General features: G+C 42.7%; 12 protein-coding genes across 22 annotated transcripts; 4 read left to right on the top strand and 8 right to left on the bottom strand.

Moving 5' to 3' along the window:
- Positions 1 to 10,510: 10,510 nt before the first annotated feature.
- LOC129327285 (bromodomain-containing protein 4-like) lies at positions 10,511 to 121,661 on the bottom strand. 5 transcript variants are annotated; one of them, XM_054975791.1, is made up of 21 exons: positions 121,490 to 121,661; positions 83,485 to 83,569; positions 70,167 to 70,485; positions 69,000 to 69,137; positions 68,244 to 68,379; positions 65,292 to 65,566; positions 62,543 to 62,905; positions 58,678 to 58,806; positions 51,492 to 51,701; positions 48,879 to 49,078; positions 41,437 to 41,738; positions 40,123 to 40,233; positions 26,949 to 27,001; positions 25,712 to 26,018; positions 24,749 to 25,300; positions 21,313 to 21,425; positions 20,952 to 21,108; positions 20,682 to 20,809; positions 13,949 to 14,160; positions 12,843 to 13,098; positions 10,511 to 11,909 (listed from the first exon to the last, which is right to left on the bottom strand). In XM_054975791.1, exons 3-21 carry the CDS (start codon positions 70,449 to 70,451, stop codon positions 11,841 to 11,843), a joined length of 3,996 nt encoding a protein of 1,331 aa, XP_054831766.1. In that variant the 5' UTR covers positions 70,452 to 70,485; positions 83,485 to 83,569; positions 121,490 to 121,661; the 3' UTR covers positions 10,511 to 11,840. The 5 variants fall into 5 exon arrangements, with proteins under 5 accessions (XP_054831766.1, XP_054831770.1, XP_054831767.1 ...); XM_054975795.1 differs by having other exon boundaries at positions 41,437 to 41,735; XM_054975792.1 differs by lacking the exon at positions 121,490 to 121,661 and adding an exon at positions 120,625 to 120,813.
- Positions 121,662 to 134,007: 12,346 nt separating this feature from the next.
- On the bottom strand, positions 134,008 to 167,660 carry LOC129327407 (A-kinase anchor protein 8-like). Of its 2 annotated transcripts, XR_008596818.1 has the most exons (14): positions 167,579 to 167,660; positions 164,557 to 164,595; positions 153,133 to 153,165; positions 150,615 to 150,903; positions 149,447 to 149,981; positions 148,866 to 149,010; positions 148,414 to 148,458; positions 144,934 to 145,027; positions 143,161 to 143,302; positions 142,670 to 142,763; positions 140,280 to 140,410; positions 138,569 to 138,664; positions 137,063 to 137,256; positions 135,412 to 135,590 (listed from the first exon to the last, which is right to left on the bottom strand). XR_008596818.1 is itself a non-coding variant. In XM_054976037.1 (13 exons), exons 1-13 carry the CDS (start codon positions 167,592 to 167,594, stop codon positions 135,159 to 135,161), a joined length of 2,091 nt encoding a protein of 696 aa, XP_054832012.1. In that variant the 5' UTR covers positions 167,595 to 167,660; the 3' UTR covers positions 134,008 to 135,158. The 2 variants fall into 2 exon arrangements, 1 of the variants encoding a protein (XP_054832012.1); XM_054976037.1 differs by lacking the exon at positions 137,063 to 137,256 and having other exon boundaries at positions 134,008 to 135,590.
- A 5,815-nt stretch (positions 167,661 to 173,475) lies between these two features.
- On the bottom strand, positions 173,476 to 205,756 carry LOC129328537 (A-kinase anchor protein 8-like). 4 transcript variants are annotated; one of them, XM_054977660.1, is made up of 13 exons: positions 205,653 to 205,756; positions 194,077 to 194,109; positions 191,593 to 191,833; positions 188,754 to 189,213; positions 187,804 to 187,921; positions 187,616 to 187,659; positions 186,761 to 186,815; positions 180,263 to 180,371; positions 179,600 to 179,744; positions 179,063 to 179,168; positions 178,240 to 178,370; positions 175,255 to 175,350; positions 173,476 to 174,645 (listed from the first exon to the last, which is right to left on the bottom strand). In XM_054977660.1, the coding sequence occupies exons 1-13, from the start codon at positions 205,663 to 205,665 to the stop codon at positions 174,295 to 174,297; spliced, it is 1,902 nt and encodes a 633-aa protein (XP_054833635.1). In that variant the 5' UTR covers positions 205,666 to 205,756; the 3' UTR covers positions 173,476 to 174,294. The 4 variants fall into 4 exon arrangements, with proteins under 4 accessions (XP_054833635.1, XP_054833636.1, XP_054833637.1 ...); XM_054977661.1 differs by having other exon boundaries at positions 179,600 to 179,741; XM_054977662.1 differs by having other exon boundaries at positions 191,776 to 191,833.
- A 13,029-nt stretch (positions 205,757 to 218,785) lies between these two features.
- LOC129328123 (protein Wiz-like) lies at positions 218,786 to 295,660 on the bottom strand. Of its 3 annotated transcripts, none has more exons than XM_054976915.1 (13): positions 295,628 to 295,660; positions 288,737 to 289,196; positions 251,613 to 251,673; positions 244,507 to 247,037; positions 243,893 to 244,258; positions 231,292 to 231,459; positions 229,674 to 230,180; positions 226,597 to 227,079; positions 224,579 to 225,109; positions 223,013 to 223,522; positions 221,169 to 221,603; positions 220,502 to 220,694; positions 218,786 to 220,235 (listed from the first exon to the last, which is right to left on the bottom strand). In XM_054976915.1, exons 2-13 carry the CDS (start codon positions 289,113 to 289,115, stop codon positions 220,079 to 220,081), a joined length of 6,321 nt encoding a protein of 2,106 aa, XP_054832890.1. In that variant the 5' UTR covers positions 289,116 to 289,196; positions 295,628 to 295,660; the 3' UTR covers positions 218,786 to 220,078. The 3 variants fall into 3 exon arrangements, with proteins under 3 accessions (XP_054832890.1, XP_054832889.1, XP_054832891.1); XM_054976914.1 differs by lacking the exon at positions 295,628 to 295,660 and adding an exon at positions 295,480 to 295,515; XM_054976916.1 differs by lacking the exons at positions 243,893 to 244,258; positions 244,507 to 247,037; positions 251,613 to 251,673; positions 288,737 to 289,196; positions 295,628 to 295,660 and adding an exon at positions 233,641 to 233,778.
- Positions 295,661 to 326,626: 30,966 nt separating this feature from the next.
- Positions 326,627 to 365,597, top strand: LOC129328989 (forkhead box protein K2-like). Its single transcript, XM_054978354.1, has 9 exons — positions 326,627 to 327,075; positions 344,668 to 344,862; positions 353,582 to 353,729; positions 353,954 to 354,100; positions 355,316 to 355,509; positions 357,643 to 357,818; positions 360,007 to 360,303; positions 360,478 to 360,687; positions 363,490 to 365,597. The coding sequence occupies exons 1-9, from the start codon at positions 326,669 to 326,671 to the stop codon at positions 363,684 to 363,686; spliced, it is 1,971 nt and encodes a 656-aa protein (XP_054834329.1). The 5' UTR covers positions 326,627 to 326,668; the 3' UTR covers positions 363,687 to 365,597.
- A 4,435-nt stretch (positions 365,598 to 370,032) lies between these two features.
- On the bottom strand, positions 370,033 to 385,410 carry LOC129328999 (WD repeat domain phosphoinositide-interacting protein 3). Its single transcript, XM_054978370.1, has 10 exons — positions 385,237 to 385,410; positions 381,192 to 381,266; positions 380,630 to 380,731; positions 378,522 to 378,609; positions 377,786 to 377,880; positions 377,037 to 377,227; positions 375,751 to 375,836; positions 374,531 to 374,632; positions 371,126 to 371,247; positions 370,033 to 370,595 (listed from the first exon to the last, which is right to left on the bottom strand). Exons 1-10 carry the CDS (start codon positions 385,301 to 385,303, stop codon positions 370,489 to 370,491), a joined length of 1,035 nt encoding a protein of 344 aa, XP_054834345.1. The 5' UTR covers positions 385,304 to 385,410; the 3' UTR covers positions 370,033 to 370,488.
- Positions 385,411 to 389,728: 4,318 nt separating this feature from the next.
- LOC129329056 (ras-related protein Rab-40B) lies at positions 389,729 to 415,920 on the bottom strand. Its single transcript, XM_054978455.1, has 6 exons — positions 415,142 to 415,920; positions 397,754 to 397,814; positions 393,789 to 393,849; positions 393,342 to 393,419; positions 392,174 to 392,396; positions 389,729 to 390,814 (listed from the first exon to the last, which is right to left on the bottom strand). The coding sequence occupies exons 1-6, from the start codon at positions 415,281 to 415,283 to the stop codon at positions 390,543 to 390,545; spliced, it is 837 nt and encodes a 278-aa protein (XP_054834430.1). The 5' UTR covers positions 415,284 to 415,920; the 3' UTR covers positions 389,729 to 390,542.
- A 14,254-nt stretch (positions 415,921 to 430,174) lies between these two features.
- Positions 430,175 to 442,471, top strand: LOC129329271 (ketosamine-3-kinase-like). The gene is made up of 6 exons (XM_054978758.1): positions 430,175 to 430,399; positions 432,478 to 432,629; positions 433,941 to 434,032; positions 435,761 to 435,843; positions 437,039 to 437,161; positions 440,698 to 442,471. The coding sequence occupies exons 1-6, from the start codon at positions 430,259 to 430,261 to the stop codon at positions 441,034 to 441,036; spliced, it is 930 nt and encodes a 309-aa protein (XP_054834733.1). The 5' UTR covers positions 430,175 to 430,258; the 3' UTR covers positions 441,037 to 442,471.
- A 3,730-nt stretch (positions 442,472 to 446,201) lies between these two features.
- LOC129329064 (zinc phosphodiesterase ELAC protein 2-like) lies at positions 446,202 to 468,323 on the top strand. Its single transcript, XM_054978468.1, has 24 exons — positions 446,202 to 446,540; positions 447,780 to 447,830; positions 447,915 to 447,985; positions 448,714 to 448,778; positions 449,474 to 449,531; positions 449,846 to 449,914; positions 450,840 to 450,998; positions 451,458 to 451,516; positions 452,127 to 452,185; positions 452,278 to 452,350; positions 453,758 to 453,870; positions 454,713 to 454,811; positions 455,530 to 455,668; positions 455,757 to 455,842; positions 456,690 to 456,808; positions 458,325 to 458,421; positions 459,026 to 459,164; positions 460,852 to 460,890; positions 461,052 to 461,161; positions 462,477 to 462,576; positions 462,659 to 462,779; positions 463,056 to 463,134; positions 465,393 to 465,537; positions 467,527 to 468,323. The coding sequence occupies exons 1-24, from the start codon at positions 446,302 to 446,304 to the stop codon at positions 467,767 to 467,769; spliced, it is 2,532 nt and encodes an 843-aa protein (XP_054834443.1). The 5' UTR covers positions 446,202 to 446,301; the 3' UTR covers positions 467,770 to 468,323.
- A 2,279-nt stretch (positions 468,324 to 470,602) lies between these two features.
- On the top strand, positions 470,603 to 733,156 carry LOC129327573 (dynein axonemal heavy chain 9-like). Its single transcript, XM_054976327.1, has 69 exons — positions 470,603 to 470,995; positions 477,152 to 477,348; positions 479,961 to 480,119; positions 480,759 to 480,889; positions 483,293 to 483,504; positions 485,000 to 485,233; positions 490,321 to 490,488; positions 491,054 to 491,170; positions 493,285 to 493,435; positions 494,528 to 494,642; positions 496,846 to 496,914; positions 499,017 to 499,143; positions 499,830 to 500,085; positions 503,697 to 503,938; positions 506,720 to 506,855; positions 507,177 to 507,373; positions 507,465 to 507,889; positions 513,626 to 513,848; positions 516,088 to 516,254; positions 517,524 to 518,394; positions 519,754 to 519,884; positions 523,752 to 523,878; positions 526,492 to 526,644; positions 529,930 to 530,055; positions 533,740 to 533,979; positions 534,190 to 534,350; positions 534,998 to 535,154; positions 536,611 to 536,715; positions 547,125 to 547,282; positions 549,075 to 549,213; positions 550,425 to 550,712; positions 553,571 to 553,781; positions 554,986 to 555,113; positions 557,690 to 557,798; positions 559,374 to 559,521; positions 561,393 to 561,567; positions 571,916 to 572,089; positions 575,774 to 575,981; positions 586,058 to 586,223; positions 587,379 to 587,481; positions 587,835 to 588,074; positions 600,033 to 600,194; positions 603,490 to 603,686; positions 607,710 to 607,872; positions 608,997 to 609,120; positions 611,196 to 611,338; positions 611,779 to 611,940; positions 615,644 to 615,877; positions 622,735 to 622,995; positions 631,352 to 631,777; positions 635,824 to 635,943; positions 642,239 to 642,427; positions 647,507 to 647,742; positions 651,705 to 651,827; positions 655,190 to 655,394; positions 659,785 to 659,949; positions 662,225 to 662,365; positions 670,156 to 670,326; positions 672,639 to 672,761; positions 685,216 to 685,409; positions 689,994 to 690,142; positions 695,034 to 695,161; positions 709,339 to 709,566; positions 711,803 to 711,994; positions 712,570 to 712,761; positions 714,310 to 714,480; positions 719,103 to 719,285; positions 721,962 to 722,351; positions 732,519 to 733,156. The coding sequence occupies exons 1-69, from the start codon at positions 470,603 to 470,605 to the stop codon at positions 732,744 to 732,746; spliced, it is 13,437 nt and encodes a 4,478-aa protein (XP_054832302.1). The 3' UTR covers positions 732,747 to 733,156.
- A 50,539-nt stretch (positions 733,157 to 783,695) lies between these two features.
- On the bottom strand, positions 783,696 to 1,151,003 carry LOC129326872 (protein shisa-6-like). The gene is made up of 6 exons (XM_054975176.1): positions 1,150,330 to 1,151,003; positions 1,129,948 to 1,130,108; positions 1,078,053 to 1,078,148; positions 809,261 to 809,323; positions 786,594 to 786,746; positions 783,696 to 784,246 (listed from the first exon to the last, which is right to left on the bottom strand). The coding sequence occupies exons 1-6, from the start codon at positions 1,151,001 to 1,151,003 to the stop codon at positions 783,696 to 783,698; spliced, it is 1,698 nt and encodes a 565-aa protein (XP_054831151.1).
- On the bottom strand, positions 1,125,577 to 1,125,860 carry LOC129326873 (40S ribosomal protein S27-like). Its single transcript, XM_054975177.1, has one exon. It carries the CDS (start codon positions 1,125,858 to 1,125,860, stop codon positions 1,125,606 to 1,125,608), a length of 255 nt encoding a protein of 84 aa, XP_054831152.1. The 3' UTR covers positions 1,125,577 to 1,125,605.
- Positions 1,151,004 to 1,153,433: the final 2,430 nt, after the last annotated feature.

Raw genomic sequence — 1,153,433 nt, 5'->3', positions numbered from 1 at the left:
CTAATTTTATTTCTGGCAGATAATTGTATAATGGAGAAATTATATAACTAAAATAGAATGAATATAAGACAGAAGGAAGTAAAGAGCAACATACAGAGTACAAGTTAAATTGATTGACTTATAGTGAATGTATACAATGCTTATAGAAGTACTTAAAGTTATGTAGAATAAGGGACAAATTGTTTGTCCCATATTGACGAGACAAGAATGAATAAGATAGAATATAGAGTACAAAAATTAGACAAACGATTGTTATTATTAAAGAATATATGCCAGGAATGTAATATTTAGTTGATAAGTTAAGTGGGAAAGGGAATAGAGATAGCACTGTGTTATAATAGAGAAGCTTAGAAGAGAGTGAAAGTATATGTTTAATAGAATAAAATATGTTTGAAATGAGTAGGGGGGGAAAACGGATAAGGGGTTGGAAAACTGTTGGAAGTCAACAAAAGGGGGGGGAAGGAGGGGGTTAGAACTGGAATATTTAAAGGAAATTGATTGTAATGGATATTATAGTGATTTCTAATCCAATAAAAAATTTTTTTTTAAAAAATGAAAAACTATGGATGGTTTTAAAAGAAATGGATGTGCCACATCATCTGTTTGTTTTGATGCGCAATCTGTACTCTGGACAACAGGCTACTGTCAGGACAGAATACGTGGAAACAGAATGGTTTCCAGTTGGCAAAAATATCAGTCAAGGAAGATGACCATGGAAGATATGTTGGTGTGGAGGTTGATTTTTATGATACCTAATCGTTTGTCTTGGGAATCTAGGCCCCAAATGATGATATATTTAGATTTTACCAAAAATGTACAGAATCCTTGACAAATCTGTCCTACTAAAGTTGATGTCTGATAGGGTATTGGAATGGAGTGATAGAGCCAAACATCGACAGGAGCTCTGAGAAACATATTAAACTGCCTCAGGGCAAGTTACTAAAGACTTTTTTCAATTTGATTGACAATCTGGGGCTGATAGATCTGTGGAGACAGAAAAATGGGGATGCCAGAGATTATACTTATTTTTCAGAAAGGCATAGATCCCTTTCAAGAATACACATAATTTTGATAACGAGAGATCTAGTTATCAATATTTCTAAGACTTTACCAATATTTTACCTAAGACTTTTCAGATCATAATCTTGTGACTATGATTTATAAGAAGAAAGGGAGTACCTATAATTGTTAAAGACTTTAAAACAGGATTTTTTTGAAATTAATATGAATAAGAGTATGGATATAAGAGTGGTTTAGGATGCAATTAAAGCTTTTATTAGAGGTTAACTTATTTAATACAACATAACACTCAATTGAAGAAAAAGAAACAGGAGCTCAAACAAAAGATTTTGGTTGAGATAAAAAGTAAAGAAGAAGAATTAAAGAAATCCTCATTAAGTATAAATATTGTGCAACACGTTAAGATTTTGCAGTAATGGTTATTGATGTTAACTTTAAAATACATGGAAATAAAATTGGACTATGCTAAGCAAAGATATTTTGAACTAGCAAATAAAACGGGTAATGGTTGGCATATAAAGTGAGAAAAGAGAGAAAAGAAAATGATATTGAAAATCCATGAAGGAGATGCGGTTTTAACAAATATCCAAGATATACAGAAAGTATTTCATTACTATTATTTTAATTTGTATAAGAGCTGTGATATATCAGATGAATATATTAGAAAAGAAAGCTTACCCAGGATTACAGAACAACAAAGACAAATTTTGAATGGCCCTATAACAATAAGAGAAGTGGTGGATAGTATAAAAAAGATTAAGGGGTGCAGGGAAAGCGAATAGGAACCGAACTAAGGTTTGTGACAGAGGAACTGGCTCCTACGTGCACATAAATGGCCTTCCGTTGGCAGTGGCACAAGGCGCAGCACCGCTGGCGGGCTGGCACCACCACAAGCAAGAGGTGGCCAGGTGGAGGTGGAGAAGCGGCATAGAGCTCTGCGTTGGCACAGAAGGGGGCGGGGAGGAGGGCGGGACCAGAATTAGTCTGCTCCCTAAGCCCTTCCAGAAGCGGGAACGCCCACAGCGTCGCAAAAGAGCTACGCCACGAAAGAACAAGACGTAGCCCATAGGCGCCCATGGAATGGCAAAAACTTGGCCCCCTCTCCAAGCGCCCAGCCCTGCCCGCGTGGCCCGAAGGAGCATAGGATGGGAACTATCAAGGGGACCAATCAGCGTGCACTCCCAGCGTGGACAAGCCCTCCTCCCCGCACCCAATTACCCGCGAATGCACCCTATAAAACATCCGGCCAGCGCGGTCCCTGCTCTTCTGGTAGGTGAGCACATGGCTGGAAGCTCTGCCCGTTTGCTGTGTGCCGTGGGCACTCTGAACATGAGGCGGGAGAGAGGGTGCCCACGGTGGCTGGCACTGGGTGCACTTTGGGGACTTTGTGAGGAAAGCAGGAGGACTGTACACTCACAGAAGGGAAGAAGGGTAAAGTCCAGAATGTCTGGCTAACTAACAACAGCCACTCCTGTTTCCTTGCAGGTGTCCTGACTCTGAAGTTCCAGCTCATTACGGGGCAAGGGATCACTGACAGGTAAGGAGGAGATGGGGCAATGACTAACCCGTCTCGCTGATTAGTGCTAACTGCCCCATCACCTGAACTCACCTGACCACTAGCCTCTTCAGGTGAGGCCCAGCAGGGGGGGAGGGGGGATGGTGGCAGCCCCTGCCTGCTCCAGAGGCAGTTGCCCAGAAAACTCCCCCTGACCAAGTGTTTGTAACTACCTGCCCATTTCCTCCCTTAAAGGTAAAAGCACCCCAAGGCAGAGTGCATCCTTGCCAGATGGTCTTGCATCAGCTGGTCACTGCTGCCGCCGCCGCCGCTCTCTACTATGTGCACCTTCTCAGATGTTGGAGTGTGGGCTTTGCCTCAGCCGTGGACCGAGGCAAAGCCCACATGTGTGTCTTTCTCTCGCAGGCATGTCGTGACCCATCTGGGAGATGACTGACCAAGCATGTCTGCTTCCTCCCCCCCCCCCCCCGTAATCCTCTGTGAGTGACATTCAGATCCAGCCCAGGAAGCAATATCTCACAGCAGTCCGCATCTCAGCCTCTCCCCTGGGAGCAAGAAAGAGGGCTGTGCGAAATGCCTTGGCTCCCTTTCCAGCCTAGAAACAATGGCACTTTTTCCAGTTTAATAAAATGAGTTGAAAAACAACTAACTTCTGTGTTTGCATGTCTGACTGACATTGTCAGTAGCCTCTCCCTAAACACCGTCACACATTTCCACCCACACATTGCCACACATATATCAAGCAGCACCCCGTTCAGCCTCCCCTCCCCCTTCCTCCCCCCAATGTAACGTCAGGCAGAGGGGTGGGAATTGAACTGTGGTCCATGAATGTCTGCAGGGAGGGGGGAGGCACTGAGGACTTTCATTCTCTGGTAGGCTGAGCGGCTGGCATCAGATAAGCCAGGAAGACGGGTTGCAGGTGGAAAGCTGCTGCCAGGGGGTGGGGGTTGTGTTTGCGGAAGCAGGGATGGGCTCGGCATGGGGAGGGTCTCTCAGTTCACTTGGGGGGGGCATCTCCCCAGTACTGGGACATGGCTGTCAAGGTCCAGCCCCTGCTCTCACTTTGTAGAGATGCAGTGATGTGTTCACGTTGCACGGCAGCAAGTCTGAGCACACTTTTCATTCCCCTCATTCCAAACAGCCTCCCAGCCTCCCACGTGGTTCCCAATGGGCGTTCTTGTCACTCATTGCCAGCCCCACCTCCCCCCCCCCACCTGCTCCTCCGGAACCTGGAGACTAATTAGGGTTGCCGGTCTCTGGGTGGTAGCTGGAGAACCTTTTTCCTTGGGGGGGGGGTAGTGGAAGCAGCTATGTGCAGGCGCACTGAGCGCCTCATCAGCATTGGGGGCTGGACGGGCAAGGGAGGTGTTCGATCTGGACCTACACTGTCACGTCTTCCCCCCTCCCTGGCAGGGATGCCTGCCTTCTTATTGGGGCCTATTGGAGGCAGCGGCAGCGGGGATCATGGCCTCCCCATTGGCTGCGCCGCTGCTGTTCCCTCGCCTAGATGTGAGGGGAGGGGTGTGGCCATTGGCTGGTGTGCGTGGGGTTGTCATGGGAATGGTGGGCGGGACCTCCCAGGGGCCACTGCATTTTGCCTTGCCACGCTCGGGCGCTGGTGGGACTATCCTGCAAAAGTCAATAGGGTACCATCCAGCGCCGCCCCATTTACACCAGCGCATGAGCGATGGTGCTGCCTGGGGGGTTAGGATTGCACTGTAAGAACGGGATGTCTCCAGGACCTGATGGACTTCCAGGTAGTTATTATAAGTGTTTTGAGGATGAACTGTTACAACCCTTACGAAATACAATGAACTCTATTTTAGAGGGAAGTAAAATGCCTGAGATGTGGAAGGAGGCGAATATAATATTAATACTAAAAGAGAGTTAAGATCAGACATACAAACTATAGGCCAATATCATTACTAAGTAATGACTATAAGTTGTTTACTATGATTCTAGCTGGATGACTTAAAACAATTCTTCTGGATGTTATTCACAAACACCAAAGTGGATTTTTGCTTAAAAGACAGTTGAGAAGAACATTAGAACAGTATTGAAAATTCTGGAGTATCTGGAAAAATATAATGAGAAACAAGCAGCTTTGTGTTTTTTTAGATGCTGAGAAGGCCTTTGACAACTTAAATTGGAATTTTATGTTCAAAGTCTTGGAGGATATGGATTTTGGAGAAAATTTTATAAATTGGGTAAAATCGATTTATACATCTCAAACAGCTCAAATAATTGTAAACGGTCAGTTGACCAAACCGTGTGGAATATAAAAAAGGTACAAGACAAGGTTGCCCACTGTGACCATTGTGGTTTATACTTGTTCTGGAATTTTTGAATAGAGATATAAGACAAGATGAAAGAATTCAAGGAATAAAAGTTAAAAAGGAGACTTACAAATTAAGAGCCTTTGCTGATGATTTGGTGTTGGCTTTGGAGGACTCTCTTAAGGGTATTGAAACAATGGTAAAATTAAAAGAATTTGGTACAGTAGTGGGTTTTAAGGATAACAAACAGAAGACTAAAATGTATTGTCGAAGGCTTTCACGGCCGGAGAACGATGGTTGTTGTGGGTTTTCCGGGCTGTATTGCCGTGGTCTTGGCATTGTAGTTCCTGACGTTTCGCCAGCAGCTGTGGCTGGCATCTTCAGAGGTGTAGCACCAAAAGACAGAGTCAGACTGCACAGGGAAGCCATTGAAATTCACAAGCATAAGCAAAACTTCAACAGGAAAGAAGAAACCTTAAGAATGAACAGAGCATGGTTTCCAGTTCTGAAAAACACCAGGCTAACAAAACATTCTATCCCCGACAATAGCCCTGCAGAGAAGATTAGCACATCAAGTACCAATCCATACGCAAAAGAACCTCCTCAGGATACAGTGAAGCCTCCCGCCATTAGCATTCCACACCCGGGGAAACTCTTACAGGATGACTCAGCTCAACCCCACCCCTCCTGAGTAGATACAAATGACCTACATCTTTTCCACACTGTGACACTGAGAGATCTCTGTCTTTTGGTGCTACACCTCTGAAGATGCCAGCCACAGCTGCTGGCGAAACGTCAGGAACTACAATGCCAAGACAACGGCAATACAGCCCGGAAAACCCACAACAACCAGAAGACTAAAATGTTAACAAAAATATGAAATTGAAATTGAAAAACAAAATAGGTTATAAAATTGAGAAAAAAGTTAAATATCTGAGTATTGTTTTAACAAATCTGAATTGTATGTTGTATCAAAATAATTATATTAAGAACTGGAATGAAATTATAAGAGATCTAGCAGGATGGGAGAAAATCCAATTGTCATTTCTGGGAAGAACAGCCGCAATCAAATTGAATGTTTTACCTAGAATGCTATTTTTATTCCAAACAATTCCAGTTTTGACAATGGAGGCACAATTAAAACAATGGCAAAATGATCTATCTAGATTCATATGGCAAGAGAAAAAAACAAGGGTTAAATTTAAGATTTTGAAAAATGCAAAGGAAAGAAGGGGATTGCTGAAAAACAGATGATTACTGGATTTAGATGTCTGGACTTGATGTCTCTGGGGCAGAGTTCAAGATGCAGGTTTGGGCAACAAAGCTGGCGACAACTTGTGCCTCCCTATCAGTCACTTTGTGGTCTTGAATTTCAGCCGGATAGCACTGGCTTTAGATCTCCGTGTGCAAGTTTTAAACATAGGGTCTCACCACACGAGACAAAATACATTCGAATTACATGGGTAATTCGAGTGTATTTGAGTGTAATTCAAGTGTATTTTGTCTCGTGTAGTTTGACCCAGAAAGAGCACGTAGAGTGGGGTTCTTGGTGGCAGCTCTGCAAGTGGAAAGCTCCCTTACCTTGGAGATTGAACAGAGTTTTCAGAAGTGTTGTAAATTAAGCTTTTTTATTTGGACTGGCTTTAAGGAGTCATAGTTAAGTTGGTAAACTGATGAGTTTTAGGTAGGTTAGGGGTTTTATGGACTCACTGCAGGTAGTCCAAAGTGCACCAAACACCTGATTGCATCCTTTGATATTAGCTGTAGAGATTACACCCTACTCGTTTTATGTTAATTAATTCTTTAACAGGTGGTAACGGAGTTATCACTTGGTAATGAGTAGCTGTTGACATCAGCATCCTGTTTTTGGCACTCTTTGGAGAATGTACATTTTGGTTGTTTGACTCTAATTGACAGCGTCTTGCATGGAGCAAAATTGAAAAGGGGGGCAGAAGCGTGTTAAGAACTTTTGCTGAAGCAAAAGGAATTAACAACAGTTGGGGAGATGGACTTTGGAACTGCATTAAGTATTTTTAAGACAGTGCCATTCTAAGCAGCGTTACACCCTTCTAGATCTACTGAAAATCAATGGCCTTGGAAGGGCAAAACTCTGCTTGGGAATGTACTGTAAATGTGGAAGGGAGGAGGGAAAGCAACCCCATTGATGGGTTGGGACACCATAATTTAACTGAGCCCTAGCCATGCCTCCCTGCATAAGAGTGAAAGACTAAACAAAAAATAAGGTTACTTCATATATTCAGTACAAATGTTTATTTTTGCAATGAGAACTGCACAAAAAAACCTTTAGTATATAAGTGAAAACTCTATGAATTCCCTTCTACAAATGTCTAAAGTGTTTAATACAAGTTTCAAATTCACTGACATAATTATTTGCCAAGCGTTCCGTGCATTAAGTACAGTGGGATTGTACATTTCTCTTATTTGTACAGGACTGAAGAAAGGGAAAAAATAACCAAGATTACATATCATTTAGGCGAGACTCCTACATCTAATGTCTGTAATTGTTAAAAATCATACATGGGGGGAAAGGAAAATTTAAATATGTCTCAGTCTGATTAACAACCAAATTATAAACACAGAAACATTTTGTAAAAACAGAAAAATAAAACACAAGAATAGCAAAAAGGAAAAAAAAACCTTTGGCAGACCCCCCCCCCCAACAAATCATTTCTCCAGCTAACAATACCACTCTATGTTCATCATTCAGAAATGCATAAAAATAAAAGTCCAAGTACAGCTTAACAACAACAAAAAACCCTATATAGGTGCAAGCTTGTAAACATTTTAAGAAGTTTGCAAAAGATAAAAGTGAGCAGAAGAGGGGATTGGCGAAGAGGAACAGGACAGTTATGTAAGCCACCAATCTAAAAAACTCTACCGCTACGTGGAACTCTCAACTACTGACAAGAAATGTTTGGCAAATGGCAAATGCAAAGAGCACTAAACGTTTTAAAAAAAGGACTAACCACACTAGTGTCCAGATACAAGGGGGAATTGTTCTTTGCATACATATAAATTATATTTTATTTTTAAATTGTACAACCGAGGGTGCTCTCTTGGTAGAAGTTCCAGCATCTCCATTTTGTTATGCCTTTATTTTTTGCCAGTGTGGTGGTTTTTATTATGTACAATTGTGATGAATTCATGTGTGATCAACTCGTACAGCGGATATGCACTTAAAGTACCCCAAAAACCCTGAGCTTAAAATTAAAGGAGGGAGATGATCATCCAAAGTGCTTCATAAAAGGGGGCGGGGGCTCTAGGAGTAAGGAATACTGAGAGAAAGGATTGGTGATGGAACTGGATGGATCAGAACGTGTTCAGAGAAACCAAAGTGTTTATTTCCCCATAACGGGTCTGCACAGAAACCGAGAAGATTAAGGCCAGTTTATGAACCTGTGGCAAAGAGGATGTGCTGGCGACACAGGGAAAAGAAGGGGGTGCAAAGGGCTCTTTCCACTTAGGTCTGAGCTACAGCCATGAGGATATGTGAGCCCCTTTTTTCTTAGGAGCCCCCTTTTTCTTAGTCTTCCTGGGAGACTATTTAAAAGCAAAGGCTAGTCCATCAACTAAGCCTGCCACAAAGAACCTGTGTGAACTGGAGAGCCAATATTCCAAGCATTCTGGGGGTGATAAGGCCACACACCAGCACTTAAAGGGTGGAAGCCATTTTTATATACAGGTGATCTTATGGTAGCTACCTATTCATTGGTCCTAAAAGAGCTGCTACATGTTCCTACGTGTACAGTGTCCCAAGGCCTGAGTGCCACCTTCAGGAATCCAACATCCTTCAGACCACACCACTGTATTTTAAACCTAATGGCAGTTATTGGCCTCAGCCAGCCAACAATTCTATGCCCTTCCTGATACAAATATATCAGACTTGGAAATGAAGCCAGGAAGAATATGAAAGCACAGCAAGATTTGATTAGTTTCAGTAATTCATAGCAGTAGAAAGAAAGCCTCATTAACATTAGCATACACTTCAATTTTTTTTGGGCCAGGTAACAATCAAGCTATCCTGGGTTCATCACACCTCCTTCCATTCCTTCACTCACTCAAACTACCCACCAATCTGGTTCTCTGTGTAAAAATACAGAGATTTTTTCTAATGATGCAGAGCTAAAAAGGCACCTTAAGGTAAAATTTTAATACAAAGACCAGCTGCTCACAAAAATGCTAAAAACTCTTGACCCCAAAATTTAATTTCTTTCTTGTCAGTGCATGGCTAGTGCACTGAGTTATCAATAGTGGTATATGAGCCTGCAGCTCTGACAAGGGCATAAATATCTGAATGCGCAATTAAAAGCTGAATCAGATTCAAAAGGTGGTCTGCCACACTGACTGGCAATGGCAGTCTATAAGTCTGGTCTTGGTACTAAGCAGCAAGCCCAATTACATACTTGCTGCAAAAGACCTGAAAATAATGCAAAGACAACTGAAAAATACAAGGATATACTACTGACAGGTAGTAGAGAACTAACTCCATGTTTCCCCTTTTCCATAGCTCTCAGGCCACAAAGGGTATGAACGTAAGGAATGGGAAGAGTATATTTTCCCCAAAGCTTGGAGATTTGAAGGTAGCCTGGCACAAACTGCATCTATTTAGGCTACATGGGGCCCTGCCACTTTCATAACATACACCCTGTAATACTTTACGTGGCTCAGTTGATCTACAAATTGTGCCAACCATAATCTGTTGGGAGGACAGATTCTTCTAGTCTCAAGTGAGCAAAGAGAAGAGATGATAGTAGGCTGTGAGTGGTCTTTCCAAAATTTGGTAACAGAGAAAATAGGGCTTTTGTTGGCCGAACCTGCACAAGCGTAGATGGCTGAGATGTTCACATGTAGAGTGACAGCATCCTCTCCGGCAGCTAGTCGGGGAAGTCTGAGCCAACAGGAACAAGCACATTGAATAACAGTGTTCACGTGATATAGCCCAGCCCACCGACTCAGCCAAGGGCAGTATCCACTAAAAATGGCAACACAAATGTAATTTTGCAAGTCTGCATTTGTCAAATCCTGTGGCTCACAGTTCCTGCAACACCTCTTGTTGGGCAAAATGCATAGAAAGGTGATGTGCATATCCATTTCTTCCTTTGCTTTTATAGATTCCTTATAGGGACAGCTACAGCCTATCCAAATACCACTACTCTAGTACTTCTCAGGCAGCCATTTTTTTAAAAAAAGCTTTTGCTACCAACATGGTGGATCACAATTCACTAGGTGTAGGGCAAATCTTTCCTTTTTCTCACTCCAGAAATAAACCAGTTTTTGCTTTTAGAAGCAGCATTGTACTCTCTCTGAAACATGTGCTCTGCAGGAAAGTCACTGAGAAAAGTCACTGTGTGCTCTTCCCTAACTTTTGGTTTAGAGCTGCAGTTAAACCAGCCATGATGGAAGTCCCCTCTGGGCCAGTCTTTGCTGAGAAGGAACCAACTGTTGGATACTTGGTCTCAGTACAGGTTCTATGGAATTCTGTTGCTCTTATATTGCTGCTTCCAGGGTGAACCTCCCCTAGGTTGGTGACAAGTTGGAAACCCCATGGCTGAAGATTTCCTCTCTTCCCTACTGGAATAAGATAGGTGAGAGGGAACAAGCTGTTCTCTGAATTCTTGCTCCCCTTTTTAACACAAGCAGGATTTAAAAGAAATGTCAGTATGACACCAGCTTTAAAAAAAAAGAGATGAGTTTATTCCATGATCAGTACAGACCAAATGCATATTCACCGTATTAAAGTAAAACCAATTAATTACTCCAGAGCTTGGCCAATACTGACACACCAGTATTGTACTGTATAGTGGGTATTTATGGCACATAAACTTGGAACAATTCAAAGAGTAAAATGAAAAGAACACACTAAAGGTGCTGGGAAACTGATCACTGCTAAGTGTGAGAGAGAAGGCTCAACCGAAGGCAACAGCAGCAGGGCTTCCTTCCTCCTGACCCAAGTCCACTCCCACCACCTGCCCTCCTGTGAGCTGCTCCTTTGCTGTATAAAAACTAACCTTAACAGACGTCATGACATTTAAAAACCCAAAATGTAGCTTTCTGGTATTACAGTTAAAAATATAGACTAAAAGTCTGGAACTGAGCAAAATATAAGCAGTGTCTTTACAGAGTTTGGTGGGCTCACCAGTTAGAACTCAAACAAATATATGCCAACTATATTCACTATACAATACAGCCACAGTCAAAACACTATTGACAGGGTGGGAGCTTCCCCTGGTGCTAATGTTTTCCCCACTCCACTCCACTCCGTAATGAAGAGACAAGAATACCCACTCAAGAGTTGAGCAGTGCCAATTCGTCTGGAGGAAAATAAACAGATTGAAAGAAACCGACTTTGGTTGGTAGTCTAGCTCAGATTCCTGGACCTCCACACAATGCTAAAACAAAAAAACCTCACTCAAATGGCCAGTTACACTTGACACCTCCACTAAATTATTCCCTTTTTCACAAGCGAACACTTACAGAGAATGGCTCCCAGCTAAAGGCTTGTGGGAAGTTTAGTTAAAGGCAAAGCCAGTGACGAAAGGACCAAAAACAGCTTGTGTGTCTTCCCTGCTGAAGCCCAGGCAGGGTCTTCGTGTACACAGCCTCTTAATGCAGAGTGTCTTGTGCACTGTAGGGTCACAGACATTCTGCAACTCAAGAATTCTTATGAATAGAAAAGGGGTGAACAGCATAAAGTCCTGGATATACTGCAAGTAAGTTTGGCATAGAGAATATCAAGTGATCAGGGGCATCCTTCCCAGCTACTGCATGTCCACCGACTCAAACCTAGTACAGAGTTAGCTTGTGTCTTGGTCTCTCTTTCTTCAGTGAGGTGGGGGGGTGGGGAAGAAAGTCAAATTGTAAGGCAGACTCTGCTGATTCTTCTGAGGCCGCAACTGTCATACATGCAGAAGGCTGCAGGAATGCACTCCTCCCAGCCGCCAACAACACTATGGAGAGTCAAAGATTTGCCGGGAAATTAAGAGTCAGGAGAAGAAAACCAGGTGCTATTAGAAAAGATTCTCTTCAAATATTGCCAACAAATCACTCTGGAAATTCATGTCAATAGTAGCTGCCATCTAGAGGGGAGAAGAGAAAAAAGAGATCAGTCATTTGAATTAAAAAAAAAGGGCTATATATTCTTTTAACTTATAGCTAGAAAACAGGAGGCTGCCACTGTATTTCCCATCCTGGCCTGGCAGGATCAACCACTGGCTTTCTAGGCTGGGTTCACTGTCTCTTCCACAAGAGGGCAGGATGCATTCTCAAGTGAATCACAGGATCAATTGCGGACTCTGTTAAGGAAATCAAAGCAGTCTAATGTCTTCTAGGATTCTAAGGTACAAGACTCTCTCATTGTCTTAATACTCTCAGAGGACAGGGGCAGAAGGGGAAAGGGACCTGGGAAGCCATGGGATGCTGAAGTGAGCGTGCAGACAGAGAGAAGTGGAAGGAGAGATAAAGGAGGGAGGTAAGAGTGGCTCACGCCACAAGACTGGATAGCTGGCCATGTTTGGATGAGACCGTGCTAATGTGGGAGGATCAGTTAATAGGGTAGGGCAGAAGGATTTTCTTAAACTTCAGTGGTTGTGTTAAGAATGTTTCTATGCACTTGCAGAAAACAGACTTTTGGTATTTACATGCAAAGAATAAAAGAAGAAGGAAGAAATGGAGGGAGAAAAGAGAAGACAGATTGAGAGAGGAAAAAGCCAGAGAGTTAGAAAAGCAGAAGCAGCAGCAGAAGAAAACTCTTTCTGTGACTTGGCCACTGTACAACTATTTCTAGGAAGGCTCTCTCAGTGCTGTGTGACGGGGCTTCACAGTGGTGGCTCTTCCCTTGTTCAAGAATTGGCTGTGTCTCATTTATACTTGGGGAAACTAAAATCCTTCTCAAATTCAAGTGATACTTTGACATGACCCATCTGCCAGCGCAAGTAAGCTTCTGTTGCTTACTCCGTGGCACCACTTCCTTGTCCTCCACACCCTAGAAACAGCTTTGCCCCTTCACTTACTGCCTCCCTGCGCCTTCGTTCCTGCTCTCGTTTTCTGGCCATCTCTCTCTGTTGGTCCAGCATGGACTGAGAAGACTGCGGCTGAGAGCTCTGTGCTTGTGGAGCAGAAGCTGCAGCTGGCACCGGTGGAGGTGGTTGCTGCTGTGGCTGCTGCTGAGGCTGTTGATGCTGCTGCTGCTGCTGCTGCTCCTGGCGCCGCCGGACCTCTTCATGAACTCGGCGAGCTTGCTCCAGCGCATCCTCATCTTCACGACTCCTTTCCACCAAGACAAGAAGCACCATTAGAATAATGTGGTTCTTTGCATCCCTTTGATAGCACATCAGGGAAACTACCAACATCACATCCAGAAATGGTGCTAATTTGGAAACCGTGTTGCTTATTATATTCTAGGGTCAGCATTCTAATAATGAAAATACCAAAAAAAAGAGGACTTTTGGAAAAAGAGGACTTTTCCTCCTGTACTTCCACTTCTCATATAGCTTAGAGCAGATCTGCACTGACTACCCCACCCAGAAAGTTAATCATTCTCTGTGCCCTATTAAGTATGTTACTGGATCGCAATTGCTGGGCCAACAAACACACTGTGCTTCTGCAAGTATGTAACTTTGGAATGGAACTTTCTAGTATTACCAATCGTAGTTTCCCAATGTCACGTTGCAGAGCCAGTGAATTCTGAAAATCACATTAAAAATAATGGATTGTTCTTTGGCTCCCTACTGCCACTTTCCTTGCCCTACCTCCCCGAAAGCTGCTGCAGATGAAAAAGAGGTCCAAACTGATGGCTAGATACTCCTTCCTCACAGAAGCGCCATCTCTTCAGATCTCTTACTATCACATGGGCTTTAAGCAAGAAGTCACGTGAGCAAATGCTCAGTTCAGCAATGTTCTAGAGCAGCTATAGCATGGGCATGCTCCTTACTTCCAGGTGAATAGGTTAGCTGCAGATCTTCTAGGGAAGAGCATCTCCAAGCAAGAAGAAGACACTGACTTTTATCCTGCTGTTTTAACATCTCCCCTTAAAATAGCAAGAGAGTCTCCATCCACGAAAGAAGCAAAGTATCATGCAAGCACAGCAGGGCCTCCCAGGTAGGCAGAAGCCTCTCACCTCATTCTCTCTTGCTCCCGCCTCTGCCGCTCCTTCTCCTTCTCTGCTTGTTCTGCCTGAGCTTTCAAGGCCTTCTCACGCTCTTCCTTTTCCCGGGCTGCCCTCTTGAACTGCTCAAAGCTGTCACTACTAGACTTTACAGTAGAAGACGGTGTGGTGGGATGCTTCTGCACTAAGCTTGCCCAGGAGCCCATGTTCTTTATTTTTAGATCCTGTGAGGAGGGGAAAAAATATCAGTTAGCAAAACACAGGAGAGAAGTCTCTGCACTCGCTAAGGAAATTGGGAGTAGTCAGCCTATAGCACTGTTTTATGTGAATAGGATTATTTTTTGTGTGGACTGTTCAGGTTTCTCTTGAGAAAAAAGTATGGCCTCAGCACGGAATGTGTAAACACAGTTTACATAAGAAGTCAAAACTGCACACATAGAAAGTTTTACTCCATGCAGGCCATAGGATTTAGAATAAGGTTGCAAAGAGGGAACTGTCAGCAAACTCTTATTTAGTTAAGGCTGGAAACAGCTACGATCCATTGCTACCATCCAAGTCAAATATTTGTGGTATTTTGAGGCCTGTGTGTTGCCTCAAATGGCCTAAGGCAGGGGTCCCCAATCTCTCTAAGCCTGCAAACAAGTCTAGGATTTTGACAAAGGGTAGTGGATACCACTATAAAACGGCTGCCACAAGGTAGGGCCAATCGGCAAAAGACTGTAAGGAGGAAAAAAGCCAATCACCAAATGGTGGGACGGTCTATAAAACATAGACAGGTTCAAAGTCAAGTGTTTTCCTATAACACAGGCAGCTATTTCCAAAGGGGGGGCGGCTGCAGTTGCAAAGGCAATCAGTCCTGGACTCTTTTATAGAACTTAAGCAGCCACAAAAAGAAGCTGCAAAGCTTAGATATGTAAGAAAGTGTAAGGCTGAAGATGCAAGTCTCTAATACCTCTGCCTGAGATGAGCTCAGCACTCCGCTTGTCAGTCAGCTTAAAGAGAGCCTCCCGAAGATCCATTTTTTTTGTCCCATTCAAAGCCTGAAGGCTCAAGGAGTAAGCAGACCCTGAAGAAAATGTTCACAGAGGCCATGGACCTTTAAGTGCCAGGCTGAGGATCACTGGCTTTGAGAAAGTCTGTAGCGCATAAGAGTTTCTTTTCCAAAGAACATTTGAGATACCTTATGAGTGCTAGGTACAGGAGCGCTAACTGCTGTCCATCTACAGGAGGAATCTATGGGACAGGATATCCAACAGCTTCTCATACACAGAAACTATACTCATTTAAAAACTGAGGCTGGACTCAGAAGGAGTCATGAGAGCCAGTTAAATGTAGTAGTTAATAGGGGTCACGCTTCGGGTTTCTGATTCGGGTTTTTAACCCGAATCAGGCCTGATTTGGAAAGATTCGGAATTCCTGAATCAGCCTCAGCATTGCTGAGCCAATTCAGGATTTCTGAAGCAAGGCTTCCAGAAGCTATTCGTATAGCTTCGGGAAGCTTTGGGCACAGAGCAATACTTTTATTGCCATTTGCAAGTGGCAAGAAAAGTGTTGCTTTCAAATGCCTGCTGCTTTTCAGATGATGGGAGGGGGATCCCCGCCCCTCAGCTGAAGAAAGCTGTTGGCGTTTGAAAGCAGCAACAGTTTTCTTGCCGGGCAAGAGAAGTGTTGCTGCTTTCAATCACCAGCTGCTTTTTTCAGCTTAGGGAAGGGGGAGGAGGGACCCTTCCCCGTCCCCTCAGCTGAAAAAAGCCACAGGCATTTGAAAGCAGCAACACTTTTCTTGCTGTGTAGAGTTTGAAAGCTTTCAAACATGCAGATTTTTAAGCTGAGGGGAGGGGATCCCATCCCTTCAGCTGAAAAAAAGCTGCTTTCAAACCTGGCAGATTTTTTCAGCTGAGGGGAGGGGGAGGAGGGACCCCCCTTTTCTTTCATGCAAGAAAAGTGTTGCTGCCTTCAAATGCCCACTGCTTTTTTCAGCTGATGAGGGATCCCTGTGCATCAGCTGTAAAGCAGCCAGGATTTGAATACAACGTTTTTCTTGCTGTTTGCAAACGGCGAGAAAACTGCTGCTTTAAGCTTCAGTGTGATCTGTAAAGATTCCCAAATCTTTACAGAGCATACTGAAGCTTTTAAACACCTAAATTATTTTCTTGCTTTGGGCAAACCCAAAGTAGGAAACCTGAATATTTTTCGGGTGCACATCTTCATAGTGCTGCAACTAGGATCTGGAAGACCCAAGGTCAAATCTCTACATTCCTATATTGTTTTTGTGATGATTAAAAGAGGAAGGGTGAATTATGTATGCCACCCTGTGCTCCTCAGAGAAAAAACCATAAGAAAAAAAGTACTAGAATTAAAAAGAGCAACTGCTCTTGTTTCCTAAAGGAGACGCTGGGCACAGATGTATTCTGTGTTCCACTTTGGAAGGTGATTAGTATCTTACCTAGACGATTACTGTAGGTTAGTACTAAGATGACTCTGATGTCCGTGCAGTACTGAAAGCATCCGGGAACTACATTAAGAATAGAAACCCTTTAAAGCTGACTTCAACTTAACAGTAGAATGAAAAAGGTGAGCAATGAAAAAAACATCCACTGAACCAGTGATTCTTACTCAGTGGTTCAGGAGCCTCATGTGGCTCTTTGACATGTCACTTGTGGCTTTTCTAAGCACTGCTCCCAATGTGGTGACTGCCCCATGTTTTAAAAATGTGGGCAAGGTCCTTGCCTGGTGGGCCTTGCGGTTGGCAGATGGTCTCTACCTTGAAACAGCTGCCATTAAAGGAATGGGTCAGCTGCAAACTACCCTAGGGTACAAGCCTCATGCTGGGGATGGAAGTACATGTGGCTCTTTTGGCTGACAGTGATTGTGAATGTGGCTCTCTGCAAGCTGGAGAGGGAGTAACACTGCATTAAACCATGCCGTTACTTTTATAAACATGAAGAGGAGACTAAGCTTTGGTCTATGTTTACGCCTGACCCTGCATTCCCTGCTTTTGTTTTCTTCCAATCCCTGTTGCGCAAAAGGTATTCATGAAATAATCAGGTGAGGTTAGTTTCTACTAGGTTTGTAGTAGGCTCCCAATCTAGGAATTTGCGGCATGGGAGCAAATGCAGCGATTTAAACAAAAAGTTGTACCTAGCAGGGGTGTCAAATCTCTTCCAGGTATCACAGAGCAAACCATAATTCTGAGACATTTATGTGCTACAGAAAATATAATCTAGGTAAGATTCTGGGGCACCTAAATACCTTTGCTTAAAGCAAAGGTGGTAGGAAACAATGAGATCTGCATTAGAATAAAATAAGTTGACATGTAGTGCAGACAAACTTCAGGAACACTACAGCTGCCAACAAATGGATAGGAGAGATTAAATAATGGGTACTATCCTGGATTCAAAAGATAAGCCTTGGGCCTTCATATCTACACAACTGTTTCTTTCCCTATGCTCCGCTATGCTCATCTGAGCAGGGCCTTCTGTAGGTGTCACCCTGCAAATGGGCAAAATCACTATTTGCCCATATGGGTGGATGCTCTATGGCAGCCCCCACCTTATGGAATGGCCTGCCCAAAGAGGTCAGGAAACCTGTCACTCTTCTGGCTTGCTGCAAAATATGCAAAACTGAATTATTCAGGAGGGCTTTCTTACGCAGGTAGGAGGGCTATACTGTATCAAAATGGTTCCAAGAGAAGCTTTGGAAAGGGGATAGGGACTGCAGACTATACTACTGTGTACTGCTTGTTGCAACAAGGTGCTCCTACTGGGTAGTTTCTAAGTTAATATGTCTTGTTAAATTTCTTACGTTTTGTTTTAGCATTGTTTCAGCTGTGTATCAGATTTCTGCTTGTTTTCAAATTTCTGCAATCCATACCCCATTGTATTGTTTACTGAATGTCCCAGCCATTGAATGAATTGATTTACATTGTAAAATCCACTTTGAGCCTCGGTGACAAAAGCGGACTATAAGTAACATAAATAAAATATAAAGCCACTATGGATTGCTACTTTAGTTTACTCAGTTAAAGTAGAAGATGCACAGACTAGCTTGGCTTCACCAGAAATTTCTGCTGACAGGAGTTCCACCAGTGGGTACAATCTTCTCATTTCTCCCTTCAGACAACAGCCCCCCAAATCCCCCCCCGATGATGCTCTTGGAGACAGAGGACCCACCAAGAACAGCATGAGGAGGCGATTCAGAGGTTTGCAGTGGGAAGGAGGAATAGGCAAAAATCACCTCCTTTTCTATCCATACAAGTCCTCTATGGGACCCAAGCCACTGACTAGTAGTTTATTTTCTTTCTGCTCTCATCAGGTCCACCATGGCAGCTAACAAGTTAAACACATACATAATAAAATCATGTCTTACAAACCATTAAAACCAACAATGAAAAACACACACTTATTAAAACAATCAAAACCAAAACTAAAATATACATATAAAAACAATTAAAACATAGGGCAGGAATGAGAGATCACTGTGGGAATGCCAAATGAAACAATACAATCTTCACCTACTGGTGGAAGATGGCAACAGAAGGAACAGATGAGACTCCCTGATGAGAGAGTCCCAGAGTTTTAGTGCTATCACTGAGAAGGCCTCCCATCTCAGAAGGTAGAGGAATCCGAAGCACGGCCCCTGCAGATGACTGCAGTGGTCAGGTAGGTTTATAAGGGATTACACAGTCCTTCAGATATGCTAGTCCTAAGTCATTATAGGGCTTTACAGATCAACACCAGCACCTTCAATTGTGCCCAGAAACAGAATGGGAGCCAGCACAGACAAGAGTTGGCCCCTAGGACCCACTGTAATGATTTCAAGAAACGAGGGCATGCGTCTTTAAATGTTTGGTGAGATAGGTGAAGAGTGGGGGTGAAAGAGAGAGATGAGTGAGTGATATGATTGGTTGATGACAGAGTGGGCGGAGTGAAGGCGGTTTTCAATTATTGAGGGAGAGAAAAAAGATTCAGTTAGGGCAAGAGAGGCGAGCTGTGTGCAGCCTGAGTGTGTTCATGTATTTGTGAGGGAAAGGCAACCTGAGTGGAAGCCTGAACTGAATGTGTCTGTGAGACTATATATTCATTCTATTTGAAGCAGGCAAACTGTGTGTGCGCCTGAGAAAGAATTGAGAGTGAAAAGAAAACAGGCTAGCTGTGTGCTGTCTGAGGAGTTCTCTGTGAGAGAAATATAGAGCCTAGAGAAAGAGGCTAACTGTGTGTGAAGCTTTACAAGAGATCTGTGTGAATGAGTTTGGATGAAGCAACTAGAAGAACTAAGAACTACTTTTATGTAACCAATACGCTTCTTAAAAAAATAAACTTTTATTTTGTTTTGTTATATCCCAGAGTAGCAGTCATTGGAATCTCCCATTCCTATCCTCAGGGCCACATAGAACCATGAAGGAGCCTGACGCATAAACACGTTACCAAAGGGAAAACTTAAATAAAATATATTGGAATTTAATATTCCTGGTGGCAGCTAACTACCCAGAGGGTGTGAAGGGAAAGATTAAAGCAAAATCCACCCTAAAGAAAGTGAAGATCATAACACCCACGCTAGTCAACGTCCTGGCTGCAGCTAAAGTTTCTGAATACTTTTCAAGGGCAGCCCCATGTAAAATACAGTGCAGTAATCAAATCTAGATGTAACCACAGCACACAGTGCAATAGTGGCTAGATCTTTTCTGCCCATGAAAGGCCATAGCTGGCTAACTTGCTAAAGCTGGTAAAAGACACTCTTTGCCACAGCAGACACCTGCTTATCCAGAAGTAGGTCGGGGTCAAAAAGTCCCAAATGAAGATCTCAAGGAATACGCAACCCTGTCCAGAACAGGTGACTCCTCAAATCCTGGGTCAGACCATCTGCTCACCAATAGCACTTCTGTCTTATCAAGATTAAGCTTCAATTTATTCAATTAATCCAATTTAACTCACATATATTCCAAAACTGCCTCCAAGTTCTGGTTCAAAGTATCTACACCCTTCCTGGAATCAGCCAGAAGTACAAGATAGCGCGGTGACAACCCAGCCCAATTTTCCGGATAACCTCAGCCAGCAGTTTCACATAGATGTTGAAGAAGACAAGATGGAGCCTTGCAGGACCCCACAGTTCAAAGGCCAACAGGCTCAGCAGCAATCTCCCAGCACCACATTCTGAAACCTACCCTTCAGGTAGGACTAGAACCACTGCAAAATGGTGCCTCTCAGCTCCATTCCGGAAAGACAGTCCATAAAGTTATCATGATAGGTGGTACTGAAAGATACCGAGAGGTCCAGGAGCATCAACAGAGTTACACTCCCTCCGTCCATCTCCCAGAACAAGTCATCCACAACCAAGGCTGTTTCAGTCACATGACCAGGCCTGAAACCAGATTAGAAGGGACCTAAACAATCTGCTTCATCCAGGAATGCCTGAAGAGGTCCAATCACCATCTATTCAGTCTGGTACAGCCTGGTACTGACCACTGTATTTCAGAAACCATGCCAAAATTTAATATTCCAGTAATCTGCAAGATATAGCATTGAGGCACTTGCTATAATGTAATATTAGAGAATCTGGTAAAACATATTCCCAGAATGGGCTGCTGAACATATGCAATCCTTAAGAAAGCAAAGAACACAAACTTAGATATCACAGAGTTCAACTTCCTCTGGTTTTCATTGCCACTGGAAATATTACATAGTGGGAGTGACATAATTCAGCACTAAAACTGCCTTTCCAATGGCTGGCTATAGTGGACTGTTACCTTTTTAGGGGCAACTGGTGTTTTTGGTTCCTGCTTTTGTCTTTCTTTGTCCTGAACTCCAGGTGGTGCATTTTGCTCAGGGGGTCTTATAACAGGCCGTCCACTGTCCACTGGCTTCATCTCTGTTCCTGAAACAACAGATATTACTGTAAGACTATCTTCCTGTAGTCCAGAACTGTGGAAACTGATCAATGGGTATGATATGCCTTTCACCCATTTCTGCAGACAAATCTACACATCCTTGGCCAACACTGCTCAGTTGCCACTCACGTTGTTGGATATGTGCAGGTGGCTTGATGCTTTCTGGGTGTTTGGGAGGGTCCTGCCGCAAGGCTGGGTTGAAAGCCTCATTTCGGATGACTGGGGATTGCATCTTGTCCTCTTTCACCATAGGCTGTGACTGAACCACAGACGCTGCTCTCAGTTCCTGTGAGGGAAGGCCATCAAAAACAAGTCAGTTATCGTTTCCTTGAGTAAGCCCAGCCCTCCTCCACATGGCCCAGGCCCAGGCCCTCCGCAAGCATCCAGTAAAGAATGGCTTTTCATTACACAAGTGGAGAATGATGGCTGCCCTTTCAAAGGTGCTTGGGCAAGCTGGGAACTCTTTTACACATTCACAGTGTACCTTTACCTGTTTTTTTGGCTGGACATTTGGTTGTGGTGGAGAGTGGTGTGGCAGCCCCTGGAACTGTGGCATCTGTGGGGAATGCATCATGAGAGGGGAAGGTGCTTCTCTCAAGTGACCTGCAACAATTTAGCATCGGTCAATAGCTGTTCATCATATTTTGTTCAGAAGCATTAACCAAAAAAATTGCAAAAATAATTCAGAGGATTAGCCAAGTTAGTCTATTTTAGCAAAACAAAGCTGAAGTCCAACGGCACCTTAAAGGCTAACACTTATTCCAGCATGAGCTTTCATGAATCAGAACTCCCACTCCATCTGCAGAAGTGGACTCTGACTCACTGAAAGCTCATGCAGGAATAAAAATTGTTAGTCTCCAGTTTTGTTTTGAGAGAATAAGTCTGTGATCTGTAGCTGATATTTTATCATGCTATAATGGGGAGTGGGGGTGATTTAACTGCATTTGTTCAAAAGTTCTCCACTGTTTGCTACCCAGTATGCTAGTTTAAAAGCTTCTTTGGATTTTAAGTTCTTCAGGTCCATTAGGTCACACATCGAATGAATGAAGAAGAAAAACATTTTGCTTCAAACCCTGCTTCGAATTCAGCCCAATGAAGCAATGAAACGACCAGAGGTCAGGACAAACACACAGTCTAAATTAAGACATTGCCTTGTTTGCATGCCACACTATGTGGCCTAGCTACAGCCTACGGGTCTGGATCTCAGCTGCGTCCCACAACAGCTTCAACGGCCCAGTCTCTACTTTTCAAGTACTTCTCTCTCCCTCCTTCCCCTGTGTACTCCTATTTTCGTGTTGAGCATACACTTTCTACCATGCTCCTACATATGTATTGAGCAGCATCCCTTAATCCATCTGGTGGTCTTGTTTCCTTCAAATTCTTTGTCAAAATTCATTTCTTTAATAAAGCCTCCCCAAACAATTTCAAACTCAGTTTACTTATTCCTACACTGCCATGCTACTCTGCACTACTCTATATAATACTTACATGGAGTGATGAATGAATCCCACCCTCTGATCCAAAAATGACTGCTGCTTTTTTGAAAGTACCACTGTCAAGGAAAAAGCTGGAGAGCCTTTGCAAGTCACAAAAAACACACCTCTCCAACACAAATGGCTCCCTTGTCAGTACCACCTCCCTCCTCAAACAACAAATGTTACCTTAGCCTCAGAAAGAGGAAATTAAATGAAAATTATTCTCTGTATTCCCCAGTCATCATTTTATGACAGGATTGATGAGAATTTTAGTACTCTTTGCCTTCCAACCTGAATTGGGAAGGGGGGGGAATGCTACTCTTCCCATAAACCCCAGCTATCATTTCCTGGTGAATACTGGGGGGAGGGAGAGACTGGCAAGAGGGGAGGGCAGGGTGGTTGAGGGGAGGAGATTGGCAAGGAGGGCAGGGTGGTGGAGATTTGAGCCCCATTTTTAACCAGAGTCTAGATTTAAAAGACTTGGACTTGTTTTTTAAAAAATGGATAATGTGGGATTTGTTTTATAAGCACCATTTCATTTGTATCATTATTTATGCCCATGACTTTCTACTGTCCCATCTTTGTTTTGTTTGTCTATTACATACTGTAAGGTCTTTAAGCAGATGCCCTCAGTGGCTGTTGCTAAGCAACCATAATAGTTTAGCCAGTGTAACAGTTTAGCCAGGCTTGGTTACTGTCAGTAAATGGCAGGGCTCTTTCCAGGGATGTTCTGGCCTTTGAAAGGATTCATTGGGGCTAGCACAGAATCACTTGGCCATTGGATACAACATGCCTCACCTAGGCCTGCCTGTTTGCTACTGTTAAACAGCAGCAACCCCCTCCAAAAAAAGTTAGCACAGTATTTAGAGTTTCTGAGCAAGATCTGGGAGTCCCAGGTTCAAATCACTGCTCTGCTGTGGAAGGTCGCTGAGTAAATTTCATCCAGTCATACATACGCAGCCTAACCTCACACTCAGTCTACTATGGAGGCAAGAAGAATGATGTAAGCTGCTTTGGGTCCCCATTGTGGAGAAAGGCAGTATATAAATGAAGTAAATCAAGAAACACAGGTGAAGTTGAGGGGCAGATAAAAGGTAAGTTTAGTGGGTTTGAAGGAAAGGAAGTATGGAAAGATGAGCACATGGAAGCTGCAAAGAGGACTGAAAGAGGAAATTGTGTGGGGGAGGGGGCACAAGGAAAAGTGAAGTACCCACTGCACATCCTTTCAGGTTCCCGACCATATAACTGGGCACAACTCAACTACCACCATGCAAAGGGGCCATAGGAGAGAGGCTGCTGGGAGGTGAGGGTGGAAAGTGAAGACAAGAGGGCAGACAAAGATGGATGAGGAGAGATGGAAGCAGGAAAGGGGAAAGTGGCTATGTGGGGCAAGGAAGGGAAAGAGGACCATGGTGGGGGAGGAAAAAATGAGATGCCCCCCGCAAGTTCTTGTGGGTCCCCACTTATAATACTATTTAGCATGTATAGAGTACTTTCAATATAGAAGTGCTTTTAACAGAATCACAATAAGCCTTATAGTAGCTCTATAAGGTGGGCCAATATTAACCTCATTTTTTAGATGGGAAGGTTGAGACTGAGAGAGAATGGCTTGCCTAAGGCCCAGCAGTGACTGACATTTTAACTGGTCCACTGCTTACAGTGTAATCCTAGGCAAAGTTACATTCTTCACTGAAATTAGAAGGGTGTAAGTATAAATATGATCACCATGTTTGGCCCTCCATGCTATACCACAAATATGACATAACAGGCTGCTTCGCTGACTGGAAATGCCCTCCTCCATCATTTATGGAGAAGGGACACAAAGATGACATTGTTGGCAGTCCCTGAGGCACATGTGGTATTATTTTCAGTTGTTTTGTTGTTAAGCAAAACAAAGTAAATCTACACACTGGGACAGACAAGGCATGGAAGCGCCTTCTGCTGCTCTATAAAAACGACTGGATGCACATGGCTCACGTGGATTTTGAAAGCAAGGACAGGGAGGGCTCATGGAGACAGTGAATGAGCAACAACAGGAGGCTAACTGGCTGTACAGATGTCAGCAGACACTTAGAAGCTTCACAGCCAACTGGAGGTTCAATTACTCAACCGTGTGAACTTTTCTTTTATTGATGATATTTTTGTAACTATGCAATGTTAGCATAATGCTATCAACCTGAAAAAAATCAGAGGGGAACCTAAACAGGAATACTATTAGAAAAGCCTTTCCCCCCCATGCACCACCTTAAATTACCTTCTGTTTGCCAAGCACAATTCAAAACCTCAAAAGGTTTTCGTAAGACTTACAGCAGTGTAGCCTCCAAAGGTCAGATGTTGTTATCCCACTCATTTGGTGTTCATTTGCAGTGGTAGAGTTTAGAAGTACCCAGAGAGGCAGTCTGTCTCTCTACCACTTATAAGCTTAAAGTTAGCTCATGCTAGGCTACTCACCGGCTGAATACGGGTCTGGCTTGTGATGCCGCGGTGATGGGTGGTGTTGGATGACTTGCTGGGGCTTTGACGGCTGCTGGGGTGGTGGCTGCTGCTGCTGCTGCTGCTGCTGCTGCGGGGGTAGGTGCTGCTGTGGAGGCGCCTGAGGTTGAGGGATATGGGAAGGGTACTGCATGGGCTGCATATGTACTGGCCTCTGCTGTGGCTGATGCTGCAACTGTTGCACTGGAGGATGAGCGGGAGGCTGTAGGGGTGGCTGAGGCTGCGACTGGACCTTCACTGAAGGGAGGAGAGACGTTGGTGGCTGCGCTTTCTGCAGCTGCTGTAGGTATAGCTGCATCTGGCTGTTGCTCAGGGGCAGGTTGTGGTGAGGGGCAGGAGGTTCTTCATCCTCCAGAAGAACCTGGGGAGGCTGGGGGAGCGCAGGCTGGGGAAGCATGGGTTGCTGGTTAAGAACTGGCGACACTGCTGGAGGCCGAGAGGGTTTGGGGGGGAGGGCGGCAGCTCGATTGCTGGGTCGGGAGGGCTGCTGAGGCAGAGCGTTGTGCAAAGCTGAGGAAGAAAAACAGCAATGCCTGGCATCAGAGACTACAGCACAGATATAGAGACCAAAAACAAGTGGTGGCCGAGTGCCCTCATATAGACAGACATTTGTCTAATACAACTTTGTCCTTTTAACATCAAAGGGAAAAAAACACAACACCCCCCCCCCCCAGAACACAGCTATGCAACCAAAGCCAACAAGCCAATAAAAGAAGCTCGTGCATATCAGGGCATATGTTTTGCATTCCAATTCCTGACCCTGCATAGACAACACCTCTTCATCCTTTTACCATCCTGCCACACCACTATGTTTTATCTTAGGTGAAACTGATGCTTCAACTCCCCACCAAGCTCTACCAAGGGCACAGCAGCTCAAACAACCCTTAAGGCCAAAAAGCAAGTGACTTGAGGCACGCTCACCTGGAGGGGACACCACTGTATGCTGATTCAAGTGAGGAGGAGTGCTGTGCTCAGGCTGCTGTGGGAGATGGGGAGGCATCTCTGGTTGAGGAAGATGCATAATCGGCTGAGTGAAATGTGAGATAGTGTCAAACATGTTCCCTGGGAGTGGATGCTCCATAACTGGGATCTGCGCTGGAACAAAAGCTGGAGGCGAGGACTTGACTGGAGGGGCTACTTGTTGAGGGACAGGTGGTGGGGGCGGTGGCAGCTGCTGGGGTTGCAATTGCTGCTGCTGCTGCACCTGTGGATGGTGGTGATGGTGATGCTGTGGGAAAGAAACAGATCACAAAAGTCAACAGAACAGTTCTGGGGCCATCTTTCATAGCCCAGGTCACACACAAACTCTCACAAACAAAATCATCTTTGGAGGAGGAATTTTTGTGCAGAGAAGCAGAGAAGGTAAAGTGTCATGACACCGTTTCCCCACCCAGTATGCTGTGCCAGTTCTTGCCTTCAGCTATTGCTCATCCCCAGGTGACAACTGCCTTTTTGCAAAGCTGAACACCCAACTGGATCTTCACAGCTGTTTGGGGTGTAATGAAGGAAAAACGGTGAATGGAGAACAGGTTACGTGCCCCTTTTCTCCCATGGCTTGGCTTCTCTCCTAAAGTGCTTTTGATTATAAACAATTTAGCTACTGGGGCTTCATTATACATGCGAGCACATAGTTTCCCCCTTAACAAGAATATCACCGATCACTGAACCTTGGGCTTGGGAAAACATGGGGGAGAAAAAAACAGTGTTGGTCCTCCAAATAATCAATGCCAGTTTCAGCAGAGTTGCAAATGTAGATGAGCATTCTTTCAGGCAACAGTCGTACAGAGCAAAGGGAAGGCACAGTGTGCGGCTCAGCTTTCACCCCCTGCTAGTAGTAACTGCACAACTAAACTAGCTGAAGGATTTTATGACCTTACAGCAGGAGGATTTCGAAGGCCAACTAAGAGAGGGAAAATCTCTGGTTAGCGACAGCCTCTTTTGTTTGAATGATACTTCTTTATTTTCCATCACTTTCACATGGGAAGAATATTATCTAGGATACCAATTAAATCATGCTTCTCCATGGCCAGGAATTCAGTCCAACCTCTCAAGATGAGAAGAGCAAAGAGTCTCTTGGACTCTTTGTTGGAAGATCTACCTAATGCTAAAGAGATATCTATCACATGGAAGGTCTCATTTCCAAAAATGAAGACCTTACCTTCTTCTGTTCACGTCCAGAATGTCCTTTTTTCTTAAGTTTTGGGGGCATTTCTGTGGGAAAAGAACAAACAATTATTATGTGGGAACTCCTTTACAATGATGGCGTTCAAATCAACGTTGATTGTTCTGATGACACTAAGAATCTTGGCTCGGTATAACTCAGTTTTTATGTATACACAGTCAACTCTCTTCATTGCAACTTAAGATGAAACGCCCCAGCACAGAGAACACATTTTTCTTGCTTTGTGCACACAGAGACACACCAACCAGAAACTCTAAATACTTAGAATATGACTGTAAGTAATAGCTCCAAATCAATGAGCTACTGCAAGCTGTTTAGCTAACATCTCAGAGAAAGAAAGCAAAACTTGTGCTCGCCTTTATGGGCAGTTTTCCTCCAACCAGCATGGTAGCCAGCATAATTTACCAAACCTTCCCTCCATATTTTCTTTGAACACTGCTAAACAATGTAATAAAAATGACAGCAACTGGTTTGTTTTGAATTAGGAGCTCTAAATACCTCCCCTACGCAGGCTGCTGGATTACCACCAGACGTCCAGAATTCCATCTATACAGCAACAGTACAGGCAGGCTTCCTACAATGTTTGCTTAAGCTTTGTATGGTGCAGCAAAATGCCCCAGAAATGCCTTCACATCACCATGCTTTCCTGAGACTGATGGATTTCTGGTACTAGAAGAGTTTACTGGACATTTCTATGTCCATTGAAGTCATTAAGTATAACTCTGCTTAGGATTGCGCTGTTAATTTTACATTATAAAAACTATTCTTTTTTGAGCAAATTGGGAAGCTGTGATAATCAAGCCGTATCAAGCTGGATGTGAGCAGGAAGGACTATCATTGAACAATTCATCATTTGCGTAATGCTGTCTGGCTACCGTTGTTCTTATGGTTCACTTTAACAAGGCAGCCTACTTAAAGCACAGACCAAAGGAAAAGTTTTTCTTTTCCAGAAAGGAAAATTCAATCTGATTCTAACAGGTATTTGTTGTAAAGAAAAAGGAACCTTTCTTCACAAAGAGTAGAACAAAATCTTTGGATAGCTTATTTTTAATGGTACCATTTAAAATACTGGCATGTACAGAAATGAAATCACATGGGATTTCCATAGGCCAAAAGACGTTTGAACACAAAAGGATTTCCCTAACAGACGATGCCAACATTTACAGATGGGAGTCTGCCCAACTGGGCAACAGTTTCAAACTCTTGCCAGGCCCACATCTACAACTCCTCCCTGCCTTACGCACAATGCCAAATAGTATGGATCTATGCAAGTCTTTGAATATGCTGCTAAAATAACTCTTCAAGTTTCTACTTTTAAGTTGCTTCTTCCAGAATAAATGTCCTTTTTGCCCAGCATGAAAAACAAATAGGGAATTGTCCAACCCAAGTCTGGATTTCGTAAGATCAGATCTTTCCGCAACTAAAGTTGGTGCAACTCAAACCCAGATTTATTTCTCCTCAATTTCAGATATGTCAACTCAAGGGCTTTTCAGTGACCGTCTGATAAGGACAGCATATAAAGAATCTCTTGCAGTGTCACACAAAATTTAAAACTGAAATGGGAGAATAATTTGTTACTAATAATTTGTTACTATTATTTCCAATAGTAATTATAGAAGGCTAACAATTTAGCACCTGCACATTATTTTCTTGGGAAAATGCAAGCAAAAGAGCTCTATCAGCTTCCATGGCCTGTTTTAAAGATCCCCAAGGTTTCTTAGTATCAAGACCTGTAACTAGAGGAAGTGGTTTATAGTGCCAACTAGTGATACCTTAATTCTATTCAACTTCAACTTCTAGGAAACAACATGTCATAAAAGGAGGACTGAATCCAACAACTCATTTACGCAAAGGAAAGAGTCTTGCACCAGCAGAACAAATACTTTAACCTCCAAAGCAGGATTTCTTGTTATGCAGAAGTGAGTTATAAGATCCAGCCCACAGAAGAGTTCCTTTTAATTATTTATTTTACTGCAATATAGAATGCACCTTTTACTGATCAATTTGTTGCTGAGACAGTGAGCTTGGAAGTGTGCAGATGTTCAGTAGTCAGAATGTGAACAGATTAGAAAACAAGCAGGCACCAGCCACAGAAGACATTACATAGGTCAGCTACACAAAGTCACTATTATTGCTCCTAGTTAAACTTTCTTTAGGAAACTTTTAAGATCGTAGCTTGATAAGATCTTAACTATGTCAGTTTCCAAGTAGCCAGTTATTGCTCAGTAGTCTACCTATCATAATTACATTAAAATACTACACAAAATATCTATATGGACCATAAGGAATGACAGGTTAATAATACAAGATGCAGGTCCACACAAACGTGTGTGGTATGTTGTTACGTACAAGCCTAGTATCCCTTTTAGTAACATTACATTCATTTCCAAGGAGAAAAAAAACTACACACAAAAAAGCAATGCTGTAATTTCATTTTACGACTGGGGAACTAAGCAGATTAAAAAGAGGCAAAACAGTTATGGCTGAAATCCCAAAGTTTTGAGGCTGTGCTTTTGCTTAGATCTGTCTCTACCACTGTTCCACAAGTACTGTCTTCCAGGCTCACTCAAAGAAACCAAACAACGTTTAAAATTTCTCCTTAGTATGCATGCTATGCTGGGAAATGCTGCCAGGAGGTTCTATGGGGAAAGCATGCATATTTGTGCTAAGTGTGCAACTGCAGCCCATAGCAAGTACAAAGACTTCCCAGTCCTTAATTTGAAGAGCCAGGCCTTTCAAATTCAACTTGAGAATCCAATCAGATCAATACTTTTGATATTTGCATCACAAAGCCTCAAAGAAAATAACATGCAGTCCAGCTGTTACTAGGCTACCAAATGGCACTAACTCTCTCCATCCTCTTAGAAATCACAGGGACATGGGTGCAGTCTTTCATCTGAATCCAAACCTAAAATCCTTGTTTGTGGCAGCCATAGAACTTGGCTTGCAAAAGTGTGCAGTGTTAAACATTCCTCAGGAAGGTTCTCCATCCTAGTTTAGTTATAAATGTTACAGCTAACGGCCAATTAAAATGGAGACTCCACTGAACGCTTGTGCGCACGAGTATGTGTACACTCAGCTACCTATATATATTAAGAACCTGAAAAAGTGTTTGCAGCAATGTCTAATTCTTCTCTTTTATCATTTGTTTCACTAAGATGAAGTAATGAAACAGATTTGTTACTACAATCTCCCTTTTAGATTGCTCAAAATCTTAGTAACAGAATTTGCAGATATCAACAGTTCTCACTCTTAAATGCACTCTGTTACTCTAAGAATAAGCTAACCTACCTTTACCATATTTGCATCATGCTTTCCCAGTCTAGAGTCACCAAGTTGTACTGTTGGAAAAGGAAAGCAAACTTCAGAAAGAACATATGCTGTTCTGTTTTACTGGGACAGGGCCAAACAAAACAAAACAATGGAAAGCCAGAAAAGGCTTTTAGCATCATGGCAAAGAAAATAAGTTCTCAAAATATCAAAACACTTTTGTAGGGCATTTCTAAGGCCCGACACAATTTAGAGTACAGATGCTGCTGAAAAAGACTTCTGCATGGTTGGACTTGCATAATGCTGTAGAGGCATCTTCCCATATGGGGGGGGGGGGGCACCAGATTATGAAATTAGCACCTGCCCTAGGCAAGTGCAGCACTAATATGGTACTTGCTATGTAGGCAATCCATTCCAGCTGTTGTCATAGCTGCATGGAGCACCAACTAGAGTGAAGAAATTTTAGCAATTCCTGAAGTAACTTTTGAATTGGGCCTAACTGGTTGCAGTCTAAAAATATGCCCAGAGGCTTCTGACAAAATTCAGACAGGTTGCAGCTTATCCAACTAAAAACTACTGTAATTCAGCTAGTATCATTTCTGCCAGTGTGGAACACAGGAACTGTTTGGAAGACCTCGCTCAGTTTGACATCAAAGATGCAAATATATCAGCTATATGCTCTTGAGTTTTTTAAAAATGTTTATTAGCCCCTTTTTTCTAAGTCCCATAGGTGATCTCTGTAAATAAAATAAACATTTTTAGAAGATCTTAATATTTTAAACAGGTAAACATTATCCCTGAATAATAGTAAACTTCTCTTTTGGTAAAACTCATCTTCTATTATTGCTATTTGGCTCTAGCTCACTGCTTTTACATGTGTAGATGCCCAAGCCTACATAACTCTGCAGTACTATACCTACCCCCTAATTAGATCCTCTCCCTGAAAGAAAGCACCTCTTGCCAGTATTTCATGTAGTGGTTTATTTTTAGAAATCCTCATTCCAAATTAAACGAATATTATAACCTAGTGAAAAAATGAATATCCAGACAAGATATGATCATATTGCAAAGGACCCTGCAGTCTGTCACCAAGCACTACCACCCATGCTTTTAAATGAAGATTTTCTAGGTTTGTTTCATCAAGCAAAAACTATTAAGTATTTTGACAACAGTATATTAACCTAAGTTAGAAAGTCTTGAGCCTTCCAGAAATACTAAAACATTTAAAGAACTCACAGTTCTTATGTGTACAAAATCTGATTCACTCTCACTAAAAATATTGACTATAAAGGGGGTTTTCTACTCCCCCCTTTTTGTACTTTTTTAGACGGCACAGGGGCTGCAGTTGTGGGTGGGGAGAAATTGGGAGCGATCATTGCCCTGTGCATGCAAGGAAATGCTTCTTGTTCATGCTGGGGGGGGGGGTGTTTTTATTTTAGTCCTGTAGAATGAAAATGATCAGAATTCACTGAGAAGATTCTAGTTTGATTATTAGAGCCTAAGAGGTTTCAGTAAAAGAAACTGGTTTGTAAGAAAATTTTTTATTTGCCAGTTGATCATACAAGACTACTCAAAGCACATTAGGAACAAACAGTGCTTTCTCAGAAATATTAGGGACTACGTAGTTTATGTGACATCTTTCTTTATATTGCTAAAAACTGATTTCCTTTGGAGAAGTAATCACTGTAATTGGTAATAATATAATATATACAAATAGTGTAATAGTATACAAAAAAATAATTTACCCCATTCTGAAATGTGTTAAAACTACAGTTTTAGTTTTTATACAACAGGTACATTTTTGTAGCAAACCAAATTCTTTATTTTTATTATTTTAGAACAAAAATAAACTATACAATTTGCTTCTAAAAGTATTGTGATTACATCACTGTTAAATCATTAGCATGCACATAAAATATAAAAAGATTATATAAATTATTTGTAAACGTAAAATAACTGAAGTGCTTTATAAACAGCTGAATAAAAATGACAGCAGACAGTCAATTCATTGGCAAATGCATTTTGAATAGTTCACACATTCGAGTAAGAGAGTGCAGAATTACAGCTTTGCTAAAACATGCAGTTATACATTCCAGCAAAAAAGTCAAGTCCTTATCCCATCCCTTCACAGAAAGTAAAAACAAACAACAGGAACAAAATGAAGAAAACAATTTAACAATGCTAATATTAACAGTATGTTTTTAAAAATCCTGAATATAGTATTTTGATTTAACTTTCACTTTGTAAGAGAAACTCTTCATACTATGCTGATGTGGGGATCCACAGTATGAAGTTTTGATGTGTTGAGTGGCTTGCTTATGTGATACTGTTCTTTTCATGTTTTAATGGAAGGCTTTGGATCTGTTTCCCTTCCTATGCATGGTCTTTTTTATTGTGTTAGGTATGTAGTACACCTTTCCCAAAAACATAAAGTAGATCAACTGATAGTTATGTACAATGATGCTGCTCTGTATTATTAATCTAAACACATCTTAACATTTAGATCTTAAGTTTGTATTGTCACGCTCTGTACTTAGCATTACAGAGAAAGGAGTAACCATGTTTAAAATGTACTTCTAAGACAGCTGTTGGTGGTATATAGCTTTCAAGAAAATTAAAATATCTCACTGGAGGAATATAGATTTAAAAGTATGAATAATCTCTGCTAAAATAAAATAAACAATAATAATTTAATGCTATTCAGTGATCTTGCAAGCATTGTGGTTGCTAACCACAGCTCCAAAATGGCAAGGGCTTTCCCAGTTATTTCAACATGGCTGCACTTTGCCACTGGGGCAGGGCTGTACCCTATATTGAGCTTTACAAAGAAAGCCCTTCCTCACGTGGAAACTAGGTAACTTTCCAAGGCTTGCAAAGCTTAACATTAGGCTACATATAATACACTGACATTACTCTCTATTGTTTAAGATAGATCTAAGCCTGAAACACAAATCTTCCAAGCATACACACGACTGCACGGGCATGCACACACACACTGAGTAGGCTGTAACAGGAGAAAAGGTGGTCTACTTTTCTGCAACTAGAAAGAAGGAAATTATTAAAATGAGGCAGTATATAATGAAATCAGGCAGGGTCAACTGTAAATGGTTACTTCCCATAAACATCCATATAGAGAAGTGGGCCATCAGTTGCCTGGAGAAGATACGCTACCTTCTGACATATTAAAGGATCACACCTCAATCATGGAACTTTGTGTATATGAGTGTCTTTACATCTTCACTAGTTTTCAAGACAAACCACTGAATGGCTTTTTAAACTAAAAGAATAAGTTAGAGGTTCAGGGGGACAAGCCATTCAAAGAGAAACTAAGAAGCAGGTGCTCACATAGCTATCATTGCTATCACAAAGAAAGTAGTCTACTCAGAAAATTCTCATGTAGCAAATTTTTTTAATAAAAATGTGTAAGTTTTTATAGCCAAAGCCAAAGGGAACATCATTTTCTGTAAAATTTTTCATTAGCCTAGATAACTCTTAATGAACTGAGTCTGAAGGGTTTTTTTTATAAAAGGAAAAGGATTGAAAGGAGGAAAAAGGAAAGGATTTAAAAGCTACATGCGGTCCGATAAAGGGCAGTCCAAATCAAAAGAAATCCACTGAGAAAGGGTACAACTACTGTACAGAGTAAAGTTGCCCCATATGCTGAGATCTAGCCAGCTACACTGTTTGGCACTGGGTATTTAGCCATTGTTTCAAAGCCTGCATTATAAGAAAGAAAAAAGTGTTCTCTTTTCTTAACTAGCACCTAAATATATGTTTACTGAAAATGCTCCCAAATCAGAGCACTATGCTGAGCTGCAGCACAAGGACCAAGACAGGCAAAATGCTGGCAGTTCTAGATATGAGCTCGCAAGCATGTGAGAATTTGACCTGGATCAGGACCATGGCTTGGGGGTGTTGCAGATCCTCTATTATACCTTGTCGAAGTGAGTTCTACAAGCAAATTCTGTTATATCTGAAGTGATTGGTTTTGTTTGATCTGAATCAATTTCACTGGGTAACTTCTAAGTTTTAGTATTATGGGAGGAGAAAAATTTATCTGTACCTATTTTGTACGTAACTTACAATTGGATAAACCTCTACAATATCCCTCCTATTTTTTTCTAAATTAAAAAAGCTACTATTTTAGCCTTCCCTTGTGGGGAAGGCACTCCCACCTCTTGATTTTCTGCAACATTTACAGCTCTATGCTACTGTTTATGAGCTGGGGTCACTAAAACTATACATAGCATTCCAAATGCAACTACATCATAAGCATTATATAAATTATTATTACATTGCCTGTATCATATTCAATCCTTTTCCCCAGTGTGTAACCTGCCTTTTACACCGCAACCAGAAATGATTTCTTGCTTTCATTGAACTATATCACTACTGGCTGCAGCAGTGGTGAAAATGGCAAAATCTATATTAAGGATTCAGAAAAGGACTGAAAATTGAAGGTACTGTAACAGTATAAATCTATGGTATGGGCTCATTTTGCTACTCTCGTGGATTCAGACTGCTGCTCTTCTGGTAGGATGTTTGCAATTTACATTGCACATTAGTCTTAGATATTAAAAGCCAAGTGGTCCGTATCTGAGGATACTTAAATCTGGAGATTGGAGCCATGAACTGACAAGACAGATCTTCTTACACACCTGAAAAATGCCCCATGTTTGCTGAAAAATCTGAAATCTTAAAAAAAAATGAGGAGTTAAAAAAGACCATAAATTACAAAGGAACACCTGCAGCTTTAACCAAATCCCCTCAGTGGCTATTGCTAGGCAACGGTAACAGTTTAGCTAGTATTCCAGGCTTGGTTTGTCAATAAAATGCAGGACTCCTTTCAGGGCTGTTTTGGCTTTTGAGGGAGGACTCATCATGGTCAGACCCAGAAGCATCCCCAAGCGACTTGCTACCATGCAACTGGCATGACTAACCCAGGCCTGGCTGTTTGCTATTGTTCAACAGCAATGCCCCTCACTCCAAAAAACAGTGTACTGTAGGGGTTAGAGTTGCACTGGGGAAACCCAGGTTCAAATCACCACTGTGCTGTGGAAGCTTACCAGGAGACTGATACAGTTACACACACTTAGTCTAGCCTACCTCTTAGGTTAATACTTCTCAGGATAATATAATATGTTGTGAGGTTAACAGAAAGGCAAGGAGAATGATGTAAACTGTTTTGGGTCTCTATTGTAGGAAAAGATGGTATATAAATGAAGTAAATAAATAATAAAAGGTGGGTTGTCTGGTGGGTGGGAAGGACAGAAGGAAAGGTGAGCATATAGAGGCTGCCAGGACGATGGAAAGAGGAAACCGTGTGGCAAAGGAGATACAGGGAAAAGTTTATTACCCCCCACAAGTCCTTGCAGGTTCTCCGCCATGTAACTGGGCCCAGCTCAGCCAGCCCCATGCAACTGGGCCACAGGGGACAGGCTGCTGGAGGGGGTAAGGGAGAAAGGTGAACACAGGGAGGCAGACAAAGGTAGGTGGGAAGAAAAGAAAGTTGGGAAAGGGGGAGAGGCTATGGGGGCAGGGCAGGGAAAGCAGACATGGTGGGGGGAGGGGGAAATGAGGTTCTCTCTCCCCTGCAAACCCTTGGAAGTTCCCCTCTTGTATTGTTCTGAACCTACTGAAGTCAACAGTCTTAGAAGAGAGCAGTAGTTCTACTTAAAATTACAATGTAATTATCCTAACTGACACTCAATCAACTGTAGACTGAACAATCTCTGAGGAAATATATTCTTCTGCTTGAATTAGATCATACCTGCAGAGTACACTTTCAACATCATTTTCAGGAAAAGCAGTCAAGAAAATCTGGGTATGAACTTCCAGTAAATCTGACAGTGCCCTATATATACAGCAGATGACCTATTTTTTATCTTTACTATCTGAGACTGCTGATAGGGGCTCACATGTATACAACCCTCTCCATCACTTCTGGCACATAAAAACTAGTATGTCACACAGGGTTAACCCTTCTCGCTGACATGCTAGTCCTTTATGTGCTGGCAATGTTTTTTTTTATGGAAGTTCCTTCAATCCTGTGAACTTCCACCAGCGACCTCAAGTAGCACAAGCTGAGAAACAGTTTTAGCCCCTCATCCATTATTCTTTACAACTAAATCTATGTCATAAAAACTGAATGGAATAATCCACATCCCATGCAAGTGAATGGCAAAAACCTTAACTCTCATTAATTTGAATGGAACTGAAATGCAGCCTAAACGTGTCCAAGGAAAAAGATCAAGTTAAAAAAAATCTAGCCTCATATCATAAATCAGCTCTATTTATAACAGCTCTTATTCTCCCATTCAATAGCTCTATTGATACAACTCTGATACGACCTACACCCTTGACATACATAATTTAAATGGGCAAAATATCTCATGTTATGTTTTCACTGTTACTACTGTATTCACTCAAATGCAAGACTAGGTCCCCCCACCAGGTACTGCCATCCCCCCAAAAAGTGATCATTTTAAATTTGGATACAATTTACATTTACGTCTAGTAAAGTTTTGTATATAACTTTTTTAGGGTGGGTCATCTTACATTCAGTGTTGTCTTTCTTTTGAGTAATTACATGTAGTATAACCATCAAATGAGTGTATTCCTCTGTACAAATAATGGCTGAACAATTCCTTTAAATGAAAATTTTATTAATGGCTTACTCTTTTTTCTGGGTCTAACACTTTATTCTGTTCCATCTTAGCGACATATGCAAATGTTTTAGCTAGGTTCTAAAAAAGGAAGATACATGAAAAAACTAACTGCACATATTGATGATTTATGCACCTGGTTTCTCAGGCACAATTTCCACTACTTTTCCCTCAGGCAATTTTTAGCACAATGTATATTGTCTCTTCAGGGTTTGGAATTGTCAATAGGGAAATGAGAAAGCAAAGCTCTGAACTGTGGGCAGGTCACTCCTGCATATACATCCCTCTTCTATGGATCCCAAAACCTTACCATTTAACACCCTAACCTAAGAAAAAAGTCAAAAGCCAAAGATCTAAAGCAGTTTTATGAGGAGTTGGAAGTAGATAAAGGTTCGCTAGCATTTTAAATACTGTTCTAGTCCTAGATACAGAGTGCTCTGTTGGTTTGTGTGACAACAGGAAAACTGGAGCTCAATCCAAAGGAGGGTAAGCAGAATTTCATCACCACATCAGGATTTCTCTGCCTTTCCCTTTCTGTTGCAGCCCCCAGCTGTTTCTCAGGGTTGGAGCATGGGATGTGGTGGTAGGGGCTGCAACTGGAAGGAGTCATCTGAGGGAAGTCAGGGCCTCTCTTCCATTACGGGAAAACCACTTGTTGGATTCAAACCACTTAAGTTACAGTTTTTATATTCAATATATGATATCTTATGACCAAATATATATACAAACTAAGAGCATTTGAAGGTGATAATGAATATTTGAAAACTTGCCTTAAATATTTTGAAGTGGTTATTTCCCCCGCCCTGCCCCGCCCCAAAATCAGATGCTATGCCTGAAACACATGCCTGTCCTTGCATTAAAACACAAGCACCATTTACAGACTTCATTCACATGAAATTGCTGGTTTTATAAATTGCAAAAAGAGTACAAGAGCTTGGCCATGCTTAGGACTACAACTATCTCTGAGAGTAAGTGCAGAAGTATGACACGATAAAACTGAGACAATAATGTAGCAGCATCCTGGAGCTCTCTCAACCCCAACTACCTCAAAGGGTGATTGTTGTGGAGATAATAACATACTTTGCAAACTGCTCTGAGCGTTAAGTTGTCCTGAAGGGCAGTATATAAATTGAATGTTATTATTATTATTTCCTCTGAAATACTCTCCTCCCATCAACCCCAAATATTTAAAAATAGCAGTATAAGCAACACCTTTATTGTGGCCAATTAAAAGCTGATAATGATGATCCTATTTTATTAGAACTCACATGAGTTTTCTGTGATCTTTCAGTAAACCCTAATGAAGGTACTTCTGGATTTTTTCTGATGAATCCCCAACGCTACTACAATTTTAAATTCAGAAGAGTTTGTAAAATATTTTGAGCATTCTTTGGTTTTAACTAGTGAGAGAAAATCTCTTTCTTGAAAAATTCAGGTATACATGTATCCCTCTGTATTGTACCCTCTGAATGTATTATGCTCATTAGGCAGCTGGATGTATATGACAGCTATTTATACTTGGTAAAGTAACATACTTTGGTCTATATTCATTGCTAGCAAGAGCTGTGACCTTGCAGTAATGTGGAGATCAAGTTTTCCTGCTAAATGTGTACAAAATTCATACAGTTTAAATAAACGTTTTGGAGAAAACCATCTTTTTACTCCTGTCTCTCTATTAAGAATTACAATTATATTCAGTCCAATGTAATAGGGAAAAAACCACAAACTACAGAATAAGATTTTTTTCTTCTGCCAATCAGAGATTTCTGTCTCAAGGATTGCCCAATAGCCAGAGACCATTCCATAAGACTAATACCCTATCAGTACTAATAACAAGATTCAGAACTGCTGTTTCTGTACTGAACAGCAACAGAAAGAGGGCTTCACAAAAACTCTTATTTAAAATACTTGCTTCACATATGTAGAGAGCTAGAACATTAAACAGTTTTCCAGATACAACTGCCAAATGAAAGAAATACTATTGAAATTCCTTCCAACAGGCAGTAAAAGAACAAAGCTTAAAAAAACCCCACCAACTCAACCGTGAGCTTGAGAAACAATTTTAAATCTACAAGTAGTTTTGAACTACAGCTGCACAGCTAAATTCTTTTTACCTTAGCCATACAGATAAAATCTACTTTCCCTTCTCTAGGCCTAAGCAATTTATGGAGCCCTTTTGCATAGCTAACTAGGAAGGAGGGTTCTTTGCTGCCAATATGACATTTCTTTTTGTGATGTAGGAAAGTACACCTTACCATTTCATACACAACTCCTAATTACTGCTTGCATGAATTTGATTAAACTTTGAAATGTGTTAAGTTTTAAGATGCCATTCCCAACTTGCTAAAGTGCAAGTCAATTTTGAAACTGATTTAATGAATAAAACTTCTACAAGTTGGCCAGTTTCTGAACTGCTTACATTTGTAAAATGCTTACAGTGGTATATACATGAGAACTGTAAAACTAATAGGGCAGCAAGGCAGAATTCTTTTTATGGTATATTTTATAAGACACAGTTAATTTTAAAAATGTTTCTTTCTTTAAAAATACACCATTAAAAATACACTACTTCTGGGTCCCATATAACCAACCACAAAAGCTAGTTTGACCTGGAAAAATGCTTATGTACAAAGATAGGGGTACAACATTATTATTAAAAAAGTAATACCATTTGTGAATCATGTGAAACCTGCAAAAGCTCTCAGATTAATAGCTAAAACAACTCTGATGTGGTATACAGGAAGATGTTTCAGAACATTTCTGCCCAGAGTTCAGTCTATTTCCCCACAAAATCTTCTTAGTCCATTTTTTTATCAGACACAATCAACACATCACTGGATTTCACTGACAATATTCCCAAATAAAGGTGCTTTTTACTCACAGTAATATTAGAAGACAGTTAAGGAAAGGACTGTTTTCTAAAGCTGTGACTCTATATAATTAGACACCTAAAGTTGCATCTTGGCACATATTACAGAAGTGTCCCCTACATCCTAAATTAATACAGCATTTTAAATGTACCTTGCAACAATAAAAACACCTTCATTATACTGCTGGGTCCAAAGTTCGTAAGCTCCACATACAGAATCTATACCATATATAGACTGTTTTATTACAAAGACAAAAAAAATTAAAGACCAAGCCAGTACTAAAAACATATTTATTTATACAGGAAACAGGTATAGGACCGAGTCTTTAAATAATCTGCGTCTAACCTGTTTCTGAATCTTCACTGTCGGAGGAGCTGGACTCACTGGTGCTCTCAGACTCTGAGGAGGAGAACCCCTTCATTTTAGAGGAACCAGCAATTACATCCACTTTCTCTGCTGCAACAAGATAATAGCACAATATTGTCAGTGGATGAGAATATAATCCAAAACTCATTCTTGTGCTATGCAGTACTCCCACTAGATACAGAAAGTCAGTCATGTTTTCCTCATGGAAAATTTCTTATGCTGGCATGTATTCTATGACTTTATTCCGCTCATGCTGCTCTCTGGTAAGCTCTCACTTACACTTTTGCATGTGTAAGGGGGGCTCCATGAAAAACACTGGTCCTGCACAAGTGGAAGTGCTAGAACAGGAAGAAGGGAGCACCACAGCAGAGGAAAGTTTCCCCAGCAGCTGGAGAGAAGGGTAATGATGACATAGGATCTAAATCCATGAAATGTTGTTTGGATTAAACAAAGCACTCCTTCAAAGGGGCAGTAAAACTGCACTACGCTGCTATCATTTTCTTCCATAGGTTTCAAGGAAGGCAAGTGGAAGAGAATTTGCCTTACTGTAAAAATACAACAGAATTAAAAATTCTGTAGCATTATACTGAAAAATAGTGTAAAATACTGTAGCATTATACTGAAAAAAGTTACTAAAGCTGCCAAATAGGTATTTGTCAAATAGCTCAGCATCCCTTAATTGCAACACCAAATTGGAAATCTTTACTGCTGCCCTGCACCTCTCTTTAAAAGCTGTCTCCTTTCTTTGAATATTTATGAGAAACAAACACAATATAAACGTAACACTATTAATAGTTTTAAAAATGTGGAAAAATATCATAAGGTATGATACCATACAGTTCTGTCTTACTCTTATACCCCAAAAATTCTTTGTCTGGGCATGGGGGCGGGGCGGGGCTTGCAACACAAAGTAAACAGTTTTGAATAGAAAATGTATAAATTTGAGAAAGCAGTGAAAACTAACTCTAACAGTGTATTATGTTCCAGTGAAACAATGTGATGTGTTTTTATTCTTGAAGAAAATACTTGCAACTGTAGTCTTACATACAGGAACACTAAAATCCAATAGCCTGTACCAGAGGCCATCAAGATGAAGTCCAGCGTAACATCTAACACATCTGCTCCTGTTATTAATCTAATCCATCATTTGTTGGAAAGGCTGCAGCTCCGGAGTGAGGGCCTTTTTCCTTACATGAGTTTAGAATGCCTGAATACTAGTATCTCTACACAGCGGTAGGAGATTTAAAATACAACGCCGAAAGGTGAAGCAACTGCTCTGAGCTTGAAAGGTACCTTGAGGTTTCCTCTTCTTCCGTAAACAAGATGTTACATATCTCTCCAGCTCCCGTAACGTGGATGGCTTTAATGTCTCAAAGTCAATTTCAATCTCATCAGGATTGGAGTTTTTGAGTGAGGGTTCTCTTGACTGGATGATATGGACAACCCGACCTAGTTTTTCACCAGGGAGTTTATTAATGTCCAGGCTCAATTGTCTTTTCTCCTCATAAGACATTGGCTTACATTTGTCCTCCTCCTCAGATTCATAAGCAGGAGGTGGCTTGGTGTTCTTCACAGTCACAGGCTCCTTCTTACTACTTAAAGAACAAGCATAATGCATTATTATAAGAAACAAAATGATTCCATGTTTTTAAATAAAAATCACTATACCATTCTAAAATATGCCATTAATTACATTTAAAGTTTACTATCACAGAACTGGATCCAGCATAAGGACCTTCTGAAAATCACTCAATGATCCCCAATCTTCCTGACTCTCTCTTTTCCCAGCAATATTTTCAACCCCAGCAAAGTATAATCCCAGGGCCATGGGACCCATGTGTAGTAATAACCATGTAGGCTGGGAGGCTGCTGTGGGGAGGGGGTAGAATCGCTGCCTTCTGTCTCTTAACCACAGGAATAAACTGGTTGCTGGGGGGAGACAAGAGCTAGGAAGACCCATGGCTGTCACATGATCTGATCCATAGTCTAGGGCATTCTGAGAGCAGGCATAAGCTTAGAAAGTGTACAATTCAAACGTTATCTCATTCTTAAGTTCATTAGGTAGACAAACTTTCATCTCACTCTCTCAACACCCATCCACAACACAGGAATAACAACTGTGCTAACCAAAGTCACAAAAGTGAGATTCAGGATTACTTGGGATAACATATGTGAAGCATTTTGAATTTTCAAAGATCTTATACAAATATAAAGTCTTATTATTTCATCTTATTAACAGTACAACCAGACTGACAAGTAGATACATGGCTCAGAAAGATACTCTGGTAAAGGGATAGGAACTGCAGACTATAATACTGCATATTGTCTGTTTGTGGCTGTAAGTATGCTCCTACTTGGTAATTTCTGCACTGTTTAACATGCCATGTTTTAATTGTTTATGCTTTGTTTCAGCATTGTTTCAGTTCTGTATCAGATTTCTGTTTGTTTTCAGATATCATGTTTACTGGCATTGTGTAATCCAATCTACCTTGAGTCTTGGTGAGAAAGGCCAACTATAAATAAGTAAATATAAATAGGAGAGGCTAATGGATGAACATTTGCAGCAATGTTAAACAGTGCAAGTGCAAGCAACAGATGCTATGAAAAGAAGGTAAAGAAAAAATACCAGAGATAAATGTTTGCATAATAGAATATACCATTAAAAGGACTGAAGCAAATTATTCATTTGATTTACCCTGACGGTATGGAAATAAGGCCACCCCTGAGCAAGTTTGAAACAGTGACCACAATCCAGTAAGCCTTATTACTCATATGCTAGGCAGGGAGAACCCATGTGCAGCACTATGCTTCCAGTGTTTCCAAAGAGCAGCCTCTTTATGCCATACTAAAATTAAATTAAACAGTTGGTGTACACTGTAAGAATCTGATCCACCAAAAGTTACAGTATTTACACTATTTTCTTTTCAAATTTCATTAACAATTGGTGTACACTGTAAGAATCTGATCCACCAAAAGTTATAGCATTTACACTATTTTTTTTCTTTTCCACAGGCACAGAACATTCATAACCGCAAAGACGCTTATATGCAGCAAATGATGTTTCTAGCTGCCGGGTTGCTCCCCCAGGAGGCTCCCAGAGGGAGGATGGCAACGGGTATGCCGGCCTCGATGGTACCCCCATTTCGCTGTGCCTTGCTTCTTCACAAGCCTTTATAATGTGCAGTGTAAAGGTTCAATTTTCCAATTCAAAAGTCAATGCATCATTCCCAGCTTGTTTCAACTTGTGAAGAAGCGAGGTACAGCGAAACGGGGGTACCATCGAGGCCGGCATACCCGTTGCCATCCTCCCTCTGGGAGCCTCCTGGGGGAGCAACCCGGTGGCTAGAAACATCATTTGCCGCATGTAAGCGTCTTTGCGGTTATGAATGTTCTGTGCCTGTGGAAAAGAAAAAAGAAAATAGTGTAAATGCTATAACTTTTGGTGGATCAGATTCTTAAAGTGTACACCAACTTTGTATGAAATTTGTATGACTCTGAAATTCGTATGACTCTGAAAAATAAGTACTATACGGTCTTTTTGGGTTGTCCTTTCTTGGTATTGTTAATTCAAGACCATTCCCTCATATAATTGTTCATACTAAAATTAAAGACAGCTTTTAAACTCAATGATTTTTTTTTAAAAGAATGATACAGGATACAAATGTGCCAAGAGTTCTACAAAACTCTTCATCAGGTGGGATATTATCAAACAAAACAAAAAAGGGGTAACAGCTTGCAGTCACAATCTGGGTGTTTTCTGCTGCAGACTTCCAATTTGCCCCTTGTGCCATTCCGAAGGATCCCGTTGCCCAGGAGCAATATTTTAGGGAGATCAATGGGCAGCAGCAGGAAGGGGTAGGCAGGAAAGCTCTGTTCAGGCGACTGAACTGCCTTCTGTGAGTGGAAAATTTAGTCTGAAGCCAGCTCATGGGTTCTACACCTGATCAAAACCAACTGCAGGAACATTCTACAGTGCTGGCCAGGAAGCAGGCTGCTTTGCAGTACAGGGAAAGTGACAGCAGTGGAAGGGAAGGAGAGGAAGTAGTAAAACCACAGAGATAACTATCTGAAGAGTATCAGTTATAGTCTCCGTGGAGCTCCACATGGATGAATAAACCATGAAAATCTGCTCTACCAAAAGCTGTACCTGCTTTCACTCTGTTCATTCAAGACACAATGTTGCACAAGCACAGCAAAGTGGGGGCTGCTTTACGCAAGTCAGTTATAGAAACATACTGGAGAAAGCTGAAAATGCAGCTTTACCCTGGGTTAGATTACTTTTCATGCTAACAGGAAGCTGCTGTTTGTTTTGACAGTTCAAAGGAAATGGTAAATCACTAGAAATTTGTCTGGGGTATCCTATTGAGGTTTAGCATAACAAGTGAAGAGACTGCAGTCCTTTCTCAAGGATGCTATCCTATGCAGATAGAAGTGAATGCGAACCTAAGGGACCACAAATGTGGTTGTACTTCAAGTCCAAGAAACCAATGGATATGACAAGCTGACAGTTATGACGCGGGTGGAAATTGCGTACACACAGCCCCATGAAAGATATTCTAGCCCAGGAACAGAATCAAGGACTCCGAAGATATTGAATCTGAGTAAGCAACAGATGATAATTCTCTTGACTGACACAGAGACTGAGGAATTCTTGGAAGTTAGACATACCACCGGTTTGTATGATCCTTTCCTCTCCTGGTTGCTTAAATCTGCTGGGGGGGGGAGACACTGGTATATTGGGTCTGGGAGATAGAGAGGGGGTAGTTAATCCATCCACAAAACATGCAGTGGTGCACTGACTCCTACAGAAATCTACTCTAAAAGATTTAAATAAACCCTGTCCAGTCTAAAACATACCATTCTTGAACAAGGTGATTGAACGAGGTAGCTGGACAAGTTCAAGGATCATCTCCCAAGGTGCCTGCTCTGCATTGCCTCCCAGTTTGCTTTCTGGCCTAATTCAAGATGCTGGTATTGACCTATAAAGCCCTATTTGGCTTGTGGCCAACAGACCTTAAGGACCATCTGCTCCCATATCAATGTACCCGACCATTAGTTATTTTGGGGGACTCTACTTTGGGTATCCCCATCATCTGAGGCAAAATGAGTAGCAGCCCAAGAAATGACTGTCTCAGTTATGGCACCAAAACTGTGGAATTCTCTCCCCAGGGTGATTCATCTGTGACTATCATTATATTCCAAAGACCTTTTTGTTCTTTTGTTTGGCATTTCCTTACTGACCTTCCTTCCCATTTATAATTGGTATTTTATATACATACATATTTTTTAAAAGTTGATTTTAATGTCTTTTTAACTGCTTGCTGACTTAAGGGCCCTAATAGGATGGAAAGGAAAGACAGAAATGTTAGCCCACTATCTCCCTTTCAGCTCATCTAATAAGCTCCAACATACAATCAGGTTAACTGCCACTTAAGGTCCCAGGATGGAAGTCTCAGGAACTGGAGGCACTACTTCTTCCTCACCCACTTCTCTAACTGCCATCTGGCTAAGCAGCCTATTTATGTAAAAACATCTGTGGGTGTGTAAAGTTAGCATATAGCCACTAGGGGGCAGAGAGCTTTCATTAATGTCTTCCTTTTAAGCTGTTTCTTGGAGAGCACTGGTGGTCCCTTTTTCTCCACTACTCTTAAAGGGGGCGGGCAGGAAGAAAGGGGAGAATGCTAAGACTCTGAGCCAGGTTAGTGGGCTCTACTCTGATGGCTTCTCAGAGATGAGAACACGGGGATAAGAGAGGACTGGCTCTAGTGCCCAGCAAAGTGAGCATAAAGTGACATATCTCCTTAAAATGGGTGACTTGGAAATAATAATAATAACATTCGATTTATATACCGCCCTTCAGGATGACTTAACACCTACTCAGAGCGGTTTACAAAGTATGTTACTATTATCCCCACAACAAAACACCCTGTGAGGTAGGTGAGGCTGAGAGAGCTCCAGAGAACTGTGACTAGCCCAAGGTCACCCAGCTGGCTTCAAGTGGAGGAGTGGGAAATCAAACCCGGTTCTCCAGATTAGAGTCCCGCACTCTTAACCACTACACCAAACTGGCCTAGGCACTATTATCCTTCACCCATATGGTCTCCTATGCCACCCCTCCCTTCTGTGTCCTCTGTGTTGTGTTCTCATCGTGCTATGGAACCCGTATACACATGCAGATTGGGGACAGGAGGCTAACGCCAGGGTTTGTAGTTTTGAGCTCTTTTAAGTCTTAGAAGAACTCTCCTGCCTGGCTACAACAGGAAGCACTGCCTTCTCCTTGGGAGAAGTGACAGTAAAAGCTGAGTGGGGTTCAGCTAGTAAATGCTTCCCTAATGGCAGACCCAACCAGCCTCATCTGAAACTGACTGGGGAGGAGAAAAAGAAGAGAAACTTTGCCTGACTGCCTAAACCTGGCCAAAAACACGGGTTGCTTGAGCTCAGTTCTGCTAGCCAAACACAACTGGAACTGTAGGGAAGCCCCCTCCCCCTCAGGGTCTATTCTGCAAGAGTCTTGTCTGCTGACCAAGATGCTGAAGATGGACTGCAATTACCATGATATATTTGGTAAAGACACCCAGTGTTCTGGAAAAGCCAAAAATGTAACACAATATTGGAAGCAACAGTTTCACATAGTTAAGAAAACAGGCACCTGAAGACTAGCTGTGAAGTAAACTCTAGGATGGAGAGGGAAGAGTATGTAACAGCAAGACCATATGTAATTTATTGAGATTTATGGATACCTGCACATCAAGGAAAGGTTAAAGAGGAAGAAACATGTGGCTATGAGGTGGTATTCTCGATACCATCCTCCAAAAAAAAAAATTGTAACCACTTGGGACTTCTGAGGCAATAATATATCCAACAGATGCCACCATGTGAAATGTTACAATCGTTCCCATCTTCTAGTACAGATTTACTACAGCTAAAGTTGAGGTAGGAGTATACGGGAAAGGTGGATAGAGACTGAATAGTTAGTGTCAGGGCCTAATCAGGATTTAGTATGGCATTTTTTCTTGTTCCTATTGAGTATCTGCAGCTGCACTTTCTAACCTGATTTTTAGGCCACTTAGGAAGCTATTTCAAAGAATGCTCAGAAGCAAGGCTTACACTGTGGTCACTGGTGGAAACCTGAGCCATCAAACACAACTGAATTTGAGATGGAATTTCTGCAGAAGTCACTGATGGAGAAATAGAGACAAGAACAGAGATTGTTCTCCAAACTAATGACCTGAAGCACCAGCACATAAAGATGCTCAAGGCCTTGAAGAGTGTGTGGACTAGTAATGTGCCTGCTAAGAAGTGTGAGTGGGAATCCCTCACCAACACAAAATAAATTCTTATCATGCAAACCCAGTGATATGGACCTCTCTTTAGAAACCAAGGAACTTTTTAAAGGATGTTTGCCTATGACGTATAGAAAATGGAAAGAGGGGGCTGAAAGAGGAAAAAAGAAATGCTCAATTAAGTAAGAAAAAGAGAACCCTTGTGTAAAGAAGAAGAAATATTGTTAAAAGATCACAGGAAAGAAGACACCACTGAAAATGTTACTTGATTTGCTGCTGTGGTGTTAACCACAAGTTTATCCTTCAATACCAAAAACAAAACAAAACCATCTCAGGGAGATAAAAAAAATGCCAGCAAAAAATGCCAGCATCCTTGATAAGAGTTCTAGAATATTCCCAAAGGTGGCTCTGCACAAGCACACAGAACTCTACATGTGGAACTCCTGAAGGGACAGATTTTAGCTTATGCTTACATAGTCCCTACTCATATCTCCATCTTGTCCTCATCATTAGTTCTCTGCAGCACCACAAGTGAATCTTCTTGGAAGCTAGTATTTGGATCCTAAACATTTGCTCTGCTAACCGTGGAGCTTTCCCCTGCCACAAAAAGTTTTCCCCTGGCAGAAAAGACATGGTTTGCTGGTCTGAGGCTTCTTGCACTGAACAAAGACTCTGCTGTTACTGGAACAGATTCACAGGATCTAAAATTCAAATGTTCAATGTTCAAAAGATTTAATTTAAACCAACTACAACTGTTTGTCTCAGCTATACTTTCAAGTAGCTAAAGATTCCTGCATTACTTAGCAAAACAGCCTTTATGATCAAACACATACTGATATTTGCTGTTGGAAGAGGTCTGATTGATACTGAGATTTTCTGACAATGCAAGAAGCCATTCACTGTCTCAGAATCTATGGCACAAACTGGTGTCCGCTGTAGGATCTGCAAAGGAACTGCTGCTTAATGCAAGAAATGTGCTAGTACTGAAACAGTGGCAATAATTATTCAAACAGCCTAGAAGGTGTCTAAAAAGTTTGAATTCTAAGTTCAAACAAACAGCAGTACTGCTTAACTACAGTTACACTATCATAATAGTGGTGGTGGAAAGTGCCATCAAGTCATAGCTGACCTATGGTGACCCCCCCCCTCCCTTTCCTGGAATTTTCAAAGTAAGACACTAACAGAGCTGGTTTGTCTTTAACTGGTTCTGCAAACCTGGTCTTCTTTGAAGATCTCCCATCCAATTACTGACCAAGGCTGACCCTTCTTAGCTTCCAAGATGGGGCTTGCCTGGGCTATCTAAGCCAGGGTATCATAATACTACGAATTCAAAATTCTATTACTTCAACTAGATGCTTCAAGTACTTGAGGCAATCTTGATTACACTCTAAATGTTTCTTATTCTATACTTATCAAGTAAAAACTACAGAATGGCACACACAGAAGGCTAACCTTGAGTTACTGCTGCTGCTGTTACTTTTCTTGGCCTTCTTAGGTGGAGGATCCTTGGTTTTATTTTTCTTATTCTCTTCCACTTCTTCTTTCTTTTTGTGCTTCTCTTTCTTCTTTTCTTTCTTATCTTTTTCTTTCTTCTTTGGTTTGTTCTGTTGGGGCTGGGACAAGGCAGCCAACTGCTCATGTACTGCTTTAAGCTAAAAAGACAAAGATTGAGACTTATTTTGCTGACTTTCTTCTCTCACTGATTCATTCTTAATTATTAAAGGTCAAATTAAATGACACACCTACTGCTAAGGGTTTTTTTAAAAACAGCTGGACTATGCCTTCAAAGCATTTAATATCATCGGCACCATCCTGCATTAGTGCTTGGTACCGAGATCATAAATCATCCTTCACCAGTAATTGGGCTAAGTTGGCATAGAGCTGTGGAGTCCATTTAAGCTTTCTTTTACCAGGCTGACACCCTTCTAGTGGATCTGAGACAGGGTTAAGATGTTCTCCCTAAAACTAAACAAAAGTCTTAATGGGCAGTGGACACATTCTCTTTTATTACCAACCTCAAAGCCCAAAGTATGACCTAAAAGCGAAGATGAAATTGCTATAGAGTTGATTGTACTGGCCCCGAGTGGAAACGTATCACCAGAGTGGTCAAACCCAGTGCCATGAAGAATATGCAGCTGATGGGAAGACAGCAGTTCTAATAGTCTTAAACCTGATTTGTTCAGGGTGGGGTCCTGCGAGGACCAGTCCAAGTAACAGGCTTGCTCAGCAACCTGATTATTAACATTGGCCAAAGATACAGAAATGCCAGGACCTATTCTAGAATTGAAGTCTCCGCACAGGATGAGATGGAAGTTTGGAAAACGGAGAGTTAAGGTTTCAAGAGTGACAGAGAAGAGATCCCATATGTTCTCCACACTTTGCACTTTTAGGAGGAATACAGATGTTAACACAAGTAAGAAAAACAATGCATTGACCTTGAATCAAAAGGACCTGAATATAGTTCTGGGATCCACCTTCCAGGAAATGGACATCTATGTTTAGGTCAACAGAAACAAAAACTACCAGACTCCCACCACAATGACCTTTTGAATAGGTTTTAACTGCTGGTATTGCATAGGCACAAAAGCCCTGAAAGACAGGAGTACCAAACTCCTGAGTCCACGTTTCCTGTAAACATAATAAATTGAACCGTCACAGGAACCAAAAAAATTCAAAATCATGCAGCTTATTCCCCCACCCCATCAGATTCCAAGACAATAAATTTAATTGTCAATTAAATTACTCTCTTGTTTTTAACCCTTCCTCAAAATCCATAAAAATACACCCATTGTTGAGAGGGGCCATTCGATTTGGAACAGGAGAATTATCAGGTTGGTTCTATGCGAGGGGCCACATGTTCCCAGCTCAAAGTCCTCAAGGTAATGGCATGAGATTTTGTCCTTGCCTTCTCTTACTTTAACAGGGTGGTGAGTAGAGATGTATTCCTTGGACAAGAGGAATTCATGATCTGCCAGGGGGGAGGGGCTAGATGCAGTGGGGAGGGATAACGTTGGAGGAGGCTCAGCTGGAACCACCTCTACGTTAATCATGACATGGGGGGGAACCTGAGACAAAGGTGTAGAGCTGCCCTCCTGTGTTTCCAAAAGTCTAGATCTCAATAACCACTGTCTGTCAGAAATTTCCACCTGCTCCAAGACTGGCAGGGCTGTAAAAGCACTGATCAAGTCCTCCTCTAAGGTATCTTCAGGAAGGAGACACTCAGCATTACCTGTAATGGGGACAGATGAGTCAACCCAGATTAAATCTTGCTGGGAAGCACTAACTAAATTTCCTTTAAGAGAATTAATCACAGCTGCTGAACCAGAGAAGTGAGAGTCTTTCACTATGGCTGCTGCGGCTGCGGGCTCCTGCAGCAGAAAGGAGGAAGATTAACTATTTCCCCCATTTCTGAGATCTCTATAGTTCTGGAGCTATATGTCCTGCTGGGGAAGATGTACAATTACCCTTTCAATTGCCTGTGTGTTTTCCCTAATGGAGCATATAGGAGTCACATCAGCAAAGGAGAAAGATAAGAGACCACAACAATGGCATTGGAAGAAAGCGCTCATATATTCTTCTTCCTACCACACCGTAGCCCAATCTGAATCATGTGCACACATACATACCTATTTATCAGTAAAAACATGAAAAACATCCATTTACAGGTTTCCCAGCATTTTGCCTACTTTGACCCTTAGTTGAAGCAAGGGTGGCAAACATATTGGTCTCATCCTTGTATTGTGACAAAGCATGATGACAAAAATAAAAGTAATTATTTGTTGCTTTGGGGCTAAAATATTGCCAATCTGACCACTGACTTAGGCTACCAGATACCAAGTTACATGATTTCATATTTCTTCAACCCCTCCCCTCCTCTGTTAAGCACTACATTGACCGCTCTTAATAATTATGACTAACACAAGGATGAAAATGAGCCCCAGAATTTGGGTTCTGAGCACCTCCAGGTTAGTGTATATGACATTAAATAAAAGACAGGAAGCTAAAATTAAGCAAATAACTGACCCTGTATCCTTCAGGTTCACAGTAGCACAATAAACATTTTACCTGTTCCTGAAGTTCTGCTAGCCGCTGTGCTCGCTCCTCCTCGGAATCATCTGATGAACTGTCACTATCAGAAGAGCTATCACTGCTGCTATCACTGGACGAAGGTGGGGGCATTTTGGGAGGGGGCTGCACCACTACTGGGGAGGAAGCTGGTATCACGGGTTCTTCAGGTTCATCTGGCATTTTAGCAAAGCGCATCTCAAAAACATCCTGAGGAAAACACGATAACTATATGTAAGAGACTATTCCAATGTTACATTCTACTGCGATCAAGAAACTATGCAAACTGCTCAGTGGTTCCCATTACATTCTGCAGAACTAAGTAAATTGGTCACAAACTGCACAGTTATTACCATCAAAATCTTTCCTTCACTCTAGATACTGTAATAATCACCAAAGGAAAGTTTATCATGAAACCAAACAAAGTTCCAAGTATATTCTTTCACAAAACAATGGCTGTTCACGCCCATGGTGAAAAAGTAAAAAGCTTCAACTTCTCCTACTTGCACAGAAATTCCTGGCTCACTTTCTACATATACCCTTACCCATAGAAATGATAGGTGTGTTTTCAGCCTTGTCTTGATAAGGTATCTGAAAGCATAATGGTGACACAGCTCTGTGTGCTTTTGGTAGGGTTGCCAGCCCCCCACTGGAAGTCAGGGTTCCCCTGTCCTCAGCCCGCACTTCCTGCAACTGCTCATCTGGCTAGCAGACTTTCAGGTCTCAGTGAGAAAGGTGGATGCTAAATAAGTAAAATAAATAAATAAATGTGCTGACATCACTTCCTTTATGCCCAGAAATGATGTTGCTCAATGAAGCCCTGGTATTTGGGTGAAAACCATAGTTTTTTCCAAATACAAAAGCACTTCCGGCAGGCTTGCCATGTGATGATGTTATTTCCAGAAATGACACAGGGTATTGCTGGCTAGTGTGCCCTGCAGCCTTGTCTTAATAAGGTAAGTCCTCCCTTCCCTCTGTGGTTGTCTCCCAGCTGTCTGTTACGAAGGGAGACCTGGCTCTTGACAGTATTTTTAAAATATCTGTATCAGTTCGTGTTCAGAGAAAATTGAGTGATTGTAACTTTAGTTATGCTGGTGGATGATTAGGATTTAGACAGTTGGCTAATTTTTCCAAAGCCTCTCAACAGCATTTGATACAATTTCTCAGTAATTCTGTTTGAATCAACTATGCCTGTTGAGAACTGCAGGCACTACTTTATATTGGTTCTACTCTTACCTTGCAGGTCCTTTATCAAGTGGGTGACTGTAGAGCTAAGCGAAGGTTAACAAATTGAAATTTATTCAAAGATGACAGGTTTTCATTAGACTTGTATGTTTCTTTCATAATTAATTACACTAATTATTAAAATGCAGTTTTAAAAATTATTGTAATTAATGTGAAAATGAAACAGATTCCAATATAAACAGCCTATATAAAAATCCCTTGGTTTTATTTAATTTTGTTTTCTTTCTTTTGTTATTGCAGACTCGTCTCTCTCTGACTCTATCGGTTTTACTTTTACAAGCAGCCAGAAATTTTCCTAATAAGGGAAGCTACTGTGTTCCTTAAGGAGGGGAGAAAGACTCTAGACTTTCTTGATTTACCAGTGCTCATATTCATTATCTCGGACGTAATTTCATCCATATGATCAACAAGTAGCTGTTGCTGTCCCATATCTAAATATGGAAAATCAAGGTGAGAGAAAACATTTCCAAGTCTTCTCTTGATAGTTCTTTGCCCTTAATATACAATTTAAAGTAAACCTTTTAAAACTGCATTTTTTTTTCAGTAGTGGTAGTATGCATTAGATTCTCCTCATCCTCAATCACAGGAATATAATTCTTATTCTTTGTTGCCTTAAACGATGGACCAATAATCTGCCAGCTTGCTTTCTTCTTTCCCAGTATGGCCGGTACAAGCACATCAAAGCATCTTCTGCTTTCATTGAGAATATATTATTTATCTCATATTTAACTTTTTGCAACTCCCAACAGAGATCGGGATTGGGAAATGTAGCAAATCGAGTTAATGAATGTTTCAACTTATTTTTCATGTTCGTTTCTTCCCATTCTCTAAGCTTCTTCTTATAAGACACATATGCGATAATCCTTCCTTTGATATAAGCTTTACAAGTTTCCTGTTCAACAGTACAAATGTTCATAGTTCCTAGGTTAATATTAAAATACTCTGCAAGCTGAGCTATCATCTGTATTTTAATAATAATAATAACATTTGATTTATATACTGCCCTTCAGGATGACTTAACACTCAGAGCGGTTAACAAAGTATATTATTATCCCCACAACAATAATTACCCTGTGAGGTGGGTGGGGCTGACAGAGCTCCTAGAAGCTGTGACTGACCCAAGGTCACCCAGCTGACTTCAAGTGGCAGGAGTGGGGAATCAAACTCGGTTCTCCAGATTAGAGTCCTGCACCCTCAACTACTACACCACACTGGCTCTCAGTTTCATCATTAGTTTCATTAGAAGTTTCATCATTGATCAGAGAAATGTTAAGACACTATAAGCTTGGTGGTCTAACCCTATTAGGAAATTCGAGAACTAATGAAATACAGGCATGATCAGAAAGAACAATTATATTTATATCAAATGCTTTAATTTGAAACATCAACACAGCTGAAACAAGGAAATAATCTAATAAAAAAAGTTACGATGTAAAGAAGAAATAAAGGTATAGTGTCTGTCCTGTGGGTGAAACAGAGGCCAAGGATAAATCAAACTTAGTTCAGCCATATAGTTTTAAAGTGCAGATCTCACCAATGAAAGTTCCTTATGTGGGGGTGTGCTTCAATCTAAAAATGTATTTAGCATTTCATTAAATTCTCCCCCCACTAACAAATAATCATATCTAAGATCTACCAAGTTACTAAAACACTGATGAAACATATATGGAGATTCTACATTTGGACTCTATACATTAATCATAACCGTAACAGAATCAACGTTTTTCACTACCAAAATAATAAAACAACCATTTGGGTCTGTTATCACTTCTTGAACCTGAAAAGAGACATGTTTATGTATTAATATAGCCATACCTTATATACATCTCCAACCCAGTCTCTACATAACTTGTTTTTACCATTTGCCATTATATGAGTTTCTTGTAAAAAAAAAGCCATGTCAGTATTAAGATTTTTCAATTTGGAGATTGGACATAGTTATGTCCAAAGTTTTTACTTTGGACATAACTGTAACTTGTATGCTAATTTAAGATGAGCCCCTCTTTTTTGATGGCATACCAGGGGGGAAATATAAATACCTGATTAAATACTGCAGTATTAATGGCCAAATTAATCTGTTACAGCTGGAAAATTAACATGCTTTAGTGCTGACAAATTTATTGAGAAGGGTATCTTTTGTAATTTTCTGGAATATTTAATACATTCCAGGAGCCTATTCAGCCCTATATAGTAACAGAAAAGTGTTTTTATTGTTATATACATATATTATTAAGATTCTTCTGTGACAGAGATGGGAAGGGCTGAAGACTAGCATTAATTTTTTTTCTCCCAGATTCAACCCTCCCCCAAGGATTTTTTTTCTAAACAGAAAAACTGAAATTTAGGGGAGTACTAGAAAAAAAATCCCCTATGAAGCATTTTTTATTGAATGAGTGAGATGCTTTAAGACAAGGTGTTACTCACTCCAAACTCATAGTATGAAGATTTTTATTTAAGATAATCTACAGCATTAGCTAATGACAAGTGGGCTCTGGGACTTAAGGGGGGCATCTCATTACCCCCCACCATGTCCTCTTTCCCTTCTTTGTCCCCCACAGCCTCTCCTTCTTTTCCTGCTTCCTTTTCTTTCCCAACTACCGTTGCCTGTCCCCCATCTTCACCCCACAGCAGCCTCTCCCCTATGATCCAGCTGCACGGTGCCAGCTGAGCCAGGCCCAGTAGCATAATGGAGGACTTGCAGGGGATACTTCACTTTTCCCTGAATCCCTTCCCCTACATTATTTCCTCTTTCCCTCCTCCTGGCAGCATCCATATGCTCACCTTTCCCTATGTCTCTCTCTCCTTCAAACCCATTTAATAATGTACCTTCTATTTGCGCTACATCTTCACGTATATTTCTTAATTTACTTCATTTATATACTGCCTTTCTCCACAATGGGGACTCAAAGCAGTTACATCATTCTCTGTGCCTCCATGACTGGATCAAAGTCACCCAAGGGAGGTTTCACAGCAGAGTGGTGATTTGAACCTGGGTCTTCTACATCCTACTCTGAAACTCTAACCACTACACTAAACTGGCTTGGGTAGGGGGTTGCTGCTGCTGAACAGTGGCAAGTAGCTAGCCCTTGGTGAATCATACAAGTCATGTATCAAGTTACCCAGCGGTTCCTTCTATGCTTGGCATCCATGAGGCCTCCTGCAAAGGCCAACGCATCCTGAGAAAGGTCCTTTCCCCCCTCCCCCTGCCTTTTACTGACCAAAACCAAGCATGGAACACTAGCTAAATTGTTATAGCTGCCTAACAACAGCCACCGAGGGCAACTGGTTAAAGCTACAGGCACTCCTTTTATCATTTTGTTGTTTTTTTAAAAAAAAAACAATGCATTTTTTTAGATTTCAGATTTTTCTGCAAACCTGGGGCATTTTTCAGGTGCATAGAACGATCTGTCTTGTCCATTCATGACTTTGATCTCTGGATTTAAGTATCCTCAGATTTTGCCACTTGGCTATTAGTATATAAGCTAATTTTTGTGTATATAGCATATTTTCATAGATATATTCATTGTTTAAATGCAAGCATTTTTGTCCACAAACAATATGCTATGAAACATAATACGCTATTGAAGAGTTTAGTGTTTCCGATATTATGAAGGTTATTGATATCCAAATACAAGGTAGTCCTATTGCAGCTAAGAGGCTGTTTCTGTCCAACTAACAGACATGTTTGTTTACTACAAAAGCCGTTTTTATTTTCAACTTTTTTTTCCTTACCTCTCAGATAACAGAACACGTGCCAAAGTAGCCTAGGGTGAAGCAGTCTGCAGCTTTCTCTCTTACGTATTGAGTACATTTGCAAATTTGTTCACAGAAAATTATGCCATTTATACTCCTAGATTCCACAAATATGCCAGATAGTACAATTACGTATACAAGCTGTTAAAGCAGTAAAATAAGCTTAGGTTTGATAGGAAAAAGCACTGCATGTATTTAAATGTCTCCCAAGTTTCTATTTTAAAAAGGGAAGGGCTGTTTTTTCCCCAATGGTTTCAAAATGCCAAGAAACTTTATATCTATGTGTGTTTCTTTTGCTCTCTTTGAACGTGTTTTTTAAACACTGCTTTTCTTAAACAACAAAATGCCCTCCTGCTTAACGAAAGCAAGAAAATAAAAAGGGTAGATCTGAACAACACTTTGCCTTATATAGAGAAGATGTGTGCTAATCAATGCTATTTTAAAACACTGGCTCAAAATTCATGGGGCTGTCTAATAACAGGTTTTAATCTACCTTAACTGCTCTTGTCAATTTCACCTAATAGCCTGGGCTGTCAAAATGACTAACTTAAAGCAGTAGTTAATTGATAAAAAACAGACAAATAAAATGAGTTCAAAAAGCAGTACAGTCACAGAAAAATGCAGGCCCAAAACAACTGTTTAGACAAATCAAGTGCTCTATCAGACGCACTAATACACTCCATCTCAGTTATGCATGCTGGAATCCAAAAGGGCAGCAATCCATATAAACACTGGCTTTCAATCACCTCCATGCACAAAAGTAAGATGCAAGCACACTACAAGAAGTAACTGCATGAGGGGAGGGAGAGATAGTGGCATACATCTATGTGCACATGAAAGTGCTTTCTGTGTGTATCTTCGAAGCTCAGCTATATTACCTGTCAAGAGCTCACATACTGAATTATAGTATTAATATGAATAAAACTTGAAGTCTTATGATGCCTTAAAAATTAGCAGAATTTTATTCCAGCGTAAGTGTTTGAGGACCAGAGTCCACTTCTATGAAAATTTACGCTGAAATAAAATTCTGTTAGTTTATGAAGTGCTCCAAGATTCCTGTTTATTTTTCCCCGCTATAGACTAACACAGCTGCACCTCCATACTAACAAGTAAATATATCCTCTAGCTACCAGCTAAAATTTTTCAGGAAGCTACACAATACACTAGAACAGTTTTTCCCTAACAATCCAGACTTTACTTTAGCCATCTTCTAAAAATACTTCCAGGCTCCATCTCAGCAATCTATTTGGTGTGTGCACATTTGGAAACTCTCATACGCAACTATATGCAACACCAATGATGGCTTAAGAACTAAGCGGATTGATATAAAAAGCTATTACAGGTAATTTTAGAAGGGGTGCTATACCCTTCTGCCTGGCTCCAGACCTACTCATTGAACTACTGAAGTCAAAATTACACAGCAGGCAGATGACTGAACTCTGTGAAGATGGGATCAAGTAAAAAGAATAAGAAAGTGGTAACTGAGCTCCACCTGGCTGTTCTAAGCACTGACCCAAAGGGTAGGAGTTGAGTAGCTCCTTTCTCCAAGTGCTGCTTCAACAGTTTCTTTTTGTGCTTCAAAGAAAGGGAACAGTTTTCTAGAAGTGTGTGAACTCCCTGCCATTATTTGTGTTCTGGTACCAGAGGATCATCAAGAATCCCTGAACCTGTGACACTCTTGCAGATGCCAGACACTACCAGCCTTCCAGAGGAACCTAGGCTCTAAAACAATAGAGTGCAAGGATCATCGATCTTTCACTTGCTGCCCCCTCCCTGCACTCCAGCAACAGTTTCTGAACCTGGGAAAGTTGACTCCTAGAGTTGAGGGACCTATAGGAACTAATAGCCATGCACATCAAGAGGACTGCAACTGAGTGAGGAGAAAGAAGGTAAAATCACCCTCTCCTCCTCCTTCCATCAACACCAAAGTGCTAGGGAGAGGGGAATACAGGAAAAATCCACATTCATCAGCACTTTCTGCTGAGGGATCACTGGATTCAACCCACTGAAGATTCCCAGACAAAAATAAAGCACTATTAAGGTTTTCCTAAGCACAACAGCTGAAACTCTAAAATTCCAAATGTATAATGTTTTAAATAGTTTGCTTTCAGAACTATGCTGCAGATTGATCTTTTTAGAAGAATGAATTTCAAGCAGGAAATTATTCTGAATAAATCTTTTTCTTTACCTGCAATTTCCGTGCCATAGCAACCACCTCGTGATCAGGAGGATTATACTTGTAGCAATTGGAAAACATCAATCGGACATCAGCTGCAAATTCCTGAGCATCTCTATAATCCCGGTTCTCCAGTTTGGACTGGAAATGTAAAAATTCTACCATTAATATTGCAAAAACCACAAGTGGAAAATGTGACAAAATTAGACCACTACACTTTGGGCATCAATCACATCCCAATGTATGCAGATGTGTATACCACAGCCACTATAAAATTTACTACAGGAAGTGGCTCAAATTCAGGGATATCTGCAGTATCCTTGTGGCAAAGTATACCCTAGAGTGTTTTACAATAGTCTGGAAAATTCATTGTAGGACTATGTAAATTACTCTTCCTATAGTAAACCTCACAGCAAACTCCTGGCAACTGCCTGATGAGTATGTAAAGGAGTCCAGAATTTAGTTTACACTAAAATCTTGGGCTACTTGCGAATAATACAGATTCCCACCCCAGCTTCATTTGCTGAATAGCAGGGAAAAGCACTGTGAGAAATCTGACTAGGCCAGTTATGCTATGGGAACAGGTATCCCATTCAGCAAGGGCAAGATGTAGACAACATCTCCCATAAACAAAGATCAGTAACTTTGGTGATCAATCCCTGAACTCATCACGGAGGTGAGTACATGGACTTAGGTAGTCATTTCCATTCAAAGGCAGTGCAGATATCCTATTTAGGGGTGTGCGATTCGGGTTTCGGATTCAGATAAAGTACCCGAATCAGACCCGATTCACAATGATTGGAAAACCCTGAAACAAATCCTCCTGAAGCTATTCGTATTGCTTCAGGAAGCTTCTGGTTGAGGGGTTTAAATGCCCCTTTCCGTGCAACTTTGCAGCAGCAGGGAAAGCGGTATTTAAACCTGTGGATCAGTTGTTTGGTGGGGAGATCCCCGCCAAGCAACTGATCCAGCCGGCTGGTGTTTAAAAACCCCTTTTTTGTGCCATTGCGAAGCAGCACAGAAAGGGATATTTAAACCTGCGGATCAGCTGTTTGGTGGGGGGATCCCCACCAAACAACTGATCTAGTTGGTTGGGTGTAAATGCCCCTTTTTCTGCCACTGCGATACAGTACGGAAAGGAGCATTTAAACACGCGGTTCAGCTGTTTGGCAAGGCGATCCCTGCCAAGCAGCTGATCCAGGGCGTCTCCACCTGCTGTGGAGGCGGCGGCGGTGTGGACCCCACAGGAGCCATCTCCACACTTCCTCACTGCCTAGCCGGCCGCTGCACAGCACCGGCCCTTCCTGCCCCTCAAATGGCCACCGCTGCCCTCAACTGGCCCCAGTGGACAGTCACTGTCCACTGGGGCAGAAAGGGCCAGAGAAAGCATCTCCGGCCTTCTCTGCCACCCAGCTGGCTGCTGTGGTGGTGGAGGAGCCAGCTCCAGCCCTTGCCGCCCCTAAAATGGCCACTGCAGTGGCAGAGGAGGTGGAGGAGGCACTTCCTGCCCCTCAAATGGCCGCTGCAGCGGACATTTGAGGGGCATGAAGGGCTGGAGGAGGCAGCTCCAGCCTTCTCCGCTGCCCTGTTGGCTACTGTGGTGGCACGGGCCCCACAGGAGCTGGCTCCACACTTCTCCGCCGCCCAGCTGGCCACTGCAGTGGCGGAGGAGGTGGCATGGGCCCCGCAGGAGCTGGCTCCGCCCTTCTCCGCTGCCCAGCTGCGGCAGAGGAGGTGGCGAGGGCCCCACAGGAACTGGCTCTGCGCTTCTCCACCACCCAGCTGGGGGCTGTGGAGGCAGTGCGGGCCCTGCAGGAGCCAGCTCTGGCTTTCCCCACCACCCAGCTGGTCTTCCTAGCTCCAGGTAAGTGGGGTGGGGGTGCAAAGGAGAGGAGAGTAATTGGGGGCTGAGGGGGGCTAGGAGACAGGCAGCTTCCCCTTTATTTCAGTATGCTCTGAATCTTTACGTAGCATACCGAACCAATTTAAATACCTGAAGCCGAAGCAGCTTGCTGCTTCAGCTTTTGGGCTATTACAGATCATTTTCCCGCTTCAAGTAAACATGAAGCAGGAAAACCGAATTTTTTCCAGGTGCACGCCCCTAATCCTATTCTGTTCAACACAAAAGTGAGAGCACCAGGAAACATAGCTGCAGCAACAGAGAAGAGGACCTCATCCTTTTGACTGACTTGGGTATTCTCTTTCTCTCAGCAACCACGTCAAACTGAAGAGAACCAGTGGCTAGAAGAGTTGCATACTGTGCTCATCTTATACAAGAAGCACAGCTAATTTAATTAAAAGGAATATCCCATCAGGAATCCATGCTGGAGTGAGCAGGACTAGGACTGTAAGGTTAGATCTTAGAACCTGTGATAATGCATAATGCTGTATAAAATTATCAGATATGATCCCTACTATTTTCTCTTGCAGTTAAGCTTGTGGATTTTAGCTTGTTTTGGATGGCTACGCATTGAAAATGGCCACCACAATGTTGGTGATTGTAATTCTTCTGCAAATCTGTGTTTTCAACAACACAGTAGTCAAGACCTCAGAACTGATTTACGTTGCAATTCTATGGACAGTTACTTTAATTTAAGCTCATTGATTTCAGTGAGCTGAGACTGGAATAACTTTGCATATGTCTGCATTGTAAATGTGGCTTTCCTATGTGGTAAGGTGGTGACCTCTTACTTTTGTCACAGTTCCCTGGTTACTGTAACTGGCAGTACAATCCTATGCAGTGTGACACAATTCTAAGTACAGTGAAGTCAACAGATTTAGAAAGGTGTAACTGTGCTCAGGACTGCACTGTGAATATTGCTTTCAGTCCTCTGGGATCCAGTTCATAAAGTTCAGAAAGATGTTAGCCAAGAGGAAGGGAAGAGACACTAGTAACTGATTCCTATCAGAGCTCTAGAAACATCTGCATTACAGTTTGCACAGCCACAGATCCACATTTTAATGCACAAAGACCAAAAAGCAGGACTATTATGATACAGTGCTAAATACTGTAAATGTAGTGTCAGAGTGCAGCCTTATATCCTAATAACCCTCCCTCTCAACTACTTTATGAGCTAAGTCATTATTATTTACATGTTTCCAGTTGGAGATACAGTGATGGCTGTCCAATGAACTTATGTTTTAAAATAAAAAACAGTTTGCATTTGCAGGCATGAACTGCTATGCTAGGCAAATCCTTCCCCATAGATAACGACTGTAAATATTCCATCAAAGTTTTTATTACACAAAGCACGCCTTCCCCCTGGATTCCCTTGTACAATACAGATAGCATTTTAAACTTCAGTTTATAAAGTGACTTATGAAGATTCCCCCCCACCACAGAAATTCAATCAGATAGAATTGGATGTAAGGAAAAAACAGATTACTTCTCTAGACTACTGAAGCCTAGAAATGTGAAGGCTTAGGGAAATACTGGGAATAAAATAAATGGGGAAAACACACCAGCCTTCTCATCTCTAGCAGAACTACAATATTTGCATAAAAATGAAGCTGGCAGATTACCACAGCTTCCCCGTGCATAAAATGTATTATAAACACACAACATTCCTTACATTCTTAAGGAGGAAGAGAAAGGCCAAACATTTTCAAGTGAACAGGTTTTTTTTTAGAGGAAACTCATTTCTGTTTTTTAAAAAATCCTGCTCTGATATTCTTCTAAAATGTCATCTTATATACGAAGTTGATCAGGAAGACCAAAATAAATATACAACTGTTGCGATTGGGAGAAGTATAAGCTGAATTAGAAAATAAATATATGCATGAACACACATGTAGAAACCCAGTTCCAGCCCTTGATAAATTCAGTTGCATACATTTTTTTTGCAAGACGGCATGTTTGTTATAAAATTGCACTTACTTTAATTGTGCTCAGATCCATGGGATGCTTTATGATATCACAATAGTCATGAAGTCCCAGTGCTTCCACATCCACAGGTTTGTAGAAGGGCCATGCATAAGCAGCATGCTTTTTAGCAAACATCTCTTTTATAATGCCACTACAATACTTTAATTGCTCTGACACTTTGTTACTGTTACTCTTCTCTACCACGTGCTGCTGAGAGTCTGGAACATCTTTCTTTGGAGGCTTCACAGGTCGAGTTTCCCTTCGTGGACCCGTCTTGGCAGACTTGGGTTCAGTGGGCAGTGATGAGGATTCATGAACTGGGTCTATTGTTGTTGGAGTTGTAGTGTCTGCTTTCCTCTTTACACCCTTTTTTGTCTGCAAAAAAGAAGAACTGTGATTTACTTATCTGAAATATCTAGACTCTGTATTAACAAATGCCCTCCAGCTCACAACAAAAACAACAAATAAAATCTGAACACATTTACCAATAAGACTGTTTCCCCAAAATGTCACATTTTTGCATGTTTTATAGGTTATCTTATGCAAATATCTAAGATCTTTTTCATGTGATAGCATAGATAAACTATGATTGCTTTGATGCTTAAATATTCGTGTTTTCTATTGTATAATCTTCTCAGCCAAAAAATGATGTTACATCCAACTTGCACGACAAAACTATAAATCTGTGAAAAATGACAGAAAGAGTTAAATTGGTAGATCACCACTGGTCTATTCTCTGATAGAAGAACATTAATCTAGATAGAGTCCACTATTTTTAATTAGCTATCAAACATGAAAGCACACCTTTAGTCACCTAACATTCTGGGAAAAAAACACAGACTGTTCAAGCAAAGTTTAGAAGTTCACCTGGAATACTAGTGTATTGCTTTATACTGCTTATAACTCAGGAACACAATCCTAAAGACATTTTTTGAGAATAATTCCCAGTGAGCTGAAGGATTCTGAGTAGACCTATGTAGGACTGCAGTATCAATCACTCAGTGCCATTCATAGCATGTCGACTTAGAATCCTATTCAGGTTTATTTGGTGGGGCTTACTTCAAGGAAGTTTTCTTAGGATTGCACTATACACCACACTAGTTAAACTGCCAAAGTTAGACATTACTGAGATTAGATTACAAACTTAACCAATTGGAAGCAAGCAGTACAAGCTATGAGTTCTTCTCCAGCTCAATTTGTAATCCAAGCTGAAGAATTCCTGTCTTCTGCTAAATAAAAAAATAAAAGCGAGGTATTGCTGCAGCATTAATTTTGGCTGTATTAACAGCCATCCTACGGAGGAAGGTCCAAGTAGCATTCGATTGGAAGGAAATAAGACACCCAGGTATTTAAAGTGCTTCAGTATTTAAACAGACACCCAGTATTTAAATAGACACCCAGGTAGTTAAAGTGACCAGTAATGTTAGAACCTGTCTTAAATGTGATTTTGTTTGATTATTTTGAAATAACTGTAAGCTGCTTTAGGTTTCTACAGGGAAGAAAAATGGGGTAACAAGCTACCTAAATAAGTTCCTTCAGTACTGTTACTACAAGATAAGAAGGCCTGGGGTCCATGTGCAAGCAACTGAGAACTCTGCTGTACTCTGGACTAATGGGGGTAGGGGTGGTAGCTTTTCTAAGCCTTACCCCAAACTGAGTTGGGAGAAATTAACTAGTTCTCACTTGAACTTTACTACCAGGATCTCAGATAAAATATTTTCCAATGCACCTGTTTAAGGTCCTTTAAATTAGAGGTGCGAAGGATAGAACATGAGGCATTATAAAGCACAGCATCTGCATACAGCTCTACACATTACCTCAGACTGGCAAAATGAAGGGAATTGTATTTTAAATAGTTGGGATTTTAAATAAAAGTTAGAGCCTCACCAAAAAAGTGAGTGACCATTAGCAGAGAGATGCTGTCATGATCCTAGGCCTGCAGGCCTCAAGGAAGCCTGAAGCCTTATAGCAAATTTTCTAGTAGGTTCGACTGCCATTTCCCAAGAGCCTTCCCAGCTTTAGGATAGGATTAAGGAAAAATGGAGGGAAAAGGAAGGCCAGTCAGCATCAGGAAAGCTGTGCCATGGGGAAAATAATATAAAGCCTCCCATGAAGGGGGAAAGTATTCTTCTCTCAGCTGTGAGGCAAAGCAGCTGCCAGCAAGAAATGATCCCTCACCCAGCGAGAGTGTGTTGGACCTAGGAAGGTTAGGTATTGTAGGGACCATTCAGGTAGCTACATTAGGAAGCTTTATTGTTTTCTTGCTGATCTTTTACATATATATTAACCTTGCCTTGCTTCCTGAAAAGTATCCCATTAAAACTGCTGCTCACAAGTGTTCTTTTTTGCCCTATTTGTTTGGTGATTACCAATCTTGTTAAATAAAACAATTTGTTTTATTCTGTCTGGGTTCTCATGTCTCAAGCCCAATCAGTCATCTGGCAACACCCTCACCAGTAGAGGAGTGGCTGCTTGGAAGGGTGAAGGAAGGGGGGGTACTCTGGACCCTTCTTGGGAGAACTCCCAGACCAGAGTGGTAGCATCAAGACAGGCCCTTGCCTGTTTCAGGGTTGAAGAAGGCAGAAGGCTCCTGGAAGGAGATGCCTTAAATTGAACAGACTAGGCCTCCCAACCCATGACAGATGCCCCAGGTTTGTATTTGATTATACCTCTGCATTATTTTTGTTCAGTTATTTTACCAGATATTTTCTCCACAGAGAGCTACTGTCCACTAAATAAATCAGAGTGTTCACTTACTTACCTTCATGGGCTGTGCAGTTGTTGGGATAATTGGTGGGTGTGTTTGAATGGGCTGGGGGGCTGAAGCTGGAGGTGCAGGAGGTGGCGGTGGGGCAGGAGGCTGGGGAGGCACCACAGTCATTACAGGCGTCTGAACAATAAGGTCAGCAGGGGTCACAGGAGGAAAGGAATGAGTTGTTTGCACCGGCTGAGGATTCTGCTGTGGAGCTTGTGTCTGAGCTGGGGATGATGTCTGCGTTGTATTCTGTATCGTTGATGCTCCTGCCTTGGATGTAACTGTCAAAAAGTGAAACAAAATCACGTTACACGTCAAATCTCTTATGCTTAAATACACAAAAATATAATTACATAACATCATTATATAACCTTAAATAACCTAAAATAAAAAGATTCTCCTTCTCTGGTATCCATATTTAATCTTTTAAAAAATGCAACACAGTGATTCTGATCAACCTATCCACTACTGAGTGCACTGAAATGTTATTACAGTCATTATATCTAATTCTGTACATGACTTCAATGCAGATCAATAAACCCAGAAAATGGGGCCAGATACAAACAAGAGCCATGTTTCTACAGAAAAATCTCAAAAGTTTTAAAAATGGGAGGGGGGGAAACAAACAAAACTCCCCTTTAATAATAATGATGATGATGATGATGATGATGATTTATATACCGCCCTTCAGGACAACTTAATGCCCACTCAGAGCGGTTTACAAAGTATGTTATTATTATCCCCACAACAAAACACCCTGGGAGGTGGGCGGGGCTGAGAGAGTTCCAGAGAGCTGTGACTAGCCCAAGGTCACCCAGCTGGCTTCAAGTGGAGGAGTCGGGAATCAAACCTGGCTCTCCAGATTAGAGTCCCACGCTCTTAACCACTACACCAAACTGGCTTCAAAGGGGAACACTGTCCATGCCTACACAGGGAACACCAAGGAAAGATGTGGAACAATTAGCAATAGTGGGGGGAATGGGGGTGGATAGGGAGGAGAAGATGGGCAGGAAAGTGGTGGTTGTTGATAGGGTAGATGGATGACAGCGCCATTGCCAAAGGGGAAAGTAAAGGGAGGAAGCTGGGCTGGACAAGCAACAAAGCAGCAGCACCTTCTTTCCTTCTCAAGCTGCCCCCCATGCCCAGAAGAGAAGGCAGAGGAGCATCTCTTTGTTTTTTTTCCCCTTTCTCCTGCTTCCTTGCCTGGGAAAGAAAATGATGAAGCAGTAGAGATAGCGGCCAGAGGGAGAATGCTGTGGCAGCTGTCCTCCTCTCTTCTACAATTTTCTCAGAAGTACTGGGTGGAGGTGACAGAGAGGTGGTGGTGGGAAGGGTGGGTGAGCAAGGCAGGTAGAGTCAGGAGCACTGAAAGCTACTGAGGAGCCTGCAAGTATGAAGCAGTGGCAAGGGAGGCAGTGAGGAGGGCAAGACAGGAACCAGGGGATGAGACCAGCAGGAGGAGGGGAGGGGCGAGCAGGAAGACAGAAAAAGGGGAGGGGAAAAGGGGAGGGAGGCAAAGCAAGATAAAAGGCTGGACCCTCCCATAAAGGAGTCTCATGGGTCCCTGCTTGAATCTAATAAAATGAAAAATATCTATTTTGAAACAGGTATACTTTCTGTCTCCATTCTCTTCATCTTCGCCATTACAGCCAGGTCTCTTATATTTCTTATTTAAAATGACAGTGGAAGTATAATTGTAATCTTTCACAGGCTGTATTCATAACAAACTTCTGCTTGTTTATGATGGACACCAAGACACTTTGTTGCAGTACTTGTACACTGTCCTCCCTCCTCGTCTGTCCTTTCATGCACACGGCAAGACTGAAAGCTTACCAACTTAGTAAGCTTTCAGTCAGGCTTCAGTTTCCCTGACATCCAAATACAGGTGCCCAGGAAAACTGCTGTTTGCTTCCTCCCTATACATCAAGATTCTAAACCAGGATTAAAAGATGGTTTCCAGTTTGTGGAGAGGAACTAACTCAGATTTGCCAGGGTGCTTGCATTCAGAAGCTTTTTCAAATCAGTGTGACCGAAAATTTACAGAATCTGCATTCATGCATGCCAGAAACAAGACAGATGTTTGTTGTGCTGTGAATGTATCCAAAAATATGAACTAGTTTTTGCAGTTAACAACTACTGAGAGCAACAGGACTCTAATCTGGAGAACTGGGTTTGATTCCCCACTCCTCTGCTTGAAGCCGACTGGGTGACCTTGGGTCAGTCACAGCTCTCCGGAGCTCTCTCAGCCCCATCCACCTCCCAGGGTGATTGTTGTGGGGATAATAAGGGCATACTTTGTAAACTGCTCTGAGTGGGTGTTAAGTTGTCCTGAAGGGCAGTATATAAATTGAATGTTATTATTATTATTAAATTCCTCTTGACATTTCTTTGAAAGTGTTATCCTAGGATATTAGTTAAGTTACCGTAATTTTTAATTTTTTAAATGCAGAGATTAGACAGGAAAACACATTTTTACCTTGCAATTTTTTAACCACAATTAGGTTACTTCTACTATTACAGGAGACAACGTCTTAATGATACAATTTCCTTTGTGCTGTTATTACATGTTATACCAATGTCATTTTTAAATTTAAAAATATAATTTTGTCAACATTTTATGATGTTGTCCGAGTGATACCATGTATTGCTTTTCTGGGTGTAATACTACGCCCACGCTTTCTCACCCTCCTGAACATAGTTCTCATTCTGAAGCAATGCTAACTCAGAAGTCCCAAATGTTTGAAGGATCACACATTTAGGTGGTCACAAAGTACAGAAAGCGATTCAACTGAATGAAATGAATAGTGAACCTCATGACCACAGAGTCCCCTGCTTTAAAAAAAGCAGAAGCTTATCAGTTTATGATAGCACTAAGTCTTACTGCATAGTTTAGCAGAAACAGTTGAGGTAAGAAATAAGGAAAACTGAACACATGAACAGTAGATAACACATTTGTACCTGGTTCCTTTCTACCACGTCCTCTTCCTTTTGCCTGGACTATAACAATTTCAGTTTCTTCCTGGGGCATTTCAGAGATTTTCTGGAGAAAAAGCTTTTCTAAAGCTTCTGCCATTAAAACTATATCATCCCCTGGCTGAAAAAACAACAAATGCAAAAATAACATCCACTTCTGGAGATAAAGACATCAGGAGAGAATGTACAATTGTTTAGTACTCTATATAGAGCATGATAAGGACAGCTAAATGAGCTTAACTGAGATCAATGCTAATACCTGCCTATCATTTTCATGAACATATTAGATGTGCAAGCCATAATTATGTTACTGCTTACTTCAAGTTTCTCCACATGAGGTTTAAAATTATTCCAAGCTTTTAACATGCATTGCCATACACACCTAAAAATTGGATTTCTAACAAAATTCTTGGGCCTCAGATTGTCCTTCACTTCCTATGCTATGTCTAATGCAGTTACTTACATATTCTCCAATTCAGTCTCTCCAGCCCAAATTTACACACATTATGAGCATAGGAAGTAAAACCATTTTAATACAGCAATGTTGACAAGCAAAGAATCCTTGCAAATTACATAAAGAGCACGCCAAATTTTAAGAATAATGCTGTTTAGCTAAATGCATAATTTTAGACTGAAAAGATGATGAAACTATGTAATACTACACTGGCCAATTTAGATGTGAAGTGGGCAATGACTGACGGAGGTATCGTTTAAAAGCCCAAATCCATTCGGTCAACACACCTTATTGTAGATATAACAATTTGTAAACATTGTATTGAAGTCCTGGATACATTCTTGAGCATTCCAGTAGAAGTTATTCTCCAAACGTCTCTTTATTGTTCCCATGTCCATAGGAGTTTTAATAATTTTATAATAATCCTGTTAGAAAGAAGATAATTAAATATAACAACTAAAAATTCCATCAATACTGCTAACATGTTTTTCAAGTAAAAAACTTAAGATACAGCACTGGACGCAAATCTTTTTTGCAGACAGAAGGGCACTTCTGCTAATGAAGGGGGGGCATTTCTTTGGATTCCACCCTTCCACTGCAAGCTCCCCCACATCATATCCAGTTTCCTCTTTTCTCACTCATGCTCAACACAGAGCAGTAACTTTCAACTGAAAAGAGCAGACACAGAGAGGAAGAGCTGAAGCCTTCTTTGAACATTTCTAATCAACTGATATCAATGCAAACAACAATTTGTCCTACATATTAATACACTGAAACCAAATGAAGAGAATAACGTGAAATGTGAATAAGCAAAAAAAAGTATTGCCAAAATAATAATTTGCAAAATCCCTCTATAGGCTAAAGCTGTAGTTAATACTAAATATCTATTTAATTCCAATAATGTGCTCTGTGGTAGTAAGTGCTCAGAATAAAACAGCTATTAGTCAGCAGATCTGCAATCCACATTAAACAACAAGGCTGACTGAAGGTTAGGGACTAGCCATGAGGAGTGGAAACAAATGTCAAATGGTATCCTCAACCTACCTCCGCAGTCTAACAACCTACCTACTCTTCCATGATCTCCGTATCACTGATCCGCATTATCTGTTATTCTTTCTTTACTCTTCACTCATTTTCTTGACCTTACTATCTCTGTTCTAATAGATACTAGCCACATGTTCTAATAGATACTAGTCACCCTACTGTGGATACATCTGTTGCCTCTCCTCCTGTGGTCCTTCAATCACTACCATGCTTTCTCTGCTCTCACTGTCAGTATGTCAGTAACACTTTTGAAGATTGTGTTGACTTTCTCTTTAAACCCCATTCTCTTCATTGACAGAAGCTTTTCATGCTCTTTTCTATCTTTGACTTTCTTCTCAGATCTTCCCTTTCACCATATTCTATCTGTCCCTCAGCACTGCTGCTCTTTTCACTTTGCAATCTATACTTACAGGGAGGTTTAGTTTGACAGCGTCCACAGGCTGCTGGAAAGGCCATGAAAACTGGTGTTTCCATAGTGTCTTAAGCACCACTTTGAGCAGATACTGTAGCTGGTTGGTCATACGCTTGGGTCTGTTAGGATTTGCAGTTTCTGGTGGAGGTGGGTTAATGGCTACAGTATTGCCTTGTTGGGGTTGGGCCTGTGCCTGTGTTGTAGACATTTGTGTAGCTTCTAGTCCATCCCCCATTACTGGTAAATTTCTCAGTCTTGTCCCAGGGCCACTTTCCGCAGACATGCTATTGATCCCATTGCATTCTCCACCAGGCACCCTGTATAGCAAATAAAACAACGTTAAACATGAGTAAAATGTAGTTGACTACATATCTGTGTACTGAATATAAAGAAAATCCATGCATGCTTTAATGGATACAAAGATGTGCCCATGTAAATAGCATGCAGCTTAGCTTACTTTTGTTTTTTATAAGCACAGACAAATCAATGACTTGTTTATTTGCATATTTAGTTATTTATTTATTCATTTAGACATCAATGGTATCTCAGCAATCAGGCTTAAATTCAGATGACACAAATCTCAGTTTGCTTATTATAGCTAAGAACATGGTCACTTATCATACGCACAGACGTTCTCACTCACTGCTTCCCCAATTGTGGCATGCCAAGAAAGTCTTCAACTAATTAACTGTAATGTCTGAAGATGGGTGCCAGTGCCTTCATTAACAAAGTTTAATTTCCTTCCATGTAAATGGGATTAAACAATGATTAAGAAAATCAGTTACTTCAATAACTGAAGTTAACAATTTATCCTCATTTAAAGGAAAAACAAAATGCTTTCATGCACAATTAAAACAATCTAGTAACATAAATAACTACTCTTTGAGAGCAAAAAAAACCCTTCATATCTCCAACAATCATTGAGTAAAGCCTAACTCAGCATATAGTTGCAGTGTGACAACATAATATTGCCATAAAGCAGTCTTTGGCAGCACCATCCTAAGGAGTTTTACCCTTGATTTCTGAAGGCTGTTTTGGGTGGCACCGTGGGTAACTCCAGGACCATTGCAGCCTTTTCACACTTTAATATAATGTTCTCCTCAATAAATATGTTACATAATCTTTATTCATTGTTAGCAGTAGCCATAATCATTGCTACATGTGTTAAATTCACTTGTATTTGCAACAAATGTTAAGATAACATGAATATCTTTAGATATTTCCTATACAAAATTTGATGCAGGAAATTCCAGAGCGTATAGAGCAATCATATGTTTTTCCTGTGGTCACTTTTCACTGAATCTGGAAAAAGTTTTTTCAACAAAATGGAAATAAAATTAAGCAAAAATTTCTTAGCATTCTCATGAACAGTCTGATTTTGTTCTATACGTTCTCAGGCCTTCTTGATCACATTAAAAATGGCTACATACGTTCAGAAACTTGATGACAGTAAAGAGCTAGTAGCTGCATTCAGATGTAACAACATGACATTACAAGAATGAGCCTTAGAAGTCCTCAGGCTCCCCAGGGAAGCGAATTGGGCCCAAATCTGAGCCGAATTGGCCACTGCAGAGAACGTCTGTGCTCCTGTGCAACACAGAGGCCCGATTCAGCCTGAATCAGGGCCAAATTGGGCCACTGCAGAGCATGGTAGAGCTTCCGTGCAACACAGCAGCCTGATTCAGCCCAAACTGGGCTGCTGCAGCACGCAAGGGTATGCTGTGCTGCCCAGGAACGCACCGCGCTGCCTGGGGCGTGCTCCGAGTGGTGCGTTCCACCCCACTGGCCAGGTAAGCAGGGGTGGGAGTGGAGGGTGGGAGATGGGGAACCTGCCCCCAGTGGAGGACTGGTATCCCTAGCAGTGCAGTATTGCCTTCAAACCCCAGAGCCAGTTTGGTGTAGTGGTTAAGAGCACGGGACTCTAATCTGGAGAGCCAGGTTTGATTCCCCACTCCTCCACTTGAAACCAGCTGGGTGACCTTGGGCTAGTCACAGCTCTCTGGAGCTCTCTCAGCCCCACCCACCTCCCAGGGTGTTTTGTTGTGGGGATAATAGTAGCATACTTTGTAAACCGCTCTGAGTGGGTGTTAAGTCGTCCTAAATTAACTTTCTGTATAAAGCCTCATTTTTAACCTCCTATTCTCACTTGTAAAATAAGGAAATAACTTTCCAGGAGTTATTTATGATAGCAAAATCTATTTTCTTTCTTCAGTGAAAGTAACACTGGACAGAACCCATGCTAAAGTGTGGGTGAAGAATAGACATTTTCCCCTCCCACTTTCAACCCATTTTTGCCTTTTGTTCTTATTTAACACACATGCACTGGAATGTTTTTGGTCACACTACTGGAAAAATACCTACTTCACAGCTGAGAAACAGAATAATCAATGATGGGTGGGAATCAGTGGGAGAGGGGACGTTTTCCAAGTCTTGTTTTTTATTACAAATGGGCTTGAACTGCAAGCTTGGTCCTGTGATAGTTAACAAGTTCAATCCAATTCTCTGGCACATAAAAAGCAGGAACCAAGTATCAAGCCCAGAACATGTATTGCTTCACTAAATTCCATCTGGTCAAAATGTTCCAAGCTCTTCGCATATTTATCACGAAAACTGTTACAGTGACCTTGTAATATAGTTCAATATAATTAACATTGTAATGCAGATTGAAATAGTAGGGAAAATCAAAGGATAAAAAATATTGGTTTGCCTAAAACCAAGTAAGTTAATAGACTCAGATGAAATCTGAACTGGGGACTTCAGAAATCACCATTCACATACTTAGCTACCACATTACATCAGAAACATTAGTGCCAAAAGAAAAACTGGTAAGAAATCAATACTGAAAAGAATGAACTTAGATCAGTTATGCTCTTTTGATCTATGAATCTTTCTAGAATTTGGCCCCATTCTTCACATCCCATGCTATAATATGCTTTGATTTGATAAAGTGACCACACTGTAATGGACTGTCTTATCTGCACCTTACTAAACATCCAACTATCTCAAAACAAAGATTTATCTTTGACTCTTGGGTAGCTTTCAGAAATTAGTAAGGCCTGTCAAACAGGACTGATCTTTGAACAAACCTGCTTATCAGTACATTATTTTTAGGGTCCTTTTTGCTTTGCCCTTCCCATCAAAGTACACAGACACCTTTCCAGAGCTTATTTCCTTTATTGAAATTACACCCTAATTTCTTTATGAAGCATGTTATCAAAATATATATGGTTATTAATATAAATCCTACAAAAACAGAACACAGAAAGGCAGTAAGAATTAGGTTTGCTAACATTTCCTAATTAATTCTAAGTTTAAAACAATCAAAGTTTCTATGAAATGCATTAAGATTTCCATAGCATACAATGCAAAAATAAAATCCTCACCTAGATTCTCATGAGATTTCTTTCAATCAGAACTCTAACATGCTATCTGACTTTGCATATTTTATAGATTATCTTATGCAAATATCTAAGATCTTTTCATGTGATAGTACAAACAAACTGATTGGTTTGATGCTTCATTAGATATTCATAATTTCTATTGTATAACCTTCTAATTAGCCAAAAATGAAATTATATTCAACCTACAAAACAAAACTATAAATCTGTGAGAAATGACAGAAAGAGTTAAGTTGGCAGATCACCATTGGTTCATTTTCTGATAGAAGAACATTAATCTAGATAGAGTCTGCTATTTTTAATTAGCTGTCAAAGATTAAAAGGACACCTGTTTTGGTTATCTAACATGCTGAAAAAAACACACAGACAGTTCATGCAAAGTTGAGAAGTTCACCCAGAATACTCGTGTATTGCTTTAAAACTGCTTACTGCAATATGCTTTAATCTATATTACTGCAACAACACTGTTCTGCTATAAGGATAACCCATTATCCTCAGCAAAAATTTTAATACAACTCTCTATGATCTAACTGCAGATCAACTGCGTACAATTTTATGCAGCATGAAAGGAACCCTTGAGGTACCATTTTTGAGGCTGTTCCCTTACTCAATATCTTATACACTAATATGAGCAAATTCATCAGAGCTTCTGCAGAAAACACTCTCTCCACCTTGAGTAACTTCAGTAACTAAAAGTTTGTTATGGCCTAAAATCCTCCTGTACTTTTCTATGTCTCCTAACACACATCTTCAAAAGATTACACTGTCATGTATGACGATAACACAAATATATCATCAGAGTCAATATCAACACAAAACATTTGATGTTGTAACTATGCATTTACCAATGGGCTGTACCCAGTGCAAGGACGTTGTGAGATCCTTGCATGAATCCCCACTCTTCCTGGCTTTCTGCCATTAGCTATTTCTGATCCCAAGGAAGTTTACTGCCAGGGGTTGAGGGACCTATAGGAAATAATAGCCATATGGTTAAGGAGGCTGCAGTAGAGATGGGAACAGAGATGAAATCACTGTGTTCTGCAGGACATGAGTTCCACAACCCCAGGAATAAATGTTCCCAAGGTTGAAGAAGGCTACTGGGGGAAAGGAGAGTTTGGAAGATACAGGAAGACCCATAGCCATTAGCACTTTCTCCTAATGGATTGCAGGATCCAAGCCAGTAGTTTATACCATGTATTATCCTAATAATTTGTGAGGTGATGAGGCACATACTGATGTTCATACCAATACTATGTTATAAGTTGTTTCTCTTGCTGTGTGAGATAAATAATAACTTAAATGTATGTGATACTCAAGTATTCCAATATTGGAACCCACATCTAAAACCCAAAGGCAGTCCCACAAACATGGTCCGTAACAAGCCACTAGTTAAGTCTAAAAATATACTAACAATTACCAGAATATCTTCACTACCCACACTGCCTTCACATCAAACGATCACCATCTTCATCATAGACAGTGAGTTCAGGCATTGAGCTGAACAGAGCCCCCAGAACCTGACTCATCTTGCTAAGAAAATAAATTGCCTGTTACTTAAGCTCTATCATGGAATACTACTAAGCGCGATACAACTTCAAAATCCCACTGCTACCACCATGTAGGGTTCAAGGCCCTTTACATCCTACTTCAGGCACTGAAAAAAGTCACACTGCCAGTCAGGCAGAAGAGAAGCTTTACCAAGTTTTGCCTTCACCGAGGCCCTGACTCTCCAACCCCTGGATTTGTCTTTAGGGTGTACTCATATCTGTCAATAAATTCAGGCAATGCTTGAATAAAATATATTCTATTAAGTTTAAAGAGTGCTGCAAAGCAAGAAAGCACTCAAACAAAACAGGCAACAGATATAAAACACATAGAACAGGGTTTCACTCACCTGTAACTGCTGTTCATCAAGTGTTCTTCTGTGCAGGCACACATGAGAACTGTGGAACTGCACAGAAGACATGACAATGAACCTTTACTGTTTTATGTAAAACTTTGAAAGCTAATTAACTTAAGTTTCTCTGGCTTGCATCCAATAGCTGTTCATCTTACTTATCTGGTAGCACATAGTCCCTCTCCATACTGAGTTGGTACAGCACAGAGGCTTGCCAGGTGAAGGAAGAATGGTAGGTGTGGAAAAAAACTATACTGAAAGGGCTCTCTTTTCTAGCTCTCAGTGTATCACAAGGGAACTCAGGAGCTAATCAGGGCAAAGCAACTAACTGGCTTTTCTGCTATGAGAACATTCAGGCAGGATAGCTGATGGGACTCTGAGCCTGGTCTTCAAGGTTGGAGAAGGCTAGAAGGCTCTATTCACTAAAGACTCCAAAGACTGCTTGCAGGTGCTGTTGATTAGCAAAGGCACCATGTTTCAGCTAGGTCTGGGCCTGCAAACACTACATTGAACCACACTGAACCAATGTTCAGCCATGCTTGCTAGAATCCTATACATTAGGTCAACTTTCCAGACATATACTTCCTTTGATAACGTAAATACAAGTATCTTGGCTATGTACAAATCATAAACAATGCTTTATTTATCAGAAATGCGTAAGGATTACAACTGGCCTCCTGAAAGCAGAATATAATCAATAGAATGATACTAGCAAGTCAAGTCTGATGATGCTAAGGAATTCTGGTTGTTCTGCCAGCAACACTGCCACCACAATAGTCACTTTGATATAGCAGAAACGGCATTTCTTTCCCGCTAGATGAGATGAAGAGAAGGAAGAAAACAGAAGAAATAATTTATGCTGTTGTTAGACACTGAGAAAAGAGCAAATGAGTCAAGCAAGATAGGTCGATTACAGTGGGCTTAAAAACAAGTATTTTTTACTGCACGTACTTGGCAACAGACAGAGGTGAGTATGTGTTAAGCAAGTTGCTTGCATGGTGACATCTGCTTTGTATGAAGGTTGTGGATATCATGAACAATGAATGAAGAATTTTAGATACTGCAAGGGAAGAGGCAGCAGGTATGATAAATATTAGCTCCAAGATCACTGGGAAATGAACTCCCCAGCTGACAGAAGAAAATTTTAGTTCACTATGCAGGATGTTGATATTAGATGGAAGAATCAAGAGAAGAGTCATTTTGTCCCCTTCTAATCTTCATTCAGCCAACTGATCTCTCTGGCCCCTTAACAATGAGTAATCTCTTTTTCCCTAATAGCCCTGGGCTGTAGCTGGGTGAGGGGAGGTACATACATCCCTACATCAACAGACAGTACCCTGTAGAATAGTCAACAGTCCCAGTCCCTTCACCAAAGCATCTCTCTGAGCCATTTCTTACAGGACAGTCCTATTACTTGAGTAAAAACGCCCTCCTGAATAATTCAGTTTTGCATAGTTTGTGGAAAGCCAGGAGAGTGGGAGCTTTCTTGACCTCCTCAGATAGGCCGTTTCATAAGGTGGGGGCTAGCACAGAGAAAATGCATGTGTGCAGGGAGCTGTAGATTTTGATATCTGCAGGAAACAAAGCTGCTGTGGCAGAGCATACAGGGAGAGGTAGTCCTCCAGATATGAGGGTCCAAGGCCATGAAAGGGTTTCTATGGGATAGTCAGCCATTACAGAAACCATCCCCAATTCGCTTCTAATGACACCTTAGGGAGCTGATCCTGAGTGCAGGTGCTGCCAGTGCTGGGTCCCGCCACCTTTCTGGTCTCACTTTTCAAGGAGGGGAGCATGTTTCTCAGGGGAGGGGGTTGCAAGCTAGTGGTGCTTCAGCCACAAGCTTGGCCCTTGTAGGAAATGGGGGTTGTGCAAGCAGGTGCCCTGTCTAGACCTTCAGTGTTGCCCCCCCTCACTGGGCAGGGCTTCTCTTGAGCAAGCACCTCTGTTGGGGTGAAGTAAGCCCAATAGCAGGGCTCTTTCTGCACTCTGCACCCACTATCTGCAGAGTGGGGGAGTAGCCATGGCAGTTAGGTAACAAGTTGAGTGACATGCTCCTGATAATAAATGAGCTGCGGTGTTCTGCACCAGGTGGAGTCTTCAAGTTGACTTTGAGAGGAAAGCTATGTAGGTTTCATGAAGTTGGATTCTTATGCTCTCCCTCCCAAACCCATTCCCTTATTTTACTTAGATTAAAACGTAAGGAAGTTATGCAGCAATTGTCACCATACATTAAAGTGGTAGAAATGATAGGAATGTGTCAGAAATTAAAACCAAATTCCACTACCTATGAGTAATCTTCAATTTTATGCTCAAGAATACTTCGGTCAACCAGAGACCTAGAATAACAACAACGGTAAATTTACTATTAATTTCTCCAAATGCAATTACAGGGACAAAAGATTGATAGCACTACTGCTAGTCCTCTACAAAAAAGCAATGAAAAAGTGTCAACTTCAGTCTTAAACAATACTCAAGGCCCATGTAAAATAAAAACCCATCTGCTTCTTATTTACTGTTTGGAATTACACTGAGCAGTGCTCTTCCAATATTGTACAAGACAAGAAGACAGACAGAAGAGGGTGCTGAAAGATTTGAACATATATCAGAGAGCATACTGTAAAGGCCAAATTAGAGAGGACTGATTATGTCTCCCACCATTTCTTTAAAGAACAAGTTAACTCATAGAGTTGTTCTGAGGACTGAAAAGGGGTTTAGTTTAATGCTTTCCTTCATTGTTTTCCCCATCCTCAATTGCAATTAGCTCTGCAGGAGAAAAAAGGCAGGTACAGCACCTCTACCTGTCTGCTCCACATCTGATTGCAGCTTCATGAGCATAATTTACAAGAGGAACTAGGAAAGAAAGGTTAACCCCTCCCCCAAGACCAATTACTCAATCTTCAAGACAAACATACAGGGCTGCTAATTAATTTTAATATGTCTAATATGAACCTGAGTGCTGATAATTTCTGGTGGATATCTTATCTTTTGGAAGGATTGCCGTTCTATCTCCATGTGGTTAGTGACAGGTGTGGGTGCCATATGGGTCCTTGATGAAGAAGGTATGGCTGTAGTGGAAGTTGTAGTGGAGGTCTGATGGTCATCTATTGTACTGTGGAGAACCAAGGTCTTCTCGGCCACCACGGGGCTATGAGTATAATGTCCACCCTCTGTTCTGATATTCTCCGTAGGAGTTTGGGTATTACTGGTAGAGTAGGAAATGCATACAGTAGCCCTCTAGGCCACTGGGCTGTCAGGGCATCTGTGCCCTCCACTTTCAGATGGTAGTATCTTGAAAAGAACTGCGGTACCTGGTGATTGGTGTGTGAGAAGACTAAGTCCTGAGATGGCGTCCTGAAGTGAGTTGCAATCTGTAAGAGTATCTCCCCCTTGAGTGTCCATTCTCCTGAGTGGAAGGACTCTCTGCTGAGCCAGTCCACCTGGGTGTTGTTCATACCCTGGATGTGCTCGGCTTGAATTGACAGCAGTTGATTTTCCGCCCCGGTGATTAATCTGTTCATTTTTTGCTGTAGCTGGAAGGACCTGGAGCTTCCCTACTTGTTGATGTAGGTCTTGGCAGCTACATTGTCTGTGCGTATTAGGACATGTTTGCACTTTATTTGGTTGCTGAAGTGCAGTAATGCCAAGTATATGGCTCTCATCTCTGGGATGTTGATAGGTAGAGAGGTTTCCTTCTTGGACCACAGGTCCTGAGTAGGTATCTTGTTCAGAGTTGCTCCCTAACCTGTCTGGCTGCATCTGTGAAGATCTGTTGGAGCTGTGGAGTTAGGAAGCTCTTGCCCTGTAGTAGGTTGCAGTTGTGGGCCCATCATTGGAGGCTTTTCTTGACTTTGAAGGGAACATGTACCCTCATGACCGTCTTTTGTGCGATCCGATGTTGTAGTGGGTCTCAAGAGCGCTTGGAGTGGTCATACGTGAAAATGTCCCCAATATATGGCCTCTGTGTTGGCTACCATGAGGCCCATCAGTTTGGTCAGATCCATGCGTTGTGAGCTTGGACTCTTGATGACTGATATGGCTATGGGATGAAAATGGCCCTGGTGGCCCTCTGACCTTTGTTTAAATGTAGATGAAGGCAATGCCTCTCTGCTACTCTTACTAGACTTATCAGCAGCCTTTGATACAGTGGAGAGACCTTAAAAGACTATGCAGAAACTACAACTGGTACAGAATGCCACAGATCAATTACTATCAGGCATCAAGCAAAATCTGTGTATCGACCCTTGAAGACCTTTCCTTGCCTACAGACAGCCCCCCAACCTTAAACGACTTCTCACTCACAACTATGAATCAGCCAGCATAGTCACCAGCACAGGTACCAGGCCCTGCAACAGACCCAGATGCCAGCTCTGCCCCTATATCTACCCAGGGAATACAATTACAGGACCCAATGGCATCAACTACACGGTCCCTGGCTCTTACAGCTGCTCATCCTCCAATCTGATATATGCCATGTGCCAACAATGTCCTTCTGCTCTGTACATTGGACAAACCAGCCAACCTCTACGCAAAAGAATAAATGGACACAAATCTGACATTCGAAATGGAAACGTCCAGAAACCAGTGGGAGAATACTTCAATCTACCAGGACATTCCATCAAAGACTTAAAGGTCGCTGTAGTTCAACAGAAACCTTTCAAAAACAAAATCCAACAGGAGGCTGCTGAACTGGAATTCATATGCAAATCTGACTCTGTCAAGCTGGGACTGAATAGGGACTATGAACGGGTATCACATTATCACAGGTAACAGATTTCCTTTACAGAGGCGGGGTCTGGGGGAGCTCAGTGGCACCTGGCGTGGGCTTTCGGGGACCACAGATCTCTTGGTCAGATGCATCTGGCAGGAAGAGCTGTGGTTATCGAAGGCTCATACTGCATTGGAATTGGATGGTCTAGCTGTTTGGCTGCTACAAACTAACAGGGCAAACTCCTTTGAAGCCAACTGATCCACACACCAAAAGGAGATGTTTACATATACTAGCAAAGGAATGTTTTGGTTGCTCCCTCCCCCTCCCCCCCTAATTGCCTCTTCTCTCTCCTCCTCTTCTCCTCCCTCCTCTTCTGTATTTGACCAGTCTCTGTATCATGCATCTGACGAAGAGAACTTGATTCTCGAAAGCTTATGCTACAATAAAATTGGTTAGTCTTAAAGGTGCTACTGGACTCTTTTTGATTTTGCTACCACAGACTAACACGGCTAACTCCTCTGCATCTATGACCCTTGTATGAAATGCAGACCACTAGGAGCTAGAAAGTATTATCTTCTGACTATTGAAATTACCCCTTAGACCAGTTCAGCTTTTTCTTAGTTCTAGCAAAAACTGCTAACATGGTTCCAGGCATTCCCCAAACCCGTTTAGTTATGTAAAGTAGACGATATTTAAAACTTCCTATTCAAGCCATAATCTTGGAGATTTGCAGAGTCCTTTGGTAATTTTTCTTATCTCCTCATGCAGCAAAATAAAATGTAATTCTTTGTTTCAAAATGTGAAAACACAAAATTCTTATTTTGTTACTTCTTATTGCCATTCTGCAGTCACTCCCTCCAAGGTCTGGGCTATCACATATGAAGCCCTTCACGGCCTTGGTCCCATATCTACATGACTGCCTCTCTTCCTATGTCCTGCCATGGCAGCTTAATTCATCTGAACAAGGCCTTATGCTGGTGGCCCCCACCTTATGGAACAGGCTGTCTAGGAGGTTAGGAAAGCTCCCACTCTTCTGGCCTTCTGCAAACTATGCAGAACTGAATTATACAGTAGGGCTTTTTATACAGGAAATAGGACTGTGCTGTAAGGAAATGAAGTCCTGGGGGCTACTTAATTCTCCTCACAATAGACCTGCTCCCGCAATTGTTTTTGCCATACAAATCAACCCCTTCACAGTTATAAACCCTCTTGATCCATAATAAGTAACACCATCTATTGAGAAAAGTTCTATAGTTAACAGTACATGCACTTAATCACAATACAGAAAAAATTCAACAGAAAAAGTAATATTAACATTTTGTTTTCCTTACAGTTAAATTAAACAGTTTCTCATACCTTGATTAACTGATTAAGCTGAGTAAAACTTAAATCCTCTCAACACCTGTAGTATTTTATCAAGATGTCACATTCCATTTTGTTATGTTATATAAACAAAAGTCACTCTGGACACAATATGGATAAGCATGCACAGTTTGGGATTTCCAATCCCCTCCATCTGGCCACACAGTATTCTGTAGCACATAAAATACTTTATTTGGTTTTCAGTATGTGACTGAAATATCAATCTGTACTTTTTCACCCAAGTTAATTGATGCAGTCCTATCAACCCTGTGGATTATCAGCATTTAAAAGATGTTTCCAGTGTGTTAAAGGGGCTGTGTTACCTCAACAGCAAATTAAAACTTAATATTGGGGGATTACTAGGCTCTTAATTTTAGTTTATCACATAAAAAGCATCAGCTTCTATACAACTAACCTATTTTCCCTGTATGTTTTAGGATGTTGAGCAAATTACTTGTCAAATTATCACTAACTATTTTCAATGATTTTCCATTTTTTTCAACAAAAGTTAAATTTAATACATGGTGCTTTGACCTCCACCCCCCAACTCACCCCTTCTTAAAGAAAGGAAAGTTGGAATTCTTTAGCAACCCAAATCCCAGAAACAACATTATACAAAATGAATGTACATTTATGTAATTTATGCTCATTGTGGAGTTTTGAGGTCCTTTGTTGCAAGATTTGAATTTTACCAATTTCCCATATAGAATGCATGCTCATGGCAAAAATTAAAGAAAAGCTAAAGCAGTAATTAGTCAGCGGAGTTAAGTTTAAAAATGAGGTGTTTATGGGGAAAGAAATAAAAGAATAAGCAGCCTGAAAGTTACAGGATGTATTCCATACAGAATGACAGTATTTGACCATACAGTATTTGACCAGTTCGGATCAGGCATCTGATGAAGAGAACTTGATTCTCGAAAGCTTATGCTACAATAAAATAAAATTGGTTAGTCTTAAAGGTGCTACTGGACTCTTCTTGATTTTGATACAGAATGACAGACAGTAAGATTTAAGGTGACAGAGATAAAGGAGAAAATTCAGTGGATGTGTGATAAATCAGAACAATTCTTGAGTGACTGCAGCTCAATGAAGGAATTTCGTTCAATGTGCTCTGTCTGTGATGAAGACTAAACTTCTGAAGCTTGGTTATGCCAATTCATTTTTCAAAGCAAATCATCACCACCAACAGCTTTTGGAATCTGACTGAGACAAGATATATTTTGGCCTCCTAGAGTCTGGCTAAATGCTTTAACTTAAACTGGATTGGAGCTGTGCCAGTTCAAAGGTTGTTTGGTCCACCCACAGGCACTCAAGGTTCTGGATTAAAACTAGAAATTCTTCCCTTCCTTTATCATTAACCAATTATTCTAACCCCATTGGGAGAGGTGCATAGCTTTAAGCCACAGCTTCTAACCGTAATCAATGGCAGCACCATCTGAATAGGACAACCTATTTATTCTGTCTTTGCAAAGACAACCTTCTAGTTAAGGATCTGAATAAAGAGCCCGCAGCAAAGTCAAAAGCCTGGTGTGCCAAAACAGTGATAATATACGCAGAAGCAGCCAGCAGCTAGTACAGATGGGTATAGATCCCTCAGGCTGAAATGAACTAAGGCACTGAAAAGATGCATTGCAACTCTTATTCGTGTTTAGATCATCAAATGAAAAAACTTTAAAATGGAAAGATAGCAAAACCTATCACTACTCTTCAGCCACAGATTCTTGTACTACAACAAAGTCACATGTTTAATGTAAGAAATACAATTAATTTAGCATCATGTTAGCAGTGGTCAACAGTTGGATTTCTTCACAATTTTATTAAAATGGTAACAGTTTTACTTTCCTATGACCCACAAGAAACCCTGCAAGACAAACACTCAAAATCAGAAAAAGAAAACCACAGCAATGTTAAATAACATATCCTCATGTACACAAAATGAATTGACACATACCTTAATCCAGAGTTTGTCCTTCTCTATTTTCTTCCAGTTATTATCCTTTAACTTCCATTTTGACACTTCACTTTGAAGTGTAACTCTGTAAAAGAATACATTATATCAGTATAAAAATATCTAGATAAATAAAACACATTCCCAATATTCCACTTTTTTCAAAAAAAACCCCTTATTTCTAAACACAAAAACGCCTTCCTGGGTTTAACTAAAAGCAAAACCTGCTTCCAACAATAGCTAGCCAATACTTTTAGGAAGTTCACAAACAAGACATGGTATTCTCAATTTTTATCTCCCTATCTGGTAAAGCATTGTTCCAAAAGATTACACCTCTACAGAAATTTCACTTAGCTATGAGGAGTAATAAGTGAAGACAAAGCTAAACTCCATGAAGCCCTCCAAGGACCCATGTACACTACTGCATTGACCATCCTTATCATTTGCTAAGTTACTGGTTAACATGCCTACATACTTCTACTTCTAAATTTATCTGAAGAAGGGAGCTTTGACTCTCAAAAACTCATTCCTTGGAAATGTAGTTGGTCTTTAAGATGCTATTGGACCTTGTTCTTCTACTGCAGATCAACATGGCTACCAACCTGAAACTATGGTCTACATCTGTAGCTGGAAAGTTCTCCATTCTGAATGCTGCAGCTACCAAGGATAGCAGGATTTAATTAATCATCTTTCCCTCAAAAAACAGCCCCTAAATCAGGGATGGAGGAAATATCTCAAACAAGAGGAAATCCTAGCATTTCCTTTTTTCTGTATCCAATGTACAGAGTACAGCGGTGGAGGGAGGAGAGGCAAGGAAAGACAAATTTGTGTGCCCTAGATACTATTCTTTCCTTTAGAATATCTTAAATGGAAATCAGATGTAACTCTCCTGCTACATTTCTTCTCTCACCATTGTGCCTCTATTCGTGTTTATGCCTCATTGTGTCACTGATTTACATTAACAGCTGCTTCTCATAGCACGTGCACCAGACACCAACTAAGTCACAGCACATTCCAAGGACCTTGCTCTACTATATAGGATGCAAGCATGTTGCCTATACTGTCATGCACTGGATCCTACAAACCATAAATGAAAGGGCACTCACAATCATTGATCTTTGTAGCTTCTTCCTTTCCCAGCAGTCCCCAAGATCTCCAAAAAGCTGATACCGGGGGTCTCAAGAGTCTTGTAGACAAAATGTCATGAAGGGGATTACCACAAGATGGGGGAAATGATCTTTATGCTTCCACCAGTGGATTTTCCAATGCTACTAGAGTCCTCATAGAAGAGAATAGGGGTAATTTCATTCAGTGTTCTCTGTTGCAGGCCCCCCCCATGCTATTTTGTCCACAAGACTCCATGACTCCCAGTCTCAGGAGAGCTACTGGGGAACAGGGAGGTGAAAAGATATGAATGCCTTACAACAGTTATACTCAGTGGCTCTTCAGCATGCCACCTGTGGCTCTTCTGAGCACAATCTCCCAGTTTAGCAACCCCACCCCACAGGAAAGTGGGCAAGGACTGGTAGGCTTGTGATTAGCATATTGTTCCCACCTGGAAACAGTGCCAGGAGAGGATGAGTAAGTGTAAGCCACCCTGAGGTGCTTGTCTTGTGCCCAAGATGGAATCTGAGCACTTGTCCTCTCCATTCCCATTCCCATTCCATCCACACACACACACACACACACACACACACACATCCCATTATCCAGGCAGTTGTCAAGAGAAAAACAAGCTGGCCACAGATGAGAGTAAAAGCACTACCACAGCAGACATCCAGGAAAAAAGAGCATGCTAGCCACATGCATGGTTTTCCTCCCCTTTCTTCACAACCAACTTGCTATGCTCCAGGCAGCTTGGCAATATGACTTGCCAGAGCTGCTGTACCTCTTGCTTGTGATACAGCAAGAAGGCAATGAGAGAAGTAAAGGTGCACAGGCTTCTTGTGAAGAAAGGCTTCGTAACGCTGCTGGCTGGCTCAGAGCAGACTCCTGCAACAGGACGCCACTGTACTCTTTATTTCCTATGCTGCCTGATGTCTTCTTGTTCCAAGGCTACTCTACCTTTGTCATGAAAAGAGCAGAGAAGTGTGGTAGTTTGGAACCACCCTCTGGAATGCTCATGGCATGACCCAAGCAGGCACCTGCAGTAGAATGCATGAGCAGCTTTTATTTCTATTTCTTCCTTCTTACTTTTTTTCTTGCACTCCACAAATGCAAGAGCTGGCTAAGGTACAATAGTGGTGGAGAGATACAACCCTACACACTTATAACTATTTAATAATAGTTCTATCTTATTTAATATTTTTGTGGAGCATGGTACAAAGGAAATGCAATAGTCAAGTGGATCTTTTGGTTGATAGTAATTCTAAGTTTGTAACTTTACAATCCATGAAATAAGCACCACTAACTTACACTTGGTGTGTAGGAACCAACTAAATCTGAATTGTTCCTCACACTTTAAACATAACTGAGCCATATGGAAGCTTTGGGCTTGATCACATCTTTCCTCTTAATTGCAAAGGAACATTTGTAGTTAAACATTTAAAAAATACTAGCTAGCTGGAGTAACAGTAGAGGAGGGTTACTGCCTTCTTTCCAGCAGATTCTGATTGGTGATTATGGTGAAACAGGATACTGAATTGGACATTGTGTCTCTCAGCTAGCAGAGATTTTATGTTTTAACTTTGTCATTAAATTCTGCTTTCTGCTCTGTTAATAGGCAATCATGGGGAGGGGAGACCAATCCACTCATCTGTCATATGGATGTTACACAAAATTGCAAACAGGGCTTTTTTGAGGGAGAACGCTCCAGAATGGTGTTCCAACAGCTCTAGAATCTGTCCACGCGATTCTTTCCTCGCAGAGGAGGCTAAGCAGCTTTGAATTCATTCTGCTTTCTTTTCATCCCTTTGTGAGAGTGAGAGAGAGAGCGCAAGCTGGGGCCTGGCGCGGGCTCTGCAGAGGAGGTGTAAGCTGCTTTGAGTTCATTCTGCTTTTTCATTCAGGGGTTTCTGTGTATGTGTGTGCCGCTTTGAGTTTATTCCGTTTTATTTTCATTGGGGGAGTGGGTGGGTGGGGCTGTGTGTTATGTGTGCTGCTTTGAGTTCATTCCGCTTTCTTTTCATGGGGGTGGGTGGGGCTGTGCGTGTGTGTGTGTGTTATTTTCATTCTTTTGTTGACTGAAGTTGACACTGTTACGGTTCCCACCGCTTTTGAATGCAGATTGGTTCTGTGTTAGTTAAATATATCAGTTATAGTTATTCCAGTTTTATGCTAGGAATGGATAGCTGTGTCCAAGTCACAGACGGCTTTCATCAATATATTCATCAGCATATAAGTGTTCTTATGTCTTAATAGCTGTAACTCAAATGGTTCTCCCCACCCTCAGCTGATTAACATCACTGAAATAGCAGTGGACATATGGATGTTAAGGAAGTTTTTATGAATATTGTTTGTCTGGGACACTGGAATATTTATGAGCATTTCACAATGTCACAACAGTTTAGCCACTGGTAAGGTAGAGTTGGCAGGCAACAAAAAAAAAAAGCCATTTTAAACTAAGTATAAATCTAATGCAGCTAAATTTGAGTGTCTAATTTTGATTTGCTCTAGTAAAGCAAAACCCTCCCTGAAGATTTGAAAATTCAATATTCATTAGATTAGGAATTTCAGACTCTGTGGAATTTTGAGAACGAACTTTGGATTTTTTTTTCTACGCTGACAGAGGGAACCTGTTAGAATTTAGATTTGTGAGATGGGTTTTGGATTTTTAGAGGCCCCCTCCTTCTTGCATATTTTAAAATATGATTCCAAATATGATTCCTTTATGAAGAGGGTTGGGATGCAAGGAATATTAAAGTGTCCAAAAAAAAGATGGAAACCATATCCTAGGTAAACTTTTTTATTATTGGGGTGGCAGGAAAGGAAGCTGTTTGTATTTAATTACTTATTTATGTTATGTATAGTCCACCTTTCTTACTGAGACTCAAGGAGGATTACACAGTGTCCGTCAATGTTATCAACTGCTGGGACATTCAATAAACTATGCAATACAGTATGGACTGCAGACATGTGAAAACAATCCTAAATCACTTTTAAAGGGAGACATAATACGAGACCAAGATCTCAGTCACTACTTTTTGGTGCTAGCCATCAGCACTCAAGATTTGGAAAGATTTAATTTAATTTTAATTTAATTTATTGGATTTATACGCCACCCTCCCCACATCAGCGGGCTCAGGGTGGATCACAATACAACTTAAAACACATTACATGATTCAACAACCATTAAAATTATAAAATACTACATACTATCATTAAAATTACATCTATACACACACACACACAAAACAGGGAGACATAGCAGCACATAATTTAGACGCTCCATAAATCAGTTTTTCCCAGAACAGCATGGGAGAGATGGAAGGTGACATTGGATAGGAGGGCATATGATTTATCCCCCCCCCCCGACTGGGGGGGGGCACCACCTAGCATCAACCATATGCCTGGCGGAACAGTTCCATCTTACAGGCCCGGCGAAATGCTAGCAAGTCTTGCCCGGCCCTGGTCTCATGAGACACAGCGTTCCACCAGGCTGGGGCCAGGACCGATTAAGCCCTGGCCCTGGTCAATGCCAGGCAGGCATCCTTAGGGCCAGGGATCTTTAATAGATGTTTATCGCATGAGCGAAGAGTCCTCTGGGGCTCATATGGGGAGAGATGGTCCCACAGATACGTCGGTCCCAGTCCGCACAGGGTTTTATAAGTTAGTACCAAAACCTTTGAACCTGATTCGGTACTCCACCGGCACTGTAGTCAAGTCATGGGACGATAGATAGGGGGCAAGTTGCCTGGCTTGTCGAAGATAATAGAAGGAAGACCTGGCAACCACAGTGATCTGATCCTCCATCTTCAGGGAGGAATCAAGAATCACCCCCAGGCTCCTAACTCTTGGAGCCAGTGTAAGCACTGCCCCATTGAGTGTAGGAAGCCAGGGTCCCAAAACCATACCTCCATGACTCAAGTAAATGATCTCCGTCTTCATTGGGTTCAGTTTCAGCCAACTTTGTCTCAACCATCCAGCCACGGCTTCAAAAGCACACTCCAGGACACCCGGGGCCGATCCAGGCCGTCCGTCCAACAACAGATAAAGCTGAGTGTCATCCACATATTAGTGACACCCAAGCCCAAACCTCCACACCAACTGGGCAAGGGGGCGCATATAGATATTAAATAATAATGGGTAGAGTATCGCTCCCTGTGGCACACCACATACTAGTGGCCTATGGGACGATAACCTTTCCCCTAGCCCCACCCTCTGTCCCCGATCATGGAAAAAGGAGACTAGCCACTGCAACGCTGTCCCTTGTATCCCCACATCAGCGAGACGGTGAGTCAGAAGATCAACCGCATCCAACGCTGCCGACAGATCTAACAAAATCAGCAGCGCCGATCCACCCCAATCCAGAAGCAACTCAGTTAAGCCACTGCTAACCAGTAGTGTGTTCAACACTCCATGCATAAAAACTGGCAAACTGAGACAGCAAATCAATTCATTCAAGTGTTCCTTGATCCATGAGCATTCATTACTCCAATATGACAGTAAATTAGTACTCAAAACAAAGTCCAACAATGGTCCCAAAACCAAACTTATCAGTCTAGTCTATGCTGAAGTGGTCAATTCCTGAGCCACACCACTGAATACAGACAGAACTTGTTCCCACAGGGTTGCCTCAAGGCTGGTGGCAGCAGCATGAAGATCTTATCTAGTGAATAGAGATGCAAAGGTCCAGAAGAGTTTGGAACACGTTTTCTGCCCCCTGGACTTTTTTTTTTAAAAATGGAAAGCACTTTCAGGCAACACTGAACTATCTGTGTGACATACTCTTTTTGGGAATGAGTCAAGCATAGGGTACAGCAATTTGCACCTCTCGTTTCAGTACTGGGTGTATTTGCAATTTTGCTTGTAGAAAAGTAAGGCACGTATAATTTTAAATCCCATAAGTATGTTAACTAATACAATTCTATATGCTCAGCAATAAATGACGCATTTCATGTTGTTCAAGCAGCAGAGTATGTTTAAGTCTGATAGGAAAGTATGTATTGTAGATATTACAATTTCACCCCAAATTTCCATGTTTTCCATGGCTTGAAAATTTTCAGAAATTTTACTTTTCCCCAGTGAATAGCTGTTAATACATGCAGAATTCAACTACCTTATATCTGCACCCAAACTGAGGAGCAAAGATTGTGCTAAGTAAGAGCAAGGCAATATACTACAGTAATGAAGCTACTTTTAACCCAACCCATGCATCACATATATATGCAGTCTACTACTGATTGTAAAGGAGAGGGAAAGTATAGTAGGGAGTAAAATAAGAAATTTCATTTTAAAGAGAATGCTTAGCTCCCAAAGTGATAGTGAGAGTTCTCAGTGATGCAGCTCAAGCAGTTGGAGAAAAACTGAGTAGCAAGGTGCAGCTGCCCCTCCAAGCAGGCTTGTCAATACTCCCTTAAGTACAGCAAAACTACCACCAAAATTTTAATTTAGGCTAGAAGACTCCACAGGAATTCAAACATCCAGAGCCTTCAGTTGTGCAAAGATATCCTATGCTTCCATTAAAATGATAAAATATGAACGTTAAATTGCCATAGATAACTAAGAGAGCAGCCTTTCACTTCTAAGTAATCATCACAAGATTTAAGTTGTTACCACCAGTTTAAAATGCAAGATAAAAATTGCTTACCAATGAAAGCAAGTCATCCATATCTTTATTCCACAAAGATGGACGATTCAGAAGTGAAAGGTTACTGAATCATAAGGGGCAAGAGTTACATCTGACTCCAGGTTAAGAAATCCTTGATATCTATTGATAGCTTTCCAATTAGTAAATCATCTGCATGGTTTACAAGTAGTTAGTGGAAGTGATTTTACAGTAGACAGCAGCACTGGAAGACAAATAGTTTCTTGCAATTTGTATTTATATTGCTTATCAGCTGTTACATTAGTAGCAGAGTCAGCATTGCACTACTTGTTTTCCATACTAATACTATTGCTGTACATTTCATCATCTCAATACCAATCCTTTGCTGCAGTGATGAACATGGGGTGGGGGGGTGGGGCTGAGAATCCCCAGCTGAACTACTGCACAATGGAAATGGAAAATTAAAAATAAATCATACCCAATTTTTAAACTTTAAAAACAGAGAGCAAGATACCCCTCCCTGCATGGGTACAGCACTCATGCCAGAAGTACACCCCCCACATCAGCCATTACAAGGAATGAGAGCCTATATGCATGAACCACACCTCTGACCAGCTAGCAATCATTTAACCTGTATTTACTGACCCAGAAGGGTGTAGGGGCTGCGTAGGGATCCAGGAGAAGTGCAAAGCCTCACACTGCGGTCTCTGTTTAAATTCAAGGGTCTGAAGAGAATGGAGGCTTTAAGGGCTCACTGAATCCCATCCATACAGAGGCACTGCATATGCATGGGGGAATGATCATTACCAATGTATTTAAACAAGACTTCACTGCCATTTGATACCCACACCCAAAAAATTAAACACCCTACCCATTTTACAGTAGAGTGCAAGAGTCCAATAGCATCTATAAGACTAACAAAATTTGTGGTAGGGTATAAGCTTTCATGAGCCACAACTCACTTCTTCAGATACCTGAAAAATACCTGAATATCCTTCAGATACCTGAAGAAGTGAGCTCATAGCCTACCACAAATGTTGTTATAGGTGCTACTGGACTCTTGCTCTTTTCTACTACTATAGACAGATTAACACGGTTACCATCTTGATCTATACCCATTTTACAGAATGTGTCACTAGTATGTTCCTCTGCAACAGATTTTTATCTGCGTCTAATTAAGGCTTCCGCTGTCTCCAACTAAAGATTTATTTTTACTCCTGGACAATTCTCAGCACTTAGTCAAGACCTGCAAAACAGAACTTGCTTTTTATACAAGGCTGCTTAGCAGCACAAAATTATTTATCAGGTTCTTCTTGCAAAACTTTTCCCCATCAAAACATACAGAGTCCTTCTAGAGTTTGTTTCTTTTTATTGAAATACATTCTAGTCTTTTTAAAGAAGATATCAAAACATATTATGATTATTAATATAAATCCTACAAATATGGGACACAGAATTAGGTTTGCTAACATTTCCTAATTAAGTCTTAAGTTTAAAACAATCAAAGTTTCTATGAAATGCATTAAGATTTCCATAGCATACAATACAATGGTAAGATTCTCACCTAGATCCTCATGAGATTTCTTTCAGTCAAAACTCTGACATACTATCTGAGTTGGAACTTTTATAGGTTACCTTATACAAAAATCTAAGATCTTTTTCATGTGATAGTATAGATAAAACTATGATCGGTTTAAGGCTTTATTAAATATTCTTATATTGTATAATGTTCTAATTAGCCAAGAAGTGACGTTATAGCCAACTTGCAAAATAAAACTATAAATCTGTGAAAAATGACAGAACAGTTAAGTGAGTAGATTAGCACTGGTCCATTCTATGATTGGAGGACATCCATCTAGATACTGTCCACTACTTTTAATCAGCTGTCAAAGATGAAAAGCACATCTGTGTTATTCAACAAGTTAAAAAAAACTGCAGCAGAGTTCATACAGAGTTCATAAAGGTCACTAGAATACATGTCTATTACTTAGTATAAGATGCTATAATCCTTATATCTGTGACACCTCCCAATGTAAAACTCATCCTTACCTTGTGTTGGTGCACTGTATGATTTACAAGAACGTTACAAGCTTAATGAAATACAACCTTGGGCCTTGAAATGAAACTATCTTCAGATGTATTCCTATCAAAGGAGTCTGAATGTTATTTGGGCTTTAAGCTTTTGGATGACAGCTAGATGAAAGGGAGACACAAAGTCACACAATCAAGTGCCTTACCTGCTTTGATATTCTGGGGATTATGCCTAATTTGGGAAGGTAAGTTTTATTTCAATAACTGCAAAATCAGTATCATTGATTCAAAATGCAGCTCAAGGTATTCAGTGCAGTAACTGATGGAAGTGAGAGGAAAGAGTAGGAAGAATACTTCATTTACTTACTATATTACAAATGCAAGAAATACAAATTATTCTCTGCAGAAAAGAAACTAGTTGGGATCGGACCTTTGGATACTTACCGTGAAGGGTCCTTCTCCTCTGAGGACAGGAGTACATCTTGGGTGTTTCCCTTCGCCCAATCAGGGAGGCAGGAAGTAGAAAAAAAAATTTCTTCCTCTTCCTATTGGCGTCTGGAACACCGCACTCTCCAGTTCGGGTGACTCCAACAGCAGTAAAGAATTCACGGAAAAACTCAGCCCTTGTAGCATAAGAGGGGAAAAAACAGATCCCTAAAACATGGGGACATCAGAAACTAGAACAACGTGAGAACACGGAGAATAAACATACAACTTCAAGGGTACAGGACAACAGTACTGTCAGACATGGAGAACAGAGTGATGCAGATAGGCAAACAGAGGCAGAGGAATTAAGAGAACCCTGGGAGGGCAAGATGTTCTCCTGTCCTCAGAGGAGAAGGACCCTTCACGGTAAGTGTCCAAAGGTCCGTTCTCCCTCTGAGGCGGAGGACATCTTGGGTGCTCCCAAAGCAGTTAATATCCATTGGGTTGGTCAGGGTTCTCATCCCGCATCACATGTTGCAAGACCCTTCTGCCGAATGCGGCGTCCGCAGAGTCGTATAGGTTCAGCTTGTAATGTCTGACGAAGGTGGAGATAGTGGACCATGTGGCCGCTCTGCAAATTTCTTCCACTGAAGCGTTGTTATGTAATGCTGCGTTGGTTGCCGCACTTCTGATCGAGTGCGCCGTAATTCCTTGAGGGACATCTCGCTTGCAGGCTTTGTAGGCCTCGGTGATGCAGGTCCGAATGCTCCTGCCAATGGTAGACTTGGACATTCTCTTGCCTACGTTCGGTGGAGAGGTATTGACGAATAGGAAATCCGATTTCCTTATCGGTTCAGTCCTGGTCAGATAAATCTTAATGGTGCGCTTCACATCTAAGTTGTGCCATTCTTTCTCCTTTGGATGAGAAGGATTGGGACAAGATGAAGGCAGGTTGATCTCCTGAGATCTGTGGAATGAGGAAATATTCTTGGGCAGGAAGGTGGGGTCTGTGCGCAAGACCACCTTGTCCCTATGAAATTCGCAATGTCCAGGTTTGATAGAGAGAGCCCCTAGTTCGGAAATCCGTCTGGCGGATGTGATGGCCACTAGAAAAATCGCCTTAAGCTTCAGCCATTTCATTGGGACTTCTCGCAGAGGTTCGAAGGGTGCCTTGGTCAGTGCTGACAGAACTATGTGCAGCCTCCACGTAGGAAAACGGTGTACCGTAGGAGGACTTAACAGAGCAGCTCTGCGCAGGAAGCGGTGAATGTGCGGGTGTCGAGCCAGACTAAGCCCGTCCTGTGAGGACAGTACTGACGATAACGCTGCCACCTGCCTGCGCAAGGTGGCCGGTTTCAGTCAAGTCCCTCCTGTAGAAAGGCCAGCACGAAGTTCAGTTGAGGATGCATGTAGTCCACCTTTTTCCTCTTTGCCCACCTGACGAAGGCCTTCCAGACGGTGTTATAGAGTCTCATGGTCGACTTCTTCCTGGAAGACAGCATAGTTTGAACCACTTGTGTGGAATATCCTAATTTGGAAAGCAATTGCCTCTCAATTTCCAGGCGGTCAGACACATCCAATCCGGATTGGGATGGAGAATCGGTCCCTGGTGTAGCAAGTCTGGAGCAGTAGGCAGTCGAAAAGGTGGTGACACTGCTAGGGACTGTAGGGACGAAAACCAAGGTCTCCTCGGCCACCATGGGGCGATTATTATCACTTCCGCGTCTGACTCTGCTATCCTCTGGAGTAGTCTTGAGATAACCAGAAGAGGAGGGAAGGCACAGAGGAGACCCTCTGGCCAGTAAGCTGAGAGGGCGTCGGTTCCCTCTGCCAGCGGGTGAAGGTACCTCGACAGGAAGCGGGGAGTCTGACAATTCAGATGTGTCGCGAACAGGTCCATGATGGGTTCCCCGAGTCTGTCCGTGACCAGGCAGAACGTCTCCTGTTTTAAGGACCACTCCCCTGGGAGGATGGACTGTCGGCTCAGCCAGTCTGCCTGGAGGTTGGCTGTCCCTTTGATGTGTTCCGCTTGGATGGAAAGTAGATTCGACTCTGCCCACGAGATGATTTCCATCACTTCCTTGTGCATCCTGGAGGACCTGGTACCCCCTTGCCTGTTTATGTATGATTTGGCAGAGATGTTGTCCGTCCTTATCAAGATGTGCTTTCCCTGTATTGAGTTGGAGAAGTGAGTTAGAGCCAGGCGGATCGCTCTGATCTCCAGGAAGTTGATGGGTAAACGCGACTCCTCTTTGGACCACAAACCTTGTGCTGCGTGTTCGTCCAAGGTTGCTCCCCAGCCCGATATGCTCGCGTCCGTGAACAGTTGTTTCGACTGGTGGTTCAGGAAAGACTTTCCCTGAAGTAGATTCGAGTCCCTGGTCAACCACCTGAGGCTCTCCTTGACCTCCCAGGGGACTATCACCGGGCAGTCGAGCTTGGACATGATCCGAAATTGGAAGGGACGTAGGAAGTTGAGTAGAATCCGGGAGTGGAAGCGACCCCAATAGATGGCCTCGCACGCGGCTACAAGGGTGCCCATCACTTTAGCCAGCTTTAGTAAAGGCGTGGATCTGTCCTGAATCACTGATCTGATCAAGTCCTTGGTTTTGAGAATCTTCTCCTGCGGCAGGAGGATGAGACCCCTCTTGGTGTCTATTATCATCCCTAAATGTTGGAGCCTTTGTGATGGAACAATGGAGCACTTTTTCATGTTGATCAGGAAACCATGGGCCTGGAGGCAGTGAACAACCGTCCATGTGTCCTGGGATGCCTTCTCTCTCGAATGTGCCCGTAGAAGGATGTCGTCCAGGTAGGAATGGACGTGAATCCCGGACTCCCGAAGCTGAACAATAGGATTGATCAAGACCTCTGAGAACACCCTGGGCGCCGTGGCCAGACCGAAGGGGAGCGCTCTGAACTGAAAGTAATGTCCCCCAACGCAGAACCTCAGAAAGCGTCTGTGGGAAGGATGAATGGGAATGTGCAGGTAAGCTTCGGTCAGATCTATCGAGGTCATGAAGTCCCCCTGCCTGAGAGCCTCGGAGATGGAGTGCAACGTTTCCATTCTGAAATGTTTCAGCTGGATGAATTGGTTCACGAACTTTAAATCCAGGATTGCCCTCCAATCTCCGTTTTTCTTTGGGACCGTGAAAAAGATGGAATAGACCCCCAGGCCTGTCTCGTGGTGTGCCACTGGCTCTATTGCTTCGATGTCCAGGAGATGCTGTATCGCCTTCATGGTGATTTGTTTTCTTTGCAGGTTCTTGCGAAGAGGTGACTTGAGGAAACAATCCGGTGGTAGGGATTTGAACTCGATGACATACCCTTGGGAGACTACCTTGGTGGTCCACTCATCCGAGTGAGTCTCTTGCCATACATGACGGAAGTACTGTAGTCTCCTCCCCACCGGAATCTGCTCCGAGTCAGGACTTTGGAGCTTTGCGCCCGAAACCTTGTCGGTCCCCTCTGTACTGAGACACTTTGTAGGCTTTGGAACCGAAGGATCCTTTCCTTTGAGTGGGCTTGGGGGAGCTCCAGGATGGTCATTTGTCGTCTTGACGAAACCTGGGTAGCACATGCTGTGACCGAAAGGACTGGGAGGGGTAACTGCGTTTATCTGACCTTCTGAGTGTCTTAGGGAGCACCCTTTTCTTATCTCTGGTCTCGACCAGGACCTTGTCCAGGGGCTCTCCGAACAGTTTGTCACCTTGGAAAGGGTAAGCCATGAGAATAAACTTTGAGTGTAGGTCCGCAGGCCAAGCTCTCAGCCAAAGTAGTCTCCTGGCAGCGGTCGCAGAAGCTATCACCCTGGAAGAGAAAGTCAAAGCGTCCAGAGTGGCATCGGCGGTAAAGGTGTTGGCTTTTAGGACTCTGTTGGCTCCCTCTAGCAGACGTCTGCGGTTACCTGGCAGGAGCTGGATAAGTTTACGTATCCATACGATCGCCGCCCTGGACACGATGGAAGCAGATGATGCCGCTCGGATGGCCATAGCTGACGCCTTGTGCGCCCGTCTGAGTGCAGTCTCCACCTTCCGATCCAAATTATCTCTAACCACTCCTTGACCGTCTTCAGTCAGCAGGCCGGAGGACTGGAGTGCCGCTACGGGTGCGTTGATCTTAGGTACCTGCAGGAACTCATTGATGAAAGAAGGTAAGGCATAAAGTTTTTTAACAGAGCTGTGGTATTGTTTGGGGGCTGCTGGTTTGAACCACTCTGCCCTCAATTGCCTTTCAAAGTACTCGGGGAAAGGAAAAACCCTTTCTGGGGTACTATCTCTAGGGAAGAATTCTCTACAGCCTTTGGGCCTTGAAGACCCCTTGACACCTTTGGGGTCCTCCTCCCCCTTTTCCGGAGACTCCTGGAGTTCTAAGGCAGCCAGGGTCTTGGATAGTAAATATTGGTAGTCCTCAGCCTTGAAGAGCCTATTAATCTGTTCTGGGATAGACATCTCTTCTTCCTCTTCCTCAGAAAGGAAGTCCCCTTGTTCCCCTTCCTCGCTATCGGAGGACGATGCATCCCCCCAGAAGCACCCGCTGTCCCTGGCGTACGTTGGGGCAGACTTTTGGGCGGCTTTAGTTGGCCAGTGAACCTCAGTTCGTCTCTGCTTGCTAGGAGGGGAGGCAGAGGTAAGGGGCCGATTGCTAAGGGACCTGGAGACAGGCTGGTGAAGCTTTCCAACCTCCTCCCTTATCATTTGTCTCAGGAGTGAAATGAAGTCCCCAGCTGGGGGCTCTCCATGGGCCTGCGGCTGCCCGAAAGCGATGGGTACAGTACCTGCTGCTTCAGCATTTTCAGTAGTCAAGGCAGGTGAGGCAGGCCTGGAGTCGTTTTCTGCCAAATCTCCCGACGGGAGGATGGCAAGCACGTTGTTCTCAGCCGCACGGGTAAAATCGCAAACGCTGCCGCTTTTTCCCCGCCTTTTCCGCGGCTGCCTTTTCCGCGCCTTTTTCTTCTTCCCGGTGAGCGCGCGATGTCCGTTTCGGGTCCTGAGCTATTCTGGGTTGTTTCTTTGAAGAGATACATGGCTGGCTAGCCAGAAAGGTGCCGGGATTCCGTTCCAGCCCGAGGGACAGGACAGTACCGGGAAGATCGCTCAGGGTCTCGGATGGGATCGCCGCTGCCGAGTTCTCCTCCTCGGCGTCCGTGAAGCTCCCGTCGGAGTCCCTGGATTCCATCTCAGGGGGACTCAGTAAGGTTGGAGCAAAGAGAAGGAAAGGAGCACGACACAGAGGGGAGGCTAATGAGAGAGATGAGTAAAGAGAATAGAAAGCAAGGGCTTAAAGAGAAAGTGAAAGTGAAAGCAAAAGTAGCAGATAAAGAAGATAGGCAGAGAGAACTGCCTAGGCAACTGCTCTCCCTGGAGGCAGGAAAGAAATGGAGAGTGGAGTGTTCCAGACGCCAATAGGAAGAGGAAGAATTTTTTTTCTACTTCCTGCCTCCCTGATTGGGCGAAGGGAAACACCCAAGATGTCCTCCGCCTCAGAGGGAGAACCAGTGTCTCCATGTAACACACCAGGGGAAAGAAAAACATCAAGGAACAAGTAACAACGTGACTTGTTCAGGTTCCTCTCACTACTGCATGCCAACTGCTGGAATTGGCAAGGATGAATAAGGATACTACCTACCTTGCCACTACCCTCCATTTTAATCTAGGAAATTCCATCTTCTTAATACTACAACATTCATCAAGTCAATGCACAAGGCAGGTTGGATAAAAATCATGATTAAAAATACTTTATGACTGAATCTTCCTGACTAGTGAGTTAAATCAAATCCACCTTGGCACATGGTTTCTGCCCCCACACTGTTTTATCTCAACTACTATCCTATGAGGTAGGTTAGGTTGAGAATCTATGACAAGCCCAAGAATACACAACGAGCTTGATGGCCAAGTCATGGTTTCAATTCAGCGACTTCAGTTCAACAAACTGTAAACTACACCATACTGGCTTTCCTTCTGAAATGCAGCAACTGATATTTTGCTCCAGTCACAGAGACAGCTGGGAGTACTATAAATGTGTTTTCTCAACAGGGGTAGATGCCACATGCACAAAAGATGACAAGGTCACAAGGCTGAATCTAGCAGTAATTTCTGCTGAGAGAAGGGATTTCCATGAGTGGATCAAGGTCTTCTTGTCCTCCCCCAAAACATCCCACTGCAGCTTGAAATATTCCCTGAAATGCTGTTCCTGTAAGACAGGGTTCCACAGGAATAACATGAGGGATGATTCAGAAGTCTGCAATGGACAGAATAAATCATTTTTTAAAAAACACCTTAGCAGCTGGGAAATCTACTGTAGAAAAGTTTTTCTGCTGATATTTCTGCATCTCTCAGCAACTTGTGACATAATATATTCTGACAATCTGTGTCATGCCGTTTGCTCAGTTTGGCAGAAGTATCACAGTTGCACGAAAGATCTATTTCTTCCTTATCCATTAGATCACAGGTCACACTGTACAATTATCCCAGTGATCCCCAGGATTTTTGTTTGAAAATGTTACACAGGGCTTGATTCAGTTTCCTCTCCCACTGCTGAGACAATATGGAAGGAACACATTTCATAAATATTTTCCATGCACTTAAAGCACTCAAACACCTTCTCTATCAACTTTCTACACACATTTCAGAAAGGGTGTGAAGCCATTTACAGGCCAGCAGGCAACAGGGAGAAAAGGTAATACAGCCTCATCATCAAAGCAATGAGGCCCAAGCATCTTGTCTGGTCTAGATGTGCAGAGCTAAGAACAAAGTATGGACAAAACATAGCTGTCCTTGGCAACCTCTTCTGCTTTCTTTTTGATGCTGTAAGCTCAACTAGAATAAGACAGAGGCTAGAATGAACATGGGAGAGCACACTGCACCAGTATAAATTGAAGCCCATTCTGTTCTTGCTTTTTGTTTTCTGGCAGGTAACAACTGAGAGGGTTTTTTTTAAACTGAAACCAAATTTGCTACTGCTATCTACTAAGAATATTTTACAAAGCTAAAGACTTCCAGTGATGTTCAATCTGATCATATACATATGTATGCAGAACTAATGGGGGTTACTCCCAGGCAAGCACCCAAACTTACAAAACTGACTTCAACCAAATCAGTCAGCCCAGCACCATCTACACTGAAGAGCAGCAGGTCTGAGGCTCTTATCAAGAGATTATTCCTCACCATGCTAACAAAGATAATTTTACCTGGAGATGCAAGCACCTGAAATTTGGATGCTTCTGCATGCAAACCATGTGCTCTGTTATTAAGCTATTCCTCCCTCCCTCATTTAATCTAGAAAGCCTATTATCTGGAAAGTGGGTTCTATATGAATCCTTGATACTGAAATGTGCTACTGTTTAAAGTGCCCCGGATCTTGTTCTTAAGACATTTGTCAATCCTCTTCATTTCCATAATCAGTTCGTTTGAACAAGAATATAAACTGAATATTATGTAGCTCAAATACTATACACAGGCTCGGACTCGGCAATGCACAAGCAGAAACATAAATGAACAGCACGAGATCTTGTGCAACACCTAGAGTTCTCCTTCCCACATATTTTAGAATGCCCAGAAATTAGATGCACAAGATCTTTCAGAAATGAAAACATAAATGAGAATACAAGCAGTTTAATTTAGTGCAAGCTGCCATAGCGTTTTGGCCAGAATGTTCCAATGGATACTGACTGTAAAGGGTCCTTCTCCTCTGAAGAAAGGAGGACATCTTGATGGGCGATTCCCACCCTCCATTCAGGGAGGCAGGAACAAGTTTTCTACTTCCTGTTTTTCTAGTGGGAGTCACCCTTTCTTTCAGTTTTGGCAAATCTGAAAGCAGTTATAGCATCATAATTATGAATATGACACTCTAGAACTGAGTAACAAGGAGAAACGTGAGAACAAACATGTTAAGGACAGGAAGTAAATCTGTCAAGCAGAAGAGAGTGAATAGACAATGACTTCAGGAGGGGCAAGATGTCCTCCTTTCCTCAGAAGAGTAGGACACTTCACGGTGAGTATTCAATGGTCTGTTCTCCCTCTGAGGCGGAGGACATCTTGATGGGACCTCCCAGACCAGTGTCCTTATTTTCTGGGTGGGTCATTCTCATCTGGTCATAAGATATGTTGTAATACTCTTCTGCCAAACGCTGCAGCCACTGAGACATAAGTGTTCGGCTTATAGTGTTCAACAAAGGTAGATACAGATGACCAAGTAGCTGCCTTGCAAATCTCTTAACTGTAGCATGTCTGGCAAATGCTGCGTTGGTGCAACACTTCATATTGAGCGCGTAGTAATCCTAGCTGGTATGTCTAGTTTTTGAATTTTGTGTGCTTCGATGATGCATGCCTTGAGGTTACTGCTAATGGCATATTTATTCAGTGAGGATATAGAGATAAATAAGGAAGCAGTTTTCCAGATTTGCATTGTTCTATAAAGAAATGCTTTTCTGAGTAAGTCTTACGTCCAGAGTATGCCACATTTCTTCTTCGGGATGAAAAGTATTTGGTTAACTGATAGTAGACATAATTCCAGTAATCTGTGGGAGAGATCACTTTTGGTATGAAGGACCACTTTGTCCTTGTGTGAGATACATAGCTTAGGGTACCCGACTCTGATACCCTTCTTGCAGATGTATCTGCGGTAAGGAACAAAATCCTCAGCCACTTAAGAGGAATTTCCTTGATAGGCTCTCAAAGGGGTGTCTGGTAACAGCAGACAGAACTGTATTCAATTTCCAAGTCAGAAATTGGTGAACCTGTGGCAGATCCTTCAGAGTAGCACATTAGAGGGAGCCACATATGAGGTGTCTGGACAGTCTCAGACCTTAGTAGTGTGGCAGCAATGTTGTTAAGACTGTGACCCAACATCTAATGTTGAGACTCTGAGACTGCTTGCATGACCGACCTGTAGGAAGTATAGAACGGATCTGGTTTTGGGTTTCATGACATTAACTCCTTTTTCTTTTGCATCTCCTGTGAAGGCTTTCTATATATTCTGTTACTGGACTGTCTCCTAAAGGCCAGTAGCATGTTGGTTACTGCTTGAGAATAGCCTAGCCAAGAGAGGGTGTCTTGCTCACTCTCCATACGGTTAAATGTAGCTATTCCAGGTGTAGATGTGGAACTTGGCATCACTGGAGTATATCCAGAGATATTGGAGAAGTTAGTGGTGGAAGCACTGACAGCTGTTGAAGAGCAGAGAGCCATGGGAGCTGGAGCCAGTAGGGTGCTACCACTATGATTTCTGCTTTTTTGTTTGTTTTTGTTCTCTTATCTTCCTGATTAGGAAGATAAGAGAACAATTCAGCAGCATCAGAGCAGCTGGAAGGCAAACAGCAGAATGCATGGTCACTGTGATGTCAACGCATCGGTTACTTTGGCCCCAGGATGGAAGCACCTGGTGAAATATCTGTCCACTTAATTGGTTGACATGCTGTCTGTTCTGATTAGAATGTGTTCGTCTAGTATTCGTGGTCTGAAGTATAGTAGGGCTAGATAAATTGCCGGAAGCTCCAACAGGTTGACAGAGGGCCTCATCTCACTGCTGGACTATTGACTTTGCACTGGTGGATCTTCTAGTACTGCTCCCCTTCTGGACAGACTGGTGTCCGTGGAACCTGTTCCATTACTGGAATGCAGTGTTACTTCCCTTGCAGAAGGCTGGTCATAGTTGTCCACCATACGAGGCTTTTTAAAATATATATATTATTTTATTTATTTTTATTGTGAGGGGGAACCGAATGGAAAGACCTTTCTTGCTCATAATTTGTAGTTGGAATGGTCTCAGAAGTTTGTAAGGGTCTGGTATGCAGTCGACCTCACTAGATGGCTTCAATACTCAGAATCAGTAGACCTATCAGTTTCACAAATGTCATCAATAAATATCTGGCCTTGATGATCACTTCTGACATCTCCTTTCTCTTCTTTACCACCGCTTCAGTTAGGAAGAAACAATTGCACGTTGTATCTGATCGGGCTTCCAGATGTTCTAGTCACTGTTTCAATTATAAAGAACTTCTCTGAAAGTTGATCAGGAACTGTAAGCTTGTAGGCATGCAGAGCTTAACCTGATCAGCAAGTTGTCCAGGTAAGTGTGTAGATGAATGCTTTTTCTCCCTTAGCTTTACACTGGGTTGATCAAATTCTTTGTGAAGGCCTTTGGTGCCGTAGAGAGGCCAAATGGAAGTACTCTGAATTGTAGATGAGCTGCTGCTCGGACAAGAATAGAATGTGGAGATATGCTTCATTAGCTCTAGAACAGTAAGGTAATTCTTTGGTGTAGGTTGGCCCTGAGATCCATGAACAACAGATGCCAGGGGCTGAACCTGAGACCTTCTGTATGAAAGGCAGGTCATCTGTCACTGAGCTATGGGCCCTCCATTAGTAGGGATTCTGTGATGGATCTCATCGTCTCCAATCTGAGATGCCTAAGTTTTATGAACTTGTTGAATATTTTAAGTCTAGTATCACCTTCCAATCTCCATTCTTTTTGGCACTGTGAAGAATACAGTGTACACTCCTTTTCCCCTTGTCCTGGGGGAGGGGAGGCATGAGAAAGGAGGGATGCACTTACCTGTAACAAGAGCGCTGTCTATTTGGACTGAAGAATTCAGAGTCTCTGTGAAGTCACAGCAAGTCACTATGAAATACACAGATATCTGAAAAAGTAAACTGAATTCACAAAAACACATAGCAAATAAACGTTAGTTCTTAGGGAGCCACTGGGCTTTTATTTTTCCTACAAGGATGCAATCTACTATTAGAGATGATCAATGGACTCAATTCATAGCACTTTGGCCCATACCTTTTATGCCCTAGGATAGGGTTACTTAAACATGTTTCATACTCCCTTCAAGGGGATGGCAGAGCGGTCATAATGACCTGTTCATCAGTAGCTTAAAGGAAAAATTGCAACAGAGAATTCTGGTTCTCACATAGACTAACAGTTTATAGCATTTCCTGTCTTCAGAGAGTGGAATAGAGATGAGGTGCTATTTAACCTGTAGATCCTCAACAACAATAATTATGACCACTGGAACAAAGAATATATTTGCTAAGGGTTACAGCAGAGGCCCTGCCAGTAGCCAATTCAATGAAAGTTTGTGCATCAAGGGCTTCTTGCCCCTGGGCACCCTTTCTGAGTAGAAAGATGGTTGTGTTTATCTAAACCCCAGCTTTTGGCCCCAGTGGGGGCTCCAAGTTGTATACAGAATTTCATACCTTTCCATTCTAGCCACACAACAAACCCGCAAGGCTGGTCAGGCCTAGAGAATGCAATGGGCCCAAGGCCACAGGTAGGCTTCCCAGGAAGAATGACATGAGAATCTGGATCTCCCAGATCCCAGCCCAACACTCCAGCCACTACACCAAACTGTCTCTTGTTAAAAATGGTGTCATACAGGAAAGATTCCAGAGACAGGATGAACACAATTGCAGCAAGAACTCTCAGCATAGGCAATTGTAATGCTGTGGAATCCGTTTCATGTTTTTTGTTGGTCTCAGGGTACTAAAAACTGGAGCAGTTCCACTCCAGCCCAGGGTTTACTCATGTCTACATGAGCTGGCTGAAGGCCTGCTAGGCCTCTGAAGGCCTGCTAGGCCTTGTGCTCTTTTCTTTGTTTCTACAGAATAAAGTTACTCTGTGCCAGGGTGGATAAAAATCAATGATTTTTTTAAAAAATGAAAAAAATCAGATTTTTTAATTTAAATAGGATTTTTTTGATTTAAATCGGATTTTTTTAAATAAAATGCTTTTTGAGGAAAATATATTACCATCCAAAGGTTACTCCATCATGAAATAAAGATTAATTTTTAATTATGTAGAATAAGGCTGTATATGTTTAATTTTTTTGGTAAATAAATTCCATTAATCCATTCACAATGTCATGCTCTTCCAGAGGTTTTTGTAAGATTATTGGTCAGTTTCTCTGCCTACAAGATATTATCACAGATGCTTGGTTTTGCAGTTTTCAAAACTGAATTTGTGTCAGCTCAGCAGAGATCACATGCCTCTTCTTCACAGCAAAAATGTTATAACATGAACAGAGTTGAGAAAAAGACCTTAATCCTATTGTTCTACAAACCTATGAAGACAGAATCAACCCCTCCAGTGCTAAGTTTCAAGAAGTTCAGTGAATAGAAACAATATTTTTCTGATTGTTTGGAGTGGAATAGATCTGCATAAGAAGAAACTAAGTGTGAGGAGGGAGGGGCAAGCAGTACAAAATGAAAGTGAAACTTTTTGAGCACAATACTGCACAAGTCTTTGGATCTTTTGTGTGTATGACCTGAGTTTTATCACATTCTTTCCTTGGAGGAAAAAAACCTATAATGGCAGCAGGCCATAAAAGAGACCCAGTTTGGGAATACTTTAATGAAGTTCCTTTACCTATCGGTAAGGCAGGCATCTACTTGCATATTAAAGTTATACCAGCAAGAATTAGTCTTTATGTAGAAAACTATGATTTAAATCAAGCCTTAATGACTAGTGATTTAAATCGTGATTTAAATCAGTTTGATTTAAATCACATCCACCCTGCTCTGTGCTGATTAAGAGACTGAGAATCCTGGGGAGAGCAGGCCCCATTCCCTGGAGGAAAAAAGGGGCATGTTTCAGTTTCTTTCATTTTCTCTGTTTCCTTTCTAGCTGCCTCAAGAGGGCTGGCTAGAATTCCCTTTGTAAGAAATTGCCTCTTCCACAGTTCCCTGTTTGAGGGTATGGGAGACCTGTACGAAGAACCAGAGGGAGGCCTGTCTCTTTCCTCAGACAAAAAATTGGCAGTCTCAGTTTATGTAATCAAGTTTAGGAAATCTGGGAATAGCATCACAGTGCCTGACCCAATTGCATTACTCACAAGTAGACCATCAGCAGCACTGGACCCTGGGGCCATTGCTATTTGGTGATCTCGCTGGGTCTGTGCCAATTGCTTTGGATGTGGGAAACCACTCTACAGCCACCTCCCGGTCTGTTGGCAAGGTTGCCAGCTTTGGCAAGGCCAGAAATGGGTGCCGTAGCTTTCTGAGGTGAGATAGGCTAGTGCTTTTTTATTATTATTAAAATAGTGTGTCTAATGACATTTAGGAATTTCTGGGGTACTACCACAGGTCCCAATCCCATCACATTACTCACGAGTAGCCCTCCTTCATTCTCCATGGGCTCTGGAGGCACAAATGATTGTTAGGAGTTAGCCGTGTTAGTCTGTAGTAGCAAAATAGAAAAGAGTCCAGTAGCACCTTTAAGACTAACCCACAATGTCCATCTGCTCTGTAGATTGGACAAACCAGCCTTTGCGCAGAAGAATAAATGGACACAAATCTGACATTAAAAATGGCAATATCCAGAAACCAGTGGGAGAACACTTCAAACTATCAGGACATTCCACCAAGGACTTAAAGGTCACTATAGTTCAACAGAAACCTTTCAAAAACAGAATCCAATGGGAAGCTGCTGAATTGGAATTCATATGTAAATCTGACTCAGTCAGGCTTGGATTGAATAGGGACTATGAATGGTTATCTCATTATCAGAAGCTACTGACTGCATGTACTCCCCCCTCCCCTCTCCACCTATATATCTGACCAGTTTCTTCTTACCCTACATGCATCTGACGAAAAGAACTGTGATTCTCGAAAGCTTATGCTACAGTAAAGTTGGTTAGTCTTAAAGGTGCTACTGGACTCTTTTCTACAAATGATTGTTGAATCTCAGACCGGCTTGGCTGCCCTGCACTGGGTCTTATGCCACTAGACTGGCTTAAGGATGAGGAGAAATCCACTCCATAGCTGCGACCCAGCTAGTTGGCAATGTTGTCCTCATTGGCAAGGCCAGAAATGGCTGCCCTTTTTCCTTTGCTCAGAGAGGAATAGTGCCTTTTGCACTTCTGGTCTCTTCACAATATGAGCGGCCACAGCTGCGGCTTCCTCGTGGTTTGCCCCCCTGTCTCTTGAGGCTGTTGTTAGGAAGCGACGGTGAGGGGGGCTTCCAACTCTCCTTCAGAGAGCAATCTATTGTGTTCCCCGTGATTTCCATCCTATCATGATGGAAGAGCACGTTCTACTGGTCCACAGTTCTGTCTTGCCATGAAATGGCTGCCACGGCCGAAGGAAGGAAGGAAGGAGAAAGCTTCCCCTGCAAGCTTTCTAGCAGGCGCACAGGGAGAAAGAATAGCAAGGAGGTACAGTAGAAAGGAGCAAACAAGGCAAGAATCAGGTTCTGGGAAGTAGAAGGGAAGGGAAGGAAGAAAAACAGTTGAAAGGCAAGGCAGCGCTCAGATGAAGCTGCTCTCCCTGTCGAGGCAGGAATAAAACTGAAAGGGTGACTCCCACTAGGAAGACAGGAAGTAGAAAACTTGTTCCTGCCTCCCTGAATGGAGGGTGGGAATCACCCATCAAGATGTCCTCCGCCTCAGAGGGAGAAGGTAGCATCTTCTACCTCTCCATTATCTTCAGTTATCAAGAATAAAAAAAAAATCCTATCTGACCATGACCCCAATGCCTTCAAACACTGGGAATGCTCTAGATGTGCCAGGTACCATATACTATTAGCAAATGATAAAGTTATGCCCTTTGAAGCTGTGCTGGAAATTGAAAGCAGTTTTTTTTTAAAAAAAAGATAGTATTTACAGATTAAAAGCATTCTTGTCTCATAACCAAGGAGGGGAACTCTCTTGAGCAGACTAAAAAAATTGAACTGTCACTGAACTCTCTGCTGGATGTTTTCTGTGTGTGATATATAAAAGTAAAAAGAAACAGTAAAAAACAATCTTAGTACAAACAGCTATTGCAATTTTTTTCTTGCATTTCCACTTGTGCTAGAACTCTAGTACAAGTGAATATTTTGTGTTGGATCCAACCCAACTGCATATTTCGGGATAAAAACAAAATGTAAATAAATGTTTGATCTTGGGTAAAAGATATACTGAGAAAAATATTAAGAATCTGAAAGGACAAAACCAAAGCTACACAACTTAAAAAGTTGAGTATCAAGCCCACCCACAAGTTCTGGACTCCTGCTGTACTATTTATCTTATTTCATTTTGCTGCTATAGAAAAATCTCTCTGTTCAAGAGAAAATACTACCTTAGTCTGACCCTTTAGACTCTTCAATAAGAGTCCAATGTAGTTAAATGTCCAGCCATCTCCTTTACCAATTTTATCTGCTTCTAAAATACTTCTATTAAAGGATGCTTCGGGAAAAAATGGATGAATAATGTAAATAATACGGGATTAACAACTGTTGTACATCATGTTTCATTTGTGTTTATCTGTAAGAGGTCAGAAACAGTTGAAACTAAACTTTAAGAACAAAATAATTAGGTTGAGCATGCCATATTTGCCTTCATTCATGTTCAGAAACAACATGTTCCTACATCTTTTGTAATGAGAATATGGATTAGAGCACATTAAACCTTAGTGATACACATGTATTCTAGTGAACTTTGCGTGAACTTTAACAGGTTGTATAACTACACAGATGTTCTTTTTGTCTTTGACATCCAATTAAAAATAGTGGACAGTAGCAGATAAATGGCGCTCTAGCTCTTGGAATGGAACAATGATGATCTGCTCATAACTTTTCCAGTCATCTTTAATGATTTATATAGCTTACCTTGCAGCTGGACATGGCATCACTTTCTGGCTAGGAGAATGTCAGATGATTGAAAATCAGAGTAATCAGTTAAATCTTAAGCCAATCATAATTTGATATTGCTATCACATGTAAATGATCTTAGATTTCTTTGCAGATATCATATATCAACTTACAAAAGATGCTAACCCAGATAACAGATTATAGTCTTGCTGAAAGAAATCTCATGAAGATTAGGTGAGAAAACTTTACTTGCCTGGGTGCTTACTGAAAATTTATAGCATTTCATAGTAAACTTGAGTTTGAATCAATCTTAGATTTGAAAGATTTAATTAATCTTTGTTGATCATATTTGTTCCATTCTTTTTGTTTCTATTTTAATGGTCCTTTATATTTTGATATCTTACTATATTAAAAAAATTAGTTTATTTCAATAAAAAATAAACATAAGACTAATGAGAAGTCTCTGTGTGTCTTGGTTGGGAGAGTAAAGTGAGAAGAACCTATATAAATTATTTGTACTAATTGACAGGCTCCAAAAGAGAGAGCTCTGTTTTTAGGTTTCAAAACTAAGGCCTTGAAGCTTCTCAGTTAGGATATAAATCTTGACACTGGACAGTTAGAAAGCCTAATGAGACAGGGATAAGCATTCCATTACAGTGTTTCCTACATACCTTGCATATTATTTATATCCAGAAACAGGGAATCTTCAAAGAACTGTTTTATATTTTCTGCCATTATAAATGATTCAAATTCAACTTGATGTCATCTGAAAAGATCTTTTCAGAAGTACTTTTTGTAGCAGTAATGTGCACTCCTCCCCCCTTTCCTCTTGGTGAAGAACATACTGGAATGAAAGAAAGCAGAAAGGGACCTCAAAGAGCCAGAATTATTTTGAGGCACAGAATAGTCTTGGCTAAAAACAAAAGTAAAATCACCGCAGGCCTAGAGCTACGCGGCTCTTAAAGAAACGATGCAAAAGATCACTTTGCTTTAAAAGGCAGTTAGCAGGAAGGAGCACTTCCTGACCACGGACAATCTACACAGTACTTTGTAGAACACTGGCTCCACCTATCTTAGATTGGAATATTCAATTGCATTTAAGTGTAAGATTAACACACATTGTAAGAGCCCATGAACATCCTTAAGTCTTCTGTTTCTCAAACTGGGAGGTTAATCAGGGCAAGTAATAGATGAGAAACAAGCCATAATTAAAGAGACTGTTAGATAAATTACACAGCTGGAGCAGTTACAGGCAGTAAAACGAAAGTTAAAACTTGATATACTCAGAGGTTCACTCACCAAGGAAAGTTCTCTATGATATTTCAATATTGTTTATTGTATTAGCTGTAAGTGAGTTTGGAAAAGGATAAATTTTTATTGTCATCCACACAAATTAAGTGATCTGAAAGCTTGTTTTTAACAATCTAAAAATATTCTGATATATCAAGTCAAATACACAGTTGTTCCCAACCCTGCAAATAGCTTAATTTATTTATTTATAACATGGTTAAGCAACTGGGAGCGTGCCATAACATTAGGCACTGTTGTGAGCCCTCACCAACAAGTAGGTTAAGCAGAGTGGGGATTTGAACCTGGGTCTTCCAGATCTTACTCCAACACTCTAACCACGACACAAGTCAGGTCTACACTTCTCTACAAAGTCTGAATTTCTCCTAAAAATCTGAAAACAGCAATAAATGTATAAGGTTTAAAAATGATAGAAACAACTGAGACCAAGATGTTCTGGTGCATTTCTGCTAGGTGGTCACCATAGCTTTACCCCGTGTCCCTGAACCTCCATGCTCCAGCAGCCAATTCCATGTGTGCTGTATCCCACCCTACAAGCTCTGTGTTCCAAAGGGGAACCTCATTATGTTCTGTTCATCAGCAAAGATCAGTGTTTTTGATCACAGACACAAGAAGGTTCATCAAGCTGCATGAAGGATGGACAGTGCCTTACAGTTCAAGCACCATTGCCACCCCAAAAGGGAGTCACATACACCAACCAGTAGCAGTAGCCTCCAACACAGTGCAACTGCATAAACTCTCCCTAGCTGGCAACCCTATCTGACCCTCCCTTTCAGACTCTGAGTCTGGGAAGAAGTCACTACCTCCCAGCTAAGGCTAAAGTGTTGTCATAAACACAGCATATGCAAAATTTCAGTCAGATCCAGTGGGTCCCACACTTTCCTGGCTTCGCCCATGAAATATCAGGTGTCTCACGACAGTTGCCAAGATACTGTAGTTCTGTGGTGACTGCAACACTTTAGCCTCAGATAGAAAGCAGTGATTTCTGTGAGGCCAGGTGCCCTCCTCCTCCAGTCTCACAGGAATGAGTAGATATACTACGGTGCCACAGCAGCCAGGCATTTACATTTGTCAAGCCCTGTCTTACCTGTGAGCAGCCTCAAACAGATCAGTAGGGATACATACTGTATATATTTTCTAAGTATATAAATCCCACCTCCATACTTGAACCAAGAAACAAAGTGTGCTCAGATTCACTAAAGCATGTGCCAAAATGTAGTATTAGTCTTCAAGGTGTCACAAGACCACTTTGGCTGAAGCTAGGGATGTGCAGGGCCAGGAAGCTTCGGGTTTACCTGAAGCGGGGGGGGAAATCCAGAAATATCTTAATTCCGGCACAGCGGCAGAGGAGCCGGAGCCACTGCTGCTGCCGACAAGGTAACTGGGGCTGGGGATGATGTTTAAAGGGCCCTGCTGCTGCTTGCAAGCAGCGGCAGGGCCATTTAAACTCAGCCCCAAAGCATTCCGAATGCTTCGGAAAGCTCTGATTAGGGATTTCTGTCCCCTGTGCTTGTTTCCTTTTAAACGTATTTTTCACAGAATCGACTTTAGGTAATTCTCCTCCTGATATACATGCATTATAAACACCTCGTTTGTAGAGTTTGACAGTGTTCAATGTAAATGTGTTCCATGCCAGAGAACAGAGAAACAAGCCAAAAACATGACAGCAAAACAAACTTCTCGTCAAAAACTTAATCAGAACAGCATCTTTATTCTATAATATTTTTCACTAGGAGTTTGCCATGCCGTGTCATTCCCTTGGAGTGTCTAATGCAAACAATACATGCTGTGATATGATCACTCTCTGTGTCTCCTTGCTGTCACCTCAGATCAGTGAATGGCAGGAGAAAATGCACGGTCATGATACATTGCTGGCACCAGCCATTACAAGGAAAAGGGAAACCTACAGTGGTTGACAGTGTTGCTTATTTTTATAGTATGTTTTCTTTTATCTTATATAGTAATGCACTCTTTGATTCCCTGAATGGCAAGAAGCTGTAGGAGCAACGCTGGCAAGTTTAGTTTTGTTTGTATGTATGAGAGAGCACTAGGGAGTTATGCTGTTTTATAAAGTTGGACAAATAGTGGCTCCCTGGGGTGATTTCAGGTCAGAAAAATGCCATAGGTAAGAAGGCTTAAATCCCCATACGCCATGAGCCCAATCCAAGTTGGGACCATGCACACCTGGAAGGCAAAAAAGTGATAGTTATTCATTCAAGACCAAGCTATTCTTTTTAAAACCTTCTCAAAGGGGAGTCGGCAGTGGTGGCAGCTCTGACCTTCCCCACTGCCCCATAGGCTCAGGCAGCGGTGTGGCGGCGCAGCAGCAGAGGAGCCGAACCGGCTGGCTCCAGGCCGTTGCAGCCTTGTGCTGCCGCGGCGGCCCACTGCCCAGCTGTCAAAGACCCTCCACGCCAGGTAAGTAGCTGGGGGGGGAGGGGTTGCCCCGGGGGGGGGAGGTTGGGGGGGAGCTTTCCCCCCTCACTTCAGCATGCTGGCCCCGATTTGGATAATTTACTCGAATCAGAAACCTGAAGCGCACACCCCTAGCTGCAGCAGATAAGGCTTTTGCTTTGGAAAAAACACTGAGTAGTACTACATCAGCCAAATGTGTATATGCATTCTGTATCTAAGTTTTCCTTCTAGTGGGTTGGGAGGATGCACAAGCTGGCCCTGGAAGAGAACAGGAAGGAATTCCTGCATGCCAAAAGGTCTTCCAAGCATCCAGGGAAATAATAGTTTGAAGATCCCCTCTCAAACTCAGAGCTCTCTAGCCCTCAGCCAGATGAGCTGAACACTACAGTGAAAAGAAACAAGTATCTTGCTGCTTGCTTCCCTTCAAGTTGAGGACTACATGAAGAGAAGAGACTGGGGTCAGGGGATACACGCTAAACAAAGCATGTTCTTCAAGCCCAATCCATCTCCTGCATAGAGACTGTGGGCGGGGGATGCAGGGAATAGAATTTGCCTGCCCCTCCCCCCAAGGCTTTGGGAAAAATTGTGAAAGCACTAAAACACTTCACATGAAATATTCTTTTAGAATGAGTAAATGGACATTCATACTCAGAATGCACAGCATGAAAAGTCTGGATTTTTTTCAATTTTTCCAATGGAAAAATTGGGGAATGTTGGGAACACTGACAAAATCTCATATACTGTAGACATACACAATATTTTCAAGGTGTTTTTTTTTAATGTAAATAATTTTTGCCATGATCTATATGCTACAGTGTTTAATGATAAATTATTACTAAAGTTCAGATTTCAATATTATAAAAGTGTGGTACAATATCCAAATATGACAGTCTCACCAATTGTGATTGAGTTTCTGTCTAAATGAACCTTCATTTACTACAGAATTTGTTTTCTACCTTTTATTTTTTCCTAGCTTTCAGATGGCAAAAAATTAAAGATAGATGTGCTAAGGTAGCATAGAATGCAGCTGTTTGCAACTTTTTTCAAGTATTGGGTATACTTGCAATTTTTCTTATTAAAAATTTAGATATTTATACCTGTAAATTCCATAAATATGCCAAATAGTACCATTGTATAAGTTAAGTTATAAATGATGTGTTTTATTGTTCAATGAATAGAAGTAGTTTAGGTGTGACAGAAAAGTACTGCATGCATTTCAAATTTCCCTCCCCCACCCCCTGAAACCTGTGTTTTTAACATGGCTTCAAAATTTTTGGAAATTTTATATCCAAAATTTTTTACAGACCCTTTCAGCATCCTGTCCATGATCCAGTGAAGGAAGTCTATGCTATCAGATGCAGCAAGAGACAACCAGGAAGGCCCCTGGTCAATGAATGAAAAGAAGTGATAAAGACCCTGAATGCTCTCTATCCCACCCATGTTTGCCAGTGTCATATGCCTTTATAAACAAGGAAGTGGGAGGTTTCTCAACTTTTTTGCTACCCTGAAAATATACCCTCCTGGGAATACATCATTTCTTGGTGTATAGGAAATGGGAATGTTTTTTCTACTCTTTTCTCAGATATGCCATACTATGCAACATGTGCAAACAGCTGACTTGAAGTTTAGAATACTGAAGATTACCATTTCCTTTGAACAGCAATATGCAGAAAGAAAAGTGATGTAAGGAAAGCCTGCATAAAGTAACATTGAGATAGGAGCAGCTAGATAATTGGAAATCTAAAACCGAAACTTTTTACCACCACCACAGGTTTCATGAAATACAAACAGCTGAAGACTGAACTAAAAACTAATTAAAGGGGGAAAGGATTAACAAAACAGATTCTTCACAAGAAAAGGAGAGAGAACAAAACTCCTTCCCCCAGCTTGCTGACTTCTTCTCCCTGATGGAAGGAGAAATGGTATGGTACATTTTTCCGTCCCAGTTTTACCAATTTTGTATGTGACCCATCTGAGTTTCTCTTTTGAAGATGACAGAACATAAATAAAACTCAGGTAAGTCACAATACAAAAATCCCAATGGAGGCAGAAACCATAGGATAGTAAGAAGAGAGCAAAAAGAGGAGAATAATCCTGGTCTTTATTGTTGCTATTAATTCTCATGTCTGCAAGCAAATCTGCCTGGTTCAACTAAAGAAAGCCAGTTTGGTGTAGTGGTTAAGAGTGTGGGACTCTAATCTGGAGAACCAGGTTTGATTCCCCACTCCTCCATTTTAAGCCAGCTGGGTGACCTTGGGTCAGTCACAGCTTCTAGCTCTTTCAGCCTCACCCACCTCACAGGTTGTTTTGTTGTGGGGATAATAATGACATACTTTGTAAAGGGCTCTGAGTGGGTATTAAGTCTTCCTGAAGGGCAGTATATAAATAAAATGTTTTTGTTGTTGTTGCTGTTGTTACATCATGTAACTAGTGCAGGACAGATCTTGCTGCAAACTTGAGAAGAACAACATACTGTTATCTGAGGAATGACTGACCATCCAAGAGAAAGTCCCCCCAAAAGTTCCTCTGCCAGGAACTGCTTAAGTGAAGAAACATGGCAAGGCACCCTGAGCAGCAACTCTTCAGAGCTTTTGTGATAAGAACTACTACCCCCCAATTCCCTGCCTTACCTCAAACTTATCTGAATGCAGTTTGCATTCCTTTTAACTTAGTAGTATAGTTGCTTGGTAACCAGCTCATCCTGCCTTCAAACTAAGAAAAAAAGCGAAGAGTGCCAAGCTAAGCCTAAAACAAACCTGAAAACAAAAAGAACCTATATTGTAATATTTCGCGTTTAAATAATTTGGATTTTATTGCTGCGTTTTAATGTGGGGTTTTAAATATTTGCTACTGTGGGTTTAAATGCAGGCCTCTGAGGAAAAAAGGAGAGCTGCTGGATAGGTTAATGGAATCTGTTCAGACTGGACAGTAGCTGTACTTTCAGGGCGGGGGAGGGGTGTGTGAACAGCAGTTTTAGTCCAAAGATCAAAAATGTTTATTGCGATACATAAATAGCACAATAACAACCTAAATGAATCTATAAAGTACATAAAAGAATAGCGTCAGTATCAAAGTGCTATCAAAGAGAGCTTAAAATGAACATAAAAGAGATTGGCTATAAACATTTTTGGTTTCACGCTGTGATGAATCGACTCAGGTGGATTTACTGGAATAAATATAAAAATATAAATATAAAAACAATATAAAATTTAAAAATTAAAAAAAAATAAAAGTCAAACTCAGAGAAACAAGTAAAAAATGGAGGACTCTAGTATTATGTGTCCAATGCCTTCTGTAATTGATCCTTGAAGCAGTTTTAGTCAGAGACCTGACAGAAGAGGCTTTCAGTCAGTCAGTGGGCATCTCAGAGAAAGGATTCTGGCTAAATCAGGCAAACTGCATGGAAAGGCCTGGATGCATCTACATCTGTGTGGATGAGAGTTTATTCAGTTAGTGAAGACCTGTGTGGAAAGTTAGTTTGTGTGACTGAGTCTGAGAATATACCTTTAAGAGATAATTATGTGTGAAACTACCAAGAATAAGAACTAGTCTGAAACTAATACACTTATCAAAACTTTGCAACCATCACACTTATAAATAAATCCTACTTTTGTTTAAGAAAACCTCACATCCACCCTCATGCACTGACTGTTCAATCAAACTACTGTCTATAACAAGCCTTCCTATATTACTAGTTAAACCAAGAAGGTCTAAGGCAAAAGCCTTTGGTGGCAGTAAAAACCTTTTAAGGGAGTTGGGGAAACAGCAATATAAAGGTCACAAACACAAAAAGGAGTGTTCTTGAGGTAAAAGCCTAGGGAAAGTAGAGAACACCTGAAGCTCTGGGTCAGTGGAAATAAAAAGTGTTGGCTTTGACCAGAGCCCTCCTGAACTATAAGTTTAAGGTAATGTAAAGAGGTGATGAATTGAAGGTCCAACACAAACGGTTTAAAAATAAACGGCAAATCATTACATATATACTTGGACAATCACTAACGTACATTCTCTCTGGACGCACTTCCTGTAGGAACTGGAAAGCAAGGAGTCTTTAATGGTTTGGGGGAAACAAAAATATCTTATCCTCACCATTTCATTATATGCCTGTAACATAGTCCTATTATTTTACTTAACTGACATGTCAAGAAGAGAGATTACAACAAAATAAACGAAAAAAGAAACAGCACCATAAACCCCAAGGAAGGATGTAAATGAGGTAGCTGACAGAAAACGGGGCAAGTAACAGAACAGTGGGGCAAAGAAAATTGAAAAGTAAGTTGAAACTGGTATTTGATGGCCTATCCAGCTACCAACTCGTTTCCACACCCAATTCAACATTTATCCAGCAATGCATACATTTTCATTTATGTTCCATGTCTCTCAAGTGTCAGTCATGCTTCAGAAAAACAAACTGAGATCAGTGTAAAAAAACCAAAAGACAAGCAGACAAACAACTACTGTGATTTATAGCTACTATATATTGTAATCAATAAAGTTCCATATAGTCCTTGTATAAATGTCAGAAAATTACAAAAATAAATATGATCCTATATCACAAATCTGAAACCGTCCCATCCTTGAGCAGAGATAGGCCTGCTATAACAAATTATGTGAGATCGTCTACATGGGGACTTGCCACACAGATCTCCCGATTTATTGTACCAGACCCCTCTCCTGAATTTCTTCTATCCCTCTACCATTCTGTAATTTTCCTGTAAAAACGAACAAAATGGTTCTTTCTTTTCCTTGTATCTAAGAAGCTGAGCTGACTCACAAAAGCTCATACTGGAATGAGTGCCACTGGACTTATGAATTGTTACACTAGAACAGATTAACAAGGCTACCCCACAAGAATTACTTTCAACCCTCAATGAATCAGCTTGATCAATCTTTCCTGAAGTGATAGCTTAAAGATGCTCACTCCAGACCCCACCGACTGCGTCACAAAGCTAGTAGTGAAGAACAGGTAGGCTACATTGTTAAGGAACTGCAGACCTGCAAAATAAGGAAACATTAAGTATTTCTTCCAAACATACCTCCAGTCGCTGACTGGAAAAGAGTGGAGGAAACAGTGCTTATAAGCTGTTATCTCACTTGATCAGTCTAATTTGAGAGCCATGCAAAATCACAGCACCCCTGCCATTTCACACTGCTTATATGAGCACATTTTAAGCACATTAGCTATATATCTGATAGAACTGCCTTGGAGAAATGCTGTAGCTGGTGCATCTATTAGAACTGTACATGTACTAATAGATGCCATTCTCTTCATCCCAGAATGTACAAGAGAACTAGACAGTCACTGAGGAATGATAATCTGTATGTTTTACCAGATGCCTACTGGATAGATGTACTTAACTTATTTCTCACCATACTGATGAAGACATTTCTTGACTTATCTATAAGTCTGGCCTGGAAAAATCCCAGGTCCCTTGTCTAGTCCCTACCCCCCAATGCCTTAGAAGTTGAAATAATACTAATAAGAGTAAGAATGCTCCATTGATGTAGGAAGAGGAAGAAAATGGAGAGGACACTGTAAAAATATGCCTAGAATACCTCTGTATCACTAAGAGAGACAGACTATTAATTTATTTAAATAAAAATAAAATTAACACCCTACAATTCTCCCCAATGGAGGTCCAAAGTATCTTACACTGTTTTCCTCACAAAAGCCATTAGGTCGGTTAAGCTGAGAGTATGTGACTGGCTCAAGCTTTCCATGACAGAGTAGGGATTTGAACTAGGGTCTTCCAGTTCCTAGATGGATATTCTAACTACTATGAAATACTGGTTTCCTGTTAGGAAAATCCACCTAGAGACAAAACTCTGAATAAAAGCAATACCTTCAGCGAGCACGGAATCTGATAAATGGAATGAGACCAAGATCTAAATAATTTAACATCAAGTTTTTGCAAACATTTGCATAGTTGTTATTGGTAGGAAATAAAGACAGATTTTACTTAGTATTATAAAACATTTCTGTAGGCCTATGGTTTTTAAAATTCCTAAAGATCTGGCTGCACATGCTTCTGTAGTAAAAAGCACAACTGGTAAGGAAAGATCTGCTGCCATCTTTACACTGAACAGAGTACAGCATTAGAAGCTATATGCATGTGAAAAAATGAACCTGTTTTTCCCCTTAATCAACAAAAAACTGCAAGATGTTCTAGGAACTGTTAATCAGTGACCTTACAGATTTAATGGCAACATCTCTACAATAAAGAAAGCCATACCACCATGAACTATGTAACTTCCTGTCTCTTGCAGGAGACTAGCATGCCAAATAAAAACCTCATGAATATCAGTGGTCAATGTTAGGTAGTCAAAATAAAATAAAGAGTGAAGAGTAGCTGTAGAAGGCGAAATTACAGATCTGAAAAACATTGCATATTTGATGGCAAGACTTACTAGTTTTATCAGTTTGATTTCACACAAAAATTTTCCTACATTAGGAGTGTGGTAAAACACTGTCATAAAGTCACAAGAGTACTTTGCTACATGTAGGAGTTTAGATACCACAACTTGCAGCAATTCTAAACAAATGTATACAATGTAAATCATTCTGTTTTCATGAACAGCACACTTTCCCCTCTATAGTTATATAGGGAAATGTCACTCAGTGAGCAGACTTTAGTTGAACTACAATGAAGGCTAAAACAATACCACAATTTGTACAAATCTGAAGTAAACATGGAAAATTACATGTTAAGATACCAGGCTTGTGTCCATAAAATGGTGTTTTTCAAACTGTGGGTCAAGACCCAAAAGCAAGTGTCAGCTTTCTTCTAGACAGGTCATAAGGTCAGGAGGAAGGAGAAAGAATATAGTGAGCAAAAGTAGGTGGCTCTGGGAGGCCATATGGCAAATCTGGGTTTGCCTCTACACATAATAAGCAAAACTGCTCAATAATAGCATATGTAAAAGTACTAAAAACAAAAATATGAGATCTTTGTATTTTATACTAGAGAGGGCAGAAGTAGCACAGAGTTTGCACTTGGATCCCAAAATAATGTTTGCAAGTGGACCCCACTTCTGAAAGTTTAAGAATCACTGCTTTAAGATGTTCCTCCTTAGTACTCACACGTATCATGAAAGTCTAGATAAAACTGTTTCAAACGTCTATTAAAGAAAGACATTGGTCTATCCAGACATTAAATATGGAATAGCATTGTTCATGGAAGCAGGAACAATGCTTCCTTCTTCCATTATGTGATCTAGGGAGCAAGAATTTTTTCACAGCAAGTGGTACCACTACAATCAATTCCACTCTAATGCTGCGCAAGGCTTGGCACTTGCCACTAGCACCAGTGACTCACCAATTTGATTTCCCCGTTAACATTAATACATCCCTTCTAATACAACAAACCCTGCCAGGGACAGGGGCTGAAAGGAAAAGCTAGAAAGTATTGCACACCAGCTGGGAAGCCCTATACAGAAACAGATGCTTTTTTCAAGAACACATCTGAACTCAACTTCCTTCAAAGTGGAATTTGTGGCAGCTGCTGACTGGAGGGCATCCACAGAGTTCCAGGGCACAAGCTGCTCTTATCCAGCTCCAACTAGCAGCAGAGTATCAGATACCTCCTCAAAACAAAATCCCCTACTTATTATAAATCAGGAAAGCATATGACTTGTTATAAAAATTGCACAACATGGATGCAAGACTAACAGATTAAAACCATTAGCCTTCATAACTGGTTGCACTTTATATCCAGACTAGTTTTTAATAGACTGTACAGAATTTTCAAGTTTCATTTTCTTAACACTTAAGCAACTGCATAAATTGCATGTTTTAACATCTGCCCCAGGCAACATGATAAAAGTGAAACACGGACAGTTTCACTAGTTTTGTTGTAACACAGCAAACACTATATTTATGCATACTATAAACATAGCATCACTTCATATTATGTCTATTAAATCTTGATTTATACAGCTACTAGCATTGTCTATTGACTTGTTAAATTAGGTGATTACAATTTACTTCCAGGAATGCCATCACCAAACACACTCCATATTCCCCTGTGCTACAGCTCACATAAATCATCTTCAGTGAAACCATTTCAAGATTTTTTCTAGTTCTAGGAAGCAGTGGAAGAAAGTATCAGTACTCAGGTAAGCAAGAATATCAGCTTCTGTTTAACATCACACATCCTGGAAATGCTGCCCTTAAACACTTATTCAGGCACACTGTTTTTAGTTGAACCCACTTCTAAAGACACTTGAACTATAATCCCTATTCATATTTAGGTCTCCCTCACGCATAGGAACGTCTTCAGGCCTCCTAAGTGATTTGAAAACTGCAGGCTAAGGATGGGAAAGCCAGTGGTTGAGAGAGCTGTAGAAAACATATTTGGCATTTAAGGGGGACAAATGGCAAGATATTATGGTACGAGACATCTTTAGAGTTCAAGATGTTCAGCCTAAGGGGACAACTCCAGGCAATGCTCAGGATTTGGCCAACAGCAAACGGGTCGCTGCTTTTTATGCACCCACTGACTTCGGCCTTGGCAGGCAGGCCTAACACAAGGATCCGGGGGAGGTCGTTTGGCTCGCTCCCGTCAGCCTTTCGTGTCGGGCTACAAACACAAGAACCGGTGGAAGCCTGCAAGGGCCAGAGCCGAAGCGAAGACGCCACCGGGCCAGGCCTCCACTCGCGGGCTTCACCAAGAGCCAAGGCGCACACAGACCTGCTCCTGGAACACCAGGTGGAGGCGGCGCTAAGGCACGACTAGCGGTCGGGCTAGGCCTACGGGGCTCGCCGGCGGGGCAGGGCACGGCGCGGAGAGGCGGAGCCGCCCTGCGTGTCACTTCGGGGCGTCAGTCTATCGGCCACTCGCCCCCCGACTGACGCCCGCCCTCCACACCGGAGCCGCGGCTGCTCCCACCGCCGCTTCCCCCTCCTGCTCGATAACAAAATGGCGGCGGCAGGAAGTACGATCGGCGGCCGCCCCGCCCAGGCTCGCTCACTGCGCAACCCGCGCACACCGGACCCGGACCCCTTTACGCAGAGCCCGAGAGCGCCTTCCAAGTGCCCGCGTTCCCCTCACGATTCCGGTCCCGAGGCGCGAGAAAGGCACGGCGGGGTGGGCGCCCACGGCCTCGACCGCTCTTAGCGGTGCGCGCGGAGGGCACAGGCACGCTTACGACAATCACGTACCCTACAGGGATCGGCGAAGACTCTCGTACGCAAACTCCGCAGCCACCATAAGCCTTGCACACCGCCTACCGCAATCCGCGTAGCTGTGCAAAAGAACGAGCCACATCCTACGCAATAAACCGGCGTAGAACTTAACCGCGAAATGTGCGTAACGCTAAAAGGAGAAAGATAAACCCGTTCACCAGGCGCGGGAGAACAAGAGATTCCCTTCAATAGACAACGCAAATTTAGAAGGTTGGCGTAAGACCTTTGCGCAATAGGCCTCCGCGCAAAATGCGTAATCCGCCTGACGCAACGGTCATATTACGCAATGCGGGTTACGCCGGCAGGACCGCGTAACTGAATAAGGAGAATACCAACCCCCGCAGCCTCTCCCGGCCCGGCCCTGCTCTTACCTGACGCCAAACGATGAGCCGGAGCAGGCCGTGGTATCGCCAGCCTCCTACCAGGCCAAATCCTACAAAGCCCCACGTGAAGAGAAAGCACCGCACTCCGCAGGGAGGGGTGGGGACCACACCAAACCGACCAGGGTAGACAGAGCGACGGGCAGCGGGACCAGCAACGGCGGCGCTGCGCTGACCTCACCGCGCAACGCGTTACGTCATCACGTAACAAACCCCGCCTCGCGTAAAACATGGCTGGGAAAGCAAGGTTCTCACACCTCGCAGCCACGCCCCCTTAAGTAAGAAACTGGAGCGGATTGTTTTTCGGGGTCGCGAATGAGAGAGCGCGCTGCGGGGAGTGAGCCGAGCTCGGGCAGCTTCAGGAGCGGAAGGCCGGGATTTCTGCTTCCTTCGGTGCTGCTTGTTTGCTCTTGAGGGCACGCAGGCGCTCCTGCAATCATACACCAAAGATACTTTCAGGTGGGTAGTCGTGCTGGTGTGCAGCAGCAACTTAAAGACGAATTACATTTCCAGGGTATAAGCTTTCAAGAGTTAGAGCTCCGTTCTTCAGAGACACATAGAAGTGGAGATCCTTTACATCCTGCCTCCCGTCCCACCTCCGGACTGGGATATAAAGGCTCAGGGATCTCAATTTCTCCCTGTATCTGAAGAAGGGAGCCTGGACTCCCGAACGCTCATACACTGAGCTGCTACCACGAGTTTCAAAATCTGCTGTATAAACCAAAGACATTATCCCGCCTTTTAAAAAGTCTCCAAAAATGTGACAAAGCAAACACACACTGAGAGCCCGTTTAGTGTAGCGGTTAAGAGCAGGGACTCTAATCTGGAGAACCGGATTTGATTCCTCACTCCTCCACTTAAAGCCAGCTGGGTGACCTTGGGTCAGTCATCCTGAACGGAGGTGTATAAATAGAATATTATTATTAAAGTGCAGTCCTAAGGATGATCCCCCAACATGTTTCTGAGTTAGGGTTGCCAGCCTCCAGGTAGTGGCTGGAGAGCTCCCGGAATTACAACTGGTCTCCAGGCCACAGAGATCAGTTCACCTGGAGAAAATGGCTACTTTGGGGGGTGGACTCCATGGAATTATGCCATGCCAAGGTCCTTTCCCCTCCCCAAACCCCACTTTCTCCAGGTCCCCCCCCCCAAATCTCCAGGAATTTCCCAACTTGGGAGCTGGCAACCCTAACCCACTCAGGGTTGCCCTGAGGCTCTACTCACAAAGCCTGTACAATTTCTGAGGGAATTTCTTATTTGAACAACCAATTGATTTATCTAACGAAGCCGGCCGTGGCTCCCAAAAGTTTAAGGTGAGCTCAGTGTTAAGGTGCCCCCGACTCCTGTGCTTGTCAGAACCCTGAGTAGTCGAATTCTTGCCGTGGCTGGAATTCAGATCCCACACCCCACCCCTGACGATGAAGCGTACGGGTGCGTTTCGGCTACAACCCCAATCCATAGTTAATGCCTGCTGAGCGCCAAGCGCGCCGCCGATGCGCAGCTAATCAGAGCTAATCACTGCGCAGGGCCGGGTGCCTCGCCGCGCTTCGCTTTCCACAGCAGCTGCCGCCTTCAAGCAGACCTGCGACACCCGGGTCTAGCCCTTGCAAAAGGCACGCGTGATGCTGCCGCTTCAGGACCGGGCCAAGGCGGGCAAGGGCAGAGAGGCGGGAGGCACTTTCTCCGCCTCTCCCTGCCAGGGAAGCGAGAGTGCCGCTGTCAGCTCCCCGGGGCTTCTTGCCTTCTACGCTCGGCAATCGGCCTGCCTTCATTTTTCATGGGAAGGAAGGCCGGGAGAAGGAGTCTTCTCTCCGTGGACCTACAGAATGACCCCTACAGAAAGCCTCCATGCCCTCAGGCGCCTCGGCTCATTCGACTCCCGTGAGGCCATGAAAACTTCCTTCCGCTGGCTTTCTCTTTTAAGGGGGTGGGGGCGCCGGGAAACAAAACGAAATACAGGTCCTAGCTGTAGTAGCGGGATGCTACAACTCTGCTTCTGAGCCCAGCCCTCTCCAGAGGTAAACACGCTGCTCCCTGTTCTTCTAATCCCGTTTTTATTCACAGATACTGCACCTGGGCTACTTTCCAGAAGACTGCGGTGTGATGTTTCTGCAAATATTTGGTGTTTGTAATGTTCACAATTACAACATAACTTGATTAAGGTCACTTTTTTAATGTGGCAAAGGAGGGAAGTATCATGCCAACAATACCTGAGCAACCTAATGCTGTTGGCACTACCCACAAAGCCTGTACAATTTCTGAGAGAATTTCTTATTTGAGCAACCAGTTGATTTATCTTTCATAGCTCTTCCTTGTGTCAGTCTTCTACAATTTGCCCTGTACCTTTGATTAGTGCAGCTGAGTTTACTTCACAACACCCTCTGTATTAATTATGCACTGTAAAATTGACTCGATTTTACTGTGACAGAGTACAGAGCTTTATGCACCTTTTCATTGGGACTGAAGCACAGCTGAGACCCAGAGCCAGTTTTCTATTCCAGAAGTCCATCCTAGAACCCATAAAAGAATAATAAATCAGTAATTCAATGTGCACAAACCTTAAATAACTGCAGCAAGTCCTCATACAAGGAGAAGTAGCATGACTTCTAGGCAAAACTGAAGCTCTGCACTTCAAGTTTCTAACCCATTGTCTTTAAACAGTAAGTAATGTGTTTGTCATAATCTTACTGAATTTCTTTGTAAACTGAAGAACTCAACTGCACAATCACCAAGTCGATCACCAAGTTTGTGTTCATGTTTGCGTGTGACCTGTGACTCACTAGCTTCCCTGATAGAAAATATGTCCATATCCCTGAAGGCTCTACATAGAGTCTGTTGTCCAGATTTTCACTCTTACCCCTCTCCCCTATATCTCCTCCATATAGTGAAAGAAAACTACTCATAACAGATTCACAAGATACCATACAAAATGCCTAAGAAGCAATTGGACCCTATCACAACAGAGTAAGACGCACATTATTTTCACCAGTAGGGGGAACCTATTAATAAACAAATGTTCTTGCTCCACACTTGCTGCTGGTAGGTGCCATCAAGACACAGCTGGATTATGGTAACCTCTGCTGGGGGTTTCAAGGCAAGATACTAACAGAGATGGTTTGCCATTGCCTGCCTCTGTAACCCTGGTCTTTGGGTCATCCATCACAGCTGACCCTGCTTAGATTCCAAGATCTGACAAAATCAGGTTTGTCTGGACTATCTAGTTACGAATTACTTTAAAATGTCAAAAGAACTTACAGTTGCCCATCACACACAGGGAAAGCAATGAGGGGAAAAAGAGCTGACTTCAGCTCTTTCAGTTCAGGAAATATATAGCACCAACAGTGTCAAATTCTGCTATTGTATTTAGTGAAAATTGTCCCACGCTTGCCAAGAGTGTGTATATAAAAGTTAGGTTAGTTTGTGGCAGGAACTTAGAATCATAGAATCATAGAGTTGGAAGGGATCTCTAGGGTCATCTAGTCCAACCCACTGCACAATGCAGGAAATTCACAACTCCCCCCAAACTTGTCTGTATTTATTTAGGTAAATAACACATTTAACAAGTGGTTGGGAGAGGTAATTATGAAAAGTAGCTTCACTGAGGATGAGATAGGAGTGTTCCACGTTTGCTCCCAGTCTAGTAATAGAAGCCTTGATCCATAGCCCATACTGTTCAAACTGTAATGCCTTTAGTCCACTTCAAATTAAACATGAATTTTTTCAGACATCACCTCTGTAAAGACTTGTGTTTTTCATTCAAATATAGCCCCCTCCCCCCACCATTCTGTAGATCTTTGTCAGAAAGACTGTTTCCTAGGACACCAAGCTATACCACTAAAGGAATGTTCTCAATTCTTACATATCACTGTATCTTATAGAAAGCTAGATGGCACCCACGTGAGTGGCAAAAGCCACAAATGTAGGCTACCCACAGATAATGTGAAGGCCTTTACCTACTCAAGGGATTTCCCAGGTATACAGGAAAAAATTACTTTGTAAATTAAAAAAAACTTTAAAAACATTCCAAGGTATGATTTTAATTTTATGGGATGTCATAACACAGGCTGAATGAATATAGTTTTATGTTGAATCAGGGTATTTGTGATTCTTGTCTAAGGCTATGTCACCCTCTTGGTACCAACTGGCCACTTCTATGTAGAGATTACTACTTGTTACATTAGGTTGATGTTGCTCCTGTTACATGCCTACTGCCCTCATCTGATGTAGGTAATGTTTTTGATTGACTGAGGCTGCAAGCCTAAGGACACTTTCCTAGGAGTAAGCCCCATTGAATTACATGGAACTTCTTATTACAACATTCAAAAAGGGGTAAGAATTAATAGCAAACCAGAACATACTTGACACCTCTTCTATAAGGCCTACCCTGTCCAATAGGAGAGGAAAAGCCCCTCAAAAGATTTTTTTTTAAAATCTGGAGGGGAGAGGTTCTAGTGCCACCCCAGTGAATGTGGTGGAGCTTTGGTTGCTTTGCTTGATGGCACTCTCCACTGATCGTTAGCATATTTTTAAGCAAAATTAAGCTCAAATAGAGAGCTGTTCTGGTTCTTTCAGTTCATCAGAATGAGCACGGTAGAGCAATAGATTCCATAGTCATCATCTTATGCCATCTTGTAGCTGGAACAATTACTGGGGAACTGGTGTTATTCTAGTTTGTATGGGAAAGATGTGAAGCAGCAAAATAAATAACTCTCACATTTAAAATGGTTAAAGGCAAAATAAAGCACGGATGAAGTGATGTTTCAGTAAGTTTAAAGATTAAAGTGAACATGGGAGAAAAACAGGTTTTACTTACCATAACTGTTGTTCATCTAGGTCTTCCGTGCAGGCACACATGGGACTGCGCACGCGCAGGCCTGCCGATACCGGAGATTTTAATAGCTAAACACCACCAGGGGGCGCTCCCGCCTCTCAGCGCGCATGCGCGGCCGCTTTCCCGCCGAAACGGACCTTAAGAGGCGGAGCGCCCCTCACATACCCTCAGTTCCTCTTTCGCCGCCCCCTGCAAGGTAAGTACCAAGAGAGTTAGCGGGGAAGGAGGGAGGGCATGTGTGCCTGCACGGAAGACCTAGATGAACAACAGTTATGGTAAGTAAAACCTGTTTTTCATCTACGGTCTTCCTGTGCAGTCCCACATGGGAAGATTCCAAAGCTAAATACCTGGGTGGAGGTGACGCCAAAGCATCACTCAAAGATGGAGTGCAGAACTGCTGTGCCCACCGCTGTCTCCTTTCTATCTAGGATGTCCAGCGCATAATGCTTCACAAAGGTATCCGCCGAGGCCCACGTCGCCGCCCTGCAGATGTCCTGGAGTGGAACACCTCTGAAGAGAGCCGCTGACGACGCCTGGGACCTGGTGGAGTGGGCATGCACTTGCAAAGGACAAGGTAAGTTAGCAGCAGAATAACAGGTCAGTATAGCCTGGACCACCCATCTAGAGATAGTCTGAGCCGAAGCCCGGTTACCCTTCTTCGGTCCAGCAAAACAAATAAACAAATTAGAGTCAATCCTAAATGGTTTTACCCTATCTAAATAAAATAAAATGGCCCTGCGAACATCCAAAGAATGAAGGGCCGCCTCTGCCTCAGAAGCCGGAGTCGGAAAGAAAACCGGCAGAACCAATTCCTGAGATAAATGAAAACGGGATACTACTTTAGGTAAAAACTCAACCTTTGTACGAAGAACGACCTTCTCAGGGTGAAATTTCAAATAAGGGGGCTCGCAAGATAACGCTGCTAGCTCCCCAACCCTCCTGGCTGAAGTAGCCGCAACCAAAAAGGCCACTTTCATGGACAAAAAACGAAGTGGACAGGAAGCCAAGGGTTCAAACGGCTTAGACATCAAACGAGTCAGAACCAGGGGCAACGACCACTGAGGGACCAAAGCCCGCACAGGGGGAAACAAATTATTCAATCCCCTCAAAAATAATTTGGCAGAATAGTGGGAAAAAACAGACTTTCTATCCACTGGAGGGTGAAAAGCAGAGATGGCTGCCAGATAAACCTTGACTGAGGAGTTGGCCAAACCCTCCTGTTTTACCTCCCACAAAAAGTCCAAAATCTCAGAAAGGGTGGACTCAAAAGGATCCAAACCCCTGCGACTACACCACACAGAAAATTTGTCCCACTTAAGGGCATAAGACTGCCTGGTAGACAAACGTCTAGCATTTAAGAGAACATTAGTCACAGCCTCGGAGAAGGCAGCCCCGGCCTGATCAACCACACTGTGAGTTTGAGTCTCCTGATGTCGTGGTGAAGAACCCCCCCGCAGGTCAGGAGATCGGGAACCACCGGGAGACGGATCGATTGAGTCTGTAGACTCAGAAGGGAGTGAAACCATGGTTGCCTCGGCCAATACGGGGTCACCAGGATGACGGACGCTCTGTCCCTCTGGATCTTGCTGAGGACCCGTGCCAGAAGCGGGAACGGAGGGAAGGCATAGCACAGGGGACCTGACCAACTTAACTGAAACGCGTCCCCACTTGATTCTGGGCCTACTCCTCCTCTGGAACAATAAGCTAGGACCTTGCGATTTTCCACAGTCGCAAACAGGTCCAACTCCGGAGTCCCCCATTCCGAGAAGATAGGGGCGAGATACTTGTCCTGGAGGGACCACTCGTAGTTTTCCCTGTGGAGCCTGCTCAGGTGGTCCGCCATGGAATTCTGCACCCCCGGGATGTGAACTGCATGCAGCCAGACAGCATGATCTATGGCCCACTTCCAGAGTCTCATCGCCTCTGTGCAGAGAGCCACAGACGCCGTGCCACCTTGCTTGTTGATGTAAAACATCGCCGTCGTGTTGTCGGTCAGGACCTGAACGGACTTGTTCCGCACGACATCTGTAAAGGAGATCAATGCATATAAAATTGCCCGTAACTCAAGAACATTAATATGTTCCTCACGTTCAGATTCAGACCATAACCCATGGGCATAAAGGCCAGCACAGTGAGCCCCCCAACCGAAAAGGGAAGCATCGGAAGTAACTGACAGATGAGTTTGGTGAAAACCAAACTCCATCCCTTTAAATAAATTAGCATCATCCAGCCACCACTCCAGGGAGGACAGCACCCCCCTAGGGACGGAAAGTCTCCTATTTTGAGAATCACGGGCCGGTGAGAATACTGAATTGAACCACAACTGGAAGGGTCGCATGAATAACCTGGCCAGCGGAACCACAGCCGTAGTAGAAGCCATGCAACCCAAAAGGGTCTGGATAAAGCGAACAGATTGGAAACGACACCTCTGAAGGGTCGAAATAAGCCTCTTAATTTTTGCAGCACGCTCTGAAGGCAAGAAGCCTGCATCCCGAACACCATCCAAAACCACTCCAATAAATTGGATGGAGCGCACCGGGGTCAACTTGGACTTCTTCTGATTAACAAAAAGACCCAGGCGTAAACATAAATTTAAGGTGAGATACACCTGATTGGACACAGAGTCAGCAGAATCACCAACCAAGAGCCAGTCATCCAGATAAGGAAAGATCTGGCAGCCCTGGAGGCGTAAATGAGCCACCACTACTGCCACACACTTGGTGAACACCCTAGGTGCAGTGGCCAACCCAAAGGGTAAAACATTGTATTGAAAGACACGTTGCCCATAGACAAAACGTAAAAACTTCCTGTGTTCAGGGAAAATTGAAATATGAAAATACGCATCCTTCAGATCCAGGACTGCAAACCACGACTGTTGGGGCAACAAGGTCAAAACCATCTGTAAAGTAACCATTTTGAATTTACGAACTCGTATAAATTTATTCAAACCCCTAAGATCCAGGATAGGCCGAAGCCCACCATCCTTCTTCTCCACTAAAAACAGGTTGGAATAGAACCCCAAACCAGCTGAAGCAACCGGAATCTCCTCTATAGCCCCTTTCTGCAATAGGGCTGAGAGCTCCCCCAGGATCTCTGAACGAGGGGGGTCAGAAGAAAACACAGGGAGACGTAGGTAAGGTAAACCAAGAAATTCAACTTTATAACCAAACTGGATAATAGACAAAACCCAAACATCGGAACAAATTGAACACCAGGCATCCAAAAAAGCATTAAGCCTGTCCCCAAATGTGGGGTCAGGTCCCTGTGATTGTCAGAATTGCTTATGCAATTGGTCCTGGTCCTTGGCCTGATGCTGTTGGGAACCAGGCTTGGGACGTTGGCCCTGCCTTCGTCTGGGAAAGGCAGATTGCGGGCTCTGGTAGCTCCTGCGCTGCTGGTAAGCATACCCTTGATAGGGCTGATAGCGGTGTTGTCTGCCACGCTGGAAGGAGCGATAGTATGGGCGAGAAGGCTGCTGCGACGGCTGGTGTAGAACCCCATACGAGCGGGCTGTCAAACGGTCAGTCCTCTTCTTAGAGAGGAACTCGTCAGTTTTCTCTGAAAACAGAGTGGTGCCCTCGAACGGCAGGTCCTCAACCCTGTTCCTTGTCTCAACTGGCAGGGCGGTCGTGCGAAGCCATGCGTACCTGCGCAGTACCACCGAGGAGAGAAGTGATCGAGACGCAGTGTCAGCCATACTTCTCCCAACATTAATTTGGTGTCTGGATAGACGAACAGCCTCCTCCTGAATGACCCGAAGCAGAGTGCGCTGATCTTCGGGAAGCTTAGGAAGAAAAGACGCCACCTTCTTCCATAAAAACAGCTGATAAGCCGCCATCATTGCGGCATAATTCGCCACTTTGATGCCAAACGTAGCCGAAGTATACAACTTCCTACCCAAGGCATCGATCTTTCTACTATCCTTGTCAGTTGGAGCCGATAGCGAGCCCTGGCGAGGCCGAGCTTGCATCTCCTCGGTGACAAGTGAGGATGGAGGAGGGTGAACGGCCAGGAACGGATGAGCATCGTCCTTGGTTCTGTACAAGCTCTCCACTTTTCGATTAGTGGCGGTAGCAGACGCAGGTCGAGACTGCAGCTTCTTCCATAGATCAGCAAACCCCTCAATAAGGGGAAAGGCAATCGAGGGAGTAGAACCCGAATAGATATGTTGCAATATCTTATCAGTAAATTTAGATTCAGTGGAAGTCACTTCAAGGTCCAGGACTTTCGCCATTCTTTGGAGCAACTCGTTGTAGGCCCGAAAATCATCAGTGGGCGAGGCCTCATCAGATGGCCCAATCTCCTTTTCAGGTGACTCCGACAGAGGAGAAACACTGTAACGGGCCCGGGGTCGTGGAGAGACCCGATCCGACGGGAGGCGGGACGGGTCATAGCCAACATCGGAACCGACTCGAAATGAGGGAGACAACGAAGCACCTCTATAATGCCGGTCCGAGTAGTATGAACTCTCCCTACTAAAGTAACGAGGGACAGGATCATCTCGACGTCGACTCTCCCTGGATCGGCTCCGATAGGACCGTGGGGTCCGACAGCTAGAGCGACGGGCAGACCGACTCCGTCGACTCCGAGCCGACTGAATAGAGTCCGATTCGTACGAGGCCGATCGAGCCCGACCGGAAGGGGTAAGAGGCTTCTCGAGGAGAATGACATCGTCCTCCTGAGCCACCCGGTCCGGAGGAGTCTTGGACTGCGGACGATCACTCGCCTCTGCCTGCTGCTCCACTTGGACGGGAGCGGAGTCGACCGGAACCGACGGGGAAGAGGTGAGTAAGCCTTCCAACACTGCCTTATCATGCTTACTGGAATGCTTATGCTTCTTCTTTATCTTTTCAGGAACGGCCTTCGATCTCACAGAAGGATCCGAAGTCATCGGAACCGTAGAGGTGGTCTGAGTTGGCGGAGTCGACCTCGGAACCGACGGAGTCGAACTTCTATGGGCGCCACGAGCAGGTGAAGCCGAGACAGCCGACGAGATCGAAGGAGGTCGACTTGCTAGATGTCTCGGAACCGAAGCGGTCGGTTCCGACAAACTCCGACCCGAAGGGATCCTCTCGGACCTCGACTCCGAGCGACTCGGAGACGGCTGAGAACGAGGAGTCTTGGAACCCGAAGGTACAGGAGGACGAGAGGACGCAGACGGAGCAGACGAAGACTTCGGTGGAGGGTCCTCGACCGACATCGCACGCTGCCAGAGAAAGGCATGCAAACGATCCGTCCGTTCCGCCCTGGCCTTAGAGGTAAACGCGCGGCAGTGCTTGCACGCCTGAGTGTTGTGAGTTTCCCCAAGGCAATATAAACAAATGGAATGGCCATCCGACCTTGTCATCTTACGATTGCAGGTCTCGCAACGCTTAAACAAGGCCTTCTCAGACATCGCGAACGAAGAAAGCTGTAAACCTCAACGATCGGCGGCGAAAGAGAAACTGAGGGTATGTGAGGGGCGCTCCGCCTCTTAAGGTCCGTTTCGGCGGGAAAGCGGCCGCGCATGCGCGCTGAGAGGCGGGAGCGCCCCCTGGTGGTGTTTAGCTATTAAAATCTCCGGTATCGGCAGGCCTGCGCGTGCGCAGTCCCATGTGGGACTGCACAGGAAGACCGTAGATGAACTACTTGATTTTAGATAAATTCACTAAAAAATTAGAGATCAGACTCAGAAAAATGGATGAACCGATACTGTTGATACAATTCATTTATACATATAAAGCCCCTCCAAACTTTATATAATTATGTGTAAACACCTAGAATGAAACAAGCTATCAGGTAAACCATTTAACTTCTATAGAGCTTGGCTTCTCAAGACCCTTTCCCCCAGTTAGACTGGATGCACAGACTATTAGGTAATGTGACTGCTATAGATAAAGCTTTAACCAGAAAATACATCTTTTAAAAAGGAGTGGGGGTTGTTTAATGTGCATTACATTTATCCAGCCAACATCTTCATTCAACGGGTACTTCTTTGAGATTTTCCCCCTCCTCTTCACCCCACTTTCAAACTAGCTGAGACTTTTCTGCTTTGTTTGGCATTCCCTATATTTGAATTTTTTAAAAAGAAAATTTGATTGTTTGCCAACTTGGGGCTCCCAAGCTGGGTGAAAAGGGAGCATAAATATGTTTGAAATAAAGTAAGTTTTCTTCAAGAGAGGGGTGGTACTCTTCTTGACATAAAGTGTGTGTTCAAGCCGTGTAAACATCCTTGTAAGCTTGCTGTTCCAGGTGGGTGCAATCAGATACTCAACTGCTTCTCAGAATGAGATAGTTCAGGTGTGCACTTCAATGAGTGCTGGCGTTCCCATGCAAAGCAATTTCTTGTCGTGTTTCTTGTGTTTCTCTCTAGCCAGAACTTTTACTGGTACAAAGTTTTTGGCTCAATTACTTAAGAACATCTTGAAAAGGGAGAGTTATCATTTTGTGACTAAGTTTGCCTTTCTAGTATGGTCTTTACCAGCTTTGATTGTGGAACAGTTTAAACATGATCGTTGTGGGAGGCTACTTCTAGTGGGCCATTCAAGGAGGAGATCATAATGTTCAGGCCATTCCAAGTTGTTTTGAGTATAGAAGGCCCATGGAAAGGTTCTGGCTACTGCACATCTCTAATTCTATTTTAGCCCATGGTGAACAAGTTTTTTCTCTAGAAGGTATCAGCAACTGCTTTGCTGTGATCTTTGCTGTTGGGATACTCTCACATCTGCTTCCTCCACCCTGGCAATATCTTTTTGCACTGCTGCCCTGGTTTCTGCCATCTCTGCCTATAGAATTTTCAGCTTCTTTAAAACTCAAGTGTCCTTTGCTGCCTTCCTCAGTATACGTATACTGATGATCTCGAACATTCAGGGTCTAGCTCAGCTGCCGTGACTGCAGGTTCTGGGCTTACAGGTTACCATGGAAGATGATGAAGAGGCTTACTGTGTGAACAAGGAAAGGCTGTTCACACAGGCTGTTAAGACTTTTGCTGTCTCCTGTTTTGCTTTCTAACACAGGATTGCGCTTTCTCGTAGAGCAAGGTAGTCACTTGCTAGAAAACAGGAAGGGGTACACTATGTACTTTTCTCCCTTCTGTTTGGCCAATACCCCAAGGGTTGCTTTTCTCTCCTAACAGGCTTGAACCTAACTCAACAGCTGGACTGTTAACTTACCTGCAAATGCAGGATTCTAAAGTTGCCTACCTAGTTCTTGTGGGGTGTGTGCAGATGAATTATCTTTATTGTGGCGGTTCCTTTGATTGGCTTACACACCCTGTGGCCTCAATATGGATGTTTTGGGGGGGGGGGAATCCTCAATAGTATTTAAACAACCACCTACTGTACACAATGAGGAGAAGAGAAATCTAATTACCTGCCCCCTCTTGCTGCTACCATTGCAGCAAGGCTTAGTTTACTTTCTTCATTTTTCCTGTTGTGACCTGCCTATCACCTACTTATTGTTGCTTGGCTTCAGGCTAGAAAGTGGGGGGCGGGGGGGGGGGTGCATAAATCTGATCTTTACTGTGGCAAGCTTATTTTGTCTGGAATTTTTTTGAGGTGGGGGGGGAGATTATCTTTCTCATGTGTGGGAGCTCAGCTAGATGCGGCCAGCATTCCCAAAAGTCTTAGCAAAAGTCAAATACCAGAATTAAAAAAAACCACACATTTAAAACAAAATCAACCTGTAAAAAACACACACATAATATGGAAAGATAAAGCAACTTTAATATCAATCTGTCTGGTCATTCCCCCTACCCCCAAATGTTTTCTCTATAGCACAAGATTCTAGCATTTGTAGGGTGAGAAAGATGGAAAAGAGCATGTATCCCAAACTCCAGATAGCGGAGTGTTCTTTTTGTTCAACTAAGTTATCATATAATTGCATACTTAAATGATTTAAAGACAACTAAATTACAAGTAGATACTAGTTCTGAGTTTCACAAATTTATTTCAAAGCTGAGACAAAGAACTTTGAATTTATTGAGGACAAAGCAAGAGTGTGCATTCCACCTAAAACTTTGTAAGACAATTGTCATTCATAACAAATCAATTCCTATTATGCTGGTCTTGGTAATGCTTCAGTATTCTTAGAGCAGTTTTTGGCAATCTCCTCTGTGAATGATATTTCTGTGATTTTTACTAAAATGCGTGAGAAGGGAGGAAGGGTTTCAACAGTAGTATAACTTTGCTCCTTCAAACTAAGCCTCTTTACCAGTATAATATACAAGATGCATCTTGCTATCCAGAGTATCTGTAGTAGTACACAATATAAATGATGGTCCAAGTGTGACACACAATCAATTTATTATTTTAAGCCTATATTGTTAGGGGTGCTATTTTTCATGCAATACTGCAATCTGGATAAATGAAGTTAACAGCCCTCATGACAGCAAGTCCTTTCTCAAGGAACTTGAATGAGCAAATAATTTCACAGGAAATAATAAACACATTGATTTACTAAGCTACTCCCTCATTAACAAGAGGATCGATTTTGTTTCCAAATGAAGCTATACTACTTTTGTACTGAAAATCTAAAACAGGAACTAAATGATCAAAAATTGTTTTCAAATACTGCTGTTCATTCTAAAACGCAAGACTATCAAGTGTTTCTTGGGAAATGTAGAGCATCCTGAGCTCTCCAACCTAAAAATGAAACACACTGGATGATTTTCACTTGACAAAATCGCAAAGCACAGGACTGCTTCTGTAATAGTACTGAATCCCTTTCTTCAAAATAAGAACAAAATTGGCAGCAATCCAGCACCTCACAATCATGTACTACACTGACATAAAGACAGGAAAAAAATTATACAGCTATGCAGGACAAATTGCCTTCACAGAAACATTCACATGGTCATTCTTGCAGCAGCTCTGCACTTTCTACAACTGTTTCCTTCTTGGCATCATTTTCAGCCACTGATGTTTCAGTGGAGTTCTCTCCCATCTCAACATGTTGCTCCTTCCCTTGGCTTTCTACCGATCTCTCTTCTAGACTTCCTTGAGGAGGAAAAAATGGTTCTTCTGTTCCTGCTGCCTCTGTTCTCTTTTCTTCCTCTTGCTGCTCTTCTACAGATTCATCTTTAGAAAAAGTCTCAGTGGAGCAGCTTCTCTCATTGCTTCCTGGTTTGTCAGTTTCACTGTCTTCAACAGCTTCAATCCCATCTCCAGCATGTTCTTTTTTCTCTGCTGCAGAACTTTCTGTAGCCCTTTCACCTTCAGGCCCCTCTAAAGCTTCTGATTCGTCAACATCTTGGTCAACGTTTTCATCTGTAAATGGGTCATCGCCCTGACAAAGGAGGACACACTATGTTATCACATGGTGGCAAATTTTCTTAATTTCTCCTATAAGGAACCTCAGACCTAAAATGCAGAAGGTTGCCATTAAGACTGAAGTGTGGGTGCTGAGTTAAGTCAAAGCAGGTAATGGCAACCCCCCATTTGTCTCAAAACTACTTGCAACAGAGAGTATATTTTTACTACAATTATGCATATATGCCTTCTGGAGCCCTAATCCTATGGCACTATCTGAATGCTGGCAAAGTCGCAACCTCACAGGAATAAGAAAGGAATGCAGTTTGCTGTAGGAAGTTCACCATGGCATCAGCAATGGATGAAATCTTCACCAGAATTAAATGCCTGTGGCCTCATAAAATAGCTTTAAAGTTACTATTTGAGAACTCAACAAAGTGATAGATTCTGCTGCCTTCAGGAAATTGCCAATTATCTTGGCAGATAAGATGTAGTTAGCTTTCTCCCTAATCTATTTCATTATTAGAAAGACCCGGTGTTGGTATATGGCTACAAGCTAATGATGGGTGCTAACATGTTTTGGGAATCTCATTAAGTTGTGCACTCTTCGTGTTCAAAAACAGTGAGGACTATATTGGGAACTGCTCATATACAAATTATGCTAACTTTATTCAGAGGATAAGGCTTTCTACTGCACACATTGTGGATGGTGCTCTGTGGTGTTTTGCTTTGGCTGGGGTTTCTTTGCTTTAATAAAATAAACACTAGAACTCAGCAGACTGACACATCTGTGCTGTGCTGTGCTGCTGGATTTCAAAATTCTTGCTTGTCATTTGCCATCATCCAGCAATGCCTAAGCCCTTTTTATTGCCTTCTCACAGATCATTTTCATGTGAAATTGACCTGCAACACGTTTATGAAAGGAGGCAGCGTGACAGAGGCAGAAATCTTGCAATAAACTGATTAAATGCAAGTGACAGGTTCTGAAGTCTTATACTCACAATGCACAGGAAGATTAGAGTCCTGCTCCTCCATCTGTGCCCATGGTCCTCCACCCACAAGAGCAAAGCTGAATACTAGTCAAGGATTTCTGCACCCAGCAATTAAGTATTTCTATTTTATGACCCCGCTGGATCAGATCCAGACCATACTAGCTGCCTCCAGGAAAGAAGATCCATGCAGGTGAAATATAAGAGGTAGTATCTTCTTTGGCTGATTTACAGCCAACTAACCATATTCTGGAGTTTTAGAGAACTCCAAACTATACCCTGCGATTTGGACTTGTCCATTATCGCTAGTGAAAAAAGGAGGGGAATTCAGAGCCCCCAATTGTTGGAGACTGTCACAGACTCCCTCAGGAAGGGCCAAGTGCCAGCATCCTTAGTGGAGGAAGCGTTATGCCCATGTTCAAGAATCAACTCTTGATGATGACAGTCTCACCCTGCCTCCAACCTTCCTTTCTTGGGGAAGGTGCTGAGAAGACCTTTGATGGGGCAGCTCTGTCATTACCTGGAATCCTCAGATTTCCTTCACCCCTTTCAGCTTGGTTTTGCACCTGGGTATGGTACGGAGACTGTGCTGGGTGGGTCGAAGATCTCCTCCTGCTGATGGACAAAGGTCAGGTGTCCATGCTGATTCTGTTAGACCTGTCGGCAGCCTTTGATACCGTTGATCATGAGGTGTTGCTGAGGCACCTGCGGACCCTAGCAGGGGTAGACGGAGTTGCGCTTGAGTGGTTCCATTTTTTCCTCCGAGAGATCCCAGAGGGTGGCACTGGGCAACTGCTCATCTGCCCCAAGGGCTCTCTTGGGAGAGCTACCGCAGGGTTTATTCTGTCACCCCTCTTGTTCAACGTGTATGAGGCGCCGCTAGGGGAAGACAGCCTCAGTATATAGGCCACCAGTGCCAAAAACCGGCTGATGTTTTCAGCTCAAAGTCTCTTTCTCTGGACCCAGAGAACGGAGTCTCAGTTTTGCTAGTGCTTGCCTAGCAGAGACCAGGTCTTTCTTAATTGGCAGAAGCTCACTCAGAGGGGCAGGGGGGGACACTTAAAGGAGATGGCAGATGCAAGACCTGCTCCCCCATTAGTCATGATTTCCACAAGAGGGTCCTGTTGAATCTTGGGTTGCTCCTGGATTCCCAGGGCAAAGTAGCAGCCAAACGAGTTTCTTTTCATCTTCACCTGGTCAGAAGGTTGCAGTCTTTCCTCTTGGAAGCAGAATATACCTATTACCCATGGCCACATGTTCTACATGAGCAAACCCTTGACAGGCACACAGGAGTGTCTCCATGTGCTGCAAATTCCCATGCAGGCGGGCATGGTTACCTGTAAGAGCTCAGCAAACCCCTACTTTGGAGACTGTGCACTATTTCCAATTCTCACCAGGTTAAAGCTCTGGTTTTAATCTACAGGGCCAAACCAAAATATTTTCAAGGCCCTGCTCTATATCATGAAATGGTCTCCCCACAAGAGATTTTTAGGAAGAACATAGGGACTAACAATAGACTTGAGGTTAATTTTTTTTGAAGTCCCAACTACCAACTTGCTTGGATATATGAATGCACAGCCTACCTTTTATTCAAGAGACTATCTACCCATACTGTGAGCAAGAAATGCAGTGAATGTAACTAATAACTTTGCCCATCAAGCAGTGCTTACACTGGGCGCAGTCCTCAACGCAGGATTTTACACAATCTTTGTCAGAGGGCTACCTTGAAGACATCTTTTTTTTCCATTTTGTTAATTTGTCAGATTTTAATCTGAGTGCTTTTCACCACTAGCTAAAAGCTGGTAGATATTTGTTATAAACCACCTGCTAGTGAGAGTATCCAGCACTTCTGACGGGAAAAAATGGCATACTGCTCAACACACACACACTTCTCTAGGCTCAGACAATGCATAGAAAAACAAAGCAGTAACTCTCCTTCTCTCCAATTTATGTGAAAGTCACATGCAGCAATACTAGTCCAATGCTCAGTCAAGGCCAAGCTGGAGCTCATGCCCTGCTTACTTACCTTGAGGTACTTTTCTAGCATTTTCACAATGTGTTTGCTATTTAGGACACTCTTAGCTACATGGAAACTAGCTTTCTTGAAATGTTCAGCCGCCATCTGGAAAGAGCAGATATACAAGTAATTATGATGATTAAATACAAAATAAGCATGGATTGGATGCAGGATACAGTATTCCTGGTTCTCTCTATTCCTATTTCAAGACATCAGTCCACTACCATTATAGACCTATGTCTCTACAAAGAAATAAATAAAAACTTTCAGACTGTGGCCAGTAAAGTCTCTTCCTGTAGACTTCTATTGCAAGGCTTTCATCCAGGAACCATTTATCCAGAATCTTCAACTTACATGGTCATCAAAGCAAAGAGATTTATGGAAGGTAAGAATCTTACTACAAGCAAGAAACTGAAATAGACTTGTGTGAAAAAAACAGATAATTAATGCTTCTCTACTACCCAAAGTTAGTTATTGAGCTAACTATGGACAGGAAATATAATTGATAAAATATTTCTACTGTACTTTTCTTGCATTGTTTGTATCTGATATTTCATGTTCTTCTGACTACTCACACAAAAAAGCATCAAAAGCTACAGGATACAAACACAGATGCCGCAAATTCTCTTTGTACACAACAGAGAAAAGTAAGACCCAGTCAGGATTAAAACAGTTTATGTTACAACTATAATGGTAAGACAAAAGTACATATTTGTCACTAAAAGTATGAAATGTGCAACTATTCAAGCACCAAGAAAGGCAATATGCAATCTTCCTAACATATGTATTAATGTATTCTATCATTTCTGAAAAATTATTCCTGGCCTACAACAGGTGAGCAGACTATTATCTTAAGGTATCTCAAGGAGAGAAAGATCATGATCTACAATAAGCTTCAGGAAACTCATATCACACTACTCTCTCCTCATGCCTTTTCACAAAACTGGAACAAGAATAAATATCCACAAATTAAGAAGTGGGGTAAAAATGAGTAAGTAGGAAAAATGGATAAAATGTTTACATTTTCTAATTTATATTTCTATACTACCAGAAGTAGACTTTTTTTCTTTGCTGCCGGTGTCACGCACAATACCCCCCGCCCATTTTTAAAACTGTAGTGTCAGTTCAACCCATACACTAGATCAGAAAATTACATTTTTTGTATGTGTGAGGGATTTATGGACTGTACTTAGGGCTGCAATAGGACTCTGCTAAGCTATCCAACAAGACATTTCTATAGATTTTAATTTTTTTTTTAATGGAAAAGGTTAGTTGAACTGACAGCCATCTTTCACCCAGAAAGCAAACAAAATCAGAACATACATATCTGTCATTTTGGAGCAACAAATAACTCCCCTATTGATTTTCTTACTATTCATTACCAGAGATGTAGCAATCGTTAGAAATCTGAAAGCATGTTAGTGGTTTCTTCAAACAAGTGCTCTCAACTATAAAAACTACAAAAATCTAAAATTGGTTTCCCTTATATTAACCCTGAATACAATCCAAAAAGTCTGAAGTAACCTGTTCAATTCTCCTAGGAGGTATCAGAATCACCTAAAAGATACTAGGATTTATTTATTTTATTATTTATGTCATTCATAGTCCGTTTTTCTGATGGAGACTCAAGGTGGATTACACAGTGTGAGATTTGTACTGTCAATATCAAGAACATTTCCAATAAACAATGCCATAGGGCAAATAAATACAAGTTACTTACCCTACGGTTCCTGTTATGATCAACAGACCGGAGGTGTCTCTGAAGAAGATGCTGTTGGGCAGGAATTAGCATATCACAAGCCAAGCAATGAGCGGCTTCTATCTTCTTAAAAAAATGTTCCTGGCCAATTCCTAAAATGGTACATGCTTGAGTTAGGTATTAGCCACAATAGCTGAAGTTAAATCATTAACTTGGTCTGGTATGAGATGAGATGGTATGAGATTTCACAAACAACTATCCCATCAGGAACTGGATCTCTATCCTACCATGTGGCCACGTGAATCGTTCTAAGCGCATATTTTTATAGCCTTAAAGTGTCCCACAAATGTTACATCAGTAATTCCTAGGGCAACTTGACCCAGATACACAAAGTTAATCACAGCAATGGCTATAATCTGAAATTCACATCTAAACATTGCTGTGAAGCCACATCAACAAAGCTTTGCTCCATTTACTGAGCACTTATGCCCTAGCTACAAGTCTTAACAGGACACCAGGAAAAAAGTCTACTTCTTGGTGTTATTAATGGCTTAAATCATCCACACAGGTTTCAAACCTTACATCATTCATCATCAGTAGTTAAAAACCCCTGCATTTTTCAAGACTAATCTTAGGATGTCAGTGATCTTATTATCAAGGGTGTCTGCAAATTCTGGAAGAACGAATCCCAAATTCCGATCAGAATATCATAAAAGTTTGCCGGTCTGCTTTATTTGCATAATTTCAACACAATACAGAATTTCTGACAGAAACTGAATAAAGCAAGTGCGATGGAGGTTGTGGTGAGCCTCAAAGAGATGTTAGATTTAGCAGTAAGGGGACACAACCTGAAGTTGCAGTTAATTCCTGCCCATTTTCACCTATGAAATCTACATCTTTTTATTATTATTTATTTTATTCAACTTATATTCCACTCTCCCTACAAGAGGACTCAGAGCAGATCACAGGCGGTAATAAATACAATAAAAACAGAACAATAAAGTCTAAAATGGACAGTCGCGCCCATATTGTCTGGTTCTAATGTTACATTCTTTCAACTGCACCTTACTCGGTTGCCTTCATGGCCTGCTTTTGGGTTTCTAAGAAGCACCTAGTTAATCACATTTATGAATGGGATACTATATTAGATGGATTTTTAGTCTGATCTAGCAGGGCTGTTATGTACAGACCTAGATGATGAAAAACAGTAACAAGGAATCATGCAGAGCTTTTCAAAGGGGTTTACAAGATTAATAACTATTCCAACCCAAGGAAGATTGCCTTTTTGACCAAGTTCTCTACTTGTTTCTTTATATGAAACTGCATGTTACTGCATGTACTCATGTCCTAATGTCAGAACTGGCTTCACAACAGTAACATGCAGTTCCATAGCATGCTTTCCTCCTGGTGTATGGACTAAGAGACTCTCCCTGCCTCAGTTTCAACTTAAACTGTGTGTCCTTATATCTGTACAAATGAGTCTTGAAGAAGCACAAATATCAATACATAGTAGTTAAATAAGTAAACTTTCAGCATATCTTTCTAGTGTTTTATAATCCTAAACAATGTTTAAGAGGTTAAATTTAGATATTTTACTATCCAGTAATGATTATTAACAGAAAGACACACTGCATGCTAGCAACTGTTTGATTAAGGAAACCTGTCTCAATTAAATGCAACTACAAATATTTTCTGCAATCAGCAGCTAGTATTTCTGATATAGTTCTCAGTACTAAACATGCTAATCCCTAATTTAAGTATTATATGAGGCTATAATGGGACTCTCTTGAGGAAAGTCATCAGTGGCTCAATTTATTTTTGATGGGGCACACTCCCAGGAAGTACTCCCTTATCAATGGGACACACTCTGTACCTTCAGTTCTACCAATTATGAGTCCCAGCCTCTGAGCATTCGGCCAAGCCCCAACAGATGTTGCAGTATTTGATTAATTTTTTTCATATGATTCTCAACAGCTGGCTTTAATTAGAAATCATGATGGCTTTTAATTGTAAACTGTGTTGGAAGGATAATATAGCTGAAAAGTGGAGTATACATTAAACAAAAAAAGCATAATCCGTACTGTGTGCCCTGCTCTGATCCTATAAAATGCAGACATTGACTGAAATAGTCCATGTACTTTATTTCAAAATAACAAGCACACAGTTTTAACCATGTTACTAAGTCCAGGGATTATGGAAAGCAGAAAGCTCTTCTTTAAAAAAAAATTCAATTCTACTGCCATTTTTTAAGGAGTACCTGCTTCTCATGGTACAAGCTGCACCAACATTACACCCAGAAATTCAAGAATATTGCAGTTCATGAGCTAATGATGGCCTTCCAGTGCCATCCTAGGCAGATGCACCCTTCTAAGCCCAAATGGACTTAGGAGGTTATAATTATGTTAACTTACCCTTGAAAGGGTCTGGTTTTGGCTTGGTGCCTTCTTTCTCCGTCAATTCTTGACGGCGTTTCCCAATTTTCTTATTTCTGTTCACAATATACTTCTGGAAATTGGGGGAAGAGAGAGTCTACATAAATATATAACCCATTGCCCTCCAACTAATAAAAGTAACAATAGAAGGAGACAAATTTATACAATAAGGTACTTATTCCCTTGCTCTCTGGGTGAGCTTATACCACAGAGAATAGATCCAATGCAGTAATATCTTTCCTTTAAACTTCTGAGTGAGACTTTTCAAATAAAGGCACTAATAATCAGTTACAAAAAACAACAAGCAGAAACAGTCAGTACTACTCAGAACCATGGGCGTGCCAGACAAATGCTGCACTAACAACTCAACAAACATAGTTTAGACAGACTTGCAAGGAAGATCTACAACGGGCAATTACTGGTCGAGTGGACAGCAACAGTTACCCTCTTCAGATCTGAAGGTCACATACCTGCAAAAACTCTACCGTTTTGTCAGGAAGTTTTGTTCCAATGTATCGCAACACCTCTTTGTGAAATTTGCTCTGCAGATGTTTCTCAATTTCTTCATCCTCAAAGCTTCGGAATTTACACACAGAACAAGCAAACTGGATTCTGAATGAAGACAATGAGTTTGATTTCTTTTCCACCCTGCCCAAAGTACTTCTGAAAGTAGTTAGGAAATTTAGCTCTTTACAAAAAAAAAAGACAACTTACTCTGCCATCCTGGCAAAACACACACACACACACACACACCACCACAGCCCCATTGTCTTTCTACTTATTCCTATGCTACTTCGTGTACTGCTATGCTGTTTGCTGTACTATACTACAGAGCATGACCCAAAATTGTACCTTTATTCTATTCTGGAGATCAGTCAGATTTTTAAATTATTTTTTTATTGCTCTGGGGGAAAAGGTATAAATACACCACAAAGCTTAAAAATATGCCAAATTTTAATTATATTCTGCCAGCGTGTAGCAAATGTTAGGTTTTCCATCAGGAATTCTGCCCATAATAATAAAGCCTATTTATAGAAGGTGGGCATAATCAAACGTTTCTCTATCATGTCCGCTGCTTAATACATGCATCATTCTTCTACCCCTCCTGCCCAAAATACAGAAAAAAGGGAAACGACTATAATAACTTAAACCATAAAAAATGTTGTTGGTTTTGTGCTCTGGCTGGTTTTTAATTGCTAGTTATGCTGTTTTCTGTTCTTACTGTGTTTGCAAGATGCCTCAAGCCGATTCCCTAGAGATGTGGCATAGATATTTTCTAAATAAATAAACAAACCTGTTACAGTAAATAAAGTTTTAAATTTCACAATCTGAAAAGTCTCTTTTAGATATAATAGCCACTGCAGTGCATCCTAGATAAATAACAATAGTTATTGCTGGAATAGGGTCCAAGAGACCCAAGTCTGAATCTCCATTCTGCCGTGGAAGCTCACCTTGAGCCATTCCCAGACTCTCAGCCTAACCTACCTCAGAAAATTGTTGAGAGGATAAAATGGAGAAGGATGTAAGCAGTTTTGGGTCCTCACTGAGGAGAATGGTGGGGTATAATAAAGTATTTTTAAAATAATTTAAAAAAATAGTCGAAATGCAAAGGCTAGGCTAAACTGAGCACGCAAGGAAACATTTCTTAATCAGCTTTGAAGCTGACTCCTTCCACAAGGAAGTGAGGGTTAGCTTGAGAAGCTTCTGCAATGAAGCAGGGGCCTCTCAGGAGGCACTCTGTGTTTCCCATTGGTAACAGATAGATGGAGAAAAGCCAAATGAAATTATGACGAGGGCTAGGCTTACAAGCCATTAATCTGCTACCAATAGTCTATGCAATCATTGTTTAAGTTTAAAAAAAATACACTTTCCAAATTTTGTGGTCCAAAGCATTTCACGATAGTAACACAGTTGTCAATCAACATGTATATCAACAGTTTATTTCCTTACATCTGTGATAACAGATACGGCTGAGACATGTAAATGAAAAGGAACTGCTTAATGGGTGCAAAATTTGTCCTAATATATAGAACAGGATTAATGAGACACCCCAGATAAATTTAAATTTGAGTTAACAATACTTTAAAGCAACAGATGTTCCACACCCTCTGCTATGTATTCAAAGACTAGGTAAGATGTTAAACCTAATCTTATCCATGAAAGAACAATGGAAGAAATCCAAAAATGTGTTTAACTTGAAAAAGTTTTTATAGAAACAAATGGGTTTTATTTTGTTTGCTTACCTGTCCATAGCACGGTCCCGCATTCGATCCCGGCGCTTCTGTTTCTCTTTTCTTTGCTTGGTCTCTTCATCATCATCACAGCCATCACCAGATGCTACAGAGTTATATTTAAAGCAGCTCTTTAAGAACCAGCTTTTTACATTTGCTTTAGGCTGTCTCCTCATCCCTTGATTTGCTTTACTTAGACCAGTTATAGACCTGCAGTGCTCCATGTGGCAATCTTTTCATCACCACGTAAGTGTGTATCATCTATCCACCATTATGGCCACCGTTCAGGTTATTCAATGCCAGAGTGCAGGCTAGCACATTATGTAAGCATTATACCCACCATGTGAATAATGACATGGGAATATAATTTCCAGAAGCACTTCCCACTTATTTGTGGGAGCTGTAACTTTTAAATCACTTCTAAGAGCAGCTGTAAGACGTGGGGAATAGTGGCTAGATTCTGCTGGGCCTGGGATGGGGGAGTAAATTATGAAAATCACTGGGCAGCCTGAGACCGTCTTATCTCACAGGGTTGATCAGAGGCCAGTGTTCCACTCTGAGCAACTGGCAGGAAAGACAGGCTATAAAGAATGCTGTTTTAATTAGTGGCACTTAGGTTTTATTTCATTATGCTGTTAAGCTTTTTAATTGGAAGCTGCCTTGAAAGCATAATAGAATTCTTTAAACTTTTTAATAAAACTGAATACAAATTGTAATAGATAAATTTATACAGAAAACCAAACACTGGAGTCCAGAACTTTTCATCTCAAAGAAAATAAGTTAGATGCTAAAAAATGAGATATAACCTACATATTCAACTCATCCTTACTTTTTCAGTTTTTCATTAGAATGTTTAAAGAGTTTAACAGTGCAATATTAAGCAGTTAGACCCAGGTCTTTTTTTTCTGCTGGAACACGCCCAAACGCCATTCCAACAGCTCTGCAAAGAAGTAACATGTTCAAGTGACTCTGACTAGCTTGTGAGGGAAAGGAGCTCTTTAACCCCCACTCTTCAGAAGGTTGGGGAAGTCCCCCCCCCACACCAGATGAAGAGTAGGGGTTAAAAGAGCTCCTTTCTGCTTGGCAAAGCTGTGGGAAAGGAGCTCTTTAATCCCTGCTCTTCAGCTGGTCGGTGGAAGCCACAAATGGCCTTTAAACTTCAGCTGAGAGGGCGTCTTTCTTTCTCTTCCTTCCTCCCTTTCTCTTTCCTTGTCTTTCCTTCTTTCCCTTCCTTCCTTCCTTCCTTTCATGTCTTTCCTTCCCTTTCCCTCTCTTTCTTTCTCTTTTTTTGGGGGGGGGCCGGCAGCAGCCACACCGCGCACAATGACATCACTTCCTGGAAGTGATGTCATCACACAGTCCCAGGAGCGCCCGCCTACTTTACACGAGTAGTGACAGGGGTGCCACCTCCTGCAGGGAGTTGCTCCAGGTGAGTTTCCCCACCTCTTTCCCCAGAAAAAAAACCCTGTAGACCCTTCTAACCTGACTGACTTCAAAGTATATGCCTCTGGTTGGGATTGCACTGGAAGAGATACCAGTTGATTAGCAGGGAAATGAGTGAATGACAGAAAAGCAAATGAATTCAATAGCAGAACTCAGGCTTTGCAGGCAAAAAGCTTCATGTTCAGCTCTGACTTCTGTTAAAGATGACTTCAGGTAGCAACACATATGCTTGAGACCCAAGAAAGGCATTGTTAATCAGAACTCACATTGGGGTCAAAGTAGGAAGTTCCCAGAATTCAATTCCTTGCACCTATTACATTAAAATACTGACTGAAAGTTACAAGAATCAGAACATTATACAACTCTACAGTGGCGGCCACATTTAAAACACACCATTTTAACTACCTGTCTCAAAATTGGTATCAGCAAAAAAGGTACAAAAATTGTCAAGTGTGAGCACGCTGTCTGAGTATCTTCTATACAAGTTAAAGAGTTTGGGGCTTTTTAATGAAAAGAAATGGGACAATTAAAAGGGGCAGAGTCTGTGCACATGAACATTATTTTATATATATACAAAAATCCCCCTCTTTAATTGTCCTATTTTTCTTCACTAAAAAGACTCAGACTATAATGATGTGTAGACAGCAGAGATCAGAATAGAAGTATTTTGATGGGAGGCCACCAAGGAAGACTGTGGTTACTATGCCGAAAAAGGCAATAGCAAACCACGTCTGCTCATCTCTTACCTTGAAAATCCCATCGTTTTGGGGTCACCAGGAGTCACTTGCAACTTGACAGCACACAATTATTATTAAGAGAGCAGACACACATCTCTCTCTCAGTCCTAGAACTCAGGCCAATGAAACTGAACTAGACTAAAAGAAAGGACTTCACATTATGCATAAATGCAACAAATTAACTACTATCTTAAGTGGATTGCTACATGGACAATTAGCCTAGCCAACTAAAGGGAAATAGCCTTTTCAGATGAATTATCTCCAAGTACCAGAAGCTAAGGACAAGCAACAGCAACAAAAAACTAGGAGACAGCCATCATACTGTGTCTTATTTGTAAGCTTTCAGTGGCATCTGCATGGACAGTATTAGCATTCTAGACTAAATAGACTGCAGGCTGGTCCAGGAATGTGATTTTGATTTTTCTCTCACACTAATTAGCACCTCAATTTGAGTTCTAGTGACAGATACTTCAGCTGTTTGTTCAACCCAGGGACAAGCACACTACCATTTTTATCAATACTCTGCCTTTAAAAGAAGAGCATGCAATTATAGCCCAGAAATCAAAAAATACCACTTCTACATGTTATATGGTTTTGATTCAAAATTTAAACTAAAATTCAACAATGTAAAAGGGAGGAAATATAGTAGATATGCCTGTTGAATGGTGAACTTCACCCTACCTTTACAGCTTTAAAACCTCCATAATGCTCCTTTAAAGGGGAGACAGAAAGAAAACCATTAATACTACATATTATTTCAAAATGTCATACGTTATGTTGTGTTTTGATAACACATAATAAGCATGTTTAACTAATTTACAAATCCATATCTAAAAACAAAAATTGTAGCACTATTTTCCATCAAGAAATTCAGACATACTTCAGATTTTCTAGACTCTTTAAAGATACCTACATAATACTCTGCACCCTTAAAATGTAATTTTTCCTTCTGAATGAAAGCAAAAGCTCCTATTTTGGTAGCAAACAGTTACCATGGTAACAGCAAGAGAGTGTTTAAGGCTCATGTGAGCCTTGTTCCTATCTATTTTATTATGTTCTGTCCAGCCTATATTGCATTTATGTTAGGCCAGATCTTTCTGATATCACAATTTAGTCTCTAGGATGAAACAGAAATGAAAGGATTGAAGGACCAAGAAGTTCATATAGATTATGGTTTGGATCAACATTATGTTGTGTGTGTACAGAAAGTACATATATTTAAGCCTGTGACTTGCTTTCTTCACTGCAATACAGCCACTGAAACATCAAGAGATACTTTTTTCAGTGTAAATTCACACAAAATTACTTACACCTTTATCTCCTTCATCCCCTGATTTGTCATCTCCTTCACCATCATCTGTCAAATATACAAAGTATAATTTACCCACTGTGGGAAACAACACTCCTTCTTTTCATAAACCAGTAACAGCTCTTTGTAAGAATTTCTTAAACTAGGAAATTCGTTCTTAGCCTCTGATTACAGACAATTACTTGCTGGTATGTCTTCTCCTTTTTCATCTCTGCTTCTAATTCTTCTTCATCTTAATTAAGAGATTCTAAATACCAATTTCTAAGGTAAAACTACCACACTGACAGTTTAGTCCAAGTCTAAAGGGTACTGAATTTCACAGCAGCACTTTAGTAAAGTAAAATTCTATCATAACATGTTATAAAGTGGTTATATATTTAGAAATCAGGCGTGATTAAGAGCATGTTACCCCCCCACCCCAGCTGGGTAATACATCTCAAAAATAAAATCCTTACCATTATCAGAGTCCTCGCCTTCACTGTCTGTCTTTGCTTGTTTGCTTTCTGGTTCATCCCCACTTTGGGACTGCTTCCGCTTACGTAAGCCACCTTCGTTATCTGAACGTCCACCTGGACGACCACGGAAAGCTCTCCTCTTGGGCTAGAAATACAATTGAGCAAAACATGCTTGGTCAAATTATCTGCAAGAACCCACACTTTTAAAACTTCATCCTGTGTTCTCTTCCACTAAGTCTTCATGACCACGTCTCCAGCCAACATGTCCCACATGGTATCCATGAGTCCTTGCTTCCCAAATAGGCAATTGCTAAAGCAATTATTTTTAGTCCAACTGCTTCAATTATTTTTAATCCAACTGGACCTCTGAAATGGTTGGAGAACACTGCCTTATCTGTCAAGATGGCTTCCTAGTTATTGTAATGAATAGTAAAAGTTGCTTTTAACAATAACCTACGTAAGTGTTGTAAGAGTTCATCTCCTTTTTCCATTAACACTTTTGGAAGCAACCTGAATACTTACAAAGAGCAACAGAAACAGTTAAAACATAGCAGTTTCTGATCATAGCCTTCTGAACTTACTCTGCTTCGTGATCTGCCGTAGCCATAGGGCATGTTCCCAGGAAACCTTCCCCTTCCTTGCATTCCCATCATGTTGTAATCATAATCGCCATAGCTGCCATAATCTCCACAGTCACCATAATCTCTGTACTCCGGGACGAGTGCTTGGGAAAAGAGTGATGGAAGCCTGTTTGGTCCAGGTCCTGGTCCTGGTCCCGGTCCCGGTCCCGGCCCAGGCCCTCCCATATTTCTCCCACCCATATAATTCAGCTCATTCCATCGTGCAGACAGCCGTTCTGTACTAGATGGCATGAAGCGGTCACGATTAAAAGTGTTTAGACGCCCTCGATTCTGGACTCTCCCTCTAGCAAAGCCATAGTTGTTTCCTCTGTTGTGGGGCTGATCTCTGCGGTTACCAGCAACATCATAGTGGCTTCCAAAAGAATCATTTTGGTCAGATCCAACTTCACTATAGTCATAACTGGGTCTGTACAGGTCTCGGTCAGGCACTGAGGCTCTAGAGTCATAAGACTCAAAAGACTCAAATCTGAAAGAGCTGAATCACAAACAAAGAATGTAGTCAGTAGCTAGCAGAGGCCTTGATAGCAGTTTACCATACTAGAGGCTTCCTAGGGTGGTTATTTGCTTCTCTAACAAAGAGGGGCCTTATGTCAATGATGGGATACATGCTTTGCATGAAACAGATCCAAAGTTAAAAACTAGCATCTCCAGTTCAAAGGATTTCAAGTAAAGGGTTGGACTCTGCCAGAGACCCTTGAGAATTGCAGTTAATTAATACAGCATCAGACCAATGCCTTGATTTAGTTATATAAACAAGCTTTTTACAGAGTTTCTTGCAATATTAAACAAGAATAAGAAATGCCTAGTTTAGACAGTAAGGCAAAGAGATGCGCTGATATGAAAACCTGCTTGAAACATTTCAGATGGCATTCATTACTGATAACAGGTGCTGATAAAAAGTATAAGCAACAAACATTCCCTTTAACAGGCTGCCTTTTTATGAAAGATAACAATAACTGAGAAAATATATTCAGCTTAACAAGATGACTACATTTTGAGCTATTCTGTATATCTTATGGAACAAATATTATCCTATCATAGTTCAAGAATTTAAGCAGAATCTAAAGCCAAAAACTGGGTTTTAAGAAGAGGAGAAACTTCAAATCACCTTCCCTGTTCTTCTATTCCTTCTCCAGTACCACCACTGCTTTCCTTTGACAGCATATCCAGACGCTGGTTTATCTTTGCTATAATGGAGTCAGAGTTCTCAGTGCACATTGCTCCAGCACTGTAACTTGCAACTGGCATAGTGGTGCCAATGTTAGCATTCATTGTCATGTCAGCAGCTTTAGTGGTGTCCCAGGTAGCGGCGCTGACAGCAGCAGTGTCATAGTTGTATGTGGCAGCTGCAGTAGAGTTGTTTGTTTGGGCACTGTAATAGTCATAGCCTTCATAGCCTGACAAAATGGAAAAATACAAGTTGCAGATACTTCCACAGCGACAAGATTGGTGGAGAGTTGTCATTTCAATACTGTATCCTCTCTGGTTACACTGATGTAACCTGATGTAAGAGGCATACATTTTAAGTACCCTGTGTATTATTATTAGGGGTGCACGGTTCAGTTTGGAATTTGGATTAACATACCAAATTTTGGCTGATTTGCTAAAGTCCAGGAATTTTGAATCAAAAATCAGGTATCTTGAATTTTTACTGGATTTTCCAAAGGAAAAAAATTGGTAAAATTTGGGCATTGTTTTCTATGGGAAAATCACTCCTGGAGCTATTCTGTGGACTGGAGGGGTCATTTTTCAACCAAACTTCATCAAATTTGATGGGAACCTACTCCTGACTGTCTTCTAAATATCATTCAAGTTTCACAAGATTGGACCCCGAGGGCCAATTTTATGGCCCCCCAAAGAAGATGCTCCCACCCATTCTCCATTATTTTCTATGGGGGGGAAATATCTGGGGGCTGACTGGGGGAGCCATTTTTCATGTAAACTCCAGCAAATTTTCAGGGGACCTACTCCTGACTGTCCTCTAGAGACTCCCCACCATATTTCTGAAAGATTGGACCCCAGGAGCCAATTCTATAAGCCCCTGACCAAGGTGCCCCCAGCCACTCCTTTGTTTCCTATGAGAAAAGAGGCAAAGCTGACTCCCATTGCAGAAAAACACTGTGGCAAAGCTACCATGGCCAAGGCCCAAATGCAAGCTGAGTTAATCCCAGAGAAAGCCCAATAGAACCAAACTGAAGCACAGGAACAGAATCGCCCCCCGGAAGCAAAGTGAAGGGGACCAGCACTACATCAGAGAATCACATCCATTCCACCCAAACCAAACTGAAGCAAGGGACACTGTTGCAAACAATGGCAGTCAGCTTTTTTCCCCCCTTAGGAACCAATGGAGAGGCTGAGGACACTTTGTTCAGGGGCTCATAGAATTGATCCCCGGGGTACAATTTTTCAGAAACCTGGGGGGTCATTAGAGGACAGTCAGGAATAGGTCCCCTGAAAATTAGGTGGAGTTTGCATGAAAAATGCCACCCCCATCCCCTCCAGATAGCCCCCGATATTTTTCCCCATAGGGAATAATGGAGAGTTGGTAGGGGCACCTTCTTTGGGTTCAATCTTCTTGAAACTTGGGGGATATTTAGAAGGCAGTAAGGAGTAGGTTGCCTCCAAATATGGTGAAGTTTGGTGGAAAAATGACCCCTCCAGCCTGTTATGTTTGACTGTACCCATTCATCCACGCCAATATTTCTTTTGTCAAGTATATGCTCAATTGCCATAACTCTGTATGCTTAATTGCCTGGTATAATTCAATTTCCTGTTGCCAGCGTTCTAGTGGGTTCTCACACGTTCCCAGGTGGCTGTTGTCTGTTTACAACTTCAAACCTTTCTTCCAGACTATGATGTGTCTTCTCTCTTTGTAACATGATAGCACAAATATGCACAATGTTCTCACACAGAAAGAACAACAATGAATTGTTTGGAAATTAGGAGGGGGAAGGAAAGTCGGATAGAAAAGGGATGTGTGTTTCCTATGCTGCCATTCTGGTCAAATTTCTACTAGCACTACTTAGCTACTTACTCCTAAGTAGACCTTTGGATCTGAGTATGGAAATAACTAATTTCTGAATAAAAGTCATTTAACCAAGGACCTGCGTCTTGCTATAATGAACCAGGGATTTGTCTGCTGTATTCTGTCATCCAGAGCCTGACACAGCCCACCGGATACCTCTCAGAGTGATTTTCCCATAGAAAACAATGGCTGAATTTTTTGGAAATACCCGAACCGTATTAGATAATCAATTCAGCATTTGGGGGATTCCAATTTTTTTCTCAGATTCGGTAAAAATAATTCAGATTTACCGCAAATTTTTGTGGGTGCACACCCCTAATTATTATATCATCAATACTGGCTCAAGGAGCATGACTCCATAAAAGCAAACTTACCTGACCCTGAACACCTTATAAGGTGGGCATGATACAAAGAATGAACTACCTCATCTATATCATTTAGTTATAATGGATACTATATGAAATACTTACTAACACCTCCAAAGTGCCCCCACTGATTCTTCCCATTAGTCCCAAAAGATCTGGCAAAATATTCAACAGAATATTTTTTTAAGTGAAAAGCAAATCCACAGAAACAGCAAGCATTCTTCAAAATGACATACCTTGCCAACTTGCTGGATTTGTAGCATATGCACCTTGATGGGATAAAAGGACAAAGGTTGATTACTACATTAAATGCATCAATCAAGGCAATATTATTGAATTGCACCAGAAGAAATGATCATTCATCCTAAGTTATATCATTTACACTCTCATACTCAAAAACCTTCTTTAAACAAATAACAATTTGCATGTATAATTTAAATTCTCCCATAACAACACAATAAAACATGTACAATATGTTAAGTGCTTGAAGTACAATTGCCAAAAAATACATAATGCTGAATGGCATACTGGTCACTTGTTGTGAAGGTTCCTTTGATCTGGAACTTGAGAGCATTATTTTGATAGCAGGGGGAATTTCTCATTATCCTTTTGAGTTAGGAATAAAATTGCAATCCCTCATCTCCTTCTCCTTTTACGCCCGCTCCAACTCAGTTCTGCAACTTCCAGCACCCCGAGAGAACTTACTATTATACACAATGCAACACTGATAACATAGCACTAACAGGTGATCAACTGTTCAGATGAGAAGCCACTGAGAAGGCCACTAAAACACAGTAACAGACAAAGTCTAATGGGAAGTTAGGTATTAGCTCTCCACAGGGGTCATTTCGTAGAAAAGAGCTGGAGGAACTCATTAACATAATTCATTAGCATATGCCATACCCCTTGACATCACCAGAAGTGTGTCATTGGCATAGCTGATTTGCGTATGCCACACCCCCTGACATCACCTATCCTGGCTGTTTTGGACTCAATCTTGGCCATTCATGGCTGAAATTGGGCCCAAAATGGCAAAAAAGGGGCTGAAAATGGCCAAGAGGGGCCCAAAACGGTCAGGATTGGACTGCTGCTGAGTGGGAGAGTGATCCACCACCCATCTCCGATCTGGGCCATTTTGGCCCCAATCCAGGCTGAAATGGGCCCAAAATGGCTGAGTCAGGTGGGCGGGGCTACCTGACATGTGACCTCTTTGGGGAACTGCCGGAACTGTGCTCCTGCATGTTCCCCCTCGAAATGAGCCCTGGCTCTCCATGTCAAGGGAAAAAAACAACAAACCCAGAATATCTCCAGACAAGGAATTTTCACATTGACTAATGTTCAATTCTCATCTGGAACTGACAGCATAATTTTGATAGTTGGGATGTCCAACAGCTACACAGGAAATCTGGGGTGGGACTTATAAGAAAACAGCCATATATCACAATGCAGTCTGTAGAATCCTCAACTCCAAAACTGTCACTTGCGGCTATGGTATCCAGCTTACAGTGCCTTATGAATGTAGACACAGAGGCCCATGTTTCCACTCTACAAATGTCTTCCACTGGGGCTTTTGTGTAAAAGGCAACGGATGTTGCTGCACTATGTAGTGAGTGTACCATGATGCCCATGGGTGGAGGTAGACCTTTTGCTTCATAGGCTACCACTATACACGATGCAGCAATCTGCTAAGTGATGTTATGGACACTCTCTTACCAAGGTGAAATTTGTGGAATGCTATAAATAGAGTCTGAATTTCTTAATAGAGAAAGTCCTCCTGATACATATTCTCAGGACCCTCCTTAAGTTCAAAGTATAACATTTCTATTCCTGTGTGAGAAGGACTGGGACAAAAGGGTAAGTCTCCTGACTCCTATGAAAGGACTCCTTTAGAATGCAAGTTGGGTGTGTATATAAGAACATAGATGCAGAGGAGTTAGCCGTGTTAGTCTGTGGTAGCAAAATCAAAAAGAGTCCAGTAGCACCTTTAAGACTAACCAATTTTATTGTAGCATAAGCTTTCGAGAATCAAGTTCTCTTCGTCAGATGCATGATACAGAGACTGGTCAAATACAGAAGAGGAGGAGAGAGAAGAGGCAATTAGGGGGAGGAAGGGGGAGGGAGCAATCAAAACATTCCTTTGCTAGTATATGTAAACATCTCCTTTTAGTGTGTGTATCAGTTGGCTTCAAAGGAGTTTGCCCTGTTAGTTTGTAGAAGCCAAACAGCTAGACCATCCAATTCCAATGCAGTATGGGCCTTCGATAACCACAGCTCTCCCTGCCAGATGCATCTGACAAAGAGATCTGTGGTTCCCGAAAGCCCACGCCAGGTGCCACTGAGCTCCCCCAGACCCCACCTCTGTAAAGGAAATCTGTTACCTGTGGTAATGTGATAACCATTCATAGTCCCTATTCAGTCCCAGCTTGACAGAGTCAAATTTGCATATGAATTCCAGTTCAGCAGCCTCCTGTTGGATTTTGTTTTTGAAAGGTTTCTGTTGAACGACAGTGACCTTTAAGTCTTTGATGGAATGTCCTGGTAGATTGAAGTGTTCTCCCACTGGTTTCTGGACATTTCCATTTCTAATGTCAGTTTTGTGTCCATTTATTCTTTTGCGTAGAGGTTGGCTGGTTTGTCCAATGTACAGAGCAGAAGGACATTGTTGGCACATGAGGGCATATATCAGATTGGAGGATGAGCAGCTGTAAGAGCCAGAGACAGTGTAGTTGATGCCATTGGGTCCTGTAATTGTATTCCCTGGGTAGATATAAGGGCAGAGCTGGCATCTGGGTCTGTTGCAGGGCCTGGTACCTGTGCTGGTGACTCTGCTGGCCGATTCATGGTTGTGAGTGAGAAGTCGTTTAAGGTTGAGGGGGCTGTTTGTAGGCAAGGAAAGGTCTTCCACCCAGGGCTTCTGAGAGGTATCATTTTCCAGGATGGGTTGTAGCTCACTGATGATACATTGGATGGGTTTGAGCTGGGAGCTATAGGTGACAACCAGTGGTGTTCTGTTGTTAGTTCCTTTAGGTTTGTCCTGGAGTAGACTGTTTCTGGGTACTAGTCTGGCCCTGTTGATTTGTTTCTTCACTTCATGCCCATACTGCATTGGAATTGGATGGTCTAGCTGTTTGGCTTCTACAAACTAACAGGGCAAACTCCTTTGAAGCCAACTGATACACACACTAAAAGGAGATGTTTACATATACTAGCAAAGGAATGTTTTGATTGCTCCCTCCCCCTTCCTCCCCCTAATTGCCTCTTCTCTCTCCTCCTCTTCTGTATTTGACCAGTCTCTGTATCAGGCATCTGACGAAGAGAACTTGATTCTCGAAAGCTTATGCTACAATAAAATTGGTTAGTCTTAAAGGTGCTACTGGACTCTTTTTGATTATATAAGAACATGTTGTCTTTGTGGAATACACGCAAGTCTTGATGAATGGAGAGTGAGTTTGAGTTCCAAGACCCTTCTGGCTAAGGTAATGGCTACCAGGAATAAGACATTAAAGACCCAAAACGGAGAGTATTCTGCTCAATCTCCACACATGAATTAGAGCCCCCCTCCAAGGTCCACTTGATATGTGGGACTCTTGAGATGGGAGATGTTTCCCCAACAGTAGGAACCAAGGACACCGAAGAGACAGTCTCACTAGAGTTGAGAACCAGGGACATCTTGGCCAATAGAGCATGACACAGATCACCACAGCCACCTCTTGAATGATTTTTTCAAGAATTTGAGGGATCGTTGGTAATAGGGGAAGGCACACAGAAGACCTTTCAGCCACGCAGAGGTGATGGCATCTACTTGCTCCCTGTCAATGAAAAAATGGAGGTCTACATGTTCTCCTGTGAGGCAAAGAGATTGACTAGTGATAGCCCAGCTGGTTGCAGATATGTCTGAATACCCGAGGGCGTAGGTGTCATCCACCTGGCAATACCTGCCATCTGCTAAGCCAATTCACTTTCAGGTTGTCCACCCCTCAATATGGTACACCTGCAGGCTAAGGATCTATTCTTCTGCCTAGGAAGACGCCCTTTTGTGTTTCCACATCCAGGATGCTGGCTCTTGTTCCTCCTTACCTGTATGGGTTCTTTGGTTGTTGTGTTTTCAGTGAGAATCCTCACATTCCTGTGCAGCAGTTGGTCCTAGAAATGAAGGCGTGCTAGTCTAATAATTCTAAGCCCTAGAAGATTTATGCTGAGTGTGGATTACTTCTGTGACTATGATCCTTGTATCTAGCCCTAGCTGCAGTGGTCTCCCCAACCAGACAGGCTTGCATCTGTGATGATGGTGAATTCAATGTTTGGCTGGAAGCTTCTATCCCTTGACAAGTTTAGTGGTTTCATCCACCATATTGATCAGAAGTTGTGGGTCTATCAGGATTCAAAGGCAATGTCTGGGGGCTATGGCCTTTGAAAATACAAGTGATTTCCACTGTAGTGATCTAGAGAGAGAGCTTGCCCATGACACTGTTTATATGGTATCTATCATTTGGCCCTAAAGTCGGGCCCATGTCATCAGGTCTATTGACTATGCCTCACAAACAAGGTGTGCCACTTGAGTCAATTTCTGTAACCTGTCTAATGGGAGGAACACTGTCTCCTGAACAGTGTCTATCACAACTCTCAGTAGAAGCAGGGACCATAAGACAGTTAAGTGGCTTTTGAACCCAGGCAGCCATAGAAAGGACAGAACTTAAGTGATGTGTTGGGGGACTTTTTGAAGCGATGAGGATTTGATGAGTAGGTCATCCAGATATGGTTAAATGCTAATCCCTTCACAGTGGAGGCTGGCTACCAACAATGCCCTAAGTTTTGTGAACACTCTTGGGGTTGACAATAGGCCAAAGGGCATCCCTTTGAAATGAAAATGCTGGTTTTGATTGTAAACCTTAGAAAGCGATGAAGGCTTGGAAAGACTGACACATGCAGGCATGCTTCTGTGAGATCTGTCGAGGCCAGACTGTCCCTGGGTTGCAGTGCTTCTGCTATAGCCTTTAGGTTTTCCATCTGGCACTTCCTATACTGAATGAAATGATTTATAAATGTTAAGTCCAGAATAGCCCTCCAGCCCTTAATCTTTCTGGGGACCATAGAAAAGACTGAATATATGCTATTCCCCATTTGTGACAGAGGAGCAGCTTCTATAGTTTCTGTGACTAGCAGGTATTGTAGTGCCTGAAGTGTTTCTACCCTGTTGACTGAACATTTTGACAGGGGGGAGAAAATCATCCTATTAGGTGAAATGCAAAGGCTCTCCATAAAGTATCCCTAAGGTTATTGTGTTTGGAACCTGTAAATTCCATGAGGCCTCTGTCCCCGCTTGTGCAAAGACTTGTAGATACTCTCCTACTGGAATCCCACTGCTGTCATCGGGTCTGTTTGTTGCTGGACTTATTGCCCTTAAAGTCAGTTGCTAAATTGGTTGTGTCCAATGTTGCCTGTGCCCTGTCTAACATTTCCCTGGTTTCTGTACCAGGAAGACTCGTTTTGGTTTGATCTGAAACGGGGTAGCATTTGATGAGACTGAAAGGAGAAAGAAGAGTTCCTGAAGCTCTTGTCCTCCTTTTTAGATGAGTAGAGCATTGCTTTCTTTTTGTCCTTGGTCTCTTACAATGACATCTTCCAATTCTTCCCACCAAAATTTACCACCAGCCTAAGGGGCTATTGCTAGGGTAGTTTTGGTGGTTTGGGCACGCTCCCCACTATGTTCGACCAGGCTTGAGATCACTGCTCTAGAGAAGGGGTCAAAACTTGTGTCAGCCATAAACTCTGTGGCTCTTTCCAACTTCAAGAGGAAGTCAGCCACCTTTCTACTCTCAGTGGGTGAGCCCGTGATTAGAGTCCTAGTCCAGGCCAGTGATATTCAAGCTATCAGGGAGATGTAGCTGCTGCTTTCAACACAAGTCCAGTAGCCTCATGGCTTCACTTGAGAGCCGTTTCAGTCTTTTTTCTGGAGACTCCTTCAGTGAGCCTTTGCCACTGTGATGAAGAAGTACTCCTAAAATAGTAGCTGCAATTGTAGCTTTAAGTAGCGGGGTGTGAAATATGTTATCGTTTTTCTTTGAGAAGTTATAGAGGCCCTTGAGTCTACCTGTCCTGAATCTAGGAGGAAGGAGTTTTCCACTGTTCTTTGATATTTTCCTAAAAGAACTTGGGAAAAGTAAACATGCAAGGCATGTATTTAAAACTTTAAAAAAAAATTCCTTACATCCTAAGGATCCTTGATCCACTCTCTCTTTGAGGGCTTTTCCATTTTGCATGTTGAGTTCTAGAACCTTCGTTGCATTGAGAAGGTGGGGGGATTATTTGGGGCAAATAGGCAGAAAAAGTACTGAGTAAGAGTGGCTACCAAGGGAGAAGAAGCTGGTGGATTTCAACTTGTTCCTGCCTCAAAGGATTATGGCTGAGTCCCTCAGACTATTGAAATGATGCCCTCAGTTTCAGATGAGAAGTAGATATTTCATAAATATAAACAAGTCAATTTATTACAAAGCATAACACAATACAGTCATTATTGAGATTTTAAAAAGCATCATAGGTCTTAAATATTCTAATTGCCACCACAGTCTAATATAGTCGTATTCACAATATGTCAAATTCTAGCCATTAACATAGAAAATTGGGGCATTTTTAGGGTTGCATTAAAGGCGGGATTACAATTTTTTCACTTTTATTTACAATATGAAAGTTGCCACAGGGTTCTGTTTTCTCATCCATCCTCTTCACTGTCTCTATGAGGCTGCTAAATGAGAGTATCTGGAGCTTCAGGGCTGAGTATCATCAATATGTTGATGACACTCAGCTCTGCATTTCATTATCCGGAACCAAGCCTCCCAATGCATTCACCTTGGCTCTGAACCCGTGTTTTTAGGCTGTGGTCACATGGCTAAGGTAGAAAACACTGAAGCTGAATCCAGATAAGACAGAAGAGGTACTGGTCAGGAAGGCTTATGTTTTAAAGAGACTGGATCCACTTGTCTTGCAAGGAATGGAGCTGGCATTTGCAGAGCTTGTTAAGAGCCTGGGGGTGCTCATGGGCCCAGCCTTGCTGTTTGTTAATCAGGTTGCTGTACTGGCTAAAAGCGCCTTCTATCAGCTGCATCCGTTTGCCAACTCCTAGCCCTTAGACTCGGCTGATCTGGCCACACTGATCCATGCTTCTGTAACCTTACATTTGGGGTACTGTAATGCTCTCTGTGTTGGTGCCCTTCAACAGAATAAAGAAACTGCAGCTGGTTCAACTTTCAGCAACATGATTATCATCAGGGGCTGGCTGAAGGGGACCATCTTAAAACAGCTACACTGGCTGCTAGTTAGTTTCCAAGACCAATTCAAAGGGCTGGTTACAACCTTTAAAGCCTTTCACAGCCTAGAACCCACATATCAAATGGACTGTCACCTCCCTCGTGTCTCCATGTGCCAACTACAGTCTACAGGCTGTTATGTACTGGCTGCCCTCTTCAGCTGCATCCGTTTGCGTAGGTGTCATCCACCTGGCAATACCTGCCATCTGCTAAGCCAATTCACTTTCAGGTTGTCCACCCCTCAATATGGTACACCTGCAGGCTAAGGATCTATTCTTCTGCCTAGGAAGACGCCCTTTTGTGTTTCCACATCCAGGATGCTGGCTCTTGTTCCTCCTTACCTGTATGGGTTCTTTGGTTGTTGTGTTTTCAGTGAGAATCCTCACATTCCTGTGCAGCAGTTGGTCCTAGAAATGAAGGCGTGCTAGTCTAATAATTCTAAGCCCTAGAAGATTTATGCTGAGTGTGGATTACTTCTGTGACTATGATCCTTGTATCTAGCCCTAGCTGCAGTGGTCTCCCCAACCAGACAGGCTTGCATCTGTGATGATGGTGAATTCAATGTTTGGCTGGAAGCTTCTATCCCTTGACAAGTTTAGTGGTTTCATCCACCATATTGATCAGAAGTTGTGGGTCTATCAGGATTCAAAGGCAATGTCTGGGGGCTATGGCCTTTGAAAATACAAGTGATTTCCACTGTAGTGATCTAGAGAGAGAGCTTGCCCATGACACTGTTTATATGGTATCTATCATTTGGCCCTAAAGTCGGGCCCATGTCATCAGGTCTATTGACTATGCCTCACAAACAAGGTGTGCCACTTGAGTCAATTTCTGTAACCTGTCTAATGGGAGGAACACTGTCTCCTGAACAGTGTCTATCACAACTCTCAGTAGAAGCAGGGACCATAAGACAGTTAAGTGGCTTTTGAACCCAGGCAGCCATAGAAAGGACAGAACTTAAGTGATGTGTTGGGGGACTTTTTGAAGCGATGAGGATTTGATGAGTAGGTCATCCAGATATGGTTAAATGCTAATCCCTTCACAGTGGAGGCTGGCTACCAACAATGCCCTAAGTTTTGTGAACACTCTTGGGGTTGACAATAGGCCAAAGGGCATCCCTTTGAAATGAAAATGCTGGTTTTGATTGTAAACCTTAGAAAGCGATGAAGGCTTGGAAAGACTGACACATGCAGGCATGCTTCTGTGAGATCTGTCGAGGCCAGACTGTCCCTGGGTTGCAGTGCTTCTGCTATAGCCTTTAGGTTTTCCATCTGGCACTTCCTATACTGAATGAAATGATTTATAAATGTTAAGTCCAGAATAGCCCTCCAGCCCTTAATCTTTCTGGGGACCATAGAAAAGACTGAATATATGCTATTCCCCATTTGTGACAGAGGAGCAGCTTCTATAGTTTCTGTGACTAGCAGGTATTGTAGTGCCTGAAGTGTTTCTACCCTGTTGACTGAACATTTTGACAGGGGGGAGAAAATCATCCTATTAGGTGAAATGCAAAGGCTCTCCATAAAGTATCCCTAAGGTTATTGTGTTTGGAACCTGTAAATTCCATGAGGCCTCTGTCCCCGCTTGTGCAAAGACTTGTAGATACTCTCCTACTGGAATCCCACTGCTGTCATCGGGTCTGTTTGTTGCTGGACTTATTGCCCTTAAAGTCAGTTGCTAAATTGGTTGTGTCCAATGTTGCCTGTGCCCTGTCTAACATTTCCCTGGTTTCTGTACCAGGAAGACTCGTTTTGGTTTGATCTGAAACGGGGTAGCATTTGATGAGACTGAAAGGAGAAAGAAGAGTTCCTGAAGCTCTTGTCCTCCTTTTTAGATGAGTAGAGCATTGCTTTCTTTTTGTCCTTGGTCTCTTACAATGACATCTTCCAATTCTTCCCACCAAAATTTACCACCAGCCTAAGGGGCTATTGCTAGGGTAGTTTTGGTGGTTTGGGCACGCTCCCCACTATGTTCGACCAGGCTTGAGATCACTGCTCTAGAGAAGGGGTCAAAACTTGTGTCAGCCATAAACTCTGTGGCTCTTTCCAACTTCAAGAGGAAGTCAGCCACCTTTCTACTCTCAGTGGGTGAGCCCGTGATTAGAGTCCTAGTCCAGGCCAGTGATATTCAAGCTATCAGGGAGATGTAGCTGCTGCTTTCAACACAAGTCCAGTAGCCTCATGGCTTCACTTGAGAGCCGTTTCAGTCTTTTTTCTGGAGACTCCTTCAGTGAGCCTTTGCCACTGTGATGAAGAAGTACTCCTAAAATAGTAGCTGCAATTGTAGCTTTAAGTAGCGGGGTGTGAAATATGTTATCGTTTTTCTTTGAGAAGTTATAGAGGCCCTTGAGTCTACCTGTCCTGAATCTAGGAGGAAGGAGTTTTCCACTGTTCTTTGATATTTTCCTAAAAGAACTTGGGAAAAGTAAACATGCAAGGCATGTATTTAAAACTTTAAAAAAAAAATTCCTTACATCCTAAGGATCCTTGATCCACTCTCTCTTTGAGGGCTTTTCCATTTTGCATGTTGAGTTCTAGAACCTTCGTTGCATTGAGAAGGTGGGGGGATTATTTGGGGCAAATAGGCAGAAAAAGTACTGAGTAAGAGTGGCTACCAAGGGAGAAGAAGCTGGTGGATTTCAACTTGTTCCTGCCTCAAAGGATTATGGCTGAGTCCCTCAGACTATTGAAATGATGCCCTCAGTTTCAGATGAGAAGTAGATATTTCATAAATATAAACAAGTCAATTTATTACAAAGCATAACACAATACAGTCATTATTGAGATTTTAAAAAGCATCATAGGTCTTAAATATTCTAATTGCCACCACAGTCTAATATAGTCGTATTCACAATATGTCAAATTCTAGCCATTAACATAGAAAATTGGGGCATTTTTAGGGTTGCATTAAAGGCGGGATTACAATTTTTTCACTTTTATTTACAATATGAAAGTTGCCACAGGGTTCTGTTTTCTCATCCATCCTCTTCACTGTCTCTATGAGGCTGCTAAATGAGAGTATCTGGAGCTTCAGGGCTGAGTATCATCAATATGTTGATGACACTCAGCTCTGCATTTCATTATCCGGAACCAAGCCTCCCAATGCATTCACCTTGGCTCTGAACCCGTGTTTTTAGGCTGTGGTCACATGGCTAAGGTAGAAAACACTGAAGCTGAATCCAGATAAGACAGAAGAGGTACTGGTCAGGAAGGCTTATGTTTTAAAGAGACTGGATCCACTTGTCTTGCAAGGAATGGAGCTGGCATTTGCAGAGCTTGTTAAGAGCCTGGGGGTGCTCATGGGCCCAGCCTTGCTGTTTGTTAATCAGGTTGCTGTACTGGCTAAAAGCGCCTTCTATCAGCTGCATCCGTTTGCCAACTCCTAGCCCTTAGACTCGGCTGATCTGGCCACACTGATCCATGCTTCTGTAACCTTACATTTGGGGTACTGTAATGCTCTCTGTGTTGGTGCCCTTCAACAGAATAAAGAAACTGCAGCTGGTTCAACTTTCAGCAACATGATTATCATCAGGGGCTGGCTGAAGGGGACCATCTTAAAACAGCTACACTGGCTGCTAGTTAGTTTCCAAGACCAATTCAAAGGGCTGGTTACAACCTTTAAAGCCTTTCACAGCCTAGAACCCACATATCAAATGGACTGTCACCTCCCTCGTGTCTCCATGTGCCAACTACAGTCTACAGGCTGTTATGTACTGGCTGCCCTCTGTTTAAGATGACCCATTTGGCATCAACCACAGCCATTCCTTTTCCATTGTAGCTCCCTGTCTGTAGAACCACCTCTCTGAGAAGGTGAGGGGAGCACCATTGTTAGAAATCTTCAGGGGGTGCCTGGGGGGAGTTAGAAATCTTCAGGGGGTACCAGACCTCTTTTCTGCCTGGGATTTTAATGACTTATAAATTGTAGGCATCCTTGGGGGCAGTATCTGGGGTTCTAACCTATTCATTTTAAACTGTAATGTTTTAACTGTGATGACTTAGCCACCATGAAACCGCAAGGGATGAGTTAGCCACCATGAGCCACAAGGGAAGGTGGTAAATATAACTTATAGGATATAAGATGCCAGAAGAGGGAACATTACAGAAATATAACCACCTAGATATTCAAGACTCAGGCTGCATTCAGACAGCAAACTACATTTTGTTTATGATAAATGAGTCTGAAATCCTCATGAGCAATTCTGCATTGTTCCCTTTGCACAAAGAGCCTCAGTGTAATGTACTGTAACATATGAATTTGGACACTTAACAAATTAGGATTTGTTTCTTTCCCCCAAAACAGGATTGGTTTAGAACCCATTTCTTTTCTAAACTTCACTTAAGTACCATTATCACTTACCTTGAGTACTAGTTGCATCAGTACCCCAGGTACCATAACCTGTAAGGTAAATTAAGTAGCTCATTAGCTTAAGCTAAATCTTCACAATTCACTTTTCTTTAGTCCTCTAGATCTGTTCTATTTCTCCTCTCAAACACATCAAAAGGCAATGAATTTTGATTCAATTTCTGTAACTGTTCAAGTCAGTTCTTGTAACTATTGCTATAACTGTAACTTTGGTCACTGTCGGTAACAGCTGATTTTCCCACATTCTGAATGTAATGGGTAGTACATACATAATAAATTCATCTTTGAATTAACTTTAAGATGCCACAAAATTCTTTGCTATTTAGACATTCTGAAGAGTTTTTGTTCTGCCTTTTCTTCTTCAGTCACACTACCAATTAACTACAAATCTTAATGTTGCACAGAAGCAGAGTTAACAAAAGCATAGCTGTGCTGTGAAAGCCTCAGATTACCCAGGAGCAGAGTTCTCACTGTAGCTGAAAGTAGCAAGACATTCATTCTATGTTGTAAAAGAAGCAGGAAATAAAGAAATGTGAATCAACGTGATTTTGCTTTCCCTCTATTATGTAAAACTTGACTTTGTTCTTGAACATTTTGTTGTGCTTATGTGATTTTATACATACTTACTCGGATCCTGCAAAACACCAGGAGAAAGCACTGACAGTCTGGGACTTCTGTATACTAAAAGTTACACTGATCTGGCAGCTATAGTGACGAGGAGGAAAGGAATGAGACTGCCTTTTTTTACCTCTTGCATGGATGGAGTGCCATTTTTGGAAGAGAAAAAACATACAGCCATCCAACTGGTATAAATATTAGTACACTATTAGTCCCTTAGCTCTAGGAATAAATTATTCCAGGATGGAAATAGTTCCAAAGGAGAGAGCAGGGAACATTGTGGGAGCCTTGTGCCCACAGATCGCAGGTTCCACTTCCAACCTATCAGATGGTGACTTTGGCAAGATCTCTCTCTCACACATTGTTTCTTGCTCTATATAGGAGCTAAATGAACCTGGAGACAGCTGACAGGACTTTTTACACCTGCAACTATCTATGTTAACAAACATAATCTAGTTCTGAGTGTAAAGCAATACTGAAGCACTTATAGAAAAACTATGGGCCAGGAACACTGGAGCAGTAAAGCATCCACAAAAACTTCTGAAGCGCCAAGAGTTGTCAGAACACACTAATATTGTATTGCAAGATGTCCTATGCAAAATCAATAGCATGTTTAACATTGCATCAACACAACTGTGCAGTATGGGGGTATGCATGGGCTCATCCCTGCTTCTGCACAGGCCATTAGTGGTATAAACCATATGTACCACTACACCTGCATCTTTCCTAGAAGCTTAGTGATCATTCAGATTTTTCAGCTACATAGCCTTTGGATGCCAGGTCTGCTGCAGTGGATTTTAAAGTTTAAAGGTCTGCAGCATTGCCACAATCCAGTAGGGAGCTCTCTCTCACCTGCCCTGGCATGCCTGTGGATGTGTGTGTGTGTGTGTGGGGGGGAGCTAGTTCACGTGCATCGAGTTCTTTATTGTGAGTGAAATATCAAAATATCATACTAGGTACTGCTGATTTAATATCAAAATATCATACTACCAGGTACTGCTGATTTAGTATCAGAAATATCGGGCAATGTATCAGGTTGGCAATATCCAATTACATCCCTTTAATTATTGCAGTACCTTCCCTCCTCTTCCCTTTAGTCAGTAGGTTGGCTAAGTCATTCTGCTTTAGCAGAAACATCTGGACTATCTTCAGGGATTGTCCTATATAGAGTGCCTATTGCAGTGATCCTAGATCACTAAACTTCTAGAAAAGGACAGTCACTGATATTAGGTGTAACTGATAAACTGAGACCTGCACACTCCCTCAAGCACTCCCTTCCTCACCACTCCTGATGCCTCTGGAGGAGTAGCTGGTCCACAGTACGTTGGCTCCTTTAAATTTAAAGGGCCATTATTTTAAGTGGTGGTATTTGGAGGTCTTTCATTCAGAAGGTTGCCATAATTAAGAAGCAACTTGATGGCACATACACACAGAAACGTGGCCTTTGGGGAGTGTGGAGGCGGGTCTAATGCCTGTTTAAACAGTGTCCCTTTACACTTTAAACGGCTTTTAAAGAGCCAATGCTCTGAAGACGCAGGTTTAGGAGTGCTTTCATTCCCTCACTTTTCCTGCAGCCTCTGGGGGGCAATGCAGGCTAAAAAATAGTTTTCATTTTATTTGGTAATTTGAGTAAACGGAAGGTTATCCAGTTACTCTCAAAGCCTGAGCATACTGGATCTTTGTTAATATAAAAGAGGTGGTGCAAGAGCTACCTCTCAAAATAGTTAGTTTGTTTACATTATTTATAGTCCACCTTTTTCACTGAGACTCAAGGCATGCAGCTTAACAACCTCTTAGTGGGCTCTCAGGTCTCCTGCCTTTAACAGCAAACAGGTGAAACGGTCCCTGATTGACGTCATCTATGGGCCAGAATAAGCTTCACCTACTGCAACCGAAACTGTCAAAACACACAGGAGCCCTGCCAGAAGCCGAAGAAAGACCCTTCCGCTTTAAACAGGAAAGAGCACGCTGAGGAAGGAGGTCGACAAGGCCCCTTCACAACTCAGCTGAAAGGCGCAATCTTCCGCGGACGGGGTCGCCCGGTGTAAAACCGACCGGAGCGGGAAGACGCAAAGGGAAGACGCCATTTTGTGTCGTCTTTGGAAATATGCCGCAATCCCGCCTTCCTCCGCAGAACAGGAGGATTAAACCCTCTGCCGCGCACACCAAGCCCTCACCAATCACTAGGAGAAAATCCCTGAAAGACAAAACCAATGGCCAATCAACGTTACTGCTGCGGAGCAGAGACGGGGAGGCCGTCAGAGGCCTGCTCAGCGGCCGGGTAAATCCTAGTCGCGATAAAACGAACGGCGCTTCCCGCCAGAATTCTTTAAAAGAGTGCGCGCGCGCGTTCTTTCGCGCTCCCGTTGCCCAGCACGGCTATAAGAGCAACACTCACCGTATCCCTGATCCATGGCTTCCCCCGCGTCAACCTACGGCCACGCAAGACAATTCTAGACCTTAACGGTGCGGTCACCACTGGCTACTAGTGATTGGCTACCGCTGTGGTCTCAACGGATTTTTATTGGTTGCAATCCCCCAAAGCCCTCCCAGCTGAATGCTCACGAATGGCTGTTTCTCCCGCCTGCCATTCTCAAATACACTCACATTGGTCCACCTGCCTTCTTCTCCGAGCTTTGGAGCAGCTCAAAATCCACAATCTTAATGGTTTGCTACAGGAGTTTCCAGTCCCCTGTTTCTTCTGTGTACACGCTCAAAACGGGCAGAACTGCATGGGGATATCATACCCCCATAAAGCAGTCTGGGGTCGAGTATCTCTGTCGCTGCGATGCCGTGAAATAAGCATGACTTCCTTAAAGATAAAATAAGAGCAGGACGGACTAAAATTCCAAAAAGGGTTACTGTTAAAGCAAAATAAACAAGTCCAGGGGGCAATTTAAACATTAACCAAATTTATTGCAGCATGAACGATAGCAAGAGCTCGCTTCCTCAGACGCATCAAGTGTACTTCCATAGCAGATGTATTAAAACTTTGAAGCAGCTTGAGGAAGTGAGCTTTGACTCAGGAAGTTTACACTGGAATGAATTTGGTTAGTCTTTAAGATGCCCTTGGACTTCAAGACAAAGAAAGTACTTTACACAATGTTTATTTCTTTATACAATAGTGAACAACAGGACATTCAGTAAAAGAGAGACAGTAGGACATGGTAGCAGAAATTTTTAAAAAGCATAAAGCCGAGCACAGAGATGAAATCTTTTCTGAAACAAAGCATAATTTACAATGAACAAGCTGAACTCAGTGCTGAGTTCATGTAAAGGATACAGTGCTGCTTCTTTACCTTAGAGGGCTTTAAAGGGGATGGAGGAAAGAGTATTAGTTGGGCGTTAGTTATGCTGGCCAAAATAGAACTCTCCTGTTCCAGTAACTTTCCGAATACCAGTGCTCCCTAGCAATAACAGAAAGAGGCCTTGACCTGTGGCTATCCTGACAAAGGATGCTGGATGAGACGGGGCTATTCTGTCGATACAGAAAGGGCTCTTTTTCTGTTATGTTCTTAAACTATAAAAGGATAACATTTTTTTCCGACAGAGTAGAGATGGAGATTCACTAGAGGCACTTCACCTGTTGAATTTCCACCTGTCAGTCAGGTTTTAAGGCAAAAGAACTTTAAGAACTCAACAGGCGTCGTTTTGTTAGATGAATAAATGGACTCCTTCTTTTATGTTATGTGTAGATTATTGTGCACGCAATGTAAACTAAATTTCAACCACACACTACTTATTCATGCGTTCCTGTGAGGATTTCTAGGTCAGTATTGCTGAAAATGAGTGCTTGTATGCGACCTGTAATCCAAACTATAGTATTCCTTATTACTATGTATGGATGTGAAAGTTGGACAGTGAAGAAAGCTAACAGAAAGAAAATTGATTCATTTGAAATGTGGTGCTGGAGGAGAGTTTTGTGGATACCATAGACAGCCAAAAAGACAAATAAGTGGGTACAAGATCAAATCAAGCCTGAATTCTCCCTAGAAGCTAAAATGACAAAACAGACTATCATACTTTGGTTGCATCATGAGAAGACACGATTCTCTGGAAAAGTCAATAATGCTAGGAAAAGTAGAAGGCTGTAGGAAAAAAGGAAGACCTAAACCGAGATGACTTGACTCAATAAAAGAAGCCACATCCTCCAGTTTGCAGGATCTGAGCAAATCTGTTAAGGATAGGACATTTTGGAGGTCTTTCATTCATAGGGTCGCCATAGGTCGGAGGCGACTTGACGGCACATAATAGGACCTGTAGTTGCAGGATGCGAACTCCTGTTTCTTGATGAACGGATCATGCCACGTTACTAGTTCTCTTTTTAAAAAATCAGGTTTTTCTAGGCTGAGGAAAAGCTGTCCTCATAATCCCCACTCCAGCCACTGGAGGAAATGCTTTTGCAAGTTAGGAACCGACCCAATCCCCCCACAAGGGTTTAAAATGGAAACTACTGGCGGGCACACCCCGCCCCCTCCAACTGTATCTAATAGGCGCAAACATCCCTCGCCCTTTCATGAAAGGGGCGGGCGTGTCTCAGGCTCCTTCCCCCACCACCCTCCGCCTGTCTTAAAAGCATGTACGCTCCAGTCCACAGACTGCTGCTGCGGGTGAAATGCCAACGATAGAACAATTTCCGTGCCTTTGTTCAGCGGTGCCGCAGAAAACAGCTCCAAAAACTGATCTTTTGGAGCGGAATGACATAGTAAAGGTGCCAGGGGTGAGGGTTCAAATGGGGAGTTTCGCACTCTCTCAAAATCATACAGAGATTCACATACTTTCAAGCTGCGGTAGTTGCAGGGTTGCAGTAGTTTCACTGCTGCAAGACAGAGGTTTGTGTAGGTTCTCTCCCACCTTTTTTAGGAGAGTAGTTGTTGCAGAAAAAACAAATAGCAGTTAAAATGCCAACCGTCAAATGGATCCTGGAGCTCTCCTGGAATTACAACCGATTTCCAGTTCTCCTGAAGAGAATGGCTGCGTTGGAGGGTGGATTTTATGACATTCAGCAAATAGTATTTCCACTCTATTCTCTCCTTTTCCTAAGACAGTGTATTAATAGCTTTGCACCCCATCACTTTTGGGTTTTAAAAATATGCTCGTTTTTGAAATGTGACTGCAAAGTCTTTGTGTGCATGCATCATACACTCAACAGCAAATGCAGTTTTGCTTTGGCACAATTTGTAAAGTGGCTGAGATAAATAACTTGTACATAGGTCTTCCTAAAGCAGCTTGTTGACCTTTCAAGTTTACAAATCTCTCTGTATATGTCTTCTACAAATTTTGTGGTACAAGTTCCTTCACCATAATCAACATTTTAGATTTTCAGGAATATCCTTTAGGAAACCAAAATTTCAGTTTTTCATACCAGAAGCTTTCATGTCATGCAAGAAAAGTTTTAAGGCCAGGGGATGGATGAGAGAAGTAGCATACTGCTAGCTGGTAATTTCTAATCAGGAGTAGAAATGTGCTGGGATTTGCAGTATGGAGAAGTTACTACAGTATTTAAGTTACGTTTTTAAACATGTGAAACATTGCCAGGCTGCATTTTTTTACTGGCATATTTTGAACTTCAGAGTTCGGTATACTAGTTTAAAACCAAAAGATAAACCAAAAAATAAAATAGGCAAGTAATAAGCAAGATAGAAAATTCATTTTGAAGATGGAAAAATAGTGAACTTTTAATATTTTCTTGAATAATAATTAGGCAAATGGTTCTGTCTGGTAAAGAGAGGCTAGAAAACCAGTAAGGATAATAAGGTGTGTGTGCAGGGATATTGCCCATCTTCCCTGCAGTTTACCAAGAAAAGACTACACTCTGAAAGAAGCTCCAAGTCACTGCTTTTAGACTCTACAGAATCTGTACAAAATTACACACACATGGCCAAATCTGTAAATGTAACAAATTGCTCTGACAGTTTTTAGAATCACTGCTGGAAAAAATCACATCTTGAGTTAAATCAGTTTTAAAGACACATACCTCTGACAAAGGATAACAAAACCAAAATAGAAAACATATGTAGCATAACACAGAGATGGCATATAAGCAGGTGATTACTTTGTCATTTGAAGGAGGCAGAATGTACAGAGATCGTGAACTACATTAATGAAGATAAATTGAGGCTACCAAGATTTCAGAAAATGCCTTTTAAAAACTGCATAGAAATTTTTACATTTAATACTTGCTGTTTCCTTTCGAGACCTACGATGATCTGTCTACCCAATCATCAAACTCCCCATCTACATTGCTTGAATAGACAGGTTCGTCTCACTTGATGTTTACTAATCACAAAGAGTACGATAAATAGATGAGATGAAGAAAGCATGAAGGTTTTGGAGAATCACCAAGTTCAATCTGAAAAGGGTATAAGCCTATTCCTCAGATTTATCCCAACATGAACCACTCTGCCTGCAGAACAGAACACCAGCCACCCTCCTTCACTGACTTTTGCTCTTCTGCTTGCTACTGGTTGCAAACAATGGAGGTAGTAGCAGGATCATCTATTGGTTGCAGACGACGGAGGTAGTAGCAGGATCGTCTAGTATCTTGAACCACTGGCATGCCTATCACACCTTTAGCTGTCTCCAATTTCACAGCTTTGAAATAAAATATAGGAACCACTATTTCAGCCATCCACTGCAGCAATTAATTGTAGAAACCTCACTCTCACCTTAGAGCTGCCAATTCCATTCTTAAGAAGCCTCCGGTAAATTAAAGAGTGTAAAGGAGAATTTTATTCAGTGCAGCCTTTCCCATCAAATTGACAAGAAAAGCTGCATCTGTATGAATTTTTAATTAGTTTTTAAAGGTAGCAAAACTTATAGACGATGGATTTGGAAGTATATTCACATTTCCAAAATACAGACACAATAACGAGCATGGAACGACAGAATATTAAATTAAGATTTATGTACACAAGTTCTATGGTTTTTGAGGTTCTCATCCATAATGGTTCCAAAGGAGCTCTCAGTTGCAGGGCAGAAGTCTGGAAGTAGAAATGTGAGACCAGGCAGGTCCAAACTAACCACACAGCTGGGTAACACCTCTGATACTTTCTCTCCCCTGCTAATGTCCCCCCCACCCCACCCCACCCCACCCACCATCAACATCAAGGCAAACACAAGTGTGGGAATCCTTTTCTGCTTTGCAGTGTGTAGTTTCACCCTTATAGTGCAGTATAAGCAGACTCGCTCAGAAATAAATCCACTGAATTCCACGCAGAGCTATTCCAAAGTAAGCCCATCAACAGCAACGGACTTAAACAGCAATTCTAGATAGGATTGTGCTGTCAGTGTAACAAAGACTTTGTGATTAGCGCAGTTTTTTAAGATTGTATTTAAGCCTTATAATGACCACACATGAGCTGGTATACACACTAAGTTACGGAAAATGGGTGCTAAAATGTAACACCTTTCTGCAACCCACACCATTTATTGGTATCAGTACTATGAGCTGCAGAAAGATAGTAAATCCTAGAGGTAATTAGCATATTACTTACATCTTGAAACACAGAGTTTATGCAGCACTTTGACTATGTAAGTACTAGCAATCCATCATCATTGGTTACTGCCATAATAATCAGCTAAGTAATGTTCCCAAGTACATAAAAGTTGTCCTAGAACTCTTCTTTCATACTGCTAATACACTCTCCACCCCCGGTTCCCATTCAGATTTCTAGATAGGGAGCACTGTACTGCAGTTTTTCATTATTCCCAAGATACACACAGTTTATTTTCAGGGACATCTACAAGTTGTTCATGCAAGATATAGCTACTGTTATGAAAACAAATTAGACATTGGGGTTTGCTGTATTTAAACTGTTAAAAACTTCTCATTTGATTTAACACACTTGCCTTTTCCATTTTACTCACAATATTTTCTCACACTGATCATCAGATGCTTAAGGGGTTAACGCAGCAGGAGCGCATATGGCTGCAAAGCCCCCACCCCAGTTCTTCAATGGTATTACTGTTACCTTTCTGTTTAGTCTGATGCAGCTAATTGTCACAAAACAGAATCATAAATCTTTTCCAGTTCCACTGCTTGATGCCCACTACAGGCAGAGTGAATGTTCATAAAGAGAAAGACAGGGTAATCAATGGAGCATGAAGAGGACTAGCTACATGATTTGCTTTGCGAGCAATTTGGGGTGGGGGGAGAAGGGCTGAAGTCGGTAGGTAGTATTGATGCCTTGGTGGAGGTGGGAGTGGTTCTATTAGAAACTATAATACAACAATAAAAGAGAATAGAGGAATGAGCTACTGTTAAGATTCAGAATAAGACAACTGCCAAAGAGCTCCGTTGGTAAGGGAATATTTAATGTTTCTGCAACACTCTTCATCAATAGATTTCGTATAGACCACCATAGCCTTCATTTACAGTATAGCAACCTTTGTTCCCCTGAACAAAGTCAGGTCGAACTTAAAAAGGAGCAATGCCTTTTAAGAGCGTACCAGGCTGCAGAGCTCCCTCCTACACATCCAACACCTTGCTGCTGCTTTCAGAACCCCACATACGTAAGTAGTCCTGGAATAGTGCTTTCTCTCTATCCACTAGAAGTATTCACTCTTAAACAAAAAGCACTGCAGAACTACTGTGCTGACCCCAGGTATTCCTGTTGTATACTAAAAGTAAAAAGGTAGAAGAGAAGAATGCTACAGTTGCATGGAAGTTACTCCAATTGTGCAGAATTTAAAACTCAGAATTCCGCTTCTGACATTTCTAGGCAAAAAAGGTACAGGGAACAAGAACGTTTTCAACTATATACAAAATCTGGGCTGGGGGTTAGAGGATACTTACTTCCCAAGGTTGTAGCATGGAACAAGCAGATTAACACAATTTGGTTTTGAGTATTTACTCAAAGGGGGGGGGTATTTTCCTAGTACAAAGCCATCTAGAAATTGTACTGCACAAAACCTAGCTAATACAATGAAGATTTGATTAAAAAAGCTATTTCCAAAACACTTTACAGATAAAGGCTTTTAAGTGCTGTAACTAGGTGAAGATGTAGTCAATGAAAACCAAAAGCCGCGTGCCATGTAGTGTCACAAATACAGTTATGGTTTTTAAAAGTTTTAAATGCAGAGTCTCCAGATGGGTCAACCTTCTTTGGAAGTTCACTCATCAGGTGGTTCCAGCTCCTCTGAAGGTATAATTCCTTTTCTTTCTTCCTCAGATTCCTGCTCCTGCTCAGCAGCAAAGGATTCCTGGGACGTGTTCAAGTTCCAGTCCTCCCCCTGTCCTGGTTCTTTCCCTTCCCCTTCCCCTTCTTCTTCTTCACCCTTATTTTCTGTGCCACTTTCTTCAACTGGGTTTTCTTCATCCAGATTGTCTCCACCTTTGGTTTCCTCATCATCCTTGCTTCCTTCACCTTCAGGCACTCCTTCCTCTATGTTCCCACTAGTTCCTGCCTCACCTTCCTCATGTTCCTCTTTCTCTTCAGGGTCATCTGTGAAAGGATTCTCCCCCTGCAATGCAAGACAGAACCACAGATCAGCTAGCGTTAGGAGACATTAACTCCTCACATCACAGAGGGCAATGCAAGTGGATGGCTGAGAGAACAATGGCTAGAATGATGCCACAGCATATGAAAGTAATTAAGTCCTGAGTGTTGTGGCAAGTGGAGTTAGAATGGGATACAGATAGGGAACTATGAGGTGGGGAGGAGAAGAGAAAAAATGGGGGGTGGGGTGGATAGAGAAATCTGCACTGCAGACAGAAGATAACTTGTACTTTGGGATGCAATGAGAGCTCATGAACTAGAGAGAGTAGGAATTGATAGAGAGGAATTAGAGTGGTACCAAAAAGGAGGCTAACTAATCAGAACAGACCATGCAGTTAGTACATAATAGATAAACCAGCCATAGTTTGAAATTCTGGGTTGATACCAGCAAACAAACCCATTTGTTATTATCTTACTGATGCCACATCTAACAATGGTCTGATTAAACCATGGTTTGTGCCATCTGAATGCTGCCACAGCAGTGCAACCCCCCTGAGTTAGTAATATCATGCAGGGCCCTCAGATGAATTAGAATTATGTACCAAAATGTAGCCTCAAAATGGCACTGCATTACCTTGAGATACCGCTCCAGTTTCTTGCTGATAAGCTTATTGTTAAGAATACTTCTTGCAACTACTAATGATGATTTCTTGGACTGTTCCATCATAGCCTAGAAGCAAAATATGCAGAGACATCACAACCTGTGCCATTCTTACTTGTATATATTAATGAAATGTTATTATCTTTAAGAACTGGCTCATCTCAAGGGGGTAAACATAACAGTTATAGAAGCTTTGAAACCATGGTAAAAATAATGTTTCTCCCCCAAGAAATAAAGGGAATTTCAAGAAAATTGAAATATGTGCTGAGCTAGCTTATCTTCACTTCAATTATCTAACAAAATAAAATAGGATAAATAAAATAGCTCAAAGAAATAAAAATAGCTCCCCTTCAGGTAAATCAGCTCTGATTAGGCACCAATTAAACAATAATAAAAAGTAAACCAATACAAATACCATTAATTAAACTACTAGGAAAGCAAAAGTCAAAGTGAAAGCAAAATAAGAACAAAGTCACCTTCTAACATCCTAAGAAGCCTCTGAATTTTTAAAAAATACATATTTCGTTTCTACTCCCACTCCATCGCTTTCCTCATAGAGATAAGCGGGTGGAAGAGACTGGATCTACATAGTTACACAGCTACATTGAAATGATAAGAGCTACAAAACATAAAGACAAGGAAACTCAGCAGAAAATAGGGAGAAAGAGGAAAAACAAAGGTTTAAAAGTCTCTAGTAGTTAAAACTGGAAGCTACAAGCTTCCTTCACTATCAAACTGGAATCAGAACACAATACTCTGGGTTTCTTTTCAATCATACAAATCTTTCACCTTTTACTAAAGAACTTGTTTATTAAAGAAACTTAACCTAATGCTTTAAGATAAAATGCACTGTGCAGAACCCAGCTCATGTCATTCTACTGTTTGGCATATTTAGGAGAGTTAAAGACAAATGAGGGTTTTCATCAAGTAAAATAGTGAATATACACAATACAAGAGAGAGCAAGAGGCCAAACCCTATGCCACATCAGCACAGCTCATATTAGTTTTTGCCATCTGAGAAGTTGGATTAAAAAAAATAACGGGGTTCAATCCAGCTTGAGGACCACAGATATTCCTGGCTTTATTCCCAGGGTCACAGGTTACAGTGGAACATTAGCCACACAGGTCAAGAGGAAAAAAAGGTCAAAACTGCTCCCTTCTTAACTCTTCCATTAGCAGAACTCCATACATGGAAGAGGTAGGAGGGAACTACTTTTGTATCTTCCTCTCTCTCTCCACTCAGCTGCCTGACCTACAGGGCTACTACTTCATTCAACTCCAGGAATAAACTTCCATGGGGTCAAGGGAAAAGTTGGGAAGATCTGATATTGTCAGCACTTTCTGCTGATGTATCATGAGATCCAACCTAAATTTTCTAAAAAAGAGAAAAAAAACAGCCCCAAGTACTATGCAATCAGAGCAGAACTTGCCACGTGGCTGGATACTGAATTAAAATGTGTAACAAGAACATTCAGTTCTTCAAACGTTTATATACAGTTCTTCAAATTATCATACACATTATAAGGTATCAATTGTGGACAAAGTCAGATTTAAACCATACTTCTGAAAGTGTTTTATGCATCTTCAGTATACAAAGCAATTCTAATTTCAACAGTTATCAATGCCTGCTCTGTGCAGAACAAAAAATCCACAAGGCAGGCTAGGGTAGTTTTCTACAAATTTGGGGCAATCCCCTGGTATATGCAAAACACAATGCAAAAACACTAAAAGGCAGCAGATTTCAGAGGTAACCCTCCATAACCCAGTAACTGCAAGGTTTGTGTGTTCACAGACATCACGGGCAAAAAGGAGTTTGTCTGGCATATTGTTTGGGAAAACCAAGATGCCATGAGAAATTTTGGCAAAATACAGGGAGTAACATGGTAAGAAACTTACAAAAGCAGAGAAAATCCCGTGTAAACTTACTAATAAAAATTAACATATCAATCAAGGTACAAATATAAGATATTTAATCATAATCGACAACAACTTAGGTCCACAGTGGAGCTTCTTAATACACAACAACAACCTTATAAGAACTCAGACCCACAGTTGGAGCAATAATTCATACAAATATCTTTTATCTGTACCTTGATTGATATATTAATTTTATTAGTAAGTTTACACGGGATTTTCTCTGCTTTTATGAGAAATTGTGGCTGCAATAGCCACGTCAAGCAGGAGATGGGAAGGCTTGAGTTGGCTGCAACTTGCCTCCTCCAACAGCCTGCTTCTCTACCCCTCTTACAGTGAGAGAAGCAAGACTGGAGCGGTCAACAAAAATGCAAGAAAGGACAAAGGAAACCCCCTGGCAGGTAGGAAGAGTGGACAGATGAGGAGAGACCAGGCAGATGGGAAAACCAGAAACAGGTTTTTCCCTTAATTTTTAGGTTCAGATGTGTTTGCTGCACATACACTGTAAAGTTCCTAGAAACAGTTGACTGCATGAAGGAAAGAGGCCTATCTATCCATGCAGGGGCACATAACAAATAGCAGCAACTGGCCATGGCTTCCTAAAAAATATCTCCCATGTGTTTCAAGCCATACATCTCCCTTTCACATCTTACAATGTTCAGTACAACAAACAAATCTGCCATGTGAAGTGTGTATTGATCCTGGTTTCCAGTACTTAAAACATTAGCTTAACACTGAATTTAAGTGAACAGATCTTTTTACAAAACCAAAAGGAAAAAAAGATACTGGAGCTGCTGCAGCAAAGGACTGCTGAAAATATGGGGTGCCATTAGTAGCAATGTTTCTGCTTCATGCAAGCTCTTTACATTGTCCTCACACACATTAAATAAAAGCACTAATAAGCACATTATCTCATCAAATTATTTTAGCGCATATCTGTGTTTGCTTTCAAACTAAGACAGGAAAAGTTCAAACAGGCAGCAAGTGACCACCCCTACACAATGAGCTATCTGCTAGTGCTCAGTTCAGCAAATACATACTTACTCTGCGGTTGTGGTTATGGTCAGGAGACTTCAGATGTTTCTGGATAATTCCATACTGCATTGGGATGAAGAGGTCACATGCAGCACAGTGAGCAGCCTCCACTTTTTTGACGAAGTGCTCCATACCTATATCTGAAGAACGGTCAGGAAATCATACTGCTGTAGAATGTGCACTCTATTATAACCACCAATATTTCCCAAATCTGTCAAGTGATCCATTCTAAAGAGAGTGGAGGTACTCAGTATCTGGGATTCCCTGCATCACCAAAAACTTGGCTACAACTGTATGGATTGAACAGAAAAATAAAAACAGAAAAACAAAAATGGAAAGCTACCAGTGCTTCCTACTGTCTCTTCCTGTAGTTAAAAAGCATGTAGAGTTCTACCCTTGGGGACTGAGAGCAAAGAGCAGTTCTCACACAGACTCAAGAACTACTACTTCCTAAAACAAATTGTATTTCTGATCCACTGTATTTCCTATGACTATATATATGTATCTACGCCCAGCTCCTTCCCCCCACCCACATTAAAATCACACCACTCATTTAGTCATAAAGAGGTGCAACTGTTTCCAAGGTGCCAGAAAAGGTCGTTGGGCATGCATATTAATGGGCAGCACAGACAACGTAAGGCCATCTTGCCTTTCCCATAGAAGACAGTAAAATGTAGATTTCCAGCATCTTTTGCAGCTCTGCAGGCATGCTCTCATGCAAGAAACATGAACAGGTACTCTAAGCAGAAAGTTAATTCAAATAACTCACTGCTGAACTTTTAAGACAGCTTTCACATACTAAACTATACATTAGTTGCAGGGTAATACATACCCTGGGTAAGATCTTGGTCTTTGTAGATCTGTTGTATGACTGCATTAATATCTTCAATTGCTTTACGGCGTTCTTCTGTTTTTTTTGTTTTGTTTGCTACATATTCCTGCATTGTAGAAGAACTTACTATGAACAGTCAAGATAACACTGAGGAAATACAAGATACCTTACTGGTCAAATGCCAAGCCTGCAATGAGTACCCCATAATCAAGGCTGTGACCCCTTTCCCATTCCTTTTCATTCCAAGCAATGTATTTTTATGCATAATAACTTATTTACCAGTCTCATTTCTTCCAAAAAATTAAAAGCAAGACTATTGTGTGGATGGGTAGCATAAAGAAAGATGCAGGCCAGGGCAGGGTCAAACAACTATGAAGACAGGATTGTTGAAGTCTGACACTACCAATATTCATCCCCCAAACTGTTTCCAATTCACACAAAATACTTCCGAACTAAGTGACACAGACATATTGGAAAAGAAAGAGCCTCAGCTGGCTCAGGCAAAACAGAAGACAACTCTGCTCAAAAAAGGCACACCTGGAGGAAGTCAGCTGTCTGCTGGGGCAACTTGGTTCCAACAAATTTAAAGTGTTCCTTGTGAAACTTGCTCTCCAAATGATTGGTCATCTCATCCTCATAGAACGTACGATATTTGCACAACGAGCACACAAACTGAATCCTGCTTAAGGCACACAGAATGAAAAAAGCTTTAATATGAAGGTTTACTACAGGACCTGTTTTTGTAGAACATTTTTTAAAACATCTGCTTTACATATACACAGCTTCACTCAAAATCAACTACAATATATATGTGGCAATAATATAGTCTTGGGCTCACTGTTTACTCATGTAGATCAGCTATTCCACAAACTGTTAATTAATAAGACTATCATACGCCCTTCCTTAGAAATCATCAGTCAAACTACACAAGACTTCTATAAACAATTCTGCGGTGATATTTAGAGTTGTAATGACACTGGTCTAAATACTTCGCACTTAAAATGCCTCTAAAACTCTAGAAACTACAATAAATAAAATTCGACCTTCAATAGCCTGCCAAAGCTTGGAAATGGCATGTTATATAGGAAGACATGTTAAAATAGTGAACTTTACCTTGTCCTACACAAGAGGATACCACATTATCCTAATCCTATGCTGTAACCACTAGCATACTTCCAGTCTTCTGGAGAAGATGCCTACCTTTCTACCATGCGATCACGGTACCTCTTTTTCTGCCTCTCCTGAGTTTTCTTGCCAGCTTGCAATTTCCGCTTGATTTGACTGATTTCTTCTTGAATAGTCAGTGCTCCTACATGTAATACAAGTCAGTCTTTATTTTCAGTATACTTATTTACAGATCCTACTGAAATAAAAAAGTCCTATATAAACTAGGGTCCAAGTTCCCAATCGTGCTTTTCCGGCCGGACAGGAAAGAACTAACAGACTGTACTAAAGCTTCCTGGAGATTAATCAGAGCTGAAACTGTAACTGTGTCACCTAACAAGCATCTCAGGCTTTAACAAACAGAACGTTTGTAGAGAGGGTTCTTCCTATATAAGTCTGTTTTTCTACAGATGTAGTGCCCTTAAAATTATGAGATGAAGAGCAAAACCTCAATTATAGTTTGACTTTGGACTTGATCCCACCATCCAAGATCGTTATACCAATCCTCAGAAATGCTAAACAGTAGTGCTGATTATATGCAGTATGGTTGTTGTGGATTTTCCGGGCTGTATCGCCGTGGTCTTGGCATTGTAGTTCCTGACGTTTCGCCAGCAGCTGTGACTGGCATCTTCAGAGGCGTAGCACCGAAAGACAAAGATCTCTCAGTGTCAAACTGTGAAATCGCTGTCTTTCGGTGCTACACCTCTGAAGATGCCAGTCACAGCTGCTGGCGAAACGTCAGGAACTACAATGCCAAGACCATGGCGATACAGCCCGGAAAATCCACAACAACCATCGTTCTCCGGCCATGAAAGCCTTCGACAATATATATGCAGTATAATCCATTGGCCCATGTTCTGCTTCTAAGAACTGGTAACGTAGAATAGTTCCATGGGCTGAAAGTGATGTTACCACACCTGCTAGAGATAAAGATTGCCCCACTGGTACAAAGAACTGATAACTCAAAGCAGCCAGCACTCATTCCATCAAAGAAAGAATAAAATGTCTAATAATAGCTAGAATGGTCATTTCTCTCTCAAGGGGGAGAAGGACATTCTGATATGCTTGGGTTCCTTTTCCAACAATACCTGGAGGCAGGAAACTGATTACACTGATTGTCTCCAGGGGGAGGAGGAGCCCGCCACCATTTTCCTGCCTCTACCTGCAACAGAAATGGATTTAGAGAGTTCCTGAGGTTCTCCTGCTGGGAGCTCTTTGGTTCACCTTTTTCTTTCCCACTTGTGTGCCATAGTGTGCCCTTCCCTTCTTTTTAAAAAGAAACCATTTGCTTGTCCTTCCATCTTTCATCTTCCCTGAGGCTACCTTTTCTTACTTGCTGCTTCAGATGTGGAATGCCCTTGCCTGGACTGGCAGCTGAGACCTCTAACCATGGGGCCTCCTCTAAGGGGGAGCTGGGGAAAGGTATCCCCAGGCAGCAGAGTAGGAGGACTCTGCAATCCCGCTGGCCTAGACATCCCACTGCAGCAGAGTTCCTGGAGAGAGCCGTTGATCGTGACACATCCGGCTCAGAGTACAAAGTTCTCAGCGTACGAGTTCTCTTTTTTGGCCCCAAAACTGCACCTCCTACTGACCAGCCAGCACAGTTGATATCAGCCTATCAACCCTGTTCTACATAGCTTTCAGGAGCCAAACTGTGAGTCAATAGAAGCTCCCTATCATGCAGGAAGCCAGGGTGGGGAGCTCTTTGTTGGCCCACCAGCCTTTCAGGACTGACTATAACAGTTTGTCTCCAACCAGTTACTGAAGAGAAAAAGAACCTCTTTACTCTCAAGGAGAGGGTAAAGTGAGACCTCTCATTCACCTCACCCCTAACTCATTCAAAGAAACTAGCCACTTCAGAGACATTTCACAGAGAAAAAGTCTGGGCTCTTCCTGCTCCACCAAGGTAGCTTGTAAACGCTCTCTTCCCATTAGGAGCACTTATTCAAATCAGATGACAGGGATTCCCTCTTAGAGTCTGATGGTCCTGATGCAGATTTAGATAAAGATAGATGCCAGCTGTCTGATGAGGAAGTCCCTCAACAGAGCAAGCCGCCTCACTGCCTTTTTTTCTCATGAGCAGCTCCTTTCTTTGCTACAAACAGCATTTAAAATCCTACTTTCCCTTTCCATCCTTTTTTAAAACTGAGATTAAAGAGGAACTTGCATATCCTACCAAAACCCGCTTGCATTCTGTACAGGCTAAAATAATGTACTTTTCCTCCTATCAGGTAGCCAGTTTACTGAAGGTCCTGGTGGTGGATGCTCCTCCATCTAGTTTGGCAGCAGTGATGACTATTCCAAAGGAGGGAGAGGCCATACTTAAAGACCCTAATGATCAAAAAAGCAACACAGCTCACTGCAGGGCTTACGCTGCCTTTTCCATTAAAGTTTCTGCTGCCGCTTCTCTGATGGCAAGAGCCTCATACATGTGGCTCAGAAAACTGTCCCAGGAATAACCAGATTTAAATCAGCACCTAATCAGTTACATGCAGAAGTTGGAGTGGGTGGCAGTCTTCATGTCAAATGCAAGCCTCAACACAATTAAGTTCTCAGGAAGAGAAATGGCGTCCACAGCGGTAATCAGAAGACATCTTTGGCTCAAGTCCAGGAATGCAGACTCCCTTTCTAAGTCTCATGTGGCATCCTGGCCTTTCCCAGGTGGTAAATTATTTGCAGACAGCCTATAGGACACCTTAATTGAGACCAAAGACAAGAAGATAATGCCATTCACCTATAAAAGGGAAGACAGATGGCAGGAGATTTATGGTTCTAAATTCTTTTTCTCCAACAGAATGCTTCCATGATTTAGACTAAACTCCAAATGACAGAAATGGTTCAAATCCAGGCAAAACTTCAAAGCCACAAATCAATACAACAACTCAGACCAAGTGCCTGCCTCTGCGAAGGGAGGAAAATGACACCAACGACAGAAGTGATGGCAGGTTAGCTTCTGCGGAATGACAGCTTCAAAAATTCCATTAAGCCTAGAAGTTATCAGTTATCCACCAAAAAATAAAGGAAACCATAACTTATGGCTATTCAAGAGAATCTGTCACCCCACATCACAACAGATGTCTACAACAGAGACACCTACTGGAGATTGCCACCATGAAATGCTTTTATCTGATGTAATCCACACTGTGCCTGCTCTCAGGGAGGGTGGAATAAAAGTTTTAAATAAATAAATAAAGAATGATGTGTCATCATCTCAAAGTTCTTAGGCATCTATTCTATTTTTTTTCCTCCACAGTCCCCCAAAAGAACAGGATTGCAGGGCTATCATAGATCTCAAATTCCTGAGCAGGTTCATGATGTACAGACAGTTCAAAATGGGGACCCTGAAGACCATCGGGGAGGCCTTCATAGATTTGCCCGAGGCATATCTTCATATGCCCAAAATTCCTCGGTACAGATAGTTCCTGAGGTTCACTTTGGTCAAAAACACTTCCAGTCAGGGCCGTTTCATTCAGGTTGGCATCAGCCTCCCAGATATTCATAAAGCTGATAATCTCCCTTGTGGCAAGCCTGCATCGCCAAGGAATTCATACCAATATGTATCTTGATGCTCTGCTTATAAAGTCACCCTCCCAAGATCAGGCAGTCAGGCATATTCAGAACACTATTCAGTGCCTTTCCAATCATGGTTTTCTAATCAACTTCCAGACGAGCAAACTGACTGTGGTCCAAGTTATTGTGCAACTGGGGGCAGTGACAGATTCAATGCAGGGACAACTCTTTCTTCTCCTAGACAGAGCAGAGAATATTCTCCAGGCTGTGAAACAAATTTCCTCTGCTAAGTCAATGGACTTGACGTTCCTAGTACATCTGCTAGGTTACAAGATTGCAGCAATCAAGACAGTCCCTCAGGCCTGGGCACATTCTCAGGTACTTCAGTGGACACTGTTGCCATATTAGCTCTCAGAAAACACATCAGAGTCAACATTAGTCACTATCTCAGGATGGACCTCCTTTGGTGGGTGACTAAGAAACACTTGTGGGAAACCCTTTCAAGTGAGCACAGGCTTCCCAATCACAGAAGATGCAAGACTGTTAGGGCAGGGAGCCCACCGCACACTGGGTCATGTACAGGGGACTTGGCCCCACCAAGAAGCTGCTCTTAGCATCTATCTTTTAGAACTGAGTGCAATTTGTCTGGCACTTCTTCATTTCCAAAACCGTATGTCTCAAACATAGGGATACAGACAACCCCAGTGCCAAATCACATGTGAATCGTCAGGAAGGCACCAACAGCAGGAAGCTACAGCAGGGAACAACTACCCTTATGTCCTGGGCAGAACGGCATCTAGCTTTTCTCAGGGCAGAATCCTAAGTACCATAGCAAATGTTCAAGCAATTTGGCTCAACTGCTCCAGACAGAATCAGGAAGAGTGGTCCCTCAGCCAGGAAACATTTCAGTCCCTGATTGATAACTATCACCTAGCTTGTGTGGACCTCTTTGCCTCCCTAGTCAATGCCAAGACACCCAGGGTCTTCTTGATGCATCAGTGTCAACAAGTAGAGCAAGAGAATGCTCTGATGTCCCCATGACCATCGAGTCTTCTACATGCCCCCTCCCAATACCTTTGATTTCAAAGGTTCTGAAATAGGAGAAGGAAGAGTTGATTTGCCCGGCCCCATATTGGCCCAGGAGACACAGATTTCCAGCCTGATGAAGTCATCACTTCAACCTCCATGGGAACTTCCAGCATCCACCAGCATGCTAACTCAGGACCCCATCTCTCATCCAGACCCACCCTGGCTTCGTCTGACAGGCAGGAGATTAAGTAACAACCACTGACTGCACAGAGTTTCTCTGATGAGGCTGTCCACACTATGATGGCAACCAAGGGAAGTTCAACTTCCAAAATTCACAATTCTTGGAAGGACTTTGTCAGATGGTGCAAGAGGAAACACTTGCAACCAGGCACCTTAGATGTTCCTCAGATACTGTCTTTCCTACAGGATGGGGTTTCTCAAAGTCTAAGAACCAATGCTCTTTTTTGCTGCCTTGAGCTCTGTAATTCCATCAGTGGTGTGTCACTTTCCAGGCACACAGCAGTAAAGAGACTTCTGAAGGAAGGTGCAATGCCTCAGCCTCTAACTGTGCACGTTTCCTTCTTGAAGACTTTATGTTGTACTTCAGGCTCTGACTAATCCTCCATTTGAGCCTCTGTGGGAAGTTTCCCTGAAGTTCTTTACTCTGAAGGAACTTTTCCTGGTAGCAGTTACATGAGCAAGGTGAGTGCTCTTTTCATCAGAAAAGGTTTATGTATCTTCCACAAGGACATGGTGTGGTGTGCACAGATCCCAACTTCATAGTCAAGATCTGCACACTTTTCACTCCTCACAGAATAAATATTTGCCATCCTTCTGCGCAAAATCTTCTCATTTTAGAGAGAACTGACACTCACGAGACCTTTGTAGAGCACTTCATTTTTATATCAGGAGTAAGCCATTTAGAAAGTCTGATTTCTCTTTTAGGGCTTTTCATCCAACAGTCAAGGGAAAAAGGGTTTCTAAGAATATACTGAACAGGTGACTAAAGGATTGCATCTCTCTGGCATATGAATCCCAGGGCCTTCAAGCTGCAGAGGGGATCACGGTTCATTCAACAAGAAGTGCCTCCATGTCAGCAGCGTTCAACACAAATACATCCACTTCAGATATATGCAAGGCTGCTACCTGGGCCCCGGTGTCAACATTTGTCATGATGGACTCTTAATGCAAGAGCTGAGGCAGCATTAATGCAGAGTCCTAAAGCAAACAGTTTAGTCTGACATCTTTGTGATTGTTAAGCACGCCTTCCCTCCTTGAATCAGATGAGCTTTTAACATCCAAGTGCATCAGAGTATCCTCCAGCTCTCAAGAGAGGATAATACATCGGACTAATCATGATGGTTCCTTCTTCTCAAGGGCAAGAACACTTTGGACCCACCCTAGCTGGAGGGTCTCTTTTCAACAATTTACTCTTAAAGGGTGACTGACTGCAGCCCCAATGTTTATTGTTTTTTCTCTGTTCTTACAGTTTACCTTTGCCTGAATAGTTTGTTCTTAGAGGGCTCTGTAGACCTTGTTTGTCTGTTTGGCACGCATTATGGATCGTTTTCGGCTGCAGACTGATGAGCATCAGACTCCAGACTGAAGAGCAGACTTCTCTTCCCCGGGAGATGGAATGTGCAATCAATTTCCTGCCTCCAGGGATTGTGGGAGGAACCCGAGAGCATCAGAGTGTCTCCCTCACCCTTGAGAAGGCGCCTTCACTGTAAGTTCAATGTTCTATTCTCCAGAAATAATTAAGCTGCCAACTCTTATCTCACAGACCTATTACATCAGAGTTAAATTCAACAATATAAGCTACAAGTTTATAGGAAAACTTGTTAGGTCAGTCCCTAAACAACATATAACACGAGAATCTTGGCTCCTGTAATCTTGCATACTAGAGCCATCTATGGACACATGTTATTATTTCAACTGCACCTGAGAAAACTGTCATCATTAAGAGTTCCCTTATACATGCTCATTTAGGCTTGCCTTTCTCAGAATCTCCTTTTCTTTCTTCATCTTCACCACCTTCTCCCTCTCCTTCCTAAAATGCAATTAAAGATACTGAAGCATAATACTGCAATTATTTTCAGCAAAGGTCAAAGAACATGTGGAAATTAGTTTCTCATCAGGTGATCAGAAGTGTTGCTAACTACCAAGATGATCTTATATGAGCCCCAGAAACAGAAAATACTCATACAAAAATGCCACTTAGTAGATGCAGAAATATAAATTGCCTTGTAATCTCTTATCTTTCAACTATCAGTAATATGAGCTTTTCTATGTCAATGAAGTATAAAAAATTAATCTTTAAAGCTGCAGAATTCTAACCTCATGATTTACAGTGCTAAGAAACTTTTTAAAAACACAGTTACGACCTGTGAACGGTTACTAAACGTTTGGATAAACAGTAGGATTTTGTTCAGATGGGAAAATTATTATTCTCTTCTATACTGAGCAAGCCCTATGACCTCATTAGTCAAACACAGATGACGCAGAACATGTATGCTGGGACTGCTTGGTTGGACCCATTTGGCACCCATGTATAGAACAACACACTCAATATGGTGATAGCATGATTTATACTACTTGAAATTTGGGGTAAGTATTCCATCTTTTTTTAACCTAAATGTAAAAAAGGACCCAAATTCAGTGAGAGCAGTAGTAACATGCAATGTATTTAATTTTAAGTTGCTGCCCCAACCCCCAGGAGCTATTATCTCAGATACGGGGTGAGAAAATCAGTAGCTTGCCAGCCCTGACTTCTGAACATTCTTCTGTAGCCTACTCACATGAGTTCTGCTAGTTAACTGTAAAACTGTACAGTAAGAAATTCAGACTCACAGCTTTAGAACCTTTCTCAGCAGCTTCTCCTTCAGGTCCCTCCTCTGAAAGATACAATACAATGACAGAAAAGTTTAGTGAACAATATTGTTTTAACACTAACAAATGTAAGATGTAGTCAAAGTGAAAAGGCTTAGATACAAAAGGTCCTATCTCTGTCTAGGCAGGTTTTACTGATAGACTCTTACCATTATCAGAGTCTGAATTGTCAGAGCCATCGGTTTTTGCAGCTTTGCTGTCAGGCTCATCAGAACTGTTAGCTTGTTTCCGTTTATTAGACGCCGGCTCAGTCTTTATTCTTTTTTTCTATGGGTTGAAAGACAAAAGTATTTTCATCCATGTGCACACTCTAACAACTGCCTTACCACCAACCAAATCACATTCAACCTTATTTTGAGTACTCTATGTACAATAAAACATGCTTCACCAAGTACATTCCACATGGGCCAAATCTTAGGACAACAGATTTCAAACAGAATTAATCCTAGATCACACTCTCTAGCTATTACTGTAAGATTCAGAAGTTAAACTAACAGAGTAATCCTATGAAGAGTTACTCCAGTCTAAGCCCATCAGTATCAACTGACTTAGACTGGAGTAATGCAGCATAGGATTGTACTGTAAGGCTACATACTGAATACAGTATGATATTCCTAGAACAGCAGTTGTCAAACTTTTCTTTAATAAGAGCTACTTCTGAGTAATGAAGAATATCCCAGCCTACTCCTCCCTTGCTCTCTAGCAAGTTTTGTTCTGTCCTAAAAACAGAGCATGGACTAGAAGAGCAACAGAAATGAAGCTAACAGCTTTTCTACAAAAAATTTAAACTTAGAGCAGAGCTTTCTGCAGTCTTTCCTGGGTCTTCTACAGGATGCACAAGCTACTCTGCAGCAGCTGGTGATCCACCAGGAGTTGATGAGCTAGCTGTAGGAGGCCCCTGTCCTAGAACAACTGTCCAAGATAACATTCAAGTACCAAGCAAGTGGGATAGGCAGAGAAGAAAAACAGCTGTTATAATAAGGCAATCTAAATCACAATGCAGACACCTTTGCACTTGACCCTAGGCAGTATTGCTTGCTAGGCGATGCCCTTTAGAACTTGTAGAAAACAGGTGGGAGAAGACTGCATAGGTACTTACTTTAAAATCTGCATCCCACATTTTCCAGTTTCTCCTCATGCGTTGTTTCATGCCGCCTCCTCCAAAGCGCATGTTGCCAGAGAAACCTCGCATTCCCTGGAACATATTGTATTCAGGGAAAAGTTTGTGGGAGAAAAGGGATGGGGGCCTATTGGGGCCATGGCCCCGCCCTCCCATTGGTGCTGGGGGGTCATTCCATTGTCCACCCATGCGCCCAGAATATGGAGCTGCCATGGATCTGTTATTTCGCCCGTCTCTGGGCCAGTTTTGACCCCGATGGCCAAAGTTGTCACGTGCTCTGTTGTGGTACTGGTCCCTGCGGTTCCCATAGGAGTTGTCATAGTGGCCTTCATAGGCATTGTCGGTGTCATGTTCAGCCTCACTGTAATCGTAGCCGGATCTGTACAGATCACGGTCGTTCAGTGAAGGCCTTGAGTCGTAGGACTCATATGTATCATACCTGCAAGAGTTGCACAGCAAGCAAGGAATCTAGTCAGTAGCATATAAAGCACCATGTTAAAGAGTCTGCCAAGAAATGGCAAAAGAAAAGTTATATTTTTAAAAAACTGAAACCAAACACAAACCACCCCAGAACTGTTCTAGTTTCATTTACGTCAAAACAAAGCTCAGTGTTTTAACTCAACGTAAGCCTCTCCCCTGTGAAATACATTACTGGGATAAGGCCATTAATGAAAGGGCCACACAGAAATTGTATAAATCACAGAAAAAGCAAAGCACTTGGATCAGAGCAACACAAATATGCCTTCAGTTATGACTAATTTTTAGTTTTGCCTGTTACTGGGTCACACACACCAGTCCCTTCAGGGGTCAACTCTGCTAGAAAGCTGAAATTCCTGGGTACAACTGCTCATGGTCAGCTCCCACCTATTCAGCTATTCTGAGTTGAAGCAGAGAAAGTGCTTTAGGGGAAAAAAAGCAGAGATAATTAGCTATACATTAAGAGGTGCTTCATACATGACATTTTGCCTGATTATCACAGTGCAGAAAAAACACTGCATGAGTAGACTTAATCACATCTCCTAAGCCCACTATAATGGCTAGGCACACTAGTATTTTTCTATAAATGGGAATTCTGAACCACCATAATTTCATGAGATTATTCCAAAAGCTACAGAGGTGTTTAACGTTGTAAATTCTGCACACTGTCACTTAAAAACAATTGCAACAGAGCTTGTATGCTGATTAATATGCACAGATGACAGCAGTCAAGGCCAAAGTGCACATTATTCCCAATTGCTTGCTGTTTTGACTTCCCTAACAGAACAAAAGTCAGGCTGCATGTAATAAACCAGCACTGGACACAAGTACATAAATCAACAGTTATGCTTTATATCAAAAATCTACAAGCAAGGACATTGAAAGGAAACAATGGCTGAGGAGGAGACTTTAAAAAACTAACTAAGAACAGAAAGTGTCACTCTGAAAAAGCATCAGGGCAAGCTAAATAATTCCATGTATTCCATTGTTGCAGCTGAGCCTTCACTGCTGCAGTGAGCCTCCTGCAATGTTTTCTGAGTAACTCATTGCAGCATCCTGCAACTTTCCATCTTCAATGCTCACTTGAACTCACTACATTTAATTCATGTTAAGGTGAACAATGCTGAGTTACCCAATATCCACCCAGTATACAGAACTGAAAAATGGGAGAACAGTAAGGTCACAACCCAATCCTAGGCACCTTCTCTCAGATGTAAAGCCCTCTGACTTCAAAGTGTGCACAGTGGCATGCCTTTTAACCTGGTTCTGCACCTTCCAATTATTTAGAGTACCTTAATCTTTATGCTTAAAAACGCCTCTAGCATATGAGAACTAAAGACCAAAAAGCAAAAGTATCATTTCATCATAATGTGGCTCAACTATTTGCAACAATTCCTTTCCCAAGACAAGAGATGCTATTTGAATAAATGCAAAGGAAGTACACCACCAGAAAGAGATTCAATGCAAAGTAATACCGTAAGTGTTCTATAGTCTACTCTGTCTTCTACTTGTTATGAAAATTATCTAATGGAATGAATCTGTGACAACAGTTACAGGCAACTAATAACCAAGAAGTTGTTTTCAATAAAAAATGCATTAAATACCCTGTGATAGTGGTCTTTAAAACTGCTCAAAGAAACTCATATATAAACAATGCCAATATAACAAGAAAACAATGCAGAACAGTATGTATAATTTAGCCACTGAAGTACTACTAAAGTATGCAAAATTAAGTAATCAACTTTAACACTATGTTTCTTCTAATTTTTTCCAGCAATGTTTCTATACTACTCCAATGAAAACCTATACTTTCCTACATATGAGCAACAGTTTAACTAAACAGTATTATAGATATACACGTGCACATCAATAAATGGCTAAAAAGATTCTTAAAAATCCCCATTTTTCATCCTGATAGTTTACAGCAAAATCCAGAGAAAATTATATTGGCCAGCTAATAGTACTGCAACTGCACTCACTGAATCAAGCTCCTATAGTTACAGAAATTTACTACAGCACATTCTTATTTTGCAGCATTATATTAAAACTCACCTATCAGCTATTAGAGCATTAACAAGCTTTTCTCACTCCAAAGCATAACTAAGCACCTTATTTTCAAAGCTCAAGCCAAAAATGGGAAAAATACAACTTAGCTAATTCTATTTTTCCAACAGCTTCCTTGTAAGCAAGAGAATGGATATGAAGCAAAGAACAAAGTTAGAGAGCAAGAGGAGCAGCTCAAAGGCAACAGCACAATATTTCATCAGCCCACCCTTCAGAAACAGACTAGCCTAATCTATGACTATTACTGAACCTTTTTCACCTTCATTTCTACACTCACCTGTCTCCACCTGAGCCATAATGTCCTCCTTGCATCATGTCAGTTTCTAGATGAGACACCATATCTAAGCGCTGGTTAAATTTTGCTATTACATCATCAGCACTGGTACCAGTAGAAGCGTTAAGGTTCATGTCTGTATCTGAACTAGGCATTTCCCAAGAGTTTGAAGTGGCCATACCATACCCATAATTGCCAGAGTTATCCTGACTGTATCCATATCCATAACTATAGTCTTCATAACCTGAAATAAGAAGCAGCCATTGAGTTTTCCAGCAAGTAAAGATTGCCATATATAAGCACCTAATACAAGATAAATAGCATCTCTCAGATATAGTAGTAATACCACAGGCTTAGAACAGACATTTCTATACTTCCTGCCAAATTTAAGGAGTAAGTGCTAATAATAATAAAAAATAAATTTGTACAGTGCTTTAAAGTGTAATTATCTTATTGTAACCCTTTGAAAACCTTCTGTGATGTAGGCCAGTATTATCATCTTTGCATTGGAGATGGACAGCTGAAGCTTAGATGAGGGTGACTTGCCTAAAGGTCATTAACAAGCAAGGTCATGACTGAGGTGAAATTTAAACTTCTTAATCTAAAACCCAATCTTTTAAATTACTACATTCCACCAACTGACTTTTCTACATGCCAAATCCAACCCTTACTTTTACCTCCACACAGTGATGTGGGATGGAAAATATTAAGCTGTTATATTTTTCTGTGGAAAAATTTCCACATCACATGGGTAAACATTGTTTGTAGTTGTCAAGGTTGTCTGCTGCAAATCATGTTAGATAGGCTAATGTAAGAAATGAAGCATGGACAACACCTAGTTCTTATAAACAGTATATTAGCCTTCTTTCACTAACATTTAAGGAATATTTCCCCCAACAACTGACATCACTGCCGTCACACAGAAAAAAGGTTGTACTAACAGAGCACCTGCTTTCAACCACCTCTTCCCAATCACATCTCTCTGCCACCGTGCAATTGGGTTCCAGTGTTAAGACAAGGCCACAGGTTTATTAATCACAGCATTACCTTCAGGTCTGCCCAAGTCAGAAATGCCCAAGCTGGCAGCACACATTGCCTCATGTAATGACATTGTCAGGCATTTGGAAAATGAAGCTCAGAGGGCTGGTAGTTCACTTCTCTTCAGAAATATTCCAGGAGAGGCAATCAGCATTGCCTACACTCTGCCTATTCAGCTTTTTAGTATGTAAATAGGTAACTGCAAGCTCCCAAGAAAATCATCTCAAATGGACTCTGGTACATAGTCTAGGATCATATATACGAGCAGAATAGAACACAAGATACTGGCCTGTAAACAACCATGCAGTTCTGAAGAGTTAAAGGAATTTAAGTTTTCTTAGGCTCCACTTTCTGTTTATTCCCACTCTTCTACTGCAAACCTCCCACTTTGCCCCCTTTGCTGTTCCCGAGGCTCTGCTATAAAAAGAAGTCAGGGAGGGTCAGTTGGCTGTAGTAGGAAGGGGAACTCAGAAGAGACTGACAGGGCTCTTAAGCCAACAGAAGCACCCTTAAGTCTCTGAAACTGCATGGCTGGACACAGGCCAATATATTTAAGTTTAACATGATGACCACTATACGCAAGGGCACTTGTTCATTAAAAACAATGAAGCCAGGATTTTCTGTGGGTCAAATATTGGTTTTACAAATTAGTCCCAGTTTAAGTAAACTACGGTTTTGCATCTGAAGCGGCCCATAGTGAGGAGGGGCAAATTCATCACAATTAGTAATATTTTAAAAGCATGCAAGATAAAAACTCTAATCACTGAATTGCAAAATATTCCAAGGGTCCATCTAATCTGAACCGCAAAATATAACCATCTCCAAATAAATGCAGACCTGGATCACCTACATGCCTTCCACATGACTAACTACTTGTTTTTGATCCTGTACTTCTCTGGGAGACAGTCAAGTATGATCTAACTGGATCACAGCATAATTACAAGATGACAAGTCTGAATGCATGCCAACAGTGATCCATAGAGTGCATGGTGCTTTATTACCGTATGTATAACTCTACAAGCAGAGTGCAAGCAGAATTTGTTTGCAGTCCTGCAGATGCTTTCTTTTAAGTTTCATCAAAACTAGTGGGATGCTACTGAACAGCCACACACAGGATTGGTCTGTTAGTATTACAGTGCCTTGCCGCTGTCATCTGATAGACAGCACAGGAGACATGGAAAGAGATTAAATGCTGCTATCTAAATTAAACAATCATATTATTGAAGGTGAACCATAGGCAACTATTTTGCACAGCTTTATTTATAGCAGCAGGCATTGGCACAATAAACTTGGTTTTAGCAATGACCATAAATAAAGGTTTGTACCACTGACAAAAGCAGACATTCACTGGTAAGGAACACAAAAGAAGTTCCTGAACTGTGGGATTTAAGCATTACTTTCTCACTAGCTAAGTTATAATTAACATTATACATGCACCATTGTACTTGCCTCTGTTTGTGCCAGAGTTCCAGTTTCCATAACCTAGAGGAAAGATACACCCAATTATTACATAGCTGTTCTATGTATAGCATATATATATATATATATATATTTTCATTCAAAGGTACAATTTAAGCAGATCCCCCCATGAACATCCTCTGAGTAAGTCTAAAAATAACCTTAAAATTTAATTAAAGGAAAAACAAGTTTTTGCTAACCAGCAACATTTTCATGATGCTTTTAGCTCCCTCTTAATTACCATGGTTCACAATGTTACTCTGAGCATTGCCTGGAAGTCAGGAGTCAATAGCAGTGGCAAGGTCCATCTTCTCACAAGAAAGGTCACAGCATCATACCCTCAAAGCGCATGCCTCCTATGCCAATCATGTAAACAGTGCAAAACAGCAATGCCCAAGAAAAAAATGAGTTGTATGTATACCAGGGATAACACCCAGGCAAGCAGAGAAATACCTGCTTCACTTTTTACCACTTAAAATTGGGCAAAATTGCCCTAGAATCAAGAAAGATAAGGTAGCTCAGCTTTGAATTTAGGCACATACACTATTCCTTGACTAGGATTAGTGAATTAGGCAGAAGGCTGCCTGACTAAGGAAAGGGAGAGGAGATAAGATTCTTCCAATTTAAGAGATGGGTAGGAAAAGCTGGGATCTCTACAAAGAGCTTCCAAAAGCAGCAAGGTATCTATTGCCATGCTTTCCGAATCTCTCAGATTCAGCCCCAAAAGCAGAAATTCCCCATCCTTTCTCCAGATCAGAAACCTCCTCTACTGTGTAGTAAAAAGGACTCAGATCCAGCCCCAAAACTGCAAGGGTGGCAAGTGTTCAACTCCCCTCCCCCACACTTAAAACAGGTTAGGGGTAACCAGCTCCCAATCTGCACGTTATCACTATCTGAGGTGGGTCCAGACAGTGGGAAAGAAAAAACGGTATCATCTTTACTTCTGTCCCTTTTGACCCCTCTCTCCTCTTCAAGCCCAATCAAGAGAAATCTATACAATTCAATTATTCCAGTCTGACTAGGGTGATCAACAACCATAATTCTACTGTTGCAGGATCCCTTTTGTTTTGTACTAGTATCTCCTGAAAAAGTAGGAGCATATGAAGATTTTAGACAAAGGATATTAAGGAATCCAAAAGTACTCTGGGTTCTTAAAGCAAATTTGGCACATAATTATTAGGTCACCCAACATCCTACTAGCCAGACTCATTTTTCCTCTCATCCCTTTTAAAAAATACCAACACGTCAATAAAAAATTGTCTGAAACTGTTTCATAGCTGCTTTGTCTCAACTGTACTCTTAATCTCCGAACCACCACCTCCCCACAATTTTATATACTAACAGCCAATGTATTTATTTTCTTTGGATTTCTATTCCACCCTCCCCACGAAGGGCTCAGGGCAGATTACAACATTTTAAAACACATTAAAATTAATTTATAAAATTAAAACCATAAATAGATTTTTAAAAAACATTCACACGTGAAAATATACACTCAGATATAGTGTGGCCTCGATTTGTGGATTCTTAAATCTGAGAAGAGGCACCACATGGCTACAAAGCAAACAGATGATTCTGTAAACTTGGAAGAACTCCCAAGTTTGCAGAAAAATCTGACAACCGCTGAAACTTACACGGCAGGGCTTAAATTCCCATCAAGAAAAATGTTTTCTGAGCAAGCACAGAAACACAGCTCACTCTTACTCCATGTGCACCAGCAGCAACAAAGGCTGGGAGACATACCAGAGCATTCTTCGTTAAAACAATGGACTATATTATAAACCTTTAACCTTTATTATAAACCTTTATTAACCATCTAATCACATACCTGCAATCCATGTACATGCAAGCTCTCAACTTGACAACACACATACAAACCAAACTTTCTTTTGGTCCAATGAAAGTGAGGTTCAGACAGAAATATATATCCCATTCAGATACGCACCTGCCTACACGCTGGAGAGTTCTATACAGATAGAAATAAGCTGCATGATGATACGATTCCATCTTAATAGCGTTAAGTGCCACAACCAGTAAAGTCTCTGTACAGTACTACTCTGACCGAGACTCAAAAGAGTTCATATAGCACCACAGTAAGTCTTCATTAATTCTTGCAACAGAATATTAGATATTGAACAATCATTGTAGGTCAGTGCAGTCATAATACACAACTACCCTGCATAGCACAGGAGCAGTCTACTTGGTCCCTGTTCTTTCCCTCTCATACTGTAATTTCTATCTCGACTCTGATCCAGCAGAGTGTGCAATCGTTGCTATCCCTGGTTAAAGACAATACTAAACTTGATTGTTTAGGAAACTGTTCATCAGGGTTACCAAAAGTGGCAAATCACTGAACCACAATGGAGGGCCAACAGAGAATTACTACACAAGACGCAAGTGTTTATGCAACCTTATCTCCAAAACAATGGTCTGCACTGGCCTTAAAGGACAACAGTAACAGAACAGACCATTGGATACTCACCGTGAAGGGTCCTTCTCCTCTGAGGAAAGGAGGACATCTTGATGGGTGATTCCCACCCTCTAGTCAGGGAGGCAAGAACAAATTTTCGACTTCCTGTCTTCCTAGAGGGAGTCACCCTTTCTTTCAGTTTTGGCAACTCCGAAAGCAGTTTATAGTTTCATAATTATGAATACGACACTCTAGAATTGAGTAACAAGGAGAAAGGTGAGAACAAACATGTTAAGGACAGGAAGTAAATCTGTCAGGCAGAAGAGAGTGAAAGACAATGACTTTGGGAGGGGCAAGATGTCCTCCTTTCCTCAGAGGAGAAGGACCCTTCACGGTGAGTATTCAATGGTTTGTTCTCCCTCTGAGGAGGAGGAGATCATGATGGGACCTCCCAGAGCAGTGTCTCTATTTTCTCGGTGGGTCATTGTCATCTGGTCATAAAATATGTTGTAATACTCTTCTGCCAAACGCTGCATCAGCTGAGTCGTAAGTGTTCAGCTGATAGTGTTTAACAAAGGTAGATACAGACGACCAAGTAGCTGCCTTGCAAATCTCTTAACTATAGCATGTCTGGCAAATGCTGCGTTGGTGCAACACTTCATATTGAGCGCGTAGTAATCCTAGCTGGTATGTCTAGTTTTTGAATTTTGTATGCTTCGATGATGCATGCCTTGAGGTTACTGATAATGGCAGATTTAAACATCCTCATTCCTTTATACGGTGAGGATACAGAGATAAATAAGGAAGCTGTTTTCCAGATTTGCTCTGTTCTATAAAGAAGTGCTTTTAGAATAAGTGTTATGTCCAAAGTATGCCACATTTCTTCCTTGGGATGAAAAGTATTTGATCAACTGATAGACATAATTCCAGTAATCTGTGGCAGAGATCATTTTTGGTATGAAGGTAAGATCTGTTCTCAGGATCACTTTGTCCTTGTGTAAGATACATAGCTCAAGCTAACAGGGCACCCAGTTCCGATACCCTTCTTGCAGATGTAACTGCATTAAGGAACAAAATCCTCAGTCACTTAAGAGGAATTTCCTTGACAGGCTCTCAAAGGGGTGTCTGATAACAGCAGACAGAACTGTATGCAATTTCCAAGTCAGAAATTGGTGAACCTGTGGCAGATCCTTCAGAGTATCACACTTGAGGGAGCTACATATGTGAGGCATCTGGACAGACTCGGACCCTAGTACTGTGGCAGTACCATTGTTAAGACTGTGACCTGACATCTTAAGACTGAGGCTCTGAGACCGCTTGCATGAGCCATGTGTAGGAAGTACAGAATGGATCTTGTTTTGGGTTTCATGACATTAACCTCTTTTTCTATTGCATCTCCTGTGAAGGCTTTTTATGATGGATTATATATCCTGTTAGTGAACTGTCTCCTAGAGGCCAGTAGCATGTTGGTTACTTCTTGAGAATAACCTAGCCGAGAGAGTTTCGCTCACTCTCCATGCAGTTAGATGTAGCTATTCCAGGTGTGGATGTGGAACCTGGCATCACTGGAGCATATCGAGAGATATTGGAGAAGTCAGTGGTGGAAGTGTTGACAGCTGTTGAAGAGCAGAGAGCTGTGGGAGCTGAGGCCAGTAGGGTGCTACCAATATGATTTCTGCTTTTTTGTTTGTTTGTTTTTGTTGTCTTATCTTCCTGATTAGCTTCAGGAGAATCAGAGCGGTTGGAAGGCAAACAGCAGAATGCATGGCCACTGTGATGTCAATGCATCGGTTACTTTGGCCTCGGGATGGAAGCACCTGGTGAAATCTGTCCACTTAATTGGTCGACATGCTGTCTGTTTGGATTAGAACATGTTAATCTAGTATTTGTGGTCTGAAGTGTAGTAGGGCTAGATAAATTGCCCAAAAGTCCAGTAGGTTGACAAAGGGTCTCATCTCACTGCTGGACTATCGACCTTGCACTGGTGGATCTTCTAGTGCTGCTCCACTTCCGGACAGACTGGTGTCCGTGGAACCTGTTCCATTACTGGAATGCAGTGTTACTTCCCTTGCAGGAGGCCTGTCATAGCTGACCACCGCATACGAGGCTTTTAAAAAAAATGTATTATTTTATTTATTTTTATTGTAAGGGGGAACTGAATGGAAAGACCTTTCTTGTTCATAATTTGTAGTTGGAAGGGTCTCAGAAGTCTGTAAGTCTTGTATGTAGTTGACCTCACTGGATGGCGTCGAAACTCGAAATCGGTAGACCCATCAGTTTTGCAAATGTCATTAATAAATACCTGACCTTGATGATCCCTTGTGACATTTCCTTTCTCTTCTTTGCAACTGCTTCAATTAGAAACAAACAATTGTGTGTCGTTCTAATAGGGCTTCCAGATGTTCTAGTCACTCTCTGGATTATAAAGAACTTCTCTGTAAATTGATCAGGAACTGTAAGCTTATAGGCATGCAGAGCTTAACCTGATCAGCAAGTCCTCCAGGTAAGTGTGTAGATGAATGCTTTTCCTCCCTTAACTTTACACTGGGTTGATCAAATTCTTTATGAAGGCCCTTGGTGCCCTAGAGAGGCCAAATGGAAGTACTCTGAACTGTAGCTGGAGCCCCATTGCACAGAAATGGAGGAGTCTTCGGTGCCTGGACAAGATCGGAATGAGGAGATATGCTTCCATTAGATCTAGTACAGTAAGGTACTCTTTTGGTGTAGGTTGGCCCTGAGATCCATGAACAACTGACACCAGGGGCTGAACCTGAGACCTTCTATATGCAAGGCAGGTGATCTGCCACTGAGCTTTGGACCCTCCATTAGTAGGGATTCTGTGATGGATCTCATTGTCTCCAAACTGAGATACCTAAGTTTTATGAACTTGTTGAATATTTAAGACTAGTATCACCCTCCAATCTCCGTTCTTTTTGACACTGTGAAGAATATGGTGTACACTCCTTTTCCCCTTCTTCTGGGGGAGTGGAGGCATGAGAAAGGAGGGATGCACTTACCTGTAACAAGAGCGCTGTCTATTTGGACTGAAGAATTCAGAGTCTCTGTGAAGTCACAGCAAGTCACTATGAAACACACAGATATCTGAAAAAGTAAACTGAACTCACAAAAAAACATAGCAAATAAACGTTAGTTCTTAGGGAGCCACTGGGCTTTTATTTTTCCTACAAGGATGCGATCTACTATTAGAGATGATCAACGGCCTCAATTCATAACACTTAGGCCCATACCTTTTATGCCCTAGGATAGGGTTACTTAAACACGTTTCATACTCCCTTCAAGGGGATGGCAGAGCGGTCATAATGACCTGTTCATCAGTAGTGTAAAGGAAAAATTGCAACGGAGAATTTTGGTTCTCACATAGACTAACAGTTTATAGCATTTCCTGTCTTCAGAGAGTGGAATAGAGATGAGGTGCAATTTAATCTGTAGATCCTCAACAGCAATAATAATGACCACTGGAACAAAGAATATATTTGCTAAGAGTTACAGCAGAAGCCCTGCCAGTAGCCAATTCAATGAAAGTTTGTTCATCAAGGGCTTCTTGCCCCTGGGCACCCTTTCTGAGTAGAAAGATGGTTGTGTTTATCTAAACCCCAGCTTTCGGCCCCAGTGGGGGCTACAAGGTGTATCCAGCATTTCATATCTTTCCATTCTAGCCACACAACAAACCCACAAGGCTAGTCAGGCCTAGAGAACGCAACAGGCCCAAGGCAACAGGCAGGTCTCCCAGGGAGAATGGCATGAGCATCTGGATCTCCCAGATCCCAGCCCAACACTCCAGCCACTACACCAAACTGTCTCTTGTTAAAAATGGTGTCATACAGGAAAGATTCCAGAGACAGGATGAACACAATTGCAGCAAGAACTCTCAGCATAGGCAATTGTAATGCTGTGGAGTCCGTTTCATGTTTTTTGTTGGTCTCAGGGTACTAAAAACTGGAGCAGTTCCACTCCATCCCAGGGTTTACTCATGTCTACATGAGCTGGCTGAAGGCCTGCTAGGCCTTGTGCTCTTTTCTTTGTTTCTTACAGAATAAAGTTACTCTGTGCTGATTAAGAGACTGAGAACCCTGGGGAGAGCAGGCCCCATTCCCTGGAGGGGAAAAAAAGGGCATGTAGGCATATATGGAACCAACAAGGAGAAAAAACTTCACTATCTGCCTAAGTTTCAGTTTCCCTTTCATTTTCTGGTATAGGTTTCCTTTCTAGCTGCCTCAGAGGGCCTGCTAGGATTCCCTTTGTATGAAATGGCCCCTTCCACAGTTCCCTGTTTGCAGGGTAGGAGGCCTAGAGGAAGGACTAGAGGGAGGCCTGTCTCTTCCCTCAGCACTCTGACAAAAATTGGCAGTCTCGGTTTATGTAATCAAGTTTAGGAAACCTGGGGATAGCATTGCAGTGCCTGACCCAACTGCATTACTCACAAGTAGACCACCACCAGCACTGGACCCTGGGGCCATTGCTATTTGGTGCTCTCGCTGGGTCCTGCGCCTATTGATTGCTTTAGATGTGGGAAACCACTCTGCAGCTGCCTCCTGGTCTGTTGTAAGAAAAGGAGAACACCCTTAGAAGTAAACTGCAAGAACCTGGGTGGATAACCACGTCTAAGGGAACAAACAACATATACCATTAAAGACTCTCTTCAAAATTATATTATGTGAAATATTCTTAAAGTGTCGCAGTGCATATAAGACAATAAATATTTTTACAATTTTATACTTAATTCACACCAATTTACAGTGACTATAAGACACAAAGTCCGACCAATAATGGGAGTAGGATTGGCTCCCACAAAGTGCTGAAAGTTCAACAGGGGATTGCCAACCAAGTCCACGCTGAAATGTGCAAATAGTTGCTGTTTGATTGTAGATATTTATGTTGTAGTTTTCATATTTCTTGACAGATGGAACAAGGAGATGACACAACTTGAAGGACTAAGGACCCGACAAGGTCCTTAGTCCTTCGAGGGTCCATTGCATTACTCACAAGTAGCCCTCCTTCGTTCGCCATGGGCTCTGGAGGCACAAATGATTGTTGAATCTCAGACCGGCTTGGCTGCCCTGCCCTGGGTCTTACACCATTAGCCTGGCTTAAGGATGTGGACAAATCCACTCCATAGCCACCTCCCAGCTGGTTGGCAATGTTGTGCTCATTTGCAAGGCCAGAAATGGCTGCCACATTTCCTTTGCGCAGGGAGGAATACTGCCTTTTGCGCTTCTGGTCTCTTCATATGAGTGACTGCAGCTGCGGCTTCCTCACAGTTTGCCCCATTGTCTCTGGGGTTGTTGCCAGGAAGCAGCGGTGAGGGGGGCTTCCAACTCTCCTTCAGAGAGGAATCCTATTGTGATGGAAGAGCATGTTCGGCTGGTCCATGATTCTGTCTTGCCATGAAATGGCCGCCACAGTCAAAGGAAGGAAGGAGAAAGCTTCCCCTGCAAGCCTTCTAGCAGGCGCGCAGGGAGAAAGAGAATAGCAAGGAGGTAGAGTAGAAAGGAGTAAATAAGGCAAGGATCAGGTTCTGGAAAGTAGAAGCGAAGGAGAGGAAGAAAAACAGTTGAAAGGCAAGGCAGCGCACGGATGAAGCTGCTCTCCCTGTTGAAGCAGGAATGAAACTGAAAGAAAGTGTGACTCCGACTAGGAAGAGAGGAAGTAGAAATCTTGTTCCTGCCTCCCTGACTAGAGGGAGGGAATCATCCATCAAAATGTCCTCTGCCTCAGAAGGAGAACAAACCAGTGTTCCATCTCATCAGCCTACTTCTCCAGACCCTACAACAGGGGTGAGGAACCTTTTTCCTGCAAAGGGCCAGCTTTATGTTGTCCTGCGCAGGGAGGGCCCTTTCTTCCATGTGTGTGACATTGCTCCCAGAAACGACGTCATCACGCGTCACTTCTGGGAGCGACGTCACACACGCGGGAGAAAGGGTGCTTGTGTCCCCTCTCTCCCTGCTGCCACCGCTGCAGCCCGCTTGTGGGAGTGGCAGCGGCAGCTCTGTCACCAGTGCCAGAACCCCCCTGCTGTCGCCACCGCCGCCACTTGCTCTTGCTGCAGCGGCACAGGCCACTTTCACCAGCGCTTCAGGTTGCTCTTGGCAGCAGTGGCAGCAATAGCAGGTGGCACTGGGAACAGGAGGCAGCACACCTGCTCTTGCGGTGTGGGAGTGTGCTCCCCCCGGGAGGGGGCGCCCCAAGGAGCGTGCTTCCCCGCCAAGTGGGTAAGTGGGAGTTGGGGGGAGGGGTGCAGGGGGGTTGCCTGCAGCTCCGCCGCTCTCGGTGGGCCAGTCCAAATGACTTCATGGGCTGTATATGGCCTGCGGGCCAGACATTCCCCACCCCTGCCCTACAATAACCAACTACATATTACCAGAAGGCCTGCAAGCACGGCAGAGGCTCCTAGGCATTGGCTGAGCTCGTCCTTGTTTAATAATACAAATGACAATCCTAAGTAATGCAACTAGTATAAAACTGAAAAGCCTTTCCAACAAGATTTAATATATTTATACCAGGCCACTATTTTTTTGGCACTAGGAGCTTGCCCCCAAATTTAGAAAGCAGCCTCACTTTAGACTTTATGGTTTTGTACTTTAATTACCATTTTTATTATTGCTATCACAAAACTTAATCCTAAACGCTTCACAGTTTTTCACAATTTTATTAATGCTATGACAAAAGTGTTGCATATATTTTATTTATAAATTTGTATCTCAATTTTTTTCTCCAATGGGGGCTCAAAATAGCTTAACAATGAAATAAAAAAATATAAGAGAAACAAACAGGAAAAGGGAGTAGAAGATTTCTGGGTGCTAATCAGACTGTCTCGCTACACTAAACAATTTTCTGCTCAGTTCAATGGTGCAGTCCTCAAGCTAAGAACCAAAGGACAAGAGCTATTTGCCCGGTGCCATTCAGCTCTTATCAAAGTGTTCTTATCTCTAGGCACATCCAGGCTTTATATATGTATGTTCACACTGCGAGATGTTATTCAGCTGCTACTAGCTAACAGGATCTTAAAATAAATGAATAAAATATGTTGTAATCTTGGTAGTCATCAAAACAAAAAGCTATCCTCAATCCCTAATTTAACTTCTCCCCAATTTCTCATCATTTCATTCTTGCTTTAAAAAGCTCCATTTTACTAAATATTGGAGCCATAATAAAGTAACTGGTACATCGCTGAATAGTGTAAAATTAACATTATAAACAAAGAATTATAGAAGCTTTATGCATGTGCATTTTTATTCTATATAACAAACTATATTCTGATGTGAAGCGATTAGGTAATAAGTAAACTTTGTACTTTGCAGATTGACAGATGGCTGAACAATAAAATCTACAACTAAAAATATTTTACACCACAATGAAATTTCTAGGTACCATTGTGACCTGGCTCCTGGGATTTGCTGAGCCCTAATTTATAGTACTCTGCCAAGTAACTCATACGGTTCTTGAGATATCTGAGCTGTAGATCTTGCAGAGAGCCTAGATTAAAAAGGACTGAAACTGTTTCAGCAGTTGCTGTGCAAAATGAAAAATATTTCAGTTGACAAAATAAGAAATTTCCTATATTCTTTATCATGTAGTCAAATTCAAAATAAATCGTGGACACTCGATTTCTTTTCACAGGGCCATTGAGTTTAACTGCTAGATTTAACAGTGTCAGTTTCAAGCCTATTTAAAAGTCACATTTTTTATACTCTGCTCCTTAATCCCAGATATACCAGATTATTGTAGTTATTCAATACTATTCTGTTGATGCTCAGAGGCACTCTCCATATTACAACACACATTTGGACTCCCAATCTTAAAAAATGCTCTTAAGGGTTGAGATCTGGCAAGAGTTGATTCAAATTAAGTGCACCAATGGACTCACTAAATAGAGTTATTTGCCATTTAATCAGTTTAATCCATCTGGAATCTAGCAGAAGTCATTGTTTTCTAAGCAGCCATCAAATTAAGACACAATATTGCCACTGCAAAAAAAAATTTTTTTAGAATGCTGATAATAATGGGTCAAAACCACAATATACTTCTCATATCCCAGTTTCTCAAACATTCAGAGCCAAAGCATGAACAGATTAAGAAAATGGGTCACATTTTGCAGTGCACATGCACTGAATGACAGGCATGCAGGACTGCTACTCTAAAAGAATGTGTGTCATTTCTGCAGTTAACCAAAAATCAAACTGCTTTCTTTGAAATTTTCAGGTAGACTAAGCAATCATCCGTCAAGGATCTCTCTGGGCTCATGCTTTTTTCATGCTTTAGGGCACAGCACACTGGACTCCTTAACGCGCCAATATCAGTAGCCTGACAATAGCCCTTACAACAATAAAGAAACTGGCTCAATAAATGCAGCAATAAACGGCAACACGCTAGGCATCCCGAACCCGAGTATCTTAAGAGAACAGAAGGGTCATGGACTCCACTACACTCTAAAATCTTAGCCGAACAAGCTTCAAATATACGCTTCAGAGAACCAACCCTGAGCAAGAGGACATACCCTCCATTGCTTCCCCCCTCCCCACCCCCCGACACACGCGCATACACAAACACACAAAATGGCAACACTCCTTTGGTAGATCCCAAGCAGAACAGCGGGGCAGGAGTGAAACGTGACCATGCCAGTTATTTCAAAGAGAAGCTACGGTCGATCTGGCCCAGGAAAGGGGCTTCTGCGCCAGCTTCCCACACCCACTCCTATCAGAATCCCTCATCGCCCAAACCAGCGGTGCGCGTGTGCAGACGGCAGGTACACCGACAGACCCTCCCCGCTCCCTCCCGCTGTGGTGAATGCAGAACAGCAACTATAGCCTTATTCGCCCCCTCGATCTGGAACTCAACTGGCGGGGGTCGGGCGTAAGGAGCAGCTGGAAGGCAGGGCAGAGAACTCGGATCCGTCGACCGAAGGCCCTCCCCTTTGCCTTCATAGGACCCGGAGCCACGAGGAGATGACACTGGCCGGGCCCTCAGCCCAGAGCCGCGGGGGGTGGCGACAGCGGGGCCGGGGGGGCTCGGCGATACCTCCCCCCCCATATCCCCGCCCCACACCGATCCCTGCCTTTCGTCCCCACCCCCACCCCCGGCGGGAGCGCGGCCGCTCCTCGCCTCTTGAGAGGACCTTATTGCTTTGCAGGAGACTCACCTGAATAGCTCATGATGGCGACAGCGTCGAAGGCGCACGACAGCCCCGCTCCTCTCACCCGTTACCTCCTGCGCCAGACGGCAACGGTACCCGACAAACCCCGCCTCCCGACACTGTTGGCCGCGCTCGCTCACCAGCCCGTCAGCTATTGGTGGCCGCGGCCGTTAATTCCTCCCCTCTGACGCTGTATTGGCCGCCAGGCCTAAAGCCTCGGCAGTTTATTAGGCACCGCGGAAATCTATCAAACATGCTCTTATGAACCTGTAGAAAATTACGGATGTCAGTCAAGTCCTCCTAGCAAATGATGATTCCCAGTATGAGTTTCTTAAGAGGTCATTGGACCCCACTACTTATCAATCATTAACGAGAGGCTGGACGGCGGACCCTTCATCTGTACACATTGTCTCGGAGAATGCCGCAGGCCCACCCTCTTGTCTAGTTGGTCTTTCCAAAGGAGGGAACGCCGGCTTCTGTTATTGGTCAAAAAGGGCGAAATTGATCCCGCCTCCCTCGGGGCGGCTATCTACGACGAACTATATAACGGGAAGAGATTGAAGTGGTTCCGAGTGTCCTGGGCTACGGCGGCTGAGCTGGTGGATTGAGTAGCTGTTTAGAGGCTCTCGCAGTTTTAATAACGCCTTCTACGTATGTCTCTTACTTTACGCAAAGTGTCATGATGGCGCCAGATCAGAATGTAGACACTGCAGAGCATAACGGAAGAAACTGGAGGGAGAGGGAAAGAAATACACAGCGCTTTAATTTTAAATGGTGGGCGTGACAGAAGTCTCATCCGCCTAAAATAAGATTTGTAGAGATCAATTCAACGTCTTAGCACAGAACAGGAGGAGCGTGCACAGGTGGAATCCCCTTTCTCCACTATAACATTTATTTGATGTAGGTGGAGAAGCCGTCAATATTGGCTGGAACTGGATCTGCCTGACAGTCATGGACACCGAGATAGCCCCACCCATACTATCAGCTCACAAGACAACCTCAGACATTCCCAGCCTGATTTTAGATTTAGAGGCTCTTAAAGGTCAGCATGCATTTGTGTATCAGCTACCAATCACTGTATATTTAACATTGCCCTGCAACTTTTGACATGGAAAATGTACATCTAAATGGTCTTCAGTCGTGAGATAACAGCAGTCTGACATCCCCCTTAGGTTAAAGTGCTGGTAGCTGCAGGACAAGACCCCAGATTACAGTATTATTCTCTATAAATGAAACAATCCAAAAGGATAGAAGCCCTGGTAAACCTGATTCAAACTGGGAAGTGGCATAAGGTAGTGGTGAGCTGTGAATCCATGGATCCCATTCAGATACCACCTCAGCTTTTATAACCCCCACCTTCAGCTCACATTTGCCATAAAGATGATTCTGACTTATGGCTAAAGGGTTCAACGCACTGATCTTACCACACCAACTCTTAATTATTTGAATCACAGCAAGAAGACCAGCAAGCAGTACTTTAATAGGCATCAACTCTAGGCAAGATCTCCTTTGACTTTTGTCGTGTTGAATTAGTTCTCTTAAGATTTTAGAAAATTCTGCAGTGGAATCAGGGCGCCCTCATCTCTGTGCCTAGTAAACTTCTACACCTGCCAGCCAATTCATGTTATTTGGAAGTTTTACTTTGTTTTTGTTTTTTTATAAAAAATTTTATTGGATTAGACACATATAAAATTTATTACAATCACATTCCCTTAAATTTTCCAATTCTAACCCCCTCCCTTTCCCCCCCCCCTTTTGTAGACTTCCAACAGTTTTCCAACCCCTTGTCTATTCTCCCTCTACTCATTTCAAACTTATTGTACTTATTATAATATACTTTCAAACTCTTCTAAGCTTTTCTATAGTAACATAGTGCTATCTCTAATTTCCTTCCCAAATGGGTAAAAGTATAACAATCTTAACTTATCTTTTTCAATAATAGTAATAATAATCATTTTGGTATTCTGTACTCTATCTTACTCTTTCTAAGTACTTCAAAATGGGACAAACAATTTGTCCCTCTTTATGCATAACTTCACATACTTCTATAAACATTGCATACATTTATTATAAATCAATCAACTTGACTTGTACTCTATGTGTTACTCTTTACTTTCTTTTACATGTCTTGTCCTTTTTGATTAACTAATTTCTCCATTGTAAAACTACACAACAAACAATTCATGTACACATTCAACAAAGGTCTATCAATTAGACCTATATTATGTATGCTAATGTATATTAATTCTCCATTGTACAGTTATCTGCTTACTTAAAAAAAATTAATTAAATTCTATCCTTATAATCCTTATAATAGTAACACTATTGATACCCAACTATTCATACTAATCAAATAAAATAATTGCTTAGAATTTTTTCCACTTTACTCTCTCCCCCCGGTATAGTCACTCCCCTCTCCTTTTGTTATATTTCAGTAATTATCAAACTGCCACAGTCCTCCCACCTCCCATTTTTTCACCAGATATCGTTTCAGCCTCTCCCAGTCCGTGTTAAACTGTCCCAGGTCAAGGTCTTTCAATTTTCTTGTCATTTTATCCATCTCCGCCATGTACAGCAATTTGTAAATCCAGTCCTCAATAGTTGGCACTTCTTGTACTTTCCATTTCTGCGCATATAAGAGTCTAGCTGCTGCTGTCATGTAAAATAGCAATGTCCTGTGTTGTGCTGGAATATCTTCCATTCCCAAGTTCAGTAGCAGGAGTTCTGGGTTCTTATTAACTTGAAATTGTAAAATCTCACTCATTACTCTTATTATTGCCCCCCAGTACTGCCTAGCTACCTCACAAGTCCACCACGTGATACAGAGATCCCTCATGCTTTTTACATTTCCAGCATTTATTAGATGTATTCGAGTTCCCTAGCGCAATTTTCTTTGGTGTCAAATACCAACGATAAATCATTTTGTAGAGATTCTCTTTAATACTGGTACATGTCGTAATCTTCAATGTATTTTTCCACAAATATTCCCACGCCTCCATTGTTACTTCTTTATTAAAATTTATAGCCCACTTCATCATTTGCACTTTAACTACTTCATCTTCCGTATACCATTTTAACAGTACTTTATATATCTTAGAGATTTCCTTTTTTTCATCTTGTAGAATTGCTTTCTCTAAATCTGAGTTCTCCATTCTTATCCCTCTCTTCGCACAGTCCGAATAGTAAAGATCTCTAACTTGTCTATATTGAAACCAGTCATAATTTGGAGACAACTCTTGTTGCGTCCTTATTCTTATTTTAGCAAGTTCTATTCGCGTTATCTCCTTGTACGTTAAGCACTGTTGTTCATTATCAACCGTTCTCGGATCTATTACTTCATATGGAACCACCCAGGAGGGGATTCCTTCTTGCAGGTAGTCTTTGTACTTCTTCCAAGTTAAGAAGAGGCTTCTCCGAATATAATGGTGCAAAAACATAGAATCTGCTTTTACTTTGTCATACCATAAGTATGCATGCCATCCAAATAATTTTTTATATCCCTCTAAGGCCAGCAGTTTGCGATTTTTCAGCTTCATCCAATCTTTCAACCATACCAAACAAATTGCATCGTAATAAAGTCTCAAATTGGGCAATTGCATTCCACCTCTTTCCTTTGCATCCTGTAATACTTTCATTTTCACTCGAGGCTTCCTGCCTGCCCACACAAACTCCGATATTTTCCTCTGCCATTTGTCAAAGTGCTTAGAGTCCCTAATGATTGGTATTGTCTGTAACAGAAACATCACTCTTGGCAACACATTCATCTTAACTACTGCAATTCTTCCCAACCATGACAAGTTCAGTCTATTCCATTTAATCAAATCCTGCTCTATTTGAGTCCATAATTTCTCATAATTATTCTTGAATAGATCTATATTTTTGCAGTCAGTTCAACTCCCAGATATTTCACCTTATTTGTTACTTCACAATCTATTAGTTCCATCAATTGCTGCTGTTTTAACTTAGTCATATTTTTGCATAATATCTTTGATTTCTTTTTGTTTACATAAAAACCTGCCAAGTCTCCAAATTCTTTAATTTTTTCTATTACCTTAGGCATGTTTTCAATTGGATCTTCCACAATTAACATTATATCATCTGCAAATGCTCTGACCTTGTAGGAAAAGTCTTTTATCTTTATTCCACGGATTGCATTGTCTTCTCGAATCTGTATCATTAAAATTTCCAAAACCAAAATAAACAACAGTGGAGACAACGGGCAACCTTGTCTAGTACCTTTACCAATAGTCAGTTTTTTAGTCAACTCGTCATTCACCACAATTGCTGCACTCTGGTTTCTGTAAATTTCTTTCACTGCTCTTATGAATCTTTCTCCCATTTGTAGCTGTTCCATAGTGGCAAACATAAAGTCCCAGTTCAAATTATCAAATGCTTTTTCAGCATCTACAAAGAAGAAACCAACCTCCTTATCACAATGCCTATCATAGTATTCAATAGCATTTATAACTGTCCTTAGGTTGTCTCTGATTTGTCTGTTTGGTAAAAAACCTGCTTTTCTTCCCCAATAACTTCGGAAAGCCATCCCTTTAGTCTCTCTGCCAAGACCTTCGCAAAGATCTTGTAGTCATTGTTAAGTAAGGAAATAGGTCTATAGTTTTTAACATTAGTCAAGTCCTGTCCTTCTTTAGGGATCAATGATATATTAGCTTCACTCCAGGTATCTGGAATTCTTTGATCTCTCAAAACACCATTGATCACTTCTTTTAGAAATGATGCCAGCTCATTAACCATTACCTTGTAAAATTTAGCTGTAAGTCCGTCAGGTCCCGGCGCCTTCCCCAAATTTGTTGACTGTATTGCTTTCCTTATCTCTTCCTCTGTTACTTCACTGTTCAATTTAGCTCTCCAATCGTCCGAAATTACTGGAAGCTTAATTTTCCCCAAATATGTCGCTATTGAATCTTTATTCACTTCTTTTTTGTCATACAATTTAGCATAAAATTTATAGAAAGCTCTACTTATAGCAGTCTGTTCCAGATGCACTTTATTGTCCTCACATATTTTATTAATTGTCTTTTTCTCCTTTCTCTTCTTCAATTGCCATGCCAGGTATTTCCCAGGTTTATTTGCACCTTCAAACGACTTTTGATTCATTCTTTTAAGATTCCATTCCAATTCTTTATTATTCATTGCCGTCAGCTGCTCTTGAAGGATTTTAATATCTTGATAGATTTTCTTTTTCCCTGGTCTTTTCTTTAATTGTATTTCTTTTGCTTTTATTTTTTCCATAATCTCCTGTCTCTTCTCCTCTCTTTTCTTTCGAGCTCTTCCATTTAATTCCATTAGTATGCCTCTAATTACTGCTTTATATGTATCCCATACCTTGTTGGTTGGTACTTCTCGATTCATGTTATACTGTATGAAGAATTTAGTTTCCCTTCTCAACATCTCCATATTTTCTCCTTCTTGTAACAAGTCCTCATTTATTCTCCATCCTTTCCTCTTAATTCTTTTTCCAAACTTCCACATTACTGGGTTATGATCTGAGCCTACCATGGGCATTATTTCTACATCCTTAGTCCAAAGCGCTAAGTCCTTTGAGGCCCAGATCATATCGATTCGTGATAGGGTAGAATGCCTTGCGGAGAAAAATGTATAATGTCTACCTGTGGGATTCTGCATTCTCCACACATCTTCCAGAGTTTCCTGTTGCATTAATGCAAAAAAAGTCTTTGGTAGACTTCCGGTTTGGGAGACTTCTGGTTTGGGATCCATGGAGGTCTAACGCAGCTCTAAGTGCAGAGCTGACCGGGCTGCCGTTTCAGCGGCCGGAGGGGCACAAATAGCCCCCGGCCACCTGCTCTCAGGCGGAGAACAGGCAAAGAACGCTCAAAGACCTCAGGGCGCGTCGATCTCGGGCGAGGGGGGGTTCTGCGCTAAGGATTCTCTCTCGTCCCTTGAGGTCCCACCCTAAGACAGGTCGGCTAAAATCTCTGCGGCAGAACTGGGGCCAGTGCGGCTGGCATAAGACCTACATGCCCAAGCTTCAACAGGGGAAAAGTAGGTGGAAAAGAAATTGAGATCGAAGCAGTAATTACAACCCAGAAAGACGCTTGAAAAGGTAAAGATCACTATCTCTCGAATTGGGATGGATTGCTTAAAGTAACGAACTTTTAAAGTGAAACTTTAAACTGCAACAGACGGAATATAATGAGGGGAAGACTCGGCAAGAAATAGTTTAGAAAAAGGACTAAGTTAAATGAAGCTATTAAAGAAACTGGACAATTGTTTTTCATACCTGTGGTCAGAGAGTGATAGCAGGCTGTGAGAAAATTTCTATCATCGCGAGAGCTGCAGTGGAGAGACGGGAAACAGGAAGTGCGTCACAGTGATAGAGCTGCTGGAGAGAGACGACCCTTATTGGAGACAGGAAGAAGGGAATCGCCATTTTTGAAAAGGGAAGGACTTTGACTTCAACAGGAGAGGAAGTAGGACATCTTGGATTGCAAAAAGACTACAGAAAAACCATAGAGAAAAGACGCCCGACATTTTGGACTTCTTGAAACATCCTTTGCTTTTTTTAAGAATCGGGACAGTCAAATTAATTTAGAGGGACATAAATTTAAACGCCACGGAGCTAAGGAAACGTGCAGACTCGTGGGAGCGAGGTAAACCAAGCCCCACGATGTCGAAAAAAGAGTGGCAAACGGCTATTGAGAACCTGGATAAAAAATTTCTGGAAATGTTAAAGGAATTGAAGGAGACAAAACAGGAGTTGGTGAGGGAAGTCAAAGATGTTAAAGAGACAGTAAAAAATGAATTGGCAGAAGTAAAGAAGGGAATGGAAACAATACAAAATGACTTGCAAGCAGCGCAGCAAAAAGTCAATGTAGTCGAGAAGGTGGTGGAGAATCTTACAGAGACGCAACGAATGGATATGAGAGCGATGAGGGGAAGGATGGCAGTGGCGGAGAGTAAGTACATGGAGAAGCAGCTGAGGTTTCGAGGTTTGCCGGAAATAGATGGAAAGACAGCACAAGAACAGGTTACAGAGGTGTTAGCTGAATACCTGGGAAAGGAGGAGGAGGAGGTTGTGGCTATCCTTGATGTGGTGTATCGAATAAATTCCAGATTGGCGACCCAGAGGAAACTACCAAGGGATGTGATTGTGCAATTTACGACAAGGAATTCAAGAGAAATGATAGTGAGTAAGCAGTTTCAAGATCCATTGATAGTTGATGGCAAGACGGTTATCATCATGAAAGAGTTACCCAGATCGGTGCTGCTTGATCGGAAAAAATACAAAGTCTTAGTTCAGAATTTGAAGGACATGAAAGTAAGATACAGATGGGAATTACCGGAGGGGATATCCTTCGAATTCGGAGGAGTGAAAAAGCGCATCAGATCTGAATTTGAGATGGAAAAGTTTATGAGAGACAATGAAAAAGACTTACCAACAACAAGGCTATGAATATGGAGTGTAAAGTACTATCTTGGAATGTAAATGGACTTAATTCACCTAATAAGAGAAAAAGTATTTTCCACTGGCTATTAAAACAAAAATGTGATATTGTGTGCTTGCAAGAGACCCATATTAGAAATCAGGATGTAAAATATCTTAAATTGGGCAAGTTGGGCAATGAGTTTGTAGCGGCCTCAAAAAAGAAAAAAAGGGGAGTGGTATTATACATAAGAGAGGAGCTACAGCCAAAGCTAATGATTAGAGATGTGGAAGCCAGATTTATAGCAGTGGAATGTACATGGAATTTAAAGAAAGTGTTGGTGATTGGAATTTATGCACCAAATGGAGCAAAAGAGAGCTTCTTTGAGGATTTAAGGAAGCATTTAGGATTTAAGGAAGCATTTAGATGAACTCAGATAATCAGATAACTCAGATAATCAGAACTCAGATGATCAGATAATCCTTGCAGGAGACTTCAATGGAGTTACAAATTTAGAACAAGATAAAAAATCAGTAACTGCACAAAAGAAAAGTGGAAGTTTTACTTTGTACGCTTAAAAAATGTGCATTGGAAAGTACCACAGAGTTGATGTTAAATTGGTGCAATGGATGCTTTTCCATTGTGTCATTTTATTAAAAGTTGTTACATCCAAAAGAAATTCTTAGGCCACCCTTCGTTATCATCAGGTTTGATAAACAAGGACCATGCAATCAAACTTAAGAGCAGCTGAAATATGTTACAGATTTTTACTAATGTAAAAATGTGCTGTTCCTGTCCTTTTTTGTATGTTAGATCTGTGCAACAGAGGAAAGGTAAAATGCACCCTATTCCGTAAGCAGCAGTACTGTTATATCTTTTATTAGAAGCAACTAAATTATCACAGTTTATGGCTTTTTAGTTGGTTAGGATTTTGGCAATTCTAATTTCTCCCTATCCAGCCCACTTGCACTATCCTGTGTTTTCAATATTTCACAAGTGAGGGAGCATCTAATTTTCCCCTTCTCCACCATGTCTTCCCTTCGTCGCCCCCATAATCTCTCCCCCTTTTCTTACTTTCTTGTCTCCTACCCCCACCTTTGCCTGTTCCCCCATCCTCACTTTTCCCTCTCCCCGCCAGCAGCCTATTCCCTATGGCCCAGTTGTATGATGCTGACTGATCCAGGCCTAGTTGCATGGTGGGTAGGGTTGCCATGTCCTCTTACCCTCCTGATGGGAATAGGGGAGGAACCTGGAACTTTCTTGGCGATGGGCATGTGCTCGGCTTCACAAGAGCCGGGCACGATGACATCACTTCCAGTAGTAACATCATTGCGCCCAGCGGGCACACACCTACTTCATTATGTACTGTCTTGGGGGCCCAAATTAGCTTACATCATTCTCTTTGCCTCCCTATTATTCTCACAACCACCCTGAGAGGTAGGTTAGGCTGAGAGCATGTGACTGGCTCAAAACCACCCAGTGAGTTTTCACAGTAGAATGGTGAATCAGACCTGAGTTTCCTGGATCCGGCTCTGAAACTCTAGCTACTACATTACACTGGCTTGGGGGAGGGGGATAGAACAATAGCAAACAGTTGGGCACGGGTGAGTCATGCAAGTCTTGTGATACTAAGTGGCCTAGTTGTTGCTTCTGGGCCTGGCCCCAGTAAGTCCTCTCTGAAAGGCCAAAACAGCACTGGAAAGGGCCCTGCCCTCCCCTGTCTCGTCCCCCTGCATTTAACTGACAGAAACCTGGAATACTGGGTAAACTTTTATAGTTGCCTAGCAACCGCCACTGAGAGCATCTGGTTAAAGCTTCAAGCTCTCCTTTTATTTTGGGTGAGTTTTTGTTTTTTTTTAAAAACCCTCTATGTATTTCTTTTAGATTTCAGATTTTTCTGCAAACCTGGAGCATTTTTCAGGTGTGTAGGAAGATCTTGTCTACTCATGGCTACAGTTTCTGAATTTAATTATCCACAGATCTGGGCCACTTAGCTTAGTATGTAAGATATTCTGAGACATTGCACTTTAAGATTAGGCATTAATGATTTGTACTCTTTTCTGGAGATAATTTGATTATAGGTTGAATGCAAGGCCTTGTGGGAGAACCCAGGATGTAAAAGGACATCCTGCTGTAATAATTATCAAAAATAATCTAATAGGTTTTTCCCATTGCAACACAGATCATGTTAGTGAGATAGGCTTTCTCCAGGGAAGGCAAAAAATGCAGGAAAGAGGAGCAAGAAACAAGCAAAAGAGTACAAATAGAGGCATAAACAGTCTTTTGCTGAGTTATAGGAGCCTAGCTGAACAACTATCAAAAACCTGCTTTCCCTGACAAGGAAGGAAATGAACTGAAGAAATAGGTGACTCCCAGCAGGAGACAGGAAGTCTAGAAGAACTTTAGTCCTGCCTCTATTGACAGATGGGGATCACCAATGTCAAGATGCCTTTCCCCTCAAAACTGTGTAAATAAATAAAGATGATTTCTGGAACATTTCAGACATGCATTTCATCTGTTTCTTATGGGTGAAGGTAAGTACCTTCCACTTCCTATGGGTTAGGTCAAAACATCCAGACTTCATTGAACAATTGCCTCTAATGAGCAGATAAAAGGATACTTTGGAAATATAGCATTAGTTTGCATATTATCAGGGCAAATCGGCAGATTTATGAACAGTCAAAATACCAGCTAAGCAAACTGGCTCGGATTCGACTGTACGCGTCTTGGATGGGATAAATTGAGAACTTTGTTTCTCTTAAGGAGCTGCTTGATTAGGAGCCAATGCTATGGTCTTCTCTCTGGCTAAAATAAAACTTTTTCCTTTCCAATAATAAGAATTGTAATGATTTTCCATTGTCCTTTCAATATATGGTTATAGTATGTCTAGAATTGGAGGTTGGAGGTCTTTAATATGACAAAAATTATTGGGAAAAATCTTGGTCACCACTAGTTAAGGGGTGACTCCCCCATCCCTTTTCCTGCATTAGAATTCTGGGAGCCCTATCCATCATTAGTAACACTGAGCTGCCTTGAAATGAGAGAATCCTAGGAAAGTATATGGATTGGGGGGAGGGGGGGAATAATGAATTGTATCCTTGTAGAAGAATCAACTTCTTTGAACAAAGAAGCAGCTTGAGAACATGGCTATCCCGGGAGGAGGAAAAGAAGCACCTGTGAAATCTCAATAGGGTAGTGGTAAGATGGCACCCCCTCCCCCCAATAAGGAGGTATGCATGAAAATCTCTGGCCCTTGTTTTGAGCCTGGAATTCCGAGTGGCAGTATCCAAGGTCTTTTAAAAATAGAAGCCCTGTTTCTGTGCTCCACCAAAAAAATCTGAGTTCCTTTTAGAAAAAAAGATAAGTATAAACAAATGAACAGGCAGTAACAGCCAAGTAAGGCTAACTTAAACTTCTAAGCAACAGCATAAGTGTTGCCCATTGAAGAACAGTTAATAATATCTCTTTGTAATAGAGATGGGTACAAAATGAACTACGGAACAAAATTCCGTATGGAACGGGTGGTTCGTAGTCAAAGAACCACGTGTTCCGTGGGACTGCGTTTTTCCGAACCAAACAAACTTTTCTTACCATTCCGTTGCCAGTTCGGACACTTTTGGCACCAAATGCTCCCTTGCCCTGGCAACAGTGGCAGTCTTTAGTTTGCCCCCAATCTGAGGCCTACAGGCTTGATTGGCAGCTGTCCCTGCCAACTAGAGAGCTCCCACTCTGGCCTATCCAGCCAGGAAAAGCAGGGGAGAGGGTTAGAATCTCCAAGACAATTGAGGAGATGGGCCTTCAGCAACCATAACAACACCAATCTCTTCCTTCCAAAACCATGTTAGGCAGGTTTTTCTGCCAACCAGCGTGCTCCTGTGTTGTTCAATCTCTTGGCTTTTTCCATAAATAGGGGAAGCCGTGTGATTCCTGGTTTCAGTTTCTCTAGAGTGGGAGAGGAAGGAGAGCTTGGTGGCTAGCTGTGGTGTTGGGATTGGAACTTGGATCTTTGGCCTGCACTTCTGGCTGCTGGAAAAGGGGCTGAAAAGCCTCTTTTCTCTTGCTTTCTTGTTTTTCTTACTGACTGGGGAGGTGTTTGGGAAAAGGGTGCTTTTTTCCTTTCTTCCTCCCCCCAGGGCCAGATAGAGGGGGGTAGGGGGGGTAGTCTGCCTCCAGTGCCACCAGGGAGGGGGCGCCGGGAGCAGCTGCCAGCTGCCAGAGGGCGCAGGCAGCCTCATAGCCCCCCGCGCTGCCTTTCGCCTGCCCTGCAGGACGGGGCGGCTGGCTTGCCGTGCACCCCATCCTTCAGGGCAGGCAAAAGGCAGCGCAGGGGGCTGCAGGGCCGCCCGCACCATTCGCCTGCCCCACAGGATGGGGCAGCCGGCCGCCCCGTCCTGCAGGGCAGGCGAATGGCGCGGGTGGCCACGCTGCCTTTTGCCTGCCCTGCAGGGCAGGGGGTGCCTGGCAAGCTGGCCGCCCCGTCCTGCGGGGCAGGCGAAAGCAGCATGGGGGGCTGTGAGGTCGCCCGCGCCACTCGCCTGCAGGGAGGCGAATGGCGCAGGTGGCTTCCCAGCCCCGCACACTGCCGCCGTTCCGCCCTGCATGATGACCGAAGTGACGTCATCACACAGCGCGGGGAGCACGTGCACGCTGTATGCACGCGTGAGGTGGCCAGCCGAGGGTTGCCCCAGGCGCGGGCAACCCTAGATCTGACACTGCCCCCCCCCATCTTAGTCTTAGCTTTTCACACACACACCCAGACTTTGCTGGAGGCACCAGCTTTGGTGCTCTATAACTCGAAGATCCGCACTGCAATCTTCATGAAACTTGGAGGGTGGCTGGCGGAGAGCCTATTGAAAATTCCCTGCGAGTTTGGGCTCTCTGAGCATGAAGGGGGGTGTCCTGCCCCCCACCCCAAACCGGTTCAGAAATTGGGTGAGTTCATTAAGTTCGTGTTCCATGGAAATTAACGAACCACAAACTGAGCAGTTCATGTTGTTTTTTGTTCCATGCCCATCTCTGCTTTGTAATGATTGGGGTTTAGTATGCTACTGAAGAGTCTTGTAAGATTTGCTTGACAATCCTGTGTATAGGATTAAGTCCTGATTTGTGTAATGGAAAACCATTGCAGATTGTAACAGTGTAGTGAGGATATTTCTTCTAAGTACAGCATTCTGTGCTGGGAGATTTGCACATACCTTTTGTTATATGCCTGAATTGAAACCAAAGTTTAGAACACTGCTACCTTCGAATCCTGTGCAGCATATACCGATATTAGTTCTGTTTTATCCATCAACTTTCTTCTGCACTGTATGTTGTTGTGAAAAAACAATTTTGGTATATTGATTTTGATTATGTATTGTGCTGCTCAGCCTTCTTTGCAATGTTGTTCTGTGAGTGTGTGTGCGCGCGCGTGCATGCGTCTCTCTGTCTGTCTGTCTGTCTAAAGGAGAACCTGAAAATCAGAATCAGAGGACAAGGTTGCACAGAGCAAAACAGAAGGCAAAATCTCTACAGGTGCAGCCTTCACAATCACACACGATTAGATGTGCTTTAAAAGGAAGCAATACAACTATTTTGAAGGCACAGTGGGTGACAGAGCGTTAGACTTCTTGAAAGAACAGCTTCCATATCACTAGTAAGGCTCTGGACTACCCTTCTATGGAAACTAGAACACATTTTCATTCTCTCCCACATTTATAGGGTATCAAAAAAGAACACAGGATTCTCCATTTTGTTTCCAGAACAGGTTTAATCTAATATACATATTCCTAGGTACAGTAATAACCAGAATATGCCCATTGAAAAAGTTAAAAGGTAATTTCCTTCCAGACTCTGCTCAGCCTGGGTTCCAAATAAAAATGAATGTTATTTCTACACAAAACTAGATTTTAAAAAGTTGAGGTTCTATGAAGAGAGAGAGAGGACAGCAACAGTGAGCAAGGATAGGAAAGCAGAAATTCTGGCAAGACCTACTGTTGCTGGTTTGGGAACTGCACCAAGTGCCTGCTAGAAAGGAGAAGCACAGAACTGCTGAGAAGTCCACAAAGACCATGTTGCTCTAAGCCCTTAAGGTACTCTTGGACAGGACTTGCTTATCCAGAGCTGGCCAGAAGGGTACACCGTCCCTGATTTCAGGCAGAGGTCACATATAGCCTATCATTACTCATTCTGCAGCCCAAGTCTAAGCAATAGGGAAGAACCACACCTTTCTGCCAATACTTGATTACCATGACATGGCAGAAATGGGTTCTCTCCGACGTCCCACATGAAATGGAAAAGGATGATCAAATAACATCTGGAACTGAGGGAAAGGGAAAATGGATATGGGTCAAGGAATTCATGGTTTCCCCTTTAATGTAGGTGGGACGGTAATCCCCAGTACAAAGCTAGGGGACATGAACATGCACAACAGGATCCAACGGCTACAGAAACTAAAGACTTGTCACCTAAGGAGCCAAACATACATTAATTCTAGGGTCACACAGAATCAACAGCTTTCCCCACAGAGCAAAATGGCTCTGCTTCCACCCTCCCAACTTGCCTATGTTTGACCTCAAACAGATCTTCATGTTCACAATTTTCACTAGAACCTCATATTCACAAATCTCACCATGACATCTCCCACAACTTCGTCTGCAACAGAGCAAGTACATGCTTCCTCCTTGCAATGCGAGACAGTCTTTGGCGAAATTTGCATTCATTGGAAGGACTAGGAAATCCCCATTTTACCTTGTTCCACACCTTCCCTCCGTGCAGACAGAATGCACACAAGCAAACTCCAGCCTGGATTACCACTGCTGTCAGTAAGGAGCATCTCCACAAAAACAGCATGGTTTATTTAGTGCTCAAACTCTAGGATCCTTCCCCCTGCCCCAAGTCCAAGTAGGTCAGCAGAAACCTGGCCTACAGGGAAGCAGGGGAGCCCAGAAGTTAAATACTGCTTTATCCTCATTTGTTAACCATTGATTTTGTTCATTCAGAAAGGTAAGGGAGAAACCCTTGGAATGCAGGTGCTTCTTAAGAACTCTGCTACTGGGCCTCAGCTACAGGTGGTGCCACAGGCACATCAGTCCCACTTCGCAAAGCATCTGCCTTGGAGAAGTTGGTTTCCAAGATGTGGCGCTGAAGGTGCCGCACCCACTCTTCTTGGATGGAGAGGGGCCCTTGGAACTCCACTTCACAAAATCTGCAAAACAGAACACAATGTTAACTGGAGGCAATTTGGAGCATTACTCATGTCAAAGCAGACAGTGAAACTAAGCTCCCTAAAAGTACATGTGAGAAGGGGAATTGAGGTTCTGTTCATCTCATGTCCTGCCCTTGAGAGCCTTGTAGCAAGAAGGGCTGTCGTCTAATGGGTCTGAGATGACATCAAGGCTGGTATTAGCTACCAATACTACCCGCTATTCCAATTTCACTGCAGACAAGGGAATAGGCAAGATAGGGGAATACCTGCACTTCAGTGTGTAGATGTTACCCACAAACTTCACCAAGGAAGTCTGTGGTGGCCTAGGAACCAAGGATGGCACTGGTCTCACTCGGGGGGGTGGCTGGCGGACTTCTTCAGCCTTCTGTTGCATGTCGTTGGCTTCCTCTTCTCGAGGTGCAGGAGTCTCAAAAGGCTTGGCCTGCCTCCGTTCAAATTCTAAGGAACAGAAGGGAAATCTCTTTTCAGAACAGGATGGAGGGATGCAGCAAGCACACCGCAGTGGAAGATTTGGGGTGAAAAGCCATTTTTGAAAATTATATTTTTACTTACAACAAAGGCCAGGAGTGAAAAAAAAACCCACAACCTCAAAAAGCAGGTCTTAAAACCATGCACCATTTTCTGAACAACTCTGTCTAAGCCACTGTAGAGAGTTATCACTGACTAGGAATGTCCCTCTATGGCTAAGATCTTAACATATTAATCTATTAAATAAGTTTGCTGGAACTCGCCAAATTGTTTGATTCTGCTGGCAGAGCCAGTGAAAGATCAGATTTGTGCCTTCCTGATGGGCTCTCTGAGGCAGCTAGTGCCTCTTCTACAAACAGGCTTTCTCTGAGAGTCCAGAAAGCTTTGTGATGGGCCCTGTCCTCTACGTGAACCTGTGCTGGCAAATTGGGAGCAATGACTCACTGTTGATGTTATGTTGGTGATGCTCCTCCATCTTTACCAGCGATAGAGGCGAAGTGACTGCAGGTCTTTCGTTGCTTGTATCCACAGCTTTGCTGGGCTCGCTGGGCACCATCTCCCCACCTAGACTTCTGCTCAGCAGTGAAGGGCTGCCTGCCTGCAGGCTCAGGGGAGCTCTCTTCCCAGAGGCATCACTGTCACGTGCATGAGAGGCATTGCGAAACTTCTTGGTAAAGGGCCGCCCACCTTGGATGTAGCTGCGATATGCTCCAGCTTTCTGGGGGCGATGCTTGATCCACTCACTCAGAGTCTCAATTGGAGAGCCGTTCACACACCATTCAGTCACTCCAAACTGTCTGAGGTGGGCACGAGCATGGCTGGCTAGCGCCTTCCGGTTCTCAAAGTAGAGGCCACACAGTTCACAGCAGGCTTCACTGGCTGGGAACAGAAATGGCAAGCAGCTATACTAAGCAAAGTTCTCAGCGAAGTATTTAAAAAGCAACTGTTCAAGAGTAGGGCACCACATTATTCATTCTGCGTCACTACTTCTACTCCTAAAACAATTCTTTGAAACTGAGGTGGACAGTCAGAGGCCACACAGTTCACAGCAGGCTTCACTGGCTGGGAACAGAAATGGCAAGCAGCTATACTAAGCAAAGTTCTCAGCGAAGTATTTAAAAAGCAACTGTTCAAGAGTAGGGCACCACATTATTCATTCTGCGTCACTACTTCTACTCCTAAAACAATTCTTTGAAACTGAGGTGGACAGTCAGAGGCCACACAGTTCACAGCAGGCTTCACTGGCTGGGAACAGAAATGGCAAGCAGCTATACTAAGCAAAGTTCTCAGCGAAGTATTTAAAAAGCAACTGTTCAAGAGTAGGGCACCACATTATTCATTCTGCGTCACTACTTCTACTCCTAAAACAATTCTTTGAAACTGAGGTGGACAGTCTGGAAAAAAAACCACGGAATGTCTTGAAATGTTGCGTTCAACCCCCTTCATCCACAGCTCACAAGCCAAGTAAACAAAACCCCACAATCTTTCACACACATATAGGCTAGATGTCTATCTTCGATTAGTGTATCACTAACTGGTTGGAAGGCATGATTCCTGGATCTGCAATGATCAGGGCCGGCACCACCATTGAGGCAGTGAGGTAGGCACCGTGGGGGGCGCTGGAGGGGGCACCGGGGACGAGGGCGCATGCCACGGAGCTGGCATGCCTGGCCCGCAGCTGCTGCAGCTGGCCAACTTTGCACCACCGCTACCACACACCCCCAGCCGGGCGCAGCAGCCACAGGCAGGCGGCTGGGATGGCATGCGAAGCGTGGGCAGCCTCCGTGTGCCGCCCCAGCGACCCACTGGCCAATGGGCCCGGCTTTGCTAAGTGATGACGTCATCACGTGGTGATGTCATCACGCAGTCTGGGGGCGCACACGCGTGCAGGAGGGTGGCCACAGGCGCCAGAGACCCTGGTGCCGGCGGTGGCAATGATAATGAAATAAATGATCAACCAGAGGCCATATGGAACTTAACAACACAAAGCAGGAGGAGGACAGTCAACATGTTAGCCAGTTGCTAGCTAAGCACACCCTCAGAGGAGTGTTGTTAAGGCCTGTATCAATCAAGATGTTGACCAGTATCAAAGGTCTTCTCTGAAGACTACAACACACTACTGGCTCTTTGAAGTCCCTATGCATACTGATGGATCTTCCATCCCACTTCATACCCACCTCTGGCACACTAGTAAGCTTAAGTTCCCAAGACAAGGTCCCACAACAGAATACTAAGGCAGCTTTCTAGATCCCAACCATATCCCTCCCCCCTCTAGGGGAGGCACTTACATGTATGAGTGGGCTTTTCATGCACATGCTTGGCTTTGAATGGCAACTCAGTCTGGATGTAGGTTTTCTGCTTCATTTCACTGGAGCCAGTCAGCCTCTCATCTGACAGCGGGCGCTTAGTGGAGAGTGATGCCAAGAAGCCCTCCTGTGACTTGAGTGGAGATAAGGAAATCTCCCGACCAAGGTTTGGTTTTCCTGTCCTCCCGCCCAGCGGGGACAAAGACATGGACTGCAGCATTTTCCCAGGGGACTTTGGAGCAGCTCCATCCTCCCCCATGGGCTTTGGAAGCTCAATGCTCATTGTGGTCGGCTCCTTCTTTATCAAGCACGGCTTGTTCTTTTTCTTTATAATTTCTCGGAGTGTATCAATGGGGGAGCCATTGACTGACCATTCAGTTACTCCCATCTGGCGCAAGTGAGATCTGGCATGGCTGGAAAGCCCCTTTCGGTTCTCAAAAAACTCACCACAAAACTCACAACGAATATCCCGCACAGGATCAGCACGAGAGGCTACAAGGGACAGATAAAAGAGCACAGAGACTGGCTCAAGAGCAAGAAATTAACAGCAAGCCAGGTACCTTTCAAAATACCCTTATTCACTTCAACATTTTCCAATGCAGACAAAATTATGAAGCATTTATTTCATTTAGATCTGACATAATGTCTTTTCTAAAACCTCCCATCTAGCGTCAGGGCTGAGTAGGTTTCTGAATCCGTATTTTCCATGTCTGCATTCTGTTCAACACCCCACTAGCTGAAGAACAACTGGGCACTTGAAGATGACTGCACCTAAATACTTGTGTTTATTTTGGCAACTAAGAAACTAGGGTTTCTTACTAGGAAGATGTCAAATACTTAAGATTTTGTTTCTGTCCATTTCACAAGCAACCAGTTTAGCAAAGTGACAAGGCCCCCATCTCTCAAGCACAGAATGGGTTGCACAAACACAAGACGATGTTAAAATGATACTCAGCTGACCTGACTACCAGCCACCAGGCATCACCTCTAGAAACATGAAATTTGGGGAGGACATTCCTTTCATGATGTAAATACCCAGTAAGAAGAGATTTTAAGAAATTTGCCCTCTAAGGTAAAAAGGGGTAAAATGTGTTTTCCCAAAGGGACACAGCTCCTCTGTGTGGCTGGAAGGCTGCTGCCAGCTTGTGCCCCCGCCCACTGCCAGCTTGGCCACTCTTCCCTGATTGAGCCAGCCTTTCAAGGTCATTTGCATATGCGGGCTGATTGGGGTTCACAACATTCCACACCTCATCCCACCCCCAGAGACAGTTGGAACACATTTGCATATATGTCCTGATTGGTCCTCACCCAGCACATTCTAAACAGTATTCAGCTGCTATTGGGAGTCATTGAATGTGTCCTGAGGTAAAATGCACCTCCCAGTGTTCCCCTAAAAGTTCACTAGTTAAATACCGTAGCAAAGCATGGGTATCAAGCTAGTAACTGATAAAAATCCCATGGATCTGTCTCCCAGTTTCTCACTTGTTCACTTTTCATTTCTGCCTATCTCCAATTTTTATGTACAAAGATTTCATGACTAACACTTACAGAGATTGAGTGGGGACATCTCCTCTCGTGGTGACCAAGGTCTGTCTGATAGATGCGACTCGTTGTGAAGTCCCCCAGACATCATTTCCCTCTTGATTTCCATTCGCAAATGGTCTTGCTTCAGTTTCTTGTGCAAAGAGGGAGAGGGAAGCGCAGAGAAAATTTTTCTAGCAGTTGGGGGAGGGGAAGAGGTAGAAGACTGCCCCATAGGACTCCCTGGCTGATGTGCCTTTTTAGGGATGGCAGGCACATGACTCTCCCCTGGGCCACATGGTTCTAGAGAGCCTCCAAGAACAGATGGGGCAATGGGTTTCTGACCCTGTGATGGGGAGCCAGAGGTACTGGTCCGAGGCTGAGCCCGTCGTTTCAGGATTTCTCGGAGTGTGTCAATGGGGGAGCCATTCACATACCACTCAGTTACCCCCATCTGACGTAGATGTGACCTGGCATGGCTGGACAGCCCCTTCCGGTTCTCAAAATATTCACCACAGAACTCACACCTGATGTCTCGCACAGGTTCTGCTCCAGAGGCTGGGAAGGAAAAGATGACATTTAGTTTCAGTGCCCTACAGAAGGAACAGACACAGAACTGAACTCAACCTGGACACCAGCTAGATTGCTCCCCTGCAAGGCAGTATGAAGTAGGCACTTAACATAAGCATTTTACACAAGACAAAGCTGATCCCTCAACAAGCTTGGCCAAAAGAAATAAACCACCAATAATTCCTATCAAGCATGAAAAATTGGGTGGATGTGGTCAAAGCAGGGGATGCTGGAAACATGGACAAGAGGCAGAGAAAGCAGGCATTGCCAAATGGCTGCCCTTAAGACATGATATTTTATTTTTGGCGATGAGGAAGAAGAGAATCTCTGAGATTGCTGCCACCCGCCACCCACTCCCAATCCTGTTTATGAAGCAAGCAGTCCAGGTGTGTGCAAAGGAATCTGGCATGAAAACTAATCTTCTATTTAACAAATATCCTCAATAGCACTTTTCAAAACACAGGACAATACATCTGACTGAAGTGCATGTGCTGTCTAATAAACATCTAAATACTCAGACCTACAATGAGAAATACTGAATGCCTTTCCTGCAGAAGAATTCAATGGCTGGTTCATTCTCACTCTGAGGGTGGTCAGAAGGAATCTCACATCCCAGTGCATGGTTGGGGAAAGAACCAAAGACCAAGTGCTCTGTTTTTGCCATCCTAAGCCTGAGCCACGCAGCCTTCCTTAGGTAACGCAGAACAGCCAGTGCACAAGGATAAAATACACTTGATACACGGTGCCAGTAACTTTAAACCACCTGTACCCAAACAAACCCTTCTATATATTCTCCCTGCATTGTGTGAGAGAAATGGCTGAAATCCCACCACTGAGAACAACTGTTTCCTCCATCACTAGAATGAGATGTAGCCCCGGTGGGACAAGAGGGAATCTTCTTCCTGGCTCAATGACTGCTAGGACATTAAATGCCAAAGAAAAAAACACTTCTGAGCATTCTGCTGACATTGAGTGAAGTCACTGAGTGCTCTAAAAATCTCAGCAATCAGAGTCCAACCAATGGCCCCAAAGGGTTCTGAATCAGCTTGTATACTCTCCTTTCAAATAGTACAGTCACAGTTCCCCCTTCATCAGCAAGCAAAGCAGCTTGGACTTCATTTGTCTTGTGATAGTCCTAATTATACAGCAGGTAAGCATACAGCCTTGCTCCATCTGGAACAGGAAGATGTCTTTCCTTTGGAGCAAGGCAAAAACATAGAGTGAATCCCCAAACAGAGAAGGGATAATTTCAGCACACATAGAGGCCAGCTGGGAAAACTGCACCAGAATGTTCAGGAAAAAAGCTTGCAGGGAAAGGGCAATGGGGAGCATGTGGGCCAAAGAACTTGCTTCCCCACCCTTTTGCTGCTTATCAGAAACTGGGGCAGGAAATGGATTTTAGGTGCACAGCTCCATGTCACATAAACAAGACTGGGAAGGGAAGGGGGGCAGGACCCAGCGCTGATAGAACCTACAGAGATTGAGTGGAGCCATCTCAGCATCTGATGCCCAGTACGCGCTGGAAGAAAGACCCTGTTTCCTTTGCAGAGAGGCCACAGCTGTCAGTCTGTGGCCATGTGGCTTCAGTTTCTTGGATGGTGGAGGGGTGTGAGGTGAGAGTACAGATGGCTGTTTGCCCAAAGACTTTGGTGAATGTGCTTGTTTCATGCCTGTGGCAGGCGCTGCTGTAGCGGTGATCTTTGGGCTGGGTCCATCAGAACTCCCAGTCTCCCCTAACGATTCTCTCTCACTAGGGAGGAGAGAAGAAAGACGGCCTTTGAAGTCTTCACTTTTGATGAGATCATTTAAAACATCAATAGGAGATCCTTTAGCATCTGGATCGCTCACTCCCAGGTGTCTCAGGTGGGCTCTAGCGTGACTTGACAGCCCTTTTCTGGTTTCAAACCAGGCACCACATAACTGGCAGTCAATTTCTCTGCCCGAGTCACTATCTACAGCTGCGGAAAGAAAACACATTGATCACAATCGTCTCAAGCACCTGTTACAACTTGAAAAGGACTTTGTTGGATCCATTATTCCACAAATGGCATGATACAATGGCTTCTCAAGAGAATTTAACAAGGAGGCCCAAACAGATGGTGAGTTATTCCATATATATCACTGCTACTGTCTTAGCAATTGAGCAAAAAATTCCTATGGAAGACCTGAAATTAAATCAGATTCCCTATACACTAGCTCAGGTCAAGTTTTCAAACATTCTTGCTTCTGAAAACATGACACTGAAGCCCTTTCCACTTCAGCTTAAACTAGCAGACATTTTTAATGGCAACTTCAAACACTAGCTGTTCAGAATAAGATGGCACTTTTCCTAAATTCAATAGTTTCCAACTAATAACTGATGAATTCTTGCCTGAAAAGCAAGATTCCAGAACAGAGTTGTTTCTTTTTTTAAAAAAAGAACAGAAACTCCTACTTTGAGGCACAATGCATATGAGGGGCTTTCCCCCCAAGCATTCCACACCTCCAGACTGAAGAATCTCATTTAAACAGTCATCCATGACAGTGGCACAGACCTCAATAGAATACTTTCTAAAACATTACAGTTCTCCATTCCTGCAAGCTCCTAGAAATATCTTTGATCCAGAATTAAACATTTAATTTCAAAATAGATTACAAAGGGTCCTGCAGTTCTTCAGTGCTACACATCCTACAATCTATTAACTTACTATGCGATCCATTAACAAGAACTGAGTTGACAGCAAGATTGACTGCTGTTGTTACTGAATGTGTGTAGAACTGTTACTTAAAGAGCTTATTTAGTTCATGCAGATTTATGCCAAAAGTTCAAAGTATCCATGAATATTTAAAGAAGCAATGTAAGACCTAGAAGGGACAAGATGTTTTTTTGTAAACTTCCACTTGGATACATGACTGGTTAAATGGAACACAGCTTAACACAGCTCTCCCAGCAGTCTCTCGAATGTGAAGTGCAAATATACATGCCGGAAGTAAAAAGGAACAGATAGGGATGGACTACAGCTCAAAATGGAAGCAGCTGTACAAAGACTCTTTTTCCCCAGCAGCAATTTTCAGTTGCATAATCAAGACAGAACAACAGATCTGAGGACTCCAGTGTTCAGTTTTAACTACACTTCTGCACTATAACAAGAGTCACTTGCCCCTAATAACTTAAGGGTTCTAACAGCAGCAAACGGGTTTTTTAAAAAATTAAAGATACCCAGATGAAACAAGGATTCATTGTTAAAGGTAGATCTCTCAGAATGTACACTGACAATATAGCAGTCATACTGTAGACTTGGCTGCTGGAAGGACAATAAAATCTTATATGTAAGATGGCCTTGGCACTCTCAGATAAGCCTAACCTGATTGGCCCACCAAAAGGTTCCCCTCTGCTCCTGCCCAGCCTCTAAAAGACACATATGCCCCTGACTAGTCACAGCAATAATAAAAAATCACTGCTCTCTCACCAGCAACATCTGCAAAGAAGCTCTGAATCATTATTATAGGCATGGTTTCCCTGCAGTGCAAAAAGAAAAACTGCACAAAACCAATACAAGTGGTACTGAGTAACTCATGCTGTTTCTGGCAGCTTTTCATAGAAAACATTTCCATCACCAACACTACTGAAGAGACCTATCCCTGAATACTAGAGTCCCCAGGAAGCATGCCTATGCTAATTTTCAAGCATCACCTTTTCAAGCAAATAATGAATCACCAGCATTAGCAGCAAATCCATCCAATCTTACCGTTGGCCCTGATAAGGAGGGCACATGAATAACATTCAGGCTTGCTGTGCAGAAGGTCAAAAACAGTGTGGCTTAAAAGCAGTAGAAATTGCCTCCAGGTGGGAAATCTGTGGTACTAACAGCACTACACTCCTCACTCGTTGTTCTGAGATAGACTTTTGTTTTTAACTGAATATCTATAATCAGGATCTTAACAGAGTACCTTGGCCTTTTCTTCAGGTGAGTAGCTTTGCTCAGGGCTTGGGCAGGAAGCAGATGGTGTTTACTGCTGCTGTCCCTCTGAGAATGACTTAATAATAAGGACCCCCAAGCACAAATTGAAAGGACATATGGGAAAGCTTTGTGGCATGTACACAGAGTAATATAAACAGGACTGCCCCTCCCAGAAGCAAATTGGGAAAGGAACCTGTTGAGTTAGAGGGAAGGGCCTCCTTTGGAAAGAACACCCTGGTAGGCAGGTATGTAGCAATACCATATAAGCAGCTCTCGTTGTACAAATCTGAGAGGGAGTACCCTCAGACTAACAGCAAAGAACCAATATTCATCTAAAAGCAATAACTCTAGAAATCAGAAAGGAACATTTTGCAGATTGACACATTCAATTTACCTCCCAGGCCCTTTCTTTTCTGCTGTGTACACAAGAGATAATATGTGTGATTGCAGCAGCTTCTGCAGCCAATGGATGTCAAACGTGTCTGGTGGGGAGGGCAGGTGGGGAGGGCCTCAACTGGTTCACACCCACAGGGTAATGCCACACACAAAAGCTCTCTGCCAACTCTCCAGTGTTACGCACAGCAAGAAGCATCAGCATCAAATAGACTCACTTAGATTTAAGGGGCCTTCTTCCTCCGGTTGTGGCCACTGTGCGTTAGGAGAGCTCTGCAGGGGGCTCAGCGGTAGCTTAGGGCTCTTGTCTTCAGGGTTCTTTGGTGGAGGAGAACCAGGCAGAGCAGGTGTCACTTTCTTGAGTATGGGAGATCCTGGCTGGGCAACATTCTTGGAGCTGAAACCTGGAGGGGATTTGATTGCTTTGTTTACAGGAGGCTCTTGAGGCCGTTCTGTAGCTTTAGAGGGGGGCAACAGTGTTGGCCGTGAGGACCCTGCAGTCCCTTCTTTGGGAGAAGCAGATTTTTTGCTAAGACTTGGAGAGACGGGGCCGCTGTCCTGTTTGCCCTTCTGTTTCATCAGTTCATACAGTAAGTCGATGGGGGCTCCGCTGCTTTCGGACTCAGCCACACCAAGCTGACGCAAGTGAGAACGAGCATGGCTGGACAGGCCCTTGCGAGTTTCAAAGCAGGCGCCACAGACCTCGCACGTCGTGAGGTTTGGTGCTGGAAAGAGGAGAGTGACTTATTGAGACAAGGTTAAGCTTAACCTCACACTCTCTTTGCTACTTGTCAGCAGACCACCTGTGCACACTGCAGTCTTGAGTTTGAGTCCCTCTTCATAAGTCAGTCTCTCAGATATCACAAACCCCAGTTTGGCCAAACACATTGGCACCAGCAATCTATTTTGTGATGAATGAATTTAGTAAGTAATGGTATTTTTTGGGTGACAAGGCTCCCTCTGAAAAATTCATTTGCAAAACTTAATCACTATGTCCACATGCAACCACTGCTTTGATCTATGTGGGCTTAGCTGACACATCAAATTAGTCCCAGATGCTTCATGCACCATATCAAGTACCCCTTAGTCTCCCACTGACACACAGCTGTAATTCTTATTTTGAACACCTTTCAATCATTATGAACTACTTAATACTGTTACCCAAGTACAGCCAAGAATGGTTAAGTGTACTGGTAATGACTTGCTTCTTGTAATTATCCTAAAGCTGAACTCATATGTGCAAACCTTTTCTCCACTTCAGGAACAAATACAACCAACTCAGAAAATTAGAAGCTTCTTCGGAATGAAGATAAATTGCAACAACGGAGCTTCACTGTGCAGTTTACAAGATGGAAAACCCCTCCACCGATGGAGCGTTAATCAGACAGGCTGTGATTCAATGCTGTTGTTCATCAATGTACTTTGTATAAGTTATTGAATGATTTTTTAAAATGAACAATCCTATGGGGAAAAATGTAGAGTTGTACTGCTACTTCTTCAACAATACACACAAGATATCAAGAAGGCAATGCATTTACTGGCCAAACTCCATTTTTATAGCAAGAATGCAAGTTCTTGATGTGTATAGTTTCTTCCGCAATCTGTTTAACATGAACAGCAATTTTGTTAGTCCTGAAAGTTGAACATTCTTTCACTAACACAAAGAAGCAAACTAAATGCCGTTACAATAGTTTTCCTTTCTAAAACAGTTTGTAAGAGAAGGGTTTAGATCAACATTGTAAGCCAGATGAGAAAGGAACTCTTATTGTTGCAGATATCATGCACAATACTCCACAGAAACCACAACAACAACAACAACAACAACAAGAGACTCACTTTTAGAATCCTGGGAGTCTGCCTTGTTGCTGGAAGGCTCTGGAGACAGGGAGTTCCCTAGTCTGTTTGGAATTTGGTCTAATGATCCAGCTAGAGAACTCTTCTTCTGAAGTGTTGGTGATCCCATTTCTGCTGTAACCATATCATCTTCCTCTTCAGATGCCATGACTATCAAAGAAAGAAGGGAGTATGGAGCTTGAGCTGGAAACTGCATAGCTAACAATATTAGATAGTTAATCCATGCCATACACAAATACCTTACAAATTATTCACGTGCCTCATAAGTGCCACTTAATGTAACAAAAATATTGTGAAACTTACTCAAAAATGTGAAATAAATGTTACTGAAGATATTGCAACAACTGAGCCTTTACTATTGCTTAAGCATAAAAATGTGTGGAACCATTGAGCAATAAAGAAAATATCCACTACAAGTTTAAATAAATAATAATCAGAAACTGTGTCATGAAAACACCAAAGCCTAAGAAACTGAGAGCCAGTTTGGTGTAGTGGTAAAGAGCACAGGACTCTAATCTGGAGAACCGGGTTTGATTCCCCGCTCCTCCACTTGAAGCCAGCTGGGTGACCTTGGGCTAGTCACAGTTTCTAGGAGCTCTCTCAGCCCCACCCACCTCACAGGGTGATTATTGTTGAGGGGATAATAACAACATACTTTGTAAACCGCTCTGAGTGGGCGTTAAGTTTATATACTGAAGTTTATATCCTGAAGGGCAGTATATAAATCGAATGTTATTATTATGTTATTATTGATATGCATAACTACCATTAGCAGAAACAGTAAAAATATGTAGGAAGATACATGACACTAAAAATTACCATACTGGTTATGAGACCAGATTTTAGTGCTAGAAGACACAATGATGCCATCTGTCTTCCTGGAGAAGAGGCCATCAAAAATTGTTATAGGACTATTAAATGAACTAAAGCGATTCCTTAAAAGGAAAAAAAATAAACAAAATAATAACTGATTCCATCATTTAGTTAATCTAATAAAGATGCTATATTTCAACTTGTATTCAGCAGATTATTACTTTCTATTCTGATTCCTTACAACACAAAATATCATGCTCAGCGGCATTTGTAGTACAGTTATGTACACAAAAACACAGTGAAGATACAGAGGGGAAAGTATACTGATGTGTACTCTTCATAGGAGCAGCAATTACAAAAAAATACATCATGGATGTCAGTGTTTTTACTATAGTGCAGCAACAGAGGAAACAACTTGACTAGAGCATAAAGTGGCAAAATGTTGTGCAAAACTGTTTCCAACAAGAAACCAAGCAGTGGCTTGTCAGCTACAAGCCACAGAAAGATAAAGCAAGAGTAGCATTATGCAGAGCCCAATCCTATGCACACTTACCTGACAGTAACTCCCACTGCACACAGTGGGATTTACTTTAATGGAAATATATGCAAGATCAGTCTGCGAATATGACATGACATGGGTGCCAGTAACAGCCTAAATAGAGAATCTTCATTTAAATATGAATAAATACAATTCATTCTGTTTTAATTGAAAAATTCATAATAATAATATCTAAGATCGTTACATACATGGAGGAAAATAAACACCACTCTTGAAAATACCGTAACTATATTTAATGGTTACAAAGGTAATAAAATGTAACAGGAAGCTAGGCAATGGTAAAATCCCCATGCTGTCTACCACTGGGGAATTCAGGCAAGACTACAACCATCTCAAGGATAACCAAGCAAACACTGCAATAACACACGCTTCTTGCAGTCCACTTGCACTGGCAAAGTTTATTGATATTTTTCGCACGGTTATTTGTCATGTTTTGGGCTTTAAAGTAGATCACAGTCAATAACTAGAAATTTTTTACACTTCAGAAACCTGCTTTTAAAGACTAACTGTGCTGTTTGGAAGCAGCGCGATTAGAAAGACGGCACAGCCCAGAACCGTGTTTCAACACGAATCAGTTTTCACAACTGCCAAATCAACTAACTGCTTGCGCTACGAGAAACAGCGGAGAGGCGCTGGCCAGGCACTCCGGGTGCTGCACGGCTTCAAAGGGGACTAAAGTGATGCTGCCCAGTGCGGGAGCTATTTGGGAAGCTACTCGGCTATGGCGGTGACAGAAAAGGTGCAGTGACCTATGCTCAAGGGATCGCAGAGAAAGAGGGCGCCGCTTCCTGTCATTCAACCCAATCCCTCCCCACTGCCAGAAAAGCAAAGGCGCCGCGCTCTCTTAAAGAGTAGCTCGGCTTGCCCCGAGGGTCAGGAGGGAAACTCGGGAAGGGGAAGCAGCACTCCGCCATGCTCTTCAGGGCGCGTCTTCTCTGGCCCCCCTGCCAGGCTCTTACCGGCCTCGGGCGGCGCCCCTGCCCCCGCCTCGTCGTCTCGAGGCCGCGGCGCTGCCACCGCTTTTGTCGCTTTGGGCTGCGAGGGGGTGGAGGCCGCCATCTTGGGTCCGGCACATGCGGGGCAGCAGTCAGGAGGGATGGCGGAGCGTCGAAACTCCAGCTGAGCCTGATCAGGTGAAGCAGTCGAGCGCCGAGTCAACCCAGTGAAGCCACCCCCGGCCGAACTAGGGGAAATCCACAGGCCCGGAGCGAGTCAGGAGAGACCGAAACCACCCAGGCACATCTCCAGACAGAACAACTCCATCACCGAATTACCGCTCAACTGCGCGCCCGCTTCGCAGAGCCACTCAGCTTAATACTCCAGCAGACCAGAGCAAAAGAGTGCCTAACTCTCCAGAACACAGCCTGAGGCCTGCAGTATGGAGGAATCTGGGCAAAGGAAAGCAAGAGGAAGAGAGAGAGAGAGAAACCGGCCGCTTTAGCTGAAGGGAGGATGGAAAAGCAGCCTGAGATTTCTAGGTACCCTTAGAATGCTAGAATAATAACAAGTATCCTGTTTTCAACTGCCATCAGTCCAATCACCTTTATGACAAAGGAACTGTCCAAAACTGATAGTCTAACCATACGTGTGTCTATGATCAGTCATTACAAACAAGAAACCTATCATATATAACTTTCTACATTTTTGTTTTTGCATTTAGCATTTTTGCATTTAGCATTTAGAATTTAGCATTTTTTCTCTTTTAGGCTCCACATTTTAAATACTTATTTTTGTATCTACAAAAACAGGTAAACATTCAGTTTCTGGCCCCAAATTGCAAAATTATTCAAGTGCATTGGAATGGAAAACATATTTGAAGTTGCCATATATTACAAAATATAGATTATACAAATAGTAATTTCCATTCTCTGCAGATGCTAGTCAAGCTAGTAGATTAAACTGTCAATATATTTTAGCATCTGTCAGAGGTACACACAAGTTGTGGCTTACTAAAAGGCTGTTTTTCATCATGGGAAATAAGAAACTGCAAGTGGGTATTAAAATGCAAATAAATCCATGACGGAGACACTTCTCTATAAAACCCCACTCAAATAAGGATTTTTGGTACATACTGTGACCCCCTTCCTATACTGAGCAGGTAAAAAAAGCCTGAGAAGAGTCTGTCAACTGCACCCTGATTTAAGATTTCCTGCATCAATCATACCTAATAAAATTAAAAAGCCGTGTCAGTCTTTTCATATTAAAGTTAAGAAATATGTGTCAATTTTAATAAAATAAAAATATGTTCAGCAACACCTAAAAGACAGCCACCTTCCCATACGCTTGAAGTCAATGACTAAAGCATTTCATTTCTGCGCTATCCTTCACTTTCAAATGCACTAGGATTTCCTGCCTCAGCACTCCTTTCCAAGTTTCGTGTTCCCATATTTGCTTTTCCCTTCCCTATAATTCCATATATTTTTTCACCTCTTAAAGATGCCTGAGGACTGCACCTATGTTAAATAAAAGAAAGTATTTGAGCCTGCAGGTAGTACTTGTCTCTCTCACCAGCATTGGGTGAACAAGGAGCAACTGAGTTGAGAAACTTTAGGAAGGGGACATCTTTGTCCTAGCCTTCAAAATCCAGGTAATTGGCACCGTTATTGCATTCTTACCAAAAAATATGAGCCATCTTTACTTAAAGTGATTCACTGCAGAGATTTCCAGAATCAAGCCATGCCAGCAATGCAGGGGTTCTAATGACCATTCTAACTGAAACTGTGCATAAAAGTAGATGACAGATGTCTTTATTTATGGCAATCTACTCTATGTTTGAAGTCTCCATCTAAGAGATCTTTGATCAGAATACTGAAGTTCAGCATTAGTATTCTGAGAGCCAAGAAGCTCAGAAAACTGTTCAAGTGGTTTTTCCCTTAAGCACTTGATAGCTATTACATGATCTCACCCCTTCGAACAGGCCCCTGCTAAAACTTCAAACCCCTCACCAAGATAGGTGTCTGACAGTGCCATCCTAAGCACAGTTTACACCCTTCTACGTCCTCTGGCTTCAATGGACTTAGAATGGTGTAACTCTGCTTAGGATGCGGCTGTGGGTCTCCAGGTATGTAGGCAGCAAGCAAATATTTAACAGACAGTCCCCCAAAAACATTCTTAAAGGAATGTGGAGCATAGGAATGAAATTCTATTGCCGATGGCTTCCTCCACAGCCTACTGCTTGGCAAAAATTACAGAAACAGATAGGGACAGAATAAAATCAATTCGTGTTTCTGCCCGTAGAAAAGCATGAGGAAGAGGGCTGGCCATAGTCATAAAATCCTCTGTTTCATCAAAGGTACAGAATTAACCTCCTTGCCCCTATGAGCAATTAACTTACAAAAAAGAACCAATACGCCTTGTTAAAAGATTAAAATTCATTTCTATTGATAAGAAGAACCTCAATAAAACATTTTAAAGGGTTGAGTGGAGCTGAAATCATTAACTGACTGATCAAAGATCTGTACTGTGAGAACAAGATAAATCAGTGGAAGAGAAAATTATAATTGGTTGAGCCACAGGTTAACAACATTAATTTTTTTCAGCCAGGAAGTAAAGATGACAATACTTAACAATAATATGTTAAGGGATTTCAGGCCTAGTGACTTTAGTAGTGGTATTCAAGCCAGAAACTTTGGTTCGTCCCAAAGCATGATGGGATGAGTCTTGGCTGATTCCCTCCCTGTGTCCTTTCTTTCACCTACATTATAATGGCATTGCAGACTCTGCATGTTAGCTAGTTTTAGTGAGAGATGAAGACATTGTGGATAACCAGATAAACGGGGTTTCTAGGGGTCTCCTCACTTAAAACAAATTTTCTTCATTAAAACTGTACATTCTTTAATCTTTCCTTAAAGGTCTAAAACTGTACTGAAATGAAATCCAGCCTTCAAGTCAGGGTTGAGTTGTGGTGACCCCTGGTGGGCTTTTCATGGCAAGAGACTAACAGAGGTGGTTTGCCATTGCCTGCCTCTGCAACCTTGGTCTTCGTTGCAGGTCTCCCATCCAATTAGTAACCAAGGCTGACCCTGCTTAGCTTCTGAGATCTGATGAGATCAGGCTCTCCTGGCCTAAGGTTTAAGATGTACACACATTTTCATAACTGATTAAACAGGTCAAAGACATAATTGTGTTTATTTGAGAACTAAACGTTCTTTAATCATTTAAGTAATACTATTTTTCGCCCAGATAATTTACCAAAGTTCTTTATTTTCAATGACTCAGAGGTTGGATCAACACATATATTTTGTAAGAAAAATTAAAATACTGATCTCAAATTTCCAGGATTTCTCACTTAATAAACATGTACCAGGATTTAAATAATTAACTGAACAAACCCCAAAAGGAGATTGTATAAAAATTATAGCAGTGGCATCCTAAGCAAAGTTACATCTTCCCAAGTCCAGTGAAGTCAGCGGATTAGAAGAGTTGCTCTGCTTAGGATGGCACCACTGCCAGCAGTGTAGTCCACTAACTCTAATTTATTGAAAAAAGTCACCATTTGCTTGTTTGTTGTTCAGTTGGTAGACCTAGATAATGAAAATGCTGAAATGTCTATATTTAAACTACAGATAAACGAAACAGTGTAAAGGCTAACGGAGCTCTACACACAAACATAGCAAGGAGATTTTAAGGATTTTCCATATTGCTTTTTCTACTTTCACCCAGCCACTGGTTTCAGAGAAACTCAACTTGCATTTTGAATGCAGTTTTTCTTTCTAAGTGTTCATTTACTACTGCCCCCCCAAAGACAATGTCCTTGTATTTTGAATGCAATTTAGAAACACCACAAAAGAAAAGGTAAATATGTTCGCTAATGGCATCAAATATCTCTCAAGAGAGAAAAAGACAAAATATGTTCCCCCTTAGCAACAATAGGTTCCCATTTTATTTGTGTACTATTAAAAATTTCCTTTCCAAAAATTCTGTAAATACGATTTTGTCTTGTGCAGTTAGCCATGCTAAGGAAGCTTCTGCGTAGGCTGTTTGCCTACAGGGCTGTAGAAATATCAGTGCTTGATGCTCTCATATGCCTCATATGCTCTTAGAGGGTCAAATTCCATACCAGCACCTAACACAGAAACCTGAAGCACAGGAAGATCCTGTAAATGGGCAATCTCAGCACCTGAGTGATAGTTTTTTAATTCTGATTGCATTTAACGTTTGTCTCAGAGCAGAAATACATGGTACAAGAGACCAGGAGCTGCTGCCTTCTTCAGCCATGTGTCTCTCTCTTCCTCATAATGTATACTTTAACACAACAAGCTATGCAAAATCTCATAATTGGCTGTTAGGAGCAGGGTAATAAATAATGCAATCATGTGTAGCGTTTAACTAGATGGAAGAGAGAGAACACAAACACAAAGTGGCAACTCCATGCATCTCAAAGCCTAGTTCCATCTTGAAAGTAAACCTTTGATTTCTACTAGAGGAAACACTGGTTGGTACCTGCTAATTATATGTTAATTTTAAAATGGGAACTACAGTCATGCTTATTATTTTGGCTGGATGACAGAAGTTTGGATAACTTGTGATAATGAAGAATTTGAAGAGCGAAGATCTGACACTACTTTTTACAAAGCCAAGCAGCCAGGGTGTTCACTGCTCTTACGTGAACACCTTACCACCCTTTCCAATCTTCATGAATTGAACTGGAGCGATAAGGAATGTCAGCTACTGGATTGGGCACAATCCTCTTTTGGTTGGTTGGATGGATACTCTTACCTGCAGAAGTGTATTTTCATAAAACCCACCCATTTCTGAAAATCATCCCAACTGTGAACATTGAGGAGCTCAAATGCAGCATTCAGAACATTCCCAGATATTGCTCAAAATCAGTAAAATTTATATTTATGCCTCAGCTTTCACAATCTGCAGATCCGTACACTATCATCTAAATCAACACCCATGCATTATTGTGATTTGGGTACAACTGTTCTGCCCACCTTTGAGATGTATGCTCACATTTACATCCCAGCACAATGGCTTTGCAAGTCAATGCCATTCTCAGCAGATACCCAACACAATTACTGCACTGAGCATGGCTTCAACTTCAGTTAATTGACAATTCTTCAAAACCTTGTAAAAGTAGTTACCTATAAAAGATGTTCATCACCAAGCAGCAGTATATAGAGCTTGCATCCATATCATATTTGTAATTTTATAGACACTCTATTTATCCATTATGTGTTCCTTAGTAATCAGTGCAGTCAGAATAACTAGTTTCTTCAGTACTGGCTTACCACACATTTGATTTGGTTTAGCATGCAGCTAGCTTGCAGCATTGTCACTGAAATATCTGGTGTATTGGGTATAGGAGGACAATATTTACAATGTGCTTTAGAAAAGGGGTAGACATTCCTGCTCTGTTTTAGGATGAAGATGATATAGATAGCTTGATTTGTATTATGACTGCTGTAGATTTGTACAATTTTGGACATTGCTTCTTGGACTTTTTTGGCCAAGTGTGTGTGTAGTACCCTCTTAGGCAGACATACAAACTTCCAATCTGGATTGACTTATGGAGCTAAGTGGTTCTTCCTGTTTTCAGGAAAAGCTGGCTGGCCTGTGTTGATAGACTTGCCTCTGTAACAATAACAAAACCACTCCTCTTCTTCCTCCTCTCTCTACTCCTGATAGTAGTATTTCAGACACCATATAAATATTTGAAGCAAGCCAAAAGCTTACCAGATGCATAGTGGTGGTAGAAAGTGCTGTCAAGTTGTAGCAAATTTACAACAACCCCTGCTAGGGTTATCAAGACAAGAGTTCAACAGAGATGATTTGCCATTTCCTGCCTCTGCATAGTGACCATGGTCTTCCCTAGTTCATAGGAGAGTAGCATAAATCCATTGCTACAGTTGGAGCCAGTTGGAAAAGTTGAGGGCAGAGGGAAGCAGAGCTCACCCTGCTGCAGAAAAAAACCACATACCTTGAAGGAAATATGTTTGCCTTCCTCCTTCCAGTGATATAAAAATCATGTATATACTAAATCCTGACACATTCCACATTAGTTTTACTCCTTCAGATGAGGCACTTCTTCAGACTCTAAGTGCAAGTTGACATGATTAGATGTTCAATTAAAAAAACCAAACACAACTCATAGAAAACTTCCATGGCAGGGAGACAAGTAGGCTACAGTTCTTCCTCTGGTATCTAGCTTTCCATAATAAAGAGAACCTTTTTTTATCGGAATATTCAATCTTGTGTATCCCTCTAAAGCAATATAAACCTGCTACCCATCAGTGATACGTGAGAACCAGGCCTTGGACAACATGGTTATAGCACATAGGAAGAGGTCTCCATTCTGTCTACACTGCTAATAATTTTATTAAAATGTATATATTCTCTATATTATTAACCTCTAACATGTCCTTCTTCAGTTATCTTTTTAATTGTTAGGTTGTGAATCAGCATTCTAGTGGTCCAAGTCCCACGACTGCCATGAGCTCAGCAGGTGGCCTTGGCTAAGCCACTCCTCTCAGCTTCAGTTCCCCAGCTGTATTATGGGAATAATAACAACACTGACTTTGTTCACCATTCTGAGTGGGGCACTAACTTGTCTAGAAAGTCAGTATATAAGCACAGTTGTTGTTGTTGTTGTTGTTGTTGTTATTCAAGTTACACGCAACACAATCATTGATTGGCCTTGCTATGCTAATACAAGTTTCCACCAGAGACCTAAGTATCAGCCAGGTATCGGTGTAACAACAACAACAACATGTTGTTGTTGTTGTTGTTGTTATTTAACTTGTTCTACAAATAGGTTAGGTGGTAGGATGACCTGAATTGTGTACCATGTTCCAGATGTGGCCATACTGTAGATTTAAGTAATGACACTATGACATTTGCTGTTTTATTTCAGTTTCTTTCCTAATAAATGTCCAGTGGTTCCAATCTCAAGAATGCTTTCCTGGCAACAAAAACTCCAGCTTCTAACTTTGTGTCCAGATATGGATCACTTTGCCTGTGATTTTCACTGAATCTCATTTCTGTCATTATTTTTGCAGTCACCCAGTTTGGATCCTTGGAGAGATTTTTAGTTTCTTTGCAATTTTGCCTTCCTGAAAACTCTAGCATCATCCATAGATTTGTCACCTGACTTTAACCTGACTCCAAATAATCTATGAATTGTAATAAACAGAGCATGACTTCATACTGATCCTTAGGGGATCTATTTACTTCTCTCTACAGCAAAAACTGCTCAAACCCTCCAATTACTATATTTCCATTAATTTTTGATATTCAAAAATTATACACAGCAACAACATATTTAACAGCACTTTTCAACTTCATAGAAGTGATTAATATAAGAAATAATAAAATAAATGCAACTCAGGATTACTCCAAGAAATATTTTCATGACCTTTATGGAGATGCTTTCCTTCAAAGTACCAAGTCGAGGAAATATTAATGAATGGGAATCAGTGGGCAAACGCTCTGGAGATTGCCCACCACTGTCAAGCAACCCGGGAAAGTGCGCACCAGGCATGCTCCCAGTGGGGCACAATGACATCCCTTCCGGAAGTGATGTTGTTCTCGCCAGCCAGAGGCATGCTCCCGCGCTTCGCTGGGGCCAATTTTAGCCCCCCAATGGTCTGAATTTGCCATGTGCAAAGCGTGAGAGCATGCCTGTGGCCAGCGTAATGATGTCACTTCCCAGATGTGACATCATCACGGAAGCACCAGGAGTGCGCGCACAAAAAAGTACTAGCCCCGCCCCCTCCTGCCAAGAGGATATACAGACCTGGCAACCCTACTCATCATGTGCTAGAACTTCTGTAACTGTGGACTGAGCAAGATTATGTTTCAGGCAATCACTCACTGACTGAGTTTCATCAGTGGAGAGTTGCAGTTGCAGCCCTTGGAAATTTGCTTACTTTGGTGGGCAGATAAAGGAGGGGTAATTCTGGAAAGAATAAAATTTTGGAAAGAATGATCTAGGAAACTGAAAATTGCACTGCCAGGCAACTGGGGCTAATGCGGGAGAGGAGCAGGAGGGAGTGAAGGAAAGAAAATGAAATAATACAGACACAGCATGCAGGTTTTTCTCCCAAGCCATTTAATAGCATGGGAGCGGAGGGTGGGGGGCAACAGTGGTACTTTGTGTCCTCAGCAGGCACCTCCTTCCAGAACACCATCACACTCCTCCCCTCTGTTAGATATTCATTAAAGTCAACTGTGAAGACTCCATTAATACAACATCTCACCACAGCATAATTTTCATTTGATTCTCCATGACAATTTACCTAAGGGTGGACTTTTTAAAATATGCAGATGTTTGTGCTTCTACAAAGAAAAGTCTGTCTCATACATACACACATATTAATTAATAGCACTAATAAGCATGTGTAAATTGATGATAGCACAACACTTAGGTTTTATACAGTAGCACGTATCTTTAGGCTGATTTTCTGGTTATACCACTTCGCAAAACCAGCCATAGATTTTTCACAGTTCTGAGCACAGATGGCCTTTTTACATCCCTTTCTCTCACTTTAAATTGCCTTTTTGTCAGAAATCCCCATCTCCTCACAGAAATGTCCACACTGTCAGTTTGCATGTAATGAGTGATGTACTTTTTGCAGCTCAATTTGCAACTAATAACACTTATATGGTGTGCTTCCTCCAAGGAGCCTGGGAAGGTTTCCCAAGCAGTCTTTCACTTAAAAAGCCTATAGGTCAGACCTGCTGAGCTTTGGCTCTGGAAGTACATAATTTGCCTCCAGAAATTGTCTGATCCAATCATGTAATATTTCCAGAATTTAGATGATGTAGCCATGCTTGCAAACGTCCTCTTTAATCTGATACTTGTGTTTAGCACCCTTTGTACTTGCTGTGGGATATTTGACAGACAAAGAGATTCATACCAACTTGTTCATAATACCAAGGCATCATGAGGCACCTTCTTCTGTAGGATACAGCAGGCTGTATTGAAAAGAGGGCTGGCAGCATTAACAGAACAGCTCTTATGACAAGAGATTTTTCACTCTCTAGAGAAGTACTTCCAACTAGTTACACTTACGTCTGTTTGCTATGCCATTTTAAAGTGCACCACACATAATCCATGGAGGACTTCTCACTGACTTGAGTACCACTTTGTGGTCCAGAACGTTAACAATTTCTTCATTTGTCATACAAATCTCTAATAGAATGTATTATTCTTTTATGTATTACTTTTTATGTATTGTTGACTTGTTTATAGCATAAGGCTGTTGGCCAGGTACTGTAAGATGAATAAGATGCTCAAATGAACATGGTTAACCTGAAGCAGTCACTAATTTAGAAAAACTGCATATTGTATCAAAATGCAAAATCAAGTACTTGCGTATACTCTGCATTCGTTTGTTTATACTCTTATGCTCACTTGACTGCATAATCAAGTACGTATTTAAGTTACATATGAAACTTCATATGTTGGCCATATAAGAGGGAACAATTTAATGTTGCTCCCAGGCAAGGCATTCTGTCAGCAATGGGAATAGGTAGTAAAATGCATGAGCAGGCAAAAGATTAAAGCTGTATATAGACTGGGTAAAAAAATGCATGCCAAAGCCCATGGGCACATGCACAATTTTTCAATTCTTAATTAAAATTGGAGATAGAAATGTGTGGCTTTTGTAATGCATTGTAGCATAAATGTCAAGAGGAATTGTTTCTATAGTCCCATCCTGTCATTCAGATAAAGCCCATGTGTGTGCATGCACACATGCGCGCGCACACAAACGCGCGTGCGTGCACACACACTCATAGCAGCAGTACAAGAACGGTTTCAACTTTGGCTTTACCAACTCAATAGCACCCCATCAGTTCAACTCAGTCAACAAGATTCAGATTGTTGGAAGTAAATGGCTTCTTTATATTGCTAATGTATAATTTAACATATTTAAACATCCCTATATAGTACAACATTTATTCCCGCAACAGGAGTGGAATGAAGCAACTGTTCCTGATTCAGTGTATGTCTGAGTACATACAGTATTTTATCAATAAAAAGTTAAATGGAATCACATATAGATCCTTTCTTTCACTGATACACATCTCCATCTCCTCTTCCAATGGGCTCCTAGAAAATCTGGCTGGGTCTTAGGTTTTGCAAAATCACCACTGTTTGCTATAAACAATATCATTGCCTGCATATAGTTAAGAATAATAAATGAGGCAGAATGCATACTTATATTAATGATTTAAAGAATCAAGCAAAGTTTAACTGCTTACCATCTCTGAAGGACTGCATGGGTTCTTCTCCCCAGGATGAAGGGAATGGGGAGAAAGGTGACTGTGAAATGCTGGATTCAGATAGGGGGGTTGTGCTTTTGCAGGAACCAAACCCAAGCATCTCTCTCTCTTGGTGTGGGGACGAAGGATCTGTTCCTAATGCAGTCTGAAGCATAGGATGTTCTGAAGAATTTGCTAGCAGCTCCTTCAAGATGTTAATTGGTGAAATGGTGAGCTCCCAGTTGGTGATCCCAAAATCCCTCAGGTGGGCCCTGGCATGGCTGGACAAGCCTGCACGTGTGTCAAAACCAGCCCCACAAAATTCACATCGCATTAAACTGAAAGTACTTGGATCGAAGTTTGCAACTGTGGAAAAAGAAAAAACGATCAGTTTTACTGATCAGTATCAGCTAAACTAAGAATAACTTAAAGCAACTCCCATTAGGACACATGATCTAAAAACAAGTGCACCACCACCACAACTAGGCATTGTAAGGATGCTGTAATATAACATTTCCTGTTGAGAAAGAATATAGTGGAGCATACATACCCATCTTCGAGGGAATAAAAAATATTAGAAAAAATGGAAAAATTATAAACTGAATACATACTACCTTTTTTCTTCTTCTTTTGGAAGGAAAATTTTTGCTCAATAGCTTTCACTTCTTCTGCAGAGATGAAGTGACGGACATTGTAGCTGACCCCCACCCTGTTCAGGTGGCCCCGCACGTGATTGGCTAGGCCAATCCCATTGTGGAACCTGTCAGGACAGTATGGGCATTTCCTCTCCTCATTCTTCAGCATTGCTGAATCTGCATCCAGAAGATCATCCAGTTCTAGAGAGCCTTCTAGAGGGGAATCTAACAAGAAGACACCTAAGGGAAAGGAGTCATCCATTCCAAACTCTTGGGACGGAGGTAACACCTTTTTCTTTAAAATCTTCATCTTGGGTTGCTTCATCTTTCTGGGATAAAAGTTAAGGTCCTCAAGAAGAACAACAGGAACCATCTGACGTAACTGATGCTGCTGCCCCGCTGATGCTATGGAATAGTCTGTTGCTTTCAAAATGCCCCTAAAAGTCCTTTTGAGGTCCAAGGCAGACTGAGGAATAGCAACAGACCTGAAGTATCTATTTTCTGCTAATTCTATTTGTGTAGCTAAGGGGAATTCTTCTTCCATGCTTATATCATTTCTGGGTAGCCATTTGTGCTGGAGTTCTTCCAGCCCACCCGGGTGGCTTTTAACCTTGTCTCTCTCAGTCTCAATGGGCCACGCTGTGCTTTTCTTCCTCATTTGTTTCCGGGCATACGGAGTTTTTGCTGAGGTAAGAGTGGACATTCCCAAAATCTTATGTGAAGAGCTATAAGGAGCTCGTTTCCTAGCCCGAAATCCAGGCATTGGGATGTCTTTTTTATTAGTGCCATTGCTTTTATCAAGTTTCTGGTGGCCCACTGTAAAGCCATGGAGAGATTCATAGTGAGTCACGGTTTCAGTGCGGGGTTGGGGAAAGAGCCTTTCGGCTTTACTCACATAATCAATTTCTGAATACTGACCTGACCTGGCAGGGCTGTAGGCATCCCTACTAGTTCCAGGCTGATTCATGACTGTGTCAGAAATCTCTGTGTTCCAAGGTGAGTGGGAATGAGCATATTTCATATGTTCTTTTAAAACATTTTCATTTGGGGCAGGGAAGCTGCAAAGCTTGCAGGTGCTAAGACCTTTGTTGCTAGTGTCTGCATGTATTGTTTGAGGTACATGCTCATTAGGCCTGAAGTGTCTATCTACGTTGTGCACAGAGCTGTCCCGTGGATCACCAGAACTTGCAAACAAGCTTGCATTCTTCAGCCCTTGATCTTTCCTTTCCCTGACATGCATCTTTGCATGCTGGACAAACACCTTAGAGGAGTTGGTTCCAAACACACATTTTGGGCATTGTAGCCTGGCTTCACGACCTTCATCTGGGAACTCATTAAGCTTCTGAATTTCCTCTATGATTTTCTCTCTTGACTCCTGATGGAGTCTCCTGTGCTGCTCTAGAGAACCAGTGTCCCCAAAAGCCCATCCACACTCATTACAGGTGAACTGACACTGACCTCCCGTGTCCTCTCTGCCTTGATCCTTCCCTAATCCCCTGTTGTGCTGAATCATGTGATCCATCAAATGTTCTTTCTTTTTAAAATAGATGCTGCATTCAATGCAAGTGTATACAGTAGAGTCCTCTTCCCGGGCCTGGTCATCTTTTCCCTGCTCATCCAACAAAGCATTGCACATGTAGGACCTTGTCACATCATAGGTGCTACAGGAAGGAGGTTCCACAGACCTCAGAGGAACATGGCCCCTGGAGTCTCTCACATTAGTCCAAGTATGTTTGCGGACAGCATGGTCCATGGCTGTCTGAAGCTCTGATTTCTGTAATGTCCATTCAGCAGCATTAAGAGAACTTACATCACCTAAATCAGAGTCCACTGCTTGTCCCTTCTTGGGGGAAAGTGCATCTTCTGCGGTCTTTATTTTGCTTAAGTGAGGATTTAACATTTTTCTAAATACTGGCAGAGCCAACAAAGAAGCTTCTCGTGCAGACTGTCCCCTAAGAGAAAAGTTTGTAGCTACATCTACTGGCTTATTTCTGTTTCTGTAGAGAGGCTTAAACCCCTCATTGTGCTCAGGAAGCCAGTCAGGCCTCTGAATGCCCTTCTTTTCCAATTCTTGCCTTTTTTTTAAGTGCTCTTTGCTGAAGTCTTCTAGCTGCTTTGGTTCATTGCTGTGGCATCTTTCTTCCCCTATAACAGTCTGTGCTCCAGCATGTGGTGGAGAAGTTTCCACTGCTGCCTTGCTAGGGTCTAAGTGCTTGAGATCCCCTTCCAGCGCATCAGTATTCATTTGCACAGTTTTTACAATGGTAGAGTCTACTGCTGAATCAGTTTCCTTTGAGTAGGAAGGATTTTTCCACAGTTCTTCCTTAGAGCTTTTGGAATCCTTCAAACCAGAGAGTCTTTCTAAAGTGCTTTCTTCTTTGGAGACACTACCCATTGTCTCCCGCGTAGAGCAGTCCCACAAGACCGTCATACTTCTTTGATCTGCCAGTCTTCTACAATCTGCTTTGAAACACCCTTTCTTGAATTTTAAATGGTCTTCTGTCTTGATACTGAAAAAAAAATCAATACATATTGGCTAAAGATTATACATGGACTTCTTGCTTTACAGATATTTATAATCATGGACTATGTAGATACCCTATTGCTCTAAGTCACAGATGTGGTTGTGCATCTTACTCAATCCTTTTTTTGCTGCCATATGGAAAATTGTTGTGCCTGCCATTTCAAACAAAACAACTTGGTGGAGAAACCACACTGGAGGTAAAGAAGTACAAATTATGGTCATTAATTAATAAGTACATTAAAGTGAAAAGTGACTAGTGCAGTCTATATAAATACTTATAAATATTTAAAATAAGTATTCATAAATAGAAAGCAATAAATATAAAAGTCTGGGAATACAGTTCTCAGTTGGTGACCAAAATCAAAGGTAAGTAATAATCACTCGAAATATAATAGTCCATGCATAATATTTTCCTTCTTTTTTTGTGCAGGTGATGGTTCTGAAAGAGAATGCTCAGCCAAAGGCAGAAAATCAACAAGTAAATCAACCAATATATATAACAAAACAAGGTTTCACTTTTTTTGTTGTTCTTTTTACAGGTGGAGCCAGGAAGATGGGGGAAGGACCAGAAGGACCCCTCTGCCCAACAAGTGGCCAGCTAATTTATTCAAACTTGTTTCATGGAAAACATCATCAGCACTGCTGGCGCCAGAGTCTCTGGCGCCTGCGGCAACCCTGCCCCCACGTGCACACAGTGCGCATGCACCACAGACTGCGCGATGACATCATCGCGCAGCGCAAGCCTGGGCATTCGCCGGCGGATGGCTGGGGTGGCGGGCAGAGGCTGCTCCGCACACCACCCTGGCAGTGGCTCGTGGCTGCTGCGCCCGGCTGGGGGCGTGTGGCGGCGGCGGTAGCAGCACAGGGCTGGCTGGCTGCAGCAGCTGCGGGCCAGCCACGCCGGCTCCACGGTGCGCGCCTCCGCCCCCAACACCCCCTCCGGCGCCTCTCCAGGGCCCTCGCGCCTGAGGCTACCGTCTACCTGGCCTCTATGGGCGCGCCGGCCCTGATAATCAGAAACCAATTAAAGTGGGCATTTCAAACAGGCTGTACCTGTTCATGCCTCCTTGCACACATCCATCAAAGAGAACTGTCAGTTTCAGTGGAAAGGGGAATCTGAAGAGATCAAGCAGAGAATCCAATCCACTATTTCTACTCTGTTCCTGTTTTTCCTGTGCAAAAGCATGTACCACATTAAGAGATACAAACCCTGTCATGATTAGGCCTGTATATAAGTCTATTATTCCTTCTTTACCACTGTCACATCCCTCCTCCATTATTGCAACTTTTAAAAAAGTGTGGATATGCCCCATTGTATCCATGAAACCTTTAATTTTAGATTCCTTGCAACTTTTGGATGCTAAACTCTTTCGGCATAAGCTACACATGTTGTAGAGTTAAAAATATCCTTTATTATGTATAGATCTATAGGCTATAATTCATAAACCAAGCAGAATCTATTTTATTCATGGATTTTCTGGTACTACAGCTAAACCTTTACAGGCATTGAACTGACTGTGCGATTAGTCCCCTCTCCACAGTCTTTGATTATGGTCCCACTCACCACAGTTTTCTGGGTAGACTGTAAAATGGGGTAGATATTGATTCCATCTAGTCCCAACTTCTCTTTTATGACTGACATAATATATATGAAGCATTTTAAACACTCAACAAACACTCTAATGCTAAACGTTACTATACTACTAGTATATATATACTATATACATATATAATATATACTATTACTATATTTATTGCTAAGAGCCAGTTTGGTGTAGTAGTTAACGAGTGGCAGGACTCTAATCTGGAGAACCACTCCTGGTTCTTGAAGCCAGCTAGATGACCTTGGGTCGTTCATAGCTCTCTCAGAGCTCTCTTAGCCCCACCTACCTCACAGAGTGATTGTCGTGAGGATAAATACGCTCTGATCTAGCTGCTAGCTGCAATGCAGATGAGATAGAAGAAATGCTTAATGCACCATATGGCTTACTTTTGGACTGCCTTGAATCAATTACAATGACAGATCTTAACAGGATTCTGACATCTACGAAAGCCACTACTTGAGTGCTCAATCCTTGCCCATCTTGGCTGTTAAAATCAAGTAAGGATCACATAAGTGAACCACTGAAATCTAGTGTAAATAAATCACTAACTCAGAGCACCTTCCTCCGGCAACTCAAACAGGTGGTTATCCATCTGCTAATTAAAAAACCATCCCTAGACAAAAATGATGTGGCCAATTATTGCCCAGTCTCTAAGCTGCCCTTTCAATGCAAAGTGACAGAGAGCAGTAGCTGACCAACTCCAGACTTTCTTGGATAATTCTAGCACTCTGGACCCTTTCCAGTCTGGATTCAGACCAGGGCATGGGACAAAGATGGCACTAGTAGTGTTAGTAGATGATCTCCATCTGAACATAGACAAAGGCCATGCCATCTTATTGTTCCTCCTGGATCTATCTGCAGCCTTTAAAACAGTAGACCGTGCCATCCTGTTGAGATATTTAGAGACAGAAGTGGGCATCAAAGGATGTACCTTGGATTGGTTTAAATTGTTTCTCATGGAATGGACTCAAAGAATTGCTGTTGGGAGCTATCTTGCATGGTTCCGCAGGGCACAATCTTATCTCCCTTGTTATTCAACCGCTACATAAAGCTTTTCGGAGAACTCATTCACATCTATGGAGTTGGATGTAATCAATATGCAGATGACACCCAACTCTACATCTCACTATCTAGGTCCCCCGCAAGATTCAGTAGCAACCTGATTGCTGTGGTGAAATGGCTGAAAACAAACAGACTGAAATTGAACCCAGACAAGACGAAAGTGATGCTTGTTGGGAAGGCAGAGATCCTGAAGGACATTGTACTCTCCTCTTTCAACGGAGTTCACCTGACCCTTGCAGACTCGGTTAAGAGCCTAGGGGTTATACTGGATCCAGTGCTATTACTAGAAAAACAAGGCAACCGCAAAAAATGCTTTCTACAACCTCTCCCTAGCCTAGAAAATGGCTTCTTACCTTGACATGGCCAACCTGATCACCTGGATCCATGCTATGGTAACATCAAAACTTGACTATTGTAACGCACTATACATAGGTCTTCCATCTAAATTAATTAGGAGACTTCAATTAATGCAAAACACTGCAGCGCAACAGTTATCAGGAGCAAGAAGGGACATGAACGTCACTCCCATCCTGCAGTCACTCCATTGGCTACCTATCAGTTACTGTGCTCAGTTCAAGGTGTTGGTTATCACTTACAAAGCTCTTCATGCCCTTGGTCCAGCATACCTACGGGACCACCTCCCACCCTATGCTCTTCCATGGCAGCTTTGCTCTTCCGAACAGGGTCTCCTGCAGGTGCCACCAGCACACTGGGAAAATCAACAGCAGCCTGTACACAGGCTTTATCTGTGGTGGCCCCTACCCTGTGGAACAGCCTGCCTGAGGAGGTCAGGAGATCCCAGACTCTCCTGGTTTTCCTCAAAAGATGCAAAACTGAATTATTCAAAAAGGCTTTTTCCTCAGATAGGAGGGATGTATTGTGTGGAGGGGGTCTCAGATGCTTTGCTAATGAGTTAGGAACCACAGACTTCACCACTATGTTGTATTGGATTCCTGCTAATGTCCTTGTGAACTTGTATCTATTTACCCCATTGTTCATGGAAATGTTCCTGATATTGACTGTACTAATCTCAGACCCCTTGAGTCTCAGTGACAAAGGTGGACTACAAATGACATTAAATAAATACACACTTTGTAAACTGCTCTGATTGTGGCATAAAGTTGTCCTGAAGGGTGGTATATAAATCAAATGTTGTTGTTGTTGTTACTATTATTACAATCTAAAACTCAAATTAAGCTGGTGACCAAGCTGCTGTAACACTACAATACTTTATAGCTAGCTCTAAAAGCCACCATAGGCTCTGATGTCTTTCTATTGAGATGACCAGAAAGAATAACTCATAAGAGGGAATTTGTACCTGGCAAACAGCAAGTTTTCTTTCAGGTTACTTTGTTCTTTTCCCGAGTTTTTGTTCTCTAAAAGGTGCATGCCTGATTTCCAGGAAGCAACACTAAACACTGCTTTTGTTTTGTAAAGAAAATGTATTGTATTTGCTCCTTGGCCTATAACATCTCACACAGAGGAATGCATGCAGAACAGAGATGTACACATGATCTATCAAGCCCGTATGGTGTGGAAATGTAATAAGAATGGTTAAACCACCATGTTGCTCATAGACTCCATTCCTGAACACTTTTACATGGCAGTAATGGAACTTATTTTCAGATCAATGATCAAGTGGTAAAGATACATGTTATCAACCGATCCAATGATATGAGGAATTAATACTGTGACCCACTTCAAAGGCAGTATTCCAGGAAGGATTACATGAGTGACGGTGAACATACTAGACTGAATGTTATTATATTAAGCTCAATGTTCCAGTACAAATGAAAGACCTTGGGAACCGGCCTGAAGAGATTAAACATCAGCAATAGCAAAGCAACAACAAGATAAACCCAGTAATTTTTTTCTCTAGAAATGTCAACACTTACCAGGCCCCCTTCCTGTGAGTGGTGATGGAGTCAGCTCCACAAAGGGAAGGGCTGGGTTCATCTAAAAAATAAGGGAGGAAGAGAAGTAACATAGCATGCTTGACTATGCAGAATACTGGGGTTTCCAGTGTAATTTACAATCATGTAATTTTATAGCCATAAAGCCTTCCATGCAGATAAATCAACCCAGTTTATGTGTGTTCCTGGGGGTGATTTTGGATTAACATGGGATTTCTAACCCACACTCTTTAATCCTGAGCACCAACAATTTGATATATAATAATTCCTGCAGTTAAGCAGTTTAAAATAAAAAGAGATACATTTGAAATGCAGCATGTTCAAGAATCTTTCTTATAAGAAGTCAATCTGATTATGCTAGGCCACTCATTCCATCAAAAGAGGAACTTGTTTTCTGTGTGAATTCAGAGAGAACATCATGGGTGACCACTATAATTACAGTGATCATCTACACTCTAGAAGAAGAGCTGTTTTGTCCAGTTATGGCTTAGATGTCTGTTTCATATATCTATAAATGTTTCTTCCCTACCTACATACTTAAATTCTAACTAGGACAAGTGCAGTCTAAAATTTCCACAATCGTAAATCATCTGTACATGGAAAGGGGGGAGGGAGACCGAAATCTCAAAACTTTTGTTTTGAGAGAACTTGGACTACTCCTTAGTTTAATATCTAATTCAATAGATTTTCATCATGCTTAGGGGGACAGTAAACATTTGTGACACTGAATTTTTTATTTTAATGCAAATTTAGAACAGTTTCAGAAGCAGGGAATTCCTTTTAAGAAGCAAGTTTTCACTCTTTCCTCACAAAACTCTTTTCTCCATGACTAATATTCTCTTTTCCTTACCAATTAAATTTACTAACATCCGTTAATCATATCTAAATCAACTCTTCTTACTGCAGTCCAGGCAATTTCCCCCTCTCAAACTCTTCAGTCTATTCCCCCGCCCCCCCTAGAATAAGTTAATCACATATTACTAAACCAGACAATTATTTTCCTTGGTGCAAATACGGATTTGGGGGAGTTGTATCAGCCCTGTTTATGGCATATGATGCAGGCAGATTATGCTAGAAGCCAAACTGTAGACCTCCTAACTAGTGTCTTGAACTATAGCCACTGTTGACATTTTCAAGTCACAGCTTTTTTCTATCTTGGCACAAATGGCCAGTTATGGTGGTTGTCAACACTCCCATTAAATTCTTTATTCTGTTAGAATACACTAGTAGTTCAAAGATCAAATTCTGTGCCAAAGTATATTTTCATTTTTGTTATACAAAGTTCTAAAAACAAATTGTATGTAACATGCTTTATTAATATCAACCAAAATGACACAAAACAGGGTGCGTAATTTTGAGAACTCTAGAACCCTTATTTAGACCAGATGTTTAAAAAGAGGCACAGTTTCAGGCCACAATCTTGAGGCCATTAGTCTGTTCCTGTTTGGAGAATCATGGGCTGTTTCTATATTGGTTATCTGCCCCTGGTTCAATGCTGATGGGAAGGAGGGTATTTCCTGCTTCCCCACAGCATTGTAGTGTATTTGCATACCTCCAGGGGCTTCCCTAACTCTTCCTTTGCCTGATTTGCTGTAAAGTTTTGGAAAGATTGCAGCGAAGGCTGTGTGGCTTCCATGTTGGTGAGAAATTTCAGAAACTTTTCCTGCCCCTGTCCCTGCAGTGGCCATTTTCTCCCCCTTCCCCCACATACCACCAGAGACGGGCTTTTATTTTGTTTTAATCATAAGTTGAATATTGTTACAGCAATCCATCAATCAAGTTCTCTCAATTCCCAGCTTTCATTTCTTAAAGTAGAAAAGAGCAACAGTCCAGCAGCACCTATAAGACTAACACTTAATAGAATTTATGGTAGGGCATAAGTTTTCATGAGTCACAGCTCACTTCTTCAGATACAGCTAGAATGTGAGTCCATCTATCCTTGTATCTTAGAGAGCTGAGTGATTGCGAAAACGGAATGATAATAGCTGGTGAATGACAGTAGCAGGTGTGATAGGATAGGATGGAGTATGCAGAGGGGTAGTGGGTGTGAAGAAATCAGCATTGGTAATGAGACCGGAAACTTAGATCTCGATTCAATCCAGGCGGATGCATTGTCTTGAGCTTTGTTATCAGTTGCAATTCAGCAGTCTCTCTTTCTAATCTCCCTTTGAAATTCCTCTGCAAGATAACTGCTACTTTTAGGTCAGCAGTTTTTTTAAAAGGTGTCACAACTCCCTTCCTATCATGTAATTAGATTTTGTGCCTTAAACCCTCTTGTTCTTACACCCTCTGGGTAGATAATGCTGCCACAAGGAATTAAATTCCAAACTAGTTAATTTAATTTTTCCATGTTAGGCTCCTTCATGGTACTATGTGGCCCTGAGGATAAGAATGGAATATATAGAAATCATATATACTCTGGGGTGAACAAAAAAAACAAAATAAACTTTGATTATTACATGAAGCATATTGGTTTCACACTATTTCTTAAGCTTGATGGTTTTGAAGATAGTTATCTGTTCTTAAAGTTTCTTTACATAAGCTCAGTCACAATCTTTAAGAGAATAAACTTTGATTCATTCAGGCCTTTCCACACAGCTTGCCTGATTTTGATAGATTAATCTCTCACTCAGGTATAAACAGACTTTCTCTCTCAGGTGCACACACAGTTTGCCAGACTTAGACAGAATGAATTTTTTTTTCTAAGAAACACACAGTTCTGGCTTCATATAGATTGCCTGATTGAACTAGAATGAGAATCCTTTCAGGCTTCCACACAGGTTGCCTGCTTTGCCCAGACTGAATATTTTCTCTCAGAACAGTTAACTCCACCCCTAGAGTGCTGCTACTATCCAATCAGATTTCACTCTACTCACGTCTCAATTCTGCCTATACTCTCAGTCATCAACCAATCATCTTACTCACCCACCCCTCTCTTTCACCCCCCTTCTTCTTCTGTAACACACCAAGCATTTAAAGAAACACACACAAAATCATTACCGTCTCTAGCCCCCTTATAGTGGAGATATAAGGGGAAAGGCATATCTCTGCAACAAAAAGGGGTTACAGGCAATTTTTAAAAATGAAAGCTGGGAATTTAGAGAACCTGGTTGCTGTTATAACAGCATCAGGGCCAGATCTAGGGTTGCCGGTGCCCAGGGCAACCCTAGTCCGACCGCACGTGCACGTGCGCAGCACATGCATGTGCTCACGGTGCTACATGATGACGACATTTCGGTGACATCATCACGCAGGGCAGAGCGGCGAGGCAGCATGTGGGGCTGGGAAGCCACCCGCACCATTCGCCTCCGTGCAGGCGAATGGCGCAGGCGGCCTCGCAGCCCCCCACGCTGCCTTTCGCCTGCCCTGCAGGACAGGGGGCGGCCGGCTTGCTGCACATGCCCTGTCCTGCAGGGCAGGAAAAAGGCAGCACGGGGGGCTGCGAGGCCGCCCGCGCCATTCACCTGCCCAGCAGGAAAGGGGGCGCCCGACCGCCCCCTGTCCTGCAAGGCAGGTGAATGGCTCGGACAGCCGCACTGCCATTTGCCTGCCCTGCAGGACAAGGGGTGCGTGGCAAGCCTGTGCCCCCTGTCCTGCGGGGCAGGCGAAAGGCAGTGCAGGAGGCTGCCCACGCTGCCGCCCGCACGCTCCTGGCAGCTGACAGCTACTCCCAGCACCCCCTCTCTGGTGGCGCCGGGGCAGACTACCTCCCCTGCCCCCCTCGATCCAGCCCTGAACAGCATAATGACATTCAAATGCTGATCATATAAAAGACGCTGGTGACACAGGAGTGGGGATAGAGTGGCTGCTGTTGGGAAACTGGGGTAGCAAAAAAATTGGGAAAACCTGCCATTGCAACTGTATTCACAGTTGCAGCAGTAATGGAGAAGCTACACAAAACTTATCCCCATGTAGAAAAAAAACCATACAGTCTTCAGAGGAATTGAAGCACTGGCTAGAGATGGTATCTCAGGCATCCTTGGCCTTGCGACCATCTTCTTGCCTCCAGAATTTTTCATCAGGCTGTATGTTAAAAGAGTTCTGGAGCACCTGAAAGCTTGCATACTGTTTTATATAATTTTGGGTAGGTCATAACAAAGGTTATTACACAGATTTTTGGTTTTGGATTTTTCTGTGGACCAACGAGGCTACTTAGAAATTTGATCTACAATATTCTGAGTAACGCAGCAAACTATGATCCTTAAATGGTAGCCTTTATGTTGCTAGAACCTAAAGACAGTAAGATGTTTTAAGTACAGGCATTATGTTGTCTTCTAGTTTGTTAAAAGCACCTTTAATCCAGAGAAGAACAATGTAAACTGCTTTGGGTCCCCATTAGGGAGAAATGCAGGATACATATGAAGTAAATAGATAAATTATAAAGAAAAAGCCAAACCTGGTACATAAGTGGCAGACACATCAATATTCTTACTGTAATCAGTAGTTCCTGATCAGAACTGACCAGTATCTTGGTATTTTTCCAAATGAAACTACAAGGACATTGGAAAGAATACAAAGCCCGTATTAAGTACCCCATGCATTGCATGGATAATGAGAGAGGAGATAGCATAGAATCAGAGAGTATGAAGGGCTGCATACTAACTCAGTAGAGGATTTGCTGAGCAGCATCTGTAATTCAGAGAATGCAGGCAGGAGGAAAGGGAGGTGGCAAGCTTGCTGTCATACATTGTTACAGATGAAAGATCTTATAATATGCAGCTTTAAACGGAGCTACAGCGAGAGAGGAAATGACAAAGCATCAGGGATGGCAGAGGCAACCTAATGATACTGGAGAGCACAGAAAACAGTCCATGCAGTGTAGTGGTCACAGTGACAACTAGGTAATGAAGGTTGGTGGATGATGTTGGGCCTGTAGTTCTCTCTCTGTCTAACCTACCACACAGGGTTGTGGTGAGGATAAAATAGAAAAGCATAACAATGTATACCTCCCATATTTCTTTGGAGGACAGGAGGGATACAAAAGTATTAAACTAATAAGAACGATCAGGAGTTCAAAGGATCTTTCACTTCGAAGAGTAAGAATTGAAAAAGAGCTTGAATTTGCACATTTCACTTTGTGGCTGTCATCTGTATGTTCCTATACCTGAATTCCTTCACCTACTGGAAATGTAAATTCTCTGCCGTCCCTGACATTGCCAGTATGTCACACAATAAAGATAAAATTGAATAAAATAAACATCTGAATACAGATTTTAAACTAGCTGTATGCAAGATTTAATATTTAATGCAATTCCCCCCCTTTCCAAAAAGTTTGTGTTTCCGTGTGTTAGTCGTTCTCTATTCATGACAAACAAAAAGAAAAAAAAGTTCAGTCATTATACAACAATTTTATACCAAGACATGGAAGTACTCCAGACTTTTGTTGCAAGGATGATGAAAATTCAGGCCGATGGGGTAACAATGCTGGATTTTTAAAGAAAGCACCTCAAGGCCAAGTATTCTTTGCCTTTTTAAAAGTATTTTTCAAGACAGCAAAAAAAATAATAATCCGAAATTGATCCCCTGGTGACAAACAGCAGGATCCCATTTGTTCAGGGAAACAGATACCAAGTAGGCTAGTTTCAAAAGCAGGGAAGGTAGAGGTGAATTACAACCTTTATAAAGGATAGACAAAAAAAGTAAATTTTAGTGGCTTTAAATTATCGAGATGCTCAGGGGAGATGTGCATGATCAAGGGGAAAAGGCAGAAGTATAGATATGGAGAAAAGGACAGAGGCAGAGGTAGATCTTAGGAATTCCTTTGTTCACAGGCGCTTCAATATGCTCTATTTTTAGAAACCATCTCCTTTGGAGGAAAAACAGAGTAATTTATCTTCCTTCTGACGAGCATGAAACTGTACTCTGTGCAGAAAGACCTCATTTCTTGAAAATAGCAAGAGATGGAGGAATTGAATGTCTTGATGTTAGCAAGCCAAATTTTACTCGCTATAGTAATCCAACATAAACTCTGCTTCTGAATATTAAGGGGGATGTGCATTTTTAGAAAAAAACAGGGATGCCAGGTTTTCCTCTCAACCAAAACTGCAGGATCAGACATACTATTTATATGTAACTGACAATACATCTCCAAGTTCTATTCAGGAGAATCAGAGGCTTTGTCCAAAAAAAGCAAAAGTTAAAACAATCTAGTTCTAGAGTAATGCAAAAGCACAATATATCCAACACCTAGGTTTCATTTAGTATTCATTAAGAAGCTACGCAAATCGCCTACAGCACTCTTGCATAATATTTTTCAGTGCTTAACAAACTGCTGATTTCTCACACAGTAATTCAGCATACAACCATACCCTGATCAGTCTCGAGCCACTCACGAAATCAATCTAATACAGAGATTCCCAATGTGGCGCTCATGGGCACCATGGTGCTCTCTGATCGATTTCCCAGAGCCTACCAAGTTTTTTCTAAAAAGTGGGCAGTACTAGGTGGGGTTCCTGCCAAGCATGGCTTCTGATTGGGCACTGGAGATCTGATGGGCTATGCAGATTAAAATAACATTGTTCTGGCAGTATTTTATTCCCATCACTTTCTGTCTGTTTATAAAAATTACTGTTCTTTTGAACGTGGTCTTTCTCTGTGTGAGCTCTGTCTCCTGCAGCAGCCATTTTGTGGCTAGCCCCACCTCTTGTGGCAGCCATTTTGTGGTTGCTCCCACTACCCTTTGTCAGAATTCCAAAGGTGCCCATAGGCCTAACAAGGTTAGGGACTCTGATCTAATATATAGCTGTGGCTATTTGGAAAAAAAAACCCTGCTGTAATAACCAAAATACTTTCAGGAACTACAATATATCCCAATATTAGGTGTACCATCTTCCTCAAACCAAGAACTCACTTTACTTTGTACTTTATCCATCCATCTCATACTATACCAACTTATTTTCATCTAGTTGCAGTGCAAATCAGTTCTCATTCTACCTCTTCACTATGCTGCTGAAAGTTGTCATGATCTTGCATGATTAGTAATACAAGGTTGGCTTGAATTGCTTTAACTTCATCAAAACTATACTTCACAGTCTTGGATTGTGATGAGATTTAAACACATACAGACATACCATGGAATAGGGGCTTGCAGCTTTTTTAGTACTCTCTTTTAGATTTGCCATCTAGGAGCTGCAGGGATGATGGCGAGTGGGCCACATTAAGCCTTGGGTCAAGAAGATACTAGACAGAGAGGGAAAAGCTTCCCCATACTTAAAGTTGCAGATTCATTTCAACATTGTGGCAAATTTAACAGGATTACGATACCAAAGACAACTTCAAAAAAACTCACTGCTCCCATGTCTGCAGCACGCTACATGTTTGTTATTGCTTTCCACAGTTGTTCAAACTAAGTTCTGAAGTAATTCTGATGTAATATTTAGCAAGGGATATTGAGAGATATACTGTGATTCTTTTACAAGATTATGTGCTCCAGTAACTGAGAAAAATGGTTGATTTTTAAAAAAAATTATTTAGAAAAAGAAATAAGAAAATAGCAAAATCAATCAAAAATTATTGATTTTTTATAAAATCAAAAGCAGCTGAGCAGGAATGAGATCCTGGCCTACATTCCAACCACTACACTATGTAGTTCCAAATTTAAGATACAAGTGGAGGACCCACAAGGACTTATAGGGGACATCATGTTTTCCTCTCCCTCACTATTTTCCCACCCACCACTCAACCTATCTTTATCTTGCCTCCCCCGCCATCCTGAGCTTTGCCTCCTTCCCTACCTCTGGCAGCCTTTCCCTGGGAAAAGTCTCACCCAGCTCCATGTTGCCAACTGCCAGGCTGGACCAAGTTGCATAGGAGGGAACCAACCTGCAAAGACTTGTGGGGGCATCTCACTTTCCCCTGAATCCCCCTCCATACACTATTTAGGGTTTGCCAACTCCAAGTTGGAAAACTCCTGAAGACTTGAGGGTGAAGCCTGGGGAAGGGGGGGGGTTGGGGAGAGTGGGATCTCAGTATGATATAATGGCATAAAGTTCGGTATAATCGTATAATAGCCCTCCAAAGTGGCCATTTTTTTTCGCCAGGGGAACTGATCTCTGTAGTCTGGAGATGAATTGTAATTCCAGGACATTTCTAGGCCTCATCTATAGGTTGGCAACAGTAATACTATTTCCTTTTCTTCTCCTTCTGGCAACCAGCAAAACCTTACCTTTCCCTACTTTCATCTCTCCTTCCTTTCCACCTAATAAACCCATCCTATGCTTTATTCATCCCCCAATCTTTAGCTATATTCATTATTTATTTTATTTATAATCCACCTTTCTCCACAATGGGGACCAAAAAGCAGCTTATATCATTCTCTTCCATTTTATCTTCACAAAGCCCCCATGAAATAGGTTAGGCTGAGAATGTATTTGGCTCAAAATCACTCAGCAAGATTCCCTGGGAGAGTAGAGATATAAAGCTGCATCTTCTAGATCTAGGGTTGCCAGGTGTCCGGTTTTCATCTCAACAGTCCGGTATTTTGTTGGACTATCTGGGGGAAATGGACATAAAATACTGGACACCTGGGGGAAGGGGAAGAGGATGAAGGGGAGGGAAAGGTGAGGTAGGGAAAGGAGCGGCAAAGCATAGAGGAAGCTGACTCACTCACTGCTGCAGAACAGATGAGAGTGGACTTGGCCTGGTGGCCAGCACCACACACAGGTCAAGCCCACAGTTCCCCTGCCTCTCAGCTCCCTGTTAAGCAGCATGCCCCTGGGAAAGTTGGGTTGGCCAGTCCATCTCCCCACTGCTGGTCCCCAGCTATATACAGCCTGGCGAAATGGGGTCTGTGCAGCCTGGCACAATGATGTCATGTCTGGAAGTACCGTGGGCACCTCCCCTGGGTCCAGTTTTTTGGGGGTGACCACCTGGCAACCCTACCTAAATCCTAATCTGAAACTCTAACCACTACATCACACCAGTTATCATATGGTGACTGCTGCTGAACAGCAACAAGTAGCCAGGCCTGAGTGACTCGTGTAAGTCAAGTGGTATCAAGTCATCTGGTGTTTGCTGCTGGCCTTGTCCTGCTGAGTCCTCCCTCAGAGGCCAAAACAGCCCTGGAAAGGGCCCTGCCACTTCCCCCTGCCTTTTACTGACATAAACCAAGGCTTTACCTGGCAATACTGTTGTGCTGTATTGCATAACAGATTATTCCAGGTGCAGCACAATCAAATACTTCACGTGGAGCAGCAAACATGGTAAATAAGAGCAGAACTACAAGTGACAAAAGGCACAGGTTGGACACTTGTCAGCTTCCCTCAAGTTTTGATGGGAAATGTAGGCAGCTTGGTGGAATGTTGGACAAGTGACAGTTGAAAAGTCCATCAGACAGCAGTTGGAGAGCCAAGCTGCAAGACTAGGATGCCTACATTTCCCATCAAAACTTGAGGGAAGCTGACAAGTGTCCAACCTGTGCCTTTTGTCACTTGTAGTTCCGCTCTCACTCTCCTTCAGTGTTGTTTCTGTGCAGGAAAATTATTTGGGGAGGGGGAAAGCATAGGGTTCCTAGGTACCTGCTGGTGGTGGGCAAACTCGTAGTACTTGACCCATTGCTTGTCACCAGCAGGCAACCTGGACAAGTGTGTGTCAGATGCACCCTCTACGGGGCCCGACGACATTATTTCCTAAAAGAATCAGCCATGTGCAAAGCACAGGGAACATTCTCATGCAAAGCACAATGACAATGTCATTGCGTTGACATTGTTAGCGTGCGCGAAGATCCTCAAGCCAGTGAGTGCCAGGTCCTCTCCATCCCTCCAGGAAGGTATGGGGACCTGGCAACCCTAGGGAAGCAGGAGCCCTTCCTTTCCCTATGGTGTCATTCCAAGCCTATTTGGGCTCTTCTTTTTAAAAGCCATGCCCTGCAGCTACTGTGTGGCTGCAGGAAACCAGAGTTGGGTCTTGGGAACTTACTCATACTGACTTCAACATTTTGCTATAAAGATTACTCCAATGCAGTGCAATCCTAAGCATGTTTACTCAGAGCCAAACTATACACTTGAGTTTTTAATTAGCTGGGTCTAGGTTCCCCAGACCCAACTCTGGTTCCCTGCAGGATCCCCTGCTACTTTCAATGTTGTTTTGAAAACATTTCAGCCTCTTCACAGCTGCAGGTTATTTAAAGCATTTTATATACATTTCAGAAATGAAACAGGAAAGCAATTCAGAATGAAGTCTTTGCCTAGTTTCCAAAACTTCTGTCACTTTCAAGTTTTCTTTTGGTGCAATTTAGGTTTACTGCTCTATGTCCTTTGAAGCTGTTGTGCATTTAAAGTTGTGACCCTTTTATATGGCATTGCCTCTGCAAACCTGAACTATCTGTGCAGATCTTATCTCCTAGTAGGGTTACCAGTCCCCCACTCGAGGCAGGGGATCCTCCGCTCCCACCTTCCACCCTCGCCACAGCTTACCTGGCCACTGAGGGAAAAAGGCAGGCGAACACACTTCTTGGGGCATGTTCCCAGGCAGTGCACCAAAATCAGGCTGCTGCAGGACATGGGAGCGTTCCCAGGGGCAGTACGATGTCTGTGCAATGACATCACCTCCCAGAAGTGACATCATCGCATAGCTCTGGAGCATGTGCACTCCCAAGCACATCAAGAATGGTGAGTGCTGGGTCTCCCACTCTCATCAGGATGGTAAGGGGACTTGGCAATCCTATCTCCAAGGTCCTAGCCACAAATTATCTGTAAGAAGCTGCTTTACTTTTACATAGGGTTGCTGAGTCCCTCTACCCCCGGGGGAGAGGTAGGAGGCCCGGCACCTACCTGTTCTGTTTCCTTCTCACACATGCTACCGGCCTGTGTGAGGACATCACTTCTGGGAAGTGACATCATTGTGCAGGCTGCTGACCACCCTGGGAGTGCTCTGGCGTTCTGCAGGGGAACCGATTCGGCCAGAATTGGGCTGCTACAGAGCGTGGAAGTGCTGCTGTGCTATACAGCAGTTGGATTCAAGCCCAATTCAGCCCAAGTTCGGCTGAATTTGAGCCCACATTGGGCTACTGCAGCACACAGGAGCACTCCTGCGCTCTGCAGTGGCCTGATTTGGGCTAAATTTGGGTGGATTTGGCCAGATTTGGACCCAAATCGGCCCATTCCGGAGCGTAGGAGCACTCCCATACGCCGCAGTGGCCTGATTCAGGTCAGATTCATCCCGAATCAGGCCTGAGTTGGGTTGCTGTGGCACACAGAAACACACCGCACCATCTGGGAGCGTGCCTGGATGACACTTCCTCTCCCCCCCCCCCGCCAGCCAGGTAAGTGGGGGCAGGGGGTGGAGGGTGGGAGTGGGGGATCCCCTGCCCTCAGCAGGGGACTGACAACCCTATTTTTACAGAGTAAGCTGGGACTTTTGCAGTGCATACCTTTCAAAGGCAGACTCTCCCTTTCCCTCCTCCTTTCCCCCCTCCACTTGCAGTTGCTGGTTTGCTCTGAGTGAAACATTTCCAGTCTGTTAGTTTTCTGTAAAGAGGTTTGGCTTTTCTTTTCTACTATTTCCCATTTTCCCTTCTCATCCTTTGCCCTCCAACTACCCCCCCTTTCTCTTTTTTAAAAGAAACTCTGATTTACAGGCTATTAGGAAACTGATTTAAATGTTGTCTGAAATCCCCATTCCTACCTGGATTCAGAGGAAAAAATGAGGTAAGATAGCTGTGTGAAAGTGCCCTATAACTCTACTGTAGGATTGCCAGTTGCCCAATTGGGGTCAAGGGATCTCCCATTCCCACCCCCCACTCACCTGGCTAAAGGGGAATGGGCCTCCAAGGGTGCACTTGTGACATCATTGTGCAGGCCCCAGGAGGGCTCCTGCGCTTTGCACTGGGCCAGTTTTGGCCCCAAATGTGCATGATGGTCTACTCAAATGTAAAGACTTAAAACATTGGAAGTGTAAAGAGACCTGGCAACCCTGCTTTAAGGGCCTATCTAGATAATCCATCAAAGCATACTTCAACTACTGATTTTAGTCTTCTTAAATTGACAGATGGAATACAAATATTTCAAACAAAGAAACATTTAGCTTTTGGGTGAACCATGTAGTCAGCTACACGGTTAACTATTCCACCTCAGTGGTAGGGTATGGAGTGGAGACAGAAATCACTGGAGCAGTGGTACTTGCAGCAGAGCATTTGAAGATGTGAGAGACTGAGGACTCTCCGTTGTATGAAGGGCTTGGCATATGGCTTTTAGATTTAGGAATTATGGCCTTTCATATCTTAAGGCCAAATTAAATATTACATGTGAGATGCGTAACACAATCTTCCAAAGAAATTTAACTCAAAAGCAGCTGCAGAAGGCTACCAGACTGAATGATGGAATGGTTGAAAGGGGCACTTATCCCACTCAAAATCTCTTAGTACTAATTGTTCCTTCTCATGGGGAGAAAAGGAGCATGGGAAAACAAATTCTGAACAGACGAAACAACCAGAGTGGGAAAAGTTAAGTAACACACATACCCTCATCTGCTATTCTCCTGATGCTAACAATCTCCCACAGCTGCTTTTCATTAAAGAAAAATGTCAGAAGATTGTTACACACTTCTCCCATATGATGTTTAGTTTGGCCATTATTGATGTTCACAGCTATGAATGAGCATAGGAGTTCACTGGTAACTTCTTTGTTTTTGCCAAAAATCTTTGTCAAAGTTTGTTCTAAGGAGGTAAGTAACCAAAAAAGTTGAAAGAAAAAGCTTTTACATACAAGCGCCAAGACCAACGCAAATAATAAACACCAAAATTGTAAATAAAATTCCAAGAATTTAAACTGTAAGACTAAAATAATATCACTTTGGTTCCATATATATATAAGTATCTTCCCCTAGTGTAGAAATTCTTAAACAACTGCACCCATACACATCGGGTTGTCTTACATGTACAGGCATCTTTAAAATGACCAGATACTGTTCCAATCATCATTATTCACATATAACCAAATCTGTTTTGGCCATGCGGCTAGGGTTACCAAGTCCTCTTACCCTCTCATGGGGCGGTGGGGGGATGCAGCTCTCACCTCTCAGACATCCTCGTGCACGCACTCCTGGTGTAGTGTGATGACATCACTTCTGGGAGTGACATAATTGCACAAGCCCTGGGAGTGCTCCCGGGCTTTTCACCAAGCTGATTTCACCAGGCTGGTCCCCAAATGGGCCAAATCAGGCTGACATAAAGCCCAGGAGCACTCCCGGGGCCTATGTAATGATGTCACTCCTGGGAGTAATGCTGTGCACCGCACCGGGAGGCCCATTCCCGTGCCTTTTCTTCCACTGATCAAGTGAGAAGTAGTGGGGGAAGGAGGCTGGGAGCAGGAGATCCCCTGCCCCCAATGGGGGACTGGCAACCCTACATCAGGCCTTCCTCAGTGGTTGTTGTACACACACCAGAGAGACTTAAAAATATGGGACCAGAGTGATAGTTCTAATTCTTGGAATTTTATTTAAGATTTTGATACTTTACGGGGTGGGGGCATTGATCTTGACACTGGTGAAAGTGTTTTTATTCAACTTTTTTGGTTACTCAGTTCTTTGGGGGATTGAAGTTTCTCCTTCCTGCCTTTTCTTTTCTTTTTTCTTTGCAAGGTGTATTCTAAAACTGGTAGCAAATCAAGAAGTGTTGTATACAGGGTAGAGAGCAAGTGTTGTTTTTCATGCTGTTGAATCAAGAAGAGCCAGTAGAAATGTGAACATTCAGGTTCAATTAAACAATGTTCTGGAAAATCTTTTCAGGATGTAACAAATTGGGCCCTGTGAAGTCCAGGAGCATGTCCGCCACCAGGCACAATAACATCATTACAGCCGGTGGGAGTGCTCCTGCTGTGCACTGGCCCCCCGGGAGGTTTTTTGCCTTCCAAGTCCATTCATCAGTCCTTTCCCCACCACTGGTCAATAGCCACCTTGCCCAATAGCTTTATATAAAGCAACATAACAAAGAATTAATACAAATTAAATTTATATAATATTTGTTTTAATTCCAAAATAGACAATGATAACATTTCAAAGATACATGAAAAGTGCACCATTTCTCTCCGTTCAGAAGCTACATCTTAGTTTGTAGCTACACTTAAAAATGATCTCTAAATAAAAGATGCATCTCAGACCTATTTAAAGAAGAAGAAAAGCAAAAGTAAAGTGAGAGTTTTTTTATTAAACTAACCACTATGAATAAGAGATCTGCTGCATTTGTATCTCTTATTAAGAGCAGTTGGTCCAATAAATGTTTTCTCTGTTGGTAGAGTGCCTAAGCAACAGTTAGAACACTGAACTGATTAAAAGATTTATCTATGGAACTAATAAACTGGATAGGAAAGAAAGAAGATAAAACTAACTGCTCTGCTAGTTGAGAGAGTGTCACACACAGAGAATTCTACAAGAAAAAGAAAGGCCTAAGATTAGTGTTCTGTAGGCAGACAAGGGAATGCCCCTTTAGAAAGAAGGTACTCCCCCTACAGTCCTGTCTAGCTAGAGCTTGCTGCCCCCTGCAGGATATTTGTTTTCTTGTTTGTACACAAAACATTGCTTACTCCAACATTCCTAAATTGGCTTTTTCTATAATTTCTCATGCAGCGAATTAACACTGAGAGAGATTAAAAGGCATTACAAAAACAAGTTAGATCAGGTGTTAATAACAGAAAAAACTAGCATGAGCATGGAGCATTAATTGCAACACACAAACCTTTCATTATTAATTCATCCTTCCTTGACAGCTTAACTCTACACATTTGCTCAGAAATTACTATCAAGCCATTTGCTCAAAAATGAACATCATTAAGCCATGGGCTTAGATTGGAGTAAGTTCTTAGGATGGTAAAAAGTCCAGTAGCACCTTTAAGACTAACCAACTTTATTGAGACATAAGCTTACCATTTGGGGGGACTTTTTACCATTTTGCAACTACAGACTAACACGGCTAACTCCTCTGGATCTTCTTAGGCTTGCACTGTAAACTCATAGGGGTTGCATAAAACTGCAGCTTAGGCTACAATCCAGTGTGTGTTTACTTGGACATAAGACCTGTTGAAATTAGTGTGTCTTCCTTTAGAGTAGACACAGCAAATCTTCTTTAAGCATCTTCTTTAAATGTTTGCCACAATAAATTAGTAATTATCACTTGGGTATGTGACTTGTTTGCTTGCTTATATTGAGCATTAGTAGTGCTGCAGCCAGTGCATGTCTCTAAACCAGTTCCAGTCAAAGCCTGATGGACCTAAACACAATCTATTTCTTAGGGTCCTATGCAACTTCTAATGACCACTGTACTTCTCTTTAAGCATAAACAGCACAAAATGCTGCCATTTATTGGTTATCTATCAGATGAGTTTGTTTTCAAACTGAAATCAGAATAGCTACTGATTTCCCTACCAAAAAGTTTGTCAAACCAAGTGGCTGTGGAGGACTCAAGGATACTAGCTCCAAGTAGCCATGTTGGTCTGAATAAATATCCCTCCCAAACCAAAATCCACATGAACACAGTCTATTGAGGTCAGTATTGTCTATTTCAGAAGTCTCCAACTACTCTGACCCTGTGGGCACAATTGTAATACTAACACAGGATGATGGGCGCAACCACAAAATGGCTACCATGAGAGGTCGAGCCCCCCTTCCATCCACACAGGAAGCCCAAGTGCAGGGTATAAGAGGAGTAATTTTAAAAAATACACTGGGAATAAGAACTGAGAGAGAGAATAAAACCAACACTGCAGTGGCAGCTACCACTGAAATGACATTTTAATCTGCACAGCCAATCAGATCTCCAACCATCAACCAGAAGCCCTGCTGTTTAGGAGCCCCACATAGCCACACCCTCTTTCTAAAAAACAATTGGCAAACATCCACAGGCACCGCACTGAGTTACATGATCCTTTTAACTGGATATGCTGGGGATGCAATCTGGGACTTCTGCATGTAAAGTAGACACTCTACCACTGAGAAAAAAGAAAATGTAATATCTCTAAATGAAATCCACATACCACCTTTTATTGAGATCCATAAAAATGCCATGAACCAGTGTGTGAATTTTTGAGTTCTCCAGAATTCTTCATCAGGCAGGACATTGTTCAAAAAGTATGGTATAGTGGTTAGAGAGTCAGACTAGAGTCTGAGAGGCACAAGTTGAAGCTCTACTCTGCTGAGTGACTTTGGACCAGTCACACACACTCAGCCTAATCTAACCTTAAAGGGTTGTTGGGAGGATAAAATGGAGAAGAAAACTATGCATGTCACTTTGCATACCCTCTGGGAAGAAAAATAGGGTATAAATGAATAAAATAAAAAGAAGGGGAATGTTTCAAGCATGAGACCATTCGACTGCTGTTACCCAAATAGGAAGTCTTCTTAATTAGTTGGAAGAATTAGCTTTAAGGGGGCAAGCGAGAGGGGGTAACTAAGAATCTTCACCAATGTTTATGAGGATTATTCCCTTAGAGAACTCTCAAATAAGTCAGACCGATGTTCAACTGGAAAGGTTTTTTTATTAAAGAGATTCATGGAGATGGCAGCAAAATGACCATTGTTTCACAAGGAGAAGAGAAGAAGCCCAAATAGATTTGGGGTTGTATGACAGGTCCCAAGACACACACACACACACACACAGCACATGGCTGGGGAGCCCAGTTATAGGGTGAAATGCTCCCTGGGGCAAGTTCACATCTTTGCCTCAAAAACAATGGCTTAATGGCTGTCTCTGGAGGTGGACAATAAGTTGGGAGAGGTTTGCTGGTTTCTATCTGAAGTAGACTATAGGTAAAAAGTGTTTGATGACCTGGTAAGCACTGAGTGGGAAAGCTACCAGGTTTGCTGGATAGCTGACATTAGGATAAGAGGGTCAGAAGTGTAGAATGGCATTGATGAGGTAAGGGACTGTCAATCAGTCAGCCACCTCTGACTTTCATACTCTGGTAGTTTTCCAGGCTCCCGCCTCAGTGGCATTCATTCTGCCTTGGGCCAGGCAGTGCCTTGGACTTAGGGCATAGGAAGAAGCGGTTTATGATATTCCATCCATAAACTACCCTCTCAGCATGGAGAGGAGTCTGACTGCTAACATTGCTCCTCTAGATTACGACCTGAAACATTCCCCTCCCCTTTAATCATTCAGTCTGATGAAGCATTCTGAAGCTTGCACTTCATTTTCATTGGTTTCAATAAAAGATATTACATATATTTTTGTTCTGAGATATTGAACTGTCTTTTTCTATTTTTTCTTTCTATTCTTTTTTTAATGTAGAGTGAATTTCTCCTATTTGTTCCAGAAGGTAAATTAATGCATCTTATTAAAAATGCTATAATTTTATTTCTCTAGAAATGCTTGAAACATATGATGACTCTGGTCCAGAACCTGACACCAAGATTAGCCTCTTCTGAAAAATGTGGGCTTCAAAAAGAACCAATGTGAACAAATTGGTATTTCAAGCATCTTATCTGTCAGGTAACTTCTTCTGGTATAGTACCATGAGTAAAGCTAACATTCCACTACAAAAGTGAGAGGGAGGAGGGCCATGAGAGCCGCACATGGGCCCTTAGCCACCTGCATGGAGCAGCTTCCTCTTTTCTAGGCTGGAACCTGACAAAAAGGTGAGCCTAGCTGTGAGAAGGAAGGAAGGACTGCAAGGAAAGGAGGCTGCCAAGGGAAGACTTACTTGCAGACAGCAGGCTTGAGGAAGAAGCAGAGACAGCTGTCAAAGAAGGGAAAAGCTGGGACTAGAAGCAAAGAGGACCAGGCAATGGAGACCAACGCCAGGCAGAACTGCTCCCTAGGTGAGGCAAGGCTAGAATGCAGGCTCCAAACCTAGGGAAGGACTGTAGACTAGACATGGGCACGAACCATAAAATTTAACGACTCTTCGGTTCGTGGTTCGGTGTCGACGACGATCTCGAGGTCACGAACCGCAGTGAACATTTTCCATTGCCGAAACAGTTCGTGGTGTGCGGAATGGCCCCCATGGCAGTTAGAGAGCCCATATTCCCGGAGAGTGTTTTGCAAGCTCTCCTACAGCTATCACCCAAGTTTGGACAAGATTGCAAAAGGGATCTTGGAGTTATACCCTTTCCAATCCAAGGCCCCCAGGAAACTCCCACTTGATACAATTAGAGCCACCGGTTCCATGGATGTGGCGTGTTCTGTTAGATTCTATATCTCCCTGATGCATTCGCATTCTATTTCTACTTCTAGAACAGTTGATATCTGTGTGCCCCGTTCTATCTGTTTCTCTGTTTCTCCCTCTCACTGTCTATTTGCAACTTTCTATCTCTCTCTCTTCTCTTCCTATGTGATTCCACCACTATTTATCTGAATCTGTTTCTCTGTTTCTCCCTCTCACTGTCTATTTGCAACTTTCTCTCTCTCTCTTCTCTTCCTATGTAAGTCCACCACTATTTATCTGAATCTATCTCTTTCTACGTATATCTGCCCGTTATTATTTCTTTCCATCTCTAGCTGTCTTTTTTTCTCTTTCTATAACTATATTGTTTTCTACATTCCTTTCCTTATCATCATCCATATGTAGGCTTGAGTGTCCATCTTTTTCAATGGTTTTGTTTTTGTTTTTCAATACATCTTTCTATCTGTCTCTCTGTCTTGTTCTGTCCGACATGAGGAGGGGGAGGGGGAAGATCCCCCAGCAGCCGCGGGTCCTCACCCGAGGGTCCCACTGAGGAGTAATACGGTGGCAGCCGACAGTACCCACCTTCCTGCCTTGAGGGAAAGGGCGGGAGTAGCGGGACACATTCCCACCCAGTTGAAAGGGGTCCCGTCAGTCCCGTTGACAGGGGAGCCGCCACGCTGTGCAACCGACTCTATCCGTACACGATACAATTGGCTGCACGATCGCAACTGAGCTGTGTAACCAAGGAGGGAGCAATAACAGGATAGTCCCTCGTGAAGCAGCAGCTGACATGACCCGCCGTCCTGCCTTTGTGGAAAGCAGGGGATGGGCAGGACAGGAGACATTGCTTGGATGGGTCAGAGTGGTTCCTGAGAGGGGGAGATGGAAACGTGACAGCAGCAGCAGCAGCTGACAACAGCCACCTTCCTGCCTTTGCGGGACAAACATGAGTCGAGGGACCCATTCCACCCTGCTCAGAGGACTCAGCGTTTGTGATGGATAGGGGCACCGTGCGGCTTAACTATATGTGCAACAGTTCCCGAGCTGCTGCGCAAGTGCCCAAAGGAGGCTGCCATCAACATCACCCACCTTCCTGCCTTGCCGGAAAGGATGGGAGGGAGAAGACCTGTCATGTGGGGGGTAAGTGGGAAGATGCCCCCGCAACCGCCAGGCCAAAGAGGAGCGCACTGGTATTCCTGGTGTGGGAGGGAGTGGACGTGTCATTCAGACTGGGGGCCTGATCCCCCAGCCACCGCGGGTCCTCACCCAAGGGTCCCACTGAGGAACAGTGCAGCAGGCGCCGCCTCCTGAGCCATCAGCCTCGAGGTTCTAAGCGGCGCTGTCCCAGACCCCGAGGGGACAACCTCCATGAGCACGGCCTGCCGGAGCGCTCTTTTCCCACCAGTGTCACCCTCAGTGCAAAGTGACCCTCCCACTGACCCGTGCTCACAAGAGCTGGTCACCCCCTTTCTCCCCCCAATGGATGTTTCACTGGGTGAGGTGGGAGACAGGCTCGGGTGGTGCTTCTTCAGGTGACGAGTCAGGGCTGTCGAAGACAAGTGCTTCGGGTTTTTGCCCCTGCACGCTAGGACATCACAGGCACAGCACCGCACCACATGGGGGTCATCAGGAAGGGGCCGGAAGAGCCTCCATACAGAGGCATTGAAACGTTGACCGCTAACTGTCCCAGGGGAAGGAGGACTAACGGATACAGGCTGCGCTGTGGGGCTGGACATGGACAACGGGGTGAGGGGTGGACTGCAGGCGGGGACACCACTGAGAGTTAGGGATGGGAACGGGAGGGATCTTTCATAATACACATACCATTCCTCCAGGGATCCATCGCCCACCCACCCCTGAGCCACACCCAATATGGCTTTCCACAACTGAACCAGGAGGACTGCCATCGCATTTCACCCCACAACCACCCTTGGCAGCCAACACAACAGGAAGACTGATTGTGCCACCAAACTAGAATTAAGGAGGACAGGAAAGGAGATGACTCTGTGTGCCCTCCGCCACAGTGCCCACTGAGCTTGGCCCCAGGGCCTGGCAGCATCCCTGGAACCAGAGGCTGAGGCTAGAGCCCTAGTCCAGTACACCAAGATGCCTGGACAGAACAGGCACAGAGACTAAGAATAATAATAGCAATAATAAGAATAAGAATTAAAATGATAATGATTGTGATAATAATAAGAATCATTTGGTGAGCCCTCAGGCCAGGTGCCAACTGAGCTTGGCCCCAGGGCCTGGCAGCAGCCCTGGCACCAGAGGGAGGGAGGGACTAGAGCCCCAGCCCACCACTCCCACAGACCTGAACAGATCAGGCACTAATGTGAGCCCTCAGCCGAGGTACCCACTGAGCTTAGTCCCAGGGCCTGGCAGCAGCCCTGGCACCAGAGGCTGAGGCTAGAGCCCTAGCCCAGCAGTACACCCACAAGCCTGACCACCAGATCAGGCAGTGATAATACTATGAGCCCTCAGCCGAGGTACCCACTGAGCTTGGCAACAGGGCCTGGCAGCAGCCCTGGCACCAGAGGGAGGGAGGGACTAGAGCCCCAGCCCACCACTCCCACTGACCTGAGCAGATCAGGCACTAATGTGAGTCCTCAGCCAAGGTACCCACTGAGCTTGGCCCCAGGGCCTGGCAGCAGCCCTGGAACTAGAGGAGATAGATCCCTATCCCCCAAATCCAAGCTGAATTATACTCTCAGTCTCTCTCCCCAAAGGCTAGCAAGTGGCAAGCAAGAGCTCTGTCCCACTCCACTGCTTGCTGAAAGTGAAACCCAGCCTGGGAGCCCACGGCTATTTATAAGCACAGGTCCCACTGAGCAACACAGGAGGTCTGTGTTTGGCCGTCAGAGCTGCCTATCAGGGTTTGCAGGGATGAGATTGGAGTGCCCATGGCTACAGAACACCCCATTCCCCCTCCCTCCCCTGGGTGTCTTCTCCCAACTTGTAACCGCTTTGCAGCTCCGTGGTTGGAAGGAAGACCTGCCGATCAAGGTAAGCTGGGCTTCCATTCGGGTTTCCAGGGTGACAGAAGGAGCTCAAACAAAGTTCAGGCATTCCCCTGGCTCGGTTGCCAGGGGAATTGATTGCTGGCGCTTGACTGTCTGGCTTCCCGAACCACGGCCAAAAGCACCGAACCAGGCTTCTTCCGAACACTGGTTTGTTGGACGAGGACAATCACGAACCACTGGATCGCGATCATGCGATCGCCAATTCATGGGGTTTTGAAGTTCGTAATGCGGTTTGTGCCCATCTCTACTGTAGACTCAGGCTGTCGTCACAAGGCCATAAATTTAGCACCAGACTAGCGCCATCTCCCACTGAATGCTCACCTTATTCCGGTTCTGTTGCGATTTCACCATTCTCCCCAAATCAGACTTTGTGACTCTTTATGTCATCCTTATCTGCTTCCATGTGAATGCCCTGGATCGGCTGTGAATGCTTTGCAACGCCAAAGTGCTAACTTCCCTGATCATCTGTCCCACCTAATGCTGATTCTCCTGCCCCACACTCCCACAAGCCCCAGCGCGACCCGTAATTAAGCCTCAAAGTAATTTTTTTTAAAGGTAAGCCTTATAGCACTATTGCAATATTCTGCCATGCAAGAACAACTGAAGCAGTTTACACCGATTGAGTACACTGACATTTCCTCTAAAATTTTAGTGCCAAGTAGCCGTGGATTCTCTGCTTTGCTGCCCATGTTGGCCCCTCTTTTTTATATATATATCAATGTTGGCCCAGCACAACATTGGTGTAACAGAAGTGCAATATAGCACAAATATGTGGGGGGGGGATTTTTTTAAAGGGGTGGGTGGGATTTTTTGGCCCCGTTTCCAGAGGCACTTTTGACTGCCCATCAAATTGCGCTTTTCCCTGTTAATGTGACCGACTGGAAGTGCAAGCAGTCGTCAAAAGATGGGAGAATCCGTTCTGATAATGATAACAGAGGAAACGATTTCTAGCGCAAAACTGACGAAATAAGGGGCCGTGTGACGATGGCCTCAAATGAAAGGGACAGCACTCTTTAACTGAGTGTAAAAGAGAATAAATAAAGGGCTCACAGCAGCTGATGAGGAGGACGGGCAAAGGGAGGGAATGCCATGTGATGGGTGCCCCTGCCCCCTGAGGTGCTGTTGAGCCCAAGTGTGATAAAGAGAAAAATAATAATGATAACAACAACAACATTCAATTTATACACTGCCCTTTAGGAAAACTTAACGCCTACTCAGAGCAGTTTACAAAGTGTGTATTTATTACCCTCACAACAATCACCCTGTGAGGTGGGTGGGGCTGAGAGAGTTCCAAGAAGCTGTAACTGACCCAAGGTCACCCAGCTGGCTTCAAGTGGAGGAGTGGGAAATCAAACTCGTTTCTCCAGATTAGAGTCTTGCCGCTCTAAACCACTACACCAAACAGGCTCTGATCATTCAGTAGCATAGTTTATACTATATCACTATATACAAAAGAATTTTAAAGCTGTAAAATGTCTGCTGTTCAAACATTAAGCACAATTATTAGTGTTAATATATGCATAATTAACATAACATACCAGATTATTTCAAATGTCTTACTGCCCTAAGCTTTCAGTTTGGTGGTATCAGTATTTCATAGTTGTTCACGGTTAAACCATACTTCCTAACACAGATAAAAACCTCAGCTCACTCTGAAAACATTATCATTGCACGAATGAATTGCTAGCGAATTTGTCAGACTACTTTCTTTTGGCAGGGCTTCATTTCAGCATCCAAACAATTCATGATCAAGGTACACTGAAACCACACATCCATTTCCAAGGTCTTGTATAATTCAGTTATAGGTCACTGTGACAATCCCAGTAAAAAAAATAAAAGAAGTACCCACTTGTAATTGCATGGACAAGACCGAACAGCTAGATATTAATTTATGTTAAAATGTAACATCACTTTTTCTCACTGTCTCTAAGCAAAAGCTAATAGGCTTCCAAAAATGTATTTGAAAGGAAGCAAGCTGTACAGTACAGCACTTGTTTTAAGTCCATGAGAATTCTTCCTACAATGTTTGTGGCTAACTGATACCAGGTTAACGTTTGGCAATTTTGGCCAGAGAAAAAACAGGAACTTCCTACTCTTACTGCTCCATGGTCAAATGCCATATCAGATTGAAAACTTAAATGCCATGAACCTAGAATACAATTTCAAGTCACTCACAGAAGGAAGCTACAGAGACAGCTGCTAAGAAGAAAGAGCTGTGAATTCATGAAAGAGATCCTTGTGCGCTGGCAGTCGGAGTCCTTAAGATGCTGACAGATCTGAAGCAAACTCAGTGTGACATCAGGATAAAAGCAATAAAGTTCTTTCAGTCAGTGGCACACATGTTAGAAGGCCATTCTTCAGAAAGCTACCTTGAACACCTCCCCCTCCATCAGATTGCAACAGGAACTCTACACTTGCCCGTGATCACTTAAAACATGTTTTAGATAAGTAGATTTACCACTTAATTTACAGAAGGTGATCATTTCCTTCATTTAAGTATTGATTACAACCCAGCCAAGATAGGTGTTGCAAGAGAGGATCCTCAAAGCTCTTATAAAATCAGGATGGAGTTCCATCTCAATTCACCCTATAGTTTCCAGGAGCTAATGAGAGCAGAAGCGGTCCTTCTCTGCATGAATAAAAGAAACTTGATCCCATAAGCCTACAAAAATATGAAAGTCACAGATAAAGATATTAAGACTCTAAGCTCATTTAATTTCTTTTAGTAATGGCTCATTTAATTTGTAGTAGTATTAGCTAGATAGTATAGAATTCTACACAAAATGGAACACAGATTTTGAAATCAGAATGTATCCACTGAATCAAGCACATGGGCATTTTCATTTTGATGACTGCATGACCCCAACTGATGTGACACTTGAAGAAGAACCTTCCCCCTTCCCAGTCCTTCCTCTGTGAAGCTGACCACACAAGCTAAGGTTTTGTTTTGTTTAAAGCATGCATTCTTTTCTTAAAGCTACAGGCATTGTTTCTTTTACTTTGTGAGGTTTAAATTCCCATATAAATATTTTCTGCAAACCTTGGGATTTCCATATATGTAGAGAAATCCTCCTATCTGTCTCTACCTCCATTCCACAGATCTGTTGATCCACACACTATGGCTTGGTTTAGAATTGGATATGAGAATGACCTGTTTTTAATTGTTACCCTCCTTAGTGATCTAATTGGGCAGAAAGGTAGAATATCAATTTTGTAAATAAATAAAATTTACAGTACATACCTGAAAAGCCTTTCACCCATTTAAGTTGACTGAAGTGAATTAGTTTAGAAGGGTATAACTCAGTTTAGGATTGCACTGTTATTGAGGACAATAGGCAGGTTTCTTTGTAAGACCTGGCAGGTGACTGGGGTAGTCAATGTAATGCCATTCAGATGAATCATTTTGCAGAAGCATGATAAAAATTTCAGCATACATAACCTAGAGCACTTTAATGTCTTTGATCACCTAGGGGATCCTAAATTGAGTAGAAAAGCAGGTTTAAAATATTTAAAATAAAAATAAAATAATAGCCAGGTGACAGGGAGAAATGTAGCTTACACCATGATACTAGAACACAGGTTGTGTTCTAGTGACATAAACTACAACATTCTCCAGTATTCACATCAGTCCAAAATAGTAGAGTCCAGTAGCATCTTTAAGACTAACCAACTTTACTGTAGCATAAGCTTTCGAGAACTGCAGTTCTCTTCGTCAGATGCATCTGACGAACAGAACTGTGCATCTGACTAAGAGAACTGTGGTTCTCGAAAGCTTATGCTACAGTAAAGTTGGTTAGTCTTAAAGGTGCTACTGGACTCTTTACTATTTTGCTACTACAGACTAACATGGCTAACTCCTCCACATCAGTCCAGTGTTCATTCTACGAGATTTACATATCAGGAAATTCTGTGTTCAACCAGAAGGTAGAGACATAGGAGGTATGTCTTTATCATGCTTCTGCAAAATGGTATTCATCTGAATGGTTATGTAATGACTGAATATTTGCACTCAAAAGCCCAAATCAAAGAATCCCAAGAGATCTTCTTAGAGTAGACAGATGCTTCAGCAGGCTAGAGATAAATATATTGCAAAGCTACCATATGTCAAGAGCTAGGCAAGCATTTAAGAACAGGAATGTGGCAGACCTAGAAGAAGAACCCACAAAAACCTCTAGAAAAATTACGATTTGGTTGAGATTTGAGTATTTAATATTGTTATTATTATAGTTTGTATGTTACAAGTTAATAATAAAATAATTATATATATATATATATATATATATATATATATATATATATATATATATATATATATATATATATATATATATATATATATATATATATATATATATATATATATATATAAAAAAAAAGAGCAGCCATGCTGGAAAGGGGAAAAAAACCTCTAGAAAAAAAAGACAGCAGAACTGCCATGCAGTTTTTTCATCACAGTCCTTGACAAAAAGGTAGAAAAGGATAGGATAGAGTAACTTTTATAGTTGAGCAAAATTAAACTCATCAGCTAAACTAACAGGTAAAATGTAATTTTACAAGGGTTATGCACAATTTGTATTCAAGTTGTCAGACTTTAAATACCTTCACCTACTTAACTATCAATCCTTGATTGGAACTACACTAGTGGGCAAAATTGTGGAAACCTTTTGGAAAAAGTGCATTTTTGAGGTTTGATGGCTCATCATAACACCACTTCTTTTTGGAGCAATATCATAAAATTATATATCAATGGAAAGATAATTTAATCAAGAATGTAATGCAACAAAGTGTGTTCAATTATCTGTATTCTATCAAATGTTATAGCCAAATAACCAGGAAAAGGAAACACAACTTGCTTAGGTTGATATGAAGCAGCTTTCCTTCATTTGAATGTAGCCATTCAACGTAATGCAATTAAAGAAATAGCACAAAGAGTTGACTGGTCACCCAGAAAGTGATGTAAAATAGTACTATTAAGTGAACAAGGCTACAGTTATGAAGAAAATAGAAGAAAAATTGGTGGAAACTTAACCAAAGGTGGCATTTCTAAATTTTTGAAGAGGTATAAGGCAACTCAGTCACTACAAAACCAGACTAGTAAAGTCAGGAAAAGGTGCACACATGCAAGGGATGATAGAAGAATTGAGAGACTGAGCCTAGGTGACAGAAGAAAATCATCGGGGTGTATACAGAACGAAATGACGCAATTCAATGTGAAGTTGAGCGCAAGGACTGTTCGGCGCAGACTGGAGGAATTTGATCTTAATGCTAGAATTCCACGAAAAAAACCATTATCTCTCAAACAAAGGTTAAAAAGATTAAACTGGGCTAAAACCCCATGTTAACTGGACAGCGGAACAATGGGACAGTGTTATTTGGAGTGATGAGACCAAAATCTCCGTTTGGTAGTGATGGCATAAAATATGTGAGAAGAAGAATTGGAGATTTGCATCCTGATTGCATTACACCTACCGTGAAACACCCAGTTAGTGTTATAATATGGGGTTGTATGACATCAAAAGGTGTGGGCAGAATTTGCATGATAAATGGCAATATAAATGCCCCAAAATACATAAATGAAATACTTGAGCCCAAACTGAAGCCTTCCACACGTGATCTTTTCCAAGATAACGAAGCATTTATATTTCAACAAGATTCAGCCCCATGTCATGTTGCTGCTGTGTGCAAAAAGTGGTTTCAAGATAATCATATTCCACTGTTGGAATGGCCTGGGAATAGCCCAGACCTTAACCCCATTGAAAATCTATGGAGCCGACTAAAGAAACTGGTTAGTGAGAAGCAACCCAGCAATAAAACACAATTAATAGAAGCAATACCTCAATCGTGGTTTCACATTATAACAGCTGCAGAACTAAAAAACTTGGTTCAATCCATGGGAAGGCGTTGTAAGACCGTAATTAAAGCAAAAGGTTACCCAACTAAGTATTAACTGACATGGTGAGAATTGTTGTATAACTCATTTTTTCTATGTGTTTCAATTTTCTTCTTTATAACTACTGTTCTAAAAAAAATTCCTTCATAAATGTTATTGCATTACATTCTTGATTAAATGATCTTTCCATTGATATATAATTTTATGGTATTACTCCAAAAGAAAGTGGTGTTATGAGCCACTAAACCTCAAAAATACACTTTTCCCAAAAGGTTTCCACAATTTTGGCCACTAGTGTATCTGGGCAAAATACCAGGTGCCAAATCCCAGCAAGATCTCTCTAACACATCCGGAACTGCTCAAGTCATTTACCTGTTATTACTATGAGGGAGCTAACAACTCTCTGCTTGTCTCTCAAGATTGTAGAGAGAGAGAGACAGACACTGGAATCAAACTGGACACAAAACTTTTTGTTGTGAGGAAAACCTGTCTTCTTTCCTGCCTTTGTTCATATACCAACATGGCTCCAGACTGAAAGCTCAATGATGTATAGAGAGAAGTGACAAGCAGTCCATTTGTTTTGGGTATTTTTTCTCCTAAGCACCTGGCATGAATTTTATTAACAGTTTTATTCAGTATTTTTAAAACCTTTCTTCCTTTTTGTTTTTTTTCTGTGAGGTAACTTCTTGACTGACATAAGGACTAGCCAATTAGCACTGTACACAGGCCTATTTTGAGAAAGGGGAGTTTCTTTATGATTTACACAAGAGATGGTCTATCAACACTGTGTAAATCCCACTTCTCAAAGGGGCGGGGGAGCTCACTTTCATAAAATATTTCGTCCTGCCCAACTTTTGCCTTTCTTACACTTTTTTCCTACGCTATTTTCTATGACCAAGTGACTGATAGTTATTTTCTCATACAGCCTCCTAACATTCTTTATCACAATACTCTATTCCAAGACAGTACTCCTTGTAGTTTATAGTTTACTTTCACTAGCAGTTTATATACTTTTGATAAAAATAAGCGTATAGATTATCTATGTGTTGAATCTGTCAATATTAAATAAGCAAGAAACAAAAGATCACACATAATGCAACCAAGGAAATGAATGAGCACACCTATAGGATATTCTTGGGTGACTTGCTGCAACAGGACTCTGTATCTTCCATCAAGGCATCCAGGGATTTGCCAGACATCTCAAGGTCCACCACGTCTTGGCTCCCAAGGAGCTGAAAGCAGGCCTACCTTGCCTTGGCTCCCCAGTTGCAGCAGTCTCTGTGCTGGGGTTTGCCTCTTTGGGCTTCTTCAGCATTCCCCTCCATGTACACAAAGTTCTTCGAGATTTGTACAGGGTAATAAGGGTATGGCTGTGACCTGGATAACCCAGGTGAGCCTGGTCTCATCAGATCTCAGAAGCTAAGCAGGGCCAGCCTTGGTTAGTAATTGGATGGGAGACCTCCAGTGAAGACCAGGGTTGCAGAGGCAGGCAATAGCAAACCACCTCTGTTAGTCTCTTGCCAGGAAAACCTCACCAGGGGTCGCCATAAGTCAGCTATGACTTGAGGGCACTCTCCATCACCACCACTAAGGGTATGATCTAGAGTAACTGCTCCACAATCATCTTTTCATCCCAGTGGTTCACCCTGTCAGTGGCAGGTTTCAGTCCACTGTAGGCCAAGTTCTTCATCTCACCAACTACACCTTGGCCAACTTATTGCTATCTCAGTGTTTGAAAGTGCTGCTGATACATTTCTGCCATGATTCCATAGAGATCACGGGCAGCCTGCTTCCATGAATTGTAATCCTTGCCTTCTTGGGCCAGCAGACTCCTATAAAACACTTGTGCCTCTCCTGATAAGCATGACACCAAATTAGGCACCCATGGAACAGAGGCCACTGCACCACCTCTACAGTTTGCTCAAAAGTATACAGAAAAGCCTCAATATCCTCTTTAGCTGTTAATTTAGTTTACTGGAAAGGTCTTCTCCTAAACAGGGGAAGGTAAGCGTGGTACCAGGTGACTAGCAGCCATTCCTTTACAGAGCTCTTGCAATAATTCTACATGGAACTGTCTCTTTGCCAGGCTATGTCACAGAGAAATTTGTCCAGGTGCTTTATAAGCCACTGGCCAAACACTGTCAAGTCCATGGTGGTAGACATCATATTGGGTATAGCTCTCTAATGGTCCCATTTAACTCACTTCTTCTAAGGGTTTTGGAGCTTGCTGACCCCACCCTGTAAGGATGCTGCCTCTGTTGTAGGCCTTAGACCAAGACAGAGTTCTGGACACACTAACCCTCTTCCTCTGCTGTCTGTCCTGTTTCACTTCCCCGCCTGCCACGAAGGTATACACGTTGGCCATGGCAGGGCTAGCTTTTGAATTCTGCCAGTCAGCCTTGCTCTGCCTTAGTCCTGCCCACCTCCAGCACAACTCTTTCCCAAGCCTGATAACCATATCAATAGGTGGCAGAGTCTTCAGAGCCAGCTGAAGAACTAGATTCCATGCCAGCTGTAAGGATCGTGCCAAGACATGTTTTCACAAGTCTCCCCAGAATTTGTAAAATTTATGAATTTTGTAAATTTATGAAACGAGTCTAGTATCATAATCTTACAATGGACATACTAAGAAGGTCTTTGTCCAGAATAAGGCACTACCACAACACAGACCTATAATTCCCTCCCAGGCTAGCAGCCCTCCCTCCACCCTTACCGCTGGGAATTATGTGTACAGGGCCTTGAAGCCTCCAAGGCCACTGAGACTTTTTCCCAGCGCTAGGAGCAGGTTAGTGAAAACAGCTCATGGAAACCTCTACCTCCCCCTTACCGGCATGGCAATGGCAGATGCCAGCCTCTGACAGCAGCCCATATTAGATCCTTCAAGGTTCAATACAAAAGGGGGATAGTCTCCTATAAGCAATACCACAATGAAGAGGACACAGTGTCCAGTGAGACTATATACACTTAACTTTACATTTACAAAACACAACCACTGTTAATATGCAAAAATAGAATCTCATTGTTAAATCGACTTCTCTCATGAATTTCAAACAATGTACATCCAACATAACAACATGGTTAATAGTCCACCAAAAGTCCTTCTAATATATCCAATTTTGTTATTTCCTTTCAGGCAAGAAGCTGCCATAATCACAAGGGTACCTCTCGACGGTCAACGATGTTTATGGCAGCTTCTTGCCTGAAAGGAAATAACAAAATTGGATATATTAGAAGGACTTTTGGTGAACTATTAACCATGTTGTTATGTTGGATGGACATTGTTTGAAATTCATAAAAGAAGTCGATTTAACAATGAGATTCTATTTTTGCATATTAACAGTGGTTGTGTTTTGTAAATGTAAAGTTAAGTCTATATAGTCTCACTGGACGCTGTGTCCTCTTCATTGTGGTATTGTATTAGAGCCTTGCCTGTTCTCGCAGGATTACTTTCCTCAGTGTGGCCTAGGGTTCCCCAGTACCTGCTTATGGGGCCTGCTGATCCTCAGCTGATTGGCGGGCAGAAGCAGGCCAGCCAAGATGGTGGCAAGCAATCACTGTGCCTGGTGCAACACCCTTGCTTCTGGGTCGCACTGGAAGTGATGTTATTGCTCAGGGACAACAATCACACGCTTTCCTACATATTCTGCTGATTGCCTAGCAACCTTGATGGGGCCTCTCCTCAAAAGCATTGGGCAGCATCCTGTGCAACATCCAGCCACGTCCTTGCAGATCTACCCGGGCAGCAGCAGCCACAAGCCACTTCTTCACAGGCTCATTCTTGTGGAGAGAGCCTTAGCCTCTATCCTGCGTTTGCCCACTAGGGCAACTGGATAGCTACCGGGTGAAACAGGATGCTGGACTAGATGCACCCCTAGGGCGCTTATGCTCTTAATATTTTCTAGCCCTTTTTAAGAACCACAGGTAATATTTAAAAAAAAAAAACCCTCTCCTCCTAAGTCCTTAAACTACCCCAGGCAAGCAGACATTCAAATAAACTCCTCACACACTGACAAAATGTTGCCATTGCAAATGAAAGAAGCTCAATGAAAAAGATCTACTAAGAATGTGACAATGCTAAGTTTTGTGAAGATATGTAGTATAGTTTAATAGGCAGCTACTGTTAAGAGATGATCTGAATACAAAGGAATTTCAGCCAAAGACAAATTGAACAGATAAGTTACTGAAACAAGCCAGGCCTGGTGGGGAAAAAAATCAAGGAACCTTTGAGCAAGGTTTTTTTATTGTATGCTTTTTAAAATACTCCATTTTCAGCCAATTTTTAACCTAGCAAAACTGAAATCATTAGCTTCACAGACAGTTTCCTAGTACATGTACCAATTATTTATATGTCACAGCCCAGATACGTTTTCCAATTCTTTAATGCATGCCCTACTTTCTTTCTGTAAAAATATTCTATTGTCATGAACAGTTACAAAAGCTTTACCATCTCTTTTTTGCCGTATTTGTTATCTTGTAATTATGCCTTGCCTACCTGATCATAATCCCTCAAATGCAGATTATCAATATTTCACTATGGATTATTGATACAGATATTTAATAGGCTATTATTACACATTTTATCGCTCTGGAATAAAGTTTTTAAAAGTCTTAGTGCCACATGATCTAAAATGATGGCAGACCTTAGTTTTGGGCATTTCAGTGTAACTTTTGTGATTTACAACATACTCAAACCCACAGTGTTTCTGCTGGTTTTTTGCATGTTCCTTGACTATTTTGATTTGCCTTTCAATTTGAAAGACAGAGTTAAATATATAGAAAACCACTGCATATAGAAATGAGGGTCCTCCACTGAAGCATTCTGTGAATAGAATAAACTTTCTCTTCATGTCATGTGATTGTGAGGATCAGCTGCAACTCAAACTGGTCACCTGATATGCATACTAGTGCCATTTGTGGTGAGCCACTCAAGTGGCTCTGTCCTCCTGGTGACCCACTGGTTCCTCCTGAACTAAATATAGATATTTTAAAGTAATCCAGGGATTTGTAGCCTGGTTTTAATTAAGAGGATCCCCAAAATTCTCTTGGGATTTCCCGGTTTGTTTCCCTGCCTGGTTGTCTACTTTCCACTCAGTTTTCCAGCTTCCTTATTCAACTGTGTTTCCGCTCCCTGCAATCCTATTCCAGCTTCCTTTTCAAAAACTTGCTTGTCTTGGGACCTAGCCTGTAATGGACTCTGCCTTTTAATTATCTCTCTTGGGTAATACATATGCAGCCGTACTTCAAGGTCTGCACCAGCACACTATTTCAACTCTATTCTTAAAACCATAGATGCTCATATTTTAGCCCTCCATGTGCTCCACTGCGGAGATGGCCCAAACACCAGAATTATGGCTGTAGATAAAACAAGACTGTTCTGGTCCAAAAACAATCAACTGGCATCTGCAGAAGAAATCTACAGAAAGAAAATGCATTCGGAAAAATATTGTACTTCACCGTAAAGCTTTATAACCTAGTGTGGCATACTCGGCATCAGCAGCATTTGCAAAGAATTAAGAATTAGTGAAAAACTATGGAGTAGTTCTACAATATGGGAACGTCTGCACCCGGTCTTCCCATGGTTCTTATTTGGTGTTTGAATACTACACTGGAAGAAAGTATTTGATACAAGTAGACAGAACAGCATACAAGGATCCCGTGACCCCCTGACTGATCCTCTTAGACTGCATGTCTAAGAAGGCCCTCCCATATGCAATGCAGGTAGGGTTGCCAGGTCCAGGTTGGGAAATTCCAGGAGATTTGGGGGGCGGAGCCTGAAGAGGATGGGGTTTGAGGAGGGGAGGGGCCTCAGTAGGGTATAATTCCATAGAGTTCACCTTTCAAAGCAGCCATTTTCTGCAAGAGAACTGATCTCTGTTGCCTGGAGATCAGTTGTAATTCCTGGAGATCTCCAGCTATCACCTGGAGGCTGGCAAGCCTAAATGTAGCCACTTAGGGAATAGTTACCTTCTTCTGTTTTCTATCAGGGATTAGAAGTGCTGTAAGAAGCCATCCAATCCCTGCACAATGATTTGCACAGAAACACCATCACAGCCGGGTTCATTTGGCTAAAATATGGGTATAAATGGGGATGGGGGGGGGGACAGCTTATCATACTTTATACACAGAGCCTCCACATATATATTCAGAGACTCTATGTACAAAGTACAGTTAAATGCATGGAGGCTGGGATCCCCATGCACTGACCGTACCTAGAGTCCCACTCACCAGGTTAGGGGCAAAGCCCTGAGCAACAACTGAGTTCCACAGCCACAGGATCTGATAGACAGGGTTCAGCAGCTGGGTTCTGTCACAGTCCAAAGTCAAGTCTGAAGTCAAGCAGCATAGGTCAGAGACAAGATTCCAAAGCAAGTCTGTGGTTCAGGCAATGTTAGCAGCATAGTCCAGAAACAAGATCCAAAAGCAAGTTTGGGGTTCAGGCAATGTTCAGAGCGTGGCAATGCATGTGCAAACAGCTTGTTAGGACAGTCTGCAAGGCTGCAGACAAGTTGATGCCATATTGGCTCCCCCCTCAAAGCAGGGAGTTTTCCTACCGATGATGCTGAATCCAGTGTTAAGCTCATCTCAGGAGCCGAGTCAGCTCCTCTACTCATGAGGAGTAACAGGGACCAGATACTGCATTGACTCCTTGGTCTGTCCTGGTGTTTCCTCAGCAGAAAGAAGCCCTAACTCTTCACCTTCTCTGCTCCCAGGGGAGAACATGGCAGGTCTGGCAGCGGATGGGTTCCATGCTGGGGCCTCCTGTTGCCAGCAAAGGAATTTAAGTTGGCACTGAAGAATTTGCCCTCGCAGGGATCGTTTGCCAGGGTACTGCTCGAGGGCAGGTCCTCTTCCACCAATGAGGACTCATTCTCCAACACTAATCCAGGGGAGTCCATGACAACCAGATTTTAGTAGAGTTTTCCAAAAAAACCCACCCCCAAAACAGAAAAATTTCCCAGAAAGCTTTCCGATGGCTTAGAGAGTGACATGATTTAGAATGTTTATTTTGACTTACATTTACTAAACAAAATTTTAAAGTACCTCATGTTATTTTATGCTCTAATAGCAACAAATACTTTAACTGGAATATTTGATGGGGGGAGAGATTAAATCAATGTAGTTTAAATGTTAACACTCAAACAAACTCAAAAGTTTATGTGAAAAATATTTTTATTGGAATGTGTGTGTGTACAGCCACCCTACAAATTAACGACCTCCAAAGCATCCTATCATTAACAATCTTGCTCATGTCTTGCAGACTGAAGGCCCTGCCTTCCTTTATTGAGTCAATCCATCTCATGTTGTGTCTTTTCCTACCACCTTCAACTTTCCCTAGCATTATTATTTGTCTATTTGGCAGTCCACAGTATCCATAAATCTCTCCTCCAGTACCACTTTTAACATTTCTGTCTGTTTTCTTCATTGTCCACCTTTCGCATCCATTCATAGCAATGTGGAATACCATAGTATGAATTATCTTGAACTTGATCCCAAACAACATATCCTTATCCTTAAGCAAGATCCAGGTCCAGCTGCACCTTAAAGACCAACTAGATTTCCAGGGTATGAGCTTTCGAGAGTCAAAGCTCCCTTCATCAGATATATCAAACAAAGGGAACTCTGACTCTCAAAAGCTCATACGTTGGAAATCTAGTTGGTCTTTAAGATGCTATTAGACGCGGATCTTGCTCTTCAACTGCAGACCAACACGGCTACCAACTGAAACTAGTTTATCCTTAAGGATCTTTTCTAGTTTCTTCATGACTGCCCTTCCAAACTTTAGTTTCCTTCTGATTTCTTGGTTGCAATATTCCTTTTGGTTGATGATTAGGCCAAAGAATAGAAAATCTTTAACAATTTCAATTTCTTCATTGTAAACCTTACAATTGTGAAATTCCTCAGTAGTCATTACTTTTGTCTTCTTGATGTTCAGCAGTAATCCTGCTTTAGCACTTTCTTCTTTAACCTTCATCAGTGATCATTTCAAACCTTTGCTATTTTTTAACAGTAATGGGATGTTATCTGTTAATGTTCCTTCAACCAATTTTTATTCCATCTTCATCTAAATCTACTCCAGCTTTCCTTATTATACGTTTTGCAGATTGATAGAACAGATAGGGAGACAATATACATCCTTGTCTGACACATTTGCCGAGTGGAAACCATTCTGTTTCCCCATATTCTGTCCTAACAGTAACCTCTTGTCCAGAGTTCCTCGGCCCCCATCACGATTGGACGGTGCTGATTTGACTGATGGTTCCTGTAGGGGGTGAATGCTGGTGTCTCCACTTTGAACATTATGTCTTGAGTGACTCTGCTGGGAGTTTAGACTCTTGACAGACTCTAAACTCCTGACAGTACTGCTGCCATTTTCACTGACACACACAAACCCCCTCAGCGTGTTAAAGTGTGTAAAGACAATATAGCATGTAATTCTCTTATATTGGTTAAATTTAAGAAAACACTGGAGGGTACTGAAAACTGACACACTATTTTCAGGAAACCCAAAGAATTGTGCATGATACCCCACAGACATAGATGTTCACTCATCCATTTCAACAGAATTTTACTCTTATCTGTTGAGGTCACTAGTGCACTCATCACCTGCATTACATGCTAGGGCCGTATCAGACTACTGACTCTATTATCCCACCATGTAAAAAGAAACGTATATAGAAGAATTTCAACTTGGTTTTTTTTACATTTTTGAGTATTACTTGTGGTTGTATTCCCCTCCCCTTTACAATTCAATAAACCATATATGTACTCCTTCACACAATTGCTATGGACAATTGGTGAAAAAAACCAATTAGAATATTTTAAATAGCCAAGCTTTCATAACTCTGTATTAACAACAATTCACAATTAATTGCTATTAATTTTATGAAACAATCTTTAGAAATGGAAATTTGTCTGCAGAAAAATAAGGCTCTGGAATTTTTTTCTGCCTCACATCTCTGCTGTAGGGGTAATGAGAAGTTTAGCAAATATTAAACAAACTTCCCCGAAAGACATCTTACTACCACTACCAGTTTTTCTTTATACTGTCAAGTCACAGGAAAACACTGTATGTATTCTACGGTTCAAAGTTCACTCAGACTTAACTGTGAAGCTGACAAGCTTGGTCTGTGTGAACTTTCAAATATGCTGTAGGATTTTCTGCAGTACACATGAGTTCTGTAGCACACATGCAAGGGTTTGTCAATAGACAACACAGAAAGAGCCCCTGAAGACAGAAAATTTAATAAACTTACATGGACAGCAAAAAGCAACACAATGTATGGAGCTATCCCCATGCACAAGAAAGGAAAGAAAAACCAGAAGAGAAATAGTATTATCAAAGGTCAAGAATAAACCTGTAGCAGAGGAAAATGGGAAATCACAGAGGGAGCAGAGCTTTGCTACATTAGATAGTGTTGAACCTGCTGCTATCTTCTCCCAAAATCTACATTATATATGTGTATGTGTGGGCTTATAAATGGTTTCTGTTGTGTACATGAAGCATTTCTTTTAAAGTTTTCTGAACAGCTTATTACTTTATGCTTAAAATAATCAGGAACAGCAATATCAGATAAAACATACCTAAAAAGTTTGTGCACTTTTTCTTACATAGTTGGCAAGATCAACCATCCAACACTTTAAAAGCATTTGATATTATAGGCACCTCAAATGCAACAAATCTAGGAATTAAATACAGTATAGGATTCTTCTCTATGGAACACATTCTGCAACAATTCTTTGACAGGCTATATACCATGCACAGCTTAAATTCTGATCCCTGTCTGTGGTGCTGAAACTACAGTATGGCTGAACTTAAGGGACACATTTTGATATTGCTCCTCCATGTCTGAAGCAAACATATTCAGAGCTACACTCCACGTTACACAAAAGAAAATGCTTGTTTTCCCACTTAGATCCAATTAAATTCAACAGCAAAACTACATAATATGCCTTCATTCTCCGGGTTGGCTTTTGATTTATTAAACCAAATCTTCATTTTCATCCCAGAAGACCACCTGGTCTCTGCCTTATATACCATGAAAGAAATGTCAAGAGGTTCTGGGTTTTTTTAAGCCTGTCATTACAAGGCATGTGACTTACCTGTTACTTTACAAGCTTCTACAGCATCATCTGGATGTTGGTGAGAGAACGGAGACAAAAAGATGGGATCCTCTTTATGGCTGCACATCTCATCATTCACTTTTTCCTCTCTATTCATTGCTGCTAATTTCTCTGAAGAACTGGGGACAGCCTCTTTGAGACCAATCCCCTCTTCCTTCGATGCCCCCAACAGAGCCATATTCTCCAAAGATGTTTTTGCATCTTTTAAAAAAGCAGCTATTCTTTCTTCACCTTGGGGACACTCAAGGGCAGCAAAATCCTCTTTGTTTGGCACCAGGGTCATTAGTACAGTATTTCTTTCATCATCCTCACACTCTTTCTGCTGTTCTGATAAAGCAGTGGGAATGGCTTTCTCCATTCCTTGTGGAGTCTGCTAAGTCAATTTCACAACCCAAACATCAAAGCTTTGGTGGATTTGCAACAATTACTGCCAGAAAACCTGTAAAAGAAATGGATGTCAAAATATCTAATATTCAGAAGGATTCAGGCGACTCTCATTCACCCAGCCTTCTTTAAACAGTTTGTTAAGGTCTAATATATGTCTAAAAATCCATTACACAGATTCAGAACTCAAGCTAAAGTTAGCTACCTTCTAACAGTGCCCATCTCCTCTGTCTACCCATCCCATCCAAATAAACTAACTTCCAGTGTGACATAGCATTTTTTCTGCCCCAAAGTCCCTCTTTGGTTAAGATTATATGAAACAGAATGTGTATTTAGGGAGAACAACTATAACAAATATACAATTTCTCCTGCAGTAAGAAACAGATTTTTATATTGTTCTGCATTTCAGATTGTCTACCAATGCTTCCCGGAAAACAGCATGCCCATGAAAGAGAATGCTACCAAGCAGGCACAAATTGGTCAGGAACAAGCATATATAATGGGCAAGGAATGCTGGTAAAACACAGAATACAGTACTCCATCCTCAACAGCCCAATCCAATGTATGTTTATGCGAAACTATGGTCCACCCAACCTTGATATAAAAATATATTATGCAAATAGTTTTAGCCAAGCGACCATAGGAAGTGCTACAGGAAGGCCCTGTCTAGTCCACAGGAACCATGCTGATTTCTTCTTAACTTGTTCTAGCGGATCAAGATAGTGCTCTCAAGAGCCAGGAGCAGAGGGTCTATTTGGAGCCTTGAGAAATCGCTGCTACTTGACAGAGCAAGATGAGTATAAGAGCACAGAGCCAACAGAAAAGCAACAAATGCAGTTACCAGGAGGAGATAAGTACCCAAAAGTGACACCAAGTGAGGCTGTGGCTGCCAAGTATGGCTGGTGGATGAGGGATGCAAGACAAAAATACAATAGACAAACAGCTTGACAGAATTTTTTCCCCTCAGGACAATACTTGTTGTCAGGGGTCATTTCGTAGAAAAAGAGCTGGAGGAACTCAGCAGCATAACTCATTAACATATGCCACACCCCTTGCTATCACCGGAAGTGTGTCATTAGCATAACTGATTTGCATATGCCACACCCCCTGACATCACCTGTCCTAGCTGTTTTGGACCCAATCCTGGCCATTCAAGGCCAAAATTGGGCCCAAAATGGTAAAAAGGGGCTGAAAATGGCTGAAAATGGGCCCAAATGGTCAGGATCAGGCCACTGCTGAGCGGAAAAGTGATCCACTACCTGTCAGAGGCTCAATCCAGGCCGTTTCGGCTCCAATCCAGGCCAAAACAGGCCCAAATTGGCCGAGAGTCAGGTGGGCAGGGGCACCTGACATGTGACCTCTTTGGGGAACTGCCGGAACTGCATTCCTGTGTGTTCCCCCTCAAAATGAGCCCTGCTTGTTGCACCTTTCCTCTGTGCAAACTGTTCCTGGGGACACATCTGCCAGACAAACAACAGCTATCATTCCAAAATTATTTGTCCCCTCTGTTCTGCTCTGGCATGAGCTAGGACTGACCTTGTGAATCCCATTTTACAGGTTTGAGTTCAAATATACTTTTTAAAATAACCCCAAAAGTGTGCCTGTTCAAATACTTTGCCTGGAACAAGGAGAAAACACGGTTCAGTTTCTCAGCCACTCTAGCCAATCAGAGTTGGGTTGTGAATAAAAGAACCAACAGGGTATGTCACCAACAGACCTCTGACAAATGTCATTGCACAGAATGTGCTGGCCACAGTGGACTGATGCATTGCCAGGGCATCCTCTGCTCTACACCTTTGCCAGAGCAAAGCACAGCAAAGTGCTTGATAAGGAAATTATTTTGGCAGCCACTGAGTAACTAATTTATCTCAACCATCAGTTGTCAAAGGAGCAGTTCAGGCACAAAAATCGCAACTCCATAGCACCCTTAAAGAGGACCAAGCCCAGAAAGACAAGACAGAAATCTAATCATTTATCATAGTTGCTGTGAATACACACAGAAAATAAGGTGATTAACGGCTTTCAGGTGTCTTTAGACACCTTTCCCAAACATGGCCAGTTCAGAAGTGTAATAGTTCTTCCTTGGACAGCCTTCAATTGACCCATCAACCAAATAGTATGATGTTTTCATTACAGCCACTTAAACTAGATTCTAAAAGGAAGAACTGCTTCCAGTACCTAGACTAAAAAGATACTCTTATCTCTTGGGTGAGCAGATCACAAGGTCAAGTATTTAAAAGGGACTATTGCAGGGTTTTACTCCCAAGATTAATCTGACGAAGAAACTGACAGAATGAGGAGTTAGGGCTGTCAACATACATAGTGCTTCACAGAACAAAAGAGTAGAAAAGACAGGCTCTGTCCCCAAGCAGCTTACAATATACATTTCAATAATTGGGTGGGAAGGGAGAGGCAAAGGTAACAAACCACACAGAAGGGACAGGACAGCCAAAGAATACTTTCAGTACAAGATCTTTTCCTTCTTACAAATGCAGTAGAATTAACACAGACAGACCATTAGCAAATCCAAGGTTAGTTTCCTAAGAATATCTTAAGACTCTTGTGTCTTCTGTCTTCCTGAGAGGCAACGACTTCCATAAAAGAACACTCTTCCATGACCATTTCATTTTCTGTGTTCCCTTCCATGAGAATCACAAATCAGGCCACATGCTCCACAGTACACTTGTATGCTATGTTTTCTGAAGATGCTAAATAGCCTGGCTACATCGCCATCCAATTAATACACTGCTGGTCTGTGCTCAGTCACCTTTCTTTTCCATAAGCTCATTGTTGCCTACCCCACAGAATTGTTAGAAGGCTGAATACAAGATTGCAAAGCATATTAATAACTTCATCATAATGAAAAAGCATGCACTCATTCTTCTTGCTGCAACCACAAACCTTCAAATATGCAGCGCATGTTTAATCAATGTCTGCCTGAACACACAAGCAGCCTGAAACGATTGTTCTAAGTGAGTTAAAACAAGACCCCTCTTTAAAAGAAAGTTAATTCCTGGAGTTTGATGCCTAATCTATTCATACTAATTAGCTCTTTACTATCAGTTAACAAACCTCTAAATTACATTCATTTCTTCAGTAATGCGTGATGGGAGTAATCTGCCAATCAGTTACGTGACCAAAGGATGCTAGCTGGCACTCAGGAGTTCAGTCTTTCATACACAGCAATGCAATCTGCCATCTGCAAACTGTCTGCTCCTACTCCTCTGTAACCTTCTCCTACCCCTGCCTTGGCCCACCTTTTTTGCCATTATCACCCACACTCACCTCCCCAGATTATTTTTGACACAACTCAGTTTCCAACTGAAAAGGAGCACAGCAGTTGAGCAGCTGTGATTTCCCTCTTTCTGTTCCACTCAGACTTGAAAGGTTTACCAGTCTTTTAAACTGGAAAACAGCGTGACATGAAGAGGGGGGAAAGCAAGCAGCCGCTGTTGTGTTGTGCTTCATTTCTTTATTAGAAATAGCAACTGAAGCAATATAGGCGGGGGAGTGGGTGCCACAGCAGCTACAGGGGTGGAATAGGGGTAGCAACATGGGGAGACAACCGAAGAGAAAGCACCAAGGCAAATAGAATGGGAGGAAGGGTGCATGAGTGCCTCCCAAGTTTTTTTTATAGTTCTCATACATTTGGGCAGAACAGAACTGCTATTTAAATGTAATGGGGGAAGACGAAACCGATTCTCATTCTGGCATCCCTTCCTCCTCCACAACTGCCCAAACCTCTAAGTTCTTTCCCTACCTGTGAGGACACAGAACGTGGAAATATTACAAGTCTGATACCACAGAAGAGCTTTCTCAAAAGAAGCATAGGACCAGCAAAACAGGAGGTTTAAACACACACATGCACACACAGTTTAGGTCTAACATACCTTAGAACACTGTCACCTAGATTCCAAATCCAATACAACTCAGTGCTCACCTTTAACACTCTCCATGTCAGCATCTTTGCAGGAGTTAAAGAATTCTAGTACTTTAGTTTAGCCAAGAACTCTGGCAGTTTAATAAATTTTATAGGCTGTAGCTAGGGGCTTTCATCCCTTATTCTTAAAGCTGTAACTGGCAGAAGGAAGAAAAGTTTATGTGCTCAAGGGAAGGGAGATGGTAACTTATCAACATATATTGTGAACCTATGAAGCTGTCTTATACCAAGTTAGACCATCGATCCATCTAGCTTAGTATTATCTGTGACTGGCAGCTGCTTTCCAGTCTCATGCAGAAAAAAGGTATGTTCTAGGTCTGAGTCTTTAGAGACACTCTTTACCATAATCCCACTGGAACTATGTAGGTGCTGTTTTCAATTTTTTAAAATATAAAATATCTCTGAGACTGAAAGCTTATATTCATATAAGTAACAGTCCTACAATATAGTGGGAGAATATTATACAGATATATGCACTATGTCTAAATTGGCTACATGAACAAATGGGAGAATTAGCCAGGGGATGGGCTGGTGGTAGCAATATGGGGGATACAACTGAGGAAAACCAAATGATGAAAAAAGAACCAGGGAGGGGGAGATGAGCGAGTGCTACCTAAGTTGTTTTCACGGTGGTGTCTCGCAGAACTGCCATCCAAACATAAACTCAGTAAGTACCTCAATGAACATTAATCTAAAACTGGATTGACAGACAAATGTGATCTATTCTAGGGGCCAATCCTAAACAGTTCTATTCAATGGGGCTCACTCCCAGGAAAATGTTCTTAGGGTTGGACTGCTGATATGGTTCATTTCTAGTTACCAGTGATTTTTCTCTCTCATCTGCTTGTTTTAACCTTCCCTGAGTCTTCCTGGGCATCTCTGAGGCACAAACTAATTTCAGCCCAAGTTGAGTAAAATAATTTTTGAATTAATTTATTCAAAACATTATATAACACTTTTCCAATGCTCAAAGTAGTTAATTCTTTTAGGCATTAAGTCTCATCTTACTGTATTAAGTCTCACCTGCTCTGTAGCTACATGAAGAGACCCAAATAGGAACTTTGAGACTGGGGAGCACAACTGGTCTTTCTCCAAATAATGCCTACAATCAACAACACTTCCGCCCTAACCACTCCTGCTCACAGAGTTCATCTTACACTTCCATTATTCCCATCAACTAACATGACCTTAACCTTCAGTACGCACTCAGCATTTGGGGCACAATCCACCCTATGCTATCTTCAGCAGCCCAGACCACTAGATCATTGCCAATGCAAAGTATCACCAGCTCAACATCAGACAACTTGTCATTGTCTAGGAGTGCACATCTGTGACATATGTTCAATGCCCCACTTAATATCTATTTGGTTATTATAAAAATGAATGCAGTATAAAGAACTTGAATAGAAAACCCTTTCTTATATGTGATTAACTCTGACATGTCAAAGAACAAATTTACCGTAAGTCCATACCATTTCCAAAGATTTCTACAGCAATGGCAGCTATTTTTCAAGGAACCAAACCTTGCGACCTGGTCCTAACCTTGTTTACTCAGAAATGTCTCATTACTTTCTATTGGCTTTTTTTCCAAGAAGGCAAGTTTAGGATTCCAATCTTCCGCGCTGTCCCAAAAGATCCTCTGATTAGCTGTGCCTGCAAGCCACTGGAAAACTGCCTGAGGGAAAGCTCTCATCAACTGAACTGCCAGTATCAATTATATAAACCTAAACAGGAAGTCTTGTACAAAGGAGACCCCAAAGACAAGTCACATCCATAGCCAATTAGCCTCACTATTGGAGCAGTTCCTGCAGCTGAGGTCAGTTAAGGATCACCGGTATGTTTCCTTAACAGCAATAACTTTATGTACTGTGACAAAATACAGGCGCTGAGGATCAAGGATAAAGGCTGGTGGGCACCATCCAGTAAAACTCCCAGACTCTCAAAGTGTGGGTCAAGCAGGTGCCCTCTCTCAGGTAGTCTCTCTTCCCCTGTCTAGCAGGATCCCTCATCCGTTCCCCTTGTTAAGGACCTCGCAAGCATTGGCATCCCAAGCCTTGGCTCTTCCAGCGTTCTCGCATACAACCTCCCTCCTGGACCATCCCCTTTGGTCTTATTACCGCATATGTCACGTTCTGGTACCCCTCACTTTAGGCGCGCCTCTGACTCGCCCGTCTCTTGCAAGCCCCCTTCTGGACACGCTCCATCTTGCCCAACACTTGCCCTGCTTCACGTGCGCTCCTGGACACCTGCAGCATCTTGAATTGGCCGGGACGAGCCTCCCCGGGAGGGACCTGCCTCCGTCCCGTCCAGATGCACCGCCAAGCCGCCCGCCCTTCCCCGCTTCACTCGCAAGGGCAGCCGGACCCCCCGCTCGGGCTGTGGCCTACCTGTCACTTACCTCTCTGACAGCCGCGCTCATTTCCCGGGCGCCCTCCCTCCTCCCGCCTCCCTGTCACTTGTCCCCCTTCCAGGCGCCGCCTCCGCGTCCCCTCCCGGCTCCATCCCCTCCGGTCAGGTCCCTCTTCCCGGCTCCGGGGCGCACTCACCCTCGTGGGCTCAGCGCCGCCGCCCGCCGTGGGTGCCCGGGGCTGGGTCGGCTCTCCTGCTCCGCCGGGTCCCCGCCGGCAAGCCCTGCTGCCCCCTCCGCTCCCCTCCCCCGCCGGGCTCCGGCCTCTTCAGCAGCAGCAGCCGAGGCCGCCGCGCCGGGGACATGGTGCCTTTAAATCCCCCCCCCCGCCTCTTTGCCCGGCTGCCTGCGCCGATCCGGCCGCTTTCCCCCCCTCCGCCCAGAGAGCGTCGCAATCGCAGAGCGTCTCTAGCAACGCGACGGCCGCAGCGCCATGATGGGAGAGGCAAAGCGAGGACCCCCCCCCCCCTCCCGCCTCGTCCACGGGTGACGTAAAGGCCTCGGGCACCATATTGAGGGCGGCCTGCGGCGGGGGCTGCGCTTGCCTTCCGCCACGGAGACAGCGAAGCCACGCAACGCCTTCTCTCCGTTAAGCGACTAGAAGAGGAAGGCGAGCCTGGAGCAACGTTATGGGCAAAAGCAGAGGGGAAGAAGGGGGAGCTCGACAGGTGTGAGGCGCTGCTCCGTCCTGACACGTCACGCTCAAAGATACTGGCGGATACATTCACCCTGGGCGTGAGGGAAAGCTGCCGCCTGAGGTGACTTAATTCCTGGCTTTCACCAGGCACCTGCTCTTGCCGTGCGACGTCTAGAAGCGCTAACCTCGAGACGTCTAGTACTTACTCCTTCGTGCTCCAGCGCGGATCCACCACGCATGCCGGGAACGGAAGGCACCCCCTGTTGGAGAGCCTGGTTGGTGCCCTAAACGTCCCAAACACGCGGGTGCCCGACAGAGGTTTCATAAGAACATGTAACGTTCGTCAGAACGTTTTCTTTTCTCCCGCCCCCCCCTCCCCCCGAGGCAATTCAGGAGGGTAGAAACCCTAACCCAAACAACCCGGCTTGTTATGACCGGTAAATGACCTTACGGGAGCCATCCACGCTTACAGGCACGTTCCAGTGGGTGAGTGGATGACTCGTGCCTTTGCCCAATACGGTCATTGTGTGCCCAAAGTGTAACAAACAGGACATCTCCTTGATCTGCAAATACAACTAATAAATGACGTTGAAATATATTTTATTGTAAGTTGAAATAAACATGTTTCCCCCCTTTCATCCCAAGTGAGGTTACCAGTTCTTAAGGCTCTGAGGCATAAAAAATACAACAAAAATTAAACATTTTTGATGTTATGCGTGTTTACTTGGAAGTAAATTCTACTGATCGTGATGAGATTTATTCGCAAGTAAGTGTGCATACAATTGCCACCTTCATAATAAAGACCTCCACGTCTAAAACCTTAGACAGTTTTGCCAGTTAGCATAGACAATGTCAAGCTAGTGGATGACCTAACTCACTTGCATTATGTAAATGAATAGAATAGAATAGAATAGAATAGAATAGAATAGAATAGAATAGAATAGAATAGAAGCATGTCATTCTCTATGTCCCTCTTACACATTTTAGCTGACTTCCCATGTCATCTAGTTCCAGTCATGGCCAGCAGTAGACATTTTCTTTTGGCTTCAATGACATTTAGTAAGGAAAGCCATCTCACAAAGCCTCCACAGGGGAATTAATATCATTTTAATTGGTAGCATTCTGAATACTGTAGAAACATGGCCATATCTTTGGCAATTTGTTGATTTGATGAGCACAGCCTTGATTTTGTATGATTTTGCATTGCTGATCTTCAGTATAATTCTAGATTTACAGGAAAACAATTGCTTTTCCTTGGTTATTTAGAATGAATACTTTTGAGAGCCTCTCTAAATAAGAAAAGTTACACGAGGTCGCTCAAGTGAAGGGAGGCACAATGCTAACTGGGAAGCCAAGTACTAAGACAGATCGGAAGGCTTTGTCAATTTCCCTATCCACAGAGCCTGCATATGTCACTCCGTAGGGGATTTGTCTATTTTCTCTTCAGCTCCCAGAAAGGGAGGCAAAACTGATAGAGCCTTTGGGGAGCTGAAGAGGAAATAAATGAACTCCCTGAGCAGTGATATTTGCAGGCTCTGTAGAGTGGGGAAATTGACAAAGCCTTCTGACCTGTCTTTTTAGTACTAGGCTTCCCAGCTTCACTTAGACTCTGAGAATGTACCACTTCTAGAGGTGAATGAACTGTACTTAGTTAAATCCTACTATATAAAAGGCAAGCCGTATTGGTAACAACTCACCTTTTATCCTTGTGCAGGCGCATTGCCAATGACTCTGGCCTCGATGCCACTGTGAAGTGCCTGCTTGCGGCTGGGAGGGGGCCTGCTGAATCATTGGCCTAAGCATTTCTCCCTGTGCCTCCCCTCAGCGCCCTCCTGCTCTGGCCTCCAGGCCACTGCAAAGCGCCCACTTGTTACCAGGAGAGGGCTTGCCAAATCAGTTCTCTAGAGCCGGTTGTAGTTTTTCACACAACAGGCATTATTTTTCACCTTAAATAATTGTGCTACAAAATTGCGGGTTTACTTAAATAGGTTCAAATTCTGTTAATTCTCCAACCAATATACCCATGAGAAATAGTGTTATTCACAGGGGCGGCGCAAGGGTTTGTGGCGCTCGTGGCCGGCCAGCTGGGCACCCCCCGCGTGCACCGGCCTGCATGATGACATCATGTGTGACATCATCATGGGAGCGTGCACGCTGCCGCTGGCCCAATCTCTGCGGCGGGCGACCTCCGAGCTCTCCCGCTCGGTTGCCTGCACCGCTGCAGATGCCTGCCCGTGGCGGCTGCGCCTGGCCAGGGGCTTGTGCTGGTGGCAGCGCGGGGTGGGAGGGATAAGAGGCTGCTGCTTTGTGGTGCGTGCTCCCGCCCCCTGCGCCACCTCCGGCGCTCCCTCCAGCACCCCGCACCTGAGGCCACCGCCTACCTGGCCTCAATGAGCGCACCGGCCCTGGTTATTCACAATATTGGTTTTAGAAATCATATTTCCTAATGTAGTTTTTCTTCCAAATTACAGCCCCAGAAAACAAGGAATCTGTATAACCTTAATGAAACAGATGCATTGTCATGTAGTGACTTCTGCATTCCACAACCCCTTTTAACAGTCATTCATCTGAACAAGACTCACTATTAGAAAGTGACTACATTTTAAATTGGACAGATAACACATAGTCAGTGAGAAAGGCAGACTATAAATGTAGTTAATAAATATAAAAAATAAATTGCGATATATCAGGCATTGAAAAACCTACCCGTTGACCTGTGTCACAAGTCTGGCTCTGGGAAACCATTTTTCCAGAAAGAATGGGGTGTAAATAAAGCTCATGCTGCCTGGACGTATTGCACAGACCCTAGAATCTTCTCCAAGTTAATGTCTGCCAGTAATTATTAGATAAGTATGCTTCCCTACACCTCATTAAGCATCATTGTCTGGTGGCCAAATGGATCAAATGAACCACTTGCAGGACAGCTCTTGCATGCACTAATCACATCCTTTCAACTTGCATAGTTCAAGTAGTGCAGCCCATGGTTGTGGCAAGACTTTAAAGCAGGAATCTATGAGGTTTTCTCTCTGCTGGTTATATAAAGTTTTGAAGGCTTGTGAAAGGTTGTTTACTAGAAACTGTTGCAGGAGAAACAAATGTTGCAGGTAGTAATTCTGCAATAACTAGTATTACCATGGGAGTATTACTGAGTAGTCAGAGGAGAACTGGGTATTACTGAGTAGTCCCTCCTCCATATTATAAAGTTCCATTTTCTACCATCTAATAATGGAGTTTTTGACTGGAGGACAAAAGTATTACACATTTTCTGATCTCCATATTGTAATACTGACTTTGGATTCTATTGACACTTATTGCTGTGGCGGGAATTTTTGAGGGGACCCCCTCTCTCTGGATTCCCCTCGCCACTTCGGTTCTTTGTCTCGGGGAGCCCCTTACCAAAGGCTTGTATGAACGTAAGCACCAGAGGCTTATATAAATGCAAGTGCTAATCTAGCTCTCCCTAGCACTAATCTGGGCTGCTGCTGCTGCAGAAAAGCACCTTTGTACAGACAAGTTCTTAACCAAAACTGAAAGTTTATTTAAAGGCAAGAAAAGAGATACAAAGTAGCAGAACAAGGCTCTGTAGCGGAGCCTGTCTGCCCTTGACTCCCTTACAGCTAGCAAGAGAGATAAAGCATGCAATAATACAATACAGAGTCCCTACCCCCCAACAAGAATGCTCTTCTGACCCCTGTTGAAAACACCAGGACTAAACAGGTCTCTGTGTGTTCCCAAGAGGTAGTGTAGAGTGCCTTCTGCCTAGCACTTTTATAGACTGATTCTCCAAAACTCATGCGTAGTTTAACACCTCATCAATTGCGTAGGCTTTGTTCTTCAAAGGTATTTCTAATATCCAGATGTAACAAAAACATGATTTCTTGATATGCATTCTAGCTAAAACTGTAAATAACAAAGGAATTTTGACACTTCACCAGTCATTGACAGGGTCTGCCTGTTCCTGCTGGCAGATAAAATGATGTCCCTTAAGCTTCTCTCTCCTGTCCTTCTGTGATTTACGCGTATAGGCCAAGGGGCCATTTGCCGATTAACATCTAACTCATGACTCTATCTGGTTCATGTCACAGGAGGGTGTTAAGACCTTCAGCCAGCTCTCAAGAAACGAAACTTACATGGAATGAAACTTATATGCAGAGAGCTTTAGGAAGGTGCTTTTAAGAATAAGACTAGTTCTATATTACAGTTTGGGCCTAGCCTGGATCCAAACTCCAAAATTCTCACAACAACTGCACTACAATAAATTATTCTTCCATTGTACTCACACTTGCAACATTTGTTTCCCTCTCAGGAGACTGTGTACTTTAATTAGCACTAAAGGTATATTAAAATGACAGCTTGCTTTTTTACACTGTCATGTGCTTTCCCACTTCCTAGTTGGTAAGTAGTTCCAGGTACAGGGTCTGGTTCTATTTATTTATTTACTTACTTATTTTATTTATAGTCCGCCTTTCTCACTAAGACTCAAGGCAGATTATTCAATGTAAGTCAGTATGATCAAGCAGAAATCCAATATAGAGCTGAAACAATGCTGTAACAAAACATAAGTAAATTGACACGACATATTAAACAATGTGGAAACTATCCAGTAGGAGCATACTTACAGCAACAGGCAATATGCAGCAGTATAGTCTACAGTCCCTATCCCTTTACCCAATGAATCTCTCTGAACCATTTTCGTACAGGGCAGCCCCAATTGTGTGTGTAAAAAACCCTCAATAATTCAGTTTTACATAATTTGTGGAAAGCCAAGAGTGTGAGAGTTTTTCTGATCTCTTCAGGCAGGCCATTCCATAAGGTGGGGACCACCACAGAGAATGTGCATGTATGGGCAACTGTTGATGTTGCCCATCTGCAAGTAATTCGATGTGGCAGGAAAACCTGAGAGGTCAGAGGGATCAAAATGACCGCCAGAACAACAGGTGAATGTTCTTTTAGTAGCATACTAGAGACTTGTAATATTTGCTTTATTTACAAAATAAATAAATAAAGTAGAACACTGGTGGAGGGAAACAGATTCTTCTACAGTGTTATTTTAAAGGCTCACCACAACCATGATATGTTCCAGGGGCCTGGAGGAGCAGCACCTATTCAGTGAAGGTTGCAGGAATCCTCCAGGATAACCTTCTGGGCTGGTAATCTTCCTCTAGGAGCAGGAGTGGATTCTGTTCGCTATATAGGATAATCTCTTTTAGGAAGTACAGGGTTGGGAGAGGGAAAGATTCAGGCTTTCTTGGACGGTGGGGATAAGAACAGACCTCAAAAGTCAAGGCCAGCAAGATGCCGGAGAAAGGTAAAGACATTAAAAGAGCATGAACAAGATTATTTTCACTGCCTCTTAATTCACCATCATGGTGGTAATAGAAGGTCATAGTCAAGATGATTCCATTAAGTTTTCAAGGCAAGAGACGTTTAAAGTTAGTTTGCCATTGCCTGCCTCTGTGTAGCAACCCTAAACTTCCTTGGTAGTCTTCCATCCAAGTACTAACCAAGGCTGACCCTGCCAGGTGTATTGCCCTTACCTGGATAGCCCAGGTGAACCTGATCTTGTCAGATCTCAGAAACTAAGCAGGGTTGGCCTTGGTTAGTAACTGGATGGGAGACCTCCAGTGAAGACCAGGACTGCATAGGTAGGCAATGGCAAACCACCTCTGTTAGTCTCTTGCCTTGAAAACACTACCAGGGGTTTCCATATGTGAACTATGATTTGAGGGCACTCTCCACCACCACCAAGGGTATATTACTCTATTCATTCTTTTGCTCAGATTTTTTATTTATGTATTTATTTATTTATATCCTGCCCATCTGTCCAATCAGGGCCGCCATAGCAGCTAACAATTAATACAGAATAATAAAATATATCTTGTTACGCAGCTGTTGCTCAACTGTATGCCTTTTCTTTTTGTAACCAAGTCTAGCTTGTCCAAGTACAGTTGAGTGTTTCTTTTTTCTGAAATTGGTATTATGGTGATCTTTTGCACTCACAAAACAAGGCTAAGTGGGCTTATACTTACCATAACAAAGAGAAGGTAGGGAGGCCTGCTTGGATCTGAATTATTGTAATACTGGTGTGCACAATATATGGCCTGCAGGCTACATGCAGCCTACAAGGGGAATGCCTTATAGCTCATGGCTGTGGAATCCGTAATCTTCCCCCCTCGTGAGATAAGAACCCTGTTCACAAGTTACAGTGACTGCATATACAATCCATGTACAGAGTACGCTTGATTGTTCTTTTCTGCAGGTGCCACCTTGCAGGTGGGCAAAATCAACAGCTGCCTGTACTCATGCATTCTCTGTAGTGACATCCATGTTAGGGAACAGCCTGCCTAAAGAGGTCAGGATAGCTCCCAATTTCCTGGCTTCTGCAAATGATACAAAAGTGAATTATTCAAGAGGGCTTTTTTACTCATATAAGTAGGCTGTACTGTGGAAGTGGTCTCAAAGAGATTAATCAATACAGAGGGACCATAGATTTTACTACTATGTGCTTCTATATATTACGTTGCTTTACATGTGATCCTCCTACTGAGTAGTTTTATGCTTAATATGTCAGTATTAGAATAACTTTTGCTCTGTTTCAGCAATCGTTTCATTCTGTATTGGATTTCTGCTGGTTTCAAATCTTTGCAAATTTGCATTTATATACCCTATTACATTGTTTATTGAATTGTCCTTGAAATTGACTGTAGCAATTCACACTGTGTAATTCACCTTGAGTCTCAGCAAGAAAGGCAGACTATAAATAATGTAAATAAATAAGCAAATAAAAACATGTTCTCATGTTACAGTCAATACATGTACTGATGAATATGTGATATAACCCCCCACGTTTATCAAGATACTGGTCCCTGGTTTCATTCATAACATGGCTCTTTCTTACGAACAGATGTATGTACATACAGGTGGGAATATATGTGTTCACTGTAACATGAACAGGGCTAATCTGTGGAACTGGAATGATGTAGTTGCCATTGTAACTGTAGCATCCCAACCAGCTGCAATGGGAGACCAGCTGCCCATATCTCACAGGAAGGGCTTCTCACATTAAACTTCTGGACACACACCCAGTAGTTGGTTGGACTCTGCAGTTGCTATGGTGACTGCAACACCTTGGCTCTGTGGAGAGGCAAAGATTTCAAGAAATCAGAACCTCTCTGTGGAGACAGTTGCTGTTTTGAGGAGTTTCGGGGGGAGGGGAGGTAATAATAACAGTGTGCTTATATACCGCCCTTCTGGGCAGATTAGTGTCACCCTCAGAGCAGTGAACAAAATCAGTGTTATTATCATCCCCACAATACAGCTGGGAAGATGGGGCTGAGAGGAGCAGCTTACCTAAAGCCACCGGCAGAGCTCATAGCAGTAGTGGGAGCCAAACCAGCAGCATATTGGCTCAGAGTCCAGCCACTTAACCACTATGCTACAGCAGTTCCCTGCTTAGAAATACAGCTCCTGGGATGCAATGGAGGAATTTCCACCTGGACGGGTATAATCAGAACCACCTTTTAGACCACAGAATGGTGGCATTCTGACACCTGTAAAAAAACAACAACCTCAATTTAAATGAACAGCTTGAACTCTGACTCTCTCCAAAGTTATGTGGGTTATAATGAAGCCAGTCACAGTCACAAGGTGGAGCCATGCCTTGTCATGGGGTAGCCCACTAAGGTTCAATTAAGTTGCATTATGGTTTACAAAACTGTTAAGAATTGTACACTCTGATTTAATGAAGGACTTTGGAATAGGAGGATGATTCTTGATTTGAAGAAAAGTCTGTTAAGAAACAAGAATAGAGGGCCTGACTTGCAGGTTACCAAGCAAGAATATCTTTAATTCCGTCTATTGAAATATGTTATTAATAGTCATATGGGTCCCCAAGTACAATCCAAAAAATCAGAACACAGTCTTAATAACACCTTTCATTAGGACCAACCAAATGATTAATAATGGTGGGCAAGCTTTTGAATTCACCAGACCCCTTCATCAGGCTGGGTGCTATAAAAAGGTTTTAAAAGAGACCTGTTGTTGGCAGCAAAATGGAGTGTTGATTATACTTGGAAATCAGTACAGAAACTTGGACATCATTGAGCTCTAGTGCCTTGACCTGGACCAGTTGAGTAAATTCCCTGCTCCTCATGGTGGAACAAGTTGATTACAGAAGCCAATTCATCACAACCCCTTCACCTCAGGTAGGGGATCACTTTCTTCAGCTTCTTCTGAGCACATTATTATTAGGTAACCTTCTCTTAATAATTAGCTCTTTAGAAAACATCAGCCAACCGTCTGGGCCATTTGCCCTAAGAAATGTCAGTTAGCAAGCAGAAAAATATTCAAAGGGAAATAGTAATTGCTTCCTTCTCCATTTTAGTAGATCTTTGAGCAATCTGAAATCTGTTTTCCGTTGCAGAGCCTAACCCTATGAAGTCTGCATACCTCCTCCTGCACAGCATCTTAAGACTCATAGGCCTGATTTAAACCTGATACATGTAGGTAAGAACAGGGGCGTAGACTTTCCAATTTCCCAGGGGGAGGGGCTGGGCCAGAGGCATTGCTATGTTCCTTAAAAGAATCGGGGCCCAGTGACATCGTAGGGAGCAGCCAATGACATCACAGGGAGGGGCTTCCATTGCTACCATCTATGGAGGCGGGGCCATGGGGGATTTAAGGAGGGGCTCCTCACAAATTTAGGGGGACTCGGACACCCATGGGGTGCCCCTGGGCTGGGCCAAATCTAGGAAAAGGTGGGAGTTGGCCAGTAGTTATAGTGCTATCTCAGCGATCTCCTGCTGTGTCCTGTTTTTTAAATTCACTTTTCGGATAGTCACTTTAAGATCTAAAAATATACATACCATGTATATAGGACAAATCAATGGTCACAAATTTGACATTAAGAAAGTCACATGGAAAAGCTTGTAGGGGAACATTTCTTAAGTTTTCCTGGACGTTCATTTACAGGAGTCTTGATTCTGCCTTATTCATAAGGGTGACTCAGTACTTGAAATTTACTAAATTGTGGCATCGCAGATGCCTTCATTTGGTAAATGTGTGATTGAAGTCTGAACCAGGGCAGAATACAAAACAGTTGCTGTGTACTTGATTTCTGACCAATGTACAGAGTTCAGAGTAGTAGCAATCTCCTTCTTCTCATTTCAAACTCATATCCTATAAGTAAGTACAAGCACATTTTGAGGCAATTCAGAACAGTGCTAGTCACATGACCCCAAAGAAAACTTGGTTATACTACCTAGGATTACTACCTTGCTTTCTTAGCACACTGCTTAAAAACTCCACTTTAAAAACACAGACATTCAGAACATATTATTTAAAAAATCACATAATTAAGTGCACATTCCTTGCCAATGTTCTTTCAAGGCTGCACACAGGGCACAAGGAAATTTTTAAAAGGCCTCTGATCTGCATCCCTCCCCTCAATCTTGTTCATGCAGATGGACTTTCTCATTGTTTCAGAGAGACAGCACTCAGGCTGCCATTTTAGGAAATGTCCTTTTCTGCAATAGATACCACCTCTCCATTTAAAAATGGAATGGAAATTGAAAGAGGAGCTTAGGAGTAACTGAAGCAGCCCTCTCCCCACTACCATGAAAAAACTAGCTGTTCTCTCACATCCAGCTCCCCTCCAAAACAGCAAGAAAACAAACAAACAAACAAAGCTATTTCAACAAGGAAACATAGGCTCCACCCTTTCCCAGTGTCCCATTTCCAAAGTACAATGTAATGATAAAGTAACTGAAAAGGAAAATAAAACAGACTTTTTCCTTATTAAAAGGAACAGAAACTGTTCCTTAAGAGAGTAGCATTGATTGCAGAGAAAACATGATGATGGGTGGTTGGAGCATGCTGGCTAGTGTGAGTGTGAAAAAGAAAGAGAAAATAACAAACATATACTTGCCTTAGTTTTAAAATGAAGTAAGAGTTCTTTATTATAGGAATGTAGAGAGATAGATTCCTATCTACAGATCTATTCCTGAGGAAGAAATTCTCAGATTAGTAATCTATGTACACATCAAAGGATAGTTCAGGCAGTAAAGGAGTAAACAGTAAATCTGTCTCTCTTTCTAACTCTCTTGTTTCTCCCCCTCTGAAACCTGAGGAAAGGGACAGTGTTAAAAGTGGAGTCTTGTTGTTGTTGTTGTTATGTGCTATCAAGTTGCCTCCAATTTATGACGATCCTGTGAATGAAAGACCTCCAAAATGTACTATCATTAACAGACTTGCTGAGAGTCAAGCTACAAGTGATGCCTTACACAGGTTGGACACTTGTTAGCTTCCCTCAATTTTTGATGGGAAATGTAGGCGTCCTGGTTTTACAGCTTGACTCTCCATTACAGCTGCAAGACCAGGATGCCTACATTTCCCATCAAAACTTGAGGGAAGCTGTCAAGTGTCCAACTTGTGTCAGGTGTCACTTGTAGCTTGGCTCTCAGATCCTGCAAACTGGAGAACATGGCTTCTTTATTGAGTCAAGCCATTTTGTTTTACGTCTTCCTCTTTTCCTATTGCCTTCTACTTTTCCTAGCATTATTGACTTTTCCAGAGAATCTTGTCTTCTCATGATGTGACCAAAGTATGATAGCCTCAGTTATGACATTTGAGCTTCTAGGGAGAATTCAGACTTGATTTGATCTAGTACCCACTTATTTGTCTTTCTGGCTGTCCTTGGTACCCGCAAAACTCTCCTCCAGCACCACATTTCAAATTAATCCATTTTCTTCCTGTCAGTTTTCTTCATTCTCCAACTTTCATAACCATACATAGTAATGGGGAATACCACAGTTTGTATTATCTTGATCTTGGTTCCCAGAGAGACATCTTAATCTTTAGGGATTTTCTCTAGCTCCCTCATAGCTGCTCTTTCAATTCTCAGTCTTCTTCTGATTTCTTCATTGCAGTCTCCTTGTTGGTTGATGATTGAGCCAAGGAATAGAAACTCTTGGACAATTTCAATTTCCTCAGTTTCAACTTTAAATTTGTGAAATTCCTCAGTAGCCATTACTTTTGTCTTCTTGAGGTTCACTTGTAATCCTGCTTTGGTGCTTTCTCCTTTAACCTTCATTGTAGTCATTTCAAGTCTTCACTATTTTCTGCCAGTAACATGGTGTCATCTGCATATTTCAAACTGTTAATGTTCCTTCCACCAATTTTCATTCCACCTTCTTCTAGATCTAATCCAGTTTTCCTTATGCTATGCTCTGCATAGAGGTTGAACAGGTAAGGACATAATATGCATCCTTGTCTGACACCTTTACCAACTGGAAACCATTCTGTTTCCCCATGTTCTGTCCTGACAGTAGCCTCTTGTCCAGAATACAGGTTGTGCATCAAAACAATCAGATGTTGTGGCACACCCATTTCTTTTAAGACTCTTCATAGCTTTTCATGATCTACACAGACAAAAACTTTGCTGTAATCTATAAAACACAGGCTGATTCTCTTCTGGAATTCTCTGGTACATTCCATTAGCCATAGTCATTTTGCAATGTGATCTCTGGTTCATCTTCCTTTTCTGAATCCAGCTTGAAATCTGGCATTTCTCATTCCATATATTGTAAGAGTCTTTATTTTAGAATTTTGAGCATCATTTTGCTTGCATGGGAAATTAACATGACAGTTTGATAGTTGCTGCACTCTTTGGCATCCCCTTTTTGGGGAATTGTAATGTAGATTGAGTGTTTCCAGTCTGTGGGCCATTGTTTTGTTTTCCAAATGTAAATTGGAGCCAAGCAATTATGTTGCAATTGTGTCCAACAGAGGCCTTGTAATCTGACTGTTGCTACATTGAAAGTGGGTGGAGCTAGCCAGGGTTAATAAGGACTAAGCTACTTAGTGTGAGCCATAGTCATAGGTATTTTAAGGCAGTGTATAAATTCTTTTTTTATATAAAATTTATTTTTATAAACATAAGCAGAACAGAGAAAATAAAATAAAAACGATAGCACAATTATAATTACAACATAAGAAAAAGAAAAGAAAGAGAAAACGTATAATAAACAATATAAATAACTCAGAGGTTTTTTTATATCCAGCACATATCAATTCTTGAATGTGTTTGATGTCTGTCAGAAAAGAAAGTATAGTCTCCAGTATTCAGATTTTTGATCCTCCAAGCATATTCCAGTTGTAATATTTCCATATAATTAAACACATTTTGGGGAAATTTGCCTTCTTTGGTTTTTTTCACCTATCTTTTTTTTAGATCCATTACCACATTCATGTCTCCAAAGATCATTATCTTCTTGAAAATCAAAAATGGATTGGAAAACATTTTCATTAAAAAGTTTCTCTTGCATTGTTTGGCATATATAGTGTTGCTAGTGTGTAAATCCAGAAGCCTGATTTTCAAAATCATGTATCTTCCATCAGAGTCTCTTAATTCTTCTGTAACATTTATTTGTAAATTGTTTATATAAACTGCAACTCCTTTTTAAAATTATAAATTCTTAATAAACACAGAAATACATAAGAGCAAAAAACAAGAACAAAGCCCCAAAGAATCATGGAAATTGTAATATAATACAATAGGAAGAGTGGACAGTCCTGTGTTTCATCTGCCATTGTAACTGAGTCCCTCGTGTGAGTTTGTCACTGCTTGCTCCCCTGGCCAAATCTGAGGGGGCTTGAGCCCCTCAGCCCCCATGTAGTTCACCGGTTGCCTGCGGGAGCTCAGCCCCCTCTGGCCAAATTGGGGGGGGGGGCTCGAGTCCCTCAGCCCCCCCCATAGTTTACACCTATGGGTAAGAACATCATATACATACAATCTCTCTCACACACAGCATCTAGTTTAAATTGAACCCTCCGCTTCTTCGCACGCGACATTAGCATTTCAGATATCTATAGCCTAGGCAGGCATTGTGCTGACATGCTAAGGTTGTACATATAGCAATGTGCAGGGCTTTTTTTCAGCTGGAACGCAGTGGAACGGAGTTCCGGAACCTCTTGAAAATGGTCACATGGCTGGTGGCCCCGCCCCCTGATCTCCAGACAGAGGGGAGTTTAGATTGCCCTTTGCGCTGCCAAGCGGCACGGAGGGCAATCTAAACTCCCCTCTGTCTGGAGATCAGGGGGCGGAGCCACCAGCCATGTGACCATTTTCTCTGAGGGCAACCCACAGTTCCACTGCCCCTTTTCCCAGAAAAAAATCCCTGGCAACGTGTATAGCAGAGTTGCTTAAATGAGACTCTGGCCTTATACAAGTCAGATAACATTGGGAAATTATTCTTGACCACCAGCATCACATTTAAATCAGGACTTACAAACTGCTACCTTTGGGGTTCTTCTTCCATGTTCATCTCCTCCACTGCTTTGGCAGGAGGGCTGTTTTTACTGAACATCTAGCCTGAAAAGGTGTTCTTGGAAACTTAAAAGCTTGTTGACTACAATATTTTATTTTGTCCTAAGACATTACACTGCTGTTGTAGGAAAGAGACGTAACCACCTTTCTTAAATTACTCTGCATCTTATAAATTGTATTGTAAATAAATGTAACTAATTGCTAAGTGGGTAGGAAGTGGATTCAAGACATTATCCAAACTGCAGAATAATGTATCAAAATGCTTAATAGATTTTCTGAAAAATAGTGCAAATAATTTCTTTTTTTCTAAATAACATAAAGAAGTATTTTTAATTTAATTTCTCATGTATAAAAGAAACTGTCACTATTTTTCAGGATTCCTTACGGAATATAATCTGTAAATGTTAAATAATATAATTAGCTAATTACATGATAAATAAGTTAAAATACAGATTACTAACTGGCTAAGATGCAGTGCAATCCCCAACAGGTTTACATGCTCCTAAGCCTATTGACTTCAGTGAATTAGAACAGCGTAACTGCGTTTAGGATTGCACTGTAGATCAGCGGAGACAGGCCTGATAGTCTGGCTTTGCTTTTAAATAAAAAAGCAGCAATGCTTTTGGACTTAAATAGCTCATCACCTTAATGTTAATTAACAGTTGATTTTAGTCAAAATATATGTTTACATTATTTATTTAGATTTAGTTATTTTTTAGATGATGTGATCAGGGACTTTTTTTTCTTTGTAAAATAAACCATGCAAACCATCTACACATTTAAACTATAAAAATGAAAAGAAAGAACACAGCAGGGAATATCAAAACACTAACAAATAGTTAAAGGAGATGAGCAGTGCAATCTTATGAACATTTTCCTGGGAGTAAGCCCCTATTGAATAGATCTGAGTTGGATTCTGATTAGACTTCAGTGGGATGGCACTATAGTAGAGATAGCTTTTTATCTTTTCGAGGCTTTTTTTCTTTTTTTGATTGTTGATTTTTATGATTAAAAAAAATTCTGATCCACTTCAAGATCCATTTTGGGAGAAAAACAGAAATATTTTAAATAAGTAAAAATGTACAGTTAAATATTAAAGATACTCAGATAATTATTACAGCATTTAAATAATGGAATGTTAGATCAATGTGCATATCTTTGCTATAATGAATTTATCATTTCAGCCATTGGTATAAACACCGGTAACTTTCTTCACCGGGTTCTCTTGGGTTCAGAATAGAGTGAACAAATTTTAATACATTTATGGTGTTTATTATTAATTACATTATGTGTAATGATATTCTGTGTATATTGAAGTCTGAGACATTGATCTAATATTTACATTACAGTCCTAATCAGAGTTACAATCTAAGTCCATTCAAATAAGTAGTTTTTTTTAAATGACATATCTTAGGAAAATACCGTCTTGCATTGGAGTAAATCCTGTATTTGCTGTACCTTTGAGCCACTGCCAAGCATTAGACCAAATAAACAACATACATAACCACTTAAAAGTTGATGGGCTTGTGTTGTTTTCAGAGTCCAGGAATAAGTTGCAGATGTGGAAAGCTGCGAGTGCTGTTATGGCAACAGCCACTCTTCACAGAAGCTTGCAAGTGATCAGTAAACACAATAATGCTGCCACCACGTGGCTGCCCAAAGGTATCTCCTCAGTACTGCTGAAATGGAAGTATATCCATTTTGTTTTCATTTTCAAAACCCAATCTTTTGATGTCACCTGAGAAGGAAAGTTAGAATTTGGCACTGCTTTTATGACCACATCTTGATTTATGACCACAACATCTTAGTTCATTTCAAGTTTGTTTATAAAATTATGGGGAAAATCCACAGTTAAAGTGCAGTAGTCACGGACTCTTTCCTCAACTTGTCATCTTGATTATTGATCATACAATCAGAGCCTATAATTAGTAGCAGTAAAGATCTTATAACAAACCAGGGCTTTTTTTCAGCGGGAACACAGTGGAATGGAGTTCTGGCATCTCTTAAAAATGGTCACATGGCTGGTGGCCCCACCCCCCTCATCTCCAGACAGAGGGGAGTTTAGATTGCCCTTGCAGCACAGAGGGCAATCTAAACTCCCCTCTGCCTGGAGATCAGGAGGCGGGGTCACCGGCCATGTGACCATTTTCACCAAGGGCAATTTAAACTTTAAAAGAACTCCCCCCTTGTTCCAGCTGACCCAAAGTGACGTCATTGTGCAGTCTTGAGTTCCACCACTGAGTTCCATGACCTCTTTTCCCAGAAAAAAAGCCCTGTAACAAACTATATATGCAGTCCCTAATTCAGCAGTGGCTTGTGTATACCTGGTGTGGGGAGCTTGGGATAGCCAAGGTTAGGATAGCTCTGCTGGTATAACCGTGATGCCCTCCAAGATGAACTTGTGGAGTTTGCTGCGATGGTCTTCAGGGTAATACTGTGGATCACCAAGATTCATTGAATGTCTTAGAACAGGCAATCCCACAGGTCTATTCAGATCTGAGATTATGAGGGGTTGATTGATGGTTACTAAAACTGAATCTGACAGTTCCAATAATCTCACTATATGGAGTTATCAAAAGGCATCCTTAACCATTACTGCAACCTGAAGTTCCATGTCCCCTTTTTGTGCTTTTGGAGACATACTATTTTCAATGGTATACACAATTCCTTTTCTCTTATTGTCACATTAACAGTGCAGTCCTAAGCAGCATGGTGGAAAGTGCATAGGGAGAGAACTAAGCCTTGCGCAGGCATAAATGGCACTTATGTGGACGTAACTCCTCCTCTGCCAGCTCCTACCCGAGGCTCAATACTGCATACGGGTCTCCGCCGGTGGGTATACTTGGCAGCTGGGCAGAGGTGTAAGTGCGGTGCAAGATCCCATGCCAGTGCTAGAGGGAGATAGGCGGGGGGCAGGCTGCGACTTAGTCCACTTCCAAAGCCACTCCAGGCCCAGGAACGCCCCCTGTAGCGGAGGTGTAGCCCATAGGCACCCATTGAACAGGAAAATTCGGGCCCCTCTCCCGGTGCCCAGCCCTACCCCTACAGCCCGCAGGACCATAGGATGGGAACTACCATGAGAGCCAATCCACATGTACTTCTGGGGTGGGTGAGCCTCCCTCCCCACACCCAATCACCTGCCCACACATCCTACAAAACCTCAAATTGTGCTGCTCATGACCTCAGGTGGGTGAGCACACAGTCAGAGGCTCTGCCTGTCAGCCTTCTGCTGCGGGGACTTTGTGCATGAGGTGGGAGAGTGGGTACTCACAGCGGCAGGCCCTGAGTGCACTGGGGGGACTTAGCAGGAAAACTGGGAGAATTTTGTACTCGCTCAAGGGAAGAAGGGCAAAGTCCAGAATGTCTGACTAACAATAATGTCAGACCCCCATCTGGGCATGGCTATACCTGGCTCCCTGTTGCTTGTCAGGGGCTTAAGGGAAGCAGACTCACCCCGCCTTGGCTGGGGCGCAGCTACATTTAGCCCCTTGGCATCTTGCTGGGACTTTAGGTAAGTGGCCTTGCCCTTCCTTGGCTGGGGCACTGCCACACAGGGCACTCTCATGCCTGGCAGGTGCTTCGGGGAGGCTGCCCTGAGGCTTGTCACTGGCGTTGGGTTTGTGGCCAGGGGGGGTTATACATCACCCATGCACCCTCTCGTCCACTCCATTGCCTTGACTGCCTGCTGACTCCTTTCTCACTCCCTTCCATATGCAGGGTTAAGCCATTTTTAACAGTGTTTTTCCTGTTCTCAAGTTTTCAGTGTGCTTTCCATTATCAATGGAGTACTGTATGAAATGTCCATAGTGCTTCCAACAGTGTCACCTTTTAACCCCCCCCCATTCCAATGCATTCTTTTAAAAAATGTATATAGATTAGCAGTATCAGTTTAAAAAAAAAGATGCCAAAGATGGCAGCAACTATTGTACCATTAGATTAATTTTCTATGCAAGCAAAGCAATACAACAAAGATTCTCACCATATATGGAATGAGAAATGCTAGATGTTGAAGAAGCACTAGAAATCATGTTGCAAACTGATAATGGTTAATGGGAGCTCACTAGAGAAATTCAGAAGAAAATCTGCCTATGTTTTATAGATTACAGCAAAACTTTTGACTGTGAAGATCATGAACAACTATGGATAGAGTTAAAAGAAATGGGTATGCCACAACATCTGATTGTGTTGATGAGCAACCTGTAGACAAGATAAAATAATATGGGGAAACAGAATGGTTTCCAGTTGGTAGAGGTGTTAGTTGAAGACGTATATTCCTACAGACAGATGAACATTCTAGCTGTATCTGAAGTAGTGAGTTGTGACTCATGAAAGCTCATACCCTACCACTAATTTTGTTAGTCTTATAGGTGCTACTGTACTCTTGCTCTTTTCCACTATATTTCTATGTATGTTCCTATGCAGAACGTATCATAAGGAAAACTGGATTAGATTAGATTGAGTGAAAACTGGTGGAAGGAACATCAACAATTTGAGACAGGCAGATAACATTTCATTACCAGCAGAAAATAGTGAAATGACTACTGATGAAGGTTAAGGGAGAAAGTGCCAAATTAGGATTATAGCTGAACATCAAGAAAACTACTGAGGAATTTCACAATTGTAAGGTTGCCAATGAAGAAATTGAAATGGTTAAATATTTTCTACAATCACCAACCAAAAGGGAGAGTGCAACCAAGAAATCAGAAGGAAATTGAGACTTGAAAGGGCAGCCATGAAGGAACTAAAAAGATCCTTAAGTGTAAGGATGGGTCACTGTGGACCAAGATCAAGATAATACATATATGGTATTCCCAGGACTCATTTAAAGGGGGAACGTGCAGGAACGCAGTTCCGGCAGTTCCCCAAAGAGGTCACATGATAGGTGGCCCCACTCACCTGACTCTTGGCTATTTTGGGCCCGTTTCAGCCTGGATTGGGGCCGAAACGGCCCGGATCGGGCCTCTGACGGGTGGAGGACCAGTCTCCCACTCAGTAGTGGCCTGATCCTGACCGTTTTGGGTCCCTTTTTGGCCATTTTGGGCCCAATTTCGGCCCTGAATGGCCAGGATTGGGTCCAAAACAGCCAGGATAGGTGATGTCAGGGGGTGTGGCATAAGCAAATCAGTTATGCTAATGACACACTTCTGATGATGGCAAGGGGTGTGGCATATGCTAATTGGTTACGCTAATGAGTTCCTCCAGCTCTTTTTCTACGAAATGACCCCTGGGTATTCCACATTACTATATATGAATGTGAAAGTTGGACAATGAAGAAAACTGACCAGAAGAAAGTTTAATTTGAAATGTGCTGCTGGAAGTGAGTTTTATGGATATCATGGATGCCCCAAAAGTGGGTGCTAGATCAAATCAAACCTAGATTCTCCCTAGAAGCTAAAATGACAAAACTGAATCTGTCATACTTTGGTCACATCATGAGAAAACAAAATTCACTGGAAAAACCATTAATGCTAGGAAAAGTGGATGGCAGCAGGAAAACAGGACCCAAAATGAGATGGCTTGACTCAATAAAGGAAGCCACAGCCTCCATTTTTAAAGATCTCAGCAAGGCTTTAATGACAAGATGTTTTGGAGGTCATTAAGTCATAGAGTTGCCATAAGTCAGAAGTGAAGTGATAGCACATAACACCCACATAGTGCTATAGTTTTATAATGATAAGTGTAGCAGGTTCTCTGATTTCCCAGCTCTCATTTAAGACAAAAGAAAGTCTTTAGCCCCTTCCGTTGTGGAAATATGCATTTCCCCCCTTATATCTCTGCAATGAAAGGGGCTAAAAAAAATGGGAGCTAGAAATTCAGAGAATGCCTATCATTACAACGTTATAGGGCAATAGCGCTATTTTTGTGCCAATTTTCTTTTTTGATTGTAAATGTCCCGACGGCATTGCACTCTGGTGGCAGTGATAGCACAAAGTGGGCACTTAGCACTATCAGGTGATCACTTAACAGTTAACAGCCAAGGTGGAGAACAAATTCTAAACTGTGTGGCTAACTTGTCTCACTGCAGAACTCTAATAGGAATCCCTGTTCTAGAGTCTAGACTTGAAGGAGTGACCATGCGTCCACTGGTAAGTAAGGGCTGGGAAACCCAGTGGGCTAGGCCGGAATGGGGTGGAATGGGGTGGCTGGAGCTGCCCCACTGTACTCTCTCAATAAGCTGGGCAAGTAACCCTGGGATTCATTCCCTTGCAACAGCAGCAGGAGGAAATCAATTCTTCGCATTCGAAGAGCACTTCCACACTGGATGTGTGTCATTTGGATGGCAACAGTATCTGCCTCAGGGCCAAGCTACAAGTGATGCCTGACACAGGTTGGACACTTGTCAGCTTCCCTCAAGTTTTGATGGGAAATGTAGGCACTCTGGTCTTGCAGCTTGGCTCTCCGACTGCTGTCCGGTGGACTTTTCAACTGTCACTTATCCAACATTCCGCCAAGCTGCCTACATTTCCCATCAAAACTTGAGGGAAGCTGACAAGTGTCCAACCTGTGTCATTCGTCACTTGTAGTTTAGCCCTCAGTGAGGTCTCCTCACCTCCCTGTCCCCTGGACATGGGGATCTGATCCTTCGTGGGGCACTGTAGACATAGCTCTGGCTGGTGCTGGGCCTGTGCTCTTTGTCATTGCTGCATGTCTGTGTTTCTTCCATGCAGGTAACGATTCAACAGGGAGATCTGCATGTATGGCTATTACTGTTCCCATCACTCCATTCAGAATGTGGTTTCAGCCGTGCTTCTGGAGCCTCCTGCCTCAGGCAAGTTTTTGACCAGGGAGTCTGCCTTCACATGTCTAAGAGGATAAGCTGTGACTCAGGGATGGCTGTGGTTGTTTTTCCAGGTACCACTGGACTTGTTTTGTTCTGCTGCAATACAGAAATCCACTGGCACCTTGGAGGCTGAGCCCACACTTAAGTACGCCCTCCATGCTCTGCTGATTGTTTTGCGCAACTTGTATGGGGAACAGGCTGGTGTGTAGTGTGTGTGTGTGTGGCTGGCTGGCTGGCTGGCTGCTCGGGAAAGGGATAAGCTATGCAGCTTGTGAGTGCATGGGCAGGGAAGCCAAAGTGAATGCAAGAACTCTGCTGCCATGGGTACAGCAGTGTGGGAGTTATGAAGAGGTGTCCCAGCCAACCTGATGGATCTCTGAGGTAACTCGGGCTTTTGCCCACCTCTCCCATCTCTCCTTGCGCAACTTGAAACAGAATCCCCAGCCATGCTATCCCCATGCCTTTCTAATGAGCTATACTTACCTGTGTGATATTCTTTGACCAGCTCCATGTAGCTGCTGGTGACATCAGGGCTGTAGTGGGGTGTCTAATGCCTGCTGGCATGTCTCTTTTGAACTTCCCCTCCAGGCCCTGTGGTTAGGATGCCAGTCTCAAGCATCAGGGTTTGAGCTTGGTTTTGACATTCCCCTTTCTATTTCACTTTTCTGTGGGAAGGGAGTATATGGCTTGGAGCAGGGATGTTTGCATGTGGACAGCACTTTTGCTGTCTGCTGCTAGGGTGAGTATCCCCTCTGAGCTGGGGAGGGGACCTCTCAGGCCACGTGCTTCAGTTGGGGTGCCACTTTTGCAGGGTCTTTCCTCCCTGTACACTAGCTCTCTGTGGGGGGGGGGGATGAGTGACATTGAGGGGCAGTGGCCACATTGGCAACTGATGATTGGTTGCACCTGGGAGTGCCACTCACAGAGGTGTCAGTGGCTGCTGTTGCATGATGGGCAGATGTTGCTGGAGTTGCTGTGGACCTCTGCTTGCTTACTATGCTGTCTGTGTTTGGTGGGGGCTATGAAGTGTTGTTTCCACTTGTGCAATGTTCATAGGAAGTGGATTAACGATGCCTTGAGTGTCCTGGTGGCTGGATGCATCTGTCTTGCTGGGCCTTAGGAGTGTGCTACCCAGATGCTTATTTTTGTCATGACTGGAAATTGTTCTGATCATGTGTGATGTGTTCTTTAGTATTAAAAATTAATATAGAAGAACATATCTCTGTCAATTTTTGTGGTTCCTGTTAGATCCCAGTCAATTTTGCTACAGGAAGCAGAGAGCCATCCTTGCTTACTAGGCCTAGATTATAGTTTCCAACATCTAGCAAAAACAAATCTTGTTGCCACAATAGGATCCAATATTAAATCCTGTATTGTCTCTGAAACTATGTTTACAATATTTAGTAGAAAAATCTTGCTATACATATTTTATCATTGCTTTTTTCATAGGATCATGTACTAACTGGTTTGCATTAAAATGCTAACTCCTCTTTTTGTAACTTTCATTAATCCCCTCCCCTTTGCTGTCTATTTCTGGCACTTCTATTTCTTTTTTGGGGAAATGCTAAATCAATAATAATGCAGCTAGTTTCAATGTTATTTGAGCTCAATTCATTCAACCACTAAAGCTACATAATAACAACATCAGACATAACAACACTGGGCTCATCTCTTTACTCATTCTCCAATGTAATTTATGCCATATGTCAACAATGTCCTTCTGTTCTCTATATTAGACAAACAGGACAGTCCCTGGGCAAGAGAATAAATGAACACAAACCTGACATTAGAAAAATCACAGTATTCAGAAACTGGAAAGGGGATATTTTAATCTTCCAGATCAGACTGTTGCTGATCTAAAAGTCACTGTTCTCCTCCAAAAACAACTTCATAGGGAGAATCCAGTGTGATATTTCTAACTTAGAATTTATTGATACATTCAATACCACCACCAAGACTTCAGTTTTCTCACTCACTATAGGTACTAATACCTTGCATATGTTACCTCTTACAAATGTCAATTAGTTCTATATCTCTGTAATTTCCGAATTAGATTTGCTTTTCATTTTTCATCTTGAACTTTTGTAGATTAGTAGATTGGCTCAGAAATTTTTCTGCAGAAGAATACAGCACTGGGAAATTTCTGCCCCACATCACTGCCGAGGAGAGCAGTTAACTGCACCTTGGCTTGGAGCAAGGAGAGCTTGCCCCCATACATTGGACACAGGAGAGGAAATGATACCGCAGTTATCTTATCCATGTTAGAGCATACCCACACTATGGATAGGAAGTTCTCAGGTTTAGTAGAGTTTTTGCATTGCAGATTTTGTAACTTTCAGTAAAGTTGTGCATGTTGTTTAACCCAGAAAGATTATGTTTCGTCTCCTTATTTCATTGCTATATGTGGAATATGTTATCTTTATATGCAGAACATGTGTTTTACTTCCATTCTGTAGTTGCTCTGTTGGGTACCCAACAATTGCCAGACTCAATTAAAGGTTTTGGCCAGGGCTGTTTTTCAGCTGGAACGCAGTGGAACGGAACCTCTTGAAAATGGTCACATGGCTGGTGGCCCTGCCCCCTGATCTCCAGACAGAGGAGATCAGGGGACGCCAAGCGGCGCAGAGGGCAATCTAAACTCCCCTCTGTCTGGAGATCAGGGGGCGGGGCCACCAGCCATGTGACCATTTTCTCCAAGGGCAACCCACTGAGTTCCACCACCTCTTTTCCCAGAAAAAAAGCCCTGGTTTTGGCTATCCACATATATAGTTCATCGGGGCCTTGGTCACTCATATCTACAGGACCACGTCTCTCCCTGTGTTTCACCACAGTAGCTTTACTTATCTGTACAGGGCCTTCTTCAGGTGCCACTCTGCACATGGGCAAAGCCAGCAGCTGCCTGTACATGTGGATTCCCTTTGGTGGCCCCCACCTTATGGAATGGCCTACCTGAAGAGGTCAGGAAAGTTCCCATGCTCCTGACTTTCCACAAACTATGCAAAACCAAATTAGAGGGCTTTTTTTTACTCAGATAGGAGGCCTGTACTGTAAACTGTTTTCAGAGAAATGCATTGGAAAATGGATGGGGTCTATAGACTGCTATATACTTTTGCTATAAGTATGATCCTACTGGGTAGTTTCTGTGTTGCTTAGAATTGCTTGTGTTCTGTTTCAGCATTGTCTCAGCTCTGTATCAGATTTCTGCTTGGTTTTAAATCTGTGCAGATTTCCATTTGTATACTCTATTGCATTATTTATTGAAAATCCCTGCTGATTGTATTGACTTATATTGACTTGTATTGACTTATACTGTATAATCTCCCTTGAGAAAGATGGACTATAAATAACATAAATAAAATTTAAAAGCTCCTTTTCAATTTAAAACTTTTTAAAATTTCAGGATGGATCTACAATTATTATAATCAAACATTAAAATAGTAATTATGGCCATCATACACTTTAATGGAAACAAAGTTGATAGTGATAGGTTACCAGATTTAGTTTGATTCTTTCTGCAGCCTTGTATAACAATTTTAATAGCATTCTTAACAATATACACACATCTAGGTATTTGGGTAGTATCAATGGCCTGAATTTCTAAAACAATTATTGAGCTATAAGAGAGTTATAGCAATATTGAGCTATAAGAGAGTTATAGCAATATAAATGGTATTTCTATCAGAAATGTTTTTAATGTAACTCTTTAACTATGGCTGTTTTCACACGCACCTGTAAGATTGCACAAAACTTACGGAACGAAGTGTCTTAGCGTGATTTCCCAGCACAATCCATAGTTTTTAATTTCCTTTCTTTTGAACTGTCAACTGTCATACATTTTGTTTTAAGTCTGTCACCATGGATGCATTTTACCTATGTCAGAGCATAGCAAAAAGCTAATTTGAAATCCTGCCAGATGGATCCTTTTATTTATTTGTGTCAATACAAATCAATTAAGCAGCTGATATTGCTTCCTATTGGACTGTTTTCAGAACCCTAAACCCATACTATCTGTGCCCTTTGACAGGCAGTTCTGCCTGAGGTGTGGAGAATACTTTTTTGGCTGCCCTGTCATTTGGCCAGGAATGCTCCTTTGATATCAGCTCAGTGGGAAGCCTGAAACTCAATATCAGCTCAGAAGGTCAATCTGAAGCCTGTTACTTAGGTTGCTAACTTTTCTACCCTTCTTCTGCTGTTGGGGTGCAATGTGTTTATACCAGGTTTCTGAGTCAATTGAAAGCTATACCAGAAAAATGATTTATAATTGCATTCCAGGATTTCTGCACTTTATAAGGCACATATGATTTAGGTCCAAACGGGCCAGGTTACTCCAATAAGAACATACAGATGCTCCATCACAGTATACAACATTTTAACAACATTTACATTCCCTTGCAATAATATAAAAGCATGAATTATTATTCATGACAAAGCAAATAAAATACCTACCAGAATTATGGAAATTACATAATTTAATAACAGATGGAGAGGAAATGTCTCCTGTTTATGAATAAAGAGCAGAAGATTAATATATTGGCCAAATATAAAAATGAAATTCTGCAGTTTTTCTAACGCTGTTACTGACTATTGCAGTTAAACTTGTCAGTTAAATTTGATTATGAAAGTTTTTGCAGAATAGAGGGCTCAGCTATAGTTTCAGTTAATTTGAAGTTTTCTCTAACACACACATGCGACAAACACAATCATTAAAGCTGAATGTTTGGATAATGGGCTGAAATCTTTCAGGGGGCTCAGTGGTATAACACCTTATAGACCAACAAGATTTTCAAGTATTACCTTTCAAAAGTGAAAGCCTCCATCAGATATCTGACTAAAGAAACCTTGACTGTTGAAAGCTTATACCCTGAAAATCTTGTTGATCTTTAAGGAGCTAGTGGACTGGGCTCTTGATGTTCTACCGCAGAGCAACACGGCCACCCACCTAAAACATAATGGTGATTCTGTCAGAAATGTTAACTGCTGTTCTTTACAACCCATTCGAAAATTAAGGAAAGACACAGCGCTTTTAATTTCCTTTCTTTGTAATTTCTAGTTAGACTCTGGAACATAATATGGACGTTTATACATTAAGGGTGTGTGCGTTTAGTGTGTGAAGATGCTTGATTTCAGATTGTCTCGATTTCAAAGGCGACTGTTCCTTAACCTGTCCTTGGCTCAGTTGTATCACGTGACTTCTTGCCTTTGAAACATTCACTAACTCGATAACGGCCTAATTTAGTCTCGGAAACAGTCTCCAAAGGGATTGCAGGCAGCAGTCCATCGATTTCATTGCCTTCTGCTCCACTTCCAATTGTTCGGCCGGCCCCACCCCCCGGGCCCTCGTCTGTATTTACAAACACTCTCTGCCTAGGTCACTGCCCAGACACTGAGGAGGATGATGTCATCTAGAAAGCACATGTCTTGCTGCAGCGCGGAGGCTTGTGAACGCCTCTCCTGAAGGGGGCTTTCTAAAGTACAGATTTCGCTGGAAACTATGGAGGTGGTACTCCCAGAAGTGAAGTTTTTTTCATGATCTATTATTCCAAGCGCCAAGACAGCATTATTTAGTTAATCAGAGATTATTACTTCGCACGTTGCAACCTCCATAATCAGCTTGATGTCCAAAGCATTATGGGTAGCATGGTTTGTAAACGAAATGCAGACTTTTGTGTTGTAGGCAATTCCAGGACAGGATTTTTTCAGACTACTGGACTGGAATGAATATAGTAGTTTGGAGAGGGGAGAACCTTGCCAGTTTTCTTCAAATACGTAACACAAAACACTATATACGATCAGTTATACATTGTAATACATTTTATAATAAAATGTCAGTACATTTTGAGAGAATCTAAGATTTTCCAATTTTTTTCATATAAATGCATACAAAGGCAACACAAATACACTTTATCTTAACGCTTTCCACCATATTTGGAATTCCATTATAAACATACATGACTTTATTAATAAAGATTCCTATTTCATATTTCGTCTCTTTCAGATACTTATGCTTTTCAAGTGCAGTGGTTCCATGTAAGGAATCCATATTTTATTTTTTTATTTATGTCATTTATAGTCTGCCTTTCTCATTGAAACTCAAGGTGGATTACACAGTGTCAGTATTAAATACAGTCAGTATTAAGAACATTTCCATAAACAATGCCTTAGGTTAAATAGATACAAGTTCACAAAGACATAGCATTAGTAGGAATCCAGTACAACATAGTGGTGAGGTCTATGGTTCCTCACTAGCAGATCATCTGAGATCCCCTCCCTACAATGCAGCCCTCCTATATGACTAAAAAGGCTCTTGAATAATTTGGTTTTGCATCATTTGCAGAAAACCAGGAGAGTGGGGGCTCTCCTTACTTCTTCAGGCGGGCCATTCCACAGGGTAGGGGCCAGGCAGAGAAAAACATTGCAGTCTCAAGTGAGATGGCAGCACAAAATAAGGAAATATTCAACAGAACTTCAAATACCTTCTGCCAAATAAAGGACGAATATTCAAACCATACAAATGCAGAATGGGGAAAAGTTACAAAACAGTAAAACAGATACAGTTCAACAAAAATACATGATTGTTGTCTGTAGTTTGAGAGTGCCAACTATAATCATTGTGCGCACTTGTCATGTCCAAAGAGTTAATTGTAGATACTGTACTATTGTCAATAAGGCCTTTCCAAGTTTTTTTTTAAACTACACATTTTAGAAGAACTACCCTCATGTACCTCTGCTTCAGCATTTAAAGCACAAAGGGCTGCCAGGCTTCACTTAGGCAACTCCAGACTACAGAGATCAGTTCCCTTGGAGAAAAAAGCAGCTTCAGAGGCTGGAATCTGTGGCATTACATCCCTGCTGAGCTCCTTCCCTCCACAAAGTCTGTCCTCCCCAGGCTCCACCCCCAAATCTCCAGGAATCTCCCAATCTGTAGTTGGCAACCCTAGTAGTGCAATATTCATTTAAAACCTAAGAGTAAGTAGTACTGCCACAAGGCATTGAGCTTAGTCTCTCTCCTTTTTAAACAACAGAAAACATGTCCTTCAGCTCTTGAGAAGTAATATTGAGCATTTGCCTGTGATATTCAAGCGACCATGTCTTACTCGCAATCACTTGGGTGTGTGTATGTATGAGAGAATTGCCCATTGACAAAATGTTGTAACTGTAGCACTGGGGACATGTGACAATAATTGCAACCTAGAAGAGTTCATTTTGTGCATCAACTAAATAACAATTGTGCAAGTATTGCCTCCCCCTCACTACTCCACGAGAACCACAAAAGAGCCGAATTTCTTTGCCACGCTAGCATTATCTAAAAAGACTTCCCAGTGGACCTCTAGACTATATAAGGGTACTTCATGAACCATAATTCAGTTCACAAAAAACAGGTGAGACTCAGCTGTGTTCAAGGTTTTCATGATGCCACACATTATTTTAATCATGTGTACCAATGCATCTGAGTTGCAGTGTACGTGCTACAAGAATAGACCAGCTGGCAGCCTTTCTTTCCCAGGTTCCCCCTAAGGTTTGCTAGGTCACACCTTGACCATATTGGTGTCTAGTATTCTCCTGTCAAACATAATCAAATGACGAATTGCTGTTTGAGGGTTAGGCATATCCCGTAGCAGCTCACAAAGTGTGCCACCTTACCTTACCACTCTTCAAATTCTGCCCACTGCCTTTATCCCAAACAACTAGCAGCCTTTCCTTCCATGTTCTCCGGGCATTTTTAAAAGCAGCATGGTGAGCTGCACATGCCCCAACAGGACTTCCTGAATTCTAGCAAGGAACTAATGGGCATGTGGGACTGGGGACAAGGAGGGAAGGGGTGTCAACTACTCTGGCTCTGGGATGAGGTAAAAGAGGAGGAGGAGGAGGAAGTGGTGTGGGGGGAAGGCAGGGGCGGTGCTGGAAGCAGCTTCCTTCATTCAAAACCCACCACCTGAGCCCACCTTGTCCCCTTTGCTCCTTAAGCTGGCACTGGACATACAGCCTTGCCCCTACTTGTAACTATGATTTTTGAACACGGCTTGTGCTAGGTTTTTGCTCATTAAACTGAATAGTCTAGAAGAACCGCTGCATATGGAAATAAGTCTATAGTCCATTGCAAAGAGGACCAGGGTTGCAGAGGCAGGCAAAGACAAATCACCTCTGCTAGTTTCTTGCCTTGAAAACCCTGGTAGGGGTTGCCATAAGTCAGCTATGACTTGACAGCACTCTCTATCAACATAATTATCCTTGAATATCAGTAAGACAGGTGGGCTATAAATAAGCGAAATAAATAAATAAAAGTTTAAAAGCTTTAAAATTCCACATTAAAGTTTTAGCCAAGCAATTCAAATAGGAATGCAGAGCTCTGAATCACAGCTTCCTCCGGAAGTAGCTTTGCCACTGTGATTTTAAATGGGTACGAATGTTTCTGCCTCAATAGCTGTGCACATATGTGGGAACGTATGTCAAGGGCCACTTTTCTTAGTATGAGCTCAGCACAGCAACAATTGTTAATTGTTCTACTCCCACTCCCACCCCTGGAGGGTAGGCTCTGTTGCAGACTACGTGGTCACCCCAGCACTTTGGAATGGTCTTTTGGAGGAACTCTGGAGGGCTTCTACACTGATCCCATCTTATAAGGGGTGCACAACTGCATTACTGAAGAGGGCCCTTGGAACTCTCTTGACACTGGCCATTAAAAACTGTAGTTTTTGCTGTTTATATTGTTTTAATGTTTTTAACTGTTACTTATTATTGTTTTTAGGTTTTCGTTACCTGCCTTGGGTCTGTTGTCTGGGAAAAAGACAAGTACTTAAATTTTTAAATACATACATAAATAAAGTAATAGAATTTCAGCTAAAAGCTGGATAGAAAATGTGAACATTCAAGCAGCACACAAGTCAGAAAATACAACAGAATGTAAAGAGTTGGAAATGTGATGCAAGAAACATTTTATATTTGATGGTCCTGATAGAAATTAACAAATTTGGGGGTGAGATCAATAGCTAAAATCGAACATTTAGTAGGTTGTAAAGGAATATTTTATCTTGTTGTTTTGTTATTGAGCTATATAAAATAATATGTATAAGCAGTTAATTATAATATAGCATAAATTTACTCAATGGTATTACATGCTTCTTGTCCCTTTTGAGCAAGAAAGATCTGTGGACATATGCAGATGTGTGTGTGTTTGTGATGCTGATGCACCTTCTCATCCAAAACCTATTGAACTGATTGAAAAAAACTTTTGATGCAAAAGTGGATGTGAATGTACATCTGGAAATTCCAAGGATAATTATAAATATGAGTACAACTGGATTGAGGTCATTGTAGAAAATTATAACAAGAGGAATGAAATCCAAAATTATTGGAATTTATAGTAGAATGTGAGATATTGCAAACATGATATAATTAATATGACAACTGCAACATGAAAAGAAGCATGTAAAGATTTATTGACAAATTATCATTGTTCAGTTTTGGAATGAAATTTAATGGTAGCATAGGCTTGCACACATTGTATATATTTTTATGTTTAATGTTCCTTTGAACTAAATAACAGATTTGAAGTATTGAACTCTGATCCTAAGCAAGCTCTCTGTACTGGAGTCGCTGTAGTTAATGATGTAGAATTAGAGAAACTGTTAAATAGCCTTTTCCACCCAGGGCACGGTTTGTAGGTCCAGCCACAAATGATTCAAATTTTCTGCTAGTTTCCATAGTATTCTAGAATGAAGGTGACCCTCAGCAGTGGCCGTTTTGCACATACAGAATGGTATCTGTGTAAACACTAATGTGAAACCCTGGGAAACATGACCACGTGTGTCCCTTGAGTCTGATGTACATGAAACTGATTGCTCCCATTGATGCACAGTACTACTAATGCTTAAAGACAGATGAGAAACTGCTCCTTAAAGAGAAAATAGGAAGAGTTGTTTATGTGTTTTGTGGGAATGATAATCGTTACTATACATGTACTTGGGACTATGCATAAGGCTGGCTAAACGCCTGTAAGGAATTTTACATCTTTGAAAGGCAGTTCCTGAAACAACATGAAAATAACGGTGGATCTAGCTGCTGTCAGCAGCAGCTTCTCCACAACCCGCTCCACCTTCTCTAGTATTCCACTCCACGGTTTTCTACTCCCCTCTCCCCTCCCCGGTTGCCTGTCTAGTTCTTGTGCGCTACAATCTACCCTGTAGGTCTGCGCTGGTCCGGGCCCCGCTCATGGTTGGTGGGTGCGGAGTAACTCCATGGGCGTGCTGCGCGCCCATTGGCCGGGTCAGCCGCCCGTCTAGGGGACGTGAGGGCTGCGTGAGAGTGGGTTGCACGGTGCGCGCGGCTGCTGTGTCTGTCGGTGTCTGGGGCCGGGCCGGCGGGCGGTGTGGGGAGGCAGGGGGAGCGCGCGCGCGGAGGGGCTGAGGGCCGCTCGGTCCCGCGCGCTGTCTCGGCCAAGATGGCGGCGGGGGCGGCAGCGGCGGCGGCCGTGGCCCGGCTGGAGGGCCGCGAGTTCGAATACCTCATGAAGAAGCGCTCGGTGACCATCGGCCGCAACTCCTCTCAGGGCTCGGTGGACGTGAGCATGGGTCACTCCAGCTTCATTTCCCGCAGGCACCTCGAGATTTTCACTGCCCCGCCCGCCCCGGCCCCGGCCGCCGCCGCCTCCAACAACAGTACCGGCCCCGCCTCAGCCACCGCCGGCGACGGGACCGGGGCCCAGTCCAAACCTGACGCCGCCGCCGCCACCGCCGCTACATCGTCTGGCGGCGGCGATTTCTACTTGCGCTGCCTCGGCAAGAACGGCGTCTTCGTGGACGGGGTGTTCCAGCGCCGGGGGGCGCCGCCGCTCCAGCTGCCCCGAGTGTGAGTGCGAGGCGGAGGGAGGGACTGCGGGGGGAGACACGCGCCTCGAGACCGGCTTCCTGCCGCCCCACCTTCCCCCACTCACGGCGTGTCAGCCGGGGGGCGTGAGAGGCGGGCGCGGGGGCTGCTGGCCTCCTCCGGGAGGGGAACGCCCCGACTCGAGGTCCCTTCTAGACACAACAAGGAGGCTTGAAGGGTGTCATTTTGCAGCTGCAGCGCCCAGGCCGGCTTCGCCGACCATGCCGGCCCGAGCAGTCCTCGTGGTCGCTCCCCCGCCTTCCCCAGCCCTGCGTCTGAAGGGATCTGAGCCCCGATCCCCAGTAGCTACGGGGAGGGGACTCGTGATGGGTTCCCCTACGAGTCTTTAAAGGCTGCAATCCCCGCTGCCCTTATCCGTCAGTGGGCTCGAGAAGAGCCACTTCGGATTACGCATGACACACATTTGTTATCCACCGATTTATATTTGTCTGGTGGCACAGGAGGCCTGGTGTCCTTAGGGGAAAACGAGGAGGCATTACAGATTGCTGTTCGGAGTTTTAACTGTGTGTCTCGTGGAGTAATAAGGAGCGCCTCGTGGCTAACATGTTATAGTGTGTTTAGTTTTCAGAAATGTGGGATGGTTGAGGAATGCGCTGTTCTAAAAGTGTGCTGTTCCTGAGGAAAGTATAGTGTACTGTTCTTTTAAAAAGAAGGAAATGTTCTGGATCTCTCTCTTTAATTACACTTCCCTCTTACTGACGTTTTAAGGCAATAGTCTAGACTCTTTAATGCATTGTAGGATTGCTTTGTAGTGTCTGTTTATAGTACCATATTGTCAATATAGATGAATGACTTGTTTGACCTCTAGCAGCTGTATCTTCCATTTATACTGTTAGTAGTCACAGTTACTACTACAAAGGAATAGAAACTAAACTTTCTACTTTGTTTAACTTATTTGTTTACTTAATGGAAACTGAAAGTAATTTCAGAGGAGTAAACATTTTCTAAGAATGTGCCTTATCTCGTGCTTTATGTATTCTAATATTAAAAAATCAGAATAATCCTGAGAGATAATAGGATGCCATCTCTACTTTAAAATTTGAAAGGGTATCTTTAGCCACTGTGCATTTCTGTTGATTTGTCAGTCGTAGTGAATCTGTATTATAGTTGTGAGGAAAATTCATAAGCCTTATTTTGATACTCTTGTAGAAAGAATCCGTGGAGGCAGTTTTGAGAAAAGCTCCATTTAATTTTGCTTGAATATGGCAAAAATTGTGAAAATGTAACTAGTTTTTTGGGAATACATGGAAAATCTGCTAATGTTTAGTAGAAATAGGTTAAACTATGATCACCACAGAGGAGTTGTTTATACACGCTGTCACTAATTGTACGTAATTATTTAATAGTATAATATGTGTAGAAATGGCAGTTTCTTGCCCCAAGGAGTTTATAGTCTAACTCATTTACCATTATTTAAATACTTATCTACTAGGAAAAATAATTCAAGTTGTCACATTAAAAGCAAAACCTCTTGATTTCAAGATGCGTGTTTTTACAGGGCCCTTGCACACCACTCTTGTGGTGCTGTGGTATGGTTGGGAACAAGTAAGATACATTATCTACATTGAGAATTATTTTACTAGAGAAGTTTTGGGATAATTTAAAATTGTCAAGACTGATAGCATTAACTGATAGTTAATATGCTGCTGAAATAGGTATTCTTATGGGAAAGACTTAGTGATTGACTTGTAAATTCTTTTGAAATTAAAACTGATTTGTTTGAATGTTTAACTACTTAATAGATCCAAAACATACTTGGAAGCAAGTCTTACTGATTTTAGTAGTCATTCCAGGTAAGTAGTCTTAGAATTATCTGCTAAATCTTCCACTTTTAAATTAAATTAATTCTGAAGATTTCCACTTGTATGGAATTTACTATGATGCTGTTGAGCCATGTTCCTTTTTAAAGCCACATTCTCCAGTCTTTCTCTAGACAGCCAAACATTAACAAAAACTCGGAACATTTTATATGAGGTTCTGTATAGCCTCCTAGAATGTTGTAAATAATGAGTGATCTTTAATCTTGTTTGTTTAATTTCAGAATGAGTGCTTAGGTAAGCTTGAGATCTGCTTACCTAGGAACCTGGGGTGAAATTCCACCCTACTGAAGTCAGTCAGGATCTTTGCCAAGCTTTCATCAGTAGTTTATTTAGACTTGTAAAATGTCCTGTTCAAGTGAGAGCAGTTTGCCCAGGTTTCATTTGGACTCAGTGAATTCTAATGTCTTTAATACATTGCAAAAAATAATACATACAGCCTCTTTTATTAAAATCACTTTTCATTTTTAGTAGGTAAGTATAATTCACATTTCAGATTGTAGAATCAAATCTTCATTGTAGTGGGAGGAAATAAGAAGAGTGACATAGAACTCAAGTTGCCTGAAAAAAGGTTTAACTCCAAAAAAGTATTTAGGTTTAATTCCAAAATAATATTAAATGTAAATGCATAGATACATACAACTTTTAATGTATTATGTAAATACAACAACACATGATATTTTAAACAATGATATTGGAGCACGAATAGGCTGGTGTCTCAAGAGCTTCCAAAAGATACTTGCAGTGCTAGTTTCATCATATTTACTAAGAAGTAACTCCCTTTTTTCAGTACAAACTATTTTAAAAGGGTATAAGATAAACTAATGTTTTGTAGCAGTGTAGTATGGACTTGGAAATTCATTTAAAGGTAGAATGTTACTAAGGTTGCTACTCTTTTTGAGAAGTTGCTTGTATTTGTGAAAAAGCAACCTTAAAATGTGATTATTAATTGGAGGTCTGTGATTAACATGTATTTTATTTACATAAATAATATAAAATTTGCACTGGCATTTTAAGTTAGTTAAGTATGGTGGATGTCTTCTCTCATCATGCTATAGTTTTGGTTTTACAGACTGATGTGTCTTAAATTGGTTTAGTGATTGTCTCAATCACTAAGAGTGCACAGTGAAAATGTTTGCTTTCATATGTATGTTTGCTTTTATATGTATGTGCTATCCAAGAATAGTTTAAAAATGTTACAGTTGTGCCACCTATTAAAATACTGATAAAATTCTGTAGCTGTGCTTGTTAACAGTTGAATAGCATATCTTCAGTTTCTCTGAGCAGTGTAGCAATAATAGGTAAATAGTCTATTCCATTCATCTTAGACTGAGTAGATGCTCTCACCTCCCTGTTCCACCAGTGTAGGAAACTTGGTGAAGCAAGCATTACACTCCACAAGAAAGATTGGAGCAGTCTTGCCCAATTCCTGCTCCTCGTTACAGCACCCAATTGTATGGCATTTTGTCCACAAGGTTTCCCTGATCTCCATCATCAGTTTTTTTGTGGGTAGGGTAGGGATTCATGGTGCTGTAATAGGAAAGGAAAAAGCAGGGAAGATCACTTTCCATCAGAGTGTTGCATTCACAATTCATAGAATCTAACCAAATACACCTACAGTGTTTTTCTTGTGGATTTTCAGAGTATGCTATAATTGTATATTTCATTATATAAAATTGAGTGGGATTTTCTTAAATTTCTTGACACTTGCATATTTAACATATATACATGGGCTGCATTGTAATGGCTGGGTTGATGGGCTTGAAGTAGATGGTGTTATACTTTAATTAATTAAATTTAAAGGCTTACTTTAATTTGTATCTTTTGTGACATACCTGGGCAGGAGCAGGAAACCTGCAAGTCTGGCTGTGGCACAGAATCAGAGCTACTCCTCTTCATAGCTCTCCTGTACAATAGTTGTTCGGAAGCCTGGAGGCAAAACCATATTAAGGCACAGGAGAGATAAGAGAGACAGGGCTTCCCTGTTGTGGCACCTCATCTCTGGAACAGCCTCCCTGCAGTTGGGTGTTTGTTGCCAAGTCTGAACTTTAGGCAGCAGGTGAAAACAGTTATATTTTTCCGAGTGTTTGTAGAAAGTTGATGAAAGTTTTTATTTAATTTTTTTGCTTTGTACTTGTACCATGATTCTTACAATTTTATGAATTGGAAATTGTAGTTTTTACGCTGAATGTTAGTGGTTAATTTTAGGTTGCTGCCTTTATTATTGTATTGGTTTATTGTTTTAACTTGCTTAATTAATTCTCAATTGAGGATGTGGGATAGAAATATTTTAAATATATATTTATTTGCAGTGGTGTGCACTAGAACTGCAATATATGGACTAAATTTGCGACATACTTGCCAGCAAGGTTGGCCACTGCATGGTTAATAAACGGTATTAAAAACATTAAAGGCCTATGATTGTTTGTAAAATTAATATTTAATTGGAATATATTTCATTTTTCAAGCTGGTTTTTAGTAGAAACAGGAATCTGAAGTTGAATGTTAATGTTTCCAAAACCTTGTGTGCTGAAAAAGGCAGAGTCCTTAAAAATAAGCTTGCATTTCTGGAATAATAGTTATAAATAGTATAAATTCCTCAGTTGCTGCCTCTTGACTTTGGCATTTCTCTGAAAGTCACTGATGTTTATTGCTTTATCTTTACATTCATTGGTAATTTTCAGTTTAAATGTTTGCAGATGTAATAGTTCTCTTTCAAATAACATTTTCCTTTTATTAGGGAGAACTTCAAACATATGAATAAGAAATATTTAGAAATTGTTTATGAATTGTTTGTGTCAGATTTTTTTTCAGTTGCGGGGTAGGGGGAGAAATAGTTACGCATGCTAGTAAAACACATGAGTTTGAATGAAATTTTGTTACTAGACTACAAGAGCCTTTTCAAACATCTTTTTATTTTGAGTTGTGACTTGAATTAAGCATGGTATCAATGTTACGAAATCTGTGCCGATTTGAAGAACAGTTAGACCACCTAGGAGGAATATAATGATGACTTTGTTTTAAATTCATTGAATGTGTGTTTTCATTATTTGAGAAATCCAGTTTACTTCTTTCGGGGGCATATAACACACAGTGGCTTGGATCCACAAAAGCTTTCCCACAAATTGAAGGATTTCTGCCTGTAGAGAATTACTTTCATACCTCTTGCTCTCCAAGCCAAAGTGCTGCTCCTTGGGAACAGGGGACCCAAAGTTACAGTAATTTGGGGGCATTTCAAATTGCAGTGGTACAGGGGAAGTGAGAAAGTCAAGCTCTGCAGATAGAAAACCTTCCTTCAGAAGAAACACTTTGTGGAGCTGGCCCATTTTGTGGAAGCGCTGTGAGCTCCCTACTACTTCGCTGTACAGCCATAACTAATAAAGGAAAATAGAAACCTTTCTCAAGCTGAGAATAGAAGCTGCTGCTTAAACATTGCTTGACTGTAGAAGTTAAGATTACTTATATATTAACAGCTGTTGAATCCTTAAGTTTGAAACAACCTGCCCATTTCATACAACCCAAGACCAGTACAGAGCAACACTGGTTTTCCTCAACTGCTATAACCAGGATGAAAAACAATTCTAAGAAACAGAACAAACAGGAAATAACTGTTACTATGCACTAGCTAAATAGTAAAAATGAGCCTACCAGTTCTTGAAATGTGCTGCATTGCATAGCGAATGCTTGTTAGTTTATATCCATTGCTTGTATTCTACAAGTGCTTATTCTTACTGACTGATTTTTGTACACCTGCAGCTGTGGTCTTCCTGTGCAAATTATAGAAAGCAATCTGAAAGTGTACAGGAATCAGTTTTTTAGGGCCCAAAATGTTTTGGATGCCCTAATAAAAATATCTGCCCAAAATTATTCTTGTGCACCTTTAAGGTCTCTCCTTTGTTTTCTGTGGTGGTACCCACCTTCTCTCCTTTCTTCCCCAGCGTACTTTAAGGATAAATTGCAAAAGATCATAATCTACAAGATGTTGAAGATGCGCACATATCTCCTTTCCCTCCTTCTTCAGTCATAATGACTGCTTCCTCTGTGTGCTTGGGGACTATAGCTGTTGGCTTTAGCCAGAGTGAATTTCTACTTCTCTTATTTTTCTTTTTCAGTTTACGCCTGAAGATAATTTCTCATGCTTAGTTTTATATGGTAAAGAGGAAAAAGCAGAATGCTTGTTTTATCAAATTCTGAAATGTTGATTTCTAACAAAACTGGAAATAAAATTATGCCAGTGTTCTTTAATGCACAAAATAGTGCCAAGATAGCAATCAGTTCTGTAAAGAGATGAGCAGTTGTCCCTTTGTTTATAGATACAGATGTGGCTACTGATGTAAGATCAGGGTCATAAAATGAACAAGACTCGGTAATACAGTAACAAGTATTACAGTGCTGCAAACAGGATCTTGGATTTTAAGAGTTTTCAGTTGTGGTCCCCCCAAAATTGTCATGGTGTTTGTATTATAGCTGCACCACTGGCCAAAGTACTGTTTTTCATACTGGGCTGCTGACAGAAGCAGGAAGTTACGTTGGCAGTCATAGCCTGCCTTGGTTTTGCAGAAACGTCCACTCATTTGATTGTATCATCAAGCAGTTATAAGCAGAACTTGTCCAGAATGAATATACTTCTAGTAGTAATGTATCTTGCCCCATTTCCATCAGTAATCTTTGCCTGTTTAGTATGATGCAGTTGTGCCACAGCATTCTGAACAGGGAGCTGCAGCTGTTGGCTTTAGTTGTTGCTAAATTAACCTCTCCACTACAAAGTGGTTGATGCCATTATGTGTTCAGAGCATGGGCAGTCTAACACCTGGCAGAATAATCTGGTGGGGAAACAGAACTGAGGAGGTCCTGCCCACACTGGTTTCCATTTTCTTTGCCTCAAATGCCCCCCAGCACTTTTTATATCCCACACTACTGAGGGGCTTTTTGCTCCAATCTACTAGCTTCTCTGAATGTCAAGCTTAATTTTTTAAAATGTCTCTAGTCTTTTTTGTTGGGAGGATAGAAGAGGAACGGTTATTATTTCTGCAGTGAAAAAGTGAAATCTGGGGAATTCAGATAAATTGGTTTGTGGCAATAGGTCATAATAATGTTACTGCACTGCAGTGATCTTGCAATTACTGATTTAAAAAAAAAACCCTCAAAAAGCCTTCTGGTAACACTGAGCGGGGTGGGGTGGGGGCATGAGCAGCTGCAGAAAACTGAGGCCTTGAAGATGCAGAGATGCTGGTCCCCACCCCTACAGACCATCACTCTCTGATTCTCTATCTGTGCTTACCCCTCCAAGGACTTGCAAAGCCTCATAATTGGAAAGGGAGGAGATTTACTGTGTCTTGTTTCTCCACTCCTCTTGAATGTCCCTCTGATTCCCTGGGAGCACTCAGATTTTATTCCTTTCCAGGCCTGCATGGTAGGCTGCATATGCCATTTGAGCTTTTCCATTCACCTGCCAGAAGAACCAGCCTCACGGGGCGGCGGGGAGGGGGGTATATAGGCTGCTGGTGTAGCCTTCACTAATCGTGCCCCCATCTTCCAGGTGTTGGTCAGAATTGGGTACTTTTTCCCTCACAGCTGGACTTTAGAGGTTTTGCATTTTAGCGGTGGCAGGGCCTTAGGCCTGAATTGTAGAGATGGCAGTGCTGCTGGGGCCCAGGTAAGCTGAACTTGTGGGTCCTGTTGTTGGGCCTGTGTGGGTCTAGGTAGAGTATACTGGAGTCCAGGAGATGTCCATGTCTGGGGATGACCCTGATCCTGGACAATTGTCATGTCAGCAGTTAAATGGAACAGCTGAACTAAGTTGAAATGAAATTTGAATGCAAAACAATTTAGCCTTTTCAGTTCATTGTCTGATTTCATATAAATACTGTGGCTGCTGAAGAATTGCATAGGTATGAATTAGGCTGGGCAATTTGGGAACAATTCATCAGGACTTAACCTTGAAATAGATCAAGCAGTGACAAAGGATCTGCTTTTGAATCTGTGCCTTTCCTTCAGTATTGAGTAATTGTAACAAATCCTGATGCATATTGCTGTAGGGGCAGAGTATGTTTTCAGATCACAGGAAAGTTGGAGCTGGCTGCAACAAAACTATAGGTACTGCCCCCAGTTACTCAAAGACACCTTCCTACTTTAAGGTGCTTTATCGATTCCTAATAAAATTAAAGCTAAAGAAATTAATATATATTATTTAAAATCAGTACAGGGTCAAGAAAGTATACTGCATATAGCAGAGAATCCTAAGAATATAAGGAGAGCCCTGCTTGATCCGATGAATTTTCCACATTCAGCTTCCTACGAAGGTCATCCAGATGTTTCCAAGAACACAGAGCATGAAGGCAGCGGTTGTCCTAATTTTTTCAATTAGGGTATCTTAAAAGTTGCTCAGTTTTTGTTTACAAACTGCTGAATTATTTGACAGAACTGTGCTTTGTGCTGCTACTGCCCTGTCTTCGTGACTAGAGGAAGTGTTTTGTGTGACTGCAAAACTTTTTGTCCTTCCCATTAATTCAGACTATTCATTGAATTGTGCAGGGTCCTGAAAAATGTCTCTCTGTTTTACTTCACTTGGGAGGTGAAGGTCTATATATTGCAGTTGATCAGTGTCTATTGCAGTATTTGGATAAGGTGAATTGACTTTAATAACATGAAGCAAGTTAAATCTCTAACCTTCATAGAGATAGTTTCTTTGTTGTATAATGTTTAATGGTCCTCAAATATAATGTGGATGTGTCGCAAGTTCCTAAAGATAATAGGTTTCAAATGTTCTAAATGAAGGCCTAATCTAATTTTGTCTTTTTTAAAAAATATGTAGAATATTTTGTTCTAGAGGATTGTTAAAGAAAGCAGTTGGTGGTCTTTCACATTACTTCTCTTTTGCAAAGCAGTTTGATGTAGTGGTTAAAAGTGGTGGGACTCTAATCTGGAGAACCAAGTTTGATTCCCCACTCCTTCACTTGAAGCCAGCTGGGTGACCTTGGGTCAGTTACAGCTCTCTAGAGCTCTCTCAGCCCCACCTGCCTCACAGGATGATTGTTGTGGGGATAATAAGGGCATACTTTGTAAACTGCTCTGAGTGGGTGTTAAGTTGTCCTGAAGGGCGGTATATAAATAGATTATTGTTGTTGTTGTTGTTGTTCTTGTTATTATGGGTTGCTAGCCAGTCTTATGCACAGTAAGGTAATCTTTAATATATATTTTATGTCCTATTCTGCCATACTACCTCAGAAAACTATTTCATTCTGTGTTTGAAAGTTTGCCTTGTATTCTTCAAAGACATTTGTTCAGCTTTGCTTGTCAAATTAATATTGGAATATAGAATATTTATACATAATTAATATTAATGTTTTTTCCTGGCTTGGCAATTTCCCTGTCCCAGTAGTCAAATTTGTGAGTTTATTCTTTTTCACTCAATAGTTCAAATTTATACACATCCCTAGAGAGTGAAATTGTATATTCAAAACCTGAACTCTTTACCAACCTGAGATGAAAAATTCTGTGAAAGAGAAATTAAGAGAAGCTCACTGGAAAAGGAGGTTTGTTATTGGCTGAAGACCTCTTAGTGATGTCACTAGTATCTCCATCTTGAATGCCTCTTCAGTGGATGGTTTTATTAACACTCTTTTTTTTGTATTGAATAACTGTCAGTGCAATACTAATCAGAGTTACTCCAGTCTAAAACCATTTATTTCAATGGACTTAGACTGGATTTGTTTCCTGACTGAATAGATTAGCTTCCTGACCTTTCATAAACAGATAGCCTTTCCTTCCATATTGGTTTTGACCTCCCACAGCCATAAGTATAGTGTATATGAGTTTTGTACAGTTCTATTTTTAATATCTTTCCCATTTGCATTGGCTATTCAAATTTTGGATCATTTCCAGAGGCTTGTCAAAAGTATTGTGTAACTTCATTGTATGTACAGCATGCTAGGAGATGCTACAATGGTACAATCCCATATTGCAAGTGCATGTGGGAGGCCAGTTGGGTGGGTCTTTCATACACATTTTGTACTTTCAAGGTAATTATCTCCATTCATCTGATCATGCTGCATGTGCTTGCCCATAAGATAAAGTTGCGCCATACTGAAGTGGCTTTGATGCTACTGGGCATGCATGTGAAGGGCTCTGCAGTGATCATCATATAAAAAGCAGTGATGACCACCTAACACCTTGAAGGGCTGTATTCAGCCTACCTCATGCATTTCCATAGCAAATTGAAAGAGTGAGGTACTGCTGCTTGTTTGGCAGCAGGAAATAAAGTCAGCCCAGAAGTCTGTCACTAGGAAGTGAGAGGGATGCTTGATAATTCTGTATTCTATCCTCATCTACACCATATAGTTAGAGAGAGTTTGGGGTAGCAACTTCTTGGGCAGGAACAGGACCTCTCCATTGGAAAGAGTAGGTGCCTGGCTTGCAGAAAGTCATCCACCATCCACCATCCATATTTCTCTTAATTTAGTGCTCTCCTGTCAGGTAGTGTATAAAAATAGTCAGGTAGTGATGAAATACTCTAGAGAAGCTCAGATTATTTAGGCTTTGAACTGGTGGAGCATTTCCACTAACAGAAGGGATTTGCTTACCACTACAGCCCAGAACACTGCTTCTGATGAAAGGGGGAATCCCAAGAACAGCATGGGAGAGGGGGGGTATGGGAGGTCTGCAGTGGAAGGGGGAAACGGATAACAAGAACAACCCCCCCCCCCGGTTTATGAAAATCCTTTATGGGATCCAACCTTTAGTCCTCTTGTACTTTCTCCATCACAGGGCAGACTTGAGCCTGAGTGCAAAGAATGTTGGCATTCTGTTCATATCAGGTCAAAAGTTATGATGATGCTGGAACCATGACATTCCTATAGGAACAGAGATTGTTTAGGCAGATTGTGATTTTTTTTAAGGTAAGTTATAATTGCCCTCAAATAAGTACATAAGTAAGTTTAGCTTCAGATCTTTGACTTTGTGCTTCCCGCTTGGAATGTGGCTGCAACATTGCTATCCTTTTTGTTTTTAAGGGGTTCTAGCCTTTTGGTAAGCAGCTGGCAGAGCAATTCAATGTGTTATCTGACCAGGAAACACAATAGGATTGAGTTCTTCCTTGAGGAGGGGCTGTGGCTGACTGATAAGAGCATATACTTTACACGCAGAAAGTTCCATGTTCAGTTGTTGGTATTTCTAGTTGAAGGACTTCAGGTAATGAGCATTGGAAAAGACCTTGCTGTACCTGAGACCTTGTCAACTGCTACCAGTCAGAGGCAGACAATATTGTAACAATTGAATGATTTGATATAAGGGTATTTGTTTCATACTGTCCTTTAGGCAGAAAGAGGAAGAATGCCGAGGGCAGTCATACCCTAGTCTTTCTATGTCTTCTGGTCTTTTCTTGATGAATACCAAGGCAGCTAGCCAAAGATACCACATTAGCTATACCAGACATCACCTATACTGAGCAGCTCTGTAGAGGTGTGCTGTTCAGTATATCCAATCTGAAAATATACCCAGTAACTCCGTATCAGTATTTTTCAGGTGTATTCAGGAATCACAGTCATATCCAGGATTCTTGAATATTTCACTATTTCTATCCTGATTCATTTGGGAATAACCAGGGCTGCCATTTCAACGCTGCAGCAGCTTGTTTTTCTTAATTTTGCATGTTTTCCTAGACAAAAACAGAGAGGGGGAGAGAAACAAGTCTCACAGGCAAATGGCATTATTCGTTAAGGGGAGCTCAACTCTGTCCAATCACAAAAATTCTCTCATAAACCACATGAGAGAATTGTTGTGATTGAACAAACAGTTGAGCTCCCTGTAAGAAGTAATGTCATTCACCTGTGAGAGTTGCCTCACCTCCCTCCCCCTCCAAAAGGGAAAAAACCCAAGCTGATGCATTTGGCTGCAGCTTCAGGGGGAGATTTTTTTGGAATGCCTGTCTTCTGCTGCTGGGTTGGTTCTGTTGGGATTCTCTGGTTTGACATTGGTTTTGTTGGCTTTATTGGTCAGTGGTTGCTCTTGTGTGTTTGGCTAGAGCTTCTTTGCCTTGGAGAAAACATTGGTTTCCGCCACTTATGAAACAATGGAGAGTAGATGGGGCACCTTGTTCAAAACTGAACCCCTTGACCCAGCCGTCTTGAAACTTGGACCTTTAGTGGGCAGGCAGCCCTCTGCTGCAATTTTGGCGTAATCTGCATGAAAAACAGCCTACTAGTCCTTTGAAGAGATTCCTCCATGGGGAATAGTGGACCCTGGATCATTTTGGAATCAAAAACACCTTGGATCCAAATAAAAAATCAGTATGGGAGGATTGGAATATTGGGAATACGAATATTTATGGCCTCCCTAATACCAGAATCTGAAAAATACTGATTTTTATTTTTAGTGCAGATCTCTAGTGCTCCAAGAGTTGATGGCATGTTGTGTTGAGCAGATCTCTGGAGAGGCAGCACATGAATTCCCTAAATCAGTAAATGGCTTGTTTTCCTCTGTGCCTGGAAAAGATGGAGTGTGGGGATCAAATGGGAAGGCGCAGGAAGGAGAATAGAATAGTGGAGGTGAAAGATCATCTCCTGATAACTTACTTGTTGTGCTGATCTAATTCTGCATTGACACAATTTTCCCTTATATACAGACAATAATTGTGTATGATGTATGTTTATCCTATTGCTGTATAATATTCATAGAAGATACAACATATTTCCTGGATCACTTATTTGATACTAAGGGAAGTTTCCTTAAAAAAAACCAGGCCTATCCTTCTAAATTAATTGCTTTTGTCTAGAAAAGGCAACTTGTTTGGAATCAAGTGATATAATGGAGATATATTTTGTGTTAGCTTGCTTGACTTGAACATAGTACACATAATTTGTTTGACTGTGGGGGATAAGAGGCTACAGCTGAGACATGTCATACAGCTTGTAGAATCAGTGTTTGTCAAAATGGACATTATTTCAATGATTTTTGCTATATCTAGAATTTGTTATTTAAGTACTTGTGAACATTGGTTTTTTGGAATCTTAAAAAAAAATGGAATAGATTTTCCGTTCACCGTTGGATTTTCATATTAGGCCTTGGATAGTACACCATCAAATACCTGATACTTGTCTGAAGAACTCTGTTTCAGAGATACTGTACAAAGTAATTCCTTAACTGTGATTATCTAGAGTATTTAATCTTATAATGAAAGCTGACCCTGTGAATGTACACCAGTTCATAGGACTAGGTGCTAATGCCATCTCAGAGATACAAGGAATGCTCTTCTAATATAGTGAGACCTCTCTCTTAGCCCCACTACCACTCAGCTGCCATTTGCTGCCTACCGCAGCTGACCTTGCAGCACATCTGCTGGTGTGGATATCTAGCATAGAAGGAAGCCAGGTCTCCTTCAGCTGTCTTACTTGATATTAATTGTCATTTGGGCTCTTGGACCTGTGGTTCTCAAATTGTAGGGCAGAACTGAAAGGTAAAGGTCCAAAGTTTCAGGGAGGGATTGAGGTCCTTAGGCATGTGAAGCCTTCTTCCCCTGACCAACTAAGACATGGATTGAAGACTCATTGGGGTGTATCTTACTGACTTTTCTACTCAGTGCTGCCTGATTCCCTTCATCGTTGCCCCAGTCCCATACATGTGGGTCCTTTGATACCAGCATAAACTTTTCTGTGGCCAAAAGGGCTCCTTCTTCCTTTCATCAACGTGCTTCTCTAATGTTTAATCAGGCTCCCTTAAAGTTAGGTGCTTTGCTTCATGGATGTTGAATTTAAGTAATATGTTGATCTTGTTGGACCACATGCTGACTGGGCTTGCCCAGGAGAGTGTGGAATTAAAAGGTTATAGATTAACTAGGCTTTAACTTGTTTATAAGTCACATAGTCGGCACTATACAAGACTGTTTTTTTTGTTGCATTGGATACCACAGCAGCTTACATATTTCTAAATTCCATTCTATTCTGTTTTCTGAATTAATGTTATATAATGGAGTGGTGTTTAAAAGTATATTTTATTCCTTGTAGAAGCAACTGTAAATACTGTCTACATAAAACATTGGGGCTGGCTAGAGATAGCATTATGAGCTCGAACAGATAAGTAAGAATGATACAGACTTTTTGCTTATTCCGTTTAAGAAATGAATTAACAAGCGTGGAAACATACATGTTTATGTTCAGATAGCTGGGTATTAATAGCAAAGCAACAAATAATTACTTCAGAATACAAAGCATAGTTTTTAACGGTCTGGGTCAGTTACTAAATGTTATGAACCATAAAGTGATCTAACTTCTTCCAAATGGGCATGATTGTAATTTCAGGTGTGGAATCCCACATGCAGCCTTTTCCATTATTTATTTTTGCTGTAATATATAGATTTAAATTAAATGTAATATTGGATCAATCTTTGGGCTGATTGTAAAATTATCACAGAACGAACCTTTCCACTTTCTTTTTTATTTCTCAAAGAAATCTTGGGGTTGGGATCCATAGGAACTGCATGGGATTCATTGTGGGGGGACTGAGTCTCAGTTGAGAAGTCTGAAACCTCTCCTGCCTCCTACTTTCTCAAGGGCACCTATGGTTCCAGCTCACAGTGCTCAAACCCTTTGTAGAAAAAGAAAATGTATTTTTATAAAATGAACTGATCTAACAGCAGGAAATAAGGCTAAAGTGAAAAAGAAAATTGGCTTTATTTTAGAAGAAACTTTTCTATTATGCTAAAGTAAAATAGAGTCTAAGTTGCTGAAACAGTCATTTGTAAATCTGAAACAAGTGTAGACTTGTCGTCTTCTAAACAAATTATAGTAATACATTTCCTTAAAATTGAAGATAAAATTGTAGAGGGGCCACACAACTGGCCTGTGCTTAGCCTTTGTGTTTAATGATGCTAAGTACCTAAAAAGTGCAGTGTTTCCATAGGCAGAGTTTCTTTTGTACTTGCAGACTGTGGAGCCTCAAATTCCAGAAGCATTACATGGGCAGCTTTAATGAATTAGTGTCTGGTTTTCCTGCAGCTGATGTGACAAGCAGCTTTATAAGCTGCTTCCCATCGATCCCTGCTTTCCAGCTCTTTTGTGTCGTCTGCTTGGAGAAAATGGTGAAGAGCTTGGTTTCTACAGTAACTGCTGCATGCAGGCAGACTTCTTTCAGCATTCGTTTTAGTCTGTGCAAGGATGTGTTTGGTTTCTTTAGGCTGTCTTCTGTGATTGTTGTGGATGTTTAAATTTTACGTGGTTTAATGCTGCATAGCATGGTGGGATGTGTACTTCTGAGGGCAATATGTTTCCCAGAATGAGCTAACACTAATGCTAGTTACTGTTAGGCAGTTATTCTTATTTTGTTGGTAGAAAAACTGATGAAAGCTAAAGTAGTGGGATATCACACTTGGAAAAAGTAGATATTATGCCAAGAAAAAGTGTGAGCAATTTGTAGTGGGTAGGGAAGAACTAATGGCTGTTTTGTTTTCACCCTATTAAAAACTATCTTGCTAGATGAGATTGAAGGTTAATCTAATGCAACATTCCGTTTCTAATAGTTGCCAGTCAGGTTCCCCTAGTATGTTCACAATTTGGTCATGAAGGCAGCAACTCTGTCCTGTTGTCTGTCCTGGCCTCTAGGATTCACATATATATTGTCTCTGAACCTGGAGAACCTGTTTAGTTCCGTTCCATCTCATACTGAAGTTGGTGACCCATGTTGATGATTTCAGCACTAAAATGGAGTCATCAGTAACGAGGATGGAGAGCCTCTGAGGATGCAGAAAAATATCAGCTTCCCTCTTTCACCATAACATATAGAATTCCCTCCCCTAACCTGACCGAATGAAGGCTGAGCATGCAATCTGTCTCATGCTACCATGGAACTTTGGCAGCATGAAGAGAGCTCAAGTGGAAGCCCTCTTCCTTTTGATGGACTGGATAAATGGCAAGTAGTTTGGGCGGATAGGAGGGTAAATTCCTTGTAGCACAGCTTTTGGGGGAGCAGGGAGAGACATGAATAGCAAACTGCTTATGTGCCCTTCTTCCACGCTTAGAGTGAAAGCTTTTTATGCATATTGACAAGTAGCATTACAAAGCTGGGGCCTGGAATTCTTGGATGCTCTGAGGTCCTGATCTTACAGCTTTGCAATCTTAAAGGAGCACTTTTCCATTACTATTTTTGGAAAATGGGTAAGGAACAAACCGCTTTCGTTACCTGTTCTCACCCCCTAAAGAAAAATGTTATTTTCAGATTACAAAACTTACTATTCTAGCCTCAGAGAAGCTGTCTTCCCAAAGCCATAATATTGACAATCTTAAGAGAAGTTTCCCAGTAAATGGTTTACACCTTGCCTTTACCTTGGACCTTAACAGCGGTAATATGTAGGGCTTCAAACAAGGGTTTTGAGGCTTGAAAAGACAATCTGCCTCCAAAAACATTGACTATGAGCACTGCAACGTTATAGGGGAGATTTCCACTTAATATTGAGCTGTTTCTCATCTGTCTTGCTAATATCGGTGCTATAGAATGACTTTCCTGTAGGACAGTTCTTAGTGGCTATGGAGTGCAGCTTTTTGTTTCAAAGTTTCAGTAACAGCAAAGAACTTTCCCAAAACATGAAACTCAGGCTTCAGCTCTCTGTGTGCTTTCCTAGGAGTAAGGCCTGTTGAACACAGTGGAGAGTGGGACTTCTCCATTAACGTGCATTGGTTGCATGTCAGAATTAGTGTGAGAGGAAAATTGCCGTACAGAGAGTGGATTTGGCAAGGAAGGAAGATTTTTCCTCACCTACCACCTAATGCAGCCTTACATCTATTTGCTTTTAGAAGCTTGAGTAACAGCAAGCAGCTTTAAAAAGCCAGGAAGCTTAGAACTGCATCCCATATTGGCTCTTGCCCATAACTATGGCAGTGAATTCGTAAGTTGTTTATATATTGTGTGAAGAAGTATTTCCTTTGCTCTCTCCTGAATGTACTGCCCATCAGCTTCATTGGGTGATTTTGAGTTCTAGAAGCAAATTTCTCTCATGCCCCCCTCGAGATGTCTCTCTTCTTTTTATTTTAAAAAGTGTCTAATGTTGTAGCCTTTTTTGTAATTCCTTGATTGTCTTGGTTGCCCTTTCCTGTATATGATATATATTTTGATATACTTTTGGAGATAACTTCTATAAATATGTATTTATTTGTGTACTAGAACAGCATGCGATTCACTGGTTTAATTGTTAATGTAGAATTGTTTCCTCCTTTAGCTTCTTTTAAATGTTGAAAAGTGGCAGTAATAAGGAATACCCATTTCTGTGCAGAATATGCTTTTTTGTGCAGCTTGATTTGCTTTGCTTGGCTGTTCAGCTGTTGATCCTTGTAGCCACGGAGGTTAAACTTAGTTAGATATTGCCAAACAGGCTGTTTCATAACAAGTTGTCTAGATTGAAGTCAGGTTTTTTTAGTTCAGGAAATATGCAAGCTTCAAAAATTGGATGCTAGAATTCTTCAGATTTTAATGTCATTAATATAAACTGGTTCTTTATCGGCTATTTTATGTACATGGCACCAATGTTTTCCAACCTTTATGGAGTTATGTCTTTGCTAGGGTAGTGTGCTAATTAGTCTTGGTCTGTATTTTTAGACTCACATACTAGTTATTTTTATTTATTTAGTAATTTTTACTGGAAAAGCCAATTGCAGATCATGCTTAAAATTTAGTTCACTTTTGATTAATGCTTACGAAACTACGCAAATATTATTGTATATCCTTCCAGTTAATATGTGCATTTCTTTTCCAGATGTACATTCAGGTTTCCCAGCACAAACATCAAGATAACATTTACAGCTTTATCCAATGAAAAACGAGAAAAACAGGAGTCCCCGCAGTCCCCAGTGAAACCTGTGCAACCCCAGTTCTCTCCCCTAACAATAAACATTCCAGACAACGTGGCTCACCTGATCAGCCCTCTACCTTCTCCCACAGGAACCATCAGGTATTTAGACTGTCATTCTGCATGTAATATTAATAATAAGACTCTTGAATTTCATCTGAAATTGCTTCAGTTGTGGCTCAGCTCTTCCTGGGAGTAAATCACAGCCTTACATGTTCTACCTAACATGCTGGAGTTTAGTCTTAAATTCACGGTGCAGGGTTATTTGAGACAACCTAGGTGTGATGGTGCCAGACTTGTCTCTAAGTGCATCGGTGGAGCAGCTTTCCTTTTTAAGAGCAAAAGGGACACAGTGATCAGATCTTGACCTTCCCTATAATCATGAGTTACCTTCCCACATCACCTCCTCCATCCAATTGCTTTTCTCCAAGCCAGCCTCAATTCTTGTATGAGAGTCTGAGGAAGAGACAAATAACTGCAAGAGATAGTGAAGAGATAAATGCTAGATCAGTAAGGAGGCTTAATGTCTCCAATCTCTGTGTCTTTTTGCTTCAAAAATTGAACAGTCTCACTACTACTGGGACAAGCATACAATTAAAGGTAGGGATCTGCTGCATTTTTATCTGGTTTGGTTCTAAGAATGCAGGGGTGTGAATATTGTAGCATTTGATCACCGGGTTTGCTACTTGCTAGAATTCTTGGGTGCATTATAATATGTGTAGGAATAGTTCAGTTTGTAGATTCTTTTTCGTTTTTTCTTCCATAATGTAGACTCAACTTTATTTACATTATTTATAGTCTTCCTTTCTCACTGAGACTCGAAGTAGATTATACAGTGCAAGTCAGTACGATCAGTGGCTAGGACATCCAATAAACAATGTAATAAGGTTTGGATTGTAAAAATCTGATACAGAGCTGGAACAAGGCATAAGCATTTATACATGACACATTAAACGATGCAGAAATTATCTAACAGGAGCATACTTACTGCAACACAGTACACAATGATATAGCCTACAGTCCTTATCCCTTTACCAAAGCACCTCTCTGAACCATTTCCTTAGAACACATCCCTCTTACTTGTGTTATAAAAAAAAAACCCCTTCTCAATTAGTTTTACATAGTTTGCAGAAATCCAGGAGACTTGGAGTTCCTGTATTTTAACTGTATAAATTGGATTTTTTAGAATTGTTAATTATAACAACTGTTTTATATATTTTAACCTTTTTTTTTTTTTAAAAGAATTTTTATTGGATTAGAAACATATAATAACAATTATAATCACATTCTTTAATTTTTTCTAATTCTAACCCCCTCCCTTTCCCCCCCCCTTTTTATTGACTTCCAACAGTTTTCCAACCCCCTATCCACTTTCGCTCTACTCCTTCATATTTATTTTATTTGTTTATTATAATATACTTTCAGATTCTTCTAAGCGCTATTTCCACTTCCTTTCACATATAAATTGTCATATAAATAAAATCCTCTTAATCTATCTTCTTCATTAAAACTACTAATAATATTCATTTTGATAACCTGTGTTTTATCTTACTCCTTCTATTCTCTTCAATATGGGACAAACAATTTGCCCCCCTTTATACATCAATTCCAATACTTCTATACACATACTTATTATACACACTTATTGTTGAATTTACGTATGTATGTATATATTCACTCTATGTTATACGGTTATCTTTCCAAAAAATATAGATTAGTTAATTTCTATCCCATTAATTCTCATAGTATCAACGCTATTGCTACTTAATATAATACTTAAAAATCATATAAAGTTGCTTAGAATTTTTCCATTAACTCTCTTTTAACGTTACTTTTAACAAACTTCGTTACTTTTAACAATCCATCCCAATTCAGGAGATAGTGATCTTTACCTTTTCAAACGTCTTTCTGGGTTGTAATCACTGCTTCAATCTTAAGTTCTCTTTCCGTTTGTTTTCCCCCTGTTGAAGCTTGGGCACGAAGGTCTTATGCCAGCCGCACTGGCCCCGGGTCTGTCGCAGAGATCTATGCCGACCTGTCAAAGGGTGGGACCTCAAGGGTCGAGAGAGAATCCTTAGCGCAGAACCCCCCCTCGCCCGAGATCAACGCACCCTGAGGTCTTTGAGCGTTCTTTGCCTGTTCTCCGCCTGAGAGCAGGTGGCCGGGGGCTATTTGTGCCCCTCCAGCCGCTGAAACGGCAGCCCGGTCAGCTCTGCACTTAGAGCTGCGTTAGACCTCCATGGATCCCAAACCGGAAGTGTTTTATATATTTTAACCTTTATGTATTTTGTAATCTGCCCTGAGCCTGCTGGAAATGTGGGGAGGGCGGAATAAAAAGCGAAAACAAACAAACAAACAAATAAATAAAATAACCTCATCAGGCAGTCCACTCCGTAAGGGTTAGGGATCATAAAGGAGAAAGTTTGTGTACAGGTAGTTGTTTTTTCCCATTTGCAGGGTGGCACCTACAGAATGTCCTGTTCAGATGAGTGAAGCTGCCATGATGGGAGCATAGGGAAAGAGGTCATCCTTCGGATATGAGGGACTAAGGCAATGAAAGGCTTTGTATTTGATAGCCAAAACCTTGAATTGAACCCAGTAACTGATAGGCAGCCAGTTCTGACTGCAGAATGGAAGTAATAGGTATGCTCTACTTCATTCCTAATAATAATGAGCTGCAGCATTCTGCACCAACTGGATTCTTCGAGTGGGCTTTGAGAGAAGACCTGTGTAAAGGGCAGTACAGTCTCAGTGTTACCATGGTGTGGATCCAGGTGACCAAATTGGCTATGTCAAGGTGGTAGGCCATCTTCCTGGCTAAACTGAGTTGGAAGAAAGTGTTTTTTCCAGCTGCGTTAACATGACTCTATCAATAATGCTGGATCCAGTACAACCCCTAGGCTCTTAACTGAGTCAGCAAGCTTCAGCAGACCACCATTGAAAGTGGGCCACATAGTGTCCTTCAGAATTTCTCCCTTTCCAACCAACATCATTTCTATCTTGTCTGCATTCAGTTTCAGTTTGTTCACTTACAGCCATTTGACCACAATAGTAAGGCAGTGATTCAGTACCTCTGTTCCAACACCAGGGGATTTTGATAGAGAGATAAAACCACTGGGTGTCATCTGCCTATTGATGACACTCAGTTCCAAAGCTCCAAAATATTTCTCCTAAAGGCTTTACATAGAGGTTGAATAAAATGGGGAATAAGATACGGAACCCAAGAATACAGCTTCCACACTAAAGATAGATGGTCTCCAATGGCAACCCTTTGAGGCTGTTCCGTGAGGAGCTATTTAAACCTGTTCAAGTCACATCCCCTGATTAACTGCTTCTTCCTTTAAATGCAACAACAGGATGGCATTATCTACTGTATCAAAGGCTGCAGATAGATCCAGGAGGAGCAACAAAGAAGCATGGCCTTTGTCTACATTCAGATGGAAGTCATCAGCTAAAGCCAACAGAGCTGTCTCTGTCCCATAACTCTGCCTGAAACCAGACTGAAAAGGGTTCAGAGCACATGAGTTATCCAGGGAGACTGGAGTTGGTCTGCTACTGCTCCCTCAGTCATTTTGCCCAGGAAGGACAGATTAGAGAATGGGTGATAATTGACTGGCCACATCATTTTTTGTTTAGGGATAGTTTTTAAAGTAGTGGGTTGATAACTATCTCTTTGAGTGGCTGAAAGAAGTTGTCCAGAGTTAGTGACTGATTTATGATAGACATCAAAGGCTCATTTGTGTGGTCCTTACTAGGCATGTGCGGTTTGGGAATCCGATCCATAAAGCATGCTGGCCCCAATTCGGAAATCCCAAATCAGAGCTTTCCGAAGCATTCTGAAGTTTGCACCGCTTCCGAAGCATTCTGAAGCTTGCACCACTTGCAAGCAGCGGTGGGGCCCTTTAAACATCACCCCAGCCCCCCTGCCCCACCTCCCCTTACCTTTGCAGACAGTGTTGGCAGCAGCGGTGGCTTTGGCCCTCCCCGTCACCCGCGGAGCGGCGGAGGAGGTGGAGAAAGCCCTTCCTGCCCCTCAAATGGCTGCTGTGGCGCTGCGGCCATTTGAGGGGCAGGAAGGGCCGGAGGAGGGGCCTCTGGCCTTCCCCACCACCCTGCAGGCTCAGTAGGTGGTGTGGCAGCAGAGGAGCCGGCTGGCCCAGGCCGTCACAGCCTCGTGCTGCCATGGCTGCTGTGGTGGCGGCGGCAGCAGCCCACTGCCCAGCTGATCACCCTCCCCCCATCCAGGTAAGTGGGTGGGGGGTGGAGGGGTTGCCCCAGGGGTGGGTGAAAGGTGGGGGTGGGGGAGTTGCCTCCCCCTCACTTCAGTATGCTCCGAATATTTATGGAGCATACCAGAGCAAGTAAAATACCATAATTCTGAAGCGGCTTGCCGCTTCTGAATTACGGTATTTTCAATTTTTCCCCCTGCTTCGGGTTAAATCCAAATCTTTTTGGGATGCACACCCCTAGTCCTTACATGATTTTAGCAACCAGAATAGACAAGAATTTAGTGCACAAGTGGTGGGCACTGGCCTTCACATATCCCAGAATCCTGGCAATGTCCATCCTTGTAACTGAGTCCACAAGATCTGTAAGTAGACCAGATGATGTAGTAAGCATTCCTTCTGCCTGGCCTGTATTACAGCTGGAATCTGAGCATATTCATGTTATTTTATAAGCAAAAACTTTGCAAAGGTGTCACAGTTAATTGTTCCTGAGAAAGTAAAGACTGAGATTTAGGAGTCAGCAGCTGTCAAGATACCTTAAACAATTGGGCTGGTTGTGAATTAGCAGATGCAGTAGTTGTAAAGAAATAGCAGCAAATAAACGTTACCACCGTTGCTTCATAGGTCTCCCAGTATGCTCTGTAGCACGTTGTGTCAGTCTTGGTGTTTCAGTCACACAGTTTAGGTATTTCCAGCACCAAATCCAAGAGCATCTCTGCCAATTCAGAGAGGGTGCTTACTGGGGAACTAAATGGCCAGCAGAATGCCTAATCTGTCCTTACTTCCTGGTATAAGGAGCATTCAGTCTGTGCCAGCTATAGTTTATACTGGGAATCTGAAAAAGTTGAAAGAATTGCAGGGGATATTAGCAATCCCTCCTTTCTGTCCATCTGTGCCGGATTGGTGGAGAACGTCATAACCAGGTGGAATTATTTGAAACAGACACACCACATCATCATCTTCCAACCACATCTCTGTTATGCAAGCCAGATTGATTTCCTCTTTCTGTAACATCTCGTGAGGTGTGAAATTTTGCTGTTCATCAATTTGGTATTGCATAGAGAAAAGGTGGGGGAAATAGGGGACCTTGCAACATCAGCTTTCAGGGTGCTATGGAAATTAGATAAGCAGTGAGCATCCTTGCCAAATATGGGCCATCTTTGATAAATCCTACTTTCAAATCTGCCAGTTCCCATCTACACTGGAATAGTGCATTTTCCATACACTTTGCTCCAGGTACTGCCCACAGAACCACTAAGACACTCCACAGATTGTACTATAAATAGAAAGTAAAATAGATAGCATTCTGTAATATGAATTGCTTCTAGGAGAAAAAGATTTAAATTATCAGGCTGAACATATGGTAATATTTCTTACAGAAAGTCACATGCTTATGTGCTACTTAAGATTACTGCTGAGCTTTATGAGTCACACCTACATCTGGAAGTAGGGGAAACAAAATGTGATAATGCATTTTAAGTATTGGGATTTGAGCACCTCTTTATGATGTGCTTTATGTCCAGGATTTGAGAAGTATCTTCTTGGTTCATGATTCTTATCCTAAAATACTTTGAGACACAAACATGAGTTTTTAAAAATAAGTGAGTGTCCTTAAAATGAAGTTGCCTCTGGTGAATATGAATGTATTTATTGATGAGCTATTTAAATTGACTATTTGCTAATTATGGTTCATTGACACACTTTCACATTATATGAAAACCTGTTGGACAGCAATTTCAAAATAGCAGGTGGTCAGGGTGTTAGAATAGTCAAGGTCAAGATCTAATTGCTTCCTACTAATATAACTACATTTAAAAGGATATAAAACTCTCTTTGAACTGAGTTAAGGTTTTGATTGAAATGTGGTGCTAGCAGTTGTTTAATGAAAAAAGATGTGATATTTAAATCTGCTAATATAAACTTTTGCAGAAGAAATGACATTGTTGTAACATTTCAGTAATTTTATTACTATTGTTCTGTCACCCCCCAGTATGGCAACTCCTTTGCAGGGTTATAAATCTGGTGGCAGTTTTTCCTTTTTGAAAGAATTAGAGAGTGGAGAGTGTGATCAAGGGCCAGGATCCAAAGGCCACACATACAGTATCTTTGCACACGTTGGAGCCTTTTGGCTCCCCTCTGTAGTTGCTCGCTTCTTCTGAAAAGCCACTCCTGAGAACCATCTGGCTTGGCATATGATATGGCATAAGGAAGGGAAATAAGCAATACAGAGGTCTGGACTCCTCTTTAAATTACCCTTTTGTGCATGTTTTAGCACACACTAGAAATTTTAATAAGATAATGAAATTGCAGTATTAATTACTTGGTCAAAGTGTAGAGCATGCCTGGATTTTCAGAAACTGCACTTGGTGATCCTTGGTATCAAAACAAACATTCTATCATGCAATTTTATCAATGTCCTTTCCTAGCTGAACAAAACATAAACAGCAAATCCCAAGAGAAGCAATTGTAACCATATACAGCTGTCTCTTGGGAGACATATGTGTGCTCATATGAACAAAGCAGAAGAAGATCTACAGATGCTAATGTTTCCATTGAACTTTTTACTTTATTTATGGAACCATTTATATTCCACTTTGTTTCACCAAAGGGGTTCAGAACACTTAATACTGAACTTTGTCTGTCTGAAACATAAAAATAATTAATTGTAATTTTCTTACTCCTTTGTCCATCAGGCTTTTACAATAAAACTTTCTCAAAATTAGTTGATGATGAAACTGTTTAAGTAATATCGTATCTTTGTTACCTGACTGATTTTTTTCAAGTTGATTAAAAAATGCCCCTCATCACTGGATAACCTTTTTTTTTAAAGTTAACAGATATTTAAAGTAAGAATTTTAAAACTGTAGACAGCAGCTGTCATTGTCAAAGAGGCAGTCCCTCCTCTTCTAGGGACAGAATGCTTATTCTAAGGTGATGTCTGCTGCAACATACTGTCTAAGTATATTGTATTTTAAAAAAATACTGCTTTAGCTGTATATAATTTTTAAATATAAAACTAATAAAAAGAATTCCTCTAATTGGGTAACAGCCTTATTGAACACCATTTTTGGTTTTTGTTGAAAACTAGGTGGGAAATGGAATAGTAGCTACGTGCTCATTATATGCACACTATGTTTATTAAAAAATCAGAAGAAAGTTTCAGAAACCTTTTAAAGTTAACAATAGTGTTTTGAGAGATTCAAGTTATTTAGCAGTTTGGCTTGGTAAATAACTTCCATAAGTTAATAAAGTTGCTGCTTTATCAGCAATACATTTTAGAAGTTAAAAGTTCAACATTTTGAACAGTTTAAAATTGGTGACTTTGAATTGAAAACTTTAATTGATAAGTTTGATAGGTATCAGCTTTAAGTTTTGAAACAGACTAGTGATCCATATTTGTTTAAAATATAGAGTTGCATCCAAAGATGCCTTTCACCTGCAGAAGAGCAGGACAAAACTTTTGCCAGTTCCCTCTCACGATAGATCCCTCAACCTTCTGAGAGCAAAGTGAGCTGCCGTGGGTTGGAGGGGGGATACCCATCCTACAAACAGTGCTTTTCTTGTGGCCCTTTGGTTCCAACTTGTGTTTTGGACAGGTAACTATCAGTATAGTAAAAGCTTTGTTATTCAGCATTCATGGGGAATGGGGGTTAATTAAATCTGCTAAATATTCAGACTTATTGCTGTGCCTTGTGCTCTACCCAGGGGAATCCTCAGCATCCCAACCTGGCCCCATTAGGAATGCTGTGGTGATAGCTCCTGTACCTCACCTTTCCCTGAGCCACAAAGCCATCCTGTGCAGCAGGCAGGCAAGCTGCCCAAAAGCCTTCCGACTTTCCTCAGCTTGAAACAGCCTAAAGTTGGAGACACTCTCGGATGACAGCAGCTGGTTGTTCTGGCTGACAGAGAACCAAACCAATAGACATAAAGGCCATGCGTTAAACATAAACATCATAAAAATTGTCCATAAAACAGAGGTAGACCATTAAAATAATTGATAAGATAAAACCCCTAATTAAAAGCCATAGTAAAAAGATGTGTTTTGACCTGGCACCTAAAAGAAAGCAAAGTAGGTGCCAGGTAAGCTGCAAGAGGGAGGCTGTTCCAGATGCAAGATGCCACCAAAGAAAATACCCTGTCTCCATTCACCACCTACCTTACCTCTGAGAGCAGGGCTTGTGAGGCAGAGTTTAACTGGTAGGCTGGATAATGTGAGAAGATGGTCCTTCAGCTACCCTGGCACCAAGCCGTTTAGGGCCTTCAAGATAAGAACCAGCACTTTGAATTTTGCCCGGAAAAAGATGGGTAGCCATGCAGATCTTTCAGCACAGAGGTGATAACGGTATAACCCACAGATCTGCTAATTACTGCTTTAGAGAAGAGAGGGGGAACTTCCAAGTGAGAAGATATTTCTGCAACTACTAATGTTCATAGCACTGAATGATTTTGATTTGCAAGAGTTACTGTGGAAATTGTTGCAGATATTATAATTGTATGTTGGTTTTGGGTTTTGGGGTGTAACATGGGCTGTTTGATGTACAATGTGATGGTGATATATGCTGTAATAGAATAGCAAGCTTCTCTCTATTTGACAGTGCTGCAAATTCCTGCCCATCTAGCCCCCGTGGGGCAGGTTCTTCAGGGTACAAAATGGGTCGTGTAATACCATCTGACCTGCATCTAATGGCTGACAATTCACAGTCAGAAAATGACAAAGAGGCATCGGGGGGAGATAGCCCAAAGGTAAATTTTCGATTAGAATCTAAGCTGTACAAATAAATCTGTGAGTCCAATGTTATATTAATGGAAATATATTAATCGAAGAAGCAAAAGTAGCTCTCCTAGATCTGGCTTAACAGGAATAGAAAATGGCTGATCTTTTCAGGCTTCCTTAATTGTTATGATGCACAAGTGATGTTGTCGAAAACTTATATTATGCAAATAATTTAGTCTCTTTTTTTGTATAGGATGACTCAAAGCCTCCTTATTCCTATGCACAACTAATAGTACAAGCAATTACGATGGCACCTGATAAGCAACTCACACTAAATGGAATTTATACGCACATAACTAAAAACTACCCTTACTACAGGACAGCAGACAAGGGCTGGCAGGTAAAAGTAATACTGTTTTAAACAGATGGTTGAAAGAAGCTGTGGTAGAATACCTAAACTGGTCATATTTTTTCTAGCTATGGTTTTACTGAACGGCTTCATAGACTTTTAAAATCAGATATCACTGTTGTTGCAGCAATTTCTCTGATTTTGTTCCTAGAGTCTTTCTACTAAACAAATGTTTACTCTTCACAGTTTTAGTGACTCCACAAAAAAATGACCTGTATTCTTGTACAGATGATGGTGGTAGCAGACCATGGAGAAAGAAGGGTGGAGTTATAAAATGTTAGAAATCTAGTAGATGAATGTTTCTTTCACAGTGAAGATTAAACTTGAATGTCTGCCATATGTAGCACAGATAGGGAATCTGAATAGTTTTTGCTCCTTATACAGCAAAGCAAATTGACTGTTTTGTGACCTCTTAATCTAGCCTGGCAACTATTGGGATGTTTCAGAACATGGAACTTCCCAGTACAGATTGGAGTGGTGTAGGGAATGGGAGAAGAAATGAGGCATTTCTGGCAGGAAAGTTAAAAACTTGAGGGGAAGAACATCACAGTGAAGGGTTCTTCACTACCAAAGTCCATGGCTTTCACACAGATGTCAACCCTGTAGCAGATGTTTGTGTATCTTCAAGCTTTTTTCTATAATTATACAGGAAGTGGTAGTAGATCTCCCTTTTGATTTTTTGATTTGAGCAAACCCAAAGGCATCACTATATCTGTGCCAAGAATGTAGTATGAAATGAGCTTGCACAATAAAGTGGGACAAGGCCATGGGGACTTTGAAGGTACAGATAGGAATAGATGCCTTTAGTGAGAAGGCAACTGTGCTTAGGGAGAGATTTGCGAGAGAGGCTTAATGTAGTGAAAACACTTAGCAAAGTGAATGTCCTTTTATTATATAAAACTTGTGAAACAAAACAGTGTTTTGAAGTGTTTTAGGCAAGAAACAATTGGAGAAAGGAATGGAGCTCAGACTCTGATAATATAGATGGTGAAATATTGAGACAAAAAGCAAATTGTATTTGTGGGGTGATATTGTGTCAGATTTTTATTCACTTACATTTTCCCGAATCGGAAAATGCAGTGTTATTTAAAACTTCTAGTATTGCCCAATGAATCAGTGCTAGCCTGGAGTCTGATCTCATAAGAGATCATTCCAGCTTGGTGCTGAAGAGAGTGATAATTTCTACATATCTCTTATATCCCATAGAATTCAATACGTCACAATCTCTCTCTGAATCGTTATTTCATCAAAGTACCACGTTCCCAGGAAGAACCAGGCAAAGGCTCCTTCTGGAGGATAGACCCAGCCTCTGAAAGCAAATTGATAGAGCAGGCTTTTAGGAAAAGGCGACCGAGGGGAGTACCTTGCTTTAGAACCCCACTGGGACCTCTGTCTTCTAGGTAAGGAAACGAAGTGGGGGGCTAAAAACACAGTTTTAGAAACTACATCTTAAGTATGTGCCATGTTCAGCTGGGTGTGGGATAACCACAGTACTTTTTAATTAATAGCAGTAGTAAAGTTCGTTGTGATTATGAAGGCATTTCCCAAATAGAGAAAGAGCGTTGGATGTGATTGTCTAAGGAGCCATTAAAATTTATTTTTGAGGTGAGTTGCATTTTTGCTTCATGTTCAGGATCTGATTACCATATTTAAGGTCATGAAATCTTTCCCCTAGTGAGATTGGCTATTAATGCTGCTTTTCTAGGTTGTGGCCCTTTTAGAGAGGGGATGCATTGCATGTATTGGATGCTCTAAGCTAAGCAAGGAGTGGAGGGCCCAAGTCACCTTGTGCAGTTGCAAACCGGTTAGTTTGCATTACACCTCTCCCTCCACACTTTCTGCTCAGGAGTTATGTACAGCAAATAGTTGTTCCCTTTATGTTTATTTATTTTATTTAACTTAATTGTACCCTGCCTTTCTCCACAACAGCAACTCAAATTGGCATCCGTCATTCTCCTCTCCTCCATTTTATCCTCACAGTGGTTATGGGTGTGCTTGAGGGACCCAAGGTCACCCAGCAAGCTTCCATGGCCGAGTGAGAATTTGAACCTGTTTCTCTCAGATCCTATTTTGGAACTCTGACCACTAGGAAGACTGCCTCCCCAGACTGGCCTTAGTGACTGCTAAGCCTCACCACTTAGTAGTCACTAGTGAATGCAGCTCACAATTCAACAAGCTTTTTTTTTTTTTGTTTCGTCTTTCTCCATAACAAGTTAATTCCTTGAGTCTTCTGGAGATATATATATTCTTTCATTCATTCTGCATGGACTTACAGATCTAATGAACCAGCTTCAGAATGGGATGATTTAGGAGCAGTGGATGAAAGAATACTTAACTCCTTTTCCCCACATCGTATCTCCGTGTCACTCTTCCTTTGTCTTTTTTGGAATGTTCCTTGCAAACACATAATTGAAACCAAGTAAGGGGGTACTGGATTAGGAGCAGAGAAGCAGCCAGCAGGAAAAGGGTTGTACATCTCCCCCCCCCCCCCCCCGTTCTACCCCCTGTCCACTGCTCATCATCCTGTTTTGAAACTACTTTCCCCTCCCCATGCATGTGCCTTTTTCTTTAAAAAGCCAACGACGCATTTGCAGGTAATGTGTGGTGAAGCCTCCTGAATATGTTACTTTTCATTTGTTGTTGCTTTCAGTTTCTGGCACAGTATAATCAGGATAATTTCATTGGTGGGTGGCCAAGTATGTGGAAAGTAAAACCTTAAGTGAAGAATTTGGACTTGTTGGCCTTCTGATGTATCTTTTGAGCAAGATTAAAATGGGGCATAAAATTGTAGCTTAAATTGAGTTGTTAATAATACAGCTTTTGGGGTATCTTTTTAAAATATTGTCTGGTTGGTTTACCTTAACTTTGAAGATGATTCCAATGTATTTGCTGTTGACTTGTACACAAACACATGTGGTTACGTTGGAGGAAGGCTTCAGCTACACAAGTGTTTTGAAAAAGAATTTAATGAAAGTTAGTAGTCTCTTGAAAGGAAATATTCCTCAGGAGGTACATTTTTATACAGGGATTTTTCTTAGTGTACATTTTGATACTGTTAAAATTAAAGTAGAAGTCATAGTAGCTTGTAATTATCTGATACTTAATTTTTCTGTATTGGCTCATAAATAGTATATCTAGGTGAATATTTAAAATAAGACCTTTGAGAGAAACAAACATTGAGAAAGCAAAGGGGAGCAAACAAAACAAGAACCAGAATGGTGCTACCTTGAGGGGGAGATACTAGAGGGAGGAGTTCTGTACCTAATGAAGTGTACATATCACACATCTCTTACTGAAAAGCTGATACATTTTCACTTCCTTTTGTCTTCTCCCAGTTTCTCATCTGCTAGCATAACTGTTTAGTCTGCCTTTTGAGTTCTCTGTGTCATTAATATAGTACAAAATTAGTATTTTGAAGCCTTGGTAAACAAGCTCCTCCCTGTGGAAAGCACATGTATTGCATGTTGTTTGAGGTAGACTTCTTGCTCAAACCATCAGTTCTAACAATGTTGTTTTTCGTTCTTTATTTACAGAAGTGCCCCAGCTTCCCCTAATCATTCGGGAGTGCTATCTGCTCACTCAAGTGGCGTGCAGACCCCAGAGAGCCTGTCGAGGGAAGGGTCTCCTGTTCCAATGGAGCCGGAGCAGAACACTATCCAGCCAAAGTTAGCAGTGATACAAGAAGCACGATTTGCACAGAGTGCGCCAGGTGAAATTTTCTTACAGTGCTTGTTGTATTTAATAATAATGAAAGGCTAATAATCTTGTAGTTGGATTGTTAATTTTAAATCTCAGTTATATAAGATGAAGTTGAAATGCGTTTGTCATCTGAAAATTGTAAAGGACCTGTTCTGAAATTCCCCAAATGGTCTGGATGGGTCCCTGAGTTGCTACAGTTTGGCTGCTTTCCACATTTCTGGGATAATGTTGAAAGCTTTGAACCATGCAAGAAGAGTTAACAAGGCAGATCTTTCCTATGCCAGCATTGGAAGTAGCAGCAAAGGGATTGGTAGGAGCTGCATTATGAACTGCATGGTCTGCCACTTCTGATTTTACTCCAGCAAGTAAATGCTCACAGGCTGGAAAGCCACTGAATCCATAGCCAAGAACATTTGTTAAAATTTACAGTGTTTAAAGAATAGCAGTTTGTAATAGCATTTTAAAACACATAATTTCTCTTTACAATCAAACTCATGAAACGTACAGATACAGATTGATTAAGGATCAGGCTGAAAGTTTGTTTGAATTCTGCAAGGCAATTAGTATTTTTCAGAACAGTTATATGTGGTCTGAAACACAGAGGTGTAATTTTTTTTATTTCAAGGAGTGAAAAGGAGCAAGATCTATGAAAGGTTTCAAGGGCATGATCTTGTCAGTATCCAAGATTAAACTGCAGAAGTTTTTTCATGCTCATAATAATAAAAACTATTGATACAGTGACTCCACAAGAAAACTGCTTGCTCTTGGTATCAGTCCTGATAATTATTATTATATTACCTGAAAACACCCATCCAACACAGATTCCTTGATAATGTCTCTGCGCAGCTGGCAAGCCAGTACTTGTAGCATAAGACATGTAGCATGGATCCTGGTTGTCCAGCATCAAGTTCTCCCCAGTGTACATACTTTATCTGTGACATTACCAATGGCCTTCTCATGGCACCACCTCTTTCTCTGAGGTTGGGGGCTGGAGGATGGAAGCTGAGGTGACTAGGCAAGCTGGTACTGAGTCACGGAATTGGGCTACATCTTGGCTAGGCAGAAGGAATGTCAGGCAGGTAACCAATAACTGGTGATGCTAGCTCTGATGGCTAGCTATGTGTTTGAAAACAGGAAAAGGCATTGCTGGTGCTTTAGTTGTTAGAGTCAGACTAGGATCTGGGGGACCCAAGTTCAAATCCCCACTCTGCCATGGAAGTTTGTTGATTGAGCTTGGGTCAGTCGCACACTCTAAGTCTAACCGACCTCATAGAGTTGTGTTATGATAAAATGGAGGAGAGAAGAATGATGTTAGCCACTTTGGATCCTATTTCATTATAAATGAAATAAATAAGGATGGCTCCTCTCCCATCAGCATATGATTCCTTTCTGAAGCCAGAAAGATGGAGTAGGTTGTTGGATCCTAGCACCTGCTGCATGGCTGTCCTACTTCTCTGAAACATGGGTTGTTTTCTGCTTCTAGGAAACAATCCAGGACTTTGAGCAGCAGTGTTGCTGCAAGTACCAAGCTGCTGCTTTCCTGCTAGCTGTGGAATAGCCATGCCTGAGGAAGTAGAATTCAGGAGCTGTTCTCTGAATAAGAGAGCATTGTTTGCTGCTACTTGCACCAACAGAAGTTATTGGTACCTCCTCAGTGATATGAGTGCTGGCAGTAATAACAGTCTTAGTGCAGAGAACAGTCTCTGGGTTCTAGTACCCTAGAACAGCTGTTCCAAGGCTACAAGGAGGGAAGAGCTAGAAATGCAGCATGGTTTGGCCAACAGTTGGCATGTGGACTGTGGTTAATATTATGCCTGCTTTGCAGTAAAGCAGAGTTGATGAAAAAAAGGTGTTCTAGACTAGTATATAAATGTAACTAGTATATAAATGTATATTTTCACTCTGTCATGATTTGAGGATAAAGCAACATGTAGCAGGATGGACCAAAGAGGGGAAAGCAAATGAAATAATTTGTTTCAATATTCGGATTATGTGTGAGATATTTTAATTTACTTATAAATAAGTTTTTTGCCTGTTACTCGTACTGAAGAGTACCATAATATTGTTCAGTTTAACTGGATTAACCTTTAGCATCCTTGCACAGATCATTGAAGGGGTGTTTCCTTTCAAGGGAACAAGTTGCTCATCCTACTGTGAAAGGAAGATAATGTGACCCATTTTTTTTTCTGCTTTGGTAGGATCGCCCTTATCTAGCCAGCCCGTTTTAATTACTGTACAGAGGCAGCTACCACAGACTATGAAACCTGTCACATACACTGTTGCAGCTCCTGTGACAACATCGACATCCCAGCAGCCTGTAGTACAAACAGTTCATGTTGTCCATCAGATACCAGCAGTGTCTGTCACAAATGTGACTGGATTAGCACCAGCAAATACTTACACTGTAGCTGGTCAAGCAGTGGTCACACAGGCAGCAATGGTAGCCCAGCCTAAGGGAGAACCTCAAGAGAATGGAGACCACAATGAAATGAAAGGTGAGAATTTCGTTCCATTTCCCATTGATCCTTTTATTATTTTATCTTCAGTGGTTACTAGCAGAGAGAACAGCATCTTTCTTTTGTTCTTTGCTGATTTCTCTTAAGTATCTATTCCTTACTAATAGGCACTTGCTTCCAGCTGTTTTTAACAGATTATGCTTTTCTTCCCAGTTAAAGTGGAGCCTGTACCTGCAGTTAGCCATACAACTATAGGAGCTGCTAGTCGGATCATTCAGACTTCTCAGACTGCACCCCTGCAGACGGTTACCATAGTGCAACAAACACCTCTAGGTCAACACCAGCTACCAATAAAAACGGTAACACAGAATGGAACACATATAGTACCCATCACCACAGCAATTCAAGGTCAGGCCAACACTGGTAAGCATTTGTAATAGTCATCTTTAGTGGTGTAAATTTCTTGTGTGAAAGAGTAATGTCCGGATTTAAGTAGATCACTGTTTCTCCAGATCATTAGATCCCTTGCCTTACTTGTAGGAAGCTGCTATCTTGACACATTAAGCTTTAATCCTTTCTTCATAAGATTTAGTCTCTGTTGCCTTTAGGAACTTGAGTAGGGATCCAGCGAGCTACATAACTAATTTTCCTTTTTCATTAGGCCTTTGGGTTTGAAGAGCAGCCCCCCATGCCAGGTGGCAGCTTGTTTTGAAACGGAACAGAATGTTTTCAAAGGAAAAATGTTCACCCCCTTGGATATGTTCAAAGTCTTATGTGTGCCTAAAGCAGTTCTCTGTAACCTGTAGTTAGTAGAATCTTGACTGTGTTCCTTCAAGATTCAAACACCACATTAAACGTTTCCTAATTCTAGCTTTATTTTTTTTCAGAACCTTAAAATACATTTCTTTAAAACGTATTGTAGCTATTTATTTGACTCTTATACAAGGCACATAGCTTATAGAGCTGGCATAGTTTAGTGGTTAGAGTATCAGACTAGGACCTGAGATGACCAGATTCAAATCCACTCTATCATGGAAGTTTGCTGGGTGACCCTGGGCCCATCAGTCTCGCAGTCTTAACCTATCTCAAAAGGTTATTGTTTGCCTGCCTGCCATGACTCCACTTGCCTGGTGGGGGTGGAGTATCTTGCTCCTTCATCCCCCCAAGTGCTGGCTCTACCTACCTGGCCCAGGCAGTGGCTCCCCCTCCCTGAAAATGGCACTCAAAATGTGAGATCTGTTATTCCGTTTTAAAATTTACAATTGTTTTTTAGATTTTTGTGCTAACCTTGGGGCTGTATACCCTCCCCCCCATTCTGTACCTGACCCAGTGTGCGGATTTAATGATCTGCATGCTGAAATCATGGTTCATAATTAGATGTAGGATAGCATAAGAGCTATACAGATAAAATACACAGATGTAGCTGTGTATTTCATGCCTTTACCGAAAGGAATAGTTGAGCATGATCTGTTTCTCTGTACTGAGAGAAATAACATCTTACATAATGAATTCTAGCCTATATTCTGCAAAATGTTTAAATTTGCATGATTCTACTCTCTGCTGTTTTTCTAATGCAAATGTAAACATTTCAATCAAATTTTGAAGGACAGATTTCTAGTCTGTTTTCTCTCCAATGACTTCTGAGGCTAATCTTTCAATTCTCTTTATATTGTATGACTGTTTGATGTGTTTAGCTTCAAAGCATTTAGTAAATGGAGTATGTTCCATGGAGCTACCTACCTTCGACCAGTTGAGGCAGTAAAACCATGGTTGGATTTCTTTAGTAAGGTGGACAGTAGTGTGACAGCATGTACACATTAAATGACTGTACTTTTTTTGACGTGTGAAAATAATTAATCCCTTTAAAATTGGAACGAATTGGTTAATTGAACAACTGTGATGGTCTTTGAACTGAACATCTGTCCCAGTAGATTTACTGGAGAATTGAGCAGATTTCTTAGGGATAGATCACTGGAGGTACTAATAGACACTGCAGGGCAGATAGAGAGTAGTCAGGCAATTGCTCATTCTTTGTGCTTGGATTTAGTTCAGCTGAGAGCTCCTCTTGGTCCCACTTCCATCTACTATCAGGTCATCAGAAGCAGGAAGCAGCCAGGAGCCCCTGCATCATCCCCTGGATCTAGCTTAAACTGAGATTGAACCCCCTTCCCAAGGAATGTTTATATTGAAGTTGGTTTGCCTTTTTTATTCTTGCGAACCAATATGGAAGACCATTTTGACTGAAAATTAGACTCAACATTGAAATCAAAAGGATTTTCCTTGTGAATTGAGGAAATTCTTCACCCAGATCTTCTGTCCCTACATCTCTGGGTTTAAATATTTCTTTCCAATTCTGCCAGAGATGTTGGTCAATGTAAGGAAACCTCAAATTTGAGGTCATATGTGACAAAATGGAAGGTTTTTCACCGTGGATCTCTCAAAGGGAACAGCATCTCAGGTTCAGCTCTGCTGTGCTTTGTCATTAACTACTAAGGTTTTCTTCAGGATTGCAGCTTTTTGTGATGTAGGAAACATTTCCATTGTGGATATCCACAGAGCATTGCCATCAACCACAGAGTAAATTATTATGCCCTTGATCCACAGAGATTTAGGAAAATTGTACTTGACTTTGTTTTCATATGATCTCTTTTATTCCTGCCATCTGAATTAGAAATCTGATGTATCTTTCATAGGACTGCACAGAACCCATGGCAAAGAAAACAAATCTGCCTTCCATACTTGCAGGAAGAAACTATAGAAATCTTGATCTTTATGGTTGGGTTTCTTACTAGCCATGCTTTCTCCAGAGTCAGTGGATGGAATTGTGTGGAAAAATACTGGCCCACCTCTTGAGACATGGGGGCGTATAGCTTTCATTCTTCTAGAGGGTTCTACATATAGTTTGTGCAGTTACCTTCCCTTGTGTGGGACTATAGTGAACACTTGTAGATAAGCAGCCCTTTTTCAGCCCCCCCTCCCTGCCCCACAAATGTACTACTTGTGTCACTGGTACTTTTGGTTTTCCATCTGTGGAACAACTGAATACTCTCTTCATCTCTTGCTACCTTGTTAGGAATAGCTACAGATGCTACTCATGAAACCACGGACACCCTAGTGAGCTCTAATGGTTTTTCAGACATTTTTTACTGCTAATATTCTGTCATGGAAGAAAGAGTGTTCTTAATTTTCCTGTGTTTCCTCTGTGCTTTTTCTATCCTTTTACAGCTGCTGCAAGTCCCTTACACATGTTAGCTACCCATGCTTCTGCGTCAGCTTCTCTTCCAACAAAACGTCAGAATGGAGACCAGTCTGAACAGCAGGAATTGAAACGTATCAAAACAGAGGATGGGGAAAGCATAGTCATTGCTGTGAATGTTGACACCCCATCTGTGGCAGTGAGTGAACAAAGCAGCCAGAACTAAGGACTTAGAGGAATATTTCTTTTTAAAATAATGCTCCATGGTGCCAAAAGGAGACATTTAAACAGCTAAAACATTGAACATGTTCTCACACAGTGGGGAAAGGGGCCCTGTGATCAGACTTCAACTTTCAGCACTGAGAAAAACGCAGGTGGCCTTAGAACTTCTAATTTAAGCAAAGAAATAAAACAAAACTGTAAACCATCTTGTTCCAGAGGCTGTGACCCCTCCCCCCCACTCCTCCTTGCCGTTCTGAAGTGACTCTGTATACATTGAGAGATACAAAGTTGGGGAAAGCTGCAACTTTAAAACCGCAATTGGATTATTTTAAGGATTGAGTATCTCAGTATATCACTCAGCATGATAAGCGCTTCGTATGACCGGATTTCAGACGATTGTATATTCCTCAAAGGGAACAGAGGCAAGGAGCCATTTCCTACATCTTGGCAGCTAGCCTTTCATAACGACCTACCCGATGCAGTTGTTGGTAGATATGCAGTATTTTGTTGTTCACATGTGGAATTAGAAATTTTTGATGTGTATTTTCATTTTCTTTTCAAAATAATGGGGTCTTTGACATTTCAAATCACTCCATTTCTACTCCAGAAACTTTGGAATCACACAATACTTTTCATGTGAAATTTTGTTTGGTAAAACTGAATGTAGGGTTTTTTAACCAATGGAATGATTTAATTTTGTCCTGTTAAAGTTCAGATAAAGCTACTTTGTTACATCTGCAAATTTTCATATTTTAGCAGTTGCCTGATAAATTTAATCCAATTTTATTACCTTGTGTAGTGATCAAATGCTTCTTTGGGCTTGCATGTAACTGATTAGAAATTACAGTGTAAATGAGCCGTTAACTGACGTAAAGAACTGCTATGAATTTGACCAGAGCTGCACTTATCTGTTTCTCTTTCTTGCTACCTTTTGCTGTTTGTTACTTTGTGTTGACTTTGACTGTCCCTGGCATATTTTTCCAGTCTAAAGTAAAACAAGAGTCTCGCTTAATATTGTGTATGTTTAAAATGACCGACTGTTCATTTAGAAGAGAGAATTCTTTATCACAAGTCCTTTTAAAAAGAGAAAAATCTTGTCAGAGGTATATTCAATATTTTTAAGCGTAAGCACCCCACCAGTAGAAGTTAATCTGACGAGTTTATCCTTAACTTTTGATGTCATACACAGACCTTCTGAGGTCTTCATTAAGAGTAGCTATTGTGGTTTTCTAACAGTGGCTACTGTGCTATAATAAATGTGATTTTTTTTTAAGTGTGTGTTCTGCAGTTGAACATTTTAAAAGTTACTTCAAGAGTTGTGGTAGTAGAATACACCTTGCATTTCAGAACTGAACTGAATGAAAAGCTAAGGCTGCTCTTATATCTTTAATTTGCACACTGTCTAGTCACATATTAAGGTGAGTTAAAGGTGAAGACTGGGCTTTAACCTTTTATTTTCCCTCTCTTTCCCTCTCTCTCTTTTGGCAGTACTATTATTTATATGTCTCTTCTCCACTTTTTTCTTCAAGAACCACCTGTATTTCATGATGGACTGAAATGGCTTGGAATGGCTTATATTTAGGCAGTTTTTGAAAATTGTTTTATCTGAAGACCAAATACGAGAAATCTGTACCAAGTATCATGTTAACCCACACAATAGAGCTGTCACAGTGTCAATGCAGATAATACATATTAAAAGATTATGAAAACTTGCTGTACACTAGCTGAATTTTATAACAGGCACAATAAGATGGGTAAAAACCTAAGTTCTATAACTACAGCATACTTTTTGTGCTGTGGTCACCTTATTAGGAAGCAATTATAATGAATAATTGGATGAAAGACTTGGTTACAAACATACTGATCCATGAATTTTGGGCAGACTGATGCAAGCTTTTGAATAAAAAAAATCTGGTGAAACGCTTCCAGTCAATCAAAATTATTCATGCTTTTTCAAGTTCTTGTATATTATGTCCAGGATAGTTAATAAGCTAAGTAGAGAGGACATTGAAAACAGATTTAGTCTGTAACTGCTGAAGCTGAAATGCTGTAAATGGGTCTTCTGTAGAAATCTTCAGTCAGCATTTAGGCCTAGGATGCTGCAGGAATTTGGTTTTACAGTATGAAATTTGGAGTCTCCATACATAATTCTTTCCAGGTACTCCAGAGGGTATTTACATTTCCTAAATTGAACGAAATCATACTCTTTCCATAAAATTTAAACATCAAAGGAAGCTTTTAAATCTTATAATGCAAGTTAGATATTTTTAAGTGTTCTTGATTGGGGGTGGGGGTCTTGTATACTTCATGAGTAGTTCCAGGATCAGGAGTAGGGGCAGGTTTCTGACCTCATTGCTGTGTTGCTTTTATGTTTATATGAGTTAATAACATTTACTTGAGAGAAACTTGAGAGGAAGTGCACGATGATTAAGCCTCATGCAGTTTGCAAGTGTAAGAAGACCGGGGCAGCTCTCACCTCCTCTACCACATCCTAGGTCATGTGTTTACTTTGACTCAGTAAGTTGGATGGAATTCAGCCTTTTTGTTAGAGTAGTTCCACTTCGGGAACAACTGTAGTTGTTAAATGTCATACTCGGACTGAGCCATGAAGCTCATTAAGTGACCTTGGACCAGGGTTGTCGCTCAGTCTGGCCTACTTCACAGGTTGTTGTGAGGATTGGGGGTGGGTCAGTGGGAAGAACCATGTATGTCAGCTTAAGCTCATTGGAGGAAGGCTTGGATGAAAATGTGACAACTTTGTTGAAATCTTCACAGTCTATGTAATACTTAAGATTAACTTGACTTTTTGATCACTCAGCTGTAAACCCTATCTGAGTATCAAGTCCAGTTAGCTGGACCACTAGTTAACTCGAGACTGTTCAGTTCATCATCATATTATGTGTGTGTTGGGATTGAGTAATGGATATAGATGCAATGTACATAATAATGTTGGTAAGTTGCAATTGAGTTTTGTAAGGATGGGCTCCTGGCTATTTAAAAAATTCTTACCAGTGGCTAGTCATAAAGCTTGTCATATGTATGTGGCAGTAGAGAGCTTGGTCTGCAGCTGTCTGAATGATCTTTTTACTAGGCTTTAATGCTTGCAGCTTGTGCATAAGTAAAACTTGTGATCATTATCAAGTGTACATGGTTTAATCTTATAAATGTTTTGTATAAGTTTAATAGCAGGAAGACAATCCTGCATGACAAGATCCTAACTAGAAAACTGAAATCAAACAGTGCATCTTCTGCACTGTTTACACTTCCCACTGGATTAGTAATGAATATTACTCATGTAGGAGAGCATATGGTGTTGAATCAAATAGATGAAGGGTCTGCAGTGATAGAAATACCGCTTGCTTTAAATATTTGTTGATCCATTAAGAATTTAGCTTGCCCATGCAGGTGGAACATTTCTAACTTAAATTCCAATAACTTAACAAATTCCACAAGATAAAACAGTTGTGCTCAAATACTACCCTCTAATAGAATGTCATAGTATGGCTTGTTTGAAGTTTTCTTAATATGTTCTGTGGCAACTGCTAATTATTAAATCCTCATTTTAGCCAACGGTTAAGCAGGCAACATGCTTACTCCCTACAACTGTCCAGAGGCAACCCTGAGGATGCAGCTGTGTGTCATTAGCATAACTGATTTGCATATGCCACACCCCCTGACATCACCTATCCTGGCCATTCAGGGCCAAAATTGGGCCCCAAATGGCAAAAGGGGGCCCCAAATGGTCAAGATTGGGCTGCTGCTGAGCAAGAGACCACCCATCAGAGGCCCGATCCTGGCTGTTTTGGGACCAATCCTGGTTGTTTCGGGCCTCATCCTGGCCATTTTGGGCCTGAATTGGGCCGTTTTGGCCCCAATCCAGGCCAAAATGGGCCGAAAATGGCCAAAAATCAGGTGAGGGGGCCACCTGATGTGACCTTTTTGGAGAACTACCAGAACTGCGTTCCTGTGCGTTCCCCCTCAAAATGAGCCCTGCCTGTTACCATGTCATTACCATGATTATCTGTAATGGGAACACAAAATCCCAAGATGCTTGGCAATTACTAAACCCCCTCTCCTGAACAATCCATTCCCCCACCCGTTTGGGTGTTTATCACCAGTGCAGCATGAACTTGTATTTTTCTTTGATTCTACTGATTTCCTGGGCAATGGCATTTCCCCCTTCTAATCTGATTGTTGAAAGAAAGGAGCCCATTGTTCTCGTCAGTCATCTTTGGAGGCAAACTGCAGAGAGCTGACATTCTCCTTCCTCTGTAGGCAAGGAACCCTTTTTTTCTCTGAAAGTACCATCTGGGGCCAGCTTGTTTAGTGGCCCAATTCACTTGAAACTTGGATGTTTTTTAGCTCCACTGCAGTTTTGGTGTCATTTAGTCACCTCCTCTCCGATAGTGAATAATGGCATAACTACAATGTTTGTGTGAGGGGTCTACCCAGGAAGATGTCCTCACTTTGTGAAAGGAAGCAGACCACAACTAACACAGTTTTCAGTAGAAAGGGTAAAAAAAATGTCAGTAGAAGAATAGAAAAATGACTGCAGTTCTTTGGCAGACTGGAGCTCTCCTTCTAGGGCAGCAACTTGACTGCCATTTTAGGAATCGGAGAGAAGTGAAGCTGCACAGAGTGGCATCTACTTCAGGGGTCTGTAAAATCTCAGCACGGGATCTCTCTTCCCCCACCCACCCCCGGAACTGCTGGACAAGAAAGTATAACAATTTTAGCAGCATGTTTAGGTTTATCTCACTACTCCCTTACGCGCCCCAAATTTGGGCTAAAAAAAGTATGTCTAGAAATTGCCTATGCACTATCTACATTTTAAAATAGTTTTTGGTATTAACATGTATACGTTTAAGTCAGATTATAATTTCTGCTTGATAACTGTGCTGTCTGGGCCTGATCAGATAACTTATAGGTTGAATTTAGCAATAAACTTTTGCCACTTCCCCCTCCTGCTTTTCACCAGGGTCCTTAGTCTCCCTAAATTAATTTTAGAGATTATTTTGAGCTGTGGGAGGAGGAGATTAGAATGTCCTGGTACACTAATGAGGCTCATTGCTCTTTAGTTCCTTGAGAGAGGTGTGTGTGTGTGTGTGTGAAAAGAAAATGTTGCAAAACAGGACAAGTTAAAAACTCGTCCTGTTCAGAGCTAGAGCAAGGGATTTTCAGTTATCTTACGTTATAATACATTAGTGGGAGAAGAGTATACAGGGGAGACAGCATTGTACTTCTATATAAAATTAGCTCATGCATGTTTTATTTTTTGTGAGCTGCCTCAAGCAGGTTGTTAAAGATGTAGCATATAAATTTTTAAATAATGCAATTAATTTTAAAAGCAGGACAGAGCAGATACCCACATGAAGAGCAGGAATGTGATACTGAAAAAGGCAGCACAGAGGGATGAACTATGGCCCAATGAAGTTCATACTAATAGAGTGACTGTACCTCAAAATATTAATACATTATCTTGGATTTTCCACTGAAAAGTAACAGCCATTTAAATAAGTGAAATCTCCTATCCCCCCACAACAAATTAGGAAGAGAAGCCATGATCACACACAAAACTCAGTTTTTTACCATAAAGTGAATACAGCAAATTAGTCCATTTTAATTAAAAGATTACAAAAGGTGTGCAAAACAACTTCCATGATTAAATATACATTTAAAAGCAACATGCAAACTTGCAAATATGAATATAGGTTTGAGTTAAATGACATTCAGATCTTGTAACTCTGTGACTTAATGCTTCAGTTAATTTTGAGGCGTGTGTGAAATTTTTAAAGGGGATTAATATTTCCATTTGAAAGGGGGGGTGATTTCAATTTGAGTGTCTATATTACCTCAGTTTCCAAAACACCTGAACTATAGTTATATGCCTGAATGATTTATCACTTATGGTTCAACTGGCCACCAACTCAGTTGGTTTGGAACACATACTAAGTCTGCATTATGATAGTGATACTTTGCAAGTTATAGCAGAAAATAACAGTATACTTAATGTTGGCCATTACATACTGTACTTTTCTGTATGCCTGCCACTGTACAGCTTAAGTGCAAACACATCAATGGACAAAAACATAACTGCCTGGAATGGTTATATTATCTAGACAACATACCTACCTATCAGATTCACAGCCCCCAGCATTGTTCTCATAGCTTGCTTTCTACCCTGCAGAATGATTTAGGAAAACAGTGCTTAATTCCATTTATTGGATGTGTTTTTGGCACCTCTGACAAGATGTATTAATACATATTCACAATTAGTATGGAAATAAGGGCTTGCACATTCTGTCTATTCCTGAGTAAGGGTAACTCAGAGCAACCTTGCTATGATCCCTTTCCGTGTATTAAAAGATGATGAGGAAACAGACATTTGTAAAGGCAGAAACTGCTGGTATAAACATTCCAAGTTGTCTGGCATATCTTTCCTAGTGCCCTACAACCATGATACTTTTTTTGTATCTTTCTGAGAAATAAGAAATGCTTAAAACCCTACCATGACATACAATAAGCTTCACAAGTTAGTTACAGAAAGGTGATTGAAACTTTAAGAAAACTGAAGAACAGCAGCAGTCAAAACTAACATTTAAAACCAGTTGTTGACAGCATGTGCTGTATTAGTCCTCTGCCTTGCAGCTGGGTCTGATTGTGTTGACCTGGACTTCTTCAGATCTTCTGTCCCATCCTGAGCAGCACTGTTGACTGCTGGGGTAGTTAGAGGCTGTCTCTTCAGAGAGGGAGAGGAATACATTCACCTCCCTCCCCCTCTTCCTTCAATACTTCCGTCCGCGCAGTCAAAGTTTGTCATCAGTCATTTCTAGGAACTGAGCATAGACATCCCTGGAGCATTCGCCTTTTTGGTTAAATAAAAATTTGTAGTAGCTGCCATCTGCACAGATTGCTAGAAGAAATGGAGATTATTTTCAGGCTAGCAACTAGAGTCCTATATTTACATTTTGTCTTTCAGAACAGCTTCTATTATGCAATTAAAGCAGCAAGAGAAGTATATTACTTGCAGATACAGATATACGGCCCAAAGTACTGGGTTTTTTTACAAGATAATTATGTACAACACACTGATAAACACCAAGGAACAAGTAAAATTCTTTATACATCTGGATTAAATGCAGCTCAACTACCATCCCCCCACTCCAAAGCTTGGGACAGATCATTCAAATGCTGCTGATCCTAGAATCTCAAGACACACTTGAGCACTGAATATGCCTTTGCAATCTGAACACACTGACTTATGACCTCTGACACTAAGGGTAGAATCATATGTATTTACCTGGAATTAAATTCCAAGGACAGCTTGAACTACATCAAATGAATAGGGTTAGGATTAATTCTATAAGCATAACTGCTTAAACTCAATGTTTTAGGATGGGTTTTTGTGTGTGCATGCATATACATAAAAATATAGAATCTTACCTAGGACAGAATTCGGCTCTGTTCCAAAGGCACAGATGCAAGGGGAACCAGAGGGAACCTGAAATTTGGAAAAACTCCATTTGGAACTGAAGTATTTGGGCAGGAAACTGGCTGATGCTAAACTGAAAGAGAAAGAAAAGCAACAACTGTAACCATTGAAACAGATAACAGATTGGCTAAGTTATTTTGTTGCCACTGATAAAGCCAATCTCATAGAGAAGCTACAGTTTCAAGGATAGATGCTATTTTTAGAAATGCTTCATTTAAAAGCTGTGAAGATGTAGCCAATAGCAAAGAAAAAACAAGTTGCTGCACAATTATACTTCAATATTTAAAATGCAAATTAAAACTTCAGTAAAGTATGGGTTCACCTATCTTCTGTTCTGTTTGATTAACGGAACAACTAGAAATTCATGGCACTAGAAGCTCCTATTTTCCTTATTTAGAAAATCTGACTCATCCAATTATGCTCTCCAAGTAAATAAAATAATGCACTGTAATAACAACTATACCTAAATGGAAAGAGAAAACTAAACCACAGGAATCACCTTAATTTTAAGGCTTGATGGGAAAAAAAAGAATCTTCAAAGCTCTCTTAAAGGCACATACCAGAGAACGAAGATGATGCCACAGACTGGATCACATCCCTTAAAGAACCCAACTGACAGCAGCAAGAACTTGTATTAGGTGGAACCACCAGATGATTATTCAAGGCAGATCTTAATGATCTTAATGATATGGGAGAACATACTCCCTCAACTATTCCAGGCCAACATCATAAAAGGCTTTAAAGGCAAAACCAGCATTTTGAGTGGCCTGAAAGTATTGTAGAAACTAGCAGAACTGGTTGACAAATTCTTGACCAATTATACCTTCTTAAAAGCTTTCAAGCACAGCCTCAGAGCACACTGCAGTCATCCAACTGGAAGACCAAAAGTGCACGCACATGTCCTCAAATCCTTCAGTTCCAGAAAGGTGCATAATTGGTGAATCAACTAATAGAATGTGGTCTTGGCTATGGGAAGCTCAATTCCATTATCACTCACAAATCAACTACACCACACACGTGCAACCTTATGATATAAATGTCTACTATTTCCCCAGTCCTAGGTCTATCCACTATGAATAACTTTTGTATGGATTAAGTTTTAATTTATTTAGTCTTATCCAGCCAGTTACTGACCTCAGGCAATCATTTGGAGATGAAACCATCTGATTTAATTCAGATGATTACTCACTCCAAATATCTCCCTGAAACTCCATGTAGGTATTACAGACCATAAAGAACCACATCCAGAATGACATCACCACCACCTTCTGGGATGCCCAGCAAGATAGGAATGGAAAAAGTGCAGTGCAGTGCTGAAGTTGTTTGGCCAGCACCTACTTGGTTAGGAATGGGAGATCTGATACTGGTCTGGAATTCCCATTGGTCAAAGGAGCCTTTTTCAAGAGAAACCTCACCACAGGTTCCTTTAAACCAGGTGGCACTGTAACTTCCCTTACTGTGATGTTAATTATTTTAAGGGCCCAGACAACCAACCTCTCCTGACGTGTCAACTGCAGCTAAGATAGACATGGGTCAAGGCCATGACAGGAAGAGATGCAGTACCCTCTCCACATTGACACTATATTGATGCATTTTTAGTTCTCTGTCCCTCATCTCTTGCCATTTATACAGAAGTGTAATAGATTTTCTTGGCTCTCTAAACAGAAAGACAATTCAAGTAACTTAATTAGACACAAATTTTCAAACCGTATCTTGGGTTTCTACATTCTACCATCAAAAGAACCATTTGCAGGGAAAGGTCATAGCTCAACACACTGACTCATTTGTATAAATGCAGACCTGGGAAGTCTTCTACCAAACACCATGGACAGTTCCTGCCCATCAGAGAAGACTGAACTAGGCTATGTGGGCCAATGGCAATGACATGGGTTTTCTGGAAAACTTAGAACTGGAATTTTTCCCAAAAAACTTTGATGATTTAAATAGAGTATGATCTGTTTAAGCATATTTATTTTTATTTAAATTAATGGAAAATCATTTCATGCTTATGTCCCAATAACAACTAATACTTAAACCAAAATACTTGATTTGAAAAAAGCCCACAAATCAAGCGTGGTATAAATGTATTCAAATGTATTTATGTGGAAATTTTTATTGCAATTATACTTGTAAAAAAGAAAATGTAGCATGTACTTCTCTAGCATGTACTTCTCTAACCAATGTTTAAGAAAAAAATCAAAGGTACTGAAAAACTGTTAATGCTACTTTTAGCATGCCCAGAAGATTGTGCATGTTAAGTCATGGATGTGGTTGTCTACTCATCAATTTCAGCAGAATTTAACTCTCATTCATGGAGGCCACTTGTCACTTCCATTACTTGTTAGTTCTGTATCACACTAGTGAGATCACAATATCTCTTCTGCCATGACAGAGAAGAAACATAAATAAGAATGTTGATTTGACCTGCACGGACATTGATGTGAATTCATTTCTTGATTTTTTATATGGATCGTATATGTATTTGTGAGAACAGGTTGAATTCAACCAGTTTTTCTGCTGGTGAAAAAGGAAAGGGGTCCCTTGTCTACCAAAAAGGCTATGCTGGGGATCATGGGACCTTCATGGACAAGAGCTATGGAGGATAGAGGCTGTAATATGGAGGGGAACTGGCTGAAATTGATCCTACCATTTATCCTTCCATTCCCAGGTTACAAGTCAATTATTTCAATGGTCTTAAATTGAAGTAATTCTGCATCAGGTTGCCCTGCGAATCTCTACGAATTACCTTAATCTTTCCTGACAAACTGTTATCAATGTTAGTCCAGGGTGGATTGATCTCTAACAATTAAATCAACAAGAAAAAAATAAAAAAGGATTATTGTTTCCATTTAGGAAAATGAAAGGCATTTTTTCCCATTTAGGTTAGTCATAAATCAAAGTGCTTACTATTTAGTTGGTATAACCATAAAACCATATTGATTTAAAACTGAATAGAGCCTTCAGACGGTATTGTTAAAAAAAACAAATTCCTCATTTTTAGATCACTTAATGCTTACCATTCCAAATACCGGGTCCCCCCCCCCCCCACACACACCTTGCTGTCATGGCAGCTTTCTTGTACAGGTACAAGTGCTGGCTGGAATCAACATTAGAACACATTTCCTATCCAACAACACTGGTTGAACGAAAGGTGCTTCTTTACAAAGAAAAGCAGCTTTGCAGCGCTTGTAAAAGGGTCATACACTTAGTTTTAAGAGATCATATGTTTGTATTAAGTTCAGATTTCATTTTACAAAAAGCAGCTGAAGCTTTATCTGAAAAATCTAATTAAAATTTTTAAAACTAATTTTTGTCCATCCTGTGTTTGTTCCCCTTTATCTCATTCAGCAACTTACCTTGACTGCTTGTTCCTTTTTGGATCCTCTGCTGCAAATATGTGCACTGTGGCATGGTCACTCGACACACAGATGAGAGAAGCATCTTGGTTGAAGTTAATACTGAAGGAGAAGTTAGAAATAAATTTGTTTACACCATCACTGTCATGGAGCAAGCTGCGTTGAAGAGAATTTCCAATATGTATATGGAACTCCTCATTATACTTAGCAAGAAAAGGAAGAAATTAAACACATCTGCCATTGCCTAGCATTGCGTTTTCTTTTTCGCTTACATATAGTACCCTCCCACAGAAGCCACTCCCCATATCTAAGACGGTTGGAACCCATGAAACTTCAGTTTTCTAAGAAGTTTTCTGGGACAAAGACGCCCACAGCAAAACGAAGAAGGCTGCATCAACAGAACTCCACTGAAACCAAGCAGGATATTCTCAATCACAGAAAGAGTAGCAGTAGCAACTAAAAGATAAATAAGCAGTGGAAAGCGAAAAGGCAGACACCTTAAAAACAAAAACTAACATGGATAGGGGAAAGCTGTTAAAATCTTTAAAATAAATGTTAGCTGCTCCATAATGCATTTGGAAGGGAAGGACACGTGTGTAGATGCAACTATTTTCACATTTAAATGTTTTCCCAGCTTGACTATAGGAATAACTATAAATGTTACAATGTTTATTTAAATAAAAAGTCAACTTTCTCCATTGTGAGAAAAAAATGCAAAGATTTAAGAATCAAAGATCCTAACAATCCAGAAAGGATCCTGGTTTCCAGATTTGTGAGCCAAGACTAAAAGTGTTCTATTCAACAAATATTTTTATTTTAATCCCAAATTCTTTGTAAGACTTCTAAACTTCAACTGAAGATTAAATACTTCTAAAAGTGCACTGCTGCCAAGCTCACTAAAAGATTCTGCAAATGCTGCATATTTGTTGAAACCTCAGAAAGGACACGCCTCCTAGTATTTAAACTTAGCTGATGTGTTGTGCACAATATTGAACTGGTTAGAAATGTGACTTCTCCTAATGTAGATGAGCGAAAGTTATTGAAATGCAAGAATCCATACCACTTAACTACAGAAATCCTGGTAACAGCTGCAAGAATATGAACAGCATGTAGGTACCCTTTCCCCATTTGAGCAATGGCAAGCCCTCCTCCCTTGCTAAGCCAAGACAAAAATGATGCCATGGATTCCCTAAACCCATTGGCTAAATAACACTACTTACCAGTAGATATTGGCAGCCTGAGACCCTCTACGCAGCTCTTGGATTAAATGCCCTGATGATGTGTCAAATATTCTTATGAGGGTTCCCTGGAAAAGCAATACAATATTTTAAGATATGTGAAAAGAGCTTTTCAAAATCAGAATTAGATCTCCCAATAACATTACAAGCATAAGGACATAGCTACTTGCTTAACCAGATATGACTGTTTTTGATTATTTTACTATCACCCCATGATACCCTAGCTGCACATGTTGTTCCTGCCACATGCAATGCTTTCTTAATTTCCTTGTCCTGTCTGAGATCCTATGCTTCTGTACACACAACATGGACCTCCATTACACAGCATGTCTCTCCCACACTAGGTATCATCTGTGTATGCAGTATGCTGTGTCTTGTGCAAGCAATAGGAAAGCATAGGCTCTAAATACAAGCCTTTCTCCAGGCACAAGGATTTCTACAAATAGAATTCTTGCTTCTCCTTTCTTGCTGCAACCCCAGATGCCACTGTGCTTGGGAACGGGATTCCCCAAAACAGCATTTCAGTGGGAACTTTGGGGTGTGGCAAGGAGGCAGAAAGCTGTGCTCTGTCCAGGGAAATCCATGTACCCACATAAACACTGCTCTGGATCCAAGCCATATTCTTCAAACTCAATATACCTCAACTTACTGCTGAGGAAATTCCCATTTTAAAAAGTGTTTAAAGTTTATATAAACCAAATCAGTATACTCCATTTGATGTACCCACAGATTTTGGAAAATTCTGTTAAATAATAATGGAGTTTAACTTATCAACAGCTAGCCAGGAGCCTCTCACAATGTTGTTCTGCTCTTCATTCCAAGGAACTCAATACAGTCTACACAGGTTCCTTTCTTCAATATTATCCTCACAGCAAACCTGTGAGGTGGGGTTGAGAGAAAGGGAGCTATTAAGGGAGCTACTAAAGTCTACCCACAGAGCTTCATAGCTGAGAGGGGAGATGCTAAGACATTCTGGTCGAAATCCAGCATTCAAGTCTTTATATCACACTGTTGTTCTTAAAAAAATAAAGGAGAAACAATGGAAGTATAAGCACAGCAAGCATATTTTCAGTTACTTCCCCTTATTAGAAATCTGCTTTAAAAAGTTAAAGCCAAGATTCTCAGGAATCTGCATGTGATTCAGTCCTCCCAGTAAGAACAAAGGGGAAATGATCCCCATGGAGACAGAATTCATCTTGAATATGTCAAGCCATTAAGGATGGCTGCATACCTTTCTAACCAACTGTGCATCATGATCATTTGCTTACTTTTTCTGATGCTGTAGCAATCCTTGTTCCCTGCAGGTTGAGAGCTATGCAGCTCAAGACTCCTTCATGAGCAGGTATATCTACAGGAGGTTTTTCTGTGTTTGCCAAATCCACAATCTGTACATGTCCAGTATGCGTTCCAGGGAATGCAAGCAGGGAATTATTACTGTTCGGACACAGTACACAGAGACCTAAAATACAATGGAAAATAATGAAAATGAGCTGTTTTTACCATCTTCACCCTAGCCTTAGCAACAAGAAGCTGTAATAAAAGTTCCTGGGGCAAGTAAGAATTCAGGCTGAAGGCTATCCGAAGTTAACAACAACAACAACATTCGATTTATATACCGCCCTTCAGGACAACTTAACACCCACTCAGAGCAGCAACAACAATGATTTTCCATCACTGGAAGCAAAGAGCAGGATATGAGCCTCTCAGTTTATGTAAATGCAACAATAAACTAGGCAGATTCATTCACAAGTGGCAGAACTCAGAAATAAGAATCAAAACATTGTGTTATCCCACAGCAGACTTTGGAGATCCTAGGAGGCAGTTCCAGGAAAACAGAAGGCAAACAACCTCCTCAGCTTTACTACTGCACTTAAGAAGAGGAGTTAAGTCTCAGCAATGCAGTAGCTGATTGATTACAGGGAGCTTCAGAGGAGGAATTCTCAAAATGGCAAACAAAAATTATAGGTGAAGTGGGCAGCATCAGCTCCTGTTATTTTTAGAAATGGAGACAATTTACCTTTTGGGTTATAGCAGGTTTCAAAGACATGCAACTGGTGAGGATTGTGCGTGAATGTGAAAACTTTAATCATCGAATCCAGAACTACCACAATTCTGAAAAAGAAAAACCAGCAACCCCACGTGCTCTTGTTACTGATATTATACTTAAACTATATTTGGTCTACTACCAAGTACACATTTGCTCAGTATTGCCCCAAGAGTAAAGCAACAAGACCACCTTCAGAACTATTTTATTTTAAAATAACAGAACAACAATACACATTTTCTCAACTGCGCTCACCAATTTCTCTGGTGCTTGGTCCAGCAGAGAAATATCAGGAGTAGAAGAGAACCCCAGCCTTTTATCACACATGGTCTCAGCCCAGCACTCCAGTCACAAAAAGGATCTAAGAATCACTCATTTTTCAAAGAGGTTTCAGACCTTACAATATGTAAGGAGAAAAGGAAGTCTAACTTGCTTGTGTTTCTTATTTTTCCCAAGCTCCCCAGACTTATTGAAGATTTGCATATCTCTTACTCTAGGAGAAGTTTAAGTTATTCCCACCACAGGCTCTTGTAATTCTCCCTAATGGGACAGATGTATAAGATTAATTTCAGATGAGAGGGGAGTATGAGGGGGAACAAAACACATCTGCTTCCTTCCCTTCTGGCATAGTTTCCACAAAAAAGCGGAGTCCATGAAACAGCCACACAAATAAAACGGGCTCTTTGAGGAATAAGCTGCGCTGACTCACCTGTCTCTTCGAAGCTTAACTGCTTTGACTTCTGTGGAAAACTCTATTTCAATAACGGTCTTCTTTTTCAGATCATCCCAGATCATCACTGCAGTAGTGGAAATTATTTTGTTAGTTTTACAGCAGCAACTATCATTACTTAAAGCACTTCTGTTTCCTTTACTGGTGTTCCTAATAAACAGCTACGGAGTCTTTTAGCTTGCCACTTATTCTGCAAGCTTATATTTCTGCCTTGGTAAGAGAAGATTTCAAGGATAATTTCGCTTGCTTTAAAAATTAAATTTTCTTGGCTTATCTGGGTTCCCAGTTGTGAATACTTAGATGAATGCAAATTCAAGGGACCACTAACTACTTTCTTCTCTTGATTCTTATTATGAAGGATATAAGACATTAATACATCTATTTTTTCATAAATTTTATCAAGAGATTTGGAAATAAGGTATGTTTGGTCTGCCAATAAACTAAAGTTGTCTTTCCTCGCTTTAAGGTCTTTATCATTTCTTTCCTTGGCTGCTTCTCTAGGTCCCGTGCACTCTCACCAACTCCTGATCACCTGTTTCAACATCTATGTTACCTCATGGGGAGCATTGTAGTGGTAGCTTGCACCTTCCCTTGATTGCTTCCCTAAATCCTATGCTCTCCTCTAACTCTTGATCACTGTGTTGCTGTAACTCCTTTTCAGAAGCAGCCAAAACACTGAAATGATTTCTTGTTTCCATCCCAAAAAAATCCTCTAGCCTGCTTGTTTTGTTACACGTTGTATTCCTTCTTCAGGGAGATATCTAGCCTTAATAGGAGAGTGTAATATTTAGCTGGAGTTAAATATAAGTATAAATTAAGAGTTAAATACTAAATAAGGATTAATATAAAAGAATAAGACAATGGTAGTACCAGGAAAGGACAAAAAATTAAGTTGGTCTTATATGTTAAAAAAAATCCTTAAAATTGTTATAAAGTATATAAATATAAAAAATAGAAATAGAAAATTGTTGTAAAATAGCTATCATAGCAGCAGCCTGAGAGTGAGTTGTGAGTCTGCACTAACATCACTGACCCACACAGCTTTCAAAAGTTTCCAAACCTGCCTGACACAATACCCTAGCAGGTTGTTAATCAGCTCTTTAACTGGCTGTGAGGGTGGTAACCCAGTTTTAAAAGCATAAATTAAAACTTTAAAACTATGGTTTAAAAGCTTAGAATAAAAAGGGTAGGAATACAAAGAAAAGTATCTCTCATATAAAACAGCTTTACTCCCCAGCCCCCATTCCCAGGCTTGCAGCCAGTTCTCAAGCAAAAGACCTCGGCGTTTGCATTGGTGTCAGTCCTGCTCATGTCCACCTCAAAAAAGAATTTAGGGTGCCAAAACAGCAAATGTCAATAACCAACTCCCTTCCTAACAATGTGGCCACCAGCCAGCAAAGCCTGGCAAAGGCAGTGAACCCAAAACTAAAAATAAGATAAGATAAACCAAAACTAAAAATAAGGTAAGATAAAACGCTTTGAACAGGGGCGGACTGTAGCTGTGTAACTACATAGCCACTTTGAAATAACAGAATCCCAAAACAAAGAGAAAAACCAAGCAAACAATAAGGGATAAGGAAGAGAATAGAAAAAGCAAAACAAAAAACAAATGTTTAAAAGCCTCTAAAAGTTAAAATTAGCACCCTCTAGGCAGAACACAGAGTACAAGTGTCCCACACTATCAAACTAGAAAGCGGAAGTCGATTAATCATTGTCCTCCTCTAGAATTAAGTATGCATGGACTACCTCAGGTTTGCAGAAACATCTACCTTCACTCCGGGTATCCCTTCTGTAGATTTTTGATCCTCACCCACTGCTATTGGATATATTATGCAATACAGGGAACAGAGGGGCATTTTCCTGTGATTTCTCTGATATATCTTGATTTCTCAAGATACATCAGAGAGCCTTAGGAAAAAGGAGTCCAATTTTCTACAACAGGAGTAAAGAAAGACAGCCAATGCATGTAGGCTAGATGTTACCTAGGAATAAGGCAGCAGCCAAGTTCATTTATGTTTAAATTAAAAGCAACCCAGGCAGCCTTCCACAAAATGTGCTTATTTATTCCTCAGTACATTATACGATACCTTTATTAGGTGGATATTTGGGCTTTTTTCCTCCACCGACCAAAGCTAAATAGTTGCATCGAAACAACATTTCAACATGGCCAACCCCTCCTTCTAGAAATTCTAGAAATGGAAGAAAGGAAATTTAGTTCAGTGCCAAATCTTACTGAAGTTAATCTCAGGCTGGATTCATGTTAAAAACACAACTGAGGTTAAGCTTGTTTTGTTTTGTTTCCCCTACCTTGTTTCAAGATAAAGGTTCATTTTCTAACAATCAGAAAGTTTGTTCAGAGATATTTCTTAAAATACATGTAATGGCAACAATAATATGGACCAGAAAAAAGGCAATTAAAGGAAATAGTCAAACACTTCGACAACAAAAAAGAACACCAGTATCTGACTTCAGGAGAAGTTAGATTTATTGCTTTACAGTAGCTATTTTATGTACACCTTGAGAGTAAGTTCCAGTTAATGATTTAAGATGGACTTGCTTCCAAATAAACTTGCTTAGGATTGTATTATATATGGATAATTTAAGATGAATCACAATAGAGCAATCATGGATACAGAGTGATCACCTCACCTTGCTTCTCCTTCTCCTTCAGTGGATCCGCATTAAACACTCTAAATCCATTTTCCATCCCACATGCAAAGCACCCTAAATAAATTAAACAAAAACCAGATTACTACACCAGGTGCATCTGCTCTGTATCAATGTAGGTCTGTGCAGGTCTCTAGAAGAGATGATGTTGAGTTTATTTAGCTGATTGAAATAGAAATGGAAAAATCTTTTTAAAAAGAAACAAAGAGTTATTTCACATGTATACCCCATTCTTCATCCCAGCTCAGGGCATCACATCAATGGGCTTGCTCATTTGATCCTCACAACAACCCTGTTCAGGCAGACCAGGCCAAGGATGACTAATTGGCCCAGGGCCACCGCAGACATGTCACATAAAGAGGTGGTTAACAAAAGACACCTAGCAAACCATGGGGAATAATGACCTAAACCCAAGTCCCTGGTAGAAGTGCAGGACTCTAACTATTACTCTATACTGTGACAGGAAAACTTCTACAGAGCTTTTAATGTACAAAGGACTTTACAAGCTTTATATTAAATGTAGGAAATTGGGTTATTCTCTTTATACGGAGATCAAGAACTGAAGGTGGTTGACAGCAACGTGCCCAGGACCTTAACCAAAAGTGGACACTCAAGGCTGAACAGGAAGTACAGATCTAATACATTTCTCTCTGGTTCAGTTGCTCAACTATATGTTATGAAGCTGCATGTCTTGAAAGAGTAATGATACTGAAAGCTGGAACTATTTTCTTAGCTGTTTATTACGGATACAGCGAGCATTCAGAAGGGAGTAAAAACATCATCAGTATGCTTGCCAGATGCTGTATGTTTTTGAACAGGCTTGTACATGACATGCTTAAATTAAGAAGTTTTTTTTTTAAATTCTCCCTATTCCTTTAGTTAATGCCACCTTTTGAAATTAACAACCTCCCCTCCCACATCCTGGCATTTGTACTGACTACATATCTTACTTCTATTGATTCTTTTCAATGTTTCTATAGCCTAGATCCAGTACAATAGCAGCTTTTCCTTCTCACCAGGCTAAGTATTCCTTTGCTTATCATGACTGTGCATAATCCAGGATGAAGAGTTTGGATAGCACTGAAAGTCCCACATTCAAATACACTTCTAAAGGGGCCTTTATTTTAAACAAAAAGAGATCTAGCCCCCAAGCAGGCTAGATCTCTTTTTGTTTTGAATAAAAGTTGACAATCCCATGATTCTAGCAGGAAGCTAAACACCCCAAAAGAGAGTCTCAGGAAGCTACATACAGCCTATAGCTTCCCACCCCAAGTATGGTGCATAATATACATGCCATACTAACCACCCTTGCAAATGGGATGAATGTTTTGCTTGTTTACACATTACAAATACTATGAAATATACTGGTCTGTGCCTGCTCTTGCCCATTACCAGTGCTGCTTCTGGATACACTCTGTTTCCAAACCTGAGACCCACAAACAGTTTTTCAATACACAGCCTTTTCCTTATAAACTCAGATATTTTCTGAAATGTATTTCCTTATTGCTCTCAGCATATACCTTTCTTAAGATACATCTGTGCATAAGATGTCTATATTTATGCACAGCATAAGAAGGCCGCTAAAATTTAAAGTGTCACATGATACCCTTACGGAAACCTAAAACATCTCCACCTTAAAAACATAGTGTGACACATAATAACCTGTACTGATGTTACTCCCCAATCCTGCACCTCTGCAATGTAGATGGGGATCAGCATAGGAAGAATCTGGGCAGACAAAAACATCCCTTGCAATTGCTCCCTTATAGCTGGATCCTAGGACTGATTACTCAAGTTAGTCCAACCTATTTCAACAGGCCTTGTTCCCAGTATGCAGAGGATTGTATCCTTGTTGCCTGATCCTATGCAGAGTTCAGAACTTCTAAGCCCACTGATTTCAATAGGCCTAGACACATACATCTCTGCTCAGTGTCAGGCTGCTAAAGCTCATCCTTTCCTTCCAGTAGTTCCCTAACTAGAATTAGAATACAGTCCTTCCTTCCATCTTATACAGCATTTTTTCTTGTTCAACATCCTGGTCTTGCAGCAAGAGTGCTCCAAAGTAGATTTATGCTCCTGCAATGATCGGAGAAACATTTATAACAGACAGTTAAATTAGGTAGGCTCCTTTTCAAGGCTAGAAATTAGCACTAGTGGCACATGCTTAGATTAATTCCATGGGAGATATCTTCCAAGTTAAAGACAAGCACAGGATAATTTATGCTGAAGTAGAGGATGCTATGGGGAAACTGGCACATCCTACTTTGCAATATTCTTGTGATTCATAACTCATTTTGTTAGTAGTAAACAAAAACTGTAGCTAAGAAAATGTTTTTTGTTAACTCTGGAAGTCTGGGCCACACTTATATCGTAAGAGTACATCATCTACATCAAGGAGTCAAGATAGTATGTGCTCAACAAGAAGCAACAGCCAATGTAGCAAACTCAGGTTTTCCTCTGCAAAGATGGAGGACAATTTGCAAGCACAGCTACATACTGAGTGCAGAGAGACAGTGCTATCTTCAACTACCTTCCTTAACAGATTAAAATGGCAAAGTGCTTGCCATTTTTACTAGTTAGGGATCACGGAAGGCATTCACATTCAGCCCTATTACAACGCCAATGCTGTAGAAGATGCAACAGTAACTTCCTGTTGCCCTGTCCTCTGTCTAAATGTTCAGGGCATCTGTATGAAGGATCACACAGAGATAGGCTTTTTCAATGGTACTTCATCACCTGTGGAATGCCCTTCCCCTTGAGGCTCACCCAGTGCCTAACTACTATTTTTTAGGAATCACCTTTAAGCATTTCTTGTTACCCAGGTTTTAATTAGGGGCTGCTATTTGTAACACACATTTACAGTCAGCTTGTAGCCTAAGAAGTGTTTTTTATGAGACTTGTTTTACAGTGCTGTGTGTTTAAAGTTGCTTTTATGCTCTTGCTGCAGTTTAAACAGTTTATTGTTAAAACTTTTATGCTGCTTATGTTTTTATTTACTTTGCAAATTCTTTGATTAGGCTCTAAGGTGGCATAGAAGTCATCTAAACAAATAACAAATAACATATTTAAGAAAACAGGAGAACGTGAAGGCTGCATCTACTGGATATAGTAGAAGAATCTGCAGAACAGGATAATTCCACAGAGATGTACCAAAACAATAAAACCCATAGGGAGTTCTAAGCTAGCAAGTGTGAGGCCAAGCTAGGAACCACTTTCAGGCTACATTTTGAAAACTGAGTCCTAGGTCCAGTGCTGATACCCATTTGAAAAACAACAACATTAAACACGGGCTCAATTATAAAGGGCAAGAACTAGTATGGCAAACACACTCGAAACTAAGGATCTCAACATATGTATCTTATGAAAGATAAGGGAACGAGGTAAAACAAGAGCATGAGAATATTTTAGGAGCCAAGGAAGGAAGCAGCCCCCTTGGATAAGAGAAAGGTTTTGCCCCTAAATACTAGGTACGCCAAGGGCAGAAAAATACAGAGATAGCACTGACACTAGAAACAGGACCGAACCATCACAACAAAAAGCAGGTACTATATGCAGCCTTTAGGACAATCCCCACATCACCACACTCTAACGCGCCAAGGCAGCAAACGAGAGGAAAGGCCGAGCTGGAGGCCAGCGTGGACTGCTTTGACGACCTTACAACATGCAAAGCTGGTCTGGGGCTCCCTCTCATAACCTACAAGCCGGAAGACGCCCCCTCAGCCCGACCCCCGCCACTTTCTCTTGAGAAATGGATCCACGCGGATGGCAGATGCAGGCTCCACGCCCCCTCCTAATACTAAGACTGTGTATTGGCGGGGGGGGGGGGAGGAAAGCTCGCCAAGCCTTTTTAGGGTCCCTCGTAAAACCGGGTGGTGGGGGTGGTGAGAGATGTCAAGACTGACGCAGCGAGAGGAAGGGGGAGACAGGAAAGGGACGACGTCCAAGTTGGAGCGGCTCCTCCACCTCCGTCCGCGGGCGGGCTACTGACCGGCCGCCAAGGCCCCTCTCCCCTCCCCACCTCTCTCACCGTGGTCTTGGTTGAAGCCGGCGAAGAGGAGCCCGTTCCCGTGCGGGTTGGCCGGCAGCAGGTTCATGGCGCCAGACTTCGGAGCGGACGGTGGCCGGAGAGGGGGCGTCTTCACACCATCAGGGGAGGGTCAGCGGCCTGAGGGGGCGGCAGCGCCACGATTCCTTCCGGACTGGACAGGCTGCGCACCGAGCACAGAACGCATCGAGGAAATTTTCCAGACCGGCCTGGGGAGCGCCGAGCTCTCGATCGACAGGCCTCCGCTTTCTTCCTCGCGGTCGGTTACCGAGCGCATCGGCCCAGCCAAGCCCCTGGGTAGAGCTCCGAGCTGATGAGCAGCGGGGCCCTCACCTGCGATGGAGGAGGGAGCGTCGCTGCTCAAGCACGGCACGCCTAACCCTGTCTGCCCTGCTCACCTGCCCGTCAGCAACAGCTGGGAGTGGTCTAGAGGCGTCCTCCGCGAATCTTTACTTTTGGGGGGCGGATCTTGCTTTCATCTGACGAAGCGGGGTCTGGCTGATGACCGCTTAGGCAACAATAGATTCGTTCATCTTTAAACAACTCGGAAAATTTGGCTGGTGTACAATCCAGCGCAGTTCGGAAGCTAGAGAGAATATGCGTGTTACACCTGCTCTGCAGCCGCTCCGTTAGTTACTGGGTTCGAGGTACTGCTTATCACCTATTGGATCCACATATCTGCAGGATTGGCTGTACGGATATACGCCATCTGAGCAAAGTCGTCTGCAACCTTGCAAATAACTACAACTGCGGGGACCCGCGCTTTCTCTGTTATGCTTCCAGCTGATGAAATGCCAGGAACACCGTCAGGAAGGCTCACAGGCTCCTGTTGTAGGCTGGTGGGTATAATGGAATTGTGCAGGAGGATATTTTATACAGTGAATAAGGCTATGTGGAATTTAAGGCTTCACTGCATATATTGCGCTGTTTATTGCATTGTTCCCCCGTTTTGTAATCCAGATTTATTACGTTTCTCTGCATTGTTCTAGTGTTGTAATTCCTGCATTACTGTCTGTATTTAATGCAGTGCTCTCTAATTTTGTGGATTGTGTATATTCTTACCGCATTGTCTTTGGCTTTGAGAGCTAGTGTGTTATGGAGGAGAGGAAACTGACGTAAACCGCTTTAGGATCCCATTGGTGTGAAAGGCAGAGTATAAATTAAACAAATAAGCGGGCCCGAGTTAGAATGTGAGGATAGGAAGGTGTTTGAAATTAAGAAGCACAAGGAGTTAAGAGATTTTGTTGCTAGCTTTAATGTTTTTAAAACTGGTTTAGATTTTTTATTTTAAATTGGTTTGATTTCTTTATATCGTTTTATGGTACGATACAAATACACAACAAATATACACGTGGAGCTAGGCATGACCAGCTATGGTATCATGTAGCCTAGGGTCCCCAACCTTTCTGACCCTGGGAGTACCTTTGGAATTCTTACACAGTGTGGTGGGTGCAACAACAAAATGACTGCTGTGGAAGGCAGAGACACATACAGAGATGCATAGGAGAGGAGCGGAAATCTTTAAAATACACTGGGAAAGAGGAGTGAGAGGATAAAACTAATATTGTGGTGCAGCTGCTGCCAAGGCAACATTATTTTAATCTATGTATTTAGTTAGTTCTCCCATGACCAATCAGAAATCATGTTGGGCAGAAGATCCATTTGTCCCCACCCACTTTCTGAAAACACTTGATGCTTATAACTGCTAGAAAGAAAGAAAGAAGCTAGGATGAGCACATTGGATCTTGGTGCAAGAAGGTTGTGTTGAAGCCTGTGCTGTCTAAAGACACAATTTCATTCACTGGCATCTCTACCCCAGTCCTGCTGCTTTTCTTGCTGTTTCTTGTTTGCATGTGCGGACACAGAAAGTATCAGTCAAAGCTAGTAGGGCAGACCTTCAGGTGAATTGTTGCTGCTACATATAGGCAGCATATAAGTGCATATAAGCCGATGATAGAAGATTTTCTACAAGACTGTGCAGGTGATTTGGAAAGCCAGCACAAAAGATTTTCTTTATTACATCCACAGATGTATACTTGTATGGGTAGTGAGAGGCCTACTGATTTGCCATGTTCCAAAAATTCAAGAACAGTCATGACAGTGGACCACATTTTGAATTACATTGAGCTCTTACTTCTGTTTCAGTTATCAGAAGCCCATTCCTGCAACAGTAAATCTATCTACCCACTAACTTTCACCTCCCCAGCCATGCTCCTATAGGGAATTCTATGCAACCTAAAGTACAAGCTTCTGCAGCATCATTTAGTACAGCTGCACATTCTGAATTTATAGTGATTCTACAGCCCACAAAAAAGTTAATATCACAATATATTTCTTGTGTATGTGTTATGTGCTGTCAAGTCGCTTCTGCCCTATGGTGACCCTATGAAAGAAAGACCTCCAGAACATCCTATCATTACAGACTTGCTCAGATCTTGCAAACTGGAGGATGTGGCTTTTTAAATTGAGTCAAGCCATCTCATTTTATGTCTTCCTCTTTTTCTACAGCTTTCCACTTTTCCTAGCATTATTGACTTTTCCAGAAAATCTTGTCTTATGATGTGACCAAAGCATGATAGCCTGTTTTGTCATTTTAGTTTCTAAGGAGAATTCAGGATTGATTTGATCTAGAACCTACTTATTTGTCTATTTGTCTGTCCATGGTATCTGCAACTCTCCTCCAGCACCACATTTCAAATGAATCAATTTTCTTCCTGTTAGCTTTCTTCACTGTCCGACTTTCTCATCCATACATAGTAATGGGGAACACCAGTTTGGATTATCTTGATCTTGGTTCCCAAAGAGACAACCTTATCTTTAAGGATCTTTCCTAGTTCCCTCACAGCTGCTCATTCGAGACTCAGTCTTCTTCTGATTTCTTGGGTGCAGTCTCCCTGTTGGTTGACGATTGAGCCAAGGAATAGAAAATCTTGAAGAATTTAAATTTCCTCATTGTCAACTTTAAAATTGTGCAATTCCTCAGTAGTCATTACTTTTGTCTTCTTTATGTTCAGCTGTAATCCTGCATTTGCGCTTTCTCCTTTAACCTTCATCAGTAGTTGTTTCAAGTCTTCACTATTTTCTGCCAGTAACGTGGTGTCATCTACGTATCTCAGATTGTTAATGTTCCTTCCCCCAATTTTCACTCCAGCTTCTTTTAGATCTAATCCAGCTTTCCTTATGATATGCTCTGCATAGAGGTTGAACAGATAGGGAGACAATATGCATCCTTGTCTGACACCTTTGCCAATTGGAAACTATTCTGTTTCTGTCCTCACAGTAGCCTCTTGTCCAGAGTACAGGTTGCATATCAAAACAATCAGATGTTGTGGCACCCCCATTTCTTTTAACACTCTCCATAGCTTTTCACGATCCACAGAGGCAGAAGCTTTGCTGTAATCTATAAAACACAGGCTGAATTTCTTCTGACATTCCCATTAGCCGTTGTAAATTTGCAACATCTCTTCCTTTTCTGAATCCATCTTGAACATCTGGCATTTCTCATTCCATAACAGTCCTTGCTGTATGGGAAATTAATTTGCTTGCATGGGAAATTAACGTGATAGTCTGATAGTTGCTGCACTCTTTGGCATCTCCCTTTTTTGGAATTGGAATGTAGACTGAGCATTTCCAGTTTGTGGGCCATGGTTTTGTTTTCCAGATTTGTTGACAGATTCTTGTTAAGATTTTGATGGACTCATTTTCTGTAGCTTGAAATAGCTCTGTTGGTATTCCATCTACTCCGGGTGCTTTGTTTCTCCCAACTGATTTCTAAGACTTTAAGTCTTTTCTAAGACTTTAAGTCTTTCCTAAGACTTTTTAAAGATTTCTTTTCTAAGATTTCTGGTTCTATGTCAAAAAATATATATTTCTCAGCAATGGTGAGCATAGAAGCTCCAGCCTAAAATTGTCTAATTTACACATGCTACGCCTCTTACCAGGCAATTTCTCTGCTCAAGTGATAAAGTTCTACATTTTATTGATAAAAGTTTGTGTCCTGTTTGTCCTTCTTACAACAGGGTTGGCAACTAGCAGGAGATTGCAGTGAGTGAGGACTTAACTTTTCAGCATTGTATCGATGCTATTATGTTACTTCCAACACAACCTGGAACTGAGGTCATCATTACAGGAGATGCTGACATCTTCTGGGTCATGCGTGAGGTGATGTCATTGAGTTGGTGTGACACCAATTCCACTCCACCCCCACATTTTCCCCTGCCACCCAACTGAACAGAGACAGACGGGCAGAAAGTGGGAGGTCTCCCTATCTTACAATACCTCTTTCTGCATGCACATCAAACAAATTAGGAGAAACATGTTAAACAACATAGATGCCCTTCCCAACCCACACTCACTAGACCTCATCCAGTAACTAACAAGTTTTTAATGAAAACTAGTTGGGGATTCATCAAACTGTTTAAAAGCTAGAGGGAAAATGGTATATTTCACTAAAGAAAGATGCGTTATAGGGATTTTAAAAAGTGATTTATTTTTAAATAATTGTGTCCTTTCCTGATAAAGCAGATTTTCAAATCACATTCTTCTCACTGCTGCAGCAAATGCATTTGACGTCTTTGGCTTTTTCTCACTGTATAACTGATCACTAGAATATTAGATACAAAAATGTAGATTTACCAGAAAAATAAGCATATAAACCACAGATCAATCCCTAGGAATATTAAACAACATTGCAAAAACTTTATCAAATTTTTTTTTTACATTAATGGGACAAAATCTTGTGCATGTTGCATACACACTGATAGCTCAAAGTAGTGCTTCAAGATCACAGAGGAAACTGTATAAAACCAGAATTTGATGCTCTACTGCAACATCACTAGAATTGCTTCACTACTTATATATCTGACAATGTATATAATACATTGTGGATAAAATTCTGTCTGAATCTACAGACTGACACTCATTAATATATCTATCTGCAAATAAAGTTTTATGAGTTGACAATATTTAATTTGCTATTAAAAACAAGTCACTTCTGCGATTTAATGTCATTGAAATCTCAATACCATGATAATTTATTCCCTTTATAAAACACAAAGTCTTCATGCACATCAAAAACTGATATATAAAAAAACCAACAGCAAAGTTTCACATCCATTTGTTTTCACTGAGTGCATCATACATCTGGAAGCAGCATTATTAAAAACAAACAACTCCTAAATGACATTTTCCTTTATTCTGTTTCAGTAGTGTGATGCATACAATAAATTCAACAATTCAAGAAGAGTCCTTGCATTAAAAGCTCCAGCCAAAACTTTCTAGTGGCAGGTTTAGGAGATTTTACAGCTGTTTCTGGTGCAGTGTTTTGGAGGGCTCTGGGGTGGACGGATGATTTTGGCTTTCTTCAGACTGTTCCTTTTGTTGTTGCTGCTGGCTGTGAGGGAGTAGGAACGACCATGCATCATCCTAGCATTAAGACCATTGGCCATAGAGAATGATTTAAGATGGCTTCTTAAGGCAACAGGAAGTGGAAGTTTGTCGACAAGATGCACAGGGGTGCATGAAACTATGGCGCGGCAACAAAGATCTTGCAAACTGAGGACTTAAACAAAAAACAAAAATAATGCATTAGATTAGACAAAACATACTTTTGAATAGCCTCATGGTGGCAGAGTACGCTGCCATGAACATACCGTATTTTTGAAAGTAACCCTTCTCTCAGTCACTTTCATTTTTTCAGAAATTTCTACCCATCACTAAGCCATCCCATAACTGTAGGTTGTCTTAAAAGAATAAAGACACTGTCTTGTGAATTTTAAGGAAATTCAACCAGGGAAAATATGGCAGCATCAATCTTAAAACTCTGGAATGCTGGATCTATGAACTCCTGCAATTATGTTTAATTTGCTCCTCTCAAGAAAAAATGAGATATCAGTAGAAAATATAAGAACTCTACATTTCTGAAGACCCTTTGCACAAAGAGTTCATTGAAGTATGCACAATTTTTCATAAACATTATACCAAGGTTCAGCAGCATGTACCCTTTTCAACTCCCATTCTCTGTCACCTCCTATTTTTCTGAATGGAATGCAGGCACTTGGTTAAAATTTATAGCGCTAGCAATTCTCATTCTTTCCATCTCAGAGAATGAGAGAGAGATGAATTATACCATTTGGACCCAGCACAATTTTATTTAGTATATTTTTATCTTGCCCTTCTTCCTAGGAGCTGGGGATACCATACATCTCCCATCTACCATTTTATCCTCTCAACATCTACTATTTTATCCTCTCTTACAATAGGCTAGGGTAAGAAAGAAAGAGGGTGACCAATCCAAGGTCATCATCTGACAAAGAGAGCTTTGACTCTTGAAAGCTTATTCACTGGAAATCATGTTAGTCTTTAAGGTATTATTGGAATCAAAGATCACAACTGAATTTTATGGCAATTGGAGATTTGAATCTGGGTATTCCTGGGTACTCTAATCATTACACCCCATTGGCTCTCACTACAAAATAAAATAAGGTCAAAGACCAGGGTCAGCCTTAGGAACCTCTTAAACAAGCTCACATCTTAAGCAGAATTTAAAACAAGGGTCTGATGCAGGTTTGCAAAACCTGGTTAATAAATCCTGGCTAAGTGCTCATACTGATGAAAGGTTAAACTATGACTAAACTGGACCAGGGAAGGGAGGGGGAGTTTTATCAGGGAGAAGGAGGGAGGGTGACAAAGCATGTATTCCAGAGGCTGGCACATTACTTCCAAATGGTGGTGGTATATGAATCCAACATTGTCAGTACCAGCAAGATCTTAGTCCCGGTAAATAACTCATTCAGGTTTTTAAAAAAGAATGAATTCCTAAATAAAACACATTTTTCAGCAGCTTAAATTAAAAGATTTTAATTCTGATAAATTCCAGGATAAGTGCATAGGAACAATTCAAAACATTTGTATTACTTACCTTTGTTTGGTCTCCACAGCCGGTCCATTCCATGTCTCATTAACACTATCCTTGCAAGTTCTGTAAAGGACTCTGTGATATTGAAGTTACAGAGTGGGCTTACTTCAAAGAAAGTCATGCCTAGCCTTTCAGCATATACTTGTGCCTGCTCAGTAGATACCTGCCGTTTGAAGGCTAGATGGAGACGGTTGCCAACTAGGATTTTAGGTACACCAGGAGCATGCTGAATAAAAAGGAGCAATTAATTAGGTTCCAAGTCTTTAGGCTAGTCCTTCAATAAAATAGCATTGAGAAGTATTCTCTCTTAGTTTCCCTTTATGTCTATAAGCATTTAACTGTTTTTTATCCAGGAAACTATGGATAATCAGTCCACCTCACCGATCCACACTAAGTCAAGGTTTGCATGCAACTTTGTTGTTCCAAAACAAACTAGGGGGATCTTGGGTTTTGTCCCTCCACTTGTACATACCTTGGAAATCAATTATTTCTGCTTTCACAGCAAATCACAGTTTGTTGTTAAACCCAAACCACAAACTGTTTTGTTCTCTTCCCTCCAGCCCAAGATTCCAAATGACAATTAAATAATATAAGTATTATAAAAGCTGGTCAGTGAAGCAGAACCTGAGCTGGAGATGGAATTTCCGTCAAGCTAGATGTAAGCCCCTTTTAAACTTCAAAGTGTTTCACAAGTCTGTCAAAACAGGCCAATGACTGCCTCCTAAGTAATAACCATGCGTGTACAATCACAACAGATCTTATCAGAAAACTGTACAGATGCAATGGGGGCAGAAAAAAAGCTCTTTCCTATAGCAAAATCCTTAGTCTTATATGCATTTTCAGTTAAATTTTGCAGGGTTTTCAACCACTAATCGTTTAGCCATTCCAGCCTCATTTCAGCGTCATCGGTTGTTGATGAATTGGGAGCGACAGATGCCTATCAGCAAGCACCTCGTCAGTCATAGTTAGTCTCACTATTCCAGAAACCATACGCACAACAACCACCACTGAGATTAATAGATAACACTCCTAGAGATTTCTGGAAGCCAATCAAATCCATCCTGCTTTTAAAGCCAAAAAACATTGCCAGGAAATGTAATTATGTGTATCTTGCCTCAAAGTTCAATCATTTTACACTATCTCACGTGCATAATTATAACATGAACCTTACCTCATCTATCTCTTTTATCCATCTATCGATACCATCAAATGACCATCGATTAGTTATGTCGTATACCAGTATCACACCCTGTGTGAATAAATAGATTAGCCTAGTGTACTATATAATCTTTTGTGGTTCTTAACTCAACCAGGAAGAAGAATATTTAAGACATTTCAGAATTCTATATTGCCCCAAATATGAAGCATAAATGTACAGACCAGAGGTTTTATTTCAGTAGATCACAGAGAACCTTGCCAGAACGCTTGTACTGCACTGTGGGAAAATAATTTAACTTGTGCAACAAACTGCATGCAACAAACTGCATGCAGAAAAATATGGAGGTTTTTATTTTTACCAACAGTAGTATTTGCTACTTTATTGTACTTCTTCCTCTACTTGCACATCATTTCAGGCTGCAACAATGACATTTTTCAGAGGGTGCAACATTATCCTTACCTGGGCTCCTCTTGAATAAGAACGAAATATGGTGCAGAATCTGCCTTGCCCAGATGTGTCCCTGAAGATCACAAAGCATTAGATGATACACAGTAAATTCTTCTCTGAAGAATAAAGTGTCAATAAAGCATATACATCAGGTGTATTAACCAATATATGTCAATGCCTTTCCCATTATGAGCTGATAACAGCAGTCAAAATTAGGATAGAATTCTTGTTCAGTTCTGCCCTGCCCTTTATATATTGTTTTATACTCTGTGTTGGCATGCTACTCCTTTTTCTGAGAAAGAAAAACAAAAAGAAAAGCACCTGAAATGAGGCAGTTTATGGTATATACTATTTTAATAAAGTTAACTTTAAAGTTTTTCTAAAATGAGACAGGTCATTTGCCTAGTTAGCCCAGTATTATCTATTCTGACAGGCAGAGCTCTCTTAAAACCTTAAGCAACGTACAGTCAGGAATATATATACTGGAAATAATCATATTATTAGCCACTATAATATTTTGAGTATAGGTTTATTTATTTAGAATAATCAGAAATTCTCTAGATACCTGCTTGAGGTGTTTACATATTTAAAATTATTCAGTGTGTTGAGAGCTTGAAATTGGGATCCTAACCAAAACAACAAGAACACATTGCTAATTTAATGGCAACATTGTCCTGTGTTATTTTGCTTATAAAATTTTAAGCTTCCATACTGTTACAAACATAGATTATCTGAAAAAGTATTTATATGCCCCTGAATATGAACCACATATAGAAAAAGATAGCATTCCAAAAACAGTGGATAAAAATCAATGTGTTTTGAATTTTTAAAAGCCCAGAATTTAAGTTGGATATTTATAAAACATGTCAATTACATGTTTCATTGAAAATGAACAGATTTAAAATTAAATGTAAATTTAATACAAATAGCTAAAGACTACGATTGTCTCTTAATCAATGGCTCCCCTTATCAAAGACAGAGTTATTTTTGAAGAAGAAAGAACCGTTATAGCTTTGAAACAAGAGGATGTGTTGTATTTATTACAGGGCTTACCACTGAACCCACAAGCTAGCAATAATCGTAGCGTAGGTGCAATAATCATCCAGGAGAGGTCACTGTGTATCTCAGCAGGATCATCAACTGAATGTACCTGGATAATCTTGTATTCTTGGTACGTTCCCATTTGAGTTATGCATGTCTTTGGCTACTTCTACATGGAGCATCCACACATCATTATCTCCTTTAGCCCCTCATGGTCATCATTTTCCCTACCGTGCCATTTGAAGGCTTTTTGAGGGGGTTAAAAAAAAAAAGTATGTGCTACACTGCTGTATGCTGTAACAATTACCTTTTTTTCTCAGAAAGTGCTTTGCAGCTTTGGACATGGCAGCCATAAAGAGCTGACTGCAGGAAAGTGTGAAGAAAACTCCCCTGTGGAAACTTAGATGCCAGTGTAAAACCTCTGTATTTGCACAATGAACAGGAGCAGCACAGAGAATCCTTGAGGTGTGGAAACAGTCTTTATCAATTAAGTGGCATGGACAGTTACTTTCTGTCTTAGAAAGAAAAGTCTTACCCACACCATTCCCCATTTTTATTCAGTTTGGGGCACCTACTTTTTAAGTAGCTAATCTCGCTTAGATGCATTGCCCGTGTACTGAGAAAGCCAAACACATTAATTTCACAACTATGCTTTTGCTTTGACTCTTGAAAGCTCATACACTGGAAATCTAGTTGGTCTTTAAGATGCTATTGGACCCAAATCTTGCTCTTCTACCACAGACCAACATGGTTACCTAACTGAATCTAATTTCACAACTACACCTTTAATCTCTAACCATATATAGTTCTGCAGTACAAAAGCTATATAGAAAAGAGTCTAGTAGCACCTTTAAGTCTAACCAACTTTACTGTAGCATAAGCTTTCGAGCTTATGCTACAGTAAAGTTGGTTAGTCTTAAAGGTGCTACTAGACTCTTTTCTATTTTTCCACTACAGACTAACTTGGCTAACTCCTCTGGATCTAAAAGCTATATAGACTACATAAAAGTTTTGAAACAGGATTAAAGTCTAGGCACAAATTGTAATAGCAGCCACCAATATGCATTTTTATTCAGGAAGGACATGAATTACAAAAAGAAAATGTTATTTAAGTTGTATCTTTCCATAGCAATTTAAATTAGTTATTCCATTTTGAAGTCAATCTGAGGAAACTTGGTTAGGAGGATTAGGGTGCCTGTTTTTTATTCTCACAAAACAGCATAGTAACTATACCTGTACCATAAACTGATTGACATTGTAGTACAGATTTGAGATAGTCCCACAGTTCTAATGACTTAACCCAGTGGCACAGCCACCACTAGGGGGTGTATATAGGAAAAAATTCAGTAAATTAAGTTCAGTAATACTAAACTAGGGGGGGAAATCAGTATTCCCTGAATATCAAATTCATTCTCCTATTCTTTTCAGTAATGCAAAGCAAATTCTATAAAATTTTGCCATTGTTCCCTATGGAAACTCAATTTGGGTATGCCTGGTGGTCAAGGGGGGTGGGGCATTTTTGACCAAATTACATCAAATTTGCAGGGGACCTACTCCTAATTGTCCTCTAATGACCCCCCCCCTCCTAAGTTTTATAAAGATTGGATCCTGGGGGGGCATTTGATGCCTCCCCCAAAGAAGGTTCTTCCAGCTACTTTCAATCTCCATCACTCCCTATTGAGAAAACTATGGAGGCTATTCAGGGGGCTAGGGTGGCACTTTGCAAGCAAAATCCACCAAATTGGCAGGGGACCTACTCCTGAAAATACACCCAAACACCACTAGGTAATTTAAGCTAAACTGAACCAAGCAGCCCAGCAACCACCCCCCTCCCAGAAGAACAACAACTCTGAACCAGCAACAATTGAACACCAAATCAAACTTATGGCAACAGAAAACACCAAGCAAAAAACAGTAAACAGTATAAAGGAACAGCACTCCAAGTACCAACAAGGGAAAATAGTGCCCTCCCCCAAGAACAACCAGCAAAACCAGGTAATTTAATAAGATTTACTGGAACTGTAAAACACCCACAATAGGTTCATCCACAACAGGATAAAATAAAAAAAGACACCCCTCCACTGAAGAACAAGCAGCAAAATGAACAGTAAATCCAACCAACTTCAAACCAAGCCCCCCCCCAAACCCAACCAAAGCACCCCGCACACAGAAAAAAGCGGTTTTTAAAATGCAAAGTAAAAAAAAATCCTTCCCCTGTCCCAGACACTAGGCCAACCCCCTCCCCCCCAAAAAGAGAAAAAACCTGACATTTGGTTTGAGAGTCTAATAACTCTCAAACCATGCCGCAGGAGAAGTCCTCCAGGAGCAGCAGGTCTCAGCAGGCAGTAGCAGGAATCCACTCACTCCAGGTCAGAATCCAGTTGCAGTCTAAAGCAGGCCAGAGTACGAGACCACAGAGACAGAGCCAACAGCCAGCAGCAACAAGCAGGCAGTGTCTCTTAATCTCCAGCTCAGAGCAAAATGGATGCTACTCTGAGGCAAGATTGCCTAATTTAACTCCTTGCAGCAGTTTAAAAAAGACACTCTCCTTCCAGAGAATCCCGTTGGCCAGAGGAGAAGAGCTCCTGCAAGGATTGGCCACTCACTCCCCCTTCCCTTCTGCCTCTGCCTCCCCCCCCCCCTCCAATCTGGTTAAAAAAGGAGGGAAGCAGTGTTTCTTTGCTGTTCCTTAGAAAAGGAACAGCCTAGCTGTGATTTCTGAAGTTTACCGAATTTTACCAAATAAATTCAGTGAACTTAAATTCAGTATTACCGAACCTGATTTAAAAAAACCCAAACAAATCTGATTCAGTAATCCCTTTTTGGTAATACCAAATTTTACTGAATTGCACACCCCTAGCCACCACTATAAGCCATTTTCAAAACATAAATGCATAATCCAGAGAGAGTACATATTACACATTACAAACACTTACCAAAGCTGCAGCTTTATTCGGCGGCCATCCAGAAGTATTGTTGTTGTCTTGTAATCTATACCTGCAGGGAGAAGGAGAGGCAGAATTTTAAAATAGTAAGGCACATCAGTTCTTCAATATGGGCCAATCAATATGAGGCCCTTATGACATTCTCTTGTCCTTAAACAACAGAAATGGCACCAGAAATGGCATTAAGTAGTTTATTTAATTCAACATTATGTATATGTATACGTATACGTTGTTGAATTATGAATTATATGTGAATTATATATATAAATTATATGACATAAAATCAGAACATGTACAGACTTCAGTTCGTATGCTCTTCACAGATACTTAAAGGCTTATGCTTTGAAGCGTTGGTTTCCTAATTTTTCCCCAAGCACTCTAGAATACTTTCTTTTAGTATACTTTTTTGGAGTTAGGAATGCTGGTACCCTCTTTCTAGTATCCCAATCCTCTTCACAAACCAGTGCTTTCCTTCAGTTGTTAACTGAATCTGAAGGTCTCCACAGTCAGTTTCCAACCACACCCAAGAAGGGATCTTTTCACTCTCCAGAGCTACCTCCCTGTTTGATTGGGTAGGGAAAATCTCCTTTCCTTAGAAGATCTATCCCCTTTCTTTGACCTGTTTGGGAGTCTGCACCTACTTCCCAAATCTCCTTTCCAACTTTCCCCAAGTCTCCTGTCGGTGATAAAACTTCTCTTCCTTAGAATTCCATCTCCCAACTCTTCACACTTGTCACTCAAAGCTCTCTGTGTCTGTGAGGGATTAACCCTTAAGAGTTCTGCAGCTGGGTTTACAGCATTTTCAGGCTTTTTAAAAGGTGCAGTTCATCACAGACCTCTTTAAGTTTCTGAGTGGCTGCTGTTCCAATATCCCGTGAAAACAAGTTCTTCACGATAAATTCATACCACAGCCAATACTATGCTGGATTTTAATTAATTAAGTTAAATGTTTTAGGTTTATATTGTGTTTTATGTTGTAAACCACTTCACTGCCAGCCCCCCTTGATCTTTTGCTAGCTGGCAAGATTGGGGAATTTTTTCCCTCCATTCCTTGATGTCATTCACATGGAGCCTTTTCTGGTGCCAGGGGCCAAGTCACATTGAACCTTGTAGAACACTGAGCTTAATAACTTGGTGATAGGGTAGCAAGGGTCAGCCACTGGACCAGCCAGGCAGGGTAGACAGGCATAGGGGGGACGACTTCACTGATTCATCACTGCCTACATTCTCCCCTACCGTGTGAAATTCCTCTCATTCCATCTTGGCTCAGTGCCCTTTGGCTGTCCTGACAACTGGGATGGAGCAAGGTATACCCAAGCCTCAGAAGAGTCCCAGAAGGTGGGGCTGCACCCGGTTCCTCTGGCAGCCCAGGCTAGTCATTCCCCTCCAGCAATAGGAATGACCTGAGCTGCCCCTTCCTCTTCGGCTTGTCCCCAGAAACCTCTTTAAATAGGGTGGGTCCCTGTCCTCCTGGGCCCAGCATCCAATTCCCTCTCAGGGTCAGCAGTCCCACATGCAGCAGAGAGAAGGCTGGGCTGCTCTCAACCTCTGGTAGAGGCCTGACAACCCGTCCAGGTCTCTCATGCTTCCCTAGGTGCCAGCTCTGCCCCCATGATCTGTGGGCTTGGCCAGGCTGGCTTATCTCCTTCTCTGCCCCTGCAGTCAGGTGGGAGCTAATGACTGCTCCTGGCATAAGTGAGGAGCTGTTCTCTGGGGTGTGGGTCAGTCTGTGGCATCCCCTGGTTTGTTCCAGCATGAATGCACTCTGCCATAGAATCCCTGCATGGGCCCTTCTTGCTGTACAGGGGCCATGGCTCGTACTCTGTTGGTGTCCACTCCCCAGTGAGTTGTACAGTGAAGGTATGGGATGGAGGGAGGATGGGGCATTTGGGCACAGCACAGACATCTTCCTCGCACATATGGTTCTTTTTAAAAAGACCACAAAGTAGTGCAAGCCTAGAGGCATACTATATATGTCCTTCCTTTTCAAAATCACTTTCTAAAACGTAGAATAATACTGGGATATTTTTATGAATCTATCCTGTGGCTCATTAATGTGGTCAAATCTTTACCAGCCATTTTTACATAATATATTGTATTTGTGTATGTAAATGTTTCTGGCATTTTATGCCACATCTGAGTATCTTTGTATAATGAATACCTTTTAAACACGTCTACATAAGAACAAGTATGGTCTTCTGGAAAAGGTGTCTAGATACTTGGGTAAATGATCTTTAAAAACAGATGAAAGGGTGCTTGGATCAACAGTTTAATGTAAATCAGCAAAGAAGCTAAATTTAATCAAGGCTCTTAATATGAATTTGTGCTGCCTATGTAAGGGCTTCATCTACTGCTCTACATTAAATGAACCTTGTGCACCAAATTATCAGGTTTTCTGATTTCACCTGCACTCCAAAAGCTGCTAAGCTTGTGTGGGAGGGAAATTAAGATGCCCATCTTTAATGCAGAAAATAGTTCCAAATTCATGGTTTTTCATTTGACATATGTTGAGAGCCAGTTTGGTGTAGTGGTTAAGAGTGGCGGGACTCTAATCTGGAGAACAACTCCACTTGAAGCCAGCTAGGTGACCTTGGGTCAGTCACAGTTCTTCCAAAGCTCTGTCAGCCCCACCCACCTCACAGAAGGATTGTTGTGGGGATAATAATAACATACTTTGTAAACTTCTCTGAGTGGGTGATAAGTTGTCCTGAAGGGTGGTATATAAATTGAATGTTGTTATTGTCTTTGGAAAAAAACTGCCACAATTTTTTCCTTATACTAAGCATGGCTCTCCTCTAGTTCAAATTTTGGCAATGCTTCTGTAGTATCTGGGTTTCATTTTAGTATTAATATAGGGTGACCAGATTTTGCAAGTGAAAACACAGGATACTTGTACTTTTTTGCATGTAATATATTTAATTTGGATTTTATTTTTGCTTGTTAATGAGGGGATTTTAAATATTTGTTACTGTGGCTTTAAATGTAGGCCTGAAGCAAGGAGGATGAGGGCTGGATAATGGATTCTGCTTTGATTGGACAATAGCTGTACCCTAGGTGACAGAGTTAACTTCAGTTTTTAGTCAATGTGCTGAGAGAAAGTGATTATTCCTGTCAAATCAGGCAATCTGTGTGAAGCCTGTGTCAGTGTGTTTCTGAAAGAAACTTAACCAGCCAGGAGATTCCCGCTAAGTCAGTCTCTGGGTGTCTCAGAGAAAGGATTCTGGCTAAATCAGGCAAACCTGTGTGCGTGCCAGGGTCAGTTTGAAGCTGCCAAGCTGAAGAACTATTCTGAAACCAATAGGCTTATCAAAACTTTGTAACCATCACCTTTACGTACTTACAAATGCTACTTTTGCTTAAGGAGAAAAATCCCTTTTTTACCTCACAAACACCCTTTCTTCTGTCACATTACCATCTCTAACAAGTCTTCCAATATTATTTAAATAGAGGAGGTCTGTTTAAATGGAGGCAGTGTGAATCTTTTGGGGGAGTCAGGAAGGCAGCAATATATAGGTCATACAAACAAAACAGAGAAGGTGTTTTCTAGGTGTAAGCATAGGTATAGAACACCTGTGAGACCCTCTTGGCAATGGTTTTCTACAGTCTTTCCCACAGCCTTTGTTTTTGTTCGTTTCTAAGATCTGACAAGATCTGGCTGTCCTGGGCTATCCAGGTCAGGGCTAGCATATACCCGTGTGTGTGTTACGTTTGTGTCAAGTCACCTCTGACCTATGATGACCCTATGAATGAAAGACCTCCAAAATGTCCTATCATTAACAGACTTGCTCACATCCTGCAAACTGGAGGACATGGCTTCTTTTATTGAGTCAAGCCATCTCATTTTAGGTCTTCCTCTTTTCCTACTGGGTTCCACTTTTACTAGCATTATTGACTTTTCCAGAAAATCTTGTCTTCTCATGATGTGACCAAAATATGATAGCCTCAGTTTTGTCATTTTAGCTTCTACGGAGAATTCAGGCTTGATTTGATCACATATGGGCAGGACAGAATCACATTCTGTGGACAGGGTTGCCCTGCAGCAGTTAGAGGAAGACACTGAAGACAAGACAGCTATCCCAACAGCAATCTAAATTAGCAGCGTATATTACTGTAAATGTCTTAAAATATACGTCATGGTGATATTATACAAATCCGAGGAAATATAAATTATACCAGAGATCCAGAATATTATACTACCTTTCCACACGTTCTTTTAAAATACATATTAAACAATATTATGTTATTTAGTTGTCCATATACTTCTTAATGCTGTGACTTCATGAAGCAGCTCCAAAAGATTTTAGACACTTTATAGTTACACTGGTTCAAAAACAAACTGGAAAAAAAAATCTTAATAATTTCAATAAAACTTAGGACCAAGTAAGCTTGCTTGGAATCACAGTTTATGTGATAGTTTTGACAATGCAAGGAGAAATGGGTTTTAAAAAACCTTGGCACTCTAATGATAATTTTTATTGGGAAGCAAAGATACCCTGGGGACATTTTTTACAGACAAACCATAGCACACTTCCAATACTATAATTGACATATTCATTTGAACAGACCCAACTTTTGGACAAAGCTACGTTTAAATATCATGCACTGATTTTGTAATCTAAATTCTGTTTTTGATTTTCCTCTAGGCTCATAAGCTATTAGTCATCACATTTTGAGCATGATTCATTGCACCTATTCCAATATTCTGCCACATCTGGCAATTATGCCTACCATGCGACAATTTGCATCTGCAAAATATTTCAACACCCAATGTAGCACAGCAGATGAGGCGCCAAGTAGGTAATTAATTCATGCCGTAACTAGCAAAATAATTTTTGTTAGAACTATCCTGCCTATGCCTATTTGCCATGCTGCCAGAAGCTTACCCATTTTTACAATGACAGAAAATCCATCTATTCTGAGGCTCCCAATGTAAATATAATGGAAATGTGTTTTCCAGATACTGTCCTTTGCAGATGTCTACAACCCTTTCCTTAAACCCTATACAGAACTATTTACAAGATTCATAATGGCAATAATAACCACAGAGAATAACACTTTGATTAGGATCACTTAATTTAGTTAACTGGGGAATTGTTGACTTGTTTACATAGATCACCATATGATAGTCATTCTAGACAGCTTCTGTACAAGATGCTATTGTCAGTGGCAGAATACTGACTTGCAGCCATACCTGGTGCGGAGCAAGGCCATCTTAAAGTGAAAAACAGTGCAATCCTAAGCAGAGTTATAGTCTTCAAAGTATACTGAAGCCAACAACCTTAGAAAGGTGTAACTATATTTAGAATTGCACTAAATGTCACTCACAGGAGCAGGTGTACGTTGTGAACTGACTAAGAGTGAAGAGGAAATTTTAATTTTATATTTTCCAGTTGGGTAATTAAGGCCAGGTATCATGGATGTTTTCCAGATGGGTTATATCCCCCTTAGTTCAATAATTTGGGGAAACAGGGTTTTTTCCTGCTTCCCTACAGCATCACAGTACATTGATGTACCTCTGAGGGTTTTTACAGCTTTTCTCCAATCTTTCCCAAACATGCTTTGCTCCAAAATTTTAGGAAAGATCACAGTAAAGTGGGGATTGCTGCTGCTATGTATAGAGATGGGGTGGGGGGTGATTGGATTTTCCTGCTCACATTTCAGCCACTTTCTTTGACCTTGTCCTTGTGGCAGCCATTTCCTCCCCCTGCTACTGGGGAGGGGCTTTTTATTTTTTTTAAATTGCACTAGAATACTGTTATATCACTATATTGCTGAAATGACAGGTGTAATAGATTCTCTGAATTCCCAAGCTTTCATTAAACAAAGTAAATCTCTAGCTCCTTCCCTTGTGAAGATAAAGGAAAAGGGAAGCAGATAGAGACAAACTTTTTTTTAAATGAAAGCTGGGAATTCAGAGAATTTGTTAAACTTATTGTTATAATGTATGTGGTGGTGGTGGTGGTGAGTGCCCTCAAGTCGTAGTTGACTTATGGAAACACCTGGTGGGGTTTTCATGGCAAGAGACTAACAGAGGTGGTTTGCCATTACCTGCCTCTGCAACCCTGGTCTTCATTGGAGATCTCCCATCCAATCACTAGCCAAGGCCAACCCTGCTTAGCTTCTGAGATCTGACAAGATCAAGCTCACCAGGGCTACCCAGGCCAGGGTGTCATAATGGTATATCAATATTTTTTTTAAAAAAAAAAATTGAAAACGGGCACTTTTGGAGGATTGGGGCAGAGGGAACTGGAGAAATCTGCCATGTGGACGCCCCATTGCTGCCACACTTAATCGGCAGCTATACCAGCAAAGGGAGAAGCACAAAACCCTGACTGTGTGTGGAAGATACCGTGGTCATTTGTTCAGAATGGAAATTCACAAGGGGAACAGTAAGATAATTTTATATGTAGTACTGTATACCTAGGGGTGCAAAATATAATTTGAATTTAAATAACTTTGCATACAGTTTGCTACAAAAATAGTCTAAAATCAGTTTTTACTGTGCATGTATGAATCTCAAGTTTTGTCTGACTTCCTTCCAAGTGTTTAACTATATCACATGTGCACACTGGAATTTCCTATATGCAAAGTACTCAGTTGAAGAGTTGAATATATGTCATAAGGGAGGCAATGTACTGCCATATCTCTGTAAGGAAACAGTGCCTACATTGGAAGGGAAGTCAGAATCTATGAAACAGTTCTTACATGTGCTACCTATTCAATCAACAGGCTATACTTCAGCTTAAAGAAGAAAATATTTTAAATAAAGCATGGCTGTTTTTTTAAGGAAACCCATCTTGGAAACTACTGTATATATCAATTACAATTCATTTTGGAAATGATGTACTTACCAGAAGATTTTACTGTTTTATATTTATATTCCATTTCAATACCAGTCTGCTCAGGACACAAAAACTGCTTTGAATGGCTCTGAAATGTTTTAATGTGTATATGGTCAAAGATAAGCATGTTCCTGAATCTATGTGCTGCTTACATTGTATTTCCATTCACAAAGATTCTCACTTCTACATGGATATACAAACATTGCATAATGCGAGAACGAATATCCAATTATTTTTTTTTGGTTCTGTACAGATGTCTAGAAGCAGAAGATGTGATAATTTTCTGTTTTGGATAGGACAGAATCAGTTCCACATCTATTCTCAAGTTATAAAATATATGCTTCTTTATACACAAACCCTATGAGCATGAAGCATTCAGAATCAAACATGAGAAGAGATTTTCAGTTCAAGACCAGTGAACAATTCTCACCCATTTGGGCTTTTGAACATCAGCTCTGTGTTAACAAAAACAACTATGTACCAAGAGAGAACTAAGTTGCTTTTGAAAGGATTGTACTGTTACAACATCCACAGAATCATGCTAGAACAGTTGCATAAGGCAGACATGCTGTGGATAAAAATGCAGAACCAGCCAAAAGAAATAAAGTAAATCCTAAAGCAAACACATCACAATCAGACCCCATTTTATCTATGAAATGCAGTGCAGCAGTTAGCAACCCAAAGACCTCAATTTTTATTACAATTTTTTCACAGATCTCCAAATCCTTCCCTGCACCCACACAGAAGCCACCATCCTCTCATGTCCTCAAAACAATATAGTGGGTTGGATCCATCAGTCCATCTTTCCAACATTCCCCTCTCCCCAGCAGTTCTGTCTCTTCTGTCAGTGGAGTTTCACTGATGAAAGCAGAATAAGAGAATCATTTTGCCCTCTTCCCATTGCCAACTAGGGGTGTGCAAGGCCTGCCTGTTTAGTTAAACCTGATTCGGTTTTAACTGAATCAGGAAACCGTTTTGGTATTCAGGGAATACCGAAACAGCAAGCCGATTCGGTATTCGTGTTTCGGCTTGATTCGGCCATTGTTTTCAATGAGAAAACCTTCTCCTGGCTTTCCTGGAGTCTGGGGGGGGGCATTTTCTGTCCAAATCACACCAAACTTGGTGGAGACCTTCTCCTAACTCTCCTCTAACTACCCCCCAAGTTTCAGAAAGATTGGATGTTGGGGGGCCAAGTTATGCCCCCCAAATAAGGTGCCCCCATCCTCCTACACTCTCCATGGTTCTCTATGGGGAAAAACAAGTCATCTTTCTAGGTGGCTTGGGGTGGCATTTTGCAAGCAAAATGCAACCAACTTTCAGGGGACTTGCTCCCACCTGTCCTCCCACCCTCCACCAAGTTTCAGGCAGATTCCACTTTGAGGGGCCATTTTACGGCCTCCCAAAGAAGGTGCCCCTATCCACCTCCACTCCACTATTCCCTATGGGGGAAATAAGGGAGGCTTGTCTGGCTAGGGGTGGCATTTTGCATGCAAAATGCCCCCAAACTTCAGAGAACCTCCTCCTACCTGTCCTCCCTCCCTCCACCAAGGCTCAAGCAGATCTCACTTTGGGGGGCCATTTTATGGCCCCCCAAAGTGGAATCTGCCTGAAACTTGGTGGAGGGTGGGAGGACAGGTGGGAGCAAGTCCCCTGAAAGTTGGTTGCATTTTGCTTGCAAAATGCCACCCCAAGCCACCTAGAAAGATGACTTGTTTTTCCCCATAGAGAACCATGGAGAGTGTAGGAGGATGGGGGCACCTTATTTGGGGGGGGGCATAACTTGGCCCCCCAATGTCCAATCTTTCTGAAACTTGGGGGGTAGTTAGAGGAGAGTTAGGAGAAGGTCTCCACCAAGTTTGGTGTGATTTGGACAGAAAATGCCCCCCCCAGACTCCAGGAAAGCCAGGAGAAGGTTTTCTCATTGAAAACAATGGCCGAATCGTTTCAGCAATCTCTGTTTCAGTATTACCGAAATTTTTCGGTATTCAGAAAAAGTTTCGGTAATACTGAAAAAAACCCGAAACGGCCCTGATTCAGTATTTTTAACCTAATCAGAATACCGAATTGCACACCCCTATTTCCAACCTCCATGGCTATTAGTCCATGAATATCCTGTCACCCTCATAATAAATTTTTCTACAGTTGAAAAGGACATATCTGTGCAGAAGGGAACAGGGGAAAGATCTGGTGTTGTTGTGTCTACTGGATCCAGCCCAGAGAAGTCTTTATCAACTACACAATAAAAGTTTAATTTTTTAAAATATCTAAATATGACAAACAGGATCCAGTCTCAGAAGATTGATGATTCTAGGTTCACAACTCAAAAGGCCATTTTCAATCTCACCGCTTAATATGAAGGGACTTTTCTCCAGAGACACTGAGAAACTTCCTTATTAGTTAACAACTTCTAGTTAAAGACCACATGAACAGGGGTGATAAGGGACCTGGAAAACCTTTCAGAGCTGATCATGGAACCAGGAAAAGCCTCACAGATTTCCAATTATCAAGAAACATATTTTCTGACTAGTGCTCTGAGGTGATCTGGAAACTAGCTGACTGCAAGCAGCAGCTGCTCTATGACATCCTGCCCTTCAAAAGAAGGCGGAGCTGATTCCATCCCCATTTCCTAAGGCGGAGAGCCCCTGCCGCTAGAAAATGTTATCCAGATGAGACAGGATGGACTCACCTTCTGCCGTTACAAAGGACTTGCAGACCTCCTGGAGTTTCCTTGCGAACCCTCAGGGTCCCTAGAGCCCAGTTTCAGAAATATTAATGCACTTTAACAGTCTCTTGTTATCATAGATAAGTGTATTCAATACCTTAAAAAACATCTAATTACTAGTTTTAACCCTAGGGTTGCCAACTCTGTTTGGGAAACTCCAGGAGATTCAGGGCGAGGCAGCCTGGAGAGGACGGACCTGGGTGGAGGAGAAGTAACAGCCAAATGTAATACCAGACTCCATCTTTCAAAGCTGCCATTTCCTCCAAGAGAACTGATATATGTAGACTAGAGACCAACTGTAATTCTAGGAGATTTGCATCACGTGGAAGCTGGCAACCTTACTTGACACAATTGCTCAGATTATTTAGCCAATATGCAATGGGAGTCATATTTTTACTTCTTGATGTAGTGAAACTAAGGTCATTATGAAGATATCTTAGGGATGCCTTCTCCAAGTTGGGAAATTCCTGGGGATTTGGGGAGGGATGTGATACCACAGAGCATGGGTCCCCATGGTGGTACCCATGGGCACCACTGCACCTGCCAACATCTTTCCTGGTGCCCACAGTTTTTAAAAAGTGGGTGGGGCCAGGTGGGGCTTTTGCCAAACATGGCTTCTGATTAGAGATTTGGTTGGCTGTGCAAATTTTTAAAAACATTGCTTTGGCAGGAGCTACTTCCACTGCACAAGCATCTTCACTGTGTGACTGAAGGTAAGCTGTAGCAGCCATTTTGTGGCTACATCTACCACATAAAGTCAGAATTTTAAATGTGCCTGCAGGCTCAAAAAGTTTGCAGATCCCAGCCATAGAGCCTGCTGTCTGAACTTGCCATTTTCTCCAGAGGAACTGATCTCTATTATATAGAGATCAGCTGTCATTCTCTGAGATCTCCAGGTCCCATCTGAAGGTTTGCAACCCTAAGTCTCTTCACATGCACACAAGGGTTGAGTCCCTCACAGCGGTTATCATAGGGTAAGGCAGGGGTCTCCAAACTTTTTGAGCCTGTGGGCACTTTGGGAATTCTGACACAAGAGGGTAGGTGCAGCCACAAAATGGCTGCCACAATAGGCAGAGCAACATACAGAGGAAGCCAGGGCTACCAAGCCCCTCAGTGGGGGGTTCCCCATCCTCCCCAATGGCTGTTGGCCCAAGAACATATTATTTGAGGGGAAAACTTGAAGTGACACTGGTGAATTGCTGCAAAAACTACAGTTCTATCACAGTGTTTCCAGCAATTCCAAGAGAGGATTGACCACTTCCAGCTTTTCCCCAGAAGTGATGTCAGGCTGGCGGTGCTCCCATGTCCCCATCTCCCACTGGTTGCCAGGCCTTGTCTGGCAAATCTAGATGAAGCCCAAGAACAGGGGAAAAGAGTAATAAAAAAACACACTGGAAAAGAAGAGTGTGAGAATAAAATCAACACTGTGGTGGGCTGGCACCTGCTATTAAAACATTATTTTAATCATCACAGGTTATCACATAAAATGGAGGAGAGAATAATGTGAGTTCCTGTTGGGGAGAAATGCAGGGTATAAATGAAGGAAATAAATATCTTAACCTAAACTATTCAAAATATGGCTATGAGAATAAAATGAGACAATCCCCGGGTACACTGATCATCTTTAAAGAATGGTTGTATGGAAGTGTGGTAAAAGGTTCTTTGGGATATATATATAACATTTCAATCAAATGGAAAAGTGATGGCAGAGACTTTGCATGTGTGTTTGTATTAATAGTTAAGTGTAAGAATGGAAGTTTAACACACACCCAGTCTACACAGCTGAAAACACTCTGCTATGAAAAGGAGGAGTAAGCTTTTTTGTGAGAACTGAATTTCTTCTTAACTCTCTTAAGAGTTAAACCTGAAAAACCTGTCAATGTGGCTTTAACATTTCATGACAATGCACTGTGTTTACTCATTCCAATAATGGTCAGAAATTACCAAATACCATACAAAGATTCAACAGCAAGTCACCCATACAAAAGTAACCACGACGTTGAGATTAGATGACAATTTGAGAATTTTGTGTTGTAACATGGTGAATGTGTAGACCCAAATCATATGGCATTTCTCTTATGTTTCTAACCCACAAACTAAATACATTTGATGTATACCTCAACCATACTTTGCCTAACACTTCTTTAAGTTCTTTCCCTGTGTCACCAGTGCAATAGATTGGATCCCACAATCCACAAGGAGAGTTTCACTCATGAAATGGCATTCCTGCCTTCCTTTCTGGCCCTCCACACTACCTAAACTGTTCTTCTCTAAATCCCATGGGATTACCAATAACAGCACTGAGTATGATGTGGGAGTCCATAGCGAGAATCAGCAAAAGTCACACACCTCACAGCAAAAGAGCCTTTGTGCCAGTGGATATAGATGGTAGGCCCCAACCCCATATTCTCTGTGCAGGTAGTAGATGGGAAGACAAATGATTTCAGTAATGGGGTGGGGGAGTTCTTCCATGCTATAGCTGTATAGCAACAAAGTGCAAAAAACTAACACAAAGGCATATGCATGCAATGTTCATTGTCATGAACAAGATCCAGGAACTCATGACACTCACATAACCACATAAGACCAACATTTCAGGCTTTGAGGGAAGATAGGAAATTTCAGTAGTGTGGAAAGGGGGGATTTACAGTAAGAATGTTTATTGGTTATCAGGATTAAATTGCAAAAAAGCACTGTATTTTAAGACCATTTATTGTGGTTACTCCTTTATAATTGAAAACACAAGACAAACTGAGGAGTATCTGAAGAAGAATTTAATCTGAAACATGGGCAGAGGGCTGCTCTATGTTGTCCCAAGGTGGCACCACTGGCACCTCCTACAACCACATTCTACCAGTCATGCTTTCCTGATTCAAGACATTACATAAGGGCAACCTATGGAAACCCCTCAAAAAAAAACATGTGCTTAAAAAAATACACAGATGGTAAAAAAAAATACAAGGAGAAGCAAATGTCCATTAATTTTTACCATTAAATTGTATAGAAAGACCTTGAGAGAAAAATAAACCCCCTGATTATTTATTACCAGGGTTTTCTAAACTTAGTAACTGGAGGTTTTAGGACCAAATAAATCACCCTGAAGAGCACCATCTGTTTTCCCCACCATCACTGGCAACTAAAAACAAGACATGTGGATGCATGATGACATCCTTTCATCAAAATGGCCCTTTTGTAAAACTACTTGCTGAGCAGAGCTAAAAATAATACCTGGGAACAATGTATGCAGGTCTGAAACATTAAAATTTAGTAGCCGCTAATATAGACATGTATATAATCTCTACGGGTACAGTAACATTTCAAGGGCTTCTGCGTTAGCACAAAGAAGTTACTGATGTGACTTGATAGTCAGGATATCTCTATGCTAATAATGAGGAATGGGAATGACAGTATTTTTATAAAACCACCTTTTCTATGTATTGTCGAAGGCTTTCACGGCCAGAGAACGATGGTTGTTGTGGGTTTTCCAGGCTGTATTGCCATGGTCTTGGCATTGCAGCTGTGGCGAAACGTCAGGAACTACAATGCCAAGACCACGGCAATACAGCCCGGAAAACCCACAACAACCACCTTTTCTATCTTGATTATATATCTTGATTATATGATAGATTCATAGACTTAACTGCAAATCATTAGCTCAATTAAGACATCCTAGCTATTCTTCAAACCACTGTTTGAAGAATTAGGAACATGTCGGGGCTCATATGCTCTTATTCCCACTCCTTCCTCCCCTCTTCCCACTTTATTCCCTTTCCCACATTTCTTCCTTGGACTTTACTACAGCTTTCCTGTGACAGCCAAACTAATCAAACCATAGATAGAATAGCGAGAGAGTCTGAAGCACATGGGTAGCCCATCAGAACTTAGCTATTGGAATAATATTTTTTTCTTGACACTAGGGTTGCCAACCTCCATTTGGTCTAAGGAGGAAAAATACGGGCAACCCTGGAACGTCAATAACAGGGAACAAACAACAACTCCAGGGAACCAATTCACAATAGTTGTGTAATCTGTATATCATATGAAAGTGCAAAAGTGCAATAGTGCAATTATACAGTTAATAAATACACAATACAAAAATACAGTCATATTCAGTAAACCTATCATTTGAAAAATCTTTGTCGTCCGTACAGTGCGTTACATTCAGTTAAAGTGCCAAGTGTCTTATTTGGATAGAAAGCCAGAGGTGGAGATTCATAGAGAGGTGTTATGTCATTCACAGTCCAATAATTTAAATTATTCAAAAAACACCGACGGGAATGTGCAGGCAAGTACCATTAACCCGTTTCGTGAGTGAAACTCACTTCATCCTGGGCATGTGCTACAAGGGGCAAGTGAATTTCTGGAATTGCTGTCTTTCATAAGCATCTCCACCCTGACTTTACCCTCACCCAACACCCTCAAGGCAGCTGCCATACAACAGGGAATAGGTACATTACAGAAAATAATTACTACCTTTCCTTGGATAAATAGCTATAATTACGTCAATACTTAATGGCCTAGACAGCACTTTCCCTCCAAGTACAAAGGCAAATGAAAAGTTTCCTTTTGAAAGAAGACTGGAACTAAGTAAAACTAAAAGTATGCTTGCACTAAAATTTTACTCTAGGTATATATTCCCAGAATTACAGGTAGAGTTTGTACAAATACCAAAGGAAGTCTTCAATTAGTGCTGCTTCTAGAGTTTGTTGGAGAAAAAAAAATCAGAGAGGCTTCCTATTTCCAGTACTGTTCAACATGATGTTTCAGCAAACATTCCTAGGAATACTGGAGCCACACCCAACAAATGGCAACAGCACCCTGGTGATTGAAGTGTCGCTCTTTTCAAACAGAAGCTGATTTACAGTGCAAACTTAAGAACGTTTTCTGGAAGTAAGCCCCATTTAATAAACCTCAGTAGGGTTGTGAGTAGAACTGATTAGGATTTCTGCCTCAGTGCAGCTTTTCTCTGGGGCTTATCAGGTGGAAAACACTCAGTTTCAAGTGGCATGCTGCATCTACTTATATGTAACTCTGGACACTGCATATCTGCAAAGAGCAGCATAATAAGAGTATGCATGAAAAAGAAGGGATAGCTTTTCCCTTGGTCCCCTAGAACAGCCAAAGGTGCTTAAAAAGTTCAAGATGCTGCAGTTCTAAACGCACCAGGAAGTTTAAGTAGGAGTTAATTCATGCTTAGATTTGGGTAGCAAGGGAGGAGTCCTGTTCTTATTGAAATCAAAGGGCCAGGCTCCCATTTAGATGTGATGATGGCATAGCCATACCCTATAATAAATTACTTCAAACATTTAGAGGAAATCAATTTTTATTTTAGTCTTAAGAATGTTAAAGACTTGCAAATGTTTAGGCTTTCAGATACATCAGACATGGTTTCAGCTTCTCATTCATTAACAGGTTAAATAAAGGAACAAACTAAAAATAAATGTTCCAGTGTTAATGCCAAAAATACTCATCCTATCCATATCAGTTCTTCAGAAACACTTAGTAGAGCTATTACAGGCCTCTGCCATACTTATTCTTGCCTATTCTTTATCTATACAACAATCAGGCAATTGCCTTTTCACCTTTGCTACTTGGGGGGGGGGGGGACTGTTACAAGTATCTCACCAATCAAAACATTTTGGTCATTGATAGGCTAAAAAGAAGCACTGCTAACAAGAGGTATAGACGGTGACTTCTTTATTTTGTATTTAGTAAGCTCGGTATAGTTCTGCCATTATGTCTCATCCTCAGTCATATTTGCAGCTTCAAAAAGAAAGAGCTACACAATGAGTTTATATATGGTCATATAGTTCACACTTTAAAAATAGCACAGCAACAGAGCCTCCTGCAAGAATTTAAAAAGTATTTATATTTTTCTCTGAAGGAAAACCTATACCACAAGTCAGCTTTTCCCATGGCCACGTTGAACAAGATGCCAGAATCACATATTTACACTGTAAGCCTATTTAACAAGAGAAATACTTGGTAACTTCCCAAAGCAGTTTGGTTATGCTGAATCCCTGGCATGGGACTCAAAACTAAAATAATGATTTTGTTCCTTTTCTTGAAGGATGTAAGTGCAGCAAAATCTCACATGTAAATATCACTGATAGAAACTCAGAAAAAGAAAACAGAGACAGCTACATTTTAGCATTATTAGATTTACACTCGTCAGCCATCAAAGATTAAAGCCTTTGCTGCACTATGCTATGTTCCCAATCTCCTGTTCAATTAAAATGAAAAATATAACTTTAAGGGACCCTTTACCCTTTCAGGATGATAAGTTTCAGGTGGGTAGCCATGTTGGTTTATAGTAGATATCTGACAAAGGGAGCTCTGACTCTGGAAAGCTCATACCCTGGACACCTAGTTGGTCTGTAAGGTGCTACTGGACTCGAATCTTGCCTTTATGCTTGTCTTCCTTGAGCTGTGGTCTCTTTTACCTGTAGTTCTGCTAACTCTGCTACAGACCAATCTCTCACTGAATTCTAAATGAATCTCATTCCAGGTATGCACTGTATCCCCCCAAGTACAGGTTTCCTAAGCTGATAAATGGCTCAATAAATACAAATTGTAATTAAACTGATAACAGTATGTAACTAGTAAACACTTTTTTATTATTATCTAATCAATATAAGGTGTGTAGTGGAACATCACTAAAGGAGAAATTGATGTTGGAAAAGAAGGAAGCATGTGTGAAGCAGGAAAATGAGATGTCAAAAGACTGAGATTCCTAGGAGATAACAAATGATGTGTTAATAAATGGAATAAAATCCCTGGAAGATCACAAATAAACAGCAAGAAGGACAAATAAACTAAAAAGAAGAAACATCAAAAAGAATGGTCCAATCAATACAAAGATGAAAGATTATGGCCAGGTGGCTAAAAGCAAACATGTTTATTTATGTCATTTATAGTTCTCTTTTCTCACTGAGACTCAAGGAGGATTACATAGTGTCAGATTAGTATAGTCAATATCAAGGACATTTCATTAAACAATGCCATTGGGTACATAAATGCAAATTGACATATTATCAAGTTATGATGGAAGGAGGAATGTACCTGGTTTACCTGACACATTTGGTGCACCAATTACCTCCTATGTCTCCCACTCCAGCTGGATACCTAGGGTCTGTTTCTCTTGGACTTTATCTCTCTGCCTCATATGAAATAATCTTGTACATCATAAGATTTTTTTCAAATTTACTTCTTCAAATTACAAAACTTTCTTCAGACCAACTTTCTTTAGAGACTACATGGCAAGAGACTACCTTTCTCCAGGAACTCATGCAGAAGTCTGGCCAATCCCAGCATGAGTAGGTGAGCATTACGGTTTGTATTTTCATGTACAGATGTGTATCCTGCTCTTCTCATATGACATTTATTATTCCATAATAAAAAAATGTAACATACAAAGCAAAGCAAACTAAAATGTGGTCCTCTTACTTATTTCTTACCTCAAAGATACCTACATTTCTGACAAATGAATCTAACACAGAAGTGCACTTCTGAATGAACAAAATCAGATTCTTGGCACCAATGTAAAAATATCAGCAATCAGACAGATTGTGTTCCCCTCAAGTTATTCTCCCAGTGCTTTATCAGAGTTCAAGACAGCTGGGAACGCAAATTCCCCATTGTGGAAGCCCTGCCTTTTAACCACAAGTGCACGGGAGGTGGTTGTGGTAGATGAGTGATCAAGGAAGGGTTTCCCACACATGCACAGAAGCAAACAACATACAGGTGCAAGAAAAATTCAGGTTCTAGAGTTCAGACACGGATGAGCCCTGCACCGTGTCACGAGTCGTGACTTACCCATGTTGTACCCATAGGGCGACTCCGTGGCTCCATTCTCTAGGCTGGCTAGAATCTCCCCTTTGCCCACGTCGCTGTCTCCGACCAGCAGGAATTTCAGCAAGAAGTCGTAAGCTTTCACAGGGCTGCCCACGTGGTTCATCCTCTCGCACCCTTCCCCGCCTCGCGTCTCGGAGGGGAATCAGCTCCCAGCGCCCGCCACGGACGCAGGAGGACCAGATGGGGCGCCACGGGCAGGGGGCGAAGCCGAGCAGCCAGGAAACACGCGCAGAGGCATGTTCAACCTCGCCCCCTCCCGCGGAGCGTGTCACGAGGGGGAGTCGAGCTCACGGCGCTCAGGCTCGGCGGCAGGAGCGCGGGCGAGAAGAAGCCGCGTCGCCTCAGGCTGCGAGCAGCAGGCGAGGGGCGGCGGGGGACCCGGCGAAGCTCCCCCGCGGCCGTGGAGGCGTTTTCAGCGGCGCCATCCGCGGCAGCGGCGTCTCAAGGCCGGCATGGGAGCCCCGTCTGCACCGTCAGCTGGCAAGAAGCGCAGGTGGCCTTCAGGGCGGTCCAGCACTGCCCTCGGGACCCGCCAGGCGAAGCCAAAGGGCAGCGAGGCGCCTGTCACGACGAGGGGCGGCTGTGCCGAGGGGCCCCGCTGCGGCCACCGGCGGCCGGGCAGGCGGGCGAGGGGCGAAGCGAGACGATTCTCGCTCAGCGCTAACGGGCCCTCCCGGTTGGAATCGCCGCGCTGCGAGACTCCCCTGAGAACGCCACTGCCGAGCACTTCTCAAGCGCAACAGCCCAGTGACAGCCTCTCCAACCAACACCCACTCCTCTTCCCATTGGGGCGAGGCTTCTTCAGCTCCGCCCACTCCGCTCTCTGACATTGGGCAGGCAGGCCCCCGCCCCCGCTTACTCTCCTTTGTATTGGCCCAGCCGCTCTCTCAGACTCCGCCCCTATCATTGTGATTGGATGGCACGGACCCACCCATCGAGGCCCCCCACAGCTTCGTTGCTGGGGCACTTCTGCTTTGTTATTGGTTGGCGCTCTTGTCCGTCACGATGGTGCAGGGCTGCAGGGGTGGGCTGGCAGTGTTTACACATCGGAAGGCGAGGCATGTGCTGGGCAGGTTTGCCGCCAGCGAGGTTTGTCCCTGTGCTGGGGTACAACTGGCGCGCGGCAATCCAACCGGGCTCTTCTAGGGTTCGGCAAAAAGAACTCAGGGAAAACAAAACAGAGAAATCGTCTCCTCTGCGGTAGGGCGAAGATTATTGCGTGAGGCAATGCCAGAGCACCGAGCGAAAGACAGTCTAGGGTTTACTGGCCGTAGAGCTGCTTTGCACATCGCCCCTCTTCCAAGGAGCCCAGGATCATAGCCACACAGCTTTCCTGTGATGAGGGCAGGAGGCTGGCCATTGTTGGAGACGGAATGCACCGCGTCAAATTCGTAGTGATTGACAGCAGAATTATGTCACTCGTTGCAACATATTCGCAGTTAGAATTAATCCACTGATGGGATTTTCTGATGGTATCTTTTACTCTTAATGAGATTTTGTTTTCACATGTTATTTATCTCTTGTGTGTTCGACATCCTGGACTTAATTAGAAATAATTTTTCCCTCCCTCATCCTCCTTCTGTGTGTAAATGTTTAATGACCTGCCAACTGAAGCTAACACTTCATGCATCTGCCGAAGTAGGTTCAGATTCATTAGAGCTTATGTCAGTAAGTGCTTTGTTATATTGACTGCGTCATTTAACAAAGGGTCTAAAGATTAACTAATTTATAGTGGTGTAAACTTTCATGAGCTGGAGCCCTCTTTGGCATAAGCAGATTAATATGGCTGCTATATTGAACATATTGGACATGCAGTATTTTGGTTTGTCAACTAATTCCTAAAATTGTTTTGACTGGCTGGTCTTGAACTGGATTGTTACAACACAAACCTGAATAGACCAACACCATTCTAAGTCAACAGAATTTACAATTTAATCCTGAGGGGTTGGGGAGTGCACAGGGTGCTATGCTGGTATATCCCTGAGATAAGCTGCCCTATCTCTGAAATGTGCTGATAGAGTGCCCCAGTGGTGCTGCACCCTAGCTGGGAGCCTGCATAGCAATGACACAGAGCAATACCAGCACAAGCCATTGTGTTGGTGAGGGAAAGGGTGGACCTGGGGAAATGGCAGGAGTTAGTCGGCTCCCTAAGCCACTCCAGCCGAGGAACACCGCCCCCTCAGAACCAATGGAAAGTTAACATCAGCCGAAACCACAGTGTAACTCATAGGCACATAAAGGTAAAAGGGTAGTCCCCTTGCAAGCACCGAATCATTACTGACCCATGGGGGGACGTCGCATCATGACATTTTCTTGGCAGACTTGTTATGAGGTGGTTTGCCATTGCCTTCCCCAATCATCTACACCCAGGAAACTGGGTGCTCATTTTACCCCCAGGAAACTGGGTGCTCATTTTACCAACCTCGGAAGGATGGAAGGCTGAGTCAATCTTGAGCCGTCTACCTGAACCCAGCTTCCACCAGGATCAGGTCGTGAGCAGAGCTTGGGCTGCAGTACTGCAGCTTACCACTCTACACCATGGGCTCCTTCATAGGCACATAGAAAAGGCAAAATGCTCCCCATAGGCACATCCTTGCCCACGGGCCCCAGCAAGAGGAGGAGCAGGGGTGCTGGCAGCTGATCACTGAGCTGGTTGCACATTCCCTTGCCAGGGCACTCCTCCCTCCAGGCAGGGACAGGGCTCAGTTGGGGTTTCGGTGCCTGGCACCTGCCCCACCGTGCTCTGTGCATCAGCTGGCCCTTGCAGGAATGGATCTCTGTGCAGCAGCAAATGCAGCACTTCCTCATGGGTCTCTGTGCAACAGCAGATGGAGCACATTCCTCAAGTGTCATTGGGATGGCTACTGCATGTACCTTAGGGTGGGTGGGTGGGAGATTTCCCCGGTACCAGAGGCCTCCCCATAGGAGTAGAACCACAAGCCCTGCTGGGACTCCATAGATATGCTTGTAGCAGCCATGGTGTCTGTTTGCCATTCCTGCACATGTTTCTGTTTGGCATCTCTGCGGGTGGTGATACAGCAGGGAGACCTTGGAGCATGACTAGTGCAGTTCCAGTCACTTTGCTTAGTCTCCAGTTCCAACATGGCTCCTGGACATCCTGCCTCGGGCATCCTTTCCAGTACTTACCTGGCTTCTGTTCAAGGAGCAGCTCAGCCTGTCTCTGTATAGCCTGTCTCTGGGATCAGCTCACAAAGGCACATGAGCCATTCCAGACAGATGGAAATCTGGCTCTGGGATGATCATGCTGGGATCAGTGTTGCCACTGGTCTTCTATTTTGTTCAACTACATGATATCAGAGAGGTTTAGTGACACCTTAGCAACTGGCTAAACCTATTGGCCCCACTGCCTTCCCACATACGCCCTCCGGTAGCTGCTATGTGCAGCTTGCATGGGGAAACAGGCTAGTGGGTGGTCCAAGGGCATGTGTGGCTGGCTGCTCTAACAAGGTATGGTGGTCTCTGGTTCCCATCTCCTCCACAGCCTTGCTGGCATCTGAACCATACAGCTTGGCTGTGCAGGTACACAAGGGGCCCAGGGTGGACCGGACATAAAGAAGCTGTTGCCATGAGTTTGGCATGGAGGGACGTGAAGGGGCATCCCTGAAAAATGATGGATATGCAAGGTGGCCCATCTGATGGGCTGTCCTGTTTCCCATTTTGTAGTTTGTCTTCTTCCCATATAGAGGCTGAACCAGGCATCCTGGCTATGCCGATGCCTTTCCACTGAGTATATCTTTCTTTTCTATGCTCTCTACTTTGCTCATGGGGCTGGTGGTGATGCCAGGGTTGCAGTGAAGTGCCTACTGCCTGACGGCTTGCCTCCTTTGCGACTATCATCTTAGCCCTATTGTTAGGATACTAGCCTGTGAAGCTTTTCCTTCACCAATGCCCCTTATCTAGTCATCCACTGGTCAGGCCTCAGATGGGTAGGGAAGAGGATTGCACTGCCATATTCCTTCTCCTACCCTGGGAGTACCATCACATTCCAACAGCCTTTACCCTAGTCTTCCTCTAGCACATGAGCCTGCTTTTTAAGGGTTTCCCTTTCCCACCTCCCTCAGTTTCCCACCAATCCCCATCCAGCCATCTGAGGTAGCCCTTCTCCCAGCTAATCTGGTGGAAGAGTTTGTTAGACTCTACAGTCTGCTGGCCCCTCTCACCCCATTTCAACCCAGGGCGAGGTGTTTGCTCAGCCTTCTGGTTTGCCCGTACTGCTACTGAAGCTTCTATAGCTGCTCCCTTGGTAGCTTGGAACCTATGCCTGCTCTACCTGGTCTGCCAAAAGCCTCCTAGGAGCTTGGGCAAGGTTGGGTTGCCTGTGCTTCTGCAGGAGTACGGTGAGTGTACAGCTGGGGAGGTCGTGAATGTCAGCAGCCATAACTCCACCAGGGAAGGTGGCCTGGGGTTCTGTGGAGGAGACAACTGCAGCTGATATGCTGATGGAGGAGGTGGTGCAGGGCTTGAGGAAGGTGCCTGCTGTCACAGTGCTGGTGGGGTGGTGGTGGAGGAAAGGAGGATGGCATTGCCAAACATGGTCCTGGGCGTGAAGCTGTGGGTTTGAGCCTATCCCCTGTCTCCCTCCCTTTTGTTTTACTTTTCCAGGGGAATGATGTGAGTGATTTTGAGTATGAATGGTTGCATGTAGGCAGCACTTCTGCTGCCAGTCAAACCCTTGCTGGGGGTATGTATGCCCTTCCCCTATGGGTTAGGATGTAGGGGGTGCTCAGGCCATGTGCCTCTCTGTGTTGTGTTGTTGCTAGGTCTGTCCTCCTTGTCTGCTGGCTCTCTGAGTGGGGGGAGACATTGAGGGCTAGTGGTCAGATCAGAGGGTGGTGGTGATTGACTGTGCCTGTGTATGCTGATCAGAGGGCTGTCGTCAGACCACCTGGCTGATGGGTGCTGCTGGGGTTGCTCTGGCCACCAGTGTTCTTGTGGTGCTGTCTGTGCCTCACGGGGACATGTGTTGTTATTTCCCCTGGGGAATGTTCATTTGGAATGGACTAGTGGTGTATCAGCTATGCCTGTGGCCAACCACCTCTGCCATGGCAGGCCTTGGGAATGCCCCCTACTCTTGGGCTTAGAAAGGTGTAACTCTAGTTAGTTCTGTGCTATATGACATGAATAACTTAAAAATAAGCACTGCAGTACAACAAACATTATTTTGCTTTCTCAAATTATTGCTTATTATCAGTCATTGAGACAGGAATATATATGCACATCAGAAATAACCATTAGGTAGAATAACTAGATCACGATGGATTGTCTTTCATTTTATCTTTAGGTTCCAAATCAAGCTAACTGTCTTCACTAAACACTTTCTACCTGTAAGAGCTATTGATCAATGGAAAATTGAGCTTGGAAGTCTCTTTCCTAGGCAGTTTTAAAATGGAAATGAACCTCTGTTGGGAATGGCCTAGAGAACTGTTAGCTGGACAGTTAGTTTGAAAGGCTCCTTCAGAACAGAGTAAGGTTTTTTTTCATGTGATCAGAACCTTGAATGAACTGAAAATATGAAATATTTTATCCTATTAAATAATTTGAATTCGTTCCAAATTCTGAGTTACATAGGCTCAGTGGCAAATACTGCATTTGTTCTTTGATAGTTGCTGTTTTACAACTTATTTAAGTATAACAAACAGTTTCAGACTGCAAGCTACACCATTAAATGCAACAGAATTGAATTAGACCAAACCAAACTTTTCCAGAACTAACAATGCAATCCTAAGAAGAGTTACTCTAGTCTAAGCCCATTGAAATCAATGGGCTTAAACTGGAGTAGCTCTTCTTAGAGTTGCACTGTAAAACTGTTCCCAGGGGGCTTTGTTCTACCTTTATTTAAATCTGTTTTAAACTAAAATGTAAACAGCACAATTTCTGTTGTGCAAAGCTGAGTGATTAAAGAATGACTAATGGCTTAGTTACTATAGCCCATGAATAGTATTCATAGTACTTTCCTTATTTCTCTTATATATCATCTATTATTGCAAACATCTTTTTCTAATTTTATTTAATCTTCATTCCAGCTAGTTCCTTGCATGCCTGTTAATTTTATGGCTCCCATCTGGGAAAGTAACAGGTTATTTCCTGAATAAATTACTGTTTTGTGATATTCAGGATTGTAAGGATGCTGGAAGCACCTTAACTGGCAAATAGAAGTTTTGTTCAGCTATGATTTTATTTTGGCAGAAGATTCCATATATTGTTACACACACAAGGCAAGTGTGCTTTATTTTTCATTTCTTCTATTTTTCATGGGAGGCCACAAAAATTGTAATAAATAGACATGATTGATACAGTGCATACACTCTCCAGAGAGGCAATCAATAATATAAAACAAATCTACCAATTAGATTCTTTTCTGATATGCTTTGGATGTAACTTGTATTTCAGTGGTTACTAAACCAAATAGTTACAGAAATGAACCATACTTAAGAAGACGTCTTCATGCTTAATAAGAAAAAGCACAAAATATTTTGAAACCCTAAATACACACGTACACAATATCATCTTTTTTATATCTTGTATCTCAAACGCCTGTGTTTGGTCACTGAACTTTACTCACATTTCTAGGCCAAACAAAACAATGCAGTATGGATACTTAGCTAGACAGGGTTGCCAGGTCAACCTGGGCAGGGGGCAGGGGGCAGGGGGCAGGGAGAGATGGCAGCTGGCAGGCAGATTCTTACCTTTGTGTGCCTGATCTGGTGATGTGATTATGTAATTTCTGGTAGTGACATCACATCAGAACTGCTTTGGTATTTGGGCAAACACTCTCATGTTTTTCGTACAAGTATCAGAGCTTTGCTGGCTGATGTGATGACATCACTTCCAGGTATATAGCAAGTGACATCATTGGGTAGCTGGTGATGTCATAGTGTCATCCAGAAGAGCCTGCTGCGAACCATTAATAGTGCAGTCCTAAGAAGAATTACTCCAGTCTATGCCCATTGCTATCAATGGGCTTAGATTGGAGTAACTCTCCTTAGGATTGTGCTGTAAGTTCCCCCATTTCTTCCCCCACCATCCAGCTGAACAGCAGTGAGGGTCACAGGCCAGCAGGGGCCAGGGGCAGGGAATCCTCCACCCCTGGCAGGGGGCTGGCAATAAGTGTAGAATTGAGTTTTATTGGAATTTGATGGAGTTTTATTTTTCACTAGTAACCATGCTTGTTGTGTGAAAAACTACAACAGGCTCTAGAAAATTGATTTGGTGGGCCCCCTCCTGGCAGCAAGCAGGTGCTTTGCAGTGGCCTGGAGGCCAAAGTCATCTGCAGTGCGCCTGCACAAGGATAAAAAGTGAGCCGTCACCAATATGGCTTGCCATTTATATAGTAGGATTAGATATTTCTGTAACAGTTAACTAGTCAGAAACAAGGCCACATATCTTAGTCCTATGCACACGTTATTAGAAGTTCTGTTGCTTAAAAGAAAATCAGTTTCTAATCAACTATGCTTAAAATTTGAAAGTATATGCTTTAACACTGTTACACAATTTTTTAACCGAGTGTCCTTTTCATGCCAACAACTATAAAACATTGGAATGTTTCCATTTCAGTTATTTCCACATACCTTTGACCTTTACTTGGAATAAGTTTTGCTGGTGTTTGTGCTTTTACTGAGACTAGATTAGTTTTCCAGAGCAGTTCTTAGTTATATTTTAAGATATGCATGTTCTTCTTTAACTCATTAGATATTCGAGAAGATCTAGCTAAGGTATTATTCCCATTTTAGAATCAGAATTTTCTAGCTGGAAAAAGAGTTAAATAATTGTTTTAATAAAGGGGATAAAAATAATAATTTCCACTCCAAATTCTTGTTGCTCAGTATCTAAAACTACTCAAAATTAGACAGGAAAATAAATACACTAGAGGTGATCCACTAATTTGGTGAGTAATCCAGCAGGCCATTGGGTATTACTTAAACATTGCTGATGAAATCATGCTCTGTTGTTGTTTACCATTTCTGCAGGATTTTTACAGCACATTCATGGGTGGGGGGCGGGTGGCATGTAAAGGAAGCTGACCAGCCACTACACTGGTATACACCAGAGATACGCTGTCACAATCTGAAGATTAGCAGGCAGCTGCTGCTGCTGCACTGTGGTTGAGTGCCAATGTGGCAACCCCCACCAGAACACCATCAGCACAACCCTTTGGGCTGACAGGGAAAAGGGCAGGCCCAATGTAGCAGGTATTAGTCTGCTCCCTAAGCTACTAATGGTGCAGAGCTATGCTTGCAAGAACCACAGCATAGCCCACAGGCATTATGAAAAGGCTTGTAAAAATGTCTGCCTCCTTCCTGAGCGACCCCCCTCCCCTCTTCATTCTACCCAGAGTCTGAAGAAGAAAGTAACATTCAAAGGCCAATATGAACATGCTCTTAGAGCGGGGCTTTCAGTATAAAAAGGTATGAGATACTTACCGTTTATACATCTAAACCCAGCAAAAAGAAGGCAGCACATACCAATTACCTTGTCCTTTCTGGCAGATATTGTTAGTTAGTTCACAGCTGCCGTCCTTTTTAAATTTGGTATGTATATATTAACTGATGACTCACGAAACAATTCTAGCCCAGGAAGCCAGCTGCACTACAGAAATAAACCTTAATTAAAAAGAAAATTGACCACTGGGTTGTCCCTGGAATGTGTATGCCAGTAAGACCTCCTCATTAGGACAGAGAGAAGGAGGTGTTGGAATGTATATCAAAGATTGCTTGAGTGATGTGTGTTTCTGTATAGTAGAGGGATAATACAGTGATTCTCAACTCCTTTTACATTTGGTTTCTTTGCACGTTACCTCTTGGCAGGCTGTGTTTAACTCAGACTTTTGTGATTTTATAAAGGCTTTTGTTGTAACAACTGTTGCAAGTTAATGTGTGTGAACCTCCATGAACACTTTAAAGTGGTGCCTACTTCTACTCTTATTGTTTTCAAATCCATTAAGGCTTTGCATTTTTTGTTCGTCTAGTATTGCCAGTCCTCCTGAAAACCTAGACCTGTGTGGTTCAGAAGCAGCTGCAATTTCAAGTAGGTTCATTACAACTGAAAAGTTGTTATTAAGTTTTGTGCTGAAGGCTGCAATCTTCTGCACACTTGTTAGCAATCAGACTCGCTCCTCATACTGAAAGGGCAGTTTATGAATGAAATATCATAAACCCCTTCCTCTTATGCCATAAGCACAAAATATTGCCTTGGCAAGGCAGAACAAATGCCAACCATGGCTGGAGTTGGAAAATTACCAGACGGTGTGTCAGATTGACTAGCTGTCTTTCCATATCCTGGAAAAGCACTTAAATGAAACAAAGAGGTTTTCCAAGAGTTACTGCTTTATCTCATCAATACCCTTCCTTACCTTCCCTCACCCAATTTCCCAATTAGAACTTGATAGCTCTCCCCATCCAGCAATTGTTGGGTGATCTAGTCCCATTCACACCTTTTGTCTACCTAGAGCCACTGAGCCATTGTCTTTGAGGCAAGACGTCAGGACACATTTTGCGCTATAATTAGACACCCCAGCCATGTGCTCAGTGTGTGTTCTGGATCCAAACACCCATCCTCAAGCAAGGCTGACGCATCCATTAAGGCGGTGGGGGCAGCTGCCGCGAGTGCTGAACTTAGAAGGAGGTGCTGTCCCTGCTCGCCTCTCCGCCCCTTCACTGCTGCTGCCCACCTCGGCTCAGCTCCTGGCGAGCCGGGCACCCCAACGGCATGGCAGCAAGCAGGTATCTTGCCTCAGGTTCCAGAAATGCTGGAGCTGGCCCTGCCCTCAAGTTATCTTCCTGAAATGCTGGTTGTTTTGCTGCTGTTCCCACAGACTCCCCCTTCAGGACTGGTAAATAGCACCCCATCCCAATTCCTCTCTCCTGCTCTCCTCCTTTTTTTCTAGCTAGCCTTGTATGTGTGCTGTGTGTGTTCTGTGCTTGCTTGCTTGCCTTTTATTCCTATATAAATAAAGAAGCCTTCCCTGTTGTACATCTGCCTGTTTATTTGCGCGTTCTCTAAGGGAATAATCCTGTTATACACAGATGGAGATTTCCCAGTTATTCTCCTCTTGCTGCATCTCCTTTAATGCTAATTCCCCCAACTCACAAGGAGACCCCCATTAGAGTAACAGACTCACCCATGAATAAGCTCCACTGAGCACAACAGGGCTTGGATAACCATGGACAGAACTGGGCAATATTTATGACCATTGATGTTGTCAGTGCTTTGAAGGCCTGGTTGGGGGTTGGGCAATCTCATGAGCCAAAATGGATTCAGTTTTTTTGATTTCTCCATTAGCCTTCCCCTGTTCTTTGCTTATGTATGAGGGCTTTGTGGTGAGCTCTGTGTGTGTGAAAAAGACAGATCCCAACATAAACTGATGGGGAAGATAGAGAACTTCCTTGCACAAGAGGTGCCAGGATACTGTAGTTAGTGTTAGTAGAGTAGCGTAGCATGTGCAGTCAAGGTGTCTGTGTGTGCCTGCACTGCAGACTGGGTGTGTGATGAGGAATAAACCCACACACAACACCTGGGTCGAATCCACATTCACCCATTACCCGCATGTTTATCGGATATCTTCCGTTTGCCTCCAATCCGTGATTTTTTTCTCTTCGTTCACATCCCTGCTTCCAATTCGCCTTTCTCGCGCGTCCCTCCGGTCACACGGCCGCTCGAAAACTGCTTTTTTGGGCGGGACCTTTTTTCCCCGCCCATTTTTTTAAAATTTTTTTGAGCTCACTTTTCCGTTATTTCGATCTTGTGTTATAAAGAAACATCAATGAAGATAATGATGCCTCTCTTTCCCCCACTGACAGCACTGATGGCTCTTCCGTTTCTTTTTTGGACATTTTGAAGCATGCGGGAAGCTTTCGTGGGCATTTCCTATGCAGGACAGTTCAGTGCTCGAATTTTACTGAAGTTTCACAAAGCCAAGCTTTGGGCGGGTTCAGGCCGGTCAGTCACTTTGGATGAAGAGGCTGGTTTGAAAGGTGGTTTGAAAGGTGCAGTTTGAAAGGCTGGTTTGAAAGGTGCGGGTTGCATGTCTGTGCGAGTGGAGCGTGCCGAGACGCTACCCAGCCGTCCGCTCCCCCTTCCCCCCTCTCCAAGACTGGAGCGGCAGCGCCTGCGGGGTCAAGCCGGCTTGGTGGCCAGAGGGCCGTTTACCCCAAGGGGGGAAGGCTGCGCCCCCTCCCCTCCCGCGGACCGCCGCGCTGATGGGCGACCTCGCAGGGGCAGGCGCCCCGCGAGCTGGGCCTCTGCGTGGCGAGCGCCTGAGCCGGAGTGCCCACAGTGGAGAGGGCGCCTCGCAGCGCAGCGCATCCTCGCCCCCCGGCAGCGCAGCACTGGCTCACTGCAGAGAGAGGCTTGGAGGGACGCGGCTGTCTCCTCGGCCGGCATCCCCGGCCCACTGCCGCCGCTTCTCTCGGCAGCAGTTTTTAAAATCCCTGTTCGTCTTCAGCCCCCCTCCGCGGATGTGCCAGCCCACGGGCCAAGCCACCTTTGCTGTCCCGGCAGCCCCCGCAAGCCCTGCCGTTTGGCTCAGCCGGGGATGCCTCGGCCAGTCCCTTCTCCGCTCTGAGCTGGGAGCCTCCAGCTGCGCCCGGGCTTCGACTCGGTCTGCCGGGCACCTTCTTGACCCCGGCGGGAGAGGAGGCGAGCGATGAGCCTGCCGGCTTCCCAGCGCCTCCAGCCCCGCCGCTGGGGCGGCCCTCGGCAGCGACTGTTTTCTTTATTTTGAATGATTGATTCACTGTAATTTCGATATTACAGTAATATAAAATAAAAAAATAAAAAACAGTTAAAAAGGAAGTTTTGCGAGTCCGTTCTGATGATGGATTCACCCCAAAATGATTTTTCATACTACCAGATTTGATTCAGAAACAGCATAATCAATAAATCCAATGCTATGAAGTCAAAAACAGTCTTTTGCAGACTACGGAGCACTTGCAAGTTGAATCAGCCAATAGGAACTCTCGGAATGGCCGGAGAGACAGGAAGGGGGGGGTGGTTTTTAAAAAAACCGCGTAAATTGCGCATTGGACTGTTCACGGCCACCGTGAAACTCCCGTTGAAAAACTGTGACCACATATTCGGGAGAAATGCGAATGAAATGCGTCTGTTTAATGAGGTAATGTGACCGGCACTCAAGATTACGGGGAGAATGCGGGGAAAACGCGGAAAAAAAGAAGTAATGTGGATTTGGCCCTGGTTTAAGCTTTAGAAAAGAAATATGAATCCTTCTATTCCAGGCACTCCATTGCAGACATGAAAGAGATAGAGTTCTGTTCTATCTATCTAGTCTAGGATGCCAAAAGATGCAGGATGGCATGTCCTACACCAATGGTGGCAAGATGGAGAAGCAAAACAAAGACAGGAAGATATGGTGCAAGAAAGAGGACATTCCTGAGAAAACAATCTACACTTCAAAAGGATAGCTCCAGGATAGTAGAATGGAAGGATGGACAGACAGACCATTGACCTCTCTTTCTCCCTGACTCTTTCATAGTCCCCCTCTGAAACCAGAGATGAGGGACAGTGTAACAGTTCTTCACTTCTTACAGTTGGCATCTCTGTCCTGTCCATTCCAGATCCAGTAGTAAGTGGCTACATAGTATGATACTTTTCCTTTCTTGTTTTATAATTTTCTTCTGATGAGAAACTTTCCCACTGAAAAACTATTTACAAATAAAATGTGTGATTTTATGTTCTCTCCCTCTATATAAATGTAAAGCAGGATTTCTTGCTTTCCAGGACTTCATGCAAACTATCATTGACTGAGATGTTCTTCAACAGGGCTGGTCTTTGGCTTTGTGTATTTGCCTTAGGCCTTCTTCTGGATGTTTCTACCTTTGGAGGTGAGGTAGACAGACTGCTAACAGGGGCAAGGTATTTCCAGAAGAGGCACTGATTTTGCAACTCTCTTTGCAAACAAATTCACCATGTTAAAACTTGGCTTCTCCCCAAAATGTTTTGCAGCATCTGATAAATTTTGCTGGATGGCGCTTGGGGAGGAATTGTCATCCCACTATCCACTGGTATGTGGTGTGCCAAAGGGGGCAATACTCTCCCCACTGCTGTTTAATATCTATATGCACCCCCTTGCCCAGTTGGTGTGGAGTTTCAGGCTTGGGTGTCATCAGTATGCTGATGACACCCAGCTATATCTGTTCCATCTTTGGCAGACCAGGCAGCTTGCTCCCTGTCTTTCAACCCTCGACCTAACTACAGTGGTTCAAGCAATGGTAATCTCTAGGCTAGACTACTGTAACACGCTCTGCACAGGGCTTCCCTTGAACCTGATCCAGCGATTGCAACTAGTCCAAAATGCAGCAGCGCGTGTCATCGCCGGAGTGCCTTCTTATGCACATATAACACCAGTATTGCACCAGCTGTATTGGCTACCGGTGGAGTACTGAATCAGATTCAAGGTTTTGGTATTGACCCTATGCGGACTGGGACGAACGTATCCGTGGGACCGCCTCTCTCCATATGAGCCCGAAGGACGCTTCAATCCAGCAATAAACAGCTGTTAAGGATCCCTGGCCCCAAGGAGGCCCACCTGGCGTCAACCAGAGCCAGGGTCTTCTCAGTCCTGGCTCCAGCATGGTGGAATGCTCTGTCGCAAGAGACTAGGGCTCGGCCAGATGTGCTATCTTTCTGCCAGGCCTGTAAGATGGAGCTGTTCCACCAGGCCTAGGGTTGATGCTGGCTAGGGCCTCCCCGCCGGCCGAATAGAGGAAAATCTGCCCTCCCTATCAGATGTATTCTCTGCCCAGCCTCTCTGTTAAACATCTGTGGAGAGGACTGGGTGGTGGATCCCTTTTTTGAGAAGTGCTGCTACATTGTTTTAAATATTTATTTCTGGTTTAAAGTGTATATATTTTCATCATGTTTTATATTGTATGTAATCTGCCCTGAGCCTGCTATTGCGGGGAGGGCAGAATATAAATTGAATTAAATAAAAAAATAAATGATATTTAACAGTTTATTTTGGATTGTGAGTTTTGTAGAACCTAATTCTTTGTTTTGGTAAGCCATTGGAGAGCTGATGAAAAATGGGAAGATAATATTTTAATTAGATTATAATATCTCATTTTTTTAAAAATGATGTCAACAGATATATATTTGTTCTCAATCTGGTCAGACGTGTCTCCTAATGCAGTCCTTTGAAACTGACATGCAGGTCTGAAACAGATACTGAAAAAGAAGCACTGCTGTATTCTATGCTATTAAAAAGTGTTGTTATGCTAAAAAGATGCAGTCATGTAGTCCTGAAATGTATTCAGGAGAAGGGGAATTGCAGCAGATGTTTTTTGTTTTGACTTTATTCTGTGACCCTTGGAGTGGAGGAAAGGTCAACATCCACCTCCCGAGGCTTCAGCTTTTACTGCTACGGTTGAGTCCTTTGGACACAGATTCCAACCTCCAGGTGGGGTTTGGAGATCTCCTGGAATTGCAACTGATCTCCAGCCTACAGCGCTCTCTTTCCCCGGAGAAAAGAATTTCCTTCCCCATAGCTGGCAACGGAGGAAACAGCGATCAAGCGCGCCTCTGTTGAGGCCTGATCAAGCGCCATGCACGCAGCGTTTCCCCCTATGTTGTTAACTTCTGTGTTTCATGTTATTTTAGTTGTACCATTTTAATGTAAACTGATTGGAGAACGCTTGTGTTGAAAAACAATATACACATTTCATCACGAAGAAGACTGTACAAATATTACAACTGGCGGGGTTTAGCAAAATAAGAACGTTTGGCTGGAGGATCCACATAACCGTGAATAGAACTAATGGGCCTTTCCCTCCCTGCCACTGCAGCCCGGCCTTCCGCTTCCCAGAATCCCGTCCCACAAGGCAAGAAGCGGCAGCGGCCACCGCTTGTTCCCGGCTGCAAACCTTCCACTCGCCGCGCCTCCTCCTCTCGGGCGCTCGACGACGTCCTTCCCTTTTCATTGGCCGAGGGGGCGGGCTTGAGACTCTGACCTGGCCAGTCACATGGCGCAGCGGAGAAGGCTTGTTTTGTTGCCCGGCTGAGAGGTCGCCGGGACCAAGCCGCTGCGCTGCGCTGCGCTCCGGAGGGATGGAGGCTGTTCTGCGGCGGGAGCTGGGCACGTCGGTGCTGCGGCCCGCCGGCCACTCGGGGGGCGGCTGCATCAGCCACGGCGAGAGCTTCCACACGGATCAAGGCCGCGTCTATGTGAAAAGCAACTCCCGCGCCGAGGTGGGTTCCAGCGTGGTAGGGGGAGGGCTGTGCAAAGTATGGTCAGGTTCCTTGAGGGCTGGATAAAGCGGGGAAAGGAAGAGGGGCGCGTGTTGGTGTGTGCGACTCTGGCAAGGCGGTAGTACGTTTATTAGACTGAGACAGGGACGGGGGGAGCTGTCGCGGTTGGATTTCTGCCTGCCATGTAGCTACTAAAGCAGGGGAGGCTTGCCAGAAAACCCCAGAAAGTGCCGGACCGTGAGCAGCTGCAGGGGCGCCCCGAGGGGGCATTTATTCACATGCCTGGTGGAGGCGAGGTATGCGTGGAGATTGGAGAATTGGGAGGCTTGTTGCCTTGGCTGCAGTTGAAGTTTGAGTGCTGTGGTTGTGATCACAGGAGTTAGATCACTATCCTTGAGATCTCAGCAGGGCTTAATTTAAGTCGGACCTCATCCAAACTGCCCTTTGTCCTTGGTGAAAAAGGTGCTTTTGGTCTCCTAAGGCATGCCTTCATATTCCTTTGCTGAGTTTGGTCAACAACAACAACTGTACTGACGGATTAGTGCTCACTCAGAGTGGTGAACAAAGTCAGTGTTATTTTTATCCCCACAATACACATGGGGAGCTGGGGGTGAGAGGAGTGGCTTACCCCAAGCCACCTGCTGAGCTCATGGCAGTAGTAGGATTAGAACCAGTAAAAGTGCTGATTCGCGGCCCAGTGGCTTAACCACTATGCATTTGGTCCATACTCATCTGATTTAATATACTTCCTTTATACCTGGCTTTCCTGTCCAATGACGACCTGAAGTGGATTACAACATTGCCCTTTCCTCTGTTTTATCCTTACAACAACCCTGCAAGGTTGGTTAGGCCGAGGGTGTGTGACTGTTCAAGGCCACTCAGCCATCTTCCAGGGCAGAATGAATATTTGAACTTGGGTCTCCCAGATCCCAGGAGACCCACTCTAACTGCTATATTACACTTGCTCATACTTATCTGGATTAGCAGAGGAAGCTACAAGGATTGTTTGTGTGATACTTCTAGGGCCTTTTGAACTCCAGAACTACTGATTTTAGAAAGAATCAGTTGACATACAGAGGAATAGTGATAAATAGGGTGCTGATAGTTGGTGTAATAAATGAATGAACTGACACAGTTGACAGTTTGCCACACAAAGGCTGCTGTTTTCTACCCTATTCTACGTTTGTCTGGATTTTCTGCTGAGAAGGCAGACTTGCACATAAAGTGGTTAAATAGATACACAGTGTTTGCAAGAACAGACATTTCTACAGCAACATTAATATGTGTTCTGTTTGGGCTTCATGTTTGGTCTCTTTCTTAGCCACTAAGGTTGTTTTTCTGTTATACATCTGGCACATTTTGAGGCTGGGGTAACTTAGTAAGCAAGTTTGGTTTGCCCTTTGCCTCTGTCCATTCCAGAACCTATCTGGTATGTTAGGACCAATTCCACTGCATATACACAATAGATACATAATATGCGAGGAAGAAAAATGTGTTTTGAAAACTGCCAGGGAATTTTCAGTTGCCTATGATTCCTTTTTGAGGTAAAAATCAGACTCTCTGCACTCTCTACTTTGTATGGGAATAGGACAGACACATGAACAAGAAATGGCTGCCCCTATTACATCTAGTTTGATCTTTAGTTTCGAGTGGAGTAGAAATTTAGTCCATGGGCCAAACTAGATGTGCAAGCTTTTGGGTTCTCTAGAACTTTTCAGCAGTCCAAAGAATGTTTAAAAACCCTGAGATTTAAGATGGCTGCAGATTTCAGTAATGTTTTTCATGGAGTATCATGTCCATTTGACCTAGTGGTCCAATCGTAGCAGGATCTATGACAGTGTAGCAAAATGTGGTTGGTTATCTTTTCTAGTATATGGGCTATTGAATGTCATGTTAATAAATTTTCCTTTTCACTTGCTAGGGTTGTTATACAGTTAGCAGCATTCAGATACTGGGGAAATGGTATGTCTGTAGAATTTTTGTTATGTAGCTGTTAAAACTGTTGAGAGGGGGAGGACATGGTATGAGTGGTAAAAGAAGTTTTATGTTTTGAAGCGTTTTCTTTTTATCTCCAATAGGCTAGAAGAATGTTTGATGGAGAAATGGCAAGTTTAACAGCTATCTTACAAACCCAGACAGTGAAAGTTCCTAAACCTATAAAAGTTATTGATTTGCCAGAGGGTGGTGCTATGTTTGTGATGGAGCATTTGGACATGAGAAGTTTGAACAGGTAAGCTCTTCAGTTCTCGCTGTGATATTGTTGCCTGTCTGAAGAAAGAAATTGGTATTATTTAATACAAGTTGGGTTATATAAATATAACTGGTTTTCATTTTGTTGTAAAGTTTTAGTGGTTTAAAGCAAAGATGGACAATATATAGTCCCTTCAGTACTGGATAGAATCTAGAAAATCCTGGTTTCTATTTAGAAAGTTTAATTTCTGGTCTTTTAAAGTACTGTTGAACATCAAAGTAATCCAATTTTTCTTTTTTTCTTGCTTGGAGATGTGTACAATTCATGGTATGCAGATACTGTGATGGGATAAGGTATATCTGTAATTTCTGTTATGTAGTAGTTAGAAGCCTCTGTCAGGGAAAAAAAGTGACATGCATGGCAGAAGTCCAGAAGTCTTATATTTTGAAGTGTTTAGACGAACATTTCCCTCTACATGAAGCAAACATGTTACCACATTCTGTAAAAACAATCCAGTTCAAATGGTAATATTGATCTGAGATAGAATTGTAAAGTACTCTGGTTTTAATGAACATTCTCTGTAAATATAAATAAAACTGTATTAAGTAATCAAATCATAAATCTTGAAAAATAAAAGTTTAGTAAGACTTTGTATTTGATCTTTCTTGTTTGGCCTTTATGTATCAAGTAGATAATTTTACATATCCTTGCTTTTATCTTTAATCTTTAATTGTGTGTACTTCAGATGTATGGCTTAAATGACTGGTCAACATTTTTTTGTTAATGTGCCATAAGTCAAGTCCAATATGTAAGCAAGTGACATTTGAGTCATTTGCAGTGGCATTTTAAACAGAGTTAACACCCTTCTAAGCCAGTTGACTTCAGTGGGCTTAGAAGGGTATAACACTACTTAAGATGGCACTGCCAGCCCAGTTCTGCCTCTAGTGTACTGAGCAAGCAATCTGACAATAGCATAGTGTTGAAGAGGCAAGCAGGGACGTAGACCTGATTCCATGCCGTAGCCAGGCCCAAAGTATTTGGGTGCTCCTGTTGGTGCATGCCCATCCAACTGGTGGCATTAGTGTTGCAGGTGGGGACTAGTTTGAAGATGTTTGCCTGTGGTGGTTTTAGATTGTGGTGGTTTTAGACAGGAATAGGCACATAAAAGGCTGTCTGTCTGCTGATTATTAATACTTCTTTCAGTGTGTGTGTGTGTGTGTGTGTGTAACCTTTCTGACTGTGACATAAGATAATCTCCATAGAAAATCCCTATACAAACTGAATTTCCTGTGTACATTATATACTGCACATTATAGAATTACAGCTAAAAATAACGTTTTGATTTCTAAGGCATGCAGAAAAACTTGGGACACAACTAGCTGATCTTCATCTTCACAATCAAAAACTTGGGGAGAAGTTGAAGAAAGACGGAAGCACCATTGGTAAAATGTGCAGCTTTTTCTGATTTGCTAAATTCCACTAATTTAAGAGTATAACTCATAAATGTAGTTGTTAATGTTTCTGTTTTGCTCTAACACCATATCAAAACCCAGAGAATATCTACTGCGTGAGTAGAAACATAATATAGATAACAATCTTACTCATCACCTATATAGATGAAAAAAATCCACTTTTAAATGTAAAGCATTTGTATTGGATATTTCAATTTCTTATTACATGTTGGCCACAGAAATTGAATCACACCAGTCTGGGTACTCGATTACTTAGGATGAACTTTGACTTAAATAAATAATCTCCTTCCTTTAAAATGCACATTTGTTTCACCAGTATTCATTTAACACAGAATTATTATGTAGAATATGAAAATTGCTAGATTTGCCTTTTATCATTGTTTAAAAAAAAGGCAGGGAATACAATTCCAAACTATTCCTTTCCTATAGTTTCTACAGACAAGAATAATTACAGAGTGGATCCACCATGGGAACGTGTTTGTCACATATACAACATACTTCTAAGGAATATATATGTCTCATTTAAAGAAGAAACCAAATTTGCACAATGCTAATTTGCTAGCACTTTTGTCAGTAATGAAATAATTTTCCTCTTCTCAAAATCTTTTCAGTGATTTCTCCTTCCATGCCACACCAGATTTCAACATTTAAATGAACAGTGAAAGAAGACTTCCAAAAATAAAGCACCAGTCAGATAAACATGTAGTATGTTTGGAAACCCGTTCCAAAATTAAGCAGACAAGCCTCCTGAGGCAGAGAAAGGAGGGTATTTTTGATTCAGATGTATGTCTTGAGGGGAAAAGGTGGGAGAATGGAGAGCTCATCCCTCTACAACTTGCCTCTGCCTCTTTTCTTCTGGTGCATTTAGGAAGGAGTAGCTTTAAAGGGTTGTTTTTGTGGGTCAGAACAAAACAGTGGTGTCCAATAGACACCTTAAAGACTAACAACCAGGACTTTTTTCTGGGAAAAGAGGTGGTGGAACTCAGTGGTGGAACTCGGGACCGCACAATGACATCACTTTGGGTCAGCTGGAATGAGGGAGGAGTTTTTTAAAGTTTAAATGACCCTTGGTGAAAATGGACACGTGGCCGGTGGCCTCACCCCTTGATCTCCAGACAGAGGGGAGTTTAGATTGCCCTCTGCGCCGCGGCACGGAGGGCAATCTAAACTCCCCTCTGTCTGGAGATCAAGGGGCGAGGCCACCGGCCATGTGACCATTTAAAAATGGTCTTAAAAGTTCCGGAACTCCGTTCCACCGCCTTCCTGCTGAAAAAAGCCCTGCTAACAACATTTATTCCAGTATGAAGGTGCTGCTGGTTTTCTGTTTTGTTTTACTACAATAGACTAACATGGCTATTCCACTGGGATTATTTTGGTAGATCAGTTCAAGGATCAAGCAAGGGCAACTGTGTGTTTATGAAAAATGTACAAGCAGATTGTGGCGTCTCAGTCCCTTTGTTATAGCTGATTTATTAAATCATGGAGGTCTGAGTGTTGTGTGTTCTGTAGGTTTTTAAAGCTTGGTGGAGCAAAGGCAGGCATGTTTGCAACTTGTACATATCCTCCTTAAATAATTGTTCTCATGGTGGTTGGAGCAACAAGCAATTATTAAGGTTTAAAATAATAGCAATATAATGGTTCGTATTTTTAGTGCAGTGTTGTATTCAAAGTAATCAATCACTCTCTATTTTTCGCAAGGTAAAGTTGAAGAACAGTCAGATGTTCAATTTGTAGAAAAGTTTGGGTTCCATGCGGTCACTTGTTGTGGTTATCTTCCACAGGTAGGTTCTGCAGGTTTGTTTCTTTATATTCATGACTTTTCTGTACTGGGAAACTTGAAGAGTAAATAAGAATCTGTAAACCACAAAATCAAAATACTGTTTTTTTAAAAAGAGAATATAAGATTTGTGCAGGAATAGTTTTAATGTTCCATTTGGGGAAACAGCACATTAATTTATATAAATGAGCCTAAAGATTCCAGGGCTGGGGTCATGGGCACCATTGGTGGTAGTAGATCCTGGTACCCAGATTGTGCCCTGCAGTGCTCAGACAGCGGGTGCTGCTGCTTCGCCAGTGAATGCTCCAGGAAACAGAGGTGCCCTTCAGTGCCTGGGCTGTTGCTAGCTGCATGGCACAGCATTCAAAGGTAGAACTGCTGGAAGCCAAAACTCAGTGCAACACTGGTAGGCTTTTCTGTAAAAGGAGTACACTGAGCAAGCTGTATGAAGCTGGCCCTTCTGACTTAATTAGATAAATTTTGGTACTGCACCATTTGCAGCAGTGTAATGTGTTGATTTTCAGAAAGAACAGTTGGAAAGGAAAGCAGCAGTTGAGGGGTGCAAGTGAATGTTTGTGTGCTTTGCAAACTGCAGTTTCGGACTCATATTGAGCCTGAGAAGAACCTGAGAGCCAGAAGAGCTCTGTTCTGTTTTATTTATTCAGGGCTTGAGATTTTTTAAAAAAACAAGAGCCTTTATATTAAAAAACAACTCTGTATAACTTTATATCTTGTAAAGTGTCTGAGTCATTCTGACAGTCTGGTCTCTGCAACACTTAGAACACTTCCAGTACTATAGAAAGTGTGAATGGATAGTTTTGTTTAAATAATACAAAATTGTGTGTTGTGTGTTGTCATGTTACATCTGGTTCATGGTGACCCTATGAATCAGTGGCCTCCAGAATGTCCTATCATTAACAGTCTTGCTCGGGTCTTACAAACTGCAGGCCATGGCATCCTTGCAGAGTTACACACTTGTAAACGCATTGTTTATTTTTATTTGTATCTTGCTTTTCTCCCCAGTAGGGACCCAAAGGGGTTTCAGTGGACTTAGAAGGGTATAGCTCTACTTAGGATTGTACTATTACTTAATTTACGGCCTGTTGTCTGCCTTTTTCCAAAGGTTCTCTTTACTTCAAGGTGCTGCTGTCCTGTAGATCTAAATCACAGTTGAAATTTTTGCTTTTCTGTTTTTGCAGGTGAATGACTGGCAACAGGACTGGGTGACTTTCTTTGCCAGACAGCGAATCCAGCCTCAAATGGACATGATTGAAAAGAATTCAGGAGATAGGGAGGCAAGAGAGCTTTGGGCACAGCTACAGGTATTGGTTTTCCAAGGGAGTTTTTGAGGGCACTCTCATATTTTTTAAAAAATGCTGTTTATTTTCACACCAATATAGAGTTGCTATTTGGTTCAGCACAAAGCTCTCACCAAATTAACTTTCGTGGCTGGTAGAAAGGAAGCCAGTCCAGCAAGGTTAATAATAATTAGAGAAATCGACAAGCTGTTCAGTTTTAAGCTTCTTTTGATCGTAATAGGAATTTAGAGGTTGGAAATTAATAGGGATTTTACAGCTGCCGTGTCTTGGCATATTTGCCCTACACCTTTAAACTGCTTTAGTTACTCCATTTCCTTAGGAAACCCCTGGAACTCTTTGGCTGTGGGTAAGGGCTAGAGATCTCTAATGAAAATTCTTAGTTTTGCTGAACTAAACAAATGTTTTATAGTGTATTTCTTTTTTCAGAACTCCCCCCGCCCCCCACCCAAATGTTGATTTGGTAGCAGGACATCCACCAGTTGTTTCCATTGCATTCTAAGATTATGCAATTGATATTTTAGGATAGGGATGGCCAGCTTCTGAATTTTCGGTGGCTGCTGTATTCTTCAAAAGCCATAAATGTATTTTGCTATGCAACCCAACAGTCTCACGGGGGATCGAGAAGGTTAGCCACTTTAGTGCAATCTTGAGCAGAGCCATGGACTTCGAAGCCTGGCAATGTCAATGGCTTTACAACTGCTCTGCTAGTGACAGAAAGGTGGGTATAAAATCCTCTGTGCCCTCTTTCTGTTCTTCTCTTGATTGGCCTTGCCAGATCTCCACCCCAGAAATAACTACCCCCATTTCTCTGCTAAATGGCTTCCATATGCACATCCTGTAAAAGTGTCCTATCTCATGAGATTTCTGGGCTGAGATCTTTGACAGTGATCATATTCTGCTGCTGCTTTGTGTCAGTGGTAGGGCAGGGTCTTCCCCATGGTCAGTTGGCTGCAGTCCTTATGTCTTATTTATTTTTTATTTATGTCATTTATAGTCTGCCTTTCTCACTGAGGCTCAAGGCATATTACATAGTGTGAGCCAATACAATCAATATCAAGACATTTGAACACGCATGTAATGGGTATATACATGCAGGTTGCAAGATTTAAGCAGAAAGAAAGAATGAAAAGAAAGGTTTACAGGTATAATAGTGTTGAGACAGAGCATAGGCAGATTCCATGATGGATATATTAAGCAATGTTGGAACTACCCCGCAGGATCATACATATTGTAATAGTAGTGTAGTCTATGGTCCCTCACTGTTTACAGCAACTGTAGTGAAGTCTGTGGTCCCTTGTTATCTCTTTACTGATGAGTTTCCTATCCCTTTATGGTGTATCTCTTGAGACCACATGTAGTACAACCCTCTCATCTGAGCAAAAAGCCCTCTTGAACAATTCGTTTTTGCATCATTTATGGAAGGCTGGGCAGGGAGCTTTCCTAACCCCCTCAGGTAGACCATTCCATAAAGTGGGGGCCACCACAGAGAATGCCCATATATGAGGCACTGCTGATTTTGCCTGTATGAAAGGTGCCACCTGTAAAAGAACCTGTTCAGATGAGCAAGGTTGCTGTGGTGGAATATAGGGAGAGAGGTGGTCCCATACTTATGATGGACGAAGGCCATAGAGAGCTTTATAGGTGATGACCAATGCCTTGAATTGAGCTTGGTAACTGATAGGAAGCCAATAGAATGACTGTAGAATGGGAGTAATATTCATGTTTTTCCTAGCTCCTGGTAATAGCCAACTGCAGCATTCTGCACCAACTGGAGGCTCCGAATTAACTTAGAGAGGAGACCAATGTACAATGCATTGCAGTAGTCAAGTCTTGATGTTACCATGGCAAGGATCCAGGTGGTCAGATGGGCCATGTTGAGGTAGGGGACCATCTTCCAGGCTAGGCTGAGTTTGGGGAAAGCATTTTTTGCAGACACCTTAATTTGCTTTTCTATCAGTAGTGCTGGATTCAGCATTACCCCTAGACTCTTGACTGAGTCTGTAAGGATCCGACAAATTCCATCAAAAGTGGGAAACATGATGACCTTCAAGATCTCTGCCTTCCCAACCAGCAACACTTCCATCTTGTCTGTGTTCAGTTTCAGTTTGTTTGCTTTCAGCCATTTGATCACAGCCATCAAACAGTGACCTAAGATCTCTGCTCCATCCCATGGTGATTTGGATATTGAGATACAGAGCTGGGTGTTACCTGCATATTGATGGCATTCAGTTCTCTAGCTATGAATGAGCTCTTCTAAAGGCTTTACATAGAGGTTGAACAACATGGGGGATAAGATTGTGGAACTTCGCAAGATCATTTCCATTCTGCAGCTACCCTTTGAGTTTATTCCAAGAGAAACTATTTAAACCAATGTGAGGCACATCCTTTGATACTTGATTCAGCCTCCAGGCGCCTCAACAAGATGGTATGGTCTACTATATCAAAGGCAGCAGATAGGTCCCGGAGGATCAACAAAGAAGCATGGCCTTTGTCTATGTTCAGGCGGAGATCATCAACTAATGCCACCAGAGCAGTCTCTGTCCCATACTCAGCCTGAATCCCAGCTGAAATGGGTCAAAAGCACCAGATTTATCCAAGAAGACCTGAAGTTGGTCAGCTACCACTCTTTCAATCACTTTGTCAGGAAAGGGCAGATTGGAGATAGAGTGATAACTGGCCATGTCGTTTTTGTTTAGGGATGGTTTTTTAAGTAGCGGGTAGGTAACTGCCTATTAGAGAGATCAAGGGAAGATGCCCTGAGTTAGTGTTTGATTTATATCAATCATTTATATGGCTCATTTATATGGTCTTTACATGATTTTAGCAGCCAAGATGGGCAAGGGTACAGTGTACAAGTTGTGGCTTTCACAGATGTCAGGATCCTGTATCCATGTTGTAACTTGTTTAAATTGGCCCATATGTGAACCAGGGGGTGTCTTGATCTGTTTATCTGCATAATCCATCATGGGTCCAGCTGTTGTGCTGGTGATGTGACCTTGAATATTAGAAGGTTTCTACTTATGGGATTTAGGGAATGCTTTCTTTTCTATTTTGCATTGTAATTAAGAATGTTTTCCAATTGGAACCTGATAAAATGGGTAACTGAGTGCATTAATTATAATTAAAAGCCAGAACTCTCTTCACTTCAGTTGGGCAAGAAATTGAAACTTTGTTATTATGTGTCATGTGAGAAGAAATGTGGAATTAAAATATTTCTTCGCTTATTAGACTCAACGTAGAACTGTAGTTTTGGCTTGTTGGTTTTACAGAAATAAAATTGTTGGTCAAACAGTTTTAGTTTAAGTGGTAACAAGGTACTTGCAAAGACAGTTAATTAATTTTTGAGTTTGAGGAGGCTTTTGTATGTATCCTTGTGTGTGACGTATAACCCAGTCCTATGCAGTTCGGTCTGGCTGCGCCCATAACTTACACTATCTCTGCCATGGATTTGGATCATTAGACATCAACTGCCTAAAATCAGTTATAGTCCCTTTTTGCCCTTTCAAATGAACTGTAGTAACTCTTGCTTTCTTTTTCAGCTGAAGATACCCAGTTTGTTTGGTGATATGGAGATAATTCCTGCTCTTTTACATGGGGACCTGTGGGGAGGAAATGTAGCGGAGGATGATTCAGGCCCTATTATCTTTGATCCTGCATCTTTCTACGGTCACTCTGAGTATGAGTTAGCAATTGCTGGGATGTTCGGTGGCTTTAGTGGTTCTTTTTATTCTGCCTACCACAATAAAATCCCCAAAGCCCCAGGTTTTGAGAAACGGCTCAAGTTATACCAACTATTCCACTACATGAACCACTGGAATCACTTTGGAGGAGGGTACCGAGGCTCCTCTATAAATATAATGAGAAACCTGGTGAAGTGACTTTCTGCAGTAACATTTTATTCTGTTGTTTCAGCTGCACTGATATATATGTGTTACAATAGATGCTGACCTTGCACCCTTTTTCCACAGCTAAAGTTCCTTTCTGTGCCTCAGGTTTAGAGTAGCATCATTGCAGTTTATATAAGAACTGAGGTAACCAGATTCATATGGAAACAGGCAGTTGAGTGTTGCTGAAAACCTTTCGGTATGCTAGACTGGAGAAAATCTCTTGTGCAAATAGTTTGGAATAATTGTTGCTACTCAAAACAACTCCTAAAATTAAGCAGCAAAAATCCTGGGACTTAGTTCAGGCCACATATTGCTAGTTGTTTCCAAGGAGAATCATTCACAAGGAATTGACTGTCTCACTGAATGGAAAGATGCCTTTTCCTTCATAATGATACAAATGGTTGACATTTTTGGGATTAATCTTGTAATTATTCTTGACTGGATTACTCTGTCTTGCACTTCAGTAACAGACACCAAAGGAATGTAGTAGTCCCATCTTGTTTAATTAGAAAAATATTCCAATAGGATTTATTCCTGAGTACAGAATTGTAGCATAAGTTCTCAGCAAATATTCTAAGTAAGGCTGTAGAATTTCACTCCAGCAGTGGGGTTAGGTCCAGAATCACTTGTACATAACACAGTTTGGTTACTAGGCCAGTGCATTTATATTAATGGCTGCAAGCAACAGAAATGTGTGAGGAAATGTTACAAAGAGAAGAAGGTTTCAGAGTCTAATCAAAAGAGTAACTGATCCATTCAGAGTAGGCAAGGACCATTTTCAACTGTTGATAGGCAAGGTGAGATTAAACATAACATCTCATATAAGAAAGTGCAGGATGAAATTTGATAAGGAGATCCAGTTATAGGAGTATAGCTGAACTGATTAACATCTGTATGACGTTGGGGAAAGGCAAGGTATTAGCATTTATAGCGAATGAGAAATCTGGCTTTGGATTTCTGGGACTAGATTGTAATAACATATCTGGGGGGAAAAGTGTACTAAAAAGCTTTACTATAAATATTATCTGAACATATTTAAGATGATACGTTTGAGACATGCGACAAGAGGAGCAATTTTGTTCTTTCAGATACTGGTTTCGGTGATACTTCATCCCCAAATCACTAGGTAGGTGAAGAGACATGATTCCTGGAATGCATGCTTATGTTGAATTCAGAATGCTTTCCACTGGTTTAATTTAATGTTACACTACAGCATTTTCTGAAAGTTCTGAATGTTGACAGTATGAATTGCAAACTAATTTATAAACAGAGTGAGTTACAAACTAACTTAGAAACTTCAGCAGTGTTTTTGCTTTTTTTTCCTGTCCTAATTTCAGTAGTAGTAGCACTGGCTGTTAATTGTGGATTTGACAAAATGCTCAGCTCATGACAGTAGTTCAGTCTTTTCCTGCTGTTTAAATAAAGCCTTTCCTTCTTAAGCAGTTTTACTTTCTTTACCTGATTATATGTATTTATGTATTTAATTTATAGCCTGCCTTTCTCACTGAGACTCTAGGTGGATTGCAATTACAAAAACAGTGCAATTAGACAGCATAAAACATCAACTAAACAATGAAATATTATTTATTTACATTATTTATAGTCTGCCTTTCTTATTGAGACTCAAGGAAGATTACACAGTGTAAGTCAACATGATCAGTGGCTGGGACAAGCAATACAATCATGGAACGGATTGTAGAAATTTGAAAGCAAGTAGAAATACAGTACAGAGCTGAAACGATACTAAAACATGACATATTAAATGACACAAACTACCCAGTAGCAGCATACTTACATCAGGAGACAGTACACGGTAATATAGTATGCAGTCTCCTATCCCTTTACCAAAGTGACTCTCTGAACCATTTCTATACAGCATATTGCTATTACCTGTGTAAAAAAGCCCTCCTGAATAATACAGTTTTGCAAGTTTGCAGAAAGACAGAAGAGCAGGAGCTTTAATGATCTCTTCCAGGTAGACCGTTTCATAAGGTGGGAGCCACGACAAAGAATGCACGTGTATGGGCAGCTCTTGATTTTACCCATTTGCAGGGTAGCACCTGCAGAAGGTTTTGTTCAGATAAGCAAAGCTGCCATGGCAGAGCATAGGGAAAGAGGCAGTCTCATAAATGTGAAGGACCAAGACCATGAAGGACTGTGTATGTAATAACCTTGAACCGAGCCTGGTAACTGACAGGTAAACAATGGAGTGACTGCAGAAGGGGAGTAATATGCATGCTTCATCTTGCTCCTGATAATAATTGAGCTGTGGTGTTCTGTACCAACTAGAGTCTCTTGAGTTGACTTTGAGAGGAGACTGCATGAACCAGCAACCACACCTCCCAGTTCTGAGTGCTCACCACAGCCACTCCAGAAACCAGGCAGGCAGAATGCAGTTTTGAGTTATTTCTGAAACTGGAAGCTCTCCCTTTTTCAAAGGCAACACTTCCCAATCTCTGGTCCATTTCTGGGGTGTACCCACACAAGAAATGAATTCCAGACTTCAGCTTAATAAAAGATGTTTGATAATTAAGAGGTGTTTCCACAAAACATGAAACACTCTATTCAGGCAACAAGCATTAAAACAAGGAATCTTTACTGTTGCTAAATACTAAAGCCTGTCTAACTAAACTTAAAAAGTACCTAGCTAAGCATCTTTAATAGTTTCCATAGTTGCATATCTCACCCATCCATCACAAAGTGAGCCATTTCTCTCAAACTTGGTCAATTCAGCGTAAGAACATGCTAAGGGCGATAAAACGTTCAGCTTCCAACTTCCATTTCTGCTGAGAGAGTGAATTGAGGAGCCTTCTTTTCGGGCCTCTGTGAATAACACAGGAACCAATCAGGGCTAAGCCATTAATTGACATTACAGCTGAGTGAAAACTAGGGAGTTGACCACAGAGCCCTCCTGAGAAGTCTCTTCAAGGTTTGAATTTTTAGGGAACTTAAAAATTGTTCTACAAGTGTTCCCAATCAGCTCTGGCAAACATTCCCGTACTAGGCCTCAAATCCTACAACGCTTGCAACCTGACCCTAACTTCAGCCGTTTTCTTCTAAAGACCGAGTCTCATGTTAGAAACTTCCATACAGAGGCATATGTAGAGTGCATTACAGTAGTTTAATCTCTTATGTTACCATGGTTTGGATCCAGGTCACTAGCTTCCTGTTACAAGGTAAAGGACCATCTTCTGGGCTAGGCTGTAGAAGGCATTTTTTTGCTGATGTGTTAATTTTCTAGCAGTAGCACTGGATCCAGTATAACCCCCAGGCTCTTGACTGAGTCTGCAAGAGTAAGCTGAACCTCATCAAAAGTGGAGAGCACAATGTCCTTCAGTACCTCTGCTTTCCCAGCCAGCATCACTTCCATCTTGTCTGCATTTACAAAATTAGAGAAAAACGCAAACAAGAAAGTATGACATACTATGCAACAGTATAAATAATGGCTTACAAAAACAAGATAATATATTAAGATAATAAATACAACAATAAGTGCAATCCCGTTCCCTTTATAAAGGCACCGTCCTAAACCATGCCATTCAAATATCACCCTATTTCCTTTATAAAAATGTCCTCTTGAACATTTCTCTTATAAAAAAAATGATAGCATGGGGGAACCTTTCTGACATTTAATACATGAAGCTGCTTTATACTGAATCTGACTACTGGTCCATCAAGGTCAGGATTGTAAACTCTGGCAGTGGTTGTCCAAGGCAGAGGTTCTTTCTTATCACCTACTTCCTGGTCTTCCTATCTGAAGATGCTGGGGATTGAACCAGGAACCTTCTGCATGTAAACCAGATGCTCTGCCATGGCATCTCCCTGAGGACATTTCACAAGGTTGGATCCTCAACAGAGAATGAATGGTCAGCTATTTGGCAGCTTCTGATCTTACACATTTGCAGGATTGCACCTTCAAAAGGCTTTGTTTGGATAAGCAAAGCTGTCATGGCACAGTATAGCAGGAGAGGCAGTCCACTAGATGTGTGGGTCCAAAGCTACAAAGGGCTTTACAGGAAATAACTAGAAACTTGGAATTGAATCCAGTAACCACTGGAGTGACTGCTGAACAGTGTTAAATGCCCTGAGATATTGGACTGCAAGAATTTAAAATGTGAGTGGGTTTAAAAAGTTCTAAATTGTTATAGTGGTAAGAATGGTGCTTAAATTGATGTATTGATTTTGAAATCTGGAGCAAATGAGTCATGATGATTGATGGGAAGAGCACAGGAAAAGTAAACTGGAGCAATGCTGGATGCTCAGAGGAAAGAAACCTTGATCGAGCAGCACATAGAAAACATGCAAGTTAAAGATTCTTTAGTGGCAAATTCTGTGAAAAAATCCCTATTCCCTCTGCCTGCAGACATTTAAACCTTTGTTGCATCATCATATTCAATATAGTTAAACTCTACTACATCACTCTAAAAGAAGAGTTGAACCCTTTGTTTGGATTTTGTAGAATCCTTACTCATAGCCTAAGCCTGAAGGTATCCTTTCCAGCTTTCTTTAACTTTACAAATATGCTCAGTGGAATTCAGATCTCAACACCAGAGTTTTAAACCAGTTTTCATAACTGTAGTTAAGGAAAACACGGTTTCAAAATATTCCACAAAGATGGTCAAATGTCTGCAGTTGTACATTTCTCTTGTGTTTCAATAGAAACTGGAAGGGGAAGCTGAGCGTGACGGCGTCTTTTCCCTGTCTCTATGGAAAGTGTTTGGCATACCATAAATAAAGATGGGTAGCGGTGTTTGTCTATCTGTGGCAGTAGAAAAGAGCAAGAGTCCAGGAGCACCCATAAGACTAATAAAATTTGTGGTAGGGTATGCATTTTCGTGAGCCACAGCTCACAAATTTTGTCAGTCCTGTAGGTGCTACTGGACTCTTGCTCTTTTCTACTGGCACACCATAGAGAGAATTAATACCGGAAGTCCTCATCCGGACTGCTTCGGGATCTTGGCGGTAGAGTGACACCTTACTTCCGGGTTAAAACGAACTCGCTGTTGAGTGCAGGTCCCTAGAGGGATCCTAGTCCTTACCGCAGTTGCTTTAAACAAAACCTTTCTGAGGGCGGACCTCTGTCACGTGAAGAGGGTAATGCAGGCTATTGGCCAGGCTATGTCATGTGATTCCACAGTTCGTTTCTTGCTGGAGGTCGAGCGGCGCACGCGACGGGAGTAAAGCGAGGGCTTGTCCGTGCGCGCAGCGGGTGCTCCGGCGTGGGTGCCGTTCGAGCGGTCGGAGTGCGGCGTCTGAATGTGGAGTTGGTGGCTGCGGGCGACGGTCAGAGCCATGTCTGGCGGGGAAGCTGCCTCCGCGCTCCGCCGCCAGCGCCAGCCCAAGGACTCGCTGCGCCACCTGCGCTTGCGGGAGAAGCGCCTGGGTGCCGCGGGAGCCTGCGGCCGCGATGGGGCCACCACGGTCTTCGTGCAGGTGGCGGCTGCGGGCACGCGAGACGCGGGAGCAGCGCTCTATGTCTTCTCCGAGTTCAACCGGTCAGTGGGATCCTCTCCCGGGGGTGGTGATACATGATGCAATCACCTTGTTACAGAGAAGCAGCTCTGGGGCGTGTTAGTGGTTGGATGGGAGGCCTCTCGGCCTTACTTGCCCTGGTTTCATGTTGGAAGAAAAATCAAAGAGATGTATCCTCTGCCCTTCTCCTTCCCCCAGTTTTTTTTTTTTTGCGCTGAGGAGCAGGTTCTTCTCATCATAGTATCGTGTCTGATAAGGCTGACATACCTTAAAGGAAGACACTTGACAGTTTTATGTAATTTTCTGCCCATAGAGGTTAGAACCCCACATCCTGTTGCCATAATCAGTGGCAAAGGTATGTGCAGCTGTAGCTCAGATGGACTGGTCACATATAGGGCATCTGTGTGCATGTGCACTCTGTCTCTCCTCACTTCAGAATATATCTTGTTTTACAAATGACCAATAGTGAAATTCTAAGAACGCTTTTCCAGAAGTAAGCTTTTCAGTGTATGGAGGTGAGCAAGATTGCTTTCTCTTAATCCATTTTTCCAGGCTGTCATGTAGGAAGCACCCATGTAAGGGGTTTAGAGTCTGCTCCAATCTATGTGACGCTGCATTTTGGTAGAAAGATTATCTGCTGACTTAGTACTTTGCAGACGGCTGGTAATTCTGAAGGGTTGCAACATATAATATTTAGATTCAGGTGATGACTTTTTTTCTGCCTTTTTTTGCCAAGGAATTCAAGGCTCCTTTTAAAAAAGAAATGTTTCCAGTGGGCAAAGGAGCTATTTTGCCTGCGTGTTTCAAAAGACTGATGTTACATATTATGAAACCCAAACTGTTAGGTATTCTGAAATAAATTTCTGTAAGAAATTTCGAGCCGCTTACATCATGTGCGTCTTGGCTCAGAGTACTATTGCACTCTGGTTAACGTCTTTATTTTGATTCAGAACAATATCTTTCTTTAGATATGACAACTGAAGAAAACTTCATAAATTCAGCTTTACAAATAAAGTGTGTATCCTTTGCTCTGATTGCTATCCTTTCACCTGGTGCTGTATGGAAGTGTGTTCTTCTTTTTCTTCTTTTTTGCTGGAAGGAATGGCATGATAAATGACCTTCTGTTCCATTTGCATATTCCTGATGTTGTTTCTAGTGTCATTTTGCCAGTATAGAATGAGTCATTAGTGGCCATAAGACTCTTATAGTGATAAAGCATTTCTTTTGTATGGGTTTGCTCATCATAAAATATTTCATTTCAGGTATCTTTTTAATTGTGGTGAAGGAGTGCAGCGCCTTATGCAGGAGCACAAGTAAGCCTGATTGAGGGGGGAGACAGTCCTGCAAACAAGCTATCTATTGTGATAAACTCTAATTCTATAATATTATTCCGTCAGGTTAAAAGTGGCTCGGTTGGACAACATCTTCCTTACCAGAATGAACTGGGCCAATGTTGGGGGTCTGTCTGGTGAGTTCATTCAGCAACTTTCTTTGTGTCTTAATTTGGATTTTTAAAATTTTCTTCAGTAAAAGTGGTAATCCATGGCAAGTCTGGACCTGTACTGTGATGGTTGCAGGCATCCATCTGTATAGTGATTGTGTAAAGTACATTTAGAGTTTGCTTGTACTACAAAATGTACATGTTGATATTTGATGTTATTATAAAAAGGTATTTGTTGCTAAAAAGGTCAGTATAATTTTCTCTGTCCAAAATAACTTATTATAAAAGAGAAGATGAATAACAAGTTTCCGAAGAACAAGGAGTTCTAAAACACCTCAAAGACGAAAACACTTTTGTTGGCAAGTGTAGAATTCACTTTTTTCAGATACCATTCTTCTGGATAGGAGAATTGCCATAATTTAGCAGTTGAACATATCCTTTGCATGCAGAAGTTTTCAGTGGCATTGCTAGGGAAAATGATCTTAGGCAGCATGGCTGGAATGATATCCTACTAAAATGCTTATCCAGTTGCTCTTATTTTCTCTTTTTTATTTGTTCCTCTTGGTGAAGAATTCAAAGTGCCAACAACTGTATCATTGAGTTGGATAAATACATACACGTTATCATAAATATACTCTTGTTCTCTTTATTGTAGTAATAGGTACTCTTTGTTTTTCATGACTGTTAAGGCTTTTCTAAAATTTGAAGCTGAAAGCCATTTTTAAAGCAGGGCTTCTGCTTTTTTGCCTTTCCAGGAATGATTCTTACCTTAAAAGAAACAGGAGTTCCAAAGTGTGTGCTCTCTGGACCGCCACAACTGGTGAGTGGCTATGTTTCTGCAGTACTCATTCATGTAACTGTTCAGCTATGCAGAATGAAACATCATTAATTGGTAGTGAACAGTAAAAACTAATGCTGTCCTTGCAGTCCTTTGGTTCTGTTATTAGAACTAGGTTTGCATAATGGATGTGAGCAAATCTGTAGAGCTCACTCCATCCTTTATCCTTCAAACATTTCTTGGGACCTACAATAGTAGCGTTTGGCAGTTCTGCTTCATAAAATAGGATTGTGGGTAGGGTAGGGTGGTGAGGAGCTCTGAGAATGTCTGAGTCTCTTTGGCATTGTGTCTACTGATAGGAAAGGGCAGATTCAAGAATGCAAAGGTTATTTCTAGGAATAGCTTTAGGAAGGATAGCTTCCTTGCTAACATCTACATCTTGATCTGTGAGGATGACATTTTGATGTGCTGTCATCTTGTCTCTTATCTTTTCTGACCTTTACAATGGTTTAATTATTCTGATGTGCCTTTCTTTTGCATCTCTCTGTGTATGTACGATGTGCCATCCATATGGTAATATAGGCAATACGGTCAGCTGCTGTAATGTGATAAGAAGCCAGTGAAGTGTGTTTTATTGGGCACACGAGTGGATGAAAATAACATGTGCTGATAACTTGTGTACAGTACGAGGACATGGTGTGATTAATGGTAGTGTCTCTCCTGTATATTTCTTCTAGCAAAAGTACCTGGAGGCAATCAAAGTCTTTTCTGGCCCGCTAAGAGGAATAGACCTAGGTAGGAGTTGCACTTCTATGTGTGCTTTAATAACCAGCAATAGCTATGGATAAATGGGGGAGATCAGGAGATCAGGGGATTGTACTTCATATTTACTGTTGGCCATGTCCACATGTCTTTTAGAGGCATCTGCCAAAGAACCTGTTGAGGACTTGAAGTGTGAAGGGTTTGATTTATTGATGGATGTATTTGTATTTTTATCCAGACCTACCATGCTCCTGTTCAGCTACAAAGTTAATTGTTTCAAAAGTTGTAACTTGTTAGGGTCATTCTAATATTTGTTGTTTGATCTGTTTTGGGGTTTTTTTTTGCAGCTGTGCGGCCTCATTCTGATCCAGAATATCAGGATGAAACTATGACCGTCTATCAAGTTCCCTTGGTAGGTGAGTAAAGATGCAAAAATTGTGACAGTGAGGAAGGAATAACACTGCTATGGTGAATCTGTGGTTTCTGACACTGATAAAACAGTGAGGGTGGAATGCAACCTAAAAACAAATTGCTGGCTTGTACTAGGGCAATTCAAGTAAAGCATAAACTAAGAACAGTCTCTTCTTTGGATATGAAGGAAATTGCTGGGAGCTATTGCTCTATCCAGTCCTATTGTTCCTGTAGCTTTCCCGTCCCAGTGTTTTGGTTGTATCCAAAGTGCTATGTACATTTTACTCTTACCTTCATACCTTCAATGTAAAGGAAGGGTTATACTGGGAGAGAAGCAGACAGTGATTTGCCCAGGCCATGCTGAGCTTGGTGGCTAAGCAAGGAATTGAATCTGGGATTCTCCTGTCTGAACTCAACACTTGGTTGATACTCTGTTTATTGATTGTTTATATGCCCTCTAATCCACATACTCATGTACAACAACACATAGTAGGATGGTTATTCAATACAGTAAGATATAATCATTGCTATATGATCAAAAGTGAATTGTAAAAATATGTTATTTATGAATGTATGAACATATAATAATTTAGAAAACATATACTGAATGTACCAATTGTTTATAGATACCTATCCTTGTAAAATTTATTTGTATCGTTGAGATTTTGAAAACAAACAGAATTTGGAAAATGCCCTCTAAAAACTGCTTATGCAGCTGGTTTGAAACCATTTTCCTGTAGCCAGCAATGAAGTTCGTCTTTCAGCAACCCACTCAACTGCAGTCAAGCATCTTGAGTCCAGATGTTCATAAAAGAACAAAATAAAGCAAGCAGAGTTAAGCAAGGCAGAACTTTGTGGTTTAAATTGTGTTCCCTGGAAAGGACTGTGCATATATTCTTAAATCTTTTCTCCCTGTAATCTCTGAAATAGGAAGGAAGCCCATAAATAATCAGAGGCTGCTTGCAGGCTCTGAATTAGCATTACCAGCAGATGAGACTGACCCAACTTATATCTCAGGACCAGACTCTCCTGCTAAGGAAAAGCAGTGCCAACGGGATAACCAGAGTAGAGCATCCCCTGATAAAATGGGTGAGTGAGCCTTGCTTCTCGGTGACTTCCAAAACGATGGTTTGGGGCCCAGATTGAAGCTACACAAGGTTTGGTGGAAAGTTGCATCTTGCTGGGTGGAGGATGGCACTACAGTTTTAAGGTGGCTCCTCTGGTATGTTTCAATCCACTTGTCAGTTTCATTAGACCAACATTCAGTGGTGGGTTATTTTGGTGATGTATTTTGAAACTCCCCTGATAGCTTATATGAAAAGAAATTAGTGCCCTTCTTTTCATTTTTATTTCCTGTTGGGAATGGAAGAAGGGAATCTGTGGAATTTGGTTAAGATAATATCAGCTGGCATCCATCTTCAGGGTTATGGATTAGCATGCTGATGTGTGTTTTTGGAGCAGAGGAGAGGTTCTTTTCGTTTTAAAGCTGTGCAGACACCCGGAATCTGAAATCGTGTATTTTTGATGTGTGTGTATTTTTTTTTAAAGATCGTCCTGAACAAGTTGGCCAAAGGGACCCATCTTTAGTTGTTGCATTTGTTTGTAAGGTAAGAAGAGTAAGGTCTTGCAACTGTTACAATACATCTGTCACTTTAGAAACCAGATCAATGGCTTCTACTTAAAGTCATCATTTCCTGATAAAGTCAGGCTTCTTGGCTAATGCTACTGCTTTGATAGACCGGGAGAACTGAGGCTGCATATTAATTGCATGTTGCACAGCTGTTTTCTCTCTTTCCATATTTTCTTATGCAGAGAAATACAAAGCTGTCATCTTTAGCATGCTTTTAAAGACACTTTATTTGAACAGGACCAAAACTTAATGTATTGAAAAATACCTGAGAGATGGGCTTGTACATATGCTTGGTTTTTCCTGGAAATTTCTTATGATGATCAAGCAGATTACTCACTGAACTTTCATCGAGGGAAACAAACCATTAATAATTTCCAAAAAGGAGCTGTTCATTTAAAATATCTGACTGCATGCTTATGAATCTGTTTGAAACATGACTCCCTGTTGGAAGGATTTTTAGTTGCATCTTCAGTGTTTTCTTCATCTGATGTTCTAATAAATTTGTTAGAGACGTTTTGGGGGATTTTTCTGATGTGATGTCAACATTACCGGGAAAAGATAATGAAATGAACATTGTTTACCCACAGCTCCGTCCAAAGAAAGGGAGCTTTTTGGTGCTTAAAGCAAAGGAGCTTGGCTTGCCTGTGTAAGTATAGAATGTTTGCTAATAATCTTTTGTAGTAGACAGGCGCATTCTATGCCTCTAAGGCTGGCTACATTTTTTATTTTCTCTTCTAGTGGCACAGCAGCAATTGCTCCTATCATTGCAGCTGTAAAGGATGGAAAGAGTGTCATGTTTGAAGGCAAAGAGGTATTATACAAACGTATGAAGAATTTTTCCTCAACAAGGGCCCAGGGTGGTTTTATATACTGCAGCATGTGTGTTAAAAATAATAAAACCATGACAATTTTACTCCATTCCAATAAACTTCCCAAGAATTTTTTTCCATTTAAAGCTAACTGATTGTGCTTCTAGTTCTTAGTCACTACATTGTGGATGTAACCAAGCATGACTTATTCTTGACCAGTGCAAAGGAGCACCACTTGGAGTTTTTTGTTTGTTCTTATCCCACTCTATCTCTTGGAATGGATGAGGTTGTGCTCATCCATTGTGCTGGATATTTATTTAGTAACCTAGAAAATGAAGAGATGTGAAATAGCCTCTCAGAATAGAAAGGGGAATATAGTGCAAAGTGTTTTTAAATTTAAATTGGATAACTTTAATGAGTGAAGCTGACTACATAACAACCTTTCACAGATGGCAAAATGTTGTCTCTTTAGAGGGTGTGTTCTGAAATTCAAATTAACAGCTTAGGAGTGCCACTGTATCATCTGTGGGACTTCTTATTTTATAGCACAATTTAAATAGTGTGTCCATCCACAATTGCATGTACCATATAGTATAGCAGATTTTGTGAACATTTGAGGTGAACACTTGTTAAGACTGGGGTTTTAAATACTGTTTAAACAGAGGTAGTGTGCTGCATATTTTCACCAGGATAGGCTCTGCTCTAACCTTCTACTAACAAACTGAACCTAGGTGGCCTTTTAAGTATACTTGTTTTATATGAGACACGAGGAAAACGCTAACTTCTGTTCACTATTGGGGATAAGGGAAATAAGGATGTTCAGTAAAGAGGCTTAAGCAATTTATATGTAACACACAGCTTTTGCTGGGCTTATGAATTTGTAAAGTTTATCAATTGTCAGCTCCTGGGTGCGCAGAACAGTTATCAACCAAGCTTTTATTCTTGTGGGAAATATTGATTTCCCCCAGCCTTGGGATTCTTTCAGTGTAAATGTGTGCTTCTCTCAGAAACCACAAATCTTTAGCCAGTTTCCCTCAGAAACTGGGCCCTGAGACAGCTACAGTCTCTTCCTAAAGCATTCACTGTACTGGTCTGCCTTTTGGAAGAAATGAGGCCACACTAATAAAGACCAGTAGAGAGGAACAAAGTGTGATGAATAGTTGCTTATGTCTTTTTTAGATCCTAACACATTTCTCAATAAGCTCCATCAGAGGATCTAATAAGATTAGATTAAAATTGACAGCGTGACAGATTCCCCTCCCCCCTCACTACACACTCCCATCTGGCTTCTTCAGCCACCCATGGGCCCCGATGAACTGTTAGCTGGCATGCATGGGATTGGTGACTGACAGAAAGGGACAGGATCTTTACCCATCAATCACATCACTCACATCTGTGCCTTATTGCAGATCTTAGCTGAAGAAATTTGCACCCCTACAGACCCAGGTGCAGTCTTCATCGTAGTGGAGTGTCCTCATGAAGGCTTTGTAGATGCAGTCTGTGAAAACGCCACACTGCGAGGGTATGGCTGAGACGTGAACATCTACTTTCAGATTCAAGATTTGGTAGGGGTTAACTGTGGCACTTCTTGCCACCTGTGGGCTGGGAACGTGTGACTCCTTCAGTGATCTTGACTGGACCTGGTACAGTGACTTTCCTAACTGAGTTTTCATATTGGCCCATAAGAATCAGCCAAAGTGTTAGTAAGTGTGGGACATACAGAAATTGCAAGGCTGAAGTTGGAGAGATTCCCCAAAGGAATATACGTCATATGAAGCCATAAGGAGCCATTTTCAAATTTACTTAAAGGCAGACGACACCGATAACACTTTATTCTTACATGGCTTGGAATATTGCGAGGATTAGGAACAGGGTTGGAAAACGCCAGGCTTCATAGGCAAACTCCCAGCATTTTAATGTCAATGTTGAATTCTTAAGAGATCAGTCTGCATAGAGCTCTGTGAAATATGCACTAAATGTGAAGAGAACATGAACAGATGTACTAGAGCAGAGGCTGTATAGCAACGTGAAGCTAGTGAGGGTTTATGAATGTTGCCTTCTTGGGATTCCCAACTTGGTAGCAGTCATATGGAAAGAGCAAAGCATCTCTTTCTGTATTCCTGTCTTCCCAAATAACTCTGACATGATAATGCAGGAAGGGTAAAGTCACCCCTAGAAATCCACTCTGGATTGTTAAGGGCCTACAGTTACAGGTATTTGACTTAGCCGGGTACTGGCTGGGGCAGGAAGAAACCACCACCTCTTTCAGGATCCTATCCTTCCAGTTGCTTCATTCCTCTCAAGGATGCGTGGCTGCCCCGCAGTCTGAAAATAATTACTTACATATTGAATGTGTACTTGCAGATACCAAGAAGGGAAGCAGGAGAATCCTGTGGCTTTGGTTGTCCATATAACCCCAGAACCTATCTTACGGGACAGTCGGTATAAGCAGTGGCTAGAAAGGTTGGTGTCTTGGCAGAATTTACATCATAACTTTCAAATAACAAGTAGTCTCCCTTGTTAGCTAGTCTTGGTTTTGGAGGACTGAATGTGTTTTTCATACATTATCTCGGCGACCATGTATGCTAGTCCGGTGCTCTTGCAGAATCAGGGCTGATGGGGGCTGAGAGAACTGAGCCAGTAAAGTCATGTAGTGAGTTCAGGACTTCAGTGAAAGTGCACCTTGCCAGCTCAGTCTCTAAGGCACTGCACTGTGACTGTTCTGAAATTTCCCTGCTTTGTGTGCAGACCTGTCTGGGAGAAAATCCTACCTATTAGCTGCTGTAATTTCAGTATGTGGAACCTTTCATGTCCGTAAGCCCATCTTCCTCTGGTCTTTTTCTTTACTAGCATAACTGTGCTGTTCGCTGTGTAAATGTTAATTAACACAGCTCAAAGGAGAGATTTAAAAATAGCAATAGCCTATCTGCAGAGGAGCAAACTCTGGCATGAAAACCAAATCAACTATCCTAGCATAATTCATACGAGGAACAGATATGTGTTAAAAGTCAGAGCATGGTAGGGAACAAACCATACAAGGCAAGTGTATTTGTAAGCAGTAGGAACTGTATGACCATGTTATTGATAAGTGGTGTATCCCCCGCAACTCTGCCTTTGTTTAACACTAACAATCAAGTTTTAAGTGATATCAGACTCTCAACATTGTTCGTTGTTCCACCAGATTTGGAGCTGATACTCAGCACTTGATTCTCAATGAGAACTCCCAATCAGTGCACAATCTCCGCAGCCACAAAATTCAATCCCAGCTCAACCTCATCCACCCAGATATCTTCCCGGTTCTCACCAGCTACCAGAGCAAGGTAAAACTCTTGATCAGGCTGGCAGGCATGTCTTTCTCACTAGGTGTGGTAGCACGCTGCTATGTTTCTTTTTCTGTCTATCCATCAGGAAGAAGGAGCCACATTCAGTGTGCCTGTTGTGCGAGGAGAGTGCCTCCTCAAATACCAGCTGAGGCCCAAGCTAGAGTGGCAGAGGTTGGTGGGTTCTTGAATGTTTTGTTTGGATAGAGGTAAAAAATGTGCAAGCCTTTTTCTCTTGAACAATGGCATCCAAGGGGCAGAAGCAGGTATTACCAATGGGTTGAAGCCTACCGTTTCATTGCATCTGTGACTGTGTTCCTCTCGTGCTAGGAAACTTCCACAATCGGCTGCTGAGAGTCTTATATCAGTGGAGAGCACCTTGTTTCAGAGAAACATGGTCACTGATGGAATGAAACTGTAGGATTTGACCCAAGGATCACTTCCTGTCTCCTTCATCCAGCTTCCTGATAACGTCTGGTTTGGCACAACATAATATTTAATGTGCACATGTCATATGCATGGCTGGGTATGGGTACACCTGGTATGTTGTCATGGGCAGACATGGGCATCAATGTGATTACATGTCATAGGTTAAACTAGATGTTACAAAATGCAGGGTGAGGAAACAGATGTGAAGCACTGGTTGCTCTGTGACTTGGGAGATCTCATTCTTCCCTCAGCGTTGCTTGTCGTCTCAAACCATGGCCTACTTTCAAGACTCTTTTTAACAGATCTGCAGAGCAATGGTTTGGTGGGCTAAGCTGGTTGTGTAAAAGGGTTGTGTTGAGCACTAAAATGTTGGCTAGGGACATGTGTGTGAGTAAATTTAAAAGAGAGCCATATTTTGAGTTGTACTCTTCGCTGATGTATTGACTTTCATGGGATTGTGTATAGTACACTTGGAAGAAAGGAATAAATGCTTTCTACAGGCTGGTGGTGTTTCCTAAATAAAAGGATATTGACTTGCAAAAAATTGAGATGCTTTGTTGTTCACTTCCATTCTGACTGGACATTCTTTCAGAGAGGCTGTTACTGCTTATAATTCTGCTGAGTTTATAGCTGAAGCCCTGGAGCTGCCTAATTTCCAAGAGAGTGTGCAGAAATGCAGAGAGAGCTTACCAGTCAAACTGGCATCATCAGGTGAACAGAACTGTCTAATGCTGGAAAAGGGCTAATGAAAACTGGTGTGGGAGGGAGATTGCACCTCTCGTTCATGACATACTTTAGTGGCTGCAGAACCTGTCTTCCTGTGCTTAGGAATATAAGCTTGGAATCTCTCATAGGAAAATTAACATTATAGTTCCATTTTTTTCTGTAGCTCAGATTGTATAGCAGAGCCAGAGAAGAATTCCTTCTAATTGCATACTGTGTTGCTGCTGTGATGGCTGGGCTGCCAAGTATGCAGAGAGAATCTACACCTTCCCTGGCGCCCCAGATACTGTTTTAACAGCCTCTGAAATGCCCCCTTTAAGGAGCACCCTGGGAAACACAGTGCTCAGGGCACCTGACATCTCAGTGCTGTGAAGACAAATCTGAGCTGTTGGAATCTGCTTATCTTGAACACTCACTTATCTTGAATACCTAAAAAAAAATTGTTCTTTGCCATTGAATGAATGTTCAAGGTCAGCAGACCCCAGCTACCTTTCTTTGTTTGTAAAGTATATTTCCCACGGAAGTTGCCCGTCAAATGTCTTTGGGAATAAGGGGCAGAATACATGTCTGTGTTGTTTTCCATTTTTGGTGGGAGTTCTGCTTTTGTGAGGGGATGTGTATGCCTGACTCTTCTTGTTGATTTTGCTTGCAAATATTTGCTGCTTTAGTCCATCAGCAGAAAATGAACGAAAGTATGAAGAATGCTGTATGTACGTTTGTGCCACAGCTGGCTTTGTGAAGAAACTGGAATTTTATAACCGAGAGAGGGGTGGCTGTGCAGGGTGCCTGTTTTCTGTTGTAGCATTAATGGCACGCTGGGACCCTGCATATTATTTGCCTCCTGTCAAGGGAAAGCTTAATAGGAGAGCTTAAAAGCAAATGAAAACGGCACTTCCTGTTCACTACAGCTCTGATTAGCTACAACTCATCATTTTGACAACGGCTAGGTTAGCTGCTTACTGATTCACACTTGATCCGTCTGGAATGTCCTGTTCCTCTTTCATAGTGAGAGCAGAGTCTTAGAAAGGTGGTCACTGTAGCTTCCAGTGTGCCCATAAATTTGTTACTTGGCCAGCCAAATTAACAGTTTAAATCTTTAGTTTTCCATAATGCAGTGTCCAGTGTAAATTAAACCCCCAGGAGAACATTCCCCTTCCTTATGCTGTCCAAAGGAGCAGAGAGAGGGTATGAATCTTGGGAGGAGAGTCTGCTGCTGATGGTTACTGGGACTTGTGGCATATATGTGAGACACAGTGCAGTTTTGCACATGAAGACTGCTGTATGAGATAGCAGTGTTAAGAGCAGTTTCCCACAGCAGTTTTCATATTTGTTTTCTGATTAGATCAAAAATGGGAATAGACAGCATGACTGAATTTGTCTGCTTTGTCTGCTTTGATGTTTTTTTTTGCATTTGTTGTTTGAAGGCTGTTTTTAATCTTAATAGGTAATGATAGTGCACAATTTTGGCTTGCAAGAGTTCAAGAGTTTTTCTGCTTGTTTCTAGGAAATGTGGATAGCTATCCAGAAGTTGTATTTTTAGGAACTGGCTCTGCAGTCCCAATGAAAATACGGAATGTCAGCTCAACATTAATAAATATCAGGTATGTATCAGCAGGTAATGTTTGTAGGCTGAGGAAGGGTCCAGCCATTTTGGTGGAGAAAGGCGTGGATGTATCTTGGAGTGTGCGAATGATGGGTTCCTAGAAAGCGTTTTAAGCATGTTGTTCACTACAGTGTACCTTAATGGGTTTATGTATTGTCAGCTGGGGCTGAAAGGTGTTGCATTAATTTTTGATAAGTGCTCATCAAACAGTGTCCTGCAGTCCCTTTGTTACAAAAAAATCTTTCTCCAGGAAATGAGTCTGTTATAGTGCCTGACCTCCTGTCTTCTCTGAAACTGACTTTCTTGGTCTCTTCATTTACATAGTCACAGGGCTCCTTGGGCTGTAAAAAACAATTGGTCACCACTTATTCTAAATGGCACTTTGATTTCTCCACAATGGTCACATAGATTTCTAATAAGGGAATAAATGAGGTGTGTGAACCTTTTAGCCCTCTTCCGTGGTATAGCTTGATGAGGGAGCAGCGGTGCATTCTGTCACTACCGTAAATGCCGCAGAATGTAGCTGCCTACGTGGGTAAAATAAATCTTCATACTTCCCCCAGTAGTTGTAAGTATAAACTTGCATTTGCTTTTCTTGCTAGCTCCACCCAGTCTCTGATTCTGGATTGTGGGGAGGGAACATTTGGCCAGCTTTGCCGCCACTATGGAGATGAGGTTGACCAAATCCTCTGTAACATTGCGGCTGTGTTTGTGTCTCATATACACGCAGATCACCATACAGTGAGTATTGTATTGTGGTAAGGGTTGTAGCTTCCATTGTTTCTCTGCCATTTTACCTTGTATAATTATCCTCAAGAAAGTGTTTTTATTGTCTCTTCCTGCTCTCATTTCTTTCAAATATAAAGCCATGGTATAGACATAATAATAGAACAGGGTTTTAAAAAATTTATTTAGATACCTATATCCTGCTTTTCACTCCAGTGGAGACCCAAAGCTGCATTCAATGCCCTCCCCACACCATTTTGTCCTCACTGCCACAGCTCTGTGAAATAAGTTAGGCTGAGAGCTGTTGCTGCAAGAACACCTTGTTTCCAGATATAGAAACTAGCGACTTAAATTTTATACCCTACAAACTTCTTTTGTTTTTAAAAAATACTTTTGTTTTTATAATTGAGGCTTTTGGACCGCTTAGTCCGAGGGCAATGGTTGGACTCCGAAAGCCACTCATCATTCACTTGGCCTGTTATGAGGAGATTATTGGCCTGAGGGAAACTCACAGTAGACTTGATGAAAACAACTAAGAAACAGGTTGTTTTCAATGATGAGTGGATTGGTTGTTTCTCTGTTTTCCTTTTCTGAAGCCGTCTCAGTATTACAGTAAAAAAATTACTGAAGTGCTGGGCCTGAGAAGACGTAATAGTTAAAAAGCAGGGTTTTTGTTTGATTCAGACTTACTCCATATAACAAAAAGGCTTTTAGAGTGGGGATTTGAACCTGGGTCTCCCAGATCCTAGTTTAACACTGTAACCAACTGCTATACTGCAGTGGCTGTCGTGGTTATGAGAATAAATCCGGAGGTTCATTGAGCTCATGTTCTCTCTCTTCTCTCTTTGTGCATGGTGTTCCAGTGATTGCTTTCTGTTTTTTCCATGTGCCAAAGTGTGTCATTGCAGATGCTCCACAGGCATTACTCTGGGCTGTGAAGAAATGAACAAGTTCTGTTTTGTGGTTCAGATGTATTGGCAAGTTGCAGTTTGCAGGAGTCTTTCTCTGTATTTCAGCCTGCAAGAGGAGGGAGGTGCCCCAGTTGGTTTTATGTTACAAGCCATGATATTTCACTGTGTCTGAAGCATACCTTTGTCATTCTGTAGAGCTACTTCTTCATTGTGGCAGCCCACCATGAAAAACTGTAAGACTGTATTGCCCCAAATTGCTGACCTATTTGAAATGGCATCTGATAGTTAGGAAGATGCAATGCTACTGTTTCTTTTGTTTGCAAGTGAAGACATTCACAGGCAGGATTTGTTTTTGTTTCTTTGTATAGTCCTTGCCATTCTCCAAGTGCGTTGTATGGTAGCGTGCCTTGCCTCTTTGGTAGAGGGACTAAGTGGCTGAAATGGGAACCAGTGTTGTGGTAGTAGTACCAGACTGGAACTGGGGAAACCTAGGTTCAAATCCCCACTCTGTTGCAAAATTCACAGGTTGAGAAGTCAATGTCTCTTAGCCTAACCTACCTCACAACATTACTGTGAGGATAAAATGTAGGAGGGGGCAACCCAGCTCCTTCAATATATTAGGAAGTGTAGTGTTAAATGTAATGTAAGGCATGTCTAATTAGATTGTATGAAATAACAAATAAAGAATTGAACTGCTATTATACTCAAATCTTTCTTAGAGTTGTTTAAGGAGAAGAGCGTAAGGAACTGGCTGCTGTCTCTTTGTCATGGGCTGATCTTCTCTTTTCTAGGGATTGTTGAATATCTTGTTGCAGAGACATCGTGCATTTGTAAGTACTGTAGCTTTAAAACAAAAATTCGGGCTTTGATAGGTTGTGGTAATTTCAGTGGATTGGCAGGAGCATGCACCCGGGTTGATCCTTGCCTCAGATCTGCTGCCTCTGTTGCTAACCCTGCTATCATCTCCCATTTTTCTCCTTTCTGCTCTCAGATGTCCCGAGGTCAGCCCTACAGCCCACTATTACTGGTTGCTCCCACGCTGATTATGACATGGCTGCATCAGTACCATGATCATTGCCAAGAATTTCTAGGGCACATCAAGTGAGTAGGTATAGCCATGTATTTTGGCTTAGTGTGAACTGTCCTCGTCTGTTACTCGTCAGCTGTAGCTGCCACGTTCACTGCAGTGCATGGTATACAGAAGGAGAAACAGAGTTACTGTTCTGCATTATGTCTTATTGTTGCAAGTTGCTCAAATGTCTTTTCTGCCTCTGAGGAAATCTTTCCCATCTGTCTTAAGCTTCCTTAAAAACATATCTTGTTCATTCATGATTGGGCATATATATAAGCTATAAGTTTGCCTTCTTCTCAAGATCCAAGAATGGATGCAACTTTTTGGAGCACCCTAAGTAAGAGCCAAAGGGATATTAGACATTGTGAGAGATGCCTTGGCACACTCTGGTGCCTAGAACTCTGTCTAGTAGTGTGGGCCCACTTGTAGGGCACACTCCTTGAGGTTTAAAACACATTCTTCCTTAGAGAAAGTGACATTTTTGACACAAACGTCCTCTGAGCAACAGGGAATCTGAGACAGAAGTGGTGGAATAGTTTCTGTAGATTATTCAGTGGTTGAACCTTGGTTGCCCCATCCCCCCAGTCAGATAGCTTGAGGACTCATCGCTTGTACTGCAGACATTTGAGCTGTATTTTGCATACTTTAAAAAGCGCTGCAGACCATCTCTGCACGACGAAGTGCCCTTTACCCAACTTTAATGTCTCACAACGCAGATCATCAACATTGCACTGTATCTGTGTCGCTGCTGGTTGTTGCTGGTAACAAAAAGCAATAGCATGGAAACATTCAGTGGCGGGTGAGGCCATCTCAAGATCTGCTCTAGACTCTAAAAGTATGGGTGAATAGACACACAGAGGCAGTGTCTGGTGAGCTGCTGCAGATGTTATGGCCCTGAGAACAGATCACTTGCCATGTGGAGGCTGCAGCCGCCTCTGAAGCATGTGTATTGTGTTCAAAGAGATTAACAATTTTGGCTGATAACTCTTGTGCATTACCTTGGGTTCTGGAAATAGAAAGTTTTGCTTCATAGATAGAGCTTCTCACTTGGGACTGTAATTGAACAGAAGATTGTGTAGAAGAGAGAGCTCTGATAAGTTTTATTCAGTTTAGCAATGGGAAAAAGGTGAAGTTCCAAACATCTTCATCTCATTCTGTTTAACATGCTGGATACTAAAGTGTGTATAACTTGACTAAACTTTACTCTGTGGAATAATTTAAAATTAATAAATGTCAATCATCAAAGAAATCCAGCAGTGTAAGTCTTGATATGGAATTCTGGTGACAACAGAGCTCTTTTTGTAATTATGGCATAATCATGGTATCCCTTTCATTTTCTTGCAGCATGATTCCTGCCCAGTTTCTAATGGAAGGATGTGATGTCTTTAAACCTAAAGCAAAGACATTCATTCATTCGCTTTTGGAGAAATATGACTTTGCAAAGGTAAGGTAGATATGGGTTAAGATAGGGGAAGAAGTACTTGCAGGGGAAATCCAGTGGTTTAACATGTTATGGTCTTACTCAGTTTCAGACATGTGAAGTCCGGCATTGCAAAAATGCTTTTGCATGTTCAGTGGTCCACAAATCTGGGTGGAAAATTGTCTATTCTGGTGACACTATGCCATGTGAAGTTTTAGTTGAAATGGGTAAGTTTTGTATAGTGTTGTTGGTGGGGGGCAAAGGGGAAAGGAAGAATGAACCTGTTTAATAAGAAGCAAGAATAGTGTGCACATGAGAGAGGCAGTTATTTTCTTTGTCTTTCAGAAGACACAAAGCTAGCTAGGATGTTCTGTTACCTGCCTTTCTATAGTATATCTGTTGTGAGGAAAGCCAAGAGATGTCCCTGTGTATAATGATATACATGTGCTAAAAAATTCCTAATCCACATTCCACAAATGTGATGGCCATGGTGTTTTGCACAGGGAAAAACGCTTCTCTGTTGATTCATGAAGCTACACTGGAGGACGGCTTAGAAGAGGAGGCAATAGAGAAAACACACAGGTAAGAGTTTCTAGCAGCTGTTAAGTATTGACAGTTTCTTTTTAGTATGCAGAGTATCAGGAAAGAAGAGAAAAGTCATGGCTCTCACTCAGTCAGCATTAGAGAGCATATAGAAACTGGAAAATGGCATCAGAACGTGTGCAAAGTTTTTCTTCCTTAAACGTCCAGTATACCGCCCCAACCATCTTCTCGACTCAGCCAAAGTTCCAAGTCCCCTCAAACCTCAGTAATGCTTTCATTCACTGGAATGTTTTAGTGTAAATCTCATCTGTAAGGAGCAAAAGAAATCCTAGGATTATTACGCTGATGTAAGAATGAGATATTACGAAGGATTTAAGAAATCTATGTGGCATTAAAAGGTAAAAAGAAAATAAAAATAGCAGAACACATTAAAAAATAAACTTTTTATGCTATCTGATGTCAAAAATTAGATAGGGCACAAAGCTTATTTAGGTTACTAAAATCCTTCTGCTCAAGTCAGTTCACAAAAGGGAGTTGAAAGCAAGTTCCATTAGAACAAAAGAACAAGGAACAGACCACAACCCATTTTTATAAGGAATTAACACATTTATGCATTTAACAAAATTAATATACTGCTTTTATGCCCTCCTAAGGCCCCAAGAAGCGATCCTGGAGGATGAAAGGGAATAAAATTCAACAAGTAAATAAATTTATCTACCTGGGGGTAGTTATACAGGATTCGTGGGCTAATACAGCACACTGTAATCTGATGGCGGAGAGCTGAAAGGGCGGTGCATGCTATCTTGAGATTTTTTTGATCTAAGGGGGGCTTATATGTCCCGCCAGCACTGAAGCTGTATCAAGCTAAAGCCCTTGTGCAACTCATATATGGTATTAATTTGGACATATCCGCCGATAATTTGCGAGTTCTCGAGAATACTGAATCCAAATTTATCCATGCCGTCTTACAGGTACCCCCAGGAGTGCCAAATGCCCTCCTATGGCTAGAAACAGGCCAAATGAGAATTGAAGCCAGAATATTGCTATCTTCTGTTTATCAGTGGCTCAAGATATATAACAATCAAAAAGGCCTTCTCCCTCTAATAAACCAAGATCCTTACCAGCCTAGGTAGATGCGGATGGTTGAGAGCAACCTAGAAAGATTGGGACTCTCGCCTGACGACCTACTGACTCAGGGCAGTGACCAGGCAAAAAGTATTGTTAAACAAAGGGTGAGAGACATAGAGCGCCAACGAGATTTAGCTCAATCTCCTCGTTTTATGGCCCCTAGGGAATATAGATATGTTACGGGTATGGCCAGATATCTCACTCATTTGGATGTCCCATCTTATAGAAGAGCTTTCACCTGGCCCGATGTGAAGTTATCCCTTCAATGGTCATTGAAGGGAAATATAGAAATATCCCATACGAGGACAGACACTGCTGTTGCTCCATTGGTGAAGTGGAATCACTTATTCATATGTTCTTTTGCTGTCCTTTCCATCAAGTCTATAGGGACAAGTTTATTTCCCCACTCTTAGACAGAACAATTGCAGAGGCAAATAAGGCCTGCCTGGAGAAACTCCTAATTGATGAAAATCCAACTATCTCCAGGCAAATAGCCAAATTCTGTCTCTGTTTGGTTAAATTCCATAATAAAAAGAATAGTCATACATAGTCTGTCCTGCTCTTTTTACGATTTTAACTATTTTAATGTCAGTGTTTTTAAATATTAGAATTACTGCGGTTCCCAGAGAACTATATACATTTTAAGATAAGATTTTAATTGCTAAATGTATTTTTCTATGTCCTTTACATTTTTACGCTGGATTTAATTATTCTATTGATTGCTAAGGATGTATTGCCATTGTTATGGTCTCTGACTGCAAATAAATTCGTTCATTCATGCCCTCATAAGGGCCGCCAAGGTGGTTAACAAGTCTAAAATATACAAAATGATTAAAAACCAACCAAATCATTAACGGCTAAAAACGAAGCTAAAAAACATACAGAAACATAAAAACAATTAGTTGCTGTTCCGTTTCAAAGCTGCCTGTGTTGATTCCATATCAAATGGCTTTGTTTTTCCAGTGGATTTGGTGCTCTGGCCTCCTGAGGGCCAAACACCTTTCCTTGTATGTTTCTGCTCACATTATAATAGCAGCTGAAATGCTTAAACTTTGTAAGAAGATCTTTGCCTCAAAAATGACATCTTGGCTCTTAGTTTGTGTTTTCTCACCCCCTTGGTAGTTTAATTTGTCCTGTGCCTTAACTATTGTTGTTTACCTGTCTTATAGCACTACTTCCCAGGCCATTGAAGTTGGAATGAAGATGAATGCAGAATTCATCATGCTCAATCACTTCAGCCAGCGCTATGCTAAAATCCCTTTCTTCAGTGAGGATTTCAGTGACAAAGTTGGAATTGCATTTGATCACATGCAGGTGAGTTGAGAATTGAGCTTTCAGGTAAGAACTCCAGATTTTCAAGTGCTCAGTCATCTCCTACTCGGAAGTGGACAAAATTTCTATCAAAGCTTTTAAAGACAGGTTTTGGGTCAACCACAGGGCATTGGTGGTGGGGGATTGCATGGCAAGGAATTTTTTCTGGTAATGGAGGATTCATGGGCAGAAGGTGTCTGAATACATCTCTACTTTGGAACACAAATCTGCTTTCCAAACTCACACCTGTCTGATTTCTTAGTATGCCTTGCCTATAATTTAGCAGGGAAGTGCTTGCTGCTGATCATATAAAAAAGGCTAGAAAAAGGTCATGGTACCAGATTGCAGCAGTCCAGGGAGTGGAATATTTGTTTGGTGCTCAAAAGACTGACAAGACATGATGTCTATCAGATTTTTATCCTGCTCAGGACTGTACATAAGATTTTCTTTGCCTCCATTTTTTTTAATACAACCCTGTTGAATGAGAGTGACTGTTCCAAAGTCCCCCTGTGAGTGTCCTGGTAGAGTGGAAATTCAAATGTGGGTCTCCACAAACCTAATCTCGCCCTGTAGGTGCTATACAACACTGGGTTTCTAACAGGCAGTAGAGACATGTGCCCTATTCCAAGAATGTGTGGATTAGGAGTGTGCACCAAGAAAACTTGAATTTCAGTTCCGGGGGGTCCGGAATTAATTCCATTCCAGGTGGACTGATGTTGGCTTGGAACTGATCTGTTTGGTTTTTTCATTTTCATGAATTTCAGTCCATTGCACTTGCTTTGGCCCCACATATGCAAATGCATACTGTTATTTTCAAGGAGTGGGGATGGGGAAACGAGGCTCTGGGGCAGCTGTTTTTGTGCTTAATCAAAAACCATATCAACCATTAGTCCCCCTCCTAGTCTAAACCATTGAACCACATTGATTTTTCCTGAAGCACACTAACACACACCACAACAGACCTGTGGGCAGGGCAATGGCAGCGTGGTGCTCCCAGGCAGGAGAGTGCTCCACCCAGTGCAGTAACATTAAAAACAATCCTGTTTCATGTTCACTTTTTTCTTTTTCTTTAGTGCCAGTAACCTACTACCTTTGCATTCTGCTGTGGCCTTTTGTTGCTATGTTTCCTTGTGCTTTGTAGTTGTGTTTCCACAATGAGGGGTAAATCCAAATCCTTCCTTTTGATGTTCAGCATTCCACTGCAAAATGGGGCGTTCTCACTGCCAATCTTCTCCATTGGCCAAGGGCAGGCAGACAGAATGACTGAGTTCTTCCCCTGCCTCTGCCCAAACTGACATATGTTTCCCCAAGAAGTTTTCCTTTTGCTTTGGGGACAGGCAGGATTGTTTATGAAGGGGGGAATAGGTACACATTTACCATATGACTCAGAAAAAGAGAGTGCTGAAAGACTATAGAAGCAATCCTAAACAGGTCTACTCAGATGTAAGCTCCATGCTATTCAATACTGCTTACTCCCAGGAAAGTGTTGTTTAAATTGCTGCTGATGATTGAAGTCTCCTTTTCAAACTTTTCCAAAGTGATAGGAGGGGGGAGGGGTCTTCCCTTATGAGGACCTGATTGGCAGGGAGGGAGAGAATGCCATTTCCCAGGTATCTACAGGGTGGGGTGGGGAGATACAGTCATGTGCATTACTCTTATTTCACCTTCCCACCAACAGTTAGTTAATAACATCTGGTCTCTCTCTCCTTGGGATGGTGCGCTGTTCAGGAAAATAAGATGCTGCCCTGCGATGTGAGCCCAGTGCATGCCTGTCGCTACAAGGAATGAAATAAAACACGCACACTTTTTGGTGGGAGGGACTCATTAAAATTTAGTATTCTGGAAGCAACTCTGATGAGCCAAACCAGTGATTTCTGTGTGTATTTTTGGCTCATTTTTTGTTATGCACATCCTTAGTGTGGACAAAGATGCTGTTGGGGAAAGATGCTGCATAATTACTGCTAATGGTAATGTGGGTTTCTCTGTCACCAGGTGCGTTTTGGTGATTTTGCAGCTATTCCAAAACTCATCTTGCCACTGAAAGCCTTGTTTGCCGATGAGATAGAGGAAATGGAAGAGCGAAGGGAGAAACGAGAGCTGCGGCTTCTCAAAGAGGCAATAATAGCATCTGAGGCTCGGACTGTTACTAAGAACAAGGCACCAGCCAAAACAAAATTGGAAGATGGAGAGGACCGTCATGGAGCACCAAACAAAAAACTTAAAACTGCCAACTGAGCAAAGAAACAAATGGCTGCCTTTGTGCCTTTCTTGCTAGGGCAAGAGTGACTTGCATGTGATACATGATATGCACAGCACTGATGAATTCAAAAGGTGGCATCAGCACATTTTTGCTCTGTCTGCTTGAAGGCCCCCTGGTAAATTACCTGTGCTGTTTATACGGGTGAAATTCCTGCTGAACTTAACTGCACAGCTACCAAAATGCACTTTTTGGCTACAGTGCCTGGAAACAAAGTCCATCTTTACTGATCATCTGTCTGTTTCCTGAAAATAGTTAAACTTTCCTTTAAAAAAACCTGACATGAACGAGTAAAAATTTAAGGTTTAAACAAAGGTTTGGATACTTCAAGAGTGGAGAAGATCTCCATGGTAAAACAATGCTGCTCTCCAGTCCTTCACAGTAAAAGAGGATGTGTTGTGTGGAACTGTCTCGAATTGATCGTGCACCCCTCCTCAGTACTCTGGTATTTGCAGTGGAATTCTGTGGGTATGCCTTGCTTTTTAAAAAAAGAATTCAGGGAACCAGAAAGTAAAATTTATCCAGCATGTTTGGTTCTGCTGGTGTGCAATTCATTTCAGTTACTTCAGTGTGTAGAAGCATGATTACAGTAAACTCTGTTATCTTGAAGAAACAAGATATAGCAACCTTGCTAAGCAGATTTGGGGTGGAGGGAGGTCTACTAGAGTCTAAATGCAAAACTTATGAAGCCTTCATGTACACCTACTTGAGCTCCATGGCAGCATAAAGGTGGGCTATAAATATGAGCTAGAGCCTGCATTTCTCCCCTGCCAATTATAGGATTAATTAATACACAGTTTTGTTGCAAGGTTTAGAGACATTTTTAGTAGCACTACTTGTGTTTACTATGTACACCAAAAGCCTAACATGAAGGTTTTTTTAAAAAAGGGCAAAGGGACACACAAGGTAGGAGAAGAAGCAGAGGTCAAAGGAATATCCTCAAACGTGTCAACTGTTGCAGAAAAAAGGATGGGGGTGTGGGTAACAAACGTATGAAACAAGTATCAGCAGAGTAACCGGGAGAGGGCCAAAAAAAAAAAGAAAGGAGGTGGAGAGAAAAGGGGGGACTTTTTAAAAAATCTTGAAACTAGATCGAATAAAGTTGATGAGGGTATCAAACCACAGAAGTCCTTCTGTAAGAATAAAATCTTTTGTGAGAGGATTTTAGGAATTTTAAACATATGAAGTGATCTTTGCTAATAGTTTCAAAGTAATGAAAGCATCACAGTAGTGTAAATTTTACTAATAAAAATTTAAATTCAGTGCAATCAGAGATACATGTTATGAAGAGCAGTTGGTAATTTACAGGTGGATGCAAAACCTTCTGCAAGAGTTAGGAAAGCTGAGTTTCCTGAACTAAAGAATTTACCTCAAAAGATTCCTAACTTGTAATCCTCTTTATTCATCTGATTGTATAATCTGGTAAGATGGAGAAGAAACCAGAGAGTGTTATTAAAGTAAACTGGAGTCAGGGCTAGTGGAAGGTAAGACATTGAATATTTGGGGTTGAAATAGAAATTTAAAAGAGCTAGAAGATCCAGATTGGCTGGAGGAAAGGGATAAACTGCCCCGCGCCCTGTCATTTACACACCATAGGTCTGTAGAATAAAAACTTGGGTGGGGGAAGTGGAGGAATAGCTGTTGAAGGTGAAGACAAAATGCTCAACTTCTTTCCTGCCGGGTTGGCCTTGCAAGAATAATTTTTCATATTATTATATAGCTGTGCTTTTGGGAAAGAAGGAATTTCATTTTCAGAGATGTGTTTGTTGAGTTGCTGCACAAAATGGCCACAAGGTGGAGGATTCTCTTCCCAGGGAGGCTGATGGTGGCAGATACCAATAGGTTTGATGCTTTTGAATATATTTAAAATTAAATAGTTGAAAAGCACTGTTTTAAAGAAATTTGTGATTACCGTTTTACACCTGATAATGTCAGTGGAGGTCTAAGGAATAACTGGGTGTGGTTTCAAGCCCACCTGCAGTTGCTTCACTGACATTTCCACATCCAACACAGTAGGGTGGTAGAATGCTGAACATACAGGATTGTGGAGGGTTCATATTTTGGAATGCTCCCTTATGCTTAAAAATGCCCTAATAAAAAACTAGCACAAGGGCTTGAAGCTTTCCTACTGTGGTGTCATTTTGCTACTTGTATAGAATTTTTCATGTGAAGGGGAACCGACTGAATTGGGGTGTTGCATTCTACCTCCTCCTCCTCCATTGCTTTATTGCATAGTGCCAGGTCTCACTCCCCGAGCGGTGTTGTAATACACATAAGTACAGGCTTCTACCATCCTAGTACTTACTAACATGCAATTCCTTGGGCTTCTTAGGCTCTTGGGGGGGAGGGGGGAGGTGAGAGTGTCAAGAAAATCCAGATTTGGGTCCAGAAACACCTTCTGAGACCCAACTAGATTTCCAAGGCGTGAGTTTTCGAGAGTCAAAGCTGCTTTCGCCTTTTTTTTTCTTCTGCGCCAATCTGGTCCGTGTGCAGAAGTAAAAATTGCACGCCTGTTTCCGGAACGTGGGGGCGGATGGGTGTCAGTCAAAACTTTTACCTGCAGAGTTTTTTAGCAGAAAGTGCGAGACAGCGAAGCGCTTGCCGGTCGCTGAAGGGGAAGCAAAAAAGGCCGGCCTGAGCGTCCGGCGAGCAGCGAGTACGTCGCCCGCCCATCGCGGCTGCCCTCCGACAGCCGAGCCGCCGCCTCCCTCCCCCGGCTGCTCAGGCAGGCGGAACGGCGTCCTCCGTCCCCAAAGCAACCGCGGCTCCGCCCCAAACACTGGCGCGAGGAGCCTTGAGCGGCCGGCCGGCATGGGGGGCGAGGAGCAGGACCTGGAGCAAGACAGCCCCCCGGCGTCGGACCCCCGCGCGCGGCTACTGGGGGAGCGAGTGGCGCGCAGCCTGAGGGTGGAATCCGACCGCTGGGCGCGCTGCGCGGCCAGCCCCGAAGCGCGGCAGCTGCTGAACGCTTTTCTGGACGGCGATCCCGCCGAGCGGCTGCTGCTCGTCGCTTTGGCCGCCGGGGGCCAATTGGCGCTGGTCGAGCAGCTCCCTCCGGTGGCTGCAGCCGGCCGCTCTGGCAAAGGGGTCTTCCTGTTGCGCACCGCTCCCGGGCCCCTGGGTTCCCCGCCCGCTCCGGGGCACCTGCTGTGCGGGGACCTGTCTGCCGCACCCCTGGACCACCTCGCCACCCTCGTGGAGGAGGTAGGGCCGCCCACAGACCCGGGCCGGGGGCAGCTTTGCTAGGGGCAGGCGTGGGGTCAGGGCTGAGGTGGGCGCCTTTTTTCTTGATGTGGAGTCAGTGTTGGTAAGGGGCAGACGTTACAGCGGCCCATCAGTGGAACTCCATGCAAGGCAAAGTTTCCTTGGGGAATGCCCGGTCTGACCTGCAGCTGTTTAAGGAACAAGAACCCTGTCAAAAAAGGATGGCAATCCCACTTTCGCACCTCTTAGAAATATCAGACCTCAGTCCAGCTGCATCTAACAAGACCACTAACCAGTAGCGTTACAGATCAATGCATGCTTTGCGTGCAGAAAATACCTGGTCTGATCCCTGACACCTCCATTTTAAAGGATCTCAGCATTTGGCGGGAGGGGAAGACCCTCCTCTGCCTAAAACTCTGGAAGACTACTACATGTCATGGCAGACAAACACTGACTAGACAAACTAGTGGGCAGGCTGAGGCAGTTTTCTGTGTTTGGATTTATTTATCTTTAATATGCTTTTATCCTGCCTTTCCTCCAGCATGTATTGTTCTGTGTCCCTTCATGCTATCCTCACAGCAACAGCCCTGTGAGGTAGGTGAGGCTGAGAGAGAGTCACTGGCCCGAGGTCACCCAGTGAGCTGCATGGCAAAATGGGGGTTTGAACCTGGGTCTCCAGGTCCTCGTCCGAGGTGCAAACCACTACCTCAAGCTGGTAGTGTCTTCTTTTGCTCTCGAGTGATCATCCTGAGCTCCCACACAGCAGGCCTTTTCGGGTCTGCAGGCTTCTTCAAAATCTCCCTTTTAACGTGTCTGAGTAGCTGGATTGCATATGACACTGGATTTCCTTGGCTGGAGTGTCCGATGTGTGATTTGGTCTTAATAAGCAGCTGATGGCAAGTGGGGGCATGGTGCTGGGGGGGGGGGCTGTTTTACTGTTCCCCTCTCCATAGCACTATTTCGCCTGTCAAAACCTCTCCCTATCCCAGCTACTTTAAGCCCTGGCTGAGGGGGGGATGGGATGCACCCGTGTCGTGCCTTATTTTTCCTTACTGGGGCATTAAGCAGCCTATGTGAGGTATTTTCAACAAGGGAAGATCACCATGTCCACAGGCCCCTAATCCATATCAGGCCTTCCTCACAGGCTGCAGTTATGAAACTCTAATGATACGGATAATTTAACCTTGAGAAGGAAGGAACAGAGCCAGGCGAACGGTCAGCCAGAAAGCACCTAGAATTCCTTCCAATATATCCCAGCCTTGCCAGCAGGAACAGTATAATGTGAGAATTCCCTGCTCTCTCTATAGCCCAGCAGTCGTATTTTATCCAAGCACTTCAGCTCCTTGCATAAGCTGAAGCAGGTTCAGATTTCATCCCCTGCTGATTTGCACCTTCTCTCTAGATAAAGATGCAGCAGCTTGTGGGCAGGTAAAGGTACCCTGAAGACAACAACATTCACATTCTTGCAATGCTGATAAAATCACTGTCTGCAAATGGCCATGGTAGGAAGAAAATGTTACTGATGTAAAAATTGGTTTTGGATATCTCTCTTTTAAAATTACTGGTTTATTTGCTGGTAATAAAGTACCAACTGGCTATACAATTTTTAAAACAAAGATTTTAAGAAGAGGTGGTTCAATTTTATTCATTAGAAAGTTGCTGAGGAACAGGAATGCAAAACCCAAAACCGCAAACAAGGAAATGTGGGTAATGCCAATCACTTTGCACATTCATCAACAGAAGGGAGGGACCATACCTCCATGAGAGGGCATATGGTTTGCTTGTATAGGAATCTAAGTTGAATCCCTCCACCAGCTCCAGTAAAACTCTCTCAGGTAGCTGGGCACCACCTTGCTACCTCCAGCCTTGGAAAGCTACTGCCAGCCAGAATAGATAATGGTTGTTTTGAATGGGTCAACTGTCCTGACTTTTTATAAGTCAGATTCATATGTTTATCCTCCCCCTCCCTTTGCCTCATGTCTGCAAATCAATTTTATTTGGCCCCATATGAGCACTGTGGTTGCTATTGTACTGTGTAAATCTTTCAAGTATAAGGGTTGTTAATGTTTAGTGTGCTGTTATATTGGCTCCATGTATCAGATCTCTGTCTGCTCTGGATACAGGAATTGGGGGTTACTTTCATTCTAAGCTTGAAAATGAAGCAATTGTGCTGTAACTTTCTTAATGGTCTCTGTCTACACAAGTGTTCCTCTCATATTTGGAGCTGTGTTCCTCTCAAAATACACAATCTCCTTACTGAGCAATTTCCCTCAACCAGGGCTGGTGGTATGTTCGCCAGAGGAATGTACAGAAGTCCTTGCATGCTACACATTCATGCAATCTTCTGCTTTGCTTAACTGTGCAGTGAATCAAAATAAAAAGATATTAATTATGCTTTCATTGGGAGTAGTTTGCTTCTCATCTGTGGGACTATGGGATGGGGGAATGGAGCCAGTTAGGGCTCATTATACATCTATGATTACGAGGAAAGGAGGCCAGAAGGTTAATTACAATTGATGACAGTGCCAGAAAAGGTGTTGGCAGTGTCTCTTTATCTGGAGAGCAGGAAGGTGAAGAGCTTGCCTTACCCAGGCAAGTGATTTCAGGGCGGAGGTGTGTGAGTGAGAAGAAGTCACAGCCCTATTGACTAGTCTAGGTATTGATTCAAAAAGCAGGGACCAAGCAGCTCCTCCTTCCAGTTTCTGCTTGTCAATTTCTCACTCCAAGTCTGCTGCCTTATTTCCATCTTCTGCCTCTTCCCAGTTTCTACTGCACCAAGTTTCTGCTGGGCAGAGGCAGGGGAAATGAGAAAGAGAGCTCATTGGCGAGAGCACTTACAGTCCCTAGAGGAAGCAGTTCCCTTCTGTTGTTTATCCATATATCTTACCCCTGTTTTGCCCCTGGCAGTTGTACAAATAAACACTTCGTTTTTTTCCCTCATCCACGCATCCTCAGAGGGATATTTCCATATTTGTGCAATTAACATTGGCTTGGATATTGTTCCCCTTTAGGGGCAGTTTTTATTATTTAAAATTGATTAAAGATTCTGCAATTTAATACATTTTTATTTTTATTTTATATTGACCCTGTTATATCCATTGTACACACGAGGTCGGTCTTCTTTGTTCAACCTTTTTGATCACCAGGGTTACTTTTGATAAACCTAATGTTTGTAAACTCTTGACATTTTCATATACATGTTAGGGCTGGTAACACTTCTCTTTGCTTAAGCAAATCAGATGTGGCTGTGAGGTTGCACTCTCTTTCCTTCACCCTCCGGGAGAATGAATTTTCTCCATAGTTCTTAAACACAGTTATTACATTGGCAATGATGCTAATTGTGGTTGTGACTAGCCAGAAAGTCGGGCTTTCCAATCCTGGTTAAGTAGGAACTCTGATTAGTTTTAACTGTGTTAATGTTGGTCCTAATATAATGCTTACCTGCAATTAAGGCTGAGGGGGAAATTTGCACTGTAGAAGGGAGGAGATGGGAGAGGGAATGGAGAGTCCTGTGGCTTGCTCCTGAATGTTTTACTATGCTTAAGTAATTAGGTACATTAGGCATGTGTGGGGCTATGACTGTACTACGAGTCAAATGCAGTATCCCTTAATAAATTAGAAATGTGTGTGATTGTTATTGTTACACATGATAACATATCCATAGTTTGTATGCTATTTCCACCTACATGACATACTTGCTGTATTTGAAATTTAGTGTATTCATAGTGATCCCAGAGTCCAGAAGACTAATTGACTCTGTGAATACTTTACCCTCCTTCATTAACAGTGAGCTTCCAGTCTGTTGGAGAGTGCAGTGGAAGGGAATTATAAAGTAACAATTGGAGTATACAGCCCCTTCTGCACTGGGCCAAAACTCCTTACTTTCCCTGAAGTCAAACCGAAAGGCATGGAATCGGCTTGTATGTGGCCGTTCGTACCTCTCCTGTGTGGTCGGTGTAGTACCTCTTTTTTAGTCCACACTGTGCTAAAATGAGTTAGGATCGTGAGGGCTTGCATTGTCATCATGGATGTTGTCATTTGTGGTGTCACAGCGCTAGCCCTTCCCGTTTTTTCCTGCATGTGCTGAATTGATGCATTGCTGGAGAACTGGACCAACCTATTTCTTGGATTTCAGCCCCTCCACCCCTCTGTTTGTTGATCCCGATTTGCTGATTTGCCTGTGCTCTTCTATTTCCTTTTAAGGAACTCCACATGTGATTGACTGTGAAAATTGCCTATTGGCCAGCTAAACAGTGGAAACAATAGAGGAAGTGGAGGGTGGTGATTCGCGCATGTTCTTGGATCACTCGCATGAACAAAGAAATATTCTTTCCCAGAAATAAAGAGAAATAATATTTTTAAAGGAATTTTATTTTGAAGTGATCATCTTAACAGAGCAGCGATGCATCACTGGCAAAGCTCTGTTCCTGCTTCCTTCTTTGTTGCCCCAAGCATCTGTTTCTCCACCATGGAAAATAAAAAGAGAATCTAAAGCTCGATATTAAAATCTTTATTTCTGATACCCAACTATTTAGTCCCCTATACAATATTCCCACCTTTGTCAAAGCCAAAAGAATAAAAAGCGAACTTTCAAACCAGTGATTTATCTATCCTGCACTGGAGTTGAAGTTTTTTTTTAGAAAAAGAGGAAAGAGGAGGGGGTGGAAAAGAGGGGAGAGGGAGTAGCTAGGTAAACAAGAGTAGCCAATCAGAATGCATTGAGGTGGCAGGGGAGCAGGGGGAGAGAGTGGAGTAGCAAAAAAATGGAATAAAGAGTATGCACAAGAAAATAGCCAACTGCAAAGTGGATTTTTTTAAAAAGTCAGAGTATAAGCACTCCCAGGAAAGCTATGGAAGAGCCACACAGTGGCCGAAGTGACTACTCATGGCAGGAAATCGGGTGCATATGGTCACGGAAAAAATGCTGCAGTATAGGAACTGACGAAATTGGCCTGTGCAGAAGGGGTTTATAATGTAGATTGGAGGAGTTCATGCGGCCCAGATCAGATTCTGGTGTGTCCAGGTATAGTGATCATTCCTAAGCCTTGAAGTTTGCAAAGATTCCTGTTTTATATTTTAAGTAGCATAATCTGATATTGTAGGGCATGCCTAATTTGCACAGATGTAATTTAAACTCCCCTGCTTTCCCAAGCCGTATTAGATGTCACTATCTTGGAGATCTTGTCCATGGACTGTGTTTGAGACATTGACTGCACTCAGTTCAAGAGAGAAACAAAAATATTAGAACTGTAGGTTGCATATATTAGTGAGTGTGCATGCTACAGTAAAATAACTCATTGTCCAACATGAAATCTAGAGGAAAAGAAACTATTCATGAAAACATGAAAACAAATGAGAGAAATTAACTCTCTTGATCATTTCTTGCAATGTAGACTTCAGCTTTTTTTAATTCTAGCAATGGAACTACAGAAGCAAGTGTTAGTTTTAATACTCAGCCATTGAAAAGAGAATGTCCTTGTAATTTTTTATATTTAGTGTATTTTTTATCCTTCCTCCAAGGGCTCAGGGCAGCATATATGATGCCCCCCCTCCATTTTATCCTCACAACAACTATGTGAGGTAGTTTATGCTGAGTGACAGTAATTGTCCTAACATAATCCAGTAAGTTTCATGGCAGGTGGGGATTTGAATCTGGGTTTTTGTAGCCCCAGTCCCAACACTATATCACACTAGCTCACCGAAACGGATTCTTTTGCAAGCATTGCAAGTGTTCCTTCTCACTCAACCTCTTATGCTTAATAAGTTAAAACTTTGTTAAGTAAAAAGAGGTAGCAATAGAATTTGTTACCTTAAAAGAACCAGACCCTGAGTAGAAGAACATAGGTGATGAGTATGTGGGAACTGAGATGGAACACCTAGTCTCCTCTTCTTAATGGGTCCGTACCTTTCTTCCTCATCAACTTTCCTACCTGACTGAATTTGCAGTTTGTCAGAGCATGATTAATAGTGTAATAATCTCTCTTAACAAGGACTTAGAAATTAATAGAGGACTATCTCTAAAAGTGCTCCTTCCAGATCCTGCTGTGATTAATAAGGCCTGGCTAAATTGAGAGTCAAGACAAGTCAGAGAATGTGAAATTTCTGCTTCATTTTAAGTGTTAATTCTTAACATAAACCCAATGGTTATTTTTCTAGGTTATGGTGCCACTCTTGGCAAACCAGAAGAACCATCACGGCTGGCCACATGTACTGTCTCAGGATATCATCCGACACATCTACAGCCTGGAAAGCAGCGTGTTTGTGGTTTCTGGTCAAGTAAAAGGCAAAACTTTACTGCCTCTTCCTGCCGGCTCTGAAAGAGATAAATATATAGATTTTGACAATGAGGAAATGTAAGTTTTTTCTAAAGATACTGAATCCATGTATTTCTTGGATTCCTGGCTTTGTCCTATGAAGCAGCTAATTGATCTTTTGCTGCATTATAGGACTTTCCCACATACTCAACTTATTCCTGATTTTCTTAGCAGTTGATCCCCAAGCACTGGAATCAGTTTGTGTATGGTTCTTCCACACGCCTGCCATTTCTTTGCATTTTTACAGTTGTGGAGTTGGTTTATTTTGTTCTGCATGTGCCCTAATAGGATTTTCAAGCGACAGTGCAGTCATCATCGGTAACATCATCGATGATGTCACAACAACACCCTCCCTTTTAAATGCTCATGCTTATAACATGATATCGATATAGAGGTTGAGTTTTAAAAAAGATCGAAAGTGAACACATAGGGGGCAACTCTACCACCCATACTCAAGGCCTCCACCGGTCCAAACCAGACAGCCCTATCTGGGCTGACCCAGAACTAGATGGCAGAGGCTGGCACCGGCAGGACAAACCGACTTTTGTTGGGATAGAGCCCGGAGCAGCAGTGGCTATGTGATTTTCAAACCGTGCTGCGTTTTCTGGCATCAGAAGTGGCCACCCCATTCCTTTTTGAGCTGTTTGCAGTTTTTTAAAAAAATCATTTTCATAATTTTCTATCAACCTACCATTGTAACAATACAGTCAGCAGATTCTCTGAATTCCCAGCTTCCGTTAAAAAAAAAGGTAAGTGTCTAGCCCATTCCATTGAGAGGATATGTCTCTGCAACAGAAGGGGCTAGAGACTTACTTAAAAAAAAAGATAGCTGAGAATTCAAAGAATCTACTGCATGTATTGTTACAATGGTAGGTTGATAGAATACTATGAAAACTATTTTTTAAAAGACAAAACAAAACTAGAATAGTGGGGGAGGGAGGAAGAGAAGAAGTGGTTTGATGATGACAAATGTCCAGTTATCAAAAAGTGGATTGGAGGTAGGTGGGAGTGGGTGGAACAAACAAAACCAAAAGAAACTCTACAGGTGAGGAAAAAAATCACTCAAAATTGGCTTCTAGAAAAATATTGAGGTAAATGTAGTCTCAAAAGAACTGGAAAAACCCTGGGAGAAAGCAAAAAAAACCCTGAAGTGAAAACTAAAGGCAAGAAAATGTCTGTAGAAATCAAGGGATGAATTGAAGCAGTACGGGCCCAGAACCAATAGGAACCCACCCACCCCTGAAAAACCTCATATATATATTTTTTAATATATATATATTTATTTCAATTATTAACAAAACTGTTTACAATATGAAATACAACATGGGTAAATTGTTAAAAACTACATAACAGAGAAGGGTAAAACATGGAAAGACAAATTCAAGTTGAATGATCTGATATATTTTGGATTATAGATTCAGGATTGTTTGGTATATTTTATTGGGAGGATATAGATTTTCTTTAGAAATGTATTCAAAAAAAGGGAACCATTTTTCCATAAAATGTGTTGTTTGGGGGAAATTTTCAGCTTGATAGATTCCATCATTGATTTTTTCAAATAAAAAATGGTCCCATATTTTAGAATACCAACTGGTAATTGTTGGTACGGTATGTGATTTCCATTTTAAAGCAATTAAATTTTTTGCTGCCATTAAGAAGACATTGATGAGGTCTCGTCGAATTGGTGGGATCTCTATATCATCCCATTGATTCAGAAATATCAGCTCAGGTTTCTTTGGTATTTTATAGCCAGTTAACAAAAAGATTTGGTGCAAAATTGTATTCCAGAATTCTTCTATGTAATGACATTTCCACCAGCAATGTATATATGATCCTGTATCCCCACATCCTTTCCAACATAAAGATGAACTGTGAGAGTAAATAGCTGCTAATTTTTTGGGTGTAAGATACCATCTTGTTAATATCTTATAGGACTGTAGTTTAATATTAATTGTTGATGAATTAAATATTTTAGAGGACCATAATATTTCCCATTGTTCTTTTGATAATATTTTGTCACAGTCTTGGTGCCATTTTGACTGATATGTTAAGGTTTTAAGTTTAAGGTTTTGTAGCAAAATATTATAAATTTTGGAGATTACTCCTTTATTTGAAAGGCCTTTCCTATCTATAATTTGTTCAAATGCAGTCTTTGGTTGTTTCATAATGTCCTTTAAGTTTATAAAAACCTCATATGATGATTTGTTTCTACCTATTAAAGCCATGATATATGTTATGTATTTTAACTAACTGTGAATATTTTCTGTAATAGATTTGCCTTCAGTGCCCCAAATGTTCTCTTTTCAATGATTAGATACAAAGTGGAAGCTACTTTCTGGATCATTCCTTATTGCTCAAGGTTTTCTTCAAAGCATAAACAGTTATGATGGTCAGTGCAGCTGACAGCGTGAAAGTGAAACAGTTGTTCCTGGGCGATTTATTTTAAAACATCTTCATCAAATAGTAGAGGGAGAGTGGATGAATGATATCGCGTATGATTAAAAATAACATAAGCTATGTCAGTAGGTGTGAAATCTAAACTGAACCAAAGTCTGTGGCAAGTCAGATTATAATTTTATAGATCTGTCTCCTTATCCAGAACCCTCAAATGGGAAACAAAGTTAAAGTGGTGATATTTTTGCTTCCCGCAGTATCGAGCTAGTGGATAAATCTATTGTGCATGCAATCGAGTCAGCAGTTATTGAATGGAGTTACCAGATACAGGGAGTTTTGAAAAGAGAGTCATCAGAGCCTCTTTTGGAAGGCCAACATCCCAATCCAAAGGTGGAGCTGGATTTTTGGAAAAGCAGGTAAATGGTTAGCCTCATCACTGAAGGTGTAAATAGACTAGCCAGATCTACCGTTACTCAAGATCTGCTGCATGAGTAACCCATAGGTTCAACATTGATCCTACTCCAAGTAGAATAAAAGCACTTATTCCTGTTGACTGCACTGGAGACACTGGACAGGACCTCAGGTGCCTTTCGGCTTATGGGGAAATATTAGCTAGGGAAATAGAATCCCAGTCTGAACTATTGAATTATACAGCATCTTCCGTTTTGCTTAACACAAGAAACCTCTTTTGTTCCATGCAATCAACTTGAACAGGGGAATATCCTGGGTAGGATCCCATAGAGGAATTCTGCTTAATGAAAGGGGGTGATTTACACTGACCCCCCTCATTCAGTTCCTGGAGAGATTAGTTCCCTGTTTCCCAGCAGCAGCATTTTGGGGTGGTATTTTGTGCTGCGGCAGGAAGGGGGAGGTGACTTGTGCTCTGCAGACAGAAATTCTTCCATCATCAGAAATATTTGGTAGCACTGGCATCCAAGCCCCTTTGCACTTGTTTGTAGGAATGCCGTGGTTTTGCAGCAAGAATGTTTCTTGTTGAATTGGAATGGAATGCTATTTTTTTTGCTCACAGTGTCATTATCTTGGTTGTGCCCTAGATGTGAGGATCTGCAGTGCATTTACAGACAGCTGAAAACCAAGAGGGTTTTGACTATGGTAGGTTTGCTAGACCAAGTGCAGAGCACCTACTTCCCAGCCTTCAGGTCAATGTTCAGAGATGTAGAAGCAGGTGAGATTTTGGAAGTTCATGTCTCAGTGTTTAAGAATGGATCACTAACCCTTATGAGGGTGCCCTGGAGAGTAACTTGGAAAGTTTAACTTGTGCAAGTTGTGGCTGCTTGTCTGTCGGTTGCTGTGGGAGACTGCAGTTCTTGACACCGATTTTAAAAAGACTTTCTGTATTTTTCCAGGATGAGTTCACTGTGTTAGTGCTTACCTATAAAGCCCTTCATTATTATTATCTATTAACTGTTTTTATCCTGCACTTTCACTAAAGAACTTAGGGCAGCATTTGTTGTTCTCCCCTCCTCCATTTTATTCTCACAACAATTCTGCGAGGTAGGTTAGGCAGAGAACGAGCAACTGTTCCAAGGTCACCCAGCAAGAGTGAACCTGGGGCTCCTAGTCCAACCCCACTATAACCACAATAGCTCTCAGTGTCCTGAAACTTGGGACCTACAAACTTGAAGGGCCACCTCTCTGTATATGAGTTCACATACTGTCTTAGGTCCTCAGACTAGTTCACTGATGGTCTAATTGAAAGATGGTGATTTCCTCAGGAAGAGTGAGAATCTTCTTGGCTCTGGCTCTCTACTAGAGAAGGCCCCACGAACAGCAATACAAACAAAAAAACCCCACAAACAGCCCAATCTGCTGTTCGCGAACAAGCTGTTCATGAGGCCCCATTCTAAACGAACAGGTGGTTGTTGCAAGCCTCGTTCGTTGCTGTTCATCAAGCCAGACAGTCTGGCACCTGCAATCAATTCCCTTAGTGATGTAGGCAGGGATTGTCTGAACTGTCTGAACTCCTGCTGTTGCCCTGGAAACCCCAATCTAAGCCCAATTTAGCTTGATAGGCAGGTCTTACTTCCGAGTTCCAAATTTGTTACAAGAGAGTAAAGACCATGGGGGAGGGGGGGCTTCCAGCTCTGGCTAGTCTTTGCAGACAGTGGAGAGGGGGAGAGAGCTGCTGTTGGCATTTTGATAGAGAGACAGGGAGAGTGCATTGGAGCTTGAATTTTCTTTGGGTGTGGTGGGATATGGATCTACCCCTTCAGGTTCCAGGGCTGCTGCCAGGCTCTGGGGCAAAGCTATTATTTATTATTGGTACCTTTCCTGGTGCCTGCTCAGGTCACATCTCTGGGAGTGGTGCGGTAGGGATCTTGACCAAACTTGGATGATGGCTGGAGGAGAGCCTGCTGGCCCCTACGAACAGCCAACAACAAACATGTTCGTGAACAGGGTCATGTTCATGGTTGTTCGTGAGTCCCTGTTCGTGGATGGCAACGAACAACTAACATCATGTTCGGGTTTTTTTTTTTCTCTTCGTTGCCTATCTCTACTCTTTACATGGCTCCCTGTTGAGGTCCTTAAGGCCCTTTCCTTGTTTATTTTCAGGAGTCAATGCAAAACTCTGACCTTTCAGGGAACTTTGGGTGGAATGTGCTGCTCCTGCTGCTGCTGAATGGGGAATTGGAACAGCCCCATGGAGTGATTGCGTGGAGTGATTGCGGCTATCATAATCTGTTGTGTATTTTAAATATGTGTATCATCTGTTGGTGATATTTGATGTAATGTTGCCACTACTTAAAATAAATGCCCAGAAAGACTGGATATAGAAGTTTTAAACAAACAAATAAGCGAACATTTTCTGTTTGGCTTTCTGGATGGCATCTGCATCAGATCCTGACGAATTAGTGGAGGTTTGTGGCAGAAAGGCTACAGGCTGAAGGAAGAATCGTTGTAATAGACAGCAAGCCAAACCCATATAGACTGCATTGATTAAATCCATTAAAATAGCCTGTGTGGAATTTAATCCCCACTAGTGTACCTGAAACAGTGAATGTTCAACTCTGTATTGGATTCTTGCTAATGCTATGTCTTATAAACTTATAATTATTTACCTTATGGCATTGTTTATGGAACTTCCTTGATGTTGACTGTACTAATTTCACACTGTCTAATCTGCCTTGAGTCTCAGTGAGAAAGGCGGACTATAAATGACATAAATAAAATAAATAATAATAAATAAATAAATGTTCAAGGAATGCATATAGCTTTTCAAAGGGCTTTGAAGAACTACAGAAATCACAAATCTGCACTCTCACAAGTAGGAAGCTATGCCATATTCTCTTTTAAAGTCTGTAGGTGTGTTTGTAGTTTCTTAAATAAAATATCCAAGTTCCTCTAATTTTTAAAATTCAGCTTTTACCTAATCATGCGCAATTCTAAGCCAAAGGAAGCTTCTGTGTACTAGGCAGTTTAATTCCAAATACATTTGCTTGGAAGGAAGTCCCATTGAATTAAATAGAATTTATTTTCAAGTGAGTGTACTTAAAATTATACTTTGAGGAATGTGTAGGTCTCAAAACCTCTTAGGTGAAACGCTTTTATTTGCTTTCAAAAATCACAGCATTGGTTGAAGCCCGAGATATAAACCTGCATCTAAAGCCTCTCCAGCGCCCTCTAGAAGAAATAGAGAATGTAGAGTTTAATGAAGTGAAGCTGCTGCTAACCCGTATTCTTCACGTGGTGTGCTTTATTTGGGCTACATCAAAATATTACCGCACACCTGCAAGGATAATCGTGCTGCTTCAAGAAATCTGCAGTCTCCTTATCCAGCAGGTAAGCCATGCTGGTTCTACCCTTTGCTCCACAGCCTTTCTTGGAAAATGGAGGAAGTTCTCTGCCAATCATACGCCAAGGGCCTCCGTTATAAGGATGCCAAATTAACATTTTGGGTTCTACACATTAAATTATGAATTTTGTCAGTGGGAACTTCTCTAAGACTTCATCCTAAGGCTTTTCTTGATCTTAGCTAGTGCTTGTACCTCCTATTGCAGCTGTTTCAATGCAGCAGTAACTAAGCAGAAAGGGATCTTGAAAATGTGGAGTAGCATGGTGTGGGAGAATCTCCGTTTTGCACCACTTGATGTATCAGGGTGACCTCAAAGCTGAATAGCTATACCTAAGGCTATACACCCAGAGAGAGAGTTCCTGTTTTTTTTCTACAACCCTTGCCAAGTTTGGGAAGTTTAATTATATGAATATTACTTTTTTTGTGGAAAGAAGGGCCTTTCCCCCCCTAACATATTTATAGACTTAATTTAGTTATTTAGTGAAATAGGCTTGGGGGTCTGTTTATGCAGAACTATTTGGGCAGGGGCTGCAGAAAAGCTAAAACAACATTGTGTGTTTCTTATAACACTTTAATTGGCCCTTCTTCTAAGGAACTCGGTGTGGCATACATAATGCTCACCCCCTCTGGTTCACAAAACTTCTGTAAGGGAAGTTAAGCAGAGGAATACTGAAACACCTGTAATAACTTACAGTGAAATCCTAAGCAAAATTACTCCAGTCGGAGTAACTCTGCTTAGGATTTCACTGTTAGCGTGCTTAATGGCTGAGTAGGAGATTGGAAGCCAGTTTTCCTTTTTCAAAATCCAACACTGTCTTCTGTACGTTAGTGATTCATGAGTGCTATTTAACCATGAAAATTTACAGCGTTGACAGAAATAGAGGTTGTGCCTTATTTAGAAAATTGCTGTTTCCTTGAATTGTATTGCTGTGTCTTTCTAAAGCAGTGTATTTTGAGTTGTTTCTTATACTTCTGGATTTGAGGGAGTTTCTTCCATAGGAATTTTTATAAAATTCCTATATTTTATAAGATAAAATTAAAGAGACAGAGATCTTTTTTTCATGTGTGACCATCTGTCATCCATTTTCCACTATATGTTTGTGTGTGTGCACAAACGTTTGAGTCTTATTTCCTGTCATTCTGTTATGTTGTGCAGCAAATCTGATGAATCAATGATTTTTCCAAATGACAGAAACCAAAGATCAGATGGGAAATTAGGGGAGGGCCTGTGGTTCAGCAAAACAGCTTCTGCTTTGCATGCAGATGGTCTCGGGTTCAATCTCTGATGTCTCCAGTTAAAAGGACCAGGCAGTAGGTGACATGAATGACCTCTGCTGAGGTTCTGGAAACCCAGTCTGAGCAGACAATACTGACCTTGATGGACTGCACTATAAGGCAGTTTCATGTGTGTGATTTAATTGCCTCAAATGATGAAATAATGTCTTTGTGTGCTTTTCTTGTTTCCTTACTCTGCCTATCTAGGCTAGGAATTATCTCAATCCAGAAGATCTGCTGAAAGGAGAACCAGAAGAAAGTTTGGGCAGAGTGCATTGTACTTTGGATATTTTCAACTATTTCAAGCAGACCTTTGAAGAAAGAAGAGAAAATCTCAGCACTTATTTTCAGCCAGGCCAAGAGGTGAAAGAATGGGATTTCCCTTCCATAATGGTTTTTGCACAATTGGATAACTTTCTAGAACGACTCCATTTAGTAAATGTAAGTAGAAGGTCATGAAATATGATGAAGAAGAGTTACTTGGGCGGAATAACGTATACTTTTTTTGTAAGCCATTCCACTTGCAGGCATGTCCCCCTCACTCTTTGCCTTAAGGTTTAAACATTGGACTAAAAGGTACCCCAAAGGGTCAGTATATTGTGGTGTCTAGAGTGACAGATTTACAGTGCAATCTTAAGCAGAGTTACATCCTTCTAAGTCGGTTGAAGTCAGCGGGCTTAGAAGGGTTTAACTCTTGTTTAGGATTGTACTGTTAGGCTGGAATGACCCTGCTCAGCCATGAATCTTATGGGTGTTCTTGGATCCGTTGTTCAGCCATACCTACCTCACAAGGTTGATGTGATGGGATAAATTCCATGATCTAAGCTACTTAGATAAATGGTGAATCCAGGTTTGGTAAGTAAATTATGGTTTAAAGCACTTGCCAAGTTTACAGTCACAGTGTTCTTGAATTCCCAAGTATTTTCTTCACTATTGCAGTTTCTTGCTATGAGAGAGCTACGGAGATTTCTGAGCATTAGCAGCGACTCTTTTTCTGAAGTGTAGGCTTTCTCATCCTTCATGTTATCTTCTAGTGATACTGACGGTTGTTCTGATAAAATGGGACTGGATGCAGATTAGAAGATCCTGCTAGCGGTGCGGTGTGGTGCGGTGTGTATTTATAGGGCATGCTTCCCACAGTTAATCGAGATCTGCTTTGTTCTTATGAAAGCGTTTGTTCTTATGTTTTTTACTTTGACAGTTTAGGCATGAACCAATCCCCCAGGCTCAGCTTCTTTTGTTGGAAATAGTGTTGCTCTCTCCTAGCTCAAAATCCTTAAAAATTGAAGAACTTTTAAGTACTAGCATGGGTCATACGGCATTTCTTAAACAACATCATTTAATTCTGAGCTTGATATTGGTATCAAGCAGCCATTTCCTGAGGGTGTTGCTAATGGGCTTTGTGGCATAAGGATGGGTAGGCTGTAATATTTCATATACACAGTTAAACAGGATGTGACTATAGAATTCAACTATTAATAGTAAAATGTTGGCCTATACAAATATTAAAAACTAAATGCTATATAATGTTATACTAAGCACTTATAATGTTGTTCTAAAAGTAAGGAGCATGTTTAAAATTGATTCATTTTCAGAAATTTTTAAATGGCTTCACTGGAACATGAAGCCAGGCATGGCGAGGTGGGAGGGAATCATGTGTTGGTACAGTGTTCTAAGCAACATGTATCTTGTGTGATGTGCAGCTATCTTAGTGAATCCATGATTCCCTCGATCTGCTACACAGAGTGATGGTGCTTAGTATAGCTGTATGGGGCTTAGGGTGATTGCACAAAAATGGAGGGCTTTTTTCTGGGAAAAGAGGTGGTGGAACTCAGTGGGTTGCCCTCAGAGAAAATGGTCACATGTGGCGCGTGGTGTGGAGGGCAATCTAAATTTCCCTCTGTCTGGAGATCAGGGGGCGGTGCCACCAGCCATGTGACCCTTTTCAAAAGGTTCCGGAACTCCGTTCCACCGTGTTCCAGCTGAAAAAAAGCCCTGGATATGATACACTGAAGCATGAAATCTGGATTGTTATAAAAACTTACAATTGATTTGAAATTGATATTCCAGGTGGTTATGGGGTGTTCCAAGTCTGACTTTCAAATGGATATGAATTTCACTGTAGCATGTAGTGAAGAATTCAGAAAAATGATTAAGCGATACTTGGTACACCACCCAAGAGAAAGGTTTTGTAATTATTTGGGATTCCATGTCTCTGAATCAAGAATACACAATGAAGAGATACTGTTTCAAATACAGATTTTTCTGGACCGAAAAATCTTAATTCTCCCCTCTCCGCCCCCACACCAGTATTACTTCAGCAGGTGCAGACTAAGCTGTTAAAAGGCTAGTCTGCAAGATTCCTCAAAAAGTCTAGTCTGCAAGATTACTCAAGATATACATATTTTATACATCTACTTCTTGTTAACAGTTTATTTAAAAAGAAGAGTCTTTTTTCCTTTTGCCAAATTTTCCTTTAGCTTAAGCAGTCACAACTCCTTCAGCCGTGTTAGTCTGTAGTTCAAAAGCAGAGTGGAAAAAAACCATCCGGGATTAAAGAGACAGAAATATAATCTCTTTAAAGTGCTAGTGCTACCAAATTCATATACATTTACAACGTGCAAATTCATACAAGTCCAAAGATCGTGTTTTAAATACAAAATACAAGGTTCTAAGAACGCATGATCATTGTGTCTGCATCACTCTCTGGGTTCTATGAGGAAATGGACATTGAAATAATTAGTCTCCATATGGTGATCCTTTGTCTGCCCCTGAGGAAGTCGGAAGACGAAATCTGGCATTGCAGCCGGCCCCCAGTTTGGGCTACTACCCTTCAGGATCTCTTATATGGAATACTGAAGAAAACCTATAAGCCAGGAAGAAGCACTAAATGAGACTTGAACTTTGTTAAAAGCACAGTACTTACCTATTTATTGGACTCGGTGTTGGCATCCTGCTTCCTTGGAATGTATGGGAGGGGAATGTGTGGTTCTTAGAACCTTGTATTTTGTATTTAAAATATGGTCTTTGGACTTGTTGTATGAATTTGCACATTGTAAATGTATATGAATTTGGTAGCACTAGCACTTTAAAGAGATTATATTTCTGTCTCTTTAACCCTGGGTGGTTTTTTTCCACTCTGCTTTTGAACTGTTGCTCTGGGATTTGCCCTGTTTGTTTGCTATACATGTGTTAGTCTGCAGTAGCAAAATAGTAAAGAGTCCAGTAGCACCTTTAAGACTAACCAACTTTATTGAAGCATAAGCTTTTGAGAGCCACAGCTCTGTTCGTCAGATATGTCTGATGAAGAGAGCTGTGGCTCTCAAAAGCTTGTGCTACAATAAAGTTGGTTAGTCTTAAAGGTGCTACTGGACTCTTTACTATTTTGCAAACAGTAATAGCGAATCCAAACCTGTTATGGGTGAAGGGAAGGAAACAGTCTTTAGTGTGTTGCATCCAGCATGGTGCATTATTGTATTCTTTGTTAAGTCTCTTGTTGTGACTCCTTGTCAGAAGTGAGTGTCCTGCTGGGTATGTATATACGAACGTGCAAGTGCTTTCAGAAATTGTTTCACATATGCATAATTGGAAAGTTTTTGGTCCACAAAAGTGCATGTTTGTTCCTGCTTTCCTGACTGAAGGCAGTAGAGGCATATTACATACTGCTGGCATGTGCTCCAGTTCAGCTGAAAAATGGCTTCAATTAAAACATTTTGGTCTCTGTCTCAGAGGACAGCATTCTAGTTGAATACAAAGTAATATTGATCGGAAGTTACTGCATTTTTATACACCCCTTTAATTAACCTTGTGGAAAACACAGCAATCATCAATGCCTTTTAAAAGCTGTATTGATATTTACTTCCTAAGAAGCCTTATTGGAAAACTAAATTATTGTAGCCGATGTAGCTTCTGACATAATAAGAGAAATGCCAACAGAGATGTTTGCAATTATATTTCATAATAAGAACTATATGACTGTTAGAGAACACACTAGTTGCAGCAAAAAGTAGCTGTTTTTGCACAACATGCTTCTTTCTCTTTTACCTTGCATATGTACTTGATTCAGAGCAGGGCAATAATGAGAGCCATACGAACAGTGGTTGTTGTGGAGAGCCATACGAACAGTGTTTCATTTTTTTTGTTTTCCAAGCATCAGTAAATAAATAAAGATTTTATTTGTATCTATATACATTTTAGTCAAATCATGTTTAAAAAACAGTTAAATTAAGGGCTAACCTAGTACTGACAGAGGCATTTTTTTTTTTACTGTAAATGGAGTTAGCTGAGGGAAGCTTACCTCACTGCAGTTTTTGGGCTGAAGATTTGTTCTTCCAGTCTAGCTTATCTCCGATATCGGAGCTGGGCTGGAGGAAAAAAGTTTCAAACAACAGAGTACAATGCAGCAAGAAAGGGACGGGAGCAGGTTTTAGCTCCTGTCATTGTTGTGCTGCATTTACAGTAAAAAACCCTTGTCCTCCCCCCCCCCCCGCCCCGATTACAGTTGTCTTGAACTTCATGAACATGATGTGGCTAGGGTTGTGACTAGACATGAGCACGAACAGAAAAAAAACCCCTGAACATGGTGTTCGTTGTTCGTTGCCATCCACGAACAATGAACAACGAACATTGACAAACATGACCTGTACACGAACATGTTCGTTGTTTGTTGTTTGTGGGGGCCAGCAGGCCCTCCTCCAGCCATCAAGATCCCTACTGCACCACTCCCAGAAACCCTACCTGAGCAGGCAGCAGGAAAAGTACCAATAAATAATAGCTTGGCCCCAGAGCCTGGCAGCAGCCCTGGAACCTGAAGGGGTAGATCCCTACCGCACCACTCCCAGAAACCTTACCTGAGCAGGCAGCAGGAAAGGTACCAGTAATAAATAATAGCTTGGCCCAGAGCCTGGCAGCAGCCCTTGAACTTGAAGAGGTAGATCCCTATCCCACCGCACACAAAGAAAATTCAAGCTCCAATGCACTCTCTCTGCCTCTCTATCAAAATGCCAACAGCAACTGTCTGTCCCTCACTGTCTGCAAAACCAGAGCTGGGAGCCCCCCTCCCCCCTGCTCTTTGCTTCCTTGTAACAAATTTGGAGCTCCACACTGGAAAGGAAGACCTGCCTATCAAGCTAAATTGGGCTTAGATTGGGGTTTCCAGGGCAACAGCAGGAGTTCAGACAGAGTTCAGGCAGTCCCTGCCTCCGGTTGCCAAGGGAATTGATTGCAGGTGCCAGATTGTCTGGCTTGGCGAACAGCAAGGAACAGCAACAGATGAGGCTTGCAACAACCACCTGTTCGTTTAAAATGGGGCCTCATGAACAGCTTGTTCGTGAACAGCTGATTGGGCTGTTCCTAGCTTTTTAAAGTTCATATTGCTGTTTGTGCCCATCTCTAGTTGTGACACCCAACATGTGGAAAAAATGATCACTTCTTTGACTTAGGAACTGCTTTAATTCTGTCCAGATCTGGTCTGGCCTAGTTTTTGGGAAACTGCTTGGATATTATCTGTGAATTCTCCTTGTCTATAGGACCTTCTGGTTACTGCTTTGGACATAGAGAAGCTGGAGAAACTGGAATTCAGTGGCATAAAAGGGAAATCTCTGAGCCAGCAGGTGCTGAGCATGTATGAAGAATTCCAAGAGGTCTATAAAGTATTTTCAGATCGTACATATGACTGTCTGGATGAGGCCAGTATGGTAGGTGGTTTGGGTGCCATGAATAATATAACTTTTTTTAGTATGCTGTTGTCACTAGAAGGTTTCAGGAGCCTAACTGACTTAAAGAGTTTGGGGTTTGGAAACAGCAATTGGATCTTGTGATCCATCAGTGGAGGATACTGATGGATAGTGATCCTCCCCAGCAGACCTTTCTGATCCCAGGGAAGTTGCTTCCTAGGATCACAGAATCCATATGGATTAATAGTCAGTGCCACAGGGTTTCGTACAGGAGAAGGTAGCTAAATTGCCCTTCTGCCTGTTGTGCCAGCAGAGCTGGTGCTTGTGGAAGATGGAGGAAGGGCCCGTTTTGTTCCCTTTCCTCTTCTCAGTACAGTTCTAGAACCCATGTAGCTGTTTGTTCACATGGGTCCCATTACATCAGATAATCAGCTTTTCCGGGATTGGAAGGGACTGCTGGGATGGGTGTCTTGGGAAGGGTACCTGATCCTTGTTTTTATGGTTCACAAGATCTGATTCAGTTGTAGTAAAATCTGCTCTGTGCGGTGTGACACTGATTCATTTAATCATTGCTTGGATCCTTTAGGAGTTTGAAGATGATGTGTATGACTTTAAAGAGAAAGTGGAAGATATGGACCGGCGGCTGGGGGCCATTTTTGGCCAGGCATTTGATGATGCAGCTAGTGTGGAGCATGCATTCAAGGTGTGCGTTTGTTACTGCAATACGCAGGAAATGTAGGCTATTTGTAAAGCCTTTTATTACAAAAGGGGTGCATGTTTATCGTCTTTTATACTGAATACAAGAAGCTGCCTTATGCTGAGTCAATACATTGGTCTATCAAAGTCAATATTTTCTATTCTGGTTTTCCAAGGTCTCGAGGTCTTTCACTATGCCTGCTACCCAATTTTTTTAGCTGGAGATGCCAGGGACTCAAATCTGAGAGAGGATTCTCTGTCAACTGAGCCATGGCCCCATCCCATTTCTTCCTAATTCCATTAAGCTTTTATACCTTTACACACCTTTTATCATTTGAATTAGCCTTTAACTTAAGCAATGTAAATGGGTGTGGCTTTTACCTGGATAATTGTTCTGTGAAGGAATATACTTGCTTCTGATTGGACTCACGAGAGGCCAGAAGAACCCTGCAGCTACCCCAGATTTTCACTTGGCAACGTGTCCCTTCCCCTCATTCCTCAAAGGTGCTAATTACAAACTGTGTAACCACCAATGTCACCAATGACTCTTAGGAGTATTTCTTGCCAGATGGAATCATCTGTCTAAACACTCTGTACCTGCATTGTCATTTAGAGGCTCCACCTAGTTGCTACGTCTCCTGCTACCCTTCTGTAAGCAAGTGCGGGGTGATCTGTCACAATTGCACTTTAGAGTGATCATGATGCAGGGATAGTGAGCTTTTCTGCTGTGCTTCCCCTATACCACACTTCAGATAGCTAGACTGATTAGGCATGGTGACTTTCCAGAGATCGAGAGTTCAAAATATAAGGAGGTTCAGTAAAGGAGTAAAATAATTCACATGTTCCATTCAAGCTTTTGGGTTTAGTTAGCAAGGAAACAAAGAAAAGGTGAAAATACCCAGTCCTCTTTCCCTTCTTTAGGTACTTCGTAACAGATATTTGATTTAGGACAGGTGGGCTTTTTTTGAAGTTGCTGTAAGTTAGAGTTTATCATTATCTTAGATCCCCAAATCGGGACTCCTCTCCATTGTTCCTTGCCTTGTGGACAAGATGGCGTCACTTGGTGAAAGCTTTGTTGATCATGGCTTATGCATGTCTGAAGAGCTGCCCCAAAATGGAAGAGACCCTCTTCCTAACCTCTGTCCTCTCTACATTTTGGGGTGGCCTTTGGAAGGAAGTTTTTTCCTTGTATTATTTTAGCCTTCCCAGTTTTATCACTTTAGGTGTGACTTAATAGCAGGGGATGGGGCAGCATAATTAGAGATTGAATGCTCTGTGCCTGGAGCTTGATGGCTCTTATTTGCACCCCTCCTTCCTTCTGTCAGCTATCATTCTTCAGCAAGGCTCCTGTCCATGAACAAAGAACAGTCATGATAATTGAAACATTGGGGTGAATTCTTGGGTGGAAGGGTGTTTTTCCACATCTTCTTTGGGTTTTAGTAGGCTCAAAGGTGGGATATAAATGTAACAATAAATAAAGATAAGCTCCTAGAAATTCCTCCCTGGGAAAGAACTATCCTCAAGAAAACTTTTAACTCATGGTATGTTGCTGTGTGGCATATATGACTAACGCTTCTCCAGGGTGTTTCTTATAGAGGAAGGGGGAGAGAAGTTTGATTTCCAGGGTCTGGATTTCTCTCACAGGAAGAACACTAAAACATCACATTGAGGATTGAAGGACAAACTTAAATATGTTGCTGACAGGCAAGATGCGTTTATGTTTATAATGGTGCAGGTGTCTTTGTTTAAACTGTACATGCAACAGATGCAATGCTGCTACAAGTGCACCTTTAGCAAGCCAACGCAACCCCAGCCTGGGCAGCAGCCCTCTGGCATCTTAACACTGGAGACTCCAGTTTTAAGCAAGTTGAGTGCATGAAGAATTACATGGATAGTTCTTCTTGCTTGACAGTGAGAGGTGTGTAGATGTGGAACAGCAAGTCGTAAAGGAAAGAAGAATTAAAAAAACAATGAAAGAAATCTCTCTTATTAATGTAATGGAAATAATTGTACATTTTGGTTATTCTAGAAATATGTATGTGATGAAAAGGGTTGCTGTCTCTTATTGACTGGGGCACATACAACAAGTCATGGAAGTTTCCTGTTTTTCCTATGTGTTAGCTGTTAGACATATTTGGAAGCCTTCTGGAACGGCCATTAATAGCAGCAGATGTGTATGCCAAATATCATCTTCTGATAACAATATTTGACAAAGACCTGGATGATGCTAAATTGATCTACCTGGAACATATTCAAGAGGAAGCAGAACTAGGTAAATACTATCAGATTCAAAGTAGCTTAGCATTTTGTAAACAGAATGCCTTTAAAAGGCAAGCAAGCAAATGAAACATGATTCTAAGAAGCATATTTTAATATTTAAAATTCATCTTGTAAATTCCGCCCCCCCCTTTAATATTTCAGCAATTCCCTCTAGCTTAAAAAAAGCAAGCAAACACGGTTATAAAATAATCATCATTATGACAATATTTGGTCATTTATTTGGGTTTCAGTCATTTTTGTAATTTTAGGAGGGAGCTATGGAGTACCTGGCTCTGTGCAACCCACTCCTGGATTTTTGTTGTAGGTCCCATTGGAGGTAGGTCAGGGCACTTGAGAGTTAGGGTAATCAGTTTTTTAGACTCCCTTGGTACTAATTTTAACAGTGTCCCACAGTTCTTTACTCTTCTATATAACTGCTTATAGAAGGGAAAGGAGATGGATGCCTCAAATGAATTTTCTCTCTAAGACTGTTTTTGCACAGGCAGTTCTTTCCACTTTTGGTCCCATACCTCTTTGGGTTTTCTTTTGAATTCTGGATGCTAAACTCCCCATTCAGATTTTAATGTGGCATTTCAAGGGTTCTCTTCTGAATTTTCTGCTGGCACTTTTTCTGAAAATTTGGAAGAGAACTCTTGAAATGCTACATTGAAATCTGAAGCGGGGAATTTAGCATCCAGGATTCAGAAGAAGGCTTGAAGAGGTATGGAGCCAAAGCGGCAAGAATTGCCCGTGCAAAAAAGGCCTTAGTATAACGTGAAGCTGTTGAACTGCTGAAGAGCATTTGAATGAACTTCTCCTCCTAGTCCATACAATGTTTAAAAAACCTTCCTGTACATGGTAGCATATCATCAAGCAGAAATGTAGGCTAAAACTCTTCTCCCATTGGCTTTCCATGTGCAATTAATTTGCGGGGGAGGGGTTTGGGATGGAGCATTTAAATGTGATCCTCCACCTTTGACAGTCTTAAAGCTCTACTGCTGTCCATTTTGATTGGCTGTTATACGCCATGAAATCTTGTTGGCTCAATTTTATGTGGCAACAAACTGATTTGCAGTCCCTACTTCAGACTGAATTTGTTCTTCAGGTTATCCACCTGTACACAGAAATATGCCGTTGGTTGCTGGAGGAATTCGCTGGGCTCGGGAACTAAGAGATCGGATCCAGATTCCGTTTAGTAACTTCAAGAATCTCCCACATCTGTCAGTATCTTTATTGCACATAAGTCATCGTCTAAAATAACAGTATTCTTCTGTGAATCAGCTTGTTGCCCTGTTTTTAGTGTTAATTGAAATATTGGATCTAAAAATTAAGTGGAAATATTGTCTCCATCTATATAATCATTCAGAAACTGTTTCTTTGCCTGCCCTAGTCTCACATTTTTCTGTACATGTCATTCTGTCGAAACTGGCCAAGATGCAAAGAGGCAGCCCACATGTGGTAGATGAGCTTTGGGGAGGGAAATGGGGCACAATCGTCCTCCCTCCCTCTTATGACAGTGGACAGCTTGCTCCATCAGCAGCAGAAGATTTCTCTTCCTTTTCTAAGCCTCCTGGTCCTCATAACATTTTGCCCATGATGCACCCCCGAATCACTGCATTGGTTTTTCCATGGCCTTGGGGGACTGCTGGAGGAAAGGGAAGGCAGAGAAAGATCTGCTTCTGCAATTGCCTTGAACTTATCTCTTCATAGGGTTTAACCCAATATGCCTAAATGTTCTAAGCATGTTCAGCAGGACTAGAGCTATGTTGCTTCTGAATGCACACTGCTGTCCATTACACAGTTAAGTCTGGGGACAAGGATGTTCAACAAAGGAAACTGTGAAAACCAGGAATTTATATGTTTTGCAATATTTTGCTAGTTGCTTGAAGTATGGCTTAAAGTGGCCATGGTCATATACATCCTAGTTAATTATTACTCTGTTATGCTCAGCAAAGTTTGAGGCATTTCTTCTGTTTAAGGAGCTTTCCTGCTGCATAAGAGGTTCTTCATCTAGTGGAAAAGTCACTTCCAGGGGAGGAAGTGTGGTTGGTGGGCACGTGGAACAGGGCTATGAGCTATGACTCACCAGGGCATAGAATTCTCTGCCTCACAAGGCTCATCGGGACAACTCCCTCAACTTTTCAGAGATTTGTCAAGACCTTCTTATTCCAGAAGTTTTTAGTGTAGGGGCCCCAACCTTGTTGAGCCTGTGGGTATTCTTGGATTTTGACATTGTTGGAAGTGAAGAACTTTCCACTGTCTTTTAGTCTCAGGTTTCAGAGGAGGAATATGAGAGAGTCAGCAAGAGAGAGAGGTCAAGGACTTGTACATCCTTCTTTTCTGCTATCCTGATACTATCCCTTTGAAATGTGAATTGCTACCCGTAAGGGCTTCCTTCCTTCTGGCTTCATCTTCTTCTCTCCAACTTGCAGCCATGAGGGCAAGACATGTTTCCTGCATCTCTGTCTATCTTGAGTTAGATAAATAGCTTAGAATCCTCTTTCTTCTTCCCTATCCTAAGTGAAATTCCTTACGATAAAGGACTCTTATTTCTTGCTAAAGATAAAGCTACCTACAGGCAAGCTTATTTATCTCAACAACACATATGCCTACACTTTGTTGCACCCACTAGGCTATTCTGTCCATCAAAGAACAGGTAGTGGGTACCACTACAAAACAGTCAGTGTGTATGTGCTCCTCCACAGTCAACCCCGGAATGGCTGTCATGGGGCAGATTCTGGTCACAAAATGTTGGAAGGTTCTAAACCAATAATCTTTCCAGGATTTAAGCAGCTGTTTCCAAATGGATATTACCAGAAGGTACAAAGTTGATATCTGTCTGGTTCTTCTGAAGCATGTCTTGCTCCACTGAGCCAGGTTTGCCTGCCTTTCGACAGATTGTTGGATTTATTGCTGATTTTATCACTGTTGAATTTGACTGCTTTTATTGGCTCTGAGAATTTGTACTAGTTTTAATTTTTCAACTGATGGTTATTATTGTTTTAATGGTATTTTAGGTTTCGGTTAGCTGTTTGGTCTTAGATATGCTTGGATTGTTTTAAAAGTTTCTTTCATTATCTGTTATTGAGTATTTTCTGGTAGGTAGTCATGTTGGTTTGCAGTAGAATAGCAGGATTTGTCCAGTGGCACTTTAGAGACCAACAAGGTTTTTAGTGTATAAACTTTCTAGAGTCAAAGCTCCCGTCTTCAGATACCTGAATGTCAAGTATCTGAAGAGGGGAGCTTTGACTCTCAAAAGTTTATACACTTAAAATCTTGTTGGTCTCTAAGGTGCCCACTAGACTCAGTTTTTATTCTTTTGATGAAGGTTGCCCTGAGTGCTGCTTGTGATAGACTATACATTTTTAAATAAAATAAATAAGTAAATAAAATAATATTTACTCTGGTCTGCCTTATTGACAGCTGCTTGGATTCTGCTGCAGGCAAAAGAATGATACAAAAATATGAAGATTTGATGCAACTGCTAGAAAGGTAAGTCTGTTTTCTTAAGATGTGTTGGAAGGTTGAAGCTTGGGATAAGACCCCAGATCTTGGCCATTGCATCTCTGCAGCTTTGATGGGGTATCACTGGGTTTGAGCATTGGACTAGGATCAGAGAGACCCAAGGTCAACCCCCCATCATCTGTAAAGCTCAGCCAAACCTACCTAACCTGCTAACTTAGCAGCCTAACCTAGCAGCTAACCTAGCATCCTCACCTGCTGTGAAGATAAAATGGGAGAGGGGAACCATGTATGCAGCCCTGAACTCCTTGGAGGAGGAAGGGGTTGAAGTGATTAGACAGTTACATAAAACAGATGCCAGCATAGTGAAAAAATTCACTGAAAGTTTTGTGAGGATGAGAAATGTGGCAACATTACTGTCTCTGTAATATTGCCTTCCTGATTACACCAATAGGTGAAACACTGAAATGGTTTCAGTTATCGCTGCTTCCTTCTTTGTGTGCTGCTTCTTGCCTAGTTATTTTTGGGCCACTCAGTTGTATACCTTTATGTGCCTTCAGAGTGCATTGTAGCTATTCAGCTGCCCTTATAGTCCCCACACCCTAGTCTATTATGGACATAGCTAGAAATATAGGGGATTTGACCAAGATCATCATAGAAGATGTCTTTGCACACAGAAACAGAGCTTCCTAGACCCACAGCTGGACATGCCACAAAGGGAGTCTAGAGGCCTAAAATCGCATAACCTTGGGGAGGGGCATGAAATGAAGGAGTTACATAAATGTATGGCCTTGTGTAGCTTGGAAGAGCCATCTGATCCGTATCAATAGATACAATGTGTTGAAGCCCAGGTGCAGAGAGCGTCTGAGAATGGCAGGAATATCTAACTTCACAGAAGTAAAGATATGATTCAAGGATAAATGTACTGGTTGAAAGCCAAAAGATACTAACATGTATGAGAAACCTGTAATCACTAATTTTATATAGACTTTGTTAAGATAACAAGAAGCTAGAATAACCTAACTATTTTTATATACTTTGAGAAGCTGTTTTAAATATAGATAACCTTATAAGGTGTTAGAAGTTATAAGATAATTAATCATCCAAGAAAGTGAGCCCTTTTGAAGCAGGACATTGAGTTGTTGTTAGGAGATGGTTCTGAAAGCCTATAAATACGAGAAGCTAAATTGATTGGGAACTTTGTCCTAGAAGGGGGTCCTTGCCTGTGACCTGCTTATCTTTGGGTAAGATACTTTCTTGGACTCATGTAATTGCTCTTCTTTAATGATCTATGTAGTTATAATGGATGGTATGGTTTTCTGTTGATGGAGCTAATGTTAAGAATGCTGAATAATCATGTTTTAATAATAAACGCTTCAAATGGAAGGAGAGACTCTGTAATACCATTAATTATGTACTATACCCAGTAATGAACCTTCATTATCTGGGGTGTACCTCTTGCCAGGAATTAAATGATTCCATACAGGAAAACGAACTAGGTGCTTAGGGCTTCTTAAGTGAACACCTATATCTGAAAGAGACCGGACCAGAGCCATCCAAAACAAGAATAAGTTTCCCAGAATCCCCAAAGATTTTGTGTCTGAACAGTTCAGCATTGTTCTTGTGCATGCAAGTTGTTTGTAAGAGACAATGCTGTTTATCTGGAGATAAGTTGAGAAGTCCACATAGAAAGTAAGTCACCTAAGCCTCCCTGGTAAGTTGTCTTGTGTAGAGGGACGCTTAACTGATTGCAGCCGACTGGTTCCATGCATTTCAGCGGGATATTACATTCTAAGATCCTCTGACATGAGTCCCTTTTCAAACCTGTCTCAGCAAATGACTTAAGCATAGGACAAATGATCCAGTAGGCCTGCTGCCACCTCTGGGATGGTAGTGGAAGAGGAAGTTCCTCCATTTTCAAGGGAAACCTTCACTTCCTATGGATGGAAGAAAATATTACAGCATTGTCAGAGCAATGACGGGGCTGGAAGAATCCTCTGCTCTTGAAATCTGCCAGTTATCTTTGTTTAGCTTTGCCTGCAGCATACCTAGGAAATCTGTTCCAGTAAGGGATTCTGGCATGCATCTAATAGTTTATAGAGCCTGTCATGGTGGTTGTGGTCTCCTTACAGATACCAAGAGAAGCTTTATAATGAGTGGCTCCAAACCGTGTCTGAAAAATCGCAATATAATCTTACTCAACCACTTATTTGGCGAGATCCAAAGAGTAAACTGATTGCAGTCAATTTTGATCCACAGGTAAGAAGAGATAATGCTATTTTCCTGGAAGGCTTCTTCTCTTTCACATCATGGCCAGGAGCAGGAGTTTTCTTGCAAAGTCAGGAGTAGCTATAGCAACAAATGGCAACCCTTAACTCAACAGCACGCTTGCAGGACACAGCTGAGATTTGCTCTTGAATGAAGTGACTGAGAACCCACTGCATATTGGGGATGAAACATGTGAATGCATGTGGGAGATAAGCCATAAGATGGTCCTGATGGATTGGAGCATAGGTCTAGGATTTGGTTTCCAACTGTGGTCATCTCCCAGTGCTTGTGCCCACAGTTAGGCATTCAGAGGCATGCTGCTTCTGAACCAGTAGGTTCCATTTGCTGTGATAACTAACACCAACTAATGGATATATCATGCATGTATTTGTGTGTGAGAACCTCTCCCCCTTCTTGATGCTCTAGGAGTTCTGCAAGCCCAGTTTTAAACTGAAACTGATGCATGATGTGGAAAGAACGGAGGCTGACTTTCAGAGGCTCCCCACATTTGTTGACTGGTAGACCCCTGTAATAACCTTTAGAAAATACCCTCAGTGCTAAACTAAAGCTCTTTATGTCTATTTTTGCAAACCTGAGAAATGCTAAGTAAAAACACTGCTCTGTAAAAGAAAAGGCTGTATGAACAGAATTGCTAATTTGTTTGTGTTGTTTTTCAGCTGGTGTCTGTACTAAGAGAAGTGAATTACCTTGGTGTAGATCAGATTGGAAGAATCCCAGAAACAGCAGCAGACATCTGTTCTTCCAAAGAGTCCTTCCGGCAGCTGGTTGCCAACCTAGAGCTGATGGTGACTTGGTACAACAAGATTCTGTGCACAGTTCTGGAAGTGGAGTATCCCCTTGTACAGGGTCAGCTAGAGAGTGTTGATATTCAACTGAGAGATGCAGAAGAGACGCTGAATTGGAAAACAGAAGGTGAGGTTTGCCTCTGGAAGAGGCAGCATGAGATGTGGCAAGAGTGATAGGTACAGATAAGACAACAACAACAGAAATTAGTTCTGTTTCCTGAAATAGACATAGATTACTATTCCTTGGACAATGCCACGAGTTCTTCAAAAAATTCAATAGTCATAGGCATCTCTGAGTATTTCCTATACATTGTCTATTTCCATTTCCTTTCCCTTCTTTCCTCTTTAGTGTAAACGAGGGTTTTTCCAAGTGGGAAATATTGCTGTCCACGTTTTAGTACTTTCACTTGCATTAACTCCATCTTGTTCCAGCAGTGTTATCATAAAACATAACTGAAGCCAGAGGACTAGCTTTAATGTTGGGGATATTTATTTACCAATTAGATATCCAAGGTATGAGCTTTTGAGAATCAAAGTTCCCTTTGTCAGATACAAAGAGCGGAAAATGGAAGGAGTCTTTATAATACAGACAGAGGGTTGGGGGGTATTGTAAATTAGAGTGTCTGGAAGCTAGCTATAATACATGTTTTAATTAGCTTAATAGAGCTGGGGTGCAAAGTGCAGAAAATTGGCATCTGTAATGTGAGAAAAATTCTATGTCCCAATTCAACCCTGGGGGATCCATTATCCCAGATTTGCAAATAAACTCAGTTTCAGCAATCTCATCTTGTAATTTTCCTTTGAAGTTTCTCTGCTTGAGAACTGCTACTCCTAAATCAAAGATGGAATGTCCTGGGAGATTAAAATTTTCTCCCATGGGATTTTGAACATTGTGATTTTTGATAGCAGATTTATGTCTGTTCATTCTTTGGTGAAAGGACTGACTTGTTCGTTCAACATAAAGAATTGAAAGCATTGCTGACACTTGATGACACATGTATGTAACACTGGAAGCTGAACAAGTGAATGGACATGAGATCAGCTGAATTAGTGTCCAGTCGGACCCTAGAGACCAACAAGATTTTCAAGGTGTAAGTTTTCAATAATCCATGCTCCCTTCTTCGGTCGCGAATGTGAGTGTGAGCCTAGGATGGTATGGCTGTTGTTGGTAGGTCTGGTAATTGCATTGTAGGCCCTAGTCCTAGAATTCGTGTCCATGTTAGGAAATTAATTGCTGTGAGTGAGAAGTTCTTTATGGTTGGAGGGCTGTCTGTGGGCAAGAAAAGGTTTGCCTCTCAATGCTTGTGAGAGAGCAGTAACATTGTCTAGCATAGGTTGCAGGTCATTAGTGGTGCGTTCAACTGGTTTGAGTTGAAAACAGAACTTCCAGTGGTGTTCTGTTGTTGTTATGTGTGGGCTTATCTTGTAGCATGTCATCCCTCAGTACCATTCTGGCTTTGTTGATTTGTTTTCTTATTACATCCAGTGGGTATTGTAATTCCAGACATCTCTGAGGTCATGCAGGCGAGAATCTTTGTCAGAGGGACTGGAGCATATATGGGTGTAGCATAGAGCTTGGCTGTAGACAATGGATTGTTTGGTGTGTTTGAGATAGTGACTGGAGGCATGTGTTTGGTGATAATTTGGCTTTCTCTATAAGATGGGTTTTATGCTTCCCTTATGTATTTGTATATTGGTGTCTAGAAAATGTACTTCTTGTGTGAATTGATTCATAGCCAGGTTGATGGTGAGGTGGAAGTTTCTGAAAGCCTGGTGAAATTTCTCCAGTGCTTTTATCCTTATGTGTCCAGATGATAAAAATGCCACCAGTGGATCTCAAGTATAAGAGCGGTGTTAGTGAGGGGGAGTTGAGGAAGCATTATTCCAAGTCAGCCATGAAAATGCTGGCATATTGTGGTGCCATGCAGGTGCCCATGGCTGTACCATTGATCTGAAGAAATAAATCATCATAAAATCTGAAGTAGTTGTGGGTGAGTAAAAATTAGCAGAGCTCGGTAACAATGTCAGCTGTGGAGTTGTGAGAGATGGTGTTCTTAATGGTTTGTATCCCATCTTTTTGGGGGATGTTAGTGTGAGATTCAACAGCCATAGTGGCCAAAATAGTGTTATCTGAAAAATTGTCAATAGATTGTATTTTTTAAGAAAGTCTTTGTTACAATACACCTTATTTCCTGTGCAAAAAGCCCTCTTAAATAATTCAGTTTTGCATAGTTTCCAGAAAGCCGGGAGGGTGGGAGCTTTCCTGACGTCATCCGGCAAGCCATTCCATAAGGTGGGGGCCACAGCAGAGAATGCACGTGTTGATTTTGCCCATTTGTAGGGTGGCACCAACAGAAGTCCCTGCTCAGATATGTGAAGCTGTCATGGCAAAGAGTGGGGGAGAGGTGATCCCACAGATATGAGGGACCAAGGCCATGAAAGGCTTTGGATGCAATAGCCAGTACATTAAAATGAAGCTGGTAACTGATGGACAGCCAATGGAGTGACTGCAGGATGGGAGTAATAGGCATACTCCATCTGGCTCCCAATAATAGCCAATCTGCAGCAGTCTGCACCAACAGTAGTATCCTAATTGACTTTGAGGGGAAACCTATGTAGATTACATTGCAGTAGTCTCATTTCTGTGTTACCATGGTGTGGATCCGGGTGGTCTTTGAAGGTGCAAAATCCAAACAAACTGCGGCTTTATCAAAATGCAAAGTTCTGCACAGACACTTACCTTAAAGCTGGATAAAAGCAGGAGCGACGCGCTGGTGTGTCTACTCAGGACGCCATCTTGCCCCGGTCTCCTGGGTGGTCAGATTGTCCATATTAGGTGGCGACCTGTTTGCAATTAAAAATGTATCAGGAAAAATAACACTTCATTGTTAGACAGGAGCATAGCCTAAAGGAATTAAAAGAAAGAAAGAAGTATTGTTGCAAGGACAGAAGGGGGGGTCGTAAAATCTTAGAATCTCAAGGATTTTAAAAAAATGTTAAATGAGAAAAAAAATTAAAAGTCACAACATGGCAAGAGAGGGAAAGTCATCTGTCACTTGATCTGGTGATGTTAAAGATGTTGTAAGTGCAGGACTTTGCACTGTCTTTTCACTTCAGACTTCAGAAGTGGAACTATAGAGAGCCTGAGAGAGAGATTGGTCAGTACTTGTGTATCCTTCCCTTCTCCAGTGGTGCTGCTATCCCTTTGATGTGTAGATTGCTACTCTCAAGGAATCTTCCTTCCTTCTGGCTAACACCTCTCTCTCTCTCTCTCTCTCTCTCTCTCCCCTCCAATTTCTACCATGAGGGCGCAACATGCTTCCCACATCTCTCTCCATCCTATTGGAGCGTAGCTAGATTAGAATGCTATCTCTACTCTGTCCTATCCTGAATGGAGTTCCTTTAAATAGAGAACTCATATTTCTTTCCAAAAATTTAAAAGCAAGCTCCATGTGAACTTAGTTCCTCAGCAGCCAATACACATATTCCATTGTGTCGTGAGCACTGTCTAACCATCCAGTAGGTACCTGTGATTATAACTTCACTTACAAATACAACATGTTGCATGTTTTCCCCAGCAGCTTGGAATTAAGGTTTGATGCTGGGAACATGCAGTTTCCCTACAATGGATGTATTCGCAGGTGAAATGCTATCTGTAACAATGCAACAAAGAATGCATTTGTGTTTCCCTATGGAAGGTCAGCTCTCTTCTGACTCATTCTCAATTGTTGTTGAAAGGCCTTTGGGATTGTATTTCACAAATGGTTAACAATGTTCGGGATCTTGAGCAAAGAATCCAGAAGATCAAAGACAACATAGAAGAAATTCAGAATATCATGAAATCTTGGGTCTTGCCAGTTTTTGAAAGAAAAGATGGGAAAAGAGACTCTCTGCTGTACCTGGATGATGGACATGAACGATTGGACAAACACTACCGACTCATCACAGACTCAGGGCTTAAGATTCATCTGCTGATCAAGGTAATATGTATGTATGTGTTGATGTAAGTGAATCATAGTGGGAGGGTTGCTAGGAGATGACATTTGTAATATTCCTTTTCCCAACACAGTAAAACTAGTCCCAGACAGCTGATATTAAACAGGTTGTCTTTCTTTTCCTCTGAAGTTGCATGAAGAAGTTGTATTTTCTTATAATGCACACTACCGCACTCTAATTACTGTATTACTAGATAGTTTTATGTATATTGCCATTGCGTCATACTCTTACATCTGTATTCATTAGCATAGATATAACACTGAAACAGAAATGGGGTAGCTGTTTTTGACAGGCACCCCTGTCTTTGTTTTGCTCTCTCTTTGTGTATGCATATGAGCCCTGTGGCGCAGAGTGGTAAGCTGCAGTACTGCAGCCCAAGCTCTGCTCACAACCTGAGTTCGATCCTGGTGGAGGCCAGGTTCAGGCAGCCAGCTCAAGGTTGACTCAGCCTTCCATCCTTCCGAGGTCGGTAAAATGAGTACCCAGTTTCTTGAGGGTAAAGTGTAGATGACTGGGGAAGGCAATGGCAAACCACCCTGTAAAAAGTCTGCCAAGAAAATGTTGTGGTGCGATGTCCCCCCATGGGTTAGTAATGACTCGGTGCTTGCACAGGGGACTACCTTTATCTTTTCCTTTATGTGTATGCATATACATGAAAGTATATGCGTGTGTGAAAAATCATATTCTTAAATTAACACTTATGTTAGTGCGCAGAAGGATACTAATGACACTTGCGTGCATTTCCTTGTTCTTTTCCTGTTTATTGAAAGGCTTGGAGAAAGTCTGTTATTTTCTCAGATTAACTAATTCTTGCCTACAGAGGAAAGAATATGAAGTCTGTGTTCAGGCTACAGTAAAAAATATAATGCATCATGGAGGGCATATAAGGGTGTGAAAGAAAAGGTGGTAGTACGGTATCTTAGCATTGCACAGCTATTTGCAGCAAAGTGTGCCACTTTGGACTGTGCTATTCTTCAGGGATCTGTAAAAATTTAGACCTTCCTCAGATCTCTGAAATCTTCCTGGACTTGGTGGCCTGCAGCCTGACTGAAATCGTACAGCTGGAGAAATACAAACTCTCCAAATGTAGCTCAGCACTGAAACAAGCAAAGAAGAGCAGTTGATTCTATATAATGTATTGTGTGACCAGGCTACCTACCTTTTGATAAGACTGGAAGGATCCCATGTTTCTTCTTCTGAGAGGGTGGTAGCCTCTGTAGGGTGCCCGACCCGTTTGACATGTCACGAAGCCCTAAAATGTGAGGGTTCACAAGAGTCTAGATGGTCTATCTACAATTGAAACTGCCTACCGGTTCTATAACATTTCTGGGCTTTGTCCTTCTGAAAAGTGCATAAATACCTTCAATGGGACTGCATTCAGATATAATGGCAAACACTGAGATATACAGAAAAATCTTGGTTTGTCATAATAAGAATGAATCTTGGAAGTCCACGACTTGGATCCAGTTGAGTGTTTCCATGGATGGAACGATTTCTGCTCGCAGAGTTTGACTTTCTTGCCTTCCACTTTAGCTCAGAATGGCCCTTGAAATGGGAGCATCATTTCTGGGGGCCTGTGGAGCTGCAAAGGGATGAGGGAACTGAAAAAGTCATGCTCCACAGGAGGAATTGTTCTAACTGTGCCAGCTGTCTGGTGGATCCAAGCCCATGTCTATATGTTCCCTAAAACATGGTTTAATCCTGGTTTGTTGTAAGCAAGAAACACAGCACAGTTCATGAGCTGTGCATCAAAGGAGGGGGGAGGGAGTGCTCGAGCCTGAGGACTTCCAGAGGTTAATCTCATAAACACAGTGGTTTGCTTCTGCAACTGAGTGTGGCCTGTCACTCTTTTGCCAAAGCCAGCATTAAATTTGCCTTCAGTTTGTGTCCAGAGTTGGAGATAAAGTATACAAGATGATAGAGGAATTATTGATCCAACTGTCTCACAAATACCTAGAGATCAAAGACTGAGCACATTTTAAGGTCCCATAGCCAGTCCCTGACATCTCCAGTTAAAATCTCTCAGGATTTAGAAAAGACTAACAGAGAACCCTTAATCCAGCTGCAGAGCCAGCCCATGGTCAAAGGTTCACTCCCTGGCATTTCCCTCTAGTAGCAAAGCTGGGGCAGACATCTGCCTAGTGACTTGCAGAGCTCCTGCCAGTCAGAGCAGACAATATTGGGCTAAATGGATCAATGATCTGATACAGTATAAGGAAACTGCATGTGTTTTTTTATCCACAGTCTGCAATTGCTCCATCACAGTGAAAAAGTTTGACAGATTAATTAGTGGATCTCTGCTTTTGTTTTTCTTAAGGCTTAGCACAATCCTAAGTAAGTCTACTCATAAGTAAATCCAGTTGTGATCTGTGGCATTTACTCCTAGGTAAGTATGCTTAAGATTGCAGACTTACAGTGCAATCCTATGGAGAGTTACGCCAGTCTATTGACTTCAATGGGCTTAGACTGGAGTAACTCACCATAGGATTGCACTGTTAGTCTCCCCTCAGGGAGATTTCATTCTACAAAGTTTATATATAGAATTTCCTGAGAAATCTTGTTTAGCTCCTCTGCTTGACAACATTATTAGAATTTGAAGACTTTATGGCCCAGTTCATATGTGCTAAAATCTTCCATGCAGAACTATCGTCTCATTACAGCTATGTGGAGGAAACATGATATGAGCCAGTAGGGTCATCAGATCTTCTGTTAGTGCTTGGACATGTTCACATCACCTGATTTTGTTTCTGGCTTTTTATGTTTAGGAAAACCTGATACTTTTTGGAGCAGATCCAATTTCTGATGTTTGGAAAGCTTATCTGGAATATGTGGATGAACTTGTCCTGGATGGGTTTTTTAATGCCATTGAATGTTCGCTGAAGTACCTTTTGGAAAACACAGGTGATTAGTTTGCAGTGACTTTGCCCTCAGTTAACCAAACTGCTTTTTACTTGTTCTTAGTAGTTTTCCATTGTTGTTATGTTTATGATGGGCAGGGTGGAACCGAGGGTGAGTATAATAAACATTTAGTCTCTAAGCCAGTGTGGGGTCTCTGAATAATAGTAAAAAGATCTGATTGATAAAAAGCTGCTCACATTCCTCTGTGTATTCATTACCTTTGAAACTGATAAATATAAGACATTTAGGTCAAAAAGTATGTTTTACCATATGGTATTTATTAGAAGTGACTGTCTAAACTGTAGTCATCTCTCTGTCTTGCAGATTCTAAGGCAGGCCTTGCTCCGCTTTTCAAAGTGCAACTGGATTTATCGATTCCTGATATGCTGTTCTGTCCCTCTTTGGATGTTGGTGCTAGTGATGGTTTCTATGATATGGTTGAAAGTCTTGTCAATAATATATTCCGGATTTCCTCTCTAGTGCCCAGGCTGGCAGACCATACCACATTCCCTCATTACCAGGTCTTTCCTTTAGTGAACCTTTGCTCTATTTCACTTTTAGGTGCCTGCAGTCCTGCTAATTAACATTACCTCATATTTCTGTCTTCTCCAGGATGACATGGAAGAGATGTCAGATCTTGCTGATATGCGCCAAACCCTAATGGGGCGTATTCAGAAGATGATATCCGTCTGTTGTGACTACCGCAGCTCCTTTGACCACTACTCCTACCTCTATGTGGATGACAGGAAGGAATTCATGCGGCATTTTCTGTTGTATAGTCATGTCCTCACTGCAGAGGAAATAGAAGCACATGCTGAGGATGGGGTACCAGAGACCCCTCCCACTTTGCAACAATTCAAAGAACAAATAGACTCCTATGAGAAGATCTATGAAGAAGTAAGCCACTTGGAGCCCATCAGTATATTTGACAGTTGGATGAAAGTTGATGCTCGGCCATTCAAAGCATCTCTTTTGGGCATAATAAAAAAGTGGAGCTTCATGTTCAAGCAGCATCTCATTGATCATGTGACTCACAGGTATCACTGTTTTCTGTTGAACCACTTCTATGGACCTGAGAGTGTACGTGACATAGGTTCATGATCAGAAGCTTGGGTGTAGATCTGAGACGCAACTCCTCTGGCTTCAGTTCCATCTTCCCTTCATGGTGCCATTTGCTGCATGGCATCTTGACTATTCTCCCTTGGAAATCTTCAGTTCTCATCTGGGCCTAATTTACAACTTTCTGGATTATGTGAACAGGCCTCTGGTTAATGTATTCATGCTTCAGGGCCACTTTTCATGTGTTTTTTAACATAAGCAGTGTTTTATGAGTAATTTTTTTACCCCAAAAACTTCAAGAAATAATAGTATTGTTATGCCCTGAGGATCTTATCTGGAATAGTATCTTCAGTTCTGGGCAGCATAAATGAGTAAAGTTGGTGACAAGGTAGAAGGGTTTCAGATGAGGGCTACAAAGATGGCACAGGATCAGGAACATACAGCCTAACAGGACAGGCTGAAGAAACCAAATGTATTTAGCATAGACAAAAGAAGATTAAAAACAAGGTGGATATGTTGACAGTTTTCAGATATTCAAGATTGCATTGGGGGAGGAAAACGATCCACAGTGGATAGAACAAGAAGCAGTAGCTTTATCTGCAGGGCAGATGAGGCTCAGGTTAACTGTCAGAAAGAATTTCTGAATAGCACAAGTAGTTCAGCCTTGGAGCAAGTTGCTTCTGTAGGAACTTCCAAAGCTTTGCAAAAAAACGTTGAACAAGCATATGTTGGTGAATTTTAAGGTAAGGCAAGCTCCTGCTTTGAACAGGAAGTCTGACATAACATGAATCATTCTCTTCCAACCTTAACATTATTCTAAAAATATTATATGTTCGTTGTTTTTGTATAAACACTAAAAATAGGATAACATACCTTAAGAGGACTTGTCCTAACATTCTGTGAATATATAACAAGACTATCAAAATGGATGCATCTGTCTCTAAGAAGAGATCTTTGATCTCCAAGTTATATTTCTTAAAGTTTTTTTTTATTAGTAATCTCTTAGCCATCCTCACGTATTTTCATTTTTGTATTTTATTTTTGCAGACATTGGGTTCATGTCCATAAAAATAGAAAGGAATAATTAGCATTTCCCTCATTTTGTTTGTGACGAAAGTAGGGAAATGCTCCGGAGTATTTCCAGCAGCTGTCCAGAAGGCTCAAGTGCTGTACACAATGCTGACAGTGATTCACAATGAAATCCTATGCAGTATTAGGATTCTGTGGCATTGAACTCAGTGAGACTTACTTCTGAGTAAACACGCATAGGATTGGGATGTAAATCACAAGAAACTGAGTTTAGTTGCTACAATAGATTGGGGATTTTAAAACAAAAAGGGAAGTGTGCAACCACTTGCTTATCCATTCTTGCTTAGAATTCTTGCTTAGCCATTTAGGACTTGAAATCCGTTCTTTGTGAGATGCATATGACCAGTCTCAAAAACAGTGCAAGTAAATTAGCAGGCAATTCCCCCTCTTCTTCCTTTCCTGATGTTGCCTAATGCTTGGAAATTTGGTAGTTGTACTAGTCTTAAGAAAGTCCTGCTGAATCAGACAAGTGGTCCATTTAGTCTAGCATTTCATGTAGTAGCCTATCAGTTGTCCTGGAAGGCCAACCAACAGGGTATAGAAACAAAGGCCTTCCCCTGATGCTACCTCACAGCACTGGTATTCAGAGGCTAATGCTTCCAAAAGTAACTTTAGTCATCATGACTGCATGAAATCAGGTCCTAGGCTGCTTAGGATTTCCAACAGGCTGGGACAAAAATCCTGTCCCTTCAATAATGGGCAGCTGAAATTTTTTATGACATGGAGGTAAATAATACCACCTGGTAAATAACATTCCATTAAGCAAAGGGAGAGGACACTTCCTCCATGCAGTTGGTTAACATTGGCCTCTTGTTAAACAGATTTTAATTTTATATTGATATGTTTTTAATTAATATTAATTTACTGCTATAATGTTTTATTGGTGCTGTATAAGGCACGTTGGATCCCATGTTGGGAGAAAGAGCATAGAAAAGCTAATAATATTAGCAAACAATCTACAAAGTTAAAAATACTTTTACGTAATTTTAAGTATCAAACCACTTATGACTTTATTCTAATCACAGAGATGCAAAATTTTGTCAGATAAATTACTTAAATTGTTTGGTATGGAAAGTGTTATAGAGAGTAATGGTGGTTCTGCTAATGGTGGTTCTCCACTAACTTTGGAAAGATGTTAGAAAATATAATTAATGTATGGCTATTTTCTTACGAATAGAGGAAGAGCACAGTTGATTCACCAGAGGTCCATCTTGGTTCCCACACTAGTCAGCCAGATGCTTTCAGGAAAGCCACAAGTCAACTCAAGGATGATGAAAATCCTCCTGCTGCTGCCCCCACTTTAAAGTTCCATTAATAGATTTGTCTAACCTTCTTTTAATAGGAACATAAGAGGGGTCCCACAGAATTGAACAGCATTGTTAAATTTTTATTGGAGGTACACAGTAGGTGATAATTTAAAACTGCATAGAGAAGTGACTTTTACATTCTGTGTGATCTGGAATTTCTATGATTTGTTTGTTCATAAAAACTAAGCAGTTTTTATGAAGGAATCAGATTATATAATAATCAGCCCATTGATTCCCAGTGTTCCCTGTTCCCATCTCTTAAAATCTTGACTCTTAGAACTTTTTCCCTTCACTTAAAATGGAGTTGCATCCATGTCAGTCATCCACATGGACACTGATAAAATGCTGTTGAGGTATCTCAGGGCTGCTGTTGCTTTGAATTCTCTGTTGTTCTCTTCTTTTTATAGCTTCTGATTTCTTCCAGGGTTGTGGAGCTAGTGGCCCGACATTCTTAAATGGATCCTTTGGGGTGGGTGGGAGAAGGCTTGAATGAATCATTCCCCATCTCCACAGCACATATTATTGTTCATTGATTTACAGGGCAAGAAGTAATTAAAGCTTCTTCTTCCTTTTAAATCCCCCTTCTGTTTTAAGACAGCTTCCTGTTCCCCATGACACTAAATTTAGGCTGTAATTTTATCAACTGCCCTGAAGAGCGCCAGTTTGGTGTAGTGGTTGAGAGCAAGGGGACTCTAATCTGGAGAACTGAGTTTGATTCCCAATCCCCACTCCTCCACTTGGAGCCAGCTGGGTGACCTTGGGACAGTCACAGCTTCTAGGAGCTCTCTCAGCTCCTCACAGGGTGATTGTTGTTGTGGGGATAATAGTAACATACTTTGTAAACCGCTCTGAGTGGGTGTTAAGTCATCCTGAAGGGCGGTATATAAATCGAATGTTATTATTATTATAAGTCACATGGAGCTTGCAGTAAGACAAACAACTCACCACCCACAGCCCTTTTCTGCTAGTGAAAGCATGTGGGGAGAAAGGGAAGGAATGGTGAAGCCTTTCCTGCTGCCACACCACAGTCAGGAAGTGATACACTATTTTTAATATGAGTCCCGGTTCACATGTTAAGTGCAAGTTGGAAACCCCAACCCAACTTGGGTTTAATGTATCATCTAATCAGACCCTAAGTTTAAAAGGATAATTGTGAGGAGAAGCAGGACTCATGCAGAATGTTATTTACTTAGAAGTGAACATATTAGTAGGATCTTGGCCTTAGGGATGGCCATTACCAGGTTTTTAGTGGCAATATAAGGCTGTATTAAATGTATTAAATAACACTTGCAACTAAATGAGGAAAAAAGAGACCCTTCAGCTGTGCAAAAAGCTCATACTGTGGATCCAACCTAAGAGAGCTACCATTTCTACCTTCTCAGCTAACCTTCCATCCAAAGCCAATTCACTCATTTTAGACAAGCGTGCCCGTACAGTATTTGACATGTACTAGAGAAGTGTTGAATGCAATTTAAGTTGATCTATGCAGGGCTTCAACACATGTCCAGCTAAAAGTAAACCTTACATTTATTATGTCACTGCTTAACCCACTTTTTGGCATCTTTATAGCGGCTTGATAAATATGGTTTAAGGTCTGTGTTCGGCATTCTTATGACTGATTCAGCATCCGCTGAGGACTCCATGGATCCATTTAATCTACTTTTAAAGCACACTGGTTTGGTCATATGATTTTGATCTAAACTTCTGCTTCATTAACAGCAATAATATATCATTTATAATAATATTCCACTTCAGAATGCACCATATAATCTCTTATTTCATGTACATTATCCCAGTAATTCTCAAAAATAGTCCAGAAGTACAAGTCATTATTGTCATCTAGGATTGCCAGGTTCCGTTACCCTCCTGGCGGGAGGCAGGGGGCTCAGCGCACTCACCTTGTTTTTGTTCCTCGAGTGTGCTTCTGCACCTGTGTGATTGCACAGGTGTGGGAGCATGCATGCACTTCACAGCAGGCTGAATTTGGCACCCAAATTGGCCTGCTGCGAAGCATGGGTGCGCTCATGGGGCAGCACAATGATGACACTCCTGGGAAGTGACGTCGCACCACCGCAGGAGCACGCCTGGAAGGCTCATTTCCGAGCCTTTCCTCCTCGCTGGTCAGGTGAATGGTGGGGGTGGTGGAGAGTGGGAGTGGGAGTGGGGGGGGATCCCCTGCCTCCACCGGAGGATCTGGGATCCCTGTTGTCATCCCTTATTTGCAAGTGACATCTGAGGCTGAGAAATAAAACCTTTTGTCTAAAACCAGCTACTGAGTTTATGGTAGATTGTCTTAACTTGTTCACAACATTTTCTTAGCCACTATAGCACAGTATTGATGGCCATTGCTGCCACATTGGGGACTTGCTCACAAGGCTTTAATGAAATCAAAAAGAGTCCAGTAGCACTTTTAAGACTAACCAATTTTATTTTAGCATAAGCTTTCGAGAATCAAGTTCTCTTCGTCAGATGCCTGATAATGAGTCACTGGTAAATCCTGATAAATTTGGAGAGGTCTGACCCGGATTTGTTGTCCTATCATTTTTCAAGCTAAAAAGTCAGGAATTGCAAAAAAACCAAGAAATGCTGAGCACTTTTTTTGTTTTGCACCATTAATGTCCTTGTATAATTTCTGTGAGAGTATACATTTTTGGATTATTGTCAGTGAAATCTAAAATAGAATCTGAAATCTCAAATAGAACAAACAATGCCAGGCTACCTACAGTATGGACAGTAAAAAGAAATCATGAAAATGAACCAGGATGATTCTAAAGTAATATCATGGGATTTTAAAGATCAATCCTCAGTAAAAATTTCATAGTGAGAAACTTCAAGTCTCACATTAATAGTAAAAAAAAATCTTGTAAAAGTAGAAGGATAAATACAGTGTGAAGCACAAGTATGTTCATCAGATGAATGTTTGTGGATAAAATATACATTTTTTTCATAAACATACAGAACTTAAACTAAAATTAGCACATTCAGTCATCCAAATTAGCAGCATTAATAGGCATTCCAAAATGAATTTTCTAACGAGGGAAGAACATTAATTGTATTGGGCAAATTGCTTTTCCGTTTTAATATGTGAGCTAAGTTTTCGATGCAAGGTTATAACTTTAATAGTTCTCTCTGTCTTATTTGCATTTGAGTACTTTGCTTAATAGAATCCTTGGCATGGCCAGGTTTGAACTCCTAAGGCCAGAAGAGGGGGACGTGAACAGAAATGGTGTTCTCATGTTGCTTTTTCTGCATGTTGGCTTTAAGGTCAGTCAGTAATGATGGTTTTCCAAAATGTTTTCTTTCCTGCTCTGTATTCAGTTTGGCTGACCTTGAACAGTTTGTAAAAATTGCTGAGAGAGGTTTGAGTAAAGATGTGCAGAAAGGAGATTACGACGGCTTGGTGGAAGTTATGGGTCATCTGATGGCTCTGAAAGACAGACAGATTAGTACCAATGAGATGTTTGAGCCCTTGAAACAAACAATTGAACTCCTGAAGACATATGAGCAAGAATTGCCAGGGGAAGTCTACAAGCAGCTTGAGGTGGGTGAGAACATGTGACTGATATGCAAATATGTAGACAGATAGAAAACTTAAAAACAGTCCTTTGAGAGTATGGTTAACTCTGAAACACGCACTCATTAAGGATGCAGTGCTTCTAGGAAGAGTTCTTTGATAGGCAGAAGATGCAAAAGATTATTGAAACTGCTTGACGAATTCTGTAATTTAAAGTTTCATGGAGACTTTTTCTCTGTACTTAGATCAAAGCAACACACAATCCTGTAGTATTGGAGAAGCTAAAGATGTGTGGGCCTGCTCAGTGCTTGAAAAGGAGACTACTGGGAACCCCATTTAAGGAAGAACAAGATATAGATGTATAACACATTATGCTTGTTTATCCTTCATAGCCTGGGAACCCATGCTTTCAAGATCTCCTTTCCCAATATCAGCCTTTGTGGCAGTTCTGCTCATTGACTATTCCTTCCTTCCACTTATTGACTATTCCTTCCCATAGGGTAGTTAAGACAATCACGGCAAGATCTGGGGCTTAGCATCTACTCCAATTTTATGAAAAAGCCTTCCTGAAGTTATTAGGAAGGCTTTCACTTTGCTGAGATTCCACAAGTTATGTAGGGTGGAATTGTTCAGGACAGCTTTTGACACTGCTCCCTGGTTTTTAATTATATATGTTTGCTAGTTTTTAGGAATTTTTAATTGTATATAGTTTTTGTTATCATTTTAACAAACCTTGAGTCCAGTTTTGGAGAAAAGTAGGCTAAAAATGCTATAATAATTAAATAAAAGTAATTACACCAGCATAGCCACTGGTGTAGCAACTGTTCTGAAAGTTGCCTAAGGCTACATTCCTAAAGCAGGCTTATGTCCTATTAAATCAATGGGGTTACTTCTGAGTAAGCATAGTGAGGATTAGGCTGGAAGTCAGCTTTTTAAATACTAAATAGTAACTTAATTAGCATTTCTCAGTAATTATAATGTACCACTGAGTCCCTTACTGAGATTTTAAAAATCTATTGCATGTAAAATGATTGAATTTTATAGTATGGTCTTTTTAAAAAATGTACTCTCTAAAAGCTTCCTTTTTGACTGTCAGCATGCTAATGACTTTTACAAGGGTTGGAGTTTGAATGGTTTTCAGTGCAATCCTTAGCAGAGTTATTCCTTCATAAATCCATTGAAATCAGTGGGCTTAGAAGAGTGTAACTAGGGTGGCCAGGTTGTCTGCTTGTTGAGCAACCTCTTACCCTTTGCTTGGTCCCCCACTGCTGTTCATCAGGACAGCAGGAGGGGAATGGGGGTCCTAGACAGTGTGCTGCAATGTCCCTTCTGGCTGTACAACTCAAAGTGATTTCACCAAATTACATGATGTTCTAGGATTCAGCTGAAACTCTATGGTTTTTCCTATAGGTAAGGATGTGAACCTGAAAAAAAAAACATTTTTTAAATTAAGATTTCAGAAAGGGGATAAATACTGGTATTCAGCGGTACTCTAGTCCTAGTGGTGGTTCTTCAAATGGTTCCCAAGCCTGTCATCAAGAGATAATCCAGATCTTTCCTTTGACTGATCCTAACCATACACAGCTGGTACTGTGCAAAACGGGATCCCTCATCCTCTAGAAGTGCTCCCAGACTGTAGAGAAATAGGGCGCCCATGCTGCTGAGAAGGGGCAGGCACCACTGGGGCCACCTCCTGTGAGGGGCTCGGGGCAGACACTTTGTTTTTTGGGGGCAGAAAAACATGCCTGTGGGAGAAGGGATTGAGATGGCAGTATCTTGAGGCACACCTCAAGGCCACCTCTTCCTCTTTGTCCTGCACTCTGCAGGTAGGCCAGGTCTAGGCTGCTCTGGAGTAAGGCCTCAGGCTTGACTGGCTTTCTAGAGCCTGTTGTATTTTTCCCCACAACGGGTTTTGTTACTTGTAGTGTATAAAGAACACAGTGATGATACTTCAGAGCTTAAGAGCACGGAGAAAAGTCCTCCGCTTCCTTTTGAAGACTTAAAATAGACTTTATTGGTTGTCCACCTGTCATCTATGTCAGTGGTGGATGGATAATAGCTAGTGAGGGAAATGTTAATGGATGAGATAGTACTGCCGTTAATATATCCTAGCAAAATATCCTCTTCTCATACGGTAACATAAAATCTGATACATTTCTCTAGCATTGGTTCACTGTACTCATGCAGTCTGGGTACGTGGCTGGATGTGGAAATGATCTTACGCTAGCATCTTATTTTTTCTTGTTTTGTCTTGCTTTGCTGCCAGGAGCTGCCTGAAAAATGGAACAACGTGAAGAAGCTGGCAATAACTGTGAAACAGCATGTGGCTCCATTGCAGGCAAACGAAGTGACAGTTCTTCGCAAGAAGTGTGCTGTGTTTGATGTAGAGCAGCACAAATTCAGAGAGAGATTTCATAAAGAAGCACCGTTCAGGTTAGGTCAGATCACTGTCCAGATGCTGTGAAGGCATGGAGGGCATATATGCTTATCTGTGGAAGTATTTACATTTCTGCTTGGCTACCAAGGGCTGAACTACATGAACTACTGTGGTTCTTTTAAGAGTCTTGTTTTACAAATGCAGCTGTTGAGGTTGTGATTTAGAGGTGGATAGGATCATGGGAAAAGGGGTTATTTAATGCTTCTCTCCTGCTGAAAACAGTTCTCTCTTTACCCCCTCTGGAGAAAACACATGTGTATTCATTAGTTTTTCCCAGGGTGGGAATTTTCAGCTGGAAAAAGGTTGGGGTGTTTGCAAATACCCTTTCTCTCAGAGCACCTTGTCTCCTCCTTCAAGTTGCAGGCAAAACCACTGCATTTTCAGAAAGAAACAAGGCAAGTATTCTAAAAACAAAATCACAGAACTACATATAAGTTCTTGTTCTACCCTAAGCCAAGGTAAAAGCAGTTGAATAGGAAAGGCCACAGTCTCTGAGTCATGGGCCCTGTGTGGACTAATAGCCAATTATTTATTAATTATTAAAATATTTATATCTCACCTTTCCTTGTGGCTCAAGGCTGCTTACATGTCACAGTTAAAACATTACAAGTTATAACAACTAAAATAAAAGCTCAGATACACCCTCCTCACATGTGGTTTGTGGGGCTGCTGGAAGAGGGAGGGGACAAAACCTCTCCTCCTGTCAGAGTAGCTTCACTGATGTGGAGGGTGATTTCCCCTCCCCTCCCCGCTCCACACTGCAGCCCCTAGTCTATGCTGGTACCAAAATCCTAGGAATAGCCTTCTCCGGGTTTCATGGGGCTGCAGGGGGAGAGGAGTGCAGGAAAGATCCATTACCATCAGTGTTTACCAGTGACGAATCCCTGAACTGAGCCTCCTGACTTAGTTCTTTATTTCAGTTCATTTTGCATCCTTTTCTATGCCTTTTGTGTATGTCTGTTTTTTCTGTGGTTGCTGCCATTTTAAGGTCCAAGGTTTGGAAATGTGGTCCGAGTTTTATGGCCTTAAAATTGTTTTGAAATGGTGTACATGGAGAATAGGAGTGAAAGTGCTGGTGAGTCAGGAGTAAAAATCTGTGGAAGAATAGAGACAAATGTTTCCTCTCATTCCAGTTTTATAGATGGGTGTGTCTCTCCTTCAGTTCATGCATACCTGCTCACTTGTGTTTGGAGATCCAGTGCAGTTTTGTTTTTATAGCAGATGGTTTTGCATTTATATCCTCATGATTAAAACTTGTGTCATAGGTTTGATGCCGCAAATCCCTACCAAATGCTGGATGTGTCCCATGCAGAACTCAAGGAGATGGAAACCACCATGGCTTCGATATATGAATCAGCTGACTTGTTTGAAGTCAGTGTTCCAGAATACAAACAGCTCAAGCAGTGCCGAAAGGAAGTGTGCATTCTTAAAGAACTCTGGGATATGATCTCCATAGTAAACTCCAGCATAAACGACTGGGAGACTACAAAATGGAAAAATATTAATGTAGAAAACATGGAGCTGGAGTGCAAAAAATTTGCCAAAGATATTCGAAATCTGGATAAAGAAATGAGGGCCTGGGATGCTTTCTCAGGGTTGGACAATAGAGTAAAAAACATTTTGACATCTCTCAGGGCAGTGTCAGAACTGCAGAATTCTGCCATTCGAGAGAGGCACTGGAACCAATTGATGCAAGCGACAGGTGTGCAGTTCACAATGGATGCTGACACAACTTTGGCAGATCTGTTCAGACTCAACCTGCATAACTTTGAGGATGAGGTTCGGAGCATCGTGGACAAAGCCGTTAAAGAAATGAGTATGGAGAAAGTTGTGAAAGAGCTGAAGACCACTTGGGCCAGCATGGAATTCCAGTATGAGCCTCATCCACGTACAAATGTCCCTCTACTGAAATCTGATGAGGAGCTTATTGAAACTTTGGAAGACAATCAAGTCCAGCTACAGAATCTGATGACATCAAAGTATATTGCTTTCTTCTTAGAGGAAGTATCTTTCTGGCAGAGGAAGCTATCAACAGCGGACGCAGTCATTTCTATCTGGTTTGAGGTTCAACGAACTTGGTCTTATTTGGAAAGCATATTCATTGGATCGGAAGATATACGGTCACAACTTCCTGAGGTAAAAACATTATTTCCTGTTCATGGGAAAATACTGGTTGACATCTATTGTCTTCCCACTAGCAATTACTTGATCTTCGTTGAGGTCTGTTTAATATTTTATAACTTATTCAAGATAATTCAATGTACTTTATGACATAGGCTTTCAAAACAACTAAGTATATATCTTTTGGTATTGGGCTGTTGCCATGGATTTAGTTAGGGGACACTTTATGGTTAAAGTGGAATAATATGTGTCTTGGCTTGCCAGGATATCCTAGGAATTACATTTTTTGATGGAGACTACAAACTACACTTCCCTGGATTCCTTTAGTGAAACCATAACAGTGTAGATAAGAGTTTAGTGATAAAATGTCCTTGATCCATTTTCTCTGGGTCAGGAAATGTATCCTATTTGCATGTTTAGAAAAATAATTTTTCAACCTATCTGATTGTCAAATATATACAGAAATATATATAGAATATACAGTAATTCTCGCTACATTAGATTTTCCATTTCCATTAGATTTTCCTTTTCCATTTTTAAGTACACACTTGATATGGAAATTTTCAGGACGATTCATATTTCCGATGTGATGTTTCTGCATTGCACTCTTTAATTTGAGCAAGGCATCATTCATTAATAAACTGGAAACTACCATAACATGCAGCTACACAAAGAGGTGGCAAATTGGGACTGAAACCAAAGCTGGTGGTCTGCGGCATGTAGGGATATTCAGGTTTTGGAACCTGCCTGCATTATTTTGCCAGTATGCTTATCTAGAATTTTTTTTAGTATTAATAACTGCTCTAAAAAGTTTCCATCTGTTTCCCCTAGGTGCTTAGATAGTGTATGTCAGTGCACAGCTGTGGGACAGTAGTTCTGAGTATATTTCACTTGGCTGCAAGTGTCATGCCCAGACCACCTGCGGACTTCATAATTACAAAAGGCCATTCTAATCATGGGGTAGTGTATTTCTCTGAGCAGAATTCCCCAGCTGTTTTATCAGGCAACATGGAAGTAAATGACCCTTCCTCTGTATCCAAGGAACGTAAGTGCTAAATAGCAAGCACTATAAGGAGAACGGTCTTGGGAAAGTCAAATCCTGACTTTATAACTTTGGGTCAGGAGTTTCTGCTAAGAATGTCAACTTATGCTGTTCTGCAGATATCTTCTGTATTAATGAAAAACTAGTATGTATAGGATGCTATTTAGCTACAGAACTTCAAGGTTTGTTTCTTAGGCTCGAAGGGGGATTCTTTTTATCTGATTGAGCCATGCTGCTACTCTTCTGGTTTGGATCTGAAAAATAAAGGTGCACTTGTGGGAAGGTGAGGGGTATCTAAGCAGCTAGTAGGACACTTTCTGTGTTGTTTGTAGGATTCCAAGCGCTTTGAGGGAATCGATGTTGACTTCAAAGAGCTGGCATATGATGCTGAAAAAACCCCCAATGTAGTGGAAGCAACCAACAAGCCTGGTCTTTATGAGCAACTGGAAGATATCCAGAACAGGTGGGTACTACATCTGTTTATTTATTTACTTCATTGCTCTCCTCTCTTCCTTTTAATCCTCACAACAATGCTGAGAGTTAGGTTAGGCTGAGAGAGGTAAGATTGGCCCATGGTCATTTGGCAAGCGTCTGTGGCAGAGTAGGGATTAGATAGAACCTGGGACTTCCAGATCCTAATCCAGCATTTTAATCATTATACCACACCACATCTATGCCTGAACTCAATACGATGCTAGCTCAACTACAAATGTATGCACATGCAGCATGTTCTCTTCAGCTCTTCCAGCCTGTCCACAGTGGTAGCTTTTTTTTTAAGGCAATCATGACTTTTTGTAAGAGCTGTTTTTAAGAAGCATTTTATCCAAATAGCTGGAACGCTTGGCGCTATTTCATAGAGAAAGATATTTTGGTGGAAGGCTATTACAAGGTCAGACTAGCAGAAGGGAGTTGTAGAATCCAACTCTACATCTTTAAGACAGACTTAAAATGTTTTCAATGTCTTGTAAAAATGTGACACATGCATGTAGCCATTCAGTGTTTTCAGTTTATTAGGGGTATACATGCTGGAGAGCAGAGATTAGTTGTGGCTTCCTTCATAAACATACACATTAGGGGTGTGCAAAGGCACACTGTTTCGGGATTCTCGTTTCGGGTATACCTGAAACGAGAATCTGTTTCGGCAACAGCTAAATCCGAAACAGCGAGCCGTTTCGGGTTTAGTGGTTCGGGTATCGTTTCGGGTTGTTTCGGGTTGTTTCAGGTTTCTTTTCGATGTGAAAATGCATCCGTCTTCCCGGACGCCTGGGGGAGGCATTTTCCCACCGAATCAAGCCAAAATTGGTGGGGACCTTCCTCTAACTCCTCTCTAACAACCCCCCAAGTTTCAGACTTCACCTTTTTTGACAGCAATTGTGTTTGAGTGATTCTCTGATGTGAAGTCAGTTGTGTTATTTTTGTGTAGTAGACTGCTTTTACGCCCTGTTGTGCCTTCCTACTGTGTAACCTAAAGCAGTTAAAGAAATAAAGTGCTTTTGACAGCAATTTTTTGGGGTGATTCTTTAATGTGAAGTGAGTTGTGTTATTTTTGTGTAAGATACAGCAGCCATGCCCTTTGGTGTGCCCCCCTGCTGTGTAACCTAAAGCTGTTCAAGAAATAAAGTGTTTTTGACAGGAATTGTGTTTTTGTGATTCTCTGATCTTAAGTGAGTCATGTTATTTTTCGGTGTGGGGGACTGCTGGTGTAACGTGTCATAATGCTTTGCCTACTTGTACTTTGAAAGTGAGAAATGTTTTTTAAAAAACTTTGTGTTGTTCGTGTTTTATTCTTTGTTGTCCAGTTGGTTCCCATCATAGAGAACAATGGGGCTGGCTGGCCAGCCATCTCTGTAGGTGGTGGGGGAATTTGAGGGAGGGTGTCTGTGGTTCAGGTGCTTTTTCACAGGGACAAGCTGGCACTCAGAAGTGTGTCCACCATTGTGGCATCCCTGGGCTGTGCACATTTGCTCTGGAAAACAGAGTGTTATAGTTCACAGCATAGGAGACAAAGGGAGAAGGCTGGCCAGCCTGTTCCTGGGATTGTGTGGGGCTGCTGGGGCTGGATTTGGGCCTGTGAGGAGCTACTGTGGGGATTTGGATCTGTGTGTGGCAGCTGGGGGAGAATTGGGTATGTGTGGGGCTGTAGGGGGTGGAATTTGGGGGCTGAGAGCACCTACTTTGGGAGGCCATGAAATGCCCCCCCCAAGTGGGAGCAGGCTGAGCCTTGGGGCTGAGCCTTGGTGGGGGGTGGGAGGAAAGGTAGGAGAAGGGCCCCTGAGGGTTGGGGGCATTTTGCATGCAAAATTCCACCCCTAGCAAAACAAGCCTCTGTTATTTCCCAGCTGGAAATAGTGCAGAAAGGGTGGGGGAGAGCACCTACTTTGGGAGGCCATGAAATGCCCCCCCAAGTGGGAGCAGGCTGAGCTTTGGTGGGGGGTGGGAGGAAAGGTAGGAGAAGGGCCCCTGAGGGTTGGGGGCATTTTGCATGCAAAATGCCCCCCCCTAGAAAGACAAGCCTGCCTCTTCATTTTCCCCCCATAGGAAACAAGGAGATCAGCAGCAGCATCCACAACGTAAGAGATCATCAGCAGCAAGCAAAAACCTTTCCCTTTTAGGCGAGGATAGGGGGACCTGTTTTGGGGGGCCATAACTTGGCTCCCCAAAGTCCAATCTTTCTGAAACTTGGGGGGTTGTTAGAGGGGAGTTAGAGGAAGGTCCCCACCAATTTTGGCTTGATTCAGTGGGAAAATGCCTCCCCCAGGCATCCGGGAAGCCTGGGGGAGGCTTTTTCCCATTGAAAAGAAACCCGAAACAAACCGAAACAAGCCGAAACGTTTAGGAAATCGCTGTTTCGGATTACCCGAAACGTTTCGGATTTTCTGAAACGTTTCGGGAAAACCCGAAACAACCCGAAACAGGTTGTTTTGGGTTTTTTTCGGGTATCAAAACCCCGAATTGCACACCCCTAATACACATACATGTTTCGAAAGTCTAAAGAAGTGAAAGCTACCTTATTTCATCACTTTGCTTTAACAAGAATAGAAATCTATAGCTCATGCCATTTTATAGTTAGACTAAATGATGTTTTTGTATAACCAGACTTAGGTGAACTTCTGTTGTGGGGGCAGTCCACTGGTATTGCCTCTTTAAAATTCCCCACACCTCTGACAGCTGTCTTATCAGATTTTTCTTCGTACCCATTTAGGAGAGCTTTTATTATGTTATTTTGATTCCATCAAAGGACTTATTTTGAAAGATCGATATAGATTTCTTTAATCATGAGACATTATACTTGTGGAAATGGTTTAGTGAGTATTTACAGCATTATTTCTTGCTATGTTCCAAATAAAAGGCCATGAGATCAAAAGGCCATGAGTTCAGCTATTGTATGGAAAGTTCCACTGGTCTTTTCTGCAAAAGACTGAAATGTGTTATTGGAAAAATTTCTTCCTCTATGGTAGCATAAAAGTATATCAGAAGGTTATATCTGAGCATGTAGTTGACTTTTTAATAACCTGGTTTCTCTGATTTTATAAGTGTGTTGATCTAAGGCTCCAGCTCTTAAAATACACATAGGTTTCGTTTGTTGGTTGCTTTTATAGCTCAAATGTTTACGTTTTGTCATGCATGCATGCATATGTGCTGTAAAATCGCAACTGACTTATGGCAACCTCAGCAAGGGGCTTTCAAGGCAAATGAGAAGCATAGGTAGTTTCCATTGCCTTCCTCTGCAGAGTCTTCCTTGGTGGTTGCCCTACCGAGTACTGATCTTGCTTAGCTTCCATTATTTGACGAGTTCAGACTATACCATGCTGCCTTCCCTCCTACACTTTATCATAGCCTTTGGTTTATAGGATCATAATAATAATGCCTAGCATTCATAGAACACTTTTAGTATCCAAAGTGCTTCAAATCATAGTACAACAACCCTGTAAGGTAGGCCAGTGCTATTATCTTTATATTGTATGTAGGGGATGAAGGCTGAGAAAGAATAGCTTGCCCAAAGCCAGCTGGATGAGTTTGTGGCAGAAGTTTGGATCACCAGGAGTTAGGTTAGGCTGAGAGAGGTATGATTGGCCCAAGGTCACTCAGTAAGCATCTGTGTTAGAGAGGATCACTACTCCATCTCTTATCTACTGTGTCACTTTGGCTCCTAGTTGTAAACTGATTGTGATAGCTGCAGCAGTTGCTATCAAAAAGCTCCAAAGAAATGGTTCAGTAAGAAAAATTAAATTATGCTTGGGAAGTGTATGTGTTTGCTTTCCTCAGATTTTCTGGCGTGGATGTTTAGTTTATAGTTTTCTTTATGCTGTTCTGTGTTTGATTTTGTCAGATTGTCTCTGTGTGAAAAAGCCTTGGCTGAGTACTTAGACACCAAGCGGTTGGCATTTCCTAGATTTTACTTTATTTCCTCTGCTGACTTACTGGATATTCTTTCAAATGGCACCAACCCACAGCTGGTAAGACGCCTCAGTTTCTTTCCTACTGCTGTTACGACTGCAGCACTAACCATAACCTTTCTTTTCAGGAAGTTAAGTATTTGAATCTCCACTAGATGGCAGCCTGTACATCCCATACTCCTGTTCTCATGGAACTCTGTTAAGCCTAGTCAGCAAGCATCTACTTTTCATAGAAGGGAGAGGTGAAGGACTTACCTGGGTATAAGGGCACTTGCAGATAAAAGCGCGGGGTTTTTTTAGTGTTAGGCACCAAGATTCAGCAGTCTGGATATCTGCAGGCTACATGGGGGAGGGGGCGGGTGTCCTAATCCTCATGGTCATTGGGGTTAGTTCAAATTGGAATAGCAGAATCCGTAACTCTTGTTGCAACCTCTCCCTATGACCATCGGATATCTTTCTTGTGTACATTCCCTAGCTCTATCCAGTTCAGTATGTGGTGGTACTGTTGGGAAGCTTTTAACTTAACACCCGCCCCACCATGGATTCACAGAGACTGGATTGGAATTGGAATTGATTACTAATTTTGGTATGCCTTAGAAATCAAGGAACCTTTTAAAAGATCTGAATTCTTCCATCTTTTCTGCTTCTGATTCCTGTTGACAGAGATCCTGATTTTAAAATAGATTACTTAGTCTACTAGGGACACTCAAGTGAACCTCATTTCATGTGTCTCCTCCTCCAACTTTCTGTGCACTGGATCGCAGTCACACTTCAGTTTGCTCCTGGTGAAGCGTTTGATCAGTTCCTCCTCAACTGCTAAAAGTATTCCAGTTTCCCCCACATCCATTCATTGAGATGCAGATCTTGACATGTTCTCACACCTTAAAGAAATGCAAATTGGCAGTTCAAAGGAGCCTATAGTACTTGTTCTCACAGGGAAAACAGAACTGAATTGGTGCTTTGCCCTCTGGAATCACATGCTGATGCAGTCACACAAAGGGAACTCCCATGAAATTGGCATTCACGTGCATTGAGCAAGAACAACCTACACGTGAATTGAGGACTAGACATGCAATCCTGCACTTGAGTGTCCCTAGGTACTTAGTAATGTGTAGAGGGATTCTTAGAAGTCAAAAAGTAGTATGCAAGTTCCATTTATGCCTGCATGAAAGGCACATCTGGTGTTTTCAAAGGCATCGTGGACATTTTTGCATGCCAGAGAGATGCTTTTACCTTGGTCATTTTCTTCCATTTTTTTTGTGTGAACTATCGGTGACAGCTGCTTCTGCCTCTGCCTGTGAATCCCTTGTCAACATAACTTTGTAAACCATACTCTTACATGCATTGTAAAAGACCACGGTGGAAGGGGCAATAGTGCTGACAGATAGTAGCAAATCCATTGATGCAACATATTCTTCCTGCCACGCTTAGTGGCTGCCAGAATAAACATGATAGATCACATCTAGTTGCTTCTGAATACAAACCATGCCTCCATGTTACCAGTCCAGTCGCTTGAGGTGGGGGAGTCCAGAATCAAGTTTCTTAAAATAGGACGAGCACTTTCCTTTTCTACTTAGAATTCCAAAATATTCATGTAGGTTGGAGTCCCAAGGAGCCTCCTTGTCTTCCACAAGGTGATCCTCCTCCCCACCCCATAAACTCTGTGTAGTGAGAACTGAAATTTGATTTTGTGGGGCATCCAATAAGTTTGGCAACATCTGTTCCGCAAAATCATTTGATACTTGTCAAAATTGCTTTGTGGTGTCTGAAGAATGAAGAGAGTGAAAGATAACCATCTATCTGGCATTTGTACTTACCTATAACACAAGAGGCTACATATTCTTACGGATAGGACCACTCCAGTTCTGATTCCGGGCAACCCTCATGTTTTGTGGCTGTTAGATTAATATGAGCTTTCTGTAATGATTCATGTTTACCCCAGAAAAAGTGGTTTCCTCCAGTGCAGAAATTCCTCAGCTACTGATTGGGCTCAGAACTTCACATTTGATCAATGCCTAAAACACAGGGGAAGATATAAGGAACACAGAGAAAAATATTGCTTTGAAAGGTTCCCTGGTATGATGGAATTCTTTGAGCTGTATCTGTTACTCCTATTTAAAGCGATCTGCAATAAAATCAAAATAAATGTCAAGTAAAATCAAATGTGGATAAACCTGTGGCCTTTCCATTGTTGTCTCTGAGCTCTGTTGGCTGATTCCAGGAGGAGGATTAAATACATAACAATTTTATCTTAGTGGGACCAGTATTGAACTTGGAATGATTTAAGTGCAATTGAAGGCTTTAGGGGACCCCGTTGGTAGGGAATGAGAATGTTTTATATACAGTTTATCAAATAGAAGGAAGGATGTTTTTGTACATAAAAAAAGCTTTTCTCGGGACTGCAGTGAGCTGCTTCTGTAAGCTGCTGAATGTCAATTATGGCTCCTGGCCATTTCACAAAATTTAATTCTCTGAAAAAGCATTAACTGAAAATCATGGACATTAAATGTAAACTGCTTTTGTCTTTCACTCTGATCTTTTTGTACTATGGTACAGCTCTGTTGGGCTGGGATTCTCCTATGCCATAACTGGGGACCCTTCCTCCAAAAACCATTGTGGGAAAGTGGTATTTACTCTGATTGACTATTGCACAGACCTAATTAATTTTTTCAGGTCCAGCGCCATCTTGCAAAACTCTTTGACAATATGGCCAAAATGAAATTCAAGATGGATTCTGACCAACATCCAAGCAAGCTGAGCTTAGGGATGTACAGCAAAGAGGAAGAGTATGTTACTTTCAGTGAGCCGTGTGACTGCAGTGGCCAGGTAAAGTGATGTCAGAAATTTATTTTGCTTCTGCAAATGAGAACGAGGACTGTATTTTCAAAAATCTCCACTGCATCAGAATCTTTCTTATGGACGGTGGTAAAAAGGAGATATAGATGCCAGCAGCAGACTCTGGTAACAGAATATCTGGCTGTGATATGCTCTGCTCTGTGATCACATGGTTAAATCAAAAATAAAAATCCCATCTGACTTAGGCTGCTTTCATGTGGGAATGATCCCCCATTTTGCTGTTATTATTCTATTGATGCAAATACTTTTGCAACTGTAATGGAGCCTCTGCACAGGGATTTTCTCCATACTTTCCCCTTGTGCCTACCATTCCCTCTCTACTGTGGTGGGATTTATGCTGTAGCGATATACTTATTATCAACAATAACAACAACAGCAAAAAGTCTAATGAGAGGGAGCTGGAAAGTTGAGTGTAAGGGAAAATGGGGAAGCAATGGTGATGCATGGTGACGCATCCACAGGAATCCAAAATCTGCTTTGAGAATATGATTTCCCTTGAAAAATAGTAACAAATTAGGATTTGGAAACTACACAACAAAATTGAGGAAAACCTAGAAGGTGAGTGACTGCATGATGATGTCTTGTGTAAGTTTAAAAAAAAAAGCTTGGTGTGGAAGTCAACAAAGTATGCTCTTCCCTATACATAAGAAGTCTTTCCAGCAGCAGTTGACCTATGATAACAGTGGATTAGAACCAAGCTACACCATCAGCATCTCCATTTGATGCCTGCTTGTCAAACAGGTATTTCCATGACAGGTATGAAGACAGCTGCCATAATCATGTGTTTGCCTCATTTCTCCTGATTCCCTCTTCCTATCAGATAGTGACGGCAGTCAAAAGATTGGCAGTCTGGTAAATCTCAAATCAAGCTCAGTTTTCTTTGGCATCTGAAGACAGACACTTGGGCTACTGGAGACATCACTCCACCCACAGACTGGGATTCTAAACCTCTGTTTAATCCCAGTTTAGAATTCTGGTTTGTGTGTGGGTAGGAACAAATTTTGATTTGCACCGTTGCCTGCATTTGAACATCAAGATTGAAACTTAATTCAAGGCTGCCCAGAAACCTTCAATCACACTTGTCTGGGATGAGAGAAGGCCAGTGAATTATGAGGCAAGAGCATGGCACTAAGCTGTGTTTGTACTCATCATATACAAGCCTCTTGTCGTCATGATTTCTGAGTGTAATTGATGCATATTTTGCTGGATTGCACCTCTTTGCATTAAAGGTAGTCTGACGGTAGTGGATGGAATGTTTGAATATTCCCTCATGTAAAAAAAAAACCTTACCTGTGCATAGAAAAGTGGAGTGGAATGGAGAGTGCCCTCAAGTCACAGCTGACTTATAGCGACCCCTGGTGGGCTTTTCATGGCAAGAGACTAACAGAAGTGGTTTGTCATTGCCTGCCTCTGCAACTCTGGTCTTCGTTGGAGGTCTCCCATCCAATTATTAACCAAGGCCAACCCTTCTGAGATCTACTAAGTAGGGGTGTGCGCTTTGGGTTCCCGATTCAGAAAAAAACCCAAATAGGGCCCAGTTTGTAAAGATTTGGTATTTCTGAATCGGGGCCAGTATGACGGCTCCGATTTGGAAATACCAAATCAAAACTCGCCAAAGCGATTTGGATAACTTTGGGGTGCTTTGCAGCCTATTTAAAGGGTTCCCTCCCACACCACACCACTTACCTTGGACATCTTGGCGGTGTGGGTGGCAGAGGCTGTGGCTGCGGCCTTCTCTGTGGTGGAGGCGCTGGCTGCGGCCTTCCCTGCTGCCCAGCTGGCCGCTGCGGAGGCAGAAGCAGCATCGTGGGTGGTGGAGGCACCTGCTCCGGCCTTACCCACCACCCTGCTGGCTGCCTTGGCAGCGGAGGTGCTGGCTGCGCCTTCCCCTTCGCTCAGCTGGCCACTGAGGAGGCAGAATCGTGGTGCGGGTGGTGGAGGTGCCAGTTCCGGCCTTCCCTGCCACCCTGCTGGCCACTGCAGTGGCAGAGATGCCTGCTTCGGCTTTCCTGCCACCCAGCTGACCACTGCGGAGGTGGAGGAACCGGTGCGGGCGGTGCAGGAGCCGACTCCTTCCTTCGGGACAGGTAAATGGGGTTGGGGTTGGGGGAAGGGGGGCTCAGTGGGGGTGGGTGGGGGGCTTGGTGGCAGTTTCCCCCCTCACTTCGGTATGCTCTGAATAAGTGCGAAGCATACCGAAGCAATTCGGATAACCCAAATCTGAAGCAGCTTGCTGCTTTGGGTTTCGGGTTATTCTGAAGCAGGAAAACTGAATATTTCACCAGTGAACACCCCTACTGATAAGATCAGGCTCACCTGGACTATCCGGGTCAGGAAAAAGCATGGCTTTTTTAAAGGTGGGTAGCCATATTGGTCTGCAGTATAACAGCAAGATTTGAGTCTAATAGCACTTTAAAGACATAAGTTTTGCAGAGTATAACCTTTTGAGAGTCTAAGTTCCCTTCAGCAAATCACTGACAAAAGGAGCTCTGATTCTCGAACACTTATATCCAAAAAATCTTGTTGGTCTTTAAAGTGCTACTGGACTCAAACTATGGCTTGCCTTTGTTTGCTTTAATGATTTTTGAGACATGCTTTTATTATGTATACTTTCAATCTGTTAGTTGCTTTGGTGGACCTTGATAAGGACAGAAAGGTAGGGTATAAATTTTGTAAATCATTAAAATGAATAGCAGAGAGAAAGCTGTGTTTGACATAGTGGTTTTGAATGTAATGTGCATTCACACATCTACACAATCCCTAAAGTCTGAATTGTTTCAGTCCATCAATAGATCTATCATGTGTTGCAGCCAGTCATGTAGATTGTCTCTTAATTGAGCTGCTTACTTTAGCTGTTCACTGCTAAGCTGGTTATTGGACAACCTTTGTTGCTGCTTATAGAGATAATCTCCATGTATATATTGTGGCATAAACGTTCCCATAGATGCATGAATCTGGCAGCTAACAACATGGTCGTCAGTTACATGTTTCCTATTCAGTTCACAGAACAAAATGAAAGCGGAGAGATAAGGGTGCAGGCAGTGCTATGTATACTTTTGAATAAACATGGATTGGGTTCTTAGCTCCACAACCACTTCTTAACAGCTCCTCTCCCCCAGAGCAATGTCTGGTTGCTGCCTGGATTGTTTTATTGGCTGTAGGCCAGCAGAAATTGTAGTTTCAGGGAGGCAGGAGGAACCAGCTCCAGGGACAGCACTTTAGATGGTAAATATCTGGATTCTTCTTCTTCTACAGGTGGAGAGCTGGCTGAACCGTGTGCTGGACCACATGAGGGCCACTGTGAGATATGAGATGACAGAGGCCGTAACGGCTTATGAGGAAAAAGCAAGGGAACACTGGCTTTTGGACTACCCTGCACAGGTACCTCCTGAAATTATGCCCCATTTCTTCTTCTGCTGATGGTCTACTGTGTGAGGGAGAGGTGGTGGTGATAGCAGTAGTAGTGAGAGGAAATCCTGATTATCCTCTACTCCTAAGCAGCTGCTACTTCTTCTGTACTCAGTCAGTCTTCTGGTAAACAACCAGCAACCATCATTCTTAGAAGATAAGAGGCTGTTTTCGAGAAGGTGAAATTGTGTATTGTAGCTTCTTGTGGTTGTTATTGTCAGTCTCCTGCTTGATATTGGTCTGCAGTTCAGAAAGCAAGTACCACCCAGTGGATGTTTGTGAAGCAGAGTCCTTATTGTAGTGTCCCCTTTTGCTTGTATGTCAGGGTACTCCGTCAGGTTCCTGTTCTTAGGTTTACACAACAGAGATAGGTGTGTTCAAAATAACACCCATTTATTAGCAAGGAGATTACAGGGATGAGAACAACTGGTTTTAGGACAAGAGAGCTCATGCAGTCTACAATTCTAACAAACAGAACCAACCAAGGGGACTCCACACGGGGTGTGCAATCTAGAAACCAGGAAAAAAGCTGGATTTTTTTCTGATATGGCTTTCCCAGTTCCCATTGAAGAATCATGGATCTGATCTGGGCACTCAGACTCTGCAGGGCCAGATTATTTGGCTGCAGCAGGGAGCCACAGGCAGAGAGTGAGAGGGTGGCAGCAGCATGAATGGAGCTGGGCTGAGCTCCATGCCACAGCAGGAGAGTGGCATGAGGCTGGCAGGGTGAGGAAAAGGCAGCAGGCATCGTGGATTCCCATCCCATTCTGTGCCCCCCCCCCGAGCTCCAAAAGAGCACCTTCAAGCAGCCTCCCCCAGCTGCCTTTTAAACTTTGCATCTTGACTTTGCTCCCCCAACCCTGCTTCAGTGAAGGGATTCTCTGGTTTGATGATATACTTGCAATGTTGAACCAGACAATCCCAAGCAAGGGTAGGGGGGAGTCACCAATGTAAAAGGCTTGGAAATGTTTCCTCGGTAGGAAACAATGGAGAGCAGCAGAGAGCAGCAGGGGCCCATAGAATTGGACCCCGGGGTTTAATCCTCCTGAAATTTGGGGAGCTTTAGGGGACAGACAGGACTAGGGTCCCTTTACATTTCATGGAGATTGCTTAAAAATCCCCCCCTCCTCACCAGCCCCCTGGACATTTTTCCCCATACAGAATAATAGCTTGTTAAATCTGGGATTCTCTAACCTGGATCAGAAACTCTGGCCTGGATTTCAGGAATCCCAGATTTTTTTGAAAATGAAACTTGGATCCAGATCACCTAGATTTTTTTTGAGTGTGTGTGCCCATCCCTAGACTCCGCCCCATGAGATTAAACCAACACAAACACATAAACATTAGCTTTGGGAAGTCAACTGTCCCATTGTAATATGTGTAATAAATACACCTCACTCATTAAGTTTGTGGAAAATGAAGCTTCTCTTCTTTGAACAGGATATTAGTACCTGGGTTTCATGGTAAACCATTTTTGACCTTACTGTAGGGATAAGTCCTATGTGAGAGGTGTATCTTGGAGCTTTAGCATGGGGAGTAAAGAAATTCAAAGCCATATATTGGAAGAATGGAAAGCCAGCAGTAAGGTTTTAGCAGTTAAAATTTCACATTTTTTCCTTTATAAATATTGCCTGCGTTTAATAGATCTTGACCCAGGTCAGTGTTGTGAGAATCAGTTTGCCAATGTTTAAATATTATCTGATGGTTTTATAGCTCAGAAAGTTTTTGTTTTTCTTTACTTTATTAGAGGTTTTGGGGAATGCTTTTCTTTTTTAATATATAGTGAGCCTAGATTGTTTTTCCATTCTGGCAAGGTAACTTTGATTTAGATTTTGGAAATGGGACCAATTTGGGTGGGGTTTTCAGTTTTTATAGAAGTGTGGAAAATACTACGGCTTTCAGAAACATTTGAATAGCTCTATAGCATTGGCCTTCCTGCTTATTTTCACTTATAAATAACTAAACGCTCCTGATGATTTATTTCACAGCGCAGTATTTGTTAACCTCTCCTTTCTGTTCCTTGACATTTAAGTAGCAATAACTCTGCATCTTGTGCTACTTACGCACATTTTTATGGCTTCTCATAGATTACCTGACATAGGTGACAATGGGGGATGTTGTTGGCATCAGCAATGTTTAAATCCCAGCTTTTATTTTACACCTAGACTGCTTGATCTTTTGTGACCATAACCCTGTGGCAGGAGTGATCTGTGAGGATTCTTTTTCATTGGGATAATTCCAATTTATATCCCTACTTTCCTCATGGCTTTTTTTTAGTGGAGTGTTTGTCGTGCCTTAGGAACATTTGCCCATTGTATTGGCATAAAATGCATATCATCGGCTACCCTGGCCTGAATAAGAAAAGTTCCTGAAATGTCCTCAAATTTATTTGGTAGCAACATTTTCATGCTATGGCAGAATACTAATGTATCAGAACACAAGTAAAACATTATTACAGAGGGCAAAATTCAGGTGATCTATTCATAGAAACATAGAGCTTGAAAGGGATCCCAAGGGTCTTCTAGTCCAACCACCTGCACAATGCAGAAAATTCACATCTCCCCCCCCCACTCCCCCAGTGACTTTTGTTCTATGCCCAGAAGAAGGCAAAAACACCCCAGGATCCCTGGCCAATCTGGCCTGAAAGAAAATTCCTTTCTGACCCCAAAGTGGTGATTGGCATTTCCTTGGGCATATAAAAAAGGGCCATGAGAGGTTAGCATTGGCTCATCCCTTCCTGCCCTCCCTCTCACGATCTACATAAATTCACACCGAGTCACAGAATGGGCACTGCTGTCAGATGGCCATCTAACCTCTGTTTAAAAACCTCCAAAGAAGAAGAGCCCACCACCTCCCAAGGAGGCCTGTTTCACTCAGAGCAGAACCACAAGTGACAAAAGGCACAGATTGGACACTTGTCAGCTTCCCTCAAGTTTTGATGGGAAATGTAGGCAGCTTGGCGGAATGTTGGACAAGTGACAGTTGAAAAGTCCATTGGACAGCAGTTGGAGAGCCAAGCTGCAAGACCAGGATGCCTACATTTCCCATCAAAACTTGAGGGAAGCAGACAAGTGTCCAATCTGTGCCTTTTGTCACTTGTGGTTCTGCTCTGAGGAACCGCTCTGTCAGGAAGTTCTTCCTAACGTTTAGCCAAAAATTCTTTTAATTTAATATTAACATGTTGGACCTAGTGTGACCCTCTGGGCAATAGAAAACAACTCCGTTCCATCCTCTTATGTGACAGCCCTTCAAATACTTGAAGATGGCTATCATATCACCTCTCTGTCACCTCCTCTCCAGGCTACCAGCCCTTTCAACCTTTCAAACGTACCTGCCGTTTCAACCTTTCCTCATAGGACTTGGTCTCCTGACCCCTCACCATTTTTGTTGCCCTTCTTTGGACAACACTCCAGCTAGTCAACATCTTTCTTAAACTGTGGTGTCCAAAAGTGAACACAGTACCCCAAGTGAGGTCATGAGCATGAACTGGAGGGCATCCAGTCTTCCACTCAGACAGCTTTCCTCCAGATGCAAACTTTGTATTTGGCTGCAACATTTTTCGCATGAAGGTATTGCTTGGTCTCTTGCGGCTCAGAAAGCCATTAGTTATTGCTGACTTTTCAAAGAATGCTGAGATTTTAAAAAAACTTTTCCAAGGTGGCACTCACCAGCACCCAGATTTGGTGGACCACAGAGGTTGGGATTGCCTTTGCCAGGTTGGAGGAAGGCTATGAGAATGCCATGAAGGAGTACTACAAGAAGCAGGTGACCCAGCTGAATACCCTCATCACCATGCTCATTGGACATCTCTCAAAGGGTGACAGGCAGAAGATAATGACCATATGTACCATCGATGTACATGCTCGAGATGTGGTGGCCAAGATGATTGCTCAAAAGGTTTGTTGCATTAAATAAGCAAGAACATCTCTCCCCCCCGCCCCGAATGTTGCTTTCACAATAATTGCAGTCTCCTTTGAGAAGAGAGCTTGGACTCTGCCAGGGAAAATTGCAGTCCCCAATTATGGGATTGCTTTTAGGGGGAACCTCTTTTCTCTGTGCCTCTTTTCTTTTCTTTTCCTGGGTGATTTTTGTCTTCTGCTTTTGAAGGTGGACAATGCACAAGTATTTCTTTGGCTATCACAACTCCGGCACAGGTGGGCAGATGAGGAGAAACACTGTTATGCAAACATTTGTGATGCACAGTTCCTATATTCCTATGAATATCTTGGGAACACACCACGCCTGGTCATCACTCCTCTGACAGACAGGTAGGTGCCTGGAAGGCTTCATATGGGTATGTGTTTGAGGAGACAGAAGTCAGCACAGAAGGAACTTTATTTGTCTTATTTGTCTGGCTGTTACACAGTCTGCTCTTTTTTTGCAGGAATGTGGCCTTTCTGATGCAGAACTCACAAAGGTTTTATGGCATTATAGCTCAAGTAGGGAGGGGGTTCAATTCAGATCCATTTGCCCTCTGGCTTAAACACATTTTCTATTAAAGGCATGAATAAGAGACACTGCAGGAGGTTACAATGTGCTTAGGATTCTGTAGTGAAGCTGTCATACCAAAGGAGGTCACCATTAAGGCAGTCACCAATGGAACTTCTTCACAGCTGCTCATCTCTCTTTACAAAATTCCAAACCTCACCTTCCCCAGCACAGATCGTTGTGTAACTGACCTGGCTGTCGGGAGCTTCTTGTGTCCCTGAGAGATTGTAAATGGAGCAGCTTATTGCTCCAGCATCATCCTTCACTCATTTTTGTCTCAGCATCCCATGTTCAGCATGGAATCTTTGTATTATTTTTAGACCAGCGATTTTTAGGAGCCATTGGTGGGCTATCAAAGTCTTTCTGTAATGTAACCTGATCGTTGGGTTTTTACTTTCCTTCTGTTCCCCCTCTCTGTACATGGAAGATGCTACATCACTCTCACTCAGTCTCTGCACCTGACTATGAGTGGGGCTCCTGCAGGGCCAGCTGGAACTGGAAAGACTGAGACCACCAAGGATTTGGGCCGAGCTCTGGGTATCATGGTATATGTGTTCAACTGTTCGGAGCAAATGGACTACAAGGTAATGGCTCAGAAACACTTCAGAATGAATATGTGTCTGGACAGATCTAGGCAGGGAGAAATGGAGAGGACTTATCTAAGGGCTGTGTCACGTGTAACACATCTTCAGTTCTGTTTCCATGTAAGGAAAGGTGACTGTTCCTTTTAAGGTATAGCAGATTGTGATGGGAAGGGCTAGAAATCTAAACACACACAACTATAAATTTTTAAAAAAAATTATACACACAAACTTGCACTTTGCTTGGAAAATGTATTTCTGGTTAACTTTGATAAATGATCTGCTGGTGTCTTTCTCATTCATTGTTTTTTCCATCCCATTTTCTGGAAATTCTTCAGCACAAACTACCTTGAAATGAATGGGCTCTACCTACATGTATGAAAGTGGTCTGGAACAGCGTGGGCTACTGTTCATGATAATAGAATCATAGAAACATAGGGTTGGAAGGGACCTCTAGGGTCATCTAGTTGAACCCCTGCACAATGCAGGAAATTCACAAATACCCCCCCCCCACACACACACACCCAGAGACCCTTATTCCATGCCACCACCTTCCCGAGGATACTTGTTCCACTGAGGGACTGCTCTAACTGTCAGGAAGTTCTTCCTAATGTTTAGCTGAAAACTCTTTTAATTTCATTTCAACCTGTTGGTTCTGGTCTGACCTTCTGGGGTAGCGGAAAACAACCCCGCGCCATACTCTATGTGACAGCCATTCAAGTACTTGAAGATGGTTATCATATCACTTCTCAGTCATCTCCTCTCCTCCTGATAATTGATAGTTCTCCTCAGATCCAATTGGTTGTCCATGCTCCCTTTTCCTTCCTTGCTCAAATATTCATTAATTACTCTTCTGAAAGAAAAGTGACTTTTGACCTTATCAAGTTCACTTTTTTGCTTTTAAGAAAGTAGCTCCCAAACTTCTGAAAAGTTTTCAAGATCCACAAATTGAATTACAACTTTGTGAGGGAGTTATTTTAAGCATCTGGGCCAGGAGATGAAACTGGGTTAGTTTCGTTTGCAACACTGGGGTTAACGCACACTGCTGGAAACCAAGTATCCCTGAATGAGTCACTGGTGAGATGATCCCATTGTTGGGGAATCAGTGCTACTGATTCTGCAGTCTAGATGGTTCTTCGTCTCATCTCATTTGATGTAAAAGACCAAGTGCAGTGTTCTTCCTTCATCTGTTTTGGCTCACAGCTGATCCAGGAAGCCAAACTGTCCGTAGACCAGCATCAATAATCTGTAAACAAGAACATTGTGCATATATAATGAAAATGAACATAGTAAATTGGTTTGTTGTTGCTATCATTTTCATTCTGCCTTTGGTCCTTTTGCTCTGTAACTATTGCCTGCAATGCTTCCCAGATCGCTTATGAGACTGGAAATGAATGATGCATGTTTTTACTGAAACACATTTTGAGGGTAATTTCACTATCATTTCTTTCCATTGCAGTCTTGTGGGAACATTTACAAAGGTCTTTCTCAAACTGGTGCTTGGGGCTGTTTTGATGAGTTTAACAGGATCTCTGTTGAGGTTCTGTCAGTGGTGGCTGTTCAGGTAAGTAACCAAGTGCTGTTATGTATTTTCATTCATAAGAATAAGGGATGTGCTCCAGTCTGCTCTGCCAAGTACCATGAGATACTAGGAGAAGAGGGTTACTTGGGGTGCTGGCTTTGAAGCTGATTATGATTATGTAATTTGAAAACCAGCCTCATTGAGAACATAAATATCTTTTTAACTGCAGTGTGTTCTAGTGATTGATATATTGGGGAGGGGGAAAAGATTCTTTATAGCGACTTTGTTTAGTTCTGTATACAGAGCTGTTATAATCTATGGTACATTTGTACAATTAATATCTAGGGTTCAAAGAACTATTATATTGGTGAGAACTGACACTCATAGCCTAAGTGCATTGAACATGCGAAGTCATTCCATTCCATCAACGAAGGATTTCTTTTTTTTAATATGCTCATGTAGAAGCTTTTGGCTGAGCTGTTGGTAACATTCATTGTATTTAAAGTGCATGACTATTTACTAACTCTGCCTTGCTTTTTGTTGTAATTATTGGTGCAAAGATAGTTTTTGTTCAGTTTTTTTTAAGGACGTTATTAAAGTGAATCTATAATCTGTGGAATCTAGAGACCAGTTTAGCCTGTAAGCTTGGGACCATGCTCTGGGAATACTCAGCAGAAATACAGACCATATAGCGAGTCCTCTCCTTTTTAGATGTCTTCACATGTGATACCAGGTTAAAGCAGTGTTTTGGCCAATTCACACAATAATTCTCATCATGGGAAAGCCATCATACATTGACTTTTTGAGTGTGGTAGGGCTGTTCTAACTTCCATTTCCTAACTCACCTCACATTTCTGAGATTTCTTAGGATGAATGCATGTGCCCCCTGGTCACCAAACAGCGGCTCGCCAGACTATTTTACTTAGCACACAGGACTGGTTCGGCACCCAAGTCCCTGAGACACTGGTAGCATCACTGGGGCTCTCTTTGCTCCCAGTGTGTCTGGCCAAATTACAGTATTTTCTCTCCCCTCCCATTTTTGTTTGTCAGCACACCATCATCTTCACATGTAGATGTTGCAATTTTTGTGGGCACCCAGACAAAAAAGTGTTGCCTGCTCCATTTTAGGAGAAGACAGACCTGATTCAAGACACTTTGCTTCAGCAAGCAGGTCTGCCACCTTCCCAGCCTGTGTGTGGCTGAGAGAAAGATGATCTGTCAGCACTGCTGGAGCTTACCTTCTTTCCAGAGGAAGTGGTGGTGTGGGTCGAGGAAGTGATGGATGGTCTTCAGCCCATCTTGTACTGCCAGAGGGAAAGTGAGCCTGCTGGATCTCCCTGCGTGGTATAGGTTAGGCAATCAATGAGCATCCATCATCTTCCCTAGCTTGTGCTGCCTGCATCTGGGAGTTCACCATCCCAAGAAGTAGAGAAGAGCATTGGAAGGTGATGGGATGTTTCCTCCCATCCAACCCACACAGCTGTTGTCCAGAACTCAGAAGGAAGACAAATTTGGCACCACTAGAGTTCACCATCTTCCAGGTGCTGTGAGAAGCGACTCAGCGTACCTTGGACATTAGGGGGCACTATATGTGTGTCTGTGTGTATGCGTCACTTTCCTGATAAGCAAGTTCCTTCTCTTTTTCTAAGGTGGGAGCACCTCCTGACTCCTCCTCTCTCCCTGTCTCTATTGAGGCAGATTTTGTCTCATGGCATTCCAAGGAGGAGGAGGCACCTTTTTCAGAGCTCCAGAAGACCTGATCCACATACCCACATCCAAGCATGGTGCCAGGACAGCTAGCCATGCCAAATTTGGACAGTTTACTTTTAGACTAGGACTCTTTCTCTCTTCTACAATAAATTGCTGTGAATGGAATCTACCTCACTAAATGTAAATTCTATCTTTTCTACAATTTAATTGCCTGAAGATTAATTACTGCACATTGGGGAACATGTTTCTGACTGGATAACTCTTCTTCCTGATGAAATAAAACTATTTTTAATGCCTGGAAGACGTACAGTGGCAGGGCAGGTTAGGGCCATGAAGGCAGGCATAGCCATGCTTGTTACTAGGGGTATGCGCTTCGGTTTCAGATTTAGGTTTTTTACTGGAATTGCCAATTTGGAAAGATTCGGGGTTCCCAAATCGGCCCCAGCATTGCTGAGCCAATTTGGGAATCCCGAAGCAAAGCTTCCCGAAGCGATATGTATTCGCGAAGAGGGGGATTCTCCTCTCATCTGCTGAAAAAAGCGGATGAGAGGAGAAAGCAGCTGGCATTTGAAAGCAACACTTCTCTTGCCATTTGCAAATGGCAAGAAAGGTGCTGCTTTGAGCTTCAGTGTGCCCTGTAAAGATTCACGAATGTTTACAGAGCATATTGAAGCATTTAAACACCCAAAGCAGGAAACCCAAATATTTTTTGGGTGCACCCCCTTACTTGTTACTCCTCCTGCGTGACCACTATTCTCAAATTCAGTGTCCCAAGCATCCACTTGGCTTTCTTGTGCAGAGAATGAGCCTTGGAAGACTTGAGTTACAATCCCAGCATATGTTGTAGGTAAGATCTGTTAAGGTATTCACAAAATCTCTCTCTGTTCATTGACCATGTAATCATCATTTAAACCGGTGGTGTGCTGGTTAGCTTTTATTAGTGCTGGGGATGTGTACCAAAACCAGACAATGGCAATGGCACAGGTGCAATCCTTATATAGAAAATCTGTTCCCTGGACATGATGACTCTTGTGTGAATCTGTCTAGTGATAATTGGAGAGTGATGAGCTTGGTAATATGCACTCACCAGGAAAGAGCATAAAAGGGGTAGGATCTGATTAAAGGGAATGGGGATGTTCAGACAAGGAGTCCCTGGTTGACTCAACCTTTCATGAGTGTTTCTCTATTAATTAGACTACTGAAATAGAATAAGCAATGCCACAGTAAGTCATCTCGGTGTTTCGAATACCATTTATAATGTAAATATGGAAATTTCTAACTGACTGTCTCTCTTGTGAAGTGTGAATGTCTTGGAAACATCTTGAAATTGCAGTTAATTGGTTGTGTTTGGAGATGGTCTGTTAGTACTCAGATTAAGTCAGTGAAATAGTGGTAATGATCCTATTTTGCTCTTGAAACATCAGGAAAAAACGTTAATGACAGTAAGCATTCCAGATATAATAGCCACATGATAAATCAGTAGTCCAGAGGTATGAGCCACACAGCAGGACAAAGCAGGCAAACAGCCCGGAAAACCCCCAACAACCATCAGGCAAACATAGTTAACAAGTAAAGGGAACTATGTTAGTATATGCAATGCAGTTACTATTAAACATTCAAGACAGCAGCTCTCAAAACCTCACTTAAATTTCAGGTCAATTAAAATGGTATCTTAGATAACTAGTGTATGTGGATATAACATTGCTGGCCCAAAGCAGTGGGTGTTTTGTTTAATAGGCTTTATGCTGTAAGTATGTGCCTCTGATGTTGAATATGCAGAGTTATCACACAGTGGGATAGGCACGTGCTTGCAAGAAACATTTGAATTTGTTTTTTCCTGCTGCCCAACGGTAGCCTTACAATGCAATCCTATGGAGAGTTACTCCAGTCTAAGGCCATTGACTTCAATGGGCTTAGATTGGAGTAACTCTCCATAGGATTGCGCTGTTGGTTTGGGATGCGGCTTGGTGAACTTCTTCATTCCTGCTTTTAGGAATGCATGCTGAGTTTTGTTGTTGTGTTTTCTAGTGATGTGTGAGAACAGCAATCAAGTTCTGACAGTAATGCTCAAGGCTCTCTGGTCTGGTTTTTGCATTGAAGCAGTCACATGAGTGGTTGCTGAAATTGCAGTTAGGCAGAGGCATTGAAGCACATTAAGCTGTTTGTGTGAAGTGGCTCCCCACATGGTTAATATGTGAAGCAACTCCAAAACGTGACTGTAATTGTACCAGTACAGCCCCTCTCTTTTGCAATTTGTGTTCGCTTTAATACATCCCCTCACACTCAGGGATTGTCAGTGCTGAGCCAATTCTTATTTTAACTAGCTTCAGATAAGCAGAATACATACTGAAAACATATTAACCATCTTAGGAAAAGGAAACTGGGTTACTTATGCAGTTGTGAATTTTGTTATATATTCTATGAGCTGTGAATCTTTAAAAAATTAAAAGGACAGTGTATAAGGATGAGATGCTCAAAACTTTACATACTGGGGTAGGAAGAAGAATCTAATTGGGACTTGTGATACTTAATTTATTTGTAATGAATCTGTAGTCAGGGATGAGTAGAGTGAGAGCTAAATGTTCCGATGACACCAAATTGTTGACGATGGTGAAAAGTCAAGCAGAGCAAGAGAGCAAAAGGATCTCAAATTGGGTGAAAGGCAATCAAATGGCAAACTAGTTCCAGTATAAGCAAGTGTAACATGATGCACACTGGAGCAAAGATTCCTAACCATATATATGGTGATGGATTCTGAATAGGCTGCAAATAACCAGGAAAAAAAATCTTGGGATAATGGTAGATAGCTTTGTGAAAAAATCAACTCAAGATATGATGATAGCTCCAGATGGGTAGCCATGTTAGTCTGTCTGTAGCAGTAGAAAAGAGCAAGAGTCCAATAGTCCCTATAAGACAAACAAAATTTGTGGTAGGGTATGAGCTTTTGTGAGTCACAGCTCACTTCTTCAGAAAACTCATGAAAGCTTCCATGAATTTTGTTAATCTTATAGGTACTACTGCACTCTTGCTCTTTTCTACTGCTCAAGATATGATGGTGATGGGGAAAAAAATCAAATTGAATGTTACACATTATCAAGAAAGGGCCTGAAGATAAAACAGCTACTTTTGTGGTGCTCTTATATGAATCTGTCATGTGGTTGCATTTGGAATATTGTGTATGGTGTGGTCACTTGTCTCAAAAGGAAGCCAAAGAGGTGAAAAAAGTCAGAAAAGGGCAAGCAAAATTGATTAAGAGACTAGAGTAGCTTCCCAACAATAAAAGTACTTGAGGCTGTTTAGCTTAGGGAAAAGATGACTGTGAGGAGAAGTGCCCTCCACTCTAGAATTCACCTGAATAATTCAAGTCGCTGGGACTGCATTCAGCCTGTGAGCTGGGACCCGACTGGGAGCTCCTAGCTGATCAAGAAGAAAAGTGCTATGGGATGAGTCATTGAGCTCCAAGCTCAGAACACTTCAGTGTTTAGATATGCAAATAGCTCCGGCTGGAGTAAGACAAAAGGTTTACGATTTAACATCTTTAATATAATGTTAACCTGAAGGGATAGAGACTGAGAAAACCAAAAAGCTAGATAGGATTTCTTACTCTTTGGTCAAAAAGATTGTGAATTACCCAGGGGGGAGAGCTATACTCCCAAAAGGAGATTAGACATTTTCAAGACATGAGAAAGAAGTTGTCTTCTGTTGGAGTCTTGCCGGGAAATCCTCAGACCATGAAGGGCTAACTTTTATATTGGGACTCTATCCCACTGTCGCGCTCTGGCATGGTGCTCGGGGTGCAGGCTGGGGCCGGGCAAGGCTGCTCACCTAGGCGAGTGCTAGCTATTCCAATGTCTGTTCAGGCAAAGTCCAAAGTCAACTGTCCAGGTCAAATCCAGTCAAGGCAGTCCAAACAAAGGGTCAGGTGCAGGGTCCAAAGCAAGCTGAGGTTGAGGTCCGGGAATCTGTCCAAGGGGGGAACAAGGTTCAAAGGAGGTGGGAAGGCTTCCAGGCGCGAGGCTTCAGTTGCTGAGTGGATGACGACTGAAGTTGTTTCCACGCTGCTCTGAGTTCAGCGTCTGTTCTTATACTCTGCCTTGTTTAAGAGGCGGATGAGCCAGGTGTTTCCTAGTCCATTGATTGCCCTGCCTCGTCATCCTGAATCAGCTCCAGATGCCTCTGTGCTTGTAGTCGGGCACTGCGGCGCCATTGCCAAACCACCTACCACGGCCGGCCCTTCCTCCGGGCTGCTGGCTCTGACAGCTTCCCCTGACTAGCAGCCAGGGCTGTTTGTGCTTTGCTCACTCCCTTGGGCCCGGCATCTTCCCTGGGAGGCACGGGCTGTACCTCTGGCTGCTGCATGGCCAGCTTCACTGGTGCTTCTTCATCCCCCACTGCTGGTTCCACCCACTGCATTGGGCAGGCTGGATTTGCCTGCCCAACGCAGTCCTCCTCCTCCAATGAGGACTCGCTGGCAGGCGGCAAGAGCTCAGTCCGGGGCTGGGTCACGACACCCACTATAAAGGCAAGTGGGAGAAATCCCTAATATGAAGATTGGAAGTAATTAAGGACTTTTGAATTGTTGTAACCCAAAGAATTAATAGCCTATCCTAACCAAAACATTGTTAGGGAGTGTTTAGATTGCGGGCTGCATATTTTTGCCTTTTCTTTATAAGCTTGCTCAGTCGGATGCTTGTGCAGACCATTTGTACTCTTTTGATTTATTAAACTTTCTTATGGTTGTTGGGGGTTTTCCGGGCTGTATTGCCATGGTCTTGGCATTGTAGTTCCTGACGTTTCGCCAGCACCTGTGGCTGGCATCTTCAGAGGTGTAGCACCAAAAGACAGAGATCTCTCGGTGTCACAGTGTGGAAAAGATGTAGGTCATTTGTATCTACTCAGGAGGGGTGGGGTTGAGCTGAGTCATTCTGTAAGAGTTTCCCAGGGTGTGGAATGCTAATGGCGGGAGGCTTCACTGTATCCTGAGGAGGTTCTTTTGCATATGGATTGGTGCTTGATGTGCTAATCTTCTCTGCAGGGCTATTGTCGGGTGTGGAGTGTTTTGTTGGCCTGGTGTTTTTCAGAACTGGAGCCCATGCTCTGTTCATTCTTAAGGTTTCTTCTTTCCTGTTGAAGTTTTGCTTATGCTTGTGAATTTCAATGGCTTCCCTGTGCAGTCTGACAAAGTAGTTGGAAGTGTTGTCCAGTATTTTGGTGTCCTGGAATAAGATACTGTGCCCTGTTTGAGTTAGGCTATGTTCAGCCACTGCTGATTTTTCAGGCTGTCCAAGTCTGCAGTGTCTTTCATGTTCTTTTATTCTTGTCTGGATGCTACGCCTTGTCTGGATGCTACGACAAATTCACAAGCATAAGCAAAACTTCAACAGGAAAGAAGAAACCTTAAGAATGAACAGAGCATGGGCTCCAGTTCTGAAAAACACCAGGCCAACAAAACACTCCACACCCGACAATAGCCCTGCAGAGAAGATTAGCACATCAAGCACCAATCCATATGCAAAAGAACCTCCTCAGGATACAGTGAAGCCTCCCGCCATTAGCATTCCCCACCCTGGGAAACTCTTACAGAATGACTCAGCTCAACCCCACCCCTCCTGAGTAGATACAAATGACCTACATCTTTTCCACACTGTGACACTGAGAGATCTCTGTCTTTTGGTGCTACACCTCTGAAGATGCCAGCCACAGGTGCTGGCGAAACGTCAGGAACTACAATGCCAAGACCACGGCAATACAGCCCGGAAAACCCCCAACAACCATCGTTCTCCGGCCGTGAAAGCCTTCGACAATACATCAAACTTTCTTATGTTTTGAAAACTTGAAGCCTGATCTCTGTAAATACACCATGCCTATTCAGGTCTTTTTTGCACATAAGGTTTAAACTGCCATTTATGAGCATCCACCTCGATCGCAGTGGCTTTGGCATGGCTCTCCCACATTCCACACTGTCCAAGGCAATTTCGATTTGTTTTTCATTTTAGACTGGCTTTGAAGCCTCGGTGCAGTTTTCAGCTTTTGGGGCATTGCAATTCACGTCACACTTTTTTAAAAAAACCTTTGAGCTTGCGTAGTAACATTGCAATGTTGGAATCCATACCCTCTTTTGCTGATTTGGTTGTGTCGTACCCACTGGAGAGGCAATTGGTGGCAGAATTCTGGGGAAAAGCATGTACCACTCTTATTATTTTTTTTAAAAGCCAAGCCAGGAAAGGGTTAAAATGCTGCTGCTTCTTTCCCTTGCTGTTGATTTGATTTGCAATAGATCCACAGGAGTTAGCCATGTTAGTCTGTAGTAGCAAAATAGTAAAGAGTCCAGTAGCACCTTTAAGAATAATCAACTTTATTGTAGCATAAACTTTCGAGAACCACAGCTCTCTTCATCAGATGCATCTGGTTAGTCTTAAAGATGCTACTGGGCTCTTTACTGTTTTGATTTGCAAAACGCTTTTTCTTACATTGGCAGAAGGGAGGGAGGGGAAAGCAACCATTTAACCCTTTCCTGGCTTTTAAAGACAGCAGGGAATAAGCAACAAGGTTAGAAATTGTTCCTCGCTTTGGAAAAAAAATAAGAGAGTGCATGCATACCCAGGAGGAAGGAAGCCAAGGGAGAAGCAGCCTTATGACCCTTACCTCACTTTACTGAAAAAAATGGTGGAAAAGGAGTTCAGAGAGCTGAGGAGGGTGGGAGTGGTTAATTTTGCACAGACCAATCAGCTCCTGGGGAAAAGGAGAGGGGAGGAGAAGAGAAGCAGAAGGGGAGTATAGAGTTCACACTGACATGAATCGTGCCAGCTGCGACTTGGCAGCAGCTTCAAAATAACATTGCAGTATGTCCACAGGGGGAAAAATCGGGGATACCTCGGACAAACATCAGAACTGTGTCCCATGACTACCTTGCAAGTGTGAAACTCCTGCAAACATGGGAAGCAGAACAGATACTGAAACACTTTAAAGTCAGTGTGAAAAGAGCCTCCGTCTTACTTTTGAAAAAAACAGTAAGAGTGGTTGAGCTTGCCATCTTTGAAGCTTGGAAGTGTGATAGATCACTCTAGCTGGTAAGAGTGCAGTGAGAGATGTGGCATCTAGGCAGAGAAAAAAAACAGCAACACAGATACAGTGTTAGATGTACAAATCTATCTAGCAGTAGATATTCTTTCCAATTTGTTGGTGGAGCAGCTGTGAGGGAGCCAGAGAAGATCCTTAAAGATAAAGATGTCTCTCTGGGAATCAAGATAATCCAAACTATGGTATTCCCCATTACTATGTATGGATGTGAAAGTTGGACAGTGAAGAAAACTGAGAGGAAGAAAATGGATTCATTTGAAATGTGGTGCTGGAGGAGAGTTTTTCGGATACCATGGACAGCCAAAAAGACAAATAAGTGGGTACTAGATCAAATCAAGCCTGAATTCTCCTTTGAAGCTAAAATGACAAAACTGAAGTTATCGTACTTTGGTCAAATCATGAGAAGACAAGATTCTCTGGAAAAGTCAATAATGCTAGGAAAAGTGGAAGGCTGTAAGAAAAGAAGACCTAAAATGATATGGCTTGGCTCAATAAAAGAAGCCACGTCCTCCAGTTTGCAGGATTTGAGCAAGTCTGTTAATGATAGGACATTTTGGAGGTCTTTCCATCATAGGGTTGCCATAGGTCAGAGGCGACTTGACAGCACATAACACACAGTTGGTGGCAGCAATTGCTACCCAGAGAGAAGTCGGTTATCCCTGTGGGTAAGGCAGAGACCCAGAGTGGCAGTGACGTGTTTTCAGTCTCCCAGAGCCTGAAGGAATGGGGTTTTTGAGACCTTCACAGGGGGTATGGTAAATATTTTACTCCTTCTTAAATAATACTGGTACTTTGGGTCACCCAGTGAAATTAATGGACAGTAGATTAAAGGCAGGCCATAGAAAGTACTTTTTCACACTCTGCATGATTATAGAACCCTCTGCTAGAAGTAATAGTGATGACCGCTGGCTTAAATGTCTTTAAATGGGGATGAGACAAATTTATGAAGGACAAGTTTGTCAATGGCTTTTAGCTATAACTATAGAGAAACTTTATATTCAGAGGCTCTGAAGAGCAGGGGCTGAGTGGCAAGCTGTGGGAATGGACTCTTGGCTGCAAGCCCTGCTTTCAGGGTCTCTAGAAGCTAGTCATTGTTCGGAATAGGATGCTGAACTAGGTGGATCCTTGGTGTGGTCCAAGAGGAGTGGTCTTGTGTTCTGATGCAGTTGATCCCATCAACATGAACAAACTGGCCGTTTCCACACGGCTTCCCGCTGCTCGTAACAACCCGGAATATCGCGAAAAAAATGCAGAAGATCGCGTTTTCTCACGTGAGATGCAAATCTCGCGCGAGAAAATGCGATGTTCCACGGTTTTTTCGCGATATTCCGGGTTGTTACGAGCAGCGGGGAGCCGTGTGGAAACGGCCACTGCTAGGACAGCTCTTTTGGCAGTAGGCAGCCCAATATGAAAAAAGAAATGGCTTCCTTATAAAGTGACATTAATTTTATGCTGCCAAATAAAAGCAGGCAGTTTTCAGCTATGACGTGCCTCAGTGTGGACAAATGCTTGATTATAATTTAAGCCACAATGGTATATAAATTTTTGTCTACTTGTATCAGCACCAGTCTTCTTTATGAAACCTATTTAGGATTTGCTATAAGCTGAATGGGGTTCCTGGGAATGAATTAATACAACCCCCCCTTTCCTCCTATTTTCAGGTAAAAAGCATACAAGATGCCATAAGAGACAAAAAACAGAACTTTAATTTCCTTGGAGAAGACATTAAATTGGTTCCTTCTGTTGGTATTTTCATTACCATGAACCCTGGCTATGCGGGTCGTACAGAACTGCCGGAGAATTTGAAAGCTCTTTTCAGGTAAGTTATGGATCCTATTTCTCTTAGATTTTGTGATGTTTCTGGTGGCAGTGGATCTTAGTACACTAAAATGTTTGCCCTGTTTATCTTGAGAGTAGTCCTTGTCCATAGTGGTCATTCTTGCTTCCATTTTAGAGGTGGGAAACTGAGACTAACATATTATAACTTGCCTGTTGTCTAGGAAAATGGATCTGGCTTTCACTGCTCCATGTCCACAGCAGTAGACTACAAGAAACTGCCATGGTTGTTTTCCTCTGTTTTGCCCTGGCAAGGGCAATAATAACATTCGATTTATATACTGCCCTTCAGGACAACTTAATACCCACTCAGAGCAGTTTACAAAGTATGTTGTTATTATGTTCACAACAATCACCCCGTGAGGTGGGTAGGGCTGAGAGAGCTCCTAGAAGCTGTGACTGACCCAAGGTTACCCAGCTGGCTTCAAGTGAAGGAGTGGGGAATCAAACCCAGTTCTCCAGATTAGAGTCCCACCACTCTTAACCACTACACCAAACTGGCTCTCAAGAGAAGCAGACTGTGTATGCCAATCACATACTTCAGCCCCGCACTTAATCTTTTGGTTTATGGACAAAGGTTTCTAGTCTTTGGTTGACCTGGAATTTTCAGGCTACATGAAATGTATAACTTTGTATATTTTAAACAAAAGCCAGTCTGTGAAAGCATGTAGGAATAAGGAGAGCCAACATCTTCAGATAGGTAATAAAAAGGACCAAGTTTATTTATCTACATCACTCAAAAGAGGATCTACCTTTGGTGGGATACAGAAAGGCCTCCTTTTGTTTGTGTATCCTTGAATTTATGGCCAAGGGTCTTCATTGCCAAGCCTCCGTGATGCTTGAAGAAGGTGTGCCACTTCCTGTCCTCCTAGCTGCAGGTCTAAGTACAATGGTGTCTCTCAAGGGCTTCCTGTCCCGTGTCCATGAAGGCACTGAGGCACCAGGCATGGTCTGAAGGTTAACCCCTCACCAACTGAATTATGCCTCAGAGTGCTCACCAAAGCTGTACCTCATTCCATTCAAGCAACTTGACCAGCCCTGCTACAACCAACATAGGATACTAATGCCCCAGTGTCACTGGAAAACAGATTATTTTCTGTTGCTATTTTCATGGTAGAGTAGGCAAAAAACCACACCCTAGCCCAGTGCCAATCCACTAGAAGGGAAAAAATTCCTACTTGTCGCCCAAATGGGCAACCAGCCTGTGCTCACTCTGAAATGGAGGGAAGGTGGGTGTGTATCTCCCATCTCCTGTCTCTCGTCTTCCTTTCCAATGATCAAAAAGGGAAGGAGGTGGGACAGACCCCAGCCCTTTATGGTTTCCATCCCCCCACCATCAATTACATCACAAAAAAGGTATTGTGACCTCTGGCATTCCTTTTTACCTGCTGTAGCAAAACATGCCCCTTCCCAATGCCTCTTTGAGTCATGTTGCAGGAACCATCTTCTACGTGTTTTGGTTTTTGGCTCTTTCTTTGACTATGTTGACATTTCTGAAGCCAGAAAAGAGCAGTATTAATACAGGTAGGGGAATCATTCAGAAAATCCTGTCGAAGTCATATTATTCAGGTTTGAATGCTTAATCTTAATGAGGCTGCAGAGCTGGTATAATGCACATTATTGCAGATTAGTGGGCTTCTCCTCCTATCCGAAACTTCAAAACTGTGTAGGAAGATTGTCAGTCAACTCTTCACTGCTGTCATATTAGTGCTGCAGTACTTTGGTACCTCTGTGCTAAGAGCAGAGGTTTTGATTTCTCTGGACTTTTCTTCTAGGCCATGTGCAATGGTTGTGCCAGACTTTGAGCTGATCTGTGAAATCATGCTGGTGGCAGAAGGTTTCATAGCAGCCAGGTTGTTAGCTAGGAAGTTCATCACCCTTTACCAGTTATGCAAAGAACTGCTGTCCAAACAGGTAAGTCAATCTTAATTAGTTGCATAATTATCAGATAATAGATAACTTTATGGACAGCTCTGTGAATACCTGAAGTGATGCGTTTCCCATACAACTATATCCTTCACTCAATGGCATCTTAGGATATGAAGAAGGGATAGTTACCCTTTTAGAGGATTTTGTTTCTCACTGCATTTCTTTCCTTTACCAAAAGTATAGGGGAGAGAGAAGAAGGCCTGTGTGAGAACTGGTTTTCTGGGAATTGTGGTCAGAGAGCCAAGCTACAAGTGACTTCCTTCACGTGGAGAACACTTGATACCTGGGAAGTGAAGTCCAAGTGTCCTTCCCCTCTCTGTTAGAATTGCTGGCTGAAGAGCCAGAGAAAGCCGGCAGCAGCTTTTGCAAATTGTTCCTCCAGTCACAAGCCCGTGGGACAAGAGGGCTCCCAACGATAGTTTGGGGGCGGGCAGCTGCTACTTTCTCCCAGGGCGTCCTGTGGGCTGCCTGCTCCCGGGGAGCTGCTCTGGAGAATGAAGCTCCAGCCGCAGCAACAGTGGAAGGATCTGCTGCTGCTCTGACATGCCCTTCCCCTGCTCCTGAGTTCCTGGAGAAAAACTGGAATGAGGGCATGTTAGAGCAGCAGCAGATCCCTCTGCTGTCACTGCGGCTGGAGCTTCATTCTCCAGAGCAGCTCCCCGGGAGCAGGCAGTCCACAGGACCCCTTGGGAGAAAGTAGCAGCTGCCTGCCCCCAAACTATTGTTGGGAGCCCTCTTGTCCCACAGGCTTGTGACTGGAAGAACAATTGGCAAAAGCTGCTGCTGCTGCCAGCTTTCTCTGGCTCTTCAGCCAGCAATTCTAACAGAGAGGGGAAGGACACTCGGACTTCACTTCCCAGGTAAACTTACAAGAACAATCAAGTGTTCTCCATGGGAAGGAAGTCACTTGTAGCTTGGATCTTAGTCCTTAGGATTTCTGGGTCAAACCCACTGAGATGTCACCCTTTTAGTTTCTCCTCTTTCACCTCTTTTGTTTTGAACTGACTACTTCCTGCCTACGGAGACTGAATTTTCAAGTTCTCCAAAAGCAAGCTGTAGTGAGAATATTATGAAGGTTAATTTCTACTGCTTAGGTATTATGTTAAGATTCTTTGATTCTTTGAACCCAGGGAGCATTTTTTGCTCCAGTTTGCAGTCTAATCACAAATGGATTATATTCATTCTTCTCTCCTTAGGATCACTATGACTGGGGGTTACGTGCAATTAAGTCAGTCCTGGTTGTTGCTGGTTCTCTCAAGCGAGGTGACCCAGACCGTCCCGAAGACCAGGTGTTAATGCGCTCTCTCCGAGACTTCAACATCCCAAAGATTGTGACAGATGACATGCCAGTGTTCATGGGTCTAATTGGGGACCTCTTTCCTGCTCTGGATGTCCCAAGAAAACGAGACCTTGGTTTTGAATCTTTTGTGAAACAAGCTGTACTGGAGCTTAAGCTGCAACCAGAGGACAACTTTGTGCTCAAAGTAAGGGTACAACTTTCCATTCATCCATCCTTCAAAATGTAGTCAAGGTTCTGGTGTTTACTTAAGTATCTTGAAACAGTTTCTATGATATCAAGGGATTTATCACCATCTAAGGGAATGTGTGTACCAGTGCATTCTCCAGTGCAGATTTTTGTGTGTGTTGCCTTTTGTTTTGTTCACAAAGCAAAATGATCCAAAACATTTTTCAAAAACCAGTTTTTTCCTGAGCATTCCTGTGTTCCTTGTGGGTTTCTTTTTTCCATCTGTGGCAGACCAGGCAATTTGTCCCTTACCTGTCAACCCGTGACTTAACTACAGTGATCCAAGCAATGGTCATCTCTAGGCTACATTACTGTAACTCGCTCTACGCGGGGCTTCCCTTGAGTCTGACCCAGAGATTACAGCTGGTACAAAATGCAGTGGCGTGTGTTATTACAAAAGTGCCAAATAAGGCGCATATAACACTGTTCTTATGTGAGCTGCATTGGTTGCCAGTGGAGTACCAGATCAGAATCAAGGTTCTGGTATTGACCTATAAGGCCCTGTGCGGACTGGGACCAGTGTATCTACGGGACCGTCTCTCCCCATATATTCCCCGGAGGACACTCCGATCAGAGGACAAACAGCTGTTGGTCCCTGGCCCCAAGGAGGCCTGCCTAGCCTTGACTAGAGCCAGAGCCTTATCGGTCCTGGCTCCCACCTGGTGCAACGCTCTGTCTGCTGAAATCAAGGCCTGGCAGGACCTACTATCCTTTCGCCAGGCCTGCAAGACAGAGTTGTTCTGCCAGGCATATGGCTGAGGCTGGGCCTCCGCCAGTGTGAAAAAAGGGGTGTATAAAGTCTTAACCCTCCCTGTGAAGGCTGTCCACCATCCTGTTTTAAATGTGTATTAATACACTGTTGTTTTAATGTAGATGAATTTTTTATTGTATTTTAATATGTTGTTATCCACCCTGAGCCCACTCATGGGGAGGGCGGAATAGAAATTTGAAATAAATAAATTAAATAAATAAAAATTGTTCAAACTATGAGCCATTTTTGGAACAGTATTAAAAATATAACTGCTCCACATCAGTTTCTAGTTTTAGAAGTTGGAGGCCCAGCACCTTTTTTCACTTTTCCCCTTGCATGCTCCCGGCCTGTGCGATGATGTCATTTCTGGCAAGTGACATCATTGCACAAGTAACATGCCACCCTGTGAGCACTCCAGTGCTTCGAAGAGGGCTGAATCGGGCCCAAATCAAGCCACTGCAGAGCATGGGAGTGCTCCTGTGTTCTGCAGTGGCCAGATTCGGGCTGAATCCAGCTAAATCAGGCCTGATTTGGGCTGAACTGGGTTGCTGTGGCTCGTGGGATCATGCCACACTGCCTGGGAGCATGCCCTGGGAGGCACATTCCCCCCCCCCCACACTGGCCAGGTAAGCAGGGGCAGAGGGTGGAGGGTGAGAGCGGGGGATCCCCCACCCCCAGCAGGGGACTGGCAACCCTAGTCTGTTTCTCCTGTTCCACAGAGTGAGAGGTACTAGAAATAACCACTGCAGCTGATTTTTAAATTTTTAAAAAAATTTAAACTTCTTTTATACCCTACCTTTCTTCCCAATAGGTACCCTAAGCAGCTTACATTATTCTTCCCTCCTCCATTTTCCCCTCAGAACAACCCTGTAAGGTAGATTAGGCTGAGAATGTGTGACAGGCCCAAGGTCACCCAGAGACCATCCATGGCATAGCAGGAAATTGAACCTGGGTTGCCCATATCCTAATCTGCCACTCTCGCCGCTACACCACACTGGGTCTCCTGGTATTTCTTATGGGGAAAGCCCAGTTCACAACTAGGACCATTGCTACATATGTTCAGTGCTATAACCATTGGCTCGCACTCAACCCAAGTTATTTTGTTCAGATCCAGATTGTTATCCCTAAATTATGGATTAGATGTTGCAAATTCAGTTACAAGTGCACAGCAGTCATTTTTCAGGAGCACAGTAGTTGGAGCTGGGTATTCAGAAAAGCATTTCCATCACTGTAACGGAGAAAGTGGAACGTTGGAAGCAATTAAAATCTTGAACCAGGTCAAGGAAGCAATCCTAAAGAAGTTACTCAAAAATAAGTCCTATTATATTTAATGGGGCGTACTCCCAGGAAAGTGTTTTTGGAATTGCGGACAAGATATATTAGCAGGCAAGGTAAATAAGTAGCAATGTGGAAATGTAATTTTATTTTAACCGAACACCCCAGTAGCAGTGGGAATGCTGCCAGGACTGAGGGACGTTGTAAAATGTTAACCTACCCCATTCTGTGAGGACTGGTGCCTCTAATAAGGTTGTAATTTCCACACTAAAAATACAGGCATGAACACTGATTAGGCAGGATATAGGATAGATTACACAAGCTATTTGTGGTTCAATCAGGTACAAATCACATGGGGAAGATATATATATAATTCTAAGGAATGTCACTGTCAGATCTCAAGGGAATAATCAGTCTGACCTTTGTATCTCTTTTAAATTATGCGAATTAGCGGCTCTAAGCCAGATCATTGGCTAGAATTATTTAAATATACTTTTGCCCTCAGTAAAGTTGATGTTAGTTTAACAACGGTATCCCTCGGTTCAGTGCAATTATTTACCCTAATGTGCGGCTGTTTGTATTTCCTGCTACAAGAAATCATTTTCTTTATTAATTTGTTGGCAACAGATTGTGCGGAATTATATTGGAATGTGAGATTTCAGCCTTAGACTTGTGTGTATATTATTCTGAAGGTGTGTTAGGACAGCCCTGTGTGTGGTTAGTAAAGTAGGACATGACATGCCTGCTTTGTTCATAATGTGGTATCCAGTTCTCATGGACTGTTCTTGCAGATTGTGCAGCTTGAGGAGCTCCTGGCTGTTCGCCACTCTGTTTTTGTGGTAGGCAATGCCGGCACAGGCAAATCCCAGGTGCTAAAGTCCCTGAACAAGACTTACCATATCATGAAGCGGCGGCCCGTTTGGACAGATCTTAATCCCAAAGCAGTCACCAACGATGAACTTTTTGGCATCATCAACCCTGCCACGAGAGAGTGGAAGGATGGTAAGAACAATTTCACATCTTTGAAAACCCAGTATGAGAGGACTTTTAAAATTAAACTTGCCGATCGCCCAAAATATTTGCTTTGAGAGTTCATAGTAAATTTGAGTTTTTTTCTCATCACACAGAGCTTTTTCTCATCACACAGAGCTTTTTCTTTTGCACGTCTCTGCCTTTTTCTGTTTTCTTAGATGAAGCTTTCATGGAAAGTAATAACTCTGGGGCCCTCTGGTGTGTTGTGCAATAGGGCTGCTGTTGTTTCTGCACACTTTTCTCATCTGAACTTTCATGCAGGCTTCTCCAGAGACACTTTTATCTTCTTAATTTCCTTGCATGTGTTAACTGTTTCCTCCTACCCTACACTCCCAATTGTTCAACGTCTTCAAAAGACAAATACGTTGGAAATGCATAATCTCCTTCTGGGGCTAAAATGGGGCCTTTGAAATGTGACTATGAGCAGATGTGGCCTCTTTAATTTGGGGGAAGTGTGGGATGGCTACAGAATGTTCCATTAGCTCCTGAGGTGAGAAGAATGGAACTTCTTACCTGCAGCCTGAGACCATATTTGTTGTCAGGTTATGTTGCCTGGTCACACCTCTCTGTGGATTAATTTGGCTTGTGCAATTAGCTGTGGGATTTGGAGCTTTTCTGGCACCATCCTTGCACTGTGGGATTTCCCAACCTTAGTATTCTAGGACATAGCTAGTGCACTGGCTGAAGCTGCTTAAAAGCGCTATGTGGTGCAAAGAGATCTATGCCCCCAGCCCCGTCTATAGGTATGGATCTGATAGCACTACAAGCTGCAAATCTGCTAAATTAGGTTATCTCTATCTGCAATAAACTAAGTGCTTCCTCCTTGGCTGGAGTATATTACTGAACAACAAGCACCTTAGTCTGGAGTGGGGTTCAGTTTATTGATCTTCACCCATTTCAAAACTGTTCTTATTTCTAAGTGGCACTTTAGGACTTTGCTTTTGTTTCCTTAATAGTCCTGAGCTGTATTAAGTGGCATGGGATTATTTTCAATGAGGTTGTTTGATCACATTCATTCATTACTTGTTGGTTTTGTAATTATCAGATATAGCAAGTTGCATTTAGTCTTTGCCTTGCTTGTTTGTGTGCAAGCTGAATAAATTCCTTGAAAGTTATTAAAGAAAGCCTAGAGGGCCTTCTGAGCATCCCACTTGTCTCCCTGTGATCTCTTTAGGATTGTTCTCATCGATCATGAGAGACTTGGCCAATATTACACACGATGGCCCCAAATGGATTGTGCTGGATGGTGATATTGATCCAATGTGGATTGAGTCTCTCAATACTGTCATGGATGATAATAAGGTAAAACACAGGCACAAAGACAATATGTGTTCTTCAGTACATAGGACACTGGTTTTTTTGCTAAAATGTACACACTAAGCTTTGGCAACTGTAGAAATCCAATTGATATTGGAAAACTTCATAACAGACTTTTCTTAAAGAAACAGAACTTTTCCACATCACAATTGCAGGGACTAAGAAACTCTAGAAAAATTATACCCAGAGAACCTGATCTTTTGTGAGTTGTGTCTATTTATACAGTGCAAGGAATACTTTTGCAGTCAGCATTATTTATTTATTTTAATTTATAGTCCACTTTTCTTACTGGGATGCATGGAGTGAGTACGATCAGGATTGTCAGGTCCTCTCTCACAACTGGCAGAGGGTGGGAGGGTGGCAGCGGGAACTTACTGGTCTTACCAGTGTGTGTGTGTGTGTGCTGGTGTCCCCCAGCTGATGGCGTCACTCCCGGTGTAACCCAGAAGCAATGGCATCATGCTGGAACTATGTTTTGGGATGAGTGTTAAAGAATCTGCCTTAGTGTCACACTGCCATTTCTGGGTCATGCTGGAAGTGATATCGTTGGCCAGGAATGCTAGCTCACCCATACCCATTTCCCTGGCCTACCTCAGCTGGTTATTGGCAGGCAGAGGTGTAAATTGCCAGGAGTTTGCCCTCCATAAGCAGGCACCGGGCAAGGCTAAGTACAGTAAAACTGTTCAGTCAATCGGTAAGCCGATTACAAAATACGATAACATTTGAATGATAATATTTGAGTGTAAAGGCAAATTACTGCTGTGGCATAGTGGTTAAATGGTTGGGCTGTAATTTGGGACTTTGCTGGTTTCCATTCCACCACTGCCATGAGTGCTCAGTAGGTAAGCCACTCCCCTCACTCTGAGCTCCCCAGCTGTATTGTGGCGATAATAATAATACTGACATTGTTCACTGCTCTGAGTGAGGTATGAATCTGTCTAGAAGAGTGGTATACAGCTGCAGGTATTCCTAGTAAAACAATATAGTACAGTAGGGCTGGGGCTGGAAGAAAAAACATGTTATCCCTAAAATTTATTTATGTATTTATTTATTTATTTATTTATTATATATTATATTAGATTTTTAGTCCGCCCTCCCCACCAGGCGGGCTCAGGGTGGAGTACAACATTTCAAATTACATAAATACAGTATAAATAATAGAAGTCACCTTACAAGCTGATCCATAGCATCACAGCTTGCCGCTTTACTCCTCTACCAGAATGCCTTTCTGAGCAATTCTGTTTTGCACATTTTGTGGAACACGTGTGGGGGGGGGGCTTCCTGATAGCCCCAGACAGACTGTTCCAGTAAAAGGGCAGCTATCCATTGTGGGGTTCCTGTAGGAACAGGAACAATGTTTCTTCTGTTATTTCTTGCTTATGGGGTTGCAGCATTGGTCATCATTCTTTTGTGGATTTTCTTAAAATCATAGTTTCCTGACTAGGAAATATTTCTTATATGTAACTGCATTTGTCATCTAATTTTTTACCGTTCAAGGCTACCCATCTGAATCTATCTGCATTTATGAGTTTCGGTTCTGCTAATTTACTCTAGTTTATACTGTACTTTGTCCATCACAGAAGATTACATAAGCTATTAGATACTTTATGCAGTAAAAAGAGAAGTCTAGGAGACATTGGTCAGTACAGTAGCAGCTGGCTTGTTCTCAGTGGGCTAGTGAAAAGGATGGACTCTTCCATTTCCTCCAGTTGCAGCATAGCTGACTGCTAATCCTAGCTCTGAAAAGAATGGCTGGAGCGGAGAAAGATTTTGTTGGGGGACGTGATGAACTAGGGGGACCACTAAACCTCTCTCCAGAAAAAGAAAACTAACTACTGCATGCGTTCCCAAGTGGCAAAACTCACATTTCTACAAAGGGTATAATATTTTATTTATATTTATTTATATTTCAAGTTATATACCGCCCATCCCCAGGGGCTCTGGGCGGTGAACAGTTAAAATCGATAAAAACAAGAACTAAAATCAATATACAAACAATAAAACAAATTAACAAAGTGCAGTGGTGGGGAGAACCCTCCCCCACCCCAAAGGTGGGAGGCTGACATGGCGCCGCCCCCTTCAATCACCGAACGCCTGGCGGAACAGCTCTGTCTTACAGGCCCGGCGGAATGATAATATGTTCTGCTGGGCCCGGGTTTCCATTGACAGAGCGTTCCACCAGGCTGGGGCCAGGACTGAAAAGGCCCTGGCCCTGGTTGAAGCGAGGCGGGCTTCCTTAGGGCCGGGGACCACAAGTAAATATTTATTCGCTGATCGAAGCGATCTCCGGGGAACGTACAGGGAGAGGCGGTCCCGAAGATATGCCGGTCCCAACCCGCTCAGGGCTTTAAAGGTAAGAACCAACACTCTGAATCTGATTCATTTATATGTAAGATAGCATTAATCTCATACCTTTGGAAACCAGGGATACAATGGAGGAAGTTTTAAAAACCCATTAAATAAAGAATGTTGGTGATGCATAGAAGATACAGACCTGGGCAAACATTGCCATTCCCAGCGTTCTTTTTGTTTCCAGCCTGACCGCATCCACCCCTTTGCAGGTGCTGACTCTAGCAAGCAATGAAAGGATCCCTCTCAACCCCACTATGAGGCTGCTATTTGAGATCAGTCACCTACGGACTGCCACCCCAGCAACTGTCTCCAGAGCAGGTAGATGGGAGAAGGAGAAAGAAGGTGGAATTTCCCTTGACTTTGTAAGGAAGTGAACAGAGTTATCTATAGCATAAGGCTTTCAAGGGAGCGTCCAGTGTGTATCTTTTTTGCAACATGTAATTTAGCATCATATTGATTGCCTAGCATGTATCCAAGCCTGTTGCTTCTTAGCCAGAAAAGTCTGATGATCCATGCAGTGGTGACTAAGGGCATATGGGCACCTTTTTATTCATATATTTCTACCTGTTTTTACATTATATTAAGCTTGTGCTTGCTTCTGGCACAGGGATTCAGGTTCTGCAACAAGAATCACTAACACTGAGTCCAAAGATAGTGGAGGGAACAGCTGTCTTTATTATACATACTTGAAAAAGGTAGGAAGAGCACAACAGCTGTGAGCAAGGTGAACAATCCAGGTGTTATGTGAGCCACAGCACCATCCTGTAAGTGGCTATTCTAGGAACAGCTTGGGGCAGCTTGGTAGGGAGAAGCCAGTCAGAATGCAGCTGGAAATAGATAAGCTTTGTCTCATCAGTAGTAGTAACTCTGCAGTGGAAGGACCAAGCTCTGCAGTGCCTGCTTCTTACTTTCTCTAGACCTGTCATTGCTGCTTTGCCATTAGTCATACTGATATGACTGCTGTTCCTGCCTCTAAGGACATAACAGCAGCCATGCTGGGTCAGTGGTCCATCTAGTCCCAGCCTGTTTTTTTCATACAGTGACCAAATAGAAGCCCTTGGAAGGTCTACAAGCAGGGCATGGAAGCCAAAGCCTCCCCATTTGGTTGCCCCCCACCAACTGGTATTCAGAGAGATGTTGTCTCTGAACATGGTTCTGTTTAGTCATTGAGGCTGGCAATCATTGATAGAACTATCCTCCACGGAGAGCCAGTATGACTTAGTGATTAAGAGTGGCAGTACTCTAATCTGGAGAACCAAGTTTGGTTCCCCACTCCTCTACTTGAAGCCAGCCAGGTGACCTTGGGTCAGTCACAGCTCTTTCAGAGCTCTTTCAGATCCACCCACCTCACAGGATGATTGTTGTGGGGATAATAATAACATACTTTGTAAACCATTCTGAGTGGGCGTTAAGTTGTCCTGAAGGGCGGTATATAAATTGAATGTTGTTGTTGTTGTTATTTATCTAATCTAGTTGTGAGGCTGAGTAAACTAGTGGTTTTCACTGGGCCAATAAATTTCACAAGTACTCTGTGAGTGAAAAAGTCACCAAAGGGATGTTTACGGTGTTGGTCTGGACCTCTTGCCAAACTATAATTATGCCTCTCACCTCAGACCTTGTTGATCTATCTCCATTCCCTGTGAGGCTTATCTTAATTGACCTTGACTGCCAGGAGAATGGCAGCTGACAATTTTGCTTGGGTATTTTAGTACACAGTGAAGAAGGAAACAATCATTAGCTTTTGGGCCAAAATAAATCATGAACAAAATGGAAAACTTCATGTGCTCTTAAGGTTCTGTACAACCACATGCCATCATTTCCTGTTATTAATCCATAATTTAGCTATGAAAAAGGGAAAACTTTATAGCTAACTTTGATACTTTGTATTTCTAGGGATCCTTTACATCAATCCAGCTGATCTGGGCTGGAATCCTCCTGCAAGCAGTTGGATCGACAAACGAGAAATCCAGTCAGAGAGAGCTAACTTAACCATTTTGTTTGACAAGTATTTGCCAGTTTGTCTGGACACTCTTAGAACCAGGTACAGTGAAACAGAACTGAGAGTGAGTTTGCACAGTCAAAAATTTATATTATTTGTTTACTCTAGGTGTATTCCATTTGGGTCTTTGATGGTTTACGTTAAAACCCATTTGTTTGCAACTGTTTCCTCCTCTTACATTGTGTCCTCCAACTTCCCTCGTATGGTTGCTTGTTCAGTATTGTTGAGTGGGAATGAGTGAAGAATGCCTGTCTTCAAGGGGAACCTCATAGGTATGTAAACGGTTCTAAAGCCATTGGAGGTATGGTAGGTAATAAATGATGATTTGTCAGTAGGATTTTCTAGTACTGTTAGATGTTTAGAAGTACTATACTGGTGACAGAAAAAGTCTTACAACACAAGGTTACTCTATAGAATGTAGGGTCTGTTTCCATAATAAGTTGTGCTGTAGTCCCAACTGTGGCCAGTTGATTATTTGTATACCTACCTTAACTACCTGACAGGAAGGAAGCTGACAGGAAGAAAATTGATTAATTTGAAATGTGGTGCTGGAGGAGAGATTTTTGGATATCATGGACAGCCCAAAAGACAAATAAGTGGGAACTAGATCAAATTAAGCCTGAATTCTCCTGAGAAGCTAAAATGACAAGACTAAAGCTGTCGTACTTTGGTCACATCATGGGAAGACAAGATTCTCTGGAAAAGTCGACAATGCTAGGAAAAGTGGAAGGCAGCAGGAAAAGAAGAAGACCTAAAACGAGATGGCTTGACTCAATAAAAGAAGCCACGTCCTCCAGTTTGCAGGATCTGAGCAAATCTGTCAATGATAGAACATTTTGGAGGTCTTTCATTCATACAGTCGTCATAGGTTGGAGACGACTTGACAGCACATAACACACACACACCTTACCTACCCTACACAGGATTCAGTTTGGCACAGTCTTGCAAACACAGTGTTTAAAAAATGACCTTTGTAGCCAAAAGATTACTTCTGCATGTGGAGAACATATGCACTGCTAGCAGCCCATAGAATGAGGCCAGTATATGCAGGCTTTTCAGGCACTTTTCTTGTGTTTAAGTAAACATCCAGTGGTTAAGAGAATAGAACCTCAGAGCAGTGATTAGCAAGAAGCGGAAGGGTTCTGGAAGTCTTCTCCAACATTCTTACAGAGTTGAAGGATCTGTGACTAGCTTTTCCAAATTAAACGTTTTGAAATGGTTTTTGTTTTCACACAGGGCCCTCAGGGTCACAATGGGGCATGAGGGGTTACAAGTAAGCCAAATGAAAAAGATTTGGAAAGGAAAAGATTTTAGCAGCTATGCAACTAGTTTTCACAGTTGATAGTCAGTGGAGTTGTATTACAAGCACAAATAGTGACCAGCAAAGAGGAAAAGGGCATTCTGATACTCTGTGTATATTTTACGTGGTGCTCTCAGGATGAGCAGCATATGGTTCCAAGACGAGTATATTTTGTAGAGCCATCCTTTGCAATAACTATAATTATTTTGTAGCAAACTGCAGGGCTCTTCCGGCTTCACATATCTGTAAATGTAGCCTAAGCCCATGTAAAATATGAGATGAAAGGGCTTATTTTATTACTCTGTTATTTGACCACTTCTGAACTCATTGCATTTTTGGCAAATCAATGCCCTTAGCAAGGCTTCCATTTCACTTCTTTGAAAAGGATCAAAGTTTTAGAATGGCTCAAACTTATGATTACAGTTATTACTTGGCTGTGTGCTGGTATTTCACTTGTCTCTGTAGCAGTGGATAAGAAAGATATACACAATGAAAGTAAAAAAAAAAGTTAATGTTCTGAAAGAGGATTTATATGCCTATCTTCTCACATTGTTAAATGGTCGTCATGCTAAATCCAATTAAACTTCATACGTTTTCAATTCTGCCATTATAGATTTAAGAAGATTATTCCAGTTCCTGAGCAAAGCATGGTTCAGATGTTGTGTTACCTCCTTGAATGCCTCCTAACCAAGGAAAATACCCCTCCCGACTGCCCCAAAGAACTCTATGAACTTTATTTTGTTTTTGCTGCTGTCTGGGCTTTTGGTGGTGCTCTGTTCCAAGACCAGGTAAGAAGATATTTCTACTGGCATCAGTGCTAATTAATTTAGCCCTGCATTTTTAAAGTAGCATCTGTGACAAAAAGCCTATGCCTTTTTCTTGGAGAACACAGACACCCCCCCCCCCCCCCGCCCAATAAGAGACTGACAAACACCCCCAAAATGGAGAAACCCATAGTGTAATAGGAACTTGCTTTGTGTCATGTTGTAATCATCAGGAAGTAAGAGCTGGCCCCTAATTGGGATGGAGCCAGGGCAACTCCACCCTGTGGGAGAAATCCCTTCATGAAAAAAGAGCCCTGAAGACATTTGGAGGCTAGTTTTATTGAAACGCTCTTAGCTCCCTGCAGGTTTCCTTAGACCTTTTGGTTGCAGCAGGAACTTTCAAATTCACCCCAAATTTGTTTTTGACAAAATTTGCTGGCAACTCTAGACTTGCAGTCATATTATGGGCTCATAAGTGGAAAGAGCATTGTAGAAGGGACCTGACAATGTGCTTCAGGGTTTCCTTGAGTGGATACCATGGCTTCTATAAAAGGAATTTGCTGGGCTCACATCTTGCTTTCTTTCTTAAATGACAACTGTCAGATGGGCAAATGCCACACTTTTGGAGGTACCGAGTGCTCATCTTCACTTTAGGATTCTTTCCAGCTTAGACAAATCCAGGAGATTTCATTAGATATTAGTGCCATTGGTCTAGTGTGTAAAAAAAATCTCTGTCCAACCTGTAATTGCCAGTTTACCTGAGAGATGAAAATATTAAAAAACCGTCAGCTTTTATCTGCAACCTTCTGCAGCCAGGAAACCAGAGCCAGCCTGCCATTCTCAAAATGAGTGGATAGATTCCAGTCAATTTCAGGAACCAGATGGCATGGATTTAGCACTCAGGACTGGACACATCACTTCTCTTAGCAGAGAGGCGAGACATTACAAGTATCAGTGGTTCCAGCATACAGCTCGGCAGGTGCTGGCTTGGTTTGTAGAGCTTCTTTGGGGGCTTCCCAATTTACCCTGGATTAGTTTCACTCAACTATGAATTGCATTAAGCATTGCAGGTGTTCTCTTTGTCTCATCTTTTCAAAACAGTTACCAATATCTGGGGACATTTTGAGGCATATCTGGAAGATGATTGTGTTAAATGCTGGGACACTTTCAGAGTGGCAACCTTAGCTAAAATCTCAAGGCTCCTCCCCTCTAAAAAAAATGGTCTGGAAAAAGAATGGAGAAGTTCCTTTGTGTGTCATTTGGTTTTGAGCCACAGTTGCATTCATGTTTGAATTAGCAGGTCCAGAGGGCTCTTTCTGGGAAGAAGGGGGGAAGGGTTGTTTGCATTCCTTTCTTTTTGACAAATCTGGGACTTCCAAAGCCCCCTCTCCTCCGCTGGTTCTGCTGCCTTCAAAACAGCTCCTCGTGGGCACAGGGGAACTGAATTTATTCTTCATAACTTTTGATTGGTGCCATGGCAGGAGGGAAGAAAGGATGCTTTCTTTTCCATTTTTAATTCTGCATCTTAATTAGTTTTATTATCCAATTACTTATTTAATCCTATTTTTCACCTCTGTTGTTTTGTCATTAATATAGCATTTCGTATAATTAATGCAGGCCTGCAGCTCTTTCCTCATTCATTTTCTCTGTTTTTGATGACAGGCCTTGGTAATGATCAGCGTTTCTGTTGCTACATGGTTTACTTGTGGGTGGAATTTGTAATGGAGAAGGATATTCAGGATTCCTTTTTTCCCCATCAGCTAATGCCTCATGTCGCCTCTGTAAGATGAATCAAGATGGCCAGTGTCCTGCTTGCTTCTGATTGTTGAGTCCTTTGATTATGTTCACCCTACAAGAAGAGTCAACTACAGATATGCAAAGCACACACTCTTTGTTATTTTTATTAATCTATTCATTGTCTTGGTTTTTTTACAATATAGTGAGAGTCCAATCCCTCCTTAGACTGGAGGAAGGCTTCAGACTTGAACCAAATGGAAAGATTGGGTATAAACTTTTTAATAAACAATAAACAAACAAACAAACCTTTGCTCGAGTGATAGGATAGGGGTAGTATCTTCATTCCATTTCATATGGAAGGCTCTCTCTCTCTCTCTCTCTCTCTCTCTCTCTCTCTCTCTCTTTTTGTTGCTAAAGTTAGTTATCTTCTTTCTGTGATTTTGTTCGAGCCTTTTAAAAAGCCACCTAAAACTACTGACTGTCAGCATCTTCTGGCAGTGTAAAGAAACATGCCTTGCTGTTCAGACTAAGGGCTAATTCACATGGTATAAAGTTCATATGGCCACCATGAGCACTTTCATAAGATACGCACCTGGAGTTCCATGCTGGAAACTCAGGGCTGGAAACATAGGGTACCAGTTTAGATTGCAAACAAGGTGAGAGGAAACAGGGCTTCAGCCTTGTGCCCTTATGCAATTTTCCCAACCTGAAAATGCCACAAGGAGCCATGGTTTTCCCCATTGGGGAAGCTTACATGTACTAATGGCTGCATGTAATCATGGCTGGACCAAGGGTTTCTGGTGCCTTAGGTTAGCTGCAATCTGGGTCCCCCCCCCCCCCGCCATGCCGTGAACAGAGCTGCTGGGTCCCATGCTAGGACACCATGCCTTAAGCTGCTGTGCCTTGATCCAAGGTGTAAAATAATCTACTTTTATCAATCCTAAGTTTCCAGAATCACCAAAGAACGTTTTAGAATCAAAACAAAAGGCCATTAGCCAAGGTCTAACTTGTAAGGATAATTGACCGAATTCAGCTCCTAATGACACTCTAGCTACACATTTAGGAACATTAGTCAGTTTACAAAGAAAAAAAATTAAAGGTCAGAAGATTCATTTATCAATTGAATCCAAGGAACCACCTCGAAGAGCAAATAGGAATAATTTTCAAATTAAAAACTTGAATTGCCGTGGGAATATAATGCCCCCCCCATGATAGCTAAAATTTTAATATATCATTAGTACAAAGTCTCACCTTCTTCAACATCGTTTTCTAATGAAACAGATTGTGAGAAAAAAGTATCCCAGGATGCACGTACTCTTTCACTTGTTGAATTTGAATTCTGTCAATAGACCATTGCTATACAGGGACACTTTTCTTATATAACAGTAATATTTTACATTTGCTATAATTTCTAGACATTTGGATAAATTAGCAAAAAATTAGCAATAAATTAGCAAAATTGGTTCATTATCTCTGAAGCCCAGTGCGGGAGTGAGACAAAACTGTATCACCTGCATATAATAAGAGTGGAATCTCTTGATTAGCTAAACAAGGAGGATGACAGTTTTTACTAAGAGAAGCAGAAATATAAATTTAAAAAGTGGCTAATAAACATCCTTGCCAAACTCCCTTGTCAATCGGGGAGCTTATAGACAAGCTATCCTTGATGTTACAGCCGCCCTGAGCACTCTGGCCGGCATGAAGATTTTCAGTCAACCACAATAACTGCTTATCAATAATAGATTTCCTTAATTTATTGTCAAGTCTGGTTCTGGAAATAAACTCTGAGATCCATAAACCCTACAAAAAGAACACCTTGGGGGAGTGAGATCTATTCTCAGTTAGATGGGAGAGCATCAGAAAGTGGTCCAAGGTGAAGCATCCTCTTCTGAAACCAATTTGCTCCCACCCTAAAATGTTGGTAGATTCAATCCATTCCAACAAAAGATTTAACAAATAAAAAAGAGTATAATTTTCCTATGCAAGAGAGCAGGCTAATCAGGCAGTATCATGGCAGATCAGAGGGAGTCATTTTTTTAAAATATAGGAACTATAATAATCTGCTTCCAAGAATGTGGAATAAGGCCAGAGGAGTTAAACTGGAGTTAAGACTTCATCTCCCCAGCCAAGGTTGACTTAAATAAGTAATTTGGAAATATGAACTTTCCCATACTGGGCTTTTTCATCAGTTCTGGCCCCATACTGCATCAATTTCTCCCCAGAGTTCTGCATGCATGGTCAAAATAACCTGATTCAGTCTCCAAACTGCTTCCCAGGTTTTGTTGCATTCTTTATGGTAAAAGGCTACATTAGCTGCAGAGTCGATTTCCCTCCAGGTTTTCTGCAGTTTTTCTCCCTGTGCACATACGCTGCTGTTTTTTTTTGTCAGCAAAGTCAAACCAGGGCTTTTTTGCACAATATTTTATTTCTTTATCCTGCTCTGTTCTGATTGGTTGAACAGTAACCAATCCAGTTTTTTCTTTATTTTTTTAAATGTGTTCTATTGGTGAATTTAAAAAAAAACTTGCAAGTTTCTTAAGCCTATCAGCTGCAATATGACTAAGAGAAATTTTAAGAATGGACTAAAAATTTTGTTGTGTGTGCACTGACCTCAGAGAGCCAGTTTGGTGTAGTGGCTAAGAGTGCGAGACTCTAATCTGGAGAGCCGGGTTTGATTCCCCGCTCCTCCACTCGAAGCCAGCTGGGTGACCTTGGGTCAGTCACAGCTTCTAGGAGCTCTCTCAGCCCCACCCACTTCACAGGGTGTTTTGTTGGGGGGATAATAATTGCATACTTTGTAAACAGCTCTGAGTGGGCATTAAGTTGTCCTGAAGGGTGGTATATAAATTGAATGTTGTTGTTGTTGTTATTATAAGTAAATCCATTTTTTATTTTTTTAAAATAACAGTGTTGAAACATTGCAAAGTTACTGCATTTAAAAACAAAAATACTTTCCGTTTCCTCAGCCAATCATCTGAGGAAACTGACCTGTCTGTAGTTGATCAATGGATGAAACTGACCAGACCTCAGCAGATCAGTTGAGGAAACAGACCTGTTCTTAGCTGATCAACTGATGAAACGGACAAGTCCTCAGCTTAATGAAGCAGCCTGCAGTACACACAGGGCATTAGTATACAGTATTAAGAATTGTGATCAGTGGAAGATGATAACATCTTAATCACAGTTGTTTTACAAACCAAATCACGAATGTCAGTTGTTTAGCCAGCAAGTTTTGTGTGTGTGTGTGTGTGTGTATAGTGGTAGTGGGGGGAACTCGGTTTATATGTCATGTGAAACCATGGTTTAAATAAACTAACAATGGTTACTGTTATCGTCTGAACATGGGCTGGTCTGCCAAGTGCCAACTATGATTAGTTAGAGAGCATCAAACCATGATCTGAAATCATAATTTGAAGTTGATTAACCACTTTAGTCAGTTACAAAGTGGGGTGGGACTCACAGGTAAGGGAAAATTAAATTAAAATAAACCATGGCTTCACATTATGTCTGAACTAAGCCAGAGGGGAGGCAGCCTTTTCCAAAGTTCTGCAAAGATGTGCATATGAAACTCATATATGACTGCCAACTTTTCTGTTCATTTCAGTGTTGAGGTAGACTGTGGCCACATGATAGAGTTGTGTACAGAGTAATGTTCTCAACACTGTAGTGGAAGGGTCATGCTTTTTGTGCGGGAGCTTCTTTTGTAGATTGTCACAGGTTGTAAGACATAGAAGTACCAGAGCTTCTATTTAGTCCATTGTGTTTGGAATTAAGCACTGTATTGCATTATAGTTGACATTCACCTATTTCAAAGGACAGAAGTAAAGAAGGGAAATGTTCACTCTCAGTTTGTAGCTGGTTGCCAGTTTTATTTTTATTCACAATAATTATTCTATATAAGCACACTCACAGTTTCAAGGAGTACCTGTTTCCATCACTGAATCTCTGTCAGGATACTTGATTAATTGGATTAGTTACCACATATGGTAGTCTTGTGTATTCTCTTAGTAAAGTTTGCGCTAGAATAGTGAGGAAGAACTCCCCATACTTTCTGGACTTCAAACAGCCAGTCTGTTTTCTCTCAAATTATTATTAGTGGTAGATTTTCACAGAGGGAGAGGAATTGGCTATTTCAAACTGAAGCAATAGATGGCTAGAACACATTTCTGTCAGTGCTAGTTTTGCAACCATTGAGATTACTATGAAGATACGTTTAGTTGCCTCATCAATTGATATAGTTGGGTTCTGTATCAAACACTCTTCTGATACATGGTTGCTTAATCATAGAATCATAGGGTTGGAAGGGACCTCTAGGGTCATCTAGCCCAACCCACTGCACAATGCAGGAAATTCACAACTACCCCCCCCCCGCCCCCAGACTACCCTAGTGACCCCTGCTTCATGCCCAGAAGATGGATCCCTAGCCAAACTGACCGGTGGAAAATTGCTACCTGACCCCAAGGTGGTGATTGGCATTACACTGGGCATTTAAGAAGGCCATGAGAACTAAGCACTGATGTAGCCCATTCTGCCCTCCCCCTCATGATCTCCCCAGTTTTACAGAATCAGCATTGCTGTCAGATGGCCATCTAGCCTCTGCTTAAAAACCTCCAAAGAAGGAGAGCCCACCACCTCCCCAGGAAGCCTGTTCCACTGAGGGACTGCTCTAACTGTCAGGAAGTTCTTCCTGATGTTTAGCCGAAAGCTCTTTTGATTTAATTTCAAGCCGTTGGTTCTGGTCTGACCTTCTGGGGCAGTAGAAAACAACTCTGTGACATCCTCTATATGACAGCCCTTCAAGTACTTGAAGATGGTTATCATATCACCTCTAAGTTGTCTCCTCTCCAGGCTAAACATTCCGAGTTCCTTCAACCTTTCCTCATAGGACTTGGTCTCCAGACCCCTCCTCTGGACATGTTCCAGCTTGTCTATATCCTTCTTAAATCGTGGTGCCCCAAATGTCTCTCGTTTTCCCTTCTCATAGGAATAGTTTGTGACTGTTTTCAATATTTCCCTTTTAAGAAATTCCCACCCTTCTTGAACTCCCTTCTCTTTAAGTTTTTCTGACCATGTGATTCTACCGAGCATAGCTTTCAGTTTGTTAAAATTTGCTTTCCTGAAGTCCAACCTATATGTCTGACTATGTACAGCTTTTCCCTTCCCCAAGACTGTAAGTTCCAAAATTACATGGTCAGTGCTACTCAGAGTGCCCTCTACTTTCACCTCGTCAACCAGTTCTTCCCTTTTGGTGAGTATCAAGTCCAAGATAGCAGAACCCCTTGTTTCCCTCTCTGAAAAATGAAGTTGTCAACAAGACAAGTCAGGAATTTATTTGAATTTATTTATAATGACAGAACCATTTTACTTGAGAGTCATGGACTGATATCCCTCTTCTCCTTGAGGAATTTTCCAGGTCCCCTGGTGAGTTCTTGCTCCCTCAGGGCTAACGGTATGTGGTAAATGCCCTGAAAGCATCCATGTTTGCTTCAGGAGTGTTCTGGCCTCCTGAAGACAAACTCTGCTTCTGCAATGTTGCTTTTGACACTGAACTCCATGTTTCTTCCTTGGCTTCTCTGAAAATGTCAGAGCAAAAGATCTGAAGTGCTGTAGTCTGAATAAGAACAAGCAAAGATCTGGTGAAAAATGATCCAATATAAAATCTGTTTATTGCTCACCATAGAAATTGCCCTTAGTTCTGACCTTTTGCTGCTGAAATGTCAGAATAAACAATATGAATGCCTTCCCACTACTGCAGGCTGATAGGTGGGCAGCAGCCAGGTTTCTCTCTAAAAAGCAGAGGAGAGTGGTGGAAGCATTAAAATCCAGCAAGCCTCCATTACTTAAGAAGCAGAAATTGATCATCACTATGGCTGTGTGGGTTGCTTGAATTCCTCCAGTTTAACATTATTCTAGAGTGAAACAGAGCCATTTTCTCCTCGTCTTCTCTCCACTCTTCTCTCTTCTTGTGTCTGGCTGCTCTTTCTGGTAGCCTGTTGTTTTTCCAGTGTTCTTGATTCACGATTATCAACAAATTAATCCATATGTCTTATATACAGTTCAGTGAGATGTTGACTATTAATGAAGCTATACATTACATTTAAAAGAGTGAGATAAGGTGATTAGAAATACAAACCAAATGATTTGAACAATATGTGTAAACTCTTAGTTTAATTAACTCTCTGACTTATACTAAAGATATAGTATAATTATTCTGAGAGAGGAATAATCATTTCCTATCTTTAGTATGATTCAGAGAGATAATTATTCTAGAGTTCAAATTATTATTTGGTTTGTATTTACAGTCTTTTAAATAGAACTAGTAGAAATCTTGATGATAAAAAGGCAGTTGGGGAAGCAGGAAGGGCATCAGAGCAGCAAAAGTTTCCCGTGGAAGAACTTCGGACAATTTTAGTCTGTAGTTCTTAGTTAAAAAGAAGAGCTTCAAAGCACCTTTAGAGCATTGTGTGAATGTTGTACCAGTGGTGCATTTGGACACTTGAATACAGCCATGTGGATTCTGATATGACAGTTATATTAGCTGCCGGGGAACCACAAAGGATTGCAGAATCCTTTTGACAGTGCCAAGGTGTGCTAAGAAAATCCCTGGAGCATTTCCAAGGAAAGTCTGAAGTTGGTATAGGTCAGTTGTCATTTTTTTCAAAAACATACATGCACAGCTCCCTGATGGAAATTGGATAACCTCAATGAAATGAACTTGTGGCCTCAGCTGACTTGCTGTATTGGAAAAGTGTCTGCAGCCAATAAATCTGGGTGAAAGAATCCATACAGAATTCATTGAGAGTTAGAGGCTGGGTAAGCAGCAATGTTAGGTTCAGTATGTTTCATTCACTGACCTACATATGAGTAGAGCCCCCAGTGTAAGCGGATTTCTCTTGGCAGCACTTCTTGGAAGTTGAGTGGGGAGTAGTTGTAGGAGCCAAGACTGTTACCTATACTGTCTGAGGGCTGTTCCACACATGCATATTGACTGTTTGGTGACTGCTGCATCACTTTGCATGTGTGAGCGAGACGTCGTAGATTGAGCTTTCATATGTCTCCTCAAACACAAGGCTTTTCAGTGCAGTTGGGTCATCAAGTGCTGAGAGAAAGTAATTACTAGAGAAGTGATGGATGAATCAAAAACTGATCCACTGACCATCATTTATTTTCCTTAGAATAGTTTTATCCCATTTCCCCCCTCTAATAAGGACTTAAGGTGGCTTACGAATTGAGAAGACCCAACGCCATTGATCAAATTGGAAAACATTAGTAAGATAAAACTTGCAAAAGTATCCACCACCAATGCAGCAGAGAAGAAGAGAGTTAAAAAACAAAACAAAACAGATCCAGTCTTGTAACCCCAGTCTCCAAGTAGACGTTGCTTCCTCCTGGTTGCCACTGGATGCTGATTCATTGGAGCCAGTGGTTGATTCCACCAAAAATGAAACACTTCGGGTGATCAATATCACTAGATACTAGAAACTGCTGCCTCCCAAGTGTCTCTAATGCTCTCATTGCTTCAGACATCTTTTTAGAGTTATCTTGCACATTACAACTTCCCTCTCTGCATACAACAAGGTCCAAACTCATCAGGCTTCTGTGTGCCTGGGAATTCAGTTCCCCACATCAAACTCCTGGGGCTGTTGGAGAGTCTTTGTGATGGCCATGAGGACTTGGAAATGTGTGAACGGGTTCTCAGGCCCGAGCCACCAAGAAATGGGGTTGAACAGATGGAAGAAGCTCGTCATTTGATGGAAAAATTCTTCCCTGGTAGACAGGAGCCTAAGCATGTGTGCCGGAGAGCCTGCCTAAAATACAGGGTTGTTTCAGTGCTGGTTACACACTATATTAAAATGTTAATTTGATGACACAGCAAGTCGTAGCATAATGCAGCAGAAGTGTTACTTTTGCAGTGGTCAGTGAGAACAGGAGAAGCAGCGACTCTTTTGCCTCCTTGAGGAGTAAGTCAGCTCACTAATCCCACAGCCTGTTCACATGTGAGAGAGCTCTTAGGTACATTGCTGTGAAGGGTATATAATCTTGTATCTAGGCTGATTATTGGTGAACTAAAATTATGGTGTTACTAGCTGCTTTAATAAATCTCAGTATTGTGGAAAATAATCTGTAGGAAAAGGTTTGATTTGCAATGCCAAAATATCTATAGAAAAAAATGTTGCATCCAAGCTGCTGGGCATCTCAGGGGCAAGGATAGGTGACAACAACTTGGAAGCCTGCAGGGATTGATGGAGAAAGACTTGGCATAGCTTGATGGGAGCCTCTTGCTTTTGTCTAATTGTATATACAAGTCTGTTGATATATGATAGATCTCACACTGTCCAGTTCCCATAATGGATAATTATTTGTTTAGGTGTACTAAGATGAAATGTGGAAAAAAATTAGAAGAAAAACTGTTTATGATAGGAAAACATTTTGATATAGGATCTGATGTTATGGAAGTGATTCCTTGGGAACCACTTGTTCCCTAATCCAAGGGGACTTGGATTAGGGTGGTGGTGCTAAAAACCTGAGCGAATAATTTCTCGCCATTTAGGCAGGTGATTTAAGTGAGAGATACTTAGCCGGCTTGCACTGTTCTCTGTGCATTAACCTGTTTCCTCAACATTTTGTTTGGCAGCTTGTAGACTACAGAGTTGAGTTCAGTAAATGGTGGGTGACGGAGTTCAAGACAATCAAGTTTCCTTCCCAAGGAACAGTCTTTGACTTTTACATTGACCCAGAAACAAAGAAATTTGAGCCGTGGTCCAAGCTCATCCCCAAGTTTGAATTTGATCCAGAAATGCCATTACAGGTAAGTGGCTGCCTTTATCTGTATGTAAAATAAACAAAGGTGCCAGGTAGACATTTGTGAACACATTGTCTCTGTTAATTTGTGTTCATTTGCACTGAAGTGAGAAAACAACACTGATGTTTTGCCTGCTAGAACAGCTTTACAGGTAATTGTTTAGCAGGGACGTGGGGCCTTCCCTATGCTCCAGTCATCTGTGCCTCTGCTGTTCATACTGTCCCCATTATTATTGCACTGCCTGCTGCTCTGCTTCGGCTTCTCCTTTTAGACTGGGCTATGATGACTGAGAAGTGAGGAGTTATTGTTCACTTAAAGGAGTGTGCTGGATCGTCCCTTCTGCGTGAAAACTTGATGGATGGCTCTGTCCAAAATACTGAAATTGCAGGACACTGAATCTTCATTTTACACGATGTGTATTTCTAGTTTCCACAGTTGCAGAGAAAGGGGGGAACTGAGGCTACAGTGCACTTCTAACTGCTTTCTGACAGCATCAGCTTTATTGCAGTGAATTGAAGTATGTGTGAGAGAGAGGAAGGGAAAAGAAGTGGGGGAGAGAGAATTTGGGGCATTCTGATAATCAGGATTTCAGACTGCAAATAATAAACACCCTAACTAATTCAGATATTTGATTTTTTAAAGCCAGTCTTTGCATTAAGCAAGGCATCATTTTAAATGTTTAGACCTTTAGGATTGGGAGACCTGACTTATCCCCATTCACATCTGTTTGTTTATTTCCTTTTGATGGAAATTTAGCAGACTTCCACAGAGATTATTTGCCCTAAGTTCAATGCTTTTGGGAAGTGTTTTTCCACCCTGCTTCCATACAGTATCATGGTCCATGTATGCACCTCTCACACTCCAGAAGGTTCCTTGGGTTTTTCCTGATCTTTCTTAAACCTGTTTTGCTCCAGAGTTTTGGAAAAAATCACAGTGAAGCCTAGATCACTGCTGCATGGGTGGGTAAATCCAGATTTTCCAGCCTACATGGCCACCATCTTCCCTAACCCCTGTCCCCATGCCAGCCGTTTCCTCCCCTGTCACTTGGTTTTAAATTTTTTTTAATCAGCACAAGATTATTGTTATAGCGATATGTTGTTATAAAAATCAGTGTAGCAGATTCTTTGAATTCTGAATTCTTAGCGTTCATTTTTTCAAAAAGAAGAAAAAAACTGATTTCATAAGGGAAGAGGCTACATACTTACTTACTTTTTTAATAAATGAAAACTGTGAATTTAGAGAATTTGCTACATTTTTGTTACAATGATATAGTGATATAACGATATTTTTATGTTGATTAATACAAAATTACAAAAGCTCTGGTGTCCCAAGGAGGAGGGGTGACCACTTCTCGGGACTGGGGCACAGAAACCTGCCACGTGGGGGCTCCGTTAGGGATTTAACTGCAGCCACAAAATCTCATCACCATGTGGAAGACACCCTTAGAAGTTTCAAAAACATTTTCAGGCAATGGGAGGCAAAGTCTACTTAACCAAAAGACTCCACAGATCTCTTACTGTGGCATCTGTGGTTCTTAGCTGAACTTGAACATAAGAACATAAGAACATAAGCAAAGCCATGTTGGATCAGGCCAGTGGCCCATCCAGTCCAACATTCTGTCACACACAGTGGCTAGAAATCCAGTGCCTTCTAAAGGACTGTCAGTGAGGCCAGGACACCAGAAGCCCTCCCACTGCCTTCCTTCCAGCACCAAGACAACAGAGCACCACCTCCCCACAAAGAGAATACCATCTATCTCCTGTGGCTAATAGCCACTGATGGACCTCTGCTCCATATATTTGTCCAGTCCCCTCTTGAAGCTGGCAATGCTTGTAGCTGCCACCACCTCCTGTGGCAACGAATTCCATGTGTTTATCACCCTTTGTGTAAAGTAGTATTTTCTTCTATCTGTTCTAACCCGACTGCTCAATAATTTCATAGAGTGCCCACGAGTTCTTGTATTGTGAGAAAGGGAGAAAAACACATCTTTCTCTACCTTCTCTAACCCGTGCATTATCTTGTAAACCTCTATCATGTCTCCCCTCAGTCGTCTTTTCTCCAGGCTAAAGAGCCCCAAGCGCCTCAATCTTTCCTCATAGGGAAAGTGTTCCAACCCTTTAATCATTTTAGTTGCCCTTCTCTGTACTTTTTCCAGTGCTATGATATCTTTTTTAAGGTGTGGCGACCAGAACTGTACACAGTACTCCAAATGAGGCCTCACCATCGATTTATACAGAGGCATTATGATACCGGCTGATTTGTTTTCAATCCCTTTCCTAATAACCCCTAGCATAGCATTAGCTTTTTTATGGCAGTCGCACACTGTGCTGACGTTTTTAGTGGTTGGTTTTAGTTTCAGTAAGTGGGATGATTTTATGCATTGGTCTTTTTGACATTATGTGCAGAGGCCTAGAACAGGTCTTGTTCCATCTACTAGAGATTAGACAAATATAATTATGGCAGAGTTCAGTGAGAAAACTGCATTCATCACACCTTAAGGGATTAATAATGCATAATATACATATTTGCAGGCACCTAATGTTATTGCATAGTAGTATCCTAGAAAAGCCCAGTATAGGATATGGGTTTTTAAATCCTGCTCTGGGGTTGCCAGCCTCCAGGCAGTGACTGGAGATCTCCTGGTATTACAACTGTTTTCTATGCTACTGAAGTCAGAGAAAATGGCTGCTTTGGAGGGTGGTCTCTATGTCATTATACATCACTGAGGCCCCTCCCCTCCCCAAACCCAGCCCTCCCTAGGCTCCACCCCCAAATCTCCAGAAATTTTCCAAATCAGAGCTGAAAACCCTATCCAGCTACCATGAAGCATGCTCCTGCAGCTTTTCTGTTCTGCTTAGTCCTGTTAGTCCTGGCTTAGCCAGCCAGATTTTTTGCACCCTGCAATAGTACTTTGTTCTCTTTTTTCTGGGCCAGGATGTTCCCAGTTCACAAGGGATCCCGGGAAAACCAGCATTCATTTACTGTGATGCTGTTGAATATACTCTGCATGGCTTTATTGCTGTCTAGGGTGATGGGATTATTAAAGTCTCTAAATGGGGTCATATGAACAAAATGTTTGGGAACCACTGCTTTCCACAGATTCCCAGGGAAATATAGTATGTGCATGACCTACATTACACAGCAAGATCTTCTTGTGGTTCATGGGAAATTCCTAGGCCCCTACAGTAGTTGCAGGTTAAAGCTGAAGACAATAAAGCTACTGGTGTGATTCAGTAAGGCAAAGGCATAGTAGAGGCGTTTCTGAGAACTCAGCAACTTTACACTTCTTGACACAGAACACTTTGGAGAGGATTTCCAAATCAGTCAGCTTTGCCTAGAGAAGTATATGTTACTAGCCTCTCCAATCCATAAATTGCTGCTTGGGTTCCCAAATCACCTTATTGTTTCATGAGCTGCATTGATCATGTACGTCAACTGTTCCCACATTACAAAGATCTGTATCTGTGGCTTCATTGCATATATTTTGAAACATACTAGAAGCAGCCTTACGTGTGCTAGACAGTGTCATGCTAAAGACCAGCTGCATTCAGCATTCCTGATTATTGTCAGCTAGGAGGATGGTGGGTCTTGGCCTTATATCACTCAGTGCCTTCTACCAGCTATGCATTTCTGGCCCGGTCTTGCCTAGAAGTGTACTGAGGTCATTAATTCCTGTTATTCTCTGCTCAGGCATGCCTGGTACATACCAACGAAACTATCCGAGTGCGTTACTTTATGGATCATCTCTTGGAGAAGTGCCGTCCAGTTATGCTGGTGGGAAATGCAGGCACAGGGAAGTCTGTGATTGTAGGAGATAAGCTGTCCTTGCTGGATTCTGAGGAGTACATGGTGAAGAATGTTCCTTTTAATTACTATACAACATCTGCCATGCTTCAAGGTAAATCAGCAGGCAAAATGGCAGGGATGCGACTAAATTTAAAAGGCGGTTGCTAAAGTGCGGACCTACAAATTCAGGGACTAAATTGCACTAAGAGATGTTCAAAATAAATATATACCCCAAATCAAAAGGAATCAATAGAGGTTTATAACTGTCTGGAATAGCTAAAAAAGTGTGGAAGTTTTTTAAAAAAAGTTATTTACTTGAAAAAAAGACACAGTAAATGAAAGCATAACAATTACAACTCATGCAGAAGATTGCATCCGGTCAAGTGGAAGTATAATCCAAATGTAAAGGAAAGAATAAAATCTGGCAAATTAAAAGGTCACAGTATAAGTCAAGCTCAAGAAAATCTTAAGTAGCAGCTAGCTAAGCAGGTAAAAATAAAGATGCTTTTAATGCCTGAAACAAAAAAAAATCAGGCTTTTGAACCATCAGGGTCTAATACTTTAGTAATGGTCAGAAGTACAACTTTGTTACGGAAAGAACCAGTCAAATACAGGGTTAGTTAATACTAGTCCTGTCACGGTTGGTACATGCTATTCTAAAACTATATGAGGTGATTTGCAGAGATTGAATCAGTACTTTTTTCTGCTGTACTTAGGATTGGGCTCATGCTGGAGGTGACTGGATCCTGTCAAAAGGATGTGTGTGTGCAGGAGGAGTGATTTTCACCAGTCCCCACTCCCCCAGCAGCCCTTCTCTTATGCTGTTCTTGGGCAGTCCCCATCCTCCAGAAGTAGCTTTGTGGGGGTCATTTTGAGCTTTAGCAGGAGAGGAGCAGGGACTCTTAGTCATGGGATATCCAGGTCAGGCCCCCAACTGGCCACAACCCCTTCCCTGACAGAGCGGGAAAGAAGAAGCTGGCTGAAGCTGGGCCCTCCTGCTCCACTGCTTGGGCAGGTAGGTGGTAGCTGGCTACCGCAGTGGTTTCTGCATGCATGCACACCCCACCCTGTCCAGGACTTAGAGGATACAGTGCTATGATTCTGGGGCCCCACTCTGGAGGTTTGCCCAGGGCCCCCAAATCACTAAGACGATCCCTGGGAAGGAGGGGAAGTAAGTTCTTTCATGTACTGAAATTTTAAACAAGATTCAATCCAACAGAGTGAAAACAGTGGACCAGTCAAGCAAATAAGGCAGCTCTCAAACTGTCTTTTGAATGCATTTGTAGATTTATATGAGCAGGGCTTTTTTTCAGCTGGAACACAGTGGAACGGAGTTCCGGAAACTCTTGAAAATGGTCACATGGCTGGTGGCCCGCCCCTGATCTCCAGGCAGGGGGGAGTTTAGATTGCCAGCCGTGTGGAGGGTAATCTAAACTCCCCTCTGGAGATCAGGGGGCGGGGGCACCAGCCATGTGACCATTTTCTCCAAGGGCAACCCACTGAGTTCCACCACCTTTTTCCCCAGAAAAAAAGCCCTTTATATGAGTAGTATTGCCATTGTTTTAGTTTCTAGCTCTGTGTATGCCATGTTGATCTATGTCACTGCAAGGTGTGTAAAACTACTAAATCAGAAACATTTTCTCATGACATCATCATACTCATCTTTAGGGGTGTACACCAAGAAAAATTCATTATGCTTTCATATCTGGTATTTGAGAAGGAATTTTTTTCCTAATTGCTTATGCTCATGTCAATCATTGCTGTTTTAGGATTCAAATCTGTGTGATCTTTCGGGTTCAGGGCCATTGCTTCAATGGGGAATCTATTGGAAGGTCTGGGGCACCAAAGATAAAGATTGGCACCAAATTTGCAAAGAACATAGTAATTCCTTTAATTTAAAGACCCCCTAAGTTTCAAGGAGAGTGAGCAAGAGGGTTAGATATTTACAGACCCCCAAAGTAGATTCTTCTCTGCTCAGCAGCACTTTGCTCTACTGATCCCTAAAATGGTGGTTAAATGGCATTCCTAGCAGGAGAGTTTCAGCCAGACACCATCATTAACCTTTCCATTGAAAACTATGTTTGCCACCCTTCCATGTTATGATCCATTCTCAAAGGGAGGAAAGCTTCCTTTTCAAACCTCTCAGCCCTGTCCAAAAGAGCTGCCATTATTCCCTGTGGGGGACATTTTCAGGGGTGCTGGAGTGGCTATTTTTCAACCAAATGACACCAAAATTGCAGCAAAGTTACTGCTGCTTGCCCACTAAAGAACTGCCCTCAGCTGTTACTTGCAGAGAAATAAAGGGCTCAGCCCAACGAAGGAGGAAACAAAGGAGAATGGCAGTTCTCTTCAGTTTGCCTTCAGCAATGTATGGGAGATCTCTGTGCACCTTCCTTGCTATGATCTGGTTGGAAGGGAGAAATGCCATTGCCCAGGAAATTAGTAGACTCAAAAACATGAGCTCATGCATTGTTGGTACACACCCAAACTTGGCTGGGGTGGGGGGCAGGAAGGATTGTTCAGGGGAGGGAGTTTTGTAATTGCCAAGCATCCTCCAGAAAATTGTGGTAATGATCCAAATCAGTGATTCTGGTGTATATCTTCAGCTCAAGAATCCCATAATGTGCACTTCTGTGCATCAGTTCTTGTGTCACTAAAATGAGCCCAAACTATGCAGATGATGCTTCATTCAATGAGTTCCCCAGGCCTGTTTTACGGAGAGATATTGCCCTTCACACTTGGGGAGTGAGTGGGTGTTTGGCAAATACTACTGTGTTCCAGTGCTTGAAGAGATGAGATCCTTTCCCTTCCAAAGCAATAACATGTTTGATTTAGGTGAACATGAAACCCCCAGAACTAGGTGTAATTTCAATAGTTTGGGGTTTGTCCTGCACTCCACTTACTGGGCCACTGATTTCAGTGAAAGACCTGCTCCTGTTTGGCCTGCTTCTAGTGCCAGAGGAAAGTATAGCAATGGGTGAAGAGGAGCACAAATGGATACAAGTCATTGACTCCTTTCCTCTTCCTCCAATCATGCAAACCAATAGCTTAGGTGATAGGTAGTAGGTGAGGGGGAAATAGAGCCATCATCCCAGCCAATAGCAGTCAGGAGTAATTCCTGGCTCAACTAAAATTCCAGATAAAGAGTACTTTCACTTTTTTTCCCCAGAATTCCATTAACTTGAGGTCCAAAGTCCACTAAAATGGGAGGATCTCAATTGCTGAAGGGAGAATCTCATTTGCTAAAGGTCATATTTTGCAAATGAATCCAGTAATTTTCTTACTTTCACATTTGAAGATATAACATTGTAGTACAGTGCTGTACTAATTTCCATTGGCAAATATAGATGTTTTTTTGAAAAGATTATATGCATATTTTATTCCAATAGAGGGGAAAAATGACATTGGCACTGGGTGCTGTAATAAGGAAAGGTGCTATGAATAAATATTCAGTCCCCAGGCCTCTTGAAATCTTAAAAATTGCTTGGACTCCCCAAATGAAAAGGTGTGTTACCTTTTCAGTGGTAATCATACTGACTATGTAATGTTTGACTAGGGCCTTAGATAGTGAGGGAATTTTGGGGGGCCTTTTGTTTACAACAGATTTGTTTCGCTGTACTTGAACATGCTAGTTAAATATTTATGAGTGGGGAAAGCAGCATATGTGAACATGGGAACACCAGTAATTCATAACTTTTGCAGCAACGGAATAAATAGTTCTAGCTAGAAATATAGTATTTTTGGCAGAGCATTCTTATAGCTTCTGTACTCGTGAATAATCCCAACTAGAAACCTGCCCGTAGTTTGGTAGGTGCCAGAAATAAACAACAAGGCTTCATATTAGGATATCCATGTGTGAAATGAACTGAGGGGTCTTATTTGTTTTTTCCCTGGTATCACTGCTGAAATATCTATATTACTGCTATCTGTTGTGTATATTGAAATGTTCATAGGACCATTGGTGTTTTTGTGCACATCGGTGTCTTCATGTTTTGCGTACACCCAGCCTTGCTGTCTGGGAACGCAGTGCTTTTTACTAATGATGCTTGCCTTACATTTATTTATTATTTAATACTGCCCTCTCCACCTCACAAAAAGATGCCTAAGGTAGTTTACAAATAATTAAAAGTAAGTATCAGCATATAAAACATCTAAAAGCATTGTAACAATAGAAACAACAAAAGTCACCATCAACCACAAGCCGCGTAAACAAAAGAAACTATATTGTCCAACATCCCGTCTTTCAATAAAAATTAATCATCAAATCACCATCCAAAAAGCCTTCTGAAACTGAACCATTATAAAGGCCTTCATAAAAGCCAGTAGTGTATGCTGCCTGCTCTGGCAAGCCATTCCGAAGGGTTAATGCCATAACTGAAGAACCCGACAACTAGGAGGAAGAAGATTGAATGGTCCTATAGGGAGGTGCAGCAAGGAAGAGCTGATGGGAGTAATGTAGGTGGCATAAGGTGTACATGTTGTGATCTGTGAGGTCAGGGAGTTCCTGCAGTTTAATTGTTCATGGTATCTCCTAGTTCAGGGGTTGTGATTCTGTGTCGGAGACCGGGAAAGTGCCCAAGCCTGTGACTGGCTCTTGATCTCACTATATATAAAGGTTCTGAATGGCATATGAGGAAGTGTATCTGAAAAGGCCCACAGTTGCCTGGAACATTTGAATGGGGGGGGGGGGGAGAAATGTCATTCATGCCCAGTAATCCCAGAAGCAGACTTTTGTTTGTCTTTTGGGTCAGACTGATCTCCACTAGAGAAAGAGGAAAACTGTTTTCTTCAAATACAAACAGATATTTAGTTTAGTCAGCCCAGTTCCATTGGAACTGCTGGTGGCAGAGTTGCTCAGAAGCAGGGTGGCCTCGCTGAGTTCGGAATGAGTCTGGCTCCTTTTGGTGTTTCTGACTAGTAGGATAAAGAACCACAACACATATTTATTTCAGTACCAGTGGGGAAAGCCACTTCTTGCTGTCGAGATTTATAGAGATAGATGGAGGCCTTTTCATATTTACTTGTACTGTGAGCTATGACTTTAGACTGGGGCAGGAAATTGGAATAAGTTATCCATTGTGTGGGTATGTGTGAGCATGTGCCTCAGACAGTGCTACTGTTGCTGGTGTGTGCTGGACATGATTTATATTCCCTGTGCCTTGGTTTATGCTGCTAATTTTCTAGATTTACTTGGTTCTGTTTCACAGTTTATCATTTGGCAGCTCTTTCTAACGGTTGTCAGTTTCACTCTTTGAAACCTAACAGCAGGCAGAATTATGAGGGACTTGCCAGAGAGCTGCTGCAGAGACAATGATACGCTTGCCCAGCTTCAGTTGGTGTTTTAGGGAAAGGGAACGATTCTGCCGACCTGCCAACTATACTGCTCCTTTACAGGGCTACAATACTGATTTACAAGAATCAAGAGGTGGCATGGGCAGATCAGATGAATCTATGTTTTGTCAGGATGAAAATCAAAGTAAGGGATCTGGTTGCTGATGGTCACTTCCCTTTTGCATAGATCAGAAGTGTGACTTGATGGAAAAGTACTGAAATTGACAGGTGTGAGCACGTTGAGCCAATTGCTCTATATATCAGATATAGCCCTCAAGCCAGAAATACTACTTTTCTTTTGCCCTCCCCACTTATCAAGCCTAGTTCTTGTCCAGTGAGACAGGCTAAGATAAGAGGTAAGGCAAAGCATGGCAGAGGCCAGGTAAAGATCAAGGCCAAACTGGTCTGTGGCTTGTTCTAGCTGTTTAGTTTATTGAACATTCCAGATAAGATTGTTGGAAAACTACTTCATTCCAGTGTTTTCTGTCCCCCCTCCCAATATCCTTCAGACCTTACAGTACAATTGCAGTGCAGGGTTACTCTTCCTTTACAATTTTCTCCCTTCTTTCTCCTTCCTTTTAGTCAGACTGGTCCTCTCTCTGTCTTTCAGCATTCATTAGTCAGTTGTAAATTACCAAGGTAGGAGAAAGAGTTGAATACTGTTTTCACTTTGCAGGCAGCTAATGCCACTGCTCACTTACTTTATTTTTTGTGATCATTATTTCAAACTATTACAGTCTTAATACAGTTAAAGAATGAGTAGTGACTTTGGCTGACTACAAAGTGAAAAGTACCCCATGAGTGCTCGGAGAGAACCCCCTGAGTACAAATTCACATTACAAAGTCCTCATGTCCAACTTACTGCCGTAAGGACTTTCAATGAGATGTCCTGGGAGTTCTGAACTCAGAACTTAATTTCCAGTCGTGTGTGAAGAGAGACACTTGAGTTTTAAAAGACAGAGGCTCTCAAAGGCTCTGTCAGTTTCACCTCCCCTTCTGGGAGGGGAAGAGAAAATTAGCAAACGTTCTGAGGAGCAATCTTTGCTGGCTCTGTAGAGACGGGAAATTGACCGAGCCTTCTGATCTGTCTTTTAAAACTTGGATTCCCGGCTAATGTTGTGTCTCCTTTGACTTGAGCATCCTTGTGTAACAGGTCTTGTGTAGAGAGACTCTTAGTTCTTACATTCTTAAGACCTATTATTTTGTGCTGGAAGAGGTGGTGGGAGGCCTTATCCAACAACTGTTTATGATCATAGAAACTCCCAAGCACTCACAAAAGGCTTTTCGCTGCCATTCATCACATTTCCCATTAGTAATTTCTAATCTGCACACTCAGGATGTGTGCTTGTTTAAATTAGCGTCTGTGCAAGAGAGCTGTGTGGGTAATTGAAGGTACACAGGATGGGATGAATAACTTCACACTGGAGGAAGGCTCTGTGTGACAGGCAAGGCAAGAGCTTTATGTTCCCACAAAATCCGTTGCCCTGTATGGTCATGGAGCTTAACAGATTTCCAGATGCAGTTAGTTGTAGAACATAATGCTTCTAATCCTGGAAAGATTCAGTAAAAGGCCGTTGAGCCTTCTAAATCCCATTTCAAGCTATAGAGCCTTGTGCAAGGCTTCTTCATGTGGCAAATTTGCCCCAAGAGAATTCCAGAAACCGACCCCGTCAGCCCCAGGGAAGCATAGCAGATGCCTAATAACCCTCAAACACTGTGACTGTTTATTCCAGTGTAATTGGGATCTAACTATTTCTGTGCCAGAGACATGTGGCCTTTGATATTATTGTGAGAAGCATTCTTAAATTAAAATGCTGCTTTTACAAACGTGTCATTTGATCTCTCAGTAATTGCATTTCATTTTGATATATCTCTAGCATACTTGTTAAATCCCTAAAAGGGGTATTTTCTATGTTAATTAAACTCTAATTAAATGCTTATTTGAAAGACTGTATCTCACTTCCCAAGATTTCAGATTTTGGAGGGGGGTGTTATTGAAAGAGTGAGATTCTGCATTGACAGAAGTGTTATCTTCCATACACTACTTCAGGTTCTTTTGTGCCACAAACTGTCAGAAGATGGGAACTCAGATGGATCCTATACCATGGATGCTAAATGGCATGCAAAACAAAAAGCATTTTTAATAACCTTAAATTTGAAATCTGTTTAGTGAAAAGAAAATGATAAATCTCCTTTTAATAGCTCGGCCTTGTGATTATTAATAAGTTAATTATAAATTGTAATATTCATATGTTTTAAAACTTTTTATTCTTGCAGGTTCTCTGCCATGATGACAAAGAGCTTCTAAGAGCAGCTGTTTTGTAATGCAAATATAAAAGTTTATAACTTTTGATGTATGTAAGATGGTACCAGTGGGTTGGATCCTGCAAAGATTTCCACAGATGCAAGGAGGGGTGAAGATTTTGATTCACCTCTTATGGCAGCCAAAATCCTTCTGAAATAGCTTGGAGGGGATTGGAAGTCTTGGGGTGGATTGGAAGACCCCCACTGAAGGGTTAGATGTGGGGGGGCTGGAAGAATCCCATAGAAGGGGTAGATCGGGGGAAATTGGAAGATTCCCACAGATAGGGTAGATTGGGGGAGATTGGAAGATTCCCACAAAAGAGGTGGATTGGGGGAGATTGGAAGATTCCCACAAAAGAGGTGGATTGGGAGAGATTGGAAGATTCCCACAGAAGAGGTGGATTGGGGGAGATTGGAAGATTCCCACAGAAGAGGTAGATTGGGGGAAATTGGAAGATTCCCACAGATAGGGTGGATTGGGGGAGATTGGAAGATTCCCACAAAAGAGGTAGATTGGGGGAGATTGGAAGATTCCCACAAAAGAGGTGGATTGGGGGAGATGGGAAGTCTCCCATAGAAGGGTTAGATTGGAGAGATTGGAAAGTCTCCCACAGAAGGGGTAGATTGGAAGTCTCCCACAGAAGGAATGGCCCCTCTCCTTGAACCAGTGGAATTCGATGTGGGATCCAAGCCAGGGGTCTTTTAAAACTCAGATATGTGAATCTGGGGGTTGATACAGAGATGACAACCTTCATAAGTGAAGCCTTTGTTACTGTGTTCATGAGAACTGATAATTACAAAAATAAACATACACCTTTCACCAGATGCCTCTCAAGTGTGCCACATATGGGACAGGGGCATCCAGAAGTATCACAGTCCTGTTTGTCTTCTGTCTTCCTGCTTAGTCCTCCCCAAGGAAAAAACCTACTCCTGTGAACATTACTTCTTTTCATGTTGCCTTAATGAGTCCCACCCGCTCTGGCCTAGGGCTGGTACATATGGCATGAGGAGAGGGAATTACTCAATAAAGCCCATTATAACAGTGGCTTTCATAAATTCAGCAATTGAAGGAAGGATATATTGTTAAGATATTGCACTGATTTCCCCCAGTCCTTCTGCTTAAGGCTCTAAATTGCCTGAGGCTCCTTTTCTTTGACATCTATTTTCTGTTTCATTTGTTTATGTGTGAGATTTGGCACTCTGAGTGATGACTTGAGAGAAGCTGGTATTGTACAACTTCTAATATCACATCAGACAAACTGTACCTTTTGGTACCACCATTTCAGTTTGATGAATGCCATACAGCCTAAGTGAATCCTTCATCTAGATTAGCTTTCTTGGTCACTGGCTTTGAACAATATTTGTTCAGGTTAATCTTCCATTCTTTAAGCTGACTTGTTTTAAATTTGAATAGTCTGTATACAGCCTCAGACAGCTTGTCACTGATCATCCAGGTAATAAGTAATGCGAACAGAAGTCCAAATACCTAATCATCTAACTAATCTTCTTCCCAAAGAATGTGCATCTCTCATGCACATCTCATGCATACCTGTAATAAGCGTGAAACATATTCACATGTTTATTACAGGTATGCATGCCAGGGAACCTGGATTGGCTAACAGTCCAAAAAACTAGATACAACACTGCAAACAGAAACTCCACATCCAGTTCCTTTTTTTCTTTCCATCACATTTTGTAAAAAAAAGTAACATTTATTTATGTTATTTATAGTCTGGCTTTCTCACTCAAGGTGGATTACACAGTGTAATTCTATGATGAACAGCTGGGGTATTTAATAAGCAGTACAATAGGGTATAGATTGCAGAAATTTGAAAACAAGCAAAAATACGTTCCAGAGCTTGAAACAATATTGAAACAAAACATAAGCCATTTAACATGCCATAATAAACAATAGTGCCTGCGCACAGTAGGGTAGTCTACAGTCCCTATCCCTTTACTGAAGTATCCCTTGGAGGCATTTTCTTACAGCACAACCCTGTTACCTGTGTAAGAAAGCCCTCCTGAATAATTTGGTTTTGCACGGTTTACAGAAACATGGCATCCATCATGTCACATGTTTTCCCACTTCTGCTCCACTTCATTAGCTGATGCGTGGGGTGGGAAAATGCACAATGTGATGATCACATAACATGTTACGTGAAGGCAAGGAGCAAACTGGATTTAGAGTTGATGCTTACAGTAACATGCTCATGATTTAGTGATACGTACGTCTTTCCAACTCTCTTCCAATTTTTAGCCTCTGAGCCACATCACATTCAATGTTTAAATACTGCATAAATTTGGAAACTGTTAAAGTCTTGTTTATGACATCAACTATTGTAACCTTCTAATTGGTCTTTCTCCTGTCTTAATTTTTGTGTTTCTGTAACGTATAATTATCACTATATCCAACTCAACACGGAGGTGGCTGCTCCATTGCAAGTGTTGGCTGGTTTCTAGATGTCTTGGAGTACAAAGTTGCCTAGTTATCAGTCTTGTAACATTGGAATTAGTACTGTGACTTTTAATGTTCTGAGCCTTTGTCTCTCTCAGCTGTTCTTGAGAAGCCACTAGAAAAAAAGGCTGGAAGGAATTATGGTCCCCCTGGCACCAAGAAACTTATCTACTTCATTGATGACATGAACATGCCTGAAGTAGACACTTATGGGACAGTTCAGCCTCACACATTGATCCGCCAGCATCTGGACTATGGGCACTGGTAAGCTTCTGCTTTTGGTGCAGTGGTGGAAGGAGCCTATGAGAAACCTTCACACATTTAATTCACCATTGTAGGATCACATACCATCTGGTTCCTCTTTTCCTACTGGTAGTATGAAAGAAAGTGAGACTTTTAATCTAGCACTACTTTGGCATCTCTCAGTGTAGCCCTGCTCAAGCAACCATGGCCCATCAACATTCATGCTTTACATTAGTGTTCTTTCTTTGTTAGATTTACTCTCAACTGCAATGTCTCCTTGCACACAGCCCTATTAAAGAGAACTCAAACCCCAGTGCTGTATAGCTGCTTACAGGAGTCCATACAGCATTGCTCCAAAAGAAGATCTGCAGTTACTGTTGTTTTGAAGTGATTCGCTTTATCCTCCGGATGTTGACCCTTTGGGAAAGTTCTCCTTTTTCCAACAGCATAGTGACAGTATTGGTCACCAGTGGCCTGGCATGGTGTTTGACACAGATCTCATATGGATGAGTATTGTGTACTGTTTGACTTTATAAAGAATTGCATGAGCATGGAAAAATTCAGGCACCATGACAAATAGGGAGCAGCAAATGGTCTGCCTTTTACCTGTTTATCATGATTAGACAACCAAACGTGAGCTATGACCTCTTAATCATTGGGCAAGTTAAACCTTTCATACCAGTTGCCACTGACTTTACCTAATTTCTCAGAAGGAAAGTAGCAGGGAGACGAACAAGCTCTCCATTCCTTTGCTGGGCCTACCTTCTGTTGCAAAGGGACCACGACTCAGCACTGTGCAATTAATAACATCTTAAGTGCATCTATACAACTAACGATAAGCATGAACATTGATGGACCATGGTTGCTTGAGCAGTGCTGCACAGAAATCCCTTAAAGCATTAGGTGTAAATACTTGTAACGGAAGGATGATGCTCTCCCTTAAATCAAGTCCATAACGTGCATTACATTACAAACATCTGTGAATTCTAACCTTGTTCCCAAAATCTCACAGCCCATGATGGAGCATTAATTGAAAACAGCTGGGATGCAGCAGGTGCCCAAGACCTACAAGACATACTGCTTGAGACTTGGCAATGTCCAGCAGGCACACTGCTGTTTGTTTGTCACTAATAGGCTGTGATTAGGATGATGCATTCTTTTTTTCTTCTTGCAAAGGTATGATAGAAACAAGCTGTCCCTGAAGGAAATCATGAATGTGCAGTACGTGTCGTGCATGAATCCCACGGCAGGCAGCTTCACTATCAACCCACGCTTGCAGGTATTGCTTGTTCACCTGGCTACCCGTAGTACTTTCATCCCATCTTTGGAAGCATCGATGATTTGGGGGAAAAAACTAATTTAGACTGTGTCTACATGAAGGCAAACTTTATAAATTTGAAAACCGTGGAAGAGACTCAACCCAAGATTTGTTACGAAAACAAATGCAGAATGTGAACAGAAAGGGTGTGTGTAGAAATAACCTAAGGCAGACAACTGTGATATTTGTTACATTTTTAAGTCAAAAAAAAAGATACATAAGTGGAAGTGATGTCACCCAAGCTTGTCTTGCCTTTGTCCCAGACAATCGCTGACAATTTGGGACCTAGTTTGTGTTTGTTTTCTGTCTTGCAGCGCCATTTCAGCGTGTTTGCCCTCTCATTTCCTGGGTCAGATGCTCTCTCCACCATTTACAGCACCATCTTAACACAGCACCTGAAGCGAGGGAATTTCTCTGGGGCTTTACAGAAATCATCACAGCAGTTGATAAATCTGGCGCTTGCCCTGCACCTGAAAGTGGCTGCAACTTTCCTGCCAACAGCTATCAAATTTCATTACAATTTCAACCTAAGGGACTTCTCCAATGTCTTCCAAGTAAGTAGCTTTTCTGTTAGGGTGCCCACTGTTTGTTCCTGTTGGAGAGTGTTCCCCTAATTAGATCAGGCTTTGAAAGTAAAGCAGTTGATACTGGATTTATAACATTATTTATTTGAAGTGCTATTCCATGGCATGGCAAGAAAAGAAAATGGCAGGATTCATTGGAAAATGGCTGAGATTCTTTATATAATAATAATAGTATTCGATTTATATATCGCCCTCCAGGACAACTTAATGCCCACTCAGAGCACTTTACAAAGTATGTTATTATTATCCCCACAACAATCACCCTGTGAGGTGGGTGGGGCTGAGAGAGCTCTGGAAGAGCTGTGACTGACCCAAGGTCACCCAGCTGGCTTCAAGGGGAAGAGTGGGGAATCAAACCTGGTTCTCCAGATTAGAGTCCTGCCCCTCTTAACCACTGCACCAAACTGGTTTATCTTGTTATCTGTGCAGTTGCCATGTCACAGAGCCAAGCTACAAGTGATGCCTGACACAAGGAGGACACTTGTCGGTTTCCCGCAAGTTTTGACGGCAAGTGTAGGTGTCTTGTCTGATTGCCGCTGCCAGCTCAGACATGCACAATTTCCCCAGTCTTAAAACAGCTCCACAGAGCTGCAGTGTGCTCCATTTGGGGAAACATGAAGGCAAAGGGTGCTTGCTTGATGGAAAAGGAGGGCTTCCCTGGGATCCCCTGCCAGCCTCCTCCCCACTCTTCCTGCCCATGCAGGAATCTGGAGATATCAGTGCTGCTGCTGGCCCCTCTCCAGCTGGCAGAGCAAGTCCAGGCCAGGATCCAGCCAAGGTGCCGGCAGGCATCCAGCTGCTGCTCTGTGCTTGTGATCAGGGCGACTGCGAGGGCACCCAGCTCCTGCTGCTGGGCCCGCTGGCGGCCTCCAGAGTGGGTGAAGAGGCAGCAGCAGCAGCAGCAGCAGAGGGCATGAGCAGCTGCTGCGGAGCCACGGCTGAGCTGCCTCCTTTTGCTTCCTGAGCCGCTCTGCACCTCGCCTGCCCCTGCGCCTGCTTCGCCCAGCCCCAGAGCTCTTGCCCCTCCTGCTTGAAGGAAGGTGGCAGGTGTGGCCCAGGGAAACTTGGAGGAAACTGACAAGTGTCCTCCTCTTGTCAGGCATCACATGTAGCTTGGTTTACAGAGGAGCAGGCTTTAGAAATAATCAACAGTAGATAGGTTTGTCTCACAAGAAGCCCCGAGTTCTGATTATCTTTCTACCTAGTTAGATTAAGTGCCTTTCATTTCAAGCTGGCAAGAAGATAATGCCCAAATTGGTTTTAGGCTATAACTTTCTATTCTGTAATTTGTTCAGTGTTAGATACCAGAAACTCCTTTAACCTCTAATGTCAATGCAAATGGAGACATGTTTGGAGTGGTGACCCTCTGACATCTCTTTTAATCCAACACAGGAGTTCAAGTGGCTTATTGTTGAACGACTTTGAAGATTGCTTTTACAGCTGCTATTTTCTAGTTGCTTGAGATGTTCACAGTTTAAGGGTGTCTTACACAAAATGCATGTAAATTCAAGCCCCTTATAGTTAACCTGCAATACTTTTTACATCTCAGTAATTTCATTTGCTACGTCACGATGAGTAACCTGAATTTCCATTGTGATCCACAGCAATTCACTCATTCATTCTGGGCTTTTCCGCACGCTGTGACTTATTCCTAGTTTTCTTAGCAGTTGATCCACATCAGTATTGTATTTGGCAAAGGTCTTCTGCATGTTTGCCCTCCCTCTGCATGTTTCCAGTTGTGGAGTCGGTTTATTTTCTGCCTTAAATAATCAGGATTTTCCAGGGAGGATGCTGTCATCAATTGTGTCATCACAAGTGATGTAACAGCACCAACCTCTTTAAAAAAATCTTGTGCATGTTCTATATTGATATACCACTAGAGCAGTGGTTCCCATCCTTTTGGATATGGAGACCCACAGGTTCAAATTTGCTTGGTACAGTGATCCAGTCAGAGTCGGCCCAAGGTCTTCTGGTGCAGTAAGTGAAGTATGACCTTGGTGCCCCTCTGGCCTGGCATTCCATTTTCTACAATGGCCAACCATATGGTTTTGAACATTCCGTCACTTACCTCAGAGCAGCAGTTCTTGAGCAGAGAAACTTCAAATGGAAATGGAGTTTATTTGCTGAAATGGAGATTGTTTGCAAATCTGGAACAATGGATCCCCCGGGTTGAACTGGGACATAGGATTTTTCTCGTATTACAGATGCTAATTTTCTGCACTTTTTGTACCCATGCTCTATTAAGCTAATTACAACATGGATTATAGCCAGCTTCCTAACGCTCCAGTTTGCAATACCCCTCTGCCTGGATTATAAGGACCTCTTCCCTTTTCCACTTCTTGTATCTGATGAAGGGAGCTCTGACTCTCGAAAGCTCATACCCTGGAAATCTAGTTGGTCTTTAAGGTGCTACTGGACCCAGTTCTTGCTATTCCAGCCTTTGACCACCCTCTTCTTCTTCATTATTCCCTCTACCCCCTTTAAGATTCCAGGGAACTTACTCTAGTAACGATCAGGACACATTTTACTTGATTGTTTATCAATAAACATGCGTATGCAGTAAAGGAAAAAATGCTAACTAATGTATGACATGGAAGATACTGTGCCCAGGATCTGGTCTTAGTTTCCAAAATACAAGTCAAAGCCTTGCTACAAATAAAGCTCTGAAATTATAGAAGCCACTTCACACATGGTGATTTTCCTACAGAAATTTTATTCTAAATAGGGAAATGGATATACCTGTAAAGTTACCAGTAGCCAGATGACTCCCCCTCCCCATTGTTGCAAAGGCTGGGGAAAGCGAGAAGCTGGCATAGAGGAATATGAGCGAAAGAGAGCAATGCAAACAGCAGGCATGGCTATTAGGGATGGCTGGCCTGCAACCCACTTTCAGAGGCTTTGCGACCCACTTCTGGGTCCCAACCTACATGCTGGGAAACACCGCTCTAGAGGAAGGCTGTTCCATGTCCCGTGCCCTGCTCTTTTTGTTGGCTAGTATAGTTCATGATGATCACTAGTGATTGACTGAAGAAGTGCCGTGATAGTGATTCTCAGATTGATTGTAAAACCAATAAATGCGCATGTACAAGAATCATCATTTCCCCCCACAGAAAACATAAAATGATGGAAAGTGATAGACAAAGAAGTGTGTATGTGTGAGAATCATCATTTGACCATGCAACATAGAAAGTGATATCAAATCCCCCCCAAAATAGAACAGCCATAATAACAGCAGGTATAATGACAAGTACAGAATTTTTATGAAAAGGAGTGTCTTGAACATGCTCTCAGGAACATCTCTGATCAATATACTACTGTCAGTAAAAATATGTTACTGTGTTCAGTAAAAAAACCCAAAAACCTTTGACTACCAATTTAAAAATTCTAGGGTTGTGGCAGCATGCTAGGGAGCTCAATAAACATGCCTGTGGTGCCATCCTTTTATTTTATTTATTTATTTATTTTGTTGGATATATATCCCGCCTTCCCCGCAAGTGGGCTCACAACATCATAAAAACCACAATTTAAAATACAACAAATAACAGTTAAAATCATTAAAAAAATAAAATCAACCGATCTCATTGGACAGTGGAGCAGCACAAAGCAATACAGGCAAGGGACCAGCAGGATAGGTCGACAGCTCCTCAACCACTCTCATAGGCCTGGCAGAGCATCTCTGTTTTACAGGCCCAGCGGAACTGTAATAAGTCCCGCAGGGTCCAGGTTTCAACTGGGAGAGTGTTCCACCAGGCCGGAGTCAGAGCTGAAAAGGCTCTGGCCCTGGTTGAGGCCAAGGACCACCAGCAGATGTTGATCTACAGAATGTAACGCCCTCTAGGGAATATATAGGGAGAGACGATCCCGAAGATATGTAGGTCCCAGTCTGTTAAGGGCCTTAAAGGTTAACATCAACACCTTGAACTTGACCCAGAATTCAACCAGGAGCCAGTGCAGCTGGCGCAGTACAGGTCAAATATGAATCCTAAATGGGGTTCTTGTAAGGATACGCACCACCACATCCTGGACCAGTTGCAATTTCCAGGTCAGTTTCAAGGGTAGCCCTACATAAGAGTGAGTTACAGTAGTCTAATCTGAGGTGACCATTGCATGAGTCACTGTAGCTAGGTCATGGGTGGAGAGGTAGGGAGCAAGTTGCCTGACCTGCCAGAGATAGAAAAATGCAGATCTGGCAACCAACGAGACCTGGGCCTTCATTAAGAAGGAGGTATCTAGAATCACACCCAAGCTCCTCACCATTGATGAAGGCGTGAAAGGCACCCAGTCTAAGGCTGGGAGCCGGATTCCCGAGCTCAACAACCCCCGATCCAGATACAGGATCTCCGTCTTCACAGGTTTCAACTTCAGCCGACTCTGCTTCATTCACACAGTCACAGTGTCCAAAGCCCTGGCCAAGACATCCAGGGCATAGTGATACCTTGATATATTAATATATTGCTATAGGAGCTGAGTTTTAAAAAAGAAACAAAAATAAAACCACACATTATCCATGTTGAAGAGGGAGGAGTGAAAGCAGGGTTTGAGTATGAAAGTTCAGTCATTGAAAAGTGAGGGGGTAGGTGGAACAAAAAAAACCGGAAGGAAACATTACTCATGAGGAACAATGGTGTCTCAGAATTGGTTTTAAAAAAAAGATCGAGGTAAAAGTGGTCCCAAAAGAACCAGGAAAAATGGGGGAGGGGGGAATGATGTGAAAACTAAAGGTGCAAGAAAATGTGTAGAAATTGGGATAAACTGAAGCAGTATGATAAAATAAGTCCATAAGGAAAACGTTCAAGTCTTCATATTTATTGATCTATCTACATCTTTAAATAATTAATGTTAAACCACCACTCACTTCCTGTATCAAAAGAAATTGCAAAATACTTTTCATTTATTATTGTGAGTAATAGGCAGAGATCTGAATGATGCTTTGTGTGTGCCAAGTTTGTTGCATCCGTTTCTCTCTCAACCTGAAATCATTTTCTTTGAAGAAAAAATAGCTTTGGCTATTTTAGTTGACAAGTTACAAATTGCTAGGGATAGTAACCACTGACAGAATAAAGGAAAACTGTCTGATGGAGTTGCCTTTTGCACACTTGATTGCCAGTGACGTGAGTGTGACTGTTTCTTTGTAAAACCAAGGACTTGAGAAACTGTGTTTGCTCACCTCCCGTATGTGCAAGTCCTATGGACTTGTGCATATGGGAGAGTCAGTTTGGTGTAGTGGTTAAGAGTGCAGGACTCTAATCTGGAGAACCGGGTTTGATTCCCCACTCCTCCACTTGAAGCCACCTGGGAGACCTTGGGCTAGTCACAGCTCTCTGGAGCTCTCTCAGCCGCACCCACCTCACAGGGTGTTTTGTTGTGGGATAATAATAACGTACTTTGTAAACCGCTCTAAGTGGGCATTAAGTCGTCCTGAAGGGTGGTATATAAATCAAATGTTGTTGTTGTTATTATTAAAGTGTAACTGAGAATCGAGGTATATTGTACATGTTTGCTTCTAGCAAGAATTGGCAATTGTTAGTTCCCATAAAGAAATAATCAAATTTTAACCAATGAAATTATAAAGAAAGAATGATATGTGTGGATATTCTTGTATTTTGTGACTTAGTGTACTGGCTGCGGTTATGTTTTTAAACCCTGTTAATCTTTCTGCAACGAAGTACATTTTGACTGTTATCGGATGTCTGAACAAGTCAACATTAAGCTGAGATGTCCATGAACCCGAACAAAAATATTCTCCCTATGTAATGTTAATCTTAAACACAATGATTGTAAACAATTTTAATATTAATAAAGTGCTAACCATTAATAAAGTGCAACGTGCTACTAATAAATATATTCAGTACAATCAATACAATTATATAAACAGTTCAAGTCAATATATATACATTTCAATCAGTCAATAAATGTTCATCAATAAATAACAACCAGAATTAAATAATTAACAGTCCCATTGCTCAATAAATAGCACCATCAATAAATACAACCAGGATCCAAATCATTAACATATCAATTGCCAAAAGGCTCACAAACAATCAAATGTACATTCTGTGTAAGATGACAAATGGAATCAGTCCCTATCCAACATATGAAAGAATCTGTAATGTATAAACAATAAAGTCTCTAGTTTTCACGACATCAAACTCCCCCCACCGTCACATATTGGCAAAATGCCCAAAGTTCTAGGAGTGGTCACACCTTCTTCACGGGGAGTTGCTTGCAGCTTGTCCGACAAATCGCTAGTTGTCCATGAACCCCACTTAGCCTTTTGCTCATGTCTGTGTCTCCTTCCACACCTGTTTTCTGTAAGTTAAAAACTAATTGTGGTTACCAATAACATACAAATGCCAGACATGAGTTAACTGGAGTTAGTTTTGTGCCCACAAATTGGGATTCTAAACCAGGGTTTATTCCTATCTTAAAACTGAGGTTTGTGAGAGACAACTGTCTCTGGTCAATCTGCAAGCATGCATTCATACATAATAGATAAGTGAAGTTTGTTTCTGATCTGGACTCTCTATGTGAGAAGGGAGAAGCAAGGATCAAATGTGTGCGCCCAAAATCAGGTTCATGCACATCCAAGTTTAATGTCAGCTTCTGCAATATTTGGATGCATTCTTGCCTCTGATGCTAAACCATAATACCATTCTGGGGTCTCATATGCCTGAGCTTTTATAAAGTAGTTATATCCCACTGAGCAGTGCTGAATCAAGACCTCTGTCATATGCATCTCATCTGCCATATATACACTGCAACACAAACCTACTCTGCATTTGTGATGCTCACCCCTGCTCTGGCCCTGCCTTAATCAGCTGCAGAGTCGTTGACCAGGCGGGTCCCAGCTAGATGACCCGGGTCTCAGGAAAAGAGCTTGTGGGGGACTAATGTTGCCCAGACGCCCCTCACTGCTCTCTTGGCTATCCTCTGGTCTTGTCTGTGCTCTCCTCAAACTTCTTCTTCTCCACCCACCCCCGCTTGTGGGTGGACTTTCCTTTTATCCCTTCACCATTCCCGGTCTCTGCCTCCTCCTCAGACTGATTAATAAAGTCAATGTCATTATTATCCCCACAAACAGACACGCTTAAGCTGCCTTGCCATTAATTACTGACAAAAACTCTGGTTATTTCGCTCTCTCTTTCTCACACACACATGCGCACGTGCAGACAAACATAATATGTTTATATTCCAGTGCAAAGCAAAAGCTATGCCTAATTTTGCAGCAGATGTGACAGTCAAAATCCCTTCTATGTGGAAATACACACAGCTAGATGTGTTTTTCTTTTCATTTGCATGAAAAAAAAGTGGAGGTTTCCGAGTCCCTGCTAAAGCAAAAAAACTCAGCACTATCAGAGATTTTGCCATGCTTCAAAGCAACATGGGAAACGGCAGAAGATGTTCCTTGCTGTGTATAATTAGCATATTACCAAGCTCTGCTGCCAACACTGTATTGCTCCCCAAGCTGAAGACTATTATCCCACTCACTAAAGTGACTGTTGTTCAGATTTACTCTCTAATGCAGCCTTGTCCCAGCTGCAAGTATCCCTCCATCAGCTTCTCCCAGAGGGTTGGACTTGGTGTTCTCATCCTTGTAGGTCTGGAAGAAGAAGTGCTGCAGAATTTTAAAATTCACAGAAGCTCATGTAGGTGATATTGCTCGGTTGGACCTTTCGTCAGACCGACAAGTCAGTTTGTGTAGAGTGAATGTGTGTTTAGTGGGCAAATGGCGGTTTGGCTGTATTGTGTCAAAAGCACAGTGAAACGGTTAAGCACACCGATGCTGAAAAATTGGTTAAGCAGAACAAGACGGAATCATCGCAGATGGAGAGCTGAAAGAGCAAAATAAATGAAAATGATTAAAGCAGAAGGCTGCTGTTGCTCAGAATTCCTTGAGGATGCATGACAAGTACATGATTTTGGCTTGGACTGAAACAGAATAACGCCACATTTCAACAAGAGTTCCCCGATTTGAATGTCAACATTAATGATGGCTGTTTACCAGATATCTCAAACATGATGGCATGTGGGCCGAGGAAAGCAATTTTCATGTGCTGATATAATCAGCGGTCACATCACTGGGTGACTGTGGGAAGGCTTCTGAATGGTGACACCTCATGCTGCTGGTGCTTTATCATTGCAGCAAGTGATGTTCCATGTTCCTCACTGTAAGGAAAACAGCAGAAAGGGTACTAAAACCATTTGCTCCCCAAAGTATATTCATAGCTGCACCATCCGAAGAGGGGTCCAAAATTCAAGTTTTGAGGGTTAGATATAAATTTCAGGTGACATACACTGATCCTAAAATCAGTGTTTGCATTTTGATGGAGAAGTATTATTCAAGATACTGAAATCGGAATTTGCAGTCTTGCAATTCAGATCAGGCTTTGTTGAGAGTTTTCAGAGCTAAATCTATTTTAACTCTAGCTTTTCTTTTTTAATGATAATAACTGAGGCTGTTCTCTTCTGTTGCAGTTCTGTGCCAGCTCTTCTATAATTTATGACTGTCTGAACCTTAACAGGAATAATGGGATTTTGAAGGTTTTGTTGGGGGCATGAAAGGTTACATATTGGATGGCAAGATTTGTTTGCAATAAAAATCTTATCTTTGTAAAGAAACAAAGGTGCTGAAGCTAAGGAAGGTTGCTGGTTTATTTGAGAACTTATGCTATCCACAATGTAACAAGCCAAGGCTCACTAGGATTTAGTCCTGATGTCCGCTTCAGTACTTTAGCCTTATACCATGTGATATAATAGCAAAGAACAGAATGCCACTGAACAAATGCTAAGTGCTTTCCCTTCTCTGCAGTGTCACCATAATCAATCTAAGACATTGTGGATTAAGGAGAAAGATTTCTAGGTTGGACTATCAGGGCCTAACTGCATGTTTTGTTTCCCCTGTGATCTCCCTAGGTCCTGGCAATCAGATGTGTGCTGTGAAATCCATGCTTGGAACTCAATTCCCAGGTCCACAGGGGCCAATTCAGACAGGGAGTTTAAGCCTCCCCGCTTTTCCTGACCTGATATGGCATTGGCTCCAGCAGTTGCTATTCATCTACGTTCTGCCAATCATGTTATGTGCAGCCAAATGGTGCACTAGAACCTGGGGCTACTTCAAGTTTGGAAAATGGTGCAGGGAGGGACTTAAGCTACTTCACCCCACACATCATGATCATGATTTGAAATGACCACCACATCCCTTGGAATTGTATCGGGAGCATAGAACTCACAGTCCACATCTGATCTTCAAGGAGAACATAATGTGTAATTAGGCTTTCAGGGAAGTTTGAACCCCAGCTGTCTCAGTGATAGAACACCTGCTTTGTATACAGAAGTCCCAAATTCAAACCCTGGCAACTTCAACTGAAAGAGCTCAAGTCATGGGTATTGAGAGAGACATAGGGTTGCCAACCTCCAGGTGATGGCTGGAGATCTCCCAGAATGATAACTGATCTTCAGATGACAAATCAGTTCCCCTGGAAAAAAATGTAGATAGCTTGCTTTTTTGTGCAAAAATTATGGTAACCGGGTTGATTCCTTATGGAAATGTCCAGTTCAGAGAGGTTCTCTTTGATCTGTTTCTACTTGCAGTACAAGACACTGATCAGATGTTTAAACAGTTTCTTGGAGAAAGTTTGGCACAAATTTTCTCCATCCTTTGTAGGATAAGTGGTTTGGAGTGGTTTATTTTTAGTCACTTAGGTATAATATCCAGTCTTCTGCATTTTGTAAGAAAGATAATATTAAATTGAATCTGTGCAAATGTTTTCATGTCATTGATAGATTATTACTGCATGCAACTGAATGTGGTGCCTTCCATGAAGATAGTTTCAAGCGGGTAGCCATGTTGGTCTGCAGTAGAACAGTAGGATTTGAGTCCAGTGGCACTTTAGAGACCAAAAACATTTTCAAGGTATAAACTTACAAGAATCAAAGCCCCCTTTTTCAGAAGCTGTCTTCAGAAGAGGGATGCTTTGACTTCTGAAAACTTACACCATGAAAATCTTGTTGGTCTCTAAGGTGCCACTGGACTCAAATCCTGCTGTTCTACTGCAGACCAACATAGCTACACACCTGAAACTATCTTCCTTGAGAAAGTGGCTCCTTTGGAGGATGAATTGTATGTCATTATACCCTGCAGATATACCTCCCTGTCTAAACCCCACCCTCCCCAGGGTCTACCCTCAAAATCTCCATGAATTTTACAAGACAGGTTAGCAACCCTAGAGAAACCCTTTTATGCTCAGACCCAGGAATATTGATGCCAGAGAACACTCAGTCTGAATTAATATAGCAGATCTTCATATAGGTTCCTACTTAAGTTCAGGTACCTTTCATTGTAGAAAGTAAACACTGGTTATAGTCTTGGATTCTTTTCTGTGATTCTTTTCTGTATTCTTGCTATGCTAATACAACTTGGATCTGTAGGGAAGGGCTGCTTATTGTAGAACTTGTGACAGAATAAGAAGAGGCTTGTTATATAGTTTGTTTGCACAGGAATTTAACAAACCCACTTATTTCTAATTAGAACTCAGAACAATGGTTTTTAAACTTAAGGCTGCCAATTTTTTAAATATGTGCTTTTTATTGAGGAGATGCTTGTTTATTTGCAGTTCTTTAAAGTATAAAAAGCCAAACCTTCAAACTTGGGTCAGCTGAAATAAGCAAGACATTTTCACTCCCTTTGAGAGCATCTTATAGTTTCTGAATAAATCATCTGATGTAAGAAATAGAAGCTGTATTTAAATTGGTGACATTACACCCCAGAGATATTGTTAAAACTGACTTCACTTTGAAAGAGAGCTCTTCCTGTGTATTTTTAAAGGGTTGTTGTAAACACACCACAATTATGTGACGGCAATTGAAATTTTCTCTAGGCAATATCTACCTCATTAAAGTCAATTTTTAAAAGTTAGCATCCGGTTTGATCACCAAGCTGTTTTTCCTCCAATTGGGTGAGAAGCTGCGAGTCTGTGGATGACCTAGATTTCTGGAAAAGGCTGAATTTCAGGATGTGGGGTGGCCCACATTTTTGCTGCCTGCTAGAGGTGAAACCAGATCATGATTAAGAGATTATTGAAATCTAGAATGAATGTTCCCCTTGTGTGGTTTTACTAAACAGCAAATTTTACATCGTAGTTGTAATTCATGCATGAGACTTATTGGTATCTAAGGCTATATCTGTGGAAACACAAGGCAGACATTTCACACGGTGTTTTCTTCCTCTTATTTGGTGGAAGACTTAGGGCTTTGCAGTGGGATATTCTCTTTAGGCAGCATGTCCTGGCTCCGTCTTATGAGAACAGGGCCAATTCCAGACGGCTCTCCCCATCCCGAAACGTCGCGCGTCCCCATCCCGCATTTTGGGATGGGGAGGGCCGTCTGGAATCGGCCCAGCATTTCTCATTTTTTCCCTCATTTGTTCCTGAACTGGCAACTAGATTTGCTACCGATCCTGAGCTGAAATACAAATGCAGCCACTTAGGGACAGTTGATGCTTTAGCCAGAGCTAGGCTACACAGACAGAATTACTTTACTGGGATTTATAACTCTTTAACAGACTTTAGCCACCCTTTGTACTTGCAGTCAAAGTGATCAAAGGATAGATTGAAGTGGTAATTGTAATCTATTCTGTTGCCATTGAGTTTAAAGTTTGAAGTCACCTGTTATTCATTAGTTGGTATTTGTTTGGTATATGTGATGATTCAGGAGTATACTTGCACCCACAACATGCAGCCTGAAATGAGAAGAGAAATTCCAAGGCACTTTTTTACCATGCACATCATGAATGGTGAGACAAGCATGAGCTCTCAGCCGTAGCAGCAGTGTGTTCTTTGGATCCGGTGTCTTGGCTACACAGCTTAATCTATAGATTTGTATCTGCATCCAAATAATCTGCATGTTGATTTCATCTCTATTCCTTTTCAGGGTATTCTGTTTTCAACCCCTCAATGTTTGAAGACTCCCCAGGATTTAGTTAAGCTGTACCTGCATGAATCTAGTCGGGTTTATCGGGATAAGATGGTGGATGAGAGAGACTTCGGCCTGTTTGATAAAATGCAGACAGAGATTGTGAAGAAGTTTTGTGAAGTAAGTGATATAGGCCCAATTCACGTTATCAACTGGGCAAGCATTCTGGTTCCCACAGTGGAGGAACAGCATATCCAATCCACATACTAATAATATAATAGATAATGTGGATGCTTCTTTTGTAGAGAGACCTAAATCCTACTGTTACATGCTGCCTGCTTTCTAGAGTGATGCGAAGTCCTAGGGCAGTGGTCTCACATTTAATTTTCTTTGGATAAAAAGCCCTGGATGTTATATGCTATCTTTGTATTACTTGTACAAAGAGGTGGAGCATAGGTGGGGGCAAAGAGGCACTTCTACAGGGCAGCTACCTGACTCAGAAATAGACATGGGCACGAACCAAAAAAATTTAATGAACCAGCAGTTCGAGATTCAGTGCCGACGACGAACCCGAGATCGCGAACTGCAACGAACATTTTCCGTTACTTGGGGGAGGGGGAATATCCCCCAGCATCCGCGGGTCCTCACCCGAGGGTCCCACCGAGGAACAGTGCGGCGGTGGCGGCAGCCAGCATCTCACACCTTCCTGCCTTGCCAGAAAGGATGGGAGGGAGAGGACCTGTCACGTGGGGGGTAAGTGGGAAGATCTCACCCCAACCTCCAGGCCAAAGAGGAGTGTGCTGGTATTCCTGGAGTGGGTGGGAGAGGACATGTCATTTGGACTGGGGGCCTGATCCCCCAGCCACCGCACGTCCTCACCTGAGGGCTCCACTGAGGAACAGTGTGGCGGCAGCCGCCTCCTGAGCCATCAGCCTCAAGGTTGTAAGCGGCGCTGTCCCAGACCCTGAGGGGACAACCTCCGCCAGCGCGGCCTGCCGGAGCGCTCTGCTCTTACCAGCATCACCCTCAGGGCAAAGTGATCCTCCCACTGACCCCTGCTCAGAAGAGCTGGTGGCCCCCTTTTTCCCCTCAATGGATGTTTCACTGGGTGAGGAGGGAGACCACAGGCTCGGGTGGTGCCTCTTCAGGTGGCGAGTCAGGGCCATCGAAGACAGGTGCTTTGGGTTTTTGCCCCTGCGCACCAGGACATCACAAGCACGGCACCGCACCACACTGGGGTCATCAGGAAGGGCCCGAAAGTGCCTCCATACGGAGGCGTTGTAACGCCGACCGCTAACTATCCCAGGGGAAGGAGGACGAACGGTTACAGGCTGTGCTGTGGGGCTGGACACGGACGACGGCATGAGGGGTGGACTGCGGGAGGGGACACCACCGAGAGTTTGGGATGGGGACGGGAGGGATCTTTCATAACACACATACCATTCCTCCAGGGATCCATCACCCACCCACCCCTCCTCAAAATGTTGAGAGATATTCTCTCCCCCCCTGCGCAAAGACCTCTTGGGCCTCCACAGCCCACATAGGTGAATTGGGGGGAGTGGGAGGACTCCCTGCTACCCCTGAGCCACACCCAAAACTGCTTTCCACAACTGAACCAGGAGGACTGCCATAGCATTTCACCCCACAACCACCCTTGGCAGCCAACACCACAGGAAGACTCATTGTGCCACCAAACTAGAATTAAGGAGGACAGGAAAGGAGATGACTCTGTGTGCCCTCCGCCACAGTGCCCACCAAGCTTGGCCCCAGGGCCTGGCAGCAGCCCTGGCGCCAGAGGGAGGGAGGGACTAGAGCCCTAGCACACCACGCCCACAGATCTGAACAGAACAGGCACTAATAACACTGTGTGAGCCCTCAGTTGATGTGCCCACTGAGCTTGGCCCCAGGGCCTGGCAGCAGCCCTGGCACTAGAGAGAGGGAGGGACTAGAGCCCTAGCCCACCACTCCCACAGACCTGACCAGATCAAGCACTAATGTGAGCCCTCAGCCGAGGTACCCACCGAGCTTGGCCCCAGGGCCTGGCAGCAGCCCTGGCACCAGAGGGAGGGAAGGACTAGAGCCCTAGCCCACCACTCCCACAGACCTGAACAGATCAGGCCCTGATCAATAATCAATGTGAGCCCTCAGCCGAGCTTGGCCCCAGAGCCAGGCAGCAGCCCTGGAACCAGAGGAGATAGATCCCTATCCCCCAAAGCCAAGCTCAATTGTACTCTCAGTCTCTCTCCCCAAAGGCTAGCAAGTGGCAAGCAAGAGCTCTGTCCCACTCCACTGCTCGCAGAAAGCGAAACCCAGCGTGGGAGACCACGGCTATTTATAAGCATGAGTCCCATTCAGCAACACAGGAGGTCTGTGTTTGGCCATCAAAGCTGCCTATCAGGGTTTGCAGGGATGAGATTGGAGTGCCCGTGGCTACAGAACACCCTTTCCTCCCCTGGGTGTCTTCTCCCAACTTGTAACCGCTTTGCAGCTCTGTGGTTGGAAGGAAGCCCTGCTGATCAAGGAAAGCTGGGCTTCCATTCGGGTTTCCAGGGCAGCAGAAGGAGCGCAGACAGAGCTCAGGCATTCCCCCAGCTCCATTGCCAGGGGAATTGATTGCTGGCGCCTGAGTGTCTGGCTTCCTGAACCGTGGCCTAACGCAACGAACCAGGCCTCTACCGAATGCTGGTTCGTTGGCCGTGGCCGGTAATGAACCACCAGATAGCTGTCAGACTATGGAATCCCAGTTATCTAGAGTTCATCTCCCCACTTCTGCAAGAAGCACAAGGTCTCTTGATTTCAAAAGGTTTATTGGAAGATTATGCTCAGGATACAGGGGTCCATGATCCAAGGACTTGAGTCCCTTGGCTGAACCAAAGCTTTGTTGAGAATGACACATAAAATGAAAGTAACAACACTTCAAACACCCCTTCCCAGCCTCCCCCCTTAGTCCTGTCTAGAAGGCCTGGGAAGGCGAGGACATCAAGGTCGGCCGGGCTGATAAGAATTCTTCGTTCCCATAGATATAGGCGGCCTGGGCAGCACCTGGGCCTGGAGGGAGAGAACTAAATAACTACATATAACAGGAGAACATGGCGTAGCTTTGGCTTGAGAACTGACATTCTGACATTCGCAATCACGTGATCACCATTTTCATGGGTTTTTGAGGTTCATAATGCAGTTCGTGCCCATCTCTACTCAGAACCCCACAGAGGGCTTTGCTTTTCAGTCAGCTATTTATTTGGTGATAAATAATTAACAGTTCTTGGGCAGCAACAATCACAATACAGCCTTTCCCCGCAAGAAAATGAGGGGTAATAATGCAATTTAGCTCACTGGGTAATCTATGTTGAGTGCCGATATATATCCTTATGACATCATGGATATGATGGGTTGGGGGGGTCCAACCTACTCTTTTTCCACAGCACCAGAATGTTCAACCTGAACTTTGTGTTTCATTTATGTCCTTCCTCATTAGGATATGGAGGATACCCTGGAACAGACTAAGAAGATGAACGTGTTTTGCCATTTCGCAAAAGGGGTTGGGGAGCCCAAATACATGCCCGTCCAGAGCTGGGAATCATTGAACCAGCTCTTAGTGGAAGCCTTAGAGAATCACAATGAAGTCAACCCTGCCATGAACCTGGTGTTGTTTGAAGATGCCATGTGCCATGTGTAAGGGGAAATTTGTACACTTGAAAGCTTGTGTGTGGGTACTATGTAGTGTTATATCTGCAAATATACCTCAAGGTGACAGAGTAATGGGTGGCCAGAATCTCTGAAAAACAGACTCTGTTTTCAGTTTGGACAACATATCCTGAAATTATGGTTTTGACTCCATTTGGCAACTGTAAAATGTAAAACTCTCTATCTCGCGAAGACAGCATCTGTCTTTATAATAAATTCTCATAAAGTGGTTTGGGTAACCATCAGAGAAAAGCAATTGCATGAGGACATGGGAACACTTTTATGCAGCTAGATAAATAGAAGGAAGAATGCTTCACGCTTTGCCCAGTGAAGTGGTAGGACAGGGGTAAGATCCACCTTGTTAGCTGTGAGTATGGGTGTGTAAATGTATATTTTCAAATATGCCTATTCCTAATATGTGGTGACTAAGAAGCAATGACTTATTTGCCTAAGAAGCAATGACTATCTCAGAAGAGTGTGCTTCAGAACACTAGCTCTCCCCCCCCCCGCCCCGCATGTTCCCGGCTGTTACAAAATTTTACTTGTTTCATTACAAAGGGGCGGGAAGGGCAGTCTAACTGTTTCTGCAACTCCAGGCAACAAATTCAATCACTGTCACAAAAGCGAACAATGCTTACAATCCTTAGCTCTTGCTGTTGCTCCTTTGTGTTCTGGGGAGTGCAGCATCCTTTCAATTCCCACACCAGAGGGCCTTGATGTTTAATACAATCGTAGCGCTGCCGCATGCCACAGTGCTTTTATTCCATTCGGTTAGTAACAAGCATTTTATCTTCAGTGGTTTCATGCGGACTGGGCTACGCTGCGGTCTGGTTTTCTAGTGCATAAAAATAGGCACCTGCAGTGATTTTGTGTGTCGAGCTTCTAGGGAGGAAAGATGGGCATTGTGGCTAGTAGTTACTTTTATTCATGTAATGTTCTTTGCACTACTACCTGCTATGAGGGCTACTTTATTATTTTTTTCTAATTGCAGTCTGCTGCAGCATAGGCATGAAGGATCATTGTTTTACTCTGCTCAGTCAAGAGCTGAGTTTGAGATCTGACACCCATGATACCTCTGCAGCTTGTATTTCGACTCAGACTAATAAGGGGTTTTTGTTTGGATGTTTTTTTTTGTCTATCCATGTTGAATGAGCTCTCACTGTACAGGTACAGAATATGCCCCAATCATTTTGCTACAAGCAAAAGCTGCTGGTGTGTGCATATAGGTCTACAGAAAACAAATTCATCAGATACTGCAGGCTTGTAGCAGCTTCTGCGTGTAGGGTACAGATAAAGGCATTCATATGACCAGCTCCTTATAGGTACATTTGATCCAGATAGACAAAAATCTGCACAGATTGAAAAGTAAGGCCAGCAAAGGGAGCCATTTGATTTGATCTCTGCTATCTATTTCAGCCCCTGTGCTGCCTAGGAAGCCTCCTCACATGAATTTGCGTGTCTGTAAAAAATCAGTAGGTTATATGATGTTATTTGTTATTTAGCTCAAGGTTACAGACCACAAATTAATTGCAGCTGAGTAGCACCTTAAAGACCAACATTTTCCAGAATATAACCTTCCTTGGGTCAAAGCTCACTTTATCCCTTTGTATCTGACAAAGTGAGCTTTGACTCACAAATCTTATATCCTGGAAAATTTTGTTGTCTCTACTTCTGTAGGCATTATCTGCTTTCTGTTTAATTTTTATATTGCCCTTCCTCTAATCAGCTCAGAACAGTTTTTATGCTGATTCCTTGTGTTAGCCAAACTGTCTCAAAGATGGGGAATTAATAGGTAATTGGCTTGTATTAAGGGATCATGACCTGTGTATACCAGGGTCAGAGTTCCTGGATCACACCCAATAAGAGAGGAGACTAATACTTTAATGAATCAAAGCTTTTACTTAATAACTTCTGAGCCTACAGAGTCTAAGAATCATACACACATTCACTACAAGACTTGGAAATAAAGGTGGGAAAAATATAGAGATGGTTGCATTATTAGGAAGATCGTTGTTTGGGCAATACACTCCTGTCCTGGCGAGAAGCAGAGAGCCAGCAGTGAAGGGCAGAATGCCTAGTGGGATGTCAGCAACACACTAGGTGGGATGGGGTAGGAGGAGCCCTGGGGAGTTTGAGCTGTAGGAACTCTAGGGCTAATGAATGGCAGGCATGATTTCTTGGAGACCTTTTCTGACATTTTAGTCACGGTGAAGGAGAAAAATTAGGGCAAGAAAGCAAAGTCTCCCAAGGCTAGAATGCATCGCATGGGTTACATCACACTTATAATGTAGCACAGCAGTGAGTTCACTGTCTCTAAACCTATGAATAACCACAGCTTCCTATTCCATCATACAGTGTCACATGACTAGGGATGCCAACTGTGTGAAATATATTGGCCCTTAAATAGAGGCATAATTGGATGTTATTTTCCTGATGATATTATTTATCTCCATGCCTTGAAAAGCTTCAGCTGCCCTTTCCACACAGGAAGCCACTATTAAAGGGACAGGACATTTTTCTCCAGGCTTGCTAGAAACCTTGCACACTCTTAACCCATTCATTTTTTACCTTCTGTTGTCAAATTGGAATGTTGCTGTAGGAAGAAATCAGTGGAAGGGACAATATGCACAGTTAACACATGGATGGAAGCAACTTTACTGTAGTAACCACTTCTTTTTTGTTTTGATATATCCTACTTCAAGACCCAGCATAGTTATAGTGGTTAGGGTGTCAGACTAATACTTGGGAGACCCAGATTCAAATCACTACTCCACCATGGAAACTCACTGGGAGATTTTGGGCCAGTGACTATCAGCCTAATCTCCGTCAGAGGGTAGTTGTTGTGAGGTTAAAATGTAGTAGGGTGACATTGTAAGTAACTTTGGGTCCCCATTGAGAAGGAAAGAGCATATCTGAAAATGTGTTCTATGTGTTTCAGACTTCGCAGAATATCTGAAATGTAGGTACTGGAGATGTTGAACTATCAGTTGTTTAGATAATCAGATTATATAGATTGTAAAAATATTTTAGATAATTTGCTTTTAGTTAACAATAATAATTCTTAACACTTATATAACACTTCACATCCATTAGCTCAGTAATCATTAACTATGATCTGATAGGGTAGGCCAGTATTATTATCCTATACTGCAGATTAAGGCTAAGAGAGAACAGTTTGCAAAAGCCTGCCTGATAAATTCATGACAAAGGTGAAATTTAAACCATATCCCAGTTTATTCTTTAATTTAAACCATATCCCAGTTTATTCTTTTATGCTACATCAACTCCAGCAATGACCAGCAGTTGTCAAGGGCATGCAAGAGAGAAATTTCAAAGTCTTTATATGTTAGCAAAGATATATCAGTTGCTGATTCCCCCCCCCCAACGTCTTTAAAAAGCCCTCAGTTGGCATTGGGGTGGAAAGGATAGTCACTGTGTTGGGAGAGGGGTGAGGAAAGGAAAGTGCAGTGAAAACTGCTGTATGGATGCTCCATTGCCACTGTGAATGGGTCTACATTTGCAATGGTAATGCAAAATAGATGGAGAATTATTGCTATGTGGAAGGAGAGAACAGTCTGAGTCATGTAACCAAAAGGACCACATGAACCACAATTTAGAAGTCAGCATGGTGTAGTGGTTAGAGTTGGACTAGGATCTGGGAGAACCTTACTTCCAGTTCCTTACTCAGCCATGGAAGCTTGCTGGGTGACCTTGGGCCAGTCACATGGTCTCAGCTTAATTTACATCACAGTGTTGTTGCGGGGCAAAAATAGGTGAGAGAAGAATTATTTCAGCCATCTTGCATCTCCATTGGAGGAAAATGTGGGATATAAAAAAAGTAAATAAATAATTAGAAAAGAGCAATGAAAGACTCCAAATACTATCAAGTTAGAATTTTCATTCACGTGACAAAATGGGTTGAGTCTTAATAGGTTCGGTATATGCATATACTAAAGTATACTGTGGAGGAAAAACACTTTCCAAGAAACAACGGTGTACCTTTCCATTTAGTTGCCGGATCAACCGTATCCTGGAATCTCCCAGAGGGAATGCGTTGCTTGTTGGTGTGGGAGGAAGTGGTAAGCAGAGCCTGACAAGATTAGCAGCTTTCATTAGCTCACTGGAGGTTTTCCAGATCACCTTGCGGAAGGGCTATGGGATTCCTGACCTGAAGGTGAGAAGATCATAATGGTGACATTAAACTTGTTCTTACATGTCAGCCCATGCTTTGAACGAGACTTGTAATTCCTTGATTCCTTAATGTATTGCAATTGTTACATGTCAGGTGTCTACACTGAATTTGACTTCATTTTTTTTGGTTTATAAAAGTCTTTTTTTTATGACAGTCACTCATGGAAATTTAAATAATAGTGATATAACAATACAAAACCCTGAAGATAAGATCCAAAAGTGCAGGCAGGCACATAATACCCATTTTCCATAGAACTATACTACCTCATAATGCATATTAGGAGTAAGGACAGATTGCTTGTTAAACAACTGACTTTTAAAGTCAGAGCTTTCCTGCATATAGAAAGCTAGCCCATCAGAGATATGGGACTGCCTCAGAATGCAAGTGCTGGATAACATTTTGGGGGGAAAGTGATGTGGTAAGCTTTTCATTCACAGTTCTGATAGTGTGTGATTTGCATCAGGAACATGATTGGTGTCTGGGGCGGGGGATGACTGTTGTACACCACTTTTTTTAAAATGGAGGAGCTCCAATTACAGATCTCCAGCACTCATGGGTAATTTAGCCCCCCAAAGCTAATGAACATTCAAAAAGAAAGCCAACTTCTATTAGTAATTTGCTGTTCTGTTCAGAAATGGTTTGCAAAGAGGTAAACCTGGGCTTTGGCCTGAATAACCCAGCTTCATCCAGGCTCATCAGGGTTTGGGAGCTAAGGGGTGTTGACCATGGTCAGTATTTGGATGGGAGACCACCAAGGAAAACTGGGAGATGGCAATGACAAATCATCTCTGATAATTTCTTGCTTGGAAAGCCCTGTGGATGGAGTTGCTACGAGTTGGTTGCGACTAGATTGTACAATCGTCTTTTTCTTGATATTCTATTTCTTGGAGGAGAATTTGTGGCTGCTCTTTATACAGCCGCAAGTGCTGTTCTGTTCTCAGTAATAAACAATTGTATCACTAATTCGTTTAGAAATTTATGTACTTTGACTCTGTGTGTTTGGCCGGATACTGGATTTAGCTGTCAAAATGGCTAGGATCATCTACCAGCAGATGAACAACATTTTGCTGCTTAATATATGTTCCTTTCCCTTCTTGTATCTGCAGGCAGACCTGGCAGCACAATACATTACAGCAGGAGTGAAGAATGTGGGTACCATCTTTCTTATGACAGATGCTCAAGTAGCTGATGAGAGGTTTTTAGTGCTCGTAAATGACTTGCTAGCTTCAGGTATGGATCATGGCCTAATTTCAGTTTAACAAGCACACAATAATGTTACTTGGTCCCTGTTTTTATATATGGGATAGAGATCTGGCATATTCAGAATGACAAAAAGTTAAACTACAGAACAATATGCTTTAAATCGTAGTAGAGGAACCTTTCAAGGTTTACCATTCCAAGAATGTATTTGGGTTTTGTCTAGCTTGAAATGAGAGTTCGCTATATCCAAATATGTTTGACTTCAGGTGGCTCTCTCCATATATATCAGTCCTCTGCAGGTATAATACACCACACATGTAAGCATGTTCCCAGGAATTAGGACTGCCAACCTTCTCCAGGTAGGACCTAGAGATCTCCCGGAATAACAATTTTCAGACTGCAGAGATTAGTTCCCCTTAATAAAATGGCTGCTTTGGAGGGTGGACTCTATGGCTCTATATCATTCTGAGGTCCCTCTCCTTCCCAGATCCCACTCTTCCCAGGCTTCACTCCCAAATTGCCAGTAATTTGCCAATCCAGAGTTGGCAATCCTACAAGAAATAGTCTATAGCATCTCCAACAACATGGACCTGCATAGCAAAGTAATTGGTAGATTGCATGGAGAACTCATAGATGAGTAGACTTTGTGGAAGAAATGTTTGTGTCCTGCTGGGACACCCTGGGAGATAATGCTAGTAAAACTTCACCCTACCCATTTACTGTTCATATGAAGAGAACAACCATTTTATCAGGGAGGGGAATGGGCACCACATAGGTAAGAGAGGTTGCAAAGTACAGCACCTTTATCCATTTCAACCTTCTTGACCTGTGACATCAATGGATGATACCTTCTTGAGAAACCACCTCTGTTTGCAGTAAGATTGGCTGGATCTGCAGATTCCTTATTGAGAGGTCGCACCCAAATTATTGCTGCTAGCACTAAATTCTCTTCCCCACAAGGTGAGATGGATGATGTTCCTACATGTTTTCCAGAGCAAACTGCAGATATATTGTTCTGTAAGGATTTTGGATTAGTGTGAACGAGAGAATGGTGATTGTTTGTTGCTGTACTGTCTAAAGTGTTTTTGATTTTTATTTGCTGTTTAAATGGGTAGCTGCCTTGAGGCAGGAAAGAACATATAAATACACTAAATAAATAAATAAATAGCATAGGAGCCAACATAGCGAGCAGAAAAGAACAGAGTATCTTCAGGCCTCACTCTTGGAAAATGTAAAGGTGGATTGTGACAGCAAAAATACTTTTAGATAGAGGAAAAGAAAACATCTAACACCATAAAGCAGACCCTAACCATGCAGTCAGGGGCATTTGTAATCTCCTAGTGCCCATGGACATGCAACTTCAGCCTCATTCTTTGGCTCAGCTATATAGATCAGTACTGAAGGGACTTTCAGTATAAGTGGAGTTGTATTTTAGCATACAAGAGACCAAACAATTGCTGTACAGGCTTCTAAGAGCCAAGCTACAAGTGACGCCTTACATAGGTTGGACACTTGTCAGCTTCCCTCAAGTTTTGATGGGAAATGTAGGCATCCTGGTTTTACAGCTTGGCTCTCCATTACAGCTGCAAGACCAGGATGCCTACATTTCCCATCAAGAGGGAAGCTGACAAGTGTCCAACCTGTGTCAGGCATCACTTGTTGCTTGGCTCTAAGAGAAATGGCTGAGAAAAGCCATGTATGCACCTGAAATAGCATAGTGCTGTAGCCAATCAGCATGTCTGGCACATTTATGCCCCATGATGCCTTTTGTTTTGCTCTAGTGGTGATGAAAAAGTTTTGTGAGAGCGAGATGCCCTGGTATCTTTCCTATTACCACTCAGTAGCCTTATTCTTTATAATGAAGCAATACTAGTAATAACGTATTTATTTAAGAAATATATATGTTACCTTCTCAAAGTCCTGTTTGAGATAGTGTACACACTTCCCCCATAATACCATAAAGTCATTAAAAAAATAATACATGATCAGTATAAAAACAAAACAAACCATTAAAAAAAGACAAGGACATAAAAATCCTAAAACAACCACTAAGCACCCTAAAAATATCTATAATTCCAAGTTCACAATACATTTTTTGTTTCTAGGAGAAATTCCTGATCTTTTCCCAGATGATGAAGTAGAAAATATCATCAGTAATGTGAGGAATGAAGTAAAAGCCCAAGGACAAATGGACACCAGGGAGGCATGCTGGAAATTCTTCATTGATCGGGTTAGACGGCAGCTCAAGGTAGAGCTTTGATCCCCCAAAATTAGATCTGCTTTCTCTATCAGTTGTACTTGAAAAAGTAAAAATGCTTTACTCTTGTGACAGCTGTTTCTAATGTCAGGATTTCTCCAAAATATTTTTTTAGTAAGTAGTTCCTCTTAAGTGTTTAAGCAGTAAAATATTGCAGTTTGAGTGCTGAGATGATGTGACATCCTTGCAGGAGAAATGCTACCTTGAGGGGACACTTCCAGATCCAGCACAATATAGGATTAACAACTGAACATTTATCAAGGAAAAAAATCATTATATGGAAGGGCTGCTAGATAGCATGCCGACTGTTGTGTGTTGTTGGAGAGTATTTTTAGTCAGCTTCCAGCATGTCTGAAGCATAGTTCTCCCTCATTTTATTTTTCTGACTTTCCTCATTTCCTTTTTTCATGACCCGTTTTCCTTTTTCTCAGGTTGCTCTTTGCTTTTCCCCTGTGGGGAATAAGTTGAGAGTTCGCAGTCGGAAGTTCCCAGCCATTGTGAACTGTACAGCAATAGATTGGTTCCATGAGTGGCCTCGAGATGCTCTAGAGTCTGTCAGCTTGCGCTTCTTGCAAGGGACAGAAAATATTGAGGTGAGCATCTACGGAACAACTCATTCACACATTATTTTTCCTGACTGAGAGGTTTATTTTCATGCTGAAAAGCTTTGTACTTGCATATATGTATGGACTGAATGGATGGATGGCACCCAGGGTATTTTCTGGGCTTTGTGTACATGAATTGAGGAACTGCTGCATTTTGATCAGCTTTCCAGTCCCTGTACACAGATTCTTCACAGTCCAGCTTGTCATCTTGGTCTGCCAGGCTCAATTTTTGACTGCACACATGAGCTGGTCAACATGCCGAAGCATCTCTGAGATTCTTTCATTGCCATGACACTTGCAAGCCTAGGAAGTGGTATTGGCACAGCATCTCACAACTCAAGGCTGTAGTTTGAGTGTTAAGTGCTTGGGGATGATCCTGGAGCTCACTGGAAACCATGGCGAATCTTGGACTTAGTTCAGGTGGATATGCAACAGCTGCCAAATTCCCCTCATAGCTTTTGATGGCTAGAAATGTTCTGAAGAGAGTTACCCGCTACAAACCTCAGAATATCTGATAATGAAGTTGTGGTGTTAGGTTGAAACATGTCATTCATTTAGTCATTACAAACACTTTCTTCTAGGCAACTGGGACCTAAGGCAGCAGAAGGGGGAAGGAACCTCTGAGTGCCCCCAAATAAGCCACTGACTGTACTGTACAATCAGAACCGATCTTCTGCTGTAACTTTCCTATTTACTATGAGCAATAATTCAAGAACATGCAGAATCTGTTCATGGTTGTGTATTGATAGAACATATTGCTTTAGCAGGTAGCGCTCAAGTCATTTCAGCATATGCCCCCTCCCCCATCTAGGGTTCACATTATTAGCTTTAGACAGGAACTAGTAGCTGGAGCCAAAGCTGCGTTTTATGATTCATATGGATCAAAACAAGGAAGAATGGAACTCACTGGAGATACTAACTGCTAATAGTGATACCAGCTTTGGTGGGAATTACTCAAATAGCTATTTAGTACAATGCAGTAGCAAAAGAAAGAGAAAGAAAGGATGTGTATTTATGTCCAGTACAGTTAAGTCCCATTAAAAATGATATGCTTGCTTAACTGTGTGCAATCTCACCCTTTTATTGCATTGACTATTTCTGGAAGCAGGAATAAGTATTCTGTGGGGTTGGCTGTTTCCTACAAAAGTTGTTCTGGATGATACTTGTCAGGTGTGTCAACAGCAACAGCAGCAGCAGCAGCAGCAGCAGCAGCAGCAACAACAACAACAACAACCAGTGCTTATATACTGCTCTTTTAGACAGATGAGTGCCTATTCAGAGCAGTGAACATAGTGTTATTATTATCACCATAATACAAAAGGGGAGTTGGGCCTGAGAGGAGTGGCTTACCCAAAGCCACCTACTGAACACATGGCAATAGTGGGATTCAAACCAGCAGAGTGCTGATATACAGCTTTACCACTTAACCACTGTGCTACAGCTGCTCTTTGTAAATATGGATTCAGATATAGATTCAGATATAAGTGGGCACTTAAGAAGCCCTATGTGTCTAGTTAGCTTTCCTATATCAGATCATTTAATTCCTGGCAAGAGGAACACCTCAACAATGTTTTAGGCTCATCGTGGGTCTAGTGCCCAAGTGATACTATTAGAGATTCTCTGCTTCCATTTTGACCTTTTTATTGAAGCAGAACTATTACTTTTTAAATATTGTCTAACTCAACAGAAAATTATGACATCCATTACTATAAAATAGATTAAAGGAAAGCAATTGCACGAGTACATATTCCTATGTACCCAGAGATAAGCAGGTCACCACAAGGAGCCCCTTCTAAGAAGACGCTTCCAATCAATTCAGCTTCCCATATTTATAGGTTTTTAAAATCATCTCCTGATAATAGCTAACTGTCCCACTTGAAGTGTGTATGTTATGTGCTATCAAGACGCCCCCAACCTATGGCAAGCCTATGAATGAAAGACCTCCAAAATGTCCTATCGTTAACAGACTTGCTCAAATCCTGCAAACTGGAGGACATGGCTTCTTTTATTGAGTCAAGCCATCTCATTTTAGGTCTTTCTCTTTTCCTACTGCCTTCCCCTTTTCCTAGCATTATTGCCCTACTTGATAAAGGTGCACATTCTTGGCTAACTAATTACCTTATAATTTCAAACACCATACAAAGTTATCTGTACTTGAAAGTTCATTCTTAGTTCATTTTTGCTATCTTAATAAAGTATTGAAAAATAGTGATTAGAAGTTTCGCATACATGTGGATATCTTTCTACCCTCAAGCAATAAACATCATTTTTGAATTATTATCTTCACTTCTGTGAAGCTGAACATTATTGCCATTATCAGATGCCTCTGCACCTGGGCCATAACACATAATATCTGTTGATATAGGTTAGACCTCACAGCTTCTAATCTACACAAAGCCATATAGTTGTGTCACTTCTTTTCTTTTTTTTTGCCTCTTTCCAAGGCTATTCTAATTTGGGTTTCTAAACTTTTTGGCATGTTTAGATGAAAGGCTACACCAACTCTATCTCTGGTTTGCTGAAACATCCATGATCTTTTTGGTCAATTACAGTACCCATTCTCCCATATTACTGGCCATATCCAGGACAATCTCATTTCTATATACCAAGTTTTTGCTCAGCCACGTTCATTTGATTTAACAAGTATACATTTCCTTATTTGTGCGATGCTGAAAGTGCCTGTGTAATTAGAAGAATACTTTTAATACTTGTGAAAAAAATTCACTGTCTGTATTCTTCCTCCTTTCCAAAGTAACTACTAAGTGGAAAGCGAGGTGACTGTTGCAAGGAGGTATTTAGGCTCAGAGGTTGAATGCTGAAGTGTGTGCCCTCCTGCTGAGCCTACATCCTCTCTTCGCACTGTACCCATTCCCATCAGAAGGGAAGGAAGAGCTCAGCCTCTCCTCCCCAAGGTGATAATTGAGAGCCAAGCTACAAGTGATGCCTGACACAGGTTGGACACTTGTCAGCTTCCCTCAAGTTTTGATGGGAAATGTAGGCGTCCTGGTCTTGCAGCTGTAATGGAGAGCCAAGCTGTAAAACCAGGATGCCTACATTTCCCATCAAAACTTGAGGGAAGCTGACAAGTGTCCAACCTGTGTCAGGCATCACTTGTAGCTTGGCTCTGAGTGGAGGGGTTTGTTGCCCTACGTGTTGGCAGGGAGGAATACATCTCTCTTGTCCCTCAGCCAGCACCGCTAACTCTCCCCTCTTTAGGAAGGGCTGGCACCTGTATGCTGCCCTCTGTTGTCATGAAGATTCACAAGTGTACATGTGCCACCTCCTGCCGGAGCTAGTTTTGGAGAATTGAGTGGAAGCAGGGAATCGCTTCAACTTCCCACTCTTTTAGAGTGGGAGGGAATCTATTATTAGTCACCAAACCTGTCGTCCTCCTCCAGTTTGGGTTCTCTGTGCATCCTGATACACTTTATTGATTTATATGGAGAGAGTCACCTGAAGTCAAACATATTTGGGTACAGCCAATTCTCATTTCAAGCTAGAATGACAAAACCCAAATACGTTCTTGGGAGGGTAAACCTTGAATGGTTCCCCTGGTAGGATGTCACACACTATATTTTGTTGTAATACAGAGGCATGGCAAATTGACTGATTTAAGGCATATTCAGGTGCACTTGGCTAAGCTGCTTAATTACTTGCCTTGAGAAATTTTTCTCTTCTATTTTATTTTAAGGCTTCAGTGAAAGAATCTATAAGTAAGTTCATGGCTTATGTGCACACCAGTGTGAATGGGATGTCCCGTTCTTACCTAAGTAATGAGCGTCGCTATAACTACACTACTCCTAAGTCATTCTTGGAACAAATCAAACTGTATCAGAATTTGCTGCTTAAAAAGAGGAAAGAACTGACAGTAAAGATGGAGCGGCTGGAGAATGGACTGCAGAAGCTCAGTAGCACCTCTGCCCAGGTAGGTGAGGGAGGTTGTTGTGGAAAACAAGACAAATGCAAGTGGGAAGCAGAAAACAAACATCCTTTCTCTCTCACACACAATCACACAGGCATGAAAGTGTGTATGAATTAAACCACCACAATGCAATCCAAAAAATGTATGTATCCTATGGGGGTTTGGGATGGGTGATCTTTCTTGCGGCAGTTTGCCTTGACTATGGTTTCATTCATTCATTCAGAACATTCAGTTCCTGCTCTGCTTCATCTTGTTCCTTTCCTTCAAGCCACTGCTGTGTTCCAAAAACATGGCTGACATGATTACATCACTTCCTGGAAGTGACATCATCATGCCTCGCTGAGAGCGTGCATGCGAGAAATTATGGAATAGTTCTGTGTATAACAGTATCTTCTAAATCACTTATGTGTATATAGCAGACTTACTGAGAATGCTATATACTGAAGTCAGACTGCCCCAAAACATCTCTGTGGTAACTGTGTGCCTTGCACAGTGGAGAACAGACTTTGTTTCTGAGAGCTACTTATTTTTTTCTAGAGTCTTGGGAGCTACCAGCTTTGTGATTGGCGCTAATCACAAAATGGCAGGTTGTAAAAAAATTAGCGCGTTTCAGGGGATGTCTGTAGTGTTTGAATGGGGAAATTTTTTCCCTGCTGTTTTCTGTAAACAGACCAGCACCCCAAACTGTAACTTTTTCTTCTGTATATGTGTACATGTGTGAATGTGAGAGAAATGGAATGTAATGTTTTGCCATATAAATAAGTTTGTATGTTTTACTTAGACTTCCCAGTTGCCTGCCAGTAGTGAAAATCTCCTAGGAGTTTTCCCTGTTGCCCGCTGATAGCTGGTGATCGGTGGGAGGTGGCAACCCTCCTGATGATTGCCTACTGCCAGAAGGCAACCTGAGAAAGCGCTCATGGGAGCGCTCCTAGCAGAGCGCGACAATGTCACTTCCTGAAGTGACATCATCACACCAGCCAAGGACGTGCTCCCGTGCTTTGCTAGGGTCACTTTTGGCCCCAAACAAGCTGAACTGGCTCCTCATGAAGAGCAGGAACATGCCTGTGGCTGACATGATGACATCACTTCCTGGAAATGATGTCATCATGCCTCACTGAGAGCCTGCGTGCGAGAAGACAACTCCTGGTAAGTCCTGGGTCCCGCGTCCCACAAGGAGGGTATAGGGACCTGGGAACCCTAGTTTTATTTCTTGTATTAATGTGGGCTTTTAAATATATGTTTACTATGGCTAGAAGTGCAAGCCTCTAATATAAGAAGGTGGGAGGGTTGGATGGGTGACTGAAGTACAGAATTTTTGAAAGAGGAAAGTAGATAAATTCTGTAGTAGGGGCTGACAACCAGAGGCTGTTGGGCCAAGTCCTAGTGTGAGACACTTTTGTTGGCCTAGAAGCAAGAAAGTTGTAGAAAAAATAGCTTTTGTAAAAGGTTTGTTGTCATTGAATTCCAGACTTCAGTTTCTCCTGGTCTGGCAATTAATTGGTGGCCTTTCTGATGTTGCATACATAATCCTGAAGCCTAGTACAGACAGTCAGATTAAAGGAGCCTGCTGAAAGCCTAGTGGGAAAACTCTGTTCTTTAATGCTCTTATTTTTTTGTGTAGGATTTTTCCTTTTGTCACTGGGAGTCACAAATCGCTTGGACTGCTTTGTTCTTCTTCCCATCAGTAACTGCTAATCCATTGCAGGATTTCTTTAAAATAGAAACATCTTCCCATTTCTCAATTAAGGCGGAAACATCACATTTGATCAGTTAGGAATTGGTGGTTTGGCACCCTTATGCCAAGGTCTAGGGGTGTTTCGGGTGATCTGTTATCCTTGTCCCATCTGTATGGGCTTGCTCATAAAGGAAAGGAGTATGTCAAAATCACTGGGGTGGTCATTATCACTATCGTCCATTCAATTTCCCCCCTTGCTATCAACTGCTTTTCATGCTAGTCATTTCCTTCTCACTCTTTGGAGTTGCATTTGCTGCCCAGTTCCTGAGGAACCAATACAGACCTTGGAGAACATTTATTTTCTTTTGTATTCATAATTGCAACTGTTGATGATAAAGTTTTTTTAAAAAACAGATTGACATAAAGTCTGTTGACTGGTGTTTCGATGGATGTTTTGATGCTTTTATCAGTTGTTCTTTTTAAATTGTTGCTTTATTGTTTCTGTAGTTTTAATTAATGTTTGTTGTAAGCCACCTTGAATAGGTGCTCATGGAAAGGCAGGCAATCATGCTCAAGAAGTTAGAAGTCAAATATTCTAGTGTTTTATTTTCTTAAAAGCTTCTTTCATTTCTTTCTTTCTCCCTCCCTTTCTATACATCCCTTAAGATAGGGATAGGAAACAACGTTGTCAGCCTTAAGTCCCAACCTGCAATTTTTTGAATAGTTGGTGTTAATAGCATGGCAGCAGAACACATATTGTGGTAGCCTTATAGCTTTTCTAAAACAGGAGAAGCCAGTTCCATTGGATAATAATCAGGATTCAGGAGTGGAGACATGGTAGAAGAAAGGAGCGTTTACACTTTCCTTCAGGCTGTTTCTGTAGTCCAAATTAAGCACGGTTGTGTGGATTAACATAGAAAGTGAAAGTACATTTGAAAATGTACGGGAGAGAGAGAAGTCATTCACGGGAAGGTATTTGTACTTGAAAATAGCAGGCAGGGAAAAGGCTATGTAATCCTCCAGCTCACTTCTCCAGTTCCAGTTTTTCCTGTTTAAAGGGCCTTCCAGTTATCATTGTACCCATTTGCATGGGTCGTGCAATTTGAGCCTAAGCGCTAAGATTTGACAGTTTACTTTCACAGGTGGCTGATGAGACCAGTTATGCTTAAGGAAGTTTTTCCTTCCTTTGGCAGAGGAGCATGTATATAGGGATCATTATTTTGCTTTGTTGCATTTTCCTCTTTCTTTATTTTATGCATCCCATTGCAATCCAGGCCCTTAATATTTCCTTTTGTTTTTTAAGTTCTTTTTCGTTGTGATGTTTTTAGGCTTTCAATTACTGTTGTGTACTTTAAGTCTTAGCTCAAGGTTTTTAAAAGAAAGTTTTCTTTGGAAATTCTGTGGCATTTCACAATGAGCCTGTTGGATTGCGTTTGCATCCTCTCCCTTTATGTAGCTGTTATACGGCTTATGCAGAGCTGACAGGTCAATCCCTTGGTTGCCTCATCAAAGCATTTAAAACCAGATAAACTTTCTATTCATACATGTATTCATTCAGCACACAATTACTTATTGCAGGCTGAAGGTTATAAGCCAGATCTGAAATCAGCAAAGCTCCTGCTTCAATTTCCCCAAATCTCCAAAGATTTTTAAATGAACAAAAAAGTTGCTGCTGAGTTTTGCTGACTGAAGTGCTTATGCCCCCCCCCCCTCCAGCAAGCAAAGCATAATTTTGCCTCTTCCAGCAGAACAACAGGAGATGAAAATGGATTAGCCATTCAGCAAAGGAATATACAAAGGGCAGGGCTTCACTCTGAGCTTACCCAAAATGCCTGCCACTTACTTGAGGCGATTATAGGCTGTATAAAATCTGTGCTGAAAATGGCATGGAATCCCAGACCAATTATATGTCTGCCCTTCCCCATTGGCAGAGGTGTACCCTGAGGCTATAAAGCTTATGTTCCAGGGTAAATGGAAAGATACTGTTCCAGATAGTGTTGTAGAGTTTTTCTTTTTTGTAAATTAATTGTACTTGGTGCTTTCACAGGCTCTGAAGTGAGCTTTTCATTAACCAGTATGGTTACCAGAGCATTTGAAGTTTTCATCCCTGAATCCAGAAAGTTTCCAAAAAGACAGCTTTGTGTTTTAATCCACCACTTTGTGTCCCATGGTTCTTGCTATTACAGAGCATCATCAGCGCCACATACATAGGTTCAGGGAGGAGCTATATATGGTAGGTATGTCTCAAGGAGGAATGCTTGTCTTTGAGAGAGTTCCCAGACTGCCTGTTACTAAGCATCTTGTTCTGTACCAGTGCTGCTTCCACTTAGCTGAAATAATGTTATGGTTGAAAGATGAGTGTTTTTAGTACGGGGCAAGAAAAGGCAAATTCATCTCAATTGCACCTTTATTTTATATTACCTTTGGGAATCGTGGAACCAGGCTGAAGAAAACAGTCTGCTCCCTAGATGCAGAGGTGGGATGTTCAACTTGAGATCGCTGAAAGAGCGCTAAATTTCTTGACCATGCTCTCATGTGTTCTAGATCAGAGGTTCTCAGCCTTTTCAGTATGGTGACCCAAAAGTCCAAATATACTTTGGACACAAGAGATGGGATGGCACAAGAGACTGAGAAGGTGCTGGGAGGGGTACTGGGTTGAGGAGATGCAGGAAGATGGCAGATATTGGCAAAGAGATGGGTGGCAAGTGGCTCAGTGCAATACATCTCCCAAGAGAATAAGGGTGGGCAAGAGGGAATCAGGTAAAATCAACTTCTCCTCCCTTGTCTACTAATGTAAGCTGCATGTGGAAGATGTTTTCCCTAATTTCCCCATATTGTTGCAGCACCCAGTACTGTGACGTATTTTGTGTGTGAAGCTCTCCCTACACTCAGGCCATTTCCACACAGATTATTTGCCTTGGGTACGATCTGTGTACCTGGTTCTAAATTCCCAGCTTTCATTTTGTAGCCCCTTTCTTTGCAGAAATATAAGGGGGGAAACACATCTCTGCAATGAGAGGGGCTAGAGACTTACTTTTATAAAAAGTGAAAGCTGGGAATTCACAAAATCACAGAGTTGGGAGGGGCCATACAGACCTTCTAGTTCAACCCCCTGCCCAATGCAGGATGAGCCTAAAGCATCCCTGACAAATATTCATCCAGTCTGTTCTTGAAAACTGCCAGTAAAGGGAAGCTCACCACCTCCCTAGGTAGCTGATTCCACCTTTTAACTACTCTGACCATGAAAAAGTTTTTCCTAATATCCAGCCAGTACCTTTCTGCATGTAATTTAAGCCTGTTCTGCATGTAATTTAATTTAATGTAATTTAAGCCCGTTCAAATAAATATTCAAATAAGATATTGTTACAACATTATTATAACACTATAATGATATTCAACTGCTGATTTTAAAAAAAAATCTGAAAAGTTCTAATGACCTGAGGGAGGGGGAATGGCTGCTCCTGAACAACTGGGACAGGTAAACTGTGAGGGAAACCTGCCATGTGAACGCCCCATTGCAGCTGTACTGTATTAGCAACAGGGAAACCACAGAAGTCTGTCTTCATGTGAAAACCATCTCAAAGAGGATTTTTGCAATAAACAACAGGCTTTCTGGGAAGGGAAAGGCATTGAAAGATTTACTCTGCTAACTCCTCCAAGCTTTTCTGCTGGATCCAATTCCATCTAAAGGGGGAAAAGAGGATGGAAAGCATTATCCACATATCCAATCAGGGCACTGGAATTATAGCAAAGCAGAAGTCCCCGACACAGTGCCTGTAGGCTCTATGGCACCTCCCTACATCTTTCTTGGTGCCTGTCAAGTGTTTATAGAAAGTTGGTGAGGCCAGGTGAGGCCTTTTGAGTTTCTGACATAAAGCATAATGCTTTATGTAAAGTGCAACTTGAAGAGCGATATTCTGAAAAAAAAAACAAATGGGACATGGGCCATTTCCACACGGCTTACCTTTGCTCGGAATGACCCGGAACATCACGCAAAAAATGCGGAAGATCATGTTTTCTCACGCGAGATTTGCGTGACATTGCGTGACGTCGCACAAATCTCACGCAAGAAAACGCGATCTTCCGCATTTTTTGCACGATGTTCTGGGTCGTTCCGAGCAAAGGTAAGCCGTGTGGAAACGGCCCTTGTTCTAACTAAACATAATAAGGCAGCAGCATGGCTAAACTGCTTAATGCACCTAACTGGAACTTTTACTGAAGTCATCAGGTCTTAATTGAATATACTTTTTTATCATTCAGGTGGAAGTTGAGAATGACATCACAGCATCAAATTTTGGTAACTTTCTAAAAAATAATACCTGTCCAGATCTGGCCAAAGTTTCTCTCTTACTGCATCTGATGAAGAGAGCTGTGGTTCTTGAAAGCTTATGCTACAGTAAAGTTGGTTAGTCTTAAAGGTGCTACTGGACTCTTTTCTATTCTCTTACTGACATATCATGTGTGCAGTGAGTCCTGTCTAGCCCATTGGCATCAGCTGTCGGTTGTTACAAGAAATAATGCAGGTTGAAAAAGGCAGGATGCAGGTAAAGGGACAGCCAAGTGAAGAAGCATTTTTCCTTTTGCATAGGTGTGTTAGATGCCTGCAAAAGGAAGGCATATACTGCCAGATGAGCGTTTCTTAGCTAGCTCAGTATGTTTACTTATTTTGTAAGTATAAAAGAAAATATTTTTAAACAATATATTAACTGGTCTTCTGTCTGAAATGCCGAAGAACTACTATCAGAGTTCTGAATAACCTTCGTCTCTGACATTTTGCGGTTGGCACTGCCTCCCAAGGCAGCTGTTTTGTGGTTGTACCCATCACCCTCTGTCAGAATCCCAAATGTGCTCTCAGACACATTTGGGGACCTCTGCAATAAAAGTAGCAGTGTTTTGATAGGATATGTAGACTGTGCTTTCTCTCCTTAACATAGAGAAATAGTAGATGTGGATTTTCAGCTTACTGAATCTAGTTCCCAGCATCCATTTCAACTCCTAAACCAATGGTCAATTTGTCTTTGTCCGCACTTTTTATAGAGATCTGCTCACTAGTTTGAGATGTATTTGGAATCTTTCCCTCCCCTCACCTACACATTTCTTTTTCAAATGCTCCCTTTCCTTTGTAAGTGTCCTATAATTCTAATTCCATGCCTCCTGTCTGGGTTTTCCACTTTCTATGCTCTAGGTCGATGATCTAAAAGAAAAGCTGGCAGCGCAAGAAGTGGAGTTGAAACAGAAAAATGAGGATGCAGACAAGTTGATCCAGGTGGTGGGCATAGAGACAGAGAAAGTGAGCAAGGAGAAGGCCATTGCTGATGATGAAGAACAGAAGGTAGCCTTAATTACCCAAGAGGTCCAGCAGAAGCAGAAAGACTGTGAGGAGGACCTGGCGAAAGCTGAACCGGCCCTTGCTGCTGCCCAGACGGCTCTTAACACCCTCAATAAGGTACAGGCAACCTACAGTGAAGGAATTTTTCACATTACACTTGCAATTCTGTGCACATTTGCCCCACTGAACACAAAAGTAAATAAACATGCACAGGATTATACTGCATGGTTCTCTTGACCCGTGGGTGTGTTTCTGTAGGTAACATGGGAAGTGTGCCTCATTTATTGCTCAGTCACAAATTCGTAGTAATGACAACCTCAGTACAGAAAAAGCTTTGTTTCTGCGGACTCTTCTGATGTAATTTTTGTACACATTTTAAAGATATCATCTGAAATGGGAACATGTGGGGATTGGTTATACTCAGGTAACTATGCCTGAGTCATATTAATAAAGAAGACTCAACAGAAGAGCTAGGATCCACCTCAGGGACCCATTGGGGAAAGGATATTCCCAGAGGCATGCACTTACGGAACTTTAAATAAATTGGCTGCATCCACATAAGAATGTGAGAATTCTCCTCAGCAGCAGCAGCAGCAGCAAGCCGAATGCGAATGGTGTCCTCCCAACCTGTTCCGTCACTACTCACTTCAGCTCCCCCTCCCCCCACCTGATCCTTGCATGGTGACAATCATGCTGGAATCCCTCATGGCCCTGAAACTGCTGTTCCCTTACTGTAAGGAGCCACACTGTAGCATATAGTGTGTCTTAGCTGGGAAAGGGGGGAAATCTTTTAAAGGGGGCAGGAGCACCATTTTGAAGACATCAGTTTTGTCTTTCCTCTCTGCAGTGGCTGTGGGCAGGTGTGTCAACATGGACATTCCTTCACAGCCACTCCACAAAAATTCCCTTTGAGCTGAATTAAAACAGACTTATTTTAAATTTGGCTTAAAAGGGGAAAGTCCTGGGAATACCGAATCCTGCACAGAATGAATATAAACACCATATGGACGGTCTAGCAGCCCCTGGTTAACACTGGGCAGGAAGATGCCACTTATGGTGTTACCAGCACACCAAGAGGAACTATGCTAATGCAATTAAGTTCATTCAGTGGTTGAATTTTTCATTGTTTTGCACTGTGAGTATGTTAAATGGAAAAAAAACCCTGAATTGTTAAAACCAAACAAAAATAGGTAGTATTTTTTCAACTAACTCTGTTCTTAGGAATGTCGCAGTGTGATTCGTTGGCAGGAGCTATATGTCTGGAAATAAAATCCTAGCGTAACAGGAAAATGTTTGGATGTCAACTCCAGTTTCATGTTGAAACTATAGAACATCTCATTAAGGCAAGATTAATGGGAAGCCTGCAGCTTCCCTGGAGACCGAGGCCAGGCAGCATTTACGGAGCGCGAGAAGGCCACATCCTCCTCCTTACCTGTGTCAGAGAGTTTAGCCCATCCGTTGACATGAATAATAGGCCCTATTTGTGTGTTTATTAATAAGGAGTTACAGCCAGTAATGCAGATATATTTACATTGTCCTTTCATATGGAGCAGTGGTAGAGGAAACAATCAGCATAGCTCATTGGTAGAAAGAAGTGAGAAATATATATAGTCAGAAAGGGCAGGGAGAGGGAATATTGATAAATGTCAAAACAGATTGCTTTGTCTTTGCATTTCAATCATGTTGCTGCCCAATATGTGTTGATCATAAACAGCTCAATTAAAAAGATGTCACTGGTGTGGAATATTTCTCCGTTAATGCCCTGATCTGATACTCAAGACTATCTGTTGGATAGTGGATATTATTTGTAAAGAGTCTTAGCTATCCCTCCCATGCTAACTATCTAGTCTCCAAAATAGATCTGTTTAAGCAGGAAGAACATTCTTATAGAACTATCTTTTCAATGGGCAATAAGTGCCTTGATGAAAATAGGTGCCCTCTGCAGATAGCACAGTACACATGTAGTTTTTGGAAAAGATTAATTCTCTTCCCCCACAAACTTATTTGCTGGATTTGACAAGGTCCACCTAGTCCAGTATTTTGGTTCTAAGATGGATGCATTTGGAAGTTCACAAGGGGATATAAAGGTAATGGCTATCACCTGTTACTACTTTTTCACGGTGTCTGTGCATTGCACTTTGCACTTTTGTGAAGCATCAGTTCAGAAACCTCTAGAGCTACCTAGTGGGTCTGAAGACCTCCCCATCTGAAATGCAAGCTCAAACAGCACATGCTTTAAAGGGAGGAGGAGTCATGCCTTCCCATTAAGTCCCTTTACGTCTGCTGTAGCGTTAGCACTGATTTTGAACCTCTCTCCAAGAAACTCCTCTCCTCAGCCAGTTTTTATAAATAGGTAACTAGCTAATAGTTAGTACTTGGGTACTTGTAAACAGTTCCCCCCCCAGGTGTTGTGACATACATAGGACTGTGCCCCTCCCATGGTACCTCAGGTAGCGCCACCCCCAGGATCTCTGCTATCTGCCCCCCCTTGAGCTGGAATGTTCTCTGCCCTCTGTAATTGCCCAGGAGGAAACTGCCACGCAGGATTTTCTTCTCTCAGTAGTGTAGTGAACAGCCAGGGCATATTACAGCAGGCTAAATAACTTTATTATCTACTAGGCCAAACCTTTAATGAAAAATACAGGAGTAAAGTGAATTTTATTTTTTTATTTTTTTATGTTATTTATAGTCCGACTTTCTCACTGAGATTCAAGGTGGATTACACAGTGTGAGATTAGTACAGTCAGTTTCAAGGACATTTCCATAAACAGTGCCATAGAGTAAATAAACACAAGTTTACAAGACACAGCATTAGTAAGAATCCAATACAGAGTTGAAGAAATGCTGAAACAGAATGTAAGCAATTCTAGGGCTGACATTAGACAGCATGAAGCACAAGTAGCTCATAGAAGTACATATTTAAAACAGCATAAAAGGGAAAACGGGAAAAGTTGCCAGTTAAAGAGTCTTACAAGTTCCAGGACTTCTGGCTCTGGCAAAGCCAGAAGGGTGGGCGTGTAGAGACTTGTGTGAGATGCATGCACACACATGGTCTTCTGTCTCATGGAATGCATGCACACATGACAAAAGGATAGTACCTTTTCAGAATATACCCCATGTGTATTCCAAGGTAGATTAACCAATGTGGGTTTGTGGTTCTGGGCTTCCAGAGCCCATCATTCCATAGGTCCAATAGAAAGGTATTAAATAATCCCATAGATGATGATGTTTTTCCATTGGACTGTAAAAAACAGCCATCTGGAGTTGCAAGTCAGTTTCCAGACTGCATGTCTTCTTTGTCACCATAAAATGACAGCAGTAACACTCCTCATTTGCCCCAGCTGCCCTGGCTCATGCACAACAGGTGTCTTCTTCTTTATTTCCTACTATTAACAAAGCCCATTGTGGGAAAAAATACAGTGGGCTCTAGAAAGGGCAGGCAGGTGGGCATTGCTTCCTCCTCCGTGACTGATCCCAGCAGGGTGAAGACAGGGGGGGACAGACATTGCCACCTGCTCCGCTTCGGATCCCAGCCACATGAAGGGGGGGGGCGAGCATTGCCATCTGCTCCGTTCCTGATCCCAGCTGGGTGGGGGAGGCGGGCATTGTCTCCTGCTCTGTGCCTGATTCTGTCCAGGTGAAGGGGGGCAGACATTGCTGCCTGCTCCGCACCTGATTCCAGCAGGCTGAAGGGGGAGTGGGCATTGCCACCTGCTCCACTCCTGATCCAGGCTGGGTGAAGTGAAGGTGGGAATTGCCATCTGCTCTGTACCTGATCCTGGCTGAGTGAAGGGAGGCGGGTGTTGCTACCTGCTCTGTGCCTGATCCTGGCTGGGTGAAGTGGGGGGCTGGCATTGCCACCTCCTCTGTGCCTGATTCTGCCTGGGTGAAGGGGGGCAGGCATTGCTGCCTGCTCCACATCTGATCCCAACAGGGTGAAGGGGTGGTGGTCATTGACGCCTGTTCCCCTCCTGATCACAGCTGCATGAAGGTGTGTGTGTGGGGGTGGGCATTGCCACCTGCTCTGCTCCTGATCCCAGCTGGGTGAAGTGGAGGGGCAGGCATTGCCACCTGCTCAGTGACTGATCCCGGCTTGGGCTTCCCACCGTGGCACGCTCTGAGAGGGATGGGCTGCCTCTTCTGCACTTCCCTCCATGGCAGCACCCTCTGGTGGTGCACCAGGGTAGGAAGTGAATTGTCTGGAACATGATTAGCCTTTTATATAGTAGAATATACTGCTTTTCGTAGTCACTCAAAGTGGTTTATATTAACACAAGCAAATTAAAGCCAACCAGAAGTCAGACATATTAAAACATTAGAATAATTAAACACTCTTCAGTTGAGTGTGCGGCAGAAGAGTAGTTCAGTTTCTTCAGCACGAGCCCCGTGTTTCATTGTGCACTGAGATACATAATATAGGGTGAATGATGAAGCAAGGATGTGGCTGCTTTGCCATACATCCAAATGGTCTTCATATTGCTTTATGCTGCGGTTTGTGTGAACTGGCCCGTGGAGCTTGCTTTCCACAAAGCTCTACAATTAATGCTATATCAGCAGCTAATTCATGCACGCTCCTCTCCAAAGGCCCTCTTCTAAAATGAAGGTGTTGGCTGTTGCTGCTGGTGTTGTGAGTGGCTGCATCCGGCAAACTCCCCTTCACAGTGTTACTCCATTTGTGGGATGATTCAGTACCCAAAGCACAGCAAACTGCTGTCTTTGTGGCCTTAAAACAGATGTCATTTTCCTAACTAGAAAATAAATGAAAGCATTTGCACTCCAGGTAGACTCTGCTGTCAGACAAATCATTCAAACCTTTGTTCAAGAATGGCATTGCCAGAAGGGTTTTGCTGAAGGGTAACATGTAGCTACTTTGCAGCTGTAACCCCTCTCACCCACCCACACAGTACTGTTTCTGATGTAGCACTCCAGCCCGACAACGCGTCTCAAAATGTTCTCAGTGTAGGACTTGCCACATTCACAGATAGCAGCAAAAGCAGCGTTTCTCAAAAAACTACTCAAAGCAAATCAGAATAGAGCATGTTTGCATCTGGAAACAGTGTACACAGTTTGTTTCATTTTATGCAAATTTGCTTAACCTGCTGAGGTTCTGCATAAATAGGCAAAGGCTCCTCACTGGTGGAAGGTCTGAATTTGCAGTTACAGGCCTCTTTCTATATATTCTGATCTCAGAACCCATGAACGAGAGCAGATTTATCTGTCTTGGCATGTGCGGGGCGAAGGCATGGCTTTTATTTTGGTTTCCTTACATTGCTTCCAATCTCACATTTGCTGAGATTGTGACTGGACAGCAGCTGTCCCTATGGCATTTTTTGTGCTGCAGTATTTAGAGAAGAAGATGAAGGAAAGGCAGAAGTTGCAATTAAAAGTGTAATATAAAGTTCCTATTCGCAGTAAGAAGTATATTATAAAATTCTCCATGTATTTCAAGATCTAAATTATTCAGGAGGCTATTTTCACTCAGATTATAGGGCTGTGCTTTAATAAATGGCTCAGAAAGATCCTTTGGTAAAGGAACAGGGACTGTAGACTGTGCTACTGGGTACTGTCTGTTGATTTAGAGATGCTCCTACTGGGTATTAAATTTCTGCAGAATTTAATATGTCCTGTCAAATTGCTTATGTTTTGTTTAAGCAGTGTTTCATCTCTGTACTTGGAATTATATTTGTTTTCCAATTTCTGCAATCTATAGCATGTTATATTGTTTACTGAATGTCCCAGCTGTTGATTGTATTGATCAGAGAGCCAGTTTGGTGTAGTGGTTAAGAGTGGCAGGACTCTAATCTGGAGAACTGGGTTTGAGTCCCCACTCCTCCGCTTGAAGCCAGCTGGGTGACCTTGGGTCAGTCACAGCTTCTTGATGCTCTCTAAGTCCCACCCACCTCACAGGGTGATTGTTGTGAGGATGATAATAACACACTTTGTAAACCGCTCTGAGTGGATATTAAGTTGTCCTGAAGGGCGGTATATAAATCGAATGTTGTTGTTATTTACCTATGTAATCTGCCTTGAGTCTCAGAGAGAAAGGCAGACTATATATATAACATTAACAACAACAACAAAAGATTCTTCCTCAAGTGAATTTTTGCAGCAGACACAGGTAGAGCCAAAATGATGGGTATTTTATTATCCACTCCCCAAAAGAGTTATTTAAGGGGAAGAGACCAGGGTGGAGCCATGGCTCCAGGGCAGAGCATCTGCTTGGCGTGTAGAATGTCCCAGGTTCTATCCCTGACATCTCCCAGGAAATATGAAAGACCTTCAGCTGAGAGCCACTGCCAGTCTGAATAGACAGTACTAACTATGATGGACCACTGGTCTGATTCAATCGAAGGCAGCTTCATATGTGTTCATGTATTAGGTTTTATCCCTTTAAATATTCCCCACTTCCCCATGCTGCAGTCCACTCCTGATCCATTTTGGGGTTCCATAAGCCAGCTATTTAAAAAAGGGGGAAAACCCACCTAGAAGTGCTGTACGTGGAATTCTCTGTGTCACATCTGCTTTGGCCCATAATCACACCTTTTTGCTTGACTGTTTTCTGACATTGGGTGTATCCCTTTCCTTTGATTATTGTATCTCTCTGTCAGAAGAGTTTTCTAACAAAATGGCTGTCTCCTGGTTGACTTATTTTGTACGTATGCTTTGGCATTCCTGCAAGTCAGGAGGAGCAGAGTCATTTCTGTAGGCTTTAGGGTTGATTATGTAAATGTACCAAGAGACTCTCAGGGCAGGAATCCCTGGTGTGGATCGCAGCTTGCTGTATCTGGGCTGTCACGTTTTCTGGATGTCAGCATGATACACACGTTTCTTCTCAGTTAGATGTGACAGATCCTTGGCAGGAGTGTTCTTGTGGCATAAGGCCAATCCCTTCTGTGTGCTAATATCCATTGCAAAAAATCTCTGTGCTGTAGAGGTTGAATGCTGTAGCAAACTACGCTATCAGTGCCATGATGGGTGGGTGGAATTCTGTTCCAAGAATTAGCTTCTGCCTGAAAAGGATTCTTATACTGACTATTTCCATCTCAGCCTGTTAAAAAATTGCTTTGAGGGGATGAATGGCCCCATTAATGAGAACCAAGTGTCATCTGGTGGTTTTGAAAGAGCACCCTTAAATCATGATTAATGTGAAAATAAAGAAAACATCTCCCAGTGTGAAAGGAACTTTTGCTTTCCTATTAGGATTTTGTCTGTGCTGGTATTAGAAGGAGGCTTCAGGGCTGTCTCTTTCTGTGGAGAGGCACTGTATTTCTCAGAGATTAAGAGGGTGTTCGCCATTGAAAATTAAATGCATGGTATTGGCTATCATATTCCTTTATGGCCTTGGACGCTCATATCTGCAAGGCCACCTCTTCACCCGTGTCCCACTACTCTGCTCAGCTGAGGGCTCAATTAGACATAGTTGTGTCCTTGACTTCATCACAGGGATACCTCCTGGGGCGGTGGTGGTAGTTTGGGCTCTTGAAAACAGCATGGGAGGGAACTGGAGGAGACCCTTCCCTGCCCCAGGGGAAGGCTAATTGCCAAAACATGTTTGGCTGTTCTGCAGTTTTTTGTGCTTGACACCTATATATATATATATGCTGAGCTTGTAGGGCACACACCAGACTGCTTTGGACACGGGGGAATGTTCTTTTGATTCATTAAAGGCATCTGTTTTTTGTTTTTGTTACCTCACCAATCTGTCATTTCAGGTGAAGGCTTTTTATTCCCTTTTTTGCCACCCGAGGTGTATTCTGGAGGCAGCACAACATGGAGTTTTTTTGTTGTCATACCACACGGTGCCTGCATTTACTTGGGCAACCGATTTATATGTAGTGAGTTGCTATGCAGTGAAGCTGATCTTAGGGCACCCCTGCTACCAAATGGAAGAGGATTCCATGAGGGCATAATAATATCAGGGTTACCAACTGGCTTGTTGTTAATAGTGATACTTAGCTCCACCATGGATGCAACCACTGCAAAATAAGAGAGTTAGAGGCCACCACTCTGTGCAGTATTGCATGAATCCACTCTGCATTAAATCTGATAACAATTTATGAAGCAGTTCTTTTTCCGAATTCTCCAATTAATAGCCATATTCAGAGCCCCCTCTGCAGGTCCAGACATACGTTGTTGATTTCAAGGTGTTCTGATCTTTTTGTTGTGATTCTTTTCCATCCCTGATAAATCTGTAATCTAATTGTGCATTTTTAATGGCCTGAGAGTTGGTTGAAATGCTGAAGGCAGACGACTGGCTCTCATCTTGCAAGCCAGCAGAGGCCCCTGTGCCACTAGAGGGATTCATTGCTTTACGTTGGATGAGTCATAATATTTAAAATTCAGAGCGCTGCTCCTGGCTTCAAAGCTCCTCTCTCAGATTGATAGCTCTGGAGCCTGACTCCATTACCAGCAAAGTAAAAAGAAAATCCATTCATTTTCATCTAACAACCTTATTTTTCCCCCCCGTTTTCAGACCAATCTGACAGAACTGAGGTCATTTGGATCACCGCCTTCTGCCGTCAGCAATGTCACCGCTGCTGTGATGGTACTCATGGCCCCCGGTGGGAAGGTGCCTAAGGATAACAGCTGGAAAGCAGCCAAGGTGGCCATGGCAAAGGTGGATGGCTTCCTGGACTCCCTGATCAACTTCAATAAAGAGAACATACACGAGAACTGCCTTCGAGCCCTGCAGCCCTATTTGCAGGATCCAGACTTCAACCCTGAGTTTGTGACTTCCAAGTCCTATGCAGCTGCTGGCCTCTGCTCCTGGGTCATCAACATTGTGCGCTTCTATGAAGTGTATTGTGACGTGGAGCCCAAGCGGCAGGCCCTTAGCAAAGCAAATGCTGAACTGGCTGCTGCTCAAGAAAAGCTGGCTAGCATCAAGGCCAAAATTGTGGTAAGAACAAAGCCGCCTGTGAATCAGTTATATACTTCAATTAATATTGTCAATGATGCACTTGGCTTGGCAGTACCAAATCTGTGCCAATAAGATGGATGGCTGTACAAAGTGTCATTTGTGAACACAGAGGTGCATCACTCCAAGAAATTCCAGAAAGCCAGCCCCTTGCAATTCTGTTACAGAAGCATTCTAATTAAAAAGTACCAGGTTTTATCAAAATAATTTGAGGAAATTTCCAACATATCTGCCTGACAGTATTTAAGTAGATGGTTCTTATTTTCATTTATATCGGGGGATTTTGTTGTTTTCTGTGTTTGCTGAAGCTCTGATTGTTCATATCAGTAGCAAAAAAAATAATTTCCTTTCATCTCAGCTAAACTGTTAATGTTCTCTAAATTTAGGTTTGAATCTGAGATGTTGCCATGTTACTCAGGAATATATACTCATCTTCACAGTAGACCAGGTTTAGTTGATAATGCAGTCCCAAACTTGAATATCAGAAATACTCTTGTAGAAACTGTTGTCAGCTAACATCTCTTTCTAGATTGGCCAGATACCTTGCCTGTCCCTTTGAATGCTCCAAAGGAGCAAAAGAGGATTTGGATGCTGTACCAGTGGCACAGCATCCAAATCCTCTTTTGCTCCTTCAGAGCATTCAAAGGGACAGGCAAGCTCTGCCAGTTCCTTTGCCCACCATCCTCTCTTCAGCAGGCAGATTCATGATTTAAAATGGAATTGAATTGAAATACTTGCAGTTGCGTCATGCAGGACACCTACTCTAGCGGTGTATGCTATACACAAGGCCTGCAAATAGCCACCTGCCTGTGGTAAGCAAGAGTCACTCATTGTAACTTGAACAGGGACTAGTGCTTTTGTTTGTATGTTGGCATGCCTATGTGCCATAAAATAGGGCAGAAATGTATAGCCAAGATGATAAATTTGGGGCGGCAGATTTTTGTGAACATTTGTTCACCTTTGTGGACATTTATTTACAAAGATGCTTTGTATAATAATGCTTTTGAAACGGTGATCCTCTCTAAATATTACTTCCATGAATGCTGACAACTTGAGACCTTGAATGCCCCTCTGGCCATGTTTTATTCAATATATCACTTCTACTAAAGGATTCTGTAATTCCATTGTCTAAATTATTAATATTTAATATATTATGATATTTTAAGCGATTTTAGTATTGTGGGAAAAATACATTGATAGTTATTTCATATCACAGTTAGCATAACAATAATAACACTCAGTAATAATAATTAACATTCCAAAATTTGGAGGGTTTCACCATTTTATACTGAATCAGTTTCATAAACATGGAAGACACTGTCTAAAAGAATTCTTTCTCCTTCTTCACAGTATAGTGCAGCCTGGAATTGGTGCTGCTGGGAAACTTTGCCAAGCCTTTAATTAGGAAAGCCGTCAGCTCTCTACTGCAGCATATTTCTTTGACCGATGATAACAAAGGGGCTTTTTTGGGCTATTAGAATCCTATTGGGAAATGATGAGAAAGGTGGCGATCAAATCATTTCTGTTCTTTATCCAGACTGCTTCATGTTGGAAAGTGTTCATAACCAGGGGGTATGTTTTAAGATGGGAAGGTCATTAACAATTTGCGCGTAATTTTTTCTCTTGTTTTCTAAGGAGAGAGGGGATGTGTGCTCTTTAAAAAGAGATCTACAGTGCACTTCTAAACAGATGTACACTCTTCCAAGCCTGCTGATTTCAGTTGACTTACAAAAGTGTAACTCTGCCTAGGACCACACTTTGAGTTTCCACAGATCTTTGAGTAGTTATATATGTTATAGGATCCATTGTACATAATCTCAGAATTAGTACATTTAACAGTTGTGTGGCAGGCAGAAATTCAACAGATGAAGTAATTTCCAATATTGTAAAGTTGTAGAGTTTCTGTTCACCTCCTAAAGACACCGAGGCAGCTTCTGCCAGGAAAAAAGGCCACTTCACTTAGCCAATGTTAGAGGTGGTGTTTTTAATATTAATTTGCTCTAAATGTATACATGTATGAATTTGTGACATTTATATACTCTGCCTTGAAAGGTGGGTTATAAAGTTCCTTGGGGGATTGGGCGTACTTTCTTGGTGGACCAAATCCATACTGGCTCATCAAGGGTGCTGTTTCATGTGCCTTCCACATATAGTCTAGGTATACCACCTTTCCGTATTCGTGTATAAAGCGGTTTAGAATAAAATAGTGGTAAGCAACTAGATGGATCTTGTAGTTTTCAAAATCATATATAAGATAAAGATGCATGCACATCCTTTCAGAAAGGGAGGAAGGAAATTAATTTACAGAAGTCATTTAAGTCTTATAGCTATAGATTGTAATCATAAGCAGTATTGAAATTTAAACAGACTGTACTTTGTATTCTGCACAGGTATTTGATCAAGGAACTCCAGATGCCACTAAAAAATAATCTTCTTTTCATATTCAGGTTTATTCCTGGTGTATTGTTCAAGCAGTGTTAAAATGATTTAGAGGCACTTAGCTTTAAGCTGTTTGTGCTAGATGCAGATAAAAATCAATTGTTAGCTTCACTTCTTTTGTCAGAGAACTAAAATGTTCCAATAACTTTGGGAACAGTCAGCTTTTGTTTTACAGTGGAGTAGAAAAAATATTATCAGATATGGATTCAGCAACAGCATGGCCATTGTGAAATCGGTCACTAGATCACTAAAGCACAACTAAAAGGGGTGCTTTTGCATGAGCCTGTAATCATACTCATCAAAATAACAGCCCTGTGTAGCTATTACACAGCCAGTCCTCAGCTTGACAAACAATGCAGATAAATAAGAAAGCATTACACCTGGAAGCAATAATCTCAAGGGCAAGAAACTGGTCTTGCAAGGAGGCAATTTCTCTCTCTCTCTCTCTCTGCTGTAGGATTGTTGTGTAGATTCTTGCCGTGAGTATCCAGGTAGGGTAACAAGATGGCAAGGAGGACAGAGCAACTGTCCCTTTAGCAATAGGGGAGTTCCGGCAGGGGCAACTTTGTGTGAGAATCTGATTCTGCTAAAATCCTCTGCTCTGTGCAGCTAGTAAAGAATGCCCCATCTCTTTTGCATCAGTTGCTTTTTATCTAGGAACTGAATGTATGTTAAGAGGGTGATAAACATGGGAGGAAAGCATGGGGAAAAAACATGGAGAAAGCAAACAGTAAATAAGGCAAACTTTGTCAATAATAGAAGTAATTGGTTGTTAGAAGGACAGAGAATCTTCTTGAAGACTGGATACTCTGGTACAACCAGGGCTTTTTTCTGCCTGGAACACGGTGGAATGGAGTTCCAGCACCTCTTGAAAATGGTCACATGGCTGGTGGCGCGGAGGACAATCTAAACTCCCCTCTGTCTGGAAATCAGAGGGTGGGGTCATCAGCCATCTGACCATTTTCACCGAGGGCAATTTAAACTTTAAAAAACTCCCCCCTTGTTCCAATGACCCAAAGTGACATCATTGTGCGGTCCTGGGAGCGTGCGCACACTTCGTGCATGTGCATGTGGTACCAGGGGCACCACCTCCCACAAGAGTTGTTCCTTGTGCTGGCAACCCACTGAGCTCCACCACCTCTTTTCCCAGAAACAAAGCCCTGGGTACAACAATTTAGTGAGCCACGTGTGCCCACTAAAGTACCTGGAGATTTGGAGGTGGTATCAGGAGACTGTTTGGGGAGAGGAGGCAGCTCAGTGGGACTGTGAGAGTCCAGCCTCCAAAGTTGCCGTTTTCTCCAGGGACATGATCTCTGTAGTGAAGAGATCTTTTGTACTGATGTACTAATGGCTGAAGGGGGTTCAGAAGGCTTGTGCCTTTAAGAGGTCAAAGTGGGTGATCTCATGAATATTTCTTAGAGAAATAAAATTAAGGATTTGTTTTCTGTGTGGCTTGGCTTCTTCAAAACAAAAGGCACAGTTTCTTCTGACAAAGGATGTCTCCAGGCTAGGGTTGTGCCAATGCATATACTCAGACTGCATTACGGATATTTTGTTTCCCTCGTGGTTTTCTTCTTTTCACACAACAGCACCTTAATGAAAACTTGGCAGTACTCACAGCCAAATTTGAGAAGGCCACAGCAGAGAAGCTAAAATGCCAGGAAGAAGCTGAAACCACTGCAAAGACCATTTCCCTTGCAAATCGACTGGTAAGAATTGCTCAATGAAGCTTAGTGTGCGTGAAGAGCAAATTGTGAGCGTGCATGTGAAGAGCTTTTAGTCTGTGTGTAGAATTGGAAATGTTTCTAAATCAAGTGAGTTTGTACAACTCCACTTCTAAACTGGGGTTGCCAGCCCTGGCTCAGGAAGTCCTGGAGATTTGGGGGGGGGTGTCTATGGAGGGCAAGGTTTGGGGAGGGAAAGAAGCTCAGCAGGGATATAATTTCATTGAGCCCAACATCTGAAGCAGCCATTTCCTCCAGGAGAACTGATCGCTGTTGCCTGCCTGTGTTACCTGGTCTCCTTGCATAAAAATATGATTTCTGGGGGGATTAGCTGGCAAGGAAGACAGCTATACGAGAGGCGGTAACTGGAATCTATCACCTTTATATACCAGGTCCCAATCCCAATAAGCCAATCGAGTCTGGTGCTTCAAATCAATTAATAACTTTTATTAAAGAACAGAACTTTATGCACATAAACACCAATTACTGGGGAAAAAATAATCACGCGCGCACACATGCGCACACACACACACAGATTCCTAGGAAATGTAGCTAGAAGCGTGGGAATAGAGCAAGAGGGAGTAATTATATCTACCTATCCTGGAGAGGGGGTCCAGTCCGTGAGAGAGAAGCTTCAAACATCCCGCGTCATCAGCCCAGAGACAGAGATGTGGAACAGCGCTTGTGGATCCAGGAAAGCGAGCAAGCGTGTATGAAGAGAGACTTAGGGGGGTGACCCTAAGGGAGAAGCCAGGAAGCTGGCATGATTTGAATGGGGCCTGGACCCTACCTTTATAGGTAAAATGCGTCCTAAGGCAGAGGAGAGTTCTCCTGGTAGTTAGGACAAAGAGTCTAATGGTCGGTTCCTGGGTGTAACAAAGGATTCAAGTACTTTGGTTGATGGCTGTCAGGGTGCGTGCAAACAGATAAAAATCTAGTTCCAGCACTGCACTAAAGGCACAGTTTTCCTGATGAAGTACCGTAGCCAGGTTAAGTGTTTTTAGGGACAGGATACAATGTGCCAGGAACAACTGTACATGCTTATGAATGCCAATTGATCAGTTCCTCAATCACGGATAGGAAATCTCATCGTGGGAAGAGGGACAGGAATGTGTTAAGTGGGGGTGACTCAGTGAGACCTTTATTGCTCTGGACCTTCCGGCGCATGGGTGAACAGTGAGACCAGTTGCATCACAATGCCTCTGCATTCCAGTGCAGCATTTGTACATGCCTGGTTCTCCAGGGCAGGATCTGGCAACGACAGAGGCTCTCTGGTTGGCAGTGCTGCAGCCATTTTAAACTCCAGAGGCTTGTGTATTTTTAATATCATGAGCAGTCATACGAAAACTGCTATTAAAATGGCGGAGGCTGGGCTGACTGCTCACAGCCTGAACATCCATTGTAATTCTAGGAGAACTTCAGTCCCCTCATGGAAGTTGGCAACCCTAAAAATCCTGAAAGCATTGTCAACTAGCCTTGCAAAGGGGAGCAACTTGCCCCCCAGGACACAGAAGCATAGCAATAGTGTCCCTTCCCTCCCTTTTCTAGAGGATTCTGCTTAGTTAATGCTAATTACGGGTATTGTAAAGGACAACCAAAACTCGTGGCCTCACCAACACATGGTGGCAACATAGTGAGCAAATTAGTGAGTCAGTGTGGGTGACTAGTGGAAGCCTGAGCCTGGGTAATTGGGAACATCCTCCTTGTGGGGGGCATAACTTTAAAAGTTTTATATCTGTTGTTTTAATGTTGGCTTTATCGAATTGTTTTTAAATTGCTGCTACCCTTCTTGGGGGTTGAGATGCTCAGGAGAAAGACAGGCATACAAATGTTTTAAATAAATAAATAAAATAGTAATGGTGTATCCAAAGACTGATGCAACACACATAGCCTGAGCACTGTACTCCTGGACTGCTTATGATACATCTAATCACAGTGAACTATCTTTACATGCAAGCAAGCACAAATATACTGCTACCTCAAAACAGCTCAGCAGCAATTCCCCCAAAATGCCACTCTTATATTCCATCATTCATATGTGACTGCAGATAATAAGCAGGCATTCACCAACTACAGCTGTTATGAAAGGAAAGCTTTAATTTTAGCTTTTAATGATCATTATTGCCCTTTATCTTTCCAATAAGGCTCTTTTGGAAAGGTGCACAGTTCCATAGTGTTGCTTTGTACAAAAAAGCTGTCTTGGCTACTCGACAAGAATCTAAATATAAGGGCTATTGGTTGCTTGGGTTAGACTATTGCAATTGGATGGGTCGGTTTCCAGCAGTTTAGGAACATGAGCCTTCCCAAAGGTCATTAGAGTTTCACTCCTTGACCAAACTCCCTCCAGAATCCTTTAATTTCAGTAGCACTAATCCAGAGTAAGTGATGTCAGCAGCATCGCATTTTGTATGTTCAAGTATATTGAAATGCTGCTACAATCTGCAAATTCTTTAAAGAGCTGAGCTCCATTGCCTTTATTAGAATCAAGGCAGTTTAAATGTTTCTGCAATGGCTTAAATGGTTTATGGAATTCACAAACAACTTTACTTTCTTCCTTCTATTATTTTTAAACTATTTCAAGATATTTTGGCAGAAGGAATAATTAGTTGTGTAGTGGAGCTACTTACTATTGAAGAGGAATTTCTTTCCTGCACTGTTCTAAATGGTGTCATGGCTAATCTAAAACGAACATAGACATTCAACATTTAGCCTAATTAAAAGTTGCATATAAAATTTCATAGAGAAAAATCTCACATCTTGGAATAATTAACACAAATTGCAAACCCAAGGCACCTCTTTCCAACACAAACTTTGTTTCATTCTGCATTTTCACCAGCAAGGGGAGCTAGTAATTTCCACAATCAGTTTTGGGTTTATTTACAAAAGAATGAGAGTTAAGCTTTGAGGCTGTTACCAAAGTCACTCATAGAGAAGCCAATTAAAAAGTGAATGAAGGAAAAGAGCAATAACAACTAATTAGCATGGAGGTTGATCTCTTAATTAAGATGGAACTGGTAAAGTGAAAGATTTCGTTTTGTAGCCCAGATGTGGGACATTTTTCAACCTCAGGCTTTCTATTTTTAAGCCTGATTTGTCTCGCCTGGCACCAGTGTCATTTATGCACTTTTTGACTAGTTGGTCAAAATGAGGGTGTTTATACCCCAAGCACAGCAGAAAATCAGAAACTTCATACTGTAACCCCCAATGCACATGAAAACCTGAAAGCGGTGTTCCAGCCTGAGCCTCCTATGGCTGGCAGAAGAGAAACTTTGGAGAAGTAAACAGTTTCATTTTTAAATTTCAAGAATCAAGTTATATGATTTGGAATTTAAACCCTTAGGAAGCTACAGGTTCTTTTTCCCTGTGGGAAAAGTTCTTTGGTCTCTTTCTAGCCTTAAGAACACCCTCAACTGGGCTGTGCAGTTTGGTTTGGAATTCAGAATAAAATCTTGAATTTTGGCTGATTCAGTAAAATCTGGGTATTCCAAATCAAAAAAAGATATCCCAATTTTTTACCGGATTTTCAGTAAAAATTTGGTAAAATCCGGCCATTGCTGTCTACAGGAAAATCACTCTGGGGGCTATCTGGTGGGCTGGGGGGGGGTCATTTTTCAACCAAATGTCACCAAATCTGGAAGAAACCTACTACTGACTGTCCTCTAAAGACCCCCCAGAATTAATGAAGATTGAACCTGGGGGTGCCCCCACCCACTCTCCATTATTCCCTGTGGGGGAAAGTATCTGGGGGCTATCTGGGTGGTTGGGGTGACATTTTTCAAACAAACTTCACCAAATTATCAGGAGACCTACTTCTGACTGCCCTATAAAGACACCCCCCCTCCAGTATCAAGAAGACTGGACACCAGGGGCCAATTCTATGGGCTCCTGAACAAGATGCCCCCATCCACTCCATTGTTTCCTATGTGAAAAAAGTCAAAGCTGACTCCCATTGCTGAAACACACTGGGACAAGGTTGCCATGGCCAAGGCATGCTCCGAAATGCAAGCTGAGCTCATCCTAGAGAAAGCCCAACAGAACCAAACTGAAGCAAGGAAATGGAATTCTCTCAGAACAAAAGTGAAGGAAAGGGACCAACATCACACTAGAGAATCACATCCATTCCATCCAAACCAAAGTGAAGCAAGCAACATTGTTGCAACATAGCCCAACAGAACCATTGTCATTCATGGTAGCCAGGCACACAGTTCAGCCAGTGGAGAATCTCCACACTACAGAACCAGGCAGTACCTAGTAACAAGCACAAGGCATTCCCTTGTTTCAGTTTGCTTTTTTTTGGTGCATGCCCTTATCCTCAACACTACTTTCCCAACACATATCTGATCAATGCAATAAATTATTCTATGAAGGCAGTCCCTTAGTCCATCTAGTTCAGAATTCTCCATGCTGGAGAATCTCCATGCTGGGATAGTGCCACCCCAAGGTCTCAAACAGAGAGAAATTCCAGAAGGTAGCAACATCAGTCCAGTGGTACTCATTCCATGGCTCATGGAGAGCCATATATGCAGTTCTCAAAAACCAAAACAGCCACATGACTACTGTATCCCCTGTGTGCCACCAGGCACAGGGCGTAAGATATAATTATCAAGTACATAACTATATATTTTTTTAATTACTGGAGTATCCTTGTGAATTTAGAGTTGTCTCTCCTTACCACTTGCTGAACTTAGCCAGCCCTGGTGTATCTGGAGTGGAGGGAAGAGTTTCCCTCTCTTCCTGCCCACTTTCTCCTCAGGCACAGTAGATCGAGCAAGAGAGTGAGACTGTCAAGGATCCTGTAGGAGAAGCAGCTATCAGTGGAGAAAGGGCAGTGAAATAACCAGGCCTTTTCCTCATTGCTAGAATGAGGCCCACAGTTCAGGGAGGCTCACAGCTTACCTGGCAGTTTTAAGGTGGGAACCACTTGCCAATACAAGCCCTACTAGGCATCCTTCTAGAATATCCAAAGGGTGCCACTTTGGGAAAGAGCCAGAAGTAGCATGTCAAAGAGCCACATGTTTTATAGATGCCTATTCTTGTAAAAGTTCTTTGTATTGTTGGTGATTTTAAAAACAATAAACAGATTTTTTTTTTAAAAAAAGAGCCACGTGTTGCTCCCAAGTCACTGAGTATCACTGCAGTAGCCTATTGCAACAAAAATAAAAAAGAAGTCTTGTGATACTTCGAATAGGAAGAGATCGCAACACCAAGACCTTTTCCAACAGCTGTTACATGAAGCTGTTTAACCAGAAATGACAGGATGTGGACTGTAGGACATTCAGCATAGAAAGCCAAACCATCCTTCCCAGACAGCTCTCCAGAGTTTTAGACAAAGAAGAATCTTTCATAGCACTTGCTGTATGAAATTTTTTAGCTGCAGATGCCAGGGACTGAAACTAGGCATCTTGGCATAAAAATCCTTTTCCTTTCCAGTTAGTCACAGACCCTCCATCCCTTCCTACTATGTCCTACCCTACTGGATAGTGACCTCTTTATTTCCCTCAGTAGACCTATCTCAAAGACTTCACCCAATTCTATACACAACTTTCAATAAGGCGTGTATGTACATACGTGCCATCAAGGTGCAACCTTGTCATTGCCTTCCTCTGCAGTCTTCCATGTACTGACTCTGCTCAGTTTCCAACAAGGTCAGGCTATTCCATACCATCTTCCCTTCCTTTCATAAGGTACTCCTTTTTAATTTTGTTCCAAAGATAAGAACTGGAGTGATAGCATTTAATTCTGATCGCAATTTTTTTGGTTTGTCTCTCAGAGCAGTTGTTATAAAATACACAGGGCTATTGTCTGTTACCATATTATCTACATGCTAAGACTAGAAAAACAGACCCCTAATCATTTGAACCCTTATTTTTCTTCCCTATGCAACCTACATTTGTAAGATCTTGTTAAAAACCAAGATGTAAAAGTGAAAACAGGTTATGCACCTTTGCTGTATCAACCTTGCACAGAAATTATGTGGACTAAACCTGCTTAGGGAGGTGTACCTGCTAATGTGTGTCTTCACTGGATATGGAGACATTTCTCTCTTTCTCAAGTGATATTTTTAGAAGCCAAATATTCTCACAAATGGAAAAATATCTGAAACCAGAATTTATTTCTAGAAACGTTGCTGTGAAGTTTCTGTCTCTCCAAATGTGTGAATTTCTGACATAGGATTTATTGTGGCAGTAAGGTATAGATAAGGCCCAAACAACTGTGGCAAAGTGCATGGAATTCCGTTGTATATAGCACCCAGATAACCATTTTATGCTGATCATTTTAGGTTGGGGGGCTTGCCTCTGAAAATGTAAGATGGGCTGAATCAGTGAAAGATTTCAAGATTCAAGAAAGTGCATTGTGTGGAGATGTCTTGCTGATAACTGCCTTTGTCTCCTACTTGGGTTACTTCACCAAGAAGTACAGACAGGACCTGATGGATAGTGTTTGGAAACCTTACTTGCGCCAACTGAAGGTGAGCACAAATAGTTGACACATTTGCGTGTTCATCTCACAGAAACTCGAGAAAATTTGGAAGAGGTCATGGCTCGGCAGTAGAGCACATGCTTTGCATGCCGAAGTTACCAGCTCAGTCCCTGGGAGCTTCACTGAAAGGATCTCATGAAGCAGATACCAGGGGAGCCTTTTATCCTCATCACACAGTCCTCATATTTTCTGTCTATTGCCGTTTCCACACACGCTGGATAATGCATTTTCAATGCACTTTAGCAATCCTTTGGAAGTGGATTGTTTGTTTCACACACACAACCCCAGTTCCAAATGATCGCTAAAGTGCATTATCCAGTGTGTGTGGAAGCAGCCTATATGTGCCTTTTTCTGGACCCAGTAAGGTGGTAAGAAAAAGGGAATCATATTATACTAGTCTGAAGACAAGAGCACGAAGACTATTCTCCCTATTGTTTCCTCCTGTTGATAAGGAAATTGCTTGTGGAGCCAGAGCCAGCAGAGTAATACATCAAAAAAAGTAACACCCTTGCTTTAAGTTTTTAGCAGCAAACACAGAGACATAAAGGTATATGGACATCACATACAGATATTTTAAAATTTTTAGAAGTCTCTTGATTTTATGGAAGATGATATTTTGAATCCAAAAAGTTAGACCTCTGGCAGGCAAACAAGGTCAAGATGATTATAGCAACAAGTCCCTTTAAGGTCTCTTATTATTATATAAACCACTGGTAGTTATTAGGTAGTTAACATTATGAAAACAAAATTCATGTAATATCTTTTATTGAGGCCAACTCAGATGACACAAGACATCGTGCAAGCATTCCAGTTCTTCAGAACTGTTCATCAGGGAAGTGTTGCACAAATTAAAATCTGAAAGAAGAAAAAAACACAAATTTCCCAGGTCCAAATTAAGACCCTGTCATGCCAGCGTTTGGTGTTGGATAATAGCATGTTCACAGTCTCTAGTTTGATTGCTGTAGGTGTTATATTACAGCACTTGCATTCTGGGAAGAAGAAAGAAACAAACCATGGATGCTTATCATGCCTGAAAAAAAACCAAGCCCAGTAAAGTCCAAAGCTGTTTAGAACTTTCCCCTCATCCCTAAATGGCACCAGAGGCATTTTTAAAATTCCAAAAATAACTAACTCATTTATTTACTTTATATGGGAAAGGTCAGGTAAAATCAGGGGTTGAAAATTTCTGTGATGGCATCATGCACAGACTTCAGTTATTATGCTCTTCATAGATACTTAAAGGCTTACGTTTTGAGGCTTTGGTTCCCTTGTTCCCCCTACCCCGCAAGCACTCTTGTATACTTTCTTTTAGTATTCTGTTTCTCTTCTGGAATTAGGAATGCTGGTACCCTCTTTCTAGTATCTCAGTCCCCTTCTCTTCATGTACCAGTGCTTTCCTTCAGTTGTTAACTGAATCTGAAAGTCTCCACAGGTAGTTTCCAAACTTTCCAACCACAACTGAACAGAGATCTCTTCATTCTCGAGAGCTACCTCCCTGTTTGGGTAGGGAAAATTTAGAAGACCTACCCCTTTCCTTGGCTGTTTTGGAGTCTGAATCTACTTCCCAAACCTCCTTGCCAACTTCCCCAGTTCTCCTGCCAGTGTTAAAACTGCTCACCTGTTAGGATTCCATCTTCCAACTGTTCACACTGGATTCCTCTCTATTAGAACTGAAAACAGACCCTCCTCTTTCCAGATCATGCTACCCAATCAGATCCTTTAGAGTAGCCTGTCACTCAAAGCTTTGTGTGTCTGTGAGGGATTAACCCTCAATAGTCTTGCAGCTGTGTGTGTACAGCACTTCCAGGCTTTTTAAAACGTGCAGTCCATCACTGATGACACCACCTGCTGACTAACATTCAGTTGCAAACACAAATTAGTTGTGTTTGATTATTCATTATTTCTTATAAACACAAAGCCAGATGCTGTGGCCAGCTGGGCGGTGGGGAAGGCCAGAGCCAGCACTTCTGCCGCCTGTGTTGCCTCTTCCGCTGTAGCAGTGGCTTGCGGAGCAGTAGGGAAGGCTGGAGCTGGCACCTCTGCCGCTTGCGCTGCCTCTGCCACCGCCATGGCAGCCAGCTGGGTGGCGGGGAAGGCTGTAGCCGCTGCCTCCATAGCCTGTGGTGCCATCTGTGCTGCAGCAGTGCCGCAGCAAAGGACCAGGTAAGTGGGGTGGTGGGTAGGAGGGAGGGAACCCTTTAAAGTTTAAAGGCTCTGAAGCTTCCCGAAGCGATATGAATCCCTTCAGGAAGCTTTGATTCAGGGGTGGCCCCAATTCAGAACCCCCGAATCTTTACGGATTGGGTCCGATTCGGGAATTTATCTTGAATCGGATACCCGAAGTGCACACCCCTAATAATGACATACTTTGTAAACAGCTCTGAGAGGGCATTAAGTTGTCCTGAAGGGCAGTATATAAATCAAATATTATTATTATCTGAGTCCAGTGGCACCTTAGAGACCAACAAGGTTTTCAAGTTAACTTACAAGCTTTCGCGAGTCAAAGATCCCTTCCTCAGACTTCAAAAGCTTCAACCACTACCCGACATTGACTCATGAGCATCTTGAAGCCAGCGGCTAAATTTGAGGAGCCTTGCTTTATTTTCTGAGGAGTTAGCCTACCATGGATGGACGGATGGGTAGATCCTTTTATTATTATAGATTCTTGTAATGTGCTGGTGTTGGAGTATTTTGTTCATAAGCTCCTTCTATTTTCAGTTGCTTCTAACCCGTTATTTTATGGCTGAAATGTTAAGCAACAAGAGGCTATAACAACAGAGATCACATATCTGTACAACGTATTTTTATTTGAGTGAGAAATAATGTCTTGGTTGAAAATGTGATGTAACATTAGAGGTTCCACCCCTCCCCACCGTCTTCCTGTTAAGCTCAGAAGGCTCCAAGGTGGCTTGGCATGTATGTGTCCTCTTTCTAGAACTGCCAATGCTGCCCTGCAGCACAACAGCAAACCTGTGAATGTGTTAATTACATTCTGCAAAAGTACAAGGTATAATCTGATCCTGTTCTATCAAACTGTCAGTTTAGACTGCTCTAGGCCTCATTCTTTGAGGCTTCTGAGTCAGTGGATGATTTGTATACAACCAAACATAATGGAACATTGAAAAAAAATTGCGATGGGAGGGAGATGCAGCCTGCACCTATCCTATGAAATAATTTCCTGGAGCCATGGACCTTGTTAAAACTGTGAAAAGTCAGCTTGGCCCTGTTTCTACCTTTTTTTTTTTACCTGCCAGTATGCTAGATTAAAACTTGAAGACACAAATGAAGCAACTTCTAGAACATTTATTTCAGTGTCATCAGAGTGAACACGAAGAAATCTCTTTTTAAATATAGTGATGTCAGTATACAAGCCCATTCCTTTCAAGAGTATAACTATTTGAGGGGCGGCAGTATCTGGGATCTCTTTTGCGTTATCTAGGTGGAATCTGTTATGGACACAGCTCATGTTCTTTTCAAAGGAAGCGGCACGTGTGATGTGATCTTTACATTAAAGTATAGTGGAGAGGTGAGTGGGATGCTAGAATAAGCAGTATGTAAATAGCAGGTAAAGAGCTGCTTAGAGATGCTTTACAGAAAGGGAAATGATAAAGTTGCTAGTACGTCAAGTGCAAAACTTGTCCAGATTTATACCAGTGCACTAACACAATCACATAGAATGCTCTTGTGTATATTTATTACTTATTGTGAGACCTCTTGCATGCCACTTCCTAATGAGGGACTTGCAATAATCAGTCTTTGGGCTGTGGAAACATTCTGGGTAATATAATGATTTTGTGTTTTAAACCTGTCTTGGATCTTTAATTTGGGTCCTCCTTACATTACCTTAAACTTTTATGTCAGGAGGGCCCTGGTCACAACCAACACTCTTTTACCGCCCCCACGTCCCGAGCTTTAGGTGTTCTCTACTTTACCCAGATATTTACCTTGAGAACACCTTCCCTTGGGGCTTTGAATCCGTCTGCTAACCTGCACTGTAGTGTTTTGTCCTGTTTGTGTGGTCTGTTTATTGCTGCTTCTCAAAAGGCTTTTGCTGCCACCAAAGGCTCTTGCCTTATATCTCTTCAGTTTAATTGGTATTATAGGAAAGCTTTGTTATATATATACTAGAAAGAGGGTACCAGCATATATATGGTAGTATGACAGAACAGTCAGCATGTGAGTGTGATTGTGCGATAATGTTGCTTAACCAAAATGAGAATGTATTAATAAGTACATAAGCATGATGGTTGCAGCATATTGGTTTCATAATAGTTCTTAAGCTTGGTGGTTTCAAAAATAGTTATTTTTTGAAACCCAAACTAATTTTCTTACAGATCTTCACTAACAGAATAACAACATAATAATAATAATAACATTCGATTTATATACTGCCCTTCAGGACAACTTAATGCCCACTCAGAACGGTTTACAAAGTATGTTATTATCCCCACAACAAAACACCCTGTTTTGTTTTCTCAAATCCCACTCTTCTCTCATCCACACATATACATAGATTCACTCAAGGCTTTCTATACAGTTTGCCTGACCTAGACAGGGTGACACCCTTTCAGGCTTCCACAAAGTTTGCCTGACTTGGAATGAACACTTTTTTCTCAGCACTCTGACTAAAAATCGCAGTCCAATCTACCCCCTAGGGTATAGCTACCATCCAATCAGAGCACACGGCATTCACCCATCCAGCCCCCTTCCTTCTTTCCCCAGAGGCCTGCATTTGAACCACAGTTATAAATATTAAAAACTGTACATTAACAAACAGAAATAAAATACAAAAACTTATTTACATGCAAAACATTGCAGGTTATTAGTCCATATGTCAATTAATAATGTAAAGTTGTCAGTTATGCAAATAGACTTTCTTATACTGGCTCTTTGTTGATCTCTTGCTCTGAATGTTGACATAATTTGGCTCTTTAATTATAAAAGGTTAATGACTCCTGCTGTAGTCTGTAATATCCTCCCGTTAAAGAATAGAAATCTTAACAGACACATTTTGTCTACACATGGAATATGGAGGAGTTTGCAAACTGTCTCTCTCTTACTGTCTTAGGTTGCGATTCCTGTGACTCCTTCTCTAGACCCACTGATGATGCTGACGGATGATGCTGACATAGCGGCCTGGCAGAACGAAGGGCTACCAGCTGATCGCATGTCCACTGAAAATGCCACCATCTTAACTAATTGTGAGCGCTGGCCACTCATGGTTGACCCCCAGCTCCAGGGCATCAAATGGATCAAAACCAAGTATGGTGAACGTCTCCGAGTGACTCGGATTGGCCAGAAGGGGTGAGCAAGCATGCCATGCAAAGCTGCAGTGAAAAATTTATGCCTTCAATTGCAGTGTCAAGTTTGATGTATATCCTGTTTCAGACTAAGGATTGTGGGAGCCAATTACATTTGCAGGAAAGCTCTCCAATTTGGCAGCTATAGAACTTTTGTGTATTAACCTGCCTTTTTCATTACCAAGATTATAGAGATTTCTGATTAAACAGGGAGGAGCTGTGCAGAACTTGGCTTGGTTACCATAGAAACCTCACTAAAACTGTGAATGTACTGAGGAGGAGGAGAATAAAAAGGGTTGGCTGCACTCTGGGTGCCAGCTGGCTGTGCGTCACACTGCAGTTTTCAGTGCTGAGGATTTAATTCCTGTTCTATTGGTGCATCTGTAATACTTGGCCAAGGCTCAGGCCTGCAATGGGATGGGGCAGTTTTACATGTCCTCAAAAGGAAAAGGTCTTTGGGTAAAAATGAAAAGGAACTTTTGTTGCCTCTTGCTCAGATGATTGCTTTCACACCCTTTTCCCTGAGGGTTTAGAAAAGAATACAAGACAGACAAGCTCACAGAGGGATAAGAAGCTGTTTTACTTTCTGTCCTTGTTATCTTTCTGTGGAGAAGGCCAGATGGAGCAGAATTCTCACAACTTCTGATGGCAATTGACTGTAGAAATTTAACAATCCCCATTGTTGTTGGTTCTGTACTTCTCTTGACATCTTTACATGTTATTATTGTATTTGTTTGCTCTGGGCTTCTAGTAATATATAGTGTAGTCCATACACTTTGATAGGTCTGCAAAGGCTGGGGTAAGTACTAACTTGCTTCCAGTGTTCTTATGATAGCTGCTTACTTCCATCCTTGAACTAGTACACTACCATACTGTCTTATAAAGAGAGGCACTGGGACAAAGAGACACAAAAAGAAACAAAGCAAATTTCAGCAGATGCAGGTTCTGGTGATGGTATATCCTTTGAACCAGACATGTCTCTATGTTCTGTATCCCAACATTTATATTGAATTAAGAAAATGCATTCCCAGTTTCAGAGCATATTGTATTTGATTGCCTATGTAACTCTTTTTTTCTCTGTAAAAAAATGATTAGGTGACTTGTTATGGAATGACATTTAATGAATATAAGAAAATGGTGTAGTTAGTTATAATGCCAGTGTTACCTAGAATAGGGCTCCTTGCGAATAAGTGGGGGGAATTAGTGGCAAGGAGCAAGGTTATGCGAGAAGGGTAACAACAGGATATCTCCACCAGTATTTATGGGGTCCCTTCCCCAAGGAGGCAAATGAGATTGGTGATCTTGAATAAAAGAGTATTTTTATTAAAAGGGGAAAACTCTCTCTCTCTCTCTCTCTCTCTCTCTCTCTCTCTCTCTCTCTCTCTCTCTCTCTCTCTCTCTCTCTCTCTCTCTCTCTCTCGCGCACACACACACACACACACACACACGAGTTTGCTCACAAATGCACAAGATGCCTAGGAAAAGAAGGGGTGAAGGTGGAATAGATTTGAGGGATTTCAGGGTGATAATTACCTATCCGGAGAGTAGGGTAGTCCATGGAGGAAGAGCTTCAAATGCCCCGTGTTCTCGACCAAGAGAAGAGAGTCTTAGGGAGAGCAACCCAAAGGGAACAGCGCTTGGACCAAGAAAGCGTGCATGAATTGAATGGGGCTAGAGCCCTGGTTCTTATATGGCAAAACATGTCCTGAGGCTGGGGAGCCCCCTCAACCATTGGAACAAAGACCCTAAAGGTCAGTTCTTGGGAATTACAAAGGTTTGATTACTTTGATTACTTGCTGCTGGGGTGTGTAAAAGGAAATGCAAAGTCTCTCCTGCTGCCTGCTAATGAATTTCCCTGGAACTGAATTGACGAATTTAGATAGGGACGGCATCTTCCCAGGAACAAATTATAAGCTTATCAGTGCTAATTAATTGCTTCTCAATCTTGAGGCGGGGATTTCATCATGGAAGGAGGGTATCCGAATGTGCTAAGAGGGTGACTCAACAAGACCCTATGTTATCACAGCTCACACCCGCAGCTGAGAAGGCAGTAAATACAATCACTGTGGTCATTCTGCATTAGCATGAATGTCCTATTCATGCTTGATCTCCAATGCGGGACTCAGCAATTCTGGCTGGAATCCCCCCTGCTGCAAATCAGGCTGCATTGATCCAGGGGCCCTGTGAATTTTATATCACAGGCAACTATCAAACAGTTATTAAATATGGCAGAGGCCAGGGCCAACTACTTTACACCAGGAGCATCTTCACAACAGACTTTTCCCAGAAGCAAGCAAGCACTTTCTTATGAGGTGATTAGATGCATAGGTGAGCAGAGCAGAATAGATAATTTTGGTAGGCTCAGCTTCATATTCAGATGTGAGAAAAACAGCCCTTGTGGAAATTCCCTTTTCTAGACAATTGTTACAGTTACCACAGCATGGTCTTCCTTTGTGTCTCCCACTTACTTGAATTTGATCTTTGGGTGTTTCTCACTGTTACCTGACATCCCAACAACTCTTTAGAACTCACCTCAAATTTTTGTCTGCATCTGATTGATGCTGCTAATTTCATACCCATTAAAAAGGCACAAATCTCAAATACCCGTTAGGTTTCTATGTGATTCCAGAGTTTCCTGTGTTGGAGCATCTTTAAAATCTGCATAGCAAGGCACTTCAGTGGTAATTTAACATCAAGGGTCCCTGTTCAATGCAAAAGGTTGTATTGTTCTTTTACAGGTTTATAACTTTGCCTGTAGGAGCCCTAAGGAAGCAGAGAAGGGGCTCTGATGCCGCTGGAGAGGATACAATAGACTGGAAAGCATATTGCATTTAAAATATTTGAGTTTGCTTCTCTGTTTGTATAGTTTGCTTCCGGGAACAGGCATTTCAGTTCAACTAAAAAATCCCTGGACCTCATGAACTTATTAGCATGCACGTATTCTTAGCTTTCAGTTTTCCAGTAAAGCCTTGTGCCGTCCTACATGAATACGAAGGCAACAGAACTAAGTGCTTAAGAAAAGTGCATCAATGAATAGTGTAGCAGTGCAAGGAGATTTCTGCTACCTACCTACCTACATTCCTGCATTCACATACATGAAAACATTTTGCTTGCACATATATACTTTATTATAACGTAAGCTTTCGAGAACCACAGCTCTCTTTGTTAGATGCATCCATCTGACCAAGAGAGCTGTGGTTCTCAAAAGCTTATGCTACAATAAAGTTGATTAGTCTGAAAGGTGTTACTGGAACTCTTTACTATTTTGCAACTACAGACTAACACGGCTAACTCCTTTGGACATATATACTTGTTGTTGTTACAGAATTCTCATTCCTGATTTTACCCTATGATTTGTTTTTATTTATTTATTAACTTCATTTATAACCTGCATTTCTCCCCAACAGTGAGCCCCATGGTACAGAGTGGTAAGCTGCAGTACTGCAGCCCAAGCTCTGCTCATGACCTGAGTTTGATCCTGGTGGAAGCTGGGTCAAGTAGCCGGCTCAAGGTTGATTCAGCCTTCCATCCTTTTTGAGATCAGTAAAATGAGTACCCCAGTTTCCTGGGGGTAAAGTGTAGATGACTGGGGAAGGCAATGGCAAACCATCCCGTAACAAGTCTGTCAAAAAAACATCATGATGTCGACGTCCCCCCATGGGTCAGTAATGACTCGGTGCTTGCACAGGGGACTCAGACCCCAATGGGAGACTCAGAAAAGCTTGCATTGTTCTCCTTCCCTCCATTTTATCCTCACAACAATTCTGTGAGATTGGGTTAGGCAGAGAGCATGTGACTGGCTCAAGGTCACCCAGCAAGGTTCCGTAGCAGAGTGGGGATTTGAACCTGGGTTGTGCAGAATGACACTTTAACAATGGCACCACACTGAGTCTTGTTCTGTCCAGTTCTGTAGCAGGCATTGCTGATTCTGTTTGCATCTGTCACCTTAATTGCTACTTTCCCTAGATATCTGGACACCATAGAACAGGCTCTCGCTGCTGGTGAAGTTGTTCTCATTGAAAACTTGGAAGAATCTGTTGACCCAGTCCTAGGTCCATTGCTTGGTCGAGAGACCATCAAAAAAGGAAGGTAAGCTGGTGGTGGCTTCTCTTCTAAGGCTACCAACCTCTGGATGATGATTCAATGTATGGTAGCATCCTGCTAACCTTCCCTTTATCTGTGTGTGTCCACTTGCGTGTGAACTTCCTAAGATCTTAAGGACCGCAGGGGAGGCTTTGCTTCAAGTTTTACCTTGGGAAAATGAAGCCTCGTAGCGTTCCTCAGTAACGGCGGTTGAACAGCTAAGAAGATCTAGCAGGATATCTTGTTTAGTTTTGAGTAATTTGTTAATATTTCTTTTATGTAAGCAAGCTTTTTATGTTGTTGTCATGAGTGCATTCTAGATACATATGCTGTTGTTTTTGTAATATATGATAAAGCATTAGAATACTACAAGTGGGGGAACTGCAAGGACTTGCCAGGAGTAGGGTTGCTAGCAGCCAGTGGGAATCTGGGGTGGGTGGGGGACATGGGGGTTGCTATCAGCAGTGGCATGACATCAGTTCTTGGGGGAACCTGGAAGTGATGTCACATGTCTAGGAGTAGAGCGAACTGACATAACTGCCTAGTTTCCATGGAAGTGATGTCATGCTGTCATCAACAGTGTTTTTTGTCCATTATTTTTCTCCTACCAGCTGCAGGAGCATTGGCAAGAAACGGGAATTGGGGTGGGAGATCCTCTGCTCTGGTGGGAAACTGGTAGCCCTGGCAGGGGGTGTATAATTTTCTCCTGTATCTTCTCTCCCACTATTTTCTCTTTCCTGTCTCCTGGCAGCCACCCATATCCTTTCCCCTTTCCCTGCTTCCTTCCTTCCTACTCACCAGCCAATCTACCTTTTATCTACTTTCCATCTTCAACTATATTTATTTATGTCATTTAAAGCCTGCCTTTCTCCAGAATGGGGACCCAAAGCTGCTCTCGTCATTCTCCTGTCCTTCATTTTATCCTAACAACAGCCTGGGTAGGTAGGTTAGGTGTGGAGAAGCCCAGTTAACCCCAAGAGGCTTCCACTGCAGAGCGGGAATTTGAACCTGGGTCTCCCACTGCACCATAGTGGCTTTGATGTAGCGTTCCCAACTTGCACATGGGAAATACCTGGAGATTTGAGGGTGGAGTAGAGATCTCAGGTATCTGCCAGTTTATCTTGTTGCCACCCAGAGATCGCCCACCACCGGCAGGCATCCCAGGAACACATACAGCATGTGCGCTTCTAGCAGATGCGACGGAAGTAACGTCATTGCACCAGCCTCTGGAGTGCTCCTGAGCTTTGTTTGAGGTTGACTTTGGCCTCAAAGGGGCTGATTCTCAAAGAATCAGCCTTGTGCAGAGTGCAGGAGCACTCCTGTAGCCAGCGTGACCGTGTCACCTCTGAAAGTGACATCATCATATCAGTGCTGGGAGCACAAGCACACTTTGCGGAAGCAACTAGAAGAGTCCTGGTAAGTACCGGATCCCCTTACCCCTTGCTGGGAGTCTATAAGGACCTTGGAACCCTAGGTTGGGGCCTGGAACGGGTGGGGTTTGGGGAGAGACCTCCGTGAGGGTATATTGCCATGGAGTCCACCCTCCAAAGCAGCCATTTTCTCCAGGGGAGCTGATCTCTGTTGGCTGGAGATCAGTTGCAATTCCAGGAGATCTCCAGCTCCCATCTGGAGGCTGGCAAACCTACTTTGATGCAGTGGTTGCTGTTAGAAGTGAGCAGCTGGGCCTGCCAGTGGTTGCTACTGGGCCTGTCCCAAATTAGTACCCTCTTAAAAACCAAAATGGGCCTGCCTTTTACTGACAGAAATCAAGACTTGAGGGCCATTATAGCAGACATTCCTTTATTAAATGTACGGGTGCTGCTTCTGTTATTTCTATTATTTTGGAGGGTTTTAACCCTCAATGTATCCCCCCCCTTTCAGATTTTTCTTCAAACCTAGAGCTTTTCTCAGGTTTGTAGAAAGATCTGGCTTGTCTGATCTTGGCTCAAATTTCTGCATTTGAGTATCCCTAGATGGGGCCACTTGAGAATTAGATATATTGATTTTAATGTTTACTAATTTAAAGCTATGTGCCGTGCTTATTAGTAAAGGCAATTTAATAACTGTTGTTTTAAAAACAAAAAATACATCAGGATCCTGATGTATTTTGTTTTAGTCCTAATTGATAATGAATGGCATTTGAAGTACAGGGAAAACCACTTTATAGAAGGAACAAATTTACAGTATCTTATGAAAGTAATGAAAACGCACCCATTTACTAAACTTCCTCAGAAATAATTATACATGAGACATTCTGTTATCCAGATCCTTTCACCTCTACACATTTCAACTTTCCTTCCTCAGATTCCTTCCTGCCACTTCCAGTTAGGGTTGCCACCATGAGGCTGGTAACTGGTGGAAGAGTCACTGTCAGGGGGCAGGGGACTCACCAGTGACTTAGTCATATCACCCGCATTGCAATGACACCACTGTTAGTGACATCATTGTGTCACTGACGACTGTCTAGCATTTGGCCCTGAACTCTATGGTTTAACCTTAAGAGTTCTGTCTGAATGCTAGAGCATCTTTGATGATGCTCATCTGCTCCCCCCCCTCATTTTTCTCTTGCCAACTGAGCAATGGCAGCAAGGACTATTAGGGGATGGAAGGTCTCCCAGTGGCAGCAGGAACCTGGCAACCCTTCTTAATTAATTAATTAATTAATTAATTAATTAATTAAATTTATAATCAATTAATTAAATTTATAATCCACTCTCCTCACAAACTGGCTCAGAACAGGTAACAACAATAAAAAACACATTAAAATCCATTTAAAATATATTAATTACATTAATGTAATATATTTATTACATTAACCATAAAAATCAGTGTAAGAGGCAGCAACTTTTAGCAGCCATACATATGCTGAGCTTTCTACTTTCTATTTGTCCTTTTCTGGGGACACTGTTGCTGGCTTGGAGACAAATGGTAACACCTACCCATTAATATGTGTGATGATGGTAGCCTTTCAGATGCCTGTCCAGGTAGAAGTCATTGTTGATGACAAATATGGTGTGTCTACATGTAAAGTGGCCCATGACAGGAGACACTGAGGTGTTTTCTCAAATAAAATAGAACTTTGTGTACTTGAAGTGTTAATTCTAAGATGTACAGAGTGTGCCTTACTTCATGCTATTGAATGCTATTCATTTCATTTCATAGTGGTGTCACAATCCTTTACTGGTGTAGCTTCAAAGCAATTTAACATTTTAGATGTCAAGAAGGCTATTGTAACAACGGTCGAGAATGATATTCTCCCTCAAGCTCATGTATATATAGACACAATGTTTGGAAATTTAATTAATTATTTTATGTTGACATGTGTGAGTAGTGCAATATTATCTATTGGTCTCGCATGTTTCATTCAGGTACATTAAAATTGGAGATAAAGAATGTGAATACAACCCCAGCTTCCGCCTAATACTTCATACAAAGCTAGCAAACCCCCATTACCAACCAGAAATGCAGGCACAGTGTACCCTTATCAACTTTACCGTGACTCAGGATGGCCTGGAAGACCAACTACTAGCAGCAGTTGTCAGTATGGAAAGGCCTGACCTAGAAGAGCTAAAGGTAAGATTCAGGGCCAAATGGTTGAACCTTCTGATTGGACCTTCCTATATTTCATCTGAATGCTCAGTCCCAAGATTAGGAATTTCTGGAATGGCTAAAGAAAATCCGCATCTTCAAGCTCAACCCATCTCATTAGTAACAGAACGAATTATCAAGGTTCACTGAAAGAAATCTTTGGTGCATTTTATTTCTGCTCTTGTTATTGGTAGGAAAAGTTGAGGCTGCCTGGAACCCATTTCAGGACACTTTTTATCTTGGCCGACTGAGAGTGATTCCGCACATGTTGGATAATGCACTTCCAATCCTCTTTATAGATCATTTGGAACGGATTTTGTTGTGTGCAGAACAAAAAATCCACCTCAAACGATTGATAAAGTGCATTGAAAGTGCATTATCCAACGTGTGCGGAATCAGCCTGAGTTATGTTTACAGTTCGATTTAAGTGGAAGCAGCCTTTCCTATCTGTTTAAGGCATGGATGCTCAGCATGTGACCCAGCAGAGCCATGCTTGTGTGGCCTACACCCTCTTCCTGTGTGGCTGGGGGAAGGATGCAACAGCATGGTGGCATTCTGCCCCATGGAAATATCTCACTGTATCTTTGGCTCTAGGATATATTAAGAACTTTCCTCTCCTTGGGAGGAAAGGACTCAGAATGGTGCCTCTCAGTTCTTTTAGCTGAGAGGCTGTATTCTTCCCCCCCCACTCCCAATTTCAGTTGGAATTCCCTGGGATGCAATGGAGAAATTCCCCATGGTGGAGTCAGAACTAGACATGCTCTCTGCCCAGAGAATAGCTGACAGGCAGTGTTCTTACTCCCTACATGGTCATGGGACAGAATGGAGCTAGCCAGATGATGTTACATAGCAGAACCAGGTGATATTAATGGGGACAAGGTCCCCAGACAAGGTCTATTATGGCATGAAAATGAAATCCTGCCCTCAAGTCTTAGTTGACTTACAGTGACCCCTGGTTGGGTTTTCATGGCAAGAGACTACCATTGCCTGCCTCTGCGACCCTGTTCTTCGAGCTAGTTAATGTGTTACTGTTGGCTCCTAGAAGTCACTTTCTGTAGACTTCCCTATGGCACGTGCTTCACTCCATGGCTTTTAATATATAGAGCAACTTAACCACATTAACTACATCCTTTGCTTGAAGAATTTCCCTGCGTTCAGCTATGAACGTAGATGTATGGAGAGGGCATGAAGATTCTTCACACAGAGATGGCAAACCGTGTATATGTATGGCTGCTGAGAGGAGCAGCTGTTTCAGGCAGCCTCCTCCTGGTAGCCATAACATATTGACCAGCCTCAAGGGTGCAATCCACAATTCAAATTGGCTTTAATTGTTGTGAATCATATGCTCAAATAGTCATGGATCACAGGCTTAATTCACTGCTGAATACATGTAATAGTAGAAGGTAATGAAAGGATTAGTTATCAGGTTTCTTGGAATAAAATGTTGTGCTACAAAAGCATCAGCTTTAACCCTTTCATATTCTCTGCATAATGGCTAAAATAATGGATAAATTATCACCCCCTCCCCAAATTTCACATATAGTCTGTGAATGAAACACCTCTTTGAACAGAAAATCTAGGGTGGAAAAAACTTGATGGACCTCCATTGTTGTTGGCTCTAACTACATATGTATCTGTTAACTGAAAATCTGCCAACATTATAAAAAATGTGTATCATTTTAAAAGTTTTTTTTAATTTTGCAAGTTATCTATAATCCTGGGACAAACTGTAATCTGCAACTGGTATTTATATAAATGTATGTGGTTTCATATGTGTGCTTTTATCAGGTGTAAGAAAGCATAATTAATTTGCAAACCTTCTGTTGAGGTGTAATCATGGGGATGGAAGAACAGTGCACTTGGAGAATTCAAGAGAAAGTAGAGTGGTCAATGTCTCTAAAGTCTGGGTTAATTCTAATAAACAAAATACTCAGAATTATTGAACACTTAGTAACAGGACAGGAGGCTCAGGTTTAACCTGTTAGCTTTTCGTGGGAGAAAAGCATAACCTCTGGGAAGTAGAATGTGAGCCAGTTGTACATTTGTCCTTACCATTCTTTCCACATTAAATGTTTAACTATTTCTACAACTTAATTTTTGTAAATAAATATTTGGCTATTCTGTTCCATCTCTGTGTTGTCTGTCAAGTTAACATAGCTGTGGGAAAAGAGGATTTCGAATCACCTCAGTATGAAGTACCACATCATCATAAGGATCAAAAGTAAATGCCATAACTGTGCTCATATACTGCTTTTCTAGACAGATTAGTGCCCCACTCAGACCAGTGAACAAGTCAGTGTTATTATTATCCCCACAATGCAGCTAGGGAGCTGGGGCTGAGGGAGTGGCTTTCTCAAGGCCACCTACTGAGCTCATGGCAGATTTGATCCTGCAGAGTCCTAATTTGCAGCTCAACCCCTTAGCTACTGTGCTACAGCAGGACAGGAGAGGCCAGAGTGTGGGGGGTAATAGGACAGCATTCAGTCCAGAGATCTTCCCTCAGCCCTCCCTCCTTCTCCTTACTCTATCACATCAGGGCTATGCCCCAAATAAAATGAGTGGCAACTCAAGCTGAGCAGTCACAACATGCAACAAAAGTGGTGACAACCAGGCACTAACCATCACACTCACCTGGCACTAGATCTTCTTGGCCTCCCTCTATGGTGGGAGGTCTCCTGCTGGCAGCCTTCTCTTTCTGCCATCTCTTGCTGCAGCAGTAGGAGAAAAATAATTTTTAAAAAGTGCTATGACATTTCTGGGGAAAACCCAGAAGTGATGTAGAGTAGCTCTAGGAATTACCAGGAAAAGCAATTCCTAGAGCCCAACTACATCACTTCCAGTGACAGTGATGTTGTACCCCGCCCCCCGCCCATCTTCCCACACCCAACCCTGTTGCCCTACCTGGCACCTACTGTAATATCTTTTAGGCACCAGGCCAAAATTTTTCTTGTTACTCGGGTTTTTAATCCAAGGTTTTTTAAGGAACTTATTTTATGGACTACTTCTGATCTGAGGTCTGTTTTATGCTATTTGTTTTATGCTGTTTTATGCTGTTTTATGCTATACTGTTTTATATTGTTTTATATTACTTGCTTGTTTTAATGACTTAGTTTTAGGGTTGCCAAACTCCAGGATGGGAAATTCCTGGAGATTTCGGGGTGGAGACTGAGGAGAGAGGGGAGGGACCTCAGTGGAGTATAATGCCATACAGTCTACCTTCCAAAGCAGCAATTTTCTCCAGGGGAACTGATCTCTGTAGTTAGTACAGCAGTTTTAATTCTGCAAGATCTTCGGGCAGGAGGTTGGCAAACCTACTTGTTTTGTTTTTTAAATATTCTTTATGATGATTTTATGGTGTTTTTACCAGTAAGTTGCTTCAAACAGCACTCTAGGGTGGTAGCATAACATTTCTTAATTAAATAGGATACCTTTTCCATTTCAATACTCCATTCTGGGAACTCTGAAATCCAATAAACTAGGGATGCAGACTACAAGACTCAAAGGAGGTTCCCGCCCCCCTATTTAGAAAATTACCATAACCTCAGAGAGAGATTGAAAAAATTGAGTTCTTCACGTATCCTTTTATATGGTTAACACTACAAAAAGCAACTTCCAAAGATGGTATGTTAAGTGCATGTCTTTGCTGGGCAAAAGAAACAAGTTGAACAAGCTGAAAGAACAGTCATTAGGCACAAGTTTCTGAATTGCTTGATAGCTAGGTGAGCAGCTTGATTCACAATTGCTTTTTAAGCTTACTCTGCTTTGTAATGCATATGTGATTTTGACCTGTGCCTGGGTTGCACTTGAAGTGGCAGCTGTACTCTCTGCTGCCTGGAGTCCTGAACTCTGATTCATTTGTCTTTTGCAGCTTCAGAAGCGAGACAGCACTTCTGGTTCAAACCTTGACCTGGTTCAAACCTTGCCTCAGCCATGAGCTCACTAGGTGGCCTTAGGCAAGTCAGCGTCTCTCAACCACAAAGAAAATATTGACCTATATGCAGAGTTACTGTAAAGTTTACTGGGGTCAGGGTTTTTTCATGGGGTATGCACTGGTAGGCATTACTCTGTGTGGAGTAATGGCACTTCTTGGGCATTCAGGACTTGGGCTGAGAAGGGAGATCATCATAAGTACCAGCACCAAAGCACTGACTGAGTTTTAAATACCGACACACACACACACACACACACACAAATATTACAAGTTATATCCATTATATATGTTTGTGTGTGCCTCAGTAGGCTGCAGTTTGCTGTTCCTTTTCTCAGTACAAAGGAAAGAATATCTAGCAGGTGAGTATTTAAGAGAAAGAAGATGGAGGCTATGTATGTATGTATGTATGTATTTATTGGTATTCTGTACTTCAACTCTTTGCAGTCTGATCTCACAAAGCAGCAGAATGGATTCAAAATAACTTTGAAAACTTTAGAGGACAACTTGCTGTCCCGCCTCTCCTCTGCCTCGGGGAACTTCCTGGGAGACACAGCCTTAGTAGAGAATCTGGAAGTCACCAAGCAGACAGCTGCAGAAATTGAAGAAAAGGTGGGACTGGTAGTGGGACTGATGGAGGGACTGGTGGTGGTGATGGGGAAGTACATATTGAGTGGATTTGGTTTTGAAAATGTATCCTTTTTCTGAAGTTTGGACATTATAAATTGCTGGAGAGCCACATCTTCTTTTATTTCAGCCAGCTCTGAACAGCCTTTTTCACTGTGTGTATTAAATGGGCAATTTAAGGCAAAGTACAAATAGCAGTTCTGGATGTAAAGATCATAAAGCTTCAGCACTATAACAAGATGCTTTAAACTGTTCCAGTTTAAAACTCAGGCTTTTTTATATTTAACTTCAGTTAATTCAGCATGCATTACATTTACTAAATTAAACTAGAATTTTAACAGAGGCTGCATGACAGGATATGCTGAAATTTATGTGGGACAAATTAAATTGGCAGGAATTCAACAGTTTGGTACTAATGCTGCTCCTTTGGGTAAAAATTGGCTTTTAAAACCATCCGCCTTGAAAATCTTCTGACATATATAATTTCCCTTGCAAATATTGGCTGCATTTTTTGTATGCAAGAAATGTTGTATGGCAATGTTGTATGCACTGCCAAGCTGTGTATCTTTATACGCTACTATGGTTTGCCAAGCTGCTTTTCCCTTGAGAGCTGTCAGCCATGTTGGCTGTAAGGGATGATGCACAGGTTCTTATAGTACTTGTCCGGGGACTGTTTGTCACATAACTTTGCAAGATAGCCCAGCATATATCTGTGCCTTCAAATGTCAAAATCAACTCAGAAACTTCAGTAAGTGCAGAATGCTACGGCTTGGTTATCGGTAACTAGGTGGTGCATATTACACCCATTCTGCATTCACGCCATTAATTACCAGGTTCAGTTCAAGATACTGGCCATTACATGCAGCCTTGAACTCTCATATCTGCAGAACTGCCTCACCTTCTATGCACCACCACAACAACTTTGCTCATCCGAGCAGGACTTTCTACAGATGCCACCCTGCAGATGGGCAAGATCAACAACTGCCTGTAGGTGTGCATTCTCTGTAGCAGTTCCCACCCTGTGGAATTGCCCACCTCAGAAGGTTGGGAAGGTTCCCACATGTTTGCTTTCTGCAAACTCTGTTAAAGCACAACTGTTCAAGAGGGCATTTTTATAAATGAAATAGGACTGTTTTATAGCAGAATGATTAAGGGAGACATTTCAGTAGAGGGAACAGGACTGTGAACTATGCTACTAATCTATGTTATCTGTTGCTGTGTGTTTTTGCCTTACTTTCACTGCCTTATATTTCTGCTTATGGAATGCCATTTCTTGCACTGTTTATTTAGCATGACATCTTTAATGCTTATGCCTTGTTTCACATTTCTGCAGTCCTACTCCTATTACACTATTTATTAGATATCTCCTTATCCTATTGATTGTATTGGTGTAATCCTCCTTGAGTCTCTGTGAAACAGGAGGACTATATAAATAAATAAATAAATAAATTTATAAATAAAAAGTATAATACAGGTGTTTATTTCTGAGAGAAAAACAAGACAAGATATTGCTGCTAATCTTGTGTCTTCCCCATTCACATGTGAAGCAGGGGCTGGGGGAGGGTTACCAACTCCAGCTTTGGAAATTCTTGGAGATTTCAAGGCAGTGCTAGGGGAAGGCAGCTTTTGGAGAGTGGCAGCCAAGGTGTAATTCCATAGAGTCCACCCTCCAAAACTACCATTTCCTCCAGGAGGACAGATCTCCATAGTTGTGAGATCATTAGTAGCTCCAGGGCACACCTGGAGGTAGCCCTAAGCTGGGGCCAGGAACTTTTCCTTGCCTCAAGTGTCTCATTTTCCCAAAGTTGTTTGGCCCAGACATACATCTCAGTTTCCAGCTTGAAGAAAAGTGCCTGGAACAGCAGACTTGAAAGGGTACAAGAGACAGAAAGGGGAAGGATTAACTCCCCTTTCCTGTGTGCTTCTCTGGCTGTCCACCCTATTTTATCTGTAAAGGGGGAAGAGGCGTGGAAAGAAACATGCCACTTGCTGCTATTACATGTACTTTAGTCCCAGCATAAGGGGAGTTTTGCAGAAGACGTTTTTTTGATGACCAGGTGGGAGGTGAGATGACTCTTGAACATCTACCCTCTGCCCCTGCAATGCTTGGAGGAGTCATGCGTGACACATTACACAGAGTTTATCTAAAGTAAATCAGTCAGCTGAGGTTGTGCCATACACAAGCAAACACAGAAAATCTGCATAAACAAAACCAGCTCTCTCATATTGTCATAGTTGGTTTTGCCTTTATTTTCTTCAGGTCCAGGAGTCCAAGGTGACAGAAACAAAGATTAATGAGGCAAGAGAGCATTACCGTCCTGCAGCAGCCAGGGCTTCCCTGCTGTACTTCATCATGAATGACCTCAATTCCATCCATCCCATGTACCAGTTTTCCCTGAAGGTATAGCATTCATGTTTTTTGGGGGTGTGTGGAGGGGGCAGAGGGGCTGTCTCATGAATTCCACAGGCTGTTTTAAATTGTGCTAAATCTTAAATAAAAATATCAGTTGGTCTCACGGTTGTAGTAGAGCCCCCTTCCTTTTCAACTACAGTGATGGATTCCTCTAATCACTCTACTTTTTCCTTATTCTAAGTAGTAGCTTTTTCACTGAAGTATGGCCTCAAATTACATAGACCCTCTGAGGCAATTAGAGCCACTTTGTGGAAGCACCTGCAAGCATTTTTTAAAAGTGGGGAAAGAAAGAGGTTGAACCAATATTTTATGCCTCTAGGTTAGCTTTTGTAAGCAGCCATTAAGACACAGTTTCTTCCCCAAGAAATTTAAATGTCAAAAAAATCAGAAAGATTGTTAGCGACAGATACCCAGTATAAGGAGACTTGGGCAGTATCTTTCCGCTCGGTGTTCAGAAGGTGTAGTTCTCCTGGATTTCTGTACCTGGAGAGATCATATCTGCAGTTGTGGGACCCACATTGAAGAACAGGTGGTAAGGATGGGAGCTGGAGCAGGGAGGGGCAAGGGGCTGAAATTTCTCCTCCTTCCTGCTTTGCACATACAGTTCCCCTAAGGGGGAGTCATCGATTTAATCTCCTTGTTCCTTTTCACTCCACTCCACTCACTGTGGGCTCCACTCCAGCCCACAGATCGTGACAGCTGTTCCTTTGCATGGGTATTGTGACACCAAGAGTGGTCATTTCATGGGGTCAGAGGTAGCTGCAACAATGGAGGGGGACTTGGGAAAACTCTGTGTCCACATGGATGGTAGAATACTGTCCACTGTATTGCACTGGGATGGATTGACCATTATGGCCACTGAGCCCATCCCCTCCTCCAAGGCCACTCCAGCCCAAGGAGAGGGTACAAGCCAGAGGAAAGAGGGCACACCACTGCAAGAAATGTGCCTGCTCAGCTCAGCCTCACTTGGCCTGACTTTGCTGTGGCAAGGGATCGGCAAGGGATGGGATGGGCCCGCCATGTTCCCCCCTGGTGTTGCTTGGTGAGAGACAGGAAAGCTCAGCCTCACCTCACCTGGTGAGGAATGGGATTGCCTGGCCTCCCAGCTTGGTCAGCCACCTCCTGAACAGGAGCTCCAGTCAGTGATGATGCAAGTGATGAAGATGCAAGACTGGCCAGTACCACAGGCTGAAAAGAGGAGATGACTTTCTGAGAGCTTGTGGGGCCCTGCCATGACCATTATCCACAGCCTAATAATAATCAGTTCTCAATATACAAGAATGCTTAGACACTTTGGAACAGACCTTTGGGAGTGTGGAGGGTGCTGAGGGCTTACTGTGGAGATTTAAGACCACCATGCAAAGAGAGGGAGAGAAGCTATCTACATATTTGCAATGGCTAGAGAAAATATTGCAGCAAGTGGTGCAAAAGGGCAGTATGACCCTCGAGCAAATGAATCATGATAGAATTGCTCAACTCCTCAAGGGGACTCTCTATGATGATTTTTTCCTAGTGAATATCCATCTGCAAGACCAACAGAAAAGCCCACCAAATTTTTCTCAACTGATGAGAATGATCTGAGAAGAGGAAGAAAAACAGGTGACTAAAGAAGCTTGCAGGAGACAGCCCCTGCAAGGGGCCAAGTCAAAACAGGCCTCAGCTGTGACGCTTATAGATAGTGTGAGTGAGTCATCTCCTTTGAACTGCAAACCTGTAACAGTGCTCCAAGGCCTGATCATCCTCAGGAACCCGAGGATATTCCAAAACAGCAACCAGCAGCAAGTTACCAGGGGACCAACAACTGCAAGCTCAATAGTGCAGCAAAGAAGATCCAGACAATTCATCTTCTGCTACAAGTGTGGGCAAGATGGCCATATATCTCTTACCTACAGGGGTCCTGAAAACCCCTCCCTTGTGTTGCAGAAAACCTATGCTGCCTGGGACCACCAGGGAAATGAAAGGCTTGATGAAGGGGCCACCCAAGCCTGAGAAATTTTGTGGCCCCAAGACTAAAGACTAAAGGCAAAATGGGCACAGGATCTGAGTCAAACTGTCAAAATTTCCCCATTGGCTTAGTGGGTCCCCGGACAGAGGTTCCAGTTAAGACTGAAAACAATGAATGTATGGCAGTTCTAGACAGTGGCTCTCAGGCAACCATTATTTTCAAATTTTTCTATGACAAGGTGGCACACCACATACCCATTTGGTCCTTGGATGGTTTAGACCTCTGGGGGCTCAGCAACTCAAGTTACCCCTATCTTGGTTATGTTGTCCTTAAGCTGGAGTTCCCAGGAGTTGTAGGAACAAAGGAAGAGTTGTCTACCATAGCATTAATCAGTCCTGATAGTGGGCTAGCAATGCCACCAATAGTAATGATCCAGAGGAGTTAGCCGTGTTAGTCTGTAGTAGCAAAATCGAAAAGAGTCCAGTAGCACCTTTAAGACTAACCAACTTTACTGTAGCATAAGCTTTTGAGAACCACAGTTCTCTTCGTCAGATGCGATTGGAACTATTTCTCTCCTCTCCAGGGTAGTGGCTAAGTATTATCAACAGCAGGCTGGAGATAGCTTTCCGGTCATGTTGAAGGTGCATTCTTTATGTGCTGCAGTCTATCGGCAACTCACTTAGATTAAGGCAGAAAGTGAACAGCCTATAGGCGCCTTGAAACCTATGGGAAAGAATTCTGTTGTGATACATGCAGGTGTGGAACAGGAAATTCAGGTGGTTGCCTCAGTCCCAGGGACAGTCAGAGGAACTGTCTTACTAGAACAGCCCCAAGAACCAAGATTGTTCCTGAGTTGTTAGTAACGGCTGGACTCATTGAACTGCCTCAAAGCAGGAATGTTAGAGTGACTGTGAGAATTACTAATGTGACTAAATATAACCTGGTAGTGAAATCAGGTTTAAAGCTAAGCTTGTGGGACAAAATAGATCTGTATCTGCAGAATCTGGGCTCGATCCAGCTTCAATCAGTTTTGGAGATTCTCCAATACCAGCAGCCTGGAAAGATTGTCTAAGAGAGAAACTATGCCAAATACCCAAAGGATTTTCATTGCATGAGTGGGATATTGGAGGCCAAGGGTGAGGAACATCATATCCATTTGACAGATCCCTCTAATTTCCATGAGCACTCATAGAGGATTGCACTCTCTGAGACAGAGGATGTAAGGCAACACCTGCATGAATTACAAGCCAATGATATCATCACGGAATTATGTAGTCCCTATGCCTCCTCAGTAGAGGTAGTGAGAAAGAAGAATGGAAAGTGTGTGGATTACCGTACACTGAACAGGCATACTAAACCAGATCAGTACACCATACCTTGGGTGTCTGGTAGGGAGCCAGTGGTTTTCAATTTTGGACCTTCTGAGGGGGGATTACCAGATACTTTTAGCTCCTGAAGATAAAGAGAAGATAGCTTTCATATGCCCACTGGGATTTTACCAGTTTGAAAGGATGCCTCAAGGTATTTTTGGAGCCCCCACTACTTTCCAAAGGCTTTGCAAAAGGTAGTAGGAGACATGAATCTCTTCCAAGTATTGGCCTGTTTAGATGATCTTATAGTATTTGGGAAAACACCGGAGGAGCATGAAGAGAGGCTCTTGAAGGTGCTGGACCGGCTGGAAGCTCATGGATTGAAAGTGTCTCTTGACAAATGCCAGTTCTGCCAGACCTCTATCAAATATGTAGGACATATAGTTTCCCAAGATGATATTAGCACAGAGCCTGACAAAATTAGTGCCCTGCTTAATTGGTCCAGGCCTCACCATTACAAAGACTTAAAGACTTTTCTTGGATCCACTGGATATTATAGGCAGTTTGTGCTTTTAATTGTGAAATCTCTGAATGACTTAACTAAAGGATACCAATCCAGCAAAATGAGCCCTAGAAGGAAACAAAAGATACAGGTAACCAAAGGGATGTTGGGAGGGATCTTGTATTATAATCCTGTAGAACCATTTGGTGATTGATCGGATAAGAACTGTGAGATGGCCTTTAAAGAAATTATCTGACATCTGACCTAAGCTCTAGTGTTGGCCTTTGCAGACCCAAATAAGCCCTTCATTTTACACACAGATGCGAGCATAAGTGAACTGGGAGCAGTGCTGTATCAAGAAACTGATTTTAAAAAACCCTATCACTCTTGCGAGTAAAGGCCTCATGGACAGTGAGGCCAAGTATCATATCCACAAATTAGTTTTTAGCCTTAAAGTGGGCTGTCACTGAGAAGTTCTGGGATTATCTGTATGATGTCAAGTTCCAAGTGTGGACGGACAATAATCCTCATACCTACATACTTACTACTGCAATGCTAGATGCTACAGGCCAAAGATGGGTGGCTGCACTTTATGATTATAATTTCAGTCTTCACTACCGGGCTAGAAGAGTAAATGTAGATGCAGATACTCTAATTCGGCAGTCTCAAAAGGATGGATGAATGGTGGTCCCTGAGGAAGGAGTCCGAGCACTGTCTAGCAAGGGTGAACTAGAATAATCTAGACCAATGGAAGGTTGTGTTGCTGAGCATTTAGGCCTTTCCCCTGAGGCAATGTCATCTATGTCTGTGAACCTCATTTCCCTTCAGCAGACACCTCTGTCACACTTTAATGTAGAGGACTGGAGAGAATCCTAACACAAAGATGCAGAAATAAAGACAGTTGTTTGGAGGAACAATAGGCACCTGCCTTGTACAGTACTCCCCTCCTCACAAGCAGGCCTTCTGTTGCGGCAATGAGACAAATTAAAGATAACTGATGAGGTGTTGTATCGTATAACATTAGACCCAGCAAACGGGCAGCGTAAACAGCTGGTACTACCTCGAAGATGTAGACTGGCCGCTGTGAGAGCTCTACATGATGATTTAGGACATCTGGGGGCTGGAAAAACACTGAACTTTCTCAGAAGATTATTTTATTGGCCCCAGATGGCTAATGATGTTGCCAGGAAATGTGCAACCTGTGCCCGGTGCATTCAGCGAAAGACCCTGCCTGCTCAAGTAGCCTTAGAGAATATTACCACACTAGGGCCTGTGGAGCTGGTGTGCATCATTTTTTTGTTTGTGGAAACAGATAGTAGAAACTGTGGGAATGTATTGGTGGAAACAGACCATTTTACGTGCTATGCCCAGGCCTATCCCACCAGAGATCAAAGGGCTAGCACTGTGGCCAAGGTACTTTGGGAAAAATTCTTTGCTGTATATGGGCTACTGGCTCACATCCTTTTGCTTCAGGGCCCTCATTTTGAAAGTCAGCTGCTCAGGGAAGTGGTGAGTTTGGTAGGATTACAAAGTCATGAACAACCCCCTATCGCCCTCAGGGCAACCCACAACCAGAAAGATTCAATTGTACTCTGCTCAACATGTTGGGGGCCCTGCAACCTGAACAAAAGACCAAATGGAGTCCACATATAGCCTGTGTGTTGAGTAATTTAGTTATATTGCATGTCTATACTAAATATTGTTGTAAATTAGTAGTAGTTAATTCTTTGCTTAGACTCCTTAAATCCTAAGCACAACAATTTACCAAGGGCTAACGGTGTGCACTGGCAGGCTATTTAACTTGAGGTCTGTTTTTTACATTTCTAAATCAAACTCTAGTGTGTTTCCCCCCCCTCCCCAGTTGCTCATAATGATTTCTCTTTTGTAATCTTTTCCTATGCAAGTTATAGAGACTTTAAAGGCCCCCCTCCCCATTCTGTGAGAATGCTTTTTAATCTATTTGACTTTTTCTTTCTCATAATCCCTGCTGTAGCAGTAATGCCTTCAAGGGGACCTTATATGAAAAATCTAATTTCTACACCTGGGATAGCATGTGCCATTGGTTCAGTTGCAGTAAAGACAGAAATATTTTTCTTTTCTTTAGAGTGAATCTTTTGAGATGCCTCTAGAGGGGATATAATGAGAGGTACATTTTCCCTAAGGATTCTGGTGTCCTTCAGATCATCATTTTCAGAGAAGTCAGTTCTTCAGGCTTAAGGAAAATGCGTGTCTTGCCTTATCAGTGAAAGCCATGCTTTAGATATTACATCTTAATTTATTTTGTTAGTTTTAGTCAGACTAGGCAATGTTTTTTGTGATCTATATTAGAAATTCAGACAAGCACAGATTACAGGTATGTTTTAGGCATATATAACTAATGCAATTTGTACACCCAGTATAATTTGCAAAATCATTTTAGAGTAGTGGTTACAATGTCAAGACCAGGGCTAGTGAGGCCTGGGTTCAAATCCCTGCAGCCATGAACCACATTCAGCTCTTCTGTCTCTCGGCCTAATCTACCTGAACTTTTGTGAGGATGAAAGGTAAGGCCAGGAACTGTAGACCCTCATTAGAGATGTGGGCAGGAACTAGAAATTTGAGAAAAAATCTCTAGAGAAAGGGAAGCAGAGACAGTGACAAGTGACAGTAGCCATGGGTCCAGCCTGTGGCTGCTGATGCTGACTTAGAAGCATTTGTCATCCTTTAAAAAAATTCTGTGAGCCCTGATCTAGAGTGTTTGCATGTGCTTGCCCCGCCTTTTCGGTGCGAAAATAGCCGCCTGTTGATGTTTCGGCATCTGAAAAAGTTTGGGGCAGAGGAAACAAGGCACCGTGCTCAGAAGCAGCGTGGAAAAGTTGAAGAAAAAGGGCCCAGGAAGTAGTGAAGTAAGACAGAGGAAATATGAGGAATATAAGGGTAGAGGAATTAGAGCTAACAAAGGAGGAGCTAATGGAAGAGAGTACTCTAGAGCAGTTTCTTGGAACAGGGAAGGCTAAACAATTGGAGATGGAATAGGCAGTTAGTTGAAAAGTTGGGGTCCAAGGTGGGACATAAGTATGGGGATAAGTAAGTATGGCTGAAGAACTAGAGCAGCAATGAATATAAAGACAGTGACGGTAGGGACTCTCTAATCAGTTGGCAGGGAGGGAGTGAAGTAGACATACAAGGGAGCTGTGGACCCTCTAGGCTTGTGGTCAGGGAGTAAAAGAGATTTATGGCTGCATATTCTGTTTGGACTACTGTTGCTTTAAGAGTTGCGTCAAAGGGAAAATTTCAGCAGGTATAGTTTTTCTTGCCACTGCAGCACTATGCTAAGAAGACCCATATGGTGAAATTCTGGCAAAGAGGCCAGGACCTAAAAAAAAAAAAAGGTCAGGGGCAGCAAATCTCCAGAATAATTGGGAGTGGAGTTGGTTTCCAAAAAGTGGTTTGGGTTTATAAGCCAAATCTGCCTTTGTGAGATGCTCCAGACAGGTTTCCAGAGAGACAGAAGATTTCATGGTGGTGGTGACTTTGCTTTCTGAGAGGCAAGACTACTGCCACTGCTGAGGATAGCAGGCAAAGCAAGAAGTAATAGTATCCTGGGCCCAGAACTGGCTTCAACGTGCCTCCCTCCCTTTCTCCTTGCATAGCCCAAGGGTGGTCTGCAGTGGCAGCCTTAAAATTCTACGTCTTAAAATTAAAAGAACCTTGGAATTCTGGCAAGGCATAGCGAGCCATGCAGAAGTGACTCAGGGATTGCATATTAGTCATGCAGACCGAATCTCCCTTAATTTCCTGTGAATATTTATTGTAAGGGAAGAAAAATGAATCCTTTTCTTTAGAAAACAAGGAACCGTGAAGAGGGATATTGTAGATGCTACATGTGAACTTTTAATTTTTCATTGGTGGCTATTATGTTCATAAGCTTTCTCCATACAGTAAAATGGTATCAGCACCAATCAGGAAAGCCAGGAAACAAACTGAGATCAAGTGAAATGTCTCCAAAATCATTCCTCTCTCCCTTCTCTCTGTCTCCCAGGCATTCAGTGTTGTCTTCCAGAAAGCTGTTGAAAGAGCTGCTGTGGATGAAAACCTCAAAGACCGAGTAGCCAACCTTATTGACAGCATTACCTTTTCAGTGTTTCAGTATACAACCCGAGGGCTGTTTGAATGTGACAAACTGACTTACACAGCACAAGTCACTTTCCAGGTAAAGTACCTGACCTTCTAGCAGAATCCTTGCTAGCTTTCCTCCATTGGTAAGGAAAACGCATCACTCACAGAGAAGGAACATCTCACTTTTCTAGTGACAGCTGGACTATTGGCTTCCTATCGCTTTGGACATATTATGATCATATTGTAGTTGTTGTTTGTCTTGCTAGATTGCAGGATTGACATGCAATCACTAAGAACTTTTGTTCTGTAACTTTTTGTTTATTGTTTTGCTTATTTGAATATATGCATTTATTTAGGATATTACTAAATAAAGACTCTTCAGAGTCCTGCTTGAGGAAGCTTACAATTTAAAACATCACAATAGGGAAAAAAAACACCCACTAGGCATAAGCAGCATTAAAACTGTCATATGACAGAAGCAGACTATTAAAAAACTGTCCTGGAACTTAAAAGAAAGTAAAGTAGGTGGCAGGTGAGCCTCAAGGGGGAAGTTATTCTAAAGGCAAGGTGCCACCACAGAAAATGCCCCGTCTCTAGTCACCACTTCCAGACTTCTGAAGGCAGGAGCACATAGAGCAGGACATGGAAGGCAGATTTTAACTGATGGTCTGGACAGTATGAGAAGAGACAGTCTTTCAGGTTCTCTGGCCCCTAGCTATTTAGGACCTTAAAGGTAAGAATTAGCATTTTGGACATTTTAAATTGTGCTTAATGCATAAGGGTGATATGATCTCTTTAACCAACCCCTGATAGTAGCCCGGCTGCCACATTTTGTACCAACTGAAGTTTCCAAATCATATAGTACATTGCAATAATCTTTCTTAGAAGTGATCAGAGCATATCTTGTTTCTGAAAGCGTTTTACACATTTTAATCAATGATAATACAATGCCTGCATTAAAAATAATAAAACAAATGCGTAATCATAAATCAATTTCCAGCCACTCAGCAAAAGCATAACTCCACAATGGCAATAGAAACAGTAATTCATAAAAATGCCCTGTGGAACAGAGTGACAAAAGGGTATACTCTGGACCATACCAGCCAGACCACTCCAAAAAGCATGCAGGATTATTTTTACCTGTGCATTTAAATGCAAATAGTGCACAGTGTTTGTAATTATAGCATGGTTCCCCCACCACTTATTCTAGCTAGGGTCTCAGTTGTTCTTGAAATGCAAGTGTTACCTTTCATCTGCTCTCCAACCCTGAGACAATGGCCCTTTTTGCACTTACGGTTTAAACCGCCATTTATGAGCATTCGCCCCGATCACAGTGGCTTCGGCATTGCACCTGTTCATTTCACACTGTCCACTGCAATTTCGATTTGGTGTCTGTGCTTCATTTCAAAACCTCGGTGCAATTTTGGGCTTTTGGGGCCTTGCAATTCACGTCACACTTTTTTAAAAAAAATTGAGCATGCGTAGTAACGTTGCAATGTTGGAACCCTTCCCCCCTTTTTGCTGATTGGGCTGTCCCCTGCCCACTGGAGAGGCAATTGGTGGCAGAGTTCTGGGGGAAAACATGTACCACTCTCATTTTTTAAAATCAAGCCAGGAAAGGGTTAAAATGCTGCCGATTCATCTCCTCCCAGGAAGCAGAGGCTTGTTTCCAAAGGGCTGTGCAAAATGCTTGGGTTTCCCCCCCCCCCTCTTTGGCAAAGTCTGAAACATGCCTGGGAGGGAGGGAAAAGCGGCCATTTAATTCTTTCCTGGCTTTTAAAGCCAGAAAGAAAGTGCAGGAACATTACAACGTTGCAACCCATTATTGTCTTTAAAAAAAAAAGAATGTGTGTGCATACCCTAAGGGAGGAAGGAGAAAGCAGCTATTTAACACTTTCCTTGCTTTTAAAGCTAGCAGGGAATTAGCAGCAAGCTTAGGAATCATTCCTGGCTTTTGAAAAAAAATAAAAGAGCATGCATACCGGGAGGAAGGAAACCAACGAAGAAGCAGCCTTATGACCCTCAGCTAAAAAAAATGGTGGATAAGGAGTTCAGAGAGCTGAGGAGGGTGGGAGTGGTTAATTCTGCACAAACCAATCAGCTCCCAGGGAAAAGGAGAGGGGGGGGGGAGAGAAGCAAAAAGGGGGCAAAAGTGTTCACATTAGCAAAATGCAGGCCAGCTGCCAGTCGGCAGCGAACTTAAAAAAAACATCGGGGTATGTCCGCAGGGGGGAAAATCAGGGATACAGCAGACAAAAAGCGGGACTGCATCCCATGACTGCTTTTAAGTGTGAAAACCTTGCAAACATGGGATGTGGAACAGGTACAAACACGCTCTAAAAACAGAGTGTGAAATGTACCAATTATCACTGCCTCCTGCAGCATCAACTGGATTTGTCATTGCAGATACTTCTGATGAATAAAGAAATCAACACCACAGAACTTGATTTCCTCCTACGATATCCTGCCCAACCAGGAGTCACCTGTCCAGTAGAGTTTTTGTCTAGTCAGTCATGGGGTGGAATCAAGGTACCTATTTTAACTCATATGTATTATATTACTTTGTTTTAAGACTATTTCCAATTATTTACACTCTTATTAGACTTCAGATGCCGATATTTCTCAACCTCAGACCAAATTTGGTTTCTCTGTCCATTGAAATATTCTTTTGTTGTTCTCTTGGAGACCCATCAAAATAATGCTGTGCTTATAAATATTTTAGGGAAATTTTCATTGTGTTCCAAAACAGGTAAAGTGTGAAGTACAGTATTTACTTAAATACAACATTAGTGTGTCTCCCCTGTAGATATGGCTTATATTATTATTATATTTATATTATATTATTATATTTATTATTGGACATCACTGTAACTTGTATGCCAATTGAAGATGGCCTCATATATATATGTAACAAATTTGGAGCTCCACACTTGAAAGGAAGACCTGCCTATCAAGCTAACTTGGGCTTAGATTGGGGTTTCCAGGGCAACAGCAGGAGTTCAGACAGAGTTCAGACAATCCCTGCCTCCGGTTGCCAAGGGAATTGATTGCAGGTGCCAGACTGTCTGGCTTGACAAGCAGCAATGAACGAGGCTTGCAACGACCACCTGTTCATTTAGAATGGGGCCTCACAAACAGCTTGTTCTCGAACAGCAGAGTGGGCTGTTCATGGCTTTTTTTGGTTCGTATTGCTGTTCGTGCCCATCTCTAGTTATAACATTAAACTTACACTGGACACCCAAAGCTCTACAGAAATACCTACTTTAATAACAGTACGAGCAAACACTTTTGTAGTGTCTACCACAAAAGAATAATACAGAACCTAACAAAGCACAAAAACGATCCATGATGGCCAAATTAGTTTCCTCCCTGGAAAAAGAGCCACTGATTGCATCTTTACAATACAGATTCCCATCAACATGTAAAAAATAAAAAGGAAGAAAAATATTTTCCTGCTTCATCAGCTTCAGAAAAGTATTTGACTCGCTCTAACAACTTGGGGCTGAACCTTAAATTGTTACAAAATGGAATCGGCGAAAAAAATGGTCTCATCGTATTGATGCTCCAATCCATCAAATGCAGGATATGAATTGGAAACAAAGGCAATCAAACAAGAGGTGTAAAATAGGGAAGCACCCTCAGACTGACTCTCTTCAATCCATACATCAGTAATGTTCTGAGTTGACCTTGTTGGAACAGTCATTAAATCCAGGGTAGTGTGTAAATGACTTTCAAGTTGAGAGTATATTCTTTACACATGACCTGGTTCTACTGTTGTGCATATAAGTGAATGTATGGGAATTTTTTGTTTGTTTAAAAGATTTTTTATTGGATGGTTAACATACACATAATATTACTACATTTTACTTATTTCCCTTATACCTACTATATGCTTCCCACCCCCTCCCCTTCCTCTTTCTTTATTGACTTCCAACAACACTACAACCCCCCGTTTCTTATCACTAATTCTGTCTCCTACTTGTCATTTTAATATTATTGGTAAAGATTTAAATTATATCTTATCTTAATTAATAACTTTCAAACGACCATAATTGTCTTTTAATGTATGGGAAATTTTGAAGCTCTTTTGAAGTACGGGACCGTGTCTGAAATTAGAATCATGAAAACCTAAGTCAAGCAAGGTTCTGTTACAACAAATATGGCTGAACTTGCCCATTTAGATCTGTGCTGTACATCATAGGTCTGTGCTGTCTCCAAACATTTGAGCCTTTGGGCTCCTTTGGAATTCTGACACAGGGTAGTGGACACAACTACAAAACAGCTGAGGCAGAGCTAGCCACAAAATGTCAAAAGAGCGGGGTCATGCATAATTCTAATAGTGATTCTTCAACATTTCAGGCAGAAACTCTGTTTAACAGGATGCCTTTTAAAATAAAAATGTTTAAAAATATTTTCTTGCATACACACCTTATTTCCAGTCATGCAGTGAATATCTTTGTGTTTTGGTGGCAGCTGCTGCTGAAGCAACTTTTCAAAAATCTGCATAGCCAATAATATCTCCAGTGGCCAATTAGAAGCCCTGCTGGGCAAAACCCCTACCTGGCCATACCCACTTTCTAAAACCACTTGGCAGTTGCCAGGAAAGGTGTCAGTGGGTTCCATGGCACCCATGGGCACCACACTGGGGAACCCTGGGATAGAGTGTGCAGCCTGCACGAGGTAACTGTGATGGATATAAATTTTCCTTTTTGAAAGGGAGTTAATATCTCAGATAATTTGGGTCTCCTGGTTCAGTTGTTTGCTTTACCCTCCACTGAGGAAAATGGCAAAGTATCAGGGAAGGAAGCATGAAAATGCAAATCTTGTCATAAAGACAATCCTCGATGTGGAGAGATGCCTGAATAGGGACAGAGGGACAGTTTGTTCTTGACTAGAGATGGGCACGAAACGGGGAAAAAACGAACCCTGAGTTTTGTCGTTCATTGTGTTCCACGAACCATGAACTTTCATGAAATTCTCCCATTTTGTGAAATGATTCATTAGGTTCATGATTTGTCAGATCCCAGGGCCCTACAATGCCCCCCTTCATACTCAGAGATGCCAAACTCACAGGGAGACTTCAGCAGGCTGTCCTCCAGCCACCCTCCAAGTTTGGTGAAGATTGCAGTACGTCTCTTTTGAAGCAGCAGCAAATCCAGCCCAAAGCTGCCAAATCCACTCTCTCTCCAAATCCCTGCAACAGCTCCTTCTTCTCCCTCTGTCTACTGGAAATGAAAGCAGAAGGCACAGAGCTGTGCCTTTTATAAGAAACACTCACATAGAGCAGAACAAGAGCTCTCTGGTTGGCAGACAGACCTGCCTAACAGGGTTTGGAGGGATGAGATTGGTGTTCCCATGGCTACAGAAGGCCCATTTCCCCTCCTGCTCATTGCTGTCATAAACCAGAATGGGAGCTCTCAAGTTGACAGGGAGAGCTGCCTATCAAGGTTATGTGGGCTAAGATTGGGGTTTCCACGGCAACAAAAGGTTTGCAGACATTCTTGGCCTATGTTGCCTAGGGAATCAATGGATCAGCACCAGTCTGTCTGGCATCATGAAACATTCATGAATCAAATGAATCAGCCCCAAAAGTTGTGGACTTTGTGAAAAACGCGGACCCACGAAATGAGTCTTCATGGTACACGAATCAGCCCAATTCTTCACAAAATTTGATACGTGTTTTGATTCCTGACTGTCCCTCCAATTAGAAGTACCACTTTTTCATTGCTATGTACTACTGCTACATCATGAAATTGTATGGTTCCTAATTTCTAAAACAAGAGATAATGAGAAACTGTTGAACCTTAGAAGAGGAGCAAGAGAAGGCAGAGTTGACATCATGGTATGTCAATTCCAACCACTGGCTCAGCTATGAACAAAAAATATAATACAAATGAAGGCCCTGTCTGCAGCATTTGGACATCTTCCTGTAATCCCTCTGTTTACCCCACCATCTCGACATAAAACAAGTCATTCTCATTCTTATGTATATGTAATATATTAAAGTATTTTGAATTACGGTAGGAAATGGTATGTGGAGAAGAGGATGAGTGGATTGTGCTGCATTGTGTTTGGACCTTGAGTTTCTGCCAAGTTGTCACTGATATTCTGGTTGGATGAATTCAAGCTTGCTGAAAGCTTAAGGTTCTTCTGTTTTGAAGAATGTTGTCAGAATTCTGAGACTGAAATAGCTCTGTTCATCCTTCCTTTAAAAAGGCCTTTAAGGGCAAACAGAACCTAGTCCATTAATCTTAGGTTCAGCAGAGACTGTTTTAGGTATTTAGACAGCCCCACCTTTATTTTTAGCCCTTGCAGAGACAGGTTAAAAATGTAAGTTATGCAGTACAAATTAGTTCCATGCTTGAGCACATAAAGCAACACACATAACATATTTTACTTTAAAAGAATGCTCTAGGCATAGTGTCCTAAGAAGAGATTCAGCTCAGCTGATAAGATTCCAAGACTCTGTGAGGCCTTGTTACCATGTTGCATTTTATCAAGTGTGGCTGTAGTGTTCCTTTGTTTAAGGCCATTCCTTTCTTATCCCTCTTTCTGTAGCATTCATAATAAATGTTTGGTTTCTCTTCTGGCTTAAATTTCAGCGTTTGCAAATCTGAAAACTGCAACCGCCTCTCTCCCCTGAGCACCCTCCCTTGTTTGCATTCGTGTTCCTTTCCTAGTCTGGACCATGAAGGGACTCTCTAATTTAGTTTTTATTAAAATGCACGCACACATTTTTGCAATGTATGGCCAGGAGCTTTAAATATAAGTCTCCTAGTAAGAATCTCTCTTAAGCAATAAATTCACCCACTAATGAAAGAAACAAACAAAAAAGTAGTGCTCTGGGCAGGTTTGTTAGTTGTTGTTGAAATTAAAGGGCAAACAGCTAAATCAGCCTTATCACTGAGAGCTCTCTGGAGCTTTCAGTCACCAATTCTTATCTGAATAAATAATAGGTGTAGTGATGTGCGTCTGAGAATACTTGCTAATACTCACCCTCCACATCCCGATTTATCCTGCAGCATAAGGCAAATACATTTAAAACTCACACCTGATTGCATAGCTCAGTGCAGGACAGGCAACGAAAGGCAGAAGCGCACAACTCAGATAGTTAGATGGGCCAGATTGGTCCTTGCCTGAAATGGTGGGCTGCACCAGACTAGACTCAATGACATCATCAGATGAAAGTACAACAGTGTTTCTACAACCATGGAGATAAAACTACTGGCCTACCTTTGCGCAAAGTATTTAGTACAGTTGAAATGCACTATATAAATCAGATCATCATGTATGTTGTTGTCAGAGCTGTGAACCCTTGAAGTGGCCTTATACTGAGTCGGACCATTGGTCCATCAAGGCCAGCATTGTCTCCTCTAACTGGCAGTGGCTTTCCAGGGTCTCAGGGAGAGGTCTTTCACATCACCTACTACCAGATCCTTTTAACTGGAGATGCTGGACCTGAGACTTTCTGCATGCAGAGAAGATTCTCTGCCGCTAAGCCTAAGAGTTAAAGCATTGTTACCTGTTATTGAAATGCCGACTGCTCCTTTTAACTCTCACTTTTCATGTGATGTTTTCTTTTCTGAATGTAAATACCTCATGTAGGATGACAGGAACTTTACTATGAGTTGGCTACTTTGGATTATTCCCCTCCACCTTCCCCTAATATCCCAATCATTCTCCATCTTCTGTTTCTGAAGAGGAAGAATTTTCATTATATAGTTATGAAAAAGCAACTGAAAAGGTATTGTTCAATAAATGTGGTGTTGTATAATGAGCTCTAAGTAGTAGATTCAGCTTTCAAGGGACGGAACGGCTGTAGAGACAAAGCTGCATATTAATGCTGTATTTATAATTTTACAGAATGCAGATGATATGATTGTACGTGTGGCTAAAGAATAAAGCAATTCATGTATTTCACATTGAGGAAAAACTAGTATTTCCTTGACAAAGGAACAGAAGATCCTTTTTTCCTTTCTTCCTGTGTACTTTATAGCCCCATAAAAGTACAAAGTTTTCATTCTTGATTAAGACTGATTTTGACACAATCTATTGTAGATATGTAAGGTACATTGAATTTTGCGAATGCTGTCACAGTTTTTTGATTAAGATGGGCTGATAGGACAGGCCCACAGTTTATTTTTGAAAGTGTTGTCTGGGAGTCATTCTCATAGAAATCTCTTCATTACTACAGCAAAGAAAAACTGGAACTTGTGAGGAGAGTGGTTGGGGATCAGGAAACAAAAGAATGTATTGTCGAAGGCTTTCACGGCCGGAGAACGATGGTTGTTGTGGGTTTTCCGGGCTGTATTGCTGTGGTCTTGGCATTGTAGTTCCTGACGTTTCGCCAGCAGCTGTGGCTGGCATCTTCAGAGGTGTAGCACCAAAAGACAGAGATCTCTCAGTGTCACAGTGTGGAAAAGATGTAGGTCATTTGTATCTCATCTACCTCCTGAGTAGATACAAATGACCTACATCTTTTCCACACTGTGACACTGAGAGATCTCTGTCTTTTGGTGCTACACCTCTGAAGATGCCAGCCACAGCTGCTGGCGAAACGTCAGGAACTACAATGCCAAGACCACGGCAATACAGCCCGGAAAACCCACAACAACCATCAAACAAAAGAATATAGAACATTTTGAAAGTTAAATGTATCTTGTATTTCTGATCTGTTTGGAATAAGGGTTTGTGCCCAGAGGCACAGCCACCTTGGGGTCAGGTAGCAGTTTCCCTCAGGCCAGTTTAGCTAGGGATCCTGATGATGCTTTGCCACCTTCTGGGCATAGAGCAAGGGTCACTGAGTGTGTGTGTGTGTGGGGGGGGAGGGGGAGGTGTGAATTTCCTGCATTGTACAGGGGGTTGGACTAGATGGCCCTAGAGGTCCCTTCCAGCCCTATGATCCTATGATTCTTCTGTGTGACTAATTTAAAATTTCTCTATAGTCAAGACAGGTTTCCCCATAATAAGACATGGTTCAAGAGGACTCAGGAGGAGTATACATTAGTTGAGTCTTGGATTTTAAAAACCCATATCCATAATACTGTAATATCTACCCTGAACTCTTGTTTGCACACGACTCCTCTTTTTTTCAACCATATTACAAGTGCTTAGGCCCGATAACGTTTTCCCGTAATTTCCTTTCTTGTTAGCCCCTCAGTTCCTTTTCTCTTTTACCTTTCCATTCCTCAAACACCGGTCTTCTCTCCTTGCTGTTCCTCTGCAATTAATGTTTTCAGTCAGATGCCTACTCTGCCCCATCCTCTAATCACTATGAATTTTGCCCCTCCCCCTTAGCTTTCTGACTGTCAGGGACCCTTCCTTTTCCCACTCAGATTTTCAGTTTGAAGCTGCCTTCTCAGCTCCTGGTTCTTCAAGGGTAGCATAAACTGAACTGTCAATTACATCATAAAAATCACAAACTACTGTTCTTATTATTTAAATGCCAAGTGTTGCAAGCTTTACTGCCATCATAGCTGTGTGAGTCACTTTCCCTGAGAATCTTTGTATTTCAGTATATTACAGTGGTTTTACTTTCATTGTCCAACATCTTATACTGAAAATGGTAGGAAGTTTTTCTGCTCCTCTAGAAAAAGGTTGATGAATTGGGGCCATATTTTACTTAAGTATAGAATTTCTTCTTAAATATCCTTCTAAATGGTGCTTATTATGATAGTAAGTGGAAAGATTGCTATTTTCATTAGGCCCATGACTGACTGACCAACCAATCAACCATTGATTATGTATTAGTGGGGCAATCTGATACAGCTAGAGAGAATATGGGTATTTGTCCAAAGACCTCTTTTGTCCCTGTAAAGAGGATCAGTCACTGACAATTGAAAGCCTGTAGAGATGACAGGTCTCCTTGAGAGAGCAGCCCTTGTGAACCTTTCCAGAATTCAGTAAGAGCTTTCTTGAATTAGCTTTGCAGAGTAAGACACCTACAGACTAACTGGCAGCTCTGGTAATCTAGAATGGGGGGGGGGGCTGACCATGTCTTTAAAGCATCATATAAATTAATGATGCTCTAGGTGGCCTAGCTTTTTAATATAAAAAAATAACATCATTGGAGGATAAGCTAGGGAATGATTGGTGGGGAGGGGGGAACAGTGAGCTTGTCAAATTCTATAATAGTAATAAGGGTGATTAAAATGTAGATCTTGCATGACATACTGATTGAAGTTTTACATACCCATCATGGCTTATTTTTACCTTCATTAGACTTGTGCTCATGAGTTGAATAATTCAGTTAATGAAGCCAAACAAGAAGCCACCTCTAGCAAATGAATGATACAAAGCAAAATGTAGTCTGAAAGAATATGGCAAATAATTCATTTTCTATACTGATCCTTTCTGTTAGTAGTTTTAATTAAAAAAAACATGGAAATGCTTACTCTCTTGAACCTATAGATGCTTACTGGGTTGTACCCATTATATGTATCATGCTCTGTTGGCATTCTATACTCGCATTTGTACCTGTGCATTTCTAGATATTGGTTGCTTGAGCTATTGCAAGGAAACTTCACAGGAACACTGAGGGAAAATTAGGTAGTTTTTTTACTCCAATTTCTTCCATTGTAGCCTTAAAATACTTGAATGCTGAGATAGACTGCAACTTTTAACGTTTAAAAATGCTGGATATTTTTCCTAGCTGATTGCAATTTATGAACACCTAGGTACGAAGTACCAGGTATTTAATCTGATGAGCCTTTAATCAGCAGTTATTTCTGCAGACACATTTGTACAGAATATACTGATCTAAAGCTAGCATAAATAAGCCAGAATAGTTGATCTGAACATTCACTGTTGACTAAAGGAATTATGTGGATAAGACATTTAAAATTCATTATTTTATTTATTTAGAACATTTTTATGCTGCCTCTCCAGGATCCTGACCAATGTGGCTCACAAAATAAAAATAATAAAAGCAAAACATTAAAATATACTAATTAAAATCCAGCATTAAAAAAGGCCCAACCCAGCATGAAAAGAGAGTGCATAAAAACAAATCACAGACATCTTAAAATAACAGTTTCCTGGCTAAAATAGTGTCAAAAATGAACCTCTTAATTAAAAACGTGGGTCAACAAAAACATTTTGGTGTCGTGACCAAAAGAAAGCAACAAAGGCGCCTCGCAAGGGCATTCTGCAGAAGAGGGGCCACTTGCTGAAAAATCCTTGGCTCTGGTGGCTGCCTGCCTCATCTCGGAAGGCAGGAGCACAGAGAACAGGGCTTGTGAGGCACACTGGACAACATGTAAGGAGGTGGTCCTTCAAGTACTCTTGCCTCAATCCATTGGGGCTTTAAAGGTAAAGACCAGCACTTTAAATTGTGCCCAATATGTAAAGTTGCCAAGCCCAGGTTGGGAAATACTTGCAGGTTTGGGGGATGGAGCCAGGGGAGGGACCTTAGCAGTTCATAATGCCATGCAGTCCACCCTCCAAACCAGCCATTTTCTCCAGGGGAACTGATCTGCCACCTGGAGATCAGTTGTAATACCAGGAGATCTCCAGGTCCCACCTGGAGGCTGGCGACCCTAGCGGAAAGAAATGGTCAGCCAGTGCAGACCTTTCAGCACTGGAATTATACGATCCTTGTATCTCCCACAGACAATATCCTGCCTGCTGCATTTTGGATGAACCAAAGTTACCAGACAGTTCTCAAAGGCAGCCCCATGTAGAGTACATTACAATAATCTAACCTGGATGTAATCAGTTGGATCACTGTGGCCAGATAATGTTTTTTGAGGAACGGCTGTAGCTGGCTTAGCAGACGAAGAGGGTAAAAAGCACTGCATGTCACAGAGGAGATATGGGCTTCCAATGGCAAGTCAGGATCCAGCAGTACCCTCAAGCTTCAAACCTGTTCCGTCAGGGGTTGTGCAGTTCTCTTCAGAATAAGATGAATCCTAAGTTCTTAAGAAGCTTTGTCATTGATCAGCAGTACCTCAGTCTTGTCTGAACTGAGCTTCAGTTTTTTTGGCCCTCATGTATGCCATCACTGTTTCCAAGAACCTGTTCAGGATTTTCACAGACCCAGACTCAGCTGTTAAGGAGAAGTAGATCTGAGTATCATCTGCATATTACTGATACCTTACTCCAAATCCCTTGATGATCTCTATCAATGGTTTCATGTAGCTGTTAAACAGCATGGGGGACAAGATGGGACCTTGTAGGACCCCATAGCATCTTCTGGAATTGGCCAGTTGAGCAAGACCAGAACCATCGAAGCATGGTACTTCCCACTCAGCCAGCCTCTCCAGGATACCATGGTAGATCGTATTGGATGCTACAGAGAGGTCCAGGAGAATCAACAGGGATGTACTCCTCCTCTCCTAGCAAGGCTCATCTATCAGGGTGACCAAGACCATTTCTGGTCCAAACCGAAGTATGAATCCACATTGAAATGGGTCTAGATAATCCATCTTCTCCAAGACCACCTGAAGCTGTGTGGCTACCACTCACTCAAGCATCTTGCCCCAAAGTAGAATGTTAGCTTCCGGGCAATAGTTGTGCTTAGTGGGGTCCAAGGATGCCTTCTTCAGGAGGGCATCGTCTTTCAAGGCAATTTGAACTACACCCTCGTGCAGAGAGGCATTTATTTCTTCCTAGACCCATTCGACCAACCTATCCCAGAAAAATAGCAACAGTCATGAGAGGCGATCAAGTCTAGATGTGATGGACTACACATTTCTGAATGACTTGTTCATTTCATTAAGCTTCACCAACTGAAAGTCATCCATAGCACCACAGTGAGCATGTATGTTTTCCAGACGTATATTTTCAGGAACCTGGAATAAGAACCCCTTCACAATCTAGAAAAGCTCCACTGCACAGATACAGTGGTGGTGATGAAGAGAGCTCCCTTTGCCACTATCACCACCACAGAGTAGGCACAATAATGTGCTCTCACATACACTCACTCACTCCTCCACTTGTGCAACTGTCAGCCTAACCACTTCATTAGTCCAAGTTCCTCCATAAACCAAGAAACATTTTGCGTTCTGCAGGAGGGTAGAGTTCATTCTGGAGTGATCATGTCCACGACACAGGTCATCTCTGTATTCTGCAGACTGATGAGGGCTGCTCATTGGAGGCCAAGAAACTTGCAAATTACAGACTACAACATAGATGATACGTGATGGCTTGATAACCTTGTTCCCTTTAGCCATTGTGAAGGACATACATTGTCAAAAGGGTTAATATGTGAAAATTTAAAATTCAGATGACTCACTTGAACAACCACTGTAAGGACTGAGTATGGTATGATAGAAAAACCCAATTTGAGACTAGAAATCATAATAAGAGTATGTAACAGAAGGCAAGAGAGGAACATAAGACTGTTTGGCTGGTTATATTTACCACATACTCCGATCAGGGGACAAACAGCTGTTGGTGGTCCCTGGCCCCAAGGAAGCTGCCTAGCCTCAACTAGAGCCAGGGCCTTTTCGGTCCTAGCTCCCACCTGGTGGAACGCTCTGTCTGCTGAAATCAGGGCCTGGCAGGACCTACTATCCTTTTGCCAGGTCTGCAAGACAGAGTTGTTCTGCCAGGCATATGGCTGAGGCTGGGCCTCCACCGGCCTGTAAAAGGGGGTGTATAAAATCTCAAACCTCCCTGTGAAGGCTGTCCACCATCCTGTTTTAAATGTGTATTGATACACTGTTGTTTTAATGTTTTAATGTAGATGCATTTTTATATTTTAATATGTTGTTATCTGCCCTGAGCCCACTCACGGGGAGGGTGGAATAGAAATTTGAAATCAAATAAATAAATATGCTCCATTCCTGTGTCAGAAGCCTGTTTCTCTCTTTTGAAGAGGGGTGAGATGGTATTTCAATGTATTTCATGGAACTTTCATTATATTTCATGGTACTTCATTGTATTTGCTTGACTGTGTTCACCTCTGTTTTGTGCTCTACTTTCTGCTCATCTCTGTATCAGCTGCTTTCTATATCATCTGAATATATAACATGTCACTGCTTAGTCACTACCTGCTTCCATACTTTTAAAAAAATCCGAGCCTTTGTCTGTATCCATTCCAAATTTACTTCCTTTTAATACAGTCTTGATTGCGTGCTATACATGGAACCCATACATTTCTAGATGAGTATGGAACCCATTAAGCTGTGAGCATATGATAGGAAGTCTTAGTTACATGGCAGTAAGAGGAGCAGCCTGAGTTGTGATCTCACTGGTGTCAAGGCCAGGAACTTGAGTAGCAAACCAAGAGAGCCAGGGACAGGAGACACAAGTTGAGCACCAGGAAGTGTGCTGTAGTGACAAATAAGCCAATGATAAATATTGTGGAGGAATCCTTTCCACCAAGTGACCTTCGTCTCACTGTCCTGCTCTTCCTCTCAGTGTATCTATGCAAAGTGGCAGGAGGTGTGGTACTCCTGTTCTGCACACCTACAAACAGTGTAGCAAAGAAGGCTGGCTCTAGAGGGGTTCAGTACCCAGCTGAAGGGACTTCATGACCCAGCTGAGGGCCCCCTGACCACCATACTGAAGAACACTGCAGTAGTGGATCTATTCCTTCAGCATAGCCAGGATACTCTAGAAAACTTTGACGATAGACTATAGATTTCATAACTTCCACTGAATTGTTTTGAGAGCACTCTGGGAAGTAGAAGCGTATATGCTTGAATAGATCTGAAGATGATAAATTGTCCAGTGTTGAATAGCTGTCATAAAGTTTCAAAATCTGGTATCTAATATTTCTGAGGATTATTGTTCATAGACACACAAAAGTGATAAAGAGATGTAGTAGGGGGCCAGAGCAAGAAGGTAGCAAATCTTAGGGTCAGGTTAAAATAACTCCCATTCCACTAATAAAATAAACACTTTTTAAAAATCAAGCACTAAAATATGATGCTGAACATGACATTCCAGACTTGTATCAGCCAGTTTTCCAGCAATTAGGGCCCTTATGCAAGGTTGCACAAATGGGTCTTTGAATAACGACCACTCTCTTTTCCAGGCTCTGTCGTCCATGGAACAATTTCGCAACTTGGACCGTGACATTGAGGGTTCTGCCAAACGTTGGAAGAAGTATGTGGAATCTGAATGTCCCGAAAAGGAAAAGTTTCCACAGGAATGGAAGAATAAGTCAGCTTTGCAACAGTTGTGTATGATGAGAGCCATACGACCTGACCGCATGACATATGCTGTACGGTAAGTTTTGTTCACAAGATGGCTTATCTGTGCCTTGTCCAGTAGAGCAAAAAACCAGAGTTTTGGACAGCTTGTCCAAGTAGGCTTGCAATCCCGCAGCCCACTGCTCACCTGGCCAGCAAGGGGAAATTAAAGGGGGAAACAGGGACTCACTGGCAGGTTCACCTGCTTGCTGGCAATGTAATGACATCACTGGCAGTCAACTGACATCACCTCTTGTGAACCAGGCAGTGATGTCATCTGTTGCTGCTGTAGCCTTGATTTTGGGGGAAGAAACCATAGAGGCTTTGCCCCCAAACCAGAGTGGTTCTGCTGTGGTGGCAATGTGATGATGTCACTTTCAGAAGTGATGTCATTATGTTGCTGACAAGCACACAAACAGGCCAGTAAGTCTTTCCCCTGCCAGTTGATAAGGGTACCTGGCAACCCTGTATTCATGAAATACAAAATAACTAGTTGAACAAATGCTTAAATGTCTTGTTCTTACACAGTCATATTGTTGGCTTTGAATGAATCATTTGCAATTCTGCAATGCAATCCCCACTCCGACTCTCCACTTAATCAGAATAGATTAGATCACTGATGTCCATTTAACCTCAGCTACTTTCAGCATTGATTGCTATTTACAGGATGCTGATGATGCATTCATGGTGTTCCATTTTGTCTCTCTTCCTCCACCATAAATAACATCTCTACCTGTCTTTCAGGTATCAACCACCCATACATCCCCAAGAGATACCTATATTCATCTGGTGCAGCCAAAACAATAGCTTATGCCACAATACATTTGTTGGACTTTAAAGTGCTGCCAGACTCATCCATAAATTGCATCAAATGGAAAGATCACCCATAGCTATTCATCATAACTCTGTGATTGGCATGCATTTTGTCAGTTGTTGAAACTACACTCAGGGAAAGAAAGTTTGCTGAAGGAAAGATATGTGTTAGCCATTTTCATTGCTTGGCATAATAAAAAAAACTGATTTGCTGTCATCAGGAGGTTTTCATTCACCAGTTCTATCCTGATAATATTAGGTGAAAGTGACTGCATTAACTTTGCCTTGTTCTCTTTGAAAAAGAACTTTGTACCACCTGAAAGCCTGCTCTTCTGCTCTGCCACCATCACTGCTCCATTTGCAACATATCTGTCTACTACATAAAGGATAGGTATGCAGAGTGGGAAGTGGAACAAATTTATACAGGAACCAAAAGAGGATAGGTCATGATGACTGCAAAATCCTCAAATCTATTGGAGATTCCTTAGTACCTTAACACAAACTCTAAAAAAAAAATGCCTGCCTTCCCACCTATCAAAAGCCATGTAAGTAAGGCCTAAGCTTTTGTGATGTGGAACCCTCATCAATTATTTCATTAAACTACTGCATAGATGGTAGTTTATGGGTTGATATTTGGACTGTTGTTTTAAATCATACATACTTTGTAAAGTTTTAAAATGTTGTGTGGGGCATTTTACACAAGCCACCTTTGAGAACCCTTTCAGACAGACCAAGTGGCTTATACACACACTGAAAATTATTTTTTAAAAAATTTGGTTGTTACCTTTATGTCTACTTGCTTATCGTGTCTCTACTTGCTCATTACAAAAAAGTCATTTTAGCTGTTCTGTAAGGGACTTGTATATCTTATCATTAGAAGTTATTGTTTAAAACTCTCTATATCTAAAAAAAGGAAAAAATAGGCTTCTTCTCCAAGGAGAAAAAGAGCTGTTGGTGATTTCATCAGTAGCATCCTTATATATTCTAGTACATCCTAGTGTAAGTCACCTCCCCCTCTCTCTAAAGTTTTAAGAATAAACCATTCTAGCAGAAAGTAGATCCTGCATTTCAATTAATAGTTTGTCTGTTATTTGTCAAACACTATATTAAATGCCTTGTAGCATCACTTCTTGCAAAAAATAAATAATATTTAGCTGACGAGGGTTGTTAAGGTAATTATAATTTATTTACAGTACAATTCTAAGCAGTCACGTGACGTCCTTCTAAGGATGTGGCTACAGTAGACTTAGAAGGGTGTAACTCTGCTTTGGGTTTTACTGCCAGTGAAGCAGACTGAGAAAATGTAAACTTCAGGCAAGCTTATAAGAATAGCACTGGTATTTCAAGGAAAGCAAAAGGTCTTTTGCGCTACCAGGACTTGTTTGTTGTTCATCATCTTACAGTAGAATTCTATACAAAGTTCCTCCTGTCGAAACCCATTGATTTCAAAGAGCTTAGACTGGAGCAATTCTGCACAGGATTGCCCTGTTAGTTGTCTAGTGGCTGACATTTGATAATGTCCTGGGGCCTGAAAGTTCTAATTTGGCTTTTAACAGCTAGATGATTCCTTCAGAAAAATAACTGCAGTCATGCATTATACAATCACAGCATTAGGAATCATTGGATCATTCTAATCCAACCCCGAGAAAGAGTATCTGATATTTAAAGCATCTTTTATGGATGGTTTGTCCAGCTTTTCCTGAAAGTCTCGAGTGGAGGAGATTTTATATTGGCTTTCCAGCCTTTGCATGTGTAGCAAAATAAATACCTTCATAAGGGATGGTAGATGTAGTTTTGGTAATGAATTCTCTATAAGGCAAAATTCCAGCAATGTATTGTGAATTTGTCTGAATCCACCACAAATTAGGGCGGGGGGGGGGGGGGCTCCAAGACTCTGCAGTCTTTCATTTGGTTCCAGAAGGTCCAGATACCTAGAGGCTTTACTAGGCTTGGACAGAGCCTCTAGGCTACAAGTGTATGTCGATAACATTATTGAAAATGCCAATACTTAGAGGCATCTGTGACTGTGTGGTACAAATTGACCATCATTGCTGCCTTCCCAAACGACTTTGACTGGGAGCCTAAGCCATTTCCACCCACCCTTAAATTGACGGTCCACTCACAAAATGCTGGCTCCATCACAGTTTGCAAAACGTCTGTGGGTGGTTTGGCTTCTGTTTTTTCTGTGCCTTTTTTGTGACCGTGGAAAGTGCGTTCCCAGAAAAGGTGCCAAAAAATGGAAGCTGAATGGCCCACAACCATTTTGCAAGCAAAGATGTCTGGATTCCTGGGGAAAAGCTGCCAGCGTTCAGTGAGTGGGCAGTCCCTCTAAGGACATGTGGAAACGGCCCGAGACTCCCAATGCACCATCTGTGTAGACACCCTAAATGGCTTTACTCAGGCATGGTCTAGTGAGAGTTGTTTTGCATCATAGAAATGTAGGGAAAATCTAAAAAAAAAAGTTCATTGATTTGGCATAAAAACGTTTTATAGGGGAAATCAAGCATCAGCTACATTTTACCTTTAAAGAGCTCTTGATCAAAATTCTTAAGCTTTTTTTAAAAAAACCTTGGAGGCATTTATAAGAGATCAGTTGTGGGTTTTGTGATAGCAATATCTGAACAAATATTAAAGGGCATTTGCTTCCATGATGTTTTTTTCCTGCTACTGACCAACACGTCAAAACTTTATAATTTACCCCTCTAAAGTTAAGCAGCATTATTGCATCTTAGGTGCTAGCTTGTTTATTGCAGCATAAACATTTTTCCGACAATGTCTAGTGTTCCTTGATACTTTTATTTTTGTGAAGATTCTCTTATTCCCAATTAATCTAAAGATTTAATGTTTAAGAATGATTTTGGTCAGTAGTATTAGTAAATGATAGCAATATTAGTGCATTAGTAGTATTAAGGCTCTGGTTAAAACCATAAATATTAAATCCACAGGAGATTCAACCCTTACTCTAGTCTAAAATATAGATTTTTCAGTAAATCAGTAAATTGGGCATTATTGCAATACTGAGTAGGGGCTTGGAGGACTGAATTATATACCTCTCATGTAGAAACAGCTGCCATTGTGACCCTGCTCACATATTACAGTGAATGCGTGTGCATCCTGCATGTACATGCATACATCTGTTTGCAAGAAAGAGCCAGCATGTGTTCGAGGCTGGGACCAGTACCTGGATAAATCACACAGATGATGCCTGAGGTTTGGCCTACATTTGCAGCAGCAGAAATAGATGGTAAATCCTGAAATGATAGAACAGACTGAACCACTTTAGTCAAATGGAGGATTACATTTGTCAATATAACTATATTAATAACTCCCTGCAAATAGAAAACCACAGCAGCCACCAGAGGCTTTCTTTCTATTTTTCCGAGGGGTAAAACAGTCAAAAGTGGTATGTCCTACCTGTAATCTGAAGTGGTATTGCCCATTCTACCACCACATATTTGATCGCTTTCTTCCCATGGCCATAAACATGTTTTCCTGGAAGATTACTTGAAAGAGTGAGAGTTGGTATGCCAATGTCTCCAACCCTAATCCTCTGTTGAGGTCCTCGGGCAAGTTCTGTGGATACAGATGTGACTTTATCTCCTTTGTCTCCAGGTTCAGAAATCAGTCAGACCTTAGGATCTCCAGTTCCTCTCTTCTAGTCTAAGATAACTCACCATCAGTCAATATAAAGAACTTTAGATTGATTTAAATGAAATTATCTGAACTGTCTGATTTTATAAATACGTTTCCTGGAGTTGATCTGATTGTTTTTCTGAACATTAATGCCTTCAACAATCTTTCCTAACAGAGATTTTGTAGAAGAGAAGCTGGGGAGTAAATATGTAGTAGGAAGATCTCTGGATTTTGCAACATCATTTGAGGAGTCGGGACCTGCAACCCCAATGTTTTTTATCCTCTCACCTGGAGTTGATCCCCTGAAGGATGTAGAAAAGCATGGTAAATAAATCACTTCAACTAAAAAAAAGACAGTGCAGTGTGCTATGGCATTACCTCAAAAGAAGCTTTCGTGTGCTTTAGCCTTCACACAGATTATAAAGTGCCATCAGCAAGGACTTTCCCATGTAGCTGCTTGGATTTTCTTTCCAACATAGATTTTTTGATAGTGCCCCACATGCAGGACTCTGTTCAGAGGGGTGCAATTTCCTTCTAGATTTATTCCTCATAAAACTTGTAAATAACAAGAATGAACTTGCATTCTTCTTGTTATGATGATATTTCTCTAACCTCTTCTATCGGAACATCTTTCAGCCTGCATCTCAGTGCTTCAGTAACTGATTGAGGGCCAAACTCCATGTGATGCTCAGTTACATTATGTTTTCCTGCAGGTTTTTATTTTATCCAAACTAGATGCAGAAAGCTGATGTCTGGGTTAGAAGTTACAGGGGGCACATTTCTTTTCCTGTGAAATGGTTTTCATATCAGAATCTTCTGACCTGCTTTTTGTTCCACAAGGGAAAATAGGCTGATACCTGTATGTTTTCTTCTGCAGGGTGAAAAGCAGATTGGAGAAGGTGATAATATTTTTTTAAAGAAAAATATTGTATTTATTTCTATTTCTGCATTCACAAGGGCCACCAAGACAACTAACAAATTAAAATATGCACAATAAAATCACATTTTAAAACCAATAAATCCAACCACCACCACCACAAACTACACATCATTAAAACCAGAACTAAAAACATACAGACATAAAAACAACAATTAAAACAAACCATTGGATAGGAGGAAGGGATCACTGAGGGAACGCCAAATGAAACGAAAAAGTCATCACCCACTGGCAGAAAATGACAAAAGAAGGGAGGACAGGCAAATCTTCCTGGGTAGAGAATTCCAGAGAATTCTCTGGAAGAGAAGGCCCTCTCCCAGGTTGCCACCTGCTTCATCTCAGAAAGCAAGGGCATCTGAAGCACAGCCTCTGAAGGTGACTGCAATGGTTGAGTATGTTTGTAAGGGAATAAGTATGTTGGTTCTAAACCATATAGGGCTTTAAAGCTCAACCTCAGCATTTTGAATGGTGCCCAGAAACAAACTGGAAACCAGTGTAGATGGGCCAAGGATAGAGTGATATGGTCCGTAGAACACACCAGTGAACGCCCTGGTTGCAGCTTTCTGTTCCAATTGAAGTTTCCAAATATTTCTCAAGGACATACCCACGTAGATCACTTTGCAGTAACCTAATCTAGATGTCACCAGGGCATGCACCACAGTGACCAGATTTTTTCTGCCCAAGCAGAAAATGGCAGGCAGAGAATGAGATAGGAGCCCTGTTTCCTCTCTCCTTCACAAATGTGATCCCAATTGCAGTTTTATGCAACTACTTTAAAAAAAATAGTGGGAAACAATTCAGACAACTGAGCACAACCTGTGGTTTGGTCTTGGTTCAGACTTCATAGAAATGGGGGTGGTGGTGATATGATGGAATACCAGTTTTTACATGGGGTATGTCAAATTCTAGAATGCCCCCATGTGAAAATTGCACAACACACACACACACACGAACTTGCCACATCAGAAAGTTTCCAAACTTTTTAAAAATCAAATGTTTTTGCTTTACAACAACCAATTATTCCTTCCTCCAGGGAAAATGAGACGATACACTCCCCAAATGAGTACAGTGCCACCTTAGAGTTAAGTGCTGGCATTACTTGGTCCACACTTGTGCTTGTTGCACAGTACTGTGACTATGGTTGGTTTAGAAGGAGTTGCTGGTAGCACCAAGCTGTAGTACAAATGTCTTTATGTGAGCTGAAAAATATTTGCACGAGACACCTATCAGTAAGGAACTGTCTTTAATCCACGAGAAAGAGAGTGTGCCTTGACAGATTTATAAAAGCATTAATTTAATGGATCAGACCCCAATTTAACCTAGTCTAGCAATCTATTTCAAATAGTTGCCAGCCAGAGGCCTTTAGGAAGCAAACAAATGCAACATCATGTGAATGACTGTCCTTGTTTTCCCACCAGGGCCGATTCCAGACGGCCCTCCCCATCCCGAAACGTCGCACGTCGTCGTGCGGAAAACGCGAAATCTCGCGTTTTCTCGCGCGAGTTTTGCGCGACGTCGTGCAACGTTTTGCGCAATGTTTTGGGATGGGGAGGGCCGTCTGGAATCGGCCCAGCTTCTGGTATTCCACAATATACTGCTGCTGAGCAGTATTCTTTTAATTGTTCAGAGAAGGGCCTGGGAAAACCCAGCGCAGTCCTGGATTCACAGTATGTACAGCATTCCCTCTGTAGGTTTTTTAGGCAGTGTAACTGGGCTTCACATTATCCTTGTAGTTAGGATTAGGTGCTAAGCCATCTGTCATCAGTTAATGAGTTGATTTAATTGGGATTGAAAAAATTCTCCTGTAACTGAGCCATCTCCCTTCAAGCATTTACAGAGTTTATGCAGATATAAAAAGACAACTGATATCAAAGCAAAGCCATTATGTCTGTAGTATTCTGCCAGTACTGAATCTTTGTTTCTCTTCAGTACTTTGTTTGCCATTCAAAAGCTGCATTTGCATGACATTGTTTCCGAAAGTACTCAACAGACATCTTGGGTAGAAGTTATATCTGCTCCTGAGTTCTCTGTATATCATGGTCCAGCAACATTTTTAGCTATACCAAAAATGAAGGATATGCACAGGAATCTTTTTAGACCCTGATGTCAGGAGGCTCTTAAGCTGACTTGCCTACCAAAAGAGTGAACTACTTATTGAAATTAAATCATTAGGATGGCGATTTAGGGGAAGTGGTTATGCTACAGACTCTGTTTAACTTCCCAGGAATATAGAGAGAGAGATGGGTTTTTTTTTTCTTTATCTGAAACATTTCTGCATCCATCTTTCTCCAGACCAAATCAGGACTAGAGATGGGCACAAACAGCAATATTAACAAAAAAAAGCCATGAACAGCTCCATCTGCTGTTCGCGAACAAGTTGTTCATGAGGCCCCATTCTAAATGAACAGGTGATTGTTGCAAGCCTTGTTCGTTGCTGTTCGTTGCTGTTTATCAAGCCAGACAGTCTGGCACCTGCAATCAATTCCCTTGGCAACTTAGGCAGGGATTGTCTGAACTCTATCTGAACTCCTGCTGTTGTCCTGGAAACCCCAATCTAAGCCCAATTTAGCTTGATAGGCAGGTCTTCCTTTCAAGTGTGGAGCTCCAAATTTGTTACAAGGGAGCAAAGAGCAGGGGAGTGTCTCTCCGCTTTGCAGACAGTGGAGAGACCATTGCTGTTGGCATTTTGACAGAGAGAGTGCATTGGAGCTTGAATTTTCTTTGTGTGTGATGGGATAGGGATCTACCCCTTCAAGTTCCAGAGCTGCAGCTAGGCTCTGGGCCAAGCTATTATTTATTATTGGTACCTTTCCTGCTGCCTGCTCAGGTAAGGTTTCTAGGACTGGTGCGGTAGGGATCTACCCCTTCAAGTTCCAGGACTGCTGCTAGGCTCTGGGGCCAAGCTATTATTTATTATTGGTACCTTTCCTGGTGCCTACTCAGGTCAGGTTTCTGGGAGTGGTGCAGTAGGGATCTTGACTTGGATGATGGCTGGAGGAGAGCCTGCTGGCCCCCACGAACAGCCAACCACGAACATGTTCATGAACAGGGCCATGTTCGTTGATGGCAATGAACAACGAACATCATGTTTGATTTTTTTCTGTTCGTGCCCATCTCTGTTCAGGACCCAGGGCAGGCAACAGTAAGATAAACTACAGTAACACCATATAAAACCATTTAGTTAAACATTAAAACAATTGTTAAAATACATTAAAACAACATTTTAAAACACCGCTTTACAAACATCCTGTTTACATACTTCCTTTGGCCTCGACTCAGACTCCACTAGAAGCTCTGGTGAATAATTCTGTTTTACAGCCTTACTGGAGAGCTAGAAAGGCAGAAACCTGCCTTACCTCTCCTGGGAGGTTGTTCTACAGGCATGAGGCAGCCACCGAAAAGCCCAAGCCTCAGCTATTACAGAGCATGCCCTAGACAGAGAGGATGCAGCCAGCAAAGCCTGCTGGGAAGATTGAAGCTGCTGCATGGGAACATGCAAGGAAAGGTGGTCCTTCAGTTTCAGCGCCATGTTGATAACAAGAGTATTATAATCCTTGCAATATCCCTTCTGTTATCTCTCTTGTTTATTCAACTTGCAAATTGAGTGCCTTTGGAAAAATCACAGTTTCTGAGTGAAGTAGTGATGCCAGAATTATGCCCCGGGTGTTTGCATATGCAGATGAGAACAGCAAGAATACAAATAGGTTTGCATCACAAATCCTTGCTTTATGCTGGAGAATGCCTTGTGGCTCATACCCATTTCTTGCAGGTACAGTGTAGGATCCATATTTCAAAGTTTAATTTTGACAGAAGGGTTCATTATTCATCTACAAAAGTCATTTCATTTTCAAGGTGCTAATGCATACCTGATGCATGTATGCATCAGTGGTATGTGTGCGCACTGTTCTTTCTGCCCTGCACATCTTGATAGGCTGTGGAGATAGGGAATAGGGAAAGCCTCATCACTGCAGAATGTTCTTACAGTCTATGTAAAATACTACCTTGCCTGCCTTTATAGTTTAGCTACAATTTACGAGTCCTCCTAGATTTTCCATAGGATTATGCTCCCTCTGCACAGAGACTGAAATCCCCTGCTTTACATGCACCAGTTGAATCACATGCCAATCCAGACTTTGAAGATCTGATAGAAACAGCATCGCACCTTAATTTCTGCACATTAACACACCTGGGTACCATAAAAGAGATCACAGCAATATCTGTGCTCCCATTGCTGCATGAGATGTTCTAACATCTGAAAATGTTTGTTTTGCATTTCAGGGAAGAAACTTGGCTACACATTTAATAACAGGAATTTCCATAATGTCTCACTTGGGCAAGGCCAGGAAGTAGTAGCAGAGCAAGCTTTAGACTTGGCTGCAGCAGAGGGACATTGGGTTATCCTGCAGGTAATGTTTGTTTTGAAAAAAGTTGCTAGTGATCTCTGAATCTCCTATTGCAGAAAGTGGTTAAACCAGCTGATTGTGCAAGGGGTCAGGATGGTAAGTCCAAATGCCTGCATATTATCAGTCGACAGTTTGGAAGCTGGATGGTAGTTTCCACAGAAATGGCAAAAAAACTTTGGCCACCAGGCTTCTGATGGCATCTCCCTTTGTAGCACAGCCAGTCCTGTGAGCAGAATACTGAGATTTTAGTGTTTGCACCCCCTGCTCTGGTAGCTAATAAAAAGATTCATTTTCTGAGGCCATCCCCAAGTGCCTGGCAAAAAATTCCTTTCCGTGTTGAGAGGTGCCTGCTGCCAGGCTAGACCCTCTAATTTTTTTTTACTTTATAAAAAAAAATAAAAGAAATCAAAGTCTGTATCAACATAACATAAATTCTGCACCAGAAAAAGCTGAATTCTGTAGTAAGTGAATACTTGTGAGTAGAGGTGGGTACGAACAGCAGTATGAAAAGAAAAGCCATGAACAGCCCAATCAGCTGTTCACAAGCAAGCTGTTCATGAGGCCCTGTTCTCGAAGAACATGTGTTCAATATATTGTCAAAGGCTTTCACGGCCGGAGAACGATGGTTGTTGTGGATTTTCCGGGCAGTATCGCCGTGATCTTGGCATTGTAGTTCCTGATGTTTCACCAGCAGCTGTGACTGGCATCTTCAGAGGTGTAGCACCAAAAGACAGAGATCTCTCAGTGTCAAACATGTGTTCGTTCCAAGCCCTGTTCGTGGTGTTCATCAGCTGTTCGTCGAGCCAGTCTGGCGCCTTTCAATCAATTCTCTTGGCAACAGTAGGGATGGACTTTCTGAACTCTGTCTGAACTCCTGTTGCCCTGGAAACCCCAATCTAAGCCCAGGGGCACTTCACCCCCGACTCAGCCACTTGTCAGGGAAACCTCTGACAAGCGGCAGAGTGCAGCCTGACGGGGTGAAATGCCCTGCAGCAGCAGGGAGAGTGGCACTTCACCCCCAACTCAGCTGCTTGCCAGGGGTTTCCCTGACAAGCAGCCGAGTGCAGTCTGCTGTGGTCTAAATTTCCCTCTCCCTGCTGCTGCACAGGGCAGGAAGAGTAGTGGTCTTCACAGATGCTAGAATTCTAAACGAGTATTTACATTCTTGAATTATTTGGATATATTCAGGAATATCTGGGAATTGCCTTTTAAGGGATGCAGCACCTTGGTTTTTTCTCACTCTACAGGTTTCCCAGGCTACAGGAAGAGGGGAAAGGGAGTTATTGTGTCTGTGTCAGTGTTGCTTGCTTGTCATATGCCATTGCTAGATCTGGCTAGCTATCTTGGTGCTACTGGCTTGCTAGCTGGGGTTCCAGGATTCTTTGTTTTAATGTTGGTTCTTTTGGCCCTGTATTGCATTGCATTGGCCCTGGGTTCTGACTGGCATCTTTGAGTGACAGTGGTTGCCTTGCAACCGTGTCCCTTGCTTCATTCTGGTTCTATTGGGATTCTCTGCTTTGATGTTGGTATTGTTGGGCTTTGTTGGTTTTGTTTGCATTGGGAAGCTTGTCCAGCATGGTTGCGCTTGTGTGTTTGGCTGAGAGCCTCGCTACAAGTGACATCTTCCACGCGAACAGCACTTGATCATTTTCGCAAGTCTTTCTGGGTACTGAAGTCCCTCTCCCACACCCCTTTTCCTTCTGTTCCTTCCCCTCTCCGTTAGCACGGCTGCCTGAAGAGACGGAGAAAGCTTACGACAGCAGCTTTTGCAAATCGTCTTGCTGGGGGGTGGGGGATGCTCTGGAGAAAGCTGACATGTCGGTGAAGTCCTCCCCTCTCTGTTAGAACTGTTAGGATCGCTGCCTTAAAAGTCAGAGAAAGCCTGCGTTTGCAAATCATTTCTCCAGTCGCAAGCCTGCTCTCAATGATCTTTGGGGGTGGGCAGCTGCAACTTTCTTAGCTTTCTCTAGAGCATTTTCCCCCCTCCCCGAGCAAGACGATTAGCAAAGTTGCAGCGGGCAGCTCGGGGAGGGGGGGAATACTCTAGAGAAAGCTAAGAAAATTGCAGCTGCCCACCCCCAAAGATCATTGAGAGCAGGCTTGCGACTGGAGAAACGATTTGCAAACGCAGGCTTTCTCTGACTTTTAAGGCAGCGATCCTAACAGTTCTAACAGAGAGGGGAGGACTTCACCGACATGTCAGCTTTCTCCAGAGCATCCCCCACCCCCCAGCAAGACGATTTGCAAAAGCTGCTGTCGTAGGCTTTCTCCGTCTCTTCAGGCAGCCGCGCTAACGGAGAGGGGAAGGAACAGAAGGAAAAGGGGTGTGGGAGAGGGACTTCAGTACCCAGAAAGACTTGCGAAAATGATCAAGTGCCGTTTGCGTGGAAGATGTCACTTGTAGCGAGGCTCTAAGACTCTTTTTTAGGTTTCCGTCTTTGTCTTGGAGAAAGCATTGGATAAAGGTCCCCCATAGGAAATAATAGGGAGTGGCTGGGGGCATCTTTTCAGGGGCCCATAGAGTTGGACCTCTTGACCTAATCTTGGTGGATCTTTAGTGGACTGATAGAGTTAGATTGTCTATAATTTTGGTGAAAAATTGCCCCTCTAGCCTCCTAGAAAGATCCTCCCATAGGGAATAATGAAGCTGAATATATCAGGAATTCCAAATAAAACCTGAATACTATACTGGTATTTTTGGACCTGAATATTGATAACACTGAATATATATGGTATTCCAAATACCCAAATCTGAAAAATACTAATTTTTATAGTAATGTATACCCCTATGATCAACTAGAAGATGCATGGAGCATAGGTCCTTTCTATGCCTTGCAAATGTGGGAGAAGATCACCTAAATTTTAAATGGTAGCTTGTTTCCTAGGTTCACTAGTTTTCTGATGTAGATTCTGTGTAACTTCTAATCCACGTGCTCTCATCTGAGGATGTCAGTGGACAACTCCTCTGTGCCTCATTTTCCCCATCTTCAAGGTTTGGATGATATACTCACTGGTGCATTTTCTGTGCTGTGTTTCCAGCCTAGTGGGTTGAGTAGAAATGAGATGGAAAGGCACTGTATATGCTGTTAGTGGTGTGATTACTGATGGATTTAAACCTGGATTACACTGAGCCGGGGATGTGTAGTTTTTCTTCCAAGTTTGTTTTGGACTTGTATTGATGGTGAGAAGCGAGGGAAATGGAATCCTGCAAAAACAACTATTTTAAGGGGGTTGTCTGTTTTTTTGCTGAAAGATTGCTTCCCACACTGAATTTAAGGGCAAGAGCAACCCTGAAAATGGAAATGCTTTTGCAGAGAGGGGAGCTAGACTGTTACTTTTCTTCCTTCCCTCCTTTAAAGCAATGGTTGCATAATTGTGATTTCTCCTTATTCCTTTGATTTCTTGCCTCCTGGACTTCTCTGTGGAGCAGAGAAGAACACTCAGAAGACCAGCCCCCTCTCCCATATACACCCATCTGGGAAGTGATGGAGGAGTTTGTATAGTGTACTTATCTGTAAATATTCTAGAATATTCCCTTTGGTCTTGTATGATTCCTTTTATCTGAAATTTCCCTTAGAGGGTTGGAAGGACCTGAGAGAACAGTGTCCCCTGTTTTTGTGCACACCGTAAAGAAAAAAAATTATTGGTTGAGATGGCCTACTCTTGCATCACTCCTTATTATAACTGAATGAGGACATTCCAGAAATTGTTGCTGTTATTTACTGAATTTTTACCCCACCTTTCTGCCCTCACAGGGCCAGCAAGTCAACTAACAAATTAAAACATACAAATTAAAATCTCAAAAGCTGCTAAAACTAAGACATAAATACATCATTAAAACAATTTTAAACCACAACTTAAAATATATGCAAAAGATAGTAACAACGGTTAAAACATTGGGGAGGGTGCAGGGATCACTGAGGAAATGCCAATTGAAACAAAAAAGTCTCCACCCACTGGTGGAAGATGGCAACAAAAAGGAAGAGAGTGGCAACAAAAAGGGGAGAGAGTTCCAAAGTTTTGGTGCCACTTCTGAGAAGGCCCTTTCTCAGGCTGCCACCCACCTAGAGTTGCCAGGTCCCCTTACCCTCCTGACAGGGATCAGGATCTTTTTGCGTCTCCTGGGCGCGCTCCCAGAGTGGAGCAATAATATCACTTCTGGGGAGTGATGTCATCATGCAGGGGCTGGGAGCACTCCTGCACTTCCCAGTGTGTTGATTTGGGCCCCAAATGGGCCTGCCTGTTTAGGACCCAGTTGGCCTGCTGTAATGCATGGGAGCACACCTGCAGTGTGATGACATAACTCCTGCGAGTAATGTTGTCGCACTGTCCTGGGAGTGCAACTGGGAGGCCTATTCCCCCACCTTCCCCCCCCTGCTGGCCAGGAGTGGTGGCAGAGGGTGGAAGGTGGGAATGGGGGATCCCTTGCCCCCACTGGGAGGCCTGGAATCCCATCCACCTAATCTGGGGAGACAAGGATACTTGAAGCAGGGCCTCCAAAGTTGACAGTAGTGGTCAGGTTGTTTCCTAAGGGAGTATGCTGTCCTTCAGGAAATGGAATCTTTAAAAAGTACTGGTAATCAAGCTTTCCATCTAAGTTTCAAAGGCCTAAATGCATTTGCCTTGTGATTGTGCTGGAACATAGATGTGAAGGCTAGAAAATGAATTTGAGCACTTTTAATGTAGCCTCTACAACATGGCACCCTTTTCTTCTGGCAGCTTTTGGAGACAGAGGGAGAGAGGAGTGGCAGCTTTGATTTCTCACACTCCAACTTATCATCACAGCCCCTGTGTAACATAGTCTGGCCTCTATTCTGTTTCCTGCATCTATAACAATTTGGTTGGTGAGAAGAAAGCAGAGAGAGACCTTTGTTGTCATCAGCATTCATTGTCCATTTAATTTTGTGCAACACCCAGTATGGAAGCAAGAGCAGCCGCAGCTGCTCCTTCACCACTATTTGCAATTTTTTATGAAGGTGTATGGGGAGGCGAGTGTCTAAAGAGAATGCATAAAGCTGATGCTGCATCTAAACTCTGGGCTAAATTTTCCATCCTTCCTGAAATACTGATGCCAGAGACACTGTCATAATTGCTGCCAAGTGTTGTAAATACTTGGAGGTTGGAATCCATTATTACCTGGAAGAGTTCAAGCACTAGCTATTCCTCATTTAACCGCCATCTTTATCCATTAGTCAGAATGTCACAACCTTCACTTGATGATTGACTTAATTGAATCCCTGAAGGGCTTTTCATTTTCATATGTTGTTGCTTCACTGAGCTGAGTTCAGGCACTAAATTAAATAACAATGAGCTACTCAACCAGAGCAAGGTACTGATCAAAGCTTGGCAGAGATTTTCTTATTACATATTAAATAATTGGATTACATGATAAACACTTTGGAAATGGAGGGCAAGGAGCTTCTTCACAAACAAGCCAAGACACAATTTTTTTGTGTCATAATACTGAAATGATGTGTTTTTTTTAAAAAAAACCCAGAAAGGTAGCCCTCATTAATTGGTTGTCTACATGCCCAGTTGTCTTACCATCACATACTCCCAAAATTCCACTGAACAGTGTAGTGGATCTATTTTTAAGAATGAGTTCTGTGTGGATACACGGTGCAAGAGCCATGTTATGTTAGAAAATGATTCCATGAGTTTAGGAGAAGTGAGGGAACACCCACTAAGAATGATTTTGATTGTTCCCTCCAGAAAAGAACCCTGTGTCATTTTCTAGAAGCGTGAATGAAAGAAGAAGGTGTCCTCTCTCTGTCTTCATTCAGTCTCCCTATTCTGATTCTATTTTGTAAGCCTAATCACACAAGGAGACAACTGGTTATTCTTTCTTTTTTGCCTCTTTCTATATATCTAAAAATGTATAACTTTTTGAAAGGATACACTTCCTGGGAGATGGTAAAAGAATCACTACAAGATGTGACTATCTGTTTGGAAGTAAGACAAGTGGCTCTTTAAATTAATTGCATTTCTAAGGAAAGCTGCTTCGGTAGGCTTAAAAGGTGTAACTCTGTTTAGGTTTGCACTGTAAATGTAGTGTCTGTGAACTGTAGATGCATCCACACATATAACTGGGACTTTTGAGTTTCACCTGTTAAGCCTGTTCAACAAGCCCCCCTCTTCAGAAACAGACTATGATGTAGCCCAAACATATGTTAGGGATGTGCACCTGAAAAAATGGTATTTTTCAGATTTTGTGAAGGATGTAGATATTCAGCGATATCTGGGTATCCAGTACCATTTCAGGATTCAGGTTTGAGTTTTTCCTGGATTCCAGAATTATTTGGGTTCCATTATTCTTTGTGGGGAGACTTTATGGGGTGGGGCTAGGGCTGGTGTGGCTATTTTTCACCCAGCATCGCTGCCTGTCCACTAAAGACCTCTCAAGTTTCAATGAATTGGACCCCAAGAGATTCAATTCTACAGACTTCTGAAGAAGATGCTCCTAGCCATTCTACTTGCAGAGCTATGAACTGGGAGAAAGAAACAGCCCTGCAAAGGACCCTGCCCTCACTAAAAAGGAAGGAGTAGAAACTGGCCTCACTGGCAGCTCTGGCGGGCCCTGCATTTGGCTTGCACTGGCTGGGGGCTGCCTTCTCTGGGCCACTGCCTGGGAGCCAGTTTGGTGTAGTGGTTAAGAAGAGCATGGGACTTTAATTGGAGAACGAGGTTTGATTCCCCACTCCTCCACTTGTAGCCAGCTGGGTGACCTTGGGTCAGTCACAGCTTCTGGGAGCTCTCTCAGCTCCACCCACCTCACAAGATGATTATTGTTGTGGGGATAATAATAACACACTTTGTAAACTGCTCTCAGTAGGTGTTAAGTCGTCTTGAAGGGCGGTATATATTATTATTATTATTATTATTATTATTATTATTAGTGTTATATTCAGAGAATCAAAGAAAAACTTGTTGCCTACTGCTGCTGAAGTTAAGCACCTGAACATGAATAACTTCATAGATTTTTCGGGTGTTTATGTGTATGTGTTTGTAATGCCTATGAATCCTGGATTTGTGTAACTGTTCCAGAAAATCACAGTAACAACCCCAAGCAGTAATTTTTGTGTATATTTTTGGCCGGGGAGTTTCAGAACACATACCCATATCAGATGTGCCAGTATATAAATCGAATGTTGTTGTTGTTGTTATGTTCCAGTGTGGGAGTTGACAATGCACATACACAACCCTTCCCCACTTGCGTAAAGGGGCTATTTGTATTGTGACCATTGTTGCCAAGGTCAGTCAATTTGCAGTGCGCTTGTTTTCTACTTCCTTGATTAGGAAGACGATCTGGTGCAGTGCAAGGCATTGTTTCCTTTGGGTGAAGACATCCAGTATCTTTGTTTTATTTATTTACAAATATACAAGCGGAGCACAGAGGAAATAAATTAGTTCCTAAGAACCAACAGCAAAACTGTTAATCCTACATCAGAGTCCCAGTGAGCCACTGTTTCCAAAGCTGCATGATACATCCCAGTTTTTGCTTATCTCAGTTAAACGCTCTTCTTTCTCCTCCTCTCTTTCAAAATTTAAACTGCAAAGCTTGCTCGAATGAAAGATAGCTTGTTCCCAAACTCTGGCGGGTATCCCATTCTAAATCCTGGAGAGAGATTCCCAGCTATGGTTACTAACTTCCAGGTAGGAAGTTCCTGCCCACTCTTTAAGCATTGGCAGGGGTTTTTTTGAGGAGGAAAGCCCCGGAACGGCATTCTGGCAGCTCTGGAATCTGCCCATGTGATTCCTTCCTCCTTCGGCCTTACGGGCTCTGAAGAGGAGGTTAAGCTGCTTTGAGTTCATTCTGCTTTCTTTTCATTCTTGTGTGTGTGTGTGTGTGACAGAGAGAGAGTGAGTGAGTGAGAGAGAGGGGGGCGAGGGAGAGAGAGAGCAAGCATTTGGTGCTCAGGCCTGGTGCGGGCTTTGCAGAGGAGCTTAAGCTGCTTTGAGTTCATTCTGCTTTGAGTTCATTCCGCTTTCTTTTCATTCCTCTGTGTGTTTGTGTGAGAGAGAGAGAGAGAGAGAGAGAGCTGGGGCGCGGACTCTGCAGAGGAGGTTAAGCTGCTTTGAGTTCATTCTGCTTTCATTTCATTCCTCTGTGAGTGAGTGAGAGAGAGAGAGAGAGAGAGCAAGCAGAGCTGCTGGGGCCAGCTCTCCAGAGGAGGTTAAGCTGCTCTGAGATCATTCTGCTTTCATTTCATTCAGGGGTTTCTGTGTGTGTGTGTGTGTGCTGCTTTGAGTTCATTCTGTTTCATTTTCATTGGGGGCATGAGTGGGTGGGGCTGTGTGTGTATGTGTGCTGCTTTGAGTTCATTCTGCTTTCTTTTCATTGGGCTGTGTGGGGGCCGTGTGTGTATGTGTGCTGCTTTGAGTTCATTCTGCTTTCTTTTCATGGGGGTGGGTGGGACTATGCATGTATGTGTGTGTTGCTTTCATTCTTTTGTTGAATGAAGTTGACATTGTTATGGTTCCTACAGCTTTTGAATGCATGTTAGTTAAATATATCAGTTATGGTTATTTGTATTAGTTAAAATATCAGTTCCAGTTTTATTCTAGGAATGGATATCTGTGTCCAAGTCACAGAAGGCTTTCATCAATATATTCGTCAGCATATAGGTGTTCTTATGTTCTTATGTCTTAATGTAACTCAAATGGTTCTCCCCACCCTCAGCTGATTAACATCACTGAAATTGCAGTGGACATATGGATATTAAGGAAGTTTTTATGAATATTGTTTGTCTGGAACACTGGAATATTTGTGAGCATTTCACAATGCCACATCAGCTTAGCTATTGGTAAGGTAGAAACTAAGCCCTTTTAAACTAAGTATAAATCTAATGCAGCTAAAGTTGAGTATCTTCTTTTGAATTCCTCTAGTAAAGCAAAATCCTCCCTGAAAATTTGAAAATTCAATATTCATTAGATTAGGAATTTCAGACTCTGTGGAATTTTGAGAAAGAATTTTGGATTTTTTTCCTATGCTGGCAGAGGGAATCTGTTAGAATTTAGATTTATGAGATGGGTTTTGGATTTTTAGAGGCCCCCTCCTTCTTGCATATTTTAAAATATGATTCCAAAGAAATGAAATGTTTGGGAAAGGGAATGGAAGATTTCACTTTTTATAGAGGATACAGAAAGGAAAAAAAACCCTTTCTCATAATAGTGTAATTTTCCAAGCTTACTAACATTTATCTCATTGTAATGCATTGTGCTGGGTTCTGGGAAGCGGCGTCACTTCCAGGAGCGGCGTCACTTCCGGGAGTGACATCATCAAGCATTTCCGGGAGCGCACATTACCTCTCTGTAGTTTTGCCAGTCAAAAACAACCCTCTCCTGCCTTAAATAGCCCTAAAGGAAGAAGGCTGTCTTTTATCCTTTGGGGGTTGCCACTTTTGTGGTGGTCAGAAAAAATGACAAGGAATAACTCAAAGAATAAAAAATCCACAGATGAACAATACTTTGTGTAAGGAATGGGGAAAACTGGCGCAGTTAAGTTGCAAAACTGGAGTAAAATTCAGTGTGGAATAATGTGTTTAGTATGGTGAGGATGCTTTAAGCAAGGTGTTCCTGGCAAATCATACAAAGCTTCAGAAGTTTTTCTATTACACTGCCTATTTGCAGTTGGACTGCTTCCAGCTTCATGACACGAGCGGGTCAGATGGTCCTGGAAAAGTATATGTGTATAAATTGGGGAAGATAACCCCATGGTACGTGTACAAGTGTACCTCTGCTGGCTGGAGTGGGAGGGAATCTGTGATGAAGTAAATTGCTAGTTTGTACGGTACTATTTCCAGGAGTTACCATAGCAACTCTTACGTCTTCATGATACATGTTTTACTTTGTAAGATCCACAGACTTAAAGATATTTGGAAGTCTATTTTTTAAAAGAAAAATTTGGACACCTACGCATATTGTGTACGTTTGTGCGTTCACGCTATCCGTCCTTGGATTCTTTCCCAGTCATTTACGTACGCACCTTCACTCCTGTGAATGCTATATACAATCTGTTTCTCGACAGGAGCCACATACACATGCTTACACCCCCGCCCACATTTCTGGTACTGAATAAATGGCAGTTTAACTTTTTTAAAACAAAAGGGTGTGCATATGAATGTGTGTGCATTATGTGGAATTTTTCAAAATGCAAAACTGGGAATAGATGGCCAGACCACTGCCCTTGCCAAAAAAGAATGGGGTGATCTAATAAATGACATGGTAACTAGGAAAGCTGGTGCTGCTCTGAATTGGCAAAGACTTATTTTGGGTGCTTTTAATTTAGTAGAAGGCTATGCTTCCATTGTGTTCATCATTTTTCTACCCTGAGGTGGAGTACCATGAATCATGAAGGAAGGCTAAAAAGAGAGACAGTATGGCAAGTTGGAAAAAAGTGTGATAAGAAAGGTAGTTACACATCATTCTTTTTAGGCGTAGAGGCTATGATACTACAGGTTGGATTGACTTGGTGTGGGACTATTACTGACTATGGTCTCTTGTAAACATAAAGTGGCTTCATACTGTATCTAGTTTAATGGTAAAAGTAACTTCAGCGGTATGGCAAGACGCTGCCCCAGTTTTTATACCTGTCAAATCCCATGGATTGATGCACAAAGCTGGTTGGAATCCAAACCCCATTAATCAGTCATTTCTCATCAAGACAATGGAACCAAAAGACATTTGAGAAACACAGAACAACTCTTTATGCCATTTTCATCCTACTATTTAGGGTACCTGCTGTGTTCTGTCAAATTTTATTCTTTAAGATCTTGAGGCTTTTTTCACTCTTCTGCTTGTACCTGCATCTCTCATTTCATGGGCCACATTCAAAACAAACATAAGATTGGCCGTGTGGGATTAGAACAATAGTTCATCCTCTTTCATGCAGAAACCAACAAGATGGTCCTGGAAGATCTACATACAACCATGACATGGTTGCCAAACCCTCTCTCTTGCCACCCAGCACTGGTATTCAGTGGGCTATTGTCTCAGTACTCTGTTCATTTGTCACTGATGAAATGATCTTCCATGATTTTGTCTAATCCCCCTTTTGAAATCAATTAAACATCCTGTTTAATCCTGTAGCAGTAAATTTCACTACTTACACTTTTTGTGAGGAAGCACCATACTGATTGTGTGGGTGATTACGTGAGTTAGACACTAGGAACCCCTTTCACCAGATGCTCAAAGTGCATCCTCCATTGACAAATATACAAGGCAATGAAATGACTGTGCATATTCAGGAATTGTGATCTTTCCAGAATGTCTAATTTTTTAACATTTTGATAAAATTACTGCTCTCTCAAGGCTGAATTCTGACCTAGGCTAGCAACAAAGCCCGTTGTGGGGAAAAAATACAACGGGCTCTAGAAAGGGCAGGGCTAGTGGGCCAGGCATTGCCGCCTCCACCGCGTCCCAATCTGGTCCAGGGCAGGGCAGGGCGGCTGGGCCTGGCATTGCTCCCTCTGCTTCACCCCGTTTGGGGCAGGGGGAGGGCAGGACGGCTGGGCCTGGCATTACCCCCTCCCCAGCGCTGGCCAATTGCAGTGGGGAAGGACTGGGAGGTGGGCCCATCTGTCCTGCTGTCTCCTTGCGCCATCAGGCTGTGGAGGGCTTGGCAGGCAGGCAGGCCATTCCCTCCGCCAGCCAATCTCAGGCCTGATTTGGACTGCTGTGGAGCCCAGGAGCACTGTGGGGGGTATAGACCCCCCCAGGACCCTGGAGTGCTCCTGCACTCCACAGTGGGTCGAATTGGGCCTGCTTTGGGCTGAAATAACCCAATGTGGCACGCAGGAGCATGCTGTGCCAGCAGGGAGTATACCTGGGGAGTTGTGTTCCACCGCCTCCCCCCCAGTGGCCTGGCTGAGGGGACAAAGACCAGGTTTACCTGCCCTACAAATCTGCAGCAGGTAGACTTGGCCTCCACAAGTCCCGAGGCCAGGTCTACTACACACCTTACAAAGCCATGGCAAGTAGACCTGGGCTCTGCAGGTCCAGCAGGAAAGCTGCACTGCCCTCCATCCCCCTCTGCAGATCAAGGCTTGGGGGGGGGGAAGGGCAGGAAAGCTGCACTGCCCCCTGCACCCCCACTGCATTTCCAGGCTTGGGAGGGGAAGGTTTGGGGGAAAGGGCAAGAAAGCTGTGCCCCCCCCCCTTCCTCGTGCCTCTCTGTTGCTTTTCCAGGCTTGGGAGGGGAAGACTTGGTGGGGGGGAGGGCAAGAAAGCCATGCTCCCCCTTCCCCACAGATAGAGGCTTGGGTGGAAGACTTGGGGGTGGAGTGCAGGTCAGCTGGGTATGCCCCATGCAGGCTGGTCCAATCGGTGCTGAGGAGAGCTGACCTGACCTGCGGACCCTTCTGAAGCCCCAGAGGCTTGCTCGGACTGCACGTGTGCCAGGATTACATGCTTACCCATTTATATAGTAAGATTTTGATGGAATAATTTGTATCTTATCTTGTATACATGTGAAGCTTCCATAAAAATGTCACAATCCGCATCTTTGGCATTGCGCTGCCTATTGACCCAGCTGTTTACGTACCTGTCATATGTCTTGTCAACTGAGGACCCACTTGATGTATTTGATTAGGTAATGTACTCCCTGAAAGTTTATCATAATAATTACGCTTGTTTTTTAAATATGTCGCTAAAAGCCATGGTTTAGTCTGTATCTGGAAGCCACTACACAATCATCCATTACTCTTCTGGAAGTGCAAGGTTTTTAGAGAGCTTCACACATCAAAGCACTGCCAAGATAAGAAACTCTTCACACCTCACAATGATTCTCTCTTGTCCAAAACACCCTGATTATCTCACTGTGGCTTAAAGCTATCCGTCTGATCTTTGGATCCTGATAACTACACCTTGCTGAAGAAGATTGTAAATTTTATGTTTTCCAAATCTGCTGTTATTGTTGTGAGATCACTGTATTTGTTTAAGTCATGACTCTACAGGAAGTTAGATTTCAAATTCCAAACACACCTGGAAAGGAGCCCTGGTTGTTCAGAAGCCACCTACTTCCTGTGATGTCAAAATCCACTCTTTAAAAGCCAGCTAATACACGAAGAAAGATGATCAAGAATTATTCTTTTCTACCAGTTTAGTTTATTGAAGTACCTAATGCTTTGCCTGAGTGAGAGTCACTCTCTGTACCTAATAGCTGGTTTGTGCAGACAAGCAGCACATTTTCATCAGTGGGCTGTGACCATGAGGAGAAATTTTGGTGTGAACCAGCCAACTAACTAGTAGAAGCCGCAGTGATTTCCAAGATCGTGGTTACCCCTTTTCAAGCAACTGGCTTCAGCTGCATTCGCATAAAAACTTCGGGGGGGGGGGGGAATCTATGGGTATCTTCTCTTGTCTCATTTCATTTGGATCTAAAGTTTCTCCACATTGACAAGTGCCCAAGAGCCTAAGTGTATGTGAATACACTTGCGTAGCCAAAATAATTGCCTCTTGTAAGAAGAACATGTGTTTTTTTCCTGGCTTGCTAGATTTCTAACTAAAAGGCCCAGGGTTCTATATTTGGCATTTCCAGCTGAAAGGATCAGGTAAGAGGCAACAAGGCATGTCTCTTGGAGAGCTGCTGCCATGGCCTGCCAGTCTGAACAGACAATTCGGACCTTGGAGGACCAATGATTGGATTCAGTATAAAGCAGCTTCAAGTGTTCATATGCATGTCTGAATTAGTGGATTGTTAGTAAAGGTGCCAACATTGCAAATTTGTAAAAACTTCTGTTGAGCAGGATGTGAAATGTGATTTTCTAGTAATGGGCTCAGATTTCAAGGATGAATTATTTGATTGAAAATTATCAAGCAATTTTATTTTAGCTGCCTGTGGAACTTTGTTTTGTCTGGGGGAAATAATGTTACTTCAGCAGCAGTGCATTATTCTAACAAATGGAATATCATCATCCTTAAGAAAACAAACACTCTGAGCTGTTTCCTTAATTGCTAGTTATTTGTCTTGATTATTTTGCATTTCAAAGTGTATAAAAATCTACATCCTTTTATGTGCAGCTAATGTCTGTGGAAGAGAATTATAATGTTGAGAGCGATTAAACAAGGTGCTTGCTCTTGAAGCTGGAGTGGGTGGAGCATTTTCCTCCTAGGCAGTGCTCCTTGACGTTGCTTGCTGCTGGAGTAAAAACCACCTCCTGAACTCTGTTTTCTCCTGCTAGAACATCCACCTGGTGGCCAAGTGGCTGAGTTCTCTGGAGAAGAAGCTAGAGCAGCACAGTGAAGGCAGTCACCCAGAATTTCGTGTCTTCATTAGTGCAGAACCTGCAGCTTCGCCTGAGGGCCACAATATACCTCAGGGGATCTTGGAGAACTCCATCAAAATCACTAATGAGCCACCAACAGGGATGCATGCCAATCTCCACAAGGCTCTGGACAACTTCAACCAGGTATTGGTCTACCCTCAGGGAAAATTGCAGTAGCCATGTAGAAGAACAAACTAGGAAATAGACAGAGTACTTGTGTACCAAGTAGCACATACACATGTAATTTTGTGGACTTGCACTGACTTTTGTGGGTGGTGGAGACTGGCTTCATACAGACTGAAACCAAGAGACTGCTATGTTGCCGTTCCTGTGTGGTGCAACAGCCTATGCCTCAGAACTCTCCTTTGTGCCTGTAGGAACTGGAGAGATGGAAGCTGTATGATTCCAGAGACACCCTTCCAGCTGTTCCAGCATATACTTGGGAGGCATCTCCATGCCTTGTGATGCCGTGCTTTGCTGCTTTCCTGTACTGGGGGGGGGGCGGTCCAAAAAGAAACCTTATGCGAGGTCTTGTGGCTCTCTTTGCCAGCTGCAGGGCTTGGATGGGAGTGGGTTCCTTGTGCCTACCAGTATTGAACAGCACAATCTAGATGTAGGATTGGTGGGTTCATTCCTTGGTGGAAGGATGCTGTGTTGCTGAGCTCTATGGTTGAATTTGGCCTTTACAATATTTTCTAGGATAAGAGCTGGAATCACTGAGCAGGTGCAGTTTGGTGAAAGTTAGCCCTGGTATTTAGAGGGACGTACTTGGTTTTTATCTACTGTCATTCATCTGAGATTCCTGGAAAGGAGTGGGGGGGGGGGGACTTAAACATTTCCTCATTCTCATCCTGCCTCTGTGTACTGCAGTCAGATCATAATTAATGTTCTCAAGCTGCTGGATTCTTACACAATGTCTCTTATCCATCAAATCCTGCTGTGGATGGGAGCAGAGGCTTCATACCTCGTTTGACTGCTTTGAGCCACTGTTCCAAGCTAATGGAAGACTAGTTCAAACACTGTTTCCTGAACAAAGTGAAAAACAGTTTATTACTGTGTTCATTTTATAAACAGATAGGGGCTTGCTATTGCATCAGCACCACATTGATGTTTTGCTCTTGCACCTAGAGAAATGTGTGAGGCCAAATAAGGACAGAGCATATTTGTCCCAGAACTTTGACTGAGATCTTTGTTTCATTTTTGCATCCAGGAGCCTGTAACCCTTGGGATATGATCCTGATTCTCAGGGCTTTGGCTTATGGCACTCTTTGCAGGAACTACATGTCTGAATAATGGCTTTTGGCTCTATTATTCTGCATTATTTATTTATTTATTTAAGTCAATTTATACCCCGCCATTCCCACAAGTGGGCTCAGGGCAGCTTCCAACAACTATACTGTTAAAATACTAATTAAAACCTTATTAACATATTAACACATTAAAATTCAGGTGCCCTCAGACAGATCGGCTACTGGAAGATCATCATAAACCCTGACCAGTGTTATGAAGAGCTACAGGCCAAAAAATGCAGGCTGGGACAAGTTTGAATTCATTGTTGGGCTGGGAAAATTCTAAAAAGGCCACAGCAACCTTCTGTGAGGTCCAGTGACTACCCTCATCCAAAACACAGCTATCATAGATTAACCCAAACAGTGCAAGAATATGTACATCTAAATTGTATCAGGCCATCAGCAGAATGTGGGAATAGCCAAAAGGCATCATAACAGAAGTGCCTGTAAAAGAGGGAAAGACAGTGCAAGCAAAATGATCCTTGTTTATCTACACAGACCTTGAAATCAAGCTTCCAAATTATATATATAACCAGGGCTTTTTTTCAGGGGGAACACAGGGGGAACGGAGTTCCGGAACCTCTTGAAAATGGTCACATGGCTGGTGGCCCCGCCCCCTGATCTCCAGACAGAGGGGAGTTTAGATTGCCCTCCACGCCGCTGAGCAGTGGCGTGGAGGGCAATCTCAACTCCCTTCTGTCTGGAGGTCAGGGGGTGGGGCCACCAGCCATGTGACCATTTTCTCTGAGGGCCACCCACTGAGTTCCACCACCTCTTTTCCCAGAAAAAAGCCCTGTGTATAACATTTAGATCAAAACATTTTAACTGTACTTCTGCCAATAGTAACCTCCATCTCAAAGTAGGGAAATTAATGGGATTACAAGTAGAGGATAACTTTAAAAAGCAGTCAACTTTGATCCTCTCATAACTCCTCTCATCAACAAACCTCACCTTGACTCTCTAGACATGGCAATTAGTTCAGTTACCCAGAGGATGTAGGGCTCGGTTATTTGTAATTTGTTAGGTCCTTGCTGAGGGTGTAATATTATGCTAAGAAAACTCCCATTACTCTTCCTGTGTTTGCCTTACAGGACACCCTGGAGATGTGTACCCGTGAGAGTGAGTTTAAGAGCATCCTTTTTGCCCTGTGCTATTTTCATGCTGTGGTAGCAGAAAGGCGCAAGTTTGGGCCGCAAGGCTGGAACCGGTTGTACCCCTTCAATACTGGAGATCTCACCATTTCAGTCAATGTCCTGTACAATTACTTGGAGGCTAGTTCAAAGGTGAGCGGAGCCAAGGGTGTCAGTGAGATGCATCATGTATGCCATCATATGCAAAAGTCACGTGTGTGTTTCTGAATCCTTATTATACACTAGATGGCTCTGATTCTGACAGCTTTACCAATAGACCACTTTCCCCTCCCCCCTTCTGTATTATAGTGGTTCCAGGAAACATCTTTCTTTTTAACTGCCCTGTTTCTATAAACGCAAATGTCTGGTCTTCTGTGTCTCCACCATGACATTCCTGTGAAAATATTTGGAAATGTTTGGCTTGCCAAGATAGATGTTTTCTCTCTAGGGAACAGGAGAAAGACTTGTTTTAAGTAACAATCCTCCCACCCTTCCCCACACCGTACATACAAACACACAGTCTGTTCTGCAGTCTGGGCTCTTCCTGAATCTCCTGTGTGCTGCATAGAGTGATTTAACGGCTACATAATGTTCAATTCCTTAGAAAAATGAACTGGTGATGAAAGCCTTAATGGAGACTTAAGCTTTAAAAGTCCATAGTGTGAGACTGCTGCTAGGAAGCAGCATCTCTCACCATCTGCATACTCCCACTTACCTGTTGTTTTTAGGTACCCTATGATGACTTGCGGTACCTCTTTGGGGAGATCATGTATGGAGGACATATCACAGATGACTGGGATAGGCGCCTCTGTAAGACCTATCTGGAGGAATACATCAAGCCAGAAATGCTGGAGGGAGAATTCTCACTGGCTCCAGGCTTTCCCCTCCCGGGGAACATAGACTACAATGGCTATCACCAGGTAACCCTCTTGCAGCTGTTTTGTTCATCCTGCTTACATTCATCTTCTCTCTAACGGCTTTATGAGGGCATAACCAGAAATGCAGAGTTCCGAGTAAAATGTGTTGCTTTTTCTAGTGGTTGGTGCACGTTTTAAAGATAATGTGACAGTTCATCATGTGGTTATTCAGTTCATGCTTGAATAGGGGAAGCATTTTTATTTCCCAGACCAGAGCAGGCCTAATGGAAAATTACATCTCTTTGTTGAAAAGGGCCTTTCAAACCCCTTGCTGATGACAGAGGTCTTACCATCATGTATTGGTCTTTATTAATTCTTTGTTTATGTATCACTTTTCTTCAGTGTGGGAGCACTTTTTAATCTGTTGGTTTACTAGTTTATTTTCAGTTTGCAGGGAGGGGACATTATAAGGAGAATGCCAATTGCATTTTTTAAAAAGCAAATAAGTGAGAACCCTCATTAGAGTATGGCATATTTCCTAGTTAAGACTGCTGTTGAGGCACACACCAGATCAAGTCAAGAAATGGTTTCCTGTCTGAAACAAGGGCCAAATATAGTAACTATCAGTTTTGGCTTGGCTGGGATTGCTTATTATTATTGCCAACTTCATCTTTGTTGCTGATCCAGCTTTGGCAGTGAGGGGGTCAGGTCAGGTGGCACAAAGACACAGAGATGACTTGTTGGAATTAAAAAGGCCACAACTTTATTGTTTTACAGTTTATGGAGCCTTGGCACCACATAGGGTGCGTATCCCAGCATTTGCCAACCTGCCTGCCAGCTGATGACCACTCTCACCCCTTCAGCCTGCCTGCTGAAAGGGGAAACCGCAGAATCACAGTTTGTGGAATTCCACATGGATGCAAACCTCTTTGTGGATCCCTCCACCACCTGGGAGTGAGCATGCCCAGGCAGTCCCCGACTGGGTTGTCCCTGCAATGCATCAATCTTGCGATCCCTTAAGGTGATCCCCAAGTATAGGGAAACTGAATTTGCAGGCTGTGTCCCCCCCCCACCCAATGATCTGTTCCCAATGCCAAAACTGCCCCTACTCAAAGTTGTGATTGAGATAGAATACTCCAAAGTATAAAACACATTACCACCAACTACGTAACTGTTCCAGAAAAAAAAAAGGATCCAGCAGGAAATTTCCAAAATTTCCATTACAAATGCCCAACAATTCCCAGAAAAGGGGGTGGATGCATGGGAATCCAGTTCAGGAACAGATTGTGGAGGCACCCTGCCAGCTCTGCAATATATCCCTAGCAGGCAAACCAGAGAGAAGACTTTTCTCTCAAGATTTGCTGGCCAGCTTGCTGCTGAATGGCTGGCTGGCAAATTTGAACTTGGGCTGCCTGTGCAATTCCGTAGGTGCAAATGGGAGCCTCTGGGACCCCAGGATAAAAGCAGTTGCTGCACACCTCATCACCTGACCCTGCAGACTGTAAATGGAGCCCTGGGTAAGTCCGGGGCTAGGTAAGTGTCCTAGTGGCTCCCTTTTGTGCATGATACCTGTTATCTTACTGAGTATAGATTTTTTGCTTTCCTGCCCAGTATATAGATGATGCCTTGCCTGCTGAATCTCCATACCTTTATGGCCTCCACCCCAATGCAGAAATTGGCTTCTTGACCCAAACCTCAGAAAAGTTGTTCCGTACCATTTTGGAGCTGCAGCCTCGGAACACCAGCATGGGAGAAGGAGCAGGGACCACCCGAGAAGAGAAGGTGAGTGAGGGGATCACACCGAATCCTTTACCATCAACACAGAGGCAACTTTGCATCATTTTACCTCAGTCTGAGGTATTTCTAAGGAACATTGGCTATCTCTAACTCATACATAGACATTTAGGCAGAATACATCACTGTGTATCTGTAAATAGAGCCATACAAGGTTTTGGAACTCTGTACTCCAGTAACATAGTTATTACCTTATGCTGTCCTTACAGAGGAATTTCGTTCTAGAGTTCAGCTGCCTTTCAGCATGAGTAATGATGCCAGAGCATAGTGATTGTCATACGAAAGAACCAAGACAATTAATTGTACACACAAGCTGGGCTATTCTTCTATAATAAGTGGGGGACCTCATTCATGGAGTGGCTTCTGACAAGCCTGGTTGTGCTTGCAGAGCACAGGCAGGACAACAGGAGGGCCCCATACTTATTTCATTGTTCCTTGCACACTTGTGCAAAGAGCTCAGCAAGCCCACAACACTACTCCCCAGTTCCAGTGTTGTGGACAGATGAGGACTCATTGGGCCTGGAGCATCCCCGCTGGGAGGAGTCTGGTTACACTGAAACAGTGTTCCCCATCAGAAAAAGGAAAGCAACCCGAACATGCTTTAAAGGAACTTCCTAGCACTCATCTTTCTTCCTTTCTCCTCCTCTTGGCCAACTCCCTTCTCAAACCATCTTTCTGGCACAATCAACCTGTGCCAGTTATTTTTCTCTCTGTTAACAGTAGCCTTTATTTCATTTTAGGCTCCATTCAGTCCCTGTGAAAGTGCAGGAGGTCAGTGTAAAAAAATGTTGTTTATGTGTGATTCACAGAAGATTGAGAATGTGTCCCATTATTTGCTAACTTTTTAAATTCAGAGGATAGAATTAAATGGCCAAAACCCATCTATGGTAAAGTTACTTCTCAAAGTGCTACAAAAACTACTAGTAAGAGTGAACCCAAAGCCTTTATACTCACTGCCATTGGAACTTCTAGTAACTGAGGGGAGGGTTCCTGTCAGTCTATGGAATTCAAGTTACTCTGATTTCATCTCCCACCCCTTGCTGCAAGAACTCCAAGGTCTCTTGAGTCAAAAGGGTCTTTATTGAAAGATTATATTCAAAGTACAGGTGTCCATAATAAATCCAAATGCTAGAGAGCTTCTGGATGAACACAAGGCTTTTTTGAGAATGACATGTTAGTTACGTGTTGCAATATATCAAAACCTCCTTTCCATCCCCCCCCCCTGCTATCTGCCCAGTCAAAGCAGAGGCCTGGGAAGGCGAGGGAAGCTCCTCCAAGGTCAGTGGTTAGTTCGGATAGATAAGGCCGCTCTGAGAACACAGCTGCCTCCTATGAACCTGCAGACAAACAACTCTGGAAAACTACAGTTGTGAGATACATCAGAAAAGCAATATGGCCGTACAGTGGACAGTGTGTCTGACATTTCCCCTCAGTTATATGTAATAGTTATATGTAAAATAGCCTAGTTACCCAAAATTATTGGAGGCAGCGTGGGTCCCTTTAGTTGGACAAAAAGACCTGTTACAATGGTTACATGAAATTATAGGAACAAGAAGATACAGGACAGTTCCAAATGGTGCCCAAGCCCAGGCAAGCAAGTTCTCTTTTAGGGATATACAACATATCTTCCACCACCACCTGTGAGCAATTTCATTGATGTTATAAAGAGGATTCGTAGGGCGTTTTAAAAACAAACAAAAATTTATTTCAGCATAAGCTCCTATGGACTTGAGCCCACTTCTTCAGATACTTATGAGCATGCCCTCATTTGCAGGCATTTCATGTATGATAATGAGATTAAATATAAAAACAGCAACTTCAAGAGGCCATGAAATTCAATTAGAACATAGTAAAATTCCAGAGGGGTACAGGGTAGTTAGTGCCAGGGTAAAGTTTATATCTTATCAAAGCCTCCTCAGTAATTCTGGGAGAACTGTTAAGGTGTATAACTGATCTTGTTAAGACAGTAACACTGCAGTCCTAAGAACACTTTCCTAGAAGTTGAATGAAAAGGGACTACTTCCGAGTAGACCTGTTTAGGATTGCATCTTAAATATCTCAAATGAGCCATAAATCCCATGTATCAGTTCAGGCTGGTGTGTGTGATGGGGGAGGAAGAGAATTTATTTTCTAATAATTTCTGGGTTAGCAGTTTCCCACTGGAGTTTATCTTTAAGGGCTTGACCCATTTGTTCTAGGAAGAGAGCAGAAGGGCACTGTTGACATGATGGCATATTTCATATTGGAGGATGAATTAGTTTAATTTATCCTCCAATATGAGAATGTGGTTTAAGTTATTAGATTCCATATGAGTGTTGCCCGAGTGTGTATGGAAACAACATCAACCTCCTGTTTTATTGCAGTTTGTATCTGTTAGGCAGTCAATTATTGTTTGTAATAAGCTGTTTTAGGTTGGGGGGCGGGGGCTGCTCGTAAGCAAGGAAAGTCCAAACTTGTGACAGAAAACTATCATTATCCAGAATGAGTTGTAGATCATTGATGATGTATTTGACTGGCTTGAGATGGAAACTGAGGGTGATAAACAGTGATATTGTCTCCTTTGGACATGTCTTGTGGTAGGTTATTTCTGAATACCAGTCTAGTTTCATCAAAGTTTCTCCTCATTTCACTGAATGGGTTTTATGATCCCAAGAATGCTTGTCAGAAGTCCTTCAGTTTTTAGTCCATATTCAAGGAATTGGGGCTAAAGTGGTTGTAATGTTGTGCTTGGCTGTAGACAAAGGATCAAGTGGTAGCTGGAAGCAGGAACCTATTTGTAGTGACTGGTGGGTTTTCAGTTTAATATGGTATTTATGCATCTATCACATAGCTTAACGCTGACATCAAGAAAATGGAAACACCTTTTTGCTGTCCTTGAAACTCTTCTGATGTTTCACCAAGGAGGAACCACCAAATTTAGGCAGAATCCTGTAACGTAGGGATGTTCTCAGCCTTCCTAAGAAATTTTCCAGTCCTATAGAAACTCTTCTGGCTTCCCTCAAAATTCTTTGATATTTTACCTGATGAGGAACCCCCAGATGTTGTATGTAGTTTTTCCTTTAGGTAAAATATCACTAGCAATTCTATTTTTTAGCCTACAACAAAGGGAATGCCCAGTATTTGCTAGCTGGTCTTCTGACTAGGCTTGTTCTTATGCTAAGCTTTCATCTTTTACTGCGCCATAATTTTTATCTTCCTCCTGTGATCATGATTGGAAATCCACCCGGAAAAATATCAGCAAGAGTAAGCAGGTTGCATTTGATGCTGAAAGGTAAGCTCAGGTTTCATTCCTTTCAATGTGCATTTGATCCTGAGACGAAGAGAGTCCCTGACAGACTTGCTGAATTTTGCTTGAAATTATACATCCAGGGTAAATGCAAGAATATTGGCATGGCAGTGAAGTGCTTTTAAAACTGGTACATACACATTCAAAACTGCCTTTCTGATTATCATATATGTACATCATAACAGGAGAAGGACTGAAAAGCACTTTAATTGGCATATGTGACTTCAGCCTTTGTCTCAAAGAGAAACTGGATGAGAAGAGAAGGAAAAAAACTGGAAAAGGAGAGCATAAATGCTGAGAGCGCCCAAATAATGCATTGAAGCAGGACTGGAATGTTTTCTGTTGTATTTAAATGATGAGCAGAGGAATCCTAAAGTCCCACTAAATTGGTGTCCTACTGATGCCGATGTAACTTTAACATAGGATACCAGCAATGCTCTCCAAGAAGAGAAATAATGACAAAACCCACATTACTTCAAGGTTCTGGGAGCAGAACATAGTTCCGCACTTCCCAATGGCATGCAGGACCAATTCAACCTCCCTCCTCCACCATTTTCTCTTCCTGAGGATCCACTGTTAGCCTTGTTTGAGAAACTTAAATGTGTACCACTCCATGGGTTAGGAAAATGGTACCGGGGGAGGCTTAATTCTCCTCTCCCTATGATTCCAATTAGAATCAGGCCCCTGCATGGCTTGGAAGCTCAGAACTCCCAGTTCTCACCTATCAACTGGTCCCAGGGACGTACCTGGGGAAAGTGTATCATGTAGTTAGGCACTGATTCATCAGGATATCTTCTAACGTCCAAAAATAACTATGCTTCCAAATTTAAGTGCCGGGGAACCTGGAGACTGATGATGTTTTCTTGTCTTGTTTGCAGTGTACTGAGATAGTTCACCTTAAAATTCCATTTAAAATAATTTCCTGCATTTGTCAATAACATGAAAAAAAAAGCTCATAAACGGTGCAATATAGCAAGCTCTTCTGTTTGAGTTTACTTTTATAGCCTTATCCATCTCACTGAACTAGTCCAACCTTACAATGAGGCACAGGGGAGAATTGAAAGGAAAGAATGAGCTCCTGCATAATGTGTGGCAATTTCTAAATCATCTCTATAAAAAGAGCCACTTTGAATGCTTGCAGGTATTTAGGTAGTAATAATCAATTGGGTGGGTTGATTTAGATGAGCCTGTTCTGGCTCAGCTCATCTGCAGTTTGCCAGGCATAGGTTTTTCCTTTCCAATGCAGCCATGAATAGCAGATGCTTTCTACTGGATTTTGCAAGTGGCCCTTAGATACCCTATATTGTCTCCCTTGGGCATGCAGGTGAAAGCACTGCTGGATGACATCCTGGAGAGGCTGACTGATGAGTTTAACATACCAGAGCTGATGGCCAAGGTGGAAGAGAGGACACCATACATTGTTGTTGCATTTCAGGAATGTGAGCGAATGAATCTCCTGACTAGTGAGATCAGGCGGTCGCTGCAGGAGCTGGACTTAGGGCTAAAGGTAGGGGCTGCTTGTTGTGTAATTATGAAGATGGCCGCTATTGGGACAGGAGAAATATTCCCGTTGTGGATTGCAACCTGCCAGTAGAAGACCAGCGATCTGTTGACTAAGCATACAAGTTATCAAAGGCTGCCTCTACGTGAGGGTGGGGAAAGGTCTGCTCCACTGTAGAAGCAGCAGCAAGTAGTGTGGAAGCAGTTAGGAATAGCATCCATGTGCCCCATCCCTGGGCTACTTGTTGCAGTTGCCACCCCCCCCACCTCCTCCTTTTTGCCTCCATTGCATCAGCACAGAAATGCCAACACCATTAAATTTGTGATGGACCCCTGCAGCCTTTCCATTTTCCCAGATGAACCATAGTGTAAAGCTACATTATGGCTCAGCTGGGAAATGAAAAAGCCCTTTAAAGGGCTAAAAGCGGGGGTGGGGGTGGAATGTGGAGTTTAGTTGCAGGCAGAGTGAATGGAGCATCCACATGGAGCATTCAGTCTCTCCTTTGAGCTGGATGAAAACCCCAGGAGGCCTATAAGTCATGGTCACAATGAGCATGGCATTGTGTAGAACCTCCCCAAAACACAGGGACATGCTGTTCTCCATTAAGCGGGGGGGGGACCCATGTGGAATCAGCAAAAGCCAGTAAGTCTTGTTAAAAGATTAACACACTGCAGGAAATAGGCAAACAGATTGGCATACTGGTATTGTGAAAATGAAAATGTCTGTACTGAATCAGATTACACAAAAGTTATCAAAATAAGTTATCAAATGTATCATGTAACAAAAACACATATAAATTACTAGAAACTCACAATCAAATGATTGGCTGACTGGTGTAAACCTGTATGCAAAATTTATCCCGCCTCCCCTGCTTTCCTGGCCCTCATCCCTTAAGGGTTGTCATATTGCAGAGTTGCAATGGCAGGAGAAGCCACAACTGGTTGCCAGATTCTAGCCTAGAGGCCTAATAGCCCTTGGCCACCTTGGTTTGTTCTCTACCTTGGTTTACTCTCTTCTTTTCTGTCAATTATACATAGTGCCTCTTGTGTCTAGGCCTTATGTGTCTCCTGTGCCCTTTCCCTTCCGTTCTCTGTCCTTCCTTCAAATTCCTCCCTTTTCTGTTTTGCACCACTCCTGCAATCTTCTTTCTTTTGGCCTGTTTGTCATTTCGCTCAGAAATTATGTATGCAAGTAGAGATAAGCAAGAGGGGGAATTGTGCTAGTTTCAGTGATTTAACACATATTTTCTTATGCCTCTCTTTTAACATTTTAAAAAATGAAAAAAATCTAGTACTACAAATAATGCTGATCACCAACCACCTCCACCATCTTTCTCAAGTTGGAATGACTGAGGTACTTTTGGTTGCTTATGTAACCAGTCAAGAATTGTGGAATCAGCCTATTTTGACAGGTTCGCTCTCCCCATAAAGAAACAGATATGATCTCCTTTATTGCACATCTCTTGTTGGATTAAAGACAGGATCTGGCCATATTTATCAGGGGCAGACTGGCCAGATAACTTTCAGGACTAGTTCCTGCTGGGCCTCTGGCCACTGCTGAGTACCTCTGGCACCAGTTACAAGTAGCACCAAGCTTTACTAACTTTGCCAGTGCTATAGGGGCCAGTCAGCTCAGATCTTGCAAAAGCACCTGTGATGAATGTTAGTTCACCCATTGACTCCTGCATCACTTTCAGCTGGCTTGTAGCACAGTAGAGGCTACTCAGCTCAACTTGCTCCTGGCTGGGTCATTTTAACTTCCTGGTCTGTTGCTGATGGTTATTCAAGGTCTGAACCAGTTTAGATTACTGTAATATGCTTTACAGGATTTGCCTCTGGAGATGATTCAGAAATGCAGCCTAAAGATTGCTGACTGGCACTAGTAACAAACAAACAAGTAACTAACAAAGGCACTAGTAACAAAGATAGTAACGCCTAACTTGCTCATCTGTAAATAATTGGACAAGATGCCAATTTGCTTCTGGACCCAATTCAGAGTTTATTACCTTTAAAGCTCCTAAATGGTTTGGGACAGAGTAACTAAAAGACCATCTGCTCCCATATGAAGTCACCACTCCAGCCAGCTGAGTTCTTTAAAGACTGTGCTCTGTGTTTCCTAACTTCTGAATTTGGAGGGATGGCCAAGAGGGGCAGGGCCTTCTTTGCTGTGTCACCATGATTGAGGAGCAGCTTCCCTAAATCTATTCGCTTGGCACATTGTCTTTTGAGTTTTCTGTGCCAAGCCAAGACTTACTTTCCCCCTAGGCGTTTTCTTGATTTGCTGATGGTATGCGAGTGTATGTTGAAAGGTATTTTCCCCTTGCTTTTTGTTTTTTAAAGATGACCAATTGATGCTTTTATACTGGTTATGATTTTTGTTTTTTATTTAATGCTGCTAATCCTGTTTTTGGTTACTTTTAATGGTTTTTACTGGTTACTTTGGTATTTTGCTTTTCACATATTTAAATGTACTGTGGTATGTTTAAAATGTTTGCTATAAGTTGTCTAGAGAACCAGGTATTGCATGGGATAGAAATGGTTCAAATAAAGACTTTGATCCACTGCACAGTCTTTTAAACGTGGTATCAGGTCTGATCCATATTGTTTTTACAGATTTGCTACATTTCATTAATCCTCTGACACTGTTTTGCAACTCATGTTCTTGTTCCTCACATTTTTAAAGGGCGAATTAACTATGACCAGTGATATGGAGACGATACAAAATGCCATCTTCTTAGACACAGTGCCTGAGTCATGGACCAGGAGGGCTTATCCTTCCATGGCTGGTCTCTGCAGCTGGTTTGCTGACCTTCTCAATCGTATCAAGGAGCTGGAGACGTGGACAGGGGACTTCATGCTGCCATCTGTGGTGTGGTTGGCAGGCTTCTTCAACCCCCAGTCTTTCTTGACAGCCATAATGCAATCCATGGCCCGAAAGAATGAGTGGCCACTAGACAAAATGACCCTGCAATGTGATGTGACCAAGAAGAATCGTGAGGATTTTACCAGCCCACCACGGGAAGGAGCATATATCCATGGTTTGTTCATGGAGGGAGCACGATGGGATTTGCAGGTAAACATGAGCATTGAGGGGTAGCCACTAGAGGAGTAAATACTATGGCTTGCAAGCTAAAACCCTGGGTCAGATAAATAAATCAAATGCAAATTTTCTTAGCATAATTTATTCTTAATCTCAGATTTTGCATTTCCTTGGTGCGTAATTTGTATTAATCTTGGTGCAGAATTGGGATTTCTTATTCTTTTTAAGGCTTAGATTCCACATAGTCCTATCTAAAACCTTGCCAAAAGGAGCATCTGGTGCTGCTATCAGCTTGGAGTTAAAAGGCTTGTTGGCTCATATCCCTCAACAGATGTATCCAAACCAATGATTTTCATTTATTCCCTAGCCTTAGCAATTTCAAAGTATCAGAAGTCTGAACCATTGCATTGGTAGATTTCTTGACCTTGCATAAACCCCAGCAGAGAATGAGCCAAGACTGAGTGGCCAGAGCAATCAGAGGAGATTCAAGGCTACGATGTATGCTAAACTCATTGGGCCTGGAGTGCCTGGCACTGAGGGGTGCACTTCTCACCTTCCTCTGTTTTTCTAAGAAACAGCATATGTACGTGAGGGGTGCATACCTGGCCATACCTTTGATTACTGCTATACCTGTCTGAATGGCCCAGGCAAGACCGATCTTGTCAGCTCTTGGAAACTAAGCAGGGTCACACCTAGTTAGTACTTAGATGGCAGACTAGGATTGGTGTACAGAGGCAGGCAATGGCAAACCACCTCTGTTCGTCTCTTTCCTTGAAACCCCTATGGAGTCACCAAAAGTTGGCTGTGACTTGACAGTACTTGCCACCACCACCATTACTACACCTGTCTGGCTATGCAAAGGAGGCGTCAGGAATGAAAAATAATAGATGGCAAATAGGATCTGAGTAGGATACCAGAAGCGAGCAGAAAACTACTCTTCAGGCCACTTTGCGTGTTTCATCATCTGTGCTGCATCCAGAAATGTATTCCTCATGGCCAGCTCTGCTTAGATATACTGGAAGGCAGCTCAGCTTCATGCACAGAATTTTCTCATTGTTAAAAGTCCACTTCAGGGATCCAGAGGCTTGTATCTTGCCTTTGCTCTGTAGCAAGGAGGGGCATTGTAGCACAGGGACTAGGGCAGACTTCATGGAAAAGAAGCAGGAAAAATTGCAGAAGCTTATGTCCTATATGCAAAAGATTATCAATAAATAAAAAGTCTTTTTACTTAAAGAATATTTCAGAGACCAGTTCCACAATCTCCCTTTTTACGGATTTGCCTTTGGCTGAAAGGACAATAGACAAACTTAAGTGTTGTCCCCAGACCTTAACACCTGCAAGATGTATATTTTCCCCACTATCTTATATACTAATAGCCAAATGGCCCTGATCTGAAAGGGCCATTTCCAGGGCTGTTTTGGTCTTTGAGGGAAGACTTATTGGGTTAGGCCCAGAAGCAACCACTGTACATAGGGTTGCCAGCCTCCAGGTGGTAACAAAAGCAACGAAACGTCACGTTTCATTGCTTTTGTTACTGGCTTTCCTGACTCTCCATATTTACTAGCCTCTGGGTGGTGGCTGGAGATCTCCTGGAATTACCACTGATCTCCAGGTGACAGAGATCAGTTCCCCTGGAGAAAATGGCTGCTTTGGAGGGTGAACTCTATGGCATTATACCATTATGAGGCCCCTCCCCTCCCCAAACCCTGCTCTCTCCAGGCCACACCCCCCAAATCTCCAGGAATTTCCCAACTGGGACCTGGCAACCCTAACTGTACAACTAACTGTACAATATCATGCTGCGTGATTCATCCAGGCCTGCCTGCTTGCTACTGTTCAACAGCAGCTTCCCCACCCCAGACAGTATAATGATAATAATAACTGTGCTTATATACGCAGAGGAGTTAGCCGTGTTAGTCTGTGGTAGCAAAATCAAAAAGAGTCCAGTAGCGCCTTTAAGACTAACCAATTTTATTGTAGCATAAGCTTTCGAGAATCACAGTTCTCTTCGTCAGATGCCTGATATAAAGACTGGTCAAACACAGAAGAGCAGGAGAGAGAAGAGAGGCGGCAATTAGGGGGGGAGGGGGAGGGAGCAATCAAAACATTCCTTTGCTAGTATATGTAAACATCTCCTTTTGGTGTGTGTATCAGTTGGCTTCAAAGGAGTTTGCCCTGTTAGTTTGTAGCAGCCAAACAGCTAGACCATCCAATTCCAATGTAGTATGGGCCTTCGACAACCACAGCTCTCCCTGCCAGATGCATCTGACAAAGAGATCTGTGGTTCCCGAAAGCCCACACCAGGTGCCACTGAGCTCCCCCAGACCCCACCTCTGTAAAGGAAATCTGTTACCTGTGGTAATGTGATAACCATTCATAGTCCCTATTCAGTCCCAGCTTGACAGAGTCAAATTTGCATATGAATTCCAGTTCAGCAGCCTCCCGTTAACAGATTTCCTTTACAGAGGCGGGGTCTGGGGGAGCTCAGTGGCACCTGGCGTGGGCTTTCGGGAACCACAGATCTCTTTGTCAGATGCATCTGGCAGGGAGAGCTGTGGTTATCGAAGGCCCATACTGCATTGGAATTGGATGGTCTAGCTGTTTGGCTGCTACAAACTAACAGGGCAAACTCCTTTGAAGCCAACTGATACACACACCAAAAGGAGATGTTTACATACACTAGCAAAGGAATGTTTTGATTGCTCCCTCCCCCTCCCCCCCTAATTGCCGCCTCTCTTCTCTCTCCTGCTCTTCTGTGTTTGACCAGTCTCTGTATCAGGCATCTGACGAAGAGAACTTGATTCTCGAAAGCTTATGCTACAATAAAATTGGTTAGTCTTAAAGGTGCTACTGGACTCTTTTTGATTTTGCTACCACAGACTAACACGGCTAACTCCTCTGCAGAAAGAGTCAAGACTGTGAGAAAATTCCACCTCCTCCCAAATAACCTATTTATAAGGGGATGTGTGAATGGAAGAAAGTGTAAACATTTAGCTTCCTGTAATGCAACAAATGCCAAGATGCCAAGACAAACATTGTGGGATGTTTGTCCAAACGAGTACAAGAGACTTCTGATGAAGGTTAGCGCCTGTTGAATGCTAAAATAAATGAAACAAACTGGAATAGATCCAGAGGAGTTAGCCGTGTTAGTCTGCAGTAGCAAAATCAAAAAGAGTCCAGTAGCATCTTTAAGACTAACCAACTTTATTGTAGCATAAGCTTTCGAGAATCACAGTTCTCTTCGTCAGATGAATAGGGCATGGTTTAAGATAAAGACTGCGTAAGTTATTCATTGGATGTTTAGAGCAAAGCTACACTGTTTTTTAATTATTTCTGTGATTTTTAAAAGAAAAATGCTTCTTTCCAGCAAGAAATGCAGTTCAACCAACATTGCATTATAAATTTATGTAGGATTTTCCAATCAAATATAGTTAATTAAATACAAAATTACATACTCACATTTGGCTACTTTGGGGGGTGGGATGGGCTTTATTATTTATTTATTTATCTATTTATTTATTTATTTTGACAGCCACCTTTCTCCTAATGTAGACCCACCATGGCTTACATCATCCTGCTCTTCTCCATTTTATCCTCACAACAACCCTGTGAGGTAGATTAGGCTGAGCGTGTGTAACTGTCCCAAGATCATCCAGCAAGCTTCCATGGCAGAGTGGGGATTCAAACCTCAGTCCCTCAGATCCTAGTCTGACACTCTGTCACACTGGCTTTCTTTAGTGGGTGGCAGCATGATTTGAGGGCTTTTGGCGTCTCAAGTGAGAGCATCAGTACCGATTTCCCATTATTTCCCCTGAAAGTACTTCTTTCTCTACTACAGGATGCTAAGCAATAATACTGGCATTCCTTTTTTGTGCCTGAGCAATTCTTTTTTCAGTAGAGGGGGGATGGGAATCATTTCTGGTCCATTCAAATAGACTCACCGATCCCGTCCGATAGCTCAGTTAACTATTCTTGTGGGTACACATGAGGGTGTCAACATGAAGAATTAACAACTCAAACCGTATGCATTCTATCTTTCTGGGCGATATATCCACAAGTAATTAATCCTTTGGTAAGAAGCTGAGCTCTGAAGTTCAGAGTAATCACTTTGAGGAGCTATTCTACTTTGGAAAATGAAATTTCATTTTAAGGTGACAGCTCTAGCCAAAGACAGCAATTCCCATATTGCCCTTTATGCAAATGAATCTACTGTGTGTTCATATGACTATATGGATGGCTTACATTTATGGATCAATCTATAACAGCCACCTACTTAACAAATGAAAACCAAACAGATTTTACAAGAGTCTAAATTCCTTGTTAGTATAAATGTGCTGAAGGCAGATAAACTGCATATGGTAATATTAGGGGAGATTTTTAAATAGCACTCTGCTTCCAATTTATAAGTCCCCTACTACCACTAACCCATATATATATATATTTCAAGAAACCAAACACAGTGATTACAGAGGAAAAATGGGTTTATTTCTTACATGGAATAACCCCAGACACTGCCTCCATTAGGGGGAGACGTGTAAAGACCAGTAGCATTGGAGGGCCTTATATACCCTTCAGTAGTGATTGTTTGTTTACAGAATAATTGCTATTTGTTTACAGAATAAAAGATCAGAGGTTAGGATGAAACCCTATCAAAATAACGCATACACCTTGTCAAAATGACACAGAATGACGCATTTTCCCAGAGAACATGACATCTGACGAGTTTGAATGATAGATGAATTATACAAACAACTGAAAAGCTAGAGCCATATATCTGATATATTCCTTGGAAAGGAATTTATTCAAGGCTGAATCTCATTTTATTTAATCAGAATAAAGAAAAACAACAATATGTTTACACGTTGCCCAGTGACCTGTCTCACTCAGAGAAAGGATCTTAACACTAGAGCAAAACTTTGTTTTACCTGTTTACATTCTTCTGTGTGCTTCTGGTGTTTTTAGCTAGAATGTATGCTCGGAATAAGATTTTATGAAATGGGGCCTAAAAATTCTTTAACAGGTAAGAACCTGGCTTCTTATAGTAGAGGAAAAATACTTATTCCTACATTGTAGAAAGAATGACCAAAAAGAATTGTCTCTCATTGACTGTTCCTTTTGGGCTTCTCCATCCCCATCACTTCTGCTACTGGCAGAGAGAGAGAGAGAGAGAGAGATTTTGGAGGCTAGTAGTTCTGGTGAAGTGAAATAATGAGGACTACACCAATGGAATTTTAATGGGAAAGGTGATCTTCCCCTTTCTGGACAGGACCCCATATACACTTCAGTCATAAAGTCATAAGTAATGCACACTGATGTTCCTGAAGGAGGCAAAGGGTCAAGTCTCCTGAATGATTATTCTTCCTACACATATGTATGCTTGTTTCACACATTGTGTTATGATGTATATATAATAAACAGTGGGTTGCAAACGGTTTATATAGGTACAGGCTCAGGGTGCTGGGATTAGGATAAGTGCAAGGCACTGCCTGGCCTGAAATAAAACAAAATGGATGCCAGCCAGACATGAGCCTGGAAAGTTATTTTAGAAGGGGAGTCAGAGTGGCTGACTGACTAAAGACCTTCTCCATGCCCCGGAGAGATGTATAACTTAGGACAATGAGGCTCCCAGGAAGCTCCTGTCTAATCTCATCCAAGCCCTGCCTCACTTCCCCTCACCCACTTGCCTTGATTAAGCACCACCTAATGCTATTCAGCACACTTGGTAGCTTTTCCCATCCCGTACTCAAAGGGTCATTAAGCACCATTCACACCTACACTCCGCCACAGGAAGACCTATTAAGCCTTTTCCCAACCCTTCAGAAAGACCATTAAGTCATTGTTTGGGGGGAGAAGATGTCAACTTGCCCCAGGGAGCTTTTTGCCCTATAACTGGGCTCTCTAGCCACCAGTGAGAGTATGTGGGTCTTTAGATCTGAACACGCGCCCCAAACGCATTTGGACCTCTTCTCCTTAAAACACTGGTCATTTTGTAGTTGCCTCTGCAGACCTCTATCCTTGAGACTGGTAACTATTGCCTTCCCCAAAAATGCTTTCTCCCCTTTTCCTCACTGATTTTCTCTTAGCACTGTATGTGTGCTGTGTGTGGTTTTCTGTATGTGTGTGGGCTGTAAATCAAACAAACAACAACAACAATAATGATTTTATTTCTCTTTAATAAAAATCCTTAATGGTTGAACATCTGCTTGGCTTATTTTGAGAGTTCTTTTAAGGGAATAATCCCTGTAAACATAGATGGAGAAACCCAGTTGCCTCTCTTGCTTGTCTCCGTTAAGCTAATTCTCCCAACTTATTAAGAGATTGCCTATTTGGATAACACCCCTCCCTCCCTCCCTTGAATATGGTTGGGGCTCATGAGATGGGAGGGTGGATGGTCTCTGCTCAGGTGTTAAGTATATTGTGGGGTAATGGGTTTGGTGGTCAGGCTGTTTTCTCTGTGTCACAACTTTAATGGGGGTGGTTTGGCATGGGGCATGGATCCTTTGGGGGAAACATGGCCTGCGTGTGCTGTTCCCCTATAGCTGGGGATTCACTTATGGGATTTGGAGGTGAGATATGGTGGGGGAAAGCCCAACTTGGAGGATTGTTGGGACATGCTTGCTCCCACATGGCAGGGGGCCTACCCAGAGGCTTATGCCCATGTGGAGTCCCACTGGCTATTATTCTGTGGTTCCCCCCTTAGCAGACAGGCTGAGGAACTGAGAGTGTCATCAGCTGGCAGATGGGTCAGCTGATACTTGGATCTAAGCCCCATGCAGTACCAGTGCTCCATAAGTTGTAATCAATAATGTTGTGGCTTTTTAAATCCCATCTGGTGTTTCTTTGTCCTTTATTGCATTTTCCTTGCCCTCCACCTTGAGCTGATCCTGCAAGCTGGGAAATGGTTCAGCATCTCAGACAACCCTGCCAGCTCTGCTTCAGATTGCCCCTCTCTGAGATACTTTTCTCTAGAAATTTGGTCATCTTGAGCTTTTTTAAAAACCACGTATTTTGTATGATATACACTTGTGACTTTAATATGTCCTTTAACATCAGTTTCCCATTTCAAGATACAGTGTCATCTTAGGGTTCTTCAGTGCAACATTGACTTGCTTAGCGGAGATCTTTCTACACTTTCAGTTTACCACTAGTGTATAGAAGATGGGCCATCAATCAATCTTTGGCAAAGCATACCGTTTATGTTCTCTCCATTGTAGTACATTACAGAAAGATGTACGTAGTAAAAATTCTAGGCAGATTAGGGAGGCCCCATTTGAAATTCCTGCTCAACTGTGAAAGTCACTGTATGACCTCAGGCCAGCTGCAGTCTGTCAGCTTAAACTGAGTTGTTGTGAGGACACAATGGCAACATGTACCCCACCTTGAATTTGTTGGAGGAAGAGTAGAATACATACAGGACAATAATTTCTAAGTAAGTTCCCTACCGCATTCTTTTGGTGCTAATAATTAGACATGGGCACGAAATGGAAAAAGCTCAAAATGAGAGTTTCGTGTTTTGTCATGATCCATGAATCGCAAATCACGAAACTTCACAAAATTGACACATTTGCCAAAACAATTGGTTAGTTTTGTGATTCATTAGAACCCAGGGCATTTCAACAACCCCCTTCATACCCAGAGATGCCAAACTCGCAGGGAGACTTAAGCAGGCTCTCTTCCACCTACCCTCCCAGTTTGCAATACGTTGATTGGGAAGAGTGGGAAGGGAAGTGCTGCCAGAGTGCATGGCTGAAATGGGGACCAGGAGTTGCTGGATCAGAGGAGGATGAAGGACTGGCCGTAGTGGAGCTGGGCTGGGAAGACAGAGTGAGGGGTGGGGTGGGGTGGAGGAAAAAAGGCACGCCCAAAGACCTTCCCACAGCAAGGCCAAGAGCTGGAAATAAGAAGCTTCTTTCAGTCTCTTTAAAGCAGCAGCAGCCAAAAGCACAATCCCAAATCCTTCCACACACTCTCCCACTCCAATCCCAGCAAAATGCTGACATATATCAGAACAGGAGGTCTGTGGTTGGCTGACAGACCTGCCTAACAGGGTTTGAAGGGGTGAGATTTCTGTGCCCATGGCTATAGAAGGCCCACCTCCTTGGTTGCCTAGGGCATTGACCCCCAGTTCCTGGCTGTATAGGGCAGAATAGAAGCTCTCCAGATGGCTAGGAGACCTGTCAATCAAAGGTAAGTGGACTATGACTGGGGTTTCCAATGGCAACAAAAGGTCTGGGCCCATTGTTGCCTAGGGAATCAATGGATCAGTACCAGCCTGTCTGCAATTATGAATCGTTCACAAAGCTAATGAAACAGGCCAAAAAGTTGTGAATTTCGTGATCATTTTGTGATAACCACAGCCCCAAAAATTCTGTTTCACAACATACGAAACAGCCCATTTTGTGACGAAATTTGCTTCGTATTTTGATTCATGCCCATGTCTACTAATAATCTCAGCCCAGAGAGAATATATGTTTGCACACATAAGCAGCAACTGTATGCCAAATAAGCAGCAAAAGTGGTTATTTCCAAGTTGGAGCTTCTTTTGATCAAATGGGAGATAAACATGCAAATAAAAACATGAATTAATGCCATGGAATTATCTGAGAAAGATTGAAGACGTTGTCAGCCTAAAAACAGAGGAGGATATTTCATGGGAAATTGATTTCGTTTGTTTATTTCAAACAACAAGATGCTTGCTCAGAAAACACTTTGAAAAATTAAGGACTTTCTGCAAGTTGAAATAAGTTGCCGTACCGCAGCTCCCAGAAGATATGTTGTTGCAAGGATTATTTAATGTTTACCCATTGCTTTAGAAAACTTAAGCTCTGCAGACACTATCTGTTATCAGAATTACCTTAATATAACAGTGTACATATTGTTGTTCCAGAGATCAGGGTTGCATATTGTCTGTTCATGTCAGAATGCAGATGTTTTTCCTAGATGTAAATACACTGATCACAAAGTTGTATCTTATATGCCTTCTTTGCTATGGTTAATCTGTAATGAGAGGTTAGCCACTCTAGCGTTTGTGGCTTTCCTCTCTATTCACTGCTTATTTTTTTCCCTTGTACTTGGCTTATCCTCTGCTTTCATTAGTTTTCTTAGCCCCATCTAGGGGCAGAGAGTTCAGTGCTTAGGCAGTTAATGAAATTACTGGCGACATGATATTTAATGGGACAATGGAGTGTTTTATCCACTGAAGTTAATGGTGGTCACTCACGTAGGTTTCAGTCACTTTTAGGTGACAGAATCATCACCTAAACGTGGTTTTACACTACTGCTGATTTGTTTTGCTTAGTCATTCTTCTGCATTCAGCTGCCTGTAGAATTAACAGAGGAGGATTTACATGTTGATTATCCAGTTCGCATTTGGTGTGTGTGTGTGTTCTGACCCCCCCCAATATTGTTGTTTTAAAATGATAAAATGTAAGTGATTAATATGCTGTTTTATAGAATGTAATCCGCCCTGAGCCTGCCAGTTCGGGGAGGGCGGAATAGAAATGGAAGATAAACAAACAAACAAACAAGTCCTGGCCACCTATAATTTTGCTTTAAAAGACTCTGTGAAGATCCAGTAATGGATTTTCCAACACCTTATCTGTTTTGTCCCACTCTCAGCTAGCTCTGGTGTTGAATTCTCAAGTACAAGGCTTAAATTTCCAAACAATGAATTGTTCTTAGCTCAGTGAGAGACAATATGCACTTTTATGTGGCACCATAGTTTGTATTGAAGAGGCCATATGATAGCTTTGTTACCTGTACAGCGCATGTTAAATCCACATTCACCAGTCTGCCATGTTTAGTAGCAATTTTACAGCAGTGTGAGTCTCATCGGTTGGAACAGAGCTCAGTGTGCAGGGAAGCAATCTCATGAACACTGTGTGGTAAGCGAACTCTGCATAAATCTGCTGAGCCCGTATTCGTGATGAGGCAAGTTGATCGTTCGAACTAATGCTTGGTAACTGAGTAGCTCAGCTGGAAAAAGTTCATCATCTTGATCAGTCAGTTTGGATATTACTCTGGCAGAATCAACTGCTCCAGGGGTCTAGCAGAAATGTAGGTCAGGGAACAGGCAAATAACAGATAATGGGATACAGTAGATTCTACAAAGGCAAGAGACAGAGACATGTGGATGCTTCAGTGATGATACAAGAGAGCCTTTGCTAATCTTATCTCCCATTTCCTTGCTGTCCTCCACAGACAGGTTTAATTGCTGATGCCCGACTGAAGGACCTGACTCCATCTATGCCGATTATTTTCATCAGAGCTATCCCTGTTGATAAGCAAGACAACCGCAACATGTACCCTTGTCCTGTATATAAAACCCGCCAACGGGGCCCAACGTATGTCTGGACCTTTAACCTGAAGACTAAAGAGAAACCTTCCAAGTGGGTTTTAGCAGGGGTGGCACTCCTCCTGCAGATTTAGACTCCAACTCAAAACATTCTTCCCAAAAGATTCTTTTGTCTTCTTTTGGAAGTTTTTCACAGATTGAATTAACTGATTCATATGAGCCCTATTCACAAATTACAGTGAACATGTGTATGACCCATGCACCACGTACACTTGATTTTATTTTATATGTGCATTGAGTAATTCTCCTGTTAGGTTCAATTCATGTATTGATTAACTTTAAACCCCACATTTATCCAGGAACTGGTCACTGGTTGTAAAGTAAATTTGTACTGGCTCTTTCTTACCAATAGGTACATGCAGAATGTGCATGTGTTCACTGTAACATGAGGAAAAGGCTAACTATCAGGTTGTAACTTACATTGATGAATAAGCCATCACAAATAAATATTCCCTGTTATCATTTTCTCAATAGCAAAGCTTGACAATGAATCTAGTTCCCACATTCAGCTGTGGATCATCAAATATAGAGTAAGCAAGAATTATACATGCATGTGTGAACCAGCCTCAATAATGAGTTTGTTTGCTTCGTTTCCTGCTCCCCCCCTTTTGTGCCTCACCCATGGCAACCTGCCCCACTGTGTTCTGTAACTTTCATGAGGAAGAAGAGTGTAGCTCCTGTTCAAGTGTTTTATGTTCTACTGGAATTTAATTGTTTTATTGGTTATTTGTAAGCTGCCTTGAAACCTCAATTGGGAGAAAGGCAGAATCAAATCTGAAAATAAAATAAGCCATTGCATATTTAACTAAGGCTTCAAATAAAAAAAAAGTTACACATAATTTAAACACAGAGTCACATTTATGAGCAAACTTCACAATGGACAATACAAAGTTACACCCTGTTGGCTTTTTTCTTATGAGAAAAGATTAAGTCATCCCAGGGCTTTTTTTCTGGGGAAAGAGGTGGTGGAACCCAGTGGGTTGCCCTTGGAGAAAATGGTCACATGGCTGGTGGCCCCGCCCCTGATCTCCAGACAGAGGGGAGTTTAGATTGCTCAGCGGTGCGGAAGGCAATCTCAACTCCCCTCTGTCTGGAGATCAGGGGGCAGGGCCACCAGCCATGTGACCATTTTCAAGAGGTTCTGGAACTCCGTTCCCCTGCATTACTGCTGAAAAAAAGCCCTGAGTCATCCTAAGAGTTATTGTCCTGAAACTGAATAATGCAACTGACTTAAAACAAGATTGATTTGAAAAGGTTGCTCGGTATTGACGCTTTTGTGGGGAAATAGAGACTGGTGGTGATCCTCCATTGTACAAATGATAGTGCTCCCTTTTACTTTTACCTCAATTGGGAGAAAGGCAGAATCAAATCTGAAAATAAAATAAGCCATTGCATATTTAACTAAGGCTTCAAATAAAAAAAAAGTTACACATAATTTAAACACAGAGTCACATTTATGAGCAAACTTCACAATGGACAATACAAAGTTACACCCTGTTGGCTTTTTTCTTATGAGAAAAGATTAAGTCATCCCAGGGCTTTTTTTCTGGGGAAAGAGGTGGTGGAACCCAGTGGGTTGCCCTTGGAGAAAATGGTCACATGGCTGGTGGCCCCGCCCCTGATCTCCAGACAGAGGGGAGTTTAGATTGCTCAGCGGTGCGGAAGGCAATCTCAACTCCCCTCTGTCTGGAGATCAGGGGGCAGGGCCACCAGCCATGTGACCATTTTCAAGAGGTTCTGGAACTCCGTTCCCCTGCGTTACTGCTGAAAAAAAGCCCTGAGTCATCCTAAGAGTTATTGTCCTGAAACTGAATAATGCAACTGACTTAAAACAAGATTGATTTGAAAAGGTTGCTCGGTATTGACGCTTTTGTGGGGAAATAGAGACTGGTGGTGATCCTCCATTGTACAAATGATAGTGCTCCCTTTTACTTTAATGCAGTAATTCATTTATACTGTAGAATCAAATACAGGATTGTTCCCCTGCACACAGAGAGAGGATTAATTCTGCTTCAGCTATCCATGAAAAATGCTTATCTTACTAGACAAGTTAAAGATTTGCCGTAACGTCATACAACATCTTGAGGCATAAAGGAGCCGAGTCTGACACCTTCCTTCACAGATTGTTCATTTTTACAGAAGATTTACACTCTAGGAACGCTGAGAATAAGTGAACTTTCACAAAGCTATTAAACAAGGCAAACGGGTAGTAAGGAAAGGCAAAATAGCAAAACGTTCCTAAGAAAATATTACTTGTGCAATGTCTGTAAATACCTTCTTTTTTACTGGCCGTTTTATTTCCTCTCCTGGATGATCCAAGTTACTCCTGGATGATCAAACTGCGTGCATAAAGTATGTGGAAAGACACGAGGAAGATTGCATGGCTTTCCTCTTAGTTTTGCTCCGCAAGATGGCTCACATTCATAACACGGCAATCAGAATCAGCATAAAAACTACTAAAATGTCGTAAGATAACAATGCTGATTAGCAACAACACTTTGAGTCTGTGATGTAGCTGACATAAGTAGTGTAAAACAAACATTATTATTATTTGTATTTAGATCTGGGTTTTGTCCCCATTTTTTTTTTTTAGCCAAGACAAACCATTTTATAGTAATCATAATGCAAATAGGGCATTTCTGCTGTAAATGAATACTTTGCAATTCTTGGTGTAACTTCTTAGTGCAAATGTTTTCTTTCCATGACTCTGCTGTCAGCTTAGCCTGTTATTTGAGTTTCTCTAGAGATTCAAATTTCATCCTCCCCTATTTTGTCTGAATAATCAATATCTTGTGGTTTACCATGAATCCTATGAGAAATTCACTCTTAAGAAATGCATCTTCTTCAAGAGATCACCAAAATGGACCTAAAACAGCCAATGCCATTTTCCATGTTACGGCAGCAGCTGCCCTTTGAACAATCTACTAGTTAAGATAGTTTCCTTTCCTCTACAAAACTGTTTCAAAGACTGAAGGGGGACTTAGGTTTTCTAAGAAGGGGTGGCAATTGCTGATTCCCACTCGGTCCCCCTCACTTTGCCCCCTATGCAGTTCCTAGGGCTCTAATGACCCTCGGGGACAATATTTCAGACGGACTCAGTGGTGTTTGGTGGAAAGGGGGAAATTGCAGCAATTGCCACTTTCTCTTAAGAAAACAAATGGCCTTAAAGTCTTTTGAACTGTGTGGTTGGATAAAGGCCATTGTACTGCTGGCTAGTTGGGAAGGTAAAGACATTCAAAACAATTTTTGAAGACTTGGACAAGTAGGGAGATTCAAGGTGATCTCTTCTGAGCCTTCTCTGATCATTGCCAAAGACATCTTATGTCATGTTTGCACTTGTGTAAATCCATACTGTGATTGATACACATAAGTCAACAACTGACCTATGAAATTACTGGTGTTATGATAGCTGTTTTGGAATCTGTACTGAACTTTGAGTAGTCTGTATACTCGAACATTTAATGATACAGTATTTCTTTGCCACGTCCTTTGGCATTCAGGAAACTCTAAGACAGACAAAAACTTAATACTTACTTATTTATCGTCCACCTTTCTCACTGAGACTCAAGGTGGATTACACAGTATAAATCCGTACAATGGCTGGGTCATTCAATAAACAATACAATAGGAATTTGATGCAAGCATAAAGCCGATAAAGAGATGAAACAGTGCAGAAACAAAACATAAGCAAAATGCAACATTTGTGAAAAGTAATCCCTGAACAAAATCTTTGAAACAAGGCCCAGCTTGGAGGGGTTGGGGGGGAAACCGTGCAGGATGACATTTTAAAATTCACTGTCACTGGCAACACTGATTGCTCCCTTCCTGTTGTTGTTCTTGGGTATGCTTGTGGCTTTGGGGGTTCCTGCAGATATTAAAGTAGGAACTCTCTGCTGAAGTCATGATGAGCCTCTTGGTGCAAGCAAAGGGTGAGAGGATAAGAGCTCTTGGCCCATGGCTCTTAGCTTGGGATGCGAGCCCAGCCCAGCCATTGCGCACACTGAGTGGTACAGTAAGAGCTTCTTCAGTTACACACCTGAAGACCAGAAACAGCTGGTAGAAAACACCAGCTAACATCAACACATCATGACTGTAGTCCTGGACTGTTGCACAGTTCTTTGTTGCTGTCGTCGTCATCGTCGTTATCATCATCATCATCAATCAATCAATCTTTATTGCTTTAGCAAAAAGCCATAGCCACATTCCAATGAACATTAAATGCCCATCCACATAAAATTTAAAAAATAAAATGACATTTCTGGACATTCATACAGAAAAAATTAAAATACAAACTCATCATTTAAATTTATAATAATAAAACTCTAATATCTAATAATAAAAAGACCATACAGTCCAAAGGCCATATGGGTCAACCATGCTTGGGTCAGCACAACTCATTACTTTTTTTACCTTTATGATGGTGGCAAACCTTGCCATTTGGAGAGTAATTTATTTGTTCCTATCTGTCAATAATAAAACCAATTTCACCTTGTCTGACTTTCTTGGGAGCTGAGACATAATGGTCCTCAGATATCTGCTGCACTCAGCCTCAAATTTTGTTTGTTCACTGGAATATGACATGGGACAAATCCTCAATGGACCTACAATCACAGGAGCACACTCTTTCACTCTAAGGAATCCCATTGAAGTGGCCTTCTAAGACTGCAAGTGGTAGAATATCCAGGCATGCCTCAGCAAAGGTCTTTCTGTACTCATAATTTGTTATATTGGTAAAGTATGCTGGAAGATTCAGGGGAGAAGGAAGTAACTGTCTATGAAGTAGGGTTGTTCTCAAGATGCCTACTATTCTGCACTTTGGTCTAACAATTTTTGCTTTACTAAGAGTTTGACTGCATAAAATCTAAAGGTCCTCAAATATTTTTCCGAAAACCCAAGGCTAGCCTCTAATCTCAATACAAACCTGCATGATGAATTGCCTTCATCGCTCTGTATGCCAGACAAAAGGTGATTTTCAGCCAGTAGTTAATGGCTGCTTTATGGACTAAGATTATTATTGAGAGTAGTTCTTTGTGATTATTATTATTATGTCAAATGTGAGGTATTTGTTGTGAATTATTGTAGTTGTGGGGTCAATCTCTAACTAGAGCAAGATGTTTGATGAATGTTCTATTCCAGTGCAGACGGAAACTGGTAGGTATGGCGGCAGAATCTATCAAAGATGGTCAGTAGCATGCAAGGATGCTCAGTACCTAACTAATCTCTATAGCATCCTGAGAGCTGACAGTGCAGGGCCCCCCAGCCCCCCCCCACCTCTTTGCTAATACTGTGCAATTCTAGATCAGTAAGGCACAAAACTGCATGTTTTGCTGAGTTGTTGCAGGAAGAGGGAGTTGACCTGGCTTGCATAACAGAGATGGCTGGAAGAAAATGATGTGGTGTGTCTGTCCCAATTAACTCTGCCTGGTTATGCCACCAGCCCCGCACAGGTGGCCATGGTTTTTCAACTTCCACAGACTCCCAGTACAAACTATAGCTGGCATTGTCTGTATGATCGTCATGTTGGGAACTAAGGATATATTAAATATTCTATTTGTCTACTGGCCATCTAGTTCCCCAGTAAGCTCACTTTCTGAGCTTGTGGAAGTGCTCTCGGACACGGTGCTGGAGACACGTAGAGCTTTGCTACAAGTGACATTTTACACGTGATCATTTTCGCAAGTCTTTGTGGGAACTGAAGTCCCTCTCCCCCACCCCTTTTCCTTCTGTTCCTTCCCCTCTCTGTTAGAATGGCTGCCTGAAGAGACAGAGAAAGCCTACAGCAACAGCAGCTTTTGCAAATCATCTTGCTGGGGGGTGGGGGATGCTCAGGAGAAAGCTGCCATGTCGGTGAAGTCCTAGTGTCCTTCTCCTCTCTGTTAGAACTGTTAGAATCGCTGCCTGAAAAGTCAGAGAAAGCCTGCGGCAACAGCAGCTTTTGCAAATCATTCCTCCAGTCACAAGCCTGCTCTCAACTATCTTTGGGGGCGGGCAGCTGCAACTTTCTCAGCTTTCTCCAGAGCATTCCCCCCCTCCCCGAGCAAGATGATTTGCAAAAGCTGCTGTTGCCGTAGTCTTTCTCTGTCTCTTCAGGCAGCCATTCTAACAGAGAGGGGAAGGAACAGAAGGAAAAGGGGTGGGGGAGAGGGACTTCAGTTCCCAGAAAGACTTGCGAAAATGATCAAGTGTCCTTCACGTGTAAAATGTCACTTGTAGTGAGGCTCCTAGACTGATTGTTTTGGGTGTTTTCAACATCCATGCTGAATGCTCTTCATCAGGTCTGGCTCAGAAATTTAAAACTTCTTGAGCTGTCCTGGGCCTATCTCAAATAGTGACAGGACCAACACATGAAAGAGGTCACACATTGGACTTAATCTTTTACACTGAGACTTTGAGGGGAAGTTGTCTTTCAGAACTGGAGATCTGGCTTGAACTGTAGTCTGACCATGATCTGCTGAATATGGCTACAGCCTACAACACCGGTGTGGGGGGGTTCCCATTAAGATGGTTCAACCATGGAGGCTCATAGATCCTCCTGGATTCCAAACTACTCTGTGGGATTTTAGAATTTCTATCACTTTCTCTGTTGAGCCTGAGGTGGGAGCTTGAAATGTGATGCTTGAAACCATTGACAAGTTTGCTCCTTGTCAACCTTTCCCACCCTTCACTGAGTCAGATACAGCATGCTACAGAGCCTACTGGAAGACCTATGAAGAGGCGGTGATAGTGGCAATGAAACATTATTTTTCTGCAAACATTGCATCAGCTGGTTCACAACCCTCCCAACTGTTTAAGGTATCTCAACACTTTCCAACTCCTAAATCAGAACTCAGAAGCAGCCAATTAATTGTGACACCTTTACAAAGGGTTTTTTTTGCTGACAAAATAGCATGAATATGCGCAGACCTGGATGCTGGCTGTAATGTAAGTGCAGTAGAAGAAATGCCTAATAAATAGTCTGCTTTTGGACTATTTTGACCTAGTTACAGTGATGGATGTAGGTGGGATCCTGGCATCTTTGAAGGCCACTGCTTGTGCACTTGATCCTTGCTCATCTTGGTTGCTAAAATCATATAAATGCTGCATTAATGAGCCCTTGATGTCCATCATAAATCAATTAAATCAATCACTTAATCAAGGATCTTGTCCTGGCAGCTCAAAAAGTGGTTATTCACCCACTACTTAAAAACCACGCAGCACAAAATGACAGCAGAGCCTTTTAAACCCTCTCCTCCATAGCCAGGCTAATCCGTAGGCACGTCGCCCATGGAGTGCTCACAGAGTCCCGGTTTCTATGATGGAACAAAAAGGCAAGAAAAACATTTCTCTGTCACCAGATGACAGCTTTCCCAAGACCTGGTGAATTAAAAGACTAACTTGATATCTAAGGGCCTCTTTGATATCCTTTTAGCGTAACAATTATGTCAATTTTTTAATGTTTTGTTTCGACATTATTTCAAATTTCTGCAATCTATACCCTATTGTATTGTTTCTTGAGTGTTCCAGTTGTTGATCATACTGAATTATACTGTGTAATCTGCCTTGTATTTCAGTGAGAATGTGGGACAATAAATAACGTAAAGTAAAAAAGAAACTCTCCCTGATTTCCCCCTCTTTTCTTTGATATTTCACCAAGGAAGAAAAGAAGGATGGGAAGTAAGCAAGGGAAAGTTATGGCCAATTAAACCAAATGAATATGGGATACACATTATAATTCATTGCTTCAAGCTTTGAAGAAATTGAATTTTTAAAAATTGATAACAATAAAAGAAACTCACTTGTGGTGTGTGCCGCTGGCACAGTGCTATGTTAACTTGATGGCTGAAAGTCCTCACTATAATCATCCCCAGTTCACCATTAGTTAAGCAGAAATGAGAAGAGGCTTTCACTTTTCTCTTTGTCTTTGATAAGCATTCTATACACTACATGGCGTAGTATATAACACTGCAGCAATGCATTACGAATCTCTTGGAATCTTAATTAACAAGAATAAGTATTAAAAACCAGCTCTAGCCTAATGGATGTGAATAGTTTCAAACAGTCAAGCTTGCAAAATGCACTTGTATTAAAGATTTAGATGAGGTATTCAAGAAAAGAAATGGTCCCGTCATGTAGATGGAATTCAGGATATTTAGGCACAAGTTGACAAGATGCAGAGCAAATTAAATGGTCATAACTTGAATCTTTCTCTCTTTCTTTCTTTCTTAGTCCACCTTTCTCACTGAGACTCAAGATGGATTACATAGTGTGAGATTAGCACAGTCAGTATCAAGGATATTTCTATTAACAATGCCCTAGGGTAAATAAATACAAGTTTACAAAGATATAATGTTAGGAAAAATCCAATACAGAGTTGAAGAGATGCTGAAACAGCATAAGTAATTCTAGGACTGACAGTACACAACATAGAACTACCCAGTAGGGTCATACTTAAAGCAACTGGTAGTACATAGGAGCACATACTTAAAGCAACAGATAGGACAACATAGTGGTGAAGTCTATGGTCCCTAACTCGTTAGTGAAGCATCTCTTTGAGATCATCACCCTACAATATAGCCCTCCTATCTGTGTAAAAAAGCCCTTTTGAATAGTTCAGTTTTGCATTGTTTGTAGAACGTCAGGAGAATGGAGGCTCTCCTGACTTTTTCAGGCAGGCTGTTCCTCAGCAGAGAACAGATGGAATGGCAGGTGACAGGCTCACTATTAGATGCATAGGATCATTGGTGCGCTCATCGTGTATTATAGGATTCTAAGACAGGACACTTGGATATCTCTAACTTCCCTAATTCCAGACTCCCCTGTCTTTTTAGGTTTCCTCTCTGGCATTTAGCTTCTATTTTTCTTACTGCTGGCTAAGATCCCATAAATTTGCATCATTTTAGCTTTGTTTCTGTTCCATTCTCTCTTTGTAACTTCTACAACCAACACCATTTCTTGTGACCTAAGTATGAATCCCATTTTATAGATAACTAATAGTTGAATCTTATAAAGCGTTAATGCAACAGAAGCCTATTGAAATCAACAGACTTAAAATGGAGTAACTTGCATAGGATTGCACTTTTAAGTTCAATTTTAAGTACCGATGTCATGTTTAGATTTTTTAAAAAAGCATTATTATGATTTTAGACTACAGTGCATTTGTTTAAGTCAAACTGCTTTCTTTGAGTAGCTGTCATGACGGACTTGAAGCAAGCCTAGCCAATCTGTGTCTGCTATCTAACAATCGCTTTATAACATGGAACGTTATGTTCTTCTTTATGGTAATGGCGAGGGTGGCCATTATTGATGCCACATAGAGTTGCCAACTCTGGTTTGGGAAATTCCTGGAGATTTGGAGGTGGAGCTTGGGGAGAGCAGAGTTTGGGGAGGGAGGGAGCTCAGTGAGGATATGATGCCATGCAGTTCACCCTCAGAAGCTTCAACTTCCTCCAGGGAAACTGATCTCTGCAGTCTAGATGTCAGGTGTAATTTGGCGAGAATTGCCCGTGGGAGGTCTAGAGGTACAGACATGGGGGCAGGCATGACAGATTTGCCAGGTCTACCCTGGCAACTACCAGAAGGTTGCAAGGGTGGGCACTTACCTTTTGTTGCCTTCATGTGCACACAAAATGCACAGTCCTGTGCAATGACATCCCTTCTGCTATGTTTTGGGCCAATTTTTAAAGAATTAGTCCTGATATGATGCTATCACTTCCAGTGTATCTGGAAGCAACACCATTCCACAGGGTGTGGAAGCATGCATGTGGACGTTTGCCAGGGTTGCCTACCAGTGGCAGGCTATCACCAGATGGCCTGCCTCCTTCCCCTGATCACCAGCGGGCAGAGGGGCAAACCGCTGAGAATTTGCCTGCCATAGGCAGGCCCCTAACAAACCCAGGGCATGCCATTGTGTGTGCTGCAACTTAACTTCTGGAGGAAACCTGGAAGTTATGTAGGGTAGCTCTAGGAATTGCTGGAAACTATGGTAAAAGCAAAAATATTATTATTATTTATATTCTGCCTTTCTTACTGAGATCCAAGGCAAATTACACAGTGTGAGTGAAAATACAATATCCACTGAGCAAAGTACAATAATGAACAACAGTTCAATGAAAGAGAAACAATAGGATATGGAAGCAGAAAGGCTTTAGGGGGAGGAGGAACATAAAGCCAAGCACAGAGATGAATCTTCCTGAAACACAGCACAACTAATTTACATGACATGGTTTGGAACGTGGAAACTTGCTATTAGGCCCATGACTACATCAGCAGATAGTACTCAACTGAGTAGTGAATAGTTTCTGTCCCTACCAAAGCATCTCTCTGAGCTATTCCTTACAACATAGCCCTATAATTTGGGTAGAAAATCCTCCTGAATAATTCAGTTTTGCATAATTTGTGGAAAGCCAGTAGAGTGGTAGCTTTCCTGACTTCCTCAGGCAGGCTGTTCCATAAGGTAGGGGCTACCACACAGAAAACGTGTGTGGGCAGCTGTTGATTTTGCCCAACTGCAGGGCAGTATCTGCAGAAGGCCCTGCCCAGATGAGTGAAGCTGCTGGAGCAGAAAATAGGGGGAGGGGTGGCTGCATAGATAAGAGGGGCTGAGGTCATGAAGGGCTTTGAATGTGGTGGTCATGACCTTGAACTGAACCCAGTAACTGATAGAAAGCTAGTGTTGCCAATCTCTAGGTGGTGGCTGGAGATCTCCCAGAATTACAAGTGATCTCCAGACCACAGAGATCAATTCCCCTGGAGAAAATGATTGCTTTGGAAGGTGGAATCTATGGCTTTTTACTCTGCTGAGGTCCTTCCCCTCCCCAAACCCTATCTTCTCCAGGCTCCACTCCCAAAATCTCCAGGAATTTCTCAACCTGGAGCTGGCAACCCTATAGGAAGCCAATGAAATGACTGCAGAATGGGAGTGACATGCATGCTCCATCTAGCTCCGAAGAGTAAATAAACTGCAGCATTCTCCACCAGCTGGAGTCTCCGAGTCAGCTTTGAGGAGAGGCCTATGTAGAGTGCATTAGAGTAGTCTAGTCTTGATGATACTGTGCCATGAATCTAGGTGGCCAGATTGGCCATGTCAAGATAGAGGATCCGGCTAGTCTAACTTGTGAGAAGGCCATTTTTGCAGCTGCATTTACTTGCTTCTCTAGCAGCAGTGCTGGATCCAGTATAACCCCTAGGTTCTTAACTAAGTCACCCAGGGTCAGCAATTCCTAGAGCGACTCTTATGTCATTTTCAGGGAATACTTGGAAGGGATGTAGTGACACACATGATACTGACTTGAAAAAAAATTCTCCTGCTGCTGGTGGCCTGGCAGCCCTATGAAGGCCCCACCTGAAGATTGGCAACCCTAATGCCTCATTTAATAGGTGTCTTGTTAAGCAATCAGTAAACTGGGCCTATCTGTTAAATCACCATCCATAGATAGATCTGCAAATGAGGTAGAGAAACCAAGCATACATAGAATCATAGAATCATAGAGTTGGAAGGGGCTATACAGACCATCTAGTCCAACCCCCTGCCCAGTGCAGGATCAGCCTAAAGCATCTCTGACAAGTATTCATCCAGCCTCTTCTTGAAAACTGCCAGTGAGAGGGAGCTCACCACCTCCCTAGGCAGCTGGTTCCACTTTTGAACTACTCTGACTGTGAAAAAGTTTTTCCTAATATCCAGCCGGTACCTTTGTGCATGTAATTTAAGCCCATTGCTTCGGGTCCTACCCTCTGCTGCTAACTGGAACAGCTCCTTGCCCTCCTCCAAATGACAGCCTTTCAAATATTTAAAGAGAGAAATCATGTCCCCCCTCAACCTCCTCTTCTCCAAACTAAACATTCCCAAGGCCCTCAGCCTTTCCTCATAGGACTCAGTCTCCAGACCCCCGATCATCCTCGTCGCTCTTCTCTGCATCCTCTCGATTTTGCCCACATCCTTTTTGAAGTGAGGCCTCCAGAACTGCACACAATACTCCAGGCGCGGCCTGACCAAGGCAGTATAGAGAGGGGCTATGACATCCTGCGATTTCGATGCTATGGCCCCTTTGATACAACCCAAGATTGAATTAGCCTTTTTTGCCACCGCATCACATTGACTGCTCATATTTAGTTTACATTCCACTCTTACCCCAAGATCCCTTTCACGTATACTACTGCCCAGAAGTGTATCCCCCATCCAGTATTTGTGCTTCCCATTTTTGTGGCCCCGATGTAATACTGTGCACTTGTCTTTGTTGAATTGCACCCTATTGGAATGAACAGTCTGAAAGCCAGGGCAAGACTGCTCCAACAAAGGAATATTCATGACTCCTAAAGCTATGTGATGTGCAACAGTGCCTCAAGAGGGAGTATTGCAGAATTAAATACTGTTGGAGTGTGGGTTCTTCTGAGACAAATGAAATTTCTTTCTTAATTTTATATTTGGCTCTGAAAATGGATGCATTTTCAATCCAAACTCAGTGATGGATAAACGCTATACATAATTTAGAGATTATTTGCAGCACAGAACTCTCAACTATGGGCATGGTTCCTGCTGTGCAAGGGCAGCTGTAGTGTTTTTAGCTTGAAATTGGCTCTTAGACTCATGCAGTTTATTTATTATGAGGAGTTTATTAAATGCCTCTAATTGACTAGAGAATGCAGCACATGCATTTACAAATGCTCTTCATTTAAAACGATTCCTGAATGGGAGAGAACTTTTGTGGAGCTCTTAGCAGAATCTCTGTGTTCAGTAATGAGGTGATTCTAGTCTGTGAAATAATGTATTAAGATCCATATAGGTATTAACTTGTAGGATTAAGAAGCAGGAGAGTTAATGAAATGGCTGCAGGAAGCAACTGTTGTGATATAGTGTGTGGATCTTGGTACCTAGCAATTTTTTTTACCCAGTAAGATTCTATTTATTCAATTCCCTCTATGTCAGTTTCCCTTTCCTTTCACCTGCAAACATGACTTCCCAGGATATGACACCTGGTAGGCTGAGCCTGAATATTTATTTATTTATTTATTTATTTATTTATTTATTTATTTATTTATTTATTTATAACAACAACATTTGATTTATATACCACCCTTCAGGACAACTTAATGCCCACTCAGAGTGGTTTACAAAGTATGTTATTATTATCCCCACAACAATCACCCTGTGAGGTGGGTGGGGCTGAGAGAGCTCCAGAGAGCTGTGACTAGCCCAAGGTCACCCAGCTGGCTTCAAGTGGAAGAGTGGGGAATCAAACCCGGGTCTCCGGATTAGAGTCCCGCGCTCTTAACCACTACACCAAACTGGTGTATATCATTTACAGTCCACCTTTCTCACTGAGACTCAAGGCGGATTACACAGTGTGAGATTAGTACAATCCGTATCAAGTACATTTCCATACAGTATCAAGGACATTTCCATAAACAATGCCATAGGGTAAATAGATACAAGTTTAAAAAGACATAGTGTTAGCAAGAATCCAATACAAAGTAGAAGAAAATTCTGAAACAGAACATAATCACTTCTAGGACTGACATTAGGCAATTTAAAGCACAGGTAGTACATAGGAGTACATATTTAAAGCAACAAATAATATGAAAGGCAACATAATTGTGAAGTCTATGGTCCCTAACTCATTAGTGAAGCATCTGAGACCCCATCCCTACATTACAGCCCTCGCATTTGAGTAAAAAGCCTTTTTGGGTAGTTCAGTTTTGCATTGTGGAAAGCCAGGAGAGTGGGGGCTCTCCTGATCTCTTCAGGCAGGTCATTCCACAGGGTAGGGGCCACCTCAGAGAAAGCTCATGTGTGGGCTGTTGTTGATTTCTCCCACGTGCTGGCACCTGCAGGAGACACTGTTCAGATGAGCGAAGATGCCGTAGAGGAACATAGGGAGGGAGGTGGTCCCACAGGTATGCTGGACCAAGGCTATGAAGAGCTTTGTATGTAATAACCAGTACCTTGAACTGAGCACAGTAACTGATAGGTAGCCAATGGAGTGACTGTAGGATGGGAGTGATGCTCATGCTCCTGCTCAATCCTGATAGCAGTTGAGCTGCAGTGTTTTGCACTAACTGAAGCCTCCTAGTTAACTTAGACGGGAGACCTAAGTATAATGCATTACAATAGTCAAGCCATGATGTTACCATAGCATGGATCCAGGTGGCCAGGTTGGTTGTGTCGAGATAAGGATATGTGATAAGGGAAACAATATATGATTGGTTTCTAGGAAACGACCAAACACATATGAAAAAGAGGGATTTTACTGACACAGCAATAGTTGAGTGATGCGCTGTAGGAAAGGGGGCTGCTGGAAAAATGGGCTTTGAAATATAGTTATAAAAGAGCCCAGGGCTGCACATGCACAGATGGTCCCTGAGCTTGCCAGACAGCAAACGCTACTCACAATGGAAAAATCAACGGTTTTGCTGGTTCATATTGTAGTGCATTGTAATGCTTGAGGGAGGAAAGCAAGCTGTTCACGGGCAAAGGGATTTGCGAGTCTCGTACTGAATGCTGGCACTAGTATTTATCATTGAATTGGCACCTTTCCCTCCCAAAGATCCCTTTTTGGCTCCTGATATACCTTTTCTTCATGAATTTGATTTTAGTGTAGATGGATATTGTTAATATCAGAAAGTTTTTGGCAAGACATTAATTTGGTATTTAATTTTTTTCCACTGGCATACTTTTTAAAATTATTGATTTGTAATTTAACATCTGAAGATTAATTAATTTTTAATTATTTATTGATTATCTGTTCTGAAGGGATGATGCAAATACCACAAGTCTAGTGTTTCAGGCTGTCAAATATATGTACACATTTTTAAAATATAGTGCTTTTTATGTTATGGAAATCAAATTATATGTTCCAGTAATATTTTTAGAGACTCTAGTAGGTCCGTGATTAGCAATGTCACCCACCTACACCGAAACACTTCTGTGTAATTTTTGACTATTTACATATGTTATTTAAAGGAAAATACTATATCAAGCAGTCCTTATGGAGACCTGGGAGATTTGCCATTGTATTTTTGTTCTCCTCCTATTAATATTCAAGAGACTTTACTGTTTTTTTCTAGAAGAAACAGCAATCTTTTTCAGGCATTTGGCTCCCCCTTAGAAAACGTGGGTAGAATCTGGGTGTTGTTGTTGTACACTTTTGCTGTGCTCTGTGTACTTAATGAGTTCTGCAATTAATTACAGTAATAAGATTATTGGTAAGAAGTGGCAGATTTAGAGAAGGATGATTAGATAATTAGAGATAAATTGCTGTTTGTGGGACCTTATTGAATATGTACTGCAGATTGTCTGGCTTTGAAGAGATAATTGAGTCACTGATTAATGAGGGTTTGGCAGCAGCCCTGACTGCAGCTCTGCTCACCTGGGTGAGACCGTGTCTATCACCATGGTAAAAAGCAAAACCTGGGAGAATATTGAATAAGTGCTAAGTTTACTTTTAAATTATAATGGCAAGTGAGAATGGGGATGATTGGTCTGTGTTTCAGGATGCTGCAATTTCTTTTTGTTTTTAATGCCACAGATCAGTTGTTCTTAAACTTTCTTCATGGTTTCTTCAGATAATCCTGTCCCTACTGCCATGTTGAGGAATGTTCTAGAATGTATATTCGGTTCATGAGGGCACTGGCTAATGAGGGCTCACATCCACATTGAGTGAAGTGACAACAGGCCCTATAACACTCTTCTGTATTTGCACATTGTAGTGAGAGATCTGCTGGGTCAACCGTTATTGATTTCTCACTGTGAAACAGTAAGGTTTCAGGTAACACTAGGGCTCCCTGGTGTAAGATCTGCTAGTGCAAACTTTGCAAAAGGATGCTACAGAAGACTGAAGTATGGAATAAACAAACTTGACAATCTTACTACTGCTACAGTTCATCTCAAAATGGCTGCTACCTTAGCTTTCAGTTCTCTGCTGGTGTTCTCTAGATTGGCTTCTTCCAGGCACCTTCTCATGGAATACTGATTCTTTCAGTCATTAACACATTTCCTTATTTAGAAATACTAATAGGTATTCCATTTAGGAGAGTCAGTGTCCAAATTTAAATTGAAGGGTGTTATCACTTACAATCTCTTCTGGTTTACCATGCCTTCTAAATATAGATCTACAACAATTTGCTGTTTACTTGTGGTGATGTCAAGCAAACTTATTTCCACATAGCAAAGTAGAGAAGAACAAGAGACCCTTAGTGTCACAGTAACACTTATATCCATTAAATCTTTGTCAAAGGGACTGCCCAGTTTGCCCAATGTAGAGAGTGGAAGGGCATTGCTGACATGTGATGCCATATATCACATTAGAGGATGAGTAGGAATATGAACCTGAGATGGTATGGCTGAAGTTATTGGGTCTGCTGATGGTGTTGCTAGGATCTATATGAGAGCAAAGTTGGAATCTTGGTCCACTGATGGTGTTGCTAGGATCTATACGAGAACAAAATTTGCGTAAGTCTGACATCCGAAAATACAATATTCAAAAACGAGTAGGGGGACAGTTTAACTTTCCAGGAAGCTCAGTTGATGACCTAAAAGTAGCAGTTATCCTGCAGCCATTTCAGTAACTCCCGCATCTTGGAGGAACAGGGAGAAAACCTGTGCCAGTTCGTAAACAAGAATGACTGCTGTGTGGCTGAAGTGTGCGAGTGAACAGGAAAGTAACAGGAGAAACCTATGTAAGTGCAATCATGTGCTCTACACGTGTAATTTGTGTCATGTAGTTCAGCTCTTTGTCTACACCAGTAGAAAAAAACAAGAAAGCAGTAGCACCTATAGGATTAACAAAATTTGTAGGGTATGAGCTTTTGTGAGACACAGCTCACTTCTTCAGATACAGCTAGAATATGAGTCCTTCTGTCCTTATATCTTACAGAGTGGAGTGATTTCAGAAGCTGAATGACAATAGAAGGTAAATGATAATCACTAGTGAATGACAATAGCAGGCGTGATTGGATTAGGTGTGGAGAAATCAGCACTGGTAATGAGACAAGAAGTCTAGGTCTCCATTCAATCCAGGTGGATGCAATGTCTTGAGTTTTATTATTAGGTACCAAGATCCACAGTCCATAAACATGTTATTCCATGCGGGCGCTGGGGTGGGTGGGGGTTCAGTTTCATTCTGTTGGGATGTCTAGTGTAGATTGTAATTGAGAGTGTGCCTGTGGCCATGGCAGACATGATCCATGTGTTTCTGCAGTGGGAGTCTTTCCCCACAATAGAAACAAATGGGGTGGCTGGGGGCAACTTCTTTGCAGGGCCATTAAATTGCCCCCCAGGATCCAATCTCTCTGAAACTTGAGAGGTCTTTAGAGAACAGTTATGAGTAAGTTCCCTGCAAATTTGGTGGATTTTGATTGCAAACTGCTACCCCAGCCCCCTAGAAAGCTCCCCTAGATAGCTCCCTTAGTTTTCCCCATAGGGAATAATGGAGATTGGAGTTGGCTTGGGGGTACCTTCTATGGGAGGGCATAAAATGGTCCCCCAAAGTCCCATGTTCATGAAACTTGGGGAGTAGTTACAGGACAGTTAGGAGTAGGTCCACAGCATATTTGGAAAATTCGGTTCCCCCAGAAATCCCCAAATTACATTTCCCATTGGAAACAATGGCCGAACTTTACTGAATTTGCTCTGTACTGCCGAGGAAGATTTGAGCATGTGCAAAGAGAAAGTGCATCATGGCATACCATCCCTCATGGATGACCAAAATTAGCACTTTGCACTGGCAACTAGCTGATAATGACCATGGATACACACAAATGCAGCTCCGTGAAGTTACCGGACCCATGCATGGACTGAAGTTACAGGACATATGCCCAGCTAGGGGAAAAGTCAACACGGGAATGTTGGAGCACACATCCTTCTAAACACTTGCACAAACTCATGTAAGTTGTCTCGTGTATTTTAGCTCTAACATGGCTAGCCATCTTGATCTATTTCCGCATAGTTTGAACAAAAGTAGCATTTTTCTTTAAAGTCAAATAAGACTATTCCCAACTTCTGCCATTGCCTTTTTGGAATTTCCTCAGGCAATAAAAGCTCTGTTTGATTTTTATTTCTGAAGCTTTGACATCTGGTACATTACTTACCAAATCTACAATTTGAGCATACAAGCGTTGCCAATAAACAGCTTCTCTAGTCCTTCTTTTACATATTTAAGTTCCCAGATGGCTCTTGTAAATGATATTCAGTACCTTGTTTTCTTTGCTCTTGTTGTACTATCATACTGTTCTTTTAAAAAACGAGTCCATCATGTATACTTAATTTCTCTCTATTGTTCCAATAAGCACAGATGCTTTCTGAAACTTCTTCTCTTTTGACTGATGATCCCTCCAAACTGAGAAAAACTGGGAGCAAAACTCTCAACATTTGTAGTAGCTGTTAAAAATTCCTTCATTTTTGTTCTGATATTGGAAAATAAAACATTGTGAAGTACCATAACACCAGCTATCTCAAAGGTTGTGCGCTCTGGGCAGCAGCAATTGTTAACTTTTTGCCTTGCCTTTGCTGTCTGTCGTTGGCATTTCTGCAGTAATAACTGCCACATTTTGATTCTTGGACAAAGACTTTCTGAAAATTGCATCCAGTGCAATTTTGTTTCCACAGTCACTATTTTTCTATAGAAGAAATAGTGAAATTTTGTGTATACTATTGTTAACTTTTCTTTTTAGTGACTGGTGAACTCTCCCGTAATTGTTTTGGATTGGGATTACAGTTACAAGATAAAATGAAGAATATTTGGGGAAATGTGCTCCTCACCACCACTTCTAAATTGAGCAACAACAGTGTGCTTATATACCACTCTCCTGGACAGATTAGTGACCACTCAGAATAGTGAACAAAGTCAGTGTTATTATTACCTCACAATACACATGGGGAGCTGGGGCTGAGAGGAGTGGCATACCCAATGCCACCTGCAGAGCTCATAGCAGCAGTGGTAGTCGAACCAGCAGAGTGCTGATTCGCACCCCAATCACTTAACCACTATGCTACAGCTGCACTACATGTCATTGCCTGCCCCAATCTATGAGCTTCCAACCTGTCCTCCACCAGCCCACCATCCAATTTACTTATCTGATAGGCCTACAATTCCTCCACTGGTGGCAGAGACTCCCCCTCCCCACCAGTGGGTGCTTCCCACTGCCACTCAGCTGGCCTGTGTAGGAAAAATGGCAGGAAACAGGATATGACAGCATACCAGTGCACTGTGGTCATTCCCCATGCACCTAGTAGTGACATGAGTGTGTCATCGGGGGAAACTCAATGTGTCATTGGGCAAAACTCAAAACATCCCTGGTGTTCCCTAGCAACATGCTGACATCACTTCTGGGGAGTGATATGGGGAGTGACATCAGTGCATCACTGGCAACATAGCGATGTCAAAGGTGACAGGTGAGCCCCTCAATGACCCAGTAAGTCCCCCATGCTCTCACCTGTTGTTGTGAGGGCCTGGCAATCTTATTATCTGTTGGCTGCTGATACTCTGGCAGTTTTTTTTTCTGCAGAGAGAAGAGTCTCTGCAGTTGACTTGAATGATCAGGCATATTTCAGAATTAGCATTCTGTTCCATGATGGCTTTCCGTCCTTCCCTTTTCTATTTCTTGCTCTTGGCAGTTGTGGCAGTGGTGACATTCTGGTTCTCTTTCTCTGCCTATACTCAGGCATTCTGGGAAAATTACAAGTGTTCCTAGTATGCCAGTCAGATAGTCACTGAAACAGCAACAGCCTGGTAAGTGAATGTTGGGGTGGAACTGTTTTCAGCACAGATTAAAACCAGGGGTTGTAATTTTAAGTCTTGTATTGAATGTGAGAATTATGAATTGCCAAGTTTTGTATTCTAAACAAACTTTGGCAACACGACAATTTCTTTTACTATTTGAATATATTTCTGTTGGGCAGTTCTTGGTACTATGCTATAGAAACATGCAGTAGATAAGCCTTCCTGCAACACTAAATCTCATAGAACTGGCTCCTGAAATCATTACTCACCCACATTGTAAATATTCAACATTTTTTTAAAAAGTTACTTCTTTATAAATGTTGTTTCATGAATGGGCTTCCAGTAAACAATCAGGCTCTTTAATGAATAATTGTTTTAATGGTGTTGCCATGCTAATGCTGGATAAGCAACTTTTCTTTAAACACTTTGCATTCCAAGAAATATAGCAGGAGCTATTTGTTATCCTTGATGCCATTAGTGGATTTTGGAAAATTGACCTGGATGATAAAAAATCAATTAATACACTATACAACATTAATAACAGCACTTGGCAGGCATAAATTTACAAGATAACCATTTAGCTCTAGATAGGTACCCAGCAGGTGATCCCAATCCCTTAGTGTCACATGTTCATAGATGAGATATCCTGGGATGGGAAAAGACCAAACAAGAATATAACAAGAGGTTAAATCATACAAATTCTAAACATGTGTCAAGATGAGAGGTTGCATAAAAAGAAATATAAGTTTGCAATGGGAGAATTAAAATATTGAGGATATCAATTAACTGAAGGAAGTCTGATACCTGATGCAGAGGTTTAGCTGAAATGCCTAATCAAAAGAACAAGTCCGATTTGCAAAGTGTTTTTTTTTTAAATATTTTTGTGGAAAACAAAGAAAAAAGAAAAAAAATGCTGGCAAATAAAAAACCAAAAAACAATGCTGGCAAATCTATACATAAGTTTCTATAAAAGGTCTCCAAATACCTGAAAATAAGTCCATACATAATTGATGTATGTATGTATATACGATACATTCAAATATTTATACGTTTATAAGGTCCTCAATCTCCTGAGTTATGGGTAGAGGTGGGCACAAACAGGAAAACAAACAAACACGATATTCGTTGTTCATTGCCATCCACGAACAGGGAGTCACGAACAACCATGAACATGACCTTGTTCATGAACAAGATCCATAGCAGCAACAGGTATAAGGCTTAAAGCCTTATCCCATTGCTTTGGCAGAATTGGATGATTTAGCTCTGAGGCCCTGCATATCATATTTATTAACCAACATCAAATATTTACAAACAAATATTGTAGGCTTTATTTTCTGTGTTGATTTAATAAGAGTTTCCAAAAGTGGAAGAGATTCTGAAGCACTCAAAGCTGCTGGGCTATATTTGAATACCAACAGATGTTGCAATTGTAAATTCAGCAGAAGCTGGCCAATCATATCTAGACCTCAGCTGAGAAAATGACAAGAATTGACAAAAATGAGAAGAATTCATCATCATATGCTATCAATTGATCTAAAGTATAAATTCCCCTACCTGTCCAAGACTTCCATAAAAAGGTTTCCTCCAAATTTTAAAATCTGAATTGGGCCATGGATCAAATTGATATTGTCGTAATATTTTGTGCCATACTTCTCTAACTATAGGAATTGATGGAGGAACAGAATCAATTTTAACATAAATAGATCTTAATGCATTCCATTTAAAAAGTGGCTCTAAACATGAATCCTCCAAGAGATTCTATCTAGAGCTAAAATTCAACATAATCGTGTACTTAACATTTCTTGGAATCAATATTCTGAGATAAGTAATGACATCTGGGCACTATAAAAATGATATTCTATAATATATTGTCTCCCAGCGGCATCAACTCTGATTTTGTCCATTTAATTGAATAATCAGACAAATCACCAAAATTATGAATCAAGGTCATTAATACAGGAATGGAAGACTGAGGTTCTGAAATAAATAAAAGATCATCTGCTTATAAAATAATTCTAAATTCTAAAGAGTTTTGTATAAAGTCATGTATATTACTGTTTTGTCTAATGGCACAAGCCAGGAGTTCCAAACATAGTTCAAAAATAAGAGAAGAAAGACCTTGTCTAGAAAGAGGAAAAGGTGCAGAAAATATGCCATTGGTCTGTACCCTAGATCTGGGAGATAAATAAAGAATTCTAATCCATTACAAAAATTTGTGAGGCAAGCCAAATTTACAGTGCAATCCTATGGCCAGCCCCAACGCCGGCGCGGCTGCACTGGTGGTGTGGCGGCGCCGCCGGGCCGGATCCTGTGCCAGCAAAGTGTGGCCGCAGCGGCGCCCGCAGCGGCGCAGAGATGCAATTTTGGAGAACCAGAAAGTGTTGTGGGTGGGTCTGATGCCCGGCCGCCGCCAGGCGCAGCCAAAGGGCGCTGTTCCTGACAAGCGTCAGAGGGAGGGGCCAGGAAAGGCGCAGCCTATGGGCAGCACGCGATCCCGGCCAGGCCCCAGAGCAGCAGGCAAACCGCGCCCATGCCGGCAGACTGCCTCGGCTCGTGTGTCGGGCGGGGCTCGCAGTCGGGAAGGAGAGGGGTGGGCGTAGTCTGAGAAGCCTTTCCCCCGTTTGCCCAATGTAGCACCAAGTCCGTGGCGGCCGCGTCCAGAGAGGTTGGCATGGGACTGGCAGGCGCCCTGCCATGAGGAATCCAGGGCAGCAGCCAGTCTCTGGCAGCAGGGGACAGCCCCCAAGTGGCGCCGAAGGGGAGGGCTGGCCTGAGGCCGCCACCAAGAGGCAGACACAGCGGGCCTGCCCCCTCGTCCCCATCCCAAGGCAAAGAACACAGACACCCATTGCACAGAAATCAGCCTTTATTATTATATCATCCCACCTCCCCCAGCAGACGTGAGGAAGGGGAGGCGTGTAGGAGAGCCGCCTGTGCAGCAAAACACCCCACCCCACCCCCAAGGCGGCAGCGGCGGTCACCGGCGAGGGCGGCGGCCGGACCCCCTTGGCCGTCCACGGGCCCGGCCTCTCGCACGCAACTGGGCCCGAGGGAGGGGTGCCTCTGGGGCGGGTGGAGCTGCTGCAGCGGGTGGGGCCGGAGGGTCGAGGATGGCGACGAGCCGCCCGAGCAGGGCTTCGGCACGGACTTGAGAGGCACGGAGCCCTTCCCCCACTTCCAGTACCGCAGCCATGAACTCCCGGCCGCGGTTGTTCGCCTCCTCCCATGCAGCGTGCACCTCTAGCTGCTCCCTCTCGATCGCCGCCCACATTGCGGCTAGTGTCGGGGGAAGCCGCTGGGCAGGGCGGGGGCCGCGAGCCCGTGCGCCTGGAAGGACCCCCTCCATGGGCCCCTCCCCCTCAGAGGCGGAGCCAGGTCCTTCCCGCACACGGCCCATGGCACCCGGGGGCGGGGGGGCTGGAGGGGATGGTGCTGCAGGCTGGGACAGCTCCTCGAGCGGCTCTGTCGATGAGGTGTCCTGAACCGGCGGAGTCCCAGGGCCACCTTCACCCTCCACCGACACAGGGAAGCCGAGCGACTGCAGGAGAGCCGCTCCGGCAGCAGAGGTCCTCCGGGAGGGTGGCAGCTCGCGCAGCTGGGCAATCACCTCCCCGCCTATCTCCAGGCGCATGGTCCCTGCTGGAGTGAGACATGGGTGGGAAGAGGCCCCAGGGAGGGAAGAGCAGCGACCCAACATGGGTTGCCACAGGCCACCGAGCCGGGCCAAGCACAGCCATTCCAGCTGCGGCCGCAGCCCCTCGTCTTGAGACTGGTCGGCGCCATGAGGGGCCTTGGATGTGTGGCCGAGGCCGGCGGCCGAGCCGGTCCCTGGCCCCACCAGCAGCAGGGCCACAGATACATACCGTGCTCCGGATCCATGCCCCCCGATGGGCCCGGTTGAGGCTCCTCGTCGCTGGCAGCAGGGGCTTGCTGTGGCGGTGGAAGGGCTGCTGGTTCCTGGGCCCCACTCTCTGCCAGGGGGGGCACAGACTCCGCTGCCTCTGCCTCCGCCTGGCTTGGGTCTGGACCCTCAGGGGCCGTGCCTACTCACGGGAGAGGCCCTGTCACACATGTGCCATGATCCATGCGTTCCCCCCCTCGCCTCCCTGAATCCACAAATACTAACCGGGCAGGACCTCAACGCCCAGGCCGCCCACCACCGCCTCCGGGATGACCGCTCGCATGACCGCCTCTGGGCCTGGGAGCCCCTCGTCAAGGGCCCGCTCATAAGGAACCCCCTGAGACATGAGGAGGCGCACTCGTTTGCGCGCGGGCCCGAAAGAATCATTCCAGCGCTTCATTGCCGAGTGAGCAGTGTGGGGCGCGTTGCCCACAGCCGAGACCCTGTCAGCTGCCATCTGCCAGAATGCCCGTCGTCGAGACCGGGACGAGGCGCCCCTGTGCGTGCTCAGGGCGACCTCCGCATTCTCCACCACGAGCCCAAAAAGCAGCACTCTCTCGGCCTCTGTCCAGTTTGCCTGGCGCTGGCTTCCGCCGCCACTAGTGCTCTCAGCAGACATGGGGGTAGTGCCCGCTGGAATGTCCGGTCCCCGAGATAAGTGGTGGGAACCAGCCACCTAGTCATGTGCTCACCCATCCCCTCGGCAAGATGGAGGAGGGCACAGGGGGTGCAGGACCGGGAAGGGTGGCTGGGACGGCCCGTGCAGCGGACAGAGGACCTGCTCCTGAGCACCACTTGCAACGGGCCGCTGAGACCGGTAGGCCTGCTGCTTCCAGGTGCGTGGGGGGGGGGGGTTCAGGGTGCTGGAACTCAACCTGCGTTCCTTCCAGGCAGGACCTCGATCATCCCCGCCTGGTGCCCGCCACTGCCACCGCGGCTCCCAGCCATCCGGACCAGCCACCTCCTGCCAGCCGTGTTTGCCGAGCGGCCCTCAGGCGGCGCCGCCTCAGACGCCGCCGCCGGTTCCAGGCCAGGGTGCCATCCCTGCTCCTGGGCGACATGACTTGCCTGGACCGCTTCCGCCTGGACAGGGCAGCCATACAGGCTCTGTGCGAGGAGCTCGCGCCCGCCCTTCAGGGGCAAGCTGCGGCTCCCCGGGGCATCCCCGTCCTCCAGAGGGTCCTGCTGTCCCTCTGCTACCTTGCGACCGGCTCCTTCCAGGGAGTCATGGCTGAGGCCTTGGAGGTCTCCCAGTCATCCGCCAGCCGCTGCCTGCATGCCTTCCTGGACGCCCTAGTTGGTCGGATCCGCGAGCACATCCACTTTCCCACCTCGGAGGCAGAGTTGGCACCCATCCGGGCTGGCTTCTCCTCCTTTGCAGGCTTCCCCAATGTGATTGGAGCAGTCGACTGCACGCATGTGGCCATATGCGCTCCCAGAGAGGAGCCGCAGGTCTACAGGAATCGGCACCGGTTCTACAGTATCAATGTCCAGGCAGCCTGTGACCACCAGGGGATCTTCACGGACCTCGTTGCCAAGTTCCCGGGAAGCGTCCACGACGCACAGATCTTCACCACCTCCGGCCTGAACAGGCTCCTGTCATCATGGCCTGAGGGGAGAGGCTGGCTCCTAGGTCAGGAGTTGGTGGGGGAGCTGCGAGGGGACGGGGATGGGAAGGGAGATCCTAACTCCGCCTCCCCTTGCAGGTGACCGTGGCTATCCATTGCTGCCTTACCTCCTGACGCCATACCCTGCGGATGAGCCCGCCGACAGAGCTAACTACAACCAGGCCCACCGGCGCACGAGGATGGTGATAGAACGTGCTTTCGGTCAGCTGAAAATGCGCTTCAGATGCCTCCATCACACGGGCGGCCGCCTGGCCATGCAGCCGTTCACCGTCGCCAAGCTCGTGGCTGCCTGTGTCATGCTGCACAATATTGCCGTGCGCCAGCAGCTCCCCTTGCCAGCCACAGAGGGCCCAGGCAAGGACCCCTGGCTGCCGCCCGCCGGTCGCCTTTCTCCTGACGCCCCTGCAGAGCCCCAGGAGCATGACCGAGCTGTGCGAGACAGGGTCGCGGAGCACCTGTGGCATGCTGCGCACTGAGGGCCATGCCTGGCCATGGGGGGCTCGGCCGGCCAAACACTCGCCCTTTACGCCCCTATGGTGTCCCAGGCGGCCCCTCCGAGTCCCCGCTCCCTCAACCCCTGCATGTAGAGAGCATGGGAAAGCCGCCCCGGCCAGCAGCCACCGCCCCCCATGGACGGGCTGCACTGGAAGAGCGGTTAACGAACTTGGCTTTATTCCCAATCGATCCCAGGGCCCCATCAGGCACCCAGAGAGCAGCTTGCCAACCCAGAACCCCGGCCTCAGCAGCCAGGAGGGTGAGGGCTAGGTAGCGCGTCGGAGCAGGGGGAGGCCAGCGGCCCCGCCACGGCATCCCCGTTACAGAGCAGAGGCCCGGCTGGGGTCCCAGATGCCTGTGCCTGGGATGGCATATCGGCAGCTGCCCGTCCGTCCGCGGGGACGGGCTCCAACTTCGGCCACTTCCTGCCAGGCCCCTCCACTGGGTCACCCTCTGGGTCTTCAGCGGGTGGCGGGTAGCGGGGTGGAGACCAGGCGGTGAAGCTCGTCCCAAGTTCCTCCTCATCTGGCGAGGGGCTCCGGGCGGGCGCCGCTGTGGGGGCAAGAGGTGGGGGATGGGAGCGTCAGGGCCCCTGTGGGCTCTGGGGTTGTCGTCACGGCCGCAGGCCGCCCCACCCCACATGCCCGTGCCCCTCCTGTTGGCGAGACTCACATGGTGCCGCTGCCCGCGCCTGCTGGAATGCCCCGTGAACCCGGTCCATGGCAGCCATCCACCTGTCATTGATGGTCCCTGCAGAGGGGGGAGAGAGGGAGGGGGGGCACCCGTTGGTGGCAGCCCGGCATCTGCTGCAAGCACCTGCAACCTGCGCCTCGACGGAAGTGGCTGGGACGCCTCCGGGCCCTTACGGCCTGCCCTCTGTGGCAGCGGAGGAGGCCCCCCGGATGGCGCCGAGGACCCCGACTTACTGCGTGCAGGGCCCGCTGCCACCTCCTCTTCCAGGAGGTCATGCTCCACCTCGCACAGCGCCGTGTCTAGCCACGCTCGTATGAGGTGGGCCTCCTCCGCACGGCCAGGGAAGAGCTCCTCCAGGTAAACTGGCCGCGCAGTCATCGCACCCTCATCTGCCAGGAGGTCATTCCCGGCTGCTTTGGCAATGAGCTGGGCCCCGAGCCTGGCCGCCCACTGCTCCCGCCACCCGTCGCCCTCCATGCAGCCGGGACCGCTGTGGGTATAGTGTTTCTGTGCTGCCCACCGAACTACACCGCCCGCCGGCATGACCTTGGAGGGTCTGAGATGTAACAATTCCCTATCTTCTGTCCGGCAGCTGCATAGTTCATGGATAGGTTCAGCACAGGCCCCCCCGTCTCAGACCTGTGGGTTGGAGGGGAGGGGGCCGCGGTGGTTGGCTTCCTATGGCCCCAGGGCCCTCTTCCCTTTCGGGGATGCTGTGCTGCTCAGGTGCATCCTTGCGGGACGCGAACCCTTGGGCCTGGCCGTACGGTGCGCCGTGGGACTGGGAATAAAGCTCATCTACACATGGACCCGTGTCTGCCTGCGATACTTTGGTGAACTGCCAGCCATATCCTGCCCTGGCACCATGAGCGCATGACCAGGCCCGTGGTGACAGCGCATCCCTTCCAAGAGGGGGGGGTGCTTAGGATGCACAAGGACTGGCCAGGGGCCGCTCTGGCATGTCTTCCATATTGCCCTAACGCACCTGCCCTGCCTGGCATGCCACCCTGAGCTGGGGCAGTCATGCAACCTGCCATCGGGGGGCCCTCCCGGGGCCTGGGGTGGCCACCCAGCCTGCATGGCCCGGCCGGGGGAGGGGCACGCTGTGGCAGCCAGCCGGGGGGCCTCGGGCTCCCGCATTTTAGCCACTTTGCGCAGCTGGTGCGCTCTTCCACTGCCCCTGTGGGCGGGGCCAGCGGCCTTCCCTGCAGGATTGGCGGGGCTGGCAGCCTCGGAGTGGTTCCCCCCCCCGGCAGGGCAACGCGAGCGGCCACAATTGCTGAACGCAGGAGACGGCGCCGAGCCAGGGCGGAGCCACGCGCAGCCTCGGACACACCCCACCCCTCCCAACAACCATGGCCTGTTGGCGTGGGAGGCTGGCAACTGCTCCACGGGATTGGATGCGAGGCAGGACGCCCTGGGGTGGAAGGTGTTGGAATGACCAATGGGGCTGCTGCAGACGCCCGAGGGGCTGGACCCACTCTGGGAGGCGGCCGCTCATGGGACTGTGTTGCTGGGGCTGCGGCTGCGATGGGGGCGACCCTCCCCAGGCGCGCGAGACCTCCTGCCCGGGATATGGCATCCGTCTGCCATCACCCTGGATTCTCCATTGGTGGGGGCTAGGGTTCCAGCGAGCGGACCGTTTCCCCTGCCATCTCCCGCCCCCTTGCAGCGGCAGCTCGCACCACCCTCTCCCTGGCTTATCGGGTGCCAGCTACTCTCCCCACCGGGGATTGATCCCCCTCCCCGCTCACATGCCCCGCCCCAACCCTCTACCTGGCCATAGATACAGGGGGGTTAGCCGTGTTAGCCTGTGGTAGCGAATTCAAAAAGGATCCCGTAGCACCTTTAAAACTATCCAATTTTATTGTGGCATAGGCTTCTGAGAATCAAGTTCTCTTCGGCAGATGGGTGGTACAGACACTGGTCAAATACAGAGGAGGAGGGTGGGAGGAGGAGGGAGGGAGGGGGCGGGGAGGCAAGACGGGGTGTGTCGGATACATTTGTGGCAATGTGCAGGTGGGGAGATGTGACGGGAGTGTTGGGGGAGGGGCGGAGGACGAAGTCAGACTCGCAGACACAGAAGACAGTTGTTGTACATCTCGTTTTATTGCACTGGACAGAGCGGGCTTGCGTTTAGGCTGGCGAGGGAGCCGGAGCATTCCACACAGCCCTCCTTCCCGCTCGGAGGGGCGGGGCTGGGATGCAGGCCGCGGCGCGACGGTGCTTCCTGGGCTGCAGCCAACCGTCCGTCAGAGATGTTTGGGGAGGGCGGGGCGCGGGGGAGCAGCCATGCCCTGGACGTGCCTGTGGGGGAAAAAGACACGTGTGGGCTTTGCCTCGTTCCACTGGCAAGGCAAGCCCCACACTCCGCCATCCGGGGGGGGTTGCACATGGTCGAGGGCAGCAGCTGATGCCTGACGGTCTGGCGAGGATGCACTCAGCCTTGGGAAGCCTTTACCTTTATGGGAGGGAATGAGCTGGTCACAACAAACACCTGGCCACATGTGGTTTTCGAGGCGCCTGCCTCTGAGGCAGCCAGGGGCGGCCATGGTTGCCCCCCACCCCTGCTGGGCCTCACCCAAAGCGGCAAGTGAGCGGGTGGGTTCAGGTGAATGGGCGGTTTGCACTAATCTGCGGAACGCCCCCCCACCTCCTCCTCACCTGTCAGCGCTCCGTCGGTCATCACCAGGTGGGAGCGCCAGAGTCAGGGCACCTGCAAGGAAACGGGAGAGCATGCGGTTAATTTGCAAAGTGTCATTCCCTTCTGCCACGGAAGGGTTAGTTTGTTTGTGCTTAGTTAGAAGCAACTAGCATGCATGAGTCCAGTTAGCTGTTGAGTCATTCTTTCTATCACGGTAGAAAGAGAGTTAGGCAGACATTTGCACCTCTTCCCCTTTACGAGAAGTTCCCCCACTTTTTCGCAAAGTCCCCCGAGTGCATTCTGCGCCTGCCAACGTGAATGCCCTCAGCCCGTTTCGGTTTTCAAAGGGGCAATGCCACTCAGCAGACGGGCAGAGCCTCCGGCCGAGTGCTCACTTACCTGGGGGTTTGGGCGGCGCTGGCCGGATGTTTTGTAGGGCGTGGTCGCAGGTGATTGGGTGCAGAGAGGGGGGCTCGTCCACGCCGGGCGCGCACGCTGATTGGTCCCCGGGATAGTTCTCATCCTATGCTCCTTCGGGCCATAGGGGCGGGGCGGGGCGCTCAGAGAGGGGGCTGATTTTTCGCCGTTCCATGGACGCCTATGGGCTACGCCTTCTTTTTCCGTGGCGTAGCTTTTTTGCGCCACTGTGGGCGTTCCCGCTTCTGGAGGAGCTTAGGGAGCGGACTAACTCCGACCCTGCCTTGCTCCCCGCCCCCCCCCGCGTCGGCGTAGGGCTCTACGCCACTCCTGCGCCGCCGCCCAGGCGCCTGTGGCTTCCACCGGTGCTGGCCCGCCGGCGGGCCAGCGCCGCGTCCCAGCGCAGGCGGAGGGCCACTTACGCGGGCGTACGGGCCAGATGCGCCGTCGCAAGCCTTAGTTCGGTTCCTGTTCACTTTCCCCGCCCTTCTTAGGATTGGGCTGCCCGTCAGTGAGGCAAAAATAAATATCCAGGATATTTTGTCAAATGCTTTTTCAGTGTCAAGTGAAAGAATAACAACTTGATCAGATTTCTTTCTATTTAATACAATCATGTCTGTGACCAATTTAAGATTATCAGAACCTTGCCTATCTTGTATAAATCCTACCTCATCTACATGAACCTAATTTTATTGAAGTCTGTTAGCAAGTATTGCTGGTAATATCTTTGTGTCTACATTCATCAAAGAAATGGGTCAAAATTTGTACACTGAGTATGATTTTTGCCAGGCTTTGGAATCACAGTAATATAAGCGACATCCAGCAGCAATGTTGGCAATAAACTGGATTCAAAAATCTCATTGTACAATTGATATAATTTTGGAATGAGAAAATCTGAAAGGTTTTATGTCATTCAATAGGCAACCCATCTGGTTCTGGAGATTTGCCAGCGCTCATATTCATTATCACAACCTTAATTTCATCTATATGAAATGGTTTAGCAAGAAGCTGTTGCTGAGTAATATCTAAACATGGAAGATCAAGGTGAAAGAAAAATGCTTCCACATCTTTTTCTAATGGCTATAATGGATCTTTGCTCTTGCTATACAATTTCAATAGGGGCAGTATGTATTACATTCTTTTCATCCTTAATCAAAGGATTATAGTTCTTATTCTTTTGAAGACAAACAGTATTCTAATAATTTGCCTGTTCTCTCTCCCCTTTCCCAATATGACTGATGCAAGCATTCAAAACATATTCCTCGTTCCCTGACAATATATTATTCAATTCATATTTAAACTTTTGCAACTCTTGATAATGGTCTGGTGTGGGAGATGTAGCAAACAGATGTAACAAATGTTTCAGTGTATTTTTCATGATTGTTTCTTCCCTTTCTCTAAGTTTAATCATCACTATAGTAGAATAAGAACTTTTCAGTACCAAAATAATGAAACATCCATTTGGGTCTGCTATCAGTTCCTGAAAAGAGGCATGTATATGTATCAATACAGCAACACCCTTAGACTGAGTAGACATATTTGTAACATACCTCTCCTACCCAGTCTCTACACGACTCACTCTTATCATTTACCATTATATGAGTTTCCTGTAAAAAAGCCAGATCAGTGTTAAGAGTTATCAGTTTAGAAATAACCTTCTTATAAGTAATAGAATCTCTCAGGGCCTAAACATTCCATGATATCACATTGAACATACACCTAGGGTTGCCAGGTCCCCCTACCCCCAGGGTGGGAGGTTGGAGGCCTGTCACCTACCTTTTGACATCCGTCTCATGCGTGTGTGTGCTCCCAGCCTGTGCAATGGCATCACTTCCAGGAAGTAACATCATCACACAGGTCACGTGCGGCCTTGGGAGCGCTCCCATGCTTCGCAGGGGGATGAATCAGGCCCAAATCAGCGTGATTCGGGACTGAATCTGCTCAAATTACGCTGCTGTGGAATGCGGGAGCACTGCTGTGCTCCACAGTGGCCTGATTCAGGCTGAATTGGGCCCAGTTCGGGCCAAATCCAGCCTGATGATCATTATCATTATCATTATCATTATCATTATCATTATCATTATCATTGATATCGATATCGATATCGATATACATCACACTAAGGTCTTCTTGAGGAAAAAACTGCATCAGTCTCTGTGTTATGTGTATGACTGAATGGTTTGTTCCAGAGAACTGTGTTGCTCATTCTCGTCTTTCAATTAGCTTGCAAGCAGATGCATTTAAGGAACTGAACCAACCATAATGGGCACAATCCACTAGGAAGTGGAAGAACTTCCATACATTTTAATTAAATTTGCACAGAAGTTCCCAGGGGATTATGTCCAGTGTGTTCTTCTGGAAAAGACCAGAGCTCTGTTTTTTGGAGGGTTGATTGCAACCAGGAGGGGGCTGGATAATTTTCTGCTCAACTCTCCCCTAGAAGCAGACAATGGTTTGCAGAGCTTTTATTACATAATCCTGCTCGCAGGAAAGGATCTAGGGTTGCCGGAGCCTGGTGCAACCCTTGTCTGGCCCTCTGCATGCACGCACATGCGCGCTCCCAGCACTGCATGATGATGTCACTTCCATGACGTCATCACACAGGGCGGGAGGCGTGCTGCCCGTGTGGTAAGCTGGCGCCTGGTGCGCTGCAGAGCTGGCGGTGGTGGTGTGGACGTGTGCTGGGGTGGCCAGCTTGCCGCACAGGCAGCTGAACATAGGGCTAGGAGGCCGTCTGCACGGTTAGCCTGCCCCGCTACCCCATGCCGCCCATGCGGCAAGTTGGCCACCCCAGCGCATGGTGAGCTATGGAGCAGGTGGCGGCGGTGCAGGAGTGTGCTGGGGCAGCTGGCTTGCTGTACAGGTGGCTGAGTGCAGGGCTGGGAGGTCATGCACACACGGCAAGCCAGCTGCCCCACTGGTGGGGCAGGCGAGGGCCTCCCAACCCTGCGCTCAGCCTCCCGCACAGCAAGCTGTGGCGTGCTTCCAGTGGCTGGCAGCCGTGTCCGGTGCCCCCTCTTTGCCAGTGCCGGGGGCAGGCTACCCCCCTGCCCCTCCTCAATCCGGCCCTGCCTGTTCATCAATTAACTAGGCAAAGGTAGAGGTGATGGAATATGCCTGTAGAGGATTTGCCTGATTTGCCAAGATCTCCGATTGTAATACTTGGAGTTGTTTTGTGCAGAATATCTAGGATTGCCAATTCTTTTCTGGCACGGCTCTTTATGTAACTGTGCATCAGGCAGAAATTCAGCAGATGAAGCTTCTATCAGCATTGAGATGGAATGATGGGGGAAAGTTTCACCTGCTGAATTCCTCTGCCATGCAGTTGTTAAGCACAGAAGCATTACAAAAAAGAAACATTAGCAGTTTTAATAGAAAAAATTATGGCTTTAACAATTGTGGGTAGAGGTAAGGACTAGGAATTTAAAGCTCTTTAGCATCTGCCACAGCAGATTGGACTGCAGGAATGTAGACTTGCATTACCCGTTTTTGAAATAATCTTCTGTGGTAATGAAACTCCAGATTCGCCAATATGGTCCTTGTAAGCATTGCCTGATAATACATCTTGGCCAGAAACAGAAGATGATTTATTAGAATAATTTCTGGTCATATTGAGACAACGCTGGAGTGCTTCACTTGCTCAGTCCAGGAGTATTTTTCTCTCTGTTTATGGCATGGCAGAACCTGAGTATTAAGGACTGATCTGCTGAGGATGTGTAGAAATTGACCCAGATGGCCCTCTGATTCCTTCCAGTCTTCTGATTAATTCCTGTCATTCTAGAAGCAGAAAAACACCCCGAGTGCTGGATGAGGTGGATAACTGCAGCAATTCAAGGCTATCCCATGGCACAGTCCCTGCTGCTTCTGGCAGAAGGATTGTATCCGGTCTTCTTGTGCCTGGCGCTAGCACCAGGCTTCAGTCAAGGTCATGTAAGGATATCTCGCTCATTCATTTCTCCTGTTCCTCCTTCCTTGCCAGCAACTGAAGGGAAAGTGCTGTACAAAATATCCACATCTTGTCATAAAGCCTTGACCCAAGAGAGTGAGCGATGCCAAAGAACGTTCACCAAGCAGTTTGTAACAAGAGTCCAGGCAGGTGCCAGACACAAAATCAATGGGGTGTCCTTCAGGACAACAGCACCTGCAGGGTCCTAAACTCCAGAACATGTCTGGCTTACATATGATATGGCCCTTAGAGATGTATACGTATGCGCTTCATCTTTTCCTGCAAAGGGTCATACTGATAAAGAAATATGGTAATTTGTATAGTCCACAAACCTGATGTCATTTCTTTGTCAATTGCAGACGGCAATGCACTTCAGTGCCTTACAAGAACACAGAACAACCATGGCTCTAGAGACAGATTTTTGTTTAGCAGCAGTAAAAGATTTGCACTGGTGATGTGTTTTGTCTGAGTTTTCAGTCGTCTGATATCCTACTTTTCAGGCAATGCATCAGGAAGATTCTGCAGACCTTATAGCCAGAGTACTCTTATGGCCATTAATGTCAACCTAAATTTCAAGAGCTGTATGCCCGTAGTTCAGCTATCATTGTTTAAGGGTGTGCACTTTCAGAATAATGGTGTTTGAATACCAGCCTTAAACATTCCAAGCTCATGACATAAATCTTTGTGATTTGTAGTTATTTACTTATTTACTCACTTACTTCATTTATATCCCATTTTTCTCTCCAATGGAGACCCAAACTGGCATATTTGAGTCTATAGTAGAAAGGTAAGCTATACATGAAGTAAGTAAATAAGCACACCACTCTCCCTTCTTCCACGTGCCTTCCCACCACCACTTGTACCCCGAGAGCTGCTCTTTCTATGCTGTAAGGCTCACAATGAGATCTCTTTAAGTATGCAATGGCAGAACTGGATGGAGCCATTTAAGATGCTTAACTGAAGCTAGTGAGTATCCATCAACTTTTGACTGTTGTATTAGCTGAGGGGGGAAAACAGTAGTGTTGGTGGAGATGGCCAATTCTGAAGAAAAGTGCTTTCCATTTAATTCCTTTCTGGATGCTTCACCATATTTGATCATCCTAAGCAAATTCAGTTGTACCTTTTAGACTAACTGTAATATTTTATTTAGACAGTACAAGCTCTTGTATGTTATTACCTACTTCATCAGATGCTTGTGGAACTGTGAAACTGCAAGCTCAAGAAATTAGTCAGGGGTGGATTGTTTATGCGTGAATTCTTAAAGGGACATCTGCCAATAGGGGTTATAGATAGGGATATCAATGGTGCCAAAGCAATGTTACTCTTTGCCCTATGTGAAGAAACCTTGATACTAGTTTAGGCTTTGATTAACACCGTCAGCATTTCTGAATAAAGACCTGTCCTATCATATTTGTATATCCACCCAAACCTACTGCTTGGAGAATGGCTATGCTGAGGTATCTGATGGAATGACCCTGGAAGTTAAAACGTTCATCCCTAGGCTCTTTAATTTTTTTAAAAATGTCAATTTAATCTTTTCTTCAAATACTGCCAGCCCTGCTTGCCTATTCAACATATACTGCTGATTTCCTGCCAAACACTGAACATACAGTAATACCTCCTGTCTCTGTAAAGCTGATTCAATGCAGCACTCCATGGGTATGATTTTTAAAATAAGTGTTAGGGAGGATGGCTGAGTAGCAGCTCAGCAACACAGTCACCACAGCTAAATGTAAATGTAGTCACGGCAGAAGTGACGTGGCATCGCTACCAGTGGGACAGCTACCTCCCAACAACACTGGAGAGCTCTAAAAGACTTGCAAACAGGGCCTCGTCGGAGCTTCAGGACTGGCAGCGGAGGCAGCTACAGCTTTCCTGGAAGGAAGACTCCATATGGAAAGTGACCCAAAAATGCTTTCCAGGATTCTCAAGACAGGTGCCTAACAGAGGTAGTCAGGAGTGGTTGCCACTTTTTCCAGTTGCTCATATGTAAGAAATAATACTGTGAAACACATCCAAATTAGAACCAGCGTTATCAAAACCTCTTATAGAGCTGCTCCGCTTCTCATTCTGTTTCCAGGAATGTAAATACCATATTAAGACCAGTATTACTAGCCCTGTTCACAAGTTACAGTGAATGCATGTAAAAACTGTGTAGAGTGTACACTTGATCTTCCTTTATACATGCGTTGAGTAATTTTCATGTTATGCTCAATGCAGGAACAGCTGAGCATGTGATTTAAACCCCACTTGTATCCAGGTACTGGTCCACAGTTTTATTTGAAAAGTGAACATGCATTGGCTCTTTCTTCAAATGTATGCAATATGCAAATACATGCATTTACTGTAGCATCATGTGAACTTTGAGTAACAGTGGGCATCATTGATAGAATCCCACATGAAAGCTTCCAAGAGGTGGCGAATAGTCAGCTTCTCTGGGCTGTGTGAATAATGATAATTCTATTTGCTGTTCTTTGTGCTTCTTATCAGACAATTAGTCATGAGCAGGGCTTTTTTTTGGAAAAAGAGGTGGTGGAACTCAGTGGTGGAACTCAAGACCGCACAATGAGGTCACTTTGGGTCAGCTGGAACAAGGGGGGAGTTTTTTAAAGTTTAAATTGCCCTTGGTGAAAATGGTCACATGGCCAGTGGCCCTGCCCCCTGATCTCCAGACAGAGGGGAGTTTAGATTGCCCTTCAGGCAGTGCAGAGGGCAATTTAAACTCCCCTCTGTTGGAGATCGGGGGCGGGGACACTGGCCATGTGACCATTTTTAAGAGGTGCCGGAACTCTGTTCTACCGCGTTCTCGCTAAAAAAAAGCCCTGGTTGTGAGCGAGTGTGTGTTTTGTTTCACAATTGTGTGGGTGTGAAAAAAGAAAGCACCCTGCACATCTGGAGCTACATATGAATGGAGTGGGGTTGCCAACATGCCTGGAGAATATGGCCTGTCCCTTTAATGGAGGTTTAATGTGTGGAAATGAGAAGATGAATTTTCACAGCACGAAAGTAAATACCATCAACTGATTAAAAAAAATCCAATTAAATTGCTATTACAAGGACAGGACTTATTTCTCCAGGCAGTTGGCAATCATATGTGGCAGAAGCTACACAGGTCCCCCATCTGCCATTCTCTAATGCTAAGCAGAAAACACTTGAAAATCTCCAGCACACTTGTAAAGCACATTTCTAGATATCCTTTATGGGCATTTGCTGAGTTGGGGTTGAGGGTGGGAGAATGAATTTCCAACAAGGGTTTCCTTCAGTGTGTTTCCTATTGCAATTTGATCTGTCCAATTATCTGAGTGGAGGCTGCCTTGGAAAAACAGCTTTAAATCCAACAGGCCTGGTGTGAAGTCAGAATCTGGCACCTGCTGTTTTTGATGCTGGGTCAATGAGGAAAGGCAGGCAGTCGGGGCAAACCTTTCAGGAGACGATGAACTACATTATGTGATGCCTGCCAGCCACTTCGGACTGAAGAGAGCAAGAAGGGCAGCAGCAGGGAGGGGCTGTGGTCTGGTCTTCGGAGCAGTGCCACAATGCAGTGCAGGCACAGGGAGGGTGCAAAGGCACAAGTGTGCAGCCAAGCCCTAGACCAACAAAGGTATGTGCTGTGCATCTCTTGTGAGTGATGGTGGTAACATAGTGGATACACCTCCGCTCTGGCAGAAAAGATGAGATGAGAATGAGAGAAGTTTCATTCAAGGGGGCTTGATTTTGATTATCCTTGGGTGAAAAGACTTTCAATTGCTGATCACTTTTTGCCCCAACATTAATAATAATAATAACTGTGCTTATATACCACTCTTCTAGACAGATTAGTGCCTCACCCAGAGTGGTGAACAAGTTAGTGTTATTATCCCCACAATACAGCTGGGGCTGAGAGGAGTGGCTTACCCAAGGCCACCTACTGAGTTCATGTCAGTAGTGGGATTTGAACCGGTAGCGTGCTGCTGATTTGCAGCCGAACTACTTAACCACTGTGCTATAGCAGCATTAGAGTTTATGTAGGCCAGACATTGCACTTGGTGGGGTAGAATGCCTTATCAGTACCAGATTATTATTAGAGACCCAGTCCCTTCAGCCTACAACATACCCAGCAGGTGGTACCAGCAGGAAAAGAGCCCGCCCATTTCTCATGCCTGTTCACATGGCTAAAATGTGCCACCACTTTTGACTTGTAATTGCTGTCAGACTACTACAGGCACATACATTGTGTTAAGTGCTAGAGTCTGTTAGAAAAGCTGTTTTGCCCCTGTATTCATTAAGTAATGAATGGCCACTAGCAAAGCAGCTATTAATATGCAAAACAAGCCTGCTTGCGTATTGTGCCACGGCTGCCTGGAGCCAGAGTTTTGACATTATTTGCCGTCAAAAAGCATACAAATGGATTTGAGGAGATACTTATTAATTTGCTGCCCCCTCGCCCCAGGAATCAATTCACTCTCCCTCATTGGTCTTAAGCAGCGTGAAATCCTTGACAGCTTGGCTTTCTTTTCTTACTCACCTGGGTTTCTCCGTGCCTGATTTCCAGCCTCCAGCAAGCAATCTGCAGCAGAGTTTGAATTACATGGGTTACTAAGCATTAGGCTTCCTCCTGTACTAGAAAGACACTCCAAGAAACCTCAATAAGGAGGAAAGAAAACCTGGGCTCTGATCAGTTAGCAAGCAAGGAGCAGCCAGGGCCCTCCACAGTCACCAGCTCTGCCATTTCTGGATAATTATTTGCCCCCTGATATTAGAACATCTGATTCTTTCAATTCCACCCACCCACCCAGATTTGGAGATGTATGTTGCCTAATCCTTTGAATGAGTGAATCTTTGGCAACTGTCCCTCCAACAGTTCATAATTGTGTCCAAACCAGCTCAGTCCCTCTTTTGTATTTAAAGGCATAGGCATGGTCTCTGGAAAAGGGCACAAGCACCTTACTGGAGAAGCCTATGTCAATATACTCCTTTAATTCCAGGCATGAAGGCTGATTTAAAGGTGATGTTGGAAGGACAAAAGAACCCTCCAGTGCCTTGTTTAAAACGGGCTTGCAGCATCATGCAGCGCAAGTGAGGGTTGTGCTGAGGCTGCACTTTGAGTCGCTATATCCATAGCCGTTCTGGTTAAATGTGCTGCTGAGTGTGTGCAAAGTAACACAGATAAGTTCTTTTGTCTTACTGGCATCATAGTTAAAACAGGTCTCATTCTCTGCCACTGAAGGTTTCTCTCACAAATGTGTGTTTGAAATAGGTATAGAACCATATTTATTCAGACAAATGCTTGGGCACTGTTTCTAATAGACTGGTCGACTGGATAGTTTGGGTGAAGAGGTTTTTCTCTTGAAATTTATTAGTTGATTCTGGGAAAGTTTTACCCCGTGGTGCTCACAGAAAGGAAGGAGATGTTGGTGTCTGACTGAATTCTTACTATATGGATACATCCACCTCCCTTTCCCCCATTTTTTCTCCCACTTTCATTCCTCGCTTTTCTTCATCACAGAGTCAGCAGTAGAGATGGGCACGAACAGCAATATGAACTAAAAAAAGCCACGAACAGCCCAATCAGCTGTTTGTGAACAAGCTGTTCATGAGGCCCCATTCTAAACTAACAGGTGGTCGTTGCAAGCCTCGTCAAGCCAGACAGTCTGGCACCTGCAATCAATTCCCTTGGCAACCAGAGGCAGGGACTGCCTGAACTCTGTCTGAACTCCTGCTGTTGCCCTGGAAACCCCAATCTAAGCCCAATTTAGCTTGATAGGCAGGTCTTCCTTTCAAGTGTGGAACTCCAAATTTGATACAACAAGGGAGCAAAGACCAGGGGGGAGGGGGGCTCCCAGCTCTGACTTTTCAGACAGTGGAGAGACCGTTGCTGTTGGCATTTTGGTAGAGTGCATTGGAGCTTGAATTTTCTCTGTGTGTGGTGGGATAGGGATCTACCTCTTCAAGTTCCAGGGCTGCTGCCAGGCTCTGGGCCAAGCTATTATTTATTATTGGTACCTTTCCTGCTGCCTGCTCAGGTAGGGTTTCTGGGAGTGGTTTGGTAGAGATCTTGATGACTGGAGGAGGGCCTGCTGGCTCCAATGAACAACGAACATGTTCGTGAACAGGTCATGTTAGTCAATGTTCATTGTTTGTTGTTTGTCGATAACAACGAACACCATGTTCGGTTTTTTCCTGTTAGTGCCCATGTCTTGTCAGCAGCACTGCAATCTCAAGTGATATCCTTTCATTTCTGCAAATTACAGAGTTACTTTTGGTGTTTTGTGTGTGTGATTTTATTCCTGTAACAAGCAACAAGTAACAAGTTCTCAAACTAACAAGCTCATTTGTTAAGCTTGGGTTAATTTCTCTTCCTCTGGCAATTTCACTGCACCCACTCTTCTTATCCATAGCGGGATAGCAGTGCTTCTGGGTGGGCTGTGATCGGCATCTTTTGACTATAAGCTGCAGCCTATATTTATTATTTTTTAACTTCATGTATACCACACCTTTCTCCTGGGGACTCAAAGCACCTTCCATTTTTCTCCTCTCCTCCATTTTATCCTCTCAACAACCCTGCAAGGTAGGTCAGGTTGAGAGGGTGTGTGGTGGCAGGTCATCTGTTGTGTCCAGATACTCAGAAGAAAGGCAGGCATATAAATATTTTTAATAAATCAATATAAATATAAAACAAATAACGCCACTCCCGTGTCTCCATCCCGTTGAAGGGGGCATGTAGCTCTTTTCATCCCTGCATCTTTAGCATGCCAAAATGTATCTGCTGAAATACCTTTTAAAAATAACAATTAAAGGCACAGGAGTCTTGTTTACTACCATGCTTGCTCACTGTCATTGTGCATTAACAAAGATTGGTCTGGCTCAAACCTGCATGTACCACTCGATTTCTCTGTACTTGATTATTTTACATTCAGTGGCTGGCAATCAATCAAAGCTCTCTCAGAAATATTTTCTTTTCTACTCAGTTTTACAAGTATGTAAGTGCTTGGGCTAAATGTCTGTCTCTTTTCCTAATAGGGCTTCTTATTTTCTTAGCCTTTGACAACTGCAGGATAGACAGAAATTAAAATTATTTGCTCAAATAAGAAGCTAGCAGGTGACTTGTGTACCTTGTTGATTTTCTAGAGGTTACTTCTTAAACAGATCACAAACTTGTCTGAAATTCCCACACATCTCTCTTTACACATGTCTATTTCAGGCCATTTGTATTCTTATCCTGCACCTAAATGCTGTATGTCTTGCATATCAGTTTCCAGACATTTCTAGTGGTTTTGGCCATTTTCCGAACCTGCTGTTTAGTCACTGTGCTGTAAACCTAGGAGAACACCCATATGGAAGTTGTAAATAGAAGGAGTAAGCAGCGACTGCCTGCAGCAAAAAATCTAGAATGGACAAAAGCAGACCTGTGACTATTAGTCCCACAGTCATGTCGCCATTATCTCATGAAGAGTGCTACTCTTGGTTGTTGGAAGATCTACTACTGTGGTTGTGATGGAGGAACATGACTTCTTCTATTTTAAAAAAGGGCCCATGTGTGAAGATTTTAGTCTACCAAAACTCCATTTCAGGAGCAAAGGAAAGTCATGTAAGCATCCAGGATTTGACACATAGATGGCTATCAAATAGCTTGAGTATCACAGGACAATGGATTTTCTCCCATCTGTCATCTCTTAAGCACCCATCTAGCCTCTAGGGACCTCTGCGCCCCATCTTACCTTTGCACAAAACTCCAAAAGTGCTGAGTGCAAATAGCCATGCAATCTTGGGGAAACAGCTGATTAGTCTGAATCTTTCTTTTTCCTGTAATTTAACAGCCTACAAGCCATACCTCAAAGTATTTTATAAGTAATTGATAGACCCATAGATAAATATGGCTAGATCACATGTACACATTTTTATCTTGCCTGATAGCAAAATCTTTGGTTTCTGTAATTCAGAAATGTTCTATAGATGTTCAGTCCAGGGAGTGATATATTGGTTGTGAAGTGAATTATAATGGGGGCAGCTAAAAGGGATATGGGCAATTAAATCGACTTGATCCTTACAATGAGTACAATAATGTTTCTCAGGGGGAATTTTACCAAAACAGCCCTTCATCTCGGCAGAAGGTAACACATTGCATCTAAGTAACATGAAAGAGCATGGATATTAGTTTGAATCTTTTTGAAAGCATAAGCCTCCACTTTCTGATTGGTCAAAGGGGAATCCCATCCTTCTCATGAAACCCCTCCAATATGGATTAGCAAATGGGCCTCTTGTGTCAGCTTCAGTCTGCCTTGATCAGCTCTATCAGCTTTCATTCATGTGGTCCTTAGCCCATCACCCAAAGGAAACATAACTAGAAAAGCCTTGTATGTTTGAAGTAGAAACTGGACTTTTTCCTCTTGCTATCTTCTGCATCTCTTTTTCCTCCCTTCCATCTTTCCCCTCATCTCTGTACACTTAGAATAAACCTTTTACCTGGATCTTTACTCTAGGACATTTTTGGTGTTAACTTTCTCCTACAAACTTGCTGCTCAGTTCACCCTACCAAGTATGGTGGGGGCTGGGGGAAGGTCTTGCAGGGATAAGGTTGCCTTCTGGAGTTAAAGGTATTTTTCCTGTCAGCAGAGATACGAAGGCTCCAGGCTTACCTGGGGCCGGGTTGCCACCGGAGGGCCGGAGGGGAGGCTAGCACGGTGGCCGCCATGAGGGACGGGCTGACCCAGCATCCCCTGGGCCGGCCAGCGGCCAATCAGTTTGAATCTTGGGCCATCCAATAGTGAGCCTGGGATTCAAGGCCGGGGGCAGGGCGTGCGCACGGACCGCAGTCCTGCAGTCTTCTGTCAGGTCTGGCGCCCGGGCATTTATACCCGGCCTGCCCCTCCTCACCTCCACTTTGGCGCCGGCTTCTGGGCACCCTCCCACTGCTCCCCTTTCTGTGTTTTAATTCGTCACAACTTTGTAGGTGGTTGGTATTGGAACAGATCCTATTTGGGGGGAGTCTGGGCCTGTGTGCACAGGCTCCTCCGTGAGGGGATTCCCATATGGAATCTTGGGAGTGAGTCATGGAGGTGCATGCCCAGCTTGGGGGCTGCCAGGGCATGCTCATTCCCACGTGGCAGGGGAATCACCAAAGGGTGTACACCCTTTTGATGCCACTCCTCGGTCCCCCCCCTCAGCCGGGGCCTGAGGGGGATTGGGTTCATTGGCTGACAGGCGGGTCAGCTGATGCTTCTTTGGGGATCTGATCCATATGCTGCGCCAATACTCCTTATTGCTGTTTGTTTAATAAAGTTGTGGCCTTGTTTTACTCCAGCTATGTGTGGGTCTGTGTTTGTCGCCATGCCCCCCTGCTTCCCCACCTGGCCTTCGACTGTAGGCGGCAAACATATAGGTAATTTTCTCTAGGGAGTGGCATTCTTCTAAAGATCAGCTGGGTATGATCAACTAGATGTTGTGCTGCACTCATAAATCCCCTTTGCCCCCCACAGTGGATCTAGAGGATTTTTTTTTAATATTAGCCAAATTTTCCTGGCACCACAAGTTAAGCCCAAAGAAGGAACTAGTGCTACTTCAGCATGCACTACGGTTTGTTGATTCCTTCCACATGTTCTGTTGTAGTTTTGTGTCTACTCTATTGAACTAGGAAGGAGGCTATGGTGCAGTGCAACAGTGGCAGTCAGAAGGAGTACAGACCTGACTTTGTGCCCAAGGGTGGCCCACATGCTCTTCTTCTGTCAAGAAGTGCCACAGACTGATGCTGCCTATGCCACTTGTGATTTCTGTGTCACAGGGCAACTATCTCTGATTTGCTAAGGTTGGCAAAGTACAACTTCAGAGAAGAGAAATTATATTGCATTGAGCCTCATTCCTCCCTAAAGAGACATCAATGACTCTAGGTACAATATAACAAATTATTGCAGATTTTAAAAAGCCCAAAGGGGTGTGTACTGGTTAGAGTGTTGGATAAGGACTGGGAAGACCCCCACTTGTCCCTTTTAACTCACTAATAGATAGACTATGGACCAATCATTCCCAGTCTTAAAATTATTGTGAGGATAAAGTGGGAGAAGAATGTATGATGCTCTGAGTTCTTTGTAGACAGGATAGGTAAAAATGTCATAGATTTTAAATAAGCCAAGTAGATGTATGATACTCTTCAAGCACACATACAGATATGTGGATGTGTTATATATGTGTGTGTGTATATCTATATCTCTGCTTACAAAGTTTGCAAAGGCAGCCAAGAAAGATGACCCCTGAGTTACTCCCATGTGTATCAAAAAGAAGCAGCTGAAATTAATGTTGAAATTGCTTTATTTCTGAATCCATAAATATTTGTTACTGACAAAAGTGGAAAAAATCCTTAAGACTAAATTTTTACTAAACTGGTAATAGTTTTGTTTACAGTACCTACAGAATGTGCTTTTACAGGTAAGTATAACAACAAGGATAATACAGAGAAAAACAGTCAAATACTGCTGCCTTGAAGCTTAATGCGTAACCAAAAGTCTGTGCAAAGATACAGATACAAATGTACTTCCTCATCAGAACTACTGGAGAATAAACATGGATTCCATAAACTGGGCTAAAGCACAAAAAGGATCGGACATTCAACTTTCCCCCTCATTTATCCTCAAATAAAGCTGGTTACAGTAAGAATTGGCTTCCTCTGAGGTGAGAAACTCTTGCTATAAGATTCACGCCAGCTTGTGAGATGAAAGCTTGAAGAAGCAGTTACAAAGCACGTGGTTAGAGCAACAGTACGGCATGGGTCTTACGGTTTGCACCAATGGTGAGAGCTTCCACAAGTCATGAAAGGTCACAAGAGACACCAAATGGCATTTGGCTAAGTAATGAGATAATGGGACTTTTATTCCCTGCCCCCCAGATTTACATAAATATTATTAGAACAGAATATATCTGTCTTGCTTTCCCTCAGGCCTTCAGCAGATGAAATACTTGTTTAATTTATTCCACCTGCTGCTTCTACAGCTCAGTGAAGATACCTCAGATATAATGCTAGATCATCTTGTTAATTATCAGTAAACATACAACACACAAGAGGCTATTATTTTGAGGACGATCCCAATCCAAAATTATTGCTAAAACTTCTCAGTGAAAGTATTTAGTCTGACTTCTCAACCTTTTCTCACCCTTATGAAACATTAACATCCACTACTGATATGAATCAAAGAGCATTCAGTGGAGAAGACCTGACCTCATTCTCTGCTAAGAAAACTCAGTAAAGTTAATGAGTCACAGGGTAGAACTTTTATAATGTGCTAATGTTACTCAGCTTCAAGACAGTGTTATAAGCGAGAAAATACCTGTCACATAGTCGAGGGATAGCCAAGATAATTGATTCAGGGTTGTTGTTTTGAATCAACAGCCCTTGTTCATATGAACAAGAAATAACAAGATATTCTAATTGCCTGCCTACTGAATTCTGACCTTTACCCACCTCTGCATACCAAAGATAGTGGCTGTTTCCGTACTGATGATTTGCTCTGGGTTCGATGTTTTTGGAACGTTTTTTTCCCTGCTTCCTCCCAGCAATGTGCCGCAGCGCCTGGGACTTCCTTGACATTTCTGTGATATGTTCCCAATCCTGCTTTGCTGCAATGTTTTGGGAATGATCAGAGCAAAGCTGGGCTGGTTGCTATGTGGGTGGGAAAGTTTGGATTTTCCTGGTCCCACTCACACAGCAGTCATTTCCCCTGCCCTTTTCCCTGCAGCAGCCATTCCCCTGCATGCCACCAGGGGGCTTTTTGAGGGTGTAATGGTATATTGAGATGTCGAAAACCTCAGAAAAAGCCCCCTCCCCATAGTGTTGGGAGGAATGAGCATTGGGAAATGTGGGAAAACCCACCCTCTGGACATCCCATTGCCACTAAGAGCCAAACTACAAGTGCTGCCTTACACAGGTTGGACACTTGTCAGCTTCCCTCAAGTTTTGATGGGAAATGTAGGCATCTTGGTCTTGCAGCTGTAATGGAGAGCCAAGCTGTAAAACCAGGATGCCTACATTTCCCATCGAAACTTGAGGGAAGCTGACAAGTGTCCAACCTGTGTAAGGCGTCACTTGTAGCTTGGCTCTCAGTGGCATTGGGAGTTGCAGCAACATTGGGTCTTCCAAAGGAAAGCATCACTGAGCAGAACAGTGCACGGTTGCCTACGACACAATTTATTTCAAGATTGACCCAGAAACAGAGGCTTGTTAGCTGGCACACTTTTCTTTTCAACTCATTTCAGTTTGAGTGATTAACTATTTGATCATGAAAAAAATAGAAACTGGAGTGAGTTAAGAGGCTGGTTTCTCAAGGTTAATAATTCAATGGAGAAACCTGAAAGGATGAATTTCCCCATTTTTATTCAGTAGGCCAATCCCATTTACATACTCTTAGGCCCCCGAAACAAAAATTATTGGGCTTTTCAGCAATAGCAGTCCTTGCTACAGTGAATGCTCTGTGTAGGTGGCTCAAGATGTCAGTACACAGGCTGCATTTTGTTCTGCACAATGCCTGAAGGTGCTGGTGGGCAGAGGTCACGGTTGAGGATGGGAAACACGGTATTTATCTTTTAACACCCTGCCACTTAGTGAATCTGTGCAGTTTAAGAAAGAGACATGAAATACACTTGAAAAAAATTAGCCCTGTTCGGTGAAACCACAGATTGCTGCCTTAATGAAAGAAAAATGTCCTGTACACATAGGTAGTACACAAAGGTAATTAAAACAGCACTCTTTCTCTTTTAAGGACATGTGCCAGTCTGCTTATCTTGATGGATTTATAGTAATTCAGTCTGAATTCTCCCCTCCCAAAGATCTAATATAAGAGCCCCGTGGTGCAGAGTGGTAAGCGGCAGTACTGCAGCCCAAGCTCTGCTCATGACCTGAGTTCGATCCTGGTGGAAGCCGGGTTCAGGTAGCTGGCTCAAGGTTGACTCAGCCTTCCATCCTTCCGAAGTCAGTAAAATGAGTACCCAGTTTCCTAGGGGTAAAGTGTAGATGACTGGGGAAGGCAATGGCAAACCAGCCTGTAAAAAGTCTGCCAAGAAAACGTCGTGATGCGACGTCCCCCCATAGGTCAGTAATGGCTTGGTGCTTGCACAGGGGACTACCTTTACCTTTAAAGATCTAATATATAGCTGAACAAAAACTAGCAGAGAATAATGACTGTACAAAAATGCTACCAACTGTTACGATAGGTCATCATTACAAGAGAAATCAATCCAGTCTGCAGTCTTAGGACATCTTAACACATGTTTCTATGAGTGCAGCTAAGCTATTTTAAGTGTATATCTTATGGGAGGTGTGACTGCAGCAAACTCATGTATTGTACATAAATGTACACTCACGAAGGAGCCAAGATTGGCTGTAGTTCAGTGAATATACAGTCATTGGCAAAGCCAGGTTTGCCCTGTGTAATGCACAGGATGATTTTAAAAAACCAAGTGATTTTATGGGGGAAGAATTGTTCCTCCAGCTAGAAGGGTCATTACAGTTGGACTGTAGCCACTTGCCAAGCGGAACAGGCAAGCAAACCTATTGTTCAATGTAAACTTGGCTCCCTTGTAAACCCTGTGACTGGTCTAAACCCTATGACATAAGCAGCAGCCGCAACAAAAAACGTCTACATGTTAGTTCTGTCTTGTACACATGTATACAGATTTGTTGGGTTGCAGCCCAAGTTCCCCACTCTCATCTACCCACCTCTAAACCACAAACACCATGCTTAGATAGTTGAAGCAAAGTATTTTTTTGGAAAACATGAAAGAACCCTGTGTTCTGATCGGTGTATAAAAATTTTCTCCCATTCTTCTAAGGAGATGGTTCTGTGGTAGGTTGAAGAATACAAGGAAGACATGAAACCTTTAGGCCATGGATGTGGAACCCTCCAGAAAGTGTTAGGTCACAAGAGGCAAAGGAATACCCAGGATGTTGCTTTCAAGGAATATCTCCTAGTTGCCGTTCTGGCTACCAAATTTCTCCCCATCATGCAGTAAAAACATAATGCAACCCCCCTTTAAAAATGCCTGCTGGCTTCTGAACTTGTGTCTGCCATTACGAACTCAAGGCCAAGCTACAAGTGACAAATGACACTTGAACGGCAAGTGGATTGAGTGGAGAGCAAGTGGAGGGCAAGTGAACAGGGTGGAATACACTTGCCATTCAAGTGTCATTTGTCACGTGTAGTTTGGCCCTCAGTAGGCTTAACTTGGAGCTGAGTTTTCACAATTTCAGCAGCTGAGGATGGAACGAAATGTCTAGAATAGCAAAATGGCTGTTCTGCATTAAAAAAAATTACTCTTATGGTTGGGATATTTCCGTAAAATGCAATACTTAAACTAAATATACAGCACTGCAATTTCATTGAGACAAAATGTTAATGATTTAGTGCTACCAGCACTTGAAGACCACTTTGCCTACACTGCTCACATTGGTGCACTTATTCCCTTACATGAAGCAATACAGCAATCATTGTTGCTTTTATCGGGATGATAGGACTAGATATCAGGATGGTCTGTATCCTGATGAAAGTGGATTTGAGACAAGAACTCCTTCTGAGGCACCCAGCTTCATGTGTCACGGCGCTAATGGAAGCCACTGCTAATACAACCAACTAAACTGAACTGCTCACTTTATCTGGCTGCCTACAGCTATCGTCTCAATCTATCAATCTATGCTGGTTATTCCTGTCGAGCATTTTAGTTATCAAGAGATCAAATCCTACATTATATGCTAAATAGACACCACAATTGCCACTGGGAAACACCTCTGCAAGGGTGTGGGCCAGCCAGTAGGTGTTATGTTATAAGCATGTGTGTGCCACAGAATTTCTGACGACAACCACAGTGTTTGTGTAAAGAAGACCCAATAGGTAGGAGCAAGGACGCTAATGCTGTATTACAGATTATTTTTATAGTACAGCAGAACAGGACATAGCCTGAAAGGTGTCCACACAGTATTGGGCAGAACGGAATCTGCACATTTCCCACCAGAATAGAGCTCAGGCAGATTTGTGGTCACCTTGGTTAACAGACAGAGGCAAATATCACAGCCCGTCCATACCATCTTATGTGGCCCTCGCGGTTCCATTTCATATAAGCGATATCTCCTCGCTCCAGTGAGTCAAGGGGGTTGCACATTTTCTCATACGTGTCACTGATGCAACCAACACGAACTCCTACACTATATGGAAAATAAAAACCATATACACGATATACTTGAGATTTCATATTCAAGATAGCAAAGGATTCTTGTACTTCTGGGCAGGAGACCGGGTATTCCCACTTTTGTCTCTCAAAAACTTATTATCCATATTGCTCACTCACCACCAGAGATGTTTTGAGAAAGCTAGGTTGAAGATAGAAAATGGTACAAGTTACAGAGTGCTCAGAGGAGCTTGCTTCTCTCTCGCCCTGCTATGACCTGACTTGTATGCATTACAGTCAGCAATAACGGTCTCTGAACTCATGTCTGTGACTTGCAAGCAGGTCATGAGCAGCAGCTAGAAATGGCCATTGTCTTCTGTTCCTTCCTAGCCCAGTTTCTGTTAAGCAAAGCACAGTGTTCCTAATGGCTCCAGTCTGTGGTCTACAAACACAAAATGCCAGCAAAAAGCAGCCCAGTGGCGGCTTTCTGCTGGTGCTGTTAAAAAAAATCTTGTTAAAAAGTGATGGGATATCATATTCATGTGTGCGCCTCTCTGAATCATGCAGAGACCAAAGAGCAAAGCTGTCTGAAGAGAAATTGGATGATGAAAATGCTGCTCCTGCCCCTCTCTGTAAGAGTTAGGTAAGGGGATGGGGCTTGCTGGCATCTTTTTTTTGGAAGACGTGGCACAGAGAAGGCAGTAGCTCTAACTGAGCAGCCTACTTTTGGCCTTGCCTGCTCCTGAGCACACCTTGGTGGGGAGGTAGATGGGCAGCTTGGCACTAAGGGATCTTGGCCGCGCCAGAGCCATGCAACAGGGCCAAATGACCCAGCTTAAGAACCACGGAGGGCTTTGGTCATGGCCCTCTCCTCCCCCTGCACTTTAACAGCAGCACAGATATCTTCTTGGCATTTCAAGAAGTGTCATGGGAAGGCCTGGAAAATCAGGGAAGAGTGATCAATGTACAAGTTTAGACTGTTAAACAGTAGGGGATAGTATTAGATGAGAGAATTCCAAGTGCTGTTGTCCAGAACCACCATGTGTATTTGTATTCTTGGTTTGCAAGTACATAATGGAACGAATCAATATTCCACAGATTCACACTTAATCCCCATGTTTAATCATTGGATTAGAGATCTTCCAGGTGAGAAGATAGGGAGTTTCAATGTACATATTACTAAATTAAAATCTGTTTCCCACTATACAAAATCCAGCAAATGCTGGACCTGCAAATATTTGTTTGAAGACTTTACAGACACTTAGTGTCTAAGCACCACTTCACAGTGGCCATACAATGTACCCAATTGGTATATGAGATGCCCAAGCATCTTTTGGATGGGATTTGGATGTAGCAAGTCTGGCATTCCAAAAATGTTATGCAGCCGTTCAATGGAAGGAGAACGCTTTGGGAAGATCAGTCTTTCTAAGAGTCTCCTGTAAAGTGGCCGGTCCTTTCCAGAACTTCCAATGAATACTGAAAGGTGTAAACTGGCAACGAATCAAGCACAGACTGAACTGTGACCAACTTTCCACAAACTGATCAACAGGTTACTGCTGCTCTATTTCTCTCACACTCTGCTGTGTCTTTCTCATGGAGAACAACATCCCGGAGATAAAAATGGAATGCCATTAAGTTGTGTGAAAACAAGTGACCTTTCGGTGCTTCTTGCTACTAAGAAGCAGTTCTGTCCCATTCCCCCTTTTAATTTACATTTTGGGGATTTATACTTGAGGGGGCTGGCAAACTGTTATTGGCAGGATTGTGCTTATAAACAAATCCATCTCACTCCTCCAACCATCCAGAGGGCTGGCAATATATAGGCACTGCAGTAGTTCTGTTTTACAGCTACAGGTAAAATAAAGTGGCTTCCCATCCATAACTAATTTAGCCACTAAGTGGTAATAGCGTTGGCCACTGACATTTCTCCCAAGGACCAGGAAGAACCAAGGAGCCATGAAAATGGGTCACCCTCATCTAATTTGTGGTAAGAATTGCAGCTGGGATTGTCATCAGTCAGGGAGTGGGGTTTTGTGTGTGTGTAAAATTCAACACCTGGGAAGCGCAGGGATCACAAGAAGATCCCATTGTGCCAGCTTTGGAGCTTGCAAAATTTGCCATATTACACCAATTGTATAAGTGATTCTTCTCTGTTTTTAATGAAGGATTTTAAAAAATCCTATTTCGGTCAAAACTACAGAGAAGCTGCAGGCAAGCCCTTGAAAAGAGCCATCATCTGGTATGGCTTTCTTTGACAGAAACTGAGCGTGTCAGGAAATCTTACCTGTATCTCTCCCTGTTCAGGTTTTTTCCTCCTTCATGTCAATAACATGTAGATGAGTTTTCAAAACAACACAGACAGGACTGTCGGAAGAGTCTGTCTTTTCAGACATGGGATTAGAGGTTATCTTGGCCATAAGGCCACTGCAGTGTAGGGCACTGATGCCACCCCAGTCCATATGGATTATCTACAATGCACAGTGTCCGATCAAACAGTCACCTCTGTCTTGCTACCTGTGCGGTAATGGTGGTGTCCTGGGATGTAGTGTAGCTGCTCCACTGTGTTGTGCCGCCGGGAGGCGAATGCCTGGCGCTTGGCAGATGTTTGGTTCATACTTAAGGTGTTGTATAAGTTATTTGAGGCACTGGGATGGGAGTGCATCTTAGTCATCCGGTAACGATCCAAGACAGGTGTAGAAACAAAGACGTCTGAGTGTGACAAAGCCCGTGACATAGACTGCTCTCCAAAACCTGAGTGCTCTGGAGATAGCAGTGGGTCTTGGGAGTGCAGGCGTTCAGTGGACAACAACTGTTCATCAGAGAGGATCCGCTCATAGGACATGCTGAATTCCTCAGGCATAACCCTTTCTGGGGACAGCACTCGGTCCTGAGACATGGCCCGCATCACACGGCGTGGCCGCTCCCTTTGGATGGTCTGTTTCTGGGATAGCTGGATGACATTAAGAGGAAGAGTCCCTCTTGCTGCTAAGTCAGGAAGGTGCCTCTTTCTTGAGTAGTATTCTTCAGCATCCTTGTCAGCTGTGAGGAGAAAGGAGATATCAAAAGCATACTAAGGTTTGAAACATCACAGACACGGATGAAAGCAGAACATGGTTGCCTTCCGGAGTTCTGAAAAAGTGTAACATAGACAGAAGAATCTCTAGAGGCAGGAAACTAGAGGGTTGCCAACGCTGGCTACATTACACCTTCATCACTTATGGAATAGGCCTGTTCATATGAAAGGTTGCCTAATATACATGAATCCAGTAGTGCCTTAAAAGACTAACAACATTCATTTGAACAGAAACTTTCATGAGTCAGAGTTTACTTCACCAGGTGCACGGAGAGCGTTCTTTTACACTCAATCCACTGGGGGAAAGTAAACATTGGCACTTCCATGTAAGCAGTCATTCTATCAAGATTTTATTATAATAGTAACATTCGATTTATATACCAGCCTTCAGGACAACTTAATGCCCACTCAGAGCAGTTTACAAAGTATGTCATTATTATCCCCACAACAACAAAACACCCTGTGAGGTGGGTGGGGCTGAGAGAGCTCTAGAAGAGCTGTGACTGGCCCAAGGTCACCCAGCTGGCTTCAAGTGGAGGGGTGAGGAATCAAACCCAGTTCTCCAGATTAGAGTTCCGTGCTGTTAACCACTACACCAAACTGGCTCTCATTTTGACTTATAACCAATCATTTCAAACCAATTTGAAATAATAAATCAATGGCACAAAAAGCTGCAGAAGAATGTGATCTTCCTTTGAAATGTTCATGGGCTTGAGATATGTAAAAATGCTGGGATGTTTACAGTCTCAGGAGTTACACACATTGCACCTGGAAAGAAATGGATGTAACGCTGAAGGTGGGGAGCACTTTGTTATTCATAAAGGGCTGCTTTTTACAGAATCAAGACACTGGCCAATTTAACTTGGTCCTCTCTTGCTGGAGTCTCCAAAGTCTCTTTCCAGCCTAGACATCAATGATGTTTTGGGCGGAACTTAATTTTTGTGTGAAAGGTGGGTCAGGAACTCTTCCCCCGCACCTATAGTTCACTACAGGAACACTGATGCTCAAATCTTCCCAAGCAAGCCACAGGATCAGGGATGCTGCAGTGTTAAGTAATGACTGGGACAGGGGTTTAGGGGTCCTATGGAGAATTGTGGAGTGTGGTCTCTTTACTTTAAAAATATTTAGATTAAATCTTTGTCTATTTGCTGAGTATATAAAATCTGGGAAACAAGCCTAATTATGTTGCAAAGTCAAGCTTGCAGCCAAGAAAGGCAATGCGATCCCATCGGGGCTCCTCTACACAGAGGTGATTCTCTGAGTAGTTCTTGTTGCAAAGGCAACAGAACATGCACGTGTAAGTTTCCCCCTTGCTTTCCCTGCCTCAGGCCTCCATGGCTGCCATTTCCCTTCTGCCACTGGAGGGAGTTTTCAGACTTAAAAAAAAATGGCAATAGGTATAGCGCTATAGTATTAGAACATTATGACAATTTATTTCAATAATGTAGTAGTTCCCAGCTTTCATTTTTTTAAAAAAAGTCTCTACCCTTTTTGGTTGCAGAGTTATAAAGATAGTTACTTTTTTAAAAATATGAAAGCTGGGAAACGGTATGTTGTTGCAATTGATCATCCAACATTACAGCGATATAGCTATTATTAATTTTTTTTTTAAAAAGGATGCAAAAAGCACTCAACTGGAGGAGGGAAAAGGCCACTGCAGGACTGTGGTAAGGAAAATGATGCTGATGTGGGCAGGATCTGAAAAAATGCACATCTTCCCATCCATAACACATCCAAAGGTGCTCCAGTGGAAATTTTTCCAAAAACGATTATATCAAACCAAGTTTGGGAAAGACTGCAGCAAAGCAGGACATGAAAGCTGAACAAATAGAGGATGACATCATGTAGATATTCCCAAAAGCAGAGCTGCGGAAAGGAAGCCAAGGCAGAGTTAAAACCCCTTGTGGAAATGTTAGCCAGTCACACGTCATGCAGCAAAATGAATTTGTTGCTACAGCTTGGGCAAGAATGTCTAGCTTACAATTCAGGTTGAACGACTTGCCTCTAGAAAAAGTAAAAGCCATTTAGCCAGGAATGATGCATGAAAAATGACCAAACTGTGATTTCACTATCCTTGACTCAAAATAAGTGAAAGTCAGGCGGCTTTGGCAAAAAGAGAAAAGGCTGTGTGTGTATTAGGTAAAGCTGAAGAAACCTAGAAAAGTCCTTTGCAGCAGGCTCTCTACAGTGGAAGGTCTCCATGAATAACAGCCATGCAGCAAAGGTGGCATACAGTAAGAGAGACGCTGTTTTGGCTTCTCATCCTAACCATGCACATTGAGCAGCAAGGTAATGAAATGAGCAGACACCTACTTAATCTCTTCAGGGAAGAATATTTACTTGGGTTAGTCTTGATCGCAGACTCATAGGATGGCGGGAGGTGAGAGAGGTTCTGGAAGGACCTGGAGAAGGAGAGATCGTAGGGCTCAGTTGCAGAGGTAAGAATACTGTTCATCCGTGGCTTTTCTGAGAGGGAAACAGAGAGAGAAAGAAACAGAGAGAGAGACAGATCACCATTGAAATCAAGCTACAAGAACAGTGATGGGGCATTCGTTGTACAGTGATTTGGCTACAAATGTCACCTGCCCCATTGGATCAGATATGATGGAGTCTTCCAATCCTGTCTTAGTAATGAAGAGTCTTACCACCTCATCACAACCAGTCAGTTCTCTTCATGTGGTCTCCCCCACTCCCCGTTCTGAGAACTAGGAACAGCAATACCTGCTTGTTTTGCTTCAAATGCTCAGAGAAACAGTTGTTCATTACTCATTGCTGAAGATGATCAAAATATTGTTGCTCTTACTTAAGGTAACAATGGCAATGATTATACCTAAAAGGCATTCATAAGTGCACAGTATTATATTAATATGCACATCTCACCATCTTAGTGGTTATTTGTGAATCGGCAGAACAATACTTGGAGAGAAGCTTTGGCAATAATGCAGTGTGGAATTCAGCAACTTCAGCAGTATCACTTCAGTCAGATTGCAGCCGGAGAATATGAGTTGGGAGGAGTGGCCCAAATTGCCTTTACACATCTTCTATCTCAAGGGCTAACACAGAAATGATGCAAAGGGCACCAGTTTTATCCCAGCAGTTCTTGACTCTTTGCCCAAGAACTGCTTGTCAATATTCTGCTGCAAGAATATGCAGCAGATCATGTGCAGCAGATATGCAGCAGATCATGGATCATGTGGACAGTTTGGTATGAGCAACCTTTCAAGGGTCTATGACAGGGGTCTCCAAACTTTTGGGGCATGTGGGCATCTTTGGAATTTTGACACAGAATGGTGGGTGCTGCCACTAAACCTCTGCCACACAATGGCTGCTGCAGGAGGGGAAGCCAGCCATGCAGAGGTTGCTGCAGCTTACCTTCACTCAAACAGCCTTGAGCTGTGCTGGCAGCTCCTGCTGAGCCAACATTTTAAAAGATTTGCACAGCCAATCAAATGTCCAGTGGCCAATCTGAAGCCTTGGTGGGCAAACGCCTCACTTTTCCCATCCACTTTTTAAAAACACTTGGTGGGCACCCACAGGCATTATGTTGGGGACCACTGGTCTACGGCCAGTGAAAGAACACATGCTTTGCATGCAGAAGGTCACAGATTCAATCCCAGCACCTTCAATGAAAATGATTTCAGTTAGTATAGTTGGGAATGATGTCTGCCTGAGACCCTGGAGAGGTTCTTCCAGTTAGAATAGACCATACTGGTCTAGATCAACAGTCTGACTCATAAGTCAGCTTCACACATTGAAGCAACAGTCAACAAAGGACACCTGCATTGGAAGACAATGGGAGACCCTTTTTGTCCATTCTCTCTTTTTTTACAATAATGTGGATGGATAAGGAATATTGTAATATATGGTGCTGATGTCATTCTTCTGCCTCTCACACATCCTGTTCTATTGTATGGATCTCTGGATCACAGAATTTGGGCAGGTGCTCCAAGTGAGATGATCATGTTGAGGCCTGAATCTGAGATTGGAACTCGGGTGCTGCATTCTGAATGCAGTAAATACTCTTACTGAAAACAAGCACAGGTGGGAAGGAATGCAGAGGAATCCATGACAAAGACAAATGACCCTTCAGCCTTTTCAAGTCTTTAATGCGTACATCATCTGTACAATTTCATTATCAGTTGGGCCAGCTGTCAAGACTTTATTCTCAGCATTTGTTTAGGGTCGCAAGCTTAGGCGCCATAAGAGCTCATAAATGTGTTCATAGGCTATAGCATCCTTGCATAGACTTTACAAACCTAGACCCGAATTTGCAATTTGCAGAAGATATGGGGAAAAATTATGATGATTAGATAAGACAGAGTAATAACATGGAACACTTGTAGGTAGCCATTCAGATTTGACACCCATTATTTTTCTGTCCTTTTTCCGTGGGAGAACTTTAACATAAAATTGCCCATGCAGATTGTAACCATTGAGGGAAAACAGCCCCATAAAGCTCTTTGACCTTATCTGGGCAGAGTTTGTTTGGTTTTGAAATCGCATCTCTTTGCTGCAAATCAGATCAAATGAACGAAGCTGAAGTTTAAAATTGTCTTTCATCAGCCCAAGCCAGAGGAGAAAGGCCTGTCAAATTATAACATTTCTATCACCCAGGTGCTCAGGTATTAAAAATAGGCAGAAATAAGAACATTAAAAACTGTAGCTGTGCTTGCCATGAGCAAAGCCTCAGATGATCAGGGAGACTGATTCGGGCTGCTGCCTGTTGTAGTGCAGAACTGTCTGGAAAGATTCAGGGGACAGTTGCAAACACATACAAACAGGACAATAATAAATCCCCCAGATAAAGACAGTACAGCCAGATTTGCCTTCCATCCAATGCCTTTTGAAATAAAACCATTCTATATGCTGTCCTGAAAGCAGAAGGTGCCAATCACCCCACTCTAGCAAACCATTTCAAAGGACTGTTCTAGCCATAGAAAACGGCGTACACTCCAGATAGTCAGTCCTGAGAGAGGTCACCACAAGGAGAAAGTTGTCAGAAAAGCATAGCTGGTACAGGGGAGGATACCAGGAAATGCAGATCAATAAGTATGAGGGCCCCAGGCTGTAAATAGCTTTAAAGGCAACAACCAGCACTTTGAATTGGGCCCAGAAGCAAAAAAAGATGCAATTGACTCAGCAGCACTGGAGTGATAAGTCCAAGCAGTTGACCCCAGACAGGAACCTTGACGCTGCATTTTATACTGATTGAAGCTTATAAGATGTCTTCAAGGCAGCCCCATATACAGCACATTACAGTAGTCTAGTCTGAAGTTACATTAGCATGAATCGGTATGGTTAGATTGTCAAAGTCTAAATAAGGGGTCAACTAATGATCTAGATGTAACTGAAAGAAGGTGCTCCTTGCAACAGTGCCAACCTTTACAAACATCTCTGTACAGCAGCATGATTTTGCAGATGCTTCCTCTAGCCGCTAAACAAAGCCTGCCTCATAAAGTTGCCGTACTAGCATCAAGAGATTCTTTTCCCCTCTCAAAAATGTATCCTGTAACCCTCTGTAAATTCTTCCAGAATCTCTCGGGATTCGCTCCTTGGACAAGAATATGTCAGCTGTAAAATACTCTGGGCTCTCTGAGTTACACTGCAGTGGTGCTGCCTCTGCCTCACAAATCAAGGGGGTGGCCAGCTTTTTCTGCCTCATTTGTGTGGCATGTTTCATTAGTAATCATGTGTCAGGCCTGACTGCTGTCTGAGGAAGTCCCTGTGTCATCTTACTATACTAGATCAACTCTTCCCTTCTCCTCTGTCCCCTCCTTACTGTATTCTGCTACCACAGAAAAATGGTTTTTAATATAGCTTCCTGACATTTAATTCTAACAAGAGTTTTGTGCAACTATCTTAAAAGAAACTCAGTTTGGTATTTCATACATCTCCAGGGCTGGATCTAGGGTTACCGGCGCCCAGGGCAACCCAAGTCCGGTCCCCGCGTGCATGCACAGTGCGTCCGTGCTCCTGGCGCTGCGTGATGATGTCATTTCTGTGACGTCATCACGCAGGGGCGGAGCGGGCCACCAGCGTGGCAAGCTGGCTGCCCTGGTGCACAGTGCTGAGGGGGTGGCCAGCTTGTCGCACGCTCCCTGTCCTGCAGGGCAGGCGAATGGCATGGGTGGCCTCCCCCCTCCGCTCAGCTGTGCGCACTGCCGCCAGTATGCTCCCGGCAGCTGGCAGCTGTGCCCGGCGCCCCCCCTTTGGCAGACTACCCCCCATGCGCCCCCGTCGATCTGGCCCTGCACATCTCTATCTATCCCCTCAGCTCTTTGAGAGGAAGATTGGGCTGGGAAAACATAAAGGACCAAGAAGTTACCTTCTAGCAACTGGACTTTCTCCAAATGATACATTTCACTTCTAACTACTTCAGCCCACATATGATAGACTGATTCCACCATTAACAACAACATTCCATTTATATACTGCCCTTCAGGACAACTTAACACCCACTCAGAGTGGTTTACAAAGTATGTTATTATCCCCACAACAAAACACCCTGTGAGGTGCGTGGGGCTGAGAGCTCTGGAGAGCTGTGACTGACTCGAGGTTAGACATGGGCACGAACAGCATTACGAACAGAAAAAACCCACAAACAGCCTAATCTGCTGTTCTTGAACAAGTTGTTCGTGAGGTCCCATCCTAAACGAACAGGTGGTCATTGCAAGCCTCGTTCGTTGCCTTCGGCAGTCATTGGTTAAACCAGACAGTCTGGTATCTGCAATCAATCCCCTTGGCAACTGGAGGCAGGGAGGGACTGAACTCTGTCTGAACTCCTTCTGGCTTTTCTTCTGGCTTTAACCCTTCAAAGTACTTCCAGCAGAGACTCCCGTTTTTGCCACTGTGAAGAGAAAATGACAGCCAACGGGAGACCAGTGGATCATGCCTTTCCCGGGGTGCAATCTCTCTGAAACTTGCGGGGTTTTCAGAGGACAGTCAGGACTACGTCCCCTGCAAATGTGGTAGGTATTGGACATTTGGAAGGTCACTTTTGTAACCCCTCAAACTAGCTGCCAGCAGACACTGCTGTTTTTGCCAGGACAGGGCCCCTTAAACTATCAGCTGGCAGGTAGCAGGGGGGAATCCCCCCCTGTGGCCTGCCAGCTGATAGTTTAAAGGGATGTTTAATGGGCCAGGTAAGTGGGTTTGAGGGGAGGGGGGGCTAAGTGGGGGTGGGTTGGGGGTGTGGGTGGTTCTGTCCCCCACAAACAACAAACATGTCCAGGAACAGTTCATGTTCGTCCATGTTTGTTGTTCTTTGTTTGTGGACGGCAACGAACGACGAACAGGGTGTTCAGTTTTTTTCCCATTTGTGCCCATGTCTACTTAAGGTCACCCAGCTGGTTTCAAGTGGAGGAGTGGGGAATCAAACCCGGTTCTGCAGATTAGAGTCCCGCTGCTCTTAACCACTACAACAAACTGGTGTTAGGCAACACCTTTCCACTTACCAGGCAGCAGTAACCATTGATTTAATATTGCACTGTAAACAGAGACTTTATTAGCATGGAGGCATTTCTGTCACTCCAGTGCGGCAGAAAGGAATTATGATCATATCCTACAAAGATAAGTGATCTGCAGCGGGGTGACTGATAATTCAAAACAATAGGCACATCAGAGATGCAATTTTAAGCACAGTCCAAGCTCTGGGGGAATGAGGAAGCTTGCTAGAAACCTCTGAGTCACAGCATGAAACGAGAAGAGCTGCTATTTACATGAATATCCCTAAAATCTGAAACGATGAAGGGGCAAAAGATTTATACGATCTGAAATATTTCATAATACATGCAGTAACAGTGGCAAGAATTTTATTAGCGTAGTATTGGAAATGACCAACAACACCCCAGAAAGAGGAACTAATAGCGAAGATAATGGAAAATGCAGAAATAGACAAACTAACTTCACTAATGAAAGGACAAATGGAAGAAGATTTTGCCCTCCCATAGACTCCCTTTTATAATTGGATTAAAAACAAACATAAAGATCTGACTGTAGTAAACATATGAAGGCAGTATTGTAACTATTACTAGTAATCACAGTTGAAGGATTTGTATTGTGAAATGATATGATATGTAGATAAGTAGAACGCTGATGCAAGCAGACGTATGATGTTCCTATTATCTTTTCTTTCCCCTTCACCTTCCCCTATTCCTATCTTCATGAGAAAGCTAATAAAATATTTATTAAAAAAAAAGAAAAGACGAAGGGGCAGTTCACAAATTTCTGTTTATCATTTGGTGGGTGCAGCATAAAATAGCGACTTGCATGTCTGAAAGAAGTGTCATAGACTAGAATCACAGATTATAGATGAGGAAGGGCTATTGCTCAGTGCACATTCTTGGTATGCAGAAATTCCCAACCTCCGTCCTTGGTATCTACAAGTAAGGTTTCTGGAGGCACAGCCTGAGATCTTGGGAGAGCCACTGCCAATAAGAAAAGGCAATACTGAGCTAGACAGGCTGATGGCTGACTCATGAGAAGGCAGCTTCATATGTTTACCATATCCAGAATTTTCAACTCATCACAAACACAGAGCTTTTCAATGGGATTGGGAACATTCACCTGTGTATTATCAAGAAACGAGAAATCAAGTGTAAACTTGGCAGAGAGTGGATGAAATATCTTTTTCCTGGATTTGGGATCAGTTCTACCACAGAGCACTTATAAGAGATGTTTGAGGTCCTTCTCAAGTCAAGCACATTTGCACAGTAACAACTAAATATGACAATGGGTACAAACAATGGTGACTGCTAATGTGTTGGCAGTTTATGACACATTTCTTACCTTAAAATTAAAAAAAAATTGGGTCCCTTTCATAAATTCACCAGCAAATCTCATCATACAACCTACAAGGGGCACAGCACTTCTGAGGAGGCAAAGCACACCTGGGCATCTGCCTGGAGTATGCATTTGAGGACTGTGCAAGGCAGCTAATTGCCTATTTTGCATGAAGCATGTGAAATTAAGTGCCCCACATTTATCTAATGGGCTTGCATGAAATCAGAGCAGCTTCTCACCATCTGTTTTGCCATGCAGTCAATCAGGAGGCTGCAGATGAGAGGTCACCTTGAAGCCTATCACACGAACACCAAAGAATCAAGTGAAATGGCTGGGGAAGTTGTCTTATGCATAATGTAAGCTGCAGCCAAGGTCAATATTTGAAAGGTTTCTGTCGGAAGGGAAAGTACATGCATTTTGCTATACAGCTGCTAGGTATGCAGAATGGTTTCTTCACACTTGTGTGTTCAAAAGCCTGTTTGCCAGACTTAGCTACAATTACCTCCCAGCTTTCATTTATGTGCCTCTGCCTTCCTCGTGCCAACATGGCCCTGCCTCATGGCTCTATTTTGAAAGAATTATGTTGTTATGCTTGGTGTTGTTTATAAAACCCCACTAGTGTCCATGGCACTTTATAAAGTATTACAAGCAAAATCTAAAGGTAATACTCAGAGGTAAAGTAAGGCTTATCATTAAGAGTTATCAATTGTAGTACTTTTTAATTATAAACATTTTAACACTGTATATTGTTAAACATAATAAAAATGGTTAGTGCAGCAAAAATGAAAAATGAAAATTAGAATATCAAATGTATTACTTACTCTCTTTTTGTGGGGGATCAGGGCAACTTGTAATTATTTTATAACTCTGCTTTCCCCTTCCCTTATGCCTTTTGAAGTATTTTGCCCTTCTTTTAAGAAGCTTAGAGCGGCATTTTTACTTTGCAACAGGTCTGCTTGAGAGACCGTGGCCATTTCCACATGGCTTACCTTGTTCTGGAAAACAGCAAAATCTCGCGCGAAATTGAGCAAGATGCTGTTATCGCGTCTTCTCACGCGATAACAGCGTCTTCTCGTGAGATTTCGCTGTTTTCTGGAACAAGGTAAGCCATGTGGAAACGGCCCTTGACTTGCCTAAGGCTACTCAGTGAATGTCCTAGCCATGTCTTAGCCATGATCTGCAAATGTGAATCTTCTCTCAGAGATGTGTACAGTACATTATATTTCCTTACAGTACATTACACTTCACATTATGTTGTCTTAAACACTGGCATTACTCACACCAAGCTTGAGATTCCTGTCAGGATAGTTCATGAGAAGAAATACAGTGTTCGTGTTCAGAGAGCTACTATGAGCACCATTAAAACATCACAGCTCCTACTTCTTGACAGCAGAGACATCACAGACATTTCTGATGATTCCCATTTCCCACCAGTTGGTTGGGTCTGCATTTGTCTCTGTGTCTGCACAGTAGGGGACGAGCAGCCTCGCAGGCACGCCAAAAAGCTTTACTGACGATGCAGCAGTGTGAGGATTGCTGTCCCTCAGGAGTTTCAGCTACAAAGCTCTGGTGGGGATTAAACTGAATGGAGTCATTTCAGTTTACCCTTCTGAGAGAAGATTACCTTGAGTCTCCTGCTCAGTTCTGGTCTCCCTCTCCCTTCTGCAAGGGACCTAGAAAAGAATTCTCAGTTTCTCTGCAGCAGAATTCAAACGACTCCATGCCCAGTCAAGGTAGCTGCACACCTGAGGGAATTATACTACTTAAAAGTGTGGGTAGTTCCCTCATGCCTTTAAATGCTATTTCAAGTGTCTGGGAGCCCTAAGTGGGCCAGGATTCCCAGATGCATGTACATTTCTAGGCTACATCTACTTGCCCTGTTACTCTGGCTGTCACTTCTGCTTAGATGTGCAGAAAAAGAGTGTACACTAAAGTGAGCTCAGAAGGATGGCATCATTGAGACCCCATGTCTTTACCACTCGGCCAGCTGAAGGAGCGGCTGTGTTAACACCATTTATAACTGGGCTGGACGGAAGTCCTTGGCTCCTAAAAGTTGAAGTTTTCATCCAGCAGAATGCAGCAAAAGAATCCACTAGTGCCTCTTCCTTGAGGCTGCTGCATCAATCAAAAGAGTTTTCAGCTAAACATTAGGAAGAACTTCCTGATAGTTAGAGCGGTCCCTCAGTGGAACAGGCATCCTCGGGAGGTGGTGGGCTGTCCTTCTTTGGAGGTTTTTAAGCAAAGGTTAGGTGGCCATCTGTCAGCAATGCTGAGTCTGTGAACCTAGGCAGATCATGAGACGGAGGGCAGGAAGGGTTACATCAGTGCTTAGTTCTCATTGCCCCTTCTTATATGCCCAGGGTAATGCCGATTACCACTTTGGGGTCAGGAAGCAATTTTCCCCAGGCCAGTTTGGCTAGGGATCCTGGAGGTGTTTTGCCATCTTCTGGGCATGGAGCAGGGGTCACTGTGTGTGTGTGTGGGGGGGGGGCAGGGGGAGAGGTAGTTGTGAATTTCCTGCATTATGCAGAGGATTGGACTAGATGACCCTGGAGGTCCCTTCCAACCCTAAGATTCTATGATCATTTGCTGGTCAGCACTTCAGATATCAAGCCCAAGGAACTGGCTGAGTAACGAAGGGGCCTGAGTGAGAACAGTGAGTTGCTGAGCAGATGTCTCTGGAGGCGTTGTGTGGGAGTAGGAGCATGTTCTTTATTTACACTTTAGTTTCCACACATATTTGGCATAGATTCTGCGCAGCTCTTCAGTCGATGCCATCTGTGCCTGTCACCTAGCAAGAGCAAGTGCTGCCACTTCAAACAGATGCAGGGCTGCCTCTTGCTGCTCATTCTGCTTTTGCTCCTTGCAGTTAGGGAGACTATTGCCCAAGCATATCTTTCCCCTTTCATATCTTCATCTGCTTAGACACTGCAGGGTTCAGGCAAGGCACATGGTTCCAATACCACAATGTGCTCCCCCGGGGAATAAAAATAAAAATAACTCAAGAAAAATGGAGCATTTTGCAGCTTTTCTCTGCACCCTCGTTCTGTGCCTTTCTAGAACTGCTACCCTGATGAAGTCATAGTCAAAAGAGGAGGATTGTGAATTTAGATAAAGCGCATGCCGTTCTGGCTGCTTGATGATACACCCCTGCATATTGTAGGGCTGTCCGTGTCGAGAGGGTGCAAGCTGCAAATGACAAGACCCAGGTTTCCCAGCATGTCAACACGTGTGATCTGACATCACCAACTGCTTCTGGCTTTCCTTCCTCCACAAGTGGCAGCTAATGAGGTGCAATGGAGATAAGGAAAAATGTTTGATGTCACATTTCCTCGCTAGATCTTATGTAGGCAGGAGGGGGAACAAGCCATGCATCTCTTGCAACTTCACCTGAGTATGAAAACTCAGGGGCAACTACACCTAAGGCTGGAGTTCGGCAAGACTGGGTGTTGTCTTTTGGCCCTTTTGACCTGCATTTTGCCTCTCTTTTTTCCTTCCCAGCACTTAAAATCATCTCACGGAGGGGAGGCATTTTCAATCGGGAAAATGGAAGGGAGTGAGAGTTAACCCCTCGTTCTCCAGCACCACAGCCCCATCCATATTGCCCCCCCCCGCCTTGCGCGGCTGCTTTCTGCAGCCAAACTAGAGTTAAGTTCATTAGCGTTAAGTCCATTCATGCATCTTCAGCATGAGAGGTAGTTTGGACCTCTCCGGTTAGGTGTCTAAGGCCGTGCTTATAAAATACAGCACAAATTGCTGGGGAAACGGATGGAAAAAAGACTGTCTTTTTGAGTTATGTGGCTCAGCAAGCACAGCATTCAAAGACCCCTTCTGCTCTTGGAAGGTCCAATGAATAGGGAAGGGGATCCAGCAGCAGCAGAGCTGGCAAGAAATCTGAAGCAGAACAACAGAGAGTGCAGCAGAACAGCAGCCATGCAGTGAGCCTTGAAACCAGGATTCACTTTGAACTACAAAAGGATGCAATGAGCAGAGCAGCTGAAGCTATTGCTGTGTAAAGGAGGCCCTGTCAAGAGTTGCCAAGATAAGGCCTATGGGGATGAAAGGGCTGCTGGATGTCAAAAGCTTCATGTTCAGTGTGATGCAAAGTGATATTTGAATATATCACCTAAAGCACAGATTCCCAATTTGATATGCATATTATTGTGCAGAATGATTCTACAGAAATCTCTAATATTAAAATTTCATCTTATCTTCTGCCCAGCTGGAGCACAGTTCTGGTATTTAAAAGAGGTTCTCCGAGCCACTCTGTGAATTTGTAGAGGCCTTTCTTTCTGCAATCTTAATTGACTTTTTTCTGACTTTGCTGAAGTATTGCATAAATATTTCAGGGGCAAAAAAATTTATTTACTCATTTTGGATTAGAAACGTTGTAATTGGGTCATTTCCTTTCATAGCTGCTTATAGAAGGGTTAGATATATTTTAAGTTTCCTTTGATCCTAATAATTTTGAATAGAGCTCTAAAGCAAAGAGCATTTTAGACTAAATGGACACAAAATCCTGGAAAAGATGCTGTAGAATGGGGTGGTGGTGGAGAGTGCCCTCCAGTCACAGCTGACTTACGGTGAACATTGGTGAGGTTTTGCCTGCCTCTGCAACCCTGGTCATCATTGGAGGTCTCCCATCCAATTACTAACTAAGGCTGACCCTGCTTAGTTTCTGAGATCTGACGAGATCAAGCTCACCTGAGATATGCAGGTCAGGGCATAGAATGGGGAGTCATTATCATATATTGTTGGGTCCTAAATGAAATACTTCTAGTGTGATATAAAAGCAACTATCTTCCTATGCCACTTATAGGAGAGTTTTTTGAGCAGCCTGGACATCCTGCTAGTGGGGCATACAGTGTTTTATATTGGTTTTTAATATGATTTTAATTTATTTTATATGTTAATTTAATGTTTACTGCTTTATCTGTCCTGCCTGCTTTTCTTCTCTAAGAGCACAGGATGCTGGGGAAAATATACAGCATCCCTGGTAGAAGCTGATGCTTAATTAAATGCTTTGGAAAATGTGCATCCTATAGAATCCAGTTGAAAGCGCTGATCAGAATGTATAGATTTTTTGCTAATACCCACAGAAAAGAGGTGAAAAAAATCCCAACACTGGAAAGAATACTGAGAGCGAATATATCCAGATTGGGTGATTAGTGTTCTATAGCAACAATAATCCATGGTGAAAATAAAAGAAAGCATCACTCCTTCCACTGAGGCAAGTGGGTGTTTGCATTGAATGGACAGTGTGCTTTTCAGCAGTGCTTTATTTTTAAGTGTTCTCTATCATGTTCTTATTCAGGAACAGGGCAAGGATAGAAAACAAAACCTGACATTAATACACAACTAAAATTAAAACGCTGATTAAAAATAATAATCCAAAAATATCAAACTTCCTTCCTATCCAATACTATGTTATAGAAAAATACTTGATGTAGCCAATAATTTTTAAGTGAATTTAAGGCACAAACATTTTTGGCCATGGACACACTTTATATGATATAGTCCTGAGCATCTGACATTTGGCGGAGACCACAGGTCTAGTCTCTGCCCAAGGACCTACTTACATATCTATGCACACACGTACTGGATCAGTGTCCACAATCCATACAACAGCATCCTACAAGCACAGATCTGATATAGAACAGAAAGGTGTAGCAAATAGCATTATGATCTGAGCTCTAGTGCTAGATGGACAGGGAGGAGCTGACCATGTAAGGGCATTTTAAAGCTTTTGAAGGTACAGCAAAACTAAGCTCCAGGACCTCCTCTCAGTATCAGCGCTGAAACCCTTGAAATACCTTGTGATTAAATAAAAGATACTGCCTTTGAGCATCTGTAGAGTACTTTCCCGTCACCAATGGGTTATCATCACACCTAGCTAAATGGGATTACAGAGAGAGTTCTCTGATCAGGGCCATGACTTCCAGAGACTCAAACGGCTCTTCATTTTAAAAATAAGGACTGCCGCTTCTGCTATGCTGTGCTGCAACAGCATTGCTCATCTGAGCCATGCCTTCTGAAAGTGCCATTGTGCAAATGGGTAAGATTGGCAACTGCCTGCCCATGTGCATTCTCTATGGTGGCTATGGAACAGGCTGCCTGAAGAGGTCAGGAAGGCTCCCACACTTCTAACACTTCACAGCATGTGCAAAACAGAAGTGTTCAGTAGGGCATTTTCATAAAGGGAGGAGTGCACCATTATAATGGAACAGGAATGAAATCTACTGCACTGAATCCACTGCAGTGATTATTCTAGGCGTCATCTTGCCTTTACTGCATCGTCTTCTACTGTTGTAATTCCACTACACCTTGCCTAAACAGTTGTGGTTTGCATTGTCTACTAATTCTGTAATCCTAGTCCAATTGGCATTGTTCACTGAACATTTTTATGTTGCATGATTTCATTTTTTTTAAATTCTGTTATCCATCTCGAGTCTCAGCAAAAAAAGTAAATTAATAAAAACAAAATACTTTTGGAAAAACAACTGTGTATATAAAGTAGGGCACCTAAAATGATTCTGAAATAGAGAAATTGGAAAGAGAGAAACAGGTAAAGGAAGTGTCTGTGTGGGGAACCAACTGAGAAAAGAGAGCAGAAACAGACAAAGATGGGTTACAAAAACACACTCAAAAATAACTAACCAGGGAGTGTGTCATGTGTGCGCACACCCATGCCATTCATGTATTCTTTGATCTACTGTAAGGATCTCTCTATTCTAATGTATTGATCTCATGCCATGAGCTTTGTAATGTAGCCACATAATCATGCGATTCTTGGCCTGCCTGAAAATGAAAATACTAATGCTGATTTCACAGAGAAGTTAACCAGCCTGTTATCTCTGAAAATATGCGGTGCTGGCCTTGCAGCTGGTTCCAGAAATGTAGCCATTTCCCAGGGGAGAGAGAAAGTCTTTGATTCTTTTGTAATCTTCTGTTGTTGCTATCCAGACTAAGCTATTGTGTTCTCATGCATCTTCGCACCTAAATGCAAACTGCTCCAAGGGAGGGGGAATTGTACTCCCTAGATCAATAGTGCCTTTGCTTGTATACTCATTCCTGCCAACCTTTCCCATCTATGGATGTACCCATGAACTTAATGGATCTCTGAATAAAGACCTTTTCAGTGCTTGCTGTGAGGGGTCTGGGGGTTTATCTGCCATGGACTGCCATCCTTAGAACTGACAGAGTGACAGAGGCCAAAACTACATGATTGTTTGTCCATGAATTGGATCAGCCAGCAGTATGAATATGAGCCAGCCAGCAGCAGCAGTGAACATAGTTCCCCAAACGCCACATCACCTGATTTGGATCAGGATCACAGTATGAGGGGAAGGAGCTTCAGTCTCTTTCTCCACACCATTTTCTCAACCTGAAATGGCCTCAGTCAGGAGCACTTTTTGCCCATTACAGGGCTGCATAGTCACTGAATAATGCACATGCAGCCCCCTCCATGGTGCAAAAGTCACCCTCTGGGGCTATTTTGGGCTGGGGAAATGGTACGAGGACAGGGTGAAGTCATCCCTCCCCCCCATCAAGGTATCAATCCAAATTAGTCCCTGCAGTGCTTGGGTAAATCTTCCATCTAAGACCACCACTTCTTCTGAGGCTGCCCTCGGTCATCGGCTATGCCCGTATACGGACTCCCAATATTTGTTTAAATAGCCTGCTCCTGGACTATTTTAATGATTTTTTAAAAATTATTATTGATTTTATGTTTTTGTGATTTTAATGTATTTTTTAATGTTGTTAGCTGCCCTGAGCCCATCTGTGGGGCTCAGGGCGGCTAAAACAAACAAACAAACAAACAAACAAACAAACAAACAAACAAACAAACAAACAAACAAACAAACAAACAAACAAACAAACAAACAAACAAACAAACAAACAAACAAACAAACAAGTTCCTCGCAGCTGCTGTCTGGCTACAGGCAATGTGAGTTGGGGAAACCCCTGTCTGCTTCATGGGCAAATGTCTTGTGTAGTTTGGGCACCCACTATTCTTTCTCAAAATTCTAAAAGTGTCTATACGTTGTACCCAAATTGTGTGTGTCCGGTTATCTTAGCCAATTAAGAGAAATGAATACACACAGAGAATGAAGTCTAATGAAGGATGTTGTAAAGAAAAGCCAGATATATTTGCAAATATAGGACACCCTACTACTAGGTGAGCTCTGAGTGTGTCACCAGAACAAAGGAGTACATGCTATTTTAAAGGTACATTACATCACATTGGAGAAACGAAAGTCACACTTAAGGCAAAGCATCTGACTTCTTTCACATCTTTGGATTGGCTATTGTCCGTTTTTCAAACTTAGTCTCGCAACAGAACATCTGCAATTTTATCCCTGTTCATACCTTCTTCTTATCAGCTTCCCCATATATGGTCACGCTACCCTCACTTTTCCTTATCTCTGTTTCTGCAGGTGGGTCTAAGGAATGTCCATTTATCTATCCTTCCTGAAGGCCAAAAGTTCTCATTTTCCGGTGTGCAGCCAGAAAGGCCCAAGGAGCCAGAGGGGCCCAGGCAGGGACCAGTTACTTTAAAACATGCACAAAGAATATATTTCATGTCTCTTTTTCTATACTCGTGTGATTTCATGATTGATCTAAAAAATTCGCTAATCTTTCATATAGGCTCAACAAAGTTGGAGAGCCTTTAACTCTTCACATGTCATCTTCTAGAAAGGAGCTGACTGACAAACATACGTCTATGATCTCAGATCTTGATAATTATCATGGTATTTCTTTTTATTAAACCGGTAACAATGCATATACTTTTTGTGACTCATACTCTGCTCTTCATATCAAATGTAAACAGCTCTCTTGGATATTTGTCTTTGTTAAATACTTTTAAAAAGCACTTGGACTCTCAGCCGCTCTGTACTATTTGTCTTGATGAAATCTTAATTTTCAGCTTCACTCACAAGTACACAAGGTGCCTCTCTGCATCTAGCACCTCTAGAAACCTGTGCACCTTTGACCTGACACGTCTTTCACAAAGTGCTGCTGCTTTCTGATAAGTCCAATGTGTGACTGCTTGTACGTGCATAAACACTTGCCCCTTGGCCCACAGGGCTGAGCCAGGATGACCTAATTATTATTACGGTAGCAGTAGTTGGATGGGTCAGGTGGAATGCAATCCCCTTGCTAATTAATCATCTGTGTGTCAGAAATTCACACACAATTGAGTGCAATCAAATCTCAGCAGTCAGACTTCTCTTCTCCCAGGGAATCAGCTACACTCAAGGCTGAGGTCTATTGAGCTTCTTGAAACCTGGCTTTTGATTGCTTACTAGACAAAATTGTCCTCCTGTAACTGCCTCGGAGCATAACACAAGAACTCCTGCAGAAGTTCTTAACGTGTTTCTTTAAAATAATGAAACTGGCTTCCAAGACTGAACTGTGCTTCTCTTTGCAGGGGCACATGCACATGAAGTACCATCCCACTCTCCTAGCTTGTGGAGCAGGTGTGTGTAGAGATGATGTGGAAAACATCCGAGACTATTCTAGAAGCATTTCCAGTGCCTTATTTAGGGCAGCCAATGGGAGGCAAACATTCCTGGACTATTTAAATCTGGAAGTCCACCTCTGTTGGGGTTTGAATATGGCACCCTCCCTCTCATAGGTTTACCCAGTTCCTGTTTGGAGATAAGAATCAGTACAAAGCTGGAGCCCACAAGCAAGAATTCTTATATGCATGGACCACAAGTGAGAATTATTCTGGGAATGAATACTGGAAACAAAGTACCAAGAATCTTGGTGAGCAATGTGGCAGGAGTGGAATAGGGGGAATGGTCCACCCAGGAGTTTGGGTAGAAGGCCCCTTGCTTCAGTAGCCTCCCTCTGGGCAGCTCAACCCAGTGTAATGAGGAATAATACTAATGACTAGGCCATGTTGAAGTCACACTGATGTAGGAAGAGGTGGTTGGATAAGCCTACCTTTAGCATCGGCACATTGGAGGAGTGGAGTTCAGAGTTGGAGTCAATGGCACTTATATCCACTAAAAAGAAAGTTGTAGCCTGTTGTCCAAAATAAATGCTACCTGTTTCGTTCCTGTTTCATATACAAACACACATGTATTAGGTCAGGGGGAATAGTCTTCAGTGGTAGAGAGTAATCCTTGGATACTGCACTGTTCCCTCGCGTTATTCATCTTTGTGTCTTTTCAGGCATAATTTGGGCACGGAGGCCACAACTGCACCAACAGTAATGATGGTGTGGATTTTACCACTGATTTCCAGGCAGGGCAATAGGCTTTTCTGTATTGTTTTATCTTTTGTTTCCAAATAGCATTAAACTTTTTTGCTTCTTTAACCACCATAGCACTTGGAGTTGGTATTAGAGAATTATGAACAGGGTGGGGGTGGGTGGGGAATGCTTTTTCTGAAGTGCTATAGGATTGCACCGTGAACTTCCTTCATACCGTCAGAAAACCCATTCAATACATTCTCTGACAATTCAGATACTGTTTTGTGGACTGGGTGAATAAGGGGGATTGATATTCACAAAATGCTCCGAAACAGCCTATTTCTCTCTGGTTTTTCAGTTCAGGTCTGGCTCATGTGGATGTTTGCAGAAAGCTTTCACTGGAGCAGTAGATAACATTGCTCTCTCTGCATACTAATTTGTACTTTTGTGCTAAAAAAGCTTACCAGCCAATCAGTGAGTGAGCCCACACTTTATGACTCAGTTGCCCCACCCTCCTTAAACTGTAGGTACGTGACTGACATCTCAATATAGGGCAGTCCAAACATGTTTGTGAAATTGTTCCTCGCTTGCTTACATACAGCAAACAGTATAATTATATCATCATGAACTTCTATGGCCTGTAAAGAGCCTAAATCAAATGGGTATGGTATTACAAGCTATACAAAGGATATCCTTTGTGAGTATGTCTTGAAGACCCCTTAACTGATGGGTGCTGAAGAAGAAAAGCACTGTAATTCTTGATCATGGGGCAGGCCACCCATATTGCTTATTTTCTATGAAATGTAATAAGAGGAGTAAGATTTAGTACTGTTCCTCGCCCCATTATAAAATGCTTGCTAATGATTGAAAGCTAGTGCGGAGTGTGCAGATGGGAAAAATACAGACCAGTTGGAGTCCGTGTTTTCAGTGTTTATCTCTATGTCTGCTTGAAAGCAAACAGATACAGAGCAGTCTGATGCAGAGCTGACAGAATGTACTTCAATGGGTCTCCTCAGAATGGTCCCGACTCCCAAATGCCTTTTAGTGCTAAATATTCTCCATATTAATTTCTCCATTCATTCATTTCGCTTATCAAAAAAGGTGATTTTGAATTTCCCTGGTATATTTGGATCCCAAATCAAATCTGAGAACATGTCTCAATTCCAACTGTGACATTTTGGTGGATTTTGAAAATTTTGCAAATGTTTGTTTCAGCCCTATTCTGCTACCAAGCGAAATTTAGGGACCTGAAATGGATAAATGAGTAGAGGGAAGAAAAGAGAAAGGAAGAAATAAAAGAAAAAGGAGGAGTGAGTAGGAAAGAAACATAAAGAGGACAGGCTCTTGGAGCTTGCCCCCTTCTCTTGTTGTTCATATGCACTGATTTGAACACCCTGTCAGCCCTGTGTACACTTGTATTTCTTTATATGTGTATTAAGTAATTCTCATGTTTCATTCAATGCATGTACAGTTGAACATGCAATGGAAACTACACTTTTATCCAGGTACTGGTCCCTGGTTTCATTTGTAAAGTGAATACATGTTAATTCTTTCTTGCAAACAGGTGTGCACGTGTACATGGAGGATGTACATACATAAACTGAGACATGTGAACAGGGCTTTTGAATGCAGAAAATGCGTGTTCAGGCTGCTTCCCCCACACTTAGTATACTTCATCTCTCTTTGCCCTTCTTTAGGTTGAATGCTTTTGGGAAACTACTGGAGGTTGGGGAAGACACAGTCTAGTAGTCCTTTGTCAGATATTTCTCAGACTCCTTTCTGTTTGAGTCAGTCTTCAGAATGTCCCTCATGAACTTCCTTCAAGAGTTTTTCGCCTCCTGTCCTGATCCTGAGATGAGGTGAGGTCAGCCTTCAGTTGCTCCACTTCATCTCCCTCTCTTCCAAATGTGAATCCCTGCAGCCAGCTTTCTGCCTTCACATTTCTTCCAGGGTAAATAAAAAAATCCTGTTGTTCGTGCTCGGAAGACAGCACAAACGAGAGCCAGGGACGCATGTGATCCATAGTGGAACATACATATGTCCAGGTCCAGTTATCCATTTCTGCTGAGCACTAGAAATTCCACAGAAATTTCTGGATATGAAAATATACACACACTCCCTTCAAGACAGTCAGAGATACAATCACAAGTCTCTCACATTGATGCTTGTTGGGTTTTGTCATGAACAGACAGAAACACACACATAAATCTGTCAATAGAAGACATTTTAAAAAGCTTCCATGAATACAATTGTCGTATCAGCCCACAGGTAACAGCAGTTCAGATTTACTAAAATGTTTTTTATTGAGAAGAAACAGTGTTTGATGAGATTTCTAAAAGGGTTTAGATAAGAGGTGTTTAGAGACTTAATGCCTTTGCCAAACAGTTGTGATTTTGCCATGTCTATACAGCAAGGAGTATTCTAGAAAGGGACAAAGCCTGAGATATGTAAGGTGTAATCTGACTGGTGAATAGTCAGTTTTGTATGCAGTGCCAAATGACATTTGCTCCTCCAAATTCTCCTCTAATAGTTCTGATGTTGAGCATTCAACATATATTCTTCAATTATCCAGATAGTCTCTGCAAGTGCATTCTCACCTAGTGGTACTGAAAGTGAGCCACTTTGGATGATTTGGTGACAATGAGAGCGGTTTTTGGTTCATTGATATTTGAGTGTTTGATAGTTGACATACAATGGCCGTCGTCACACGGGCCCTTATTTCGTCAGTTTTGCACTAGAAATCGTTTTTTCTGTTATCGTTATTAGAACGGATTCTCCCATCTTTTGACGACTGCTTGTGCTTCCAGTCAGTCACATAAGGGAAAAGTGCAATTTGACAGTCAGTCAAAGTGCCTCCAGAAACGGGGCCCTAAAAATCCCACCCCCTTTAAAAAAAAATTTTCCGCATATTTGCGTTATATCACTCTTCTATTATAATGTTGTGCTGGGCCAACCCAAAAACCAACCGTGATAGGTAGCAGAGGTTTCCCACCCATGGCAGAATAGCGCTATAGTGCTATAGCGCTATAAGGCTGACATTTTTTTAAAAAAAATTACTTTGAGGCTTAATTGCGGTTTGCACTGGGGCTTGTGGGAGTGTAGGGCAGGAGAATCAGTGTTAGGTGAGACAGATGATCAGGGAGAGTGAGCGTTTTGGTGTTGCAAAGCGTTCATAGTCGATCCAGGGAATTCACATGGAAGTCGATAAAGACGACATAAATAGTCACAAAGTGTGAATTGGGGAGAATGGTGAAATCGCAAGAGAGCTGGAATAAGGTGAGAATTCAGCAGGTGATGGCGCTAGTTTGGTGCTAAATTTATGGCCGTGTGACGATGGCCAATGATATTTACTATTTGACAGTATTTGGTGTAAAAATATTTGGTGTAAAAAGTATTAATATTTGACAATGCAAGAACATGAAAACTGGGTTTTAGCCTGACCCAAAACTAAGAGAGTCTATAATTGGTCCAATCCACACACTTCTCAAGTGTCCCTGCTCAAAGCAGCATATCACTGAAGTTAGAATAGAAGCTTCATTCTGGCTTCAAAAATAGCTTGGGCCCTATCTCATCCACCCTTCACATACTACTACTTTCTGTTTTTTACTGTACCATAGCCGTAAAAAGCGAAGTTGTGTCTTTGAGGTGAATTGTTATTTTTTAAAGGGTCCTAAAATCTTAGCCTCCCACTTGTCCAATTTACTTCAGATATAAGGCAAATATTTGGCCTTGCTGCCAAATGCAACCAACCAATTTTGTAGCTAGCATTACCTCTTTTGTAGGTTTTGATGGAAAGGACACAAAACGGGGTTACTGTGTTAGTGAAAATTACCTGTTGATTTAGCTACGGGGTGACTGTTGCCAATGCTCAGCAATAAAAGAGATAATTTAGCAAAGTGCCAAGATAACCTTTTCAAGGCTGTTTTGTTCTCTCAAGCCATGGTGCTACAGAGACTCAAAATACAATACTGTTTTCATGTACAATTATCTCACAGTTCTTCGTCAGCGACAATGCCACTACAAAGCTAGTTAATAAATGCCAGCCTAGAAAAAGAAACATCCAGAGAGAGTGCATAGGAAAAAAAAAGAGACGCATTCGCATGGTACTATTTCCCCAAAATGGAAACGCTGACATTGCCAATTGCATATTAGGAGTGTTGCAGGTACAATGCTGAGACAAGAATAGGTCTTAGGCTACCAAAGAAATATGGCAGAAGGACAGAGGAAGCTAGTAAGGAGAACCAGACTCAAAGTCAACAAAGACCTAAAACTTTTGTAAAAGGTGTGAAATAAACCTCTGAACTAAACAACGAAGTTGACAGGAAGCCATAGAAAGTCTGAGGGAAGAGTGTGCTTTGATTTGTAGGTAATTTTCTTTTCTTTTTTACTTTATGAGAAACAGGCAAGAGCATCTTCCTGTCTTTAGAAGCAGAGAGTGTAAAATGCCTGAGAGAAAACAAGCTGCAGTAGGTTGATGCTAAAGGCAGGAAGTGACAGGCTAAAGGCCTCCATCGTAGTCATCTGAGGAATAGCAGAGATTAGAACCACCTGGATATATATGGGGTTTCAATCACATGTTCAGTTGTACATGTGTTGCATATAACACAAGAATAATGAAAAATCAAGCATATATTCTACTCAGACTGTATGTGCATTCATTGTAACTTGTGACGAGGGATGACTTAGAAAGGGGAGGCACTGTAATGAGAAACACCAGCCCCCAGACTCACCTTTGGGCCCAGGTTGCAGGCCGTGCAAGGAAGGAGGGTGGGGAGGGCATTGTGGCCATCATGTTGCAGCCAGGGGGGGAAGCGTGGAGGGCCTGGGAGACTCAGTCCGCACACATCCACTGCAAGCCCTGGTCGGGGGGAGCTGGCCCCCGCCCCTCAGCACTTGGCTCTTGGACTGGTCCTCCCTTTTGTCACAGCTGTGGAGTGAGCAGATGGATTGGGCATTGGGCACCAATCGGTTTAAGGAGAAAACGGGGCCCGCAAGCTCAGTTTCTCTATTATGGGGATCCCCTTAAGGGGTCTGGGGAGTGAGGCATGGCAAGTGCATGCCCAGCGGGGGCTGTCAGATCCACCTCCCTCCCAGGTGGCAGGGGACCCACACAGGGGTATACACCCACGTCACATCCCACTGGCTGGCATCCCATGGTTCCCTACCTCAGCAGCTGTCTAAGAGGGTGTGGGGCAGGCGGGTCAGCTGATGCTTGGATCTGTGCCCTATGCCACGCCAACGCCCTGTGAGCTGTAATATTAATAAAGTTGTGGTCTCTTTCAACTCCAGCACTGTTCTCTGTTGTGTTTTTGTCGCTTTGCTCCCCCTCACCTGGTCTCCTCCCCCAACAAATTAATGTATTGAATTATTTATTGATGCAGCTGAGGTGATGATGCATGGTTGTATGTATATATAGTACACAACGTTTGATATATTACAGTTTATTATACAATAATTACATGTGATTGAATTGTATAAGTGTTGATTCTTTATTGTTGACGTTAGGCTTCACGAAATTTTTTTGGGCTTCTTATATTCTGCCTGTCATTTTTTCCCTACTGGAGATAAAACCAGCTGGAAGAGGTCAGTATTGAGGCCCTGCCCCCCTTGTCAGTATTCCTCCCCCCACCCCCAGCTACTTAGAGGTGCTAAATTAAATCCCATTCAGGAATCACTGGTATCACGTGTAGTGTGGCCCTGGAAATAGTACCTGCAGAGGAAGTCAGGGATGCAGACATGTTTTCTATAAATAAAGATACACAGAAAAATTCTCTGTTTTCTGTGAATGAGAAACTGGGTCATATTTATAATTGACCATAATTACGAATATGACCCTACATGCAATCATATCAATAGAACACATATGTCACCTGCATCACATCATGAAATATTCTATTGATATTTGTCTGTTTTTTATGCCAACAGAAGAATTACTGGCAGAAAGAGGGAAGTTACAGCTTCTGTAACTTTTCCCTTCACTTGCTTATTGTCTTACCATTAGAAGGTGTCTGGTTTGCGCTGCTTAATATCAGGTGATTATAATTTGGCTCTTGGTCATCTGAAATTCACAGAAAAAAAGAAGAAAATGCCCTTTTAGGAATTGCTCAGAAAGGCTCTGCAGACCTGAGGGTAATAATTATAATTCACATTATTCATGGGAAATCTCTGCGTGATTAAGGGGAAGAAAACGCTTAACAAAGAAAAAATGCCTTTCATGTTACTCTCTTAAAAATTCAGATGCCAGAGAAAACTTGTTAATGAATGACAGCACCCATGCTGCCGCAGCCACAAATAAGATATTCAGCAACCTAAGAAGCACATCTAAAGCATAAGATTTCAGCAATCAGCCTAGGAACTAGGGAGGTTGTGGGCTTCTATAATTCATACTGCAAATGTTCATACGGTAATTCAATTATGGCAAATGGTTATTTGTATGGAAAAGGTACCTCTGAGCATGTTACATGGAAGCTCCTTTAAATGGATCTACAAGGCAAACTACTGGTGGGCAGTAGCTCCACCATGTGGATCCCATTACCAGTTAATTTTATTTCCATTATTGATGGAAGTATGGCACGATTACTTGATCAGCATGAAAATGGCTCACCAAGTGGTGACAGCCACCGCAGGCAACAATTTAAAGTAGCTTTTCAGTATGTACATAATACATAGTATGTATCTACAGTTACATACACTGACACAGAACATTGCAAACAATTGATTTAGCAACAAGTTCACCACAAACGTATCCAAATTATAAGGAAAACCCAAGAAAGTGATGGGCACATGAAGATGGCAGCTGCTCTATTCCGAGAAGCTCTACAGTATAGCATGAAGCTAGAATAATCACAAGAAACATTTCTGAAAAAGACAGGTACATTTCCTTTTGGAACTCCCACAAATGGACCGGGAGGAACTATATAAACTATGCAAAGTCTCAGCTCCCACAAAGAACATTAGATGTTGGCAAGACAACCGATTCCTGTATTGTTCAGGTCACACTACTCACTACCAACTAAAATGTTGATGAAAAATAATATGGACAAATTACAGTGGGACATTATTACAGATAGTAGTAGGAGTAGGCTCTAAGTAAACGTCCTTACGTGCAAGAATGCAAGTGGAGTAACCAGAAGTATCCTTTTGTTGCTATACACTGGCAATCAAGCTGTGGCTAAGCACGGGGCTAATCTATTCACTTGGGTGGAATCACCACCATTGGTTGTATTATCTGACTGCATAGCATCATATTCTACTTTTAATCAGGGCTTTTTTTCAGGGGGAATGCCGGGGAACAGAGTTCCAGAACCTCTTGAAAATGGTCACATAGCTGGTGGCCCCGCCCCCTGATCTCCAGACAGAGGGGAGTTTAGATTGCCCTCAATGCCGCTTGGCGGCGCGGAGGGCAATCTCAACTCCCCTCTGTCTGGAGATCAGGGGGTGGGGCCACCAGCCATGTGACCATTTTCTCCGAGGGCAACCCACTGAGTTCCACCACCTCTTTTCCCAGAAAAAAGCCCTGCTTTTAATAGACTTATTTGTGGGTTCCAGAAAGGATTAAATGACCCAAAGGGAAATATTTAAATGCTGGAGAGCTTCATATGTTAGCACATTTCAGGTGTTATCTGGGACCCGCTGACTAACTACATGTACATTTTTACATGTAAAGTAACTGAGCAAAGGGAAAGGGGACACAGGCTTTTTTTTTTTAAATCTTCAATTCTAAGCCACTACTAAGATAAGCATACGTCCAAATTTTCTAATACCCCTTTCCCCTCTAGTGCATTTTCTAACTATGTAAGAACAAACTTCCTTGCAGTGTCAGAAGGATTTAAACTACATAGATATTTTGGGCGGTAGCATTTAAGTTTCTCCGATTGTGAAAATAGGAACTGAAAGTGAGTGTGTGAAATACAAAATTTATTTGAGTTTGAAGTGGGTTCGCATGTTCAATGGAACAGGGAAAGGAGATGGATGAGTAATTTGTCCTTCTTTCATGTCTGGTGTAATACGGGAAGTAGGACTTACAAGTTTTTCCATGGTGATAATTCCAGGTCTCTCTGTGGAGAATGACCATTAGTCCCATGACTCAAGTTCTCACAGAAAAGGTAGTACTTCAGGGCACTCATATACCTTCTTTTGCTGTTTCTTTCAACCCGGGTACTGGCAGGGCATTCCTAAGCAGAGTTCTGAAGCGAATGGGCTTATAAGGGTATAACTCTGCTTAGAATTACACTGCCAGTCCCAAAGCAGAATCACTTTCATCAGGTGTCACTTGCTTCTACATCGCCATTGTACATTTTGGAATTGTAGTGTCTGACCAGTAGCACGATATAGGGCTGTAGGGTACTGATAAAGACAGATAGTAGCTTGTATCCAAGCCAATCACGCAATTAAAAAAATTGAATGTCTTTTAACTTTCCTTAAAGTTTTCTGCTGATTTCTCCCTTTTGCTGCAGCATACCCACTATGCTCCTTGAAAATTTGTTTCAAGGGAGCAGTTGACGCATTTGAAATCACTTAGTGAGTGTGTCTGGTGTGTGTGTGTGTGTCTGCACTCTTAAGGAGGAGCAGGATCAACAGAAACCGCTATCCCCTCTTACATGCCCTTAATATGTTTTCTTAATGTGACTGGGTACATGCCAGCATGCTTTATGAAGCTACAATGTTTATTTTTGATAAAAGGAACAATTCTATGCTTCTTAAGAACATGGCCATATGATACCTCTGACTATTCAAATCCCAAATCTCAATCTCAAAATAGCTCTGTTTAAATATGAAGATACACAGGGCGGCTTACGCCAATACAGCTAGTCACCCTGTTGGACAAGTGGGGCCACTGATGTCCTAAGGTTTTGGGGTGCATGGGGAACAAGTTTGCCAACCTTCAGGTGGGAACTGGAGATCTGGAATTACAACTAACCTCCATATAACAGAGATCAGTTCCCCTGGAGAAAATGGCTTTGCTGGAGGGTAGACTGTATGTCATTATACTCTGTTGAGGCCCCTCTCCTCCCCAAATCCTCCCCTCCCTAGGCTCTATCCCCCAAATCTCCAGGGATTTTCCAACCTGAAGTTAGCAATCCTAGAGGGGAAAGAAAACAAGTGTGAAGGCTGAATGGACAGACAGGACTCCTTCCCTATCATCTGCTTCTTGCCTTGGGTGAGTCAAGTCTATCCCGCTATGCTACCTGCCATTTGTAATAACTCCATAATATAAGATGACTATTACATTATACAAGGCTGTTGTAGCTGCTTCTGGTTGCCAAAAGGGTTCTGAATATGTTGCACACCTAGTTTTAATTTGTGCCATATGGTAGTTTTATATGATGTTACTGTGTACTCTTTGGCAATTCTGACTGCAGCCAACATATAATACCCACCTACCCTGCTGTAGCAGAGTGATATTTTGGGTCTACATGCAAGGCTAGTCCAGTGTCTCTTGTAGAGCAGCCATTTTGCCTCATCTCTTACATTTGCTGGCTGCAGCAGCTGTTCTACACACTGGCCACTTTAAGAACTGAGAATACAATAAAAGTGTAATTTTTAATGTGAAGGACCAAATGAGTTTGCTATTCTTACGCTAATAGAAAAAAGATTAACTGTGTCTACATCTTCAGAGTCACCCTGGAGGTCATCCAATCCAACCCCTCCCAATTCTAACTCACTAAATCACATTTGTTTAAATTGTCTTTTTCTGGAGGCATCCTTTAAATGAGCAGACTATAAAGCCATTTCCACACTGCTGCAATCTCTGCATTGCTGACCTCGATGCAGCACTTTTTGCAAGCGGCACTAAAGAGTGCTAATAGTAATAACATACTTTTAAAAAATGGTGGCAGGCCCTTCTGTGCCTTCTTGGGCTTAATGAGGTAATTTTGCTAATGGTGGCATGCTGGCCAGAAGCCGGCCAGGGAGAGAGAAGGCAGACCTATGGATGATATGCTGAGCTCACAACTATCTGCTGGGAAACTCCATTGGGGAAATAAAAGATTAATAGGGCTCTTGGTTTTCCAACAATAACAATAAGAATTCTCTGGGTGCAGCTAGAGGAGGCAGCAAATAACAATATGAAGAGAGGAAAGGAGAGAGAAAGAAGGAAAGACAGAGAGGAAATCAGCCATCAAGATACTGCCTGCCGCAGAATGCAGAGATGAGCACTGAACAGCCAATGCTATGAACCACTTCTAAAGTAAACATCCCAGAAGCCGAGCAGACAGATTCACTTGGTTGCTTTCAAAGAGCCTTTATATCTCTACAGAGTAAAAGATCTCTGCAATCAAAATGGTATGACGTAAAGCAGTTCAACATGTTGCATTATGGCCCTTTCTTCCCTATACCTTTCTGTGGTGTCAACAATCGCCTTGACGTTTTTACATGATGATATTTAGTATATCTGAGATCCTTACATCTTTTCTCTTCCTTTCTGTTTGGATAGTTACAGATAATGGCACTGCATTAAAAATGTACTGGCAATGACAGCTTCCTCATACTGTCAAGGACACTGAAACTATTCTGTTCTGGTTGATATACTGAATCCGCTCAGGTTTGTTTACAAAGGCAGGGAAGCTCTCCTCTTTAACATAGCCCATCCATTATCTTTGCTTTTCAACTATTTTATAGAAAAACCAATATAAAACATTAGGCCAAATTCCAGCCATAACAAAAAAGAAATATAAGAACATGAGAAGGACTCCGCTCTATCAGATCAGTGGTCTATCTAGTCCAACATTGTGTTTCATGCAGCAACCAGCCAGTTGCCCTGGGGGACTAACAAACAGGGCACAGGAGCCAAAACCTTCCTTTGCTTCATTTTGGTTTGGTGATTCTCTGGTGTGATGTTGGTCCTCATAGGGAACAATGGAGAGTGGCTGGTCAACATGCTCAAGGGGTGCTGGGTTTTTTTGGGGGGGGGGCTACAGTTTGGTGTTTACATTGTAATTGGGAGTGTGCTTGTGGCCATGGCAGCCATGATCCATATGTTTCTGCAGTGGGAGTCAGTTTTTCCCCACAATAGAAGCAAATGGGGTGGCTGGGGGCACCTTCTTTGTGGGGCCATAAAATGCAGTAGATTGACAGTCTACTGCAAGGCATCTGATTGGGCAGCATGAGCTGGAAAGAGGAGGGTCTGTTTTCAGCCCTAGCAGAGTGGAATCCAGTGTGAAGAGTTGGGAAACGGAGTCCTAACGGAGAACAATTATAACACCAGCAAGAGAACTGGGGAAAGTTGGCAAGGAGGTTTGGGAAGTAGGTGCACACCCCAAAATGGGTAAAAGAAAGGGATAGATCTTCTAAGGAGAGGCAATTTCTCCTACATAGTCAAACAGGGAGGTAGCTCTGGAGAGTGACGAGATCCCTGATCGGTATGATTGGAAACTGCCTGTGGAGACCTTCAGATTCAGTTAACAACTGAAGGAAAACATTGGTGTTTGAAGAGAAGCTGATTGGGGCACTAGAATGTGGATACCAGCATTCCAATCTCCAGAAGAGAAAGATAATACTAAAAGAAAGTATACTAGAGTGCTTGGGGAAGAACAAGGAAACCAAAACCTCAAAACATAAGCCTTTAAGTATCTGTGAATAGCATAAGAACTGAAGTCTGGGCATGTTCTGATTTTACCTCAGTTACCTCAGAAATTTTCAGCCCCTGATTTTACCTAACCTTTCCCTGCTAAAGTAAATAAACAAGCTAGTTATTTTTGGAATTTTAAAAATACCTCTGGTGCCGTTTCTATTGTTTAAGGATGTGGAAACTTCATACATTGGTTCAGTATTTTAATCTGTGGGAACAAATTGTTTCCCATGCCAATAAAAACTCTACTTTTAATATAATATCTTTCCATGCCATGCTGTAGTAAATGTCTTGGGAGCATGTCCCATTAAATAGTCTTTAGTGGAATTCTCAGTAGATCTGCTTAGGATGGCACTGTAAGTCTTTTTATTTATTTTTCTTGAGAGCAATATATTTGTCAGCCTGGGTCCCACAAAGAACAGGATCTTTCAGAGGGCAGAACCCTTTAAAAAAGCATTGCATAATTTGAGAATGGTTTGGGACACAAAGCATTTATAAGAGGACACTTTATACGTCATAATTCAGAATTAAAGAGGAAGGAGCAGGAAAAAATTGTGCCAGGGAATGTTAAGGTGCAGCAAGAGATAAAATGTATGAAACAACAGCTATCAGTGTTAACAGTAAGAGACTTGGAGAATTATGTTAAACAGAGAAACTTCATATTAGCCAATAAACCGGGAAGATGGTCAGCTTACAAATTGAGAAAAGAGAGAGAGAGAGAAGAAAATGATTTTAAAATTGCAAGATGGGAATACTATGCTAACGGATAATGGGGCCATCCAAGAGACTCTTTTAAAATATTATTCAAACTTTTACTGAAGACATGATATTTCTTCAAAGAAAATGAAGGATTATCTTATAAAACAGAACATACCTAAAATTACAGAAGAACAGTATCAGGTGATGAATGGCCCTATAACAATTCAAGAGTTGGTGGAAGTAATTAAAAGGACAAAAATGGGGAAGACACCAGGCCCAGACAGACTATCTAGTCGGTATTATAAATGCTTTGAAGATGAGATTTTAGTACCCTTGCAAGATATAATTAATTCAATTTTATCGGGAGGCAAGATGCTGGAGACTTGGAAAGATGCTAACATTACACTGATACTTAAAAAAGGGCAAGATTTGACATTAGCAAAAAACTACAGACCTATATCACTGCTGAATAATGATTAGAAATTATTTACTTCGATTTTAGCAGAAAGACTTAAGTATGTTCTTAAACAAATTATCCACAAGGATCAAAGAAGTTTCTAATCCAAAAGACAATTGAAAGATAATGTTAGAACTGCGTTAGACATAGTGAAATACTTGGATAAACATAGTGAAAAACAAGCGGCTCTAATTTTTTGGGATGCTGAAAAGGCCTTTGACAACTTGAACTGGGTTTTTTTGTTTGAAGTCTTAGAAAAGATGAATTTTGGGGAGAACTTTGGGAAGAACTTTATAAAATGGGTGAAATTGATTTATACTTGCCAAAATCATAGTTAATGGAGAACTAACTAAACCATGTGAGATACAGAAAAGAACACATCAAGGATGTCCGTTGTCACTGCTCCTTTTTATTTTGGTGTTAGAGGTTCTGAATAGAGACTTTAGACGAGAGGAAAAGATGAAGGGGGTTAAAATAAAAAAAGAGTCATATAAATTAAGAGCCTTCACAGACGACTTAGTTTTGATTCTGGAAGACCTGTTGGATGGAACTGAAATATTGATGGAGAAGTTGAGAGAGTTTGGTACTCTGGCAGGCTTTAAAATAAATGAACAGAAAACAAAAATGTTGACAGAAAACATGGACATTAAAAATCAGGAAGAATCGATGAAAATAACAGGTTTTAAGGTTGAAAAGAAGGTAAAATATTTAGGTATCACGCTGACGGGGATGAACTGTATGCTATTTCAAAATAATTAGGTTAAGACATGGAATGGAATTAAAAAAGATATGTTAAGATGGGATGGAGTACAGTTGTCCTTGTTGGGGAGAATATCAGTTATTAAGATGAATGTTTTACCTAGAATGTTATTCTTCTTTCAGACGATACCTGTGTTAACTTCAGATGTACCATTTAAGCAGAGGCAAAAAGATATTTCAACATTCAAATGGCAAGGGAAAAAACCAAGGGTTAAATATAAAACTTTACAGGATGTGAAGGAGAGAGGTGGACTTGGTTTACCAGACTTGAGAGTGTATTATGCATCTGCATGTCCAATGTTGATGAAGGAATGGATGCTTTTGAGAAATGAGAGACTCCTGACACTGGAAGTTCATGACCTGAAATTTGGATGGCATGCCTATTTGTGGTATGAAAAAGTAAAGGTCAATGCAGACTTTAAAAATCATTATATCAGGAGAGCCATTTTAAGAATCTGGAATAAATATAAACTGAGACTAACACAGAAGACACCACTTTGGATTTCAGTGCAGGAAGCGTTTTACAAAAGAGAGATGATCTTCAAACAGGAATGGCTGCCTTATGGAGATTTACTAGAATTCTCACAGGGAGATTGCAAATTGAAGAAAAGGGAGGATTAAATAACTAAAGGTTATAAATGTCAATGGTTTTCATATGTTCAACTTTTAGAAACATTCAAATTAGATAAAAAACTGTGGGGTTTTGAAAATGATAAGACTGAGTTTGAAAAAGAGCTTTGTTCAAATGATGAACATGTTATTTCTAAAATGTATAAGCTGTTACTGAAATTTGAAACAGAAGAAGAATCTGTGAAAGATGGTATGGTAAAACGGGCTAAAAAATTTGGGTAAATATAATGATGGATCAATGGGAAAATGTCTGGATAAAGGGGTTTAAATTTACTTTGAGTGTTAGATTTAAAGAAAATGTTTATAAAATGATGTATTGGTGGTATATATCTCCGAGTCCTGACAACTTAGCTAAAATGAGTAAAGGTATGTCAAATAAATATTGGAAATGTAAGAAACAAGAAGGAACATTCTAGCAATGTCCAATACCCACCAAATTTGCAGGGGACATACTCCTCACGTTCCTCTGAAGACCCTCCAAGTTTTAGAGAGATTGGACCCTAGGAAAGCCATGATCCATGGGTCTCCCCCTTTAATGTCACTTTCTCTTCACAGCGGCAAAAACTGGACTGTCTGCTGGAAGCTACTTTGAGGGGTTACAAACTGACCTTCCCAATGTCCAATACCCACCAAAGTTGCAGAGGACATAGTCCTCACTGTCCTCTGAAGACCCTCCAAGTTTCAGAGAGATTGGCCCCTGGGAAAGCTACTTTGAGGGGTCACAAGCCAGAAGGAAAACCAGAAGGAGTTCAGACAGAGTTCAGACAGTCCATGCCCATGTTGCCAGGGGAATTGATTGAAAGGTACCAGACTGTCTGGCTTTACAAAGGGATGACAAACGCCACGAAGAGGGCTTGGAATGAACACATATTTGCCAGGAACGGGGCCTCACAAACAGCTTGCTTGCGAACAGCTAATTAGGCTGTTGGTGGCTTTTTTGTGTGTTCGTATTGCTGTTTATGCCCACCTCTAGTGAGAAGTCATTTAAGGTTGGGGGGCTGTCTGTAGGCAAGGAGAGGTCTTCCACCCAGGGCTTGTGAGAGAGAGAGGCATCGTTTTCCAGGATGGGCTGTAGATCACTGATTATACGTTGGATGGGTTTGAGCTGGGAACTATAGGTGACAACCAGTGGTGTTCTGTTGTTAGTTCCTTTAGGTTGGTCCTGGAGCAGGCTGTTTCTGGGTATTAGTCTGGCCCTGTCGATTTGTTTCCTCACCTCATTTGGTGGGTACTGTAGTCCAAAAAATGCTTGTTGTAAATCTCTTAAGCGGAAGTCCCAATTCAGAGCATTGGAGCAGATATGACTGTAATGAACAGATGGTTGTAGAAAGCCTCGTTCGTTGCTGTTCGTTGCTGTTAGACAGTCTGGCATCTGCAATCAATTCTCTTGGCAACTTAGGCAGGGATTGTCTGAACTCTGTCTGAACTCCTACTGTTGCCCTGGAAACCCCAATCTAAGCCCAATTTAGCTTGATAGGCAGGTCTTCCTTTCAAGTGTGGAGCTCCAAATTTGTTACAACACGGGAGCAAAGAGCAGGGGGGAGGGGAGCTCCCAGCTCTGACTTTGCAGACAGTGGAGAGACAGTTGCTGTTGGCATTTTGATAGAGAGTGCATTGGAGCTGGAATTTTCTTTCTGTGTGGTGGGATAGGGATCTACCCCTTCAAGTTCCAGGGCTGCTGCCAGGCTCTGGGCCAAGCTATTATTTATTATTGGTACCTTTCCTGCTGCCTGCTCAGGTAAGGTTTTTGAGAGTGGTGTGGTAGGTATCTACCCCTTGAAGTTCCAGGGCTGCTGCCAGGCTCTGGGGCCAAGCTATTATTTATTATTGGTAACTTTCCTAGTGCCTGCTCAGGTCAGGTTTCTGGGAGTGGTGCAGTAGGGATCTTGACTTGGATGATGGCTGGAGGAGAGCCTGCTGGCCCCCACAAACAGCCAACCACGAACATGTCTGTGAACAGGGCCATGTTTGTGGTTATTCGTGAGTCCCTGTTCGTGGATGGCAATGAACAACGAACATCATGTTCATTTTTTTTCAGTTTGTGCCCATCTCTAGTCATGACATCACTTCTAGGTTTTCGCTGGAAGTGGCATTGTGACACACACAATGATATTGCACCCCTATTTCCTTCCCACCATTTGGAGGAAAGCAGCAAGAGAACCACAGTGAAAAGGGAAGAATGCCTGCTGAAACCAGGTAAGTGACAACCCCTAGGAAGAAATTATTTTAGTGGGATATTAACATGGGATTGTTCCAAGTTGAAAAATGCAAAAGCACTGCTCCCAGATAGTCTATGACACAGGATACTGTAGCAGTATGATAATATAAACAAATGCTAGGTATTCCACTCGACCTCTTCCCCATCTTTCTTTTGGTAGATTGTAAATTTATCCTCACCTTTTCACCCACCTAGACGAAATCAGAGATGACCTTTTGCCAATCCCCTCCCCCAGTCATTAATTTAGGAACATTACAGAACAAACATTCGTATTTGGAAAGATAATCTTGATAGCATTTATACCACCCGGATAAGATAATTTCACAGACCACATATTATTTCATTAATCTTCTTCCTTCATAGCTCAAAGTTATTTTATACAAATCTATATTATTTTTCATAATCTATATCCCTAGATACTTTACTATGTTTCATATGAGCTTATTAAGAAGTTTCTCCTTACTTAACTGAGATCTACTTATATTAGTTCCAATAACCTCAGTTTTTTTTCTATATTTACTTTATACCCAGAGATTGGACCATCATTTTCAGTGATTTTGTGTAATTTAATAGCTGACTACTTCATATTGGTTATGTATATTATGATGTTGTCTGCATATACACTGATTTTAAAACAATTTCCAGATTTAATACCACAAATTCCTCTTCCCTGTCTAATAGGTAAGACAAGGAGGTCTAACAACATAGCATATAATAGAGCTGATAATGGGCACCACTAGCAAGTAGCTCTATATTTATTAATAGGGTCGGAAAGAGTGTCCCTGCCACTATCGTTAATCACTGTATACTTGCTGTAAACAATGTAATCCATCTGAAGTACCAAATAACACAACTCTACCACTGTAAAAGAGGTGGGGGAAAAGCCGCTGCCTGAGAAGGAAGATTATGAGAGAGGAGAGAAAAGGTGTGCAAGTGTAACTAATGCTTCTGTGAAAGGAAGGAAGCCATTACACAGGAAGCCTCAAGTCTCTGGTATGCCCATGCAGCTGATGCTTCCTATTAGCCGTTTGCTGCTTTCATGGCGCTGAACAAGAGTTGGTTAAGCTAGCCCTGAATTCACCTGGTTTCTCTGCATGTCTTGCCAATCCTCCACTCTCACATGGCTACATGACATCCAGACTCTGCCCTCCACTTACTCCTCTTTCCCAGTCAACCTCCAGCTCCTCCTCTATGGCTCAACACCAGCCACTTTAGGTTTATGAAGATAGCCTGAGATTTAATTTACATGACAGAAAAAAATATTTAGAATGGGACAGTTTCCACCATCCATTTCCTGCTACCTGTCATCAATCACCGAGATCCCATTCTTTTGTGTGCTGAGTTCTTCTCTGCTAAGCATCTGTGTAACTGCCATCCCCATTTAAATAGCTTGCCTGGGTCCTGAAAGCCACCAAAGCCCCTCTGACTTCAACAGAAAATGGAGGTGCCCAGCATCTCTGAGGATGAAGTAGGTGGAAGCTGAAGGGCCCCAGTGCCTTGCAGCATGAGACCTTTAATTAAGTGGCTCAGATCAGAGCATTTTAGCAAACATTGAGGGATCTGAAGATGCTGGGCAGCCTTTCATCCCGCTCTTGACAGAAGAAGATCTTTTAAGATGCTGAGGTATTGATCTGAACTTTGAAAGCGGCCCTTCTTCTTCAAGGTTGGGACTGACAGTTCTAATTTGAAACATAAATCACTCACTGAGCCTCTCCTTCCCAGGTTGTGGACTCCTGGGAACTGATGAGGAAAACATTAAATAGTCCCCAAAGGGTTCTCGTTTGAAAGATAATATTCCCTAGAAAACATCCTTCTCTTTTCACCAAGTTAGTTTCCAGCCTGCCTTTCGAGACTTTCTTTGTGCCTCTGCATTCTCTGGAGCACACTTTTTCCCAGACTCAGTGCTTTCCTCCATGTTGATAGTTAAGCTAAACTGAAATAGATTTATTTTGATCCATAACAGAAAAAATAGCAATTGTCAGAGTCTTCAGAAGAAGGGGCTGTATATTTTGTGATCTGTCTTGGCTAATAAAGCCGACTAAAATGGAAAGCTAGAATATTTGCAGTTGTCAAATAAGCCACAGATAAATGATGTGTCTGAAGCCCAAATGGTATTTTCGGTTGTTTTTTATGGCTTGTGAACAAGGGAAATTAATTACCTGGGAAAATAAGGAAGTAGTTCTAAGCAGATAACATCCATTCTGTAACAAATTTCACTTTCCTCTCTTTTTTTTTTATGATGCTCTCCCTGCAACCCCCACGCTTACTCGCCATCCTTCTTTCATCACCGAGAAAGCAGTTGCTGAAACAACAAAATAATGGTCTGATACCTTCACGAACGATCAAGGGCCTTCATGTACTTGCTATTCTGTAGCATGGAACAGGAAGAAAACTGTGCTCCAAAAGACAGGCTGGAAACTTGATCCAAGAAAGAGCCCCAATAAGACTGTATTTAATACTAATAAGCACCCTGTTTGAGCAGAGAATACAGGGAAGAGGACTGAATCAAGTCTTCTCCCTCCCGGAACAGGTGACAACATTATTGAACCCCAAATCCTGGTCCAGAAAAGGAGATCTGCATGTGGAAGAAGACATGCAAACATGTGGATGATGTGGAGGCAAATATTCACTTGGATGTGCATTAGCATTTGACAACAATGCACCCCCCAGTGAGTGCATGCATGAGTATTCTCGAAATCTGGTGAATGCGTGCAAAACTGTTCAGGGACTTTGGTGAAATAGACAAACATCTAATGGTGTACACGTGTAAATACACTTTTCCCTATGAACGAGTAATATCTGATTGGGTGTATCTTAGGATATGAACGGGATGACTAGTTCTTATTTGGAACCACTAGTTTTTATAAGTAGTGCATGACTAGTTGGGGCCAAACTAACTTGGGATGCATGCATAGTCCCCTCCTTCAAACCTGCTTTTTCTCTTATTAGATTAGACTACACATGTGGGGAAGACCATCCTGAGGATGAATCAAATAGAAGTTATTTCCCTAATATCAGAAAAATGAGATATACAGGAAATGTAATATAGAATTAATCACACTCACACATACACACATATACAATACATGTGATACTATAATTTTAAATACTCATCAGATAATACTATTTACATTAGCATTTTCTTGACATGAAGGACACAGGACAATTTTAATAAATTATTTGCTTTTAGGAAAACAATGTATTTAGACATCTACACCAGCAGATGCTACATTTTCCTGAACAGTTCTGTATACAGTTGTCACATGTGCACATTCTTTTCTACATAGCACTAATATCCATGGCGAATGTGGCTTGCAAAGCAGGACGCTGACACCTCACCTAAATATACTGTGTGGTCCTACTTGCTTCAGCAGCTATGTAAATTGTGCTCCTAATTTTTCATTGATTCTCCAGATAGTGCATAAAGCTGCATTACATATACTTGTGCCCAAAAGGATGAGGCTGCTGAATAATGAAGATTTCTGCTTCACTGTGTTGTCAATTTGCATGTATGAGACAGGAGACTGATGCAAAGCAAAATTTGCAAGAGTCATCAACCAAGGAGGCATTTTCTTGGGTCTCATCTTTTAGGTCATCTAGTGTTCTAACAGTCTTTAATGTGCCTAATGCCCTGTGCAGGCAAATGATAAATCCTCATAAATTAAGGTTGCCAAGGTTCAGTTCAAGAAAAGTCACCAATTGTCGCACTGAAGGTAGAAAACTGCTGGGTTCAGTTTTTCTAATCACAGTGCTATTGTGGAACAAGTTGTACCTTTCAAAAGGGACAGAATCCCCTTAAGGCTTAAGGGGCTAAACCCCTTAAGGCTTAAACCCTATGCACACTGGGCTTCTCTCCCACTATCCAGACCCAACTGAAACATCATATGAAAATAAATCACATAATGATTTTATCAGGAGCAGGCTAATACTTTGCTTCCTCTGTATATACCGTACGACCCCCTGCCATATATCATATGGCATATAAGAGAAAAGCGGACTATAAATGAGATACATAAATAAATATTTATAGCCCACCTTTCCTCCAAGTAGTTCAGGACTGTGTACATGCTTCCTTCAGGGTATATCTTTACAATATCTACCTACTTGTAAACTAGGTTAGGCTTGAGAGACAATGACTGACTGAAGGTTACATTTCCCCTTTGCCTTTTCTCCAAATAAAGGAGCTGCTGATAGAGTTGCCAACTGTCTGGAGGGGGAAAAAAAGCCCTGTTCTTTTAACAGAGGCTTAATGAGGTGCAATTTACCAGGTGATGTTATTTAGAGCTATGAAAAGTTTCAGCTGCCCATTTCTGCACATTGAACCTCTGTTAAGGGGATAGGACTTTTTCCCTCCTAGCTGCTGGATCTATAGCTGCATACCAGTGATGCCTCACTAGATGCCCACGGTGACCAGGGCCCCTGGACTTTTATCCACCCTGAGCCTGCTGGAAATGTGGGGAGGGCGGAATATAAATCTAAAGTAAATTAAAAAATAAATACATATTTCAGTAATCCCTCTCTCCCCCACATGCACCCAGAAGCCTTGATTGTATATGGCAACACATTTTGTGCATGATAGCAGCTGGCCTTGTAGAGCTGGCAGGTTTTTTTAAAAAAAACTTTTTATTTCTAATTTTAACTTTTTTAAACAATCAACATAATAAAACAGGATAAACAGACAACATTCAAACAATAAAACATCTAACTAAATGACAAGTATTGTATGGAAGTTAGTAGAATACAAAAGTCCATATACTTCTTTGCTAAGACGGTCTCTGATGATTTGTGGTTTGAAATATAGTCTAAATACAGGAACCACTTTTCTAAAATTCTGGATTGGAAAGTTGGATTGTTGTTTATTATTAATTGGTCTGATATTTTGTCCATCACCATCATATCCCAGATTTTGTTCTTCCATTGTATGATGATTGGTACTTTGTTCGATTTCCACTTCTGTGCTATTAACAGAAGTGCTATCAGTTCTTTTCAAATAGAAGGCATTGTGTTATTATTCCAGAAGTTTAGCAGTATCACTTCAGGTTTAGGTGGAATAATATTACCAGTTATAAACTCTATCATTTCTATGGCTGGCAGTTTTCACTATGCTACCCACTATGCTTTTTTGGGTGATAGTATTCACTGGTACCAAGTACCTGCACCTTTTTCAAAGGTCTCCCAAGTCCTGATCATGTACTGGCCCAACCTGCTTCGCTAGAAAAAGAGAGAGTGGACCTTCCGGAATGGCCTACTGGGGATCTACAGAGGGAGGGGGGAATTGGTGGAAATTGGTGCAGAGCAGACTATGAGTACTGAAACTTTTTTAAAAATGAAAAAAAAACCCTGGTGCTACCACAGACCACAATCAAGTCAAAACAGGTTTGCAATGGCATAGCAAATCATCACATCACATGAATATGAATGGTTTGCTGTATGGAACAGCTCCAAGTGTTCCATGTTTAAAGTGGCTGCTAGACATGGGCACGAACCACAAAAAACCCGAACCATGCGGTTCGTGGTGTTTTCACGAACAAGGAACCACGAAACCCCACGAACTGGGGCAAGTTCATGAACCAGTTCATGGTTTGTGGTTCATGGGGTTTAAATGCCCCTTTCTGGCCACTTAGCAGCAGCAGGGAAAGGGGCATGGTTCACGGTTCACGGTTCATGGTTCGTGATATATGACGAACCACAAACCGCATGGTTCATTTTTTTTTCTGGTTCGTGCCCATCTCTATTCCCAATAAGGTGACTTTACAGACTGTTCGCTTAGGGCCATATCAGACACCTACAATTGGATAGCCTGTGGGTTTTAAAAATACTAATAGCAATTACAGGAGGCCTAATCCAAATGAAGGCTATTGAGGACGTGTGTCTTTTGTCTTGTGCTTTTTGCCTATGTCAGGCATTCCACAGAGTCTCTCTCTCTCTCTGTGAGATATGGCCCTGATCTGAACCAGACTTTCCTGCAGCTGCTTCCAGCATTTTAAACCAGCTGTTGGAGACCCTGATCACAGCCCAAGGTTGGCTCAAGATATTTTGCTGCCTGTTGCAGACTGCACCCAAGCATCTTTGGAGATTGCTCTTGAACTTGGGTGGCTGTCATGTGTAGCTGGGAAGTAAGGACAAGCATGAGCCATAACTGGTGCCTCTTCTCCAGTGCCAACAACTGGAGAAAGCAAAAGCCTTGGCTGATTGTAGCATCATCTCTGTAGCCAAGAGTGGCTTTCAGGCAAAAGATGTTGGATGAATCTGATGAAAAATACTATAATCCTAGGTTATTTAAACATATTAAGAAACAAAGAGAGAAATGTGCACAATTGCTGACCTTTGAATGAACCTTGGTAACTGCCCTTAACAGCAGTTTGTTCCGCATTATTAGTACATGATAATGCTGCTCTCTTCCTGCTGTGAAAAGCTTAACCTGCTGGTTTTTGAAGACTAAGCTTTTAAAGGCCAAAGGGCGGATTAGACAGGTCATTGACCTGGTCAGGTCCTCTCTTTAGAAATGAAATGGATGGAACCAGTCACATATCAAGGTCGTCCTTCTGGCCTCTCCCAGTTAGTAATTGGGGTTACTTTTTTTTCTCAGTAGGTGAACCACTGAACCACAGAGCCTATTTGACATTGCAAATTTTGCAGGGGAATCATGGGACTAACATACTGCCAAATGATTTGCTTGGTAAACTGTTAAAGGCAGGGAAATCTTATAAGGGCTAAGTGGGTGAGGCACTGATGATGAGAGACATGAAATGACAGCACCAAATCTACAGAGAACTAAGTTTATCATAAATAAGCATAATATCTGCAGCAGCAATTTAGAGATGGAAGAAGCTATCTAGGGAATGTGTGTGTGAAGTCTTACTTTGGAGTTAAAGTTAAAGGGAATGTGTGTGTGAAGTCTTACTTTGGAGTTAAAGTTTGGAGTCAAACTTGTGTGCTGAGGGGAAAGTCTTTTATTTTTAGAATTTGGGCAAGAATTAAGATGATTCAGGGTATATTTCTTAAAACAGACGGATGAGTTAGACCAGTGACTTTTAAACTTTAATAGTATTTATTTAAAGCATCCAGGGGCGGCACTAGGGTTTCCGGTGCTTGTGGCTGGGCGCGCGCATGTGCGCCCACACACCACACTGCGTGATGACGTCACGTGTAACATTATCATGCAGCGAGCCAGCTCCATTGCTGTGGCGGGTGGCTGGGATGGAGCACAGGTGGCCTCCCAGCTCTCCCACTCGGTTGCCCTGCGCCACCCCAGATGCCTGCCATGCCTGGCCCATGGCTTCTGCGCCTGGCTGGGGGCATGTGCTGGTGGCGGCAGCAGCGCAGGGCGGGAGGGCTGGGAGGCTGCAGCAACTGTGGCTTCCCATCCCTCCCGCTCAGCCCCCAGCGCCTCCTCCAGTGCCCCCTCCGGCTCCCCAGTGCTCGCGGCAACTGCCCACCTAGCCTCAATGGGTACGCTGGCCCTGAAAGCATCCATGTGTTTATTTTAAGCCTGGCACAGAATATACATTCATATACGGAGCCCCTGAGTTTACTGTGCTTGACTGTGCAAACAAATCCTGTGCATGTATGAATATAGTCTCTGTTCTGGCCCTTTAATAATAATAAATTTGCTTTAAGGTTGTCAATCCACTGAGAGGAAGGAAATGTCCTGTCCTTTTAATAGAGGTTTAATCGGCAGTTGAAGCTTTTTATGGCATGGAGCTAAATAACATCACCTGAAAATTGCCACAATCAAGTTGATATTAAAAGGGCAGCTAGAGAGCAGTTTAAAAGACAGCAACCCTAATTTGCCAGTAGGTATGATTTCACTGTCTATGCTCACATACATAGCTATGATTACATGAATAATGTTCCCTTTCTATTTAATGTGGAATTAAAGTGAATATTTGGAAATGAGTCAGTCAGACCTTTGGTCCTTCTATTTGGGACGTGTCTCTCCAGGATCTCAGGAACCAAAAGGTCCTCTGCAACACTTGCTACCTGCAGTTCTTTAACTGGAGATGCCATGAAGTGAACCTCAGATTCTCTGCACAGTATATGCTCTCCTATTAAGCCACAGCCTGTCCCCAAAGCAGAAACATTGCTATGTACCAGACAAACACTGTTAGATGTTTCGTTCTTTGTTTTCTTGAGACATTTGGAAAAAAAAACTATGCTAAATGATTCCCTTTTTTCTCAGCTGTTTAATACATCTACATCAGAATACAGAAGGCGATGAATCTTCATTAGATATGTCTTGAGCATTTCATTTATGCTCAATTGTGCTACAGGTTAAGAAAACTAACGAAATTGGTTGAGGGTGGATGGTTAATTAAAAGAATTTTCAAGTGTATTCTGTAAACTTCCAAAATGTGAATTTTTTTAAAAAAAAATATAAGCCTTGAATGATTTGCCTGTGCTCACAGGAAGCAGGTAATCTATTTATCTGCAAATATTTGATAAATCATATGCAGTTTATTTTTATCAATATATCTAATTGTTAATATGGCCATATCTGTGGATACTTAAATCCAGAAATCGGAGCCATGAACAAAAAAGACACATAACTATGAAACCAAAAAATGCCCCAGGTTTGCAGAAAAATCTGAAATCTGAACAAGAATACATTGGGGAATTACCCTCCCCCCCATAATAAAAGCAGTGTCTTTAAGAAACAAATGCCCTCAGTGACTGTTTCTAGGCAACTATTCAGTTATGGGGAGGGAGCAGGGCCTTTTCTGGGGCTGTTTTATCCTTGGAGAGAGAAGACAGGGTCAGGCCTGCCAGCAATTGGGGCCAGGCAACTTGCTATTGTTCAACCCAGGGCCAGGACTGGCTGCTTGCTACTTTCAACACCAGCTCCTCCTCACAAAAGCCAGTGTTGTGTAGTGGTTAGAGCTTCAGACTAGGATCTGCGAGACCCAGGTTCAAATCATCACTCTGCCATGGAAGCTCATTGGGTGACCCTTGGTCAGTTATACACCCCCTCAACCTAACTTACTTCATAGGTAGGGTTACGCAAGTCCCTATACCCTCCTAGTGGGAGGGTGACCCAGTACTTACCAGGAGACTTCTCTTCATGTGCAAAGCGCACACATGCTCCCGGCACTGACAAATTGATGGCATTTCTGGAAATGATGTCATCGTGCCAATGGTCGGTGTGCTCCTGTGCTTTGTGGTGGGCCAATTCAGCCTGTTTGGGGCCAAAATTAGTCCCTACAAAGTGCGGGCATATGCCTGCCTCCGGTGTAATAATGTCACTTTAGGAAGTGATGTCGTACCCCTCCTCCTCCTGGAGCATGCCTGCCCTGAAGGTTTCCTGTCTCCCTGGCCTGTTCCCTGCACCTTTTCAGTCTGCTGACCAGGTGAGAGGTGGAAGGGGGCAAAGGCTGTGAGCAGGGGATTCCCCCCGCCCCGGAATGGGAACCCTAATCACAAGTAGTTGAGAGGATAAAATGGAGGAGAAAAGAATGACGTGAGCTGCTTTGGGTGCCCAAAGGAGGTATAGATGAAGTAATAAATATAGCTGAAGATGGGGGCTAGATAAAAGATTTGTTGGTGGGTGGAAAGGAGAGGAAGGATCAAGGAAAGGTGATAATAAAGGCATTGCCAGGATAAGGGGAAAAGAAAATATTGTGGGGAAGGGGATACAGGAGAAAATGAGGTGTCTCTATGAAGCCCTTGAGGGGTTCCCAATCTGCCCTGTCATTGGTGCCTCACACCTGGGCCATACTTTTCCCAGATGCAGGCTGCTGGGGGAGGGAAAGAGGGAACGCTGAAGATGGGGACAGATAAAAGTAGGTTGGTTGGGGATCAGAAGGAGAGAAGGAAGCAGGAAATGGGAAGAGGCTATGGGAGCTTTCAGGAAAGGGATATGGCAGAGGAGAGGAAAATGAGATGCCCCCTGCAATTCCTTGCAGGTTCCACTGGTTTCATATACAATCCCTGCATTCTGTTGAGGGAAGGACGACATATAGCATTGATACAAGTATCAAGTCAGTGAGAAGGCCCTGCTATGTAGCTCCTGAGCCATTTTCCTATCACCTGGCCCTGTCAGGATCATTCAGTGCAGAGATGCTAAAAATGTAAAATGTAAAATATTACTCTGTCCAATAAACAGTAATGTGGAACAGTTGTGCCAATCACGAGAGTAGCAAAACCAGGCCACCCTCCAGATAAACTATTCTAAACATTCAGAGGACTCCTAAGATAGGCAGAGAAATATGATATTGCAAACCAACTATTAGACAAAGCCCCCTCCCCTCCCCACCCTGGCTGAGGCAGTTGAGGACTGAGTTTGCTGTTGGTGAAAGTTGAGCTTTTGATAGTTGGGAGGAGAAGAGGGAGGTGAGAAAATTGGTTTGCCCAAGTCCTCAATTGCTCATATAGACTCCTGGAAGGAGGCAGATTTACAAAGCACTTGTCCTTTCCCGGTAATTCCTCATTGGTCCTACTTGTTTGGTCTAATTCGAACCTAGTTTATTGCAATGGAGAGACTCCAAACTGTCTGCTGCCGTTTCTATCTTAAACTTTCACAGCAAATGAAATCTTTAGTTTGTGCCAGTGACCAAACTTTCAAGGGCTTTTGCTCCCGGCAGCATCATGGAACAGTTGCCAATGGAGAGAATTCTCCCCAGAGAGCTTCTCAACTAATGGAAACTAATCACGGATCTCTCTGCAGGAGCTGGCAAGCATTTTGTGCTTACCATGGCAGCAGGTGTGTGTCTGGCCTCTTTCTTAATGAGCAGAGTACATAATAAATGTCTCCAGCCTATAGAATAGCAGAGGGGTCAGAACGGGTCTAGTTACAGTTTCTACCACGTTTGGCTATCATAAAGCCTTAGCTATGCTATCTTGGTCTTTGTGTGTGTGGGGCGGGGCGGGGCGGGATTCAGATTTTTTTATTATTACAAGAGTGTTGTCCTATAGGGCTAGGTCACCCAATTGAAAATCATCTTTTCTGTACAATAAATTTAATGCACATTGTTTCTAGCATAGCCAGGTGTTTGGTTGATTGTGCCATTCATTGTATGGCCAGAGTGGGCAAAAGTGGCTTTTGCCACCTACCTCATTTTTGCCGGAAAACTAATCAGACTATACAATGGTCCAATCAGATGATTGGCTGCAGGGTGACTTGCAATGTAGGATTCATCACATGGCTATGGCTGACTTTTGCTCATGTTCAGCATTTATAGGAATATTACTACTGCATATAACAATGAGCGTCCTTTATTTCAGAACTATGCTGCTCCACAGAGGTGATACTACAATTTTTGATTACACCCATTTTTGATCTGGCAATCATAGTTAATAGGTTGCTTGCTAATGATTGCTGGCAATGTCCTGTCCACCTCAAAAAGCCTGAGTTCTGCATGCCTGTCTTCATTGTACATTTTGGCAAGCACTGAATAAAAGCTCTCTGACCTTTAAGTATGTGAGCAATTACAGATAACCATTATTAAGCTTAAAACTATCCATTAACTTAAGAGCAAATGAATTCTAAGGCCAGAGTTGAAGGTTTCAGTGCTCTGCAAAAGTGAATACAGTGTAAGGTGTACATCACACACTTGACTTTGTTTTAATCATATAGCTAAACACTGCTGGGGAAACTGTGCCTTTCTAAATGTGAGCCTGATTGCAACTGTGGATCAGCTGCAGCTATTGCTCTGCACATCTTTATCAACACAAAGAGGAAAAAGCTTTATGTTATAGCCATTGGTCATGATCTTGCATAATGCTGGTTCTTTAATACCATGTGCTTAAGCTCTGATTACAGCTAATTGTGTCCTTGTAGGCCAGTGCACAACCTGTTACTCTGCATGATGCTGAGGAGTGACACCCTATCTGCACTATCATTTCTCTAAAATAACAAGGGAACACATTTCTTGTGCATACAGCCTCTCAGTTTGATGCCAAGCTTTTTGAATTCTTTAATGAATAATGGCATGTTCCTTAAGATGTATTTCCTCGGACCACTTTTCACAAGGCCAGGGTTACATATTAGATTAGACAATGAGATTTTATACTGGTGTTTGCTGCCTCCTCCATCCACATAATTAGGACATTTTGCCTGGCTGCTGCTGCCATACCTTCCAACATGAAAGCAGGAAGACTATCATGCATAAATATGTGGGTAATACCAGGAGTTTGACCTGGTAGACAATGGACGGTGATGAGGCAAAGCTGAAGGCGTGCATGGGAGAGAGGGACACACAGTTGACAGCTCCAGGTTGGGATTTTCCAGGAGATTTTGGGGGTGCAGCCTGGAAATGGCAGGGTTTGGAGAGGGGAGTACCTCAGCTGGGTATAATGCCATAGAGTCCATCCTCCACTTTCTCCAGAAGAACTGATCTCTGTGGCCTGGAGATCAGTTGTAATTCTGGAAGATCTCCAGCCATCACCTGGGGGATGGCAACCCTAGCACACAAAATAAATCTCAAGATACGAGAGTTTTGTGGTCTGTGGAACACTGTAAAATAATGTTGTTGTACTTTTGAGGATACTGCCTTTTTCTGCTGTGGACAGGGAGTACTAGCTTGGATGGCTGTAGTTAACATGTTATAAACCTGGTTGTTTGTATGTAACTCATCTCTGGCTCTCATCATAACTTAAAATTTTGATCCTTGGGAACAGGGGCGGCGCAAAGGTTTGCGGTGCTCGTGGCCGGCCGGCCTGGTGCCCCCTGCATGCGCGCAAGTGTGCGCGCACCAGCCTGCATGATGACGTCACACGTGATGTCATCACGGGAGAGCATACACGCGCCACCGCCATCCCAATCGCTGTGGTGGGTGGCCTCCGAGCTCTCCTGCTCGGTTGCCTGCGCCGCCGCAGATGCCTGCCTGCGGAGGCTGCGCCCAGCCGGGGGCTTGTGCTGGCAGCAGCGGTGGTGTGCGGCGGCGGTGGCGCATGGCGGGAAGGATAGGAGGCTGCTGCTTTGTGGCGCATACTCCCCCCCTGCGCCTCCTCCGGCGCTCCCTCCGGCACCCCGCACCTGAGGCCATCGCCTACCTGGCCTCTATGGGAGCGCCGGCCCTGCTTGGGAACATCAGCTGAAATACTTAAGTTTTAAATGGCAGATAAAGGGCATTATAGGGTTACTATCCTTCTGTGAGTGAGTGAACAGCATTTTTGAAACTACACACCGTACTCCATATCATTCTGTATTCTAGTTCATCCCAGATCTCTGGTGTGGTCTATACATGCAGCATCAAGTGGTAATGAGGTGGTAGAATAGGTGGTACAATTTCAAATAGCAAGTAAGGAAATGCATTTTTCAAAACTTCCCTTCTATTAATGATTTCCTGAAACTGAAAAAATTGCACAGCATGCAATAGGCTAGGCTGAAATTTCTCTGTCTCTCTCTGAACGTTCAACTTATTCCTGACTTTCTTAGCAGTCGATCCACAAGGAATCAGTTTGGGTACAGTTCTTCAGCACCTCCATTGTGGGAGCTTACTGGAGGTTATGGGCAACAGGATCTTCCTTTGGATACCTACCAGTGTAAGGCACTGGTATAACTTGTTGAATGATGTGTGTGTGTGTGGTTCCCTCAAGTCAGAGCTGACTTATGGTGACCCCTGGTGGGGTTTTCATGGCAAGAGACTATCAGAGGTGGTTTGCCATTGCCTGTCTCCGCAACCCTGGTCTTTGTTGGAGGTCTCCCATCCAATTACTAATCAAGGCCGACCCTGCTTAGCTTCTGAGATCTGACGAGATCAGGCTCACCTGATAGAGGGGTTTTAAGTCACTACATACTGTCCTTCCATTGCAAGGGAAGACTCTCTTGCCATGGGTATTTGTGTGCTCTGCACACACATCCCTATTGTTGGAGCAAGCGGAGGAGGAAGAATGTTCAGGAATCCTGTTTTCAGATACTATGTCTAGTCTTGTTAAGCCTCTTTCCTTGCTGACCACTGTGGAGTGCTTTGTCACTGCTGCTCAGCTGCAGCAGCAGAGTTAAAATTCTTGGTGAATATTTGTCTCTGGAATCCTGAGGCAGGATACCTGTAAGTGCTCTGAGAAACCAATTGTTATTCATCAGCCTTTCTATTTGCTTTATTCTCTTTGGTTTTGGGGTATTTGTGAAAACTGCTCACTGCATACCAAGTACTTCTTTTCATCAGCGATCTCACTCAGGTGGGTGCCCCATGTTCAAAGGCACAAACTCAGAGTGAAAGAGCTCCATCTGTTCATTTTCATATTAAGACAGTTGTGTTCCCTTGCTAGGGTTTATAGATTCCTAGTACTGTGTGGTAATTGGCCACTGAGTTAGCATCTCAACCTTAGATGCTGTATGGAGTAAGGGAAAGAGTGGAGAGGTGGGACAGTCTCCAGTGATACCAGAGATATATGTTGTCTCATGATAGCATCTCTCTGCAAGAGAGGGACCATAGCTCAGCTGCCCCCCTGCTCCAATCTGCCTCCATCCTATTTGCTTCTTCTCGTGAAGTTATGCTTCTGCAGCAGTTATGACGATGATGTCACGACACCATCATAAATTCATTGCTGTAACAAATTAAGAGATTTAGTAGCTACCCTATCCAGCTGTAATAACTTGAGGACATGATTGTTCTATTGGCTATGATCAATTATGTACTGAAGTGGAGAGGTTAAGAGAGGAGCATTCTCCAAGGCACTCTAGATCTGTAACACCATTGCACTGCAAACACTCTTTCCTCCCATCACTAAGAACACGCTATTTTGGCAAACTTTCTGCCTCTTTAAATCAATAAATATTTAATTTACAAGAGCCTTAATAACTTTTCCCATATGTTCTCATTAGAATTGTTCTGCTTAGCTAATTCATATCCAGTTGAACTCAGGAAGTAGAGTGGCATGTCTTCAGATCTTACTTTTTTAAAAATAACAAGCAAACTGGTTCAGTGTAAAATTTGTTACCTCATTTATGCCTGGATCTGCACACACACACACACCCATCTGAACAGAGAGGTGCACAACATTTTTGAAATTCTGCTGTTGAAGGCAATGGAAACTTATCAGAAGGCCCTTCAACTAAACAACCCTTCATATATACAAAAAAGAGTAAAGTATACCAGTAATTCATATTTTTGTTCTAGAGTTAAGCCGATCACAGCAATACTGTATAATGGAGAAGAAACCCAGTGTTTCAGACTCTGAGATTAACAAAATGTGTTCAACAAATACTTGGAGATAATGTGACCTGACCTGTGTATCTTACATGTCCCCTCCCTGTTATCACTCTCTAATAGAACCTACCATGGTAACTACAATTTTAGAAAGGATGTGACACACCCTCAGGAGTGTATGTATGAGGTGGAGATCATGTACTCAATTAAAAGGAGAATCACACCTTCCACCAGATGTCAGTGTGGGGAGCTTCATACACTTAGCTAGGGCTAACTTTTTTCCCTCTGAGAATCAAGTAGAATCAAGTCATCTCAGGGAGAAATCAGATGACCCAAAGCCATGGGGCACTGGGAACCAGGCTGGGCAATGGACTTCTGAAGCCTCCAGCCACATAGTGAACCAGCCAGGCCTGGAACTAGAAATTTTGTGGTGAAGGCTCTAAGTATATACTGGGAAGGGGTGGGGAATGCATGTAGATATAAGGAATATAATGTGACTGACATTATTTATTTGAATTAAATATTAATAAAATAACTGCCTACACACTCTCCCTTAGATTTTCCCAAATAGAAGGGCTAGACACTTTTAAAAATTAAAACTGAAACTTGAAGGAAGGCGGATTGAGAGGTAAAGGACTAGAAACTTTCCAATTGTTTGAAGCTTCCTGGAAATCTGAGGAAAGGGAGAGGTGATAAACATGGGGCCAGAGCTAGGGATGACTATGGGCCAAGCTACAAGTGACGAATGACACTTGAATGGCAAGTGGACCAAGTGGAGCGCAAGTGGAGGGCAAGTGAACAGGGAGAAATACACTTGCTGTTCAAGTGTCATTCGTCACTTGTAGCTTGGCCCTGTATCTTCACATGGTTACAGAGGTCCAACAGTAAGCTGATAATTCAGCTGTTGTCCGAATACTCTTGCAAGGGAGTCCAGCATGTCCAATTTTATATGCAGTCCTCTCTTCATTTGCCCTATACTCTGCACCTTTAAAAGTCACTACATATTGAAGGGAGGCGGATTGTGTGAACAACAACAACAACAACAACAACAACTTCAATTTATATACTGCCCTTCAGGACAACTTAACATTCACTCAGGGCCAAGCTACACATGACGAATGACACTTGAATGGCAAGTGGATTGAGTGGAGGGCAAGTGAACAGGGAGAAATACACTTGCCGTTCAAGTGTCATTCGTCATGTGTAGCTTGGCCCTCAGAGCAGTTTACAAAGTAACTTATTAATATCCCCACCCTGTGAGGTGGGTGGGGCTGAGAGAGCAGTGACTGACCCAAGGTCACCCAACTGGCTTCAGGCGGAGGAGTGGGGATTCAAACCCGGTTCTCCAGATTAGAATCCCGTCGCTCTTAACCACTACACCAAACTGGCTCTCACACCAAACTGGATCCATTGCAGCACCTCACATCAATCAATATGCCAGAAGCTCCTCTTCTTTAACTGTGACCCTTGACTGACGCTTGAGAGGTCTCAAAAGAAGAGACAGTCAAAACACGAGTGAGGAGGACTCGAATAGGAAGAAGAGTCCACCAATCTGGTTTTCTTCCCCTTAGGGAAGTAGGCAGTTAGACCGTAGGTAGATTATTTAATCCAAGAAAGGCTTCCACATACATGGAATACATAACCTCAGCTGGGCCTTGCTGGCAGTTGGTATCAGGATGGCCTTATTTTGTTGCTAAGTAAGGGGTAACTTGGCAGTGTTAATCCTTTAAAAGCTAAAGCTGGCTGGAGAATGTAATACCTCAAGGCACCCCACAGGCATGCAGCCAAATGAATCCCTCATTCTTTCTCAAGTGGCCTTTCTTTTCCTGGCTCACTAGAAAACCAGGTACATACAAGAGTGCTCAGGAATAAGCTCCAGCAATACCAGATAAGCCCATTAAGTGGATCCATCATAAACACTACAGTCTTGCTGGTCTTGTACAGGTATCATAAAAACCAACAGAGTTGTTCTGAATCTCTCTTCAAGATGACACACAAGTATGAAAGTGGGAAACATTCTGGTTATTGTTATTGAAAAGGGCAACATTCCCATTTCTTAATAAGACTGTATCCTGGGGTACAGTTGCTGGGAACATTCAAGCTTGTAATTGCAGTAAATTGCCCTGTTCACCACTTGAGTCATTTTTGTTACCAAAAATCTGGAATCTCTACAATGTCTTCTGGCCTCTTTCTTTGAGAGGCTCCGATTGGCTATGGATCTAGACATGAAGTGTGGCTCATATGTAGGATACAAGAGCTATTTCCTCTCTCTCTATACTATAAGGTTGTTCTTGTTCCATATGCCTATGTATGGACAGAGTAAAAGCAGCTCTAGCATGTGCAGTGCAAATGCCACTGCCTGTATTCTTAGGCATTTCCACAGCCTTAAAGGTTTCAGCGCATAATGCTATAGCAGACATCAACTAATGCCAACCTCTTTACAGCAGCAGAGCAAAAACTTACATGTAGTTGTGTTTCTTTTTGTATCGTATAGGCTAAGAGCAGAAGACTAACTTAAAGGAATCAATATGATTTCTTTGGATTTACCTGGCACCCAAACAAATGGCATGTGGATATGCATGCGCCTTGTTCACATCCAGCATAGTTTACCACCACTTTGAGTCCTTTCCCAATATTTCCTACTTATTTGCCCGTTTCTTTTCTTTCCCCTTAACCCTGCAGACCTCTAGAGCAATCATCAAGGAATGCCAAAGTCCTCCTCTGGACCGTTGTCTTCCCAAGATGAAATTTCCTGATCTTTACGGCAAGCTCCAGAGAGACTTGTTGCCTTGAGTTTTCAACATTAATTGAATGCTGTCAAAAGTATTCTACAAACCAGATTCACTGAAGTGCACAATGCCTGCCACTTAAGCCCTGCCAAATGAGCTGAGTAAATGCTAAACTGCAAACATCGTCCTTCTTTCTTTCGCTCCCCATTTGAAGGCTCCCTTCTGAGTACTCTTTGGGGGATGGACTGATCTGTCAAATAGCCCATTATGGGCAATTCTGCCTGAGAACTGTGACTGTCTCATTTTAATTGGGTCATGCTGCAAACCTAGCAATCACTGTGGCGTAAGAAGTGGTTGATGAGCCTTTATCTTAGGATGGATTCACATGTTCATTTACCCAACTCCAATTTGGTTTTTTTTCCCTTGTGCATTTTATCTCCCCTACCATGGGTGATGAGGTCACTCCCAGTCACATGTACAGAACTATCACACCATTGAGCCTCAGATACTTAATCGCAAATGCTGCAGAAGCTGCTCCCTTCTAGTCTTTTCCCGTAAGAAAACACAAGGGACACAAGGGCAGAGAAGACTGCATCGTTCCTTCATCTCTGAATATTGCCAGCTAGAAAGAGTGTAATAACTGGGTGGGAAAGAATGATGAAAGTATCTCTGTCCACATGTATTCATATACTTACCGGCATTGGAAGATGCCGAACAAAAAAACTCTTATGTTACTAGCAGTAAATGTGATGTGGCCTCAGACTGGCTTGTTCAAAAGCTTTGCCTTCTCCATTTCAAGCAGCTCGTTGGAAATCTGATCTGTATGAAATCTTGTCATGGGATACATCTTTCTCAACCAGCTTGAGACAAAGCCTGACATTCAAGCCAAGGAAATCCTCTAGGATTCCCTTTTAAAGTTATGTGATGCACCCTCTCTGATGGCATCGGGGGCTAATAACCACAAAGCAATTTTACATGTGCATTTGGACATCCAGGCTGAGACCCAGCAGAAAACAAAACTAAGAGCTCAAACAGACGAGACACCTGACATGTGGAGGACACTTGTTTCTTGCAAGGTTCATCGGGAAGTGAGGAGAGAAAGAACTGGCAGGGAGAAGAGGAAGAGAATCCCTCTTCTCCCTGGCAGAGCTTCTTTCTCTAGGTGTCTCGTCTAGTCCACTCGACTCCCTCTTGCCGCCGCCAGTTCCCCTTGCTCTCCTAAAAGCACTCAGCAGCCAGAGGGAGCCAAGGGAGCAGATGGCAGTAAGTGGGAGCCGACTGCACCGGCAGCGATCAGAGGGAGCTGGCAGTGACGATAGGCTCCTTGTCTCTCTTGCCCCGCCAGTGTGCTTGGCTCGGCTTCCTCTGGCTGCTGAATGCTTTTAGGGGAGCAAAGGTGGGGGCGAGAGGGACAAGGATCCTACCTCCGCTGCCAGCTCTCTCTGACTGCTGCCAGTGCAATCAGCTCCCTCTTTCCCCCACCCACACTCTTGGTCCCCACTGGCTGCGGAGTTATTGAAAGTCACTGGTGTACAATGATTACAGGATGGAATGTGGCCTCAAATGAATGTGTTGGTCTGCCATAGAATATAAAGGTTCAGGGATCTCTACTCCTTCCTGTATCTTACTCTCGAAAGCTTATACCCTGAAAATCTTATTGGTCTCTAAGGTACCACTGGACTCATATCCTCAGATGAATTATCACTGTCAACCTCCTTTACCTAGGTCAGTAATCATAACAGTGTGCTTATATGCCACCCTTCTGGACAGGAAAGTGCCACACTCGGAGTTGTGAACAAATTCAGTGTTCTTATTACCCCACAACACAGCTGGGGAGCTGAGGTTGGGAGGAGTGGCTTACCCAAGGCCACCTGCAGAGCTCATGGCAGTATTGAGATTTGAACCAGCAGAGTGCTGATTTGCAGCCCAACCATTTAACCACTATGCTACAGCAGGCAGAGAACAGTACTAGGGATATAAACTACAGAGAATCTTCTGTACTCGAAAGCTATCACCTCAGTAATAAGGAATTGGGGGGCATATGGTGAGGAACGCTTTTTTTTTTTTACATTTGGCTTAAGAGATACGTTGATATGAGGAACTAATTGTACTAAGTAACATATTTTTAAAATATTTTGTAAGACACTACTTATTCCATTGCACTGATTCAGGAGACCTGGTGCAAAGTTTTAGCTGCCTGGACAATTTTCTGCATCTGTTGGGACATGCTAGGCTTTTCTTTTCGTAATACACAGGGTGTGTGCACCCGAAGAACCAGTTTATGAAATACTTAAAGATGCTCATTGCTCAGTGACAGAAATGAGTGGAGGCTCTCTGCAGGAGCAATCCCATCCTAAGACTGTGGTTAAAAACTGAGCACTGTTGTGGCAAGGAAGAGGAAATACTACATTAGCAGCAGTCACAGAATCCACTTTAAATATGCTTTCATCAGTTTACTGTAGTGGTCTTTATTGGCCACTTTAGGAAGGGCAATTTCAGAAATGTCGCTCTTCATAGCGATAAGCCATATCACCTACCAGTGGTGCAAAGGCAACAAATGACCACTAGGGGGTGCAAAGGCCTTTTCTAATTACTTGCTGTGATGCAACCTGGCACCTTTTCAAAATTCTGCTGCCTCCCTCCTTTGCTTGCATCCTAGGGCTTTGGCTCACTGTGTGGGTCATGCAGACTTCCGACTCGTCTTCCTTCTTTCCCATCATGTACTCCTTTAAAGGCCCAGAAGATGCAAGGCTGCTGAAGCAGACCTGGCAGTTTCACAGTAGCGCTGAGTGAAGGTAATCAGCAGCATCTCAAGTACATTATGTGCAGATGCCCTACAGATTGCTGAATGCTCCTGTCTCTCCCATGACCCCCATTCTTTGGAGACATTTAAAATGCCACTGGGGGAACAGCAAACAGTTGACCCCCTAATCCATGTATAGCTTCACTGCAATGCATGCAACATGGCAGCGCCCATCTGGTCCATGGATCTCTGGCATGCCAAAACTGTATGCACAGCCAGTTAAATGAGATGCCAGCCATGTGGAACACCACACGAGTAAGTTTTTCTTGCATGCCGGGGCATCACATTTAAATTGGGTTGTTGTAATGCAGGCTGTGTTCTGTCAGCACAACAGAAGAGAAGGAAAAGCAGCTGTACTGAACCATGAATTGCAATTTGGGCTCTCAGTCTTGCATAAGGATAATTTCCTGTTTCAGAGTTTCCTTCTCTCCACTGGTCTTCAAGGCAGCTCAGATCAGTGCAACAGCAGCCCCGATGCTCCCCCAGCTCTGCTGCCTCGTCATGTACTTGCTCTGTGGGGTATATCATTATGAAAAGGAATATGAATAGCTTCTCAGCAGAGTTCAAGCACAGGGTCTGATCAGGAGCAGAATGTGAAGCACTGCAACAGACACTGGTCAGTTGCTGGCTCACATCCTTCATTGTTAGAGTGGTCCCTCAGGAGAACAGGCTTCCTCGGGATGGGTGGTCTCTCCTCCTTTGGAGGTTTTAAGCAGAGGCTAGATGGTCATCTGACAGCAATGCTGACTCTGTGAACCTAGGCAGATCATGAGAGGGAGGGCAGGAAGGGTTACATCAGTGCTTAGTTTTCGTGGCCCTTCTTAAATAACCAGGGTACGGACTATCACCAGCTTGGGGTTAAGTAGCAATTTCCCCCAGGCCAGTTTGGCTAGGGATTCTGACGGTGTTTTGCCGTCTTCTGGGCATGGAACTGGGGTCACTGGGAGTGTGAGGAGGGGAGGTCATTGTGAATTTCCTGCATTGTGCAGGGGGTTGGACTAGATGACCCTAGAGGTCCCTTCCAACCCTATGATTCTATGATTGTATTGGCTTTTTTTCTGGACAAGAAGAGAGGCTTCTCCAATACACAGTAGATGAGGGGTGTTACAGAACTGTTGTGTACAACCTGAATGAGGACAAGGGCAATTTCATCCTTTCCCCTTCTGGATAATAGAGATTAAAGCAACATTCTCAGATTACATTTACTATCTAAAATATAAAATATAGATTGTGTCCAGTACCTCTCTGAGGAGTAGGGCATGCTTCTTTGCTTCTATAATCACTTAAATATCAAACAGATCACGGCCTAGCTCTGAGGCTGATTATAGACACCCAGTGAACTTGTAATATAAGCATGGCAATCCTATCAAACAGCCAAAAATTCTCTTAATTATGATGTCACAGGGAGGCTTCCTTTCATGCTTTGGCACCAAAGAGTAACATACTGGTCATTCCACAAAGACTGCAAACACAGAATGAGAATAGTGACTAAGAGTTTGATTATTATCCACTATGTTTTTTTAATTGCACACTTCCTTCAAGGAGCTTACCATAGAATACATAGCTCTCCCTCTATTTTATTCTCACAACAATGCTGTGAGGTAAATTAGGCTGAGAGAGGCAGACTGGCCCAAGGGCACTGCAGGAGTTTCACAGCACACGGGGATTTGAACCTGGATCAGAACTCTAACCACTACACAATACCACTTCCCTATATTCCAACCACCATTCCCTTACTTTCTTTACCCAGATGAAGTCTTCAGTACAGGAAAGTTTCACTTTTAATTAATTAATCAAAAATAAATAATAAATTAATAATCAAATCAAATAATAAATCGACTAAAATTGATTGATTGATTGTGTCATTTATAGTCCGCCTTTCTCACTGAGACTCAAGGCGGATTACACAGTATGAGATTAGTACAATCAGTTTCAAGTACATTTCAATACAGTATCAAGGACATTTCACAAACAATACCATAGGGTAAATAGATACAAGTTTAAAAGACATAATATTAGCAAGACTCCAGTACAGAGTAGAAAAAACACTGAAGCAGAACATAATCAATTCTAGGACTCTTGAGGGTGTGAAAATGTGATTACTGGCATCTCTTTTAGTCCTTGCTTGCTTTCCTGGTCTCTGGTTTGGAATCATACATAGCTATTATAGTCTCAAGTGGGTAGCTGAGTCAGTCTGCATTCTAAGAGCAAGATCCGGGTCCAACAGCACCTTAAAGATCAACTGGATTTCCAAGGTATGAGCTTTCGAGGGTCAGAGCTCCCTGTGGCAGATACTCCACTCAGCCACCCAACAACCTTCAACCTACCTTCTTCAAGGAACCACAAGCCTGCCAAATATCTTGGGGCTCTGCTGCAAGAATGCTACTTCCCCTCCCTAAAGCAGAAACCAGATCTCAAATTTATTCAGGCAACAAACTAATAGAACCAGGCAAACCCAGAGCCCCCTTGCAGGTACATCCCTGCCTCCCCCAGCCTTCCTTCCCTGGCCGATAATGGCCCCATGTGCTGTTAGCCCAGTGTGTGTGAAAATACCCAATTCCCATCTACTGGCACCCCATACAATGCCTCTGAATGCGTATCCATGCCATCTGTATTTCCAGAAGGCATTCTGTATTTTAATTGCTCCTTACAAGGTCCTTCCCGGTTCACAGAGTCCTCACCACCACTGAAATCCAACTGGGTGTTTCACACAGGGCAGAGAGGAGAGAGGATTCCACCAGTTAATTTGTTTTTAACAAGAAGGAACTGACACCCCTGCCTGATTGGGACATCAGCCGGAGATGATGGATAAAGCCTACAAGAATTCCACCCTGGCTGTGCATTCATTGCAATATGGAAAAGTATTCATTGCAAGTAGGAAAATCATAGGCTGCTTTGCCCAGCAGCAGTATGCCAGCCTTTGCTTAAATCTTTCTCTTCCCCCTGCCTAAACATGTGAGTAAATCCACAATTCTCTTGCCTCACTGCCCAGATGTGGGCCACATATGGGCTTGAGTACTCTTCTAGAAGATGCCTTGAGGCAATGCATGCTTCTCCATTTTGCTGTGGAAGAATAAGCATATTCTCCTTATGATATCTGACACAACTCTGCACAGCCTGCAGTGGGGGGGGGGGGGGGATCATCATGGTTTGCAAAGGAACTCATCCCAACCAGCTCTGAGTTTGAGGTGCTAAAGTGGCTACAAGAAGAGCAAAAGGGGGGGGGGTCCAGTTTCATAGTCCACTGCTCCTACTTGCCAAGGGATCGGTCGTCTAAGACAGTTTCCGCCAGAGCTGTCTCTGTATTTCCCCTCAGAACCTCAGCTTTGTTTTTGCCCCATTTCTCAAGCTTATCCCCTCAAACATCACTGCCTGTGTGACTGGGACACTGAACCAGGTAGGAAACATCAGGGCAGACTTGCTGTTGCCAGTTGCCCTTGCTGTCCATATGAAGGTGAACAGGACAAGAAACAGGTGGCTCTCTCTCTCTCTGGCAATTTCGCAGAAGCTGACCTTGCCCTCCTTCCCTTCCCAGGGCTAATAAATAAGTGGCATTTGCCACCAGAAAGTCTTACGGAGCAGTGTGCCCCATTTGGCTGAATAAGGAAACTGCTGGTGTTTGCTGTGTACTCATATTGTTGTGCTAGCGTCTGAGAGAAATTCTCCCCCCTCTGGAAAAATTAATGTAGATCCTTCACAGGGGATTTAGCAGTGGCTTATCCCACAAGGGATATGTTAGCAGAGTGCCCAGGATGGCTCATGTTTAATACATACATAATGCAGATAAAAACCTCTACAGTTGCTTGTGGCTGTTTATTGTAGAATACATCCACTGGACACAAAGCGAGGCAACGTTGCCTGCTGAATCCAAGCTATAACACATCAGTACCTCCCAATGTCTGCTGGTATAGGCAATGCAAAGCAGTGCACAGGTTACAAGGTCCAGGGAAAAGCATAAAAAAGGACATTAAATCCAATGGTAGTCAAGCATTAAATGGTTTCCTTAATATTCTTATACCGCAACAAATACAACAGCCCCAGCATACAGTCATAAGTGGCCTAGTGCACACCATTGTTTTCTTAGAAGCCATGCTGAGAGGGCAGTGTATGGATGAAATTTCATAAACCACTTCCTCCTATGCCATAAGTCCAAGGCACTGCCTGGCCCAAAGCAGAGTGAATGTCAACTGAGCGGGAGCCTGGAATATAATGGCAGTCTTATTGTCCCTGCTCCACACTGTCCACTGCACTTTCTTGCAGACAGAAAAACCATGAAGATGTTTAATGAGGGCTAATTGATCCTTTGTTTTGAAAATATGTCTCCCAAAGCCCAAGTAAACAAGTAGGCTGGAATAACTTTGGCATGTTTAATTAGGTTTTGTAGCAGATTTTGGCTTCAGTGATAATTGTATGTATAAATAATTAACAGACTATTTTTGTCTTACCAGCCATGCACCACAAGAAAGCAGGATGCCTGCCGCAGGCTCTAGAATTGCCAGAGGGATTCAAGATGAAAAGTGAGGGGATAGCCAAAGACCCATTTTAGAAGGGATTGTCACAGGGAAATGAAATAGCTTGCCTTTCCTCAAGCTCAAAGGTTTAAAAAGATAGAGCTGGTTTATGATGAGACACTGCCAGGCAGTAGTCAGGGTTATACAGCACTGGGACATCAGAAAGTGTTTCTTGGGATTTTACTGTGATACCTTTGAAAATGAGTTAGTGGAACAGAACGTGCAAAGTAGACAGTATTTTTCATTGTGCCGTCAGATATTCAAAGCATATTTATCATGGAGATAGAGCTTCAAGTTTTATGCTTCTTCTAAGTTTGGACTTCACAATCACAACTAGTGACCTACCAACCCAAATGTAACCACTAGCTGTCTTTGGTGACAGCAGAGGCCCAATGATCCTTTTTTTTGCTGCCTGCATAAAATTGCAAAAACAGGAGTATCAGGCAACTGCCCAAAGCTGTTCATAAATGTTGACCTCTAATCAGGGAGGAAAATGGGAGAAAGCAGTTTCAGGGAGGGCGATGGTTACCTGTCTTGAAGAGCACAGGTCCATGAAAGCCACAAAACGACCAATATTTCACAAACAGAAGGGAGGAGAGGTGGCCCAAACGAATTGGAGGTGTATGGACAGATAAAGAACACACACACAGAGCACAGGGCTGGGAAGCCCAATTATAGGGTAAAATGTTCCCTGGGGCAAAACTGATGTCTTTGCCCCCAAAACAATGGCTTAATGGTTTGTCCAGAGGTAGAGCAATAAGTTGAGAGAGGCTTGAAGTGACTATCAGGGATAGACTGTTGCTTGATGACCTGGTCAGTACTGGATGGGAAAAGCTCTCAGGTTTGCTGAGTAGCTTTGATTAGGATAAGTGGGTGAGGGGGAAGTAGAGCAGGGTGTTGATGGGATTAAAAAAGGGTTTTCTTAGGAAACCTCATTATCTCTGCGTGTCTCCAGGGTGTGGAGGGGCTGTCAGTCAGTCAACCGCCTCTGACTCATACTCTGGTAGTTTTCACCCCCAAAGCAACATGTGCCTTGGTAAAGGAATCTCAGTCCTTATGGGCAGCTTTCAAGTTAAAGGATTCCCTATATTTGTCTTCATAAGAGGTCATCCACACTATGGTATTCTCCATTACTATGTATGGATGTGAGAATTGGACTCTGAAGAAAGCTGACAGGAAGAAAATTGATTCATTTGAAATGTGGTGCTGGAGGAGAGTTTTGTGGATACCATGGATGACCAAAAAGACAAATAAGTGGGTTCTGGATCAAATCAAGCCCGAATTCTCCCTAGAAGCTAAAATGACAAAACTGAGGCTAGCATACTTTGGTCACATGATGAGAAGACAAGAGTCTCTGGAAAAGTCAAGTAATGCTAGACAAAGTGGAAGGCAGCAGGAAGAAGGAAGACCACGAATGAGATGGCTTGACTCAATAAAAGTCGCCAGGCTCTCCAGCTTGCAGGATCTGAGGAGGGCTAATAATGAGAGGACATTTTGGAGGTCTTTCATTCATAGGGTTGCCTATCCCCCATACTCCAATCTGAAATACAACAGGTGCTGAATAGTGAATTATTTCTCATCGATCTTAAAGTTGCTTTTGACTCTATCCCAAGGCAGCACCTATGGGATAAATTAAATTGAATATTGATAGTAGGCTGTTGGATCAAATTAAAGCTCTTAAGGTTAGACTAGGTATTTATGGTCAACTTCCGACCCAGTTGCAACTTCAAAAGGTGTATGCCAAGGTTGTATTTTGGCTCCTTTGCTTTTCAATCTGTATATAAACGACATGACTGAATATTTGTCAGAAGTACATTTTTTTCCATATATATATAATTTACTTATACCCCATACACAAGTTGGCCTTAGGAGCCTTTTTAAAAAGCTTATATTTTATTGTGAACATAATTTAGTAAACGTTAACGATGATAAAACAAAGATTATAGTTCACTAAAAGGACCCATCCTAATAAGTGGACGATGGATGAGCATTCATTAGAGCAAGTGACCTCTTTTAAATATCTTGGGGTACTCTTTCATAATTCTGGTTCCTGGTCCTTGCACATGCAAAGTGGAATTTTGAAAAGGTTGTGTTTGGCATTCTTAGATTTTACAAAAGAAGCATAGACTGTTTGGTGCCCCCAGTACTAGAAATCTATAGAACAAAGGTATTGCCACAGATATTGTATGGAGCTCCAGTTTGGGGGTTTGAAATTTACGGCCATTAGAAGTTATTCAAAATAAATGTGCTCTCGTGTTATTAGCAGTTCCTAACTCAACACCAGCAGTTACAGTTATATCTGAGCTGGCTTTGCTTCCTATATTGTTCTCAGTCCATAAAGCTGCTATTAACTTTTGGTTGAAAATTCTCTTTGGTCCAAGGTTAGGTTTTTAAACTTGCGCTTATGAGGAAGTGAAAGCTAACTAATGACAAAGTCATATACAAAATCTAGTAGTAGATTTTCAGAAGATTACTTAAGGAGGCTTGACTTTTTGCAGTGAATCAATTAATAAAACAAAGACTGTTGGATATAAGTGTTCACGTGGATGCTATTGGGTACCCGGAGAACAGCTGGGCCGTTTCCAGATGGCTTACCTGCCTCCGGAATGTTGCGCCATCTTGCAGGGAAAATGCAAAATATCGCGTTTTCTCACACGAGTTTTGCGCGACGTCGCGCAAAACTCGCGCGAGAAAACGCAATATTTCGCGTTTCGCGTTCCGGAGGCAGGTAAGCCATCTGGAAACGGCCCTTCTCTCTATAGGAAGCTTGCATTCTTCCCTTTAATCCTTTCATCTTATTTAAATTTCAAGCACAGGAAAGTATTCACCAAAGCACGTTTGGATATTTTACAACTGGCAATGTTAAGAGGTCGTAACACTGGGACCCCATATAATGAACGTGTCTGCCCCTGTGACTAGAAATTGGACCTTGCCCATGTAGTATTGTGGACCTTGCCCATGTAGTTTTCCAGTGCTCAAGATTTGTAGCAGAATGTGAATAATATCTGGGGAATATTTTATCACAATATTCAGGGAGATCAAACCAGAACAGACTTAGAATATTGTTTGCTGATAAAAATAAATGAGTAACATCACAAATGGTAAAGTTTATCACTTGAGTGATAAACTTGGGTGATAGATCCCTGTGGCACAGAGTGGTAAGCCACAGTACTGCAGCCCAAGCTCTGCTCATCATGACCTGAGTTTGATCCTGGCGGAAGCCGGGTTCAGATACTCATAACAAAAGTCTGCCAAGAAAATGTTGTGATGCAACATCCCCCCATGGGTCAGTAATGACTCAGTGCTTGCACAGGGGACCTTTACCTTTATCTATCACTTGGGTATTAAAGACTCTGTCAAAACCACCTATTGCTTGCACAGCTGATGGATAAACTGTAAGTGCTATGCTGGGTTCGATGTGTTAATGTAGGAATAGTAAGTTGCCTCTAATTTTCTATTTTATTGCTATGATTTTAATTATTATGTATTTTAATTTTAAACAGACATTTTAAAACTTCTAATTGGTATTGAGATTTTTTTGTATTACAGTTTTCTCCTGGTGTTGTGTGCTAAGGATATGAACTAATGCAAAAAAAATTACGATTGCATAGGGTTGCCATAAGTCAGAAGTGACTTGATAGCACATAACACAGACACACACACACACCATCATACTGAATATAAAACTGAATATAAGTGAAGTTCTCTTGTCTCTGAGGCTTTTTTTTTCAGTAGCAGCCATGCATGGCTATGATTGCTCAAGAGGAGTGTAATGGAACTTAAAAACCCTACCAAGTCATACTTTTGCCATGAGTTACTTAACATTGTAGGAAAGAACTGGAGCCATCTAAAAAGATGATGGTAACTGTTTTCTATTTAGAGTGTGCTGTTTTTGTTACAAACCGGAATTAGAAAAAATGCAAACCACAGTTCTGCAGATGCGTGTGTCTCTTTATCTAGGTCCGGTTTTTTATGGCTCTACTAGCAATGGGCCTTGTTTGAACTAGAACCCAGTTGTCAAAAAAAGTATGAATTGCTCCATGATCCCAAATCCATTTCTTACAAGTCTACTTGAATAAGCAATAACTAGCTTAAAACTCACTCCCCGCTTTCCCCAAGACCTTTATCCTTTTTAAAATAACCAAAACTTTATTTTTCTTTCTTTCTTTTCCACTTCACCCTCTCCTCCTTTCTTCCTCCTTTTCCCTTGACTTCCAACATTCTCTGCTTTTGTTAGTTCACACTCCTCTATGATGTTAGAGACTCTTTCTGTGCTGCCTGTCTTGTGCCTGATCAGCTGGACTCCTCACAAGCCGGTCACTTGGCCAGCTGGCCTCTAAGGCGAGAAAGCTGGAACACAGAGCTTGTACCTAGTGGACTGGTTGATCCAGCAGTACAGCGCTTTCAAGTCTCACCCTAAATAGGCTGAGAGCTAATCTGGCTCAGCTGTATCTGCTGGCAGGTCTAGGAGCTCAGGAGGCTGCACTGGGCTCTGGCCAGGATCCTGTGAGGAAGCATCACATTCAGTGCTTTGCTCTGAGTCTGCAGGGAAGTGCTGCACTGTCAGCCTTGCACTTCACCTCTTTTGTGCCGCCTCTGCCTGGGCCCTTTGCTACTGCTCTTCCTGCAGTGTTGGAGGTGATCTGGAGTAACTCCCGTGCTGATTCAAGTCCTGCCTGGCAGGGGCCCAGTGGTGATCTCTGAGGCAGGCGGCAAGGACTTGCTTGCTGGCTCTGGTAGTGTGGGGCTGCTGGTGCATGGTCAGCCAGTGCCTCTGCTGGTCATCAGGCTCTTCCTCTGAGCCCTCCAGGTCTGAGCCACTGGCCTGGACAGAGGGGGTCATCATGACACCACCAAGTACTGGACCTGGAAGGTTCCTTCTGCTCCACCTTTATTAGCTAGATCCTGAAAAGTATAAAGCTGGCCAAGTTATGTGTTTGTTTTGTTTCTTTCCACATACATTTTCTTGGTTGACATGGCAGACATGATTGTTATTATGTTTTCAAAGTGTCTAATAACTCACTACAATGAGCAGGTAACATTTCAAATTATTTCTTCACAATTGAGACCCTAAATTATTTTCTTGCATGCGGCACTTTTTAAGTGGCAGTAACATGTAGATGCTGAGTAAAAGAAAATGGAAATGTTGATTTAGGAGGGAAAACATGTCATTTGAGTTGCTCAGTGTCTGAATCAAGGAATTACCAAGCACAAGAATGCTTCCTTACATATCATTTGAGAGGCAATGGCTCTTCTGCACTGTGAAGATGAGGTTATCTGTGAGGCAGAGTGCTCTGTTATCTGGATGGGAATATAATGACTATCTAAGATTGGTTCTCTTGTGTCACTTAGAACTAATGCTGTATCTTTCAGTGTAAACAATTCCATTCACACTAGGAAGAAGTCGTATTAAACTCAATATTTCAGATTGGGCTGTTGGAAGAGATGGGAACGAACAGGAAAAAACCGAACACGATATTTGTTGTTCGTCGCCATCCACAAACAGGGATTCACGAACATTGACGAACATGACATGTTCACGAACATCTTCATAGTTGGAGGTCCGTGGGAGCCAGAATGACCCCCTTGGGGCTTAGCTGAACTTGAGCTGGGGAGAGTCCAAGGGTCTCCCCCTTTCCTGTCATTTTCTCTTCACAGTAGCAAAACCTGGACTGTCTGCTGGAAGCTACTTTGAGGGGTTACAAACTGACCTTCCCAATGTCCAATACCCACCAAATTTGCAGGGGACATAGTCCTCACTGTCCTCTGAAGACCCCCCAAGTTTCAGAGAGATTGCATCCTGGGGAAGGCATGATCCATGGGTCTCCTCCTTTCCTGTAATTTTCTCCTCACAGTGGCAAAAACTGGACTGCCTGCTGGAAGATACTTTGAGGGGTTACAAGCCAGAAGGAAAGCCAGAAGGAGTTCAGACAGTCCATGCCTATGTTGCCAGGGGAACTGATTGAAAGGTGCCAGACTGTCTGGCTTTATGAAGGGCTGATGAATGCCACGAAGAGGGCTTGGAACGAGTACATGTTCGCCGGGAACGGAGCCTCATGAACAGCTTGCTCGTGAACAGTGGATTGGGCTGTTTGTGGCTTTTTTTGGTTCGTATTGCTGTTTGTGCCCATCTCTAGCTGTTGGTAAGATTTCACCACAACTTTGTATAAGTATAAACCTACATTAATTTAGATCTCATTAAAGGGGAGACTTCAAGTGGGGGAAGGAGAGGCAAGATTCATATTCAAAGGCATGTTTTAGTCACTATCCAGGCCCCACAAGATGTAGTAGAAATCTTGGATCACTGCCTGACCGCTGTGGTCAAATGCCTGAAAACGAACAAATTGAAGTGGAACCCAGACAAGATAGATGTGATGCTTTTTGGAAAGGCAGAGATCTTGAAGGACATTGTACTCCCACTTTTGACGGAGTTTGTCTGACCCTTACAAACTCAGTTAAGAGACTAGGGGTTATACTCGATCTAGCGCTACTACTAGAAAAGCAAGTTAAGGCAGCTGCTAAAAATGCTTTCTACAACCTCACTCTAGCCTGGAAGATGGCTTCCTACCTCAACATGGCTGACCTGGACACCTGGATCCATGCTATGGTAACATCAAGACTATTGTAATGCATTATACATAGCTATCCCATCTAAATTACTTAGGAGATTCCAAATGGTGCAAAATGCTGTGGCTCAGCTGTTGTCAGGAGCAATCAGGAGCATAAATATCACTCACATCCTGTGGTCACTTCATTGGCTACCTATCCGTTACTGTCCTCAGTTCAAAGTATTGGTTATCACTTACAAAGCTCTTCAGAGCCTTGGTCCAGCATACCTATGGGACAGTCTCTCTCCATATGTTCGTTCATCTGAACAAGGTTTCTTGCAGCTGCCTGTACAAAAGCATTCTCTGTGGTGGCCCCCACCCTGTGGAACAGCCTGCCTGAGAAGGTCAGGAGAGCCCCCACTTTCCTGGCTTTCCACAAATGATTTAAAACTGAAGTATTCAAAAGGGCTTTTTACTCAGATAGAAGGGCTGTATTGTAAAGAGGGGGTCTCAGATGCTTCACTAATGAGTTAGGGACCACAGACTTCACCACTATGTTGCCTTATGTCCTATTTGTTGCTTTAAGTTTGTGTTCCTAAGTGCTACCTGTGCTTCAAGTATGATCCTACTGGGTAGTTCTATGTTGTCTAATGTCAGTCCTAGAATTGCTTATGCTCTGGTTCAGCATTTCTTCAACTCCGTATTGGATTCTTGCTAATGCTATGTCTTTGTAAATTTGTATTTATATACCCTACGGCGGAAATGTCGTAGATATTGATTGTACTAATCTCACACTATGTAATTCACCTTGAGTGTCAGTGAGAAAGGTGGACTATAAATGATATAAATAAATAGCAACAAAAGAACACATTACTTTTCATACACCCCCCCCCAAACCAGAAATTGAGGTTCTCCTGAGGAATAATCACTTATGGTCTGAAATGCAGCTGGGCTTTCTTAAATTCCTCCTGTAGCCATGGAGGGATTTCCAGGAGGTAAAGTGTTACAGTTAACACAGATTGTGTCTAGGGTTTCTACAGCCTCTGAGCTGGGAATATCTAGGTAATATGTGGTTAGGGTATTAATGTTATGTCTATTTAAAACTGTATACCATGCCAACACATTTTTTAAAAAATCCAAGGTAGTGTAGAGGTTGTGAGTAGTATGCATCTGTATAATTGGGAGCCAGACAGAGAGTTGGTCTTGCAGTTAGAACTGAACGCTGTGTTTCAGTGCAAACAAACCTCCCTGAGCAGCATGAGCTCTGACTCCCTGAATGCCTCTGGCCCTGTTAATAACACAGAGCCATTTGATGCAGTGTCTGCTGCGGAGAGCAGTTTCACCTAATGATAGTTATTTTGAAGATGCCAGCATGATGAACCGCTGTCTATAAACATGGAAACTCTCTACAAATATCCCTTGACCTTTCTTTTAAAAAAATAAATAACATGGAAGCATGAATCTGTTGCACAAATGCAAACACTGCCAGAAACTTAGTGTGGATAGGACCTAGCTCTGAGACCTTCCATGGACTCCGTGTGCTAAAGCCTCAGAGTTCTCTTTGTGCATAGCAGGGGTGTGCAATGTAGGGACCCTGTGATGGGTAATATGGACATCTAGAGTGTCCAGGCCTGGAAGGATAAATGCTAGGAATTAAAGCCGCTAATTTCCAGATGGAGTCTTCTCCTAAAATTCTCTCAGACTAGAGAATATAAGGTATACCATATATTCTTGGTGAAATCACTCACCAAATACCTCTTCCACAGGCCCAACCCCCAAATATCCAGGAATCTCCTAGGCTGAAATTGGCAACATGAATAGGAACCTCATCTTTTGCCTTAGCCTAGTCAATTAAAGAGTACTTTCTGTTTGCTGCACTTCAGACCAAAGAATGTTGGTGCCTGAGGCAGAAAATCTAATGGGTGCTCCCACTAGGCGGGTCATTTGCCTGCTTTCAGTGGCCAAACCCCTACTGAAGCACTCCTGTTACCAGCTGGAATACAAATGAGTGGCAGGAGAAAATGAAGGCAGAGGATGTCATCGACACATTGACATCACTTCCTGCGAAAACCTGGAAGTCATGTCACCGGCACTCAAGATTTTAAACTAGAGATTGGCAAAATTGTCGTGTTGGTGATATCATTTCCAGGGTTTAGTTGAAGATATGTCAACAATGTCCTTTCCCCCCATGCTCTGCCCCCCCCAAGTCTCCTGGGGGTTCTAGGCATGCACTTGGCAACCCTAGCTCCCACTGACTGATTGGCAATTTGATACTTTTAATGATATTTCAAAATCCATTTGAAATGGAAGTCTGAATAAAACTTTCAGCAAGTTACAATATAAACATCTCATTTTTCCAGGATAAGCAAAAGTGTTACATAAAGGTTACTGTTAGACTAGGACCTGGGAGACCCAGGTTCAAATCTCCACTCCTCATGAAACTCACTGGGTGATCTTGGGGCAGTCACTATCTCTCAGTCTAACCTATTCCATAGGGATGTTGTAGTGATAGAATGGAGGAAGGGAGACAGAAAACCAGGTGGGCCACCCTGAGCTCTTAGGAGGAAGGGAGGAGTTAAAATGTACTGAATACATACATAAAATTACAATAACAAAGTAAAAATACATAAAATAAAAATAAATAAATCTTGTAAAGACCACATAAATGAACCCTTGATGCCTATCATAAACCAATCGCTAACTCAGGGTATCTTCCCTTGGCCACTCAAAGAAGCCCACTACTTAAAAAAACAATGCTTAGAAAAATGACGTAGCAATTATTGCCCAGTCTCTAATCTGCCCGTTCTGGGCAAAGTGGGTGAGAGAGCAGAAGCTGACCGGCTCCAGTCCTTCTTGGACAACTCTAGACCATTTTGAATCTGGCTTTAGGCCAGGCTATAGGATGGAGATGACTCTGGTGGCTTTTGTTGATGACCTCCATCTGAATATAGATAAAACCTTGCTTCATTGGTGCTCCTGGATCTATCTGTAGACTTCAGTACAGTAAACCATGAGATCCTGTTGAGGTGCTTGGAGGCTGAAATAGGTACCTTGGTATCTAGGGTATGTGCCTTGGACTGGTTTAAATTGTTCCTCATGGGATGGACTCAAAGGGTTGCTATTGGAGACCAGCTATCTTCAGTATGAGAATTATCTTGCAGGGTTCCACAAGGCGCAATCTTATCCCCCATGTTATTCAACCTCGAAGTAAAGCCTTTAAGAGCAATCATTCTTGGTTTGGAGTTGAATGCCATCAATATACAGATGATACCCAGCTCTATATCTTGCTAGCTAAATCTCCTGGTGATGCAGTAGAGGTACTGAGTTGCTGCTTGACAACTGTGGTCAAATGACTGAAATCCTAGGGATTATATTGGATCCAGTGCTGCTAAAGATGCAAATACATGCAGCTGCAAAGGTCTTCTCTCAAATCAGACTAGCCCTACCTTGATGCGGCTAATCTGACCACCTAGATTCATGCCACGGTAACATTGAGACTAGAGGTGGGCACGAACAGCAATACGAACAAAAAAAAAGCCATGAACAGCCCGATCAGCTGTTTGTGAGCAAGCTGTTCATGAGGGTGCATTCCTGATGAACATGTGTTCGTTCGTGGTGTTCATCAGCCATTCGTCAAGCCAGACAGTCTGGTGCCTTTCAATCAATTCCCCATGGCAACAGTAGGCATGGGCTTCCTGAACTCTGTTTGAACTACTGTTGTCCTGGAAACCCCAATCTAAGCCCAGGGGCATATCACCCCCCCCCCACCCGACTCAGCCGCTTGTCAGGGAAAACCCTGACAAGGGCTGATTGCAGCCTGCTGGGGTTTAAATTTCCCTCCAGCCGGCTGGAAGGAGGGAGACTTTGAAAGGAAGGAGGTTCCCCACACCATTTGCAAACGGCATGGGGAATCTTCTTCCCTTCAGAGTCTCCCTTCCCTCCCTCCAGCCAGCTGGAAGGAGGGAGACTTTGAAGGGAAGGAGTTTCCCCACACAGTTTGCAAACGGCATGGGGAATCTTCTTCCCTTCAGAGTTTCCCCTCCCTCCCTCCAGCCGGCTGGAAGGAGAGAGACTTTGAAGGGAAGGAGGTTCCCCACACCATTTGTAAACGGCGCAGGGAACTTTCTTCCCTTCCAAGTCTCCCCTCTCCCTCCCACGAACAGCCAACCACGAACATGTTCATGAAGAGGGTCATGTTCGTGGTTGTTCGTGATTCCCTGTTCGTGGATGGCAACAGACAACGAACATCGTGTTCTTTTTTTTCCTGTTCGTGCCCACCTCTAATTGAGACTAGACTACTGTAATGCACTTTACATAGGTCTCTCCTCAAAGTCAACTTGGAGATTCCAAATGGTGCAGAATGCTGCTGCTTGTTTACTTTCCGGAGTTAGACAGAGCATGCACATTACTCCCATTCTGCAGTAGTAAGAATAAGAATGTGCTCAAGCTGGTAGCAAGGGTTGCCAACTCTGCCTTGGGACATTCTTGGAGATTTGGGGGCAGTACCTGAGGATGAGGAACTTTGGGAATGGGAGGGAGCTCAGCAGGGATGTGACATTTATTTATTTATTTATTTATTTAATTTTACCTCCTCCCCCCACCCCCGAATGGGCTCAGGGCAGCTCACAACATGTATACAATACAATAAATTCATTGTAAAAACTATAAAATCAGTAGTAATTTAGTATGATACCATACATTCCACCTTCTGACATTTCCGTTTTCTCCAGAGGGACTGATCTCTCTAGTCTGGAGATCAGTTGAAATTCTGGGATAACTTCAGCCCCCACATGGGCGTTGTTAACCTCCACGACTGGTAGCCATATTTCCATTGGCAGGAAGTGTTTTTGTTTATCACTTTTGTCTTTTCTCCTGAAAAAGCTGCATTTATCACCCTGATCAAGTTTTTATTTTTTCTTTCCCCTTCTATTTTCCCCACCTTCTTCTGGAGCCATATTAATTTTCTTGCATATACCTGAACAGCACATTTCAAGATGAAATGATTTCTGCTGCTGCTGCTGCGAAGATATCATGTGCAAGATGTTCAGACCAGCTTTGGTTAAGAACATGCTAATGATAATGTCTCAGTGCACTTCATATTATAGTGTCAACCAAATCATATATGGAATAAGTGTGATACATTCATGAAGCAACTTAGGGCCTGTAGAGCTCGCCTCCCCCATTTTAGCCAAGTACATCTTTATCTCAGTTAGGCCAGCTGCTTGGCCTAGCCCTTCAGCACAGACTGTGCAGCCTCCTGCTTCCAACTGTACTTCAGCATGGAGAAGATGATTTGCTACATTTACTGTCTTGCACAGGGAAAAGAAATGGTAGGACATTTGGCTAGGAGTCTGACAGCTGCCCAGCTGACCTTGCTATTGGCAACGGATGTGCTTCAAGGGGCGCCTGTGGTTAAATGTTTTGTTGTTTCAGAGAATTCATAAGCAAGGATTGGAGGAGAGGAACTAGCAACCAGGAAGCCTCAGGAGATGGCAGCGACTGCAGCATCTTTGGGTTGGGAAACAATTTGTCTCTGTCCCTGTGGCTCCCTCCCATTAGGAGTCCAATGCCTGGCAGAAGCCTTCTGAATAAAACATGGCTCCACCACAACAGTCTATCTGGAGTACAAGCTGGCCATCTGTGTACTCCCACCTCCCATAAGCTTGTCTTTATTTCCACAGGTTGCAGCCCCTTATCTCTTTCCCTGAAGAAAGAAGGAAACTGTCAGAAATCGTTACCTTCTACCAGCAGCAGAGACGTCTAGGTATAATTCCTACAGGACTCTGTAAATATGCCACTCTACCATTGCCTAAGAAATATGTTCAAATACCTTTTTATATGATAGACAGGATGCTCTCGCTGTTGCTGTAGATTGTTGGCACTAGCTAGGAAAAGGCAGGGGGAACCTCATGGAAGGATTCTATGCAAATAGTTATATCATAGGACGGAGAGGGGTGCAGCTGGGACAGCCCAAGGGGCAAGCAGACCAGCCAAGCAAAGTCAGCTACAGGAGTGGAGGGAATGGCACTGCTAACCGTGGAGACAAGTGGGTGATTTTATCTATTGCTGGTGGCAATGCCTAATTATTCAACGTTTTGGGGGACAAATTTTAATGGAGATAAAGAAAATTACGGGATGTAATTTGCCGGCCTTACCTGAAATGGTTTTGCTATTGTACTGCCCGCCACTGAATTGCTCCAAAATAAAAGCTGCACTGATTACAACTCTCCTAGCCATTGCTAGAATCACAATTGCAAAAAAATGGAAGGAGAAACAGGGCCCGGCACTACGTGGCATATCAGCCTGTGGGAACATTTTAATCATATCAGAATTATGAGTAGTATGACTATGCTGAATTTGGAGACATATCAAAAGTGTTTCCAAGAATTTTGGCTCCCAGTGGTGGAATATCCTGCTGAACAAGATGTGGATCCAGCAAATCTACACTTCCGAGATCTGATGTTTTCTTGACGTATGGGAGCTTTAAATGTTTAGTTACTAATTAGTTTAGTTACTAGTTAGTTACTAATGCTGTTTCTATAGAGTCAGTAGCTTGTACATGTAGTTTATTCTGCTATTGTTAGTCAATTTGTATCATAAGAGCATAAGAGAAGCCATGTTGGATCAGGCCAATGGCCCATCCAGTCCAACACTCTGTGTCACACAGTGGCCAAAAACCAGGTGTCCTCAGGAGGTCTGCCAGTGGGGAAGGGACACTAGAAGCCCTCCCACTGATTGCCCTCCCCCCAAACACCAAGAATACAGAGCATCACTGCCCTAGACAGAGAGTTCCATCTATACCTTGCGGCTAATAGCCACGGATGGACCTCTGCTCCATATGTTTATCCAATCCCCTCTTGAAGCTGTCTATGCTTATATCGAGCAGTTATCAATGTTGATACCATGTTGTATTTTTTATTAAATATTTCTTTAAAAAAAAGAAAGAAAGGGAGAGAAGGAAAACGTGTGTTTAATATGCCCTGAGGAAAAACAACAGTATATCACTTGGGACAGAAAAGTGCCCTTACCACATTTCCTTCTCTAGAAGGCCTGTTGGCAGGCAACATGCAGTTTGGGCCTGAAGCCAGACTATGCAAACTAAAAATATCTTGATCAGTATTTAGAAGCTTCATCTGATGCAGAACTTTTTGGCCCCTTTTCTCAGCATTATGGGTAGCTGAAGCACATGCCAGCACTGCAGTGTCCCCTTGCCTACACTGGTTTCCTATTGTCTTCTCGTTGTACAATTCAAAGTACTGATTTTAATCAAGGTACTGATTTTAACCTTTCAAGTCCTCATCTGTACGCATATTCTGGAAAGTAGTTATCTACCCGGCTCAAGCATGATACAAGCAAACAATTGTCACTATTTTGTTTGCACATACACTCAGACTATGACAAATCAAACTTCAAAGTAGTGATCTGTTAGAACAATTTTAGGGAGTGCCATGTTCATTCTTCACACTGGGTATTTGTTTTTTCAAAACCATAATGTTTATTGATAATTCATTAATGCTCATGTTTGTTTTTATTATTCATTGTTGTTATTTTTATTATCCCCCCTCCATGGATTTTAATGGGAAAATCTGCTTCCTCTTCTTTCTCCTCTTTCTCCGCCCCATTACTGCAGGTGGTGGACGCATATTGCTGTGGTAGCATTCAATGGTAGTGGTAGCAGTGGTGATTGGCTTGTCAGGAAGAAAAAGTTTCTCACTCTCTCCCCACCTCCCTGTACACTATTTCTGAAATCCTAATGTCAAGAACTCTGGAGAATACATTTCTTTGTTTGTACCAAAGAACAGGGGAACAGGCGGGATATAAATTCTATGCCTACTTGCCTATATGTGGCTACTTAGTTGATTGCTTGTTGTATTTTACTTCATTTATACCTAATCTTACCTCCCAATGGGGACCCAAAGCGGCTTACCTCATTCTCCTCTCCTTTGTTTTTTGCTCACAACAAGTAGGTGAGGCTGAGAGTTTGTGACTAGCCCAAGCAAGCTTCCATGGCAGAGTGGGGAATTGAACCTGGGTTGCCCAGATCCTAGTCCAAGGCCACTTTCACACGTCTGTACATTGCACAAAACTCATGGGAGGAGGGCATCTTCATGGCGCGATTTCTGATGTCATCGCATCACAAAAATGGAATCATGACAGTGTGACGTCAGAAATCGCGCCATGAAGACACCCTCATTCCATGAGTTTCGCGCAATGTAAAGATGTGTGAAAACAGCCCAACACTCTAGCCACTGCATCACACTGGCTAGCTGCGACTGCCACAAACCCAGAACCACAGTTGCTGCCACTGTTACAGAAGCTGCTTCCAGCAACAGTGAGTGGAGGAAAAAAGATTAGGAGGGAAGGAAAAAAGTAGAGTCCCTTTACCGCTCTTTGAATCTAGAGGAAAAAATGAACAAATGGAATTATCCATTGATTGGCCCAGCTTTTGTTTTGTTTTAGTTTACTGTATTTATTAACAGATTTTGCTAGAGTCTGAAACATTCAGAACTGTGAAGGTCAGCAATTGTATGTTTTAACTAAATCTTTATTGTATTTTACTGTTTTTTTTACTGTGCTGTAAACTACCTTGGGGACTTCTTTTTAGTTGAAAGGAGGTCTACAAATAAAGTAATTATTATAAATAAAGTAATAAAATATTTTTGACTGTCAGGATCAGGAATGAGTAAGGACCGATAGATTGTACCATAGGATTTTTTCAGATAACTTCATGTCTCTAGTGACTTAGAGAACAAGCGTCTTATATTTCAAGTCCCTACCCCCAAGTTGCCTAACGTTATTATGCTTAAAATACATGTCATTTTTAGAGGGTAAATATTAATCAATATAGACTGCATTAAATTGTTATCTTTTGGAAGTGTCCATCTAGCTCCTTACTGCTTAAAAGAAGAGTCTTCACAGCCCAACATTATAGGTGCTCATGAGGAATAATCACATCTGGTTTGAAACAACATATCCTTCCCCCCCAAGACTCTAGTGTAGAGAAGCTCCTGAAAATTTCAGAACTAAGCCTCAGGGCTAAAACTGGTGTCCAGAGGCATTGTTTGCCTTTGCGTTCCCTTAGCATCTTCCTAAAGGCTATAAAGACTTAAGACTATGGGATCTTGCTGGGTCTGTGAGGCCACACGAAGAGCATGAAGTAAACTTCTTTGTCATGTGGGTAGGACTTCTATGTTAAAAATGATCCAATATAATGTAACTCCCAAAGACAAAGGCCTCAAGGATATTCTTAGGCTTATTAGATGCAGACATGTTTCTGCTTTGTCAGCTCTGAAATTCCCTCTAGTCAATTTAAGGTGTAGTTTCCCGGAAAGAAGTTTATACAACTTGTAGCCTGACCTCTGATAAATTGTTCCAAAAGGACTCCACATACTGAATCTAAACACTGTTGGATAATATGACAAAATGGGAAATGTATTGATTCTACCTACTGTGTTTCATTTTTGTTTTGTTTTGTTTTGGCATTCAACTTACCTTTCCTTTGCAAAGAGTCTTTGAAACCTAACTAGAGTTTCCAGATGCTTTCAACAAAAATACTAGACTGACTTGATAAAAAATTGTTGATTAACATATGGGTGTGTGTGTGCGTGTGCGTGAGTTAAGTGATCCAGAATTTGCACACTTACTTAAGAACATAATTGCTTTGCATGATAAGATCAAGGTCTAGCTGGTCCAGCATCCTTTGTAAGAACATTAGCTACGAACAAGCATTAGGTGTCCACCTGACATTAGTGTACAAAAGGACATCCACCTTTCCCCCTCTCTGTTTTTAACAACCAGATGATCTTATAAATAGAGATGGGCACGAACCGCAAAACGAACTAAAGTTCGTCACAAACCGGCCAGTTCATGGTTTGTGAACCTGCAGTTTGTGGAAGCCCCATTTTCACCAACTTCCATGAACAGCTCTGCCAGTTCATTTGGTTCGTGTTAAACCAAGCTGGCAGGGGTGAAATGCCCTTTACCTTGCCTTTCGTGGTGGCACACAAGGGGACATTTAAACCCCCCCCCGGATCAGCTGCTTGGTGGGGACTTCCCCACCAAGCAGCTGATCAAAGCCAGCAGAGTTTAAATTGTCCCTGATGAGGGGGAGAGAATCCCCTCCTCCCCCTCACTAGATGGAAGGGGGATGAGGGGAATCCCCTCCTCCCCTCCTACGGGGTCAAGTAAGTGGCGGGGCTGTAAGTTTAAACGCCTTTTCTGTGTGCTCCAGTGAAATGCCCCTTTCTGTGCCACTGCAAAGTGGCAGGGAAAGGGGCATTTAAACTCCTGGATCAGCTGCTTGTCGGGGATCTCCCTGCCAAGCAGCTGATCCAAGCTGGCAGGGGTTCAAATGCGCCTTTCCCTGCTGCTTTGCAGTGGCACAGAAAGGGGCATTTCACTCAAATACACAGAAAAGGCATTTAAACTTACAGCCCCACCACTTACTAGACCCAATAGGAGGGGAGGAGGGGATTCCCAAAGTGCAAAGTGGCAGGGAAAGGGGCATTTAAACCCCTGGATCAGCTGCTTGTCAGGGATCTCCCTGCCAAGCAGCTGATTCAAGCTGGCAGCGGTTTAAATGCGCTTTTCCCTGCTGCTTTGCAGCTGCAGGGAAAGGGGCATTTAAACCCTGGATCAGCTGCTTGGCGGGGAGATCCCTGACAAGCAGCTCATCCAAGCCAGCCAGGGTGAAATGCCCCTTTCTGTGCCACTTCACAACAGCATGGAAAGGGGCATTTAAATCCCATGAACCACGACCCACAAACCAGCTTGCGAACTGGGGCAAGTTCATTGAAATTTGGGGTTCTTGGTTCATGAAAACTGACAGGAGTCCTTGGTTCGTGGAAACTTGGTTCGTGAAAACCACAAATTGTAGTTTGTCGCATTTTCTTGATTCATGCCCAGGGAAAGGGCAAAATTTCAACTGTACTCTCACAGGCACCCTGGGAAAGGAAGTCTTTTACCATCAGACAATGGAGCAAGGGGAGCTAAAGAACTTGCCACTCTCCTGTTGACTCCTACAGGAACTACAATGCCAAGACCACTTCTATACAGCCCGGAAAATCCACAACAACCATCGTTCTCCGGCAGTGAAAGCCTTCGACAATATAAAGATATCATTATATGTCAGTTTCAGATATGGCTGCAGGGTCAGGGTGAATTGGTGAAGTGGTTCCAGAGACTGCTTAATAATGATAGGACTTCTCATGCTATGGAGAAAAAGAATTGTGCATCAGTGAGGAATTAGGAGTAATGGTACTGTCAGCGTGATGACAGAGATGGAATTAAGCAACTAGATTCTAGGTGATGCAAGGCTACTGGTGCTTTCCCTGTACAAAACAGTATCAAATTAGTGATGTAAAGAAACATTAATTGAATCCAGCTAGGGCTGGTGCAAGTGATTTGGGCATTGGAGGGATTTTTTGCTGTTAAGTCACTGCTGACTTATGGCAACCCCCATTCCTAGGGTTTTCAAGGCAGAAGAAATTCACAGATGGTTTGCCACTGCCTGCGTCTCCCATCCAAGTACTTACCAGGGCTGATGCTGTGTAGCTTCTTAGAGCTGGCAAGATCAAGCTAGGCTGTGCTAGGCAGGTCAGGGCATGAGCAGTTTGCAAGAAATGTTAAAACAACTTATACATGACAAGTACTGAATAGAAATTCTGAGACCAGTATCTGAGCTTTTTATATAAATGTCTTTTTTGGTCAAATATTAATGGTGTTTTTTCTTCACTTGGCTGATAAATATTCTGTGAAGATGTGTTGGGCAATCCATTCTCTCTGTTGTATCTTGAAGAGAACTGGGATTCCACCAGGGTCTCTTGAAGTATATTTAAATTGCTATGACCAAGGATAGTGGTTTTCAAATTATATACTCAAGATTCCCAGGGATGCTCCAAATCTTAGGGGTGTGTGTGTGTATGTCTCAATGAGAAAGTCAGTCACGGCAAACAAAATGCCTGAAAATAGCTCTTAAAATAATGTCCAGGTTTTTGTTAGTATTAAGGAGATAATGTGACTTTTAAGTGGAAGATGCCAGTCAGCAACAGCCCCCAGTGGGCCTCTAAGCTTTATTGTCTTTATAAGTGACAAGCAGTTTATCCTTGTCTCTATGGTATATTATAGAGTCTTTTCCTATGGAGAAGTAGAATTCCTAGAGGGTCCACCCTCTTTAGCCACTCTAAGACTACTGTTTCTCCTATGGTATACCATAGAGTCCACCCTCCAAACCTGTAATTTTCCACAGGGGAGTAGATCTCTGTAGTCTGGAGATCAGTTGTAATTCCAAGAGAGCTCCAGGCCCAACATTGATGTTGGTGACCTTATTCAAAGCTGGAGAATGCTGGATTATTTTCCATCATCCTGCCCCTTGTGAAATCAGTAACTGGCCCCTAGTCATTCACAGAACAAGGCTGAGGCAGATAAGAGGGGAGAAAGGAGCACAGTATTCATAATGAACAAGTTTTCTTTTAGAATCCATTCTCAGAGAGATGGTTAACTATTGTCTGAGCTATACCAATTGTGTCAGGGTTTCCAAGTAGGGGTATGGTTAAATGTACATAAAGTTCCCATCACATAGTAAAGTAGAAGTCAGGGAGAAAGGCTGTAGCCTAGCCTTCTCCTTGATGTACTAAGTTTCCATGTGTAACATATTTTGTCTAAGTATGATCAAGCATTCATTTATGTGAACCCCCAGTTGCACTCTTAAGTAGAATAGGATGGGCAGAAGTTTATCACCTCAATGAGAACTAGTCAGCAATGCCATCACTGGAATAAGCAGATCGATGACTTTTCCTGTTAATTATATGGAATTCTATAAACTCTTTTCATGGCCAACTGAAAAATAAACCTAGTAGGGGCATTTCCAGCCCATGTGTAGTATTTGGCAGCATCTATGATCCCCCAGGGTGCTACTGCACTCCAGATGATGCTTGTCCCTGACCAGCTTAATAGGATGCCACTGCAGGGCCTTTTGAATGAAAAGGCCCCGAAGCTCTCTAATGCCACTTCTCTCTGTTTACTGCTGCCTTCTCCAGAATCTCGTAGTACACAACAGTTGCCTGGGCTCTTTTAAAATACACTCTATTAACTGTCATCATATTTTCGTCATTCCTCTGGTAATATCCAGCAACACCTCTATAATTTAGTGTAATTTGTTTTTATTCACGACTCTAACAGGGGTCATGGGAAAGAGGGCACTTTATCCATTTCAGTACTAAACACGTTTAGAATGAAAGCTTTAAAAAGGATGCTGTTAAACAGACATGAAAGGATAATGAGAAGAGAGAGGAAAGGGGCAGGAACGGAGGAGTAAAGACGAACCGTCTCTCTCTCTCTCTCTCTCTCCAGATGGTGCATTCTGATAGTACCTGACAAAGATGCTTGTAGAATATGATGGACTAAGGACAATCTAAACCCTTGTTGCTTGTGGTGCTGGTGGGAGCTGTGCTGATGTTGACTGTTTTCACACACACCCGTAAGCCTCCGAAAGATTGCGTGAAACTCATGGCACAAAGCATCCTCCTAGTGCAATTTCCTGGCATGATCCCGGCATGTCAGAAATCGTGTCATTAAATGGGATCCTGCCGTGAAATCACACTAGGAAGACGCTTCGTGCCATGTGTTTTGTGCGATCTTCCAGAGGCTTTGGGCATGTGAAAATGGCTGCTTTCTTATCCCCAGTGCTCCCCAGTACCATGGGTATACCTGCAGCTCTCCCTGCTGCCCCACTTCTCCAGACAATGCTAACACAATGATTTCAAGAATCCCACAGACACAAGCATGAGGTCCACAGTATCCTCCGGTCTAGTCCATTGCAAAAACTGCCAGTAAGAGACTGCAGTCTTGGTAGTATCACTGTACTTCAGGGAAACACAGTGTTAAAAGAAGCACGTGTTGATTCCATGGCTTCAGTCTCTGGTTCCTATGTATGTCTAGTGTTTGCTTGGGTTTAGCTGCCTATACTAGGTCTTGCAGTGGGGAAAAGGGTGTACAAACACAGCTTTTTGACCATTTGCATCTCTGCAACTGCTTCTAAAGATTCTGGACTTCAGAGCTGCCTGCTGTGCCCTGCTCCCCCTGGACCAACATTTGCTGTTTTTCATATGCTTTTATTTTGTTCTCTGATGCGCATTATCCATCGCAAATATGCTTGTGGGTGGCAATCAGACAGCAGCCATGGCAGCAGGAACTGCTGCAGGCTTCTATCAAAGCATGGGAATAGTACTATTTTGAGTTTTCAGGGTCTATTCTGAGCCCGTCCCTGCATCTTAAATAGAAAAATACTATAGCCTGAAACAGACTCCCAGGTTCCAGTGCTCTAGACATCTATTCAGGGATGTTTTGTCCCTTTCATTTGCTTGCAATTCCAGCAGGGGAACTTCTTATTTCTGGCACTTAGAAATGACAAGTAATAATGATATCCCTATCTGCTTGGCTTAGAAGCCTGAACCAACCAATCTCAATACTAAAACTGCTCAGGACCAATGAACTTGACTTTTTTTTATTACTCATATATGTTTGCTGCCATAGCATAGTACTTTGGGTCTTCTGGTAGGAAAAACCTAGTGCTGCATATGGCAGCTGCTAATTTCGCTTCACTTCTGTTACTAAAGCCAGAAGTTATCATCATGTCTACTGGCATATACTGCATTCTGCCCCCCTCCCCCCAACAAAGCTCTATTTTGTAAGCAAAGGAACTGGGAGAGAGACATATTAAAAGAGGTGATAACAGCTCCCTGGGAATAGATCCCAGAATAGTGCAAGGGGAATTTTAAAGCTGAGCTCCTTTGTTACTTACTCTCCCAAATATGCCGCTGACAAACTGCCTAGGGATGTTGTGGCGCCCACAATGAGAGTGTAATCGATTTCATGTTCTTCTTTCCTTGTCTCTATTCACTTACCCTCCTACTGCCAGATTCAAGTGTTTGGCTATGGTTTTGTCCATTTTTTTTTGTCATCTACAGCCATCTGTTCTGCCTTCACTTCTATTTCCTGCTTCTGAGTCTGGATAATGTTCATTGTTCACTAGACCATGCTGCCTGGGTGTTAGACTCTGCCCCAAGCTCCACCCACTCATGCAGAAAAGTGGCCCTATTTCCATCTGTGAAATATTGGAGAGTATGTATTCACCATTCTGAATTAACATATGCACACAACGTTAGCCAATGAATTGATGCAGGTTTGAAACACAAAATGCTAGAGATTAAACATGGAGAGGGAAAATACATTTGGGAGGAGGAGACTGTGAAAATATTGTGTTCTGGTTATGGTGGAGCCATTGGCTGGCCATCCTTGCTACTTCTCGTCTTTCTAGTAACAGATGGTTTATCTCTGCTTTGTTCTAGGAGCCAGCAAATATATGCCCCTCTTTCACCAGGAATAGAAGATGCAGGAAATGCTCTTGTAAGAGCTCTAAGAAGAGCAGATATCTTCCCCTTCACCAGCTGTGCAGAGAGCCCCCTGTATTTAATTAAAGACAATATTTTGGCAGACAAAGCTGTGCTTAGCAAAGAACTGGGAGTAATGTTGTCTCAAAGGGGAGTTGCCCCCCCTGTTGGAGAATTGCAGGTTATCCTTATTACCCCATTGATAACTCAAACATGTCACCGTGTAAAGAAGCAAAAATTAATTAACTTCTGTCAAATGACTGTAGCATCTTTTCCCCACTCTTCCAGTATAAGATGCCGAGTAAGAAGATGCTGAGGAGACTGGCTAAGTAATGAGAACAATCTCCTCCTTTGATGGAGAAGCCAGCATGTTGTCTGCTGGGTTTATTTTTTTAAGCATTTAAACAAACACTCTCTCAATAGGTCACTGTAGCATAACTCTGCATTCTGACCCTAGATATATCTGTCTGCTACATACAGTAGTATTCTCACACATATGGCCATGGGAATTGAAAGGTCTGACCTTTGCCGTTTCCACACAGCTTGTTCTGGAAAACAGCGAAATCTCGCCCAAAATCTCATGAGAAGATGCTGTTATCGCGTCTTCTTGCACGATAACAGCGTCTCCTCGTGCGGTTTGGCGTGAGATTTTGCTGTTTTCCAGAACAAGGTAAGCCGTGTGGAAACGGCCCTTATTACAGACACTGGAGTACATGTTTTAAGCCTCTGTTAAGCACACACACTATTATGTATAGTGAAGCAATCAATTGACTTATAGCACGATCTTGAGTGGTGGTGGTTTGCAAACACTCACAGAGCCAACTCACCACTTCACAGGCATACTTTAGAGATATGTGGGTGTAAATTGAAGGTGCGCTGGTGCAGTGCCCCAGCATCAGCATGCAACACTGGGGCCACCCACTGCCAGGCCACCAGCATAAATCCCTGTGCTGGCATGGACCAGCGCAGGCCAGGGGGCATTGTGGGAGTTAGCTTCCTGAGCCATTCCAGCCTGTGAATGCCCTAAACAGCAGTGGAATATGTCACCAAAAAGATGGTGTAGCCCATAGGCACATGTACAGCAGAAAAGACTAAGTGCCCCCACACAGGTGTGACCCCTTCTAAAAGCCTTGGATGAGCACAGGATGCTGATAACAGCTGCAACCAATCAACAGCAGCGGACAAACACCCACACATCCAGCCCCCAATCACAGCTCCCCCTGGCACTATTGAAACCCCAGACAGGGTGCCCGATAAGTCATTAGATAGGGTGTGTGGCATGGAATTCTATTGCAGAGCTTCTTACTGTGCAGACATACAGCATGCACAGTAATGGTGAGAAAGATACAGAGTGGGCACTTAGCACCACTGTGGGAGCACTTAGAAATAACACCTAAGAGGGAGAACAAAGTCCATATTGTGCGGCTAAGGGGTCTCATTTCAGAATCCTAACAGGTGCCTCATCTCTGGAGGCTCAATTTGAAGGGGTGACCATACACTAACAGGTATGCAGGGGTAAGAATACAGCTGTCCCATACCTGAAGTCCATGTCTGCCTTCCCAGTTCCCCTTGCATGAGCCTGGGCACTGCTCCCACAATTCAGGCTCCCACAGTGAAGCCCAGCAAAGCCCCTACTGGTACCCTGGCCCATGTCCTGCTCTGGAACATACTCTGGGGACATGGCCCTGGGAAAGTGACCTATGATTGGGGGTGGGGATGGGCAGAGATGCTTGCTGTTAGAACACTGGGCTGTTAGAACACTGGGCTGTTAGAACACTCCTTTGCCAGGAAGACTCCCCTCAGGTGGGGGACAGGGCACAACCGAGGTCTGGGGTGCCCGGCAGCTGCCCTAGTGTGCTGTGTGAATCAGGTAGCCAAACAACCCTGGCAGCCATTGCCTTGCAGGATCTGAGCCCTAAGCATCAGCAATGGCAGCAGCAGCAGCACTGAGTTGATCAGGTATAGTAGCAGAGCACTTCATCATGGGGTGGGATCATTTGGATGGCAACAGCATGCACCCAGGAGAGTCTCCTGACAAATGGGCCCCCCATGGGGGTGAGGCTGTAGACCCTGCAGGGGCACCACAGGCATTGTTGTAGCTTTCATGGTGTCTGTGCTATTTGCCATTGCAGTCCGTGTCTCTGTTTCACTTCTTTGGAAGTGGTGATTCAACAGGAAGACCTGGGAGCATGACCTTTGCAGTCCCTGCCACTCTGTCTAGCTACTGGTTCCAGCCTGCCTTGGGAACATCCTGCCTTGTCCTGGAAGTCTGCCTCAGTCAGATGCATGCTGTGTTAAGGATGATTCAGTCCCCCCCCCCAATTGTACCTGGGAGCAGCTTGCAAATGCACAGGTGCCATACTGGGTTGTTGGTCTTTCTGTTTTGTTCAGCGGCCAGACATAGCAGAGTTCCAGTGGCACCTTGAAGGCTGACCCCATACTTAGATTCCCTCTCCCCAACTCTGCTGCCTGCAGAGAGCAGCAAGGATGGGGTGTTCCCATCCTTAGTTAGTGGGTGGTGGGTGGTGTATGGCTGCTCTGGGGATAGGGTTGCCAGGTCCCCTTACCCTCCTGGCAAGAGGGGGTGGACTCAGCACTCACCTTTTCATTGCTCCTTGCGCATGTGCTTCTGGGGGGAGGGTGGCAGCATGATGATGTCACTTTTGGGAAGTGACATCATAGTGCAGGCCCGGGAGCATGCACATGCTTCACAGTGGGCCGATTTGGGCCACAAATGAACCCATTTCAGCCCATTTGGGGCCCAAAGCGGCTCACTGTGAAGCATAGGAGCACTCTCAGATGGCAGAATGATGTCACTTCCCAGAGCCTGGGAGGCCAGTTCCCTCCTCCTTTCCCCTCTGCCAGTCAGGTGAGTGGTGGCAGAGGGAAGAGGGTGGGAGTGGAGGATCCCCCACCCCAATCGGGGGACCTGGGATCCCAATCTGGGAGTGGGTGAGTCCCATACTCTTTCACAGCACTGCTTGGTGGTGCAGCGGCAGGGAATCTATGATGGATGCAAAGGAGCTGCTGCCCTAAGTACAGTGGAAAGCAGGTTTTGGAGCAGTGTCCCAACCAAAATGATGGATCTCTGGGACAGCCATTTTGCAGTTTGTGGGAGAAAAACACCAGTTCTAGGGGTTTTGCCTGCCTCTGGTCTCTCCCCATGCAGGGATAGCTATGCTATCCCAATGCCTTTCCAATGGTTCATGCCTACCTATGCAATATTCTCTGCCTTGCCTATGTGGCTGGTGGTGACATCAGGGCTTTAGTGGGGTGCCTAATGCCTTCTGGCATGCCCCCCTTGGAACCTCCCCTCTTGGTCCAGTGGTTAGGATGGTGGTCAGCTGGGCTGGGAGAAGGAGCACAGGAGTGGGCTGCTGGAGAGGTGTTTTTCTTTGCCTTTCCTAAGCTGCCAGGGTATAATTGACTCTTTGTGTGTGTGTGTGCATGTGAGCATGCACATGGGTTGAGAGGGAGTTGGTGCTTTTGACCTGAGAGTGAATTGGTGAGTTTAGCTTGCAAAGGGAGAAGTTTTCTCCATGTTTCTCTCTGTGTGTAATGTAGCTAACTGAGGAGAGCCTGTCTGCCTGGGAGTGATACTATTGTGAAGCAGGGGCTGTGAGCCTTTGAAACATAAAGGCTTCCTCCTTGCCAGAGTGTGAGCCTGGGGACTCTGTAAGGTTCCCCCCCCCCCCGCTACATTCTTTTATATATATTTCTGCTGTTGTGTTACTACTTTTGTTCTCAGGAGACATTAGATCAGGTTTTTTGGGCCAGGTTTCTTCACAGAAAGCAGATTCTAGGAAGAAAAGCTATTGTGTACAGAAGCTATAAACAGACCTTTTTCTGGAAGAAAATGACTACTGAAGGGCCATTTCCAGGTGCCATGTTTGTTTTCTTCCCTGAAGACAAGAAGGGCTTCATTTGTCATAAGTGCAAGATGGTAATATTACTAGAAGAAGAAGCCTAGAGGAATGGTTAGGTACCCTTCAGGAGATCAATGAAGGGAAGGATTTTATCGACAAGAGTCTTTAGGCCCTGCCAAGGGATGGGGAGAGTAGTGGAATGGACAATAAAATAGAATATTTTCCTAACGAACCTCCTCAGAGATCGACGGCATGAGCTAGAAGGCTCAGAGCAAGTTGGCACTCACTGCTACTGGAGGTGAGAAATCGATTTCAGACCCTTGCTGATGTGACAGAATGTACAACAAGGTCATGAAAGAACAAGTAGGGACGCCATGGAGATACGAACAAATAACATTAGAAGGAAAAGGAAAGGCTTGGTCATTGGTGAGTCTCTGTTGAGGCTATGAAACATCATGTGTCCAGGCCTGACCCCGTGGCCCGAGAGGTGTCTTGCTTGCCAGGAGTGAAGATTAAGGATATCACAGATCAGATGGCCAAGCTAATCAAACCTACAGATTACTCATTTGTGATAGTTCACGTGGGAACAAATGATGTGGCTGTGAACACCACTGAGAACATTAGAGATAACTATGAAGTCCTCAGAAGACAACTGAAAGGAATGGGGGCACAGGTGGTATTCTCTTTGATCCTGCCTGTCAGAGGAAAAGGAATGCAATGGGGACAGAAGATTATGGAGGAGAACCACTGGCTGTGTTTATGGTGCTGGCAGGCGCAGTTTGGATTCTTGGACCATGGACTATGTTTTCTTGAAGATGGCCAGATGGACTTCACGGGTCAAAGACAGGGAAGAATATGTTTGGGTCTTCCATCTCTCCATATTGTCTGTCAGAAGCTTGTAAACTGATGCCTTTAATATCTGCTCCAGCATCTTTCCTGGGACAGAGTTCAGGCTGAGGAGACTGTTCAGTTTGGAGGAGGTTGAGGGGAGACATGATGGCTCTCTAAGTATTTAAAAGGCTGTCATTTAGTGGGGGAGGAGAGCTGTTCCTGTTGGCAAGAGAGGATAGGACTCGCAATAATAGGTTTAAACTACATGAGGGAAATAACTGTCTGGATGTTAGGAAAAACTTTTTCATGTTAAGATTAACCCAGCAGTGGAATCAGCTGCCAAGGGATGTGGTGGGTTCCCCCTCATTGGCTGTCTTCAAGTAGCAGCTGGATGAATACTTGTTAGGGATGCTTTAGGCTGCTTTTGCACTGGGCAGAGGGATGGACTAGGTAGTCTGTAAGACCCTTTCCAACTCTATGATTCTAAGGTGTTTGCACCTGGTTTCTGTTTTCCCTTGTCTTTCCATTTTTACTTTTTCCAGGGGATAGGAGTGTACATTTTGAAGTGGGGATAGATGCATGCAGGCAGCAAAAGTACCTCTGCTAGGAAAAGGATGGGTATCTTGTCTGCCACATGAGTGCCCTTCCACTATAGGCTGGGGAGTGGGCTGCCCAGAGCCCATGACTCCATTGAGGTTTTGCAATTTCTGGGTCTTCCATCCCTCTCTGCTGGTTTTCTGGGTGGGGTAGGAGTGGTGTTAAGGGGCAGTGGCCAGATCAACAGCTGGTGATTGGCTATGCCTATGTGTGCCATTCATGGGGCTGTCATTAGCTGCCATTATCTGATTGGTGGATTTTGTCAGGGTTGCTATGGACTCTGGTGCACTTACTATGTCATCTGTGCCTTTACAGACCAGAGCTGCGGAACAATTGCGATGGTGGCCTGTTGCTTCCATCTGGCTTTGCTAGTTTGGGTATCACAAGTTTTTAAGTTCAGCTTTCCTTTGATTCGGGCAGACATAGTCTTTTTCTCTGCAGTGCAAAATTTTAAGGGGATTGCTGGTAATCATCACAAGCCTTTTCTGAATGACATTGCTTCATATTCAGACTATAACTCCTATCCTAAATGATTCTGCCAGCAATAGTGGATCTATTATTTTACCATAGAGACCAAACCTCAGATACCATTTTCTTTTCACACAGATTATTACACCTTTTAACACTGATAAATATATTCCAGAGGTACAATTGGAGGGGCCTCAAGAGCTTTGCTTCCACAGGAGAATGCTTTTTGCTCATGGATGGTTTATAATTTTGCAACGGCTTTTCATATTCATGCTTATATTCATAGTAGTGTTGCCCCCTGATCCCTTTACCTGCATTTTCCATGTACCTGTGCAAGCTAATATAGGGTCACCACTGAGAGATGAACTAGTAGAGAACAAGTTATAATCAAGTCAATACACTCTGAGGATGACATTAGGAGTGTTCGATTCAGGTTAAGTACCCGAATACGACCGTATTCGGAAAGATTTGGGATTTCTGAATTCGGGAAATCCCGAAGCAAAGCTTTCTGAAGCGATTTGGATCACTTCGGAAAGCTTCGGAAGTGCTTTGCAGTACTTCTGATTTCAAGCTTCCCACCTTTTTTTCTAACCAGAGAGGAGTGGGAGGAGGAGTGAGTGACTCACTACCTCCTCCTTCCCCCTGTTTGCTGTTGCAAACAGCAAGAAAAGTGCTGCTTTCAGAGATTCCCGCCTCTTTTTACTTGATGGGAAGGACAAGGAGGGGTGACAGAGTACAAGGGGGAGGAGAGGGGGATCACGGAAGGGAGGGGGAGTTAGGAGTGTCCAATCCCTGCAGCTTCTCTCCTTTCAGCTAATCGGGATTCTCTGGAAGGAGAGTGCCTTTTTGAAATGCTGCAGGGATTTAAATTGGAGGCTTGGCCTTTGGTCAGCTTCCATTTTCCCCTGGCCTAGTGAGACACTGAGACTTCCTGCTGGATTTTCTGTCCCTGTGGTAGTCTGGGACTTGGCTGGCCTTTTGGACTCATCTGGACTGACTGTCTGCATGGACTGGTGACTCACCGCTGGACCTGTGCTTCTGGACCTGACTGGAGCTGCAGCTGGAGACTGGTTGGTTGGTTGTGTTGGTGGGGGGGGGAAGGGAAGGAATTTTTTTTAAGCTTTAATTTTAATTATTCTTTAATTTTTTTCCTGATTGAGTTTGTTTCTTGCTGCCTTGAATGAGTGTGTGTGCCTTTGGTTTTAGTGGCTGCTGGCTGGGGCATTTGGGGGGGGGGGGGTTGCTTGGCTTGCTGGGGGAGTGCTTTTGCGTGGCTACAGTGTGTGTGAATTTTTAAGTTTTCTGTGTCACTGGGTTGTTTGGAGAGGGGCTTTCTGGGTCTTTATTTGTCTGTGCTTGTCTAAAGTGTGTGAATTTGGTTGAAAACGTGTTTTTTGGTATCTGTGCTTTTTAGGTTCTCTTTCTCTTTGGGTTGTTTCTGGGCCTGTGTGTTGGGGGGGGGGTTGCCATTTACTTTGCTTGCTTTGCTGATTGGTCCTGTTTCTTTTTCAGTTTTTTTTGTGAGTTGTCTTTTGGGTGTACTGCTGTGGGCTAGCAGTTCTTGTTCTTGTTGGGGGGCTGTTGTTTTGATGTTCTTGTTGGGGGGCTGTTGGCAGGTTTTTTGGCTAAAGCCTCTCACCAGGAAGGAGTTGTTGGTGACCACGTGTGACCTGTGCATTAAGGGCACTTTCATCAAGTGGAACAGGAACCTCACAAGCACCAGAGATGCTATCATGGCCCAATCTGGACTCAATGAGAGTGAGAACTCCACTGGAGGACAGGAACATCGTGTAACCAGCCAGGACTCCTCAGGAGAAGAGGAGCTCCATGTAGCCAGCCCCAGCCCTGACTCAGCAGAAGCCAGGGATCGGAAACAACAGCTGCTGGTTAAACAGCATTCACAGGCACCAACACCCTCCGGCCCCAATACCACAGGGGAAGGTCAGCCAGGGACATCCAATGCCATAGGTAAAGCCCAGCCAGGGGCTTCCACCCCCTCAGGTTCACCCACACCCAAAGAGCACTGCAGACAACAACAGATATTGGAATTGTAGGAGAGATGGTGCAGTGCTCAACTCCTGAGCTGACACCAGCTGCTGGAGAGTGGTGATGAGTAAAGTCAGGGTGGAGCCCCAGTGACTGGCTGCAAACCATGCCTGGCTATAAAAGACTGGCTGGAGAAACTGCCAGGCATGGAAGCAAAGTGTTACCTACCTGCAACCACTCTGTGTCTCTTGTATTGTGCTCGTGCCTACTCCTAGACCTGACACTATCTGTAACTGACCTTGGACTGGACTTGACCTGGCTTTTGGACTTGACCTGAACACACCACAGGCATTTACCTCATGCTCTGACTACAGATTGGACTTGGCTTTTGAATCTTGAACTCCCCCTGGCTTCGTGTTGGTGCTCAGACTCTGGACTATCAGCTGGAGCAGGCACAGCCCATGACAGATGCCTTCTGTCTGTGGGTGAGGTGTAGGCAGGCCAAGAGGGGCCACCTGTCAACAGAGGGGACAGGTGGGGGGCCCAGCTCTGTTGGTCCACCTTGTGCCCCTTCTGAGCAGGCTCCCCCTGTGGCCACCATCAGGATGTCCATGGAGATGGAGATGCTCCGGCAGGCCCTCGGCCCCTCTGGGATTGTGTGTTGTATGAGACAGGATTTGGCGGAGGCAATGGTCAGGGACTATCTTGCAGAGCCCTGCGAGTTGCTTTCCACCGATCTGCTGAGCTACTGGGCCAAGAAAGAGGAGGTCTGGCTGGACCTCTTCCTTGAGACGCAGAGGCTCCTCTCTTCCCTTCCAATGAGCATGGAGAGTGAGCGCATCTTTTCCTATGCGGGTGACATTGTCAGCCCACATTGTATTTGCCTTCTCCCACGGAGAGTTGCACAGTTGGTCTTCCTGAAGGTCAACATGCAGCTCTTTGATTTCTCAGGAGTGGACTTCCAGCGCGAATGAGATAAGCCCTCCTTGTGGCCTGCATCCTCTGCGAGTTGATGACCTGGGGAATAGCACTCTTCCCAAAAGTAAAGTTAGTTAGAAAACCAGCAGCAGGAGGGCAGAACTCAGTGGAACTTAGTGGCAAAAGGAATGCAGCCTGCAATTTGGCTGCTCCCCAACCACACACTCACACAATGTAACCCCCACATGGATTTCAGCATGTTGTTATGTGTTGTTGCATTGCTGTTAAATGTTCTCATTGTAGGGGTGGGAGGGGGGAGGAATAGTGTGGGCGCCTGAAGCTGGCGGGGTGGGGGTAGGGACTCCTCTGCAACTGTGCTCCGCAAATGCCATTGTATTGTGCTTGTGGTTTGCTATTGTCAGGTTCTGCTCTGTGGTGTTTCCCCACTGGCTGAACTCAGTCTGGCTGCAGTAAATGACAATGGTTTTGCTAGACTAAGTTGCAAAAGTGTCCCCTGGTTCAGTTTGATTTGGGTGGAATGGATGTGATACTTTGAATCACTTTGGTTCTGTTGTGGGGGGAGTGTTCCCGGCTACAGTTTATTTTCAGTAGCAGGAGTGTCCCTTGCTTCAAATTCTTTGCATTTAATATTTGTGTGTAATCAACGTTGTAGAAATGTTTTTGTATGATTTTACCCACCCTCAGCCATCTTGTGGGTAGGGCGGGCAAGAAATCTAAAAAATAAAATTAAAAAAATTGATTTGGGTGTGTGTGTGATTCTCTGGTGTGATGGTTGGCCCTCATAGGGAACAATGGATCCAAGCCAGCGTACTCTGGGGGTGCTTTTTAGGTGTTTCCTGGGAGGTTTCAGTTTGGTTTTGTTGGACTGGGAGGTCCAGTCCTCGAGTATCCCTTGCTTTGTAAGATTTTAGTTCTGTATTTTGTATTGTTTTAATCTAGGACTGTATATTGTGATTTAAGAGTAATGTAATGTATCATTAATGCCTACCCTCATCCCACTTGTGGGGAGTGCTGGCAAGAAATTTTAAAAATAAAAATTAATTTTTGGGGTGTGTGATTCTCTGGTGTGATGGTTGGCCCTCATAGGGACGAATAGAGAGTGGCTGGCCAGCCTGCTCTGGGAGTGATGGGGAATTTGGGGGTGTGAGTGTTTGGTTCTGTTGTGCTTTCTCAGGGATGAGCTTGCATTCAGAAGTGTGCCTCTGCTGTGGCACCCTTGCCCTGTGCATAAGCGCCCCTGGGAAAGAATTTTCAAAAGTTCTTAGAGAACAATTCAGAGTGGCTGGCCAGTCTGCTCTGGGGGTGATTGGGAATTTTGGGGCATGTGTATTTGCTTCTATTGGGCTGTTGGGGATAGACTGTAAGCAGGACTGTGGCTGCGGCCATTGGCAGCCCTGATCCATTTGTTTCTGCTTTGTGGGAGTCTTCCCCACAGTGGAAATAAATGGTGTGGCATGGGAACTATCTTTGGGGGGGGCATAAAATGGCTCCCCAAAGTCCCATATCCTTGAAACTTTGGGGGGGGGGGGATGGAAGGACGAGGTAGGAGCAGGTCCCCTGAAAATTTGGTGCATTTTGCTTGCAAAATACCACCCCAAGCCACCTAGAAAGACCCCTTGTTTTTCCTCACAGGGAATAATGAAGAGTGGAGGCAGATAAGGGCACCTCCTTTGGGGGCCATAACATGGCCCCCCGAAGTACAATCATTCTGAAACTTGGGGGGGGGGTTAATTAGAGGAGAGTTAGAAGAAGACCCCACCCCCAAGTTAGTATGATTCAGAAAGAAAATGCCCCCCCCTTGGCCTATGGAAAGCCAGAAGCAGCATCCCCATTGAAAATAATGACCTAATCTTTCCGAATCATATTGAAGCAGCTTGATTAGCGATTTCTGAAGTGGCTTGCCGCTTTGGAAATCGCTTGTTTCCAAATCTTTTTCCTGCTTTGGTAATACCAAAGTAGGAAACTCGAATCTTTCTGGCACTGCACACCCTTAGTTGACATAATGGCAAAACTGACCCTTTACAACCAATATCTCCTTTTCCCAAGGTTATTGGCTCAAAATTGAGTTCTATGATGGACAAAAGTCAGGAGATAAATCTAAATAAATAAAATAGTTAAATTCTCATGGGATTCTTTTTGAAGATTCCATCCTCAAGAGGGAGAGTCTGTGTTTCTTAGGAAACCATCAGAAAAGGAAAAGGTAAGAAAAGAAAATTGTGTTTTTTACCCCTTCCCATTGGCATTATCTGAATGAGTCTTCAAAGTAGCAGGTAATATGGTGATTCCTAACAGTACCTTTAAGTTACAATCAGCAGAATCTTTAGTGCAGTTTAAAATCAACTTTCCACTGCTCGGTTGGAATAAAAACACAGCTGAAAACAGATTTTTAAAGAAAAACACCTTTAAAATCTTTACAGTGATAACAGGCTGACAGCAGTTCCAATAGCTGTGGCTTTCTTTTCCCACTTGGCTGGCAGCCATAATATATTTTATTCCTTTAAAACTCCATTAAATCACAAATGCAAACCAGATGTTAAGATCTGAGATCTAGTACACATACTTGACATTAAGAAGAACCTGAAATCTAATATTAACAACCATGTTACCCTGAATGCTGACTTCTGAAAAAGAAGTTGGTTACTCTCCAAGGCTGTCCAACATTCCCCACATCATTACTGGACTAGAATGTTATCAGAGTTTGATACATTTTATGCATTGAACCAAAAATCAGAAATGCTCACTCTTACCTACAAATAGTCTTTTTATTTTGTTTTTGTGAGGAAGCAGTGACATGGTACAAGTCATGGAACTGTGGCTTTCTTTGGCAATGAGTTGGACGATGCAGTTCTTCCCTCTGTTAACCTCTCATTGTAAAAGTATTTTAATTTTACATTATTCAAAGTTTTCATAATCTTTACTTGGTCCCAAACAAACTCAGCGATTGTCTACTTCCTTTATTATCTCCTCTCCAAGGCTCACCTCTGTGCCTCTCACCATGCTGCTTTCTATGTCTACAACAGCCTTGCCCCCTTTTTGTCAAGCCAAGCCATTTCAAAACCATTTCCTGAACCACTCTAGCCTCACTCTACCAGCCTCTCAACTGTTACTTGATTTTCCCTGAATCCTCATCATGTCAGTTATGACTCCAGTGCCAATTCCTAGCCTCTCCTCTGTCACAAGAGATACATTTCAATGTCTAGTTATTGGTAATCATTAGCCTTTCTGGCCAGGAACTGTGTCATCGCTATGCTCTCTACAGAACGTAGCATCCCTCTGACTCTACATAAGTGTTTGTTATTATTATAAGTAATATATATATATGTTTTTAAAATACAGATTGGTTTTAGAGACAATTCAGCAGTTACTGTGCTCTCACGTTTGTTATGAATACCAAGGCACCTACATATTTATTTACACCTAAGAACTGACTGGCTGTGAAGAATTATTCTGTGTCCACATTATCAAATAATCCTTTTGAGACTAAAACCATATTACAAAGCGTTAATTCAGTTGTCACAGCTTAATTTTTTTGATGCATTGGAAGCTGCCAGCTATCAAGAAACTATTTTAATTCCTTTGTATGATGAAAACACCCTTAGGACTTACATTTAATGGACAAGTGTTCAGGTCACCTTCATCACAGACTGTTGGTTACTGCCAGCAGTCACACTCACAGCATTCACCGTCTGGTCCCGATGTTCTGCTGGAACATCCAGTAACGGAATGTTATCAAATCCTCCCACAAGCCTGGTTGTCTGTATCAAAGGTGATGCAACTGCTAATATGCTTTGAGGCAGAATATATAGGCAGCTATACATAGACTCTTGAGAAAGGCTTCTAGGGTGCTTCTCAGCAATATCTACATTTGGGCAAAATTCCACAGGCAGCAAAATTCTGCTCCCATTTTTATTTAGACTCGGTTTTATTTCTGAATCTTTGCCTAAGATAGAACAGCTCACATTTTGGCTATACATTCTTGCAGACTAATGAATGATTCGTTGTTCACAAATAGGCCTCCAATGAAATCACTGTACAATGTTTAAAGTACAAAGAGAAGAACTACCATACTTTGTGCATCTGAAGAAGTCAGCTCTGACTCAAGAAAAGGTTACGCTGGAATAAAGTTTGTTATTCTTTCAGGTGCCACTGAAGTCCTGTTTTATTTTGCTACTATAGATTTGTTGGAATTACCGTACAACTTGGATATCATGTGAGAACAGGCATACATCTGAAAAGGTGTACTGAAATTGTTATCTCAACATGTTCTTATATGTGCCTCCAGAGGTCCAAAATACTTCCTTTCCCTCCTGAGAGAACAATTCACAGAGAACCCTTTAAGTTGATGGGTACTGAATTTTAGGAGACTGTTGCCTTTTCACAGCTCCTGATCAATATTTCTTCCAGTTCTTATAGCAGCTTGATTTTACATGACGCAAAACTATTTATTCAGCCCAGTTTTTGCCCAGCAGATTCAGTAGCTCTTTGCTTTACTCTCCTCCTAGAGGATGGAAGGCACTGTTTCCACCTCTCCATAACGAGCTCCATAACAAACCCAAGACATCAAACTGATGTGTGTATGTGTGTCTGAAGAGGGGGAATAATCCTCATGCATTATAAACCAATCTATTAGAAGTAAAACGAGGGGCAGGAGGTACCAAACGAAAATGGTCTTTTCCTGCCAGAGATTTCTCCTCTTGACCTACATTGTTAAAGGAATTCTCTCTCTTGATGGACAGATTAGAGGTTTAACTTAATAAAATATAAAAAACTATTAAATGAAAAAATGATGTAATATCCTATCAAAATAAAGGAAAAGATGAATAACCTTATCCCCACCCCTTGTGATATGAGCACGTTAAGCTGAGATGTATTTTGAAGAAAAACCTTGAGGGAATGTAATATATGTAGAAAACTTGCTGACTCGGAAAGTATTATAGAATCAAATGAGGGTGTTTTTTTAATATCTAACATTTACAAAATGGTACAAGAATATGTGGCAGAGAATGTTAATGTCTTTTATGAAGAAGAATAGATTTTATGAAGGGAGATCAAGGATTGAGGACTATCACAGCACGGAAACATTATCTTTTGCTATATGTGAATCCACTAGACTATTGCTTTAAATTAGTTTATAACAAGTGGGTTTATTGTGTAATTGTTTTCTCCTTTATTGTATTGTTGTTTTTATTATTTAAAGCAACCTCAGGCAATTTTTCTTTGCAGAGTGTGGTATAGAAATGCATAAAATAAATATGAATAAAGGAGATCAATAAAATATCTATTGGTAGATGTTGGAAGTGCTATAGCAACAAAGGAAATTTTATCCGTACATGATGTGTCTGCAAGGTAAAAAAGATACTGACCCAAGATAAATAATATAGCAAAGTTTAGGATAAAACATACCAGTGGAGCAAAGAACATTTTTGATAAGTCAATAAGAATAGAAAACGAAGACAGGATATATTATCAGGATTATATGTAAAGTATGGAAATTAGAGTTTCTAGGGAATAGTAGAGCAGTTTGACATGTCTGGAGATCTGCAAAGATGTCTAAAGATTAGTAAGAATTGCAGAATGAAGACTGAGTCTCTGGCTCTAGTTATATGATTCTACAAAAGACTGAATGAATTGAATCCAAGGACAGATAAACCATTTCCTCTTACAAAGAATATAAGAATGAGGTACTGATTATTATATATTGAAATTATTATACTTACATACTTTCAGTTTTGATGTATTTACTTTATTTATTAATATTAATAAGGACATTTTGTTAAGATTTGTAGATGCAAGGAATGTGTGTATATTAGCATAAAATAAAATATTTAAAAAAATAAATATTGAGTTTTGCAGTTAAAGCAAAACATTCTCTTCTGGCTTAAGGGGTGGTAGGGAAACTCTCTTATGATTGGTCCACTCGTAGTTAAAAATTCTGCTAGAAGCTTAAAAGCTCCTTGGGGATTTAGTAGCCCACAATCTATTGCAACTTATAAGGATTTGTATCCTAGGGTTTCCAACAAAAAGAGACGATACTGAACACTGCTCTGTAAAGATCTGAAATAAATAGGTCAGGCGGGTTAATTTAGCACAAGAAGCTTACACGTGTTCCATATAAGTGCAGGTAATGGCCACTCATCAGGCAGCAACTGACCAATTTATACAGCCCTTATTTCTTCCCTTAATACATTAATTGGTCTTTACTAGTAAGCACTTGTAATCTGTCAGCTGTTATATGGGCAGAATGAAAAATGAGAAGTGGATTCTCTGGGAGTCAAAACAGAAACAATTCTTGGGTAAGGAATAATAATAGAACATTTTTAAATGCCAATATTCATACTGTTTTTTTTCCTGTGGGCTCCGGAAACAGGGTAAAGATTAACAATATCACTTTGGACTTAGCAATAGTATTTAATACTAAAACTGTGACAAAATCAACAGGCCACATGTGTGTGTTATGTGTTTCCGATCTATGGTGTTTCCGATCTATGGTGACCCTATGAATGAAAGACCTCCAAAACGTTCTATCTCTAACAGACCTACTCAGATCCTGCAAACTGGAGGATGTGGCTTCTTTTATTGAGTCAAGCCACCTCATTCTGGGTCTTCTCATGATGAACAGGCCACATATTATTCATTTTATTCACACTGTTTCTCATGCCTTTCAGTTAGCCCTCCAAAACCCCAAATGGCCCAAATGGCCCAGTGTAGCATACCTTTTATAAGGCATTGTACCATAGATTAAATGGTGAGCACTGTCAAAAAACTTGCACAGCAAAGGAGATCTAGCAGCGTGGGGAGCGCTTTCAACTTTAACCCCCCACTTGCTCCAGAGCCCACCAGTCAGAGCCCGCCAGTCAGCTGGAGCAAGGTTTTTTTTTTTTTTTATTTTAAAAACGGCATGCAGGTGGCATGCAGAGAGCTTTAAACTTTAAACCCCCTTAGCTGGCAGGCAGGGAAGTCCTGGACCAATGCCAAAAGTTGTGGTGCCTGTGGAAAATGGGCATCTCACAACCTACCGGTTCATGAACGCCGAACCGGGCCAGTCTGTGTCAAATTTAGGTCTATTTTCTGGTCTGTACCCACCTCTACTTGCTACCTATGCTTCTCTGATGTAGCTTTTTAGCTGGTAAGGTCACCATTTGGTTTAGCAAAGGAGTCCATTTCCATGCCATGTGACATGAGAAATATTGAAACAAGAGGCATGGAACCAGTCTTCTCTCTTACATGATGGTACAAGAATGATGTTTAGAGATGGAGAGAAGCATGAGCTAGGCAGCCATCTTTTCAGGCCTGCCAACATCATGCTAACAACCAAGAGCCAATGTGAGATATTTTAGGCATGTAATAAATGAAATAAATGAATAATAAATATAGCTGAAGATGAGGACCAGATAAAATACAAGTGGGTGAGTGGAAAGTAGGATTGCCAGCCTCCAGCTGGTGGATGGAGATCTCTCAGAATTACAACTGATCTCCAGGCCACAGAGATCAGCTCACCTGGAGAACATGGCTGCTTTGGAGGGTGAACTCCATGGAATTATAGCATGCTGAGTTCATTTCCCTCCCCAAACCCTGCCATCTCCATGCTTTACCCCCCAAATTTCCAGAAATTTCCCAACTTGGAGATGGCAACCCTTGTGGAAAGGAGAGAAGAAAGCACAGAAAGGTGAGGATATGGGCTTGCCAGGGAGATGGAAAGAGGAAACAGTGCGGAAAGGAGGATACAGGGGAAAGTGAGGCACCCTCCAGAAGGCCTTGCAGGTTACCCACCAAGCAACTGGGCCTGGCCTGGTAGTCTGTACTTTGCACCTTGGCCAAAGTTTGCCTAGGTAGAGGCTGCCAGGGGGGGTGGACAGATAAAGTGGGCAGATAGTTGAGTTGAGTGGCAGAATTTCTTATCCTGGATGCAAAAAGCAAACTCATCACTCAGGAATAGTGGCGGCACTGACACTGCCATCCTAAGCTGAGTTACGCCCTTCTAAATCCATTTAAGTAAATGCATGGGACGGCACTGCAAGCCTCTTCCTGGATTCTCAAGCGAGCAGGACAGGCTTCTTACAACTTTGGCTAACATTTCACTACATCCCTTCTGGAAAAGAGGATACCTTGCTGGTCTAATTTCAAGATACTGGTTTTTACCTTTAGGCCCTTGATGATTTAAATCCAGACTACCTGACAGAGCTCCTGCTCTTGTATGTATTTCTCCAATCACTGAGTTCCAGCAAAGGATCTTATTTGGAGGCTAGATGGTCTCCTACAATTAACAGACCATCTTCTGTTGCAGCCCCATGTTTTGGAATTCATTACTGCTATTAAAACTTTTTTCTTCTTCTTAAAAGCAGGCTTTTGATCTCACGTATGATTGAGATTAGTTGAGTGTGTATTGTTTTTTATCTGTTAAGATAATGCTACTGATTTAATTCGCTTTTATTCCTTGATGTTTTAATGCATAGCTTTTAATTTTTAACTCTATTCTGTCATTTGTAAACTCATTATGAGCTGAAAAGATTATAAATCCCTTCACTCACTCACTCTCTGCCTGCCTGCCAGCCTGTCTATGTCTGCTTGTCTTTCTTTTCTGGCGTGATATCACTACTCAAAAAAATCACATGTTCCTCTAGCTATTCTGTAATTTTACCAGTTAAAGGAGTGTGTTTTGGGATGCTGTAATATTTCTTGGCCCGCAGATAAAGACTACCAGAATGAAAAACAGCTGAAAAACAGCTGAAGCAACTTTAATATTCAAAGCAACTAAAAATTTCTTGTATAGCAGTTTCTAAGACTTGTTGCAGAACTAAGATCATGCAGTCTTAGGGGCAAATTCACAAATTGCCAATTTCTTAACAGAGTTACATACAATGGAATGGCTCTAAATTTTAAATTCTTTCATTATAGAGCTTTCTTTCTGCCTTGGAGTGAAATAATCTATAGGGAATGGGGGCAGTTACCTCTGGGAAAAAGCCCAGGGGAAGACATTTTAGTCAAACTTGTAAGACCAGGGCCGTTTCCACACGGCTTACCTTGTTCCGGAAAACAGCGGAATCTTGCACGGAATCGTGTGAGAAGACGCTGTTATCGTGTCTTCTCACGCAATAATAGTGTCTTCTCGCGTGATTTTGTGCGAGATTTCGCTGTTTTCTGGAAGAAGGTAAGCCGTGCGGAAATGGCCCCTGTATGAAAGTAGATGGTCAAACATCCTCAAGGGACCTGTTTGGGGCATAAGGTGAGAAGAAGAAAAAATGTTTGTATTCACAGAAAAGGATCCATTTTTTCAGGTGGAAGGGACATACACCCAAGGAACACCAGGTACTCTCTCAGAATCAGCAGGAGCTGCTATTGAGCTCTGGCAAATAAGAAAACTTGTACAGGCCAGCATTACGTCCAGAACTGTTTGATTGCTTTCCTATTGTCTTAAGCATCTCTAGAGTAGCTCATGCACTGTGATGCCACTTAGTCACCACTCTGCTTCAAGCAGACATCATAGATAGCACTTCATGCTTGCTGAAGTAAAGGTTACAACACTCCAGTTAACTGACAAGCCAAATTAAAACCAAGCAGTTGGATTCACCATATAGTAGCTGAGTACATATAGATCTAAGCAAATAAAGGGCCATCCTGTTTTGTCACTGTTCCTTTGATTTTTTAGGTGAGTACAGTATAAACAGTTTAAAAAGTGGTTAAAAGAAAACAGTAATCCAAGGACTGGAAGGCAAGAGCTAACAGACTAGCTCCAGTAACGAAACAAACTTGAAAGAAACACAAAAACTGCTGCAAAGACATAACCAAGAACTTGGCCTAGGAGTAGAGAGACTGCTGGGGCCAAAGGAAGGTGTAGGAGCAGAGCCCAGCACAAAAGCTCATCCTCAGTAGCCCCCTGCCAAGAAACAATACCGTCCACAAGGTTAACAGGATCTGATAGCTCCCAATGCAATCCAGTCTGCAATTGCGCCACAATCATACAGCAGGAAATAATTAATGATAGGCAAATAGATAATTTAAGAGAGTGAGATAAGCAACAGACTACAAATCAAAGCACATGCATGGAATTAAGCATATAACATCCCATTAAAAATTAGCCCAATTTTATAAAGGGGACCCTCAAACCGAAGAGATGACATGATGGCATCTGTAATAAACAGCTCATTCCTGCCTTTCCTGGGATATACTAACTTGGGAAATAAGTCTGTTCCCAGCCTCCTCATCCCAGCTTTCCTAACCCCCTTTTGCTGTATTGCTGACAACTTCCAGCAACAGACAGCTGTCTCAACCTCCAGTCCTCTCTGGAGGAGCTTCTTGAAACTACTGCTGCCAGTCAGTTGCAGACAGCCACCCCTAAACCTGGGCAACTGGATCACAAGCCCAGAAGCCATCCACTGGCCAGTCCATCACAGCTGCCCCAAATAGGGATTCTGGTTGGGAGGGGAATGGGGGAACAGGCCTCCCAGGCATGCTCCCGAGGCAGCACAACATCACTCCTGGGAGTGACATCATTGTGCCACCCGGGAGTGTTCCTGTGCTTCACAGAGGACCAATTGGGCCCCAAGTCAGCCTGCTGTGAAGCACAGGAGTGCTCCTGGGGCAGAAGTGATGTCATCGCGCAGGCCTGGATGAGTCAAAGAAATGTGAGAGCCATCTCCTCCCACTGAGAGGGTAAGGGGACCTGGCAACACTAGCCCCCAACACAAGGCTGAAATCTATGTGGGCACTCAGCCACTGGAGGTCACAGTGCAAAATGCAGGAGGCGTGGGATCAAAATCTGTACTGCTACTTCTGCCTTTGTCACTGCTTGTCTGGCAACCTTTACTATGTCAAGCCCTCTTGGCAAGTTGTGCCATTGCAGCCATCTTTTCAGCTTGGCTTAGAGGAGCAGGAAGAGAAAGAGGATGTGGATCGGCTTTTTGAATACCGGTAGTCATGCATAGCAGTGCCTGCTTCCTCACCCACCTTCTCAACAACCCACAGCCAAAACAGACCTCCCTCATGTGAGTGACTTGTGCATACAGATGCAAATTTTAAAATAATTAAAATAAATTAAGTAAATAAAAAAGACATTATAGGAAAATGGGTTTGGGCTTTTACGTTATAGAAACCTGCAGAAAGTAAATAAATAAATATAGCTAAGCTGTTCCCCCCCTCCCCCCCGGCCAGTTGGAACACCCCAAACAGCAAAAATTACATCTAAGCCAGGGGCAGTCTTAGGGAGCCAAGCAATGGTGGCCCTCGCCCTGTATGAGGCAGGTGGGAGCCATCACTGGAAACTGGCTTCCTGAGACCTGGATGGAGCAGGCACAAGCAGCCACTGCTGATGAGCCAGCTGGAGCAGGCATGAGTGGCTGTTTCCATAAGCTGGTGGCCTGAGCCCCAAACAGTCCTTGCGGGACTACTGGTGGCAGGAGCCTGCTCTTTTTCTTTTCCACCATGGGGGGTGGGGGGGCAGGACCATGGGCAGTTGCATCCTGGGGCAGCTGCCCTCATTGCCCATTGGCAACTGCCCCAGTTGCTCTGATCTAAACCACCCATAAAATGTGTCAATGTGTTAAAATTGCAGGAACAGGATATTCTGCTGTGCTCTTTTTACATTCTGAATCCTGCACAAATGGGCCTCATTTGTTCTCTCTGAATGTTAAAATGTGGCTCTCAGCCCCTATAAAAAGTAAGCAAGTTCCTCATAGGTCACCACAATTCTTGCTGTTCTAGGATATTCTGACATGGAGATGTCATTGTGAACACTCCCCCCCCCCCCCCTAATATGACCTATGTTCTCACAAGACTCCTCTTTTGCAGGCATGGTGTATGAAAAAGTGATAATATGCAGAAGTGTGATATTATGCTTTACATGTGTATCTTCATTGCAAAAGTGGAGATCCTAACAAAGAAAGAAAACTGACTATATGTGCAAAGCTGCCCTAAAACTAATGCAAATACACATTCATCTCACTAATCCTCTATGGAATCATTCTTCTAAATTTTAGGTTGCTCTGAATGAGATTTGATTTGGCTGACTGACATCTTTCAGCACTGCCAAGCGTGTGTGCATTTCTGTGTGTTCTGGCACACATTTGTCCTGGAGGAGTAGGTACATTTGTAAATAGCCTTGGGTGTCTTTAGGCAAAGAGTACAATTTATAAGTACTATAAATAAATAATACATTCATCATAAAAAAACAACACAGACCAACAAAAAAGAAGAAGAAAAGATAGGCAATACAGGTACATAGCCAGCATGTTTATATACAGTGATAAGCATAACCCCTCCACCCCATTCTTAGGGAGTATGGGTAAGTCTGGTTCTCATCACTCTGATTCCCAAGTATAAGGAGAGCTCTGCCGGACCACAGAAGGTCCACCTAGTTCAAGCATTCTCATGGTTGCCATTCATGCATTATGGCTAATACTGCAGACAAACCCATCCTCTGTGCTTTAACATTTGTTAAAGTGGGCTCAGAGGAGGCTTTAAATAAAAATATTTCCCATAGTAGTTTGGCACAGCATGGGGCTGCTGAGCTATTCCTTAGGACTGACTAAAATAAATCGGTCCTGCTAAGCAAAAAAAGGAATGGACATTTCCACACTGCGGATCTCCCAGGGTTAAAAACCAGAGGAGGGCTCTTTGCTTGAAGACATATGATTTGCCTGTAGACTTGAAACTGGGGAAGATGCTGGATCACTAAACTGGGAGTTGAAGATCGCTGGGGGCCTCACTGTTCTCTCTGTAGCATTTCTTTTTCTCTCTCTCCCTTGGCCAACTTACCTCCTTTCATGCTCTAGTCCTTATAGTTACTACAAGGCTTTGGTTCCATTCTCATACTTTGTCTGATCATCTAATCAGCCCCACCCCCATGCCAGTTAGACCTCTCATTTGGATCTGGCAACAGAGATCCTCTCACAAGGATTCTGGGGTGTTCCTGAGACAGAACTGACTGGGCTCCTCAATAGGAGGCAGATTGCAGCAGTACTGAGGGTGGTAGTGCTTGCATCCTTGCTTGCATCCACAGGTAGCCACCTGTAGCTTCCAATATATTTATTTACTTCATTTATGCCCCATCATTCTCCCCAATAAAGGTCTACCTTCCTTTTATCATCCCAACAACCCTGTGAAGTAGGTTAGGCTGAGAGTGCATAACTGGTCCAAGGATATGCCTAATAGAGTGGGGATTTGAACTTGGGTCTCCCTAGTCTGACACTCTAACCACTACACCAGGCACCATAAACTGAAACGGTAGACTGTAGGTCATGCTGTACTTTCATGTGAATGAATCCCCATTCTCCTGAAAGAGCAAGCAGTATTTAGTCCTTAACCCTTGAAGGGTGGAACTGCATTCTGTCATAAACTAAAAGATGCCTTGAACTGAATCTTGTTTATGCTTTTGTCCTTGGGAGAACCAATTCATTCTAATGAGACCCAAAGTTATTCCCAACACTCCCCTGTTTTGCAACACCATTATGAGAGGTTATTGGAAGTCTGAAAAAGCAACTGAGAAAAAAATCCTGTCCTCTTGCATTCCCCAACTACCTCAGTCCTTCAGTTCTACAATTCAGGGCATCAAAGAAACAGAGATGATCTCTGGCACCTTGCTTGGCTTCATCTGAATAGCATAGCTGTTAATTAGGGCTCAGTGCATAATCTCAATAGCAGATTCCTGCATCAAATTCTGCTTCCCCTAAAATAGTTTGAGACGTTAGGTCAGAAAGGGAAAAGGTGTTTGACTGATCAATAGAATTGATCCCTTGCTTTTTTTCCTTTCTCAAATGTTTGTGTGAAAAGCGTGAACTATAGTCTGCCTGGATCTGTAAGCCTGAGTCATGTGTCTGCTAGTGGAGAGGGTGGGGGGGATGAGCGAGCTGAAGAAGAGCTGCTGAGACTCAGAACGTGAAAGGCTAAACTGGAGTCATTCCAGAATGTGTCTCCATCCTGGAAACTATTTCATTGCCCCAGTGGCTCTTAGTGGCTCCTCAGGAATTTACTGAGCAGGAAAAAGAGGCACAAGTTAACATTTACTGCGATAGTTTGCAAGAGATCAAAGATACTGCCAGGCTTTGTGTGAGTAGACGGCAGCAAGAATCAGAACGCACTAAATTCAGGCTGTATCTGCAGATGTCAGATTAGAAGTGAATAACTCCGGAAAAGTCACTGGCATGGAACTGGCTCACCTTGGCTACACACTGTTATCTGAGAATCAATGCAACTCTGAAGTGTCAACTAGATAAGCAAGGGAGCTGGTGCTAATGAGGAGCCACTCACTGATTATGTCAGACAGAGGCTTCTGCAGTTTTCTTCCTAATACTCTCTGGTAGGATATACAGAATAGTTTTGGGACTCCAGAAGAGGTTGGGATTACGACGGAGAAGCATGCCTGGAAGCTCCTGATGTTTGAGAAGTCCAGAGTGAGGTACACCGTTCTGAGTAGTCATGGGAAGCTTAGAAGATCTAGAAATTTTCTTACATCCTCTGCTCCCTGGAGCAACTTTTTCCAGCTTCAGTTTGTCCTCTTTTCTGCTCTAGCAATATCCACGGCTGCCTCTGGAACTTCTACTGCTGGGAATGTGGGGTACAAATACCTTACCAAATGAGAGAGCGTGAGCGTGAGTGAGAAAATGACAATGGTTTGTCTTGCTCTTGTTTCTCAGAGGCTTTCAATACCATGAGCTGTTCTAGGCTGTGATTTTTTTCCCAAGTCAGGTTGGGGCTCTAACTTGGATTCCCCCAGCTCAGCTGTCATTTGCATCAGTCAGACAGCAGCTGCTGGGAACTAATTTCCCAAGCACCTACAGGGCCTGATTTGGATTGGGACTATGGTGTGAGACGCAAGTCTTCTCCCTGTGACATCTTCCTGAAATAAAATGGCCCAGGAGGGTATTATTTTGTCTCACTAGGGGGGCTGCATATGAAGTCCATGTGCAGGCCCTCAGTGCAGCAAATAATAACCGCTGTCCTGACTTGAGGAAAATGTCATACTTAGCTTGGCTCTCAACCTTCTAGAATACCTTTCAAGGTTAAGTCTTGGAAGGGGGGTACCAATTTGTAGGGATTCTGGGCCTCGTAGTGAGACAGTTTTCAGAATGTGGTGCTGGGAGAGTATTGTTCCATTCCTTGGGGTCCATGGGGTTCCTCATGGATTTGTTTTGTCTCCTCTCCCATGTGTTTAAAGTCCACATGAAACCTCTTACAGAGGTCATTCGGGATTGTGAATGTGGTGAACAATATGCTGATGACACTCAACTCACATTTTCTTATTTTCCCAAACTGAAATGGAACAGTGAGGTCATTGAAGAGGTGCTTGGAGTCAGTAGTGGACTGGAAGTGGGTGAACAAAGTTAAACTCAATCCAGACAAAACAGATGATGACTGATCTTTTGATTCTTCAGTAGACTGAATGGCTGGGAAATACCAGTTCTGGATGGGATTTCATTCTCCCTAAAGATTTATGTTTGTAGCTGTTGGTTCCAGTTTTGCTTCTAGAGCCTCAAGTAGGGAAGTGGCCAAGACCAGCTCTTTCAGCTTGGGCCAGATACTAGAACACAGAGACTTTGCCAATGTCATTCATGTGTTGGTGACGTCAACTGCTTTGGGTTCCCATTGTGGAGAAAAGTGGGATTATAAATGAAGAAAATAAACAATAAATGTAGCTGAAGATGGGGGGGGGCAGATAAAAGGTATGTTGATTGGTGGGTGGGAAGGAAGGAAGGAAGCAGGGAAAGTTGAGGTTGCTGGGAGGAGGGAAAGAGGAAATAGTATGGGGAGGGAAGTACAGGGGGAAATAAAGTTCCCTACACAAGCCCTTGCAGGTTGCCCTCAATACAGCTGGGCTCAGCCTGGCAGCTGGCACTTTTCCCAGAAGGAAAGGAAGGAAAATGGAAGATGGGGAGTGGAAATAAAGGTAAGTGGGAAGGGGAGAAGGAGCTAGGAAAAGAGGAGAGGTTATGGTGGCCAGAAAGTAGTGAGGGAGTGGAAAATGAGATTATCCCTGCAAGTCCGTGTGGATCCCCTGCTTGCTGTTCAATAATTTCTGTTTAAAATTTCAGAAGTGCAGATGTGGGAGATGCCCATTATCACTGTTTGTCATATCATACTCTGTGGAACAGCCTGCCAGAAGTGCTATACCAGGTTTCTGAAATGAGTTGCAAGGTAATTTTATTTCAGTGGGCCTTTTGTGGATTTTATGGGCATGTCTGTTATTAACATTTTGAGTAACTATTCGTTTACACACTGTTGGTTAGTATTTTGACACTGGAGGTTTCTCTTGTCTTCTTGTGTTTGGTTTTTAATATCGATATGGTGGTAGGCCAATGGACTCATTGGAAAGATAAGATAAACATCTTTTAAACAAATAAATATTCAGGAAGTGTGTGAAATAATTACACAATCACATTCTACCACATTCTATATATTGGTTGCCATCAACACAGGCATCATAGATAAATGCCCTGACCTGGATAGCCCAGGTGAGCCTGATCTCATCAGATCTCAGAAGCTAAGCAGGGTCAGCCTTGGTTAGTAATTGGATGGGAGATCTCTAACAAATACCAAGGTTGCAGAGGCAGGCATTAGCAAACCACCTCTGTTGGTTTCTTGCCATGAAAACCCCACTATAAGTCAGCTATAACTTGAAGGCACTCTCCACCACCACCTGATAAAGGAACAGTTGCGTTTTCCCTGTGAAAAAATAGTGCATTTGAGTGCTGGAAAATATAAGAAACTATGATACGAACAGGTGAAATTTCCTTACAGTGAATGAGACCACTGGTCTATCAAAGTTGGTACTGTCTATTCAGACGGGCAGTAGCTCTCTCAGTTCTCAGTAAGAAGTCTTTCATACTACCTACAAAACTGATCCCTTTGTAACTGGAGATGCCGTAGATTGAACCTGCAACCTTGTGCATGCCAAAGAGATGCTATACCACTGAGGATTCTCCTTAATAAAAGAGTAACCATTTATTGTGTTGTTACTGCATTGAAGACCAATGATTTGGAAAGACCTTTAGACAACTAGAGAGATAACATACAAAGCTAACTATTTGGCAGCTAGACTACCTCCACTTTTAAGGGAACATAAAGGCAGTCTTGAACTGATTCAAGTATGAGTATAATAATCTCCGGGTGGGCTATTCACACATTGCCACCTAGTCTCAGCAACTGGATGGCCATTAATGCAGTTTCTTACCTTATTGAAAGCCAAATAAGCTCAGGTTGCACCTTCAATAAAATGCTCAGAGGCAAGCCCTTGTCTCCTGTTTTCTAGCAAAAGAAATAGTTCAGAAACAAGAAAGAAATGAGCTTGATGCTTTGTTTAGTGGAAAGAGCACTATGGGGGCTGTTAAAAGCTAGGGTTGTTATTACAGTGACTGCATTTGGGTTTGTTGCTCAGTACTTCTTCAGCTCTCTTTTTTGTTCAGACTCCTAACTCTGGGACCTGTTTGAGTCGCCAGAGAGAAGCTTTTGGATGTTTTGATCCTAGATAAGTACTTTCATTTCTTTTAATCAGGACATTAGGTAAAGTGTTGCTTTTAGTGAATCAGACGTATTGTGTTCTTCAAAAGACAGGAAGATACTGCATTGCCTAGAGGCCAGTAAACTCTTATCGACCCTCCTACCTGGTTGTAAGTGTATTTGTTTGTTTGCATGTCTATATGTTCTTATTGTATTTATGTATATACTAATAGTGAAGTGATCCTGATCTGTGGAACGAACACACACAGACACACACTGGGTGTCAAAGAAACTCCCGTAGCTTTAACCAGATACTGGCCATTTCCACATGCCCTTATAGGGATGGCTCATTCACGAGATACCGGTGGCTTTTCCCCAGGAATCCAGACATCTCCGTTTTCAAAATAGTTGTGGACTGTTTGGTTTCTGTTTTCTCAGTGCCTTTTCTGGGACTGCGGGAAAGTGCATTCCCAGAAAAGGCACCAAAAAAAGGATAGACAAAGGCAGGTGGGAAGGAGAAAAAGAAGCAGGAAAGGGGGAGAGGTTATGGGGGGCAGTGAAGGGAAAGAGGACATGGTGTAGGAGAAGAACATGAGATGCCCTTTGCAAATCCTTGCGGGCCCCCCACTTGTGTTATTTTAATGTTGTAAATTTATTATCTGATGTTCACCACCTTGAGGACCCTACTTGGGTGGAAAGGCAGCATAGAAATGTTTAAATAAATGAAATAAAATTTCTCTCAGCAAAGAAGAAAATCATGTGGAATCATTGCTTCAAAATACAGAGTGAAATAACTCGCAGCAGTCTTACTATCATCTAGGTTAGATGGTAACTGGAAAGGGATTCCAAGGATTCAAGGTGCAGAAAGTGGACTTCTGCCTGCAGTTCTTTTTGCACAGCCTGTAAAGGAAGGTGGGATAGCCACACGATATAACTGAAGAAATCAGTGGTATAATGCTTAAAAACACTTTCCTGGGAACAACCCCTATTGCAAGGGTCCCCAACCTTTTTGAGCATGTGTGCACCTTTGGAATTCTGCCATAGGGGAAAATACTACAAAATGGCTGCCACAAGAGGAAGAGCTAGGGTTGCCAGGCCCTTCAACCTCCCAGGCAGGAGGTTGGCGGCCCGGCACCTACCTTTTGGTCTCCTCCTCGCACGCATGCTCCGTGTGCACATGCTCCTGGCTGGCATGATGATGTCACTTCCTGGAAATGACATCATTGTGCAGGCCACGTGCCACCCTGGGAGTTCTCCTGTGCTCCGCAGGGGGGCTGAATCAGGCTGAATGTGTTCCCCTCTGCTGTCCAGGTAAGCAGGGGTGGGGGTGGAAGGTGGGAGTGGGGAATCCCCCACCCCCAGAGGGGACTGGCAACCCAAGGCAGAACCAACCACAAAATGGCTGCTGTGGGAAGTAGAGCCACACATACATAGGAAGCCTAAGTACAGGGAAGATGAGGGATAATATTAAAAATGCACTGGGAAAGAGGAATGAGAGAGAAGAAAACTAAAACTGGTAGCAATTGAAAATATGTTATTTTAATCTGCATAGCCAATTGGATCTCCAATGGCCACTCAGAAGCACTGCTGGACAAGAGCTCCACATAGCTACCCACTTTCTAAAAACACCTAGTCGGCCCCAGGAAAGATGTTGGTGGGCACTACGTTGGGGGTCCCCTGCCTTATTGGAAGACCTGAGCAAGATTCTGCATAGATTCTTGCAAGATTCTGCAAGATTCTTGCTCTCCAAGTCTCAAACACTGAGCCAAAGTTCATAGAGGCTGTGAGCAACTCTCCTCATGGGTTGCTTTCCTGTGAACAACTATGCAGAAACTCGCAATGAGATCCTTTTGGGCATATTCCAGACTAATAATAATAATAACAACAATAATATTTGATTTATATACCACCCTTCAGGACAACTTAACACCCACTCAGAGCAGTTTACAAAGTGTGTTATTATTATCCTCACAACAATCCCTCTGTGAGGTGGGTGGGTCTGAGAGAGCTCTGAGAAGTTGTGACTGACCCAAGGTCACCCAGAATCCTCTTAACTAGAGATGGGCACGATCCGCATTACGATCGAAAAAACCCCACGATAATGGCGATCGCGCAATCAGGACCCGGCGGATCGTGCTCGGGCACGGCCAACGATCCAGCGGTTGGGAGAGGGGCTGGATCGGGGCTTGATCGGGGCGATCGTGCTTGGATCGGGAAGCCAGACACTCAGGCACCAGCAATCTATTCCCCTGGCAACGGAGCCAGGGGAATGCCTGAGCTGTGTCTGCCCTCCTTCTGTCACCCTGGAAACCCGAATGGAAGCCCAGCTTTCCTTGATTAGCAGGGCTTCCTTCCAACCACGGAGCAGCAAAGCAGTCACCAGCTGGGAGAAGACACCCAAGAGAGGGAGGCGGAAGGGGGTGTTCCGTAGCCATGGGCACTCCAATCTCATCCCTGCAAACCCTGATAGGCAGCTCTGACGGCCAAACACAGACAGCCAAACACAAACACAGATGCTGCCGGAATCAGCCACCGTTCTTGTATTGCTGGGAACAGCGAGGCGCCCCTCCGCTTTTGCCTCCACGATTCACTATCAATGATCCACGGATTGGAAACGGGAGATGATTGGTGTGGATCGTTAATTTGGGATCGTCGCCGTTGCCAATCCACGATCAGCTTGATCGGTATTTTTTTTTTGGATCGTGCCCACCTCTACTCTTAACCTCTACACCAAACTGGCTCCAAGTCCTATTGATTTAACAGTGAAGATTTAAGTGCATGCTAGATTGTACCCATCCTGCTTCATATTTTGCTTTTCAAGTGTTTCAGATCTGCTGTTATCAACTAAACCCCTCAAAATATTACAAAGAAAAGAAGAGTGTGAGCATGTATGTACACACACACACACACACACACGGGTTGGAAAGAATCTCAGTATTATCTCTTTGACTAATTAATGTTAATTAGATTCCTAATGAATACCAAACAGATACAACTGCGCTCCCTAATTTGCAATACTCAGATCTGTTAAAGTTTAATGGGGAGGAGGCTAGAGGAAGAGGGCAACTTCTAGGTCATCCCTTGTTTTTCTTCACCCTCTTGCCCGCAGAGATTTTTACATTTGGAATTGACACCATTTGTGTGCTTCTCTGTATGCATGTGCTAATTCACAGTGTGCTGACTTTTCTCTTTTCTTTCTAGATCATAGAATTAGTTGTCTTGTAGAACTGAAACTACTTAGTGATGCAAAGCCTCTGAATTAATTTCTTGGGATCTTTCTTCCACTTTCTGCATGCAGCACTTTAGTTTTTATAAACAGTTCATTAAAAATAACAATGAGTCTAGCGGCACCTTAAAGACTAACACGTTTATTATGACATGAGCTTTCATGGGCCAGATTCCATTTTGTCAAATACCTGAAATTGTCACCTTGAGTGGGTATATCTCCTGAATACAGAGTGGGGGGGGGGGGATGTGACGCCTGAACAGTCTGTCGGTGTAAAGGATGGCTGTCACTTTACTATGCAGAGTGGAAAGGCATAAAAGATAATCAGCATGGGCGTACTCCACTCCCCAAACAAAAATGGAAAAAGGGACAATTATTTTTGGTAGTGAGCTAGCTACTCATACTGTGCTGGGAGGGCCCAATGGTACCAATCACCCCCTGCTATTGCTAAAGAGCAGTAGCTGCTGGAGTGGGTTGGGATCATTCAAGTGAATGGGCCTTTCCTCTGTGCTGTGATGCTGTCTGTGGTAGCATCTCCTGGTCAACTGAAAAGAAGCAGACACACAAGTGATAGCTGCTCCTTGCTGTGCCATTGTTCACCTACATGCCTGAGTAATGGCAGAGGAAGGAGAAGACTCTCTGCCTGCTTGCTTGCCCACCTTCCCATTGTTGGCTGCAATGGGGAAACAGCCCCACTGGGCCCACTACTTCCTGTTGCCCAGAGTGAGAAGGCAAGCCAATGGGCAGACAGTGCCACTGCCTGCTTGGGAAAACATGTGGTGATGTTGCTGCTGCTTGCTCACCTGCCCTTCCCCCCCTCTGTGCAGTAGTGACGTGTCAGCCACTAGGCTGCCCAATCCTCATTGCCCCAAAAAGTGAGATGGCAGTAGATTGGTCCTTGCTGTCAGCCAGGCTGGTGTGGTGGTGAAGAGAATTATTATTATTATTATTATTATTATTCGAATTATCCAAAACACAATCAACAATAAGCAGAGGTCACATGTTATTATTGATTGGCCTTGCTAAGCTGATACAAGTTTCCACCGGAGACCTAAGTATCAACCAGGTATAGGTGTAATATGTACACTGTTCCAAGTAGCGCCATCTTTTGCAGTTCTGTAGGTGTTATGTTAGAAAGCTGCAGTTTTTCTATATGAATTGCAAAGTTTTTCGAGATGGTTCCAAGTGCCCCAATGACAGTGAGGACTACTGTTGCATTCTCCTTCCATAGTCGGGTGGTGTCTATTGCCAGATCTCTATATTTAATCATTTTTTCTTGTTCTTTTTCTTCAACTCTGGCATCCCCAGGAATTGCAATCCAGACTTTTTGATTTTCCACGACTGTTATATCTGGTGTATTACGTTCGAGGTGCTGATCAGTTTGAATTCTGAAATCCCACAAGATCTTGACTTGTTCATTTTCTAGCACCTTTTCCAACTGATGTTCCCATGAATTCTTTGATACTGGCAAGTTATACTTTTTACACAATGACCAATGAATCAGCTTTGTGACTCTGTCATGTCTAACTTTGTAATCTGTCTGTGCAATTTTGCTGCATTCAGAGATAAGGTGGGACACAGTTTCATCTTTTATTATCATTATCATTATCATTATCATTATCATTATCATCCCTCCCTCCCCGCAAGTGGGCTCAGGGCGGGTTACAATAATTGGTAAATTATTGGAGTGAATGATAAAATCACAATTCTCACAAACACAACATTTCAGCAATTCACCTGCTCACCATATATGAAGGAGGGTGGAGGTGTGGATGGGTATCCTGTGGCTGCTCATGTATGTACTGGACTAGATTTGGGCAAGCCAGGTTCAAATCCCTACTCGGCCATGAAGCTTGCTGGGTGATCTGGGGCCAGTCACACACTCTCATCCTAACGTACCTAACACGGTTGTTGTGAGCAGGGCTGGCACGTCCATTGAGGCGTGCCGGCAACTGCCTCGAGCACTGACCGGGGGGCGGGGTCGCGCGCTGTGGGACTGGCGATGGCAGCACTGGTGGCTGAACGGGAGGGCTGGGAAGCAGCTCCCGTGTGCTGCCCTGACTGCCTGCTGTGCCTGGCCTGCAGGTGCCTAGCCAGGAGTGTGTGCTGGAGGTGGCAGCATGGGGCAACTGAGCAGGCAGCCTCCCTCTCAGTTGGCCCGTGCTTCCGCTGCTGCTGCCGCCACCAGCACACAGCTGCGGGCCAGCCAGGCATGGCAGGCAGCCAGGGCGGTGCAGGGCAACTGAACGGGTGGGCTGAGAGGCCAACCGCGCGCCGTCCCAACTGTCTGCCTCGTCAATGGGGTGGCCAGCTTGCAGTGGCACACCATGTGTGATGATGTCACACACAGTGATGTCATCACACAGTCCAGCTGTGCGTACGCACAAACACGTAGGGCCAGCAACACCCCTGAAGCTGCCCCCAGGTGCAGGTATCTGGCCTCAGGTGCTAGAAAACCTGGCACCAACCCTGGTTGTGAGCCTAAAATGGAGGAAAGGAGAATAATGAAAGCCTCTTAGGGTCTCTGCTGGGGAGAAAGGCAGGGTATGGATAAATAAGTTGTGGACAAGTGCAGTTGCTGCTACTTACCTTGTAGCTGTGTGCAGAAAAGAAGAAGCCCACATGCTTCTGGTTCATGACATGCTGGGGCACCACGATATGGAACAACAACAACAACATTCGATTTATATGCCGCCCTTCAGGATGACTTAACGCCCACTCAGAGCAGTTTACAAAGTATGTCATTATTATCCCCACAACAACAATCACCCTGTGAGGTGGGTGTGGCTGAGAGAGCTCCAGAGAACTGTGACTAGCCCAAGGTCACCCAGCTGACTTCAAGTGGAAGAATGGGGAATCAAACCCAGTTCTCCAGATTAGAATCCTGCACTCTTAACCACTACACCAAACTGGCTATGTGGGTGTGGGTGTTGTTTGTGCTATATTGCCTAAATTACAATGGGGATCTGAGGATATTTTGGCCTTGTCGTTTATGCTAAGGACATTGCAGGGCCTATTTCATTAGCAGTAAGAACAGGCAAATGTGAAGAAAAAAGAAAGGCGTTATCTCTTTCAAAATATTACTCAGTCATCTCTGATAAATAAACATTCGGGTGTATAGAATGGTAAGGATTAGAAAAATTAATATCAGCCTAAATTATATTTTAAGCCAGCAACAGCATTGACATGAACTTTATCAATACAGGCTGTTTGAAGAATACGCTTTATTCATCTGTTTTAAAAAATTGAGACAAAAGGACTGCTGCAGGAGGACACATTTTAAAACTAATTTTAACTTTCAGACTAATTAAGTGATTTATTTAAATTCTCAAGAAATGTGTTCTAAATTTGCCGGAGAGTAAGTGCCATCCTTTTGGGGGAAGACGTCACAATTTTTCATATGCAACAAAGAGAATGATTCTCTGGTTTTAAGCATAAGACAAAACTTGGCATTAAATTAGGAGATGCACTAAATGCCTCTATAATTAATGATCATTATTTCACATCTGCAAGTAATGGGATTAAACCATGAAGAAAAGACAGTACTGCATATTAGGAAATTATGGTAGTGAAATATCCCCATTTGTCTCAAAAGCAGGAGTACTATAATAACATCAGGCATGTTAAGTCTGATTTGCATTGTTCAAAATCCTGTACATTTTTATAACTTTTTTTGTACTTTGGGTATTTTTAATGTCAGAGAATACTGGGGAAATGAATGGTTTAATAGTGGGCTAGGCCAAGACATGTATCTAGTTTGCTTATTGATAAAGGGCATAGGCAGCATTAATCTTGACACTTCAGCATTAATCCTGATACTTCAACAGACCCTTTATCAAGATGGGTAGCCATGTTAATCTGTCTGTAGCAGTAGAAAATAGCAAGAGTCCAGTAGCACCTATAAGACTCACAAAATTTGTGATACAGTATGAGCTTTCATGAGTTACAGCTCACTTCTTCAGATACAGCTTGAATGTGAGGCCATCTGTCCTTATATTTTATATTACCAAGATATAAGGACAGATGGACTCACATGCTAGCTGTATCTGAAGAAGTGAGCTGTGACTAAGCTCATACCTACCATAGACCCTATATTAATTCACTTTATACATACTGCCAAAATATGTAGCCACAGGACTGCCAAAATCTGAACCAGCTTCCTGGTGGCAGATCGGTTAATTCCAAATCTTGATCCAAAAATTCCAGTAGCCACACAGAAATCAGGAATGCCTTTGATAAACATTGTTATGGCTTACATTTATATGAAGAAGCATAATGTATTCTCATGACATTTCAGCCATTTCATACTGAACAGGCTGCATTTTTGTGATCTCTTAACCTTTTTTTTTTGCTGAATCATTTTCATTCTCAAGAACAGAATTTTCATGTATAAGATCCAACCCATCTATATTTGTATTCTTTTGTTCCTGCAGTCATTAGTACCAAGTGATGGGCATTCTTTTGGGTGACATGCATATGCATAAGAATCACTGACTTTAGATAGTGCAATTGTATACAAAACATATATATGTGAAAACATGTTTGGGGGGAGGGACACAGGGCAAGATCATTGTAAATTGACAACTGGAAAAGGAAAGACTTATTTCCAGCGTAAAACCAAGAATGTTTTTTTTCTAAGGAGGACTTTTGCCTGGCCTGACAATGTGATAAGAGATTTATGGGACTGGCATGCAAAATGGATGGCAGCTGTTTGTCAGCATCTGTCTTGCTTATTCTGCGAGAAAAAAACCTCCTCCCTTATGAGAATGTACCAGTTTGAACTCTGTAAACTGAGGAATTAATGTCCTAGATGCAGGAAGCTTCTGGAATGACTGGCGACAAGCTCTGCAGAATAATTATTTAAAACTTCCTTTCTATGCTATTTTGGTTCTTTCTTTGTAAATAACTATTTATCTGTTTAAGTGATGTTTTGCCTTGGGATTCCAGAGACAACATCAATCTTTTAAGAGACTACCTTGTTACTGGCTTTGTTCATGCTTTAAAGAGCATTAGACTCACTTATGCAGTCTGGGCATCTAAAAAGCTTTGAGCTGTTACAGAGTTTAAGTTTTCTGCAGGTTCAAATAATTTCTCCCCTCTGCATTTCCCTGGGTCTTCAGAAAGGAAAAAGATATATTCTGGTGTTGGTAGCGTAGTCCTCATCTCCAACCAAATCAATTGTATGAGGCTTGAGCTGGCAGTAATTGAGAGATGAATGGCAGTGGTTGTTTAGCAGAGGCAACAAGTGCCAATATCATATCAGTAATAATTTTTATTATACAAAACAGCCTGATTTATAGGGTTGGCATGAAAAATGGGCCGCACCCAAGTGTTCACTGGTGGCAGGCAGACTCTCAGCGGTTTGTCCCTGTGCCAGCGGGAAGTGGCAAGCTGCCCACCGATCATCTGCCACTGCCAGGCAACCTGGACAAGTGAGCAGCAGATGTGCTCCTGGCAGGATATGATGACATCACTTCCTGAAGTGACATTATTGTGATATCTGCAGGAGTGCTCTTACACTTCACAGGGGCTGATTTTGGCCCCAAACAAGCCAGGTCCCTGCTCCTGCCAGGAGTCTATGGGGACCTGACAACTGTACCTGGGTAGCCAGGCAAGCCTGATCTTATCAGTTCTCAGAAGCTAAGCAGGGTCAGCCTTGGTTAGTAAATGGATGGGTGACCTCCAAAGATGACTAGGCAGAGGCAGGCAATGACAATCCACCTCTATTAGTCTCTTGCCTTGAAAACCCCAGCAGGGGTCACCATAAATCAGCTATGACTTGATGGCACACTCCACCACCATGAAGAATGGATGGCAGCTGTACAAATTAGCCACATCCCCAAGCACATCACTTTATGAGTCTTATTATAAGTCAGTAGAACAGAAGGTACTCATCTGGTTTCCCAGAAAATGGACTCTTCATTCTAAGAATGAAACTTATCATGACTTGCACTAACCTTGAAGTTATATTTGATTGGGGAAGTTGATATCCACAGTAAAACCACAACATGAGGTAGATTCTCCGCTCTTGGCTACTCTCCCCTAAGCTTTTTCCCCAGAGAAACCATGCTTGAAATCCCTTCCCCAGACAGGTAGGTGCAAGTAATTCAGTCAAATGAGCAGTACTGTAATCGTTCCAGAATGGTATCTTATTTGGCATGATATCACCGGGACAGTTGTTAGTTTCCTTTATTCATAGTTTTCTCAGAACATTGTTGCTTTTGCCTAGGTGCCCCATACCGTGAGACAAATCAATGGCATATATCTCCTCCATTCTTTTGATGCCTGTGTTAGAATGAACCTTAGAATTAAACAACTGCAGCAGGTGCTGCAAACTGAGCCTGGTTAATATCACTGATGAAGTGTCATATGGGTCTTTTGACTACAATAAGATTGAATCCAATCTGAGTAACAATACAAGGTGTTTCTTCTTCTTCTTCTTCTTCTTCTTCTTCTTCTTCTTCTTCTTCTTCTTCTTCTTCTTCTTCTTTTCCCTGTTAACTAATATCCCACTACTAGTTTTGTCTTGATTTTCATTTATAGCATATAAAGAAAATATATTCCAGCTAAGGGGTTATTGAAGTACTATTCTATCTGAAAATGTGACTTGACTGGAATACATGGGGCAAGCTTAATGGGTGACCTATCAGGATGGTGATACTCTGTAGTGCCCCTTTTGATGTGAGTGGCTGTAAGTAACTTAAACCACAGAGATAGTATTGCTGAGCTGACTGACTTGGAAGCAATACAGCTGTGCCTGGTATTTCTGAGACCCTTTTAATCTGCCATCACATTTTATTCACACATTGAGTGTTGCCCTAGAAACATTTCTCTCTACAGATAAAGATTTTCAGTTCAGATTTAACAAGTCCATTATTGTCACTGAAAAGGACATGGTCAAAAATTGGTTTGACTTTTCAATATACACACACACACTTTCCCTTGTGGTCTCTGTGCCCTTAAACACTCGAAAAGAAAATAGTTTTGCCAAGTGTTATTGATATGATAGCTAAAAGGAGTTGTAGGGAAGTGGTTGCACTTGTGTAGACAGTCTTGATAGAAGAAATCCTGTCGGAATACTGTACCCTGCACTGGTGTGTGTACCTTAAATTCAATACTGGTGTGCTTTTCTGTGTGTTTGGAAGAAGCAGAAGGCATAGAGGTTATATCTGGCAGGCTTCAGTGCAGCAAATATGACAAATTAAGCTTTGACAAAGATGAAGTTTGGTTCCTCTTTTGGCCTATGAAAACAAATTCAGACTACTTTTCTGAGTGGGCACTTCTAGCAGTACATACAGGATTTGAATCCAGTGGCACCTTAGAGACCAACAAAATGTTCAGGATGTAAGCTTTCAGGAGTCAGCTTGAAAGCTTACACACTGAAAATCTTGTTGGTCTCTAACATGCCACTGGACTCAAATCCTGCTGTTCTATTGCAGAGCAACACAGCGACCCACCTAAAACTAGCAGTACATGGTTTGAGTACAGCCAGCAATGTCCAGCCTTTACAAACATGGTCCATGACCAGTCGTTCTGAAACTTGCTGAAATAAAAAGGTCCCTGTAGCAAGAGCTAATCAAAAGTTTTAGTGCTTCAAGTCAGAATGCATCTTACATATCCCTCCTTTGTGCCCAATGTTTTAAATGCTTTATTATTTTATGTATTTTTATGATTTTTAATGCTGGCTTTAACTGTTTTAATGATGTTGTTTTGGTTAGTTTTAATCCTTTTAAAATATGATTTTATTATGTATGTTTTAATTTGTTAGATGCTTTAGTGGCCCTCATGAGGACTGAAAGGCAGGATATAATTTTTTATTAAATAAATAAAATAAATATATGAATATTTGTTATAAAAGATAACTATATTTTATAGTTAAATCTAAATTACAAAATATTAAATGATTCTCATTGAAGGAAAAAAGCTTGGAGGAAATCTATAAAAAGGTGACACTAGGTTATTGTAGATATTGCAATCCACCTATAAAACAGTTAGACTCGCATAAAATAGTCAGAGCCTACAGTGCCATCTTAAGTAGAATGATACCCTTCCAAGTCCATTGAAGCCAAAGATGTCAGAAGAGGGTAACTACTGCAGAACTGCAGTCTTAGGAATTAAACCTCAGTTGCATCTGTTGCAATTCAGGGCATTGTAAAGAAGAGGAACAGCGGCACATATTATGGAATCCAAAGCTTCCTTTGATTTACCTTCTCTACTCTATCCTTATGCTGAACAATCGGATCCAATCCATTTTAACTTTTAATCAACTTCTGATTTTTTTTAAGCTTTGATTTTTAAAAATTACATCTAAATAACAACTCTGCTGTAGAGAGTTCTGCTGATGCACAAACTGCAATAAGACTGACATTTGGAGGACATAAAACCTTTTGGGAAGCCCTAAAATATCCCCTAAGTAGGTCGACTCAATGACCTGGATCTGTACTTTTAATACAGGAGTAGCCTATATTCTCAGACACCATTTGCACAGGAGGGACCAGTTTTGGTCTTACGATTTATTTTTAGTAGCTGAAATGGAAGTCTTGATCTTGTAATGATAAAAATGGTTAATTTAACCAGGATGAGGATTCTGCTTATAGAATGACAAGTATATGCCATTTGGTCTAAGTGGATAGTCATTTCTGAAAAGGAATCTGGTAAAGAAAACATTTAAACAAAGCTTTTCAGATGGAATGAATTCCCTTTTGTCTTATGACATTGTGGGCTATTCTTCAAAGGGGATGCAGGCAAATATTATTTGCTGGAAGAAACATATAACTTTTCAGTCTTCCAATATTATTTGCTGGAAGAAATGTATGACTTCCCAGTCCTCCATCATCTACTTGCAACCCTGCACACTGTTATCTGTGTGAAAACGCCATCAGCTCTTCCATGTTATGTTTCTCAGCCTTTCTTTGTAATCTGAAAATGACTAATAAGCTGTTTGAGTCAGCCTAAGGTGCTTTCTTGGGAAAAGAGGGAGGGATGCTAGACACATGTAACAGTTCTGTGATGGTTTGATGTTTCTAGGTGGTTGCACTGATGCCTTATGACTATAAGCTTGGTGGCAGGCTTATCAGCCCACATAGTTCTCACCTAGGAAATTTAAAAATATATTAAAGTAAACATGCTTCTCTGTCCCCGGAATAACAATCCCTTTCATGAAATGGGACCTGTTAGGCATGCACTTTACACTCACAAATCATCATCAGGGCTTTTTTTCAGGTGGAATGGCGTTCCGGCACCGCTTGAAAATGGTCACATGGCTGGTGGCCCCGCCCCCTGATCTCCAGACAGAGGGAGTTTAGATTGCCCTCTGCGGGGCCACCAGCCATGTGACCATTTTCGCCAAGGGCGATTTAAACTTTAAAAAACTCCCCCCTCGTTCCAGCTGACCCAAAGTGCGGTCCTGAGTTCCACCACCTCTTTTCCCAGAAAAAAAGCCCTGATCATCATTATATGGTTCTGAGTTGGGCCAGAGCTAGAATTCTGTATATCTAAAGCACAGCAGGAATTCAAGTTGCAGCCTAGACCCCATCATTCACAAGGGGAGAAGTGTTTTCCCTTAACCAATTCAAGGGCACTCTGAGAGTGTTTAGGACATACGTTGGTCTCTGAGCACAGGAATCTGCAATGCTTTCAAAATCTCATACAAACAGCATGTGGACATAAATCACAAGACGGGGGGGGGGGGGGAGTTTCCAAAGTACAAAAATTACAAGGAAAACTAGAATCTATGACCGTACCTGATGTGTTTCAGATAGACACATAGACACATTTTAATGGTAGATCAGATAGACACATTGACACATTTTAATGGTTAAAAAAGCATAATTGATTTAATGACTGCAACCAGGGTTTACAAAAAAAGCCAAGAAAAGGTTCAAAGTACACTGATACCAATAGACAGACACGAGGAAAGACAAAAAATAACAGGTCAAATTTTGACAATGTGTTCAATAATGTTAAGTTCATGCAGAACAAAGACTTGTGCTGTATAAAAACAATCCATTGGAAGTAAGGTTGGCAGCTCACAATAATGGGAAAACTGGTCATTTATTACTTCACTTTTTAAAAAACTCCACTGAAATCTTTTTTGTATTCCTCTTTAAGCAAATAAATATTTATTTAGGTGTATATACCCTACTTTTCTCCTCAAAGGGAACTGAAATTGGCATAAACCATTATTCTCCCCTCCTCCATTTTATCCTTACAACAACAACCCTGTGAAATAGGTCAGGATGAGTGATGGCTAGGCTTGCCAGGCCCCCCTGTCCTCAGGGACCCAGCACCTAGCTGTTCCATTGTCTGTCGTGCCCATGCAAAGCGCTCATGTGTTCCCGGGCTTCTGGGAAGTGATGTCATCACACGGGCCGTGGCCAACCCCAGGAGCACTTCTGTACTCCACTGGGGAGCCAAATTGGGCCCAAATCAGGCTAGATTTGGACCGATTTGTTATGGATTGGGTTGCTGTGGAGCACGGGAGTGCTCCAACACTCTGCAATGGCCCAATCCAGGCTAATTCTGGCCCAAATTGACCTGGATTGGGCCTGAATCAGCCTGGAATGGGCCACTAAGTGTGGAAATGCTCCGAGCCCAAATTAGGCCAGATTGGGCCCGTGGGAGCATGCCACACTGCCCGGGAGCATGCCCCTGGGAGGCCCATGCATCCCCTGCTGGCCAGGAAAGCAGAGGCAGGGGGTAGAGGGTGGGAGCAGGGGATCCCCCACCCCCAGCGGGGGACTGGTAACCCTAGTAATGGCCTAAGGCCACCCAGTGAGCTTCCATAGCAGAGTGGAGATTTTTGAACCTGACCCTCCCAGATCCTAGCCTGGCATACTAACCACTATACACACACAACCCCTTCAAATCTCATACTTGCTCGTGTTTGTGCCTGGCCCATAGAAAGGACATGGCTACATGGGAGGTTTGAGGCAACAGCAAGAGTTTGGATACAATAAAAGTATAAAGGGTAGTGGTAAAGGAGTGTAAAGGGTGGTGGTAAAGGAGATGCATAACAGGCCATATGCCAAGAGAACCTCTATTGTGTTCCTTGTTATGTACATGTTGAAACCAGAATAAATTCCTTATGTGCTAAATAGGTATCATCTTTATTCTACCAATAATGGCTTTTAAATGGTCTGTCAATTTCACAAAAGTTTTTTCCTCCATAGGATGGGCTGCATACTGATTGGGAGATGAAAACCTGCTGACTGATTGCTAATAAAACACATTTTTAGAAACTGGCAGTTCATTGTCTATTATATAGGTAATACATGGGAGAATAGGTAATACATGGGCAATGTTATTAGACCAAAAGCAAATGTCTTTACCTGTCACTCATGTAATGCAACTAGATTTCCATTTGAGGGCAGACTTTGGATTGCAAAGTATGAAAGCTGATGGGGTGGTCATTGACTTTTCCATTTCTTCTTTGTTTGCCTGAAATAGAGACGCTGGGATGGGGAGAAGGTTTGGGAAATCACTGTGCTTTTCATGGAAGCCCTTGGAATAATTTCATCTCCAAAGCCGTTTGAAAATTCCACTGTAGTTTCAGAGAGAGGCTATATGTGTAAAGAGCTGCAGCACGAAGTGAAAGCATGATATGCTGGCTTTTGTTTATGGTCACATTGCCACAGTTAATTAAGACCTAATTTTGTCTGGTTGCAGAATTAAGTGTGTAAAAGAATGAATGAGACTTGGACCTAGAAACAGAGAACATAACAGTGGTCACAATCTTGCGCAGCTGCTACATGCTGAAGCCAACTGTTTCCAAAACAGGATTCAGTGTGCCTGACTCCATGATGGAGAACGGAGATACTGTGTGCCTGTTAACCTTTTCATCACAAAACAAATTGGGTGAAATGATCAAATTATATGCAAAGAGGACCGCGGAAGGTTGTCGATCCAAAAGAGTAATTAAAATCCCAATGAGGCTATAAAGGTTATATTTGATGCTAAATATAGTTACATGTAAAGAAAGAATATTTATAAACATCACTGTTTTACATTCATGAACACAACGTATTAGATTAACGCCTGTTAGTTTTTGAGCTATACAGTCTTATGGTGCTGATTTGCTCAATTGTCCGGGATACCTTTCAGTTAGTCTAGTCTGAGGATATGGACAGTCTTCTTAGAAGTTTGACAGGGCCATATTAACCCATGGCCAGCCCCCTAGGCTTTCAGTTATTTTGGGCTCCCTCTGGCACTTCAATCTTTCACCCCACTACAGCTGATAGCCTAACCCTACTAGGTACCTAGTACTAGATACTAGACTGCAGTATATAGCCCTGTATTGATTTTGAGGGTCTCCTGAAGAATTCTATTCACTTAAAAAAAATTTTTTATTGCACAAGTAGAACTCTTCAGGAAAGCACATTTTGGGGGTATAATTGTTCAATACTGTAATATTTTGAAGTGAATATTTTTTATTATTTATTAAAATATATAATTTATGGATAATAGTTTTAATGTAAGAGACAATTTCTTTCACTTCAATAAGGAAGCAGTTAATTATCTTATTAACAGAGGTTATATAAGAGAGCTGCAAACCCTGATAGGCAGCTCTGACGGCCAAACACAGTCCTCCTGCCCCCCTATCCTTATCTGTCTTGTTTGTCAAAACAAACTATGGGGATCCTGATGTTTGTGTGAGTGTGTGTATAGGAGAGAACAGAAAAGGGGGAGGTGGCACGGTAAGAGTTGAGCCGCCTTCCATCCCAGATTTGTACTAATTGTGCGCTTGGTGAAGGGATTTCTTTGGTTTGGTTTGGTTTTTGGCTTTGAATCCACATCCATAACACTCCCCCCCCCCAATTCCTTATCCCTCCCCTTTGTCTTGGCACAGAATTTTTGTTTTGCTTATTTATTTTGCTTATATATGTGTAAAAAGGAGAAACGGTCTGGGGAGAGACCAGGTCTAAAGAGTAAAAGAAGGTGTTTCTGTAATTAAGGAGGAGAGAAACTTGTTTTGTGATTTCGAATAGGGAACATTGTTGCTTGAGCTAGGGAGAGAAATGGGCAGTGCGCAGTCTGGAAAGCACACGGAGGTTTCATACTGCAGCTTGAGGTTAACTTTTTAGCAAAAGAAATTTAAGGCAAGAAACTTGATAATATTTCCCCTAGGAAGGAAAAGCAAACAGTTGTGAGTGAAAAGGTGGCTTCCTGAGAAAAATATAAGCAAAGTGATTGGGAGAGGAAGGGGTTAAGAGAGAGAGAAAACAAAAACCCCTGGCTTTGAGAGCGGCTATCAGCTGAAGCTGTTTTGCGCTCCTCTCTGAGTTCATTCAGTGCATTGAAAGAGTTAACGCTGAAAAGAGATCTCTCTCTCCTCCTGGCTTCTCAGCCCAGCGACTGCATCCCTTTTGCAAGCAGTTGAGAACGAGAAGGGGGAGAAGTTAATGTGCAAAAGAAAATACAGCCGCCTTTAAACTCTCAGCTGGAACTCTAATTAGACAGGTGGTACAAATGATTTGGCTTTTACTTGGTAATACTTGGTAAATAGAGGGCTCAGAGGAGCTGAGCGGGAGTGTTTGCACGTGCCCGGAGGCCACCACCACCCACCTTCCCACATAGCTGGGAATAGCAGAGCGCCCCGCTTTGGCCTCCCCGATCCCCGATCGGAAACGGGAGATGATTGGTGTGGATCGGTGATTTGGGGTCGTCGCCGGCGCGGATCCACGATCAGCTTGATCATTAATTTTTTTTGGATCGTGCCCACCTCTAGTCACTTCTACTTGCTTAAATCTGCTGGAGGTGTGAGTTGGCTGGCAGACTGACTCCAGGAGATAGTAAATGTCTCCCTGACAGAGGGGCTGTTTGCTCCTGCCTTGAAGTGGGCAGTAGTGTGCCCATTCCTAAAGAAACCTATTCTGGACTCAGAAGAGTTGAATAATTATTGCTGAGTTTCAAATGTACCATTCTTGAGCAAGGTTATTGAATGAATGGTGGCTGGGCAACTTCAGGGGGTCCTGAATGAAGCAGATTGTTTGGATCCATTCTAATATGGTTTCAGGCCTGGTCATGGGACTGCAACAGTCTGAGTCACCCTGGTGATTGAACTGTGCCACGACAGAGGGAGTGTGATTCTGTTAATTTTGCTGGACCTCTTGCCACATTTTGATACCATTGACCCTTTTGAGATTAGACTGGGAGGCACTGTTTTGTAATGGTTTAAATCTTACCTTGAGGGTAGGTTTCAGAGTCCAGTAATTGGGGACTGCTGTTCTGGCATCCTGCAAGGTTCCATCTTGTCTCCCATACTTTTCATCGTCTGGGTGAGGTTGTCAGGACATTTGGGTTGAGCTGCCATATCCAATATGTGGATAACATTCAGCTCTGCCTCTAGCTCATGCTTCCAACAGTTCCTACAGAGGCTGTGGAAAATTTGAACAGATGCCTGAAGGCAGTTTTGAAGATGATGAGGGTCAATAAATTGAAACTTAATCCTGACAAAAGAATAATAATAAATAATAATAACATTCCATTTATATACCACCTTTCAGGATAGCTTAATGCCCACTTAGAGCGGTTTACAAAGTATGTCATATCCCCACAACAAAACACCCTGTGAGGTGAGTGGGGCTGAGAGAGCTCCAGAGAGCCGTAAGAAGCCCAAGGTTACCCAGCTGGCTTCAAGTGGAGGAGTGGGGAATCAAACCTGGCTCTCCAGATTAGAGTCCTGTGCTCTTAACCACTACACCAAACTGGCTCTAGAGGTGCAACTGATGGGGGGAAGGCTTGACTAAGGAAATGAGACATCTCCTGTTCTGGATGGGTTGCACTCCCCCAATGGAGCAGGTTTGTACCTTGGTGGTTGCTGCTGTACTCAAGTCTCCTGTTGGATAAACCTGGCCACTCCTCTGGCCTGGAGTGACTTTCACTAGCTTTGGCTGGTGAGCAGCTGTGGCTCTTCCTGAACAAGAAATATCTTGCCACTGTGGTGCATGCCCTGGTAACATCTGGATTAGGTTATTGCTGTACACTCTACATGGGGCTGCCCTTGAAGATTATATGGAGACTGCAGTTGGTTCAGAATGCTGTGGCCAGAGTGTTGACTGAAGTGGGTCATAGGGATCATATTAATCCAGTCTTGTTCCATCTACTCTGACTCTCAATTTGCTTCCAAACTTAGTTCATGGTAATCATATTGACCTTTAAAGCTGTATGTGGCTTGGGGCAAGCATACATTAAAGATTGCCTTCTCCCATATGAATCTAGCCATTGACTACAGTCATCTTTGGAGGTCCTGCATTGGGTGCCCCTGCCATCTGAGGCTAGATAGGTGGCAACCCAAGAAAGGGCCTTCTTGGTTGCGGCACCAAAACTTTGGAACTTCCTCCCCAGGGAGATTCGTCTGTCTCCCTCTATCGTTGTCTTCCAGCAGCTGGTAAAGACTTTTTTTTGTTTTGTTTCGTATACCCTCAATAATTGTTACTGGCCCTCCTCCCTGGTTTGGAGTTGTGTTTTTATGTTTATATTGAATTATTTTATATATTATTTTAAATCTTTTTTAATGTTCAAATGTTTGCTGCCTTGGGAATTCTATTTGTGACTAGCCACAAACAAAATTAATTTGATTCTTTAAAAGTATGGCACAGATATAACCTTATTTTAATTTGAACTTTTTCTGAAAGCGAGTGAATTGATTACTTAAAATCAGGATTTTCTTGGTTCCAATTCTGATTTTCTAGGAGATATCATTGGATAGAAACTGGAAACTCACTTGATGTTCTAAATACCACCCTCATAGTTTTAGATACTTGGGCAAACTGGCACCTAATATTTATTTATTTATTGCTCAATTTTTGTGGCCGCTTCTTTGTAAAGGTTTGGATCTGTCAGGTTACAAAATGTATATATGAATATAATCAGATACTGTTAGTCCAGCTGATGATTCAGATTTACTTGGATTTTTTTTAACATGGCAAATGCTCAGGGAAAACGAAGGATGATTGGAATTGTTCTGCATTGCAGGCATCATAAACAGATGTAAGAGTCATAATCCACCCAGGCTTTTCACGGTGCAGCCTTTACAGTGCTTAGGGTGAGCAACACAGATGTCCTTTGTAGTAAGCACAGCAGACAGATCTTCAGATGTTTCTTGTACACAATGGGCAAACATGTAGATAGTACAGAAATAGGCACACCTCTGTTAGATTCATTAGAATGCAATTCAAACCCACACTCTGCTGATGTTATACCTATATCCAACACTTCCCCTAGGTTGCAAATACAATGTTTCTAAGTTAGGAGTTCCTATTCTCTCAGCTCATTTGCTATGGGCTGAAAAAACCCTACTTCTTTTTAACTTGGAAAAGAGCTGAAAGAGTTTCATAAGGGGTTGTGGCTCAGTGATGGAACTTGCTTTACATGCATGGAATCTCAGATAGCCATAATCAGCTCTTTCTTTACCCGAGGCCTTGGACTACTACTGCCAATCACAGGAGACAATGCCGAACTAGATGGATGGCCTGACTCAGTATAAGGCAGTGTCATATGTTCAAGGTATTGATACTGGGAGAGATAAGACAGGTGCCTGCCCTGGATCTAAGGTTGCAAACTTCCAGGTAGTGGCTGGAGATCGCTGGGAATTATTACTGATCTCCAGGCCATAGAGACCAGTTCTCCTGGAGAAAATGGCTGTTTTGGAAGGTGGACTCCTTGGCATTATACACAGCTGAGGTCCCTCCCCAAACTCCGTCCTCCCCAGGCTCCATACCCAAAATCTTCAGGAATTTCCCATCCCATAGCTGGCAACCCTATGGCTGAGAGCTAGTGTAAGGCAACGAGTAAGAGGACCTGCTGTAAACCAGGAAGTCTTAGATTTTACATGAATTAACTGTGGCTTTAGACAAGCTTTTGGGCTCACCTCATCTTTATATAGGCTAACATTTTTATATAGAGTTAAAGATGTTAGCCTACCTTAAAGTTGTTGTGAAACTTACAATGCTAATGAGTGTGGAATAAAAAGTATTACATATATACAATTTATTATTATTAACATTAGTAGTAGTAGTAGTAGTAGTAGTAGTAGTAGTAGTAGTAGCAGCAGCAGCAGCAGCAGCAGCAGCACAAGTGGGACCCACAAGGAACTTGTGGGGGGAATCTTATTTTCCCCTCCTGCTTGTCCTCTTTCCCTTCCTGGCTCCCCATATCCTCTCCCCTTTTTCTGCTTCCTTCTCTGCTCTCATCTTCATCTGCCCCCCAGTTTTCCCCTCCCCCTCCAGCAGCCCCTTCCCTTCGGCCCAGTTGCACAGTGCTGGCAGAGCCAGGCCCAGTTGCATGGTGGAGAACCTGCAAGGACTTGTGGGAGGGACCTGACTTTCCCCTGTAACCCGTACCCACATTATTTCCTCTTTTTCTCTTCCAGACAGCCTCCATACGCTCACCTTTCCCTACATCCTTCTTTCCATCAAACTCATTAAACACCTTACATTTTATCTATTCCATCTTCAGCTGTATTTATTAATTTATTTCATTTACATACTTCCTTTCTCCACAATGGGGACCCAAAGCAGCTTACATCATTCTCATTGCTTCCATATTATCCTCACAACAACCCTTAGAGGTAGATTAGGTTCAGTATGCACATCATTTAGTGAGCTTCCACAGCAGTGTGGTGATTCAAACCTGGGTCTCCCAGATCCTACTCTAAAACTCTAACCACTACACTATACTACACTGGCCTTTGTAGAGGGTGGATGCTGTTGAACAGTAGCAAGAACCCTGGCCTTGGTGACTGATGCAAGTCATGAATATCAAGTCATCCAGTAGTTGCTTCTGGGCCCAACCCAGAATCTTTCCTCAATGGTCAAAACAGCTCTGCCCCTCCCTGCCTTTTACTGACAAAACCTGAGCCTGGAATACTGGCTAAACTGTTATGGTTGCCTATCAACAGCCACTGAAGGCATCTGGTTAAAGCTACAGGCACTTCTTTTTATCATTTTGGGTTTTTTAAACCTCTCAATGTATTTTTTTTAGGTTTCAGATTTGTCTGTAAACTTGGAGCATTTTTCAGGTGTGTAGGAAGATCTGTCTTGTCCATTCATGGCTCCAATCTCCAGGTTTAAGTATCCAGAGATCAGGGCCACTTTGCTATTGGTATATAAGATATTTTATTTAGAAGGACATCAGAGCATCTAGTCACTTTGAACTTGTCTTGAAAAGTCTCATGCGTTTAGGACCATAGTGGACTGGAAATGTAGTTTTAAAACTAGCTCTAATGAGCAATTTAGGCAGAAATGGCTAGAAAGGACACAAGCTTTAAGAAAATTCTGCCCAGAGATGTGGCCACTACAGTCTCAAGTCATTGTTGTTATTGTTGTGACTTTACTAGCTGTTATTTTTTTTCATCAGGTGCTATTTAAAAGTGTCAGTGTCCTTGTGAATTAACATGGAGATTGCATCCCAAACCTTTACCACACTATCTCAATCTAAGTAGTTTCTTCAAGGGAACATTAAGTTGCATCCTCTCTACAACTGCTGACCCTTTCAGCCTGTATCCTTCTGCTGGGAAGTCCCCTGGAGAGTAGTCGTGTTACCCCATCCTTCTTGGTTCCACTGAAGTCCCAGCCAATAAAGTGATAATGTGGAACCCATTTAGATGGCTGTAGCCTCTGGAGCTGCTGATACACGGGCAAGAGTTAATTAATTGAAACTTTTAAAAGAAGGTGATAACAATCAAAATACAGGATTAACAGGGAGAGCTTTCACGAAGGTTTTCCTAGGGCTGCCCTAGAGAAATAATTTACTTAGCAAAAAGAACAGCTTTTAAAGCTACATCTCAATTTTCTAAGAAAGAGTTCAGGTGCCCCCTCCACCCCAAAAATGTTCAGTGAACCGCCCCAGTATAAGCTAAACCGACCCACACCAGAGCTTCCCAAAGAGATGCAATTGACCTGCCCGCCTTTTCCATTTGTGTGGAGTCCAAAATAAAAACAAATGAGAAGATAACAAAGCTCCCACACAAAAAGCTGAAAACATATGCCCAGGACAGGCAAAGTCAACATATATATATAGAAAGCAAGAGGCTTGAACAGAGGCCTGGACAGAGAACTGCTAGAACTGGGGGAGATTACAGGGAGAGAAGAAGAAAATAATTAGAACATGTACCAAAATATGGGTTTTTTTTCTTTATAAATCTAAACGACAAAATTATAAGCATCTGTGAGGACCCATCTGCATATTCTGGGATATTTGCTTGCCTGATGCCTGACAGAGGAGAGAAACCTTAACTCATGCTGGTAAATGACTCTGAGGCAAGCAAGCTTCAGTCTGAGAGAAAAAAATAGAAACAAAAGCTAAGTTAATGAAAATGTCACCCTCTAAATCTTTGCAAATTTTCCGACCTCCACATTTGCCTCTTCCTTTAGTCTATGATGGCTGCCAGCCCTTTACAGTGGCAGTAACATTTTTCATGGTTTCCTGCAGCCCATGATGCATGAGTTGCCACACAAAAGGAAGCAATGGGAACAGACAGACTGACAGTGAGTGACACTCAGTCAGTAACTCATGCCTGACTATTCGAGGGCATAGTACACCTTCCATTTATTCTTGTATTGGGCACACAGAAACAGAAACTTGAATAGTCCTGATTCATCTGCAACTGAAGGTGTTACCAGGCTCTTCTACTGAGGCTGAGGGCATCAACATGCCCAGACTTCTCTAGAGTCACTGCCCAGGGGCACATGGATGTCCCCACTTAGACAAGCCACCTCTTGAGGAATTTCAAGAGAAGCTAAGAGTTTCAATAAGCATGGCAAAATGTTTCTGAAGGGTCCATAGACAGATGTTGCTTCTCCCTTTAAAAGATCTATAACACTGGAATGAGGTGTATCTATGCTGCTGTTTTTCATCAGGCAGCCCTACCAACCCCTATGCCCGCCTTCCTCTCCAGCCTTCTGCATCAGGCAGAACTCTAGTTTTCACTCCCAACAGGTGGGCAGAGACTGATGGAACTGTGGGCCCAGATCTTTGAAAGGAATAGGCACCATCTCCTGAGGATGTTTGCCACCTTGAGACCTTAACAAAAGGGTATGAGAAACGTGCAATAAATAACAACTACGAATGTTGAGTTGAAGAAATGGAAACTCAAATGGGGTTGGGTCGAAAGTAACGTATGCTGCCCGAAGGCTGCTGTAAACCTGAAACAAACCAAAAGGCATCTGCTCTTCTTCTGAAAAGGAAGGTGACTCAACAGAGCTGTATGTAGATTAGAATGAAAATGTCAGAGGACAGCCATCACTAAAACCACCTGCTAGATATCAGTGATGTTTTGGGGATTGCTAAAACGTGTTTGTGTGGGGGAGAAATATTCCCCTTTGCAGGAAGCACTGCCCTGAGTAAGCTTCATTTAGCCTTACTGACATCATTATGTTCAATATAATATCCCAGATTTTTTTACAATCAACCATGTGACCTATTCAAGAATCGTTGCCCTTATTCTAAATTGGCTTTGTTTGCCCTCAATGATGACAGCATGTAACCCAAATCTGATTGGCTACTTAAGGTTGCTATGCCATTGTATTTACTTAATGATCCATGACTAGCTGGGATTGCTCCAGATAAAATGTAGAAACCCAAACAAGGAAGAAGGTCGTGAAAGTAGAAAAAGATAAGGGACGTAAATGATAGCAGTCAGACTTAAAAATATGGAAAGTCTTCTTAAATGCCAGTAGTGTAATTTCTTGAGAGAGACTGCCCCCAAAGCACTACTTTTACCCCCCCCCCCAATTTAAAATGATGAAAATGTTGTGCTGTGGTAATAAAAACTACTCTATGTAAACAGAGAAAACTGGATCAATCATGGTTGCTATTATTATTATTACTTGGAAACTTAGTGTGCCAGCATTTTTGTCTACTACCAGCCAATACAAAGGAGGATTCTCTCTCTCTCAATCTCTCTCTCTCTCTCTCCCCACATTTGCTGGCAAGTGATTCTGTAAGAAATCAATATTTTATGCAAGTGAAACTTTCATGTTAATGTTTGCAGAGAGCCTTATCATTCCCACCAGCTAGTGAGCCCCTGCAATGCAGGCTTCTATTAATTCCATAAAAGGAAAAGAGAAAAAAAACCCTAGCAATCAATAGAGATTCTTTGTGCATAATCCTCAGTAAAATTATCACTTTGACAACTCTGGCTCTGATCTCCAGGAAAGCAGCAACCCCCCCTTCCCCTCCTCTGCCCCAGTCAAGAAACTGGGAGCTGTTTTAGAGCCTTCCCTCTATTTCTCTCTAACATGAAAAGGCATCATGACAAGTCCCATCCTCTTGTCTCACTTTCCTCATCTCCTTCCACTACAGATGGGCAGATCTGGCCGACCTCCACAGCTTCTTCTTTACCCAAACCAACATTTCCTAACTATTGCTAAGATGTGGAGAAGGTAAGTGAGGACAGAAGGAACATTCTACAAGTGCAAAAAGGGTTGAGCGTAGCAAGGGTTATTTGGCTGGTTGACAAATGTGCTAACAGCTGCAAGTTGTTCCCTTGTTTGCATTTGCAAGTCTCTACACTGAAGGTTTCTGTAGTACAATTGCCAATTTTTTTTCTTGGCAGGCCTCTAGTGCTTTTAACAGCTTTGTGACAGGCATACAGTTTGCTGGTGAATATGGTGACATCACCATATCTCATGCAAGGGAAAAAAAATGTCTGTTAAATTTCTACTTGTCATATTGCTTTTAAAGGTGCAAGAACCCTACCTCCCTCTGCCCCCAAACAAGAAAAAGAGCCACAATAATTTGACATCCTTTTCATGTACACTGGCTTTGTCAATTAGGTTTTTGAGTGCTCAAGAATGGGAGGGGCAAGCAGCCCCATGCACTCTTAACAATCTAATAAAACAGTTCCAAGCAGTTACAAAGTAGTACAGAAGGAATGCATATGTCCTGAGAAACTTAGGGAACTACTAACTGCACGGTATGTGAGAGATCCATGACTAAATCTCCCAACATTTACCTTAAATAGCAGCAGTGGGAAGCATGAATCAGGGCTACAGTATTCAGGGAGTGTTCTTAACCCTCCCCAATCCATGACATTTGCCCAGTAGAAATCCTCCTCTTGGAAGCTGCTATTAGACATGGGGGCGGCGGGGGGGGGCGGGGGAAGTACCTGTATTATACCAGTCTGTTTTGACCACCTCTGAAGAGGTGATTTCTATTGAGGAATGCATGGAGGAATTCAAACTGAGTTTTTACCACAGGTGCTTTTAAATGGAGGCTTAATTCATATTTTTGATTTTTAACTTTACTTTGGTCATGTGACAAATATGTTGCTTGAAAGCATTCTCTCATGAGGAGAGCTAGTGCAAACCCTAGAATTTGTTTGCTCTTGCATGGTAAATACAATGTTTTATCAAGTGAGAGTGCATTAAAACTCCACATTAAATTGACAGGAAAATGTAATACCATGCTGAAAAGCAACATATGAAATCCTGATGAGTTCAATGGGTCTTGGGTATAGTCAGCAGTAGCTGGTGAAGCTGCAGGGTGATTGAAATCCCTCCCTTACCTGTTAAGTGCTGGAATTTGGTAGAGGAGGCAGGAGTTGTTGCTGTCAGAACACCATGAAGGGTGCTATGGCTGACAGGCTAGCAGCCCTTACTGACATCAGAAGCCTCCAGCCACACTGGGGGCTTCTAGAAACTAAGCTTTTGCACTCACTGCTGACTGCAATGCCTCCTTCTCCCACTGCAGCTTCCCAGAGTACTGGCTAAGGGCAAGAATTCCCCTCTCCTTGAGAGGGAGGAGAGTGTTCCAGAACGCTGGCAGCCGCTGAGTGCAGAATCTTATTCCCTCTGGATTGCACTTTACTATGGATCTCAAGTGTTGTTAGGGTTGCCAGCCTCCAGGTAGTGGCTGGAGAACTCCCAGAATCACAACTGGTCTCCAGGCTACAGAGATCAGTTCACCTGGAGAAAATAACTACTTTGGGGGTCGACTTTATGGAATTATGCCATGCCAAGGTCCTTTCCCTCCTCCAAACCCCACTTTCTCCAGGTTTCACCCCCCAGATCTCCAGGAAATTCCCAACTTGGAGCTGGCAACCCTAAGTGTTATCAATATGATTAGACCCAGGAAGTATAGAGAATAATTTAAGGCTTCTTTTAGCAGGGGTGGATTTTAGTATGACTTTACCAGTAGCCAAGTTTCTTTCTCAGTCGGTTAAGGAAATAACTTATTACATTTTTAAATTTTAATACTAAACAGATTACATATTAAAAACTTTGCCTTTTAATTCTAATTCTAGTGTGGCACTGCTCAGAGCCGAATAGGCTGCATGAGCAGTATCATTAAAGTAAGTAAAGTAATATGATTATGGTATGTGTTTGTATTTTTGGTTTTCAAGAACTGAGCCAGCTTTAGATATACTTTCTTTTCCTGTTGCCACAGCACTTTTCTCAAGATCCCAATGACTCTTGGCTCTGCCACTTCTGCTCTCATTACTCTTGTGGTTTCTCTCCTATGTTTAATCCTTCTTGTACCCACAGCATCATTTTATCCTACATAAATTTGCAATAAGTCTGCTTCAGATGTTACTGTTTTAGTGGAGATGCATTACAGATTCATGAATCCACTGACACCATGACATTTGAAACACATAACATTTCCCCCTGAACATCATTCTCACTCTGAAAATGCTAGGGGAGGACAGGTCAGCTGAGATATTCTGTAAAGAGTTTTCAAGGTATATGTGACATTAAAACAGTAATGTCTGGGTTTCAAATTTTGTGGCTTTAGTGAGATCTAATCACAAGCTTGGAACTAATGAGATGTTACAGTTTTAATAATTCTGAAGGTATGTTTTCCATAAAATTGGGGAGGATAAGGCTCAGAGCTTATTATATTACTTCCCTATTTTTCACTGGTTTTATATATAGGAATTCCAGATCATATTCCAGTTTGTGTCGTGTAGATGTCATTAAATTGATATTGTACTTATAAAAAAAAAAGCCATAACAATTTACGAGGAATATTTCATGGTTACTCATTGAAACTGTCAGATTCTGGCTGAAGTTGCTACAAAATGCCTTGTCTGGGATGATCCTGGTACGTCAATAAACCATACTCAACTCAGCAAGGGTTTCCAGTGACAGAAGGGTATGTTTTGGCTCTTCAGACCACCTGAATGATAGCAATAGACTCCTGATACGGATAGGTGGATGGAGGCATGTGCTACTTTAGTGATGCAAGGAAGTCAAAGGCAAAACAGGGTTCTGTGCACTGTGCTTTCCAGATAAGTGGGAAATGTAGGGGCAGCAGTAGAGGTTTTAGTGTCCTGGAGGGGAGACACCCCTGGAAGAGACTATCTAAACTTACCATAGCTTGACCAAATAGACTCCTACAGCAGGCAGTAAAATACACGGCCGTGCATCAGATCCCAAAAGAGTAATTGCATCCCAAGAATGCTTCCATTTTAGTGAACTCCAGGTTAAAATTTCCAGTATTCTCTCTGATCTTCTTTCTCCCCATTCAAAACTGCCAACTGCTTTTCCCTGCAGAGCAATGATCTCAGGTCTCATCTTGTGGGTAAACTGCCCTTTCAGGAGGGCTAGGTGGGCTCCTTTTCTTTGCCGGTCTCCTGTTGAGTGAAGTGTTGCCAAGTAGGCCCCCTCCCCTGCTTTAAAGCCTGCCATGAACTGTGCTAAAGTTTCCTGCGTTGCTGTTTCACTGCTACACCAAAGACTGCTTTGCACGTGTGTGTTCTGATACACGTGTCAGTTTCCTGCCTGCGTGTCAATTACCTTGCTGCCGCTATAGACTGTGTAGTTTACTGACTCCATGTTTGGTTAACTGCACAAAGGACTCTCTTCCTGGGCAAGCCCTGCCCTGGCCTGTATCTGGAATTCCCAGTGTGTGTTTGGACTGTGTTCCCCGTGCCTGCTTTGCCATCTGCCACGGACCGTGCCTATTCCCTGCTTTGGACTGTGTTTTAAAGTGTTGTTCCCGCTGCCTCCATGGAAGCCTGCCTCATATGGGCCCAAGCCGCTGCTAGCAGCCGGGCGCCTGCCGGGGAAACCTCCAGCGAGCCTGGCTAGGCGCTCCCTGGTCAGTTCCCGCCTGGAGCCTCCCGCGAGCCGGTCGCCGAGCTTGCCCTCGCTACCGGGCAGCCTGCTATCCAGCCCCAGCTATGCCCAGCCGGCATCCATGTTCTTAGGCAGCCAGAAGACCCTGGGAAGAAGACTGCTTTGAGAAGCCATTTCGGCGAAGCGGGCACACCACGTCCGCAGCGAGAGCCCCTCGCCCCGCTCTGCATATCTTAGGAGCCGCCCCGGAGAAGGAACTAAGTGCCGACCATCCCAAGCACTTAGAGAATGCATCTCAAAGAAACCTCCGCATTCCAAAGCTGATGACATCAGGACAAGCCCTGTCCGCTGGAACATCCTTTCAGCCCACTTGGATTTCCCCCTCCCTCTTTTGTCCCCTCTTCCTGAGGTGTCACTTAATCTGTGAGAACCACCAAGTACAGCACCAGCCCCAGGGTACGTTTTGGGGTATTTAAGCTGGTCTCTCAGACCACTCGGTGCTCAGGCCATTCCCTATCCAGACCTCCTTGCTGTCCGTCTGTGGTCCCAGTGCTGGCATTGGGCCACCCTCGCTGCTGCGTCTCTGCTTCGCTCCAGGATAAGTGAGTATTCCCCCTACCATCGTTGGGAACCAGCTAATGCGAACGTCTCTGTATTTCCTACTCTGTATTTCTTAGACCTTGTATGTTCTTTGTATGATTGTGCAAGCTAGGCTTACGCTACACTCAATACACGTGTTTGGACCTTACTCCTTGTCTGCCTCTTTTTCACTAGAGTGTCTGGGATCGGGACCTCCGTAAACATAGGTTATGATCCTCGCTTAATATTAATAGTTACAGACTGCTATAGCTAATTCCCCATTATAATAAAGAGCAGTTCTGGTAACAGTTTACTGGTGGAGAATGCGGGCATAACCCAGTTCGTGTGAATCCACGTGAGTCGACACGCGTGTCTTCAGCGAACTGACTTAGAGGAAAATTTTCCAGACCTCAGTGTAAAGAGCGCAATTTAGCTCAGGGAATTAAAAGTGTGAATGTGTGTGGCTCTAGTGAGCATTTCTATCTTGTGGGTTGGCTTTTCCCCCATTTCCCCCTTCAGCCAGCTTTGGACTACTTGCCTTTTGTGGTGCACCGCGAGGCCCTCCAGCCGTTATAACCGGTGTACTGTGGGTGAGGACCTCTGAACTGGTGAAGTTCCTGGCCACTTTCCGGGCCGCCTAAACGCGTCTATGTGGGTGGGATCCCAGAAGTAGGCTCTATAGATTTATATATATCCTGAAGCAGCACATATAAAATTCTTTTCCGCCCTCCCCCGTCTCTCCTAAGCCCGTCCAAACCCCGTTCCTGCCAGCACTTAGGCTTCAATCCCCGCTCCGGAGGAAACGTGAAGGGATCGATAGTCCGTTCGTTCAGTCAGTTTAGCTTTGGGAATCTAAAGCCAGGTTCCTGAAGCCCCGCGGCAGCCTGCCGCACCGTGCTTGAGAGTTTTAAGGTAGACTCTTGGGCGCCTTTCCGCTTGCGAGTTTTAAGTCAGACTCGTGGGCGCACCTCGCTTGGGAGTCAGTGGGACTCGTGGGCGCACCCTGCTTGAGAGTTAGTAGAACTCTTGAGCGCTTTTTCCGCTTGGGAGTACCGTGGTTTTACTCCTGAGCAATTTTGCTTGGGGACGTGCAGAGGCAGTCCTTGAGCACATTTAGTCTTTTGGTCTTGGCTTGGAGACAGTTTAACCGTTTGTCTCTGAGCGTGAGGCCTGGGGACTTTTTGGAGTTTAGTTCTTGGGCAAAGAGCTTGAGAGCATTGTTGGCTTCTGAGCAGAGGCTTGGAAGCACTTCAGTTTCCGAGCAGAGGCTTGGGAGCATTTCTGGTTGCCTGAGCAGAGGCTTGGGAGACCCCTTAATTGCAGTTTCTGAGCAGAGGCTTGGGAACCCTTTTTGGTTTTCTGAGCGCATAGGCTTGGGAGACCCCTGAGCTCTGGCTTCTGAGCAGAGGCTTGGAAGCACTGAGCGTTTTTTTTTTTGGTTCTTGGGCTTAGAGAGCTTGAGAGCACCCTCTGAGCCAGTAAACTTTTCCTGGTCCCGTGGCTTGTAGGCAAGCTTGAAACGGGAATAGGAATTTTCCTTCTCCCCCGGTGGAGAAGAACCGAGTGTAGAACCCTTAAACATCCCCTTGTGAACCTAAAAGTAGAACCTTAAAACCCCCTGGTAAAAACCCTTGAGGACCTGAGGGAAGGATAAACCTCCCAAAAGGAACATAGAGAGGAAGAAGTTGTTAAAACCCTTGAGCAGCTTTAATCACCCCACCCCTGGTGTCGCTGATCTACTCTTTAACCTCCCCCGAGATCAGCCTTAAACTAAAAGGAAAAATGTACCGGGCAAACCCCACCGTGCCCCGCCTGGAGAAGTGGCTAGTTAAGAAGGGAGATTGCCCTTGGGAAGCCGGTTCCTTCAAGGGACCCGACCCACTCCAGATAGTTAGAAGCGCCTTCCAGGACTTCTGTGACAAGGAGAAACCTAGGTCTAGCAAAAAGGACAGATATGGAGCCTGGGCACTTTTCACCGCCCTGCAGGACAGCGTGTCCCTAATTAGCAAGTTGCAAACAGCACAGGAGGAGTTAGAGGAGAGGTCAAAACGAGAGCAGGACGCCCTGCATCTAGAAATCCAGACTCTCAGGGCCAAACTAGTCGAACAGGAAAGAGACCATGAGGAGAAAGCAGTTGAGTGGCGCGCCGAACGCGTCAATTTCATATTGGAAAAACAAGGATTAACTACCGCCCTCCAGGACGCTCAGCACAAGGCTGAAGCGGCCACCGCTCGTGCCGATATGGCTGAGCACGCATTAACTGAGGGACAAGAAGAAATTACTAAGCTCACCCATGCCGCCCGGTTCATGGCGGACCACAACCAGTCTAAAGCCGCAGCCGCGGACCATTCAGCTTGTAAGAGGGAGCTAGAGGCCCTAAAGCGACACTTGGGGATGCAACAGGCCGTAATTTCCGCCGTGCACCCCTCAGCCCTCTTGGCCCTCCCCGAAGGTAGTACCGACAGTTGGTCACCTCCTTCGCCCCAGTCCGAGGAAGCTCCACAGCCCCTCCACCCAATAGCTACCAAAGAAATTGTCACCACAGACGATGATGGCAGGAAGACAGACCGAATAGTTAAGGAGACCCGCAATTGGAGGCCCGATGAGCTCCAAGCCATAGCGGACCGCATGGGACCCCTGAACCGAGATTCAGCTATACAATGGTTTGCACACGTGACCATGTCCCAGCCCTCTGCCAGTGGCTCCGATGTAGCTCAGCTGGCTCGCCATTGTGCCAGCCCCGAAATAGTCACCTCTCTTAACGCATATATTTCCAACCGGAGACTAGCCACTCGCAGTCAGTATGGTGCCATGAAAGAGTTGTGCGCCTTCCTGTGGCCCACCAAGAGTTTAAAGGCCCTGTATATTGCAGAATCTCAAAAACCCGGAGAGGATCCAGAGGCATATTTAGCCAGGAAACAGCTCCTAGCCGAACTAGCAGACGAGGTAGACTTAGATTTAAGTGACATGCCGGACTTCGACGACTTAGAATTCAGGAGAGCAGTCATAGATGGACTCAACAGCACCACTCGCCTAGCCCTAGCAGGAGTCGAGCCCGGGAGCATTACATGGGGAGAGCTGGAATCCCGCATCAGAAGCATTGCTGGCCTGTTGCGAGAGACCGGCGCCATCCGCCATGTGAAGTCCCCAGCCTCTCGTAGGAAGGAAAGCGAGCCGATTAGTGCGGTTACCTATGCCAATCATGGCCCCCACTCTCAGTACCGACCGCAGGGACGCAGCCCGTATCCGGAGGCAAGGGGAGGAATCCTGAGGGGAAGGAGTAGTAGCTTTAACCGGGGAAGAGGACCGAGGGACTACCGTCCGGGAGTTTCCTTTGCGCCTACCCCGAGTTACAGTTCCTCCTCCCAGCAGGGACCCCACGAGCCCCGACTACAGGATGCACCCATAGCCCCTTCTCACTCGCGAGCATCGCACCCGTACCACCATCAGGTCTACCCGCCTCCAGATCAGTCTAATGCTTGGGGAGCATCGCAGGGCGACCACGAGGGCTACCGGGACCGCGGCAGCACGCCCCAGTCCAGGGACTCCCTCCGTTGGGAACTTTGGATGCGCCTCAAGAACATTGGAGCGAACATGGAGCTCTTCGACGGTAAGCCCACATCCGTTCTAATGAAGGCGATCATGGAATGGGAAGACCAGCAGCAGCCCCCAGTACCTCCATCGGCGCCCCCTTTGCCGCCAGACCCTCCCTTCTCGAGTCCCCCAATAGCTGCGGTTCGGGAACGCCCGAGCCCCAACAACCCCTTTAGAGGAAGCGCCGCTTCCACCGATCAGGGTGCAGGATCAGAATAGGGTTGCCCCGAGTCCCAGTCTCCCTCCGTGGGCATAGTTGCCAAACTAAAGCCGGATACATGGGGGAGACCGACAGTGAAGGCAGGGATCGGGACTCCCGGGGAAAAGAAGAAGCCTGCCATCCTCCTCATAGATACCGGAGCTTCACTTAATATACTCCGGCCCACCTTAGTTACAAAGGGCACCCAGACCCCCACAACCATGCAGCTCGCCGGTTTTGGAGGCGGCATGCAGGAATCCCCGGTCTGGCAGGACATCCCTCTTTCCGTTGGGAACCTGACCACCCGGATTTCGGCATGCGCAAACCGGGGAAAAGACGATGGACTTTTGGGCATGCCATTTTTCCGTGCTGAGGGACTGACCATTGACCTAGCGAACGGGCTCCTGTGGCGCATCCCGGGAGGCCCAGACTTTGTTAATGCAGTCCATCGATGCGCAGCCCTCAAGGCCCCCCTTCCTCTCGCCCCCATCACAGGAGACCCCTGGGTTCAGGACTTTCCCGAAGTGTGGGTGACAGACAAGGCCGAGTGTGGGATAGTGAAGGGCGCCTGCGTCCTGATTGAAGGAAAGGACCCCCCTCCCCAAAGACAGTACAAGTACCCAGCAGAAGCTGAGGCAGGGATAGCCAAGACCATAGAAGGACTCCTTGAGTGGGACGTCATACTCCCGATGCAGTCCATCTGCAACGCCCCATTGTGGCCAGTTCTGAAAGCAGATGGAGTGACCTGGAGAATGACGGTCGACTTCCGTGCCCTGAATGCCACCACCCCTCCAGTTGCCCCGGTTGTGGCCAAGTATAATGAGATCCTAACGGCCATTGCCGCTGGGTCCCGGTTCTACTCGGTCATAGACCTGGCCAATGCTTTCCACTCCATCCGGTTGCATGAGTCTTGCTGGTACAAGTTCGCGTTCACTTTCCGCGGCCAGCAATACGCATTCAAACGGACACCCCAGGGATTCCACTCCAGCCCCAGTATTTGTCATGCCCATGTAGTTCAGATGTGGGAACGCCTCCAACCCTCCTCGAGGCCCCACGTACTGAGCTACGTGGATGACATTTTAGTCCACGCCCCCACGGAAGAATTAGCCCGCCAGATCACCAGGGAGGTCCTGGAACTCCTCCGCGAGACTGGGTTCAAGGCAAGCAGGGAAAAGGCCCAATTGGTTCAGACCAGCGTCAAGTACCTGGGTCTGACCCTGGGACCCGAGGGTCGCACCCCGGACGCCCAGCGAATGGAGGTCATTTCCAAGCTGCCTGCACCCACCGATGTCCCCTCCCTCAGAGCCCTTCTAGGAACTTTTAACTTTTCCCGAGACTTCATCGAGTCCTTTGCAGACAAAGCTCGCCCCCTTTATGCTCTCCTCAAGAAGAACACTCCCTGGGAGTGGGGACTGGAGCAACAGACAGCCTTAGCCGAGCTAAAGCGCAGTCTGGCCGCAGCCCCGGCCCTAGCCCATCCAGATGTTACCCAGCCCTTCTTTATCCAGCTAGCAATATCAGACAAGAGCATAGGAGCCACGCTCACCCAGCAGCAAGCAGGGACCGCTAGAGTAGTAGCCTATGCCTCTCGCAACCTAACCGCAGTAGAAACTAAGTTTAGCCCATGCGAGAAGACATGCCTTGCTCTGGTTTGGAGTCTGACCCATTGGGAATTTATCATAGGAGGTTCACGTACAATAGTGCAAACCACCCACACGCCCCTCAAATATATCCTGTCGGGAAAGATACAAGACGGACAAGTTTCAAACGCTCGCATAGCCCAGTGGACCCTGGCCCTGGTCAACCGCGGAGTAGAATTCAAAAAGGAAACCACTGAGCCACCAACCCCCTATGGCCTATTGGTAACCGGGACCGAGCACGAGTGCCCCCTGGACCCGCCACCACAGGTTGTCTGGCCAGTCACTTGGGGAGTCCCGCTAGAGGAAGCCCGACAGAACGGCTTCACATGCTGGTTCTGTGACGGCTCCTCCTTTCACGTTGGAGGCTCCCCTCGGACCGGCTACGGCGCCGTGCGAGTGAGCGACGCCCATACCCTCAAAGGTCCAGCCCGCCCCCATTCCAGCCAAGCGGCTGAGGTGCAAGCGCTTCTGGCGGTGCTTGAGTTTGAGCCCCCAGAAAGCCCACTTGCCATTTATACAGACTCGGATTGGACGGCCAAAGCCGCCACGGTCTGGCTCCCGGTGTGGCAGAATCAGGGGTGGAGAGCCAGCGATGGGAAACCCGTAGCCCACCTACAGCTATGGCAGCAAGTAGCAGCACTCCTCCAGTCTCGCTCCGGCCCAACGCAGGTGACCCATGTCAAGGGACACCAGAAGACGAACTCAGAAACCGCTTATTGGAATGACCAGGCAGACCTTGCAGCCAAGGCAGCCGCCACTGAGAGTGCTCCCCCACCGGAACTAGCCACCGATTGTCCCCTCCGCCCTGTCACCACTCGGGCACAAGCCCGCAGCCAAGCTCAGGGAACCGCAGGAACACTAGACCTAGCACAACTGCAGCAATCTGACCCAGAAATAACTGACCTCCTAGCCGCAGGAAGGGATCAGACAGGGAGACTCATGATCAGAGAAGAGGAAGACATAGTTTGGGCAGTAGATGCAGCCGGCGAACGCCATTGGGTAGTGCCATTGGAAGTTAGGGCTGACTTAATTCAGTTTGTCCACGAGCAGGGACGAGGCAAGGATCTGACTCTGGAAAGGGTAAAAGAGGTTGGTTGGTGGCCTGGCATGCGCACCGAAGTAGCGCAATGGGTAGACAACTGTCTGTCCTGCGCTATGGTCAATGCAGACCCCACCGGACCTAGAGCTCCCCTCCAGCATCAGAGAATTGATGGACCCTGGGCTCGTATACAGATTGACTTTATCGGCCCCCTTCCCCCCACTGCTCGCGGCAATCGCTACTGCCTCACTGTCATAGACCCCTTTAGCAAATGGGTCGAAGCGTTTCCGTGCAAGCGCAACAATGCAGCCACTACCGCCAAACTACTGTTCAACAATGTCTTTTCAAGATGGGGCATTGTGCGAGTCATGGACTCCGATTTAGGCTCACACTTTATCGGAGAAGTTACACAGGAGCTTTGTAAAGCATTAGGCATCCAGCAACGGTTCCACATAGCCGGCCACCCTCAAGCTTCAGGCGCCATAGAAAGAACCAACCGGACCCTCAAGGAGGCTCTCCGCAAGATGGTTCGCTCCTCCGGGAGAGACTGGGATGAAAAACTCCCCATAATCCTAATGGCCATTAGAGGCACTACCGCAGTTCACGGGCTCACACCCCATATGGTAATGACAGGGCGAAGAATGCAGCTCCCGGAAGCCTTCTGGCTAGATACGCAGCTCCCTTCCGATATGCAGCCCGTAGTGATTAATGATGCCTGGGTCCAGGACCTGCTCTCATCCATACACGCCGTCCACATGCAAGTGGCCCAGAAGTTGGGCACAGCTCAGAAGGATATGGACCGCAAATTGGGATGGGTCAGGAACCCCAGGCAGTGGGAGGAAGGACAGCTCGTTCTGTACAGGAAGTTCTCACAAAAGGCGCATTCACTAGCAGCCAAGTGGCAAGGCCCAGTCCCTATCACAAAAAGAGTCTCCCCAGCTGTCTATCAGGTAGCCATCCAGAGAAGGACAGGAGGAACGTGGCTAAAATACTTTCATGCCTCTCAGTTAAAAGAATGGAAAGGGAAGCCGCTGCGAACCGCCCCTCCGGTGTACGACCCCGGGGGAACCACCACCAGTCCAGCCCCCCTCTGCCCAGTGATTCGCCAGATATCACTCCACCCTGGGCCAGAGATACCGTGTGTCCCCTTAGACCAGACCTTTGTAGCTTTAGAATAAAAGAAACAGTAGAATATGTAGATATCGGTGTAAATGTTAAAAGTTTTTCCAGTTCTATTCTTTGACCTCATTAGGCGGGCCCCACAGTTGGGACCCTTAGGAGGAAACACGGCAATCAAAGCCAAATAGGACCACCACCGAAATTGATTCTTAATTGGATTGTAAGCCGCATGTTCGGAAAAAAATTGCACAGGCAAAAGAGATTTGCTGTGTGAAAGTGGTTGGAGAGGCTTTAGCCCAAGAGTGAATGCATTTCCAATATTGGAGACACACCAATAAAGGTGATCTCTGTATTTGAAAACATATCACCCGCCGTGCTGGTGAAGATCCCGCATCTACGTAGATTCGGGGTCTCACCTGCCAGACCCACGCTTTCGCATGATGGTCGGCTTTGGCTTTGAGGGCCGTGCCTCCCCTGGGAAAGGACCCCCAGATAGCCCAACACCCCTCTTTTACTAATGTTTATATTCGTCATGGTGAGTTGCTATACGGCGCCACCAGTTAGTACGCTTTAGTGCAAAAGTAAAAGACCCGCCAGTATTTTGTAAATATGTTACCCCTGGAATGTGTTATTGAGGTGCGTTCGCTACGCACAAGGGGCAGCGTGCCTCATTTACATAGCCAGGATCCCCCGCGCCAAGATGACCCCCAAATAACCCAGACCCAGTGGCGCCGACAGATCTCGGCCGCCTCCGCCGCTTTTCGATAAACGCCGCCGAGCGCCTTCGGCTCCACTTCGGCCCTTTCCGCCAGCAGCCGCCCGCCCCACGTAATCTTTTCCCTTGCCCGTACCGTATAAGGGAAAAGAAGGGGGGGAGACATATTGAAGTTATAATGAAGCCCTGCCAGGCCTTCCAAGTAAGGGCAACCTGAAAATAACCCACGCCCGTGTGCTTTTGCTTTGTGTGTTTCTTTCTTTTAACATGAAATTGGGACCTCCCGAGGGAGTCCCTCCAAAAATTGATCCTAGGAAAAAAATATGGTCCGCTGAAATACACACAAGAGGTCCTGCAAAAAAGCAGAGGGAAAAAGGCAAAGCAAAAGCAAACCATCATAAAACATACCTTCAACCCTAACCACCCCTACTTAAAAATTATTTTAGAAAAATGGAACGAAGGTCTCCTTTAGCAGCAACCTTTAGAGTTGCTGGAAGCCGCTCTTTAGTTTTTTCCTTTCAAAACGGCAAGGCCAGGCCGAGCCGGACCGATAGCTCTCAGCCCGCAAAGTAAAAGCAGCCCGCCGCCAAGCAAGGGGCACCTGGAGGCCACATAGTCCAGGCACCCAGAGACCCCTGGGGCGAGTTTGCATAATCCCGCCTAACGTATAGCCGACCCTTGCCCGACGCAAAGACGTCCCCCCTGAAATATACATGCTATAGAAAGGAACCTTCGCACAGGAGCTCCCCAGAGCAACAAGCTGGAAGGCTCGCTTAGTGCTCCGGGACTTCTCGTTCGAGCCCCAATCAGTAAGAGTGCTGGCAGAAAAACACCCTTCTTTTTCCCTGCTTCACTTCATTTATTTTTGCTGCAATGAACTCAGGGAACCTGTACTTATATCCGCAGGTCTCCCCAGGATATTTTCACCACGAAAGGAAAGGAAGGCCAGGAGATGAGGCACCTGGCTACTCTGTGTTTGCTTGTGCTGGCAGGCACCCTAACAGAGGGACGCCCGTCCAAATTAATGCCCTACCCCCACTGGAGATGTATTAATACACTAGCAGGAAATGAAATGATGGTCTGCAAGGTTGTGCAGCAGAGCAACATGACCACCCCCACGGACCGCACTAACTTCCGCAGTTGTGAAGAGCAGTGGATCCGACCCCCAGAGCTTGTTATTTTATGTGTGGGAGTGAAAACCATGTCCCAAGAATTAGTATGTTACTCGCCTACTGACACAGTGTCACCACTTGCTCCGATCCCATGTATGTTTCTTCCCCGTATCAGGCCAGCCCCCACCGCAGTCCCGGTGGTAGACAAATATACCACCCCTGCCAACTTCGAAACCTCGCCATTTGTCACTGAGGCTTTCGGACCATGCTGTGAAGTTATTTTAGTGTCGGCCGCAGTATGGAAGGCAGGAGACCCCTTTAGAATGACCATCCTACTAGGCACCACTACCACTGAATCTGCATCAGTCACTATCACGCCCCCTTCAGGCGCAGTTCTCTCCTTCGCTATAGAGCACTGGGAGAACTTGACCTGGATTGTAAAAGAGGAAGACCTAGCCAAACATGGCCCACCCGATTGGATTCTGGTTCAACAGACGCCCGAATGCCAAACCAAGCCCCTTGTAGAGAAATTTCACCGGCTTGGGCTGCTCTTTGTAAATTTGACTCACGAACCAGGCAATTATTCCCTGCTGATCCGGACCCAGGAGACCCACACCATCCAAATTGACCCTTTGATTGCTAGCAATGAACGATTAAGCCAAGGCGGCACGCATATAGTGGGCTCCCATGTTTTGAAAACTGACATTCGAGAGAGAGTTCTAGTCCGCCCGCAAATGTCTTTAAAAGAGATCCGCATAGACTTAGCTGAGCTAAATGTAACCCAGAGGCTGCCGCAGTGCGCTCCCTATCTGGAGGCCGGTAGCAAGGGTTGGAATGCATGGCTACAACTGTGGATCGATCCCTCCCCCTCTCTCTCGCGTGCCAGACGAAGCATTGCCGACTGGACTGCTCCTGCAGCCGGAGGCTTAGCAATCATGGATTCGGTCAATATTGAGACTCTCGCTAATAAGTTTGCCCATGTCACGACTAGCATCTCTGACTTAGGTAAACCGGTGGTGCAGTCCCTAAATTCCATTTCGAATGGGCAACACGAGATCAGCTCCATTTTAGTTAACTGGGAGAGTCAAATTGAAAGAGACTTTTCTCTGCTGCTCAAAGGGACACAGTCTTTTGAACGCAACGTGTCAATAGCCATGGCATGTATGCAAGCCCAACAATTAAACCAGGCTGTGGCCATGGGGCTAATTCGGCAAGCCATGGACGGGCATTTGCCCCTGGAAATTAAAAGATTGATTATGCCCAAATTGTCACCCATAGAACTGGAGCTTGAATCCTGGTGGTCTCTTGTAAATTCCTCATTCTCACCGACCACCCAGGAGCTTAAATTATTTTTATTAACGGCCAGTGCACACGAGTCATTCCACGTGTATCCCGTTGTGCCTCTGGGACTCCAAGTCAGTGACACCGAAGTCCTCTACGCCCGCCACCCCGACCATTGGGCCCGCTTCACCCCGACCGGATGGCAGCTCGTCAGCCTCCAAGGGTGCCAGCATCGAGACCAGACCGGCTTCATTTGCCAGGACCAAGCCTTTGCACCTCATCACCCCTGTGTAGCCCCGCAAGTCGACGCCCTCAACGAGTGCTCTTTCGAGGTCGTCCGGGAGAACAGCTCCGCTGTGGTCTACCTTGGGAAAGGATGTGCCTGCGTGCGAACGGCCTGCGACTTTGTGATCCTGAACTCGTTCCAGCTCAAGCCCGTGATCCCGAGAGTCAATCGCTGCTTTTGCAACCTGTCTTCGGTAGCAGCCTGCGACTTCACCTACACGGTACCGGTCTGGACCCAAGAAGAGATCCTGGTGGCACCCTCCATCTATCGACATGTGAAGCCCATTGCCCTTGTCATCGGTCTGGAATTAATCCACGAGCTCCTGGCCCACCCGCAGCTCCACCACACCCTCCAGAGCATCCAGAGGGACGGGGACACCACTGCTTTGGTTGTGTCCCACAACGGAAAGGAGATTTTGGATCTGGTCCAGCGGATTAAGACCACCGGCGAGCATTCGTGGTGGGAAACCCTCTTTGGCTGGAGCCCCACTGCCACTGGAATTTACAATTTGGCTTTGCACCCGATTATTGTTATTTTGGCTTTTCAAGTTCTACTATGTGCTTCACTGCTTTATTTGGGCTGTTGGAGCCGCCGACAGCTCCAGCAACTCCAACTATCCTACCGTTTGGACCATTACAACCCCGACCTCCTCCTGCCCTAATGGTTATTCTTGGCGCCCTCCTTTAACCCCTGTTCGTTTTATTGCTTGTGCCGGTATGGACTATGATTATGTTTATTATGTGTATGAATCCTGCACCGGCCCCATGGACGCTCTGCTGCCGGACGCCGCTCCGAGGCCCTCTTGTGGACTAGGGGGGGACATATTTCCCTGCCTCCCAGCCCACGGCCCTTCTCCAAACGACCGCCAGCAACGCCACCGCCATGAGGACTAGAACTGTGTGCCTGAAGCCCTTCTTGCCGCCTGCCGACCCTGCTCTGCGGATTGACGCAGACAGCAAGGGGGGGTGGAAGTGTGTTTTGGAGCACATGGACTAAGCTTGCTTGTTCTTGTAAATATGCAACCCAGTCCAGCAGCTGTACTGCGGACTGAGCCGTCTGTGATCTTTGTTACTCTATGGTTTTATGAATTTCTCCCCATTGCTTTTATGAATTTTAACTCCCATGAATTTAGCCCCGAACTAGCCCCCCCCTATCTATTGCAAGTGCGCCCATGAACTTTATCCCGATGAATTTGATTTTAACCTTTTGAATTGCCTTCTTAACCCAACTCCCTCCGCCGAGGCTGTTCTAGTCTATGAATTTGATTTTAATCCAGCCATATTGATTTGGTTTTTAATCGCAGAGTTTATTTTTCTGTCCCCTATGAGCCCTTCCGCCGCTTACCCCTCATGAATTATTTCCACGCACTTGCTTTTACTCTTGCTGCTTTTATTGGTTTTAACCTCCCGAATCATTGCTTTTAATCCTATGTATTTATGTATTTATGGTTTTAATTATCTATGAATTGTTCAATCTATGAATTGTTCAACCCTTGATGAATTGGTCTATGCCTTGCTTGCACATTTCACTTTACCTTGTATGAATTGCTTTTAATCCTACATTCATGAATTGAACCATGAATTGCCTTTGCTTTTATACTTATGCTTATGAATTAATCCATGTATATGAATTGCCCCTGGTTTTAAGTGTTTTAATCCTCCATGAATTCCGTATGAATTACCCTCATCCATGAATTGATCAATGTACACAAATATGAATTATTGCTATTTATATGCATGAATTGATCATTGCTGCCTATTACTATGAATTACTATTGCTATGAATTATTACTATTTATTCTGAAGATTGCACTTAGCACACCCCCTGGTGTGAACCCAGAGACCTGCAGCCCATTGGCTGATCTAAATTGCACTTATTCGGTTAGGTGGTTCTCCAAGCTAAATTTTTGAGTGACGCCTCCTCCCCCTTCCCTTCCCACTCCTTCTTCGCTCGAAGCTCGACCACCGGACATTGCCGACCACCTCGCCTTTGAAGCCAAGTTCGGAGACCCGCGCGCCTGACGTCCCGGGGTCTCCGAGGGGGGGAATTGTTGCCAAGTAGGCCCCCTCCCCTGCTTTAAAGCCTGCCATGAACTGTGCTAAAGTTTCCTGCGTTGCTGTTTCACTGCTACACCAAAGACTGCTTTGCACGTGTGTGTTCTGATACACGTGTCAGTTTCCTGCCTGCGTGTCAATTACCTTGCTGCCGCTATAGACTGTGTAGTTTACTGACTCCATGTTTGGTTAACTGCACAAAGGACTCTCTTCCTGGGCAAGCCCTGCCCTGGCCTGTATCTGGAATTCCCAGTGTGTGTTTGGACTGTGTTCCCCGTGCCTGCTTTGCCATCTGCCACGGACCGTGCCTATTCCCTGCTTTGGACTGTGTTTTAAAGTGTTGTTCCCGCTGCCTCCATGGAAGCCTGCCTCATATGGGCCCAAGCCGCTGCTAGCAGCCGGGCGCCTGCCGGGGAAACCTCCAGCGAGCCTGGCTAGGCGCTCCCTGGTCAGTTCCCGCCTGGAGCCTCCCGCGAGCCGGTCGCCGAGCTTGCCCTCGCTACCGGGCAGCCTGCTATCCAGCCCCAGCTATGCCCAGCCGGCATCCATGTTCTTAGGCAGCCAGAAGACCCTGGGAAGAAGACTGCTTTGAGAAGCCATTTCGGCGAAGCGGGCACACCACATCCGCAGCGAGAGCCCCTCGCCCCGCTCTGCATATCTTAGGAGCCGCCCCGGAGAAGGAACTAAGTGCCGACCATCCCAAGCACTTAGAGAATGCATCTCAAAGAAACCTCCGCATTCCAAAGCTGATGACATCAGGACAAGCCCTGTCCGCTGGAACATCCTTTCAGCCCACTTGGATTTCCCCCTCCCTCTTTTGTCCCCTCTTCCTGAGGTGTCACTTAATCTGTGAGAACCACCAAGTACAGCACCAGCCCCAGGGTACGTTTTGGGGTATTTAAGCTGGTCTCTCAGACCACTCGGTGCTCAGGCCATTCCCTATCCAGACCTCCTTGCTGTCCGTCTGTGGTCCCAGTGCTGGCATTGGGCCACCCTCGCTGCTGCGTCTCTGCTTCGCTCCAGGATAAGTGAGTATTCCCCCTACCATCGTTGGGAACCAGCTAATGCGAACGTCTCTGTATTTCCTACTCTGTATTTCTTAGACCTTGTATGTTCTTTGTATGATTGTGCAAGCTAGGCTTACGCTACACTCAATACACGTGTTTGGACCTTACTCCTTGTCTGCCTCTTTTTCACTAGAGTGTCTGGGATCGGGACCTCCGTAAACATAGGTTATGATCCTCGCTTAATATTAATAGTTACAGACTGCTATAGCTAATTCCCCATTATAATAAAGAGCAGTTCTGGTAACAGAAGAATGCAGCCCCTCTTCCCGATTGTCTGCTGACCCACCAAACAGGCATACCATCACCCATACCATGGTTGGTATTAGATCAGGTATGGGTTGCTGATGAAAGTTTCTGCCTCTTGCATTGATTTTTATGGTTAATATTTTAAAGTAATTAATATATTTAATGGATTTTAAATGTGATTTTGACTGTTGTTACCTGCTCTGAACTCGCTTGCGGGGAGAGTGGGTTATAAATTTAATTCAATAAATAAATAATAAATATTTCTCCAGTGATTAGCTCTTATTCATACAGGGCCAGTTTGCTATCTGAGAGAAGCAAATGGTTGCTTGGCATGCCAAACTGAAAGGCACAGCACAGAAGTAGGCATATACCCCCATGTCCTCTGCTGCTGAGCTTAGGTATAAGGTAGGAACTTCTGCAGCCAGTAGGGTGGTGCATAAGGAGGCACCTCCTGCACTTGCGCCTCCGTTGCTGGGCTTGTGTACAAGGGTCATCCTTTTTTGCACCCAGCAAGCCAGCATGCAAGAACGTTCTCTCCATGCCCATGCCACTGTTGTTGAGCTCTGTGTAAGCTTGTAGCTGTTGGAAGAGGGCGCTTGGAGTGGCAAAAAGTCATGGCCCACTCCTGCATTCAGAAAACATCCCCTGATCTTCTCTTATTAGGAAGCAACCAAAAAAGCACAGTCATTGAGCAGCTCTAGCAACAGGCACAGACATTTGTCCTCTGTATCTCCTAAAGGGGAATAAATCCACCAGCAGGACCACAAACTCTGACCACAAAATCTTTCTTCTACCTGAAAACGGTTGTTTGTTTTCTACAGTCACCCTTATGGAACCAGAACTAATGGGACCCAATTCCTTTTTGTCAGTGACTATTGGATTAAACTGACAATCCCACCCCCCCAATAAACAGATGGAGAATCACTCCTCCCTAGAGTGTTCCTCCATGTGTGGGTGAGGATTTAAGACCTCTGACTCAATAAAAGAGCTAAAAGGAGCTCCAAATTGGTCATGGTTGCTCTTATGGAGAGACAAATTATGATGGTGATGATGAAAGGGAGCTGTAGTTTCCTGCAGGCTTTCAAATTTCAGGCTGCAGCTAGAATCAGCTGGACATCTCTCTGTTCAGTTTGTTTTCAAAGCAACAGCCGGAGATGAGGTAAACACAATGTCTGAAATCTTTCAGTCTTTTCAGTGAGGACTGAAGTAAACCGCAATGGATTCTGAATATTTTTCACTCCAGGGAATTATAACCTATTTGGAGCTTGCCAAATTATTCAGCAAATATATTCACCTGATAGTACAACAAGGAATAACAAATTATTTCACTGATATTATATGATCAGCTACCGAATGCCTCTTTTGATTAATGGTGTGGGCCAACTCTTCCCATATACTTGGTTGGTAACTCATTTTCCTTGACGTTGACATATTAGTTTTGCTGTTGAAGTAACTATCTGATATTGTCAAGCGGTGTCTGCTGATAGCAGCAGGCTCTGTAATTAAGAATGCAACATTGTTTCCATTGTTTACATGCATTCTCATAATTTTACCTATACTAAGCTAACATGGGTCCTCCTTATCATGTTCCATCAAAGCTATCATCATCGTCATCATCATCATCATCATCATCACCATCATCAATTTATATACCACCCTTCAGGACAACTTAACATCCACTTGGAACGCTTTACAAAGTATATTATTATTATTCCCACAACAATCACCCTGTGAGTTGGGTGGGGCTGGTCACCCAGCTGGCTTCAAGCAGAGGAGTGGGGAATCAAACCTGGTTCTCCAGATTAGAGTCCTGCTGCTCTTAACCACTACACCAAACTGGCTCTTCTATTTCAATGCACTTTTGAAAAAAAATCCTTGAGTCTTTTTCCAAGGCAATTTTTTTAGCAGGTCTAGAGGCCAGTTTATACTTTGTACTCAAGTCATTGCATTAGGAGAACCTACAAAAAGAGCGAGTGTGATATTAATGGGTGGTCACAGCCCTGTTAAAAATATAACCAAAATCTACTTCGTTTTTACTCTGATCTCTGGGATTCCAAGAATAACTACAATCTGTATGTAGGGATACAGCTGACATATTATGCTGGAATACAGCGAGCTGACATTATTAATACAGCTTGGTTTTGAGTTTCTGGCTTCCTTGCTTGAAATGAGCATTAAAGCTCTTAAAATCTCATTAAAAGATTAACCTCCTATCCAACTCTCTAAGCAGCTGCAGCACTGCCAAGGCTCGGGAAAAGGGAATCCAGAACTTGGGAAAGGAAGTAAACTGCATGTTATTTTACCTGTGATATGACCTGCATTAAAATGTCTGATGTTTCAGAAGAGAAAGCTGAAGTGAATCTATTCCTTGATCTTCAGTCTACATAATGTAGCAGATTTGTATGCTCTGAGGTACAGAAAAGTTGTTATAGTCATAAAATATTATATAGTATGGTTTTTATCAACTTTGCTTGAAAAAAATGTAGAGAAGAAAAAAACTTAGACCAAATCTGCATTCCTGAGATGTTAGTTTTGTTTGTATGTGCAGGGAGTTTTTTCCCCCCACGGTGGAGCATTCCAACCCTCATCTGCCCTACCTACAAGCTACAGTCCAAATAAATGTTACCACTTGATTCAGCTGTTTATAGAAATTATGTAAAAAAAGTTCTCATGGACTTTTGTGATGAAAATATGAATCTATCTTATACTAAATTAGTTAATCTAATATGAATTTATTTTATACTGAATTAGTTAATCTAGCCTGGCCTATATATACTCTGGCTAGTAGTGGCTCTGCAAGGCTTTAGACAGAGAAAAACTTCTGAGAACTTTTTACTGAAGATGCCAGGGATTTAAACATGTACTCTACGTCTTAGTCACATAGCCCTTCTTCAAATACATGGTGCAACTGAGATGCATGTTCCCTTTGAAAATGATCAGGGCAACAGCTTTCCTGGGGCACAACCAGTTGTAGGAGACATAGGCAGTTTCCACACGACTTAACAGCCTCTGGAACATTGCGCGAAATGTGCGGAAGATAGCATCTTCTCGTGCGAAATCGTGCCAGGAAGATGCTACCATCCGGGAGTTCTGCGCGACATTGCGTCTTCCTGCTGCGATTTCATGCAAGAAGACGCTATCTTCCGCGTGTTTTGTGCAATGCTCCGGAGGCTGGTAAGTCGTGTGGAAACAGCCATAGACATTTTTCCTTCAGGAATATTTTATATTATCAATATTCTTGAGGGAAAAAAGCATAGATTTTCCGCAGGAAAAATACATGCACGCTAACTATGAAAAAATAGTATCTAGAGAGATCACAAGAGACAGGAGATGTTCACTGTCTCAAGTCATTGAATTTGATAGTATAAATTTATGTACCACTGTAGAGTGGTACATAAATACTCACTGTAGAGTGGTACATAACAACTCTTTGAAGTAAGATTGGCTGAGAGACACTGATGGGCCCATTTTCTCACTGTGAGCAAAATGGAATATGAACCTAGGCCTCCACAATCTAGCCAGTGCACAACCTGTACTGGGGTTATCACTGCTGTATAGTTGGATAAATAAGATCTCATGCAATACAAGAAGCCAACAGAGTCTGGATCACACAAAAAAGTAGCAACTAGGGATGTGCGTTTCGGCTTTCTGAATGCCGAAAGAAAGCCGAAACAAAAGTGTTTCGGCTTCTTTCGGGTTAGCCGAAACGTTTCAGAGAAAGCCGAAACGTTTCAGCTTAGCCGAAAGAAAAAAAGCCGAAACGTTTCGGCTTCTTTCGGCTTTCTTTCGGCTTTTCAATGGGAAAATGCCTCCGTCTTCCCGGACGTCTGGGGGAGGCATTTTCCCACCAAATCAGCCCAAAACTGGTGGGGACCTTCCTCTAACCCCTCTCTAAAAACCCCCCAAGGTTCAGACCGATTGGACTTTGGGGGGCCATGTTATGGCCCCCCAAAGCAGGTCCCCCTATCCTCCCATAAGAAAGCGAAGGAGCAGCATATTGTTAGCATGCTGCTGCTCATCTTCTTCATTATTTCCTATGGGGAAAAAATGAAGAAGCAGGCTTCCTTTGCCAGGGGTGGCATTTTGCATGCAAAATGCCCCCTTACCCTCTGGGGCCCTTCTCCCACCCTTCCTCCCACCCCCCACCAAGGCTCAGCCTGCTCCCACTTGGGGGGGGGCATTTCATGGCCTCCCCAAGTTGGTCCTCTCAGCCCCTAAAGTCCACCCCTTACAGCCCCACACAAACCCAATTCCCCCCCAGCTGCCACACACAGACCCAAATCCCTACATTAGCCCCTCACAGACCCAAATCCACCCCCACCTGCCCCACACCCATAACCCCAGGAACAGGCTGGCAAAGGCCAGCCCTCTCCCTTTGTTCCCTATGCTGGGAACTTCTAAACTCTCTTTCCCTGGGCAATTCTGCACAGCCCAGGGGTGCCACAATGGTGGGCACACTTCTGAGTGCCAGCTGGTCCCTGTGAAAGAGCACCTGAACCACAGACACCCTCCCTCAAATTCCCCCACCACCTACAGAGATGGCTGGCCAGCCAGCCCCATTGTTCCCTATGATGGGAACCAACTGCACAACAAAGAATAAAACACGAACAACACAAAATAAAGTTTTTTAAAAATTATTTTCTCCCTTTCAAAGTACAAGTAGGCAAAGCATTATGACACATTACACCAGCAGTCCCCCACACAGAAAAATTAACACAACTCACTTAACATCAGAGAATCACAAAACACGATTCCTGTCAAAAACACTTTATTTCTTGAACAGCTTTAGGTTACACAGCAGGGGGCACACCAAAAGGCATGGCAGCAGTATCTTACACAAAAATAACACAACTCACTTAACATCAGAGAATCACAAAAGCACAATTCCTGTCAAAAACACTTTATTTCTTGAACAGCTTTAGGATACACAGCAGGGGAGCACACCAAAGGGCATGATAGAAGTGTACTACACAAAATAATACAACCCACTTCACCTTTTTTGACAGCAGTTGTGTTTGTGTGATTCTCTGATGTGAAGTGAGTTGTGTTATTTTTATGTAGTATACTGCTTTCATGCCCTGTTGTGCCTTCCTACTGTGTAACCTAAAGCAGTTAAGGAAATAAAGTGCTTTTGACAGCAATATTTTGGGATGATTCTCTGATGTTAAGTGAGTTGGGTCTGTGAGGGGCTAATGTGGGGATTTGGGTCTGTTTGTGGCAGCTGGGGGGGGGAATTGGGTTTGTGTGGGGCTGTAAGGGGTGGACTTTAGGGGCTGAGAGGACCTACTTGGGGAGGCCATGAAATGCCCCCCCCCAAGTGGGAGCAGGCTGAGCCTTGGTGGGGGGTGGGAGGAAGGGTGGGAGAAGGGCCCCTGAGGGCTGGGGGGCATTTTGCATGCAAAATGCCACCCCTGGCAAGACAAGCCTCCCCCAGCTGTCAGTGGTAGAGAAAAGAGCACCTACTTGGGGAGGCCATGAAATGGCCCCCCCAAGTGGGAGCAGGCTGAGCCTTGGTGGGGGGTGGGAGGAAGGGTGGGAGAAGGGCCCCTGAGGGTAAGGGGGCATTTTGCATGCAAAATGCCACCCCTGGCAAAGGAAGCCTGCTTCTTCATTTTTTCCCCATAGGAAATAATGAAGAAGATGAGCAGCAGCATGCTAACAATATGCTGCTCCTTCGCTTTCTTATGGGAGGATAGGGGGACCTGCTTTGGGGGGTCATAACATGGCCCCCCAAAGTCCAATCGGTCTGAACCTTGGGGGGTTTTTAGAGAGGGGTTAGAGGAAGGTCCCCACCAGTTTTGGGCTGATTTGGTGGGAAAATGCCTCCCCCAGACGTCCGGGAAGACGGAGGCATTTTCCCATTGAAAAGCTGAAAGAAAGCCGAAAGAAGCCGAAACGTTTCGGCTTTTTTTCTTTCGGCTAAGCTGAAACGTTTCGGCTTTCTCTGAAACGTTTCGGCTAACCCGAAAGAAGCCGAAACACTTTTGTTTCGGCTTTCTTTCGGCATTCAGAAAGCTGAAACGCACATCCCTAGTTGCTACTTTTTTGTGTGATCCAGACTCTGTTGGCTTCTTGTATTGCATGAGATCTTATTTATCCAACTATACAGCAGTGATAACCCCAGTACAGGTTGTGCACTGGCTAGATTGTGGAGGCCTAGGTTCATATTCCATTTTGCTCACAGTGAGAAAATGGGCCCATCAGTGTCTCTCAGCCAATCTTACTTCAAAGAGTTGTTATGGAGGCAAAAAGCAGTGGAACCACGAACACCAACACGAGCTTGTTGGAAGAAGGATGGTATAAAAACAGATTAAAACAAATTAAATAGCGCTATGTATTGGTCAAGTTTTCCAACTCACATGTTATCTGAACAGCATGCAATCCATTCTCATGTGGCGGGATCCCATGGTACTTAGATATTATTGGAAAGAAAAAAAAGAATCTGATAGAAAAGAAGATGTATTTCTTATCATTCTAGCTCATTTGGCAGATCGTTCCTTCCTAAAAACATTACCAAGTTAGCCGTCAGTTCCATCATGGAAGTGTTGGAATCAGCATTCTTTTGAGAATAATAATTAGATTTTATATAGCACTTGGGTGTTCAAAGAGCTTCACATACATCTCTTCCTTACAACTACCCTGTAAACTGGCCAACTGATGTGTTGGGACTGAGATATAGGTGTTTGCCTATTATGTGAATTGATAAAAGAGGGGAGATTGAATCAGGTACTTCTCAAACACAGCTCCCACTATTACCATCATACCATATCACAGTGGAAGGAGGTTACCCTGTACTAGATGCCCTGGATTTCCATTGAAAATAAGATCTAAGTTGGTCCCCTCAACTGATTCCATCCATTCTCCTTGACTCCTCCTTACTCCATCCTGAATCTCTCTCTCTCTCTCTCTCTTTCACACACATACACTCACACAAACGTGTGTATGCATACATACAGACAGAGGCCACACATCACAAATGTAGTGAGACAGAAGACTTTTAACAACAATAACAACAACAACAACAACAACATTCGATTTATATACTACCCTTCAGGATGACTTAACACCCACTCAGAGCAGTTTACAAAGTATGTTATTATTATCCCCACAACAAAACACCCTGTGAGATGGGTGGGGCTGAGAGAGCTAGAAGCTGTGACTGACATAGGGTCACCCAGCTGGCTTCAAGTGGAGGAGTGGGGAATCAAACCTGGTTCTCCAGATTAGAGCCCTGTTCTCTTAACCACTACACCAAACTGGTTCTCTTTTCAGATGTTACTTCCAGTTGTACTGGAACCTCAGCAATCTGTTAGGAGCATGCACTTACCTGTGATGCTCCCATATGCACAATTTCTATTTATTTTATTTATTTGCTTTATTTATACCCCAAAGTTGCTCACATCTTTCTTCACTCCTCACAACAACCCTGTGATGTAGGTTAGGCTGAGAGCGTGTGACTGGCCCAAGGTCACTCTGCAAGCTTTCATGGCAGAGTGAGGATTCAAACCTGGGCCTCCCCGATCCCAGTCTGACACTTTAACCACTATGGCATGTAGTCTGAACAGGGGAATGTCTGTATTTTGCATACATATACAGCTTTGGGATGTGTGAACCAAAACCTTGAAAAATCCAGTGGTCAGTTTGTGCACATCGAAACTATATATGCACACAAAATAATGTGTGCATATATAGTTGACCGTTCATACTGAGAACTTCGCATGGAGCACAATGCATATGATTGCTGAGCTCTCAGTATACCTGGATGTAACTCCTGAAAAGGGATAGAGTGCCCATGAGTATAACAGACACTGGGCCAGACTGCTGAGACACAAATAAAAGCAGCATAGACATTTTTTTTTTCAAAATAAAGATTGCCAAGGGGTTCCAGACCCCTGGGGTCCAGCCCAGCTGAGGGGAAGGGACACAGGCTGCCTGGAAGGTTCTGTTGCAAACAGCAACCCAGATAAGCTGCCACCAGCTCCCCAGTCTATCCCTAGGCTAAGGAGTTAGGGAGCAAAGCTCCAGAGCCTATTCGGGAATTAGCCAAAGCAAAGTCTACCTTGCAAGGGTACACTTGCAAGCAGAGTTCACAGCCAAAGAATCGTTGTTTGGCAGGTGGATCTCAAGCACACACAGGGTGAGTCCAACCAAGGTTTTATAACAGTGAGGCTTCAGAGTCTTAATAACCCACACAAGGTAAAAATATTAAGGTTTATTAAGTCAAAGTGCAAGGTTATAAAACACAAGACACAAGGTGAGCACAAAAAACCCCCAAACCCTACAGCAGTAAGCTCTACATACCACACTGAATTCTTAGGAGGCAAAGCAAGTTGGTTTCTCAGTTGTAGCAAGCAAAAGTCCCTGGTAAAGGGTGCACAAAACAGCAAGGCAAAAGATGGAGCTTCAGTCCTTCTCATCAGATAGATCCAGAAGCAAAGCAAACGAGCATAAGCAGACGTCTGAGGTAGACGCTCACCACAAGCTTCTCCATGTTGTTTAACAGCTAGTTTATAACGGCTAGTTTATATTGGTTCAAGCTGGAACCAAAGTGAGGCAGGCCTGAAACCACACCTGTTCCTAGCTTGACTCAAGGACAGAAGCACAAGTAACTTATTGCTAGCAAAAACGAAAGGCCTCCAAGGAGGGAATTTCTCTAAACAAGGAAGCCTCCAAACCAGCTCTCAAAAGGGCCTCCCATAGACTCCTAAACATAATGTTTTTTTCTTTACAAAGATGAAACTGCAGAAAACCACCATGCAGTCAGAGCACTTCATCAGAGCACACTAATTGTTAAGACAATCCGGGAATCACTTTCTGTGCAAAGTAGCAAGATAGAGATTTAGTTGTCAAACACAACTATAGGAAACAAGTTCCTTCAGAAATAAATCAATGGCAAACACAGAGAAATTTGGGAAGAAGTTAATGAGCTTCAGAATAGATGTTTGTAGCTTAAAGCAGGGAATAGCTTGTGCCACTGTGGCTGCAGCTTGTGAGACTAGACCTGAAACATGCTGAGAGAATGACCCCGAAGTGGACCCCCAACCCTAAGGGATGTCCATTGGGGACAGGAACCACAGATGTGTATCAGTGGCTTTTACAGCTGGAAGTGGCTGAGGCTTGTAACTAAGTTACAGTCTAGTTTATTCAGTGGTTGCCTTCATGCAACCTGTGCTTTCATGCAAAAGTTCTGTCAGTTTGACTCCTCTGCTACTGGAACATGTTTTTTTCCCTGCTATCTAATTACACAGCTTGTGCTGACCCACACTTGGCCCAGCATCCATTATAGCTTGTGAGCAGCTCTCAGGAATGGCTTCCCTCTTGACTCTCATGCAGTGGAGAGTACAGTGACAAATCATGCAATTCAGTCAGTGCACAATGGATTTCTGTGTACAACTTGATGACATGTCTCAGAGGCCCTGAAGCATAAATGACGTCTTTTTCAACTTTCAATTTGGTAGCCCAATTAAGACAAGTCCCCCTCTCCACATCCTCTATTAGGGGGGATGCCTGTCCCTCCACTAGACTTGCTACAACTAGACCTAATTACTGTAGTTTTGTATTTTATTATATTGTGCTGTGATTATATTATAGTCTGGCTATGCGTTTTAGTTTTGTGGATGAAAAAGAAACATTGCTTCTTTGCTTACCCAGCAGGACAACAACGATCCATTGGAGATAAGAAAGCACTCTGTTCTTAGCAAAACACAGCAGGAGGGCTGTAGCTCAGTAGCACAGCACCTGCTTTGCATTTAGCAGTGTCCCAGGCCAGCCTCAGTCCTTTGTATCTGCAGTTAAAGGATCTTGGGCAGCTGGTGGTAGGAAAAACATTTCTCTGTCAGAAAACCCTGGAGGGCTGCTGTTAGTATATAATCCTGACCTATGTTCAGATCTGGGTGTGTCTACAGAACCTTGGTGGGTGGTAGACTTTATATCTGCTGTGTATAGGGATTACATAGGAATATATTAAGCCTTTTAGAAATAAGGGTTTTTGCTTCCCAAATATTGGTGGTGGTGGAGAGTGCCGTCAAGTCATAGCTGACTTATAGTGACCCTGGTGGGGCTTTCAAGGTAAGAGACTAATAGAAGTGGTTTGCCATTGCCTGCCTCTGCAGCTTGGGTCTTCATTGATGGTCTCCCATCCAGTTACTAACAAAGGCCGACCCTGCTTAGCTTCTGAGATCTGACATGATCTGGCTTGCCTGGGCTGTCCGAGTCAGGGGGGGCTCCCAAACATTACTGGTTTTTAAAAAGTACTCCGTACTGACTTACCATACTGGCTGGAAGAGATTTCAGTTGTCAAAAATGTCTTACAGACCTTGGAATTAATATCCTGACATCTCCTGTAACTTAAACATTTTGTTGCCTGGCCTGAGGCTGTCTGGCTGCAGATGTTATATTGGCATTCCATCCATGCAGAGCAAGAATCCTCCAGATGTGAGTTTCAGGATCACCATATCATGCCAATAGGGCGATTTTCCATCTGGGTACAGCCTCTATTCACAAGAACCGGATGTTTACTATAACGGAAGCTGTACCTACACAGAAAATGTATGTTCACTCAGAGCAGAACCACAAGTGACAAAAGGCACAGATTGGACACTTGTCTGCTTCCCTCAAGTTTTGATGGGAAATGTAGGCAGCTTGGCGGAATGTTGGACAAATGACAGTTGAAAAGTCCATTGGACAGCAATCAGAGAGCGAAGTTGCGAGACCAGGATGCCTACATTTCCCATCAAAAGTTGAGGGAAGCTGACAAGTGTCCAATCTGTGCCTTTTGTCACTTGTGGTTCTCCTCTCAGGCTGTAGTTTGCATGAACAGAAGCTGTGCTGCATGTAAACTTAATACCTTGCTTCACAGCATGGCGGTCATATTTATTGCACTGTCAAAATGCATGGCTGCTGGGTTGCTGTTCCATGTTAACAGAACTCCAACAGAGCTCTGCAGTGGACTGAGACCTAGACTCCATTCACCATCAGTACACTTTAAAGTTCAATGCTTGATGTTCCGGTAGGGACTGATGTCAGTAATGACTTCACCAGTGAGGCAGCAAAAAGATCATATTGAGGTTCCTATAGCTCAGGAATTACACTGAATGTGTGAAGCTGCTTTTCATTGGGATTCCCTTAAGATATTACCATAACTAGCGACAGATGGATGATTGGAGTTGTGTGATTTGTTTTTGTTCAGGGACTGTTTTCTACTCTTCTGAACTGATTTTCCAAAGGCTGAAGTTTTACTCATGTGCAAAAGCCACTGTTCTGCTGAAAGGGCATTCAGTCGTGTGTATATTAACCACACTCATCCCTGTGTGTTTTGCATTTGCAAAGGCACTGGTGCAGAGCAGACACATGGCCTTATTTGCATTCCTTCACTGACTTACACAGTCGTATCCCCTGATGGAGCCAGAATCAACTATAAAATTATTTAATGGTGCATCTACCTTGAACAAATACCCAGCAATTCTCTTGTGTGTGCTAAACAGAAGTCCAGAGTATTCAAGAGGGCTCTGCAGTGTAGAGGCTAACTTTGTAGATCTCTCTCTCTTAATAGATCTCTCTCTTTTAATACATTTGCTAGAATGAAATATTGAACTATATAGTACAATCTAATTTTCCTAAAGGTTGCTTTCTACTAGGAAACCAGAACACATTCTCTATGGACTTTCACACAATTAGGTCACAACTAGAGGGGGGGAAAGGGAAAACTCACCAGGTCAAGCCCCAGAATCTGCTTCAGGAATAATTGTTGGCAATTGGAAAAGACAGCATGTATTAGTTGCATTCATTTTTTACTACATGTGCAGATTCACTGGATAGGAAAGTGCTTCATGCACATGAAAGGGACCTTTCTCTTACCAATGACAACTGAACACGAGTTCCTTTACCTAAGAGATGCAAAGTCGGAGACTCTCCTTTTGTACTTTAGAAAATTAAGACTTCCATTCTCTCATTAATTCCTCAGCCCTTAGTTCTTTTCTGGAAAGCCTTTCATTTGGAAGTGGTGTAAGACTAACTGTAGTCCACCTGGTCACTAGACTCAAAGCATATTAGAAAGCCAGGCCTATAATGATCCCAATATCTGTTTCATTTAATGTTCTCTTCCTCTTGGCTGGACCTTTAGTGATGCATCATTCATGCTGTAATTGAGAACTGCCATTTGTTGTCCCCCTGCACTGTCTGAGGTCAATATGTTTAAATAAACTCCACTAGGGAAAATTGCTGGATTTGCCTTATTATGTATATTTCCTTACATCTGCACTAACACATTTATTGTATCACAGTACAGCATCCTTAAAGAGCATGATCTGTGCAGACTGGTCTCATTAGGGTTGCCAGGTCCCCTTACCCTCCTGGTGGTGAGGGGGAGGGAACCCAGCACTTACCTGTTTGGGGCCCAAACCAGCCCACTGTTAAGCACAGGAACACTCTCTGGGTGGGATGATGATGTTACTCCTGGAAGTGACATTGTTGCACTGCCAGGGAGTGTGCCTGGGAGGTCTGTTTCCCCGCCTTCCCTTGCCGGCCAGGTGAGTGGTGGCGGAGGGTGGGAGTGGGGATCCCCCACCCCTCCCAGAGGACCTGGGATCCCTAGGTTTCATTGATAGTAGCTAGCCGACCACACAACAACTGGAAATGTGAGAACTGAATAGCTGTAGCAAATTTTAATACTGGGGTGAGTTGTTAAGACAGATTAACATTATGTAGTGGATGGTGTAGAGTGTAGTGTGTTGGACTTACAGTGGGGAAATTTGAGTTCAAATCCATGAAGCTCACTAGATAGCTTTGGGCCAGTTGTAAACCAGTCAGTCCGTCAGTCCGTCAGTCAGTCCATCAGTCAGTCAGTCAGTCCCTTTATTGGCATAAACCATTGTAAACCACTTCAAGCACCAGGCATGGTAAAGAGGCAATATATAAGTTGAATATAAATAGACAGAGACAGACAGACAGATTCTCTCTCCGCCTAATGAGCCTCATAGTGTGGTTATCAGTACAAAAGAGGGACAGGCACTTTATAGGAACAGCAGGGTGAAAACACAATTCACTCCTTTGTGTAATCATAAATCCAGACCCAGGCTGTTTCCAGCTTTCTGGGGATATTCATCCCAATGGCACTGAGGCTTTTCAAATTATATGTGTGCGTCTGTATGAATTGTCATACAGACCTCTGCCTGATCTGTTACAGCTTCAATAGCAATAGCAGACACTATCCTTTAACTTCAGAAATAGTTGAATACATACACATGATCTTTAATGCACACTGAAGATGTCTTTTGGGCAGCCAAAGAATTATTACATTTAAAAGCTTGTACCAACTTGATCATTCTTCAATTACCACTGGCATATGCAACACCTAGTTAGTCTCTGCAGTCCACCACAAACAACAGAACACACAGTTAGCAATAACTGTAAAAAACACACACCCATGTCAATCACATCCATTTCTAAAACTCCATCAAACATTGAGCTAGGAACTCTGACATTCCTGAATTTGCTCTGAATTGATTATCTATTCTATACTGTACCTCACCATATCAAACAGCACACATGTCATGAATCTGGCCCTCCCAAACCATTAGAATACATTTGTGATCAAATAATAGGCTCCTAATATGAACCCTCCATAATATTAATTTTTATTACAAGTTGATCCCCTTAGCCTGAAATTATGGTTGTTAGCAATTAAAAATGAAAGGTATTTCTAGCTCATGCATTGCTTTTGCACTGTACATTTGGCATTCATCAGACTGGACAGCTGAAGTTGGTAGCCACTGTTACCATATGCTCAGAATTCAATTATATTAACTCCTTTCTTTGGGCTTGATAAAATACCAGCAGATAACTGTTGTCTATTCTTGATGAAGATCATATCTCAAAAGAGTTTTCCTTAATTTTCCCTTTCTGGTCTTCAAACAATTCTATTCCATCTCTGATCCAGTTATCCAAACAGGCAATGTACTCCAGACATATGGAGACAAGGAACTCCACAAGATCATTATGTTTAGTAAGCGACTCAGCTTGGCCTGTCATGTAGTGTTGCTTTTATCTGCTAGGTCTCACAACTTCATATACCATATTAATACTTGTTCCATGACTGACATATACTTTAGAGATTTGTCTATACTCAGAGGCCATACTAAGCAAGTCTTCCAACTGGTATGAAATTCACTCAGTGCTTCTTTCCGCCAAATTTCAAGCAATTATGAGAAGGAGTCTCCATTGCACATGCAATTAAAATTCTTCTTTGCAAACTGGGCAAAGAAAGGTATGATAACAGTAGTGTATGAGTTTTCTCCTCCTTTCCTACCATGATTCTTAGCCAGGGTGGGCAGAGTCTATCTTTAAAAACAAAATGGATTGGCCAGGCATGTGTGGTAGTCAAACTACTGAAGTATAGCAAGGCAAGGCAGGCTAGTGGGGCCTGCTTTACTCCTCTTGTTCCATGTCAAAGTAGGGATTTGAACCTTGGTCTCCTAGATCCTAGTCCGACACTCTAACCACTACACAACACTGGCTAGCTGTCTCACAAGTTCTCTCCTTCCCCACTCTATTGTAGTAAGCAGTTATGTTGCTTATCATAGGGAGGACAAAGGCAGAGCCTCTGCTTTTATTCACTCACCCAAACTGCAGCCCTGCCAGCCAACAAATTCAATTAAAACATTTGTCCTTGTGCCTAGAAGGCATAGTTCCAGATAATGGAATAGCTCATGCAAAGAGAATTGGCATGTATATAGAATTGAAAAAGCCCTCCTCAAGCAATTCAGCAACATGATTGGTGGAAATGCCAGTTGAGATGATCCTGTTTGACAGGAATATCCACTAATTCTTCTAGTTGTATAATGTCTCCATCAGGCATAAATTCGCTGAATTATTTTTTCTTGATGTCAGTCCTGCTATACATGCAGTTGTAGCCAGACAGTCATGCACCAGAATAATGATAATTTCTGAAAGTTTTCAATTGTCTCTGAATAGCATTAATTGGATTACTCGTATTAAATATTCTTATATTTAACAGCCAACAGAGAGCACTCATGCAGATCAAAACATCTGCATAATGGGCCCAGTCCAGGACAGGATATAGCTTTCTGCACACCCAAGGGAACCCTGACATTTGCTGAAAATGCTACTTGGGAAAAACAGAAACATTTGGAGTGAAAAAACCCTGAAGATTAAGTGGTATTTTGGGTTGCTGTGGAACCCAGTGTTGAGGTAGTGATCATGACTATAATCAGAATAAAATGAACTACGGAAGGAGAAAAAGGAGTTGGGTGAGGGAGAAAGGAGAGACTGTGAAAAGATAGATGGGAAGAGGAGGGAAATGGCAACCAATGAGAGAAGAACCTATAGGGTAAGAGAGGGATAGGGTTGCCATTCTAGGTTGGGTAATTCCTGGAGATTTTCCAGGTGGAGCCTGGAGAGGATGGGGTTTGGGGAGGGAAGGGAACTCATCAGTGTATAATGCCATAGACCCCACGCTCCAAAACAGCCATTTTCTCCAGGGGAACTGATCTCTATGGCCGGAGATCAGTTAGAATTCCAAAACATCTCCAGCACCACCTGGAGGCTGGCAATCCTAGAGAGAGAGAGAGCACAGCTGAAGGCAGTATGGGTAGAAAACAGGAGACAGCAAGAGTGATAGGGGAGGGGAGAAAGTGGGAGCTACAGTCAGTGGTCTGCAATTTATAAAGATGTCTCTCTAGGAACCAAAATAAAGATGTCTCTCTGGGAACCAAGATCAAGATAATCCAAACTATGGTATCCCCCCTTTGTCATGTATGGATGTGAAAGTTGGATGGTAAAGAAAGCTGACAGGAAAAAAAATGATTCATTTGAAATGTGATGGAGGAGAGTTTTGCAGATACCATGGACAGCCAAAAAGACAAATAAGTGGGTACTAGATCAAATCAAACCGGAATTCTCCTTAGAAGCTAAAATGACAAGACTAAAGCTATCGTACTTTGGTCACATCATGAGAAGACAAGATTCTCTGGAAAAGTCAATAATGCTAGGAAAAGTGGAAGGCAGCAGGAAAAGAGGAAGACCTAAAACGAGGTGGCTTGACTCAATAAAAGAAGCCACATCCTCCAGTTTGCAGGATCTGAGTAGGTCTGTTAGAGATAGAACGTTTTGGAGGTCTTTCATTCATAGGGTCACCATAGGTCGGAAACGACTTGACGGCACATAACACACACACACACACACACAGTCAGTGGGGAGGAAGGACGTGGTTGCCAGGGTGCAGGTGGGAAAAGTGGGGATTGGCAAAAGGGAAAGTGGAGCCCGCATTCAAACTAGGGACCCCCTAAGAAGTCCTGCAATTTATACCTTCATCTTGAATAAATTGCAGACCAATAAAGATGCAAAGATATCCACAGTACTGTTGGAAGTCTTGCAAGACTCCAAGCACCATTTCTAGTTGACATAGCAACCTAGCTGGTTGCCAAGTTCTTCAGCTCCCATTGTGCAACAGGGCACAACTCCCATGAAAATAAATCAGGTGTCAGGTAGGACAGCTGATTCTTAGCCATGGGCACTTTTAATCTGCAGACAGGCTTCTCAAAATGGGATCAGAGGTCTCACCAGGTCTGAAGTCTCATTAAAATTCTGGTGCCATTTTGGGTTTCTGTAGCGATCTGCCTGGAATTCTAGATTTCCTCACAGGATGAGAAGGAAGGACAGGAGGAGGTGAGAAAGGGTATAGTTGAAGTAGGACCCCACAATTCTACACTGGTCACCCCTTTGCTCTAAAGAATTGATATAATCTGGGTCAGATTGTGGGGTGACAGATGTTAGAGACATGTAATTACCTTTGGATAAACCGAGATTTTTCCTGCAACAGAATCTTCAGAAATTAAATGTTTACGGGGAAATAAAGAGAGGCTAGTAAAGGGGTAAATATGTTTCCTCTAAAAGAGAAAAGAAAGGAAAAGAGACATTAAATGAGTAAGATCTGGTAATTTAGAATTCTCTACCATTGTGGCAAACAGAGTCCATTCTGTGATCAATGGAGTAAGAGTCCTCCAGAACAGGGGTAGAAGAAGCTTGTAGATGAGATGTTTAGTATAAAAGCTTAGATAAGGTATTAGCCATGGGAAAGGTATGAGTGTCTGATTCAAAGTTTTTAGGGAACCTCTGGTAAGCTGCAGTACTGCAGTCCAAGCTCTGCTCAGGACCTGAGTTCGATCCTGGTAGAAGCCAGGTTCAGGTAGCCAGCTCAAGGTTGACTCAGCCTTCTAGCCTTCCGAGGTTGGTAAAATGAGTACCCAGCTCCCTGGGGGTAAAGTGTAGATGACTGGGGAAGGCAATGTCAAACCACCCTGTAAAAAATCTGCCAAGAAAACGTCGTGATGCGACTCCCCCCCCTCCCATAGGTCAGTAATGAGTATGACTCGGTGCTTGCACCTTACCTTTTTTTTAACCATTCATTATAACAGACAACAAGGAGAGAGATGTGTCAAAGTTTTATAGATGTCTTTTTACATTGTCTTTTATCAAACTGGTATTGTGTTCTGTTCATGAATCAGAGGTGAGAGAGACACTTGAAATCTATAGGTCTGTGTGTGCCTAATTCTATGCTTCTATGCATCATGAAGTCTATGAACTGTGGCCCATTATGTCTGTCAAACTTTGTCCTAGAGGCTGTTGTGCTACAGTCTCTTGGCTTATCTAATTCTAATGGGAAATCAAAAAGTGTCAGCCATTTGGGAGAGTATGTGAATATACATGGATGTATAAGGAAGAGCTAAAGCTGTGATTTTGTGCTGAAGATAGCTCCCTAGCAGTTATTTTATTTATGTTGTCTATAGTCCACCTTTATTATTGAAACTCAAGGTGGATTACACAGTGTGAGATTAGTACAGTCAATATCAAAGTTGTTAGTGCATAGTTTTTTGGGTGCAATTTGTGGCAATAGACATGATATGGGATTGTGTGATGGATTTTGGGTGGGCCCATGTAAAAATCAAGAGGATCCATGAGGATCTGTGCTTTTGAAGCATGTTTTTGCGCCATGGCCACACCACGGATCGGTGGGTGGATGATTGTCTCAGTGCTGTCTGTAGACTAGGAAATGATCTATAATATGATGGCCTTTTTGTTTTGTTTCAATATAAAAATCATATGAATTCATCAGGATCTGTTTAAAATCATCTGGATCCAACTTTTACCCACTCCTTTTGATCTGTTCCCAGAGACCGTCATTCCACTCTGGTGGCTGTCATTTCAGCCCCAGAGCAGTTTAGCTGCTCCCAGGGACTGTCATTACACTTGGAGGGGGGGGGCTTCATCCCAGGCCCATATAAGGTTGCCAGCTCAAGGTTGAGAAATTCCTGGAGAATTTGGGGGTGGAGCCTGAAAAAGCCAGAGTTTGGGGAGGGGAGGAACCTCAGCAGGGTATAATGCCATAGAGAACTTCCTCCAAAGCAGCTGTTTTCTCCAGATGAACTCATCTCTGTGGCCTGGAGATCAGTTCAGGGAGATCTCCAGCCACCACCTAGGCTGGCAACCCTAGGCCCAGGGAAGAGCAGCATATCTAAGCTTGTGCAGAAATAACCTAGAACAGTGTCTCTGCAGAGCACTTTTTGTTCTCAGAGGAAGATTCTCTAACTCCATTCCATGTTTTCATTGCAACTTTCTGGTGCTGCAATGTATCTCAATGGAGCCAATGCAAGTCAATTGGCATTTGCAGCTCCTGTTATATCTAATGGAACTTTCCTGGGGGCAGCAACTCAGATATCTGATATCCAATCTTCACCAAACTTGGAGGGTGGTTGGAGAGCCTGCTGAAGACTCCCTTTGAGTTTGGCATCTCTGAGTATAAAGGCAGTCATCCTAGGTCTACTGGAATTGACAGACCACAGACTGATGAACTGGTCTGCGAACAGGGGCAGGTCCATGAAAAGTTCATGGTCCATGGTACGTGAAATGCGATGGACCATGTAGAATATGTCCCTTTCACGGCCCATGCCCATGTCTACTAGACAGTCATTCACATGTATTCCTGAGGTCACACAATGGTTTTAATTTGAGGGAACCTGCATTTGCTATTCAGTCCATGTGATACTCTGCTTTCAATACAAATTACAATACAATTCCCCTGCAGGGGAATAACACCATTCCTTAGATATCTTTTCTGTAACCACAACTTGTATAATCCTCACTGTCTATGATGAATTGCTAGCAAGCTGTTTTTGAGAAAGGGACATATTCTACAGCCAGGATTTAGCTCAAAAAGGTTGCCTTCCTCTACTGTTCTTGCCGCAAGCCACAGAAAAAATGTGCAGAAGGGCGGCCACCTGCCGCACAGTAGATTGTACTTCTCCTTGTTTGGGCTGCATGCCAGGGAAACTGAAACATCAGGAGAGAAATGGCTCCTGCTCTAAACATGTAATTTCAGACCAGTCTACAGTTTCTCTTTCTTGAGGGTGGCCTTGAGGAGTCCATTTCTAAAAGCTATGTTTTGTGTTAGACACCCATTTGGAAAAACTGCTTCCAGTGAAAAGCTTCTAAAACTCGTGAGAGTTCAACTGCTTATCTTTATACATATTCAAAAGAAATGTTTGATCAGTCATAAATTCCTTATTTATGTATATTGTTATAAATAGATTGAGATGTGTAGCCGTGTTAGTCTGAACGTAGCAGTAGCACGTATAAGATTAACAAAATTTGTGGCAGGGTATGAACTTTCGTGAGTCACAGCTCACTTCTTCACATACAGCTAGAATGTGAGTCCATCTGTCCTTACATCTTGGAGGGTGGAGTGATTTCAGAAGCTGGATAACAATAGCAGGTGAATAGCAGGTGTGATTGGATAGGATGGGGTATGCAGAGGGGTAGTGGGTGTGGAGAAACCAGCATTGGTAATGGGACAGGAAGCCTAGGGCCGAATCCACACTACCGTCGTTCTCACGGCAGTTTTTTGCTTCCGCAGCGCCATTCCTTCATCTGTTCACACGCATTGTCTCCGAAGCCGTCATTAATTTGGCATGGCGTCGCCACAGCCCATTGCACTTTCGTCACGGGTTATCTTTTGATGAATAACTGCCCTCCGTTGAATTCCGAGCCTCTCTTGACCCGCCTCCCAATTAAGGAGTAATTCTCTGCCTTTGTCCCCACCCCTTTTTTAAAAAAATAAAAGAGTACCATGTCAATATGGTGACATCTCATCATATTAATCTCATTTTAAAAAAGTGGGCAGACCTCAAATATTAGAGGAACAATTTCATATGTTAATTTAATTTATATATTTTGGGGGGGGGCACCCACATGATACTGAAATCATGGCTCATGTTACACCCGACACGGACTGTGCCGATGAGTTAGGCACAGATGTCAATTTTCCAAAGACAAAATGAAGCTCTGCTGTGGGATGCTGCTGTAGGTGATAGTGACCGCTCACCCATTCCCGGATGATTTCAACCAGCATGCAGGCTGTGATGTCCCGAGCGCTCATCGTAAGTGTCCAGGGTGATTTTTTAATATATATTATATTAATGGTGTCGTTGTACCATTGAACCAGGATGCTTACTCGTCGATATAGCGTCAATTTGTCCTTTTTAAAAAAACAAACAAAACTGCGGGGCTGCTCGGGTTTTTCCCGCCTCTTTACCCGTCTTTTTGAAAGGGGATGTGATCAACGGATTGCGCAGGAGAAGCGCTATTCAAAGGGTGATGTGGACAAACAAGCGAAGAACGCACAATAACAGATGGAGCAATCATTGCACAAGAAAAGCGGGAGCTAAGGTAGTGTGGAATTGGCCTAGGTCTCGATTCAATCCAGGTGGCACATTATCTTGAGCTTGTTATTAGTTGACTAGCTGAATTGAACCTCCCAAAGGGGAGATGAAATTGACAGAGCTTCCAGGGAAATGAAGGTGAAATTAACAAACCCTATGAAAAGCCATCTCCGCTGGCTCTGTCCTTTTAAACTACACTTCCAGGCTAACATTGCCTCTCCTTAAACTCGAGTGTCCCCATATAAGATGTCTTGTGTAGAGAGACTCTAAAACTGCAATGAAACTTCCAAGTTCAAATATCAGATAGAAATGCAGGACTGGATAGAAGGGAAAACTTTGTCGTAGAGATGAATTTGTCATTGTACTGAAAACGAAGGGATGTAATGAGATTACCTAGTGGCAATATGTATGCAGAGAACTGCGATGGCCAAGAAAAAATCCATGAAAAGGGGAAAGGAAAAGAAGAATTTCTTCCTTTTGAAACACAGAGTGATTATACAGGTAATTGACAGATTTATGGAAGCCTATGGCATGAAGGGTGTAAAGAAGAGGGTGATCAACAGTATCGGAAGCAGCAGAAAGGTAAAGAAAGATGAGGAAGAACAGATGCTTTTAGATATGACACTAAGGAGATTAGCCACAGGAAACTGTAATATGTTACCCAATACTTTACCTATTTTGGTGCATGAGATACTATGTGTGTTGTCTTATGACAATGGATTTTCATGCTCCTGGGAATCCAGATCTATGTAACACCCTTTGGAATGGAAAGGCCTTGGTGGACACTGGTTGAGGATCAGAGCTTGTAAGGCTTCTATGGACTGGTGATCTCATGAATTATTGCAAATCAAATGTCTTAATTACATTTTGCCTCTACACTACATTGAAACAATTAAAGTACGAATGAGAGGCTGGACACAGTGTGAAACAGCTGCTGCTACTCCTATAAAAGCTGAAGGCCTTCTTTCTGATTATAACTCTGCTTTCAGTATAACATTGTGTTTGATTATCTTTCACTCCCCGTACCCATCACGATAAGAGAGGTTTTGAGAGAACTGGTCAGTAGACATCTGTTTTTAAGAAAGCACATGGTAACCATTGTGACTATTATTACTATTATTGTCTTAGTACTTTCAAAATTACTACTGCCTCACAGTGTATTTTGTGTAATATGGCACAGATAACATCAATCATGCCCAAACCACTGATTTTCCCTCCTCCTTTCCTCCCTCCCTTCTTCTGAATTGCCTGTCAACAAATGAGTATTCTATTTCTGCCAAAAATTTCTCAATATTCCATGAATGTCATGAATATCATTTGTTTTGTCTTCATGCACATCTGCAGGTGCATGCATGCACATACATACACGCTCTAAACATTTGCTTCTTTTTCAGGATATGTCTAAGAAATAATTTTTGAGAATGTTAGAAAGGAGGAATACTGCTCTAAGGAAAAAAAGTTGGAAGTAAAAGCTGGAAAATCTGCATTTGAAAATTTTGAAAAGTTGATTGTGAAAAGCTGCTATTTTTAAAACTTTTTTTAAAAAAATCATCATCAATTTATTCTGCTTATATGACTGCAGGCCTTATGCATAATTAAACATGATTAAAATCAAATACAAATATACAATCATCAAATAGCAATACATTAAAAATACAAGATCTATAGAGTAAAAGGTGAACAATAAATAATAATACTTTACAAAAAAGATAAAAAATGAACCCATATGCTTAAGATTCGGCATTTAAATGTAAAAGAGAATTAAAAAATTTACAGATTCTAAGTGCAAATGACAATACAGTATCTCTACTAAAAACTAGTTTGAGACTAATGTTGGCATTTCAGTGAAATTATAATTGCCAAAAACTTCACCACCAAGACTGTTATTTCTGGATTAGTGTTCATCAATAAATAAGAAATCATCCATGACTCTAATGGGAGACGGTATTTTAATAAAATAGGGAATATCCAATAGGACCTAAAAGCAGTCCATTGAGAACAAAACAATAACAAGTGAGCCAAAGTTTCTATCATATCAGATGCACATGCACAAAGTCTATTTGAATAAGAAATTTGGGGAAATAGGCCCGTTAGTTCTACTGATGAGAAAGCATTTAGTCTTGCAAGAGTGAAAACAAACCTATGAGTGGGAATTGTAAGATAGCTTAAATATGCAGGGGAATTTAACGGGGAAGGAAATCCCTAAAGTGAAAAATAAAAGTTAATTTAGGAATGTGCAGTCCAAGGCTCATCTATTTCTAGAAAACTCTGAAAGGGAGTATTTGTACATCTCACCTTCAGCAAGTGGGGACACTCAGAGTGTTTCTCAACCACCTGATGAGTAGAGAAATTTGAAAATGGCACATTTTCCATACCACTTTCAAATTGTCTAATGTGAAGTTTACCCTCTAAGACAGATGCTGCTTTCCAGCACACAGCAAAACTAACCAATTCCAGATACAGGATGAGGTGTTGGCCTCTAGGGTTCCACTGGCTCTTGAATTTACGGGAAGAGCTGCTTACAGTAGCAGATGAGCTTCATTTACTAGTTAATGTATGCAGCAGTTGCACCTGTGGACTCAATCTTACAGCACCCAATGCTATTAACTTTTTAGAACAGACCTACCCTGCCCCAAGAAGCAAATATAATTTCACATAGAGATAATTAGATCTACTGTCTGACTTATTACATAATTTATTTTAAATTCTATCTTGGATAGAGAGAAGCTCTTTTTCCTGTGCTCCCCTTGGAGATACAAGTTGGGAGGACTGCAGAAGATCTAGATGATGAGCCTATGGGAGCAAAAACCAGAAGAAGAGATGGAAGCAGCATTATGTTGGATACCTCAGCAAGTATCAACAGGCATCTCAGCCGGGAAAGAATGATGTTTCTGCATCAGGAACATCTACGTAAGACCCTTCCTTCTATCCGTCCCTATATGAATTGGGCTCTCTGTGCGTGGTTGTGATAACATCTCCTGCTGCTAATGAGTGTGAAGTTTTAATGATTTGGATGCAGAGAGAAATCTATTTCTTTACTAGCTTTGCACTGTTTTCTGTTCTCAGTATTCTAAGGCTCCATTACACATTCCCCAGAGGCAAATCCATATTTACATTTGCTGGAAAGCTGCAGCCAATCCCAGATCTTTGCAAATATACCTGTTTAACACACGCATTTTAAATACATTCATATATTATTTTTTTGCATATTTATGAAAAACACTTCAGGGTGCAATAAACATATTAAGAATGAAATGCCCCCATGCTGAAAGAAGACAGGCATTTCCAAAACAGGGAATTTTGTCAAAGAGACTGAAATTCAAAGAGCATTGGGCCAATTCTGCTCAATGGCAAATATGCTTCCATTAGAAATCTGGGGGCACTCTCATAATTCTGGTAAGATCAGCAACATTTCTGAAGAGGTTTTCACACATATGTAGGGTGCTAGGATTTTTTTTTAACCCAGAGTAAAATTTATGAGAAATTTGGAATATTTGGCTGTTGCAACAGATCTGTAGGTATTTCAACATTATTAACAGTATTTCTCAGAAGGGAGCCAAAGCATCTCTTGTAGTGATGGAGTGAACATTTTAGCCAACTTTTCTCTCTAAAAATAAATACTGTTAATCTTTATAATTTTTGTGAATACTACATAAAATCTGGGATGTTTCGGTCTTTTTACAAAATATGTCAGGTGACTGAAAATATTCCAGTGGGAGCAACATGTTAATTATATGGTAAAAATTTAACCATCTTAGCCTGAAGGGGGAAAAAACCCCACTCCCTGACAGGCCCAATCATGGTCTGTGTGGGCTTTTAGCATTAAATATGCACCAGAAAGTCAAAGCTTAGTGAAACTCCACTGTGCATAGTTCAGCATGTGACAGTTCATAAATTGCACAGCCAGAGTCTAATAATGGGACCTGCTGCCTTTTTAAAACCAGCCTGGCATTAAAATAAAGATAACTTATGTATGCAGACGAGTCAGCAGCACTTGCTTCCCCAGCAAACATAATATTAACAACCTTGGGCACTCGCCTGATCTCGTTAAGACCTTGCAAACCACAGACTTGTATATAAACACATCTGAGGAAGTGGCAAGGTGGAACAGCTGCTGTAGGAGGAGCATTGGCTGTCTGGCAGGCTTGCAAGAGTGAGAAAAGTCATGGGATGGATGGGACAGTCATTCTCAGCGGCTGGATCTGCTGGGTGAAGTTAACAGCCTGGCACCTGCCACTCTTATTTGCTCCTGTTGCTACTTAAACACCTATTTTTGTCATGTCTGTGAGGAGGAAGAAAAAGAAAGGTGAAGGGTGCGTGCGTGCTGCCACAGTGATAGTGACTGAAATCAGTGGAGGTTGGCAGCTCTAGTTTTGATTTGCAGGAAACAAGTGTTTTCAGGTAAAGTTGCAGGCATGGAGCCAGGCAGCAGGAAGTTGCTTAGCAATCTAATTCTGGCTTCTTTATTGGGTAGAGCCTATCTTCTAATCAGGGACCAGGTGTAACTGGGCCTGGTATAAACCTCTAACAGTGGCCCTCCTCCTCAATTCCTCATGTAATACAATCTCATGAGCAAGAAAGACAAATGTATATCATGGTCATGATGACCCCCAAAGATGCCAGGTCTGGTAAAGTGTCTTGGGCTTCCCATGATCATCCAGCCTCTTAATTCTGTCTCTTTAGTTCCAGCTAGCCAAGTTTGGTGTTTCTCATGCCAGTTGTTCAAGGTGAAAAAAGTTATTGAAGGAGGAAAAGGCTGACTAGTCAAAACAGACCCTGAGAAACCACATGGCAGCACCAATAGCACCAATGTGTTAAACAGATTTCCTTTGCTTTTGGGCTTTATTGCAGCTAATCCTGTTAACGGAGAATATCTTAATAAAACTAGCTCCTCCTAATGTCCCCCCTTTCCAGAATCTTTATGGCAGATTGTTCTAAGAGGTCACCTTGCATCTTGTTTTATACTGTCAGTGCATTCTGCTTTGAAATCTATAATTATTTTGCTGAGATAATTGCCAAAATCATTCTGCAGTCCTGGAGAGAACTTCAAAACCTACTTGTTTACCATAGCAAGTAATTCGGTTTCATCAAACATTATGTGATTCCCTCTTTTGCATCTATTTATGGTATGGAATGCAGAGGCTCTAGCAGGAAATGTTTCTTGCAAGACTTAAGGAAATTTGCTCAGTAAAAGCCTATTTACAGTGCCATCTTAATTATATCCTTTGATGGCAGTACTTAGAAAGGCTTTGCTAATTATTCTGGGATGCAGGGACTTTTCTACAGACCTTGCTAAGCTCATTTCCCCCCACACTTTCTGATAGACATTGGACACCTGTGCAAGCAAAGTGTTGCCTACACAGTAAGCAGGATGTGCCTCTCATTGGCATGCAAGGGCAGGTGACTTAGGTGGTGTCTGCAGTGGCTCAGGGTGCACCATCAAAGGCTCAACTACCCACTCAACAACTGAAATAAAGTAGTCCAAATAGTTTAAGTTGTATGGCCAGTGTATTAACATTCTTTTAAAATTATTATTTGTGGAGAAATTATTATTTGTGGAGAAATCTGTATCCATTTAATAAACAGTGGGCATATGAGTGACTGTGATATCATCAATACTATGAAAGTAATCACAAGATGAAAAATTATCAAACACAGACTGAAACAATATTCATTATGCTATTTTTGTTGCTATTTTTACATGACAGGGATAAATCATGCTTGCAGATTATACATAAGAGTGCTGAATAGAGATGGGCATGAACCGAAATACGAACCAAAATTAAGCGTGAACCAGGCCAGTTCATGGTTCGTGAACCAGTGGTTCGTCAGATGGACTTTAGGCTGGTTCGTTTGGTTTGTTTTTTAGTTCGTCACTGCAGACAGCCTGGTGCCAATCAATCAGTTTCCTAGGCAACAAGGGATGGACTTCCTGCAGACCTTCTGCTGACCCGGAAGTGAACTTCTGCTGGCCCGGAAGTGACCTTCTGCTGACCTGGAAGTGATGGTTTTCTGGCCTGGATGTGACCTTTTCATGAACCAAATAAACCGGTTTGCGAACCAGAGGCAGGTTTGTGAAAGTTCGTGAAAGTTCATGGTTCGTGAAATTTGATGAACCACGAACCACATGGTTCGTTTTTTTTCTGGTTCATGCCCATCTCTAGTCCTGAAGAGGGCTATATAGTAAAAAAAAAAAAGTTAAAACGTTGGAAGGAGTCCATGGCTCACCCTGTTATCATGTGAATATTCTAACCATATACTTTACAAAGCATAGCACCACTTGACTTTTCAATGTTTCTAAATCAAGAGTATGTGCAAGGTCACTCGGCTGCAAGCCACTTTGCAATCTACCAGACAAGATCTTTCAGAGCAAACCTGTCATTTGGGATAATTTACTTTTCTTTAAGTCCACACTTTTATCATCAATGAAAACTGCCGGTAAGTCCACCTTGGCACTGGTCATATGGGATAGACCTGCATGTTCAACTTACCTTTGTGAAATCTATTGACTAGTGTGACCTGCTTTTGTGACCTCTGTCTTTTTATTGTACTTTTAACTATAATATCTGTACCAGTAACCCAAAACCTATGCAGTTTTGTTACAAATTTTGAACTTTTGGAATGAGGGAAATGATCAAATTTAACAAAGTTCAACTTCCCTCATCTGATTTATTTCCACTTTTCTAGAACAAATAATCCTTGATTTCTTATAGTGGGCGATATACCATCACTGTGGGGTAGGGTTGCCAACTTCCAGGTAGGGTGTGGACATCTCCCAAAATTACAATTGATTTCCAGACAACAGAGGTCAGTTCCCCTAGAGAAAATGGCTGCTTTGGAGAGTGGACATTATATCACACTGAGGTCCTTCCTCAGGCTCCACCCCCAAAACTCCAGCAACTCCTCAACCCAGAGTTGGCAACCTTACTTTGGGAAGAATAACATCTGAACTTTCCAAGCTCCAAGATGGGACTAAAAAATAACCATAACAGGTTGTTTTGCTTCCAGTAAGACTGTTGCAATGAAAGCAATTCAAATACAGCTGTTGGTAGAATTAGTCATTAATTAACTAGCTTCCCCCTTTGCTAAAACAATGATGTAATGGTTTTCCATTACAGCCAGATGATTAGAACTTTTATCTGCAGAAAATGATCTACTTTTCAAAAAGAAAAAAGAAGACTGATAGCGATTTACCTCAAAAATGCAAAAACTTTTAACAAACTCTGGATAACATTGAACTACTACTTGCATTGGGAAAAACAGATAAGGTTCTTTGCTGCCTAGCGTCAATGAGCGGCAGGGGGAGGGGAGGAGAAACAGCAGCAACAATAACCACAGACACGTCAGATGGAGTTAAACATAGGCCACAACTTTATTGATTACAGCGGTAGGAGCATTGGTACACATAGGGATCAGATCCCAACATCGGCTGACTCGCCTGTCAGGTGATGACCTCCAGCCCCCCACAGACCCCTGCTGTGGAGGGAGAAACCAGGGGTGGCAGTTTGAGGGGTACACTAGGGTGTACACCCCTTACTGTCTCCTGCCACCTAGGAGTGAGTCTTCCCTGGCAGGCCCCCAAGCTGGGCCTGCCCACTCGACTCACTCCCTAGATTCCTTATGGGAATCCCCTAAAATGAGGGGTAGATAGGGCAGGCAGGCCCCATCACCCCCCAGAGGGATTGGATCCCAATGCAACACCGCCCTTGGAAGTTGTGACAAAGAGAAAATAAACAAACCCGGACTGGCCTAAAACACAGGGAATGGTGGGTGGGATTTCGCTCGCCTGGATGCAACTGAGCTGGGAGCAGGGAAGCCTGTCTCAAATAGACGCCCTCCAGACCTGAGGGAAAACTGGGCTCCTCAGGTCTGACCCGTGCCCTGCCCTCTACTCGACCATCCCCGGTCAGCTCTGATTGGCTGACTGGAGAATTTGAATTCTATTGGGCGTGGGCAGCCCGAGGGAGCATGGGAAGCAAAATGGAGTCTGCCATGTATTCCTGACCCCTCTGGCTGTTCCGCAGGTGGCAAACTGGCCACCCGGGTGAGTCTGGCAACTGCTGCTTCCCAGTAATACTGAAAACCCGAATGCTCTGGCATCAGAGGGTTTTGCAACTGATTCCACGCCACAATATGCAGCCCTTCCCTCCTCACAGTATGGCCCCAGTAACCTGTTCTGGACAGAAGCTTCTAAATTAGCCTCTCCCCTTCACTATTTCTTCTCTGGTAAGGTGGGTATAACTGCACATTCTAGTCCTGTAACCCTTCCCACAAGCCTCATTTCCATAAAAATGTAGCAACACTGCAAAGCATGGTGCTTGTGAAGATGCTGCCCAATAAACTCCCTTTTATAGCAGCTATAAAATTTCAATTCTGCAAGAGGTCTTGGGAGTTAGCATGAGACTAATTCGTTTTTGTATATTTAATTTTTAATTGATTTTCTAAGAAAGCAATAATATACTTTCCTGTGATATTGTTACAGTGCTGTTGTGGAATCATGAAAAGAAAATGTGTCTTTCAGAGCTCTTGCCTACAAGGCATAAACATACCATCCTTCCAGATTCTTTATACAAAATGCTGATAGAAGTACTGTTGAGAAAGCCAGGTCACCTCAATTGTACTGCAAAAAATACAGAGGAGGCCCCATAGCAGTGCAGTTCAGCTGTCATGTGAAACCACGTTTTTTTTAAAAAAAATTAACTGTTATTGTAATATATCAATAAAGGCCACTGTACTAACTGTGGTTTGTTAGGGTAAATTATATCAGGACTAGCATTGCCAGTCCCCCACTCTGGGCATGGGATCCCTCGCTCCCACCCTCCACTCCTCCGCCCCTGCTTACCTGGCTGATGGGGGAATGCACCTCCTGGGGTGTGCTCCTGGGCCATGTGGCATGCTCCTGCACATTGCAGTAGCCCAATTCAGCTCGATTCAGCCTCAAATTGGGTCCAATTTGGCCCAAGCTGGGCCACTACAGAGTACAGCAGTACTCTTGTGCTCTGCAGTGGCCTGATTTGGGCCAAATCTGGCCACTGCGGTGTGAGGAAGCACTTTCCTGCTCCGCAGTGGTCCAATCTGGAGAACAACTAAGGTAGGTGCCAGGATTCCAGCCTCCCACTGGGAGGGTAAGGGGACCTGGCAACCCTAATCAGGACCTGCAACCGTGGCTTGAAATCAGTCTATTAACCTCAGTTAGTCTTTTCTACAGTACTGCATGACATTAATTAATTAAAGTATTTATATTAGAGCTGTGCACTGAGGGCAATTCCATTTCAGTTTTGAATCCAAGGCTTCTGAATGAACTCCATTCTGTTCATCTACAGTCTTCAGTGCAGTCCCACATTTGGATTGCGCTTGCACAGGATGGCATCTTAGAACAGGATTTTTGTTTAGTTTTTATGCTACTGAGGGGGCAACCTCCTCCCCTGGACTGCTCCAGAGAGTTTTTCCCACTAAATTGGTCACATGGCACAGAGAGGCAAAATTAAGCTGTACAAAAGCAACACAACTCACCAACCCCGTGGTAGATCAGACAAACAGCAGTGAAAGGGGGGGAAAATTTAACTTTTATTTTCAAACACTAATCTGAACTATAACTATAAACTACAACTTTAACTACTAACAACTATCAACTAACAACTAACTATAATAACAATCCAGCAGAAAGTGGACTAGCTAGCAAAAACAACAGCTGTTCTTCACAGCGGCAAAAAACAGAGGGAAAAAGGGACAACTTCTCTATGCCGTGTGAGCATTTTGTCAGGAAAAACCGCTCTCAAGCTGTCCAGGGAGTGGGGTCACCCCCTCAGTAGCCTAAAAGTTTTAAAAAATTCTGTTCCAAGCAGCCGGCCTGCACAAGCGCAGTCCCAATGTGGGGATGCACTGAAGACTGTAGATGAGCAGCAAACCTGTTACCAACCATTAGTCCCTCCTCCTAGTCCAAAAACCTATTGATCCAATGAGTTTCTCCTCAAGCACAAAACACACTCAATGATGGACCCTGAAGAAGGTGAGTGTCAGTGGGAGCACACCATGGAGGGAAACCGGCTGGCAAAGCGACAGCAGTGGGCCAGCGCTAAAGCAGGGTAGTACTCCATTGCCAATCAGTGCAGCACAGCAAAAATTTTTAAAAACCCATTCCTCCTTCATGATAGCATCAATAAATTACCTTTGCATCTTGCTTTGTAGTTGTGTTCCCACAATGAGGAGTGAATCCTTCCTTTTGACACTCAGGAGCAGCCGCCCACCATAGTCAATGCGGGTGGATCTGACCAAGCTCCATCCTCAGCTCCGATCTTTGAACTCTGGAACTGAAAAGTCCGGAAAGAGCATTGTAGACTTCTTTCCAGGCTTCAAGATTGAGATCCAAGTCTTTCAAATAAAGGCCTTCACCTCAGCATCAGATTTCATATCATAGTGGACCTGCTGTCACAGTGGAGAGAACTGCTGGAACAGTCACTGACACTTAATTCGATGTCTTCTACCTGTTCTTTGAAAGTTACTGTGTTTTTGACCAGAGTAGACCATGCAGAACACATTACCATGATTCTTTGCTTTTGGCCCTTGCTCTGTCTTGACTTGACACTGGGCCACAATGTTGTTTCATGCCATACCCAAAACGTGATAGAGTACTGGTAGAGAAATGCTGGTGGGGTGCTGCCGCACCGTCAGCATGGGAGTTAGTGTTATGTTTCACTCATAGCTTCCTACACCAGTGATTCCTCTCCTTCCTAAAAAAGTCCAGCACAGTTTGGAAGTGGTGGTGGTGGGGATTCCTTTTGTTTTGTTAATGGAATGCTATTTATGATTTCCAATTTTCACCCTAATCTGCATAACATGAGACTTTGTGGCAGCTGGGAACTCTTAGGCTGAAGGCGATCCCTTCCTCCTCAATCCCGCATGTGCACCCTGCATGGACACTGGTTGCTTGCCGGTGTTTCCTTGCATTGTGCATAAAAGACCACAGAAAGGGAAGGATGGATCTTTGGTTTCCTTCATGGGAAGGGAAGTAGATGGAGGATGACCCTCTCTTTTTTCTATTTTTTACTAAAACTGGGAGCCTAGACAGGTCACCCAGTTTCCCTGTCGGATTAAAATCGCTAAAATCATTGAATGAAGAAGGAGAAAGGGTTGAATTAGAGGCAAAGCGAGGCTTGATGGAAAACAAAAAAATCTAACCAGATCAGTCCTTCCTTGTGCAATACTGATCTGGAAAGATTGCTGAGACCATGCACAGACCTCCTAAGGCCATTGTCGCCTATTCTTTAACCCAAGGTTAACAGTATTAATCAGAAGAGCCCAGAAAAGACAGAAATCTTTCCTGGCAGGGTAAAGTTCCTCCTATTGGTCCTTGAATCATTATCTTTGGAGGACTTCTTTAGTCACAGTAGCGGCATCTAAGCAAAAGACAGTAGCAACAGAAGACTTCCCAATTCAGGAACAGCTTAAAGCATCCCTAACAAGTATTCATCCATTCGTTTCCTTGCCTTGTGCATAAAAGCACAATGGTTCAAACTAAGAAAGCCTTTTGCAAATAGATCCCTATGAAGGTGAGCCATACTATGCCAATGCCATTGCCCAGAAAGCACTAAAGACAAAATGCACTCATGCAAAACGTGCATTCCCCGTCCTACCAATAGTATTAAGCTATACTAGGGCTCAGTTTCTCCCCTTGGGATCCGATTAGTTGGTTGCCATTAAGGAACACGTTACATACGCTGCCACTTGCTGCTGCTGGCCCAGTCCCTGTTTACTTGTGCTGCCGCTGCTCAGTAACAACCAAACTGAAATTCATGAACTTTTTGGTGGTGGGGAGTTGTTACAGCTCCATTTCCTGAATTTGTTTCACCGTTCCGGAAGTTGTTTTAATGAACTGAACCAGCAATTTCTGGGTGTATTTCCAGCTTGTTTGTTTCATTTTGCCCACCCCTAATTTATACTCCTCCTTTCCTCATGGCTCAACATGGCTTACAAATCATAATTAAAAACCACAATTTAAAACCAACAAAATAAAACACCTCTTCTCTTGCTCCTAAAGATACCTTCAGGTTATATATCGTCAAAAACATCAGCAAATAAGATGGCCTTGCAGCATCTGCTGAAAATTCTAAAAATGGCTTCCCTTCCACAATGTGGGTGCTGAAGTGGAAAAGGCACAAGCTCTGGTTGATGGCAGGCAGGCAACCCCAGAGGGGGAATAGCATAAGGACCGTAGTATTCCCTGTTGACATAAACAGTAGCAAGTTTGACCTCTTTCTGCTAATCCCCAAACCTCTTCCTCCTTCCCTTTGGATTATTTGTTGAAAAGCAGATTTCCTTTTGAAGCCAAACATTGATCTTCAGGTCATTAATTATGTTTTGGCATTTTGTTTTTTTATTAATAATTGTTCGTTTTTCAGTTTAATGCATTATGCTTTTAAAATCAACATGAACAAAAGCAGTAATAACAAGCGGTGATAATGAATGAGTATACTATAATTAATCTCAAAATATTTCATGACATTAAGGTTGCCAGCTCTGTGTTGGGAAATTCCTAGAGATTTGGGGGTGAAGCGTGGGGAGGGTGGGCTTTGGGGAGGGACTTCACTAGGGTATTATGCCACAGAGTCCACCCTCCAAAGCAGCCATTTTCTCCAGAGAAACTGATCTCTGTCAGCTGACAATCAATTGTAATTCTAGGAGATCCTCTGTCTCCACTTGGAGGTTGGCCACCCTACATGGCATTGTCATGTCCATTTTTAGATTCGAATGTTCCTTCTATAGAGTAATTATAGCCGTGATAATCACATTGTTTTAAGTACAAATCAGCCCCTTAAAACATCTAGGCAAAGTATGAGTCCAAGGATGGAGCTTGGCAGCTGCAAAACTACAATGTGTCCTAATCACCCTGGCCAGGATTCATTCAGAGAACTATTTGAGTTCATGGTGATTACTGGTGTTTTATTTTTATTTTTCAGTACCATGAGCCAGCCATATGACTGCCAATTGCCACTTACAATGTGTTCAGCCCATACTGAATTGGATTTTCATACATAATTTAAACCACGGCTCTTTGAGTACTAAAGGCCAAATCATGTTCAGGTATGAGGAGGGCAGAGTCAGACCCAGGACCGGTTCATCCCAAGAGAGAAGTCAAAAGGGCATAAGTGGAGGGGTTTTTTTCCCCTTCAGTGACCTGTATTTTGGTTCATTATTTTGGTTCACTCTGGAGTGTAAGCCATAAAGTCACGAGAAAGGCAGGAACTCAAGAGATAGAAGTCAACTCCAAGAGTGCTTTAGTGTAGTCCTACAGATCAGTGCAATCCTATCCCCACCCTCTGGAACAAGGATACCTTATTTCTTTCTCCCAAAGACTGTGCAAAGCGACCCATTGTAAGAGGCTGAAGTTATAGAGATCTTAAGGAACCATGTCCAGAGTTAACTATCCTAGGATTAAATTTGTAAGTTAATAGGATATTTGTCTCTTGAAAACAAGTGCAATTTAGATTCTGGAATCTACCCCACCAATCCAAATTCTTCTTTCAATATCTTCCAAGAAACCTGGGGCCAAATCTAAATATATTTGAAGAACACAGCTTTGATTGAGCAGCCTCAGCATCAGGTTCCTTTACAAATGTGACCACTGGGCATTTTCTTTCTTAATAGAAAAGCTACTAAATTAGTGTCTTTGTTTTCTATTCTTCTCCATCTCTTTCATGGTAAAGCCACCTGCAGGTTCCATATTATGTCTTCTTTCCCTATTGCACTTTACTTCTGTTTAAGAGCATTATAAATTTAACAAGGAACACAAAGATGAAAGACCCTGGCGTGCTCTAATGAGACTTAGAACAGAATTTGGAACAAGTTGATTAGAAGGTTATCAGCACTTCAGGCACTCCATAGGGAATGGGACACTGTAAAGAGACTAATTAATCAGAGCAAATTTTAAAAATGGTCGTTTCCATGAATGGGTTTTACTCCTCAGATCAGGAAAGTGATACACATAGATGTGGAAAGGTCTTGAACAGATCACAGATAACTGATTGTACACAAAAATTTATTGCAAGGAACCAAGAGCCAATTGACTAAGACTTTTACGAGGAGTTTCCCATTATTTTCTTGAAGCGGCAGAATAATTGTTTCTTGACAGGAAAATCCTGTGTTAATAGACATGATTTTTATTTTTGATTGCCTTCTGAATCCTGTTCTTGGTCTTGTCTTCATATTGCTCTCACATTGTCTTAAATCATCCAGTAAACACTTCAGTAGAACACTTCAGGAGAAGATGTGTTCCTGATAACAGTAGGCATTGGTGATTAAATACCTGGAGGAGGGTGTGTAAAAGCCAGCAATCCCCCCCCCCCCCAATTAACAGTACAGTGCTAGCTGTCCCCAGAAGCTTATCCAGGGACTCATGTATTTTGCAGTCCAATCCTATACACTTACTGCTTTCTATATCTATTAATTTAATGGGCTTAGAGTGGAGAAAGTGTGCACAGCATTCTTAATCTTTCCACTCTCTGGATTATTCTATTGTCCACTGATCAAGATCTTTCTTTACTCTTGCTTGGCAGACTTCTGTAATCCAAAATCTCACAAGACGGGATTGCACTACCAGACAATAAGGAAGGATCCTTAGGGTTCTTCTCTGCTTTTTTGCCTCTCAGCTTCAAAGGACCAGCCCCTTGACACAGATGTGAGCTTCTTGGTGTGAGTTGAAGGGCGAGAGCACAAGGGCTCTTGGCTCTTGGTCTGGGGCACTCCGCCAGGTTCCAGCAACAATGACTACAAGAAAGCCCCCACTATAGAAGAGGGTGAAGAGCTCCAACAGTAGAGACTATGAACAGTTGACATACAAACACCACCTGTCAGACTGTGCTATTCAATACATAACATCAATACAACACTAGCATGTTGATAGTGAGGTATTTGTGGCATATCTTTGTGGTTGTATGGGAAATTTTTACCTGGAGTGGGATGTATGCTCTGCTGAGGAAGGTGAATGCATTGCGAAGCTCCTTGAAGCCATTGACAAGATTGCTCCTTGTCAACCTCTCCCACCCTTGTGGCAGAAGCTAACCCTGAGGTATACCATGGAGATGGGTCACATAAAGAGGGTTGGAAGACGTCTAGAAAGATGCTGGTGGAAAACTCGTGTTGAATCTGATAAAACATGTTACAGAGCCCAGTGGAAGACCTATGAAGCTGTGATTGTGGCAAAGAAATGTTATTTCTCTGCAACCATTGCATCAGCTGGTTCATATCCATCCCAATTGTTTAAGGTATCACATCCTCTTCTGACTCCTAAATCTGAACCTTCAGTGTGTCAAGGAGAAGTAGCTGTGATACCTTTGCAAAGTTTTTGCTGATAAAATAGCACAAGTACACTATTCACATTGTTTAATATGTCATGTCAAATTAATTGTTTTGTTTCTGCTATGTTTCATATTTGTATTTGTATTTAAGCTTGTTATAAAATTTCTGTAATCTATATATTGAATCCCCCAGCCGTTGACTGTATTGATTTACACTGTGTAATCTGTCTTGAGTCTCAGTGAGAAAGGTGAATTATAAATAACATAAATTTAAAAAATGTAAATTATGAGATAAACATAGGTCTGGATTAGAGATGGGCATGATCCAAAAAAAATAAACGATTCAGCTGATTGTGGATCAGTGCCGGTGTCGATCCCGAATTAATGATCTGCACCAATCATCTCCCGTTCCTGAGCCGTGGATCGTGGAGGCCAAAGCGGGGTGCGCTGCTATTCCAAGCTATGTGGGAAGGTGGGTGGTGGCGGCGGCTGACTCTCTCTCTCTCTCTCTCTCTCCCCAAAGGCTAGCAAGTAGCAAGCAAGAGCTCTGTCCCACTCCACTGCTCGCAGAAAGTGAAACCCAGCCTGGGAGCCCATGGCATGGGTCCCATTCAGCAACACAGGAGGTCTGTGTTTGGCCGTCAGAACTGCCCATCAGGGTTTGCAGGGATGAGATTGGAGTGCCCATGGCTACAGAACACCCCCTTCCCCCTCCCTCCCCTGGGTGTCTTCTCCCAACTTGTGACTGCTTTGCTGCTCCGTGGTTGGAAGGAAGCCCTGCTAATCAAGGAAAGCTGGGCTTCCATTCGGGTTTCCAGGGTGACAGAAGGATCCCCGATCCGAGCCTGATCGCCCCGATCCAGGCCCCTTCCGATCGCTGGAACGTTGGCTGTGGCCGATCACGATCCACCGGTTCACGATCGCGCGATCGCCATTATCGTGGGTTTTTTTCAATCGTAATGCGGATCGTGTCCATCTCTAGTCTGGATCACAAATGGAAGTAAAGGAAGCTGGGGGTTGATTTGAGGGAATTTTTAATAGGGAAGGGGCTGTTGGGACTTCATTACATGCAGCTACAGTATAAAATGTAGTTTGTCCCTAAATCTTACCATGGAACCAATATGCTTGTTCAGGGCATCTTATCTTTTCTCATAGTTAACAAGAAGAAAAGGTTTAGACAGGTAAGCCACAAGGGAGAAATACTCAGGACACAACTCTCTAGTGTAGCTCTCCAAGGCTACAGGGAGGGGGTTGTCCCACTGATAATATAATATTTCATTGGCCTCCATGTGTTAAACAATAGGCTAAAAGTCCTTCTAAAGTCTGTAGTTCAAATCTGTACTTCAAAATCCAATGTTTCAGAGATGCTTATCCACGTTCTCCTTAATAACTTCCAATGAAGGTGATTTAATGACTTCTGTACAGCTTGTTCACAACATGTTTCATTGCCCAAATGTTTCTCTAGAGAACGCTTACTGAAATCAGACTGCTTCAGGATTACTGCAAGGTAAATTGGATTAGGGATTGCAGATATGGTTCAATGTTTCCTAGATATTAATCCTAAACCTACTTCTTCTCAATTTAACCCATGGCATGCTTTTAAATATTTGGAAACTGATATGTATTCTTCCCTTAATCTTTGTCTAGACTGATTTTGTCTAGTTTCTTTGTAGGTCTTGTTACGTTATAAGATCTTGTTTATTTGTGTATGTATAACCCATTCCATTGCAATGGTTTGGGGTAGGTGTTAATACACTCATTATTTTGTCCTATCCTTTCCTATTCCTAGATGCAAAAAGTCTTGCAGACTTCCGGAATATATATCAATTCTGGTTTTGGAAAATCTTTCTGTGTGTAAAATGCCATCAAGTCACAACTGACTTATGATGGCCCCAGCAAGGGGTTTTTAAGGCAAATGAAAAGCAGAGGTGGTTTGACAAATATTTAAAGGAATACAATTCTGAAGCTGAGGAGCAACCATCAGGAACATCTCTCTGTATGCCTCTATCCTAATGTTACTGAAATTATATGCATAACTTGGTACTTCGGTTTGCTCTTTAAAGGAGCAACAGAACACAGGATGGTTGCTTAAATTTTCTGCATCCAGGTTATTAAGAGCTTTAATGGTCCTAACCTCAAAAAAACTAATGATATATATGATTTCCCATGTAGGAACTGTTCATATATGGTGAGCAGGGTCCGAAAAGATTAGAGAAGGGAAACTATGGAGGAAGCTTATTAAATCTTCTGTGATGTACTAAAGATTGCACAGCTGTGAGCAAATGGCATTCTGTAGCTCCTTAGACTCCCCAACTGCACCCTGTTTATTCTGCTGTTGTTACAGAAGTACCAATCATTGCACCTTCCTGGTTAACCCAAGGTCATGGGGAGAAACTGCAGCATAAAAGACGAGAGCAAGAATGTCATTATTCTTTTCTGTATTACAAGGTGTTTAAATGCATTGCTGCAGTAGCGATGTTTCTGTATGTATGCATGTATGGAGAGGTCTTTATGGAGAAGTATCACATGTGCAGTCTCTGCACAGAACTCAAGTAAGGAGAGGCAGCTTGGCTGATCTTTGACTCTGCTGGTAATTTCATCTCCTCTTTATGGCATAAGGTATTCCTCTAAGCGTTAAAATGTCTCTTTCCACCAAGATAATGGATTGTGTCATTAGGGACAGGCTGTATTTGGATTTGAGTAAAGAAGCATCTCAGGAATCTCCGCTTCCTCCCCCCCTGCCCCCTTTTATTGATAATTCCTTTGCAGAAGAAATTCAGATCAGCAAGCCCTATACAAACTACTGCTTAGACTGAAAGCACTGCTGCATCATCAGATGGCACCAGTTCCACTAAACCCATTGCCACAAGGTTGCTGTGCATTGTGTCAAAGAATGGCTGGTTACTTCCCTGGAGAATGGTTTCCTAATGGATTTCTTGCTCAGCTGACAAAAATAATTTTACTTTCAACATCACTTGGTCTCAGTGTGCCCACTGGCAAGCATGTCTGGATTGGTGTGCACACAGGAGAGCCACAAGATGCTAAGGTACAGCCCAATTAATCAAGCCTTTAACCACAAGTAGGTTTTGTTCCACTTACTATCAGCTTTCTATGGCATTTATCTCAATGGGGTGGCATCAGCTAATGTAGTTCTTAATGGCTTTTTATTCGAATAGGATTAGTCAATGGGGCTAAACAGAATTATATGCTGTACATCAATAGAAAATGTCACTGTTCCAGGCAATACATTAGTGTATTTTGACTGACACAACAATTATTCCAAAAATATGATATTGTTTAGCATTTCAAAAGCAATTTCATATTTCTGCAGTTGCAAGATGATCCAGTTGGCAAATAAGACAGATGGTATCAGACCATTAAAAGCTGAGAAGTAAACTTCAATAGTGTGTAAACATTGAATGAAAACTGTATACTTAGAAAAAAACATGGTACCCTGTTAAAGCTACTCTGGAGGACCAGCTGCAGAAAAGGCCTCCTTCACAAATCTCCAACAGTCCCACTGGGTGAACATTCACTACCAAGAAGGCTTGACTGCCTATGTTATAACTAGGGTGGGACTCCCATTAGTCCACTCCACTATGGTTATGGGTTGTGCTTTTAATCCCTCAGAGAAGGTGTTTTATTTGATGGTACTTGCAACCATTCAAGAAGTGTAGGCTTACGACATGAGATACACATAACAACAAAATACACCTTTCCAAATATATTAATCTTCCAAATGTAGGGGACATTAGTGGTGCTTAGTGTACTGCCATTGAATTTATGAATGCCCATGGCTTATCCCCCCTACCTTTTCTGATCTAGAAGGGTATTCTGGACCACAGTCAATGCTGTAAGGTCATCAGAACAGCTTTGGGCAGAAATGCTTTTTGCAGGATGGCTGAATTGAAGTCCTGTTCATGGCTGGCCCTATGACCTCAGCTATATAGACACAAATACACTATATTGTCAAGTTGTATTGTATGTCCTTGAAACCTAAGAACTTTGGTCTCCCTGCTGTGGTAGTACTATAGAAATATACTGCAAAGTACAATATCCTAGAGTCAGTGACCCTCTCAGGTCTCAAGGATTAGTGATATCATGAATCTTGAACCTAAAACTGCAAGTCTCTCTGCCATCACACAATCTCCTTGGAGTGCTTAGCTGACTCCATTCAACATTTACTGTGAGTCTTTCTACAGAAGACATCTTACACAGGGATGCTCAAGTGAAAGATCTTACACTTGTTCTCCCATTGTGGATGCACCTGCACTGCTAGGGAGACAGAGTACACTTGAATATAAGAGCCACTTGAGTGTCCATGTGTAAGATGTCTTTAGGAGAGAGACACTGTGATGTAAACCATTAATGGTTCATCTAAATGTTAGATTCCCTGAGTTTGGGGAACAGTATTTTTTCTTTCTTGCTTGGATTTTTGGTTTACATCCATTCTCTTAATTTTGAATACTGCATCTATGAAAATTGGATGCATGCAACATATATGTGTGTGTATATATCACATGCACTTGAGAAATATATGGTACATATTACAGCACTTTCCTTTGGCACTGCTCATGATTGCCCACATACCTGTAACACCTCAGGGACTCATACAGGCTCACCAGACCTCCTCCTTACTGCTCATATATAAGATTGCCAACAGCCTGGGGAAAAAATGCCCTGTCTCTTTAATAGAAGCTTACTGTGTGGAAATGGGCAGCTGAAGCTTTTTATACCATGGAAGTAAATAATATCATCTGGTAACATCCCACTAAGCCTTTGTTGAAGGGGCAGGACTTTTTTTTCCTCCAGACCTGGGGCAGATTGGCCATTTATTGTAGAGGGAAATTTCTTGGTGGGCCACTGCTTTAGAGGGTGGCCAGGAGTAAGCTGAGCCTCAGAGACTGCTTGGCCCAGACCCCTCATTAGTAATGGCAGTTGGTGTCAGGTCACCACTTGTGACTTAGCACTGCTTCCAGTTTGGGGGATGATGCAAGGGGTAAGCTAATGTCCATTGTTGGTCCCACTGAGATGAGTGGCCCTGCACTTAGCTGGACTTACTCCAGAGCAGCTTTCACTTCCCAATCTGTTCCTTCTCCAAGCTGCTGGCAACCTAACTATATGTCCAAGCCAGGGGGCCAAGAAACCAAGAAGACCTCTGGATGAAACAGTATTCCATCTCCCAGGTATATGATGCTTAATTGTCTGTGTTGGAATTGGACTGGGATTGAAGAAGTGCCCTTATGCATTAGTCCCAGTAAAAGGGGGGGGGTGACTTTGGGCATGGTGATGACCAAACAGGGGAACACCATTCAGGGGACCACTTGGGTCAGACTAGTTCTCCTTCTATAAAATGTGAATTATAATGTCTGAACATTGAATGATGAACAAAATGATGAACATTTGTAATGATGAAAATGATGAGCTTTTGTAATGATGAACAAAATTAAGATTATAAATCACTCTGCATAACAACAACAAAAACAATAATAGGTTAGCATTTTACTAACAGTACAATACTAAGAACACTTTCCTGGGAGTAAGCCCCACTGAATAGACCTCTGTAGGATTCTGAGTAGACCTGCTTAGGATTGCGCTGTAAATATAAACCAGTCTTTCCCAAATGCATAATAGAGCCATGTTAATAGCTTTAAAAGGATGTGGAAGTCTAAACCATGAAGCTATTTCTGTTACAGTAACTGCTGAGCAGAGCAAGCTGAGTTCCAAAGAGATTTTCAAGATTACAGGGCATTTAATCAGTAGTAACCTTTCCTGCCTTGTAAATTGGTTCGTTTGATTTCACTCATCTATTGAAATTACTTTTATGTAAATATATATTTTTCTCTGCTTCCTTTCATCTTTCCTCCTTTGTTTAAGAACAAAAGTCACAATTAAAAGAATGATAAAGACACAATCAGATTCTGGCTTCCCTTTATAAAGGAGAACATTATTATCTCTCTGAGTGAATCAAGGGAGTTTAACAGCAGGATTTCCGAAGATGAATTAAACATTTCTTTAAGCAGCTGACGTACAAAGCTCCAAGACCATGATTGCATCACTAACATTCCTAGCTCAGCTCAGGTGAGGGAAGTAGTGGGAAGCCAAAGAAAAAGAAAGAACAGGATAATCTACCAGGAACAAGACCCTTCTCTTGGGAAGACACAGTCTGGAGTATCCATAAAACAAAGCAAGATAATCCTCATATACAAGTAAAAATTTGCTCTGTTGGTTAAGTACTGGAAGAAGGATCACTTCTAGTTTCCAACTGCCATCTGCATTGGAGGAAAACAGAGACTGAAGAAGCCTGGGTAGAAAATGGCTGTAAAACAGACTGTGTACAAAGGGCTGTAGACAGCAAACTAATATGCCTGCCCTAAATTCCATATCATACCATATCTCCATTAATAGAAATAGAAAACCTGGGCCAGCTATATATACAAAAGAATGTATACCACAGTAGGACAAGCAGTAGAACTGACTTAACATGAACACATGAAACAGCCTTACACTGAGTCAGGTCTTTCAAGGCCAGTGTTTACTAGAGATGGGCACGAGCCGAAATATGAACCAAAGTTCTGTCCAGGGTCTGAGGCACAACCCCCAGACTTGCCAGGAGGAAGCGACAGCAGGCAGCCAGGAGACAGCTGTCCAGCCACCCCAGCCAGCATCCAGGGCCAGAACCTGCCTCCACTAGGGGGAAGAGACGGAGCTCCCAAGTCTCAGAGGGCTAGAAGGGGCAGGGGGAGTCCAGCTAGCTCCACCCTCCAGTGGGAAGATAGGGGGATAAGCAGAGCAGAGGGAGAGGGCAAAGGCAGGGGGAATAGGGACCCAGCAGCTGCCCCAGCAGAGCCCTTACCAGACAAGAAGGAGAAGCAGCCACAGCAGCTCAGAGCCACACCCCAGCCTATACACCAGCTAGAAGGCAATAACCTGGCTCAGGAGATGCCAGGAAGCAAGCAACTCCAGGTGGCGCTGACACAGGCGTTCTGTCGGAGAAACTGGGCAGCCAGCCACTGCTGAGCCTGCCTTCAGCAATCAGCTTAGCCAGAGAAGCTTGGCAGCCAGCCAGAAAGACACAGCTGTTGCTGACCAACACAGCCAAATTAGCTACCCCAGCTGCAGCTGCTGGAGGCAGCCCAGGACAATGCTGGAAGGCAAAGGAGGGGTGTGGCCTGACAGGTGGAGCTTAGAAGGAGGGCAGGGTGGAGAGAGAAAGCCCTATAAAGGTTGGCTCAGAAGAGCACTGGGGTGGTGAGTAGGAGTGATGGAGTGGAGTTGGAGCAAAACAGAGAGGGAGCAGAGGTGAGGAGCTGGTGAAGGAGGAGAGGGTGGAGATCAAAGGAGGTGAGTGGTGCAGGTTGAGCAGGCCAGCGAGTGGATTGAGAGGGAGTCTGGGTGAGGTATACTGCCCCACAGAGTAGGGTCCTGCAGCATCCCTGGTACCCCTTTGACATCACGATCAGACATGCCAGTGCCCTGCCCAGAGGCAGCCACTGCGAGCCCTGACAAGTTCATGACAAACCAGGCCAGTTTGTGGTTCACGAACCGGCAGTTAATCACAGCCCATTTCTGATGAACCCCTATGAACTTTAGGCTGGTTCATTTGGTTTGTTTTTTGGTTCATCACTGCAGACAGCCTGGCACTGATCAATCAATTTCCTAGGTAACAAGGGATGGACTTCCTGCAGACCTTCTGTTGACCTGGAAGTGGCCTTCTGCTGGCCCGGAAGTGATGATATGCTGACCTGGATGTGACATTTTCATGAACCAAACGAACCAGTTCGTGACCCGGGGCAGGTTTGTGAAAGTTTGTAGTTCATGGTTCGTGAAATGTGACGAACCTCAAACTGCACGGTTCATTTTTTTCCCCGGTTCGTGCCATCTTTAGTGTTTACTCAACAGTAGTTCTCCAAAATCTCAAATAAAGATCTTTTATCAGATAAAGATCGCATCTCCTACTACTTGATCCTTTTCCGGAAATGCTGCGGATTGAATTTGGGATGATCTGAATCCATAAAGGATGCTCCGCCACTGAGCCTCCACCCAAACTAGGGATAGACTATGCAAAACAGTGAAGCTATTAAGTTAGGTTCTAGACTTGGGCATGTCTTTTATTGTTAATTACAATAATTAAGAAAATGGGGTGTTTTGTAATTATAGTAATTACAGAAAATGAAACAATTTCCCCATTTAAATAGCCTATAATGGTGGTGGGTGGGGGGGACCCACACAGCAAGGTTATCTTTCAATTTGTTTATGGGCTTTCATTTCTGTCTCCTCTTATGTGTTTTCCTAATAAGGGCATAAAGCTGTGTTCCTTAGGGGTGTGTGTGAGAAAGCCTCTAAGTTTTCTTGATTGATTGTCTACTATAGACATGGGAGAGTACATATATGTGTTTGAATCAGATAGCTGGTTTGGTTTCACATACTGCAGCTTGCATGTTTGTGGGAAACAAGAGGGACAGAGATTGTATGCAAGTTTACTTTTGCCAAAGTACAGTGTAGTATTTTATACTATATATTTTTCTTTCTTAGCTTTCTCCTTGAATATAGTTTCTGTTTTGTGTGCTCTCTAATTGTTTCTGAAGCATTTTACTGTTTTTCCTTGGAGTTTGCTTCCCCCTCCCTTCCCTGATTTATTAATTAGCTTGCCTTCTATCTTGTTTTCTCTTGCCACTTCTGGGTCTTCAGAAGCCAATTTTTTAAGTTAATTCCCCCTCAGTCGTATTTTGTTCATTAATTCTTTATTTAGTGTTTCAGTGTGTGACTGTATTGTCTGAGTGTACCTTGTGCTGAACCTTTTTGATTTTTAACTGTGCCCCCTGTGCTTTTTGGGAAGTACAATTAATTTTGGATTAGTCTGTTTTGTGTAACTCAGTCTATGTTGTATATCTGGGCATCCTAAGTGAAACCAAGCACAACACCTTAACTAATTTATTTTATTGCTCACAACTCAGTAATACAATTATATACATTTCATACACATATTATAGTATTTATCTGACTTCAATGCAGAAACACAGCACAACATGACTGAAAGGGGATCTTCCCGCACTGGTAAAAAGAATGTGCAACCTGGTGAGGGCAGATTTGGCAGAGGGAGAGGAAAGGAGATTTTGAAAAAGTAAATGGGCTGTAACTTGGGACTTAATTTGGGGGATCTATGGATCACCTAGGGCAGGGAGCAGGTTTAACCCACAGCCCAGTGTTGTCAGTGTCTGAAAGAACACAAAGAACAGCACACCCCATAGTGAGATACAAATAAGATACAAAAAAGGGGGAACAATGCTGATAAAAGGCAAAACCTGTCTATCCACCTGGTCTCTGCCAATGTTGATCCTATGGAAGGAATAGTGTTGGATGTCTGGGTGTTCTAAGTGAAACCAAACAACACTTTAATTTATTTTCTCTCTCACAACTTAGTAATACAATTATATACAGTATATCTCTGCATACAAGTAATTCAAGCAGAGTAGCTGTGTTAGTCTGTTGCAGCAAAAATAAACAGGAGTCATGGGCACGAACCACATTACGAACCAAAAAAACCCACGAACCACCCGATCATCCATTCGCGATCCAGTGGTTCATGAGCGTCCATGGCCAATGAACCAGTGTTCGTTAGAGGCGTGGTTCAGTGCATTCTTCCATGGTTCGTGAAGCCAGACAGTCAGGCAACATCAATCAGTTCCCTTGGAAACGGAGCCGGGGGAGGGGGTGTTCTGTAGCCATGGGCACTCCAATCGCATCACTGCAAACCCTGATAGGCAGCTCTTATGGTCAACCACAGACCTCCTGCGCTGCTAAATGGGACCTCAGCTTATAAACAGCACTGGGCTCCCAGGCTGGGTTTCACTTTCAGCGAGCAGTGGAGTGTGACAGAGCTGTTGCTTGCTACTTGCTAGCCTTTGGGGAGAGAGACAGAGAGAGTTTAATTGAGTTTGGATTTTGTACACTGGGCCAACGTCAACCGGTGGCTCTATCGAGTGGGAGTTTCCTGGGGGTCTCAGATTGCAGAGGGTATAACTCTATGATCCCTATTGCAATCTTGACCAAACTTGGGTAATGGCTGGAGGAGAGCTTGTTAAACACTCCCTGGGAATATGGGCTCTCCAAGTCCAACGGGGGCTGTCCTGATGCCCATGAACTTCAAACCAGTTCGGCAACGGGAAAAGTTCATTGTGGTTCGCTGGTTCGGGTTCATCATCGGCACCGAACCACAAACCGCGGGTTTGTTCATTTTTTTTGGTTTGTGCCCATATCTAGTCATGTATCACCTTACAGATTAATACATTTTAATTCTAGCCTAAGCTTCTATGAACTAGAGCAGAAAATACAGAGCTGAAATAAAGCATAAGCTGAAATAAAGCATAAGGCAATCATCCCTAAAGTTCCATCTCTACTCCAGCACTCTGAACCAATCATTGTGATTTTGGCTTCATGCAAATCCAAGAGTCTGTAAGCCAATCAGAGCACATGGAACTCCATTGGATGAGAAGAGGATGAACCAGCCTCAGTTTAAGAAAAGGAACAGAGTACATTTCCTCAGAAAGGGAATTGCAGCTTTTGATAAAAGCATGTTTGAACAGTGTTTTTATTTAGTATTTTGTTAGGATTTAGGGTCAGGTTAGAGAAGAAAACTTGTTTTAATGCGGCAAACAGGCAACCTTTTAATAGCCTGTCAAATCTAAGTTTCATGTACAGTTTGGATAAACAGGGGCTCTGTGAGTTAAAGGAGAACCTGAACAGTAATACTGTCATTTGGGGAAAGAGGTCAATGAACCTTGAATGTTGAGAGAACCTGTGTCCTAGTGAAAAAGAAATCAAAATCTCCCCTTAATGTTTATGAAGTTAACCAAGGCTCGGTTTTAATGTGTTCGCTTCTATAATCTCTAGGGAGTGAAGGTGAGGTACCATTGTACATTTAATACTGAAGTATTCTACACAAAACCTTTACATTGTTACATACCTTCTTTCGTGTAACTAAATCTTTGTTAATCGTCACTGACTGTGTCTTGTCTGTCCAGTCAAAACAGCTGTGAGAAGGGGTTTAATACTTTCTTTGCAAGTAAGTACCGTATTCTAGTAGGGTCCCAAATGAAAGCCCTTTAGGAAACACAAAGCTTATATGCTACCAACCAGTTAACGTTTGAGTCTCCTCTTTTAACTGATGGTGAATTGCTGAGGCTTAAACCAATAAAAGGAGAGGCCTAAGTGGGGGGTTCAACAGCCTTCAGTCCAGAAACCTGTCTCTCGCCTTCCCCCATTCCATTGTGGGCTGCCAGACACAATACATTAAATGATGCAGAAATTACCCAGAAGGAGCATTCTTACAACAATAGACAGTACAGAGTAGTACAGTCTACAGCCCTTATCCCTTTACTGAAGCATCTTTCTGAACTATTTCCTTACAGTACAGCCCTCTTAAAAAGGTAAAGGTAGTCCCTTGTGCAAGCACCGAGTCATTGCTGACCCATGGGGGGATGTCACATCATGACATTTTCTTGGCAGACTTTTTGTTACGGGGTGGTTTGCCATTGTCTTCCCCAGTCATCTACACTTTACCCCCAGAAACTGGGTAATCATTTTACTGACCTCAGAAGGGTGGAAGGCTGAGTCAGCCTTGAGCCTGCTACCTGAACCTGGCTTCCACTAGGATTAAACTCAGGTCGTGAGCAGAGCTTGGACTGCAGTACCGCAGCTTACCACTCTGTGCCACGGGGCTCTTACAAACCTCTTACCTTTGTAAAAAAGCCCTCCTGAATAATTCAGTTTTGCATGATTTGCAGAAAACCAGGAAAGTGGGAGTCTTTCTAACATCATTAGGCAGGCCATTCCATAAGGGCCACAGCAGACAATGCTGGTGTATGGGCAGTTGTTAGTTTGTATCATCCATGCTGACAACACACAAAGAATTGACATAGGGAAGGTTTGCTGAAAAGGGCCTAAATGGGTCATATCCAAAATACGTGAATGATCTTTCCTACTTATTCCCAGGCTAAGCAGTGATGAGGTTAAGCAATGATGATCTCTTGCAGAGAGCCACATAAAATAAGTATCATTTTAAGCTGCTGAATGTTGATTTATACCTGTTTTATGGCTTATTTTATTATGGATGATACTTATATTATTGTTTTTTATGATTTTATTGTATTTTTTATTAGCCATAAGCAAGTCTCTGGAGAGGTGACATACATTTTCTAAATAAATTGGGATATTTTCAACAGAGCTCTTTCATATAAACAGAGCTCTTTCAGATGTTGTTCTAAGATAATGGATTCCCTCACCTGTTTTGGCCTTCTATACAGTTTAAACACATAACTATTCAGGAGTATGATGACAGTAATTGTCTCATTTTATCCTGATATTTCTTAAGATACTGATGTGTTTTATTGTATTACAGTTTTGTTGGTCTTTTAAGATGCTGATTTTATTCTATTTCGTTATTGTACTGATTTCATTTAGCTGACATTAATAATTTTTAGTACTATTTATTAGGGCTGAGGTTTAAATACATATTTAGTTTTATTATTGCATACTGACTTGATAATCATTTTGAATACGGTTTATTAGAAGAAGTATTATCTAAATACATACATACACATACTCTCTAAATACATACATTTTTAAACTTCACACATAAAATAAAAACACCTTTCCTTGCTGCTACTTCCTCTGCTTCACGAAAGTTCTAGCTCGAAACTCATGTTTAAGCGCTACCATTTTTGTTTATTTCCCCTTGGTACTGGTGAAGTTTACATGATGTCAAAATTCAGCCCCAACTAGCATCACAACAGGATATTTTAAAAATAAAAAGGAAGTAGGCGCAATTGTTGCAATCATTGGGTGCTTTTTCTTTCTCTTGATTTGGACAATTGCAGAAATGATACAAAAATAAAGAAAACAAAGCACACACATTTGCCAGAGATAAGGGTGGTACTCTAGGGTGAAGACTGAAAAGTAGAATAAATTTAAGCCTGCAACTGCAGTTCTAAAACCAAAAGCCTCATTTGTGTCATTCTACAACCAAACTAAAGGCTGTACAGCTGCTATGTCACCTCACCTATATGTAGCCTTTATGTATAATTAGTGGATGAGCTGTGTGAAAAGGGTCATATTTATGTACATAAGCTTATATGTACAAATATCTACATTGGACGTTCTACACAGGGTGAACCTCATGCTTCCTTACACTTCCCACTGCAAATAAAACTTGAGTTTTGCACTACATTAAATAGATGTAAAGGTTTAAAGTGCAGACATGTTCTTAGTAGCTACTTTTACAGGTACAACCACCGCCACTATGGCTAGTCGGCTACTGTTGCTAGTCTACTTAAATGTATTTAGTGCCAACCAGATACTTGTTATTAGAGAATTATGGTTCTCATCAGCAAATGTACGCTCCTCTCTGCAACAGTATCCCTTGACATTATGGCTTAAAGTCAAGAGCTCCTACCTCTTCCATTGTTCTGTCCCCCATCCCCATTCCCCTCACATTTCCTGAGGGCAAGATGGGATACATTCATAGATATTTCATCTCCCACCAGGAGGAAAATTTTCCCATTGCTTATTCTTCTGGAAAACAAACACTTCATTAGTAAGAGAAAACCTTCTGCCTAAATCTGGCTACTCTGCACAAGTGCTCTGCAATGTACCAACAAGACCAGGGAGGCCTAAACAGTCTGGGAGCCCACAGGGTTCCATCTTATCCCCAATGCTCTTTAACTTCTACATGGAACTGCTGGGAGAGGTTGTCAGGATATTTGGGTTGGGTTTTTTCCAATAGGCGAATGACACTCAGCTCTATTTTGTTCGTCCAAAACTCTGGAAGGCTCTCCCTAGGGAAATTTGTCCCCTTTCTGTTGCCCTCTTATGGCAGTTGGGTTTGATTTTGCATTTGCTCAATGATCCCTTCTTCATGCCCAATGTTTTGTTTTTAAATGTTTTAATTGTTTTATGCCTTGGTATGTTTTTAGATCTGGATTTGTTTTAATGCTGTGTTGTTGCTGCTTCTGTTTTAATGGTTTTAAATGTGATTTTATTATGTATGTTTTAATTGGTTAGCCACCTTGGTGGGCCTTATGAGGGCAGACATCAATTTTTGTTAAATGCAAATTAAATAAATAGAGACAGCCTTTGCTCTCATTCAATAATCTTAGTGAGTTCTGTTGGGCTGGCTGGAATCTCCTCTCTGTCACTACACTCTTGCTGAGTGATGCCAGTATTAGGAGTATGCAAAACGAAACGAATAAGCTGGAAATACACACAGAAATCGCTGTTTAGTTTCTTTAAAGAGGCTTCTGGGATGGTGAATCAAATCCAGGAAACCAAGTTCTAACAACGCCCTCCCACAGAAAAGTTTGTGTTTCATTTCAGTTCTTACTGTGCAGTGGTGGCAGCAGGCAGACAGGCACTGGGCCAGCAGCATCTTGTTTTCCTTAACAGTACTGTCTAGAGTGCCCTTACATTATGTTATACCACCTAATTAACTCCATTGGTGGGAAGGGGGGATGTTTACAATGCGCTTGAGCGCATCTTTTCTTTCAGAGCTACCGGGGCAACAGCATTGTCTCCCTGCCAACTGAGTATTTGCAAGCTCCTCTGGGAAAAACAGTCTTGCAGCTGCTCCAGCTTCAGACTCTTGGTTAGTCCCTGCTGCTCCTTCTCTGGCCACAGACTCTTCTGCCTCTGCTCAGCCCACTCTCCAGTAGGCCATGTGTTCCCTTCCTTAGCAAACTTGCCTGAGCCTGACGTGTTGAGGCACATGCAGTTTCCATCATGCATGCATGCGTTTTGGTTGTTCGTCTTCCTCAATACTGTCAACAGGAAAACATGCTTTAAATTTTTTTAAATGGTTTCCTCCCAAAATGCAATGACATTGATAGGGGGAGGGGTGCTCAACAGCCTGTGTCTCTTCCTGACTAGCTCATGTCAGGAGAGCAGATCTGGAGTATCTCCAGCTTACAGTTGGCTTAACTTCATTGTTCCAAAGGGAGAAGTTGCACAGCCACACCTTCTTCCACTTATTAGTGCAAAGATGGAAAAAGGGGGGAAATGGAATGACTGATCAGTTACTCCAAGTCCTAATGCATCATGTTCCAACATGAGAAAAGGAATAATTTTTCTGTCATCCTTGGCTGCAGTGGGACGGTTGCTGAAAACCTCTCAGTGTCAGGTTCATAGCTGAACTGCAAAAGCTTTACTCTGTGCTGACGAGTAGCAACAGCAGACCCAGTGCCATTGACAACCATCCCTTTCTATGCACTTTTATGCACAATGCAAGGAAAGGCTGGCGACCAACATCTTTGCAGGAGTTAAGTGTGCGGGTTTGAGGAGGAAGGGGGCTCTGAGTCCTGGGATGCCACAAAAGCAGATTAGAGCGAAAATAGGAAGTAATAAATAATTAAAGGAGAGCCACAATGAAAAGGACCCTGGCACATGTGGACTTGGTTGCCCATTCAGTGGCCTTCTGCTGCTGTCCTTCGCTTAGGTGCCACTACCAGCCAACTGTGAATAAAGAAATCCTCCTAAGATAATGAGTTGAGGAGCACTAGGAAGAACTTTATCCTACTTAAAAAGATTTCTATTTTTTCTGGGCTCTTCTGATTAAAACTAAATCTGGTGTTAAATGACAGGAGACAGCACGGCCATACACAGCTGCATATGCCTACCCAAGTCTTTCCAGATCAGTATTCCACATGGATAACCACTTTGGTTAGATTTTCATTTTCTTTATCCAGGCCATGACTTTGGCTTCTGCTCAACCAACACCCACCTTGACACCTTCCTCAAGTGTTCTTCGAGGTCTGTAAACACAACTTTGTTGTGTATGCTCATACTTGTTGGGTTAATGATTTAGAGGGAGGACTGTGTTTTGTGAGATTTTGGTTCAAAAACAGTTGTCCCAAGGACCCATAATGGTAAATAGGTCATTTGAAAACCCTGGTTTTGAAACTGAAACAAAAATTTTCTCAGTGCATACCTCTAGCTAGTACCCCATCTCTCCAGGACTGAGGGGAGCAACTGATACAGTACTCTGAGATTAAAGACTTCCACAAATAAATCCTGCCCAGCAAGGTTGATAGTCAGAAGCCATCTTAAGGTCAAAGTAGACAAGATACTGAGGATTGTTTCTACCAGACAGAATTCATAGGGTGGGGACACTGGACCTAAATTGTGAAGTCCATCACAATCATATGTTGTTCTTCTCTCTTGCTTTGTGTACTGTTCCTGCTCTGGACTAGGACTGCAGTGTGGTAGAGGAGGAGATTCACCCCGCCCCCCCATGTTGCTACCGAGAATAGAAATTATTTAAGGGGAGTTATCTGACCCCCCTGCAGAAGACCTCTTGACCATCCAATGGACAACATTCTGTTCTTAGGCAAGCCACACAAGCAGTTGGTAGCTATGCAGCTTTAATCAGCCTTTGAGGAGATGGATTATCTAGACACATTTAAATCTAGATGTGAGACAGGGTTTGGGATTGAAGGGAATGTCTGGGATGACACCATCTCTTTAAAAGCTGTTTTTGATTGGTTGTTTGAAGAAGATAATGACATAGATAAAGGCCAATAATCTAAAACTAAATTCCGACAAGAATGATGTGTTGTTGGTCAACAACAAAGCCACTCAAGGGTTAATCGGTCATCCTGTACTGAATGATGTAATATTCCCCCCAAGAAGCAGTCTTATAGCTTGAGGGTGCTGCTGGAGTTTCAGGTTTCCTCTGTGCCAAGTAGTACCTTTCATCAGCTTTGGTTGACATGCCAGTCACAGCTGTTCTTTTAAAAGTGTGATTTGGCCATAGTGATCCATGCTATGGTTATATTCAAGTTAGAGTACTGTAATGTATTTTGTATAGAGATGCCTTTCAATGGTGTTCAGAAACTTTAGTTGGACAAAATGTGGCAGTCACACCATATCATCCCTGTGAGGAAAGATCTGCACCAGCTACCCATTTGTTCCAGGAACAATTCAAAACGCTGGCTTTTATATATAAGGCATTAAAAGATCATCTTTCCAAGCCCTGTTCTCTGTGACCCTACCTGTAGAGGTGAGATGAATGTCAATCAGAGAAGAGGCTTTTTCAACGATGGCACCTTGCCTTTGGAATGCCCTCTCACTTGAAACTAACCTGGCCAATTGGCTTTAATGGATGTTCCACATCAGCATCCAGGCCTTAAAGATGAGCCCTCCATCACTTCCTTTGCAAGGGTGTTTTGTAAGGGGGAGGGGTTGGTCAGAGTCCAGGAGCACTGGCAGCTGTAACAGAGAAGACTGGAGCTGGGCAAGCTCATTATGAGTTGACATTAACTCAGGAGAAGTTTAGGCTTGTGTAATAATTGCCTGAAGTTTTCCAAAAGGGAGAGTTAACTAATGAACTCCCAGTTCCAAATTTCAGCAGCTGTGATTTTTGCAAAGGAAGAGTGGGATGTGTATAATTTTTAAAAATTGTTCACGTTTTCAGTTCTGTCCTTTGAAAAATGCTCTTGTAAACTACTCCTTTCACCCTTGTAGCTGATATATAGATTCTCAAAGCAAACCAACAAAAAACCCACCACCTTTGCTTACTACCACATCAACTGCTCCTTATTATTACCTTATTAGTCTCCCTTTAAAATTTGTCAAAATGATTTACCTTTTTTCCTGTCCAAAAAAGGAAGCTTGATATTTCCATTCTCATAGTTGTTGTTAAGAAATATGCAGTGTGATATCTCACCACATATACACTGAAAAGTTTTTCTGATTGATTGATGGATGACTATCTTTAAAAAGTCACCTAATCAATACCTCCAGCTGCAAAATGTTTAGAAGTAATACAGCAGAACCTGTCATTTATTAATGTTTTCTGGACTGCCCTGTAAAGCAGCTGTACTAGCAATGGCTACATGTCACCAACTCTAGCAAACATACCATTAACAAATACTGTCTTTGAATTGGAGAAGGAGAACATGGGACTGAAAATGATGGAGCACATTGTATAGCACTCTAAAGTGGCATGATCTGCACAATGGTAAATAGTTCTCAACACAAAGAACGGATAACAAGGGAACATCTGAGTGACCTCACAGGAAATGAAAGTAGGTTATAATGGCTCAGCCTGCCCCAGTTAGTTGCAAGTGCACATTTTAATGAGTTTTGCATAATTTTGTGATGATTGACTGTTCAGCTCATTGAGATGCCAGCTATTTCCAATTACCTGCCAATTCAGAAACCAGACAATATGACATGTGAGTGAAAATTCCTGTGTGCTAAGCAAGGAATTATACATTTAGATTGATACATTCAATCTGGTTATGAAAATTATAGTCGGCACTTCACAAAAACATGAAAAACCATCTATGGGAACTGTTTATTAAAACAACACACCTGCATGGTTGCTTCAGAAAAAAGAATCTTTTTCTCAAATGTCTTATGACCAAGGAGACTGGTACTCCTGGCCTAATTTCTCAGTTATGTTAAAGAATTATAAACACACTAGCAGCGTCTTGGCCTGCACCTACAACATTGCAAGTCCACTCACGAGCCTTGGGGTAAGCAACAGTTATTTCAATGTTTTGATAGAACTGACGTGGTGGCAATGATACAGGTTGTCAGGAACAGGCCACAGGAAGAGGGCAATTGGTAATATAATAAATGATATAGAGTTGCTAGGTCCCCTCAACCTCCCAGGGGGGACAGGGGCCTGGCACTTACCTTTGGGTAGAGGGTGTGTGCGCACGTGGAGCACGTACGTGCACCCCCACAGGCGTGATGATGTCACTTCAGGAGTGACGTCATTGCGCGCCCCCTGGGCAGGCCCGTTTTCGGGAGCTGTGGAGCGCTCTTGCACTCTGCAGTGCTATAAATGGGCCATTCTGTCGCGGATCGGGCCCATTTTTGAGGAGCTGTGCAGCACCTCAAAATGGGCCTGATCTGCAGCAGAACGGGCCCATTTTGGGCACTGCGGAGCGCAGGAGCGTTCCTGCGCTCCACAGCGGCTCAAAAATGGGCCCAATCAGGGCTGAAACAGGCCCGTTTGGGGCGCTGCAGCACACAGGAGAGTTCCTGTGCTCCACAGTGCCTCAAAACAGGTCTGATCCATGGCAGAATGGGCCAGTTTTGGGTGTGCAGAGTGCAGGAGCACTCCTGTGCTCCGCAGCTGCTGAAAACGGGCCTGGTTTGCCATGGATTGGGACCGTTTTGAGTGCTGCAGAGCGCAGGAACGCTCCCGCGCTCGACAGCGGCCCCGATCCAGGCCAAAACAGGCCCAATCCCCGTGGCTGCGGCACACAGGAGCGCACCGCGCCGTGGGGGAGCATGCAAGGAAGGTGCGCACCCCCCCCCCCCCGCTGCTCAGGTAAGTGGAAGTGGGGTGTGGGGAGCAGGGAGCGGGGGATCCCCTTCCCTCACCGGGGGGTCTGGGATCCCTAAAGTGACATCAATTCTAGAGCAAGTTATGTCAGTGGTAGGTGTTGTTGGTCTCAAAATAGAACCCCTCCCCAAGATTCAAGGGGGAATTGTAATCCCTTCAAAGTGAGCATTAGATCAGTTCTAAGCAGGTATTCAGGTGACTAGGAAGAATCTCCTGGTCTTTCCAGAATTTTATAGTTCAAGATTTGGGAATGGGTTAAAAAAATCTGGTACCGGGGCAAGGCCTATTGCTCAAAGATGCAGCTAGGTTTTACAGGCTCAGCATTTTTAGCAGGTCTGGAGGCACAGACAAGCACAAAAGCTGTCTTTTCAAATAAAGTGTACATCTAGGGGGGGGGGGGACCTATAATGACTCAAGAGAACTAGGAACTATTTGGATTTCAGTAAAGTTTGGATTTCAGGAATTGATTGGATAATCACACCCACAGAGTGGTAGTTAATGGTTACTTGTCTGATTATAGGGTAGTATCCAGCGGGAAGGCACAGGGCTTAGTTTTGGGGCCAGTGTTTTTAAATATTTAAATCCTCAATCTAGATGAGGTTATGAAGGGACTATTCATTAAATTTTTCAGACAACAACAAATTAGGAGAGGGGCAGCAAACACTCTGAAAGACAGAGATAAAATCCAATTAGTTTTGAATGCATTAAAAATGGGCAGATGTGAACAAGATGTGATTTAACACAGAAAAGTATAAAGTTTTGCATGTGAGTAATAAAAATGTTATGCACATGTACTCTTCTGGGTAGTAGTGTGTGTGAACAGGACTTTGGGGTCTTGGTGGGCTGCAAATTGAGTATGAGTAACCAGTGAGATATGGCAGTGATGAAGGCAAAATGATATTAGGGTATATTAATAAATGCTATGTGCCTAAGACAAAAGATGTGATAGTACCATTACATATTACATTGGTCAGAGCCCATCTTGAGTATTCTGTCCAGTTCTGGAGGCTTTTTTATAGGAAGGACGTGGATATTTTAGGGTGGGTGCAGAAGAGAGTGATGAGGATGATTGGGGGTTTGGAGACAAGGGGTCGCACTACAAGTGATGAATGACACTTGCCTGGCAAGTGAACAGACTGGTGTATTCCTCCCTGTTCACTTGCCATTCACTTGCTCCCCACTTGATCAAATGGAGCGCAAGTGAATGGCAAGTGGACAGGGAGGAATACATGTGAGTCTGTTCACTTGCCAGGCAAGTGTCATTCGTCACTTGTAGTGCGACTCTAAGCCTGTGAAGAGGTTGGGGGAATGGGAACGTTCAGCCTGGAAAAGAGGAGGTGGAAGGGGGATATGATCAATCATTCTAAGTATTCGAGGAGCTGTTATTTTGAGGAGGGTAGGCAGCTGTTCCAGTTGGTGGTGGAGGATAGGACTTGTAATAATGGGTTTAATTTACAAGTGGGAAGATACCAGTAGGATTTTAGGAGAATTTTTAACACTGAGGCTAGTTGAGTGGTGGAATTGGTTGCCTGGAGTGAGGGGTTTCTTCCTCCTTGGTGGTGTTTAGGTGAAGGTTGGATAATTGTTTGCCAGGAACGATTTATATTACCCTGCATTTTGCAGGGGATGGACTGGATGGTCATCAGGAACCTTCCTGCTTTTTAATTCTATGATTCAAATTACCCTTCCATGTCCTAAATCTAGGAACAGATTACCAACAGCCAACCACTTTTCTAACACTAGAATGATCACTATTGGGCATATAAACATGATAATGCACTATTTTTTTCTGTACAAAGCCTATTTCTTCTCCATCTAGAAAAGGCCAATATATCGCACCCACCCCACACATGAAGCTGATGTTTCTAAAGGTTACTTTTCACTATTTTCCTTACAAAAAGGGTTGCCCCTCAAATACAATGGCAGTATTTTAAGAAGCCTCCCCCCACATCACTATGTTTTGTACTAAATTGGATTTTAGACTTAAAGCAGAAGAACACACACACATACCTACTGCTTAGCTCTGCTCCTCCCCCTGCTTTTTTTTTGTTTGACCTTTTGGCTTTTATGGATCAAAGGGGGATAGGAGTAGGAGGGAAAAGAAGCCTCCTACCCTTGAGCATCTGCATCGTGCTAGGACATCAGAATTACAGCTCTCAGCTCACACAGATAATTAATGCCAATCAAATTGACAGGCAGCATCAAGTAACCAAGGCAATTAACCTTCTGGACTGGGAGAACCTTAATAGTCAGCATTGTGTATTGAACGTTCACATAGGTGAGAGATCAGGGGCTTCATTGTGTTACGTGAGCAACAAATACCCATACTTGAGCATTCCTACCAAGAAAACAAACATGATTATCATCTTTGGAAACCTTCAACTGGACTAGGGTTGCCAGCCTCCAGGTGGTAGCTGGAGATCTGCCGGAATTACAACTTATCTCCAGGCAACAGAGACCAGTTCCCCTGGAGAAAATGGCTGCTCTGAAGTGTGAACTCTATGGCATCATACCCCATTGAGGGCCCTCTCCTTCCCAAACCTTGCCCTTTCCAGGCTCTACTCCCCTAATCTCCAGGAATGTCCCAACCTGGATCTGGCAACCCTAAACTGGACAAAACCACTTCCCTTATCCAAGGATGATAAAGACAAAGAGCCTTCATTTAGTTGTCACTTTGGAATGATTTGTGAGCATGGTTTGAGTAAGTTAAGGAATTTATGCCAAAAACATGGATCCCACTGGAACAGTGTTTCAGCTATTTACAGGTAGGCACCAGATATGCTTATGGTAACTTCTCCTTTAATATAAAACATCTATTATCGTTATCACTGGGTGACTTTGATACACTCACTCTAGGGTTGCCAGGTTCAGGTTGGGAAAGACAAAGGTGGATTGGTTAACCTCTACCTAACCCTGTACTATTCCTTCATTGACTGGACGGTGAGCTCCAAATTTAACAACATTTCTGTGTGTTAAATGGCTGAGGTGTTCTGGAGGGAACCATTAAAAAAACAATGTTGCAACTTTTTTTTTAAATCAGGAAAAATAACTTGACTAAAAATACAGGAGACATAGATACTCCTTCATAAAATGTCATCCTAAATAACTCATGTAGGTGAGAAGATGATTTACTTCATACTGCTGAGGTTAGTGTACACACACAACACATAAACAATGACATCATTTCTGTGTGTTGGCTGAGGTATTCTGGAGGGAAACTTTAACATATAAGTGGGGCCCATGGTTCTCTGCAGAGTTTTTCTGTTAGCCACTACAGTGCTTTTTCCTGTTTGTCTTTTTTTTAAAAAAATAGCAATGTTGCAACACTGAGATCTTGTTGTTTAAAAAACTGGACTAAAAATATAGGAAACACAGAGACTCCTGCATAAAATGTCATCCTGAATAGCTTGTGTGGATGTGAAGATGATTTACTTCATATTGCCAAGTTTAACGTGCACACACAACACATAACAAACACTGAAGACATTTTATTTTTTAAAATATGAGGGCTGAGAGTGATGGGGAAAGAAAGATGGGTGTAGTTACATAAAGCTATTCAACTAATCAGAATGCAGGGGGATAAAGGGGAGGATGAAAGGCAGGGCATACACTGAAGAAAACATTCTGCACTTTGAAGAAGCTGTCTTTAAACTTCGCTGTAAAAAGAAATAGGGATATGTATGCAGGGAGAAAAACAGCAGAAAACCTGAGAGGAAATCGATTCTGCAGCAGATGCAGACTTTCACCGTGCAGAACACGAAAGAGTGTGAGAAGAAATTTGAAAACTGATCCAAGGTATTTTGACTGTGTCTGGAGTGCAGGCGATAAATTGAAGCTCTATGGGGCCAGAACCAATGAACAAGGCCTGTCAGGAAAAGGTCTGAGGTTACTTAAATCTGGAAACTGGAGTGTTCAAATGGTCAAGACAGATCTTTCTACAAACCTGAAAAAAGCCAAGTTTGCTGAAAAATCTGAAATTTTAAAAAGAAATACACTGGGCGTTTTAAAATGATAAAAGGAGCACCTATAGCTTTAAGAAATGGATGCCTTCAGTGGCTGTTGCTAGACAACCACAACAGTTTTGCCAGCTTCTAAGTTTGGTTGCTGTCAATAAAAGGTAGGGGGAGGGGCATGGCTGTTGTGGTCTTTGTAGCAGGACTCACTGGAGCTAGGCCTGGCAGCAACCATCAGGCGACTTGCCACCACCCAACTTGCATGACTCACTTAGGCTTGGCTGCTTGCTACTGTTTAACAGCAGCCACCCCTGAAGACATTAGGGCAGATAAAGGTGGGATTGGCTATTGAATGGGAAGAAGAGAAAAAGGCAGGAAAAGTGGAGAGACTATGGGGGCTTTCAGAGAAAGGCGAGAAGGAAATAGTGGGAGAGGGGGAAATGAGAAGCCTCTCTCAAGTCCGTACAGATTCCTGCTGCTGCTACTTCTGCTGCTGGTCGTCGTCGTCATCGTCATAGGCTTCTAGAGAGTTTATTGTCTATAGCCATAGGCCATCATAAATTTTCCAAACATCACATCAACTAATAAACAGTTAACTTTTGGTGGTGGTGGTGGTGGTGGTGGTGGTGGTGGTAGTAGGTTGATATCTCATTGACTTCTAGATTCTTGGATAAAACCTGAGTTGGTGGCAGATTTTTTAAAAAATCCAGTCCAAACATTTGACGGAGCGTGATAACATCACATAATATAATGTAACTCAGCCTAAATTGATGGTGATGTACAATAATTAAATTAAAAATAAACTTTGTGAAAAAGCTTAAAACTGAAATGGCAAGATGAAAAGAAAATGCAAAGATTCAAAAAGGAAGGAGAAAAGTGCTGCAAATGGAACATGTATAGAGGGCAGCACTGATAGAGCCTGAAGGCTAGAGCTGACCCTATACACATACGGTTTGTGCACATGTAGTCAGTTCTGATCTTCAACTGAGCATGTGCAGGTTGAGGCTAGTATGGTGCTAAGATGCTTTCCCCCAGCACATTCAAAAGGCACATGTTGATTAGGTGTTTGTAGCTAAGAAGAAGGCTAAGAAGAGAGATCAGAGGATAAAGGAATTTTTTTCATATACCGCTCAAGCACTTGGGGCAGCAAGAAAAAAGGGACAGAGACATGAAACAGGAAAACAAAAATAACTAGAGGTTTAAATGAGAGAAAACGATTAGCAGAATAGAGATGATGAGATGATAACTACACAGAAAGGATGGATTAGAAGAATCCAAAGAGATTTAAAACATTAGTAGCCAACGGAGTTCAGCAAGGAAAGAGGAACCAGTGACGGGGATGTAACACAGGTAATAATGGATAAGATGAAGTTTTGAGAATATCCAAGCAAACAGCAAAATTAAGAACAGAAAAGAGATGGAACCGGTAAACATGAAAGATTGACAACGATCAAGGGAAGGATATAAACCAGAGCGAAAGAGTAAACATACTAATTTGTTGTTCAAATACTGAACAAACAACTTTTCTTCCCCTTTTGTCCTGTCCTTTATGCAGGTGAGGTGGCTTTCATTCCTTTTAGGTATGTCCTGCCTTGGGGACATGCTGTCAGCTATTGGGCCTGCTCCAAAGAAAAAGGAAAAGATATAGAGACCAAAGTGGTAGACAGCTTTTGGATGACATGTTTTGCGAGTGCATGACTATGCCAGAGGCCATCAGTTCAAATACTGGATCAAAGGCTCTGATATGCCCTACGTAACTGGGAGACACAAAGCAAGTAGGCTCCTGGAAAAAAAGCTGTAACACCAAGTGATGTGGAAATGAGACTTTGCTTTAGGTTGTACATGTACTGGATACAAACTTCTGTGTGTGAAATTATTGTAAAACTGTAAAATGGTAAGCAAGACCACTACCACATAAACATTATTTGCCACTAGTAACAAAGCCCATTGTGGGAAAAAAATACAGACTCTAGAAAGGGGAGGGCGGGCAAGCAGGCATTGCCTCCTCCATGACTGATCCCAGCCAGGTGAAGGGGGGAGGGCATTGTCTCATACTCCGCTCCTAATCCAGGCCAGTGAAGGAGGGTGGGGTGGACATTGCCTCCTGCTCCATGCCTGATTCCAACAGGGTGAAGGCAGAGGATGGGCACTGCGGCCTGTTCCACTCCTGATCCTGTGTGAAGGGGGGAGGGCCCTGCCACCTGCTCCATGCTAGATCATAGCTGGGTGAAGGGGGGCTGGCATTGCCACCTACTCTGCTCCTGATCCCGGATGGGTGAATGGGGGGCAGGGATTGCCTCTTGCTCTGCTCCTGATTCCATCTGAGTGAAGCGGGCAGGCATTGCTGCTTGCTTCATGCCTGATCTTGGCTGGGTGAAGGGGAGTGGGCATTGCTGCTTCCTCCGCACCTGATCCTGGCTGAGTGAAGGGGGGCAGGCATTGCCACCTGCTCCACTCCTGATCCCGGCTGCATGAAGGGGGGCAGGCATTGCCACCTGCTCTGTGCCTGATTGCAGCAGGCTGAAGAGGGTGGGCATTGCCACCTGCTCTGCTCCTAATTCTGACTGGGTGAAGGGGGGATGCAGGCATTTCCTCCTGCTCTGCACCTGATCCCAGCCGGGCGAAAGTGGGGGTGAGCATTGCCACCTGCTTTGCTCCTGATCACAGCTGGGTGAAGGGGAGTGGGCATAGCTCCCTGCTATGCGCGTGATCCCAGTTATGTGAAGGTGGGGGGTGGGCATTGCTGCCTGTTCCATGCCTGATTCCAGTCTGAGCTTCCTGCCATGGCATGCTCTCTGGAGGGATGGGCTGCCTCGCCTGGTCTTCCCTCCATGGCAATGCCCTTTGGTGGTGCACCAGGGTAGAAAGTGAGTTGTCTGGAACACGCTTAGCCTTTTATATAGTAGGATAAGACACTACAAAGAGAGGACTTGCAATATTCACAGGGGAAGGAAATCCCATACAGTCCCTGCCCCCAATTTCTTTCTACTCCCCCATTTCTTCCCTACACCCCATCCAATGGCCACTTCCTCCCCCTTCCAAACCTCCTTCCGATCAGGCCACCAATCAACTGGGCATTGGATGGGATGGAGGAAGGTTGAAGCATTTCCTGTGTTTTCTGTTTCAGAACTGCTTGTCATTGCCACCGCTGCCCACCTAATGGGAGGGAGGATGGAGGGGAAAGTCTATTCCAAGCCTCCATTATCAGGTGGGCAGCAGAGTCACTGAAGCAGAAAGCATGGAAGATGCACATTCTGCTTTAACCCTCTTCTGTTCCCTCTGATATCCAGCTGATACCCATTTCCTGTTTCACTCCCCACCCTCACTCCTACCCTCTGGTCATCCTGCTAACCCTCCTGCTATTCCTGTATTTGTTCTCCCGCCATGATTTTCTTCCCTCTTGTAACTCTGGTATTAAACTCTAGGTTTCCCTCTTAGTAAGTGTTTATGACTTGAGTCATGAAAACAGTAATTAAGAAAGAGAAGACTTTCTTCTCTGTGTTTTTTTTTAAAAAAAATCTCCCTCCAAATGTGGACCATGATCTCGCAAGATATTGGTCAGCATTTTTTCTTTGGAATTGTGAAGTCTGGTGTTGCACAGACCCCACTGCTTCTTTTTTGCTGATTTAAAAGACCCCATTAAAAAAATTTTTTTTTCAGATTTTTCTGCAAACCTAGGGATTCTCCTAGTTTTGCAGAAAATTCCCCTTCTCTGTACACAGCTCCATTGTGTGTAATTCTGCATTCTCAGGCCATGTTCAGAAATAAATTAATTGGTGCTGGCTGAAGAGTCTGAACTTTGCTAAACAGATAAACATTAGTTGACAATACCTGACAGCTATGTAAAAGAAAATTAATTTTAAAGAGCGTAGACATTCCTATATGAATTCCTCACTTTTACTCTATATTCACCCGTGAACATTTGAGTTCAAGTGAAGCTTTTAGACAACAGCATCACGGTGGGTAAAAGCTCAGAATAATTCATTCCATGTGCTGATGCGCTAAAAAGATTGTACAAACTGGTTCGGAAGTTATAGTGCTGCACAGATCAAGAAAAGAGCAGGGTAATTTCAGGAACCGTTGGGACACTCATTCTGCAAATTTCTAGCAGAATCTGGGAGGCCTCATGAGGTTTGAAAATGACAGCAAATTTACTATATCTGTTTGCAGAAGTATCTGTTTCTGAAGAGAGGGAAGCTTAATAGTACCCCAGCATGCAGATTAGGTAACTATCAGTGCAATCCTAAAAACACTTTCCTGGGAGTAAGTTCTGTTAAAAAGACATGAGTAGAATTCTGAGTAGATCTGCTTAGTTAGGATTACTGGCCAAGTATACAAAAGGACACTTTACAGACTGTGAGTTCAAGATCATTTGGGGTAAATTTGTAAAACCAGATTGTGGGTGGTTAGCTGCCTTATTTTCTGCTTGGATTGCATCATGGCCTTTTGCTGCCTGGATTATTTAGATTTCACATGCAATTTTAAACCTTCCTAATGAGTTGATAGGTAAGAACATAAGAACATAAGAGAAGCCATGTTGGATCAGGCCAATGGCCCATCCAGTCCAACACTGTGTCACACAGTGGCTAAAACCCGGGTGTCCTCAGGAGGTCTGCCAGTGGGGAAGGGACACTAGAAGCCCTCCCACTGATTGCCCCCCCCAAACACCAAGAATACAGAGCATCACTGCCCCAGACAGAGAGCTCCACCTATACCCTCTGGCCATTAGCCACTGATGGACCTCTGCTCCATATGTTTATCCAATCCCTTCTTGAAGCTGTCTATGCTTGAAGCTGCCACTACCTCCTGAGGCAGTGAATTCCATGTGTTAATCACCCTTTGGGTGAAGAAGTACTCCTTTTATCTGTTCTAACCCGACTGCTCTGCAATTTCATTGAGTGCCCATGAGTTCTTGTATTGTGAGAAAGGGAAAAATACTTCTTTCTCTACCTTCTCTATCCCATGCATAATCTTGTAAACTTCTATCATGTCATATGCAATTCAAAGTTTTCTTCATGACATAAGATTTTATTTATTTATTTTATTTAACTTATATACAGCCTCTCCACCATATTTGGTGCCTGAGGCAGTTTACAGTATATATATAAAAACACTATTAAAATAATATAAATACAAACATTAAAATTGGTAGCATAATATTAAAATAGGAATACAAACATTAAAAACCATACATCCAAAAGAACAGTGCCATCACTAAATCCTACTCATGCCCATTGTCTGTAATAAATAAATCATATGAAGTCAAGTCAATTAAAATATCTGAATAAACCTCCAAATGCCAGACAACACATCTCTGCTTTGCAGGACCTCTGGAATTTCACCAAATCCCAGAGGGAGCGAGTCTCCTCTGTTAATGTATTCCAGAGGGAGGGGGCCACAGACATAAAAGCTCTCCCTCTGGCCGAAGAGCGTTGAATGGCCCTGGAGCCAGGAAGCACAAACAGGGCCTGAGCTGCAGAGTGTAGGGCAGGCAAGGCGTGATACCAGGAGAGGTCGTCCTGCAGATATGAGGGTAAGATGGAGATGGTCCTCTGCCCATGACTCAGAGATGATTAGATGTGATTAGATGTCAGGTACTCTCCCAACAGTATTTTTTTCATAACTATGTACCCCATTCCTAGGCAGAAAAGATCTGGCTACTGTTGTACATGCCCTGGTTACATTTGGATTAGATTATTGCAATGCACTGTGGGTGAGGCTGCCCTTGACAAGAGTTTGGAAACTTCAATTGGTGCAGAATGCTGCAACCTGGATGTTGACTGGAATGGGTCACAGGGAACACAGGGTCCCAGTCCTGGTTCATCTACGCTGGCTTCCAATTTGTTTCCATGCACAATTCAAGGAGCTGGTGTTGGCCTACATGGTTTGGGATCAGCATACCTGAAGGACCACCTACTCCCTTACGAACATACCCAACCACTGCAGTCATCTTTAGAGGTCCGATTTCAGGTGTCCCCACCTTCTGAGGTTAGGCAGATGGGGCCTTCTCAGCAGTGGCATCAAGACTCTGGAACTCTCTCTCCAGGGAAATTCTCCTGTCCCCTTTCTGTTATCATCTGCCACCAGCGGATAAAGACTTTATTTTGCTTGACATTCCCTCAGTGATCCCTCCTCCCTCCTCAGTGTTTTAACTTTTTAAAAATCTATTTATTTTAAGATCTGGTTTTCAATTGTTTAAATTATGTATTTGAGTTCTGGTTTTAATGACTTTTAATCTATATGCTTTAATTTGTTAGCAGCCTTGGTGGCCCTATTAGGGTAAAAAGGTGGGGTAAAAATCTTGTAAATAAATAAATAAATAAATAAATAAATAAATAAAATAAAAATAATTTCTATAGCGTACTAATCCATAACATCTAATTTGGATGTATAGGGAAGACAGATATATTTGTAAAATTTACAGACACAAGGGAGCTACTTAAGCCCTGTAAACACATAATTTTAAATGTTCTGTGTAGCTTTGGGAACCTCCGATTTGAAGAATAACAAAACTGCACCATGCCTTCTTTGAAATATGCATGATGATTTTTCCTAAACTTGCCATTTTGTTTACAGAAAATCTGATTTTAGTTTTATAACTATATTGGTGCACTTCTCTCTGACTACACTCTGACCAGTCTGCAAGTGGGTCCTATCACTGTGTTTTCATATACTGAATACACAGTGCTGATGCCCCTTGCTCTGGAGCAGTTCCACTGGCTTCAAAATCAATGAGTCATGTCATTGATTAGGTATGGCTTAGGTTGAAGGTGAACTGTTGTGTGTCTTAAACCTTTTTATTTTTTGAACGAGCTTCTGAGATAGACTGCATGGATCTCACACAAAGCATTTCTTGAAGCTATCTTCTCCCTTGTCTTAGTATTAGAAGGCTTCTGACTTGGAGAAGGTATGGTCTGCTATGAAACACAATCCATAAACCCTGCTGGGGGTTTCATGTGCACCATTCCATTCCTTGGTGTTTTGTTTCCCCAGTAGATAGCTCTCATAAATCCAACTTGTTATACTGGAAAGTTACAAGATTCAAATGATCTTCTAGCTATCTCCAGGGACTCACTCTTGTTGCTGGAGACACATGCTGAAAGATGTACAGGGGAACATACACCTTAATATAACAAGAAATCTGAACAGTACAAACCACAAAGCAGATAGCAATGCAGCTCATTATTACAGTTCAACAAGGCATTGAGTTTTTATTATTCTTGGACATTATCCACATCATACCCACCTGATTCTGAAATCTGGGGCAGTTTAAATGTAGTTGATACTAGGTTTCCACTGACCAGGGTATCTGCTCAGAGAATTTGGGGATTTTCTCCCTTGAGATTGGAGATCTCAAAAACACAGAATATAATGCCCCTGATCAAACTACAGCCAAAAATACTGGTTTCAGTTCATGATATGACTATCCAGCCACAGAGAAGGTACCGAAATATCTGTATTTAGTGTCCAATTATACAACACAGAGATAGAACATAGAAAAGATGGTACAAAGACCATATCCTGGGCCCTTTAATAACCACAATCCTCTGAAGGATCATCAGCATAACAATAATCTCATTGCTTCCTTTGCAGGCCTCCTCCTCTAACCACAAAACTCTTGATAAAATATTTCCGCAGCAAAAGTATCACTATCTCTTGAGACATTCAAGTCAAAGTAACAAAAAAAAATAAACCTAGAAAATATCTTTCTTTTCAATGTGTTTTATAAAGCAGAAATGCACTCACTTTGATAAAAGTCTAAGAAATCTTAGATATTTTAATCTGGCCAGGTTTGTTACATTTTGTGTTTTATATTGCAGGTGCATTGTTTTTCTATTAATTCCTGTAGGTCCAATTGATCAATTGTTTTAATTTTAAGTTGGAGAGGTAATATCTGACTTCATCCTCCCTTGTGCGCTTTCATTCTAACATAGTCACCCAGCAGGGATGCCTCATGTTTTCTATTTATTGAACTAATTACTTTGGCAATCTTGTAAGAACATACACCCACCATGTTCTCCCTGCAGAGAACAGAGATGGTGCCATCTTGTTTTATCCAAAGATTGCTGGGACTCAGAAGTAATGGTAAGGGTTCTGTAAGACTGTTTAGACCAGCAACAATATAGCTGTCTTAAGCCACTATATTAGAGGCCAGATATGTGTGAGAGATGCTACTGCAGTCATGCTCTAAATCTCACAGTCAAGGAGAAATGCTATGAGAGACGGTCCGATTGCTACTGTCAGTGATGCTGTTCTGTGGGTATCCTGGAAGCCTTTCTTCCATCCTATGCGGCCCTGAGTGTTCCTAGCATATGGACAACTTGTAACAATAATTAATATGATCACATGCAGTGGAAGTATAGATTGATGTCTTCCATGTTACTGCAGTGCTGTTGCCAGGGGTCATTTTGTAGAAAAAGAGCTGGAGGAACTCATTAGCATAACTCATTAGCATATGCCATGCCCCTTGACATCACTGGAAGTGTATCATTAGCATAACTGATTTGCATATGCCACACCCCCTGAGATCACCTATCCTGGCTGTTTTGGACCCAATCCTGGCCATTCAGGGCTGAAATTGGGTCCAAAATGGCAAAAAGGGGCTGAAAATGGCTGAAAGGGGGCCCAAAATGGTCAGGCTTGGGCCACTGCTGAGTGGGAGAGTGATCCACCACCCATCAGAGGCCCGATCTGGGCTGTTTCAGCCCCAATCCAGGCTGAAATGGGCCCCAAATGGCCGAGAGTCAGGTGGGTGGGGCCACCTGAATGTGACCTCTTTGGGGAACTGCCGGAACTGCATTCCTGCGCATTCCCCCTCGAAATGAGCCCTGGCAAAGCTGTATCAAGTCGAAAATATAACTAGTCCTTACTCTGGGATATCTACTGAAAACAATTAGCAGCCTCACTCAAGCCTTTCTACACAGCAGTTTTGCTGACACTCCTGGAGACATGGGCTGTCGTCACACGGGCATCTCTTCCGTTAAATTTACAGCATATAGCGTCCTACCTGTTATCGGCACAATAACGTTTCTTTGGGTCACCTAACGGCTCTTCACGCCACCATCTGTCCACACCGAAGCACTCTGTTCTGTTCTCTCTAACCGCGCAGAAGCAGCTCCTCCCCCCCCTTTTTAAATTATTCTGGCGTTTAATTCCGCTATAACGGAATAACAGCATATAAACATTCCGTTAGAGCAAAACATTACGACCTTTTTGTTTTTCCAACTTTGAAATTATATAAATAGCCCTTCGCCCGCAGAAAACTCCCTGTCCGGCGTGATCCCCATCGCTGGAGACTCTGCCATGGCGATTGAGTCATTTTTACTTCAGCAGAAAGTTTGCATTGTGTTATGGCGTTATGGCGTTATAAGGACATAATAAAATAAAAAAAGGGGAGTCGCAGGAAGAAATGGATTCTGGGATTGAAGGGAGGGCATAGGACGTTGCGAGGCGAAATACATCGTCACACTGAGGCACAAAATAGCGCGACTATCAAGCACAAAGCAGAAGAGAGAAAATCGCTACAGTGTTGGAATAAGGTGGGTGTTTGCCGGGAAATAGCGCCATTTTAGCGCTAAATAAAAGCCCGTGTGACGACGGCCATGAATAACTGGAATTAATTCAAGTGAATTTTTTGGTGCAATATGCGGGCTTTTGCCTCCCGCAATACCCCCTCAAAACTTCCCTTTTCTCCCATGGTCTCCCCTGATTGTTTCCTGTGCAGTGGTGCTTCAGCATCATTTTGGTAGCTTTTCACCAGGTTTTTTTCTCTGTTGCTTTGATGTTCAAATGTTTTAATATTCAAATGTTTTAATGTTCAAATGTTTGCAGCCTGGAGCCCTACATGACTGAAAAGGTGGCACAAAAATGTTTTAAATAAAAATAATTAAATAATATCAAGGCCCTAACCAATCTGGGCCTTAGGTTCTGGAGCCCAAAACTTTTGCCAGGTCCAGCTTGGACAATATAGAGGTGTTCATCTTAAAGAGATGCCATGTTTGCCTCATCTGTCCCTCGCCTGGTTGCAAAATCAAGCCTATTCAGCTGAACAGGGCTTGTTCTAGCCTGGGTGACTCCTTAGAGCTGGTAAGGGTTGTCAGTCCCCTGGTGGGGGTGGGGGATCCCCTGTTCCCACCCTCCACCCCCACTTACCTAGCTGGCGGGGGACACACAGGCTTCCCAGGGCGCGCTCCCAGGGACATGGTGTGCTTCGGCAGCCCCAAATTGCTGTGGAGTGGGGAGCACTCCCATATTCCACAGCTGCCTGTTCCAGGCCGATTCGGGCCCATTACAGGCCGATTCGGCACTGATTCAAGCACCCCCCCCCCCCGGGCAGCCGCAACCTGTGTGATGATGTCAATTCTCGGAAGTGATATCATTGCATAGGTCCCTGGAGCATGCACGCATGCAAAGCGCGCACACATCAGAGAGCAAAGCAGGAATGTGCCAGGGCCCCCACCTCCCACCAGGATGACAGGGGACCTGGCAACCCTAGAGCTGGTCCATCATCATAACTGTCATGGTCCATTTGCCCCATCTGTCCCTCATTCACTATGCCAGTCTTCAATTCTTTGGTTTCTGTCAGTAAAAGGCAGGGGGGAAAGTGCAGGGCCTTTTCCATGAGTATCTGGATGTCTTGGCCTTGTGGGCTACCCGTATTTCCATCCCCCTGCCCTGGAGGGAGGATGCATCAGAGCCAGGCCTTGCATAGCAGCAGCAACCACCACTTGACTTACCACCACATTACTTACACAACTCACCCAGGCCCAGCAATAACCACCTGCCAACTCACTACTATCTGACGGCTGCCACTGCACAAAAAGCAGTGTCGTCTGGAGTAAGTGTATCAAACTAGGATCTGGGAGACCCATATTTGAATCCTCACTCTTCCATGAATGGATGATTTGGGCCAGTCACTCACTCTCAGCCTAATCTACCTCACAGGGTTGTGAGGAGAGGATAAATTGGAGAAGAGGAGAAAAATACAAGCTGCTTTGGTTCTCCACTGGGGACAAAGACATGGTATAAATGAATTCAACAAATAATAAAAAACCTGAAGACTAGATGGGCAGGAAGGTTGATGGGTTGGAAAAAGAGAAGGAAGCAGGGAAAGGGACGAGGATATGGGGGCTACCAGGAGAAGGGAAAGAGGAAATAGTGTGGGGAGTGGGATACAAGGGAAAATGAGGAGCCTCTCACAAGTCCTTGTGAGTTCCCTGCTTGTCTCTTCCAAATATTGAATAAGTATAGTTTAATTTCAGGGATATAGACCAAATAGAGAGAAACTGGAGTATTAATCAATAGATTCCTGAAGATCATGAAGACTCAGTTTGGTGTCTGTTATATTCAAAGTCCGTTAAATATGGGATACATTTTATTATGGATTTAAAATTCTTTTTTCAATATGGTTTGCTCAAAAATCAAGAAAAATTCCTACCTTTAACTATTCTGGATGGTGAAAACTGATCTAATTTTAAATGTTAGTATTGATATTCTTATTGATAGCTATGTTATTGCTAGTTGACTACCTGCCTTAGGTCTTCTGGAGGAAAGCATATAATCAATGCTGCAAGTAAATAAGTAAATAGATGGGATAAAATGCTGAGTCATTTATCTGGGCAGGGAAAAGAAATGGAGTTAAATATTCTGTCTTGCGGAGAGTAGTTCAGAAGGAGGAGGGATGGCCTTACAAATTTAATATGGTATTATGAATTGGCTCAACTATTCTCCATGAGATCATGTATACTGCAAATAAAAATAATGTATTTATACAGTTGGAACTTAAATTGGTCCAGTATCCTTCAAAGGGTTTGTTCGTTTATTTATGTATTTATTTATTTATTTATTGCTAGATTTGAGTCCAGCAGCACCTTGGAGACCAACAAGACTTTCAGGGTCTAAGCTTCCGAGAGTCAGAAGAACTCCCTTCTTCAGATACAGGAAGTTACAGATACAGGCCTGTACTTGAAGAAGGGACCTTTGACTCTCAAAAGCTTATATCCTGAAAATCTAGTTGGTCTTTAAGATGCCACTGGATTCAAATCCTGCTGTTCTTCTGCAGGCCAACTCTGCTACCTACCTAAAAATACAAGAGTTAATCTAACTAAAAAATTAATTCCTATGCAAGTGTTAATATTTTGAAACAAACAGGCTTGAGTCCAGTGGTACCTTAGAGACCAACTATATATTCAGGGTAAGCTTCCAAGTGTCAGAGCTCCCTTCTTGGTGTCTAAAGAAAGGAACTCCAGCTCTCAAAAGCTCACACTCAGAAAATCTTGTTGGTCTCTAAGGTGCCACTGGACTCAAATTCTGCTGTTCTACTGCAGACCAACACAGCTACTCTCCTAACTACTTTGAGACAAATATAAGGGAAACATTAGCCCTGGTCTATCTCTTTTGGCTTTGGTGGTTAGGGGAATGTTACATTTAAGAGATGGTTTACTTGGAGACTTTATGCAATGAGAGAATAATATATCACAATTTCAAGATGTGGTTAAGACTATAAGAAGTGCCTTGCTTGGTCAGACAAGTGATCCATGTAATCCAGGATCCTGCCATCCCTTTTTTACACAGTGGCCAACCAGTTGCTCTGCACAGTGAGCAAATGGGCATAGAGTCCAAGGCCATGCCTTGATGTCGTCCCTAACAGTGATATTCAGAGGTTTAGTGCCTGTTCGTGAGGAGGAGATTCGCTTTAGTCATCTTGGTTAGGAGCCATTGACAGATTTATTCTTCATTAATCTACCTAATCCCCTCATAAAGCTGTTTGTGCTAGTGTCCATCACTACATCTAGTGGAAATTAATTTTATAATTTAATTACTCATCGGATGAAGAAGTACTTCTTTTTGTCTGACCTGAATCTATTGCTGTCAGCTTAATTGCACCTCCAACCTTTGCAAGTTCTAGTATTATGGGAGAGGAAGAAAAAGTTGTCTCTATTGACTTTCTCCACTCAATGCATCATTTTATAAACCTCTATTATGTCCACACTTTCAGTGGAATCCTAAAAAGATTTACTCCAGTCTAAGCCCATTGAAATCAATATTGCTCGTTTAGTCAGTTTTAAAGGTGTGCCAAACCACTCTTATAACCCAAGTAGTCTGGCAGTCAGGTATTAATAAACTAAATTGGGAATTGCAAGCCTGCCCTGAGACTATTTTTCTTGAGAACTCCATTCAATTCTGGACTGTTTATGGTCCTATATATAGTCTAACAGCAATTTCTGCCAAATTTAAATAGTTTGTCAGAAATATTAATTGCAAAGCTTCACAGGGGAAAAAATCAATTACGCTAATACTAACATCTTAATTACATTGATGCTATCATATAAAGACTCTCTGTCTGTCTGTCTGTCTGTCTGTAGTACTGCTTATACAGCTATTGAGACTTGTTATTCTTGAAAAGGGTTAATAGACTGCAGTTCTATTATCAAAAATATTTTGTTATTGATCATTTGCTCATAGCCTGGGATAGGATATGTTGTAAATTAGTCACTGAGAGTTCTTTGATAGTTTCAGCTGTGACTCCTAAGATTGGGTGTTCTAGAGCTCTTTGTAATCCTCAGCAAAATGTAGCTTTATATTAATATTCTGCTTATTAAAGGTTTAAACATTTTGAGATGTCACAAAGAAGTTATGGTACCATTCTTCCCTGCTATTATTTACAAATGAGAAATTTTATATCTCAGAAGCTATGCATAGGGAAGTTTAAAGGCTGAAATGAGCAAATTTGAAACCTGTTTTTTAAAGATGGAAGATAGGACTTTGTCAAATTCTTATGTTTTATTACTGGAGTTCACTTGTAGACTCTCCTCAAGTTATAATCTGATGTGGAGGAAATCTTTGGGATACGATGTTGCCCTGCTTTTTTGGTTAGTGTACTATTCATAAGAAAACATTTGTGAAACATTGTACCAGTAGCATTTAAGTCCTTTGAAATTAGCAAGAATTCATAGAAAAGTTGTTGTTGGTTTTGTGGGGAACATAAAGCAGATGTTCTTCTTATGTTTCAGAATTGTGTTAGGGCTAACAGTCTTTGGACAATGGTGTCAAGATCTTTGCCATTTACCTTTGGCACCAACATGTAAACCTCTATGGAAATGTATCCATTAAATTATGTTATTTTAATTCCAAAAAGATTTCAGAAAATTGCTCGGTCTCCAATTATTACAACAAGATTAACCTTTGCTAAATGTTGGAAATCCAATTTGTCTCCCAAAAAACAATATTGGTTAGATAAATCAAAGGAGGCTTTTTTATTATTCAAGTTAAATGCTTTGAGAAATCTTGGGGTATCAAAGAGAGAGTTATCAGGTGGAATCTGATTCTTAATAAAACAGAAACTGTCACAGTTGACTTTTAATTTGTTATCAGATAGAATGATTTTGTTTCTTAGTTATAGGCTTTTGAGGTGTTGTGTTCTATGAAGTTCTGATCAGTTGCTTTGTATTTCAAAGCTTTGTAAATCATCTATTTTATGTACCTGTCTGGTGACGCTGTCCTTCTCTCCACATACCCCTCCACTAGCCCTGCAGCCGCTGATACCATCTTCAGGCCCTGCTGTGCAGTACCTCAGCTGCAGGAGCCTCTACAGGCCCCCAGGCTTCCCTCGCCCTCAGGCCAGCAGCAGCCAATGCCCAGGCACAACCCAAGGGAACAGCCTACACTCACTCAGAAGACTCACCCTTCTCCTGCAGTTGCCCAGACAGCTCCACCTTATCCAGACCCACAGATTGCCAGCAGCGCAAGCCAGGCAGGCACAGGCCCCAAGCTGCCAAGGGAGCCACTGGGGAGGGACCAGAAGCAGCAGGGGTGAGCGGTAGCGAACAGACCAGGTGCCCCACTCTAGGCTGGGATAGAGTGGGTGGGGCCAGGAGACTGCAGAGTCTGCTCAGCCATCCTATCAGATAGGCTGGGAGCAGGGCCAATCAGGGAGGCTGGGTGGAGACTGGGAGCAGAGCCAGGGAGATGGGGCAAGGAGAGGCCTTTAAGTTCGGGTTCCTGTGAAAGCCGAGGAGGAATTGCAGGGAGAGGAGCTGGAGTGTGCTGTCACTCCCAAGGCAGGAAAAGGAACAAGGTGTTGCAACCCCCTTCCTTGCCCATCTGAGGCCGGAGGACACCTGCCTGGAGAGCTGGCAGGATGGCAGGCTGTCAGGTGGAGGTGCCAGTGAGGAAGGAACCTCACAGTACTATTGTGTTTAAAATAAATATATATTAATTAAAAAAATTATGAAATTCAATTTTATGTGATTCAAGCAAGCTAAAGCTAAGGGCTATGACTCTCTTGTTCTGTCCTTTCAACTAGTTCCCTTATTTTGTAAAGTCCCCTCTTTTGATATTAATTGTGATTATGCTAGACTTTGGGAGATATTTTCCATAAACACAGATGCTGAACTTAATAGCACTGTGGTCACTGTTCCCAGTTAGTACAACGTATACATCTTGCCCCAGGTCTTAAACTTCTTTCAGAACCAAGTCCAGAGACACTATGTGACCAACTGTTCCAATAATTTATCATACCCACAAACCTTGTCTCTATGGCATGGCAAGCACACATTTACCTATCACTGTAAATAATGATACAATTTCTTGGGAGATAATTACACAGAGAACTCTTTGTATTCCACCTTGCTTTCAGTTCTTTCAGTTCTGGCAAGAATTAGGATCTATACTTCATTTGAGAGAAGCACTCCAAGCTATTAAGGAGTTCAGGTTTGAAGAAAGTCTTTAATCTTGGTTTCATAAATTTTATGATGTTTAAATAATCAAAGAGATCCCTGTAAGTATCTGTGGGCCAGATACTGGCCTCAAATAGAGGTGGTGGTGGTGGGGAATTCAGATCTAACAGGCTTCTCTGTATGTTTATCACCAAGGCAATCACAATGTAAGATTTTGTAAAGGTAGTATTTAACTCTACAGATATTAAATAAGATTTTAACTCCAAATACTTCAAGATGTTGAAAATGTCAAAATCTGAACTTCGAGTATGTGGTGGTGACACCCCAATACCAAATACCCAGATTTGGCATCACAACAGTGAAACACAGCCAATTCAGAGTTAAGGAAAAGCTTCTGAGTCTGGATAGACAGGAGTGACCAGCTTTGAGGTGTGTGTGTGTGTGTGGCAGCGGGGGGGGGGGGAGGACTTTGTTTGAATAAATATCAAGGGAGGAAGAGTCAGCCACTGCAGCTTCCACCATCCAGACAATGCAGGTGCTTTCTTACCTGAGGCACCACATCCTGTACTGTACCACTGGCAAGTTGGTGAATAATGAACCACTATCTGTAGTCCCCAATAACCAACAGTGGAGGACAACGTTTTGTAGTCTATAAGCACAGCTGCTTCAGCTTGGTCCTGGTGAATGTGTAAATCAGAATGATTTTATTCTTGCTTATTTCTTGTGTTTCATTTGTATATATTTAGCCTAGGCCCTCAGAGTTATAAAATTAAAACTAAAGGATCTCGATTACAGCAGTACTCTCCAGGGAGCCAGACGTACATGTTCGGGCTTATCCCTGGGACTTTCACCCCCAGAGGCTATTCCATCTTATTGCTATTCTTTAAAGATTCCAGCTCAACGCAGAGCCTTCACATTGGCTAGACTTAACTCCTTCCCCTCTAAAGTGCTTTCTGGTCGTTTCTCTGGACTCCCTTATTCTGAACGAGTTTGTGACTGCGGACAAGGAAAGTTAGACACCTTGGATCATATAATAGTTTTTTGCCCAAAGTGGAGTAAGGAAAGGGAGAGATTTATTATTCCTATTATGTTAAAAGAAAAGCTTCCCTTCCTTCCTTGGGCAATCTCAGTGTTATTGTCTGATAACTTTCCTGACAATCAAACCTCTGCTATAGTGGCTTCCTTTTTAGCCACGGTGATAAAGAAACAAGATTTTCATGAGTTTAGATAGTTTAAAGTGATAATGATGAGTTATGTCTATGTGAATTGGGTATGTTCAAGTGTACAGTTCATATTTTGTTGGTGTTTGTATGGCTTATGGCTTCGGCCGGAAAAGCAATAAACATATTATTATAATAATATTTAGCCTATTATTAGCAGGACAACTTCCACCAAATATGTTTGATTGTTTATGCCCTGTAGAACTTTGTGTATATAATGTATGTATGTATGCATTTAAGGTGCATTGAAGTTTCTTATCCTTGACTTCCCTTTTCTACTGTACAGACGCAGAAAATGAGGCAAGTGCAGAATCGATATAGTTGAGCTGATGGAAATCTCACAAAACCAGATTTTAACCTGATTCTTCTGACCATCCTTCTGACTGGCTGCTGATGAGGAAGATAAGATGGACTGGAAAGGTAGGCTAATAGATAGTCATCTATGTTCCTTGATTTCAGCTCATTAATCAAGTAGCCTGGCACATTCATTTGCATACAGTACAACTCAAACCAAAACAATGTGCTCAGAGTGATTGGTGTCGTTATGAATTCTTCATTCAAACAGGATAGCAGATAATATCTCTCCGTGTACCATAGTTATGCTATTGCATTGGCCAGTTAATTACAATGCTTTTGTAATTACGAATCTTTTGTAACTACGCCAGCAAGAGGGAAGTTGTTTTGCATAGCTTGCACAGGGAAAGCATTTCCAACCTGTTACAGACAAAAATTTCCAAAATAATAGAAACATTACTATGCAGCATGGAGCTCAGAAAAGCTTTCGTTGTGGAGAATGTTATAATAATAAAAACTGTGCTTATATTCTGCCCTTCTAGACATATTAGTGCCCCACTCAGAGTGGTGAACAAAGTCTGTGTTATTATTATTTCCACAATACAGCTGGGGCTGAGAGGAGTGGCTTAACCAAGGGCACCTGTTAAGTTCATGGCAATACGGGGAGTTGAATCAGCAGAGTGCTGATTCACATCCAGTCTAAGCCCTTGAAATCAGTGGGCTTAGACTGGAGTAACTCTTCTTAGGATTGTACTATTGACTAGGGATGTGCGTTTCGGCATTCAGAATGCCGAAAGAATGCCGAAACAAAAGTGTTTCGGCATTCTTCAAGAATCCCGAAACGTTTCGGGGAATGCCGAAACGTTTCGGGATTGCCGAAAGAAAAACCCGAAACGTTTCGGGATTCTTTCGGCATTCTTTCGGCATTCGAGAATCGCCATTTTGATTTTGCTAGCCGTTTGCCTTAGCAAGCGGCTAGCAAAATCCTGCTGGAAGCAAAGGCTTCCTGCAGGCTCTTAGCAGAGGGGAGGGGGGGAGAAGGAGTGAATCACTCACTCCTTCTGTCACCCCCCACCCCTCTTGCAAAGGAGGATAGGGAATCCTGCTTTGCCTTGCAAATGCAAGGTGCAAGCATTGCATTGCACTTTGCATTTGCAAAGCAGCAGAGATTCCCGCCAAAACTAACAGGTAGGGGAGGGGGAGCAGGAGGAGGGTGGCTCTTGGAGTGTGGGTGGGGAAAGGCAGGGGACTGGGGACTTTAGGAGTCACCAATCCCACTGCTGCATTCTCATGCCAGCCAATAGATTTAAATCTTTGGCTGAGGCTGCAGCAGGGGATTTAAATTTGGAGCAAGACTGTCTGGAACACTTCTGTTGCTGCTGCTGCTGAGCTGTGACCGAGAGAGGAGAAGAAGAGAGACTGCACCTGGAGCCTGGAGGACATCTGCCTGGAGGATCAACTGTGCTGGACATCCTGAGAGGACACCTGGTAGGCCTTTTTAAAATTTTTGTAAATTTTTTTGATGCTGGGCAATGTGCTGCTGTGGCCTGCCTCTGCAAAAAGGTGTTGCAGTTTATTCTTGGCATGGCCTGGGGGACAGGTTGGGCAGACAATGTTTGATGGTGGGGTGGGGGTTTCAGCATTGGTTGTTGTGCTTGCCTTCTTTAAGCTTGATCCACTGTTTTAAGATTAAAACAAGAGTGTGCCAGCTTTGGGCCTACACAGGCCAGAAGCCTTTCTTCTGGCTGGCTCTCACAGTTGTGCTCCACAATCTGGAATGGTGTGGCTTGCTTTTCTGTGTCTGGTCCCCTGCTTGCAAGGATTCCCAACAGGCTCCGTCCTGATCAACTGTGCCAGCCTGTGGGCCACACACAGGTATGGCCTGGGGGACAGGTTGGGCAGACAATGTTTGATGGTGGGGGGGGGGGGGGTTCAGCATTGGTTGTTGTGCTTGCCTTCTTTAAGCTTGATCCACTGTTTTAAGATTAAAACAAGAGTGTGCCAGCTTTGGGCCTACACAGGCCAGAAGCCTTTCTTCTGGCTGGCTCTCACAGTTGTGCTTCACAATCTGGAATGGTGTGGCTTGCTTTTCTGTGTCTGGTCCCCTGCTTGCAAGGATTCCCAACAGGCTCCGTCCTGATCAACTGTGCCAGCCTGTGGGCCACACACAGGTATGGCCTGGGGGACAGGTTGGGCAGACAATGTTTGATGGTGGGGGGGGGGGTTCAGCATTGGTTGTTGTGCTTGCCTTCTTTAAGCTTGATCCACTGTTTTAAGATTAAAACAAGAGTGTGCCAGCTTTGGGCCTACACAGGCCAGAAGCCTTTCTTCTGGCTGGCTCTCACAGTTGTGCTTCACGATCTGGAATGGTGTGGCTTGCCTTTCTGTGTCTGGTCCCCTGCTTGCAAGGATTCCCAACAGGCTCCGTCCTGATCAACTGTGCCAGCCTGTGGGCCACACACAGGTATGGCCTGGGGGACAGGTTGGGCAGACAATGTTTGATGGTGGGGGGGGGGGGGTTCAGCATTGGTTGTTGTGCTTGCCTTCTTTAAGCTTGATCCACTGTTTTAAGATTAAAACAAGAGTGTGCCAGCTTTGGGCCTACACAGGCCAGAAGCCTTTCTTCTGGCTGGCTCTCACAGTTGTGCTTCACGATCTGGAATGGTGTGGCTTGCCTTTCTGTGTCTGGTCCCCTGCTTGCAAGGATTCCCAACAGGCTCCGTCCTGATCAACTGTGCCAGCCTGTGGGCCACACACAGGTATGGCCTGGGGGACAGGTTGGGCAGACAATGTTTGATGGTGGGGGGGGGGGGTTCAGCATTGGTTGTTGTGCTTGCCTTCTTTAAGCTTGATCCACTGTTTTAAGATTAAAACAAGAGTGTGCCAGCTTTGGGCCTACACAGGCCAGAAGCCTTTCTTCTGGCTGGCTCTCACAGTTGTGCTTCACAATCTGGAATGGTGTGGCTTGCCTTTCTGTGTCTGGTCCCCTGCTTGCAAGGATTCCCAACAGGCTCCGTCCTGATCAACTGTGCCAGCCTGTGGGCCACACACAGGTATGCTGCTTTGGCCAAGGTAACCCTTTTTGGTTGCTGGCCTGGCACTCACAGTTGTGCTTCACAATCTGGAATGGTGTGGCTTGCTTTTCTGTGTCTGGTCCCCTGCTTGCAAGGATTCCCAACAGGCTCCGTCCTGATCAACTGTGCCAGCCTGTGGGCCACACACAGGTATGGCCTGGGGGACAGGTTGGGCAGACAATGTTTGATGGTGGGGGGGGGGGGGGGGGTTCAGCATTGGTTGTTGTGCTTGCCTTCTTTAAGCTTGATCCACTGTTTTAAGATTAAAACAAGAGTGTGCCAGCTTTGGGCCTACACAGGCCAGAAGCCTTTCTTCTGGCTGGCTCTCACAGTTGTGCTTCACGATCTGGAATGGTGTGGCTTGCCTTTCTGTGTCTGGTCCCCTGCTTGCAAGGATTCCCAACAGGCTCCGTCCTGATCAACTGTGCCAGCCTGTGGGCCACACACAGGTATGGCCTGGGGGACAGGTTGGGCAGACAATGTTTGATGGTGGGGGGGGGGGGGGTTCAGCATTGGTTGTTGTGCTTGCCTTCTTTAAGCTTGATCCACTGTTTTAAGATTAAAAAAAGATTGTGCCAGCTTTGGGCCTACACAGGCCAGAAGCCTTTCTTCTGGCTGGCTCTCACAGTTGTGCTTCACAATCTGGAATGGTGTGGCTTGCTTTTCTGTGTCTGGTCCCCTGCTTGCAAGGATTCCCAACAGGCTCCGTCCTGATCAACTGTGCCAGCCTGTGGGCCACACACAGGTATGCTGCTTTGGCCAAGGTAACCCTTTTTGGTTGCTGGCCTGGCACTCACAGTTGTGCTTCACAATCTGGAATGGTGTGGCTTGCTTTTCTGTGTCTGGTCCCCTGCTTGCAAGGATTCCCAACAGGCTCCGTCCTGATCAACTGTGCCAGCCTTCGGCCCACACACAGGCCTGCTGCTCCGGCTTTGGTAACCCTTCCCGTTTGCTGGCCTGGCACTCACTGTTTTGCTTCACATTCAGGTTGTTTATCGTTGGTGGACCTCTTCTGGACTGGACTGCACTTGGTGGACATCGGCCTGCAGATCTCTGCGTGGAGGATCAACATTGCTGGACATCTGCACTGGTGGACTGGTAGGGTTGTTGTTAAATTTGGTTTTTGAGCTTATGTCTGCTGCTGTGCCTACCTGCGAGCATATGCTTTGGCTCTGTCTTTATGGCTTGGGCCGGGGGGGGGGGCATTTTCTGGTTGGGCAAGAGGATATTGTTTGGGGGTTAGGGGGGCCAGCATTGATCGCAGTGCCTGCTTTCTTTCATGTTTCATTTTTCAAGTTTGAGTGTGGGGTGGGCATGAACTGCTGTTTCACAGGACTAAAAAATGAGTGTGCCAGCTTCTGGCCTGCACAGGCCAGAAGCTCTGCTGGGTGGATGTGTTTTGTTTTGCTGCTGGTTGGCCCTAGCCTTTAAGGGGGGGGGGCTGACTTGGCTTGTGCAACGGGGCCTTGAATTTTGGGGTTGCGTGTGCGGCGTGTGGTGTTGACTCTGCTAACATTTCCAATTTTCTTGACAGCATCGTGGAGGAGAGGAGGACCAGCTGCAAGACCGCCTGAACATCGCTGGACTGCAGGACTGGTGTTACTGTGAGCGAGTCCGGGTTCACATTTGGGTGGCCTTGGGGGTGGGTTCTTGCTAGCTTGGGAGGGGGGAGGCTCATCTTCAAAACACCACATCCACACCCCACACCGACATACCACAGATACATCGGTCCCGCTAAATAGTGTCTCTTAGGTAGGTAGGCCAGTTGGTAGGTGATCAGTGGATAATTGCCCTCAACATAATTATTAGGGAAACCGAGCCTAGTTTTTTTTAAAAAACTAAATAGGGACTCAGCAGGGAAAGCATTAGTGAGTGAGTGTTAGGTTTGAATTCCATATATATATATATATATATAAAAATTTGTAATAGCTGTCAATAGGCTTCCCATTAGTGCCCCCATAACTAGGGTTCCACCGCCCATCTCTGGCACCCGTGGTGGTGCCAGGCCGGCCCGGGCATACTAGTGTGTGAGTGTTTAAGGCTTTGTCACCTGTTATTGGGGTTTAGGGCCAGCTCAATTCCAGAGGAATTCAGCTGATTGGCAGGCTCAGGTTCCCTGACATAAATAGGGTTGCTTAAAAAGGCACTTGATTGTTCATCTCCAAGTCACAGAGCCACTAGAAGCACAGATTTAGAGCAGGTTAGTTAGGTCTTGAAAACAAAGTTGACCTTTGTTTTCTAAATCTTTTCTGATTAGTTAGGGTTGAATTTGGGAGGGGAAAGTATGTCGGAGAGGAAAGCAGAGAGGGGCCCCGGGGGAAAGGCTAGGGAGAAATCTAGAGGGGAGGAGGGGAGGGGGAGGGGGACTGCTGCGGCAGCCCCTCCATCTGAGCGGAGGAGGCCCTCCCCTGCGCTGCTGCCGTTCACCAGCCTGGCTTCTGGTGACAGGAAGAGGGTTCGCAAGACTCTCTTTCCTGAGGCAGCTGCTGGAGGGCCACCCCCAACCCGGGTGCGTGAGGCAGGGGCTGGCACTGGGCAGGGGCCTGCTGCTGAGGCTCCTCCTCCTCCAGTGGTTGCGAGCCAGCTGCTGGAGGAGGGGCAGCATGTGGTGTCTCCTGGGATGGGCGCGGAGCACATGACTTTCCCTGCGCTCCCGCTCACCCCAGGAACCCAGAGGATGTTGGAGGAACTGCCCGTGAGACCCCCCCTGGGGCGGTCCACCCCAGTTTCCTCTGAGGCCAGCAGCAGGCCTCTCGCGGCTGTGCAGGAGGAGAGGACGCGGGAGGAAGAGGCAGAGACTGTGGTGGAAGAGCCCACATCTCTGCCCCTTCAGCCTCGTCCATCCCCACCTGCCCGGCCGAGAGTGGGACACGGTGTGTCCGGCCAGAGCACCTCACAGGAGGTGCCGCAGGGTGGTCCCGAAAGCGCTTCTCCTGGGAAGCGTGGGATGCCCTTTTCCTCCGAAATCTGGAAGCACTTCCAGGCAACGGAGGATCCCCGAGCAGCCCTGTGCCTGCATTGTAGGCAGCGCGTCAGCCGTGGCAAAGATGTGTGGCATCTCTCCACGTCTGGGATGAGGTACCATATGAAGAGGCACCACCAGGCGGTGCTTCTTCGGGAGGAGGGTTCGAGTGGCGCCGCACGGCCGCCAGCTAGCCAGAAGGAGGCAGGCTCCTCTGGTGCTCTCCCCCCAAGGGTACCTGCAGGAAAGGGACGCCAAGCCTCTCTCCCGGAGATGCTTGGTATGCAGGGCGCTAGTGTGCCCAGAGAGGGGATCCGGAGGGCGAGCAGGCGCATCACGCGCCACATCGTCAACATGATAGCAGTGGATGGGCAACCGTATTCCGTAGTTGAAGACTTCGGCTTCTCAGGGCTGCTCCAAGATTGCTTTCCCTGGTACGCCGTCCCTGCTCGCACGTCGTTGAGCAGATCGGTGGTGCCCTCGTTTTACAGGGCTGCCAGGGATCATGTGAAGGCACAGCTGTCCCGGGTTGCCGGGAGAACTGTGCACTTCACATCGGACATCTGGACCTGCCCAAGTGTGCAGCAAGCGTACCTCTCGCTTACTGCTCACTGGTGGGAACCCGAGTCGGTTCTGGGTGGGGGCCGGGGGGAGGTGCCTAGCACAGCTAGACAGGGAAGGATGCGAGACCGCCAGGCCGGCTACTGCAAGGCCTTGCTTCACGCCGAGGTGCTCGACGTGTCCCACACGGCGGAGAACATCGCTGCCACCTTAAGGAGACAGTTGGACGAGTGGATAGGCCAGGGACCCGCCACCGTGGGATGCATGGTGACGGACGGTGGCAAGAACATGAGGGCAGCGGCGCATCTAGTGAGCCGAGAGAGCGTCTACTGTGCCGCTCACAAGCTTCACCTAGTGGTGAGAGATGCGCTGGGGTTGGGCTCCTCGAAGGAACCCGTGGATACCCGGACCCGTGAACTCCAGTTACTTGTCCAGAAATGTCGGAGGCTCACGGGTCACTTCTCGCGCAGCGTGAAGGCCACGCACGAACTGCGCCAGACACAGGTCAGGACAGGTGTGCCAGAGCACGCTCTGATCACTGACGTCAGCACTCGCTGGAACTCCACCTGCGCCATGCTTGAGCGCTTGGTGGAGCAGCAGGCCGCACTCCACGCGTGGCTCTCCGAGCACCGCGGTGCGAGTCAGGTGGGTGAGTTCAACCGGGAGGATTGGCTCACCATCACCCAGACAGTGGAGGTCCTGAAGCCCTTCAAGGACTTCACTGTGGCGGTCTCGTCAGACACGGCGACCCTCGGTCTGGTCATTCCCCTGGTGCACACGCTCCAGAGGAATCTGGCCACCCTTGCAGACCGGGTCGCGCCCCGTGCTGACCTTGTTCCAGCGGTGCGCGCATTAGTGAGAAGGCTGCAGCAGGGCATAGCTGCCAGGCTAACTCCTCTCACTAAGGAAGAGTCATACATGTTGGCGACCATGTGTGACCCGCGCATAAAGGGCACTTTCGCCGAGCGGGACGGGAACCTCACCCAAGCCAGAGACGGGCTCTGCTCTTGGGTGAGGCGCAGGCAGGCCAAGAGGGGACGCCTGTCGACAGGGGGGACGCAAGAGGGGCCCTGCCGTGCGGGTCCCTCTGACGCCCCCTCTGCGCAGGCCCCCCCCGAGGCCACCACCAGAGTGCCGATGGAGATGGAGATGCTCCGGTGGGCCCTCGTCCCCTCTGGGGTCGTGAGGACCGTGAGAGAGGATCCGGCGGAGGCGATGGTCAGGGACTACCTCGCGGAGCCCTGCGAGTCGCTCTCCACCGATCCGCTCAGCTACTGGGCCAGGAAGGAGTCGGTCTGGCCGGACCTCTCCCTCGAGGCGCAGCGGCTGCTCTCATGCCCTCCGACGAGCGTGGAGAGCGAGCGCGTCTTTTCACATGCGGGCGACATTGTCGGCCCACATCGCACTCGCCTTCTCCCATGGAGAGTCGAGCAGTTGACCTTCCTGAAGGTCAACTCTCGCCTCTTCGATTTCTCAGGACTGGACTTCCAGAGTGACTGAGGTGAGCCCAACTTGTGGCCTGCATCCTCTATGAGTCCAATCCTTTGGAATCGCGCTCTCCCCTGTATAAAACCCTGTATATACAGTTAAAACCGGCCAGTAGAGGGAGGGTGGTTAGGAACCAGTGGCAAAGGGAAAACACCCAGCAATTTGAAAGCCCCCCCCCCAGGGTATTCAAAACATCTCCCATCACTGAGACATACCCTGTGGGACCAAATTTATTATGAGAAATAATGCCCCAGAAACATGGATTGCTACTGGAGGGAGAAACAGGTTAGATAGGGATTGCTTAGGTGTTTTTATCAGATGAACTCCTTGTAAAAAAAAATTGTAGAAGAATTGTTGTACTGTTTTTTGAAAGTTGATGTTCCGTTCATGTAAAAAAAAGGAAAAAAAACCAAAAAAAAATGTTGTGATTATGTTTTTTAAAAGTTGATTGAATGTTCATGAAAAAAAAAAAACCCAAAAAAATGTTGTGATTATGTTTTTTAAAAGTTGATGTTCTGTTCATGTAAAAAAAAGGAAAAAAAACCAAAAAAAAATGTTGTGATTATGTTTTTTAAAAGTTGATTGAATGTTCATGTTTAAAAAAAAAAAAATTGATGTTAATGTTGGGTTTGCATGGTTGGGGGATGCGGGTAGAGTGGTGGATGGGCACCGGCCAATGATGATCTCTCACAGATGTTCCCAGGTAAATTCTGAGGCTGGTGTGGGGGTGGGGGGAGACCTCTGCAGAACTGCTCCAGAAATACCATTGTCCAGTGCCTTGGAAGTGCCCAGTTCAGCTTTGTGTGTCTGAACTGAAAGCACAGCCACAGGAAATGACATAGGTTCTGCTGGACCCTGTTGCAGTGGTTCCCCCACCCATTTAGTCATGTTATGGAGGGAGAGTTGTATTAGGCTGGTAGTTATTATGATCATCTTCTGTTTCCATGCCCTGTTGTGCCCGCTCACTATGTAACCTGCTGTAATGTTCAAAACTTTACTGTTTGTCCATTTCAAAAGAAAAATTGTGTTTAAGATTCTCTGATGTGTAGTTAATTGTGTTGTGTTGTGCTATGAGGGACAATAAGTGTAATATGTTGTGATTTGTTGACCACTTGTAATTTGAAAATGAGAAAATAAAGGTTTTTTAAACTTAATGATTGTGTGTCTGTGTTCCCTTCTTTGATGGGAGGTTGGTTCCCAGCATAGGGAACAATGGGGCAGGCTGGCCAGCCTGTTCCTGGGGTACTGGGTGTGGGGCAGCTGAGGGTGGTTTTGGTTCTGAGAGGGGCTGAGTGGAGGATTTGGGTCTGTGTGTGGCAGCTGGGGTGGGGGAACTGGGTTTGTGTGGGGCTGTAAGGAGTGGACTATGGGGGATGAGAGCACTGGTTGTCCCTTGTGCCCAAGTAGGCCCCTGCTACTGTCCTGGTGTGGGCTTCCATGCCTCTATCAGTTGCTGGCCCTCCTTTGCCATCTTTTTCTGAAATTTTCCTAGGGCTGCCAAACTCCTGGTTGGGCTTGAGTTCAGGTTAGAGAGAGTAGTTCCCTACAGAGAAACTGGCTGCTTCCAAGGGCAATCTCTTTAGAGGGCAAATGCGGACCATGGATTCTGGGGGAGATCCCTACTCAGATTTTCCTTTCCACAAGTCCCACCCCCAAATTGCCAGTAACTTCCAAGGCCAGAGTTTGCCACCCCAGAGAGATCCCGTTCCCACCCTCTTAGCCTTGGCATGAAAGTTGTAGCCCCCATGGAACGCTTCCAGGTTCCTGATTCCAAGCCCAATGACACCAATGTAAGACAATCCAGACCTCCATCAAAAATGGATTTTAAGTAGCAGTGGGATTGGGCTGCATTTCAGTCATTCACATATCTGGTTGTGTTCCCAAACATTTAGCTTATGTTTTTTTAAATCAGCGTATGGCACTTAAGGACACTTTTAAATGGTTCTAAAAACATATTTTTATTATGAAGTATTTAATGTGGCATTGATCAAGGGCAGGCCTTTTGGCCAAATGAGCAGTATCAGTACAGTAAAATTTAGACAAAGCTCATAGGAGGAAAAAGCATTCACACTGTGAAGTGGGAAGAAAGTTTCAATTTACATGTACCATGGACTCCGAAAAAGACATGTAAGTGGCATCCAGACCAAATCAGGCCTGCTTTCTCCCTTGAAGATATCAATTGATGATAGTGCTTATGTCACATCATGAGAAGACAAGGTTCACTAGAAAAGACAATAATGCTAAGAAAAATTGAAGGCAGTAGGGAAAAGAAGAATACCCTAGATGTGGTAGATTGACTTCGGTTTGCAATACATGGACAAGGTTTTTGGGATACTGTGGAGCTCAATATAATTCTAAAGTACACCACAAGTGATTTGAATGCATAAAACATACAGACACATACACATAAAATGTATATACCCCCTCCCCACCAAATTAAAGGTTTATCTTATGCCCCGGTTTTCTCCCCCATGGGAACCTAGAGTGGTTTACACATTGCTGTTCTCCCTTGATTTGTTTCACCCTCATCACAACCAGGCTAACAATAGACAGCTGCTCCATGCCTCACATTGGAGTGACTCCACCGATGGCCTTCTTAGTTGTTGGAGGGGGTGGAGGGGGGGGAGGAAGGAAACAACGCACTCCTGCCCACTCTATCTGGGGCCTAGGTGACCAAATTGCTTGGCCTTGGCAAGGAGCCAGTGGTGGGGCGGCACTGGTTCTGGGGCCCCGTCCAGAACATTTGTCCAGGGCCCCAAAATCACGTAGACTGCCTCTGGAAAACACAACACAATTGTTTACTTAGGCTGAGCCAAGAACATCCATCAAGCCTACAAGGCACAGAATCAGAGTCTGCCAGATTCTAGACCAACTCTCTAGCCATTGCACTACAGTGGATATCTAAAAATTGTTCATACCCCCACCAGCAACTTGAACATTTTTCTCCAAAAGGCACAACTTGGCTGGGTCTCAAAAAGGACTATGATGCATGGGCCTGTCAATGCATACTGGTACTAAGGCTCTGGCCGGGGGGAGGGGGGCATTGTGCCAATGCCACCCTGGCTTTGGAAGGGGACAGTAAAATAGAAGAAATAATCTAGCTTCAGTGCCTCCCCCCCTTCTCTGTCTCTCTCTCTCTCTATAATGTGAGTGAAAACATTACTATACCATCACTGAAGCCTACAGGATACTTAGGGTCTGTTCACACACGCATGATCATTTAATGGCAATGCTCTGGCATGATGATGTCTGTTCTAGGAGGTGATGTGATCATCACACAAGGCTGGGGAGCACGCACAATTCACAGCAGGCAGATTTGGGCCACAAGGGATCCTGCTTTGGCCTGTAGGGCCCAAATCAGCCCACTGCAAAGCACAGGCATACTCTCAGGGCAGCCAGATGACATCAGTGACATCACGGCAGCAGCCCCTGGAGCGTACCTTGAAGGCTCATTCACTGACTTTCCCCCTTCGGGGTGATAGGTGAGAGTGGGGGATCCCCCACCAAGGGGAAACGGATCCCTAATTGTGTCTGAGGTTGTGGAAATCAAATGGGTCATTACCTCCATATTGCTTCTGTCTTTGAGGGACTTACATGCACATTATATTTAACTCCAGATTTCTTGATTGTCAAGGAATGCATGTGGTGGGGGGTGGGGGGAAGGGTGGGAGAAGGGCACCTGAGGGTGAGGGTGGCATTTGGCATGCAAAATGCCACCCCTGGCAAGACAAGCCTCTCCCAGCTGTCAGTGGTAGAGATGAGAGCAGAGCACCCACTTGGGGAGGCCATGAAATGGCCCCCCCAAGTGGGAGCAGGCTGAGCCTTGGTGGGGGGATGGGAGGAAGGGTGGGAGAAGGGCCCCAGAGGGTTGGGGGGGGATTTTGTTGCTGTGGTTCCCCCCCATTAAGTCATGTTATGGAGGGAGAGTTGTATTAGGCTGGTAGTTATTATGATCATCTTCTGTTTCCATGCCCTGTTGTGCCCGCTCACTATGTGACCTGTTGTAATGTTCAAAACTTTACTGTTTGTCCATTTCAAAAGAAAAATTGTGTTTAAGATTCTCTGATGTGTAGTTAATTGTGTTGTGTTGTGCTATGAGGGACAATAAGTGTAATATGTTGTGATTTGTTGACCACTTGTAATTTGAAAATGAGAAAATAAAGGTTTTTTAAACTTAATGATTGTGTGTCTGTGTTCCCTTCTTTGATGGGAGGTTGGTTCCCAGCATAGGGAACAATGGGGCAGGCTGGCCAGCCTTCTCTGCGGGTGGTGGGGGGGTCAGGGGGGTGGTTGTCTGTGTGCCAGGGCAGGTGCTCTTTCCCAGGGACGATTTGGCACTGCCACCATTGTGGCACCCCTTGTCTGTGCAGAACTGCCCTGGGAAAGAGAGTTTAGGGGTTCCCAAAAGGGGAGGGCAGGCCAGCCTGTTCCTGGGGTTATGGTGGGTGTGGGGCAGGTGGGGGTGGATTTGGGTCTGTGAGGGGCTACTGGGGGGATTTGGGTCTGTGTGTGGCAGCTGGGGTGGGGGAACTGGGTTTGTGTGGGGCTGTGAGGGGTGGACTTTAGGGGCTGAGAGCACCTACTTGGGGAGGCCATGAAATGGCCCCCCCAAGTGGGAGCAGGCTGAGCCTTGGTGGGGGGTGGGAGGAGGGGTGGGAGAAGGGCCCCAGAGGGTTGGGGGGCATTTTGCATGCAAAATGCCACCCCTGGCAACACAAGCCTCCCCCAGCTGTCAGTGGTAGAGATTAGAGCACCTACTTGGGGAGGCCATGAAATGGCCCCCCCAAGTGGGAGCAGGCTGAGCCTTGGTGGGGGGTGGGAGGAGGGGTGGTAGAAGGGCCCCTGAGGGCTGGGGGGCATTTTGCATGCAAAATGCCACCCCTGGCAAAGGAAGCCTGCCTCTTCATTTTTTCCCCATAGGAAATAATGAAGAGAGATCAGCAGCAGCATGCTAACAATATGCTGCTCCTTTGCTTTCTTATGGGGAGGATGGGGGGACCTGCTTTGGGGGGCCATAACATGGCCCCCCAAAGTCCAATCTGTCTGAAACTTGGGTAGTTGTTAGAGAAGGGTTAGAAGAAGGTCCCCACCAATTTTGGGCTTATTTGGTGGGAAAATGCCTCCTCCAGGCGTCCTGAAAGACGGAGGCATTTTCCCAGCAAAAAAACCCGAAAGAATCCCGAAAGAATGCCGAAATAATGCCGAATCCCGAATCCCGAAAGAGATTCTTGTTTCGGCTTTCGGCTAATGACGGTAGAGAATCTTGTTTCGGGTAATCCCGAAACAAGAAAGCCGAAAGTTTTTTCCTTGCACACCCCTACTATTGACCATTATGCTACAGCAAGGTCTTTAGAGACATAGAACATAGAAACATTGATGAATCCAACACCTAATCCTTTCTTGATTTTGTATTGTCGAAGGCTTTCACGGCCGGAGAACAATGGTTGTTGTGGATTTTCTGGGCTGTATAGCTGTGGTCTTGGCATTGTAGTTCCTGACGTTTCGCGTTTGATAGGAGCAGGGAATTTTCTCTTTGATTCCTTCTCATCCCATTTTTTTAAATGTTAAATTGTGAATATATAAAACGATTTAATGCTGGAGTTTTTAATAGGGATGTGATTTAACAATTTAACTTTGAAATCAGTTGACATAATAAGCAAGAAAAGTCAGGGGTTTAAATGGAAACAAAGCTAATTAAAATAATCAGCTTGACTTTGACGGGAGTTGGCCGAGGCCCTGAAGCATTAATTGATGCCAGATGAATGCAGGCCTCATCTGTAGTCCACAAAGGTACAGCATTGTTTTAGCCTTGGCCCAGTGGGTGTAGTCATGACTGCATCAAGCAACCGTTCCTCTTTGGACTGTTAGTTCTTGTCTCTGTTTGGTTTAGCAGCAGTGTAAAATTTATTGTGAGCAGAGACAATCCCAGAATAGTCACAAAGGAATACGTGAGACCTTTTCAAATGCCTCTTAATGTTCCATTGTGCAACATCTGTTAAACTATTATTAATGCATCATATAATGTAGGACATTGCCAGGCCAGCTAGAGATGTTCTACTGTAAGGAAAAGAAATAATGTAACACACACACACACACATACAAGTGTCATGTTAATTTTAAGTGATCTCAGTTTGCCTCAGATGTAAAGCACTTATTCATTATAAAGTGGCTAGCAAACTCATTAGGGAACAAAATATTTTCAGTCACTGTCATTTTTATTCAAGTGATCCTCCCCTTTCAAGTTAACAATAATTTATAGGAATGTTCTGATTTCCTTCTAAGGAGCGTGATCCCTAATTTACCTATAAGAAACATCTCTCTATTCTATTCACTGGCACTGGCACCTACCCTGTTAGCTAAACCAAATGGATTGGGAGACCAGTCCTTATGCTGCTGTAGTGCATCATAGCAGGGATATTAGGTTTGTGAAAAGGAACCATGCCTACTGGCTCCCATTCAGGTCTTGGACGTCTCCTCTCCCATTGCAGCCCACTGATCTCTATGAAATCCCACTCCAGGGGACCCTGAGGAAAGTCATGAGGCAGATCTGCCACAGGAAGAGAGAATAAAGGGAAATTGCCAATTTAGTTCAGGTTCAACCCACTGTCTGAACAAACTGAATCCTCATACAACTGATCTCTTTTCGCTGTGTTTCATCAGGCTGGATAACATTCACATGAGACTATCTAGAGAAAGGGTCTCTAGATAATTTATTTACTTCATGTATATACTACTTTTCTCCCCAGTGGAGACATAAAGTGGTTTACTCCTCCATTTTATTCTCATGACAACCCTGAGAAATAAGTCAGGCTGATTATGTGTGACTGGCCCAAGGTTGCCCAGTGAGTGGGGATTTGAACCTGATTCTCCCAGATCCTAGTCCGACACTGTAACCGCTACATCATGCTGGTTCATATAGATAACATACATAATACCTTTATGAAGGCTAACATGTCATTCTTTCTGCAGGTGTTCCTGTAGTGGTCTACTGAGAACAGAAAGATTTTCTTATATATGCTTTTGATTCCCTGATTCCCCTACCTCTCATCCTCTGGACCACAAAAAATAATTACAAACAATAATTTGAGGGATATGAAAGTACACTTCCTCAATTCCCACCCCCCTCCGGAAGACTTGGTGGATTTTCTGAGTGAAGAAACAACAACAACAACAACAACATTCGATTTATATACCGCCCTTCCGGACAACTTAATGCCCACTCAGAGCGGTTTACAAAGTGTTATTACTACCCCACAACAATCACCCTGTGAGGTGGGTGGGGCTGAGAGAGTTCCAGAGAACTGTGACTTGCCCAAGGTCACCCAGCTGGCTTTGTGGAGGAGTGGGGAATCAAACCCGGCTCTCCAGATTAGAGTCCCGTGCTCTTAACCACTACACCAAACTGGCTCTCACATAATCACTTTTGATAGTTTTTTCTTGTCCCTGTAGTGTGTTGTCTGGCTCACTTGCTTGAGCTCTGTAGGTACCTTTTTGTGGCATGCTTATCTCCTGCTTATGACAATTTGCAGCATGTACTGTGTGGTTTGGATTTTGGAGTCAATTGTGATGATGAAAGATTGTGAATGGAAAAGAAAGATCTCTTTCCCCTGGTGATTATGAATGAATCAATGACTGCATATCAAAATTAATTACAATAGTTAATCAGTTTAAATGTATGGAGCAGGATAATTCAAATCCCATATGAAATCCTTCCATTACATACAAAAGCTGCCAGCGTTTTCCAGCTGTACCCATCAGAAGGTTTCAAAGCACTCCAACTGATCCATAAGCACCTGAATGACAGTGCTTGATCTGAAAAGCAGGACGCACACAAAGATGAGGTGATTTAATTTAACAAAGCAAGGTTGATCATGGACTGTGACATTCAAATTCTAAATTTCCCAAAGTCCCTCTTAGTATTAATTTTTTATCTTTTATTCATCAATTGCTCTTCAATGGAGAGAGAGAATCTGAACTCTCCATGTTACAAGTCCACAGGACAGAGAAAAAGCTTCCTCAAGTGGATTTTTCAGCATCTGAAAACTGGCCTAATTTGGGAGGAAAGGTACAACAGACATATTAATCCTGTCTTTGATAATTCCAAGCAAGCAAGTGTGTGAAGTGGGCAGAATGGGGAAGGAGGAGCAGGGGAGACTGTGTAATAAGCTCTAGGCTGAGGCAAGGAAATTGATTATGTATGTATGTATGTATGTATGTATGTATGTATGTATGTATGTATGTATGTATGTATGTATGTATGTATGTATGTATGTATGTCCTTTCACCCCAGTGGGCACACAAAGTGTTTTACATCATTCTCCTCTCCTCCGTTCTATCCACTCATTAACCTGTGAGGTAGGTTAAGCTGGTGGCCCAAGGTGACACAGCACACTTCCATCACAGAATGTGGATTAGAACCCGGGTCCTCACTCCTACTCTGACATTCTAACCACTACACAACACTGGCTGTCTCCACACTAGTATAAAAAACCCAAGGCCTCATCTCACTCCCATCCCCGAGACACAAACGCAGATTCATACGACAGAGGTGCATGGAATGTTGAACATATGGACCTCCTAGTTCATCAGTGGAGTGAAGGCTGCCTCTCCACTAAAGACCCCTAAAATTTCAAATAGATTGGGTGAAGTGGTCCACTGAACAAGGTGTCCCCAGCGACTTTCCATTGTTTCTTGGGTCTGTAAAGTGCTGTCAAGTTGCAGCCAACTTATGGCAACCTCTGATGAGATTTTCAAGGCAAAAGACTAACTGAGATAGTTTGCCATTGCCTGCCTCTGCATTGCTATGGGGGACCAAGTCTAATGCTTTCTTCTGGACAAAGTAACCTGTTTCTGTGGGGAATGAGAGAACTGTCATTATTGGGCAGCTTCTCCTATCATGTGATGCCACTTGTCTGTGAGAGTTACCTCCCGCCTCCTTCCTTTTTTGCCCAGAAAACCTCAAAAAGCAAGAAAAACAAGCTGCTCTGGTCTTTAAAATGCCAAAACTGGTTATTCACAAATATTTTCTAGATCAGAATAATGGTATATCCGAGAATCTCAAGTATAAATCCAGATTCTCAAATATACCTGGAAAATACTGATGACGTATTTTTCAGGTATACTTTAAAATGGAAATACTGAATCACACACCCCTCCTGTAATGCTCACGTGTCACTGGTGAGCAGTGCCTGTGCTCAGAAGCATCTAGCAAGGTATGAACTGAAGACTCTATTAACCTGCTCAGGTTAATGAACAAGAGTGTTATAGCGGTTAGAATATCAGACTAGAGACCCATATTTGAATTTCCCCTCTGCCATGGAAGCTCGATGAGTGACCTCAGGTCAGTCATTCTCTCTCAGCTTAACCTTTCTCATAGGATTGTTGACGTGAGGATAAAAGGGAGGGGAAACAATGTAGGCTGCTTCGGGTTGCCCAAAACAACAAACCTCTGAAACAGACAGACAAATATTACTATTCTTCGTGTGCCCACAAAAGGAAAACCAGGCTTTTTTTTGAAGAACATGACTTCTCTACCTGTATGAACTTGAATTAGTCCTTTTGTGAGATAGTACTACAAACTCCATAGAAGTCACTCAAAAATACAAAAACATTGCTAAAGTAGGAATAACTGAAAAGAGATTTTTAAAAATAAATGTAGCAGTTGTGTGCCAAAATAAAAATATTTTACAGAGCCATAACTTATCAAGAGCATTTCCTAGGTTCAGTGATCAAATATCCTCCTTGTTATTTTGCTGTGGATGAAGGAATCATAGAATCATAGGGTTGGAAAGGACCTCTAGGGTCATCTAGTCCAACCCCCTGTACAATGTAGGGAAATTCACAACTACCTCCCCTCCCCATACCCCCAGTGACCCCTGCTCCATACCTGGGAGATGGCAAAACACCATCAGGATCCTTAGCCAAACTGGCCTGGGGAAAATTGCTAACTGACCTGAAGGTGGCGATAGGCTTTACCCTGGGCATATATGATAAAAATCCTTTGATGGCTGTTACTAGGATGTGCATAAGCTCTGAGGGTCAAACCACATGAGACAAAATACACTTGAATTACACTCAAATACACTCGAATTACAAAATACACTTGAATTACCCATGTAATTCGAGTGTATTTTGTCTCGTGTGGTGAGACCCTGAGAGGCATCCCGTGATCTGCAATGTGGTTCTAGTGATGGCTCACATATGTGACATCTGTGTTAATTTCTGCACATCTATAACTAAGCAAGCCTCCAAGATTTGTATTGTATGCTAGGATTCTGGCTCTTTGTTGTCTGCTGCATAAAATATTTAACACGTTTTAAATTAATTTAGTAAAGCATTATTTAAATGGTTGCACATCAGAGGAAAGATACTAGGATTGCAGTGTAGTATGCCCATGTAAGATCCAATTTATACTTTCCACCTGTCATGGAGCCAGACTGTTGTGTTTGCCTTCACATTTTATACAGAATGCATACAATGTTCTCCAGTTTTAATGGTGGCTCCTCAGGACAAATGAAAATTCCTGCCACCCAGGCCAACAGATAGCTTGAATGAGGATGATATTAGACTTTGTAAAAAAAATTTAGTCTCTTTCTTTCTGTATTTTAGTATAGGACTGCCCAACATTCCCCAACTTCATGAAATTATTAAGAGTAAAGCAGTAGCCTATTAGGCATGTTTGTATTCAGAGTGACCAAAGGCAACACTTTCATACATTTAAGCCGAACTAGATATTTATTCCATTAAAAGAATTTCTTCTTTGTGACAAAGAAGAAAATGATGATAATATGTTTCCATTAAAACAATACCTTAACTTAGCTGTTAGCACTGGACATAAAGCTTTAGCCACACATCTAGGGTACAGGTCCCATTTTCTGAAAAAACTTAGTTTTACAGGAGAAAGCAAATGGCAACATTTTTCTGCAGCATGTGTTAATGACGCATACCCTCCAACCTCATAATCAGCTAAGGACCAAGGAAAATAACCCAGAATCTGCAACACCACAGAATTTAGAAACTTTAGGCATGGTACAGGCCACACCCAGTATGAGAATGGAGCCTTAACATGGAACAAGTTGACCCTGAGACAATGAAAAGCATACATCAAAGAAGTTGCTACCATTTAAAAACCTGAAGTTCAGCAGCAGAGGGCAGAGCTAGAAGAAAACTGCTTAAATGTGAATATAATGGGTCAGATCTTTGCTTTAGCAGTATTTCAGCTGGCTAAGCTCCTAGTCCTTGTGTCTTGGAAAAACTGGCTGGTGATACCAACTATTTTTCTTTCTTTGCTTGCCTTCCTTTCTTTTCCAGATTCTCCAGTGTATGTCCAGGTTAGGGCCTTGTTTAATTCTACTCCTTCAAATCTCTATATGCCTCATCTCCTGGGTGAATGAATCCTACAAGTAAACCTCTACAAAATCCTGAGGGGCACCTTAAATTCACAAACTACATTCATCAGTCTAGTTAAAGACATGTTTTTGCAGAACAGAAGGGGCATAAGTGGCGTTTAGTGTCAACCTAAACAGAGTTAACCCTTCTAAATCCATTTAAATCAGTCGGCTTAAAAGGGTGTAACTCCACTTAGAATGGTATTGTGATCCATCTTTTGTATAAAAGGTTACTTGGTAATTTGCGAAGGCTCTTTGAGCTCATGTGACTTAAGATCATGTGGTTTCCAAATAACTTGTGCCATGGACAGTTTCCTTGCAATCCAGTCCTAAACAGAGTCATACCCTCCTTAGCCTTCAGTAATGAACTTGGTACAGTATGGCTCAGTTTAGGATTTCAATGTTAATTATCTTTTCATTTCGATGTAACAATGAATGAAAACAGGTAGATGAGGAATAAATATTTCTCCTTGTGAGAGTGTTGAGGTGGAGACTCTAAATTATATAGGACCATAATTAGACTTAATTTTGTTTATTTGTTTGAGGATTTATTCTGGTTTTTTTTAATTCAAATGAGTTCTATAAGTAGAGAACAGTAATCACACATATTCTCTCTCTCTCATGCACACACATCAGGACATGAAAAACATACAAAGTAAATTAGCAGCATTATCTTAGAAGCACAAATCTGCCAAGGACTTTATTGTACTTAAACAGGTTGGGTCCAATGTTTTCTGTGATGTAAAAAATCTTCCCACTAACAGTGCAAGTCCCACTGATGGAAAGAATATTTTCTCCACTGCAGAAAGATTTTCCTCTCCTGAAGGAAAGTTAGTGGAAGAAAGAATCCTTTGGTGGAAGGGGATCACCAGGTCTTCTATGTATGAACGAATCTGTGTGTTTATTACTACGTTAAAGTTCTAGTATGCACATTTCTTGATTGACAGGCTATTGTTGCTGAGAACTTCTTTCCTGTCTATCTAATAAAAACGCTACTGAATACTCCTATCAAATGAGCTAAGGAAGCATCAGTTACAGCAGACACCCACATAAGTGGCTCTGGACAGCACTGTGACATGAAAAAACTCAAGGGATTGTTTTAAAGTTCCCTTCCAAAGGAAATTGGATCAGCTCATTATTTGCAGGCAGCATCTGTCACTTTCCCCCCCCCCTGCCAGTGGATGCTGATCATCCTCACAGAGCATTGTACAAATGCACAGACTGCTGTGTGCTGAGAGAAAGCTGTTATTATATCAATTTTCCACTTGAAAGCAACAATAATAGCAAATAAAGCCGAAGCTGCATGACACCCTTGCAGCATCCTGGGCACTTTTACTTAGGCACTTATGCCAAATTAAAGATAAGAAGAGTGGAGAAGGTGTCAGCCAAGTTTTTATTTGGCAGAATATTAAAGCAGCCTATTGTGATAACCTTGGGAAGGAAAGGAGAGCCTGGCATGGGCGTTCCTTTGGAGATGCATGGCTTACAAGCTTCAAGGACACGTGCATAGCACACTGTCATTATATATTAGTAGTAGGCAACAGCATTTTTGTGCACAAAAACACACCCACACTTATACTAACATCTCTCAAAGTTGCAACTAGGTGTAGGGTTACCAGCCTCCAGGTGGTGGCTGGGGATCTCCCGGAATTTCAGCTAATGTCCAGGCCACTGAGATCAGTTCCCCTGGAGAAAACGGCTACTTTGGAGGGTGAATTCTATGGCAATATCTCCCGTTGAATCCTGTTTCCTCCCCAAACCCCACCCTTTCCAGGTTCCACCCCCCAAATCTCCAGGAATTTCCCAACGTGGGGCTGGCAACCCTAACTAGGTGTGGAATTTGTCTGATCATACTCTGCCAGGAAAATGGCCTAGCAAGATCACACAACTAACTTTCCCATCACTGAAGCTGCAGCAATGACTAAATATTGTTTAACAGTGTAGTATCTTTGTTATCAATTCACCATTTTGTATTATGGCATTTATCTTCCCTAGCTTTCATTATTTTTAGTTCATTTCTGTATTTAATCAATATGATTTTGAATTCCAAACTAATGCAATTTTAGGCACAATTAAACCAAAGTAAAGCATTATTGTCCTTTAGATTTCAAGGAAAACACTTGGAATAAGTTTAAATCCCTCCCATTAATGTCAATGATGCTTAAGCATGGATTATTATTATTATCAATACTGGAAAGAACATAGTACTTCTCCTGACCTCTAGTAGTCAGGGACAGCCTGCAAATCATCATCCATCAGTGATTCCACCCCCCACTCCTCTCTCTGCATTCAGATCCAGGCTCTGAACAACAATGGATAAATACTTATTAGCAAAGGGCTTTTTGAGATGATTCATGCCATTTTCCTCAGCTAATTTTATTTTAATACCACCTTTCCAGTTCAGAAACTGCCCAAGGTGGCTTACATTCAATAAAATATATTTTAATTTTGATTCAGAAATATCAAATACCTGTGAATGATACAAGTTGCCAGCTCCAATTTCTGATGGTAACTCCTATTACCCCTGAGAAGACATGGTGATTCCAAAAACATATTCAAGGGCTCTTAAGTGTTTTCTCAACGCTGATATCCAAAATTAGAACTGTGCCTCTTTCCCTCATCAAGCCCATTTTCTGATTTCCATAAAGCATTCTGTATCTGTGAAGTCCTTATGGAATCACTGTCCTCTTAAAATATATGACTTCAAAAGAAACAATGTTTGGGCAACAGTTAGAACGTTGTTTAGTTTGACCCAAACAGGACAAAACATCTCTCTTCAGTCATATATTCAATCAATTCTGATTCTCAGATCCCTTCCCAGGACCTATAGCTTCTCATGGAAGTGGTAAACACATGTTTGGACTATAAGCTACACTACTAGACTTCAGGTCATCTTCTCCCCCCAACCCCCTTCTGCGCAGAAAGCTACATGTGAGGGAGAAGTGGTTCCCTTGATATGGCTAACTATATCTCTGATACACCCATTTTCTTGGAGAAGGATAGGCGCATTTAGCCTTGTGAATCCCAACTGCTAGACTAAAGTGGTAGAAGCCGTACATAGTCCACTGAGTAGCAGGCATATAACTCTAAGCCAAGCTACATGTGATGGCAGTAGATCTCCTTTTCATCAAAATCTGGGGAGGCAGTGGAGACCCAAACTTCGTGACTGGAGGCAGTGATGAGCTAGATGTAGCTGAGAATTAGGCTTGATAAAATGGAAGAACTGCCCTGTCACAAGTTGCTAACCACCACACTTTCAGTGGAGTTAGACCTTGTTTATGAGGCCATTTTAGACAAGAACATTTTTTTTCATACAGAAAACACACAGTTAATTTAATGTTGATAGAAATGTAACCACTCGCCAATCTTGGCTGGTATACACATTTGTCATCATACAGGTAGGTTTTCTACACAGTAATAAAATTAATTTTTGTCAGAAGTTGTCCTCAGACACAAAGGTGATTTAGATGTACTAAAGCTTCAGTGCAATTAAATCTAACTTATCTTAGAATTGTGGCTGCACGAACCGGTATTTTTCATGCAGTAGCACAAACTATGTACAGTATTGTACCTGAACGGGCATTAAAAAAAAGATCTGAATCAGTTAATTATATTGAGAATATGTGTAATGTATATTTATGCATGACTCTCTAATGCAGTAATTACTGCTCTGTATCTAATCAATGTTAGCTGCCCTGCTCTATGACACAGTTTAATATTTGAGAGCAAATTAATCCTTGCAGTCATAATACCCTCTAGTAGAGATGGGCACGAACCAAAAAAAATGAACTATGCGGTTCGTGGTTCATCACGTTTCACGAACCATGAACTTTCACAAACCTGCCCCGGTTTGTGAACCAGTTCATTTGGTTAATGAAAATGTCACTTCTGGGCCAGCAAATCACCACTTCCAGGTCGGCAGAAGGTCACTTCTGGGTTGGCAGAAGGTCTGCAGAAAACCCATCCCCCATTGCCTAGGAAACTGATTGATCAGTGCCAAGCTGTCTGCAGTGATGAACTGAAAAATGAACCAAATGAACCACCCTAAAGTTCGTGGTGGTTCGTCAGAAATGGGCTCTGATGAACCGCTGGTTCGCAACGATGAACCGGCCTGCTTTGTGATGAACTTTGGTTCGTATTTTGGTTCGTGCCCATCTCCACTATCTAGCATCAAATGTGTGAATGCTTGTAGCAAACTTCCTCTGAAGATAGCCAAGAGTCTTTTTTTAAAAATAGCTATGGATGATGACAACTCCAGCTATGAACTGAGCTCATAGCAGAATTCTAACACAATCACTTCACCACAAGCAACATGCAAATAAAATATAATCTGGACCAACCACATACACAGCCCAATTTGAGAATAAATTAATAGTGCCATATATTCAGCAGATCTACTCAGAATCCTACTCAGGTCTATTCAGTGGGATTTACTCTCAGGAAAATATTCTTAGGATTGCACTTTAATCATATGAGCTGGTTCTGATTTGCCATTTTATTCTGTCAAACAAGGAAGAGTATAATGTGAAGGCTTAATTAAAGTTTCACGAAAGCAACCTGGCTCAGTAAAATATATCAGCTTATAATTTACATCAAAAATGGCAGAATAATTCTCACCCAACTATTTTGAGTAAATTCATACTACTACTACTACTACTACTACTACTACTACTACTACTACTACTACTACTACTACCACTACTACGACTACTTATAATTTGCATCAAAAATCACCACCACCGCCACCACTACTACTTAGTTTATAGTACTGGTAACTGACAGTGAATGACAAGAACTGGAGAGGATAGGACTTTTGTTATAAAACTTTACTTTTTAATATCACAACTGCAGTCACTGCCCTCCCAGCCCTTCCATGGGTTGTTAACCAGGTCCATTAAATAAGTACTCCCAAGAGTTATCCCTCTTTGCTAATTAGTGAGCATGGCTAGATGTTCAGTCTTTCTTTCCAGCTTGGATGATAGTTGAAAGCAAGAAGAACCTTTTCTACTCTTTCCCTAGACCTATTAGAACCCACCCCACTCAGAAAGTTGTACAACAAAGAAGATTGTTTCTCAATGCAAACATGGTGCCCAAATGTAGAGTTACCTGCTCCAGGTTGGGAAATTCCTGGAGATGTTAGGGTTTGGAGAGAGGAGGAGCCTGGAGAGGGGAGGATATAATGCCATAAAGGCTACCCTGCAAAGCATCCATTTTCTCTAAGGGCACTGATCTTTGTGGCCTGGAGATCAGTTGTAATTCAGGGAGATCTTCATCCACCACCTGGCGGTTGACAGGAAGGTTCAGATTATTTTAACAATGCCTCATTTTGCCCTTCACCCTTATTCTGTAAACCTAGGATAGCCTATACTCTTTTCAACCAGGTAGGGAATCTCACCGGTTTCTATGAGCTTTGCTCAAACTAAGTCAAGTCAATGTCATACAAGGAGGACCCTTCCCAATTTTGCATACTGCTTTCAGGAAAACATAAATCTTGACTCTTGAGTAGGGCTGCTGATCCATGGCTATCACTTCCATGTTCTTCTACAAGATTCTGTGTATTCTCCACCATCATTTTTGACACTGCCAGAACTTCTCCATAATCCACGATCTCTCTGGGTCACTCCATTGAGCACACCATTTACCTGAGCTCCCAGGAGACTTTTCACAGATCAAACATCTCTCTTCTGCCTAATAGAGCCTACTGGACCCTGTCATCATTGTTAGGGCATGTTCCACTAGCAGCTTCACCTCATTATGTCGGTGATTTATTACCAGCTGAAGCAGGCCAAAGGTTTTCACGAAAATGAGTGTTGCACGGATGGATTTGTTGGAACAACTCTGCGACTAGTGGGATGAATGATGAGAACAAACTCTGGGCTTCAAACAGCAGCCAAAGCTCTTGCTAGAGTCATATATCTACTGTTCTCTACGGGGCTTTACCCTAATTGGCACAAACAGAAGCTAAAGATGACATTAACATTTCCTGCAGACAGATTGCAAAGACGTCCTTTGTTATAGATTTTTTTCAGTTCAAATGTGTAGAGCAGACAAAGTGATGTGAGCCACAGAGAGATTCTGATAGTTTGACAACAGCTTAAGGCCAAGCTAACAAATACATTGAAATGTCAAATAAGATCTTCAAGAAAATCTTTACAAAACATATATAAGACCATGCAAATGAGAATGTGTGAGAGGATGCCACATATGTTTATTTCAAAGAAAGGTAATACGGCTTTGATAGCATTAAGAAATCAATTTGCACAGGGTTCTTAAGCCAAAGTGACAAACTTAAAGTCAGGTAGCTAAGAGATTATGGCATCCAGCACCTCTGACAGTTGTGTGCTGATGAGTTTTGTGGTATCGCAATACATGTTTTGAATTATCTAATTTTGCAAGAGTGCTTCTGTCCCTTGCTGTGCAAAAGGCATTAGGAAAAGGGTGTCTTTGCATTGAGGAAGGAAAGGAGAGCCAGAGGTGTATGATGTTGCCTCTTTGTGATGAAGCTGGGAATGGAGAAGGATGGGGCTAGTTTCTGCCCACTTCCTTCTTTTTTGCCCACAAGAGAGGGAGACATCATGGACACGGAGTAGCCCACGGGCTTTAGATCTCTGTAGCGTCCTAGGAAGAATGAGTATTGGTGGGGGGGGGGGTCACAAAGGGGAATGTGGTTTAGCCTATAGGCACCGCAGATCGCCTATGACTGATGTAAATAAATAAACTTGGCCCTTTTTATTACCCTGTTTGAAGGTGTCCGCTTTCCTTATTCTGCTGTGCAGGCAATGATCCTCTTATGACCCTAGGCTTAATGCAAATAAATTTTCCCTGACTTTAAAAATATAATTTGTGGTGCAGCCTTCATCTTTCTACTGTAAAATATAACATGTGATGTGCATTAATGACATTTACTCAGTGGCTCAGAATTGACTTTTGTTGCACATATAGCAAAACACAGTCACACAACCGGTGGGGCTTCACAAATAAAGTGGCCATATTATATTGTCTGCCTTTACTTCTCTTCTTCCCCTTCAGCAAAATGTAACTACAAGTTGTGCTTCACTGGAATTCGTTATAATTTTTGCAAAGAAATGCTTCACTTGAAAAGTTAGCAGTAGTTTTTAAACTCAGTTTGGTTTGCTTGAAATTACAAATTACCCACTGTTAGTTTACCCTGATATTATACACACGTCACTATTAAGAGTGTTCATTGTCTATACACACACACACAGATAGTTGAGTATAAAGTAATATTCACAGCTCACGTTCAATATCAGTGTTACAAACACAACTTAAATTGTCACTTTTCTTAGCAAAATAATAAATAATGTATATAAATAATAATATATATAAATAATAATATTTACAGAGGAGGAATAAATAAATTTAAGGGTACAAAAGACGAACAGAAGAAAGAAACAAAAAAACAGCACGGAGGTGTGGAAAAGTAAACCACTGCATGGTCAATACACAAAGAATACTGAAGGTAATGTTGACTAGAATACCAACTGGAAATGGCTAACACAAAGTATATTGAAAAAAGAGGGGGAAAGGTCTTATATTAGCTGCACAAGAACAGGCATTAAGAACAAACTGTATGAAAGTGGAAACTGAAAAGATGACAAATGACAGCAAGTGTAGATTATGTAACGAAGTGGATGAAGCAGCTGACCAGCTCATCAGCTGGTGCAATAAGATAGCACAAACTGACTATAAAAACTGCTGTAATAAAGTAGCTGCAATGCTGCATTGGAATTTATGCAAAAATTACAAGCTACTGTCTGTAAAATATTGGTGAGAACATAAGCCTGAGAAAGCTGTTGAAAATGAGAATTTTAACATCTTGTGGCATTTCAAAATCCAAAAAAGATAAGAACACAATACTCCGGATATTACTGTGGTTGAAAGTAAGGTCAATGTGGCAATCGTAGGTGACAGTCAATTTAAGAAAAAGAGATTGAAAAAATAACAAAATATCAAGATACAAGTTTCAAAGTTCATCATCTCTTGGAGAAACATACAACAGTTATTACAGTAGTGACAGGAGACCTAGGCGCAATATTGGCATAAACAGGACAATAATTGGACATCTGCAAACAGTCACACTACTTGGAACATGCCACATTATAGGGCAATATATCACTGACTCCTAGATTCTTGGATAAAATCCGATTTGGTGACAAATAATTAAAAAAAAAACTAGCCCAAACATATGGTGGACTGTAATAACATCACATAATAATAATGATAACATTTCATTTGTATAGAACTCTTCTGGACAGATTTGCACCCACTCAGAGCGATGAGCAAAGTCAGTGTTGTTATCACCACGATACAGCTAGGGAGCACTGAGAGGAGTGGCTTACCCAAGGCTACCTGGTGAGTTCATGTCAATAATAAGATTTGGATCAGCGAAGTGCTACATCACAGCCCAACTACTTAACTACTATGGGAAAAGGTTGGATCCCAATTCCATGTACATTTAAGAGTAAAGCAGTAATTTAAACATAGGTCATTTTCAAAAGGGGATATAAATTCAAGAACTGCTTGTATATTGAGAATGTTTTGGCAAAACAGGCATAGTACGGTTGTTAAAGTATTGTATTTATGTCCAGATTTCTAGGTCCAAACTTTCCACTAAGGTAGGAAAATCACATTAGCTAGTGACTTTAACAAATCATTATTGCGATGGGCTTTTCATACAAGGCAGCTGCCAGTCAAAGGCCAACTGCTTCCATGTGGCTGATGGCACAAAGCAAGTAATTCCTTGCCACAACTGTCCCATGGGTCAGGCAAAGGCCCATTGGTGGTTGACAGAGAGGATCTCAAGCGCTTGGCTCCTTAGGGCTATAAAAATCTCATTCTAGCTTTGAGAATGGGTCTGTAGACCAATTTGCTTGAAACTTTGGGACACCATTCCTTTCCCCAAGAAATTCAGCGGCATGGCACTGGCTATACCCTGTAACATACAGCATGGCTTACTTGCTTCAGCCATCTGGATATTCTCATGGTGTATTATTTTGGAAAAGCTACAACAAATATATTATCCCTCAATTTTGTCATGCTACATCTTGGCTGTCTTCTTTTTGTACACTATAATATGTAGTCCTTTAATATATAGGTTCAGCTACTACTACCACCAAGGCTGTATGGAGTTTTCAAAGGTGAAAATAAAAGCTGTAGAGAAGCGTTGAATATTCTTGAGAGTGGAGGTTTGTTTTTAATGAAAAGCAGTTCGCACCACTGTCACTTGTTTTCACTGAATATACTGCCCAGCAGGATTGCTTTCATTCCAAAAGAGTACTATAAAACTTTTGTCAGTTTTTTGCTTCGAAGGACATCTTAGGATTAGGGGTGTGCAATTCGGTATTCTGGTTAGGTTAAAAATACCGAATCAGGGCCATTTTGGTTTTTTTCAGTATTACCGAAACTTTTTCTGAATACCGAAAAATTTCAGTAATACTGAAACAGAGATTGCTGAAACGATTTGGCCATTGTTTTCAATGAGAAAACCTTCTTCCGGCTTTCTGGGAGTCTGGGGTGGGGGCCATTTTCTGTCCAAATAACACCAAACTTGGTGGAGACCTTCTCCTCTCCTTTTGACACAATTGCTGTCAAAAACGGTGATGTGAGTTATGTTATTTTGTGTGGTAGACTGCTTTCATGTCCTGTTGTGCCCTCCTACTGTGTAACCTAAAGCAGTTCAAGAAATAAAGTGTTTTTGACAGCAATTGTGTTTTGGGTGATTCTTTAATGTGAAGTGAGTTGTGTTATTTTTTTTGTAAGATACTGCTGGCATGCCCTTTGGTGTGCCCCCCTGCTGTGCAACCTAAAGCTGTTCAAGAAATAAAGTGTTTTTGACAGGAATTGTGTTTTTGTGATTCTCTGATGTTAAGTGAGTTGTGTTATTTTTCTGTGTGGGGGACTGCTGGTGTAATGTGTCACAATGCTTTGCCTACTTGTACTTTGAAAGTGAGAAAATATTTTTTAAAAAACTTTATTCAGTGTGTGCTTGTGTTTTATTCTTTGTTGTGCAGTTGGTTCCCATCATAGGGAACAATGGGGCTGGCTGGCCAGCCATCTCTGTAGGTGGTGGGGGAATTTGGGGGAGGGTGTCTGTGGTTCAGGTGCTCTTTCACAGGGACAAGCTCACACTCAGGAGTGTGCCCACCATTGTGGCACCCCTGGGCTGTGCATAATTGCCCTGGGAAAGAGAGTTTAAAAGTTCCCATCACAGGGAACAATGGGGGACAGCTGGCCAGCCTGCTCCTGGGGTAGTGGCCGGTGTGGGAATGTTGGGGAGGGTGTCTTTGGGTCAGTGTGGGGCTCTGGGGGGGAGTGGATTTAAAAGGGGGACTGTTCTTGTGGCCATAGATGCCACATTCCGTGGGTTCCTGCTGTGGGAGATTTTCCCATAACAGGAATCAATAGAATGTGGCTGGCCACAGGACAGGTGAGGTTAGGTTTTGGGGAGGGTGTGTGTAGTATTTGGCAGTTTGGGTGCAGGTGGACTGTGGCTGTGGCCATTGGCAGCCCCAATCCCATGTGTTTCTGCAGTGTGGAAGTCTTCCCCACAGTAGAAAGACAAAGTGGTGTGGCAGGTGAACCACCTTTTTGGGGGGGGGCATAAAATGGCCCCCCAAAGTGGGATCAGCTTGGGCCTTGGTGGAGGGTGGGAGGACAGGTAGGAGATGGGCCCCTTAAGGGTGGGGGCATTTTGCATGCAAAATACCACCCCTAGCCAGACAAGCCTCTCTTATTTCCTTCATAGGAAATAATGGCGAAAGGGGAGGCTAAGAGCAGCATCTTTGGGAGGTCATAAAATAGCCCCCCCAAAGTGGGATCAGCTTGGGCCTTGGTGGAGGGAGGGAGGACAGGCAGTAGGAGGTCCTCTGAAGTTTGGGGGCATTTTGCATGCAAAATACCACCCCTAGCCAGACAAGCCTCTCTTATTTCCCCCATAGGGAATAGTGGAGTGGAGGTGGATAGGGGCACCTTTGGGAGGCCATAAAATGGCCCCCCAAAGTGGAATCTGCCTGAAACTTGGTGGAGGGAGGGAGGACAGGTAGGAGGAGGTCCCCTGAAAGTTGGTTGCATTTTGTTTGCAAAATGCCACCCCAAGCCACCTAGAAAGATGACTTGTTTTTCCCCATAGAGAACCATGGAGAGTGTAGGAGGATGGGGGCACCTTGTTTGGGGGTGCATAACATGGCCCCCAAAAGTCCATTCTTTCTGAAACTTGGAGCGTAGTTAGAGGAGAGTTAGGAGATGGTCTCCACCAAGTTTGGTGTTATTTGGACAGAAAATTCCCCCCCAGACTCTCAGAAAGCTGGGAGAAGGTTTTCTCATTGAAAACAATGGCTGAATCAAGCCGAAACGCGAATACCGAATCGGCTTGCTGTTTCGGTATTCTCTGAATACTGAAACGGTTTCCTGATTCAGTTAAAACCGAATCAGGTTTAACGAAACAGGCAGGCCTTGCACACCCCTACTTAGGACATGTAAGGTCTTTTTCTTTATACTACAGGTTCCAGAGTTAATGTAATCAAGATTATCATGGAGCACACAAGAGGTCTGCAACATTTTACAGTCTGTGGACACATTTGGAATTTGGATGGGGGTGGTGGGCACAACCACAAATTGGCTGCCATGAGAGGTGGATCCAACCATAAAACTTCAGGGAGTGAGGTTATGCATAACTCTGATAGTAGTTCTTCAGCATTTCAGACAGAAGCTATGTTTAACAGGATGCCTTTTGAAATTAACACATCATTTAAAAATATTTTCTTGCCTACACACAAAATAAGTATACATAATGAAATAGCTAATAAACCCTTATCTGGCAGTATCTGTCTTCATTTTGCAGGTATCTAACACACAGAAAAGGGGGGGGAATGCTTCTCCTGGCTTCTTCTCCACTTTAGATGAGCCTTTCTCTCATGAGCCTAAGCACTCTGACAATAAGCATTTTATCCATGTAGACCTGTTGTGTTTAGTCAGAAGGAAATCCCACTGTATTTTTAGAATATCATTCTGCTATTTGCACAGGTAAAGTGCTTTACATAAAGCCACCATCAACATCATACCCTTATATCATAAACAGAAGATCAAAAAGCCTCATTTGGCCCTGCCCATTTTCTAAAAACACTTGGCAGGTGCCAAGAGAGGGGTTTGCAGGTGCCACAACGTCTATGAGCACCATGTTGGGCACCCCTGGTCCACATTTTTGTGACTCTAAATTTTTATACATTGGACATCTGGAACAAGCCTTTTCGTATGCAGAGATTTACACATATGACTTGTTTGTTTGGAAAATTGTGCTCTATCTTTCCCTAAAAGGCTCAAGGCAGCTATCAACAATATACAAAATACAATAAAACAATCATGTCAAAACAAATTCAAAACATAAGCACTCTCCAGCCAGAAACAGCCCAATAATTTGGGCAACATGGTGAAAGCACAGAGCCCTAAGGCACCTCCCCCCCAATTCAGAACCCTAGCATCTGATTCTATATCCGTAATGGCATTTTCTCTGTGTTCTATGGACAGGAAAGGCCCAAATCATGAGAGATTGCATCCATATGGTGATGTAAGCAGTCAGCCTGGCCTCTGCCATGTTTAATAGCTATTTAATATATCTCCCTGTGATATAACATCACAAGGCCCTTGGATTAAAAGCAGTTTGGTTTGCAAACAGGAATTCTAGCTAGCAGTTGCTGAGTCCCACCCGGGACATCCAGGCATGAATGGAATGCTTCACGTAAATGCAGAGTGACTAGAGGTGATTCGTTTACAGTCCTCTCAGCCCCGAATGGAATCCAGAGCAACAAAGGTCTCGCAATGTCTTCTCTCTTAACACATTCATTTTCCTCCTTCTGTGATGAGATCCCCAGCCCATGATTAAGGAGAAATCAATTAGCATTCATAAGTTGTTATAATTCATTCCTGGGAAAGGTACATTCCACAACTAAATTCATCAACTTAGCTCCGGTGGACTCCATTAGCAAACTGCCCCTTTTGTGCTGTCCCAGGAGAGACTTTGCATTTTCTTTCACACACCCCAGTAGCAAGTAATCAAGGTAATCAAACCTTTGTTATTCCCAGGAACTGACCATTGGGACTGTTGTTCCAATGGCTGGGAGGATTCTCCCACCTCAGGGCATATTTTACCCTATAAGAGTACTGCCCTTGCCCTATTCAAATTGTACATGCTTACTGGATCCAAGCACTGTTCCCTTGAGGTTGCCCTAAGCCTCTTGCTCTCTTGGCTGAGGATGGTGGAAGTTTGAAGCTACTCTCTTCCTCCATGGACTGGAGTACTCTAGGTAGATATACTTCCCCTCCCTCATTCATTCGCACTTCTGGCTAGCTTCCTAGGACTCTGTGTGTGTGTAACCATTTTATTATTTACTTCTGTGTGTGCATGTGTTTTTTCTCTTTTAATAAAAGATTGCTCTTTGAATATAAAGCACCAGTCTTGTCTGCTATCTGGGAAGGGACTTCGTAAAAATTGGTGAAAAAGATTCAGTAGTTACCCCTCTCACACACCCCTCTCACATAGCCGTCTTCCTTGCTGCTAATTCTATTACTCACAAGGAGACCAATTCAGGTAACAGTGAAGGTTCTGTATCTCTCATCACTGTCATAATTGTAGAGGCATTTGTACTAGCAATTGAACAACCACACTGGGGGCTTGTGTGCACGTCTCTCTCTCAGACAACATTTTCCTCCTCTGCCACCATAGGAGATGCTATTTGCCCTACACATGACTGATGGTATACATGATGAAAAACAGGACCACCCAGGTCCATTACTGGTTTAGAAAATGCGGCAGAGGTGGAGCTAAAGCCTCCTTTTCCTCCACTGTGGTCCCAATCAAAAGCAGGCACTGCATATGTGGCAACTGAAGGGAACTCTTAGCTCACATCTGACTGAAAGCCAGGGAGGGGAACCCAGACACAACTCATGTAAAGTGTAATATGTCAATTGGAAAGCCATCTATGTTCCATAAACAGGCCTGAAGCCTGATTTTATGTTGGTCAAGGACAAAAGTTCCTGGAGTTGCTCTGGCACACTACTAGGGTTGCCAGCTCCAAGTTGGGAAATTCCTGGAGATCTGGAGGGTGAAACCTGGAGAAACCTGGAGAAAGTGGGGTTTGGGGAGGGAAAAGACCTTGGCATGGCATAATTCCATAGAATCCATACCCCAAAGTAGCCATTTTCTCCAGGTGAACTGATCTCTGTGGTCTGGAGACCAGCTGTAATTCCGGGAGATCTCCAGCCACTACCTGGAGGCTGGCAACCCTACACTCTACCTATTCAGTTCCCTTGCCCTCACAAGGCAAGTTTGAAACAATATTATAATTGGCCAAGATTCTTTGGCAAAGAAGGCTTCTTTAATAAAGGTCTTACTGTTGCCTGTTTGCAGGACTTGGGAAAATTTCCTTCTACGAGGGAGACATCTGAATACACGTAGACTGAGGGTGACATTTGTGGCCACAGTCCTATTCTTCTGCTTTGCACATTAATTGTAACAAAAATGTCTTTAAAAGATTACTGTTTCTTGATGCCCCATAGCAACCACCAGTACTTCTGGAATACATCCTGAACTATAGAAATGGTTCATGATGAGCTTTATTTTGCTTGGCATTATCCTGTTTGTGTAAGAAAACTAACACAAAGACACAGGATAAAGTAGTACAGGCTGTAAGCACTACACTCCTATTGGCAGAAACTAATACATCCAGGTATGCTTTCTGTTAACAGGCATTTGCCCAGATTACAATGGTTTGTGCTTTAACTAATCTTATTCTTTCATGAGTTATTAGATGCCTGAGTTGAATTAATCCTATTATTCAAAGCCTGAGCTTCCTACTTTCCCCCTTGTGCCATCCAATCTGGATTTGTCAGAACATTACAGAGAATTTGGAAAATGAATTTGTTCTAATTTTTTAAATTGGTGTGCAGCACAAACTTTTATATCCTTGGATGAACAGTGAGATTTAAGTTAAAGTTACACTGGAACATGCTACCCCTAGGCCCTGATCTAATACACTGAAGTCAAATGTCTGCTTCCTATTGGCCACAAACAGAGCTTATCTCCCTTTATACAGCTCTGGCTAAAATTTCCTGCGGGACCATGTGATTTTAAGACAGGGCCAGGGCAAGGCAGTGGTAGAGATGCTGGATCACATGAGCTAGGGAGAGGGGATTATGCTGGATGGCACAGCTGAGGCTTAGGTCAGGAATGGATGCTGCTATTCTCTTAGGACCAAAAAGAGCTTCCCTAAATCAGGCTTTGGCTTGGTATCAGAAAAAATAACGCACAGTGCTGACGGCTGAAGCAAAAAAGGCATGTTTGTGTTTGTGAGCTATTAGCATTCATACGGATTCTATTTTTAATGTGCTTCTTAGTGGCTCCTTGGTGATTGCTGGTCAGGGGGAGTTGGGGGAGGAGATAAGAAGTACATACTGAAGAAATTATATACCATGCTGGGAAACTGTGGTGACAACTGCATTAGTTTGCTTTGTGTCCTTAACTAGAACCTGACTAAGATGTACGGGAAGGATGATTCTGAAAAAAGCTGCCTGTGTGATATACACCCACGTACTCTTTATGGAGCATTTCTCTCTCTCCTACGGGCTTTCTTTTACTTGCAGACTGTTCTTCTTGGTACCTTGGTTGAGTCCTTCTCCTGTTTTTACTCTCTTTATCAAGTCATTATCTCCTGGCACTTGCTGCAGCATTCTCTCTCCATCCCTGAATGTCTGGGAGTCGCTTGCAAAGAACTGCTGACAATTCTGAGCCAATGTTTTTTTTTAAAAAAGCATTCTTTAAAAATGGCTCTTCATGAAACATTGGTGAGAGAAGAAATTCATTTTCACAGGCCAAGCCATATTCACTCCCTAATTCGAGAGGAGAGAACTGTATTTCCCTTGGGGGGAAAAGAACATTAATTGACAATCCTTTTCCTGGTTATACATCAAGCTATTTCTGACAGATAGAGGGTTAGGGAGAATGACTCAGCAAAGTCAAGTAGCATCATCTGGGACCCCTGAAAGTTTGTTAATGACTCCTAAACAAACTTAGTGAAGAAAGAGCTGGGTTCACTGCAACTTCAGAAGAAAAGGGAAGAATAATTGCTCAGACTTTATCTGGGGTTTACCTGCGTCTGCTTCATCGCAGCTGCAAATGAACACATGGAAGCCTTTGGGGCATATGGTGGTGCAGGATACACCAGCACCACCACAACAAAATAATTTATAATCTGACTCTATCCCAAAGTGATTTCCTGTTGCTTCCTCTAGACATGTTCTAAGCACATCCATGAAAAGGAGCCTCACTTACATTCCTGATAGAGACCGACCACATATTTGTGCTCCAAAGTGGAGCTGGTTGGTGGGCTACAGAGTTCTGATCCCCCCTAAACTGCAACAGACATGAAGAAGTCCTCGAAAGAGAGAGATGACCAAAGCGAGTAAGCCACATTCTTTAGGGAATTCAAAGCTTATCTATTCTACGGCACAGCTGTGGCTAAAACAATGAAACAGTGCCTTCCAACCCAATTCCGAGCAATTCTGTGAAATAGACAGCAACTTTATGCACAAGATAAAAGGAGGCTTTTTCCTATCCCCTCTGATAAGCCCACCTGCATTTCACTGGGAGAGAGAGGTCTTTGCTTGGGACCAGTTGAAAAACAGTATGCTGGTATTTAATTCCTATATCAGACCTGACTAAAAGAAGTGACAGCTTCAAAGCATGCTTATGACTTACAGCAGGAAACAGTTCCTGCACATCAGAGCATAATGCAAATGCTGTAGTTCTTTTGAACTTAAATTGCATTGGGTAGTAAAGCTAATTTATAAGAATATGTTTTTTTAAATTAACACTATAGAACCATTTTGCTAACAAGGTACCCACTAATGTTCTTTTAGGACGATGAGATGATGTAATTTTAAAAAGAATAGCCCCTCCCCCAGCTGTTAACGTATAGAACCCCTTCTATCTTTTGTTGAAACTCCATCGTTTTTCTTTGCATTAGGTATGCATTGCTTGAAGTTCTTAATTTCTCACTGTGACAGACTACATTTGAAAGGAGATTTCCTAAGTGAAGCAAATCAGACAGCAGGGAGGGAAAGAGTTAACTCTTGCTTGGAATGGAGAGCTTGAGTGATAGGCTGCTCCCTCCTCTCTGATTGGCCAGTTAGAACCTGACTGAAAGACTGACAGTTGTTTTCTGACAGGATTGTTCAGAGAGAATTTGTGAGTGAGTCTGACAGGGAAGGTCAAACAGGTTCCCCTCTGGAATGAGGGAAGAGAAAACTTTGTTTGTATTAACTATAACATCACTGTCGTGAAGAAGAATTCTATTTAAGAATTCTTAGTATAAGTATCAGCAGAAACTGACGCCCACTTGATACAGACATCATAGAACTAGGAGTGTGATTTGGCAAGAGTGACTGAGTAGTAGGTTAAGCCAAAAGAAGAAGAGTTATATCTTCTTAGGAGAAGATTAATGCTTGCCCAGTTTCTAAAGGGGAGTTGGCTCTGAGGAGGACCCCAGGGGTGTTGTGATGGGAAAACAGTTTTAAACTAATGAAGTTTCCTAATGAAGAACTTCTGTTGTTAAAGCCAGATGAGAAAATCTTAACACATACATATGCTGTAGGTTATTAGTTGCCTTTCAAAAGAGATCAATTTATGTTTGTTGGAAAAGATGTCAGAGTTTTTTGAGTTCAGAGAATTCTGCAAATGAAGTACTGAAATGCTGGCTCACAGCTCTGCAGAATTATTATTTTTACACATCACTAATACGGACTTTTATGTACATAGCTCTGAACAAAATAAATAATATCCTAAATAAGCCTGCACATTATATGTTGGAGTAGATTTTCTCTGCATGAATTTCCCCCAGTGTGGAATATTTAGAGATTCATCAAGCAAGTCTGAAGACATGGAGGCCTTCTTCTAGGGTTGCCAGCACCTGAGCTGGGCTAGGAGAACCCTTGCCCCCACCTGTTGCCCCCAGCCCCCAATCACCTGGTGGGTGGGGGAAGGCTCTCCAGAGAGGGGGATGGAGGGGGAGCACGTGTTCCTGTGCTCAAACCATCATGCTGAAATTGTCTAGTGTGATGGGGAGCTACAAGTTACACTGAAGCACAGTTAACTGTACATTGCCTCCAAACAGTCATGAAGTATTTGCTGCCCCCACCCCTCTAGCCCCTGTTTTGGCCCCCAAGGGACCTGGCATATCTACCTCCTTCTCTGAGTCCCCCGCAAGTCTTTGGCCCAAGGGCTTGTTTAGTTTGTCAATGTGGTTCTCACACTGCAAATCAGCCCTGGGGATGACTTGTCATGCTTGAGAGAATAAGCTCACCAGTAAGCCAAGTTTTGTGTTGGTTCTTCTTAACTCAGCATAGTTACCATTACCCCACTCCATATTTATATCCTAGTAGTTAAAGATGATATAAAAAATAGGAATTGCTGAAATGGGTGTGAGTCTTTGTACCACATTTTAACCTTATTTAAGTTAATGGTTTGCCTCCTCAGAAAACGTGACATGACATCCTGTAGTATGGTACCAATCCATATAAGAGTTCATTGGCTTGTTGGCAGAGTGATTATGCAGCAATTAGCACACAAACTGATTAAACATTAAAGAAATGATTTATTCAGGAATTAACATATTTGACAGTATAGAGAAGAAACAGAAACGTAGTTTCCTTGCTAGCTGGGAGACAGTTCTGAACTGTTCTGAGTAGCAATCTGGACACAGATGAGGAAAGGTGAAAGAAAGAAGGTATTGACCTCACATTCCTACCCAGTTAACCCTTGCTACTCCCTTCAGGATAATCTTCTCTTGTTATTGTACTTTTGTAATATTTTGTACACCAGACATTGCATACTCCAACAGAGCTCACAAACTAGATCTTTGGAATAAGCAAGGCCCAAAGTGTGATGTCAAACAATGAAAATTGAGATCCAATGTGGTGTAATGGCTAGAGTGACAGACTAGGATCTGAGCAGCTCAGGTTCAATTCCCTGCTCTGCCATGGAAGCTTGCTGGATGACCTTGGGCTAGTCACATAGCCTAATGTACCTCACATAGTAGTTGTGAGGAAAAATGGAAAGTTGTAAGCCACTTTGGGTATCCATCTGGGAGAAAGGCATGCTAGCTTAGCTCAAACTTGAGAATTGTGGAAAATATCATTGCAAGGCAAGATGCGCAGTTTCTCATTCTTACAAAAGTAATCAGTCCATTGGCAAGATAGCATATTACTCCCTAATGAAGCAAAACGTGTCTCTTCCATTCAGCAGGAAAAACAAGCTCTCTTATAGTGTAAAGTTCGGTTCAGGTTTAAATAATAAAGTCATGCCAAGGTGTTATGAACCCAACAAAGTATTTCAGTAACATTTCAGGAATGTAGATTTGATTTTAGCTAGGAGTTGGGGGACCCTGACCAGGATAATCCAGACAAGTCTGATCTTGGAAGTTAAGCAGGGTCACCCTTGGTTAGTAATGGAATGGGAAACCTACAAAGAAAGCCAGGGTCACCATGCAGAGACAGGCAATGGCAAACCACCTCTATTAGTCTCTTGCCTTGAAGACCCCAGTAAGAGGAGGGGGCTTGCTATACGTCAGCTATGGCTTGATGGCACTTTCCACCATCAGGAGTGGGATGAGGAGTAAATGAAATTCCCATAATTCTCCCAGGAAATACTGAAGGAAATATCTGGCTGAAAATGCTGAATTAAATAAAATATATTCAGAGAGATGAGCATAAATGCTACCACATTTTAAAGCAATTATTTTGTCATGCAGTTATTCTTACCCCACACAGAGGCAATCCCATTGAGTTCTGTGGGACGAAGGGGATTTCTGGGTGGGATATGCAATGGAGACTTTGAACTGCCCCAAGAGAGGCTGCACGTTGGCTAAGAGGAGGAGGGAAAGGCAGGGCTGGACACTGAGGGCACTTACAGAGCAGGCAGGACAAAGACTGCCAGGGTTAGCCTCTTCAGGAATAAAGGCTGTCTTGGGAATAGAGACCTCCTGGGCAGTAAAAGCCTAGAAAGCCATGGATTGGGCAGGGCAGGAGGAAGGAGAATAAAAGGCCAGAGCAGGAGGAAAAGAGGGGAGCAAAAGACAGCACGCCAGTAAGGGTAGGAAGACAGACAGCCGGAAAAGTCTGGGCAGTCAAGTGGTACCAGGGAGGCAGTATTCCTGGCCAGGAGAGCAGCAAGTTACTCTCTGGTAACTTGGCTGCCTTAAAACCTTGCCTTGTGTTGAGCATGCAGGGGCTAGAGGCCCCAGTAAAGGAATCATAGGCGAAAACCCAGGCTTGGTGGTGGTATGAGCCGATTCTTGATGTAAGCAGGTGGAGAAGATAAGGGGACAGACTGACCTCTGTGTTGTAATGAGGTATCTGAACTCAGGACTCTGTTATTAGTGGGGAAAAAAACAAATTATAATTTAATGTACCCCCCCCCCCAAGCTTTGCTGTCTTTGGATAGTCTGGTGATTGAAGGGACACCTAGATGGAGAAGTAACCCCAGCTTTGGAGGCTTCACAAGCTTATTCCCTAGTAAGCAGATGAAGGATTGCAGCCTTAACCTGGAAGCTAATTTTTTTAGTCTAACAGGCCTGACGTTACAGAAAATGGCTGTAGTCTAGCCAAGGAGGATACAAAAATGACTACAGGAAACTGGACATATAAGCTTCTTGTCATAATTGATTAAGATCTTGTTAGTCCTCAACAATGGTCTCAGGGTGTGAAACCACCTATTCACCTTTCACACTGTCACTAAAAAAAGCAAAAGTATCATAAAAGTGATGATAGTTTCAGGTGGGCAGCCATGTTGATCTGCAGTCGAACATCAAGATTCACATCCAGTAGCCCCTTAAAGACCAACAAGATCTTCAGGGCATAAATGTTTGAGAGTCAAAGCTCCCTTCATCAGATATGATGTGGGCAAAACCAGATCCATCAAGTATGGTGGCCAGAAAAACTGGGAAAAGCTTGGAGGATTGCACCATTGTTTCTTGCACATCCAGGAAAATTTCCCTTGCAAATGTCCAAGGAATTAGGAAGTTTTCTGAACTGGCATCCTGATGTTTACATGTGAACACAGTCTTTATTCCACCCTCTCCTTTGCAGCAGTATGGAAACCAATATGGTTGGACAGAGGGGACCCAAGAGAACAACTGATTTAGCCACTAAAGTCATTTGGGCTTTGGGGAGCAATATCCTTCAGGACCAGTAGCACCTCAAAGTGTGTTTGTATAAATGTGACGATGGTAAAAACATCTTGTATACAAGGCACAGAAATGATTAAAAGATTAACCTCCAAAACCATAATATATTGTTCTTGCATAATATAAATTTTGTCAGAGATTGACCCTCAGTTATACAATTCAGGGAGAGTACTTTGCTGCTGTATAAACAGCATTTGGCTCACATGTCCAAAGAGGTTCCCTGGGAGCTTTTGGTGAACAATGCATTGTGCAACAGATAAAGCATTTTATTGCTATAATCAATTTGGGAAGCAGCTTGTTTCTCTTTGGCACTATAAGCTGTTGTGGCAAAAACAGCAAGCCAAACGTGGGCAATGCAGGAAGTTCTCTCCCACGCATTCTTTACATCTCAGCTGAAGCTGTTTTGTAACTCAGAAGCCGAAATATTCAAAGGCACCTTCATTTTAAACTATAGTGAAGGTCATTGGTAGAGAATTGTTTTTTGGTGGGGGGAGGCGGGAGAGGAGAAAGAAATCCTACATTCCTGTGACCTTTTTCGTATATACAAATCAATCAACTGAACACTCCATAAAGATGCTAACAGGTTTAAAGTGGCATTCAAAAAAAGAAGTGGTGGGGGCAAGAAGAGAGGAAAGTGGTGGTGCTTTCTGAAATCATCACAAAAATACTGCACCAGAAACTTCCTCTGATATGCTGGAGATCACCATCCTCATCACTCACAAGCTGTCAGGTCTACATCCCAGACACACACATGCGCGGAATTTTAAGCACAGCGAGTTGCTTCCGGGACCTTGCTCAATAAGACAAGAAGCTGTTTTTGTTCAGAGCTGCTCATCCTGTGGCTGAAGGTATAGCAAAGCGATGAGAAGGAAGGTAATTACCAGGGATCCTACACTGTCTCTCACTGGAGCGTGCAGTTCAATAAATGGATGACATCAGAGTGCAGTAGATGTGGCGGCGGCGGCAGCTGCAGCAGCAACAACCACCCGGCGATGTCCCTGAACAGACAGAAGAGCTGTAGGCAGCAAAAGAGAGTTGGAGGTGGGGAGGGGGAGAGGGGAACTGGGGAAAGCCGTCAGGATATTGATTGATCACCATTTCGCCTGTCGGCCACCCAAAAGCTACGTTGCAACTGACAATGGGGGCATCGGATAAAGAACGGAGCAGGGATTGCTCAGCTGTAAGATGGGATGTAAGTGAACCATGTGTACTCTATGTACGTCAACATCTGCATCAGGACGTGCTTTGGGCCTCGGCCTGGGCCTGTGACAGGAAGTCAGAGAGCTCTGATCAGCTGAACTGCAGTTTCGTCTCAGGCCCAATGGAGGTATTTTGGCCCCAGAAGTGCAACATTCACCTTGATGTCACGGTGCTCAAATGATGGTCACCCATCCCATTAGAAAGCAGCTCAGTGACTGTGCCTGACCTGACCTTCTGGACCCTTTGTAAGAGTCCCAAGTGGAAACTCAGCTACTGAGATGCAGCTTTGCCGAATGCTTGGGCCCTGCTGGGAAAAGTAACCATTTCTTGTACAAAAATATGTTCCTGATTCAGACTTAAGACGTGGTTATGAACAACCAACAACAGCAACAAAAGGTTGACCAAGAAGGTCTATTAAAGTTTGGAAGAACACACACAGCAAGGCCTTGAGGCCATGTTGAAGCCCAATGAATGTACATCTGCCCAGCACAAGTGTAGAATGATGGAGCCAAATTCTGGGCCTCATTTTAATTATGTGATATATAAAAGCCTCTGGGATGAAGCAGAAAAGGCATACCATTCCTGACACATCTGCCTCTTATTATAATTCATCTCTTGTGGACATCAAACATAATGAAGGAAAATTAAGGCACTACCAGCAATTTATCTACTTGAGATCACAACTTTGAAACTAGGTTGCAGCAAGTCGGATCTATATCACTTCTTTATACGGTGAGTAACATTTGAAATGGGACTCGGGTGGAGTAATGGGCAGGACTTTCTTGCATTTAGTCCTAACACTACCCTTTTTACATAACTAATTAAAGAAAACTAACTCTATGGGAGATAGTTTTGGTGTTGTGACAGCATTCTTTACTCTGTAGCCATGTGGTCTCCTATAAGAACAGAGACAATGAATGCATATCGATTCTTCAGCATGGTTTGCAAACCTGATTTTAGCAGGGGTTTCTGATTTGCAGACGGACTGTATAGACATGTAGTTTGTGCATGCACACAGTATGTTTTCACTGTAGATTGAACACATATAGATGGGAGGAGGCTACCCAAATTTCATTGTTTAATGTTTTTAGTTTAGGAGATTTATATGCTCTCCTAGTTCTATAGGCATTCAGTTTCCTTCAATTTGTGTAAAAAACATTATTGGTTTTGCAGTATGGGATGAATCAGACCAAAGAGATGTGGTGATGAATCAAAATAAATGCATACCGTTTATGGCAATTCCTTTCAATTAAAAAAACCACCCTTAATATTGTAATATTTTGCACACTTAGTTGGGAGAAAGTTCTATTGGACTCAGTGGAACATCTGCATAAACAAGCACAAGACTGGGTTGCAGAAGTACGTTCATGTCATCTTTTTGAGAATGCTGAACATATTGCAAGTGAATTATGTGACGATAGATAATATAGCATGCTGGAAAATAGTAGTTTAGAGGGAAACCCAGCATTTCTTTAGAATTGTGAAAATTGCATTGATTGGTACTAAGAGTTTAGCTTCCAAACTAAAGACCTTTCTGTGCGTGGAAAATATTTTTAAATATAAATGCAAATTCTCAGCACACCACTCCAATCTGTTATCATTCTGTCACAAGAAACAGAACCTAGGGTGGGGCATCTCTGATAGGGGAAGCTTGATTTTTAATGGCTGGAGTCAGCAGGAGGAGGAAACATATTTAGCCTCCGCCCAGGAAATCTCTCCAAAAATATCATTCATGAAAACCGGACATACTTGTACTAACCCAGTTCTCATTTCATGCTGTTCCATCGTTCCATATGGCTGAAGGCTCTACTCTATCTGCTGTACACTCTGTTCATTTATTGTGCACAAAATGTCCTCCTACAGTGATGAAAAGCCAAGAGGCTGTTTGTTCTTTGGATTAAAGATACGCTAGAAAAACATTATTGTCCTGCAATACGTTATCAACAGCCAGCCTGGGTCCTAGCAGCTGCAGTATGTAAAATGGTAGGCTGGGCACTGTGTTGATGGTCAAAGGTTTTCTGGGGGAGGAGAGGGGGGGGGTCATTTTAATTTTTATTCTTTTTCTTTATTTTTGACATTACACCTGTTAATGTCTTTATGTTATTTGTCATTCATTTCTATTGCTGTCAGTGGGAAACACATTCTCTGCTATAATTTTCCCTCCCATTCAATTCGGATATAATTCTCAGGGATTGTACCCCTCACTTCTTCCTGTAAAAATTTTAAGCATCCTCTTTTTGTAAGTAATGAAAATTCCCATCTGCAGAATAGGAACAGGCAGAGATGTTTAGCAACTAGTGGGCATAAATGAATATTCATGTATGAGTCAACCAATTCAAATCTAAAGGGTCACTGGGAGGACCTCTTTTTAAACAGCAGGAACCGTGTGGACAAGGGGAACTAAACTCTGCCCCTTCCCATGTTTTACCTGGTGCTTGAAAGAAATGGAGCATGAAGAGGTAAGATGCTGGAGGGAACTGGGTTTAGCTCCTAGATCCCACGCCACTCCATTTTTGTTTAAAAATAAATATCCCACATTTTAGCTATGAAAGAGAGGTTTCAAGTAATTTTTCCAGGGTTATTAGCAACTAAGGGAGATGATTTTTCTTGGAGAAATTGCATGGGAAAAAGCCACTCTATGATTTCCCAGCTACTTTTAAGAAACATCAAAGATGTGGAGAGATTTCTGATCGCTCATATCACGGAACTATTATGTTTCATATGGTTTGACCTTCTCTCTGTCTCTTTTGTGCTACTGATTGTCATGACACACATTAAGACAGCACAGAAGATGATGTCTGGCATTCAAGTGAGTGATGTAGTATTCACCTTCAGGCTCTCCAAGCTGGTTGTACTGCCTGCATGCAAGCCAATGTGAGCAACCATAACATTTGCCTCTGTATGGTTAACAGCAGTGCCACCAATTACCAAAGGGGACAAGAATAAAATTTGCAACCCCCAATCTGCAATAGTGCCTGGCTGTATACCAAACTATGCAAGCACAGTATTTGCCCCTACCAAGTGCAGAACTAGGAAGAACAGAATTGCAAGTAAACATGAGTTCCTGCTGCTTTCATAGAATCAAACTTCCCCATATCAGTGAGCAAGCAATATGATTGGCACAAAAGTTTTAGAAAGAAAGTCCTATTAACCAAATCCTCTTCGGAGAGACCTGTATTCAGCTCTATTGGGAAACATCTCTAACAGTTTCATATCTGTAGACTTTCTCTCTCTCTCTCTCTCTCTCTCTCTCCTTCCTCTGATCTTTTTCTAGTCCTACAGTGAGATCCTAGAATAACAGCTGGAGCCAAATATGACTGTTGGGATTAGTTATAACAACAATATTAATTTACAGGGTATTTTTGTTCAGGTTTTTATTAGTTAAATCTGAATGTACATCTCTGCTACATAGTGCCTTATTGTTAATGTGCCTATAGCATGTGCACTAGAGAGAAAATACAAGATTTAACTGCTAGAGATCAGAAGAGAGGATTGAACCTCAAAGAAAAACAATTCTAGCAATCCACACTAACAACATTGTAATAGACTACCTCAAAAAGCAAAAAATAAAGATGAAACAGGGACATCGACCAGGAAGTAGGGGCTGTTACTCATCGATTAGAACATTTTAACTCACGATGCATCCTATCATCTTTTCTCCTATATGAGGGAATAACTGCCACTTGCTGGAGACTGTAAACTAAAGAACCATGTTGTGGTAGGTGCACCAGTGTGGTGAAAGCCAGTAAAGTGTTGTGGTTACAATCGTAGCAGTAGGTCTCGAGAAAGCCAACTTCAAATCCCTACTTACCATGGAATTATCTTGGGGTAGTCATTCTCTCAGCCTGACCTAGTTCATGTGGTCATTATCATGATTCGAGGGAAGACCCATGCATACCATTCCGAGCTTGTTGGGAACAGGGGTGAATAAAAATTCTTTATTCACTTATGTATATGCCACCTCTATGGTGGTGGCACATTCATGCCACCATCCCAATCATGAGCAACCGAGACCCTCCCCCAGGAACACCACAAGGGTACTTTACCTTCTGTGTGCAATTCCAGGGCTCCAATATCCCCACTTCCCCTCAAAAAATAGGTTCTGGGTGGAGGGGGGAATGAAAGAATGAAGGTTAGGCATAAGGAAGCATTTCCTATCTTCTTCTTGGGCCATGTTAGATTTGGTGGACAGGGATAGGTTTTGACCATAACCACGTTACTTGACCATGGTAGTTGCCTTTCCATCCTCATAATAAGATTGTTATTCTGATCCAATATGGACATCTGTAAAATATGGTTTCTACATTTATTTGTCATAAATCCAATACTATTTAACATTTTCATTAATAATTTGGATGAAGGTGGAGATTATCCTTATCTAATGCGCAGGAAATGCAAACACTACAGAAGAAAATATTATTAATGCTACTGAAGCAACTGTGTTATATGCCACAGAATACAATTGAAGAATGATAAATGAAAATGGAAAGAAAAATTCAAATGCAGAAACCACAAAAAGGAGCAAAACTATTTTCTAAGGTTCCTGAGAAGGCTTTAGGGATTAGAGGGAGTAATAATCGAGTAAAAAATCAATAGCATGACACCGGAACAACAAAAAACACAAATGCTAGAAGTTTGTGTCCAATTTTTATTACCATATTTTGAGCAGGTTTTATGTAAATGGAGGAGGATTCAGATATCAACCATAAAGATGCTTAATAATGTAAAATTGGTATTACCTATGAGAAAAGGAGAAAAGAACTAGAAATATTTAGCTTATCTAAGAGAAGAATGTGATGGAAAAAGAAGCATGATAGTTTTCATGCAAGGCAAGATTTTGTGCGTGTGAATATATTGAGCTTTTTTAATCCCCAGGGCTTGTACTGCACTTGGTGATATTTATGACTCCAGGATGCAATCTTCTCCTTTATGAACACCCCCTGTTCAATAACAACAACCCCAAAACCCTGGTGCAGTGTCTCATCATGTATCTTCCTGTCAATGAGAAGGCATATATGACCTTGCATTGTAGCTCCACAGTGTGATACCCCATTACCATCTAGTCTGTCACTGTTACCTGATAGCACAGCTGCCTCATCCTTTCATCAGCCTGCTACCCACAATACAAGTTTGGAGACATCATGCCTCCCCACCATCCCTTGTAACCATGGCCTGTTCTCTGAATGACAGAAAGGATTTGTTTTTATGTTGGGTGTATGTGTGTGACAACAAGACTTTTGATCTCATTGTAGGGTTTTGCCCTTCAACCTCACCCAATCTCTACTACTTTGAAATGTTTACCATGGTCTTTTTAAAGTAACAACTCAGAAAAGGAAAACTGATGAGCAAAAGGGGCTCCCACTCTGTTTGCAGAGATGACAGAAGTGGCTGCTTCTGCAGGGACTGAAAGGCTAGTGCCTGAAATCTGGCAAAACCCTCTCTTGGCCTTTATGCACTGAAAAAATCCACCTAACCGAGAAGCTGCTTTCTGCTGCTGAGAGCACGCTAGGGTTGCCAGCATCCAGGTGATGGCAGGAGATCTTCTGGAATTATAACTGATCTTCAGGCCATACAGTACAGTTGCCCCGGAGAAAATGGCTGCGTTGGAGGGTGGACTGTATGGCATTATACCCTGCTGAGGTCACTTTCTTCCCCAACCCCTGCCTTCTCCAAGCTCCACCCCCAAATCTCCAGGAATTTCCCAATCTGGACCTATTGGCATGCTGGGTGTGGATGAGTAGCACACAGTTATGTGGTGTGAGGTTAGTAGTGCACATTCAAAACATAAACTAATGTTGAACAGTGAGGGTCTTGTGTCTGAATGGCTCAACGGCTACTGTGCCTCTGAAGTGCAGTCCCTCTGCATTCCATGCCCCCAGTCTCTTCATTTCCATTATGTGATATTTAACAACTGTGACTTTTTATTTTCACTTACTGCAAACTGTGGACCAAAAGAACCTCATTCTTTCCAAAGTGAGAGACAGGAGTACTTTCACCCATCATAGCCACAGGAATAGATGAGATAGCACAAGTTTTGCAGGTTTGTAAGGATGTTTGGCAAATGGAAAGTGCAATGTTCATCTTCCTAGTTTTTACCTTAATGTTCCAATCCAGGGAATGCTCTTCTTGTTCAGGGGAGGATTATAGGTGGATTAGCACAGATATTGCAGTTTATCATCCCATAAGGTAGTCTTTTTAAGATTTCTCTTATTCCATGAGATAATGCATGTGTGGATACTATATTAATGCTTACGGAGACCGTTCTAACTTTCAGTATTAGTTTGCAAACAATGTATGTGGAGCAATCACTGAGGAAATGTTGGAACATGTAGATGTTTGGAGTCTCGTAATACAGGAGTCTTTAACTTTGTTGGTCCTGTGGGCACTTCTGAAATTTTGAGAAAAGTTATTAGGCACCACTGGCTGCTATGGGTGCTGGTGCCAATCACAAAAATGTTGGGAATTTCCAAGCCAGGTGTTTTTGTACAGTGGAGGCAGATGTTTCCAAGTGGTGCTTCCTGAAGAAAATAGAAGTGATGCCTCCTGGGTTCTTCTGAGGCACCCCCTGTTCCAATGAGACTAAGGAAAGCCAGCACTGTCTTTTTGCTTTGAGGAAGAAGGAAGAAAACACATTGGTGGGCGAACATCTGACTCACATACATAGTTATCTTGGAGACTATGCAGCACAAGCAGAGTTGCACTAGAGGAAGGAAATTTCCCTGCTTCCTCATCTTACTGCAGCATTCTGTATCCCCACAGTTGCACTCCTACGGGTCAGTGGATCCAAAGGAACAGTGTGTGGACCAAACTGGGAATCTGCAGCTGGGGGGGGGGGGAAATAGGCAAAAATCACCCTCCGTCCTATAGAGGTGGAAAAACTTTCAACAGAGAGCTGCTGCTGCTTTGACAAAATGACACCTTAAGATCCTCCTAGTTCATTCAATTTGACTATGTGTACTCCACCCTGAATTTCCGTGAGAAAGGCGGATGATAAATAACATAGACAAATATTGATACCGAACTATCTGTTCTGCAAACTGAGTTTCACCTGACCATTAACAAATGGTGATACATACAAATCTTACAATATAGAAGCAACAGTGTATGTATTGTAATGGCACAATCTTATGTGAACCCTAAGTGTTCACATAAGATTAAACCAAAATCTTGTAAGAGGAGGACTGATTCTCAGAAACAGAAAATATGAGAGTTCAATAAAACACATATTTGAAGAATGTGACCAATACAGATCTGACTTTCCCCATTTCAGGGTCACTTCACCGCTATGTTGTCTTACATAGTATCTGTTGCTTTAAATATGTACTCCTATGTACTACCTGTGCTTCATGTTGTCTAATGTCAGTCCTAGAATTGATTATGTTCTGTTTCACTATTTCAATACAGAGTAGAAGGAGAGGCAGATTCTTGCTATTGCTATGCCTTTTTCTATGGCATTGTTTATGGAAATATCCTTGATATGGTGTGGAAATGTACTTGATAATGATTATACTAATCTCATACTGTGTAATCCGCCTTGAGTCTCAGTGAGAAAGGTAGACTATAAATGACATAAATAAATAAATTTTATTTATTTATTTATATTTATATTCAGCAAAGTTGAGCAAAGTAGCATCAAAGCTCCCACCTTTGCGTGGTTTTTCCCTACATCTTCTTTGTTAGCCAGAGGGGGTAGGTGGGAATTACGGCTCTCACCTGAACATCACCATAGAAAGTCTGTTTCAACAGAGGTGAACAGTCTTAAAAAAACTACACAGCATCTCTACAAAACACCTAGGAATTGTTAATGCTCCAATCCTTCTGTCCTAGCCCACTCCCTAACAATTTGTGTTTAACGACTGTGTTTCAACGACAGCTGTGAACCATCCAACTGATGTATCAGAACAAAATGCACCATGGACAAGTGTACAGCCAGTTGTGGAGGTGGCTAATGATAGAGATGGGTCCCAACCAATTTCTTAAGCACAATTGACTAAAAAAGGTTGAGAGCCAAGCTACAAGTGATGCCTTACACAGGTTGGACACTTGTCAGCTTCCCTCAAGTTTTGATGGGAAATGTAGGCGTCCTGGTTTTACAGCTTGGCTCTCCATTACAGCTGCAAGACCAGGATGCCTACATTTCCCATCAAACCTTGAGGGAAGCTGACAAGTGTCCAACCTGTGTCAGGCACACTTGTAGCTTAGCTCTCAGTGACATAAGTGACTGATCTGTTTCTGAATGAGGTAACTGGTTAACTGGCCTCGTATTATGAAAAGTTGTAAAATCTTTACATGCACTCAGTCTGAGGAACACCTAATTATTTATATGATGACAAGGCAAAGAGCCTTAATGTACAAGATTTGACAAAAGGCTCTCAAGTTATTCACACAGCTGCAGGAGACCAGAAGATCCACTGTACAGTCAGTTATCTGCCACACCTCCTTTAGATATGAATTCATATGTGATACCTATACATGTGATTCATGATGTTCTATGATGAGCTATGATATAGCTCTATAGTGTAGAAATACAACAGATTTGGAAGCCTTACACTCCAGTTGACAAAACATGAGCCACAACCAGGGTACTAAAAAGATCCTCTGTGGGGCATCTTTGCAGTGTCACAATACAAAAGACAAACTACAGTCAGCTTCCCACAGAGCAATTTGTTGCAAAAATGGAAGTGCTGGAGACAGGGACAGGAAAATACCAATCCCATCTGTACAGGTAGGAACATGTTTTCTCTTGATTACAGTTTATGTAAGTTTCAGCTATGGGCTGGCATGTTTGTTCCTGTTGTGGGAATTTCAGCTTTCAGTGCTGGTCATTCCATATTCACTGGTCCAAATGGTTGCTTTTCTGTTTCAGGATAGCTCACCTGGCATACTGAGATCTGGGAGAGGTGCCCCCCACTTTCAGTAGAGCAGCAAGCACTTTCATAGGGTATTTAGTGGCACAGAAATTACACCAATAACATTTCCCCTAGCATTGTTTGATTATTTGATTCCCCCCATGCTCACAGGCTGAACTGATTTTCACAATATTTGGAACTGGGAAAGAATCCCTCTTCCCCTCTGTTCAAATTGGCAGTGATTATAGGAGTGACTTTCTATGTAAGCACTTTTTTGTAATGCCACTGTCCTCTGTGGTTTTTAATGCATGCATCAGCAATGACCATCTTTTTCAGGATGGGCAGCCAGACTCTACCCTGCCAAGCTCCTTGAATAATAGCAACCCTGACCAAACATGAAGCCTCCACGATGTTTCTCCTTCTGGATGAAGAACCCAGCAAAAAAGAGGTTCCTACCAGGTCAGTGACAATGCAATGTCACTACCTGATTTTGGACTGGTAGCACACAACGTACTTATTATCTTTCTGCTCATTTGATAGGCTCCTTTCAGAGCAAGATTAGCTGGAGGGAAACTTGCCATGTTTATCAGCTTGGCAAGTAGTACCCCAAAGCAGTGCGTGAACAGCTATGCTGCTTTTGACGTGAGAGGGAGTCCTCCCATTTTGCTCTGGGAGAAATGCTCTTCAGTTAGAAATAGCCTACTTCCAAACTTGTACGGAGAGGGGCAGGAATCATGAAAATTAGAGCTGCAGTACCGTCTGGCCATCCCTCACATCCCTGGCCATCTGTCAAAGCTTGTGGGTGGATGGTCTTGTTTTGCAGCATAATTTTGGACGGGATAACTTCTTAGTCCCTTTTGACATAAACATTTTATCTCATCTCTCTTTTCTTACCTCCCTCCTTTCTCTCTAAATCAATACCTATCTACAACTGAAATAATAATATGAATAAGAGGGTAAGGAGAGATGATACCATATATGCTTGGAGGAAAGGCAGAATTCAGTAAATCAATTTTAAATAAATAAGAGGCTTGTTAAAGAGCAATACTCAAATTCAGGCAAGAGAGAAGTAATTAGTAGAGTTCCTTAAGGATAATTCCGGTGGAAAATTTATTCAATAATTTGTTTGTAGCCAGGATAATAGAAACAAGAAGATGTTACTGATGAAACCATGATGGGAAGCATCATTAATGTTGTTAAGGGTTGGAAATAAATTGTGTGGGATGGTTTAGCAACCAATGAAAACAAATGCATTGAGTATATTTCACTTTCATTCCTTATTTCTGCCTTTAAGATGTAAATAGGGAAGACACGCATCTGGAATAGCTATAAACTACTGAATTCAGCATTAGGTTCTATTGATTTTGGGGATGGGGGGGGGAGTTGTACCTTGGATGCTGCCTGTGTTTACCCATGTGTGACTGACTGCTGCTTGGAGGAAGAGTTCTAGGATCCTCTTACTTTCTTGAGAATAAGGAAGCGTTGCACACAAACTCATTTTCCCCCAGAGAAAAACTACTTTGGGCGAGGTGCTCTTGATGGCAGAAACTCTAAGGGGGAGGGGTTAAGAGTTGAAGAGGACTCTACGGGCATCCACTCCATCACCTTGATTAATGCAGGAAATCCTGCTATCCAAGTTCTGCTTGAAAACTTTCAGCAAGGTCTACTAAACATTACGCATGATCTGGAAAGATGGAAAGAATGTTTTGTTCCTCTCCTCAAATACTTGAACTTGGGGCCACCCAATGTACTTCTTCACACAATACACAATTTGCTTGTGGAACTGTGGAACTAGCTGCCAGATTACCACTGGCTTAGATTACTTTAAAAGGGGATTAGACAAATTGATGTAGGATAAGTCCATAAATTTCTATTATATTTGTCTGGAGGTTGTATATTTCTGAATGTTAGCTGCTGATTTTCCAGATGGACCACGAGGCACCAATGTAGAATGTTATACATATTTGGACATGGGAAACCAAGATTCATATCCTTCTCAATGAAGTGCACTAGTTCTTTAGCAAGTCATTATGTTTCAGTTTACCCTACCATACAGAAGGTTTATTTAAAAATATGCTCTGAGCCACTCTCAGTGGAAGGGCAGAAAACAAACCAATGATTTTACTTTAAAATATGTGACACATGGCTCACTTTCTTGAAATGCTTTTCTGTGTTTGCTTCTTAATAAATTTGTTCCTTTTCCCTATATGCACCGGAAGAGTATGGCATCTTGCTCATTTTGTTACCTGTTCAATATATTATCATTTGAACAATTACTGGCTAGTTTGATAGATGTATTGGCTGCAAAGTGCCTTAGCTCAGCTATAAGACTTGTCTTGGGCAACTTTCAGATTACTCCCAGGCCATAAAGTTTCAATGACTCTATAATATCTAGATTGATGATCTGTAAGATCCAATTAGACTTTATTGTAAACGAAGCCTAGAAAATGGAATAGATATTTTCCCCCTTTTAGAATACTGAATTTCTCTTGAAATCCTCTGTAGGCAAAGCACCAGTTTTAGGAAACTTAAATGGGTGCACTACTGGAAATGACAGGTTCATATATGTGCCCTAATACCAGACAATACATATTGAAAAAGCAACCAGTCCAAAAAGAATGTACAAGTTGCCCTGTTCACACATGTAAGCAGTACAATGATTCCCACCCTTAAAGTTCACTGCCAAACCACAGTCATGTAGTTGTCAACGTTCTCCCTCAGAAAGGGCATTCAATAATAAGCTTCCTTTTCATTTGAGCACTGTGGTTTATTTTGTCATAATGCACAAGGCAAAGAAAGAGGAATTCATTAGGGTAGAATAAGTTGCTGCAAAAATGCTGTTACAAATAAAGTCACAGACAGAAGACAGTGACAAAAAATGTCTTAAAGACCCAGATGTACAACCTGGCAGTAGCACATGGCACAGCTTTAACTATGAAAAGTCAACTGCTTAGCCTCAGTATCTTCTTCTCAAGCCCACAGGACTTGCACATCTGCTCATCAATTAGTGCCAGTTGCATCAGTATTAATGAGCTCTTTATTCATTGTGACAAATTATATGGTTTCAACAGGAGACTCCTGTTGTCCAAAGTGCAGGCAGGTGAGTGAGTGCAAATTCTGATTCTGATGAAAGTAAGGTGAGCATGAACATGTACTAGTCAACCTGTCTCTGGGGTAGTTGTGTGTTTTTTTCAGTTACTGGATATGTGAGATAACATTATATATAGGAAAAATGGGCTGGAGAAGGGATAGCTGATGGACATTTGCTTGGGAAGTTCATTGTAGCCAATTCTTGACATAGTCCACATGATATGGCATTCTGCTAGTGTCTTGAGGTTAACATAAGAACAATTTATATATATGGCAAAGTATGAGGGCAGTGCCAAAGTACTCCATTCCTTACCATCCATTTCCTTTCACTTGCAGTTTAAATGGTCATTGATCCAGAGGAGTCAGCCGTGTTAGTCTGTAGATGCAAAATAATAAAGAGTCCAGTAGCATCTTTAAGACAACCAACTTTATTGTAGCATAAGCTTTTGAGAACCAAAGTTCTCTGCATCTGATGAAGAGAGCTGTGGTTCTCGAAAGCTTATGCTACAATAAAGTTGGTTAGTCTTAAAGATGCTACTGGACTCTTTACTAGTTTAAACGGTAACACTCTTGAGTATTAAATGGGTGCCATAAGTATACTGCTGAAAACTCACTGATATCCTTTTCTTTTATGAGTCTTTTTATATCTTTAGTTTCATTTGCCACCAAAATTAATAATGCTGTAATATTCATAAGCCTACTGTAGGAACAGTTTTCTCTTGTTTTAAACAAGACACAACCCAGCAAAGACTGTTAATTTCAATGTACTTAAACACAATCAACATTATGCTGCATAGTTGTCATACATTAATTTCTGTGGTGCTTTCCACATAGTAGGTTGCCCCATAGATTCCCTGCCCCAGTCCTCTGGCAGCAGCCAACTCCCCACACCACAACACCTTTTAAAAAATAGTTAATGAATATTATTATGTCTTTATAATGATATAGCAATCTGTATATCAGGTTCTCTAAATTCCCAGCTTTCATGATTAAAAATCTCTTTAGCTCCTTTCATTGAGGAGATATGCTTTCCCCCTATATCTTTGCAACAAAGCGGGGGACAGGGAAGTGCATAAAGCGTTGCAGCCTAGCAGTTCATTCTTAAGAAGATCCCACCTTTCTAAGCTCATTGGCTTCAACTTGGTTTAGAGAGCAAATGTAAGCAGGTCTACTCAGGATCCTACTCAAGTCTATTTAATGGGGCGTATTCCCAGGGTATTCTTAGGATTGCAGTGTTAGAAAGATGTAACTCTGGTTAGGATTGCACTGGGGTTTTTTTGTTCATATGAAAGATAATCCAAGCCCCTGATAATTTTATGATTATTTTCTGCTTTTATTATGTTCTTTAAAATACAGTATCCAAGACATTAATGCACCATTTATTTATACAGAACACTATGACATCTCATACTATTTTTCTCATAATGGTGGCTCCTAATCTATGGAACAGCCCCCCCCCCCAGACATGTTTGGTACAGTCTCTTTTGTCATTAGGAGCAAATTAAAACCATTTTATTTGCTCAAGTGTCTGGCAACTGTGCTGTTTCTTCTGCTGCCATATTGCTGGTTTACTTTATCATGGGATGGAACCAAGGCTTCTGTGAATGACGCAAGTTCATGTGAGTTTTACCACTTCCCCTTTCACCTAGAGGCTCTTCAGAGGTGGCTAATAAGTGACAAGGGGCCCTCCAGAATAGTATGCGATGTGGCTGCAGCAGGAAGCGAACTGGCCAAAATCATCCCTCCCCACCCCCTCCCATGCAAGAGGAATTTGAGCTGTAAGAACTTGCTTTGGAAAGGGCTGAGGGGGGGGGCAATTTTAGCAGATGCTCACTTTTGCTATAGCACCCATGCCATATGGCACACTGTTTTGGAGGGTCCCTGGATCGTTAGCTGTCACTTTTCATAGGGCTTTGGGGGAAGGTGGTAAAAACTGCTTCCATGAACTTCTGCCTTGGAATTCAGCCTATTGACTTTTAATGACTGAATTGGCCTTAGATTAGTTGTTTTTATGTTGAGAAGTCTTTAAAATAAATAAACACGACTATCTGTTTCTTTCATTGTAAACCATATCATTCTATTCTATTCATATAGCACATTCAGCTGACATTTCAGGAAGAATTCCACAAAGATCCCAAGATCTCCTTATAGAAGGACTGAAAGCGAATTCAGCACCAAAGTTGAACTGGGATCATTTTTCCATTGTGTGTTGTTTCATACTGGGCATCAACTTTAAGGAACTCAGTCTGGGAGCATGAGGATCTAAGGCTGCTATTTAGCCTGATGATCATAGTGTCGGTCTCAGAACTCTCTTCAGGGACAGAGTGGAAAGGCATAAAATAAGAGCAGGCCAGCACAGGGCTGGATCGATGGGGGGGCAGGGGGGGTAGTCTGCCCCCGGCGCCGCCAAAGAGGGGGCGCCGGGCACAGCTGCCAGCCTCGGGAGCACACAGGCAGCAGGATGGGGCACTCTTGCCGTGCACAACCTGCTCTGCGAGGTAGGCAAAAGGCAGTGCGGGTGGCTGGGAGGCCGCCCGTGCCATTCACCAGCCCCACAAGACAGGGGATGGCCGGCTTGCTGCGGGGTGGCACGCGCCGCCCTGCATGATGACGTCATGGAAGTGATGTCATCATGTAGTGTCAGGAGCGCGTGCGAGTAGCCAATCTTCGGTTGCCCTGGGCGCCGGCAACCGTAGATCCGGCCCTGGGCCAGCAGGACAAAGCCTTTGAATTTGCCAGGTGTGTCTAAGAGCCTGATCTTCAGTCTCTGTCCGGTCAACATTCTGTTTGCATCTTCCAGCTCCTCCAGCTCAACTTGCTGACTCCACTGATCCTGAGTCAGAGAATGTACCCTTCCGATTTGGATTTCAGGGCACTTGCCCACAGCCCCAGTCTACACTTGACATCATTGCAGACAGTTCACCTACCATTTTATCACCCTCTTTCCAAGATCAGCCTATGAGGTCTTTTTGTAACTCTTCATAGTGATTACTGTAATGCACTTTATGTAGCGCTATCATTAACTGGATGGTCAGGCTATTGCTCAGGCCTAGATACAGGCATTGTATCACCTTTGTGCTGAAAGATTTCCATTGGGTGCCTATTTTTTCCAGGCCAAATTCAAAGTGCCAGTTCTTAAGGCGCTAAATAGCTTGAGGGGGAGGTACTAGAAGGACTGCCTCCTCCCATACTGTCCAGCCCATTCAATTAAGCCCTGCTGTCTGCCCCCCCTGACTGTAGAAATAAGGCATGCCGTGAATAAAGATGGGTCTTTTTAGTGGTGGCTCTTCACTTTTGGAATGCCTTTCCCCTTGAGGTTCCTTGGCCAAAATGTTTCTTTTTAACCAGGATTTTAAACTGAGGGCTTCCCTTTTTAGCAATTTTTATGGTCTGCTTCTAGCCTGAGAGCTGTTTTATGATATCGTGTTAGACTGCAGAATGTTTTTATGTTGTTTTATGTGCTTGGATTATTTTTACGGCTTTTCATTATTCATAATTTTTTGTTTTTATAATTTTGTTGCAATGTTTTTATTTTTGAGCTACAATGAGCAGGTCTCTGGAGATGAAGCAGTTAAATTATCTAAATAAATACAGGTTAAGTTATACATAGCTGGCTACAGGTTTCTTTCACAAATGTTGGTATTTATTTGGTAAAAAACACTTTCTTTCCCAGATCCCTTTGGGAAAAGATGTCGTGGACATCAGACTATACATACCCTTCATTTTGAGAACTGACCTTTATACCTACTCTCTGTTTCCTGACTTTTAACTAGCATCTGACCCAAAACAGAATGCTATCTTTTATAGTGTGACATTTTCACATTTTAAAGAAAGTCCTAGTCATTGAAAGATAAAGAAATATGCAATATCCCTTGGACCACCTACAGTCAAATTTATTCACACCCTCATAATATGAGCTGGATGACTTGCTTGCCCTTTAAAAATGCATGTAATTTATATCTTAGTAGACTACTAGTGAATCCTAAACAGTGTTACACCCTTCTAAGAGCAGAACTACAAGTGACAAAAGGCACAGATTGGACACTTGTCAGCTTCCCTCAAGTTTTGATGGGAAATGTAGGCAGCTTGGCGGAATGTTGGACAAGTGACAGTTGAAAAGTCCATTGGACAGCAGTCAGAGAGCCAAGCTGCAAGACTAGGATGCCTACATTTCCCATCAAAACTTGAGGGAAGCTGACAAGTGTCCAATCTGTGCCTTTTGTCACTTGTGGTTCTGCTCTAAGCCAGCTGACTTCAATGGGCTTAAAGTCAAGTAACTCTGCATATGATTGTGATACATTTTTATGTTTGACCAGATGGTAATTAATGGTTAATTTTAAGTATGTGTTTGTGACACTGATTCCTTAGAAGCTTCCATCCCAATAATTCCACACTGTCTGTCTGTCTGTCTGTCTGTCTGTCTGTCTGTCTGTCTGTCTGTCTGTCTGTCTGTCTGTCTGTCTGTCTTTTAACTATACTCAGGCTCTTCATTGTACGCACACTTGAATTTGTCATCTGAAAATAGGTTGTGTTCTTGTGATGGCCTATCCCAATAACTCATTTGGCCTCTCTGATATATTTCTGGAAGTCATGGGTATGCCTCTTACATCTCAATGCCTCACTGTCCCCACTATCAAGTGTTTGTCAGGTGTCCTTTATTTATAAGACTCACCCAGTGGCAACTTAGCTGCTGCCTGCACCCTAATGACCAACATTGCTTCTTCTTTTCCAACTTCAAACTTTTCCAACTTCAAACAACTGCATCTGACGAAAAGAATTGTGATTCTCGAAAGCTTATGCTACAGTAAAGTTGGTTAGTCTTAAAGGTGCTACTGGACTCAGTAATAAGTGTAGTTTTAGGATTAGTGAACATTCTATTTCCCAGTTACACTAACTTTTTCAAGTTTTATGTCCTGAGTGTATGAAAAATATAACTCTACCATATATCACTGCATTGGATATATTCTTATTGACAGTATATGGTATATGATTGCATAGAAATATAAATAAAAGTGGTGATTTCTTTCTTTCTATGTCAAATCTTCCCCCGCTTACTGCAATGAGCTCATGGGAGCACTTCTTCAGCTCCAAGTATCCTTATGGTGTCTCTGCTAGTTATTCACTTAGATTGCTTTTCCCTTCTGTCTTCTTCCTACTGGCCCATGCTGAGCAAAGCTTTTCTGACAGTGCAGATAAACAAATTCCCATGTATAAATTGCGAGAGATGAAATATTTCTTGCTGTACTGGAATCTTTCAGTTATACTCACCTGCCATAAACCACGAACTAGTCCTCTCTGTCCTATCCACCCTGTTTGTAACATATACTATTGGCAGCAGAATATGGATCAGTGTCAATTAGAAATCAGAGTACAATAGGCCCTGTAAACAGAGAATTCTGTATGCCATCACAGTGAATGGATATTATCCAGAGTGACATAAACTGATTCACTGGGATGCAGATGGCTGCAATTTGAACACCCCATGCCAATGCGATCTTGCTAACAAGTGTTAATGATAACTAGGAGCCAACATGCCAAGACCTCAATTTTTGCATTGCTTATTCATGGAGAACTCTGGCTGCTGCTATGAGACTATGTGCCTTCCAGCTTTCCTTAATCACATCTAACTGGCAGCACATTAACTGTTTAATGAACCAGTCATCTGAGGGCATAGGGGCATTTCATGAAGTTACACAATAGGAGGAGATCCTTATCACACCCCTTGAAGATTCTGGGAACTTAAATAAAGGGGGATACACAAGCATACATGTATTTTTATAGATGAACATCTAACCAGTAGTTTTTAGTTGATTTATTTTATTACAGGTACAGTGGAGAAGCAGTCGATACTGAATTTGGAAGACAGACTACCAGGAAAAATCTTCAATTTTGGATGATGATATCAGGACCATGGACAGCACTGAGGGAAAGGATGGAACAAGGAACATAAGGGATGGGAAGTCCATGGTTCTGAAAAGTTTGCTGGATAACCTGAAGAAAAAAGCCCTCATCCTAGATTAGCAGGTTTTAAAAAAAATACATTTCTGCATGGGGCACTGTAAGTAATTCACCAAATTAGCCACCACATATTGAAAATAATAGGATGTGTGTATCAGAGACGATATAGGTCGACACACAAACATTTCAAAGTTACATTTAATATCTAATGTAACTTTTCACTTGCGCCCAGTTATGTTTATTCCTTTGAATTCCACAGAATGAAGGCTACCACATGCACAACATGTGGAATTTTTGCCTCATCATCCCTATCCCCGTCTCTTATCTTTTCCCTGTTCACCTGTCTTCATCTCTCTCTCCTCTCCAGATGTAGTAATAGTAGTAGTAGTAGTAGTAGTAATAACAACTGTACTTGTATACCACTGTTTTAGACAGATTAGTGCCGCACTCAGTGGTGAATGAAGTCAGTGTTGTTATTATACCCACAATGCAGCCGAGGAGCTGGAGCTGAGAGGAGGCCACTTAGTGAATTCATGGCAGTATTGGGATTCGAACCAGCAGATTGCTGATTCATAGCCCAACATTTAACCACTATGCTACAGCAGCTCTTCCACCTCAATCCATTCTGCTCTCTGTGTTTTCATTCACATAATATTGCTTAGATTTATTTCATGTCAATGCTTTGCTAACATTTTGGGAAAAATTAAAAATGAGGAGGAAGAAGAGCCCTCTTTCTTAATAAGCACGCAGTCCTGTTTATTTCAGACCATTTTGCATATGAATGAGCAAAGCTGTGGTAAAAATCTGAACAAGTTGTGACCAAAAAAGGTAACACAGACTACTTGCCATGTAAAACATGTAAAGCATTCTGCCACAACTTGATGAACTTTCTAGTTTTGCTTTTTACCAGGGACTGCAAAAGCCAGGAGGTTGCCAAACAAACTCAGCAGCCACAGTAAATAATTAGAGGACTGCATTCAGTTTGGTACATCACAAATAATGCATGACTGATACCACTCTTCAGGCTCTAGACCCATAAACTCTAACAAAATTTAAAAATCAGACATTAAAAGAGAGATGCTATACATTATCCTTGGCTGCTTTTAATCCCTTTGTCCCAGGGTACTTAAAACAGATTGGCACTGGAATGTCTTCAAGTCAACAGTGTAGGATTTTTGTTCACTCAGTTCCTAGGATTCATTATAGACTGAGAAATAAAACTGCCTTATTTTTAAACTGAGAAAATGGGATACATGCTTGACAAGTTAATGCACAGAGTGATGCATGTTTCTTTTTTTGCCAATGTTTAGTACAGCACAGGGCTTTAAGACAACCACTATATGAATTACATGCTTATAGTATACCTACCCCCTCCTACCCCTTATACATGTAAGGAAAAAACTGGGCAGAGCAGGGTGAGCCGTGTCTCTACTATGGCAGTCTGAAATGTGTGTTATGTTGTAGACTTATTTCATGTCAATGCTTTGCTAACAGAGCAGTGCAAGCAAACTGAATAAAGCAATGGAATATTGTGCCCAGAGTGGGCTGTTGTTGTCATTATGTGATTAGATGTGATTGCCATCTTTTTCCCAGCAGCTAGAAGGAGGTCCTTGGTGCAAAGCAGACCCTGAATCACCAGCAGACCCATAGTATGAGAAGTCCCCATTTAATTATACTGCAACAAGAACATATTGCTACTCAAAGTTTACAGAATATGCTTTGCAAAAATCTTTGGATTGAAATGTCAGTGTGAGATGACTCATCCAGCAGAGTGTCATACAAGACACTTGTGGAATATAAACTCCCTGAATATATCTGTTTGGTATCCATGGTATTTAGTATGTCATATACCCCTATTTTTTATCAGCTCTTGACTCAGCCCTTGGAGCATAGCTATCAGAAGAAAGTGCAAGAAAATGCTTAACACAGATTCACAGACATTCTGCTTAACTAAACATAGCACTAAAAACAGTAAATTAATGCTAAATAGAAGCCACCTGGGATAAAGCCATAACATGAAGCTGCATTTCTCCAGAGGGAGTTATATCAGGCAATTGCAATGATGGTAGCTTGTTTCCTAAAGCTGCTGTTAGTTTGCTGAGACAGAACCACCTCTGCCTACAGGTAACATTACTGAGATGTTAGAGCCAATACAACAATAATCAGACGAAATATCAAGAGACATGCCTGCAATAACAGCATCTAAAGCAATGAGATCAGAAAAAAAGCAAGCCAACGCTTTACACACACAGTTATGACACTCACATGCAAAGAGCAGTGTTCACCAATGGGCTGGGATATGTGCATTTCTAAATCTTTATTTGCAAATAACTTTTTGAAATTTACACACATTAAAGAACTGTTGAGAGCAGAAGAACCACTGTACTAGATTAGACAAAAGGTCTGTCTAGTCTAACATTCTTTCTCCAACAGTGGCCAGCCAAATGCTTCTGGGAAGTTCACAAGCAAGGATGTTTATTTCTAAATATTTGAACAGCTAAACCAATATCACAAAGGCCAGACCAATCAGACACAGAATGCAAAATTGTTGCGCTGGGCACAGCTATGCAAGAAGCTTTGCCAAGTCTCACGGCTCAAGCACATGAACCTGACTTCCAAAATCATTAAGAAATTATCAAATAGAGGCTTTAATCTGAAACATACTTACTTCAACTCAACTCAAATAAATGAGTTGTTTAAAAAAAATAATAGCAACATTCTATTTATATACCGCCCTTCAGGACACAGGATACCGCCCTTAACACCTGCTCAGAGCGGTTTACAAAGTATGTTATTATTATCCCCACAACAATCACCCTGTGAGGTGGGCAGGGCTGAGAGGGCTCTGAGAGAGCTGTGACTGACTCAAGGTCACCCAGCTGCCTTCAAGCGGAGGAGTGGGGAATCAAACCCAGTTCCCCAGATTAGAGTCCCTCTGCTCTTAACCACTACATCAAACTGGCTCTAAAGTAAAGTAAGCATGTTTAAGATTGGGTATTAAAAGAATAAATTCAAGCTCTTATTTGACCACAAGGAGGATATAATTTTAAACCTTTTTTATTGGTCTGCAGGATTTGAAAGGGTTATTTTTTTGGTAAAATAATAATGTTAGGAAATAATAGCTATAATTAATTACATTACTATAGAAGATTCAGCACTCTGGAATAAAAATCAATTTTAGAAAGGCTCCCAATTAAACAGTGAGGTTTGGCAATAGGTTGGATAAAGCTGGATAACAAAAGCCCATTCACCACTTTTTTTGCTGTACCTGTTTGCTGTCACTTATCTGGTATTCTTCCTGCCAACCACAACTATATTTCTTGGAGAAAGATCCAAGCTTCTAAGAGTTTAGGAGGATTGAAGGTATTCTTTCAAACAAAATAGTTACAGCAACTCTGATTGTAACAAGCTGAAGTTCTTAGGATATAAGATGTTTTGGGGAGCTTCCCTTAGGACTACAGTGGCTAACTCTATTTTGTCTACAAAGAATATAAGGATATCCAACTTCGTGCTTTTCATCATTGTCTGAATCTTCCATCACTTCTACTTGCAATCTCAGCATGTATCTCCCCAACCTCATCTTTGTAAGGGTGGGCTCAGAGGAAATTTTTTCAAGTCCTGTGTCTGAAGGGTGGTTCCTTGTTCATGTGTCGTATCCACTGCACTGTCAAATTTGTGTTCTGCCTCCACCTCAGTAAACTTTATTTGAACACACACAACACAAACAATACACACATATATTGGTTCTTCTGTGACAGTTCCACAGAACTCACACTGCTTTGGATGACATTTGTGAAGAAGGTTTTCTTCCATTTGGTTAAACAGCAAGAAACGTCAGAAAAAGAAATGTCTTTTTTTTTTTTTACAACTTGTGAATGGTGAACATCCATGGAAACAACAACAGCAATGATGGATATACGGAACAATATGTCTCCACATACAGTACATTGTTTCTATAGAAATAGTATCTCCATATACATCTATGTAAACGTACAATAGTCTCACAGTGAGTCAGCAGGAAACAATGTTGGATTATCATTGTGGTGTGCGCCTGCCCAGCAGTACGGATCACCATAAATGCGCAAGTGTGCCACAGAGTGAGGCTGACCCTGGAAGAGACTTGAAAGTCAGCTAGTCTGGTAAGTCATAGTATCTTAGAATCAGTAAATGGTATATGACAGACAGAGCTCTCCCTCTCTCCTCTCAAGTCTTTCAAGAAGGTTAGCTCACTCTTCAACAGTCTGAATATGGAATGTGCACAAGAAAAGTTTAAAATAATAACTCATACCCCAGTTACCATTAGAAACCCACCCAAACAGACATCATTAGAGGCTCTGTTAACAACATGCTCCTGCGTATCAGCTGTGGGCATCACTAAGACTGCTAGATGGTATGGTATGTATAGTTTGGTATTCACATCGCCACATTAGCACACTCAGCATTGTACTGTATACACAAGATGTTACACAGAACATAACACAGTGCAGAATATGGATACTGACATGTTTTCAGGTTTGTACAGTATATTTTATATATCTATATATATATGTGCATATATATCTTTATATCTCTCACAGATTAGGTAGACACACAAAAATATATGACCCTTAAGGAAATCACTTTATAAAATATTTATAATATTGGGGGGAAATATATCTAAATACATTGCACTCCTGTTATAATGACAATGCCTTGAATAAGAAGTGAGCAGTAACCTTATGGCACAATCTGTAAGGAGCATCTCCTATACAAATCCCACTGAAACTGTAAAAAAGAAAAGCTAAAAGAGATTAAAAGACCTACTATTTTGGTGACATGCTATGTAGAAAGATCATGGAAGTGCTGCCCTCCTACACTGAAGTTTATAATGATCAGACAATACTACAAACAGGCAGTATTTGTGGAACAGGTGAGCCACAAAGAGTACCTGAAAAGAAAATATTATCTTCAGATGATTCGTGCAAGTGACCAAAGCTATGTGATGCAACAGAAAGTAAAACAAACCAAAAAAAAACCCAAATAAAAAGCAACTCCTAGAGAAGCCCTTAGCACTGCAGCAAATTACTTCCCATTGATGTGCACAAAAAGAAGAGGGACACACCCACCCATCATCAAACTGGCTTTGAAGGATAAGGTAATTTTGACCTAGTTTAAAAACATACATACTTTTGACCTAGTTTAAAAACATACGTAGTTGTGCAAGCTATGCACCTTTTGACCTCTTGTGCAACTCCCATTGATTTCAACGGGGCTTGTGTAAGAGATGTTTCTGATGGATTTGCCCATAGGCCCATAGACCCTTGTACGAACAGTTAGTTGAATCTGAGGCAGTCACTGGTTCATGTGGCACAAATGTACAGTATAAGAGGAGTGCACTATGTTCCCAAAGCAGCATCTCCCTTTCCATCCTATCCCCTTTAGTTTTGTTGAAAATATAGAGGCAAGACAGGCAGTTTGAATCCATGCACTCAGGAAAACACAGAGCTACACAAACTGTCAGACAGCAAGCGAGAGCTAGAGCCTGCCTGCCTGCCATTCTGCACCCTCTGCTGACCCTCATGCCATTCCTCCCTCTGCAGGATTTGAAAGACTGCCTATGGCACTTTATTGGACCTGCAACACCATGTGCCAGCATAAACCTGTATTTTCTGCACGAATACCGTTAACTGTTGTCACATATAGCCCAGCGTCCAAGTTACAGATTGTACTTAAACCCATCTTTTCTATTTAGCAAAAAATGGTTTCCACTGTACCCTTGCTGTGTCCTCTTCCTAATGTGACAAACCCGGAGGAGATGAAATTATGGAAATCTGGACCTCCACTTCGATAAAAATCTTTTCCATAGTGACCTGCCAAGGAAAGATAAGAAACAACACATCACAACATGCAACTCCCCCTGGTCTGCTTCCAGTTCAATGACAGCCATAATTCCATTTCTGAACAAAAATCGGAGATATAAATTATGGTGCAATGGACATACCATGTGGTTCAGACAGGGATTAATACAAAACACAGAGGAGGCTCCTATTGCAACCCAGTCACTTCAACCTCAGTTACTTCCACCCCTTGCACAAATTCCTGGCCTTTTCTATAACCTTGTTTGCTTCATAAGTTGCAGTCTTCTCTGTTCTGTACAACACTTAAGCTAATGTCTGCACTAAATAAATATTTCAAAATAAATGATAGCAGCAGATAATTACTTTTGTAGCATCAAAGTATCACTTTTCTATCTATCATATTGTTATTCTACTCTTTCTCAAAGAAGAGAGAAGATGGCTGGCTCAGTGGCTCTCAAATCTAGTATGCTCTAGGCTGATGCTGCTCCACAAGGAATAGTCCTGCTAAATCCTCATGTTACAAGATTAATCTGTTCTATTGTAGTTTAAAAATTGTATTTAAGGGATAGTCTTCACCGTTTTTTGAGCACCCTTGAACATTTATTTACTTCATTTATAGCCTGCCTTTCTCACCAGGACTGAGGGTGTGTTCTTCAGTAAAGAAATGGGATGAACTGGGAAAATGATGGTTCGTTGCAGTTCGTGGCTCATCGCGTTTCATGAACCATGAACCACGAACTGGCATGAAACTGCCCAGATTGCGAACCAGTTCATTTGGTTCGTGAAAATGTCACTTCCGGGGCAGCCGAAGGTGTGCAGAAAGCCAGTCTCCCCCGTTGCCTAGAAACCTGATTGATCGGCATCAGGCTGTCTGCAATGACAAACCAAAAAAATGAACCAAACTAACCAGGCTAAAAATCATAGCGGTTTGTCGCAGCTCATCAGAAATGCCCTCTGATGACCCCCCCCCCCCCAAATGGCCCAGTTCGTGACAAACTTTGGTTTGTGTTTTGGTTCATGCCCATCTCTGGACATGACCCATAGACTCTAAAACCCTAGTTAGTATTGCCAGACTAGCCCTCCTGTAAGGGGGAAGGAATGGTGTGCCAAGGCCTTATCCCCAATCCCACCCCTCACAAGAGTCCTGCTTATTATTTACTGTATAATTGTTCACCATGCCTCCCTTCTACCTTTGCATTGGCCATGAAAAGAGAAGTCGAACCCTTAAATGAACAGATGTGGCCAAGTATGCCGTTGCACTTTAGATACCAATGCACAGACTGGATCACTATTCATATCAGAAAAAGGGGAAATGATATCACGAATAAATGGCAGGTATTCTTGTGGGCTTGCTGCTTCAAGCAAGTATTGTAGCTATTACTTCATTTTTGTCTACGTAACCACTCAAGTTGGAAGTAAACAGAAGGTCTAAACAAAGACATATTAGAAAGAAATCAGTTAGCGCCTCGTGTCTCTTTGCCCCTGAGAGTCCAAGGAAGGGTCATTGCAAAACATTATTTCCCACAAGCATCTTAGCAGAGACCACATTCTTTGGGGAGCAGTTTTTCTGCTGACTGACACAGAAGGGGGTGCTCTAGTGCATTTATGTATTCCTATATACATAGGAAACATAGGATATTTACTGGAGTGTAAGTCTCATTGAACTCAATGGGATTTATTTCTGAGTATGTTTACTTACTTACTTACTTATGTCATTTATAGTCCATCTTCCTCAATGATTCTCAAGGCGGATTACATAGTGTGAGATTAGGATTGCATTGTTAACTGCTTATGCTTCCCATATACTTTACTAACACTTTTATGCCTGATTTAAGGTTACAGGTCTGTGTCTTTTACAATAGCCCAATAAGTATAAATGAAACAGGAGTAGCTTAAACTGGCATGGTAATCTGTGATGCTTCACATATAATTTCTGCTTGTTAGGCTGTTATTAAATGCACAGAGGCAACAACAAAATAAATGAAAAAGGCTGGCTTCTCTACACACATTCATATATGAACAGGTAGGTAGATGTTGAGGACGGCTCTCTATAGACAGGAGGTCATAAAACACAGAGGAGGTCGGTATTTGGTTTTTTTAAAGTAATTGCATCTTTAGATCTCTTTTTATCTCACCTCCTTTAAGGAAACCAGGTCAGCCTTAACTGTAGGGCATGCAAAACTGCCCTGTAATGAAAGTGAAGTGTTATTGTTTTTAAATGCATTGGCACCTTCTTCTTCCAGCTCAGAGTAGCTGCCCAGTTCCCTTAAACTGTCTGCTGGGAGAAAAGGGAAATGATTTTCTACAGTGCTGCTTGACTCAGGTTGCATCTCCTGGGCCAGTCCTATTATTCACAACTGGGCTGGCTCCGACTATGATGGCTGAACCCCCTGAGACCAAGTCTGTTCTCTCTTTTTGTCTTTCATCTCAGCAAGCAAAAATACAGGAGATTCTGGAAGACAGCTGTGCAACACTGGGAAATGAGGATGTTACTCCATATGTTACATCACAGAAGAAAACAACTCCCTTCCCATCAGAGGCTAGACAAACCCATGAGAAGAGTGTCTTTTGCCCATCATGCAACAACAACAATTAGAAAAAACTTCTTGTGGGTATTCTATTTAAAAAGGAAACATTCCTTGGCAAACACCCCCCCAAGTAAATTGCTTGAGGAACAAATGTCAATTACATTCCCAGTTCAGGAATAATGGAATTATTAGAGCTGAACAAAATTGCTGTTATCTGTTTTATAGAAGTTTTATTTCTAAACACAAGTTACAAAATAGCAAGTTCTTTTGGTAGCAAAATTCAGCATTAGATCTCAACCATTTGCAAGAGTGGAAGTGTGAGTGTGGGTAAAGGATAGGCATTTGAATCTAAAGCACAAGGGGGATAAAATAGTTGCCCAGTGCCTACTCAGCTGATGGTTTTCTTTTCCAGTATTTGGACAGTTTCAGTGTCTTGTTAAACCATTTAAAGAGCAGAAATGAACAACCATAAGAAGGTTGTGGGTTCTCTGCAAGCCCCAGCAAGGAAGGAACATCAATTTATACTGCCAATCAAGTGTAGCCATCTTTGAAATTGTAGACAAACAGCTGCAGCTCTCTGTTCACGAAAAATGAATCCCCCCTGGGCTAAGGAAGGGCATTTCAAGACCACAGGGCCTTCCAGGCAGAACTGTCATCCAGGCTGACTACCAAGAACAACCTCAACTTGAGTGAAGTGATCTTTCCAGAGAGGGCTGAACACTGAAATTTCTTTTCCTTCAGGGCATTATTTTTAGTCAGCTTTAACATCTTTCTGCTTTGCCTTTGCTATCCATGGGGAACATAAATTAGCACAGATTGCAGAGTTAAAAGGGAGCTCTAGAAAGCACTGTCATTCAATTTTAAGAGATACCAGAGCTGGTTTTTAAAAATTGCTACCAGAGAGGCACAGTTAGGGAACACACAGAATGCTGCCTCAAGATTGCTTGGGGGGGGGGCGGGGTGTGCCGTAGAGAAACAGAATGAATTTGTGTTAGTTTTCATTGCAAAAATGCCTTAACTCCTCCTTTCAGGAAGGTTGTGAAAAGAACAGAGTCAAAGAGAGGTGATATGTGATTAAGTCCCAGGGCTAATGGACAAATTAAAACTAATGTTCAGATGGCACATACCTGAGGGTTCATAATGAACTTATAGAGAAAAATGTTCATCTCCTAACCCCTCCCCCCAAATGTAATACTACTAAATCTGTCTTCCTTTCCAGAAGACTGGAAGGTAGTAAATGTAACAGTTTTAAAAAGGGATCCAAAAGATATCCAGATTACTGCAGACTGGGTAGCCTAACATCTGGGTAAATTGGTGCAAACTGTTATTAAAGACTGGATTATTAAGCACATAGAGGAACAAGCCCTACTGAATAATTAGCATGGCTTCTGTGAGGGGAAGTTCAGTCTAACCAACTTTTTGGAGTTCTGTGAAAGGGTTAACAAACATGTGAATGAGGACCTGATTAAACATGTAAAGTATGTTTAATAGGGAGAAACCCCTACTGAAATCACATTTTATGTGTGACCACTCACCCCCCACAGCTCTTTTGTTTCTGCAATGGGCAGCAGCTTTCACTTCTATGTAGGAGTAGGAGCTTTACCACTGAGCCATGCCTTCTCGTGAGAGACGTGAGCTTGGTGATTATACACATGCAATATATACTTAATTGAATCAGGGAGAATTTACAAAACCACCAGGGTACTACACGGTAAGCTATTGATTTTAGGGCTGCTTCTTGGGCTGTTTCTGGGGGGTTTGGAAGGCAAACCTTGAGTTTTTTATAGGCTCATGGGGAATGTGGAAGACTAACTCCCCCCAGTTCTTCAACAGCATTTACAATGGCAGCACGTTTGGCAAGTGCATGCACAAGAACACCAGCCCAATTAGCTAAACTGCCCTTGTCAGGTTTTGACATTTTGCTGGGTTTTGCTTCACCAAATTTATGCCAAGGTGTCCAATTAAATTCTACTAAACTCAAAAGTTTCCTTAGATTTTATTCACTTTCCAAGGAGAAGAAAAAGCTTCCCAACTGCTCTACTGAAATTGGCTTATGAGCCAGGAAATAGTATTTTATTTTTTAAAAAATACAACTAAAAAAGAACTCCTTCTGTATCAGTGCTCAGAGAGGCGAAGGTTTCTACAGAGGTGAGACTTTCACAAGTCATCTTCCCTTTCTTCAGATGTCAACAATGCCTGCAAAAATGAGTGACAGGCAGAAACCGGAACAATTAAGGAGATGTTCTTCTTATTACAAGGTAAGTTAAACTACAATTCCAGGTGGAATATATGGCCTCCAATTGGGGAGATAAATTTTGTGGCCACTGCAGTTTTTAAAGTGGAATCAAATGACTTTTCCTTCATGCATTATGAGTAATCAACCAACAATAAGAAGATGTACATTTTTAAAAATCAGTATCTTCACTGTCTAAGAACACTTCTGGGCATTTTTCTTTCACATAATAACCGGGCACGGAGCTCAGGTATCTTTCCACAAGTTAGTGCTTCTGTTGCAAGGAAATCATGTTCTCCTAGCACTTCAAACCACAATATTTTGGGAACTGGGAAAATGTATTTTTCTCCCACCTAGAGTGCCAACTGTGACTTTCAGTTCTGTTAGTTCTCTGCGTTATAGACACCTATGGGGACAGTGCACATGATAAGCAATTTCTTCTTCCCACTCACACCTGTGCCATTTCGTGAAAGGATAAAAAAAAGTTTTATTTCTTTCAGAAAGTCTTTAGCAAACAGTAGGGTACATCCAACCATACAGTTCGTCTCATAAAACAGCATTTCCATTTGAAGAAGAGGGAATGGTAATTTTGACCAATTCTCCTTCTGAGGGCATACTTATACTTCGATCACTATAGTGTTCTTGTGAGTCCACTGTGGGCTGCAGCAGGAGGGGGAAGCAGCTTCGGTATCCAGGTTTATTTTAGGTACACATTTGTGAATAGCAAATGTACAAAATACACACATTGTCCTATTCACACAAAATAGCAGCCACGCATATTTTGAAGGTGGGTAGAGCAATCTCCCCTTATGTGCTGTTTCAGTTCAAAAACTGCAACAACCAAAATGTGCTGTTATTAGCTATTCCTCTCTTATAAGGGAATGAAATAGCATGCTACTGGCATTGGATGTGAGCTAGTGCAAATATTACACTTTGAATAAAATGCATTTTAGAATCTTTGGCTGGAATTCTGAAGCTGAAATGGTTTGGGAAGGTACAGTTGCTATGATAGTACCAAAGAATGATAGATAAAAGTTACCAACATCTGTGGATAAATTCTTTTTTAAGCATTAATTCAAAATGTTAGCATATAACCTCAGGGTGGATTATGCAGTTACTATTTAAACACACATAACTTATGCAAGAGTTTGGCTCCCATAAGACTGTGACCTGCTGAACTTTTTTCCAATGCATGTATTTTACATGGAAATAATACTGACTCTTCTGACCCACAGATGCAAAAGTTCTTGCAGAATCTGTTTGTCTATAGGCCCAGACAGATGGCTGCTATAGAGTTCAACAAAGAATACAAGACACATCCCCAGAAAAGAGAGTTTTATTCTGAGACAGACCTTTTATTACCTTGGGAAGCCAGCCATGTAGACAACATAGTCTGGGGCTGATCATTCAGTTAGCTCTGTCACCCTCAGCATCTAAGCCCCAAAGCATACGCAAATAGGCACTTCAGGCTTTTAGTGTAACGTTCTTCTTCCCCACAAGGACATAAGCAAGCATAGCATGCTAGGAAACCTCATGTATCACACTGCAGGAGAGATATGGAACCACAATGTTCATATCTTATAGTGTGAAAAGTAAATGTATAAGCCATCCACTTTCTTAGCCTAGGCACAATTTTTGAAGTCCATCTAATACTATATCTAAGCAGATCAACTCTGCATATTTGATACGTAACCAACCTATAGGACATTGCGTTATGGGTTGGTTGCACATCCAGTATACAATTTATATCTTGCAGAGAGGTATACTCGCTGATGTGCTCAAGGCTAGTATTGGTAGTCATGCACCCTTTCACACCCCTTCATTCCTTGTCATGTATAAATTAGATCACAGGATACAATTTATTTAATACTTTATTTAATATGGAAGGCCATCTTGAAAACATTGCCTTAGCTTTGACTAATTTATAATGTTGCATACTCAGGAACATGCAGTTACTAAGTAGTTTTTAACATTCTTACCATGCAACACATGTGCCTTCGACTTTGTGTAGTTTTATGTATTGTCGAAGGCTTTCACGGCCGGAGAACGATGGTTGTTGTGGGTTTTCTGGGCTGTATTGCCGTGGTCTTGGCATTGTAGTTCCTGACGTTTCGCTAGCAGCTGTGACTGGCATCTTCAGAGGTGTAGCACCAAAAGACAGAGATCTCTCAGTGTCACAGTGTGGAAAAGGTGTTGGCAGGTCATTTATGTCTACTCAGGAGGGGTGGGGGTGAGCTGAGTCATCCTGTAAGAGTTTCCCAGGGTGTGGAATGCTAATGGCGGGAGGCTTCACTGTATCCTGAGGAGGTTCTTTTGCATATGGATTGGTGCTTGATGTGCTAATCTTCTCTGCAGGGCTATTGTTGGGTGTAGAGTGTTTTGTTAGCCTGGTGTTTTTCAGAACTGGAAACCATGCTCTGTTCATTCTTAAGGTTTCTTCTTTCCTGTTGAAGTTTTGCTTATGCTTGTGAATTTCAATGGCTTCCCTGTGCAGTCTGACAAAGTAGTTGGAAGTGTTGTCCAGTATTTTGGTGTCCTGGAATAAGATACTGTGCCCTGTTTGTGTTAGGCTATGTTCAGCCACTGCTGATTTTTCAGGTTGTCCAAGTCTGCAGTGTCTTTCATGTTCTTTTATTCTTGTCTGGATGCTACGCTTTGTGGTCCTGATGTACACTTGTCCACAGCTGCAGGGTATACGGTATACTCCTGCAGAGGTGAGGGGGTCTCTACTGTCTTTTGCTGATCGTAGCATCTGTTGTATTTTTTGGGTGGGTCTGAATACTGCTTGAAGGTTATGCTTTTTCATAAGCTTTCCCATCTGATCAGTAATTCCTTTGATATATGGCAAAAACATTTGTGTAGTTTCTTTAAAAAAAACCCAAACCCTTCATGACACATTTAGCAACATAGCAAGTCCTCTCTCACATGATAAACCCTTAGGCCAGCTGAATGTTGCAAGGATACCAATGCTACCAGGCCTGAGATCTTCAGATATATCAATCCTTTTAAACAAATCAGATGGCTGATAGTTGAAAATATAATTGCTTTGGTATCCTTTAGGTGATGCTCCTATGGTACTTTAAAACTTTCCTTGACTTGAAACTTTTTTTAAAAGATAGAAAAATGGATGAGAGAGCCAGTGTGGTATAGCAGATATAGTGTTGGACTAGGATCTGGCAGGTCCAGGTTTGAATCCCCGTCTGATATGTTTCATGTGGGTAGTTACGTTGGTCTATGCTAAAATTGAGTTTATTTGCAAATTCAGACCTATGGACCTCCCAGGATTGAATTGGGACACTGGATTTTTCCTCACACTACAGATGCTAATTTTCTGCACTTCACACCCATGAGCTATCAAGGTAATGGCAACATATATTATAGCTAGCTTCCTGACACTAATTGGCAATACACCTATTACCCTCTGCCAGGATTACCTTTTCTCACTCCATATATCTGACAAAGGGATCTTTGACTTTCAACAGCTCATACTCTGGAAATCTAGTTAGTCTCTAAGGCACTACTAGACGGATTCTTGCTCTTACTAGGTCATGGAAGCTTGCTGACTGACCTTGGGCTAGTCTCATACTTTCAGCCTAACCTACCATGAAAGGTTGTTGTGAGACAAAATGGAGGAGCGGAGAATGATAAAAGCTGCTTTGGGTCCCCACTGGGGAGGAAAGCAGGGTAATTATTAATAACAATAACAGTGATGACAACAACAGTAATATGCTATACCATCACTGGTGTCACATTGTAACCCTAGAAAGTTATCAATTGCATCATCAATATAGAATACAGTGGAATATAATATTAGACACATGCATACAACTATGCAGTGTGCACTAGCATTTTGGTTGCTTGCTTTGTTGTTAATGAAACTTCAGGGCTTCCCTTTTAAGAAACATCTGTACAAGAATTGCCCTAGAGCTGTCTTTCTGCTGACATGTTTAAATCCTTCAATTAAGTGTTTGATCTATTCAGAGGATCTCTGTATATGTGAGGTATTGATGAAGCAGGGCTCCTCAGTAGTAGGCAAAGCCCACTAATCTTTTGATTCTTGCTCTGAGAGAAGATTAGACCTAGGTGATAAAGGCATAGGGTGTCCAGATGCAAACCAGGACAGAGGCTCCTGTACTCTTTGTAGCTATGTCAAACAGCGAATTTAAACTTGTGCAAAGGTTTTCTGCGTAACTTTTCTGCATAACTGTCTAAAGTGCAGGAGTCTTCTCTCTCTCTCTCTCTCTCTCTCTCTCTCTCTCTCTCTCTCTCTCTCTCTCTCTCTCTCTCTTTTGCATCTGGTCACCCTATGAAGAAGAGAAACTGAAGGGATTATCTAAACCTTGGCTACTTTCAGCAAGTATACAATGAGCACTACAGAGCAGTCGCCAATTGTGCAGTACAGGATGTTCTTCGTTTTCTTTGCTATGTCTCAGCTGCTTCCTGAGCACAGAAGTTCTGTCTGATTGCAAACCAAGGCATGTGCCAGCTTGAGAAGGTACTTCTGTGATTGGGAAGAAGGGGATGGGGGAGAAATCTCACATAATTGGATACATTATTATGATGTTAGAGTGAGCTGAAACATTTCAAAAAAGGACCATTTAAAACACACATACATACAGAGGGAGGCTCCTAATACAAAAATAAAGGTGTTATTGGCTCTAGCAAACCCAAATGCTGGCTCAGGTTACTTAATGAAAATTTGACTGTGGTGCATAATTATGAAGAAAATGCAGGCAAGACACGTACTAGTTATAGGCAACTAGTGCATTCGTTGTAGTGGCAAAGGGAAGGTCTATTTGACCAAGCCACCAAACAGAAGACAAATGTGTGTTCGTGTGTTGAGTTCTGTGCAAGGTCTTATAGCTGATCTGAGACACAGTACGGTGTAGTGTTGTGCTTAGAGTGTTGCACTAGGATCTGGAAGACCACGTTAAAATCTGCACTCTGTCATGGACAGGTAGCTTTGGGTCAGTCACTTTATCTCAGCATAACCTATTTCATGGAGTTGTTGCTGTGAGGATAAAATGAAGGAGCGAGCTGCTTTGTGTCCTTTTAGGAAGAAAAGTGGGGTATAAACATATTAAACTTACATAATAATAAAAATAAAGAAATACAAATATTATCCAAGTTATCCTTTTATGGACTCCTTGATCTCCCATAACTCCCTCTGTGTAGTATTAGAGCTTCATTATATGGGGTACTTTGGTGGTAGAGAGTGCCCTCAAGTCATAGCTGACTTATGGCGACCCCTGGTGGGGTTTTCATGGCAAGAGACTAACAGAGGTGGCTTGCCATTGCTTGCCTCTACAACCCCGGTCTTCATTGGAGGTCTCCCATCCTATTACTAACCAAGGCCGACCGTGCTTAGCTTCTGAGATCTGATGAGATCAGGTTCACCTGGGATATCCAGGTCAGAGCATGGGGTACCTCATATTTCATTAATTATTTTATTAAAACATTCATATCTCATCTTTCATATCATTCAAGGCAAATAAATATATTGTACAGATAGCCCAAGTCCAGTCCGATTTGATTATTCTAATACAATAAAAGATGCACCAATTTGTCCTGCTGGCCGTATAGTCCTTTCTACAGTTCAGTGATGGCACTGCTGACTCATGCAGTGTTGGGGTCAAAAGTACAGCTCCTGGGCCAGCACAATTTTGGCTAAGAAGCCAAAGTTTCTGTGAGGCCAGGCAGAGAATACACACAGTGAGTTTACACCCTCTCTTTCCCAGCCACTGCCTACACTTCTTGAGTGCACTGCTAATCACTAGTGGCTGTAAGAGATGGGGTTATACTTACTAGCCCACATGGCTTTGTGAAATGAAGGCAATTAACTAGGGGAGAAAAATGAAGCAATGTATCTCTGAATAGCAGATCATGGGGACAAGCAGCACGAGAGGGCTGTTGCCATCATGGCCTGTTAGTAACCATTCCAGGGGCACCTGCCAGGCCACAATTCAAAACAGGTTGCTGTTTTTCATCCAATCCAGCAGGGCTTGTCTTCAATCAGATGAATTTTTGTAACTCTATATCTTATAATTATTTCCACGCATGCTACAGGTGTGCTTCCCTAAACAGACCATTTCAACTAAATAAACCCAATGAGCACAGGCTTGTGCGTCCAAGTAGCATCCTATATTTCAGCTAGGGATACCATACCCCTGGTGGGGGCAGGGGATCACCCGCCCCCACCACTCACACCCTGCCCCCACTTACCTGGGGGTGCACCTTCTGTGCGCGCTCCCCTGCAGTGCTGCGTGCTCCCGTGTGCAGCAGCCACCTGGATCAGCCCAGTTTGGCCCAGATCAGGGCTGCTGCAGAGCATGGGAGCGCTCCTGCGCTCTGCAGAAGCTCAAAATGGGCTCGATCAGCGCCCAAATGGGGCTGTTTTCGGCACTGTGGAGGGCAGGAGCACTCCTGCGCTCCGCAGTGGCTCAAAACAGGCCCAATCTGCGCCAAAATGGACCCGATATAAGCCTGTTTTGGTGAGGATCGGGCTCATTTTGGGTTGCTGTGGAGAGCAGGAGTGCTCCTGCACTCTGCAGTGGCTCAAAATGGGCCTGATCCATGCCAAAACGGGCCTGAAACGAGCCCGTTTTGGTGCGGATTGGGCCCGTTTTGGGCCACTGCAGAGGGCAGGAGTGTTCCTTCCCTCTGCAGCAGCCCCGATCCAAGCCCCTGCGGAGCGTGGGCGTGCTCTGGTTGGGGCGCCGTGTGATGATGTCACTTCTCGGAAATGACATCATCATGCTTGAGCGCACCCCCCCCGGAAAGGTGAATGCCAGGCCCCAATCCCCCCCGGGAGGTTGAGGGGGCCTGGTAACCCTAATTTCAGCTGTTTAATGGTTTACTTCCCAAGGTGTGACAGGTGGTTGAGACTTTAAACTACATGTGCAAGCAATGATGCAGCACATGGCCTAAAATTTACAAGAACAATATTTATATTTGCAGCTTTCAGAACTTGGATTATCTCTCTTGACACTGTAAAGCTGCTGTTCTGATGAACTCATGGGTGCCACAGGACATGAGCCCTCATTTCTGTTACTAAGTAATTAAATTAAAGAGGAATAGATATCTGGGGTTGCTGAAATTCCAATGAGCTTCAGTAGTTACGCCTTTAACAACAGCATGTTCTGAAGATATTAGTTAGTGCACTGCTGAGCATTACCTCAATGCTCTGAAAAGTTTCACCTGCTAATTTGTGCAGGCCAAGCTGCTGTTAAAAGCACAAGAGGAGGCCCATCCATTTTTTTTCTGGTCAGTCCGTAGCTCTATAGATAACTATGTGGAATAGTTATTTCCTTTATTTGTTTGGGATAGAAGCAAATACTTATTCCCTGGTAACTGGGATAAACTCTATGCCCATCTATCAAATTTGCAGGTACCACTTTAAGAAAATTCTATGCCACTGCCTGTCTATGCTTTATACTATATGGGATGTCCTTTTTGTTGTGCTAGACAGCTTGCTTGATTTGAGACAGGGCAGTTCCAGAAGCCAGCAATGGCCTATTTCCTTTCCTATGACTGCTCATAGATAGTTAAGAATTTCATTGGTTTTGCCAACTTAGAATCTAAAGAAGTCAAAGTATTGGTCAGATCCATGTTTGTAGATGGGCAAGGCAAGACAATTTATAGAACTGCAGGGAACCCCACATACAAGGGCCTAATAATCTGTCAAACATCACTGCTGAGTAGGACTGTATATGATGAAGGGAAGATTCAGACAACTTGAAGTCAAATAGTAGTTGCTTAAAAGCTCACATATGGAGTGGGTAACTGTAGGACCCTGAGGTCAAAAACTCTGGAGAGTCACACAGACATTTCTGACAGAGTGGGAAGGCAGTGAATGGTTCGAGTCTTTTGAGAAAGTTACGTAATAAAGGAAGTACTTTAGTCATTTTTGGTGGAAAATATATAAAATAGGGCAAGATACCATGCCCCATATTTTTAGCTTCCTTTGTGACAAAGACAAAAAGTACATACAGGACTGTTAACACTAACCAGATTCATAGGACTGTGGTATCAGAACCAGCCATCAGAGACGGTTTCTTTAACAAGAAGATGTGCTTCAAATAAGTCTTTGCTTATGAGGGCTGCTTGCCATGTAATCATTTTTGTCCCCTTCCTCTCATACAGAATGAACATAAAATCTGATGAAAAATTCTGGAGAACTGAAAGCTTGCTCATCAACTCATGATATTTTGATCAGTTCTAATAAAAAGATATTATGCAACTATTTTGTTTGAGAGGAAGTGGTTGGAATTTTTCTACAGTCCAACACAACTATCTAACATTTTTGCCCAATAGCACAATAAGCACCTGATGCTTCGATCAGGTGACAAACAGCTGCTAGTGGTCCCTGGCCCCAGGGAGGCCCGCTTAGCCTCGACCAGGGCCAGGGCCTTTTTGGTCCTGGCTCCAACCTAGTGGAACGCTCTGTCTAATGAGACCAGGGTCTGGCAGTATTTGTTATCTTTCCGCCAGGCCTGTAAGACAGAGCTGTTACACCAGGCGTACGGTGGAGGCTGAGCTGGGCCCCTACCAGCCAAATAGAGGTGAACACCCTGCCCTCCCTGCTAGAGGCATCCACCACTGACCTTTCTTTTAACCAACTACGCAAGGAATTTTAATATGGCGGATTCGGTGGTGGACTGAAATTGATAAACTGATTACTCCTGCACTGCCTTCTTTGTACTTTTAAATACTTCTATTGTACTGTTTTTAAATTGTTGTTTTAATTTTTAAAATTTTAAATTATATTGTTGTTATTAATGTGCTGTTTTATAGAATGTAATCTGCCCTGAGCCTGCTAGTTCGGGGAGGGTGTAATAGAAATTGAAGGCAAATAAATAAATATGATGGGGAGCCAATTAATAAAGGTGAATTAATTATAGTTGAATTTGCCAGCTAAAATGGTGTCTTTAGGACACTTTGGGTATGACCCAAGGGATACTTGGAAAATCACAGCAAAATATTGATTCTAACTATGGCTTTACTTAAGCATGCCTCCCCCTAGACTCTATTCCTTGCAATATATTTAGCCTTTTAGAGAGGGTTTGATTTATTCTGTCAATGCTAATTCATCGTACTGTGTGCCTCAACACTGCATATAGATATGGCTCTCAAGGACCAGAAATGGGAAATAGAGTAAAATAGCACCTCCTCCTATAGGCTTGTTGAGGGCTGGGCACATCCCTGGATCATTTAAAAAAAATAGTCTGAGATGAACCTCTGAATATCAGAATGCTGATCCCAAAAGTGCCTATCCTAAATACAGAAATATCTGGTGAGAAAGTTTGGGCCTATGACAGGTGGCAGAAAAACTCCATCAACTTTGACCTTCAGATTGCTGTACCTAAAAAGGATTCTTGGTACTTTCATTGCAGGAAACCAAGGATTAGGTATCTTTGCACACGCATCCATTCAAAAGCAGCAAGTGGGTAAGGTGATAGGACAAAGCATTATGGACTTAAGAGAAAAGCTGAGCTCTGAGCATGATGGGAACCAATGATAACAAAGCCTAGAGACATTACTGTTCTGACGTTTGCAACAGGCTTGGTCTTTAATTGCTTTTTAAAAATGGGAAGCAAAAGCCTCAGTGGCACAAATTCAAAAATCAAAAGAACTAAAAAAAACCTGTAAGAAATTAGTGCTGAAATTCGTTCAAGTGCTTGTTGTTAGAAACAAAACTAGGGTAGTTCCATAGCAAATACTCTCCCTCCTTTCCTCACCTCTACCCAACAGCACAGAATAGGAGAAAGCTGTAAATTTGGGGCAGTAATGCCCTACCTTTGCAATGAGGATAAAAACCTGACTTTTTTCATTATCTGAGGTTCTGCAATTTTCTTGTACTCGCACAAGCACCAAGAAGCCGAGAAGGAAAAAAACCCTTTAGTACTGTAGTGAGGTGGGTAATTATAGCATGCACTGTGCCCTCTAGTGTTCAGATTGAAAAATAGCATAAAAATTCTTTAGAGCCTCTGATGCCACCCATACTTGAAAACCTTATGCTGTGGCACATCCTGTCTTGTGTTTTTTAATTGTCTCCTCCACGACACCCACCTATGATCCCACAGCTCAGGATTATGCTGTTCCTTCATTATGGTAGCATGGATGCCATCTTCTAATTTGCCCTGGAGTTCAACAAGAAGTGTGTGCAGATTAAAGGGTATCTGCTGCTGAGGGCTATAATGGAAATACTGTGCCTTATGGTGAAGGAGAAGGTCTGTTTTGGATCCAAACTACTAAAGGTTGGATCAACCAGGGCTCTTGTCCAGCCCTCAGAGTGGAAAAAAGAAGTCGCTCCCTACATTGATTTCCTAGTTTCCCCATATCATGCATGATACCCTCAACCCCCTCAGGCTTGGTTCCTATGTTACTAGAGTGATATGGACGCTGGTGCCAATATTGCTTTAATAAAAACTATGTAACTAAACTGTATGAGGCTATTACGATCATGTGAGTGCATGGGTAAATATCCCTCAAATCTGAGACACTATTGCTAGTGACCCAATATGACTCAGTCATCAAAAAGTTACTGGAGCAGGGTGAAATGCAGCTTCTAGCAAATGGCAACACAAAACTGCAAGCCATCTGCTTCCTGCTGTCTTTAAGAGGACCTGAAAGTTTCCTCCAAACTTCTAAAGTGCCTATTTGGTTTGCAACTATTCACTGCCTCTCTCAACGGTTGTTTTAGCATCTATTTTTTCCTAACAATTTGTTGCTGACAATGTGATTCCAGCTAATCATGTATCATCCTGCTTACATAATGATATGAAATGCCTTGCAGCCAATCAGATTTGGCTTTCATATAATGCAGAGGTCCCCATCATTTTTAAGCCTGGGGGCATGTACTGTTAGCCACAGCTTAGAAGCTTGTATTAGCTCTATCAAAAATGTGTGTTGCCTCTTTAAGGCTTTGAATGATGGGAATTGTAGTCTATATGCCCACTAACGGAGAGAGAGATAGTTGAACCTTTTATTGGCCTTTTTCCTGCTTTACTGTGATTTTACAACCTCTTTTCCTGCCTTTGTCTTTACTGAGCATCTCCCATGAGGAGGGGGAAAGATTACTGCTTTTACCGCAACTCTAATTAAACTTCTGCTATAGATACACAGGAAGCATCCATCGCTTGGCTCAACTGTGACTTGTCTTGGGTCAGTGGGAATGGAATTCCCTGAGTCAGCAGGCAGTTAAAGAGGAGTGGTAGCCTGGAAATCAGGATAGTAAAAGCAGTCATCTTTCCCCCTCCTCATGGTGTCCATTTGGAGAAGTGTTCAAATCGCCGTGCTTCCAGGTAGCAGGTGGTCTGTTTTTCCACTTTCATGCAAGTGACTTGAGGCCGAACGTCATTGTCATGGTCTGGGTCTAGGATCTCATTGTGTTCCTCCTCATGCCGTAGCAAGTTGTCTGGATGCAGGAGAAAGTCAGGTCCCTTTAGCTAGGAGGACTCAGCCAGCTGGGAGGCAGGGAAAGACCGCGTTGCATGGTCTGCTGGATTCTGATCCATAGGGACATGTCGTCACTGATTAGGGCGTGAGAACTGCCAGATGCATTCTACTTGGCTAACACACACGTAGAGCCGACAGCTTTGATTGTGTATGTATCCAAGTACTAATTTGATGTCCGTGTAAAAGGTAGTATTATTGAACGTAAGGTCCTTCTCTATCGTTTCTGCAAGCTCTACAGCAAGCACAGCACCACATACTTCCAAGTGTGGGATGGTGTGTCCCTGTTCTGGGGCTAGCTTGGCCGTTCCCAGGACGAAACCCACGTGGGCATGGTTCTCCCCGCTGACAACCTGTAGATATGCTATAGTTGCGATAACCTTCGTTGACGCATCTGAGAAGACGTGCAGCTCTCTGCATGAGGTGGTGGCAGGTGAGACTGGTAAGTAGGTGCGTAGTATGTGGATGGCTTGCAGGCAATTGAGCAAGTCTCTCCAGGCCTCCCATTCCTTTCTTTGGTCAGGGGGAAGAGGCTCATCCCAGTCCTTCGGTACCTAGGGAGAGAGTATGTAAGAGATGTATCCCTTGGATGGTCACTGGTGCAGCAAACCCCAAGGGATCGAATAGGCTGTTCACTGCTGACAGGACTCCTCGTCACATGAACTGGTTCTCTTGGGCTGGTGCTTGGAAGGCCAAGGTGTCCTTCTTCAGGTCCCAACTCAGTCCAGGGCTGCATTGGAGGAGGGGATTGTTGTCACCCAAGTCTAGATCCTGTAATCCCTTGGTGTGGTCTTCCAGAGCAAATGCCTCCCACACCTTCGCGCTGTTGGATGCAGTTTTGTGCAGCCTGAGATTAGCTGCAGCCAACATTTGTTGCATTCTCTTTAGCAGGTCCACGGCTTCTTCTGGAGTGGGCAAGAACTTCAGCCCATAAACCACATAAAAGTCCCGTTCCACAATGCCTTGCATCCAGGCCGTACTTCCTTTCTCCTATGCATGCAGTTTGATGCCACCCATAGTTAGCGATTGCTGGGGATGGTCCATTGCCAAACACGTGGACTCTCATGCGATATTCTGTGATGATCTGGCTGCTTTGCTTGTCACTGAATCATAAGAATCGCAGGTAACTGCAGTGGTCCTCTCTGACAAGGAAGGAGTAGAACATCTGCTGGATGTCTGCCGTGACAACTACAGCTTGTTTCCTAAAGCAGATGAGTACGCCGAGTAGGCTGTTGGTCAGGTCCGGTCCGGTTAGGAGGGCCTTGTTCAGTGACAAGCCCCGGTATTGGGCGCTGGAATTGAAGACCACTCTGATCTGGCTGGGCTTTTGGGGATGGTACACCTTGAAGAACGGCAGGTACCAACATTCTTCTCCCTCTCATAGTGGAGGCACAATTTCTGCATGGTTATTCTGCAGCATCTTGTCCATGAATTCCACAAAATGGACCTTCATCTCGGGCTTTCTTGCCAGAGTTCTGCGCAAGGTGTTGAGTCAAGATAAGGCTTGTTGGGTAGTCGCTGTCTAGGTGTCCCCAGCAATCGCTAAGTATGGGTTGCATCAAACTGCGTGCATAGGAGAAATATGGCCTGGATGCAAGGCGATTTGTGGAACAGGACTATTGTGGAACGGGACTAGTGAACAGCCTATTCGATCCCTTGGGGTTTGCTGCACCAGTGACCATCCAAAAGAAACATCTCTTACATACTGTCTCCCTAGGTACCAAAGGACAGGGATGAGCCTCTTCCCCCTGACCAAAGAAAGGAATGGGAGGTCTGGAGAGACTAGCTCAGCTGCCTGCAAGCCATCCATATACCATGCACCTACGTACCAGTCGCACTTGCCACCACCTCATGCAAAGAGCTGCATGTCTTCTCAGATGCGTCAACGAAGGCTATCACAGCTGTAGCATATCTACAGGTTGTCAGCGGGGAGAACCATGCCCACATGAATTTCGTCCTGGGAACGGCCAAGCTAGCCCCACAACAGGGACACACCATCCCACGCTTGGAAGTATGTGGTGCTGTGCTTGCTGTAGAGCTTGCAGAAATGATAGAGAGAGAAATGAACCTTACATTTGATAATACTACCTTTTACATGGACAGCAAAGTAGTACTCGGATACATACACAATCAAAGCCGTCAGTTCTACGTGTATGTTAGCAACTGAGTAGAATGCATCTGGTGATCCTCACGCCCAAACCAGTGGCAACATATCCCTACAGATCAGAATCCAGCAGACCACGCAACGTGGTCTATCCCTGCCTCTCAGCTGGCTGAGTCCTCCTAGCTAAAGGGATCTGACTTCCTCCTGCATCCGGACAACTCATTATGGCACAAGGAGGAACACTATGAGCTCCTAGACCCAGACCACGACAATGATGTTCGGCCTCAAGTAACTCGCATGAAAGTGGAAACAAAGACCAGCCGCTACCTCGAAGCATGGCGATTTGAACGCTTGTCCAGATGGACGCAACTTGTTCTAGGGGTGGCATGCCTTATCCACTTCGCTTATCACCGGAACAAAGAGCCAAGCTCACCAGAAGTGTGATGCAGGGCGGAAATCCTGATTCTCCAGAGAGTACAACACGAGTTCTACCTGGAAGAACTTGAGAGTACCAAAAAGGAGTCACCCATACCCAAGAACAGCACACTACTCCAGTTGAACCCCTACCTGGATAATGATGGCCTGCTTTGGGTAGGAGGGTGCCTAAGGGCAGCTGATATGGCCCCAACAGTAGCAAATCCAATAATCCTTCCAGCTTGACATCATGTGACTGTCCTCTTGGTATGACACCCCCACGAGCGGGTCCATCACCAAGGACACCACTTCACAGAAGGAGCCATCAGAGCAGCAGGTCTATGGATCGTAGGAGCAAAGAGATGCATTGCTGCAGTCCTTCAGGCCTGTGTACAATGTCGGAAGCTCAAGGGTCCCCATCAACAACAGAAGATGGCTGACCTGCCACTGGATTGACTCAGTACCGAGCCCCCTTTCACCAACGTTGGACTTGATGTGTTTGGACCCTGGAACGTGGTGACGCGCAAAACCAGGGGAGGACAGGCCAACAGCAAACTGTGGGCAGTGTCTTTCACATGTCTGAGCATCTGAGCTGTGCATATTGAAGTGATTGAGTCCATGGATACCTCCAGTTTCATAAAAGCCCTCAGAAGATTCTTTGCCATACAGGGATCTGTCAAGCTACTGAGGTCTGACTGCGGCACGAACTTCGTCAGTGCCTGCAAGGAACTGGGAATCAATGGAAGTGCAGACCTTGAACCGACACTCAGCAGTTACCTAAGTGATCAGAATTGTAAGTGGATCTTCAATCCACCCCCTGCCTCTCACATGGGAGGAGTGTGGGAATGCATGATTGGCATTGCATGCAGAATATTGGACTCTATGCTGGTGGGAAAACCTTCTCTCACTCATGAGACCTTGACTACCCTCCTGGCAGAAGTGTCCGCCATTATCAATGCCAGACCTTGGGTTCCAGTATGTGACTCATCTTGGGTTAATGGGAATGGAATTCCCTGAATCAGCAGGCAGTTAAAGAGGGGTGGTAGCCTGGAAATCAGGATAGGGCACCTTTGGAATTCTTACACAGACTGGTGGGCAGAACAGCAAAATGGCTGTTGCAGGAGGTGGAGCCAACCACAAAAATGGCTGCCACAGGAGGTGGAGCCAAACAACAAACAACAGCTTATAGTCAGTCATAAATCCAGAGGAGATAGCCTTTTTAGTCTATAGTTGCAAAACAGTAAGGAGTCCAGTAGCACCTTTAAGACTAACCAACTTTATTGTAGCATAAGCTTTTGAGAACCACAGCTCTCTTCATCAGATGCATCTGATGAAGAGACCTGTGGTTCTCGAAAGCTTATGCTACAATAAAGTTGGTTAGTAGTCTTAAAGATGCTACTGGACTCTACTATCTTTAGTCAGACAGTTAAGTTTCTTGTGATATGGTGTCAGTGGCTGCTAAATAAATGTTTTTTTTGGAATCTGCACAGCCAATCAGAGACATGTTCCACCTGGCCCTTCCCATTTTTAAGAACACTTGAGGGTGCCAGGTAGGGTTCCCAGGTGCCCGCCGGTGGCCCCCTTGCCCACCAATCCATCAGTGGCACCCCCCCAGAGGTTGCCCACCACTGGCAGGCACCCCCGGATAATGTGTAGCTCGTGCATTCCTGGGGAGTGTGACGTTACTTTTGGAAGTGATGTCACACCATCTGCAGGAGTGCTCCCATGCTTTGTTTGGGGCACCAGAGCAAAAGGAAACCACACAACCAGCACAAGGTAAGTTCTATGTTCCCCCCTCTCACCAGGAGGGGACAGGAACTTGCCAACCCTAGTGCCAGGGGAGGTGTCAGCAGTACCAAGGTACCTACACGTGCCACACTGGGGATCCCTAGCATAATGTCACAAACCTAATTCAGGGGGCACTACTTCATGACTTTACTCTGAATTAACAACCCTAGTCAATCAGGAACCACACAGGCAGCAATGCAATGACAACCGTGTCACAGTATCAAGACACTGTGGGGTTTTCATAGTAAGAGACTAACAAGAGCTTTGCCATTGTTTACTTCTGCAACTCTGGTCTTTGTTGGAGGTCCCCCATCCAAGTACTAACCAAGGCCAACTCTGCAAAGCTTCTAAGATCTGATGAGATCAGGCTCACCCGGGCTATTCAGGTCAGGGCTCTTGAATCCTAGAAGAAACTTATTGTAGCTCATTTTCAGATTTTGTATTAAAGGTTAGTGTCATATATGGCCCCTGCATATCTGCCATGAATGTATAGGGGTTCTGCCTCTGGCTTCTGACAGTGTGGAAAGTTCTTTACTGCTCCATGCGAAGGGTTATCTTACAAATGTTTACTTTCACTTTCTCTCTCTGCTGAGCCAGTGTAGAGATGGGCACGAACGGGGGGGGGGGGGGGAACCAAACCATGTGGTTAGTGGTTCATCAAATTTCACAAACCACGAACTTTCACGAACCTGCCCTGGTTCGCGAACTGGTTGAAAACGTCACATCCAGGTCAGAAAATCATCACTTCCGGGCCAGCAGAAGGTCACTTCTGGGTCAGCAGAAGGTCTGCAGGAAGTCCACCCCCTGTTGCCTAGGAAACTGATTGATTGGCACCAGCCTGTCTGCAGTCATGAACCAAAAAATGAACCAAACGAACCAGCCTAAAGTTCGTAGTGGTTCGTCAAAAATGGGATCTGATGAACCACGGTTCGCGAACCACGAACCGGCCTGGTTTGAGCTTAATTTTGGTTTGTATTTCGGTTCGTGCCCATCTCTAAGCCAGTGTCCTTGATAGCCAGCTGAAGCTGGCTCGTGGCGCACTTCTCCTGAGAACCTAAGATAAATTCTAAAACAATGTCTCACTGGCTGTTCTAAAACATTGTCTCACTACAAACCCCCTCCCCCTTAATGGTCCTCTGTCCTAAGGCGGGAAGATTCCCTATAACTAACATTGCTAGCCCAACATACGTCACTTCTGCCAATTTCAACTGTTGATGAACCTTGTACTGAATGGATCTCTAATAAAGTTACTTCAACTGGAACACTTGCGTGTTAACTGTGGAGAACTTGGGGACCCAACTGCCAGGAACTAACAGTTAGCTTTGCTATACCTTCTCTTTAGGATCATCCCAGGCCTGGCCTTGTAGGATATTTCCAACATTTGGCTGCCTGTTGTGCAACCACCAGACATCTATCCTTTATTTCTAGAACTCACTCACAGTCACTTCTACTCCTATGGAATCAGAATTTCAGAGTAGATAAACACAGAAAAAAGCTACAGTGAACACCACAATATATAATTAATTCATCATTTCTTAGGAAAATTCTCTGCAATATCTAAGCAGCACCATGACAGGAAGAGACGTTAAAAGCAGAGGCTGCAAAGAGTTTCCTTCCAGAGCCTCTTCTCCCAATAGAGACTATCAGGAGCCCTCTACATCTATATTCTCCCCTCGCATGCCAGACCCTTTAATAAGATGTGTTTTCTGGGACTATACTTTTCTTGTGGGTAGAATATATTCAGAGGGTGATGAAACTGTGGCACAAGAGCTATCAGGGAGCTTTGCGGCTTCAGACATTTCAAGAGAAACAGTTCAAGAAATACACTTTCCTTTAACTTTGAACTCTGCTGCTTGTCTCTCCCAGGAGGAGATAGGAGAGGAACCTGAGAACTGGAGGGAGGTGACAGCAGGATGATTTGTGAGATCCTAATACAGCAAGAATTAGGGGTCAATAAGTAGACTGGGGTGTGTACATGTCAAAAGGAAGCTGTGATAAGAAATAGGCTGTGTTCTGGGGAAGGAGAAGTGACAGGTGAACTGTCAGGGATGGATGGAGAGGCATCAGAACGGGGCTGGAAAGGAGTGGTCTGCTCCTGAAACGAGAGCTCTAGTTCTCACCAACATGAATTTCATTTGCACATGGTCCTAGGCTAAAGAATTTCAACTACCCCCAACACATTCCATTTACACACTACATAATTGGCTGCTTCAGACATCTCAGCCAAGAGAATTTGTTACAGCATCTGAACTGGAAAATGCAGCAACCAGAAACGTCCGAGAATGGAGCAGCGACACCGTCCCTGGTGCCCAGCCCTGAGGTTATCACAAGCTGGACAAAGCCGGCATGTCACAGCAACAGAAATTAAATTGAAGAGAGGTCCGGTCCCTTGCTCATACTGTGCGTATCTTTTCCTATCATCAGATTGCAGCACCAGCCTAGACTGCCTTCTTGCTCTAAAATCCAAGAAATAATGCTGGACAGGGTCTGTGAAATGAATATGCTGTGGGCCAACCCTGATAAGCCCTAGGTCTACAGAGCACACAGTTTCTAGAAATGGGCATGTGCTTTTCTGTGCCTTCAGCTTGATTAAAATCAGAAGTCCTTCCCTCAAAACAACCCAGGACTGTGCCTTAAGCCTGTCCACTGAACAGGTAAATCCTCAGGCAAATCCCCCAACTGTCGGCATCTGGTATCCAACCAATCAGAAATGGCATCTTACAGCAGGGAAACAGCTCTAAGCAAACAATTATTATAAGAAAGGGAATTAGGTCAAGATGTAGGAGTAGAGAGAGCAGTCAGAAGAAACAGCATAGTTGTCATGAGCAGAAGAGGAGAAAAAAGGGGTTAGATGAAGAGAAGGAAAAATCAGCTGAGTCTTTTACTAGAAAATGCAGCGTATCTGGCCATTACATTTCTATCTTGCCATTCCTTCACTCAAGGTAGCATCCATGTTTCTCCTCTCCTTTGATTTGTCAAAACAACCCTGTGAGGTAGGTTATTATATCAGTAGCCCAAAGTCATCCAGTGAACTTCATAGCCAAGTAGGAATTTGAACCCAAGTTCTCCTGATCCTAGCCGAATACTCTAACCACTACACACACTGGATCTATTCACAAAAGTTCTACTCCCCTAGCTCCACGTATACAAAATGAACCTTTGTATCCTGCTTCATCCTTTGCCCAATGAGAAATATGTTTTCCATAGTAATTTGTCCAACAACAGCCCCAGTCCTGGAATTGCCACATCCCTGACCGTGGTTCCCAGAGCTTGGCTCATACTCAGGGCAGTGGTCTCAACCACCGCAGCTGTCCAGGACTTTCCTTACAAGTCCTAAATACAGGAAATATTTTACCAAGAGAAGAATTTGAATGAAGGACCACCAAACTCAGGGTGTGTGGGGGGCGGGGCGGGGGAGGGGTTGTATGGTTTTCCCATTGTCACGTCACAATTAAAGAAGCTGACAAAGGAGAAGCAGTTGTCATCATGGACAAATCTGCTCCATCCAAAGGCTTAAAGACAACTTTCCAATACTACGTTCTACAAATGACTAACCTCAGACCCCACTCAGAATACCAAAGAGAACTAAACAGGGTTTTAAAGGGATTACTGACACACACACAGGAACAAATCAATATGAACATACCACAGGAATCGCAACCAGGTACTTCTTATCTTCTGCACAAAATACACAAGCCTAACAACCTAGGAAGTCTTATTGTCTTGGGCATAGGGACCATCACTATTGGGGTGTCTGGATACATGGACTCCATTCTCAGACCCTATGCCATCAATACTCCCAATTATGTGCGAGACACCACAGACCTCCTGAGAAAAGTACAATCAGTTGACCATCTTCTATGTAACACTATTTTGGCAAGCATGGATATTGAGTCTCTATACACCAACAACCCCCACAAAGATGGACTACAAGCCATTAGGAACACCATCACTGATAACACCACAGCTGACCTTGCTTCCAAGCTCTGCCCGTTTGTTCTCACCCACAACTATTTCCTATTCCTTCAAATCAACAGCACTGCCATCGGCGCTCTCATGGCACCACAATACACCAACATTTTCATGGCTGACTTGGAACAGCACTTTCTCAGCTACCACCTGCTAACACTCCTCCTGTGATTTATTGATGTCATTTTCATCATCTGGACACGTGGGAAAGCAGCACAAGTGGAATTTTACCAGGCCTTCAGCAACTTCCACCCCACTATCAACCTGACCATGAATCACTCCACACAGGAGGCATATTTTCTAAACACCACTGTACAAATACTTGACAGATGCTTAAGAACCATCTTATACCAGAAATCTACCAATTGGCAAACATATCTACATGCCTCCAGTCACCATCCTAAACACATCAAACAATCCATCATCTACAGCCAAGCTCTATATTACAACTGCATCTGTTCCAACCCCTCTGACAGAGATTCTTACCTGCAGTATCTACAACAGACATTTGTGGCACTACAGTACACAGCTGGCGTAGTAAGGAAACAGACTGACAAAGTCAAAATTATACCATGGGATAACCTGTTACAAGACAGGTCCAAATGATACAACAATAGAACACCACTGGTGGTCACATACAGCTTAGTTCAAACCAGTTGAACACATCATCAGTGACTTGCAACATATGCTGAACAATGATATTCTTCTCTCAGAATCATTGGAAGGCAACCTTTTCTTGACCACAGAAGGCCCACTAACCTTAAACAACTATTCACTCATAATAATGTACTTCCCAGCATTAACATGGACTCTGGGACCAGAGCCTGCAATAAACCAAGATGCCGATTCCATCCTCATATTTACTCCAATGCCATGATCACTGGAACTAACAACAACAGTAATACCATCTCAGTTCATTCACATGTTCATCTTACAATGTTATATATACTATCAAGCATCAGCAATGCCCTTCTACTGTCTACATTGGACAAACAGATCAGTCCCTATGCAAAAGAATAAATGGACATAAATCTTTAGAAATCACAACACTCAAACACTAGTGGGAAAAGATTTCAATCTTCCAGGACATTCCATTGCTCATGGTGGTCCTCAAACAGAGGAACTTCAAGGGGAGATTGCAACATGAGAAATGGAGTTTGTTCGCAAATTAAGAACAATGGAAGGGGCTGAACAGAGACTTAGAATTTTTATCTCACTACAGATGCTAATTTCTGCTCTAATCAGTTGCATTGTACATTTACATCCTGACATCTTCCTTTGCTACACCTCTTCCATTTAATCAAGCTGCATTGTACCTTTACATCCGCATGCCCTCCCTTGTAATACCACATCCAACTTTGGCTGGGATATAAAGGCTCAGGGATCTCCATTCCTACTTGTATCTGAAGAAGGGAGCTCTGACTCCTGAAAGCTTACACTCTAAAAATCTTGTTGGTCTCTAAGATGTCACTGGACTCAAATCATGCTGTTCCATTGCCACTGTGACTGTCAATACAGCACAGAGGCAGCAGAGCTTGCACATTGTAGGTATTCATGCATCTTACCTGCCCCAGTCTCCAGGGAGCAACCATTATGGGGACTTTTCCCATTTTGAAAAAAAAATCAGCAACTCATTATCATTATAAAAATTTGTGTATCTGCATTCTCATATTTCATATTTTAAAAAGCAAGTCTCTAGCCCTTTTCATTGCAGAGATATAAGGGGGAAAGCATGTATCTGCAAAGAAAGGGGCTACAGCCTTACTTTTTGAAAAATGAAAGCTGGGAATTCAGAGAACCTGATACACAGATAGTTATAATGTTCTGAATATTCAATTGCCAAAAAAGCCCCTTCCCCAGCAGAGGTGGAGGGAATGGCTGCCACAGAAGCAGGGAAAATGGCTGCCATATGGGTGGAACAAGGGAAATCTAAACTTTCCCTGCTGCATGACAGCCATTTGTAACAAATCTATTACAAATTTTCTCAAAACTTTGCAGCAAAGTAGGAAAGATTGGAGGAAAGCCAGGAAAAACCCAGGAAGTCAACGAGTACAGCATAATGCTGTGGGGAAGCAGAACAGCACTGTACCCAGGGCAAATAACCCATGCGGGAAAGGTCTTGGGCAGCTGCAGTTCCTTTTGTACATGAGGATGGGGATCAGGCAGTTCTTTGTCCTCCAGCATGTCTCCAGCCCTGCCTCTCCTGTGGCTAGCCTTGGATTGCCATGCACAGCGACTTTGCATTCTGGTCAAGGAGGGGATGGCACAGACACACACAGTGCACTTTACAGCTTACGTGCTGAAACTGAAGCTGGAAAAGCTATAAGGGCTCTGGAGTAGGTGGTGCATAAACAGTGTGATATTATGAATACAGATTAGAACTATTTCTACAAGGCCTGGCAGAGACATCCAGCCTCCTCTGTAAAACCCACAGACCAACAGGCGTGCAGTTCAATTTCAACCCAGAGTTGCAGCCTATCCTACAATGTCACAATTCTTGACTTCTGGTTCAGTCACTTATGGGAAAAGATGCAGCTAGGCAGAGCAGGGAGCTGTATGCAACTTCCAGCATCTAAAAGAGGTGAGAAGGAAGGGAGCTCTCTGTAGATGTATATCCTGGAGCCATGTGTTTGACATCAGGAGCTTCTGAGCGATTATCCTACGGGTGTTACATGCCATTTCTTAAGTAGTGTGGAGCATGCGTCTACAACCCACATTTGTTCTAATCTTCCCCCAAAGACATATGCTCCTGGTGGATTCTTCAGGCACAGTCTGGTCTGTAATGTTCCTAAATCTTAGGGTTTTTTTTCTCCCCTGAAAGTTGGCCTTTAAGACTATAAGAGGGGCTGTTCATAATGTCTGCTGAAACAGCGGCAACAAAAGTTAGGGAATAGCAGAGTTTTGCAACCAAGTAATATGTATGTTTTGCATTAATTAGCCTTGTAGTTTTGTCCACTGGAAATATTGCACTGGAAATCTTTGCACTCTTGTTTCTAGGCTTACACCATGCTGAGCACATTAACCTCTTACAGTACAGCAAGATTGTTTTGTTAACTTTTTTTAAAAAGATGCTGAATTACTTGCTGAATATCACGTCCCACTCTTGTATGATGCAATTGTGGCATCACTGCAAAACCTGGCTATGGACTGCAACTGTGGGGCAAGCTTTCAGATTTTCCCTTCTATCTTTTACTTCCTTCATGCTCCTTGCTAGAGAGTGTGGGCCTGTTCATATCCAGTCCTGGGGTCATGATGAAAAAATTTAGTTCTGACATATTGAGGCTGCTGTGCACATAACACATGCTCCCTCCTTCTGTCAGCCTCCACACACACACACAGAGAGAGAGAGAGAGAGAGAGAGAGAGAGAGAGAAAGCGAGAGGGAAAGTTCATCTGTTCATCCCAGAGCAGGATTCTCACTAAACGGAACACAAGGCTTCCTTTGATATCAAAGGCTCCCTTTTTATATTAAGCATCCTTCTTTCCCAGTGATGCATCTCTCTCCGTTCCTTTTGGTCACTGAAGCCCATTTGCCTTCTATGCTCTCTACAGTTTGCGATCTTGCACACCGCCAGCTAAGTTTCACTGTGATGTTTTGTTTCAGAGCAAATCTATATTCTTAATCCTCTCGGAAAAAAAGTAGATTTTTAAACTGCAACAGACTAGTGAAAAGGAGGGGAAGACTCGGCAGGAATCGAATTTAAAAAGAGACTAAGTTTAAAGAAGTTATTAAAGAAATGGGACTATTGTTTTGAATACCTGTGGCTTTGGAGCTGTGAGAAAAAGACACCATCGCGAGATCTGCTGTGGGAAGACGGGAGACAGGAAGTGCGTAATAACAATAGAGTGGCTGGAGAGAAGCGGCCCTTGCTGGAGGGCAGGAAGTAGGGAATCGCCATTTTTGAAAGGGGAAGGGTCGCGGCTTCAGCGGAAGAGGAAGTAGGCCATCTTGGATTACAAAATCATAGAGAAACCATAGAGAAAAGACGCCCGACATTTTGGACTCTTTAAAATTTAATTTCTATAAGAAGACCGGGACATTTAAAATAGAAAAACGTTAAATTTTACGCCACGGAGTTAAGGAAGAGAGCGGATTCGTGGGAGCGAGCTAAAGCAAGCCCCACGATGTCAAAAAAAGAGTGGCAATCGGCAATAGAAAACCTGGATAAAAACCTGGACAAAAAACTTTTAGATATGATTAAAGAATTTAAGGACACGAAATTGGAGCTGATAAAAGAGGTTAAAGAGGTTACACAGACAGTAAAATCGGAGCTGTCAGAAGTGAAAAAAGGTATGGAAACAATACGAAGTGAATTACAAGGAACGCAGCAGAGAGTTAAAACAGTAGAAGACGCGATGGAGAATTTAGCAGACACGCAACAAACAGAGATGAGATTGGTGAAGGGGAGAATGTCAGTTGCAGAAACTAAACATATGGAGAAGCAGCTACGTTTTCGTGGCTTGCCAGAAGTGGAAGGAAAGTCAGCGCAAGAACAGATGACTGAGGTGTTGGCTGAGTACCTGGGGAAGGAGGAGGAGGAAGTTGTGGCTATCCTAGATGTGGCATACCGTGTGAATTCGAGAATAGCAACCCAGAGGAAACTACCAAGAGATGTGATTGTGCAGTTTACAACACGAAATATGAAAGAGAGGATTGTGACAAAACAGTTTCAAGATCCATTGGAGATTGATGGCAAGACGATTATTATAATGAAGGAACTGCCCAGATCAGTGTTACTGGACCGGAAAAAATATAAAGTGCTAATTCAGATTTTGAAGGACATGAAAATCAGGTACAGATGGGAGTTACCGGAAGGAGTGTCCTTTGAGTTTGGAGGGGCCAAAAAACGCATCAGATCTGAGCGAGAGATGGAGCGATTTATTAAGGACAATGAAAAAGACTTACCAACAAGATCATGAGTATGGAGTGTAAAGTATTATCTTGGAATGTAAATGGACTAAACTCACCGAATAAGAGGAAAAATACTTTTCACTGGCTACTAAAACAAAAATGTGACATTGTTTGTTTGCAAGAGACCCATATCAGAAAGCAGGATGTAAAATATTTAAAATCTGGAAAATTGGGCAAAGAATATGTAGCGGCCTCCAACAAGAAAAAAAGAGGAGTGGTGTTGTACATAAAAGAGGAGCTACAGCCAAAATTTGTTATGAGAGATGTGGAAGCTAGATTTGTAGCAGTGGAATGTATTTGGAATTTAAAGAGAGTGTTGGTAGTCGGACTTTATGCACCTAACGGTGCAAAAGAAAGCTTCTTTGAGGATTTAAGGAAGCATTTAGACGATCTTGTATATGACCAGATAATTCTTGCTGGAGACTTCAATGGAGTGACAGACTTGGAACTAGACAAAAAGACTACAACGGCACAAAAGAAAAGAGGACTATTACCAAAGCTTTTTTTTGAGTTGATTCAACAAGAGACTCTTGAAGATGTATGGAGGAGAGAATATCCTAAAAGCAGACAGTTTACTTTTTATTCTGCAAGGCATTCTACATTATCAAGAATTGATATGATCTGGGCCTCAAAAGACTTAGCATTATGGACTAAGGAGGTAGAAATAATGCCTATGGTAGGCTCAGATCACAACCCAATTATGTGGAAATTTGGAAAAAAGAGAAAAAGGAAAGCATGGAGAATAAATGAGGACTTGTTACAGGAAAGAGAGAATATGGAAATACTGAGAAGAGAGACAAAGTTTTTTATACAATACAACGTGAATAAAGAAGTACCAACCAATAAAGTTTGGGATGCTTACAAGGCGGTTGTAAGGGGCATACTAATGGACTTAAATGGTAGAGCAAGAAAGAAGAAAGAGGAGAAAAGACAAGAGATTGAGGAGAAAATAAAAGCCAAAGAAATACAGCTAAAAAAGAGACCAGGGAAAAAGAAGGTATACCAGGAAATTAAAATACTTCAAGAACAGCTAACAGCAATGAGCAATAAAGAATTGGAGTGGAATCTCAAAAGACTGAATCAAAAAGCGTTTGAGGGTGCTAATAAACCTGGGAAGTACCTGGCATGGCAATTGAAGAAGAAAAGGGAAAAGAAGATAATAAATAAAATTTGCGAAGATAACAAAACGTATTTGGAGCAGGCTACCATTAGTAGAGCCTTTTATAAATTTTACGCTAAGCTGTATAATAAAAAAGAAGTAAACAAAGAATCAATAGCGTCATATTTGGAGAAAACCAAACTTCCAGAAATCTCGGAAGCTTGGAGAAATAAGTTGAATAGTGAAGTAACTGACGAGGAAATAAGTAAGGCAATACAATCTGCAAATCTAGGAAAGGCGCCAGGGCCAGATGGACTTACGGCTAAATTCTATAAGACAATGGCTAATGAACTGGCACCATTCCTAAAAGAGGTGATGAATGGGGTTTTAAGGGATCAAAGGACTCCAGAAACTTGGAGTGAAGCGAATATATCATTGATCCCAAAAGAGGGCCAAGACCTGACTAATGTGAAAAATTATAGACCTATATCGCTACTCAACAATGACTATAAAATTTTTGCGAAGATATTGGCGGAGAGATTGAAGGGGTGGCTCTCGGAAGTCATAGAGGAGGAACAAGCAGGCTTTTTGCCAGACAGACAAATAAGAGACAACTTAAGGACAGTGATCAATGCTATTGAATATTATGACAAGCGTTGTGACAAAGAGGTTGGTTTCTTCTTTGTTGACGCTGAAAAAGCGTTTGACAATTTAAACTGGGACTTTATGTTTGCCACTATGGAAAAGCTACAATTGGGAGAAAGATTCATCAGAGCAATTAAGGAAATTTATAGAGACCAGACTGCAGCAATTGTGGTGAATGATGAATTGACCAAGAAATTGACGATAAGTAAAGGAACAAGACAAGGTTGCCCGTTATCTCCATTGTTGTTCATTTTAGTATTGGAGATTCTGATGATACAAATACGTCAAGATGATGAAATTCGTGGAATAAAAATAAAGGACTATTCATACAAGGTCAGAGCATTTGCGGATGACATAATGTTAATTGTAGAGGACCCATTGGAGAACATGCCAAGAGTGATAGATAAGATCAAGGAGTTTGGAGACTTGGCAGGTTTCTTCATTAAAGAAGTCAAAGATATTATGCAAAAATATGACTAAGCAGAAACAACAATTGTTAATGGAAACAACGGATTGTGAAGTAACAAGTAAAGTGAAATATTTGGGAGTCGAATTAACTGCAAAGAACATAGATCTATTCAAAAACAATTATGAAAAACTATGGACTCAGATAGAGAGAGACTTGATTAAATGGAATAGATTGAATTTGTCATGGTTGGGCAGGATTGCAGCAGTTAAGATGAATGTGTTACCAAGAGTAATGTTTTTGCTACAGACAATACCAATCATCAGAGACTCCAAACAATTTGAAAAATGGCAGAGGAAAATATCAGATTTTGTTTGGGCAGGCAAGAAGCCTCGAGTGAAAGTGAAAGTTTTACAAGATGCAAAGGAAAGAGGCGGAATGCAACTGCCCAATCTGAGACTTTATCATGATGCAATCTGCCTAGTTTGGTTGAAAGAATGGATGACATTAAAGAACAAGAAACTATTAGCCCTAGAGGGATATAAAAAAATATTTGGATGGCACGCATATTTATGGCATGACAAAGTAAAGGTCAACTCGATGTTCCTGCATCACTTTGTTCGGAGAAGTTTATACATAATCTGGAAGAAGTACAGAATTTATCTACAAGAAGGAACCCCTTTGTGGGTGGTTCCATATGAGGTGATAGACCCGAGAGCTGTTGATAATGAACAACAATGTTTAACGTATAAAGAAATAACTAAAACTGAAGCATCCAAACTTAGAATAAAGACACAAGAGGAACTATCACCTAACTACGATTGGTTCCAGTATAGACAGATCAGAGACTTATATAACTCGGACTCTGTAAAGGGAGGTATACGAATAGAGAATTCGGAACTAGAGCAGACCCTTCTTAAAGAAGATAAGAAAAGAATATCCAAGGTATACCAAGTACTGTTGAAGTGGTATACCGAGGATGAGATAGTTAAAACACAAATGGTGAAATGGGCTATAAACTTTAATAAAGAAATAACAATGGAGGCATGGGAATACTTGTGGAAAACTACAATGAAGACAACGACATGTATTAATATCAAAGAGAACATTTATAAAATGATCTATCGTTGGTACATGACACCAAAGAAGATTGCGCTAGGGAATTTGAATACTTCTAATAAATGCTGGAAATGTAAGAAGCATGAGGGCTCCCTCTATCATATGTGGGGGTCGTGTGAGGTAGCCAGGCAGTACTGGGGTGAAATAATAAGAGAAATGAGTGAAATTTTACAATTTCAAATTAATAAGAACCCAGAACTCCTGCTACTGAACTTGGGAATGGAGGGAATTCCAGCCCAACACAGGACGTTGATATTTTATATGACAGCAGCAGCTAGACTTTTGTATGCGCAAAAATGGAAAGTACAAGAAGTGCCAACTATTGAAGATTGGACTTACAAATTGCTGTATATGGCTGAAATGGACAAGATGACAAGAAAATTGAGAGATCTGGACTCAGGGCAGTTCAACACAGACTGGGAGAAGCTGAAACAATACCTGGAGAAGAAATGGGAGGTGGGAGGAAAACTGTGGCAGTTTGAGAACTACTGAAGTATTGAAGTAGAGGGGGGAGACTTTACCGGGGGGAGAAGAGATAAATGTGAATTAATAAGCAGTCAGATTAATAGATTGACATATATATAGATATATATAGGTTAACAAACAGAACATAGAGAAAATAATTAATTATAAGGACTAAATATAAGGAGCGATTAACTAACAATATTTTCTTTTTTTTCTGACAAGTTTTGTACCAAACTGAATGTCTGAAGATATAGATGGGTCAAATTGATTGACTACGTGAGGAGAGATATATAGAACTATTATAAAAAGATAGAATGAGTAATATATATAGAGAATAAGTCAAATTGTTTGACATAAACGAATGTATGATCTATATGGTTTATGATATATAGAAATACCTGAAATTGAAAAATTGGGATAAATTGTTTATCTAAGATGGAAACAAAGGCTTACAGTTTGGGCATATAATGTTAAAAATAGTTAAGGATGTACTGCTTAGAATAATGGAGAATATATATTTGTTTTAGATAGAGGAAGCTAATAAAAGTAAGGGAAAGGGGACAAAGGGTTGGAAAGCTGTTGGAAGTCAACAAAAAGGGGGGGGGAAAGGGAGGGGGTTAGAGATGAAAAAATTGGGGAAAATTGAATGTAAATGTGGAAATAATGGATTCTAACCCAATAAAAATTTTTCAAAAAAAAAATATATTCTTAATCCTCTCACTCACTCTCTTGCTACTTTTATTAGTCTCTCTCTCTCTCTCTTTATATAAAAACGAGATATTGTTACCATAGTAACTCACAACTTCCTGATATCGTTGTGGACGATAAGAACCATGCTGCCAGGCTTCATAGCTTTGGGACCATGCTCTGAAGAATGTTAAATGCCTTTCTAGGACTTGGGCCAGCTCTACACAAGAGATGTGCATTTGGATATTTCCAACACACACACACACACACACACACACACACACACACACACACAAAAATACCTTATTGGTATTTTTCTTATATATGTGGGTATCTGGAATATTCAGAGTGATATTTGGGTTTTCAAGAATACCAGGAATTGGGTCCCCGAAAATTCTGGAAATATATGCGGCTGGCATTTTAAGGCTCCTGGGTCTGTTTTTCTTCAATTTTACAGGAGTCTTAGGCAAGAGGAGGGAGGCAGCATTCCCAGGCAGTATTCCCATTCCCACTAGAACTGTCTGCTCAGTCAAGATGATTCTTTCACAACTCTGGTCTGCGCCTTGGATTTTTGCTGCCTGCCTGGGAAGACCTCCTTCTGTTTTATGCCTAGACATCTATATGACTGGTTTGCCCACAGTGGACTTTGGTTTAAAATATTATTTCAAGTTGTTCTGTGTTCTTTCTTTTTGCCTAGGGGGGTTGTAGTCTTTTTTCTTTCTTTCTGGTTCTTTTAAAATAGTTTTCCTAGGTGTGGTTTTGTGCTGTTTTTAAAATCGTTTAAAAGGCTTGTGCTGTTGGCTTTTAAAAGAATTTTTAACTGATTTTCATTTTCTCTGTTTTGAAAAGCTTTTTAATTTTTAAAGGGTTTGTGTGCTTTTTGGAGGGGTGGGTCCTAATCATTACTGTTTTTTGCATTCTTCTGGCTCTGGTTATATAGTTGTCTTCTACTGTTGTTTTGAAGATATTTCTGTGTTTTGGGGGAGGAATGGTTTGTGGAGATTGGGGGTGTTGGTTTCTTCAAAATATAATCGTTGTAGCAGGTTCTGACAATAAACCCCCGACTGTGCTCCTGTGTGCTCCAGAATGCTTCCACGTTGTGCTGGGAATGACATCATTCCCAGTGCGATGCAGAAGTGTGAGGTTGTGCCAGGGGCCAATTGGGTAAAAAGCAGCCCCAGTGCTGTGAGGGTACTCCTCAGAGGCAACCCTCCCTTCAAAACTGGGCTGGAATTAATCTTCTCCTCAGAAGATATAACCCCTCTTCTTTTTGGCTTGAAAGAGAGTCTCAATCCACTACCCAGTCACTCTCACCAAAACACACTCCCAGTTCTCTGGTGCATGTGTAAAGTGTACTTCAGTTTATGCTGCCACTTAGGTCATTTCCACATGCATTTAAAGATACAGCACACTAATAGAACACTAGTGATGTCTCCATTTGTAAAATGGATGTGGGCTGTTTGGCTTCTTGGGGTTTTTTTGGAACCTTTTCTGGGACCATGGAAAGTGTGTTCCCAAAAAAGCTGCCAAAAACCCAGAAGCCAGATGGCCTGCAACCATTTTGCAAACTGAGATGTTTGGATTCATGAGGAAAAGCCACCAGCATTCGGTGAGTGGACCATCCCTTTAAGGGCATGTGGAAATGGCCTTAGATTCTGAATTCTTAGACAGAATTCTTCCTCAGGACAGTAATACTACAGTTAAGGCAAAGGAGTCTTCTTCCTTAACTCTAAAGGTGAACCTGTCTGACTTTTCTTGTCAGACTCCCTGACTCCAAATCCTGCCAGAAACCAACTGACTGCCTTCAGACCTGTTCTAACTGGCCAATCAGAGAAGAGGGAGCAGCCTGTCACTCAAGCTCTCTATTCTAGGGAACAGTTAACCCCTTCCGTCACAGCTCTCTTTGCTTTACTGCAGAAACCTGCTGTTAAGTGTAATCTGTCTTACATGTGGAGACACAATTGCCTTGCACTTGTAGGAGAGTTGAACACTTCACACAACATTTGAACCTGCCCCCCTAGCACAACACATGTTTCTCTTTCTGACTGAGCACTGAGCAATGTTCTGGGTAGGGTGGGGCAATAGGTGTTGGGCAGGGTGGGAGGGGCCAAAGCACTGTGCAAGATGCTCAGAGAGGCCAACATCTCTGCTTCCATCAAGAAGCAGTTAATGGCATCAGTAGGCAGGGATGTCTCAATGGGCTTCATGGTGACTGATGGTAGTGCAAATATTAGGATAGTGGCATAGGTTTTGGACCTGAAGTGCACTTACTGCATCACCTACCTTCTTCACTTGGTTGTGAGGGACACCCTGGGTTTAGGTTCAGTACAGAATCCCATATTTGATGCTGCAACCCGTGATTTGCTCCAGACCTGCTGGAATATCACAAGTCACTTCTCATGAAGAATTAAGGCTACCCATCTGCTGTACCAGAAGCAGGTGCTGATAGGCATGCTAGAGCACCACCTGATCAGTGATGTCAGCTCTTGGTGGAACTGCACCTGCACCAAACTTGAGTATCTGGTGGAGCAAAAGAACAGCCTGGACAAGGTGGCCCTGGAGGCCACTACTGTTCAGGGAGAGAGACCACTCAGCAATGAGGAGTGGCTGACTCTCTCATAGATGGTGGAGGTCCTTAAGCCCTCTTGTCTGACATGGCTCTTGTCTGACATGGCAAGCCTGGGTCTCTCTTGATCCTAATGCCTCAAGACAAGCTGGCTGCCTTTCTGGACCCAGGCACAAGAAATTCAGACATTCTTCCAGTAGTACATGCATTGGTAAAGAAGCTACAAGGGAACATCGAGTCTCACCTGTGACCTCTCATGAAACATGTGTGACATGCACATCAAGGACAGCCTCGCCAAGCACATTGGCCAGCTTATCTGCTCTGGACAGATGAGCTGTATCTCAAAACTTGCAGAATCTACAAAAGCACCTACAATGAAACTCATGCATGTTGTATTGGGGTTGTGTTTCTTCTTTAGAAGGGTGGAAGATAACAGAAGAGCTAGTGATGAAGGGCAGTTCTATTTCCTGTGAGCCAGTGATGGTATAGGCTATAAACTGCAGAGAGGAACTCAAGTGGCTTCAAACCCCTTCCTCTCACTTTCTGAGGCCTTTCTTGGGGGAGTGATATTAGTGCATCTGAGTGAGTGTATTGCCAGGTCTGGCTGGCTATCCTGGCACTGGCATACCAGGTCAATTTGGCTTGGATCCTCTGGTTTGACAATGGTTCTGTTGGGCTTACCAAACTGGCTCTGCGTTCTGTGGTTTGATATTAATTATTTGGGACTTGTTGGTTCTGTTTGCATTTGGAGGCTTTTTGACAATAGTTGCTCTTCTCTATTTGGCTATTGACTTCTTTTGCCCTGGAGAAAGCACGGAATCCCCCCCCCCTCATAAAAACAATAGAGACAAGTAGGGTGGCTGGGGGTACCTTGGTCAGAGCTCTATAGAATTGAACCCCTTGATTTAATTTGTTTGAAACCTGTGGAATCTTTAGCAGACAGTCTGGACTAGGTACTCTGTACTTTGGGTGTCAATTGCTTGAAAAACAGCCACTCCAGTCCTCCAGATAAAGTCATGGGTCCAATTTTTTTTTTTTGAAAAAAAAATTCTTTTTTTCAAATGCGCATCCCTACTCTGCATACCTCAACTCTCGAATTCCAAAAAGTGGCCAGCTGCTGCTTTAAAAATGTGCAACCACATTTGGGTTAAAGGGGGACTTTACAAAGGCCACTAATCCACTGAATGCACTGTCCCAGTTGGATTATTGGTTCAAGTTAGGCATGCTGTGCACTTCAACACAAATACAATCATCAGGAGATCATACCTTGCTTGAATTCTCTCGATTAGATGAGAAGCAAGTTCCTAGCAGGTTCACTTTTATGCTTTTTTGGCAAAATTCATTGCACGCACAGTACCACGTCAAGCAGCTTTGTACCAGAGCATTAGCTGTTTAGTCATCGCAGCTTGCAAATGCCCAGATCAAGAACTAAATGGTCAAATTTATCAGAAAAGAGATAGTAACCCCCATTGTAATGGTAGCTCCAGTCATTAAACTCACTGACTTGTATAAAGCACGGAATCTCACACAGTTCATCCCCTCTTTGTACCTGTACAGTCAAATGCAAGTAAATTGACTGGATTTGGTAAATTGCATTAACTACTTTTTGAACCTGTGCAGCCCATCGTATCTACTTAAGAAATGGTCAGAAGAAATAATCACACAATTAGTTGGGTTCGTGCACTGAAATACCAATGTTTTAAGTCTCAACTCAAAGATCTCAAACTGATTTTTAAAATTCTGCTATGTGCACTTTTAAAAATAGGAGGTGGGAGCAGCAGCAGACAGGTCATGGGGGCAATGGCGGTTGAGAGAAAGTCTGGCCATCACGCAGATGGCCATATCTGAATTCATTTGGACACATCCAAACAGCTGCCGATAGGTTCCAGCTCATAAGCGGCAACCCAAATGTGAGCGGATTTATAGGTATTTGGGCATGCCTAATTCAAACCACAGGAGATTTTTTTACTCAAAAGATTCTTATTAATCTGTGACAGGACACCTTTCATTTATAGAATGAGAATTCATTTTTAGACTAGGCATACTGTGTATTAAATTTAAAAAATCAGTGAAAACTGCTAATCCCCCAAAGTGTCAGTGCTCTAAATTCCACACATCCAACCCACCCTAACTCTGCCCACCCAAGATTCTTCCTGGTTCAGAGTGTAATTTTCAAGATCATGCTCGCTATTACAATGCTTAAGTGATCCTGAAAAAATCTCTATGACTCTGACCATGGCAGGGTGCTTAAATGGAGTAAACGGGTACCTTATTATTTATTTAGTGAATGCATCCATTATAAGCAGGTAAAGGCTTTTGAATTTAAAAATAACAGTTCTTATTCAGCTTCTAACAGTAATGATTCACAGACAGGAGAGAACTACATATTACATGTAGTTTTGTGATTATCCACCCCCCCCCCCGCCTTTTCAATATGCAGCATAGGGGCCGTGGCTTAAAGGGCCAGATTGCCATGAGGAAAGGGGCTTTACCCATGCCATTTTGCTGCTGAAACTAACTACCCCGACTACCTTTCCTACTGCTTCAGAAAAATTACAGGTACCCTACATATAAAAAGTTCTTTTCTAACATTTACAAACGTATGAGTTCAGCAATAAAGTTATAAACCTTTCTGCTAGTTATGAAAAAATCTGCAATCTCTTCTTTGACACCCTATCTGCAAACATGGCAGCCCAACAAGGAAAACTGGCGGAAGCTCTGCAGGTAGCTTTTCAAAATGGAATGCACTGTATGGAATGCACCTCTTGCCTCATGGCATCCTAGAAAGGCAAATGACGAGAGAGCAGGTACTCACCATTCACTCTGATAGATTCATATTTTATGGGATTTTTTGGGTAGAGAACACTCACATCTCAGTTGTGCTCAGTCTGAAGACCAATTTCCACAAAGCAAAAGAGAATCATGGATATTCCCTCACTTATCCATACACCAGATGGGGCATATATGTTTAAGCAATATTCTGCATCACACTTCCCATTGCTTGAGTGTTTAAGGACTTCCTGATCCATGGGTTCCCATGGTTCTCCTTCCCCCCTACCAACTGCCTAATAAAATCAACATAAAAATAAAAGAAACTGATAATTTTATAGTTTTTAAATTATTCTATAACTTTCAATAAAACTTTTTTTTTTGCTTTACTCTAGGTATAAAGTATGTGACAGAAAATAGCTCATCTAAATTAGAAATCCTTCATTCTAAATATAACGTCTAAAATGAACAATTCTGCCTATCTGCATCAGTATTAATGGTTTCTATATTCCACCTACCAAGAGCTCAGTCCTTATCTTCTATTATTTCTAAAATGCTTTTTGGAAAAAAGGTTAATGTTTGATGATGATGATGATGACGATGACGACAACGACTATATGGACTGTTGGCCAGCTCTCCACTTTCAATTATGCGTTATGTTTTTTCATTTTTTAAGGTTGCCCAATGGCATGCCTATACAGATTGGACTCGTGCAGTTTTTTTAGGTCTTGTGCCTTCTTAACATTTGTTCTTTTAACACTTGTTAAATCATGACCATTTTCTGTTAGGGTTACCAATAGGGTTGCCAGGTCCAGTTTGGGGAATTCCTGGAGATTTGGGGGGTAGAGCCAGGAAAGAGTGGAGTTTGGGGAGGGGAGGGTTCTCAATGGGGTATAATGCCATATCCTCCAAAGCAGCCATTTTCTCCAGGGGAACTGATCTCTGTAGCCTGGAGATCAGTTGTAATTCTGGGAGATCTCCAGCCACCACCTGGAGGCTGGCAAACCTAGTTACCAACTTGCCAGGAGAAAAATGTACTGGCCCTTTAAAAGAGGCTTAATGTGTAGAAAAGGGTAGCTGAAGCTTTTCATGGCTGGAGGTAAGTAACCTCACCTGGTATTTGCAGCAGATCAAACTGATATTAAAGAAACAGAAAGAGGGACCAGTTTAAAGTTGGGAATCATATTCCAAATACATTCTGGAGGGAACAATTTTGGGCTTGAGGCCTTGATCCATTTAGACACCAGCTATTTATGACTGTTTTTTCCTACATGGGCTAGCATTGCTGTGTAACAGAACAGAGCTATTCTCTCATCTGCCAGCTTGGAGACAGCTGGCTTTGGCTTCAAGATCTCTTCTCCTTTATGTAAAGGTTAAAAGTGAAAATATTTCCCTTGCATTTGGTTGGACACATTCATTAATTTGTTTTTAAAGATCGAGGGCATCTTCTGCTCTTGTTTTGCATGCAGACTGAGCTCAGAATATGCCCCCAGGTAGAAGGAGTTGCTGAAAACAGCATTTTGAGTATCCTGACTTAAATGGCTTATTAAAAGCCTTTCCCAGATATATCAGGCTGATCCAAGGTCTAAGATATTATGTGCCGCATTCAAAGCTGGAATCCTGTAAATAGGTTGTCCTTCAGATGCAAAGGTACCAAAGGGCTGACATGTCTTTCTCAGAATCTTGACCGTCTTTGGACTATGCTTTCATATGCCCTGGAAGGAGAGACTATGACCTAGGAATGATATAGCCCAAGAAAATATCTAGTATGTACAAACAAACAATTAGTATTGTTTCTGCTACACAGTGTGCTGAACTCCTCCCAAGAACTTGTGTTCACATGTCCTTCCACACTTCAGTTTTTTACTGTTAAGTGAATATTACACTTCTTAGAAGAACTTTGCAAAGGAACAAGGACACCTCAATGGATTACTCACCACAAAGATCACTGGCACGGAGGTACCACTTGGTTTAAGCCTCCCTCAAGTATTGCTAAATTATCTGAAATAGCAATGACATCATTGCACCACCCCCAGAAGCGTGCATGCGCAAAGTGCACTTGAGGAGTTTAAAAAAGGCGACTGCCACGTTCTCTCCTCCTGCTGGGAGGGTGAGAAGACCTGGCAACTTTACCACTAATCTGATCCAGCAAGACTCTTCTTATCTGTTGATATGTGAACTGGAAATGCTCAGTTCAAATTCACCTCAGATTGGAACTCTCCCTTTATTAAATAACTATGCTCAAACCACCGCCACCCCTCAAACTATACCATGAGGATAATAACGCTGACATACTTTACAGAGTTGGTATAAAAATTACTGAAAGAATGTCAAGTCTTTGATGTCTTAGAAAAAGCACTGTGTAAACACTAATATTATTAATATTATACTAAAGAAATGTAGTGTTTGGCTTGAACTACCTACTATTCAACAAAGGGAAAACAAGAAACGTTACCTTAACTTTGCAAAAATAGAAGATCAGCTTTAATGCTAAGATTGAACAATTAGTGTCTCAGTGATGGTGCCAAAGGAATACTCATAGATAGACCAATTAGAGAGATTTCTTGTAATGTTAGACTTAACGTGTATTACATCTAACTCACAACAGCAAATGGAGAATTCCCTAGATGGCCATGTAGAACAGAGGAGCCACTTCCTCACAGGAGACTTACTGCTCACATCCATATGTTAGACATGCTGTTTCCTGTGCAATCTACAATAGGGATGTGTGAAATTTTCCATCATCATTCCCAGCTCCATAGATTTTTCTGCCTTCCCAAACACTGGTATTTGAATATACAGACTTTGCACAGATAAAAAGATTTTCAACATTCTCCAGTGGTTCTTTTGCATATGAGCACCATATGTTCAACAGTTGTGTGCATCGTTCCCCACTCAAAGTGCAGACTGGCTTACTACTGTCTACAGTGCTGTGAACCTCATAATCGTTCCCCATGTAAAACACAAAATAACTTGCTGTTATACAATTGTCCAAGACACCTTCTTCATTCTGTGCAATTGGCTTAATTGTGCAACACCTGCTTCTTTTTCGTTTCTCTTTTCTTAATACAATAGCTGTTTGGAAACCTATTGCGTTGTCTAGAACATTACAATGGCAAATACACAATTTTTGCTTTAGGACACAAAAATCCTGGGTATTTAGAGAATTCCTGATCTGCAAATATCTCCTTTCCATTTTTTTTTCACAACAGCTAATGTTAGTGAAAAAAACATTAAACAGCGATTTCAGCAAGTATATGTTCCTAACATACCTACTCTGCAAATGAATGAAATAGCTAAATTATATATATAGCCTCTCTCTCTCTTGATGATGTTTTTTTAAATTGTAGTTGAAGTCCAGGACTAAAGTCCCAGGACTTTTCCTGTCACCAGATCTGATCCTGGGTATTTAAACCTTGAAATAATCTGCAGTGCCAGTGACCTTCTCATTCTTCATCTTTATTAAACTGAACTAATTTTCACATTCTTCCCAAAAGTCTGTTCCTACACTACCATCATTTATTTCTTTGCCAGGCACTTGAGAGATTTTTACATCTCTCAAGTGCCTAGCAAAGAATTTTTCATTTTTACATCTGAGAGCTGCTGTAGCACAGTGGTTAAGTGGTTCAGCTGTGAATCAGTACTGGTTTAAATCCCACTACTGCCATGAGCTCAGTAGGCGGCCTTGGGTAAGCCACTCCTCTCAGCCCCAGCTCCAAAGCTGTATTGTGGGGATAATAATAACAGTAATTTGTTCACCACTCTGCATGAGGCACTAATCTGTCTAGAAGAGCAGTATATAAGTGTAGTTATTATTGTTATTGTTATTGTTATTCATACATTTGTACAACACTTGATGTCTCATCTCTTGATCCCTCTATATTTGAGAAGCCACAGCTGCATATATCAATTCATCTCACTAAAAAGCATTGTGTTTGAAGCAATGTGAACAGAACCAACACACAATCCAAGTGACCCAAAGGGTACCAAACCAATGTGGAGTGACAAAGTGGGAGAAGATAACAGGTCTGGTTTGTGCGTCTGGTCACCACCTGCACCAGTGCCAGTCTCACCTGGGGCCCAATGCAGTCTACAATGGCACCTGTTGCTGCCCACCTTGCACAGCAGGAAGGAGGTGTGACTGCTTTCCCCATGTTGCTGCTGTTGTGTGGCAGTCTAGGACAGCCTACAGAGGAGCTTCCTCTTGCAGCTCACCTTGGACCTTGCTGGAGTGGCACAGGAGGAGGAGTGTGCTTTCTCCTATCTCATTTCTCTCTGGGGATCCCGGGTGGGATGTAGAGATGCTTCCTCTTGCAGCCTGCCTTGGACCTTCCTGAGCAGCACAGAAGGGAGTGTGAATATCTTTTGTGTCAGTGCCAGAGGCCACGGTGGGCAGCAGAGGTGCTTCCTTCACCCCTCCTCCACTTTGGGCACTGTCAGGGTAGCAGTGGAGAAGCACACTGGAGATGACTAAATAGGCTGAGCCAGCCCTGAATGTGAAGTGATAGAAAAATTCTATCTGCAGTGTGTGACCTGGGATGGTTCATTCGCACAAGCACATCAACTCCTGATACTGCAATCATAAAGCATGATCTGATGTGTGAAGTGCCCTTTAATTCCACTCTGCTGGTCAGTGTCTTGGTAAATAAACACCTCTTAGAAGAATCCTGCAGCAAGTGGGTATTGTACTGTCTATTGTCTGAGGTTTTTTCCACACATAATACTTACAGATTAGTGTCTTCCCAATCAGAAACAAACTGCCATCTTGTTGTAGCTCAGTTACCATTCTGTTTAATCTCTTCTCTAACTCAGTCAGTTCCTCCCCACGCAAAAATCATGTGAGTACTGCTGGACTCTTAATGCTCCTGCTGTTCTGCATGAAGGACTCTCCTCCATCACTGCGTGACCTCACCTTGCTGATCTGTTGCTCCTCCCAGGTGCAAGCAAAAAGAGGCAGGAGGCATAGTACCCATGTTCTCTACGCGTGTGTACAAGCAGCAGGTCCTTCCAAAAGAGTGCCGCTCTAGAGAGCCTTACAATCCAGCAGGCAGGGCTCCATGACACACCTGAGGGCCCCAGTCCATGAACTGAAGGCCATTGACATAGAGGACTTTACCATGTCTATTTTTTCCTTTGCACAGTCTCAGATTTGGACTACACATGCAGCAGAATTAGCTGGCAATGTTGAAAGAATTCTGAAGTGGGAAAATGACTTTATGATTTATGGGTGAGTTTTCCCTGGCAGGAGCAGAACTACTTTGTGGAAGTCACAATTTTCTGTATGAAAACTGAACAAAGAAAAAGGGTCAAGAGAAGTCCCTCTCCCTCATCCAATGCTTGTCTTCTACACTGCTGCATTTTATATTATATATCTGGCTGTATTTTATATTTTTAATACTCCCAAGAATCATAGAATAGCATATAATGTGTAGCTTTATCCTCAATCATCAGATCTTCTGTTGAATAGAATTAAAAGTATGGAAGATGTGTCTTTTTTAGCACTAAGGGTGTGCAATAAATGAACCCCGTTACCCAAATAGGAGGTCTCCTTAATTGGTTGGTGGAATTAGTATTCAGGAGACAAGCAAAAGGGGGTAACTAGGAATCTCCACCCATGTTTATGGGGATTATTCCTTAGTGAACTCTCAACTAAATCAAGCAGATGTTCAACAGAAAAGGGTTTTTTTTAATTAAAAGAGAAATAAAAAGGCCAAATATACACAGTACACATACAAGGCTAACTAAGAGGAAATTAGTGAGGAAAGGGGGAGAAAGCAGTTTCTGGGAGGGCAATATTTACCAGTCTTGAAGAGAAGAGGTCCACGGAAACAGCAAAACAACCAGCGTTTCACGGAGAGAAGACGAGGGAAGAGAAGGCCCAAATGAGTTTGGTGGTGTGTAGATGGGTCCCAGAACCAGTTTGATATAGTGAGCCAGTTTCGTGTAGTAGTTAAGAGGGGCAGGACTCTAATCTGGAGAACTGGGTTTGATTCCTTACTCCTCCGCTTGAAGCCAGCTGGGTGACCTTGAGTCAGTCATGGCTTCTAGGAACCCCACCCACCTCACAGGGTGATTGTTGTGAGGATAATAATAACACACTTTGTAAACTGCTTGACTGGGCATAAAGTTGTCCTGAAGGGCAGTATGTAAATCAAGTGTTATTATTATTATTATTAACACACACGCACAGCACATGGCTGGGAAGCCCAATTATAAGGCAAAATGTTCCCTGGGGCAAGACGATGTCTTGCTCCAAAAACAATGGCTTAATGGTTTGTCTGGAGGTAGAACAATAAGTAGAGAGAGGTTTGATGGTTTCTATCTGGGATAGACTATAGGTGAGAATATTGCTTAATGATCTGGTAAGCACTAGACAGAAAGAGCTATCAAGTAAGCTGAAGAGCTTTGATTAGTGTAAATGGGTGAGGGGTCGTATAGAAGGCATTGATGAGCTTAGACAGGGGTTTTCTTAGGAAACCTCATTATCTCTGTGTTTCTTTGGGGCATGGAGGGGCAGTCAGTCAGTCAACTGCCTCTGACTCATGTTCTGGTAATTTTCTAAGCTCCTGCCCAGTTGGCATTCACTGTGCCTTGGGCCAAGCAGGGACTTGGACTTACGCATGTGAGGAAGGGGTTTATGATATTTCATCTCTATAAACTACCTTCTCAGCGTGAGGAGGGAGTCTGACTGCTAACACCCCCACATCTGAGCTTCCTCCACAGTCCTGTTCTACACATGCAGCAGAATGAAATGAGAATGGTGGTAGATGTTCAGAGGTGGGGAAATGGGCTGTACCAATTCAGACTTGAAATGATGGATCACATTTATGCATAAACAATTCCTTGCAAACAGAAAACTATCCAAACAAGTCAGGAGCAGGGCTAGAACCTTTCTTCCTGATTTGCTAGTTTCTAACTTACAGGCAGGTTTTTATGTGGACAACGTTTCAAAATATCCCCTCCCCCCTATTAATACTCTGAAGCAATATAGACTGTTTAGGATTCTTACCACTTCATTCTAATGTAACAGTGGACTGGGCCTTATTCATTTCACAATGATAATCAATCAACAGCACCACACAGCAGCGTTCAAAGTATTCAAAGGTTTACTACCACTGAATGTGGAGGTTTCTTTTAGTCACCATGGGTAGTAGCCACTGATACTCCATGAATCCTCCATGAATCTGTCTAATCCCCTTTTAAAGCTGTCTATGCCTGCACCTATCATTACATCCTCTAGTAGTGAGTTCCACATTTTAATCATTCATCATCTAAAGTAGCACTTCCTTTTCTCTGTCCTGAATCTACTGCACATTGACTTCATTGAATGCCCTTGAGTTCTAGTGTTATGGGAGAGGGAGAAAAAGGTCTCTCTCTCCACTCTCCCTACCCATGCATAATTTTATAAACCTCTATCATGTTCCCCCTAAGAGTCCCAGAATCTTCAGCCTTTCCTAATATCCATGGTGTACAACTCCCCAATCATCTTGGTTTGCCCTCTTCTATATTTTTCCAAGCTTTGCAATGTCATTTTTGAGCTACGATGACCTGAACTGCACCTGGTATCCAAAATGAATCTGTACCACAGATCACTACAGAGGTATTATAATCTTGGCTGTTTTATTTTCAATCCCTTTCCTAATAATCCCCAGCACAGAGTATGCCCTTTTCACTGCTACAGCATACTGGGTTGACATTTTCATTGAGCCGTCCACTATAACCCCGAGGTCTCCTTACCCCTCAGTCTAAGCAAGTTCAGAATTCATTTGCATATATCTGAAGTTGGGATTTTTTCCCCCCTCAGTGTTCATCACCTTACACTTACCTACACTGAATTCCATTTACCACACTGTCGGCCACTTATTCAATTTGTGGAGATCCTCCTGGAGCTCTTCAGAGTTAGCCTTGGCGTGCAACTTCCCGAATTATTTTGCTTCATCTGCAAATTTGTCCACTACACTGCTCACCCCCAGATCCAGGTCATTTATGAACGAATTAAATAACACTGGCCTCTATACCAATCCTTGCAGCAGGACCCTACTGCTTACTTACCTTCATTATGAGAACTGTCTATTTATTCCTACTCTCGGTTTCCCTTTTTTAAATCCAAAAATGTATTGAATCAAATGGGTGAGGCTACGAGGAAAGTGCACATTTCCTCTTCGTATTCCATAGCTAGTGGCCGAAGCCCCAAGAGTCACAGCCGCAGCCCATGTTCCTTGCATCCCCCGATAGGCACTCTTGAGCCTTCAGCACTTGAGCTGGTGACTGTGTGCATAGCCCCACTCATCCTGGATAACTGTCTGCTTAATTTAGTGTTGCTTTCGCCTGAAGGAGCATCCTTCTGTCAACCTGGCCTTTCCTCCAGTGGGCTGGCACAGAACAGTTGAGCAGCCAACACAGAGAACCACCGTCTGAGTGTGACTGAACACCGTGGTGATTTTGTAGCAACCTGGACATTTCACATCCATGAAGTAAGAGTTAGATCTCTGGACCAAGTGCCTCTTCTTATGCTTCCTCTTCTCCTCTTCAGGAGAGGGATGCAGGAGATCCTTTGCCAAAGGCATGTTTTCAGCTACTGCCGAAAAGAGCATCCCCACAAGTCATGGCATCTTTGAATGCCACACTTTACTCCTGATGCTCCAGACTACTCTATAGCAGCCTCATTCCTCATAATTTCAGAAGGGGCTACCTGCACTATCAGAGAGGTTTATTCCCTTTTTTAAAAACCTAATTTGAGCCTGAAGATTATTATTTATTTTATTACATTTGTATTCCACTCTCCCTGAAAACCAGGCTCAGAGCGGGTCACAGAAGAAATACAAAATAGGCAGCATAATAATTAAAACACTTCAGGAAAAACATTGTGGCGTTCTTATTGCACAATCCCTCTATATACAATAAACCTATGGTGGCAGGTGGCAAGCTGCTTGATGTTCAGCAGACCAGAGGAGACCATAGACCCCCCCACCAGTGGGAGGCTGACTGAGGGAGGAGGACACTCGCCTCAACCACCACATGCCTGGTGGAACAACTCCACCTTGCAGGCCCAGTGGAAAGATAGTAAATCCTGCCAGGTCCGAGTCTCTACAGATAGAGAGTTCCACCAGGTCGGTGCCAGGGCAAAAAGGCCCTGGCCCTGGTTGAGACAAGATGAACCTTCCTGGGGCTGGGGACTGCCAGCAGATGATGATCTGCCAAACAAAGGGCTCTCCAGGGAATATATGGCGAGAGGTGGTCCCGCAGGTATGCTGGTCCCAGTCCGCTAAGAGCTTTTAATGTCAGTACCAAGACCTTGAACCTAATCCAGAATTCCGCTGGGAGCCAGTGCAGCTGCTACAAAGCCGGTGTTATATGTGACCGGAATGGAGTCTGGTCAGAATGTGTGCCGCTATATTCTGGACCAGTTGCAACTTCTGGAGTAGGGACAAGGGTCTAGCATAGAGCAAGTTTCAGTAGTCCAACCTGGAGGTGACCATTGCATGGGTGGGTCAGCAAATCATGGTTAACAGTGTTGAATGCTGGTGTAAGATCTAACAGTATTAGCAGCACCAACCCGCCCCAATTCAGATGCCTGCGGAGATCTTCTGTGAGGGAAACCAACGCTGTCTCTGTCCCATGGCCAGGGTGGAAACCAGACTGGAATGGGTCCAGGACAAACGAGTCATCCAGGAAAACCTGCAGTTGCTCCACCACTTCCGGCTCAATCACCTTGCCTAGAAATGGGAGGTGTGAAACTGGGCAATAATTGGACAGGTTGGTAAGGTCCAAAGATATTTTTTTCAAGGGAAGTCATGCCTCTGCTCCCTTCAACACTCCAGGAAACACCCCAGAGCTTAAGAAGAGGTTGACAATGGCCTCCAAGGAATCCCAAAGCCGTTGGCACTGGCCTTCACCAGCCACAATGGGCAGGGGTCCATGGGACAGGTGGTGGGCCTAACCCCTCGCAGGATCCTATCAACTTCATCTGGAGAGAGCAAGTTGAAGTGATCTAATACAGATCCAGAAGATGACCAAGGGGGCTCCAGTTCCCTCACTATCTCAACTGTGGTCAGCAGGTCATGGCAGAGAGACAAGATTCCACTTCATGTTTCTTCACTTCATATTCCACTTCACAGGTGACTCCTATTAAGCATGCAGGGATCTGCTCTCCTAGTAATTTCAGACTTCATGGGAATTTATCCTGTTAGTGCTGAACTACAGATTATAATTTCACATTTTAAGGAAGTTATACTGGATACAGCGCTACTACTAGAAAAAACAAGTTAAGGCAGCTGCAAAAAATGCTTACTACAATTTCACTCTAGCCTGGAAGATGGCTTCTTATCTCAACACAGCTGACCCAGCCACCTAGATCCATGCTACAGTTACATCAAAACTCGACTATTGTAATGTGCTAGACATTAGTCTCCCATCTAAGTTAACTAGGAGGCTCCAATTAGTGCAAAATACTGTAGCTCGACTGTTAATGGAAGCGAGCAGGAGTATGAGCATCACTCCCATCCTACAGTAACTCCACTGGCTACCTGTCAGTTACCATGCTCAATTCGAGATATTGGTTATTACATACAAAGCTCTTCATGGCCTTGGCCCAGCATACCTACGGGACCACCTCACTCCCTATGTCCCTCCACGGCAGCTTCGTTCATCTGAACAGAGGCTCTTGCAGGTACCATCTTGCAGCACATGGGCAAAATCAACAGCAGCCTGTATATGGGCTTTCTCTGTGGTGGCCCCTACCCTATGGAACTGCCTGCCTGACGAGGTTGGGAGAGCCCCCATGCTCCTGGCTTTCCGCAAACAATGCAAAACCAAATTATTCAAAAAGGCTTTTTTTTTCCAGATAGGAGGGTGGTATTGTAGGGAGGGGGGTCTCAGATGTTTCATTAATGAGTTAGGAACTATAGACTTCACCATTATGCTGCCTTACATACTCTCTGTTGCTTTAAATATGTACTCCTATATACTACCTTTGTGTCATGTTGTTTAAAGCCAGTCCTAGAATTGATTGTGTTCTGTTACAGCACTTCTTCAGCCCCATACTGGATCCTTACTAATGGAATGTCTTTGTAAACTTGTATTCATTTACCCTATGACATTGTTTGTGGAAATGTTCTTGACACTGTATAGAAATACCTGCCCTTGTCCTTGCTACTGATAGTACTAATTTCACACTATGTAATCTGCCTTGAGTTTCAGTGAGAAAGGTGGACTATAAATGACATAAATAAATAAAAATAAATGTTTATTTATAATCAGGAAGCAGAAAAGGAGCACTTGGTAGAAAAATTCAGAACACTTCCCTCTTGCTGTTTCTTTTCTGAAATTCTCCCTCTACCAAAATCAAAAAGAGTCCAGTAGCACCTTTAAGACTAACCAATTTTATTGTAGCATAAGCTTTCAAGAATCACAGTTCTCTTCATCAGATGCATGGAGGGCCAACAGAAACTGGTCAAATATAGGGGGGGAGGGGGGGAGGCTCTATATTTGACCAGTTTCTGTTGGCCCTCCATGCATCTGACGAAGAGAACTGTGATTCTCGAAAGCTTATGCTACAATAAAATTGGTTAGTCTTAAAGGTGCTACTGGACTCTTTTTGATTTCGCTACTACAGACTAACACGGCTAACTCCTCTGGATCCCTCTACCAAAGCTGCTTTTCTGAAGAAGAAGCAGCTACCAAGGTTTAAACATATATACAGCTATATATAATGTGTAGTCCAGGCCTTAGTTGCATGTCTTTTATAACCAGCAGCAAGAACTTTACAGACCACAGCTTCAGTTTTACAAAGCCACCTTCCTCTTTCCACCTCCTACAACAGCTGTCAACCCCATATCTAAAAATATGCAGGTTTCCACAGATCCCAATCCATGCCAGCCGGAGAGAAAACAATTCAGGGATGAGATTTGTTAGACACCGGTCCAAGAGGCCCAAGTTGTTACTTTTGTACAGTGCTGAGAATTTTCAGTTTATACTGGCCTCCTTAAAAGAGCCAAGCTGGCTCAACACCCTACAGGACTATTAGTCTTTTGAGGTCACCTGATTTGACCTCTTAAAATAGCAAAAGGCAGGAAAAGTTTACCCAATAGCTCCTATGTCAAACTTAATAATCACTTGTGACTGAACTGTGCATCTTACTCTATTCCACTACAATAGTTATAGTTCAAGCAATAGAGAATAAAGATTGAGTCACAAATGGAAAGCAGAGACTTCCATGAAATGCCTGGTTGAGGATGTGAGTCACTCTTTGAGAAGTGAAATGTATGCCGTAACTCCCTCACTCTGCATACAGTAGTTCTTGAATACATGCATTTTTGTCAGGTTGTATTCGTCATTTATGTCTTTATTTTATGTCTGTATTCTTTTTCTACAGACAAATAACAGCCCATTACTTCAAGAGGTTGGCAAAATGAAACCTTCAAGGACCATTTGAACATGTCTCAAAATGTCTGCCTGGCACTGCAACATCCTTCAGAAAAAGCAATTTTGTAATGGAATAACTGCAATGGCATGTGCAATGCAAACCCTTTAAGGAGCATACAGATATCTGCAGAGTATACAGAAGCCAGCGGTACTTTGCTGCTCCATTTTGATGCATTTTCTGTAGATCACACCAATGTGCTCATTTTAGTACTGAAGAAGTACAATGCTTACCTGGGTTGCTCTTGGAGGTGCGCACCGGTGTGTAGTGGTTTTTAGAGGATGTTCGGACTGGTGTGTTGTCTTTGGGGGAGGTATCTATAGCCGAGATAGTCTCTCTTTCACAGTGTGCTATGGGGATTGGTCCCTGCTGCCGGAGGATATCGGCCAGAGCCCTAGAAGGAAGGAGGGTAGATATTGCAAGGTTTTCATAAAGCAACATGTACAGCAAGCAAGAGTTCCTGAACTTGTCTCCATGAACAAGCGGCTGCTTTTTTCTTATGATGCTTTCCTGTGCATGTTTGGAGGGGAGTTAGATATATCCTGATCTATTCCTGCAATTCCAGTGTTGAGTCTAGCATTCAAACAGTGCAGAGTTGCTGCAGCCCGGAAAATCCACAACAACCGTAGTGCAGAGTTGCTCCATTCTAAGTTGTTGAAACTAATGCGTTTAGACTGCATAGGGTTGCACTTTAATTCACAAGTCCTTGCACACAGCTGGGATCTCTGCACATTGGCTTGTCATAATAATATTTACAGTGGGATGAAACAGCATATAGTAAGTTCTGAAGGAGGGGACCAAGTTCAAAATGTTTAAAAGCCACATGGTTACAAACTGCTTCCAATTTCTCCATCGCTTTCCTCTTAAGAGAAATGGAATCATGCAACAGCACTGCTATGTTGCCGTATTGTAGCAAATGCCAGCACCACCTTCAAAAAGCAGTCTGAAGTTGAACCCTTCGATTTAAATTGTTGCAGTTTAGCACATATCAGGACAACATTATTTTCAAAGGACCTTGTTTTTATTTACAAGTATTATGATAATACTGGGTTTCCAATCCTCTTCCATTTTTACATAACTGAACAGCATCCAAAATGTTTTATCTTTTTAAAATCTTCATCCATTAAAAAAGCTTCTATTAAAAAGTAAAGAATGGCAAAAGAGAAAAAAAGGAAAACGTTGAGAGTACATTTGGACACACTTCACAAGCATTTGGATGCAAGGAAAGAAAAAGAAAGGGAAAGATAAGAGATCACTAAATTCAGAAATGCCAGATCATTTTGTAGGGGAAAAAAACTGTGAAACATAATAATGATTTTTCCCCCTTTCTAAAGATGCCAATTTTCATGAAAAGTTTTGAATTTTTAAAAAACCCAATGAGTAATATCCACTGAGTACTGGAATAGAGACAAGAAAGTTGTTGCCCAGGTTATCTATGGAAAAAACTGTAGCTGCATTAAATGCTGCAACAATAAGATGTTTCTCACAGTAAGCTCCCTTTGCAGACATTTTAATGATTTGAGCATGTTAGACTCTGCAGAACCCCAATGAAAAGAAACACTTGGATTACTTTCTTTAAGTTTCCAGGAGCTACAAAGTCTCTTCCAAGAGCCAGAGAGGGAAGGAATGGAAGATGCTTTAAAGTTGATATAATCTGACAAGCTCCATTCTTTCAAATGGGGAAACCTTGTTATTAGTGCAACTGGAAAACAATGGAAATATTCCTTTGCATTATTGTGATTACTGATGGTACTTCTCAGTCTTGAAAGTACCATATGAGAATAGCTCATTTAACTAAAGCATTTCAGTTCCAGAACCCTTCTGGGTTGCAAATAATTCCTTTCTTTCATCTACAAGGCACAAATGATATAAACAGAGAGTGCCAGTAAAGGTACTGAAAAAGATCCTCATTGTACTCAATGGTGTCCTAAGAAGGAAGACATGATTTATTATTCCCATTTTATATTATATCATACTAGATAAAATATTTGCAGTATGATGGTGTCCTGTGGTGCTGGGATGTGCCCACAGCAGGACAGAGAGATAAGAATGAATTGAAAGCATCAATTCTTTTGATGGTGTGTAGTTTAAATCAAACTCTACACCATAATAAAAAGTCAAATTCTATAATCAACTGTATATAAAATAAATTGCAAATAAATTGCATCCCAGTCCTGTGGTATGGTTTGTATACATTCGTTTACTTTTGCACAATCCATTCTACTTGTGATAACCCCAAGAGAACCGAAGACTTATTCCTGGTATCTGGAATTCCTTCCTTTCTCTTACATTCCACCTTTTGGCATGACATGCCCCCAAGGCAGCTTACAAAATATTAAAACATAAGTACAATAACATTAGTATAAACATTAAAAACACCACAACATGATAACCTATAAAACAGTCTAAACGGAGGATAAAATAAAAAGGTATAAAAGAATCCTAGTAGAGCAGCTAAAAACGTAATTCATGGGAGACTGTCAAGAAAAGGAAAGGCATCGCAAGTACATTTTGTTGGCCTTTAAAAATGGCAATAAGGTTGCTTATCAAACTTTTAGAGGGGGAAGGGAATTCTCGGAGCTGCCAGAGGGAAAGCTCTGGCAGGCATTGCCATTTGATAGACTGCACATTAAACAGGGGCTCACTAGAATATTTCATTATCTGGGTAAAATTATATCAGAGAAGATGGTTCTTCAAATATCTATGTCCCAAACCATTTAGGGCTTTAAAGGTCAAAATCAGAACTTCTAATTGTGCACAAAAACAAATGGGTAGCCACTGTAACCGGTGTTATACAATCCTGGTGGTGAGTCCCAGAAAGCAAATGAGCATTACAGTAATTTGATCTGGATGTTATCAACATCAAAAGATTACTTTTCTAGGAGGGGTAGCAGTAGGTATACCAGCCTGGGATGATAAAAGGTTGTCCTGGCCACTGCCACCACAGGAGCAAAGCTTGGTCAACAAGTACTCCCAAACTGAGAACCTGTGTCTTCAGGAGGAATATAACTCCATCCCAAGCAGGTTAAATCCCACAGCGCAGATCAGTAGAGCCCACAACTTGTTCACTGCTTTAAGATGCTGGTCCAGAGTCACTATCAGATGAAAATGAGCAGGATGACATCCAGATATCAGCAACAGCAGAGCCCATACCTCCTGACTACCTATCCCAATGACTTCATATAGATGTTAATAAGCTCAGGGGATAATATGGAACTTTGTGGGATCCTATTTGCCCAGGGGATGAGCAACAGTCCCTTAGCATCACCTTCCAAGGCCTGCCCTACAAAAACGGACTGGAGCCATCCCAATATGGTACACCTAATCTATTCCAGGAATAACCATCTGGAAGGATATTATGGTTAATACTACTGAAAGTAGTCTCTACGTAACAAATCACTTTAAAGACCAATACAATCCTTCTGTTGCAGAGCCTTGTTTTATAATAGCAACATCCCAAGGTGCAGAGGCAAGGAAAGTTGCCCTTATTCCTCCCTGAAGTGATGGCTAAAAGCAGATCCCCTTCTGCAATGACACATAGCCAATGGTAGCTCCAAATAAGCCCCAGAGAAAAAAGGTTTAACACCTGGTTTCGTTTTAGAAACAAAAAACAATGTTGATACTTACTGGATGCTCAGTTTTGTATCAAATATTTAATTCTGCACATGGATGGCAAGATTATAAAAGTACAGGATACCCTAGTACACTTTAATCCTATCATTCTTCCAAGAAGATCAGGCACATTGTTCTCCCTTTCCCATTTTATCCTTACAACAATCCTGTGAGGTAGGTTAGGTTAGGAGACACTGAGAAGCTGAAGGGAACCATTATTGATAAGATTTCAGCTTTATTCAAACAGGAAAGCAGCTTTGTGAACTGGCCTTGTATGTTACTCTGTACACCATTCACAAGCTATGGCCCCAGAGCATGATTGGAGGGCATGATGCAGCCATCTTGCTGAAGTCAAGCACGTTTGGGTATGATCAGTGCCTCCTGTGAATCCTCCCTAAGTTCCCTTGAATTCCAGGGTGGAAGAAGGACCAGGTGGAAGGTGGACCTACACAACCATTTGCTGGAAACTATGTTTGGTATGAATGGTGGCAGTGACACAATTCTCCATGACTCCATACTTTTCAAGTATTTGAGCACTACGTTGCTGTTTTATTCTGATTTCTTTTGCAAAGGAGTGAACAATTGAACATCTTGTGCTACACACAAAGGTTATCTACCCCCTCCCCATCTATCTAATATTCACAGAATGGTTATAACATTGCATTCATGGATTGTCTAGGTGAGCTCTTACTATTCCATGTTCTACCCCTGAAGAGCTGACAAGAGTACATTCCTGTTGTTGGACTATGGGATAAAATCAATATCTGAGGGCCAAGCTAGAAGTGACGAATGACACTTGAACGGCAAGTGGATTGAGTGGAGGGCAAGTGGAGGGCAAGTGGAGGGCAAGTGAACAGGGAGGAATACACTTGCCATTCAAGTGTCACTTGTAGTTTGGCCCTGAGGAGTCATGTAGATTTTTTGGCATGCGTGCAAAAATGACTGAAATTCGAGATGAAAAAATGGACCGAAACTGCACGGTATCTTCAAAATAAACATTGTGGAGTACTATGTATATAAGGAACATAGGTTTATCTATTTATTTTATTTTTTCAATTTATATACCGCCCATCCCCAGGGGCTCTGGGCGGTGAAATTAAAACACTGCAAAAATAAAGTCACAATAATTATAAAGTATAAAAGAGCCATATGACTTTCCTCCTATTTTTGTTCTTTACAATAGCTGGATGTTATATTACATTATTGAAATATTCTTTAAGAGGGCCTTTGCTGAGAGATGTCGGAGCTGAAGTAGAAATCTTCTTACAGAAGTGATCCAATGAAGAACTAAACTACAACTAAGATGATCCACACCGCTGACAACAAAGAAAAACAACATCAATCTCCAATGCATTTTGATGCAGTTGCTAATAAAGGATGTCAAATCATACAGCGTTTAAATTTTACATGACTTCATCCTATCTCTTCTCCCTGGAAAGATATTCTGTATTTGCTAAAAATAACCACTGCTTGGGATTAATGGCACCCTTTGAAGGCCTTTCTCTTGTTTGCAAGATAGAATCCTAAGGACCAAAAAAGGTAAATACACCTCCTGTCACATCCCTGTATTTCTGCATTCTTTCCAAGGGAAAGTATGCATAAGGAGTTGCTTCTTAGAGCGAGTATACTGCATCTACAAGAGAAATAGGCTAATTTACGAACCTCTGCTGTACCAAAGATGAAAATCATACTGTACTAAGCAAAAAAAAAATGGGAGCAGCTCTTTTTTTGCATCTCTCTCCTAAAATAATAGCACTTTAGTAAGCGTATGGGATAAAAAAAGAAAAAAAAAACAGTAAAGATTGGTAGATTGCAACAATGTGCTTGCCAGAGGTGATAGAGATAGTACACACACAAAGAATAAAAACAGAGCAAGCAGCCAAATTCTGGCAAAGAACATCTGCTTGTTGTTGGGAGAAGTCTTCTCCCTATAATGCTTATTACTCTGCTGCACTTTCTTTACATTACAGAATGGAAGTTATAGCTGCAGTTCACATTTTAGGGAGCCAGTGTGGTGTAGAGGGACTAGGATCTGGGACACCCAGGTTCAGTGTCCCACTCTGCAATGGAAGCTCACTGGGTGACCTTGGGCCAGTCACACACTCTCAGCCTACCTCACAGGGTTGTTGTGAGAATGAAATGGAGGAGGAGAATGATGTAATCTGCTTTGTAGTTCCCCCTGGGGGGAAAGGTGGAATATAAAGGAAATACATACATACATACATACATACATACATACATACATACATACATACATACATACATACATACATACATACATACATTTCAGTGTCTGGAGACACTCATGCTGCTCTGAATGGACTGGAGAGCGCACTATTGATGTAAAAAATCCATATTAAAAACAAAAAGTCAGCTGTAATCAACACTTACACAGGAATTAAAATATCTTTTTTAAAAAATTAAATAAATATTATTACATACTTTACAGTCAAGGAAACATGTGACGTATGAATATACCATCAAATTACAGCTCTTTTCCTACAAGACCAGTTAAGTTCTAAATAACCCATACCATCTTCAATCTTCCAGAAGAAAGAAATAAGACCACCCCAAATTATCCATATATTTCATCCAATAAAACAAATGGCAGCATCTTATCAAACTGCACAATCTCATTCTCTAGGTACTGAGAAGTACTTTCTCATACTATTTCTTTCATAACTTTGTTATTACTTGGCATTAAGACAGAACAGCAGATGTAACCTCTGCTCTGCATGATTAGCTGATTTCTATCTAAATCACAATGCGGTTTGAGAGCTACATCCCAAAAAATCTTAAGGGAGAGAAGTTACTCCTCCTGCTGTAATCCCATACACATTTGATGGTGGTGATGATTATTCCACCACACATGCAACACATGACATTTCGGTTGGATGCTTCCCAAGTGCAAGACGGAGCAACAGGAACAGACATCAAGCACGAGGGGCTTGATCTCGCCAACCTCAAATCAAGGGAAGCCAAAGGCATCCTACTCACTTGCATAAAGGCTGTAGGCCTGGGCTGTCTATGACACACTATGAAAAGCATTTTGTGCCAATAATACATCTTAAATCAGAAAAACAAACCTTGCCTAAGAGGATGCTTCACCTATCTGAGCAGATGGGAGTCAGGCTGCCATACATGCACATTCATATCTTCAAATGAGAGCTCATGACACATCCAATTTTGAGTGACATCATCAAGAGCTGGATTCTGATGCCAATATTCAAACTAACTCTCCCGATTTCTGTTGGGCTGCCCAAATGAATGCAGGTACAACAGAGAGTGTGATATATTCTTGCATACTCCTGCAGGTCAGAATGTCCTAGAGACTTTCCCAGCATTAAAAGTGGTGGTGCTGTGATAACTAGACACATTGAGGTTTGTATGGATATCATTAAGAAATCTTTTTAGAAAGATGAAAAATCCATAACATACTATGTATGGTGTGAGCAGGGGTACGCAACCCCCCTGTTCCCCAAACATTTCAGTAAATCTGGATTCAGTATACTAGAGTCCCCAAACATTCAGAATTCTGGGAATCATATCCATTTCATCCAAACAAAGCTGAAGCAAGGGACACAGTTGCAACTTAGCCCAACAGAAGCAAACTGAAGCAAGGGAATGCCTTGTGCTTGTGGATGGGTACTGCTTGGTTCTGTTCTGGCTGAACCCAGTCCCAGCTGCTGTGAATTACTCTGGTTCTGTTGGTCTAATTGCAACAGTGTCCCTCTTCAGTTTGGTTTGGGTGGAATGAATGTGATTCTCTGATGTGATGCTAGTCCCCTTCCTTTTCGTTCTGGGGGGATTCATTCCTGTGCTTCAGTTTAGTTCTGCTGGGCTTTCTCTGGGATGAGATTTTATATGGGAGTGTGCCTTGTCCATGACAGCCTTGCTCCAGTGTGTTTCTGCAGTGGGGGGGGGGGGGTCAGCTTTGACTTTTTTCCCATAGGAAACAATGGAGTGGCTGGGGGCACCTGGTTCAGGGACCCATAGAATTGGCCCCTGGGGTTCAATCTTCCATCCTGAAACTTGTGGGGGGGAGTCTTTATAGGACAGACAGGATTAGGTCCCCTGCAAATTTGGTGGAGTGTGGTTGAAAAATGATCCCCCCTCCCCTCTGCAAAAAAGGCAGGAACTGCTGTTTCTTTGCGGGCAAATAGCAGAGGAATGGACAAGCCTGGTTTACCAAATTAAACTGAATTAATTTGGTGGCCAGAACACCAAATCTGATTCAGTATTCTCTAATCTGATCTGGAAAAGCTGAATTTTGCCAAATCAGCAAATTCTGGACCCGATCTGCACGCTCCTATGTCTCTCTAAGAAAGAAGAGGACAGGACTAAAGTAATGTCTGATTCCTCAACTCTCTAAAGTATTAAGCCAATTAAGCCTGTATGTACAAATGTATATCAATTTGGTATTAGTTAACTGTAGTGGTTTCCCTCAAGGAACTGCTATTTGCTGAAAGTGCGGGCAATTTTTTTATTAAGGCCTTGAAATACTTCAGTTTCCAATGATGTTGCTGAAACCCATCAAGTCCTTTAAAGAGACAGTAGTAGTGACTTCTGTACTCACTTTTTATGCTGCCTGGCTGGAGGCAAGAGGCTGCCAGAGATTATTCAGTTCACCAGAAAGAATTCCTCACCCTTGGGACACTAAGACCGAGGGCTGAGGAGCAGACTGTCAGAATTCTTACGAGGTGACTGCCATTCACAGGTCAGCATGGCACCTGACTCTAGGCTGCTCAAGGGTCATGCAGTTCAAAGCCACATCCAAGCAAGCTACCTTCTCCATAGCAGAATCTAGTTTGGATTATAGATTGTGCTCAGTACGTAAATTTTAACTGCACAGGTTCCTGAATGCATATCAAATTAGCAAGGCGGCATGGCTCAGCATTAGAGGATATACTTTGTATCCAAAAGATCCCAACATTTACAGTTTAAAGGATGAGAGAGCAGGTGATATGAAAGGCCTCTGTCAGAGACCCTGGAGAACCACAGAGCAGAAGATATTGGCCTTGACTAGAGATAGACACGAACTGAAATATGAACCAAAGTTCGTGAGGAACCAGGCCAGTTCGTGGTTTGTGAAATGGCGGTTTGTCAAAGCTCACTTCTGACGAACTGCCACGAACTTTAGGCTGCTTTGTTTGGTTCATTTTTTGGTTTATCACTACAGACAGCCTGGTGCTGATCAATCAGTTTCTTAGGCAACAGGGGATGAACTTCCTGCAGACCTTCTGCTGACACGGAAGTGGCCTTCTGCTGGCCCGGAAGTGACCTTCTGCTGACCCAGAAGTGACAATTTGCTGACCTGGATGTGCAGTTTTCACGAACCAAACAAACCAGGACAGGTTCGTGAAAGTTCATGGTTCGTGAAATGCGACAAACCACGAACCGCAGTTCAGTTTTCTTCCGGTTCGTGCCCATCTCTAGCCTTGACAGACCAATAGCCTGGCTCAATATAAGGCAGCTTCGTTTCTAAAAACAAAGAAAACAGAGGATGCAGATACTTGTGTGATTCAGTGCCCTATCTACACTCCCAGGATCTTCCATCTCTTCTATGCCTTTACTGTGGCATTATATAAGAGAGTATCTGGCAGCAAGGGGTATTGGGTTTGGGTTACCTGATATAAAAGACTTCAAGCAGTAACATTTAGGAAAGCTCTTGTGAAAGACTGTTGGGCTGACAGTGACTGTGAGTTACAATGACTGCCAGGGTATTTTGGTAAAAGCTACAGGCTTTAATGCTGTATGTGTATATGCACGTGTGTGTGTGTGTGTGTTTGCCAATCGATCTATGCACAATTACATCCTGCTGCTGCTAAGGGCAAACGTTGGTGGTTCACAATGTACGTGCCAAGAGTGTGGGCAGAGGGTTCAAGTACTTAGATTACTCACATTTATGTGTCATAATAAACAGACATAACAAGGATCCAATGTCTCAGTAAAAGAGAAATGTGTTATCTTTGGAGGGGGCCAGGAGAGAAGAAATAGAGGACAAGACATGACATACACTGCAGCCTCTTACAAAACAGCAGCTGCTTTTCTACAATTTAGCCACAAACTTTCTTTGCTCTAGGCCTCTCGGGGTTGTTGAGTCCCAGTTCTTGAGTGTAAAAGACAAAGGCACAATATCATGTATGAATTACCCATAATTAACTATTTTGGTCAGCAAAATACTCTTCAAAGGGCACTTTGAAGGCCTCAGCCCCACCAGCATAGGCCAAAGTCACTATTTATGCCTCCTCATAACCACAAGCAATGCTGTAAACATTTCATACTCAGGAATTGGTTCCTAAGACAAAATGTAACATGTAAAGCAGACCTCACTCTCCAGACTATCAAAACATTAGCCAGATGGAAGGCACAGATACAAGATGTTGGATTTCTGTCTCTCTAGCTATGTACAGAAGAAGCATAATCATAGAAGGTGCCATGGGATGGATAAGTAAGGGTCTTCTGAGCTCAGTAAGAGTTAGCTACAGCTTTTCTTAGGATTTCAGAAACAGCATTTCCAGTTACATCAGAGCATATATATGGTTGTATATCCACTTGTGGAGGTTGGGCTTTAGCTTGTGTGTGTGTGTGTGTGTGTGTGTGTGTGTGTGTGAGAGAGAGAGAGAGAGAGAGAGAGAGAGAGAGAGATCAAGGATTTTGGAAAAGAACATTTCATCATCGAGACTCCTAATAAAATTCCACTGGTATGTATGAGCAATAGCTCTATGTACAATAACTCAGCGTTGGAAATCAGATGGCTCCAGGATTTTTAACATATGTTCAATTCCACAGATAGTTCTCCATTTTTCTCCAATTAACACAGGTTGAAAAATTCTGAATTCCAACTAGTATTGTTATTGTAATGAGTTATTAGTTCTACATGCTATACAGCAACAGCAAGCAGAGGAAGTTAATCACCAATTAATTCAAACTGGCAAAAATGCATTGTGAGCATTCTTTACTAATGGTTAGATCCTGTATGTTCTTGTGTTCACGTGCTTTCACATACCAGGAAAGAATACTTTGACATAACAACAGGGTTGACTTAAGACAAAAATGCAGGAATAACAATATGAATATTACTTGAGTGGTGCATCTTATCAATAGAATACAACTTGTAGAGCCTCAAAAAAGGGAGGTTAGTATGGGATGATCATCATATTCATCATTAAAATAAAAGTTAACTAATTCAAAGACACACAATCGCATTATACAACATCTCAGCAGTAGAGATGAAAGCACAGCTGGCAACTAAGATTACTTTAAAAGAGTGCAAAGGCTAGGAGCAGAATAGGGCTAATGATAAGGGTCACATTCCCATGTCTTATGGAAAATTAAACAAGATTTTTTTTGTGGGTAACTATTTTGTTTTGCATTTCATTTCCAGCTGCAATTGGGCACACAGGAGACATCCATAGACTTTACATTTCTAGTACCTCCTCTGTAACACCTACCATAGTCTTGAAAAGTAATATCTCAGCCTAATTGTGCCTGGCTTTTGAGTTCTAAGACTCGTGAGACGAAGGAGCAGGGCTGTGGGAAGTAACACATGTACAAGCAAGAAAGTGACAGCATTAAAAGTAACTGAGATACCGCATTACCCTGCAAACCTATCAGAGAAAATGAATGCTGCTGAAACCTAGTGGGATTGCCATTGTGCCAACAAAAGTAGAGCAGGAAGAACCTGCAAGTTCCAAATAAACCGAATTACTCGTCTAAATATTCTGTGGCAACAGATAATTTGGCCCAGAATGGCAAAGACAATAAAAATGTTATTTAGAAAAAGAACGACTATAGTTGCCTGAGGCCACATTGTAGTCTTGGCTCATGCTGATACACAAGGGAGGAAGAGACAATATATCATCAGGTTAAGAATAATGAGGTATGGAACTACTAGCTGTCAACACCATCCATGCCAATGCAATGAGTGTACCCAGGTCAGCTAGGCACCAGCATGCATTCAATATAAACATCACTTATGGACTTGCAATAATGCAAACACAGCCTGATGAAGGGGTAGATAACCTTTTTGGTCAGATTGCCAAAAAACACCACAATGTCTACCTATGAATTGTATGCCACTAAACCAAAAAAAAAAAGGCAGGACGATGAAGCTGTCCTTGCTCAGACATACTGGGAAAAGCTGAGCCCCAGTGGCACTGTCAGCATCTCAGGGGCTTGCCTTGGATCTAGCTGGTCTGGGAACTGGAAGCCATCTCTGTTGCCTTCTCTCACACCACCAGCCCCAGTGGTGCTGCCAGTATCTCAGGGGCTCTCCTCAGCTGCTTGGGCAGAGAACCAGTCTCTCATGCCAAGCAAAATGGTCTGGCTCATCACTGTTTGGCATGTGTGCCGAAGGTTGTTTAGCCCTGGACTAAGTCAAATTGAAATAGAGCTCGTGGAACAGTTTTGAAGGAATTCCAGAAGCACCTGCCAATAGGAACAAGGGTTCCAGTATCAGTTTAATGAACAAGAATGAAAACAAGCAACTTGGATAGTACTTAAAAATGAATCCTCAACTTTGAGGACAACAAAAAATAAACCTGGCACATTTCAGGGAAACTGACGAAGGATGAAGAGGACTGTAGAGAACATAAGGTGTGCCATGTTTCATCAATTTCCACATCAGTACCAGATCTGAATATTCAGCATACCCTGTCTGCTAAGCATCAATGGAGTGCAGTGATTGAAGTGTGCAGTTCCAGCCATCTGATGTTTTCTATGTTTGTGTATCAGAATGCAGAAAGAAACACAAATGGCGTCTGATTTCAATCACACTCTGGATCATGCATATATAACTTCATTGACTCTGATAAGGACCAACTCTACTTAAAACCATCTAGTCAAGGCTGAAGTCTTACTATTTCAACATGCAGTTATTCAGGGTTGTGCGCCTTGATATAAGAAGAGGATTAGCATCTATATCATTTTATGGAGGGGAAGATACAGGGAAAGCCTACCTGCAGGGAACAGAATCACAGAATTGAGAGCAAGAAGGATGAAGAATCCATATCTGCTATATAGCAAGCAGAAAATGAACATACTTCTTGCCAAAGATGCCTGTGTGCTCAGGAATAAGTCTACCCAGATGTTTTAAGCAAGTCATTGTAGCAGATGGTAAAGGAAAAGAGAAAAAGAGCAGCGTCATCTTGAGGACAACATGGATATGTTTGTTATGTTATTAACTTATGTTTAACTATCCTGACGGAAAAGTTCTGTTTCTGTAACCTAATTTGGGAACTCTGATTATCTGTTTAAAATCTAAACATTACTGGTGTAATAGTTGGAAAGTTATTTATGTTACCTTTCTCCCAAACCTTGACACAGCCAATCTGGCCGCCTAGATTTATGGCAAAGTAACATCAAGACTTGACTACTGCAGCACACTCTACATTGGTCTCTACAAAGTCAACTCAAAGATTTCAGTTGGTGCAGAATGCTGAAGCTCATCTACTCTTGGGAACTAGACAGAGCATGCATTTCAGTCCCGTTCTGCAGTCACTCCGTTGGTACCCATCAGTTACCGGGGTCAATTCAAGGTCATGACTATTACATGCAAAGCCTTTCATGGCCTTGGACCCTCATATCTGTGCAACTGCCTCTCTCCTTATGTTCTACAACAGCAGCTTCGCTCATCTGGACAGGGCCTTCTGCAGATACTACCCTGCAGCTGGGCAAAACCAACAGCTGCCCGCATACATGTTTTTCTCTGTAGTAGCCCCCATCTCACGGAATGGCCTGCATGAGGAGGTCAGGAAAGCCCCTACTCCTCTAGATTTCCACAAACTATGCATAATTATCCAGGAGGTCTTTCTACCCAGATTACAGGGCTGTGTCATAAGAAACAGCTCAGAAAGATGAATGGTAGGGTCAGAGAGTATATGCTACATTACTAGGTATTGTCTACTGATGCAGATATGGGAGTTTCTATGTTGCTTAATATAGTTATGCTTTGTTTCAGAAAGATTTCATCTCTGTGCTCAGCTTTATGCTTCTTTAATAATCTTCTGCCACCATGCTCTATTGTATCTGTTTGCACTAAATGTCCTAACTGTTGTTCATTATTATACCCTAGCTGCTGATTTTATTGTATTTTACTTGCACTGTGTAATCCGCCTTAGACCCCAGTGAGAAAGGCAGGTTATAAATCATCATCATGATCAAATTATGTAATATTTCCCTGAATAAATCATAGTTTCACTTAGCGGTACTTGATTCAACTCAAGGTCATGAAGCCTTGCCTGACACTTGATCTACATTGTGTTGGGGGAAAGCTGCAGGGTCATATGGTCATGCTCAGGGCTCCATCTTGTCCCTCATGTTGTTTACTATTTACATGAAAATACTAGGGGAGATTACTCCGGAATCTTGTGTGAAGTGTCACTGAGTTCAATTTCTCCCTAGCAGCTGAGTTGGGAGGGTCTGTAGAAGTCCTGAACAAATGCTTGGAGAAGGTAATGGGATAGCGGAGGGCCAATGAAATGAAGCTCGAGACAAGACTGAGGTGCTGTTGGTCAATGACAAAGGTACTTGGGGACTGAGGTGTCAGCCTGTCCTGGAAGAGGTTGAACTTCTTTAAAGGAGGAAGGTCATACCTTGGGGTTTACAACTGAATCCTGGCTTACAGTTGAAGGCTTAGATCTAACCCATAGCATGAGTAGAGATAGGCACAAACAGCAATACGAACTAAAAAAAGCCAAGAACAATGCAATCAGCTGTTCGTGAACAAGCTCTTTGTGAGGCCCCATTCTAAATGAACAGGTGGTCGTTGCAAGCCTCATTCGTTGCTGTGCGTTGCTGTTCGTCAAGCCAATCTGGCACCTGCAATCAATTCCCTTGGCAACCGGAGGCAGGGACTGCCTGAACTCTGTCTGAACTCCTGCTGTTGCCCTGGAAACCTCAATCTAAGCCCAATTTAACTTGATAGGCAGGTCTTCCTTTCAAGTGTGGAGCTCCAAATTTGTTACAAGGAAGCAAAGAGCAGGGGGGGAGGGGGGCTCCCAGCTCTGGCTTAGTTTGCAGACAGTGGAGAGGGAGATTTTGTTGGCATTTTGAGAGACAGGGAGAATGCATTGGAGCTTCAAGTTCTAGGGCTGCCGCCAGGCTCTGAGCCAAGCTATTATTTATTACCTTTCCTGCTGCCTGCTCAGGTAAGGTTTCTGGGAGTGGTGCCGTAGGGATCTACCCCTTCATGTTCCAGGGCTGCTGCCAGGCTCTGGGGCCAAGCTATTATTTATTATTGGTACATTTCCTGCTGCCTGTAGGGTTTCTGGGAGTGGTGTGGTAGGGATCTTGATGGCTGGAGGAGAGCATGCTGGCCCCCACGAACAACGAACATGTTTGTGTACAGGTCATGTTCGTCAATGTTCGTTGTTCATGGATGGCAACGAACAACAAACACCATGTTCAGTTTTTTTTTTCTGTTCGTGCCCATGTCTAAGCATGAGTACCCTTTACCCTTTGGCTGATATGGTAGTGATGGCTGTTTCTCATCTAGCATAACCTGCGCACGGTGATCCATGCTCTGATCACATCCAAGTTAGACAACTGGAATGTGCTTTACACGGGGCTGACGCTGAAACTGTTCAGAAACTTCACTTGGTCCAAAATGCAATAGTCAAGTTACATTTAGCAGCTAGGTTATATCACTCCTGTGCTAAAATACTCGCACCGGTGGCTTGTTCGTTTACAGGCACAATTCAAAATGCTGATTATTACCTTTAATGCCTTAAAAAGCTTGAGGCAAGATACTTGAAGGATTGCTTCCTCCCATACTGTCCAACCCACTAGATAAGATCCTAAGCCCTGTTCTTTGTGACCCCATCTGCACAGGTGAAGCAGGGGGCAATGAGACATTAAAAGGGCTTTTTCAGTGGTGACATATCCCTTTTGGCACACTCTTCTCCTTGAGGCTTACCTAGTACCTACTTTACTGTTCTTAGGAGACAAACCAAATAATTTCTATTTACTCAGGCTTTTAATAGAAGTGTTCCCATTTCTTAATGGATTTTATGGACTGTTTTTATCCTGTGGGCTGTTTGATGGTTACAATTGTAGGCTGTATAATGTTGTTTTATGGCTTATTTTAATATTGACAAAGTTATGGTTGTTTTATGTTTTTATTGTATTTGTTTTACTTTGTCAGCCACATCAAGCAGGTCTTTGGAGAACTGGTTTTCTAAATAAATAAATATACCTACCTGTAAGTAGCAAGAAAAATATTCATAGATCTGGATCAGTTACACTGCATTCCAATGCAGTTACTCCACTCTAAGCTGAGTAACTCTGCATAGGATGGCACTGCATTTCATACGAGCATCAAAGTCACTTCACAGTGGGTATGAGAGCAACATGTGTGTGGGGTCACCAAGAATTGTCTCTGGATGATGCTATCTCCCACACATTAGTGAATAGGGATAGTGTGGCTCTATATGAATGAAAATGACACAAAGCAAGTTTCCACTTCAGTTGTGGAGCACTCTCTTACTGCCTATGAAAGGATAGCCTTTTATAACCCAATTGCCATAATTGGCAATAGCGGATCTATGTCTATGATGGCTATTGTGTCAGAGGCAATGAACAGACCTGACATCCCTTTGAAAGCCATTCAGACTGAACTAATACTGCTTCATCAAAGACAGATATAAAAACTGTCTCATTGTTTATATTAAACTACATGATGTACTGGAAATTCCATGCTGTAATACTATTTTTTCCTGAAAAATCAGGAGTATGGGGAACCAGTTCTGACTGGAACCACGGTACAAGGTGAAGAGGAGTTTAAGTCTTCCCCTTGTGCCATTTTCCTGATCTGAAATGGTCCCATTAGGCTTCTATTTGCCCCATTGAGGCAAACGTACAGGTATACTAAACCAGGACTGTATCCCCACGCACTTGATTTTTATAGTGAAAGGTCCTGGGAGTTCGGTTCACGGACCTACCAGCATTGCATGTAGTTCTGCCTTTGATCTTGATTCCGATTCCACTGAAATTCATAGAGGCAGTACTTGAAATACATTCAGCCCTTTAAAAAACATCAGGTTTAAGTTAAATCATTGGGCTCTTTTCAGCAAGCATTTTATTCTGTTACATTCATATCTGAAAAGATACTTGAAGTTTTTGCAAAATTTCCTAGACATAACTGCCCAACCAAGTTTGAAATTCAGATACTGACTCTCTTTCTGCTCCATCTGTACTTCATCAGAGCACACAGCAACAGATATAAAATTTCTATTCATACAGACTCCTGTTCATCTCACTTGCCCCTAACCTTCTCCTGTTTGGTCATCCCTGAAGATGCAAACCTGCATGCAACAGAAAAATATCTGCAATACCGAGGCCCTAACGAATTAAGAGATATAGTAGCCATAGCCTCACGAGAAGAAATGTCTTCAAATAGAAAGGAACCTGGCTACAGAGGCACTGACAAGTGTATTTTAAAAACAAATAAACAATATTATTCCACAGACCATGCAAACCCCCTAGTAGCTGGATAAATACTTCATAATATTTAAGCTGTTGTGCTAGTGTTTGATCAAATTGAGGTTAAACGTCTCTGAAAGGTATAATTTTTTGTCAGCTACTATATCCTAATAATAAAAGTCAATCAGCTCTTTCAAAGGCACTTGAAGTCAAATTTTTCCAACAGTCTGTCATTCATTCCTTCATCTGCATACAGGTGATTCATTTTACCATTCAGAATTCATCCTTAAAAAGCAAAAGAAGCGTCACAAGAACAAAAACGACAAAAGGTGTTTAGACAAGGCTGACAAGGTTTCCTGTAATTCTGCAGGGAGGTCTACAACCCCACGACATTATACACAGAAAAGGGAACATGTTGGGAAAGAAGCATGTGCTGGGTCCAGGAATACAAGGATACATTGAGTGCATGCTGGCCTCAGCACAAAAACCACTAAAACAAACAAGAGTTGCTTCCAACCTTATGTGCCAAATAGCCACACTCTCAGCTCTAACTAATCAACACCAGCCCTATCTCAAAGCCAACACAACAATTTGATTGCTGTCTCCTATTTTCTGATGGTGTCACTTGTGGAATACCTTTGCTATGTCGTATAGCAATGAAAATACCTTGACTAAAAGCGAAGATAGCTCTGGATTCAAGTTGTCTTAGCATAAACATTTAGAGTGCAAAGCTTTAATATCTACTAATATTGTAGGTTTGTCAGGAGGGTTCTAATTCAGTGTATGTGTAACTGTGGGAACTTATACCATCTGAAGAGTTGTCCTTCACTGCATATGAGATAGTAGGAGAATGACAGAAATAAAATAAGACCTTGCAGAACAGAAAAATGCTATATATTTAGACCTTTTGTGGCCTCTCTTGGGATTTTACTTAGAGAGGTGCCAATATTTGTTCCACGTACTATGCAAAGCACTTTTCAGTTTATAAGCTGTTGCCAAGTCTTTTGACAAAACACAGACTTTAATTGATGACATAAATGAAGGATAATCATGCAAAGACAGCTGTTCCTCCCTGTTAGATTTGCTACTGCTACATATTTTAAAAAAGTAGTTCACTATAAATTATTTCATATGTTTATATTTGTATACCCCAAATACAATTGCTATACAGTTTTCTGAGATCTTGCCTCAATGATGCATGTCAGCTGGGGAAAGGTAGTGGCCATTCAGAGAGGTAAAATGAAGGGCAAACATCAGACTTATTTTATTTCCAGTGTATTCCTACTACGCAATGCTTCCTAGCAAGCTGCATAGCCTTTTTCTCCAGTTCATCCTTAAATTTTTTTTTAAAGCATTGTGTACCTAAATTTTTTTTTAAAAGCATTGTGTACCATCTTTATAATTCAAGTATTACTGCAGAATGTCGAAAACAATGCTTCAAAACAGAAGCAGTCAGAGTGGGACCTATATGGTTTTCCTCCCCAAAACATAATGGGGTATCTAACAGAGAGGCTTCCTAACAAGCACGGTAGGATGAGTTCTGTTGCAGTTAAGGGGGAGGAAAGGCTCAACTTTCCTCTTTTTCTTGGACACTACAAATGAGAAGCAATCAGGCATCCTCAGCACAGTGGGAGAGAAGATACCACAGGGAATAAAGGAAGTGCCGATAAGGGAATTCAAGAGGTAAATATGCAGTGGTGCAAATATGCTCTGATTGGGTATACTGTAGAATGATGGAACAGGTGGGAAAGGAAGAAAGGAGAAGAAATAGGACTAGTTAAAAGAAGACAACAAATGTTATTTAAGTTTGGGGAGAACAGTGCCCATGGAAAATTTGAAGTAACAGTAGAGTAAATTTTATTCTGCTTTACCCATACTACAGGAATTGGACAGTGCTGAACAAAGAGGATGAATGGAAAGTTTACAGAGGAGAAGAAAGCAAAAAGAAGTCTTGCCGAACCGCAAAGACATGCTGAATTATTGCAGCATGAGCTTTCATAAGCTACAGCCCACTTTTTCAGATCTCATTTTTGCATGAGAAATGGATGACAAACAAATATTAAGTTTTCAGCATTAAATGTCAAACAAGGAATTTAACATTGTTGGTTGTGGGCAGTTTATTTCCTTATTTGAGGCCTAAATGGCATTATGTAATTTTTTTTTTACTTTGCTTTGCTGTAAGGATAATGTAAGTTAACCTAAACAGGCCACAGGCAAATCCAGTTCAGAAGGATGTCTAAGAGGGAGGATTAAGGACTCATTGGAGATGGGGTAGAGATGACAATAGGTTAAATACTTGCTAATTTCAGGACCTTATGAAAAGGGTTGCAGTAAAAAAACTTTAAAGGTCTTTGGATTTTGAAGAATGGAATTAAAAGTCTTAGATTTAAAGTCCACGAGGTAAGACTTGCCATGTGGTTGTGGTAATAAGGCTATAAAATAATGCACCCTATTAATGGAGAGCTCAGAAACCTACACCATCGATTTAGAAGGTGCTCCCTTGACAGCAGCAAGATACTGATAGTGCTATCTTGGATAAGATTCTATTTCTCCTTGAAAAACTGGACTGTTCAAGAAAAGCATCTTATTTCCTTATTGTGTAAAATCCACCTCATTTTGTATTGGTAATACAAGTGAAATTTAGATTTTTCTCACTATAACCCAAGTTTAAATAAGTAACATTCTCACTCTTATTTCATTTCTCTCAATGCAATTCATTCCAGATCCATTATTAATAGTATTATTACAACTCATCTTAAATAACTGAACTGTGCATCTTACAATATCTAATAGGGTTGTTAAAATCTATTTCTGGTGCCCATTTTATTAACTGGAAAACTCAGTTCAAACCTAAAGAAAAGAGAAGTTAAAAAAAATATTTCTCTAATCAGAATGGATCTGGAAAGCATGCCTCCTCCTTGCTGTGAAAAGGGTAAGCAACTTGCAAGTATATTAAAGAGGAGGGACATGTGATGCAACATGTATGTGCAGTTCTTCATAGTGAGGCAATAGGATTCTGAGCAAAGGAAATCACTGAATGTCTTGGGATGTAGGTCCTGATCTCTCCTGAATGACTGTGAAGTAATTTATTTTGGACCCTCTGTGATTCCTGAAGATGGAACAACCTTCTTTATAATGAGTAGATTTTTGAATTCGTATGCCTATCTGCTTGTGGGAAAGCGGAATCTCTGCTGTACTGCAGAACCTCTCCTTCCACCCTACACATGCTAGCTGAGCTCTGTAGGGGAAACAAGGAAGGGTACTGTCTCATTTTTGAAGTGGTAAGAAGTTGGCTGCCTTACTTAACTATATTCATCACCCAAGATGAAAACAGTGGAGGTGTTTTTGTACAAAATCAGTTTTTTCTTCCCCAGTCATTCTCAGTAAAACATTAATCACCTAAGTTGTGGGTTTTAATGGCATGGGGGTATGTATGGAGCTGAATCTGAGTGGATATGTGAGATGCTTATCTAGAGGGCTAGTTTCCATCTCCTGTGGATTATGTCCACCTCTTGAGGATTATGAATAAATTGAATGCATTGAGGGGGAGAATAGGTACAGGGTCCACACCCTGTTCTCACCTGTGGATGTTCATCTCCTGCGGGGGCTGTCGTGCCTTGTCATAGGCCACCTTGGCAAATATGCCTGCAATGACAACAAAGGCAATGGCTCCACACGAAATGTAGACGGTGGCATTAGTGGTGTCCTCATTTGGGTCATAGACATTGGATATATCTCCAGATCCACCATTACTAGTGGCAGTAGTCATTGAATCAGTAGTAGGTCCCCGGCCATTATTACGGCACATGTACTGATTGAGCTTCTCAGAGCGCTTGTTGCAACAAAAGCGATAATTGCAGGTGCCACAACAGTAGCGGAAATCCTTCTGGCTGTTGTTACACTCAAACTCCTTGTCCCACTGCCCACTCACATCATAGTAGCCCATGCACGTATCATATGCTGGGCTTGAACTGCCTGCACTGCCACTGGAGGCCACTCTTGCTGGCCCTCCACCTCCACCTCCACCACGCCCTTGGCTACCCCCGCTACTGGCTGGTATGGCAGAGGCAGATGTACTAGCCAGTGTCTGGTTCAGTTGCTCCTTGACCAGCTTGGAGGATCGCCGAGGTGTTGCTGCACCCTGTGTCCGGTTGCCCCTGGGTGTCCGTGGGGGCCCAGCTGCCTGTGTAGTCAGTAGCAGTGCCAGGGCACATAGGGCAAAGGGCAGGAGCAAGAGCAGGTGCCTCCTCCCCATGGCGAGCGGAAGGAGCAGGAAGTGGGGGGCTCGGCCCAACCCAGCACAGTCAAGGACCTCGGCTCTGCCACTCCATGGAGGAATTCACAGGCAGATGGAGGATCCACTGGATGCTTCACTGGCAGCAGCCCAGGGCCAGCCTCGGTCTCGGGAGATGCCCCTTCATCCTGCCAAGAAGCAAGAGGCACTACTTCGCTTCTGCTGCTGCTTCAGGGCACAGAGGGACTTTTCCGCGTGTCCTGTTCGGATGGCAACTCCTCCAGGGATGGTGATGCGCTACAAGAGAGAGGGAGACATCACAGGACACCTGGCCCAGGGCAGAGCGGGGCGGGGGGCACCCAGGGGCTGCCCCTGCAAGTGCCCCTCCGAGGGAGCCTAAGGGCCCGAGAGCTCAGAGGGGGAGAAAGAGCTAGAGCGGTCCGAGGGTCGTCTCGGGCTCCTCCCGCTCGCCCGCCCACCCGCCCCAGCTGGGATGGGTGCCACGCAGAGCAGGCAGGCATGCAGGCAGCTGGGGCACGAGAGCATCCAAGCGGGCAGCAGCTCCGGCTGCTCGGATGCCAGCCCAGGAGCTCGCCGGGCAGCAGGGAATTCCCTTGGCACAGTCCCTGGCAGGCAGAGCGGCAGCCTGGCGAAAGGCACGGGCTGCGCTCGAGCCGGAGCCGGCTGCGCGCCCCGCAGCCCCGGCGCCTCCTTCCCGCCGTCCCTCGCCAAATGCCCTTGCCCCAACCCAGCGCGCACCGCCGCCTTCACTCACCATGCCGGGGCGGAGAGGGAGCACTGCGGAGGCGCCCAGCTGGCCACCCCCGTCGCCGCGCACTGGCCGGAGCTGCCGCTGCCGCCGCTCACACGGGCTCGAGAAGAGCTGCTGCCGCTGCCGTCGCTGCTGCTGTGGAGCGGGCGGGGACAGCGAGGGGCTGAGCCAGAAGCCGCCGCCTCTCCTTGCCTCCCTCCCGCCCTCTCTCTTTAGGCCCGCCCAGCCCCGTCCCCCTGCGAAGCCGTCGCAGCCCCGCGGCGCCAGGGGGGCCGGCGGAGGGCCAGTCAGACCGCTGTCGTTCGTGGGCCGCCTTCTGACGCTCCACCCGAAGGGCACGAGTGGAGTGCCTGACTCCACTCCCGCTTTTTTCACCTTGCAGAACTGAGAAGAAACCTTTCTTCCTCTCCTCCCTCCAGAAGGCGGGAAAGACGTCGAAGTCGTGGGAATAAAAATCTTCACAAGTTGAAGCGGGATGGGTGCAGTGTGGAGATGTTGTTACATGGACAGCCAGCATAGTGTAATGATTTTGGAGTCCCAGATTCAAATTCTCACTAGCCTGGGAAAAGGATTTAAATCCTCCTGGTGGGGCCTTGACGTGTCCCAGAATTATAACTCATATCCAAACTACAGAGATCAGTTCAGTTGGAGAAAATGGCTTCTTTGGAGGGAAGATCTATGTGGTATTATATCCCAGTGAGGTACCTCTCCTCCCCAAACTCTACCGATCCCAGGCTTCATCCCCAGATCTCCAGTCATTTTCCAACCCAGAATTGGAAACCCTAGTTTGGAACCTTCTAGGTGACTAGACCAATCACTGCATCAGCCTAACGTACCTCAGAGGGTTATTGTGATTATAAAATGAAGGAGGGGAGAACCATGTATGCTGCTGAATGCTCCTTGGTCGAAAAATGTACTAAATAAAATAATGGAAAGAACAGCTGCCTGTCCCATCTACACAAAATGATAATATACACTTTGCTAGGTCATTGAAATTACAAACTTGTATTAGGGCTGAGGCACAAATTCAGGTGAATAAAGTGGTAGAATGGGCTGTACTTCTTTTGGAATGCTTTCCTATGTTGAAAACTAGCACAGAAAGAGACGAGATACAACTTTTTTGTCTGCTGTACTTCTTACTTGCATGGAGTTTGGGATTTTTTTTAAAGGTAAAGAAACATTGGAAGCTGAAATCCAGCACCTGCAAAGAAAGATGCAGATGCTTTGAACTTCATAACTATCCTTGTCATCCTGAGTACTGACTCCTCAGGAAGCCAAAGTCCTAGGCATGAAGTCAAATGAAACCTAATCCCAACCCCCAAAAATAAGATCAGAGTGTTATTTTCAGTGGGTGGGAATTGAACCCAGAGACAAGTTGCTGTGAGCCTGGAAGGAACTAATAATTTGTTCAGTAAAGTAGTTCAATAATCTTAAACACAGGAGGACCCCAAAACTGGGGTATTCTCCAACCCTAGAAAGGTTGGATAGTCCCAAAATTACTATTGAAAGAAAGGAGGAACAAGAGACAGGGACTTGGATGATTGCTAGTTCTGACTTTAGCATTTGCTCAAGTATACAAGTGCTTCTCAGATGAAGAGCAAGAAAAAGCAAATCAAATTATATAGTGGACTAGTTTGCAATTTCTAAGGATATATTCCAGATGATGAATTTAATGAGAT

This window comes from Eublepharis macularius, chromosome 4, assembly GCF_028583425.1.
Source record: "Eublepharis macularius isolate TG4126 chromosome 4, MPM_Emac_v1.0, whole genome shotgun sequence".
Classification (NCBI taxonomy): domain Eukaryota; kingdom Metazoa; phylum Chordata; class Lepidosauria; order Squamata; family Eublepharidae; genus Eublepharis; species Eublepharis macularius.
The sequence above is the reverse complement of the archived record's forward strand: the minus strand, read 5'-3'. Positions and strand labels throughout refer to the sequence as shown.

Bases quoted from the DNA above. Each gene is read 5' to 3' on its own strand.
- LOC129327285 (XM_054975791.1), bottom strand. From the start codon at position 70,451: ATGTCTGCGGAAAGTGGCCCTGGGACAAGACTGAGAAATTTACCAGTA. The intron at 69,138-70,166 runs GTAAGTATAGAT...TCTTTCTAACAG, and splicing joins CTGTCAAACTAAACCTCCCT to GATTATTATAAAATTATTAA. The intron at 40,234-41,436 runs GTACCTTTCAAG...ATCTTGTTGCAG, and splicing joins GAAGAAGAGGAAACCTCAAG to CAGAGAAAGTGGATGTAATT.
- LOC129327407 (XM_054976037.1), bottom strand. The intron at 149,011-149,446 runs GTAAGTTCAGAA...TTGTATTTCTAG, and splicing joins ACGGCAGATCACGAAGCAGA to CCCAAGAGGAGAGCTTTCCG. The intron at 148,459-148,865 runs GTAAGGATTTTA...TATATTTGACAG, and splicing joins AGGCGAGGACTCTGATAATG to ATGATGGTGAAGGAGATGAC.
- LOC129328537 (XM_054977660.1), bottom strand. The intron at 186,816-187,615 runs GTGAGTCTGAAT...ATTGCATTTTAG, and splicing joins CTGAGAAAGGTTCTAAAGCT to GAAGGAGAGGGAGAAGGTGG. The intron at 180,372-186,760 runs GCAAGCCTAAAT...TATTACATGTAG, and splicing joins AAAAGGAGATTCTGAGAAAG to GAGCACTGACTATTCAAGAA.
- LOC129328123 (XM_054976915.1), bottom strand. From the start codon at position 289,115: ATGGAGAAAGCCATTCCCACTGCTTTATCAGAACAGCAGAAAGAGTGT. The intron at 227,080-229,673 runs GTGAGTCTATTT...TTCTTTCCGCAG, and splicing joins AGAAGGCCCCTTAAATCTAA to CTGTAGATAGTGACTCGGGC. The intron at 220,695-221,168 runs GTGAGTCATTGC...TCTGTTCCTTAG, and splicing joins TCACCAACATAACATCAACA to AATTTGAACGGAGGCAGGCC.
- LOC129328989 (XM_054978354.1), top strand. From the start codon at position 326,669: ATGGCGGCGGGGGCGGCAGCGGCGGCGGCCGTGGCCCGGCTGGAGGGC. The intron at 327,076-344,667 runs GTGAGTGCGAGG...TTTCTTTTCCAG, and splicing joins CCGCTCCAGCTGCCCCGAGT to ATGTACATTCAGGTTTCCCA. The intron at 357,819-360,006 runs GTGAAATTTTCT...CTGCTTTGGTAG, and splicing joins ATTTGCACAGAGTGCGCCAG to GATCGCCCTTATCTAGCCAG.
- LOC129328999 (XM_054978370.1), bottom strand. From the start codon at position 385,303: ATGAACCTGCTGCCGGCCAACCCGCACGGGAACGGGCTCCTCTTCGCC. The intron at 377,228-377,785 runs GTAAATTGTCTC...ATTGTATTTTAG, and splicing joins AACCTGCTATAACCCAAAAG to GTCTCTGTGTACTGTGTCCG. The intron at 375,837-377,036 runs GTAAGCAAATGA...TTGCTTTTCCAG, and splicing joins TTGCTACAGCATCAGAAAAA to GGAACCCTCATAAGAATATT.
- LOC129329056 (XM_054978455.1), bottom strand. From the start codon at position 415,283: ATGAACCACGTGGGCAGCCCTGTGAAAGCTTACGACTTCTTGCTGAAA. The intron at 397,815-415,141 runs GTAAGTCACGAC...TTCTCCCTGCAG, and splicing joins GCCCTATGGGTACAACATGG to GTATAGATTACAAGACAACA. The intron at 392,397-393,341 runs GTAAGGTTCATG...CTTTTTATTCAG, and splicing joins GGATAAAAGAGATAGATGAG to CATGCTCCTGGTGTACCTAA.
- LOC129329271 (XM_054978758.1), top strand. From the start codon at position 430,259: ATGGAGGCTGTTCTGCGGCGGGAGCTGGGCACGTCGGTGCTGCGGCCC. The intron at 432,630-433,940 runs GTAAGCTCTTCA...TTGATTTCTAAG, and splicing joins GACATGAGAAGTTTGAACAG to GCATGCAGAAAAACTTGGGA. The intron at 435,844-437,038 runs GTAGGTTCTGCA...CTGTTTTTGCAG, and splicing joins GTTGTGGTTATCTTCCACAG to GTGAATGACTGGCAACAGGA.
- LOC129329064 (XM_054978468.1), top strand. From the start codon at position 446,302: ATGTGGAGTTGGTGGCTGCGGGCGACGGTCAGAGCCATGTCTGGCGGG. The intron at 448,779-449,473 runs GTGAGTGGCTAT...TATTTCTTCTAG, and splicing joins TCTCTGGACCGCCACAACTG to CAAAAGTACCTGGAGGCAAT. The intron at 460,891-461,051 runs GTAAGTACTGTA...TTCTGCTCTCAG, and splicing joins TGCAGAGACATCGTGCATTT to ATGTCCCGAGGTCAGCCCTA.
- LOC129327573 (XM_054976327.1), top strand. From the start codon at position 470,603: ATGGGGGGCGAGGAGCAGGACCTGGAGCAAGACAGCCCCCCGGCGTCG. The intron at 506,856-507,176 runs GTGATTAGTTTG...TCTGTCTTGCAG, and splicing joins GTACCTTTTGGAAAACACAG to ATTCTAAGGCAGGCCTTGCT. The intron at 550,713-553,570 runs GTAAGGGTACAA...CTGTTCTTGCAG, and splicing joins AGGACAACTTTGTGCTCAAA to ATTGTGCAGCTTGAGGAGCT.
- LOC129326873 (XM_054975177.1), bottom strand. From the start codon at position 1,125,860: ATGCCTTTGGCAAAGGATCTCCTGCATCCCTCTCCTGAAGAGGAGAAG.
- LOC129326872 (XM_054975176.1), bottom strand. From the start codon at position 1,151,003: ATGGGGAGGAGGCACCTGCTCTTGCTCCTGCCCTTTGCCCTATGTGCC. The intron at 1,078,149-1,129,947 runs GTAAGCATTGTA...TTTCCTTGGCAG, and splicing joins CACCTCCAAGAGCAACCCAG to GTCACTATGGAAAAGATTTT. The intron at 809,324-1,078,052 runs GTACAGTGGAAA...TGTGAATTTCAG, and splicing joins AGGAAGAGGACACAGCAAGG to ATGACCAAGAGCCAAATTAT.